The 993,540-nt window shown below is 39.6% G+C and overlaps 8 protein-coding genes across 52 annotated transcripts; 5 read left to right on the top strand and 3 right to left on the bottom strand.

The window, feature by feature from the left end:
- The first annotated feature begins 17,676 nt into the window (after nucleotides 1-17,676).
- FZD6 (frizzled class receptor 6) lies at nucleotides 17,677-53,963 on the top strand. 4 transcript variants are annotated; one of them, XM_068396857.1, is made up of 7 exons: nucleotides 17,677-17,741; nucleotides 18,319-18,714; nucleotides 43,754-43,950; nucleotides 46,414-47,431; nucleotides 49,535-49,683; nucleotides 51,031-51,459; nucleotides 51,964-53,963. In XM_068396857.1, exons 2-7 carry the CDS (start codon nucleotides 18,535-18,537, stop codon nucleotides 52,118-52,120), a joined length of 2,130 nt encoding a protein of 709 aa, XP_068252958.1. In that variant the 5' UTR covers nucleotides 17,677-17,741; nucleotides 18,319-18,534; the 3' UTR covers nucleotides 52,121-53,963. The 4 variants fall into 4 exon arrangements, with proteins under 4 accessions (XP_068252958.1, XP_068252961.1, XP_068252960.1 ...); XM_068396860.1 differs by lacking the exon at nucleotides 51,964-53,963 and adding an exon at nucleotides 51,736-51,818; XM_068396859.1 differs by having other exon boundaries at nucleotides 17,701-17,735.
- An 11,277-nt stretch (nucleotides 53,964-65,240) lies between these two features.
- Nucleotides 65,241-72,948, top strand: CTHRC1 (collagen triple helix repeat containing 1). Its single transcript, XM_068396608.1, has 4 exons — nucleotides 65,241-65,408; nucleotides 68,544-68,765; nucleotides 69,969-70,185; nucleotides 72,497-72,948. Exons 1-4 carry the CDS (start codon nucleotides 65,256-65,258, stop codon nucleotides 72,637-72,639), a joined length of 735 nt encoding a protein of 244 aa, XP_068252709.1. The 5' UTR covers nucleotides 65,241-65,255; the 3' UTR covers nucleotides 72,640-72,948.
- Nucleotides 72,936-97,079, bottom strand: SLC25A32 (solute carrier family 25 member 32). Its single transcript, XM_068396607.1, has 8 exons — nucleotides 96,763-97,079; nucleotides 93,653-93,803; nucleotides 92,479-92,564; nucleotides 91,409-91,569; nucleotides 84,835-84,948; nucleotides 82,467-82,612; nucleotides 76,187-76,324; nucleotides 72,936-75,979 (listed from the first exon to the last, which is right to left on the bottom strand). The coding sequence occupies exons 1-7, from the start codon at nucleotides 96,935-96,937 to the stop codon at nucleotides 76,189-76,191; spliced, it is 969 nt and encodes a 322-aa protein (XP_068252708.1). The 5' UTR covers nucleotides 96,938-97,079; the 3' UTR covers nucleotides 72,936-75,979; nucleotides 76,187-76,188.
- Nucleotides 97,080-97,100: 21 nt separating this feature from the next.
- On the top strand, nucleotides 97,101-126,601 carry DCAF13 (DDB1 and CUL4 associated factor 13). The gene is made up of 11 exons (XM_068396606.1): nucleotides 97,101-97,262; nucleotides 98,974-99,173; nucleotides 100,498-100,605; nucleotides 102,413-102,502; nucleotides 103,376-103,531; nucleotides 104,234-104,311; nucleotides 108,310-108,392; nucleotides 113,960-114,124; nucleotides 117,537-117,672; nucleotides 125,035-125,198; nucleotides 126,025-126,601. The coding sequence occupies exons 1-11, from the start codon at nucleotides 97,193-97,195 to the stop codon at nucleotides 126,110-126,112; spliced, it is 1,338 nt and encodes a 445-aa protein (XP_068252707.1). The 5' UTR covers nucleotides 97,101-97,192; the 3' UTR covers nucleotides 126,113-126,601.
- Nucleotides 126,602-152,893: 26,292 nt separating this feature from the next.
- RIMS2 (regulating synaptic membrane exocytosis 2) lies at nucleotides 152,894-684,769 on the top strand. Of its 42 annotated transcripts, XM_068395850.1 has the most exons (43): nucleotides 152,894-153,063; nucleotides 260,856-261,066; nucleotides 273,498-273,509; nucleotides 301,062-301,372; nucleotides 388,939-389,864; nucleotides 448,064-448,272; nucleotides 449,594-449,713; nucleotides 451,563-451,662; nucleotides 452,442-452,565; nucleotides 458,474-458,520; nucleotides 459,722-459,834; nucleotides 465,468-465,515; nucleotides 473,806-473,936; nucleotides 476,637-476,808; nucleotides 477,374-477,527; nucleotides 484,529-484,555; nucleotides 491,884-491,952; nucleotides 507,774-507,930; nucleotides 512,087-512,203; nucleotides 523,000-523,065; nucleotides 523,663-523,770; nucleotides 528,253-528,318; nucleotides 530,770-530,832; nucleotides 535,427-535,501; nucleotides 537,981-538,052; nucleotides 539,569-539,748; nucleotides 540,879-540,988; nucleotides 541,822-541,854; nucleotides 547,932-547,985; nucleotides 549,679-549,723; nucleotides 559,708-559,797; nucleotides 568,640-568,672; nucleotides 569,258-569,264; nucleotides 579,952-579,980; nucleotides 585,779-585,879; nucleotides 605,707-605,879; nucleotides 606,927-607,184; nucleotides 625,148-625,389; nucleotides 680,640-680,781; nucleotides 682,059-682,171; nucleotides 682,929-683,030; nucleotides 683,952-684,091; nucleotides 684,551-684,769. In XM_068395850.1, the coding sequence occupies exons 1-43, from the start codon at nucleotides 152,894-152,896 to the stop codon at nucleotides 684,767-684,769; spliced, it is 5,739 nt and encodes a 1,912-aa protein (XP_068251951.1). The 42 variants fall into 42 exon arrangements, with proteins under 42 accessions (XP_068251951.1, XP_068251952.1, XP_068251953.1 ...); XM_068395851.1 differs by lacking the exons at nucleotides 535,427-535,501; nucleotides 547,932-547,985; nucleotides 549,679-549,723; nucleotides 606,927-607,184 and adding exons at nucleotides 228,290-228,322; nucleotides 228,721-228,807; XM_068395852.1 differs by lacking the exons at nucleotides 273,498-273,509; nucleotides 523,000-523,065; nucleotides 523,663-523,770; ... (5 more) ...; nucleotides 559,708-559,797; nucleotides 606,927-607,184 and adding exons at nucleotides 228,290-228,322; nucleotides 228,721-228,807.
- Nucleotides 684,770-731,678: 46,909 nt separating this feature from the next.
- DCSTAMP (dendrocyte expressed seven transmembrane protein) lies at nucleotides 731,679-738,925 on the top strand. Its single transcript, XM_068397140.1, has 3 exons — nucleotides 731,679-732,704; nucleotides 737,797-738,117; nucleotides 738,842-738,925. The coding sequence occupies exons 1-3, from the start codon at nucleotides 731,679-731,681 to the stop codon at nucleotides 738,923-738,925; spliced, it is 1,431 nt and encodes a 476-aa protein (XP_068253241.1).
- An 8,431-nt stretch (nucleotides 738,926-747,356) lies between these two features.
- DPYS (dihydropyrimidinase) lies at nucleotides 747,357-785,680 on the bottom strand. Its single transcript, XM_068396277.1, has 11 exons — nucleotides 785,588-785,680; nucleotides 784,473-784,718; nucleotides 778,335-778,493; nucleotides 775,982-776,161; nucleotides 774,660-774,849; nucleotides 768,056-768,212; nucleotides 766,928-767,069; nucleotides 765,625-765,767; nucleotides 750,125-750,332; nucleotides 748,887-748,992; nucleotides 747,357-747,426 (listed from the first exon to the last, which is right to left on the bottom strand). The coding sequence occupies exons 1-10, from the start codon at nucleotides 785,678-785,680 to the stop codon at nucleotides 748,918-748,920; spliced, it is 1,593 nt and encodes a 530-aa protein (XP_068252378.1). The 3' UTR covers nucleotides 747,357-747,426; nucleotides 748,887-748,917.
- Nucleotides 785,681-793,051: 7,371 nt separating this feature from the next.
- Nucleotides 793,052-846,820, bottom strand: LRP12 (LDL receptor related protein 12). The gene is made up of 7 exons (XM_068396144.1): nucleotides 846,492-846,820; nucleotides 816,669-816,725; nucleotides 809,488-809,623; nucleotides 807,793-807,995; nucleotides 800,711-801,812; nucleotides 799,963-800,095; nucleotides 793,052-796,276 (listed from the first exon to the last, which is right to left on the bottom strand). The coding sequence occupies exons 1-7, from the start codon at nucleotides 846,568-846,570 to the stop codon at nucleotides 795,413-795,415; spliced, it is 2,574 nt and encodes an 857-aa protein (XP_068252245.1). The 5' UTR covers nucleotides 846,571-846,820; the 3' UTR covers nucleotides 793,052-795,412.
- Nucleotides 846,821-993,540: the final 146,720 nt, after the last annotated feature.

The raw sequence follows: 993,540 nt of genomic DNA, 5'->3' as shown, positions 1-993,540 counted from the left end.
AGGTAACAGACAGAAAGAAGATGTGATGGTCTAAGATGCAGAGGTGCAAGACCGCTTGTGTTGTCCCATTATGACCCTGGGGTTTTCAAGTCCTCCTGTCTGATTTCAGGTAGCCTATGCATATTATCCAGAGTTAAAAGCCATTCTCCTGCCCAGGAGTAAACTAAATGCGAAGCTGGATCATTAATGTAGGATAAAAGTGAGCTGATTCACCAGAAAAGACATTTGTTAACATATGCCACTTTAACAAGATAAAATCCAAGTTTATTTGCAATACCTCCTGGCACAGAAAAACTCAGCAAAAACTATAATGGAAGAAACACTCTAATCTTAATGGTAGAATTACGATGTACATAAGCAAGAAGGAAGCAGGGAGAATATAATAGCTTTTCTTTTCTTTCTGGAAGTTTGAACACCATTTAAGTCCTGAGTGAGAAAAGTGGTATGCCTCTGTAAATCTGTCCCTGCTAGACTGTTTGAAACAAGCAGGTTTAGATTGCTGTGGGTGCCTTCTTATGAACAAAATAGGGTTGAGGCAGAAAGAAAGAGTGGTGTCACAGGTCAGGACTGAGCCAGTTGTATTAATTAGCCTTGCTTGCACACTCTTGCATTATATCTTGTATTATTCAGCTTTAATTTAATTTCCATTAACCTTTGCAAAACACCCACATGTTGGATACTGGAAAATATGTCTGGGGCATTACTGCATGGACAGAAAGGACAATTTGCTCACAGTAAAAACCAGCTTAAGAAAAGGCATCATAGCTCAGCAGCAGCCTATTCTTTATCAGCTATGAGCAGCCGTCGAATGCAAAAGGCATGAAAATATTTATGGTCATTTGTATCTGCTCATACCAGGAAACTGGGCTTGTTCATGCAAGGCAGATAGAATTTTCCAGGTCACGCTTAGCAAGTGGTTTGATGTTCAGTTTGCCTGACTCAAGGCTGAAGGGCTGATTTGATCCTAAAACATCAGGTGCTGAGTCCTTCCTATGTCCCTAAACCAGCCCTTCTGCAGTGCTGTGGCAGCTGCCTTACCCTCAAATTAGTTCTCCCAAGAAGATTTTTTTCCACTTCATTCATCGTATTAATATGACATAATTTTTGCAGTACATTATTAGGCACATTATTATATTATAGGGAGCATAACTTTACCAATTCAGATATGGACCTGGGGAAGCTAAAGCTCATGATCAAAACTGCCAAGCACAGGAGCAAAGTTACTCCTCATTGATTCACTGTCCAGCTACAACCCCACACAAGTAGTGTCATCACCTCTGAGAACCGTTGGGATGTAGGGAGTTTAATATTAATGGACAGGTATAGTGCTCGATGGAAATTATATTCATTATTCCTGTTTCTGATTCAAAATCATCTTTCAGATGAATTAACATATTTCAAATCCTTGCTGAGGCAAGTATTTTACACCCACTCCTGGAATGCAATACTGGGATTTCACACCTAGCGAACAAGGATTTTCAGTCACAGAATCACAGAATCACAGAATGTTAGGGATTGGAAGGGACCTCGAAAGATCATCTAGTCCAATCCCCCTGCCGGGGCAGGATTGCCTAGACCATATCACACAGGAACGCGTCCAGGCGGGTTTTGAATGTCTCCAGAGAAGGAGACTCCACAACCTCTCTGGGCAGCCTGTTCCAGTGTTCAGTCACCCTCACCGTAAAGAAGTTTTTCCTCATATTTAAGTGGAACCTCCTGTGTTCCAGCTTGCACCCGTTGCCCCTTGTCCTGTCAAGGGATGTCACTGAGAAGAGCCTGGCTCCATCCTCATGACACTTGCCCTTTACATATTTATAAACATTAATGAGGTCACCCCTCAGTCTCCTCTTCTCCAAGCTAAAGAGACCCAGCTCCCTCAGCCTCTCCTCATAAGGGAGATGTTCCACTCCCTTAATCATCTTCGTGGCTCTGCGCTGGACTCTCTCTACCAGTTCCCTGTCCTTCTTGAACTGAGGGGCCCAGAACTGGACACAATATTCCAGATGCAGCCTCACCAGGGCAGAATAGAGGGGGAGGAGAACCTCTCTTGACTTGCTAACCACACCCCTTCTCATACACCCCAGGATGCCATTGGCCGCCTTGGCCACAAGGGCACACTGCTGGCTCATGGTCATCCTGCTGTCCACTAAGACCCCCAGGTCCCTTTCCCCTACGCTGCTCTCCAACAGCTCTGTCCCCAACTTGTACTGGTACATGGGGTTGTTCTTGCCCAGATGCAGGACTCTACACTTGCCCTTGTTATATTTCATTAAATTTCTCCCTGCCCAACTCTCCAGCCTGTCTAGGTCTCTCTGAATGGCTGCACAGCCTTCCCGTGTGTCAGCCACTCCTCCCAGTTTGGTGTCATCAGCGAACTTGCTGACAGTGCACTCTATTCCCTCATCCAAGTCATTAATGACTATACTGAATAGTACTGGTCCCAGTACCGACCCTTGAGGGACTCCGCTAGACACAGACCTCCAACTGGACTCTGTCCCATTGACCACCACTCTCTGGCTTCTTTCCTTCAGCCAGTTCACAATCCACCTCACTACCCGATCATCCAGACTACACTTCCTCAGTTTAGCTGCGAGGATGCTGTTGGAGACCGTGTCAAACACTTTACTGAAATCGAGATAGACCACATCCACAGCTTTACCATCATCTATCCACCAGGTTATGTCCTCATAAAAGGCTATCAAGTTGGTTAAGCATGACTTCCCCTTGGTGAAGCCATGTTGACTGCCCCTAATGATTTCCCTATCCTTGATGTGCCTAGAGACAGCACCAAGGACAAGTTGTTCCGTCACCTTTCCGGGGATGGAGGTAAGGCTGACCGGTCTATAGTTACCCGGGTCCTCCTTCTTGCCCTTTTTGAAGACTGGAGTGACATTCGCTTTCCTCCAGTCCTCAGGCACCTCTCCCGTTGCCCACGACTTAGCAAAGATGATGGAGAGTGGCCTAGCAATGACTTCCGCCAGCTCCCTCAGCACCCGTGGGTGCATCCCATCAGGGCCCATGGATTTATGGATATCCAGATTGCTTAATTGGTCCCTGACCCAGCCCTCATCTACCAAGACAGACTCCTCCTCTATCCTGACTTCCTCTGGGGCCTCAGGGGTCCGGGGCTCCTCAGGACAGCCTCCAACAGTATAGACACAGGCAAAGAAGGCATTCAGTAACTCCACCTTCTTTTTATCCTCTGTTTCCAGGGCCCCCACCTCATTCATCAGTGGGCCTACATTGCCTCTAGTGTTGGCTTTACCTGCAATGTATTTGAAGAAGCCCTTTCTGTTGTCCTTGACCTCTCTTGCAAGGTTTAATTCCAAGGAGGCCTTAGCTTTCCTAGTTGCCTCCCTACATCCTCTGACAACAGACTTCTATTCCTCCCAAGTGGCCAGCCCCTCCTTCCATGATCTGTACACCCTCTTCTTCCACTTGAGTTTGCCCAGCAGTTCCCTGTTCAACCATGCAGGTCTCCTGGTACCCTTCCTTGACTTCCTACCTGCTGGGATGCTCTGATCTTGAGCTCGGAAGAAGCAGTCCTTGAATGCTAACCAACTATCTTGGGCCCCCTTACCTTCTAGTACCCTGTCCCATGGGATTTCCCCTAGCAATTGCTTGAAAAGGCCAAAGTTGGCCCTACTGAAGTCCAGGGTTGTGATTTTGCTAGCTATTCTGGTCCTGCCACATGAGATCCTGAACTCTACCATCTCATGGTCACTACAACCAAGGCTGCCCTCAACCTTCACCTCTTCAACCAGACCCTCCTCGTTAGCGAGAACAAGATCCAGCAGCGCTCCTCTCCTAGTTGGCTCATCCACCATTTGCATCAGAAAGTTATCATCAATGCACTGGAGGAACCTCCTGGACTGAGGATGGCTGGCTGAGTAGGCCTCCCAGCAAATATCAGGGTAGTTGAAATCCCCCACAACCACCAGGCCCTGTAATTGCGAGACTGCTCTCAGCTGCCTGTAGAAGGCCTCATCACCCTCCTCATCCTGATCCGGTGGCCTGTAATAGACACCCACAACAGTATCACCCCTGCCAGCCTGCCCCTTAATTCGCACCCACAAACTCTCAACTCGCTCCTGATCCGCCCCTGGACAGAACTCAATACATTCTAGCTGCTCACTCACATAAAGAGCAACGCCACCACCTCTCCTTAGCGGCCTGTCTTTCCTGAACAGGACATAGCCATCCATGACCACATTCCAGTCATGCGAGGCGTCCCACCAAGTCTCTGTAATTGCCACTAGATCATAACCCCCCCGACCGAACATGGATTTCTAACTCCTCCTGTTTATTCCCTATGCTGCGTGCATTGGTGTACAGGCACTTCAGGGAGCGAGCTGGGCACACCGATTTCACCCCAGGGGGATGGGAGGCCTCCTGGTCTACCTCAACACTAAAGCGTTGCCCCAGTGGTGCAAGCCCAGCTACTACCCCATTCCCCTTCGAATCTAGTTTAAAGCTCTCCGAATGAGCCCTGCTGATTCCTGTCCCAGAACCTTTTGCCCCTACGACATAAACCTTTCCCATGTATTACGGTCACGCCTGGTATCTTATAAAAACAGCCATTATCAAAGAACCCAAAGCCCTGCCTGTAGCACCAGTCTCGTAGCCAGGCATTAATAGAGAGAATCCTACTATTCCATCCCACGTCATCACCTGAAAATGGAAGGAGGGAGGAGAAAACAACTTGTGCCCCAGACTCTTTCACCAACCGTCCTAGGGCCTTGTAGTCTTTCTTCATCCCCCTCAGACTACGGGATGCAGCTTCTTCCCCACCTGTCTGGAAGATCAGCACGGGGTAGTAGTCTGTGGCCTTCACCAGGTTGGGGAGTTGCCTGGTGATATCCCTGATTTGGGCTCCAGGCAGACTGCAGACCTCCCTGTGATGGGGGTCAGCTCTGCATATTGGGCCCTCAGTTCCTTTTAGGAAGGAGTCTCCAACCACTAGAACTCTTCTCTTCTTCCTTGTGGAGGAGGTAGCTATACGCCTGTCAGGTTTTTCTGACTGTGGTGGGACCTCTGATATAGGTTGCCGACTGTGGTTGATATCATGGCAATCTTTTGACAATTTGGAAGAATAATTAATTAAATACAACAGACTAACTTCCAGAGTATATACCGGGCCACATTTCCCAGCAGGCATGCAGATGAAATTGCTGTCATCCTTACTTATCTGTCTGCATGCTCTGTTTTCTTACAACGCATTAATTACTTGCATCCATGGTAAGAAAGCAGCTTCTTAAGCTTGCACTATATAGGTATTTTTTAATTCCCTCTAACAAGCTCTCACTGGCATTTCATATTACAAATGCATTTTTATCACGAGGTGAATCTATGCTGTCAAATCACTTCACTCCAATAGTTGCTCCTAGATCCTAGTCCCAGACCATCCGCACTGTACATATGCACGTGTGCGTGTTCACTCTTGGTGAACACAGTTCCCTCTGCGATAAAACCGGGCTTTGGCCCTGGAGAAGGGCTGGCCAAGGAGCTGCTCCTCGCAGACGGTACAAGCTGTGTCTCTTTCCCTCAGCCCTACAGAGACCTCTACCATCCCATAGACCTCCTCCCAGCCTGGCATGCCCACAGATGCCCTTGTGTTATGCACCAGGGCACACCTCAGAAAGCATGGGCAGCGTGTTATAAAGAGCTCCTGTGAGCTGCAGAGCAATCCTTTAATTACTCTGGGAAAGATGTTTTCACACATTGTGAAAGCCAGTTCCCATCAGCTCCTCCTTTCCAGCTTCCTGAGGAACGCCACCCGGGCAGCCCAACAGCAGTCCCAGCCCTTAGCTTTTCAGTCTCCATCCTCCTTCTCCAGGCAGAATGACCCTACACACACTCCTTGTTTCTTCCCTGGCTCAGCCCTCCTGGGATCTTGCATTTGTGCATGCACATATTGCACCGCAGTACACTCCTCTTTCACTCATCACCCATTGCTGCCCACCTTGTACATGCGTGCAGCGCATGGATGCTCTCCACTCAGCTACACGGGCACCATGCTCAGGTTAGAAGTACTACTCGATGGCATCAGAAATTACAGTCTGGGTAACATCAGTTGTTAAATTTTTGTGCCATTACTTCAGGCTGGTGCCTACAAGGGGCTGTTCACAAAAATGCCACAGAGCTCTCAGAAGGGCTCTCTGTGTCCTCTGTCGGTGGCTGTACTGAACTTTAACTGCCAGGTCCTCCAGACCAGGGTACCAGACTAAACGGTCAGTACAATTTCCAGGGGCTAAAGAAACACAGCTTATATGCACAGCCAAGAATTTATTATTAGTCTAATAAAAATGTTAACAGTCCAATAAAAGAATTACTATCAGTCCAGTTATGCAATGATATACTAATACTGATAGTCCAAATTGTCCAGTCATTACAGCCCATTCCAAGGAAGGACATCCACTGCTCAGCACCCACCCCACTCTCTGGGGCTGTCCTCATCCTGCCCGGCCCTTCTGCATCCTGGGGTCAATGGCACTGGTCTGCTTCAAGAAGGAAGGGGGGAGCCTGGGAGGAATATGATGTTAATGTTCACAGTTCATAGTTTTCCACCTCATCCAGGAGGATTATGACATTGATGCTGGAGGGCGTCTTCCTTCTCGCTCTGGGTCTGTCTGGAGTAATCTTTATATGTTTTCTAACAGTCTGCTTACTTGCTCTTTCCTCATTGGTTTGCAATTCCATGTTTTGTCTGAATTTGCTATATATAGCATATTTTACTTATGTTGTAGGTTTATTTTTTGTTCTCCTTATTACCCTTAAAACAGGTTTAACCCAACCCACAGGGTTGTTCTCCTCTAGTGGCTAATAACTGATCATGCGTGACTTCTGTTTACAGTCCTGGCACCTTTAGTATCAGTCTGTGCTTGCACCATGGAGGCCTCTACTGTCACCCTGTGCTTGTACTTTCAGGGTCTCCTGTTACAACCCCCTGTTTTCCTTCGATCACCATAAAGCTGTAGCTTTCTGATAACCTAATGATTGTTTTATTAGCCCAACCTAGTCACACACACATCCTTGTTTTAGAGCCAAGTCTATTGCATTACAAAAAGAACAACCCACCAGAAAATACACATTCAGACACGCATAGATACAGACATAATACTCCATATCTGCTGGTGTTGGCAATATCACCGGTAAACTCTCAATTTATAAACACACCCAGTGCACTTAAGGATAAACAATCTGGATGATGGCTTCAAAAGCTTCCACCATGATCATACTTCCATAGATATAAATTGGTGGTCTTAAGGGTGATGAGGTTTCAGAGCACTGTCCTCTGCCATGGGCTTCTGCCAGCTGCCTCCATCAACTGTGGAGATGCCCCCCCATACAATAATTTGGTATCCAGCCCTGGTCATCCCAGGTGGTCCTGGCACATCCTGGTCCCACCAGGGACGCAGCTATCCTGGGTCACAAATCTTTTCTGAACTATTGAGAAACCAGTAAGAATATAGTCCTGGTGACTCCTGGCAGTTCATGTCTCTGGCAACAGCCTGCCCATAAGCTGGTTTCCCTAGGATGGATGGCAGCTCTGCTTGTCAGGGTTGATGTCTCCAGATCTTTTGGGGAGACTTTGTCCAAGAGTAGGAGTCGGGTTTTGGACAGGCCATAGGTAACATCAAAGTTTCGTTGACATGTACATGAGCAGTAAATACAGCAGTGGCAGAAGCACCAAAAAGCAGTTGCAATGGGGAGTGCAACAGCAGCAGTGGTGGGCAGCATGTTCTTGCAGTAAGGGGATGTCAGCGTGAGGAATGCACAAACAATTTTTGAGCTGTCTGCTGGAGCCTGATGCCTTCAGAAGTATAGCTGCCAGCTGCCCATAGCCGAATTTGGATCTGGACTGAATTTGGACTAAGGAGAATTCACATTATATTCCTCATGAAAGGCAAAGTTTTTCATTTATCTCCACTCTTATAAACATGTAAAGTCTGGGTTACTTTTCATTATATACCCAAGAAAATCAATAAATTAATCCTTCCAGAACTGACTATGTGTTACCCCTTTTTGATCAAAGTGACAAGCACAATTCACGTCATTTGATTTAGGAGAACATTTTGATGACAGATCCCGATATCTCTGATGTAGTCCTGTTTTTTTATAGAGAATACACAAAGTCAGGCTGCCCTGGCCATGGCAGGATGCAAGCAATGGGAGATAATTTCTCTAATGTCCCCAAGCACTTCTGTGACCAACATTTGCTGAAAGTTTGTCTCAGCTCTTTCTCCCAGTCACGTCAGCACTGCTTCTCTGACTCAACACCCTTCGAGTTAAGCACAACTCATGACAGATGCAAGTGATCCACACTCACAGCCTCTGTGTTCTGCTTGGAATATCCTGCACTGATACAAAATTTGCCTTTTTCATATATCAGAGAACCTTCCACTGATGGTTTAAGCACATGAATTATATTGCAAAGCAATGAGAAATTACCCCAGTGATGGTCAGACACCCTGTCTCAGGTGGGAGGTCAGTCATTCAGAACCAAGGAGTGGTAACTTCTCAAATGCATTTGATTACTTGTGGTAATCCACTTAGACTAATGGAGAAGTCTTTCCTACTATCTCAAGCACATTGTGTTCCTGAAGTCCACTGTCAGAGGTGTTAATAACTGAAGACTTTTATTTTGGATGCTTCTGAGGCATGTCAAAGGCTGCTCTTCAAGAGGAGGTACTGCTGGTTCTTATTCGTCACATTTATCATCACCTTATGGACCTCTCCAGTGGTAAATTAATGATCTTTTCTTATTAGCTCAGGATATCCTGATTTATATCTGCTCAGTTCTTTGAACCACTTCTCTTCAAATTCAAATAGCATTTATCCCACATACTTGAACAGTCAGTGCTACTGAATTCTTAGATATATTTGTCTTCTCAAAAACCTTTTGGAGATTTGCTGGAGCAAGCCCAGGTGACCACTTTTTTGACATGAGCAGTACAATAAATACATATATCTTGACACTGCTCTCAGGCTGCTTGTCAGACTCCCAGAAAAGTAATAGCACCTTGCACTTCTGCTAGCTATTTGGGATGCCTTTGAGGCCAAAAGAAATGATGATTTCCTTCTTCCCGTGACAGACGAGATCAAGCTTTGCTTAGCCACACCAGTGCAATTTAGTATAAATTGTTTCTACTCTGTGATTTTCTTCCATATATCTAAAACAGCAGTTCAAAACTCAGTGGGGACAGGCCTACGTGACATTCCTCCATTGACTCCTTTCTTCCTCCATTGACTGACTACTTCGGTTGCACCTACCAAAGGTAAGGTTTTATTCAAGTGACACTGTTTTTCACTTATACTAAGACCATTGCATAACACGGTGTCTACTTTATTAGCATAAAGGCTTTAAAATGAGTGTATGTTGCACATTCTCATGAATTCCTTTATATTGCCAATGTGGTATAAGGTGACTTAACTGTGGGCAAAAATCAGTGGGTTTGTATTTTTTCCAAGGTTTTTGTTTATATAATTTTATACAGTATAAAAAAAAAATACTTTTTTGCGTGTTCACAAGTGAAAACAGCCTCTTTCTTTATTCATTCAACATGTATTATGCTGCTGCTGCTCTCCCACAATAGTCTATAATCCAGAAGAAACCATGTTGCTTTACCGTTAATTAGTAGAAAGTAGAAAGCTCCAGTAATGCAGGTTTGATTTTCTTCCCTTTTTATTGCTTTCAAATTCAGAAACAGATTAAAACCAGCACTTGAACTGACACAGCTAGAGTTCCTGAATATAAAGCAGCTTTAGATTCTTCCAAATTGGTAGAAATTTGAGAATTCTTTTCTGGCATCCAACAGTTCCACTCACACAATTCACACAGAGCTCGAACAAAAGCTTAGCTGAATTATTCTCTCTGCTCCCAGGAGTTCAGAAACCTTGGATTTGCTAGTGGCTGAAGAAAAGACACAATGCAATTGGCAGAGATGCAGAAACATGTATATCTTGCCAAAACAGGCACAGAGAAGAGAATGGAACGAGGGAAACATAGGAATCATGGAATTATGGAGATGTCAGTGCACTGGATTAAATACTGATGCTAGTTATAGCAGTGTAAATCAATGAATACATTAATTTTTTTTAATATGATAACAGAATTTGTTCTTTGTCTTCTATTAAAAAAGTTAGTATCCTTTTTTTAGTGTAAGTTACTCCACGACACTTGCTTAAACATCTTCACCTGAGTTTTGCAAAGGAAGTTGAATTAATTTGGTGCAAAATATAATGAGGCATGTGTTAGTATAATGCAAGTGCAAAGAGGAGAATAGAAATGATGCTACTGTAAGGATTTGAACTGTGTTATATTGTGGGACAGGGACATCACACCAACGTACATGAGTGCCTCTGTGGAAGGAGACATGGGCATCCCTATCATTCAAGGGCAGTTTAGATCCTCTGAGGGCAAAGACAACCATGATGATTAGGCTGCTGTTGGCAAGGAAGGCCAGAGAAGTCTCCCATGAACCCTAAGTGTCTCTTTGCCTCACAGAAGTTCTCCAGGATCCAGGAAATGATGGCACGAGTGCCTTCCACTTTCCTTTTGTAAGAGGGAATGCTTTATAGATACTTCTCATCCATACTCCCATTTTGGAAACCAAGACCACAGGCCTTCATGAAGGCTCTGAGAAGGGCAGGTTAGGATTCCTGTGTCACCAACACACATAAATCCCACCTCGCATCTCTTTCCTTGTTGCTTATATGCCACATTTTTGCTTTGCTTTGCCATTCTGGATGCTTCAGAAGATCCTCAGCAATTGCCCAGAGCTGAACTTTGTATGTTGTCCCTACTCAGCAAGTAAACTCTCGCCCAGCCCCCTGTCTGCCCTCCTCAGAGAAGCAAAGAGCCTCCTGGCCTTTCTCCTCTGCTTCTCATCCCATTGCCTTGGAGAATCCTGGCCCTCTGTCCCTTCCCCCTTGCCTCCTGGTCTTCCTTCTCTATTTGAAGCTTTACCTTTTGGCTTCCTCTTTCCCCTTCAAGTTGAACACATTCAGTTACATGGCAGAAAGTCCAAGAAAGAAAATGAAGGCACAAACATGGAACCAGTAGCCTTTGTTACAAAAATTATGTAAAAATACATAACGGAGTAGTGTTTATCCCCTTCTCTGACTCCGCTTCTTTCAAATCATCTGTCAGTCATAGCTGATGATATCTGCGGATTAACAAAACTCTGCTACGCCAGGTGGGAAGGCAGATTTGAATGTTAACTAGATATAGTCAAGAAAATGCACTTTTGTGCTTAGAATCAATTCCTTGCTAAAGAAGCAATTTTTTTCTGTTTATGAACTACTGACACATCCTAGAGCCTTTCCTTTCTCATTCATTATTGGCTTTGTCTATTATTATTTTTTGTCCAACAATATTTCACATTTCCTTTTTCTGCCATAATTTGTATCTGGGATGCTTTCACACTCACAGAGTTGGCTCCATAATCTTTCTGAATACTAATTCTTGGATGGAAAGGCTTCATTTCCAGACATTGACTGGAGAGATAATAGTTGATCCTAAACAGCAAGGATGAAAAGACACGGAAGGAGACTGAGGAAATGAGGTTTATACAATTTGTAAGTGTTAACAGTGGTCAGCACTATCTCCCAGGATGTGGTATAACTGGTTCCATAAGCATATTTTGCAAATCCTAGTTTAAAACAGTAATGCTGACGCAAGACCTGGAGTGCAGCAGATTTTATTAACCCGAGAAATGAGTTGTTATGTGTTTACAGTTACCCTAAGATCTAAAGTGTGACTCATTTTTGTATTCTGCATTGATCTTGGGCAGAACTGTACATCTCAGCTGAAAACATATTTAGTATTCTGCATGCTGTTTCCATTTTATAATAGCTTGGGAGTACCTGTGAAGAAGCTTAGGAAAAGAAGGTCCATTCATTATTTCTGATTATTAAAACTATAAAATTAAAATAATTTTACTGTTATTATAAACAGGTCAAAACAGTGACAAAAATATTGACAGAAAACAACTTGCAGTTCTATTCATAAAGATGGATACAGTGATCATGATACTTTCTACTTAATTCTCATACATTAACAATAACTTTACTCCATAGAATTTCAAATAAATGCTATTAAAGACAAACATGAGATTGTGAAGCAATGAAAACCAAAAATTTTTACTTCCTATCTGAACTTCTTCCTTCACAGTTTAGCAAACAGTGAATTTGCCACTCCAGAAATCCCACTGGGAGGAGATGTCAGGAGGTTGTACTTACAGACAGATCTGGTTTTTTGTACAAGGTACTCTGTTACGTAGTTCCCCAGAACCTGGGAAGTCCCTGCAGCACAGGATTGTTATGATGGGAAGACAGTACACATTAGCTGGGTATGGGATGGGTGTAATTACCAATACCTTGGAACAGTGCTGTGGATGCTAGTTAGTCTGCCTTTGGAATCACCTTGTAGTAGTTAGCAACTGAGCTTCCAAAACTATTGTTTTGTTTTAACCCTGCCATTCTCACATTTCAATAAATATATTGAACTACCAACTTAAAAAGCAGCATTTGAAACGTGTGTGAAGTCAATCCCGCTTTGCTAATTGCACATCTTATTGATAGGGACAGTTGAACTCAAGTTAGTGCATCAGTGTTTTGGAGGGAGCAAAGAGCAAAGCTCCAACATACACCATTAAGTGAGGACTTTCTGATTTGCTGTCAGTGTCACCATGTCACCTGTACCTTGCCTGTCCACTAATAGAGTGCTTGGTTTCTATCAGTCTTTTCCATTGGAAATGACTCATGCCCTGTAGCACAGATTTCCTTTCCCTCAGCCTTCGTGACATTGTCCAGAGTAAGTACTGCCCCAGTCACAGAAACAACGAGACAAGAAGGGCTCAGTCCAGAAAAACACGCACCATCGCTGCTGCTGTTACTGTCACCCAAGACAGATAGGCTGCAGATTTACCAGGAGTGAAGGCAGCTGCTAAAAGTCCACAAGGAATGAAATATCCCTGATGGTTCTCAGGAAAGCTTACTCTTTACAAGCGTATTTCCTGGTTAGTTTACTTTGTGCTTAATATCTGAGGCTAGGTGAGGTAACCTGTTGGGAAAGGAATACTATTAGCATAAACACTGTTTTATTAAACCAACGCTGTGGAGGCACAGTGTTGTCATTTACAGACAAATGAAAGATGAGATTCTTCTAGCATAAAGGAAGTAAACACCTTCTTATGTGTGGGTGCCACAACCCACACAGACAAAATATTCTGAAGGACTAAAGTCTAAATAGGTCATACTTTGTTCAGGGAAGAAGATGACACGGGTTCCAAGTACCCAGTAATGAGGTTAGCACATGGCAATACAAAAACCTTCTGGCTTTCTCCATGTGCTTCCTTCTCCAGTTTTTGTTGCTATTGGTTGGGGGGGGTTACAGTTTAAAGGCTTTATGCAAAAAAACATATTATAAAGAAAAGTTTAAGCTGACACAGCTGCATGAGATGGGAGAAGTGCTCAGAAGGCATTAACTGGATTTTCTAAATACCTAGGAAATTACTGTAACACATCTATGTGTTCTTACCAAGCCTTTCTCATGAGTTTATGTGTTCAATTAAATGGTAGAGTTTTGACTTAGGAAACACATTCTGGTTATAAACTGAAATCTTTTCCCTGACTATTACTGTAAACTACTAAGAATAAATTATATCAGTAATGCAGTTTTGTCTAGTTTTTTGATTTCCAAAATGCATTTGAGAAAAAGACAAGAATTACACTTTTCAATTTTAAGTCTCACAACAGGATTTATTGGTGCCATCTACTGGCTATTTAGTCCTTTTAAATTTCACCAAATCATGAATAATGTGTTTTAAATGCAGAATAATAGGAACATTATGAACCTTATAACTGAATCAGCCAACATCAAACTATATAATTGGCAAATCTGTAATATTTAAATTACGTTAAGTCAAACTTTGGTACAATGTTCCAACAGTGTAACTCAGTTACAAAGCTTTTAGAACAGGCTGCCCAGAGAGGTTGTGGAGTCTCCTTCTCTGGAGACATTCAAAACCCGCCTGGACGCGTTCCTGTGTGATATGGTCTAGGTAATCCTGCTCCGGCAGGGGGATTGGACTAGATGATCTTTCGAGGTCCCTTCCAATCCCTAACATTCTGTGATTCTGTGTGATTCTGTGATTCTGTGAGATGTGCCAACAGGAGACAGCTCGAGCCAGCGTACAACTGCTTGTGTGCAGACTCCAAACACTAAAGCCACACACACACACATACCCTTGTGTCTCAGAGGCAGGCTTCCTCCTGACAACTGCTGACCATTTTAGATCCTTCCTTCCTAGTGCATGAGCACGTGGGGCACTAACACATTCAGGCAGCAGTTAAATGTGGTCACGTTGCTGTTTGCCCTTCCTGGAGGGATGTCCCCACAAAAATTTGAAGGAGAAAAGGGTGCTTCAGTTCACAGCCCAGGCAAGCTGTCAACGTTTCTGCCAAGGATAGGTTTAAGCTAGACGGATGGAGTGTGGGCACAGGGGGGATGGCACACAATCTGTTCCACCACATCCATCACACGGGTGGTGGGAGCCAGCAGAGCTTGGAAGGGAGCTGCTGTCGGCCACTGCTGAAACCCCCTCTGCTGCATTTGAACAAGGCTCTAAATCACTGAAACTCTTTATAGTAAAAATTGCTAGACTATAATCATTTGAAGTGGTGCCAGAGAAAGGTCAGCAAATTAATATTACATTAACTGAAATGTTAACAATATCTCCAGTGCCAGGTGAGCAAAGCACTTACATATCCAAGTAGTTGCATCCCTAATCAGCAATATATTTGAGCACATGCTTAAAATACTTAATGATACTTAAAGGTGCTTTGCTAGATACCAGTGAGAGTGCTCACATTCCTCTCTCTGGTTAGTCAAGATCTTTACAGAGACAGAAACAATTATATTTAGATGATGGCTTTGAGAACCAACCTCTGGAATAACTTGCTTAGCAACTAGGTTGTGAGCAAAGAAAGTATATTAATAATGTGATTGAAGAAAGGGCTCATCCTTTTTTTTCTTTGTCTTTTCCCATCATCTAACAAAAGCATGAGAGTCTTTAAGGAAGGAAAACAATGTTATTTATCTATATCTGGGGTATAGAGATTTAATTTATGTATGCAAATGCATTCTGACAGAAGGAACTAAGCCATCACTATATATAATGCCATATCTATGCAGTATGATACTAGCAGATCCCACAGCTAAGGTTGCTAAAGTCCTCACAATACCCTATTTTCAGGTGCTTGTTACTTTGACAGACTTCTATGGTTTGGATGAAATTTCCACACCTTGGATTTTAGTCTGGTGGTTTCAGCAAAATTTGTTATTCAGCTTTCATGAAAATCATGTAAGACACACTGGTTTTCCCATACTGAAATTATAACAGAAGCTTATCTGAGAATTTGTCAACCCTACATACCAGGAAGCAGAGACTTTTCACTTGCTACAGATGGTCCTAGACAGTTCTGCTGCCGTTTCAATGCAAAGACCTATAGGCTTAGTCAATGAAAGTAGAAAGGAAAGCAAATTCCGTAGAAATCTGCTGGAATGTGAATCGGCACTGAACACGTCCAATCCCTGCAAGCTTTCAGCGTATCCAAGGAACTGATGGTGTTCCCAGAGCAGAGAGCAACTCAGCAACCTCATCAAGGGCTGAGCAAGAACTTCCCTAGAATGGCTTCTGCAGATGCAGAGTGGGGAGACTCTCTCTTGCACGCTCCTGGTGCTCTCACTGCCAGACCTGCACAGTGTGCAGCCTCTCAGAGCTCATGAAAAGAAAAATCTGATATTTCTATGATGGGAAGGAGCTACTGAGAGAGATTAGGACAGAAGCCAGCTGGAAGATGAGAACTGGAACAATGACAGAAGATAATGTAGGTGTCTTCGTACACTTGAGCACATTCACTTCCACAACCTGCAAACAGGAAGATTTCGTTAATGTCACCTGTGAAACCTGCTGGGAAAATGTTAGTCACCTCCCCATGCAGTTGCTTGTTCATACAGCAAATTCAATTCCATTACAGCTATGTGGATCTGTAGCAGGTAGGTATAACCCTCCTCATGATTCATACAGGTGCTAAAATGGTTTCACATAAGGGAATCTGAGGGGTTTCGTGTTTCTGTGGGGTGACACAGGAAATGATACACAAATGATCTGCACGAAGAGATTGTGGTCCTCTGAATAACCGTGTGCAGCTTCACACTCTCCACCATCTATGGGCAGATGGTCTGGGTAAATGTGCCTGACTCTGCACAGACTACCTTGGGGCACACTAGCAGACAGGCAGCTCTGCCTGAACATCGTCAAACCATTTCTAAACCTGGTTTGCATGTCTCGGCATCTGGTGTTTCCTGTTCCAGTCCTGGAGCACAGCGCGAGTTGCATGGCTGAGCAGCAGCCTGAGGAGACCTCAGGTGGCTCCGCGCAGGGAAATTCGGTCATCTCTGCCTAGTAACCTTCGTCATTTCTATAGTTAGGTCTCATTCGCTCGGGCCTGTGTTTGTGAACAGAGCTGAGTGCTCTCGGCCATGTACTCGTCTGGTGTGTGTGGTCTCAGCCAGCAGCAGACGTAGGTGCAGCAGGAGGGCAGCTCACACCTCCTTGAGCCAGATCGCTGGAAGACAGCAGCAGCCTGAGCACCAGAGCCCAGAGCTCCTCCTTCATCTGGACACTCATTTCCCTTTGTTCTCACCTCAGCATCTCTTTTCTTTGTAAATACCTGAAATCGCTTCCCTTTCTTTCATTGAATTAAATCGCTCCACATAGACTTCTAATATCAACCTCCTCCTCAGCCTTAGCCTCATCTAACGAACGTCCACACCCCTCACCTCACGAGGATTCAGGGGTTTTGCAGGACTGTGGCAGCGAGAGCGCGCAGCTGCCCGCAGAGCCCCCGCACCTCTCGGCAGCGGCGTGGCTGGCAGCGGCCCAGGCGCTTGTTTGGAAATGAGCCTCCAGGTCGCTTCCACAGGCGGGACAAGGTCCTTTCCCCACGCTTGAAAGTCTGTAAATCATCTTACTATTTATCTAGCGCATTGCAGAGTTAATACCAAGTATTTTTAGGAAAACCTAAGTGTCAACAATGGTGTGTAAGGATTTTTCGCGCCGTTCACGTCTCTGCGTTCAGCCTCGGGGACTTTCTCACAGAAACACAGAATGGCTGGGGTTGGAAGGGACCTCTGGAGATCATCTAGTCCAACCCCCTGCCAAAGCAGGTTCCCCGTGGCACGTTGCACAGGGTCATGCCCAGGCGGGTTTTGAGTATCTCCAGAGAAGGAGACTCCACAGCCTCCCTGGGCAGCCTGTTCCAGTGCTCTCAAAGTAAAGAAGTTTTTCCTCATTTTCAGACGGAAAATTTCATTTCAAAATGAAAATTCAGACGGAATTTTCATTTCCCAGCTGAGGCTGAACATGCACCTGAGGTGCGCTGGGGCACGGACAGCCCTGCGCACCCCGGGCCCCGCCGAGGGGGTTGTGTCCGTGGCCCCCGGAGCCCCGCGCACTCCCGGAGGGGCCCCGCCGTGAGCGGACCCCGGCCCGCACCCAGGGGCGGGCCGCCCCGCCCCCGCCCGCCAAGTATCGCGCGAGCACCGCCCGCCCTCCCGCACCTCCGCCGCCGCCGCCGCCAGACGCCACATCCTGTCGGTGGCGCGGGGCGGCCGCGGCCTTCGCAGCCGCGGCGGGAGGGGGTCGCTGCCGGGCCGGGCCGAGCCGGTGGGGGTGAGCGCGGCGGGGCAGCGGGCCGGCGCCGCCGGCGGGGTGGGTCCCGTCCCGGGGAGCGGCGGCTCCTCCTCGGAGTGGCGTGCGGTGCCCCAGGGCGGCCGCCGAGGGGGAAGCGTCCCTTGGGAGGCGGGTCCCGGTGAGGGGGCGGCGGGGGGCGCGGCCCGGGCGTGGCGGGGATGCGGCGCCGAGGCCGCGCCCGACGAGCCCCCGGCTCCTGGGCCGACTTCTGGGCCGGCTCCCCGCCCGGCCCCGCGGGCACCGCTTCCCGGGGCGGGGCTGGGAACCGGGCGCCGACAAGGAGGCGTTGGGAGCAGCGGTGGCTCCGGGGCCCGGGCGGGAGCGGTGGCCGAACACACCGCTCCCCGTGGGCGAGGCGGCCCCCGCGGGGTACGTGGGAGCCGGGGGCAGCCGCGGGCGGTGCCCTGGCGGAGCGGGGGTGCGGTGCGGTCCCGGCGGGAGCTGCCCTGACTCCTGCGGGCTTGGGAGGGGGCCGAGTGCGGCCTTCGGGCGGGTGGTCGCGGTCGGGGTGTTTCTGCTGTGAGTTACTCTGTGCTGTCTTTTCCCGCTTATGCAGCGTACAGGCTCGAGGAGGAAGGGATTCGGTGAAACGGCGGCCAGCCGACATGGGGAAACACCTAGAGCAGCGGTGGGGAGCCTGATCGTCTGCCTCGCTGCCCGTGCCCTTGCCGTGCGCTGGAGCCAGCGGAGGATAATGTGTGTTGCTCTCCTTGTGCAAAGCCGGGCTAACTGCTGAACAGAGCTATGTGCTGAAGTTGGAGATCCTGACAAAATGGGAGTGCTTGTCTTCTCTGCGACTTGCAGTTTACTTCTAACTCTGGTGCAAGGGCACAGTTTATTCACGTGTGAGCCAATTTCTATTTCCAGATGTTCAGGAATGCCTTACAATATGACTTTTTTCCCAAACATCATGGGACACTATGATCAGGACACGGCTGCCCTCCAGATGGAGGTAAGTTCTCCCACCCCTACTGTGGTATGTAAATATAAACACTGTGAAACCACCTTTTTTGTCATTGAGAAATGGTTCATGATATTTGTTGCACTGAATGACAGGGCAGATAATGTTTAGTGACTGTATGTTTCTTTAAATCTCTTTGGAGTGCACTATAGCTGCTTGGTTGTATAAGCACTGTGTAAGGGAGCTATAGACACCTCCCCTCTCTCCCCCCACCTTGGATCCTGTATTAGAGTGGAAGAGGAATGGGTGTAGCACAGCAATGTGGCTATGCAGAGCTGATCACATATAGCCCAGGCACCTCACTGATACACAGAGCCATTCATTAAATTCTTTGGGGATGTAGCTTATGATATCCTGGCCCGCCTGAACTCAGGTAGTGCAACAATAATGTTTAGAAGTCACTCTTTTTTCCTCTCTTAGCTTATGTCTACTAAGGAGAGGTATCTAAACTTACTCTTAGCCCTATTCTCCATTGTGGCTTTTGCATTTTGTTGTCTTTTGACTGCTGAAACAGCAACTTTTTTTTTTTTCTGAAAACAAACACTTTCCTACCTGAACTGACTGTAACGTGGCTCCCTTGAGAATATGCCGCCTTGTGGAACGGCTTTGCCGATAGCAATAGCTATAAAGGGAGAGAGCCTCTCTGGGTGAGAGGCTTGTAAAACAAGTTTTAAACCTGTTTTAATAATGGCTTTTCACTGGTAAGAGGAGGGGGAATATCTTAACACAGGTCTTGAAAAGCTTACCATCTTGTGCTGTGCAGACAGTGAGTTGAAAATTAAGAAGTTTCTGGTTAAAAAAAAATATATAGGTGGTATTGGAGATGGCTACTATTGCTAAAATCTTATTTGCATATTCTTTACTGAGCTTGGAGGAGGAGCTTGGTTAAGTTGCCAAAACGTTTTTTTAGTGTTGCCTGGGATAGTAACGATTCCCTCTTTGGCCTCTAGCTGCCAGCCTGGAAGGGTGCAGGCTTTGGTCTTGTGTCGTGTTTGCCAGGCCAGTGTAGATGTATGGGAGATTCTGTTAAGAATGTTAAGACACCTGTGTGCAAGCAACTTAATTCGGCTGCAGATCTCAGGTAAATTTTGGGCTTTTAAATTGGAAGGCAGGCTATAGGCTTCAGTTGCAAACTCTGTGCAGTGCCTTCTCCAGTCATCATTTGTCAGGAATGCTTTCTACAGCGTCTGTCGCTTTATCTTGTCAGCTTTACTGCTGGTCCTTACTTGGTCTGTCTTAACTACAGCTGTTGAGCCAGTTTTTGTCAGTATTTGTGCCTTCCAGTCATGCTGCTGTTACAACAGAGAGACCACAGAGCCATTTTTATTAGTTTGCCATGAGTGACTTTTCTGAACTGTCAGTAACTTGTGCCTAGTGCATCCCTTATGCACCTTGTGGAAAAGGTTCATGGCTTACCTGTTCTCATACAGCTACTTCGTAAGAACTGTGTGGTAGTGAGAAGTTTTGTTGTTTTCTCTCTTCTTCCATCTTGTCTCACGTGTAACCACCTCTGACTACTGCAGTGGTTGATAAGTAGTCAGACAACTGACTGGGTGGCTATGTGGAACAACAGTGTCTATTAGGATTTGATTTCCCTACCCCGTTTCATTTGCTTTCTAGTGTCCTGTTGTTGCCACTGTCTGGCCTCTAATTTGGTGTACCTCACTACTCTAGTGTTGTGCAGACATTTCTAAACCATCTAAAGTGTATGGGTGCTGATCTGTCTGCCTTTAGTTGTGATTCAGCAGTGCTGATTGACTGCTTGGTCAAACTGAATTTTTCAGACAGCTGCTGTACTAGTGAAAGGGTAAGGAAGTTTCCCTCCACTCTGTGTAGCTTGTGTTGAATCTGTTGCTAGCGGTTAGATTTGAGTTAATATGGTAAACTTAGGCGGGTTCGTTGCTGGGCCTTTTTTCTGAGGGAGACCAGTGTGTACCAATGTCACTTACACATTTTGTTGTGATTCTGCATGGTATTCAGTAATAGCACCAGCATAGTTTGTCCATGGTCGATTGCAACGCGGAACCTTCTCAGGATTGTCAAAGGGTGTTCTGCTTTTCAGGGGACTTGGTGTTGCAGCAGAGGAGGAGGAGCTATTGACTTCTGGGGTATTGTTTAATTTCATCTTGCAGCCATAAAGAGGCAGCGGGTTGGGAGGTGGAGGAGGCTTCTGTTGTTTTAAGAGCTTGAATTTTTCTGTAATTGGTAGTCCAAACTTCGTGCATACCAAAGAAAGAATTTTAATATTACGTTGGTTAAAACTTCTTTCTTTTGATCCTCCTCAGGAATGCTTAAAGGCTTTTTTAATTCCATCTCTCTTCCCCCTCCCCACCGCCTGTTCTCAAGACTAGGCATGGTCTTAGGATGTAAACGGTGGGGTTTGAGAATGAGGTTTGTTTTCCTCACTTTATCTTAACTGACTTTGAGCAAGCTGTTTAATCATGCAATCTTAGGGCATATGGCAGAGATTTCTTCAAGAAACCAAAGTATTTTGTGCAGAAAGGGCCTTGATGTTAGTCCTTTTTTCTGCTTCTGTCCCCTCTGGAAATGTCCTCCCATTACTTATCTGGAGTGTTTACTCCCAGAAAGAACAAAGAATTGTCAAGGGGACAAGTCTTACCTGAAGGTGAAGTTCACTCTGGAGTTCACAGTGGTAACTCTCTCCCACATCCCACTCTCAAGGCTCTACTGATGTGTTCTTGGGGGAGGGGCGGGAGGAGGATGTCTTGTGTAGCCAGAAGAGCTGTGCTTGCCATCTGCTGGAGCACAAAGGCTTCTGTACAGTTTCTCTGCTTTCTGGAAAGGTGTTAAATAGGCATTTCTGGGGTGGTGTCTTCATAGTAATCCTCCAGGAGAGGATTGTGTGGAACCACTGTCTCAGGTGGTGCTTGTCCTCCAGGAAATCAGCTGGATCACCAGCTGGTCTATGGTCTTACATTTCTGCCTCATGTATCATCTCTTCATAATGGTGTGCTATAAACCAGAACACTGAACTGATTAGAGCAGGAAGAAAGACTAACTCAATCTTACAGCCTCTGCTATGGGTGTTCTGGCTAGTGATGATAGTCCCTCTGGAATCTCATTTTCTGCAATAGAAGAGTCATCATTTCCAGTTGCTCCCTTCATATCCACCACTTTTATTTTTTTATTTATTCTGAGCTTTCAACTTGGCAGACTGAGTTTAGGCTACTTGAGTTTTGCTTTATATTTGGATTAGTTTTGTTTATACAACAAATGGTGATTTTGGGAAAGTAAAACCACATGACTTGTAGTGTGAAGTTTTGTGGTTTGGGTATGTTAGCTAAACAGCTGCATGACAGTGGAATCTAATTATTTGCAGATGCTTACAGTATCTGTATCTCAAAGCAGTTTAACAGTAACACTGCTCATGTTCCTACTAGCTCAGATTGGGAGGCTGAAGATCCAGGGTTTTTGGATCTCACTAGATCCAGGATCTAGTGAGAAAATGGATGGGCATATAGCAGAACAGCTGGTTCACTACAGCTATACTTAAATAGGTGTCACTCCCCCTCGTGGTCATCGTCAAAACCAAGTCACTTCTGATTCCAAAGTAATTCCTACTTTAACTATCCTGGAATAGGTTGTCCACAGAAGGCATTGTTTCCAGCAAGGCAGAGAATATTGCTGTGTTGTAACTTTTTGTTCATATCTCTTAATCTGTTCTGCTGCAGTTCTGGAATGCGTCCACTGTAGACAAGCCCTTAAGACTTCCTGTCCTGGGTAAGATCTACAGGTCTGTAGCAGGACAAAGGCAAAAGGCTTGCCAGTGAGTTTTTAAAGCAGGCTATACAAAACCCTGGAAAATGTCCCACAGAGAACAATAAAGTACCTCAGAGAGACTGGAAAAATGATTCAGTATTGAGTTTTCCGTTCACCTGAGTTCATGACCATGTGCCAGAATATGTGTGTGTGTCTATGGAGAGTTCAGTGCAACTGGCTGCAGCAGTGGGAGAAATTGTAGGAGAGGGTTGGTTTAAACTACCAAAATCATTTTGAAGTGGATTAAGAAGTACCTTCAAAAAACTGAAGTTCTGTGAGTTAAAATTCTTAATGTGATCATTTAATTTGCTTCCAAATATAAATTTACAATTAATTCAATATATATATATATACTTCCAAAAACTGGAAACTGGTGTCTGGCAAGTTTAAATCGGTACACATGCGTATGTGTGTGCATACACACAGGGAGGAGGAAGCTGTCCACTTTCTGTAGGTTGGGAGTTTTCAAGAAATAAGTGTTGTTTAGTGTAGAAGGTTGTTACTGGGATGTTCTGCAAAATAGCACAGGTGTGAATTTACTGGAACCTCTACAGACAGACATCCTGCCTCTCCCTCTTACTCCATATGAGCAGTGCTTGGTGTAATACATGAACCAATAATACTTAAAACTTGAAGCTTAAATCTCTCTGCTCTTAATTTTTTGGTAGCTCAGTTTCAATTAGGAGAGCAATCAATATTCTCTATCTGCCTGGAGTTACGTTTTGTCCTCGATGCTGCCTCAGAGCCTAAATTGGAGAAAGGGTGCAGGGGTGTGGACGTTGACCCAATGCAACAAGCACAAGGGGCTCTTTAAGTCATATTTTAATTGTAACACTTTTGCTATTTCTTTACCATGTATCGCTGGTACTAACTGACAGGGAAAGCTTGTGTAAAAAGTGGTAAATGTAGCATGCTGTACATCATATGTTACTTAGGACAATCTAAGGTAACTTTTCTACCTTATCAGAGTAAAGTGGTGGTCACAAAAGATTTTGGTAGTGAAACGGCTAAATTTCTGCTAGTTAAATGAAAGTTGGCAAATGCCAAAGTATTTTTTTATAGACATGTCATATGGATCAAGGGAAATACAAAGCAGTACGACTGACTTCTGTGCTGGGTAAGTCTCCAGAAATACAAAATAGTTGGACATGAATAATTTTGTTTTGAGCATCACCATGTTGCTTGTAGAAAAGCTTTGGCTAAGGATTCAAAAATATATGAATTATACACTTCTGTGTAATTTTGTACAATACCATACAAATTGGGAAGTGTGTTTTTGGTTTTGCGCTCTCTTGCTCTCAGATGTTCCAAAGAAATGTAAGTCATCGTTAGCTCTTACACTGGTTCTTACAGCAACGCATTCATAAACCATCTTTGCTGATTCCTATGGGTACACTAAATTACAGCCAGTAAAATTGTTTGTTACCTGTAGTACTGAGGCCCTTCATCAAGTGCGATTAGCTCGTGCAGATTGTCTGAAACCAGACAGGCGAATGTGTGTAATCCTATCCACTGACTTTAAGCGTATCAGTCATCTGCAAAATGTAATGCTGCTTTGTCTGAACGGCATTCCTTGTCTCCTTGATAATGTGAATAGTACTTCCTTGCTCCTTGTTCTGAAAGGATGCTGATGAGAATGCATGGGAGTCCAAAGTAATGCACGCTTGACGAAGAGAGGGTTATTTACCTTATGTTAACTGGGGTTCATTGAGATGGTGCTAACAGTGTGATTCCCAGAGCCTCATCTTTATCCGTGTTCAGAGGCTGTGTATACACTAGCAGGTAATTTGGTGTTACAGGAGTGGATCACTAATTGAAGTTGTTAGCACACTTCTTGCCTGTCCACTGCATGTGACTAAGGGGTTTTACTCTGGACTAGATTTAGGCCAAGTCCTACTGTGCACACGGTCTGAAGCTGGCCTATGGAAGGCTGTTTTCCAGATCTTGTCTCAACAGCAGACCTTTCTGGGAAATATTGTGGTATCCTGTTGTTGGTCCCCTGCAAATTGCTGTTCCTTCCGCAGTGCCCTGTCTAGTGTTCACATGTAACTGCAAGACCTGTTGGTTTCTGAGTCTCCTTGTGCAGCCTGTGTCTCGGACCCGCTCTTCACGCTTGTGTGCTAGGTGTGGTTGCTGGCTAAACCAAGGCACCGTAGGTGTGGAGTGATGGACTTAGTCCTGTGGCTATAGCCTGCTCCAAGAGGACACCTGTGAATGAATGGAGTCATGCAGACTTCCCTAAAGCTGTTTGGGTAGGGAAGGAAAATATGGACAGAGTTACTGAGTTTGGAACTGCTTTGCCTTCGTTGTTAGGAGGTGGTTAGGGCTTGGGAGCTGAGCCCAGACCGGTGGGAACACACCATCCTTGGAGCTGGGGAAAGCCAGCAGTGGGTACAAAGCTTTCAGACATCAAAAGGTGTATTTGAAGCTGGTATTTGTCCTTACACTTCACCATCGTCATGTGCAATTTCCAGATCATCTCTGTGTTTTTAAGGAAGTGGCTGTTGCCATGTGGAACCTTGTGAACTTTACCTGGTGAGTAGCAAATCAGATGAGGGAAGACAAGTCTGCTGAGGGTCATGTGGTGACCACGATTTCAAAGGTCATTCTCCACATTATCTTCCTTTGAATAGTAGACAAGTGAACAAAATTGTATACCATTGTGTACAGATGGCCCACACTGTTTTCCCTCTGCTGTGCGTGAGTTGTCAAACTGTATGGGATCAAGCACCACATTAACAGCTCGCATGCAGTGCATTGGCCCTTGGCAGCCCTGGCAACGGCAACTTGATTGTCTTGCAGGCCTTGGTGAACCACCAAGGTACATTTGTGGACATCTTTGCAAGGCTGATGATGCTTACATCTTTTACAAATCTAGCTTAAGAATGAAAGAGGATTCTGATGCTTTCTTTCTGAAGAGGGCTTTGTGGTGTTCAGGTGCTTTCCTGCAAATGTGAGAGTCGCTGTTTGTCCACAGCACTGCATGGGTCGTAAGGCTATATGGAGCCCAGGCCCTTATTGCATGCAGATGGAGATGGAACGCGAGTTTAGTTTCCCATTTGCAAGATGGATGTGATGTTCAGGATGACAACTTGGCTGCAGGGTGTTATCTGTGCCTTCGTTGATAAAGACCACAAAAAGCTAATGGTCCAGGAGAGGAGCACATGGGATAGGGTGTGTGGTCAAATGTCAGCGCTTTCTTTTTCAGTGTGACAGTACAGCGATTAAATATGACAATTTCTAAAACTACTGTTGTCATCTCTTTAGTTCTCTACTCCATTCCAAAGGAAGGGGTAGGAGTGTCTGTGCCACAAAGCTTGCTGCTTTTTTCTCTCTCTTTGGGGCAAACATGGTTGCTTTGTCTCCCCTTGCCTTTTTGGACCTTTTCTGTGTATTGTATGCAACTGTGATTGCTGCATCCACAGTAGCAATTTCTTTGCCAGAGGAAAAGATGCATATATCTGGCCTTTTCTCCTGAACTATGTAGTGGAGATGAGTGAAGAGTTGCTTCCTCTCTGTTTAGCTATTAGAAGGGGAGGTGTGCAGGGGAGCATAAGAGCTGTGTAAGCAGCTACTGTAAATGGCAGGAGAGAAACTTGCTATGATATAGAGGCACAGAGGACAGGCCTGGATTATCAGTCTTTGCAGCGTGGAAAGGATGTCCTCTTACCAAAGATATCTGTTCCTTTCCATCCCTGTAGTGAGACAGATGAGAGCTTCCTGGGGAAAAAAAATCATCTATCTTTCCTGTGCTTAAACATCTGGTAGATCAAGTTCTTTCGGAGAATAACCACATCCTTCCCAGTTTGGCACATGTGTATTCCCTGGAGGCCCTGCACAATTAGATGTCTTTAGTACCAGAAACTACTGCCCCTCTCATGTTCGCACAGCACTTAGTTGCCAAACTCTCCACGTATTTATCCTGCATACAAAAATTAAAAGCAGCTTTTCAGAGAGGGACTGTACCCATCCAGCCTCACAATGGCCTGGCACTACCCAGTGACCCAGACTCCATATCCCAGCTCCGTACTGCTTCACATGAGCTAACACTCTTGCTAGGAAGGCACAAGGTGCACCATTTTAAGCAAAGCTTAAGAATCCGTCTGGATAGGGGAACTCTCTGGGGTGTATGCCTGGAGATACAAACAAAATGTTATATGCTGGAGAATAACATGGCCCACAGATCATAAGATGAAAGGGTAGAAGAAAAGGTGGCCTTGGGTTTTTATAACAGGAGAAATAGGGAAGATAATGGGGGAAAGGCACCATGGCCAACAAAATGAACACTGTGGGCTAACGATAAGGAAACGCTGGCTTATACAAGCATTCAGAACTGCGGAGAACAGGAGGGGTCCCAGCAGCTACCTTGCTGTGTCAAGTATGCTGCTTGCCACCCTCCCTTGGGTGCTTAGGTGCTGTGGATGGGGGTGAAGAGCAGTTATTGATAAGGGTGGAGGTCTCTCTAGGATTGGGCAGACGTCTTACAGGCCTTCATGCATCTGCCCCACCGATTTCCACTCTAGTCAATAGTTGGGTAGTTATGGAGGGAAATGGAATCACAGAATCACAGAATGTTAGGGATTGGAAGGGACCTCGAAAGATCATCTAGTCCAATCCCCCTGCCGGGGCAGGATTGCCTAGACCATATCACACAGGAATGCGTCCAGGCGGGTTTTGAATGTCTCCAGAGAAGGAGACTCCACAACCTCTCTGGGCAGCCTGTTCCAGTGTTCAGTCACCCTCACCGTAAAGAAGTTTTTCCTCATATTTAAGTGGAACCTCCTGTGTTCCAGCTTGCACCCATTGCCCCTTGTCCTGTCAATGGATGTCACTGAGAAGAGCCTGGCTCCATCCTCATGACACTTGCCCTTTACATATTTATAAACATTAATGAGGTCACCCCTCAGTCTCCTCTTCTCCAAGCTAAAGAGACCCAGCTCCCTCAGCCTCTCCTCAGAAGGGAGATGTTCCACTCCCTTAATCATCTTCGTGGCTCTGCGCTGCACTCTCTCTAGCAGTTCCCTGTCCTTCTTGAACTGAGGGGCCCAGAACTGGACACAATATTCCAGATGCGGCCTCACCAGGGCAGAGTAGAGGGGCAGGAGAACCTCTCTCGACCTGCTGACCACACCCCTTCTAATCCACCCCAGGATGCCATTGGCCTTCTTGGCCACAAGGGCACACTGCTGGCTCATGGTCATCCTGTTGTCCACTAGGACCCGCAGGTGACTTTCCCCTACGCTGGTCTCCAACAGGTCTGTCCCCAACTTGTACTGGTACATGGGGTTGTTCTTGCCCAGATGCAGGACTCTACACTTGCCCTTGTTATATTTCATTAAATTTCTCCCTGCCCAACTCTCCAGCCTGTCCAGGTCTCTCTGAATGGCAGCACAGCCTTCCGTTGTGTCAGCCACTCCTCCAAGTTGTCTGTCATCAGGGAACTTGCTGACAGTGCACTCTATTCCCTCATCCAAGTCATTAATGAATATATTGAATAGAACTGGTCCCAGAACCGACCCTTGAGGGACTCCGCTAGACACAGGCCTCCAACTGGACTCAGTCCCATTGACCACCACTCTCTGGCTTCTTTCCTTCAGCCAGTTCACAATCCACCTCACTACCCGATCATCCAGACCACACTTCCTCAGTTTAGCTGCGAGGATGCTGTTGGAGACCGTGTCAAACGCTTTACTGAAATTGAGATAGACCACATCCACAGCTTTACCATCATCTATCCACCGGGTTATGTCCTCATAAAAGGCTATCAAGTTGGTTGAGCATGACTTCCCGTTGGTGAAGCCATGCTGAGTGCCCCTAATGATCCCCCTATCCTTGATGTGCCTAGAGACAGCACCAAGGACAAGTTGTTCCATCACCTTTCCGGGGATGGAGGTGAGGCTGACCGGTCTATAGTTACCTGGGTCCTCCTTCTTGCCCTTTTTGAAGACTGGAGTGACATTCGCTTTCCTCCAGTCCTCAGGCACCTCTCCCGTTGCCCACGACTTAGCAAAGATGATGGAGAGTGGCCTAGCAATGACTTCCGCCAGCTCCCTCAGCACCCGCGGGTGCATCCCATCAGGGCCCATGGATTTATGGACGTCCAGGTTGCTTAATTGGTCCCTGACCCAGCCCTCATCAACCAAGACAGATTCCTCCTCTATCCTGACTTCTTCTGGGGCCTCAGGGGTCCGGGGCTCCTCAGGACAGCCTCCAACAGTATAGACAGAGGCAAAGAAGGCATTCAGTAACTCCGCCTTCTTTTTATCCTCTGTCTCCAGGGCCCCCACCTCATTCATCAGTGGGCCTACATTGCCTCTAGTGTTGGCTTTACCTGCAATGTATTTGAAGAAGCCCTTTCTGTTGTCCTTGACCTCTCTTGCAAGGTTTAATTCCAAGGAGGCCTTAGCTTTCCTAGTTGCCTCCCTACATCCTCTGATAACAGACTTCTATTCCTCCCAAGTGGCCAGCCCCTCCTTCCATGATCTGTACACCCTCTTCTTCCACTTGAGTTTGCCCAGCAGTTCCCTGTTCAACCATGCAGGTCTCCTGGTACCCTTCCTTGACTTCCTACCTGCTGGGATGCTCTGATCTTGAGCTCGGAAGAAGCAGTCCTTGAATGCTAACCAACTATCTTGGGCCCCCTTACCTTCTAGTACCCTGTCCCATGGGATTTCCCCTAGCAATTGCTTGAAAAGGCCAAAGTTGGCCCTCCTGAAGTTCAGGGTTGTGATTCTGCTAGCTATTCTGTTCCTGCCACATGAGATCCTGAACTCCACCATCTCATGGTCACTACAACCAAGGCTGCCCTCAACCTTCACCTCTTCAACCAGACCCTCCTTGTTAGTGAGGATAAGATCCAGCAGCGCTCCTCTCCTAGTTGGCTCATCCACTATTTGCATCAGAAAGTTATCATCAATGCACTGGAGGAACCTCCTGGACTGGGGATGGCTGGCTGAGTAGGCCTCCTGCAGAAATTGCCACCCCTATCACCTGTCTAAAGCCTCCTGATCCTTGGGCAGCATCGTGGGCCAAGAGCTGCTCTGGTCCTTTTCCATGTCCTTGGTGGGTCTGTCAGTGACTACTTGCACAGTCTTGTTTCTCTGCCTTCCCCAGTGCCCTCTCAGCTTCAAGGTGCTGCAGCATTGCCTCAGGGTGATCCCCCCAAGGTGTGTGCTGCCTTTTGCCTGCAGCAGTCTAGGAAGGAGATGCTGGGGGAAGAGGGAGAAGGAAGAGGAGCCATTGCATTTGCCTCTTAAAGCGGAGGATGCATCCACTTCCTTATATCAGAGGCATCTGTGAAGGAGAAGAAAAGCAAATACGAGTCCTTGCCTGCCTGTGAGGTTACAGTACAATAACATGGCTTCTGAGCTCCCTATGGCCCCCAGCTTCTCATGGGTGAAGATTTCTGCAGTGTGATGGAGGTGCTGGGGATGTAACTGTTTCTGTTTAGACTGGTTTCCGTGAACGGGGGGTGAAAGCTCACACCAGGTTGTCCCATCGAGTAGTGATGTTACTTCTGTACTAAAGCAAGCAATGAACTGTTGGGAAACTGTCTGTCCTTTGACTCTTTGATCTCACTAGCAGGAGGAGGCAGGGTGTTTAAGGTGTCAAGGGTTTCGGTGGAGATTTTAGAGGGATGGAGGAGAGACACTGTGAGGCAGCGTGTCCAGAAAGAGGTTCCTGTAGTAACGTCATTAGCTTTCTTAAGAGAGCCCTTTCTTATATTTGGGTATCTTGCATTTGGAGGCAGGAGGAGGTGATTATAAAGCAATGGGGTAAAGGAATTAGCTTCTTTCCTTACCAGCTGCCTCATTGATCCTCTAGAATTTGGATTTTTTTTTAATATTATTTAAAAGCAAGTTGTTTTTCTTGCTTTCTTGCTTCTCAGGTTGGCCTGTGTCTCAGAATAAATAAAAATTAAGAGTAAATAAAAGTTAATAAATAAAAGTAATTTAATTAAGATACATACATATGTATACAGAGCACAAATCTGTAACTACTCAGGTTATACTTGTTTTAGACATTTTATCTTCATAAAAAAAAATAACTGAACAAAAATGCCACAGAAGAAATACAACTGTGGAAGATAAGAACTATTTCCCACAAATACTTAGGAATGAAGTATCACATTTTTTTCAAAAAGAGATTTTATGTGTATCTTTTAAAAAAATCTTAAGTACAGCTTTTCCTATTACAATAATGATCTACTCTGAATAATAATGATAATAATTATTAGTAGTTATAATTCTATGTTTTCAAGCTGTAGTGAAGATGATAGCTATAGAACTGAATATAAAGTGGAAGGCCTGGTTTTCCATTTTGTGCGCACACTGATCTTCCCAGAAGCAGTGATTTTACAGAAAATTAGTCTGGATCAAAATTTACAGCAGATGGTGGATGCTAAATATATAGAAAGTTGGCTACATGGTGAAAGCTTCCCGAACACAAACAAACCGAGGCTGCCATCCCGTTTTCCATTGTTCTTTTGATCTGTCTCTGGTTTGTGGCTCAGACTCTCAAGTCGTTTGTTTCTAGCACTGCCTGACTTGTGTTGGTCTGTGCTCCTGTGTTGCTGAGAATTCATTCAGAAGATTCTGCCCTTCTTGTCAACCTGTGTGCATGATAGAAGTATGGCATGAAAATTGTTAAAATTACTAATTTCTGTAAACTTTCACTAATCCATTCACTTTGTGATGTAAGAGACAGCGTCAGTCAGGCATGCAGAAGTCAGATGACTGAGTTGAAGCCCATTAAGCTGCATTTATCTACCTCACCACCTGCAGTTCTTACCTCTCTTCCGATTTTAGTATTTCCAGTTGGTCAAACCTTGAGACACTGACACACTGCTTGGCTGGCCGTGAGACAAGCCATGTCTCATTTTTATGAGATATGGGCAAGAAATCAATGAATGTGGTTACTTTTCATTTGTTGGATTTGGGAGGCTGAGGATGGCAGTTCATTCATTCCCTGTTAGCATGAGAATTAACTTAAGCCAGGTGATTTTCCAATTTCTATACAATATCTCTGCCCCCACCTAACCAACAGCATGGCTAGCCCAGGTCTGCGAAGAGTGGAAAACTTGATGCAGGCAACAGTGTGGCTCCTCGCAGAGCTTCTGCAGGTCTAATGGGGTCCACTTTGAGCCAAAGATGTTGTGCCATATGACTGTGTTCCTGGGTGGACTCAGAGTAGGATCAGCAGCCATGTAGGAATGGCACCTGGCTGGGCTAGAGCTGGTCTGTGCAGAGCTAGTTTGGATGCCTTTGCATCCACAGAACTGGCTTTCTTGCCATGCCAGTAACTCTGTGATGGTAAAGGGCATTGAATACTCTGTTGTTCTCCTAGTATTAGCATGGCTTGGGTTTAGAAAAGGGGAATTGAGCATCTTGTGGGGAAGAGGACTGGTTGTCCCTTCCAGGCTGAGCTGGCAGTGACAGGTAAATCTCTTAACTGCAGATTGTATGGCTTTCTGGCACAGAAATGTCTCTTGCTTTTCTCTGTTGATCCTGTATCACCTTATTGAAAATACTTAAATACTCAGTGGAACAGGATCCCCAGTTTCTCTCCCATGAGCATACCTTCACTGAGCTATTAAGCTTTTTTTTTTTTTTAAGACTGCTTAAATTTTTATTTTATAGACGGGCAAAGGAGGTCTCTGAACATGGATCCCTGAGCATTCTGAGAAACAGTCTGTTGCATAAACGCTGCCTTGGAGCTTGGCGTTAGTCGCCTAACTTTTGGAGATATGTGTGATTTGATTCCTGCTCCCCTTGAGCATTTTCTTCTGGCTGTGAGGTTCTTTCTGCTTCCTGAATTCTGTGAATATTATTCTGGGGTGCCTCTCTGTGTGGACATCTGATAGAGAAACTACTTTTGAGGACTTTGTGAAGTACCTGGAAGTTAGGCATCGATAGTTTCTGTTGCAATAGCCCGACTCCTTTGTGGATCTGGCTCTTGATTGCTTTACTTCATGTTGCAGAAGAGTGACAGAAGATTGCTTGAGAAGATCAATCCTGTCATGGCTGAGATTGTCCTGATTTAGGTTATGCATGAAGTAGGCAAGGAAGAAAGCATTGGTGCAGGGTTACCTCTCTGGTAACTTGGGTGGTGCTGTTCTGGTAAAGCGCATGTCCACACTCACAAAGATGGGGAAACCATGTATCTAGTCTGACTTCTTTGGAACCAGAGCAATAATGACTTCTGCTGGAATTCCCTTCAAATGAGAAGCTTTTTTATAGATAACAGGCAGTCTATGAACAGTATTGCTGGTAATCTTCTGAATTGTATTCTACACAAAAAGTTCAGTAATAAATCCATTTACTCCTGAAATACATGAAGAATTTAAGATTGAGGTTCTTCTGCTACCGCAGTCTAAATGTAATGAAGCTCTGTCTAGACTTCAGATGTTTGAGGGCCCGCAGTGTACTTTCCTTCAGTTGACTTATATTTGTCTGTCTTGTATGCTCTGTATGGTATACATGGAGATAAAACCATACATAATTGAAAGCTTTGTATAAATAGTTCAGTTCTGTAATGCTTGGGAAAACTCTCTCATGTTTGTTTTGGACTGTAAATCGCAGAGGCTGGAATATCTATAATTTAGGTCAAGCTATAATTTAGGTTAAAACCACAAAATGCAGTGAATTTTGCTAATAAGCTGCTTTGGAAAGTATTGGAATACTTGTACTTTAGTTTGTTTCAGAATAACAGTGAGATGTAATATTCCTGTTTATATTGTTTCTAACAGTTGTTATAGTTAAGAAATATAGGGTTATATGTATTTTTATTTTGTACTTAAGGAATACTTAAAGGGAAAATGTGGAACTAAGTTGTTTTACTACAGAAAGAAATTCTATAGTTGCTAGTTAATGCAAAACAGTCCAGAGCCCGTAGAAGTAGAAAGCAGAATAGCCTGCTTTACCTTTCTGTGTATGTGTCTCTGTATACTGGCAAGTTTAGTGCCCAGTTGTGGTGGCAGAGTGGTTTTTGGGGTTTTGTTTTGCTTTTTTTTTTAAAGTGAGTGTCTTGCTGCCCTACTGACCTCTGAAAACCTTCCCCCATGTGCCTTGTCCTTACCCTGGTTGGATTTCCCATTAATAGTCCCATCAACTTTGAACAGCCAGTATGAAGTTTCACAATTGAATATGTATTAAAGTATATTGCATATATAGGTGTAGGGGTGAATGGTGGTGAAGAGTTTGCAAATATACTCGTGATTTTGTTGCAAATGTATTGAATGTTGATACTATGAGTAATTCAGCGCATTGAGCAGTTGCACAGCCTGCGATCTGAGCTGATGCCTGGCTAGCTTCACTTGAGGTGGGTGATGAGGGTCTGGCCCCCCAGGGTCTGCACTGCACAGGCATCTGACTGCTGGCCAGTCAGTCCCTGAGCCACTGGGGTTCACAGCACAGCATTTTTAAGATCAGCTGCCATTTGACTTTGCCTTTTAAATTATGATGCTTCAGGTGCTGACCAGTCAGCAGCTCCCACACCTGCATGGCTGTGGGAGGAGCAGGCTGGTGGGAACAGTTCAGCTTATCCAGTCTTGCAAGTTAAGCTGTCCCCACCTTTGTTCAGAGCCCTAAAGTAACTTGCTGCCTTTGAAGGTCCAAGTGTATGCATTGCCTTTGCTGTTCAGCTGAAGGACAAAGATGAAAAGCTCATATCTTTGCAAACATCTTTTGTAGCAGAGCAGCATTGCTTGGTCCACTTGCTTGTTTGCTACGTTTTGTTTTTTTTTTTTTTCCCCCTCAGCTCCTTGAACTGCAGATTGTCCTTGAGTAGGAAACTTAAACTATTTGTGTCTTTTAAGCTACTGGGGTAACCTGATTTCTACTCTGACAAAAGATTTCATTCTTCTCTGTAACAGTAGACTGATTACATTTAAAAAAACATTTGACAAGCTTTGAAATTGAACATGATTGTATTTACCTTAATTGTATCTTGAAAGCTGTAGAAAGTAATGCTGCTTTGTTTAAAAACAGCTTATTTTAATAAGCCAAATTCATGTGCTGTCAATGGTTTTCTTTTACCTCTGTCAAATTAGCATGCACTAGTGATGCTTATTAAATTTATATGTATTCATATCTAAAATATTTTATTCCTATCAGTGAATTTTAGTCCTGAAAAAATTTTGTCTTAGGGGAGTTATGCATATAGTTTTGACTGAGGTTGGAAAATACAGATTGTGACTGATACTTGCTGCTGGCAGCAATAGTCAATTATTACCCACAGCTCAGGTAGTCACATGGAGTATTTGGGACCCCTTTAAATCAATGGCAAATTAGTTCATACCATATTTGTTGGTAGTTTAGAAGATGGTTGACACTGCACTGCTGTTCATAAGCTGCACTCACATTTCTGTTTTGCAGCTCTGCTGTTGAAGTAGCAACTTCTAGCAGACATGTAGCAACAAGACACTGGCAAACTGCCTTAGCCTCCTGAAAAGTAGTTTCTAAATCCTTACATACCAACTTAAAAGTGTCTTTAACTTGCCTTTGATCTAAATCCATCAATATAGCATGCAATTGGAAGAACCTAGTCTTTTCTCAACATTGCTTTGAATCTAATCGAACCTGAAAATTTCATCCTTCATTTAGTTTCATGTATTAGGACATTTATTTATCGTGACTTAATTAATTGTGCATGAATTAGGAGTCAGAGTTTCTTGGCAGCTGATTCACTGTGGTCATGAGCAAATTACCACCCTTGCCAGCCCATCTGGGAATTGTATGACGGCATTAATCTCCCTGGGTATGATGCTAATCTCCTTCGCATCCAGTCGAGAATAGCTCTATTGAAACAACAGTGTAGGATTAAATCAACCGTGCCATACTTCTTTCACTGTTTTTAATTGAAACAGATTATCATTATAAAAGTGGCTAAAGATACCGTGAAGATTGTTAGTATAGCTCTGTGAGTATAAAGAGTAATTACTACCTATTCTTTTGAGGCCATTTATATACACCATGGTTGACAGTAGTCATGTTGTCTGCATATCACACATGAAAGTGTATATGTAAACTATATCGTGTTTAGGTTTTGAGGTTGTACTTTAATTCTATAATGATGCTTACTGGACAGTAGTTGTGTTTGAGTCTGGTGCTGTAAATTATTAATCATTATTTAGTAATCATTAAGGTGATGTGTTATTTCCTGTAAAGCAGGTAAGTAGTTTTACGAGTAACAAGGTATATCTTTAATATAGGTTGGAATCTGGGGTTCACAGTATAGTCTGACTGTAGAAATTGAGATTTAAGCCCATGTTCACTTCCACGATTGAATTACACAGTTATGTAGGTGACAAGGTTGTAATGTTGTTGCTTTAGGTCACAAGAATCATATCAGATCATGAAATGGGTACCATTGCTTAACAGCGAGACAGCTGGTGTCTCTCATTGTTTAACTTAGTTAACCTCAGTGTTAACTAGGCTAACTAAGCTAAATGTTTTAACTTGGTAGCTAGACCTCAGTGATTAGGAGAGTAGATTGTTAGTCTTAAATAGCTGGCTCCAACGGCTGGACAAAGGCTCTTATCCTCTGTATATGTCAGCAATTCAAGATATTTCAGATGGAACAGATCATCCTGAGTGCCATTACACGGCACATGTAGGACAATCGGGGCATCGGGGCCAGCCAACATGGATTTATGAAAGGCAGGTCCTGCTTGACCAACTTGATCTCCTTCTATGACAAAGTGACCCACTTAGTAGATGAGGGCAGGGCTGTGGATGTAGTCTGTCTAGACTTCAGCAAGGCATTCGACACTGTCTCTACAGCATCCTCCTAGACAAACTGGCTGCCCGGGGCTTGGTTGGGTGGACTCTTTGATGGGTTAAAAACTGGCTGGATGGCTGAGCCCAGAGAGTGGTGGTGAATGGGGCAAAGTCCCAACTGGTGGCTGGTCACTAGTGGTGTTCCCCAGGGCTCAGTTCTGGGGCCGGTGCTGTTCAATATCTTTATAGATGATTTAGACGTAGGGATTGAGTGCACCCTCAGCAAATTTGCAGATGACACCAAGCTGGGTGGGAGTGTCGATCTGCTGGAGGGTAGGAAGGCCCTACAGAAGGATCTGGACAGGTTAGATAGATGGGCTGAGACCAACGGCATGAGGTTCAACAAGAACAAGTGCCGGGTCTTACACTTCGGCCACAACAACCCCATGCAGAGCTATGTGCTGATCAACAGCCGGCTAAACATGAGCCAGCAGTGTGCCCAGGTGGCCAAGAAGGCCAATGGCATCCTGGCCTCTATTAGGAATAGTGTAGCCAGCCGGTCTAGGGAAGTGATCGTCCCTCTGTACTCGGCACTGGTGAGGCCGCACCTTGAATACTGTGTCCAGTTCTGGGCCCCGCACTTCAAGAAAGATGTTGAGGTGTTGGAGCGAGTCCAGAGGAGGGCGACCAAGCTGGTGAAGGGTCTGGAGGGTCTGACCTATGAGGAACGGCTGAGGGAGCTGGGGTTGTTTAGTCTGGAGAAGAGGAGGCTCCGAGGTGACCTTATTGCAGTCTACAACTACCTGAACGGAGGTTGTAGTGAAGTGGGAGTTGGAGTCGGCCTCTTCTCCTGGGCAACTAGCGCTAGGACAAGAGGACATAGCCTCAAGCTTCACCAGGGGAGGTTCAAGTTGGACATTAGGAAGAATTTCTTCTCAGAAAGGGTTATTAGACATTGGAATGGGCTGCCCAGGGAGGTGGTGGAGTCACCATCTCTGGATGTGTTTAAAAAAAGACTAGACATGGCACTTAGTGCCATGGTCTAGTTGACATGGTGGTGTCAGGGCAATGGTTGGACTCGATGATCCCAGAGGTCTCTTCCAACCTGGTTGATTCTGTGATTCTGTGATATTTCATGTCTCTTACAATCAAGATTTGCCATAGCTGATTGTAACAAAGACCTCAATAGTTTCACCGACAGTTTTCTGTGTTATTTAAATATTTCTCTGACACTAATCAGGAGAGTACAGGAGAACATTTTAAGTTACCTGTTTTGACATACATCAGTAGTTATCATACATCCCAACCCTAAAGACATCTGATCATTTCTGCTAATACTTTTCTCTAGGATAAAACTGAGATGGAGTTAAAAACAAAATGGATAAAACAAGAGGATGGAGCCAGGCTCTTCTCAGTGACATCCCTTGACAGGACAAGGGGCAATGGGTGCAAGCTGGAGCACAGGAGGTTCCACTTAAATTTGAGGAAAAACTTCTTTACGGTGAGGGTGACTGAACACTGGAACAGGCTGCCCAGAGAGGTTGTGGAGTCTCCTTCTCTGGAGACATTCAAAACCCGCCTGGACGCGTTCCTGTGTGATATGGTCTAGGCAATCCTGCCCCGGCAGGGGGATTGGACTAGATGATCTTTCGAGGTCCCTTCCAATCCCTAACATTCTGTGATTCTGTGTGATTCTGTGTGATTCTGTGTGATTCTGTGTGATTCTGTGAGATGGGGTAGGACAGAGCATCTGCACTGTCTGCCTGGAATAATGAGCTTTTCTGTTGTCTTGGACTAGTAGGCCTGCTAAGCACAGAACAGAGAAGCATGCTGAGCACGAGATTCACATACAGTTCTAGGTTGCAATTTACTTGTTTGCAAAACATGTTTAAGAGCATGGTTGCACCTAGCCATTCATTCTGTACTCACTGCCTTTTGTTTTCACTCGCAGGACCACACCATAACTGGGTTTCTGAGATAGACTGGCGTTTTGCCTCTGGATAAACTACAGCAAAGACATACTTTGTAAAGAATCCAGGATTTACTAAGTAAAGTGTTGGTGTTTTGTTAAGAGCAGAGGATATTCCTCTCGCTGGCTGGCGATGCTCTACTCCCTTTGATTGTTTGATCATGTTCACAGTCCACAGTAGGTACCTGTATGCTTCATGGGGTTCCGTTCAGACCATTTTGCACTGGGAGGTTTCTGGGAGGAGCACATACCCCTCTCATACTCTCCACTGACAGCGCAGTGGGAAGTTTGCATTTCACAGCCCTGAGTTCTTCACTGCTATTGCCTGAGGCAGCGCTTCTGTTGTTACAGACTACATCATCTTTGGCTTTACAGTTGTGATTAGTTTGTTGGAGGTTTTTTTGGTGGATTGTTAGTGTGTTCTAGTTTGCCTCGTATTTACTGGGTTTTGCTTCCCATTGGCAGGAAGATGAGAATTTGTATTTTAGGACTTGTATTGGCTTTGTGAGGCTCCATTCTTCTTTTTTAAAGAGCCTGTTTTCACTCCATCACCAAATCTGCAGGTTTTCGTCTCTGTCCTTCATGTGACAGGGCAGTGGTTGCTAATGCTAGATATGCCAAGTGCCTTTTCATGTGGTTGTGCCACCTGCACACCCTGACCTTCCGGAAGAGGAGAGGACTGTGGTACTAGATTCTAGATTCACTGGCTTGATCAATCTGTGGGTTTAATCTTGAACTTTGATGCTCAAGACATCAACACATGCGTGTGTGCAGGTTACCCAGCTAACCACTTGGGTTGGTGGTTGGGACACCCACGATCCGGATAACGCAGCCTTGAAGCAACCAATTCATACTCTCAGTGAGCTTGTGATCTTGGTTTGACACTTTGTGCTTTCAGGCGATCCAGCAGGAGCAGCAAATACTTTTGTTTTGGTGAGATTTTGCTTTTATTGTCCGTCAGGAAATGCAGACCTATGATTTTCTGTAATGAAACATTTCCAAATTGGCTAGCTGGAATTGAAGCCCACATTTAAAGGTACATAATTGTTAGCAGAGTTCCAGGCACAATTCACGACCTTTTTTGCTATTCTTAAATGGTAAAAGTAGGCAGTTTCTGAAAATAAATCTGTATTTTACAAATCCTGTTTGTGTGTGCTTGAGGCAAAGTTTTATATTTTGTGGAGTTTTTTTGGTTGAGGGAAATCATTGCTTGTAAAATCTATTGGAGTTTTTTTTGATGGACTCAATAACTTTGTTGAAAGAGATGACTTGGCCTGCATGTTATACTTCAGTTTTCAAAAAGGCTTTGACGTGGTCATAACCTATGTTTTTAAAAGCAACTATGCTGGTAACCCAACGGGAGCGTGCTTTTCCAGTGCGTACCTGAAGAACAAGAAGAAAAGTAGGAATAAATGTTTTGTCACAAAGTACGGTATGAAATCTTAAGCTGATAGTTTGGTGCTATAGCAAATAAATGAGTGGAGTGGTTCCCCCTACTCATCTGTACTGAAGCCTCCGACACACAACTAACTCATAAATGACCTGGAAGAGGGATGGATAATGAATTTGCTAAGAAAAAAAAAATTAACTAAAGAGTTGCAGAAAGGTCTGTGATAGATGCAATTGGACAATAAAATGGTAGGTGAGATTTAGGGATGATAAATGCAGAGTAAGGAATATAGGGAAAAATAACCCCCACTATTCATCCAAGTAGATGTGCACGGTATTATATTAGTTACTGACACTCAGAAGAGAGTCTTCATTGTCACTGTGGATAGTTCTGTGGATATGTGAGGTCAGTGTTCAAATGTAGTCAAAGCAAATAGAAGGCAAAGTATATTATGAAAGCAGTAGAAATCAAAATGTAAAATATTATTTTGCTAATATATAAATATAATATGTAAAAGACAGCATAAGCATAAGGATGGCAAAATGGCATGGAAAAAGTAGGGAGTAATCTGTTCACTGTCAAAACATAAACTAGGTTGCAAAAGCAAGAGTTACAATAAGCAAATAAAATGCAGTATTTTCTCGGCAGTGCCTGATTAAATTATGCAATATAACTTACTGTTGTAGTATTTCACAAAGAGTATAAGTGTAAATGGTTGAAAAAGGGATTAGATGTGTTCTAGGAAGAAAGGGGGGTCTGTTGGTATCTTTTCAACAGTGTTATAACCTGGAGCTGGTTTCCTGAACCATTGATTGCAGGAAACTGGGAGGGATGTCAGCTTGTCTAATTATACCCACCTTGCTACCAGGCAGGGTGAGAATGGGGTGGCCAGCTAAATGCACATTTGGTCTCACTCAGAACATCTGTTTCTGTTTTCAGAACATCAAACTTCCTGCTCTTAACTTGTGTTCATACTTTCAGGTGTTAAAAGCTAAATATTTTTAGCAAGCTGAAAGAAATATTGCAAGAACAATTACTTTTGGCAGCCAAGTCCTTGGATTTCTACTCTGATTACATTACAGGCTGAGCATAGCTTCTCCCTAAACTTTTACATTTTTGTATTTATCTGTTAAGGTAGTTTTGCATTTAAATAAAATATGTTCTTTAAACAACTGTAGTTAGCCAATGACAACATGCTGTAGTAAAGCTCTTGCAAACGTTTAATTTTTGATTGTCATTATCTGCCTCTAATATACAGTATTATTGTGTAGTGTTTCTGGTGATATTTTAGCTTTTAAGTATTTTCATATAACAGAAGCTCTGTTAGAATAGTAAAGGTTGATTTTTATGTCCTAACTTTCTTCACCAGACCTTGCTTTCTTTATACTCATTTTCTGTATCAAGGGAGCGAACTTACAATATGTAGCCTTGTTAGCTATGTTGGAAATACTATTTAAAAATTGTCAGTTGCTAATCAAAATAGCTAGTAAAATATCTCTTTATGTAAAGTTGGTTTCATAGGTATAAATATTGTTTTTTTAAAAATTCTGACTTTCTAGAGAAAATACTGCTGTTTTACCTCAGTCTGCAAAAGTTCTTGACTGGCACCCCAAAACTTGGTGTAGAAAATTAATGCTATTTTTTATCAACTGAGATGAACTGTGGGTGATAAAAAGGAAGAATTCATAACAATCAAGACTTTCTACAAGACTTAATTTCAAAAGTAAACTGAATTTCTATAGGAGTTTCATATGACTACCCAGGCTATTATCTTTATTTTATCCTAAGTGCCAGGAAGAACAGAGCTGACATAAATTAAACATTGGAGCAAATAAAATTTAATTGAAAAGAAAACAAGCATCATAATTGTGCAAAGGAAATTTAATTCATTTAGAGTTAACTCCTGACTATTTTTTTTTTCACTTGGAGCTGCGTAGCATTTAGGAAATAATCCAACTCATGGCACTGGAGGACTTTATACCAGAGTTATACTTCTCAGGCCTTGGATTCCTGTGCAGGCAGCTCCAGAGCAGACATCCAGAGGGGGGGATCAGACTTGTGTGCGCCTGCTGTAACGGCATCTGCAGATGCAGCACGCAGACGGAGTATTCTGATGGATGGGGCCAACATTTTTTTTGTTTTTCATAAAGCGTTTTTCTGTTATTACTCTCCCTTATCTTCTCCCTTCCCCCTCCACCCCACACATTCCTATGTTTATTATTGAGGTCCTTTGAGGATTTGTAGATATACCATTTTGAAGGGGAAAATTTATTTATCAGCGTCTTTCCTTTTGAACTGCATGCTCACTAGTAAGACTTGCTCTTGGGCTATGGGATACTTAAAAGCTGACAAAAATAAAGATGCTATTCTGGGCTCAGAAGTTAATCCTTCCTTTACCAGTCATTGGTTGAATATTTGAGATACAGACCTGTTAATGGCAAAGAATTAAACAGAATTCTTACTAAATAAAAATCTTCCTTTTAGTAAAAGGTCTGCCTTCTTCAAAAACTGTGTGCAGTGTCCCTATTTATGAGCACATTTCGAAGTGTGTTGCAGGGCTTGGAGCACAAGTCTTATGAGAAGCGGCTGAGGGAACTCGGGTTGTTTAGTCTGGAGAGAAGGAGGCTGAGGGGAGACCTTATCGCTCTCTACAGCTACCTGAAGGGAGGTTGTAGCGAGGTGGGTGTCAATCTCTTCTCCCAAGTATCAAGCGGTAGGACAAGAGGACACAGCCTCAAGTTGCACCAGGGGAGGTTTAGATTTGATATCAGGAGAAATTTCTTCACTGAAAGGGTTGTCAAACATTGGAACAGGCTGCCCAGGGAAGTGGTGGAGTCACCATCCCTGGAGATATTTAAAAGAAGTGTAGATGTGGTGCTTAGGGACATGGTTTAGTGGTGGACTTGGTAGTGCTGGGTTAACGGTTGGACTCGATGGTCTTAAAGGTCCTTTCCAGCAAAACGATCATAGAATCGTTTTGATGATTCTATGATTCTAAATATTGTTTCAGCTTTGCTGATGCATGAATTTGACTGTTTACGTGTGATAGAGATTCCTTTTTCCTGAAATACAAGAAGCGTTTCATCAAACAGCGTATGTAAACAGAACTGGCAATGCCTGGCACCATATGGCCCTGGCTGATCTGTGATCTAGTCCCCACACATCCAGAGTCACCGACAGGTAACCGGCGTGTGGCTGATTCTTCAGTTTTATTTCTGCCTGTGCTTGCTAACACGAGGGTCTGCTTACACAGCCCCCAGCACCTCCACTCCCTTCTGTCGGCCCCGCCGCTTTAGAGATACGGCCCACGTGGAAGTACAAGAGCGTGCCTGGCGATGCTGTTAGCGTGTCCTTGCTTGCTTCCTTCAATAAGCTGCCCTTGCAGCAGCTGCAAAAATGACTGACAACTTCTGGTTTCCCTGAAGTTTGCACACATGGTAGGAGTTCAACTAAAATAATTTTCCCTAATAATAAAGTTGGTAAAATGTGGAGAAGGAAGGCTGTTTGTTGTTTGTTTTGGGTTTTTTTTTCCCCTTAAAGGCTTATCTGTGAATAATGGATTGAATGAATTGAGGGGGAAAAAAATTGCATTAAATTTCGTTCTATGAGTTTTCCAGTTATTCACTGCCTAGTGCTTGGTAATACAGATAGAGAAATTCTCAGTCATGTTAAGATCTTGAAATGCAATGTTTAAAAAATGAGGAATATTGATATTTGCACATCATTAGTCCAAAAACCCAAACCTCTCTAGCACGAGGGAAGGTGATGAAGAGTGCAACACACCACTTAGGACTGAAAATGTAATTTAACAAGAACTACAGGGACAGACCACCTTTAAAAATATCAAGGCACTTATTTAGGACGTGACTGGTAAACATAGGAACTTTAATTTTTTTACCCTATTTTTAAAAATCTCGAGCTTTCATAATACCTTTCAGATTTCTAATATTGTCAAATAAGAAATATCAGGTTTGAATAGTTACAGATTGGTCAAGATCCCACTGCTCAGGCCACCGGGTTTTGCTATTTCACAGCTGCTGAACAAACACTGTCTTCTAGTGTCTTTTCAAACCTACACGAAAACAAGTGTGAGCCATAGTGATGAAAGTTTAGTTTTGATGCCTTGAATTATCTTTTTAAAATTACTAACCAAAGTCTTTTTCTTCCCTGTAGCCTTTTCTTACACTTATGAATCTTCACTGTTCACCAGACATCCACACATTTCTGTGCAAAGCCTTTGTCCCTGCCTGCCTGGAGCAAGTTCACGTGATTCACCCTTGTCGAAGCCTCTGTGAGAAAGTGTATTCTGACTGTAAGCAGTTGATGGACACTTTTGGAATCACGTGGCCTGAAGAGCTGGAATGTGCCAGGTCAGGTATTTTTCACATTGTCAGGTGGTAGGGGTGGTATTTTCGTATTTGACCTAGACAGAGTTGAAAATCTGAGGCAGCGTGTTAAATATTACCTTGCTGTAGCTTCCCCATCACTGGTGACCCTGCAGCACTTATGCATAGGACTATTATTTTATTAAAACTTTTTTATTATTCAAATGATCACCTGCATTTTCTGCTTGTGACTTTTTTTGCAACAAAGTTCTGCAGTAGTTCTTTTTAGTATTCAGATCCCTGCAAAAATAAGCTTTTTACTGTTAAGTTTCTTACAGGTTAAAATATTAAACATTACAGCATAGATTTTGCTTTGGTTTCTGATCTGTAAACTAGGGATGATCATATTTACTTGACAGGGGTTTTATAAGTAATTGCTCATAAAATAATGAAATAGAAAATATTCTGTATTTGAATGGACACAGAGCATTAAATAATAGTAGAAGCCTTATCTTACTCCTAACTGCTTAAATGTGCAAATTCAGTCTTCTATTGCTTTTCTTGTACTGCTTGCCAAAAGTATCTTTTTTTAAAAATTTCACCTTTTCCTCAAAGTTGGTCAAGTGTCTGTTCCAGAGAGAAGACAGTTAATACTACATTTGGGGAAAAGATGAGTTTGTATATATTAAATGGAAACCACTGAAAACACTCAAGGGTAATCTTCTTGAGATTCTGACCTTCAACTGCAGATATTTATAAATTATTAAGGCCAGATGCTTCGGTTTGGTTTTTTTTTTTTTTTTAACATGTCAGGGCAAGAAGTACAGGAAAGGAGCACAGAGTGGAAACTCAAATAATTTTTCTAACCTCCATGCAATTGCTAATCCGTGATAGGGCTGAGGGAGAGCTGGGACAGTAGTCCTGTGCCATGATCCTTGGTAGAAATCCATATCAGAGTAAATATGACAGATGGCATTAATGCCATTTCCCTTTGTTCTGCAGAAAAATTGAGAGTTGCGGGGTTTTAAAATGAGAAGGCATCAACTTTTCCCATCTAGTGTGAGCTTCTGTGTAACAGTAGTGCCACTCAGCGCAGCAAATGTCTTCAAGAATTGTTTTGAAAAATTAGGATAATGACAAGCAAATCCAGTTATTTGATATACCTTCCAAATGACATTTTAAATCAAATTATATTTTGGCAGGAATCACTGCAGCTTTAAATTATTCTATTATTGCTAGCATTTACTGAAAATAAACTTGTTCTGTTCATATGTGGAATGATGTCTGCCCGCTAGCTGATACAGAGAAGCTATGTAATGCAGGATGTTCTTAAAACAGCAGCGATACTGCTGGAGCCTGTGGAAGAGGAGCTGGTGTGAGGATGGGCAGTAACTGGAATCCTGGGATTCACTCTTGTATTCGTACAGACATACATAAAGCCTGTTAAGACATGGGTGAATAAAGTTTGCGCTGTTCCCGTGCATGCTGGTGCAGCCCATGGTTAATGAAAGAATCTGCTACAGCACCAGTTTTCTTAGTGATTAGTCCGGATTTATTTGGACAGCATGATAATGCAGAGAAACAAAGAACTGAATGGCTTTTTAGCTCAAGCTGAGCTTGCAAACTGACATTGAGGGACTCATAATAGCATTTTGACAAAGAACATTTTGAGATAACAATCTTACTTTAAAAGCTAGAATGCTATACTTGTTCTTTTTATATATATGCTTACACTCAGAATGCATATAAATATAAATCCTATTTTGAGTAATGCTTACCTGTTTGAGATATACTTACATAATCTAGTTTAAAGATATGTCAAACACTGCTAATACTATATTGAACATATAAAAAGATCATATATTGTGCCCAATTAAACCCTTAAGCAATGGAGTCTTGAGCAATTTTTAAATGAACATTATGGAGCTAGAAAAAAATCTCCTAAAATAGTGATTATTTTTTACAATGCTTATCTTTTCTGCTTTTGTTTTTTTCCAGTTAGGTAGTTTTATTGTTGTCGACAATGAAATATCACTGTAACACAAAAAAATACAATAATAATCATATACTAGTTATCAGTTAATTCGAGATACTGTCAGCAGCCTTTGTTTGTTCCTTGACTGAAGCTTGCATTTTGACAAAGTCGTTTGCTGTCTCCAACAGTCTATTGTTATCCAGATTTAAAAAAAACTAACTACTGTAAATATTTTTATGTATATATGTAAAAGTTTAGTAGAATTTAAGACTCTAAAAGAACAATTGCAATTTGAGTACTGTTTCATAAGCAATAAAACAACAGTGAAATAGCTGTTTGAATAGTCTTCTAAACTGAATATGTTTGAAGTCTGTTTTTTAAAATGCCACCTGATTTTTTTCATGTAATGCACATTTTGCATTCTCTACAACATAGACAGGGCTGAGAACCAGACTTTTTTCATCTTTCTAAGAAATAATTATAGTTGAGAATGAGGGGTATTAAGATATTTCCTCTTCTGTTTATTTATGTAGACTAGTCAATTGTGATGAGACTGTTCCTGCTACTGCTGCTGTAACTGCAAACGTACATGGAACTTGGAAGACCCCAGGCCAGACCCGAAGGGATTATGGATTCTGGTGTCCACGACACCTACACACTACCAATGGACAAGGCTACAAATTTCTAGGAATTGATCAGTGTGCACCCCCATGTCCCAATATGTACTTCAAAAATTATGAATTGGATGTTGCAAAAAGCTTCATTGGAATAGTTTCAATCTTTTGTCTTTGTGCTACGCTTTTCACGTTCCTGACTTTTCTGATTGATGTTAAAAGGTTTAGGTACCCAGAGAGGCCAATCATATATTATTCTGTCTGTTACAGCATAGTCTCTCTAATGTACTTTATTGGATTTTTACTTGGGAACAAAACTGCCTGTAACGAGGCAGATGATAAGTTAGAAATTGGTGAAACAGTTGTTCTTGGCTCCCAGAACAAAGGCTGTACTGTGCTTTTCATGGTTTTGTATTTTTTCACTATGGCAGGAACTATATGGTGGGTGATTCTTACAATCACTTGGTTCCTTGCAGCGGGAAGAAAATGGAGCTGTGAAGCTATTGCACAAAAGGCCATGTGGTTCCATGCAGTTGCATGGGGAATACCTGGTTTTCTAACCATTATGCTCCTTGCAATGAACAAAGTTGAAGGGGATAACATCAGTGGAGTTTGTTTTGTGGGTCTCTACGATCTGGATGCCTCTCTGTACTTTGTGCTTTTGCCGTTGTGCCTTTGTGTTTTTTTTGGTCTTTCTCTTCTGTTAGCTGGTATTATTTCTTTAAATCATGTCCGGCAAGTCATACAGCATGATGGCAGAAACCAGGAGAAGCTAAAGAAATTTATGATCCGAATTGGAGTTTTTAGTGGGTTATACTTGGTGCCACTTGTAGCACTTCTTGGATGTTATGTCTATGAACTGGTGAACCGCAAAATCTGGGAAACGACTTGGGTATTTGACCACTGTGACCAGTACCATATTCCTTGTCCTTACCAGGTAAGTAACAGCTTCCTTTATAAATAATACTGGAAAGTTAATTAACAAAAACCCTTATGCATCACCATGTCTACTGTGCAATTAGTAAATTATTTTCACATTAAGTGGTCATTTCAAGAAATGCTGTGATTAGTTGCTTTTTAAGTCGAAATTGGTGGTATCATACTCTTGCTTTGAAGTTTTTCACTAATCAAATTGATAGCACTCAGCAATTAAATTCTAACTCACAGGTCTAAAGGAAAATGTATAATCTTTACAATATTTGAACTTCATGTTACAGATTGTGTTGGGGGGAGGATCATTCTTCACAGTATCTATTCCTAAAAGTAGTTGTGTTCAGTATTTGGCTGCTTAGCTCAGTATCAAAGTACCTAAGGTGAATTTTCATCAATTTCAGTTGAAACTGAAATAATGATTCTTGAAAATTGAGTCTAAATTGGATTTAAAATGTTGCTTATAACCATAGATTTAAAATCACTTTCATCTTTTTTTTTTCTTCAAAGTGTAGAACTGTAAAACACTTAAAATTACAAAACAAATTTCCAGTATATTTTTTCCACGATAGTTGTCACTTACAGGCTGATTTTCAGTAATGTGAAGAAATCTTTTTAAAAAAGACAGCAAACAAAAAAAAATAATGAAAAGAAAAAGAACAACCCAACAGCACTTTAAATTACAGATGTATTCGTATTTAACATCTGACTCTTAAAAAAAAAAAAAACAAAACCCAAAACCAAAACAGCTTCCTTGGAAAGGCTTTTAAAGTAAATCTGCCCATGTTCAGTACTCTGGATTAAATCTCTTCTAAGTACATAAAACTCCCTGCAATTGCAAGTAATTTGTGGTTTGTTTCTTTCCACTTAAGAACAAATATAAAAAGACACCATCACTAAAAGAAATGCAGGTGTCTCATGTCATCTTTCATTGCTTTGCGCTTACCATCTATGTTTTTACTGCAATAAACTATCATTAAAAAGGGGAATATAAACACAGGCATTATGGAATGATAAGGCTTGATCCTTCTACTTTCTTAAACATCTGCTATATCCTCTGCGTTGAAGTCAGTGTAAGCTGAGAGTAGCACAGCTCAGACTTGGTTATTTTTGCTTCCATTACTGTTCTTAACAAGTGCTCTTTGTCTTCAGTCAGTTTTGCACTGAGCTCTGTATCAACCTAAATGGTCCAAAATATACAAGGTTGAAAACAAGTCTTTTATGCCTTTTTAAAAAAAAAAACATTGTTTTGTAGTGCTGAAATATAACAGCTTGGCATAATAAGGCAGAAAGAGCGTGTATTCTCAGCCTTTAATTAACCTATTGGAAAGTGTAAATAGCAACAGGGAATGTTACACAAAGACATACTTAATGGGATCCGTCCCTATAACAAACAGCGTGTGCTAACTATGGAGTATCTTAAAGTGGTGTGCTCAGCCTTGGCTTACCTGAACTAGCTTGTGGACTTTTATTACATTGGCCACATCAAAACCAAATAAAAACAAAGTTCAGTTTAAATACCTAATGTTACCTGGCTAACAAAAATAGTGACTTTCATAGATGGGACTGGCAGATAAACCAGGTAATGTAAATTAAATTTGCAGCATGGGAGCAGAAGATAATGATCTCTTACTGAGTTAAATGTCTCAGCTCCTATGATCTTGTTCTGCAAATAGGTGGATTAATTTTGCAATAAACAGAAAACTACTGTGTAGCCCTGCAGCTCCCTGAAGATGCTGTCTAATCTGATTAACTCCCAACTCATCCACTTACTGTTTCTTTTAAGTTGAAGGGATAAATCTTATACATACAAACTATCTCTGAAGAACATGGTTACTAATACTATTACCCCCCCAAATTACCTTTCCTTTCAATTTAAAAGAAAAATATTTCCTTCTGACTAATCTCCTGTCTGTGTATTGAGCCGTAGACATTAACCATGTCTGACTTGACTGTACATGTCTAACATTTGTCTGCAGTACAAGCCTCAACAAAGAAAACCTATAAGGAGAAACTTTCTTTTGCACAGTTTGTTTATTTTCTGCATTTAAAAAATAAATCAACAAGTATATCTTCTTCTTTACATTTATTAAACTTCATTATCTTCTAGGCAAAGGCACTAGCAAGACCAGAAATATTTTTGTTTCTGATGAAATATTTGCTGACATTAATTGTTGGCATATCGCCAGTCTTCTGGGTGGGAAGTAAAAAGACCTGTTCTGAATGGGCCAATTTCTTCAACAGAAACCGCAAAAGAGAGTAAGAACAATTTTTACTCCTGTTTTTTAAAGTGTGTACTTTAAAATAAGTTGGATTTCAGACATGTTTCTTAATTATAGCTCGGGTAATCAAAATGTTGTCCTTAGGCCCTTTCTTTTTCAGAGTCTAAATGCCGCATATGAGCATCAGCAAAATTCCATTGGAGTCTGTGGAAGTTTTACATATGAAATGACTTTTTGACAACATTCTCAGAAGACAGAAAATACTTTCCTCTGCTGACTTGCTCTCTTCATAGAGCAGAAGACATATGTTGTGTTTAGCATTGGCTAATACATCTCTAGTTTCCAAATGAGGGAAGATAATTTCAGCCATCAACTTCAATCCTTTCATGTGTTCTGACTACTTTATTTGGCACAGTACTTATCTGTGTTTACTATCATGCAGTAATAACATCCTCTGCTTTTCTTCTCTGCCAGGCTTGTCTTATTTTAAAATTAATTTTCATTGAACCCTCCTTAGTATCACTTTTATTGTATTAATGTACTGTTCCTTATTTGTTTTCTGAAACAGAATAATTCAGTTTTGTTACTTAATTTTGGTAAATTTATGTCTATGGATTTAAACAGATTAAACCCCCCATGGCAGGGGCGTTGGAACTAGATGATCCTTAAGGTCCCTTCCAACACAAACCATTCTATGATTCTATGATAAATGTTGTCTCTGTTTCTTGTAGTTGTCATTTTTTCCATTCTTTTTTATTCCTTGATTATTTCTTTTTAGATTATCTGTGTTACTCATAAATTATACTGTGTCTTTAGATCTTTTTATTTCTTTGAATTTCCCAAGGCAGCAGTCCTTAAACTCCTTTCATTTTACATCTACATTCCTTGATGGTGAGCTTATAGCTTCATTTCCCTCTCCTCTCTTTTTCCATATCCTGTATAATTTTTCTTGATTCAGATGTTAACTGCTTTGAGCTATAAGAATTTAAAAATAATGAAGTCAATTTTATAATGCTTACCCTTTTTTTCACTTGAACGAGGTTTACTCTACCTAAAGTTAATTTGGTAATACAGCTGTTTATGAGCTAATCCTGCTTTCCTCTCTTAGACGATTAATCTACTGAAGTCATTGGATCTACTTTCAGAAGTAAGAAATGTAGAAATCTGCTTCGTTTAATTGTCCCACAGACATAATTACTTTGGAGCCATTATGATAAAATTTTTTTTCTCCTCTTTTCACATATTTTTTATCTCGCGTTCATTAACATCCAGCTCAGATTGCATCATTGGTTGCTATTCTTTCATGTTTTTGTGTATGAAGCTATATTACATTATATTCAAGGTTATCCTTTTCATTCAGTTTCATGCTTGTATTTTCTTTCAGTCCAATCAGTGAGAGTCGAAGAGTGCTGCAAGAATCATGCGAATTTTTCTTGAGGCACAATTCCAAAGTTAAACATAAAAAGAAGCACTACAAATCAACTTCACACAGATTGAAAGTCATTTCGAAGTCAATGGGGACTAGTACGGGTGGCACAACAAATCATGGAACTTCTGCAGTAGCAATCAGTAATCACGATTACTTAAGCCAAGAAACTGTTGCAGAAATTAAAACCTCTCCAGAGACATCTGAGAAAGAGACAGAGGCAGACGGAACATCAGCCCAAAGAGTTGGGGAAGGTGAAAACAGTGGAGATCAAATGTTACCTAGTTCTAAACTGACCGTGGATCAGGTGGAAAAGAGAAACAAAGCAGATAGCACCTGTGATATGAGTAGCTTGGCTGAGAGTATGAAGAGAGTTGGTGAAGGAAGGTAAGGTTCCTTAACTCAATATTTTACTTTTTTATGTATATTACCACTATTTTTGTAAGTTTTCTATGTTGTCTTTCTCTGAAGAATCAGTGTGCTCTCAGTATATAATTAACCCTCAGTAGCTGTCAAGAGTACTGTAATTCTTCCATGGCCATATGAAATAGTCTGTATCTTTAGCATATGGGCTATTTTATAATTTTTTTAGGATTCATCTTTTCCTTTGAAGCATTGAGTGTTGGAGCTTAGCTCATAGGATGTTTTTGTATTGCTGAACAGTGACCCTCAAGAAATCTCTGGCTGCAGTGCAATCATTTTGAGAGGTGACAAGTCTGAAGAAGGACAATGGTGACCCTAAGCTTAGAAAAGTATACAGAACTATATTGCATTCTCTTTAAAATATAGCTTAAGATATATTATAATTTTATTGCTGAAAATTTTTTTTTTCCAGTCTAACACACTGTGCTTAAATTTGACTCCCTGTGTTTTATTTTTCATTACTTACAGAATAACTCCTAAAAATGATTTTATTGAATCTCCTCTATTACAAAGGAGCTGTTCCCAAATACCTGATGTCTCACAGTCAGCGTCTGTATCACTACTTGTCTACTCAGCTTCAGACACCAGAAGAGAGTTGGATTCAGGAAATAGTTCAAACCCTTGAAAGACTGAAATTTTATATGAACATTTTCAGCGTATAAAACTGATACGAATTCTGTGTTACACTGGAAATAACAGATATTCTGTGCCTTATTAAAAAACACACGTATCTTGCTTTGCACTTAAAAAATGTAAGTTTTGTTGTGGGGACAGCTAGCAATAATGTACTATATTTAATCCTATTCAGGAATAATGGAAATTGAAGTTCTGTAGGACGTGGCTGGATTGACTAGCAGTAATTTAAGAAAAAGATGAGAGAAACAAATATTATTCCAAACATAAAGAATACTTTGTAATTAATTGCATTAAAATAATGCTTAGAAAGCACTGTTACTTTTCAAGGCATAAAAGTTACATCTGCATCTTTTGATATTTTTCAAAACTTGTTACTTTTTTTTTTACTGTGTCTTAAACAGCAGTATCACTTAAGGGATACACAAATTTATAAATACTCTCTAAATTATGTGTCATGATGGTATCAATTATAACACTGTTAAGGTAGCTTGTACACTGAAAATGAAAGGGAATCTGGAATTATAGTGATTTATTTTGTACATAAAAATGAATTTTGTAAATAACTGCAAGGTCAATATTGAGAACTACTGTTTTGTATGTATTGTACAAACTTGGTAAAGTTAACATGCTTCTGTTAGGTGTTACTAAAAAGTCAACGGTCCTGTTGTGATCAGACGAAGTTACTTAGTTCTGAGTAAAGGAGACTGTACCTTTATCTAGAACATGCAGGACACACTGTGCATTAGGGGCAAGACTGGTCAGACATCTGTGCATCCTCTTACAGGGATGATGCATTAGATGCAGCACTGCTTCAGAAAAATGCCTCTCGGAGCCCCTCCTGGTGTGGTGTTCCAGCGCATCGTACCAAAGAAGAAAACACATCAGCTCCCTGGGGGCATGGCGTCAGAATCTGATGTAGACGCTTTGGGTTTTTTTACTGAGCTGCAGTGAAAGTGTGTGTTTCACATTGTTTCTATGCAAGTAACTTAATTTTTTTAAAAATTCTGTAGAGAAATATCCTGCAGAAAATAAACTTTTGAGTTATTAATATACAGGCTTGTTTAACAATATATTTACGTAAAAGAAGACCTTAATACTTTTTCTACAAAGCTTAATTTTCTATATGCTACAGCAATATATTTTCTTTAAATCAAAAAGGCCTTAATACGTGCAGCCTTTCTTATGATAGGGTGGTTCTCAAAAGCAAGCACTACTGATATGGATAAGAATTTCATCATTTGGCTCTTAAGAAATCCTGGCTCCAGTGAAGTCAATGTGATTTATTATTTGAGATAATTTGGAGCTGGGATTTTGCTGTTTTCTAAACCTAAACATCAATGCATTTTGTGAGACTGATCATCATCTTGCATTTGATTACTAATAAGAATATTTCTCAATATTTTGATATTATGCAGTGAACTTACTGTGTTCCAACTTGGGCAGCATTCATAGTGATGCTTTGAACAATCTAGCAAAATTGCATGGTACAAAGGTCATGTAAATGCTGAATCAACAGGAACTACAGTTCTGATAAGCTGAAGTTGTTTTATCCATGGTGTATTAAAAATGGAATGTATTTACCTTTATAATACAGCATCTGCATTTTAGCATTTGTAATTATTGCCTTAAATAGGACATGCTATTTCTTTTATAATTTCCTCATTAAAAATATACAGAATTCTTGCTGCTGAGGAGGACAGTGAGAAAGATCTGAAAAATCTCCTGTGAAAATGCACACTAAGTACCCTTCATTCTTGTAGTCATGTTTGTAAACGGGTAACTTTGTACACGTGTTCGGTAGTTTTGTTATCACTGTCTTTGTTAGTAATAAAATACACGGTTGTATAATAAGAGCTTCTGAGTTGATATTTCTTATTAAATAGATGTAGCATGTTTGTTGCTCTATTACTGTAGTATTTTTGCACTTAAAACACTAATGTATTTTTTTCTTAGAGCTGTGTGAGGTAATAAGTATTGCAGTGTTTTTATCCCTCATGTGTAAGTGAGAAACTGGGACAGAACAATGCTGGGAATTGTTCACACAAACACGGAGAGTTAAGAAGGAATGAGAAACTGAACTAGTTCTTTCATCCTAATGTTTAGAGCATTCTTTCTTTCATGACCTCTAGTGAAAGACCTCCTTTAGATTACATAGAATATGTATTTCCACACTATGCTCTTGCTGCAACCTTCTTTAAAATGTTGATACACATTTTTAATTTATTTAATGTTACTTTCTTGTTTAGGTAGTTCGGAAAAAGTCGTGCTTTTGTGGTAACTGCTCTAAGAAAGATAAATACAAAGTAATTTTGAAGTTACAGCAATACCATGGGCTTAAAAATAGATACATTTTTGAAGAACTGTGAAATACTAAGCAGTAATCATAACATTCATTGGACGTGAAGTGCATCGGTGGTAGAATGTGACTGTAGCACTTAAGTGTTCCAGTGCTGCTGTACCAGAAATAACGCACAGAATGTGACTTCCCAAGGTGACCTTTATAGCTAAAGAGATTGTGATCCCTGGATGTTTTAACCGTGAAATACCCAAGCAGTAAGTGGGAAGTTAAACAGCTATTTGAATGCCCATAAAAATGCTGGGGGGAAAGAAACTGAAAGAAAAGCTGCCAGGGGAGGTTTAGATTGGGTATCAGGAAAAATTTCTTCACCAAAAGAGTTGTCAAGCATTGGCACAGGCTGCCCAGGGAAGTGGTGGAGTCACCATCCCTGGAGGTGTTTAAAAGATGAGTAGATGTGGTGCTTAGGGACGTGGTTTAGTGGTGGACTTGGCAGTGCTGGGTTAATGGTGGGACTAGATGATCTTGATGGTCTTTTCCAACCAAAATGGTTCTATGATTCTATGAAAAGAGGTGCAGAGATGAGTCAGGGTATGGAAGACTGCCTTACAGTGATGGACTATAGAGAAGCTCATAAACAGGTTCTCTAACAAAAGGGATTTGGGTTATTTGCTTTCATCTGTTATCCGACCAAAGTTAAAACTGAAAATAACAGTTCATATTAAAAGGGCTTTTCTTAAACTGTAAGAATAACTTCTTACTGGGACATCTGCATCAACTTAGATCATTTAATTGAGACTGGCTATCTTCTGAAAGATGCACTATAAACCCAACAATTTGAAAGATTGATACAGACATCGTAGTCTTGTTTTCTGCCTTTGCAGAAAGCTAGAATAAAGGATACTGACAACTTCTCCAAGCCTTAAAATGTGTGCCAAATAGTCTTTTACTTCTCTTTTTCTTAATGAATCTCTGTCATAAATCACTTCAAAGTATGCATTAAGCTGAGTTTTGAGGTTGCATAGAAAATCTTTCAAAGTACAAGATAAATTTAACATACTAAATCATATTTGATCTGTGACATAAACAGCACCTGAGATTACCACTACAGTAGTTTTATGGTGCATTTTGTGTATACTCTATTTTGCTGTCCTATTTTGCTATTTTTTTACTGAAAATTGGGATAAAATTTATCTAGAGTATAAAATAAAGCTATGCACATATTTGGAAAAAACAGTCCAAGTTTGCAAAACTAACACAGGATATGGAAAAAAAAAAATGGTATTTTGTTTCTATTTGTAACATTTGAAAGGTGCTCTTAGCAGATAAGAAAAATATCTGCAGTATTTAAAATATCTTTAAATCCTTTTGCTTTTTTAAACTTCAAAAAAACCCCAATTCAGGTATGGAGTACTAACAAGCCGAAGCATAATACTTTTTTCTTTGCTAATTGTTCAGCTGATTTACAGAGAATTGTTGATCCTTTTTCTTTACAGGATGCAGAGTATACTTCGTTTAAAGACTGTCGAATCTAGTTGATTTCAGAAGCTAAAAAAATATTTAAATATGAAAAGTTGAATGTTAATAAAAATAAGTTTAGCATTCTGCAAAGCACTGAAAAATGCAGTAGCTGAATAGGATGAGGAATCATGTTTCTCTTTGAAGTTTGACCACCCAGGCTCAATGTGCAATTTCAGAAGCCTGCACATCAAAGGAGAAAAGCTTCATCCCTCCCTTGACACTGGCCGCTTGTTGAATGGGTCTTTGAAGGTATCTGACCGCTCTCTGTTTGGCTGCGTTCACTGGTAAAGATCTCTGCCGGTATTAACCACTGGTATTCGCAGGAATTTAGATGGCTGGCACCAAAGGTATTATAGAGTCTCACAAGAATAAATGTTATTTCCTGTGCATTAACTTTTTTACATTTACTCTGTCACTCTTATTTTTGTCCCTTATCATACTTACCTTTTTTAATGGACTAGAGTTTAACTGTAATTAAAGAAGTTGGGCAACCTATACCACACCTTCATGCTGTCTGCTTTGTATTTCTAGAAGTGGAGCTCAGAGTATCTTTCTGATGTACATCTATGAAATCTGCTTCTGTATATTAACTGGATTTTACTTCCTATTAAAAAGTACTTGAGATGCAAAGTATAATTAAAAGATTAAAAACATGCCAGGACATTTATATCTGAGCTCTTCATTAATGCTTATTCCCTGTAGTTCAATTTTGTTCATCAAAACTAAATCCAAAATAAAAGTTTGCTTTATTTGAGGTCTTACCAGTTAAAATAATGGCAAACATGAGATACCTTTAAACGTACAAAGATCTACCTTCATTGAATGGTTCACAGCTGGTTTCTGAGCACAAACAGGAGCTGGAGAGGAGAATAGTTTCTGCAAGAGCTGTGTGGAAGAAAGCAGGATTTGTGGAAGGGAAGTGCTAAAAGGGCACTTGGTACTGGGCGTAGGTGAGCTGGAGGGACACTGATCTCCAGCCTAGAGAGTATACTCAGGTGTGGCAATATTGTCATGAGACAACATCAGGTGGTGTAAGTGGAGCGGGATACACTGGTATTTTAAGGCTCACTCTTGACATACAAGGTGAAGAGAAATAGCAAGAAGAAATTTGACTTCCATTAAGAAGGTTTGTAAGTTACAGAGGTGATGGTGGGATCATCAGACACAGCCACCAAAGGGATCTTAACAGGAAAAAGCATGTTCCATGTTGGTTGTGTATGAAGGATGACCAAGGTGTCTATATTTATATGACAATAATGTGCATCTGAGTTTATCTTCCTGATGTTCTGCCTGACCACATGAAACTGGACCAGAAGAAATTACATGGGTACAAAAATAAGACACTGTCTGATAAGGTCCTGGGGGAAATGATTAGTAAGTTAGTTAATTAGTTGATGGCTTAAACTAGCTGGGAAGCTGCATTCTCTCCAGACCCAGCTCTAGTAGTATCATACCTACTATCTGAGAGCGCATGCAAGTCTTGAATTACCCAGCTGAAGACAGAGGATTTGAGGATGCTGAAGCAGCTGAACAGGTTTCTTGGCACTGGATTTGAGTCACTGATGTTGCCTGCTGGACACAATCCTCTCTGGACTTGCTCTCTTTCTAGATTCCTACAGGTAGGGCTGTGATGCAGACATTTAACTAAAGAATGAGTGGATGCACTGCAGGGATTAACAATCCAGACATGTATCATTCCGTGGAACACGAAGAGATGCACTGACGGGTGTGACATGCCAGTGAGCGGATGAGATGCACGTGTGTTGGGCTGGCTGAAGTCAGGACTCACCATGGAAATTAATTGGAGCTATTTTTCTTAAAATGTGATTTTAGTAGGCAAGATCATCCTGAGAATGGACACTGTGAGAGAAGCTGATAGTCGGGGTCAGGTTTCCTATGGAGACAAATGGAAAGTCACCAAGCCAGTAGGAAAACCCAAGAAAACACACCCAATAAAAAACAAGGGAGGACTTTGCCTTTTAAATTCATATAGCCTCAGCAGCATTAGATGTTTTTAGGGCACACATACTGAAAGTTTCACTACTTGGCAATGGGAAATTGTGAACTCATAAATGAGATTTTTAATCAACCAAGAGGTGATGTAATTACAGCAAAGTTACAAGGACAGAAGTAAGGAAACCACACTAGAAACAAAAGTCATGCCTCACAAAAGCATAGTTAGATGATCACCTACTGTAAAAAACATAACTCAAAGAAGGACTTGAAAAGATATTTTTATTCACAGGAACCTGGTAGGTCTTTCACAGTTCTGGCCAACCACAATTTAATCTCCACATGAGCCAGGGGTTCAGTGTTGCACTTGATCCTTTCCACGTCCATTGCACTAGTCAGTTGCTGATGCAAGTCAAATAAGATTTCTATTTTAGCACGTATGATAATTTAAATGCAAGAGTTTATCTGTTGAAGTATCCTCTGGGCTAGCTATGAGATGACCCCACTGAACCGCTCACGGTGAACCTCTTTCACTGTGCCTGACCCAGCAGCCCCTGTAAATCCATTGCCCTTTTGGTGACAGTGGGTCATCAGTGAACAGATGAGGTAAGTGCTGCCCAGCAGGTCCACAGCCACAGCCCTGCTTGCAGCAAGCCATGGTGCAAGCATGAGGTCAGGACACCTGGGGGGATGGTGTGGATGTGAGAAGTCGGGTGTCAGGAGTGCTGTGGGCTCCAGGCTTCGCCACTACGTTCAACAGGCAGAGCCGCAGTGAGCACGAATGTTCAGATCTGTCGTTGCTGCTGTGACTCTGCCCCCCTCTCTCTGTCTCTCCTCTGAGACAGGAAGTTTTGTGCAACTGTTGAGTGTCCTGGGGCCAGTTCATTTGTTTCTGTGACCAAATCCTCTTGCATCCACAGGCTTCTCTGTAGTTGGTGTATGCCAGCTATGGTGGCTACAGACCTCTGTAAGCTCTACGCAGCCTGTTCTCAGCCTGCAGCCCACTCGTCATTGCTGCCTTGCTTATCCTGAGGAACTCCCTTTCAAAGGGCTTGCTGGATACAAATAAAAATAAACATTTCAAAGTTCAAGTCCATTCCTTTAATTTTAGGATTATCACTAATTCAAGGTACAATCTTCCAAAACTGGAAGGACGCTTGTGGCAGTGCACTTGATGAATTGTGTAGACAAACCAAGATTGTTCCCTTCATTGAAGAGGCTTTCCTTTCTGAATGGAACACTGTATTTCACATCCTAGTAATTATTTACTAGTGCAGGATTCAAGGAAAGTTGGCTTTTCAGTTCCGCAAAAGGCCTTTCTGTTCATTGAGGATTCATGAGGCAGCCAAGTAATTTTTCCACCATTGACTAATTCACAGCCACTCTAATGAGCAAATGCTTCTCTGAGCCTCAGCTCTCTCCTTGCACATGATGATTCACTGTAGGCCCAGTGAATCTAATGTAAAACTGAACTGAATTAATTTTCCCACTCTACCATGTGCACAAGTCCTTGAACAACCCAATCTAACTGAACCTGCTTTGACCAGATGTGCTCCAGATGCCCCTTCCAACCCAAACATTTCCATGACTGCAGCCAGGATTGTGCCGGCTGCACTTGGGAGACAGTCTGGCAGAGGTACAGATCAGTCTCCTTTGGAGTCAGACATTTGCAACATGCAATCAGTGAAAACAGGGCTCAGTATGGGCCTTTCATCATGAAGTTTACAGTATGGAAATGTCTGGATATCCTGAGTTATCCTTTATCAGTGAAGCAGGCAGTTCTTCCAAATAATTTTATTGAAGTTTATCTAACTCTGCCAGACAATTTGTGAGTGGTGTTTAGTTTAAGATATTCAATGCTTCCATTATTATTGTAAAAGCCACAGCTATAGGCAAATGCAACTACAAATCAGCTGATGACTTGGACAGAAAAAAAAGATCTGCCTAGAAGCCCCAGCAGGCTACGAAAGGAGCTGTTTCCACAAGATGAGCTCCTTGGTATCTGATGTATGTCCCACAGAATCACAGAATGTTAGGGATTGGAAGGAACCTCGAAAGATCATCTAGTCCAATCCCCCTGCCGGAGCAGGATTACCTAGACCATATCACACAGGAACGCGTCCAGGTGGATTTTGGATGTCTCCAGAGAAGGAGACTCCACAACCTCTCTGGGCAGCCTGTTCCAGTGTTGTTACCCTCACCGTAAAGAAGTTTTTCTTCATATTTATGTGGAACGTCCTGTGTTCCAGCTTGCACCCATTGCCCCTTGTCCTGTCAAGGGATGTCACTGAGAAGAGCCTGGCTCCATCCTCATGACACTTGCTCTTTACATATTTATAAACATTAATGAAGTCCCCCCTCAATCTTCTCTTCTCCAAGCTAAAGAGACCCAGCTCCCTCAGCCTCTCCTCATAAGGCACATGTTCCACTCCCTTAATCATCTTCGTGGCTCTGCGCTGGACTCTCTCTAGTCCAGGTCTTGACTTGTTGGTAACAATGTTAAAGATTTATCTTGATAGAAAATGTAATTAATCTGAGTAACAAAAAGTGTTAAACCTCTCTCTAGTGTTTCCTATTGTGCAAAAATACAATATTTCCCATAGTAACATTAAGAACTGCCATGTGCTTATTCAGAAATAAAAATTAACACTTAACTGCAGGATTTTTCTCTCACACTCAAAAAATGCCTTCCTATGGACACAGCAATCTTATTCCCCAGACAAGCCTCCGAAGGGTTAGCGTGTGCTTTCCTGACAGTTATGCCCCTCTTGTCTTTGATGAACTCCATTGTTGTGCTCTAACCTCTGCCTGTCATTCAGATGGTCAATTTTTTTTTCATAGCTTGCATAGTGAACTGTAAGCATGACTTGACTGTCACCTGGAGGTATCGAGTCTCAGCAAGTAGAAGATTGATACAACTTACACTTTTAAGCTTTTCTCAAAGGCAGAAATAGGACATCACTGAGTATTATAATCCACTACAAAATCTGCCCCAAACTAGTTTTTAAGATTCAAAAGTTAATATGTGTACCTGCAAAGCACTGCTGTAACTACAATGCCAAGCTCATCATTTTATGTAGAAGCTAGTGGAAGATTTTTTAAATAGGTGTATCATCATCTGTGCTAGTAAAGGAACAAAATAGAGGGAGAGAAGTTTTGGATTATTTTAAAATATTAAGCTTGCTATATAAATAATATATTTAAATTAAAAGATGTTAGAATGGATCAAGGCCACTATCCCATTGATTTTTATGCATTTCCAAATTTTTTTTTGTGGAAGAAAATGAAATCTATTTCTTAAAGCTGTAATAAATTTCCCTGAGAGCTCTTACTTTGGTTTTCTTCTACCACAGTACAGACAGCTCTTTGTCTCCTTCATCAGACAGGCAGGCTGCAAAGAGCCATTTGAGAAATTCAGCAGTCTCTTCTGATCTCAGCCTTTTACAGCAGCTTACAACTCACCCTAAAATATCAGTAATGAAGTGAACAAGAGCTAAATTATGAACTCCACAATTAAAAGCACCAAGAGCAGACCAGCAAAGGTCCCTGAGTGTTGCGATGAACACTCAGCATTGCTGAGCCTGAGCTCTCTGCTGCTTACCCTGGGGCATGCGCATGTTCCCCAAAGCAATGCAGAGATAGGGCTGACAATCACAGTCAAGATCCCCAGACATCACCAAAACGAGGAAATTATGTATAAAGCAGTAAGAGTTAAAAGCAGATGAAAGGTCCAGGTCTTGGCACTTACCTCACTGGGCCTCTTTTGGCTCAGGATCCTCGGTCTGGAACCTTCTGTAATATTTAGACACCTAAGCCTGGTCTTCCTGGTTGTGAAAAGCCGCAAGTAATATATTTCCCATCTGAGAAGAATCTGTTTCTGAGGGGTTAAAGCTTCTCCTCACTGTATAAGGAGACTCTGCTACCAGATCTGGGTCTATCCTACCAGATCTGTGTCTCTTCTGCCAGATTTGGGATATGGACCTGGTCTCTCATTCCTAGGCTCTGCATCAAGCATGGGCAATGGGTTTCCCATGATAAAACACTCCTATCTTTCCTACTGCAGTTGTTTCACTTTGTGAAGACCAATGAATGAATAGCAATTATTTACTGGTTGAATTAAAACCAGTGCTGTAATAAATGGTATTCATAAACTGGAAGAGTTTGCACAAGAAAGGCAGAGAGACCCAGTGGGCAGATCCTTGAATTTAAACATTTTATAGCTGAGGTGAATGGAAACATGTGTGCGTATGAGCACATCCTCCTCTCCAGGCTTGCGTGGCTGGTTTTTGGGATGCGGAGAGGCTATGTGAGGGCGGGGGGAAAGCAGATCAAGTTGCAGCAGAGAGACTGCACTCAGGGCACCAGCCTGGTGGTGTGAGCATCTGCTAAGTACGGCACACTGATGGCACCACGGTGACCTTGCATGAGCCTGCCTGGGTTGTGCAGCAGCAGACTGATCATGTGGAAGATTTTAGTGACATTTAAATGGTGGATGTATGCAGCTCATCAGCTTCACTGATAGGTTTGTAAAGCCACATAAAAAAGATAAATTATATATCATATGGCAGTATGGGTAAGATGAAGGAATAACTAGTTGACATAATATGGATCCTGGTTTGAAGATGCTCAGGCAAGTTTATTACAACAGCTCCTTTTGTTTGGGAAATATTTAAGGCGAAGTAGATCAGTAGTTCTGATTCAATTTGAGTATCTCACCAGCATTCAACAATGGCTGCTGCCCTCTGAAGCATTTCAATATATCAAAAGCCCACACAGCACAAGCCTAGCAGATGGCAAGGCTTGCTCGGACTGAAGCAGGCTGAGGAGGATGTTGATATTTCTGTTTTCCAGATGGTAATGCACATTGCAAGTCAAATGAGCGCTAGGAACTGCACGGCATACTTACCAGAGCTCAAAGCAGATGTCCCACCATTATTTGCTAAGACCTTCTTTTACAGTGCTCCTCAGTTTGCTTCTCCTGGCAAAGCCAGCAATTTGGGATTTAAAAGCTTCTAGCCCAGACCCAAACTCTAATGGCGAGCAAACCCAGGTGGGGAAATGCATATGGATTTATGTACAGATTTTGTTATCTAAAATACTGAGTAATTGTATTAGGAAGGTGTACAGCACTACTGTGCTGTGTGCTTCAGCTATTGCACATCTCCTGAAGAAATTAATTCTGTAATACAGAAGTTTGTCAGTCTGGGAAGGGACGTGCCTTAGCAACAGCCCATATTGATGCTGAGGATCCCCAGCCACTTGGTAACGATGCTTGTGTGAACATGCATGTTACAAAGAAGTCAAACATTACCATCTTCACAGTATTACCACCGACCCGGACCAGAGGCAGGAGGGTTTGCTGGCAGTGGCGCACAATTGCACAATGAAGGCTCTGCATGTGCGTGTCCACGGATGTTCACTGAGGCTGTCACAGAAGCAATTGTTATAATTAAGGTTTACATCATTCCATGAATTTTCCCAGCGGGTTTAGGGAGCCATTATTATTTACTAGCCGTTTCATGAAGTTGGCTGGGTGTATGGCTGCACTTCTCCACAAGGCAGGAGCCCACACCTCAGCACCGCAGCTGACATCAGTCCCAGTTCTCAGGACAGCGTGTGACAGCATTGATGATAGCAGTGTGACCCGTGGTGCAAATCTCACTTCACTGCTATTGTTCATCCAGTATGGACGTGGAAAGGGAAGAACCACACAAGGGGCTTAAAGTGCAGAGGTAACTGCAGTCAGAGCAATGTGAAGAGGTTTAGTGTAAACAAAAATGTGGTTCTACATGGTCTAGCGTGAATGGCCCGACGTCTTGTAACATGCATTCCTACAGGAGAAATGTGTGTTTTTGTTAAATACTGCAGAAAAAAAATGTATTGAAGCTTATATCCCCCTTCTGGAAACTCTACCTCTACAAATGCCACAGATTGCAGCATACAGAAATTATCTTTCAAAGATTTGTAATTTCTATTTTTAATGCTTAAGGACATACAGCATTCTTTATTTTACAGTCCTTTCATTTCTAGTATGATAAAAAATAAAGTATTATTTTAAATGATAGCAAAATGAGATGGTTTACGCTGGGTTGACGAGGACTTTTCTTGTGTTATTAAATTGAAAATGTTCAGTCAGGCAATGCCAAGTTCTTTGATAAAAGTCTAAATTCTGCTGCTGTAAGGATTTTGTGTCCTTACCTTGTACTTCTGTTAAAATGTAATCAGTGATTCATATCTAGGTGCTATTTTATCACTGTTTCCACTCACGGTGCATCAGGCTCCTGCTGTGGCATTATGTGTTTTAATCACAGAATCATAGAATGGTTTGGGTTGGAAGGGACCTTAAAGATCATCTAGACCCAACCCCCCCTGCCACAGGCAGGGACACCTTCCTTTAGACCAGGTTGCTCAAAGCCTCATTCAACCTGGCCTTAAACACGGCCAGGGAGGGGACAGCCACAACTTCTCTGGGCAACCTGTTCCAGTGTCTCACTACCCTCACAATAAAGAATTTCTTCCTAATATCTGATCTAAATCTACCCTCTTTCAGTTTAAAAGCATTCCCCCTCGTCCTATAACTACATGCCCTTGTAAAAAGCCCCTCTCCCGCTTTCCTGTACGCCCCCTTCAGGTACTGGAAGGCTGCTATGAGGTCTCCCCGGAGCCTTCTCTTCTCCAGGCTGAACAGCCCCAGCTCTCTCAGCCTCTCTTCAGAGCAGAGGTGCTCCAGCCCTCTGATCATCTTCTTGGCCCTCCTCTGGACTCCCTCCAACAGCTCCATGTCCTTCTTATGTCGGGGGCCCCAGAGCTGAACGCAGTACTGCAGGTGGGGTCTCACGAGAGCAGAGTAGAGGGGCAGAATCACCTCCCTCGACCTGATGGCCACGCTGCTTTTGATGCAGCCCAGGACAGGGTTTCTTGGCAAAACAGCCCTTTCATCAGAAGGGTGTTACCGTCTTCAGGGCAAATTCTTGGGAAGGCTTGGAAGAGGCTGTTCGTGCTCGGAGCGGGCCGGGAGGGTGGCCCTGCCGCGCCCGCGCCCCCCGCAGCCGCTCGGCACGGCGCGGCCGGGGCTGCCGGCGCCGCCCGGGGGAAGCTCCGCGGGGCCCGGCCCGAGGGGGCGGGAGCCCCCCGGCCCCCGTGCCAATGGCTGCGGGGGGATGGCTCTGCTGGACGTTCGCGCTCCGTTACAGGATGGAAATTCCCGGCCTCCCCGGGGAGGGAGCTCGGGCTCCGCGCTCTGAAAGGCTCATTTATCCCCGCGCTGCCGCCCAGAGCGGCGGACACGGGCCCCTGCGCCGCAGCCTCCCCCGGCCCCCGGCCCCGGCGCGTCCCCGCGGCCCCGGCCCGCACCATGCGCCGCGCCCCGGCCGCCGCCGCCGCCCCGCTCCTGCTGCTGGCGCTGCTGCTGCTGCTGCTGCTGCTGGCGGCGGCCCCGCCGGCCGGCGGCTCGGAGAGCCCGAAGGGGAAGCAGAAGGCGCTTCGGCAGCGGGAGGTGGTGGACATGGTGAGAGCGGCGGGGGCCGGGGGCGGCGGGCGGGGGCGGCCGGAGGAGCCGCGCGGCTGCTTTTGGGTTGCAAAGAGTGGAAAAAAACCCAGAAAAAAACAGCGGTTTTCGAAGAACCTGGCTGCCGCACCGGACCGGGCACCGCCGGGCCCGCCGCCGTGTTTCCCTGCCCCGTCTGGGTTCTCTCTTTATTTTTTTTTTTTTAATTACGCCCTTGTTGTGCTGAATCAGGAAAATGCTGAAGGAAGGGCTGGACGGGCTTGGGCAGAAACCGCTGTTTTTCGGCAGCTGGGTGCGTGTCTTCGTGCTTTGCACATAGGGTCAGAGTCGGGGTGGGGTTGCGGTTGAGGCCGGCATAGTCTCCGCTCCCCGTCGTGTCCGCACGGCGAGGCGAGGCCAAGGCGCAGGGGAGGCTGCCCTGGGAGCTGGTCCCTGCCCTCTGCGCATCGCAGGGGCAGCACTGAAGTCTTACAACCCTTGAAACGTAAGTAGTAAATGGTGTTTAGTTCCTAAAAGGCTAGTGGATAAATGATAAACTACAAAAAGAGAAATAAAAGGACTGCTCTTTAGCGGCCATTAGATGCTGTGAAAACTGTATCCACACGCTTACTGAACTCACTTTTCCGTGGAGTTTCATTAATGTGTTATTCCCTTTGGCACCTGGGACTGCATACTGCTGCTTGCGATTCCATTGCAACTAGAAACCTGAATGCGTTGGGACTATCCCATCTCAGGGAGAGAAGAAAGGAGGGAGATTTTCCAGTCCTTGGAATGTAGAAAGCAGATGTGAAGCTCTTTCCGTGAGCTGCTGGACTGCAGTTCACCTCCTATAGAAAAGCAGTGGCATGGCTGTTTCTTCCATGATGGCCAGAGAGATCCCCCAAAGTGATGTGCTGGAGGCACCATTGGTAGCAAAGCTCCTTCCCTTTCACACCACCACATCACCCTTTCACTTTTATTGTGGAAATTGAATTGCTTCGAGAATAAGGAGTCTGTGCACATGGAGGAGCTTACATTTTCTGCTGGACCGGTATTTTAGGGTCCCCCATTTCTCTTGCATTACTCCATGCTTTAGGGTGCAGCAGAGGGAGCAGCAAGGTGCAGGTAAATTGATGGCAGCTGAGTCTGGCACAGCCTGGTTGTACAGACTGCTTCAGCTGCAGCCCTGCCACGGCAGACTGAAGGCATGCCCCAGAGGGGATCCTGCCTTTAGTGGACGTTTTATAAGAAGTTTTATGCATTTTGAGCTTAAGAAAGTATGAAAAAAGACGTGATTTGGCAAGCGTAGATGAATTTATTTGGAGCAGAGCCCAAAGCCTAGGTAACTTTCGCTCACACCAGGTTTTTTTGGGTGTGCAATGGCTAAGCTGCTCTGGCAGGAAGCAGTGCGGCCCTGGGTGGCAAGTGGTGGCCACTCCTCTCCCAGGGCAGCCCCATGCCCTCGTGGTGCCACCACTGGTGCCCCTAGGGACAGGGGTTGCAGGTCTGAGCCCTGGTGGGCCCCAGCTCTCTCTGATTTCCACGTCCTCGAGATTTCTGTGGTGAGTAACCACATGCCAAAGCCAGAGACGGTTGCTGTTACAAAAAAAGTCCAACAGGAAAATGGCAGCAAAAGCCAATAACCAGTGCTGTGTGAAACAGAAATGGCTTTGCATCATTCTCAGGGTCCCTAGGTCTGTGTGTGCTTCGCCAAGCAGCCTTCTCTCCAGCTGTTTTTAAGCATGGCCATCTTGGCTATAATCCCACTATTTCCGCTGCCATTTGCCAACCGTGTTTTCTTTGGTGAAAGTAGTCAGGGAATCCCGGCATCCATTAGTCTAACTCTCATCTTACCTCTTACCAGAACTATAACTAGTATACTGCTATAACTATAAATTATAATTATTTACTACTATATAGTTACTGATGTTATTTGTAGAGTGGCTCCAGCCAAGCCTTTGATGTCTGTGCTGGTTTTTGCACTGAAGCACAGAAAAAGGAACAACCCCAGAACAAGAGTAATGGCGTAATGCAAACAGTGGCATGGCTTGCAGGCAGGGGAATAGCTCTATGGTTGTTTCTTTTGGAAACAGCTGGGGATTAGGTGGTTTAAAAGGGATGAACAGAAATAGGTGTGAGAAGGGCGAAAAGCAGGATAGAGAGTTATCTATCTGTGAGGATTTGGGATGAAGACTGGAGGAAGCAGTCAGTCACCAGATGGGCAGGAACATTTAAAGTAAAAGCCCTGCGATGGCCAGCCCCTGCAGATTCCTGCTCAACGTTTCTGTGCCTGCTCCACTGCTCCACACACGGTTGCTCGCCCCGGCATCCAGCGCTCATGCTGCTGGGGGAAGGAGCTTTGGGCTGCACAAACCATCCCTCCAAGAAGGGCAAAACCAAATCCCATAAGGTATGAAGGCAGTTCGGGAGGGCAACAATTGGCCTTTCCTAATATTGTGATGTTCGGGAGGACGTTAGCATGCCGTCCTCCCGTGTGTGCCTTCCCACCGCTACCAATGGGGATGCAGAGTCCAGGCTGATCACAGGGTGCAGCTTCCCACATCCACATCAACAGCAACACGCTGTGTGCGCTCTGGAGTCTGACATGTGGCTTGACTATTGCAGCGTGATTCTGTCCCGGAGGAATGGCGGCAGAAGAAAACTGGTGTTGATGTCCAGTCTCTATGAAATGCAAAAGTTTCTCTACTTTAAAAAAAAAAAAAAGAAAAATATAATAGTAAAAGCTGATTAGCCAAACAGTTACACAAGCAATGGTGGGTTGGGAGAAAGTAACGATCGATATTTAACTTTTTTTTTGTTTGTTTCTCTGTTGGAATGTTTTGAGTCTTCTGATGTTTTTCTTCTGAGTTTTAATCCTTGGACTAGGACAATTCTGAATTCTAAGATTTATACATCTTTTCATAAAATAATGGTCATCTTAATTTAAAGCAAATTCTGCTGGCACTGCTTATTTTTTAAATTTTATTTTCCCTACCTTTTCCTCAGTGGAACCATTTTCTTGGTGATCCTGAAATAACCTATTAGCTTGTGTCACAGCAGGGGTTTTTCTGTTTTGTTGTTGTTGTTTGTTTGTGTTTAACTTGCTTTGCCTCAGAGTTAATGGACAGAAGCAGCAAGATCTGTTCTGTGTTTCAGTACAACGGCATGTGCTTGCAAGGCCCCAGTGGTGTCCCTGGACGGGATGGAAACCCAGGAGCCAACGGGATCCCTGGGACGCCTGGAATCCCGGGACGGGACGGGCTGAAGGGGGAGAAGGGCGAGTGCATGCGCGAGAGCATCGAGGAGTCCTGGACACCCAACTTCAAGCAGTGTTCGTGGAGTGCACTTAATTACGGCATCGATCTGGGGAAGATAGCAGTAAGTTAGCTTTGCCTGGGATGCTGCACTTTACCAGCCACAGCAGGCTCCGGGTTTGCCTCTATGGGCTGGGTAGCATCAATCCCACAGATTTCCTATTGGAGTCTTTTTCAACATGTAAGGGTGAACTTCTCAAAGGTTTATCTACTTCACACTCATCTCAGCTGTGTTTTACAGCTATGTGCCCATTTAATTTCTGTAATAGTGTTTGAAAAGAACGATGTGGCTGGTGTAAGAGTACATTGAGAGGACCAGATGTGTAACTGTAAGGCAGAAAGTCACACTACCAAAAAAAGTACCTTCTGCTTGCCTAAAGTACGCCAAGGTTCTTACCATTTCGATCATAAAGGAGACATGCACACCTTTAATCTGTTAATTGTACCTGTCTTTATAACTCCTGCTTCATAGTGGTTGTTCACTGAAGCTCAGCTGTAGGATGCTACTGCACAAAGGCTCAGCACTGTTCAGGAGCAGAGTTAACAAGCGCTACCCAGACTAACCCAAATGGTTTGTCCTCCACTGCAGCCCTGGCGTGCAAAACTTTCAACCACAATGGTGCAAGCCTAGAAGAGGGGAAGCAGTCCCAGCTCCATCCCAGCTATGAAGCAATGCCCAGATCGGTTGGGGTAATTTAACTGCTATTGCTGTGGCTGGAGTGAGAATCAACTTTTTTGAGTAGACATTTCTCACTGTCTTGTACTTGCAGAACTGTCCCCAGCTCCCCCCCCGTCCCCCCGCCCATGATATGCAGCATTTTGAAGACACAATAACAACTTCTTAAAAACCTGGAAATGTTTCTTTTTCTGTTGTGGAGCCTTTATTAGGGTTTAAGCCTCTCACAAATCTTGTGATAATTGTTAAATCCAGGATTTCTGGTAACAGAGACAGAAATTGTACTGTCCTCTCATGCAAGGACTTAAATGCAGCTTTCAGATAGCTCATACCCCTTTACATAAACCCAAGAAGGTAACTGGGTTACCTACTTAACAGCAGGTATTGTCTAAATAAATTAAGAATTTCCATAATACCCCTTCTCCGTTACCATCTATGAGGTGTTGTTTCTGATTTGCATCTTTTCATCGTATCGTATTTGCCAGGCTCTACTTTTTGGTTTTTTTTTTTCTTTTTTTTTTCAGAGGGAAGGGACTAAAGAGAATAGCCAAAACATGCTGAAAACATTTCCAAAACGTTTTTGTCTCTTAGGAATGTACATTTACAAAGATGCGCTCAAACAGTGCTCTCCGTGTTCTCTTCAGTGGATCGCTTCGGCTAAAATGCAAAAGTGCCTGTTGTCAGCGCTGGTACTTTACTTTTAATGGAGCAGAATGTGCTGGGCCTCTTCCTATTGAAGCCATAATATATTTAGATCAAGGAAGCCCGGAGCTGAATTCTACTATTAATATACACCGAACTTCTTCAGGTATGTATGCCAACACCGCATGAACAGAGATGGAGAGAAGCCAGTAGCAAATCTAGTTACCAAATGCCGAGTACAGTCTGCCATAGAAAGTAGAAGACTGAACGAAGAGGCAGGAGGGTGGCCAGCCAACGCTTGCTACTCTGCTTTCTCACAGTTGACTATCAATAGTAACAGGATTAGAATTATTTATTAAGTGGTACTTTATTACTGTGGTGTTTTTCATGGTACTTACATCCCACAATTTAGAAATGGCAGAGATTGCTGTCACAGAATCACAGAATCAGCTAGGTTGGAAGAGACCTCTGGGATCATCGAGTCCAACCTTTGACCTTACACCACTGTGTCAACTAGACCATGGCACTGAGTGTGCCAGTCTTTTCTTAAACACCTCCAGGGATGGTGACTCCACCACCTCCCTGGGCAGCCCATTCCAATGCCTAATAACCCTTTCTGTGAAGGGATTTTTCCTAAAGTCTAACCTGAACCTCCCCTGGCACAGCTTGAGGCTGTGTCCTCTAGTCCTGTCACTAGTTGCCTGGGAGAAGAGGCTGACCCCCACCCCGCTACAACCTCCTTTCAGGTAGTTGTAGAGAGCAATAAGGTCTCCCCTCAGCCTCCTTTTCTCCAGGCTAAACAATCCCAGTTCCCCCAGCCGCTCCTCATAGGACATACCCTCTAGACTCTTCACCAGCTTTGTTGCCCTCCTCTGGACTCACTCCAGCACCTCAATGTCTTTCCTGTAGTGAGGGGCCCAGAACTGAACACAATACTCGAGGTGCAGCCTCACCAGTGCCGAGTACAAGGGGACGATCACTTCCCTTGTCCTGCTGGCCACACTATTCCTGGTACAAGCCAGGATGCTATTGGCCTTGGCCATCTGGGCACACTGCTGGCTCACGTTCAGCCAGCTGTCCACCAACACCCCCAGGTCCTTTTCCACCAGGCAGCTTTCCAGCCACTCTTCCCCAAGCCTGTAGCACAGTATGGGGTTATTGCACATTATCTGTGCGTAAAGTGAGATTTACTCTTCCTGGATTTTCTACTATAATTTCAGGTGGGGCACAGAAGTACCTCCAAAGTGAAATATCTAGGAACAATTATTCAGCTGCTAAGCAAAAGGCAAATTAGTGAAGTCATTCAGCATTGAAGGAGGTGACACTAGGAAAAGGGGACTAACGTGAAGTCTATATTCTGTCTTTTTTCTGATAGTTGATACTTACACTCAGAAGTATTTCTAAAACCAAAAAGGTTGCTTTAATTTAACAGGCTTCTGGCTATGAATACTCTCCACATCACTGGTTTAAGCTGTATTTTGTTCTCAGCTTCAAACATAGCTGAAGCACTGTGACGCCAGCAGCCCAGCTCTTTGCAAAAGGCCATTTTTTCGTAGAATCATAGAATCATTTTGGTTGGAAAGGACCTTTAAGATCATCAAGTCCAACCGTTAACCCAGCACTGCCAAGTCCACCACTAAACCATATCCATAAGCACCACATCTACTCATCTTTTAAATACCTCCAGGGATGGTGACTCCACCACTTCCCTGGGCAGCCTGTGCCAATGCCTGACAACCCTTTCAGTGAAGAAATTTTTCTTGAATATCCAATTTAAACCTCCCCTGGCGCAACTTGAGGCCATTTCCCCTTGTCCTATTGCTTGTTACTTGGGAGAAGAGACCAACACTCACCTTTTTCTCCCTGTACTATTTCACAACTTCACGAAATATAACATCTAGAGCTATGGTAGGTTTTTTTTCGTCAAGGGGTAGGTCCCACCTGCTTTCATTAACCCACCTCCAACTAGTGGTGCTAATGGGGGAAAAAAAAAAGGGCAATAGAAGTGGAACTTTATACAGAAGCAGTGCATTAGGAGTGGAAAAGATTCCAGGGTGGCAATCACCTGTAGACCTTAGCTGTAGAAGCCAGGTGTGTCTGTGTTCCTGTCCTCCCTCCCCATCACTGCTAAAAAGATGGCTGGATGGGATTGAAGCCATATCCCAGCTACCAGTTTGTGAATGTGGACATGTAAAGAAGCAGGTATATGTCCCATTTAGCCATCCTGTGCACTGTGGTCTGCTTCAGGTACTGCAAGAGACGTCAAGCAACAGCATGGCTGAAGGCAGTGCATGACTCTAACCTACAATGCCACATCTCTAAGTAATAGTTTTTATTTCTAAAAATGCTATTCGGGTTTAAATAAATAGCACATGCTGCCCATGAACTGCTGTTCTTAAGTACTTGTGTCCACCTTCAGTTGTGAAATACAAAGCGATCGTGTCTGCCGAGGTAACCTGATTTTTGTCTTTAACCAGTGGAAGGTCTGTGTGAAGGGATCAATGCCGGCTTGGTGGATATTGCCATCTGGGTTGGGACTTGCTCAGATTATCCACGGGGAGACGCTTCTACTGGATGGAATTCAGTCTCCCGAATCATCATTGAAGAACTGCCAAAATAACTTTCCCACCGTTTTTTTAATCTCTCCCTATTTTTTTAATTTTGTACAATTTTCTTCAGAATTTATTTCTGTAGAGTTGGATGCAAGTATTTGACTGAAAGGTGCTAAACCCTTGCATCTGTAGTCTTTGTCTAGCCTTTTTTTGCGCATTGCGGAGGCATTTTGTAATAATCATTTTAGAATATAAATATCAAAACCAAGTTCATTAACTTTTTAATTCCTTGTTTGACGTATGAAAATATACCCCCACCATTTTAAGAATTAACTGTAACTTTTTGTATCAAATAAATAAGACCTTTTACAAAAAAAAAACAACCCAGCTGTTTTATTGATCATCAAAATGTTTAAGGTATTTTACATGGTGTTGCAATACACAATTTTTTTCGAAGACTTCATAGAAAGTTCTAAGAAAGTAAACTCAGGTCTTGGCTTTAGCTGCTGTGAACCTGACTACACAACAGGATCCTCTGCTGTTACAGTCTTAAGTTTCTCAACAAACTCCTGGTGACATGGTAGCATTAAATACCTTGTTCTGAATAACTAAAAATAGACTATCAATCAATCCTCTAAGCTCTCCTTCCCTCTTTTGCTTTTTGATAGACTGGATTTCAGTATAAACATCTATTATTGATCTCCACTATTAGAAGGCAGATACTAAATAATTTTACAGTTACAAAACTTAATTTCATTGCTCCAATAAAATAATTCTCCTGGATTTAGCCTTTCAGATATATACAATCACTTTGCTGTTAATTAAAAGCTAGATATATTAAATAGTTTGGAAGATGATAGATACAGAAATAAGGCAGGTTGAAATGCCTTGGCTTTCAAAAGTGTACTAGTAAAGTGAAAGAACGATGTCACAGATATTTGACTGCAGCCTCCAGACTGGACAAGTGATGACACTGATCATGCCAGCACAGCATTAGCTTCAGTGTTTTGAGTATTTTTGTCCAAATGCAACAAGTGTTATACTCAAATATGTTTAAAAATTGTACAGATTCTAAAGGGCAACAATAGTCACATTTACATTACCAAAATCACTTTTGCACTACTTAAAAAATGCAAGAAAAAGCATGTATAACATGCAGAAATATACACTCTTCCCAGAAATTAAAAGGAAAAAACACTAAATGGGAGATAAGGAATTTATTTCAGCTACTTAGAATTAAATCTCAGCTTTTTTTTTTCTGAAACAAGTTATAAGATTTTCCCCAGGCATCTCTTAAAGCAGTTAAGAATGCCAGAGGAACACACCTGCAGCTAGGAGAGCACGCAGGCTTTCCCAGCTGCAAGCTTATGTACGTGTGATACTGCAAGCCAGCAAATTCTAAAGCCGGCGTTTTGTCTCTGAAGAACTGTTCTGTTTTCATTGGCTTGGGTGATGCGTTTTAAGGTATCTGAACACAAACAAGTTACTATGAGCTCAGCTATGGTGTGAATTTACAGGATGTCAGTTAACATACAGTAACCGACTGTGTACATGCTTGTAGCCTGTCTTTGCATTTATCCTGGAGCACAAGTAAGCTGTTCTGGGCCTAGAGCATGCTAATCCAGAGTAGTAAGTGCGTGCACAGCTTTTATTCTTTACTTATGTTTTATTCATATGTCTTCACAGTATTTTTTGGACCCTGGGTGGCAGAGTTAACTCGGTGTTCTATTAAATTCATTCTGCATACTAGAAAACACACAAAACCAAGTAAAAATCCTCCAAAGGCAAAAGAAGTTAGTAGTTGTTAGGGATCTGTACAGTAATTAGCATGATAAACTTCCAGTAAATTCGATCTTCAGCTACATACACATGGAAACATTTTATAATAAAAACCAAAGCCAGCCATAATGCCACATGCCCTTTTCAGATTAGATTACCAACTGTATCAGTAGAGGGGATGGGATTGCAGAGGAGAAAGTGTAAATATTAATAAAGTTAAGTATACACAAAATGTGCTATGTGGCAATAGTATCACAGAAACAAGTGAGGGCATTGCTGAATTAAGATTCAAAATGTTGAGCACTTTCTCTAGTCTTCCACATTTTAACTTAAAAGTTGAAATCAATTCCCTAATCTTTTAAATTTTTATTAAAAAAGCCTTATTTCTGCTTTAGGTTAGTCTTCTGTTAAATAGGAAGCTTCTCTAAGTGATTACTCAGGTGTTTTGCTGGACAGTATTCTCTGCTCCTTACAAAACTGATTATTTTCCCCCTACCTGTTGAATAATCTTTGCTGACTTATTTCCTCCTCAGTTAAGTGATACTTTCTAGATACTTAATATCTTCTTACTAACAGCAGAAGGCAGATGTTATGGCCAGTAATGAATTTTCTTAAAGAACTAAAAAAATAAAACAAACCCAGATCTCCAAAAAATACATATCCTTGACAGCAATTATTGGCATGCAAATAAACATCATTATTATTCAGTTACTGAGATGTACTATAATTTAGTTTATCACTAAGTTAGCAATCCATATATTCTTACAGTCCTTTCCTTAGACCAAATCAGAAAACATTAATGGATTGGTTTGTTTTTTTAAAAGAAAGTCCTATGCACAATATTTTTTATACTATTTATGGATTTTTTTTTTCCAGAGAACATTATACAAAATAAGCATGGTCACATTTGTTATTTAAGTGGTTTGAAAACTGCATCGCTATGGGCTTACTAGAAAAAAACCCTAATTTTAAAAATCTAAGCTTACTTTCAAATATGTATTTACTTAGTAATATTTGGTCAGATGTATCAGTAATGGAGACAGAATTTCTTGCACGGGGGGTGGGAGGGGGGCAGGGAAGAGAGAGAAACTGCATGAAGTAAGTGGCCAGCAATGCACACAACATACACACACTTTGGTCTGGTGCTAAAGGCAGCCAAAACCCACAATGCAAGTATGTCCTGGTAGGAGACAAGAACTGGGTTTCATCAGATTGGCAATTATTCAAACCCAAGAATGGACAGCTGTTTTACAAAACAATTTGACTTTCCAAACTGCACCCCACTGAGGCAGCATTTTTGTGTTGGATGAGCAATGGAATTTGGAGCACTCCATATCCTAAAATTTAACAAATAACACAGAGGTGGATTCAGAAGACATTGATGTAAACAACTACATACATACTTTATTCATAAGACTCAGATAAAGATTTAAGAAAGTTTTGACAGACTCCAGCGTTGCTTTTATATGAAGTTTTCCACTTCTGTAGGAGTAGAATCTGACCAACTGTTATCTTGAGACTTGTCAAAACAGATCAGTCCGTTATTCCAGGCAGGCCAGGATGAACTGAATTGCTGCACAGCTGCCTTCACCCAGTCACAGTGCTATTGTTTCACAGCTGCAAACACATCTGTTTCAAGGAGACACAGCTGGTTGAGAGGAAGGCAGCAATGCAGGGACATTCAGCAGAAGAAATGTTGGCAGGGTTTTAGTGTCTCCAGGTTCTTTCATCAAAATACTAGATCAATTCACAGTGTCAAAAAAGACTGCTGACCTAAATCCCAGATCATAAATATGAAAAATAAAGGACAGACTCCTTATGAACACACACTCGTACCTTTAATTATTTTTTTTTCTAAAACCAAGTAAAAAACCAGACACATTTTCATAAACGACAAAGGTAATACAGCAGGCAGGAGTCACTCTGATCACATTGGGGATAATTCCTTTGTAAAATCCATGAATTCCTTCTTTCCTTTAAAGACACAGAAAAACATTTAGTTTTAATTAATGTATTTTAATAGGAATCAGACACAAAACAAAGCCTGGCATTTTTCTTCTTGCGCTCACACTGAGAGAGTTACTTCAGGTTAGGAATAACAATTTCAGAATAATTTCTTACTACAGTGTTTAAAGAGCCATAATATATCAAATCTTAACCCATCATTTTCTGAACATACAATAGTATTCTGTAGGTCAGTTATTTAGCCTAGGGTTTAGGTGGTTTTTGTGGTGTGGTGGTTTTTTTTTTTTTTGTATTGTCTAAGTAGGAGGCCATTTATTATCTTGCTTCATGCCACAAAAACTGGGTAAAATAACTTAAAACTTCTGCAGCCTGTTCCAAAAAGCATTTATGTATTTAATCTCACTGAAGCCAACAGGGCTGAAAGGCTTGGTGGTTTTGGGTCATGTAACAGCAAGTGAGGTGAGGGTCAACATAACTAAGGAAAGTCAGCATTTGTTTTCAGAGAATTAAAGCACCTCCTCTAGAATTTTGATTCCACTGGCCAATAAATGAGAATCTAACTTCTCCCAATTTGAATCAGAGTATTCATGTTGAAAAGTTTCCAGGACTTTTAATCTCAGCTCCCTATTTTTCAGCTTCATAGGAGCCTAGGACACCTGGAGCGACGAGTACACACAGAGCCTGGAAAGCGCTCGGGTTTACACTACCCTCCCTAGGGCTCTAGATTGCATTTGTTTCATGAGTACAGTAGTGGCCCCGGAATGGCTGTATACCTTCACACTTTAGCAGAACTAATAAGACTTCCTACAGACTGCAGCACTGAAGGGCACAGCGCTGAGACATCAGAGCTATTTTCGCTTTGAATTGGCTTCAGTCAAAATGGTTGTAGTGCCTCTGAGCCAGAGGTGGTCCTGGAACAACACAGCCTCCTTCACTTGTTCAGGTGGCACCTCTTAATACCCCAGGAGTCAGCTGACCCCATTCATGTCTCTAGCAATATGCTGCAACCCAGAAACATTGTCTAAAGTAAGATTAATATTGAATCACAGAATGTTAGGGATTGGAAGGGACCTCGAAAGATCATCTAGTCCAATCCCCCTGCCGGAGCAGAATTGCCTAGATCATATCACACAGGAACGCGTCCAGGCGGGTTTTGAATGTCTCCAGAGAAGGAGACTCCACAACCTCTCTGGGCAGCCTGTTCCAGTGTTTGGTTACCCTCACCATAAAGAAGTTTTTCCTCATATTTATATGGAACCTCCTGTGTTCCAGCTTGCACCCATTGCCCCTTGTCCTGTCAAGGGATGTCACTGAGAAGAACCTGGCTCCGTCCTCATGACACTTGCCCTTTACATATTTATAAACATTAATGAGGTCACCCCTCAGTCTCCTCTTCTCCAAGCTAAAGAGACCCAGCTCCCTCAGCCTCTCCTCATAAGGGAGATGTTCCACTCCCTTAATCATCTTCGTGGCTCTGCGCTGGACTCTCTCCAGCAGTTCCCTGTCCTTCTTGAACTGAGGGGCCCAGAACTGGACACAATATTCCAGATGCGGCCTCACCAGGGCAGAGTAGAGGGGGAGGAGAACCTCTCTCGACCTGCTAACCACACCCCTTCTAATCCACCCCAGGATGCCATTGGCCTTCTTGGCCACAAGGGCACACTGCTGGCTCATGGTCATCCTGTTGTCCACTAGGACCCCCAGGTCCCTTTCCCCTACGCTGCTCTCCGACAGGTCTGTCCCCAACTTGTACTGGTACATGGGGTTGTTCTTGCCCAGATGCAGGACTCTACACTTGCCCTTGTTATATTTCATTAAGTTTCTCCCCGCCCAACTCTCCAGCCTGTCCAGGTCTCTCTGAATGGCAGCACAGCCTTCCATTGTGTCAGCCACTCCTCCCAGTTTTGTGTCATCAGGGAACTTGCTGACAGTGCACTCTATTCCCTCATCCAAGTCATTAATGAATATATTGAATAGTACTGGTCCCAGTACCGACCCTTGAGGGACTCCGCTAGACACAGGCCTCCAACTGGACTCTGCCCCATTGACCACCACTCTCTGGCTTCTTTCCTTCAGCCAGTTCACAATCCACCTCACTACCCGATCATCCAGACCACACTTCCCCAGTTTAGCTGCGAGGATGCTGTGGGAGACCGTGTCAAATGCTTTACTGAAATCGAGATAGACCACATCCACAGCTTTACCACCATCTATCCACCTGGTTACGTCCTCATAAAAGGCTATCAAGTTGGTTAAGCATGACTTCCCCTTGGTGAAGCCATGCTGAGTGCCCCTAATGATCCCCCTATCCTTGATGTGCCTAGAGACAGCACCAAGGACAAGTTGTTCCATCACCTTTCCGGGGATGGAGGTGAGGCTGACTGGTCTATAGTTACCCGGGTCCTCCTTCTTGCCCTTTTTGAAGACTGGAGTGACATTCGCTTTCCTCCAGTCCTCAGGCACCTCTCCCGTTGCCCACGACTTAGCAAAGATGATGGAGAGTGGCCTAGCAATGACTTCCGCCAGCTCCCTCAGCACCCGCGGGTGCATCCCATCAGGGCCCATGGATTTATGGACGTCCAGATTGCTTAATTGGTCCCTGACCCAGCCCTCATCTACCAAGACAGACTCCTGCTCTATCCTGACTTCTTCTGGGGCCGCAGGGGTCCGGGACTCCGCAGGACAGCCTCCAGCAGTATAGACAGAGGCAAAGAAGGCATTCAGTAACTCCGCCTTCTTTTTATCCTCTGTTTCCAGGGCCCCCACCTCATTCATCAGTGGGCCTACATTGCCTCTAGTGTTGGCTTTACCTGCAATGTATTTGAAGAAGCCCTTTCTGTTGTCCTTGACCTCTCTTGCAAGGTTTAATTCCAAGGAGGCCTTAGCTTTCCTAGTTGCCTCCCTACATCCTCTGACAACAGACTTCTATTCCTCCCAAGTGGCCAGCCCCTCCTTCCATGATCTGTACACCCTCTTCTTCCACTTGAGTTTGCCCAGCAGTTCCCTGTTTAACCATGCAGGTCTCCTGCTACCCTTCCTTGACTTCCTACCTGCTGGGATGCTCTGATCTTGAGCTCGGAAGAAGCAGTCCTTGAATGCTAACCAACTATCTTGGGCCCCCTTACCTTCTAGTACCCTGTCCCATGGGATTTCCCCTAGCAATTGCTTGAAAAGGCCAAAGTTGGCCCTCCTGAAGTCCAGGGTTGTGATTCTGCTAGCTATTCTGTTCCTGCCACATGAGATCCTGAACTCTACCATCTCATGGTCACTACAACCAAGGCTGCCCTCAACCTTCACCTCTTCAACCAGACCCTCCTTGTTAGTAAGGATAAGATCCAGCAGCGCTCCTCTCCTAGTTGGCTCATCCACCATTTGCATCAGAAAGTTATCATCAATGCACTGGAGGAACCTCCTGGACTGAGGATGGCTGGCTGAGTAGGCCTCCCAGGAAATATCAGGGTAGTTGAAATCCCCCACGACAACCAGACCCTGTAATTGCGAGACTGCTCTCAGCTGCCTGTAGAAGGCCTCATCACCTTCCTCATCCTGATCCGGTGGCCTGTAATAGACACCCACAACAGTATCACCCCTGCCAGCCTGCCCCTTAATTCGCACCCACAAACTCTCAACTCGCTCCTGATCCGCCCCTGGACAGAACTCAATACATTCTAGCTGCTCACTCACATAAAGAGCAACTCCACCACCTCTCCTTAGCGGCCTGTCTTTCCTGAACAGGACATAGCCATCCATGACCACATTCCAGTCATGCGAGGCGTCCCACCAAGTCTCTGTAATTGCCACTAAATCATAGCCCCCCGACCGAACACGGATTTCTAACTCCTCCTGTTTATTCCCCATGCTGCGTCCATTGGTGTACAGGCATTTCAGGGAGCAAGCTGGGCTTGCCGATTTCACCCCAGGGGGATGGGAGGCCTCCTGGTCTACCTCAACACTAGAGCGTTGCCCCAGTGGTGCAAGCCCAGCTACTACCCCATTCCCCTTCGAATCTAGTTTAAAGCTCTCCGAATGAGCCCTGCTAATTCCTGTCCCACAACCCTTTTGCCCCTACGACATAAACCCTTCCCATGTATTACGGTCACGCCTGGTATCTTATAAAACCAGCCATTATCAAAGAACCCAAAGCCCTGCCTGTAGCACCAGTCTCGTAGCCAGGCATTAATAGAGAGAATCCTACTATTCCATCCCACGTCATCACCTGAAAATGGAAGGAGGGAGGAGAAAACCACTTGTGCCCCAGACTCTTTCACCAACCGTCCTAGGGCCTTGTAGTCTTTCTTCATCCCCCTCAGACTACGGGATGCAGCTTCTTCCCCACCTGTCTGGAAGATCAGCAGGGGGTAGTAGTCTGTGGCCTTCACCAGGTTGGGGAGTTGCCTGGTGATATCCCTGGTTCGGGTTCCAGGCAGGCTGCAGACCTCCCTGTGATGGGGGTCAGCTCTGCATATTGGGCCCTCAGATCCCTTTAGGAAGGAGTCTCCAACCACTAAAACTCTTCTCTTCTTCCTTGTGGAGGAGGTAGCTATACGCCTGTCAGGTTTTTCTGACTGTGGTGGGACCTCTGATATAGATTGCCTCTCCACCACATCCCCATTGGACCAGCTGTATTCCACTAGGGCTTCATATCTATTGCTCAGAGGCACCTGTGGAGGTGAGGTAGGCAAGGAGGGCACTCGTCTTTTGCCACGGCCATAGACTTGCCTCCACTCACTCCTCTCCTCTAAGTTATTGTTTTCCACCTGAGAGGGGCAGAGTACAGGGGTCCCTCGATCCTGGGAGCTCTCCGGCAGGTGCTCCCATTTTTGTTGTAGGGAAGGCAGAGCCTGGCTCCACCAGTCTATCTCCATTTCAGCCTCCCGAATGCTCCTAAGCCTTTCTACTTTGGCTTGAAGCCTTTCAAGCTGGCTTTGCAGCTGTGCCGCTCGGCCGAGCAGATCATCTACCTGCTCACAGCGCACACAGCCCCCTGTCACCACAGAGACGCTGTAGCATTCCCTGCAGCCGGCAACCTGCACCATCGCCTCCTTCCGTGGGAGCTCTGTCTGGGTTTCCACATCCATTTCGGTCTTCTTCCGCCGGGTAGATACCATTGTTCTTTCACTGAACTGGGAAATACCTGTTGGTGACACCCCTGGTTCACAGCTCCTTGGCACCTTCCTCGCCTTGTGCACTGGGAGGGAGTCAGCGCCCTCCCCAACGAGCTGCAAACTGCTGCGGCCTCTCCTGCCCTGGGACACACCCAGTCACTGCTGACTCACACAGTCACTGCTGACTCTCCCTCTACCCCCTGGGCAGGGACTAGTCCCTGTCCTCCAGGAGGCTTTTTATCACCCAATCAATCACCATCCCCAATCAACAGGGGGTGGTGCGTTTAAATCGCCTGCGGTGCCTCTGGCTACGCCCCCTCCTCTCCTGATTCGTTGCCGGGAACCTCCGGGTCCAGGGTGGGGGGGAAGCAGCTCGGGGCTGCTGCTCCAGGGGGGTCAAGAGTACGAAAACCGCCCGGTTACAGGCCTGTTGTATTGGTAGTGTATTGCAGAGGTGGCCAGCCTTAGTAACTAGAGAGTTCCATGTGAGAACTCTCATGTGCTTTCTGGGGCTGAGGGAAGACATTTGTGAGAAGATATGCATAGGTGTGAGGTAACCGTTCTCTAGAAGTCCTACAGGAACCTGGAACTAGGCTACAAATTCAGCCAGGCCACAGGGTAACCCAGGGACATCAGTATAAACAGCTCTGGCTAGCTCACTTCTCCCACAGCTCCCAGCAGCACAACCCTCCTGTCATATGTGATAATCTAAAACAGTTCAAGTGAGACTTCATTCTTTAAGAGCCCCAAAACAGCCAACTCGATGTTATTTTTTAACCTGTAAGTGAAATTTGTTGGGGAAGAGAGAAGGGAGACAGAATAAACAACAGAAGCCTGCAGGCTAGCATTGACCCTCTCCTATCTCCTCCTTTGTCCTTAGACTATTGCTGTTAGTGGCATCTTGCACAAAATGACTTTGTACAGTCATTTTATTTGCTCTGAGCTGCACTGGTTCTGGAAGTCAGCAGCATGGAAGCCAGTACACATAGTTCTGATTCAGTAAGACTCACCTTCCAAGATGTAAGCTTTTAATTCCGCATGCTTACCTCCATGTCCTGCGGATCACATCAAACACACCAGAATACGTATTATGCTGATCTTGAAGACGAGCTCGCACAACTTGATAGGGGTATGTTGCTGACACAGCAAATATTTTGGATACAGCTGCCATCATTATGTATTCCACAGTGTTCTAAAACCAACAAAAATTACCACGCTTGCCTTAACTATGGATTAAATTTGCCAATTTCCAAAAATCTTACTTGATTCTTAAATGTTGAACTAAACAATACTCTAGATTTTTTTCCCCTTTATAATACCCACATTTAAAAAAAATCACAGAATCATAGAATGTTACAGAACGTTAGGGATTGGAAGGGACCTCGAAAGATCATCTAGTCCAATCCCCCTGCCGGAGCAGGCTTACCTAGACCATATCACACAGAAATGCATCCAGGCGGGTTTTGAATATCTCCAGAGAAGGAGACTCCACAACCTCTCTGGGCAGCCTGTTCCAGTGTTCGGTCACCCTCACCATAAAGAAGTTTTTCCTCATATTTATGTGGAACCTTCTGTGTTCCAGCTTGCACCCATTGCCCCTTGTCCTGTCAATGGATGTCACTGAGAAGAACCTGGCTCCATCCTCATGACACTTGCCCTTTACATATTTATAAACATTAATGAGGTCACCCCTCAGTCTCCTCTTCTCTAAGCTAAAGAGACCCAGCTCCCTCAGCCTCTCCTCATAAGGGAGATGTTCCACCCCCTTAATCGTCTTCGTGGCTCTGCGCTGGACTCTCTCCAGCAGTTCCCTGTCCTTCTTGAACTGAGGGGCCCAGAACTGGACACAATATTCCAGATGTGGCCTCACCAGGGCAGAGTAGAGGGGGAGGAGAACCTCTCTCGACCTGCTAACCACACCCCTTCTCATACACCCCAGGATGCCATTGGCCTTCTTGGCCACAAGGGCACACTGCTGGCTCATGGTCATCCTGTTGTCCACCAAGACCCCCAGGTCCCTTTCCCCTACGCTGCTCTCCAACAGGTCTGTCCCCAACTTGTACTGGTACATGGGGTTGTTCTTGCCCAGATGCAGGACTCTACACTTGCCCTTGTTATATTTCATTAAGTTTCTCCCCGCCCAACTCTCCAGCCTGTCCAGGTCCCTCTGAATGGCTGCGCAGCCTTCCATTGTGTCAGCCACTCCTCCCAGTTTTGTGTCATCAGGGAACTTGCTGACAGTGCACTCTATTCCCTCATCCAAGTCATTAATGAATATATTGAATAGTACTGGTCCCAGTACCGACCCTTGAGGGACTCCGCTAGATACAGGCCTCCAACTGGACTCTGCCCCATTGACCACCACTCTCTGGCTTCTTTCCTTCAGCCAGTTCACAATCCACCTCACTACCCGATCATCCAGACCACACTTCCTCAGTTTAGCTGTGAGGATGCTGTTGGAGACCGTGTCAAACGCTTTACTGAAATCGAGATAGACCACATCCACAGCTTTACCATCATCTGTCCACTGGCTTATGTCCTCATAAAAGGCTATCAAGTTGGTTAAGCATGACTTCCCCTTGGTGAAGCCATGTTGAGTGCCCCTAATGATCCCCCTATCCTTGATGTGCCTAGAGACAGCACCAAGGACAAGTTGTTCCATCACCTTTCCAGGGATGGAGGTGAGGCTGACCGGTCTGTAGTTACCTGGGTCCTCCTTCTTGCCCTTTTTGAAGACTGGAGTGACATTCGCTTTCCTCCAGTCCTCAGGCACCTCTTCCGTTGCCCACGACTTAGCAAAGATGATGAAGAGTGGCCTAGCAATGACATCCACCAGCTCCCTCAGCACCCGCGGGTGCATCCCATCAGGGCCCATGGATTTATGGATGTCCAGATTGCTTAATTGGTTCCTGACCCAGCCCTCATCTACCAAGACAGACTCCTCCTCTATCCTGACTTCCTCTGGGACCTCAGGGGTCTGAAAAAATGGAAAAGTTTACCACGTACAGCACCACAGGTAATTCATTGTAAAACATGTGTTGCACTCTCATTCCTATCAAGTGAAACACTTTTCCCAAAAGTAACTACCTTTGCCCAACTTGCACCTGACCAGTTTTCCATGTAAGTGTTTTAGGACCTCCACCTATGCTTCCATACAGTAAGACAAAAAAACTATTCTCCCTCTAAAAGTCTCAAAACACTTGCCAAAGGAAGAAGTTGGGTTTCCCTGCAAAAAACCCATCACTAACCAGTTGCTTGTTTCTAAAAAGTGAAAAAGCATTATTTCCTTCGATATATTCTACATTCCAATTAAGGTATCAATACTTTGTAAATTTGGCTGTTCTATGACCTAGAAATGGAATAAATTTCCACTTGTTTACATGCCACAACATATTTTTTTCTCAATAATCTTACCAATTTTGTATCTGATAGTCTGTTTCTATACTTGTTGTATCTCATTTTCAAATCCTCGTATACCATGAACTGAAGTGCTCCATGTGAAGTTCCAAACAGACCGGGCACAAATCCCTAAAAAACAGGAATAAAACAAAGTTAAACAGCAACCCACGAAAACTACACAACTTGACAGAGCTCAGCTTACACACATGTGTATGTCCTCTGCTTTACAAATTGTGACTGCACAACTGTCACTGTGCAGTATGATTCAAAGGCAATTCTGGGTTGGTATTCTTAATGGCAGGCATCACACAAAAGTGTAATAAATGTTACTTTTCTCCAAATGACATACAGCCTAAAGACACCTAATGAGTGAGCAAGATAGATAAAACAAGTGGCCTCGGGACTCCACCTCAAACAGCACAAGCACAGGTCTTAAAAGCTGGCAACATGGATCAGGATTGTAAGAATACAAATCAAACTGCAGTCTTGCAAACGTGCTGCTCAGTGCCTGCCCCTTTCCAGGGACTGGCACTAAGCTGTTTGGTTCCCACCTGAAGCTGGTAAGGCAATGACAGAAGCTGGTGCCACTTCAGTGAGGAGGGCCATCAGGAGTAGAGGTACAAAAAAATTCTTGTGATCCAGTCCTGGAGATAGATATGTGCATGTGTGTATGTATATACAAAAGTATATCTATGATATATATATATACACATTTCTATCTTAAAAATGTGCATGTATATATGTATTACACACACACTCTGGAAAGTTGAAGGGCACAGATGAAAAGCTAACTCATACAAGGACTTATGGATGATCTACATTAAAGACATAAATCTGAGATTTGGATCAGTTTGAGTGCATTCCTCACCCTGTTCAGACCATATCCCAAGGCAGCCCAGCAGAGGTGACCAAAGGTGTAACAAAGCAGTCTGGGAAATGTTCCCCATTTGTAAGAGGCAATAATGGACAGTAAGAGTATAATGTGAAAATATACAGAAACTTCTGTCAGAAAAGTTGAAAACAGGTATTTTCTGAAGTGTCTCTACAAGAACGAGAAGGCAGGAGTTCCTTCAGGAGCAGGACTAGCTCAGTTGAAAATGAGCTGACAGCTGCATGGGTTCTGAGAAGCACTAATTCTCTTTTCAAAAAGAAAGTTGGTCACTTACACTGGAGAAGTATAGATAAATGGGGAATTAATAATCTTGGCCAGAAATGACTTAAAGGAGCCAAAAGCTTGCTGAAAACTGTTGCAAAGGGACAATTATAATGGAGTAAGTGATCAAAATGTGGGTAAAAGGACTCAAGGAACCAAAATTTCTCAAAAAATACTGGTATCGAACAGTTTTATCTTACTTGCCATGATCCATTCAGGTAAGACAGAGGAATTAAAAGATGTGTGCAGACATAAAACTCTCTATCAGACTAAACTGGAAGCCCAGAATGTTGAATAAAGACTTATCAATATACTACTAAGAGCCTGCAGAAGGGGAAGAAAAAGATACGGGATCTTGGCAGGAGTCTATTGAAATGTCTATAGTTTAACAGGACAAAACGATAAATTACTTCATAAACTCCTGACATGCAGAAAAAAACCCAACCCTAAACCAACAGCAGGCATAAAAACTGCACAGAGCTTCTACCACTTCAGAGATTAGCTCTCTGGATGCTACAGATTTCTTAAGTTTACGATATTACAGTCATTCGGGAAGTGATTTTTAGGATCTCTTTGATAAATGAAGATTAATTTCTTCTCACAGGAGAAAATAATGGTCATGAACTAATAATCAATGACCATGAACTGACAAAATGCATTAAGGGCTAGCTGAAGTCCCATAAAAAGCAATTCCCCAAATCAGGACAAGAGGAATTAAACCGAACATCTATATTTTGTCAACTGTGAGCATAATCATAGAATTTTGTGAAGTCTGAAGCCAAAGGGCCACAACAGAGGCAAAAGGACAACTTTGGTTTTCAGAAATCACGGATCAGAAAAGAAAACTAGCCAGTAATATAAAAACAGAAGAGGAGAAAGAGAAAAACAAAATTATTGAAATATCAAAGAAAAAATTATCTGGGACAGCAGAACAAGGAACAGTATAAAATTCATGTATAGTGATAGCAGGGAGAATCTTCACAAACATTTGCCCACGATTAAACAGTAAAACTGTTAAAAGACAGAGGAAATAATTGCTCTCGACTTGGAAAGGATTAGAATGATGTATTTACATCATAGGAGAATGAGGTAGTATTTTCCCCACCAACAAGAGAAGAATGTTAAGCAACATTTAAGAGTGCTGAACTCCTAAATTCAAGCCAGCAGATTTGGATAACTTGCACCCAAGAGTCCTAAAGCATCTACTGATGACACTTGCTAAACGAGTACCAGCGTGCTCTAAGTTTTGTACTAACAGGGAAAGCTTCCAAAGACTGAAGGACTTTTAATGTTGGGCCAATATTAAAAAATGCAAAAAGGGAGTGAGGCAATTGTCAGCCAATGCGCCTCAGTAAAATAAGAGCTGACCCAGGCTTCTACTGATCATACAAAACAATGTGTTCTTATGGAAAAATGTTTCAAAGCAAAACTGAACTGTTCACAGTAATGAAGTATCTTGGCTGAGGAAGTTTTTGAAATATTCCTACTCTATTTTCTTATTCTTACAATTTTACACAAAAATCTTTCTTGCCGCAAAATTTGATAGAATTTGGTATTTATTTTTCACCTACAATACGACTTGAAGATCAGTTTCACTTTATGAACTTTTTGGGTTTTTTACTTTAATATTCAAACATAGCCTTAGATTTTTGCCATGAGGGCTTGACAGGATCAACAGTTGCTTAAAGAAGTCTTGTTTGAATTCTCTTTTGGAGGATTAGAACAATAGACAGAATATATAATTAGAAATTTAAATGGTAAAGTATATAATTCTGAACAGTAGACAATGGGGAAAAAAATTGTATTTTAAAGTTGGTTTAAACAGCTGTAAGTGCCGAAGATCCAGGACAAGAGAAAAATGTCCTGTTGTTTAGCGTTTCAAAGGATGCCCACCACGATGAAAAGGAACACAGGCAAATGTGCATAGGGGAAAGCCTACGCTTCTCAGTGAAGAAGGGAACAAGGTTAATTTGGTGATGCAGTACTCACATTGCTGCCTGAAGTGTTTGAGAGAGTTCACGTCAAGAGCAGTCTCTGCTATGTGTTTTGAAAGAATGCAGCAGATTCCTCTTGTGGTCTGTTTAGCGTTGTCTTCATTTGAGTGCCCTGCTCTGACAAGCTGTGCAGAAAACACACTAGAAGTGTGCCATTATCTCCCTACGCACCTTGATTCCTTCATGGTGAAAGATGATACCATCTTTTATGTAAAAGTTACTTATGCTTCTGTTTCTCTGTAGAACCTGGGACTAAAATTAAAAGTCAAGATGGCCAGTCTCAGGGGATTTTGCTATATTCAAGTACGAAGACATAGAAAGTCACTTAGCTTACAAACTGCACATTTGCAAGAAGAAGGAAAATAGCATAAGCAAAAGCACAGCAAACTAAAGAGAGATAAATGCCTTAGACATTAATGGACTGGAAAAAGTACTTTATCCTGAGTACAGAATCTTGCCTAGCAAAGGTGAAATGACAATACAGAAGTGTCCAATATATCTATTTCACTTGGTAACAAGCACGCATTACTGCTAGGATTTTTGTTGTTGTTTGCATACTGCATTATTATTCTCAGTCTTGATGACTCTATATTTTCCTTTAATCTCCTTGAATTTTCTGCACTTCCTCTTTATTTTACTGTTGTCTGTTAAGAATTACTCTATTTCTAATTGCTGCTTCTACAACATCGCTGAAAGAGAATGAAACTGAAAATACAAATACAGAAGCATAGAAGCCAGGAGGAATGTTAGTTGCATTCTCGATCGATGTTTTAGTAGTCAGTCACTCTAGACTAGACATCTAACAGTTTCCCAAGAGCTCAGAGATATTTTATGTTTTTCTGAAAGTGCCAACTCCTACAATCTTATGATTGTTTTACAATGTTTGGTCTCTCCTGCCTTATACTTGAAAGGAACCATACAGCACTCTTAACATGGAGATGGTTGCATGACATTCAACTTCACGGCAAAGTAATTTTTAGAGCTCAGATCTCCAACAGATCTATAGGCGTGTTCAAATTACATAACCCCAAGCTGTTTTTTTCCTGTGCCTAGTGTGCAGCAGAGCAGCTCTGTCCCCAGTCATCTGGGTGACGGAGGCCAGGAAGACCAATGACTAGATGCCTACTGGGACAATCAGTGAAGGAAAGGCTCCTGTCTTTTCAAAACCAGGCCAAGTTCAAGAAGAACAAGTTATTGAGGAACCCAGCTTCAGATGAACTATAGTTTAATGAACAAACAATACCCAACAGAGCTAATAAAGACAGCTTTGATCCCTGCTAGAAAGATCAATGCATCTTGACATTATTAGTCTTGTGTCCCAAAGGACTGAAAGGAATTGCTCAGACCAGTAACAGCATCTTGTGCAATAGAGAGCAAGCTATGGAATTGCTTGGACAGAAATATGATTCTTTAGAAGACTCATCTCAAATTAATCAGAAAGAAACTACTTCCAGATTTTACTTCCAACTTGTGGTGGTATTCTCTGAGATCCCCTTATGTGCTATAAGGAACTCTATATGAAATTAAGATTACGAGGAAAAAGAAGACATTCCTGTGCACTACAGCTCCTGCAACTCAGGGCAATTAACAAATCTTCAGCTGTCACATTTCAAATAAAGCAAGAAAAAGATTAAAACTCCCCCCAAACCAGAAAATTATGGAAGGCTGAAGTATGGTCAAGTCAAACAGCCACCTGAAGAGGTGCCTTTTCCCCCAATATAGAGAAGGTTGAGAAAATCCTGACATCAAATGAAAGTTGCTCAGTGTGCATAGTTATGTAGGTCACTCAGGACCTATCTAGGTCACCTTCTTTGCAGATTTAAGCAAGTAATTTGCTCTTTCAAAGGAAGTACCTGGTTTAGTTCCCCAGCTGCAGATTAACACTACAAAGAAGTGCCTAGTGCCAAAGGCAACACATGCTACATGCACGAATAATCTGAAAAGTAGCTCAATGGAAGGACATCTTAAACCCCAACAGATGCAAGAAACGAGAACTTCTCTACATGGATCAGAGCAGACATCCAGGCAGGCAAATCAGAAATCCTGACAATTTCAATTTAGGAATAAGTAAGGTGCCTTGTTCCTGGTGTCAGAATTCGGCATTCATCATTATGTGGCATACTAGCCTTTCAGCATAGGAAGGATTATATTTTTCACTGCAAATAAAAGAAGTTAATGTTCAGTAATCAGGACAATTCCTAAGAGGTAGTGTTTTTGTTCTATAGCATTACTTGCAGGAGAAGAGCCAGACTGAACTAAAATAGATTTCTTCACACCTTCCAGGCACTGATGAATGCATCTTGATGTCATGGCCTGAAGGAAGGAGGAGGCAAAAAGTCCAAATCCAGTTGCCATCTGTTTCCCTAAATTAAAGGGAATAAAAACCCCACATATACGCAGATCATATTTAGAAGTCTGCAAATTTTATGGATCTAGAGATGACAGATTACAGACCTCAATAACTACAGGGCAAATGAGCAGTTGTGAAACCATCCATTGTGGAAGAAAAAATTAGCAACCAGTTTAGTCATATGTTATGTACGTTCCACAAGATGTCAGAAAGACAGAGATAAGGGATGAAATGGAAGAACGCACTAGCAGCAAGATATATTACGCTATTGCTGTCCACCTTATCCAAATGCTAATTATGGGAAGACTCCAAAAAATTAAAAGCAGCTTGTAGTTTACTCTCATTTCAGCATTATACGGAATCACAGAATGAATCAGGTTGGAAGAGACCTCAGGGATCATCAAGTCCAACCATCGCCCTGACACCATCATGTCAACTAGATCATGGCACTAAGTGCCATGTCCAGTCTTTTCTTAAACACATCCAGAGATGGTGACTCCACCACCTCCCTGGACAGCCCGTTCCAATGTCTAATGACCCTTTCTGAGAAGAAATTCTTCCTAATGTCCAACCTGAACCTCCCCTGGCGAAGCTTGATGCTGTGTCCTCTTGTCCTATCGCTAGTTGCCTGGGAGAAGAGGCCCACTCCCACTCCGCTACAACCTCCCTTCAGGTAGTCGTAGACTGCAATAAGGTCACCTCTGAGCCTCCTCTTCTCCAGGCTAAACAACCCCAGCTCCCTCAGCCGTTCCTCATAGGTCATACCCTCCAGACCCTTCACCAGCTTGGTCGCCCTCCTCTGGACTCGCTCCAACACCTCAACATATTATCACCCAATAGAGGATGGCTTAGCCATAAAGCTTACACTCTGTTCTTCAGTGATTTCCTACATTTCAACAGCATAATAGCTTTTCTTCTGATTAAGTCTTTTCACTGCAGTTCTTCAGTGGGAAAGAAGACTCACAGAATAAAAGTAAGTGAGCTAATACAAAAAATGACTTGCATTATTTTTTCGTAGATGAGTATTTACAAGTCTCACCATGCTACTGAGCGGTGCCAGCCAATCCTGGAATTTTTCTTAAATTTTATTACCTTATATAAGCCACGTATGCCCTCTGTCTTGTATATCTTTATAAGAGCATCAAACATTCCTCTGTATTGCCGCTTTGATGGATCAACACCAGCGTCATATTGCAGCACAAGTCGTGTCTTCGTTACCCATATTGGGTTTGTAATACAGAGAGTCATGGCTCCTGGGAACAGATGGAAGTTAGACTGATTGTTACGCCAACTCCAAAGCTCGTCTCAGTTTGTTCAGTTCAGTGTAATACAGGCTTCTGCAATGATAAAACTACTTATCCTGCAAGAGTACTCATATTACTTAAAACAGGTGAAGTTTATGCCCACCATTGTCCCCTCTCTCTGCCTTCAAAGCTCACAGCCAAGTCCAACCTACTCCTGCTGGGAGTACTTCTGTGAAGCATACCAGTTTTTGCATATTCTTAGTACACCTCCTTTTTTGTCTCACCTTTCCACAGTCAGTAGTGTAATCTGTAGTAGATAGGAAACAAGTAATTTCCTAATGTACTCCTGATTATCTGAGTTATTCTTCAGGTACACAATTGTTCAAAATTTAATGGACACCTCAGTAATGAGAAATTTGCTTAATCATCTTGTCAGGTTAATATAGAAGTTGAATTTTTATTTTGGATCTTTAGTTTCTAAGAAAACTTGAACCATAGATAAAGATTTTCAAAGACCAATGACCAATTCACTTATTCTATTAACTTCAATAGGCTTTGTCTTTTCCAGGTCTAAGTGTTAAACATTTAACGAGTTAACAAGCTGATCGCAGCAGATTTATACAGCTATATTTTGGGACTCAATATAGTACTAAATATGGAAAATGCTTATATGCAATGAAAACAAGGTCAGAAGGTATTTTGACAATGCTACTTCTGAGCAAAACTGAAAAGACCACAGTGATCCATCTATTCATCTTAGACATCATTAATTTATTTACAGACAATACGTGATTGCATTTGGACTCGAACACTTACACTTGCCACCTGTAAGAAAAAGCAGCACTGACACACAAAGGCAGGGAGCAGCATATGGAAAGGCTAGAAATAAACATTAATCATCTTTGCATTTAAACTCACCAGCCTCTGCAGCTGACAGTAGGTGTTCGGTTGCACTGAGACTTTCCAGCTTCCCTTCCTTCTTGTAAGCTTTGATGGCATTATAACTGGAAAATGTAAAAAGTATTTTGGTAAAGGTGAAAATAAACCTCTATTACTAAAAAAAAAAAACCCAAAACAACAAAAGCCCTCGCTTAACATCACGGAAAACATTAGGTGGTACACAACTTTTGAAAACAGGTATCTAAGCCAGCTACCTTTGTTTAGTTGATTAATTGATCTCTCAGCAGTTAGCTCTTTCAAGTGAACTATGGTAATACATATTTAAATTGATAAAGTACTACTGTCAGTATCAATGGGACTGCATCTTGAAATGGCTATCTGATCTCAAGAATTAACTTCTAAAAGAAACCAATTAGATAGCCTCCTTTTTATTGAGAGCAACAGTGACAGGTATCATCCTCTAGCTCAGAAATACACTAAGCTTTCTTCTCTTGATCCAGTTTCCAGTCTTTGGGGATTCAGAAACTGTCAGCAGGAGCTGAACTGTCAACAGGAACCTATAGCAAAGCTTGAGGACTTAAGTACAATAACAGAGTCTAGACAACTGACAAGTGAGGCTTGCATAGGCATACCAACTAACTATTCCCTGAAGCGTTCAATTAATAGGGATCAGCAGTAAATCAGGTCACAGTTACACAGCTAATAAAGTAGAAAAGATTGAGTATTAAAAAATGGGCTTTATAAGCAAAGCCCATCAACTCACAAAAATAATCAAAGAACTGACTGTCACTAAAATTATTAAAAATCAGTTAACGTTTAGCTTTAGTAGAAAACTTTACAAGTTCTCTAACTTTTAACGTGCCAGTTTAGGTTTTTATATTTTTGAGGGTTTAAGCACAGTATTTGCACTTTTAGAGGATTCTTCATGAATGATGTCACCATCTCTCAAGTTCCTCAGTATTTTCGCAGCATCAAGGGAATGCACTGTACTTGACAAAGTAACAGGTCTCTGACTCAAACTGCTTAAATTCTAAAACAGCAAACCATAATAAAGGGTAACAGACCTGGACTTACAAAAAGAACCACAAGTTTATCAGCCATTTAGCACATTTTTATACCCCCCAAAGAAGATGCGGTGTATATCTGAACATTACATTGCACAGGATATGACACATTTTACAGTTCTACTTACAAGAAAAAGTAAAGTCCCCAGGAAGCCCCTGCTCCCAACATGTTTGGAGTTACCCCTTGATATAAGCCTCGCAGTCCTTCATGCTTCCAGACAGTGCTCATGCAGTGAAGAATCCCGTTGTATTTTGGCCTTAGCTCCAATCCATCACTTACTATGAAAGAAAGAAATTATACTGAAAAACATTTCAGGAAGCATGAAGTTCAGCTATGTAAAAGCCACCACGGAAGTACACAGCCTCCAAAGCAAGCTGCAAATGAACATGAAAACATAACTGATCAACAGTATTTTAAAAGTATGCAAGAACTGGGGTTTACAGCTTTGTCAGTCTAGAGTTAAAGAACTTAAAAAAAAAAAAAAAAGGAAAAAAAAAAAAAAAGAAAAAGAACTTCCAAGCTCTGTAAGAGGAAAGTTCCCATTAATCTGACAAGGCTAACTGCATTGCTGTGCATTTTTGGTGAGCAGCAGCTCTGAACTGAAGTTTTTTGTCTCTTCTTTTTAGTGCCCCAGCAATTTTGCATCATATTTCAAGTGATATGTGTGGGGTCTTTGACAACACATTTCTATAAGGAGTTTAGACGAGCCTCAAATAACAACTCTTAAATTCAAACTTCTTTAAAATGTTCTACAGAACATGTAGGTTTTGTGTCCCCATCAAGATTAATCCTGGTAATCATGAATTTCAGGTGTTTTCTGTTCACATTCAATGTTCATTCTTCTTTGAACTTTGTGTACAGTACTGCACGTTGTGACTTCAGGACTAAAGACAAAATGCTTTTTCTGAGCACATTGTGACAAGGCCTCAACACCTTGACAATCACTCAAAACTCAAACACGAATTAAATGCCTCTTTTCTCGCTCCTGAATGAGCACTGCTAGATCTGTCCCAAAGACCTTTCCAAATTTTTTACCATGCTGCCATTAAATCATATTTATAAACACATTAAACAAGGTGGGAAATCAGAGACATGAAGGCAAGTCTGTCTGCCAAGGATGCTGCTGAGGATCTTCACAACACTGATTTCTGATCTCAGCCCTCATTTCCTGGTTGGAGACAAAACATAGCAATCATTATTTCCAACCCAAACAAGCATGTGAAATGATTCCTTTCTTTCTCTCTGTACAGTTTGACCAAAAACCTACCTGGAGGTAAGGCAAAGTAAGTTTAACACTGGAGTACCAACAAATAACTTAGGTATAGTTCAAAACTGTTCCAGTGCAGCCTCCAGCAACGGAAAGAAAGGGCTGTTAACCACACTCATATGCAGCAGGGAGGAAGTGCCTCCATCCTTAAATGACATCTAAACTCAAAGCTTATCAGCATGTTTTTCTCTCCTATGCCAAAAGGTGTATCCTCCAGGTATTAAGAACCAACACATGAGCTATTCTGTTAAAAGATGGGCATCAGATCTCAATGGTTCGGAACAAACTTTTGTAAAAAAGCCATGAGTGTTGGTCAGCCCAACCAAAACCTGACAGATGGAAATCAGGAACAAAACTGAAACCATCAGATAGAATCAGAGTAATTTAGGCTGGCAGTCACCTCCCAAGGCCATCTAACCCACCCCCCTGCTCAAAACAGACCTAATTAGACAGGTTACCCAGGGACATGTCCAATCAGTTCCTGAACATTTCCAAGGCTGAAGAGATTACAGCCTCTCTGGGTAAGCTTTTCCAGTATTTGACCACTCTCATGGTAAAAATCCTTTTTCTAATAAATAACTGGAATTTTCCATGTTCCCGCTTGTGCCTGTTCCCTCTTGCCCTGTAACTATTCACCTCCAAGAAGAAACTGTTTCGACATCCTCTGTGTCCTCCAATCGCAGTCACAGACTGCAATAGTATCTCCCCTCAGCCTTCTCTTTGTGAGGCCGAACTGATCCTGTTCTATCAGCCTGTCTTCCTATGTCATGTGCTCCAGCCCCATCACCAGTCTGGTGGCCTCCACTGGAATCATGCCAGTATGTCCATGTCTTCCTTGTACTGGTGAGCCCCAAACTAAACACAGTATTTCAGACTTAGTCTTACAAGTGTCAAACAGAGAGAAAGGAGCACTTCTACTAGCTATGCTCTTCATAATGCAGCCCAAGATGTGCCCACACTAGGATATGCAAGGAAGTCTTTAAAACCAACTTTGCAAAAAGTCTGTTTGGAAATGTAATGCTTTAAATTTTGTAAAACTTCTCTGTGACTGTTCACTATTTGTTTTTGTGATCTTAAACACCCATGTACCCATTTAAGATAACAATCCAAAGATATAGCAAACTGTTCCAACCTCTATAAAAAGAGAATATGATAAAAGGGCAACATGTTTCTCATATTAACACCAAAATCAATAGGGAGAAGCTGACATGTTTCCCTGCGGAAAAACAAACAAGTTAGAGTATTCCGCAAAACAACACCACTACTGTTAACGACCAAGATTATTATAAAACTATAGTTACTCTTTAAGTGTTGAAAATCTTTGGCATAAAGGTGAACTTTGAACATTGGCTTGAAACAATCCGCCTGTTAAAAACAGTCCTGCTGTGTCCTCTGGCACTGGTGGTCATGAAAGAGAGAGACAAGCCTGACCACCTCTAATCTGCCTGAAAACCGCCTGAGGCACACAGCACATTTTGTAGTCCCTAGAAATGACAGGAAGATTTAAGCTTTGGCATACGAGGCAGAAGAACCGGACCCGTCCCTTTCGGCCTACGGCCTGTTTGCTCCAAGCCGTGGGGCTGCCCTGCCAGCGCCTGCTGTCGCGTACCCGCACACAGGCTGAGGCAAAATCGTGCGGCTCATCGGGCTGTGCTCTCCCTCAGGAACAAGCCGGTAGGTCACCGGCTGGGAAACGGCGAGCGCGGCGGGATCCGCACGCCCTCAGCGCACACGGTTTGCCTCTGCAGGCCTCAGCGGCAAGCGCTGGGGGGAGCCGGGCCCGGGGCTCCCCCTGATGGCACACCCGCCGCCTCAGCAGGCGCCCCGGCCCAGCGGGGGCAGCCCCGACCCCGGCCTCCGGGAGCCCCGGCAAGCCCCCGCCTGGGGTACTGCAGCCTTGCGGCGCAGGGCCCGCATCCTCCCCAGCGCGGCGCGGCGCGGGGTGGGGTGGGCGGCCGGTGTGGCCTCACCTGCGAAGCGAATCTTGACGAGGTCCAGCGGATGGAGCACCAGGGTGGAGACGACGCCGCCGCTCAGCCCCGCCGCCAGGTTCTCCAGCTGCACATGGCGCAGCACGGACCGCGCGGGAGACGACGGCGCCGCCACCGGCGCCTCCACGGCGCACGCGGGACCCTGAGCGCTCATCGCCTGCGGAAGCGGCGGCGGCGCGCGGGCAGAGGGCAGGGCAGGGCGGGGCGGGGCGGGGCGGGGCGCGGCGGAGCTGAGCTGCCTCCCTCCCTCCCTCCCTCCGTCCCACGCCGCGGGCTGCCAGCCGGCGCCGGCGTCGCGGGAAGCGTGCTCGCGCGAGAACAGTCCGCCCGGTGCATCCGGTCACGTGTGCGGGAGGGCGCGGGTGAGTTTACCGGCGGCGCGGAAGCGGCCGCGTGTGCGGAGGCGAGGATGCGGGTCAAGGTGCTGAGTCGCAACCCCGACGACTATGTCCGCGAGACCAAGCTAGACCTGCAGCGCGGTGAGCGGGGCCACCCGAGCGGAGCGGGGCTCGGCCCGCCCGCCCGGGAGGCCCGAGGGCGGCGTGGGAGGGAGGCAGGAAGGGAGGGAGGCACTCGGGTGTCCGCCAGCCCTGCCTCGCTGCTGAGCGGCTGACGGGGGAGGGTCCTTGTCAGCTGCGAGCCGTGGAGCCCCGGGGGGCTGTGGTCTCCCCTCCCGCCGCCAGGCCTGGCCGGCCGGCGGCGAAAGCGGTTACCGTCGCCGTCCGTCGCCGTGCGCATGCGCCCTACTCGTGGCGCCGCGGGGCCGTCACCCGCCGTGAGGCGGCGGCGGGGCCGTGGGGCGCTGGGCGGGGGTGCGGGCGGCCGGCGGGACCCGCGGGTCTCGGTCCCTGGCGGTGGTGTGCGGGCGGTGGCCGGCCGCGGGGAGGAACGCTCGCTGCCCTGTCACCGGGGCTGGCAGGAGCTGAAACCCGCGTTCTTGGGGTGCCAGAGCGTGGCCTGGGAACGGCGTTAGAGCTGGAGTGCGGAGCTGGGGGGTCAGTCACCGTTCTAGTGCTCCGAGATTACTCTTAGTATTACCTAGGTTACTCCTCGCAATCTTTGTGCTTACTGCTGTTTCTTACTTGGTACAGCTCGTCCCGCTTCCTGCATATCCCTTATTAAAAGTGGCAAAAATCGTGTAGATTTTATACATTACTTCTAGATACAGCAGCTGTCGCCTGGTCGATGAGATGATGACTTCCCATGCTCTGTTCTGCTCATCCTCTGTAGAACTGATCTTACACCCTCCGTAACATGATAGAAATGAAGTCTAGTTTCTATATAGTGTCAGAAGTAAAGTTTGTGAAAAGGCCACCTTTTGTCAGAAAGAGCAGGAATAAAACTCAGGGTGTCTTGGATGCATGAAATGAACCTGTTTTGAACAGGGTTTTGAACAATGCACCTATCGTATTTTAAATTGCATATACTCTGTCATTTAATTTGAGGTAGGTGGCTGTATTGTGTGAAGTAGTATCATAACTAGCATTCTCTAGTTAGTTAATTGTGGTAACATAACGTGGAAGAATATTGTTGAAGTTACCCACTGGAACAGGAGCTGAATACGTCTTAATTTTCTAAGTGTGATTTTTATGTAAGCTGTTAAATCAAATTCTATGTTATATTACACAGTGATATCCAACTCCATTTCATCAGATATTTTAGAGGTTTTAATATGCATCAAATAATCTTTGGAAATCAGCAAACTGAACTAAGTATCAGCTGTTAATGAGTGATCTGTTGTCAATTGCTGTATGGACTTTTCAACCTTTTCACAGTCTATCTAGCCGTGTCCTTTCTGTGTATGTTAGTTTAGTGGTAGGAGGTTGGTATTGCTTTTTTTTTTTTTCTTTGTGGTTGTTGTTTTGTTTTTCTTTTTTTAAAGAATAGTTGAAGATACCTGCAACTTCGTTTGTTGTGTACTTTCATATCTTCATTGGTTTAGCACTAGACTCTTGAAAAGGACATCAAATAATTTCAGAGTTATTTCAGACTGTTAACTTTGAGCTTGTTAAGTGAGCATACTAATGATCTCATGGACCAATTTCAAAAGAGTAGGAATAGCAAAAATGTTGGTGTTGCAGAAAACTCTCCCATAGCAGGAAAATCAAAGAGAAAACCTTCCTAATTCAGCTTACCTTGACCTACACTACATACTATGGGTTTCTAATGTCTGTGTTATTCTTACTGCAGTTCCAAGAAACTATGACCCTGTATTGCATCCATTTGAGGTTCCAAGAGAGTACACAAGAGCTCTGAATGCAACAAAGCTAGAACGTGTGTTTGCAAAACCGTTTCTTAGCTCACTTGATGGCCACAGAGATGGAGTTAATTGCATGGCCAAACATCCAAAGAGTTTGTCTACAGTGCTGTCTGGAGCTTGCGATGGAGAGGTAAGCTGCAGTTACTAACCACAACAAAGAAGATGCCTTTCTTCCTTTCTTTTTCCTTCCTCTTTTGCGTGTGTGTGTTGTGGTGGTGTGTTTTTTGTTTTTTTTAATGCCCCCTGCTTATCTCTCTCTTGTGTCTTTGTTCAGCTGTGATACCCTGTCTTGTCTCAGAAGGCGCATATTACGCAGTTTGGGGCAGCGTTCCTCAGACTGCAGGTTGTGACCTCCCAGTGCACAAACAGTTTCAGAAATCTTTAGGCAGCAGCTTTCAGCTGTGAGCAGAGGGTGTGACACACAGTTCCTCAGGATGGGGCAGTGAATGTTAATATTTACAGTCCATAGTGATTGCTTTTTGCTGCCTGTGTGACCTTGCTTCCCCTTGAAGAAGTTAAACTGCTGTAGATTCAGGAGATTACATAAAGTCAGATGAGCTAGGGGAAAGGGGCACACGACAAAATCTTTGTGGAATAATAATTTAGCATATTGCCTAAAAAGTGCTAACCCCGTATTTGTTTGATTATTTTACGTAAATGTTACAAGTATCAAGCAAGGGCACTTTTATTGGAGTCAATTGCAGAAAAAAATTGCCTGTCTTTTCTGTCTTCTCTGTCCTGTCTCACCCTTATATTGTTCATTTGGTAGTACTTGTATACTGTAAAGGTGTCTTCTGGATAGATGGTTGCTTTCTGCTTTTTATAGAAGGTATGTATGTCATGCAGTAGTGTAAGGGAGATCAACCTTTTAAAAGAAGAGAGGAATAAATTTAAATGAAAAATTGGTCAGATTTCGTATCCACTGGTGAGTGAGTAAAGTACTGGGTGCTATCAATACATACAAATATTAAAACAGACCTCCATTTCTTTTTTTTTTTAAACACGCCCGAATGCTTTGACACCAAAACCTCTGAGAAGTGGACTTCTATATAGAATGTAGTACAGCAAATGAACTGAAAACATTCTGTTGGTTCCAAAGGTTATTTCTGTGTGCTTTTTTTCTCTTTAGAGAGGTATTTTTTTCCTAAATTATCACTGCTGCTGTCTTTTTAGCAAGAATTCTAGTTCAAAAATAGGGGAATTCAAAAGTACGGTAAGTATACAGCTTGGGTGGGGGGAAGGGGTAAGAAGGAAAGAGGAGCGCTTTTTAATTTTTTTTTTTTTCCAAGAAGGGAATAATTAAGTAGTTTTAACATTATAAAATCTGGCCAGTGTTCAATCCAGCTGTGCCGTTTCGTTACAACATGTGTGATCTCTTGTACTTGAATTATGAACTGCGATTGTGGGCTGTATAAAACCTAAATAACAATGGAATACCCTTCTATTTTTAACAGGTTAAAATTTGGAACTTGACCAAACGACAGTGTATTCGCACTATACAAGCGCATGAAGGCTTTGTTCGAGGCATGTGTGCTCGTTTCTGTGGTACATCATTCTTTACTGTAAGTATAATGGGTCTCCTTAGTACAGTGTAGCAGTACAGAGTGCCTGTTCACCATCTGTTTTCCAGTGAGCAACTTAATCTCTGGCATACAATATTTAAATATTGGATGAATGCATATATTCAGTTTGTCAGTGAACCTGACAGTTCTGTTTCTGATGAAAATTTTTTGATGGTGTGATATGGATATTATTCAAGACTATGGAAAGGATAAATACCAGAAAATTGCTAATGGATGGTCATGTAATTAAAACTTGAGTACACTAGTTTTCATTAAAGAAGTAAATAGAACATGTTCGTTGAAGAAGTAGATAGATTATGTTTATTGAAAGACATACAAACACTTAGAAAAGTAACCATTTTCATACTCTGTGATTAAAGGTAAGCTGATTAATTCAAGATGGTTCGAGTTGAGTAGTTATGTTTAATAAGGTTATGTTAAAGCTTTATTAACTTATATCAACCACAGCTGATTCAGTTGTAAACCATCTGGAAATAGTATGTCTTGCTGTTTGCATTAAAACAATTCTAAGATGATATAATAAAAAGAATTGGTTTTGAAGAGCAGAGCATCCTGAGGTTTTGCTTCTTTTGACCTGGGCATTGAAGAGATATTTTCGCTGCTATATGTTTCTTTTCTGAAGTACATACCAGGTCATGAGGACAGTAGCTAGGATGTAGGGGAAGCCATAGCAAAAAATTCGAAGTGACTCCAAATTAGAATCCCCTTTTGACAATCCCTCTACCTGAAAATTGGGAGGGAAGAAGAAACATAAGTAGCGCTGTCAGGAGATGAAGCTAAACTTGTATAGCAAACTTGTTTTTTTTGGCCAGTGTGTCTGATCCAGGTCACTGCACAGCCATGCAGAAGGTTGTGCCAGCATAGTGCAAGAGCTAGCGTGTGGTTAGCAACAGGCAACTGGAGCGGCTGAGGTGGAAAGTGCCTTTTAACTGTTTACATGCTCATCAAAATGACTTGAAGATAATTTGCAGTTTAAGATGCCATTTAATTAAAAATCCCAAAATGTAGCCTAAAAAAATAGTAATCATTCCAGCTCACCTTTTTCTTATTTGACCTTGGAAGTATCTCTGTTGAAAACTGGAAAAGATTTGTTAATTGAGATAGACAGTTGAATAGGTGAAGGAAAGGTGTAGGGGGGGTGCCAACAGTGACAAGCAGGAAACGAGTCGCCTGCTTTCAGAAGCAGGCAGATCCCCAGACAGTCTCTGAACAGCAGCCACTTTGGAAGCCAGTCCCCCCATCTTTCTTCTTCCACTACCCTGGTTTTCATTGCTGAGCATGGTGTTACATGGTATGGAATACTCCTTTGGCCAGTTCAGATCACCTGTTGCGCCTGTGTCCTCTCCCAGTCCACACCTAGCCTACTCGCTGATGGGGGAGGCAGGGATGATGACTGAGAGAGCTGGGGAGAAAGAAATGCCTTGACGCCGTGCAAGCACTGTTCAGCAATAGCCAAGACCTTGGTGCCTTATCAGCACTGTTTCAGCCACGAATCCAAAACACAGTGCCATATGGGCTGCTAGGAAGAATGTTAACTCCATTCCAGCCAGGCGATGTACATGCACCTTCCCAGTTTCTAGCAAAATATTATGACAAGGAGAACTAATCTGCATCTTGGAGGTATAAAAGGGAACAGTGAACAGGCAAGAGAGAGCACTTCACTCCTGTGTATGTCATAGGTCATTCTCTTTTGAAAGGCTACCTGTACTTAATTGCGAAGCATATCTAGCAAAATAAACAGAATATATTTATGTAAAACTGCACGTACTTTCTCCAATGTTTCCAGGTTGGTGACGACAAAACTGTGAAGCAGTGGAAAATGGAGAGCCCGGAATGTGGAGAAGAAGAAGAACCTATTCATACAATTCTTGGAAAGGTAGTAAATCTAAGTTTTGATTTTCCCACATCTCTTCTTTTGAACAAATTCTTATCTAGCTTTTGGAGGAGAGAGAAATGGTTTGATATCACCTGTTATCGTAATGAGTTGTAAGGTGATTCTGTGATGGCGTCAAATTTGTTAATGGCACTTTTAAAGTATATTCAAGTTTTTATTGTATTTATTTTACATGTAACCAGAAAGGAATATCTCAAAAGGCATCAGAGACTGCTTAGATCAGTCTCTACTCATCATTCCTTTCCTGTGAACTGGTCAGATCTTTCTGTAGTCTCTTTCTATTCAGGTATGTGTTGTCAGTGCTTAGTCTGCATTAAATAACTTTCTTTTCATGCCATTACCTCGCAGCAATTCAGAATTTTGACTTTACGTCTTCCTTTTTGACAAAAGCAGACTAAAAATACATACTTCAGCCTTCAATTTATGATAAGCTTATTTTAAGAACAACATTAGATGCTTTTTGTAAATAAATAGTTTGAAACTCTTTAATTATTGTAATGTCTATGGAACCTGTTCAGGTCCCCACTGAAAATTTGTAGTTGTATCCTTAAAATTCCCATTTTCTTTGAAGTCAGCCAGGACTTTGTAAATGAGCTTCTAACTGACCCCATTGTAAATTAACAAGAAATGCATATGTGCTCATTAAGTGAGTACACAGAAAACCAGTCTATTGTGTGAGGGTACATCTGATAAGACTTCGCTTCTGGTAGCAGTGGTGACTTAGTTTTCAGTAATATACATGAATAAAACCGTGGCAGACTCAATATGCAATGATTTGTTAATCTTTTTTGTAACAGAACGTACTTGCATATTTATGTGTACAATTGGTTTTGTAATTTTCTTTTAATTTTAAAGACAGTGTATACAGGAATTGATCACCACTGGAAGGAAGCTGTTTTTGCCACCTGTGGCCAACAAGTGGACATTTGGGATGAGCAAAGGACAAGTCCCATGTGTTCTCTGACATGGGGTTTTGACAGCATAAGCAGCGTAAAATTTAATCCCATTGAGGTAATGTTTCTGTTATGTGTTGGAAATCAGTATCTTTCCTGATCAGTATAAGATCTAAACTCTATTAACAGCATCTTTAAAGGATTTTTTCCAAATTTAGATTTTGATATGTGTTTTAACATAATATTTAGGGGGGTGTATACATATATTTTTACAGCTATATTGCTTTGGCATGTAGTACCATATATTTTTATCTTTTTATCTTTTGTCTCTGTTAGTGGGGAGAGGAGAAGGAAAAGTAGGGTGGTCTCCGTTCTGCCCACAGCAATACGTATCCCGTACATCAGTCGTACAACGTAGCGGTTATGTGTCTGTGGAGCTCTCGTGTTCCAGTACTGTACTCCCTGTGACCAAGACTTCTCCACTTCATGGCAAAACAATTGCATTTGGTCTTCTACAGCAGCTCATATACACCTCTTGGGTGGGCTGTGTTCGTGGATGAAGTGTTTGTGAGGAATTGCTTGTTACTTGTGAAGTAGAGAGGACTGGGTGGATTCTGAGTCTTACAGGGAAAGCTATTTAAAATGTTTGTGCTGAATAATTAGCTCCACAAAAAAGAACAATGAATGTATTTCCTTCATTTAAAAAGGAACTATCCGACTACCAGTTTTGTGAAATAGATTAAGTATCTAATGTAAACTATTGACCATACTCTAAAAGTGTCTAGAAGACCATACACGCTGGTTTTCTTTTCTTTTTCAGACATACCTTTTGGGAAGCTGTGCGTCTGACAGAAATATTGTGCTATATGATATGAGAAAATCAACTCCATTAAAGAAGGTAATATTTTTCTTTTTAACAGAAGCTTATGGCATTAATAATCATACTGAATATGTAAATAGTCTGTTGATGATGATAGAGAAAGGGAAGCTCTGAACTGTGAGTTCAATGAGTTTTCATCATCTAATTTTGAGTCTTTTAACTGAGTTTGAATTAATGTTGGGATTTAAACCATGCAGAGTTAGAAGGGCCCTTTTCTGCATTCAAACGGGCTGTCATGCTAACTCTGTTGTAATTCTTGATAAAGTGCCTGACCTGACAGCAATTTCACAATAGGAACTTTATGTTCCTGTATTGAATTCTGTCTATATATGTGTGATTTTTTTTTTTTAATTCTTTTTTTTTTCTCCTTCTTGCCAGAAGGAAACAAGGTAACTTTTAAGGCATTTCCTTTCCACTATTGGAGAGCTTTGCACTGCATTTGAAGAGGTGTTTTTTTCTTTTGCATGGAGATAAACCATCCCCTGTGCACCTAATGATGTTCAGAAATCCTTTTCAGTGGAATCAAAATTGTATTTATATGTGGAATTTACCCATGACATGAAGATTCTTTTTTTATCTTTAAAAGAATGTATATATTTATTTAAAAAAAGAAGCCAGTAATTCATATACACATATTCACCTCAATCAAGTTCAGTAGTTTTGAGCCCCAGAACTATCTTAAGAATTTTCTTCTTGAAATATAATATTCTGGCTTGTGAATATACACTCAGTATCCTTCTAGTGTATTATGTACTGTCTGCAATGACGCTGGTCTGATACACACTAGAACACTATAATGGTACGTAATTGAGTTATAAATAGGAATGTTGTTGGTATAACAACATTGTTGGCATAACAGTATTTCTTTCTCTCCCTGTGCCCCAACAATTTTTAATGAAGTTTCATTTGGGCTGCTGAGATAGTGCTTATAAAAAATCATCCGCGATGCCAGTTGGAGACCTGAATGTCGAAATGAACACAGCCAGTGCTGTAGATCTGCAGTTACAAATTAAAAGGATGTAGTTTGAGCCTTTGTGAACTAAGTTCAAGTCTAACAGAATTTTAAATAGGTATATATGCTAAATATATACAAGTATACATACATGTGCATATATGCACACATGCGTGCACATATGTATGTGTATCTCATGTAGTAAGCAACGTGCTTAGGTGCCTTTCCTGCTATAGGAGTAAAACACTGATGAGTTACTTCCTTCCATCTGTGGATACAGTAGCTTCTACTGGGTTTCCTGCTGGGGTAGGGATGATTCTTCTGTGGAGAGGCAGGTTGAGTGTCCATTTCTGCACTGAGACCTCAGAGATCTGATACTCCCAAGAGAAGGGTGCTGCTTATTAGAGGTACCTTACCTACGAATTGGAACTGGCTCCTAGCACTGCTGCGTTCCTGGTGTTGGATCAGCAAAGCAGCTCACACTGCCCTGAGTCTGGAACTCAGTGGGAGTCCCTTCCTTTCCAAGTCATGAAGCAGTAGCTCTCTTGCCTGTTTGTCCTGTCTGTGAATTTTGAAGTCTTAAGTTTCACAGAGGGACGGATAAGATGGTGAGATGCTGTGTAAGTGCAAAATAAGCACTAGTCTAAAAAAGCTGGGAAAAGATGAAGGGAAGCACTTGTGTTCCATGACGAGAGGAAGATGTTAAATAGAAGTTGGTACAGTTTAAAAGTCATTCTTTTGCAGTTTGTGGGATCACAGGAAAGCTTACGGTGTTTTAAAGATAGATTTTAGCATTTAAACAGCTGACAGGAGCTGTGTTGTCCGTTGCTTGTAACGTTCTTAGCTGTTCACCTCAACCAAATATCTTGCACATAGTAAAAGAGGACAGATTAATTATTTGAGCAATGCGGTTTTGTGTTAAAGTAATCTCAGAATCTCCAGGCTGACACTCTTTGTAAGCAAGTGCTCACAGCTAAACCAAGATAGCCAAGTCTTCAGGAACTTCACAACTTTGACTTGTCTTAATAAGGACTTTTTTTAATGAAATGATTAAGTGTATCTACAATTGATTAAACAATAGTGTCAGAACTTGGCTCTGCTACAGTTTTAGATAGTTCCGAAATGCCATTATTAACGTATTTACAGCAACTTAAATCACTTCCAGACAGGTTGCCTTGCATAGTTGTTACTCAATATAATGCTAGAACTGTATAGAGAATCCTTTTCCTAGGCACTATTTTAATTCAAATGTCACTGCTGAAATAAACTGAATGCTTTTAAGTTTGGGTGGAAAAAACAGTGAAGCAAGATGCAGGGCATGGACTTTGACCAAACCTGACCCCTTTTGAAAAAGAGCTGGATTTTTCAGTGTATTAAAGTTATTTTGTGGCATGATTTAAAATACTTATTACACACATAATGTGTTAACATTAATCGTGTACTCATTTTGTAGTGTCTGAAAAACTTGGATAGGGAAGAATAAAGAACCCTCCTTGATTATTATCTTCCCAGACATGTGCAAGGTTTGTAATTAGAAGTGCAATACTGAAATCTGAACAAATTCTAGTTGTCATGTTACTGTAAACATAGGGCCTTTCAGTGGCCTATCGTTTCAGTAAAGTCACTTTTTAAAGTAGAGATCACTTTAGAAATCTGATGATTACGTTCATTTCTGGATGCATGTAATTTCTGAAAACGAGCAGTATTTTGCAGTGCAGACTTCATATGGAACAGGATAATGTCACGTAGGAAATGAGGACTTAGGGAGAATGAGAATCATGAGAATACGCACACACATAAAATCACAATCTTTTTTGGGGGGGGGTTTGGTAGAGGTATCGCTATTAAAGTGCCTTGGGATTGTGTTCATTATTGTAAAAGTTATAATTGTACAACTATATTTTGTTATACGTATGTAAATTTATGGTGTTTGGTATAGTTAGCTGAGAACAAAAATGAGTTTGAAGTACCATAGTGTTAAACACCCAAATTTCAGGATTTTCAAGTAGGATTACGGCTGGCCTGGAGCATTGTGGAAAATCCTGTTTACAGTTGTTGAGTTTGTTAATAAGTTGCTGTGTAATTATATATCTACTTTGTGTCAGGCATACTGTATGGGATTTATTTTTAAATGCAATAGTTGAAAGCTCCTCCAAGACTCAGAAGAGGCCAAAGCTGTTGTGTTGTACGAGGTGTCAGATGACCTCCTCCCTGCCTCCCTTTCTCCCACAGGGGCTCAGCTGTGACTGGCACAGCTGTCCTCCAAGGTGGGGGCATCTGACATACAGCTTCTTGTGACATCTTGTCTAATCCACTGTTTAGCAAAGTAGAAGGGTCTTATTAGGCTGTTGTCAGCTGCCTTCCTCCCACTTCAAGGCCAACTTTGTAGCCATCTGCTTAGTAGCAGCAAGTCAGTCTTACGAATGTGTAGCAAATGATTCACTGCTGATACAGTGATAGTGGTGAGCAGATCACAACACAGTAACTTCTGCGCATGTTGCTTGGCACTTACAACAAGAAATGGCAACTGTCCTGGAGAATTCATGAACTGCAGTTTGAGAGATAAAATAATGAAGGGATGGTAATAACGGGGAGAACATCAAAATGTTATAATTGCTTTGCGAATGCTGGTTTACAGCATCAATTAATGACTGTGTCCTTTGAAATAACCATTTAATTAGGCATGTTTATAGATTACTTAACTAAAGGTTCCTGCAACTATGATGAAGTGAAATTTTTCAGAAGTTCCAGGTTTACATGTTGACCACTAACATGTTTACATGGTTTTCGTGTTAAATGACCACTTAGAAGAATTTGCTTCTAAGATGACTTACAGAGGAAAATTTAATTGCAGTGTAGCACAAAGGAGTGAGCATATGATACGGGACAAGAAGTTCTTGAGTTCCAATTCTAACACTGCTAAGGAATCATTCTGCCATGTCAGTATTCCTCTGCCATAATTCTGTATCTAGAAAGTGCTTGTTCACAGTGGTATAGGAAGCTTTGAACTATAGTGAGTATTTTACTGCCTATAACAAGGTAGAAACATGCGAATATCTTTCAGGTTATCTTGAACATGAGGACAAATACGCTGTGTTGGAACCCCATGGAAGCTTTTGTTTTTACTGCAGCAAATGAAGATTACAAGTAAGTGTGACCTTGCTTTTTGATAATCCTGATCATGTTATGTGTTCACAGAATCACAGAATCAACCAGGTTGGAAGAGACCTCAGGAATCATCGAGTCCAACCGTTGCCCTGACACCACCCTGTCAACTAGACCATGGCACTAAGTGCCATGTCCAGTCTTTTCTTAAACACATCCAGAGATGGTAACTCCACCACCTCCCTGGACAGCCCGTTCCAATGTCTAATGACCCTTTCTGAGAAGAAATTCTTCCTAATGTCCAACCTGAACCTCCCCTGGTGAAGCTTGAGGCTCTGTCCTCTTGTCCTATCGCTAGCTGCCTGGGAGAAGAGGCCAACTCCCACTTCACTACAACCTCCCTTCAGGTAGTTGTAGACTGCAATAAGGTCACCTCGGAGCCTCCTCTTCTCCAGGCTAAACGACCCCAGCTCCCTCAGCCATTCCTCGTAGGACAGAGCCTCCAGACCCTTCACCAGCTTGGTCGCCCTCCTCTGGACTCGCTCCAACACCTCAACATCTTTCTTGAAGTGCGGGGCCCAGAACTGGACACAGTACTCAAGATGCGGCCTCACCAGTGCCGAGTGGAGAGGGACGATCACTTCCCTAGACCGGCTGGCTACACTATTCCTAATAGAGGCCAGGATGCCATTGGCCTTCTTGGCCACCCGGGCACACTGCTGGCTCATGTTTAGCTGGCTGTCGATCAGCACCCCCAGGTCTCTTTCCACGGGGCCGCTTTCTAACCACTCTTCCCCCAGCCTGTAGCGCTGCATGGGGTTGTTGTGGGCGAAGTGTAAGACCCGGCACTTGTTCTTGTTGAACCTCATGCCGTTGGTCTCGGCCCATCTATCTAACCTGTCCAGATCCCTCTGTAGGGCCTTCCTACCCTCCAGCAGATCGACACTCCCACCCAGCTTGGTGTCATCTGCAAATTTGCTGAGGGTGCACTCAATCCCTACGTCTAGATCATCTATAAAGATATGGAACAGCACCGGCCCCAGAACTGAGCCCTGGGGAACACCGCTAGTGACCGGCTGCCAGTTGGACTTTGCCCCATTCACCACCACTCTCTGGGCTCGGCCATCCAGCCAGTTTTTAACCCATCCAAGCCCCGGGCAGCCAGTTTGTCTAGGAGGATGCTGTGGGAGACAGTGTCAAATGCCTTACTGAAGTCTAGATAGACTACATCCACAGCCCTGCCCTCATCTACTAAGCGGGTCACTTTGTCATAGAAGGAGACCAGGTTGGTCGAGCAGGACCTGCCTTTCATGAATCCATGTTGGCTGGCGCCGATGCCCCGATTGTCCTGCATGTGCTGTGTAATGGCACTCAGGATGATCTGTTCCATCACCTTGCCTGGCACCGAGGTCAGGCTGACAGGCCTATAGTTCCCTGGAAAATAGCATCATAGAATGTTAGGGGTTGGAAGGGACCTCTGGAGATCGAGTCCAACCCCCCTGCCAGAGCAGGACCAATCTAGGGCAGGTTACACAGGAACACATCCAGACGGGTCTTGAAAGTCTCCAGAGAAGGAGACTTCACAACCTCTCTGGGGACCTTGTTCCAGTGCTCTGTAACCCTTACGGTAAAGAAGTTCTTCCTCGTGTTGAGGTTGAACTTCCTGTGCTCTAGCTTGCATCCATTGCCCCTTGTCCTATCACAGGGCACAAGTGAAAAGAGGTTGCACCTTTCCTTTTGACACCCAGCCCTCATATATTTATACACATTAATCAGATCCCCTCTCAGTCTTCTCTTCTCCAGACTAAAAAGCCCCAGGTCTCTCAACCTTTCCTCATAAGGCAGGTGTTCCAGTCCCTTAATCTTCCTTGTAGCCTTCCATTGGACTCTCTCCAGTAGATCTCCATCCCTCTTGAACTGGGGAGCCCAGAACTGAACACAGTACTCCAGGTGAGGTCTCACTAGGGTAGAGTGAAGGGGGAGGAGGACCTCCCTCGATCTGCTGGACACACTCTTCTTAATGCACCCCAGGATACCATTGGCCTTCTTGGCCACAAGGGCACATTGCTGTCCTGTGGATAACTTCTTGTCCACCAGGACTCCACAGTCCTTCCCCACGGAGCTGCTCTCTAGCAGATCACCTCCTAACCTGTACTGGTGCATTTTATTACTCCTTCCCAGGTGCAGGACTCTGCACTTATTCTTGTTGAAGCTCATTAGGTTCCTCTTTGCCCAGCTCTCCAGTCTGTCTAAATCACGCTGAATGGCCGCACAGCCTTCAGGTGTATCAGCCAAACCTCCCAGCTTCGTATCATCAGCAAACTTGCTGAGAAGACACTCTGTCCCTTCATCAAGGTCGTTGATGAAGATGTTGAACAGGACTGGACCCAGTACTGATCCTTGGGGGACTCTACTAGTTACAGGTCTCCAGCTGGACTTGGCACCATTGATTACCACTCTTTGGGCTCTATTGTGTAGCCAGTTCTTAATCCATCTCACTGTTTGTTCTTCTACCTCACGCTTCCTGAGTTTGCTCACGGGGATGTCATGGGAAACTGTGTCAAACACCTTGCTAAGGTCAAGGTAGACTACATCCACTGGTCTCCCTGCATCTACCCATTCAGTCACAACATCATAGAATGCTATCAGATTAGTCAAGCATGATTTCCCCTTGGTAAATCCATGCTGACTACTCCTGATAACCTTCTTCTCTTCCATGTGCTTAGAGATGACCTCCAGAATGAGCCGCTCCATCATTTTTCCAGGGATGGAGGTGAGGCTGACTGGTCTGTAGTTTGCTGGGTCTTCCTTCTTGCTTTTTTTGAAGACTGGAGCGACATTGGCTTTCCTCCAGTCCTCAGGCACCTCTCCTGTTTGCCACGATCTTGCGAAAATGATGGAGAACGGTAGAGCAACAACATCAGCCAGTTCTCTCAACACTCTTGGAGACATCTCATCGGGGCCCATGGACTTGTGTGTATTCAGTTTCCGTAACTAATCACTGACGCAGGCTTCACTGACTAGTGGAGAGTCTTCCCTCCTCCAGGCTTCCTCTGCTACATCCAGGGTCTGGAGATCACAAGGGCTGGTCTTAGGATTAAAGACGGAAGCAAAGAAGGTGTTCATCAACTCTGCCTTCTCTGCATCCTCGGTTATCAGGGCTGCCGCCTCATTCAGCAGAGGGCCCACACTTTCCCTGTTCTTCCTTTTGCTACTGATATATTTGAAGAAGCCCTTTTTGTTCTCTTACTTCCTTTGCCAGTTTTATTTCTAAGAGGGCTTTGGCCTTTCTTGTTGCCTTCTTACACATCCTGACAACTTCCCTATAGTTCTCCCAAGTGACAAGACCCTTCTTCCATGAACTGTAAATTTCTTTCTTCTGCAAGATTTCCTTCAGAAGCTCCTTGCTCATCCGTGCAGGTCTCATAGCACGTCTACCCAATTTTTTACTCAAGGGAACGCACCTATCTTGGGCTTGGGGGAAGTGGTATTTAAAAATTGACCATCTTTCTTGGGCTCCTTTGCCCTCCAGAGTCTTAGCCCATGGGATTCCTGCAAGTAGATCTTTGAAGAGTACAAAGTTGGCCCTGCGGAAGTCCAGAGTTGTAATCCTACTTATTGCCCTACTTCTCCCTTGTAAAATACTAAACTCCACCATGTCGTGATCACTGTCGCCAAGGCTGTTCCCAGCCTTAATGTCCCCAACTAGTCCTTCTTTATTCGTTAATACAAGGTCCAGCAGTGCACCTCTTCTGGTTGGTTCCTCCACTCCCTGAATTAAGAAGTTGTTGATGCACTTCAAGAGCCTTTTTGACTGAACATGTCTAGCTGTGTGGGCTTCCCAACAAATAAATAGTATTTGTCCAGTCTGAGGCAATATAAGTGTTTATTTTCTTGCCACCTCTTGTGAAGCTTGATATATTGTACTGATAAATATAAGGAAAAACTTCTTTACAGTGAGGGTAACTGAACAACGGAGCAGGCTGCCCAGAGAGGTTGTGGAGTCTCCTTCTCTGGAGACATTCAAAACCCACCTGGACGCGTTCCTGTGTGATATGGTCTAGGTAATCCTGCTCCGGCAGGGGGATTGGACTAGATGATCTTTTGAGGTCCCTTCCAATCCCTAACATTCTGTGATTCTGTGATGATTCTGTGATCAGCTATTTTGATGAGAACATTTCTTAAAAAATACTTACTTTTGTGAAGCAGTTCCAGAGACTGCAATACTTATCCTTTCAATATCTCAGAGCAGTTTTTTACTTCTGAATAATACTACTCATGTGAACAGCTAATCTGATACTGAAAAAGATGTCTCTTCAAAACTAAACCACTGCAAAATGTGCTCCATATCCTTTTTTTTTCCGGGAAGTCAGTGATCGAACAACAGATCACAGTTTTCTTCTAGAACATAGGAATTTTATTGCTTATCTTAAGGCTCTTTTTTTTTTTTTTTTTTTTTCTTTTTCCGTTTCCCCCTCGCTAAACTGAAAATGCCCTTGTTACTGTCAGGGGCAACTGTACTCTTGCAAACTAAAGCAATTACTATAAGCACAATGGCAAATGTGTATATCAACAATGCACATACAAGTGTTAGCTGATTATGTGGAGTAGCAGTTTTGAATATGGTGCTAGCATACTTGTGGAATTTAGAAGCAAAAACCAATAGTTGCCAGTAAACTTTTGAATAAGAGACATTGAATTAATTACAGTTATGCATTCATCTGCAGCAAGGAGGGTGAGAAACTTGAGAAATTACAAGTTTTTAATATAGTAGTTCTACAAAATAGTATATCTTAAGCAGGTTTCATTAAACGGTTTGTCTGTAAAGCACCTTTACTTATTGGCAGTAGGCAAATTAATGATCTACTCAGTTACCATGTCTTGCTGTGTATCAGTGGGCTTATTGATTCAAAGGGAGTAAAGGTAGACTTTACTTGAGCTTTGAAGTGCTTAAGAGCAAACCAGCTGTGGTCCAGCAGCTGTGTATTTTTAATGTAATGCTTTTCTACAGATAGTGTACTTTGCTGAACTAGTATCTCCATGTATTGAAGGACCAAGCTTTCCTTGGACCCCTACGTTGTCTGGCCTAAAGACAATTAGGCAGTAGGAAAGGGTGCCAAACAAATTGGAACTTCACAGTAGATTCTGAATTACTAGGAGTTCCCAAAATGGGAATATCTAGAAACCTTGCAGAGTTGATAGGCTTGCTGTAATGATTCAGAGATGCTTGTCCAAGTTCAGGTTATATAGTTAGATCTGAAGATGGAGTAAAGGAGGACAGTGTAGCAGTTGGAGAAATAAGTTTGGTCAGTGACCCATGAACAGATAATGAAGGAAATAGTGGAGACTGTCTGTTCTTTGACAGTGAGCAAGAAACCTATGTCTGATCTAATAACTAAAGTCTCTGGTTAATAAACTTTTTTCAAGCCCTAAACAATGCATCATTCTTTCTTTTCATGTGTTATGAGCAGTTTTAAAGAGTTCCCTCTGCAATATGGATGTATCCTTAAGTATAGTTCATGTATGATTAAAGTTAGCTGTTCAGCAAAAATGTGCTATTCACTGAAGAGTTGCTAAGATATTAAGCTGCTGTTGTATTTACTTTAAAGCTTATATACTTTTGATATGCGCTTTCTTGAATCACCTGTGAGGGTGCATATGGATCACGTGTCTGCTGTTCTTGATGTGGATTATTCACCCACTGGGAAAGAATTTGTCTCTGCCAGCTTTGATAAGTCTGTCCGCATTTTTCCTGTAGACAAAGGTCGCAGCAGGTGAGTGATTTTACTCGTTTCTCTCTTGCTGTCATTCATTCCAGTGACCTCCCTCTCTAGTCCTCAAAATTCTTAATTCATTCATTAACATCTTCATTGAAGCATTCACTTTCTGTGAATATTGAAATCTTATTCTGTATATAACTTGAGATGGACAGGTTGTGTAGTTGACAGATAATTCTGGAGTGTGTATTAGATTAGAACTTCTACTTAATGGATAGCAGTAGTTACACAGTTTTGGATTAAAATTATAGTGGATTATTGTGCTTGGGTGTACTCATTTGTATTTTGCCAAGATTAATCCCATTTTATCTTAATTTATATGTATCTAATGTTTTTAGGTCACTTTGTGCTGTATCTTGTCACCACTTAAGTTTGCAGCACTTTACAACCTTGTAGCGCTTGGTTTTCTGGGGACTGTCTTCATCCTATATGCATGATAGCTAAAGACGTTACACGAAAAGCATTGTAGTATGAACTCCTGAGGATCAGTTTGGGACACTTTTGTGATCTATTTCAGTATGCTTATTACCTTTCGTTCATATTTTGTCAACCAGGTTTTGACTCATGTGACAATGCTTTGAATACAATTCACTTTGAATTAGTTTTTCATGTAAGATTTCATAAGGCAGTGTATTAAATATTTTGCTGAAGCTCAGATCGGATCTGCTCTGTCTCCATTTTTTTTTTTTTTTTTTAAGTTTGATGAAATTTGAAGCAAGTTATCAGATCTGTCTGGTATCATTTGTTCTTCATAAACCTACGTTCATTATTCTCTGTTGTCAATTCTTCCTCTTTTTTCTTTATTCTTAACTTTATTTTATTTCTAGTTGCTTTCCTCTCTCCAACATCAGTCCCCCAAAAAGTTGCTATTAGGTCAAGTTCTAGGTGGTTTGGGGGGTAGAAATGTTGAAATATTGATTGGGGGAGGAGTATATTTTTATTCTGGGCTGATGCAGATATGTATGCATTATTCAGTGTAACTGTTTGCATGTTCCTATACTGCATTAAAGATTGAGAGGGGCTGTTTACATTTTACTTTATAACTAATCTACAGGTAGTTTTCATTTTCTTCCTGTCTTGCAATAATATTTTAAGTTTAATTAGGTATTGCAGTTCCTTTGTGGGTTCTTTGTTTTGGTTTGTTTTTTTTTATTCTTGTATTATTAAGTAGCTCTTGTGTTCTACAGATTTTCCTTTATGTGGAATAATAATGTTCACAAAAGTGGGGATATGCAAAGTTAAAGCACATCATTGAGGGGAAGTTTGCAGACCACATAATGCAACAGTAAAAGGCTTTATTCCACATTATAGCAGATTGTTGCCAAGACCTGTGGAAGCAATTTTTCTCTTTGTCCCCTCCTTTTTTCCCATTCTGTGTGGTGGCCATAAATCTAGTGAGGAAGAGCCTTATAAATGAAGAATTTAGTCTCATATAAGCTGACTAGGGTATTCTGGGACATTTAAAATTCTTTAGAAGCTGTGCTTTTTCAGAATTGCAGAGTTGAAATTAATCCCATGGCATGCAGAAAAGTCTCCAAAGGGAAGATCTGATCCAACTTGGAAAACTTAGAGGGCAGTTAGTGTCTGTAAACAAGGATCCTGATGATACTCCAGTTTTGACTTTTGATCTCCCAGCAGTCTCGAAAAACTGCTAACTTCCATCTTCCATTGCTTGCTTTTTTTTTTTTTTTTTTAAATGAACATTGAGATTGGGAAACTGATTAGCCATAAGGAATAAGATTTAATATGAAGTTGATTAAATATAGTAAATTCGTGGTAAATGGAATCAGATGTCTGTGCAAATTTTTTGAATGACAGATCTAGGTTATTTGACCATGTTTTGTGTTTTTCCTTTCCCTGAGAATGATATTTAATAACTTGTGATGACAGCAACAGGAGAGGCAAAGACTGAAAATTCAGAGTAAGGAAAGAAAAAGTACTTAGTTCCCCAAAGGTGGGTGACAAAAAGCTTAATTATTGAGGCAAAAAGTAAAATGAAAGTAAACATAGGAATGCTTATGAAAATGCATATGTGTACACACGCTATTAAACATCAACATCAGTAAAAAGCTGGTGTGAGTATTAATGTTTTCTGAAGGTACTCGTGCTCAGTATTCCACATGCTTGTTCTGGTAGAGCATCACTTGAGTGTGAATTACAAGAGGTGGTTAAGCTTATCACAGCTTATTTAAGGTGGTATATTGATTGCTTTTGCTTTTCTCACAACTTCTCCAGCTCAAGCCCAGTCTAGTTTTCCTATGGCTCTTGAATAGGTGGTGTTTCCATGTTTCCTTTCTATTACTACTTGGATTTTATTTGTAAAAATAACTGGGCAGAAGAAAGAGAATGGTCTATAAGCTGCAGTTTGACTGATACACCAAAGGAGTGGGTATTAGTGGACAATAAGTAGGCCTTACTTATTCTTCACCTTTAGAATGTTAATAAATAATTAAAATTACCAGAAAAGTGTACTTAGTCCTATATTTTTATAGAATAAAAGAATAACTTTATGAATAATATTGTTTTACTTGTACATACTTAAATTATGTACTTAAGTACATACTTAAATGAAACTCTTATCTGTTTTTCATTAAATATTGGTTAATTGTAACACATAGAAACATTTTTCAACAGGTGCCAGCATTTGTTGAGCAGGAGTCTGATTGGCAGAAATTAAATGTAGTTTATGCTTTAATAGCCACACAAGTGTTCTGAATCCTTTTTTTACTAGCTGGTATTTCTTGTTGAGTTCTTGTTTGCAGGACTGGAGACTTTTCTTTTGAGTTTTTAGGGTTTTAAAATTTTTCCTAGGAGTCCTTTAGACAACGATAAGGAAGTCCATTTTTGGGGAAAGGAGGGAAATCACAATGAAGAGTAGCCAATCCATTGCCATGTCATAAATGGACCCCTGGAGGTGTCTGTTTGCTGTTCTCTTTCTTGTTCGTAATGATGTTGTCTGATTCTTTGTCACCTGTCCTTCTGCAGTCCATTCTGTAATGCTTGATCAGTGTAACAGCATATTAATGAATGTTATTTTGGGAACAGTACGCATATCATATTGTATACCCATGGCATGTTATGCAAAAAGAGTTATTCTTTAGTTATTTACTGTAATTTCTATGAAAACACTTCTATAAAAAGCATCTTATCCTAGGTGGTAGTTTATCAGTCTAACTATCATACTTTATTTGAATCTTTCTCCCTATAGATTTATACTTTATTTGAATCTCTCTATATATAGATTTAAGATCAGCACAGTGTTTAAAAAAAAGTCAGATTTTTCAAAAACCACCACCAACAAAAAATAAAAAATATATTTTGCCTTGAACAGAATGCTTTCTGCTATTTGAAAGGTAATATTGGTGGGAAAAGTGATGATAGATCATTTAAAAATATTTCTCTGCTTTAGGGAGGTATATCACACAAAGCGAATGCAGCACGTCATCACTGTCAAATGGACTTCAGATAACAAATATATTCTGTGTGGCTCAGATGAGATGAATATCCGTCTGTGGAAAGCTAATGCTTCTGAAAAACTGGGAGTGGTAAGAGTTGCATTTTGCTTTTTGTTGTCACAAGACGCTTGCTGGTTTTTTTATTGCTATTACAACTGGTTAGCCTATTCAACTTCTAAAAACTTGTTTCTAAAGGGAAAATGTATAGTTGTAGTTTGACATTTGTATTTAATTTGAAAATGACATGCGCATTGCACTTTCTGCAACTTATAATAAAATTACGTGCCTCATTATTGCTACACGAGGTGACTTTTTTTTTTGATCTTGTTTAATGTTAACAATAATCATCAGTTCTAACTAAACTACATTCAAGTTTTTTACCTGGGTGCTACAGGTGAGAATTCATTCCTTTGCACTAGAGAAAAAGCATTAATTTCTGGTTTGCCATACGTAAGTCATTCTACTGAAGCTTAGAGTTAGTACTTTTAAAAATTTTGACTGGCATGCGACTGGTTCATGTGCAGTTCATTCTGTGATAAGCATATGCTTTGTAAGATAGACCACTTGCACCGATGCCTAACTGAGATTATCATTAACCTATATAACTCTCAGATATAAAGTAGGCAAACTAGTGTGGTGTCTGAAGTCCATTTAATTCAATGTAAGTCAGTTTGGTTGCAGTGTTCCTAGTAGGAACAGATATCAGTCTAATTAGATGCACATCTGTTCAGTTACACTTGTTCAAATGCTTATGTATAGACAAAGACAAAATTTCTATTACAGTTACCACTTGCATGTATTCATCTGCACAGTTATATTAAAGTGTTGAATGACTTTGGAGAACGAATTTGACATTTTCTCTGCCGGGAGTAATCTCTTTACATAGCATCATATTGTTAGGGTATTTTGGAGGTGCTTACATTGCTTTTTCTGAGCCCATCAGCACAGCTGTCAAATAACACTTGGGGGAATTTCTGCTTGATCTTGTGAAAGATTGAGTGGGGAGGAAAGGGAAGCTGTAATTCAGGGAAGAATATTGTACAGTTGAGGGGATGAATCTATTGCATAGTTATGTCTAGGGCTGCTTGTGGTTGCCTGAAGCTCCATGAAGTGATAGTATCTGTGCAGGAAGGAAGTGGAGCGGAGCTGGGAGAGGTGGCAGGTGAATGGGAGTGGTAGGAGTACTTACGGCTACAATGTGGAATGCGATAATTCATGGACTGTTGTGCATTGTGAAGCACTGGACATGGAGTAGCACAGCTAAAACCACAACTGTATCTTTAGCCATGGCCCACCATAGGTATTTGGAAGTCCTATTATTTTTCTCATCTTTCTATAGAGCTATAGATTAAAAAAAAAAACCCACTTTATAGCCTGTACATTATTTGTTGTTACAAACTACTGTTGAAGTTGAATTTCTTTAATGGAATAACTCCTCTTTTTTGGTGAGAATGCTATAACACGGACCTGTTGGAGCAGGTCCAGAGGAGGGCCACAAAGATGATCAGAGGGATGGAACACTTATGTGAGGAAAGGCTGAGAGAGTTGGGGTTGTTCAGCCTGGAGAAGAGAAAGCTCCAGGGAGACATGATTGCGACATTTCAGTACTTAAAGGGGGCTTATAAGAAAGATGGGGACAGACTTCTTAGTAGGGCCTGTTGCAATAGGACAAGGGGTAATGGTTTTAAACTAAAAGAAGGTAGATACAGACTAGATATAAGGAAGAAATTTTTTACGATGAGGGTGTTGAAACACTGGCACAGGTTGCCCAGAGGTGGTAGATGCCCCATCCCTGGAAACATTCAAGGTCAGGTTGGACGGGGCTCTGAGCAACCTGATCTAGTTGAAGATGTCCCCACTTATTGCAGCAGGGGTTGGACTAGATGACCTTTAAAGGTCCTTTCTGACCCAAACTATTCTATGATTCTTTTTTTTTTTTCTATTCTGAACTGATTCTTGGGATTTTCCCATGTAGTGCTTCAGTCAAACATTTAACATTTAAACATCAATCCCATACTTGCTAATTCTATGGACTGTGCAAAGCTCAGTATAGGCTGTACTTGTTGATTTAACTTTTATGTTGAATTTGCTTAGACAGTGCAGTATTGGGCAGAAATATTACCTGTTTTCCTGCTGTCATATCCATATGGTCATGGCAATGCCCTTTTAACTTGGTTTTACAGTATTAGCAGAAAACTTCTTTATTCAGTATATTCATACTTGGTACAGAAGGAGCATGTTGTCTGTCTCTAAAATGTTGTTCTACAACAGAATTGTGTGATATTTTTGACATGCAACTTTACTCTGTACCCTTTTTGTGAAGGACAAGTGGGTAAAAAGAATGTCAAAAATACCGGTTTCATATAGAATGATTCCTAATATTTTCAGATGTGAACAGAAAATTCACTCCATTGACTACTAGATGGCATTGGCTCCTTTTCTTATGAAAGAGTAAGGACACTTGGCATCTGAAAATTTTATTTTGAGAGTAACTGTTGCTAATAGAACTCGAGTGGAATCTTTATGGCTTATCACGTTCTTGGATACACCTTGGGAGTGTTGCTTGGATTCAGACAACTGTGCCAATCCTTCTTTGATGCAACCTGGTAGTTCTTGTGGTTCTTAACATTGCAACTGTTAATGTCAGGTTCCACAGTTTTTCTTTAGTACCTGCTCCTTTTTTAAAAGTGTTCTTATCTTCATAGACATATGCTTGCTCATTTTATAGATGTCCAGTTCTACCATAGTCTGTGGCTATTTTTTGAACATTTTGAATATTCAAAGCTGAACATTAGTAGTTCTGTCGAAAGTGTCAGAATGTCTTAAATGCTTAGTTGCTGGGTCTGCTATTTTTCTTCACTGAGAAGATTTGATTGAATGACTCATCCAAAGGTGACTGTATTTCTGATATAATGCTAACATCTTGTAATACATTGTATTTTAAGATGGATATTTTTGGGTTGGGGGTGAATGGAAACCAGCATTCTGAAAGAGAAAGAAAAATGGTAATCAAATATTTTTTTTCTTTGGTGAATACTTAATCTTACTTGGTTTTAGCATTGCTGAGTTCCAGGGAAGTTACAGTGAATATATAGTACTTATGTTGTGACTGATGAACATTTATCCAGTTGGAAAGTTGTACTTTGTGAACCGTGGCTACCCTAGCAGTCATCAGTTCTGACATGCATGTTTCTTTTGATTTTTAATGCATTTGGCATCACACTCATTACTTAAAATCAGTGAAACATTAAATAAAAGTCTCTGGAGGAGCCAGAGGCATGCTGTGTCTCCACTCCACTGACAATTAAGTCTGCATGGGTTTTACACAGTGGTAACAAAACCGAAATCTCTCTGTTGGAGCTACTGCAGAATTTGCTTTAAAATAATTTACAGTGTTTTTTTTAGTAAAAGTTGATTAAATAATATTATTAAATAGGACTTAACAGGTTTTATTTTTAAAGCAGTAAAAATCTAGTCCAGAAGCAAAAGACCCAATTAAACAAGGATTTTGAGATACTCCAGACTGTTGAAATACCATACATAGAATATGACGTGTTAAGTATGTTGGAGGCTTTTGTACCTGTGCTCTTGGAGAGGTTTGGGATTTCTGAAAAGATAAATGACTTTGGCTTTGAGGAAAAGAGGAAAATAGAGTCTCATCTGAGTGAAAAGGCTGGAAAAGCAGCAGTAATAAGAGTAGGTTTCAGTTAATAAAATAGAATTAATATAATTAATACAAAGAAAGGGATAGATTGGGTTTTTTGAGTTGCAGTAAAAGCAATGAGCCATCAGTAAAACTTCAAAAAACTGTACTGTTTTCCAGTGTATTCACACATTAGAAAAAATCTACACCTGCACTTCTCAGAGTGTAAATGCAAAGTAACATAACTTCTGTGAGTAACAGCTGCAAAATTTGGCTCTGTTACATTTCCAAAGTAGTTAAGAATTGGAACAGAGCACTAGACAACTGAAGAAGCAAACTTTCTGCTTGGGAATAATTTATATTTCAGTAAGAATAAAACTAGTGTGAGGAGTGTAACAGTAGTGGAATATAGGTTTGCTGTTTTCTTACAAGATGCAGAAATAACAGCTTTTGAGTAAGGACTGAAAAAGAGGGGAGAAAGTGCAATTACAAGTCTTGGTTTTGATCTAGCGAACTGCATTAGCAGGAGTGCACCAAAACTAAGTAATTGCGTATCCTTTCAGTCTCCTTCTAGTATACAGTTCCATTTTGTGAGATAAGGTTGATAACAAGCAGTATCAGATATCGTGTGACATGGCATTCTTTTCATAGTGATTTTGGGTTTGTGATTCAACGCACGTGTAGCTTTATCCCTTTGGCTATGATTTTGTGCTCTTAACATCTACATTACCTTTCTTTTTTGTCATCCATTTAGGTATAAAGAAGCCATAAGTTTTTGATCCAAGGAAACAATGAGTAATAAACTTTATGGCAATAAAGTTAGAAAGATGTTTTCAGCAGACCAATGGAAAAAAAAAAAAAAAAGACAAGCTGTGGTGTAGAAAATTGCTGGGATGCGTTTATATTCTAAAAACGTATTGCATCTGTGCTCTGTTGGCCCTGACGTAGAAGGGCAACCTGGACAGGGGAGATAAACAGCCATTTCATATTCTCATGCTGAATTACAGGAATCTGATGGTGGGGAGTTTTAAATACTGCACAGTACAAATACAGCCCTCTTTAAAAGAGAGTTTTTTGTTAAAGGTTGTTTTAGTTCTTCAGTCAGGGCTCTGGAAGAATGCTTACTTTCCTTCTGATTAGATGGGAAAAATAACCAGCCTCTGTCATCTGGAGGGAAGAAAGAGCCATAGGCAGTTTACTCGATGACGTGTTTTCCTATTGCTGACAACTTGGTTCCCCTTTTCACTCTGGATATTTGCTGTGAAGTACTGCTGTGATAATGGCACAAATCAGCTGTCTTTCTGCCATGTAATTTCTATTTCCCTCATATAGGAAGGAAAGTTGCACATTCACTTTTGGAATGTATGAAAAAAGGGTAATACGTCATCTTTGAGCATGTCTTCCACTCATGATGTCACATAAATCCTGATTTGTTATATTGTAGCGTGTTCTAGTCCCTATAAATGAAATCTCTAATCCTGCTAAATAGTGCTGCGTTTATGGCACCTTCTCCAGCTCAAAGCAGAATGGGATGTAATGCTGTTCTCTTCATCTGTTTATGCTGACCTTTGTAAAATGACTTGCAAGACAGAGGTTGGAATTCAGTGTGTTATTGCAGTCTGCTTTCTTAGCTATCTGCTGTCTTTCATAAATAGACAGAAACTTGTCATTACTGCAGAATTTTCTTTTACCATTGTGTAGGTGAGGGTGCACTTAGCACAGCCTGGTGGTATATGGGGCGTTGGCATTCAGTAGTTGGGCGGAAAGTCACCAGCTATGTGCCTTTCTATATACCACATTATACTTAAAAATGGAATCAGACTCAAACATAACCACTGCTTAATCTATATTAATTTTTTAAATAAGATATCCTGGATGTATCTTTAATTTACAGATTCACCTCTTGTCTGTAGAATCATCAAGGTTATACTAAATCAGCAGCAATATGCTCTTCTTAAATTAAAGAAAAATCATTGCATTTAATTAAAATAAAAGCTCTTTAATTTGGATTATATTGGCAGTTTTCTGCTGAGTGGAAACACCTGGGATTTATTTATAGTGAACCAGCTATTCAGGCTGCCTCACTAGAAGGAATTTCAGTAAAGGATGAGGGGTGTGTGTTAGTTTTAGTGGGTTAAGATTGTAAAATTTACTCATCTGTGGTTTGAGAGGTCATGATAAATGTAAGTAAAGCAGAAGGATTTGTTTTACAAATAAGAGGGTGTGGAGAAACAGAGGTTAAGAGTATTAAGTCTCTGATGCTTGAATAAGAATTTTCTGAGTGATGAGAAACTCTGCATCTGGTACCTGGTTTCTTTATTGTCCCAAAGGAGAAACTCCTTTGCCGTATGTTTTATTAATACTTGCTTTCAGACCATTAATGGTATTTTGGACTAAAATCATCTGAGTATGATATTTATTTTTTCAGAATTTATGAAATATTCTAAAAGAAATCACTTCTAAAAGTGACCTCCAGAGTGGAGAAGAAATAGCCAGTTGCTGATTTCAAAGGGGGAAAACCATCTTTCATAATAAAGTTGTTGCTTCTGTTATTGCTTTTCTTGTTAGTGTCTGAAACTCAAGTTCTGTTTTTTTCTTGAGAAAGTAAGAAATGAGTGAAACTGAGTCAGCTGCAAAGCTGAATACATAGAAACTGAATTATTGTTTTGCTTTTAATACTTAAGGTGCAGGTGGTACTGGAGGAAACAAATGTAGGAGGGCAAAAGACTTACTTACGCCACTGCTTGTTTGACAATATGAAGGGGTTTTTAGATGTCTGAAATATTGGAATTGTAGAGTGTATTTTGGGAGGGAGGATAGGAAGAAGAGGATAGGATTATCCTCTGTTAATATATGATATTAACATATTTTCTGTTTGTATGAAAGCTCACTAGACTGAAATGCAGCTGAAATTCCCAGATATCTGAGCAATTCCAAAATACATAGAAACTGATATTCCTTGTGAAGCAGTGCATGCTTTAAGCAAAAACACAGCACACAGATATTTTTTTTTTTTCCTTTTGATAAGTAAGCATTAGGACCAAAGGAAACATGCCTAGTTGAAAAAAGAAATATATCCTCCGTAGGTTAGCTGTCAGGAAAAGGCATTTATCACTTTAAGTGTGTTGTTAATGGTGGCTCAGACATAATTTTAAACATGGATAAAATTAAAGTTTTTTGTGGTAATACTAGCTGACCTGTATTTCATGTGTTTGTGATACTAAGATATTTTTAGCTGTCTGATGAAAGTTCAACTCCCTGTGTGCCATATAGTCAAGCTAATACTTGAAGTCTGATATGTACACTAGGCTTCCTAATGGATCAAAGTGCTGGGTAAGATTTAGGCCACCTAAGGAGCTGTCTGTAAAGCTGTTTATGAAGACAATTCATTTATAGCATTTGTACTTACACTGGCTAGTGATTAAAATGCCCACAAATCTTTGTTTCACAGCAAGAGTTGATCAGCAGCAGAGGTTAGGAAAGCAGGCAGACTGATCAAAGTTTTTTTTGTCAGCTATTTCTGTTCTCTCTTCTTTCTCTACAGCACATTAAAATCTGATTTTCAGGGAGTAAATTCAGTTACTTCAATGAACTTTGAAACCTGCGATAATGTTTTGTTTGAACATTGGGGTGTTGTTGAAATTGTAGGTTTTTAATACTTACCTACCCTAATGCTGAAGTTTCTGTAGTTACAGCCATTTGCTAGAAGGAAGCCCTTTGAATTAAAAGTTAAAATTTTGTTTTGTAGAGAAAATCGTGACAGTTAAGCTCCTGTTCTTTTATAACGTGTTTGTCTGTTTTCCCCATAGCTTGCACCACGCGAGAAGGCAGCTATGAATTACAATCAGAAGCTGAAGGAGAAGTTCCAGTATCACCCCCAGATCAGACGCATAGCTCGACACCGTCACTTGCCTAAAAGTATATATTGCCAAATCAAGGAGCAACGTATCATGAGAGAAGCTCGTCGGCGAAAGTATGGCTTCTTTTTCTGGCTTTGTTTTCTCTTGATCTTATTAAAATGCATCACTGCAGTGCTGTAGGAGCAATGTAGGGGAGTGATAGAGGTACAGGGTGTGGGAGGAACAAGTATGAGCTACTTTTAACATCTGAATAAGTGATCATGAACTACTGGATTGATTAACCTTCGATTATAAGGAAAATGCAGACAAGCGCCAGTATCAATGAGGACTGACTGCTTCCCAAAAGTTCACTGAAGAAATGGGAGCAAATATACCATGTTGGAAGGAGCCACAGTGCTCTGTTAAGCATGACACGATGCAACATTGCAGTGGAAACAGAATGGCCTGTTTCGGGTGTGTGGAGGGTTTTTTTGGGGGGCAGGGGGGCGGTTTAATAATGCCAGACTCTAGAAGGAGTGTTTTCAGTCACCTGGATCATTGCCATATTGGAATTTCTAGCAGCAGAAAGTGGCATGCTTTGCTGTAGCCATTAAATTAACAGAAAAACAAAGAAGTGGTGGGTTGTAGTTATCTTTCTCAGCTGAAAGACTCTACAAACTTGAGCAGCAGATCCTGTTGACATGAAAATCAAGTAAGCTGAGCTCCCAAGAAAAAGCTTAATTTAAAACTTTTCTAAATTAGCAAGTTCTAAAGTTATTTTTCAAAGGAACAATCCTTCTTCTCGAAGGAGGAAGTACATGGCTTTTGATTAATAAAAGCAGAGCAATTCTTAAATATTTTTTTTTAAATTGTAGGATATATCCATTAGTAACTTAAGGAGGAAGCTAGTATTTGTTAAATCTTTGTGCTGACTACTGAACTTCATGTTTTTGTTTCTAGGGAACTGAATCGTCGTAAGCACAGCAAACCAGGATCTATGCCATTTGTGTCGGAGAGGAAGAAACATATTGTGGCAGTAGTGAAATAATTGCTTTCACATGTATAAAATGTCACAATGAAAGAAAATGTCACTATTGAATGTACCCACTGGACGAAATTTGATGGACATTGGTAAGACTGCAAATGGCTCCAGAAACGTGGCTTTTCTTCCAAGTATACACATGCTCTGATTTCTCAAGTCATCTGGTTTGGGTAGTCATAAGAACTCTCCCTGTAATCTTCTATTGACATTTGCGTGTCTGATGTTACTTGCCCAACGCTGTGTATTGCTGTGGAGTTTGACCCTTTTGATATAAACAGATAACTTGGTACTTGTTGGAGGATATCTGTAGTTCCAATCCTATTCTGTGGTACCGTTACTACAAAAGAAGGATGAACTCAATTCAAATTTGTCAGAGGCAAAAAAAAAAAAATCTTTGTTCCATATAGAGTTATAAAATCAGTTGTCCTTACACTGTTTTGTTTTGTTTTGTTTTATTTAAAACCCAAATCTAATAAAGTGAACAAGTAATCTTAAGGCAGTGGACTAGATCTTGATTATTTCAACTGACAAATACACTGCATTATACTTATTACACTACGATATATTATTTTTCTTTCATTGGAAAAGAATTCAACAGGATTCTCAGACATCTGTAAACATATTTGTAGTTTTATTCTGTCATCTTAACTATTGTTACATGACTTGACAAAACTTCAGACTGTTGAAGTTGCTAATATTAATGATGACATAGTGGGCCCCCAGAGCCTGAAGTTAGGGATGGGGGACATGTGTGAACCTCCCATGATCCAGGAGGAGAAGGTTAGTGACCTGCTGTGCCAGTTGGACACCCACAAGGCTATGGGCCCAGATGGGATTCACCCCAGAGTAATGAAAGAACTGGCAAATGAACTTGCCAAACCACTCTCTATTATCTACCAGCAGTCCTGGTTAACTGGAGAAGTTCCAGCTGACTGGAAATTAGCAAACGTAACGCCCATCTACAAGAAGGGCCGGAAGGATGATCCAGGGAACTATAGGCCTGTCAGCCTGACCTCGGTGCCAGGCAAGGTGATGGAACAGATCATCCTGAGTGCCATTACACAGCACATGCAGGACAATCGGGGCATCGGCGCCAGCCAACATGGATTCATGAAAGGCAGGTCCTGCTCGACCAACCTGGTCTCCTTCTATGACAAAGTGACCCGCTTAGTAGATGAGGGCAGGGCTGTGGATGTAGTCTATCTAGACTTCAGTAAGGCATTTGACACTGTCTCCCACAGCATCCTCCTAGACAAACTGGCTGCCCGGGGCTTGGATGGGTGGACTCTTAAATGGGTTAAAAACTGGCTGGATGGCCGAGCCCAGAGAGTGGTGGTGAATGGGGCAAAGTCCAACTGGCGGCCGGTCACTAGCGGTGTTCCCCAGGGCTCAGTTCTGGGGCTGGTGCTGTTCCATATCTTTATAGATGATCTAGACGTAGGGATTGAGTGCACCCTCAGCAAATTTGCAGATGACACCAAGCTGGGTGGGAGTGTCGATCTGCTGGAGGGTAGGAAGGCCCTACAGAGGGATCTGGACAGGTTAGATAGATGGGCCGAGACCAACGGCATGAGGTTCAACAAGAACAAGTGCTGGGTCTTACACTTCGGCCACAACAACCCCATGCAGCTCTACAGGCTGGAGGAAGAGTGGTTAGAAAGCGGCCCAGTGGAAAGAGACCTGGGGGTGCTGATCGACAGCCAGCTAAACATGAGCCAGCAGTGTGCCCGGGTGGCCAAGAAGGCCAATGGCATCCTGGCCTCTATTAGGAATAGTGTAGCCAGCCGGTCTAGGGAAGTGATCGTCCCTCTCTACTCGGCACTGGTAAGGCCGCACCTTGAATACTGTGTCCAGTTCTGGGCCCCGCACTTCAAGAAAGATGTTGAGGTGTTGGGTCATTAGACATTGGAACGGGCTGCCCAGGGAGGTGGTGGAGTCACCATCTCTGGATGTGTTTAAGAAAAGACTGGACATGGCACTTAGTGCCATGGTCTAGTTGACAGGGTGGTGTCAGGGCAACGGTTGGACTTGATGATCCCTGAGGTCTCTTCCAACCTGATTGATTCTGTGTGATTCTGTGAAATACTTTTTAGCCTGTTTAAAACTTCTAAAATCTGGATGAAAGATGACATAAATTGTATAAAACCCAGAAACTTCTTTACATGAGACTTATTATAAGCCTTCTGTTTTAAGTTTATATAAAAAAAAACAAAAGGTTCACATTTCGCAGGATACCTGTAGCCCAAAGCTCTTTTACTGTTTGTCTGGGAAATGGTCTGCTTCTCTTGCAGTGGGATAGACTTAGCTTTTTACTGAAGATACTAAGGTGATCAGAAAACTATGCTGGAATTCAACTAGTTCTTCTAGACTGAAGGCTTCTCTTGCGGAAATATGAGATACCATAAGTGTTGCTTAACATCTTCCATACTAAATGACTTTTTTAAGCCTTTGCACTACTATGCAGTCTGTAACTACACTCCTCTTTTCCTGAGTTTATGCACAAAAAAATTTTATAAACTCAAAATAAACTTTATAGTCGAACTTTTTTGTCTAATCTGGAAATTGAGCGCTTTGAGCACTTGCCTTCATATAGCATCCTGTTTAATGTATCTACTGACAGTAACATCCATATGCATTTCTAGTTCTTACTCTCACTTGTCTCTTCCAGCACTGTTTGGGCAAGATTCCTGGATCATCATGGCAAAATTATGGCTGTTTGGTGATAAGAGGCTATGATGCTCTGACTCTCTGGATCACTTACCTTATGGGGTGATGCAGGAGGAGAAGGAGATCTAAGGAGCTATAAGTAGGATGATGAGAAGCAGTGGAACAGACCAGGGAATAGACTGATACTGACCCTGTGCCTGTTGTACTAATACAGTGCACTCTGTGCCAAATACAGTTTATTTCCTTCCTGAAACACTGAGAAAATTGGGGGAGAATGTGCAGTCCAAAGCATGGCTTGTGACACAGCTGTGGTCAAGTCTTGCACAATTTGCAAAACCAGACTCATCTTCTGGAATGTGATTAAAAATTTTCAGTCTTGTCAGTTTGGCTTGAGTTGATGTAGTTGGTTGTTGATTTGTTGAGCCATGATAACCTGTGGTGTGGACAAGCCCTGCCTCTTGGCATTCGATGTAGAACTCTCAATGTGACTAGAGAGCTTTCAGTTCTGAAGTTAGTTTGGTTGCAGTATGGTATTGGTGTGGAGCTCTACTGCGTGAGCCACGTCCAAAGGATCGCTTTATGTTCAAAGACCTTTGTGCACTGTTGCTTTCTGACAGGCGCCGAAGTGGAGCAACTCAAAGGATCAGGGCTGGCTAAAAATGTTGCTAGAGAGATGGTAACAGCATGCTGAAAAATGGATTTTAGAGTTAGGAGGGTACTCGGAGGGTTGCGTATTTGGGTATGAACTCCTTTTCCAAATTCAATGGGTGTGGTCTTGTACAGAGATCTTAGGCTTGTCATCAGGTGGGGCACCCTCTTAGCAGTCCAGGAAAAAGTCTGCTTTCCAAAATCAAGTCTTGCTACGGCTTCTTGAAATATGTTAGTTGTAAAACCAGTGTAGGTATGGGCTGGGGCTTTCTGGTTGGAAGTCAGTAGTTTGGAATTTTGCAGGTGTCATTCGCAGTCTGTCTGTTCAGAGGATCCCTGGCCATGGATTTGTATGCTGTTGGGCTAGCTGCTGTTGATTTGTCCATTTTGGAAACCCTTACAGTTGGCCTCCAACACTTTTTGTGGCCATCCACCAAAAATACATAATTCCACACTACTCAGAGTAGGGGTTTAAAATTTATTTATTTAAATACAGTAGTTGCGAAGTGGTAGCTCTGTACTTGCAAGAAATGGTCATAAAAGTCTTTCACAGGCCATCACTGAAGCGGTTTAGAAACTGTGTTAAAGGAGCTGGAGCTCTTAATTTTTTTTTTTTCCCCCTCAGTGATTTGGGATATGTAATCAGGCCTTATCTTAATCACCTTAAAGCAGTTACCTAGATTTATCTAAATCATTATATACAAAAAGGATATTGATACCTGCAGATGCATGTATGCATACTTAAGTGTATGTAGAATAAAATCTTTAGCATCACAGAAGATAGAGAAAATATAAGGAAACTGTTAATGATTGCCTTCAAAATTTTGGTGTGGTAGATTTTAAAAACAAAAAAATATGGGGAGATGATGGACTATTTTCTAAACCAAATGCAGTGCCTAAATACCTGCTGATTAAAAAAAGATAACTTCTGTGTGTGTTCTTACTTTGGGAAAATAATTTAAAACTTTTGAAAGAGAACTAACTTCTTTGATACAGAAATATTTAAATCAGTATTCATAGCTTTGGTAAATTTTAGCTGTTTCATGATAAAGCATCTATGGAGTCATTGACATTTTGTTTCTGTTGTATCATAGCCAGGCTACATAATGATACAGATATTCAAGTAAAACAATTTCTGTTACTCTGTGTATATTGTAGATATCTAAACCAATCTAAACTGCCACTCAGGTTTCTGAGGTGTATATGGAAACAGATACAAGTTTTAGACCAGCTAAAAAAAAAATCCACGGGAGGTTTTTTTTGCCAGTGTCCATGTGGGTATACACTTTATTTGTGGTAGCAGAATCCCATGGCCTTTGGGACTTGGAGGATTTTTCCCCTCTCAGTCTGAAGGATCCAAGGCTGCTGTGATCTTGTATCCGCAAGCCCGTAACAATACCAAACACTATCTGTGTGCACACCTACACACCGTACAAACAATAAACACATGGCCAGCACAAATCAATATGGGGAGAGAGCAGTGCCTTTCCTGGCACCTGGGTAAACACTGGCTGCACTCAGGTGTTGCAGCTCCACCCTCTTCCTCCTCTCCAGCTGGCGAGGACTGAAGTTCACCTGTGGGGTGTGCAAGCACCTGCAGTATGGGTCTCTGGTAGCTGCTGTGAGACAGTCTGTGCAGCGACTGGCATCCAGCCCCTCTCTCCCCCTGTTGCTAGCCCCTAGACTCCCCCGTCCCTCAGACATGTGGCCCCATGCCAGGGCCTCATACTTATTCCTATTGTCCCACCCATGGGCTACTCCCATTTGGAGTTTGCTGGCATTGACACATGCATGCACAGAAGACCAGTTAGAAATAGGGTGTAATAAGAATACCAGATGGACTGCAGTGATGAAGTGCAAGGCTCATGCATTGAAGCATAATTGGTAAACTGTCTATGTGGGACTGGCCCCCTTTATGCTCTTTGTCCTTGTTTTTCCCATGCTTGTTTCTCCCCAGTCTGCTTTAATCTCTCCCTTTGCACACCTTTAGTGCTTCCCTTAAACATCCCATAATAAGTTTTACACATTGCTGCAAACTCCTTAAAAAAATCCCATCTGTTCTATCCCTAAATTCTCATCCCCCTGTATCCTGTAGAAGTCTTATACCCGTTTAGGTAATTCCTCAGTTTGCACAGCTTTCTAGGGAGTTTGCTACACTTGTTTTAGTGGATTTTGCACCATGAACAATGATCTGCTTGAGGGTAGGAAGGCTCTGCAGAGGGACCTGGACAAGCTGGATCAATGGGCCGAGGCCAATTGTATGAGGTTCAACAAGGCCAAGTGTCAGGTCCTGCACTTGGGGCACAACAGCCCCATGCACTGCTACAGGCTTGGGGAAGAGTGGCTGGAAAGCTGCCTGGTGGAAAAGGACCTGGGGGTGTTGATCAGTGGCCGGCTGAATATGAGCCGGCAGTGTGCCCAGGTGGCCAAGAAGGCCAACAGCATCCTGGCTTGTATCAGAAATAGTGTGGCCAGCACAACTAGGGGAGTGATGATCATCCCCCTGTACTCAGCACTGGTAAGGCCGCACCTCGAATACTGTGTTCAGTTTTGGGCCCCTCACTCCAAGAAAGACATTGAGGTGCTGGAGTGAGTCCAGAGAAGGGCAACAAAGCTAGTAAAGGGTCTAGAGCACAAGCCGCACAAGGAGTAGCTGAGGGAACTGGGGTTGTTTAGTCGGGAGAAAAGGAGGCTGAGGGGAGACCTTATTGCTGTCTACAACTCCCTGAAAGGAGGTTGTAGCGAGGTGGGTGTTGGTCTCTTCTCCCAAGTAACAAGTGATAGGACAAGAGGAAATGGCCTCAAGTTGTGCCAGGGGAGGTTTAGATTGAATATCAGGAAAAATTTCTTCATCAAAAGGGTTATCGAGCATTGGAACAGGCTGCCCAGCGAAGTGGCTGAGTCACCATCCCTGGAGGTATTTAAAAGACATGTAGATGTAAGGCTTAGGGACATGGTTTAGTGGTGGACTTGGCAGTGCTAGGTTCACCGTTGGATTTGATGATCTTAAAGGTTCTTTCCAACCAAAACAATTCTATGATTCTGTGATCTGAATTGTTTTCCTTCGATGGTTTTAGGACTAGTAAGTCAGTATGCTTGGTTTTCACTAATTGTTCTTCTGATCCTTGCCATGGCTTTGTGTTTAATTTGCTTAGCCCTTAGCCACATAACCTAACATGCTCTGTTATACGAAAATATCTCTGCCATGCTTTCTGATCCTGGTTATTGGATCAAGAATGTGGCAGTTGGAGTAGAATTCATCTTGCTTGACCTTAGATGTCTACAGTACAGGCACGGTGAACAGCTTTGTGTACCTGATCTCGCTCTATACTGGGTGGAGACAAATAGTTACTTTTAAAGGACATTCTTCCCATACTTGAGACATTTATATTATGATTTAAAACCTGTTTTATTTTATAATTAACATTGTGATACCAAAGGCGGCTAGTTAACTTGTGAATATCTGTGTAGGTTTGGACAGAATCACACACAGAGGCAATTAGGTTTAAGATGAGCAAAACCAGCAACAAGTGAACACCTGCTGGAAGTTCTTGTCTGCTAATAGGCATCGCAAAAGTCTAAAAACGTTTGAAGGGAGATGAATGAGGTTCTGTAACTGAGGACAAAGACATTTCTGCAAATAATAGTTTGTGGGAAACTTGAAGAGCTCAATGGAAAGAAAGATGGAAAGGCATTTGACGAAGAGGGACTTTAATTAGAAAGAAAAGACTGTGATGTGCTCACCTAGGACTTCTGGGGCTTTAGAAGGTGTGTGAAAAATTCTAGGACAAAATCAAAGATCATACTTCAAATGCCACCAACTAAAAACTACTGACAGTGTCATTCCTTAACTATAGTAAATGAAAAAAATACACATTACCTCCGAGTTGAACATCATGTTCTTTACGTGCAGTTTGAAACAAACTTAAGGACTTATTTTCAAAGGTGATGAGTAATTACTGTTATACTGACTTTAAGCAGAGCTACTGTTTTCCAGTGCCTTGAAAGTTTGATCTGGGATCTCTGTGGATCTTAAGATATAGAGTGGAAGATCTTGATTTTTGAAGTTTTTCTTATATTAATAAATGTTAGTATACTTTGTGATTTAATTTTGTCCAAGTCTGGAGCAGTTTCAGCAGATGCAAACGATGTGTTCTCAGTGGGTAGATGGATACGATCAGGACTTTATAGCATGTTGCATCATGTTTTCTACTTTTAGGGCTTGTGTGGGCAAAACCAAAGATCTTTCAACAGACAAAAGAGCATTGCTGATTATTAAGAAGATAAATGGATGGAGATGGTATTTTGACTGTCATTGTACAAATGTGATTAAAAACCACAATATGATAGAAAACCACAGATTTAATATAGATTTAGTGGACATGCTGCACTCACGTATTTATTACAAGACTGACATCCAAGCCTCTAACTTGTGTTCAAGCAGAGTGGAGTTATTTGAAGATGTGACTTTTTTCAGACCACCTTATTGTAGGGGACAATTTTTGTTCAGCGACCTGTAAAATACTGTTAATTTACAAAACAGCTTATAAAAGCAGTCATGGCATAAGGTACAAGTGAATGGTGGGAGGTAGCAGGGGATAGAGGATCTATTACATCTGTTAAGAGAGGCCATTGTATCAAACACCTGCACGAGATAAGTCCATGATAGAGCCAAACCTTATCAACACTGCAGAGTCTCAGTCTGAGCACTCCTACTTTTACTGTCTGGGGCAAATATCCCTGGGTAGCTAGGCAGCAGCATTCAGTCATTACTCATTTCCCTTTTCTTTTACTGTGTCCTGCAAGAACAGCTGTTTGCTGGTTTTCTGCACTTTGAGATCTAGGGTAGAGATTGAATTGTACTTGATGAAATCACTTCTTCATATTTGTAAAATTGGTTTGATCAGCAGCTTACAGGTTTTCTAGCAGTACGGCTTGTTCTCTTCACACCCCTGCTTCTCTAAATAGTGCCTCAGAAATTCTTGCTTTCTCTGTGGTCATCATTGGCTTTGCTGTATCGCTTAGCTTTTGCTAACCAGAAAACAGAAATACTTCTTCCTTGAGGTTATTTCTACCATGTAATAGTATCTGGTGCAACATTACCCTGAAACCCTTTAAAACGAGGATCATTAAGCTCTGGAAGACCTATGGTCGCTTTAATCATTTGCAGATGCCTACAAACCCACACTGTGGTGTGCATAGTGTTTGGGATGTACTAGGGGGAAGGAAACCTGATATCAAAAATGCTTAGAGGATGAGAAGAGAGGAGAGCCAAAGGGGAAGGATTATTACCAGAATATAACAAGGATTTGCAAACTGGCGTGGGGTTTGGCATGGCAGGGGTTTGGCATGGCAGGAGTCAGGGGAGCTACAAGGCACAGATGGAAAAGGAAGGAGCATGTCAGCAGTTTTCTCACTCCATTTGAGTAAAGACGATAGGGAAAAATCAATGTCTCTTATGCCATAAGTATGTAAGGCAAAATATCTAAAATGCCTACGTTTTGTTCTTTTTTTTTTCCCACAAATGGGATAATCCAGCGTTTAAGTCTGAAGGCAAAAGATTCATTGGCTCAGCTGGATATCTAAAGGTATCATATTTATAGACCAGCTATTTCAGGAATGGAGCCTGTGTTCTTTTGCATCACTTAAGGCAAAATATAACCTTGGCAAACAAAACCACTGGCAATATTTGCAGTTGCGTCATTCTCAAGTGAGTATTTAAGATCAAAAAACGTTAGGACATTCATGATAAGCCACTTTTTTAAGATAATCCTGTCAGTTATGGCTGTCCAGTGGCTGCAGTACAATATCTTGAACAGAAAATGTTCACTATCACAAGTTAAAGCCACATTGAGTAGGTAACTGGATTATGATATTGATGTCAAACTGTGGAAGAAACTTAATATGGTAATTGGGTGTCTCAATGTGATTTGAAACTAAAGTTTAATCAGAAGAGGTTTTTTTTTTTTTTCTCCAGGAATAAAAAGAATAAAACCAGGAATCTGGTGCTCTGACAATACTTTAAATTGTGGACAATGCAGAGTAATTTGCTTCAAAGGACAAATACCTTTATGAGTTTTGTGCCTTATTCTGTGGAGACTCTTATGGGAACTGCCCTAGACAGAGATTTTGGCTGAGCTCTGTACACTGAAGAAATGTCACAGTGAATTTTGGACCGAGTCAAAATGCAATTGGGTAGTCATGCTATGGGATGCATTTATGCTGGCAGACATGGAAAAATGTGGCAGAACGGATCAGAACTAAACACTCAAAAAAATCTATTAAAAAATGTTTTGTTAAAATATTTAGTAACCACAAACTTTATTCACAAGATGAGACGAGCTGAAATAGTATGCAGTGGGATGCTAAACTAACCAGTTAAGTCTTTCAGCGAGAGAGATCTGAAGAAAGAAACTGCAGATCAGTCAGGTTCTCATGTTATCAGTCTGTCTTAATTCAACCCACTTTTCATATCATCAGAAGTGTAAGAGTTCAGCTGCCTTTAAGCTGTGCTATCACAAGCCAATGCCTTCACAGTTTTCCAAATTTTCTTGCAAAACTGCTGCTTCAGTTAATACTCTGCTGAAAATGTCCCTCTGTTTTTCTTGGGTTTGGGGATGCCAAAGTTCATGTGTCTTGGGGCACGATGTAAATGTGTGCCCAGTTCAAGAACAAGGTCTGCTTTATTCTGTGCAACTACGTCTCTCTGAGTAACCAAGGGGAATACCAATGCTGAAAGCCATTTTCCATCCATTCCTTCCTGACCTGCAGGTCTATGTTTAACGCATAGTTACAAAAGACTCCTAGCTTGTTGTGGATGCCGTTAGATTTCCCTGTTGGAGGCCAGCCACAGAAAAGCAAGGCTTTCTACTTGAGTCATTTACTCACAGATGCAATCATGCAAAAGTTGCTGTTTTAGTAAGTGAGCTGATAAACAACACTTCTTAAGACTTCCCTCTTACAAAGCAAGACAATCATCTGAGGTCACACTGGTTTTCACCACCTTTGTTTTTTGACTTTCTGACTTCAGGACATTTTATTCAGTTCTGACAGTTCTTTAGTGGCATGGTTTTCGTCAATGTCTCCAGGAGGCAGATACCATCAGCAATGTCCAGACCTACATGTGCGTGACCTGACCGCAGAATTTCACTCTCTTGAAGATCTGTTACCTCCAAAATACAGTAAATTTGGTATTAACTCCAAACTAACTGGTTAGAGATCTTGGCCCATCTGGTGTCTTAATGAAAACCATTAAATTTTCTGGGTATTGTACAGGGTCACTGAAAAATTTCAGAGATCCTCTTGAAAGCTTTCTGAAAGTCAACACAATCTAGGTATGTGTTTTGCCAACAGACAGGGTCAGCACAAAGGGCACAGACACCAGGTTCAAAAGATGAGCTTACTTTAGTTTAAGGCAGCAATAGAATAGTAAGGGAAATAATACAGCAGGAACAAAACAGAGCAAGGTGATGCACCTAATCATTACTACATAGAATTAAGCATAGTGATTAAGAAAGGTTCATCACCAATTGCTTTAATACTTTACCATCATCCAGATCTGTATATCAGCTGGGGAGCCCCTGTTACAGGAGGATTTGGAGAGCCTTTCCCGGCAATTGGGAGGGCCTATGCAGTGCGTCCACTCATAGGTGAGGTCTCCAAAGTCGCTGTAAGAGGGTCCAGCTTTTATACTATTGAATAAACAAGCTTATATAACTTCAAATACGGAAAGTCTGGTTTCACTCTGTTAGATGCCACCCAAAGCCTGGCCAGGACTTAAGGAGGAACTAAGGGAGTGTGTTTATCTATTTGTCTCTGACTACATGTTCCCAGACAAGGCCGAACACCTGGTTTCCCAGCCTTGACAGCCTGCCTCTAAACAAGGAAAAATAGATACGTTCTCGTAACATGGATACATTCTCATGACTTCTCACTTTCACTAAGGATTATATTTTACCTAAGCTACATCTTTCATTAACAATCATGCATATTTCACTAATAATCAGGTACTAATATTATATAATGTGTGATTGGAGGTTCATCTAGAGGTCAACTTTAGTTCAGGGCCTATTGCTCCGGCCTCAGCAATTCAGTATGTTGGGTATGTGCCATGTGTTGCTGGTGTGCATTGGTTGTTCAGTGACAGTGCACAGCCTGAAAACATGGTCAGGATAAGATCAGGCAGCCAAAAGTAATCTGTGGTTCTCAAAGCACCTGAAGATGCAACAATGTTGCAAATCCAATTCAGCATAAGTATGTAGAATTTTCTGGAAAGGACTGTGATGCTATGTCAGTTTTATGGTCGGTAAAAGTGTCTTTCAGGTAGTTTTTTGAAGGTTTTTCTTCTATGTTCTTCTACAGTGGACTCATTCTCTTGTGCTCAGTTCAAGATTTAGAGCATCATTTTGTGTTTCTTTTTGCTGCCTTCTTTGAGCAGATCTGATCTGTTTTACCCTACACTGTGCCTTCCAGTTCTTCATTTTTTAAGCTACTTTCAGCTTAATGCAAGACGATTTTCTCACAGTTATTGTCTTATCTGAATTATCCAAATTGATTTTTTTTTTCAGGCGACAGGGCAGTTTTAGTATGCAGTGAACATCTCTTAAATTTGTTTTTTTTGGATGGTAATAATATTTCCTCATTTGTTTTTTATTAATTCATTATAGCTATAATTAAAATCACCTGCAAGCTTTTTGTGGTTGGAAGACAATCCTCAGGAGTCCCCTTTTTGCTGCCTGCCAATGTGATTGTCTTTTCTTCATAACCATTTGCTCCCTTTTTCCATTTTTAATGGCATTTTGCTGTGAGCATTTGGGAGGTTCTGCTTTGCCTGTCCATCTCTGATGATGACACTCAATAGCATTGCAGTGACCCACCCCTCCTTTTTTCTAGCCATTGAAAAATACCAGAAAATTCTTAGTTCTATTAACATGTTTTACTGAAGATCCTCAAAATTTGTTTATGTGAAAGCTGAAAATCAGGCCTGTCTGTGGAAAACTTGTTTTTTAAGAACTGGCATTTAAATTCCATGAATCTGAGTGGTGATTTTCTTATTTGCTTTTTCTGCAAGTATTCGCTTTAAATTTATTTTCACGATGGCAACACATATGTCGTACTCGTTGTCTGCACATGCAACTTACATACCCAAACAGTCAGAGGAACAAACAAAAATTTCTGCAGATTAAAACCTGGTATGCCTGTGGTTTTGTTACAATCAGTCTGATGTGGTTTTTGTGGGCAGAAGAGCATGTTCTTGCCATCAATGGATGTTTTACTTATCAAAGTGGATGAACTCTTCATCGGTGCTCCTGTGTGAACAAATTCCAGGTACCCAAGTAACGTTCAGTCCATAATTGGTCGTCCCTACTCTCCCATTCATACCCAGCCATGTCAACAAGGGCGTGCTGCTGCTAATGAGGTTCTGTAGGATGTTTTAGAAAGGGGTTTTGTATCGTCACAGCACTTGGAGGGTTTTCAATTTCACCTACTGCCTTGTACTGTGTACCTGCTCCTTTGCTGTTAATTGGTTCTTTGTCTGTCTCACAAGGCTCTTTACATGGTGTCGCTCACAATCAGTGCAACTCTCTCTTTCCCTCCAGCTGGGGAACCTGTGTAGTTCATGATTTTATTATTGTTCTTCAATTTGATACAATGTGTTCCTGACCATCTGTACCCACTCATGCTGAGAATATCAATACTGTAATTTTCCATCTCCCTCATAACTTCAGCTGATTTTTCTAGCTTGTAGCATTGTACGTACATGCCAGAATCGTATACATAACATGGAGTGACTCTGGAGCAGCAGCTACTTCAAGGTTCGAGCTTTTTGCTGAGGCAGGATTGGACTGATGCTTGTTGCACAAATTCATCTGGGACTATCCACTAATCCAAGGTACTGAGATGGAAATTGTCATGGAGACAAAGTGAAGACTTAGCCAGTAATATTTTTAAAGCGGGAGGTGGTCAGCCTTGCATCCAGCTCCCACGCTTGAAGAGAGAAATTTCTGTCTGGCCTCTATCTTTGATGTACCCAGCCTTGGTAGACCTGTCTGGAGTTTACATAATCCTGCTGGCATAACTCTTTGGATCAGATCTCCTAAGCAACCCAGCACAGCAAGGTACTGGTTTCAGAAAAGGGGAAAAATGTGGGTTTGCCTCTGTGGGGGGGCGGGTGTCTGTGTGTGTGCGTGTGTGTGTGTACTCCACATAATTCTGGCAATTCGTATGCTAGTGTACTCAGAATTAAGCAGGTTAATTTAGCTTTTCCTCTATTTGTCCGTATCTGGTGCTTAGAGGATTTAAAAATCCTATTCTCAGCCATCAGCTAATTTCATTTACATAGAAAATACTACAACTGTTATATGTTGTCTGGTGGACTATCTTATTACTGTTTTTTTGAAGTGCTTTTTTCAACACATAATGTCTTGAAGTGAAATACTTCTAAATGGCATGTGATTAGAAATCTGATAAATTAGGTCCTTTAAGTATTTAATTAATCTTTGAGGTCCTGCAGACTGCTACATTTGTGTGTGAGAGAGAATATGAGAGAAAATAAAGATGCATAATGGACTATAACAAGAGATTTCAGTGATGTTATAAGCCATGGGAGTGAAGTTCAGATGGTTTATGGTCCAGTTAACAGAAACTCTCAATGGAATTATATCTCTATAAATCAAAATTTGTCTGTTGCATATTTTCTATATGTGGTTCTGACTCATGAATCTATGCCCTGTGGAAATTTCTATTCCTTCTTGAGTCAGAGTCATGCAAATGTTGCCTCCTATCACCCTGGATCTTGCTTTCTCCAATGATTAGCCCTGTTGCACCCTACCCTGTTGTCATGTATTTTTTACTTCATTTGGGGGAAAAAAAATAGTAATTGATTTTTCTTCTTTTCCAAAAATAATGCAGAATTCACTGTACCAAAATTGGAGTACAACAAGCGATTAGTATATATATGATGTAGAACCAAATAGGAAAAAAGTTAATATAAACACAAACAGAATGCTTTGTGCTGGTTCCTTCATGCTATCTTCATCCTGCTTCTGAGGATGAAGGTCCAAATGCAGCAAAACATCATTGAGAAGCATGTGTGGGCATCATCAGATAAAAAGACAATATGTTCCTCTCTCTGAAATGTTTTGGTCAGGTAATGAACAGGTTTACTTTTTCCTCTTTAAGCTATTCTGTGGAAGTATAAAGCAAAGCTGAGACATCGTTGCATATGCTTTTCATCCTGTGTACCAATATGGGGAAAAAACATGACATAAAGCAATGGAGTTAAACAGTTGCTGGATATGAAATCATGGACAGTAACAGTGTAGACTTCAGGGCAGTGGCAGATGAATATATGAAAGCCTAATAAACTACATCGGGTGGGCAAAGTCACAGGAGGCAACTTTCTGACTAGAAATGAGGAACAGTTCCTTGTGAGAGAAGCAAGCAGCCGTGTGTCCAACATGTCCTCGTTGCTTTCAGGATGTGAGTCAGCAGTGTCATCGCGAGCTGGCCTGCAGCCTACTACGGCTTAGATGCAGCTCTTCTGTTTGTAAATCTTAGGCTGCATCTGCTGAAGGGTAGAAAGAATTTAACTTTTTCTTCTGTAACAGAAAGTTTGAGGTGTTGAGCAATGGAACTGCTTTCAGTAATAGCCAGATCGGCAAAATCTGACTGCCTGTTTTGAAATGAGGTTGTCTAAGTTCTGCTGTGGACAATGCCCTAAATGACATTTTTTTGTACTGAAGTGGGTTGTCTTTGAAGTCAGATCATATGTCTCATCTGTTGGTCGATAAAGGGCAACAAAGCTGGTGACAGGGCTGGAAGGCATGTCTTATGAGGAGCAGCTAAGAACTTTGGGCTTGTCTAGTTTAGAGAGAAGGAGGCTGAGGGGTGACCCCATTGCTCTCCACAGCTTCCTAAGGAGGGGACGTGGAGAGGGAAGTGCTGAGCTCTTCTCCCCAATATCCAGTGATAGGATGCATGGAAATGGTTCAAAGCTGCATCAGAGAAGGTTTAGACTGGACATCAGGAAGCTTTTCTTTACCGAGAGGGTGGTCAGACACTGGAGTGGGCTTCCCAGAGAGGTGGTTGATGCCCCAAGCCTGTCGGTGTTTAAGAGGCATTTGGACAGTACCCTTAACAACATGCTTTAACTTTTGGTCAGCCCTGAAGTGGTCAGGCAGTTGGACTAGATGACTGTTGTAGGTCCCTTCCAACTGAAGATCACAGAATCACAGAATCAATCAGGTTGGAAGAGACCTCTGGGATCATCGAGTCCAACCATTGCCCTGACACCACCATGTCAACTAGACCGTGGCACTAAGTGCCATGTCCAGTCTTTTCTTAAACACATCCAGAGATGGTGACTCCACCACCTCCCTGGGCAGCCCGTTCCAATGTCTAATGACCCTTTCTGAGAAGAAATTCTTCCTAATGTCCAACCTGAACCTCCCCTGGCGAAGCTTGAGGCTGTGTCCTCTTGTCCTATCGCTAGTTGCCTGGGAGAAGAGGCCAACTCCCACTCCACTACAACCTCCCTTCAGGTAGTTGTAGACTGCAATAAGGTCACCTCGGAGCCTCCTCTTCTCCAGGCTAAACAACCCCAGCTCCTTCAGCCTTCCTCATAGGTCAGACCCTCCAGACCCTTCACCAGCTTGGTCGCCCTCCTCTGGACTCGCTCCAACACCTCAACATCTTTCTTGAAGTGTGGGGCCCAGAACTGGACACAGTATTCAAGGTGCGGCCTCACCAGTGCTGAGTAGAGAGGGACGATCACTTCCCTAGACCAGCTGGCTACACTATTCCTAATAGAGGCCAGGATGCCATTGGCCTTCTTGGCCACCCGGGCACACTGCTGGCTCATGTTTAGCTGGCTGTCGATCAGCACCCCCAGGTCTCTTTCCACCGGGCCGCTTTCTAACCATTCTTCCCCCAGCCTGTAGCGCTGCATGGGGTTGTTGTGGCCGAAGTGTAAGACCCAGCACTTGTTCTTGTTGAACCTTATGCCGTTGGTCTCGGCCCATCTATTTAAGATATTCTATTCTAAGATATTCTATTCTGTGCTATTCTACACTATTCTACCAAAGACACCACTGGTAAAGCTTGCAACCTCAAGACTGGATCCATGGTCTGCATAGTTAGGGAAAGCAAGGAGGGAAAATCTCTGGGTTACTGTCGTAAGTCAGTATTTCCTTGGACAAGGCAGGTTGCCAGTTTCATTAAAAATACGTGACCAGAAAAGTAACCCGTTTTATGATGCTGATTTGTCAAATGTTGACTTGTCCTACACTACTCTTGGGACACATTACATAAGTACCAGTGCTTTAGTTCTATAGATAACTCATTTTTGTATATCATCTTTTATGACTGAGTTTTGGACATGGGTGTCTTACAGACTACTCTGTATGGTTTTTGAACTGCTGACAGCCATTAATGCTTTTGAAAATGGTGGTGAATGATGGGTAAATACCTATGAAATCCATAGTATCACCAAGAAAATGCCATCAATTGCTATTAATGGTTTTTTGCTTGCTGTCCTTTGAAATAGCTGTCACAGGGGAGAACACATGCACAGAAAGGTGGCTACTCATCAGAACAGCTCATATTCAAGACAGAAATATAGGAAAGAATGCACCTGGATAACTAGAGGAGTTTATTTGTATATTTACTGTTAACACATGGGTGGAGAATAAAAAAGATTATTAATCTAGCCACTGTTATGAAGTACAACAGTAATGAAATGAGCATTTTAAGGACAGGAATGCATTACTGAAGCAACTACAAACATCTGACCCTCAGTGCAGCTGGATACCTTCTTGCTTTTGCACATACAGCAGGTTTATTGCCCCCCTAAATTCACGTGTAGAACAAACTCTGTCCACTGTGTGGTATATGCTAGAAAGCATCAATGCCTGCTCATTCTGCTCTGTGGGAGAGCATGTAAATTTGCTGTGGAAATCCTCCCTATGCAAAAGTAAAGATGAGGCTGGGAAGCCTTTCTGCGCAGGTGTATCCTGTTTGGGCTTTCTAGTACATCAACTTCGTAGCAGTAACCTTAATTGTAGTTATGTTGCTTAATGAAATATGGGCTACGCAGCAGTTTTAGCTCAGTGTTGTGTACCTTCTAGGTTTTAGGGTAGTTACTGGTTCTGTTCTTTTCCTTTCCAGCTAATAAACCCCCTGCTCTTGAAAGTGTCATCCACTAATTTTATGGTGGAGGTTGTCCCTTTTATAAGAGACAAGGCAGGCTTTAACAGATGGTAGTCTAAACTACTGTCACACTAAGAGAATTCTTGCACACCGAGAGAGAAATAACTCGCTTTACATTCAAATAAGGAAGTTCACTACATTTCCTTTTTTGATATGTGTCTTTGAAATGCAAGATGAAATGTCAGAAATTAGCTTATATTTTATTACCTCTTCCCTTCCATCCCTTCCTTTGCAAGACAATTCTTCATAAAGAATTCGCTTTGTTTGTTGTCCACTGTGAAAACAGATAACGTTTCCAAGCTGCTGCTTCTCCCACCTCACTATCAATCATCAGGAAAAGCTGGAAATAAAAGTAAAAATATAATGTTACGATCCATTAATATTTTAACTATCTTTGCTGTCTGTCAGCAATTCTAACATATACTTTTTCATGTAAATTTGTAATATACTGTGTACTAGGGAAGGTAATAGTTGTACTCAAAGGTCATATATTTTCTTAGACTAATATTGCTAGTAAAAATAGCCGAGCTTTTGTGCACACGAATCCCTTTTCAGAATGTTTTGGTTTTCTACTTATTAGGAAATCTTTATGAATTTAATTATATTAATGTAGCTAGTGAATGAATCATGTTTTAATCATACTCGTGCTTTTAAGTATGGCAGAATCCTGGTCTGGAGAGCAGAACACAAAGCAGGCATTGTTGTGTTACCGTGCATTTGCTGACTCTCATTTGGCCTAATGCAATTTTTCCCTTAGCCTAGTAAAATGCCAAAGTTGATTAATGTTGATTAATACTGTTCTTCATAAACTTTTCATGCTGCACAGTTTGATTTTATCCGAGGTATGTCAACTAGTATCATGGGGAGATTTTTCAGGAAAACAGTACTAAAAAGTGTCAAATAAGTGCTAATGATCTCAATACACAAGAAATAAATTGTTTTCCAGTTAGACTTTAGCTTTTGTCATTCTAGTGCCTTCTGTCTCTAGAGTATAAAATTAACTTTCACAAAATACTGGGTCCTTTCTTCATCTACTAGAGCTAAAATTATCATGAAAGACTGCTTGAATAATAATTTAAAAATTGTCTGTATCCTTATGCTTTTAGAAGCAGTTTAGCAGTGCTACCACTTCTGCCTTTACCTGTTATTTGAATTAATTGAACTTCCTGATTAATTTTCTGGTCATTTGGCAGATGTGAAACCTAGATAGGTGGATTTCTAGATAGAAAATACCATATGCTAAGCTTTAATTATCATCCCTTTCAGGCATGTTTTCATTATCAAAGCTGCTATATTCCAGGTCTGTCAGAATTAACCTTAGCTGAAAATCCGAACAGCTAAAGCCCAGCTGCCTTGGGATTTTGAGGAAAATGAGCAGTCAAACCAGTGTGTTCTCTCTCTCAACAACAGAGAGGCCACAACTTAAACTGGGTGCAGTGAAAGAAGAACCTCAGTAATGGAGGCACCGCGGGAGATTTAAACGCGGTGAAACCATAACAAACAGCCAGTCGGCAACAGCGGCAGCAGCGGCAGCAGCGGCAGCGGCGGCAGCGACTGAGGTTAGTGTGGGGCGAGATCAGGCTGTAGCGGGCGAGCGATTTCCGTGCTCTGGGCCCCCCCGAGCAGCAGCCCGAGACCCGCCTGGACCCGGAAGTTCCTGGCAACGAATCAGGAGAGGAGGGGGCGTAGCACCACCCCCTGTTGATTGGGTGATAAAGAGCCTCTGGGATAGCAGGGACTAGTCCCTGCCCAGAGGGGAGAGGGAGAGTCAGCAGTGACTGTGTGTGTCCCGGGGCGGGGGAGGCCACAGCTGTTTGCAGCTCGTTGGGGAGGGCGCTGACTCCCTCCCAGTGCACAAGGAGAGGAAGGCGCCAAGGAGCTGTGAATCTTCTGCTGTCAGTCGGCAGCAGCGGCGGCAGCGATAGTGACTGAGGTGAGTGTGGGCGAGGGTGACATCAGGCTGTACCGGGCGGGTTCTGTACTCAGGGCCACCTGAGCAGCAGCCCCCGAGTCCCGTCAAGGAGAGGAGGGGGCGTAGCCGGAGGCACCGTGGGAGATTTGAAGGGCCCCCTGGGGAGCGCGAGCGACCTGGAGCGTCGTGAACAGGAGCACGCAAACAGGGGCGTGGCAGTTTGCGCAGCAGTTTGCGCAGGCAGGGCGAGCAGAGTAGGCGGGCAGGCAGGTATGGTTTCCACTCGGCGGGGCCCTAAGTCCCTTGCGGGTGCCAGAAAAGACATGGCAACCCAAAAAGACCTGCCGCGGAAGTGCCATGGTCTAGTTGACAGGGTGGTGTCAGGGCAATGGTTGGACTCGATGATCCCTGAGGTCTCTTCCAACCTGATTGATTCTGTGATTCTGTGAATGGGCTGGTTTTGCGTGGATGGATGTTACTCTCTCTGCTGAACATATCTGCAGCACCTTGAGAACTTCCTGCTCGTGTGATACTTTGGGAAAAGCTTAAATAGTTCTTCTCCGGAAATGCCCCTCCACCTCCAAAACCCTCTCTCCTTATTTTTCTTCAAAGATCAATTTAACCCCATCTTATGATAATGTTCATGAAAAAATAGTCATCTTCCATTTATTTAATGGAACTTTATCTTACTGCTGTCTTTTCATTTCAACCCACTGCATTTATCTGGGTTGTCCACCTGTTGCATTTTGTCTATGGCTCTCTGAGCTTTCTGTGGCAACAGGCTGTTGTCTGTGCAATTTTTTCTACCAATATCTAGGGCACTAGACTCTTCATACATGAGTAGGCTTTCTAGGCATCACTGTAATTATAATAATTCAGGATATTATTCCTACTTTTAGTAGTGAATAATGAATTTAGAAACAGAATCACATAGTAGACTCCATAAAAAAAAAGGCAAACAATAATTTCTATCTTGTATAAAATCAGGAGATTTGGGACTTCCAAGCTACACTACAATAGGAATTAATATATTCCTGTGATTTGGTACAGGATACTCTGTACCAACTCTGAAGGACAATCTTATGACTGAATGAAAAAAAAATCATGTGGGACTTAAGAATACTGGTGTTTCTTCTGAAGCAGCTTGAGTTTCAGAAATGTAGGAGGGGTCAGGGAAGAGGGATTAGAAGGCAGCAAACAGAGAAGGCAATGCTGCATCGATACCTTGCAGGAACACGTGATAACGTTCTAAGCCCCTACTGTGCCAGTGTGAGCCCGCGCTGTATGTGTTGAATAATGTCTATATACTCATCATTTCAGATTTTGAGACCCATATAGTATCTGACAACTCAGAACAGTTAAAAAGAAACCAAAGTGCCCAAGTCGGGGACAATTTTTGCTACCAATGAAGGTATTAAATACCAATGAATGGCCTGTGAGTGACCAATAAAAATAGACTCTTTTATGGTTTTGGCAGGATTCTTGAAAATTAGCTGGACAATTGCTACACGGTTGAAAACAAAATCCTTGCCTTATTACTATCAGGACCTGTTAGAGTACAGGACTTAACTTACTGCCCAGTTACTTACAAACGTTGGTGCTACAGGTCAAGAATCAAACAAACAGAAATGTATAACTGAAGAATTCTCATTAGGCAGGAATTTTTATCTTCTTTTAAAAATTTCTCCCTCGAGTTTCAACTGACTAATTGAACAACAATGAAAATTGAATTGTCAAATTCAGACAGAAAATACTGAGTAAGTTTAAGATCCTGTAAAGACTTTTACCTACACCTTTAATTTAGCATCTTATATGTCACACTTCATTAAGTCAGAATATTTCAAACTGAGCATATAAACTGAATTGCAGGAATGAGACATGATAAAGTTTTTAGAATTGATCATATTTATAATCATATTAATTGTATGTCTGTGTATAATTGCTCTGCACAAAACATCCCAAGCCCTAGAAATCATGTTTATCAAGTATCCTGTTCGTAGAATCATGGAATGGTTTAGGTTGGAAGGGATCTTTAAAGGTCATCTAGTCCAACTGCCTTACAATGAGCAGGGACATCTTCAACTAGATCAGGTCGCTCAGAGCCCCGTCCAACCTGACCTTGAATGTTTCCAGGGACGGGGCATCTTCCACCTCTCTGGGCAACCTGTTCCAGTGTTTCACCACCCTCGTAAAAAATTTCTTCCTTGTATCTAGTCTGAATCTACCATCCTTTAGTTTAAAACTATTATCCCTTGTCCTACGGCAACAGGCCCTACTAAAACATTTGTCCCCATCGCTCTTATAAGCCCCCTTTAAGTATTGAAATGCTGCAATCAGGTCTCCCCAGAGGGTTCTCTTCTCCAGGCTGAACAACCCCAGCTCTCTCAGCCTTAAAACAGAAAACAATCTAACCGATCTAAGCCTTTCTTCAATTTTCAGCCAACTGTGCTTACAGAACACCTATGTGCCAGGGCCTCTCCCACATTGCATTTCAAAATACAACCTGGATACCAGCTCCTCCGTCCACTGAGAGGAGGCAAATCAATCTCTCGCCACCCAAGCTGATTTAGGAATGATGTTGAAACTCCTCCATATCCCCAGCAACCACCATGAAGCCCATGGTGAGCCCCTACTCCTCTAAACCAAAAGGTTTTTGCTAAGGGTACTTCCTGAGCAGGGAAAAGGTTTGGAAGTGGGTAGGATTAAGTTGCACTCTTCAGCACAACTGAAGGACTTCCCCCTTCTCCTGAGACTGTGAAGATACTGATCACATGCATCGAGAAGAGGAAAAAGTGGGGGCACTAGCTAAAAGACCAACGTTTTTCCATCTACTGCAGACAGATCATTTACACCAGTAAAACTGGGAAGGGCTATTTCATCAAGTATAGTTGACACGGGGTATGGGCAGTACTGTGTAAACTATGGATAATCCTCCATTTAGAGAGGGGAAAGCTGGGAAAGATCCAAGACTGCACCAGTAAACCAGTCCATGATGGTCTGGTAGCACTTAGGTTAAGACCTTGGAATCACAAATTGTTGCAGTGTAAAGTTTTGTCCTTCCTCAACAAGAATTTGAGGAGTCCCTTGCAAAATGCCTCCAGGAAGAGTCTTACAGGATGCATTTCTTGCTGGTTATATGTCTGTTTTGATCCATTGAGAGTCTGAGTACTGAAAGTTTTCAACCAAGAACATGTTTTCATTTTCCCTATTTGTTGATCCATAACAGAATACTTAGAAGTTCCTTTTGTGTGGGCTACATAAAGATGTTTTCCAAGTGAATGTTTCAACTTGGGACAAAAATAATGGAAAGAATTAATTACACTGGATTTCTCCCTTATACAAAACATTATAAAGCAGATGTTAGTGTTACCTTTTCAGGAACAAATTACACTTAGCATGCTTGAATGATGAATCTACCAACTCATTTACTCTTGTTGTTGCTATGAGGAAGGAAATGGGAGTAAGTATAATGAGACCCTTAGTGAAAGACATTTTGTGGTGATATATAAACCCAGGTTACAATGCCGCTGTTTCCTTGGGAACCCCTCTTGTCTAACAGAACTGGAAAGAAACAGAAAGAGTATCAGAAAAATTATATTAATAACCTTGCTGGTGTCAGTACCTTTAGATGACTTAGAGAAACCACCAAAAGAAAGTGGAGTGAATTTTCAGTTGCAGATTACACAGTGAAGAACAATTCCAACAGAAGAACGTAAAACAGGGATGGAAATCTGTTTTTTCAGAGTATGGTAGTAAGCTCGGAACAAGAGCTGAGATGAACAGGAAGGGCAGGTGCCTGGACACACATGAACGTGAAGGCCAGAATTTATAGGTGTTTCACTACTGAGGGAATTACAAATGAACACTCCTTAAAAATAAGTTTCATAAATGATCATACTACATGACAATAATTTGTCTTGTTGGTTGATTGTAGATTATTGTTGACACGATTACTCTGGAGTAGGTAGAGAAGTCTGTGCTCTGAGTATATTTTCATCAGTATGTCACCTGGGTAATGTAAATAACAGTAACAGCATGATACAATTTCGTTCAGGCTGACAGGAACATGAACAAATAATGTTTCTATTTAATTGCAGGGAAATGTGAGGCATGGTAGGTGGAACTGATGAGGAGAAAGGAAGGTAGAAGCATAGAAAGGTCAAGGTGAACCATTTCTTCAGTGAGTCACAGGATGTCTTCTGCTCTGACTCTGCTCTCTCTTTTAAAAGCAAATAGCTAGATAATATATGAGGATTACAGTTCCTGTCCCTGGATTTGTTTATAGTTGCCCACTTAATGGTACAGGATTTAGTGGGAACATGGCAAATACCAAGGAGAAAAGAAAGCTCTTGAAATTCTACAATTGTGCTGAGAGCAGATATTTGTAATTTCTGGATGAAAAACCACAGGTGCATTGAAATGATTACAGAAGCAGGCACTGTAAATCCAGAAAGTTCAGAGGTAAATATCCATTGGAAAGAAATTCATATGAATGAAGCAGTGTACAGAGAACTGTAGTGATGTCTTGCAACCAAAACTATGGTCAGAATACTGTTAGTGTTTACGATTGAGACATGCATGAAATATTTTTGAAACAACTGTGAAACCTGACAGGGTGGAAAGATTGCTTTCAAGTGGTCTGGTTCTTTTTAATTATTCTTAAAAGCAATTGAGTGATTTCTCTCTTTCCTCACTTGCCCAGGATAAAATGTAGTTTCCCAAAGGGATCAGTCCAGTTAATTCTTTCATTCAACATTTATAGATTGATAAGGACTGTACTATCTTTGGTAATCTGATGACACACAGTTCTACATTTCCTCCTCTTTTTGACTTAGATGCCAGATTTATCTAGTGCCTGGAAGAAACAAGGAACTGGGTGAGAGCCAGCTGGCTGGAATCCAGTCCGAAAGGTGAAGGTAATGTTGACGGGGAGAGCAGAATGCTTTGACGACTTGATGAAAATCACATAGTTTATTTTATAAGGGTATCTGCTCAAATGCAATATGCTCAGTTTCTATATGATGGTTTATGTATAATTATAAAGGGTCTATTATACATAATTTTACATCAAGGAATGGAACAAGCTCCTTTCAGCTAAGGATGCCAATGATATTTCTTAGATAAAAATCAAAATTTGATGAATATATGTGCATGACAACAGGTATGGATTACTATTAAGTAATCTTTACTACAGTCAACCTATCGTGTCCCTCTGGTGATCTGTTCCTCCAGAACTTGTTTTGCCAAAGGAATGAGGTCTTCAGCCCAACATCACATGCAGAACTCTTTAGCTAATGAAGGTACATCCTGGAATTTATTCTCTGTAGAAATACAGCCAATGAGGACCAGGATACTTTCAGGAAGGTGACGTTTTTCCTCAGGCCTTTGGACCTGGTTATAAGTTGGTGTCATAGTCCATTAGAAAAAGTGCCAGCTCCAGAAATGTATGATCTGGTGGAGATTTCAAACTGTCCAAACAAAACCTTACAAAATGATTTTATTATTACTACATACACTTATATGATATCCAATGCTGATGTGAAATGGGAGTTATGTCTCATAACGTGAGAGAAGAGCAGGTAGAACTCTACTGGCTGTAAATAGATCGAAAACCCACAGATCTGTATTGAATTGTTTCTTTGGCATTGTTGGACAGGTTATTTCCCATTCATTTGGGCTGGATAGCATTTTGGGCATTGTCCAGACATTATTTCTTGCCATTAAAATGACTGCTCAGGTGAGGGATTTACAGGCAGCAATAGCATTTTGAGAGGTTTATTCCACCACTGCTGGGTTGCCAGGGCAGGAGGAGGACTTCCCTTCTCCAGCCGTCTCTCATTGGTGTCACATTCCTGCTCTTCTGGGTTGGACGAACCTGTCCAGATAGACGCTGGGGCAAATTTCATACCTTGCTTTGGCTGAAGGACCGTCCAGCAGGACGTTATGTAGGCGATTGTGGAGCAGCAGCTCTGTTGGGCTGGACCCGCTCGGCCGAACCACGGTGCCGCTCCCAACCCGGGGGAGCCGGAGGCCTGCCCACAGCCCGCCCCGCCGCTCCCCCCGGCGCTACTCTTCGGTTGTCAGCCTAAACTGCGGACCGCGCCGTCGGGCCTTCGAGGGGACGGGGCTATGGCGGCCCTGTCGCCCTCCCGGGCCGCTTCCCGCTCCGCCTTTCCCGCTGCCTCCTCCTCTTCCTCTTCCTTCTCCTCTCCCCGCCAGCTCTTTCACCCAGGGGCTGCTCTTGGGAACGGGCCCCGCCGGGCGGGAGCCTCTCTCCGTCCGCCCCACCCCGGGCAGCCCCGGTGGCGGGAGCGGCGGCCGCGCAGCGCCTGCCCGCCCTCTCCCTACGCCCCCCCACCCCCGCGGCCGCCGGGCTCGGTCCTCCGAGGGCGTCGCCGGCGCCTTGGCTCCTCCTTGTCCTTCCTCGCGTGATTTTTATCGCGTCCGTTTTTTTTTGTACGGGGATAAATAAATAAATAAGGGCAGCTGCCGCCCGCCGCCCCCCGCCGCCCAGCCCGCGCGGCGCCGCTAGGGGCGGCAGCCGGGCCCCGCGCCGCTCCGCTGGGGGAGGCGTCGGGGCGATGCGGAGCCCCCTCCCGTGACTCCGGCTCTCCGCTATGCCATGGGTTAGGCTGACTCCATCCCGCAGCCGAGAGGGCACCAGCCAAGCGAGGCGGCGGCAGGAAGCGGCGTGGCCCGGCCGAGGAGCGGCGGCGGGAGGCGGCGGCGGCGGGAGGCGGACGCGGCGCCCCGCGGCCCCCTCCATGGACGGCGGCGAGGAATTATGAGCCGCGGCCGGCGGCCGGGACTGGCGCTCGCCCGCTGGGGCTTCCCCCGCTGCGCGCCCCGGGGCACCGGGGCTCCGCTCTCGCACGCCTCCCACCTCGCCCCTCCGGTGGCCTCTGCCCCAGTCTCCTGCCCCGCCGCCGCTGGCTCCGTCCCCCCTCTCCCCGCTGGGTGCTCGGGGTTGGGATAATCTCGCTCGCACCCAAATCACAGCGCTCCCGCGGCTAAGCCTGCCCTTTCCCCTCTCCCTCCCCACCCCGCCCTCTGGCCCTTCCTCTCCCGGCGCTGCCCTCTTCCCCTCCCCGCTCCCCCTGCTCGCCCCTCAGGCCCCGCCGTCCCCGTCCTCCCCGCTGCCCCCGGCGAGCCGGCGGCCGAGCGGGTGGGAGCGAGGTCGGGGCTGCCGGCCACCCCGCCCCTCCCCGGCGGGGCCGTCATTAGGCTGCCGGTTGATTACAGGGTATTGATTTGTATGTGCTTCTCCCGGCGCCGGCCGCTCCCGCTGGTGCCGCCGCGGCCGCTGGAGTTAGGGCAGCGCTTCCCGTAGCGGCGGTGAGCTCCCACCAAACATGTCGGCTCCCGCCGGGCCCCGGGGCGGCCCCGGTGCTCCTCAGCCTCCTCTGGCTCCTCAGCCCGAGATGCCCGACCTCAGCCACCTCACGGAGGAAGAGCGGAAGATCATCCTGGCCGTCATGGACCGCCAGAAGAAGGAAGAGGAGAAGGAGCAATCTGTGCTCAAGTAAGGGCGAGCGCATCCCTTCCTCGTCCTCCCGGCCCACGGCCGCGGAGGTCTCCTTCCCGGCCTCGGGGGCGGCACGGTCGGGGTGGAAGAGAGGGGCCGGGCGGCCGGGGGCGGGCAGGGGTGTCTCTCGCCGCCGGCCGTGCCCCGGCGGCTGCCCGTCACCGGGCGAGTGTGGGGCACAGGGGGGGGACCTGCCGCCGCGGGAGCGGGCAGAGACGGGGCCGGGAGGACGCCGGGCGGGCAGGGCGCCGCGGCCCGGGCTCGCCGCCTGCCTCAACCGCGCTCCGCGGGGCGGGAGGCGGCGCGGCGGCTCTGGCTCCACACGCCCCGGCGCTGGCGGGGGCAAGGCGCCCAACATGGCCGCACAGGTGCCGTTCTCACCCGGCGTGTGCCATCAAGAGGAAGACGGGGTGGGGTCGAGGCGGTGGTTGGCGCCGCCGGAGGGGGCGGATCGGCGGCATCGGGCCCCGTCCCGGGGGCGCGGCGGGCTCCGGGCTGGCGGCGGCGGCCCTGCCCGGCGCTGGCCTGGCCGCCCGGGGCAGAGAGGGACTGCCGGGGCCTAGGCTCCGGCCGTCTCGCTGGGTGGGTTTGCCACAGCCGCCATCTTCCCCCGACAACGTGTCTGCCGCCTGCCCCCGCCCCGCTGCTCTTTCCAAGCGGGACCCCCGGCACCGGGGGAAGCGGGGCGTCCTGCCGCCCGCCTGGCGCGGGCATGGGAGGCAGCGGCGGCCCGGCTCCGGCAGCGGGAGCTGTCCGGGGCGGCGGCGGCTCGGCTCCAGCACCGGGAGCTGTCCGGGGCGGTGGCGGCCCGGCTCCGGCAGCGGGAGCTGTCCGGGGCGGTGGCGGCCCGGCTCCGGCAGCGGGAGCTGTCCGGGGCGGGGGCGGCCCGGCTCCGGCAGCGGGAGCTGTCCGGGGCGGGGGCTCCCCGGCAGCCCTGCGCAGGGCTAGGCGGCCCCGGCCCGGCGGCGCGGGGTCTCTCCCTGCCGCTGCTGCCCGGGCGCGGTGTGAAGCGCGCGGGGACGGGGAAGCGGGAGCTTTCCCCCTGCTCTGTGTCCCACACGCGAGGGGGGAACCGGCCTTGTTGGAGGCGGGGTGGTCCCGCTCTCGGCAGCGGCTCGGGTCGTGTCCTTCCCTCGCCTGGCTGGGAGGCACCGAGGGAACTCAAGAACACTGTTCTCCCTCCGTGGCGGAGCAGTCACGCTCACTTCTAAGGGCTTAAAAATAAGCAAAGCTACTAGTATCGTGGACATGACTTTTATGAGTATGGTGAAGCTGAAGCACTAAGCGTTCGTTTATACCAAATTAATCTTGTGTCTTCGACATGTTAACTGCAGCTGGCCCTTCACCCTCAGTGCCCGGAAGCTGTCTTCTGGGCTTTAGTTGCTGAATTTGGAAGTCTGTTTCCAGGATTCATTGCATTATTGTTAGTGTCATAATGAAAACTTAAGGTATCATTTGTGTGACAGCTACTGAACTGTGAGGTGATCTCCTAAAAACATTTCAATGTCTGTTTAAATAGATTTTTTACTGGGTGAACATTATGAAGAATGTCAGTGTAATGTGAGCACTGGAAATAAAGTGCCATACCTTGTTTGATCACTACCTCTCAGTCTCATGCTATACAATTTGCTTGCTATTGTGATACTTTTATTTTAAAGCAATTTAGACTCCTTTACATTGCTAAGTTGTGTGGCATATAAAAATAAATGCAAATTTTTGTCTAAAATTTCTGTACTCTTAAAAATCGTTAACAAAGAAGGAAATGGAAAATTGTTCAAGTGCAGTTTAAATGTATAATAGCATTACAGTTTTAAAGAAGGCTCCTGGCAACTTTTGTTGTGGACTATAATATTTGTGATCCAACATAAAGTACGATTTCAGTATGACAATAGGATCAACTTGAACTGTTAAGCTTACAAATGAAGAATAAACTGTTCTCAAGTAATGACAAAGTAAAAACAACTTAAGAAATGCAACAGAACTGTTTTCATTTGTAATCTTCAGAATCTTGGAAGCAGACAATGGATAAAAAGAAAGGCCTTCATCACATCTAAAGATAAACTATAAACTTCGTGTGGGGTTTAGTTTTTCATTACGTCTCACTAAAGCTTCCTCTTGAGTTCTGTGTAAGACGTGAGGGAAATGGTATGTCGTGAACTTTATACACAAAGGATAGCCTAAAAAGCTCTCTTAGGAAAACGCTGTTGTCAATGGAATTTGGATAGATGGCCCACAATATTTTACAGGATACTGAGAAGTGATCTGGTGTCAGATGAATAACTCACCAGTTCCATTTTTCTTAAAGTGAAGTGGCTCCTTGAACCATCAGGTACATGTTTATTCTGAAAATATCTACAGATTTGTTAAGCACAACCCTCCACCAAAGTCATACCAGAGCTTGTTCTGTATTTTAAGGTAGATATTACTGACTTTGATTCTCTTGACAGATGTTTTCCTTCTGTCAAGAGAAAAGAAATAAGAAGAAACCCCCATATTTATATGAATGAGCTACTGTTATTGCATAGAGATAAATATAGAGCTAAATCCTGCAGTCTTTGTTCAAGTGTAATTCTCCTCGAAGGCAAGCTCCTTTTGAAGTGGAAGGTATTTTTGTCTGACTAAGCAATAAAATTGTGTCATTTCATTCCATGGACAAAATATGAGAGGATAAAAAAGATCCTGAAAACAAGAGTTGACATTTAGCGATATTATCACAAGAACTGTTCAAATGTTGTAGAAAGGGGAAGGCATGGATTTCCTCTAATTTTTTTGATAATTTATGGTGGCTGAGTGTCAATATGAATGGCTCATCCCTGGGCTCTACTTCCTTTCTCCATTCTATTTCTATTTTGTGCTTTTCATACTCTTTTGCTGTGCCTGTCACTGTGGTATTTGAGCATCTTCCAAAAGTGCATTAAGTAGTGTGACTCACATCTGTAATGTGGACTATTTATTCTTTTCCTTTCACTCCCTGGGGTAAATATGTGTGGATTTAAAATAGATACATAACTTCTTCCCCTTATGCTTGTTTTACTCTTTTGGGGGAAAGGAAATGCAGATGGTACTGAGTTGTAATCTGTAGCAACTAATAGTGATCAGGTCAGCATGAATTCTTGCCAGGATTTGCTGGAACATGATGGCATGGAGCACAGAAACTTTCCAGACTTGCTCTCTCCTTTGGCCTGGTTCGGTCTGTGAACTGCTCCTAGCTACAGATGGGCACTGTGTTCCTGTGGCAGAGCTTCTGCTTTAAAAAGGAGGATGGGCAGCAAACTCTGCTGCTCTGGCTGTCTCTCTTCAGGAATTTTTGGGACCCTTGAAGTGCACTTTGAATATTATGTACTAAGAAGGTGCCTTTTTGACAATGTTATTGAACATATATTTTGCATAATATTTAATATGCAAGATGCATGACACTCAGAGAGAGTGAATTTGTGTCTGTATACTGGGTGTATGTCCTTCTCTGCTGTTATAGGAATATTTACATATTTTCAACTTTTATCTTTGTGGGTGTTTTACTTTCATGCATATAGCATAGAACTTTTGGTGATGCCTTTTCCTTTACATTATGCACATCCTTCCTCTTATAAATTCTAGCTTTGTGTGTGTAAGCTTTCTAAGAGATTTTAGATAGCACTTTTCCTCCATATGGATTGATTTATGGGATCAGTCTTGTGCTTTTTTTACTTTTCATTTGTACTTTATTTCTATATCTAAGGATCGGCTTGAGAGGATGCACGCAGAAAAAAGATTTGTGGAAGATGCTAGAGTGCTGACATTATTTGTTAAGACTTATGTTTCAGCCTGTGTAATGTGCATATACACTTTTCTACTTGCAGGATCATGAGTTTCCAGCTCCTTTGCCTAGTGATTCTAAAGATAAAAAGCTGTCCTTGTAAAGTCAGAGTCGCAGCTCTGAAAATACATACATTCAAGCTTTTCACAGGTATGGACAGTTTGGCCCAGTAGAAGACCAGTTTTCCCAAGAGAAATTTCATTATGAAATCATCCATCTTGTCATCTATTTGCAAAGCATCATAGGTTCACCATGAGGTCCTTATAAAGGATCTTTTTTGTACGTGAGTGTGGCTGAAATCAACTGGCATTGTCATCTGTTTTATTCAGAGGGAGAAGACAAATGGAAACACAGTGGGCTAGCTAGGGAGTGGTGGCTCTCTGTTAGCCGCCACTGTCAACTCCAGAGTAAGCTTTAGGAAGGTGCAATTGACAGCAGCCTTGTGTGTGCTCAGCTGCTGTGCCCATGATTGCACAGCCATGGTAAAAATTGAGTAGCTGCACTGACTGAAACAAAAATCTCCGACAAGCAGACCTCAAAGAAGCTAGCCTGTGTATGCTCTGTGTGGCACTGTGGGTGAGTGAGATATAGGGCAGGATGCTGGGCCAGGAGGAGAGGAAGCAATAGATTGATGGCTGTGAGTCACAGCAGTGCAAATATCCTCCTCACAAAGCTATTGTACTGCTTTATAAATAATTATCCTGCTTTATAAAGAATTATCCTACTTTATAAAGAATTATCCCGCTTTATAAATAATCAACTCAGATTTACACTGCTTTAAAAGCATTGACCGTTTAAGGTTTGGAATTTGGGGCTGGAGGGATGAAAAAGATGTAGGTGGTGATTACTGGTTTTGTTTTTTGAAAATAGAGATATGTATATGGGAATTTCCTAAGTTTATAGGGTAATGCAAAAAGATTTGCTTTTAGCTAGACAGTAAACTAGGACTCCAGGCAATGTTAGTTGTTTAAGTTATGCTTCCATAACTTTACACTGCATTTTGTCTTAATCTGGAGTGCTGATCAGAACAGTCCATTGCTACACCACTCATCATTTTGCTCTTGTTTCTATATATTATAAAATAAAATATGGTCAAGGTGACTTTAAAAGTAATAACTTCATGCAGTGTAAAATAAGTGATAGTGGAAGTTATACAAAAATATATAGTTGAGGAAGATAGCTGTCCCTTTCCTTGCCCTGCTTTCTTCCCTGCCCTTTCCCTTTCCTACAACCTCATTCTCTGTGCCCTCCTGATATTCTTTATCATCTCCTCTTTCTTTTGTTTTGACAATTTGTACTGCTTTTTGGGCTTCTCTCAAAATTGTTGGTATTCCTTACTCTTCTCTCTTACCACATGCTTAGGCATGTTGTACTATAGATAACACTTGTCAGGATGTTACGGCTTGTACCGTTTGCTGTTCAAGAAGACTAAGTGTTTACAACTGTTCTCTAAAGCATCTAGCACACTTTTGGGCGCTGTCTACAAATAATAGCATTAGTACTTCCTCTTAGTGACTAAGCAGAATGTATTTGGAGATTATACAGACTGGCAGTTACACTAATTACTGCGCTTGCTAATGTTGAGTAAATTTTCAGAAGACTGCAATAGTGCTGATGTTCCCACATTCAAGAAGTACAAGCAGGATGGGTTGGATGTAGAAAGGCCTGACATCATATGGGGCTCAAAACCAGAAAAGCTGATACAGGGTTTAGTTAACAAAGAATCCAAAAAATAGATATTTAACACCAGCAAGTATGTGCTTTCTGAAATTTTGTCAAATATATCTGCTTTTGCACTTCTTTGAAGCAAAAAGAAGAAAACATTTAATTTTACATCTGAAAGACAAGAGCGCAGATCATAATTTAAGGCACTGAGACGTTATCCTAGAAAGTGTTGACTGGGTGAAGTTCAGTGCTGTCTGGAGGTGAGCTTAGGGGGCTGAATGGTCCATTCTGGATTTTGTCTGCATGCATCTGTGAGCTGGGTAATGTCTAAATAACTGAGAATGTCAAATAATTGATTTTTCCATTGAAAGAACAGCTTAATTAGTGTATATGTTGTAAGTGCAAAAACACTCAGAAGTGATAGGTTACTACAGAACTGATATAAAATGTGTTTTTACCCTGCCGATGAAGTTTTAAAATAGTTGTAACATATTCAAAGTTCCATAATAAGGAGGAAAAAGTAATATAATGGCTTGAACTTTGAAATTTAATCCAGTGGAATGTGAAATTAGCCATGTATATAAATGTTCAGTTTTTATCTGTAAGGTAGACTGACAGTCCTGGGAATTTTCTTGAGCTGAATGCCACCTCTCACCTCTCTGCTTTACTGGCTTCCTCAAAGTTTTACTGTCATATTCACAGTCAATCAGAAGGCTATGAAAGTTTTTAAGTGCATTAGGCCTACCTTTTCCAAGAAGGATTTTTTTTGTGTTGCCATCTTTACTTTTTCCTCAAAATCTTCTCTGATGGCTTTTGTTTTGACAGGAACTTAAGGAGGTAAAACCCAAAAGAACACAAGAAATGATGAGTTATGATCTCTTCTGTACTTGTTTGACTGCAACAGACATTACACCTTAACAATGAGCTTTGGGGTGGGGATGATTTTTTGAGTTAAAATTAGATCACGTGGGCTGTCTTAATCATATGCCTTACTATATCGTGGTTAATAGCTACAAGTTATCATAGACAACCTAATCTCTTTATAAGTGGGCAAGAGTGAGTCTTCTTAATTTAAACTCATAAGCAGGAAGAATCTCTTTAAATACGAAGTGTTTAGAAAATGGCATTCAAAATCAGATGTCTTTCAGACAAATTAATTCATACTTTGAATCTTCAGTTCAAATCAAACCGCATTGTTTTCAATGCTTACTGAGTCTAGATTTTGTCTCTTTTGCAGGACTATGTGGTGTAACAGGAGAAACTGTTACGTCCTTGAAGTATAACTGTCTGTTGAAGGTTTATTATAGTTTATTTATAAGAACAGTTTACATCTAATCTGGTAGTGCTTTTGTAAGCTCCATAAATTCTGGTAGCTGCGTCTCGTGATTTGTTAAACTTCTGGTGATACAATGAAACTGCAGAATCAGTGCTGTGCTGGAAAGCTGCTTCTGCATGATATTATTTTCTGGCTGTTTCGTCATGTTGTTTCTCCAAGGTATTGTCTTGAAGCTGCAAAGGGATCCATCAGGACTGAGATCATAAAAGAGTTAATGTAACAGTACAAGATTGTATCGGAGAGGAATAGTGCATTTAAGAAGTTTGGAGTTTTGGAGTTTTGGAGTTTTGAAGTTTTGACATGAGAACCTAAAGAATATCTTTGATTTGGACTTTAAACTCTTTTATTAAAACCATAGTGAGATATCCTGTTTGTTCTAGCAGGAGTTAGTGAGAGCTGAACTTGTGTTTCAAAATAGTCCAAGTGCTTCTATTTAGAAAATTGACAAAGAAAATCTTTAAACTTTAAATAAAACATAAAAAAGTGGTTTTCTTTTTACTGTCTCTGTGGGGTTGGTTCTTTCTTCTTAACTCTCATACGAAGTTGTTTAAATACTTCCTGATGACTTATTCTTTCTTTATTTCATATTTTTAAGGTAAATAGTTTCTTATAGCAAATATTATATTGTATTTGTACATAGAATATCTCACAGATCATATATCATTACTAAGTATTTGATATAACGTGGCATTTTGGTTCTATGTATTTGTGAGGGCAGTCTGTCTTTAGAATGTGTATTATCTTAAGCATATGAGGGACACCAAATGTTTTGACCTTTAAATAAAATTGTGAGTTAGAAGCAGTCAGCCTTTTTTGGAAAATGTTTTGCAACCACCTTTCATATAACTTTTCAGAAATGAGCACTCCAGTGTGTTAGCAAGAAATCTTTTTCCATATACTGTTACTCTAACTCTTGGTGCATCTATACATTTTTCTCTTCACAGAAAGGATGAGTGAGAAATAATGCTTTTAAAGCTGTTTAAAGCCCAGATAACACATAGAATAACATAAAATTGTGCTGGTTGGTACCTCAAGAGGTCTTCCAATTCGTGCTTTGCCTCGAGGTACGACCAACTGTAAGACAGCAATTCCTGACACTTACTTGTCTAATCTAGCGATTCCAAACTGTGAGGGCCCACCTAGCCAGTGAAATAAATAGGCTTTATGGCCGAGGCAAGGGCACATAACAGATGATACACAGAATTTAAGCTTATCAGCTCTGCAAGAGCTGTGCTGCCTACATAGGAGAAGGTGAGGAGTGGGTCAAATAGATCTTAGGGTAAAACTCTTGGATACAGTGTGAAATGTTTTTTTCAAATGATAGTTTACTACTGAAAGGTATGGGAACAACGAATCTGACTACTGATCTAACCAAGGATGGAGATTCCTTTTTTCTCGCTCAGAGTCATTATTACAGGTTCACAGAATGGTTGGGGTTGGAAGGGACCTCTGGAGATCGTCTAGTCCAACCCCCTGCCAAAGCAGGTTCCCCTAGAGCACGTTGCACAGGGTCGCATCCAGGTAGGTTTTGAATATCTCCAGAGAAGGAGACTCCACAGCCTCCCTGGGCAGCCTGTTCCAGTGCTCTGTCACCCGCAAAGTAAAGTTTTTCCTCATATTTACATGGAACTTCCCATGTTTCGATTTGTGCCAGTTGCCCCTTGTCCTGACACTGGGCACCACTGAGAAGAGTCTGGCCCCCTCCTCTTGACACCCACCTGTAAGCTATTTGTAAGTATTGATAAGATCCCCCCTCAGTCTTTTCTTCTCCAGGCTAAACAGACTCAGCTCTCTCAGCCTCTCCTCGTAAGAGATGCTCCAGTCCTCTAATCATCTTTGTAGCCCTCCACTGGACTCTCTCCAATCCCTCCTGGACTCTCTCCAGTAGTTCCTTGTCTTTCTTGAACTGGGGGGCCCAGAACTGCACGCAGTACTCCAGGTGTGGCCTCACTAGGGCAGTGTGGAGGGGGAGCATAACCTCCTTCGACCTGCTGGCCACACTCTTCCTAATGCACCCCAGGATACCATTGGCCTTCCTGGCCACAAGGGCACGTAGTTGGCTAAAGGTGAACTTCTTGTCCACCACAACTCCCAGGACCTTCTCCACAGAGCTGCTTTCCATCAGGTCAACCCCCAACCTGTACTGCTGCTTATCCTTACCACTAGATTTTTTCCCCTACTGTTAAACCTAAATCTCTTTCCTGCCATTTGCTACTTACTCTGTCCTCAACGGAAATTCAGAGCAGTCTATTACTTTTCTGTTTGCAGCAATCTTTTGTATATTTCACAGATGTTATCATATCTCCTCCTGTAGATTCTCATCATTGCCTTTCTGTAGACTCAACAGGTCATATTTTTTAGAATTTTGGCCATTCTTGTTGCTTTTCTTTATATACTTTCTAACTGATATTTTTTTTTGAAATACAATGTCCCAAACTAGACACAGTATTTCAAAGAAAAGTTTATGGGGAAAGCACAAGGACAATACCAGGTGTCTTGCACAGAATGCTTTCCTTGTACAGCCAGTGTCATGTGCATTTGGGTTTTTTGTTGTGATATGGCCCTATGGACTCATGGTCAGCTTGTGATCTACTATACCTTCAATGTGCCTTTCTGAAGAACTGCTGTTGAATCAATCCTTCCTCATCTTGTATTTTGAAGTCAATTACCTCAGCTATGCATAGGGTTTTTCTTCATCTCTGTTGAATTGTGTTCTGTCTGTATCAGATGCCATTTATGAATTTTGCATTAGAGTGCTTAAATAAAATGTGCAAACAGCCCTTGGAGCAAGAACGAGGATTTGTCTCTAGAGAGTATACTAATCACAGAGCTACTGAGACTTTCTCTTGCTTGTCCATACATTCACATTCTTGACTGCACAGTTGCACATCTTCACTGGTAGGATGTGGAATAATCTTATTCCAGTTTTGCCCATAGCTTGTTCGTTAGGGAAGAGAGAGCTGTGTTCAAATCTCCTCAAGCCGAGAACGGTCTACAACACAGGTCTTGTACCTCCTTGGAAAGACATAACTGCTACGCTATTGTAAGGGAAACAGTTGTGTTTTCTGCTATATTTATTCAGTCTGTGGAAGCTGTTGGCTGACTTACTACAAATTTGGCAAAAAAGTTGAGGTCCCAAATATTTAAATACTAAGAGTCTAATGAAAATAATTAGATGGGTAGTGGAAAGGGATTGTCCACACTCCTGCCTGTGGAAAAGTCTGCTCAGACCATGTTACATACCAAGGAGTCCTTATATGGGACAAACAACCATAAACATCAAAATAAGTCAATCGAGCTGCGAGTCCTCACAAAATCATACTTCTTTAGGTTCAGCACTCATAGGACTGCTTGGTTAATGAAAATGTTTGCCTCAGTTTTGGTATCTTTTTCATTCCTGTGTTACAACATTTAGAGCTTGGGTTAAATTTTGAGCCCAGAGAATCTCTGGGATTTTTCTGATCAGAAGTGAGTATCTACAGTGTAAAAGACATCTACATATGTGTACTCTTTTTGGCTGGGATAGAGTTAGTTTTCTTCATAGTAGCTATTTCAAGCACAAATCCAAAACATAGCCCATACCAGCTACTATGAAAAAATTAACTCTATCTCAGCCAAAACCAGCACAATCTGAAATTGCTTAGATTCAATTTAAAGCAAACTGAAATAAAGAGGTGCCTTTAGGATGTGATCCATCTCATCTTAAATTAGACATTTCAGATAGGCTGGATGAATTGCAGAGCCCCTTTCTGGCTATGGACTTAGAAAGAAGATAGGGTGAATGTGTCACATGTAGAGGTCTACATTGTAGACATCTTAGAATCATAGAGTCATAGAATGGTTTGAGTTGGAAGGGACCTTAAAGATCATCTAGTTCCAACCCCACTGCCCTAGACCAGGTTGCTCAAAGCCCCATCCAACCTGGCCTGAAATGCTGCAAGGGAGCGGGCAGCCACAACTTCTCTGGGCAACCTGTTCCAGTGTCTCACCACCCTCATAGGAAAGAATTTCCTCCTAATATCTAATCTAAATCTACCCTCCTTCAGTTTAATACCATTACCCCTCATCCTATCACTACATGCCCTTGTAAAAACTCCCTCTTCCGCTTTCCTGTAGGCCCCCTTCAGGTACTGGAAGGCTGCTAGAAGGTCTCCCCAGAGCCTTCTCTTCTCCAGGCTGAACAGCCCCAACTCTCTCAGCCTGTCTTCATAGGAGAGGTGCTCCAGCCCTCTGATCATCTTCGTGGCCCTCCTCTGGACTCCCTCCAACAGCACCATGTCCTTCTTATGTTGGGGGCCTCAGAGCTGAACGCAGTACTGCAGGTGGGGTCTCATGAGAGCGGAGTAGAGGGGCAGAATCACCTCCCTCGACCTGCTGGCCAAGCTTCTTTTGATGCAGCCCAGGATGCGGTTGGCCTTCTGGGCTGCAAGCGCACACTGCCGTCTCATGTTGAGCTTCTCATCAACCATCACCCCCAAGTCTTTCTCCTCAGGGCTGCTCTCAATCCATTCTCCACCCAGCCTGTATTTGTGCTTGGGACTGCCCTGACCCACATGCAGGACCTTGCACTTGGCCTTGTTGAACTTCATGCAGTTTGCACAGGCCCAGCTCTCAAGCCTGACAAGGTCCCTCTGGATGGCATCCCTTCCCTCCAGCGTGTCGACCACACCGCACAGCTTGGTGTCGTCAGCAAACTTGCTGAGGGCACACTCAATCCCACTGTTCGTGTCACCGACAAAGATGTTAAACAGCACCGGTCCCAATACTGACCCCTGAGGAACGCCACTTGTCAGTGGTGTCCACTTGGACATCGAGCCGTTGACTGCAACTCTTTGATTGTGACCATCCAGCCAATTCTTTATCCACTGAGTGGTCCATCTGTCAAGTCAATCTCTCCAATTTAGAGACAAGGATGTCAAGCGGGACAGTGTTAAACACTTTGCAAAAGTCCAGGTAGATGACATCAGTTGCTCTTCCCCTATCCACCAGTGCTGTAACCCTGTCGTAGAAGGCCACCAAGTTTGTCACTCACAATTTGCCCTTAGTGAAGCCATGTTGGCTGTCACCAATCACCTCCTTGATTTCCGTGTGCCTCAGTATAGTTACCAGGATGATCTGCTCCATGATCTTGCCAGGCACAGAGGTGAAACTGACTGGCCTGTAGTTTCCCAGGTCTTCCTTTTTCCCCTTCTTGAAAATGGGAGTTATGTTTCCCCTTTTCCAGTCGGTGGGAACTTCACCAGACTGCCACGACTTCTCAAAAATGATGGATAGCGGCTTAGCAACTTCATCTGCCAGTTCCCTCAGGACCCATGGATGCACCTCATGAGGTCCCATGGACTTGTGCACCTTCAGGTTCCTTAGATGGTCTTAAGCTAGGTAAGTTGAATCTCACCCTCAGAGTTCTGCCTTTGAGAGTCACTCTTCACTATTTGGTCTTATAAGAATGCCATAGCCACTTTCCCTACTGGCATAGACTTTTACGGTTCTCCAGATATCTTTAGAAGTCTGTTTGTCAGTCTGCATCTTTTGCTTGTATTGTAGTCATTTATTATTTAGGGCATACTCATTTATCCATATCTTTACTATTTGAGGCTCACTGCTGGGAACCTGAGTGTGTTTTGCTTCTAGTCCAAGGTTATTCTTAGGATTTGGTATACCTTTTATACTAAATTCAGAAAACCTTCGAAGAATGAGATCTAAAAGAAGACAATGGAATAGATCTTTCCAGCATATGGGATTAAGCATAGCTATCAACAAAAGTACATTTCAAAGAAAGTCTTCACATGCCATTCTCCAATAAGAATGATTAATGGATATTTTGAGCCAGATGATAGACTCTCAGAGCTGAAGCTGATTGATTGCTAGATGAGAAGTTACAAACACAGGATCTGTCTACTGCTTGTAAACTTAAACCAGTGTAAAATTAAGACCCAAAGAAAACTCTACAAACTCAATTTAAGTTGATAATTTCTTTCCATAACTCACCATCTCTCTTTTGCCATGTATGAATGAAATTAGAGAGATTTCAACATATTCTTTGAGTACCTTCTATGCTTTAAATTTCTTCTTTTCTGCCAGTTAGCCATTGGTTTAACAATATTTATTTAGCTGCTGTGTATTTACAAGTTGATAGATCACTTTTGATAGTAGTCTGTTAAAAACATACTATTGAATTGCTTTGCATTCTGAATTCAGCACTTTCTTGCTTCAAAAGCCTGGATAACCAGGTGTCTGCGAAAGATATTGTGTGGTATAGAAATCAAATATATTTTTGCTGAATCAGGCCTTAAGACAGTTTGGGAACATGGGTTTTGATTCAGCATGCTTTCATTAATTTGGTTAGTCATTGCAATTATGATTCATTTCATTCTTTGTAACCGACTGCAGCACAGTGACAGCTGAACCATGTATTACCTAACAGCTAGAAAAATAGCATCACTGTCGTGTTTAGAATTATACTTCTGATGAACACGTGTTTTGTACTAAAGTTAAATCGCTTCGGGGAAATCTTACTTTTTCTCAAACTACCTGTAGCATTACAGATATGAAATATCAGAGTAAATAATATAAACTATTTGAAAATAAGAACTTAATTTTAATTTATGAATAGAATGAAGCTTCTTGTTCTGATTTTTAATAACTTATTGGCTTTTTGGATTGGTTATAAAATTATGCCTGTGGATGCTTTGCTGATAGTCTGATTTACATATCAGTGGCAGGTTTGAGGAGGTAAATTTAACTGAATGGGAAATATTTCTGAAGTGCTGATATTACTTCCATACTAATATATATCACATCAGAAGCCATTTCAAGTGAAGCAGTAATTTTAATTATTCTGCTGAACTTTACCAAAAATACCAGGGAAATTCAAAAGTTAAGCAAAACCCCAATATGACTGGAAGAAAATTGTATTTTTACCTAATATCCAGATTTCTTTCTAAAAATTGTATCTTCCATGTTTAAAAATATGTATCAGAAAATCCAAATATATTTTTTCCTATCCTGTTTATGGTTTATCTGAAAAAATGCTGTAGAGGGTGCTGTGAAGGCACTGAGCCAAGAAAAGGTGTTTTCAGGGTAGAGTACAGAGGAAGTACTTGGTATTTGGAAGCATTGAATTCTTCTGTCTGCTTGATATCTGAACATGCAGGTGGCCAAAGATGAATCAAATTTAATGGAATTCAGCTGAGTACTGATGTACTTTTATACATTTTGAATTTATTTAGTCATGGTTGGAAGATAAGTGTTTTTACCTACTTTGTAGTGTTTATATGAACATGTCTTCCGCAGAATTTACCAAGTGTTCTTGTTTAAAATTTGGTCTGAGTCATGTATTTGAAAAGTCTTTATAACACAGATATTCTCTTGTATAAAAGAATCTTTTGTTTGGAGAAAGGTAAAACAAAGAGTTAGATTTTTAACCATTAGTATGAACGGTCGTATTTATTCTGCACAAACAACAGTGGTAATAATTGTAGAATTAGGCCATGACCACACAGACTCTTGTGCCCCAACTTAACTTCTCAGACATAAATAACTACTTCTTAACTCAGCAGGACCAGTTACTTACAAGTAAGAGATTCATTAATTAAAAGGAATGGAATATGAGTTAAAATAGTGCCTTTGTTTAGACTTTATAATTTTGCCTAATAATACTTTAAAATAATAATAAAAAAAGCATTCACTGAAGCTGGAGTTTCACTATGGAAGCTGAGTCATGATTCAGTGGTTAATAATCAGGGTTTTTTTTTAGTTTTTAACCATTGTGCATATAAAGAATACACAATGTACTTCGCAAATTACAACGTTTACTCTTTTAATAAGGATTTCCTGAAAGTTTACCAGTAAAATTCATTAGTTCAGTGGGTCGTTAAATGAATAAAGACACTGTTGTATATTTGTTGTTGTTATTATTGAAATAATTGAATGATATAATCCTAATTTTATTCTTAGGTTAAATAACAAAGAGTAGACTTGGAAGCATTTTTTGTCACTCTTCATAACCACAAAGTTTTTCTTTGACAAGGGCCTAGAAGAGTTTTATTACAGTAATCCATGAAAAATTGTCTTTCAAAGGGACTGCTGTTCCTAACACAAGTAAGGCTAAGCACTTCCTTAATAATGATGACCTATTTTAAAACAGCTTCTGCTTCCCATTGGCACAGCTGGGTGTTCAGTAAAGCTGCCCTCAAGAAAGATGGTGGCTTGTGTTAAAAGAGGGAAATTGCCATTAAATATTTTCTATCTTGGATATAACTTTTATTCAGTATTTATAAACTTACTGAATGGTATTATCACGATGTGGAAGGAGGTTTATTCAAGAGCTCTACTGTGCATTTCTGTTGCTTAATGTGTTTGGTTATCATTAGTATCGTTTTTAGGGATGGTTTGAACAGCTGCATAAGAGTTTTTATATTTACATTTTTGGAACATATTCCAGCCTCAGTTTCAGTTTAATAAAGTATTTAATTAAAAATTTATCTGTGTGTGAAACAAAGGGAGGAAAGGATTGTTACTTATCTCTTGCCCATCAACCTGATTATTCTTTGCCTTTTAATTCATAATTAGGTTCACATTGCCATAAAGAATGAAAACTCACATAAGAATTTATACGGAAGCACGTAACTCACTAGATTCATAACTGGGTTCATAACATACCACTGCTTTTTCGGTGTGGACTAAGTATTTTTATTCGCTTTATGTGTCCAGATGTTGCGGGGGCGGGGAGGTTGCTGCAGGAGTGGCTTCTGTGAGAAGACACGAGGAGCTGCCCTCATGTCAGGCAGAGCTGGTTTCAACCAGCACTGGGCAAAGCTGAGCCCATCAGCGACACTGGTACCGTCTCTGCAACAGCATATTTAAGAAAAGACAAAAAATTCTGCGCAGCAGCTGTGAGAGAGAGGAGTGAGAACAATGTGGGAGAAACAGCCCTGCAGACACCAAGGTCAGAGGAGGGGAGGAGGTGCTCCAGGCACCAGAGCAGAGATTCCCCCGCAGCCTGTGGTGAAGACCATGGTGGTGCAGGTTGTCCCCCTGCAGCCCATGGGGGTCCATGTTGGAGCAAATATCCAGCATGTAGTCCATGAAGGACCCCATGCCAAAGTAAGTGGATGTGCCCTGAAGGAAGCTGTGACCCTGTGGAGAGCCCATGCTGGAGCAGGCTCTTGGCAGGAAATGCAGCCCATGGAACAAAGCCCACACTAGAGCAGGTTTTCTGGCAGGACCTGTGGCTTGTGGGGGGACCCATGCCAGAACAGTCCATTCCTGAAGGACTGTACCCCATGGAAAGGACCCACGCCAGGGCAGTTCTTGAAGAGCAGCAGCCTGTGGGAAGGACCCATGTTGGAGCAGTTCATGAAGGACTGGATCCTGTGGGAGGGACCCCACATTGGAGCAGCGGAAATGTGTGAGGAGGAAAGAGTAGCAAAGACGAAGTGTTATGGACTGACCACAATGCCCATTCCCCATCCACCTGCACTGCTCAGGGAGTGGAGGTAGAAGATTCAGGAGTGAAGCTGAGCCTGAGAAGAAGGGTAGGTAGAAGGTGTTTTTAACTTTGTTTTTATGTCCTCTGTCCTACTCTGTTATTAATTGGCAATAATTTAAATTAATCTTCCCCAAGTGGAGTCTGTTTTGCCCATGATGGTAACTAGTGAGCAATCTCCCTGTCCTTATCTCGACCCACAAGCTTTTCCATCTTATTTTCTGCCTTGTCCTGCTGAGGAAGGGGAATGAGAGAGTGGCCTGGTGGGTGTGTGGCAGCCAGCCAAGGTCAAGCCACCACAGTATTTTGCAAATATACTTAACAAAGGCTAACTTGAGCCTAATGACACCACTCTTCCTGGGTCCCCTGTGGGATCAACACAGCAAGAGAAAGAGAGGCTTCTCCAGAAGCTGCCTCTGAGGGGCTAAATTCAGCTCTGGAGTCCCGGGTAGTTCTCTGCTGTCAGTGCAGCACAGGCAGCTCCATCGCCACCCCAGCTGCTCCTTCCTGCCTCCATGAAACCATCATGGCCCTGGTGCAAGTGTCTGCTGAACTATCTAGTGAAGCTGCTTCAGGGAAGTTAAACTGATGAAAAATATTTTCCCCTTTGCAATTTTCGCAGAGCATTATTTTAATCTACAAAAAAGGACTGATCTGGTTTACTGTACAGTCCTGCAAGTGGCTGAGCTAGCACAACTGAGGGGTTGGGAGAGATTAGCTACAGTACTTTTGGAGTTTCTGGGAGCAGTGGACTTATTCCACCATTATTTCCACAGTCTGCAATGACTGGTCATGTTACAGTCATTGAGAAAAGCAGCAGTCAGCACTTAAAAAATAATTTCTGGTTTTGAAGGTCCTGTTTAAGGTCTTTGAGTGGATGCAGCCAAAATTAGTATTTGGAGTTTTTCTCATGAAGAAAACAAAGAAAATGCCCATAAAATTTTGCTGTTGAATAACTGGAGATGGAACACCATTGCTGGCATTATTTCAGATAGAACGATGTTTTGTGTCTCTGTATCAAACAGTGTATGCAGGTTTTTTTCTCAGATAGTTTTAAAACTGATTTTCTGACATAATGGAATAAGCTGCTTATAGAATATTTCATCTACCTCTTCATCCTGGTTAGATGGTCTATAGCAGTCTCCCACCATGATATCTGCCTTGTTGACTTTCCCCCTGATTCTTACCCGTAAACACTCAACCCTATCATCACCATCCTCAAGCTCTAGACAGTCAAAACACTCCTTAACATATAGGGCCACACCACTGCCTCTACTACCTTGCCTATCCCTTCTGAAGAGTTAATAACCATCCATTGCAGCACTCCAGTTGTGTGAGTCATCCCACCATGTTTCTGTGATGGCAACTAAGTCATAGTTTTCCTGCTGCACAACGGCTTCCAGCTCCTCCTGTTTGTTGCCCATGCTGCGTGCATTGGTGTAGATGCACTTCAGTTGGGCTATTCATCCCACCACCTGCATGACAGTTCTTGGGCACTTCCATAGTTTCTAACCTGTCACTAACCCTTGCGTCTCTGCTGCCTCATGGCTCTCCATCCCCTGCCTCCACTGAGACAGCAGACCAAAGGACCTCATTAGCACACCGTCTCACAAACATTGGTGTGCCATTGAGGTGCTGGAGCAAGTCCAAAGAAGGGCAGTGAAGCTGGTGAAGGGTCTAGAGCACAAGTCTTATGAGGAGCGGCTGAGGGAACTGGGATTGTTTAGTCTGGAGAAAGGGAGGCTGAGGGGAGACCTTATCGCTCTCCACAACTACCTGAAGGGAGGTTGTAGCGAGGTGGGTGTTGGTCTCTTCTCCCAGGTAACAAGTGACAGGACAAGAGGAAACAGCCTCAAGTTGTGCCAGGGGAGGTTTAGCTTGCATATCAGGAAAAATTTCTTCACCGAAAGGGTTGTCAAACATTGGAAAAGGCTGCCCAGAGAAGTGGTTGAGTCACTATCCCTGGAGGTATTTAAAAGACAAGTAGATGTGGTACTTAGGGACATAATTTAGTGGTGGACTTGGCAGTATTAGATTAATGGTTGGACTTGATGATCTTAAAGGTCCTTTCCAACCAAAATGATTCTATGGTTCTATGATTCTATGATTCTAAGTTTGTTCAGCTCATAGGATGTGGAAAGAAAGGAGAGAGGAAATACCTTAGATGAACCTGGTTAAGTGAATGGAATCTAGAAAGCTGTGTTGTTGCATTTTCCAATGTGATCTGGGACATAAATAATGAAAGGTGTGTAGCAAAGGTCCCGGTTGTAATTGCTTCACACACAAGCTTTTATATTTTCACAGGTGACTGGACACTCTTTTTATTGTGTAAAATAATGGGAGAGCTGCTTTGCCCCTAGTATTTCAGTTTTTATATGGAGATAAGACCTTCTGATTGTTCAAATTATATGATGGCTTTGGCTCTAAGTTTGTTTGCAATTTACTTGAAATATAGGCTACATGGATATTTAAAAAAAAGAGGACATATAAATAATGTTGTCATTTAATCTGTTATTAAAACATAATTTTAAACAGTGAATCCTGTAGATGACAACAGTTATGATTGAATTTCAACATGCTAGGGTCATGAACTACTGCAAATTTGTAAGATTACACAGAAAAACACAAAGTGTGAGCTTACCATTGCTACCGTCTGTGCCAACACATAAGAAAAAGAGAGACCTTGCATCAAAGCATTTAATTTTTTTCTAATTGTAATAAAAGTAATTGGTTCTGCTAAGTTATAGACTTGCAGACTTACTTGTGCATCTGATATGTAGCCTTATTGACTTAATTGAATTTTTTAAAAAAGACTGTTTAAGAAATATATCAATTAAAAATATTACCATGCTAGTAGCAATTTTCTGAATGCCTACCTAGCCATCTTATTTTTAAGCAATGCTATATTTAGAGGGACATTTCATTCTTTCAGAAGAGAAATAAATCTATTAGGACTAGGACTATTATGTAGGACTATTAAATATTTACATATTTTGTACTACTTGGTTGCTAATATTAGCCCAGTATTCATTAGGAGCTATATTCTACTATTGGTTAGAATTTTTTTTTTTTCTCTTGGGTTGCTATAACAGTCATCTTTGATTTACATTTTATTGAAAAATAAAACAGCTGTCCCCTTTCTTATGCCTCCCCTCTAGAATGCCAGTAAAAATTACTATAGAAGCAATATTTTAACATGTTAACATGTGTTATATCCCTAAATGAGTGTGATGGTCCTCCTTTAAGAATCAAAGCCCACTCATCTGGAATGATTTGCTGCCCCCAAATATGAATAAATTGTACATTTTTAAAACACCATATTCACTCAGAAGCCAGAAATCGTATTAAAACTAACTTCCTTTTGAACATTTTTTTTCTATAAATATCAGACGCAAATTTCTGGAGGATATAGTAGGCTTTTACTCTTTCACAAGTTAATATTCAGACTGTCTCAGTGGCTGGTTCAACCAATGTCCAATTTCAGACTGGACTACAGTGACTCCATTACTGGTTTGTACTGCTGGCTTGAATGCTTGTGTTACTGTAAAGTGAAATACTAAAAGGTCTTTCCTTCTAATGCTGTATGTACAGAAGATGCACTTACACTAGATGTTCCTCTCTGTAGAAAATGAGTATGGAACTTCAATAGAGATCTATCTGAGATGATAATGGAATTATTCCAAAAAAAGGACGATATTAAGGAGCGCATGTTCATCTTAAAGACTTTTTCTCCATCCAAGAAATGATATATTTCTTCCAGTGCTCCAAATATGTTTAAAATTATATAAGTGCTACTTTAATATTTTTAATTTTATGTACATTTAGGTTATACAAGATAGGATTTTCCAATTTTTGTAATTTTATATCCATTTTATATATAAAAGTGTTCTAGGAGAAGATCGTTTAAGTCTATCAGTCCTATAGATTTTAATACAGATTAATTTTAAATTGTACACTTTCCCCACCTCATTTTTTATGAATGGAGCTTGTAAGAAAATATTTGGGTTCGACGATATCACTTGCAAATAAAACACTTTATTGCTTTTTAGGGATGCTTTCCTGAAAAATTTGGTTTTGGAGTAAAATGATTGAGCCTGATTTTGGTTTATCTCGCATGCTTTTATTCTGTTATAAGTCTACTGATGTCATTAGATCACTTCTGATCTAATCTTATTGTCAAAGAAAAAAAAAATTACCCTCATTATTCCTCATCATTTATGTCGAAACCTATAATGGCCATGCAGGGGTGAGAGATTGCAGACAGCCTTGCTCCCCTCCTGTAGAATTTAAGCAATGAATTTGTAGTTCCCGAACGAGCATTGCTGCCTGTGAAAGAACAGCGAGGACTGTAATCTGAAGTGAGGCAGAGTGCCCATCTCTGAGAAATCTTGAAACAAACAAAAACCCATTCTGTCACATTGGAATTGTATTCGTTAGTCTTGTAAGACTTCTTCCATTCTCACTTGATAAAGAGGACACTTATCATATTGTCATAATCACTATAGAGGCTTCCAAATTTCCTTATGTTTACTGTTAATATTGCATGAGCTGGAGGTGTATGTATTGAAAACATGGAGTGTAGACTGGCTGCCAACATTTTGCTTATGTCTTCATTATTCTTACACAGTAAGGTGTTCTTCGGTAATTTCTTCAAAGACTAATAATGTTTTCCCTTCTTAGAAGTAGATCACTAGATCACTAGATCACAGAATCACAGAATCACAGAATCACAGAATCACTCAGGTTGGAAGAGACCTCTGGGATCATCGAGTCCAACCTTGCCCTGACACCACCATGTCAACTAGACCATGGCACTAAGTGCCATGTCCAGTCTTTTTTTAAACACATCCAGAGATGGTGACTCCACCACCTCCCTGGGCAGCCCATTACAATGTCTAATAACCCTTTCTGAAAAGAAATTCTTCCTAATGTCCAACCTGAACCTCCCCTGGCGAAGCTTGAGGTTATGTCCTCTTGTCCTATCGCTAGTCGCCCAGGAGAAGAGGCCGACTCCGACTCCCACTTCACTACAATCTCCCTTCAGGTAGTTGTAGACTGCAATAAGGTCACCTCTGAGCCTCCTCTTCTCCAGGCTAAACGACCCCAGCTCCTTCAGCCCTTCCTCATAGGACATACCCTCCAGACCCTTCACCAGCTTGGTCGTCCTCCTCTGGACTCGCTCCAACACCTCAACATCTTTCTTGAACTGCGGGGCCCAGAAGTGGACACAGTACTCAAGGTGCGGCCTCACCAGTGCCGAGTACAGAGGGACAATCACTTCCCTAGACCAGCTGTCTACACTATTCCTAACAGAGACCAGGATGCCATTGGCCTTCTTGGCCACCTGGGCACACTGCTGGCTCATGTTTAGCCGGCTGTCGATCAGCACCCCCAGGTCTCTTTCCACCAGGCCGCTTTCTAACCACTCTTCCCCCAGCCTGTAGAGCTGCATGGGGTTGTTGTGGGCGAAGTGTAAGACCCGGCACTTGTTCTTGTTGAACCTCATGCCGTTGGTCTTGGCCCATCTATCTAACCTGTCCAGATCCCTATGTAGGGCCTTCCTACCCTCCAGCAGATCGACACTCCCACCCAGCTTGGTGTCATCTGCAAACTTACTGACGGTGCACTCAATCCCTACGTCTAGATCATCTATAAAGATATTGAACAGCACCAGCCCCAGAACTGAGCCCTGGGGAACACCGCTAGTGACCGGCCGCCAGTTGGACTTTGCCCCATTCACCACCCCTCTCTGGGCTCGGCCATCCAGACAGTTTTTAATCCATTTAAGAGTCCACCCGTCCAAGCCCCGGGCAGCCAGTTTGTCTAGGAGGATGCTGTGGGAGACAGTGTCGAATGCCTTACTGCATGTAGATGTAGATAAGTGGATAAAATTTCTAAAATACATACAGAAAAGTGAGACAATTTGCCCAGAATGCCCTAGCAAGAGAGTAAAATGATGGTTATCCATTATAACTATTGAAATTTGTCAAGCTATTCACTGTACCTGTTAAAAATAAACTTATGAAGTAGTGAAGAAGTTAGCAAGCCTTGTAGTGTCAGCACTTCTTGTGTTCACTGTTGCTTCTAGAATTTTCTCCTTTTTTTTTTTTTTTTTTGATCTTAAATACTTTGTTAATCATCTCACACATCTTTGGCTACTCTGCTACCTCCAGGTATTTTTGTGTAACATCAATTTGTGCAATATGCACAGTATAAAGTTTATCATTTTAATAAACAGTGAAACTAGTGTAAATACCACAAACATCATAAAGCTTTGGGTTTAAATTTCAAGAATAATCACATGTGTAGCAAGTATTGTGCTTACAATAATAAAAAGTAAGGCAGCTGAAGGAAATTGCAACTTGATATCTACGCTTATGACATCATCTTTTATATAGGTACAGCTTTAGTTTTTTGTTTGTTTGCAGTAGACAAAGGGAGGACAATAGGGCTTTCGGTGGTTCTCTTTCTTTTTTACAGCCAGTTAACTAGCCTTTAAGAGCATGCTCACTATTTGAGTTACTTGAATCAGTTTTTATATACATTTTTCTGGATCTAAAAATATTTGAAGAATAATTCTAATTTAAAGCTAAAAGAAAGCTATTTAATTAACAAAGTGCAAAGCAGAAATTATGCATGCATTTGTCTAATATTAAAAATCTAAAATGTCCTCTGCACCTGTGTATATACGATTTTTATGAAAAATGTCAATTATTTTTGAAAAATAAACAATAACAAGTCAATATCTTTTGGGATCTCATGAAGAAAGTCTTTCTGATTAAAAGTTTTTTACTGTCTGTGTTACACTAGAAAACACTTTAGAGCTATTTTGTCTGTAGTAGATAATATGTAAAAATAGTTATCTTATTGTGTTGAATTATCTTTGTCCCAATATCTTCCTTTTAGCTCTTTTTGGTGGCAATTCCCTGTATGTCTGTTGCTAAAGGAATACATCTTCATGGGTGCTAACAAAATTAACTCCTGTCTGTAGTTAAATTTGTCCAGTTTAGTCAAGTAATCAAAGTACAGAAATTTGAAAAGGGCGTATTAAATTAATGTTATTTCTAACAGTTGGTGTTTGATAGCTGATTTTTTTTGCCCTGTCAGCTGCACCATTTCAAACTGAAGTGCTTTTTTAATTTGCTTGTGACAGACAGCCGTGTCTGTCAAAATGCAAGAGCCTGGATGCTATCAGTTTCTGTTTATTTGCTTATTCACTTTCTCACTTTGCTACAACCTACTTGTGCTCTCTCAGTCTGTCAGACACTACAACTTAAAGGAAGTTGTTGTCTACATTTCTACACTAGTTTTGTTTTCCCGTGTTTTCTTATTTTAATAAGCTGTTTCATCCAGTTTTAGTTAGAGCAGATTAATCTATATTCTTCAGAAAGTGGATAGATTGAGTCAAGGCACCTGTAAGAATGACGGTGAAATCACCCAACCCTGTTTCTCACTGTGCTGAAAAGGGATACAAAGCTCTTTTGAGGGCCAGGAAGCAGGCCTGCTATTCTCCGTCTCCAGCAGCTATGTGGGTGTTTCCTGGGCAGAGATGGAGAGGGAGCTGACCTTAACATTTGTTAGCAAGTTTTGGGATTGCCTGCATTCTCACAAAGAAGGACGTGATTAGAAACAAGAACTAATCTGACTTAGATTACCCCTTTGCACTCCCAAAATACATTTTCACAGCCTTGAACAAGTGTTGTCCCTGAAGCAGCACAAATAGGTTTTGTTCCTTTCTCTGGGCTTTTAGTAAAAATAGAGCAAACGCACATCATCCACGAGACTCATATCTTAGTGTGTTCATCTTTGTCTCTCTCTTCCTGCTTCTGTTATTTTCTGTCCTTGAGGGAGGATGTCGTTATTGCAAAAAGTTTTCAATAGGAAGGTAGGCCACTCGTGTTAAGGGTCATATGAATTTCAGCTCAGTCTAGTAGTTGAACATAAACAGTTGCAAAACTTGTGTTCCAAATTGAGAATGCAATTCTGAATACTGAGAAGCCAAGAATTTCTTGGAATACATTTCCTGATATCTGCAGCTTGGTACGTGTCCCAGTTTTCTGGATCCAGATATGCAACTCAGCTTCGAGGTTTTACTCTGTAATAGGGCAAAGTTCTCTCCCGTTCCCCTGTGTCCCGGTTTCCACAAAAATGAAGCATGCCTGTGTGCATCAGGTGAGAGCCGTGGCATACTATAAAAAATAGCTGGTTTGGATGATTCTGAGGTGAGGATATCTGGGTCCTGATGCACAACAAAAGATTTGTTTATGTTCATCCTAGGTCCTCTCCTGAATTCCATTACCTGCAGTGTGCATTGCACTGTAGTATCTACTATCTATGTAGTATAGCAGTATCTATAGCAGCAAAATCGGTAGTTTGCCCTGCAGTGATGTTTTGAACCACAGTGTGTGTAATGAGGTGTGTTCTCCCAGGTTATTCTTGTTTGACAGGGAGGTTGCTGAATTTTGTACAAGTTATTTTTTCTCATCCTTGTTAGAAAAAGTTGACGTAGTCTGATCAGGAAATGATTAAAGCATGAATCAGAGTGACAGTGTCCTCTTTTGAAAAGAAAAAGTGCAGCCTCCTGGATGCTTAAGGTTTTAAAAATGCTCTTTGCTATCAGTACAACTGTGCCTCCAGGAGAAATGAAAAATCCAGCATGACCCCATGACTGTGCACTTGATAATCATTTCACTCTTAATAATCTAATCCGTCCATTGTAATGAAGCAATTAGCTTGCTGTGCCCCTAGCTGTAGTCTAATAATGAATAATGGCATTTATTCTTATTTTAACAGTTTTACTGTTGAATACTGTTAGGTGGGATATATTTGACCTGTCCTTTCAGGCCTCGTACACAGTAGAAAAAAATTTTTTATAACTCAGGCTATCTGTTGTGAGGACATTTATGATGGATGAATTTAGCTCAATACCATACATTTCTCTGGGTCAGAAATAAAGGTAATATAACATTGGAGGAAAAAATTGGAAAAAATAAAGAAAAAAGGGGCAAGGAAAGGAGAAACCACAGCACTAAATCTGGCTGATATTAGTGCCTTTGGTTTCATTTGAAGTGATCAAAGAAGTGATCTGTGACAAAGAATTACTCATTCCCGACCTCATCAGCGAGCCTCAGAATCTTCCCTGTATTTTTCAATTTCTTTTATGGTCTAACACTCCATTTCAATATAGGTTATCTTTTTAGGGCTCTCAGTTTAAAATGGGAACAAAAATTCTTTGTGTATTTTTAAATGGGTTAAGGGAAAGATTTTATTTCATGTGTCATATTTAAGGTTAAAGTATGTTTATTTTGACTTTGCCAGAACTGGGTAGCACTAGTTTTCTTTCTTCATCCACTGTCTCTCTTTCAAACTTCCTTTCTCTCTCTCCTTTTTATTTTCTGCAGTGCTTATTCCTTGTAAGAGCTTTCTATGACACAGATGGATTTCGTCCAGTGCAACCACTCCTACAACCACTTTTTTCTTTGTAGGAATGGCCTGCAGTATCAGACATGGCATTCAGGAGATGTGCAAGAAGGAAGGCAGAAGGAAAAGTGTCTGAGTTTTGTTCAGTGTAACTGCTGAAAGGCAGATCCAGGTGGAAAGTATGTTAGGAAGTTCTTGAGGGGAGAAAGCACCTTTTTTTTGTGTGTAGTTTTCAAGGTTTTATTTAAGATGTTATTAATTTCCAAACTCTACCAATAGAATTTCCTTCTGCAGTGTATTATGCAGAAGTTGTACAACTGTGTATGTTCTTGGGGGCCCCTTGGCTTGTTTTCATATCCTCAGTAAGGTCTGAGTGTACTCAAGGCTTCATTAGACCTTCTCAACTTTTTGTTGGGATTTGCATGTTCACTGAGGTAATGCAAAAAATCTTCTCAATTTTTGTCAGGAATTTTTTTTTTGACAGAGCTTTCCATGTGCTGCTAGAAGCCAGGCAAGTTTTGATATCTGGATTCTACTGGGAGAAACCAGAATTTCTGACAGCTCCTCTCCCCAGCTCCTTGGCAGCCTCGCTGGCATGCTGGTGGGAAGCCATATTCTGCATCCTTTGAGTTGTTCAGTCCCCTGTTCTTCAGCAATGGAGACAGCTGGGGCTTCCAGGACCCTTAGTTCTGGGCAGCATGTCAGGTGGCTTGTTGCAAAACCCAGACTCCCAATTAAACTGGGTCAAAAAAGTAATTCTACTTTGTGGAAAATTTCTGAATTTTTGATGTTCATTCTTCCATAAAATGGAATCACTGCTAGGTTTGAACCTTTTATCTTCCTTTCCTTATGTGGATTTTGAATGTTCTCCTATCTGGATTTTTTTGGTATTCAAATGAGTGTAACTCCTTTCTCTCTTTTACCTTTCTCTCTTCATCAGTTACAGAAAATTGTTACAGAACAATGTTTTTGCTCAACATAGAGTGCTCTCACAAATATGTATGAAAATATCGAATTGTTAAGAATGTGTGATCTGACATATTTCTTGGGTAAGGAAAACAATCCAGCCCAGCTAATCTGTACAGTGAGAGATTATTATTAACTCTGACTACGTCTCTCTTCACTGGGGACTGGAATCTTCCAGCTAACTACTGAAGCTACATAAACCAACAAAGTTTTAATGCAAAATGGCAATACAATGTTAAATTGTTTTTGTTCTGTTTATCTATTTGATTAAAATAACTTGCTGAACCAATGCTTCATTGTTATATGAATCTGACAGCATAGTGAGCTAAACCTCTGCTATAAAAACTCTGATATTACCTATATTCTACAGTGTTTAAATATTCTTTTCTGTGTATTCAGCACAGCCAACAAACAAAATGTACTTCTAATTATTATCACTTAACAAATAGCCTTCTGTTGTCTCATTTAGAACAAGAAACTTGTTTAACTCCCCAGAAAACTAAATTAGTCCCTTGCTTAGAGAATAATAGAGAACAAATTTAATTGCCTACCTTTCCCCGTTCTTCCTTATCTAATTTATATTGTGAGCATTTGGGGACAGCTCGCAGGACTTTTTGTTGTTTTAGAAGTGCATATCTTCTCTGGATTATGCTAAAATTTGTAGTAACTATTTGCCTTTCTGCAAGTTTTGTTACAATGTAACTGTTATTGACATTCCCCAGAGGAACTGCTCTGAAATATGCTTTTTTTGCTTTCATTAATTTTTGGACTATCCAGAAGAGAGCTCATGCTGAGAACATAGGAAGAGACAACAATAAACATTTGTAAATGAAACAGGAGAACAGTAAACACTTAGATCTAACACCAGTTTCAACCTTACATTTCTTTGAAGGCTGCATCTTTGTTAATTAGTTTCTTTAAATATAATTGGAGCTAATTACTAAGTCAGACACATGGTGGATTTTTTTTTTCCATTTATCACCAGATATTATTAAAAGAGGTTAAGATAAAAAGTAAGCAGTATTTCTCACTTTCACCTTTTTTTAAGGGTTTTTTTTTCAGTCACTGTAACTGTCAGAATTTGAAAAATTTTGGAACAGTTTTCTAAAAAAAGTTGGGGCCTGAGAATAGCTCCCTTCTGTTTCCTGGTTTATAGCTTCCTCCATCATCTGAATTTCATGTTGGGCTCTTCTCCCAGGACTACTTTACTGGTGCACTTCCACAGGCTCAGACAGCTGCCCTCTTAGTCAGGGGTCAGTCTGAAAATAAACAGGTAGCTGCAAAAGGAGAGGCGAGAGAATAAGGAGAATCTGTCTGAGCTATTCACATATAAACAGCTTGGAGAAAAATTCAGTTTCTCCTGTACTGTCTTTGGACTTTTGGACTGTTTTTTCTGAAGATCCTTGAGAATGAGGAGGAATTTTTTTATTAGCTGAGAAATAATTTGTGGTGTGGTGATCAGTTTTGATGTTCTGAAAGTTTTTGGCTTCAATCTCTGTACCTGATACCCATGACAGACTGAAAACATATAAAGAAATTTGGATCAAACCGAGCTTTTCACCTTTTAGCTTTGATACTTTATTCCCATCTTGAACTCCTTTCTCATTCTAAATAAGAGTTGGACTTTCTGGGGAGGGTTATGTGCCTGGATAGTGCCTGACCATCAAAAGCTCATTGTCCTCAAAGATGAGAAGTCTGTCAAGAAGATTTTCAGGGCTTCTGTGTGGAGTAGAATATAGTGATGGAACTGAAAGCATGTTCTTTCTGTCCTTCAGAAAATTTGGATTATTTAAATTCTATTTTTTTTCGTTTTCTGTTAGAAATGACAGGTCATCCAGAGAGTCTGAAGGACTAGATTACAGAAGATTAAGCTGAATAAAGAGAAATTTGGAGAATTCTGAATAAGAGAAAATTTGAAATTTCCTCATGTGCTCATTTTGAAAAGCAGGCTCTTTTCCTTCAAGTACAAACTAGAAGATCACAGAAGACCAGTGGAAAATCTCTGGGTTTCCATCAAAAATCTGCATTCTTAGAGTCTAGTCACTGCCTATTCGTTCCAGACAGAGAATGAAGAAACAGTGGATATCAGATCTTTATCAATTGTTAGCATAATAAAATTTTTAGAAGCTTACTTTTTGAGAGTGTGTATTGAAATCAGGGTTCCTATTTAATTTTGTGTTCATCATCTGGTGTCTTCTATTTGGTCTACAGAACATTCAGGAGACAGGCCACCCAAACAGTTAAATCACCATCTACCAGGAATATTTTGTGCCATATTATGCATGTATATTTTAGAGGACTTCTCAGCACTTTTTTTAGTTTAGGGAGGTGTTTTGTGTGTGTTTTTTTTTTTTTTAAAGTGGCACAGATCAGAAAGTCTGTTGGTAATATGGCCATGTAGAATCATGAAGCACATTTTATTGTGGGTTTTTTTTTTTTAATTTACTATAGCGATGCCTATATTTAGCTGTTGTTTCACCCTTTCTCTCTTCCTTACATTATTGACCCAAAGCTCAACACTGCTCAAGCCCTGGCAGATCATTGCCAGTTGTGTTTGAATGACTCTGTGGGTCTTTCCAAAGTGCTATTTGCCACTTCTGGGACCTGTAGGGACCTAGCTTTACTCATATATTCTAGCATTTACAGACTGAGTATGCTGTTTTATCTCTGTCAGATTAAGGAACCAGAAAAGCCATTCTGTCTTCACTGCAAATGTAAAATGTGAGAACTGAGATTGCTTTCATAGGCTTGCAATATCTGTGATAAATGAAGATATAAATTTTTCCTCAAATGCTAAAATAATTGTGGATTAAAAATTGTCAGTTCATGAGGCTCAAGTGTCTCAGGAACAGTAAGACTTCCAATTTGTGTTAAACAGAGGGTCGTATTACCTTAAATATTCTTACATTACAGAGATTTTTATAAGTAATCATTTCCCAAGCTAAGGGTGTAAGATGATACAGAAAGCAATCACATTTACTAGTATGAATGCCTGAGACAACTGTCACAGCTAGGAATTTGCTTTAATGTTGTTAGGACAGTGATTTCTGAAGTGTTGAAGAAAATACGTGAAAAAGGATATAGCAGAGTCAGAGACTGAAAAATCTAAGGGGTAAGCTAGAGGGCTTTTTTATAGAACATGACACGTGAAGAAATGTTATGACATCTCTCAGGCTTTGCAGGGTATGCTATGGTAAAGACCATACAAGAAACTAGTGTTGATGGGACACAAAGAATTAATTCATGAGGCAAAATAGTCATAGATGTGTAAATACATGCTGAGAAAAAGTTCTAGACTACTGTTTTCACTTCCTACAGGTAGCTTTACAAGACGGCGCTGTAACTGGAGTGATTTTGCAAACCAAATATGTTTTATGTTTTGTAATACCTATCAATTGGTCTGTTTACTGGGCATGAGTCATGTAGCTTGCAATAAAGTTTGGTATCAGGTGTGTAACACTAGTCCCTGTTGTTCCACTGGTTGTTGAGGAATAGAATTAAAAATAACGTGAAACCTGTTGGATGAAGCTGGGGATATACATATTGATTTGTTTTATTATTTTTAAAACACGTAATATATGGAATATTATTTGCTATGGAATGATCCTTTATTCAAGAGAAATGTATAGAAAAGGCAGATGTATCAGACAAATTGGGGTTTTGCAGAAGAAGCAAATAAAACACTACTTTGATTTGGGGCCACAGGGGGCTTGCACTAATTGGAAGGATGCAAAAGCACGGACTAGCAGGAGGAGGAGACTTCCCCCGAAGCCTGAGGTGCCCTTGCAGAACTGCTTCAGTCCTCTGCAGTCTGAGGAGGAAAGACCCGCCACATCGGGAGAGACGCTGGAGCCCAGTAAGGTAGCCCAGTGTGCCCCCCGTATAAAGACTAGTCCTACCAAGAAAAAGCGATGGGTGATAGTGGTAGGTGACTCTCTACTGAGGGGCACAGAGGCACCCATCTGCCGACTTGATGCGCCTTCTAGAGAGATGTGCTGCCTACCGGGGGCTTGCATCAGGGACGTCACGGAGAGACTACCGAGCCTGGTACAGCCCTCAGACTATTACCCACTGCTGCTGTTTCACGTGGGCACCAGTGATACAGCTAAGAGCAGTCTGAGACGTATCAAGGAGGACTACAGAGCCCTGGGAGCAGTGGTAAAGGACTCTGGGGCCCAGGCAGTTTTCTCATCGATCCTTCCAGTCAAAGGGAAGGGGACTAAAAGGGACAGTCACATTAGGGAAATCAACACATGGCTACAGGACTGGTGCCACAGCCAGGGGTTTGGCTACTTAGACCACAAGACTCGTTTTGAGAAACCGAGTCTTCTGGCAGCCGATGGGGTCCATCTATCAGAGAAGGGGAAGAACATCTTGGGTCATAGGTTAGCCAAGCTGGTAAAGAGGGGTTTAAACTAGATTTGCTGGGGGAGGGGATCCTCAGTCCATCCCAATTCAGCCAGTCCGATGCCAGGGCCAGTAATAGGTGCCCAGAGACTGGAGAAGGATGGCAGGTTGGCAGGAGAGTGCCAGAAGAGCCACGGATAGAAATTTCAGGCCGCAAGGCAGCTTCGTCGGGGGCCCAACTGAAATGCCTCTATGTAAATGCACGGAGCATGGGGAACAAACAAGAGGAACTAGAGACGTGCACATACCTGCAAGGCTATGACTTTATTGGCATCACAGAGACATGGTGGGATGACTCTGACGACTGGAGCGTTGGAATGGAGGGATACGGGCTTTTTAGGAAGAACAGGCAGGGGAGACGAGGAGGGGGTGTTGCGCTCTATGTCAATGATCAGTTTGAGTGCATGGAGCTCTGTCTGGGGATGGCGGAGGAGCTGACGGAAGGCTTATGGGTCAGGATTAAAGGGCGGACAGGGACGGGAGACATTATAGTGGGCATCTGCTACAGGCCACCTGACCAGGATGGCCAAGTGGATGAGGCCCTCCACAGCCAGATAGGTGTAGCCTCACGTTCACAGGCCCTGGCCCTCATGGGGGACTTCAACCACCCTGACATCTGTTGGAAGGACAACACAGCTGGGCACAAGCAATCCAGGAGGTTCCTGGAATGGGTGGATGACAACTTCCTTCTCCAAGTGATAGAGGAGCCAACGAGGAGAGGTGCCATGCTGGACCTTGTTCTCATCAACAGCGAGGGGCTGGTGGGGGATGTGAAGCTCAAGGGTAGCCTTGGCTGCAGCGACCATGAAACGGTGGAGTTCAAGATCCATAGGGCAGCAAGGAGGGTGTGCAGCCAGCTCACCACCCTGGATTTCAGGAGAGCAGATTTTGACCTCTTCAGAGACCTGCTTGTGAGAGTCCCTTGGGATAAAGCCCTGGAGGGAAGAGGGGCCCAAGAAAGCTGGTTAGTATTCAAGGACCACCTCCTCCAGGCTCAGGAGCGATGCATTTCGACAAAGAGGAAGGCAGGCAAAAACGCCAGGAGGCCTGCATGGATTAACAAGGAGCTTCTGGATAAACTCAGGCACAAGAAGGAAGCCTACAGAGGGTGGAAGCAAGGGCAGGTAGCCTGGGAGGAATACAGGGAAATTGTCCGAGAAGCCAGGGACCAGGTTAGGAAAGCTAAAGCCCTGATAGAGTTAAATCTGGCCAGGGATGTCAAGGACAACAAGAAATGCTTCTATAGGTATGTCAGTGATAAAAGGAAGACTAGGGAAAATGTGAGACCTCTTCGGAAGGAAACGGGAGACCTGGTTACCCAAGATATGGAGAAGGCTGAGGTATTCAATAACTTCTTTGCCTCTCTCTTCACTGGCAAGAGCTCTAGCCTCACCACCCAAGTCGCAGAAGGCAGAGGCAGGGACTGGAAGGATGATGAACCACCCACTGTAGGAGAAGATCAGGTTCGAGACCATCTAAGGAACCTGAAGGTGCACAAGTCCATGGGACCTGATGAGGTGCATCCATGGGTCCTGAGAGAACTGGCGGATGAAGTTGCTAAGCCACTATCCATCATTTTTGAGAAGTCGTGGCAGTCTGGTGGAGTTCCCACTGACTGGAAAAGGGGAAACATAACCCCCATTTTCAAGAAGTGGAAAAAGGAAGACCTGGGGAACTACATGTCAGTCAGTCTCACCTCTGTGCCTGGAAAGATCATGGAGCAGATCCTCCTGGAAACTATACTGAGGCACACGGAAATCAAGGAGGTGATTGGTGACAGCCAGCATGGCTTCAGCAAGGGCAAATCATGCCTGACAAATCTGATGGCCTTCTACGACAGAGTTACAGCACTGGTGGATAGGGGAAGAGCAACTAATGTCATCTACCTGGACTTGTGCAAAGCATTTGACACTGTCCCGCTTGACATCCTTGTCTCTAAATTGGAGAGACATGGACTTGATGGATGGACCACTCAGTGGATAAAGAATTGGCTGGATGGTCACAATCAAAGAGTTGCAGTCAATGGCTCAATATCCAAGTGGACACCAGTGACGAGTGGCGTTCCTCAGGGGTCAGTATTGGGACCGGCGCTGTTTATCATCTTTGTTGGTGACATGGACAGTGGGATTTAGTGCTCCCTCAGCAAGTTTGCCGACGACACCAAGCTGTGCGGTGTGGTCGACACGCTGGAGGGAAGGGATGCCATCCAGAGGGACCTTGACAGGCTTGAGAGCTGGGCCTGTGCAAACTGCATGAAGTTCAACAAGGCCAAGTGCAAGGTCCTGCATGTGGGTCAGGGCAATCCCAAGCACAAATACAGGCTGGGTGGAGAATGGATTGAGAGCAGCCCTGAGGAGAAGGATTTGGGGGTGATGGTTGATGAGAAGCTCAACGTGAGCCAGCAGTGCGTGCTTTCAGCCCAGAGGGCCAACCGCATCCTGGGCTGCATCAAAAGAAGCTTGGCCAGCAGGTCGAGGGAGATGATTCTGCCCCTCTACTCTGCTCTCGTGAGATCCCACCTGCAGTACTGCGTTCAGCTCTGAGGCCCCCAACATAGGAAGAACATGGAGCTGTTGGAACGAGTCCAGAGGAGGGCCACGAAGATGATCAGAGGGCTGGAGCACCTCTCCTATGAAGACAGGCTGAGAGAGTTGGGGCTGTTCAGCCTGGAGAAGAGAAGGCTCCGGGGAGACCTCATAGCAGCCTTCCAGTACCTGAAGGGGGCCTACAGGAAAGCTGGAGAGGGACTTTTTACAAGGACAAGTAGTGACAGGATGAGGGGGAACAGTTTTAAACTGAAGGAGGGTAGATTTAGATCAGATATTAGGAAGAAATTCTTTCATGTGAGGGTGGTGAGACACTGGACCAGGTTGCCCAGAGAAGTTGTGGCTGTCCCCTCCCTGGCCGTGTTTAAGGCCAGATTGGATGGGGCTTTGAGCAAGTGGTCTAGAGGAAAGGTGTCGCTGCCTGTGGCAGGGGGGTTGGAACTGGATGATCTTTAAGGTCCCTTCCAACCAAAACCATTCTGATTCTATTCTATGATTCCATAATTCTGTAAATGATACAGTCGTGTGTACCAAGAAGTTTAACCTTAGGTCTGTTGTGTGAGTGCATCCTTGACTTTCAATATTTTCACCACAAATAGTGGTGAAGAAATAAGCAGTATTTTTCAAGTTTCACAGGAATATGAGGTACTAAGTTCACCGTTCTCTTGAGAAAATTAAGGATGGGCAATAGTAAAATGAGGTTAAGACAGACATGCGGTTTAGTATGTTGATATAAGTATACTTACTTATTGATTGTTCACTGATAAATGTGCTGGGAAAGAAACAGTGCACTGCGCCTTTCTTGGAGCCTTCTGATGTATAACTTGATGTACATATTGCAAAGGTCAGAGACATCAGGAGTTCAAATAGTAAAGGAAACTATTGTTTCTCTGATTTGTAGTAAGCTGACTTAGTAAGAACATACAGTGGAATTCAGGAGCTAGTCTTTAAATACTATAGGAGATGTGTCTCCCTGCAAAATGGGAATAAAAATTTTTTTTTTTGCATTTTTTCTAGGTTTTCTGTAAGAGCTGGAACACAATCTCATTTGTTCCATCTTGACAGTTAAGGAGGCTGAACTACACTGGTTTTACAGCTCATTGCAGAGTGGGGAATGATCTGGATTACCTGTGCATTGTAATGCTCTTTGAATTTATTTAACAAATACCTTGTTTTGTCTTACTTTCTCAATAGTACAAAAGAAAGACAAAATAATTTTTTTTCTGAATGACAAAGTAAATGATTAAAATGTACAAACTACCAAACTGGTCCCCCTGCAGCCATATCTAGGGTGATATCTTTGACAGTGGCCAGGCATGAATGTTTAGGAAAGACTATCTCAACAGGTATTTTCATAGCTATCCTTGTTCAGAAAAGTTTTGCCAGAATCTAGGACTTATTGAGCTGGATATTGTACTCACACCACGGGGCATGAGAGACACTGATGATCTGTTGTGTGATTTTGTCTTAATCTTTCTTCAGTCCATTCGTACCTCTGGTTTCAACAACATACTGTGTATCACGTTCCCAACTGAATGAATGAATCTGTCTTGGTTGATGAGGGCTGGGTCAGGGACCAATTAAGCAACCTGGATGTCCATAAATCCATGGGCCCTGATGGGATGCACCCGCGGGTGCTCAGGGAGCTGGCGGAAGTCATTGCTAGGCCACTCTCCATCATCTTTGCTAAGTCGTGGGCAACAGGAGAGGTGCCTGAGGACTGGAGGAAAGCGAATGTCACTCCAGTCTTCAAAAAGGGCAAGAAGGAGGACCCGGGTAACTATAGACCGGTCAGCCTCACCTCCATCCCCGGAAAGGTGATGGAACAACTTGTCCTTGGTGCTGTCTCTAGGCACATCAAGGATAGGGGGATCATTAGGGGCACTCAGCATGGCTTCACCAACGGGAAGTCATGCTCAACCAACTTGATAGCCTTTTATGAGGATGTTACCCGGTGGATAGATGATGGTAAAGCTGTGGATGTGGTCTATCTCGATTTCAGTAAAGCGTTTGACAATGTCTCCAACAGCATCCTCACAGCTAAACTGGGGAAGTGTGGTCTGGATGATCGGGTAGTGAGGTGGATTGTGAACTGGCTGAAGGAAAGAAGCCAGAGAGTGGTGGTCAATGGGACAGAGTCCAGTTGGAGGTCTGTGTCTAGCGGAGTCCCGCAAGGGTCGGTACTGGGACCAGTTCTATTCAATATATTCATTAATGTCTTGGATGAGGGAATAGAGTGTGCTGTCAGCAAGTTCGCTGATGACACAAAACTGGGAGGAGTGGCTGACGCGCCGGAAGGCTGCGCAGCCATTCAGAGAGACCTGGACAGGCTGGAGAGTTGGGCGGGGAGAAATTTAATGAAATATAACAAGGGCAAGTGTAGAGTCCTGCATCTGGGCAAGAACAACCCCATGTACCAGTACAAGTTGGGGGCAGAGCTGTTGGTGACCAGTGTAGGGGAAAGTCACCTGCGGGTCCTAGTGGACAACAGGATGACCATGAGCCAGCAGTGTGCCCTTGTGGCCAAGGCGGCCAATGGCATCCTGGGGTGTATTAGAAGGGGTGTGGTCAGCAGGTCGAGAGAGGTTCTCCTCCCCCTCTACTCTGCCCTGGTGAGGCCGCATCTGGAATATTGTGTCCAGTTCTGGGCCCCTCACTTCAAGAAGGACAGGGAACTGCTAGAGAGAGTCCAGCGCAGAGCCACAAAGATGATTAAGGGAGTGGAACATCTCCCTTATGAGGAGAGGCTGAGGGAGCTGGGTCTCTTTAGCTTAGAGAAGAGGAGACTGAGGGGTGACCTCATTAATGTTTATAAATATGTAAAGGGCAAGTGTCAAGAGGATGGAGCCAGGCTCTTCTCAGTGACATCCATTGACAGGACAAGGGGCAATGGGTGCAAGCTGGAACACAGGAGGTTCCACTTAAATATGAGGAAAAACTTCTTTACGGTGAGGGTGACTGAACACTGGAACAGGCTGCCCAGAGAGGTTGTGGAGTCTCCTTCTCTGGAGACATTCAAAACCCGCCTGGACGCGTTCCTGTGTGATATGATCTAGGTAATCCTGCTCCGGCAGGGGGATTGGACTAGATGATCTTTCGAGGTCCCTTCCAATCCCTAACATTCTGTGATTCTGTGATTCTGTGATTCTGTGATTCTGTGAATGAAAGCAGTGTGGAAGAAAACCCTTAGTTTTGTTTATTTTTAAATTTGCCACTTCAGAACTCTAGTAGGCACCACATAGCTCTACCACCCTAAGGAAAGTAGTGAAGCCATATTCACTTTGACCAGATTCATTGTGTTTGGATAGACTTTTTTTATATCCTCCCTCAACTGCTTCTTTTTACAGTTTAGACAATCTCAGTTTATCTCAGTTTGATCTTGGGTCCTTAAAAAGATCATGTATAGATTTTCCACTATGGAAATCATGCTCTGCTTCTGATCACCCTTATTGTCCTTCGTAGATTTTTTGAATAAATTTTATTCTTTCTGAGGGGTGGTAACTAGAACTGAGAGGTTAAAGATATGAGCATCTCATATTTTTATGAAGTGATATAGTAGTATATTGTCTTCCATAATAAACCCCCAAAGTTATTTCTTTTGCTTTTTTTGGCCACTACTGTAAGTTTTTTTTCCTAAAACATAGTAGCTATTTTATTAGCAAGCTTTATATCTGTAGCTATTGTTATTTTTTCTCCTAGCTCATTACTTTGTACATACAGGCACTGAATATTATCTAACATTTAGTTACCTGTCAGTTCAGTCTTTTAAGTTTTCTTACAATTCTTCTCAGTCAGCTACAAATTCCAGTAACTTTGTACCATTGGGGAGTTTTGTCACCAGTTTATTTTTTCATATTTGCCTTGCGTTTAGATGACAATATCCAAGCTTTGAGAACTGCCATTTTAAACTGAGAATGCACTAGATGATAGGGGATTAAACATATATTTTAATTAAAACTTTTTAATGCCCCATATGAAGGTTTTCTCAGATTTGTTTTCTCCTAAGTACAGTACAGATGAGGAATTCCTGTAATATGATGATTTTATTAAATTGACAATATCAGAAGTTGATTTAAATATAAATATTACTCACTTGCCTTTTAATGTTCCAGTTACTGAACTTAAATCTTTTTGCACCTCAGAACTACAAGAGAGAATTTTCTTATTATATGTTGGACTGTAATAGTTATATACTCAAATGTAAGAGCAATGACAAAAAATGTGGTCTAAATGTGATTATAACCTTATGTAATAAAACTTGCCATCTTTTTTCTTCAGAATTTTTGTAAAGAATTTATAGTTTGCCTTAAAAGGAATAAAGCAGTGTTAATAACTGGAACAATTTAGAGAATATAGATATATGTGTATATGATCATAGTATGAGATTTATTTACCTAGCTGGAAATCTTGTTAAAATGGTATACGTGACTATAATTTAGATAACAGAACAGATGGAGTGCTGGTCTTGCCAGGTGTTAAAGTTCTTAACTTTATTTATTTAAATCTGTAATAGCCATTTCTATCTCTGTGTTGTTTTTTTTTGTAACATAGAAAATTTGACATTACAGTGTTTTCTGATAGCTTTGGGAAGCTTATAAAGCACCTACTGCACTGCATTTGCACTGTTCTGTGAGTGCAGTGCTTGAAAAATGTACAAGGTTCCTACAATCCGGAGGATTCCACATAACACGCAGAAATACCTATTGAAGACTATTTCTAAGTCTTGCCAGTAAGCTTCAATATCCAAGGCACCTTTATAACCAACTATTGAAAACATAGATATTTTTAGGTGTGGGGCTTATACACATATAAAGATATGGAAGTGTTTGAGACAAAGGGGAGAGATTTTCCACTGGTATACACATATTTATTACCAAATGTTATAACTGAGAAATCATTCACTGTTTTGCTTTAACAAGGAAACCTGAAAATTATTTTTTGTTCCTGTTTTTTTAGTGTGTACCTGAATGGAAGATGAGCCCCTAGAAGGAATGAATGATTCTTAGGTCACCAAGTCCAAACAAGCATGTCTTAATAGTCCGTTTCATAACTATTTTATAGGTAGAGCTTGATTAGTATTTTGCTCTCACTTTTCTTATTTGAAGGTGTGCTGGTATACCACTCTCTTTAGAGCCAGAAACAATCTTCTAATTTCCTGTTTAAACAAGTCCCAGCCAATTTATACCTGTTCTTCAACACTTTTCTTTTTTTCTCTGATATTTGCCTCTAGTTTTACTCCATTTTTTAAATTTCATTTTTACTACAACTCAAATCTCTGATCCTGTTTCTTAAATTAGGCTCTCTATTCCCTAATCATCCTCCTAACTCTTCAGATCTAAGTTCATCTTTGTTGAATAGGGATAAACAGGACTGTGTGTGGTGTTCAAGGTGAAGTTTTATGAGGATCAGTGTGTTGGCATTAACTCTCCTTTTAGCAGAAGTGGCTGGACTGGTTCTCTTCCTCCAGTTGCTCTCCTCTTTTATTCTGCAAATAATTGGTCATTCCTAGTCATTCTGTGAGCTTGAACACCTTTTCTATATTGACTTCTTAAATGCATGATCTTGTACTTGGCACAACTGGCTGTAGCAGTTTGAGAAGGAACTGGGAACGTGGAGACTAAATGAGTTTATATACCAGCAACACACGTAATCACAGATGTATTTAATGTTAATGAGTGACGTGACCTCCCTGCTCTGCGGGGTTGATGGCATGGCCTGGGAGCAAAGCTAGGAGTCAGCGTTGCAGTTTGTCCTGTGAGGAGAGACGGCACAGTCCCAGAAGAGGTTGGGCTGGTCAGGGCAGTCTGGGTGTAGGGCTGTGGGGTGCCCTCACCTCGCCTCAAGTGCAGAGCTGTGGGGTGTCCCCCGCTGCCCAGAGCCCTTGGTGCTCCCACTGCTGCCGCTGCCACCTCCCCCAGCTCCTCTGCCGCGACTCCTCAGTGGACCTTGACCCTGTCACTTATAGGTGTGGGGAGGGAATGCCCCATTCTGATTGGCTCAAGATGTCATGGCGATTGATGATTGGCTATCGCTGTGTGGGCTCAGCCTGCCCTTCTGGAAGGTCCTCCACAGGCTGGTGGCAGCATCTGTGTGAGGCTGTGGGACCAGCCTGGTCCTGGGGGAGTCACTGGAGAGTAACGACTGTTTCAGCTGTCCCAGCCCCATGCGATACCACCACACTGGCTCTCGTCCCACTTCTGTTGTAGTTTTACTTCAGGTCAGCTAGTTTATATCACACAAAGTGTTGATCTGCCTTAGTTCTAGTGGTATGCCTAACTTGGTGGTGTTGGCAAAAGTACATGTTTTGCTCTTACTTTTATATATGAGATTAATGACAAAATTTGAAAAAATTCTTCCGAATATAGATTCTAGAGGAACTTTACTATTTATGTTTCTCCAGCTTAATGCTTTCTCTTTTAATAGGATACAATGACATCTTTTAGGGCCAATTCCTGACTGGTTTAATTAATTTCCCTGTGGCATAGCTCAAAATTTTACTGAAATCTAGACAAATTACGTCTGTTTTTTTTTCCTTGAGAATCAACAGTTTTTGAAGGAAAAAGATTAGTTTGACTTACTGTTTAATTTTAATTAGCCTGACTTTATCTTGCAACTGATAAGCACAGACTTAAGGTAGAGGCACACATGAGGTAGGCCTGTCTGCTGAGTGCCTGGTAAACACAGAGTTGCTTTTGCAACCAGAAGGAGAGGTGACTTCACAAAAGTCATACGAGCATTTAGGAGCCCAGGCATCACTGGGATGTTTAGGTGAGAATTCTGCTAGCATAAGTAGTGGTATAAAAATGTAATTAACAACGTGCTGTGCTGGCAAAACTATGACTGGAGGCACACTTAAACTTTTTAAGCAGGATGGCATGTTCAGTAGAAAGGACTATTTTCTTCAAGTGTAGTCTTTCTCTTATAACAGTTTTTTTTAATTAGCAAGATTTTTTTCAGTTGTATACTAGAATTCCTATCCATGAAAACCATTCCTAATGTAGGCACAGTGTGTGAATTAATTTCTGTTCTTTTGGAGATGTTACCATTCCTCTCCTGCTATCTTCTCTGTGACCTTTGCTAGAATATTGCATACACTTTTAAGGCCCTTTGAAGGGGGTCGGAAGTAAATAGATGGATTAAAAATTGTTCAGGGAACTACAAAGCTGTTTACAAGAACCTGGGAAAGGACCAAGAATGTGAATTCTTTTATTTTTTCATGTTATTACAGGGTTTAGTGATAGTAAAAAGGGAAGAATATAGCACTCTGCACAATTTTAGAAGCAAATCAAGGAGAAGAAGTAAAAAAAAGTATGTATTCTTAATAAAAATATTCTGGGATGAGGATTTATTAGTCTATGGGGTAGTCTATTACAGGGATTGCCAGAACTCTTGTTACTTGATTCTTTCAAAACAAGACTAAGCATTGTATCTGTAGGTACATAGTAACGAACAGTACTGATGACAGATGGAACATTTATTTCCTTTTAGTTATGATTCTATAGTTCCTAATATCGACTGAATGATTTTTACAATGGTCTCAAGAACTTTGTTACCCTTAGTGATTTCTGTGCAGCATACTCCTATTCAGCCCCATATATGTTCCTCAGAAATGCAAATGAATGAGGCACATCCTGGATGCCATATGTTTAAGCTGGAACAGCTTCTCTTTGTTTTGAACTTATTCTATTCTTTTTTTGTTTTGTTTGTTTCTGTGTTTGCTTTATTTACTTACATTTTATTTACTTCTTTTCTTTTCCTAGCTGTTCGTATTCAGTGGGGAAGTTCATTTCTTATAACTTTTTCCTGTACTTCAGTTCATTTTCTTCACAAAGCTGCTTCTTAAAAAAATCCTCTGGCTTCAGGCCTTGCTTGGCATGCAGTATAGCATCCTTCTTTCAGACAGCCATTCTTACCTTCTTGGATGTCTGTCAGGGTGAAGACATGTTTGGAAGACCTGTAGTGATTGCCAGACGTTTGAGCTCAGAAATAGGAAGGAACTGCAAAAAAGTCTCAAAACTACTTGTCTGAGAGTTTCACTAGATAATCTCCAATCTGGCAGTTTAGGTCAATCTAATTAGAATGTCAGATGGGCTTTGCTCTGGACTGGTGCTTGAAGAAGAAAGGAATTTTCAAAATTAGTCTAATACCTACTGCGTATCATCTGCAGAACTGGTCTTTAGAACATCATTTTGACCTTATTATCGCACTCCTTCCCATTGCACAGAGGCACTAGAGGAAGCTCTTCCTCTTCTGCTTTGGTGGATTGACCCCGGCCAGCAGCTAAGCACAGCTGCTCACTCCCTCCCCTCTCCTGTGGCATAGGGAGAAAAATGAAAGGAAGATGAGAAGATTTGTGGATCGAGATAAAGACAGTTTAATAGGTGAAGCAAAAGCTACACATGCAACCAAAGCAAAGGAATTTATTCACTGCTTCCTACTGGCAGGCAGATGTTTAACCAATTTCTGGTAAGCTTGGCCTCAACACACAGAACAGTTCAAACGCTATAACCATGACTACCCCTGCTTCCTTGTCGTTTCCTTGAGCTTTTATTGCTCAGTAAAATGTCATATGTTATGGAATATCCTTTTGATCAATTTGGATCAGCTATCCCAGCTGTGTGTCCTCCCAGTTTCTTGCCAACCCCAGCCTACTTGTGGAGGGACAGACTGGGAAAAAGACTTGATACTGTACAAAAACTGTTCAGCAATACTCAGAATACTGCTGTGTTATGAACACTGTTAGTCACAAATCCAAAAAAACCCAGCAACATACAGGCTGCTATGAAGAAAATTGACTCCATCCCAGCTAGATCCAGTACACCTGCAGAGTTCTTGTCTAAGAAGCTCCACTACAGAGATGTGAGAATAGCATATTATTCAGAATCTAGTGGTGTTGTGTGGAACAAAGAAACCTCTTTAACTTGTGACACACGGCTCCTCAGGTGGTTGGGAGACTGTAGCGGCATTCCTTTGTTCTACTTCCAGTTCCTGAACTGTTCTCATTATGAGTAATTTTTTCACTACTGTACCCTGAGGTGACCTTTCTCTTCCATTCCGACATTGATAAATGATACCACTGATGGTGATGGTAGATTCGTTTGGTGCCCATGTGCTTCATTGTGTTTTATTCTCTGGCAATAAAGTCACTCCTTCATCTCTGGACAAACACATCTTTTCTGTTGGCTGCCATTTTTGCCTTAAAAGTAGAAAGACTCTTATGGATTATTCTCCCTATACAATGTTTTTCTGAGTAAGGTTTCACTTAGGAAGGGATCCAGGATAAGTTCTGCTGTGTTCTTTGAGTTGAGATAATTCTTCCCTTTTTTAATGTGTATTGTTCCAGAACTGAGATGTTGCTTCACATCCTGGATGTCACTTTCCATCCCGGGTGTTTAGAATAATTTACATTTTATGTATGTTAAACAAAATTCTGTTGTCTTTCTGTCTCTGAATCAGAGGTACACGAAGACCCTCACAGTAAAGGCTATCAAAATTGTTTCTTGTCTGGTATAAAAGCACTAAGAAATAGCTAGCTACACTGGGGGTGAGGGTCAACTGCCTGAGGCAGTGATGATCGTATCAGCTGCAAAGAGAACCTGCATCCTTGAGATCTGCAGATCAACCACTCTTTCTAAGCATGACGCCTCAGTGACTTCCAGATGTGATGCAGCATCTGGCACAGAAGTTCTGCAGTAAAGCTGTGGTTGAGCAGCACAGGAAATAGTGGAATGCATGTGAACTCTCAAGCTAAAAAGTTTGATCTTGAATGTTTAAATGTGGTTCTCACACTTGGTGGGAACCTGTCTATGGATTACATATGTTGAAGAATTTCCTAGTAGTGGTAAATAACCTTCCTTTTTTAAAGGTTCAGGTTATAACAGCAAGAATAACTGAAAAGTCCATTGCAAATACTGAATTATGTGGTGAGAGCAGGATTTGAATAGTATACATTAAATTCAGCATGGGGCAAATGAGGAGATCTGAAATGAGAAGAACACAAAATATTGAATAACTGCTGCTTAGCTGAACTATGCTAAGTGAGACATAGGATCTTTGGTACAAATGATCTGTGATCATGTAATTATTGTAACACATGCACAGAATCCAAGTAAAGATCACAGAAACAACACTAATTTTCTAATATATTTTCTAACTCTGCAGTTTTTCATTTTATAAACAGAAGTGAAGATGTGCAAACATAGCACATCAGGTTGCCTTGCGCTGATCCTCGTAAGGATGGAACCTTCAGAATGACAACTCTTCTCTCTGTTACAGGAGCTAATAAAGTATTAACAGTGACTGTTCATTGGTTTCTGCCTGAATGCATAGAAAGAGCACGATGGGATATGCTGCCAGTGACCGTCAGCAGTATTAGCAGAGGAACGCTTGATAGTTGTGGGTTCTGTTTTTAGCTGAGGTAGGAAATAAGTGTAATACATATTAGGATTTATAGAGGATTATAATACATCTCCTGTAAGAAGCCTGATCCCAGCAGGGAGCTCAGGAGAAAGAGCCTTTCTATTCCCATTTCAAGTGTCTGGATCAAAACCTAATATGACTCATAGAAGCTCAGAGCTATCATTTCAGATATGGTTTTGTTCAGCCCAGGTTAGAAGATACTCCTTGCAGATGAAATGTTTGGCTTCTAAAATCTAAGAATTTTCTTTAGTATGTGTGATCTGAAGTAAATTATTTTGGTAAATAATTCTGCTAGAAGTCAATAGAGATTAAAGGTAACATAAAATATAGCACAGTGAAAAACTAGCCAGTAAATTGAAATAAAATTTATTACATTGTCAGAGCAATGCTCTCTTGGAGATATTAGTGTAGGTGCAAATTCATGAAAATGTACTTATTAAAGTAGGAGTGTGACTTAAAAACACAAAGAGAACGTATTAACACAGTAATTTTAACTTTTTTTAAGATATTATGGACTGTAAACAAAAAATTGCTATATTTTATGGTCTCTGGCAGCACTGAGAGAACTCTAGAACAGCTCTCAAGTGTAAAGGAATGTATTTTTTCATTGTAAATATATTTATGGGAAAATCAGAAGATTGTTCATGTACACTTATACTACAAAAGTGGCATGCCTCACATATTACAGAGAATTGATACTTAAATTCATAAAAGGAGAATTTAATTTTGTTTTTAACTATGCACTGATGACATTTTTTTTATATCCTGAAATTAGTTTTTTCTTGAGAATAGGTAGGATAGTTTGCTTAACTGTCTGTATTCAATACATGAATTGTTTATGCTTTATGTAACATTTTCTTCCATGTTATTAAGGAGTACAAAGTGGAGAAAAATTGGCAAATACAATACTGAGTGAATTTTTTAAGTGAAGCTAAGTGAAGCAGATATAGTCTGATTTCAAGTTAAGAGAGCATCTAGCTTGGTTGGTGTAAACAGGGAATAAAATAGTTGACTTGCTGACTTACTATTTACTGTAAAACATATCAGTTTCATTCTCCATGCCAGCCTGTGACTATAGAGGCTCTGTATTACTTGGAGTGTGCTTCTGTGCACGATGGAGTGTGGACCAGGCATGGTCATTTTCCATTGATGGCTCCTGGTTAGGAGGGCAGTGCTGTATCGTCTCAGCTGTGATGCATGCAGCCTGCCTAAAGCACAGAAAGAACCAGCATTTTTCACTATATGAATTTGTAGATATTCTTTCCAAGATTATAAATGATCTCTTAAATTGTATTGAAAAGTTTTTGCAGTAAATCAAAGGATGACGTCAGTTATTTTTTTCTGAGATGGAAACTGGGATTTAACTTTTAAAACTATACTTAATATTTATATAAAAATTAAATAATGTTATATATTTGCCATTTACTCTGTATTATATCAGTGTGAAAATAGATTTGAATACAATATGAACATTGTAGCAGTTGGTAAAATGGAAGGCTAAATAGCTGTAGTCCATGGGCCTTTCTGTCTTTGCAATAAACCAATAACTTTGCCAGATAACAATGTAATTGATAGTTAGGAAAAATAAATTCCAGTTCACTTCTTTTTTTCATTAAATTGTGTTGATTTTTCTCAAATAGAATTGTGAAACTAATAATTTTGCTGCTTGCTCTTACAAAACCCTGGAGTTAGCAAGATCTGCTTCTGACCAACCTCATGGTGATTACCTACCCTGTCTGTATATGATATTACTAACTTGTACATTGTATTACTTTCCCCTGTCTTTTTTCTGTTTAGTGATTGAAAATTCTGATTTAGTGTGGGAGACGTCATGCTGTCTTATACTTGATAAAACATGTAACGCTCAGGAGGCTGCCAGAGTGCAGATTAATAATAACAGACTAGCTGAGCTGCGATAGAGGAGTGATATTCTGTCAGTTTTGAGGGGATGGATGAGTTTAGCAAATAGTGTAACAGAATAGCTCTATATTGCTGAACAGCTAAAAGAAATTCAGAGTTCTGAGAAGAGAGACCTAGGCCTGCTTAATCCTATGGAAAGGATCACCACAAAAATCTCTTAAAAGCTCTTGATTAAGTGACAGGGAAAGAAGGAAAACAATTAAAATATTTAAAAGTGTAAAATGCTAAATAACACTTAACAGTGTCTCTTGAGGTTTTTGTACTAGCTAGGGAGTTTTTAAAAAGAAAACTCTCCTTCACAACATTTGACAGTCCTTTAGATGTCCCATTAGGAAAAATAAAAGAACTAGACAAGATGAGCTTTAGCTATCATTGTTAGTTTGATTCTTCTTTTTACTGACAAACACACATAGAGTGAAGGTAAAAGAAAGCAAGAGAAAAGATGTATCTTTTGTGTTAATTTTTATTTGCAACTCTCTGCTGGAGGATCACATGCAGAACACGAATTCTTGTTAGCCTGAAGTAGTGAAGCCATTGCTTTTAGCTGTCTTATTCACCGTTGGCTCATGGGCATGCTGCAGTCATGAAGCTGTGGCTGTGAAGGAAGTTTCTGGTCTGGTGGTGGCAATAGGAGGGAAACGAAAGAGGAAGTAAAAGGCGAAGAAGAGAAGGAACTGCTGAGACAGGTTTTGAGTCTTGCCCTCTAGGTTTTTTTCTGTGATTTACAAGTAGCTGCTTGAGATGCTTTTTTTTTTAAAAAATTTTGATCTGGTTGGGATATTTCTTAGGATCAGGCCAATGAATGCTTGTCATTATTGTTTTGGTTACTGGGCTGCAGGAGATGAGGGGATGGCAAATTGTCCTTCTGGCAAATGATGACTAAATAAATAATCCAACATAGCTCATTCTCCAATTGGTGTTTTTTTCCATCATTTAAGACTAATTTCTGACATTCTGATAAGTTTACCATTCATCATTAACACATTGTCCTTTGGTGATAAAAGTATTTTTGAAATGAAAGGTTTTTTTCAGTTGCTAATTCACTTTATCTGCCTCTTGTATCTTTTCCTGTCAATATTTGTTGTTCTAAGCCATTTGACATTTTAAGAGTCCTTATAGTAATTGGATATACAAGATTGCTGATTTATTGCAAAAGCAGTATGCCTTCTTTTTCAATATCTTCATATCCTGAGTTCGTTAGGAATGATGCACAGTGACAGACCAATGGAGACTTCAAGAAGCACATTTCCAATACAGTCACCCAGCTGGTATCTTAAGTTGAAGTTTAGGTCTCCAGATCTTGAGAGACTCTTTTGTAAACTAGTGTCAAACTTAGAAAGCTTTTTTTTTTTTTTTTAACCCTCAGTTACCATTGTGGCAGTTAAGATGTCACATTAACCTCCTGTTCAAGGCAGAGAAAACCACATGATTGCATTGGTGTAAGCTGACCTTTTTCAACCTTGAGAATTCTTTTTTCTTACTTTTACTACATGTAAATGAAAAGGAAGAATAAAAGTATGTATTCATTAATCATATATAGTGTAATAATTGCTTACTGAAAGTGGGGTTGTTCAATTTTTTTGCAGATTTCCACTTCCTATTACAAAAATTTTCAAAGCAAAAATAAATACATTTTAGCAGCACTAAAAACATTCCATAGAAATAAATTAATTCAAACAATCATTTAGAGGGGAATAGTTGTGCTGATTTATTTATTTATAGCATCATAGAATCACAGAATCATTTTGGTTGGAAAGGACCTTTAAGATCATCAAGTCCAACTGTTAACCTAGCATGGCCAAGTCCACCACTAAACCATGTCCCTAAGCATGGCTTTTAAATACCCCCAGGAACAGTGACTCAACCACTTCCCTGGGCAGCCTTTTCCAACGCCTGACAACCTTTTTTGTGAAGAAATTATTCCTCATATCCAATCTAAACCTCCCCTGATGCGACTTGAGGCCATTTCCTCTTGTCCTATCACTTGTTACCTGGGAGAAGAGTCCGAGACCCTCCTCGCTACAATCTCCTTTCAGGTAGTTGTAGACAGCTATAAGGTCTCCCCTGAGCCTCCTTTTCTCCCGACTAAACAACCCCAGTTCCCTCAGCCACTCCTCATGAGGCTTGTGCTCCAGACCCTTTACCAGCTTTGTTGCCCTTCTCTGGACTCACTCCAGCACCTCAATGTCTTTCTTGTAGTGAAGGGCCCAAAACTGAACACAGTATTTGAGGTGCGGCCTCACCAGTGCCGAGTACAGGGGGACGATCACTTCCCTAGTCCTGCTGGCCACATTATTTCTGATACAAGCCAGGATGCTGTTTGCCTTCTTGGCCACCTGGGCACACTGCTGGCTCATATTCAGCCGGCCTATCGATCAACACCCCCAGGTCCTTTTCTGCTGGGCAGCTTTCTAGCCACAACTGGAAACTATGATAATTTCTAAAGACCAGTGTCATTATTTCTAGGTAGCCTTCTGTATTAGATATATATTGAAAGATCAGTGTATTTGTATATGATCATTAAATCATCATGAAAATGAAGAATGACTTCTTACTGTAGGAGAGAATAGAAACTTTTTTACCTTATTTAAAAAAATAATGCTGATGTAACAGTAGTCACTATTTGACATAGTTAAGAATTTTTTTTTTATGTGACATTTTTGTCTTTCTCTTCAGAAAGAAATTTGAAATTGCTGTTACTGGTCAGTTCTTGTCATAATGTTTCAAGCTGTCTTAATTCAGCATGCATTGTAATAGTTCATAGTTAAAATGTTCAGTCATAGATTTTAAAGGTATGAGGAGCTCTTCCTAAAGAGGAGTCATGACCATACGGTCTAACTTCTGTATAACAGATTGGAGAATTTTTGTAGTGGTCTGTGTTAAAAACTTTGGTTATGAGAGCTAGCTAGAAATACCTAGTGTGCTATATCTTCCCCTGATTTTTGGATATTAAACTTTGTGGTTTGAGGACTAGCAGAATTTGCCTCCTTTTGTTGTAAAACTAAAAAGAAATATTAATAATAACTAGTAATCATTCTATTATCAATACACATCACATGATTTCTTGTCTTCCAAATGTGTATTGATGTATGCACTTAGTTTTTTAAGTTTTTGGTCAATAGGAACAGTCATGAAACATACTCTGTCATAAATTTTGTTCAGATGCACATTTCCTGGGCATGATTCATTTGCCTACTTATAGTCTCCAGGATTGAATGACTTTTCATGTTGGGACAACTGGTGGAACTGTAACTCTCTTGTTTTCCATTAGAAAGGAAGACATCTTTCATGTATTAATTCATTGAAATGTCAGATAACTTCTGTGAGCTTCTGTGAACTGAAGAAGTGGAAATGCCTGTTTGATATCCATGGACATCAAGGTGATGAATTTACCCCTTTTGCACAGTTTGCTTGAAAATATTAAAAATAATTAAAAAATGAAAGTAGCCAGTCCACATCTTGCCACTTGTAAATCCTTCAAAAAGCTTAGGAATGTTAGGTTCACTTTGTCACTTAGTGACAGCTTGTTCTGTGTTAAACAAAGAAGAATCAATGGCATCTGTCAGAAACCACCTGTCATATTGCTTGATATAGTTGCTTGTTAGATGTGTTTTGCTTTAGGTAAGAACAATTACAGGAACTGTGTTTGCACATTTCGTTACAAATATTTATCACCCTATTTAATTTTTTTTACAGCTAGTACATTTTGTAATAAGTTTCAACAATCACAAAAATGGAACATGCATAGATTTTGCTGTTTCAGCTTTTCAGATGACAAAGCTAAATTGATAATTTGTCTCTTTTTTGGCCAATATTTACATAAATGAAAATAATAATTCCTTTTTTTTACACTAGTACTTATCTATCATTTAGCAAAATGGTAAATCTTATTTGTAGAGAAGCTTCTTTGAATCCTTATTCAAATGTTTGCTTTTGTAAACTGCATTAGGAATTGTAAATGAATGGGCAGTGTAATGAATGATGACAGAATAAAATGTAATATAAATGTGGAGCTGATACTTGTTTGTGGAATGAGCCGTTTCTGTTTGAAATAGAACAACACTGATACTAGCAATGAACAATTAATGTGCTACTTTGCCTTGAATAGCCATGCTTAACTTTAGTAAAGTGAATAATCTCTAAAATTGCTAAGATTACTCACAGTTTTAGGAATATATGTAAGATTCAGATGTCTAAGAAATTTAACTTCTGACATACACCTAACCATCGCTATGCAACCAGATGTTTGTTCTAAAGCTCCTTGCATGTCTTAAGTTTGGGCACTAGCATGTGCACAGAAGTGTCTTAGCATGAAGAAACAGGATATTCAGATTGTCATAATAATTGTTTTATAAAGGAATGAGAGAAGGTGGTCAGAGTACCAGCCCAGAAAATAGAAGATCATTTCATAGTATCATAAGATTGTGCAAGTTGGAAAGGACCTCTTGAGGTCATCTAGTGGCCCTGCTCAAAGCAAAATCAAGCAGGTGAAGTTGTTTAGGAACTTGTTGAATTTTGAACATCTCCAAGGACTCAGATTCCACAATCTGTCTGGGCAATCTCTTCTGATATGTGACCACCCTCAAAATACGAGATTTTTTTAATGTGTAGTTGGAATTTCCCATGTTCCAAGTTGTCTGCCACCTCTTGACCTATACCTGTGCACCTCCAAGAAAGGTCTGGCTTCATCTTTTCAGCACCCCTACTTGTCCACACAGCCAGTCATCTCATCACAGAAGGCAATCAGGTAATTCAGGTGTGTTCGCATTGACCTTCTTGTCCTTCCTGTGCTTGGAAATGGCCTCCAGTAGGATTTGCTCCATAACCTTCCACCCAGGAGGTTTAAGACTCACACCTCCTACAAGAATTAGGTGAAAAGTCTGATAGGACATTCATCATCCCAGCTGTTGAACCTATGATATTCTGAAGACAATGCAGAAAGCCTCAGAGGCTGACAGGAAAGCAAGCTGGAGAGCCTGGCTCTGTAGCCCTACAAGTACAGACTTCATCCAGGAGTGTAAAAAGGTCTGGATTTCCATTCTGTTACGTTCATTTCTGTCTGGACAAGCTATTATCTAAAAGATCGATACCATGTTTATAAAAAGAATGAATCCATTCATTTAGGTTCTGACTTCTCCAAGAATATTCTGTGAAAAGGCAATTCATGGTATTATTGCCCACAATTTCAAATGTGTAGAGAGGCCTCAGTCAGGTACCCAAATTCATGAAAGAGGCAGAAGTTTGGAAGAACAGTGTCCTTTTCCTTCTGTTGGCTAGATGTATACAGTTTCTTTGTCAGTTTTTCAAGTGTCTGGATTCTGTTTTGAGGATACTTCATTAATTGTACTTAGTGCATAATTTAGACATTTTAAATAGTTTTCTTGGGTTATTTTTAGGCCTTGTAAGAATGCAGCACAGTAGTCACTAAATCTTGCCATTAGTCCTTGCCTGTGCAGAGACTTGTGTAAAGTTAAGCATGTTCATAAACGTTTGCAGTCTTTGAGCATGACCTTCAACTTATTTGAAAACAGAACTCTCCAGTTCTCTCTTGCTGTATTGTATAGACTTTAACATAAAAGTGTTGGGAGGGAGTTGTCTGGGGCATCTGTGTGCTATCATAATGCAGAGAAATAATATTTTTTGTTGGAAAGCTAACTGGGCAGTTACTCTGTTTCTTGAAGGCTGATTCAGACTTGCCTTGTTTAAGACCTGTGTATTCACTTGCCTGACAGCCATGTCTATATTATGGCCATAGCATACAAATATGTCCCTGATTTAGAAAGGAATATCAAACAGACATGGATAAGATGGTGCTGTTATTTTTAAATGAGAAACCTGGGAAGTCTAAGGCTATTGCAATAAGATTTTTGTCTCTGAGTGCTAAAAAGCTTTAAGCTATCAATTGTATACAAGGCTAGGAATCCCAGGATATAATTCCTTCCAAGAATGCTTATAGGGAATTTGCCCTTCTTTCCTGGGAGATGAATGATAATGAATTTGTGTTTTGTTTCTTTTAAAGATTATTTACAGTATCCACAATCAATTGATTTATATTTAAAGAGCTATATAACTTTTAAGTAGTCATTGACATTCCAACCAGAATATATTTTTTGTATAGTTTTCGTGGAGATGACAATTTAAGATAAAATATGTAGATAACAGTGTCATGACAGATGCTGCTGTTCTGCTCCATTTTATAGAAAATAGCTTACATTTCCTGTCTCCTTGAAAATTCATAACAGAAAAGTCTACATTGGCCATTCCACAGATATGTTTGCATATCATCATATTTGTTTTTTTTAAATTATTAGTTGACCACCTTCTTTAGTAATTTTCTTAACTTCAGCTAGTATTTAGGAAAGAGGTTAGCATTTTCCAAATATTTTTTATGATATTTAAATACATTTAATCTTCAAGTGCTCCTTTTATGGGAGTTTGGGTTGAACTCCAAGGTTTTTAAGTAACTGACAATAAATACGATTATTATACATTTTTTTTAGATGTCACTTTTAATATCCTTTTAATTATAGCTTTTTTCCAAAGCTAGTGTCAGTGATGAGTGGAACAAATATCCTGTTTTGTTTAAAGGAAGTCTGAGCCCACAATCATTTTTTTTCCTGCTGTGACAATACCTATAATTAATAATATAATGATTATAGGAATTTTGACATTCATTTGCGGTTTCAGTAACTAGTTTTTATAGTGTTTATAATGAAGTCTCTCCATTTACATTCTGAAATCATGCACAGGAACAACAGAAGACATCACAAATAGAATATTATTAGTATCGATCTGTTTGACCACAGTGCTGTGTCATCTGTGGCTGATTTAATGTTAATTTTGAATCATAGTCTTCTGGGTTTTTGTCAGGCTTTATAGCAAATTAGAAGTTCTGAAGCATCTTTGTTGGACATTCTGTAGTTTTTGATTTAATTCAGTGTGAAAAAGAGAATTGTCTTTGGTTTTATTTTATGCTGTTCCCTCATTTTAACCATAGATACTCAAGTGCTAATCCCATTCTGTTCTGCAGAAGTTCTTATGTTGTCCTCATCAACATAGTATCTTTAGTCTTCCAGTCATGCATTAAATGACATGACTAACATCTGTTACATTTGGTTTGTTCTCTCACATTCTCTCCCTGGGGGAGGAATTTCGTGTGCAGTTAGTGGGGTTTATTTTAACATGGTGGATTTTTAAAAATATATACATTTCTTTGTGTTCAAATTAGAAGAGGAGAAATCAGTGCACCTTGCAGGTAGAACAAAAGACAGGGTAATTTGGGAGTTGAGGATTATTGTAGAAAAGCTCTGTCTCCTTTCATGTAAATTAAAACCATTATTATGGCTGAGGAGTGAAATTGTTGACCATGATCTTTATCCTGGACATGTTGGTCACAGGACGCTGAGCTTTTTGAACATAAGAAATGAAACGTTCCACTCGATGCTCTCTTCTGTTAAAAATCAATGCAGAGAGTAGAAAACTAGGCTACAGCCCTTAGGGTAGAAAAATGTAGATGGGAATTTGATAATGGCTGATATCTTCTTGCTGAGGAATTTTGCATTACTGTGGTTGAGATAGATAGGTAATGATAATGGCAGCTGATAAGTATGGGCACCCATAAGGATGAAATGGAATCCTCTGACAAGCTAGGAAAGGAGAAAACAGTTGTAGGTGCTGTATGTTAGGCCATTATCAGGAGGAATTCCTAGAGAATTCTTATATATTTGACTGAGTTGGCAGTTTGAGGATATATATGTTCAACAAAATAGGGATGTAAACATTTCAAAGTGGTCTCCGCTGCCCATTCACTTCTTGTTCAGCTTCCACCAGCTGTTCTTCATTCCTGAAGAGATTTTGTTCAAGTAGTGAAACCCTGTTATCGTTATAAGTGATAAAAATCAGCATATCCAGATGCTAAGCTGGGCTTTGAAGCATCATAGAAAAATTAGGCAAGATTTCTAAAGCCATGATCAGTGTAACTCTTGTGCTTATTTGCAAAGATATAAATACATTTTATTTATAGAATGCCATTTTATTGAAATCAAAAGAGCTTGCTATTTCCTTATGAGAACTGTGGAAGAAGGCAGAGCACTTCCATCATTGCTTTCTGTTCTAAAAACATTTTGCAAATCAGTGTTATTCTGCAGCATTGTATTAGCAGTAAAAAACATTATGTGTAATTAATTAGGTAATAATTTTATCTGCTTTTTATAGGTCAGTCTAGAGTGTTTTTATTTTGTAGAGAAATGAGATTGCTCTCTCACTTCAATTTTCTAAGTTTTTCTCTTCCAGGTGCTATCTTTTCTTTGAGCTTCATTATAAGCCACTGTATACAAGTTCTCCGGAAAGTAAAAAGATCCTTTTTCACTTAAGTTGGAAGAATTTGCTATTTTCTCCTTCTGAAGCTCAATAATTTTATATTTTTATAGTTACATCTAGTCTTATTGAATGTAGCCTTTTTTCTTGCACAGTGCTACTTTTTTTAGTCACTGCAGTCAATGAGATAATATTGCAATATTTTTAGCATTGCTTGTGTCACAGCTATTATCAAAGAAGATGTTGAAACAAAATAATTTTAGGCAAACTAAAAAACTAACTTCTATAGTTTCAGCTATGCAAACTACAGAGATTTGTTTGACAATGCATGAACAAAATGGACACATAAAAAACCTCATCTTTTTAGATAACGTTACTCGTTATTTAAATATCAACTGTATAGTATATGTTTGAAATAACTTTAAATTTGTGTGGTGGTATTGTATTAACTTAAAATATGCCATGTGCATAGAGTGCAACCTTTATTTTTTCAGTGCATGTTTATTATTAATAATTTTTTAAAAATGTTTAAGTAACTGTAAAAATTCTCACATTATGTTCATTTCAGCTATATCTCACTTTGCGGTTAGATGGTTGTTAATAATGTATGATTAGGACGTAACAGATGATGGCTTATCTTGGAGGAGAGTCATCAGTTGAAAAAGGCTGCATCTTTCATTCACACACATAGGAAAATTTTTAAGTCAGAGGAGGGACTGTTATGATCTGACTTCATCCATCACATAGGTAATACAACCTCTTTGAGCAATTATTACATCAAGCTCAAGAAAGTGAGATTGAAATAGAACATATTTAGAAATGCATCCAATATTGACTTAAAATTGTGAAGTTTCACTGCTATTGTGAATAAAATCTTTCAATATTTATAAAACCTCACCTTTTAAAATTTGCATTTTTGTTCTAATCTTCACCCCCACCTCCAACTTCTGTTCCTTGAGAATAGATTTTTGTCCTGGTTTTGCTGGGATAGAATCATAGAATCAATTTGCTGTTCAGAAAAGCTGCACTTTTGAGAAGACTGCAGCACCCGGTATGATGGAGCAAAGTTGATAAGGCACTTTGTTTTAGTAAATTGTAAAGTTTGCTGGAGACCGCCCTCTCTTCGCAGTGGTTGCCATCCCTGGAGGGTCTTGCCTGTCATTCTGGTACCAGGGCCTGGTCTCCTGTTCATTGTGACTGTTGCATATTTACTGGAGCTGTGGTGCTTGCAGTGTTTGATGTCTGGCATTCACTGCTGAGAACGTGTAGCTCGTGGCCAATATATGGGCTGAGTATAAATCTGTGTATTTCATATTAGCACTAGTATTAATATTGGTTTTCTTATTTTATTAAATCTGTTTCCATTTCAACCTGCGAGTCTCCTTCCTTTTCCCAATTTTCTTTCTCAGCTGGGGAGGAGTCACTGGGTGGTAGAACAGCTGGTTACTGTTTAGTCCTGGATGCAGGCTAAAAAGAGACAATTTTCAGTCTATATCAGTACTGTCCTTTTATACATGTTAGGAAACAAACTCAGGCTTCCAAGCCAGATGGTACTTGTATTCACTGTGCAGACCAATCTTTATTATCATCTCATTCATAGCTGTTTTTTTCTGCATCAAGATGACTGCTTGGTTCAGCCATAATGGGGCGGGCTGCAAACTCATATGTGTATACGTTGGATGATCAAGGAGGTCGAGTGCCAAACTTGAAGAGAAAGTGAACCAACTTCATAGACAAAACACTCTTTAAGAGTGTCAATGTCTCCTGTGTATATAGAAATGGAGAAGATAGATTGAAATCAAGTTACTGTTTTTATCACTTTTCCAGTAAGGTTAAAAAATCCTGAACTCACATCTCACTGATGTTTTCCCAAGTCCTCATGCCATTCTTGTTCATCTTTTCTGAACTCTTTAATATCAAAATTTTGCTGGTCACTCTTTTCACCCCTCTTTTGCTGTACATTGTTTGGAAAGAAAGGTTTAAGTAAATTTTTGAATTGTATACCCTGTTCATGAATTTTGTGATTCAATTTAGCTACTTAGGTCCTTCTCCTTATAGTTGGTGTCTCTTTTGAGGGGAAAAAAAAAGAGTATTATTTTCTATATGAAAAAAATTAGACTATAAGTAAGGCTCAGTTTCTAAACTTATTGTTTCTGCAGCTGTGACAAGCACATCCCTCTCTGTGCATTTTCTGTTCTCCATCAGGGTCACTCCTTCAAGTGGGAATCAGCTGTGACAAAGAATCCAGAGATCTTGGGGGAATAGGCCAGATAAATTCAAAAAAATCTAGAATGTCTGATACAAAGAAGCAGTGCCACAGACAGGCCTGACAGGGCTATGATAGATGAACCTTCTCTGTCTTTGGTGAATAGAGATAATCTGTATTAGTAAGAAACCATTGTGCTTTCCAAGACACTGTTGCCCGAAAGTATTAAACAGTTTTAGATTTTGTTTCTCGGTTAATACAAGTGTTTTAGCTATAGGAGAGAGCATTCAGTACCTACCCAGGACTACTATTTTTTTCAGGAATGGGAATGAGAAAAATTTTAAAAGTGGTCACAGATATTCTATACCTTGTTTTGATCCTAGAAGATCAAGATTAAACTTTCTACTAATATTTGTATTCGGACCAAATGGTCTGAATAGACAGGGCTTTAGAAAGTAGTTTTCTGTTTTTATTGGCTAAAGTAGCATTTTAATTAACTGAGATGCTAGGTTTGTCTCTAAAATTGTGAATTTAAGTTTCTTTGTGAGTCACAAAGTAATAATAAAATTACTAAATAGTTGGGTCTCATGGATTTTATTCTAAGCTATTTTAAGAGTAGAGGAAATCTTATGGAATCTCTTTTCTGGATATGGTCTTAGAGAGGACTAGAAAAGAGTAAGCACAGAATCTGCCTTTAAAAACTGCGGTGACATGGGTAGAAGAAGAGCTAGAGTATTGGAAGTGAATCTGCCCACTTTAATTCCCAGAAAAACAGTGGAAGAAATAAGAAAGTTCTTGTAAGTATCTAGAAGATAAAAAAGAAATGAATAACAGACAATGTGGATGTATCAAGAACATCAAGAAATCTTGCAAAAAAATGTAATTTAATTCTGCAACAGGCATCACGTTCTGTAGAGAGAAGTGGCAATAGATAACATATCTTGACTCGAGGAAGGTTTTAATATCGTCTTGCAGAACATATTCCTAAGCAAGCCAGGGCAGATGATATAGAGAAAACTGCTGTAGAATAGTAATACGTACCAATGAGTAACAGTCAGAGTTTTACTTAGTATCTATGAATGGTTTTCTCTCTAAATGGAAAGACGTACCAAATGAAACTTTGCTAAAGTTGTCAAGCACATTGATTAATGTCTACAATGATGGAATAGGGTGCACTTACAAGCATGTTAGAAGAAAGGTTTAAAATGATTTTGACAAATTAGAGATATGGTCTAAAATTATTGAATGATATTCAACAAGGACATTATTCAGTAAGTACTGTGCTTAGATGTAGTCATACATTTAAATTTAAGTTAGCAACTCATTAGGTAGCAATTCCCAAGTGCAATATCTAGGCTCTAGACTGTCCCTTATGCTGAACATGAACTTTAATTGTCCATGCTGTTAAGGAAAGGGTATTTGCCATCATAGGTTGCATAAAAATTACTGTGTCCTACAAAACTCTGAGGCAACCCTTCAGTTCTGATCAACATCAGTAAATGCCCAGCTGGAATGTGTCCAGTTTTAAAAACTGCAGCTCAGAATAGCCGTGGATTAGTTTACAACAGTCCAAGTGAGATCTATAGAAAAATGCCATGAGGAAATGCTGAACAAATTTCATGCGCTTTAGGACAGAAGACTGAGGGGAACTTTAAGATTTTCAAAGAAATGAAAGGCTGCTGTTCTTCATGCCCGTAGTAGATGCTGGGAAAAGAAGTATTGAGCTTAAATTGCAGTTTGAGAGATTCAAACAAGATAGAAGGTAGTTGGTCTAATTTTTATTACACGTTGAGCTATTTAATGCACTATTTTCTCATTTGCCCCTCACACGTGACTGTGTGTATTGAACTTGTGCTTGGGATAGACAATGACTAATGAGAATAACCAGGACTGAAATGTAGTAAACTCATCCTTCCATCAGTAATTTCTGCAGTTTTGAAAACTCTACTCCTTGTGCTGATTTTGGGTAGGTTTTTCATATATGAAGTACATTTTTTTCTCTCTCACTGTCTCTAAGCAAAAAAGTAGGTACCTCCTTCCTCAGAAGAAAGGAGCTGGTATTTTCCTTACAAAACAGCAGCATACAAATTCATTGATTTATGAACTTGAGAATCACTTTCAAACTTGTTTTCTGTAGATTGCCTTTACTTCTCATTTATACTGCTATTGTGGATTTAGGAAAATACTGAATTTACAAAATTTAGTTTCATATTCCCAATTAGAAATGGATACTAGTGTTGTAGCTCTGCAAAATGTGTTCACTAGTGAGTTTTTCAAGGATATTTAGCATGTGCTATATTTTAAATCACAGGACTATTGTCTGGGCTGTTTTTGATGTCACTTTGTGTTTACTAATTTTCGTTTATGTATAGTGTCTTCATGAATGGCGGTTCTGTTCATTTTAAATACACTCTAATTGCAAACAGACATGAATGAATGCTTGTAATTAGCTGGAAACAAGAACAATGAATGTCTGCATTACAATAAAGACTTAGGAGTTAAATGATCATCCAAAGCTGCAATTCAGAATTCCGTTATTAAACATTTAGAACTCTTCACAGAAGAGTTTGAATAACATATGTTTATAGAGAATGATGCTCACAAAGGTAAGTATTTCTGTAGGTGGCATTCTGTTTATGCCTCTAGTATAGGTATAGTTGTGCTGGAGGATGAGGGAACTGAATTTCCTTTTTTCTACCCCTGTCTTCCCCCTACAAGTGCCTTTAACCTATTACAGCTAAGTATCTGGAATCCAAAACTGATCACTCTTACAAAGAAGTAGTGAGTGTTTCAGATAACGTGTATGTCAGGGAGAGGATTCTGGGTTCTTAATTGGTTCCTAAATTTATTCCAAGGAAACAGAAACCAAAGAGGGCAAACTTCAGATTCTTCTTTGTAATGCCGCACAAGAGACATTACATCCGTTCAGGAAGTTTAGGTGTTGAGTCAACATTGAAATGTTAATTGTTGACAGAATACTGTAGCTTTATTTAATTAGAGTATGATGTTTAATTTTACACTTAAAATTTTCATTGGTATTTGGTGAAAAGATTTAAAGGCTACCAAGCTAGACACTTGATTTTGCCTCTGACTGTTGTAAGATTTTTTGCAGCCTGACTAGGAAAGCTAATCTTAGCAAAAATAGAAGAAAGAAAAGTCAGACAGAAAACTGTGAGACTGTTACAGTTTCAGTTATACTTTATTTATATTTTAAAAAAACTGTGTTAAAAGTAATCACACGATTGAAGTATTTCATCACTTCTGGGAGAGAATTTTGATTTTTACAGAAATGTCCGTAGTATTTTCAGGAACCACTGTGATGTATTTTTGAACCAGAAGAAGAATGACATTAAATGTTTGAACAACTTCTATTGATTTAGACCATAATTTATGTAAGATCTCAGAGGTTAGATAGTTTGCTCAGAGGAATAGTTATACTTCTGTGTGAGTGGTTGTCCTATGAAACCCAATTAAAGGACTGTAAATAAACACAGAATTTGCTAAATAGTAATATGGTTTTTGCTTGGCTGTGGTCTCTCATTTTTGGATTCCAGTGTTCTTTCCTGGAGCCTATTTAGAGAGTAGATGTTTTGCTTTCATTGAGCAACGGGAATAGTTACACAGACCAGGTTCTCATTTCTTCATTCTATGATGCAGAGGGAGATTGAATTTAAGAATTTTTTTACTGGCTATTAAACCATTTTGCTGAATAACTTGTAAAAAGACACTGAAGGAAATTAACACCCAAAAAGAAAATAAATATATGATGTCACTACAGCCTTGAAATTTAGTACAGCCTGATTAATCAATCTGCATTGTACTCTGGGACGTCAAATCTAATGGACCCAAAACATCACAGTTCTCAAGTTATGGTGTAGCAAGATTTTAGTAGGCTGAATAAAACGACAATTCACTCAGCCAGGGAATATCTCACTTATATTCATTCACTGGCCACTGCAGAAGTTCATATGTGGCAGGAGTTAATGAAAATTAATCAAAATGAAATAGTTTTAGCTTTTAAAACTATTGGTATTCTCAGCCAAAACAAGATATTTTGGAGAAGCTGAGGAATTCTGATCAGAGGCCCTTACATCTTAGTTTGAAATAAATATTTTTCATTAATTTTTCTAGCAGATCATTTAAATGCTTTCAAGCTTCTGCTTAGTGTGCAATTTGTGATATGGAAGCTATTTGAAGGAATTTAGTTCCGGGCCAAAAAAATCAAAATCATTAAAGATAAATCTCACCAATGTGTTCTGCAAAAAATTTTCTTTCTTTTATTTTTTTAAGTGGTATTTCCTTCATGAATTAGACCAGATGAGCTGGTTTCTGTTTCGAATGCTTTTACCAAAGCAGTTCCTCTTTTAAGACAGGTAGTATTCTTTGAATCATGGAATCATAGAACACCAGGTTTGAAGAGACCTCAAGGATCATCTGGTCCAACCTCTCTTGGCAAAAGCACGGTCTAGACAAGATGGCCCAACACCCTGTCCAGCTGAATCTTAAAAGTGTCCAATGTTGGGGAATCCACCATTTTCCTGGGGTGATCATTCCAGTTGTTGATTGTTCTCATTGTGAAAAATTGTCCTCTTGTGTCCATTTGGAATCTCCCCAGGAGTAACATGTACCCATTACCCCTTGTCTTTTCCATGTGACTCCTTGTATAAAGGGAGTTTCCATTTTCTTTGTAGCCACCCTTTAAATAATGGAACATAGTGATAAGATCTCCCCTAAGCCTTGTTTTCTCAAGGCTGAACAAATCCAGTTCTCTCAGCCTTTCTTCATATGGCAGGCTTCCCAGTCCTTTGATCATCTTTGTGGCCATTCTCTGGACCCTCTCCAGCCTGATGACATCTTTTTTGCATAGCAGGGACCAAAACTGAACACAGTATTCCAGGTGTGGCCTGACAAGCGCTGAGTAGAGTGGGATAATGACTTTTTTATCTCTGCTGGTGATGTCCTTATTGATGCAACCCAGCATCCTGTTGGCTGTCTTTGCCACAGCAAACATCAGTTTTAAAAACCGTAAAAGTTGAAACTAACTAGAGAGAGTGGAATGTGTGCAAATTTGTCAGTAATTTCAAATATGGCTATGTTCATAGTATTGGATTATGTTCATCTCCTGAGCCTAATGCCTAGTCACTAGCTAAAAACGATTGTGAACAATTACAACACTCCAGTTCAATTGGCATCTGTGATAAAGCGTTAGAATCACTTTGCTTGCTAGTTATAAATACATCTGTACAACATAAGAAATAAAAATTTCCAGAAAAACTATCAATTTAAATAAACTCGTCAGACTAGGAGAGCCTTATTCATACGAGTACAAGACAAGGGGACTCAGAAAAAGAATCAGAAAAAGTCTAGAAAAATTTGGTGAGTTCCAAGTATTGTCTAACTTTAATTTACTTTAAAATAAAGATACAAGTAGCAAAAAAACCCCAAGAGAGTGCTGATCAAAGTAGACAGGTAGACAGAAATAGCAAACCATTCTGTAAAAAAAATAGACTGATATCTTTTATTTCTTAGTGGAACATTGATTCAGGCTTATAAAACCAATGGGAAAGAACATTTCCACTGTTGTAGACTGTGTTACTATAACTAGTTATGCAGTTTATAATAATATTCCATTTATGATTCTAGCTCTTCCATGCATCAAGTGAATCACCAGACAACATCTATTTTTAAAGAAAACCACTTATGCTTTCTTTCAGTAGCATGTAAACTGGGCATTGTATTTACCTCAAATATCTCATGTGGATAGAGAGATTATAACACAGATAGATGCAACATTATCACAGTAATTTCCAGTGATTTACCAGATCTAAACTAATAAATTCTGTAGAATACGTGAATACAGAATTCAAAGTGATCTAAAAGTATTCCCATTTATGCTTTTATTCAATTAATTATATTCTCAGAATAAACCCCAGTATTTTATAGAATCATAGAACCATAGAATTGTTTTGGTTGGAAAAGGCCTTTAAGATCAAGTCCAACCGTTAACCTAGCACTGCCAAGTCCACCACTAAACCATGTCCCTAAGCATCACAACTACATGTCCTTTAAATACCTCCAGAGATGGTGACTCCACCACTTCCCTTGGCAGCCTGTTCCAATGTTTGATAACCCTTTTCATGAAGAAATTATTCCTGATATCCAATCCAAACCTCCCCTGGCACAACTTGAGGCTGTTTCCTCTTGTCCTATCACTTGTTACTTGGGAGAAGAGACCAACACCCACCTTGCTACAACCTCCTTTCAGGTAGTTCAAGAGAATGATAAGGTCTCCCCTCAGCCTCCTTTTCTCTAGACTAAACAACCCCAGTTCCCTCAGTCGCTCCTCATAAGACTTGTTCTCCAGACCCTTCACCAACTTCATTGCCCTTCTTTGGACTTGCTCCAGCACCTCAATGTCTTTCCTGTAGTGAGGGGGCCAAAACTGAACACAGTATTTGAGGTGTGGCCTCACCAGTGCCGAGTACAGGGACGATCACTTCCCTAGTCCTGCTGGCCACACTATTTCTGATACAAGCCAGGATGCTGTTGGCCTTCTTGGCAACCTGCGCACACTGCTGGCTCATATTCAGACAGGGGTCAATCAACACCCCCAGGTCCTTTTCCACCAGGCAGCTTTCCAGCCACTCTTCCCCAAGCTGTAGCGTTGCATGCGGTTGTTGTGCCCCAAGTGCAGGACCTGACACTTGGCCTTGTTGAACCTCATTCAATTGACTTCGACCCATCGATCCAGCCTGTCAAGATCCCTCTGTAGAGTCTTCCTACCCTCAGGCAGATCAACACTCCTGCCCAACTTGGTGTCGTCTACGAACTTACTGAGGGTACACTCGATCCCCTCGTCCAGATCGTTGATAAAGTTATTGAACTGAACTGGCCCCAACGCTGAGCCCTGGTCAATACCGCTTGTGACCGGCCACCAACTGGATTTAAGTCCATTCACTACAACTCTTTGTGCCCGCCCATCCAGCCAGTTTTTTACCCATCAAAGAGTTTTATTCTCATAACAGAAGGTCTTAAGACTATTGGAATTATTCCCTCAGAAAGTATTGAGAAAATTTTCTTTAATAATACAATTTCCACCACTCAAGATTTATGTGAACAGTAACAGCAAATCAGAAAAAAAAAATGATTTCTTGATAAATTGGTTATTAAACATGGCCGTATCTATGATATATGTAATTACATTTTATTTTCTTTAACAAGAAGATGGCACAGTAAAGTTTGTGTCATTAAGAATAAAGCTTTCCTAGTTTAAAAAATCTATTTGAAAGTACTGTCACAAAATTTGTATGGAACAATATACTCTGCATTACTGTCGTATTTCTCGGTCATTTTTCTTCTGTTTTTTTCATTTCCTGTTTAAATGTTAGATTGTAATCTTGTTTTCATAGCAGAAGCTGTATTGTGTTTCTTTTTTTGGTAGGGAACTTGTATTTTTCGTGCCATTTAATAAACTTGCCTTACTGATGAAGTACTAATACTGCCAATACCACTGTTTGTTATATGATAGTCATTCAGAGCTTTATGTAGGAGTGGATGCAGGACATAAGTCTGCCCTACAAAGGGGCTCCCTGTAAGGCTGATTTTGAAAAGGCAGAGAACAAGAAGAACAAATTAATGATATTTATTATTTCTGTTCTTCTACCAGGAATCATTCTCTAGGGTTACTTGCACTCTGGAAGAAATCTAAATCCATTTTATGCAATTAAATGTCACAGTCTGAGAAATACTAACTTACTATCTGTTGTGTGGTTGTTAAGCTCTTTAGTGTATATGATTTTCACCTGGTGAATATACTATAGATAATAACGTATAAAATCCTTGTTTGACAGGCAAAATAACATACCAAGACCAAAGTAATTACTAATACATTTCAAATTAATTACAGAATTAAAATGAATTTTTATTTAATTCACCTGCTAGCAGCTGAGCCCAGGGTTGCATATTTCACTGTAGCAGCTGGTGATAGTACAAGCATTAGGAAAGCACTTTCTTCAGGAGATGCTTGGAATGCCATCTACTGTTGAAGAAGCAAAAAAAACCCAACACCCCAGACCCCTAGAAAAACTTGCTTTTTTGGAGTGGTCAGTACATTTATTACTTGTGAGGCCACCTTTTTTTTCAGAATATTTAAAATATATTATGTAGAATTCAACTAATGCTCTGAAAAAGGATTAAATATGTTAGATTGCAGTATCCTAGCTTTTGTATCAGTTTTAAAATCAAGCTTTCTGCTTTATTTTATGAATTCCCTGAGAATTTTGGTTAGTTGCAAAAGGGACTGAAGCATAAGTAAAAAATAAACTCTCATCTTTCCAATGCAGAATTAATAGAAATTACATTAAATAAGGGAAGTTGCAATCCAAACATTAATAAAATTTCCCTTAAAAATCCCTATGATTAAAATTTTCATTTAAATTAAATGAAATACTAAGAGAAAGACTTTTCTCTGGGAAAAAAAGGCATTTTTTTTGTCTTTTTAAGAAAAACAAGTGTACGACAACAACTAAAAAGGTTTTTGCTTATCTGCTACTGAAGTTCACTCTGGTAAAATTGTGCATGCAGATTATAGATTTATTAAAGCTTGAGTAGTCTTGTAAACTTGTATATTACATTGGGATTTATTTATGCATGTGTTATTACTATTGGTGATATTGGTAAATGTTTGCATTTTGGTCATGAGCAAGACAATATAATTCACAGTCATAATGTTATAGTCATTTTCATTTCCAGAAGTAAAATATGGCTTACTGTAATGCAGCCATGCAGTATGCTTCACACATCCTGTAGGCAAGGCTATAAAACTTTTTTTTTTTTTCTGTTATTACACAAAATATTAAAAGATTGTGGTGGTAGACCTAAGACCTAAGAGCTTTTCCAGCACTCCTGTGGTGAAACCTGATTTTTTTTTTAAAGTAACATGAGGTATAAGAGCAGAGTTTTGTCTTCAGGATTGGAGGAAAATTTTCTTTCCAGTTGACTGTTTCTTATTGTTCTTAAAAATGTAGGACAACAAAGAAGCAAAACCAAAACCTGGCTAAATTCAAACTAACAGCAGTTATAAAGTAAAAGATAATTAGACTTTTCTTCAATTTTATTTAAAAATAGATACATTCAAATGAATTCTATCTGTCAAAAATTAATCTTTTTTAGGAAGTCGAGTTCTAGTAGTGTATATAACTCAAATATTTTTCCCAAATCTCACCTGAGACTTGCTATGGGATCCCCATAATTACACAGAATTACATTTAGTAACAAATCTTATGTGACAACTGAACAATTCTGCCTGTGTCCCTTCTTTGCAAATAAGAGGAAAGTCCAGTATTTTCTTCTGATTTGACTCCTGCTATTTTAGAGTGAATATTTTTTTTCTCCGTAAATCACTTGCCTGAAACATCCACATATCTGCAGGATTTGTGACAGTAACATCTATTAAATTGGAGAGAAACGATTAAACCCAAATAAAATTGTTTTTTTTTTTAAATGAATTTATATATATACGTGTTTTTAAAACTTAACCAGCTAAAATTTTATTAACATAGTTTAGAACACCCTGAACATCCTGAGTGAAGGCAGTTACTGCATATGTTAAGGCCTTAAAGAAGTGTCAGGCTCCCATGTGAGTCTTTTTATCCTGTACATATTATGAGCACTGAGATTATAGAGAAGTCACAGATTTTCAGATAGTGTGAGAGAGACAATAGCGTGGCCAAATACTCTGCAGGACAGATGACAAATGATTAAACTATTGTCTCACAATGTAGCTTCTTAAAGAGAAGAAAATGGGTATTTGTAGGAACATAGTCTTTTTTATCTAGAAAGGAGTCCACTGACAGAACAAAACAATTAAATTCAAGGAGGTATTTACCTGTATCTTATGTCCTTGAAATTTGATTTGGAAATTCATTCTAGTGAAGAATTATATGAGCCAACAGAAACTGAATAGGTAAACTTCTATTAAAGAAATATTTACTAAGGCTCAAGGACTCCTTAAAATTTGCTTGCTCTTTTTAACTGCTGCCCTTGACAGCCTTCATATGCATTGATTGGATCTTTGTTTTGCTCTTACTGCATTTCTACACAGGCTAATTTTTGATTTCACATGTTGCAAGTTAGCTGGTCTGATCTTGCGGCTATTACATATGGTATCAGAGATGAACAACTAATAGGTAATGGATAAGTTACCCAGAGGTCAGACTGATGAAACTTCTAGTTCAAGAAATTTGGTAATGTGACAACCTGAAAAAAACTTCTGGAACTTTAAGATTGGCAGACACTTCTTCACTGAATATATTTTATTATATTAATATTGTTTATACAGGATGAATAATGCCACTGTCTTCTAGGTATTTTTATTGCTTCTCTTTGACAACTTTGCTTGGTCCAAGACTTTCTATTAATTATTGCTTTATAATTTTTGCTTTTCCTAGTTTGTGTACATCCCTCATTCCCTCAGCAGACACAAGATACCCAAGTGGGAAGCAGCTGGTGTATTCCACATGGCAACCAATTATAATGCTGACAGTTACAAATTCCCACTTACTCTGTGTTAACCAAAATACTCTTTTGTTTGCTAAATATAGGGAAAAGCTGCAGTAGCCCATTTTAAACAATGTGGTAAGTTTGGACAAACACTAGATTTTTAACATTGACCTTTTAATATCACCTCCCAGGTTGAGGCCTCCTGCTCGCATTTTTGGATAACCTTCAAAAGAGAGCATTGATCCATGAATTAATTATTGGAACTGCACATAACATAATAGCTACCATTCAGTGTAGTACTTATTTATTATTACAGTTGTACTACAGTCATTTTTCTCATGTGCTGATTTGTGATTTTGACACTAATTTTATGGTTTTACTATCAACACCATAACAGAAAGGAAGAAGTCTGACCAAGCTAGGAAATGTGTGAGAAGTGTGGGAGATTTTAGTTGTAGAACACAGTGTCTCTATCGCTTACTCCAGAAACAAATAATAGGAAACACTTTTGCCCTGAAGAGTTCATATCCTAAGATAAGCAGAGTCTGATTTATTGTGCTGGTTCTGAAATTATCAAAACGTACTCTCGGTCTCTTCAATTTTAGACTTGAAAGTACAGAGCTGTTGAGCACTATGTTTTTGGTTGCAGTGAACCACATTTTAGTATATATTTTCTAAAAAAATATTAGTGTCAAAATTTTTGACCTTGAGACTTGTTTGTCTGGAACCTTTTATAAAACCATCCCCTTTTTAATTATCATCTAAATGTAAGAGTAGTCTTAATCTTACACAATATATTATGTTTATGAGTGGTGGTCATCTGAGGTTCATGCAGGGAGCTCATTCAGCTGGGACCACTATACAGGAGCATGTGTAGGTCTGTGCTTGTCCGTAAAGTGTGTATGGTGCTTTCTTGTTGTTTCTCTTCTATCATCTTTAACATCACTTCAGATTGGACTTCAGGGATGTTTAACCTCACCAACATGGATTTAGATAGGTTTTAAATTTATTCTGTGTTACAGGTATTGTTTCTAGTCCAAGTACCCAACTTCTCCACCTGCTTGTTCTTTAATATGAAATGTCCAATTCTCAGCTACTGATCTTGGGGGTGTTTTTGTGGAAACTGCTGATACTTTTATTACAAACTGGTCAGAATTAGTCAGGAAAATCACCTACACACTTCTTCAGGAAAATCTTTCCTTTGAAAAGACATTATTTTATTGTCCAAAACATGATCCTTCTTAATTCAACTACCTATACTCTCTAAATTAATAAAAAACTTGGAGCAGTCATGTAAAATAAAGACTTTAATTTTGATCAAAAATAAACTGACTGTTCCAAGGTGAATGTTCTTATAGCATCAATAGGATAATCAATGCAGAGAATCAATTCAGTTAGTATGGAAATATTTTACAGTTATCCAGTTGACATGGCATTTATGTTTAACCTCCTTAACTCTCTTTTCTTAGAGTTAAAAGTACTTACATAGTTTAACAATTAATCTGTAGAGGTGCCCTCTTTCAAGGAAGTAGCTGATTTTACACACATTTGACTGTGTGACTGTGTTAACTCCACTGCTTTGTCAAGAGTGGGTGCAGGCAAAGTTATGTATTGTGTATGTGTCATGTATCTTGACTTGTGATGTGTGAGCAGATAGTCACTGCATACTAATTTTTTTTTAAGTTTGCCACTTAGTGCAGTGCATATCGTTGGGATAATGTTAAAAAGATTTAGAAAAATAAGACTCCACAGCAGGCAATCTAGGAAAATGGATTAATGGACCTTGCACTCTAAGACAGGGTGGTGGAAACCTCTGAATGTGGCTGGAGCTGATAATCTTCCCCCTTTTTCAGCACGGTCCCTAGTTAGACCAAGGGAACAGGCATCCTCAAAGTGGTTTAGATATAGTTGCACACTGAATGCCATTCTTGGTGAGAAGGAGTGGGAGGCAGGGGGAAAGGAGAGGGGAAGGGGGTAGAATTTAATAATTGTTTTTTTTAAATCCTATTTCATTTTCAGTGCCATTTTCCAGGGTATATTGGGGAGGAAGTTCTTCTATGTTACGAAATATTGGTGGTGGTAAATATTTTTAAAAGATTATGATCATGTACTATGAGAATGGGAATATATAAATTCCTGAGAGAGACAGTTATATACCTTAGTCAAAATATTTTAAAAATGCTGAAGACTGAAATCACTCACTTATGCTTCCCTTACCAGCTTCCCATGCAGTCTTCAGCCTAGTTCATGTTGGGTAATGCTATGTTTTTTTGAAGATTGTTGCAAAGTATTAATTTAGTAATTGTATTTTTAACCTGTGAAAATCTTCATGGAGGGTTTCAACAGTGATGTCCTTTTTACTCTTTTCTTTTAATGTGTAATCAGGGTTTTGTAAGGTAAGTGATGAGCCGCAAAATGCAGAAAACCCAGCTTGTTGATGATATTTAGTTAAACATTTCCAATGGCAAGGGTAATTTCTTCTCCTTTGTAAGTGTGGCAAGGATTTACCTGTAACCTGAAGTTTTTACAGACTTTCACAGACATTTGGTAAGCAGCATGTATTACCACAAAACATGAACAAATTTGTTCAGCTAGTGTATGTTGGGTACCTACACAATGTGGTGTATTAAGGTAATTTAAGTTGGGGTTTTTTTGATCTGCTTATGAATTTTTGTCAAAGTGTCTCTATAGATATAGGTCTCTGCATTTCAGATGGGTTAGAACTTCTTTGGTCAGGTGATGGAAGCATCAGCTTGTGAAGGATGGCTTTAAAAATATCTCCTTGATAGGCATTTGTTAGCAATAGACTTTTCATCTTTATAACAACTATTACAAGCATCACAAACACAGAGATACCCTGTTTTTACTGCTTACAGGACATGGCTTCTGCATAATTCTTTTTACTTTTCAGAGTACTCTATAATGTGATTTTGTCACAGTAGTCCTGTGAATTAGTAGTATCTCAATTTTTAGACTTCTGTGCAAGAAATAGCAGTATCTAACTTAAAATCCATAAACTGAATGTATACTTTTGTCTTCACTCTTTTCACTAGGTTTGCACTGAGAAGATATTTGCAAATTATCAAATGACTTTGCAATAGTTCAAATCTGCTAATAATTGGAGACAGTTATTGAAAAGAGACAGAGAGAGAGAATACTGTCTTCCCTTCAAAGATTGTGTGTTGGCTTGAGAGAGCTGCTGGCTCTGTAATGTCATCTGGGCTAGCGGGGTCTAGAATGTAAAGAACAAATGCAAATCCTGAGGATAGTATTCAGTTTAATTCACTTTATAATATATGTTGGTGTCAAGCAGTTAGCGTTCATACTGTTGTTTTTATTTGAAAGATAGCGGTTCTGTAGATGTTTTTTTATGTACAGAACTAAAAATCTGTATTTGAGAGAAAATTATTTACTGCAATCTTCTCTCAGTTATTCTGTACTACTTTGCTGTGAACACAGCTGGAGGTCAATGTCAGTACTGTATCTGTAGAGGACGCAAAATATGAAGATTCTTTTTATAGATCTGAGACTATCCCTCCTTGTTCCTGTGTGATTTGCTTTAGGAAAACCAGATAGTTCTGCATATTAATATTTCATCTTAAGTCTTAATCAAGTTCAGTGTAACATGCATTGCTCGTTGAGAATACTGTACATATATTCTGCTTTGAGTTTTGGGCCGTTAGGCTCTATGTTCTCCAAACTTAAAATTTCATAGAAGTGTCCCACTCTCTGGACTTCATATGCAATGCATTTAATAAAAATAGCTACTGTAGAAGCATCAACAACTTCATTAAATTGATACTGACTACATCAATCACAACATTAATTGTAATAATAAATAAAAATTTAGGTGTTTTTATCCGGGGATGAAGGAAATCAAAATCCCAAACAAAAGTTTGATTTGTATTTCCAACCCTCTTTGCTTCAACAGAAGAGCTAGGAAAAACTTCCATCCCAGTCTGGCCTCTTCTAACCAGCTCACTGAGGTGGGTAGGAGGTAAGGGGTGTGCCTTTGATCCCCCCGGGCTAAGGAGAGCATAGAAAGCTACTGAGTAAAGGACTGTAACTACTGGCCTGTAACATTTTTAAATGAAAGTGACATAGTGTGTTATATGCTTTATGCTCAACTCAGTGTTTCTAGGAGACATCAGGTACACCCAGACTATTCCTGCAGGTCAGATCTCCTTGTGCTTGTAGGTCCATAGATGGCAAAGTTGTGAATCTTGAGGGCGCTGTCGGGTTTGAGACAGATATTAGGATGTTTATCCCTGCCAAGGATGGCTGATTCTGAAATCTGGATTTCCCCAAACTTAACTGGAGAAGAACTAGATACCTGTTTCATTTCAGATATCTAGGAGGTGTAGAGTGTTTTTTACAGGTCATTTTCATGGATTTAGGCACCTGATTTCTGCCCACACGTTTTTGTGGCTATGCACCCAAGTATGTAAAAGTAGAGAAGAGGTCTGGTAACAGTGTTTGTTGGTTTACCTGTGACCAACACATTTTTTGGGAAGAACAGCTTGTGGTTTTGGCATAGTAGATTTTAGAGAAGAGCTGTTACTGATGGAAGTAGATTGAAGAATAGAAAAGTATTAGGAATTTAAAGGGCTAAGAATATTTTTCTGTTAATGTTTTTACTACCTTCTCTCCTGCTTCCATTTTTCTTGTTCTCTTCCCTCTTCTTTCTATTCTGTCCTATTCATTCTCTGTGTCAGTGGGACTAGCCATAATCTTTGAGGGAATTTTTAGTACCCGGAGAGGATCTAACATCAAAAAGTGTTCACTGAGACTTGAGATCTAACGTAGTGATGTTAGCTCCTGGAAAAGATCAAAGGGATCTGGCATTTGCACTGTGTAGTCTTGCAGAGGAACACAAGAGGAAAGGTACTATGAATGTTTCAAAGTGCAAAGTGCATGAATGTTTCCTGATGACAAAGTGCAAGGTGCAAAAATTCCTTATTGTTGACAAGTAGAAAAATCCTGGCTTGTTTTCAAGTGCAGCAATATATGGAGTTATGATCTGTGCAATAAAGTTGTGATAAAGGCTTCAGACTCTTTTAACATTTTAGGGTTAGTTTGGTCCTTCTGCAAAGTGTCGAGTGAATTCCTGTAATGACAGAAATTAGAAAAATTGAAAATAGATGGTAAAATATCTAATATTCTGCGCTGTTAGAATGCATTGTCCCAGTCACTGTTGATCAGACACATTATCTGCAGCCTGTTGGTGGTTTTAGTAAACAGGTATTGATCAGAAATTGTTTCTAGTGAATAACTAGAACTGGCATTGTTCTTGACAGAGTTTTTAGAGGATAAGACTGAGAAGATGCGGGAAAGTAGTCTGGAAGAAGCAGAATGCAGTCATACTGCTTGGGGTTTTTCAGTTCATCTGTTGAGTAAATTGAGGTTTCAGGGTTTTTTGACCTGTCAGTCTAATCCTTTTAAGCAATTATTAGTTGCCAATTTTTGAAAGAAAGGGAGAAAGCAATGGATATATATGGGAGTATTAAAACAAAGCAGTTCTTATAACCAAAGGAAATGCAACCGTATATGTGTATATAGACAGGATTTAAGAATCTGAAGTGTCTTCAGTCCTCTTGTTTAGAAAAAGCTATTTAAACCACAGTTGTATTAAAAATGCATTCTGTGTATTTCATCTAATATGTCATTATTTCTGTCAATTATTACAACTTCTACTCCTAATGTCATCTGGTTAATGAGTCTCTTGGAAAGAGAGTAGAAGTCATTAGCCTATGGTTTGCTGATTTAGATCCAGAATCTCTATCTGTTCCCTGACCTGGAAAGATAAGTATCTGTGCTGTACACCTGAAGGGTCCAGGCCTGTTGATCCACAATGTCAATATTAGTTTAATTTCATATGGTAGCATCTATTTTATTCAACAGATTTTTTCATAATTTCTTTTCAAATTGTAGCTTGACCTCTATGGTTGTTCTAAAGTCAAGGAAGTTCACTGCCTAATCCAGGGACTGAAGAATGTATGGAGAGTGCTCAAGGAATGCGTCACAGTTATATAATGATGGAAGCTGTTGTCCTCACATAGCTGCAGTGTTAGAAATTGTATAGTGGATGAGACACAGAACTGTAAGAGGAGAAAACATTTTGAACTGTGGGGTCAAATTATATCCTGACTTAGAACACAGTGTTTCTATAAAATGCTGGGAAAATAATTTTAAATGCAGGTTTTCAAAGTGTCTACTCATGGGCATTTTTTTTTTATTTAATGGTGCTAAACTAAAAATCTGATTGTAAGATTTTAAAAAATACCAGGGGTTTGCAGCTTCAACTGAAGTCACCTAACATGCACTATTATGTAAAGATGCTAAATTGTCTTGAAAAAAACATAACAAAGATTTCAAACAGCACACTCTGTATTAGTGTGCACTATTGTAATTTTGATCTTACTCTATTTTGATCTCAGTTCCACATGTGAAAAAAATTGACCATGGTCACTAGCCAAAGGAAGGACGTTATTATAATCTGATTATGTGAAGTGCTCAGATTTCCTTTGTTTAGTTCAATAGGAAAATTCTATTGAAGTAATAACTTAGAAGTGTTCAGTAAATATGTTTGGGAGTCATGTATGGAGAGGAATATAAGGTACCATGGATTAGCTGCATATGCAGTTTTCTTTGTCCAGTTGCCAGCGAGGTGATACTTGCACTGTCTAGCTCTAGGCATGCGACTTAGAAGCTCTGAAGCATTGTCTGGGAGTGTTTCTTTCTCACAGTTGACCATACAGAGCTTTTAGGCTCTTAATGCTGGGGAATCTGAATTAAATGTCCTAAGCTGCCTTGTGAAGAAAGTATGGATATACTTCGATTTCCTGCCCCTCTCACCCCTCCCCTTCTGAATTTCCTGTGTCAAAAAACTAGTGTAGAATCTCTTGGTTGAAGATAATATTATGGTTAAGATGCATGGTAGAGTGGAATTGTGACTGCATGAGAAACTTTAAAATTTTAATTTTCATATATCTTAATTTTGAAATATATCTGCTTGGTGGTTTGTTTTGTTTTGGTTTTGTTTTGTTTTTTTTTTTTTGTACTGGAACATTTCTTTGTATATACATTTCTAAAGTGCTGAAGAGGCAAAACCATGCTAGAAGACTTTTTACTGTGTGCTGCATGTTCAGTTTTCCCTTTCTGTAGTCAGTTTGCAGAAGTTTTTAGTGTGTCTTAGTGTCCACTTATTTAGTTCTTGTGTATAGAGGTTTTCTGTTTATAGAGGTATTCACTGTGATATCATATGGAGGCGGAGATGTAGAGGTATTTTGGTGAGATTTAATTTTCTGTCCAGTGTTAAGCATCTGCTTGAATTGGGAGCCTGCACTTCCTGTTTAGTTAGGTAAGAGAGTGTTCTCTATAGAGACATTCAGAATATCTGTTTAGGAACCTTTGGGGTTTTTTTGAACATATAGAGAAGCTAGATCCTAACTTGATATTTAAGATATTTATCTGCAATTAGAGGATGTAAATATTCCTGTGAGTATACGTCTCCGTTCTTGGCTTTGGTGGAGAGGAATTGCATAGAGCATCAGCTTGCTCACTCAAATGAAAGCACGTATTACAGATAGAATATTTTCCTAAAGACAATGGACAAATATTAATCAGGTCTGTAGAGACCTACTGTATGTGTTATGTAATTATTTCTTTTAGCAAGTCCTAGTAAATTTTACTCAGAGTAAAATTCCTTAGTTTTCCTTTCTTAGTTTTTAGAGTTACATTGTATGCAGACCCTGACATCACTACAGTTTGATAAATACAGTGCAGATTTTCCTTTAATCTGTTAATTCAGGATATTGCACTTTAAATGGCATGTTACATGTTACAAATTCACCTTTAATTATGATAAGCATTTTTTTTGTAAACAAAAAAAATAGATTGTAGTTAACATAATCAAAGCACCTTCCTTTGCATTTATAGCTGAATGTATTGCTGGAAATGTTCTAACATGATATTCTGTCCAAAGAATTGGAAGCCAGTTATAGAACATTACCAATTTCATTTTGTAACTAAAAGTTTTATATACTTGACATTCCCCATTTTTGATCCTAAGTGGAAATAAGCACAGAATGCAACTTAATATAAATATATGAAAATATTAAATGAATTTCTTTTAACTCAAAGCAAGAACTTTCTCCTGCCCATTCGATACAGATTATAGAACTTCAGGGTAGTTGTTTTACAACGTGTTGCACTCAGTTGTGCAAACTTATCTTTTTAGGGTCAAAGAAGAACAAAAACCACAGCTGACACAGTAAGTAAAATATCTTAAAAATGCAGCAGGCTTGACTTTTCTACCTTTGCCATGTTCTGCTTTCTGCACCTTTGATGGTATTAGCTTTCACTAATACCTGATAGGCTGCAGGTAGTTTGTCATCTGCTTCCTGGCTGGCTTGTAAGAGAGCTGCCTGCAGCTTCTTACTTCACCCACGTGTTAGCTGGATGTAGGTTCTTGCTGCCTGCTTGTGAACTGGTGAACTTTAAAACTTTTATTTCCCTTACATCCTTAGTGGCTGACTTAGTATTGCAGCTAACATTCCCATTGGCTCTAGCTTTTCCGCCTGTCTATTTCTATTAATATTGGATAATAAAACATATAAACTAGTGTGGTTTTATTGGTTATTCAGTCACATTATTTGCTTATTTAAACAGGTGGTTTCCCTTTAGTGGGATCACTGAGCTGGTAAATAACGTTCTTCAACCACAGCAAAAACAGCAAAATGAAAAGGAGCCCCAGACGTAAGTAAGCTGCTCTCTGTAGATTAAGTAATGTCTGTAAAGCATTAAAACATACTGGAGAGTATGTTTAAAATATTTGCCCGTTTAGAACATCCTGCTGAGGGCATTTTACAAGCTGACACTGTTTGCTTTCCGACCCCTCATTTGCAAAGGGAAAACTGAAAATCAGGTTGTACTCTCCTTACCAGTAACTTAAGTGATTATATTAGAATACAATCTGAGGAGTTACTACCGCTCCATTTGCCTTTTTCTGCAAACGTTCCATACGTGAAACTCCCAGTGAAGTGATGTGTTTTATGTGCATGAGGAGCTGGAATGATAAGACATGTAGTATTATATATAGCATGTCTATGCACATGCATGGTATCTGTGATATTGGTTGTGCATAGAGTGCTATATGAATCTACATAATATATATGAAGAGCTTTTTAAGGACCAGGAAAATGTCATTTCATTTTTTTGCAAGCTTCTAAAGTATCTGTAAAGTTTCAAAACTTTGGCAGATATAAGGTGAAATCTTGGGTCTGTCAAAGCTGAGGGAATTTTGACTTTGATGGGGCCAGTATTTCATCCGTGGATCTTTTACGGTGCTAAGCCAGTATGAGAGCCATATGAAAAATTTTACTTTTCCTGCTGTCTGAAGATTTTAAGATTTAACAGAAACTGGCAAAGCTAGGACATCCATTCTTAGAGTAGAACTTAAAGCATGGAGCTGAAAATATTATTTTCATAAAGAGAAAGTAAAAAATATTTATTATTTCAAATTTTTAAATTCTTAAAATGTGACTTCTGATATTATTTAAGCTTTAAACAGTTAAGTTGCTGTCTTTTCTTTCTTCTAAAGGGGAATGCCTTGTAAGTTCACATGATAAAAGAAATGTTTGCTTTTGAACCAATACATAACTGGTTTAAAACATGTGTATAACTTGTTAATCATTTTCCCGGCAGAACCAGTTTTAGTTTATTCTTAAATATGTGTATTTAAGTGGAGTGTCATATTTGCAGGCCATGAAAGCTATGAATTATTTTTTGTGATTACACATTGAGAAATTTTCACAAAAGTAAATGGAGAAATAGGTAATAAAATTGATGTTCTGTAAAGCAATGTATTATTCTGAGCTCTGTTTCTGATATGCTCACTTAATTTCTTACAAAATTGTATATAATATTAATAGTGAAGTTTTCTTTATTGGTTATTGTTACATGCGGGCAATATTACATTTTGTTCACAACAGCTCAGCACCTCCTTTGTATTCCCAGTTTCCTTAATGCAGCAAAGTTTGTTCTGCTTACTCATGTTGTACATATGAAGCATATGGCTTTGAAGAAACTGAAAATACTATATACTCAGTGTAAACAGTTGAGATATAGTTGCCAAAAAGTATTTATAACTGGTTAGTGTTATTATGGAAGGATTTTTTTGAACAATGGCTTTGTTCAGTGTTTTTATTAAATAATTAAGAAATGAATTAAGTTGTATTTATCTATCTCATTGCATTTACAGGTGGCACAAGGCTGGGAGAATTGTAACATCTAAAAGCAGGATCATATTCCAAAATTATACTGAAAAATCCAAGCTATGGTTATGATGTTATGATGCCATTCAAAAGGAAAAATGCAAAGTGGTGTAGTTATGTAGGGATAGTTTGTGTGATTGACATAGGATAGAGAAAAATGGTATAGGTAGAAGTTCTTTGGCAGAGATCTGGGAGCCATAATAGTATGTAAGTTTAGCAGGAGCTAGTATCATGAAAGAAATAAATATCGTACTGGAATGTATAGACGCTAGCCTGGGAGCACTGTGAAGTTTGCACACTGCTAAGCTTTGGTAAGGTCTCACCTGGAATAGCGTGCCCTTTTTTGGACACCATCCTTCAAAAATGTTGTCCATCCAAGAAAATGATGTGGAGCAGTTGGAATTCAGTGGGGAGTAATAAGAATGAGTAATTAGATGACTAAGAAACATGGTGTGCATAAGGAAAGATTGAAACATATAAGGTGATTTAGCCTGCTGAAGAGAAAATCCCAGAGGAGGAAGGAGATGGACAAATCTTTAATTATACAGAAAGTTGCTGAAAAAGGGAAAGAAATAATCTCTTCTCCATGCCTCTGCTGGTGAAGCAGAAAGGAATTGTCCTGGTTTCCTGGTGATAAAATTTATAGAATCAAGTTTTTGTTAGATTTTGTTTCAGTTTGTGGCCAGCTGTGCTATGGCGATCAAGGCCATTAGCAGTTAAATGCAGGGCAGCTGACCCAGGCTGGCCCGCAGGTGTATTCTATAAGGTTAACATCAAGTTCACTATAAAAGGGAGGGCTTGGTGGGGAGGGGTGTTTTGTTTGTTTGTTTTTTCTCTCTTTTTTTTTTTCTTTTTTTTTCCTTCTCCCCTCCATCTTTTTGTATTCTCAATGATTGCTATTCCTGGAGCAACTTGCCAACATTCTGTAGCTAAGTATAATTTTGTGTGTTTGTATTATCATTGATATTGGTTTCTTTGTTTTATTAAATCTGTTTAACTTTAACCCACGAGTTTCCCTCCTTTTCCCGATTCCCTTCCTCAGTTGGGGAAGGGACATTGGGTGAGAGAACAACTGCTTATTGTTTAGCCCTGGATGCAGGCTAAATGCAGACAGGAGTAAACTGAAGTTGCATAATGGAGGATTCAGCCTGTTAGGGAAAACTTTTTAATGCAAAGAAAACTTAAAATGCTTGCATAGTTTGCCCAGGGCTTCTGTGGAAGCTGTGTCACTGAAAATCTTACAGAGAGGGTTTGGCAAATATCTATTAGAAGAGACTCAAGTGTAACTGGTCCTGCGCTGGGACAAGAGGATGGACTAAGTGACTTTTTAAAGTGTCTTCTAGCACTGTTTATTTGTGATAATTTCATTAATTTATTAACAAACAGAATTTATTTTTGTGATTGTAAGCTTTCAGGGAGAAAATTCACCAGGAATACTAATAGTGCAACTTCTTTATTTAATTTCTTTTTCTGACTTTAATGGCTTGCAGAGAACTGTTGTACTGGGGAATATTGTGGGACACTGGGGAGCAGCATGGAACTCTTATGTCTGAAGACATTGTTGCCACTATCCATACATATCAGGGCATTTTCCACTTGAAATCACTGTCTGTATCTGAGTCTGTAATGGATTTCAAGATACGTCTGGCTGTCCAACTTTGCTGATGAAAAGACTTATTTACAGTTAATCTGGGGAGGACAAAATGTGGTGGGAGAAGGCAGAAAAGGAATCATAGTGGTTGAAAACATAAGGTATAACGGTACAAATTTCAGTTTTGGTCTGGTGGAAGTATTTTTGAAGAACAGTTGACCATATGTCTTAAAGGGCAAAGGCAGGATTAGTCTGACACCCTTGGACATAAATTCTGTCCCACAAAATCACAGAATGGTTGAGGTTAGAGGGGATGTCTGGAGGTCATCTTGTCCAACCACCCTGCTCAATGTGGGTCACCTAGAGCCAATTGTCCAGGACCGTGTCCAAATGGGTTTTGAATATCTCCAAGGATGGAGACTCTGGAACTTCTATGGGCTAGAGATACATGTGCTAGCTCTTGATCACGCCTACAGTGAAAAGTATTTCCTTATGTTCAGAGGGAACGTCCTGTGTTTCAGTTTGTCCCCATTGTCTCTGGTCCTGTCACTGGGCACCACTGAAAAAAGCTTGGCTCTGTCCTCTTTGCACCCTCCCTTCAGGTATTTGTATATATTCATAAGACTCCTCCCTGAACTTTTTCTTCTCTAGGCTAGATGCTCCCAGCTCTCTCATCTTGTATTCATATAAGAGATGTTCTAGTCCCTTCATCACCTTTGTGTCCTTTTGCTGGACTCTGCCCAGTTGTCTTTAATATCACAGAATCAACTAGGTTGGAAGGAGACCTCTGGGATCATCGAGTCCAACCTTTGACCTAACACCACTGTGTCAATTAGACCATGGCACTAAGTGCCACATCTAGTCTTCTCTTAAACACCTCCAGGGATGGTGACTCCACCACCTCCCTAAGTAGCCCATTCGAATGCCTAATAACCCTTCCTGTGAAGTTTTTCCTAATGTCTAACCTGAACCTCGCCTGGTGCATCTTGAGGCTATGCCCTGTAGTCCTGTTGCTAGTTGCCTGGGAGAAGATGCTAACCCCCACCTCACTACAACCTCCTTTCAAGTAGTTGTAGAGAGTGATAAGGTCTCCACTCAACCTCCTTTTCTCCAAGTGAGAGATATCTTTATCAATGATCCAGACAAGGCGATCAAGTGCACCCTCAGTAAGTTTGCAGATGACACCAAGTTGGGCAGGAGTGTTGATCTGCTTGAGGATAGGAAAGCTCTGCAGAGGGATCTTGACAGGCTGGATCAATGGGCTGAGGCCAACTGTATGAGGTTCAACAAGGCCAAGTGTCAGGTCCTGCACTTGGGGCACAACAGCCCCATGCACTGCTACAGGCTTGGGGAAGAGTGGCTGGAAAGCTGCCTGGTGGAAAAGGACCTGGGGGTGTTGATTGACCCCTGTCTGAATATGAGCCAGCAGTGTGCGCAGGTTGCCAAGAAGGCCAACAGCATCCTGGCTTGTATCAGAAATAGTGTGGCCAGCAGGACTAGGAAAGTGATCATCCCCCTGTACTCGGCACTGGTGAGGCCGCACCTCGAATACTGTGTTCAGTTTTAGGCCCCTTGCTACAAGAAAGACATTGAGATGCTGGAGTGAATCCAAAGAAGGGCAATGAAGCTGGTGTTACAGGGCCTGGAGCACAAGACTTATGAGGAGTGGCTGAGGGAACTGGGGTTGTTTAGTCTGGAGAAAAGCAGGCTGAGGGGAGACCTTATCATTCTCTTGAACTACCTGAAAGGAGGTTGTAGAGAGGTGGGTGTTGGTCTCTTCTCCCAAGTAACAAGTGATAGGACAAGAGGAAACAGCCTCAAGTTGTGCCAGGGGAGGTTTGGACTGGATATCAGGAATAATTTCTTCACGAAAAGGGTTATCAAACATTGGAACAGGCTGCCCAGGGAAATGGTGGAGTCATCATCCCTGGAGGTATTTAAAAGATGTGTAGATGTGGTGCTTAGGGACATGGTTTAGTGGTAGACTTGCCAGTACTAGGTTAACAGTTGGACTTGATGATCTTAAAGGTCTTTTCCAACCAAAATGATTCTATGGTTTTATGTCCGTGTCTCTCTTGAACTGGGGAGCCCAGAACTGGACACAGAACTCGAGGTGTGGCCTCACCAGTCTTGAATAAAGGGAAGGATTGCCTCCTTCACCCTGCTGCCAATACTTTTGCCTAATGCATCCCAGGATACCATTCTCTTTCTTTGCCACAAAGCATGCTGGCTTGTGTTCTACCTGGTGTTCACCAGGACTCCCAGGTCCTTTTCTGCCAAGCTGCTTTCCAGGTGTGTGGCCCCCAGCATGTACTGGTGTATGGGGTTGTTCCTCCCCAGGTGCAGGACTTCACACTTCCCCTTGTGGAACTTCTTGAGATTCCTGTCAGCCCATTTCTCCGGCCTGTTGAGGTCCCTCTGGATGGCAGCACCACCTTCTGGTATATCAACCACTCCTCCCAGTCTGGTGTCATCTGCAAACTTGCTGAGGGTACACGCTGCCCCATCATCCAGATAGTTAATGAAGATATTGAACAGGACTGGGACCTACTATTGACCCTGGGGTACACTGCTAGTCACTGGCCTCCAACTAGACTTTGTGCCACTGATTGCCACCCTCTGGGTGCAGCCATTCAGCCAGTTTTCAATCCACTTCATTGTCTGCTCATCCAGCCTGTACTTCATCAGCTTCTCTATGAGGATCTTTTGGGAGACACTGTGGAACACCTTACTGGAGACAAGGTAGACAATATTCACTGTTCTCCCCTCATCCAGTCATTTCATTGTAGAAGGTCATCAGGTTGGTCAAGCATGACTTCCCTTTGGTGAATGCATGCTGAATACTTCTGATGACCTTTTTGTCCTTCGTGTGCCTGGAAATGGTTCCCAGGATTAGTTGTACCATCATCTTCCCAGGGATTGAGGTGAGGCTGACAAGCCTGTGGTTCCCTAGGTCCTCCTTCTTGCCCTTCTTCAGGGTGGGAGTGACATTTGCTTTCCTCCAGACATCAGGCACCTCTCCCAGTCGCCATGATTGTTCAAAGATTATTGAGAGTGATCTTGCATATCTGGTCTTCCTTGATGAAGATACTTTTATCTCCAGTTCCTGTGTACTTCATCATGAGTTTTACCTGCAGTGTTCAAGATATTTCCATGTTGTCTTCCTTACAGAGAAGAAATCCTTAGCTGCCCCCTGAAGCAACTGCTTTTGATGCTCAGCAATTAGCCTGTCAATTTTTATTTCTTCAGATTCACGTGGCATATATTTTGTAAAAGGTATATTCAGCTTGTGCCTCATTAGGATTTGATGGTGTTCTTTGTGCCTAAGGGTTTGACTTGGAGTTTATATTTTTGTTTTGTATGAATCTTGGAACGTTATGTAATGGTATTGAGCTCCAATCAAAATAAAGGAATTCCCATGCTAGGAGGCACTAAAGATTCATCTAGTCTAATATTGTGTATTGGCAGTGCCTAGCAATGGACATTTAAGAATGCACATAAGGAGGAGGGCATGCATAGACTAATTCTGATACAGCCACTTGACTTCAGGTATTTTAGTGGCTTCCTGAGGCAAAGGCTGCATGCATATTGCTGTATTTATTTCATGGCCATTAGGAATCTATCTGCCATAAGTATTTTCAGTCCAATTTTAAACCTATTTATATTTTTGGCTTCAGAACTTGGTGTAAATGAATTCTACAATTTAATTATATTACTTTAAACCTTCTGCTTTTTAATTTCATTGGGGACTCCTAGTCTTGTGTTATGTAATTCCTTATAGATAAAGTATAACCTTTACACATTTTTTATTATGTTCCAAGTAGTCTATTATATTTCATACAGTCATCCTTTTAAGCTGAAGAGTCAGTGTTTCTCCTTCTATGAAAGGCACTCTGTACTTCTGATCATCCTTGTTGCCTTGTCTCCTTTTAAAAATTCTGTTAGATCTGTTTTAGTTAGGGGTGACCAGTGTCACTCACAGTATTCAAGATATGAGAACTCCATGATTTTATACAGTGGCTTAGGGAGGAAAGTTTCTAATGTTTACTGCTTCAAGATATCCAAATATTGAAGAGATGGTGGTTTTTTTTTTTTCCCTTTTCCCATGAACAATTTTGTTTATTTTCAGACTGGAAGTGAGTCTCTGGTTGGTTTGGTTGCTTGCTAAGAACTGTAAGAGGACTGTCATTGACTTTGCAGGAATTGAGGCTTTCTTCTTGCTGTGATAATTATGAGGAAATTATTCATAGAATCATAGAATGGTTTGGGTTGGAAGGGACCTTAAAGATCACCTAGTTTCAACCAATTATTATTAATAAACATTAGACAAAATGTGCAATGACTTTTGTACTTAAAATATTTAAAAATAAATAGATTAAAATATTTAATTACCTTTTTTTTACATTCACTAGACTAATTCTAGGAGACAATAAAAAAATGTACATTGCTTAGCAGAACATGGAGGATTTTTTCTGCTAAAAATGGCTTGTTAATAAATAGATACTTTTATGTTTTTCTGGAAGTTATGTTGTCATTATAGGGAAATGAAGATTGAAAAATACTGTAAAATGATACTTAGTAAAACCTTTTTTTGCATATTTTCCTGTAAGCTAAATTAATTTTTCTATTGGTAGAACACTCCAGGAAACCAGTAAAATTTTCAGTAACATGCATTCTCCTGTAGTCTTGAAGAGACTTTTTTTTTTTTGAGTTCCATAAACAACTGTAAATGAAAGAAATTATCTATCAAGAATGCCTGATTTTTACATTTTAATTCCTTGACTATTTGAAATGTCAAGTAATACTGAATTTTCGTGATATATACTCATTCTCTGTGATCACACACATAGTTTTCTTAACACACCCTGTCCTATTGGTATAACATCCCTCTAGACGTAATGGAAAAGTTTGCAGTATGTGAATATGTGTACTGTAAAGAAAAGGTACTGTATTTATAATGAAGAGAGTGTCACTATTCCACATCTCCTTTAAGGCATTGTTGCATAAAGTTGTGCAAAAGAGCAGAATAAATTGTAAGATGCAATACATACAACATTTTTTTGGTTTATGATGCAAATTCAGTCTTACTGGTCCCCAAATTCAGCATTTGAGGAGCAGACTTTCTTAGGTTAGATATGTCATTTTCTTCATAAAATTAGAAATGTCCAGTAAGGAAATATTACTGGGTATTTTAGTCAGTGTCTAAATTAAAGCAATCTTTGAAATACATTTCTCCATTTATAAGAATCTCTAATGAATTCTAGTTAAAATAGACTGGCATTTCTCAAATACTTAACATAAATCAATGGATCATTATTTTTGTATTCTAAATCTACTGTGTAAATAATATGTCTGCCAATGACTAGGTAGCTTTGAATTTCTTCAGATTATCTACTCCAAGTATGGTAGCAAGCCCACATAAACAATTATTTAATAAAATTTACACTACATAGTCAGTGAGTTTATTTGCAATCTGTGTAGTTCCTGTTCAGTATGGTTTTTAATAGAACCTGTTGAAAATAACACACTCCACTTGAAGGAGTATTTTTCTGAAAGAAAAATATGTCTCTGCAGTCAATACACTTGTGAAATTGGAGTTATGAGAAGTCTAGCACTCTACTGTGTCTATTTTCTTAGGCAGTAAGATGGCAAGAAAACGGAGAGTAAATGAGCTAAAAATAAAATTATAATTAGCAGTATAAAAAAACCCAAGGAGATTGTGACTATTTTGAAGTAAAGTATAAATCCACAAAATACCTTCTTAATTAGAAAATTGTTTTTGTCTCCATAATAAAGTAAATATGGGGTACCTAACCAGTTGTTGTGTGATTCTGATGACTGATCATGACTCTTACTGTTATGAGACTATTGAATTTACCATTTGCAGCATAAGATTATGGTTGCCTGACTTGTAAAGATGCCCTGGAATTTTTCATTTTTTTTTCCTCATAATATTTAATACAAGAAAGACTTATTTGTGTTGGTTGGTTTGTTCACAATGTTAGTGAGGCCAGGATAGTAGTCATGAATATGGTGGAACTCGGTTTTATCAGAAGGCAAAGATAAACCTGTTGGGGACAGGTAAATATAGTGATAATAAGAAATATATTTCTATATTTAACTTGGAATCCAACTGATCTATTTTAATCCTAAAACATGCACAGATTTGTAATTCTGTAGATGAACTCACAGAATAATAGATTTCACATTTCTGATAAATTAAGAAAACTTATTAGTAAGGAATTAAAAAATACTCGGGGACCTGTTTTTTAAGAAAATGTCTATTTGTGAAAGAAAAAAGTAATCTTTAAAGAAAAATTGGATAGTATGGTATAATGAGGAATTTCTTCAGGATCTGGGGTTAAAAAAGAGACTTGCAAATAGAAAGAACAGAACACAACCAGAAATACTTAGTTGGCCAGCAGTTAGTGTTATGGGCAAGAAAAAGGTGAACCCCCCCGCGGCCCTCCCCCCCGCCCCCCCCCCCCAAACTGAGATAATCCAAGTGTATGTACTTTACTCAAATAAGAAATTGGATAAAATAGTAATAGAGGAAAATATTTCCACTTATTTATAAGGTAGGGCTGAAATGGAGCGATATCTGAGCTATTTCATACACTAAAATCTCTAAATGTTTTGTGTTATGCAACATAATAAGTTAAAAAAAAGTTGGTATGACTGAAGAACAGAATGTTTCCATATGTGTGTGCATATAGGTGTAAATAAACCCGTTGCTATTGAGACAATACAGACTGCAATATGTTATAACATAGTCAAAGCAGCTCCTAAAAGCTTTGTGTGAGGGTATTTTCTCTCTGTTAGAATTTTTGGAATTTCTCAGATTTTCTGGATGTCATGGGCTGTAGTGCTGCTAATATGCTGACAACATCCTGCTTTGAACTGCTTTCCAAAAGAAATGGACAGTACCCCTAGAGGGATGACAGGTTGTCTGAATGAGATAAGCAAATAGATTTAGAAAATGCTGGCTTAAGCTTAACTTCAACAAGACAGAAGTGATACTCTTACTGTAATAAGAGGAAAGCATGTTAATCATGCAGCTGAATCAATGACCTCAGTCTCCAATGAAACCTGCCTTCAAAACAGTGGCAAAGGAGTTCTTGCAAAATATAGAGGCTATCCACTCATTTTGGAATTGACCATAACCATAATGGATATTTTCATACTTTTTTTCCCAAGGAAGAATTGTGCATTTCAATCTGTGAAGAACTGATGATAAAGCTCATACAGCAAGTTCAATTTGTATGATGTTTATCAAATCTTGTCTTAGAAAGGTCGAAACTTCTAGAGAGGATCATATCACAGCTGCTGCACTCTCCTGGCTATGCATTATTCTTAATGTAAAGTCTTTCTCCTTAAAATGACAGGGCAAACTATATTTTGTGAGTAAAAGTGATGTGAACCTTATTTTACTTGCAACAGTACTATTTCCACAACTGCTATTTTTACCAGAAATTACTCCATAAAATGGCACAAGATGTTTTTGACTTGCCAAATAAAATTTGAACCTTGCTTTCCCTAATGTTTGTGGTCATTTTAGACCGCAAATGATCATTTACATGTGTAACAACATGTGGCTATTCGGTATAGTTCCTATCCCATCTCGGGTGCTATGTGAGCAACTTCCCTCAAGCTCCTATGTCTAAAGGGTGTGAATATCCATTACTTACATTTTTGTTTCCCTCCTCTAACAGGCTTCTACTTTCCCATGCAATTTTCAGTCCATTACAAATACCTGTTCCTTTATGTCCTTTTTGGTATCTGTCAGGGACTAAGCTGGCAAAGGAGTCGCTGTTTTTGCTGAGGCAATCTGACTAAACCTTGCTGGAAATATTAAAAAAAGCTTTAATTTTTACAAAGGGCAGACTCACTTTCATGGTAGAGCAATATGGAAATGTAGGTAATTATTAATCGTTGTAAATACAGGTTTACATTGTAGAGACATCTGGATTTTTATTTAGAAGTGACTATTCAGTGCACCTATAGCTGCTGCTATGTATAGAGTATTTTTCGTACATTATGTCTCAAATTTTAACCATTCATGGTGTATATCTTTTTTATTAATGTCAGTTTTGAGGGAAATCCAAGGTTGCAGAAGTAACTTTTTAATAAGTGTGGGTTTTTTTTAACAAATGAAATATTGTCATAGGCAACATATTCTTAGCTTTCTTATAGAGCTTCTGTTTTGTTAAGATAATCTCTTAATCAAAGTCACGGAGATGACTTAGCAGAGACTAAACAAAAAAAAACAATAAGAGAATACCTTCTGGTTCTTATATTTTGTTTGCAGACTGATACGAACTATTGTCAGCTTTTTGCTACTTCTGGCTTTCTCTTCAAGTAAGGAACATTTGTCTTTTGATACTTGGGTAGAAAATAAGAATACAGGAAGTGGTAGCAGACTGATGAATAGTGGCCAGGTTCATGATTCTCTTTGTGAACGTAACAAATACTGAAGTCTGAATTTCCATGGGCTTTATATTATCTAAGTCACTTTTCATAGCATGCTTTAAATCATTCTTTGCCTTCTGGTAAATTTTTCTTGCTGATTCAATATTCCCATTGGGAATATAGGCCCAGCACAAAAACTTTATCATATGGAAATAGAGTTAAGGTCCTTGAAACTGAAGGGAAGCTTGGGAGCTCAGCAGTTCTACAGCATTCCTGCATAGACAGAATCCTGGTCTGAAACCTAAAGGAGAAAACCATATGGTACAGCCAGACTGTGCTTGGTATATGGTCTGAAGGTGTAATGATGCAATTTGGTGTCATGGTTTAACCCCAGCTGGCTACTAAGCACGACACAGTCACTCGCTTACTGCCCTCCCAGTGGGATGGGAGAGAGAATTGGAAGCGTTACCACAACTTGTTAAAAACTTTTGATTCTGCTACAATTTGAAGACCAGAGTGTAATAGCGATAGTACTTTCAATAACAACTTAAATTGGACCAAGATATGGCAATTAATGAGGTAAAAACCATCTCAAATTCCTATAAGGAAATGTGCTGCTTTTCGTGTAACTTAGAACATAGTTAACAAAGCTTTTTATTTTTTTGAGTATATGAAAAAAGTGTCTTAAATGTCCTTGTAAATAAAAAATATAGCTATTTAAGAAGAAGGATCTGAAGTCAGCAACAGAGTATGAAGTTGTGTGTTTGTTTGATTTGTGACTCTGAAAGCTGAAATGGTTGTTTATTGTTTCCTTATACACTGACCTTGGACAGAAATTGTGTGCACAGATTTATGTACTGTAGAGTAAACGTGCAAATAAGGCCCCTGCAGGTTGTGGAGAATTGCGATCTGTAGCATGTAATTGTCATCACTAATTGCAGTATTTCTGGGCTCTGGTTAGTTGAGACAATTCCTTTTAATAACACAAAAAATATTCTCGTAGACCGTCTTTTTCAAACTCAAGATTTCCCTTTTTCTAGTTAAAAGATTTCTGTGTCCATCTCTCTCTGGCAAGTTTTATCTCCTAATGTATTTTCTTTTGTCTCTCTGGGCTTGTCCACTCTATTACAGTTTTATTCCGAATTTGACCTTGGTTATTGTCAGTAATAATAAGGGAAGAGGGGCCCAAGAAAGCTGGTTAGTATTCAAGGATCACCTCCTCCAGGCTCAGGAGCGATGCATCCCGACAAAGAGGAAGGCAGGCAAAAACGCCAGGAGGCCTGCATGGATGAACAAGGAGCTTCTGGATAAACTCAGGCACAAGAAGGAAGCCTACAGAGGGTGAAAGCAAGGGCAGGTAGCCTGGGAGGAATACAGGGAAATTGTCCGAGAAGCCAGGGACCAGGTTAGGAAAGCTGAAGCCTTGATAGAATTAAATCTGGCCAGGGATGTCAAGGGCAACAAGAAATGCTTCTACAGGTATGTCAGTGATAAAAGGAAGACTAGGGAAAATGTGAGCCCTCTCCGGAAGGAAATGGGAGACCTGGTTACCCAAGATATGGAGAAGGCTGAGATACTCAGCGACGTCTTTGCCTCTCTCTTCACCGGCAAGAGCTCTAGCCTCACCACCCAAGTCGCAGAAGGCAGAGGCAGGGACTGGAAGGATGATGAACCACCCACTGTAGGAGAAGATCAGGTTCGAGACCATCTAAGGAACCTGAAGGTACACAAGTCCATGGGACCTGATGAGGTGCATCAATGGGTCCTGAGGGAACAGGTGGATGAAGTTGCTAAGCCGCTATCCATCATTTTTGAGAAGTCGTGACAGTCTGGTGAAGTTCCCACTGACTGGAAAAGGGGAAACATAACCCCCATTTTCAAGAAGTGGAAAAAGGAAGACCTGGGAAACTACAGGCCAGCCAGTCTCACCTCTGTGCCTGGAAAGATCATGGAGCAGATCCTCTTGGAAACTATACTGAGGCACACGGAAATCAAGGAGGTGATTGGTGACAGCCAACATGGCTTCAGCAAGGGCAAGTCATGCCTGACAAATCTGATGGCCTTCTACGACAGGGTTACAGCACTCGTGGATAGGGGAAGAGCGACTGATGTCATCTACTTGGACTTTTGCAAAGCATTTGACACTGTCCCGCTTGACATCCTTGTCTCTAAATTGGAGAGACATGGACTTGATGGATGGACCACTCAGTGGATAAAGAATTGGCTGGATGGTCACAATCAAAAAGTTACGGTCAACGGCTCAATATCCAAGTGGACACCACTGACGAGTGACGTTCCTCAGGGGTCGGTATTGGGACTGGCGCTGTTTAACATCTTTGTCAGCGACATGGACAGTGGGATTGAGTGCTCCCTCAGCAAGTTTGCCGACGACACCAAGCTGTGCGGTGTGGTCGACACGCTGGAGGGAAGGGATGCCATCCAGAGGGACCCTGACAGGCTTGAGAGCTGGGCCCGTGCAAACCGCATGAAGTTCAACAAGGCCAAGTGCAAGGTCCTGCATGTGGGTCGGGGCAATCCCAAGCACAAATACAGGCTGGGCGGAGAATGGATTGAGAGCAGCCCTGAGGAGAAGGACTTGGGGGTGATGGTTGATGAGAAGCTCAACATGAGACGGCAGTGAGTGCTTGCAGCCCAGAAAGCCAACCGTATCCTGGGCTGCATCAAAGGATGCATGGCCAGCAGGTCGAGGGAGATGATTCTGCCCCTCTACTCTGCTCTCGTGAGACCCCACCTGGAGTACTGCATTCAGCTCTGGGTCCCCCAACATAAGAAGGACATGGAGCTGTTGGAGCGAGTCCAGTGGAGGGCCACGAAGATGATCAGAGGGCTGGAACACCTCTCCTATGAAGAAAGGCTGAGAGAGTTGGGGCTGTTCAGCCTGGAGAAGAGTAGGCTCTAGGGAGACCTTAGAGCAGCCTTCCAGTACCTGAAGGGGGCCTACAGGAAAGCGAGAGAAGGGCTTTTTACAAGGACAAGTAGTGATAGGACGAGGGGGAACGGTTTTAAACTGAAAGAGGGTAGATTTAGATATTAGGAAGAAATTCTTTCCTGTGAGGGTAGTGAGACACTGGACCAGGTTGCCCGGAGAAGTTGTGGCTGCCCCCTCCCTGGCCGTGTTTAAGGCCAGGCTGGATGAGGCATTGAGCAACCTGGTCTAGAGGAAAGGTGTCCCTGCCTGTGGCAGGGGGGTTGGAACTGGATGATCTTTAAGGTCCCTTTCAACCCCAAGCATTCTGTGGTTCTATGATCTTCTGTGATTCTAAACATTTTAAATTTCAGTTAATGCTCGTGGATTTGAAGAATGGCTCATCACATTATAGTGTTGTCTTCATTATCTAGTTTAAAAATGTGTCAAAATAGATTCTTAGTTAGTGTTCAACTTTTTGGTTAAGGTTTCCAAGAGAAAATAATAAGCTTAGCAGGCAGAATCACAAAGTCAAAGGATGTTGGAACTAGTTAGTGACTTCAGTGGAACTGCTATCTGTCTGTCTATCTATCTATCTCTTCCCTAAAAAGATGCTTCTGTGAGTCATGCTGCTAATCCAGTAGTACTGTAAATGTAAAGAGTATGTTCAGGAAGCACTGACACAAGACAGCAGAGATATGGATGTCTATATTATTCACTTGGGAAATATTTCTATGGCACAGTTACAGCTTCTGTTTTCACATGAAAACTGCTGAGTTGAACTCGCTGTTGTGTTCAACTCTTCTAAGTAGACTCACCTGGTATTACAGGCTAAGACCTGCTTTCTCCTGGGATGGTTCTCTAGACCTTTTGCATGAGGCTGTAGATTAAAATAGTCCTTCAGTTTATTCCTTCTCCTTATCTTCTTTCAACCTCTTTCATCCTCATAACATTTCACCTGGAAAAACTCCGAATGGCTTTTACCAAAGTGGAATAAACCCCAGAGTATTGAGTATCACACATGAGTAAGAGTAGGAGTAATGTAAAGGTGGTAACTTGTTGGGTTTTTGCAGAGCAGTAGCTTTCTCCCAGAGCAGTCCTTGGGTTTTTTCCATATAAACTGGTAGTAAGAAAGCATGAACAAAAGATACCCGAATTTCTTTTGCTCTACATGTTACTGAGTGATTGGAAAGTTTCTGAAAATAACTAGCAGACATGTTTTAATTATTGGATGAATTGGGAAGAAAGTTGACTAAGAATTTGAAGTCAGAGATGTACAAAAGGTTATTTAAAAGTCAAAATAACATTTCCTGAAACAATCAGAGTGACTTTACTGAAGACGTCTATCTGTGTCGAATACATCAGACTTCTTAAATCAGTAGTGATTGGTGTAATAAAAAAGGCTTTCAAAGGGTAGTTTTATTGAATGGTAACTTGAGATATAAGATTCTAAATATTTTTATTTTGCACTGGGGTAGAGATATTAAGATAGGAAAAGAGCGTAATGAACAATGTTGAATAAATATTCATGAGAGAGGAGAGATCTAGTGATCATGGTTGAATCAATTATAACATTGTAACTGCATAACTACCCTCAAAAAGTCGGATCAAATTCTTAAAAAAGAAAAAATCAGGTTGATGAACCAATAACCAATTTCAGAACCAGGAAGTAGGTTCTAAACCAGTTAATGACAGTAACTCTAGAAGTGCTGGTGGATACCTTTTAACTCCATTGAGTTTCTTTGGTACTGAAAGATGTGTGGCACTTCACAAAGGCTATCTGTGTGATTTAAGCCCTACAACTTAATGTTTGCTCTTGAATGTGAGTACTGAGAGCAGTTTGTACCTGTGCACATGACTTCTATAAATGACCCAGTTGCGGGTAGTGCTGAATGCTACTGTGGAGTATTGAGCACTTTCAGCTGCTAATGGTACCGGTGGAAACTGGTTGTTTTTCATGCTGAATTTCACATAGCAGTGAGTATTTTTGCTTACTTGCAGGTTGAAAGCAGAACCAGACCTGTCAGTCATCAGTGTCTGGGGAATTCCTGCCACTTGGAGTCAGGAAATACAATTAGGCCTGCTAGAAATACAGGTAGGCTGCCTAGCTGCAGAGGTTTTTGGAAGAAAGTTCAAAATTATGTGTTTTTAAACTCACAACTCCTTTCAATAAGACTTTTGTTTAATTGATAGTTATGAATCAGTGTTGTGTTTGTCTTTGGAAGAGTTTATTCTCTCAGTTATATGCTTTTATTTTGATGGATTTGCGGTGGCTGATTGTATTACATGTTTCAGAGTGAGTGAGGGTGAGTAAAGTGTTCTTTTCACTGTTTTCTTGTTTATTCTTTTGATAAGGAATAGTTGGAGTATTTGGTCAATTCATTAGATAAAAATAAAATGAAGTGTTTATGCCTTAATTTAAGAGGTATGGAGGGAAGCAAGGCTAGAGGAAAGAAATGGCTATTTGTCCTCCCTTATTTAAGGCAGGAAAGGACTAGACCTATTTAGAAAGGCTTGACTACAGGATGTGGAGCTCTGCTGTGTTTACCTAGGGAAGACGTACTAGATGAGACAGTTGTCCTTTATCACCAGATGCAGATTTTTGTGATGTGGTGGTAGTCCTCACTCTAGTTCTGGTATTAGAGATTTGAGGATTACTGAAGAGATATCCAAAACATTTCAGGTATGTTCCAAAAGGAGCATCGTCTTAAAAACATTTATATCATGAAACCCTCAGTCAGCTCTTCTATTTTACAGATGAATGTATCTTTTTAACTTTTCACTGTAATAATTCCCATTTACTTTACATGTGTGCTCACGGGTGGCTGTCTGTGATCATAGTAGTAGTAATATTGATTTTGCAGAAGAAGGAAATTCACTTATCTCTTCTGAAAGAGATGGTTTTTGGGTTATGTTCTGTATAGAGAGGAAGTTGAAGTAAATTCATAGTGATGTGGCTCCTGGAGTATCTTGGACTCAGCACAAACATAGACAGATGGTGCCAGGGTGAGTTGATCCAGAAGCCTGGGGTGAGGATGAGTACTACTGGGTACAAAGTCTCATCTATGAATAATATTAACAGATGGTGAAGATAGTCACAGAGCAAAAAAAAAAAAAGCAGTCTCACAGAAACAAAAATCCAGTTTTTATTGTGGCCTGTTGGGAATTTTGATCTGTCACAAACATGATTCAATGATTCCAAAATTTGAAAGCTTGTCAGTAATTCCAGTTATTCATTTTACATGTCACCTTTTTCTCATCCTTTAGGAAGCTTTACATCCATTTGTATATTCCCTGCTTCCACAGCTGATTACTAAGGATAGTTTTGTTTTAGGAGAGGGATATGCTTGGTTCAGTGCAAGGATATCTGGCAGAGAGAACTTGGGTTCTGTCAACAGGAACACAGTCAGACTTCTCATTTCAGGTGTACTTTGTCCATGGATACAGGTTGTGTCAGAAAACAATTTTGGAACAGTTGTGGACCCCTTCATCTCCCAATTATATACTTAAAAGCAAAACATGTTTTATTGTTTCTAGTGCAGTGTTCACCAACAGGTTGAAAACCACTAACATTTGTATGACAAGAATCTGATTAACAGGTGACTTCTGAAATGGCAGAATGTTGTCTGTTTCAAGATTAAATGTGTATTTAAGGTAACATATTCCAGCCGTGTTTCATCCTATGTAGTGATGACACTACATTCTGCTCTTTACAGTATCCATATTGAATCTCTTAAGAAAATGTTATACTATCTGTCCTGTTGGAAACTATTCTCTAAAAGATAAAGATTTACTATTGAATTTGTGACTCCATTGTGTATAGCTAAGAAGCTAATACAATATTAATTACCTATGTACACTAAATAAATATTTGGTTAACTATGTAACATTGAGTCATGATAATCCTAGGATCACAACTTTATCTCCTCTGGCGATTTGTTCAAGTATTGGCTGTTGCATCCTAGCCAATGCCTTTGCTGCTCTTTTGACTCTACCTTTAGAGGCCAGGGAAAGATGAAAGAGAGATGTATATATCATCAGCTTCTTTTTTAGGTGTCCACATTTAAAGAAAGATCCTACTTCCAATGTTGGAAACCTACTGTTACAAAGATCCTGTTGTAACAGCTTAGTTACATTAGCAGAAAGAAGAATCGGAAATTTATCGGTATTGACATTGTGTCTTCTTTGAATGTCTGGTCAATCCTGGATACAAGAGATCTAAGTAAAATAAGAATGGCAATTTATTTTGGACATCTGGATTTATTTCCTTTAGGTGGAATTGACCATGTTCTGCAGTAGGAATGATAATAGATATATTTTTCTCCAAATTATATTCCACAATGTCTTTAATTTAGGATAGTAGATTTGTTGAAAGGCCATGGCAGTTGAAGATACCCCAGTGAGAAGGGGCAAAGGGAGAACAACACTATAAATTAAGGTTTTCCTTCTGCCAGTGTCTGCCAAGTCTGATTTGCAGCAAACATTTAAGTTAGGCTGAACCCACTCAGGAGCTGGGTCTGTAGATCTTATTATTTAAACAAAAATACCTCTCAGCAATTTACATGGTCGCATAACAATATAGTATTCTATGAGCCCTGCTCAACACTATGAAAAAATAGAATGCATGAACATGAGAATTATTATACAGGAGAAAAACTGATTGATGAAGAGCAGAACTACGGCTTGTTCTACTTGTTTAAGTGCAATTATGCTAAAACAAACGTGAGTAGAATCTCTTTATATTTACTATTTTTCCAAACAGAAGTACTCCGCAAGAAGGCTTTAATAAACTGATATCAAGATCTTGGCAGAAAAAAGTGTTCAAACATTATAGGAGAACAGATTTTCATGGAGCTGTCTCTGAGATAGTTCCTAGCCTTTGAGTACTACAGTGTCCTTTCACCCTCTGCTAGTTTACAGGGCCTGCTGTTACTGGATACTTGCACTCTATGTGATTATGAACAGCAGAGCATGATCAGCAGGCCTGCTTGTGGCCCCCATTGTTCTCTTACAACCCTCATTTCTACCCAGTAGCGCTGAGCTCTTAATGGTTAATTAATAAGCTTTAATTAAGAGGTTAAAGGATTTAAATATAGGATTGAATTCTGATCTTCTCTCTGGCACTGGTTTTTTTTTTTTTTTTTTGGGGTGGTTTTGTACAACTCCAATTGTTTGGAAAACGCAAGCATTATTATTAGATTAACTACCATTTATACAGTTTTTGAGGCACAAATCTCTTTTTAATCATTATCGAATACGGTTTATCTAAAATGGACAAATACTGCTGTAACCTAACTTGACATTATATTTTACTTCTGAGAAGTAAAGTTTGAGTTCAGTGCACTTTTTGAGTAAAGGGAGGGTGTGGAAGCATGGATTTAGACATAATTAGTACAGGGAAAATTGTTACACACCTTGTTCATGCATTTCTCTCCCTTTGTGAGCTCCTTCCTCATAAAAAATCGTAGCTACTTTTTATATTTGAATTTCCATTTTAAGACCCATTTCTTTTGTTTGTTTCTAGAAGAGGTTACATTAGCATACTGAAAATAATTTGTGTTTTCTCCCTATTTCCTGTTACTTTAAAAGTATGAACAGTATGGAAAATTACAGTCTTCTGAGAACTGGGAAACACTTCCAAGAGGATCTCCCCCTATAGTGCTACTGACAATATGGCTCCACTGGTGATACTTGTACAGTAAGAATACTGATACAGTCAAAACCAAGATGCACCACAACTCATTACTACCACAGTTCTGGTGGTGATAATTTGGCATCAAGCATGCTGATGCAGTTTGCTTAGACGAAGTTGAGACAACCACATGGTGAGCACAATTTAGACTTGGTTACACTGGCTTTCCTAGCATTACTCAAATTTATTTCCTGTTTGTTAAAAAAGGAAAATCATCAAGATAGGAACAATCCTGTCACAGAGGTAAAAAGATAGGGGCTACTTAATAATTGAAAGTGCTCATGAATGTTGTAAACAATGTGGGATGAACTCACTCTAATCATGATACTGTAATGTCAGGAGGTGTTACATTTCGGAGCCAAGACAGTCTGACCTACTATTTAGCATGTATTTGTTTTGTCTGTGTGTGTAACTGTCTAAAGAAAAAGTAATTTTGCCTTTCATAATAAGGATAAAAAAAGTTTACATAGTAACTTAGTTATTTTGGGCATTTCTAAAACTACAGGTGTGAAGTTAATAGTTTCCTTTTGTAAGTTAACTGATGATGCAAATAAAGTAACCCGAGTGACTGTGAGAAATATTATCTCTGCTGGAGATGCCCTTTATAAATGTAATAATGTTGCAATGTGCTTAATTGCCAGCAACTGAATTAGCCTCTTTTTAAGGTCCATTTGGTAAATATTGCATACTTTTTAAAAGAAATTTAGTATAAAGTAAATAAAAGTATGATGTATGAAAACAGGACAAATAGAAGATAAACTGTGAAACTTTTTGTGAGTGAATTGTTTGGGTAGAACAGTAATTAGTATACTTTCAATAATGAGGCTGTTTAAAAAATAAAGGCCTAGTAATGAAAAAGTATATAGGTGTGGCCCAGCTTTCTTAAAACTGATATTTGAATTCCTAACAATATCAGAAAAAATGTAGAAATAGCCAACATGCAACTATACTTCTAATGTTTTTAGATTAATGTAACATTTCTGTTATGAAACATTTCAATTGAGTAAGTGAATTAGGAAGAAACATGTAACAGTAGCTATAAAAATCATCCTGTTTTTTAAATATAAAAAGTAGAATGACAGCATACAAATAGACTGTAACAGGAAATTTTTGAGAGCCAAGTGTATTCCTCGGTGATTTAGATTTCAGGTGAGAATTTTTGTATAGGGGATGAAAGTCTGTGTATGTCTGTGTCAACTGTGCATTGACAATATCCAAATAGGAGTCTTAATTTTTGCATAAAGCTCATAACATAAGGGTGCTGCAATAACTGCAAAATACTCCTAATTCTAGTTTATAAAGTAGTTCTCTGTTACAAAATAAGTCATGAGATATTATTTCCCTTCTGTTTAGCAAGGATCTCTGACTCTTCTTTCTGTTTTTTTACCTGGAGGTTTGTTGTGCCTGATTGACTAAAAGGTCTAAGAAATTTTGGGTTCTGGTTGAAGTTCAATACCTAGACTACCACAGATGGTGATAGTCGAGAGTGTCGTGATTCTAAATATATATGATGCTATGTCTCATGTCCCTATTTTACAGCAATATACATGCTACGGTTTTTTCCTGTCCTTTGCTCCTACTCTCATAGAAATTAAGGACAGATGCTGGTCATCAGCAATATGAGACTGAATGCTGAAAGACTCATTGCTCCTATGCAGTTTCTGAAAACTCCACTACTACTTATCCAGAAGGCTTAGCAGCAGCAATACATGATGATTTTATGGTATCAGTACAGCTGAAGATTCAAATAGTATCACCTATCATAAAGTGTCTATCTCTGATTGTATCCTTTCTACTATTCAGTAAATCTTGAGCTCATGATGCATCTTTACCCTTAGACACGACAGTTCCAAAAGTTCCCTTCCGTCGCTATGACTATTTTTCCAAACTTGAAACCCAATTGTCTTTGCAACAGTTGTTCTTTCCCACCAGAACTGGCAGAAAATGGTTAAGTGAAGTTGAAAGTATCTGGATATGTAAGGCACACAAAATAACTGCTTGCATCTTGTTTCGTAACAAGTTAGTAAAAACCAAGTTGACCATAACTATCTGTAATTTTTAGTCTGTAATCTTGTAATTTCTTTTACTTACTCTAACTGGGATGAAATATAAATGAAATGACAGTACAAATGCCCATTTTTAATGATCCCATTCTTGTGTTCTGCCACATACACTTCCTGGCAGCCTACTAACTGGAAGTTCAACTACTTGCTCCTGATTTTCATTGTCAGCTGAGGATTAGTACTTACAGTTTCAGCACTTTACCAAAGCAGCTCCTTTGGGATAGTGTGGATTGCAAACACAGGGAAAAGGCCCATGGAACTGGAGATAAAATATTTTTAGTTGAGGGAATGCAGCTGTGGAATGAACTTGGAGAGTGTCCTTGGAGAGTGAGGCACTGGAAGATTCCCTTTTTCAATTACAACTAGCATGGTTAATCTTACTTTGAATGAGACCTAAAATTACCTGGGAAGTGTCGGCCTTGTCACAAGGGTAAAGACCAGAAGGAAACCTACCACTACCGTATATAACAGTACAGGTTTAATTCACCTGCTTGATGCTTAAACGTTAAAAAAGGAGTCCTACTGATATTTCCAGTATAGGTGGAGAAGGTACAGAAGTAGGTGACAAAATTTATTAGAAGAATAATGAAGACTTTATATGGAGAACGAATGAAAAATTTAGCTACGGATGTTTATTTTAGAAACAAGTGGGAAAATCATGAGGGGAATCTATAGACTCATGATGGTTTAAAGAAGCTGTGTAGATGTGGTACTTAGGAACATGGTTTAGTGGTGGACTTGGCAGTGCTAGGTTAATGGTTGGACTTGATGATCTTAAAGGTCCTTTCCAACCAAAATGATTCTACACATCTTTTAAATACCTCCAGGGATGGTGACTCAACAACCCTCCTGGGCAGCCTGTTCCAGTGCTTGAGAACCCTTTTGCTAAAGAATTTTTTCCTGATATCCAATCTAAACGTCCCTTGGTGCAACCTGAGGCCATTTCCTCTTGTCCTATAATTTGTTACTTGGGAGAAGAGACCAACACCCGCCCCGGTACAACTTCCTTTCAGGTAGTTGTAGACAGCGATAAGGTCTCCCCTCAGCCTCCTTTTCTCCAGACTAAACAACCCCAGTTCCCTCAGCCGCTCCTCATAAGACTTGTGCTCTAGATTTTTCACCAGCTTCATTGCCCTTCTTTGGACTCACTCCAGCACCTCAATGTCTGTCTTGTGTTCAGTTTTGGGCCCCTTACTACAGTATTTTGAGGTGCAGCCTCACCAGTGCCATGTACAGGGGGATGATCACTTCCCTAGTCCTGCTGGCCACGCTGTTTCTGATACAGGATGCTGTTGGCCGCCTTGGCCACCTGGGCACACTGCCGGCTCATATTTAGCCTGTCGATCAACACCCCCAGGTCCTTTTCCACCAGGCAGCTTTCTCGCCACTCTTCCTGAAGCTGTAGCATTGCATGGGGTTGTTGTGCCCCAAGTGCAGGACCTGACACTTGGCCTTGTTGAACCTCATACAGTTGTCCTCAGCCCATCGATCCAGCCTGTCCAGATCCTTCTGCAGAGCCATCCTACCCTTAGGCAGATCAACACTCCTGCCCAACTTGGTGTCGTCTGCGAACTTACTCAGTCCCCTCATCCAGAACGTTGATAAAGATATGAAAGAGAACTGGCTTCAATACTGAGCCCTGGTGAATACCACTTGTGACTGGTCGCCTACTGGATTTAACTCAATTCACCACAACTCTTTGGGCTTGGCCTTCCAGCCAGTTTTTACCCAGCAAAGCCTGTGCCCATCCAAGCCATGAGCAGTCAGTTTCTCCAGGAGAATGCTGTGGGAAACAATGTCAGCTTTGCTGTAGTTGACTTTTCCTACTTGTGTTACAAGTGGGCAGCAGCACTGGTATAAACCAAGAGCAAGATCATTTAGCAACCACACTCATTTCTTTCAGTTTTCTTAGCTCTTTTTCTTCTGTTCAGCATTTCAGGCACAGTCAGTGTAATTCATTAGATTTAGAGTGTATATACTCACTTAGAATAAAAGTGTATGTTACTTAATAGTTCTTTCAGTGAAATTATCAGAAAACATAATGTCCCATGTGTGTGAACTGCAGTAACCTGTTTTCACTGTGTCTGTGTCTTTTTAACCTAGGATTTAGATCTTGGCCACTTCATGTTTTTCATGTGAATTCAGTAAGTGTATTGTACTGATAGAGAAATACTGTGATTTGAGAGACAGTATTTTTCTTAATGTGAAAGAGGTTATTTCTTTTGTAAGTCTGTCAGTCATTCACCATGCTTAGAGCCTCTGTGAAGTCCTTATTCTATGATTACTGTATTTCATAGGCTCTAAAACATGTTCTTGTACTTAAAATTTCTCAGTGTTGATCTGTTCCTATTTCAGGTTAATGAATATCACAGAATAATGAAAGTACATATTCCTCAATAAGTTAGAGAATGGGAAACATGAAAATCATGTTTTTTTCCAGTTAGCTCCATCTGTAAAACAACTCAAACCATATATAGGTGAAAAAACTAAAAAATTCAGGGATTTATTTCTACTGACAATTTCAGGAGGATTTACTCTGTGTTTAGAAAAAAACTTACAGTGAAATATCTTACTCACTATTTGATACTACTGAACATGGCTGTTATTGTCATTATATGGCTTATGTTTAACCTCTTTTTTTTCTAAACAAAATACTTACAGAGATTTTTGCTAGCTTTTTATCTGTTAACTTTTGTTTTAGAGTTGGGAAAAAAAATCCATTTCCCACCTGGAAAAAAATAGTGTGGAGTTCATTTTCCCCTACATTCTTCACTTGGATTTTATGGTATCTTATGTTTTCTGGACATTATATCTGAGATCTCAAAAAAAAATTTAGTGAAAGTTTAGCTAAAACTGGTATTATCAGCAGGAAATCAAAGTAAGTGCCTCAAATGAAAAGACATTTAATTAGAAAATTCTGAATAGCTCTTTTCAATATCTTGGATTTCTCCCAATTATTGTAAATTCCAGGGCATAGATTAAAAAGTAGCATTTTTGCTCTACAGTTGTGGTTTTTAACTCTTTTTGATTTGCATTCTCTAAATATTTTTTGGTAGAATTTCTTTAACTAAAGTTTAAGCTTAGACATTTCGCTTAGGTAGATGGCTCTGAGGTTAAACCTACTGACAGTAGAAAATAGTTAATTATTGTTTATTTGAGGAAACCAGACAGTTAAAATAGTACTTCAATTCTAATGAGGCAGTAGAAATTTCAGTTTGCCAGCAAGAAAGTTAAAGTGGTGTGGATTAAGTGTTCATAGAGATCTCTGCTGACATCTAGTTTCTGTCAATATTTCATTTTCACTGATATGAAAGCTGAAAACTCTGAATTGTGAATGGCATCAAGACTGTAGTTGTGTTATCTGCCTGGGTATGATAATCCATTAATTTTAAACAGAATTGGATGTGAAGTTGTTTTTTGAAGTTAGGCTTGAGTCTTTAATTGCTTACTAGTTTATCTGCTAGACTTAAAGCAGAATCATGGTCTTTTGAAGAGGGATTTTATGTGATGCCCTTTCTCATTTCAGTTGAATACTGGCAAAACTTTCATTTTGTGGTTAAGAAAAGTTCTATTTTGCATTGCTGAACATAGCAATGTTTTTTTTTTTTTTAAAATTGCTTTTTTATATCTTCCACACATCAGTATGAAAGCATAAACTCAAAGTTTTGCTGCCCATTGCATTACGTGGAGCTGAAAATACACATGAGGTCATTGTTCAAACTTTGAGACAACTATTCTCACAGTAGTTTGTAAAAAGCATGAAGAGCTTTTTTTTTTTTCTATTGGTAAAATTTAAGTCACTTCTTTTTTCAGCACTGCTGAGCAAAATAATTGTTGTTGAATACTTTTCCTTATGTTTCTGCTTGAGTTTGACATTCGTGTTTCTTGTCTTATTCCACAAAGCCATTGTCAAGTACATAATAATAAAAATGCTCTTTGAAGAAGATCTCTGAACCAACCTCCCACTCAAAGCATCGTTATTGCCAGTACTAGGTCAGGGCAGCTGGAGGTCTGTCTCGGCAAGTTTTGAAAACCTCCAGGGACTGTGACCTCACAGCCTCTCAGGACAACCTGTTCTAGTGCTGCACTGCCCTCCTAGTGAAAAAACCTCCTAATGTCCAACCTGAACCTCCCAATGTGCCATTACAGTGCCTTTTGCCCCTTGTTTTGCATTTGTGACTACCAGGAAGAATTTGGCTCTGTAATATTTGCAGCTAATTTTTAGATTAGATAGCTAGTTTCAGGCAGGTGTTAGATCACTCCTTAGTCCATTCCTCTCCACTGGATTGAACAAACCTAGCTCCTGTATTCCCACCTTGCAGATTACATGCTCTAGGACCCTGACCAATTTTTTTTTTTTTGGTTGACAAACTGGATTTGTCCAGTTTGTCAACATCCCTCATGAACTGGCAGACACAGTATTCCAGGTGCAGCCTTGCCAGTGCCAACTAAAGGGGAAAAATAACTTCCCTTTATCTGTTGCTCGTACTCTTGCTAATTTAGCCCCATATGTAATTTGTCCATTTTGTAATGAGAGCACACACACCACTGGCTCAGAGCCTGGTTTCCACCCTATTTTCCGAGGTTTATCAACACAGCTGATGTTCAGCCAGTGGTTTCCTAACCTATACTGACACATGGGGTTATATGTATAAGAACAGTATCCACTCAGAAGAGAAGCAGGAGTACTTGGTGACAGGTTAGCTAGCACTATTGTAAAAGTAGAAAGCATTAAGTGTTTAATACAGTATGGGGAAGAAGGTTGTATGTTACCAGATAGTCATTACCACTAGGCAGAAAAATGGTTCAATGAATGGACTAGGCAGAACTGAAAGCGAACAAACCCTTTTTGAAGCCTGGATTCCAGCCACATCTGTGCTCCATGCCTGGGAGTAGGAAATGACGCACGGGCTACAATAGTAAAACTTTGAGAGAAGCGTAGCCAGGAAATGAGAAGTGGCTGCTATACTTACGACTAGCCGCAACATCCTGGATATTTTCTTAACTGTCGCCCTTCTATTGGCAGATTTTAAGCAGCTTTGGAAATTTCAGAAGCATTTAAGTGGACATTTGGAAGGCAGGAATGACTTTGGAACTTCTTGTCAGTATTAAGGATTTTTTTTTGGTAAAATCACAGAATCACAGAATGTTAGGGATTGGAAGGGACCTCGAAAGATCATCTAGTCCAATCCCCCTGCCGGAGCAGGATTGCCTAGACCATATCACACAGGAACGCGTCCAGGCGGGTTTTGAATGTCTCCAGAGAAGGAGACTCCACAACCTCTCTGGGCAGCCTGTTCCAGTGTTCAGTCACCCTCACCGTAAAGAAGTTTTTCCTCATATTTATATGGAACCTCCTGTGCTCCAGCTTGCACCCATTGCCCCTTGTCCTGTCAATGGATGTCACTGAGAAGAGCCTGGCTCCATCCTCATGACACTTGCCCTTTACATATTTATAAACATTAATGAGGTCACCCCTCAGTCTCCTCTTCTCCAAGCTAAAGAGACCCAGCTCCCTCAGCCTCTCCTCATAAGGGAGATGTTCCACTCCCTTAATCATCTTCGTGGCTCTGCGCTGGACTCTCTCTAGCAGTTCCCTGTCCTTCTTGAAGTGAGGGGCCCAGAACTGGACACAATACTCCAGATGCAGCCTCACCAGGGCAGAGTAGAGGGGGAGGAGAACCTCTCTCGACCTGCTGACCACACCCCTTCTAATCCACCCCAGGATGCCATTGGCCTTCTTGGCCACAAGGGCACACTGCTGGCTCATGGTCATCCTGTTGTCCACTAGGACCCCCAGGTCCCTTTCCCCTACGCTGCTCTCCAACAGCTCTGCCCCCAACTTGTACTGGTACAATGCTGGAAGTTTTGTGGGCGCTTCTGGAGGACAGGAGAAAATAAAAACTTCTGCACAATAGTAAGAAATGTCAGACTACTGAACTTGCTTTTCTTACTTGCTTTTGGCAGTAGCTCATGAATCATGGGAGACCCATGGATTGCTGCTTTTTGATTGATATTGAATTTCTCATTTCCAGAAAGGTGTGGGAAACCAAGAATAAGCAGAATTAAATTAACTCCATTCCAGAACAAAGCAAGCATTCCAATAGAAACTATTTCTAGACCATGACAGAGCAGTCCAAGCTCTTACAAAGAGTTACTTTTGACACTGAAAAGTCCTCTATGCAGCTGTCTTGGATACGATGTTTTACAGTACAAAAGAAGTCTTGACTAGTCATATAAGCCTCATGAACTTCACCATTGTAACTTCTAGCATATATGAATGTGATTCAGGGAACTCATTCTCACAAGAGATGAAAATTAACAGAACTTAAATATTTTCAAGCCTAACTTTTCATTTTCATTAGGTCTTTGCATAAACTCCTATCAACTTCTTTTCGTCTAAAATTTATAGCAGTTATCAAAGTGGATACTTGTATTTTTTTGAAACAATGTGGAAAAGGAGAGAGATTTTGCATGAGTACAGGCATGTGTTATTGAGGCCATTGTCAAAATACACATATATGAGGGTTATAGATATGCATTTCTGAGTTTTCTACTTAAATGTTCTGTTACTGAATGGTTTGATGTTATTATCTGGGTTTACAACCAAAAAAGCCCTATCATGCCTAAGAATAAGATTTGTATTATGGGTGAACATTTTGGCCTAAACTGGATCTTGGCCACTCACATTAACATAGTAACTCATTGGAGTATAGGGATTGGAAATTGTAGTCTTGGGGTACCTGAGTTCAGTTCCAGGCTCTGAAGTTTGCCTTGGTACTGGTTACTTTCATTTCCCTGGCAACTGAACTCCTGAGCCCTCTCAGGCAGCAATGTTCTGAGTAGAGATGTGAGTGCAGACAACTTTAACAAAATGGAGTTTTATTTGCATTACGTGTTCTGGAAAAGGTCATACAATTTTTACTATACGTGTTTCAAGTACTGTGCTATTCTAAACACTTAAATTATCTCTGCATGTTATTAGTTTACTTTTTGGCTTAAACCCTTGCAGGCTAGATGATAAAAAAATAATTATTAATCTATAAAATAGATCAGAAAGGGTTTTTTTTATGGACTTCCTAAAATGAATACTTTGTATTTTGTTTGAAGTACGCATATTCATATCAAGTAGTTCTGCTCAGTAAGTAGAACACGTGTTGTGTCTAACTGATTACTTAATAGATTTTTGTCTTCTGTGTTTAATTTTTTCTGACAGCTGTCAATACATGTAATATTTTTCTTGGAACAGAAAAAGATTTAATAACAAACTATTTTGGCAGACGATACAAAAAAACCTGCTCCGTATAACCTTGAAAATTTTATACTTTGAGGCAAAAGTTGTGACCTTTACATAGATTCTTGTGCCCAGGAGGAAAAAAAAGTGAAATTATTTCTGTACATGAGGCTTAAGAATTGGCAAAAGTCTTGTGCTTTTTATGCATCAGTGAGACTGGTAAGCAAATAATCATACAAACAAAGGCTGTTGATTATAAGGAAGCCAGAAAACTGAATGTAACCTAAAATAAACTTGAAGTTCGGCATAGATAGTATGCTTTAAATGAAGAATGCAAGGTTTGGCAAAATTAAAAGGCAAGCAAGGTCTCAGAGATTACATGTGTTATTGATGGAAACGGGCCAGAGTACCAACTGCCAATTATATACTGTTGTCACTGTAAAACGTTGAAATCTGACAGGTTTCCACATTTCCAAATTTTGTTCTCAAATTAATTAAGCTTCTTCTTATTAGTAAATTCTATCCTGCCCCATTCATCAAAGAACAGTCAGCAGTGAACTCTTTTTGAACAGGTGAGATGGCAGAGGAAGCCACTTACCCCTGACTCCAGAAATACCTGTTAGGGCAATGACAACCCTCATATCATTCCTGTGGAGGCCAGAGACATGACCCCTCTCACTGCTCTGCTACAGACCAGAAGGTTCTGTAAGCATGTGAGGGAGAAGGGCTGAAAGAGAGAGAAAAACATGCAACTGCTATGTCCTGGGGACAGCGTGTGGACTCAGAATTGAACTCAAGTGACAAGAGCAGGTAGATGAGGAAAAAGACACATAAGCAACATGAAATAACCCTGCTTTCCCACTTTCTGGAAAAGGGTCAGTAGCAGTTGAGAGCTCGAGGCAGCATTTTGGTACAGAGAAGAAGAGGCATGCCTCCAGCCTCCTGTCTTGCCTCGTGGAGAGAGGGAGCTGCCTCTTTCTTCATACAGCTCCTCTGTGGTATAATGTAAAATATATTCTTAGTGGAGTTAACCTGAAAAATCAAATCCCAACAATTCTGTGTGGATATCCATGGTAAATAATACTGTTGGAGATAATTTTTAACTGACTCAGTGTGGTAATATTTGTTTTCGTAAGAGCCTCTGACACTTCTGATGGAAGAATTCTGTATCATTAATTTATATCTGAACTATATAAAGGATGTATTTCCGCATTAAGGAAGTTGATCTCCCAGATTTAGTTTTTTCCAGGAGGTTATTCTTTGTTCTATGTTAGGCTTCTTGTGTGTTTTTTAATAATCCTATCTCAAGAATCCCTGGAAGGATAATTCTAAAGAAAAATAACTCTCTTTTGCACTTTTAATTTTTTGGCTTAGTATACCATTTCAATGTTTCATAGAAAATGCTTCATTTTTGGGGTTTTGCTTTTGTCTATTCAGGGAACTAAATAAACTGTTTAAACTAGCATCATATTTTTGGATTGCTAAAAATTTACGGTCTCTGTTAGCAAGATTAGGTGAGTTGAATTCCATGCTAAGAATTTAAAAATTGCTGTTCAGACCCCTTTAAATCAGAAGGATAAAAGCAAAAGAAAGTCAAATTTCTTTGTTTTCTCTTTGTATTTGAATCTCTTGCAATATGCTACGTCATATTTTCCATCTTTTTTTCAGCAATGACAGGAGCTAAAAAATTCTAACTTTGAATTGAACAATGAAAATTAAATTTCCCATGACATAATTTACCTTCAGAAATGGGGTCTTTGAGAAAAAACTGCTGTTACAGAACGTGAAATTAGTCTGTAACTTCAGTCATAGTGAGACAGTTTTAACTATCATATATGGAGATTTGATTATTATGGGCTCAGAAATACGAATGAAGTATGCACATGGCAGCTGACTATAAATGTGCTCGTGGTCCACTGGAAACGGAAGGTAAAATGTGTGTGTGTGTGTATCTTAAACTGCTGTCCCTGGATTTTACACCCAAGGTAGTCTTCTACCTTATATTTGGCATGAGATGGCAGTACTTATATAAGGATATGAATGGCTTAAATGATTTGTAATAACTTGTTAAGCTGAGGTAACTTGTTACGGGCTTACACCCCATGCCTGAAAGGTGGCTGAAAAAGCATTTTAGAATGATTATTCTGTGCAGTACTGTTGGATAAATGAAGATAAGCTGTATCAAGAGAAGATATTTGCATCTGTCTGGTGGAATTAGGTAAAAGTACACTTGGAAGAAGAAATCAGATATTTTTTTTCTTGTATTAACCAGTTTATTGTCTAGTGCCATGGGCTCTTGGATCACTCAGTCCATGTTTCCTGCTGTTGTATTTGCAGCTAACAGCTGGTCATATCCTAAAGCAAAGTTACTTCTTTTTGTAACAACTGGACTGTGTGCTGCATGTTATCAGTGTTGGGCCTTCTCCTAGAGTTTAGTTATAATGAAATAGAAGTAATTCTTGAATGTTACACTTCTGGAGCATCATAAATTAAATGTATTTTCTTACTATGGTATTTATCTCTGATTTGTGTTTTGAAATTGATTGCAATTTAGTGATTGCAAAGTATTTGTGGGCTTAAATAAAACAACTGATAATGATCTCTTCTCTTCTGCAGAAAATTACATCAGCAGTTTGAAATGTATAAGGAGCAAGTGAAGAAGATGGGTGAAGAATCACAGCAGCAGCAGGAGCAGAAGGGTGATGCCCCAACCTGTGGCATCTGCCACAAAACAAAATTTGCTGATGGCTGTGGCCATAACTGTTCATATTGCCAAACTAAGTTCTGTGCGCGCTGTGGAGGAAGAGTGTCTTTACGGTCAAATAAGGTATGGAGTTATGAAAGTTTAGTAACGCGCTTCTCCTAAACTCAGTATCTCTTATTCGTTGTTTATACATACAAATCACATAGCTACTGAAATAGATTTCGTTTAAAGAGCTAATGACACCTACTTTAGGAGCTTTTAAGATCTCTGTCCTCATTTCAAATAATTTCCGTTTGCAGATGGATTTGTGACTATGGCTTTTAAGTTAATGCATGCCACATTTCTACTAACAGACTCATGGAAGTACAATTCTTTGATTGGACAATTGAATCTTTGTATTGGAGACAGGGAGGTATATCTATGGTCTAGTGTTGCTAATATTGAGACACTAATTATTACAAGTTAGAGCAAGGATTTTTCTTTTGTGCTTGCCCAGGCTCTTCTGTACAAGATTATTGTAAAGTTAGTGTTAGAACAGTATATACAATATATTATAGAGTTTTAAAACGTTTATTATCTATTTTACATATGCACATATATTATGTATATGTACATATTAATACGTATGAATACATGAAAATATTTTTAGGAAAAAATTAAATGCAGTAACAATATAGAGTTTCAGCTAGTATACTGGTGTTTATTGTATAACAACAGATAAAACAGCAATCTGAATTTTTAAAAAGTTTGGTAATAGAGTAAAAAATTCAGCAGAACAGAGGTAATCACAGAAAACGGTTCTGAGATCAGTTTATTCAACATTTTAGATAAAGCGTCCATATCTGATACATGTCTTTCTCAGATTCCGGCAGATACTTGTAGAATATTCATGACAATACTCAAGACATCTTGTGCTAGTCTTTTGTGGAAACACATTTTCCGTAAATCAATGCAATAATTTAGTATTTATTAGTATAATAATTCTCCAGTCTAATTTATTTCCATAAATCTATTTTTTTCTGTAATGTGTTCATTGCAAATACCATGCAATCTGCAAATATTATCTTAATCTTTTGGAAGGTAGGAGACTGGTATAAACATTATGTATTTCTTTGTCCAAGATTGAAAGGTAGGCTTAAATAATGGACTCAAGTTTTTGGGTGAAAAAGTATAAAATAATCTGCTATTTCTTGATGATTAAAGTAACTGGGATTATGTGTAAACCTCTCAAACTGCCTTGAGTTTTAAGGTAATGGGTAATTTTAAAATTTTGTCTTCAGTGAGCTCACATATTTTTATCATTTTTTTAACTAACTAAATCATGTTGCCAGTAATAAAAGATATAATAATTTCTGTATTAATTTCATCTGATTATAAAAGACAATCAGGACAGATATTTGAGTCATTATGTCTGTGTAGTTAGAAACAGAAAAAGTGCATTAGGAGGAAGGCTTTGTCTCGTAATGAAACATTCTGATACATCATTTAAACTGTCCTCGGGACGGATCATGTGAACTTGGCAGATAGTTTTCTGACTACTTTTGACGGATTTCCAATGAGATTCTTCCACACCAACTTAGGTCATTTGTTTCACTGCTTCACCATCGTCACTATAGAAGGCTTTTCTTACGGTCTAACCTAGATCTGTCTTTCTGTAAGCTGACTTCTCCATTCAGTATTACGAATCTGTTCTTCTCAGCTGGCTTTTTTTCTACTACTGTTGATAGTTTAGTGTGATAAATAAGCTTTTCTGTCTCATTCATTTGTGCTTTAGATAATGTATGAATACACTGGACAGAGCATCTCTAGACAGATCACCTGTGAGGCTTCACTGGTGATGCCTCTGCATTAAAAAACCCTTTTATTCCTGTTCTTTTCTTGTCTTTTCATCAATTAAGTTTTCTCTTCGATGAATTTATTCCTATTCCATGGCAGCTGAGATTCTTTAAAAGCCTGGAAGTCCAAGTCAGCAGTATGAACAAATCCTATTTACTCACTCTCTGTGACTCCATGAAGGACTTCTAATACATGTAACAGACACAAATTCCCTTTACTAAAGGCATTCTGTCTTTTCCACATTTTATCATAATTTATTCATATGCTTGCTAATTTTATTCTCCATTTTGGTTTCTACAAATCTGTCCAATGTGGATATCGAACTCACTTGTCTATTATTCAGTTGATCTAACACTGAAATTCCTTAAAAATTAATAAATTGGCATCATATTTGCCACCTTTTATTCTTCTTGTTAATGAAAGACTATATTGCTATTAATAGATATTTTAGAATTGAGATGTTTTATGCTGAATATAATCTGATTTTAAAAATTTATTACTATTTTTTTTTTGTTGACTTACTTTATAGCTTCAGTTTCTGAAATATCAGTTTGAAGTGTATCCTCTGGTTCATTTTGCATAAAATAATATTGTAGAGTAAGTATCTCTGTAATCACCATGAGCATAAATACAAGAGATTTAATACAGACACAGTCCATGATAGTCTCCTATTTATGATCTCTTTTATGCCTGTACAGATTATTCCATGAAAATTATTTGTGGTCTACCAGAATTAATTCTTTTCTGTTTTCCTTAATGGACACAACTTAAGCTTCTTGAAGGACGACTTCTAATAACTTCCTTTTAACTGTGCTGGATTTTCTTTGGTCTTTGTAGACATTTTTTGACAGGTTATATGTGCCTGCTTTGGACTTTATATAAAGATGATTCTTAAACTGTCTGAAATGTTATTTGATGGAGCTGGTTGATCTATTTGTGATCTTTTCCGTAATATCAAGTTTCAAGCAAAATTCATGCCATTTACACCAGATTCTGCTACTAGTTTAGTACAGACCAGTGTTAGCAACATGCATGTCAGAAGATGTAGCATTGCAAAGAACACTTCTCTTTCAAAGGGCACAAGGAGGACTACTGCTTACAAGGTTCATGGTCATGAGTAGGAGCACAGTATGGAAATGTTTGACTGTTGTCAGAGCATTAAATTAAGATTTTCAGAATGACGGGATGATTTTATTCCTTTTTCAGTTTAGTTACAATGCCTGAAATAGAAGAATTAAAATTCAGTTCAGGTTGTACAAAAATTATCATTATATGAGAGTTCTTTCTAGATCAAACAAATAAAACTGGTAGTGGTGGTACTGCTGCTTCTGTACTGCTTATTATCTTAGTGAATGGAGTATTCAGCCAGGATGGGGGCTTAAATTTCATGGGAGTGAGGGACCTGGAACTGTCATTTATTATGTTTATGAACAATTTGAGATTGATTAAAACTGAAATAATAAACCATGTGACAGCAAGCAGTAATACGTAGCAATATAGGTACCACTGATATACAAAATATACTACTGTTCTTTTTTAATTATATACTGATTTATATAGGGAAATGCACACTGAATGAGGCAGTAGAGAGCAGAATGAGGTATATGCAGCTGAGAAATTTACATGCTAAAATATTACAGAATCACAGAATCAACCAGGTTGGAAGAGACCTCTGGGATCATCGAGTCCAACCATTGCCCTGACACCACCATGTCAACTAGACCATGGCACTAAGTGCCATGTCCAGTCTTTTCTTAAACACATCCAGAGATGGTGACTCCACCACCTCCCTGGGCAGCCCGTTCCAATGTCTAATGACCCTTTCTGAAAAGAAATGCTTCCTAATGTCCAACCTGAACCTTCCCTGGCGAAGCTTGAGGCTATGTCCTCTTGTCCTATCGCTAGTTGCCTGGGAGAAGAGGCCGACTCCCACTTCACTACAACCTCCCTTCAGGTAGTTGTAGACTGCAATAAGGTCACCTCGGAGCCTCCTCTTCTCCAGGCTAAACAACCCCAGCTCCCTCAGCCGTTCCTCATAGGTCAGACCCTCCAGACCATTCACCAGCTTGGTCGCCCTCTTCTGGACTCGCTCCAACACCTCAACATCTTTCTTGAAGTGTGGGGCCCAGAAGTGGACACGGTATTCAAGGTGCGGCCTCACCAGTGCCGAGTAGAGAGGGACGATCACTTCCCTAGACCGGCTGGCTACACTATTCTTAATAGAGGCCAGGATGCCATTGGCCTTCTTGGCCACCTGGGCACACTGCTGGCTCATGTTTAGCCGGCTGTCGATCAGCACCCCCAGGTCTCTTTCCGCCGGGCCGCTTTCTAACCACTCTTCCCCCAGCCTGTAGAGCTGCATGGGGTTGTTGTGACCGAAGTGTAAGACCCGGCACTTGTTGTTGTTGAACCTCATGCCGTTGGTCTCGGCCCATCTATCTAACCTGTCCAGATCCCTCTGTAGGGCCTTCCTACCCTCCAGCAGATCAACACTCTCACCCAGCGTGGTGTCATCTGCAAACTTACAGAGGGTGCACTCAATCCCTACGTCTAGATCATCTATAAAGATATTGAACAGCACCGGCCCCAGAACTGAGCCCTGGGGAACACTGCTAGTGACCGGCTGCCAGCTGGACAAATACAGCTTCCAGATACTACAACTTTGTATGTAGTGAATATAAATTCCGACAGCTCAGAGTGCCAGTTCAGTAAACCAACATTTCACTTGTAGAGGAAGAACACAATACTTGCCTGAAAATTCAACTTGACGCATGCTGAATACCTTCTTTCAGGGTGTTCGGCAACCTGCTATCACTTGCAGCCACTGAAACATCCTTCTCTTTCTCTTTGAACATCAAAAGAAAGAGATTTTCAGTTGTTTTCTGGTACCCAGCAACAGTGTGTGAAACAAGTAAGGTATAAGTAAGGAACTTTTCTCAGCTCCCTCTGGTTCTCTGAAAGCTTTGTATTCTGATTATTTCTCTGGGGCTATGTTTGATTTTTTCAGAAAACCGTCAAGTTCTTTTTGTTGAATGATTCTAACTTCAGGACTTGCAGTGTGACCATCCATATGGAGTCACAAAACAAAATTTTAGTGTGCTTGTGCTAATGAGTAATCCATTTCATTCTGTTGACAATTGGCAAGTACCAAAGAATTAGTCTGTCACAATCAGGATTTCTAAATCACTAGGATTTGGGATAAACTCAGTAATTTCCTGTTGCCTACAAATAATTTGGTCCTTAGGAAACATGGTTTGATTCTGCATTTCTCTAGGAAAGACATGTGAAAGGATTTCTCTAAACCAGGTGTGAGTTTTTTTATTTCTTTTTTTCTTTTCAGTTTGGTCCATGTAACACCTGTAAAATCTGATAACCAACAACTGTATTTATCTTTCTGGAGAATCTCAGTACAAGTATCTCTGAAAGAAAGGAAAGTCTGCTGCTAAATTATTCCAAAGACAGTCTCATATTTAGAAGTTGTAAATTCAGAACCAGAAGCTATAAAAGTTATCTTTCTAATTAGGATGAATTTCACATCCCAGTCTCTCCATGAATAGAATAGAGTTTGTATTGTCAAATACATTAAAGAATTCCAACCTGAAATCTGGTTCTGATTATATGAAAACAATGTTAATGTCTTAGTGAACATCTATGATTGTTAAGACATCCCTAAACAATGATCAGCTCAATTTTATTTGAGGCGATAAGCCTCTATTCTTTTGGAATTTATACCCAAACTTATCAGGACCACAGTTCAGCTAATATACATCATGGTCTTTAGGACGATTCCCCCCTCCTTCCCCAAAATGGGGTTTGGTTGCCTGTGCTCATGGGCAGCTCTGATGTGATGCAGCTGTGACCTGGGATCAGCCTTGGGGAAAGAGCTGGGTGAGAAGGGGCTGCAATGAGCCCTCCTGGGGCCTCCAGCCCCTTGCCTGGGAGCTGCTTTTCAGCTCAGGCACTCAAACTGAGTAATCCAGGAGGAGACAGTTAGTGACCTGCTGTGCCAGTTGGACACCCACAAGGCTATGGGCCCGGATAGGATTCACCCCAGAGTAATGAAAGAACTGGCAAATGAACTTGCCAAACCACTCTCTATTATCTACCAGCAGTCCTGGTTAACTGGAGAAGTTCCAGCTGACTGGAAATTAGCAAATGTAACGCCCATCTACAAGAAGGGTCGGAAGGACGATCCAGGGAACTATAGGCCTGTCAGCCTGACCTCGGTGCCAGGCAAGGTGATGGAACAGATCATCCTGAGTGCCATTACACAGCACATGCAGGACAATCGGGGCATCGGGGCCAGCCAACATGGATTCATGAAAGGCAGGTCCTACTTGACCAACCTGATCTCCTTCTATGACAAAGTGACCCGCTTAGTAGATGAGGGCAGGGCTGTGGATGTAGTCTATCTAGACTTCAGTAAGGCATTCGACACTGTCTCCCACAGCATCCTCCTAGACAAACTGGCTGCCCGGGGCTTGGATGGGTGGACTCTTCAATGGGTTAAAAACTGGCTGGATGGCCGAGCCCAGAGAGTGGTGGTGAATGGGGCAAAGTCCAACTGGCGGCCGGTCACTAGCAGTGTTCCCCAGGGCTCAGTTCTGGGGCTGGTGCTGTTCAATATCTTTATAGATGATCTAGACTTAGGGATTGAGTGCACCCTCAGTAAATTTGCAGATGACACCAAGCTGGGTGGGAGTGTCGATCTGCTGGAGGGTAGGAAGGCCTTACAGAGGGGTCTGGACAGGTTATAGATGGGCCGAGACCAACGGCATGAGGTTCAACAACAACAAGTGCCGGGGCTCACACTTCGGCCACAACAACCCCCTGCAGCGCTACAGGCTGGGGGAAGAGTGGTTAGAAAGCGGCCCGGTGGAAAGAGACCTGGGGGTGCTGATCGACAGCCGGCTAAACATGAGCCAGCAGTGTGCCCAGGTGGCCAAGAAGGCCAATGGCATCCTGGCCTCTATTAAGAATAGTGTAGCCAGCCGGTCTAGGGAAGTGATCGTCCTTCTGTACTCGGCACTGGTAAGGCCGCATCTTGAGTACTGTGTCCAGGTCTGGGCCCCGCACTTCAAGAAAGATGTTGAGGTGTTGGAGCGAGTCCAGAAGAGGGCGACCAAGCTGGTGAATGGTCTGGAGGGTCTGACCCACAAGGATTGGCTGAGGGAGCTGGGTTTGTTTAGCCTGGAGAAGAGGAGGCTCAGAGGTGACCTTATTGCAGTCTACAACTACCTGAAGGGAGGTTGTAGCGGAGTGGGAGTCGGCCTCTTCTCCCGGGCAGCTAGCGCTAGGACAAGAGGACATAGCCTCAAGCTTCGCCAGGGAAGGTTCAGGTTGGACATTAGGAAGAATTTCTTTTCAGAAAGGGTCATTAGACATTGGAACGGGCTGCCCAGGGAGGTGGTGGAGTCACCATCTCTGTATGTGTTTAAGAAAAGACTGGACATAGCACTTAGTGCCATGGTCTAGTTGACATGGTGGTGTCAGGGCAATGGTTGGACTCGATGATCCCAGAGGTCTCTTCCAACCTGGTTTATTCTGTGTGAACCTTGGTCCCTGCCTAAGCCGTGCTGCTGCCTGTCTGGGTTCCTCGCTGATCCAAATCTGTGGGCTTGGCGTCAGCTCTGCCTCATCACCATGGACCTGCTGGGGACCTGGATTCTTTGTTGACCCTAGTTACAGTCCTGAGCCCTGTCCTGCTCCCCTTCCATGTGTGCCGTGGGACACAACCCTGTAGGTGGGGGCATGGCCTGCCTCATGTCACCTGTTGTACCCTGCTCCTGGCTCTGGCCGAGCTGCTGACCATGCTTGTGCCTGGACAGTATAGAAGCATCACGCTGTTCCAGCAAAACACTTTTTCAAATTGCTGCATTTAATACTAAGACTGAAAGCCTTCCCACAACTATCGTTTTGAACCAGGAGATGTTGCTTCTTTCCAGCCCGTAAACTTTTCTTGCAAACCAATGCCTAGCAGAACTGATATTCAGAATCTGCATTTCTGTATTGACACCTCGAGTTCTGATTCTTGAAAAGAGCCCTGTGATTTTAATATAAACTGTGTGGATACGATCATTCCCTTTAAATGATAACTGCACAAACGATCTCTGTTATTAATTTTATTTATTTGAAACTGTTTTCATTTCGTAGCTGTTATGAATCTCATTAAACAGCAGATGATGGTCTCAATTTCGACAGAGGCTAGGCATGTTTGAACTCTTCACTCTGTTTCAAAGCTTTCAAAAACCTTAGAGGTTATTAGGATCCTGACACAGTGAACTGATAATTTTAGACAAACTGATGATGTTAGGCACTTAAGGTGAAAAATTGCTCTCTTGAAGAGTGGCTTTGGCTCACACAGTCAGACGCCAGATTGACCTAACAGATGTTTTTGTTTTTTTTTTTTTTAAAGGATAAAGTGTAGGTATTGACACATTCTAGATTTGAATATGGGATGGGATTCCAGTCATTTTGCTAACATTTCTATATGTCTGAATATTAATGGAGTTAAGGTCTTTCTCCATGAAACTGATATTAAAATATATATTTGCATTTTCATGTGGAACAGAACAAATACCACTGAAGTCTGACCAATTTGTTGCTTTTTTAGCATCAGTCCTTTGAGAACTGAATTGGGTAATTTCTTAAATGTCTTTGCTATTGAAATGACTGACTAGACTGTCTATCATGTGGTCAGTCATGTCATTACTTGCATTGTACTTCTATGAATTCAAAAATGTTTGACAGCAATGTGGGGGAGGCAGCTGAGAAGCTGGAGGTAGTCTTAGGTGTTTAATAAAGCGTGACTGCTTGTCTTGAACTTCACGTGTTTATATTTCATAACCTTGTTCTGAAAAGAGATTCTTCATCCTGGAGGTTATTCAGCATAGGTAGATTGTGTGAACCAAGTCTTGATTACTGTTTTGATCACAGTGTGAATGACAGGATTTGGAGTCTTAACTGCCGTTTCAAAGCCACCAATTTTTGGAAGTAGTGCTTTGTGTTGGAAAGCTCACATTTATGTGGTGAAGTGTTTGAGACTCTTCGTTATGCTATTAATTTCTGAGAAAAATCTTTCATCTTCTTTTAATATATGGTTTATAAATACCTATATATATATAATTTTAATAGTTGCCTAAGTGGTGCTTGTACTTTGTCATATCATTTGAGCTAACAGAGAGTGAGACTTCTCTACTGCTAATGTCTTTGGTACATGAGAATTACTGGTTAGCCATGATTTTCACTAATACGGTCTGAGGTTTTAGGAAATGTGTGTTGGTATGTTCTCCTGGCTTGCAATCTTAGGATGCATTTAGTATTTATTTTATCTTTTCTGTGATTAAAGTCAAGTTTGGTCTTTGGAAACTCTTGATTTGAACAAAAATCAACATTTGGCAAAATGAGACAGTGACAGAACAGAACGGTATTACCAGATCAATATTTATGAGTCAATAGTTTCTAACATTAGAATCTCATGGCACAAGAGCAGGTATTAAAAAATCTGTCTCAAAACTCTTAAACTGTCCTTTCTAAAATATATGTGTGTGGTAGTGAGAGTTTGTTTCTGTCTTTTAATTTTTTTTATTTTTGAGTCCTCTCTATTACTGATTTGTGTGTATACTCCATTATGTTGTTATCTGAATTTGCTTTGCTTGTATGAATTTACATTTCTTCTTGTTTATTATGTTTTTACTCCTCATAAGTGTTTAAAAATCCTCATATCTTAGGTGAAAACTGCTGAGTGAAAAAAATAGATTAGAACATAATTCATAGTATGAAGAGGTGCAGATCATCTCTGTGTTTGCAGAAGACTACTAGAATAATTAATAGGTAAAATTTTCTATATACAATTATCAGTTACGATTTGGCTAGACTGGAATACTATGTTAGAACAGCATGAAAGTAGTCAGGATAATGGATAAATTATATTAGTCATTATTTTTGGAATAGAGATAAAATTGGGAAAGAAATCCACATGTATGTCAAAACAATGTTTAAATATATGTGGGTATATTGTATGTAGGTAGAAGTTATTTAAAAAGGGTAATGTAGCTAGATTTTTCTTCATGAGTGAGGAAAAAGTATCATACAATAATTGTGTTGGAAAGGACCTCTGGAGGTCTTCTCATCCAACCTCTTGCTCAAAGAATGTTGAATTACATGAGTTTTCAGAGGTCCTTGCCCTGTTGTGTTTTGAATCTTCAGGGATGGAGATTCAGCAACCACTCTGAGCAACCTGTTCCAGTGCTTGACCAGTCTCACGATTAAAAAAAATAGAAGAAAAATTTCCTTATATCTAGTCAGAATTTCCCATGTTCCAACTTGTATTTGTTGCCTTTTGTCCCATGCTTCAGTGTGTATCTTTGAGACTACTACACATAATACTACTCATCATCAAATGAGCAAACTATGGGTCTTGTGTAGTGAAAATTATGAGGAATTAACACTTTCAAAATAGCACAACTTCTAAGCATTTTCTTGAAATATTATGAGACTTATTTATAGTCTGTTTTAAAATTTCAGGGATAGTGGTGCAGTGCAGAATATCAAAACCAGGGGGTAAGACTGAAAACGTAAAAAGTTGTTAAGACGTTAAGAACTATGCTAGAAACAGGCAATTCTGCTCTAAAAAATAGTCAGCCTAGGCAGGTAGAAGAATAAGCTAAGCTATATGATAAAAAAATCAAATAATAAAGATACTTTTAATCTCAAAATTTGTTTTCTTAAGGATCTTGCCCCTTTTAAAACTTTGTATAAGTTTTAACGTCTTCTACTTAATATTTACATTTTTCATTCATTATCAATTGTTTTAAAGATGTTCGTATTTTCTAGTTTGAAATATCAGTGTGCCTGCTTCCCATTTTTTGTGAAACCTACTACCTTTACTTTTTTCTTCAGTTTAATGTATTTAAAATCTTTATCTTTGTCATGTGTTATTTTACCTACTGTGTCTTGTTGGAGTCTATTTAATATTCTCACATTCTTTTGTTTTTAATTTTATTTTTAATTGCTGTCTGCATAGTAAAGTGAGGAGCTGAACTATTCTGACTTAATTGCTCTTCTGTTCTGTTACTTAACCCCTTCCTGCAGCTGCAAGACATTCACTGAGAAAGCAACCTAATCAGGCATTTACAATTTTAAAAATTTCTTAGACTCTGTGCTGAAAATACCCCTTATGGATTATACTTCTTTTGCATAGTGGAGTATATTTCTTCAGAGGTGAGAATGAGAAATCGAGGCACTAGTTTCCATTCAAAATATCTATGAGCCACTCTTACTGCAGTGGGACAGGAGGCCCTGCTAGGAAAGTAGAAGAGCACCTGATGCTGTGCAGGTAAATATATCACTGCACACAGAGTGATAATGCTTATAAGTCCTGTGATTTAGATAGCTTTCGATGATGTTTCCTATTCATATAAATGAGAATGCCACTAAAACCTGTAGCACTTTTGAAAATACTTTCATCTCTTACCACCTTACATAGGATCATAGAATAAGTTGGGTCAGATGGGACCTCTGGAGGTTATCTAGACCAGTGTCCTGCTCCAAGCAGGATAAACTTCAAAGTTAGACCAAGTTTTCAGGATCTTGTCCAACTGAGTTGTAAAAATCTCCAAGGATGGAGAATCCGTAACCTCTTTGGGTAGCCTCTTTCTCCCTCAGCTTCTCCTTGCGTATTGTGTGCCCTAGTGCCCTGACTGTCTTCATTGGCCTCTGTTGTATTCTCTCCTGTTTGTATCTCTAGTATTGAGGGGAACCTAAAACTTTTACAAGAGCACAGGAGGACAAATTTACATGTCATATAGGTATCTGAACAACAAAGCTATAAAATGAGTTGTCACCCATTCTGGGTGAGCAGTTGTTTTTCCAACATGGTTAAGTGCTTAATTGCATGCCTAGATTTTGTTTCTGTACTGGCATGTGAAATTATCATTCATCATTCACAAAAATGGGAAATAGTTTTGACTGAAAGCATTTTGAACACCTTTGTTTTCTAAAGTATTATTCCATTTACAATTTTAGACAACTAGAAAGACAATTCCTTCAAGGAAAATAATAAACAATGGGAATGTATTTAATATTTATGGGTATGGAAAAGAAAGTATAAATAATACAGATCTGACATGACATACAGTAAACACTTCTGACAAACTCTGTCTCCTTATGCTTTAAAACTCTAGTATTTTAAAGATGCATTGAGTGACTAACATGCAGTTATGCCATTATGCATACCCTGTATCTGGCTGTATTAAACAAACATTCTTCATTTCACTGGACTCTTTGCAAGTGCAAAGGGTTGATGCATGCTCATAGTTTGCAATAGTGGGGTCCAAGGCATGTAGAGCTAAGTACTGCATCCTTTTTATGAGATGCCCCATTTGTTTTATTAAGGTAATTGGGACATGAATCCTGAAATATTTTTATGAAAATAATTTTCTTTGTGCAAATTTTTTTGTACAAATATTTTCTTTGATACATAAAATCATTTGATTTTCACCCATGAAAGGATTAAGAAAATTATTTAAATGATGTATTTTTCACTAGGTCTTCTTCACTACTAGGGGAAATAAGACAGATATATATTAATTCCTTTGATATTTGTTTGTTTATTATACTAACAAATACTACTGCTTACTTTCAAAATGAAAGTGACTCTTTCCTTCTTTGTCTTTTTTCTGTCCTTTCTTGCTTGCTTTCGTGGATATGAACCCCAGGAGCACAAAGTGGTTAGAGCCTTTTCTCTGTCTAAAGTTCTTTTCTTTTACGGGTAGATTTATTTCCTGGCCTACATTTGCTTTCATTTACACAGGTGTAATTCCTGCTGAAGGCAAGGGGAGTTACTGTCATTAAAATGAAAGCAATGTTTGGCATGAAAGGCTTACCTGTTTTTCAGATAACTTACTAGTAATTTGTGAGTTGTTGTGAACATTATGCATGATATTCCTCTCTGTTTACAGCTTTTGTGAGCATGCCCCTACTTTTCCTTTAGGTTTGCAATATGATATGTGCACAGTTTAAAAAAATGAAATAGACAATTTTCTCGTAGGTGTTTCTCTTACAAAAATGCAAATGAATTTTATCAAAGTGGCATAAAGTTATTAAAATAATTTTTGCACCCTAAGGTAGTGATGTTTGTATCATTGACGTGTATGGAGTCAACATTTTAGCTTGTAACTTTTTTAGTATGGAAGTTCAGTTTTGATTTTTAACGACAATACAATTAGACACCAGTAAACATTAAGAAAACATATTTATATTAAACATTTAGGAATATGCCAGCAATGTCATGGAGTTATCTATTAACATGTAAATTATTTTCTAAATTAAGTGGTATGTAGCATTTCTAAAATGTAGTGCACATATTGTATTGAGCATAATGTTGAAATAATGTTAGACGTTATGCATGCCACTGACCCTGTGTTTGTCTTGCTAATATTACATCTACAGTAAATATTTTAATCTGATTTTATTTTAGCTATGTTTAGAAAAGGTAGTATAAAGCCAAATTTGAGCATAAGCCTGGATATATTTTAATATTTTACCAAATTAAATGTGATTTTTTTAAATAACAGAATTGAGAAAACTACCTGAGCTAGTGTAAATCTGCTCCATGAAAATCTGTAATGTATTCTAACGAATTGCAATTGCAAAAGTGACTCGCCCTGTAGTGTTTGTCAAGTGAGTTCTTACATTAGATGGAGTAAAGAAATTCTTTAGTGTTCATATGCATTTTGTGAATGTATACACAGCAAAGTCTTTTACTACAATAAATGTAATTTTTTTCTTACTGACAGCAATGTCAAGGCTCACATTTAACTCACACGTACGGTTCAGAAATACATTGCTTCATACAGAAGGTGTAAGCCATCTGCTGTCATTACCATTCAGGATATGTTTTTATTAGCAGGCAAGTGATCTTTGTGGTGGGCCGCATACTGGTCCCCTAGTCTGTTAGAGGGTGACATAGTTTTCTTTTGGCCTACATCATTGGAGTTTTTCACAGTTAGAAGGCTGTGAACTCACAGAAGCTGTGAAGTAACACCAGTTCCTAGAATACAGAGGTAGCTATAGAGCACAAAAGGTAGATGAATAAAAGGAACAATTATCTCCTTGAAGGATTTACCCTTTCGGTATAATCTTGTAAGTAATTGATGCATGCTAACATGCATCAGTCAATCCAACAGTCAATCCAACAACTAATGTCTGTGAGAAACTCATCTACATTGTAGCAGTATCAAATCCTAAATTCGCTTGGAAAATAAAAAAAAAAAAAAGAGTGAAGGAGGTCACAGTAATGAGGTTATATGATTATCTAGTTTTACCATGTACATATGTTAAGGAGGGAAGGGACATGAATTTCTCTAGCTCATCAACTAGTTAGATTTTTCCATAAATGACAGTGCCTCAAGTTGCCTTAGGTAATATCTGTTTCTGCTGGTTTTGAAATAGATGTTTTGGAAATTATGAAGGCAGAAAGAACAATAAGTATTTTAGGTTAACTTTTTCTCAACTGCAAACATTATGAAGTAGGGACAGCAGTGGTATTCATCTTGCTATTTTAGTGCTAACAGTAAGGTTAAAAACCCTGGTGTATTTTATGCAGATAGCATCAAAACAGATACTCAGTATAAACAGGATTTTTTAGTTTTGTGTGATACAGCATTTACCAGCAGATTAACTCACTTACAGAATCCTTAATATTAGTGGTTATCCTTCATTTTCCAGTGTTAGCGTATCAGAGAAGGTGTGAATTCCAGTATTCCTTCTGTATTCTGTATTTTGCAACCATAGAATGGCAAGTTCAATCTATAGTGCTCCTATATAAAGCTACAGATACTTGGTGACTGTTGGTGATATGTTGACACAATTAAACAACATGGATTTGGAAAATGAGGTGTATTCAAAGCATCAGGTCTGTGAGGAGTTAGAGACTAGAAAGACATTTTAGTATGTCCCCAGTAGAAACCTTGTCACATCTTTTGATAAAGATTAATATTGTAGGGAAAAGCTGGGACGGCACATGGTGTTGAATGATTGGAATAATCATATGCCAGTCTACTGATGCTATTTATAGTGGTGGGGAATGAAGTTGGACATGAATTCTGACTGTGTTGTAATGTTGTAGTTGTACTGTTAAACATGCATGGAAGGGAACTTATATTACATACTAATACCACTTCAGAGTATAAAGCTCACTGTGCCTTTTTCCACACAGAACGTGGGAATGACTAATGAATGTCCCAGTCCTTCATTAGTTTGGTATCACGGTATATAAAGAAGTACTTTTGCAAAAAGGAAACCTAAATGTGCAGAAAGGAATAATTTATGTTTTTATAAAAGAGGAGGATCATCTCTGAGAAGGAAATAGTTGTTTTTTTTATTGAAAAATAGTGTGATTAGTGAATTTTTTTCATCATTTGGATTTTTTTTCCCCTTTCAATAACAAAGGTACATTTTAAAGGTTTTCCTGCATTTGTGTCACTATTATTCAATCAAAATGTGACTGTGAGGTAGAGGAATGCTCTTTGAGAAACCAGAGTCAGTTAAGGCTGATTGAAATAAAGTTTATTTCAAAAAATAAAGTTTCACAGGATCATCTTCCTTTTCCTTAGATTTTGACAATTATATTCCTAACTGAATAACTTTATTAAAATAAGCAACATTAGCTAGAGTAGTGAGATTGTATGTCTATATCATTGAATATCATGGGAGGTCTGATTAAAAACATGAGGAACTAAGAAGTGCAATACAGTTTGTGTAAAAACATCTCTTCATTGCAAATAGTAGAAAATGGAGAAGTCGTAGAATATTTTAATTTTGATTGAATGTTATCCTAAATTTAAATGAAATTATATACTAAATACCTTTGCTTGGAGGGCAGTGGCTTTTAAGTAGTCACTGATATTTCTGGAGAAAACAAATAAGTAAACAACCTAATATAGGAAGTTTTGGGAAACAATTGGCAGGAGAAAACATGATTCCTTCTGATTTAGGTTCTTTCACTTGCTGGTCATGATCTGGCTTTTTAAAACTTTGATAAAATCCCCGTACAGTGTTTTAGTTATGGACATTTGAGGTTTAGATACATCAATTCATGTTTTGTTTTTCAAATGTTCATTTTCTTGTTCTTTGCTTAATAACTGTCTCAGGTACAGAGATAAAAAGACCAGTTTTGTGGTTCAAGTTAGATGCAACTTAATTAAACTACATGGAAGCACTATTTGCAACAAATGTTGTCTAGGTCAGTGCTGCCCTGTCTGCAAGAGAGGAAAAATCTCTTTCTGGATTAGACAATGCCTGTTGTTGATAGTGAAATATGTTTTTTTTCCTCTGTCTCAGAAGTTAGGATGCAGTTGCTGATAGTTTCTCATAAAACCACAGTCAACTGAAGCAAAAAGATATTGTATATGTGTGTTTATGACATAGAGAAAATGTGTCTTTTAAAAGCTGAAGGAGAAAGGGGGCTTCAGAGAATCCTTTTATATTCCTGCTAGAGAGGAATTCATCTTAATTTTCTTATATCCCCTTCCTTCAGTGCTAGGAAGAATAGTTTCCTGAGAAAGAACTGATGACACTGCAACCTAATCTGGAATCCATCAGAGAAAGTGGAAGGACTCTGAACTACTCGGTATTAATCTCTCAGATTATAACACAGACCTGTAACTCAAACTGGAAGAATAGATTTTCTTTTCATAGCTATGCTTCTGCATAATCGATTAAACACTTCTCTTGCTGGTCATGATAAAAATCCATGTACACTGTTTAGTTATGGACGTTTGAAGTTTAGATACATCAATTTATGTTTTTCAAGCATTTATTTTCAAGTGGCAAGTTTTAAAGTGACATGAAATGGGCAATTCAGTGGCCTGGCCTTCAGAGGTTCTGATACTTTCTCTGTTCCTTCACCTCTTTTAGTGGATTCAGGAAGTTGTTTTTAGGGAAACTGTTTTAAACTGCTACAGGTAAATGAAAACTTCAACAGAACTATTTATAATTCTGTAAAGAATAAACTTAAGGAGTAATGCTAGGGAACTTCCTCCTTGTTCTGTCTTTATTTCCTTTGCAAGTGGATAAAACATTTGACACTTCCCGTGAAGTAAGTCTTCTACCTTTGTAATGTTATGAATTTTGAAGTTGTTAAGACACAGACAGAATCACAGAATGTTAGGGATAGACAAACAGCTTGTCTTTAAAAATCCAGCCTTCAACCTTCACCAGTCTTAAGAACCTACAGAATGGTGATGGTGGTGGTGAGAATGCTTCCTGTAATTTTGTGGAAATTTCACCATTAAACAAGAGAGTGAGATCTTCTCATTTTACTTCTGCCTTTCTGAACAGGTCCTGAGCCCTACCAAGAATCCTGTTGTTTCTAAACCATCTGTGTTGCAGGTCTGTACCTCCACAGTGCCCTACAACTTTCTCACCTGGAATTGCACGAATATGACAAGTATTTGTAGTAACCATAGGTTTGCTCCTCCTACTGCTGCCTTCTTACTATTGGAAAATATCTGTTTGGGTGAACTCTTACCCTATTCTTGACACTCAACTCAGACGGACTTTATGTCTTATGAGGAAACATGGTCTGAGTCTCATCAAGATTTTCATATGCTCTAAAGGATATGCTTTCTTTAAACAGAGGTGTCAATTTCCAGATTACTGAAATTTGGAAAAAAACCCCCCATTTTTACAAAGAGACTCACAAAAACAATAGAATATTTCCTAGTCTTATAATACCTCTGACAAAAGCCTCCAGTACCAGCTATTTTTTAGGATCGTTTTCTGAGATATCTCTCTGCTGTGGGAAGCTTAATGATTTTCCTCAGCTCTTGAGTATTGTCTTTCAGATTGGGATCTGTAAAAGTAATTTGGAGAGTTGGCAACTTAGACCTTCCTGTCTTGGGCCACTTGTCCTAGGGTGTTCTCTGATCCTATTTCTCATGTATCCATTTGTCTAAGCTGCTGTCCTTTATCTTACTGTGTTCAGAGCTCACTCTTGTTTCCTTCATCACCACAGAATGCACCTCCAGTAGCAGAAGGTGCTTTTAACGAACATGGCACTGAAAGCCCACAGTTTTTCTATCTTCTATTTCTTGAAGTTGGATTGCAAAACATAAATAAAATAGACTCTCTGTAAGTATATTTAAATACTAAATTGCTTCTTTTCTCTCTGTCGAAATGACTCTCATTCCAAAGTCAAATCATGTTCTCTACTCACAAATATGTTACCTAACTTTCCATTTTCACTACTTTCAAGACTGTCATGATGTGACATATAATAGAATGTAGTCAGTACACATACGTCTTATTGAAGTTACATATTAAAACTTGCTTGAAATCCTAATGAAGACCACACATAGTAAATGGATCATACTGGTGGTTAAATTTACATACAAATGTTTTCCCTAAATTGATCTTTTCTCATGTGTTGTTAACTTTGATGGCCTTACTGTCATACTAAGATATACTCTGTGTTTGCTATCGCAGTCAAGGAACAGGGAGATTACACTACACTGTAGTTCAATCAACTTCCTATTGACCTCTGTGAGCTGCTGGAGGAGTTGGGGGACAGGGAGAAGGAATGAGGGTTCTTATTTCTTTTCTTTTCTTTAAAAAAATTTTTTTTCCTTTTTTTTTTCTTCACCACAATGCCCTTTGGCCCATTTCCTCATGCACAGATCAATGGCATACCCTCCACAGTGTTCAAGGAAAGGAGGATGTGGTCCTAGGAATTGTGAGTCTCCTTTTCCAGCTTCACTTGTATTTGAAAGTTAACTGGAAAATAAAAATAAAACAATTTGACGGAGCTTCAGAATGGTCTTAACTAGTTCAATCTATTGACTACGTGGGGTTTTATATGTCTATACAATGACACTTTGCTTTTGTTAGAAAGCTCCATGCTTGAAGAACACACTCAGATATGTTTCTTGCAAGAACAAACAGAAAACTAACTAGAAGAGTTAAATCTTTTTTATTATATATGTACTTCTATATTAGATGAGCAAGGGTTTATGTGCTCAAAAGCTTGTACATTTTTTTCACCTACAACAGTCAATGTAAAAGGTGCTAGTTCCTCCTATAAACCTTCTCCTGTACTGTGGTGTAATTTTATAGTACAGAAATTAGAAGCAATTGGTTTGCTTTTAGATGGTACAGAATTTCTGAAAAGCGTTAGAGTTGATTTGGAGAGAGCCTGGTGGAATTAGAGGGTCTGCCTTTCATTTTGCTAAGTGTTTCTCCTATCCTGTTAGCACTAGGAATTTATCTTTTAATTTCAAATTGTACAAAATAGATCCATTTTCCATTTAATTCTTCTTCAAGCTATCCTAAAATAGTCTTATTTTAAAATGTGTATGGAAACAGTGTAATAACTATATATACTTTATCTTATCCATAAAATTTCACTTTCATTTTTGTTCAAATTAATAGAGCTATATGCAATTCTGGAACCAGAAGATGAAAAGAGTTCTTGATCAGTAAGTTATATTTGCCACCTGTTGCAATATTCAGAAACCATATCATGTGCTATTAAGTTCCAGGTGTAGACCTTTATCAAAGGTAGCTCAGCAAACTCCTTGTTTCAGTCCCAGGTGTGTAACAGCACACCTAGGACTCTTTGAACACAGTTAGATGTTATGGCACAGCAGGGGATAGTATAAATGTTTAATTATCTAGATTCAGCTTCAGTGGCTGGAAACCAGTGCCTATATATATAAATAATGAAGACATTGCTAGTAATAGAGTAAAGCAGCAAACCTCCCAAGGTGATGTTTTGTGTTTGTGGTGTTTTTGTTTTTTTTTTCTCAGCTGTGTACTTAGAGCTTTATTTAGGTAGTGTCTTCAAGGAACAGTTTATTGATAGGTTGCGGAATTAAATGAAAAAGGCCTTGCACCTGGGTTAATGTTGTTTGTTTGCTGTTTAGATCTGCTGTGTGAAAAAAGGAATTTGCATGTCAAATATATCAAACATTGGATGCACAGGCAAGACAATTATTCAGCATAGTATGAGTGACTTTATGCAGACAACTTCAGCAGATATTGGACTTCAGTGCGTTCCTGGACAGGTTAGATAGATGGGCCGAGACCAACGGCATGAGGTTCAACAACAACAAGTGCCGGGTCTTACACTTCGGCCACAACAACCCCATGCAGCGCTACAGGCTGGGGGAAGAGTGGTTAGAAAGCGGCCCGGCGGAAAGAGACCTGGGGGTGCTGATCGACAGCCGGCTAAACATGAGCCAGCAGTGTGCCCAGGTGGCCAAGAAGGCCAATGGCATCCTGGCCTCTATTAGGAATAGTGTAGCTAGCCGGTCTAGGGAAGTGATCGTCCCTCTGTACTCGGCACTGGTAAGGCCGCATCTTGAGTACTGTGTCCAGGTCTGGGCCCCGCACTTCAAGAAAGATGTTGAGGTGTTGGAGCGAGTCCAGAAGAGGGCGACCAAGCTGGTGAAGGGTCTGGAGCTGGGGTTGTTTAGCCTGGAGAAGAGGAGGCTCCGAGGTGACCTTATTGCAGTCTACAACTACTTGAAGGGAGGTTGTAGTGAAGTGGGAGTCGGCCTCTTCTCCCAGGCAACTAGCGCTAGGACAAGAGGACATAGCCTCAAGCTTCGCCAGGGAAGGTTCAGGTTGGACATTAGGAAGAATTTCCTCTCAGAAAGGGTTATTAGACATTGGAACGGGCTGCCCAGGGAGGTGGTGGAGTCACCATCTCTGGATGTGTTTAAGACAAGACTGGACATGGCACTTAGTGCCATGGTCTAGTTGACATGGTGGTGTCAGGGCAACGGTTGGACTCGATGATCCCTGAGGTCTCTTCCAACCTGATTGATTCTGTGATTCATGGAGAAATTTAAATAAATGTGAAAAATACTGTGTTTAGACAAGAAGTCATCTATGATGTATAAGTAGGAGGGTGTTTGAAAATTAAAAATTCCTTGGTTTGAATTATTATAAAGATGCCTTCATTCAGCATCAAGGAGACCTACAGAAAAGCCTGGATTTCAGGTAGCTAATTCAATTTCAGTCAATTGATATGTGCTAATGTTTGTCGTTTTTTGAGAATGAGTTTCATGTAGTTCATAAGTCCTTCTTATCATTTTAGATCTGCAAGAAATAAAATAACTATGCTTTGTAAACCAAATACATGAAAAAATTAACAGGAGTTCTGTTTTATGTTGGGGATAATATGCTTTCACAAAATAAATCCCCTGAGTGTTTTGTACTGATAGAATCATAGAGTTATCTTTATTAACTGAAGTTAGAATCTTAGTCATTTAGTTTGCTATATGTACAGGTACACCTCCCATTTATCTTTAAATGTTTAAACTTCTTGGGCAGTGTTAATCACTAATGTTCATTTAACATGTTCATCTTTCAGTTTCAGTGTAATTGCTACATAACTTCAGAGTCATGACCTGGTTAATTAAGGTGTTCTTGCTCTTGGGTACTTGGTCATGTGATGATGAAAGATGATATTTATTGTTGTTAACGATTTGGATTTCTTACAGTTGTAGGTAGGGAATGTATGGTATCTCTCTAAGAGATTAGAATAGTTTTACCTCTACATTGAAGATAGGGTTCAAATGCTTTTTTCTCCTGGTGTGTACAATTGCCTAGTTGCCTGTTTGCATTTTTAAACTATAACATCATGATGACTATATGTATTTTTTAACCACTATTGTAGTTGTGTCATAAATTTAAAATTAAATTTTAAGTAATAACAAATCTAAGCCATATTAGACTTTTTCTTTTCCTATAACTTTTAGTTTTTCTTAATGTATTTATTAATCTTTCCTTCTCATGTTTAGTACATTACCAGCACAAATTATCTGGGGATTATTTAAGGAAAACCTCTTGCAAATGAAACACGTTAACTTTTTCGGTAAAGATAAGAAGACATGGCCCTTGTTTTCAGTGATTTTTAAATAGGTATGCTTTTATTTATGGGCTACCATTCAGATCAGCATGGGGTTCTGTTAGTTGAAACCTCCTATAGAGCATAGATGACGTGCTGAACAAAGGCAGCTGTGAACTAACTGGGTTCTTTAACAATAAAGATCCAGGCCTTAACATAAATATATTGAGTATATTGTTTTGGCTCTGTGTATAAACTGTGGAGCATATCTGTGAAGCATATATCCTTCAGAAATTATCTCCTGCAAGATATTTTAAATCAGAAATTTCATAAAACTTCTTTGATCAGTCACTGTTTCAGATCTTTCATAGAATAGTTTGGGTTGGAAGGGACCTTTAAACGTCATCTAGTCCAGCCCCCAAATCCGTGTGGTATTTTAGTGATGCCTTTGTCAAAAAATGTTCGTAAATAAATAAATAAATAGATAACTAGACAGGTATTCATTTGATATGAAAGCATTCGGTGTCTGATCCAACTGTGAATAATAGTACCATAAATCTGGATGTACTCTGCAGTGATGAAATTAGTAAGCATAGGAAACACAGCATTACTTGCTTCAAGGATGGTGAAGACATGACTGATCCAAATCCTCTGATCGAACGTGCCACCTTGTTTCTGTCACTGTGATAATGCTCTCAGTATGTGAGATGCTGTAGTGATCTGCTTTTATCCAGTCTCTAATTAACCCGGGAAAGTGTTTTCTTCACATCTGTTGATGTGGAAAGACAGAGCCAGATGACATGCACATATTGTAAATTTGTAATTTACATTGTAAATACACATGCATGCTCTCTCCTATTCTTCCCTCAAGCATGCGGTAGTTGAAGTAGAAGATGATTTGTATATAAGTCTGTGAGTTTCCTCTTATTGGCCTACAAGAAAGCTGGAGAGGGACTTTTACAAGGGCATGTAGTGATAGGATGAGGGGTAATAGTTTTAAACTGAAAGAGGGTAGATTTAGATTAGATATTAGGAAGAAGTTCCTTGCTGTGAGGGTGGTGAGACACTGGAACAAAAGTTGCCCAGAGAAGTTGTGGATGCCTCCTCCCTGGCAATGTTTAAAGACAGACTGGGTGGGGCTTTGAGCAGCCTGGTCTAGTGGAAAGGTGTTCCTGCCTGTGGCAGGGGGTTTGGAACTAGATGATCTTTAAGGTCCCTTCCAACCCAAGCCATTCTGTGATTCTATGACCTCTCCAAAGCCAGTATTTCTTACCTCATTAGCAGCAGTTCTGGCACATGAGAAGGAAACTAACACTGATTTTGGGGCATTAATGGAACTTAAACACATTTTGTTTTTAGACAGCCCTGATGTAATTTGGATAGTTTTTTAAAACTACTAGACATGAAGCATCCTTTTTTACTCAAAGTAGAAGTACAACTCTTTCTATATATACCAAAATCATTCGGTCCAGATCTTGTTACATGCTTCTGTTTAGTTTCAATAAGCCTTAAAGCATTCCCTCAGAAAGTTTGTGATGTCATATGAAATGTAAAAAGGCAAGTCAGGTTCTTCCCCCTCGTCATTTGAAAATCTGCAACGAGATCTTTTTTATGCCTTTACAGTTGTGGTTGTCCAGTGAGGATCTGCGGCTATTATTCTTAAAGCCTGAGGATATAATAAAGTTATTGACACTTGTCCCATAAATCACAGCATTTACTAGATTGTCTACAGTTAATTAGAAAGCATTGCAAACATGCTACTTATACAAGGACCTTAGTTGTTACTATTGTAAGTTCATAAAAAGTGGCTTTACTGTGAAATGGAACTTTGTTGTTCTGTGTCGTGGTTTAACCCGGGCTGGCAACTAAGCAACACACAGCTGCTTGCTCACTCCCCTGCCTCAGTGGGATTTGGGTGGAGAAAGAAACTTGTGGGTTGAGATAAAAGCAGTTTAATAATTAAAAAGAAATAATAATAAAAGTAAAATTGTAAGGAAAAGAGGGAAAAAAGTAACAAAGACAGAGGAAAATAAAACCCAAGAAAGACAAGTGATGCAAATGAAAACAGTTGCTCACCACCAACCGACTGATGCCCAGCAGTTCCTGAGCAGCGAGCCCCTGCCACCCTTGCCCCAGTTTATTGCTGAGCGTGATGTCATATGGTGTGGAATACCCCTTTGGTCAGTTATGGAATACCCCTCTGGTCAGTTGGGGTCAGCTGTCCTAACTATGTCACCTCCCAGCTTTTTGTGCACCTCCAACCTACTCGCTGGTGGGGCAGTGTGAAGAGCAAAGGCCTTTACTCTGTGTAAGCACTGCTCAGCAAGAACTAAAACATCAGTGTGTTATCAACACTGTTTTCAGCACAAATCCAAAACATAGCTCCATACCAGCTACTATGAAGAAATCTAGCTCTATCCCAGTCAAAATCAGATCATCCTGTGACTTTCATCCTTGCAGTTGTGTGTGATCATGTTCAGGCTCCAGTTATAGTTATATACACGATGATGCTAATTTTGTTGTGAGCAGTTCTTCCGCTTTCTTATGTGCCATGTGCTTATAGGAAATCAACTTGCCAAATAGGAGTGAAGACATAACTGATCCAAAGAAATTCTGCAAATAAATCTTTAGTAGATGAAGAATATTTGCCTTTCCAATCATTTTGAACCAGGTCCCAAGGAATCCTTTAAATTACTTGTTTGATTTCATCTTTATCCTGTTGTTCTTTAACAATCAGTGAAATTGTATGAATGTGTGGGTTTTTTTTGTCTGTATTTCGTAGTTTTAGTATTGTGAACTTCTATATTTTGAAGAAGTCATCCCTTAGAACTGTAAACTTTGTTATGTCCATGTGAGGACCCTGATCTGAAGGGATGAAAGTGATGAAAATAGCTAGTTTTATTGACTTGTTTTTTTTGAGTAGGATGACGTTAGTGAATTTAGAAAAAAAATCACAGAAAACTTAGAAAAGTGCTTATCCTTACTCAATAGGCTTTATTGAATGCACACTCCTCTACTCATCAATTTAAGTATTTTACCATTTTCTGACCTGTAAAGAAAGATAATAGATTGTGGGCAGAAGAACTGCTATTTTATCTTCTTTTGGTTGCAGTGTAACTGCACTAAGTTTTTTTTTTTTTTTTTTTTTTTTTAAAAAAGTAATTAATTTTTGGAAGTAATTTCACTCCGAACCAAAATTTTTGTCTTTTGTGATAGGACATTTGATAATGTTCAGGAAACTGCTCTGAATACATGACAAGAAACTCTGCAGCATTCTTATTGTTCTGATGTTCCTTTTGTAAATGTTGAAAGTGTACACACTGTTTTCAGAAGTCAGAGCAGATGTGCGTTTTCTACAGCGAGGTTAGCTATCTGAGTTACTCTCTCAAAAATAGTGTTATTCAACAAACATTTTTCAGGCAACATATAATTCTGACCCAGATATAAGAAAAATGCAATACTATCTTATTGCTTCAAAACGGAGGACAGATTTTCCATTGTTCAATAGCATTAGCTGAATCAGAGTCACAGTTAGATAGATCAGGCTGTAAATTGTATATCAGCTGTGCCACAGGAATATGTTTTTCACATTAGATACATTAAAAAACAAATACACTCTCTCTTTTTTTGTATTATATCAAGTCTTCTGTGTTGTCTGTTGGTAGCTTTCACACTTAAGTAATATTGATCTAAATTTTTGTTTTTTTCCTGAAAGAGTGCTTTCCTTCCTTCATTTGAAAGTATCAGTCGCATGGAATCCGTCTTTGAGAGTTTTACCTCTTTCTGGCAATTTAATTGAAGCTGGAACAATTTTGCCCTTGCAAACATTAGTTGTTGTGGGGGGAGCCCTCAATCTTCCAGAATTTCTTTTTTACAATGTACCATTTTTAAGAAGTCTTTCGAAATACTATCAGTGTACGTAAGTGTATTTTGAAGAATGGACTGGAATTTCAGTTCTGGTATCCATGATGGTAAGTTGATCTTCATAAGCTCAGTTGTGGTCAACCATTACATAAAACCAGGAGGCAGTTTACTGGAACGCTCATCATCTATCATCCACTTTGATTTAAACATATTACTGCAACTAGTGTCCTAATTGTAAAAAAACAAGGAACAAAACCAACCAAAAGACTACACAAAACTTTGTCAGTGCGTCTATGACATTTAAATTAGGATTTCAAATGTTTGATTTCTTTGTACTAGTAGATACAGGAAAAAAAAGAGAGAGCTTTCAAATTAGGGAATAAAATTAAAATCCTTAAAGTATATTTTTAGCCAATTACAAAAAAATAAAACACTTTATTGGTTCTAATTTGGAACTTGAGAGTTCTTGCTGCTGAATGCTCTGATAATATGACTTGTGCAACAAAAATATGAGGAAATCTTGAAATTTTTTTGGTCACTTTAATATAGGTAAATGAGTCTTATTTGGAACCAGGTATTTTAAGGAGAACCTGCATACTACTGAGGTGTAAGAATCTTTTTTTTTTTAAAAAAAAAGATGAAACCAAAGTGATCTAAAAATAAAAGTAGTTAAAGCATCTTGATCTGTGACTGATGTTCACTGTTGACACAGGGGATTTTGCAAATTCAGAAAGATTCAGGCACTTGCACTGTGAAAATTTGTACTTCACAGATTTGAAGAAATCCTAAAATACCTAAGCTTAGTTTTGTTTATAGGAAAGCTGACACTATAGCATGAACAATTTAATCAGAGAACACTGTAACGGGGGGGGACTATTCAAATACTTAAAGTTAGGTATTAAATCTATATGGGGCCTTTAAGCCTTTCAAGTATCTAGATTTGAAATCTAAAAGAAAAGGAAAATAAAATGAAACAGGAACCTTTGAAGAAATCTGGTTGACTTTAGGGGCTGTTTACAGAAATACCAGAAATACTGAGAGAAGACTTCAAAGTTTTGTTACAACTTTCCAAAGCCTTTTACTGTTGGTGCGATACTGTAACATTGCTAACATGATACCCGACCAAAGCCCACTAGAGGGAGCCAGAAATATTTTGTTATGATACTGCCAAGTTAATATTGCAGATTCCTAGAGTTGGATAAAAGGTAGAAATGGAAGTAAAGTGTAACACAATGCTGTGTCCTTTATGGCATATTCTAGTGTACGTGTCATATAATTGTCATAGGTAGGGGTTTTTTCATGCCCCAAATCCACAAAACAGGAGCTGTTTGCTGTGTAAGGTAATTATCTGAGCTAGAGCATGGCACAAGTTACAAACTTACACATAACAACTAGGGAAGAAAGAGATGGCTTTGTCAGAGAGAAATAGACCACTGTCTTCACTTTCAATAGAGATAAATGTGGGTTAGGTCTGGTCAAGAATTGGTAATGAAAACAGATGTAACTTCACATCCTGATAAGATAAAAAATTATTTCATAAAGAAACCATTGTGTCAGGATTTAATCTCAACAAAAGTGCCTGTTTAACCACTTTTCTTTCTGAAGCCTCAAACATTTCACCTAGCCCATTTATATACGCTGCATGCGGTGTGTCCACACACCTTGACTTGCTTGAGTCAATGTTGTCCGTAGTGTATGCTGAAAAAATGAAAGGAGAAGCAGAAGCTGCATGGAGATAACAATAGTAAGATATGCTAGTTTATCAAGGTAAATTGATAAGAGCTTCCAACTGTGAGCAGGAATGTAATAATTGCACAGCCTATTTGAAAATATTTCCTAACAAACTACATGCCCTTTGTTAAGCAAACTGCATGTCATTTCTAAGGCACAGGCATAGTTTCTGGGACATACTTCTAGGAAGCCTTTTATTCTGATAAGAACTTCAAATCCTGATGCAAAGTTTGTCCAGACTATATTACTTAATTATAAAGATAATTTTCTTTGAAAAGTCTACTAGTTGTAGCTGCAAACTGAAATCCTAGTGTGAATGCTTTTTTGAAGAGAGATTGCTAGCCTGTTCAGTTATTGATATTCTTCAGGACAATTAGCCCATGACTTGTTTCTTGTTCTTACCTTATCTGTATTCTAATATTACAAGTTTTGAAGGACATGAAGGACTTAAGGTATGAGACTGTGCGTTGTTCTGCTTTATACTGTCGGTTCGCATACACATAATGTGTATGTGAAGAGTTTTACCACCTTCTCTCTCTTTCCCTGCAAGAGGGAAGGATGCAAAAGAACAATAAAGCAGGAAGTGGCTGTTAAACTGTAGATACAATTATCTGAGTGAAATGCGAAGTAGTGCTTATTTTTGGAGAAAGCAGTAATTGTCACTAACAACACTTTCAAAGCCTGCTAATTTATACTAGCAGTGAAGGGGAAGCATTCACCTAGCTACCTCAACAGGCTGCTTAGCAGAAGGACTTTGCGTATGTGGGATTTGTAGATATTTTAAAGGAAGAAATAATTATGGAAGTACCGAGAGCTGTTAATATATATATAAAGTAGAAAGGTAGGCAATTAACCAGATGTGTTTCCTAACAAAGGGGATTATTTGACACTCAAATTAAAAAAAATAGCTTAATTTCATTGTACATAACTTCCTATTTCCTTTCATAAAATATGGGTGTTCTCTTCAGCATATTGATAAGTATTATATACCTGACTGTGTTAGGTGTCACTAAGTCTGTTGCTTTTCTGCTCTTATTCTCCTTTTCTGTTTTGAAATTCATTAAGCTGGCATACTGAAATACATGTAAAATATTTTTTTAATCTTAAATTTTCTTACTGTTCTGTCAAGGTTAACTGCGGCTGCATCTCGTGTGAGCACAAGACGTGTAGCTGTTGTAGCATGCTAGAATTCTATGATTCTGTGTGTCTTATCTTTTGTCTGAGCTTTGCAGCTTTCACTGAGAGCTGTGCTGCTGTGACTACATTGTTAGAATCTGGGCAGCAAGTTTATGTTAAGTTGAAGAATGTTTATGTGGGATTCAATACAGCAGTAACTGCATGATAAGCAACTCAATTTTTCTATTACCATTCTGTTCCATTTCATTACAGTTAGATCTTTCATTTTTCTCAGACAATTTCAGTAACGACTGATGACGGAGATGATATAAGTGGTGTAGTACTGTTGACATCAATTTAATGCCATCTGCATACAGACCCCAGGCTTATTGTGGTCCTGTCACATTTTCTCCCTTTTTGACATCTTGTTGATGTTGTTATTGTGTCTTGTAGTACTGAACAACCTGTGAACACTTAGTGCCATTCATCTTCAGTCAGTTTACAAGCATTAACTAATGAATGTGCTCAGCACCTCTGTACTGTAGATAATTTATTTTTATTAGCTGGTTCCTTAATGAAGCTGTGACATTAGTACAGAACTTTGATAATAAAGCTGCATAAATAACATCTAATTGCGACTTTCAGGCAACAAAAGTCTCAAAATCAAATCACTATAAGATACTTGAATACTTTTACCAGTGCCTTTGAGAGTAAAAAACTTTATGAAATAAAACAACTTGGAACTGTCATTTGGATTGTTTATATTGTGTGCCAAATCGGGTAGAATGCAGTATGCATTTTGCCTGAATTAATTATTATAAAAATATTTAAGAAAATAAGAAAATGTTGTAATATTTTCTTAAATAAAACGATATTTTCAGACATCCTGGATTTGTGTTATAAACTGTTAGCGTCAATCACTTTGTTATAAAACTATTGAAAATTAGTATTTCTAATGTCTATTTATATCAACTTACTCTAGTAATAACTGCCTATTTGTATTTTTCTACCAAGAAATTAACTGCCTTTCCTCCATCCCAAATTTTTGATCCATCAGCAGAGGTGCTCTAACAACAGTCTCTATAGAGAGAATTATTTTTTGAGGAATTAAGGGAACAAATAGGCAAAAAAAGTTGGACTGAGGAGTTCAAGGAACTTGTTTTTTTGCAGAGATGGCTAGTGATTAGAGTGTAACAATTAACTGTAACTTCTTTGCAGAAGATTAAATCATACAAGACCACCTAGAAATTACTGGTTAAACTGAAAGGATGAGTATTAATTGAATAATGATGTAGAGAGGAAAGCCATAAGCAACTTCTTAGCTGAGTTCCTCAAGCATTAGTACTAGGGAAGATCTTCAATATTTTCACTAGTGGCCTTGGCATAGAGAAAAAGAATGCCGTAATTAAATACATTGTCGACACAAAGTTGGACACTTATCGGTACAGGGGAGCAACAGGATACCGTATAATAAAGAACCAGATAACCTTGTGAACTCCAGTAGTAAAAATGAGTGAGATGAAATAGCACTAAGTATAAAATCAGGAATTTAAGGACTAATAAGAATTTCTACTCTGAACTACAGGCCAGGGACTCCTGTGTGGCTCAGTCCTGCTCAACAACCCTGAATTCTGCTTTCCATAGCAGGGTAGCTGTGTCCAAGCTGCTTATGAGGAGCAGTTCTTGCTCCATGCTGTTCTCCTACGCTGTGTGCTGGCATTGTCTGGGAGATGCTGGTTAGCAGAGGCCTAACTGTGCCAGGAAGCATAAGAATTAACAGGCAATCATGGGCCAGCACCGGGCCCCGTGACATCGTTATGTCTTGCTAGTATAGGCATAGCCTGAAAGAGCAAAATCTATTTGGTCTTGAAAAATGAAAGCAGAGAGGGTAAGTGATTGGTCTCTATAAAAACATCAGGCAGCGAACACTGAGGAGAGAAAGGAGCAGTTTAAACTAAATGACAACACTGGTACAAGAATAAATTGCAATAAACTAGCTTGGGATAAATGAGCACTGGAAATTAAAAGGCATTCTTTCTGTTGTAGCTGTAGGACTTGGAAAAGCATTTTGACAGCTTTTGGCCTCATTATTTCTAGTTAATTTTAAAATGGAACTTTATTAAATTATAAAGTTGATAAAAAATGCTGTTGCTGAAACAGCAGGTAACTGGAATCAATACACGAGTGTTCTTTCTATCTAGTATTCTTATTTAGTGAGCTTAAAGTTGCTGAGAAAAGTGACAGCAAATGTACGCTCAGTTCTCTTGCTTTCCTAAGATTGTTACAAATCTGAAACTTTAGTAAAGGTGTATCTTGGTCAGCTGTGCGTTCTCAATATATTACATAATTATGCAAGTTTCCAAGGTTAAAGAAAGACTTTGTGGAACCATGTTGTAGATTCTGTTCACTTACGGCAGGTTTATTTCATGCCAAAACCCATGCCACACTTATCTAATGAGCCCTCATGGCCCTGTGGAGTACTGTGTGGGCTTACAAACTCTGTTTTGGAAACAGTGCGGCTGTATTTGCTGGGACGTAAAACTCACCAGTGTGTACTATGTCCTGATGACACCTGATTTCACATTGGCTGTTTCCTCACTGGAAATCTTTACACCATCTAGTTCATGAAATCATGAAGGCTCGTGAAGGAGTTGTGTATGGTCAATATGGCACTGTGCAGGAATGTTCTGGTTTCAGCTGGGATAGAGTTAATTTTCTTCCTAGTAGCTGGTACAGTGTTGTGTTTTGGATTTAGGATGAGAATAATGTTGATAACACACTGATGTTTTAGTTGTTGCTAGGTAGTGCTTATCCTAAGCCAAGGGCTTTTCAGCTTCCCATGCTCTTCCAGAGAGGAGGTGCACAAGAAGCTGGGAGGGAGCATAGCCAGGACAGCTGGCCCAAGCTAGCCAAAGGGATATTCCATACCATATGATGTCATGTTCGGTACATAAACTGAGGGGAGTTTTCTAGCGGGGCACGATCGCTGCTCAGGGACTGGCTGGGCATCAGTCAGTGGATGGTGAGCAATTGCACTGTGCATCACTTGTCTTCCTTGGGCTTGCTTTTTCCCTCTTTTGGTTATCTTCCTTTTCATACAATTATTATTATTAGTAGTAGTATTAGTATTATTTTAATTTTATTTTTATTTCAGCTATTAAACTGTTCTTATCTCAACCCATGAGTTTTACTTTTTTTTTTTTTCTCAATTCTCCTCCCCATTGCGGGGAGGAGGAGTGAGCAAGCGGCTGTGTGGTGCTTGGTTACCAGCTGGGGTTAAACCACGACAAGGAATTATGCGCTATTTCCATTGACATTGATAGAAACACTTTGGACTGGACAGTGTTGACTTGTGCCTGTGCCATAATGAAAAAAGGAAATTAGTGCCTTTACAGATCTTGAAGAGTATCATTTATTTCATATGTGAACTGCTTCTTTTTATACAATATGCTTTAGGAAGGGTATGCTCTGGCTTATATCAACCCACCTACGTTAGTGTTCCAGCTAACAGTTTCTATTCCTACTGTGCATGTGGAAGCTTTTTTCACATTTTTTGAACGTAAATAATCTGTTTTCCTAATCAAATGTCTTATTCGCTAATTGTACTCTTGGTTGAAAAAAAATGTATGAACAAAATTGCTAGTATATGCCTTAAGGATAATTAAAAAATTGATACGAGAGAGATGCATTGTCCATTAGGATGATCAGTACAGCATTAGTACAAAAGACTGAGTATACCTTTTTAAAATTGTAGTCACTTGTGATATTTTTCTCTTATGCTTAAAAGATAGAATAATGTAACTACATACTGTATCAAATGCATGCACAAGAAGGAATATACTTATTTTATGCCGACTTGGTTGTTTATGACCATCATAACTTTTTCCATTCACTACAAACTCAAGAGCAAATGTGCAATATAGTTGCTCTCTCAGTATACAGAATTTTTGTGTGCAAATACGCATATCCTTTACAGTATACGTTAAGATGTTAGTCTCATACCAGTATTGTAAGCTTTCCGACTTTTATTAACTGGTATTGGAATACTTGTGGTATTTAATACAATTTTGGGGGATGGTTATCCCTCGTGTCATTATGGGTATAGGGCCAATAAACATTACAGAAGTTTTGGCATTCGGTCAAACTGATTATAACTTTAGTGCTTGCATAAAAGTGAAAGTCAGTGCCATAGCACAGACTAGTGGCATAGCAAAATATTGAAAAAATAAGTAATCTTTATCAACTCTTATAATAGTCACAAATTCAGATATTATCTTTGCTCCTGTGATATACTTCATTGACTAAATGCATTAATTTCACAGAAGGAAATGGTGTGACACAAAGGGTGAAGGTAACCCAGAGGTATAGTTGAATAAATAAGGTAGGGTTGAATGGATAAATACTAAGTTATAACCTCTGTTTGCTATGGTGCAGTATCAGAATAGACTAGACTAGACTAGACTAGAATAATTTCGGTTGGAAGGGACCTACAATGATCTAGTCCAACTGCCTGACCACTTCAGGGCTGACCAAAAGATAAAGCACATTGTTAAGAGAATTGTCCAAATGCCTCTCAAACACTGACAGGCTTGGGGCATCGACCACCTCTCTGGGAAGCCTGTTCCAGTGTTTGACCACCCTCTACATAAAGAAATGCTTCCTAATGTCCAATCTAAACCTCCCTGACCTACAATCTTCTGATTGTAGGAGAAGCTATCATGCAATAATGTTATTAATTTCTTTTTAGATTATATGAAATCGTGCAGATTCATTTTGCTTTGAAAGAGAAGCAGTAAAATTGATCGATATCAAATAAAAATCTAAACCATCTTTAAGGAATATTTCATAGTACTGTAGCCACTCCAAGTTTTTGTTCTCAGCTACAATCAAATAAATCCAGAGTTGTTCTGTTGACTTTAAAACAGTTATTTGGGATTTATTTTTATGTAGAAAAGTAGTTAACAAAATGAAGTTGCAAATGATCATAGAATCATTCAGTGTGGAAGGGACTTGGGATTTATCTAGTCCAACCTCCTGCTCAAAGTAGGACTGACACTGGAAAAGAAAAGAGAAAAACTATTAAGTTTCAAAAAAGAATAGATGCTTGGAAAAAAAACAGCAGGAAAAGGAAAAAAAGATTTCTTTGAAAAAAGGTAGAAATTGATGATGAGCAGGTCCTCATGTTTACATTATGACTTGTCTGTACAGTCAGAGCAGTAAACTGAATTGGAAAATTTTCTGCTTCATTAAAAATATATCCAGATTCTGCTGTTTACAATGTATGAGCATGAAGTTGGTATGATTTATTCCCTTCACTCCAAAATAATGAATTTGTGTCTTTAAAATAGCTCTTAGTAACTACAAAAGATGCATCAGTAATCTGGACCTGAACTTATAGAATGATGATGTCTCTATAGATGAGCCCTAAATCCTCCAGCCATTGTAAAAGCCTCCATGTTTTCCAGAAATATGAATGTTGGCTATTGATAGCACATGCTATGTATGTCTTACACGGTTGTAGGCAGTTGCTTCCATTAAAAAGGAATATCAAAATTAAAAATTTTAAAGGAAGCACCTCATAGAAAGGAATACAAATTTTCCCTCCCTAATAATGGAAATCAGTCCTCTTAGCTGTAGGAGAGAATACAGATTTCAGATGGGGGGGGGCGGGGAGTGAATTGTTTTTTAGAGCAAACATGAGCCATTTTTTTGGTGGTGTCTAGAACCAAATAGATAGGATTTTATATTTTATCTAACGTCGTGAAGTCTTCTATTCTAGTTCAAAGAGCTTTGAACTCTAAATAATATGCAGAGTACTAAAAAGTTCTACTTTTGATAGGGACAATTAATAGTGCTGTTGTTATTTTACTGGAAAACTTTGGGAGAATTTGATTGTTCAGAAACAAACCAATAACCAGAGAAGCAGTTCAATCTCATTTTCTGGGGAGACAATGTTCAAAGTGACCCTCACAGTCCCCGAACCAGGAGACTCACTGATTAAACTTACAGTTCTTTGGAAACACTGTTGTATCTCAAATATGCAAAATAAGGAAAGATCAGCAGAAACTGGGACTAGAGGTAAGGAAGATACCATTGGACTCTATGTATAGTTGAGCCATATTAGCCAAAGCTGCATAGATTGCTGTATAATCATAACTTCCATGACTGTACAGAGGAAGCTGACTCATGCTACTGAGTGCCAACGCTGACTTGGCAGCATCTATTCCAAGTCAATGTAGTGACTGGTGGAGAGATGAAATACTCTTTCCTCGAAAAAGATTCCTTGGTACAGGGTGGCTTCAAACATTGCACTGCTCCGTGATGTAATGAAGTTGTTTTGCATCTGTGACATTGAAAAAAAAAAGGGACAAACTGTAGTATGTTATTAAACATGATTAGTTACCTTGGTGTTGCACCCAAGCAAAGAGTTTTCCTGCTCTTCCATTTTTCTTCCCCTTCCTTTCAGTGTTGTATTCTTGTCACCTTGTATAATGTTTAAGGAATTGTATCTTATGTAAAATATGAGGACAAAAAAAAAAATATATCTATATTTAAACCAAGTAAAATTTTCCGAAGAACACTAGCAACAAGCACAATAGTTAATATGACGCTAATATATTAGGTGCTTCTGCCAAGCAGATGAACTCTAAGACATTTGGTAAAACCATAATAATGAAACTGTCCTATGGAAGCCTTCCAGTACGATTTTGCACTTCTGCACACCTGTAATTCAAAGTAATTTTCTGAAGGCTGATGAAGATTTGGTGTAACTATTTCTTAGATTGTAGTGTCTAAGCTATCAAACTCAGGCTGATATGTAATCAAATATAATGTGCCTTTAAATAAAGTAAGATTTCCATTTTGTTCTTAGAAGTTAGTGCTAGGCCATCTATAATTATACTTAAGGGAACAGTGAATGGTATTTTGTAAAGTAGCTGTCTTTTCACATAATTTATCTGAAAATATTAAAATGGTTGTCATACTATATCCTTTTTATTAAATTACGTATTTTTTGCTTTAAATTGTCTGCAGATGTAATTTCTTTATAAATATCTTTTCCGTTTTATTGAATTTAAAGTGGTGTGTGAAATGCGTTTTGAAGAATTTAAGAGAGAAATTTGTAATGTTTTATTTAGGACAATACAAAGGAGTGATTTTTTTGTGCATTAATTATGTCTGATGTGTAGATATGAAATGGCTGCTTATTGCAGGTTTTGTAGAATTTGTTTTTGTGGGCTCATGTAATAAAAAGTGCTAATATTATGTGATGAAAGCTTTTAGGCAGTGTTAGCAGAAGTGAGAGCACATTATGAATAATCTTGTAAAAAATTGTGAGAAATCCAAAATAAGTTAGAACTTGTTTTTTGTGGATGGATTGAATCTTTGTGAATGGAAAGCACATGGAAGGTTTGAGGTAAATCTGTCTTATCCAAAGTTGGAATACTTCTTTTCAGTGCTGTATAAAAAAAGAAATTTGTCTTAAAAAAACAATTTAAATTAAGGGTTAATGTGAAAATGTCAGGCTAGATATATTTTGTGTGGTTATTTTCACACTTTACAGGAGAAATTTATTCGAAAAGACCGTCAGCAATTCTTATCCTAGGCACTAGATGGTGTTTCAGCCTTTTGTACTGAAATGCACATCTCGACACAGTGCCACTAGCACTTTAGATTCTAGTTTTAAATTAGTGCTTAAATAATAGTTAGAGATGTTGGAGAGCAGATTTTTGCCCATTTTTTTTTTTTTCAAATTGGGAGTGTTCCCATGTTAGGAAGAACTGACACAAATTGGAACACTGATGTTCATGTACAAAATGTGTTGATGACTGTTGAACTCTTCAAGGTGGTGGTTAGGAGATTTGAAAATGGGTGTGGTAGGTAGTGTACCTGCTTTAAAGTGCAGATTTCTGATGTAAGGGATTAGCCCTTTTTAAATTACTGTTTTAGAAGGGAAACTTCTGTGGTTCTTGTTTGCACATATGTCAAAATACATGTATTAAGCATGTAATCCTCTTGTGTGGTCTCCCCTTCCCGTCTCTGCTGTGCTGCTGTCACAGTCACGTGATATGCTCTGTCCTGGAGGGGACTTGGCAGGGACAGAGCTGCTCTGCGTGTGTGTGAGCTGCTGAGCGCTCTGTCGCAGGCACCTGGGCGCAGAAGGAGAAATCCTGTCCAGGAATACGCCAGCCACCTTACCGTCTGTGCTCTTATGACGCTATCTTACATGCATGTCTGTCATTTAATTGAGAGGTTTGGACTGTAAATGACCAGTATTTTTAAATTGCAAGAATGCTTCTACATGCTAGGATAAGATAGAGAAGTCAGTTTAGCCCTGTACTAATCGAGGGCTTGAATTTCTTGGTGCTCACTGGAAGCACGTAAATGTCTATGTGTGCGTGACCATTGCCATTCTGTTCATTGTGTGTGGTTTTTGAAGCCGAAATTATAACTGCTTTGGTCAACACTTTGGAAGTCTACATGTAGAAAGTACGTTGGAAATAAGGCTTTATCGGAACTGTTAGCTATAAATGTTATGCAGCTCTTAGAAATGCAGGAAAAAATCTGCAAAATACATAAATATATGCATTTTTCATGCTGTGTGTTTGAATTTTTTTCAACATGATATACCTTAAGTAAATTTTTCTTTGTTTTAAAATTTTCTTTGTTTCATGAGGTGCTTTCAGTATATGTAAAGGGCAAGTGTCATGAGGATGGAGCCAGGCTCTTCTCAGTGACATCCCTTGACAGGACAAGGGGCAATGGGTGCAAGCTGGAACACAGGAGGTTCCACATAAATATGAGGAAAAACTTCTTTACAGTGAGGGTAACTGAACACTGGAACAGGCTGCCCAGAGAGGTTGTGGAGTCTCCTTCTCTGGAGATATTCAAAACCCGCCTGGACGCGTTCCTGTGTGATATGATCTAGGCAATCCTGCTCCGGCAGGGGGATTGGACTAGATGATCTTTCGAGGTCCCTTCCAATCCCTAACATTCTGTGATTCTGTGATAAGTGCTCATGTTGTTTCATGCAGGTCTGACCCAATTACTTTGGTCATCTGTAAGGAACATTGCACAGTGGAAACAGTTGGAACCAGACTGACTTCAGGAGGGCCTGGGAGATAACATGATGTCTTCCTTGAAGTGTCACTGACAGTCAGTGAAATACAGCTTCCAAGCTGTAGAGATGGAAATAAAATACCAGATGATGGTACAGTAGATAGCGACAACAAAGATAGTCATAGCATCTTCAATCAGGGACTGGGCTTGATCGAACATTTATCATAATATGTTTGCTTCTTTCATATAGGTTTCGCAGCACTGAAAATTGCATTGCTATACACTGTCATCTACCTAGTTTGGCAGGAGCTGAGATTTGTATTGAAACAGATCACTAAAATTCGTGTGTCACGGGGAAAAGGTTAGGTCAGGTGAACTCTTCCTGATTCTACTTTTAGAGAAGGAGATCTTCTGAATGAATGTGATTCAATGACCTCTCATTCTGTTGGGTACAAGAGAATAATACTGGTCATCCCGGAGTGCATTTTCCTGGGACAAAACGTGGCTGTCAGCCAAGAGCATAGTTGCTCAAGTGTTCAGACTGTGATACCTGTTTTTTGTGGCATTTTAACATCTACTAATAGAAGGAAAAATAGCACACAAAAACATTAGGGGATTTTATCTTGTAGTCAGTCAAATTGTTATATGTATGTATACTTAAATAATTGTTTCAGATCTGGTCCTTTCTTTGTGCTGACACATCTATGGAAAGTTTAGAACTTCTTTCAGCTGTGTTCAAGCCAAGCAGAAATAGTAAAGGCTTTCATTTGCTATTGATTAAAGAGGGCAACAATACGTCTGTCTTTGGTGCTGAAATTTCAGTTTGGAGCTTTTGTGTACTTTCTAACTTAATTAGCAAAGGTAAAACAGATCTGTTCTTAAATTTGTATTTGAATGATGGCCAGGCCTGAAGCATACACAGTATTGACCTTTGTTTTCAGGACATCTAACCTTCTTCAGACAGCAAGCTGCTAATCAGGGAGTCTCTCTTTTTTTTACCCACAGTGCTTCGATAGTTTGTTCCGTCTGGTTGAAATAAACATACACGAGTTCTCATAGGTGGAGTATCAGCACTATAAAAAGTCAAGAAGGACGTTTACCAGGATGGGGCATATTGCCACCATTAAATGGGCAAGTGATGCCTCCTTTTCCTGCCCCAGCCTGGCAGTTTGTGAATGAGGCAGTCAGTGAGTTTGAGATGAACCTTGCATCCAAGTAGCCTTCTATACGAAGCTTTCATCAAAATATTTTTGGTGAGACTTGACTAGACAGCATGGTCCAAATTTTCTATTAGATAACTTCCTGGAGAATAAAAATAAGATACAGATTGAAGCTTCTGAAACCTTTTCTGGTGGACTGAGCTAGATGTATTGTGGAGGTAGAAACCACATTGCCCATGTGATTCAACCATCGAGCTAGCTGCATTTAAAAGAATAATGAAGAGTGTTAATGTAAGCCTTTGAATGTCCTGTACTTTAAACCCTTGAAAAAGAGGCAGTTCGGTGTAGGATTAGAACTGGAGGCATAATAATTAGATTGAAGACCGCGTGTAGACATTCAAGGAACATCTAATAAAAATGATACAGTTTTGTCTGTGAACTAAGACAAAATATATAAAAAACAGAAAAGCTGAGTTAAGGCTAAAGAAAAATTAAGATTAAGGAGTAAAGGACTAAACTTGCAGTGAATTAATGCTATCTACACTCCGGATTTTAAGATAACACAATAACCAGTTTGAATGTGCCACTATATTAATAACTGGTCTGTTGTATTTGATTCATTACATCCTGATTTATTCTCATATAACTTAAGAACTGAATGTGAAATTAACTTACAGATAATTGGCATTGACAATTTCCTGCACTGCCGTGTGACTAAGGTGATAGGATACAAAAGCTTTGCAAGCAAGTACATTTCAGAATATTAAAAAATCTCATTACTACGCACAGGATTTCACAACCGGGAAGTTGTAATCATTTTAATAATTAGTAAGCATACAGTGAAAGCTGTGTCTTGGCTATGGAGAGACTCACCACCTTATATATTGAGTTACTTTATTTATAAAAGGGCTTTAATTTACAATAGTTTTGAAAATCAAGTCACTTCCTGAAGTTACCTTCTTCATGTAAATATAAGATACAGACCACTGCTGAAGTAAATCAGCAGAGCATTTTGGAGAATTATAAAATTAATTATTTGCAACAGCAGAGGGTCTATTCCAAAGTTCCTTACTCTTAGTAGGAAAATGGATTAAATGCTTAATGAATTTTTTATTCCTTTTTTCTATCATCCTGTCATCTTCAACCTATAGTCTTTATTTTCAGATCTTACATTTACTGCCATTGGAATGTCAGTATGTAGAACCTTTTCATTTATATTGCTACTATCTGTGGTTTTTCCTTGCATTATGAATGATGAAGCAAAAGTAGAATAAAAGTATTTTTGTGTTTGTATTTTTTTCTAAAACCATTTCCTCCAAGGTTTTAGAGACATATTTTATTCTGCTGTGGCTAAACTGCTATAATTTTAATAGAAAGGATTAAAATAGTATTCTTTCTGCCTTTGGAAATGGCAACAATCAGTTGATGTGTGCTTGATGAAAATTTTGTATACAGTGTTTACAAGATAACAGATTTTCCATTTAAATATGTCTGAACAGGTAATGTGGGTATGTAACTTGTGCCGAAAACAACAAGAAATCCTCACAAAATCAGGAGCCTGGTTCTATAACAGTGGATCAAATGCACCACAGCAACCTGACCAAGAAGGTATTAGAGGTCTGCGGAACGAGGAAGCACCTCAAGAGAAAAAAGCAAAGCTGCAGGAACATTCACAGTACCAAGGACCATCAAGTGACATATCCACACAAGTTTTGGACAAAAACAGATCTCAAGGGCTCACAAGACAAGACTCAATTAAGAATGGTTCAGGAGTAAAGCATCAAGTAACAAATGACACAACATCAGACAGGTAAGAAAGTTTTTGTTTATACAGATAAGATCTGCTAAATTTACGCTACAAATTTTATCTTTTTAAGTTTTATCTTATTTTTATTCCATAAACTATAAAATACATACTGGGCTTTTTGAAACAATCCTAAGAAGCAGCAGCTCAGGAGTCTCTTGTTGTATTCAGATGATCATGGACAATATGTGTTGATTCCTTCTCATTAAAAAAACAGCAGGGAAAATGACAGTTGCAATGTGACAGAGCTTGTCCATGTGCTTGCAACTTTGTCGAATCATAGTCATTTTGCTCCAAAGAATGTTACCATATTTCTTTTGTGGACACAAACGTTATAGTAGAATTTTAGTAATCCAAAACAGGGCTCAATGAAAGGTTAATGGAAGATGGTGGCTGTTCAGACTACCAAATTAAAACATCTAGTAGTACTTGCAGTGATATAGTATTGAAGGTTGTGAAATCTTTGTGTGATGATGTGAGTCTTTTCATGGTTTCTCAGTTTCTTGCTGTTAGTTATTGTCATTAGTATGAAATTTTTTTCTTCACTGGTTTAACTCAGTGTTACTTGGCATTGGTTGAAACTGTGACTGTTTCAGCGCTAAGGTAGTAGCACCCAGTTTAGCCAGAGGCTGGAGCTGGAATTTCCCTCCCTTTTTCCTGATATGATTGTACCAAAAGGCACCAGAAGACTCTCAAGCTCTCAGGCTACATTTTACTGGAAAACAAAAGTAAAAACTGTTTCATTGAATAAATTTAATTTCTTTCTAAACGAGACCAGAATAGCACTTTAAATATGGTGGGAAGGGAAAGGAGAGTGAGCTTGCTCACGTGTTTCCATCTAAATGATACCCTCTCTCCAGAGACCTCCACCTGCCTTAAAATTTGGTAGCCAGAGCGGTATAATCTGGCAGCCTTCCTCTGCTGCCCAGCTATGACCTCATTGCCATATTTATTCCCCAATCTTGAAAAAAGTTAGACAGCTATAATATCTTTTACGGCTAATATAATTGAAGTTGTTTTCGTTTTCCCTTGCCTCTTGTATTCCACCATATTTTATTTCCTGTTTTTTGTCTTTTTTAGGAACAAATTGAATATAATTAATCTAACCATTTTTGTTTAACTTATTTTGCCTGTTGCCCTTTGCTCTAATTTCAGCTGATGAGTTCGGTACCTAGTGGCTCCGAGTGCTCTTCAGTTATATGTGAGGTCTCTGAGAAATACAGCTGGCAGCTTAACTTGATGCTAAGGAGCAGGAGGGAGAGACTAATTCTCTTGTGGTTCTTTTTTTTTTTCTTAATTTTGCCAGGAAAATGGTATAATACATAATGTGATGATTAAAAAATGCTTTCTTGTTCTCAGCAATAATTTAACTCTGGAAGTTTTTTTTATATTATCTGCATGCAGAGAGGGATATACAAATAAATATATAATTCAGATATGTAATATGCATTTACCCTAAGGAGAGTTATATGATAAACATGGACAGTATACAGTAATATTTACCAATGGGAAGAACGTAGACTTTGTGCCTGAAATCAGATCTGTTCTGCTGATTGTGATAGCTTCTACTCAACATATTGTTTAAATCCAGATTGTTTTTTCAGTTATTACCCTCTTCCTGTTTTATTTGGATATATACACTAGTGTTCTGTAATTAACATATACAAGTATTCTTGGAATATGTTTATGATATATATTACATGCTATTGAAGGTTAGAGGGTCTTCTGAATAATTTTCTTCCCTAATGTTCCTTACATTAACAGTCTTTCCTTTGCTGGAGATAATGAAAAAGACTCCTCCTTTATGACCAAGGAATGTCTAATTGGTCAAATGGGATTTTAGAGGAGAATATCAGCATCTCCGAGAGATATCCCAGAATTCAAGGATGGGGATAAGCCTTAAGTTTGGACCCGTATATGCTGTGGTGCCATTGCTACTCTCAGCAATAATACTGGGAAGGCTTACAATTTTATAACATTCAGCCACTGTCAAGAGCAGAAGAGAATATATTATTACCTTTATACTGAAGTAATGCATAGAATATATATCATAATTTGATATAATTTTAGTATTAATATTTATAAATCCATATATGTTCTGCTTACTATTATTGATCAAGTTAAAAAAGCTAATTTTATCCATTTGAAACTTGCAGTTGTGGTCAAGCAATTGTATATAACTTTTCCTTAAGGCTTCTGGTCTTCTGCCTTCTTTTCTGAATGCTTCATGTTACCTCATTTTTTTTTTTTAACATTAACTGAAAAAATGAGCCAGTAGAGAAAGATGTTATAAGGGAGACTGTGACAGGGTTTTTTTAATTATTCTTAAATTAATATTCTGTGCAAATTGAGCTATTCTAATATGGTAGACCATTTGTCTAGAAAAGCTAATTCTAGGAGAAAAACATGGCCATTCAAAATGTCCAAAATAATAGGGAAATAGCCAAAAAAGTCTCAAATGTTTAGAAGTGGTTGTTTATCTTGCACAACGTCAATAATAGAAGTAAGTAGAAAATGAGAACTATATTATCTGTTTTATTTTTCATCTCAAACACATTAGTTTTGACACAAAAAATAATTTTAAAAGTTAAAAACAATAAAACACTTGTGAAGAAAGTGTTGCTAAGACTCTGTACTGTTGGGTTCTTATGATTTGAATAGAAAGTTAAAATGTCAGTTTTTTTCAAAGTTTGTTGAACATTTGCAGCTTCCTTTGATGTTGCAGCAATCATTATTTAGTATTTCTTTATATCAAGCATCATATATCTTATCTTGGTCAGCTGGAGGCAAGTTAGTCAGGAAGGGCAACATTCAGTCCTTGAATCTCAAGAATATCAATGCCATTTCTGTGTCATTCCTTACTGCACCTTCTTTGGTTGTGCTTTTTTGTTTTTCCATTCTTGAGTAGTACTCACCATGTTTTTTTCCTGTTTTCTTTACTAGTGTTGTTCTTCATTAAAATAATATTCATTGTTTCAACCACTGGACTAGTATTCTGTTCCCTTGACGTATGCAACAGTCCCATTTGCAGTCAATAGATCCCAAACTGTTCAGACAGGCAGATAGGTACTTGATTGTAGATCTCTGACTGATCTGAAATTTGTTGCCTTAAAGAAGTCTGGGATGATTTTGGATTGTGCATCTCCAAGGACTTACAAAAGAAAAGAGAAGTCAAAAACTGTTCAGGAGCAAGTTGTACTTACCACCAGAACAGTTTTCCATTATTAAATTTTTTTGATAATCCAATATTTATAATCTGTTTTACAGTGCTTTTACTGCTTTCTGTGTCATAAACCCATGGAGAAGGCAGAGGCAGCAGGCACACTGTAGGATCCAGTGTTAGATTACTTTCAGTAATTGACCATCTTACATTTGACATTTTTTGAGGTGAGACTAGCATAATTTGTAATGCATGGGGATTTTATGCTAAGGGCAGTTGAGAAGTAACCATATGTAGTGGTTTTCACAGACTTAACCTTGTGAGCAGAGTATGGATGCTGATGCAGTATAATGCTAGACTCCTTGAAAACTGCCAAATGATGTGAATGAAAGAAATGCAAAATGTTACCCTATGTAATCCATAGACTCAGGAGGTCCATTCTGAAGTCTGCTGTGCACAGATGGTATATTTATGGCTGTATGCACTGCAGTTCTTTGCTTTGTGCTGTCCAATTTCACATTAATTCTGGATTATACAAAAGGGTCCTTTTTATTTTATTTTGATCAAAAACATTCATGTGCTCTATTGTTCCCAAGACCTATGCTACTCATCATTCAATACATTGTGTTTTCTTTCTAGCAGCAAAATCATTTGAATAGACATAATATTTTTTTCAGTCATTTTGTAGCAGGCAATCAGCTTGCGAAATGGTTGATTTCTTCATTCCAAAGCCTAAGCCAAAGCAAGTGTTTATAATGTTCTATTAAAATGTGTACAACAACCTAATAATAAAAGCTGGGGAACAGGCAACCTTAATGTTGATATAAAGCTTTTTTATATGTCATTCTGTTTGCCTGAATTGTTAGGTCAATTGTTGCCATGCTTGAGTAGTAAAATAATTATTTTTCTTTCTCTTGGTAGGATCCATTGTAAAGCCATTTCAGTCATCTTCCACATATGAATTCAATGCTTTAAACTGTAAATCTTTTGTGACACTGCAGAGGTGTTTCATCACAAACCTCGTTTCTATATATGTTGCATTTCACAATCCTTTTTAAGCAATAGCTCTCTTGAAGTAGGAAACAATCCATGCATCTTCGCAGTGCAAGGTTATGATGACATAACTATTTCTGATCTAATGCCTATCTGAAAGCATATTATGTAGTTCAGGTAGATGTGAATGATGAAGTGTTTTGTGGGTTTTTTTTCTTTCTTTTCTTTTTCCCCTTATCCATCCTGTATGAATCCAAAATCCTTTTCAAAATTTGAAAACCTTAACTTTTAATTTCACAGAATCACAGAATCACAGAATGTTAGGGATTGGAAGGGACCTCGAAAGATCATCTAGTCCAATCCCCCTACCGGAGCAGGATTGCCTAGACCATATCACACAGGAACGCGTCCAGGCGGGTTTTGAATGTCTCCAGAGAAGGAGACTCCACAACCTCTCTGGGCAGCCTGTTCCAGTGTATGGTCACCCTCACCGTAAAGAAGTTCTTCCTCATATTTAAGTGGAACCTCCTGTGTTCCAGCTTGCACCCATTGCCCCTTGTCCTGTCAAGGGATGTCACTGAGAAGAGCCTGGCTCCATCCTCATGACACTTGCCCTTTACGTATTTATAAACATTAATGAGGTCACCCCTCAGTCTCCTCTTCTCCAAGCTAAAGAGACCCAGCTCCCTCAGCCTCTCCTCATAAGGGAGATGTTCCACTCCCTTAATCATCTTCGTGGCTCTGCGCTGGACTCTCTCTAGCAGTTCCCTGTCCTTCTTGAAGTGAGGGGCCCAGAACTGGACACAATATTCCAGATGCGGCCTCACCAGGGCAGAGTAGAGGGGGAGGAGAACCTCTCTCGACCTGCTGACCACACCCCTTCTAATCCACCCCAGGATGCCATTGGCCTTCTTGGCCACAAGGGCACACTGCTGGCTCATGCAATTTACAATATATATTTGTCATGCATTCTATTAGTGTAAGAAAAGCTCTCCTCAAGGATTTTTTTCATGAGATTGAATGCAAAAAAAAAGTGAAAATATTGTGAGAAAGTTTGTTTTCACATTTCATGAGCCAATTTATTGTTGTTGCCTCTATCAGAAGGTAAGCCATGTCAAAAAAAGAGAATTGGTTCTTGGTATCTGTAAAGATCATGATCTGTAAGATCATGATTTGAAGCAAGACTAATGAATAAAGCTGTCTGAACCCTTTTCAGATTAACTGGAAGGATATGAGATTAAATAATAAAAACCAGAATGAAAACAATTGAAAGAGTGAGCAGCTGCAGAGCTGCACAACAGCACTATTTATTTTCCAGGCCAGCAGATACAGATGAAATATATCCTCCTTCTGTCTTCCTTCCCTTCTCTTTTCAAAGATATATATGTATTTTTGGGGTTAATTTTCTATCATCCCTTTTATCTCAGGAAAAAAGAGGATTTTAATGGTGATTTCCACCTGCTATTGTGGGTTTGGAGGATGCATCTTATTCTGAGTAAGAACTGCAAACAAGACTGTTGAGGCGACTTGGGTCTGAAGATGCAGGTTCTGTGCATATATTCTTTATGGAAAGTATACACGTGTTTCCCACATATAAAGATTTTCTTCTATTGCGTTACCAATGGCAGTAGAATGAAAGTGGTCCCCTGTGTCCTGTTGCTTCTGTTCTTGGAAGGAGTGCCAGTATGAGTTGGCAGCGTATGCTCTGTCTTTTGGGACTGCAGCTGGGGATGTCAGTATGAAGAGAGAGAAAAAAGAGACCAAAATAAGAGGGAAGAGGAGGGGAGAGGAAAAAGCAGGCATAAGCTAGCTGAGAAACGTCAAAGAGCAGCGGGAATTAAATAAATAAAAATGTCTGTCCATCTGTTTCATGTTTAATCTTTTTCAAATGGCTCTTCTTTAATTGCTGGATTATGAACAACTGATGCTGAGAACATCACTGATGGTAGTATCACAGAATCAACTAGGTTGGAAGAGACCTCTGGGATCATCGAGTCCAACCTTTGACCTAACACCACTGTGTTAACTAGACCATGGCACTGAGTGTGCCAGTCTTTTCTTAAACACCTCCAGGGATGGTGACTCCACCACCTCCCTGGGCAGCCCATTCCAATGCCTAATAACCCTTTCTGTGAAGAAATTTTTCCTAAAGTCTAACTGAACCTCCACTGGTGCAGCTTGGGGCTATGTCCTCTAGTCCTGTTGCTAGTTGCCTGGGAGAAGAGGCCGACCCCTACCTCGCTACAACCTCCTTTCAGGTAGTTGTAGAGAGTGATAAGGTCTCCCCTCAGCCTCCTTTACTCCAGGCTAAACAATCCCAGTTCCCCCAGCCGTTCCTCATAGGACATACCCTCCAGACCCTTCACCAGCTTTGTTGCCCTCCTCTGGACTTGCTCCAGCACCTCCAGCAATTGTTTATTGGAATTTGAAATATGACAATGTAACGTTAAAGAATAAGTCAATTACGTTTCTTCCTGAAAGGCTGAAAACTGGCCATTTCCCAAGATTATCACTATTTTTCTTCTGCAACACTTATGACACAGCACTGTAGTGCAGCCTCTGATTTTGATTGTTTCTATTTCTGCGTACCTGAGTTGATAGATCTTTAGCCCAGGTGTCTTAAAAAAGCATAAAATCTTTATTTGGACTAAGCATATTTGAAAGCAATCTCAGGTAAAATAGAGGCATTTTTACTTTTTTTAGCTATGTTTTTCTACCTGCTGACATATTTAAAGATCATGAGAAATATTAAAAGAATTGTATAGAGACAGTGTTTAAAATAAGGGAGTTGGTATCCAAGAGTCAGACTGACAATGCTATGTGCGGATTTGTTCGTGTTCAGAAGTATCCATTAAGGACAACAGTTTCTCCAAACTTTTTAGAATTCTTTATGTAAGAATTAACTGACATGAATTTTTTTTTAACATTGTTGACCACCGCGGTAAAAAAAACCCCACAACTGTTGAGAAAGCATAATGATATTCTTTCACTTAATGAATAAATCTAATACTTCGTACAACTATTTTGCAGGTTGAGTTTAAAATTGAATCAATATTCTTTTTGATGCATGACTGCAAAGAGCTGTCACTGACTTTCCCTGGTGCTAGAACAGGATGCAAAATTTGGGCATTTGAGGTACCCTACAGTATTTTTAACATATGAGCTAAAGATTTAAGTTTTATGGGATTTGAACTGCATCCAAATAAGGTTTTATTTTCATCTTCCTGCTCCTGTTCCAGCACTTTTCACCACTTTGATAGTCAGTCCTTGGAGCTTTAAACCAATGTCAATCTGAAAACTGTAGTTTCAATAGTTTTGCTTTTGTTTCTTGTACTGTCTATCTTTCATTTCAGTGTCTGCTGTGTGTGATCCTTGAGGTAACAACAGAACAAACAAGTCAGTTTCTTCTTCACAGAACTCCTCTTTTAATTATTTCATTCCTGCACATATAAGTTTAGGGATGTGGATCAACATTTCATGGCTATTACAATTTTCAAGTAGAAACTAAAGCTACGCTTATCTGCTGTCTCAATCTGGAATGGCATAAAAAGGAAATTAATAATAACTATGGCCAGAGGAAGCAATAGAAATTTGTGGGAAGGGAGCCAGAGAAAATGCAGTATTTAATTATTGAAAAGAAGTACCTTGGGTCCAAGAAAGTCAGAAATCCTTCAGTGCGGAAGTTTTAATGAAATAATTAGACACTTATGACAAGGATTAAGCTGCACCTACTTGTGAGGATGAGTAAGGAGTTTGGTACCATCTGTAATGCCTACATGCAGAGTCTCTGTAAGAAGTTCCTGAATGGTACTGACATTGTCTGTTAACAGCCCAGACTACATATAGCGGGTATACTATGTTACTACCTGTTATTAATAGGTTGCAATGGGTTGTAGCATCTCCATTCTATTCTGACTTCCGGAAAAGAAAGGGAGCTTTTTCTCTCCATTGCCTTTGCAGAACTGTCTGTCTTCTGAGAAATGAAACTGCTTCTACAATTCCGTTTGTCTCCTAATGTTGGTTTTGTTTTCCCCAAAGTAGAACAACCAATGACCTAAGCTGTTCTTAATTTTTTCCTGATGATGTTTTATTAAAAGAAATACTTTTTATTTTTTATAAAGTCAACCTTTATCTAGCTGTAGAATCTGTACTGAGTTGGGCCTCTGACCAATGGTAGATACAATTTGGGATCCTTTTTTTTAGAGAAAGCTAGTCTGTTTGGAGAAGTGAGAAAGAGAAGAGGAAACTTCCCTAACTGTAGCGGAACTAACCTACCTGAATAAACAGTCTAAAACGGCTGTGTTTCTTTTCAAACGTTAAAGAGTGTTTTAATTAAACACATAACAAACACTGAGTTCCAGTGAAAATCTAAACTCAGCTGCAATCATCCTCTGCAGTGAGCAAATCTCATGTTGATTTTAGGGAATTTCATTTTCATAATTTACTCTAGTAGAGTGCCTTTTCAAAAATAATTCACAGAATCACAGAATGTTAGGGATTGGAAGGGACCTCGAAAGATCATCTAGTCCAATCCCCCTGCCGGAGCAGGATTACCTAGATCATATCACACAGAAATGCATCCAGGCGGGTTTTGAATATCTCCAGAGAAGGAGACTCCACAACCTCTCTGGGCAGCCTGTTCCAGTGTTCAGTTACCCTCACCGTAAAGAAGTTTTTCCTCATATTTATGTGGAACCTCCTGTGTTCCAGCTTGCACCCATTGCTCCTTGTCCTGTCAATGGATATCACTGAGAAGAGCCTGGCTCCATCCTCATGACACTTGCCCTTTACATATTTATAAACATTAATGAGGTCCCCCCTCAGTCTCCTCTTCTCCAAGCTAAAGAGACCCAGCTCCCTCAGCCTCTCCTCATAAGGGAGATGTTCCACTCCCTTAATCATCTTCGTTGCTCTGCGCTGGACTCTCTCTAGCAGTTCCCTGTCCTTCTTGAAGTGAGGGGCCCAGAACTGGACACAATATTCCAGATGCGGCCTCATCAGAGCAGAGTAGAGGGGGAGGAGAACCTCTCTTGACCTACTAACCACACCCCTTCTAATACAGCCCAGGATGCCATTGGCCTTCTTGGCCACAAGGGCACATTGCTGGCTCATGGTCATCCTGCTGTCCACTAGGACCCCCAGGTCCCTTTCCCCTACGCTGGTCTCCAACAGATCTGTCCCCAACTTGTACTGGTACATGGGGTTGTTCTTGCCCAGATGCAGGACTCTACACTTGCCCTTGTTATATTTCATTAAATTTCTCCCCGCCCAACTCTCCAGCCTGTGTAGGTCACAGAATCACAGAATCAATCAGGTTGGAAGAGACCTCAGGGATCATCGAGTCCAACCGTTGCCCTTACACCACCCTGTCAACTAGACCATGGCACTAAGTGCCATGTCCAGTCTTTTCTTAAATACATCCAGAGACGGTGACTCCACCACCTCCCTGGGCAGCCCATTCCATGTCTAATAACCCTTTCTGAAAAGAAATTCTTCCTGATGTCCAACCTGAACCTCCCCTGGCGAAGCCTGAGGCTATGTCCTCTTGTCCTATCGCTAGCTGCCTGGGAGAAGAGGCCAACTCCCACTTCACTACAACCTCCCTTCAGGTAGTGGTAGACTGCAATAAGGTCACCTCAGAGCCTGCTCTTCTCCAGGCTAAACAACCCCAGCTCCCTCAGCCGTTCCTCGTAGGTCAGACCCTCCAGACCATTCACCAGCTTGGTCGCCCTCCTCTGGACTCGCTCCAACACCTCAACATCTTTCTTGAAGTGTGGGGCCCAGAAGTGGACACAGTACTCAAGATGCGGCCTCACCAGTGCCGAGTAGAGAGGGACGATCACTTCCCTAGACCGGCTGGCTACACTATTCCTAATAGAGGCCAGGATGCCATTGGCCTTCTTGGCCACCTGGGCACACTGCTGGCTCATGTTTAGCCGGCTGTCGATCAGCACCCCCAGGTCTCTTTCCACCGGGCCACTTTCTAACCACTCTTCCCCCAGCCTGTAGCGCTGCATGGGGTTGTTGTGGCCAAAGTGTAAGACCCGGCACTTGTTGTTGTTGAACCTCATGCCGTTGGTCTCGGCCCATCTATCTAACCTGTCCAAATCCCTCTGTAAGGCCTTCCTACCCTCCAGCAGATCGACACTCCCACCCAGCTTGGTGTCATCTGCAAATTTGCTGAGGGTGCACTCAATCCCTACGTCTAGATCATCTATAAAGATATGGAACAGCACCAACCCCAGAACTGAGCCCTGGGGAACACCGCTAGTGACCGGCCGCCAGTTGGACTTTGCCCCATTCACCACCACTCTCTGGGCTCGGCCATCCAGCCAGTTTTTAACCCGTTTAAGAGTCCACCCATCCAAGCCCCGGGCAGCCAGTTTGTCTAGGAGGATGCTGTGGGAGACAGTGTCGAATGCCTTACTGAAGTCTAGATAGACTACATCCACAGCCCTGCCCTCATCTACTAAGCGGGTCACTTTGTCATAGAAGGAGACCAGGTTGGTCGAGCAGGACCTGCCTTTCATGAATCCATGTTGGCTGGCCCCGATGCCCCGATTGTCCTGCATGTGCCGTGTAATGGCACTCAGGATGATCTGTTCCATCACCTTGCCTGGCACCGAGGTCAGGCTGACAGGCCTATAGTTCCCTGGATCGTCCTTCCGACCCTTCTTGTAGATGGGCGTTACATTTGCTAATTTCCAGTCAGCTGGAACTTCTCCAGTTAACCAGGACTGCTGGTAGATAATAGAGAGTGGTTTGGCAAGTTCATTTGCCAGTTCTTTCATTACTCTGGGGTGAATCCCATCCGGGCCCATAGCCTTGTGGGTGTCCAACTGGCACAGCAGGTCACTAACTGTCTCCTCCTGGATCATGGGAGGTTCACACAGCCCCCCATCCCTAACTTCAGGCTCTGGGGGCCAAGTCTTCTGAGGACAACCGGTCTTGACATTAAAGACCGAGGCAAAGAAGGTATTGAGCACCTCTGCCTTTTCCTCATCCCCTGACACTACACTACCCTCCTCATTCAGCAAGTGGTGGAGGCTCTCCTTGACCCTCCTTTTGCTGTTGATGTATTTGTAAAAGCTTTTTTTGTTGTCTTTGACTGTAGCAGCCAAATCGAGCTCTAATTGAGCTTTGGCCCTTCTAATCTTCTCCCTACACGACCTGGCCACGTCCCTATAGACCTCCCAAGTTACCCGACCCTTCTTCCAGAGCAAGTAGGCTCTCTTTTTTTCCTTAAGTTCTAGTCTAAGTTCCCTGTTTAACCAGGCCGGTCTTTTTCCCTGACGGCTTGTCTTCCTACAGACTGGGACAGCCTGCTCCTGAATATTTAGCAATTCCCTTTTGAAGCATGTCCAGCCTTCCTGGACTCCTTTGCCCTTCAGGACCAATTCCCAAGGGACTCGATCCACCAGCCTCTTAAACAGGCTAAAGTCTGACCGGCAGAAATCTAAGGCAGAAGTTCTACTCTTGCCCCTCCTTACTTCCCCCACTATCGAAAACTCTAACATTTCGTGGTCGCTATTCCCAAGACGGCCACCGACCCTCACATCTCCCACTAGTCCTTCTCTGTTCACAAACAACAGGTCAAGCAGGACCCCTCCTCTAGTGGGCTCATTTACCACTTGCATGAGGAAGTTGTCCTCCACACATTCGAGGAATCTCCTAGATTGCTTCCTCTCTGCCATGTTGTATTTCCAGCAGACATCCGGCAAGTTGAAGTCGCCCACGACTACAAGGGCCGGCGACCGGGCGGCTTCTGACAGCCGCTTGTAAAACACCTCGTCCGCCTGCTCATCCTGGCTGGGTGGTCTATAACAGACTCCCACCGTAATGTCCGCCCTGCCGACCTTCCCCCTGATCTTCACCCATAAACATTCAAGCTTGTCATCCTCACCATCTTCCTCAATTTCAACACAGTCCAAGCACTCCCTAATATACAGCGCTACCCCACCGCCTCTCCTGCTTTGCCTGTCCCTCTTAAAGAGCTTATAGCCATCCATAGCTGCACTCCAGTCATGAGAGTCATCCCACCACGGTTCTGTGATGGCAACTACATCATAACCTTCCTGCCGTACAGTGGCTTCTAGCTCTTCCTGTTTGTTGCCCATACTGCGTGCATCGGTGTAAACGCACTTCAGCTGGGCTAGCGGCCTTGCCCCCGACGCAGGCCTGTCACCCCTAGGTTCATTTGTGGCTGCCCTGGTCTTATCCCCCTCCCCCATCAAACCTAGTTTAAAGACCTCTTGATCAGCCCTGCCAACTTCTGGGCCATAACCCTTTTCCCCTTCTGACTCAGCTGTTCCCCATCCGGCATAAGCAGGCCCAGTGCCATGAAAGCCTCCCCGTGGTCAACAAACCCAAAATCCCACCTACGGCACCAGTCTCTTAGCCACATATTAATCTGTTACTTTCGTAGTCTTTTCCCTATTTTCACCAAATACCAAAGGAATTGAAGAGAATATCACCTGCGCACCTACCCCCTTTACCAAACGCCCCAGGGCCCTGAAGTCCCTTTTGATTGCCCTGGGACTTCTCTCTTCAATCTCATCCCTACCCACCTGGAATACTAATAGCGGGTAGTAGTCAGAGGGCCTCACCAGTTGAGGAATCCTCCTGGCAACATCCCTTACCCGAGCCCCAGGGAGGCAGCAGACTTCCCTGTGAGTCGGGTCTGGCCTGCATATGGGGCCCTCCATTCCCCTTAGCAGGGAGTCGCCTATAACAATTACTTTTCTTTTCTCCTTTTTGGAGCTGGTTGCAACCCTCTTACTTGGTTGCTTCTGTTTACGTAGCCCCGTACAGGATCCTTCACCTAGATTTGTATCTTCCTGACACTCAGGAAGACGTTCAGGCTCCAGCGCCTCATACCTATTCTGCAGGGGGACGTGGGGAGGGGAGGAAGGTCGGGATGGGATTCGCCTGCCACCCCGAGCAGGGACCTGCCTCCATTCCCCCCCATCCCCTAGGTCTCCTCCTGCTCCATGTGGAGGAGGAAGAGGATCCTCCACTACCTGGAGAGCATTAGGCCCGTCCGTTTTCCCCAGGACAGGCAGGGAACAGCACTGCCCGCCATCCTCTTCCTGGGATACTCTTGTACTCCTTAACCTTTCCACCTCCTCCTTGAGCAGGGCCACCAAGGAGATCAGGTCGTCGACCTGTTCGCACCTCACACAGGTCAGGTCTCCATTACCCTCGAGTGCCAGGGCCAGGCTCTGGCACTCCCTGCAGCCTGACACCTGCACCTCTGCATGCTTCCGCGGCAGGTCCTTTTGGGTTGCCATGTCTTTTCTGGCACCCGCAAGGGACTTAGGGCCCCGCCGAGTGGAAACCATACCTGCCTGCCCGCCTACTCTGCTCGCCCTGCCTGCGCAAACTGCTGCGCAAACTGCCACGCCCCTGTTTGCGTGCTCCTGTTCACGACGCTCCAGGTCGCTCGCGCTCCCCAGGGGGCCCTTCAAATCTCCCACGGTGCCTCCGGCTACGCCCCCTCCTCTCCTGGGACGGGACTTGGGGGCTGCTGCTCAGGTGGCCCTGAGTACGGAACCCGGAAGTTCCTGGCAACAAATCAGGAGAGGAGGGGGCGTAGCCGGGGGCACCGCGGGCGATTTAAATGCGGTAAAGCCAGAACAAACAGTTGACAGCGGCGGCAGTAGCGACAGCGGTGGCAGCGGCGGCAGCAACTGAGGTGAGGGCGGGGGCGAGGGTGACATCGGGCTGTAACCGGGCGGTTTTCATACTCTGGGCCCCCCGAGCAGCAGCCCCGAGCTGCTTCCCCACCCCGGACCCGGAAATTCCCGGCAACGAATCAGGAGAGGAGGGGGCGTAGCACCACCCCCTGTGATTGGGTGATAAAGAGCCTCTGGGATAGCAGGGACTAGTCCCTGCCCAGAGGGGAGAGGGAGAGTCAGCAGTGACTGTGTGTGTCCCAGGGCAGGAGAGACCGCAGCAGTTTGCAGCTCGTTGGGGAGGGCGCTGACTCCCTCCCAGTGCACAAGGCGAGGAAGGCGCCAAGGAGCTGTGAACCAGGGGTGGCACCAACAGGTATTTCCCAGCTCAGTGAAAGAACAATGGTATCTACCTGGCGGAAGAAGACCAAAATGGATGTGGGAACCCAGACAGAGCTCCCACGGAAGGAGGCGATGGTGCAGGTCGCAGGCTGCAGGGAATGCTACAGCGTCTCTGTGGTGGCAGGGGGCTGTGTGCGCTGTGAGCAGGTAGATGATCTGCTCGGCCGAGCGGCACAGCTGCAAAGCCAGGTTGAAAGGCTTCAAGCCGAAGTAGAAAGGCTTAGGAGCATTTGGGAGGCTGAAATGGAGATAGACTGGTGGAGCCAGGCTCTGCCTTCCCTGCAACAAAAATGGGAGCACCTGCCGGAGAGCTCCCAGGATCGAGGGACCCCTGTACTCTGCCCCTCTCAGGTGGAAAACAATAATCTAGAGGAGAGGAGTGAGTGGAGGCAAGTCTATGGCCGTGGCAAAAGGCGAGTGCCCTCCTTGCCTACCTCACCTCCACAGGTGCCTCTGAGCAATAGATATAAAGCCCTAGTGGAATACAGCTGGTCCAATGGGGATGTGGTGGAGAGGCAACCTATATCAGAGGTCCCACCACAGTCAGAAAAACCTGACAGGCATATAGCTACCTCCTCCACAAGGAAGAAGAGAAGAGTTTTAGTGGTTGGAGACTCCTTCCTAAAGGGATCTGAGGGCCCAATATGCAGAGCTGACCCCCATCACAGGGAGGTCTGCAGCCTGCCTGGAGCCCGAATCAGGGATATCACCAGGCAACTCCCCAACCTGGTGAAGGCCACAGACTACTACCCCCTGCTGATCTTCCAGACAGGTGGTGAAGAAGCTGCATCCCATAGTCTGAGGGGGATGAAGAAAGACTACAAGGCCCTAGGACGGTTGGTGAAAGAGTCTGGGGCACAAGTTGTTTTCTCCTCCCTCCTTCCATTTTCAGGTGATGACGTGGGATGGAATAGTAGGATTCTCTCTATTAATGTCTGGCTACGAGACTGGTGCTACAGGCAGGGCTTTGGGTTCTTTGATAATGGCTGGTTTTATAAGACACCAGACGTGACCGTAATACATGGGAAGGGTTTATGTCGTAGGGGCAAAAGGGTTGTGGGACAGGAATTAGCAGGGCTCATTCGGAGAGCTTTAAACTAGATTCGAAGGGGGATGGGGTAGTAGCTGGGCTTGCACCACTGGGGCAACGGTCTAGTGTTGAGGTAGACCAGGAGGCCTCCCATCCCCCTGGGGTGAAATCGGTGTGCTCAGCTCGCTCCCTGAAATGCCTGTACACCAATGCACGCAGCATGGGGAGTAAACAGGAGGAGTTAGAAATCCGTGTTCGGTCGGGGGGTTATGATCTAGTGGCAATTACAGAGACTTGGTGGGACAACTCGCATGACTGGAATGTGGTCATGGATGGCTATGTCCTGTTCAGGAAAGACAGGCCACTAAGGAGAGGTGGTGGAGTTGCTCTTTATGTGAGTGAGCAGCTAGAATGTATTGAGTTCTGTCCAGGGGCGGATCAGGAGCGAGTTGAGAGTTTGTGGGTGCGAATTAAGGGGCAGGTTGGCAGGGGTGATACTGTTGTGGGTGTCTATTACAGGCCACCGGATCAGGATGAGGAGGGTGATGAGGCTTTCTACAGGCAGCTGAGAGCAGTCTCGCAATTACAGGGTCTGGTTGTCGTGGGGGATTTCAACTACCCTGATATTTGCTGGGAGGCCTACTCAGTCAGCCAGCCTCAGTCCAGGAGGTTCCTCCAGTGCATTGATGATAACTTTCTGATGCAAATGGTGGATGAGCCAACTAGGAGAGGAGCGCTGCTGGATCTTATCCTCACTAACAAGGAGGGTCTGGTTGAAGAGGTGAAGGTTGAGGGCAGCCTTGGTTGTAGTGACCATGAGATGGTAGAGTTCAGGATCTCATGTGGCAGGAACAGAATAGCTAGCAGAATCACAACCCTGGACTTCAGGAGGGCCAACTTTGGCCTTTTCAAGCAATTGCTAGGGGAAATCCCATGGGACAGGGTACTAGAAGGTAAGGGGGCCCAAAATAGTTGGTTAGCATTCAAGGACTGCTTCTTCCGAGCTCAAGATCAGAGCATCCCAGCAGGTAGGAAGTCAAGGAAGGGTAGCAGGAGACCTGCATGGTTAAACAGGGAACTGCTGGGCAAACTCAAGTGGAAGAAGAGGGTGTACAGATCATGGAAGGAGGGGCTGGCCACTTGGGAGGAATAGAAGTCTGTTGTCAGAGGATGTAGGGAGGCAACTAGGAAAGCTAAGACCTCCTTGGAATTAAACCTTGCAAGAGAGGTGAAGGACAACAGAAAGGGCTTCTTCAAATACATTGCAGGTAAAGCCAACACTAGAGGCAATGTAGACCCACTGATGAATGAGGTGGGGGCCCTGGAGACAGAGGATAAAAAGAAGGCGGAGTTACTGAATGCCTTCTTTGCCTCTGTCTATACTGTTGGAGGCTGTCCTGAGGAGCCCCGGACCCCTGCGGCCCCAGAAGAAGTCAGGATAGAGGAGGAATCTGTCTTGGTAGATGAGGGCTGGGTCAGGGACCAATTAAGCAATCTGGATATCCATAAATCCATGGGCCCTGATGGGATGCACCCACGGGTGCTGAGGGAGCTGGTGGAAGTCATTGCTAGGCCACTCTCCATCATCTTTGCTAAGTTGTGGGCAACGGGAGAGGTGCCTGAGGACTGGAGGAAAGCGAATGTCACTCCAGTCTTCAAAAAGGGCAAGAAGGAGGACCCTGATAACTATAGACCGGTCAGCCTCACCTCCATCCCTGGAAAGGTGATGGAACAACTTGTCCTTGGTGCTGTCTGTTGGCACATCAAGGACAGGGGGATCATTAGGGGCACTCAGCATGGCTTCACCAAGGGGAAGTCATGCTTAACCAACTTGATAGCCTTTTATGAGGATGTTACCCGGTGGATAGATGATGGTAAAGCTGTGGATGTGGTCTATCTCGATTTCAGTAAAGCATATGACACGGTCTCCCACAGCATCCTCGCAGCTAAACTGAGCAAGTGTGGTCTGGATGATCGGGTAGTGAGGTGGATTGTGAACTGGCTGAAGGAAAGAAGCCAGAGAATGGTGATCAATGGGACTGAGTCCAGTTGGAGTCCTGTGTCTAGCGGAGTCCCTCAAGGGTCGGTACTGGGACCAGTTCTATTCAATATATTCATTAATGACTTGGATGAGGGAATAGAGTGCACTGTCAGCAAGTTCGCTGATGACACAAAACTGGGAGGAGTGGCTGACACACGGGAAGGCTGCGCAGCCATTCAGAGAGACCTAGAGAGGCTGGAGAGTTGGGCGGGGAGAAACTTAATGAAATATAACAAGGGCAAGTGTAGAGTCCTGCATCTGGGCAAGAACAACCCCATGTACCAGTACAAGTTGGGGACAGATCTGTTGGAGAGCAGCGTAGGGGAAAGGCACCTGGGGGTCCTAGTGGACAGCAGGATGACCATGAGCCAGCAGTGTGCCCTTGTGGCCAAGGCGGCCAATGGCATCCTGGGGTGTATTAGAAGGGGTGTGGTTAGCAGGTCGAGAGAGGTTCTCCTCCCCCTCTACTCTGCTCTGATGAGGCCGCATCTGGAATATTGTGTCCAGTTCTGGGCCCCTCACTTCAAGAAGGACAGGGAACTGCTAGAGAGAGTCCAGTGCAGAGCCACGAAGATGATTAAGGGAGTGGAACATCTCCCTTGTGAGGAGAGGCTGAGGGAGCTGGGTCTCTTTAGCTTGGAGAAGAGGAGACTGAGGGGTGACCTCATTAATGTTTATAAATATGTAAAGGGCAAGTGTCATGAGGATGGAGCCAGGCTCTTCTCAGTGATATCCATTGACAGGACAAGGAGCAATGGGTGCAAGCTGGAACACAGGAGGTTCCACATAAATATGAGGAAAAACTTCTTTACAGTGAGGGTAACTGAACACTGGAACAGGCTGCCCAGAGAGGTTGTGGAGTCTCCTTCTCTGGAGATATTCAAAACCCGCCTGGACGCGTTCCTGTGTGATATGATCTAGGCAATCCTGCTCCGGCAGGGGGATTGGACTAGATGATCTTTCGAGGTCCCTTCCAATCCCTAACATTCTGTGATTCTGTGATTCTGTGAGTACGGAACCCGCCCGGTACAGCCCAGTCTCACCCTCGCCCACACTCACCTCAGTCACTATCGCTGCTGCTGCTGCTGCCGACTGACAGCAGAAGATTCACAGCTCCTTGGCGCCTTCCTCTCCTTGTGCACTGGGAGAGAGTCAGCGCTTTCCTCAACGAGCTGCAAACAGCTGTGGCCTCCCCTGCCCCGGGACAGACACAGTCACTGTTGACTCACCCTGTCCCCTCTGGGCAGGGACTAGTCCCTGCCATCCCAGAGGCTCTTTATCACCCTGGTCCAGGGTGATAAAGGTCTCTCTGAATAAAGAGATAACGGTCTCTCTGACCCAGGTCCCTCTGAATGGCTGCGCAGCCTTCTGGTGTGTCAGCCACTCCTCCCAGTTTTGTGTCATCAGCGAACTTGCTGACAGTGCACTCTATTCCCTCATCCAAGTCATTAATGAATATATTGAATAGTACTGGTCCCAGTACTGACCCTTGAGGGACTCCGCTAGATACAGGCCTCCAACTGGACTCAGTCCCATTGACCACCACTCTCTGGCTTCTTTCCTTCAGCCAGTTCACAATCCACCTCACTACCCGATCATCCAGACCACACTTGCTCAGTTTAGCTGCGAGGATGCTGTGGGAGACCGTGTCAAACGCTATACTGAAATCGAGATAGACCACATCCACAGCTTTACCATCATCTGTCCACTGGCTTATGTCCTCATAAAAGGCTATCAAGTTGGTTAAGCATGCCTTCCTCTTGGTGAAGCTGTGTTGACTGCCCCTAATGATCCTCTCATCCTTGACTTAGCAAAGATGATGATGCAATTCCATTCCAACATGGTGTTAGTATTTTGCTTACTGTTACTGATCACTTGATTTTTTTCTTAATTATGCATATTTGTTGCAGAGTGCTTACTGAAAACTAGCACTTACTATTTGACTTTTCTCACTCTTATGCAGAATGAGCTCAGGGAAGTCAGTGCTGATTTTCTTGTATCCCTGAAGCAGAGTTTGGCCTTCCATTGCAGTGTTATGCTTCTGTATATCACAGCTATGTCTTTAACTGTGCTAAAAGACCATTAATAATCTAAGTCTGTAAATACAGATCTCAGCTGTATCAGAATATTGAGCATTTTTTATTCAGTACTAACTGCAGCTAACATTTATGGAATTAAATGTAGTTTTGCTTTTAGCTAAATTGACCCTGAAAGAAAGCTATATTGACCTTCAATACCATAAAAAAATTGAAGGTAGTAGCACTTTTAATTTAATTTTTTAAATTAATGAAGCCAGTACCTTTCTGTGTTGAGCATGTCTTCTTAAAGGGATGTTTTGACCATGCACAAACATGAATGTTAGAGCTCACTATGTGTTCATAATCCTTAGTTGTGCTGTGCTCTGTTCTTTGGAGGCTAATTTCTCTTCGGAAGTATAAATAACAGATTTTGTTTGAATTTCATATTTACAAAATTGGTTTATAAAGGTGAATAAGTTACATCTGTGGTGTGCAGGCAAAGGAAATGGCTAACACTTAATAAAGGACTCTGCTAACTCAAGTTTGTAGTTTCTGGCAGCAAAGTGGTTCTGGAATCTGCAGGAGGCAATGCAATGAATGACCTTTTATTTTCATACTTTTTACCATAGCTATATAGACTGAATTAAAATGAAAATTGAGAATTAATAATTTTTACTGGTACAAATTCTTTCTTTGTCTGTTTCTCTGTGCTTCTAGAAGTCACAAATTACATTATTAAGCAATACCATTTGTTTTCTACCTTGTCTTTAGCATGATTACTCTGTTTCTTTTTCTGCCCCTTCTTCAAGCCAAATCCTTGTTTGTCCCTTTGTCTACTCTGGAATGTCTTTATCTAGGTATTTATTTATTTTATTAGCTCATTTTCTTTTGTGTATCATCATCTCTTTCTCACTGATGTGAGTTCTTACAAAACTCTGGCCAGACATTGGAAGTGTTTTCAAAGCTATACCTATGGTGTTCCTTCACTTAAAGACAGACATCCTTTTCATCTCTAACCCAATTCTTTTTCTTTCCCCTAGCTCTAGCTCACCTCTGTTCCTCAATTTCCAACAATTCTGCAACCATTCATAAGTGTCTTTTCAGATTTGTGGTAAAGTGGACACTTCTCTCCCAAGCTTTGAGAAATCTTAATTTCTTGCCTTTCAGTAAAAACAGGCCTCGCCGCATTCCTTACTAACCAAAAGGAAGACAGCCACAGATATTTTAAGGGAATAGTTACCTGTTGCAGCAAAGTTGTGCAGTACAATGTCATTTCAAGTTAAGTAGAAAATGTAGGTGACCTGAAGTCAGTGACTCTTAACTGAAAGTGGAATTTTAAAATCCAATTCAATCCACAATCTATGTACAATATGCAATGGGTTGTGTATATGCAGCTTGTTCTGATATCTCTGCGCTGTGCAGCACTGTGCCCTGTAATTGTGCCCTGATGTTTCACAAAATGACATCAGCAAGTGCCTGTTTCTGCAGCACTGGGCTTCCTGGAAATGCTAGTAGGGCCCTTAGTAGGTGTATCATCTTCATAGAATAATAGGAGGCTAAGTTGCTCCAAACACAGTTTCAGGTCCACTGTTTTGTCAGCTGATATTACATGCTTGAATGGGTCCCTAGATGTAGTTTATCTGCCAAAGTTTGTTTTTATTATGCAGCTTGTAATAGGACGAACCATGAAGTTTGCTGCAGAAAACCCATTTTCTTTGGCAAAAAGAAAACAAGGACAACAGTTCTTATGGTAATATCTTGATAGAAAGCAATGCATTTTAGCTGCAAGAAGTTCTATGCTGTAATCACTTTGTGAAAATCCTGGACTTCAAATGATAGACTTCCTTGATGATCACTTAAAAAAAGAATTAAAAAAAAACAACATCAAGGCAGATGAGATTAAAGCAGAAAGCATCTGATTTTCTCTGTAATTCCAAATAAACTAGGAAGCTTCAGAGGGACATTGCATTCCTAAGTTCCAGATCAGTGCACAAAACCAATTTTTTTTTCCCAGAGGTAGATTAATTTTAATTAAATCTTGTTGACTCTAGCATGAGGTGCTGGGCTGACAAAAATGGACCTACCTCAGTTCTATCTTTATGCTCCAGTTAGAACTGTGAAAACTGTTCGAGCTAGAAGAGGAGTCACAATTAGTTCAACAGTCTCACCTCTTGCATATAGAAAAATTGACAACTCAACAGTTAGTTCAGCAATTTCACCTCCTCATGATGCTGAGATAATTGCATTTTATTCCTAAAATGGACATGTAATGATTCGTCTTCCTGCACCATTCATTAACAGGGATTGGAACAGAAAGGAATTCTTGAAAGAAACTCCATTTAACTTGGTTTGCATTTTTAAAATACAGTGTGTATTTTGGGTGCTTCCCATGTCTTGTAGCTGAAGTAAACACAATGATTGGAGAATTTATTTTCATTTATAAAATATGTATCAATATTTGAAGCAAGAAATTGGATCTGTGAATAAAGTAAAATTGAAAGCAAAAATAGTTTAATTGCTACTCAGCAGATTTTTTTTGATGCAGAGATTCTTCCCTAAACGAGATTATCAATTATAAAGACCCTGAGAATCAGAGTGAGAAGGAAAAGAGGAAGATATGTCACTTAAACAATGTAAAAAGGAGGAATATTTTATATATGAGACTCACTCAAAACAAACTGGAGTTTTGGATATTAAGGCCAGTACTAGCAATGTCTTAACTTCTCCTCAGCAAACTTGTTTTAGATGATGATAGACTACATTGCAGTAATGACTGATGCACTGGCCTAGGTCAGGACCATTCATTATTACCTGTTTCACTTCTTTGCTTCTCCTTCAAGTAATTAAGAGCATTTATAAGAATGCTTGTGTCCCATTTGTAGATATTTGTAAAAACTGTCAGTTGTTTTCAGAGTTAAGCCTGGTGAAGCTAACTAAACCAGGAGATTTCCCTCAAGACAAGCGTTTTAAATTTCATGCTCTATGTGGCGTATGGGTACTTCTTTCAGAAGCATTTTTTTCTCTCTGAAAATGAGATTTATTTGGAAATCTATGGAGTGGTGTATCACCAAGTGTCATTAAGCCTTGCAGTTATGATACCAATCAGTTATGAAATTAACCCTAACCCCCTCCCCAAAGCTTTTAACGTAATACCAGCACTGCCTTTACTCCACTAACATAAAACTCCAGTATTAAATGGAAATCTTTCCAAAGTTAAATATTTACACTGCCTTAATGCTTATAAAACCCAGGCTCTGTGACACTGTCAAAGGAAATGAATTCCAGAGGTGTGTGATCTTCAGGAAAATATTCTTCTGGTATTCCGATCAGCTGAAGATAGGAGCAACCCAGGAGACCATAAATCTTATAATGACATGAAAGGAAGATAAATTAGTCTCTTTGAACTCGTTACCAATATATGGAAGGCTCCAACTTTTATCCAGTGTACTGAACAGCAGAAATTAATAAACAATCCAGTTCATAGATGTGTTCTCTTAGCTCCTGTTTCACAAAATGAAAAGTCTAATCTTAATCACTGTCATTTGAAGAATGATCTATCTTCTGCTTTACACATATATTAGCCTTTGTTTCCATCACGAATCACCTGGACACATTGACACTCAACACAAGTTTGGAAGCCTTTTAAGGTCCAAATCAGTCATCTGAAAGTATAGAGATTCTGCAATAAATCTCTTAAGATATTTTCCAGGGGACTAAAAGGAATTTCTAAAATTAATTAAACTCCCAAGTTCACAGGGAATGAGAGCCAATTTCTGCAATGTATAACCACCATGAACTTCAAGATCAATGTAACTGTTACTTTTTTTACAAAGCAAGGGGCTTTATGATCAGTCTGCTCACCCAAAGAAGTGTTTGTGTAAAGGATCTCATCCAAAGAGGATAACTGGTAATCAACAGTGGACTGTTGTAGGATTTAGTTTTTGCTGTCTGCTTTGTGCTAATCATGTCCCTTCTTAAATTGGTATAATTTGGTGAATAAGGGGTATAAGTACAAACTGCCTGTGAGCACTGAGGAAATTAACTTTCACCTTGAATATGTTATCCTGCGGCGGAGAGGAAAGACAGATGTCTGAAAACTGTTAGTGCATGTATTTTCAGCCTCTGTTTTTAGTATTATGCATTATTAATAATGTATAATACTTTGTTAGTAGTATTTTAAATCACCTTTTGTTTTTTTAAAAAGATGACAAATGATAACTTTTGATGGAAGTGAAGAACGGAAATCTCTTTTGTAGCAGATGAAGTTTTCAATGCTTTGTTTCAAAAATCAATCAAATCTCTGTTCTAGGCCAGCACTTCTTGACTAGTGAGACACATCTCATTTGTGAACCATCCAAAACTGCAAATGAGGCACAAAGCAAGATTCGTGTACTGTAATGAGGTGCAAAGAAATATCAATTGATTGTGAGTAAGCTGAAGGTAAAATTGGTTGAAATACACTACTCTAAACCGTGCATTCTGCAAGGTGCAGCATCTACTGCATATTGAGCTTGCTGTATCAATGTGTATTACACATATTCAACCAGAGTGTAACAGCTTTCTGTTCCTGTCAGGTAATGCAGCTATTCCTTTAGTCAGGGAAATGAAATCTCAGTTAGACCTTTTCTAACTCTGCCCAATTCTTCCATCTTAATACTATTCCTTTAATACTTTAATACTTTCATACCACATGTATGAACATGCGTGAACATGCAGAAATGTATATATTCATACTGAAAGCTTAGGATGTATAGCCATTTCAGTAAACTGTCAGACACTCTGAGCAAAGTGGAGAATTGATTATAGGATCATTCCATGACACAGAATTTGCAGACATTATTTTGTGGAGAAATACAGATGTATTTCTCCTGTAGGAAGCCTACCAGTCCTGCAGGCGTGAAACAAAATTAGCAGTATGTGTGAATTATTTTAGTACAAACTAGAATCATGGTCTTGCAGGTTGAAGAAATAATTTCTACATTTATTAGGCAGATAGGTTGTTTTTTGTTTGCCAAATGCAAGTTCTGCCCCAGCAGCTTTAGATAAATTATGTCTTAGGTCAGGGCAGTGGGTTAAAAATCATGTATCCCTAGATTTTAGGGCTTCTTTTTTTAATATGGGAGATCTACTATCAATAGGAATTTTTCTAGAAAACATGCAGATCTATAAAATGCCTGGATTATATGCTGGGACAATGCACAGGTAGGAAAAAGAGAGAGAATGTGCACACCTGGATTTTTTTCTGACAGGAACTGGAAAGTGTTCTCAGATCCAGCAACAGAAATGCAACCACAGACTTATATTCATGCCTCCTAAATAAGATACTTAGACAAGCATAAGAACACTTCATTAAACCTATTTTTGGGCACTCATGCGATTTTTGGTCGCATGAATTTTTTTTACATGCTCGTCTTTATTGATTATACAGGAAGAAAAAGATGGCTAGGCTTCCAAACTACTCACCTTAGTCATCTATATTTAAGTGGAATGCATCTGGGTATCTGTGTTAATAACTTCAGACAATGATTCAGATAATCTAAATTCAACCTCTGAATTTGCCTAAAATCAATAATATCTTCATTTTTTAAGCATAGAATTCCCTAAGCAAAGAATACTTAGAAATGCCCAGACCTGGCAAGTGAGGCAGGAACTAGGCACTGGAGCATTGTTGCAGACCAGAGGTAGGCAACAATGTACTTAAAACTTAGTGTTCAGAGTTGGTTTTGTGAACATGTCACATAGCATATAATGTTATTATCTAAATAGGAAAATTCAAAGTGCCTAATTCCACTTGTACTGGAAAAAACCCTCAAACTCAACACTACACCATTTCATGTTTTTAAGTCTCAGGATGCAACTTGTGCTTTTCTCTGTGTTGTGGTGTGCCCTAGCAATAGAAGCTTTTTGTTTCACCATGCAAGTTGTATATATTGTGTAATATTCAGAAGGGTGAGAAGGACAGAGATAAGAGAAATGATTAAAATAAAACATTTCATGTAATTATTTTCAACTATTCTGTGCCTTGCCTTATTTAAATAAGATTTCCCATATTGCTTTTCAACTAATGTATTAAAGAGAATTCCACGGAGAGGTTTGAGAAGCCATAATCTATATTGAGCTAAGGAAATTAGCTAATAAGTCAAAGTTATTCATGTTAAAGACAGCTTGAAAATAATTATACCAGGAGGTGTACCTGCTTCTGAGGCATACCTACTGATTCATTTCAAGAAGTAGTACTGTCATCGTATAGTCTATCATCATTAATAACAAAAGCATTTTAAATGGTAATTTTCATATTTCCCTTGTCCAATTTATTTGGGTTTTTTTTTCCTCTATCTTACTCATCCTGGAATGTGCAATTTGTGTGGTCAGTGCCAGTTTTTGTATGTGTCCATACTAGGCCTAACAGCATGATTTCCCAAGTGAACATATGGCACATTTCCTAGTATCTGCATAAGGAGCAAAATCAGACCTATCATTGTGTTATGTGAGTTTTAAAAAACGTAGCTTTTTTTAACACTGAAACTATTTATAATAAACAAGTCACCTAGCATTTAACTTTCACAAGTCTTCATTTTTTCCTTTCATCGATTTAGAATTTAGTTAAGCCATAATTGGTCAAAATAAGATAAAATCTCAGCTTCCAAATATTTTATTTGTAAAACGTATTCTTTCCAAAGTAGTAAGTATACAGGTAAAATCTCATATTCAAATTACTCGCCACGTTTTAGAAAGTTTTAAAGCCATAATGATCAGTGGATCGTGATTATTTCTGTCATTTACTTAAACCATGATGCGATGCAGGAAAATGAATTGTTTGGTCTCATCGCAGAACTTCAGCACACCTGATTAGGGACAGTTGGCAATTTCCTGCCTAGGAAGTCCAAAGATGATCTAGAATTTCCCATCAAGATTTGACCTTTTGGGCTGATGTAGTCTATACTACTTGACTTTCTTGGGAATCTATATGTGTCAAGGTTAATTTTGTCTTTCATTAAAAAATAGACATTTGCTTGCTTTTTTTTCTCCCTATGTTGATGACATTAGTCCTGAGAATTTTCAGAGATAGGAATATCCAGATTCCTGTGAAGGTGCAAAATGTAAACTGACAGCTCATCTTTGTATTTTATCTTGAGTGTAAGCAGATTAATTGGAGCGTCCTCTTAACCATTCGGAGTGTTGTGGTACTTGCTGGGTGAGTTCATGACTGAGGAACAGTGCACGGGCTGCTTCCACTGGCACAAGAGCAGCTCCAATACTTGGAAACATGCTAGAGGCGTAGCGTTGAGCTGCCCTTTTGGGCCTTGATCCAAAGACTATTGGCATGCAGTATTACCTGATTTCACTGGAACTGGGCTACTAAACAGTTGCTACAGGGAACAGTAGCTCAACAGATTTTGGAACAGCAAAGTTCTAGTACCCTAAACACAGCAAGTAAGGGAATGGATTGGGGTTCACACATTTTATCTGGAGCACTGACATTATTCTTATCTGTAACCTGAACCAGATCACTTAAGCTTCATTTCCTAAAGTATTTATTAGATAATTTACTTACAAGGTTTGTCATGATTAACTTTTTTTGTAAAGCTTGTTCTAAGGAGAAAGTATTATTTTTTTATTATTTGGTATTACTGCTGGTGGAACAGGAGATAAACTTTGGGTGAGTCCTTTGTGCATGGGGTACCATTAGCAGCAAGGCCATTGGAAACCAAGGAGTTGAGGGAGTGAGTTAAATACAACAGAGGTGGTTCCGTGAGCACCAGAATCAATACAGACTATAATGGTGTTTCATGTTTTGCTATCCTGTTTCCTCTGTAGTGTGGTAGAGGATCACAATAACTTAAGCACCTTTTCCTACCACTTATGATAATTTTGTCAAACTTAAGATGGCAATGATGTGGCTATGTACTGACCGTATTCTGACTGTCTTTCTGCTGCCAAAGTCAATGGGTAATGGCTCAGTTCTACTCACCTTTCCTCTATGTGCACTGACTTGGGTCTTTCTCCTCCTATGATGATGCTGATTTTCCATATCTTGCTGGAATTTAGCTATTTTAATATTTATGCCCCTATGAAATTAACCAGTCTCCTCAAGCATATTAATCATTTATGATAGATTGTAATATGGACAGAAAAATGGATATACAGACTGTACAGGTTTCTAAGTTTCCTATCCTTAGCTTAAAATCTGTAACTTAGGCTAAAAGGAGAGTATAGATTACTACTAAACAGCTAAATGGGAGGAAGATGAAGAAGGACATTGAAAAGAATTGTATAAATATGGATAGAATGCCTCAAAGAAGAAAGTAAAGAAACAGGAAAATGTAGAAGATACTGAGATAAAAAAGCAAGCAAGAAAAAAACATATTTGATGGTTGAACACGAGGATGAATTTACTTTCTTTTGCATTACTGTACTTTGTTAGTGGATATTTTCTGTAACAAGGTTTGGTCTCTTAGCTGGAATTTCAGTATCTTCCATCGTAGACCTGTGACCTGACTACTAGGGAATAAAATAAGTATCACTTTTCCATTCTCAATGAATGTTTAACTCAGTGAATTAAACAGTTCTTTCAATATTTAATTATTTTACCAGAGAGAGAACAGCCTTAACAGCAAAGACAAATTCCCTTTGGAATAATCGAGGGTGTTGATGAGGACTTTGTGGGCATATTTGAGGAAGCCTGAAGAGATACTTGGGACTCACTTTTCCATGTTCCCAGACACTGTTCTAACTGCCAGACTTCCTGTAATAAAAAGAAGGGTATGCTTTGAATGACTGCTCAGGTGCCAGCTCAAGGAGAGAATTCATTCTTACAATTCTTGGGCAGACTGATGCTTCGCTGCAGCCTGGACTTAGGTATTTTTATCCTTTTGGGGTTGGGGCTTTATCTGCATCCCTTTTATTATTATTTCCTTTCCTAGATATTCAGGATACTGGCTTCTATGACTCCTATTCTTATGTGATTAATTTTACAGTTGTAGATTTTGCCTTAGCTCTTGCTAAATTTCTCTTGTGAAGCTAAACCTTTGAACATTGATGTGATAAAATACAAGTGAATGTGTGCTTTACCCCAAAAGAAAGTCTGGTTGCATTTGACTTGCAGTAGCAAAGTGAAATATCCATCCTTGAATTTAATTTAAATTAGTCCTTTAAAATCACGTCCAACCTTGGAGCATCAGTTTGTTAATCTGACCCAAAATGAGTAGTCTTATAAACTGTAATAATATGACATGATCCAGTGTGCAAGGCCACTGTTGTTAACTTACCTGTCTGAAAAGCATTCGTTCAGATGTTTTTTCTTTTCATAATGAGAATACTTGAGCAGTCAAAATTTTTTAATCCTAAATATTTAGCTAAATGCTTTGGTAAGGGCATTATTGTTGAGCAATGCTAGCCGCATTACAGGTACTTGTGTGCTACTAATTACCCAATTTTATTTAGTGTCTAGATGAAAAAAATAGAGGTTTGACTTTCTGTACATTTAAAAAATCCCACTCTTACCCCTAAATGCTAAGTGACTCATCTCTACCATTTTCTTCTATGATTCCATCAAACTATACTTACCTAATATCCAGTAAATTAGAATGGAAGTGAATCCAAAATTAACCTTGATAGTAACTTTTATCACAGAACAATCTTTGCCTTATCAGCTGTAATGTATAGCTTTAACGAGGCTGCATGACTTTACCTTGTTTAAGCTGCAACTTTCTGTGAAATGTCTTTTCTGTGTGGCTATAATAAAGAAGTGATGCCTATAAGTAAAGTTTGAGATAACATATTTGAACATATTGCCGACTTTCTTAGTATAATAGGTTTTCCTTAAGAGCTCTCTGCATTCTAGAATCAAATTCAAATAAGTTTAATATTATATTTGAAATAGAAATGTTTTATATAAATTGAAAAATATCCATACACACTTGGGAGCTTTCTAGAATAACTTTTCTTCCAAACTACTTGTAGCTGGAGAGTGTTTATTAAGATTCAGCTTGGCTAGAGAAATAGATATCTGTATGGATCTCAGTGTAGCCTGGCTTAATGGATCCAATGACGCTTTCCCAGGCTTGTCTTTTCTTTTTGAAACAAGCTGTCAGCCATGTCACATAGTTGCTTAGACTATCTGGTAGTCGTTTTTCCCATTTTGTGCAATATCTTTAAAGCACTTTGTGTTCATGTTTATGAAATCCTTTGTAACACTGTTGTAGAAATGAAATTTATTATTATTAAACCATAATTAGCAGGAGTGTGTACATATATATACAAGCATAAATACATGAAATACTATTATAAAAATCACTATCAAAATTATTTGAATCAGGCCCTCAAATGTTAGGAAATACCAGAATCACAAGTGCCTTAGTAGTGCCTGGCTTACCTAGTGCATGTTGAAGTACACAATTAGGGGTGTTTTGAAAAAAGAAGCCTGGGCATATAGGACCTCTTTTTCTTCTAATATGGATATTGGAGGGTGTAGAGTTGAGTGACCTGAAGAAGAGAAAAGGAGATCTCAAGTGTAAGGAAGTTAAATATCAAATAGGGAAAAAGTTAATTCCTGTCTTTTCCAGAATTCTGATGTGAGGCTTTTAATCTGGGAATGCTGAGGATATAATTTCTTAAATCTTGAAAATGACACTAAATCACTGTGCCCTTCAGCACAGGAAATTTTTTAATATAAAAAATACTGACATATTTGAAGATCACCAACAGGATTGACATAAGGTAATGAGTACCTGTACTGCTGTGTTCTCAAACAATGTTAGTGTACAGGAAACAAATTTTCTATGTGATTCAACAGACTTCTTTTGATTGTCAGCTCCATTCCAGTTCTGAAAGGATGGGTACTTTAGTGGGCACAGCCTACTCTACTCATGCTCCTTCATTCCATCCCCTCCAGCCTCCTCCTGCTAGGCCTCTTTGCTTCCTTGATTCTTCTCAGCCCAAATGATTATATATTTTAGAAAAGGTGGAATTAACTAAGAAGAGGGCTTAGTAATAAGTCTACGTTATAGGGTCAATACAATAATATGGGCCACATAGTAAATAGGGGAAGGAATTGTTTATTGGCCTAAGAGTCTCTTGGAGAGCAATAGAAAGGCAATTCTGTTTAATTTTCTGTACCATTTATTTTTTGAAAAAAAAAATGCGTTTCTAATCAACAGTAAGTTCCATCTTGATGAAAATTCCAGATGTCCAAAAAAATGTGTATTTGCACAAAGGCCCTGTCATTATAGTTAAATTTTCTGCTAGTAGCAACTGTGGAGTATTTGCCTTTAAAAGTATCCTCTTACTTTTATCTTTTCCATATTGAAGGTCTTACTTGCCTGAATATCTGCAGAGTACTCTTCATTCCTTACCCCAGAATTAAATGGAAAAAAAATGATTTAAATATGCATCCCATTTTGTCAGTACTTTTAGAACAATTTTGCAAAAAAAGAATGTATATCATAACTTCCATTTTAAATATCTGAAAATGAAGACATATGAAGGTGAATGTCAAATGTTTAGACCTTGGTTGCAACTATGGGACCATTTCGGCTTTGATGACCATTCATAAGGCACAAAACAAAATGGTGATATAATTGAAATATATGATAAAATATTGGTCTTGTACCTGCTCCATAGTCAACATTGTCTCTGAACTGTTAAGTGGTGCATATGATGTTAATAACTAATTGAATAACTTAAATCATTTGTAACAAGGTGGTTTTGTTTCTTGCAGCAGGTACGAAAATTTTGTCTTTTTGATGGAATGAATGTAAAGGCAAATTTTCTTATATTACAAACATGAATTCTCTGTAATGTAAGCAAGGTGGTTACCAAGTATTAAGTTTTCATTTTATTATAGCAAGATAGCCATAAATACTCATTAGCTCCTACTCCAGGATCTCAACAGTTACCAACTTTGCCTACATATAGCCTAGTACTTTTTATCACTAATTGCAATACATTTCTCAAATACAAATATTTCCATAATGCACAGTATGCTATAGCCATAAAAACAGATATTAAAAACTATTTTGTGTAGTACTTTGTAGGTTTTCACATGAGTTTTGGGAACAGTTTTATTAGCAGATATTTTCTTGATTCTTTTTTTTGAAATATTTAACATTTAACGTTTGTAGGGAGTCTTGTATATCTCTCTTAGAGGGGCCTGGAGATGAATTTGTTCCTATTTCTTTTTTTTATTTGAAAATCTGAGTTGTAGCTGCCATCCTTCTGGCTAAAGAAGCCTGGATGGGTACTCCCTTCTGAGCACATCAATACAACACTTTAATTAGCTGGAAGGTCGCTTATTCCCATATCTTCTGGGATTAAAATCACTTTCAGTGGAAGAGCTTTAATAATGGCCCTCATTTTATGTTGGTTTATTTGGAGATTTTGTAATTAGTGCTAAGATGTTAAAAGCTGTGGATAGAAAATGAGATATTCTAAGGAAAATCTCTTTAATTGTTATTTTTCAATTTGACAATGATAGAATACATTCTGTAATGTTATGTAATGTCATCCTCTGGCACAAGCATTGAAAGAAAAGAGGAAAAATATGTTTTATAGTCAGGGATACTTATTTTCTGTACGTTTAATGGTATTCACGATGCATATTATGCTGCAGAATCTCACTGTTAGATGACTGATTCTGCTTCTTGCTTTTTGACTTCCTATACTGTATGTGTACCGGAGGCGTAGGCTCCTAAGACAGTGGGTTTTCCTGGAAGTAGACAGGTATGGAGCACCCAAAGAAGTGATTGATTTTTCTCGGTTCCATCATGGCTGATTCTGTGCAATAAACTTTTAAAAGATGCTGAAACTTATAATTTTGAAATGTAGTACATCTATAATGCAGCCATTCCTTCTAGCAATTGTTCAAGTTTGCATGATAAATCATTGCCTTGATGCTGTATGCACAGTACCTAACAGAGCAGTTATGTATAGAATGTATACTGTTTGCTTCAGTCATGAATTGATATTACATTTAAATGTTTGCACTGAAAAACCTGTTATCTCATGTAAGGTACGGTATAGCTTTTCAGATAGGAGAAAAAAGGTCTACTGCTACAGTCTCAGTGCTACATGTTATTTATTATATGAAGAATATTTTTAAAGTGGTCTTTTTGTCCTTTAGAGCTGCCTTTTCATTAAAAAAAAACAACCCAAACAAAACCTACATACACGGTCACCGATGTTAGTCATTTTTACAGGGGAGGGAAGGAGGAGGGGAAGATGCAGAAATCCTCCTCCTCTTAGACAGTAGTAACAGTGTGAGGATGCCTTGTCCTCATTTTTTTTACTTCTGAGATTTTATTGCTGGCAGCCAGATGTGCTGAAACTCCTGACGACAGCATCTATTCACTGCGTGTTTTTAATAGGCTTAGAGAAATATGAGTAGAGTACATGAAAGCAGCTCAGCTTCACACTTCAGCTGGGAATGCCCAAAAAGCTTACTGCTGTTTAGAATTCTTGCTACAGTCAGGAGAAAGCCGCACGGGTACTAAATCTTCTACGACTGAATTAGAAGAATAATGACTGTACAATTAACTATCAGTCCCTGCTCATTTAGACACAGTTTTTACAGAGATCAGGAGAAATATGGAACTTGATTGGCATGTTTGCATTTGATGGTGTGTGCAAAATAGATGACTTTTAAGACAGGTGGTGAAGAAAAATAGAAGGGAAGGAAAGAGAGAAAATGCAATTTGAGACACTGCGCCAGGTCTGCAATTCTGTTTTATCTCATTTTCATGGGGTTTTCTCATCCCCTCCAAATATTTTACAAAATGATCTTTTTGGACAGACGTTGAACAACACTAGGTGAGTAGAAATGAAACATTTTTGCCTTACCATTTCTATGCTTCTGCTGATAGTAATCTATTTGTATGTTTTTCAGTGGGGTACTTTTATAATTGCACTCTTTCTTAGATATTCATATTTTTATGGTAGCAGTGAGTCTCTCATGTTGGTGCTTTTATGTTTTATGTAAGGATTTAAATGAGAACTCAATCTGCAGAAGTAAAGCCAGCAAAGATAGAATAAAATATTTAAGATGGTTATGTATCTTTCAAATACATTAGCTACCATTAGAAGTTAGCATTATTAGCTGTAATCCTTAAAGCATATTAAATATTCATAAACAAATTTGTCTGAGGAAATGATTTCTATATGGACGTGGCAGTGAAAGGATTAAATGCTCAAAGATGTGTCTGTTTAACCATACATAATTTGTTGGAAGATGTAAATTAGTAGTCCTGCATACCATTTGCAACATAGGCAGAAAGCAGTTTCTTATTTTTAGAAGACTTAGATTCTGTGTGCGACGCTTTTCAATGATCTTTTTAACTGGCCAAATTATAGCTGATCAGTGGATGCTTTGCAGCAGGTCAGTCAGCTCTGTAGGCTATCCTTTATGAACAGCTATTCTTTTGTGGGAATTAAAAATGATAGGGAGTTGTTTATTGGTGTGAGATTGTTATTAAATTAGTTTCTTTGGATTTTTTTTGAGGGGTAAACTGAATGAATAATGACTCTTTTTGGTGGCATTATTCAGTAAACATACTGTAATACTAATGTTTAGAACTTTTTCATACTGCTATTAAATATTAACAGTAAAATGATTAAGAATTTTATCTAAAAGAGTGCAGATCAGGGAGAAGAAGAATCCTGTAGTTTTTTATAAAGATAGTGCACTGATGGAAACATTCTGGAAAAAGGGTGGAAGTAATATTGCAGAGACTATATCCAGCATTTTAATCTTCCTCTCTGTGTCTGTGGAAGAAATCCCTTTTAAATGGGATATTATGTCTTAAATACAGTGATATTTGCACTTAATATTTCAGAAAACTGTTATTTTATTTCCCAGAATATTGTTGTAAGGATTATCTCCCTTACTGTTGGTGTTTCCTTTATAAATATTTTAATATTTATTTAATGTTCCTGTTTCCAAGTTTTGATATCTTGGTTATGAATTTCTAATTAGGCAAGCAAAATTATGGAGGTAGCTATAGTAATCACAATCACTTTAATGAATTAAGATTTTTTTTAGATATATATGAAATTTGTAGTGAATGAGATTTTTCTTACCTCCCTTTGGTCTACTGTGAAATCTTTGAAGCTCTACAAAATGGAGCAAGAATTTATGTATTATCGACTGTGATTGTAAAACAGTGCATATTTCCAAGTGCATAGTTTCAGGGCTGCAGCAACCACCAAAGCCCCTAGCAACTGTTCTAATCAGCTACAAACCAAGTCCTGATTCTCTGGATCAGTTTTTGCAGATCAAAGCGCATGCTTTTTGCAGATCAAGGTGCATGCTTTCTTGGTTTTTTTTTTTTTTTTCAGATACATGCGCATGGTGCTTTTAGGTGTGTATTTTGCTTGTAAGTCTCTGGCAAAAGCTGCATATTGTATCAGTTTCAAATCAAAAGATAACAGAGAATAATATTTTTGCCTGAGATTATTTTATGTGCCTGAGATTTATAATTATATTTACTCTAGAAGACTGGCAAACAAGAAAAGATTGTTAGGAAACCCACCCTCTTACCTCGTATGGGCTGTCTGGTTTAACATGATAATGTTTATATATTTATAAGGACCAATGTTGTGTTTTTCTAGGTACCAATGCTTTTGGCCTCAAGAAAATATTGTGCAATTTTTCAACAATATGCAGCAGTAATCATGAGAGATTAAGTCATGTTTTCTGTGTCTTCTGAAGTTAAAGTTAGTTGAAAATTGTTTAAGGTTATTGAGTAAAAATATTCTGTCTTCTGAATAAGTATCAGTATTTTAAATTTGATTTTGATAAAAGGGCTTTGAAGAAGTCATCTATTGAATAGTCACTAAAAAATCTTGCTGACATTTATTTCGGAGGCTAGTACTTTTTGTTGTCTTATTGTTTTAAAAAATCTATTTTATTTTTTCTAATTAAATCAATGTGGTGAATATTTTAGGTAGATTTTTCACTTAAAGCTTTTCACAGTTAATGTAATGCACTAGCTAAAAACTAATTGTTCATGCATTAAGAGTTAATGTTTCAGAACTGTGGTGAGGAAAACAAAAATACCTCTAGCATGTAAAAGATTCTGCTTTGATGAGGAGTAATGTGGTCTGTCTCTTTGGTCTTTGAAGTTAAATGTTTTGTCGGACTAAAAAGAGATGATCCTTTTTCTTTTTAAGGTTTTTCTTTCTGGTTTTACATCTAAAAAGTAAAAGTCAGAGTCCAGAAAGATAACAGCTGACATTAAGCACAGAATGATTAACTGCTGCTTACATAAAGTAATAATGCGAAGAAAACTGTTTGAAGCATACTAATAGTATAGTAGATAATGGAATATAAACCAGAAAGTCATAGGGAACTAGGTCATATGCATATAACTGTAACTGAAAATACCTTCCTATTATTTTTCACATCATCTGTTCTTGGAGTTCTTCAGTTCTTCTGAAAGTTCAGATACAGTGTGATTTTGCTGCAGAAAAGCCAGTTATCTCAGCCTTCACTTTCTGATATCATACCAAACATTATCAGGAATATATATTAAACTGGTTTTTATCATTTCCCATAGAAACCTTACATGAGCTGGGTTTTTATTTGGATATTTTTTGCATTGGAGTAGCTGATGTGAGAGGACCCAAATGATATTAAACACCTCATGAGTTGGATTGATTTTACCATTTAAACAGGTTTAGTTATTCTCTGCTAACAGCTTCTGTTGGAGGAATATTGCAGTCTAGTTCTCTTTTGCCAGCTACACGGCAACACTTTGCTGTAAGACGTTATTGTGAGTGTGAAAGAGAAAGCTGGTTTACTGAGCCTTCCTTCAGGTCCTGCACGTCTCTATCTGACATTACCAACTCCAGCCACCTGAAGCAGTAAGAGCTATGACTTTACCTCAAAATTGTGTTTTACCTACGTTGCGGACCATACTGCTATTTCCTGTGTAATAATTTACTTTCTGTTGAAAAATGATGAGAATTACCTCATGTCAGGATGTCATAAGAATTGTTTTGCATTCTTAGCAAATAGCTAGTTTGGGGAATAAATTCATGTGTCTGGGAAAAGAAAGTATGGGAAAAGAAATCAAGAGACCTTTACTGAAAACATACTAAGTGCTTACATTACATCTGAATTCTAAAGCAGCATCTAAAGGAGCTTCAAGTTTTTTGCAGTCTGAAATTTTTCTGATGACTTTCAGTGACATACTTTTCATTCAAATGACTAAAGACAATGAAATAAAGTTTGTAAATGTCTTTAAAAACCTTTAGTTATCAGATAAGCTGGATTTTCTGATTACCATTCTTCATTTAGAGTTTAGTGTACAAATACTGGGCTGTCAGATGCTCTATTTGTAGCAGCATGCTTTGCAAAGTCCCAATTGCTTTGGGCAATATTCAGATTAACACATCACTGCATAATGGCGAGTATCCTTTGTGACTAAATTTGATACAAACTGTACAGAACAGTATCAGTCTGATTTTACCATTGCAGTATATATTAACAGCTTTTCTCTGAGAATGGAAAGCAGTGGATTTACCTAGACCTGGCTTCTCCCACAGCACATTGTTGCTTCTTTGTTACAGCTATGTGAAAGTGAATTTGTTGTCTAGGTTGGCCACACAGGGGCATAAGATAACTAATATATTCGGCCCCAAAGTAGTACAAAGATTGTTCACAAATTCTATGCACAGCAGAGACTTAGGAATGGTCCGTGTTTTGAAATTAAGCACACATAGTTTAGAAAATTAAGCTGTATTTTCTTTCATTAAATTGAACTCAATATTTTTAAAAATTCTTAAGAGTTTTCACTTTTTCAATCCCTTGGTAAGAATCTTTTACATAAATACATAGATTTTCAAAAGGTTACTAAAATACCTGATGAATTAACCTGTTCATGAAACCAGATATTTACACAGAAAATATAATTGTAGCAGAAAAATATGATTTATTTTCATTATTTAATTTTCTGTTTTGTGTCCTAAGTAAATCTATGAGCTATTTACTAATGCTCTGTTTTATAATGAAGCCATGACATGATGTCAAGAATTACTAGCACAGACAATTGTTATTTGTCATGGTGCAAGTAATGATTACTCTGACATTAAAGGAAAAAGATAATTTTCTGTTCCTTGTTGGGAAACTATTTTGTTGATACATTTTTGTACAATAGGTTTGAGTTTTTTTCCTGCCTCTGTATCAGTTCAACAAAGCAAGAGGTTCGCTATAATTCTAAGAGTATGTTGCATTTTCAAATATTATAGTCTAAGAGCCAAGGATAAAAACACACTGATGGAGTTAGAACTGAGAGTATATTGTTCATATTCTGACACACAATAGTGAATAATAACTGAAACTGCCTCTCCTCACTTTCACAAACTAGCTTGTCTCTACTACCTTTAAAAATTTAGTTTGTTGTGATTTTCACATCTGTTCCTTTTTTACTTCCATACTAGATTCATATAATCGTGTTTTAAATAATTTCCTGAAATTTGCAGCTGATGTGCTTTCTCAATTGAAAAACCATGTAATGTTGGAAAAAAAATCCAGAACTTTTATTTGTATTCCTACTATGTATATTTTCCTTAATGAGTTAAAAGCATAGCATAGCTATTTCCTCCCCTGGTTCTTACCTGTTTGTGCCTTACATTAGACAGAATAAGAATTCCAAAACTAAGCTAACACTAGCCCTAGATGTCTATATTACTTCAGAGAGGTTATGCATGTCAAATGATCCTCTCTCTTTTTTCTTCCTAAAATTACGGCCATAAGCCATATTCAGATGAATCCGTATGTGCACATATATATATATATATATATATAAACTTATAAACTTCTGGAAATACAAGGGGAAGACTGGCTGGGACAGCAAGTTGTCTTTTTTGGACCTTTGCCGTGTGTCCCTCTCACAGAGCGCTCTATGTCCTCTTTGAGCTGTGAATAAGTATATCTAACACCATCCGTCCTTTGCCCCTTGATTTGCTACTTTGTGAAAAAGCGGGAAAAGTAGCATGAGTTTTTAAATCTTCTTCTCATCTTTCTGTTTCCCTTGGAGGAAGCAACTGAAAGTACTAACTTGCCCCAAAGCTATTTCTTTCTGTGAAGAAGTTCTGTATTCCATCCTGTCTTGGCAGCTGTTGGTTTTTGGGTTTGTTTTTTAAATCACTATTTCTAGGAAAAACCACCCCTGTAACATCCTGTTACAGATATTTTCAGAGAGAGAAAAGTAAGAGATTTCTGTACAGAACCATCTCTCTTCCCATCTCTTCCAGCTCTGGAGAGAGATACCTTCTGTTACTTCCACCTCAGTTGCTACAGATTTAATAAGGTGACATATGCTTCCTCCATGAATCTCACAGAGCTGTGGATATTTGCAGCCATAACAGGTTTCTCTCTATTCTCATTGTGCATCAGCTGCTGTTATCTGACGATGGTAATAAAATCCTAGTTGGCATATGATCTTAACCTCCCACCAGGAAGAAAAAAGAATCACAGAATCACAGAATCACAGAATCACAGAATGTTAGGGATTGGAAGGGACCTCGAAAGATCATCTAGTCCAATCCCCCTCCCGGGGCAGGATTGCCTAGACCATATCACACAGGAACGCGTCCAGGCGGGTTTTGAATGTCTCCAGAGAAGGAGACTCCACAACCTCTCTGGGCAGCCTGTTCCAGTGTTCAGTCACCCTTACAGTAAAGAAGTTTTTCCTCAAATTTAAGTGGAACCTCCTGTGTTCCAGCTTGCACCCATTGCCCCTTGTCCTGTCAAGGGATGTCACTGAGAAGAGCCTGGCTCCATCCTCTTGACACTTGCCCTTTACATATTTATAAACATTAATGAGGTCACCCCTCAGTCTCCTTTTCTCTAAGCTAAAGAGACCCAGCTCCCTCAGCCTCTCCTCATAAGGGAGATGTTCCACTCCCTTAATCATCTTTGTGGCTCTGCGCTGGACTCTCTCTAGCAGTTCCCTGTCCTTCTTGAAGTGAGGGGCCCAGAACTGGACACAATACTCCAGATGCGGCCTCACCAGGGCAGAGTAGAGGGGGAGGAGAACCTCTCTCGACCTGCTGACCACACCCCTTCTAATACACCCCAGGATGCCATTGGCCTTCTTGGCTGATGGGTCAGCTGATGAGAAGATGGGTCAGAGGTGGCTAATTTATCTCAATTCAGATAGTATGTTAAATTGACAAATTTAAATCATCCTAAATTTGTAAATGATTAAACAAGCCTTGAAAATAGACTTTTTTTTTTCCTCACCTGGGTGAGAGCAACAGAAATCTAAGCTATATTTGAGTTACCAAGTACAACATTTTTGATCAGAACATATAAAAAGCATCTCTTTCCATTCTTGAATAACTCAGATAATTCCTGTCATTCCTCAGAACATCCACATAAGAAGTGGGTATTATCTTCTTTTTCTGGAAGAAGAAAAGGCAGAGGCCGTGATATTAAAAAATGACTAGTGATTTTGTGTACTCAACTTCAAATATTTTAAAGAGATTTGTTCAAAGACAAGATCCCAGTAGTTCATGAAAACTGCATCTTCCAACATGGACATTCAGAAATCAAAGTTGCTAGTTATCACCCTTGATGAGGTAATAGATACATTTGGGGACAGATTGAGCTGTGATGACTGAAGCAATAACTAGCCCTAGCTATCCATTTTACCCTTTTCAAGGTGCTGTCACTCTGGTAAAACTGACATGAATGCTATGCAAATCTGCTCCATACTGCCTCCGTTTAGAGTTTGGTGTGTTGGTATGAGGCAAAGGCAATATGCCAGACTGTATGCTGTAGCTGGTCAGACTCATATTCATAAATATTTCAGTTTTCCCACCTGTATGGTCAAAAACTCCTGGTGAGAGTCTTCACCAGTCCTGCTTTCCTCAGTACAAAGTATGTAAAAAAATTGTTAACAGCATCTTGTTGTCACTCCTTTCTTTATTCTTTTAGCTCTTTTCCTTTTGGGTCAGTAGGTTAAATCACATGCACATTTATGGCACAATGTGCCTACTAATGGTGCTATTCCTTTATCAGGTCAGTAATAGTAATTATAATGCATTGCAGAAACATGGGGCTTTGAAAAGCAGAACTTTCCTTATCAGAACTAAGATACGTCTTTGCGTTCCCTGATAGAGAAGTTTTGCCAGCTGTTCCTGCAACCATTACTGACTCACTGAAGTAGTGGAATGGAGGAAGACCATTTCTGTTGGTGTTGGCCCTGCCATTTCTTGAAGTTTTTTTTTTCTCTTTTTGATCTTTTTGGCATAGTGTGATTCTGAGTAGGAAGAGAATTAGAAGGAAAAACAAATCTATTTAAACCTGTACTATCACAATTTACAGGGGGACAGAATAGCACAAATAAAATTGGGACGTTTGGCTGTGTAGGTCTGGTGAAACCAGGGAGGATGGAAGAGAACACTGTTGCTGCTACACTGCTTCTTTCCTTTCAGGTGAGACAAGGCTGTCCTACCAGCTGCTAACTGTGAACCTAGCATCCCTTTTAGATTTCTCAGGAATATACTCCTGATTTTGCACTATAAAGGTAGAATGAAGGTTTACTCATAGAAAACACTGTGCTCAAAACAGTTCAAGAAAGTTTGATATGTGGGCCTCAGGTGATTTACAAGGTTCTGAGAAAAAGAATAAAAAATAGATTATTGGCACCTGAAAACCTGTGAAATCTGAGATGAGTATTGGAGGTAATGGTATCATTTTAGCTTTACCCTGAGATAAAAGGTTGAAGCAGAAGTTGGAAGTATTTTAAGTCCTTGGCTTCACTTCAGCATGTGCTTTGCAATAGGGAGGCAAAGGTAGCTTCTACCTTTAAAATGTTAAAAACACAGCAATTCAAATTATTTATGTGTGCAAAAACTTGTCTGTGCTTAGCATGGATCTTTAATGTTAAAGTATGCTCATTTGTAGGACACAGCATAATCATGGTGTATAAGGAGTACCTGTAATAGTAATTAAAATCTCTTATTTTAGAATAAAGCATAAGAAGAAGGTATTAGTGTCATTCAGTCAAAGAACTGCGGGGTGCAGATGTCTCAATTCTACAACTACCACTGTCAACATCTCCTTTGTAGTGCCAGGAAAATCATATAAACTTCACTGCTGGAATTTTCTGGGATATAATTCATGTTTAATACTTCATGGAAGTCTCTGAAGTTTAATTTATAAATATTTGCAAAGATCTTCATGATCCTGGGTTTGTAAGTATATGCAAGTGAAAGGCCAAATTAAATTTGCATTCTGTTTTCTGGGAATTTAGGTTCATCTTTAGATTTTAGGCCATATGGCAGATTAATTTAAATATCTTAGAGATACACAAAGATTTTGTGCCATACCCTTCACATGAACCAAGGATGCCCTCCATCACACCGGCTGCAAATTGCATCATATTACTAACTACATTATTTCCTTACATGCTGTCAGCTACACAGCTGATGTGTGCTCACTGCAGTGATATTTTTGTCTTGGGATAGGTCTTTCAGACGTTTTTTTCATTAATTTAAAAATTGAACATAATTTCCCAAGTCTGTATTCATATACAAATAAAGTGAATGTATTTGTATTTGCGAAGAAATTCTTAACAAGTGTGAGGATTTTGTGCAGTAAGCATGTCTGATAATATTTGCCAAGTGTAACAGAGACACTAAAAAATTGGATAACTGTACAAGTTACTCAGAGATTATGCTCACAAGACTGCACTAGTGTACAGAGATACCTTGTGCTCCTGTTAAGCACAGAAAACAATCATTATTTCTGCAGGGGGTGTTGTGTGGCCTCCTGATGGTAAACAGGGGAAAAACCTGCAGATGTGCATTTTTGTGGGTTTTATTGTTGCAGTACTTCCATGCAACTAATGCAAAAGGATCTTTACTGGATTCTGGTCTGTTGATGTAATCCACTATGAATAAGTCTGTATTTTAGAGTTCACAGCTAAATATAGAAATAAACACAGCTGAGAAATCTGAATATTTCCTACTTACCTTTAGTTGGGAAACCTTTTGAATCACAGAATCACAGAACAGTTGGGGTTGGAAGGGATCTCTGGAGATCATCTTGTCCAGCTCCCTGCCAAAGCAGGTTCCCCAAGAGCACGTTGCACAGGGTCGTGTCCAGGTGGGTTTTGAATATCTCCAGAGAAGGAGACTCCACAACCTCCCTGGGCAGCTTGTTCTGGTGCTCTGTCACCCTCAAAGTAAAGAAATTTTTCCTCATAATAATCACTGGTGTCTAAATGCTGTCTCAATAATTGGTTTTCTACTGAAGTTATGCAAGGTACATTAATATTTCATTTTGATCCCATATGGGTGATATCTGAACTGTTCTTTTGTCATATAGAAAAAAGTCTGTTGCATATATTCACCTTTGGTTGGAGCAACTGAATATTGAAACACCAGTTTAGGTCAGATTGAGAAATAATCTCTAATCTACTGCTGCTTCAGCTGAAGTGAGGTGAGCAAACTAAAAAGAAGAACGAAAAATGTATTTTTTAATAGGTCTTTGGCAATGCATCAGCTTTACTTGAATTCTGGGAGTTTTGTTATAACAGTTTCAAATTTGGAGTGATGTGTTAGTAATGTGATATGGTTTTGTCTCCAGAAAATAATGTTAGCTCATTGTAATTGCCATGAAAATGTGTGGAAAAAGTACACAGAAATCTAAGGAGTGCAACAGTGCAGACATAAGATAGGAAATGAAGTTTATCATATAGACCTATTCACTGTGTTGCAGTGTGTTATTTCTGTCTCTTGCCTATCTGTATTTTTTTTCCTTCTCCTGCTACAGTTCTCTCCCCTGACAAGAAAATGCTGCAAAATAATAGAATATCCTCATTAAATCATGCATGACAATGCATCCCTCAAGTAATGCAAAATTTAAACTATGGCAATAGAGTGGAATATTTCATTATCTCCATGTACCTAAATAACACATTTCAGAAACTTTAATTTCTTTCCTGGTTACTTTATATGGGGATGAATCTCATTCTAGTGCATAACAAAAGCACTTCATTCAAAGTTCAACAATTTTTCCTGCTAATATCACTAGCTAAAAACAAATAGCTTATCTGTGTTTCAGTTTTTCAAATTATTTTGCACTAATGGTCATTGGTGCCTTTTTTTATTTTCCAGAAAAGAACACGCCTCTTTAAGTTATGTAATCAAAACCAAGAGAAGGTAACATGTTCTTAGGCCAATATATTAATTTCAGATTTTTATCAGCACTGTACTTGGATTGTTCTATGTACTGAGCAGACCTAGAAAGAAAATTTTTTTTTCTATTATTTTGACAGATTTTGTACTTAATCATTTCTGTGCAGTGTATTTTTAGAGTGTGCTTTAGCAAAGACTGAACGGGATACACTGAAAAAATATGAGGAAGTGCTACAATGATTAATTTTAATGCACTTTATACTGGTTGCAAATTGACTAATGCCAGCATGAAACTGATACAGTCATTGTAGGGACCTTTGCATATAGAACATATACCCATTCTTTGCCTGTACTCAAAACATGTCAGGAAGTCCAATTTAGAAGCATTACTGAACGGGAAGAAGAGCTTTATGACAGCAGCTGTGAGGAAGGATACTGCCAATATCACAGCAGAAGTCTGTATTAACTCTGCAGCGAAAGCATAGCCTCCATTTCACCTGATTATATTTTCTGTCTATGAGATACTTGTGCTGATTAGCTGCACTTTCTGCTGCAGGGCTGCTGCATTTTATTTGTGGTATATAATCATGTAAAATAAATAAGGCAGATTGAATACTTAACCAGGAATGATACTAAGTTTATACAGGCATCCATGTATTATCATGGATTAATTATGGTTTCATAGTTAATGTTAAATTATTTTTTTCCCCCTTTGGAACATAAAATTTAACTTTGTTGCTTGTATGAACGAAAACAAAAATCTCAGGTATTCCTAGCATTCTTTCAGGAAAGCCAGATTTGTCCGAGTATCTTGAAGCATCTCTAACCCTATAAAATAATGTTTTAGATATGTACATAGTGGGTCTCATTTTTTTCCAACTCTGTACACACAGTACAAGGAATAAGGTACTAGTATGGCCTTTTTCAGTTTCTTTGTACCTATATGAACTGCTAAATAAAAAAGACTAAAACCAGCTAACTAAAAATTGCTTTCCATGAATTGTTACTGTTCTTGATTAGTCAATAGATTGTTTTTACTCTGGTGGTTTAATTATTTTAAGTTATATATACAGAAATAATTTCTTTGTTAAAAGAGGATTTACAATATCTACTGTTGTCCTCAGTAAATCTAATACAATAAAATAGGCATACATTTTGCCATGAAAAGCTCTTACAGTGTTCCTTCCAAGCATCCTTATATTCCTTCGCTAAACCGTCTTTCTATATGCCGATGAGAATTTGGGCTTCTAGTGCACTAGTTGGAAGAAGGAGCTTTATATTTGAACTCTTAGTGATGAACATATGTTTAATGTATGTCACTTGGGAACTGAGACTTAGATAATATAGACTTTCAGAAAATAGTGAATTTTAGATACATACCATTTGTAGAACAGAAATTTAATGTTTTCCACATAAAGCCCACAGGTGCCTGTTGGGGCTGACCATGACTCGCAGGTTATCACCTAAGTAAAAAGTTTTAAACACCGCCTTAGGTTATGTATAGTATTTCTAAGTGTTAAATGCAAGGTGCAACATACTGTCCTAAACAACTCTTGGAACACCAACACTGGGATCACTGTGCATAATTCTGGACATACAGTTTTAGCAATTCTAGGTTTCGAAAAAGCAATGAAAGGAGGTAAAAAAATCCAGAAGAGAAACAGTAAAGAGAAATGGAAATATGTCCAGGTTGGTTTAGTTAGGGTTGAAAGGAGACGGATTAACAGCATATATACGTATTAATTACTTAAACAGCCAGAAGGAAAGAGATTTATTTAGAAGATTTGAAAAAAAAATCCTGAAGTGTGATGTAGTCAATAGAAGGTTTTGACTGAATGCCCATGCAAATTTCTTAATCTACCACATTATAGAACGAATCACGTAGGAAATTGTATAAGCCTTGAAAAAAAAAAACTTCTGAAATTATATTGAGAATACTCTAGAAAATGTACTGTAAGGAAAGATCCTTCACTGTCATGGAAACAAACTAGATGATCTAATAAACATTTTCCATCTCTAGCTGTGTTCTATTTCTGCCATTTATTTTCAGGTGAAATTAGAAAAGGGAGTAATTTTTGATTATTTTTATTGTCTGTCAATACAGCATAGTATACTAACAACTGAGATTTCAGTACTATCTCTGGAAGTTTATCTTTCATTAAGATTAAGTAGGAATTATTGTTTACAGTACATGAATGCCTAATTAAAACACATGGACTAAATGGCATTATTAACAGAGCAAATACTGCTGCTACTATATCTGTTTTCTGCATCATGCGAGCGTCACTTTATTATATTTTGCTAATTCTACTGTCTTTCAGTCCAAGGCAAGTCAAAGAACTGAAACAAAAATTAATTTTATTTATCCTTCCTTTAAATTATCCCTTTGACAAGAAAACCTTTTTTTCAGAAAAATGCTTGAACTATGTATGTTACCTTTTACCAAGTTTTTATAGAGTAAATTATTTGCTTGGAAGATTGTCTGAAGTACAATATCACACACAAAATATGTGCTTCTTCCCATAAGGTTAAAAATTAATTTGACCTAGCACCAATCTAACAGCCTCTTTACTGAAGAGGTAACTGTCACCTGATCACGTGAGAAGTTTGTAGTTAAAACATCATCAGAAGTTGTGTTTGCTTAAATTCCGATTCTATATTTAGTCTTTCTTTACAAGACTTAATTCAGAAATCAAGTATCTATATAAAGAAATAGCAAAAAACCCTAGATTATAGATTCTGATGGCACTTTTAATGCTTGCTGCACTTATCTGCAGTTTCTAAGTTTTCAGCAGAAAGGTTTTACCCTTTGCATGCTAAAATAGTTTTCAGTTACATAAACTTTTTGAGTCAGACCATATATTTACAAACACATGAAATGGAGCTTGTATTAAAAGTTAGAAATCTAGAAGGAATATTTCAAAAGCTGACACTGAGCTGAAGAGGCTGGTGTCAGGCACCAAGAACATTGTAGGCTGCAGAAGGATATGAGACCTTTGCCCAGCTCTGTCTTGCCTGACTTCAGATACTGATCAAAGCACCACAGGCTTCCTGTGAAAGCAGTGGGGAGACAGATATTTTAGGGCAGAAACCAGCTGACATGTTTTAGGCAGCTGCATTAATTTAAGTGTATTGCTGATGAGAAAAGGTGAGATAGTAGTAGCTGCTTCTTTTTGGGGAGCTGGCATTTACAGAGGGATGGGAGTGCAAAGGCTGTAATTACTGCTATTCCCTGAAAATTTCCTTGCTGCCTAGATCCCACCTTAATGCCCCTAGCTCACATTGCATGTCTAACATTTTACATGCTGAAGATAATTAACCGGTTAATGGTAATCATAATGAAACTCAGAGTATTCTGAGAAAAGGAGTCTGAGGCAAATATTAATTACCTCATATGAATATGACTATTAGATGCACCCAGATTTTGAATCAGTTGTCTAAACGAGGTCAGTGTATCCTTGTTACAGTGATTTGAGTGGTTATTTTGGCATTATAATGTGTGGAAATATTTAATGATGTTATAACATCTAAAGAAAACAGAAGTTGCTAAAGAATAAATGTTTGTTTATAGCATTAATAATTTATTTATTTTTCCTTAGGCAAAGGCAGTTCCTTCTACTTAGATTGTAAGAAGATTCATATATAGAAAAGAAATTCTTTCTCAAAGAGTGTGATAGAGAAATGCTATCCTTTTCTTTCCCTTAGTAGTTGAGATGTAGTGTATATGTAAAAAGAAGTCTTATTCTTTCATCTAGCTACTATGGTTGTTGATAGGAGGAACACTGCTGCTTAGAGAACAAATACAAACATTTTATTATGGAAAAATTAAATGAAATAAGTAATACAAGATTAATGAAATTCAAATTGCCACAGCCTGAGTCTGTGAAAACTAAAAGTTTGATTGAGGCTACTCAAATAAATCTATTGAAATACAAAAAAACTTTGAGCCCTCTTTTAAGTGGGGGTCCAAGCTGACAGCAATATTTGCTTATCCTTGTATTCTTTGACAGCAGTGGAGCTTTTCGTAAGGTAAATTTGTCAGACGATTCACTGCAAACACAATTTAATGTGGTTTGTCAAAAATGAGCTCTATCCTGTATCACTTACCACAGAAGCAGCTTATTTCCAACTATACTAATTATCAGTATACTGCATTCAGAGTTATTTTGTCAGATACCTTCACTGTTTAATTTAACACCATTCAAGTTCCTGCACTTTACATACTATGATTTCTAAAGTGAAGAGAAAATATCAAAATATCAAAAAAATCAAAATATCAAAAATTCTCAGAAAATATTGCAGACTCCCAAAGAGGGTACATTTTAAAATAATGTATTTCAATGTATTCAAATTTCACTTAAATCTGTTCTACATTCATGTTAGTCTAATGATAACTACAGTGCTGCCTACCTTTTCTTCCCTTATGGCTGTCAACAGCAGCTGTTGCAACCAAACCACTGAAATGAAAACAAATCAGCACAAAATATAGCCACATTTTCCAGAACATTGAGATAGGCTCTGTGCGCCAACAGAAAAATAAGAATACTAATTCATTAAAAGTAATAAGCAATGCTTGTCAGATATTTATTTGCCTAATAAAACGGTTACATTGATTCTGATTGTGTTTAAAGAATAGCCATAGGAGAAAAATTTAATATAAAGTTTAAAATTAAAATGAGATTTACCATTAGCTGTTTATTTCTGTACTTTGTCTCTTGTGCTACAGTCTCCAGGACTTTCTGATTCTATAATTTTAAGGGTTTTTTTTGTAAAGTAGAAGCCACATAAAATTTAATAGCTCAGAAATACTGTACAGAGGCAATCGCAATTAATCCATTCAAGTAAAAACCATGCTTCACCAAATGCTTCAGGACACGTATCCAACTGCACTGTCAATCTGACTGGTTCCAGATAAGTTTTCTGTTCAGTCATCCAGAGATGCAATCTTAGACTATAAATTATTGTAAAAATCTATCAAGGAAATTTTTCAGTGTGTGTATCTGTATATATGTTTGTATATGTATATATACACATGCACACATTTTAAAATACATTTAATAATTAACACAAATTTATGACTGTCCTAGATAACAGTTACTCTTTTTGTTTATTTGGCTTACATTTTGAAAAATAAATCTGTGTGCATCTTGGAAATTAAACAGTTCATAGAAATCTGTGGGTAAGTGCTTAGGTAGCTGATAGATCATGGACACCCACATTTTTATGGCTAAATTTACATACTGCTTGCAGTTCTGAGAAGATCTTACCAGTTTTGCAGAGCTGAACATCTTGTCACCTAACAACCGTATAGTACTGTATGCGATTTCCAGGTGAGGCACTCTGATGCAGTAGGCATGCTCAGAGACACACAGGACAAGCAGAGAGGCCAGCACAAGACACACTGACAGTGGACATGCTCACTCAGAAATGCAGCGTAGTTATGAGAATACACAGCTGCGGCCAGGAATTTTTTGTTCTTCTGTTAGCGAAAGCATAAGGACCCCCTAGAAGGTGACTAGAATGAAAGACACATAGGAAAAGAGGGAAGTATTGTGAGGGTCAAAGGCTCAAAACTGGATCACAGAGACACCAAGCAGAGCACTCCAGGTAGTGGCCACTACTCCCTGGAGGCACCCAGGAGGTGGGGGATGCTCCAGTCAGAGGTGCAATTGAGTCAATGGAAGCAAGAGATGAGAGTGAGAGTAGATCTCAAAAATGCCAAAATCCCCGAAGGATTTTCTTTGCTGGTGACATGGATGGCCTGCTTCACCAGCGCTGGGAACTTGGTGGAGTCTTGGAGGAGGGCCGTCTAGTTGTTGACTTAGGTATCCCATATACTGCTTAGGAACACAGTCAAATTCTCAGGTTCCTAAATCTTCTCATTTGCTATATAACAACTGTTAATGATTAACTTAGTATTTCATTTCCTGCTTCATGAACTACATACTTACGAGGCAATTGTCAGTGTCCCCATACCTAAGTATGAAGGAATATTGGTCAGAGTGCTTTGACATCCCATAGCATAAGATTGGTCTTGAAAACCTGAAAAGCAGGGTTTGTTGTCAAAGGCAGTAGGAGAGAGAGGCAGGACTGATTAAAATACTTTAATTTAAAAAAAATTGGAGCAAGAACTGGAGTATTTGAAAAACTGAATGGACTGCTAACATTTCATGAACTGCTCATGTGAGTGTTGCAATCCCAAAGTTGACTCATGATAGAGATAAAATTGTAGGACAATTATTTGGGTAGAAAAATAATAAAGGAACAGTAAGAGTTTAAAATGAATGAGTTCCTAATGGCTTGACAAATCAGTACATTTTTGTTTTTTTAACTGTAGGCTTGTGTTTAATGATTTAGTCTTTCATTCAGACAAAATTCTGTCTTTCAGAGAGGTGTGAACATAAATCAAGTATGGCCAGATTTGTCTATGTGGGAGATAAGCATGAAAAACATTAGTAAGATCATTAACTGTATCCAATTTTAGGTCCATGTCTTCCAAAGGGATTTTCACTCCTGGGATGAGCTTAATAAAGCTCTACAGAGGGGGCTTCAAAGTCTGGAAAACCTGCCTCAAAGTTTAAGAGGCTAAAGATGCAGTATATTTAAAGAAGATGAAATGTTTACTTGATAATGGTTGATAGGTGCCTGCTCCCTGAGAAGTTTACTGGGGTGCAACAAAATCCATTAGCTGAAAGGAAAGCAACATCTCAGACTAGAAAAGGGTAGAAGTTTTGTTCTAGAATTGGAGGACTTCACATCAAAAGACACTAAATCACAATTGAAAGTTTTTCAGAAGGTTATTTTTCAACTCAAATGCAATTTATGGTCTTGATGTAAGAAATCGGATCTTCATGATCTGGGAGACCATATGGGTTAATAAGAATAATTCCTTTAGAATTTAATCTATGAACTAACTAAAGGCCAAGTGGAGGATAAAAATCTACAAAGAAAGCAATATCCTCAAAGATTTGAGACAAAAGGAGATAAGGAAGGTTGTAGTAAAAGTAAGGAAATGAGTGTCCAGGTGTGGAGATAAAACGATGTTACACAGGGAGAGAGTGGAAATGTGCACAGAAGTAATGTGGTCTGCTTCTGGACACACAGCAGGTCAAAGCTGTGAATGTCAGGCATCAAGGTCATTTGATAGATCTTTTTTTCTCCAGATATTCCTATGTGAAATGGTCTTTATGTTTAGTTCCTGTGAATATAATATTATTCAAATGTTATTGTTGTATATATATTGAAGAACTGGTATATATTTATCAACAATGATGTGAAAAAGTAGCAATATTAATTGGACACAGGCAAATGAACATTATTTCACTTTTGAAGCAAGCTTTCTGAATTAATTTTAACCATTCGTCTTGCTAATAAAATATTATACACAGTGATACATTTAATTCTTTTCCTTAGACATTTGTTTTGTGTCATGTTCTTCTTTCCCGATGAATCAGATTACTGAGTTTCAGAACATTTCTTTTCTTTTGACATCCATTAGCAATGCATTTCGTGGCTGCAGTTGAAGAAGAGGTATTTTAATTCAAGAAAATTTCCCATAGCACACATTTCAAGTAATATTGATTTTAGCATTAATTTTCTTTTAAAAGAAGCCTTAAAGGCTTATCTATCTTACCTGATAATATAATTTTAAATCTAGTTTATTACTTAAATATGTACTACTGTGTGTTTTATATTGTATGTATTGCATGCCTTATGTTCAACTTTATCAGTCCAAATGAGTAGAGGGTGGATATGATTTCTGTGTATTTTAAGCAGCTTGCCCAGATGGTGGATATCACTGATTCACCACTTCAGCCACAGGTAGCTCTTTTCTATGGCCCTCCTCAAAATATTTATGATGATTCTTATCTATTTATCTGTATGCTTATAAATTCCTCTCATAAATGCCAAGACTAAATGGACTCATGGCTTAAATAATATACATTGTTCAGAAAATATTCATATTTCAATCAACAGTTTTCATTGTAATCCATCATAATCTTTCAAAATCATTGCAATTCTAAGAACGTTGCTGTTAAAGGAGCACACCTCATCATTTAGTTTCCATTTCATGTATTAGATCTTGTTACTCTTTTTCCTATATCAAGAAGGTACCTGTTAGGAAATTTATTTACCATTTGATAAGCTAATAGACTGTATTAATTGAGTCTTTGTTAATTGACATTTTCCCAGTGGTTGAACCATACCTATCTGTACTTCCTGGAGTTCAATCATTAGACCCAGACATGATCTTCAGAGGCAGTTGCAATATAACTTTATAGCAGTAATGGAGGTAATACAACTTCTGTAATGAATTCAATTTCCTCAGTTCCTTATTTATACATTCAAAGATTATATGAGGCCTTTTGCTTAGATTTTTTCTTTGCTGAAAATTGAAGTGACCACTTTTCAGTGTGGAGTCTTCCATCCTAATGATATGACTTACCTGTTTTTTCCTAGCTGTTAAGATTTACATTTAGCTTTGCTGCAACATGATTTTTGAAGTTATCCCTTTCATTTAGTCATTCAGTCACTGTCATCCTGACAAGTTCATGCTTACTTGTGATATGTAAATATCAATGTGTAGATAACTATTGGCACAACACCCCCAGTGCTTCAGGATCTTGAAAATCACAGTTAGCACATCACCTTGCTCTTTGTGTAGCCCTTTTGAAGCTATTGGGTACAAACTTATAAACTCTGTATAATTTAAAAATGTAAACCAATCATTACTAAAATTAGAGATTTCCTTAGCTACTGATGGAATGGGAAATATTTATGATCATCACCACCTAATATCAATATATAATCCGGCTTCCTTCCAAACCACAGGAGAGCAATACTTACTGAGTGTTTCTGTCTGTCAACTGAAAAATCTCCATTTCGTAACAGAATCATATAATTGTTAGAATTCCTGTGCTCTTAATATACTTGCAGAAATACTTCATACATTTTTTGTTCTCATCTCAACTGACAAAGGATTTTCCTTATATATTTTTGGTTCCATTACTAGATTTCTGTTAACTTCTAGCTTTATGTTAATTATTCTCAGCTTCCTCTCTTTTCTGCTTGTTATATTTGGGTAACTGCTTTCACTTACTGCTGAAGTAAAGGCTAGCTGCTAAAATGTTCTGAAGAGTACTCGACCAGAATTTCCACTTTACAGTTCCTATTTTTTTCCCTCGTTTGATTTGGATCCTGATTTGGAATTGTTTTCAGCTTTGGGGCACAGATTGCTTTAAAACCCATTGTATGTATATTACAGGCTTGGACTTGACTGTGAATCATATAACAAATACAAAGTAATTGTGATCATTTGTACCTAGGATGTTACTTAGTCTTAGTTCCTGTTCCTCATCTTCCCAGGATGATGTCTGTAACAGTTGTCTTGTGCTGATGAAATTTTTTTTCACTATTGACATTTATCTAAAAAATTCTAGGGACATTTTGGCATCGATAGCCTGAGACTTCCAGTATGTGTAGCATATATGCTTATATTAATGTCTCCCCCTTATGAAAAAGCTTTTCTTTTGTTACCCTATCGATGATCTTGATGCATTTGTCATGTACTTGGCTAGTGTGACTAGTAGCTAGTCTGAAGCTTGGCAGCCATAATCTGGAAGTGTTACAGCTGATTGATACCCTGTCACATGACACAAAGTATGTGCATACTAGGTGATACTCATGGGTGGCTGGGAAATTATAGCAAGCTTGTAGTCTGTCTTTTGTTTTTATATGTTAAAACATTGATTTAAAAACATTTGACATAATTTCACTGAAAGTTCTTCAGTGAACAGAAGGTAGGTAAAGGAACTAAAGGAAATTCATTTAGTGAAGTGAATTATCTGACGCCCATTTAGTGACATGAATTGTATGAAGAAATGAGTCTTTTTAGAGATGGTGCATTTATGTTCTATAAATCCACACCTAGACAAAAGTTCACTTCCAAAATGTGATCAATAATGTCCTCAAGAATAGTCATTAGTTCTTAGTGTTCTGAAATCATATATAACCTGCAAAAGTGTTGTGTGGCAGTGTCATTAATTCTGATATGTGTCATTACCAGTAGCAGAAGCCCATCAGACAAGTTGACTGTAGAAGGCAGTATGGCATCCAGTAGTGTATCTGTTTCTTGCAGATTTTCTTTTTAAGTTTTCCTTACATTCTATCAACAGAGATCAACAAAGACCATATCTATCTCGTGGATATTTATAGTTCTCTCTATGGACATGTTTGTTTGCCTTGCTGTTTGGGCTGGGTAGCTATTAAAACAAGTATGTGCTGTAGTTTACTCCATTCCAGTGAGCAAGATATGGTTACATTCTTGGGCAGTTTTCTTCATTGACATCTTGGATAACCTTGTGTGATAGTTTAAAGACTTTCAAAAGACCTTGCCTATACTTTTCTACTAGTGAGAAAACCAGACCCTTCTTTGAAATTGAACTCAGTGGATTAAAATGCAAGTGCAAGCAGCATTTGAATCTGCAAAACTTTGTTCCTTTGCACAATTATTACTTAAAGCTGCCTTCTTATAGCCATAGTAATATCAGGCAGATATTTTGCAAGATTGAAGTTCCTAGTGGTTTACTGCTCACTACAGGACATATAGATGAAGTGTCCCTTAGGTCACTTTCTCACTTACTTCGCTACTATTTGCACACTTTCAGCTCAAACAGCCTATTTTTCTTTCTGTCCTTTTCCTTTAGGCTCCTGTTGACTCAGGAAAAAAAACCAAAACAACAAAGCAACAACCCACCAACCTTTGCATACCCTTAATGTGAAAAAGAATCCTTTTTTGAGAGAGAGAGAGAACAAAGACCTTTAAAAACTAAAATGTAATGTTTGTACCCTATGGGGAAGAGTGCAAAGGTGATTTCATTTAAAGGTTTCCCAAACAAATGCGATCATGTAATAAAACTTACTAGAACACATACATTTTTAGTGTGTAAAGAGCTCAACCAGGCAGGGCTATGGTCACATTTATTTGAGGCACATTCAGTGTTGCAGTCTATAGAACAGTTCATTTTAGCTGAATTCACCCATTTACTAAAGATCCTAACTCTGATTTAATGTCTTATTTCGGATTCAGGGAATGCTATCACAGAATCACAGAATGTTAGGGATTGGAAGGGACCTCGAAAGATCATCTAGTCCAATCCCCCTGCCGGAGCAGGATTGCCTAGACCATATCACACAGGAACGCGTCCAGGCGGGTTTTGAATGTCTCCGGAGAAGGAGACTCCACAACCTCTCTGGGCAGCCTGTTCCAGTGTTCGGTCACTCTCACCATAAAGAAGTTTTTCCTCATATTTAAGTGGAACCTCCTGTGTTCCAGCTTGCACCCATTGCCCCTTGTCCTGTCAAGGGATGTCACTGAGAAGAGCCTGGCTCCATCCTCATGACACTTGCCCTTTACATATTTATAAACATTAATGAGGTCACCCCTCAGTCTCCTCTTCTCCAAGCTAAAGAGACCCAGCTCCCTCAGCCTCTCCTCATAAGAGAGATGTTCCACTCCCTTAATCATCTTCGTGGCTCTGCGCTGGACTCTCTCTAGCAGTTCCCTGTCCTTCTTGAACTGAGGGGCCCAGAACTGGACACAATATTCCAGATGCGACCTCAGCAGGGCAGAGTAGAGGGGGAGGAAAACCTCTCTCGACCTGCTGACCACACCCCTTCTAATCCACCCCAGGATGCCATTGGCCTTCTTGGCCACAAGGGCACACTGCTGGCTCATGGTCATCCTGCTGTCCACTAGGACCCCCAGGTCCCTTTCCCCTACACTGCTCTCCAACAGGTCTGCCCCCAACTTGTACTGGTACATGGGGTTATTCTTGCCCAGATGTAGGACTCTACACTTGCCCTTGTTATATTTCATTAAATTTCTCCCCGCCCAACTCTCCAGCCTGTCCAGGTCCCTCTGAATGGCTGCGCAGCCTTCCGGCATCTCAGCCACTCCTCCCAGTTCTGTGTCATCAGCGAACTTGCTGACAGTGCACTCTAATCCCTCATCCAAGTCATTAATGAATATATTGAATAGTACTGGTCCCAGTACCGACCCTTGAGGGACTCCGCTAGAGACAGGCCTCCAAAAGCTATGTTACAGTCTTTGTTCGGATGAGAATCCTTTGGCTCCTCTTGTCAGGGTTGTGCTGATAATTAATGTCTTACTTTCAGAAATGTATAAAGCTTCTCAAAGGAGATCATATATCCTGAAATAGAGCATAGGGTGAAAGGTACTAGAATCGAGTCCAATCCCTTACATTGCAGTTAAGGAAGCAACAGATACTTTTGAGAGGTCTACAAATTACTGCCTACTACAAAGCACTGAGGGGTTTTTTTGTTTGTTTGTTTGGGTTTTTTTCTTTTCTTTTTACACTTAAAAAATTGAGACCTATAGTGTGAGATTTCAGGAGAAGGGAAGGAATGACCAAGAGCTTTACCAGTACCATATATTTTTGCAAAAGGAGTACCACACATCATAGATAAGAATCCCAAATGATCTTAAAATAGTAGACCATACTTTATACTCCAGAAAAAGACAAAAAATAAGTCCCTGCCAATCTGACATAGCTAAACTTCATTCTTGACCTCAATTGCATCAATTAGTCTATCCATGAAAGGTAAGGAAGATGCAACAATAAGACAGCTGAGATTTTTTTCATACCATCTGGAGCATGCTTGTCCTCTCAAAAATGTGTTGCTGGATAAAGCCAAATTCTCACACATCAGTGAAAACTAAAGTCTAGCGAACCTAAAAACAAATCACGCTTCTGGAAAAACAAGAAAGTACATGTGGACACTGAAAGTCACAAAGCACAGGACTTGATAAATAGGATGGTGGAACAAACAGGATCCCAGCCTTGTTTTTCAACATTTCCTTATGTGTGGTAGTTAAACAGACTTCTATGTGCTCATATATCAAACTTATATTTCTATATCAGGGGTTAGATGACATCTTGTTTAAAATTACCGTGTCTGTTGTAAAACAATGTAGGTTTCATGCCTCTACTACTGTTTGGAATGCAACCCCAGAAAAGTACTTAATAGATGATTAGATAACTTTTCAGTTTTTAGTCTTAGTTTATTCATGACTGATTTGTATCTATCTCGTCTTGTTACAGCATTATCCTGTTGCTTAAGTTCTTTTGTCTCCATGTTTGCCCCTAATTACATACATAGAGTAATAATATTCCCTCTTAACTTTCATTTTGCATAGCTAGATAAGCCAAACTCTTGTAAAATTTTTTTAGTGAAATTCTCCATTTTCCTAGGTATCGCAGTAAGTCTTCTGTGATTTAGTTTTTTTTGAAGATAAGTGACCAAAAGTGTACAAGGTAGTGTAAATGGAATCTTACAGTGCCTCCTACGATGATACCAATACCTCTTTCAGTTGCTGAAAGTAAGTTTTTGATTAGTCCTAGAATCACCATGGCTGCACATTTCTGTGTTTAATTTCTGCTATACACTATAACTTTATAGAACATCACTTGTGCAGCCAACTTTTAGGAGTAAGACAAACCAAAACTATACTTCATAGATTCAGTTCAGGCTGGCTGTAAAATCATAGTGTTTTGGGTTTTTTTGTTTGTTTGTTTGTTTGTTTTTTGTTTGTGTTTTGTTTGTTTGTTTGGTTGGTTGGTTTTTTTTGGGTTTTTTGGGTTTTTTTGTTCCCAAGAATGGATGTTATAGATTTCCATTTCAGAATCTTTAGGATTCAGGTTTTCCACTTTTTCTCTGTAACTGAAAGGACTAGAGACTTATCTTATAAGAAAATGTGTGTATTTGCTTCTTAAATGAGAGGGATGAGATTCCTTTTTTCTGCTTAATGTGTAGATCATCTAAGTAATATTCAGCTTGCATGAATTTCATAGGAAGCAATGAATCCATCAGTTAATGGAGGGTAAGCGATGGTCAACTACACAGAACTCAGCATCTGATACTTTAGTGGCAAAAAGATTTATTAGATATCCCGTTGGAAAGCAAACATATTATTTAGAGAAAATAGAACAACTATTTTGGCTGTATAGTTGCCACTTATAACTGTGCATCTACTCTAATGGTATAGAATATGATGTATAATGATAATGTAAAAGTCTGGTTCCTTGTACCTGTTGAAGCACCACCTTTGTATTTTCTTTTCCCACCGTACTGACTTTTTCATGATGTAAGTGAGGCTGTACAGGTCAGAGGTCCGAGTACCTCAGTGTCCTGTCTCTGACAGCGATGAGCAACAGAGGTTTAGGGAGGAATATGAACAGCAGTGAAAGTGTAGAACATCTTATCTGCCAAGAAATAGAAGTCCAGGGACTTCAGAACTTCAGAAGTTCAGAGTGGTAATCAATGGTGCAAAGTCCAGCTGAAGACCTGTAACTAGTGGAGTCCCCCAAGGATCAGTGCTGGGTCCAGTCCTGTTCAAAATCGTCATCAACGACCTTGATGAAGGGACAGAGTGTCTTCTCAGCAAGTTTGCTGATGATACGAAGCTGGGAGGTTTGGCTGATACACCTGAAGGCTGTACAACCATTCAACGTGATTTGGACAGACTGGAGAGCTGGGCAAAGAGGAACCTAATAAGGTTCAACAAGAATAAGTGCAGAGTCCTGCACCTGGGAAGGAGTAATAAAATACACCAGTACAAGTTAGGAGGCGATTTGCTAGAGAGCAGCTCCATGGAGAAGGACCTTGGAGTACTGGTGGACAACAAGTTATCCATGGGACAGCAATGTGCCCTTGTGGCCAAGAAGGCCAATGGTATCCTGGGGTGTATTAAGAGTGTGTCCAGCAGATCGAGGGAGGTCCTCCTCCCCCTCTACTCTACCCTGCTGAGACCTCACCTGGAGTATTGCATTCAGTTCTGGGCTCCCCAGTTCAAGAGGGACAGAGATCTACTGGAGAGAGTCCAATGGAGGGCTACGAGGATGATTAAGGGACAGGAACAGTCCCTTAATGAGGGAAAGGTTGAGAGACCTGGGGCTTGTTAGTCTGGAGGAGAGAAGACTGAGAGGGGATCTGATTAATGTGTGTAAATATATGAGGGCTGGGTGTCAAAAGGAAAGGTGCAACCTCTTTTCACTTGTGCCCTGTGATAGGACAAGGGGCAATGGATGCAAGCTAGAGCACAGGAAGTTCGACCTCAACATGAGGAAGAACTTCTTTACCGTAAGGGTTACAGAGCAGTGGAACAAGCTCCCCAGAGAGGTTGTGGAGTCTCCTTCTCTGGAGACTTTCAGGACCTGTCTGTATGCATTCCTGTGTAACCTGCCCTAGATTGGTCCTGCTCTGACAGGGGGTTTGGACTCGATGATCTCCAGAGGTCCCTTCCAACACCTAACATTCTATAATTCTATGATTCTTGAGGCATTATTACAGCTGGATTGTCTCTGGTGGCCCCATCCTGCCATTTTTTAATACTTTTCTTAATCCAGTTAGTGTTTTGGCATCCATGGGCTAGTATTGCAACATGTGAATTACATCCTTTGTGGAAAAAAGTGTTTCCTTTTTGTTTGTTTTAAAATCTGTAATCTGACAGTTCGATCAGTTACGTGCAGTTTTGTGAGATACAGTGAGTAATTGATTGTTTCCTGTTTATCTTTTCCTTTTCATACATGATTTTATGAACTGACATCTTCTTTCATGAGCCTTCTCTCTTTCTTTTCAACATTTCAAAGCATTATTTCTATGCTTTTGACCACAATTGACCACAAAGCTGATATTTCAGAAGACTCTCCATAATGCCTCTGTTTTTTTGAGTAGATAATAGCTAAATTATGGTCTCCTACATGTTAAGCTTGGTTAGATTTATTTTTGCCCTTTTATGTTTTTGAACATTTAGTGTTATCTGCCAGCTCATTATCAATCATTATTGTAAGACCTCTATTATAATCCTTAGCAGTCAGTTTTCATTGTACTCTAAATAACTGTGAAAACTGTCATGTCAGTATTTGAGTCTGTTTAGAAGTCATCTATAAATATACTGAATATTATCAGCATATGTCTTTTGTGCCCACAAAGGAGCAACAGGCAACTTGAAACTCAGGTATGTATTTTTTACAATTCTACAGCCGTTGTTACCCATCCAAACTTCCCAAGTTCACACGGTGGATTAGTTCATCATAAGTTATGTAATACACGTTTTGCTCAAAGAAGAGCAATCTTTCTCTGATTCTGCTTTCTTGAATGCTTGCCTTTTCTGTTGCCTTTAAAGACTCTTTTTCTTGAGTATTGGGTCTGTCTGGTAACCTTACCCCCACCCTACAACCACTGGCCCAGGTCTTTTTAATGTGTAATGTGATAGAAGGAGAGAGAAAGGTAGAGAAGCACAGTTTTCCTTTTTTCTAAGCGCTTCCTTCTTCCTTCAAATGTGGCCTCCAGATGCGCGCCCCCTAGTAGTATAACTGCTTCTGTGAGGTCCATTACGCTTAGTACTGTATGTACTCAACCACCTTTGTCTACTTTAATAGCCTAATTCAACTTCTACTGAGATCAATAGAAAGTCTACCACTGACTTCACTAGGAGATGGGTCAGACCCTGTTGTTAATTTTCTCGGAGTCTATTACCTTTCTCTGACTTTATTCACTAGTTTGGCAATTTTGAATATCCAAAAGGAATTCCAGCTTAATTTGCCTAGTTGCTGCATCTTGGATTTGCACAGCTTTAAAAGTTAATAAAAATGTGTAGGGGAATGAGATGGGATATGTAGTATGAATCTTCAAAACGATGGCATGTAAGCTTGCCAAATTCCATCTCCTATATACAGCTTCAATTCCTAGTAAAATAATAAAAAATTTAAAGGGAGAGATCTGTAAATCTGTACAGGGCCCTAAAACCAATTGTTATTTTGAAAGCAGGAAGAAAGAATACTGCTTAACAAACTATTTTATTTAACAAAATTATGTAAGAGTGTGAAGAGGATGCGTAGGTTACTGTGCTCTGCAGAAGAGTTCAGTGCAATCTCTTAAATTGTTTTACTTCAAATCATCTGGGCATAAGCACAATTGCATATATTGAAAAGAGATGGAATGACATCTGCCCCTCTCAGGTGGAAAACAATAACTTAGAGGAGAGGAGTGAGTGGAGGCAAGTCTATGGCCGTGGCAAAAGGCGAGTGCCCTCCTTGCCTACTTTGCCTCCACAGGTGCCTCTGAGCAATAGATATGAAGCCCTAGTGGAATACAGCCGGTCCAATGGGGATGTGGTGGAGAGGCAACCTATATCAGAGGTCCCACCACAGTCAGAAAAACCTGACAGGCGTATAGCTACCTCCTCCACAAGGAAGAAGAGAAGAGTTTTAGTGGTTGGAGACTCCTTCCTAAAGGGATCTGAGGGCCCAATATGCAGAGCTGACCCCCGTCACAGGGAGGTCTGCAGCCTGCCTGGAGCCCGAATCAGGGATATCACCAGGCAACTCCCCAACCTGGTGAAGGCCACAGACTACTACCCCCTGCTGATCTTCCAGACAGGTGGTGAAGAAGCTGCATCCCATAGTCTGAGGGGGATGAAGAAAGACAACAAGGCCCTAGGACAGTTGGTGAGAGTCTGGGGCACAAGTTGCTTTCTCCTCCCTCCTTCCATTTTCAGGTGATGACGTGGGATGGAATAGTAGGATTCTCTCTATTAATGCCTGGCTACGAGACTGGTGCTACAGGCAGGGCTTTGGGTTCTTTGATAATGGCTGGTTTTATAAGACACCAGGCATGACGGTAATGCATGGGAAAGGTTTATGTTGTAGGGGCAAAAGGGTTGTGGGACAGGAATTAGCAGGGCTCATTCGGAGAGCTTTAAACTAGATTCGAAGGGGGATGGGGTAGTAGCTGGGCTTGCACCACTGGGGCAACGCTCTAGTGTTGAGGTAGACCAGGAGGCCTCCCATCCCCCTAGGGTGAAATCGATGTGCCCAGCTCGCTCCCTGAAATGCCTGTACACCAATGGACGCAGCATGGGGAATAAACAGGAGGAGTTAGAAATCCGTGTTCGGTCGGGGGGCTATGATTTAGTGGCAATCACAGAGACTTGGTGGGACGCCTCGCATGACTGGAATGTGGTCATGGATGGCTATGTCCTGTTCAGGAAAGACAGGCCAGTAAGGAGAGGTGGTGGAGTTGCTCTTTATGTGAGTGAGCAGCTAGAATGTACTGAGTTCTGTCCAGGGGCGGATCAGGAGCGAGGTGAGAGTTTGTGGGTGCAAATTAAGGGGCAGGCTGGCAGGGGTGATACTGTTGTGGGTGTCTATTACAGGCCACCGGATCAGGATGAGGAGGGTGATGAGGCCTTCTACAGGCAGCTGAGAGCAGTCTCGCAATTACAGGGTCTGGTTGTCGTGGGGGATTTCAACTACCCTGATATTTGCTGGGAGGCCTACTCAGCCAGCCATCCTCAGTCCAGGAGGTTCCCCCAGTGCATTGATGATAACTTTCTGATGCAAATGGTGGATGAGCCAACTAGGAGAGGAGCGCTGCTGGATCTTATCCGTACTAACAAGGAGGGTCTGGTTGAAGCGGTGAAGGTTGAGGGCAGCCTTGGTTGTAGTGACCATGAGATGGTAGAGTTCAGGATCTCATGTGGCAGGAACAGAATAGCTAGCAGAATCACAACCCTGGACTTCAGGAGGGCCAACTTTGGCCTTTTCAAGCAATTGCTAGGGGAAATCCCATGGGACAGGGTACTAGAAGGTAAGGGGGCCCAAGATAGTTGGTTAGCATTCAAGGACTGCTTCTTCTGAGCTCAAGATCAGAGCATCCCAGCAGGTAGGAAGTCAAGGAAGGGTAGCAGGAGACCTGCATGGTTAAACAGGGAACTGCTGGGCAAACTCAAGTGGAAGAAGAGGGTGTACAGATCATGGAAGGAGGGGCTGGCCACTTGGGAGGAATATAAGTCTGTTGTCAGAGGATGTAGGGAGGCAACTAGGAAAGCTAAGGTCTCCTTGGAATTAAACCTTGCAAGAGAGGTGAAGGACAACAGAAAGGGCTTCTTCAAATACATTGCAGGTAAAGCCAACACTAGAGGCAATGTAGGCCCACTGATGAATGAGGTGGGGGCCCTGGAGACAGAGGATAAAAAGAAGGCGGAGTTACTGAATGCCTTCTTTGCCTCTGTCTATACTGCTGGAGGCTGTCCTGAGGAGCCCCGGACCCCTGCGGCCCCAGAAGAAGTCAGGATAGAGGAGGAATCTGTCTTGGTAGATGAGGGCTGGGTCAGGGACCAATTAAGCAATCTGGATATCCATAAATCCATGGGCCCTGATGGGATGCACCCACGGGTGCTGAGGGAGCTGGTGGAAGTCATTGCTAGGCCACTCTCCATCATCTTTGCTAAGTCGTGGGCAACGGGAGAGGTGCCTGAGGACTGGAGAAAAGCGAATGTCGCTCCACTCTTCAAAAAGGGCAAGAAGGAGGACCCGGGTAACTATAGACCGGTCAGCCTCACCTCCATCCCCGGAAAGGTGATGGAACAACTTGTCCTTGATGCTGTCTCTAGGCACATCAAGGATAGGGGGATCATTAGGGGCACTCAGCATGGCTTCACCAAGGGGAAGTCATGCTTAACCAACTTGATAGCCTTTTATGAGGACGTAACCCGGTGGATAGATGATGGTAAAGCTGTGGATGTGGTCTATCTCGATTTCAGTAAAGCGTTTGACATGGTCTCCCACAGCATCCTCGCAGCTAAACTGGGGAAGTGTGGTCTGGATGATCGGGTAGTGAGGTGGATTGTGAACTGGCTGAAGGAAAGAAGCCAGAGAGTGGTGGTCAGTGGGACTGAGTCCAGTTGGAGGCCTGTGTCTAGCGGAGTCCCTCAAGGGTCGGTACTGGGACCAGTACTATTCAATATCTTCATTAATGACTTGGATGAGGGAATAGAGTGCACTGTCAGCAAGTTCGCTGATGACACCAAACTGGGAGGAGTGGCTGACGCGCCGGAAGGCTGCGCAGCCATTCAGAGAGACCTGGACAGGCTGGAGAGTTGGGCGGGGAGAAATTTAATGAAATATAACAAGGGCGAGTGTAGAGTCCTGCATCTGGGCAAGAACAACCCCATGTACCAGTACAAGTTGGGGGCAGACCTGTTGGAGACCAGCGTAGGGGAAAGGGTCCTAGTGGACAACAGGATGACCATGAGCCAGCAGTGTGCCCTTGTGGCCAAGAAGGCCAATGGCATCCTGGGGTGTATTAGAAGGGGTGTGGTTAGCAGATCAAGAGAGGTTCTCCTCCCCCTCTACTCTGCCCTGGTGAGGCCGCATCTGGAATATTGTGTCCAGTTCTGGGCCCTTCAGTTCAAGAAGGACAGGGAACTGCTAGAGAGAGTCCAGCGCAGAGCCACGAAGATGATTAAGGGAGTGGAACATCTCCCTTATGAGGAGAGGCTGAGGGAGCTGGGTCTCTTTAGCTTAAAGAAGGGGAGACTGAGGGGTGACCTCATTAATGTTTATAAATATGTAAAGGGCAAGTGTCATGAGGATGGAGCCAGGCTCTTCTCAGTGACATCCCTTGACAGGACAAGGGGCAATGGGTGCAAGCTGGAACACAGGAGGTTCCACATAAATATGAGGAAAAACTTCTTTACGGTGAGGGTGACCGAGCACTGGAACAGGCTGCCCAGAGAGGTTGTGGAGTCTCCTTCTCTGGAGACATTCAAAACCCGCCTGGACGCGTTCCTGTGTGATATGGTCTAGGCAATCCTGCTCCGGCAGGGGGATTGGACTAGATGATCTTTCGAGGTCCCTTCCAATCCCTAACATTCTGTGATTCTGTGATTCTGTGATCATGAAGTACATTAGGATAAATGTTAATGTTCGGGATGGGAGACAAGGGAATAACACATGGATTTGTGTAATCTGATCACATGCTACATTCTTATTAAAGTATCTAGAGATTAATATTCTTTTAATTAAATACTTTGATTATGCTAAATGAGAGTTGTTGCTAATACTGGAGTTGAAAAAAAGGGTAAAATAGGATGAGCCGTAGAAAAATACCATGTATAATGAAATGAATATGATGAAATATGGCTCTAAAAATGCAAGTGACTGTCTCTGTGCAGGAAGATAATGAAGTGCATATCTAACTTTGAATATGTGAGTCATCAATTAGCCTGCTCAGAATGCAGTTTAGATAACATGTTGTCTTTGACAGCTATAGAATGTTTTGGTCCATTCTCATCTGTCCCATATCTTGGCTCACACATTCCCACCTCTAAAGGCACAACTTACCATCCCTTTGGGCAGATGTGCTACAAGTGCTCATTCGTAGCTCCTTCAAGTCAGGCAGTGCATCCTTGAGCAGCATGTTGGATGACTTCTTATGGCATTTTAGGTACTGAATAAAGAACAGCAGTTGTGTCAAACTGAAAGCATAGATACTGGGAACTCTGTAGTTTCTATGCTCCCATTAGGGGTTCTGCTGGGCCATAGCTTTGTGTTCTATTATTTGGTGTTGGTATTTGATTATGGTAAAAAGAATATCTGTAAATAAAGATCAGAGGTAATGTGTTAGTCCACTTCTACATTACTGGACTTCTATTTAGTGTAGTGAAATTACACTATAAAAGAAACAAAACTGGTTTTACATTTTTATTCCTAATACATCTTAACTGCATAGTAGTTACCAAAAATCTATGCCCTAAATTTTGATTTTTTTTTTTTTTGTTGCTTAGGGATAATTTGATAGTTATGCTTCTGTACTGTTTGTATAGATTTTCTTTTTACCTTTTAAGGATCGGTTTGGATTAGAGATACTGCTTGATTACAAACTGAATTTTTACTAGTTGTTCAGACTTCTATTTTTACCCTCAATGCCCTTAAACACCTACACCAAATGTCTTTGAAGGCTATGTAATTAGCTCCCATAGGCAGCTTGAGATTTTGTTTGAAGCTTCATTTAGGAGAAAATCCCTTGTGTACCATTGTATTTTTTTTTTTTACTTCATTTGTCATGCGGAATTACAAACTGCTATACATATATAATGCTTACACAGCTAAAATAGGTATCTCTTACCTTCTCTTATTACTCGTCTTTTTTTTTCTTTGACCAATGACAGACTCCTAATACTTAAACCTCTTAACTGAATGTGGCAAAATGGTCACCGCTTGCTGAACTATTATTTCTGGGAAGTAAATTTTTAAATGAGATCACACTGTAAATTAGTTAGTTCATCATGTTTTCTGCTTGTGATAATATATCACACAGTATAATATTACATTACCAAAAATGTAGGGAATTTTTCTTTAACAGTAGAAAAAGAGGAATTTTAATCAAACTTTTACTGTTTGAGATTTTTTTCTGTAAATTACTTTACAGTGAATTAACACTCAGTAACTTGAAAGAACAAAATGTAGATGCTAAAATTTTAGATGAAGCTGATGTTAACTGGACACCCACAAACCTATGGGGCCCAATGGGATGCACCCACAAGTGCTGAAGGAGCTGGCAGGTGTTATTGCCATCATCTTTAAAAGGTCATGGAGGAGAGGTGCCTGAGGACTGGAGGAAGGCCAGTGTCAGTCCAGTCTTCAAAAAGGGCAAGAAGGAGGACCCAGGAAACTACAGGCTGGTCAGCCTCACCTCCGTCCCTGGAAAGGTGATGGAACAGCTCATTCTGGATGCCATCTCTAAGCATGTGGAGGAAAAGAAGGTTATCAGGAGTAGTCAACATGGATTCACCAAGGGGAAATCATGCTTGACCAATCTGATGGCCTTCTATGAGGACATGACCAGCTGGGTAGATGAGGGGAGATCTGAAGGTGTATAACATAATAGTTTGAAGGTGAAAACATAATAGTTTTCAAAAGATCTCAGTCTCCTTTCGACATCCTAAATATTCTTGGAATATAATGCTCCTGAATAACTGATCCAGTACCTTAATTACTGTAGATATTTCTTCTCTTTTGGTGTCTGCACCTTGGAAAATAAATGAAAAGCAGGCTGCTTATGTATTGCTGTATATTTTCCTCTGAAGATTTTATTTTCACTGTCTTTTTCTGAGAATTCTGCTGAAAACCTGTGTGTTTGTACAGGGCACTGAATTATCTGAGAAATCCAGCTCTGATTAGATTCTTCTGTTGTTTCTTGGCCAGTTAATTACATTTCTTAAGCACAGTCACAAATATAGACTGAGACATATCGCTTTTATGGTTTATTCAGTAGACTGCATTGCATATTTTTTAATTGGTTAGCTGCATCCTATTATTAAAAGAGTCTGTAAAGGAGCATGTCTTTGTAATACTAAGTGAGCAGTTACATTTTGTATATTCAGTGACCCAGTATTTTGTAGCATTTCATATGGGCCATAAGAGAAAATGAACAAAGACTAAATGCATGAGTCATTATTTGCTGAAAGGATCTTGTATTCGCATTTTTATTGTGTCCCTCAGAGTGAACATGTATGGTTTTTGTTTTGCAGGGATTGAAGGTTTTTCCTAGTGAATATCAGAGTAAATGTGCAGTTGTCTCCTTTTGCTGTTCTTTCAACCAGAAAGTACAATGCAGCTCCAGCATGTACTCTGTAGTTCTGATAATGGCATGGAAAGTATGGAGCTTTACAGAATATCAGCTAAATACTATCTTATTTTTAAAAACTGTCCCTTTCGCTCCAAAAAAAACCTTTAACTTTTTTTAAAAAAGGCATTAGTAGAATATAAAACCACTTTGACACTAAAGCAGCTACTGTATATAATTATTTTATGATATAATTAATTTTGTGGAAAGATAGGTAAAACGAGCTAGTCTATGCCAGAAGTCTGGAAATTTTAATAAAATAATTATAATAATTCACTTATTGTAAAAATAATTTTGTTTCTGATTACTAAGAAAACAGATTTTATTTGCATTTTGGTGTATTTTCTATTCTAAGCTGATAATAAAAGTTTATCCAACCTCATTGGCTTGAAAGTAAGGGATGCTACAGATTTAAAAAGCTATGATTTGTGGGGACCTCAAATTAATAAATTCACTGAAGTATAATTTTCAAAAGAGAAAATATAAGTAAAAATATCCAAGGCTTTCTAAGCCTGAGGATCATACTTCAGGGGCATACTGAATTTTGCTAATTGAGAAATTTCCATATAAATGTCTTTGGAAATGTGACAAATGTAGGTGCAACATTCCAAAGGAGATAAGGGATCATCTTTTCTTCTCTCCCTCTTGGATTTTTGATCCAGCAGTCATGTTATGCCCTGCACAATGTCCCCATTAGATCCTGACAAGAAAAGCAGTTGCATTTTTTAACTACAAGAGCATAACATGTTTAAGCTTACCTTCATTTATTTCAAAAGTATTTTGCAAGTACTTGTAAATTGTTTTCTATTTCAGAAGTAATGTAATCTGGGATTTAGGAAAACATATTTGAGTTCTAAAGACATTTACCTGACATGTTTTCTTTTATGTTCATTATTGAAAACATAAAAGGAATATCTGTTTTACTGAACAGAATGTGATAAAATAGCAATATTTTGATTTATATAAACGCATGAATCCTGATCTACATACAGTGGGCCAGAGAGTTCATAAGCATGCACTTCATTGAAGGCTTTAATGTTAGCTGTTTCAGGACTGAAAATTGGCTTACAGTGAAACTGTCTTGTGGCTTTGTCAACACTCTACTGGTTAAAAGATTTGAAACTTTATTAAACTTCTGGCATGGTTGCCCATTGTGTCAGCCAGCTTTCATCTCACTGACAGGTCTCTGGATGTATTTTAAAAATTGGCAGTATCTGTTGGTCATGCCTGGAATTACAAATGAAGTTAGGTCTTGTTTGGACATCTTTGTCCTTCTAAAAATCAGGCTCCCCACCAATACTTAGTTTTGGCTGCATGAAATAAAGACTGAAGTTATCCATATATAGAAATTTTTTCTGACATTCTGGTTTTCATCAGAAAATACAGCTTAGTGTGAGATTTAGCAATGAGATATATGTTGGTTTTTTTTGTGGCCTTTTTTATTTTTCAGAATTAGGGGTCTGGATTTCTTTAGAGAATGCCACATTATTGTTAACAGTGATCTTTGTGGGAAATGGTCACAGATAATAAATGTCAGATTAAGCTTTGTTATAAATGCATCATTTTGCATTTGGCCCAATACTTTTATTTTTTTGTCTTCTTTTAATTACAGCAACAGCAAGGAGCAAATGAGTTGTTTTAATAAAGACAACTACAACAAAAAAATATACAGTGATACATGGAATAATTATGCCCTGTTGTAAATTTTCCTTTTGGAAAATCCCAGCTTTAAATCTTGTTGAAATCTCTTGAATTCTCTGGATATGACTGAGTATGTGGACTTGATTTCATGATTTTAATTTTCAATAGGATTTGAAATTTGCTGGCTCGTGATAGTTATCCTGAATGCGTAACTTTTGTGTGAGTAACCACCACTATAAAATGTTTAACAGGAATGCTGCCTCTCAAGGAGTGGATGACAAATTCTTCAAAGATGAGGCAATATGTGTTCTGTAGTCAACACCACAGAAAATTGATAGTGATACTAGAATAGTTTTTACTCTTTAGCATAATAAAGTTAAAAAAAAGAGATAAACATTTTGTTAAAACAATAGTCATAATATAGGAACAATTTTGTTTCAGCTGTTCACTTTTTTCTTAAATTTTTTTGTACAGAATATTCCAAAATAATGTTCAGACTTATTAGTGTTTTGCCATATTACAATTTACTCTGAAAAAAGATTAATCATACTATGGCCAGGGCTTATTATTTTAAGAAACATTTATTTGAAACAATTTTTCACATAGATATCTGAAATTCAGACTGCTATTTGTCTGGGCATTATGGAAAAGTTATAACTAGATTTTAAATCCCCAACAACAGCATTTCTACTGAGATATAAATAATAAGAGGAAAATAGCTTTTCTGCTGAAGATGATCTGTCTTGAAGTAATGGTTCTGGGAAAAGCCATGAAGTATGGACTCAGATGTTAGGCACTTTTGAGAATCTCAGACTCCTATCTGGAGTAAATTTGGTGGTATCAGAGCCACGAAATAGGTCTCCTGATGTAATGAAGGGAACCTCATTTAAGTAGGTGGAGGTTATGCTGTACATGCTCTCTTGCTTCTCTGTTTCTTTCCCCCCAGCCTCTTCTCTGAAGTTCAGCAGTTGTGTGCTTCCCTCTTTCTTCTGTCTCTCGATTCCTTCTTATGCTGAAGGCATAGAAGAAAAATCTGAAGGTGGTCACATTCTGGACCATCCATTGCATAACTACTTGTCTACATTTTTTGTGAAGTTTGAGTCACATGTCTCCCTCCCCCTTTGCATTATCTTTTGAATTCCAAATAGAAATTTTCTCTTTGCCATCGACCTATTTCTTTTTTATCTGCTTGTTACTAAAGTAACGATTTCAGAACTTTAATGTTATTTCTAATCAGAATAAGTGTACATTCGTGTTACATATGTCGTGGCTTCCATATAAAAGAACACAGACAATCATCATTGAAACTTCCTCATACTGCTACAGTATTGGAGGCTTTTCATGCCAAACTGCAGCTTAAGTGTTCTCATACTCGTGATTTCACCCTGGCCTTATGTTCAAGGCTAGGTACCTTCCACTCTGCAATCTGCAACACAATATTGCGTTAAGAGTGGTGAAGATAGAATGTTAAATCATTTCAACTGTAGAAGTAATTGTTAATAACTGTAGAGTAATTGTACCACTATTCCTTAGTGTACTACTTACTGTAAGAAAAACGTGTGGGTCACCTCAAACCAAGAATTCTGGCAATCTTCTAATTTAAATTCCTTTTTTTAATCTTGCTGTTTGCTTTCTATCCACTTCTGATATCAATGTGTTTCAGTTTTACCTCCAATGCTGATCTTGAATCATTACTTGAGAAAAGCCTCCATAACGCTGGTTCATATGAAGAGATACAGGTCAACCCAAAGTCAGCTTTTTTGTTGCCTACCCTTGGTGTGAGGTGTCATAAAAGATGGCCTGAAAAGATAGTATGACCTCTCAGAAAAAGGCTCTGAAGCTAAGTGCTTTAAAAATGCGTTTTATTGGAAAGCCTGATGCAAACATGTACTCTAATGGAACAGATCTGATTTGAAGTTGGATACAATCACAGCACTGTGCCTGAAAGCTCAATGCCACTTGTTAAAAGGTGGTATAGGAATATATAGGTCCTGAATCCCTGGTGTTGATAAGGTTGTGATTTTTGTCATGGTCACAAGATACTTTTGATGGCAAAGAACAGGAATATGCATGGCTTCAGGAAGAGTAACTAAAAAAATGAAAAGCATATCTATATAAAGTGTATTGCTTTTTATTTGCTCTTTTGCCATCCTGTATTATTGGCCTCAATATGCCAACTATGGAACATGCAAAGAACTGGAATATTTAAAAAAATGCATAATCAGAAAACAGTTTTTGCAATAAAACTGGTGTGCAGGTTGTGTTACTGGCACAAACCTGTGTTTGGTTTTTGGGCACCAGAACAAATGAACCCATGTGTTAGAATATTTGGACTATTTATATTTTTCTGTACTACATGAAACACTAACATAATTATTGTTAGACACCAGTTAGCTTGACGACAGAGGGAATCAGGAAAGGAAGTCATGTCTGTGTTGAAGCTCCCTTTAATAGTCATCTAGCTTGAGAAAGAAGTCCAGTGGACTAATTTTCTCACGATCTTTGAAAGTAATATACATTAAAAAAAAATTCTCGTTATGCTGGTGCTTGAGCTTGGTCACTGAATCAGGTGCTAAAACTGCTTTTCACATGTCCCCATCAAAATCTCTTGTGATTCCTCACTTCCAAAGGCTGTTTATGTGTGCATTTTTATAGGGACACCTAGCACTGATGTACTGACCCTAACCTTACTCATGCAGTCATTCTTTTTTTTTTATGAGATAATCATCCCAGAGATATTTTCAGGCACCTTCAAGCTTGCCATAAACAATGAAACATGGGGATTGAGTTTGTATACTCCTACTTGTTAAACTCTATCAAGAGATTTACTGAAAATTACAGAGTTTGTGAGTGTGTATAAGACCCTTATGATCCTGAATTATTAATCTCGGCCATCCACAGATTTATGGAGTGCAAAAGTGCATGTTTATTTTTTTTAAAAGTGAGGAATAAATTATTATTGTCATGTTGCTAGTCCAAGAGTGATTAGGACATGTTTCTCAGCTAACCCTCTCCTTTTCTTCGTAGACAAGGAGGTATAAAATACTGTAGGCAAGAAATGGTGTCCTATTCCAGACGAGAAGAATCTTTGTGGCAGTATCCGTGCTAAGAAGGAAGAATAAGGAGCAAATCATTCCTAACCATAGGAAGCCAGAAGAGAAAGTTTTTGAATAAACTAACAAAACAATATTTTGAAAATTTGGTGATGGGAATGATAAAAAACATCTTGAAAGCAGCAATATCTCTCGTCATGTGTGCAGGCAACTAAACAGAGTATCACAGTTTGTTCCTGCACGAGTACTTAGCCAGTACTTACAGCCAGCAAGTCCCGGCTCCTGTACTGTGTGCAGGAGCAATGTACAACACTCCCTTCTTGTTTCCCATGAGTGTTGCTATTACAGAGAATGTAAAGTAATGATAGAAACTCAGATTAGAAATATCTTGTATTTCACTTTATTTTGTGTCCATCTTTCCTAACACTGTGTGTTTTTGTTTTTTTTTTTTTATTTCTGTGGGTAGTATTTGTAAAGCTGAAATGTTGATTTACAGCTTTATCTTTTTGTCAAATTGTTATTAAGCAAAATTTGATTCTCTTTTTGAGTACAACTTCATTAGATTTAGCATTTATCGCATTCTTCATTCTTTCATGAACTACTTTGCCCATTGTATCAACTAGGGCTAAACACTGCTTGCAAGACATAAAACTTCCCAATAAAACAATTAATGAAATCATTTTGGTCCACTTCATTGAAATGCATATCTCTGTGTTTGCTTGCAGCTCACCTGTATTTTTAAGGTAATAGCAGACTAGTCCTGATCAAGTCCCCAGTCCAGGTTCTTCCATGTCAGTGTGGATTCACCAAGGGGAAATCATGCTTGACCAATCTGATGGCCTTCTATGAGGACATGACCAGCTGGGTAGATGAGGGGAGAGCAGTGGATGTTGTCTACCTTGACTTCAGCAAGGCTTTTGACACTGTCTCCCATACCATCCTCATAGGAAAGCTCAGGAAGTGTGGCCTAGATGAGTGGGCAGTGAGGTGGATTGAGAACTGGCTGAATGGCAGAGTTCAGAGGGTTGTGATCAGTGGTGCTGAGTCTAGTTGGAGGCCTGTAGCTAACGGTGTTCCCCAGGGGTCAGTACAGGGTCCAGTCTTGTTCAACTTACTCATCAGTGACCTGGATGAAGGGACAGAGTGTGCCCTCAGCAAGTTTGCTGATGACACAAAACTGGGAGGGGTGGCCGATACACCAGAAGGCTGTGCTGCCATTCAGCGAGACCTGGACAAGCTAGAGAGCTGGGCGGAGAGGAACCTAATGAAGTTCAACAAAGGCAAGTGTAGGGTCCTGCACCTAGATGGGAATAACCCTAGGCACGAGTACAGGCTGGGGGTTGACCTGCTGGGAAGCACCTCTGCAGAGAAGGACCTGGGAGTTGTGGTGGACAAGAAGTTCACCATGAGCCAACAATGTGCCCTTGTGGCCAAGAAGGCCAATGATATCCTGGGGTGCATTAGGAAGAATGTAGCCAACAGGACGAGGGAGGTTGTCCTCCCCCTCTACACTGCCCTAGTGAGGCCACATCTGGAGTACTGTGTGCAGTTCTGGGCCCCTCAGTTCAAGAAAGATAAGGAACTACTGGAGAGAGTCCAGCGGAGGGCTACAAAGATGATGAGAGGACTGGAGCATCTCCCTTATGAGGAGAGGCTGAGCACCCTGGGTCTGTTTAGCCTGGAGAAGAGAATACTGAGACGGGATCTTATCAATACTTACAAATACCTTACAGGCAGGTGTCAAGAAGATGGGGCCAGACTCTTCTCAGTGGTGCCCAGTGACAGGACAAGGGGCAATGAGCACAAACTGAAACATGGTAAGTTTTATCTGAATATGAGAAAAAACTTCTTTACTTTGAGTATGACAGAGCACTGGAACAGGCTGCCCAGGGGGGTTGTGGAGTCTCCTCTGGAGATATTCAAAACCTGCCTGGACGTGACCATGGCCAACTTGCTCTAGGTGAACCTGCTTTGGCAGGGGGTTGGACTATGATCTCCAGAAGTCCCTTCCAACCCTAACCATTATGTGATTCAGTGATTCTGTGATTCATGCAGCATTTATAGGGTCCTGTGTTAATCTTTCTGATAATACATAATTTGTGTAAAAAGCCGGTCATCTCACTGTTTCTATTACAACCTTTAATCACTTTTTTAAATGTAATTAATAGATCCATTATCCCTGATAATCTGGAACTGAAACATCAAGTCCAGGTTCCTGTATAAGTGAAAGACTCTTTTTTTAAATCCAGAATTTTTGAACTAAAAAAGTACTGTTTGCAGGTGTTGAGATGACATGGTCCTACCAGTGTTAGGCTGACCTGACCTGAAAATGGCTTTTGATTCAGTACGTGGTCTCTTAAGGCAACTTGTTGAGAAAGAGAGAAAACAGAATTTCTTATTAAGTTGAATTAAGATGAATTATATAATTGCCTGTCTTTGCCAGCCTTCCAAAGTCCTCAAGTATTTTTCTGGACCAGGCTTTGCCTGTGAGCCTGTATCTTTGATGATTCTTGACGAAAAGTTTTCAGAATGTCTGGCAAAATGTTGGATCTCTTGACTATGAACATGTTTTCCATGTTAAGTTTTCTATCTTGCAGAAATGTGTGTTATTCCTAATGGCTTCAGAAGTTTGACTTCTTTTTCTCATATTTCTTCCAGCAGTGTAAAACAATTCCACTCGACATTCCCTTAAGCCAGTGCTTTAACGAAGAGCTATGGCAAAAATATACGTAGAACGGGGCAGCTACAGTGCCTGTCAAAGTAGAGTAGGTGAACCTAGGCTGGCACTTGTGTAAAAGTCTCTAGGGATGTTGCACTCAGAGGCACTATCCTGCTGCTATTAATGCTGGTGGAGTCTAACTAACTTTGTTGTATGTGGTTAAACTGTCTAGTGGAAAGGAGTTGTCACAAGGCACAAGAGCAGACCTAGTACAGAATAAACAATCAGCAAGATAAAGCAGTAATACAGCATAGAGCTTAGATAAAATGCTTCACTGTTAATTTAAATGACGTAGAAAGAGAAAACAAGTCATAAAGTTCTTCTGTTTTCCAAAAGAAATTTGAGCTTTAATATTGTATTTTTGTAACATGGAATATCCTTTTGAAGTCATAGGTGAAGTTTCTACTTTCAGTTAAACTGATCTAATACCTTTTCTTCTCATGTTTTTGCTAAACTGGAATTTTTCTCCATATGCGCAATATTTTGTTAATATTGGGCAAATGCTAGCTAGGAAATGCTTCCGTATCATTAATGTCAGTTTTTAGCCTTTACACTATTGATCAGTAACTACACCTGAATTCTCCATTCAGAGATAGTCTCTAATGTATTATTGAAGCTATTTCTAAAATAGTCTAAAAAAGCAAAAAGGGGCTGAAGAAGAAATGTCTATAACCTCTAGCACAGTAATATCTTTCTGTCCACTTTTCACAAAACTAGCTTTTAGAAACATGTTTTTTTCTATGATGTATTGATGATGGTAATTCTCACAAGATTTTTCCTGTATTTTAAGTGTTTATATCTGCGGCAATAATTTGCTATGGATTTATGAATCAAACACAAAATTCCAACTGAGTACCATTGGTTCTTCTCACCTTGCTACAGGAGAAGGTCTTGGGGGTATTGGTGGATGAAAAACTGAATATGACCTGGCAACGTACACTTGCAGCCCAGAAGCCAAACATATCCTGGGCTGCATCAGAAGAAATGTGGCCATCAGGTCAAGGGAGGAGGTGCTCCCTCCTTTACTCTGCTCTGATGAGACCCCGCCTGAAGTACTGCATTCAGCTCTGGAGTCCCTAGTACAGCAAAGACATAGACCTGTTAGAGTGGGTCTAGAGGGAAGCCACGAAAATGATCAGAGGGCTGGAGCAGCTCTCCTGTAAAGAAAGGCTGAGAGAGTTGGGGCTGTTCAGCCTGGAGAAGAGAAGGCTCTGGGGAGACCTTATTGCGGCCTTTCAGTGTATAAATGGTCTTCTAAGAAAGATGGAGAAAGACTTTTTATCAGAGTAATCTGCATTGTTTCATGAGGCACTGATACACCTTAGAAATATGTGTTTTTCACAGAATCATAGAATGGTTTGGGTTGGAAGGGACTTTAAAGATCATCTGGATCCAATCCCTCTGCCATGGGCAGGGACACCTTTCCACTAGACCAGGTTGCTCAAAGCCCCATGCAACCTGGCCTTGAATACTGCCAGGGAGGGAGCATCCACAACTTCTCTGGGCAACCTGTTCCAGTGTCTCACCACCCTCACAGCAAAGAATTTCTTCCTAATATCTAAATCTACCCTCTTTCAGTTTAAAACCATTCCCCCTCGTCCTATCGCTACATGCCCTTGTAAAAAGTCCCTCTCCAGCTTTCCTGTAGGCCCCCTTCAGGTACTGGAAGGCTGCTATAAGGTCTCCCCAGAGCCTTCTCTTCTCCAGGCTGAACAAGCCCAAGTCTCTCAGCCTGGCTTCATAGGAGAGTTGGGGTTAATTTGATTTTTCTTTTCCTTGTCAGCAAAGTTTGAGTTATATCTGGCCTTAAACTAATACCTAGAAAAAAAAAAACATTCTGTGGAGGAAGGACATCAAACTGTGATCATGGTTATCCTTCTCTCATTATTATAGATGAATCTGTTAATCTTGTAAGTGTTTTTGTGTTAGTTCACATGGATATGCATTTTAAAATTGTGATATACCATGAAATATTCTTTGGCAATTGTAAATCTGTCCAACTATACATTTTGATGGTTTGTCTCCTGTAAAATTACAGAAACTTGATCTTCGCTTTCTGCTCCATCAACTCAAGCATCCTGAATGTCTTTTATAGTCTCTTGCAAAGTTAGCATGGCTCCCTAGCCTGACATCCAGTTGCTCTCATGCTTGAAAAGTGCTACAGTGAGCACACATTTAACCTTACTCGTTGCTTAGCTCAACAACAAAAGTAAAGGTTAACTTAAAAAGTACTACAGATCCCAACAATCTGACAATAACAGTACCAAGAGTGATGAAGTCATCACTAATCTCTAAAAGCTTTCATGAGTGTCTTCACAAAATGTTTAAAATCATCACTTTCCTTAATTACTTTTTTCCCTGTTCCTTTACTGTGTTCTCTTAGCTGATTGCTCACATTCTACTTAAGACTGAGCTATTGAGAGTACTCTGTAATTTTTATAATAGACTTGTGTTATTGAAGGTGCTGAGAACCTGTACAGCTTGAACAATTCCCTTTCAGTGTTTCTCAGCTATTTGCCAATTGAGTCTAGTCGGTCTTGGTTGGCCTTCTTTTTATTAGTCACATACCTTTTCTAGGAATGCTATTGTTGATGGAAGAAGTGACCAATGTTAGGTCCAAAATCTTCTGATATGTAGCCCTGAACTTTAGTTAGAATTTCATCATTTGAATCTTGACTTTGGAGTATCCTACTGAAAACTGGCTTCTTGGTAATGCAGGTTATGTTGGTGACAGGAACTGTAAAGCATGAATTAGTTGGGTTGTTTATATACACACAGAGTTTCAAAATGAGCGTTCATTTCTCCTGTGGAATATAAAAAGCTTGCATCTTATTTTCTTTTTTAAGTAAGACTAGAGTAATTAAGTCTATCTTCTTTGCAATAGAATGCAGAATACATCTAAGGGCTTCTTTACGTTACAAGACTAGGTTTATTTTAGTTGTTTCAAAGTGCCTTTGATACCCACACAACTTTCTTGAAGGAGACATAGTTATGTATTTCAGTGAATTTTCTTCATGGCTATTGTGTTTCTAGTAGTACTGCAAAGACTATTCAACATTGGTTTGCTTCCTGCTAGAAGAGGTCGGTATTTTCCTCTGTATGTTCTGTACTGTTGTCATCTTGACTGGATGCCACCTTTCTATATAAACACTTCTAGGCAGCCTCGATTATCCTTTTCACTTCCAAGTGTTCACTTCCACACACTTCCTAGAGTAGCTATGATCTTCCATATGGATTTTTACGAAGATCCGGGAATAAATTTTCTTGTTTGGAAAGCTGCATATTGAGCATCTTTTAAGGAAGACTTGCTCTAGTGCAGACAACTCTAAGAGATGATCAGAAACTAAGGGAGGAACATCCAGAGCTGGTCTGCAAAAAAGTATAGTAGGTCTTGTAGAAATACCTAATTCAGGGATCTGAACTGGATATCTGAGGATGGCCCTGCTCTCTGCTGATGTTTCAAAAAAACAGGTTGTTGTTAGGCACATGATGTTGTTACCACATTGCAGTGGGGTGGGAAGTCTTTCACATAGTGTCTCTGAAAACCCAGGCAGCACAGGCATGGTGGACATCTCCCTTCCCCCTGTCTGAGCCCTGGGATCTAGACTGAAGGAGATCTGTCTAGGCAACTGTAACTGTTCGATCCTGCACATTGGGGCGCACATTTGGGCTCATGTAAGGACTGTGGACTGAGAGCCCAGTATTTAAACTACTGTGGAACAAGTTCTTTTAGCTTGAAAAACGTTGTAAATCATGTCCTGCCAATATATAATATAGGTGCTATAGCTTTTTACAGAAATACAAATTATTCTGTGAACTTGTGGTCTGCTCCTATGTTGGATAGAGTTAGGTGCTGCTTTAAAAATACACACATTTAATCGTGTCTCACCAGCATGTTGAGAATGACAGTTGAACTGGAAATTTAAAGTTTTATGTACCATGGTAATTTTCAAGAGTTTTTGAATGCACCTGTCTCATTTCATAGTGGTCCAGCTGATGTTCCCTACCATGAACGTGTTTAGCCTGCCAGCTTTGTCTTGGAGAAGCTGCTGCACACAGCCCACCATTCATTGATGAGCCACCACTGATTTCATTCACTGGATTTAATAATGCACCTTTATCTCACATTACTGAAGAAACTGGACATTTTCACAGCGGTTATTTTCTGCTTTCTTTTTTGTGGAGGCATCAAAACAGCTCAGTGTGACCTATTTCATCTCTTCCAGACTGAAATATGAACCAGAGATATTTTAAAACTGAAGTTCATTGTACAATATCACATATGCATTGTAATTGTAGATACAATAAAGAGAGAAAAAAAAAGAAAAGATACACTAACTTGCATTCATTAGTAAAGTTACAGTTTTAGGAGTTTATTAATCCAAAACAGCTTGCAGAGATTTCTTAGGCAAAACAATTCTCATGTAACTGTCCATATTGCTGATATTTTCTTACTGTTTGATCATTATTGAAGAAGCTATCTTCTTATTTAATGATGATAATACCCTAGTGATAATGGAGTGTTTCTTTTAAAGAAAATTCTCCTCTTAATCAGACTTAAAGGTTTCCTTTGAAAAACCAAGATACTTTCAACTGCTGGGAAAAGCACCTGCTGAATGATCCCTGTGGTAAGAAGCTGAAACACTAAAAAGATTAGACTCAAAACTGGAAGCAATGATGTAGAGATGAAGTGTATTATGATATATGCTCTGTGATGGCTGAGGGAAAAAACTTTGGTGTTAGAATGCCTTTTCTAGGATTATGAACTCACTAGTATTGAGGTGGAGAAAATCAAGTTTGCTGCTAAGTCTGTATTTTTCCCATGTCATGCCATTTTATCATGGCTTAAATTTATTACAGTCAAATTTGTTTGGGGTATGATGCTTTATATTAAACATAATTAGTATGTAAGCTAGTTTTTATAGATAGCAGATAGCTTGCTTGTGAAAACGTAGAAAAATAAGTTTATAATTTTTTAATGCAAATGAGACTGTCTGCATATTTGCTTTCTATTATTTTCACATTCTCACCATATATTGAAAGTGAGTTTGTGGGACTGTTGCTAGAAATAATTAGTCCACTGATTTTCACTGTTTTTTTTTTTTAAACGGTATGTAAAAAAATGTGTTTTCAGTTCTGCAGTATGTTCAGCACATCAGACTGAAGTAGATGCTGCAGCAATTTTAGCCTAATAGTTGAAAATTGTGTCAAAATTTGACTTGTTACAAACTAAAAAGAATAGATATTACATAATTTCATTTGAGACTTAGAACACAAAGAAGATGCTGGACCTAGTAACACAAAACATGAAATACTGGAATTGCACAATTTTAAAAATAGTTTAAATTAAATGCCTCGACCAGCATGTACATTTGTAGGCAATAGTACTGTAGCAAGGCACTAATCAGCTAAGTACCATAATCCTCCTTATAGGGTAAATTCTTACTTGACCTCCAGCTATATACAGCACACGGTAACAGCATTAAACTATAACACTCCTCTCATGCTCTCAATAGCTTCCCATTGGGTCAGCTCTCTGACTTGAATTGCTGTTGTTTCATATACTAGACCTTTTTTTTTTTTTTTTCCCCTAGATGCCTTATATTTTGTAATTGCATTTTTTGGGAAAGGGAAAGGATTGTAAAATATATCTAAAAAAATTGTGTCTCAAAATTAAGAGACTGTTCGTATGATTTCACTGAACCTAGAGGATTAAATGAAAGACCTAGCCAGAACAGAAATTGATGTATTCTCATGAACACGAGGCTTCCTACTTCCCAGATGTGCAGTGGCTGATCAAAAGGTAAAGCAGGGAAGAAAGATGCTGAATGTATTGTGTGAAAACAATGTGTAACGTTCAGCATTTTTTACTATTTTTGGGGATGATTAGGAAGATATTTTTTACTTTTAGCGGAAAAAAATCTCAATGGAAGTACTGAAAAACTTTTATTGTGCTTCAGGTATATGAGAATAGTATCTTTAGCAAAGTCTTGTACTTTTCTTTAAATTAGTATTTTAAATTGTATTGTATTTTCTGTGACAAAAAATATTTCTTAAAAGTTGGATTTCTTTTCATAAAAACAGTATATGCAGAATTTTTGATTTTTCTCGTATTATTTGAAGTCCTTTTCAGTAACAGTTCAGTATTGTATTAACTCGTTCTTATTTTTTAATGTTTCTGTGACGTAGGATTCTTTTAACACCCTGGGTTTTAAACTCATTTGAATCCTGCCGTATGGCAGCTGTTAATTGATTCCACCCTTCTGCAAATGATTTCTATGGTGTCAGTACTGAGACAGATAACTAGAATTCACATTCTGACCAATTATTCTCGAAAGCAATTTAATCCATTTAACATTGTTTTTATTATTAGCTTTTTTAACAAGAGATTTTACTGAAAAAGTACATGAGATATTTCTTGTTTATATATTAAGTGGAAATAATTAGCAAAATATTCATTCTGAAAATGTTCAAAAGTAGAAATAAAGAAATACTCAATATGTTTAACCTGTTTGTAAAAGGTGAGTGTTCACCAGTGTAGCTGAATGAACAGTAAGATTGAGATATAGTTATTTCATCTCTCTCTGCAGTTCCTCAAAATCAAATTATATGATATAAGGGCTACTGAAAACTCAGTCAAAATAAAGGAGGACAAAGCCATTTCTACTGGTAGTCGCATTTTCCTATCTCTGATATTCTTGGTGTAATAAAAAAATGTGAAATGAACTTATTACCTAAATATTTGTAGATTAGCAAGGAATGCTTAAAATCACTAGTTTTGTTCAGCAGTTCCTTGTTTTTTCTATGTTATAACTCTTTTCCCCTCACAAATTGAAATTAGACCTTGAAAGCTGCAATGCTGAATTTTTGCTGAATTGTTTGTATAGAAAATATGTGACTCTGAAGTAATTGTATGTTTTATATGTCTGTGCAATCATGTCAAGTTCAAAGCAAAGTTATCAGTGGTAAATTTAGTTATGTTAATGTTTTGTTACTACAGATTTCGTTCCATTGATACCAGCCTGCAGTCAGTGAATTTATGTTTTCAGATAGAATCTAATAGAGATCAACATCTGCAGTATCACTCTCATGCTTCAGTAAATTTTTAAATCATCATTGTAAACTTAATTATTGTTTGGAGATATTTAGCTGGAAGGTATTTTAATGGCTCAAAATATGGTGGCTATAAAATAAAATTTGTAAGGCATGTCTGAAATGAGAAATGAAATAATGTCTCAGATGAACTTTACTTAGTGAGTTGCTGAGATGTCTGAGCATTAGATGTAATTCAGGGCAGCCTGTTTAAAACAATATTGGTGAAGAAATGTGATAAATACCTTTTCTTTTTATCAGAATAGGCTGTTTAAATGAATTAGCTTGCAAATCGTGCATTGGTTGCTTATGTTTTTTCTTGGTTTTGGGGGGGTGAGAAACCAAGGAGAGGGGAACAGACAGATCAGAAGATTAATCTAGTATAAAAATAGACAGCATAGAAAAACTGCAAAAAGAGATCTTGGTAGAAACTGTGACTGCTTGAAAGTCAGAAAAAGCTGTTTTTTCAATAAGCTGAGCCATAGCTGCTTTAGAGAGTGTGCAAAATGATTTCTTATGCGCAATGTGACTCAGCAAAAGTAAAAGTTATAAACAGAGAATGAGAAAAGGAGTTAAATCAATACCAGCTAGTCTCTTAAGAACACTGCCAAAAATAGGTAAATGTTTTGCAGATTCTTCAGTATGGCAAAGCAAGTCTGTGGAAATGCTTTCATAGGAAGGAGTACCTGACAGTGAGAGAATAGGACCCTCCCTGAGAAAGGCAGCCAGACCTTGATTTTGCTCGGCAAGTTTTCTGGGTTCATTGCACTCACAGGACTTTTGGTTGTAAGGCCCAGAGTGTGTTCAGCTCACCTTCTTGCAGCCTAGGAACTTTTTTTGCAAGGTGTCATGATGGTGTTTTATCTGCTTCCTGTCACCGTTGTTTTAAAACAAGTGCCTGACTGTCTGTTGAACACAACACAAAGACGTATAAAAGTTTAGAATAGTAGAACTATTCTTAAATGATCACTCAGGAACCAACATAAGCTGTTTTCCTGACTGAGCCGTATGGTAAAGGAGAGATAAAGCTGTGCTCAGTGTATTTGACGAGGTCTCTAACAAGAAGCCTTGGCTCTTGCATGGCTTTCGTGATGGAGTTCCAGTGGGAAATGTGAATTTCCACCTACTCTGAATTATTCTTTCATGTATTGAATACCTGTAGTGCACTGCAAATAAGATTTCCATCAGCGTGAGGTTAAGATATGTGTGTTAAAAGACCAAATGTCATGTATTGATAAATTACAATAAAAAAAAAAATGTTGATAATTAGTAGACAGTAAGTTTCAGTTTCTATATCTGGAAAAAAATATTTATAGAACATGCCTGATGAAGAGGTCTGTGCAGGTTCTAGAGTTTTCTAACCATAATAGAGATTTCATTTTATTATTGTTTCAAAGAAGCAGTAATCACAATGGCCTGGAGAATTTTTCAGTGGTGTGGTAACCTTTTCAGAAAGGGTGGTAATCCTTCTGACAAGAGATATACAGTGCTTAGTTGAGCTGGCAGCTGGAGGGTGCATATGACAGATGTTGACACACAAAGTTCTCTTTACTTTTAATGTTCCGGGACAGTCCTGGAAAAGCAGGAGTAGTCATTTTCCATGGTGTATCTAGCTGGAGGTACACAAGGAAAGGCTTTTATTAAGGTATCTTTAAGATAGTTCATGGTGAGAAATGGATTAGACAAAGGCTCATGAAGGTGAGTGAGAATTAGCTTGTGATCTAAAAATAACAGCAGATTTTTAATAGTAGTGACTGGCCATAAGTTTTCACGAGTACTGTTCCTCCCACCATGATTTAATAACACTGGTTTAAAATGCATAGCATACATTGTACAACTGTGTTTGCAGCAGGTATTTTTAAAATGAAAAAAGTCACTAATGGTAAAGGGGGCCTAATTGTGGTGTGGTGACCAATAAAGAGAATGACAGGCTGGAATACTGAGTGGTATGGTGACTGCAGGGCAGGATGAGCCCTCTCTTGCCAGCAAGGTTTCTTGCTGATCGGGTGTATAGGTACGGTTAATTTATTTCTGATGTATAGGATTACAACTTCTGGCATTTGATCCTCATAGTGAAGTTAGATCCCTTCATCAGTGATGAAATTAATTAGAAAGGGAGTTTGATAGTCCCAATCAACATAGGCCAGGAATTAAATTAGTTACTTTTATCTGCCAGGCTGCTTTCTCTGAAGAAAAAGGTTGCATTGTCAGGAAGGTCCTTATTCTTGCATGTGGCCTAGCAGCTGACACATGCAGGGCACCTGTGTAAAGCTTTTACCTCCATGAAAGGTTGGAATAGCTTGAGAACCCAGCTGACCTTTACATTACTGTCAGCCATAGGTGACGTCCCTATATTCATGTCTTAGTAACAAAATGGAGGAAAGGCAATGACTAATTGTGGTAAATGTAACAGACAAGGTTAGAAAATGTTTGTGTAAGAGATATAAAAACATAATGCTAATTCTCATTAACATAGTTCATGCCAGAAAAAAAGGTGGATTTTTTGGTAAATCTTGTGCCATTTCCTCAGATGATGTGTTTTCCTGATAGAACTATGTTTGCCTCAGCGAAAAGTCTACAATAAGTGTTTTTCCTCATACAGAAATTCCATCTTTTTTATCCCCTCAGCCTCACCCCCATGACTTTGTAGCAGCAATGTTTCCAAAAGGGGTTTGTTGACGATTCTTTGCATCCATATGAGGACACTGTGACATGGAGTCATATATATACACACACACGTATGTATGTGTATGTGTGTGTATATATATATATAGTCTCCTATATGTAGCTAAAACAATTCTTACTATTCTGTTGTTTATATCACTATAGATCCATGTATGCAGATGTTTAATCCTGAAGAATAGGTACACTCAGTCTGCTCAAAGACATGTGTGAGATTTGTCAAAATAGATTTTGTAAGGTTATGTGTGCTACACAGTTCATGATGGAGTTGATCCTATAAAGCATACTCACTAGAGTGTTTTGATGTCTTGGAGGATCAAACCTATGCAAAAATCTGTGGCTGTGAATACAACTTGATCCATATGTAATATAGGCTGAATATACACAGTGTGGGTATTAACAGTAGAGTATGCGTACATTCCATGTGCACACATATTTGTCTCAATCTTGCAGTGAGATCCACACGGATGAATGCCGTACCTTTTGAGTGCCACTTATTCCAATTGGATTTGTATAAAGATAAAAGATTTTGCCAGTATGGGAGGGGAAATTAGGCACATTTTTATTATAGACATGGAAGAAATTTTCAGTGGTGTAGGTAATTTGCTGTTGGAACAAATTAATTTGTGATGTGGCATATTTTTCATCAGCTGACGTATTTAAATGAAAAGTATTTCTCTTCCTTAAATTAAGTTTCCACATCTAATCCCTGTTGTCTTAGTGAAAACTTCTATGTCTTTGCAAACACTCTGCGTTCTGGTAGTTCTGTTGTCCTAATTGTCTGTTCCCGTTGGCCGTTCTGGTTTTAGACTTGAGAAACTCTGTTCATGTCACATTAGAACAATTCAACTTGAGCCCCAGTAGCAGAATACATAGTTTTTGTTAAACTTACAGAGGTTATGATTTGTGCTGGTGCTAGTGTGACACTTTAATAAGACATAGGACATCTTAGCTTCACCATAAGCAAATAGGCATCCAAGTGATGCTTATATTACTTGTCATGCTTCACAGGAAGAGTTGCATTTTTGCAAGATTGAATTAGTTTCCTTATTTGCAGATGCCATTGTAAGGCTAAAGTACTTTAACATTTACAAGGCAAGACTGGGTCCAAATCTTTCAAGCACAGTTTAATGACCCTGTATGGTACCTAAGACAGGATGCCAACTTGCCAGTTACCCCCCTGCGCACACTCTGCTCAGACAGTTGTGGTTTTCCTTTGCTGAGCAGAGACTGCATTGCCTTTCTGGCTGTGAGAAGAGCATTTTCTCTCCTACTAGTTAGGTAGAGCCCTTTCTACTTTCCTGGGCACCAAGGAAAGCCTTTTTTTCCTTCTCTGCTTCACTAAGTTGAAGCCTTTCCTTTCCTGATCCCTTCTAGGACAACTGTGGCAACAACAGGGCTGTGTCTTTGCTTTCCTTTTCACTGTCCTTCCTGACACTAGGCAGGATCTCCTGGTTGCTGCCTGCAAGGCTGCCCTTCAGGATCAGTGGCCATTTGTGAGGGCAGAAAACATTTTCAAAGGGATCCTAAAGATAGAACTAAATATAAGAGTAAAGGGCTGATAAAAAAAAAAACAGGTTCACATACGTATTTTCATTACTTAAAGTGTGAGCTGATTTATCTTACCCCAGAGAAGGCCCACCTCTCAGTCTCTTTTATATGTATCTGGGATCTTTGCTCCAGTTTCCTGCAGGTAACTCCTTCAGATCCATCTGGGGTGAAAAACTTAAGTACGAAACTGGACTTCTCTGGAAGTAGCGTTTTAAATGCTTGTTAACCTGTTAGGGTTGATAAAGTCAGGATCTGAAGCTCCAGTCTGAAGTTTTCCTATGAATCACTACTCCCTATTTAATTAATCCCTTCTAATCAAGCAGCAAACAATGTTATATCAAACAAACAGAACATATAATATTCATAATATATTCCAGACACATCCTCTATTAAAATATTGCATATAATAAAATCACATGCTTCAGTCAATCATTTGTCAGTGTCAGGAAAGAATATCACTGATAATCCTTTTTTTCACCTTCTTCTGAAGCCTCAGAAGTTGTCTATGGCTAGATATCGTCTATGACAAAGAGTCAATGCTTGATGTGGTACGGGAACTCCATTCTGGTATCTGCCTGCTGTATCTTGCTCAAATGCTTGGACTAACACTTATTGCCAAAAGTAGGGATGGGAAGGATTTTTTTTGTCAAGTCAGACAGGCAGAACTTTGAAGCTCTTTCCCTTCTTATGCAACACAAAAAAAAGTTTTATTTTCTGAGTTCAGATTCTTCTGAGTTCATCTGATTTAGACAAGTGCTGCCATTGGACGTTTGTATAGAATCATAGAATCATAGAGTGGTTTGGGTTAGAAGGGACCTTAAAGATCATCTAGTTCCAACCCCCCCTGCCATGGGCAGAGGACACCTTTCCACTAGACCAGGTTGCTCAAAGCCCCATCCAGCCTGGCCTTGAACACTGCCAGGGAGGGGGCAACTGCAACTTCTCTGGGCAACCTGTTCCAGTGTCTCACCACCCTCACAGCAAAGAATTTCTTCCTAATGTCTAATCTAAATCTACCCTCCTTCAGTTTAAAACCGTTCCCCATCGTCCTATTGCTACATGCCCTCTTAAAAAGTCCCTCTCCAGCTTTCCTGTAGGCCCCCTTCAGGTACTGGAAGGCTGCTAGAAGGTCTCCCCAGAGCCTCCTCTTCTCCAGGCTGAACAAGCCCAACTCTCTCAGCCTGTCTTCATCGGAGAGGTGCTCCAGCCCTCTGATCATCTTTGAGCAAATACAAATACACCCAGCCTTGTGTTTGTGCTTGGAAGTGCCCCCATCTATGTGCAGGACCTTGCACTTGGCCTTGTTGAACTTCATGCAGTTCACATGGGCCCACCTCTCAAATGGCCTGTTTTCTGCCCTTGGCAAGGGGAACTGAAATATATGTTTTTAAGCAATAATGGCTGCTAAATAATCAAACTAACCAAATGATCCATCTAGCCTTAATTTCTATGAGATTATAAAACCCTATGAAATAGAAGTATATGGTCAAGTTATATCACTGTAAAATGATTACAAGCGATTATAAAATTTTGGTACTTGTAAAGTAGTTATGACTCCAAAATAGCATAAGCATTTGTGTTCTATAGTTATGACTCCAAAATAGCATAAGCATTTGTGTTCTATATTTTGTAATGTTGTATTAGCATTTTTCCTTTAAAGCTGTTTCTGATTTAAACTGTGCATCATAAGCAGATTCGTAGCATGACATGCTTTCTTTAATTTAGTACAGAAAATGTGTGAGCACATTTACAAAGAAATGCAATTAATGGATTTCTATCAGCTGATCATTCTATCATTTCATTAGCATTAACTGTATATTTGTGCTACAAGAAATATTGACAGAATTATTTCTTCTTTCTTGTCATGATTATTTAGGAAAAGAAGTCCATCAATATCAAGAGAACAGAACAGAAGATACGACCAAAGGGACGAGAGAGACGAATATTCACAGTATGCTACATCAGACAGTGCGATGCCCCGGTCACCATCAGATTATTCAGATAGGCGGTCACAGCGTGGGCCTCAGTTATATGAAGAACCTGAACTGGGTGATTATAGAGATCCGAACAGAAGGAGTCGCAGGCGTTCCAAGGAGTATCCGGTAGAAGAGGAGGATGCGCAGAACAGGGAAGAATATGAAAGGCAGCGGAGGGAAGAGGAATACCAGGCACGATACCGAAGTGATCCTAATTTGGCTCGTTATCCGGTCAAGCCACAACCGTATGAGGAACAAATGCGCATTCATGCTGAAGTGTCCCGAGCGCGTCATGAACGGAGACATAGTGATGTCTCATTGGCAAATACCGAATTGGAAGATTCTCGACTGTCTATGCTGAGGATGGAACGACCATCAAGACAAAGATCCGTGTCTGAGCGCAGAGCTGCCATGGAAAATCAGCGTTCATACTCTATGGAAAGAACTCGAGAGGCTCAGGGACCAAGTCCCAATCGTCAGAGGACCACAAATCATAGTCCTCCTACACCTAGGAGGAGTCCAATTCCTCTGGAAAGACCAGACATGAGGCGCTCTGATTCATTAAGGAAGCAACACCATTTGGATCCTAGTTCTGCCGTACGGAAAACAAAACGTGAAAAGATGGAGACCATGTTACGGAATGATTCACTTAGCTCAGACCAGTCTGAATCTGTCAGACCTCCACCACCAAAGCCCCATAAAACAAAAAAGGGAGGTAAAATGCGCCAGGTTTCATTAAGTAGCTCAGAAGAAGAATTGGCATCCACTCCAGAGTATACGAGTTGTGACGATGTAGAGATTGAAAGTGAAAGTGTTAGTGAAAAAGGTAAGAGTTTCAATTTTTTGACTGTTTCAGTATATAGATGTGGTTCAGTTTCCATTCCATAGTATGTTTATTTTACCTATTAGAATTGATTGCAACCACATATCTACAGCCCTTCACAGGTGACTCAAGTTTGTTGTGATGAGAATTGTTTTTTTCTGATTTCTTGTTTCATTTACTTAAATCTAAATTTAATGATATACATGGAAGAGAACATCACAGCTACTAGAAGTATTTTGGTATGTTACAGGAAAAAACATGCCTATTGAAAAACCTGTTAATTAAATCTGCAAAGTATCTAAAGCCAGGCTGTCATATAAGGCCACAGTTTCATGTCCATTAGTACCAGATTTGCGTGCTCCTGGATCACAATGAGTGCATATTTGATCTGGATCAAGTGTGGGCGCATGACCGTGTTTCTGTTGAATTAACTAGAGCACATGATGCAGAGCTTATGCCGGTTTCATGCTGGATGCTGTAGGTTAAAGAGCATCTGATCTGCAGAAAACCCTGTGTGTATAAAGTTAACCCATTCAAGTTTTTAAACAAATTTAAAATTACTGATGCAGTTTATATCAATGGAGATTTCTTTTTGCTGTGGGGCTATGGTGCTTTTCGGTTTCGGTGCTTTTCGGTTTCAGTTCTTTTTAAGGTTCATGATGTTGGAGTTACTCCATTGTCAGAAAGAAAAGCTAAGGTTAATTTAAATGATTTCCAACCTATCCAAAGTTAATGTATGACTTATATATGAAAGCAATGGGGACCATCAGTTTAAACTGAATCAAATTAATATTATTAGTTTGCTTACATCCACATATATTGTTGGTTTAAAGTACAATAGTTATAACGTGTTTTCAGTTATTATCCTTATGCTGGTGCACCTTTACTAATTCTCGTGAATGGTCATCTGCTGTTGTGGGTTGAAAATTTGCTGCTATTTATTATTAATTTTGCTATCAAGTTGGTTCTGAAGCAAGTAATTAATTAGAGTTAGTGAAATTATTCTGAATTTTCATATGTCAATAACAACAACCATGGTCTGATAAATAAGGAGCAAGATAGCGTAGAATGGAAGGAAGTTTCACCCAGGTCAAAGGAGACAGTTACATGCACTTACGTGAAATAAATGTAATGAAACCCTGGCCCCCTTAGCCTTCCCGATGAGCAGAAAAACTGGTATGAACTTCAGGGTGTTCACAGTTTTATTCTTAGTAGCAACCTTGAGGAAAATAGACCCAATCAATATATGGGAAATAGTAACAAAGTGTTTATTTAATGAAATTTAGCATAGAAAACATAGTATACAAAATAACATAAAAACAATATATTATTCATACACATAATATACAAAACATATATATGTAAAACATACTATACAAAAATGTTAGATTCTCCATCATCATAATCTGATGTAAATGATAGTTTCACTTAAATAATTTTGTATTTTAACTATCCAAACCCCCACGTTATTATTGATAACAATAGTTAATGTTAATGTCATGTCTGTGCTGATTTCTGAGGTGTTGAATGGAGCTAAATTGAGCATGTATTTGATAAATGAATGAAAAAAGCTTGCAAAATTTTACAGGAAGAAGTACCCTGTTTTATGTTTTGCTAATCTTGAGTTAATTACTATAAGCAGTTTTTATGACATATAGAGTATAGCTGTGCCAGAATGGCCCAGTGGTGGCCTGTGGCTGGAACTAGTGTGGAGGACAGCCTTGGTTTTCATAGGGGAAGAGAGCAACTGCTTGAACTGGGGAAGAGGTCTGACTGCTTCTGACTCTGCCTGCTTCCAACCTGAGCTGGAGAGACCTGTTTCTGCCCTTGCTGATGGGCTGGGAGGCAGTGACCATGCGTGGAGCAGCCAGCCATCCCAGCAGTAACACTGTACCCAGCACCAGAGCCAGCTGATGCCAGCCTCAGCAGCCCTGCTCATGGTATTGGGCGTTATCCTCAGTCCCTTTCATACTTCTCCCCCACTCTTCAACCCCTGGAGTGAAAGCTCCAGAAAAGTATTTGAGTGGATTTGGAAAGATTTGGTTTCTGCTAGGCATGAGGGAGAGGAGAAGAGATCTGCTAGGATGAAGAGGAAGAGGGAGTCTCACTACCTGGATCCAGCCTTCAGAGCTGCTATAGGTAGACCCACAGAGACCTACCTTATTCTTTTTATTTTCATAGAATCAAAGAATGGTTTGGGTTGGGAGGCACCTTAAAGATCATCTGGTTCCAACTCCCCTGCCACGGGCAGGGACACCTTGCACTAGACCAGGTTGCTCAATGCCCCATCGAACCTGGCCTTGAATGCTGCCAGGGAGAGGGCATCCACAGCTTCTCTGGGCAACCTGGTCCAGTGTCTCACCACCCTCACAAGAAAGAATTTTTTACTAAGATCTCATCTAAATCTCCCCTCTTTCAGTTTAAAAACATTCCCCCTCGTCCTGTCACTACATGCCCTTGTAAAAAGTCCCTCTCCAGCTTTCCTGTAGTCCCTTCAGGTACTGGAAGGCTGCTATAAGGTCTCCCCGGAGCCTTCTCTTCTCCAGGCTGAACAGCCCCAACTCTCTCAGCCTGTCTTCACAGGAGAGGTGCTCCAGCCCTCTGATCATCTTCATGGCCCTCCTCTGGACTCGCTCCAACAGCTCCATGTCCTTCTTATGTTGGGGGCCCCAGAGCTGGACGCAGCACTGTCATGAGTCTCTCTCACCGTGTAAACCAGTCTGCACTCAAGAGTCCCTAAAAGCAAGTGATTTCTTCACAAATACCACCAAAAGGAATCCAGCACATAAACCCCCATCAGTCTTCCTTGTATTGCAATACATTATTTCCTTCACTGATAAAATACAATTAATTATTTTAAACACCTCCCATAAAAATGGGTTTCTCCTCCCCCCATATTACTTGCTTTCTGCCCTTCAAAAACTCCCCAGCTGTCCTTTTAAGCCACATACAAAATCTGTTTGGCCAAAGATACAATGCTATATATAAAACACTGGGCCTTGCAGTGATGAAGGGTGGCAATGTTAGAGTAAGAATCTGGATGCAGTAATAATGAGTTCTCCCAAAGAGGAGAATAACTTGTCCTCCATCTCTTTCTCTGTAGAGTACTCATATCTTTTCACAGATTCTGCAAATAAGTATTAACAACTACTCAGCTGTGAGGAGCAGCCTGGCCCTGAGCTGCAGGAGCAGATGTTCGCTGAATTACATCTGAGATTTTACAAGGCCCTGACATTGGTTTTGAAAAACTATTCTGAAAATTGTGAATTATCTGAAAATATAGGAAAAATTATAGTCATATGCTCTTAAAAGGGCTGAAAGTTTGCCTTTTTAAGCTCATCTCCAAAGTGAAAAGGATTGACACATATATATGGTTGGAACATACATATGCATATGAAATGAAAACAGTCATTTCATTTTACAAGTCCAACAGAGACGTGGACCAGCTGCTGCATTAAGAGCTCTGGGAAGAGCATCCATTATTAGCAAATGCCTGTGACTTTAGGTACTTGGGTCTGATCTCATTTCAGTAGCCGTCTGCTTTAAGGTAATTTTTTTCCTTGATTTTTAAAAGTGTAATCTGACTTTTTTCAGGGAGGGAATGGAACAGAATTATTTTTCTGCGTGTTTCTGGTAATGGCCAGAGAAACTATTGCCTTGGTATGCTCCTGCCCCTTCTCTATGAGGGACAAAGGAAACTGTGAGCAGAGAAAGCCTATTAACACCCAGACAACACTCAGGCATCTGTTAGACAGCCGTGTGAAACACAGGTGTGATGAAGAAGTATTGTAGATGGAGTTCCAACTGCAGAAGAGAAGAGCTAGATTCTTGAGATACTGCATAGGTTTTGTAATGCAACTATATTTGGACCAGGAAATTCAGGTCATAAACTAGGCTGAGGACTGGCATTTTGAAATGGGAATCAGGAGGCTTCAGGAGGCTGAGCAGTCAAGGGGCAGAAGTTTAGGAACTGCAGAACAAAATACCATTGCATGGCACGAAACCAGTGGATTGAGATGGAAACTGAGGCTGAAGAAGGAGAGGGGAGAACAAAGCCGGTAGATCAAGTACGCTAAACCTGTGACCTGTAGTTTGGGAAGAACAGGTAAAGTGAAGGAAACAGATCTGATAGGGGTAACTGGGAAGGTGAGAACTGGAGCTTCGTGAGCGGTAAGTTAGAGGGTGCTGAGATTGGCTGAGAAGCAGAAGCAGCAGTTTGGGAGAGACAGTGAGTGACTGGGAAAAGGGTGTGCAGAGAGAAGGACAGGAGGGCTGAGCTGGGCTTGGGAGCTTTGGCAAATAGGGACTGGGACGCAAGGAACGTGGGCCTGGCAGCATTGACCTGAAGTGCTGAGAGGGAGTTTAGTGAGGTGAGAAGCGCAGGACTATGGTGAGGAACCAATGGTGTGACAGACCAGTTCATTCTTTAAAAGGTCAGGAAACAGTGTTAAATGGACATAACTGAGATTATAAACATGTTTACTTGAAACTTAGGTAATGCCAGAATTAGATGTATTTTGCAGATTTAATTTTGTGCAAGTCTTCATACACCTTAAAATTGTTCTTAGTGACATAACTGAATACTAATTTATCCGATGGCTTCTGCCTTTTTCTGTGCATAGGATGAACAATTCTTAATTATTGTGCTATTCAAGATTTTCTGAAGCTCCCAAGATTTTTTACACATTATCTAAGGGACCTTGCTTTACTCTTGCTGTGAATATCAGGCTTCTGAAACTGCAAAGGCAGTGTCTCCATTTGCAACGCTTGTTGCCAGTCCTGGAGATAAGGGTAGCAGAAAGTTTAGGGCTGTATCTCCACGGCAAGATTCCCTGTCTGTGTTACGAAATACACTTTGCAGAGTTAAAAAAAACCGAAGGTGACCATATGTTTTGGACCAGAATATTACGTATATTTCTATTTTCCCTGATACTGAAAGAACAAAATTGCTTAAAATGTTAGAGGAAAAAAACCCTTCTTGAAATGCCTGTGCTTTTATGAAATTGTAAATTTTAATGTCAGTAAAATGGATCCTAAACATAAGGATCATAATGATTCATTTCTAGATGTTCAGGATTGTTAAATTCACCATTTTTTTTCTCAAAAGTGTCTCAGTCTACTTGGTTAAGTTTCAAGGCTCTGAAAAACTTGGTTTATAAAGTAAGAATGGTTGTGGTGGTAATTGCAGTAAAGTGAACATTGAACCGTGTCACCTACAAAGCTCCAAATGAAGTTATGTTTTTTGTGGTGTGCAGGTTAGGCCAAGCTCTCTCCATTGCTTGTCTGATTTAAGTGTCTTCTATTGTGAGAGAATATTAAAGTAGTTTTTATTTACATTTTCAGTTAGATGTTTGTCAGTGCAATTGTTAAGGAACAGGCCTTAGGGCAGGTTTGAAAGGGCCCCCATAATTTGTCAGCCAGCATGAAGCAGATGTGAAGCAGAGTGCTACAGGCTTGTTCTATGTGTCTACAGGCTTTCCAGGTAGGATTAGAAAATCAAACAGTACCACTGCCCATATATTCCTTGTGGCAACCAATACTATCACACCTGCAGTTTGCTGAAGTGCCAGTCTGAAGAGACTTGCCACAGCCACGCTCAGGAAAGCCAGTAGTCCCTGGGGCTGTCATACCCCCACTCAGAACATAGGCACCGGAGAGGTGACCTGCACTGGAGCTGGGGTTCTTTCTGTTCCTTCCCAAACATTTGGGGGTCCTGGATGTCCTAAAATTCTTAGAAATCTCATAAACTCCAGGGTTCCAGTGAGAGCCAATCTCTGCATGGAAAAAGAGAATTCATTCAAGGAAATCTTGGCGTGTGATAGCTCTGAATACTGCTCTAATTTCTCTAAAGTAGGACATAGTAGGTTTTCCAATGGTGGTAAACAGTTCAGGCATACACGCATACCATGCTCCCAGCCACCTTCCAGAGCACCCTGCAAGAGATATTTGTTTGCACAGACGGTGACTGACATCTGATGTGGGTGGAATCTGTGGTTGGAAAGGCAAATGTGTCTGTGTTTTGTCAGAGGTGCAGTACTTAAGTTTAGTGTTTGCTTTCACTGTTTTATTAAAACATGATAGCTAGATGGATGCCCGTTATTATTATAATAGAAACTCATATTCATAAAATCATAGATTCATTTAGGTTGGAAAAGACCTTTAAGATCATTGAGTCCAACTGTAAACTTAACAGTGCCAAGGCCACCACTAAACCACGTCCCTAAGCACCACATCTACACGTCTTCTAAATACGTGCAGGGATGGTGACTCCACCACTTCCCTGGGCAGCCTGTTCCAAAGCTTGAGAACCCTTTCAGTGAAGAAATTTTTCCTAATATCCAATCTAAACCTCCCCTCGCACAACTTGAGGCTGTTTCCTCTCGTCCAATTGCTTGTTACTTGGGAGAAGAGACGGACACCCACCTCGCTACAACCTCCTTTCAGGTAGTTGTAGAGAGCGATAGGTCTCCCCTGAGCCTCCTTTTCTTTAGACTAAACAACCCCCGTTCCCTCAGCTGCTCCTCATAAGACTTGTTCTCTAGACCCTTCACCAGCTTCATTGCCCTTCTTTGGACTTGCTCCAGCACCTCAATGTCTTTCTTGTAGTGAGGGGCCCAAAACTGAACACAGTATTCAAGTTGCGGCCTCACCAGAGCTGAGTACAGGGGGACGATCACTTCCCTAGTCCTGCTGGCCACGCTATTTCTGATACAAGCCAGGATGCTGTTGGCCTTCTTGGCCACCTGGGCACACTGCTGGCTCATATTCAGCCAGCTGTCAACCAACACCTCCAACATAACATGTGGATAGATAGGCTCCAGTGATATTGTATTTCAGTGTCCCTGTGATGTTGATTGAAAGCTGCAGAGCACAGGCTGTTCGAGCAGAAATGTATGTATGCAGGACAAGGGGTTAATATGCTGCTCTTTGTCACTAAGTGCATTGAAAACATGGATATGTAACCTTGCCTTGGCTGTGTTATGGTCATTAACATAAATATGAACAACTGTACTTTTTCATTATAGATTTTAAAAAGGTCCTCACGTCTGGAACAGCTTGCAGGACCTACTTGTTTATTGCAATATTGAAACCAATCTAGCAGAGATACAGTTTAGTTTTTGACAGAAATAAAGTCTATTTGGAAACAATATGCTTGTCACAAGTTAAAAATGTATGGTAGCTTATGGTGTGAGGAGCAGAAAGCACACTTTCTGAGTGCTACTGCAAGAACAGTGCATGTCTTGCATGAGCAGTGTTTGCCAAGCAATTGGGATACCATCACAGTGCTCTCACTTTTAAATTCTAAGAGATAAGGGACCTGATTTCAATCCTACTTGTGCCAGTTTCATACATCTCAAACAACTTTGACTTCAAAGTTACACTGAGCTAAATTAGATCAGAATGAGGTCGTTGTTTCTAAAATTTGCTTCATTCAGGTTAGAGAGTTCCTGAAAGTCTAACTTCACTGGAACAAATTATACTAGAAAGAAAAATTTCAGGACTGAGCTGCAGCACTTGTCTTGAACACAAGAGTCTCTGAAATTCCACATACTTTCAGTATGGAGATATCTTAGAATTCAAAGCATTAGATTTTGAATGGTCATAAGGAGAATAGTTGATTATTTAGAACACTGAAATGTTTGACATGTTTTATTAAAAGCCAGGTTTGAGGGAGTGACAAAATTTCTTCTTCTTATTCATTTCTTCTTCTTCACTTAATATTGCAGGGTAAGAGAATGTGTTTTGCATTCGTAAAGAAATTCTGCTTTTCCATAACGGTCTCTACATCTTATGTAAGGGAAATGTGGTTTAAATGTGTAAAGAATTTGACTGGAAATGGAGAATTCTGATTTTTTTTTCAGCTTTCTCCTATGAACTGCCTCTATTTTAAGTGCAAAGAAATATTAAGAGATAAGAAATATTACACTTTTCTCGTTATATGTGTTTGAGCAATAAAAAAATAATGCTTTTAAAGTCACTTAAACCTAGCATAAGCCAATAATATCACTCACAGAAAGAGTCATGCCTTGTCCCAGTTCTTGGCTGCATAGTCACATCCTTATATCACTCCTTTTGCTCTGCTGACAGAAGCATTCAGGCAGGTACACACTGCATCAAGCCAGCAAACTTTGTGGGATAACACTAATTAGGCAAAAAGATGGTAAATATTAATATTTGAAGCTTCTTGGTAAAATGATATTGAATGTCTTAGATATTATAGTGCATGCTGAAAAGATAATGTGTAACTGATTATGCCTTATCAGAATCTGAGGATAGAGAGGGATTTGCTGAAGTAAGGAAGAAGAAATATTTTCACATAATAGAGAAGAAAGAATATTTTCTCATAAGTGACCATGAATAATTTCATAGCACTTCGATTCCAACAAAAAATCTAATGCTCAATTTTATTGTTTAAAATCTTGAATAAATTACAACCTAAACCTTCTATATGCAAATATACACAAACCAGTAAGACTGCAATTCTTTAATCATGTTTTCTTTTACTCTGGGACTTTGCTGAAACTACAGCTATAGCAGAAGTGTTGTGCGGTCACCAGATTAATTCTCTCCTGATATGATGTCATGGAAGAACTATGAGTTATTATTAAAGTGTTTTAGTGCATTAGCTGTAGTTATTTATGGTACCAGATAAGATTAAGTTGATTATTAATAGGACAACATGATTTTTAATATTTTTAACTTAGGGGGAAATTTTTGTCATTGAAACTTGTCTTCAGTTTAACTTTATATTTTTAACACTAACTACAAGAAGTATTTTGCCCTGGAAATTATCAAACATTTCTATTCTGAAGATAAAGAGGGTTGTTTTTTTTTCACTTGAAACTGTAAGCCGTTGAATTGTCTCGTTGACCATTCTTAAAAGTATCATTAAAAAGCATTACAGCTTTCTCTGAGCACTTTTTTATCTTTTTCAAATTTAAATAGAAAATGAAAGACACTCGTGTTATAGTTGAAAAATAATTTCCCATTACCCTTTCACATCTTGGCAGCGGGAATATTTGCTGAAAAAACTCAGTAAATATTCTTTGACCTTTTACTGTAAATAGAAATGAAAAATTACTGTCCAAACATGCCTGGAAAGGGGATGATCCTAAGAAATGCAGTGCTTCCTCTGGAGGTAGTTCTTATCTTATCCAACCTGGCCCACTTCTAATAAAAATTTCAGTTTAACTAAGTTGGAAACTTGGGACTTGTGGTCCGAGTCTTGCATCAGAAATAAGTGCTATTAATTCATAAAGATTTGGCAAAGATGAGCCAAAATGAAGACCTGCTGGATTCTGTGTAAAACATTTCAGTTCTTTACCATGCCGTGGCAGAATAAAAAAGCCATCATGGAATTTTTCTCTCAAGTTTTCAGAATATTTAGCTGAATACTATGATGTTTGTAGTCTTTTCATAGAGGACTCCCAGCAAACAGAAATAATAACAGCAATAAAAATGACATGTATTGTCTCCAGAACACACAGAGCATATATTTTTCAAATTACGATTTTCTTCGTACTTTGATGAAATCATTATTGTTCTAGTAAAACAAAACACTCAAATCTATCTGTCACAGATATAATGACTGGATTAGACTCATATAATTTTAAATTATGTTAGTGCTTTCCTATGACGTATTTAAACTGATTCTTGCAGGTAATTTTGCTACTTCCCCAACTGACTATCAGAAACTAAAAGGACCATTGTCAAATAATTTTACTTAATTAAAAAAAATAATTAGTTAGCTGAGAGTGTTCTACTAGTAATATGGTATGCTTTTTTTTTACATTTTCTTTAAAAATGTAGCATTATTCTTGTTCTACTGTTATTTTAATGTGTATTTCATTAAGGATAGGATAATCAGAAGGAAAGAAGTAGAGAAACAGAAGTAGAGGGGGAATAAGCAGAGTGGGCTGTATATATGTCATTCACCTGAAAACTGGGTTCCTAGGATGTTCTGTCCTTTAGCCTTGTTGCCCCAAGCTTCCCTAAATGTGCCATCCAAGACCCAGGATTAGTCACAGAAGCTGCTTGAGATTAGATTGAGTATTGTCAAAGCAAGAGTTCGAAGCATATGTTTGCCAGAGGAAAGCATACCCTTTCCATCTTTTCCCAGTTCTTTCTCCATCAAAGCCTCGTCCACTGCAATTCACAATCTAGACACCAGAAATATTTGAGGTGAATAGTCTAGGTAAAGTGGCACTAGTTTCTATGTCCTTTAATGGGTCTGGCTGTAATTTCAACTACAGCTCTTCAGGGGCTGCTATATAACATTGGAGCTGATCTTGTGATGACGCAATAGCTCAAGTGTGAGGGGTGAGCCAGGCACCTTAGGGCAGGAACCCTTACAGCTACAGTCCTGCTCAAATCTGTCCCCACTTCTCAATGAGAGCCCTGAGAAGGTGGCCAAGTTTTTTCAAAAGGATGAAACTGCATCTCCCCACTGCCCCACCAGTGAAAATCAACCTGCCGAATGACAAGTGCCTTTGAAAATCAGGCCACCTGGCTAAGAATCTGATTATTAATTTAGGAACCAATTTTCACCCTATTTGTGAAAATTCTAGCTAATTTTTTCCAACAGTAATATTTTCTTGAAAATATATTTAAAATCCCATAAACGTGTTTTGAAGTTTTTAGTGTCTTTCACTAATTTGTTTCTTCCATGATGGTTCACTGTTTTGATATTAAAATCCTAAATTTAGGGGCAAGATAGAAAAAATTTGATGTAATGATAATGACTTTTCTGCTGATTGAAAAAATATTAAGTAAAACCAGTTGAAGAGAATTGGGTCATTGCAGTCTGTCAATTTGGTGCTCAGTGGTTCTGTTGTAAAGTTCCATTGAGAAATTTATTTTGCCTTGGGATACAAAGTAACTGCATCTCTCCTAAGAATTAAGCTTTATACTAACATATATGCTAACATTTTCACCTTTTCTACTGAAATAATCCTATTTGTCATGTGAAGAGAAGGAACACGCCTCCACACAATCCAATGTGAATCAAAGTGAAGACGCTTTATTAAGCATAAGCTGTCCCTTTTATACATTTTGTACTTTCCCTGGCTATAAGCATGTGCATTGCTACTGGTTAATATTACTAAATATACTCTTCTTTGATGTGTTGATTGGTCACTGCTCTGCCACTGGTCTTTTCTTAATTGGCTCCATCAGTTCTTGTTTCTTCTCCTCCGTGTTCGGCTCCCACCGGCTACTCCCACAATTCTTGTTTGCTCAGCTACTGTTTTTCCTTATCTCTCCAAGGTCGGCTTGTTGACACTAGCTACATGAATCTTGTCACACAGCTAGGCCCTCACTCCATGCTCTCATACTTCTGGCTCATTACATGACCATTCTCCTCCAAAAACCCCACTACAGTCATGGAAAGGTTAAAGACTATTGTGCAGAGAAAACAAAAGAATAATGTTTAACCCAGCATTGTTTTTTCTTGGCTATAAATCATCACTTTGTTAGTTATAAAATTCTCTACGTGTCTTTGAAATGTGAAAGCATTTGAAAAATATAATTCATAATTTATTTCTGAAAATATTTCCTTTAAAATATATCATGTTCTACTGTTAAAATATTTACATCTTAGAACATCCAGATGTATTGAGGAGAAAGCAAGTCTGCAGTCTTTCAGTCCTAACTACGAGGTGATTATGGTTGGGATTGTTACATGTTAAATGAACCACTGCAGGATAAAAGAGAGAGGGAAAAATGGAGAGAGATCACATAAAAATTTGACTGAGCTCCTCGTGGCAAGATTGCTGTTACTTACACAGCAGCCTGCTCCCACTTTGTATAATTCATCAAAATCTTGTCATTATTCAGTGGTGCTCTTTCCCTTTACTGAATTTGTAGGTTTTCTTTTACATTGTTTTTTTTTTCTCCCCTCTTTTCTGAACCCATGTAGTTTAGGCAATGACTTGATTGATCATGCTGCAGCACTTACAGGCTTTTAGACTTGAAGAGCCTTTTGAAACAGTTTCTTTCAGTTAATATTTAACTGAAAATGAACTTGCTAAATTTTCACATATACTGTGGGAAGTCACACATATCCGATTTCTTCATTTTACCTCATTGATTAGGTAACTTGTAAAGGAAAATTTGAGTAGCATTTATGAGCGTGGAGATGTAGATTGTGAGAGAAGGGTATGCGGTAATGCAGGTTCTGATTTATTTCTCATCCATTTCGATAGAAAAGTCAATTTAGTAGCCTGTATTCATGCAGCAGTATTCTCTATATTAAGATATTCCTTTGAGACGTATAAAGACAAATGAACTGAATGAATACATACATAAAAAATACCTGTGTCACACACTGAAGTTTACAGAATCACAAGAATCACAGAATGTTAGGGATTGGAAGGGACCTCGAAAGATCATCTAGTCCAATCGCCCTGCTGGGGCAGGATTGCCTAGACCATATCACACAGGAACGCGTCCAGGCGGGTTTTGAATGTCTCCAGAGAAGGAGACTCCACAACCTCTCTGGGCAGCCTGTTCCAGTGTTCGGTCACCCTCACCGTAAAGAAGTTTTTCCTCATATTTATGTGGAACCTCCTGTGTTCCAGCTTGCACCCATTGCCCCTTGTCCTGTCAAGGGATGTCACTGAGAAGAGCCTGGCTCCATCCTCATGACACTTGCCCTTTACATATTTATAAACATTAGTGAGGTCACCCCTCAGTCTTCTCTTCTCCAAGCTAAAGAGACCCAGCTCCCTCAGCCTCTCCTCATAAGGGAGATGTTCCACTCCCTTAATCATCTTCGTGGCTCTGCGCTGCACTCTCTCTAGCAGTTCCCTGTCCTTCTTGAACTGAGGGGCCCAGAACTGGACACAATATTCCAGATGCGGCCTCACCAGGGCAGAGTAGAGGGGGAGGAGAACCTCTCTCGACCTGCTGACCACACCCCTTCTAATACACCCCAGGATGCCATTGGCCGCCTTGGCCACAAGGGCACACTGCTGGCTCATGGTCATCCTGCTGTCCACTAGGACCCCCAGGTCCCTTTCCCCTACGCTGGTCTCCAACAGGTCTGCCCCCAACTTGTACTGGTACATGGGGTTGTTCTTGCCCAGATGCAGGACTCTACACTTGCCCTTGTTATATTTCATTAAATTTCTCCCTGCCCAACTCTCCAGCCTGTCTAGGTCTCTCTGAATGGCTGTGCAGCCTTCCATTGTGTCAGCCACTCCTCCCAGTTTTGTGTCATCAGGGAACTTGCTGATAGTGCACTCTATTCCCTCATCCAAGTCATTAATGACTATATTGAATAGTACTGGTCCCAGTACCGACCCTTGAGGGACTCCACTAGACACAGGCCTCCAACTGGACTCAGTCCCATTGATCACCACTCTCTGGCTTCTTTCCTTCAGCCAGTTCACAATCCACCTCACTACCCGATCATCCAGACCACACTTGCTCAGTTTAGCTGCGAGGATGCTGTGGGAGACCGTGTCAAACGCTTTACTGAAATCGAGATAGACCACATCCACAGCTTTACCACCATCTATCCACCGGGTTACGTCCTCATAAAAGGCTATCAAGTTGGTTAAGCATGACTTCCCCTTGGTGAAGCCGTGTTGACTGCCCCTGATGATCCCCCTATCCTTGATGTGCCTAGAGACAGCACCAAGGACAAGTTGTTCCATCACCTTTCCAGGGATGGAGGTGAGGCTGACCGGTCTATAGTTACCCGGGTCCTCCTTCTTGCCCTTTTTGAAGACTGGAGTGACATTTGCTTTCCTCCAGTCCTCAGGCACCTCTTCCGTTCCCCACGACTTAGCAAAGATGATGGAGAGTGGCCTAGCAATGACTTCCGCCAGCTCCCTCAGCACCCGCAGGTGCATCCCATCAGGGCCCATGGATTTATGGATATCCAGATTGCTTAATTGGTCCCTGACCCAGCCCTCATCTACCAAGACAGATTCCTCCTCTATCCTGACTTCTTCTGGGGCCGCAGGGGTCCGGGGCTCCTCAGGACAGCCTCCAGCAGTATAGACAGAGGCAAAGAAGGCATTCAGTAACTCCGCCTTCTTTTTATCCTCTGTCTCCAGGGCCCCCACCTCATTCATCAGTGGGCCTACATTGCCTCTAGTGTTGTTTTTACCTGCAATGTATTTGAAGAAGCCCTTTCTGTTGTCCTTGACCTCTCTTGCAAGGTTTAATTCCAAGGAGGCCTTAGCTTTCCTAGTTGCCTCCCTACATCCTCTGACAACAGACTTCTATTCCTCCCAAGTGGCCAGCCCCTCCTTCCACGATCTGTACACCCTCTTCTTCCACTTGAGTTTGCCCAGCAGTTTTCTGTTTAACCATGCAGGTCTCCTGGTACCCTTCCTTGACTTCCTACCTGCTGGGATGCTCTGATCTTGAGCTCTGAAGAAGCAGTCCTTGAATGCTAACCAACTATCTTGGGCCCCCTTACCTTCTAGTACCCTGTCCCATGGGATTTCCCCTAGCAATTGCTTGAAAAGGCCAAAGTTGGCCCTCCTGAAGTCCAGGGTTGTGATTCTGCTAGCTATTCTGTTCCTGCCACATGAGATCCTGAACTCTACCATCTCATGGTCACTACAACCAAGGCTGCCCTCAACCTTCACCTCTTCAACCAGACCCTCCTTGTTAGTAAGGATAAGGTCCAGCAGCGCTCCTCTCCTAGTTGGCTCATCCACCATTTGCATCAGAAAGTTATCATCAATGCACTGGAGGAACCTCCTGGACTGAGGCTGGCTGACTGAGTAGGCCTCCCAGCAAATATCAGGGTAGTTGAAATCCCCCACGACAACCAGACCCTGTAATTGCGAGACTGCTCTCAGCTGCCTGTAGAAAGCCTCATCACCCTCCTCATCTGATCCGGTGGCCTGTAATAGACACCCACAACAGTATCACCCATGCCAGCCTGCCCCTTAATTCACACCCACAAACTCTCAACTCGCTCCTGATCCGCCCCTGGACAGAACTCAGTACATTCTAGCTGCTCGCTCACATAAAGAGCAACTCCACCACCTCTCCTTAGTGGCCTGTCTTTCCTGAACAGGACATAGCCATCCATGACCACATTCCAGTCATGCGAGGCATCCCACCAAGTCTCTGTGATTGCCACTAAATCATAGCCCCCCGACCGAACACGGATTTCCAATTCCTCCTGTTTATTCCCCATGCTGCGTGCATTGGTGTACAGGCATTTCAGGGTGCGAGCTGAGCACACTGATTTCACCCCAGGGGGATGGGAGGCCTCCTGGTCTACCTCAACACTAAAGCGTTGCCCCAGTGGTGCAAGCCCAGCTACTACCCCATCCCCCTTCGAATCTAGTTTAAAGCTCTCCGATTGAAGACCGGATTGAAGATACCAGTTCCTATAGAAATGTACCCAGATCAATGGTATTCTGGAGAAACATTCTTTAAAAAATAGTTCCAGTGTTTATACTTTCAGCCTTTCTGAACATTTAGATTATGAATATCTTTTAGGGCGATAGTTATATAATCTGTTTATTTGGAAAATGGAAATATAGGGACATTAGTTACATAATCCAAATAAGAATCAAATAAAAGTTTTCATCACAAATCTCCATGACTATTTACTGTTATGCATATTTATAGGCCATTTTTATATACAGCTACAATAACAAGGAAAGGCTTGTATTGTGATGCATTACGTGGGGGGTCTATATACTACATGATACCTTATCTAAGAAGTGACAGCATGCAGTATTTTTCATTGGATTTCATAATTTTTTAGAAGTTTAATATTTCTTCTGCATATTATAGTTTTGATTTAAAAATTTTTCTAAGCTTAGTTCTGAAAATCTGTTCATACGGGGAGTTTCTAAAAGCTGAGTTCCTCTGAAAATCTTCCTGTTCTGTTTTTGTCCTGAAATTTTAATACCCTTTAAGAAAAAGAATTACAACAATTACAACATACTGATGAATTGAAGGAAATGAATTTATTCTTGAAGGGTTCTGACTGATGAAGGCCACCAGAATTAGGTTTGAACTTCAGACTAATCATCTGAAACAATTTAAAAGGCTACTATTGTCTCTTCAGTGTAGAAAATATATTTGTCAGGGTGAAAGTTCGTAGAATCATAGAATAGTTTGGGTTGGAAGGGATGTTTAAAGGTCATCTAGTGCGACGCCCCTGCAGTGAGCAGAGAAATCGTCAATTAGATCAGGTTACTCAAAGCCCCATCCAGCCTGACCTTGAACGTTTCCAGGGATGGGGCATTTACCACCTTTCTGGGAAACCTGTTCCAGTGTTTCACCAACCTCATTGTAAAAAATTTCTTCCTTATATCTAGTCTGAATCTACCCTCTTTTAGTTTAAAACTATTCCTCCTTGTCCAATCAGTACATGCCCTGCTGTAGTGTCATGTCAAAGGCCTTACAGAAGTCCAGAAAGACAACATCTGTAGCTCTTCCCTTGTCCATTGATGTAGTCACTCCATCACAGAAGGCCACTAAGCTGGTCAGGCAGGACTTGCCCTTGGTGAAGCCATGCTGTCTGTCTGAAATCACCTCCCTGTCCTCCATGTGCCTTAGCATAGCTTCTAGGAGTATCTGTTCCATGATCTTCGCAGGCATTGAGGTGAGGCTGACAGGTCGATAGTTCCCAGGGTCCTCCTTTCTACCATTTTCAAAAATAGGTGCAATGTTTCCCTTTTTCCAGTCACCAGGGGCTTCACTGACTGCCGTGACTTTTCAAATATCATGGAGAGTGGCTTGGCAACTACATCAGCCAATTCCCTCAGGACTCTGGGATGTATCTCATCAGGTCCCATAGACTTAGATATACTCAGGTTCCTCAGGTGGTCACGAACCTGATCTTCTCTTATAGTGGGAGGGGCTTTGCTCCCCCAGTCCCTGCCTTGTGGTCCATCCACTTGAGAGGTGTAGGAAGAGAGGTTGCCAGTGAAGACTGAGGCAAAAAAGTTGTTGAGTACCTCAGCCTTCTCCTCATCCGTTATTACCAGTTTGCCAGTCTTGCTCATCAGGGGAAGCAGATTTTCTTTGACCTTCCTTTTCTGGCTGGCATAGCTGTAGAAGCCCTTCTTATTGTTCTTTGCATCCCTTGCTGAGTTCAGCTCCAGACAAGCTTTGGCCTTCCTGACCCCATCCCTGCACAACCAGGCGGTGTCCCTATGCTCTTCCCAGGATACCTGTCTCTGCTTCCACTGCCTGTGCATTTCCTTCTTGCCCTCTAGTTTGACCAGCAAGTCTTGACTCAACCATGCTGGTCTCTTGCCTTCCTTGCCTGATTTCTTACACCTGGGGATCGAGACCTCTTGTGCTCTATGGAAAGTGTCCTTAAAGATCTGCCAGCTCTGTTCTGCTCCCTTGTCCCTGAGGGCAGTTTCCCAAACTTTCAAAAAGTTCCTTGTTTTCAGACATATGTAATCCATTGCCTCATCTCAATCACTATGATTCTTTACAAAAGCCAAGGATGGTCAGCAGTTGAAATTTTCATAGATGTAATTCAGTATAACTAAGGCTAGCTGCAGCAAGTTTTCTGCTATTTGTTTTGTGTATGCAGTGTTGCAAGAAAAGATAAATACAATCAAAACCAGGGATTTCATTGTAAAAGTATAAAATTATAGCAGAAACTAAGGCCAATAGAGTGGCTGAACCAATTTAAAGTCCTCATTAAAAGCCAAGAAGACACCAAATGCTAGTGTCTCACTTTAAGCATTGAGCAGACAAGACAGCACAAGGTTTCGTCTTGAAGTGTGGTTCAGTACGGTGAGTTGTGGTGACCCAGCAGCTCATTGCCATCTTGAATGAAAGCTCCATTCCTTATCCTCTCTCATGCTCATGGATCTGGACCAAATCCAATATTTACCTGACTTTTAGTGAGCCAGTTTAGGTCACTACACTGGTACAAAACTAAACTGTTAAAACAAATGAACACTTTTCTTTCACCTTAGTAGGCTGAAGAATTACTGTGGTGTTTTGCACCGTTACCAGACCTGTCACAAAAGAGCACAGTCGCAGTGCTGGGAGCAGCATGGAGAAGAGGAATGAGACAAACACATCCAGTGACAATGAGCTGTAAATAATAGCATGACTTTCAAGCAACACTGGCAACATCATAAACAAAAATGCAAATTTTAAAAGGTGATGCGTGTAACAGCTTGAGAGGTGATAGAGTAGGTGAGAGCCTCTTAGAATTCCTATTTTCCTAAAATTGAAACCACATATCTTATCTAAAGATAGGGCTGCACTGCAGTCCGAAGTATGACTGCAGCTCATCTTGATAGATGAGAGCTGGTTTTGAGGGCGGTAGTTAAAGTACTGATAGCACTGGAGCTGCAGAGAATGCTAACTGCTGAGACCCTGGGTAAATATTCACGTGATGAGTCTGTGCTGAGCTGCTATGCCTATGTCCTCGTTACTGCAAAGGCTGACTACTGGTGTACAGATACCCTGTGAGATAAGCAGCTTTTCAGTCCTGGCCTCTGGAAGAACATGAATTCTCTAAGCAGTAAGCTTGAGCAAATAAGAATCTGTTTTGGCACCTTCGTAAGAGGAGAAAAAGCATCTATGAAAATGGCAATACTTTGTGTTACTGCTATAGGTTAAGTTCACAAAGATGTAAGGTTATGACAAACTTTGTACCAGAAAAATGTATCATATGATCAATGCTGTTGTCTTTTTCACTAATAGTTTTCTGTAAGAAAGGAAAAATGCAGTAAAAATACGTGTACAAGAAGGCATCTTGACATGCTTCCTATTCAGCATTCTCTGAGCCTGATTTTTTGTTGCTGCACTCCCTTTTTATCTGTACAAAGTGACTGAAAAGTGGGTGTAAAACATTACCATTCTGATTTGCTAGCATTAACACCTTCCTTGTATTCACTTTAGAGTAGATCAGATGACTAGACAAGATGCATAGCAGGGGAAGACAAAAGCTTTATTTTTCTGAAGTGTTAAAAGTCTCAGTGAGACTATGAAATTCAATGAGAGCACAGAGTGCTTAGTCAACAGCTTTGTTGTTTTTAAATGTCTGGAAAGAGACTTGTACACAGTGCCCTACCTCTTTGAGCCATTTACCTTTGTGTAGTGTGATTGTGAAATCCCATCACCCTGTGAAGGCAGTGACCTTCAGTGGCTCTGCACAGATACACATCACTGAGCATTTTACAGAGCTGTGTGAAGATGAAGTTGGCTGTTTCTTTTTATTGACAACCATAAAATGTGCTGTAAGAAGTACTATGAAAGTACATTTTAATTATGTAATTTAGTTTCTAATTATAGATAACAGTTGCAGATCAAGTGCACTGGTTGTAAAAAACAGGTCATAGCACTGCCTTACGTTAAGACTTCCTCAGATTTCTTACTTGAAGATTGTTTTATCTGTAGTTTCTTTCTCAGTGAGACTTGGCTGTTTGTGCTGCAGTTTTCCTTGCTAGATTTGTGCTGCAGGCTGATTTTTTTAAAAAACTGTAACAACTCAGAAAAAGTCATTCAACCATTTTGCAAGGTGAGGCCAGAGAAAAATGTCTTGTTTTGTCCGTGTTAAAACACTTAAGACACTAATTTGAAGTGGTGCATCACCTTCGTTCTACAGGCGTGCATTTAATGTCACTGAAAACTGGTGCAGAGTTGACTGCATTATAAGCCTCTGAACAAAAATCACAGTTCCCATAGACTTAAGAGAGAGTTGTTAGTATTCAGTTGCTAGTATCTATGGCTCTGGTGAACTTGTCGAAGATCCTGTGTATAACCACAATATATAGGGACCTTTCCTAAAGAACTATTGAAGAATTCATTTTCTCCTGGGTACTCATAGACACAAGAGGATTTTCCTGTAACTGCTCTGGACCAAGGCAGTACAGGAGTAAAAATGAAAGCCTGTGTATTTTGTATTCTTGACATGCTGACCCTGGGAAGGAAAAAACAGATGACTTACAAAGTGGACTAAAGGTATTTTCAGGAGGAAAACCACTAAACTGGGACAAGAATTAGGTGGCAGAGACAGGAGATGAAGAAACTGTCTCTGGGAGTAGATGGGTGAGACAGAAGGCTGTGGGAGTGAGAAGGGGCTGCTGACTGGCGAGGGCAGACTGGGGAGGTGAGAGAGGAGGAAAAGGGGAGGACTACTGCAAGCCAGTGGGAATCTGGAGCTGGTAATGAGACTGGGATAGGTAGTATTAACTGTGCAATTTCCCAGTTTTTTGAGCACTTAATCTTACAACTGTATCTGCATTTCTTGTTCTTTTCTCTGCGTAGGTTTTTATTATTATTATTTGAATAGTAACACCAAAAAGATTCGACATCTAGAGAATATAGCTGAACAGAGGTGACACAGTTTTTGTTAAAATTAGCTTATTGTGATACTCTTCAAGCACATAAATCCATTTTTTACTTAGTTCTTTCTTTTATCCTACTTGCTCTTCTTTTCTCAAATACTTTGTTTTTTAAACTAGAATAGACCTTTAGCCTAGTGCCTTTCTGTTTCTCCTAACTGTTCTGTTCTTAAGAGCAAAATAAATGTTTTGTTTACCTAGATATGTAACTCCATTAGTGTCACTATAGTTATGCAGATCTGAACGGAACAGCTGGGCCAGAGTTTCTACAATAAATACACTGGTGCAAGGCTGCCTTTCCTTAGCAGTCTTGAACAAGTGTTTCTTTTCCCTGATTCCAGCCCTTCCTATGTGTTTTCTTCATATCAGGAATTGTTATAATATTCAAAATGCCTCTTGCTCAAGGGGAAGCCAAGGCTGAGGAAGGAAGAAATGTGCAGAGAAAAATGCGATTCATTCGCCCATAATACTTAAAGAGAAGTTAAACACTTTTCCCTCTGTCTGCGCAGTTGATGGTAGATCCTTTCTGACAAGTTGAAATATGCTCCGAACAAGAAGTTTTTAACAGTTATACCAAATAATTAAAGAGATTTGAGTGAGAGCTCTATACGAAATTCTTGTTGTATTAAAAGAAAATAGTGTAATACCCTTTCAAACAGCACCTTTTTCAGCCAAAACTATGTGTTAATATTTTGTTCCTTATGGAACAGATCATCATGGAATCATGCTTGAGCTGAGCTACTCCTTATATTGGTTGGGGAGAATTATAATATTAAATATTGTTCAAATAGTACTTTCTGCAATTTACTTAAGCTCATTATCATAATTTGTTTTGACTTGTAAAAATATTGTTCCTTGAGTAAATTCCTACAGTCAAGGCCTCTGATACACATACACTAAACAGCATTATTAAGTGATTTCTCTGACAATAACAAGCCGTACAGATCATCTCTCCTGTTCACTATGACATAGAATCACAGAATCACAGAATCAATCAGGTTGGAAGAGACCTCAGGGATCATCGAGTACAACCATCGCCCTGACACCACCCTGTCAACCAGACCATGGCACTAAGTGCCATGGCCAGTCTTTTCTTAAACACATCCAGAGATGGTGACTCCACCACCTCCCTGGGCAGCCCGTTCCAATGTCTAATGACCCTTTCTGAGGAGAAATGATTCCTAATGTCTAACCTGAACTTCCCTTGGCGAAGCTTGAGGCTATGTCCTGTTGTCCTAGTTGCCTGGGAGAAGAGGCCGATTCCCACTTCACTACAACCTCCCTTCAGGTAGTTGTAGACTGCAATAAGGTCACCTCTGAGCCTCCTCTTCTCCAGACTAAACAACCTCAGCTCCCTCAGCCCTTCCTTGTAGGTCATACCCTCCAGACCCTTCACCATCTTGGTCCTCCTCTTCTGGACTCGCTCCAACACCTCAACATCTTTCTTGAAGTGTGGGGTCCAGAAGTGGACACAGTATTCAAGCTGCGGCCTCACCAGTGCCGAGTACAGAGGGACGATCACCTCCCTAGACCAGCTGGCTACACTATTCTTAATAGAGGCCAGGATGCCATTGGCCTTCTTGGCCACCTGGGCACACTGCTGGCTCATGTTTAGCCAGCTGTCGATCAGCACCCCCAGGTCTCTTTCCACTGGGCCGCTTTCTAACCACTCTTCCCCCAGCCTGTAGCGCTGCATGGGGTTGTTGTGGCCAAAGTGTAAGACCCGGCACTTGTTGTTGTTGAACCTCATGCCGTTGGTCTCGGCCCATCTATCTAACCTGTCCAGATCCCTCTGTAGGGCCTTCCAACCCTCCAGCAGATCGACACTCCCACCCAGCTTTGTGTCATCTGCAAACTTACTGAGGGTGCATTCAATCCCTACGTCTAGATCATCTATAAAGATATTGAACAGCACCGGCCCCAGAACTGAGCCCTGGGGAACACCACTAGTGACCGGCTGCCAGTTGGACTTTGCCCCTTTGACATGGTCCTTATCAGTTTATAGCAATGGGATCAGCAAGCTCACAAAACAGAACTTCAGATACTGTATTCTGTGAAACAAATCTCAATATCTTTTTAGTTTCTTAATATATTTCATCATTCTTTTTGCTGGTGTATATGTTTTTCTCAGTATTTGCTGTTCTTTATAACCTTCTAGCTGGATGTTTTTTCTCCAGCTTCCTTTTGAAAACTCTGCTGCTGCAAGCGTGGAAGTTATTAGAAATTTATCCTTGTATGAGAACAGCTAGTACAGTTGGAAAATCTTTTCTAATCATATTTATCAAGAGGGGTTGTAAATAATTTTGAAATGGATTGTCTAATAGTTGAATGACGCAAGGGACTTCAACTCAATTGTAGAAGATAAATCGATGGATTTGCATTTTCCTCTCCACTTCAGGCTTTGGATCTGTATTCATTTGTAAATCTTTACTCATTGTGTTTGTTTATTTAATATGTAACTGAAGTTATATACACAAGGCCTCCCTAAAGCTCTACTGTTTTTAGGGGACAGGCCGGATAGGATCTCAGTGTGGCTCATGGTGGATACAGCTGCAGTCTAACAGTTGCACAGCTGTGATTATACAGTATCAAATCAGCTTGTGATGTCCTAGTGTTCATTGGAAAGGTAAACATACTTTTGTCTCCCCAATTTATCCTGTAATAGGTAAGGCTTACTGTGGTGCAAAAATATTTCGGTTCCACAGGTATATGCCAAGTACCTGGCATTTTCATTTCTATGCTACCCCAAAACTTTCTCACACTGGCCAATTCGTCAGATGGCTAGGTAAGCCCGCTTTGATGGCTTAGAAGTGCACAGTAGGTCTTTTTCAAGGCCAGGGATCTGGCCTGCCTATTAGAGGTTTAAATTTGGTATTATGTAGCATAATCCACCAAATGCTTTGGCTATTATATTCTCTGTAAAAATAAAGCAGATTTTGCTGAACTAGACAGCTCCATCAGATCGTGTACTTGTGAACTATTTATGATAAAAACATAAGCATAAAATTGTAGCTGCATTTCCATATTACAGGCTGAGGCCCTCAAGAGGGCCCTAATCCTTGACTGCTGCTTTTAGGTACTATTGCAATAGAACTAATATACTGCTGTCTAGAGTCTAACTTGGTCAACTGACAATGCTTTATTGAGCAGGAAAGCTCTGCTTTAGTACTTGTGTAGTATTTCTGCTGTTTTTTCTAAACCATTTTTATAGCTTCACAGAATTTAAAATGAATAGTTACTATTACAACATCTAATATGACCTGCTATTGATCAGAGTACGTTCAGTGTAATGCTATTAATTCTTTACTGAGCTCAACAACTTGTATGACTGAAGAACGTCCTGTGTTTGATCAAAGGGCATTTCTTGAAAGGCATCCAACGTTTGTGTGAAGGAGAGATGAGAATCTATGATGTCTCTTAATGATGTCTTCAACAAGGCCAAGTGCAAGGTCCTGCATGTGGGTTGGGACAATCCCAAGCACAAATACAGGCTGGGTGGAGAATGGATTGAGAGCAGCCCTGAGGAGAAGGACTTGGGAGTGATGGTTGATTAGAAGCTCAACACGAGCTGGTAATGTGCACTTGCAGCCCAGAAGGCCAACCGTATCCTGGGCCGCATCAAAAGAAGCATGGCCAGCAGGTCGAGGGAGGTGATTCTACCCCTCTACTCCACTCTTGTGAGACTCCACCTGGAGGACTGCGTCCAGCTCTGGGGCTTCCAACATAAGAAGGACATGGAGCTGTTGGAGCGAGTCCAGAGGAGGGCCATGAAGATGATCAGAGGGCTGGAGCACCTCTCCTGTGAAGACAGGCTGAGAGAGTTGGGGCTGTTCAGCCTGGAGAAGAGAAGGCTCTGGGGAGACCTCGTAGCAGCCTTCCAGTACCTGAAGGGGGCCTACAAGAAAGCTGGAGACGGACTTTTTACAAGGGCATGTAGTGACAGGATGAGGGGGAATGGTTTTAAACTGAAAGAGGGTAGATTTAGATTAGATATTAGGAAGAAATTCTTTGCTGTGAGGGTGGTGAGACACTGGAACAGGTTGCCCAGAGAAGCTGTGGATGCCCCCTCCCTGGCCGTGTTTAAGGCCAGGTTGAATGAGGCTTTGAGCAACCTGGTCTAGTGGAAAGGTGTCCCTGCCTGTGGCATGGGGTTGGAACTAGATAATCTTTAAGGTCCCTTCCAACCAAAACCATTCTGTGATTCTGTGATTAATAGTTCATTTCAACAGATGATTTCTGTTGTCATTTAAGGTGAGGATTTAGATTTCAGACATTAATCTATCCTTGCATGTGTTTTAAACCTTCATCTTGAAAGATATAGAGACTTAATTTTATGCATTCTAAATAATCCTGGTAACGTCAGTGGTATTAATCATAAAGTATAAGTTTCTGCATTTGCCTAAGACTTTGTGGGAACAGAAGCAGGAAGCAACATTGATACTTACATGTAATCTGGCCTCCTGAAGTTGCTGGAAATGGCAAAACTTCATCTTACTAAGTTTGGGTGCATCTTCATTATTAATTATGAGGATTCAACCTAATTAAAAGATAAATTATTCTTAGTTCAATCCCTAAACAGATCTTCTAACTGCTCTGCTCTGGAATTTAGCTACATGTCTTTTCCACCTTTTAATATGAGGAGTTTTGAATTTAAAAGAAGTGAGGACATGAGCAGAGAAAATAATATTGTGTTTTAATTAAAGAATGACATTTCTGTTTGAGAATATGCTTTGTTGTGTGCTATGTATGAACTTGCTTTAGGTTTTCAGTATAGTCATTTACATGTTGTGAGCTAGCAATCCTGTAAATGGATTAATATTATTTAAAGAAAAATATTAAAATTAAATAAAAATTAATATAGGAAAAGATCTACAGAAAACAGAATGATAAGTTTTATTGGAAGAAAATTTCAAAACCGATTGCATTTAGATTAAGTACTTTCCTGCCATTTAAAATGAGGATCCAAGAAATCAGAGGATAACAGTTATGTCTATCATTATCGTTCCAGTGATAAGAGAATATGTTATATGATGCTATGATTTAACTATTCTTTTTATTAGAAAAATATGCTTAGTGAATTTAAAATCAGTGAGGGGAGGCATTGCTAAAATTATATGAGGAGAAAATACAGATTCTAAAATTAGACTCAATAAATTATTCATTAAAGATTCATTATATACTTGAAAATTAGAAATTTACTTAGAATTATTTAATTTGTAACTGGTTGAAGTTCAGTATCATATTTTACTACCTGCAAATCTAAAAGTTGTAATAATTTGAGTTAACATGTTCAAATAATATTAAAAGGGAAAAAAGAATGAAGTTTATGATTAATGAAAGACAAGTATCTAAGAAAATAAAAGAGCTGAATTTCATCATCCATTTCTCGATGAATATATTTGTCAAAGAGTGAGAATAGACATTAGGTATTTTTTTCTCTGGACTGCAGAAGGATTTGTGTTCTTTCAGATTTTTTTTCTTCCTCCACAGCTTTTATTGCTGAGCATGGCATTTTGTCGTACAGGGTATCACTTTGGTCAGCTGGGGTCAGCTGTCCTAGCTGTGTCCCCTCCCAATTTCTTGTGCACCCCAAGCCTACTGCTAAGGGGGCAATGTGAGAAACAGAAAAAAAGTCTCTTGCCCGCTCTTGCGGGGTGAATGCTAAGCTTTTGGTGGCAGAGGGGATCCTGTTGCAGGCTGATGCCAGGGAAGGTTTGTGCTGAATTGACACACCTTCCTGAAAGTGCGAGCAGCTGTAGTCATTTTTGCGATGCATCAAGTAACATCAGCCTGAAGGAGCAGAGGTTGAAATGCTTTATAAAGGTATTCTCTATCCTAAAGTATTTGGAATGAACCAAAGCAAAACTTAGAGTTTAGGTAAACTATGGATACTCAATAAACTTGGCGTCATATACTCTGCAAGGCCTTTTCATATAGAAGTAACATATTGAGACTATTAAAATAAATGTGGCAGTAAGTATTTCAGGTGTGCTAAAAAGGACAGAATTTTCTGTGGCTCTAAGACTGATGTATTCTGTTGCCTGGATTTGCTTGAATTATTAACAAGATGCAAATGGTTAAAATTAGCACGTGAACATATCCACACAGCTAAGTGCTAGCCCCTTCTGTGCTCTGAACTAGAGGGCCATTTGCCAACCCCAGTTCTACAGCCATTTCCACGTTAGTATGTGACTGATAATAAGCTCAGTAGAGTGGCTGGTCTTACTAGCATGATCACAATTTGCATAAATACAATTATACTCTTTCCAGTTGAGGGCTTGTTTGTGCATTTGGCAGAGGTGGTAGAAGAAGTAAGCAGTAGGACTTTGCAGCTGACAGCGTAGATAATGTCTTGGATGGGTTTCAGGACTAATCTAAGTAGGCAGCAGCCTAGGGTAATCAGGGTTGGTGAAATTGCCCAGTTGATTATTTTGCATGCTGAGCTTGCTGTTGCTGTTGCAAGAGAGGTTAGTGTTTGGTGCAGCGGTTGCTGCTGGAGAGAGGGAGGGGATGAGCTAAGCTATCTCTTCAAGCTGCAGTGACAGCCATGGCCTGGAGGCAGCAAGAACAACAAACCTGGCTCTGAATGTACTCTCACCCTCATCTTCAGCTCCATCTGTTCTGCCACCCTGACCATTACTATGGGACATCACCAGCCCTCAGTGCAGAAAAATTAATTTATCTCTACAAAGTTGAGAAACTTTGGCTCTGTGCATGTCTGCTAATAGTGCTAGCCTCCTGCAGGATAGAGTGGATTAAAGTGTGAGTAAATGTCTTTCTAATGAAGTTTATCAGATCATAATCTAAACCAGCACACCGACCTTGCTCCCTTTGTCTCTCTAGTTGATACCTATTATTAGGATGGGAATAATATGTGTAAGGTACTCTTTACTTTTACTATTGCAGCAACAGAACAGTTCATTATGGTTCATGGGGCTTTGATAAAGGGTTTTCTTTCCCAGAAAAATAATTCTTTCAGTTATTGCTATTGACATCTATAACACCTACAAACAGAAAAGAAATAACTGGAATATGAAAGCTAAATAGTGAACAACTCCTTTTTATATTCTGTAATATCCTCAGAAGGTAAAAATCCCCACCTGTTAAAGGGACTCTCACAGGTGCTAATTGTTATTCCTGTGGAGAAGGAGAGGCAATGAAATGAGGTGATTTGGCTCATTTACATTTGCTAATGTTATTTCTTCACTTTAAGATCATGGTACTGATGAAAAAAAGGAGGAGAGCTGATAAATAGGGAAAGCCTTTTCTTATTGGTGATGGCTTTGTTCAGCGCAAGAGGTACAGGACTATGTAAACATTGTTTGAGAATAGGTAGGCTTTAGTCCCTAGACTTTAGTTTGGGGCTATGCTAATTGCCTTGCCTTTTCTTCTCCTTTCCTCTTATTATCAGTTTGGACAACATTGCTTACTGTATCTGAGCTTCTCATACTGGTTATGATGGTGGTGATAGCATGAAGTCAGTTCAAAAGCTGGACAGCTTTGGAACTGGTTATGTAGAAGTCAAGAAAATGACAGAAGAGAAAACTGAAAGTGGTGAAGGGAGAAAATGTAATAGTGATTGCAACCATATTGCTGAAGGCTGTTTCAGATTCACCCAGTCCACCACCTTACAGGTTTCTGGTCTGGCCTATGTAGCTAATCAGCAAGAACAGCTGTGGCCCAAGTAATGGTGAGTAAAGCAGCCTAAAAGCAAAGGTTTTGTTTCCAGGATGGTAAGAGGAGAGCTGCAGATCCCTGATGGTCAACAGCATCTCTGAGTTGCTCTGCAATAGTGAAATCTAGGCTCCACTGCGGTCAGTGGGAGTTTTCCTATGGTCTTAAGAGTAGCCAGGTTTCAGTCTAAATGTTGAGAGAGGCATTATCACTGATTATAAAGCCACCAAAGTGTCCAATTCTAGTGTAAGAAAGTATGTTTCGTTTGTTTTATTTTAAAATAAATTTATACCATAATTTGAAGAGTTTTTGCGAAGATTTAGACATTGACTTTGTTTCCTGTTGAATTCGTCTGCTCAGAATATTTTAGGCTCCCTTGAATTTAGTAGGGAAATCTCTCATGTGCAACAGTTGGAATGAGGTTTTATATTTTAATTACAAAAATGAATCCAATTAATCTAAGCACCTTCAAGTTAACCTGTTTTAACAAATGCAAATGCTCAGCCACTTTCTTGCAGTGATTAGGGCTCACAGCCTAGATTTTTCTGGTGGAAGCCAATAGAAGCTGACCATGACAATAATACAGTTTGTGAAAGTGTTGAGGGGTCATTTGACTCAGATTTCTTAAGAAATCTTCTTAAGTAAAACAACATAAAATTGAAGGTGGCAGAAAATTATGATATTGAGCACAAGCATGAGTGAAAAAAGGTAGTTAAGCAATAGAAAAATATTTAAATACCTGACTGTCAAATGGACATTTCTGTGGAGGATCTGTATAATACCTGGAGTTTATTGTGCTTGATATTTTTATATCCTACAAAAATTTGATTGAGAAATAAAGAAGAAAGTATTCTGCTTGCTTGCACATTTTCAATGACAGCGTTTATTTTTTCCTAAACTTTATTTTGAAAAAATCTTGACAATCAAAACAATTTTTTCAGGGAACCACAATTTTGAATGAAATATTTGTTGCCTTTAAGAAAATTCTAATTATTTCCTTTAAAAGGAAAAAAAAAGATTAATTAATAGTATTATAAAACTTTGTTAAGAGTTACGATAGTGAATTGACATACCAGATTAAGTCTGTTCTCAAACGCCTGTGCAGATGTGGCTAAGTAAAGCATTTGTACCTCTGCTGTGAAAATCATCTGCACATAATTATTAATTGCATCTGTGCCCAGACTGCAATGTTTTTGTAAAGCTATGCCTCATCTTTGATTGAAATTTTTAGTCTTCGAGTACATCGACATTATTTGTAAGAGAAAGTGTTTGAATTACATTTATACAAATATTCCCATATGAGGGCCCTGGTGAGTTATTGTAACAATTTTTTGACAGTTTCTTTTTATGAGAATATTTAGAAAAAATATAATCACAAATGTAGTTTCAGCAGTGCAAGAGAGAAGTATATTGGTGGAAGAGTAATATTCAAGCCAGGGAAATTCAAACTAATGGTGGATAACAGATGCATTTTTGAAGTTCAGGGTTAAAATATCTCTTTGATAAGAAGGTTGTAAGGATTACATCTTTTTCCTAGCATCACACATATGACTAAGCAGTAAAAAGCATGTCATCTACATTCTTTTTCCTAAAGTAGGTTGTGTCATAACGCTTGATTTTATGGCATGATACGATGTAGAATTGTAATACAGTGGAAAAGTGTGCATACGACATGTGTTCTGCTTCCTTGATGTGCATTCCTCAAGGAACAAAATACTTACGGTCTGAATAAATTATAGAAGAAAAAAAGGTAGGTAATGTTTTGCTTTTAGCCAGACACTTTGACTAAAAGATATTAAAACCGTGTTTTGCACAACAAATTCTTAAGTATGATAAAGCTGAGATAATGTGATTGTAGACTTTGTATTTTTAATACTATGTTCAGTCAAAGTGGCAATGAAATATTTTAAGTGTTTAATCTAAATTGATCTCCCAGTTTTCTGTCCCAGAATTTATTTTGCAGTTGTAGACATTTCTATCTACAGGGACCTTCATTTTTCATAACTGGTTTCTTGATTCAACTTATTAATAAACAACCTACACATTTTTTTCTTTGTTTGACATTACTCACATTCACAGAAAGAGTTCATTTGGGATGGGATGCTCTCCTAAGGCAGTGAGAACAGCAAAACACATTCTTTGTTAAGAATGGAAAGGGCAAGAGGATACAATCATTGTAATGTGGTGCTCGTGCACTGAGGTGAACTTAAAAGGGCAGACTTGTTAGCTGTGACCTTCTTTCTATCCTATAATTTGTCTGAAAGTTAATGATTTTCTTTATGAATGCAAATCATAAAGATTTGCCACAGACATTTACAGTGTAATAGTTATAAACTATGGAAAAGAGTTGAGGGATATAACTGAAAACTGAGAAAACAAAATCCCTTAGTACCTTTACAAAGTCTATAAACAAACTAGAGTTTGTTGAGTGGTTTTAAACACTGCTTTTATTACTAGGCATATCTAGGATGTGGAAAACCTATAGTCAGTGAAAAATTATGCATTTTCCTCCTCTGTTTGCTTTTTATGTTCTGTGATATCAATAAACAAACATCTGCCCTACAGGAGCCCCATAATCCTCTATAACTCAAGTCTTTGAGATTAACCACCTTTTATCTGAACGTATTTCTGTATCTAGTCTAATTTTTTCTATGTGATTTTTTTTTTCCCTCCTAGTCTTGGTTTCAACATTACTCTTATGAAAACAGACTTTTAATGTAATAGCTGTGTTGTAAGATGTATATAACACTATTAAGAAGATTTTATTTTTTATTCTACAAATATTTATATTACAGAATCACAGAATGTTAGGGATTGGAAGGGACCTCGAAAGATCATCTAGTCCAATCCCCCTGCCGGAGCAGGATTACCTAGACCATATCACACAGGAACGCGTCCAGGCGGGTTTTGAATGTCTCCAGAGAAGGAGACTCCACAACCTCTCTGGGCAGCCTGTTCCAGTGTTCAGTCACCCTCACCGTAAAGAAGTTTTTCCTCAAATTTAAGTGGAACCTCCTGTGTTCCAGCTTGCACCCATTGCCCCTTGTCCTGTCAAGGGATGACAGTGAGAAGAGCCTGGCTCCATCCTCATGACACTTGCCCTTTACATATTTATAAACATTAATGAGGTCACCCCTCAGTCTCCTCTTCTCCAAGCTAAAGAGACCCAGCTCCCTCAGCCTCTCCTCATAAGGGAGATGTTCCACTCCCTTAATCATCTTCGTGGCTCTGCGCTGGACTCTCTCTAGCACTTGAGTTTGCCCAGCAGTTCCCTGTTTAACCATGCAGGTCTCCTGCTACCCTTCCTTGACTTCCTACCTGCTGGGATGCTCTGATCTTGAGCTCTGAAGAAGCAGTCCTTGAATGCTAACCAACTATCTTGAGCCCCCTTACCTAATATTTATTAGCAAACACAGAAACTGGAGCTTTTGGAGAGGGGGGAAAAAAAGGCTGCTTGTGACCTAACTAAATTTCAGAAAATCGTTCTGCACAGGGTAAGATTTGATCAAGCAAAGTATTCATATTCACAAAAGAGATTAAATTAGGATTGCATTCAGGAGTTTAAAAACTTGGTACCTTTATATCATGGGCAAAAACCTATGTTGGTTTGCTCACAATTTTCACAGCGGATTCATTCCCATGGTATTTTGGTGGTAAAACATTTGGCAAGTTATTTCCTAAGTGATGCCGGCATGGTCGAAAGCTATGAAAAAGACTGGATAATGAGATAGTCAGAAAGTGTCTGCCAACTTGAGGAAGCAGAGTCATACCGTAGAATTAGTCTTTGCTTTTTCTGGCACCCTAGTAAAGAAAAGTGGATAAAGCAGCTGGAATGGAGAGCACAGAGGGAAAAAAAATAAGTAGCAGTAGCAAGGAAAAGAAAGAGAAATGGGAACTGTGTGGATCTGGCAAGAGGCATTTGCAACAAAGCGAATTGGGGCACAGGGCTGATCTAGGTCTGCGTAGTAGGACAGGAGGGCACTAAATCCGGGCCAACACCCTAGATTCGCACGTAAGACTACAGAATTGCAATGCAGCAAACAGAACGTTCGTGAAGTTAATGCCTGTCATCAACGTGAGTGGGACTGTTAAAATGGCTAAAAGCATTGCTAATACAAATCCTCCAAGTTCTCTCGTGGCTGCTCACTGCATGGTCACTGTAAAAGAAAAAATTAAAATGGTCTGGTTTGGAACTTTGAATCTTCTATTGCAATTTCAGCTTCTTGTATGCTGTTCTGTTTTCCTGAAGTTCAGTGATGATTTGGTCAACAAATACAGTGGGATGATATATGTTTTTGAAGAGAAAATTGATTGTTGCAGGGTGGGGCAGATTTTCTACTCTGAACATTTATCCTTTCACTTGTGTGTGTTAGAGCAAACTAATCCCACCTCCAGATCTATGACTAAAACAGAGATACAAGCAAGCAGCTTAACATACAAAGTAAACGCATACCTCACTTCTTTCCTTCTCCTTTTTAACATTTGAATGATAAAGTTTTGAGAGAATTTATGAACCAAAATTTGAAGTTTATTTCCCCTCAAGGTTGTTAGATGCTATACTCTGAAATAAATATAAAAAAAAATCCCACTTTTATGTTCTTCCTTACCTATTCTTTCAAATCTGACATATATTGTGAATGATATGTTTTTCTATTTAAAGTGTTCTGAGATCTAAGGGTGAAATTTGCCATATTGGTGTTAGATGAAGAAAACAGGCAGGTATATATCAGCAGTCCTGACGAATCTGTAAATATATGCTAAATACTACCAATACTTTATAAAACAGATTTTTTTTAATATGAAATGAGTCCATTATACCAAATAAATTTGTCTGTTAAGGCCTTCATTGCAAAATTTGAAATTGCAATACAACTAAGTTTATTGTTATATCAAAAGGAGAAAAGTAGAAACATTATTAAATTCAAGAACAACTAGAAAAACCCAAGGTTTTTTAAAATATGATAAAGCTACTTTTCCCATTTCCTAAGCAAACAAGTCATTAGAAAAGATGTAGAATATGTACTATGCAATAATCTAAGCTTGCTATACAGTTTACGTATATGTTTTTGCTTATACCAGCTATCTCTGTAGTGTTACATGACACAGAACTCACAGCTGAAGAAACAGAAAGGAAAGTAGAGACAAAACAGAAAACTTGACACCAACAAAACATTTCCCATTTCTTAATACTTTGTTTTGTGTTCTTCATGATTTATAACAATGATGTGTTATATCTTCTTTGGGTACAGCTGAAAGGGCTTTATTTCCTCTAAAAGATGACTGTAAAATTGGCATCTTAGTGAAAAGACCTTCTACTACTGTCGAATCTGTTCATTCTGCTAACCTGTTTTCTTTTTTTTTTTTTGCTGTGCTTCTTGTAAGCACCCCAGAGAGCTGAGAGAAAGAGCTGGTTTGCTTCTCAATGCCAAATATCAGCAAAGTTCTACTTGCATAGCAATTTACGATTGTAAATGCACAATCCTGAAGAGGTTTTTAAGGAGCGGGTTTATTTTCCTGTGAAATCAGTGGCAAGAACGGCCATTTAAAGTTGTAATGTGGGCAGATTTCATCCAGAACTCACTGAGAGTTCAATGTGGAGCTCTACATTTTTATAGTGCCTTTCAGCTGAGCAATGACTGGAAATCTCAGTTCTAGTGGTCATGTTTGTTGACAATATTTGCTTTTTGTCTGGGACACTCACCTTTGCCTTTTTCTAGTGTTTTGGTTGCTGAAGTTCTCATTTTGAAAGTAAGAGCTGTCTAAGAGTTTCTACTTATGCCAATTCCTAGAATTAGATGCTTGATTTCTTTTATCCAGCATTCTATTCAGGCGTTTACAACACCGCAAAGAAAATGACTGAAAAATACTAGCAATTGAGTGGAAATCCAGTGTGGGAAGTGTATGTGGTATCTAATGTTGTCTTATGGGGCGCTCTATTAAAATATGGAACTTGCTTTAGAGAAGTATTTTAGCATATGCACAAAAATACTTTTTGCCTGTAGTTGAAAAATATTTCCACTGGTAGGAAAAAGTACAAAAATTAAATTCAATTTTCAATTTGAAATGTTAATGTGTACTGGTATCCTTTATCCTGAGTCATGAATAATGAACATGGCAGAGCAAAGGGCAGAATATGCAAGTCATGAATTCAGAAGTTAGCTGAAAATTTCTCTGTTTCCTTTCGAGGCATTTATATAGATTATGGTTATCTTTTTCAGTAAGTAAGTTTCTACTTATGGTCATACTCAAAAAGTTAGGGTCAACGGCTTGATGTCCAAGTGGACACCAGTGATGAGTGGCGTTCCTCAGGAACGATCCTGTTTATCATCTCTGTCGGTGACGTGGACAGTGGGATTGAGTGCGCCCTCAGCAAGTTTGCTAACGACACCAAGCTGTGTGGCGCAGTCAACACGCTGGAGGGAAGGGATGCCTTGACAGGCTTGAGAGCTGGGCCCGTGCAAACCGCATGAAGTTCAACAAGGCCAAGTGCAAGGTCCTGCAAGTGGGTCATGGCAATCCCAAGCACAAATACAGGCTGGGCGGAGAATGGATTGAGAGCAGCCCTGAGGAGAAGGACTTGGGGCTGATGGTTGATGAGAAGCTCAACAAGAGCTGGCAATGTGCACCTGCAGCCCAGAAGGCCAACCATATCCTGGGCTGCATCAAAGGCAGCGTGGCCAGCAGGTCAAGGGAGGTGATTCTACCCCTCTAGTCCGCTCTCATGAGACCCCACCTGGAGTACTGTGTGCAGTTCTGGGTCCCACAACATAAGAAGGACATGGAGCTGTTGGAGCGAGTCCAGAGGAGGGCCACGAAGATGATCAGAGGGCTGGAGCTCCTCTCCTATGAAGACAGGCTGAGAGAGTTGGGGCTCTTCAGCCTGGAGAAAAGGCAGCTCCAGAGAGACCTTGTAGCAGACTTCCAGTATCTGAAGGAGGCCTACAGGAAAGCTGGAGAGGGACTTTTTACAAGGGCATGGAGTGATAGGATGAGGGGGAATGGTTTTAAACTGAAAGAGGGTAGATTTAGATTAGATATTAGGAAGAAATTATTTACTGTGAAGGCGGTGAGACACTGGACCAGGTTGCCCAGAGAAGTAGTGGCTGCCCCCTCCCTGGCAGTGTTTAAGGCCAGGCTGGATGAGGCATTGAGCAACCTGGACTAGTGGAAAGGTGTCCATGCCCATGGCAGGGGTTTTGGAACTGGATGATCTTTAAGGTTCCTTCCAACTGAAACCGTTCTATGATTCTATGATTCGAAGTATAATGTTAAGTTATATTCAAATCTAGGAATTTAATGAACTGGTTTATACCTATAACTTACTCCATATTCTCCCAGTAGCTAACAGTATGAAATAATACGGTAATATGAAACATATGAGACGTGTTTCCAGGAATAAGTATTGAAACAGTGTGGTAATACCTTTAAATGCCGACTGTTGGCAGTAATGATGAAACAGACTGATAATACTATAATTTTTATTTATCAGTTGCATTATGTTCCCCATAGGCTGCACAATATAGTGTAGGCTTTTCAGAAAGATCTAGCGAGGCCCAGGCTGGGGACTTATTGTGTGTGCGTCGTGTGTGGAAAAGTTAAATAATAAAAATATATTTGATGTTAAACTGAGTAACAAAGCTGTATTCAATATCTGAAAAATGTATATTGTTTTACTGTAAGCAGTAATGATGGAGTTCTGGAACAATTCCATTAAATACAGCATTATGTGCTTACAGAAAGATCAAAAGGTTTGTGAATATTGACATAAGGCTTTTGTAACAATGCTACTTTACACATTTCAGCTTAGTATAACCCATGTGACTTTAGTCACCCAAGGAGAATTTTTTCAAACTACAAAAATAATTACTCTTGACAGATGAAAGAGAGGTATTCTAATTTTTATACTATTTTATAAATTCCAAAATGAGAATTTTGTATATGAAGAAACATATTTTTCCTCTCTATTCTACAAAAAAGTGCGTCCATGAATATGTTTACTTTATTTAACGTAATTTAATTAATGCGGATACTTCTGTTTGTATGATCCTAATTTCTGTGATGTTAGAAAACAAAACAAAAAAATCCCCATCAACACTTAAAATGTATTCATTTAAAAGAGCTATATTTATATAAAACAAAGCCAAGCATTTCCCTAAGCCAAAAAATTTCAGTAACTAAACTGCATGGCCAGCTGTACTTTGCTTCCTTAAATATTTGCTTTGTACTAATATCTTTAATTTAACTACCCTATGGTCCTTTTTCAGCAGGCAGCTACCTATTTCATTGTAGGGAATGGATGGTATCTGGAGAAATGAGACATATTTCTTCTTTTAATTCTCATTGAAAGAGCCTGTATTATTGTAGCTGTTCATTTTTTTCATGATCCTTTGCAGAACCCTCATCACAGTAGTATTTGAGTAGCTCACGTTCATTCCTTTATCTCTGTAGGTGGAAGAAAGCTTTATTATCTTGATTTTATGGACTGGAAATCAATGGATCACTGTCAGAACAAAGCCTAGCATTCATATCCCTTGTATTTTGCACTCGTTGCTTGTTACTGTTATGGGAAGAACTGAAGATTCACATTTCAGTTAACCTTTGTTATAATTGTTAGATTTCAGTTGGGGGTCACTTGCCAAAATTGTGGTTGAAGTGACATTCTGTTCAGGCACAGAGCATTTAAACAAAGCAGTAGATCTAATTTTTTCCTGCATTCAGTTCACTTCCTTCTAACTCCCAGTCTTTCTTTGACTTTCTGTGTGCTGGTCTTCTTCCTTTGGTCTGCTCTGGGTCTTGTAAGATTTTGCAAAAGTCAAAATCTTCTAAATTCTCAAACTGTGATACCCATTTGACTCTCTTCTATTAGCACTACTAGCATTTGTTCATTCGTATACATTGACTTCATACCCCTCTTGCTGTGTTCAAAGCTCTCCTAAATCCACTCTTTTTATGATTTATCTCTTCTAGCAGATTAATCAAGGCATTGTACAAGGCCAGAGCTGGGAACAGGGGCTGAAGTCTCCAGTGCTGAATATCTTTATTATACAGTGTTTGAGAAAGAATAATCCACACCAGTACTTGCTTGTACTGTCTCTGCCCGCTAGCTCTCCTGATGGGTGCCTTTAAGCCCAGGAAAGAACTGCAGAGTCTTGGCATCCACCATACACAATTTGCTGGTTACACAACAATTCTGAAAGTGTTTATTGCCAGAACAGTCAGCTTCCACAGAAGCAAAAAAGTGCATGTATCTTGCAGAGTCAACTATTTTATTATGCCTGTCATAGATGAGATAGCTCCCATTCCTCAATGTACCCAAGCTGTCAAGATGAGGTCAATGGTCACTTTAGTCTTCTGCTACACTGTGGATTGGTAACTCATAACCTGTGGCTTACAGTAAGGTGTTGCCTGCAATGCTTCCCTGTCTTCTTCAGGGCCACACAGGACCAAGTATGAAAGCTGCAGCTGCCAGTGAGAGGGCTATGGCATTGCCTGCAGTGTAATACTGGCTCAGGAACTTTTCTCATGGTTTGAGAAAGGTTGGGACAACTGTTGTAGCTTAGTCTTTTCACTAGCATTGCATTCACCTATTTATTTAGCTCCCATGTCTGATTACATGATGTTAATTGCATATGACAGAGTTTTTGGAGATAAGATGAGGAAAAGATCTTATGGTTGTAAAGGATACTTTAGTAAAAGACTCTGAAGGGCCCTATTGAACTCCTATTCTCTCTAGGAACAGACAAACTTCTACTAAGTTCTTGGTGTGTGCAGTAACTGGAATTAAAGAAAAAGTGCAGTAAGTTTTTTACCTTTCCCCCACTGGGACACTCTTACACTTGGAAATATATGAAGACCAGGGAGAAGGGGATTTTTGTATTATCAACCTTTGTTTCTTCTGACTTTACTAAAAGAAATAACAAATTGCTTATTATACTTTATTAAAAAAAAAAGGATGTTGTAAAAACAAAAAAAAAAATTATAAGAGGCTGATCTTAAGAACACAGTCATATATGAAATGTGGAAGCCATCTTTTTGCATAAGATCTCATTTGAAAACAAGGAAAAAGAATACATGCTGAATTGTGGCAGAGAAACAGTTAAATTCTATAATTATTTTTGTTGAGACATGTAGTTTGCCAATGTTATTATTCCCAAAGCATATCATACTTGCCAGTTCTTTATCGGATTTGACAGAGGATGATCTAAAAAAAAATAGGCAGGAACAGCAATGTCACCCTAAAAAGTCATTAACTGCTTGTGTTGTTTACAGTGTATACCTATAAGCATAGTCAATCCTATGTTTGCAAAACCCTGTGGTGTCTCTTTATTTCAAGAAATCAGTGCTAGAAATGGGAGTTACAAATCACAGTCCATTATGAAATGTATAGTAATAAATGTTAATAGTGTCATTATTTGTATTTGCAGTATTACTAATCAAGATTTCATTTTAAGCTAATTTTATTTTCTTTTGATAGATAGAGTTAGTCCAAATTTACTTGCATAATAGTAAGGAGCAACAGAAGAATACTGAGGTTAACATTATTTCTAATCACAGTAAAATAAATAAAATATCACAGACTTCTTAAAAATGACAGATTATGAAAAAAATATTCATAATAAATTTATTATAGCTTATTCAAGGCTTTGCTTTTTTATAAAACCTTGACTTGGGCAAGGACAGCAGTTTTTATAGCATAGCAAATGTGCTTTATGGTATTTTGTCTGTGTTGAGCAGAGACAGGCAGAAAAGAAGAGTGTTTCGGGGAGTTCTAAGAAAAATTTGCTGAGCAGTCTTTCAAGGGACTAATGGGTGCATTTCCAAGTGTTCACTGCCAGATTTAAATCAGGAGAATGTTCCTCCTGTTGTTTACAAGTCAGCTGGCCATATCTGTTAAGGTCATTGTGATGACACCTGTGCCGGGTGGATCCCACAACTATTTTTTTCACATCTGAGTCCTGTACAGAGATATCAAGAATGCATGATGAGGAAAAGAGGCAGCCTTTGCCCTACTTACCTCTCCTTTACCATAAAAGGCAACAAAAAATGAGGGAGGAGAGGATGTTTTGAAAATGGCTGCACCACAAGTGTCTTACACAATTCTACTTGAAGTCACTTGGTGGCTTTTGAAGCATTTTGCTTTGTTATCCTTGATATATTTGTAACAAGAATGAGTTATTAACCTTATTTGGAGCAGTGTAATTTCACTGTTTACATCAGAAATGTGCAACTTCTATTCTGCAAATATAGTTCTACCTGGAGAAGAGAATAGTGGTCCAGGCTCATCTACACTATTTGTTTGCTCCTGAAAAACTCTTCTGCTATGAGCTACACAAGTTACACTGGCTGAAGGACTGCTTTGTGCAATGTGAGTCTCCATAATGTAGGACCTGGTCCAATTTATGAGGTGAAATTCCCTGCTGTTTTTGCAGGCATTAAGTATTATGACTTTTTTTCTCCACTCACCTCAACTTTCCAGAAATTTAAAGCAGGGGATATGAGGGAATTTTCCTTAAAACGTAGTGAAAAATATTGACCTTTTGCTTAAACTCATTCTGGAAACATTTAGCCTCAGGAGATATATCTTTGGATAATTGTGATCATGTAAAAACAGGAAACCGAGATTAAATCCCTTACGTAACTTTTATTACAGCTTCAGCTACCATGAAGGCTATAATTATGGGAGTAGTTCTTGTTGACTATGGAAAGGTCCCTGAGAAACATGCTTATTTATGTATTCAGCTAAATGAAATAATTACAGAGCTAACATCAACCAACTATTCTTTCATGGAGCCTTCTTCCATTGTTCTGTATTCTTTTGAAATCATGAATATGCTGAAAATTACAATTAAGAAATCTACTTTTTGTCCTTAGGATTCAAAATTAATTTTGGAATGTGAATGTATCTCTCTCTCTCTCTCTCTCTCTGACTTTAACAACCTTAGCCTTGTATCTCTGCAACGTTTTACTAACCGTATTGGTTCTCTTTGAAGAACATCCTTAGACAGTTTCTATTCAAAGGAGGTTTCTATCCAGTTTGTATACATAGACATGAGCAGTCCTGGATGGATGTTGGGAAGAATAATTTTATTCTTTTAATCATATAATAAAATCTAATGCTTGTTTGGTAAGTAGATTTTTATAAATTCTTGTCATTTACTAAATATGAGTATAACAGAGCTAGGAAAAGGCAGAACTACAACCCTAGAAATTATTGAAGAAAAATTAAGTCCTATATTTCTTAAGTTTGGCACTGAAAATTCTTTGGAACATTTCACAGTTTTCACTTCTCTGTCTGTATGCCAGCAGCTCATTTTAAAAGAGGGTAATTGTAGCATCAACTTCATTTCATTATGCAGAAAGGCTACAAAGAAAAATTCATTGAATTTAACCCCAACTCCTACAGAACTAACATACTCTGAGAGCACCAGAGAAATACTCTCAGGAGACAAATGATTTTGTATTTGGATCTGCATTTGGATTACGTTCAGTAACTAATGAAAGGGGTCATTAACTGAAGAAACAAAGATATTGACGAGTTACTTAGTTAATCTACACCCTTTGTTCTGTGCACAGAAGATGATTGTGGTCCTGGGGGATGGGAGGATTTTGCCATCATATTATGAAAGATTATACATTAACACATTTGTATAGGGACTAAATTAATGTTCCATGGTAAACTAAGTCTCATATCATTCTTACCTTTTGAATATTTCATTTTGCAGCCTAATCTTCCTCTTAATGTAACAAGTATGTGAATTTTCCTGCATTCACATATGTACGTATAAATATATATAGGCACAAGGTAAGGTTGATCATGCTAAGGTGTCTTAAAAAACAACCACGATCATTGGTATTTTATTTTTGCACATCTGTTCTTTAAACTGTAGGTATAACAGATCATTGCTCTAAACTAATTTGATTATATAGTATCACGCTGTGAAGCCTGTGCATAGAAGGTATGAAACTAAATTAGACAGCTCATTATGATTGTTACTTCTGGAATCCACTGGAGTTTCATTTTCAGATTTTCTGTTCCTCTTTAAAGGAGGTAATTAATTTCCTTCAAGAAGGTAATTTGACAAAAATAACATATAACCAAACTTAAAACAATAGGTGTTTTTTACATTATACCAAATTATTTTCTTCATCATGATTATTAAAGAGGAGATCAATAATTAATGATCCAATTACTAGTTTACAGAGGCTTTTATTGCAGTGTTAAGGTGATGAAAAACCCTCTTGCGCTGATTTTTTTGCTGCCACTCCAGCTTACTGAATCAGCAGATGCATTGAATATTTCTAGATGGTTTACGGCATGTGTGCTGCGAGGAATGGATGGTACTTTGGATTTACTGCTGTGATTAAGCTCTTGTTTCTTAAATCATTTTAACAGTGAAGTGAGTCTGTGTTGTGTCTGCTGCAGTTTAGAAATCAGTTTTGAGAAGCTAGCAGGTTGAATTAGTTCAGAATTCCACTTGTTTAGACAATCAGAAAGGCTGTTATTAGTATTCCACATGTAAAATATTAGATCAGTTTTAAGAAAAAAAAACCTTATGATTTGTATTGAAAAGTTCTGTTGCCTTATTACAAATAGTTTCATCTTAAACTGGTGACGTATACCACAGTAGCTGTATTTGCCTCTTGATCATTAGGTAGAATTTTAAAATTTGCCTATAGCTTTCTGCATAAAGCAATCTGAGAATTACAGACAAGAAAATAAGTAATCCTAAATCCTGAGTGGTGGTTTGCTATTCAAAATGACTTGTTGTTCAAATACGTAATACAAAAGATTTTGTTTTTAAGGTTATTACAGAATCATAGAATGGTTTGGGTTGGAAGGGACCTTAAAGATCATCTAGTTCCAACCCCCCTGCCATGGACAGGGACACCTTTCCACTAGACCAGGTTGCTCAAGGCCCCATCCAAACTGGCCTTGAACACTGCCAGGGAGCTTCCTAATATCTAATCTAAATCTACCCTCTTTCAGTTTAAAACCATTCCCCCTCATCCTATCACTACATGCCCTTGTAAAAAGCCCCTTTCCCGCTTTCTTGTAGGCCTCTTCAGGTACTGGAAGGCTGCTAGAAGGTCTCCTCAGAGCCTTCTCTTCTCCAGGCTGAACAAGCCCAACTCTCTCAGCCTGTCTTCATAGGAGAAGTGCTTCATCCCTCTGATCATCTTCATGGCCCTCCTCTGGACTCGCTTCAACAGCTCCATGTCCTTCTTGGGGGCCCCAGAGCTGGTCCTGTCCTGTTGGGGGCCCCAGAGTTGGTCGCAGTACTCTAGGTAGGGTCTCATGAGAGTGGAGTAGAGGGATCGAATCACCTCCCTTGACCTGCTGGCCACGCTGCCTTTGATGCAGCCCAGGATATGGTTGGCCTTCTGGGCTGCAAGCGCACATTGCCAGCTCTTGTTGAGCTTCTCATCAACCATCACCCCCAAGTCCTTCTCCTCAGGGCTGCTCTCAATCCATTCTCCACCCAGCCTGTATTTGTGCTCGGGATTGCCATGACCCACTTGCAGGACCTTGCACTTGGCCTTGTTGAACTTCATGCGGTTTGCACGGGCCCAGCTCTCAAGCCTGTCAAGGTCCCTCTGGATGGCATCCCTTCCCTCCAGCGTGTTGACCACACCACACAGCTTGGTGTCGTTGGCAAACTTGCTGACGGCACACTCAATCCCACTGTCCGTGTCACCGACAAAGATTTTAAACAGGACCATTCCCAATACCGAACCCTGAGGAACGTCACTTGTCACTGGTGTCCACTTGGGCATCGAGCTGTTGACCACATCTCTTTGAGTGTGACCATCCAGCCAATTCCTTATCGACCCATCCACTATGGAGTGGTCCATCTGTCAAGTCCATATCTCTCCAATTTGGAGACAAGGATGTCGTGCGAGACTGTCAAATGCTTTGCACAAGTCCGGGCAGATTTTACTATTCTTAGTTATTCTTAAGGTAGTTATTCTTATTTCTATTCTAAAATTTTTTTCCTCATCAGTGATGAGGACATCTAGAGTGATTTGAGAGTCCTTTTCTGTGGCCACTGAGAGCTTGTAATACATTACTGGGAATACCATGCTCAAATATGGACTGGACCTTTTTTGTCTTACCCCCTTCCTCCAACTGTCCTTGAGGACAACAGCTGTGTCCAAGGGTAAAAGTGAAGGATATTTTTTCCTCCTAAACAAAACCTAGTAACTGAACAGAAAAAGGCAATAGTGAACTGGAACTCAGATATTGGTTTGATTATTTTATAAGATTGTTTCACTTCAAAATTTTAAATATTTCTATTTTTAAATGATATTATTATTTTTATTTTTATTGTATTCTGTTAGATACACAGATTCATTATTTGTTCATTGGTTATCTCATAGTGAAAATCACAAGATGAGTATTTCCTCATATCGCTTTTTGGTAGCAAGATGTCAGTGATCCTGACTGGAAGTAGTGGAGAGAAAGGAAAAAGATGTGATCAATGAAACAACTGGCTGATCCTCAGTCATAATATATGGGTAGCTGTTGGGCTGATGTTGGAAGTTGATTCTAGATAACGATGTACCTATGACAGGAGGCATCTCTATGTTAGTAGTGTCTCCTTTCATTAGGATTATCTCTATATGACTTTGGGGATAAAAATATAGAAAGCTATTATGAATTAATATATTTGCATTTCTTTAAAATTAAGCTAAGAAGGTTTTCCTTTCCTTCCTGACGCTCACTATTTCAGCTTTACTTATGGTTGATTGTTCTCTTGATGAAATCAATACAGCTCTGTCATGAGTACAACTGACATGCTAAGTTTATGTTCTTGTTTGTGAATTTGACATCACGTCTCATAAAGAATCCATTCCCTCGTGTCTTTCATGGTCTCCTGTTGTCTTCACTTTGTAAATTTGAAGCTTATTTAGTAATTAAGATATACTGATTCAAAGTAGCTTAGGGTTATTTTCTGTAATAATTAGTGTTGACATCAAAGCACTAAAGCTTGAAAGTAAATAAGTACACAATATAAGGGGTTAGTTTTTCTGTATTTTTTTGTATCGCTAATAAGTATTAGAGGGATCTGTGCACAGGTATACATATTGAGAAAATATTTTTTTTATTATTATTTGCATTGGCTTTAGCTGTTCTAGTAGCCTTAAATATATTATTTGAAGAAAGCATTGATATAGACACTCTTTCAGTGGATGCCCATTTCTAAAAGAAGTTAAAATGCACCTGGTTAAATACTGCCTCTCAAAGGCAGAGAGCTCATATATCTGTACAAAATATCCAAATAAAAATAGGTTTTAGTATTCAGTGCATGTGCAGTAAATCCTATGCCCCCGAGACTTCCAGAAGCCGGGCAGCCTTGTTGGAACTGCCTCTGACAGTCATTTTGCCAAAGTCACAACTTCAGGATGTAAAAAGAGTGTATATCTGTGGAAAGCTGAATATATGGTAAGCTGGCACAAAGTGAACTGCATGAGTAAATATGTCTACTAATGCTAAATAGAGTTTTCCTGAAGCTACTTATTTCTTTGGTTTAATCAGGCCTCCTTCAGTGAGTGTAAATAAAATGGTAGTGAAAAGAAAAATCTAACAGAAATAGGTATAATGAGCACACAAGACCCAAAAGAAAAGATATTCCCATCAACTAAACCCTACAGAAAGGGTTATTAGACATTGGAATGGGCTGCCCAGGGAGGTGGTGGAGTCACCATCTCTGGATGTGTTTAAGAAAAGACTGGACATGGCACTTAGTGCCATGGTCTAGTTGACAGGGTGGTGTCAGGGTGATGGTTGGACTCGATGATCCCTGAGGTCTCTTCCAACCTGGTTGATTCTGTGATTCTGTGAAACCTGTTTCTTAAACATTGCAGCTGTTTCTCACAAATTTTCATAGCGCTCCAATTACGAACAGCGTTCTTTTCCAGGTTGCTATAAGGCTCGTTTCCAACTGGCTTGGCAAGTTTTACTGTTGCCTTGCTATTGGCAGCAAGACGCTTGAATTTGACTGGACTATTTTCAAAGTCTGAGGAAGGAATTTGTTGTGCCTGTGCAGATCAGTTCCCAGTTGTGCAGCAGCTCCAACACATCATAGAACCATTGGACCTTCTGTGCTTGTATGACAGAACTGTGCTTCCTTAGCAGTTGTTTCCCAAGGTGACTTATTTTTCTGAGCCAGCGAGATGGGAAACACAGGGTTTTTTCTCACCTTCCAGACACTAGTTAATTTCTATGTGCATTATATCCAAAAGCTTGTTAACTTTCAGTAGACTAGTCTGTGAAGAGAGGTAGGCTCATTCAGGACACCAAACTAGGCTGTCTGCTTTTAGTTGATGGGAATATCTTCACAGTGTTACAGAGGACTGAGCTGCTGAAACAAGGGCCAGGTATGGGATTCTTTAATGGTATTAATAGGTTTTATTTTCCCCTGCATTACTAACAGTGCTTGTTTTCTCTTTAAACGGGTCCCTCATTCAGGTATAGGCAAGCTGGTATTGCTGATATTGGTTCCAAGCCTGAGATGGTGAAGAACTTGCAATGAAGCAGTCAGTTAGAACCCTAAGGTGCAGGGATGCATGGTAATGCCAGATAAGCAAGGAAGATTTCTGAGGTCAGCCCATGAACATGTGTATGGTCTCTGTGGATGTGAATAGGGAAGAAAAAGGAAAGGCATATCCTGTGAGAAGGGATTGAAAATTTGGACTATTTAGAATAATAATAAAAAAGTAATAAATAGCTTCTGATTACTTACTACTGGGCATGATCCAGAAATATTGCCTTTTCTAAGCTTTTCAAAGCATGTTTTCCTTTGTATTCTGCTGAAGGAATTTCCTTTTCCAGGCGTAGGTTCAAAACTCCCTACAGAGAGAACAGAAGAGAAGGAAGAAGTAGAAAAGCGAAAAGGCCAGAAGTAGGGTCAAATTGTAATTTGGAGTAAATATCTTCCTAAGACAAAGTCTTAAAGACAATCACACAAGAGAAAAATCAACAGGATATCATGCTTCATTAGTTCCAGTTTTCCCTGATCTTATTAGAAATAGAGTAACAGGGAACATACGACAAAGGTGTGCAAATCTGAGAAACTTGAATATTAATATTAATCAACTGGCAGGGAGGAACTGGGTCGCTAGTATAAAATGTCCGACTGTTTCCCATGACATTTTCTTGGTGGCCCAGAGTGTGAGTTTGTGTACTGGATCACATGATACAGACTGTGGTGTGACATATAGGGTCACACTTCAGGTGTCTATATTGGGTTTGCGTGGCTTTGGTAGCGTTTGGTAGCTGCAGGGCTACAGGGGTGGCTTCTGTGAGAAGCCCCCATGTTTGATGGAGCCAATGCCAGCCAGGTCCAAGACAGACCCTCCACTGGCCGAGGCCGAGCCCATCAGTGGTGGTGGCAGCACCTCTGTGATAGCATATTTAAGAAGAGGAAAAAGTTGCTCTGCAACAGCAATTGCAGCTGGAGAGAGGAGAGAATATGTGAAAGCAACAACTCTGCAGACACCAAGATCAGTGAAGAAGGAGGGGGAAGAGGTGCTCCAGGCACTGGAACAGAGATTCCCCTGTAGCTCGTAGTGAAGTCCATGGTGAGGCAGGCTGTCCCCCTGCAGCCCATGGAGGTTAACAGTGGAGCAGATGTCCACCTGCAGCCCATGGAGGACCCCATGCCGGAGCAAGGGGATGGGTCCAGAGGAGGCTGTGACCCCACGGGAAGCCCATGCTGGAGCAGGCTCCTGGCAGGACCTGTGGCCCCATGAAGAGAGGAGCCCACGCTGGAGCAGGTTTTCTGGCAGGACTTGTGACCCCCTGGGGGACCCACGTTGGAGCAGTCTGTTCCTGAAGGACTGCGCCCTGTGGAAGGGACGCACGCTGGAGCAGTTCATGAAGAACGGCAGCCCATGGGAAAGACTCATGTTGGAGAAGTTCATGGAGGACTGTCTCCCATGGGAGGGATCTCACACTGGAGCAGGGGAAGAGTGTGAGGAGCCCTCCCCCTGAGGAAGAAGGAGCAGCAGAAACAACGTGTGATGAAGTGACTGCAGCCCCCATCCCCCATCCCCCTGTGCTGCCAAGGAGGGAGAAGGTAGAGAATTTGGGAGTGAAGTTGAGCCCAGGAAGAAGGGAGGGATGGGGGGAAGGTGTTTTAAGATTTTGTTTTTATTTCTCATTACCCTACTCTGACTTCTAATTGGCAATAAATTAATTTCCCCAAGTTGAGTCTGTTTTGCCCGTGATGGTAATTGATCTCTTCCTACCCTTATCTCAACCCATGATCCTTTCATTATATTTTCTCTCCCCTGTCCAGCTGAGGAGGGGAGTGATAGAACAGCTTTGGTGGGCACCTGGCATCCAGCCAGGGTCAACCCACCACAGTGTCATATGACACGTATGGCTGTAAGTGTATGGGGTCACCTAGTATGAGCCACTGTGCTGTGACTGGAAGCATCTCTTCCAGTGGGAGTCTAGTGAGTATGGACTTCCATTAAGAAATTCTGGTATTTCTTTGTCTCTTTTTATTTTTTTAGCTCCAGCCCACTGGTTTTAATGTGCAGTAGTTTTCTACAGGAAGTAGACAATTTGTCATACAAATATGTTTGCCATATTGATGTGCTTTCTTTCAATTTATTCCAAGAAAAGACCTTTATCAAAATATACTTGATTAATAGACTAAGCCTAACTTTGTTTTTGAAAATGTAATTTTGAAGAGTCTTTCCCGTAATTTAAATCCTTCTGGCAAAAAATACTTAAGAAAATGCTTCCAGTAAATATGCTTCTATCAACAGTGATGCTAAGTCTCAGCTTCAGAAAGAGAACCAGAACAAAACGGTCATGCTGAAACCCTTTCACTCCTTCCATTAAATAATCTTTTCCATTAAGAGTAATATCTTTTCTGTTGAGCAGTATTAGCAGTAGTTGAAAACAAGGCTACCTACTGTTTGAAGGTAAACCAGGGGGTCTTCATTTTTAATAACATCTTTCCCTAGACAGTGTCACTTAAAAAAAATGAAAAGAAAGGAAATCAAAAAATTTTAAAATTTTTAATGACTGACCTATGTAGACCAAAGAAGTTTCTTTGGTGGCAGTATAATCAATATCCCAATGCCCTCATGCTCTCCATGTCATCATTCTTGCCCCATGGGTACGCATTGTTATGTGCTCCCTCCTCCCCCAATTTATTCTCTCACCTGCCTTGTGGGCTGGAGCACTCTGTTGTTCAGGATCTTCTTCCAACTGCGTAGCTTCTCTTTTATGTTTTTCTTTGTTGACTGTAAGAACTTCAGGTGTTAATGAATGTTCACCATTAACAAGGACAGTTATGCAGGGTCACATAAATCACCCTTACACCCAAGCTAACCATCCTGACTTCTTTTAGAGTCATTGAAGAAAAACAGACAGTTCTTGAGTACGATTTATGTCAGCCTTAAAGTGGATGTATAAAATAAGTCAGATGAATGGAGCCAAGAGTAACTAGTTTAGATATAGAAAGCTAAAACTTCCTGAGATGAATTCTGGGTGTCTCTACTTTTCAGGTGAGGGACACTTTCCTACTTGTTACAACATCTGCTAGTATTCTAAGCTCCAAATCAGAAGTCTCTGCTGAATTGTACATAGTGATTTTCTCCTTAGTGCTTCTGTTTTTGTTTTTGTAGGGCCAGATCGTTCAGACTTTTTCCTAGGCTATTACAAGTCAAAAGCTGACAAACCCAGAGGAATAATTATTTTAAAACAAGAAATATTGAAATGTATGGTAGGAAGTTTCAAAGCCTGCTATAAGACCTGCAAGAAGCAGCATCCTTTTGTGATCAGTGTTCAAACTGCATTAGTGACTGCACTGAAAAATATTGCTGTGCTTTACGTGTGCCAGGCAACTTTGTATTTGTTCCTGTACCAAATGCTAACATGTCACTGAAGTGTCCAGAGCTGACAAAGCAATTGTTTAAGCACTCATATAATCATTTCCAGATAATTCTTGCTGTGTAGCTCCTCTTTGGAGTCACCCACTGTGTGGCAGTCTAGATGGATAGTGTTGCAAACACAGAAAGTAACCTGCTTAAATGAGAGTTCCTCAATAGCTGTAGTCCACTTTCCACTTCTCTCCACAGCCCTTCTGGTGTAGGGCTTCACTGTAGCCTTGCAGTTAAGAGGAGGATCAAGTGACATGGAATGTGTCTGCTCATTATAGCCTTATGCTGAAAAATCAGCTTGGAGGGGGAATATACTCACTCAACTGCAAGGCTAAATCATTTTTAGGTTTGAGTAACGACACATATGCACAATCATTGGCTCATGTAGTCAGTATGTAGTATGTATTCAGCATGCGGTATATAGTCATGTAGACTCCACAGCTTGCAGAATTCGATTATATGACCTGTCCTTTTAGGCAGTGAGATTTGGATTTGAGGAAACATGTTTTTGTTCTACTTGGTTCAAAGCAAGATGGTGTTTTTAATTTACCAAGGGAAGAACTTTCCAGTTTAGATAGGATGGGAAGTTCCCATCGCTGCGTGTTCCTGTTTGGAGAAGAAAAGCTTTTCCTCTGCCTGTTTGGTTTTGGCTAAAGAAAATGAGCAAAACATATTAAATATCCATGAGCTTACAAAGGTTTTAACTTAACACCATTTATACAGAAAGGCTAGGTCACTAATGTGATTTTTCTCCCAGCCTGATTTGTCCATGCAAAATTTCCATATACACATAGAGCTCACTGACATTAATAAGAGCAGACTTCACATATGTCTTTTCTTGTATCCAGCTGTACTCCTGAAATCATGAGGCATCTGAATGCTGTTATAATGACATTAGCTAAGATTGTATCTTGCTTAGGAATATATTAGTTCCTTTTTCCATGAAAGGTGTCTTTGATATTATAGCCTATATAATTTATCAACGAGGTGACATTTTTTTCCGGAGTAATTTCTGCTGCACACCCTAAACACATATACTCTCAACAATAAAGCATCTGCTATTGTGGAAGAGAAGTATCTAAGAGACCAGCAAGTGCATTCTCTGGTAGTCAGAATTAAAACTACTGTGTCTTTGTTATGGAAAGATTATGGTTTCACAGTTTTTCTTGTAGGGAAACAAATAACTATGTGTCTTACATGTATTACTTTTAATTTTACAAAATTTCACAAATAATTTACCCAGTCAAGTTTTTAATATTTATAGAACTTGCACTGAAAAATTTATGTCCAGTGTTTTTATCAAGTCATTCATTGTACCTCAAAAAAGAGTGGGTTACTAAGCAATACATGCCTCTCATAGAAATGTAGTACACTACAGGGCTTCCAGACAGTCATCCTGGCTATATTTCTATAAAATTAAATATTTTATTAATAATAGTTTGATTGCATTTAATTAACATTTATAGTATTTAGACGTGTCATCCAGATGATTTAATGCAGTGTTAAGGGCAAAATCTAGATTACCTACAAGGGCTTTATCATTTCTAATTTCTATGACAATTTTTTTGAAACATATAGCTACATATTTTAATGGAAAAAAGAATAGAGGTATGAGCAAAACAGTCTTTGGATGGAGTTGTTGCTTATTTTCTTATCATTTTAATTTTAGAATAATTGATATTTACTGTGAGACACAACTAAATTAAAAAGAAAGTCAGCTTTCTACATCTTGACTGAAAAGGAAAGGGGAAAATAGTAGAGCAAGACACGGGAATGCTTTAATCTGGCAACAGGCTCAACTTTGCATGTGTTCCTCCATGCAGGTTTAGTTTCAGGGCTTACCATTTGATAAAGAGTAACTGTTGCTGCATAATAACTGGAGCTTTTAAAATGTAAGTAATTTCTGTGCGCTAATGCCTATGCTGAGCTAAACGTGTCTAATCTTGGACACATACAGTATGTAGATGCACCATATAGTAATACATGGGTGAGAGGACTCTTGGAACCCTTTTCAGTAAGAAGTCAGTTACATCAGCAGATGAGCCTGAGACCTAAGTTTAAAGACTTGAACACAGAGACTGGCCCAGAGATCCTTTTAGTCTCCATTACCATTGCTAAGCTAAAGAGAGAAAAACAGAGTATATGATACCCTGTTCGAATGGCATATTAAAAGTAATATTTGGTATGTCTAATGGCATAAAATCAGTCCAGTAGACTTGCCTTCCATGAGACCTTGAAGAGTCCTGAGTCCTTTGTGTGGTAGTTTTGGTATCTTCTTGGATATGTAAACAAATAGTTGAGGCTGTGTTAAAATAGTAATTTAGGGTAGTAGGATTGTACTGATGAAAAGATAATGACCATCTGAATGAGTCACTGAGACCTCCTTTATAAGCAGTGGAGGAGAAATAAAACATTTTGGGTGTGACGAAGGTAGGATTTTTCTCACCTGGACGTACACTTCTAAAACAGGTCAAACGAACCACACCTTAAAAAGATCTGTTTCCCTTTGCTGGTTGTAAAAGGAACATAGGCTGATTAATTCAGATGTACATATCTGCTGATTGACAGCCAGCTAAACATGAGCCAGCAGTGTGCCCAGGTGGCCAAGAAGGCCAATGGCATCCTGGCCTCTATTAAGAATAGTGTAGCCAGCCGGTCTAGGGAAGTGATCGTCCCTCTGTACTCGGCACTGGTGAGGCCGCATCTTGAGTACTGTGTCCAGTTCTGGGCCCCACACTTCAAGAAAGACGTTGAGGTGTTGGAGCGAGTCCAGAGGAGGGCGACCAAGCTGGTGAAGGGTCTGGAGGGTCTGTCCTACGAGGAATGGCTGAGGGAGCTGGGTTTGTTTAGCCTGGAGAAGAGGAGGCTCCGAGGTGACCTTATTGCAGTCTACAACTACCTGAACGGAGGTTGTAGTGAAGTGGGAGTCGGCCTCTTCCCCCAGGCAACTAGCGATAGGACAAGAGGACACAGCCTCAAGCTTCACCAGGGGAGGTTCAGGTTGGACATTAGGAAGAATTTCTTCTCAGAAAGGGTTATTAGACATTGGAATGGGCTGCCCAGGGAGGTGGTGGAGTCACCATCTCTGGATGTGTTTAAAAAAAGACTGGACATGGCACTTAGTGCCATGGTCTAGTTGATGTGGTAGTGTCAGGGCAATGGTTGGACTCAATGATCCCTGAGGTCTCTTCCAACCTGGTTGATTCTGTGATTCTGTGATATTTGTACAATAAATATCCAAAGTTTGGGTAGAAGAATTAGAGGTCTCTAGATTCAATTATGTGAACTGTCTGTAAAATTTCTCTAGCAGGATGTAAAAGCACTTACCTTAAGAGATTTTTTTTTCCCCTGAAAGTAGAGAGAAATTGGAAGTTCTATAGTAGGAAGATAACCAATGTATTTTATTTTTCCTGTATAATGGGAAATTTTAAAGATTTTAAGATATCACTCTCAATAATTTATCACTCTCAATAACTTAAATAATATGTGATATCAATATTATCACATTATTGTACTCTTAATGTATGTAGATTACTATTTTGGATAGCTCTATTAAAAAAAAAAAAGGATCCAGAATTTCTTTCTCTATCTGAAAGTCAGTATATATGTTTCGAATGTGAGTGTGCATATGTCAGACTGTTAGAGCCCAACACTGCTTAACATTTGCTCATATAAACACCTATAGGATGAACTTATATATGTACAGCACATCTGTACTGTAAAGTACAGTTACTGTAAAGCTAATATAATTTGTCTTTGAGTGTATGTCTATATGCACATACTGTGGACATGCAAGTAACAAGTGAAGATTGGACCAGTTTTTGGTGACTTGCAGTGGGAATGTTTATATGGTCAGTACATCTCAGGGGCCTAACTTTTCAATAACTTATTTTCCTATTTTTAAGGAGTTATTTTCTATGTAGACGTACAAGTGAAAGTTCAGTTCGATAGGAATACTTGCTCTTGACAAGCTCATACAAAACTGTATAACTGATATGGGAAAAGACATGAATAGGAGAGCTGGCAAAGCCATGATGAGTTTCATAATGTATAGGTAAAGTGCTATGTTCACTGTATAACAGCAGGGACATAATAACTGTACTCCTGGATTCCTTTCTAATGGCTTCTTTTGGATTATAAGTGATAGTCGAGATTATTGCTGAGAATTTTAAAACTTTAAAAAGTGCCCAGTAATTTGCAGTGGTAGATTTTTAATGCCTGATGGTAGATATCTACATTTAAATTTACTCATGTCAATGAAAATACATAGTTTCTCAGAAACAGTCAGGAATTAGAATCAGTAAGAGTGATTGGTTTTAACTGTTCTGCTTATAAAGCCCATTTTATTTCAGTGCTTCGCTCACAGAATTAGGTACCAAATTATAGGGAGCTAAATTACAACTTTTTTAGTCAGACTGGTTTGTGGTACAGCAGTTGTATTGATGACACAGAAAATAAATGCTGGGAAAAAAACTGTATGGCCGCAAGTGCTTCTAGTTCATACACTTAAAGCTGAGAAGTCGTCGTTACTGTAATGAGATGAGTTATCCTCACTTAAGATCCAATTAAAAATATATTTTAAAAGCAGGATTTGTAAAACAGGCAATATGCAGACTGGAGCTCTTACGATCTTATGGATATCTGTAAATGCATATTTATGCAGTAAAGGCTAGATCTTCATGACCTCACTGATAATTTTACTCAGTTCCCCAAAGCAATGACTTTGGAGACATTGAAGTCATTGCTAGGCCACTCTCCATCATCTTTGTTAAGTCATGGGGAACGGGAGAGGTGCCTGAGGACTGGAGGAAAGCAAATGTCACTCCAGTCTTCAAGAAAGGCAAGAAGGAGGACCTGGGTAACTATAAATCGGTCAGCCTCACCTCCATCCCCAGAAAGGTGATGGAACAACTTGTCCTTGGTGCTATCTCTAGGCACATCAAGGATAAGAGGATCATTAGGGGCAGTCAACATGGCTTCACCAAGGGGAAGTCATGCTTAACCAACTTGATAGCCTTTTATGAGGACGTAACCCAGTGGATAGATGATGGTAAAGCTGTGGATGTGGTCTATCTCGATTTCAGTAAAGCGTTTGACACAGTCTCCCACAGCATCCTCGCAGCTAAACTGAGGAAGTATGGTCTGGATGATTGGGTAGTGAGGTGGATTGTGAACTGGCTGAAGGAAAGAAGCCAGAGAGTGGTGGTCAATGGGACAGAGTCCATTTGGAGGCCTGTATCTAGTGGAGTCCCTCAAGGGTCGGTAATGGGACCGACTATTCAATATAGTCATTAATGACTTGGATGAGGGAATAGAGTGCACTATCAGCGAGTTCGCTGATGACACCAAACTGGGAGGAGTGGCTGACACACCAGAAGGCTGTGCTGCCATTCAGAGAGACCCACACAGGCTGGAGAGTTGGGCGGGGAGAAATTTAATGAAATATAACAAGGGCAAGTGTAGAGTCCTGCATCTGGGCAAAAACAACCCCATGTACCAGTACAAGTTGGTGACAGACCTGTTGGAGACCAGTGCAGGGGAAAGGGACCTGGGGGTCCTAGTGGACAACAGGATGACCATGAGCCAGCAATGTGCCCTTGTGGCCAAAAGGCCAATGGCATCCTGGGGTGTATGAGAAGGTTAGTAGGTCAAGAGAGGTTCTCCTCCCCCTCTACTCTGCCCTGGTGAGGCCGCATCTGGAATATTGTGTCCAGTTCTGGGCCCCTCAGTTCAAGAAGGACAGGGAACTGCTAGAGAGAGTCCAACGCAGAGCCACGAAGATGATTAAGGGAGTGGAACATCTCCCTTATGAGGAGAGGCTGAGGGAGCTGGGTCTCTTTAGCTTGGAGAAGAGGAGACTGAGGGGTGACCTCATTAATGTTTATAAATATGTAAAGGGCAAGTGTCATGAGGATGGAGCCAGGCTCTTCTCAGTGACATCCACTGATAGGACAAGGGGCAATGGGTGCAAGCTGGAACACTGGAGGTTCCACTTAAATATGAGGAAAAACTTCTTTACGGTGAGGGTGACCGAACACTGGAACAGGCTGCCCAGAGAGGTTGTGGAGTCTCCTTCTCTGGAGACATTCAAAACCCGCCTGGACACGTTCCTGTGTGATATGATCTAGGTAGTCCTGCCCCGGCAGGGGGATTGGACTAGATGATCTTTCGAGGTCCCTTCCAATCCCTAACATTCTGTGATTCAGTGATTCTGTGAAGACAGCACTGGAATTTCCATGCCAGAAGTACCTTTTGCAAAAGTTATTCTTTCAGAAGAATATTTCTTTTCCCTTTAGCAGGATAGCTACACTCTTATCTGTAATGTAGTTAAGATGTCAACTGTCATTAGAAAGCAGTTTTGGTGAGAATTTACCATTTTAAAATGTTATCTTCCTTTCAAGAATCAAGAAACACTGTTAAAACATTAACAGCACACCCATTTATTACTTAGAAAATAAGAATGAATTAAAGCTTCAGAATACTTTCATGAGATCCCTTACTAATGCGTTTAAGAAATAAAAGGATTTCATAATATAGAATCATAGAATGGTTTGGGTTGGAAGGGACCTTAAAGATCATCCAGTTCCAAAACCCCTGCCATGGGCATAGACACCTTTCCACTAGTCCAGGTTGCTCAATGCCTCATCCAGCCTGGCCTTAAACACTGCCAGGGAGGGGGCAGCCACAACTTCTCTGGGCAGCCTGGTCCAGTGTCTCACTGCCCTCACGGGAAAGAATTTCTTCCTAATATCTAATCTAAATCTACCCTCTTTCAGTTTAAAACCATTCCCCCTCATCCTATCACTCCATGCCCTTGTAAAAAGTCCCTCTCCAGCTTTCCTGTAGGCCCCCTTCAGGTACTAGAAGGATGCTAGAAGGTCTCGCCGGAGCCTTCTCTTCTCCAGGCTGAAGAGCCCCAACTCTCTCAGCCTGTCTTCATAGGAGAAGTGCTCCATCCCTCTGATCATCTTTGTGGCCCTCCTCTGGACTCGCTCCAACAGCTCCATGTCCTTCTTGTACTGGGGGCCCCAGAGCTGAATGCGGTACTCCAGGTGGGGTCTCATGAGAGTGGAGTAAAGGGGCAGAATCACCTCCCTCGACCTGCTGGCCATGCTTCTTTTGATGCAGCCCAGGATACGGTTGGTCTTCTGGGCTGCAAGCATACATTACCAGATCATGGCTTGCAATCTGGGCCTGTGCAAACCGCATGAAGTTCAACAAGGCCAAGTGCAAGGTCCTGCATGTGGGTCAGGGCAGTCCCAAGCACAAATACGGGCTGGGTGGAGAATGGATTGAGAGCAGCCCTGAGGAGAAGGACTTGGGGGTGATGGTTGACGAGAAGCTCAACATGAGCCGGCAGTGCTCTTTCCTGTGAGGGTGGTGAGACACTGGAACAGGTTGCCCAGAGAACTTGTGGCTGCACCCTCCCTGGCAGTGTTTAAGGCCAGGTTGGATGAGGCTTTGAGCAACCTGGTCTAGAGGAAAGGTGTCCCTGCCTGTAGCAGGGCATTTGGAACTAGATGATCTTTAAGGTCCCTTCCAATCGAAACCATTCTATGATTCTATGATTCTATGTTGAGCTTCTCATCAACCATCACCCCCAAGTCCTTCTCCTCAGGGCTACAATGTTTCTGCAAAATGTAAGGGACTGAGTTCAAAGCATTTTTTTGAAAATGAAACCTTTGTATTCCATACATTTCCTTCTTTTAAATGAAAATGAGGCTAGATTTTGTTTCCATGTAGCACGTGAAAGTCTATATGTCACGAGAAAAGAAATGAAAAAAGATCATATTTGTCATTGTACATAATATCCCTCTGAGGAGACTATATTTTAATTTTCTAAAACATGTATTAGCTGTTTGTAGCTGTTATATGGGGCTGTATCTTCACATCCTCTCTGTAAATTTTTTTAGACAAGTCTTAAGACTGTGGTTAGACCTATTAGTCATATTTCACCAACTTATTGATGTAGTTTCAGAGGAATGGGTTGAGCAATGTCAAAGCCGGATCTGAAGTCATGGAAATAGAAAAATATCATTTTTCATCTGTACTAAAAAGAGCAGAACTACTTGGTTTAGTGTTCTTTTGGTCATGAAATTCTATAGAAAAGTTAACATTTTTTTCCTGCTTACAATAGTATCAAAATATTATGTAGCATGTAGTAACAAAATATTTTTCATGTAACATGTAGTAACAATGGTGAAAAAAAAATATAAAAAAAAGAGAAATGTAGTAATGCAAAATGTGTGGGCATAATTTAGAATTTGAAGTACCTACATAAAAGAATGTTTTATTAAAATACATGAGTCATTCTTCAGTTCTATGAACAGCAGCAGTAATTTTGACCTTTTCATTAAAGCTGTTTTTAAATGTTCCTACCATGCATCTGCCATACAGGTTAAATTCTGATTCTATAATATATATATGTACTTCGTCAAAACCCTACACATTTATTCCCAGTTATGATGTACCTGTACTTACTAGTATTCTTCCTGATATTTAACCAGTAGACATTTCTCTGGGAATTTCAAGCAAAGTTAATATGCTTTTTGTTCTAAAAATGTTTTCTATATTTGTTTTTCTTATCAGTCTATCATATTTAACAGATCATTTAACCTTCCTTAAAACATCATCTACTGTACAGCTGAATATAGAATTAAGTATTTTATTGAAGTGATTAGAATAAATACTAGTTTGTATTAGAAAAGCAGAGAAATACATTCCTTAAGACAAAACTGTTTCTTTAGATTATGGTGAAAACTCATTCTGTATTCAAATGCTTTCCTTTCTGAAAATTCTGTTAGGAATACAATACAGTTTGCCTTTTCATTTAATTTACTGTAATTAATTTTATAGGAACAGGTAAAAGCTCTGAAGAAATAATGCTTTATTCGGTACATAGTTCTATGCATGCATAGGCACACACAAACATGCCGCCTTCCTCGCTGTAGTTCATATTCCATGTGCTCTGTTGTTGGAACCTCAACTTTTTCTTGGAAGCACTTTGCAAATCCTGCTAGCAGAGATTATGAACCAGATAGGATAAACAGAAATCTTTACAATTTTACTGTATCTTTGCCTGTACTTTTTTTCACCCTTCCTTTACTGCACTATCTTGTCTGTCTGATTCTCGCAGGAGACATGGATTACAGCTGGTTGGACCATACGTCTTGGCATAGCAGTGAGGCATCCCCAATGTCTTTGGTGAGACATGTGGAGCCTTACCATTTAGCTTCCTTTGTCATTTCACATCTCCTTTGTTTTATTTACACCTTTGCATGTTTTCTTTTTTGTATCCTTTTTTTTATCCCACACCTATAGGGGACAGTCAAAGGGGAAAAAGAAAAACTAGTGAGCAGGCAGTTTTGTCGGATTCTAACACCTTATCCGAGAGGCAAAAGAAAATGGTGTGCTTTGGTGGCCACTCTTTGGAAGAGGACTTGGAATGGTCTGAGCCTCAGATAAAAGACTCTGGGGTAGATACGTGTAGTAGCACAACTCTAAACGAGGAACATAGCCATAGCGAGAAGGTACTGACCTTTTAACCTGCTCATTTGGTCTTTGTTTGCTCTCTGTCACTCATAAAAATAGTGCATAAAATAAAAGATAGGGTGTTTCTAGAGACAATGTAGCATTTCTTAAGGTGCAGAAAAGAAAAACAAATGAAAAGTCTCTGCATGCTTGCAGCTTTTATTGTTTGTCAGCCTAAGAAAAAAAATGAAAGGCATAAAGGAATGTTGTTCTTACGGTTGCATAATAGCATATCATGGTATTACCTTCAAATATAAAGTAATTAACAATAAGGATTCTACTGATTGGCTTATTTGATTTATTATGTTCAAAATCCTGGGGCTGAAATTAAATTAATAGTTTAAACCCCAGGTGGAAAAGGGAGAAAATTGTGTCTCTCTGCACAGAAAAGTTGTTTTTCTTTTTTCCCTTTCACTGTCATGGTTGTTCTTTTGTTTTGTTGACATGCCATTTTTGTGCAGTATCGTGGAGAATTAAAGGGTTTGCCATCTGCTTTGGTATTTTTTATTTTTGCTTTCTGTTTGGTGGAGATTATGATAAATCTTTTAGAGTTATTAGATGTAATGGGAGCAGATTTGTCTGTGCCTGCTAATTTTGCATGAAATAGAGCATGAAATAGTATTTTTCTGTGAAAAAGTGCTATGATTACACAAAATCAAATGTTAATATACAAGTATAACTGTGCCCATATATAGTAATGGAATAATAATGTTCACTGTAACTATGTTTCATATGTGAAGTAATTATTCCAAGAAACAAAAAATATATTTAAATAGAGTAATGACTATACCTTTTAATGTATTCTATAATTTTTAATGTACTACTACTGAGAGAAAATAAAACACTGGAAAAATTTGTCAGTCAGAAAAAAATGACACGTTTGGAATAGTGGAAAAAGAAGAAATGCCTTCTCACATCAAATTTCTGGTTTGAGTCAAATTTCTTTTCAGTATTACTTTTACTAGAACTCTACATTTGTTTTTGTCAGTGCTCAGGTGTGATTGTCACTGTGTGTAGATAACTATGTATAGTTGTCTATATCTGCCTAATTATCAAGATGCAAAGATCATTCTAGTTATTTACAAATTGGATTTAGTAAAATAGATAATGTTATTAAATATTAGACACACATTGTGATGGACTATATATCCAAATAAATATTTTCCAGCACAGTTTTCTGTCATTCTATTACATTAAGTATTAGTGTAATCATAATACTTTCATGGCACTTTAAAAATATATCAGGAAATGAAAAATATTACTGAAATATTTTTCTTTAAAATCCTCTTCACTGTATTTTCCATTAACACCATATGATAGCATCCAGTAACTTGGCAACCATCCAAAGATGGAGACCGTCTCATTGGTCGGATTTTGTTAAATAAACGACTAAAAGATGGAAGTGTGCCTAGAGACTCAGGAGCAATGCTTGGATTGAAGGTTGGTAATGAATAATTTTGGAACTAACAACTCTCTCAGTTAAACCGGTTACCTTTATAATGAAAGTATTCTCTTATTATATAGTGTATGTATACCGATATCTATAATGTCTTATCATTCTCAAAATTACAATATAGAAACATTTTATATTCAATTATCAAGACTAATTTTGCAGGGTCCCTGACAGACTGAAAAAAAAGTATTTTTCAGAAAAGTTATACATGTTTTCACAAGTTTGCTGAGAATATCTGCTCTGCAAGGCACTAATTGCATCCTTGCTGGGCAAGCCAAGCCCTGTCCACTTTCTTCAGTATTGAGCATTGCACCATGATATAACTTCTATTGCCCAAATGAGGGGAAAAATGTGAAAAATAAATTATCGCTCTTGAAGATCTGGGGGACATCTGGAAGTTAATGACATTTCAATCTGGAGTAGAGTCTGCCAAGGGAAGAGCCTGTTTCTGGATTTTTTTCCTCTCTGATTGTTTGATTTGCTAAATTTTAAATACACAAGACAGAAAATTATTTAGTACTTATTGTATATTATCACAAAATAATGTGCTTGCATCTTTTTCGTGATGCAGTACTCTTTGAACAAATTATGAAGCTATTGCTAGCTCATCTCTTGATCTCATTTTTGTGTGATATTACTTGCAGTTCCAGCAATACTAGTACAAGAATGAGAATGAATTATACACAGTAAAATAAACAAGCATGTATTTATTTTTAATCCACATCCTTGTTGTGAGAAATCATTGAGAAGTTTGATTAATTCTCCATTCTCTATTTAGCATGACACTGACTTCACTTTGAGTACACAGATTAGGCTATAGTCATACACTATAAATAGGGATTAGATCAGTGTAGTTACTTTTAAGATATACTAACATGCTTTGAAAATCTTTGAATTTTTTATTTAATTGACAAATAATTGCATTTTTAAGTTGGTGCAGAAGGCAGTTGAGCATCACTTTAGGTATGTGCATCTTAGTATCAGAAAATGCAAGAGAAGAGACTAACAGTGCCATGAGGAAGCAGTTTTTGTTTACACTTCTACGTTTAAAATTCTAAAATCTTCTATTACAAAGATGAACTCTTCACTGGGATTCATGAATAGTTTAGATTCAAGAGTAACTACGTTTTAATCTCAATAGACATCTGAAAAGAGTGATTTTCAGTGATTATTCCTAACCTGAATTTTCAAATATTTACATTACTGAAAGTAACCTAAACTGGATTTAGTATTACAAATTTTAAATTCCAATATGAAAAATGTTAAGAAACCTTAAGAATTTGAAGATTATGCAGTTATAATTGATTCTGATATTTGAATCTCCTGATTCTAAGATAAATAGTAAAGTCAAACCTGTTGAAGTTTCCTGTGGAGAAATCTTCGGTATGACAAGTATTTTCATCTGACTTTCCCAGCCAAAGTGGATTTGATAAATTGATAGAGATGCTTCATGCTTAGTGTGAACATCGTGAGTTCTGTTACATTAATATATCTGTTTTCAGTTAAAAAGTATTGAAGTAAGCAGTATAATGACCAATGCCTTACTTTTTTTGGGTGGTAATTTATAATACAGTGAAATACTATACATATATTTGCTAAAGTTTAAAAGCTTTAGCATTCTATATTTGCACTGTCTTTAAATTACACAAATAGCCAGAATAGATACAACCATAACTTGTCATAGCTAAAATTCTGTGCTGTTTTTTTCAAGTGTATCTGTCTTACCTGGACTACCTGAAAAGTAAGGAAATAATTGAATTCTTCTTTCTGTTGACAAAACATTTAGGTCATTTAAAGTAATTTTCATTCTGTGAAAATACTTCCTCTTTGAAACAGGTGGTAGGAGGAAAGATGACTGAATCAGGTCGACTCTGTGCATTTATCACCAAAGTTAAAAGAGGAAGCTTAGCTGACACAGTGGGGCATCTTAGACCAGGTATGTATCTGCTATAGATCTGTACTGCTGAGTCACTTTTCTAAAGGTGATAAAAAGAGAATGAGCTTAATTAGACGTGAAATTATGTTAAATTGATGTGATGAACTACTGCTGAATTCAACCTGACCTTCAGTTACTAGATTATTGACATTACTGCATTTGTGAAATATACAAATTCTCATGTTGTTTAAAATCATATTTTAACATTTTTATTCACATTTTCATACTCAAAATAATATTCCACTGCTGTCCTGCCCAGTTGTTTTGTGGTATATATTTTACTTAGAGCAAACCAAACTATTACAAATGTGGCAACAGAACTAGCTCGGCTAAGGAACTGCTTCTGTCCCAACATGCAAACCATGGATTGTTAGATTGGAGAATGTGCAAGAAATATAAACTGCTAACATAAGAACTATTTGAACCTTAAATACTAAACTTGTAGAGGTAAATGGATCTTCAAAATAGTAAGCTGATGAGATATGCTGTTTTAAAGTTCTGCATTTTCTAAAGAACATGTTGGGGTTCCTTTTAAGCCACAGCTGCCAAAGAGAGTAAGAGCTATATCTAATTCAGTAGGGGTCCTACTGATGATATTGTTTCACTGAACTTTACATATTTGAAGCTGAGCTGCATAAAACCTTTAATACTCAGGATTCTCCTTTATGGAGGACTGCAAACTTGTTCTACAACACAGGTTTCACAGTTCAGTAAGCTGACAGTAGAATGGCTTAAGTTCACAGCAGACATCCTAAGCAGTGTTATTACTGAAATTACAGGTGATGAAGTATTAGAATGGAATGGAAGGCTACTACAAGGAGCCACCTTTGAGGAGGTGTATAACATCATTTTAGAATCCAAACCTGAGCCACAAGTGGAGCTTGTTGTTTCAAGACCAATAGGGTAAGTAATTGCATAATTTTTGTTATTAAATATGATGAAAAAGTTGCAAAATTTCACTTTTAGGCCAGAGCATATCAGATTCATAAACACTGTAAACAGTAAAACTGTATGCAACATTCTGTAAACGAAAAGCATAGCTAGAATTATAGATCATGCCAGTAAGTAGAAAGAGCTGGTGTGAAATCCTGTATTCTCTGAGACAATCCCAGGCACTATCTGCTAATATGGTCAAAAATAGGTTCCCTTCTGTGGTTGTCTAGTTGGCTCTGAAGCTGTGGTTATACTCTTTATTGTTGCTATTCCTGATTAGTAACTTGAGCCTTGATTCTTATTTCTCCATTACCATTTTTATATAATATATATAAAATTATATATTTGTGTTTGGTCTATGAACTGATCATGAACTATTTACTGAGAGTCTGCAATGTAGAATTTTGCCCAAAATACAGTATGCTAATGACATGATCAATATGCTTTGGAAAGTCTCAAATCCACATTCTCATAAACTTCATCTATAAAATCTATTACATTATTGCTTGTTATCTAATACAGAACATATCAGAATGAATAGCTAACACTAGTGCTTGTCTAAACTGTGTTGCACTTTTTCTTTGGTGCTTTACATTGCCCAGTTTTCTTAACTTTCAGACCTATCTCTCAATGTCTAAACTTAAATTTTTCTTGCACAGTAATAGGACATTTCTAGTTGCTTTGTTATATTAGACTGTAAATACTTCCCCTTCTTCATCTGTTCTTTTTCTTCCAAGTTCCTACAGCCTACAGTCACATCCATCCCTATTTTACTTTTCCATTGGAAGTACCATAGCTGATCACACCAGGGTTGTTTACCACTGAATTTGAAGATGCTTACAGTTGTTAAGAATTTTCTCTTTTCACCGACAGAATTTATTACGATGTATATGACGCAACTGGACAGGGTGCTAGGTAATCTCATCTAGGATCCCTTTTCCATGTGAAGATGGACCAGATGGTCTTTCAAAATCCCTTCCAAACTGGGCTGTTCTACGATTCTATGATTCTATAATTATATATTAATAAATATATTTATCCCTTTATTTTGTATAAGATGCACACAATTATCTTACCTTCATATGAGAAAGTATAGGTAACATAACAACTAAAAATTAAGTACTAAAAAAAAATCTAGAACCATATAATTAGCAAGTTCGCTGATGACACAAAACTGGGAGGAGTGGCTGACGCAACGGAAGGCTGCGCAGCCATTCAGAGAGACCTGGACAGGCTGGAGAGTTGGGCGGGGAGAAATTTAATGAAATATAACAAGGGCAAGTGTAGAGTCCTGCATCTGGGCAAGAACAACCCCATGTACCAGTACAAGTTGGGGGCAGACCTGTTGGAGAGCAGCGTAGGGGAAAGGGACCTGGGGGTCCTAGTGGACAACAGGATGACCATGAGCCAGCAGTGTGCCCTTGTGGCCAAGGCGGCCAATGGCATCCTGGGGTGTATTAGAGGGGTGTGGTTAGTAGGTCAAGAGAGGTTCTCCTCCCCCTCTACTCTGCCCTGGTGAGGCCGCATCTGGAGTATTGTGTCCAGTTCTGGGCCCCTCAGTTCAAGAAGGACAGGGAACTGCTAGAGAGAGTCCAGCGTAGAGCCACGAAGATGATTAAGGGAGTGGAACATCTCCCTTATGAGGAGAGGCTGAGGGAGCTGGGTCTCTTTAGCTTAGAGAAGAGGAGACTGAGGGGTGACCTCATTAATGTTTATAAATATGTAAAGGGCAAGTGTCATGAGGATGGAGCCAGGCTCTTCTCAGTGACATCCCTTGACAGGACGAGGGGCAACGGGTGCAAGGTGGAACACAGGAGGTTCCACTTAAATTTGAGGAAAAACTTTACGGTGAGGGTGACCGAACACTGGAACAGGCTGCCCAGAGAGGTTGTGGAGTCTCCTTCTCTGGAGACATTCAAAACCCGCCTGGATGCGTTCCTGTGTGATATGGTCTAGGCAATCCTGCTCTGGCAGGGGGATTGGACTAGATGATCTTTCGAGGTCCCTTCCAATCCCTAACATTCTGTGATTCTGTGATTCTGTGATAATCTGAGGATGGAATTTCAGTGAGGATAATTTGTTATGGGTTCAGCTACAACAGGAACTAAATGTGTTTAACACATCAGGAACTTAATGTGTAGGAATTTAATTCGGTTTGACAATTTTAAACGAACTTGATAGATAATAACAAAACCTGCCTTATCTTGTCAGTGAGATGAGAGGCTATCTCCTACATACTTATTAAATTGCAACCCCTTTAGGGGAAAGGCTGTATCGTCTGTCTTATCCTTAAAAACCTTTGCATAACTTGGGAGTTGTAGGTATACTAGTAATGCTAAGGCACAGGCTACATTGCTAGAAAAATATTGTCTCAGAAAAGGGGGTTTCAAATTCATTTCATACAGGTGTAAGATCTTTCATAGTTTCTCTCAAACAAAAGTTTATAGCAAAAGTTTCAAGGAACTGCTCACATCTTGAAAATATTCCATTTTTTTTCTCTTTCTGCATTCTCTTGATTGTGCAAAACCTCCCGTATTCTTTCCTGTGATTACATATTTACTGTCTGTTTTTTACTGTCCTTATCATCATGTCTTCTGTTATGTTACCATGTGCTCCTCTTGCTGTCACGAGAACGGCTCATTGATAATTCCTTAAAGAAAGTGATGTGGGCTCTCAAGGTGCCTTCTTCAGCATTAAGTGCTTGCTACATTGTCTGAAGAGCTGAGCCAGATAAGGGCTAAAAAAGTTGTTCTGTGTACTTGATTCCCAGTATCTTTTTGCAGTAGATGTAAAAGAGGGTTTTCATCTCCAAAACTCCAGTTACTAATCTGAATGAGTTTATAACTAAAGTCTCAGTGATGAATACTTTCTGCAACTTGGTAAGGTTTTAGATTCTGTTTAGATGTATGTAACTTTTTGGATTTTGATATTAACAATATAACTTCAGAAATGTTTTTCATGAGATCTGAGCTGATGAACTGGAAATACTGTGTTATCTTCTCAGTTTAGGAGATTTCTGGTCATAGTCAAATGGACTACAGAAATTAATATCTTATTCTTGCCCAAGGAAACATAACACCATAGGTCTGTGTTCTGCCCCAGGGAAAAAAGTTCCAATGTATTTAAAATCATTAAAAGTTCAGGTTTACCAGATGTATGAAGTGATTATTATTTAGATTAGAATAAATGGTGTCCACTTGAAGGATTTCAATTCTGCATTGAGGTATATCCTGTTACTTATAAAGAGTCCCTTGATGGTCTCACGGCAATGCACTAACTCATGCCAGAAATCTTCAGTTACTAGCAATTAACTTAGCTGAGAAAGAGAACCTATTGTCATATCCTGATATTCTGAATACAAAATCAAATTCCAGTAAATATTATTTTTAGTTCTTCATTTTATTGTGAACTGACTGCTATGAAAACTGAAGATAGCAAGCTAAACTGACAAAGGAAGATAAAATGGGAAGCTCCTTTAAAAAAAAATAAATGATCATACCATTTTGGCATGCAATTTATCCCTTTTGCTATCTTAAAATAAAAATTGATGGCCAAGACGCTATTGTATGTGAGCCGGCTGTCTCTCATACATACTCATTTCTTATCTATTTTCTGCTTTCTGATTCTCAGAAGTAGTTATTTTAAAATGCATGTTATTTTCATAGTTACTACTAGTTAGAGTTTGGAAGGAATGATGCATTGTGTTTTATTAATTATACTATACAATGTTCTTGCAATGGAACATATCTTAAAGTGTAGAGAGATAGATACCTAAAAGTACTTCTGCTTCTCCTACATCTGTTTATCTCAGTGAGAGTTCCTTGTAAGAAATACAGCTCACACTACTGTGAAATACTGGGATCTGTATGCTTTAGGAATATAAAAGATAGTGTTCGAAGCTTTCAAGTTTATTGTTTTAGCTATCTATAGAAAACTCATATTCAATCTGTTCAGTGATACATGTTTTCAAGGTTTTCTTCTCAAACTCATATGATAGAAATACTTTTTTAAAATTACAGGTTAGGTTCAGGAGTGTATTTCTGAGTAAAGTAATAGGCGAGTATTGGGTCCTTTTATAAATTTATAAATTCTACAGATATCAAATATGCAAACTGAAATATTTACTTCTTCAATAGCCCTTCTAAGTTTCTGGCAAGTTTTGCTTACTAACAACAGAGACAGTGATGTTTTTCTTGTCCACAGTGGGCAGTTACAGCAGTTGCATGTCTTCTGATTAATTTGAATATTGGGTACTGTGCATCAATTTACTTGGAAAGATTCCTCAAACTGCTTAGTAAAGCTGTCTTTCTAGTGAGTCTTGAAAAATGTTTGGAAACTGTATAACAAAAGGGAACTAGACAAGTTTTATTTATATATAGTACAGACTCTTTTTTCATTGTATGAGTAGATAACACTGAAAACATTTTTAACTTTCCCTTTCCTTTTCATACACCTTTCTGGTGGGTTGATCTTGGCTGGCCACCAAACGCTCACCCAGCCACTCTTTCCCTCTCCCTCTCCCTCGTCAGCAGGACAGGGGAGAAAATAAGATGGAAAAGCTCAGGGGTCAAGAGAAGGATGGGGAGATCACTCAGCAATTACCATCATGAGCAAACCAGACTTGACTTGGGGAAAGATTAATTTAATTTATTAGGAGTAAATAACAGCATAGGATAGTGAGAAATAAAAAACACTAAACCCATCTTCCCCTCACCTCTCTTCTTCCCAGGCTCAGCTTCACTCCTTTGTTCCTGACTTTCCTGCCTCCCTCCTGTGGAGCAGTTCAGGGGATGGGGAGCGGGGGTTGCGGTCACTCCTCCTCCCCCTCCTCTGACCTTGGTGTCTTCAGGGATGTCGCGCTCATGTTTTTTTCTCCCCACTCCTCTCTCAGAGCTGCCGCACAGCTTTTTTTTACCCTTTCTTAAATGTGTTATCACAAAGGTGTCACCACCTTGGCTGCTGGGCTCAGCTGTGCCCTTTGGTGGGTCCGCTGGAGCTGGCTGGAACCGGCTGTGTCCAGCACGGGGCAGCCCCGGCCTCTCCTCACAGAGGCCACCCTGCAGCCCCTGCCAGCACCTGGGCACCAACACCCAATGCAGCCTTGAAGAAACCAACTCCACTGGAACACACATCATGATTTTAAACGTTGTTCTTGCTGTGACGGAGCTGAGGCTTTTCACCTTGCTTGGTTTTGCTCAAATACCTCCAAAATTATTTATTAGCATATTGATAGTTTTTATTAGCATACAGTAATGTTTACCCCTCAGAGGAAGAATATGTTCCTTTGGGGGGTGGGTGGCTGTAATAAGGTACTTAGTCATTGCATCTGAGCGCTTTAAAATTACATAGCTGTACACAGAATTTAATTCAGGTGATGCAACATCTCATGTATATGCAAGTATACAATTTTGCCAAATGAAATTAATCATCTTATTTAGTCATGTAAAAGGTGAGGTTGTCCAAATTTGGGGTTCAAGGACAGTAAAGGACATATTGGGATAGCCATTATTGGCAGTTCAGTATGTTTGAGTGATGGTCCAATAAATTTAATTAATGTATAATGTCATAATGAAGTCTGCTACTCAGTTTTAGTCTACCATTAACTCTGAGATTCTTTTTTAATTTACTGAATTTTTTATTTGTGACTGTGCAGCCTCTCTCCTGTATTCACCAACCACTTGTTCTGTAGGCTTTAATTTGCCACTGAAATTATTTATACTGGATAAAAGATAAATTTTCCCCGTGCTGAAGACAGCCAGTAGATCACATACCTTTCCTGAGGCATTCCGTAGTGGCTTGAGAAGTGTTATAGTGTAACTGAAATTTGAATATGCTTGTTAGATAAAGGATCAGCCTGTCTTACTTTTCCTGATTTCAGGGACATTCCCAGAATACCTGACAGCACACATGCACAGCTGGAGTCCAGTAAGTTTCAATTGTGGGGTAGGAAAATCTTCTCTCTCTTTTATGTAAGCACAAATAAATTGAAAAATGTCATCTACAGTCAGTATAGATCTCATCTCTTTGTCTGTATTTGTCTCAGTATGTCATCTTACCATATAATCTATCTATCTTTGTTTAATAATGAATTATCGAAATTTGGGATATTTTGATTTAGGCTTGACAGTTGATTATAAGCTTAGGCTCTTTTTGATTGAAAAGAAAAGCATAATTCTAACTAATATACAAGAACATTAATAGTAATTTTTAATTTCCTGTTTTGTTGGTTTGCATTTCAATTGAACCTTATAAACAAAAAATGTGGATGAAATGTGCTTTATTTACAACCTGAGAGGCAGCTGGTTTGAAATCAGAATACTTCTACTTTATTAGAACTTTTTAGCACTCTCTAAATCCGCTAAACCAGTATTTCATGTGGGGAAAAATAACATTCTTTGGCTTAGATCTGATAAGATGGATTTCAGCTTTGAGTTATTTTTTATCATTATTTTAGAACTCTAATAGAAGCCACAAATAAATGCAGTGGCATAAACTTGATTACAATAATATGAAAAACTCCTTCAATAACTTCTCACTGATAGCCAAGTCTTAAAATAAAATCCATTTTATGTTTTGTGAGATGTGGAATGTCTTTTGTATTTATAAAAATACTTTACTTTTACTCAATGTTTTATATGTTAAAACTTGTCCTTGAATAGTTAGCAGACCTTGTAGATTTGAAACAAAATGCACAAAAACATTACATGCATCTTGATGTTCTTGTAAAATTCTAATTAAAAATTAGTCTGGTTATACAAGATAATAAGTGCCCTTCAGAAGACCGAATTCCATTCACCATAGTAAAGTATTTACATTACTATTTAGGAACTTTGGTCTTCAACTTACTGACATAATTACAGTCAGAAATATCTGAACAAACTATTTTTCATTCTATATGCTTCAGATGACTTTTTATAGCTATAATAAACTTGGAAAGCATTTGATTGTATCTGAGCAACAAAAGATTGAGTATCATTATTTGGTAATTTTAAATAGATAAAATAGTGAAATTTATCACAACTTTATTGTATGTTTGGTTGTATTTGTACATTTTTTTCTTTAAAGAACATTTGTGAAAAATGCATAAGTGCTACTATTTATAAAATATATTTATGTATAATTACAGGTTCTAGTTCATTTGAATCTCAAAAAATGGACCGACCTTCTATTTCAGTGACTTCTCCTATGAGTCCTGGCATGTTAAGGGATGTTCCACAGTTCTTGTCTGGACAACTTTCAGTATGTAAACATTTCATTATATTAGTGTTGTGCTTTTTGCAGCATATACAACTCTCACTGCAGAGTGCAAGCTTTCTCTAACATAAATTTCTTGTTAAACTAGCTAAATTTTATGGTTAATGCTATATATCTCAGTGTAGACAGGGCCACATCATAAGGACATTCCATTTTATTAGCTTTTGGAAATTTTCTGTATGTTGAATTTGAGAGAGATATATATATATGTATATTTATCTAGTAAGCTAGATTGGTAGAGTAAAATTTTCAGAAAGGCCTAATCTTGGCCTCCAGTTATGTTTGTGCTGTTGAGCGTATACAGTTTCTCAACTGTAACACTTAGATGTACAGTTGGTAGATTTTATTACTCGTATGCTTGGAAAATAATATTGCCTATTTCTTATATACCAGCTTTTATATATACCTTTCCCCAGATATCCCTTTCATTGTTGACTAATGTTGTATTCTTTGTACCAGTGTTATTCACTTTTGTTCTTCACTCTCACTGAGAACAAAGTTCATTACCTGAATGTTTTCTTTAAAAGAGTAATTTTTTGTACTAAACTGAAGAACGTGGGTTTTGTACACCTTTCTGTGTCATTTACAACTCCAAAGTGTGATTTTTCAAAAGTGCTCAGTTGTGGCCTGGTACATGTTGAAAAGGAGAGGAAAATGGAATGGAAGCAGTGCAAAACTGGTGTTAAACAAGTTTGAAAATGTCACATTCATATTTCTTCCAAGTTGTTTATGTTAAGATAATGAGTGCACCATAAAATATGCATGAAATCTAAGCAGATTGTTTGTAGGTCTCACAGAAATGGTTTATGGTATTGATAGAGGAGAGGAAGAAATATTTTTCCATCTGTTCAGCAGCCATGTTGGCTCCATTTTGCAATGCATGAGACATTTTTTGTTTTGCTCGTCAGACCAGCCATCTACACTATGTAATTTTTAATTTTCTGTAACTGTTGTACTTAACTGCTTTGAAAGACTCAATCCTTTGGCTAAATGGAAAACTAGAAATCTTGACTGTAGAGTGCAGAATGCTTTGCACAAAATACAATGACATGAACATGAACTGTCAAAAGACACAGACTGAGGTTTCTAAAAACCAAATGAGTTTTACAAGACAGCAAAAATTGTTGATAGTGAAAACAGGGGGGGAAGAAATGTCTTTTGGATAAATCTCATAAAAGATTAGGCTGTCAAATAGTTTTGGTTCCTGGCTCCCAGCATGAAATTCAAGAGCCAGAGTTAGCTGCTCAGACATCCAATGCACAGGCACTGCGGAATGATGATCCAAATAGGAACCACACAGAACTGACTTCCTCACTTTCTTTTTTATTAGTAAAGTCAGTAAATCTGTTGATTTTGTGGTTTGATAGGATATAGCAGTCTGAGGTGCATAAGAATAGTACCAGGAGATTTGGAGGTATATTCTAATTTACTGAGAATAACAGAATTCACAAGGTTCTATGGCTCAGAATGGCATATAAATTCAGTGTTCAACTCAAGAAGGCATCATTCCTATTTTTAATTATTTTTTGTTCGTTTCAAGATATGAATGCCTTTATTAATAAGTTTATAGCATTTCTTTCCATCTAAGGAAACCAAATAATATTGAGATATTTAAAGATCTTTCCTACGTTTGTCCTCTTTGTACTCCCTTATATACTGTATGCAATTATATACAATGCTCCCTACGACACAATATCCTTGTTTCCCTTGGAGAGCAGCTGGTATCTGAGAACACACAGCTCCAGTTGACTGACACCGAAGTCAGAAATGCTAGCTAACTCTCTAAGTTTAAGTCCCACTGTCTCAATGTAGACACCTAACATCAGTAGAGTTTGAAAATTCGGACAGTTATCTTACCTCACCAGCTAAAGAAAAGTTGGAAATAGCTGTATTTCCTGTTAATCATGTTAATGGCACAACCCAGCTCCTGATGCTGTTGGCTCAAGGCTTTGGGAGGCTAGTACTAAACCTTTTGCTTTGCGAGGAAGGGCGGCTGTCACAATGTATGAAGATGGTGTGGATAGATAGCAACATGGCAACTAACTGGGAACATTGAAATGTGTAGACTAAAATATATTTTTAAAAAGATGACTTTAAGAGAATTGAAGTATTCTACAGGAACAGTTTTTTCAAAACACTAAATATCTGTAGTTTCTTTTTGATTGGATATTTTAAGTTAGTTTTGAAAAATCACAAGTTTTTTGACTTTTCAGATTTGCAGATTTCCATGTCTTGAAGGTAGTGCAATAAATAGTTTTTCCTTCACTTTTTAAAATTTTCTCATTTTATAACTTTAAGAAGTTTTGAAACTTGGGAAGAGTTAGTGAAAAAAACAACTCTTCTTGGAGTCGGAGATGTTTTGAAAAATTAGAATGAACTGAGATTTTCTAATTTTGGACATTTAGCAGAGGTGAAGTAATAGGGAAAAAATGAGTTTTTAAAATCTCCTCAAGTTCCAAAAAAATATTTTAGTTTAAACACTACAAAATGGACAAGCTTCAGGATTTTAGTTTTCCATGTTTTTAGTCAGGTCTTTTCTGACAGAACAGTTGATGGAACACTCATTCATTCCAAATAGCTGAGTAAGATGGAAATGGAAGGAAATACTAGATTCTGAATGTAATTGGGAATGTGCTCTTTATGGTGAGTGCCTAGGCTGGAGTATAACTGCAGAGCCCTGGCAGTCAATGGGGACAGGATGCCGTTCTTTGTGGAAGTGGTGGGTCAGCTGACGTTCTGGGTGATGGTGGCTGAATTTAGACAGGTGTGATGAATCTGAGGGAACGGATGATAGGCAAGAATTTGGAAGTGGTTTCTGTATTTTCTGTACTTTTGGACAATACCATGTAGTCCTGATGGGCCGTTATTAGGGCAGCTGTGTGTAATAGGTTGTGAAATACAAGAGTTGTGGGCAGGAGTGGAGATATGTACAGTTTGGGTGGAGATTTGCAGAATTTCAAGAAATACTTGGATATATGCTTCCTTATTCAGACAGTGCTACAAATCCTTCAAGGTTTTTTATGTTAATAGTGTTTTGGAATGTATTTCTTTACGTTCAGTATGGTTTTAGCCAGCTTAGCTGCAGTGATGCCTCTCTGTTATTCAGGGATATCTTTCTCTGTTCAGCCTTCCATGTTTTGCTCTCTATTGGCATTGGTCTGTGTACCTGTTTTCTTCTGTTGAGGTTACACTGACACTCCAAAGCTGGCTAATAGGATTTCCCATGAAGCAAACCATCTCACATAGCTAGGAAATCTTCTTTCCATTAATAATTATTCTGCCCAAATACATGTTTAATTGAACAAATTATGTGCACCTACAGTAAACTACTGTGTGTTATAATTTACTAAGGTATAGAAATAATTTATCTGTATTCTGGGCAGTTTATTTTATGGCATTTTTGATCCACATTGTTCTTTCAGGGGAGTATCTGACTGTTATTGCAGTTATTGTTTTATTATTATTTGCTTTGTCTCGTTCCTGTTTCTGTGGGTTTTCACTGATCTGTTCTTCCTTTAATATAGTTTTGAAAAAGTCAGTATTCTTTGTGTGTTGGTGCTCTTCGCTTCATTGCTGCATTCTAGCTACGTTTTCAATACTGCATGAAAAGTATGACTTGGAATGCTTTTGCAATAGTTAGGTTTAGAGACTGATAATGACTACAAGAACATGTAAGTGGATACAGGTATAAAATTACAATGTTTCATTTTTGTACTTGTGGAAATTCTAACAGAAAAGGGATGTCATTTATAAAATTAACCTTTTTCCTTATACAGCTGAACCACAGAACCACTTCAACAGATTTTCCATACATACTCAGTTTACAAAGCAATAAAAGTACAGGTATATTAATTATAGTTGTAATATCTGTAGCATATTAGAAAGTGGATATTGTACATTGTGAAGGACATAATTTGTTGGCATATTGGGGGGATGAGGTCAAGTACGAGACATGCTCCCCTTTCCCCTTTTACCTTTTCCTTTTCCCCTTTGCTCTTATGTCAAAACCTGAAAAGTTCTAGGTAGTGCATGTAATGTGCTTATTACCATCCATTTCCAAGGCAGAATATGGCAGGTGAGGGTCCTTGGTGCACAGTGGGAGATATTCTATCCTTTTTAGGATTGCTATATTCTGGAATATCTGTATTTCTCTTGTAATACAGAGCAGAAGCAAGCTGAAGATCTACTTTTATTGTACATGAGTAGGTCACCCATACATTGGGCTATGCGGTACTGCTTGTGCAGAGTGGGGGGCAGTGTCCAGCTGCTGCACCTCGCAGAGCACAGGAGCACATCAGGCAAAACCTGTGATCCAGACTGTCAAATTTTCCTACATATCCTCTGGCTTTGGTGTGAAAACAGACTACTTCACACATTTTATGGAACAGATTTCTCCAGCTGTGCATGCTGCGTAAGCAAGGAGGGTGGCAGAACCATCATCACACTGCCTATCTCCATACTTTGGGTACATTTCTTATGGAAGTGAATATTGAGTAGTAGCTTCTTTCCATGACTTTGAAATTGATCGATAATCTCAGGAAAGCTGAGCAGGGAGGTAAAGGAGATCCAAGTTTGTCAGATTGCTGTGGTTGTTGTGACCTACTCCCATGCTTCTGTTTCCACACTTACTGTCCCTCTGAGGTATCAACATGTGCTCCTGTTCCTGTCCATTCCCAGTACTCGGTACTCTTTTTGTGCTGCTCCATTAGCTGTTGCCCTAACCTGAAGATGGAGAGTGGTCGGTTGGAGTTTGTAGCTAGTCCAGGAATTTAGGAGTGTTGCCTGTACTGATGCAGTCTTGATGTAGCCACTGGAAGCCATAAGGCTGTATGCGGACTGACGTGTTACATCACAGAAACAAGAGTTATAAATGCATCCATGTGTGCAGTGCTACTACTGAGTTTACTAAATGCTCTAGATCCCATTTCATGCAAGGGTTTTCTGTATATACCATGTGTCATTTCTGTCATGATTGCTAGAGAATTGAAACAGATTGATTGTACCTTCCCCCATGTAATGCTAATATCAGATAGCACTAACTTTCTTTTAATCATTTTTTAAGTATTTAGGAGGGCTTTTTATAGAAATGCCTTTTAAAGTCGCAGAAAAGAGAAAATCTTTCACTTTACTTGCTTTACTCTAGAAAGCAACCAAAGCTGTCAGTGTGTGAACTGTACTTGTTTCTGTCTCTGAATACGCGTCTACAATCTTCCTGAAGGAGATGATCAAGCTGAACTTATGTTTCCTACCCCACTTTCAAATCACACTTTGCTGACCTGCTCCTTTTGTTAATGTGATTTCTAAATCTATTGTAAATGTTATCTGTAGACCTGTAAAGTGAAATCCTTGTTCCTGGGAAATCGGTGGCAAAATTCCTGCTGACTTCCCTAAGGCCAGAATTTCCATCACAGGGTTTTGATATGATTTGGTAACAGATTTGCAGATTTAATTTATGCATTGCATTAGAATACTTTGTGTAAGATAAATATGTTGTTGGTGTAAAGCTGTGTTTAAAGTAATAGTTGTGTGTCTTTGTTTTTACTTTTGGTCTTTTAGTTTCCAGCGTGTTGTCCTTTTTGGTTTTGTTTTATTGCTTTTTCTTTAATTTTGCTTACCAGAGCCAAAGCCTTAGTAGAAGAACAACGCCTTTTGTTCCTAGGGTTCAGGTAAAGACTTCGTCTGCCTGACAGAAACTAAAGTTGTGTTTTTTTCTTTTGTTTGTTATGGAAAATGCATAGTAGGAAAACGTTATGTTATAGTCCGTTTTCCCATATTTTTAGTGTGTTGCTTTAAACCATATTAACAAGTTTCATGTCATCTTGTGAGCAGCTTGTAAAATTCTGCATGGGGGTTAAAATATTAAATTAAAATTTAAAGAGACAACTAGTTTTTATTTGCTGTTTACCCAACATTAAACCCATACAGGTTTCAATAGTGATGATGGCTATGCATCCCACATACAAAATATCTGTACTGTTTAAGCAATAAATAATTTTGTTCTTGAGGTCATTATATAAAGATGAATGTCTCTTTAAATCATTCATTATCATTACTTAACACATCCGTTTTTGCATTTTCCAAGTAATAGTAGTGCCTTGAGTGGAAGACAGGCAAAAAATTTGTACCTTGTTTAAAGAAACAAATTTCTTGTGTATGAAACTTGGTTCCTTCATTTTAAAGTACATCAAAATAACCAAAAGTCTATGTAAATAAAAAATGAATTCTCCCATTGTGTTACTGAATTTATTTAGCTTTGGTATTCTGTTTAGGTACAAGTTGTTTGCCTTTTTTCATTAGGAAACTCCTAAGGTATTGTAGATTAACGCAAAAGTAGGTTTTACTAATACGTTACAAAGCTTATCTTGCTTTGCTGCATGTTTTTCATTTTTTTGTAAATAGAATAGTATCTGCTTTTCTTACAAAATATCTGTATGGAGATGTTAATATTTGTGTGGGAGCTGTATAAATGTTTCTCTTGTTCAATTGCTCAAGGAAAGATGTAAAGAATGTTCTAAATGATCAGAATGAGATGACTAAATTTCATATTGAAATGGAAAAAACATCATATATATATTTATAAAGGAATTCTAAATAAGACTGTAGGAAATGGTTTGGTTATGACTCATATTTGATAAAGTACAGTTTTTTTCACAATGTATTATTTCCCAAAAGTGGTCCTTACAACTGCTTAAATGTAAATTCAAAATAAAGAAACTAAAAAAAAATACAAGATTAGAAAAGTAATGTCTTGATAGTAGTGTTTTAGGTCAACACATTATTATGTGCTACTGACATAAACTGGCTTTGTACTAAAAATTTAAAACCTCCTTTAGTGTGATTAAGTTGGCTTCTGCTCATGGTAATGAAATCAAAGAGGGGTACAAATTCAATGACAAGTTGTTAAGTAATTCATAAAAGTAAATATTGTATATGACATAACTAGTCCTTTAAATATTTATTATCTTTTTAGATAGGTGCAAAATAAATAAAGAAATGATTTGACAATTGATTGTTCAATTTAAAAAGGAAACATCTGCCTGAAACCTGCGTGTTTCATGAAATACTGCAATGTAGAAGTAACAGGTAGTAGTTCCTTATTTTAACCACATTATATAAAATAAAGAAATAGACATAAAAATTGCCAGTTCTACTTAGACTAATATCCTCTAATGAAAAAAAAATTACTTTGATCAAATGATTATGGTAGTAATTTAAGAAAATAAAACAATTGTAATGCTTGATAGAGAATATCCAGCTAGAGGTGAAAGTGTGAGGCTTACTCTCTCACCTCGGGTTGGATTATTTTTGATATTGTAGATAAGAATTGTCTTTAGCCCCAATTTCATTTCTGCACAATGTGCAGTCATTGTGGACCTCTCTTAACAGGTTTTTGCAGAGCTCAGTAACAGCCAAAGCTAAACATAATGTTTGTGAAAAGAGTTCCTGAAGAACTCAAACTTATGACCTTGGCAACATCTTTACAACTAGACTATAACAAAAAGTCCCCCATCTTCCCACTTTTAGTAAGGATGATAGATAGATAGTTTAAAATTGATTAATTTAAGATATGTTTACAAGGCAGGCTGCAGAGAAGAACAGAAATTCTCCAGTGGTCTTTAAACAAGGGTATCAGAAGCAGTCCAGCAGCAGTGTAGAACTCTAGTTACTTTTTGGCATGAGAAATTAGCTAACTCAGAGCTCTGAGCTGTTGTTTATGGTTGTCAGGAAGTATACATTACATTGTGGGCTGTGGTATAGCTGTGTCTCTAGAATTCTCTTTAACAATGTGGATCTCCAAACATTTCTGTTTAAACCTATTTGTTTCATTGCTCTCAACAGGAAATGCACATCTTGTTCTTGCTTGCATCTTCTTTACTTGTTAGTCTGAAACTGATCCTGGTGATAGATGTCCCCAGTTCTGGCACAAGTTCCTTTTCTGCACTTCTCTCCATGTCATTCCACTCATTTTCTAGCTCTTGTACCACTGGATGATTTAAAACTTATCATTATTATTTTAATTGGAAGAAAACCACTCAATTTCCTTTTTTTCCCTACAATACACCCTTCTCCTGAACTTTTACTAATTCTGCAGTACTTGGAAAAGTGCATATTTATTTCCTGAACTTTTAGATTCAGTTTACCGTATCAACAATTTTCTAACTTAGAGTGATGCTTTGTGATACCTTTGTAGGGAACAATCTGTTCTTAAATTTGTGTTTTCCATGCAGTATCTCTTGTTTACTTGGTGGAGCCTCCTTTTGAGCCAGAGTTGCCATGAAACCACTGTTTTTGTTCTAACTTCAAAAATGTCAGACATCCTTTTTGCTTTATCAAAAGCAAAATTTGATCATGTATGAAAATATGTGCATGCATCTATCTGGCATTATTGAAATCAAGATGAAGCCACTAAAAAAGAAATTCTTAAGAGTGCTGGATTAGGGCAGCCTAAATACCTCCATAATTTTCTGGCCTTCATATCCTAGAAGCTCTTCAATTTAACAGCCTTTTCTTGTATTTTTTCCAGCATATCAGACAGCAACTTAAGCAGATAGCAATAATACTTTGGTTTAGCAACCTTCAGTAGTCAGGATTTGGTAGAGGTATGTTTAACAATATCCAAAGCTCACCTCAGCTATGCTGAAGACTTTACCACCTCAGGGCAGTTTCTGCATCTGCATAAGCTTAAGTCCAAATAAAATGATTGCTGCAAGCATTTTTTAAAATAAACTGAGATTTTTTTTTTTTTTTGCAACAACAGATCCTGCTGGTATATTTCTTTTTTTCAGAATAATACAAGAAAGAAAGAAAAGTAGTATCTCAGTTTCAAAATATTACGCTAATAAACAGCCATGTAGGTTACATGAAAAATTATAATGAACAACAGAAGAACAAACATGCCTGGCCAGCTGTCTCTTAAACCCAGTGATGTCTGAGTAGGCTGTGGAGGTAGAAATCAAGCTGCAGAGCAGGTAGTCTGTCCCAGTGGCACAAGTTTTATCTCTTTTCCATGAGATTCGTGAAGCAACCCTTTCATAACAAATAAAGAAAAAAAGTGTAGCATAGAATTAAAAGCTTCAAATATTATCTGTTTTTAAATCTAAAGTTATCACTTAAGATATGGTGTGCCTGTATGTGCTGTACACAAAACCACATTAGAATAACATAGTTAAGCAAACAGTCAAGCGTTCATGAGACAGGAATATAGGAAGTGGCAATAATAATATTATCTAAATTTTCTTAACTGATTTCCCTTACGAATATGTATTAGAGTCTGGGTCTTAATTACATGATTACTTCTTTTCTAGAACTCTGACCTCAATCAGTGCTCTGAATAGAATTTCTAGGTAAGATGAGATCTAAAAGAAAAAGGATGAAACCTAGTAAACTGAATTTATGTGCTTAATGTATGTAACAACTTATGCTAGCTTCAAATAAATCTGAGGTGCCTTGGGGAGGAGCTTAGACTTGTACAGTCAAAGGAAAGAACTAAGTACCTCAATATCTGCAGTGAGTGATCCAGCCCAAATAAAGGACACTTATCCCCATTAACTCTGTTTGAAACTTAGACTACTTCGGAGGGTGAGTTGAATCTGAATAGGGAGGCATCTTCTTCTGAGGTTACAGAGAACCAAACAGGAATACTAGATACCTGCATCCTCACTTAGGATGCAACACCAACAGTCAGCTTTTATATACTGTTCTATGAGTAGGAGACTCCTTCCAGAAACAGGACTTCTGTGCTTTAAGCTCTGTTTACACTGAAGAGATTGAACCTGTCTCTCAGGAAAGTGCCTTTATCATCAAGCTATTGCATATCCTTTTCTTCTCTGGAGTATGAAGTGTCATCTGAAGTTGAGATACTGTGTGACTGGGAATATGAGTGTGTGGTGAAAGCAAAGAAAGCTTAATTTTTAGTGTAGCAGATTCCAGACCTGTTACCCAGAATGTAGATTGGTCTTGTATTAGACCACTATTGGTTAAAAAACAGAAAGAATCCTATGAAGCTCAGACCAGACCCTCATCTCTGCTTCCCCCTGAAGACTACCTTCTTCACCTGACTGCAGAAGAGTTCTCGTTTCTTGTCCTCTGCATGGCAGGTATTCGTACCTGGAAGCCTGTCTCAAGGAGTGCAGCAGATGTACCACCCTATGGATGACAGACCATCTCACAATTTCAGGACGCATTAAGTTTAGATGCCCGTTTGCCTGAATATAGGTTACAATGGAAGTGTAGTCAAGAGCTAGGTGCATATCTGCCAAGGGAACGAGCCTAGGGAAGGAAAGCATTATGAGCGTGTGTTACAAATAAGTTTCCAGGACTTCAACACTAAGTGGAAAGATCTTTAGAAAGCTTTCAGGTTGGATCACTTTCTAAGTGAATTTTAAGTGCTTACATCTTAAATTATCTAGGTCAACGAAGTCCTATTCAATAAGTTTTTTACAGGTGTTAACCTCCACATTCGCATCAGCCAGCATGGTTTTGCAGTGTATTTTATGCGTTGTAATTTTAGCCTTCACGTTCCATCATTTACATCAGGATTGCATTGTCACAGTTTCTTAGATGTTCTAAGCTTTTAAAAGTGCCATTCCTGCCTGTGTTAAAAACTGCTGAATGGTGGGGGTTGTAGATTCTGCTCTGTTAGTCAGCTGCTTAGGTCTTTCAGTGCTGAGCATCACACCTGTGCATCGAATATTTAAATGTTCTTCACTTTTTGGTGTTATGAATCTTTTCTGCATACTACTCAACAAAGCTATAAAAGAAAAAAATAATTTCCTCATCAGCTTTCCTTTTATGCATGTGCTATCCCATGTTTATTTCACAACATAATATAGATATAATATTCTATCAGGTGTGGTAGGATTGTCCTGCATTTATTGATTTAGAATTGAGAAACTATGATGAGAGTCTGAGATAACCAGGGTCTGTCCAGGCATAATACACACCTCAGACTTCAGTTCCAGTGCTTAACTTAGCACTACAAGTCAGGCTCCAGGGTCTCATGCCAGACTCTCAGACAATGAGGAACATGCCATTTGTAAATACCTTTTGAAATGTTTTAATGGATCTACCCCTCAATACACGAGAGCTCTGGGAAAGAGGAAGGGATGGAATCCAGTCCTCTTGGACTGCACCTGGCTATCTTAAATGGCTGTCCTTTCTCTCCTTGTGAATAGGAAAGACAAGGTTCTTGTAGGAAAATACCATACCATCTGAATATTGTCATAATACTTATGCACAGGAGAGTCAGAGTTAGATCAGTCCTATTCCCAAACTCATTTTTCATGTTCAGTGTGCTAGTCTAACTCCTTGTTTCTTATTTTCCTTTCCAGTTTTCTGCCTTGACATCTTGTCAGATTTTCTTTCATCCCAGTCTCTCTGTGCAACATATTTTGTGCCAGTTACAGAATGGCTCGTTCTTTTTTCACTTCATTCCATCTCTCTCATTCAGTCTGTTTTTGCTGCTCTGTTCTTCTATGGTCCCTGACATTGGTGGCTCCATTCTTCCATGTTTCACCGAGAAGCATCCCGTATCCTTTATTTCTCAGTAATTCTAAAGCAGTTTCTGATTTTTTTCCTTCTTCCTTCTTCTAATCTCATGAGAATGCAATCCTATCCTCCCCTCCATGGGGTTCTTTGTCCATTCTCTTACTCCCAGTTTCTTCCTTTCTTCTCTTTACATCTAAGTCAAATGACTCCTTGGTTTACAAGTGCCTGTGCTGTATAATGGAGTGCTAGTAGTGTGAACACAGGAAAGAGACAGTCTTCTGGCCATAATTCTGTCTCCTGACCTTTCCTGCAACAAGCCAAATTGCAGGGGATTATGGGGAAAATATGCCCATTATGTACAAGTTTTTCCAAATTTTTTTCAGAGCATCAAGAGAAAATTGGAAGGGATAAGTCAATGCAAATTTCAAGTTCTTGTTCTAAAACACAGATGTTAGAGCACCTCAAAGAAATGGTGTCAGGAGATTTAACTTCCGGCTTAGAGTCATTCTCCAAACATTTTGGCTGATGTTTTGCTGCAAAAATCCAGTCTGAAACAAATATAGCGAAGAAATACTTAGCTTGAATATGAGCACATAATTCTGGTTATATTTTTGGCACCCATGTCTGGATTATCTCACCTTCACTCAGTCACAGTTTGTGATAGTGTCTGGATCACAAATATATTGCATTCTGCTTAAGCAAGGATAATTTTTCCTGAAAAAGCAGATGAAGAGGATTGTCTTCAGTGCTACTCCCCTTGAAGTGTGGGACTAGCCAAGTCTGTCCTTTGCTCAAGGGCTCCCAAGGAAGCCTGCGGGTGGATACATTTAGTCTTAGAGAACATTTAGGTTGACTTGCACTTCAGAGGTCATTAAAGCTTTGCTTTGGATTCATACAGTTGGTGAAAGCTTTCTACTTGTGATCTGTAACTGGATGAAGCTACCTAATAGTCTAGATAATTCTCAGTTTTGAAAAAATACTGACAAAGCCCCTTGCTTTGCAGGAATGTAGGAACAGCATCTAGAACTCACTTGAATGTAATGTATTAAGGATAATTTCTCTCACACTTTAGTAGCCACAGAGCTACTGTTGGTACCAGAAACCTATAAAGTCAGTAGTAGGGCTAACAGCATCATAATAAGAGGACAAGTATCCTCCCTTTTTTAATTTCCATTCAAACACTGCTCTTTGGTGGCTGCAGGAGTTGCTAGATCTAAAGTAATGGAGAAGGAAAAAGTACACTGCCACCATTGAATGAGTTGGTGTGTCTTAGTGTAATCTCACTTACTGAAGTATTAGGGATGGCAGAAAGCTAAATTAGCCTCTTGGTGGTGGGTCAAAAGTCTTGAGAATTTCATCAAGACCTTTCTTTAAGTGACTGAAATGCTGAAGATGAGGATCTATGACAGCAGATGGAGACCCTGTCTCTGAAATGATGTGAGATGGGGTCCACAGAAAGTGTACCTTCTCCTGGTTACGTTTACATATGCTAGAGTATATTCATGCCTAAAGGTGCACTGCTTGGTTAGGTGTGGAGTTGGGCATTATCCTCTTTGATTCCCTTAGTTTCAGGCAGGGTCAGTGTTTCTTTAAATGTCCTAGTTTGTCCTCTGTCTCAGGCAAACTCCCCATGAAGAGAGCCTCCTCTGTCAGCTGTAGTTAATGATACGGCAGTGGTACTGCCATGTAATGACTCCCTGGGTGTTTGTAAAACTTTGTTTTGTCCTAACTGCACCATTTTCCCTTCCACAGAAAGTGCTCTGAAGTAGGTGTACCCTCTCTTTGAATAATGTATTTGCAGCTATAGTATTCAAACTGAAATAGCTAAATAGCAGCTTCTAATGACTGTAGTAAAAAAGGATAGCAGACCAAGTCTAAGAATGATGAATAATAATTTTTACAGACGAATAATTTTAGTTTTTGCCTAGTTGTTGCTGAGTTGGACTGTGAATAGGGTTGGACTACTGAGCCTCCCTATCTTACAATTTCTGGAGGGCTTATATGATTTCAGCATGAGTCTCTGCATCTTGAAAAACATTTAGAGATTTGAAGTATTTATGGTCTTATCCCATAGTCTTTCCAGCACAACAGGCCATGAAAAATTAATTCATTCGTTGTGCATAAACTCCTTAGAAATGTATATATATGAATACCATACATCAGTAATGCAAGTAATACAGTATCACTGCCAAGAGAGAATAATCCTAACAAGAGCACCACGTGAAAAACAATTAGTATGAAATAATGTACTTATTGTACAGGGTTTTTAAAAAAGAGTAACTCCTGGTACATACTGAAACTACTATAGTATTATTTTTTTATGCTTTGTTATGTATACAAAGTAGAACATGATATTTTCTGTTTAAGTAACCAATATAAATAGAAGCTTATGAGCAAAATTAATTTTAAGGATTAATGTGCTACTTTGTTGTAGAAATAAGTTCACTAATTAATATTTTCTCATTACAGATAAAACTGTGGTATGACAAGGTTGGTCATCAGTTAATAGTGACAATATTGGGAGCAAAGGATCTTCCTTCAAGGGAAGATGGGAGGCCAAGGAATCCTTATGTTAAAATTTACTTTCTTCCAGACAGAAGGTAGGGTGAACACAAAGACAAGGAACATTTGAGTAAGAATTAGTCTGATACTCAGATGGCACGCACAGCTGAGTTTACTGGTCATACATATACAGAAAAATCTTACAGTTTGGAGGTTCTTTATTGAACACACTAGGTAACGGTAATGTGTCTTGGAACACTAAACACAAACTCACTTTCACTGGATATTTTATTAAATACCAAATAGAAAAGGAAAGGTAAACATACATAACTGCATGAGGATTTGCAAAGAATGTTGTTAGTGTTTTATAATACCTTTATTTTCTGTGACAGTTATTCCTGTCTAGAGCAAAGAAAATACTTCAAAGTTAGGTTCACAGGTTTCTGGACTGATCAGTCCAGCAGTTTTGGCATCTGAAACCTATAGATTTCATATCACAGTATAAGTGAGTTAAGGCTGAAGGGGACTCAGCTGAGAATTCTCAGATGCACCTTGGAAACTTCCCCCAAAGCATAATATTAATGATATTAATCTGGACTGGCATTATATATTCATTTATGGAAAATTAAACTGTGGTAGGGAGCCTTATTCCTGAATAGCTCCTTCATTTTTAGTCCATGATTTACTGTCATTTCTACTTAGGTGGTTTCCCAGCTGATTTTTTTAATTGATATTTCCTCAGATTGTGTCAGTAGGAGAAAATGTTTATCTTTATATTGTAGTGTGTCAGTGAAATAATTCAAAGATTTAACCTGACTCAGTATATAAAAGATTGATGAGTGGATTGCTTAATCTGTAGAATAGGAAGTAACTTTACAGTTTGTATTTTTACATCCTTTGCTTTTCCTAATATCTAAACTGGGAAGATGTTAATTATCTTCAGTACCACTTGAGTTCAGCAGGAATTAAAACTATTCAGTGTTTTAGAAGACACTGCTTTTCCACTTTCATTGTATACCATATGTTGACAAGAAAATTTTCTATGACTGCACAATTTGCTGTATCATTGACGACAAAAAGGTTTTGGGTGGATTGTCTTGGACTTGTCAATATTTGAACTGTTGGACTAGATTCTTAGTTTATTCAAATTGCAGTAGTGTGTTTAGAGATGCTGAAGCTGTGCTAAACTGAGAATCAGGTCTGCTTAAATTATCTTACCTGCTTTTTCAAGATTAATAAAGCTACCAAAAATATCTGTGTTCAGAATTCTTCACAATGTAAGTTGTAGTAACTAACAATACATAGAAGAAAAATATTTAATTAAATATTTTCAAGTATACAGATACAAAAACTTATAAAACATAAAATTTTATTATGCTATACTGTTGTTTCCCATTTATGTGAACTATTCGGAACTTTTTCTTTCATTATTATATGTGTTTTCTATCGCTTATATAAGAATCAGCAATTTGTCTCGTTGAATTGTGTCTTTTTTCTGACATGCAAGTTGGTTTCCCTTTCTTTAGAAGTAAAAGCTAAGTAAGCAACAATATATTTATTGTGTAGTTGAAGGAAATGTGCTAGAGTTAAAACGTGCCTAAATAAATCAGGTGTTTACTTAGGTGATGATGCTGAACTCTCTTTGATTAAACAAATTTCATTGGAAAACCTTGTCTAATGTAACTTATTTCAGTTCTCAAGGGTAAACAAATCTTTATTATAATAGAAATAATTACATTATTTGTTTTAACAGTGTCTAAAAATATTATTTCTTAGTTAATATTTCTATCCATCTTCTAAGTGACACTTCAGAAATATAGTAACTATATTACAGTTGTAAGTATTAGCAAACAGACAGTATCTGCATTGCCATATTAAAAAATCCACGTAAATTAGTATCACAGCTGCATTATGCAGCAATCAGCAGGTTTAAAACTAAGCACTATTATGAGAACTCTTGTCAGTATTCTCAGTAGAAGGAGCGTGGCTGTTGTTTTCCAGCAAAACTTGTTTATATCAGAAAAAAAAATAATTATTTCACACAGAAGTATTCTGCAAAACTCATTGCTTTCAACAACACCCTGGAGCCAGAACCAGGAGTTCCATGGTAGCCTTGCATAGAGACCTCCTTGGGCTCCAAAACATAAGGCCAACCTTGTAGTGGAGATCCACCTTCAACCTGGGTGGACCCTTGGAGTGACCCAAAGGATTTCAGGAGCTGTTTTGAGAACACTGTTCCTTCCAGTGTTGCCAGAAAAAGACATGTAACTCATTCTTGGAGCTTCCAGTTTCCCAGCTGTGGAGCCCTTAGTCAGGAAAACCCTGCAGAGAAGACCCCGCACTGCCCACAGCTCCATGAGCATTCCTTCATGTGGGCCAGCTGCTCCCTCCTGCTCTGCAGTTTGAGAGTCAGCTGCTGTAGGACTGGAAGCTTGAGTGAAAGAGCTGGCTCGTTTATCTGAAGTGAAGATTTTTGCTGTGCCCAATGTCGTCTGCATACGTGTTCTACTGTCAGACTGTGCCTCATGGTTTGCTTTACAAATTGCTGTTTTTCAGGGAACTTCTTAAAATTGGGATTGGCACGTGAACTGGAAATCACCTACCTTTAGTTTTTAGTATGAAGTTATGAATTAATTACTGAACTTTATTTTATCATAAAGGACTAATCCTGACATAGATTATAGTGTCCATAATACTACAAAATGTACTGCTGGTTTAAGATTTCCTACTTTCCATGATATACTTGTTACAGTATAATGGCCTTTTGAACATTTTTAATTTTTAATTTTTTTTTGCAGTGATAAAAATAAAAGAAGAACAAAAACAGTAAAGAAGACATTGGAACCTAAGTGGAATCAGACATTCATTTATTCTCCAGTTCATCGGAGAGAGTTTAGAGAACGAATGTTAGAAATTACTCTTTGGGACCAAGCACGAGTTCGAGAGGAAGAAAGTGAATTTTTAGGAGAGGTATACAATTATGGTAGTTATTATAGAAATACGGTTGCTTGCATATTCATGTCCAGATACAGCATTTTTGAAAAAATTATTAAATATAGCAAAGCAAAACTGTTTTAAATTGTTGTATTTGTCCTTATTTCACTTAGTAGTAAACGAATAGTGATCTCACACTTATCACATAGTACTGATATGAGATTCTTTCTGTGTTTGTTCTGTTTTAGTAACAGCATGCACATGGTTTCTCAATTTCTTTTAGAATTGTTCATTAAAATCCCTATTACCCGTAGTTGTATTTTACCAAAATAATGTAATGTTGCTGACTAACTTGCTGCAAGATATTTGAATGCTGTAAAGGTTGTCATAAGGTAATAAAGGTTTTGTGAAAGATTTTTGGTATATTTAGTGTTGTAAAAGGCACAGGAACTACTTTTATATTAAATGCAAGATTTTATAAAACTTCACACAAAGTAATTAACAATAAGACAATTATAGAATAAAATTTATGAACATACCTATTTTAAAATATTCTGTTATGTAATGCTTTCCAACTTTTAACCATTTTTTTCTTTTTTAGATTCTTATTGAGTTAGAGACAGCATTACTAGATGATGAACCTCACTGGTACAAACTTCAAACGCATGATGTCTCTTCATTGCCACTTCCCCATCCCTCACCATATTTGCCACGCAGACAACTCCATGGTGAGAGTCCCACACGGAGGTTACAAAGTAGGTTCTTAGTTTTACACAGTGTATATAGTTCATTTGAATTCATGTGTAAAGTATATTATATTCTTGTAGATGGGAAGCTGACAGAATTTGTGTGTTCATTTGTAGCTGTTATGAATTAGGTCATTTATAATTACTGATGAGAGTCTCACGTGCTACAAATGGTAATATTGAACACTGCAATGCACTATTTTTTTCTTATGAGACTACCTAGTTCGGATCCTTAGCTTAGGCAAGTTATCTTGGTCTTTTGCATTGTGCTGTTTTTATTTTGAAGTCCTATCTTCTATATTACGTTTATCATTTCCGTTTTTAACCAAAAGTGAATGTGCTGTACCTTTCTCTTTAGCTCATACTTTTTAAAAATATAGCGACCTGTATATAACGTCATATATAGCTAAATTAATACCATGGCCTATTGCCTTGTTTTGGTTCTATTTTACGTGGCTACATGCACAAATGGAATTTCTCTTAACATTCTGTTTTGTGGAGTTTGGTATACTTGATCCACAGTGGGTTTATGTTATCAGTGTATATTTTGAAAATAGAGTATATACAATATGCTAATAAAAATATATACGTAAGAATAAGACAGTAAAGGCTGAAAATCTGTTTCCTTGATCCTTCATTGTTTCTCTAGCTTAACCGCTCAGTACTGTCAGTGACTTAAAACTATCCTTCACTGAATTAACTGTATAAAGTATCAGTTGACACTGATATAAAAAACCCTGAAAAATCCAACAAACCAAAAACTATTTCCAAGAATTCTTTGCATTTTTTTGAGTCATTGTATGTGAGTACGTGTGTGCATATGTTACACAAAAACTCACAGAAACACATGCATGTGTAGCCACACAAACAAGCTTGGATATTTCAAATGTTCTGTGTGGATTCTCTATTAAATAATCCCTTGTATATAAGTATTTCAAGTAGTTGACAGTTTTTGTGTCTGTTCACTGGATGGTGAGAAGCATTAAAATGCTCCATATCATAATATTCTGAGATAGTTACATTAAGAGAGTTACAGTGCATAGCCTTCAAGCTGTAAGATTATACTTATCCACAAAAGGAGGAAAGAAATTATAGTTAACAGGTAAGGAGTTCTGTTTCAATTCAGTCCTCTTCATTCTTCTCAACTACCATGATGTTGTTTAAGCAAAGTTTTAAAATTATTTTTCTTTTATCTTTTCTGCCATCTTGTAACACGTTTTAGGAAGTTAAATTTTCCATGTAAAATTACTTTGACCAGACCAGCTGGACATTTCAGTATCTGTTTGTATGTGAAGTTAGTGAAATTCTGGTTTTCAGGAAATACTCAGTCCTGCAAAAAACCCCCTGTTTGTTTATAGTAATTCCTGTCTGTGCAGTAAATAACTGCCATGAAGAATGATCAAACAGTAACTGCTTTATTTTGGAAAAGATTGTAGTAATACTTGACTAAAGATCTGTTCAATGATACTGACTCAATATTTGAAAGTCGGTAAGTTTTTTTTAATATTAATACTAATACTAACACTAACAGTAACACTAATACTAATACTAATACACTAATACTGTGCTCAGCTGAATAATCTTATATGCCTGTCTGGAAATATAGAGGGAAGGACTTATTAAAACTCTGGTTTGGTGAAACACTAAGATTTGGTATAGAAATCCTGCTCATCAATGAAGATGATTTAGCCTGACTGTTCCTGGAGCAGTACTTTGTCAACTTGAGGTTCTGAAAACTTCAGCCAAATAAGCAGTGTCAGACATATTCACTGTGATTGCTGGAGAATTCACACACTCCTACAATAGATTATGCTATTTACATTTGTCCTGAGATCGGGATCCCATAAAGAAGGATTTTCTCTAGTGTCCTGGGAATATGTGCACTTCTTGAATCCTTGTGTGTCATAAATAATTTTCAGTTTAAACAAATAGTTTTACATGTACAGAACAAGGTCTCTTGGAATTAAAATCCTTCCTTTTTGAGGACTGGAAAGGCATCCAAATGGAAATTTAGCATCTGGTCAGAGTTCTACAATCGTAGCAGAATCCAATTAAAAATACAATCTTCTTTTAATTCTGTCACACCTCTAAAAATGGAAATAAAAGTATTTCTTGGTGTCCAGAGAGGTGGTGGAATATCCTATTGGAGATCTTCAGAACTCAATTAGACAAGTCTGTAAGCAATTCATTGTAAGCTGGCCAAGCCTGAAACAGGTGTTGCACGAGATGACCTCCAAAAAGCCCTTCCCAATCTAAACGTCATCACCAGTGGACTGGTGAAGGGCAGACTGCATATCTTATGACTGTTTGCCTTCACTAAGTAAAATATTTATAATATATTGATAACGCAAAGAAGTCTGGTTCTTTTACTTTTTTGAGGGGGTTCAAAAAAAATATTGTTAAATTCAATGTCTTAGTTTCTTGTGTCTGAAGCTCTTTTTGTGTCCTTTAATAACAACTCTTGTATATGATGAAACAAGATTTTATCCAGTGGAACATTACGACAATAAGAAAAACATCTCCAGAATGAAGACAAGGCATGTCTTGCAAGTTTGTGTGTCATTTCCAAAGCACATCTTAGAACACTTACTGTGCTGTTTCACAGTAGGCTGATTTCAATTTCTGGAGCTGGAAAATCTGAGCAGTTCAGTCCTCCCACCTTTTGTTCATTTCTGTGATGCCTCTCTGCATAGAATTAGTGAGTACAATATGAAGTACTTTATTTCATGCCCCCAAAAACTGTTAGTGTGAGAAATAACAAGGGAGATATTTTGAATTACAAGGTAGTTGTATAAATACATATATACGCAACCAAGCTTTCTTATCTTCATGATTGCCAAGTAGCTAGAAATACAAATATTTGAAGACAATACTTAAATGTTATTCTCTGAAGGCAGTTTAAAAAAGAACCACTTACACTTACCACTTCTATTCTCTTTTTAATATCCCTGAGTTATAGTGTTGCTGACGAAGAGCAGACTGTCAGCCCTGAAGACTGAACTCCTGTATTTACAGATAGCCAGTAGCAAACTGCAAGCTTCCCACAGAGCCCCATATGCCATTTTTTAGGAACCAGCTTTCAGAGACAGTAGCTTAGTTTCTACGTATATTTATCTCTCAATATCTTTGAGTGGGCTTTATCTTGTGGTACAGACTGATCTAAGCCAACTGTCCACCTTCTCTTGCCCAGTCCTCTGATCCGTACAATCCGTTACCTTCCTAGTGATGATCATTGCCATGCTTTTTCCTTAGTATTTTTTGAACGAAATCTACTTAGAAACTGGAACTAATATAAAATATAGGATTATGACTTCATAGGTCTATAAGCTAATTATATTTCAGATTTTTATAAACTGACTGTTTTTTATCCAATGAACATATTTTAAGCTTTTTCTTATTTGAAATGTGAAGTGATGAGCAGGTCTATTTTACTTATTATGCCAAACTTTTCAAATGAAGTTTTAAAATGGCTCAAACAAGGTCTAAGAGGTTTTAGAAATGATAGTGTTTGGAAATCAACATATAGAAGTCCAAAATGGTGGATCAAATTGTATTTTTTCAAGAACTGAACACTAGAAAAATAAGTCAGGATCAAAATAATTTTAAATAAATAGACTGTGAAGTAGCTTTCTTTTAAAGGGAATTTGACTTTCATTACTTTTAGAATTAAAGTCATTGATGACTCCAGTCACTGAGTTTCATGATTCTTAAGGCATATTAAAAAAAATCTGAAGGGGGAAAAATTACAGTAATGAGTATTTAAACTGTGGCTACAAAAATTCAGTATTGTTATGTTCTACAAAAAAAATCTGCATATAGTGTGCAAAAAACTATATATAACATTCCTTTTCTGAATTTTATTTATTCATTCAGATGGGAATAAAAAATTTATATAATGCATACGCAAGGTGTTTCGAATCACATGAAAAGTTTTTTGTCATCTTCTTTTGTCAGCTTTGTATATTTTCTTGAGTCAGACTATTTTCTGAGGCAATGCTGAGATTTTAACATGCTAGAAATTATTACATCTGACTGGAAAAAACAAACTGATAGACTGAATTCACAAACAGAAGACCCCATTGCTTACTAATTTTTGAAAACCACTTTTAGATGGACTTGTCATTGCTGGGTGCTGAAGTTTTTTTTTTTTTTAAAAGTTCTGTGGCTGTACCATCAAATCAAAGAGGAGTTATAACTGTTAATTCAAACCCTCTCTTCCATTACTGAAATGTTCAAATTTTCAAGACTATATTGTAGAACATTAAGAGATCACTTGCTACTACCAAAATCATTAAAACGTAATAATAATAAATTACGATGTATCTGAAACTTTACCCTGTGAAACCTGAGCCCCTGCATTTCAAACCTCAGCCTTCCAACGGAACTCTGTGGAGTCTTATTTTACTGCAGAATCAGGATCTTGCTGTCTCAGCAATTTCCTTTTACTTTGTTGCGGATATGGTAAGTCAGTATGATAATTTTAAATCAATGTCACTGAATCTTACTGGAGGGAATTATAATAATGCTGTTCAGTAGTAGGTGAGTTGTACTTAATGGAAACATGCATCAGTGACTTTTTTCCAAATTATAATATGGAGCATTTTATGGTCAGTGGCACAGACTATGAATGATGAATGTATTATAAGAATTTTACCCTAGAGAGCAAATAAAAAAATTATATGTATATACAGTATATAAGAATAACATTTTTCTTTTTAATGCTTCTTTCTTAATTTTTCTCTTTCTTTTATGGAGCACAGGCCTTGTGCATGTTATCTTTGTTTGCATACATTAATGTTTTGTTCACAGAATATGGGTATATATATTCCAATGTTGTATTTATTATACACCTATGATTTATTTATTGTATTTATCGCACATCTATGGTTTATTAAATACTTTAATTGAAAGGTATTTAACATGATACAGGGGTGTCTGTAAAGGCCCTAAACTATCAAAATCTTTTTCTTTTTCCTAATACAAGAAACTTATTTAAGATATTAATTCTACACTGTTTGAAAATTTTAAAATAAACTGTATTGAATTGTAATTAAACTACAAAAATACTTAAAATCCTCTTTTGAAGCAGTTTAAGGGAATTTGATTATTTATAATATTGTTGATTTTGTTATTTGATAGAATCATGTTATTAAACTACTCTTCTGTGATGTAATGATGGCAGAAAAGCAGTGTTCTTTGTTGAAATAACTAGTGGATAGGGTAAAGTAACTTTGCTAGACAGTTGATAAATAGCAAGTCAGGTGGCCTTTAAAAAGATTCTAAAATATATAGGTCCATACAGTAGCTTCCTTTTCTGGCTAAAGGTAGTGTGTAAGTTTTTTTAATTGTGGAAGCATAATAAACTATCATATAACAGTGTGATGGTTCTGATGAAGTTTTCAGATGGATTTAATACTATTCTGACTTTTTGCTTTATGTGTTGTAACTGTACAGAAACAAACATGGCTTCCTTAGTCCTCACTCCTGTTATAATCTCAGTATTTTTATATTATTGTTCTCAAAAGTCAATTGGTTTTAATTATATAAATAATTTCTAGATAGTGTTAATTTTTGTTTTAATTTTTTTTTTTTTAATTTTTTTTTTTTTGATGGCACTCTTGAACCTTTGGTAACTTTCTGATGTTGCTAGAGTAAACTAGAAAACTTCCCCATACTCCATTTTTAATATTTTTGTAGCCAGATTCAGTTTTTTATGAAATTCACACAAATATCAGAGAAGTCATACAGTAAAGCTCACATCTAGAAGTCTGTAAATGATGCTGAAATAAAGCCCAATTATTCACTTTGAAATTATATAGCCCAATGGAATTCTAGAGCTGGGCCATAAAAATTAATTGTGTTTATCAAGAAACCCAATTTGAAAATATATAGTTAGAAATTGTAAGTAGTAGATGATTTAGTGATATGGTCTACATATTAAAATAGTTAGTACTTGGACATCAGAAAAAGCGTGACTTGCCAGAAGATAGCTAGTCATCCAGTGAATTCTTAACAGCACCAGTTGCCAAGAAATTGAAATTTTCATTTTTCCTCTAACAATGCCATATCTTGTCATCTGAGGTGCATCATTTACTCATGGACTGTCACTCTTTAATATTTAAGATGGTGTGTGTGAGCTGTTCATCTATAAGGAATGAAAATATTCATAATGTCTTGCTAATGGCAAGATACTATTCATGTTATTCTGACTTCCTGCCTTCTTCATATTACCTTTTGGAAGTCACGTTTACAAAATCTGCAAACACAAAGTAACAATTCACTTTTCCATAACTGTCCAGATGTTTGCATACTATTATATTGCCAAGTTTAGAAAAGATGGTATAGTTGTATGGAAAGCTAAAATACATAAAACAGCCAGACCTAAGGAATGCAAACAATAAACTGGATATTGCAAGTATTTAATCATTGTGCTCACATCAGGACTCTTAAATTCACTGGTAACAATAATATGTAGATAAGGTATTCATGTACGTACATATTTAACAAATCAAGACCTAGCTGGAGACATAAGGTTGACTGGAACATCATTTCTGAGTCTGTTAAATTTAAAGTAGGATTCATAGCTACATCTCAGGGAAGTTCTGCTAATAACTTCCTGCTGAGATGCCAACAGCAGTGTGCAGTAACTTTAAGGGTAGCAGCTCATATTGTATGCCTCATTGAATATCCATTTTGCCCTTAAAAAGTTAAACACTTGCTTATAGTAAATGTGCAGTTGTATTTCATACTGGAAATGACTGTAATAGCTCTACTAGTCCTCTGTGACTACTGAGTATAAATGTTGATCGAGAAGTGACTGGCATTTTTGTGGTTTAATTTCTCCTAGCTGCTTGAGTTTTATTGTTTTGAATGAATGTGGCCTATAAGATAAAATTCTTCAGTCTTCAGCAGCAATTATAATGAAGTTTAAGGTTCTAACCATCCCTGTTACATGTATTGATTCATGTATTTTTCCCTGATACTACTTCATTTCAATATTTGTTTTCCAGATAGAGGCTTATACTCATATAATTCAGGTAAATTTTCAGCATGCCAGAAATGCATATTGCTTCCATATACATGCAAAATTTAATTTGATATTTTATTGGTGTGCTTTTGCTACCTATTGTGCAGATGCTAAATTGCTTAAACATTCCTTGGCTTTTCTTGTCTGCTTTTCAGTCATAGGTCTTGGCTTTCTTACTCTATTCTTAACATCTCAGTATTAATACTGGAGCAGTATTGTAACACTATACTTGCTTTGCCTGCCTTTATTTTAGGTAGAGCTTTGGTAGGTAAATTGTAGTGAGCTTTATTAAGTATACTAGGAAACTGCTATTTTGCTTAAGCTACATTAAAAGGAACACTGTTGTATTACAGCTGTTTGAGAACTAGTGTAAGTATTTTTAGAATACAGACATGGGGTAAGTGAAGTACTGGCAAAATCATTATTTATAGTGATACATATTTTACAGTTTCATATTGGTTTAAATCCCCAGTTACAAATCCAGTTGCTGTATCTGAGAAGTTTGCCTTAATTAAATATAAATAAATTCATAATGTACAGTTTTTACAAGCTTAAATTTTATAGTGCATTTCATGTGGGACTTTTTGCAGTTCTGGCAGTTTTAATTATGAGAATCTCTTTGAGAATTGGTTCATCTAATTATCTTTTAGTTATGTTTAAAAAATGAAACACACATTATTAAGAAAATAGATCCAATACCATGGTGGAGAGAAACAAAAACCCCACAGGATCTTTCTCAAGAGTAGTGCTAGTAAAACCCAGTTTCCAGTACATCTACCTTTAGTGTCCCATGTTTCTTCCTTTCCATTCTCTCATGAAATAATCTCACATTTTTCTCATGTTTTATGATAACTTCACATGGGAAGACACCATGTTTGCTGTGGCAACTGTGGACTTCTGCATGTGTGCATTAGCCGTAAATTTTAGCTCGATACTGTTTCGCATTCATTAAGGGGTTCTGATTTGTATCTCTCACTTCTATCCAGCAACCATTTTCAAAGATCTGTAGGAACTTAAATTTGGTATTTATACCCCCCCTGTCAATGTCGATGAAATTGGTCAAAAACTTTAAAAAAACACTATTATGTGCAGGAGAATAAAGTGACAGATTGACATGGAGGCAGCCGGACTGGATGAGAAATTAGCTCACACTAAGAACCCTCAGGCACAGACTGGATGAATATGAGAGAGGAAATTCTTAAGACAGTTGCTGTGAGACTGATTTTAGGGTTGCTTATATGTCAGCTTTGAACACAGAACAATTACAGGCAATGCTAAGTTACTTTAAGTGGTTGTGAAGGCCCTCTGTGAGCTTTAGGGAAGGAGCTCATAAGCACGCTTCACTACCCTTAGTTTCCCCAAGGAATTCACAAAACCTTGTAACAGCTTCCTGCATTGTAAGGGGCAGGATCCCCAGCTCAGGAACTTGGTCTTTTTTCTTTTTCCTTTTTTTTTTTTTTTTCCACAAGAAAAACAGAGAATTCCTGAGCCATAAATCTAGCACTTCCTTCTGTATTTATGCTGACTCACCTTAACTTTATTTCTCATTCTATTCCCTCTCCTAGTCCCTTCTGATAACTATATTGGTTGGTCACACAGGATTTAGTAGAGTTTTGAACCTCATGTGTTGGTCTTCTCTTGAGGCCTGTATCAGGAATATCAATGGGCAATATATGAAACACAGCAGGTATTATATCTTGCATTATTTCCCCTGTATATTAATAAGAGTGGAGCACAGCTCTGTGCCAACTTCAGTTGACAAGTAGAAGTCAGAAGATCTTTCACAAGTCTCCACAAATTTTGTTTGTTTTGCAAGAAAATATTTATGATTACATATTGTTTCATTGATTGGGAAGAGATCCAGTTATTTAGAATGCTGTTATGGAGAGAAATATGATTCTGTCAAAGTAAAATAGAATAGGATAGAATGGAATGGAATGGAATCGAATCGAATCGAATAGAATAGAATAGTTCAGTTGGAAGGGACCTACAGCAATCATCTAGTCCAACTGCCTGACCACTTCAGGACTGACCAAAAGTTAAAGCATGTTATTAAATGCATTGTCCAAATGCCTCTTAAATACTGGCAGGCTTGGGGCATCCAAAGAAGATTCTCTAAAAACTTCTTCAATGATTTCTGTATTATTTTTATACAGAAGTTGTTAAAGCTTTCCATGGCCACCAACACTGCAGCCTGTGAAAAGTTTTTTAAAAAAAAGTATTTGAGTCATAAAATAGAATAAAATGCCTCACATTTTTCTTCACATTATTGCTAGCCTTGAAGATGAAATATGGAAAGGTTTTTACACTAAGAAACTACTGTATTTAAAATTATTTTTCTGCCTAATAGAAAGTAAAAATGTAAATAGAAAAATAGTAAAATAGTAAAAACTTAAATAGAAAGTACTTTTTAAGTGGAAATTGACAATAATGAGCCTAATGGTTTTTATGTGGTGGGTGTTTTCCCCAACCTTGCAATGAAAGCTACAGTGCAAATGCCGTAAACTTCCAGTTCTAGTGTGCACGTGCTCTTGCAGAGTTGTCATGCTGGGTGGGCTGGTAGCTTGTGCAGCAGTGGTAGGGAAGCAGTAGGTAGGTGTGGGAGGGAAGGAGGATGCTGAGGCTTATCAAGTTCTGATGGGGAGGTTCTCCACTGTCCCCAAGGTAAGCTGTCCTTGGAAGACAGTTTTATTGATAGTTTAAGGCTATTAAAGAAAACCCTGCTAAAGTGAATAAAAATAGATCTTTTGATTCACTAGGTGTTGGTGTTATGCTGAATTACAGCGTTTTTTATGTGGCTTACACTAGCTAATCATACAGCATGGGGTCTATTTGGCCTTCAGTCTGTAGCTGTAATAACCATTAATCCTGGTGGAAGGCATTCAAAAGTCCGTATTTACCATCTGTTACCACACAGTTATCAGACAAAATGGTAATAATATTGCTAAGAATGTTTCATCAATAAGCTATACTCCAGTGTAATGGCAGTGAGACTTAATACCATTCCTCATGTTTAAAATCCATCAAAGAAAAAGTTAATTATATGCAAACTGTTGGCACTAATGCATTAATATGATGCACCCGGTGTCCCGGGCATTACATGCTTAAACTTTTCACTGAATTTTGAATTTATGTTAGAATGGATTTATTCTTGCTCTTGAAGTAAGTACCGTATTTTATAACATATTTGTCAAGATATTCATTAAAATACCAAATAGCAGTTGCATTAGCAATATTCACTTCGAATAATTTGTGAGAGGCTTCATTATCACATTTCCCAGATAAACTATGAATTGTTCTTTCTCTGTTTTATGATCAGTGATTCAAATTACTTAGATAATGAAGTGGTATTTTGAAAAGACATGGCTAAGGTGGGACTGAAGCCTAAATCTTCAAATTTACATTGTCAGTAGGTTAAAAAGAAAGTTACCATCTAAAATTAATACATAGCAGATGAAATTACTCTTGCAAAAATTATAAAAACTATTAAACTAAGCTGCCAGCAGTTACACTGGTATTTCGAATACTCAGTTCAATAAAGGATTTGACCCGTGCACTTTCTAGTTTGTTCCATTTCTGAAGTTAATGGAAGACATTTTAAATAAATATAATCTGATTCCTTTGCAGAAGTTACATATTCCAGGCAGTACTTCCTGACATTACGTATTTAATTGACATGCTTTCCTTCCTCTGTCCTTCCTGAAAACATTGATTTCTGAAGATAAAACCCAAGTAATTAATTTTGGTTTAAATTTCTTCTGATTTCTTAACCAGCATTTAAATTTACATTTATAAGTAAATGTGAAATATTACTTAAACATGATTATATTTGAGTTGGCTTAAGTCTGTTAGTGGTTTGAGTTGGCTTGAGGTAGCCTCTGCTTCAGGAGATAGAATAGATGATCTGATATGAACAAGCTTCATATCTAATCTTACAGATATAGTTTTTGTATTTAAGGGATGTCAGCTATTACAAGAGACTCTCTTCTCTGCAGTAGCAAAGGCAATTGGAGAAAGCCCTGAAATCTGATTCTTCCCTTGACTCTACTCTTTCTCTACTCCCATCCTTAGGACAGGTCTCAGTCCTGGCCTGTTCATTTTCCCCATGCCCAGGCTCTTCTCTGCAGCTTGGATGGGAGAGAAGACAGAGGTCTGTATAAAAAAAAGGGTCTCTTGATCCTGGAAGGTGATTTGGAATTGAGGTATTAGGAGATTCTGGAAAAGGTGGATGTGGTTTGAGGGGATGGAGAGAGAGACCCCTGCTTTTATACCTGTGGTTTGTTGAAGCTGCTTAGTCTCTCTTTTCTGCCAGTTGTATCCTGTGACTACTACAGCATATCATTTTAGCTATGCAACTGGGAAGTCTAGAGCCCACGGTGACAACAGCTGGCTATTTTCATCCTCAAAGATGCAAATCTTTTCTCCAGAATACAGAATATAATATTCTAAAAATATGTTAAAGCAGATGTACTTAGCTGTAAATATAAACATAAATAAAAAGCAACCTCAGTTGTAATTAATTAGGTTCATTCATAAGGATCAATTAGATGATGAGTGAATGACATTCATTCAGATCATAGTTGATTCAGCCCTCTTACATCTTTCATGATACAAATCTTTCCAAGCATCCATGTGATGAGCATCAGCAAACTGTTCAGTTGTCCTCATCTTCCCATTCCACAATTGTCTCTCTCTGATAGAGCCTGAGTGATGTTATTGGCATGCTCTGCACAGCAGCCACAGTCCCACTGCCAGATGTATGGTGGATGTATGATACCATGGTTACAGAGGCCAGAACTGCACTTCTCTGCACTCCTTTGGAAACTTCTGCCTTTTAGATGCAGCCAAATCCCAGCCAAACTAGTAGGGCTCTCTTGCTCAGTGTTTGGTCACAAATATTGTCGTTCTTATTTATGACTTGGTTTTGAATTAGTGGCTAAGGAGAATGGAGACTAATCCTTCGTGCTCACTGGCATGTATATCACCACACTGGTAGAAGGCTCTGCTGAAAATGGCAGCAGGAACAGCATCGCAGGTGGAATGGATGCTCTTTCTTTGGGAAGCAAGAGTGATTTTCGTTAGGCCTCTGGGATACTATAATTAAGAAAATAATCAGATTGAATATTGTCCTTGTGAGACTTAATTGCTTTTAGAAATCCTGATTCCTCAGAAGGTCCATTAGGAGGCTGAAAAACTTTTCCTTCATTCCTGCCCTTATCTTCTAGATTTTTTCAAATCCTATTTGTGATCACTTGCTTGCTAATTCTTGTTTTAGAGAAAGACTTTACTTCTTGTTATTTCTTGAATTCTAAGACATCTTTCCCCACTCCGCATTGTAGCATGGGATGTTTCTACTCTTTTATAATAGTGAACTAAATAATTCTACCACGTAAGGATTGCAGGGCGTAGGAAACCAAAAGCATGGCTTTCCTTGTACTAATTTTAATTTCCTATTTGTGCGGAAACCCTCAACCTTTACTGCAATTAAATAACAATAATTAACATTGCTCTACTGGAATTGCATAATGTAATGGCAGGCTAGATTTTTAGAGAGATTAACACATATCAAACACCATTTTCTAATTGAATAATTTTTAACAGCGCAATTTTTATCCCAAAAGAAATAGTCAACAGTCTAGATTATAAATTCATATACCCACGACTTGATTGCTGCAATCACTTCTGACTTACCATAAAAGGCACAGAAGAACTAGAAAAAACACAAACAATACAGCAGGAACAATCAGAAATATGGAACGGTTTGCATATGCAAAGGAATTAAACAATGATTTTCAGCTCAAAAAAAAGAGATGACTGCAGGAGAATACAGAATGCTGATTCATGTTTCTCAGAATACAAAATCTTGGAGAGCATTGTCTGAAATAACGTAATAGAAATAAAACAGAGGGAAGTCTATTTCACACAATGCAAAATTAAACTGCAGAACCTACCAACATAGCATATTACAGAGGCCAAGAGAATACCGTGACTCAAAAAGAAAATATATGAATTAGTGGGGAATAGGTTGATTAATGACTTACGGTAAACAGGACAGTTTAGGAGAAGTCTCAGTTGCCAGGACCCCTGCCTGCTGAAAGCTAGAAACACTGAAGCACAGAAAACCTTTTCCATACCGATCTTGTAAGCACACTCTTTCCACTAAAGAAGGACCTTCCACTATCCCCTGGTGGGTAAACAGATGTTGGACAGTCTGACAAAGGACTGCAGTTCTTCTGATTCAAATAATTTCTAAAATTTCTTTAAATTGAAAACTTTTTATTTTTGTCAAAAATCCTCTTAGCACTTGTTTTTCCAGTTTTCTGTTGGGAAAGGAGGGTAGGGATCCTTCTGTGGTAGTCACCCAGATAGAACATTAGTCCTGCTTTGTCCTGGGCTTCTTTAGGTTTACTCACAGTTTTTACTGGTATCTTTGTGTGCGTGTTTTTCAGAATAAATCATCCTGTAGTAGGAATAAAAAAATGTTGCACATGATTGAAGGTTAGGTGGCAGTTAGATTAAGATTCTAGTTACCTATTTTTAGATAGCCAGAGAATTAGAACAGACACACCATCTTGCTGAAGAACCGGGCTTTTCACATTTAAAACAAGTAAATGAATAATTATAATTTACATGCCAGTGCTTAATCCTGAAGTCAGCAATCAAATGCTGTTTAAAAGATGCAACAGAAGACAGAAGTAAAAGCTAAACACAAACTGACATATGTATTTGTGCTACATGACCTACATTTTGGCTCTAATTGTGAATGTGGAATCTGCTTTTGCCACCTAAGCTCTAGCTATTTTGACAGGTTTACTCTTATAGAGCATTTAGTAGTTTGCAGAGAGATTTTTTTTTTGAGGACACACTATATGTGTAAAGCTGCCTGTTCTCCTGATAATGCTTACTAATACCCTAAAGAAAATATTACATCCATTTAATATTATAGCTATTATTAATTTTCCTGGTATTCAAAGACTTTGGGGAGGGATGGTGCCTTATATATGAAAATTTGGAAGATGAACAGTGTGATGCCAGTTTCTATATGGAATGAATACATATAGATACGAAGTATATGAAAATACTTCATAAAAGCAATGTTGTGGAGCTGTATTTCAGCATTTTATTGTATATTACATTAAACATTTAGCTGAAAATATTTGGTACACTAATACATTTGCAATAATATAACATTAATAATTTCCCTTATATGCTTATAGTAATGTTTCATTCTCTAATATGAAATCCCTACATTTATTTATGTATTATTGGCTGAGGATAGTTTTAACTTACAGGAAGATAAATGATATGTTTCTGATTTTTTTTTTTTTTTTTTGACAGGGTCCAAAAGAATCAGTGACAGTGAAGTCTCTGATTATGACTGTGATGATGGAATTGGTGTTGTTTCAGGTATTACTGTCTAAATTTGCTCTTCTATATTCAGTAGAAATCTTTCTTATTTATAATTTAGTATTATGAATTTTATAATGTTTTTCTAGTGAAAAATAAGTGCAACCTATGTGTGTTTTTTTTCCAACAGACACAAAAAATGTATTATGGGTAATGCATATTTAACGACAAAAGTTGCCAATAGAAGGAAATAATCAATGTGTAAATTTCCTTGTTACTTTTTTAAAATGATAAAAATAGCACAAAAGTGTTTTCTATTAAATGTGGAGAAATGTTTATTTGATTTTTTTGGCAGACATATCCTTTAAAACTTCATGGTGGAATAATAACACTGCCAAAGGTCTGAAACTTGAACATTTAAGGCAGGATGGGAGATATCTTAATAGATAATTTGTTTTATTAAGTATTGGAATTGGGAATTTAATGAGTATTTGAGATAAAAGTTGTCACGTGAGAGAGTATTTCTCCTCCTCTTCTAAGAGAAAAGATAATAATGTATCATAGCAGAAAACAGTAAAATCAGTGAATCATATGCTTTTACTGACTACAACAGAGAATATATTTCTGATGCAGCCATGCCACCTTTAAACCAGTACTGACAGCTACTGGTACCAGCACAGAGTAGGCTGCACAGCTCAGTTTGTACTCTGTTACCCTACTGCTCTAACTGAGATTTTTAAGCCCCACAGAGCAGTCTGTGTTAGAAAATTACTGGTTCCCTTGGGTCAAGTCTAGCTGAAGTGTACACATACAGTGATTTGTGTACCTTACTTGGCAAAGGTGGAGCAGTATATGCTGCCTGCTCTGTGCAGCAGCTGGTTGGTCAAAATGTGTTCCTGCCACACAGCCACCCATCAGCATATGTGCATGTTTTACACCAGGTGTAGTACATGCTGCTGGCAGGCTAAGGAAGGGTGTATAGGAAACAGGAGTCAGAGGAATACAGCCAGGCGTGGGGACAGAGGAAAAAAAGGAGGTAGAATAGGCAATCCTGGATATTGCAAGATGGAACCTTCATGGAACCTAATGAAGTTCAACAAAGTCAAGCATAGAGTCCTGCACCTGGGGAGGAATAACCCCATGCACCGGTACAGGTTGGGGGCTGATCTACTGGAGAGCAGCTCTGCAGAGAATGACGTGGGTGTTCTGGTGGACAACAAGTTCACCATGAGCCAGCAATGTGCCCTTGTGGCCAGGAAGGCCAATGGTATCCTGGGGTGCATTAGGAAGAGTGTGGCCAACAGGTCAAGGGAGGTTATCTTGCCCCTCTACATGGCCCTGGTGAGGCCACATCTGGAGTACTGTGTGCAGTTCTGGGCCCCCCAGTTCAAGAAAGATAAGGAAATACTGGAGAGAGTCCAGCGGAGGGTTACAAAGATGATCAGAGGAGTAGACCATCTCTCTTATGAGGAGAGGCTGAGAGAGCTGGGTCTGTTCAGCTTGGAGAAGAGAAGACTGAGAGGGGATCTTATCAACACTTAGAAATACCTTACAGGCAGGTGTCAAGAGGAGGGGGCCAGACTCTTCTCAGTGGTGCCCAGTGACAGGACAAGGGGCAATGGGCACAAGCAGAAACATGGAAAGTTCCATCTGAATATGAGGAAAAACTTCTTTACTTTGAGGTTGGCAGAGCACTGGAACAGGCTGCCCAGGGAGGTTGTGGAGTCTCCTTCTCTGGAGGTACTCAAAACCCGCCTGGACGTGACCCTGTGCAACACACTCTAGGTGAACCTGCTTTGGCAGAGGGTTGAACTAGATGATCTCCAGAGGTCCCTTCCAGCCCTTAACCATTCTGTGATTCTGTGATTCTGTGATTCTGTGGAGTGCAGCCAAGTATTCATTATAAATTCAAATGTGTAGTGAGCTACCTAATTACTTGAGTTTGCACAGTGCTGTCTTAAAAACTGTTACCAATCTGAGCTTAGATGCAATTCTGTGTTGTCTAATGACTAATGCTTGTATTTCCAGATATTTCACACTTATCTCTTAGTCTCTGCTTAATTTTTCACCGTGCTATGTTGCTGTTCCCTTGCCATAGGTCTTGTGCTTGGTGGGAAAATGGGATAACGGATTTTTTTTATTAAATGGCATGCAAATTTTATCAAGAAGCCCTTTTTTTAACTAACATAATATTATACAGAATTTGCGGTGCAAACAGGGCAAGTCATATTGTTAGTAAGTTTATTGGCTCTGGTTCATTGTAGGTGTCTTACTAGAATATCTAGAAAGCAGATATTTTTAAGCACAAGTTGTCCTTGTTCATGTTGGAACAATCTAACCTTGCAGATACTCCACAGTAAAAGTTATTCTGTCCCAAAGGAATATTTTTTATCTTTCCTGCATAAACATTCAGATTTTTGTTAACTTCTGCTCAAAGGTTTTGCTCTGTTCTAAGGTTCCAGCAATTTTACCAGAGACTGAATGAACACTGTGGATGCAAGACCACTAAATTTTCTATATCTTCCTTAAGTCATTTATCTTCAAACAGTAGTAGGTTCAGTTTTCAGATTATTACCTTAGTTAGAAAGATATTTAGGAAAACTTAGGGTATTGTTATATTCCCACTACCCTGTTTGCTTTACTACAGTCAGAAGACAGAAAGGGTGTGTAGCCAGATATGTAACCAGTGGTGTGAAGTATTAGAATCAGAGAGGCAGTGATCCTCAGAAGTCCCTTGTTCCTGCTTACTGTACTTCCAGTCTTAAGTTGGTTAGCTTTCCGTATGCGCTTAGCAGTCACTAAGGCTTTCAGACTGCCTGTCCTCCCAAAGGGAAGGACTTCCATATTCCTGTTTGTCAGTTACATTAGAAATGTATCAATATAACTTTGGAGTTTAATAATAAAGGAAGGAAAAAAAGGGGGTCTGATGGATATATGTCTCGAATACCCGGTATGGCACCATTTTGAAACTAAAATCTTTGTATTGTCCTGGAAAAAGGTACCGAGTTTTGCAGAAGTTTTACCAGGTACTTGAACATCAGCGGGATTCTTGTGAAACACCTGGATTTACAATTTTATGATTTCATAAGCTCCTCTTTTGACAACTTGTAAAATTATGCTCTTTACAGTTCAGTGCACGAGTCTACTTCCCTTACCTGAGTCTTTTTGATGTCCCTTTAGTTCCTTTAGGAACTTTTAGCTTTTGGATTTCTGCTGACAATTCTACACCTTAGTTACATTTTAATTAAGACTGGCTGTGTAGGTGGGAAAGTTTGATGTTCTTTTGGTTTTGAAATATTCATTTATTGCCTTTCTTTTTTTGTGCTGCTGTCACTGTGTTTGCAAGTCTTTTGATTTATCCTTGTCTTGTCTTATCATCCACATCCTTCTCTCTTTTAAGGTTCTTCTATTCATATGCAGACTCATCACAATCTTTGTTTCAATATATGCCTTCTTTGATGAAGCCATTTGTCTGTCTTTGTTTTCTTTCTTTCTTACTTACCCCAGTTCTTTCATTTTGTATTTTAAGGTTTTATTTAACATGACACTTCACTTTGCTCTTTTTACTCCTGCCGTATAAATACTGTATCACATCAAGTATGTTTGCTAGCATCTGTCAGGTACTCTCAGTGATCATTTCCATAAAATTAATTGCTTATTCAAAGTATTGGACCTGTGAACTAAAACTCCAGACACCTTTAAGAGCAGCAAGAATTCTCATTTGGTTCCTCTTTGATTTACTTTTATTCAAAACAGTGGTCTAGAGGACCTTTAAAGGTCCCTTCCAACCCAAACCATTCTGTGATTCTATGAAATCCACGGACCTTCCGTGATCTCATTATGTATTTATTTATAGTTCATGGAAAGATATATGCTGTCTGGCTTCACAATGTTCCTGATAAAAGCTGAGACTTTCTGTTTCTCCACACCTTTTTATATAGCTTCCCTGGTATTCGTCCCATAAGGTCAAATGACTTCATCTTGGATAAGCTGGTGGATAGGTGGAAATCCAACAATGGAAGGCCTTAATGTACATTTGTTAGACTGTATCTGCTGAAAGAAAGGGAACTTTATAAGCTACAGTTACTTGCATCACCATCTATTTTTAATATATCTGCAGCTGATGTTTGTTACTGCTGTGGTACTTTTGATCCACTGGTTTAATTTCCTGATGATAAAATGCTTAAATTATATCTATTTCCTATACTACTCTCTTTTTTTTCATTTTTACAAAAAGTTCAAATATCTCTTGGAAAAATTATTCATAAAAACTATCACTTCTGGTGTCTTGGATCTTATCCTGCTTAGACAAACTTAATAAGCTTCAGTCTTATAAAAGAGTGTTGTTTCTGTCAACAGGAAAGACTTTTAAGAAAATAATGATAAACCAATTGAAAAACTGCAATGTCTTTTTTTCTGGCTATATGTGTCTTCTACACCAGCTACTGTCAGAAAGAGTTCTAACATATTATGTATTTGAAACAATTACGCAAAAGTGATTTTTGATAAGATTTAAAATAGCTCTCTTCATATACAATATACATTCATTTCATCTTGGGTTGAAAACACTAGAACAGAAATCTCTCTATTATCTCATGTCTGCTGGATTTAATCTTAGCAGAGGGTAGCAGAAGGAGAGTTACTAGCAGTTCTGGTTTTTTTTTGCTGTCCTGAACAATAACTTTGGCCCTCATAAAGTCGTCTGTCATCAGCAATTCTGTGTGGAGCACATCAGCATCTTAACGTGCCCCTTAGAAGGTCTTATATGCTTATTGATAAAAGCCATACAGTATTTTCATATGATTCTAGAAAATTCCTTTGCACTTTACAAAACACCATTAAAATTATTGTAATGCTAATACAATCAGTGAAAAGGAGGGTGTGGTTTTTTTTTTTTTTCTATTGACAAAGTTGAATGGCATACAGTTAATGAAGTTCAATTAATATGAACTACAATTTCTAAATAGTTTTCTTCCCAGGTACTTCCTCAGAGTCTATATGAACCTGCTGTAACCTACTGAGTACAAGTAACCTACACTGTAACCTACTGACTTTATAGAACAGAGACGTGAATTGCCATGACCATTTAATCATAAAAGTCTCACCTATCATTGTGTAAGACTTAAATATTAAGTGAGATATTAATGTTTAAAATTCAGTTCTACACCAATATCTCATTTCACAGAATCACAGAATCACAGAATGTTAGGGATTGGAAGGGACCTCGAAAGATCATCTAGTCCAATCCCCCTGCCGGAGCAGGATTACCTAGACCAATATCACACAGGAACGCGTCCAGGCGGGGTTTTGAATGTCTCCAGAGAAGGAGACTCCACAACCTCTCTGGGCAGCCTGTTCCAGTGTTCGGTCACCCTCACCGTAAAGAAGTTTTTCCTCATATTTATGTGGAACCTCCTGTGTTCCAGCTTGCACCTGTTGCCCCTTGTCCTATCAGTGGATGACAGTGAGAAGAGCCTGGCTCCATCCTCCTGACACTTGCCCTTTACATATTTATAAACATTAATGAGGTCACCCCTCAGTCTCCTCTTCTCTAAGCTAAAGAGACCCAGCTCCCTCAGCCTCTCCTCATAAGGGAGATGTTCCACTCCCTTAATCATCTTTGTGGCTCTGCGCTGGACTCTCTCTAGCAGTTCCCTGTCCTTCTTGAAGTGAGGGGCCCAGAACTGGACAGAATATTCCAGATGCGGCCTCACCAGGGCAGAGTAGAGGGGGAGGAGAACCTCTCTCGACCTGCTAACCACACCCCTTCTAATACACCCCAGGATGCCATTGGCCTTCTTGGCCACAAGGGCACACTGCTGGCTCATGGTCATCCTGCTGTCCACTAGGACCCCCAGGTCCCTTTCCCCTACGCTGGTCTCCAACAGGTCTGTCCCCAACTTGTACTGGTACATGGGCTTGTTCTTGCTCAGATGCAGGAACTTGCACTACATCATTTTGTGAAACACTTGTAGTCTGAGATATGTTTCAGCAGATGAATCCTGGAAGAATGTAAGGCAGTGAATTCTGCATAAACTACATTGCAAGTCTCTGTAGAGAAGAGCTTTTCCAGATAAATGAATGCGGTCTCCAGCCTTGAGAAGAAAAACATTTATAGTGATAAGTTTTTCTCATTATGCAAAAGATAGCAAGATGTTTCAGGAGCAAATAAGAATACAAATAAGGTATTTATTCAGAGGATAGTTAGAGCCAAGTAGATTAGAAAAAGTAATAATCAGTAAAGAAATTCTTATTGAACTTACAAAAATGATTCTGTTTTTGAAGAAGAATGAAAAGCAATTATTCATTTTTGCTTCACTCTTCAAAACACCTGAGGAGTCCTTTGTTCAAAAGAGTTCTTTCACTGTCATGTTGCAGCCTTCCCTGCAGAGGAAACAAAAGCCCTTCTCTCTACTGGCTGATAATGTGAACTGAATTTTTATACCTGGATCCTGTTGATGATTGCTGCTCAAAGTGCATACAGAACACATAAATATTTTGGTTACAGCTTGAAATCAACTGCCTATTGAAAGATACCTTACAGCATTAGTACATAGAGAGGATGACTTCTACCCCTAATAAAATAAAGGATTTCATTGTAGATCACCAGCTAGCCCTAAATGAGAGTCTGTAGTGCCCCAAAAGCCCAGTGACTAGAGACATAAACATTGACAAGCTTTTTCTTTTATATGTTGATACCTGTTCCCCTGCTCTAAAAATCTGTTCTTTGTGAGTTCTTCCTTGAGAAAAAAAATAGCTTAGTGTCTATGTATCTCAAAAATTCCCTCCAAAACTGGAAATTTCCCTCCAAAAATTCAAGCAATGTTAAAATAGTCCTTGTGCTGACCCCTTAGGTCAAGGGATCTTTAACCATTTTCCTTGCTTTTAAACAAATGAGGTGTATATTATTTACAACGTTATGCCTTCGGTTCTTAACACAGGAATTTTTATTACCATTCTTCAAGCTTTTCCTTGTATTTTAGTTTCTTTTTTAATGTATCAAAGGCAAAGTTTAGTAATAGTTTTACTATTTAAAAAAAACTTTAGTATCACTTCCTCAGCTGACAAAACATCTTTCTCTTCAAACATCCAAATTCTCTCAATTAATATATTTTTAAAAAAATGGTTTTATATTTTTAAATATAAGCTGTATTACTCCACTTTGAAAGCAAAGATGTAATTAAATTCAAGTTTTATTTTCAAATTGTCAGTAATTATCAGTAGCATTCTGTTCTTTGAGTAAAGTTAAGCAAATATGAACTCATTGTGTTAGTTCATGTTCTGCCACAGTCCTAATATCTACAGAGTAACAAAGGCATCTCATAGATAATGGAAAGCTGCAAGGAAGTTGCATTCCTATCAGAAACTCTATTGATGGATACTTCTCACATAAGGGAAAGCCTAGTTGGGATTAATTACAAATGCGGTGATGAGCACTTCTAAGAAGGAAATGCTTCATGAAAGGTCTGATAAATTCCAGTTGACAGTGTCAAGAAGAGGCTAATATGGGGGACTTGCTGGACAGCAGTGAATATATATAGATGAGTACTTAAATAAGAAGAAACATTATCTGTATAGTAACTGTGTTTCTTTCAAGCTTTGTATGTCATACTGGGTGTAGGACAGCACTGAAAACTCAGCAAGCTCTGGTTTATTACAGTGTGGGAATGCTCTTCATATGTATTAATGATCAAAAGAATTGCTCAAGTCTAATGGGCCCATACATACCATTAGTGCAGTAGAGCTAAAAACACCTCTTGAGGAAATGAGTCACTATGCAGCAAGTAACAAGTTGTTCCTATTGTAATGTTTTCTGGTTCCTTTCACTATATATTAATTCTTCCCATATTTGTAGAATAATATTTTGATGCAAAAAAAATCCCCAAGCCCATGCATAATGTATCTTCAATTTCTAGGGTATTCAGATATTAATAATTCAATTTGTTTGATCAGTTGCTGTCAGCACTTTTTCAGAGGACATCCAAATTCTGCTTTTAGATGTTCAAATCACCATAGAAGTTGAGCATATTTGTATAAAAGAACTGAACTGTCTCCAAAGTGCCCATGTGTGAAATCTTGGTATGTTAAGCATTTCTGGCAATTTGATTATATAATTGTTTTTAATTAGTGCTTGTTCTAAGCCCAAGCACAGTGAGTGTTAAAAATTAAATAACTGATAAAGAGAAATCTTGATGCCTCAATCAAGTACAGATGTTAAAGTGGAGAAAATGCCACTTAGCATCAGTGTCTGAAACAAGTCAATTATTTTGCCTATGTTGAACAGCAATTCTGATATTGCTTTTCTAGAACAATTTTCATACGAAGAGTTTCTCTCAAGTCAATCAAGCAGCAAGACATCTAAATTAAAAGCTTCGTTAGTACTTTTCAGTTGTTTTTTTTAAGGGTTATTTTAGTGCTGTTGATGTGAACCTCGTATTTGGAGGTTTGTGATTTTCTGTAATTTCGTGCCTGAAAGCTGTAGAATTTGGTAACAATTTGTTAATATTAGTATTTACTGAACATGTACCCTGCATAGTGTGATATTAGTATAGTACAACCATGCTGTGTGGATGAATGCTTTAAGACAAAAGTATTAATATTGCCTCTTAAAACAGATAAAATTAAAACTTCAGCTCAGAGAAAGCTATATTTAGCGTGCCTTGTAAAAATCCCTCATTTGATGTGTATCATAGGTTTTAATGAAACCTTTCCATTAAAAGAAGGTGGTGGTGGCATTGCAGATACCTTTGTCATGTGCAAAGATGCTGTTGTTTATTGCTGATTATCTCTATACTGATTATCAGTTTCTCCGTGCTCTGTAGGTTGATTTAAGAGGCTTGCCACAGTTATAGAGCCTTTATTTTATGGTAAAGACTTAATATTTTTAGCTGCAAGCAGATTCCAATATTTATCCTATTTTTACTACTGCTATAAAGAACTACCTGTTTTATTCAATAACAGCTCCTTGGTCAAGTTGCACTTATGACCTGTTTTTACTATCTGTAATTTATTTCCGCAAGACAATATTTTTACTTTCTTTCTCTAAGCTTCTTTCCAGGACATGGAATATTTTTGAAACTGGAAGTTAAATCATACTTTTTTTCAGTCATCGCGAATGTCGCCATAATTTTTGGAATGTCATCTGTCTTGAGAGAGACAAATGTTTCAAGTCCTGGGCAAGCAAAGCCAGTCATGTTCTAGAGAGAATTAAGTTCTCAAGTTAGGAGTACCAAAGTTACCACTTCATATCCCATGGTCAATCAATCATCAGTAGCAGCTTTAAAGTCTGTTTGGGGTTTAGAAGTACTCCAGCACTGCTTGATAAACATATTTATTACAGTGTTGGCCACTTCTGGGGTGTATGAATTGGTGCTAGGCATGTTGTTGAGCCTCTCATGTAAGCTTTGTGTTACTGTGATCCTCCTGAAGCTTTGTAAATGAGGAGCTGGCCCATTGCTCTCTCTGCATTTCTGGTGGCTGCAGGGTAATCACAGATTGCTTGTCTTTCCTCTGAAGCTCGTGTGTCAATGAAAGGCACAAATTTCCTACATACAGAAGTATTTTATTTGATACATAGTAATTGCAACATAAGCCATAGAAATTCAGTGAAAGAATAAACAAGTGAAAGATGATTGAATCAATTATTTCGGTATGAGCAGAGTCTCAATATAATTCATCTTGTGATGTTCATTCTTAAACAATTTCATAGGTACTTTTTATATTCCTGTCTTATCCCACTGTATCCAAGGTAGTTTCTTATACTTTCTAATTTTGGGTTGAAATCCCATACCAGTTGGAGTCTCAAGGTAGAGTCTAGTATGTACCATCTGGTTTCAGCTAGAGAAAAAAATCAGTGCATAGATGGCATAAAGATATGGTAGATTCCCACTGTCTGGGCACACAACATGTGCTGTCTCTGTGATTCAAGCACAGACAACTGTTTCATTCTGGAACAGTAGTGGTCATGCTAAAAAAAGAAAAGATATAATTAGCTATACTTTTCTTTTAACTATACTATTGTGATCTCTAGGTTCAGAAAGTAAAATAAATATTACACTGGCCCTGAAGCTTGGAAAACTGCATTTAATGTAAAAATAAAACAGTAAGTAGAAAAATAAGCCAATGATATTTTTAGTAAAAAACTAATACCTCAAAAAATTTCTTCATTATTATAAATAAGGAAAGCTTGTTTTTCAGTAAATAGAGAGACTCGAAGACCAATGGATCACTAAACTGTGACATGCTGGGACCAAGTACCTTCAAGACAGATACTGTAACTCCGAACTATTTGATCTGCCAAAGCTGGCTTTAGGCAGACTTGCTTAAGTCCAAAACTGATCAAGAAACTTGCTAAGCTCTTACCTTTTGGATCTGAAAAGTTTGCACATGATAATACTTTTTTCTCTGAATATGTTTCTCAGAACTGGCATAGTCTGAATGACTAGTCAGCTAGCTCCTACATAAATCTAGCAGTTTTCTTAGATTCCCAGGAAATGAAAAAACAGCTTTCATCTTATTCCTTTTCAGTTCTTTTAAACAATACTCTAAGATGACAGGAGAAAATGCAGGGCTTTGGATGCTGAGTGGTTGGAAGCATCCTCTTCACATTCTTGATTTTGGCAACTAAGTTCAAAACATGGCATCTTCTGTGAGCTGTGTCTACATGACTGTGTTAACAATGTAGTTTTTTGGATAATTTTTCTGAAATACCTGACTTTCCTCCTGTATTCATACAGTTTAAATATTTTCTTTACAGCTTAGATTTTGTTCTGGCTGTACAGTGTTGGAATGATAATGACTATACTCAAGAAACCTAAGAACCTTACTGGATCTATCCCTAAACTCTTTTGTCTCCACATTAAACACATGTTTTCTGGTATTGCAACTTTATAGAATGGACATTGTTATTGAATAAAAGTATTATATTATATAGATGTTCACAGAAAGTTGTGTTCTGTGAAAATCTGATATGGTTATTTTCAGTATAAGACAGCATTCCATGTTGCTTTGACTCCTAGCTAGTGAAAATACATAGTGTGAAACAAGGCAGAGAGCTACATTAACTCTACAAAGCTGAAGGATGAGTTTGGAATTAACTCATGTTAGCGAGTTGCCCTACTGAAACTGCTACTTTTCAATGTGTGATGTATTGACAAGAGAGTAGTTCATAAATATAGTAGTTTTGGTTTTGAGTGAATTAATTACAAATTTCAAAGTTTATTTTGCTGGCAACAAAGCACAGAGAATATTAATCTGTTTATTCGAACACAGCTTAACATGTCTAGTCTTGTTGATGCAAAATTATTAGGAGTGTTGATAGTTTCTGCCTTTTGAAATTGTTGTAAGGAAGCACTACCAGTGTTAGTTACCAGAAAGCATTGCATGTCTGCTTCCAATTTAATGTAAAACATTTTTTGATCAGGATTATACTTGACAATTTAGTTAGTCACGTATTTTGATTTATTGCAACAATAATGTGCAAGTGATCAACTACAATAACAAGTTAAAGCTGGAGGAGGCTTTTTGTTTCTAGGTAATTATTTTGTTTAGGTATACAGATTTAATAAATTTAATTATTTTGATTTACTAGTTCTCACTTCTAAGAATATTTTAGACAGAGTAGGTTTTTGTTTGTGTTTTGTTAATTGAATTCCCTGCCCTTCACTATGTTCATTCAGGTAGAATACCTTACGCTATCGCTCATTCCCCTTGTACTTTGGTGTCTGTACATACCAAATATTGTATAAAACTGCTGATTTAAGTGTTAGATTTTTTCTTTAATGGATTTTCCCATTTCTTCATATTACTGCTCTTCATTACGTTTTTCATACACAAATGTTCCAAATGCTCCCTGTGCAGGCAGAATACTGAGAACCATCTCTGTGTTTTTTATATCTATAGATATGGACTATCAGGATAATAATAGACAATATTCTGTCATGTGTACTTGTACAGTAAATCATGGTTTTTATTTCATTATATATAAGTTCGTAATAACTTCCTATTCACTTATGTGTATGGTGGGTTGACTCTGGCTGGATGCCAGGTGGCCACCAAAACAATTTTATCGCTCCCCCTCCTCAGTTGGGCAGGGGGGAGAAGATATAATAAAGGCTCATGGGTCGAGACAAGGACAGGCAGAGATCACTCACCAATTGCAAAACAGACTTGACTCGGGGAAATTAATTTAGTTTATTATCAATCAAATCATAGTAGGGTAATGAGAAATTAAAACTAAATCTTAAAGCACCTTCCTCTCACCCCTCCCTTCTTCCCAGGCTCAACTTCACTCCCGGTTTTCTCTACCTCCTCCTTCCCCAGTGGTGCCGGGGGACGGGGAATGGGGGTTGCGGTCAGTTCATCACAGGTTGTTTCTGCTGCTCCTTCCTCCTCACACTCTTCCCCTGCTCCAGCGTGGGGTCCCTCCCATGGGAGACAGTCCTCCATGAACTTCTCCAACGTGGGTCCTTCTCACGGGCTGCCGTTCTTCATGAACTGCTCCAGCATGGGTCCCTTCCACGGGGTGCAGTCCTTCAGGAACAGACTGCTCCAGCGTGGGTCCCCCATGGGGTCACAAGTCCTGCCAGCAAACATGCTCCAGTGTGGGCTCCTCTCTCCACAGGGTCACAGGTCCCACCAGGAGCCTGCTGCAGCGTGGGCTTCCCACAGAGTCACAGCCTCTTTTGACCATCCACCTGCCCTGGCGTGGGGTCCTCCCCGGCTGCAGGTGGATATCTGCTCACACTGTTAGCTCCATGGGCTGCAGGGGGACAGCCTGCCTTCACCATGGTCTTCAACACGGGCTGCAGGGAATCTCTGCTCCAGTCCTGTAGCCCTCTTCCCCCTCCTTCTATCACTGACCTTGGTATCTGTAGAGGTTGTTGCTCTCACATATTCCTCACTCCTCTCATCCAGCTACAGTTGCGTTGCCCAGTTTCCCCTTCTTCAATGTGTTATTACAGAGGCCGCTACCACCGTCGCTGACTGGCTTGGCCTTGGCCAGCGGTGGGTGTCTTGGACCTGGCTGGCATTGGCTCTATTGGACACAGGGGAAGCTTCTAGCAGCTTTTCACAGAAGCCACCCCTGTAGCCCCCCTGCTACCAAAACCTTGCCATGCAAACCAAATACAATGTGTTTTCAGATTTGCCTTCCCTGGAGATAATTTTATGTTTTCCCCAAATGTATCAACTTGTCTTTTAAAGATCAAAACCTTTCTGCCACTTTAAGACTATCTTTAGAAATTTGTTTATTTCTTGTTGCTATTTTACAATACTTTTCAATTAATATAATGAGCAAAAAATAACTGATAAGCCATTTCCAGATTTTCAATTTTTTAATGAAAATATTAAACATTGTCAGAATAAGTTGTTCACTGTGAAATTACAAAAGATGTGGCTTGCATTGTAAGGATGTTGTTTGCAATTAATCACCTATTGTCATAGTAAAAAAAACAAGCCTTTCTAAATTATCCCAGTTTTCAGTGGGCTTCTCTACAGAAAATATGGATTTGGGCTATTGTTTTATTTGGTGTACGTATGATACCATAGCATAATAACTGCGGGTTGTTTCAGTACATTTCTTACTCTTTACACAGTGCCTTTAATCAGTTCAGTGAAACACATAGCTTGTTGTCTCAGTGATATATAACATAAATTAAAATCTGTAAAATATAACACTTAAGAATAGAGAAAATAACTCCTAGTCTATCCAAAAACAGTCTGTAGAGCTCTTACTTGTGGTCTTACTCTCAGAATTGCTCATAGCTCTTTTGCTCTATAGGGTAGCAGATCGGTGCCTACAAAGCTCCTCACAGGTCTCTTGTATTCCCTTCGTTGCCTGTTTCTTACCTGCAGAATTTTTCTTTTGGCGACATCTTGACCAGCATCTTCAAAGAACTGCAAAATGATCCTCTTCATTTTCCTGCCTCTCTGTGCTCTGCAGTGCACTTCATGTTCTGCCAGCTCCTGGGCAAATTAAAATAAATATCTCATATGTTCTTTCTCTTGAAATGCTGGTTTTATCAATAAGTAGTTCTCTGTGCATTATTTTTGTATTGAGGACAATATTTGTTTAGTGTATAAAACTGGCAAATATCTCATCGATTTGCTTAATTAAGAAATTTGTTATTGCTTTGTTACATTTTTTATTTTAACATTATTGAGATTTCAGCTGTTACTTCAGCTCTTTCTCTTTTGCTTAAAGAATTACAGGATTTCAGAGTCTGTTGATTTTCAGACTGACTTGTAAAAACTTTATTCAGACACGTTCTATACTTTACTGCTTAGTGAACAACACCCTGTTTCGAACACAGATAAAATTCCTCCTGTCTATTCTTTGGTGATTTCACCCAGAACTGTATTGCACTTGTCCTTATATGCTTTATCAGTGTGTATGCTAATAAGTGTACTTCACACACAGGATAAAAGTCTTTAGTTCATTACTGACTCTCAGCTGAGACTACACGTAACATGACTTGATCGCTTTGAAGTGAGGAGAGAGTATCTGATCCTCAACATCATTATATTAATGTAATGTAATGATGATGTGCTATTTTTCCCCTTTATGTACATACATACACACACACACAAAGCAGCTTACACCTAAACACAGGAGGAAGTTATTTATGAATTAAAGTGGTTCGTATATATCCTTGATCCTAAGGCCATACAATGAATATGAATACTCAGTTGGAAGTATCAAACATTCTTGGAACCGTTAAATGGACTGAATTGAGGTTTTGCTTAAGTGCTTACTGAACATTTTCATGGGAAAAGAATTATAGTTTTATGAGCCAGAATTTTTCCAGTGCCAGGTGGATCTCTCTAAATATTCTTTACTCGGTTACTGTCTTCAGAACAAAAAGTCAGTTTATATCAGTTGTCATAGCCATTAAGAGCTGTCTGAAGACCTATTTTTGCAAAACGTTAACATCAGATTAAGATTTGCAATTCTTCCATTTCTTATCATTGTATATTACTTTGATCCTCACAAAATGTGGGGAAACTTCTTTGAAATTGCTGTGTATCTGTCATCTTCGCAGAGAGTATTGTACCCTGGGACAGTGAATTCAAGTTGTGCAATTAGATGGAGACAGTCACTTTAATACATCTATCTTTTAAAAATGATTTTTCTTAAAAGCCTGTGTAAAATGTCCATGTGGCAGCCTTTTAAGCTATTGTAACTGAGAAAGCTTTTGCTTAGATTATTTATGCCTTCTATTATCCTAATTCAGGATCAGGTCTAGGATGTAAGCAGGTGTCTGCATGGCCTTAGGTCATGTATTTGTGAAGGAATCATGTTGTTTAAGTTCAGAACCGTGAGTGAAATCTGATGTAACTGAGTCATTATTACTTTAATTTTTTCAGAAATACAAATCTTTCTTGAACTCAAATTCTGTATTTGATCCCATGATAGTTTCCTATCCCAAATTTTTAAACTGAACTTTGAATTAGTTTTGAATTGTGGACATTTCTGTTTGAAGTATATTACACACAATTGTTACAATACAATTTTAATTAAAAATGCGATAATCAATTTTATATGTTATTTTAAGGAAAAAAGGCAGTTTTATTATTAATGCATCATATTGACCACAAATAAGTGGTAAATTTGGATATTTTTATTATTATAAATCCCCAATTTGGTGCATGACAATTTATTTCTATACTTTTAAAGTATAACTATAGGAACTATAACTGTACTTAAATTAAGCATAACAACAGGAGTCAACTTTATGTATGTATTTTTTATCACAAAAAAGAAGACATGATAACATCCTTGATCAAATTTCATCTTTTATCATACTTCTAACTACTACAGATATGGTAGGAAATTAAAAAGTGCAATTTCAGATTCATTGAATATGTGCATTTCTTTTTAGATTATCGACATAATGGGAGAGATCTTCAAAGTTCAACGCTATCAGTGCCAGAACAAGTTATGTCATCTAATCATTGCTCTCGATCAGGATCCCCTCACCGTGGAGATAGCATAGGACGGACTAGATCATGGTCTCCCAGTGTCCCTCCCCCACAAAGGTAAACTGTTATTTAACTATGCAGGTATATAAATTTAAGTGGTATTGATCCTGTAACAATACTGGAAAGAATCTCCAGATTTTCAAACTGGCAATGAATTAGTTAGATCTTATGAAATTATGTAAAGCCAATACTGTTTTTTCTTACATTACACTAATGTGCAAAAATTCACCTAATTTTGTCTTATTTTTCATCAAAAATCAGTACATTCCAATCTAAGGAAATAAATTATTCCTCTATATTTTCATTTTCAAGAGCTATTTAGAAGGTGCCATGTTTTATAGCATGTGATGGTTTGACATTTTCTTGGCATTCATTCGTCAGTGCTGTCTTCAACCCTTTTGTCTCTGTAGAATTAATGTTCTGGGAGAGCCATACCTCCTGCCTGTAGTAGCTTTCTTTCTCCTATTTTTTTCAAACTTTTAAAGCATCAAGAATAAATTGACACACATACAATTTTATACTGAAAAATATCAACTTGTGATCTTAGGCAGCCTCTGATAGCTATTTATCTTGTGAAACAAAGATCAGGACAATTCTTCCAAAAGCTAGCCTTTTTGGATAATGACTACCACTTGACTGAACATATTGTTTAAGCCAGAATTAAGAATTTTCCTGCGTGGATAAGCTTTCTTAAGAGGAGGCAGAAGGACGGATGTAAAGGGGAATGAAGCCTATTTTCCAGCATTTTTGTCACTATGTGTGGGTAGGTTTCCAGCTGGTGTAACTCAGCTGGAATAAAAGAGGGAGTCATTTTCTTTGCCCATAATTTTCACAATTCCCATTAAATACTGAAGATCTGTTATCCAATATTTCCTGTCAGGTACATCTGTCTATCCGTTTCTTCTACAGTCATTCTGATTCTCTTGTATTCTGCTTTCTTTTCTGTTATCTTTGTTCTTTTTGTTAGCTTAAAATTCTCTTGACTTCATATTCTCTTCCTTATGTGTTTACTTACCATTTTGTCTAACAGATACAGACTAAATGATATCCTTTTGCATTAGTGAGGTATTAAGATCCCAAATTATCCCATATCATCACAGACAGCTAACAGGCAGAAACTGTAAGTTTCTACTTGAAATCTAAAACCATATGTAAATATAGCCTGACTTTAAATGAGACATAAACAGTAAACACAGAGGGCCCTATTCAGGTTGCTGCTATACTGATTTCAGTCTAAGTAATTGCCTATGCTAAATCTCCTGGGGTTATTTGTCTTGGATACAAATGTGAGCAAAATCTCTTTGTGTGTGTGTGTATTTGTGTTTTTGTGTGTGCATGCATGCTGTGTGCATTTTGGGCAGAACTTTTATGCAAGCTAGTAATTAACATTTGTTTAACACCATTGAAAAACCTTCTTTTCATTTTCTTGTAGTTTTGCATTTCTTTACCTGTACAAAATGTTTCTTGCTTTCTGACTTTCCTAAAGCTAAATTTTTAAATATAATTTTGAACTTTCAGAGAAAAATGTTTCAGCTGTTTCCTACAATGCCACAATCAAATCCATTATTTATGTAATATTTCCCTGCCCACACACCAAATAATTTCTTTGAGGACTTGTCAAGCCCAGAGAATTGGGCTGCCAGAACTTGAGAGTTTGTAGAAAAGAAGCATGATCCTTAGGTTACAGAAATGTCTTTTTTAATTCTACTGAAAAGCCAGGTGTACTTGGCAAAGCTATAAGCATTATTAGTCACATTTGCACCATGTTTAGTTGAGTTTATTATACATGTGCTGCTACAGATGTGTTCTAACTGCAGTAAGCATGCTGCATGCCCAGAGATCTCCCAAATATTGATTGATGCCTCTGCAGGCAGGAGCTCTTGGGCCATAGAAGTGCAAGTTGCTGTTATATCTTAGAAGACATTTTGCAGTCCTCAGTCCTTCTACTGGATTTTGTTAATAAACTTTATGAAAGCCACATTGCATAGTAGCTGACAAGAAATTGTTACTGCTCTTGTAATGTTTTCAGCTAATGTATTTAATGGACTGTGGATCAGAATGGAGTTTAGACTGTGGCAGGCACTGAACAACATCATGTTTAGCTTTTTCTAAGACTGTGCATTTGAAAAAGCAAGATGAAGGTGACTATAGAAAGTGGCTAGGCTGAAATGATGTGGTAAATCTAGTCGGATGCTCATTATTCTCTACCATCACCACCTGCAATTGCACATTTTTCACCTGCTTACCTGTTGTCTGGTTGCTCCGTACATGTTCAGTCAACTGAAAGAAAGTTAGAAAGGAGTGAAGACATATGTTGTGAAACCAACTTTTCTTATAGAACAAGTTTCGTTGGAGAAAGTATGTAATTTTCTGTTAAATAGTAAATCTGTCTGACAAAGGCATCCTTAGCAGAGTGAAACAACTGAAATAGTAGCAACACTTTGAAGTAAGAGAAATACCGTTGTGTAGGATATTAAAAAGCAGCATGAAGTCAGAATCTGACATAATACAGAAATTTAAACAATAAATTATTTGTTTAGAACAATAAGCCAATAACACAAACTTATTGAAAGTGGTTTGAGCAGATAAGTTGGTATTGAGTTTTCAGGACTAAGGCTTATAATCAGAGTTTAGGCAGGAGTTTTGATTGTGTGGGCAGACAGCAAAGGTCAAATCTTTGGCAAGTTTTGCAAAGAAATGACAGCTTGAGAAAGCTTAAATATTTAAGTCAAGATGAGAAGAGTAAAATAAGATGATAATACTCTAGACAGAAAAAAAAAAACCAAGATTTTTTTTTTGAAACATGAATTAAAAAAGAGACCCTGAGGAAAAGGGTCAGATAGAAACTAGAATTCAGAAAGGAGGAATGAGAATTGGTTGCTGGGAAAAGTAAAAAGGTTAACAAAGAACAGCAAAGGAGCCCTGTCAATGTCTGTTTTAGAGTACAAATATATATGAAAGAGTCCAATGGCAGGGTAAAGGCTATACTGGATTTTCTATCATTTTGGTATAAATAAGGGTGTTAAAACACGTACAGAGGAGAAGTTGCAGGAAAGAGTTGTAGAGCAGAAGGTAGAATTATACTCACGTTTAATATGGCAAATAGAAAGTTTACTAGCCAGAGTAAACTTTATATTTGGCTTCGTGAAAGTAGAGTGGAGAAATACTTTATGAGAAATGAAGTAGAACTGAAGGCAAAAGTTTATGTGTAGTGCAACGTCTTCATAGCACTCACATGTATAAATAAACAACACCATGGCAGCAGCAGTGAAGGATACACGTACAGGTTAACACTAATCAGGGACTGGCAGATGACAAAGGATAAGGATGACAGGTACCAAAAGGGCAGACAAAGTGACAAGGAAGGACACAGGAACAGGATGTTACAAAAGTGGAAAAAAAAATGAGGCCCACATTAGGGAAGACTGCAGGAAAGAACAGGAGGCAGAAGAATTTATTGGTCTAAAATGTGAATTTTTGTGGAGGGAAGCATGCAAACTGTTATTTTCAAATCTATACAAAACAATTATGTTTTACTTATCCAATAATTATTAGAGTTTACTGTTGTCTTTGTATTTTCCTATTCTTGTGGATTTGTTTTACAGACCAGAAAAAGTGAAGTTAGTATGTATCAGTAGGTATTAATGGTTAAACTGAGCAAAGCACTCAATGGGCAAAACTTTGGTCTCAAATAGTACAAAACTGTAAAGGTGATTGGTGCTCTTTAATGAAGGCTGTGCTATGCGTACCACTTATACCTTATTAAAAAGTTCTGTCTTGTGCCTTGCTACAGTTTACATCTTTATAGTATAGCCAAACTCAAGAGCTCATTGAAAATTCTTTACAGTGCATGTTTCAGCTAGAAAGGAAATTTTCCTTGAAGGTACTAGTCTGGAAAGACTAATGAAATTTTGTCTAAAATTAACCTTTTAAATAATAATAAAAAAAATGTCGTTCTCTCATCTCCAGAACAAACAAACATTGAAACAAAAGAAAAAAACGCCATCCCTAGCATGGACTTAGCACCTTTTTCTGTAGGAGAAAATTTTTTTACCATGAGATTTCAAATTATTGAGAGTAAAAGTATACAACAGAAAGGTCAGCTAACACACCTCATTACCACCATGTTTGCTAATAATTGACTGTACAAACCGATGACGGGATGTGGTCCAGGTGCACCCAGAACTCAGAATCTGATGTCTTTTATCCTTAGTCGGAATGTGGATCAGGGACCACGAGGGACTCGATCTACTCCTGCGCATTACAATACCCTGAACCGAATGGATAGACATCGTGTTATAGACGACCACTACTCCCCGGACAGAGAGAGGTAAATATCTGACTTAGAATTAGAAACAGCTGTAGCCTACACTCATCAACATGTCTTACTTCAGCATGTTAGCTCACTAAATTAAATAGCAAAATCACTTATCTAATCCCACAGATGAGCATTTCCCTGCTTATTTATCCACTGGTTACATGATATACATTCAAAAATATACAGTGCACACAAGGCTTACGCAACTGTCCAGTTAGTGTATCTTTGCCAAGAGGGAATCTGAAAAATCTATGAGAAATTGTACAATCTAAAAGACAAACAGTGTAGTTGTCCTTTTTTTATAAAATATTTAATGTACTATATTCATAATTTTTTAAGTGCTGAATATCTTTAAAAAATCTAACGTAGATTTGGTCATTTTTGCTGTTGAATAAAGAGGCATAAAAATTGATAATTTCAGCTCGGTATTATTGTAATGCTCCCATTGGATACAGTGCAATTCGCAGACAACAAAAGTATATTCTAGCACTGTGTTTGTCTTTTCTCAACTTTATGAGACATTTTTTTTGTTGGTGGGGGGAAGATTATGGCAATGTGTGTTAGAATGAATTTGGGGTCTTTGTGTTTAGAGGCACATCTTACCATGACTAATGTTTTGCCTGATGGAACTTCCCAAAGAGTAAGCAGAGCTGCAGCAACCTCTATGAATTTTAATTATGTAAAAAAAGAATTGCAGGCAATAGTTGGCTAATGTAGTTAATTTTACTGAATTAATTGTAGTAGTGCCTTTGTGACATGAAAAATATTGATAAGATCTTTCTGACCTCATTGTTTTCAGGTCAGAAAATCAAAAGAAAAAGCATTTTTTACCTTTAATTTTGAAAATCTTCCACCTTCTTATACACTAACTTGAAAACCTGCACAGTATAATCAGAGAGGCGTGATTGCTAGATATTGTCCCGTTTCATAATTGCATATAGCAAGGAGTAATACAGATATATTTTGTAATCTTGAGTGCTACGTGACTAGTATTTGAAGGTAATACTTTTACAGATTATTATTACAGATTATTCCTCAAGTGACATCAAGGCGTGTAATTGGTGTTGCTACCAGTAATACAAAGAATTTAAGAAATCAGTGGCTTTTTGTTATTAATATTGAACAGAAAGGTGAATATGTCTTAAAAGAACATTAATGTGATGGTCAATGATTGTAAGGAATGTAAGACAAAATTTCTGAGAAAAAAAAAATCATAATTAATTGTTCCTAATTAGGTAAGTTAGAAAAAAGAGTACCAAAAGAAAAGAAAAAAAGCATATGTATTCAAGAGATTTTTAATTGAATTTAGCAAAAAAAAAAGTCTAATGGGCAAAATAATTAAGATATTGAAAAGCAATCGCCCAGGATGTTAACTGTATTCATTGCAAGTGTAATAGATCATAGGTGAACCTCTTTTTTTGCATTAAACTATTCAATATTTCTATTTAAGTTATAGAAAAGAAGAATGCTATTTAATTGTCTCATGAGGCTACCTGATTTTCACACAGAAGGCAATAACTTAAGGATTCTGAGCTGTTTCCTTAAAAGAACAGAATGCTTTTGTGATAATATTATATTGATTTTTAGACCAGTCATCCTTGAAATAGGATCTAAACTTATCCTTAGAGCCTGTATATGCCTTATGGAATGCTCCTGGCTTTGTTCACTGCAAGTTTGCTTGCTGCCTTCCAGATAAATGCATAGCAGTGAAAGGTGGCTTGAAGTACAGCATCGCAATCATTCCCCCTAACTTCAATCAAATAACCCCTACTGGACTGGCTTGGCTTAGAGAAAGAGAATTGTTTTTTTAGAATATGTCAGAAAAACAATGTCAGAAAGTTGTTGGTGATGAGGTTATTGCATTTTCACACGACCATTCTAGATGAATAGGTATTTGTTTGTTAGGTGTGCTCTGAATCTCTGAACACAGGTTTTTATTTTGTCTGTATTTTCCAAAACACACACAGAAGTTCTCCTGTTCATACATGGTGAGTGGAGGCCTGTGTAATCAGATTGTTGACTAGTTATGCCTCTATTGCGACATACAGTCTCTGAAGCATGTTGGTTTTAGGCAACACTCAAGAGAATAGAAAAAGACTATTCCCAAACATTTGTCATGTTTTATATTCATTGTTAGTTTGACAGTGGTTTTATGAATGGGAAGATTATTAGGCTTCAAATTTTGTTAGTGAATATTTGTGATACTGTCTGTGTTACATAATAAAAAACAATGGTGCGTACACAAGTCCCTAAAGTAACTCTTTAATGGTATTGATTCTGAAAAGTGCTGGAACTGCAGGCAGTTTGGAGAAGTGGAAAAACTGAACCTTGGTACAGGTTTACAATCTCTCTACTTGTCGTCCTTGTTTTGCTCCACCCTTACCTCTGAAAAAAATCACACTTTCCTTTCCCACAGGTCTGATGGTTTGTTGTTTCCATGGTGCGTTTATTCCTTGGAGCTGTTTGCAAAAAAGGGACTTTGAAAAAGTAGTTTCTTGTAGACATGCTTAGTTGCTAAGTTAAAATATGACTGAGAATATGAGTAAGAAAATTCTTTCCTTCCTTTTCTAGATAATTCAGCAGAAAGTTCTCTAAGGTATATGGCACCAAGGAGTTAGCTGAAACCACATACAAAAATGTCTAATGACCTCAAGTCTAACGGCAATGTAAACATTCCTTCAAAGCTGAATGCATAGATAGAAGTGAAAATCAAGTTATTTTAAAAAAGCTGAAAGACATTTTTTTTAATTTATTTTGAGATAATTTTAATTTCAAACACCAAGCCTTTAAATATGTCTAATGTTGCTGTCAAATCATGTACTGATTTTTGTTGGCAGGGTAAAGTTACAGTTAAAATTTGTATCTGCTGCTGTATTATCAAAAATGTCAGGATTGTACTGTGTATACTGGTAACTCAAAGTGGGAAATCAAGTTAATTTGTACTGATATATTTAATATAGATGTACTAGTTCATTTTTGTCAAAATGCAAGGAGTTTTTTTGCAAGTGCCCACACTTTTATGAAATAACCTAAATTTGTAATGGAAAGAAATATGAATGCTTATGACCTAATACAGCCCCAAGTTCCATAAGATCTTTTGTCTGTAACAGGATAACCTTGTAAACTTTAGTTTGACATGTTTTAATAAACACTCTAAAGCAAACTTTCACTTCACTTCAGAAACTGAAACTAATCAAATCAGAGAGAAAATGTTGCAAATAGGCAGATTTGACCTCAGAGTTTTATGTTTAAGCTATTAATATAATTAAGAGAATTAGAGAAACAATGTGAGAATCTGAATAGTTCCAAAACCGAGACATCAGCCAAAACTGTATCTGTGTATTACTTTCTGAAAGATATATCATCAGTTAACAACAAACACCAAGGCAGTGTAAGGGAATTGTACTCAGGCCCACAGCTCTAACCAGCTTAGATACTATTTAGCAACTATTAATCTAACTGTATTCTTTGTCCTAGATGTGCTCTCCCTGAGGCATGAAATTGCTAAAGGTGAATTTAACAGAGATATAGTAGGCCAGAGCATTCAGCGACTGCCTAACTCAAACAATCCTGCAGTGGAAACGTATGAGAAAACTCCTAAATATAAATGTCTTTCTACTAGGCACTTACAAGAAAACAAGGGAAAAAGCACGTTAAGTTTTGGGTCCACTATCCCTTCATCAGGACTATTGCACAGTTTCCATTTTAAAGAACACAAATTATCTGCCATGTTAAAGTAATGGGGTAGTCATAGCCATGATTATTTAAGGAAATATTCTCCATTATCTTTAAATCACTTAAATGATGATATCTCGATATGCTGGGACTAGCATGATTATCACACCACCATTACTGAAAGATGATTTCATTAGCACATTCAAATACAGACTTTCTGTTGAACGCTTTGAAAGAAGTTTTTTTTAAACATGCCTTAAAGTAAATGCCAAAATACATGCCAAAAATTCTAGTTACTGTAATCAAGCCAGTGGAGACCAAAATAATTCACTACCATGAGTCTACTGCATGATAGATAAGATGTCATTTAATTAGCTGCTTTCATTATTTAACACAAAACTAAATGTAACCAAGGGCAATATAAATCCTACATTTCTAAAAATCATCTTACACTGGCAGTTGCTTTATCTATAAGTAGCAGGCTCCTAATCCAACATTATTAATAGCTAGGTGCCAGTTTAGGTCAAACTAGGAAAAGAGTTTTTTGAGACATTGCACCATAGTAAAAACCAGAAAACTTAACAGATGATTTTTTTTCCACATTCTTTATTAAATACACAGCTGAATAATATGTAATTAACTAGTCATTTATTATTTATTTAATATTTTACAGTACAATCGTTTAACTGTATATTACAGATACGAAGATATTGTAGAGTATAAAGGGTACTTGATACTTGATGTGGAAATTCTGGGATGATATTTTTGATTTTTGGTTGTGTATGTCGTATGGGTACCTACCCATATGTGGGTATGCAATGTCATTGTATCTTTGCTTCTTCAAATACCCAGTAAAGTAAAAGAAATACATTGCTAAAAAATTGCATATATCTGTTATAAAATGTATGCATCAACTTAAATCTCAATAATTGCAGCATTTCTTGAAGTTCTTTCTCTCCTTTCAAAATTTTACCATAGGCCTTAATAGTATATCGTACTTCCTAATTATTTTGTATATCTACACCTACAACTGCAGATAAAAACCATACAAGAGATTGTACCAGTAAGGATTCCTATAAGTAAGACTGTCCTACACAGATTCTTACTTATAATGTTACTTAGAATGTTGCCCAATACATTTTCCTCTCCCAGGGCTCTCACTCATGAGCTCTAATGGATTTAACTGCTAAAGGGATTGCAGCCTGAGCACACTGCCATGTTTTAGCCTTGCAGTAAGAATGGCAGAAAGGAGAATGTTTTCTCTTTAGCTGCTGTTATTTACAGTGGGCACATTACTTCACACTGAAAGCACTGTTAAAGTGCACAATTATCTGTGCCACTCACCTGGTGCATCCATGTGTCTGCTGAAGGATGGTGACCTCCAACAGAGGGATGGAGTAGGAAGGTGGCAAGAGAAGTGCAGTCCTGCAAATGTGGCTACATCTGAAAGGGTTCATGATTCAGAACCTTTGAGCCGAATTAAAAAACAAACAACAGAAAGTCTTAGATACATTCCTTAGAATAAAATGCACATACAAAATGCCCATGACAAAAATGATACAGTTCTGATAAAAGACTTCAGTGTTATGCCCTTTGGAGCAAGGACTTAAAATACGTTATAGGGAGCGCTGTGATAATGTGATTCTGATTTTCTTGTTGAAAGTCATCTTGATTGAATATGTGGCAGTTCACAAATTCTCTGCTGATAATTGCTATTGTTTCGCAGCTAAAGTCTTCAAACTGTCAGTTGCAATCAGTTGGAATATTTCTGTGATTTCATCTGTCCCAGGAGATAAGCAGGAATTTCTATACAATTGATGTGACAAAAAGCATCCATACCATTATTGGTGGAAAAACTGTTGATGTTTAAAGAAAATTTGTTCTCTCCTTTAAAAAAAACCTAAACTATTAAATGAAAATTTCCTATTAACATTTTCTATAAAATGTAGCAGGGGAAATTATATAACCAATGTTTTATTCTTGAGTGGCATCTGCCATTTTCTAAAGTTTGAGAGCCTGACTTCACATTTTATTTATGTAGTTTATAGGTGTGATTTCCCAGGTGTTTATGAAGCAACACGGAAAACATTCTACCACAGAGCACATTAACTCCTGCTTTGTTCAGATGAGAATTTAGACTTTTAGAACCATATCACTAGCTTCAGTTATTTGGAAAAAGTAACTAGTTGTAGTAGTTACTTACCATTGTTGGAATGAGCAAGATGCTGATAGGAGGTATAGCACACTTTTCCCTGAAGCCACATCACTTTACTAACTCCATCCTCCTCTTCCCTTGAGCAATTCTGTGCTCAATGTTGCAGTCCTAACTTGATCCCAGGCCCAGTTTTTTACTTCATTCCTTCCCATAACACTTACCCTAAATTTCGTATGCCAGCCCTCTCTCTTTTCCCTTCTCCCACTTTCAATGGCTCTTTTCCCCTTAAATTTCCTACCAATTGACCCAAAGAACCACCTGTTTCTTACTCTGCAGTATGATTAAGCTAATTCCCATTTTTTCACATTGCTAGATTTTCGTAAAATTGTAATTTGAAAAGTTTGGTAGTATTTGGTTAATGGGAAATTCATACCAGTAAAAAATTATATTTATTTTTTAGCAATCTTAATAATTTCATACTTGTCATACATTTAATTTGCTGTTTCAATGGAAAAAGTGAAAAAGAGTGTTGCTAAAACTGGAGGATAGTAGTATTGCCAATGATACAATGTATTACTTAAATTACAATCAGATAATACACTGGAAAAAGCTGACTATCAGAACAGATAAACAGTAATAGGATGATAGAAGTTTCTTGTGTCAACTGAGTTTGATTCATGCAGGCTCTGACAGTGGAATGGAAAGTCTTGTTTTGCATTTGGAATTATTATGGGTATTCCAATAAGCACAAGAATATCCGGATGTAATAGTACTCCAGGACTTCATCCTTTCCATAGAAATACTTGGGAGTCAACTTCCCAATCTAATAGGGAAGCTGAAATGTTAATAAAATTGTGGGACCTGGTCACAGAGAATGAACATTGAAAGGAACGATTATCTTCTAATGCCACGTCTTTACTGTTGAATAAAATATCCCAAACAGTAATGACTAGGTTAAGCTCCCCTTGCACAGTAAGAAGAGCAGAAAGGTATGCCATGGATGGTTCCAGTGAGGCACGCTGTGTGTCTGTGCATGTTTTCAAGTGTGCTTCTGAGACTGTTCTGGTATGTCAAGCCTGTTCCTGGATATTAAGTATTTCCAGTTAGGCAATCTAATTGGTCACTGAATCACTGATCTCTGTTTTGGTACCCTCATGGTTCATTGAATTTTTATGAATGTATAAGGAAATGGACAAATAGGTGAGCAATATCAGAAAATTTTAAGTCATCATTTTCTGTTCACTTTAAAAAAGGAATGTTAATGTGTTTGCATATATGTCTGGAACCTTCTTGTCAGAATAGTGAAATCTGTTTTTACCTGATGCAAGGGAGTGTGGGGGGACGTATGTTTGTGTGTATGTGTGTGTACATTAATGATCATATTGCAAAACCTATAGTGCTGCCTTATCAGACTAACTTCATTATTTTAATATAAGTAAAATGAGTTGCTGCTGCAAATTTTCTGTCTATGCTATCTGTAACAAAATATGTAATCTTTCACAAATCTGTGAGGATGCAAACTTATGTTTTCATTTTGCCATACCATCATTTGATATACTTCTGCCATCAACTACTATAACGTAGCAAGTAAGGAATGTGTGGTAAAAGGCTAGAAGTCTAAATGACGGTTGCAAAAAAGAAGTATCTTGGAGTTCTTTTGTCTTTTTAAAAATCTGCTATATCTAAACCTTGTCTGTGTCTCCATGGTCTTCCAAGCGTTCCCATCTACATGTGCACATCAGATCATAATTTTCATGAACAGCTCAAAGGACTTGTTTATTTTAGATGCAGATTTGGAACATTTCTCTAGTTCTTTTGTACTTAGGCAATACAAAGCTTAATGATTTTACTACATTGTGATTTATTTGCATTGGTTTTAAGTGTTTTAGACTGGCTATCAGCCAAATGAAAGTAGTGTATATTTCAATTTTGGACAGTGAGAATTAGGTATGTCATAGGCATTTTTGGTGTTACGTTGTTAACATATTTATAAAAACATAAAGAATTCATTTTGAGCTAAATACATAAAGTGTTAATAGTAAACAAATAGTGGAGTATTGACTGGATGCTCAGAAGAGAGATGACATTTAAGCCTTTTGCTCTACCTGTTGAAATACATAAAGAACAGAAAAATATGCTACCTCCTAATGTGCATACTATGATATTTTGACCTTTGTGTTGTCAGTCATTCTCTCTTCCATACAGATATAGCATGCACCTTTCCTTTCTTTTTTACTAACCATGCATATTTTATGGAAAATATTACTGTACTTCAACAGAAACCATTCCAGACACATGCTTACATGAATAATATCTCTATAATTATTATTGTTGCATAGTCAGAGATATTATGAAAATCCACAAATATCGTTAGGTTATATATTCTTGATTTATGATGAATGCCTTGTACTCTAGTAAGTTACTGTGTTAATTCATGTATAGAACTGATTTTTCTTCTTAATGAATTCAGACATAATTTTCTCATTTTTTACATTGCACTTGTAAGAACATTTTATAGTGAGTTATTATCTATTATGAGTTAAATAGCATGGATAACATGGGCTCTAAAGAATAAAGAAAAGTATGAATAGCCAGTAATGCCAGAGGATCAGGTCCAGTACAAGCTAAAGCTTACATCACTTTTCTATACAGACAAGCAGAGTTCTGGGTGACGAGGAAGCATATTTCAAACTTGTTAAAAGCTATCACATATCAAACTGTATAAGTGGTTGTCTTTAAATGGCAGCTTATTCTGATTCTGAATTCCTGAATTTAAAAAAAAAAAAAAGTTGAACTGCCTGCTATAGATTCACAAGCAAAAGTCTCAGAATTTGTAAGAACACTAGAGCTCTGAGTTTCTATTCTGTATTAGGACAAAACCTGATACCAGAGGTTGAGCACTTAACATAGTTTAGTGGGGATTTGAAAAGTAGTTAGAACTCAGATCCTGAGCAGAACATTAACTGATGGTGTTTCATTCACATACAAGTGAGTGAAGAGAACAGTCTGGGGTGTTCCTTCTTATGGACAGTAAGTTAAGTTGCTTGCAAACAGCAATTGCATTCCCATGAAATTCAGGTTCTGCAACACATTTTGCTTGAAGCTCTAGTTTTGTTTAAAGCTTTGCTCTTTAAAAACTGGTTGTATATCTTATATTTATTGATGTCTTATTTGAAAAACTATCAAGAAAGCTTGTCCACAATTCACTGGAAAGATAAAACGGGAAGTGAAAGTGAATTGTTAACAGTAAAATGTCATCTACCAGCTGGAAACACTTAATTGCTTATTAATACTAATGAAATATTTGCAAGAGTGTTGTGGTGTTAATTCCAGAGTTGCATCTAAATCATTTAAGTGCGTATTCATGTTGGATATAGCCTGGGAATGTCACCGCGTAGCGAGAATAAGCTGGTATGCAGTCGTTTGCCACCATCACACATATCATAGCTGCTGTGGGGTAGACTCCTGCATTTTTATTTGATCTTCCTGTGGGTGTGCATATATTCTAAAGCAAATTTTAAGAACGTGACCGAATTATTTTTTAATGCTTCTTGGCAGCATGCTGACTGTCAGGCCATTATGGGTAGGCTGCTTTTAGTATTCAGGTCTGTGCATTAGTTAAAGAACCCTAATATTTTTTGCAGCCTGCAGTGTAGCTCTATGATTATTTTCTCAATTGTTTGTCCTTCTTAGGATCTCATCTTCAAATTTTCAGCGTACCATGTCAAATTGGGCCATGCTGAACTGTGTACGGCTCCTCATTCTTGTAACAAACTGTAAAGTTTAAATTGCATAAGCGGGGATTTAAGGTAGAAGCTTATAGTGGTGACTATGCTTTTGCATTTATTTGACACGAAGTGAGCACAAAGATCTCTTGTACTATATATAATTAACCTAATATGCTTATAAGGAATATTTACATGTGGCTGATGATACATTTTATCCACATGCAAAAGAGGCAAATATAATAAGTGTAGGTAATATAGCTACCTGTAACAATGTGATTACTAGAAAACCATGAATTATAAGCAAATTAAGATGTGAGAAACAAAAGTGGAGGATAAACATGAGGCTTTCTATGTTTCTTGTGAAATCAGTTTACACTTCCAATGTGGACTTTTGTGATTAGTCGTTCCTTTAAAATACCCCAACTTCAGAGGAGCCGTAGACCAAGGACTCCCTTGCATTCTAATAATTCCTTGTAAATTGGAAGAAAAGAACTATTTCAAAACCATTTTTCCTGTACTCTGTGCATATATTTATTCTAAAAGAGAAATAACGTTCTTCTGTTTTTGTCAATTGGAAAATATCTAGCGCTGTGACAAATATAGGTATATTTAAAATATAAATATCTTGGGTTTATTATTTTGAAATGCATGCATTTGTTTTTTTGGCATATTCTGTTACAGATGTTATATGTCTTCATTAATTATTTAAATAATAACAAGGCTTTCTTCTAAATTCATCTTTTATCACAATAGGATAAATATTAGGAAAACTTACATTCAGAAGTGGGAAAGCTCTGGAGCTAGCTATGTGGGCACATATTTCCCAATGATGGTAGCTTTTCAGACAGACTAGATAAACCTCTGCCAAAGATATTGTTCATACTGAAGTTATCACTGCCTTCAAGCAAGGGAACAGGCAATCTGACTTCTTGAGATTGCTTTCAGACAGAGATTTATACATTTTTTCCTCCTAACTAAAATAATGTAGAAAATCCCAAATTTTAGCTTTCCGCTTGATCCATAGTCCTCTCCGAGCTTCTCAGAATGTGTGAAAAATCTAGATAATTTTACCTTTAGAACTGTGTATCAGATTTCTAATTTTGTTAATAATTTCAGAGCTCTGTACAATTTTCAGAGCTTTTGTTGCTCCTGTATTCTCAGATTGTTATGTCTTCTGCTGTGTGATGTATATCATTCCTTCTTCATCTTATTGTCTCATATTTGTATTTTTCTTTCTGCCATCTACTCAGTCATTATGTTACTCTACCTCGTTCCCGGTACACCCAGTCCACAGATCACCATTACAGAGATGCCAGGTACATGTTTTCCTCTGTGTGACTCTGTGTGGATAATGCATGTACTTCTATGTACCTACATGTCCACTTCTGTTTTTATTAGTCTGTGTATAGTGGTAGAAAACTTAGAAGTGTTGAGTTAATATCAGCATTAGCTTTCTTAATGTGGTGTGTAGACAAACACTGGGTAATTCTTCATGTTTCACTTTTTAAACAATTTTTTCACTGCCAATAGTCTATAATTGCTGGTCCATGAAGATCATGCTGTATTTACATCATTGTAATGACTTTTAAAAAGTCAATAAAGAAAATGATTTAAATCAACAAACACAAATACCTGCTAATACTGTGATTTTCATATACAGAATGTCATACATGTATGGCTGTGTTAAAGGTTACAACAGACAAAACTGGAGTGTGATACCTTTCTCATAGTCTCAGCTGCAGGCCAATATACCTTAATTTTTAAAAGTTGTTTTGCAAAATTCACCAAAGTTCCAGCTGAGTTTTGTTCTAGTGTTTTGTTCTGTTCCTGACATTGCTTGCTTTTCATGTTGTTTTGTCCTTATTTCATCTTTCTATTGCTTTTCATTGTGTTCACGCTTTATGTTTTGGCAGCCAGGATCACACAATGTATCCTCTATTTTGTGAAGATGCAATCAGATTACTTCGCTCCCGTAAGATGTGCCGTACCTATTCTGAGGGTGCTTACTATGATCTTGAGAGGTATAATTGATGTGGAGCATGTCGCTAGCTCTGCTGCTTATACTTTGACAGTACTGTGTTTCCTTTCCAAACTGGGAATGTGATCTATGTGATAAACACATAGAGTGAAGATGTTTTATAATACTCTGTGAATATGTATGCATCTAAAACTGACTACTCAGGACTATGGGAAGCTGAATAGCTTTACAGAAGTCAGTTTCATAAATTAGGTTATATGGATATGATATGCATCTTTGTATAACCCTTATTTTTGCTGGAATTTTCTAAAGTGCTTATCATACTTATTATTTTCCTTGAAATAATGAGGAAAAGCCTATCTACTTCAAAGTACACAGAAACAGAGTCTTTCTGAAATCTCATACTTTGCTTAACTAAAAAATAGAGTGAAAAGTAAAACTATAAGCTTAGGTTGTAGATATTTGTATAGTGTTTATTCTGTAATATATGAGTACTCGTATACATTCACAATACCTGTGTGTGATTACAGAACAACAGAGTCCCTATTTATATATGAAATATATGGCAGAGAGAAGTTGAGCCCATAATAATTCCTACGAAATAATTCTACTTGAAATACAGTGGCTTTTAAGAGATGTAATAAGACATGCTGGTGTAATACTGTGATTATGATGTTTTCGGAAATATTGCAAAACAGGGAAAAGTCTACATGGTTATGTGTGAATAAAAATAAGATTATAAATCTGATAAACTGTGAGCCAATAAAAAGGAAGTGGTGGCTTCAGGTCTCAAATAGCAGATACAATGGTTGATATGGCTGTTGCTTTACAACAGGGGCAGTGTAAAATTTTCCATAGCAAGAACTAAAGAACTCTTGGTACATTAATTTCATGGCTGTCCTCTGGATATGAGTTCTTCTGAGAAGTTTGTTGAGATTTGCTCTGGATTCAGTTCATATATAACCATATTTTTAGTAAGTGTAAATCTACTTTTGGATACAGAAGCAAAATAGAATCTGAAACTTTTATAGTATCATAGAAGTATTCCTTCCAAAGAAATATTGCTTTTTAAAAATTCTCCAAAGCTATAGTATAATTGACATTATAACCTTTAGAACTCAGTTAAATATTTGTTTTGAAATGCTGCTGTTTTACATGAAACCTAATATAAAGAAAGTGTGTAAATAGTTCAGTCCACATGTAGAAACTTTAATTAGGAGAGGGATTTTTGGTTTGTTTTCAGAAAATATGTGACAAAATGTGCTCATACGTATGCTATTTCAATAGCTAGTTTTTATATTCTGTTTTTTGCCTTAGTTATATACTCACATTTTCATTAGTTTATCTGAACCTGTTTCAGATTGTCGGTTGCATCTGTGACTGTTCATATACCACTGAAAGTTGAAGCTATTATCAAATTATCTTAGTTTGAGGATCTTGACTTGCAAATCTTAATCTTTGTTTCTATAGAAATTTCTCAAAAATAAAGTAAAATCAATGAAAATAAAGGGCAAAAGTGACAGTACTGCATAAAGATGAAAAAGCTGGGATTTAAGCAGTGAGATGGAGTAAATATTTTCCAGGGCCTTAGTGAAGAGAAGGCTATTAAAGCTAATTCCTCCTGAGGTCAGAAAGGAAAATCTGACATGAAGTGGAATATCTCTAGCTCATTGTTAGAACAGTACCTTGAGATTCCTTGGGCCTAGGAACTGATCCTGGATTCTCTGGTCCTCTTGAATCCAGGCTGCCTGTGAGTAACATTAGTGTCAAGTTACTTGAGTCATCTTACCAGATATGAACTCTGAGTACCTCATAGCCACTATCATGAGGTTCAACAAGGCTAAGTGCCGAGTCCTGCACTTGTGTTACAACAACCGCATGCAACACTACAGGCTTGGGCAAGAGTGGCTGGAAAGCTGCCTGTCAGAAAAGGACCTGGGGATGTTGATCGACACCTGGCTGAATATGAGCCAGCAGTGTGCCCAGGTGGCCAAGAAGGCCAACAGCATCTTGACTTGTATCAGATATAGTGTGGCCAGCAGGACTAAGGAAGTGACCGTCCCCCTGTATTCAGCACTGGTGAGGCCGCACCTCGAATACTGTGTTCAGTTTTGGGCCCCTCACTACGAGACAGACATTGAGGTGCTGGAGCGAGTACAAAGTAGGTCAACAAAGCTGGTGAAGGGTCTAGATCGCAAGTGTTATGAGGAATGGCTGAGGGAACTGGGATTGTTTAGTCTAGAGAAAAGGAGGCTGAGGAGAGACCTTATTGCTGAACCTGAAAGGAGGCTGTAGCGAGGTGGATGTTGGTCTCTTCTCCCAAGTAACAAGCAATAGGACAAGAGGAAACAGCCTCAAGTTGTACCAGGGGAGGTTTAGATTGGATATTAGGAAAAATTTCTTCACTGAAAGGGTTATCAAGCATTGGAACAGGCTGCCCAGGGAAGTGGTGGAGTCACCATCCCTGGACGTATTTAGAAGACGTGTAGATGTGGTGCTTAGGGACATGGTTTAGTGGTGGCCTTGGAAGTGCTAGGTTAACAGTTGGACTCAATGATCTCAAAGGTCTTTTCCAACCAAAACAATTCTATGATTCTATGATTCTATGATTATATTCTATTGTTTTTCCTAGTTTTTTCACCCTTTTTGACTTTCCATATTCTGACAGAAGTTCTCTAGGTATTTAAGGACCATTTAAAGCATAATCTTTACCCCCTTACTCCTTATCCATTGAAAAACACTAAGTAATTTTCTCTTCCTTATTTATTGGAAATATATGAAAAATTACTTTTTAAACAATATTTCCTTATTTATCTTTACACTTTTTCCCAGTTAATGCTTACTTTACATTACATTATTTTTGTAGGTCAAGCTGTTATTCCTGTCTTCTTAGTTCCATCTACTTAATCAATGTCATGCTGATATCAAGCAACCACCTTTTTTCCTGTCTTTTACTTTCTCTTTATTAAGCATGTGAAATAACTTTCCAGTTTCCATTATTCCTCAAAATAGCAAATATTGTTCTGCAGTCCAGCATTCAGGGAAGAGTCTCAACTGGGACAGAGAGTTTTGTGTCTTTTGTCACTGTGAATCCAGTAGTGTGGGTGTCCTGCAGGCAAATATGTCAAACAGATACATCAGTCAAAATTACTTGCCTTCTTTGTTATTCATGGCTCCTTTCATTGCTTATCTTGTAGTCATTCACAGCCAGCCCGTTAACTCTTGTGGTCTCTTCTAGCATTTTTTTCTTTTTTTTTTTTTCCCCACAGAGTGACTGCTTGATTCACTTTCATCTTTTCTCTGCTGAAGTTTGCTTCAATTAGTGTTTATCAGATTTGATAGTCTTTAGTTCATTAGTTCTAGGACACATTTACATTATCAAAAACCTTAATTTCTGAGTTTGTTCTTAGGCTACGGCACTTGTCATTTTGTCTTTGTGATAGTTCTCCCCTTTTGATGAAGTCCAACTGTTTCCCTCCCAAAAGAAATGGAGGCGGCATTGAAAAGATACTTTCTCCAGCATATGCCTAAGAAAGACAACAGGCACACATGCAGCTTCAGTGACTTCAGTGCCCTTTGGACCCAGGGTTTTCTCAAGAACACCCTGCTGCCCAGTACTCCACTCCAATTTTCCTTGACTCTTTAATGTGATAGCAAGGTAGCACTAGCTGGTATCAGTTCACACTGCTGCAGCTACTCAGACTGAACATATATAAGACATCATGTCTGGACATGTAGAGCTTTACTTACACTTTTATTTATATCCCCCAATTCACAATCCTATAGAGTTATACAGGCTAGTTCATAATTTGACGGTCACCCATTTTAAATTGGCTGACATACACATGATCTCAGCGACAGAGTAATGTTCTCAAGATTTGTATCCCAATTGTTTTTAAAATTAAAATATTAGCAGTTCCTTCCAAATAAAAATATGCTGAAAACCTCACTGTATGAAATTCTCTCTCAACTTACCTATCTCAGAGCTCAGCTTAGTCACTGAGAACACCACACTATGTGCTATTTTCATTTTTTTCACTTAGCCTTTGAGGTTAGTGTTTGGAAGTCAACAAAAGCTGGTTTGTGCACATTTTGTGCAGGACATGAGATTTATTTCAGGCAGAATTTCTGTTACTTTTCTTAAGGAAACAAAATTTCCTTCCATTTTGTTTTCCGACTTTCGTTTTACTAGTCAGAAATTTTCAAACATCCATATCTTATCTTTGGTGAAATTTATCAGTTGCTCAAAAACTGATTTCCTATTGATGTAACTTTTTACTCTTATGAAATATGTGTGCATTGATCAAGTGTTCTTAATATTTTGTTAATTATTTCTGAATACAATTTGAAAGTAGAAACTTAAAATTACATATATATGAAAATATATGTTCAGAATATACTGCTGAACTCTAGGTAAATGTGCTCTATGTTCATCACTATCTTAATAATATAGTGAGGGAAAACATCATGAAAGAAGCACCCTTTAAAATGTCTGAAATATCTATGCTGTTTATTTCATATTCAGGAGGACTAGGCAGGAGAGAAGAGTGCCTAATTCATATTATGACGACACAACCTATACTCCTGAAAGGTATTTTAATTTATATAGTAAAAATAGGTAAAGCTGAGTAATATATTTTTTCTGAAATGTAGTCTCAAATTTTTAATTGGCCTAGACTAATGGTATTTCAATTTACAGTGCACTTCATGCAGTATTTCTCTAAATACAGAAGAACTAATCTCCATAGTTTTAAGTACCTCATTTTCTTTTAGCCCTCCCTTAAATTGCCTTTGGATTTTTTTTTAAGCATAATTCTTAACTTGAAAAATTTTTTATTCATTAGATGTGGGAAGAAAACTGAACAGTACAGAGGAGCTAGGTACAATGGAAGGTTTTTTCCCCATTTAACTGCAGCATATTTCTAATGGCTAACCTTTTCAGTCACTAGGAGTGATTGTAGGACAATTTAGAATCCTCAATTTCGTTCTCTTAATAACCTGAATTACTTAAGAAGGTCCTCAGCTTTTGACATGTTACTGCCTGTATTGGCTTAAAAAAGGACTACCTGAATGCCTTCAAATTGATTTTGGATGCTTGCTGTGCTAGGACCGAAAGTCCTATTGGTCTTCCTAAATTTTGATATGCATATACTGTATCAAGTGAACATAATATAGCTAAAATCTGATGTGTAATCTGAAAACTTTTGGAATGTCTCTGGAAATAGTTATTTGATAACAGCATTTCATGTTTAAGGAGCTAGGCAAAGTCCAAAAAGAAGGAAAGCTGAAGAATGAAGCAAGTTGATGTTCCTCTCTCTTTGTAGAATTAGGTCTTTTCTATTTCTCTGTCAATTTTTAAGTCAGTGACTGATTTTTATCTACACTATAGGAGCAGGTAAAGCAGGGATTATTTTCCAATAGCAAGAAATTATGCTTTTATTTGATTGCTGTGGATAAATACAGTCATATTTAACAAAAAATAAAGTGCACTGCAATTTTAAAACCATGCTTATGTATTTCTGGTGTCTATAATAAAGTACTTTTACAGAAGAATCTTACTTGAAATAGTGGCTAACTGGAGGTACTGCTTCAGTTTTAAGGATACGGATGATCAGGAAGAGTGTAAAGATATACCTGTCATTCTCTGTCTGTATTCTAATCTAAAAGGAAATTAGATTAAACTAAAATAACTGTCATCCAGTCATTGATCTGGCTACAAACCATGCAAAAAAATTGCCATTCCCCATACCATCCAACCTGATATAGAAGAAATAAGAGCAGCTGGGTGACATTCACATATATTGCACTCCATACAGTCTTCCCTCAACATAATGACCAGGAGATGTGGGGTTATTTAGTTTGTAAACATATTGCAAGACCTCAGATTCTGAAAAGTTTGGGAAAAAAATGGAGTCACGCAAAAAATACTATTGTGGTTCACGCAAAAAATACTATTGTGGTTCCTAGGAACAGATTAATGAAAACCCTTGGATAAGGGTATTCAAACCATTAAAAAGATCCTGCAGACTTCAGCTAGGATTTTCAGTACAGACAAAGGAAGATTTATATCCAAGTTGATAATAACGGTGGTCCCTCAATCTTTTCTGAAAATCCCTGCCTTGCTTCTCGCTCACTGTCATATGAAAATCATAGAATAGTGAGACTATTACAGTTCCAAGACTTTACCCAAGCAAGATCCTGAAAATATGGAACTCCAGAGATCCAGTTGAAATTCCTTAATCAAATGTTGGATGATTTTTGTATACTCTTAATATACTGGAGTAATGGCACATACACAGTTTATCCTCTGCTTTCTGAAATGAAAGCAGCTTTTTTTTTTGTCCTGTTTTTTCTTTTCTCAATAGTTCTTCTTAAGATAAAATATTTCTACGTGTGTTTTATATTGTCTTCAGTGGATTTACTGGAAATGTTTAGGTAGCCCATGTTCAGTACCTGAAAGAATAATACAGGTATAAAATTCAATTAGTTCTCATTGTTTGATCTGAGTGAAGTGAGTTTTCTTCTGCTTCTTAAATAACTGTAAAAACCAACCACCCTATCAAATAGAAAAAATAATAATTTTGAAAAAGTTAGATATTTTAAGTTAAAAGCAGTATTTTAAACTATTGCTACATAGAATGTTACTTTTGTTAATGTTATATTTCCACAATTACTTTTTAATTATTCCACAAACTCAATAGCTATTGAAAACATGAAGACTTTTGCATAAGAAAAGATAAGGAATCAGTTAGTATTTATGGAACTGAAATTCATGGCTAAACTGCTGAAAAGAATAAAAGTGCAATATATTAACAATATATTAAGAATTGTATCAGGAAAATTAAACATAATTTGCTTGATTTTTAATTAAAAAAGGTATATTTTTCCTCATAAATGAGAGAAAATAGGAAATGTACAAAATGATTTGGAAACATTTGGAAAGCTTCCCATTTTATTGAGAAGTGGTCATGTCATATGAATTAGAGTGTTATTAATAATACATATGTTTATAACATTTCTTTATTTTAACTGCGTTGTAAAGGTGGTACAATGGTGCAAGTTCATGGGCAGATCATGTAGTCAATGGTTCAGCTGAAACTTATGGGTAAGTAAAGAGTGTAGTGTTATAAATATAGCTAAAATGTATTTCTAATATTTATAATAAGAGTTCATTTATAATTGTACCAAAGGTATTCCTAATAAGTGTATTTTTCTTGATGTCTGTCTTTCTTGACTCAGGACTAGGGCACATTTATGTGCTAGTCTTTTTTCTAATATTAAGCTGTTTTATTCAGTTACAAATAAAAAAAAGAATATTAATTATGTTTGAACTATTTTTAAAACATGTTCTCACTGTTCAGGGTTGCTTTAATGAAAAAGGGCTTTTTGATAATACCTGCCTGCATTCACAGTGTTGGGGAATGTGTCTTTGAGACCTCATAGTTTTTAGTTTTAGAAGTAATCCCAGTTTTAACTGTCTAATTTATCTGCCTGTGTGATTGATGCATAATCCATGCGAAGTGCTGTGTACCTTACAATCTTCAGTTCTTCCCAGCTGCAGTTGGCTCCTGATCAAGGGAGTGCACACATTTTCCTTGCTATTAGTTCTTTGACTTTACTGCTTCTCCCTCATTTTCTTCTTGCTCTTGCAAGATTTTTCTTCTTTATTTTTACTTCCTTTGTGAATGTGCACAGAACTTGCTTCTTTCTGCCCTTCCGTATCTTGTAAGTAGGAGCTGGACTATGCCAGTGGCATATTTTGGCTGACTAAAACAAACAAACATATGGTGTAGGTCCAAAATGCTGGTAAATCCTGAAGTTCTTAAGTGAAACTCCCACTTTCCAAGAGTTGCTGGGAATTTTTCCTTGATGAAGACTAAGAGTTAGAAAAATGTATCTCAAAAATATTTGTTGTGAAATTATACAAAATAACGCTATACATTGGTGTCTCAAATGCTATAATTTTGTGCATACAAATACTTAAAAATATGTAAATTGTACATGAATATTGAATTAATTACTTATTAGTAAATTAATTACTGACCATACTTTGAATTTTATATTTCTATTTATTCTTTTCTGGTGATACAAGTCAATATATCTCTCTGGAGAAATAGTTATGTACTTAAAAGAGATCACTGGAAGGCTATTAGACTATACTCAGTTGAATATAACAAATCATATAAAATGATACTATATGTGGAAACCAGAAGATTTATATATAAGAGATTAGTCACAGTTGACCTGCAGTCAAATAGCTAAGGCTATTTAAATAAAATTGTGGTTCATGTTTGTCCTGTATATGTTGACTAAAACAGGAATTCAGTTAAAGGAATTCAGGGACTGAAGGAGAACCTAAGTGACTTTGTTGCGTTAAAACTAAAAAAATCTCGTAAAATCAGAATTAATCCTTCAATATTTTAATGCAAATTTCTCTCTTCTCTAGAGAGGAGAGATTTGTAAGGGTCTTTTGCCTCAACATTAGTGCAGCTAGAGAGACTTACTTGAGACCACATTTTTTCCCAAGCTTTTTGAACCAGAGTGCCACTTTGCTGGCTCTTCAGTTTTAAGTGTCTGAGGTATACACTTAATTTATGCTTATGGCAAGGGCCATGGTTATTAGTTCTTTCTGGAAAAGTGCACAAGTGTACTGAAAATGGACAGCATTTGAAGAAGGCTGGAAAGTGCTTAGTGTAAACAAAGCTTTTGTATTTGCTTTTGATAGTCACATTAAATAGTTCTGGTTTACTTCACTTGTCTTAGATTTAGTACTGTATAGATGCTGACGTAGGTAAGTATCAGGGGAAAAGAACAGATTTGTAACTTGAAAAAGAAACTTATTTGTTAGTACTCTCTGTCCCCATTTAAATTTAGCTTCAAAAAGCTGTGGAAAAAGAAATAAAATATAAGAACATTTGTTGTGAACCAATATGACTTTTAGGTAGACCATAAGGCATAGAACATACTTTAATAGCATGAAGACTACTGAAATGGACCAGATTCTGTTAAGATTAATGGATTCACAGAATGCCTGCAACAGAAACAGTATCCTATTTTGCTCATTCATAATTTAAGAGCTTAAAAGATGATAAAGTCTTACATAACTGCTTATTTTGGAATGATCTGATTGAAATCCTGACCTCATCAAGTGACAGAATTCTTGTTGACTTCAGTGAGGTCAGAATTACAGGTCTGTTGCCAAAAGTTAAGAAGACAGATAAACACGTATTTGCAGTATTAAGCCCTATTTGTGATAATTTACTAATTAAATGTCTGCCATATTATTGATCTTTTAAAATGTTACTGGGGAAAAAAGAGGCCAACTAAATACAGTGTGCCACGTACAAATAAAGTTATATTTAAGATCTGAGGAAAAAGAATCCCACAAAAACCACAAGAACCAAGTACTTTTCAAATTTTGCATTTAGTACTGCACTCTACGAAAGCACATTTAGGTACATGCTAAATTTTAAGCCTACAACTAATTCACTTAATTAGTCTATAGTCTTAAGTGCTCTGCTGAACTACATTTGAACATTCAAGCTCTACTAGGAAGTGCTTCTCTCTCGTTGCTTCTCTCTCATTGCTTCTCTATGCATTGTCTTCTATACCACTTACTCTTCAGTCACAAAATACATGTTCATTAAAACTCTTGAATGTTCCTGTCATTGCTCATTCATTATGACACAACATTCAAGTTGAGTGGATGAAATATTGTGTTCTAAAATGGGAAAAATGTGTAATAAAGTTATACTATATAGCTGAAACACTTATACTTTGTAATATTTCTAATACTTTTACTAAAATTTAGATTATTATCTTGGAGAGAATTGCAGCAGTATACTCAGTTACAAAATTGAGCTAGGGAGGGCGGAGAGGATTTCAGCTATCTTCGTTGAGAATTTTGAGTTCCCAGCTTTTGCATGCTAATCAGTTTTATTATGATCTCCAGTGAGCCTCCTCATGAAGATAGAGATATGTGTCAATTGGGAGTCTATGTTAATGATGCTGAAAGTTGGAAGTAGTTGGCAAAATACAAGGTACTATAAAAGGCAACTGGCTATATAAATGAAAATGTATGTTACAAGTACCGGAAACGATAATGTAAAAACAAACACTTAATGTATTATAGCAAAAATCTGCCTAAGTCTCTCAGACTTTTAAATTAGTAGTGAAGGAACACCTCCAAATATTTCATATTGTAGGCACAGATTAAAAATATGAATGAATGTTAGTATGACAGAAGTAGTGCAAGATAAATAAATTGGTAAGACATAAGGCAACGTATATGTTGCTTGCACTCATTGGTTCACCTCTGTGTAAGGAAATGGTAGCCTGCAAGGTTCATTTTTTGAGAAATTACCTTTAGTAAAATACTGGAAACTGATTCTTAAACTAGTTAAAGTTAACTGGTTAAGTGAAATTAGTATTAATTTCTTAATTAATTGTAATCATAAATTAATAACACAGCTCATTTGCTGTGTTTGTTTTCATTTGAATGCAGTTACAAATAGTGTTAACTGGAAGTTAAGAAGCCTCTTTCTCAAAAGCATTCACCACTTTTTTTGTGAAGATTTTCTGTGAAGAAGAAATAGCTTGTGTATTTTTGCTGTTTTTCCTTCAAATGTACAATTTGCTTTTCTCTTCCTCCAAAATACACAAAATTACTTGGGTCTGATTTTACAGATAAAGAGGATATGAAATATTTCAGCACATCATTTCAGCCTTATTTTTTCCAGAATTGACACTACTTATGGGTTTTATTGATCTTTGATTGTAATAGCTAGCATAAACCTCTGACTGCATCCATAGAATCATAAACTAATTTGGGTTGGAAAGAACCTTGAAAGAATTATCTGGACTAACTCCCTACTTGAAACAGGGCTTTGCTATTCCTCAGTAAATCTATCAATGATGAAACATATTTTGGAGAGTAAATCTCTATAGATATAGCTATATGTGCTTTCTTTAAGCATTTTTATGATTATACCATACCATCATGTGTTAGCATGATTAGATATGTCTGCAACAGAATCACCGAAGTGACTGCAATGCCATGTACAGATACCTAAGCAAGCTGTAAGCAACTGAGTTTCTGTAGCTGTTGCGGTCTGCACATAGCAGTGTGGAGCATGATGTGCCTGGGATCGCAGCTGAGTTCTCTGCTTTGCTTAGCTGAGTTAGCTAGTAGAAAAGTAGTTCAGATACTGGCATGTTACAGTTTAGTCATGCCTGTGACTGTCATGTAGATATACCTGTAGTTATCACATACACCACAGTGTAATGCGCATGTGAATAGATCATATGAGTGTGTGCATGTATGCATACAAATATATATACTACATATATACAAAGCATGACAGAATATTACTGCAGCAAAAATATCTTGCTTTGCTTCCTATCTTTGTTTATTTTGCAAGAGTACCTAAAAGCATTACATTCCTGGCTTTTGAAAACTATAGCAGCACATAACTTGATATTAAGTTTCTTTATAGGTATAGATGAATGATTTGGTGAGATATCCAGTCACCAGTTTATCTAGATATTTGGCAGTATACTGCTCCTTCCCATTTTCCCATTTTCCATTACAATACTTATGACTCAAATTTTAGTGTGCTTGTTACTAGAAATCTCAGTTGTTTGTAGACATGCTTATCTATGTTATGCTAACAGAGGATCTTGTGTCTGTGACTAAACAGCAAAGTTCCTATAGCTAGTAGAAGAATAACATGTCCAAGGATTGAAATCCAACAGCCATCCACAGACACTGACAGGTATTACCATTGTATATTAGCTGGAGTTTGAAATTATGATAATTAGAAAATGTATCGCTGTATTTTCTTGTTCTGTGCTCAGTGTTTCTAGATGAAAAAAGATGCACTAGGAGCTGAACTGTAGTGTAGTGTAATCCTACAGCAATTCTATTTTTATTTCTTCAGTTTTTTGTTACAAGAACAATCTAGTACTAAAATTGTGATTGGCATGATCTCATAGCTTGCTTCTTTAGTCTTGCACACAGTGAAAGAATTTAACATGGGCTTTCAAATAAACTGCTCTCAGTTATTTTGGGGAAAAATAACTTTTATTTGTGTTGTAAGCTGTTATGATTGCTTACTGTTCAAAAATGTTCGTCTTTTACAAGGCTTTCTCTATACATAAGTTTAGATCAATTAAACTATTAGTTTGTTGAAAAATCTCCTTTTTTCTGTTAAGTAACAAATCTGAAAAATTAAAAATTAGAAATGGTTATTTTCTGCATTGGGAAAAGAGTTAGCTTTTGAAATTTCCAGAATATAAATATAGAACAATGCAGATAAATCAGTAGTTAAAACAAAATGTTGTAGCACCTTTGGTTAGATACTGTAGTGACTAGAATTTACAGTGGTACCTAAATAGTATGGGATTCTAATTATAATTTGTAATGGGTTTGGAATATAGAATTAGATTGTGAATACTCACAGAGCTTTCTGCATGGTGGCTTACAGAGAGCCCAAACAGTTTCAGAGTGATAGGTGTGCCTGGTGAAGAAGGAAACACTTTCTGCTGTACTCTTTCATTGGTGCAGGGGATAGTTATGCTCACAAGTCTTGCAGACTTTGTCAGGGGAATAGGACACCTACCATGCATGTTTTCCTTAGCAAAGGCAGAAGGATGCTACGATAGGCAATACTAAATGGAGGAGGTCACTATTTGACGTTTCTTTAACTGTATTTTTTTATAATGAAAAGTCTGTTAGCAAAGATAAATAGCTCTAGCATACATGAAAATATTATATGGATGTTGAATACTTAAACTTAGGCTATTATATTTCCCTCTGTAAAAATCAGTAATTCATATGATATGAATTATAATGAGAAAAGAAGAAGCTTTCATCTAGATGACGTGGGAGCATGAGCCCTCAAGAATGTTATCTGAAAAGTTATGAACTTCTGGTTTTAATTCACTGAGATGTTTTAAAAACTCCCCCTCCATGCTTATGGCTGGAGTGTGATATTAATGCATAGTTGTACACTGTGGTAGGTGAGGAGATCACTTGGTTATTGGAGTGATATTTTTTCTATAAAAGGGATAGTTCATTTCTGAAGAACTGGAACATATAGCATGTGTTTACTGCTAAAGGGACAAAAAAATATGTGAGGACAAAGAACAGACAGTAGAACTGGCTGTTGAATTGTACTTTATATGTGTATGATCTAAAACCACACAGTGACACTTTCAAGTGGAAGACTGTCTACGCTCATATAGCCCTCCATCTACTGCTGTGGGTACTAAGAGGTTTGCATGTAGCCTGCGACTTGAGGGTAACAGCTCAGTTTCACCTCAGCGTTCAACTTAGTCTTGAAATCCTTCAGTCTACAAAACAGCAGTGGTACCAAAGCTTCATCTCAAAGCAAAAGGTTCACTGCCAAAATCCATGTACCCCTTCACTTCTGGGAACTCCTGGTTGTTTTTCCACTTGAAGTAAATGCCAGATGCAGATTGTGGCAAACTGAATACTTATATTAACTATTGAATATGTAATTTCTGAGGCCTTTATCAGTTAGCATAGTGGTTAGCTATAGTGGCTCCATGATGCTCTGCAGAATACAAAACCTGCCCACTAAGCCATTAGTATTGATCCTAATGGTAACAATGCCTCCCTGCCTTCTAACACAGGCAATGGGTCAGATCCCTAACATCCTAAAAAATACTTTTTATACTACAGCTAAAGAGAATGAGGCCTTAGGAGTAACAAGTGAAAGAAGCTTAAGTTCTCACGAAGTGTATGAGAATCATGTGGTTGCTACTCACCTCTGTACGTCCTACTGGTTGTTAGAAGGAGAGAGAAATAGAAAATGGAATGATACATTTTGCCATATTGCCCAGTTGCTGCTGCTGTGTGCTCTAGCAGTCCCCCACTCACTGGTAGGAGAAGGGTTGTTCTAGCTCTCTGTTTGTGACAGACCCAAAGAAGAAAGTCTCTGTGGGCTCACTAATTTTCTTAAATATGTGGGTAAACAAGGTAGGGGTGTGTTGTCTGGATCTTGGTCATATTCTTTTTTGTAATTTTGTTGAATTTAGGAATATTTTTTCTTTGTATTTATTCCCATAGTCTAAAAATTTGTTCCCATAGTCACTTTTTTAACCACCATGCAGATGGCTGACACCTTTCTCACCTTCCATAGCACTGAAACCTCTCTTAAACTTACCTAAACTAAGCAACGTTCATATCAAAGCTAAGTTGTGTTTCTTTGTCTATCCACAATGTAAAAGAAGCGAGACAGTGGATGTTTTTGCTGATGAAGCTTCTCATTCAGAAACAGAACTGATAGAAGAAGAAGTGAGGTAATTTTGTTGTGGTTTTGTGCCAGGCTCATTGCACTTTTCCTCCAATCTTTAGTGCCTCAGCTTATAATTGCCATTATGTGTCTCACTGTGGTGTGTTTGCTTGTTAGGAGCTTATAGATGTAGTTTCATGGTGAATGGTATTATTCTGAACCTGTGTGTGGCAACCCTCTCGTATGCTCTAGGAGTTCAATTACTACCTCATGAAAGGCCTGAAGAGACATTTGTTTTAATGAAACTTTTATCAACCCATTCAGCAAAGTTAGCCACCCTAGAGACAACAATACTCTGTCTCAACATGGTTTTTAGAAATAAAATGCTGTTAATAATATGAGACTTCATAATGAGGCTGTAGTATGTCTCTCTCTTTTTTGATACTAATTAAAATTCAGCTTCTTGTTACACTTCATCACCATCCAGTCACTCTTTGTATTAGCTGACTTCATTGTAAAATGCATGACTTTGCTCAAGGAAAAGTCCTGAAGGGTACCTGTTCCCCATTTGTATTCTGTAGCTGTTGAGTTACTTAAGGAGAGCTGGGAGGAGTGACTTTAATAAGTAGCTCAATCAGGGTATGGATTTTACTTCTAAAATTACCTTGATTTTATGTATTTTAGGATATTGCTAGCAAATATTACTCCTTGCAAACAGACCAATTACATCATGAAAAAAGGTGGGGCTTGATTAATTTCTGAAAGTAATGGCATGATTAATTGCCTCAGATAGTAGAAGACCAGACTGCTTGATCAAGAAATTGTCTTTTTCTCAGTTTAATTTCTCCCCATTGCATCTCTAATGGTAACTTTTTCCATTGCTGTTTTGGCACAGTTATTTAGGCTGTGGGTTAGAAGATTTTCTTTTTTTTTTTTTTATTACAAACCAGACTTTGTCTAGTTGATGGAACCTCTGCAAGTACTAAAGATGTACATTTTCATCTGACTACAGTCCGAGCACGGTGTATGAATCCATCAGTATAGCCTAGCCTATATTTTGACAGACATCCTGAGTCTAATAATAGTTAACAGTGCTACACAGTAATTATACCATCTGGAATGTGGACTTTCCTACAAACAAGAGTACTATCTCTAAGGATAATGCAGTCTGTAAAAATCTAGTCACGTGAGTAAAAATGCTCAATTAAACTGCACAATTAAATGAGTCCTTAGCTTTAGTGAGACTTAATGTTATGTCAGCTATTCTTTTCTTCCAAGGTTGATGTATTAATTAAAAAAATAACAATATTTTTACCCAGAAATTGTCAGGAAACAGACTATTGCATGGATAGTCATTACTGAGACATTGGAAACATTTCAGCCCATTTATCAAGAGTATAGAGCAAGACAAATCATACATGTATAAAAAAACTGTATGTGATCAAGAAGCAAACTCAGAAAATTTACCCTCCCCCAAAAAATGTACATAACAAAATGATTTGCTCCAAAGCAGTATCATGCATATTTTATAATTAATAGAAAAGTCAAAGGTCAACTGAGCTGCTTTTTGACTAACATTACAGGAATTGTGAAGCAGCAGATAGACAGCCATATCAAAGATCCAGATCAACAGATCAACGTGCTATGCTAGAGCGGACCAACTCCCGCTCCCGATCCACAGAGCGTCCTGACTCAAACCTCATCAGGTCGATGCCTTCATTAATGACTGGAAGATCTGCCCCTCCTTCACCTGCCTTACCGAGGTGAAACAGACAAATCAAACAGACTAACCCCCTCCTGCCCCACCAGCTCACCATTTTATTTTCCCAGTAGCTAATTGGTATTGTCTCATCCTTAGCTGATCACTAGTAGCAATAGATACTAACCCTTTCAGTGCCAACACACTATTTATATTCTACTCTGGATATAATGGTGTGGCTGCCATTGCGAATTGCTTGCTAACAGTATTTAACTACATTTGTTTGTGATTTCTCATTTATCAGGAATCCTGGATGGTTTCCCACATAAAGCACCTCATGACTATCATATTCCTCTGTTACAGAATGAGAAATTGTTTGTGTTCATCAGACATTGCTTATGGAACAACAATCATAACAACATCAAATGAAACTATTTTTTTAAGAAAAAGTTTCTTTATATGGACTGTACTAACTTTGTCTATTAACTACCATTTTAACCACCATGTTCTCTGACTACATTTTACTGTGCCATAGTCTGTATTGTTCCTGTTTGAGTGTTATACTTTACTGATTGACATTTTGAAGATTTCTATACATTACTCTTAGCTTAAATAAACATAATGCAATAAAAGTTGAGTACATTTTGGTCGAGTTGATGTTCAGTAAAGCCTCTCCTTATTTTAGAATGGAAGAATGCATTCTTTTGTTTTCTGAAGGTTAGAGTTAGTAACATCAAGTCCCCAGTGAGAGTTAGAGTCCAATACCAGTGTCTTTTCTCAGTTTATTACTTTGTTTAGACAAATCCGTGTAATCTCATTGCCACTCAATGGTAATTTAACCAAATACAAGCAGAGTAAAGATCATTGAATTTTACTTGTGGATCATTTTATGTGTATGTGGGTATTATATCCATATGCACATGAATATACACACAATACATTTTCTGGCTTGACTGTGCAAACAAGCATCTTATGAATGTTCACCCTTAGTTTGGCTTTCTTTTCTTCTTTTTCATGGAGAGATTTCTCTTTTTAATCAGGTCTTTTTCTGAAAAGAGATAATAGTTTCACTGTGGGACTGCAAGGGTCCCAAGTGATCTAAAGCCTACTCAGTCATGTTATCAGTTCTTGATGGTATTTAAGGATGAATTTGTCATTTAATGGCTATGGTTTGTTTTGATATGTGTCTCACAGGTCACATCCTCGAACTGGGTCTGTTCAGACAAGTCCATCAAGTACTCCAGTAGTAGGGCGAAGGGGCCGGCAGTTACCGCAGCTCCCACCAAAGGGGACGCTGGAGAGAAGTAAGTGTATGGTTTTCTCCTTAATGATGTTGCAAAATTGCTTATGAAGGTTGATTATATTTATTATTTTTCTTTTGGCATTACAGTTGAAATCTCTTGAGTTTTTGTGTACAGAATTAGGATTTGATAGTAGTATTATATTTTGTACTGTATTTTCTTCTAATATGTTTTAATATCTACAATACTCTTGACTGAAATGAATCATCACCAGTACAATAATCATCAACAGTGCAATACACAAGAACCAAGATGGACTAACTATTAGCACGATCCTGTTCCTTTTGAACTCAATAGGTGTTTTGTCATTGACTCCAACAGGCACAGGAAATGGTTTTTGGTATGTTGTTTAGTGATAAAACTCTGGCTCTTTTGTGAGTTAGGAGGATAGCTGATCACTTGTGTGTTCACATGGAGTGTGTTACAGATTGCTAATATAAAAATTCTGCATCTTGAAACAGGAAGAGCAAGAAAAGAGGTAATAATATTTAAAATAGGAAAGGCCAGCAAGATATTTCATGATTTGTGGTTTACTGGTACTGTAATTGTGCTTATCTTTACTGTCTTATAAAAACACTGGTCAATGGAGACATTTTCTAAAATCTTTAGAAGCAGAGGTATATAAACAATTTTTGATAGCAAATACATTTTCACCCTTCCACTTCTGATAACTAGATGTGCTGTGCAAAATCAGTCTAAATGGCCATATACACTCCTTTTTTTTAATCCTTCTTAACATGTATATTGTATCTTTTGTAAAACTTCTGTTGTTTTTAACCCCTGTGCTTTGATTCCTTTTTTGTTTGTTTGTTTGTTTTGTTTGTTACTTTCCCTAGACAATGGAGACAAGGAGATAGAATCTTATGAAGGTCTGTACATAAAGGAGGGTTTGTTTTTCACCTAAAGCCTTTTTGAGAGGCTATATAGGTAAAAATAAACCCAACTGCAATTGATGTTACTTGATTGCACAGACATAGTCAGAATTATTGTCATAATTATTTAGTCTTTTTTATATTCAAACCTGTGGCTTGTAAATTCTACAGGGTTCTAGATGAAAAAATGACAGTATAAATAATATTATCTAAATATGATTATCATAAGAAAAGTACCTAGACGTGTACCCATTTTTAAATAACAAGGGGTTACACTGCAGCAATGAGTATTTCAGTTAACCTACGTATGTATGTACCTTTTCAGGATTAGCACTTCAGGCTCATATTTAAATTTAAGAATTTGAGGCTATTTGATATGTTTAATGTTAACCATGCATTTAATCAGAACAATGTTTTTATTGCAAATATGTTATAATGTTATACAGTCACTGAATTACTAGGTAATTTTCAAATAATTCAGGAGCAAAAGTAATTGAATCAAGATAGTCTTTCAAAAAGTTATAATACTTTTGCTTAAAATTAAATCCCCTTATATTTTAAACCATTAAAACCATTTAATTTGCTTAATAGCAAGCCACAAGATATCAATTGCAGTCCTTGGTTATACCACTGAGGGTCTATATGTAGTATTACTGTACCTATCTCATCAGAGTTTTTAATTTAGCATTTACAATGTTTACAGTGTTTATTTTCATTTGGAAGCAAAACTTCATGAAAAGAAAACACTCTTTTCTTAGATCATCACCCTAGTATGTTCATTTCTTTGTTGTCTTACGTGTGGTGAAATGCAATTGTGAAGTACTGCGTACTTTTACTGTGTTTGATTAGAGAGGGTAGCAGTCTTATTTACATCATAGATTCTATCGAGAGAAATGTAATAAATACAGTAAAATTATTTTTATAGGAGTGCTAGAATTGTTTGCTCTGGTAAGTACTGCTGGGACTTGAGGAACTCAATTTGGTTTTATGTGAAGACAGAGCAATATTTTCCTGTACCTCTGTTTGAAGTAGTCTTTTGGAAAATCTGGGTTATGGAAAATTGCCAAATCCACAGATATTGGAGTTTTAATATACAATCAAAGCATCATCAGTGACTCAAGATACAGTAACTACACACATTTCATGTTGAATTTTACACATATAAAGGTGGTAAAGTGGTAAACACTGTAGTTAAAAACATAATCCATAGTTACAGCTTTCACACAGTATTCTATAAAATTTTCTGTCATGAATTAAGACCTCATATTCTAATAACAGTATAGTTCTACTTTGAGGCTTTTTCTATCCTTCTTTAGGATTTTCTAATCCTTTTCTTTAAAGGGAATAATAATTTTCTTTAAAAGGAATAACGCTTTACAAGAACAGCAGATTACCTAACTTCTGTCAGTAACAGAACATAATTATGATTAATAGCAGTTTTTTACTGTGGAGGATTGAATTTTAGAAGAAGTTATTTTAAGCAAATGAAGTACCAGTGATAAAAACTGAAATTCAGTAGAATCGAAAACACTGACTGTAGTACAAGGGGTTTATGTTACTATTTAACAAATAAAGCAGCAAGTAAACCTGAAAACTTTATAGACATTTGAGTAGATTTTCATGTGGTGTTGTATGTCCTGGTGATAATCAAACCAGTTGTCTGTTGTTGGGAAGGCTATATGACCATACTGGAAAATGTCATTGTCACAGAGTAGTCCTTTCTGTTCTTATAGAAGGATCTACTTGACTTAAATGAGAGAGGGGATTTTATATTGCATGGAAACATGCTATGAAGGTCAACCTTTCTGTATTTTGAAATCAAGGATTTTACTGTTGGCCAGATTAAGTTAAAATCATACTGAAGAAAAGAGTCAGTAAAAGATATATTATACACAAAAAGGGACTGGAAGTCATCTCAGTTTTGTAAAAGAGAAGATAAACTTCTATGTTTGTAACTCCTACAGTAGTCTCATCTAATGTGTATACATTTGAATAATCTGTACTTATTACAGGGCTGAAACTGCATACCATTTCTTAAAACATAGTAGAAATGCAGGGACTCAAGTATAAATAAGGGAGTAATTTGCAGTTGGGGAGATCTTTTGTTATAGCGCAGCACTCAGTATAATGTGGAATATGGTGTGCTTATGGCTATGTGACTAGAACTGGAAAGGAAGGAATCTACAGGAAAAAAACCCTCTTGGTAAATGCTTTCCAGATTAGGATCAGAATTAAAAGATATTGATTTGGGGTAGATTTAGTGCAGTGAACTGTGCTATATGGTTGCAGGTTTTTGCTCCAGGAATTCTAGCTTTCCCCAGAATAGTTTATTTCAAAATTCTGAAACAGCCAGAGAAGTTTGTTTTTAAGAAATCTAGCTGTGATTAGCTATGAAGGACCATTCCTAACAGCAGAGTATTGACCTATATATCTTTTTCTCAGTGTCCCACATGTTCAGTGGGAGAACATACAAATATCATTAGCTATGTTGCATTTACAATCTTTTATGGTCATGACATTTTGGCTAATTCCTTAGCTTCCCATGGCTGTGTTGCTGCCAGTATCAGATTTACCTGTTCTGAGGAAAGACTGGGTATCTCTGAAATGCACGTCATTATCTTACCTAGCCAGAATACACCATAAGCATCTAGGCATTTTCAGTTTTGCTTTAGACTTTTTAAGTTTCCTATATTTTCATGTTAGATGGCTGGAAAATAGTTCTGAAAAGAAGTCTGGGACCACTTAACATTTTACGGGATTTTTACTACTGAAATGCCAGAAAGCTTTTTTTTTTAACTGAACTTTTGCTTGTATATTTTTAAATTATGCTAGAGATAGAGGCATCTTGTATCTAATGAACATTTATAGCAAAACAATAGTATTAAATTGAACTTGTTTTTAGCACTGAAATGATTATGTACTCTTAAATGTTCTGTGTTATTAGTGCTATAGACAATAAGTGAACACTGGAATATTTATAGCTTTTAAGGGTTGACAAGATTTTTTTCATTTATATGTGGATATAATATATTTTTTTGTTCTTACTTGCCTTGGTAGAAGGATGAACTCAGTGACTGCTTGCTGCTAATTAAAATGGAACACCATAAAGTGCTCTTGAAAGTACTCAGTGTTAGCCCTTTTAGTTTGTTCTTAATTACTAATCAGAGAGAGAGAGTATTTTTTCCTAATATATGTTTTTCCTTTTACTCTTAAAAATAAACATAGCACTTTCTTTCTTCATTCCTACAAAAAAAACCCCCTAACCATCCACCAACCATAAACACTAGAAAATTATGTTAGGCCAAATAAATGTAATAAAACCTTTCAGTATAAAAATGAAGTGCTCAGAAATTTAGCAAATAGTAGAGCTCAGTGAGGATTTGCCCTTCTATTTATGCTCTATGGTACAGACTTTAATTACATGATCTCATAATAATCTTGTGCCTTGGGAAAGTTATTTCAGAGGCTGTTAAAGCTGACATTAATGCTGATTAACTGTTCCCTCTTAACTTCAGGTATGGGTGATCTTATTTCAGAATAAAATTATCCACGAATGGAATTAACAGAGGTAGTTGATTAGGTTTAATCAGGGATAGCTATCAGCCCTAACTCCAATTCTTATATCTCTCAGATACAATTTCAAATCTTTAAAAAGAAAATATCTATACTGTCAATTGTATTGTTGTTGCAACTCATACACTATGAAGTGCAAGTTACTGAGATACTCTGATGGTTAGGAAAACACAGATACTCTTCACAGACAGAAAGATGTGCTGTTTATTTTAAGGTGTTTTATGTTCATTTAGAACATAATTTCTCTGTTAAATGAGACATAATTCTGCAAAATGAGAAGGAATTTTATTGTGTGTTTTCCAGTGCCCTATCATAGTTTGATGGGAGACAAAGACTATTATAATGCAATTGCAGAGAACCTGTATTCACATTGGCATAATTCTATCATACTCTATCAGCTGTGATTTCACAGGTTTTAAAAATACATGGCATACAGGTAGTTTGTGTTGTAAAAGGTGATTGATCACATGTATATAATATAGGATAGGAACTTGGACTATCTTCAGCTTGGCTAGGAACTTGATGACTTAGTCAAACACAGCAGTCTAAAAGATGAAGGTACATATCTTTGCACCCACCCCCTTTTTGCGTGGATATTCCTGTGGTACTGACTGTATGATGTTAGACACCTTCGTGCTTGCATAGGGTAACTTGCGTTATGTGCGCTTGACAGGAGAGTAAAGAGAATAGCTTAGTTAACAGCAGTAACAAGGCTGCCTTAGGACAGTGCATGTACCTGCCTTGAGTTTTTGATTTCAACTAGGAATTTGCAAAAATATACCTTTGGGTTTTACTTGTGGATGCTTAGTTCACTCTCCTGAGAGGTGGCAGAGTCCTCAGCCACTGAAGAATATTAAAATATTTTATTTACATTAGTACAATTTCCATAGAAAAACTTAAACAAACGTTACCTATAACACAGGGCTTAGGGTGCTTACTTGAAAGGTTCTGACCTTTCAAGGGAAGTAATGGTTCATAATTTTGTCTTGGATTGGCAAAAGGGGGAATTAAACACCTCTTTCTTTATGCCAGTTGAAGGTCTTATGATCTAGTCGGAGACTACAAAGGGCATAAGAGTCATACAGCTGTACTCATAACAGCTGTTGTTTATTTATGTTTCAGGGTACCAACATGCCAAAAACATTTTAGTTCAATTCTACTGGAACTGATTTTTTTAAGTCTTTGACTCACCTTCTATACATTCTTTTCTATGAGAGAAGGTTGACTGTATAGATGATGTCCCTGCTGAATATTTTAATTGGAATTTTCAATGTCATGATTTCAATATGAATTTATAAGTCATGATTTTATCACAGAATTATAGAGCGGAAATCTATGTAGAGATTAGTTTCCATTGCATTGGCTTTGATTATGGCCTATATCTCTCTCCCTATTAACAATAATCTGTTAGAACAAGTAGTTTTTAAATTATTATTACATGCTAGCTAAACCTGAAGTCAAATAATGCAACAAACTATTTAGTTGTACATAAACCTATACAAGAAATGACAGAACTGGAAAAAATTCTGGGAACAGAAAACACAAAAAATCAATAAATAATCAAAATGTGAACCTTGAAAAACTACAGTATATTACATCACATTAAAACAGTGCTTAATGAATAATTGACATTTAAATTAAAGCAGACGTATGGTACACCGGTTATTCAGCTCAACACTCTTCTATATCATTACTGTTGTTATCCTGGTATTAGATGAGCTTTGTCACAAAAGAAAGTTATGGTTCTTTATTAATGACAGAAAAGAAATGTATTTGTGTTGCTTATCATTAAACACATAGTCACCATTTTTTCCAGCTATTTCACTGTTCTCTAATATTTAGATATGCTCTAGACAACTGTAGTTACTGATGGAAAAGTGTCTTTCTTTCTGAATTCTAACTACTCTGAAATTCAGGTTAGAAGTATATTATCTGGCAAATTGAGGTTTTTTTTTTTCCAAGCTGGAAAAACATTTACATTCTTTCTTCTGCGCTTATTAAGGTACTGAGTTTGCCCACGTGCTTACGATTAATACATGATTTTAAAAATGCTCTTTCAGAATAGAAGCTTGGCTTTTTATTTCTAGAAAAAACTAAAGCAAAATCAAGCAGAAGATGCTTTTAAACCAATTATCTACCAATATATATATCTGCTTTCTCTACTTTGGTACTTATTGTCTGCTTTCTAGTGCTCCAATAATTTAATAAGAAATTGGCAACAAGGGATATTAAGGGCTGCATACGACCGTCATTACTTGCAGAAGGATCTCATTTGAGTAAACCAGAGATATTAATGAAAAATAAAAGAAGGATTTATTTAATCTTTGATTTGCTCGAAAAATAATTTATGCCACAGACTGAGGGTTTGTATGTTATTGTGAATGTCTTTTGTTTGATGTTTGTCTTTATTTGAACAGCTTGTAACAAAGCATGCATGTTTTTTTCTTGCTTCTCCCTGCCCCCCCACCTGCCCCTGTCATACCTTGCTTGTACAAATGCAGCAGGAGATGAAGAAAACAAGCGTATTGGAGCTCAGGAATCAGAGGTTGAGGCAGGTCTGTCTGACCACAAGTGCCTATCTCCTTTACAAATATTTTCCCCTGAGCATGTAGGGAAGCTTTACCAGCCAGCTTGTAAATACATTAAAAGTCAAAATCCAGACAATAATTATACATTTTATGTAAAAACAAGACAAATAAATTCAATATAGCATAGTTTATTTAACAGTTTGTGAATGCTTAAAAAAGTTCAATCTGCAAAAAATCACTTAGCTTTTAAACATTTTTTTATCCCTCTTTATGAAAGTACTCTGTCACTATGATCAAGTTACAGCCTTAGCAGATCTGGGTAGACAGCCCTTAGATGTGGTACCCTCTGCTTTGCACTGATACTTTTTACAAGCAGGGAAGTAAACATAATTGTATCATGATGCTTTTTTTTCCCTAGTTTGTGTAGGCAGACTGATGATGCTGAACAAAAATAGTAGGAAACTGCATTACATGGAAATACTTTGAATATTTTGTACAATGTCCCTCATCCTGCTTGGAAGACAGTTCAGTTGGTAGAAAAAGGAAGTTAGTGTGATGAGAACTGAGGGATGACGATCAAATCAAACAGATGCAAATATTTTTTCAACTCAGATACCATGAGATTAAAATATACAACTTTACCTTCTAATTTCAGAAAACACGCACCATACAGGTTCAAAGACATGTAGAGATGTAAAGATTTTTTCAACCATAATTTTTCTGCTCTTAAGTTTCTTTATCAAAGGAAGAATCATAAAAGCATAAATGTGCATTTACATGCACTGTTAATAGGTCACATTCTGTTATCCCTGTTAATAATTGTCTGTGACAACACATCAACTGTGGTGGATGCAGAAGAGCAGCACAAATAAGCTTTTCTGGTTATAAATATTTGGGGCTAGACCAATGGTAAACTTAGCTGCCTAAAAGCAGACAGTGCAGTACATACGTGAAAGGCCATGGAATGAAGCCCAAAGAAGGATATCGCACTGAGGGTATTACTACAGTTCTGTGGAGAGAATTAAGTGCTCCAGAAGGGTGGCCCAAAAAAATGACAAGCTGAGCAAGAACCACATTTAGTACTTGCTGGTAGGAAAAATTACTAGCTAAACATCAGTATGGCTAAAATGCCATCCCTGCTTAAAAGTGCCTGAATCCCATGCCCTGGGCCCTATTCCCATTGTTATTTAAGAGAAGAAAATATGGATCACTATTTCCCTCTCTACTTAAAAGTGCCTGAATCCCATGCCCTGGGCCCTATTCCCATTGTTATTTAAGAGAAGAAAATATGGATCACTATTTCCCTCTCTAAAACAAAGTCAGGAATAATTACTGTGATAGAGCTCATTACTTGTTCAGAAATCTGGATTCTAGAGTAATTTCAAGATTTGGGAGCTGGAAAGCAGGATTTTTTTTTCTTTAATTGTAGTTTTCACTTAAGCATCTAAAGTGTCCTTTAAGTTCTTTACCCTTCCCATTTTTTGTTATAGTACAATTTACATTTTTATTGCTTTTGTTATAGTTCTCTAAGTGTGTGTTGTTCACTGGTATGTGTACTGTGTACTGTTCATCCTGTGTGCTTTGTGATGACTCAAGCATAGTGCATGGAATTGTGCTAACATAGTTTGCAAACTATTTGTGTGTGTGCTGTAGTTACGTTGCTCATCATAGTAGCTGTTCCAATTGTTAATCATCATTGTCTGTTTTTAATGTCATAAAGATTATGAGGAAAAACATCAAACCCCACCTGTTAATGGGCGAAAAGGCAAGTTGATGATGATATTGCTAGTGAATTGTGGGTGTTTGAGAAATTTTATTTATTTTTTGCTGCATGTGTGTGTGTTGCTTAGTTCTACTAGTTCAAAATTAGTAAGTTCATATATGTTCAATTATAATGTGTTATTTTACTTCTTGCACTTAAAATAATTATTTTCAACTGTGGTTATAAATTCTTTCTTGGAATCAAAAACTCCAGATTTTTTTTTTTTTTTTTTTACAGCTAACTGTATTACTGAAGATGTAGTTTACACCACCCATATATGTGATCACGTTGCCTGTTTAGAACTAGTGGGATAATTTCTGTACTTTAGCTCATTTAGGAATTCTCAGTCAGCCTTGCCCTAAGAGACCAACTACAGTTTGCAGACATCTACAAAATTATCTGCATTGTCTTCCACTTTTTACAAGGTCTATATACTTTTGTCACTTGGCTGTATATTTTACAAGTCTGGTGCATTTTTGCTAGTCACAGGAGAGCGGAACCATTTTAATTAGCATATACTTGTAGAGAAAGGCTTATGTTATTTGCAATCATGTCTATTGTCTAGTTCTTATTATGTTTGATATTCTCTTCTATTTCAAATGCTGTAGAAATAAGCTTAATTCAAAGCACTGGAATATTAACATGGAGATTTAGGTTTATTATCCAAAAATAGAACAGGAAAGTTGCAATGAACAACGACGGCTTACTTTGAAGTTTTACTTGAGTTCATGGTTCTAAATTGCTTTGACACTTTTGAAGAAATGTGTTATAGTGCCTTGGCTTTATTAAAATTTGGTTATTCACTCTTATACTTCCATGTCTACCAGGAGCCCACATGGGGAATAGCCCCAGTTACACTATTATGGGCTACTCCTAGCTTTCTCTTCCCTAGAATAACTTAGCAGAGGGAATACAGGTATCAGGAGAGCAGGGATTCAGTTTTGCCTGTGCTAGTTCATTGTATTGCAGGAAAAAAAACCACCATTTTTAATATGCCACTTATTATCCAGCATAGCCAGACTAAATGAGGTGCCTTTGCAGAGAGGGCGCTGTGTCGGCAGCCCAGCAGAGCAATGCACAGGGTGACCTCCCTTACTCTAGTGGCTGTGCCAGCATAGTCCTGCGTGAATTCAAATGCTGGAAGTCTGCTGCTGTAACTGTGATGCGTGCTAATTACCAGATAGTTCAATATCTTATACTTTTAAGATCCAAATTCCAATCCTAGTAAAGTTAGAGGCTTTTACCACTGACTTGACTAGGTTGACAAACCAATAATCAGTGATTAAGTCAGGCTAAAGCTGTTTTTGTTCTCAGTTTATCTTCCACTCCTTCAACAAAAACAATATTTTATATACTTAATTATAGAGCCTGGAAGATGTACTTTGCACAATAAACTAAATACTACTAGCCTGAGTTTAAGATAGCTTTCCATATATTTATTAATTTCTCTAAGGTGTTTTAGAAGTTTCTTCTGCAGAGCTCTTTTGCTCCCAAAGAATGATCTGTGCCTAATATTCGATTTCAAATATTTATTACCAAAATCACTATCCCTTTCAATTTTTCCTCAGGTATTTTGCATTTCTCTTTCATGTATTTTGTATGACACCTTTTGATCATTTGAGTTTGTGAGAAAAGGCTCCAGGTAATTCTGTCCTTTACTGTCTTAATTTAGAGTGCATAAAAGATGATATAGTTACCAAAGCAAAATTTTAAGCCTTTTGTGTTATCAGCTCCCTCACCTGTTACAATATTTTACATAATTACACAATAGCTTTGTCTATATTATGGGAATCAGGAATGCTTTCCAGTTCTCATCTCCCACGTTGAGAAATGTCTGGAGCCTATTTGTATCTTGAGTCTATACCAAGACAAGACCCAAGTCACCAAGTCCTCCCCTTTCTATGCACTCTGGTTTCCACATGCATCCCCACCACTCTGTGAGCAGCCCGGATGCCTGGAGGACTAGAATTGAGAGTATGCTGTATTCCAGACTTGCTGCACAGTTTAAACACAATCTAAAGAATTTAGGTGACTGAAGTGCAAACTAGGCAGAATAAAGGGATCCCAGTCAAAGTGGTGACAAATGGACCAGCTTAACTGACTTGCAGAAATAGGGTATACATATGATTTTTTGGAAAACAAGCATGTGGCTGTCATGCCAGAGGGAAGTCTTGTCCTGCTGGCTGACCTGGGCATCTTCTTCCATCTAAGACCGTTTACGATTCCTGGAAATGGGGCCTACACTTTGCCTGAACTACTAAACATGGCTACCGTGAGTCTCCTGTGTGCTCTCTGTTCCCCTCGCCCACTGACTCTAGACTTCACTAAAAGACCATGACAGCTTCTGAATTTTGCATGAAAAGTGATACTGAATATGTGTTTTATGTGTGCGGTGAGAATACTTAACATATTCATATGTGTTATGAGTACCTAGAGGAAAACTACATTTTAGTTAAGTTCTAGTTCAAGAAAAGTAAGTTTTAAGTAAGGAACAGATCTGTTGAGACTGTGGAAGTTGTAGGCAGGCACGTAACTGCAATCTGCATGCTGGGAAAATGGTGAAATAAAAAAAAAAAAAAAACACAACAACACAAAACAGTAGAAGTAAAATACCCATAAGATGCAAATTCTCCAGACTGAAGAACCTGCATTCTGCTGAAATTCCTTATGATATAGGTGACTATTTTGCAAATTTAGTTCTAAAACTACCAGGGAAATACAGCAGCTGAGAAAGAGTCTAACTACTAACTTGTCCATAAATAGCTTCATATTTGACTTATTTATACAAAATATGAGGTGGCATCTTTCAAAACTGCATCACAATATAAAGTAGCATTTCTAAGACTGGTACATGACAATGTGATGTCATTATATCTGCTAGCCAAACATAGTTTCTCTGGTTACTAATCTAAGATTTTATAAATAATGGTGAAAAATAGCACAGGTGTTTTGCTGTGGACAGCATTTGCATGTAAAGATGCATGTAAAATTTGCATGTAAATTTGCATGTAAACTTGAGTAATAAGAAAACTTGTATGTTATTAATTAGTACTAATTGATATTCTGAAGAACCTAGAGCTTTCTGAAGAAACAAATCTATATTTTTCATCTTTCTGTAAGCCATTTATTGCATTTTCTCTATTGGTTGGTTTCAGTGCTTAAAACTACTGGCTTATTCTCAGAACCATTTTTTTGAACTGAATAATTTTTTTACATTTTAGAATTATGCCATAAAGTTCAATCTTAACTGCACTTAAAAAGGGTAGAATATTTCTGATTGCCTGCAGAGCTGCGTTTTTTTGTGTGTGTGTGTGTGTGAGATGTATGATCATATAATAATAAATTACCTTTCTGCATAGAAAATATTTGAAGTCTTGCTATAAGAGTGCACCTTTTTCAGCAGAGAATGAAAATAAACCTGGGGAAAAAAAAACCTATACCAAGCTAAACATTACATCCTGCGTTCTGCAGGGTGGATTTGTAGGCTGTTCACATTTCATTGCATGCACAGAGCACTCACTGACATGCAGGGAATAGAAATGCAAACTGAGCGGAGACTATGGGAGAGAGGTGCAGAGCAGAAGCTTGCGTTTTGCTCCACATTTATGTTGGCCGTTAGCTGTAATTTGCCTTATTTAAATTCATTATCGTTAAACTCTGGAGATATTTTGATTTTCTTCGTGTGTTCACCTTTCATAGCAGTATGAGGATAGCCATACTGGATCTGACTAAAAATCCGTTTAGCCCAGTGTCTGGTCCTCAGCAGACCAGGCATGGATGCTGGGGAAAAGGAACATGAGCAGAACAAGTGTGTAGTAGTGCTCATCCAGGGTACTGGATCCCCAGTTCCCTACAACTTGTGCCTCAGGAATCTACAGAAGCATCAGTGGTAGCTTTACATGGTGTCTTCGTCTCCCTCATAGGGTCTCTGCACCCTTTCTCCCACCTTAAATCAGTCCTGCCGACATAAACCCACAGTGCTTATCCAAACAGGTTGCTCAGTAGAGCTATTCTTCTGAGATTTTCAAAATGTGCCTGTTGATAGCAGGCCAGTGGGCCAGCTCTATCACATTCGTTTCTAACGCGTTTCAGGCATATAACCAGAAGAGGGAGCAAAACTGCCATGTTTTAAAAACTTATAAGAAGATATCAAACAAACAAACAAATCTTCCCCCTGCTCAAACGGCCTGGAAAAAGAGCCTTGATAGTGTCTTAAAATAACACATTTACTTTGTGATATTTAAATATACTTTACTAAATATTAATATACACATATTTAATGTACCGTAACTATTTTTTCTTCTGACTAATCTGTTTCATTTAAGTTTTTCTGGTGTTTCTTCATTATATTTGTAAAAGCAGCAACATGATACTTTGATATTTAGCTAAAGGTACGATGTAACTTTACTAGGTGATATTGCAACAAGTAGTCTCTGTGACCTTGAGTACATCTACAATTTTTCTTTAAATAAGCAATAGAAGATTCAAATAAATTTATTCCACCATATAGAGGGATCCACTAGTAAAACGTATTAAAAATAAGCTTAGAACAGAATTCATGGGATTTGCAGATAGGGAATATGATGAGGAGAGACTGCTACTTGACTAGGCTTAAGTGATTTACAGCTACAAATAATTAATGTAGCCTTGAAGTCAAGTTGAAGAAAACATTTCTGGAGTAAAGGAATAACCTACAGTGCACTATCATGTGTTACATGTGTTATATTGTTACACTAGTAATGATAATATTAAATGTAGATATGTGGCAATATTTTTATTGCCTACTTAATAACTTCCACTAAAGTTCTTTTAATGTATTCCCACTGCAGCCTCAGGGAATGAAGCCCAGGGGTTTTCTTGCAGAATGTGTAGTTCAGCAAGGAAGATGAAATCAAAACAATAAATAATTAAGATATGTCAGAATTTTTATTGGAATGCTGTATTAGTTAAAACCACGATATAAGTGATGCTTACATAGCCATTTATGAACAACTAATTATTTATTTTTAAGTGTTATTAACATATCCCAGCATTCATTTGTTGATTTAGCACAAATTTGCAAACTACTTTTATTTGAAGGGAGGTGTGCATGTGTGTGCACGTGTGTGTGTGTGTGTGCATGCATGCTGTTTGTCTGACTCGTAAAACGCACATGGGAGAGGTGCTTTCCCTGCCTTTATGCTGTCCACACTTTACCAGCATTTAGGACAATGCTCTAAGATGCAAGACCCAAATTCATTTCACTCTTTGAAGGAAACATAGATCATCATATCTAAGATGAATGCCTTGAGCTCTAATGTATAGAATCATTCTTTATAATATTCTTCCAACGTATGAAGGAAAACATGCAGATTAACTGTTACCGTGTCAAAAGAGGAAGCTAAAAATGGTGTCCCCAGATTTGCTGTAGAATGTTAGCTGGAGAGACAGGAGGTCTTGCTCTAAATTAATCAGAAAAAGACTATGTGTGTTGCTATTTGTCTTCAGATATTGGACGAGTCTAGTTCCTGTAACAGCAGGGCAGGGGAACATCAGCACTGTTTTACAGAGCTATTTGAAGGTTCCTCTGATGTAGGAGCAGCAGCAGTCTGGCATAAAGCTTTTGTTGCTGACTTTGTGTCACTTGGAGCTGGCCTTAATGCCATTAGCAGCATGCTGGTGGTGCAAGGTGGGACTGGATTCATTCCAGATATAATGTAACACCTCTGGGACAATTCATGTATCATGACTTGGAAGCCATTTGCTTTTCCATAGTAGAGGTTTGACACAGCTGAGAATATTTCTCTCTGTGTGAACTCTTGAGACTGATGGCTTTTTAAATCATATAATAGAATCATAGAATGGTTTGGGTGGAATGGAAGGGACCTTAAAGATTATCTAGACCCAACCCCTCGGCCATGGGCAGGGACACCTTCCATTTGACCAGGTTGCTCAAAACCCCATCCAGCCTGGCCTTGAACACTGCCAGAGAGGAGGCATCCACAGCTTCTCTTTTCTTACAGACTTTGTTTTGTAAATTAAAACTTATATAACATGAATTTAGCCTTTTCCGTGTCTGTTAATTATTATTATTATTGTATTCTTAATGCATGAGTTAAAGATCTTGAGTATCTGGTTCAAAACATAGTTTCTCAGGTTTTGACGGTTTATCCCATGGTTCTAATGGCTTGTTATTCTGCTGCTTTGTGTTTAAGAAGAACTAGCCAAATCCACTTCTGACTTATTTTTACAGTAGTTATCATCATACATTATTAAGAACATAATTCCTTTCTTAGCATTCATCTTACAAAATTAAAAATAGAAAGAAGTTCTGAGGATTTTTTCATTTGTAGGAAAAGATGACTAAATTAAGTATGTTCTAATGAAAAAGTGAAGACTTTATGATAACCTAATTAAAAGTCTAAAACTAGAAATGCACTGATAAAAAACTGGTTCACAGAAATTTTAGGTGCTGAAAAGAATATAAAAGCTGAGTGGATTTAATGAAAAAACACAAATTCAAGTAAAAGAGAAAGTATATAAACAAGTTTCAAGCAAAAGGTAATTGTGAAAAGTGCTACTACTGTCTGTAGTGTGGAGAAAAGAAAGCAGGGGGGTAGTATTTGCATAAGAAAACTCCTCCTCATTAGCATCTGGTCTTTTGCTGCATCATCTTGTACTTCTGCAGTTTGCTGCATCATTCCAGTTCAGCTGCAACACTCCTGGTGCTAAGTTGGCACATTTAGAAATTCAGAAAAGCTGGAGATATGCAACTATTCTTATCATGTATTATTTCCATATTTTTAATATTTTTCGTATTGAATATTCTAAACAAAAATGCAAGAAATGCTGAGGTTATCCAGATGTACTGGAGCACATCACCCCCTTCTCCCAGGCAGCATAAGTGAGTATCATTCTCAAGAGGGAATGGCACACAACCAAGTGTCATCCTGACATGCAGTGGGGAGAGCCTGGCTACATAATTCCCTGTGGTGCACATGCCCTGGGGGTAGGTGCAACAACTGCATCTAATGAAACAGCCACATCTGAAGATTGTACCTTTCATACTGATGGGAAAAATCTGGATCAGTGCACCTGTCAAATCCTTCTAGCCCCAAAGGTGCATCAGATAACGAAAATTCTGACTCAAGAATCTTGTATTTTATATAATCTATATGAGGTCTTTTCATATAAATATTCAATAATTTTACAAATTTCTTTATACATAAGTCAAAACTGATTATCACAACAGAAGACAGATTGAAGTTCATTTCTATGGGAAGTGAGAGTGGTAAGAGGTGAATGATGAATTAGAAAATTGTATGATTTCTTTCCAAATATTTACAATTTGACCATAGTTGGTTTTGGTTAAAACAACAAGGGGATAGATGGTGGTCTTTTGCCTTGGGGGGAAAAAAGAGATTTTAGAGACTGTAATGCATACTTATCTAACCAGAGAGGATATGGGCAGCACTGACATTTAGCATTTTCCCTATTCTTCAGCATCTCTTACTAGTTCCCAAACAGAAAGCTCTAATTTAACAACATGTATTCTTAGCTTTATAGAGCGTGGAGATGGAAATGGAATTAGAAAACAGTGAATAAGGTTAAATGTTGGAGTAAATCTAATGGATATATCTATTTCTGTTTCTCAGTTGAAATGATAACCATTACTAGCCAAGCTTTTGCAATGTTCGAGAAGTCAATGAAGATTTTCACCTGATCTGGAGTACCTCCAATCTGCATATAGTCAATCTAAGAGTTGTACTTAACTGCTGATAAAATTAAGCAATCATTTGAATTTAATGCTGACATGCTGTAATAATAACTAAAGCTGTAGAAGGATGGTCATTGGAACCTTTTCTGCAAGTGTTTACATGCTAATACTATCACTTTTAGTATAAACATAAAAAAGTATCCTGTCTTGCTTTTTATAATAATTTTTTGGCTTTTTTTTTTTCTTTTTTAAGGTTAACACATGGCAAAAGTATTTATTCAGAGAGTTTTATTTTTATTTGACATTTATTTCATCATGTTTGACAATTCAAGTGTTATTATAGAAGCACTTCTAGAGTGCTCCCAAGTGGGTTAACTATTTTCTAGATACTTAACTCTCAAAAAATTAGCAAGGCTTAGGAAAGCTTTTCTTTTGATAGGGAACTTTGGTATGATAGGTGATTTTGGTGCCTGAGCAAACTACAGTTTTTAGGTTCAGAACTGAATCAGGACTTCTGAGAAAGAACTCTGACCAAGAAGGTCCTGTCTTCTAAAACTGCCATGAAGCTAGCACGGAAATCGCTCTGGGCTTCCTGGTATTCTTCAGTATTTAGACTATTTGTAATATATCCTGACAAAAACCTGGGTTTGAGATTACTGACTGCCTACTTTTTATCTTATTCTAAGTATCTCTACTATTTGGCCTAAATGATAGTCTAATGTTATTTTTTCCTAGCAGTGACAATACCTTGAATTCAAAGGTAGTTTTCCTAAGGTCATTGAATCTTTTTTGTGTGTTAGTTAAGAAGACACTTCTGGGGTCATCCAAGAAAAAGGAAGCATAGATGGCATCAGTAAATATTTTATTGCTAAATGTGTATTTTCACAAAGAAAAAGAAAGGATCACATTTTTGTTAGGAAGAAACATAAGAATTTATTTCTATGGTTTGGAAACAGTATGTTCCTTTTGAAATTTCAGCATGCATATCTGTGTTGTCATGAAATCATTACCTTGACAATGTTATTGATGTATTACTTGAAGCCTACAACTCCATCATGTTTTCAAAAATCAAAGTCACCTTTTATAGGACAGTAGCCTGTTATAGAACAGCCACTGATAAGAAGGCTGCAGGATGTCTACATATAACATTTTTGCATGTTTACATTTTGAATGCCAGATATCCACCAGTCTCATTAAAAAAGAAAAAAAAAGTCAGAGGCTAATATTACTTTATGTCAATTTATTTTGAATTTATAACATTGAACATGTATTCCATATCTATCATATTCTTCTTCATCACTAGCTATTTCTGTGACCATAAAAGTGGTTATATCTGTGGGCAATGGCTGTGAGGAACTTTGCACTTTGTGGGATCAGCAAAATAAACAGATTTGTAACAGCCCACAGCAAAAATGGAGTTTAGGGTATTGAATATGTCTAGTTAATTGATCTAGATTTGGTTTTGGCAGGAGATACCAAAAGGTTTAAAGCCTATAGTGTTATGCTAACCACGCAGTTTAGTTGTCAGAAGATGGAGAATTAAAGTGTAGACCAAAAATATCTGACAGCCTCGGAAAGGCTAACATCTTACAAGTCTGGAGAATGGAGTCTCTGTCTGGAGGAGAGTGTACATGCTCCTATTCATATCTCTTTTTCAGAGTGGTTAGGTCAGAAATGCTGGGTTTAGGGTACAGGATCCATAATTAGCAAGAGAGTTTTTATTGAGTAACTTAATCTGCCTAAACTAAAAACTGAATTTAAATAAAATCCCAGATTTAGAAAGTAAATCCAACCTAGTTTTGGCTTAACAATTAATTGTTAAAATACTTTGTCAATTTAAAGTAAACATACATGATTGCTGGTTCAGTTTTGGTTTGTTTGTTTGTTTGAATTATACCTTTGCAAAGACTTTTTTGCCAAAATATTTTTATCTTCCTTTTTAATTTATAGAAACACAAAGATATTGTAAGAAGCTATAGAACATAGAGTACTAACTTAAAAAAATGGAATAAATTATTTAAATAACCTTCTGGGGTTTTTTTTTTCCAACTGTTAAATATCAAAGAGAGCAGAATATTTGAAAAATTACATAGATACTAACTTTCATATAGTGTGTTCTGTTCCATGTTTATGATGTTTACCACCACAGGCCTCTAAATTAAAGAACTAATCTAATTTTTTGCCATGTTAATGATAGCATGTTTGTTTAGATCAAGTTGTCCCAAATGATATTAGGTGTCTTATAATGTAAGTTACATAATATTTCTGATTTTTTTTTTGGTTTATGCTAGAAGTTACATGGGAGGACCAGCTGAAAAAGGTGAATGGTACAATAACTGATGACAAACCATTTCCGAAAAAGAAACACCATTCTGAGCCAGGTTTGTCAGGGTTTGGAAAACCACATGAAAGCATGAGACTATAAATACACATTTCATGCTTTTGTAATGCGTGTGTGCTTGATGTACCTTATTTTTTTTTCACTTTGGTGTGAAATTTTTAGTATGTAGAGACCATTTAGATTACGTAGTTCTGTTTTAGAATAGCCAAAATAGATCTGCTTTTGTAAACAATTGTGTTAGAACGCACATGCATAGAAAAGAACTGCTCTGGCACAATATTATACTTAGCTTGCTTTTTAGTTTTGAATTTTGTTATGATTTATCTATGTGTGCAAGCCTCAGGAATCCAAGTATGAGTTATTCTGATTCTTATTTAGTTGACCAAACCAAGGTATGTACTTCATGTATGGTGGGAAAGTCATCTTCTAAAAACTTGAATCTTAAACCTTCTTGCACCATCACACGTGGCAGAAATAATGTTCTGATGTAATTTTTTATACAAGCTGCATTTTATATCTCTGTATGGCTGGAGTCCTCAAATCTAAGAGAACTCTTCTTCCTCCATCCTGTACATGAATGGGTTTCTTCTGAAACTAAATCTACCACAAACTTTCTTCCACCCCAAATATAAAGTGCAATTCTTTGACTCTATCTTTGTTCCTACAGATACAGAGCAATAAAAAGTAAACCTAGTAATAATCATGATGATAATGATGATGACAATAATAGTATTGATTTTTCCTCCGAATCAGACAATAAAATGTCCTAATCACATTAATTTATGTGCTCGCAAAAGGCACTATGATATTATGGTGATAAGCACACTGTAAGGAGAAGAAAAGAAAGAAGAAAAGAGAAAAAAGTAAAGAGAGAAGAGAAGAGAAGAGAAGAGAAGAGAAGAGAAGAGAAGAGAAGAGAAGAGAAAAGAAAAGAAAAGAAAAGAAAAGAAAAGAAAAGAAAAGAAAAGAAAAGAAAAGAAAAGAAAAGAAAAGAAAAGAAAAGAAAAGAAAAGAAAAGAAAAGAAAAGAAAAGAAAAGAAAAGAAAAGAATATCTTTAGATTGTAGGTTTCATCCTGTATTTAAAGGTTGATCCACTTCCACTCAAGTGAATGGGAACTTTTCAGTTCCGAGAATACTTAAGTTCAGTTTTGGGCTGCAAATCTCTCTCTAATTAGAACTGTGGTCTAGGCAGATGGAACATTCATAGTTATTAGCAATACTTGTTTAGAGCCACCTTCCCCATTTTTTATAAACGGGAGCCGTATTTTATTAGATGGCTGCTGTTGGGATGTTCTAGGTTTTGGAACATGAGAGAAATCTTGCTATTGTAAGACAAAAAAAAACCCAGGTAGAACAGAAATCAGAAACAAATATGGACATTAAAAAGTTGTCACTTTAGAAGTGTTTTGTATATTAAAACAATATTTATCTGATTTTTACCTATTTTTCCCTCTGGAACAGTACCACTGATCTCCAGTGCTTCAGTGAATACATGAAATTGGTTTGGAAAGCCACAGTTGCTATTGCCAAAGTCTAGAATAGATACAAAGTTGAGTAAAAATTGTGTTCTGCACTCTACAGTCCTAGGTCTTTCTGTGAGGGCTGGTGCCTGATAAAAGCATAAATTCTGCTCTTATTTATGATATCAGTAATGTCTTCCATGTTATGTTCGCATGGGACAATGATACGTGAGGCAGAAACTTCTGAGGTGGTTCTGAACACTCTACAACAGACACCAAACAGTGCATACCTGTATTCCTAGGCTGCTTTTCCAAACTGATTCTTTCTGTTTGTCAAAAAGCCCTATGTACTAATGTGCTAGAATTGGAGGAGTACCAGTGTAATAAATCAATGCAGCTTCCTGGATTTGCATTATCTGCTATGCGTGGCACACTACTGTCCCCTATAGACATCCCTATATCATCACAAACACTTAGTTCATTTTCAAGGCATAGCAGTCAGGACATCTGGAAGGAGGTGCCATAACACTGTACTCACCCCTGGATGTTGAGATACGTTGCATATGTGACCATGATCTACCAGAGATGTAGCTTGATAGAATCTACCTAAGGAGGCTTCAAATTCCTTGACACTTTCCAATATGGGATTTGCTCTCTGCACAGGACTGTGCTTTCTTTTGTCTGAGAATGCTTTAAATATTCTGTGTGCACAGAAAACAGCAAGGTGATACTAACACAACTTAGTCACTGGCTGCTGTTGGCAGTCTCCAGGGAGAAGCAAGGAGGAATATGGGCACCTCATATTTCTGTTGCCCTGTTTTGATTGCTGTTTCATTGAAAGATTTTTCTGCTATAACCTGTTATGGAAGCTTGTCCCATTTTTAAGTTTAGTTTGTCTGTTAAGAATTTAACCTAACCAGTCACATGGAAATAGCCATAGCAGTATTATAGATAAGAAAATCTGTGATAAAAAATAGATATTGATTACATAAATACCTTGAGTGAAGAACTGAGACTGTGAGCAAATTATAGACAGAAACATAAATAGATAATAAAGATAATTCCAAATATCCAAAAAAGTAACAGTAACACTGTAGCATGTGAAGCATTAATATTCAAGATGTATATATGACTAGAAATGACATTAGCAAATTTGTTGGAGGACAATTTCAGGTCATTAAATAAAGTAGTAAAATGGTTCTTATGTTTCAGGCTTTTCAATAGAAGATGTTGATAAAATTCCTGTTCCTGAATATCAGAAATCAACATGTTTTCTTAACAGTGCCTGTAATCTCTAAGTTCTGAGTCAATTTGCAAAACTATTGTTCCATATAAACAGTCAATTGTATTTATGCAAAGATTTTGAAGGACTGGAAGGGTGAAAATGCAGAATCATAGGTAAACATAGCACCAAAATTCAAGCCATGTCTTGAATGTGTGTGCCCTTCCTTTGGCCAATGTCAGCACTCTGTCAGAGAATACTGCGTTCTCAAGACACCACTGAATCAAAGAGCATGTGGAATAGTTATTTGTTCCTATCTAGGATTATTAAGCATTTCTACTTTCAGCACCTCTGCCTCTGAGCTGTAGTAGATGGCATATGAAGGAAAGTAAATAAAGCTCTAGTCCTCCAATCACATTTCCTTGGTCAGTGAAGGAAAAAAAGAGGGGAAAAAAAAAAGAAAAGCACAGAATGCAGTCATTTTCACATGGTTTTGCATTTTCATATGTGAGGCCTTGAGAAAAGAATTTGGAAAAGAAGTAGGCTATGGGTAGGGAATGTGTCCTGTACTGATAGATACAAGGTTAGACAAGATACTGTTTTTCTTAAAAAGCAATTATTTTCATCTAGTATCATCACTAGTCTCGCTTGAACCGATCAGGGTTATTTAAAGGGGAAAGCACATAGTTTAGAGTACCAAGGCAGTGACACTCATTTCTGTTCCCTGTCAATTGTTTTTGAAGTGTTTAATCAGCCTCACTATCCAAAGTTTTGGAAGCTGAATGCAGTCTAGCAAACTGTGTCTCCATCCAGAGATGAAACAATGCAGAAACTACCTTCATGAGATAGCAAAGGAAACACTACTGGTTTTCCCCTGTTTTTCCCACTTGGACATAGTAGATTTGATGGTTATCTGCAAACCATCCTGTAATTACCTGTTGAGAAGATTGCAGTGTCATCAAATATCCAACCTTTGCCACAGACACTTTTAATTTCTAAGCAAAAGTTGAAGAACAGAACCATGGGAAAGCGCTGACATATTTTAATATGATTGACCAAAAAGAGACAGAATAGTTGAAATGGATTTATACATCTTGGAATGGAATGAAGTAAAAACGAAGCAACCTGGTAATTATTTGGGGGAAACCTGTATTTCTTTAATATAGTACTAAAGTTTTAGAGGACTTATAACAATGGTAGGTTAAACACATCAGAAAATACAAAAGTAATCATGCTTACAAATGCTAAATCTTTATATATGTATAGATTGTCTTTCAATTTGAAGGGAATCATAGCTTATTTTATCCACAGAACATTCATGTCTCTCTCCTGGGTGGAAATATTCCTTGACTGTACATAGACAAAGCCTTTCAGAAATAATTTTAATGTGACTGTAATTTTGTAGTTTATCTATTGCCATGGAATCAGTTGAAGTACTAAAACAGTAGCCAAAAACAATTAAAAACAAAGTGGTGGTTATTTTAAAAGAATTTTGTTGTCAGAATTGAAAGTATGATAGATTGAAAATTATAAGAAGGGAGATGGTTAGAAATGGGGAATGAATGAGGCTGGAAAAGACAAAGTGATGATAGCACAGAAAGAGAGCGAGAGACCACACTTGTACGTCATATAAATGACATCATGAGCATTGGATAAATCAAAAATTATGGTTAAAGAAGAAGGCTGGTATAAAATTACCAGATTGTGAAAAGGAGAGGAGCAGAGTGGAGTCATGAACAAGTTTATGATTGCTAAAGAGGAAAAGTGACTGGGCAGTAGAACAGTTTTCAAAAGAAATGGCTTAGGAAAGGGAACAAGAAAAGTCCATGGCCCCTTTTACCGCTTTTTTGTGTTTTGGAAGCCATTCCTGCAGCCTTAACTGTATGATCTCCTGGACAATCTGATTCTGTATGTGGTGAAACCTCTTGACATTACTAGGGTGAGAATAGATTTAGAATAGGGAGACATCTGATTTAGGAGAGCTCATCTATCCTTTATTGACCATAGAGGGTGCATTTGTAACTATGCTGTTAGGTATCTTTCTGAAGTAGTATTGATGTTTGACTGCCTAAATCACCTAACTTATTAGTGAGGTTTATTATCTCTTCAGCATTTATGATATTTCAAATCCAATGTGTAAATATAGTGCATTAATATTTTGAAATGTTACTATTTTGTCTTTTTTCCCCTTATAAAATTAAAATGTGAACTTTTTTTCAGAGAAACGAAATCATAAAAACAAAAACTCTCTCTGAACTCCTCATTTAGTTTATCTCTTGAGACTTATGAAAAAGTAATGCAGTCTGCATAGTTTTGTTTGATATATAGAGTTCATGCTACAGAGAATATTTAAGATTTCTTCTTGTATGTTGTTTTCTACTTTCTTTCTATTATCCTTACCTTTGGGTAGGAATAACCCACACTTTCCATATTCTTACTGTCTTTACCTAGCATATATTATATATAGCATATATTATGGAATTGCAAAATTAAATGTATTTCTTCTGTCTTCCCTGTATTTTCTTTATACTAGTTGGCCCTCGGCTTATATTTGTATATGGAGTTACACTTTAAGATAAAGAACTCACCTTTAACTAGTAGGGAATTACCTCATAAAAAAAAATCTAGAAGTGTGGAACAGGCTCTGTATCTACAGGAAGGGTAACTGGAATATGGGGCTTAACGCTATTAAAGATTAAGAAAAACTGATTTTATTCACATCTCAATGTAGTGAAATAGCCTTTCACTCTAAATCTTCTTTTAACAAACATTTTTGCCCTTAACTATACTTCTATCTACTTTTCCTCTTTTATCTGTATCCTTAGCATTGCAGAGCTTGAATGGTGTCAGGGAACATCCTTCCTAAGAGATGCATTATGCCATTCTTCAGGTCTAATCACGTCCAGACTAATGACATGTATTTATGGAACATACAGACTCTGTAGAACACTTCTATCTTAAAGTCTCCTCCATGTTTTAAAATGATGCTTATTTGATTGTGCTATTGCACATCTTATTTTGTGAAAAGTGTCCAGAAATGAGGCTTTCCAAATCTGGAAGTCACAGAAATTTGTGAGACCATGTATGCAGTGAAAGTTCTTTGTTTTTAAGGAGAAGAGGAAACTGAAATGAAGAAAAGCCTTGAGGAAAAAAAAGAGTAATTAACTTATATCTCTTTGTCCTATGCTGCTTTTAGAATTTCAGATGGGCATGTTTGCTGTGTAAGGTGTCAAGCACGTTTTTTTGAACACTACGTTCCTGAATACCTCTCTTTAATAAGTGTCACTACTTACAATGAAAAGTTCTGTATCAAAGCATGATAAAATAGATGGTACTTATTTTGTTTTATTAAGACTTGCAGTACAATATGTGGTTTTCATTTACTTTATAAGTTTATTCATTGAGAGTCTCATTTATTTCTAGATCTGTGTATAATACCCTTATGCATACCACTCTCACACATCCAGATGAACAATTGATCCAAATAAATGCTAGTTCCACAACAAAGCAATAACTATGCAAATGAAGACTGCCTATTGACATGATGTAAATTTAACAGAATTTTATTCCATGATTTTGTTCTCAGATTTTAATATATTTCTATCAACAAAGATCTATTTTAGTGGATTACAAGCTACAGAGCTAGAGGATTTTCAAACTATTGTTTGGGATTTATGGCATGACTTCTTAAACAGGAATAGACTGATTCACATAAGTGCTATTGTGTCTAAATTAATGGGTCTATTAATACTTCTTTCTTATCATCATTAATTGAAAGAAGTTGGTGCATTACCATGCCACAACTTCTACTAGTTCATTAATATTTACAACAATTAATACAAAAATATTATAAGCCATTTATCTCAAGAGATGAGATATCAGCTGAACAGGTATCCACAGTGAGAAGATACCTATTATCTTTTATTTTCCTTTCTGACTTCTATTAAAATTATTCTTCTAGTATATTTGATCAGTAAAAACATAAAACTGAAAAATATTTGTAATTAAAGATTATTTTTGTTTGCCACTTTGACATGTAAATAATTTTTTTCATAACAAATCCTTTTCATGAGGATTTTTAAAAATGCAGTTTTAAAAAAGTATTTGTACATGTGACTGATATGCAGCCAAATACTGGTCATTTGGTTCTAAAATCTTCAAAGGAGCTTTCCTAGTATTCAGCTATGTCTATGCTGAGCCCCACTGACACTGCTAGAATGCCTTGTATTACCATACCAGGCATATTCCTAATTTGGAAATAATGTGATTCCAAACATCCTTTGAAAATTTCTTGAGGAGGATTTTTTTTAATGTAGTATATGTCTCAAAGTTATGCGTTTTTATGGATATTAAAAATAATAAGTGAAGTATAAGTGAGTCATGATAGAGACTTTCTAATAACTGTTTTTGACATAGTAGGAGTGCTTGCTTCAGGGCTATAGCTATGTAACAGAAAACATTTTCAGAAAATTTTAAGTACTTTGGCTGGGTTTTGGTGATGGTAATAATGGTTTATTTATTTAACAGTTATAGCAATTATAGCTACACTATATTAATACAAGCTGTAATACACCAGGGAGAAGTGGATCTTTGTATTCGCTTATTTGTATTTCATCCTATGGATTCATTATACTTGCCCAGATAAAAAGACATTTATATGCCATTACTTTTTTTTTTTAACATGTGAATACATAGCATCCTTTGTCAAAACTGTTAGCTGCTATGCTTTCTTATTACGTATCTCGTATACATCACTTGTGTATGTTCATTCTGTAAGCAAATTTAATTGCCTAAAAATGCATTCTAAATATATGTGTTACAAGATGCTTGTGTTTACAACAAAGTTTTGGTAAAGTCTTGGCATTTGATAGTAGATGAAAATTATAATCTGTCATCTATAGTATAAAATTGTTTAACTATAGAACACAGTGGTTATCAGATGAAACTTAGTGTTGTCTTTAATTTCATTTTACTGATTTATATTGCTTATTTTAATTTTGCATTTTTCAATGGTATCTTGATATTGACTGTAAAATGTGGATGAAATTATAGCATATTTTTGTCCTATATGTATTTTTCTGAAATTCTTAATCTAACATCTGCAGTGTTAATGGATTATGAGCAATGTTTTGTGACTCATTAACAAACTGCAAGTTGAAATTAGATCAGGGCTTATATACATATTTTTTTTTTAATTTCTGATGATTTTTGGAAGAATGCATTTGTTCTGCTAGTGATTATAGCTTCACAGTTCTTTGTAATTATTACTGCTTTTCAAGATGAATTCCTCCCATTCTTTTGCTACAAATAGATTTTTCAGTACTAAGAATGACACTGTCCCTCAGATGTTCTCCATGTCTTAAAAGGCAGTGTGTTTTTGAATGTGAAGTAATAAAGTAAGTAATGAGATAGTTGCTTTGGTATTTAACTTGCATGTATTTGCAGTAACTTAGACTTCTGTGAGATGAGAGTAACATTTGGTTCTGAAAAAGTATCTGCTGAATTGACCATGAGAGTTAATAGCTATACATTCTCTTTTCTCACGTTCTGTATTTTGGTCTTGATGATATTGCCTTTGGCAGAGTGTTACAGTAATGCAGTCCTTTCCAGAGTGTGTTATGTGGATTCTGAAGTTCCTGAGCTTGTATATCCTTTTGAAAAAAAAATTGTTTTCCATTTTGGAAATGTGAAGTTTGGTTCAGCATGAATCACAACAATTTAATAATTGAAAAATCTAATAATAGGCTTCCCATTGGTGATGTTAAACTGAACGTTCAATACTTGAAAGAGAAAAGTAATACTTGCGTTTCAGTAGATAACATTCCAAAAACTGAGCAGTCATGAACAAAAGTGTTTATGCTGGTTAACATACCTTTTACTATCCAGCTTTTTCTTCAGCTTCATTGCAAGGATTGACTTTGCTGTCAATTATAACTTTTGTTATTTCCTCAGCTCCTGTACTGACCCTGTCTTTGCTGTTCTTTTTCAATAACGGTAGTTTAACCATTTCTTCCTCAGCTTTCTTCTTCCTTCTGGTGTCTGTGGGGTTTTTTTCCCCCATTTACTAACTCTGCTCTGCAGACTTCTCTCTAAAACAATTTTTGGCCCTTTCCCTCAGTGTCAGTTTTAACCTTCTGAATACATCCTCTCACGCCCATCTCCTTTGTCTATGTCTGTACATTACACGATGTGATCACAGAAGAAGTGGAATCATCAAGGAGAAGAAACTCAGGTCTGTCTCTTCTACTGCTTTTCTCTGTGTTATTTTTTTATTTTACCTTTCCTATAGATTTTATCACAGCTCACCTCACATACTTTTCACTCTCTTCCCCCTCTATATATTTAAATATTGGCAAGCTGTAATAATTTAAGATGCTTATGTAAATTTTATTGCCTATAAACTATGAACTCTACAAAAAGTGTTAAAAGGTAACTGATGACATGTGTGCTATACCTTAAGACTTTAAACTGATTCAATTTCTTCCATCATGTCAGTTCTTATTTCCCATCTCCATAATCTGTAAATTAGCCTTTAAGCTTCCAACTAGAGTATGAAAATCTATAATTTGTTTTATCTTTGCATTTGAAAACTGCTTCAAAAATTATGGAAACTCTGATATAACTCGTTATTTTTCATCCTGGGGAGGATATCATTTGAGAACTGAATAATTTTAGTAAGTTAAATTTCATGCGCTGGAATTTCAAACTTCTCTCCATTGAATAAAAACTATCTTGATTAGAATTAGGATTGTTAGTGACCAAAAGCTCTTCCCTCATGCCAAAAAGTGTAAAATATAAGGTTGTGATAGCAAGAGAGACGAGAAGTCAAAACATTGAAGGAGCTCTAATTTAGCTGTGTTGTTCACGTTTTTTCTTTCATATTGTGCATTACTTGTGGTTTCATCTTTCATACTGGATTTTAACCTGCCATATTATTCAATTTTTCATGTACTTTATTTTATTGGCAGAGAACTAATGTCTAGCAAGGCATCCTAGCTCTGAAAATGCAGTAGTTACTCACACTTCCCTGCTTGTTCAGTGGTATGTCAGAACAACACCGAAATTCCCCATATTTAAGTTAATTAAATTCACCTATAAAATTGAAATTTTACAATTATTGTGTCAAAGCTCTGATTAATTCCCTGCACCTCTGCTATTATCCCAACAAGTAAGAGAAGCCACTTGCATGCCATCTAGCTTCTAAAATCTGAAGCAGTTTTGGGGTACATTGTCTGGTCCATTAAACTTAGGTGGTATTTAGTCAATCATTTTTGCCTTTTAGCTACTATGGCTGGCTTCTTGAGAACTCAGTTTTACCTGTGGTACTACTCTTGTTCTAATCGGAGTCTTAGATTATCTTTACGGAATCTTGCAGATGTACTTGCTGCAGTTTTCATATTAAACAAATCTCAAGATAGAAATCACTTAAATTACAGGGGAAAAAAAATGTTGGGTATGGATAGAGAAGACAACTGGTAGCATGATCTGAATTACATCTTCTGTAATTCACCACTATTAGAAATTAATAAATTATGCTGTAGAAATACTGAGTTTACTTACCTTATGCTTACAATCCATTCCCAGTTCCTGCACAGTGATTCTGAATCTCTTTCATTACAAAAATGAAATTAGAGGATTGGGTGACCTGTTTCCTGTCTGTTCATAGCAAAAGAAAAGGAAAGTTGTGACCTTTTTATTCAGGAACCTTCCTCTGAGTTATTGATTGAATCAATATATTGAATCAAAATATTTAATCAGCCCATCTGATTCTTGGGATTGGAAGAAATCAGACCTTAAAATGGTATATAGTGTCTCAGAAAAACACATATTTTCATCACCTATGATTCTTGAACATATGTGAGGAGACAGTATCTGTGTATTATTAACTTTTTTTGACTTTCCAATTTGGATGCACTTTTGCAAAACACTGTTTTGCTCACCAACAGTATTAAATAAATGTATTAGGCACTGATAAATTTAACTGTCTCGTAGAGAAATGCAAAAGCACAATCAGCAGTACAGTTGCAAAAGTTATTCTTACTGCCCTTAAACTCAGGAGCAATTAGTTTATTTTGTGCATAGTAATGTATTTTCAGATGTACATTTGAAATGGGTACTCCTGCATGTTTTACCTCAATGACAAAATAGCTTACACATTTCAGTATAAGGCACTTTGAGCAGCAGTGCACACAGCTAAAAGCAAGGGTGGCATTTCAAAGGCATGCCCTTAGAAGGACATGTTTTCCCATTGTTTTACAATTTGCTTTAAAAAGGTATGAAACTAGGATTATCCATTTACAGGTTTCATTAGGAAATGGTTTTCACAGTATTCACCATGTTACCAAACATTCATGTGAATTAAGGGTTTAGCTATTGATTTTAGCTGTTATTAGACTAAGAGGTGTTGTGAAAGCTAAATATCTGAATCTGTGAATATTGTATTGAAAGAAAAATATTGCCATTTCCTCTCTCTGGGTATTATAATCTTTAATTGCAAAAATGAGAAAATGTTATTCCGTGAAAAAAATCTAGATTTTTTTTTTAATTGAAAAGTCCTATAAGAGTGCCCTGCAAAGCTTATGCTGTGTATTCAAGCAGAAAAGCAAGTTCAGAAAGCAACAAGCAATAATATTTTTATATAAATTTATTATCTGACAGCAGTACAGCTTGATAACATCCTTAATGACTAAACCCTGTTTTCCTTGAGTGAAGGAGGAGCTTTGCAATGAAGAGTTTTCACAATTTGTTTCTGAAATAATATTTTGGAAATAATTTAACATGTTTTATAGGATTTAAGTATTATGAAAACTATTAGGGAGACACATGCCTGTTCACCTCCCTATATATTCAGTATGAGCAATGGGAGTAAGTCCCTGCCTGCCAAAGAATCTTAGTGATGAAGCAGACATCTTTCTTTTCATCAGTAAAATGGTTCAGACCAACCAGTTACCATTGTGCCAACAATTACTTGCAATTGCAAGTAATAGTTACTGCGGTCTTCAAACATATGAGATCCAAAAACATTCTTCAGCCTTGCAAAATTAATCTAAGCCTAGATGTGAGCTGACTCAAGTAACTACACCCAAAAATTGATCACCAAAACTATGGAAAGGCTGATCCATGACAGTTTAAAGGCAGTCAGTGTACATGTAGCAGAAATTGTGTTGGCTAATTAATTCTAGGTTTGTTCCAGGATAAGAAGGAATGGAGTAGTGATGGCCAGTCATGGCTGCTTTTCAAGGAGGCGGATGGAAGTTAGAAGATGGAGTAGTGGGGACAACTCCATTTCTAAAGGGCCATGAAAGGCAGGGAAACAGAGATTCCAATTCTTTTCTGTAACATCTGGAGCAAAACTCTTATGTTAAGAGCACATGAAGGATGGATTAGAGTTTTTGCTAACTTTGAGAATGAAATTCAAATAGACAAGGACTTTGAAATACGTTTTTTTTCTGTTTTTTATCATTTTTATGGAAATTTATGTTTCTTTGTAATAACGTGATTGCTGGGGGTGAAGCCTACAAAACCTAAAATACCCTATTAAAGGTGGGTGCCCAAATTGGAAGAGTTCATAGCCCTTGGCAATGGAGGGCCAAACAGTAGAAAGGTCTGGCAAATAAAGTGTTGGAGAAAGCAAGGGCAAAAAATTTTTATGATTGAGAGAGTTTAAGAGATCAACTGCAGCAGAAGACAAGGAACACAGTTATTTGGATTTGTTCTTATCTTACAGTATCATGAGAGGTTTTTCAGTCCTTCCAAGAGTGAATCTACTGTGATATACTTGCCCTTTATAAACAGAACATGACACCCCTCTATTTCTGAGTTATGTTATAGTCAGTATTCAGTGACACATTTTCCTTTAAAGACCAGGATGGTGCTTTGTTTTGTTTCCGTCTTTCTTATGTTGAAAAGAAATTTCTGGATGGAATTTGTAACATTATAGCACAAATATGATTAAATGACTTGTGCGTCTCTGAAGGCTCCTGTGATATTTAGTTTGACAGACATGTTTAAAATCTGATGCCTTAGACTATGGCTGAGACATTGGAAGAGGAGGGGATAGGTGAACTCCAAATTCAGTTTAAAGATACTTAGCATGCTAATAGATGTATCATATTGGATGACTGGGGACCTCTTTGTCCTTATTTTTAATTTTTATTAGAATTAAAACCAGAAACCAAAGGCATCAAAATCAACACCCAAAATAGCCATCTGTACTGAACCACATAAATAAAGGCTGATCTTCAGACTGCTGAAGGAAAAATAGTAAAAAAATCAGATTATATAATTAAAAATGAGAGCATAATTATGCAAAAGACAGAATAATATTGTGTATGTATTCTTTATCAGTAAAGGTTTGTTAGTTGAATTTGTAATTCTTCTGTCTTGAATGCAGGTGCATACACCACTGTTGTTTTTGTGTTCTTCAGTTAAATCTTTGACCATATTTCTGGTTATTGAGATGCTAATGAAGATGTCTTGCATTCTTAGGATGGCTGAAGAATCTCTATTAATAGTTGTTTGCTTTTCTGGAAGCAGAGGCATAGTTATCACCAAGTGTTTGTGCCTGTGTTCTGAAGTGGCTATATCAGAATGTGAAATATACTGTGGTTATTACTGTGGAGTATACCAGTGGTGGGAACTCTGAGGAGCCTGCATGCTTGGCAAACAGGATGTTGGACAGCTTAACAATAAGGTTGTGCTCAGGCTTTCATGAAGACAATGAAAGACAAGTTTATAGCATGGCTGATCTGAATGGATTTTTATGAGTACAGAATGTAAGGGCACACTGACCCCTCAGATATTTTTCTTTTACATTTTCAAAATCCTATTGCATATCATTCATATAGGGAGGATGTGCCAGAATTCTTTGGAGAAGCGAAATGGGGTGTTTTAGTTAATATCGTCTTACTGTTTCTTTCTTTCTTCCTTTTTCCATGTGGGGGCACACAGTATTTTTCAAAGGCCATCAAAATGTATGTACACTTTTGTATGAGGCAGCAAGGACAAACAACACAGAGTACCCTGCAAAAATCACTTTGGAACAAGGTCCACACACCATAAAAAAAAAACTGGTCATAACCCTAATCATTACTTTAATAAACAGGCAAAATAGAACTTCTTAGCTTGCTTCAAAAGACCTTTATCCTTTACCAGCTGCACTGCTCTATCCCTAGTGATGAAGACCTGAGCTGACCCTGTAAACTTATGAACCTGTGATTCTGGTGATTCTTTAACTTCCTAGCTTAGATCACCACACCATCTCATTCAGTTCTTTTACTAAGCAGTACCATGTATTCTGCAAATAATCCAAAGTAACATTGTTAACATGGTTTAAGCATTGTGATAAAAATTTGTTTAATTGGTGAGAAATGTCCCCCGGGTTTCAGTCTTTGTTTAGTGTGTCAAGTTTGAAGCCAAGAAGAAAAAAACTCCAACAAAACCATCAAGCAATTCTCAAATAGAAAACAGGAATGCAAAGGCACGCTCCCCCACTAGGAAGCTGGCTAACTGGAATTGTCTTCATTCTAGCATTGCCTTTTAAGGACAGTAATTGACACTTCAATTTCATTTAAACAGTAATATAAAAACACTTAAACAATGTCTTTTTTTTTTTCTTGTTCCACATTTATGTAGGTGTCAGCCATATTCTTTTCATGCAGACTGTGATGTGGGCCACAGGCTTCTTGGAAAGGCCTTGCTTGCTGCAACAGTAACTTTTTTGTATTTGCCCCACATTGGACATAAAGCCCTAGAGCGAAGTTCAGCAACCATTTATATCAGACATCACTTGGTATTTTGCTAGACCTGTAGCAGTTAGGGAGTTACATTTTTCACACTGTAGACAGCCAGAATGACAAAATTTAGAGCTAATTTCTTAGAGGTAGAATTGGAATTGAATGGCTCTGGAAATATGAGGAAATGTAATCCTTTGAGTGCAAGACCTTTAACTGACAAGTTTTGATGTTCAAAGCAAATAACTTAGATTTTGCCTTTAGGAGGCAATCTTGTTTCCTTTGCCTGTTTTGATAAGAATATGGTTTCAGGGATTTTTTTCAGTACAAAATTGATTTTCCTGTATTCTCATAAATAGAATTTCAAGAGAAGTCTCTAGTACGAAATTTGGCTAGCATTTTTAAAAGTACTTACCAGAAGTTAAGGTCCTATATATACATTTGATTTTTAAAATAAAACATTATTTAATAATTTACACTACTTTGAAAAATGACTCAATTTTCAATAAAGTACTTAGGTAAAGAAGCTGGTTTATCCACTTTGTAAATACAATTGCTAATCATATCACTGATTTTAAGTGTTTGCAAATATGAAAAATAGAAGCATATAACATTTTATGTCATTGTCCTATCTTATGCCTAAACTCAGAAACAAACAAGGAGTTCCACGTCTGTCTGTTTTAATAAGATGCACGTCCTCCAGTGCTGAGGGCTGCAATTTCTTTCATTCAAAGCAAGGAAGTCTAGGTTTATTTTAGGCCCTAGCCTGAGCTGATGTAAATCTCTTTCTTCTGGATCCCAGGTGAAAGTATTATCCTGAACCAACCTGTTGAACTGATCCCTGCACAGCTAAAAATCATCGCAGGAGAGACAGTTCAAGAGAGAACCAGGCTCTAACCTCAAGACTGGGGCAGTCAGCTGTAAGAGAAGTAAGAAACCCTGGGACGAAGACTATTAAGCTCAGCACCTCCCAGCTGTAACCCTAAGGCTGCAGAGTCAAGCTCCCCCTTATCCTCCCAAGGAAGCCATCAATTTTTGAGCAATTGTTCAATACTGCAATCAGTATCCATGGCTAGGGAGAAGTCTGCGATCAGTATCCATGGCTAGGGAGAAGTCTGCTATCTTGCTGCTTCTGTGGAACTGTTATTCTATTCAGACATGTATGGAGATGGTCACGTTCTGCTCCAAGGGACTTGGGGTCCCTGCTCCATGGGACTTCTTGGGGAGAGGTGGGTGAAGCCTGCTGGAATGCTTTGGCCGTGGCACCTCCAGGTTCCCATCAGAACAGCAGAGCTCATTGAGTTAAGGCATTTCCAAGAAAATATAGCTGGTCAAGGCCATTTTAGATCAGTTTTAGTTCTTGTTAAGTCTGCTCTTGTATGAGCCTCTCGATTAGAATACTTTTCTGTTCATTTTTATCTTCCAGATACATGTTAGATTGTTAGATACCTATTAGGTATATTAATACCTATTAGAAAGAACAGACCATTACAAGACCAGGGGAACATGGCTGTGTCTAATAATGTCAGTGGTCATTATAATAGCAATGTCAACTGTGATGGTGGAAGAACGTTTTGAGAGAGGATCTTTCAGCATTTCACTCTCTCTATCCCTATAGTTCGCCTCTATATTTCATCAATATACTTCAATATATCTGTATTCTGATTAAGCTGAAAACATATATTTATTTTCTGGAATGTACAGAAATGTCTCCTTCAAGAAAGCATTGATTTTTTTTTCTCCAAATTGTTTAATTCTGAAAAACTTTAGTTCTTAAATAGAAATAATTACACCACAGGATACAGTATAAGCTTTTCACTTTGTAAACCAAGGTTAATTCATGTGATGTAGAAAAATATTGGCTGATGTGATGATATTGAAGAAACCATGTAAACAGAAATAGACAAAGATTTTTAGGAATGACTGGTGACTTTGTCATTTTATATTATTCAGTTTGAGATATTTTAAAATGATCTCATAGTGATTTATTGGTTTTCAGCATTTTCAAGACATTAAGGATTAAGGCTCTTTATAGCTTTTTTGATTTGAGCCCCTAATAACTGGGGGAACCAAAAGCATTAATTACTTTAGTATGAACATTCTGAACCTGCTCTGAATTCTTTTAAGAGGTAATGACTAGGCCCATATGGAAGATCTTTGCTGTTGAGAAGTTAGCATTGTTTTATTTGTTCAATGGACAATACCAATATTGTTCAGTTCTGCTGCTTCCCACCCAAGTGAGATCTTTCTCAATTCAATCTTCTGTTCTTTCTAGTAGTTCTTCAGATAACTCTTCATGATACAACTGAAACCTCAGTTTGGAGAGTATGAGTCACTGTGCTGACCTTTCTTGTAAAAATCTAAAGGATTTATTTATTGTAGAGATATGTAATAAATGTCACAGCACTTCAATTGCACTTTTAAAATTCAAGAATCTAATAGAATTGTGTGCTTGCTAATACTGTGGTATTCTTTTCTATAAGTCAATTTGGAAATATTTTTCTTTATACTTTTTAAACATGGAGTAAGAACAAGTGAAAGTCCAGCAGGTTTCAACTTTCCTTTATTTTGACAGTGTCTTTATTTAAAGACTCATGGTTGAAAGATATCCAGACATATAGATAAATGGACTTCTAGGTATTTTAAAAAAGGAATTATCCTATATAGCATTAGATTTCTGTGTTAAGATGATATTTCAGGCAAAGCAAAGATTTCTTTTCACCATGCATATGAAATAACTTAGAAATGTCATCATTCTGTCTGAACTCAAACTCAAGGGTATTTTAATGACTTCTTACTTTACTTTCACCTATTTTGCATTATGTTGAATCAGTGGTATAGCTATCAAATTGCTTTCTGCTTTAGAAAGTAATGAGGCAGTATAAGACAGTGTTGTATTTGTAGCTTTTATATTGGTGACAGCAATTGAAAAAAAAAAAATTGAAATCTTGAAAAGCTAACACCACTATCTCTCTCGTTCTGCTATTTTCCTAGCAATATCCACAACCCACATAGATAACATAAGCCAGGCTATCCAAAGGCAAAGGAGAAGAATGCAAAAGGCCTTATTTATAAACAGTGTACAATATAGAATCATAGAATGGTTTTGGTTGGAAGGGACCTTAAAGATCATCTAGTTCCAACCCCCCTGCCACAGGCAGGGACACCTTTCCACTAGACCAGGTTGCTCAAAGCCCCATCCAATCTGGCCTTAAACACTGCCAGGGAAGGGGCATCCACAACTTCTCTGGGCAACCTGTTCCAGTGTCTCACCACCCTCACAGGAAAGAATTTCTTCCTAATATCTAATCTAAATCTCTTTTCAGTTTTAAAACCATTCCCCCTCATCCTGTCACTACATGCCCTTGTAAAAAGCCCCTCTCCAGCTTTCCTGTAGGCCCCCTTCAGGTACTGGAAGGCTGCTAGAAGGTCTCCCCAGAGCCTTCTCTTCTCCAGGCTGAACAGCCCCAACTCTCTCAGCCTCTCTTCACAGGAGAGGTGCTCCAGCTCTCTCATCATCTTCGTGGCCCTCCTCTGGACTCGTCCCAACAGCTCCATGTCCTTCTTATGTTGGGGGCCTCAGAGCTGAACGCGGTACTCCAGGTGGGGTCTCACAAGAGCAGAGTAGAGGGGCAGAATCACCTCCCTCGACCTGCTGGCCATGCTTCTTTTGATGCAGCCCAGGACATGGTTGGCCTTCTGGGCTGCAAACGCATATTGCTGGCTCATGTTGAGCTTCTCATCAACCATCACCCCCAAGTCCTTCTCCTCAGGGCTGCTCTGAATCCATTCTCCACCCAGTCTGTATTTGGGGAGAGAATGGATTGCCCTGACCCATGTGCAGGACCTTGCACTTGGCCTTGTTGAACTTCATGCGGTTCGCACAGGCCCACCTCTCAAGCCTGTCAAGGTCCCTCTGGATGGCATCCCTTCCCTCCAGCATGTTGACCGCACCACACAGCTTGGTGTCATCGGCAAACTTGCTGAGGGTGCACTCAATCCCACTGTCCATGTCACTGACAAAGATGTTAAACAGGGCCGGTCCCAATACTGGCCCCTGAGGAACGCCACTCGTCACTGGTGTCCGCTTGGACATTGAGCCGTTGACCACATCTCTTTGAGTGCGACCATCCGGCCAATTCCTTATCCACCGAGTGGTCCATCTGTCAAGTCCATGTCTCTCCAGTTTAGAGACAAGGATGTCATGCGGGACAGTAGCAAAGTCCAAGTAGATGACATTAGTTGCTCTTCCCCTATCCACCAGTGCTGTAACCCCGTCGCAGAAGGCCACCAAATTTGTCAGGCATGATTTGCCCTTAGTGAAGCCATGTTGGCTGTCACCAATCACCTCCTTGATTTCCATGTGCCTCAGTATAGTTTCCAGGAGGATCCTTGGGGAATGGGAGAGGTTTCAAGAACCCATGTGGTATCCACTGATTTTGAAAAGTGTGGGCTTATGACTTGCCTTATCTGTTTTCCATTCGTTTGCTTAACAGTTCCACTAGGAATTGCCAGCAGAAGAACAACCTTGATCCCACACAGGATGGGATGCCTGACCCTATCAAAGTGTGGCACATTATTTATACTTTCTGCAGGACCATATTTTTCTTTCATACACTTCTACCTTGCCCCAGTATGATTTCTCTTCAAGTATGACTTCATCCTCTGCTTTGATACCTATCTACAAAATGTTATTTCCTTAAAATATAACAACTCTCTTTCCCTCTTCAGTCTGTGTACTATAAAGTAGATCATAATTTTGTGAGCAACCCTCAATAACTAATAATTCTGGAAAAATATTTAATTCTAATAATACATGCTATTTTTGGTTTGTAGCTTGGGGGTTGTTGCTCCATATTCATGGGATTGTTTTAATTGAATTTAATATCATTTTGGCTTACAGTAAGAAAAAGAAACAGAGAGTCTGTTTAAAAGTTAATGTATTTCTAATTAAAGTAAATTTCATTTGACTTAAAATTTTTTCACATTAATTACCAAACTTGGATTTCAGAGTGCAGTATTTATGGGCTGCCAAACTATTTGATAATGATCCAATGTATTTTCATTTCACTGTAACAGAGGAATGCCCTGAGCCATTTACAACCTTTGATATGCTTACAGAATATTTGCTGGCATCAGTTAGCTGGATTTATGTGCCTGAACTTGTGTCTGAGTAAATTACTGTTACTGTGTTCTGTTCTTTGTCATTTTTTAACTCTAAGACAAGCTACAGTTAATATCATTATTAAACCTTTTAACCTGTAGAAGCCTTGAAAATTGATTAAACCAATGAAGATTTAAAGTAATTACTAAAAACCATTCTGACACATTCAATTTTTATGCTTGAACCATTAGACTGCATATTGTGTGTGCACTGCATAAAACATACAGCACAAGCAAATTTTTTGCTTTTATTTTTGTGTCATCTTATTCAAAGAAACTGTAACTATGTCTGACACCTGCCTTGCTCTCTTTTGTGTTGAGTGTGTTAATGATTCTGGAAGTGCACAAAATACCCATGGGTTCCCTTCAGTAAGTCTTCAATAAGAGTGCACAAATGTGTACACTAGCATGCAGTGAATATGCCTCTGGATGTAGAGCACCATACTTGGTCGGTTGACTAAACTCGTCAAATTAAATTAAATTAATTTGGTGGGTTTCATTCATTTTTACTTTTTAATGCATGATTTATATTAGTTTTATTATTATTTCTGCATTTTTGTCTCTCCCTCCCCTTTTTGTTTTACATATTGCTTTCATTTGTTTTATAGAAGAAAAGAAAAGCAGATCCAGAGAATGGGGATACAGGTAGGGTGGACTTATTAAAAATATTGTTATGTTTTTGCCCTTAAGTTCTTTGATCTATTATGTTTAAGCAAATGTTGTACTGTAGAGTTGGATCACAATTTTGATGTATTTTGGGGATTTCAAAATAGACACTAGGAAATGGGAACTAAGGAAAAGGCTTTCCCAAATGTATTTCCTTTGCTTTTTCAAGGGAGTCAAATTAGGGTGAGGAAATGGGGAATAAAGAGATCAGAATGAGCTGAAGAAGGCTCTCGTACACCTTAAGACTTCTGTTCTGTCCTCCCCACTCCAGGCGCAGAGTGTACTCATCTGCACACTGCCTTTTTCCTCTCTGTTACAGGCTTCTGACTTCCAAAAATCTCAGCGTTTCTGTAGTCCCCTGATCACTAGTTTCCCCCCATGCCTGAGTTGCTGTGCCTCCCAAATTTTGTATCCATCTTGTCCATGCCTATCCAAAACTAAATCTGTCCTAATATTTTAAGAGAAACTCCCTCTACTTCCATACCCTAGATTTCCCTTTTACTCTCTGTGCCCAGAAGCCCCACTGTAATCAAACTCCTGCGCCAAAAACATCACCATCGCCAGCCGTCTATAGTAGCTAGAATAGTTTAATAATTCCACTTGAGAAGGCAATGAAAGAAAGAACGAAAGAACACAGTTTTCTCGGCTGATTTTATTTTTATTTTTTTTAAATAAGTAGGTTTGCCTTAGGCTAAGCTGGGTGATAAGGCCATTTTGTTGTCGCTTTTGTCTCTGTTGTGGACCACAGGCTATCAACTGCAGAGTCTTACTCTAAAAGAGTAGTCAATATTTGACCTGAAGAGCAAATAGCAGTCTTTAACTCCAGGCTGAATTGAATGATTGCTTATCTCCTTGTAAAATGTGACTCTATGAGCAGTTGAAGGTCAAAAATAGTATTAACCACACCACTGATTACAAACCCCTTAAATTTTTTAGCATCAAACAAACATTTAGTTTTCAGTTATGAGCAAATCTTTAATGGTGAAGTAGCTGAATCTTATTTTATTTCAAGTTAAAACATGAAAATAATGGTTTGCATTCGAAGCTGGAGCAGGGATTCTAGTGCCTGCCCTGAGTCCTGTTGTAGGAATTATACAGCCACCACATAGACCATGGTAGGAATTATGCGGATGCCATGTCAACAGGGCTCGTCCCTAGGTTCCGCTTTAATAAAAGAATCAGAGTTCCCTCTTCTGCTATGTTTAATATGCAATAGTAGCTAGAGCTCAAGCTGGGTGCCTCTGAAGAGGTGCCCCGCCTGTCGATTGTTACTGGATTTTATAGACTTTGTAGGTCACTTGATTTCCTGATGGCACTTCTGCTCATCCAATCCCTGTTGTGGTGTCTGGGGTCTTCCCTTCTGATTTGCTCCTGCAGCTTCCAGGCACACTTTTTCCCAGTGTCTTGAGACACTTTTGTTATGGAATACCCTCTAGTTAAAGTTTTACTTATACTTCCTTATCTACTGGTTACATTTCCGTAGATAAAATCAGGTTAAAGTACAATTCATGTGGCCTAAGGCTTAATTTACTTTAATCACTAGTGCTAAAATCTGGTGCAAATTAGTCACACTACAGTCCTCATGGATCCAGGGGCAGGTTTACAGGGTTGCTGTGCACAGCACTGGGTGCCTTACTCTGGCATTTCAGGACTGCGTTGGCACTGTAGTTGTGCTGCTTTCCCTCAGCGCACTCTCTTCTAAAAATATGGAGAATGGCTGGTATTGAATCAGCAGCTGGCTCTTCGTCAGCCAGGAATTTCCCTGTGCTGATGAAAACCCCACTGAGCTAACCTTCAGGCCATGGGTTTTTTAATGTTAGAGAGCTGTTCAAAATAAGCAACAGTCTGAGGATGTTGCCTACAGTGTAAGGATCCCAATTGTGTTTTGGTAAGTGACATCAGGCTTTGTTCTTTGATCAGTGTTTCTTAATTTTTTGTATTCCTATGGCTGAAGTTTGAGTGTCTCCTTAGTTATTTCTGTTGTAGCACAGCTACTGTCTAGAAGCAAAATTCTGGAAGAAGGTAAGGCAGAAGTGTACAAATGAACTCACTTTTGCCTGCCAAAATTTGGTTGCGTACACTTCAGTACATTGTGGCAGTACATGAAAGTATATCAGAAGTAGCCTGAATTGTTCTAGTGTCAGTCTCTGTAGTCCTGAATGTGTGTTGTGCTGGGCTTTAGCTAAGGACCTGAATAACACAAGAGCTCAGTTAACCTTGTGCTACTGGTGTGAAAGCTTATGCTTCTACATTTTCACTACTTGATAACTAATAGATTCAGGTTAGTTCTGATTTGTCTACACACACTCTGTACATACCTCCTGATTACAGTGGAGTCGTTAATATAGGACTGATGTTCAGCCTAGGTTATGAAAATTATGTTAGGAGCTGAAGCTTCCTAATGCATCCGGTCAGTTACTGAACTCTCTGGAAGTACTTTCTGCTCCTGCTAAACCCCCACACTTGTTTCAGCTAAGTATATATTTGCTAGCAGAAGTGGAGATGATAATAGCCCTGCATTTCCACCACTTAGTGCAACATGCATACATGCTGGACCATGTGAATGGGAACTGCCCTGACACTCTCAGCCTTTCCTACTCCCATCCAGATCATGGCTGCATCTGGCTTTAGTTGCATCAAGATTAGGCTGTGACAGGCAGTAACCCTGCACACTCTTTCTGCATGTCAGCTCCACGTATCGTACAATCAAAGCTGATCTTCTGCATTATGAACTTTCCACTGCCCTCAGGATTCCCTCTTTTGGCGTGTAACTGAAATCACTTACTTGTTAAAGGCAGTTTCAAAAATACATAGCAAGTTAGATTTTCTTTTAATAAGCTTTTATGGGAATTGGATATTTTTTTTCTAAATTTTTCTATCTTGTTTTTATCTTGAGACTAAAATATGCCACCGATTTGCTTATTTTGCTACCGAGGACTCACACTGAGGGCTTGTGTGTTACACTTCCCTTTCAACTGCATATTTGAGCGTGCTTGGTTTTGCAGACCATGAGCAATTGGAAACCTAACTTTCACTTTGTCAAATGATCATAATAAGAATGAATATTTTCACAACTAATTATGAAATTTCTAATCTATGCACAAGAGGTATTAGTTCATAACTTCTCTTAATTTCCTGAAATTTGGCAGAATATCTGGGGGGAAAAAAAAAACATACGTGATGATTTCATAAGAAAACTTCATAAGAAAAATTGTCAAAATTTCCTTTTTGGTGAAGAACATCTCCTTTGTTACATTAATGAAGAATGACAAGTGAATTTGCAGACTACTATGATTTCAGCAAAAGATGATTTATTTCTTTAAGCAAAAGTTAGTGTTTTACTTCAAAACCACTTATGTGTTACTTCTGTCGTTGAAAAAAAGAAAAATATCATTTTCCAGTTTAAAGTTTTTGTTTTCAAGAGAGAAAATATATCTTTAGAGCTTTTAAAACTAGATCCTTAAAAAAATCACAGCATCTTAAAGATAAATTGGCAAGTATTGCTTTAGGGCCTATAATGGTTGAGGAAAATTGTATTAGGAAAAACTAACTATATTTTATTTTAGGAATTTTCATCTGCTGCTGTCTTTTTCATTTTTTTTTTCTCCCTATTGTCCTGGTTTGGCCCAAACCAGGCCAATTAGTCTTAGAGAAACCAAGGTCACTGCTAAATTCCTCACTGCTTACGAGTGAAGAGCCGAAGGGGGCTCGCACCTGCAGGGAGGAGCAGACAGGGCAGGTGACCCAAGACTGACCAACGAGGTATTCCATCCCATACACGTCATTCTCACTTTCCTATTTATCACTAACCCACTGCCTCCTGGAGGTGGGGCCCAGGAGGGAGGGGCCCTCCTTTCTCCCACTGATTGGTACCAGCTTTGCCAATTCTCCAGTTAAAAGCCTGCAGGTGTGATGGCAGGGGGAGCTACTGCATTTTCCCCTCTGCCCGTCGTGGGTGGGGGGGGGCGGGGGGGAGAGGGTTAACAGAGAGCGTCTGCCACTGGGTCAATAGCCGGCCCAGCTTTAAACCGTGACAGATTTATTGGCGCCCAACGTGGGGCTCGCAGTCTCCCTTGGAGGCGTGGGTTAGTGATAAATAGGAAAGTGAGAATGACATGTATGGGATGGAATACCTCGTTGGTCAATCTTGGGTCACCTGCCCTGTCTGCTCCTCCCTGCAGGTGTGACCCCCCTTCGGCTCTTCACTCGTAAGCAGTGAGGAATTTAGCAGTGACCTTGGTTTCTCTAAGACTAATTGGCCTGGTTTGGGCCAAACCAGGACACCTATAAAACAGCACTTTTTCTTTTCCATTCATTCTTATTGATTTTCATTTCTCTTCAAATTTTTGATGAATGCTTTTCATTCATGGTTTTTGTAGGGAGTAAAGATGGAGAATTTGAATAAAAAAAAATCAGAAGCCAGGGGGTTTATAGATAACTGTACAGTTTAGCCTTATTCCCTTCCCTCTTCCTCTCACCCTTTTCCTTCCAGATTTCCCACACTGCCATAAGATTTATCTGGCAGGTCTCTCTTGTAGCATGTGCTACTACCATTACTGTTGTCAAGAAAGAAAATACAAAGCTCAGAGGCCCTGCAGAGGCCCTGTTCAAAGCCCCACTTTGCTATCATATTACTACTTAGAACTGAGGTTTAGAATTTAAATCAGATTTATATAATAAACTGGAATCTAATATTCCCATCTCCATTCCATAAATGAACGTCCAGATTGTTCAATATATACATAATGTACCAAAACTTCCATTTATGACTAGTGGGATTCTGAAATTTTAATCCTAGACAACTTTTGTGTTAAAATTATGGAAAGTTTAAGACAAATGTAAGTCAGAATGAATGCTTTTTTAGCATTCAGTGGTTAATTAATTACTCTTGATTCATACTATGTTAAAGTGGAAGAAAATCAAGCCTGTGTGTGTATAATAGATAACTATATTTTGTTTGAAAATCTTTTTTAAATTCTGGACTGTTGTCTTCCTCTGATTTTTCTATTTCTCACTCTTCCACTGCCGCTTTGGCACTTAATTCCTTATTATTTTACATAGTAAATTGTGGTGTTACAGTACCAGTTGGCTGAAACCAGCTGCTGCCCAAGTCATATACTAAGAACCCATCCCTAATCGAGACTAATCATGTATTTGATCCAAGAAGGTGAATCCTGAAATCATTCTTGGAGTTGTGTGTCATTAGAATGTAATACGGTGATGCCACTGGGTGGCTCTTTAACCTTCCTTTATACATCTTTAAATTGTTTTGAGCATACTAAGAATATGTTCAAATGGTAAATAGAAGCTCTGCCAGCCTGTGGTTGCTACTTGCCTAATAATTTGGTATAAAAATGCTGGTATCACACTATAACAAATGCAGAACCAGGATCTCCACCCAAAATAAGCAGGTTGCCTTACTTTTTTTTTAACAAAAGACTCAGTTTCTCTTGAATATTTTTGAAATAGTAAAATTTCATTTTGTGGAAACATTGTGTTCCATTTACATTCATTTCTTCCACAAAGTTGATTTTATCTGAATTGTGTAGATAATACAACACTTAGATTCTACTGAAATATTTATCTACTATTTTCCTCCTCTTACAATTTTTTTGTTTTTTGGCAAAATTGTAATTCAGAAACTAAAATTATATACACTGTAATTTAAGTAAATAAGATTTCGTCTCTTTCTGTTAAAACTTCCATGAGCATAACTTTAAATGTGGTATTGAGGACTGCTTGTGTATTTATTTTCTTTTTTTTTTTTAACTTAACAGGTGCAATGGATGTAGAAGAGAGGACTCGCCAAATGAAAATGAGCAAGTACAAACAGGTAGCAGGATCAGATTCCAGGCTGGAACAAGATTATCATTCTAAGGCAAGGGAGTTTTGTTTTGAAAAGCAACAAAATATGCTAAACTGAAATATCCAATATCTTTTTAGAAAGTAATAGATGAGTGGGAGGTTGTTTCTTCAGTAAAGGTTTCTTGTGTGTCTATAATAAAATTATTGGAAATGTGCAGCAAAACCCTTAACACAGAGTGTTCTTGATTATTAAAATTTAAGAAGGATAAATTAAATCAAATAAAAGTGGCAGTGCAATTATCCATTGGAATGAACAGTAGGGCCATGATTTAAAAGCTCAAAGAAAAGTAAAAAAGAGGTTTATTGAGTGACAGATGGAATGAGAGCTATTGACACCTGTTCATGGCTTTCATATAGTTGAACACAGGGTTATCTTGATCTATTGAAAACTGGAAGGTGTAGTGTTACTTAGTTTAATAGTAGCAGTTTAGCTTTTGGAAAAGTATTTTATGCATCAAGACAAGTTTCCACCCCTGCTGTGGCAATTTGCCAACAATCTGAACTGTTTCATAGTAGTATAGCCCCAAATATATTACCCAAAATTTCCTGCTATCTGGAACAGGGTCATGTCATATACAGTGTGTTAGTTAAAATAATCAAGATATTTTCAATTTAAACTTCTATTGTACAAAAATAATTTTGTGTCCTCTAAAAACTCCATTAATTGAGGTCAGATTGTAAGTGGAAAACACGGGACTTCTGACCTATAAAAGCTGACTGAGGAAGAGAAGTCTGTTTTAGACTTTTATTTCCAGGATGTAGTTCATAGCTCCAAGGATTGGCAAAGTTACTGTAAACTGAGACACTTAATATTTGAAGACAATGAAATAATCAAATTTATTAAGTATTGTTAGTTTTGCAGATAATGTAGACTAATATATTTGATATAATTACTTTCTAGAATGTATATTTCAGTGTGGGAAAATAGAGAAAGAGTTTTAGCAAAGCCCATGACAAAATGGAAAACACTATTAATGAAAATAGTTAGAATTGACAAAACAAAAAGAAAACTGTGAAACTGGCTTAAAATACTTTAAAACTCTGTAGATGTGCTGCATGATTATTTGGTTATTTTACAAATGTAGTTTTTACTACAGAAGACATAGAAATTTTTATTAACATGTAGGAGGGACTTGATATACTGTCATGTTTAGATGCTTGTTTTATGTTGACACTTATGGCAAAATTATTTTCACGTGTGTCTATATTGTCAGCTTTGAAAGGTGTTACCTTTCAGACATGAGCGTAATACTGTGAGCAGACCTTCTTGCAAGTGTTGTGATTGTATGTACCACAGAAATATGACTTTATGTATTGTATGTATAACCAGACGTATTCTGCTAATTTTCCTGCTCCCTCAATGCTTGGCTGGAATTTGAGTCAGAAGTAGGACTGGTATGGAGTAAAGAGAATAAATGGTCTCTTATGTGAAGGAGCCGAGTAGAATATAACCACCTAAGGAAACATTTCCTACCCTTGTTTTTCCATTTCACCCACACCATATTATTTGGCCTCACTATACATCTTTTATCTTTTTTATTAAAATTTTACCTACAGTATTATTGGAATGTATTAAAGAGGAAAATTATAAATGGAATTATTTTATGAAAATGGTGATTTATTTATTGCAGACATCAAACAAATTGTCTCCAGAAATAAACAGTTAATTTACTCTTCTGCCAAAGTGTAGTTTCAGTATTTGAAAATGAGTTATTTATTCTATCAATGAACTTGTGGAACTAGACACTGGATATTCACATATATGTATTAATTTGAAATGCATTCTTAAAATTGTGTAGTTTTAAAACCATATGACAACCATAACTCTCATAAGACATATGAGAGTTCCGTCTTCACTTTTTTACTACCACTGCTTCAATTCCCCTTAATTAAGTGCTTATATTATCTAGAGACAGAAAATGAGTAAGTACAATGTATCTATCTGGTTTCTACAAAAATTCTTCTAGAATCATGAACTGAAACATGTATGTCAAAATGCTGACTGAAATCCCATGTTCTGTATAATATACAGTGACTTTGATTTTTTAAATCTGTCAACTGGCACAAGCAGGCAGTCAAGTGTGCCATGCCTGAGAAAAATGTCATTAAGTAGGCATTAAGCAACATTCAGGAAACTTAGCACATGGAATTTTCTTTTACATTTCTGTTCTATTTCTTTTTTTAAATGGAAAACAACAGCAACTGTATGCTCCTCATGATTACTTTGAGTTAAGAAAAAATATCCTTCCTTGCTGAGAAAGCAAAAGCTATAACAATAGAAGTTATATTAAATATTCAAATATTAAAATAGGCATCCTGTATTAAACCTCTCTAGTTTTGTTCTACCTCTGTGAGTCAGAGGAAGATACAGACACTTCTATGGTGCGTAGCCATACATTAAGAAGCCTGTGGGAAAAGTTTACTTCCAGATATCTGTATTCTTAGAAGCTGATGAAATATGAAATTTATTTTCCCTTATATTTTTTCCTCATGATTGATAAAATTGCAGTTTTTATTTTTATTATTCATATATATGCCTCATTATTTTTGGGAAACTATGTATTCTGCTTCCATAATATTTTGTGTACATGATTTTGGCAGGTAGTATGTTGAGTAAAAGAGTTATTTCCTTAAATGCAGAAGTTGCTTAAGTATGGTTTCAGCACAGACGTAAGGAAAGCAAGCAATATCTTTGATTTTCATATACACGTATTTACAACTAAGGAGACATGAGAGGAAAAACACTGCAGATATTAAGGATTAGATAAAACTATTTCTGGTATTGGAACAACTATTTGTTTCTGAATATTGAGTACTAGTAGACTGGTACTAAATGGGAGATATACTGAAGTCTGAATTGCAGTGCTGGTAGAAGCTGACATGCAGGAAAACCTGAGTTCTGGTAATACAGAAAAAAGCACAGTAGGACAAGAGTGTTCCACCAGAGGAAAAAATATCCATTTACCATATTGTGGCACTGTGACACTAGCCTGACTTATGTAAATTTCCTCAAGAATCTTTCAAGGACTAGTTTATTGTTTTGCATAAAAACTAAGCTTCCCAGTTCCTAAGTGTTTAAGCAAGATGCACTGTGAAGAGGGAAGGGCCAAGATGGGAGCCCAGAGAAGCTGAGTGAGCAGCATTCTAGATTGGACTCATTTCGTTGATCTAGCTTTTGCAGTCAGTTCCCAAATTACCTCTGAAACTCTCAGCCTTGCTTCTTGCTTGGTGCTGCTGCCATTAGCTCTTCTGGCAAACAAATCAATAGCGCTATGCTTGGTGAGTAACTCCTTCCCCTGGCCGTTCCCACCACTGCTCAGATTCAGGAATCCCTGCTGACAAATGAAGGGTAAAGGGTGAGCGGAATCGTGCCATTCCTCCCTCCTTGCCCCCATGACTGGAACGTGCCCAGTGGATCGACTTGGGAGAGTTGAAAAGCTTTGTTGCTACTGAGAAAAAAGAGAGAAGATACTTCTTGTATGTGGAGCCCTAGAAGTGTTTGCTATCAATGTGAAATCAGTGTAGAATCAGGAGAGAATTACATCAACTCAGGCCATATTAGCCATTACAAAAGGGTCTGAGTAACTAAAAGCGTTGAATGCCAAACTAAAGGGGGCTGGATTTATGTAGGAGTTAGAAAAGTGAAAAATGATTGGTTCTTTAGGAACAAAGGTAAAACAGAGACTGACAACTAGCTGACACACATTTAAACCTCAAGGTATCATAAGGCTCATTTTATTTGTTTTATTAGGAGAAAATAATGACCTAGAAAAAGGCAGAGAAATCCAGTTATATAACATAGCAATTAGTAATAGTCAGTAATGTAGTAATTAGGAATATAGTATATTAGAGCAACAAAGAACAAAGTTGGGGTAAAAGAGGTAAAAGACCAGATAAAAACTGAAATTTTTGCACAACTGGTGACAAGATTATCTAGCCAAGTATAGAAAAGAGTACACCAAATAGCGAATAATACAGAACACGAGAAGACTTTCCAACTCCACCTTTAATGATTCATATTGATGATAAGACTGAAACTTTCTACATCATCAGATGTATGTAATGCTGCAGTTCCTGTTAATCAATAACCAGAATTCACGTTTTAGATATGAGCATAATTCTCTGTGTTTGATGTAGGAGACTAGTAGTATTAGGCATATGAGCATGCACTTTGCGATCTTCTAACCTGTTAGCAAGACCAAGACAAATGAAGCTGTGGGAAAGAAGAGTTAAGCATGTGCTCGGCTTGTTTGAGTAGTGTAGATGCAGCTGAAATGCCCTTGGAGCATGCAGACACCGAAAAGCTTCAGTTCTTCAGACTGAGACACTTTGATTCAGCAATGAATCAAGTACCACCTTATGGGTTACCTGTGTGAGAGAATGTGCAAAAGGTAAGAGATGTAACGCTGGAGGTGGAAGAGGTTGAGTTTGAATACATCAGAAGCAGATGTCCTTAACTCTCAGTCTTGTTGCAGTGTGCAAAAGTGTCCAAGAACTGCCTTTTTCCTCTGAAACCTGCAGTACATAGTTGTGTTATTGGTACAGCTACATGTGGTATCCTTTGACCTGTGGTGTTGGTTGAAACATGTGATTCAATGGTGTTTTGGCGATGCCCTTGTCTCCTTCTTAAAAGTCAAAACATAGCAGTACACAGAACAGCAAAGATTGCTAGCAGAAACACTTGTCGCTTTTCTTCTTGAATCCCTTGCGGAGGAGGAGTTGAACAAACATCCAAGCTAACAGGATGATGAGACCTTTGACATTCTTATTGTATATAAGCTGTAGCTGATTTATATTGTTTTTTTAAATTGGCAGTTGTTGAAAATTTAAGCTTCGTGTTTGGGAGTTCTGGGAAGATCATTATATGCCCAGTAATAATTTGATAATTTATAATAATTATGAATATACCTCTTTGATCCTATAATTGTTTCTTACAGCTTGTAAGAAACAAGCTGCTTCTTACAAACAAGAGATGTTTGTAAGGATGTACAAACATCCTTACAAATGTTGTTGTTGAGGATGTAATTAGAAATATTCAAAATATTGAATAAAAAAATGGAGGCTAGGTTAGATATCTGTATTCCCTCAAAACAGTGCAGAAATTGGAAATCTGTTTTGTGTAAGTTTCTTTTCAACATACCAGTTTAAATTTTAAAATTTTAGATATCTGGATAAAACTGAGAAAGATGAAATAATTAGAATGGACCTATGCTGAAGAATAATTAAGAAGGCAAAAATTAACACAGATAATACCACACACAAATATTCCATGCAATTAATTTCTATAAAACCCCTGTAAAACTAAGGGCCTAGCCAGTAGAATTTGATAGGCTTATAAATGGGAATATCTGTGCGTAGTTTTATGGGGTCCCTTCATCTTCCCATTCCCCACCTCCACACCAAGAAGCTCGTTTCTTCAGGAAATAAAACAAACACCAGTTAGGCTAACAAAGAATTTTCCGTATGGGGAAACTAGTTAGTTATTGCCTGTTCCATGGCTTTTGTGCTTTCCTATGGACTAGTCAGCAATTGTATTTTTGGACAAGAAACTTGATAGCTAAACCAGCTGTCTAGTCTGGAAGTACAGGTCCTGCAACCCTCAACAGCCTGTGAGCACTCAGGTTAACTAATCCTGCTCGTTTGTGATGTGTAAGGAATTTCACTACTCAATGGCAGAGAGAATCTCTCCGGCCCATAGTGCTGATAACAGTTATATTTTCAATCAACTATTTTATTGCATTTTTAATATAAAATGCTTATGGAATAAATTACTGATGTTGCAGTTCTGGTTCCCATAAATACAGAATTTAAAGTTCAATTATAAGACTTAAATATGTAGCTAGATGAAATAAATTCAGAATTCTAGATCTGAGCTCTATACACATAGTAATGTAGACAACATCTTTCATTTCTATTTTTGTCAAACAGTATTTTGCTTATGAGTTAAAAGTAATTTAGTGACTTTGAATACAGATGTTGATTGGTGTGATTTCTAGTATTTTCTTCTTTAGTCCATAATATGCAAACTCTTAGTAAATATTTCTGTTGCTAAGCTGTCATTTTTCTGTTTTATTTAATTCAAGCTGTCTTTTAATTTATTTTGGTTTCGATGCTTTTCTAATTTATTTTTTACTTTTGTGTATCTGTGTCTTTATTAAGAGATTTAGGGAATTCTTAAACATAATACTGTGGTTAACACAAATACTGCATTCACATATAATGATGGCTGAAGTATAAACATCTGAAAGTAGACTGCCTGTTTTTATCTGTCCGCAAGTACTGTCTGTTGTTAGCCATTTTCTTAATTTTCGTGTAAGCTTCTATTGCTAATCATATAGCTAGAAAGCAGAGGTTAAATACATTATAAAATGTTAAGTACCTTATAATTTTACAATGAATTTCAAAGAGAAAAAATTACTCCTGAAAGTAAAAAATAAAATCATCACTCTATTTTGGCTCTGAATATTCATTAGTTATTGGAGTTTATTGGGGGAAAAAAAAAAAAGAGATTTCAATAGCAGAAAATTGTGTGTTTTCATTTAAAAAAAGCACAAAAAACACTAAGTGTAACACAAAGTCTTGAGTTTTACTCTTACAGCAATGAGTTAAATATTCTTTTGCAAAAAGCAAATATTTTCCAGAAAAAAAATATTTTATCAAACACATATATATCAAATATACATCAAAATGGATATCAAAAGATTTCTATCAAAGCCATATTTAATTAAGTAATTGTAACTGTTCCATTAATAATCACATTCAAAAATCACCTGGGTGCTGTTTTGACCAATTTCCAGCCAGAGTAATCACTGTAATTTATCATAAATCCTTTTATCCTTTTTGTAATAGAAGATCTTTTCCTTTCAGAACTGCTTTGTATAGACGTGTGACTTGCAAAACTGTTAGTCTGTTTTGGTTCAGAGTGATTATGTTTTCATAGTAAACGCAATAATTTCTGTTTACAGTTCTTACCTGAATTTAAGCTGTAAAATTCCAAGATGCTATTGAACTGAGTAACAAATAATGTATAAAATAGCATGACTGTGCTTGAATTAATTATCTAAGATGTACTGAAATTGATGTTATGCTGATAATAAATGAGAAAATCTATGGAAAACAAGAAAGAAAATTAACTGGGAAATATGCACTAAATATCTGGGTGCCAAAGTGTGACAGTCAAAAATAGAGACTATATGAAGTTAATTGAATTCCTGCAACAGTCAGGGAGCTCCAAGAAATGAGAATAATAATCCATGATAAGACATGTCACACCAGGCTGCAGTTTGTGCCACTTAATTCTGTGGCAGGCAGAATAGGCGCAAAAAGGACATTATTCACATTTGACAGATAACGAGGGTATAGCAGTGGTTCCAGCTAGATGGAAGCATGTTTGCTAGATCAATTTGCCAGGCTATTGACCTTGAAAAATCAAGGAAAGCATGGCATGCAAGTAGAAAGGATAGACCTGAAGTCCCAGTGCAGTGCTCACGTGGAGCCTGCTTAAACATGTAGGACTCAAAATGAAGAAGCAGGACCTTTGTCTGTCTGCTTCACAGGGGGTGGTTCGGAGGCCACTGAGCACTGTCAGACTCAGAGGCAGGAGAGCTGGCTGCCCCCTCGCCTCACGCGCCTCCTGCCCTGCCCGGCTCTCCTTTGCTGCAGCAGCTTGAGAAGGTTCTGGGACGGCCAGCGAAGAGCTGCTCCTGCTGGTTCAGCTGGGTGTACCTTAGGTGGAGAATTCGCCCAGAGTGTACTGTTATCATTTGTAATTCTTCACTAAAAACGTTCTGGCTATAATGATGAGGACTGTGAAGTGGTTGTAGCAGTGTGGATGTCTTCTTTGGTCCAGCCTCTGGGAGTGCTTCTGTTTATTAAATGGGTTGATTTTCTTTAATAGCAGCCCCAAAGTTGTCAGTGGAAATTTTGCCAGTTTATCAACCTTTTTCCAAACAACAGATTTGTGGTTTTGAGGAATTTTTGCCATCTGTTATGCCAGAAAAAAGCTATGTATCTCTATAAGATTTCCCCAAGGTATTGCCTTTCTTTTATTCCTTTATTGAAGTATCTTAACCACATAACCTCTTGCAGTTAATTTTAGTGAATATAACTGTGACTTCAAGCATCCGTATTGCAAGTAGTATATGTGAAAGATTTGCATGGATATGTAATACATCACCATTATTCTGTAAAAGCTGGTTCTGCACAATGGAGCTAATCAAAGTAGGGTCAGGACCTTGGAGTCTCAGCATAGGGAGGTCTTTCCTTTGTAAAGCCTTAATGCCTTCAGCAACACTTCTAGTGAGAATGTTACTGAAACATGAAATTATCTCTGTGGCCCTGCTAACCTATGGTATTTCTGACTGTCATTTGTTGGAAGTAAAGCCTTTGCTTACAAGAATTAATATTGATTTAGTGTTAGGCAATAGAATATTTTCTTTAGTAATACCTCAGAAGGAATATCATCCTCCTCCTGCAGATAGAAATCATTGTTTTACCAGGGATTTCACTGACAGTCTGGAATCAGTGAATAATAACAGAAAAAAACAAAAACAAAAAAAAGACAGTTCTGAAAATTTAATCCTTACTTCTGAATAGAGTAATGATATACTCAAAAAGTGTTCATTTTTGTAATACCTAAAGTAGAATAGTTAAATTGTTGCAGCAAACTAATTGTACTAGTAGTATTCCAAGATAGTAGAAAATGAAATTTTAGACAAAATTATCAAATAAAGTTAAAGTCTGCATTAAAAAAACCTCTTTTTTTTTCCTCATAAAAGAGCATCTTGTCCTAAATCTTTACCTTGAACATATATAGATTTTTCATCTAATAACCTTAAGTATCATGCTGAAGAGGAGTTTTGAAATTGTGTTTCTTCAAGAGTCAGTTTATGTTGAGGAAAAAAATTCATCTATCATACAGCCAAACAGACACAATTTTATAATGAAATTCAACTTGTGTTATCACAGTAAAATTCATCTGATATATCTTTTTTCTTCAAACTATGTAAAATCTTTAAAAGATGTTATACCCGTTTCCCCATATAGAGTATTTTAGATCCATTAAATTTCAGAGAACCAGGATGCATCATCCTGTTTCTGTTCTCTTTTGAGTGACACATGCTATCAGGTAAAAAACAATTCTAGTGATTTGCATACTTCTGCAGCCAGCTAATTAATAATATCTGCATGTTACTTAGTTTGAATAGTATTTTCTAAAAACAAAATTCAAAACACTGTGACATAGTTTTCTATATCTAAGAGACGATAATGTAAATTCACTTCTGGTAAACAGGCTGACTTTCAGTTTCAAGAATTGTAAAGAAGTAACTTGGGTGTTTTTTAAGAGACAGTTAGAAATGTTTCCTTTCCCACTTCTAAGCTAGTTTCTAGTCACATAAATTTAGGAAATGCTATGCTAATGCTATGCTAAGGAAACAACTGTAAAATGAAAATTTCAAGGGTTCTAATAATTTGTAGACATTAAAGATCTTAAAAAACGTTCATGGAAGTTTTTGACCCCAGAATAGTTCCAATATAGATAACTGTCTTGTGAAATGATCTAAATTTCTCATAGAGTTTCAATTGAATTATTTTTTGTTTCTTTTCCGGAAATGTTACATATTGTTATCCTACTGTTAACGTGTTTGATGTGGTGAAGTTGAAGTTGTAAGTAATGTTAATAGGTGATACATATTTTCTGTAAAAGTGAATTCAAATTAACCTTACAAGCAAGCAAAGAGAGAAATTAGTATAATATTTACAATGCGATATGACAGATGTAAGTAATACGTGGTTTCTAATTGCTCCCTTTTTGAGAACAGACGCACAATGACTAAAGAGAAAAAGAGAGAGTTCAGTTTTTCTGTTCCCTAGGAGCGGTTTGGATGCTTAGGATCTCCCTGCAGCCTTTTTTTCCCTAATTGCAATATGACAAGGGTAAAGCTGCTGAGGAAATACATTTTAGGGAAAAGCAATGTTTTCTAAGCAGTTTAACTTGCCTATGGAGATAAGGAGATCGTGGTATCTACATCTTCCAGATTTGTTTCCCGTTTAGCTAGACATAAATCAGCAGAAAATTTGTACACAGCTGAGCTCATACATTATTGCACAGGGATCTTCCAAGATGTATCCTAATAATCAGTGAAAACAAGAGATTAAGAAAAAATATTATGGGACCTTCCCTCAAATCATGCTTGATTTTGGAGGCTACCCTCTGATATCTATCGATTTAAGGACTTATAAAGTGGAATTATACAAAGATACATTTTTAGCCTGTTCTTGAGCAATTGTGTTACTCATGGTCCTTGGGTGCTTCTGCTTACAGGAATAAGCACTCACCAGATGGCCCATGTGTCAATCCAGCTGTTCTCTTCAGCATGAATTCCTTTGAAGGTGCTGTGTCCCAGGACAAATTTGGGAAAAGTCATATTTAAATGTTACATAGAGAAAGTAGGATTAAGGGAGAAGTTCATATCTCTGTTCTCAAACCATCAGGTATGCTGAAATACTTAACAGGCTTTTGGGGTGAAATAAAGTGTAATGAAACAGAAATTCTGTGATAAGAAAAGATGGTTGTCTTTTCATCTTTTTTTATTTGTTTTTATTTTTATGAGAGTCCCAAGGACTAAACACAACTTATAGAAATGTAGTTTAAAATCCAGGTCAAATGAGAACTCTTTAAAATGCATAGTTTGACTTCCTAGCTTTTGTTTGCCAAGTAACATCTCAAAGAAGCCCAAATTAGGTAGGACAATCAGAGACAAAATAGGATTTCTTAAAACAGAAATCCTGTTATGTTATCCTCTTTAAAAAAATAAGCTGTTGCCTGGATGGCAGGAGTGTATGAAGTGCAAGAGATTTTGAGTGCAGTGGTAACAGAAATGGCATGTGAACCATTTGAAGAACAGAAACAAATACAGGAAGCACCCTTTGATTCTGTTTATCCAACATAAGTACGATTCACTACAGTTAGAAGACCAAACAGGACCAGAAACAGAATGAAGAGTTATCACTGAAACTGAACCCATTGAACAAGTGAGTTAACTGTAGGTAGGCTTACCAGTTTGTCCTAAAGAACATGCTGGAGTTCACCAGAAGATAAAGCACTGGAGATACTGTTAAATGGCAAGTGCACAGTAGATTGTGAAACCCCAGACACCTGTGTTTTCGTAATCACCCTGACTTGAACAGCACTGATTTTTTACAGTTAACAGTGTCCATGAAGATGCATCTTCAGGAGACTTGGCACAGTGTTCTGGAATGCTAAAGGATTACTGATCTCTATTTTAGGTAGATTTTCCTCCTTCTGTATAAGACAGTCAAAAAGTTAATCTGTGGCAGTTAAAAAGATGCTGGGAAATTTGAGATCTACATCAAGAGTTCATCACCCACCATCACAAAGCCAGACTGTGGACCTCTTTCTCTAAAGTGAAACTTGGTGACTGACTCTGCCCTGTTTTAAATAGCAGTTAAAAATCAGGGAAAGGTCAGCAGTATGAAAGGGACTTTGGATAGAAAATGTTTTAAATAAATCTTAGAAAGAGCTCTGTTTTATTTTCCCTTTTGTCTGCTTTCCTGAATTACTTTCATGTCAGAAAAGGGGGACTGATTTTTGGACATGCTTCTACCCTTAATTCTCATTAAAGGGTTCTTCTGTTGAAGCTCTTATTTATTTATCTTCCTGTTATGTGGACTCATACTTCTTCAAAATCTTTGCTTTTGTTCAAAACTTGTTAGGAATATTCTGCCTACATGAGAGCATTCTATGGTTCATCTGTAACTTGTTAAGGCATGTTGAAATCATCAGACCTTGTGACAAAGTGAAGTCCATCCACAGGACACATGAGACTTTCTGTTCATTCCAATTTATATAGTCAATTATAGGTGTTTCACCCTAGCCATATGATATACCTGGATCTCTCTTCTACCTCATTTAATCTGTCAGAATGAACTAGAACCTTGGAAGAGATCATCGTACTTTAATATTCAGACTGTGAAAACCCTTCTTTAAAATCTCAGTTACTTTCCTTGATAGATAATAGAAATTAGTTATCTTTATTTTTAAAGTAGATGTCTAGTTGTATAGTACATGAGGCATACTACTGAAAGACGCAGGCCAGTGGTGGTAGCCTCTTGTTATTATGAAATGTCGTGTCCCAGAGTCCTGTTCCAATGACTTGATGATTTGGAGTAGAAGTTTTCTCTACTGACTTTAAGGTAGCTTTTGATGACATATTATGAGACACCTGCTTGGCCATTATAAACCTTATATTTTTCACTCCAGTGTGTAACACATCTTGGATTGACTTTTAAGAATTTTTTTGAGGTGATGCTTAGAATTGTTCCTGTGTTGTTTTATGTGTCTTTTACTTTACCTTAAACAACAGTTTTTTACCCACTGTGTTTTGCACAGGAGGGACAGGATTTTAAACAATATCTTTGTGATTTTGAACAGTCCTTGGAATAATGTGGTAACCTTATGTACCCCAGCAGAAAGTTTGAAGTGCTCTCTCCATTCAAAATTTATAAAATTTGGTCCTGACTTAAAGTAAGATTAAATAAGAACATGTGGTTCACTAGACTGGATGAAGCTATCTTTGTGAATTAATTCTGCATCAAAACCAGCATGATTTCAGAAGAGATATCAGTGCATCTGAAATCAGAGGTTGTCTTGATCTTGCAAAAGTCATATTGTATGATAAAGAACATCAGAACAAGAGACTACTTAGTGTTTTGAAACTGACGGCAGGAACAGTTTTTTTTTTGTAGGAAGACAAACTTGTTGACAAGCTAATTCTCAAGCTCACTAAAAGACCCAAATAATGCTTAAGATCTGCCTTACTGCTTTCTACTTTACCAAATATTTTCAGGTCCTGTAAATTCTCCTTGATGTAGTCCCAGAATATTTCCTAGTGCTCTCCTATATTTATTTTGTATCGTGCACTTCGGGAGTTCTTAAAAAAATTGCACCATATGCCAACATATGTTAAGCAGATGATTTTTTGTTGTTTGATTTGGCTTTCCTCTGGACTACTTCCCTCTAGATTTCCTGTTGTCCTTAGACAGTGATCCATTGGTGGCTTCTGCATTACTGCTGCCCTTGCAGTTTCTTCTTCATCTCCTGGATCACCTTGACCCATAGGACTTCTCCAGGCAGAATGAGCCCAGCTCCCCCAGCCTCTCATCACAGGGCAAATGCTCTAGCCCCAGCCATCTCAGTGGCCCTCCAATAAACTCATTCAAGTTTATTGATGTCATTGTTGTACTTTGGGTCTTAAAAATGGATACAATATTCTAGATGTGGTCTAATGAATGCTGAGTAAAGGGGAATAATCAGTCTCTTGATCCACTGGTTATGTTCCAGTCGATACAACCAAGGCTGCCTTTTTTTGCTGCCAGGGGCCCACTGTTGGCTTGCTTGATCTTTTTCATTGTTCAGTTTTCATTTACTAATTTAGCAGTAAGATGCTGTTTGCAGCATGGCTTAGTCCTGTAGTAAAATCAGGTTTTAGGATCTCCTTTGTAAGACTGCATACATGAGCACTGGTTAGTGAAATCGATAAATAAATGGCACCAAACCACTAAGGGAAATATGGGAGAACTTTCGAAGTAGGTTTTTTCACATGTTCAATAGAAATATGGATGTTCCTTTTTGCCAGCATGTTTCAATTGGTGGCCTAACTTTATTGGAGATTAGGACGGTTTAGAAGGTGGTTACAGTCAGTTCTTTTTATTCAAGGTAGAAGTAGACTGGAATGTTCTGAACAATGGGAAAAAATTATGTTGGATAAGGAATGGAAGTAAGGAATGGATGTACAGGGAACCACTGTACATCCAGCCAGATTTACTGTTTCAGGCACTGTACTGCTCAGAAGTAGCAGAACCATGTGTTTTTTATGCTAATGCAAGACAAGAATGCCAAGAGAGGCACAGTACAGCCAGGGTGAGGAGATCAAAGGGTGCCTAATGCAAAGCAAGAACTGGCTGAAGGGAGAACAGGGTTGGCACAGTGCCAGTGGGACTCATCAGAAGCAAAATATAGGGCTAAGAAAGCAGGATCCAAGAATTAGGAAGAAAGAGTGGGATCCAGGACTACAAAGCAGAAGTCAGGATCAGCAGCCAAGAATGAGTCTAAGCTAGAACTGGTTGCAGCTCCATATTGAGAAGCCCGAGGCAACCGATGAGCTTATTATATGTCTAATACCAGAGCAGTGCAAGAATTAACCTCCCTGATCAGTCCTTAAGTCTCCCAAGGGACTGATGGATGCCATGTGCAGCTGATAACTAAAGCAGGGCTGGCAGAGGCTGACCTGGCTAGCTGTACTTCAGTTGCCTTGATGGAGCCTGACAGGAGTGACAAGTGTTAGCACAGACTACTGAGTTGGCCAAGTATGAATCATATGCAAGGGCAGATTCATTATGGCCTTCATCTTGGGTTTATGTGTACGCAAGCTACAGATAAACATATATTCTTGCTTCCTATTCATTTCTATATGGTATTTTGTAAAAATGACTTAGAAACTTTTGCTTTATATAAATGTAATGTTATTGCTGTAAATATTCAGTTTTATTTTTAATGGCAGACTTCATTAGGCAGCCATTAACAAAGGTTTTAGAAGGAATCAAACAATCCAATAACTAATTCAAATGATATATGGTAACTAAAATTTGCAATGCCTTTAGAGGCTGTGAACTTGCACTGAAAGCTACAGTTGAAATTACAGAACATTTCATACAATTGCTGTGCTCTGGCTGCTCAAGAGCTTTTGTCAGTGAGGCAAAGAACTATTGAAACAGTCCAGAATGTTTCTTTAATCTTCTTGTAGTATCACAATGGACAATTGTCTGAAACATCTTCCCAACATTTTGATCAGTAAAAACATTGACCAGATTTGCATGTTCCTATGTAAATGCTAGCAAATAAAAACTGATGAGTAGACTATAAAAAATAATAATAATAAAAAAGATAATAAAATAGAAAGACACTTGGAAATCACTGACAATTTCAATTGCCTGAACAACTGCATGACTGTATAGTCCAAGATGGAAGACTGGTAATAATAGATTAAAGTAGTATGAAACACTTCAAAAATCCCTTTGAATTAGAAGTTCCAAAACAGTTTCTTTTGGGAAATAAGTATCAGAGCAGTTGTAGCTCTATGTGGCCTGTCAGTCACATTAGTGGTAGTTCACAAAGAGGTCAAAACATTTGCAGAGGTTGTTGTATTAGGAAGCAGAGCAGGTATTTGTTTTTCAGCTTTAATAATCCTGAATTAGTCACTACAGGAAAGTAAACTATCGCATTTACAAGGTATTGGCACAAACACCGAACTGTCACTTTTTTAGGGTCTCCAGCTGATTATTTTACTAATGCAGAGGAAAGGGCTTTTAGAAAATTTAAAACTTGTTTGATAGAATCTGTAATCATGAAATGTATCCCATTCTTCAACACAGCAAAATAGGACAAAATCATCTTACTATTAAAAATACAAAAGTGACTTTTAATCAACCCCTCTGCTTGCAGCAGACCTCCTATTGTTGAAACAGCTTGAAGAAGCTGGGTACTCTTACTGCTTTATAAGTCGTAAAGTCCAGAATGTTGCCTATATTATATGAGTCTTGATTGGGTTGGAAATGAAAATTTAAGCTTATTCCAATAAAAGAGACATATATTTCCAACATGGGGAGAATCAGGAGATAATTTTCCTACTGCCGTGGCTGTTATTTAAAAAATTAAAAAAAGAAAAAAAAAATTAAAGAAATAGTATTTATTTAACGTGGATAGTAGGCAGGTATACTTCAGCACAGCCTGGACCTCCTGATTGTCCAAACCAGGGGAGCTACCAGTACACATGAGGGTCCTTTACTGTCCTCATGCCCATGTTTTCTTCTGAAGGAAATGGGAGCATACAGGGTAGCTGCTGGATCTGATGATCCAAGCCTGTGGCCATGCTACAACCAGGATCCAGCCATGGGGGCTGCAGTTATCCAGCAGGGTGCATTCGGACAGTGCAAGCTCCTACAGCGCGGTACGTAGGGACAGCGGCGGAGCGGGATGGGAAATGGTAGCAGTGGTTCAGATATAATGGGTGGCTGGCACTTGGTTAATAATGACCTTTTCAGTCTAATAGCTGATCTTGTCATACAGTTGGTGATATTTAGAAAAAAAAAGAAAGTGAAATTTGGAGGAAGAAAACAAGGAAGTATATGAAATATATGAAGATGTAATGCATTGGGGCAACTTTAGCCACACAAAAACTGAAGAAAGAATAGTGCAAAATTGTGCAAAAATGGTTGTGTTTTACAGTCAGAGTATATGGCATGAAAGAAGTGAATTCTTTTTAAAAAGCAATACTCGCACAATGGAAGTGCCATTTTACTTTTGAGGCAGAGAGCAAAGGAGCACTTCAGAAACTGCCTTATATAGAATTGCAATTTAAGAAACAAATGTAAAACTGACATGCCAGCGTGGCTTCTGTCAGAAAAGCATTATGTTTCCTTTTGTCTTCTGTGCTGCAGTTACTGAAACACTAACATGCAACACACTTACTATTATAATCTTGTTTCCTAAGCATAACTAAGTCAGATAAAAGGTCAAAAGCAGACCTTAGCAGCCAAATAAAGAGCAATTTAGAGCAGAGCTAATGGATGAATAAGAGGTATCTGAGCTTTGTCCAGCAAGAAAGACAATATAGTTTCAGTTTCTAGATGTTACTTTGGTAGGCAGCTAGCGGATGCTGAGACTGTAACTCAGACAATGTGTAAATAAAACTTTTAAAAACAAATATTTTATATTAAGACATTCAAATTTAATGAAAAGATTGATTAACTTTCCAATTTCAAATCTAAAACATCCTAAAATAGTAAAGGTCAAATAATATTTCTGTGCCACCTGACCCAACTGAAGACATTTGACGGAAAGTACCTTTACATACAGCTGAGAAAAAAGAGACAAGGTAATGATCTGGTGATCTTTTTTCACATTGTATTTCCAAAATTATTTACCTTTAAGTTGCTTTTCTTGCCATAGTATTGTCAATCTTCACCATATATCACTAGATTATTACTATTGCATTAGCGTTAACAAAAAATACAATGAGGTTTTATTTATAAAAATGTCTGATTTGTTATATACGGCACGTTGCTATGAAAAATATATTTTAAGAACTGATGTTCTCCAGGTGTGAAATTGAAACAGACAAAATCAAAGCCACAGGTTTCTGAGACTTTCAGTGTGCTGCAGAATGACTCTTTAGAATAACTTTGTGCAATGCTGATATCATTTGCCGCTTTGTGTTGCTTGCATGTATTTAATTTAGAAGGGCTCATTTCCATGGACTGCTTGGCAAGCTCAGTGTGGGATCTGCAGGTTGAGGTCTGTTATTCTATGAATCACCACAAGTCATTATCTATGTCCTCGTTGGAATGTAATTAACTATTCCATCAATGATTTACATCCGACACTACGGTCTATCTTATTTCCCAAAGGATTGCCACATTAGGTCTGCAATGCTAGTAGTCTACCCCAAGGTCACTGGCCACCCTCAGTACGACAGCTGTTCATACAGGCATACACGGCTTGGCTGTACATGAGCTCTGTTGGGAGCTGGTAGCAGCGCAGCCTTGGCAGCACAGGGTTCGGCATGGCAAGTGCATCTGCTTGGGAGCCTTGGCAAATACTGACGGCCTGAGGGCAGCTCTGCACTGCCTTTTCTGTAGCACGTGGTGATAGCCCAGGACATTGGGCTGTACTTCCCAGTCTTGGTAGTTTTCAGCTAAATCAACACAAACTACACTCATAACTTTGTCTTCAGTGCAGAATTATCCTAGGGAGGGTTAGGTGGGTGGAACTGAATAGATAGGACTCAATATATACACATCTCACTAAGCATAGTTATATTTTCCTTCTCCAAAGGGCTACATAGTTGCTCTTTTAAAAGGAGTTGCTGCAAAAGAACAATCCTTTTATTCTAGTATAGTGTCCCATTATCTCTGATGATCAGGACAGCTGTTTAATCATTGGTTTTATGTTCACAAATGACTGTATCGATAATGATATGTACTATCTTCTTTATCAAGCAAAAATATTAATGGCATTAATAAAAACAGTCAGTAAATATCACAAAATTTAAACGTTGTAATCACAGAGATAGTCTGAGTTTATGGCTGACTAAGTGCACTCACACTTAAAGGCTGGGGAGGACTTGACTGGTTTGCCACTGAACACAAATGCTGTAAATTGGGACAGATCAGGCAGCCAGCTGCAGCACGTGCAACCATTTTACATAAGCGTGCAGTTCAGGCTGTGCTTGGTCACTGTATGCAACTGGTGTACAGTGTAACCCGCACGAGCACTTTTTTGTGTCTTTATTTCATTTCCCTGTCTTAAAATGGGCAAAATAGCTTAGTGTTTTCTAAGTGTAAAATTCATTTATGGTAAATAGGCACTCAGATGCTATTCTGAAATGCCATGAGACACTGCACAGTCTTTCAGAATATTTCCCAGTGTAACATTCCTTGCAAGAGAACAGAAGCAAATGATCTGTGTACTTCATGAAAGACAGTTACTCTAAAACTATCAAAAAGGGACAAATCTGATAGCCAAACCTGTACACTCTTCTCTTCTGCAGGACTACACAGGTCTGCTGCTTCACATTATGAATTATTTTCTCCAGGTGGCTGAGTCCAATGTTGCTATCCCCAAGAGTCCAACAAGCCACTGGATGTATTATGCAGATTATTTTCTCCCATTGTTTTCTTTCAGTCCTGTCTGTGCTGCTCTTCACATCTTTCCATCTTGTCTTCTTTACATGTCAGCCAAACAATTACCTGATGATCATTGACAATACATCTTGCAGTACTATTTTTCTGAAAAGATTATCGATAGTAGCCCATCAGATTTCTGTATACACAGAAATGTCTGTATATGGAGAGGGAAAAATATCTTTCTTCTATTTATTATATCTGCACATAGTGCAATGCAGAGTGGCACAGACTTAGCATTAATTTAGAGCTAACTTGTCTAACAAGAACAAATAGCCAGAATATTTTGTTCAGATCTAACTTGAATACCTCTGCACAACACTGCTTTATGGTCTTACTGCTGATCACCAGTCACCTGGCAGTTCCGTGTTTGAAATACACTGTTAACAAGCTCAAATAATATTGTAATTTTTTAGTTTCTGAGGCATTTGTACATTGTCAGTACAAATTATCTCTAGTCCTGTCCCACCCTTTCAGACTTCCCAGCCCAGCAGTTCAGCAAGATACGGGGTTTGTTTGCACAGCTACAACATCGCTTTGTCTTTTGGTTTGATAATCTCATCTATCTATTTACTTAAAAAAAAAAAAATGCCAACATTTGTCAACCAGAAGTTCTTGTAAATAGGGTAGGCCCCAAAAGAGACATATATTTTATAGATATCATGGAGTGCATTCTGTCTCCTGTTCAATCTTTCATGAGCTCAGTAATCATGGGCAAGTCACTAAGTCTCTCTGCTTTGCTTTCCTGCACTGGTGAAACAGTTGTGGTAAGAATATTCTACGATGGTTTAGATGTCTTTGCTAAGGTTTGTGAAACCTTTGGATGAGCTGGAAACTTTGTACAAGTCACTCAATGGATGAAGCTGAGGAGCTAATAACTTGAAGAGGATAGCAAAGCAAAGTAAAATTAATAGAAAACTGGACATAACTTTTATTCTGTATCGGTTTAAAACTTCATTATAAAAATTCAGGCAGTCTGGTGACAAAGGAGTTTAGATAGGCTCAGGGACCAGCTCCATAGCTGATTTGTGGTAATGTCACTGACAACATCTGTATCTGTGTCCCTTTCCTCTTACAGTATCGGTCAGGACGGGATCCTCAGCGAGGCTCAGACAATGTTTCCAATAAGTCTTCAGACAGCGATGTCAGTGATGTCTCAGCTGTGTCACGGACAAGCAGTGCTTCACGTTTCAGCAGCACAAGCTACATGTCAGTCCAGTCAGAGCGGCCAAGAGGAAACAAGAAAATAAGGTGAGCACGAGGAGCTGTAGTGCCAGCCCTAGCAGTGTAATTTACATAACTGAACATTTGTCAATAATTATATTTCAAATTAGTATCTTGCCTAGGTTGAATTTTGCAGGGAATTTGCAAAATACTGGTCTAAATGTCTTCTTCATCTAATGCTATTTGAAGTCTTCATGGTATTTGTTTTTAGCCAAGTTTTGTCATCTTGGGTTATACTAACGTACACTAAAATAACAAACATATGCTGTCAGCAAGCATTAGACACTCTAAGATTTGCACTTTCTGAAAACCATTTTGTAAAATACTTAATAGGGCTGAAAAGACAGTGTAACTTGAAAATTTGTGCCAGCAATGTCAGAGGCATCTTAATTTCCTTTTAAACCAGAGCTGCTGAACTTCTTTAAAAAGTCTTATTTAATGCTTACGCAGACCAATTCAATTTATTTAATACTTACACTAGTCCAATTTAACTGTAGGCGTACAAAGATTGAATTACTCTTCAACAAGATGTACAAAGTGTATCTGTGAGCAAAACACAGCATCTCCTTTGCCTGTGCCCTGTGCACACACAGAGGAGCTTTGGCTGTAGAAGGAATGAAAGATCATTTTTCCTGGAAGGTGTAACCCACCTGCATCTCTCAGTAAAATTCAATGTCAGCCTATATTAATTCTCAGAAAATTGTCCACTTGAGAGAAATGGTGCATTTCAAAAGATTGTTTAAACATCTGTTTATATGACCATTGTTAGGACCACATTGTTTCTGTCATGCAGTTCTGTATACATTTCTAAATGTGATGTATTGCCATGCAACTTTTATTCGAAGAGGGACTTAGAGACTGTCCTAAGAAAACATCCCAAGGTTCTCTAGTGTAGGCTGGAGTCTTAGCCAGCATGGTTTTACTTATGACTGTTTCCATTGTTCAGTTTTTATTTCATTTCTTTTGCATTTCCTTTCTTATGAGTTCATGCATGCTCTTCTCCATTGCCTTAACTTTAATTTATTCTTTTCTTTTTTCTTTTTGCCTGCCTTTTTCAATTTTTGTTGGCTTCAGAAGGACAAGGGATATAGAGGGAAAAAAAGAGGGAGGGCTGGAAGGGAATGAACAAGATGGAATATTTCCTGAGGAGGAAGAAAAAGAGGAGGAGGAAGAAAAAGAGGAGGAGGAGGAAAAAGCAAAGGAGCAAGAAATTAATGAAAAAGGGGAAGGGCAAGAGGTGACAGAGAACTGTGATAAGGAGGAAATCAAAGGATCAGGGCAAGATGAAAAAGCTCAAGAAGACCAAGCTGAGGAAGGGAAAGAGGACGACAGGTAATAGATACTTCTGTTTCTATAGACCTATTCTTCCTCCTGTACCAGGACCCTCCTTATCTTCCCTTTTTTTTCCCTTTGCTTAGCTTATTGTCTATGTTCTCTGCAGCTTTGTTTGCTTTCAATCATGATGCTTTCACATTTAAACAAGTTTCACTCTCAGCTTCAGTGAACTTGTTCTGCATACAAAATGACGCAGCACACTACCTTGACTCATTATTATGCATGCAACTACAGTATATTATTTTTTAAATTGGTTTAGACTAGAGCTTGGGTTTGACTATAATAAACAATAGAAATTGTAAGATTCCTCATTATATTCCCTGCTTGAATTATTATTTCAGGGAAAACTCTTTTGTTGAGTGGTATCTCATAAGTATCAAAACCATCTTTACTTTCATTTGTGGCAGTACTAAAGGAGAGTATTTGGATTTTTTTACACCTCTTTGTGTAGGCTGATAAATGTGCATATTGATGGACAATCGATGTGAATAAGCGGAGTCTTCCTTTTTTTTTTTTGTTCCAAGTGAATAACTGATGTGAATTGCTGTATTGTGGAGGGGTCATGTACCTCGGGTGCTGTATTGTGTCTAGAAAAATTTCAGCACAATTGGCCTTAGTTTTATCAGATAATATTCTAGATTTATACATTTTGCCACAATTCCTTTGAAGCATGGCTTTTAATGTAAATGAGTGACGTTTTGTGCTGCAAAATCCATGTAATTTGCATTATGAGAAATACAATATTCCTTCTTTCTTCATTAGCAAAAAATGAGTTTGAGATTTGCTGAATATTCTTGAACCCCTTCTCACGTACACAAGAATGGCAGAAAACTGTAGAAAAAAATACTTTATTTTAATCTGCTAATTCTGCACTACCTGTAGATAACACATGCCTGTAAAACTGTGCTCATATATACTAGGGTAAGCACAGAGCATCTGTGGCAATCCACTTTCTTCCTTTGCTACAAACTTACATGTGTACATGCCTGTACATACACACACACCTGAACATGCACCTAGCAAAGTTGATACAAAAAGAGAATCAAAATGCATAGTATTCAGTCTCAATATGGCCAATATAGCCGTACTACTGCTTTTATACACTGTGTCATCATTCCCTCACTCATGTGAGCTCATTTTAGAATACAGCAAAAGCAGGTGTTTAGAAACAGCTGTCTTTACGACTGCCTTGGTACACATGTTCCAGGGACTGCTAAATGGTGGTGTGGGAGAGGATGTTTTAAAGAACTTTTTCTCTCCTGGCTCCCACTGAGTTCCCAGTTTAATGGATCTGGAAATCCTGCCTCTCAAAAAGCATGACCCTGTTCCTGGTGTCCAGCTTTCACTCAGGTTAGTCTTCAGCCAAAATGCTGTCCCTCACAGAAAGTAAAGTCCTCTTTGAGAAACAACTTCTTGTTCCTTGTGCCAGGTTGTTCCTCTGCTTGTTAGCTGCTCTCTGCTTTCAGGAAGAAGCAGCACAAGTCAGCAGTCCCTACTTGGTAGAGAAACAAGATAATTAAGTGACTGCCGTGCAGTGACTTTTGTTTGTGTTAGATTTTGGCTCTCAACATGGAAATCAGCCTCTAGTATTATTTGCCCGCTTTGCCCATTTTGACCACTTTTAGTATGTAAATTGTGAATAAAAAGGAAAGTTTCTCTCTATCCACCTTCCTTTCCCATGGTACGATAAGTGCTCATCTTTTTAGTGTTGTCTGAACATTCTTCTAGAGTAAGAAGCAAACTGAAAATCTCAGATAAATTCCTATATGCATACAGGTATATGCCTATTATAGATTTCTATGCACACATAGTTGTGTATCATTAATATACTGAAATATCATGACTTGTGTATTCAGTGGACAAACCCAAAGGCAGGATCGAGTCTAAACATTGTTGTAAATTCAGTGCCTTCTACTTGCTTGTTTGGCAATGTATAAGATACCTTATACCTGATAATTTATAAGATACTTATAAGTTAACAACTTCATCTTTCCAAAAAATGTTTTCGGACCCACCACCAATATTAAACAATCACCAAAGCATCACTTAATAATTAAACATATCAATAGTAATTCGAGAGACCCAACAGAACCAAAGCAGCCAGTTCATCCATCACAAAATAGTAGTAAATCACCATCTAGTTCCTGAGACCTTGGGCATCAAGAAAAGCTATATCGCAAGTGGGAATTTTCAACACATATTTTTACTTCAGAGGTGCATCTTTAGTTCAACAGCAGTCACCTTTCCTCCGGGCAATCTGGAACATAGGGGCTGCTCTCAATGACTCCACCATCAAAAATTAGTTCTTTAGGGATACATCATACCCCTTGATGTCACTGTGCTTATATACTTTATGGGTAATGGTAATAGAAACACTAAAGGCTTCAATCTGCTGAGATCATAGGTAGGGTCAGTGTAACTTAAATGACTGTGAAGACAGATATCCATCATGGATTCATTCCACGCCTATTTTAAACAGTCCCTCAGAACAATAAACTGCATTAGCTTTTGGAGCACTGGAACACAATAAATCAATAAATCATTTTGGCAGAAATAGCTGCAGCATCAGACTTTGCCTTCATTAAACCTTGTAAAACTAAACCTTGACATCTGGTTGACCTATAGGGAAAGCATAATTGTGTTCCTTCTTGGCAGTATATATTATTAAACAGAAAGCATGGATCAAGCTTCCCTGTTGTAATTTTTAAAGATTCCTTATGTACAGTTCTCTGACATTATTTCTTATTCCAGCTCCCTGATGATATCAGGGACAAAAAAAAGCCCTCTTAGATCTAATGTGAGCATACATAATTTTTATTGCAGGAAATCTGTTTAAGACTGCTCTAAATGTTAACCTTCCTTAACATTTTTCTAAATATCAATCCTAAGCATTAATTCTGATAGCCGTGATTGATAGTTTTGTTTTATCGTATGAATACACAGCAATTGTAATCACAGAGCAAGATTTCACTGTGCTACATGATGCTGAAATACAGAAATAAAATACAACCTCTGTTCCAAGCACACAGACTAAATCATAAGATGACATATGAGTCCAGAGAGGGAAACGCATGAGAATTAAGAAATGTTCCACATGACAGGAGATAGTTACAATACTGGGTCGGGGACATCTTGACAATAGAGAGTGCTATGGGGAGATTTGAAGAAAGGGAATAAGACAGCTTTGTGAATGTTTCGGGAGAGCTCTTTTCAAGCTTTAGAGGCAATGAGGAAAAAACATGAGATGCTTACTAAAAATATATCAAGTGGGTGATGGGGCAAGTCTGATGAGCAGCAGGAACTGATCTTCAGTCTTGAATGCAAGAAGATAAATGTGATAAGGAACAACTGCTAAAATACTAGAAAATAAAGATGAATTATGTGAAACTGGATAAAAGAGAGTATGGCTTTTTACTGATGTATGGAGAAAGATGATGCAGCCAAATTGAAAGGCTATGAAACTTATCTTTCCTACGGTATCCCAGAAAGGCCTAGGGTAGGTAACTTGCCAGGACTGGAGAAAAGCACTGCAGTAGCTGGTATCTCAAATGGTGAGAGAGTGGACAAAACAATTAGCTGTGTGGGTGGACAGGGAGGCTGGAGATGTGAAATAGAAAGCACATACGCAAGTCACAAAAAAGTGGACCTAATAGGAAGCCTGGATTAAAAGGCCTGCCCAAATAGCAGGCCTGCATGACACGCGTGATCCACATGGCTGGGAGAAGAAGCAGAAGAAAGGTCTTGGTGGGAAATACTGAGTTTAATGATACTGAGTTGAGATCGGTGTTTCACAAGGAGGTGCCAGAGAAAGAGGTTTTAGTGCAGACAAGAGAATACAGGGGAAATGAGAGTGAGTTTTTATTGCAGAGGGGATAATGCTTTGATGTACTGTTGATGAAGGGATTGTGTTTGAGATATAGCAATAGACGAGACAGTGCTACAGCCCTGTGGGACCATCACAGTTAACTGGGTGGGCAGAAGAAGAGAATCTATTAGAGCACATTTTGAATGAAAGGTTAGAGAGAAAAAAAATTGAGAGGGTATGAACTCTGGGAGCTAAGGGAAGTAACATATTAGAGCATGGTTAGTTGTAGCAAAGCAAAGAAGAAAACAGTGTACTTTTGAAATCTTAAGAAATCATTAAAGACTTTGGCAGGAGTAGTTTCAACTGAATGCAAAAAGGGAAAGAGAGTTGTTTGGAAAGGGTTTGAAATGTAATTGGAATACAAGAACTCAAGAGATTTACTTAAAGCAATGTGTTCAATTAATTCAGAGATGAAAAGAAGAAAGGAGATGTGGCTGCAGTTGCAGAACTGATGAGAGCAAGACTGGAGATTCTGCATTTCTTTCTAAAGGGATATGCTAAAGCGTGTTTCTGTGATTTGGGGAAAGAGACAGTGATGACCAGGTGGCTAGGGGTAGGAATAAGGAAAGAGGCACGAGGGGAAAGGAAATCAGAAGATAGCATACAATGACTTAGGCAAATCAAACAGTTGAGGAAGAGATCCAGTGATGAATTTCTGCATCCATGACAGGGGCAAGGGGAGAGAAATGTATAAAGAGGAGAATGCAGAGACAGCACAGACGAATCGGTCATATGTTTTGCTATGTATTGGAAGAAATCAATGACATCTCGTGTGAAGAAAAGAAGTGAATGCTAAAGGACAGTAGAAGAAATAGAGCTGATTAAGTAGAAAGATGACATAACCAAGGAAGGAGAATTTGTAGTAGAAAAAGTCAGCCGGGGTATAATTTTGCAGAGGCACTTGAAGGTACAAGCAACGGAGTGCAGGACATAGTTTTAAGTAATGGATTTGTTCAGATACCTTGTTAGGTATAAAAGTTCATTTCAAATTCACTTTCTGGTTCTTTTTTTGTGTCATTCAGTCAAAAAAAATCTTTAAAGAATTTAATTTGTTGGTTTTAAAACTGATTCCTGATGAGTATTTGTTCCTTAGTTTTTCATTATATTGTAATCTTAGTATTTCAGTTTTTATGAGCCTTTCACGGTGATTGCAGCTATTATCAGTTAAATGCAGTGTTTTGCAAAGCTGGATGAAAAAGCATGTCAATTCAGTCTGTGCAAGCTCCTTCAGAGGAGTGGAAGCCAGTAACATTTTTTGAAAATCTATATTCTGGTAAAAATATCGAAAACTGTGCAAAAGACAACAAGCATCAAGACACTATTTTCAATGTGCATGTGCTGTTTGGTTTCTTAAAGCTATTTCAGAATGATTATAATGAGTGCTCCAAATGCAGTACTGGATGAAAGAAGTTAATTGTGCCTAACTTTTCTAGCCAAACAGGTCATATGTTTGTAAGGGAAAGCTGTAGCCTGAGACTCTTTCCCCACTGCATGATTGGGCCTTTAGCAAAACTACAGTACAGGCAGTCTATGCTCCCAATAGCTCTAGCTATGTATATAGATAGATAGATAGATAGATAGATAGATAGATAGACAGATAGATAGATAGAAAAGGTTCACCCAGAGTAATTTCTGCCGTGGCAGGAGAGAGAACTTGTATACAGCTATGTCAATGTTCATGTAGTTTTTCAGGGAAAATATGTCAGCACGCAGTTTTGTGTAGCTCTCAACCCAAGATGTTGGTGTAACAGATTTTTTAATATCATAACAAAGTGACCTTGACATTCCGTGAATAAGAACGGCAGGTTGCAATACAATGTTCACCAGTTCTTTTCAGCTGCAAAACATTTTGTTATTCAGACAGCTGCAGCAAATATGATGGACTGAGTCCTTGAACAAAAAGCAGCAACTTTATTTTATGTCCCCCTAACATAACTCTTCTGCAGACTTCTGACTAGATAAGCAGTGAGCTGCTTATGTACTGCCAGTCTGTGACTCTGAAATCAAAGGGCCTAAACCAAACTTTTTTTCAGTAAGATTTCCTTAGTATTATTGAGCTGTGTAGAGTCTGTTAGCAGTTCATGGTAAATCCTTGCCCCATCTGAAGCATAGATTCAAACTCACTACTTTTTGATGTAAGTTTTTTAACTTTAGTATTCCACAGAGAGGCAAACCTTCAAAAGCTGTAAATTCATATAGCTACTGGGCAACACACACAGTCAATAATTCTGCCATTTGTTTTTCTACACTTTTGTAGATGGCATGCAGAATAAAATTATATCTGTGACTTCTGCAAAAATATTGTGGAAAAGGATACAAAATATCAATGGTTCAGAAAGGAATGAGAGTAGAATACAAATCCTTTGAGAAATCGAGCAAAGTCACCTGTTTCTAAGTTATTCATCACCATCTATCAAATCCTTGGAGACCCATTTTTTCCTGTTACTTTGGAGTAAGTACTTACAAAGATGTATAGACTCCTTTACAGCTAGCAAACTTATTTTGATGTACTGGGAAATAATAAAGTAATGAATTTGGAAGTACACATTATTAACAAGTGAACAGTGAAAATACCTCGTTTGAAACAGTCTGCAGCTTTGATATATGGTGCCCAGCAGGGAACTCTGATATTTTTTCTTTGACAACAACACAATATCATTGAGACTGCTTCCATCTCTGTGAAATACAGCCTGCATTTCAACCTCTGTTGAGTCAGCTCTGACCTGTGAACCAGAAAGCACTGATGTACTCCTGTTACAAAAGGTTATTTTAAAAAAGTGCATCAGTAGTTTAAAAAAAATATAGAGATGCAGATGGAAAGCCCTGGAGACATGCAGGGACGTAGGGATGAAGGGCAAAATTAAAATGAGGATTTGAAGCAAATCTAAACGTTGAAATTAGCTTTTGCACTTTCATGTGTGTTAAAAAGGACTAATTTTCTGACGATATTTAAACCTAGATTGAATCCTAAGTTCTTCAATAGACAGATTTTTTGATGTTTATTTGTACAGGATTGAGCACAGCAGGTCTGTGGACAAGAATAGCAATAGCAACAACTGGGGTAGAAACTTATAACAACAAGGTATTGAATGTTGAAGCCCATCAGGTTTTCTGTCTTTGTTATTATGATTCTGTGGTTCTGTTAGTGCTGTATGTTTTCACTAATTTTACCTGAGTATTATTTTAATAGAAAAGTGAAAAGATTCTGTAAAAATAATATGGTTCCTTTTCTGATTCCTCTAAATGTACTTCATTAAAAATAATTAATAAGCTTATCACTTAGCCTTCTAAGAAGCAAACATAAACTCCTTCTTGTTACTTCATAAAAGTATTTCTAAAAGTTACTGGTTTTGTGCCAGTGCCTTTGAAACACATTGCCAGACCCATCTGGCAAGTATGATATTTTAATGAAGGGTCAGGGGCCCAGTGCTGGTCTTACTATTGTTTACTTAATATCTATGGTAAATGATACTCCAGCAGTTTTGACATTGCCCATCTATCTGATTTTAATGTTCCTTGCCCGAGCATCTGAACATTTTGGTTCAGTACTGTCACTGTACCTGCATGGTGTTCATACTCATCTTAGTCTATAGAGTACATGAGGTGCTACCTAAACAAGCTGGGAGATGTGTCATCAGGTGGCCCCTAGTAGGAAATAAGCCCATATATTTCCCTACAAATACCATTGAAAGCCCGGCACTTCCCAGACTGTAGCCATAACATGAGCAAATTCCTATGGAGGCCCAAGGTAAACAAGAGGAGCCTTTGCTCCAAACGTGCATGGTGTGTAACGTGCACATTGCCTCAGCAGGGAGTTCTGGGCATAGACCTGTCCTCCCTAGGCCGGAAAAAGTTTGCAGAGTTGTGTTCAGAAAGATGTAAGCCAAGTGTCCTCACAACATTTTCTTTTTATGATGGTCTTAAGTTTTCCGTATGCTTTTCTAATTCCCCTCAGAGGCCCAAAGTGACTCAAAGTCATTTTGTCAAAGTGACAGAAGTTAGACAGGCAAGATCATGATGTCCCAGATAATGTCTCTTTGGTTGAGGTAATTATGGCTTCAGATCTCTTGCTCGTGTCCATTTAGCTCTCAGTCCCAGAAGATCAATTCATAGAGATGATATGGGTTTGTGAGATGTTAGCAGTGCCTATTCTGTCACTGATTTTTTGGACTCCTCAAGCAACATGAATTTACAAGCAATGAAGGAAATGTCAGAGTTGCTTTATTCTTTAGATGCCTGCTGCCACACTCATACACATAAGCAGTACAAGGAGCATGAGCGTATCCACATTGTACAGTACTAATTAAAGCAATCCAGTCTTTCATGAGTGAAGTAGAGATGCAGCTATAGTGAAATCCATGTTGACTACAGCAATTTATTTAAATAAAGCCTTTTCAGGACATCTGGCTCTTCCCTGTGTATTATGTGATTTTTCCCTTAATGCAACCTCAGTAGTGCGTCCTATCCAGTTCCTGCATGTCTATCTTTCAAAGTTTTCTAGCTATCAGTGTGTTTTCTAAATAAGAAAATCTTCCTTACAGCTAATTTCAGTTTAGCAAGTAAAGATGATAAATCATGGTTCCTCTTACCCTGAGGTAACATATGACGTCTCTTATCTCTATATATTTTTGAGGATTTTTGCCTTCAAGTCTGAAATTTTTCTCATTTTCCAGACTTGATTTTATATTATTTTTCTAGTGGTTTCAGGTCTTGGACACATAGTGGATTTAAAGTCTTGTTTATTGAGTCACTGCTTGCTTTTCATTTCTTTTCAGCCCTTTGAGTAACAAATCTGGGCAGCACTAATCATGCTTGCAGTATAGCTTGTGACTTAGTCAGCAATGTTAATATAGAAAACAGAATGACCCTTCTCATAAGTCTCTGTTGGAAGACTGTAATTCAACAGTATGTTTGAATAAGCATATAACATTTAACTTTCAGATTAAGTACATGCAAGGTGCATTTCTGTAAGAGACACTCTCAATTAAATCAGGTTGCCCACTGTCAGTTTTAATTTGGCAAGCTTGTTGTTACCCTGCATTTCCAAATGCATTTGCTTCTTTGCCAGGCTGGGTTAAAGAAGATGCTTTCTAATCTCAAAGATTTTGTTTGTTATTCAAAACTGACTCTGTCTTTGCTTGGAATTTACTTACTTTATTGCCAAGCCTTCAGAGCTCATATGGACTGCTTGTATTTACAAATGAATATCAAACTAATATGACAGCTGACTAGTGCAAGACTTTTGGACCTCAGCTAGTTTTCTCAGTAGCCTTCTTTTGAATTCTCACATAGTAAATGGCTGGTTTAGTTCACTGTATCAAAGGAAAGGATTTCTGCATAGATTCACTACTGTTAGCAGGGCAATAAATCTTTTCTGTAACTTCGTAAAGGAAAACTTGCGAGTTTATCAACAGTAGATGAATATAAGAATTTTTTTTATAACTTTAATTTAAATTAAAAAGTTGTTATAAATTACAAAAAATATAAATTGTATTTTTATATAAAAAATGGCCAATTATTGTCTCAGAAATTGTAAGAACTTTTATCAATAATCTCTGAAGCTCTGTGGAGAATTCAACTGCTAGTGTTTGGAAACAGTTATGTTACAGTGTTTTTTCTGCATCACTCATTTGTTGTGGCAATGTTTGATAAGTAATCCCATGGCCTGACCCCAAACGATTTTTAAATTTGTTCCTTTTTAAAAAAAACCCCATGCTAGTCATGATATGGAAAAGCTATACATCTATTAACTTCGAATAATAAAGTAGTGGGCAGAGCCTGATATCTAGCAGAGTGGGGAAGAGCTAGTTCAAGTCAACCTATGCACTGTAACAGGTGAGGTATTTCTGATTTGTAATGAGAGAGACCTTTGAAACAGATACTTCATACAAAAATATTGTTACTTTTATTTTGAGATGTGCACACATTTTCTTTGAGTAGTAATACACATAACAAAATACATTATGATCACTGCTTTATTGTTTCCCACTAACTTTCTTGTTATATTTTCAATAAAATAAACCTAATAATTAGGTCAGTCCAGTAGCTATTAGCGATTTATATCACAAATAAGTTAATAGGGTAATTTTTGACCAAGTGAATCTCAGGAGACTACATCATTACAATTTGAACCTGCGATTCTCTTTGATGTGAATTGGCCGATGAGTACGTGCGTTGGCCAGAAGTATTGTTCCCATGGAAATGTTATTTCCTACATCACAGCTGTTTTTGTTAAATTTCTTCAGCAAATTAATGAACTGAGAGCCTCTCCAAATGAGTCAAGAGGTCCATTAAGAATGGCATTAAAATTCCTCTCCTGATTTGTAAAAATCTGTAATGAATCTTCAGTGGGTCTTCCAGTCTCACAGGAGACATATATTAGAAAATACTATTACAACAATTGAAAATTTGTTAAAATCCTTTCCCTAGGACATCACAGCACATGGCTGTACTCCACACTTGGAAAAGTAGATTTTTACAATTGCAAGTGCTTTACTTTCGTTAAAGATCATTACCAGAGAACTAAGCTAAATGACAGGGAAGTAGTAATTTGACTGCATTGGGAAAAAAAGAAACCTGCAAGATCTGCCAGATGACTTAAGTGTATGTCTGATTCTCCAATACATACCCTTTTGATAGAGCATCAAGATTAGTAGTTTTCATTTCCATTTCTGCTGTAAAGACTGTAAAAGCACAAAAAATACTCAAAAATCCCACTGACAATATGCACTAGAATAGATAGTATTAATATCTTCTCCACATTTAGAAATATTAATAATATTGTAGATTGGAAAAACGTCTGTGCTTCCATAATGCTGGTTTTAGTAAAGTGTAGTTTGTTGGTAAGCGAAAAAAAAATCAAGATTGTCATAATAATTTTAGTCTATCGGTCATACTTAGAAACAGATAGAATAGCATTTTATTTATTCTTGTAGAAAAATGTGATATTATTTGTAATTTGTTAGTGATCACGGAAGTCACTGATTGCAGGATTCTGTACTGCTCACTGTGCTGCTTTCTGCCATGGACTGTCATGGTTAAGGGCCAGGGCCTGATTTAAAAGTCAGTTACATAACTTTACTCCTGCAGAACCCTGCTGATTTGATGTCAGCTTACCAGCGTAGTGAAGAGGGAAGAGGAAGCTTTTCTACATCTACTAAGACAAAATATCTGTCTTGTCGGTATGATAGAGAGGAAGATGACAGAAGGAAGAGCAGGCAGAGGAAGAGACAGGAGAAAATGAGGGGAAACAGTTATGGGTTATGGGAAATGACTGTTCAGTTCAGTGAGTTACTAGCTGAACTACAGGGCTGGGTTCCTGGTGCTGGGACTCATTTTGAAACTGGCAGAAGGGTTAGTGATATTATCTAACAAATGAGATACAGGGAAAGAGAGGTGTTTACCTTACAAGAGTCTAATTTGATAAGTCAAGGAGAGGAAAATGAGATGGTGGCAGAGGATGTCTAAAAGGATATGGCTGTGGGTTTTGAATGACCATAGTGTCCTAAGACTTGGGTTTCGGCCTGTTGTTTGTATTTCTTGTCTATGGAGAAAGACTGAGTCAGTGTATTTTCCTAGTGTAGCCTTTCTTGTTGCTGCCTGTTGGATTGCTTAATGTACAGAAAGAATGGACAGTACTGCCCTGTGCGACAACATAGGATGCCTGCAAAAACCTTAATGAGGTTCTTTAACCCGTGGGACTTCATAATCGCTTTTTATAGCAGTAACAGCTTTCAGGGGAGTCATTGTCTTTAGTTCCTCCATCCTCATTCTGGTTGGTTTGCCACATATTGTGAATCTCAACAGGCATGATAAAGCATAAGGACTCCCAGGTGTCAGTGTTTTTCTTAGTTTATGTTTTGGTTTGTTTTCTTTTCTTTTTCTGGCCTAAACAAAAGGTTCCTGAGGAAATCTGGCACTTACCGTACTAATCAGCCAGTATCTATAAAAAGTTTCTGTTTCTGTAGGCAAGAATCTGACCAACTAGTGAGATGCTGTCCAGCTCTGCAACTGGTTCAAAAGTTGCAGCCAAAGACTGCAGGCTTTTAACTATGGAGACAGGATGAGATTTTCACTTGGTACAGATGAAACAATGAGGATTCAGTGTGTCTGCAACTGCTTCATGGAAAATATAACAGCAGACAACAACATAATCAATCAGTTCTAAAATTAGTATTTTCTTGTAAGATTATTAAACACCATTAAAGCACTAATAAGTCAGAAATTGGGAGAGGTCGGATGAAGTTTCTGACTTGTTTTTTACTTCTCAACATCCAAAAATATTGATTAAAACAAGTTTTTTTTTCTGGAACCTGTTTATCTAGGATCTGGAGCATCTGTCCACACTGCAGCCCATTTTACCTGGTGCAAGAGTTCCCAGCTCTACTGTTGTATATAAAGTGGCTTCAGATCAGTTTGTCTGCCTTTAGAGCAGGATCCCTTTGCACTGTGAAATCCTCCCTCTCCTTAACCCAAACCTCACCAACAGTTGCTTCCTTCTTGGTCAGATATCAAGGAAATGGTCTGTCTAAAGCAGGAGATACCAAGACTAAAGCAAAGATCTTCTTAAGAGACCTACTTCTCTGCCTCTCTTCTACGAGGATTTTCTTAAGCACTTTACGGTATTCCCCCTGGCTATGCATCAGCTCCAGAAGGGATCATTTTCCAAGTAGCCACTCCTAGGCATTGCGTTTTGGGAGAGTTTCTCTTCCAATGTTTTCTAATCTTTCTGTAATTCAGCAGAGATATAGACAAACTGGGGAGAAAAACAAGGTAGTTTCTGATTATCTGCTATAGTAGGAGTCTGGAAAACCTTGATAGCAAATTTGATTCCAGAGAATAATTGCACTCCCTATTTTGAAAACAAGTGGGTCTCTGCAAAGAGATCTTGAAGATTAATGTCTTTAAGAAATCTGGAAATGTAGCATTGCGTTTTCCAGAAGGCTATGTATGAATAGCAGTTTTGTGTTTGCTTACTGTTTTTCTTTAAAATCTTTCAGAAAAAGCTTATGGGCTAGAATTGGCCTGTTGAATATCAGAATTTGAAAAGAAGCTGAGATTTTTAGTATCATCAAGGAATTTATGGCTATGTTTATACCAGTAAGCTAGACAGGGCCAGAACATAGTCATGATCATCCATATTGTTTAAACGGTTTGTGTTCTCCTTGGCATAGCTGTGTGCTGGACACAACAATAAGGCGCCCCTGATTCAGCCCAGGCATAATTCAGGAGATACCATGGGTCAGGGACTGTTTTCTCTAGGCAGCATGCCTGAGAAAACTCTGTTTTGGGAAGGATGTAAGCTAGCTGTGTGCATGCAGGCTGTCAAGGTCAGAGAAAAGGCCTCAGCCATTTTATTGACTACTATAGGTGTGGCACAGGGGCTTCAATGACAATAGGGACCATATTAAATTTCCTGTCATAGGTATCTCAGTCTGACTCCATTCAGTTGGCTAGTATGGTATATTTTTAAGAATATCTGGTGCTTAGTGTTGTCATACTCCACCGTTGGCTTTAAAGTATAAATATTTATAGATGTCTTACACTAATTTCTTTTCTAATGTCTTATTTTTCTCTTGTTTGTTTTGAAGAACTTTCTGCTTTAGCTTTGAGAACGTATTCCTCAAATTTATCCATAGTGTAGGTGGCCACAAACAGCTAAAGTTAAGAAAATCTACTGTAAAATACATAGGAAGCTGACATGCCCAACTTGATCTGGACTATCTGAAATAATTATCACTTGGGAAAACATAAATACACTTAATAACTGTTTTGAATTTGCTTTAAGTAGACTGTTTTAATTGATGATCAGATTTCAGAGTTTGTTTTACACTTAGCTGTTATTAGTCATTTAACTTGCTTGAGTATTCCCTCTGCTTGTTTGTGAAGAGATGACAGAGGAATACTGTGTTTTAGGAAGGGTTTATAAAGGTACTTCTCACAAGTGAGAAAAACCAGAAAAGACAGTGATTGGAGTTGAAGGCAGAGTAGAGAAATCTTTCCTTTTTCTCTGTCCACTGGAAAATTGAAGCATCTGACTAGACCTTCTAGCCTACTTAGACAGACAAAGACCTGTCTGCAGTTCTTGGTGTCCTCACATAGTTTCTTGAATTTAGGGGTAATGCAGGGGTGAATGTTCCCATGTGAGCTTTGTCCATCGCCCTGCTTTTGTTGACTAGTTGGTCCCCATAAGCCAAAGTCGGTGGCCTGGCTGTCACCTTCACTCTGCTGTTGCTGTAGGCTGTGGGCTGCCATGCAGCTGGGATTGTGTGATGATTTTCTTCTTGGTTTGATTCTAATAAGGGTGATTGTTACATCATTATGCACATGTGATTTGGACTAGTACAGTTAATTCTTTTATTTAATTTTGGTGGTTTTTTTCCCCATCTGGCTGCATATTCTCTTTGCAGAGGATATTTTTAAGATGAATATCTTATAAGGCACCTTGAGAACCCTGTTTTTACTACATATCTATGCCTTAATTCATATCTTCTCATAAATTACTTTAATGTTAGTTTTAAAATACTGTTGTACATATTTAACTGGATGTGTGTGCATATGATTATGTTTGTGTATATGTACATGTAAAGAAAACTTCATGTATAAGTAATTTCTGTTTCCTGTTAAGAGAAAAGTTTGTAGGATTTACTCTCTTTTAATTTACTCTCTCCACCTTATATTTCTGTTACCTCAGAAAGGAACTAAACCTGACGTACAACACCCTATTTTTCTGGGAATAATCAATTTCTGGCACCATCAGAAGACAGTCTAGGCAGAAAGATAGCTTCACTGGTGAGGATACCAAGCATCTACCAAGAATAACTAGAGTTAGGGTTTGGATGGCCAGAAGGGGTTCAGAGTGCTGATGAAGGACTTGGCTTGCTCATGACCACTGCAGGTTACTATGAGGCACTATAAGCCACTCAGAACTCTCCTACTACTTATTTCTCAAAGCTTTTTTGGTGAGAGAGGAATTGAGAAAAAGCAAAGCTGTGATGGCTTTCTCCAGGAGCTGTTTGTTAGCTGGGAGCATAACCAAGATGTCTGCTCTGATGCTTTTACGGAGGGGAAAAAAACAACAGCAAATCTTTAATTAAAGCAAATGTTTTTAGAACTCTACTGGAAAAAAAAAAAGTTTTATGAATGAACTTTCAGTACTAGCTGTTTGTAATAGTATGTGGTATATCCACACATATCTAAAGCTAAATCCCTTTTTCCTTACTTGAATTCTCTTTCCTGCTTTTCTTAGTTGGTCAAAAGAACGTGGTTGAATGAAGTCTACCTCATTGTTGGCAGGTGTACACAGCAAAGCTTCGTTTTGTGATAATGAAGCCTTTAGACAGCAGCCAAGGAGCAAATTTTTGTAATGCATAGTGCTTTCATAGTTAACTGCCTAGTGAAATTATAGCAACTTTGTTTGCACGCCAACCTTTTTAAGCACATCGATTTCTTTAATAAGGATAATTATTGTAATCCATTGCACTTAAATAAAATTATACGTCTTGGGAAATAACACATGAAGCACCTCAAAGGCACATTAGATTCAGGAAATGGGAACTTTCTCCTCAATGTAAGTTTTATGAGAAAACAGAATATTTCTGTTTTCACTGGCATGATATAATACCTTTCCTAAATGTTAATATCAGTTATAAAGCAATGCCCTAATTATTATTTCCTTTTAGTAAATATGACATGAACCCACTGATTTTCTGGATATCGTTCTTGAAAAATGGATCATTGGAATAGGTTGTTCTGCGAGCAGTAAAAGTGTTACTTCCCCTATCAGTCTGTGTTGCATGAGTGAGCTCCCACGTGAAATAACAGAGATTCAGTAATGACTTATACTACAGTCTTTCCCCAAAGGGGCATTAATGAGATCTCTCTCCAGGGATCTGCTTTCAAAACAGTTTTAGAAACTAAACAGCTCTAGTTTTCTACTCCTATGTCAAATTTGAACTGATTTTAAAAAATACTGAAAAGAGAGAGATCAGACAGAAAACACAGTCACATTGATCATATTTCCTTAGAAAACCTGGCTTAAAAATAGCATCACTGGATAAGGGGCTCTAATTTTCCCATTCCTAGAAGGATTTTGCATAAGATGTAGTTGAAGATACTAGCTCTTCCCAACACTGTTCTTCCTAGGTCTCTCTAGTATTTCTTATATGCAAGATAGCATTGAAACTGATAACCAATTTCCGTGGCATCTCCTTTCTCTAAAACAATCCCTAAAGGTGTTTGAAAGAAAATAGAGCATGTGATGTTATCATCTGACAAGTAAGTTATTATAGTGCTAAAAAGACCCAGAAATACAGATCCACATATTTTTTTCTTCCTTGCCTTCCTCTTTACCTGCATCCTATCCCACTCTTTGCTTAGTGTTCAATGTACCAATGTGAGTCAGTGTGTACTAACATATAACAACAGAGTTAAAAAAGGATAAGAAAAAAATTTTCAGGTTATCACTGTGTTCCAGGCTTTTGTTACTGTCTGTGCAGGCAAGGCCACTATGGCTATCTCTCAGCTTTGTTTTGTGCCTCTTCATCTCTTGATCCAAACTCTCATTCATATTTTCCCTTATAACTTCCTTCAGACACACACCTAATATTTTTCTGACTTAATGGCAGAGGTCCAGTTCTTCTATAAAATAGCTCCTATGTTTTCTTCTGTGTTGTGGCTTAACTCCAAGCATTTTGTGCCTTCATACACATGCAGATGTCAACTAAAGAGCAAAGCACTTTATGGGTACCTCTCAAATATCTTAAATAGTTGCAGGTTTGTTCCAAATCTGATGCCTCATCCCATTTCCCCTTAAGTGAGTGGGAAGAGACCCAGTGATCCCTTTGCTTTTGAAGGGACTGAATTAATTCCATAGATAAGTTTTGTCTGACAGAACATGTATTATAAAAAATTAATAAAGAAGCAATACAACCTTCCTTTTTTGAAATAGGTTCAGGACATTATAGGTGGGGGGAAAGGAGTGTGGCTATACCCACTAAAATTTACTCTAGAGCTATTTGCTTAGCGATAAAGCTCTAGGAATAGCCTTTGCATGTTTTTGAAAATCTGTTTAAAAAGCAAAAATATTCTTTCTTAGTCTTTATATGCTGGTGATTTAACACAAAAATAATTTCCCCTGGTTTCCAGAAATATTGCACTGTTTTGTGGATTGCCTAAGTCTGTATCTAATGGGGACTTTTTAGTGAGATGCACTGTACTGGACAGAATAATAAAGGTCTAAGTTCTGTGTAGAAATATTCTCTATGTATTCTCAAGCCCACATGTGTTTCCAGGTCTGGATGTTTGTCCAGACACCTATCAGTTAGATGTCAGGGCAAAATTTGGATAGTTGCTGCTGCCATCCCTGTAGATCATCATTTCTGTGCAAAGGAAAGGTCCCTTAGCCTGGAGCACTGGGACATCAGGTCCTCATGGGGCATGTTGTGAAATGCTGCAGCAGATAATTTAGATGCAGCCATGTAGAGCATGTAGAAACAGTCTATAAATCAGTACAAAGGTATATCAGAATTAAATTCCATTTATCAGTAATGACGATCTAAGTCACATAGCAGCCAAGTGTTGTATGAAATACATATATGATACATGTATTTGCTGCTGAAGAGAGGGAGCAAAAAACCTTCAGCTGTTCATTACTGTGTAATTTCATCAAAATCATACTATGACTGAGCTAAGCCAGATTACTGAACACATCCTTGAAAGGTCTGGCTGTTTAGAAACCAAAGCTAGGCTTCAGACTGATATCCTTTCATTCAGCTCAGCAATGAATCAAGTATCTGTTTCCTGGAGGAATATAGATTTATATGCTTTTGCTGGTAATGTATTTTAAGACAATCAGTAAATAAGAGCTTATTATTTAAAACACAATTTTGATGAGTCAAGTATGTTTACAGGAGATGAAACAAAACGTGGAATTAAAATTGATCCTTTTCACCTCTCAAAAACCAAACCCTATCTGTGTGAATTAGCTGCTTTGACCCTCCAGTCTCCCAAAACCTTCCATCTGAAACTGTCCTTTTCTGTCTTCCCCTTTTTACTCTTCTTTGTCTGCGCTGTTTATCCATCTACTGGCTGACAGTGTCTTTACATCCAAAATGCAAAGCAGACAGATGGGCACCTCAGGAAAGAACATGACTAAGAGCACCAGCATCAGCGGGGACATGTACACACTGGAGAAGAATGATGGCAGCCAGTCGGACACAGCAGTGGGAACTGTTGGTGGTGGCGGCAAAAAGAGACGCTCCAGCATTGGTGCAAAGATGGTCGCCATCGTGGGCCTCTCGCGAAAAAGCCGTAGCACGTCACAACTCAGCCAAACTGGTAGGAACTGGATTTTTTTCCCCTCTCAAATCATCATTTAAAAGTACATAATGTGTATGTATTATGGTTTAATCATTTGGATATCCTGTTGAAGTTGCCTAATGAACAATATTCTACAGAGTGAAGAAAATGGTCAAACACCTTTTTTCTCTAAACTTTTACTAAACTACTTTTTTTTTAGCAAAGATCCTTTTCAGGTTGGACTGAGGCTTTTATTTTCTGCTTGCTGGAACCTGCTTAATGCACTACTTCCTTGCTTCTCAGGAGCCAACATGAGCTGCTGTACTTCTGTTTGGGGAATCCTCACTGCGAGTTTGTGAAGGGTCTCTGAAATGCTGCAAAATTCCTTTGCTTTTGGCACAAATAGTGTTTGCTTATTTCAATATGTTTTTTTTTTTTCACATTTGAACGTGCAACCTTATTTTGAAATGAAACAATTTCCCTGAACAAAATATGTTATAATTTATTACTTTAGTACAACTGTTTTATTGCTTTTTAACTAATTTATTTTCAGCCTACAAGCATATTCACCATCAGTATAAATTTTTCTCATTTCTGTTTATATCTCAGTTAAAATTTGATACTGAAATATTCTGCCTAGGAAAAACGGAGAGTTTTTCTGCTTTGATGCCTAAAGCATTTAAAAGCTTATGCATTTTTTCTATTCTTCCTATTTCAGGGAAAATCCATATAATGCACTCTGAAAAGCTCTCATTGTCAATTAAGGAAGCTGTATAAGACAAGTGTGTTTTATGTGGAAAAAGATTACTTGTATTTAAATGGCATATATACAAAAAAGTGTTTAAGCAATTTTTATATTTATGCGCATATATATATTTATATATTTCAACGTATGTACAGAAGATATATTGTATGTTCAGTATTGAAGCAAATGTTGTAATGTCATGTGGTTCAACATAAGTTTACAGTGCATCTGTGTGTGGTCCCATCTGAAGGTCTCCATTGTGCTAATCACCATTCAAACACTGATAAGAGATTTTTCAGTTCTCTGGAACGTTTGCAGTTTATATTGTGAAACCAAAGTGATAAGAGTTTTAATGTATAAGTAAATTGAGTAAACCAATGATTTGCAATGTCAGAAACTGTGGTAAATTTTGTAAGTAAACTTTTGTAGGATAGGGATTTAAAATACCTGGAAAGAGTAGAAGTAAAAAAGAGGGGAAAGGAAGGGTAAGCAAGAGGGGTAACAGTTTAGAAGACAGAGGAGCACAGAAAGAGAGCAGAGAGCTTGAGTGTGCATCTTACTGAATGCAATAGGAGACAAGAGAGAATGAAGAAGAGGAGGAGAATGTATATAGTGAAAGCTCTGAATATTACACAGACACTGATGACTCCATCAGTAGGCAAGCCTTTGCAGCAGTCATGTTTTACTGACTCACTTGTGGGTTATGGAAATGGTAGTTTCATATATGTTTCTATTTCCTCTGAGTTCAAATGACTGCGAGGCAAAACATGAAGTAATCTTTATACAGATCTGGGAAGTGTCTGGTTGGGTAAGAAAAAAACTAGAAATCTAATTTTACTCATGTGATAGTACACAGGTATGTAACTGTATTGATATATTTGGATATCAAGTCAAATACAATGCACTACATTACTAGTTCTGATCTAATCTGGTCTCTCTTACTGTAAGATATTAAATGAAGGACATCAGCTCTTTGTATGCTGTTCGAATATGCTTCAGCACTAGAGAGAATCTGTATTGTGTGGCTTGCCTAGATTTGCTTTAAATACCAGGATGTCTTAGTTATTTGGGACTTTTAATCTGAAGTTTTTCTCTCTGTTATATCCAGCAACTGATTACGTGTTCAAGTCAGGGACAAATGTGAAATGTAACTCTTTCAAAAGCACTCAAGGTCTCTTGACCCATTGACTGTGAATGGGGTGTTCTGGAAAACTCTTGAATAAGGAGCTGTATTTCAATGCTGTTAGAGGAGCAGTAGAAACCAGGGGAGCCTGCACGGCTCTGGCTGGCAGCCCTTCTCCTTCATCTGCTCGCTGGGAGAGGTCTGTGCTCAGCGCTGGCCCGTGCCTGGCCCCAATGAGAGCAACCAGGGCACCTCCTGCTGCCTTCTTCTGAAAAGGCCCCTCATGTTATCGGTTGCATATGAGTTGTTTTGTAGAGCTATTACTGCATACTAGCTCATACTGCCCTATTTGACAGTGCTTCTGAGGGCTCTTGTCTGGTGGCCACATGTGGGTGCACCTAACAGGACAGGCACATGCATCATTTAAATAGTTGGGTCATGCAAGCACGCTGGTCATACGGTGAGCAACCTGTGGCCACATGTCAGCCCCTGGATGAAGTATGTGTACGGTGCTGTGTCCCCAGTGACACAAGGTGATGGCCTGTTGGGAGGGTGAGGTCACATCACAAAGAAATGTTTTGCATGTCTTCAGCATCCATTGGCACATCTTAAAGAAAATATTGGACACCATTGTCATCCAGAGCTTTAAAACTTGCAGTTTTGTATTTAATGAATTTATAAATTTCCCTGCTTTATCTCATCATGTTCCTGTTTTCAGATGGTAAGTGCCTGCACAAGGAATTGTGTATTGGTACAAGCATTGATACAAGGGCTAGGATCAAAACACTAATGTGCTGCAGATGTCCTGTAAGCATGTTTTTCTGGAACTGAGAGGCAGGGGATACTCAGGTGGCAAGGCACTGGTACTACATAGAAACTGGTCAAAGTATAAAGGGTTCTTAGGTAGTTTCTGAAGAAGTTATGTCATTCAGTTGATCAGCTAAGTATCTCCTTACATATCAGGATTGAAAAAACATACTGATATCATGAGATAACAATACTACTTCTACAGAAAGTTGTGATCATATTTACTGCAACTAGGCTTTTATAAACTGTGTGCTCATATGGAAGCCAGTGAAGAAATGCCTATCAGTATCTCTGAAACTTTTTTCAAGTGTTTTGTAAAGCATAATTGTATTTCAGTTGTTTTCTTCATTCATATTTTACAACTAAATCTGTGCAAGAAGTTTTTTGAAAGTATGTCATCATAACTGCTTTCAGGACTGTGAATCAGACATAATAAATGCCTTAAAAGGTCCATTTTTCCTGTCTTTTCAAATTAATTTTATGTTAGTTCTCATTATTTGGCATAGTATTAAGAAATTGACACTAAAAATACATACAACAAAGTATTTTTTATTCTGGTCTGTAATTCTTTTAGTGTATTCAGGTACGGACAGTTGTTTGGGTTTTCATGGACAAAGTGTATGTTGATTTGTTGTTACAGGTGGGAGTAAAAGGAGTAATTGTAATAATAATAATTCATTACCTAACAACAGTATTGGGATTTCATTCAGCTACAGCTAGTGTATATTCTGTGTTGGAAGGCCTCCAGAGAAAGAACTGAATACATCTGAAATATGACAAAAACCTGAATAAGCAATGCTCTTTTCTTCTCACACATATACAGTCTTAAATGCCTAGAAAACTGCTAATCCAGTAACTCTGCTGAGCAAGCCCATCAAGGATAGTTTATGAGAGTAAAACAATAATTCAAAAAGTTGAAAAGATCTGACCTCATGCACATAGGCACAAGGAACTGATATTTTCAGATTATCATAGCAAGAGAATCCAAGTGTATTCTCATATCCATTACATGAAAAAGATCTTAAGTGGTGCTCTGTGGATCATTATTGTTATGGGAAAAGAAAGAGCAGAAAAAATGCCAGTGTTAACACCATGGGAATATAGAAAACATGAATAAAAATAGATGACACATTCTCTGGTTTCCATTTGGGCTTAAAGGAAAGTTGTAGTTTATTTTTTAAAAGTTCATATTCCTTTTAACAATGTGTATCACTGCTGTGATATTTCTTTCCTATTACTTGATTTAATGAAAATTTTAAGTGTGAGAATATACAGGAACAGTATTTTGTGAACTGATTTGTTTTATAATTAAAAAAAAAAAAAAAGAGTCTGGAAATTCCAGCAATTTCTTTAACCTTGGAATCAAGCTAATGGTTGGATGACACAAAAGTAATTTTACTTAAGGTAACTTTTACTTAAGATAAGACTTAGTAGAAGATGAGATACTATAGAGTAGAGTGGCAAGGTAAATCAGAGTTTATTTTGGTTCTCGTTCCTGTACCTTGTCAGTGCTACAAAAAATAGCTAAAGGAATACTCCCTACACTTGAGTCAAGCAGTCATTCCTAGAAGCTGACATTTGCCAGATTTGAAAGCGTTTATGTTGTAACCTTCAGGCCCTGATTCCACAGGCATTCTTCCTAGTGGAAAAGCTGGCTTTCTTTACAGAGGAAAATAAAATACAAAATGCAAATCCCAAACACCATCTTAATAGTATTTGCTTAGCTATTCATATCTGGAATGCAATCCTTTTCCTGCTGGACAGCCCTGAGGGAACTGATGATCAGGCTTCCATACTGGTGCAGATTTGTAATTCTCAGATATACTTAATTAATGAGTGAAGTCTTTGCCCTCTTCTGATTACACAATCTTAGATCTCCCTTTCAACTTACATGCAGGTGGATACCTGCATGTCTTGACTTCCCTTATTTAGCGGACATTTCTCCTTTAGCTGGGAAAATATTTTGTCTTTTCTTTAGTTAGCCAAGACCTGTTGTGTTTGTAGGTTGATTATATACAAAAGGCTAAGCAGTTTAATTTATGTTTTCTAGACTTTTTTTAGAATCTGGACCACACCATGGATCATGCATACTAAAACATTTCCTGTGTGTTTACGTACATTCAGTCACATGTACAGAGCCCAGTGCACTCTAAGAGACTGAGTCCCATGATGTCTTTGGGTATATGAGCACAATAGATGGCAAGTACTAAGACAGATGACAAAAAGCATGTAACAGCATGACTTGAGAGTGATCAGTGCAGTAATGCCTGCAGAGAGGTGTAACCATGTGTTTGAATAGAAATAAACTGCCCTTGTGTGTCTCTGTAGAGCGTTACTCCATGGTACATTGCTCTGGAGGGCCCTGCATACGTAAACCTAGCAGATGACCCTGGGGGTCAACTGACACTGCCTGAACTGGGGTTTCTCCGTGACAACACATTGCTCCATGTAAGCTAATTACTGTTTCTAATAGGCGAATTCTCAAATTCTCACCTAAAAGTTGTAGGAAAGCACTGGAAAACTATTGGAAAACTATGCAAGGTCAACTAAGACATAGACAAGTATTCAAACCTATTAAAATCTCATTAGAACCAAAAAGCTTTTTTTAAAAAAAAATTAACAAGATAAAGGCTGTCCCTCTAGCAGGAAGACAAACTTTGGCAAGATGCCACATGTGGCATGAAGGTATAGGGCTGTAAAAGCAGAGTTTTGGGACAATGTGTCATGGTGTTCTGTGCTCTCTTAATACACTTTATAATTTTGGTGGGGTTAAACTATGGCACTATATTCTTGAAGTTCTATTTCTCTGTAGAAAAAAGTGCAAAAATCAGTTGATTCAGTGCACATAAAATTATGATTGCCCTTGAGACAATGAAATAGTGTTCATCTAAAAGAGGCACTTCTGTTTTAACAAATTCTGGAGAGGTCCAAAGGGTAACCCCAGTGAAACAAGGTTAAAGTATTTTGAAATTTTGATATTTTATGGCTTGATCTTTTCTTAGAAGAAATGTAGGAGAAGTAGGTCTCAGAGGAAAAAATTTGAGTGGGATTTTATTTTCTCTGTGTGTTAAAAGCCAAATTTTGGATTCAATATGGTTTGTAGGGTGTTGAAACTACAGTCTGAAGTGCTGTATTCATGAGTAGAATAGTCTCAGTTATGTCTGTCATGAACCAACCATGTAGCCTGTAGAGCAATTTCCTCAATTACTGGCATAATTGAAGGGAATCTGTTGGGAACATTGGTCTTGGTCTTGTACGGAATTTCACATTTCTCAATTCAAAGTTTGGATTTATATAAAAAACAGTCTTCTACCACACATACAGTACATATGTATCCTATTAAGAAGGTGATGATTAATCACTTCCAACAGTGGTAACTAAAGGAGAAACTACATTGATTGCCTTTCATTGTCTAAAATGACATAGAATATGGTAAGCAAACAACTTACTGAACTAAAAGTGTATTTGTTTTCATAATACACATTGTTATTTTCTATCCCTAGAATTAATTTATGTGGCCAAAACGGCAACTGAAATTATTATTCACTATTTTTAATCTGGCCATATATTTTAATTTTTTTAAAATCACATATGTAATTCAGGTAATTTGAAGCAAGCCATTTGTTTGGGGTTTTATTACCTCTTCTATTCCAGAGACAGATTGCTAATGTTAATAAATTGCTTTAATGTGTAATATTATACTTGTATCAGTATTCTTGATGTGTAATCTGATTTAGTTTAAAAATAAACCCATATTACATTGATAGAAATATAGGATTAGCAGATGACGAGAGATTAAGGCCAATTTGTCCTACTGATTAGTTGAGAATTGTGACCTGAATCCTTTACCAAAGAGAAAGTACCATTATAATAAATACATTACCAAGACCATTAATCAGCTTTTACTAAATAAACTCTGGAGAGTATGCTAATAAATAGATAGACTCTAATTGCAAACTAAACAGGCTGACTACACAGGCTTTTAAATGTATTTTACTAAGGTGGTAGATTTCTGTTTTTAAATTGTTTTACTCCACATGTAGGAAAAGACTAGGAAAGAAGATAAGGCAGTATAAAATTTATGCAACTCTCCTCAATGGATTTTCTGTAGAGGAGGTAGGTATATATTTGAGCCCCTGGATTTTCATAAAGCTTCTGTGAGAGACGGATGCAGTGAAAAGAAATATATAGCTGAGGTGTCTAAACAGAACTCCAGGCAGTGCTAACTACGATCTTATAGAAGTCCCCTGGAAGACACTTCTCACGCACAAAGTGTGGGAGACACCTTATGCCATATATAAGCAGAAATTCCAGGCAGATGAGAAGGTGGTCCTGTGATGAGACTAGGAAGTAAGAATAAAAGGCTTCATTTTGGGACAAAATATGGAGATCATGTACACCAACTGAACAATACTGCCTCAGTCACAAATTACTCATTGAACTCTCTCTCTCTGATATGTAGTTACCAACTCAGTGAGATATACACCTGTGAGATTTCCAGCTGACTGTGGTAGAAGAAAAACTAAATCCCCTGGTTGTAGGCATTTATATGATTAAAAACCTCTACTTATATTTCAAAAAAATTATTTTCCGTGTTGCCAACCCTTTCCTTAAAAAGCAACATACTTATATTACCACTTGATCTCATTAATAAGGGAAAAAGAAGAAGAAAGCTATAAGCGAGATCAGAAAGTTTAGCGTGACCTTCCACAAGATTTTTTTCTTTCCATAATTGGAGGTAAAAATAGAGAGAGAAATGTAGGGTGATCTTTCTTGGTAAGAATACTGCTAAGCTATCTTTTCTCATTCAGAGCAGAAGAATTCTCATAAGATCCCTGCTAAAAAAAAAAAAATATACATCTCATCAAAAAACTTTAAAGCAGTTTTATTTTTGTTTTGACGACAAACAAGATTTATTCTTTGTGTTGTTACATAAGGAAAACCCATCACAGTCCTTCCTGAATTAATTCAATCTGGAGAGCATTTCTTTTTTAGGCTATGTGAGAGCTATTCAACAGAATAATTTAGGCTTGCCTTAAGAAAGTTTCAGTTTGAAAACTCCGTTGGGGATTTTATAATCCCTTAGTTAACAGGTGATATATGTGAATTTCTTGTTGGATATTCTGTGAAAAAGGGCTCTGACTTCATCCTACTGAAACTTGAGAGTGAAAAGAAGAACTTTATAGGGCAATTTCATACTTTTACTCTGGCAATTATTCAGTTTCCAGTTTGCCTGAAATGTCTAGGATACTTACCTGTAGTTACAGTTCTGGGTATCTATGTAGTTTATACTTTAGGGAAGAAAATTCAGTTTTATTTGTTTCCAGTTGAAATAATATTTCTAGTATTGTCATTTTTTTACACAGCCACCTCAATGGCTACTGTTTGTATTCTTTCTTCCAGAAGGATAATACTCATCTTCACATTGCTCTATGAACCACCTTCACTAAATAACAATGTGCCGTGAAGGGAGATTTACTTCAGATCTCCAAAGGCCAACAGGAAGAGGGCTGTTGTACTTTGCTCTTGGACAGTTATCAGAAGCATTTTAGCACCAAAAATAAATAAATATGACATTTATATTTACAGATTCATTAGGGCTACATCTTCTTTTAATTTAACATTTCATAATAATACAGAATTTCCTTTCTTGTACTTAAATGGAATGAAATATTAAAGGTACATTAGCAAGTCATATCTCAATATTGAATTTATGTCTTTAACACTATCCATGCAATCAGCAATACTGTTAATACGCTTTTGATAAATGAATTTTTTTTTACTAAGGGTAGAAGGTAATTTATAAAATAATTACATGAAAGTAAAAAATAATGATCAGGGAGCTGAACCCTCTACTCATGAACAAATTCCTCTAACCATTAGCCTACAGTCATGGTTCTCCTATCAACGCATTATTTGGCCTATTGGCTCTTCCTTTTTTGTTTTTTTTGTGTGCTAGCAAAAACTTGTTTGCAAAATAGTGCATGCCAGGTATGTGTCAGATGGTGTGTGATAGGACTCTCCAAGAAAGTGGGATACGTCCTAGTCTTCTGCAGCAGGGGAGGAGCTCTGAACCCATATCTCCCTCCATCATGGAAACATCCTCTTGGTTGCAATATAAAACTGAGATTCGGTTTCTGCTTCTTTAGAGATACAATAAAAGAAAGCAGTGGCCAAAACTACATTTCTTGAGTAGTCCTGTAGCTGCAGTTTGTAAAGCTTACCAGAGTTATCCCTGAGGAAGAATGTGCAGGACCTGCGTTTTCTGAATGCTGATGTGTAGGATAGGTCCCTGCCATCTCCATGTTGGCAAGAGTCAGTACCTTCTCAACATGCACATAATCAAAATTAGAGGGAAAATTTGGATGAGAAGGCTGATTTTGAGGAACTTTGGCACCACTGGGGCTATCAGAAGGATTTTTCAGGTTTATTTCTTTGGAATAAGATCCCAAATTCCTGTGCATTTTAGGCACTTGTATCCATTTTCAAACCATTTTTTTATTCATATCTGACCTTTCCAGTCTGTACAGAGAAATGAGACAAACATGGGGGAGGGTAAGAGAGGAACAGAAAAGAGATGTTACCTGAGACCAGCAGAAGTCAACGGAGAGCCAGAATAAAAGCCTAAAACTTGTCAAGTTCCTATTCCATACTTTAGCAACAAAACAAAAAGAAATTTGTGAAATTATTTTTTCTGTCCTGGGTGTACATTGTGCTTCTTAAATATGCTATTGGACAACTCCAGGTTAAATTTTTTTTTTCAACTTGATGAAGTAAAACAAATGCTTATACTTAGCAATTACCAAATGCCTTGGCAATGGATAATGAGGGTTTTGAAGAAATCACAAGTGCATCTAAATTCAGTGGAAACTTGAGAATCTAGTTCAAGGAGTGCACTGGTGAACTGTACATTTTTGCTACAGTTTTTCTATATTTTAGTAGTTTACGTCTGAGGAATTCCTCAAAGATTTTTCTTAAATGTCAGTACAGGTTTTGTTATTGCATTTTGATTACTGCTTGAACAAAGTGGTAGGATTTTCACTAATACTGTTAGGCATATGTGAGTTCAGTTAAACTCTCTCTTCCTGCTCAGGGAAGAGAAGAAGAATTAAGAAGAAAAAAATTGTCATTGAGAACATGTCACAGAAGGAAGAACACATGCAGGTTGTTCTCAAACCACTCATAATGGAGCGTGTTTAGGAAAAGGTGAATGATTTCTTAACAAAGGCAAAAATTTACTTTTTCCTCATCAGCTAAATAATTTGTGTATGGTTCTTTGTGTATTTGCATAAGATGAGCAGAACCTTTGGGAGATATTTTCTTAGCAGTCCTACTTTTTATTGCAAAGTAATCAAAACAGACTCTCTTCAACATTGGGAGGCAGTTTGTCTTTTTATACCTATTTTTTAGTTTTTCCCATGCTTGAAAGTGCTTGTATAAATGACATTGAATTTTTTTACTGTCATAATCCTTTCATTACAATAAGAAATGTTAAACTATATATATTATCTTACATGAATTGAAACTCTGCACCAAAAGTTACATTCAGATTTTATCTAGTTTTGTAACTATAGTACTCTAATGTTTAGGTTTTGCCATTTACTCTAATGTTTAGGTTTTGCCATTGTCTAGGTAGAATTTGGTGCCAGTAAAAATTATTTTTAGCTCATTCTATGAAATCACATTGAGACTTAATTGAAAATATTCACAGTAATAAGTACTTTTCTTGTTACTATTTGCTGCAGTAGGACCTGTCAAGAACAAACTTGTACTGTGAAGGAAAAATTACTTCCCTGTGATTAACTAAATCAATTAATAGTTACCAACATTACTGAGATTTTTCTAAGGTGGATATCTTAAGTATTTTTCAAAATGTAAAATTAATGTAATATTTTGTGTGAAACCTGCCATGTTTAACTAATATATTAAGTGGGAAAGATAACATAGTAACACCTTACAAAATAACACTGATTTTTATAGAAACTGTACTATAGATGTTCTAAAATCTGTAAATTACATGTTCTAGGAAGGCAATATTCTACTTTTGTTTTAATACAGTGTAAAAAATATGCTATGATATATGCACATCAGAAAAATTCTTTACAGATGCTTTTTAATAACTGAATGAATTTACTGACTGACTTCTGAATTTTATCAGTAACAAGTATTTTTTTTTTGCAATAAGCATTCATATAAAACATTATGACTTGATTAAATGTCAACATTTTGTAATTTAGACATAAATTTTAAAATATTTGTTTTAATATTTTCAGTCATTTCAAGAGTATGCAAGATTGGGTAGTATTTTTGAAACCTTAAAGTTCCAGTTTGGAATCATTATCTTGTGGAAATTCATGCATCCTGAAAGGTCTTCAAAACTAAAATAAAACCACTATTGAATTTAAAGGTCTAGTTAGAAGCATTGCCCGTGTTTCACCAAAATGTGCTTTTTCTTGAACAGGGCAAAGAACCTCTTCTCCCTGCTACCAGCTATATTTCCTTGTTATGTCACTCTCTCTCAGTTAGATATGTCCTCTTTGTTTCACAAGTAGTTACGAGCTCCCTGCCATTCTTGGGCATATCCACAGAGCAGGCATTTCAGTTGGTTCCTTCGTGGAGTTTGCAGGCAACTGAAAAGATGTTTCAGTTCCTGATCTCTGTATACCATGAGTTGCACTACTTGACTGAAAATTGAGCTCCCATGCAGAGGATGCAAGTAAAATTGTTTTATACGAGTATGTGTAACTTGGAGGAAGAAAAAGGTTTAGGCAGACTTTTTATTATTTGCCTGTTGTAAAGACATTCTGGTTTTATTTTTGAAGTTGAATATTATTTATGAATGTTGGAAATCAGCTGAGTATTTGTATTTGCTATTAAACATATGAGTAGTTCCACTGAATCAGTGGTACATTTGAGGGATATCAACCCTCAGAAAGGGAGGGAAGACATGTGAATCCACTTTTCACACAAAAGCAATCCTGTTTTCTGCTTCAGCTCTCGTTCTTTGCTAGGACCACTAAAGGATGAGAACTAGAGAAACACTTCAGCTGCCTCACTGCTGCCGTTACTACACTTTGTGGTTTAATTAATATCTTATCAATAGCCAAAGTCATGTCTTCATCAGTAAAGTGCCAGGAAGCACAGAAAATCACTTGCAGTTAAATAGGCGAAATACATAAAAGTCTGGAGAGAACTGTTCACTGTGCTGTTCCATCAGCTGCCCAGTGGCTGAAGACCATACTGCCATAGAAGTTACCTTTAAAAGCAACACTTCTCAGCTAGCGCACAAGCTAAGAACCTCCTCATATTCCATTAATGTACTTGCAGAAGCCAGGTGCCAGCAAGAAGTAACTGTTAGAGGTCAGGCTGCATGAAAATGAACAGATCAGTCAGTTCAGCAGCTTCCTTATGGAGAGGTTTGTAAGTGTTCAGTGCACAGTAGAAGTCATTAACTCGCATACCTTTTGCTATTCCATTTAAGCAAGTGCTTTCATGCAGTGTGTTGGCAGAATACAGGAATTGTTGAACAGAACCCCACTGGGAAAAGGATTCTTTACAATTTTGAAATGAATTTTCTCAGATGGTCCAAGCTGGGTCTTGGCTTTTGCCACCATACTTGTCTCTTCTCCGTGGGGACATGAATCTAAACATGTGCCAGTTTTGGTGGTGTTGCATATTCTCAGCTTTCCTGGATTGAGAGAAGAAACTTTCTGTCATTTGATTTTACCTTGGTGCCATCCTATACTCATCTGGTGTTTGAAGATACACAGTATATATGGAAAGGAATCTGAAAGTCTCCTTCTGGAGAGACTTCCAAAGCTCTCAATCTTATGATCACTTCAGGTTGCATCTGTACAGATAAATAAAAGGATGAGGGTCTGTCTCTGGTTCTGAGAGCAAGATCTGGATGATGTCCATATGGCTAACATAACCTATCTGAAGTTTTCCTCAGAACAGGATCGCCTCATCCCTAAGATCTATTGGAATCCTCCCATGCCCATGCTGTCTCCTGAACTGCTTTTTGGGAAAGCTCTGCTGGCTTAGGTCAAAATAGTGGCAGGGAGTGAGCTAAGAAATCACGAGGGTGGTTGTACGTCAGTGTCCTGCCCTTGTAGACTTTGGTACTATAAATATAGCCAGAGTAAATTAGTTTCTTGCATTCACCCTTCCATGATGGAGGATTTATTTGCCTGTGTGCACCCTCCATAAAACCTTGTAGCTTATAATGCCTTGGCTAATTTCATCTACATTTGAATGAGTAGACCACAAAGATAATCAAATTCAGGAGGATAAGGTGGATGGCAGAGCAATGTGCTCATATAATGCTTACCTGTATGTAAATCATACTGCAGTCTTTATCTCCACATTAGTCATTCTGAGTTTCATAACTTTGTGTTTCATATTTTTTACATATATATGGATGTGTGGACAGGATAGAAGTGGCTGAAATCACAGTCAGTGATCACACAGGTAAAACTCATTAAAATCCTTGAACTTATTTTCCATTTAATCTTTTGGCATATCACCAAGAATTCTGTTCTCATCTGAAAATACTTTGTAGGTAGCTAATTAGCCATTTTTAGCTATTTTGCATTCCTTCCCTTTAGCAGAGTTAACTGCATTTTCTAGTTCCACCTTCAGCCCATCAATTCCTGCTTTTTCTCCACCTGTCATGCTGAATTATGGCAGGTCTGTCCAGTGTCTAACTACCAGAGAAGAACACCTTTTGTTGCTTTTTTTTTTGTTTTCAGCCCAGAGAGAGTTTGGATTTCACTGAAAGTAAGCAGGCTTGATGTGAAAGCAGACATGAAAACAGTGACCTCCTAGGAATTTTCTAGATTCTGGAAAAAAAAAGACTTGATAATTAAAAATATTAAGAAGAAACTGTTCTATCAGTTCTTATGAAAACAGAGCATGCAAGATATTGGTCTTAAATCAGTATGAAAGGAAGGTGCTAATATCATAGGATAGTATTGATATCAAAGGAAGGTAGCAAGATATATCTGACTAGTAAAAATGTACAGATCCAGCATGAAGGGCTCAGCATCTGCGGCTGGTAGCAGACAGCCTGTTGAGAAGATTTTCATCAAAGATGAACCACAGCCTGAAAGCAGAAGTGATTGGTGAGGATGAAAAACAGCAGGAGGCAGCAAGGCAGACTTTAATGTGAGAGAAAGAGTCAAGAGGTGAGGGAAGTGGAGTATGGAGAAATTCGACAATTGCATCAGTGAAAGAAGGAGAAGTAGGCACACGCAGGAGAGGACTAAATGACAGCATGGATCTGGCTGCGGATTAGAGTGTGGGAATCAGTAACAAGGGAGTTAGAGGAAGAATAGCAGCTGGGGGAGGATATAGCAAGAGAGGAAAGCTTTTGTGAAGGAGAACTGTGTAGGACTGCTTGGAGTCACTAGGACAATCCTGAGAAAGCAGAGTACATGAGCAACTCAGACAGAAATTCCTTTTATTCTTAAGTGTCATGCTGTCTTCTCCCCCATTCCTCAAAATCCTTAATTAATTTTCTGCTACTGTTTGGGCTCAGTAATTATTTATTGTTAGTGTATCACCTGTTGGTTTTTAACATTGAACAGTTATAAAAGTGTTGTAGCTTCTAATAAACAAAAATGGTCATTGAAAATCACTGCTTTGTTGGGGACAGGAAATCAGATTATGGTTTCACAGAGTCATCCTCAATGCAATAAACAAAAACAAGCCAGCTGTGTTAAATTTTCTATTTATTTTGAATTAAAGTTCATCTGGATTTTTATGTTACCTCAAGATGCCTTTTAAGGTGCTTTTTTGAAGTATCTCTTTTAATTTGGTAATGAAAAGTAGAGAGAAAATGTCCAATTCTTTCAAAAAAATTAGATTCAACAGTCTCAAAGAAAGCAAGCCTGATTTAAATATGTGTTTGAGGTATGCATTTCCATCAAAGATTTATGTATATAATATACATATATATACACATATATGTATTTTCTATATGCATATTTTAAGTTTTTTATTTCTTCCTAACTTCAGTTGTTCTACAGATCTTAGAGGTATTGGAGCCTACATGTCTCCTCTCAACAATAATCTCATCTCTGTTAGCATACTGCAGATCTTGATAAAATCTCCTAAATCTCTGGACCTCTCTTATCTCTCTCCCACATCCCCTCCTAGTGGGAGACAAGCTGTGCAAATGGTGACTGACAGTCCGACCTGAGCTCAGGCTCCTTCATGGGAGCACTGATTTGCAGCTCTTAGCAGCTATTTGTTTTCATTAAACCTGTAGGAAACTAATGCCTTTAAGATCTCTATCTACTGTGTAACTTGAACGCAAATGTTCCGTAGATTCAAAAGTTAGTAAGGAGAAAAGAATGCCCACGTGGGCAGACAGCACAACCATATAAGAACCTTTTCCTTAGGAGATGTACGGAAATGACACACTTAGCTTTTGTACCTGGCAGCTGTAGTTGCCCTGTCAGGTTGCAGCACTGGGCATTGCTGGGCTCTCAGTGAATCAGGACAGGATAATTAATATTGATGGTATATTTCATTCTGAATTTGAGCTTTTCTCATCTTCACTTCTCAGACTGGGCTGAGCACAGAATTGCCAGCTGGATGTGTGAACTGGGTTGTATGCTTGGTCATGAAGTTTGTTATGTCTTTCTTTTTCATTTTAAAGAATGTAATTCGTGCAACATACAGCAGCTAATGGCTGGGCCCAAAGAGTTGTGGTGAATGGAGTTAAATCCAGTTGGCGGCCAGTCACAAGTGGTGTTCCCCAGGGCTCAGTATTGGGGCCAGTTCTCTTTTACATCTTTATCAATGATCTGGATGAGGGGATTGAGTGCACCCTCAGTAAGTTCGCAGATGACACCAAGTTGGGCAGGAGTGTGGATCTGCTTGAGGGTAGGAAGACTCTGCAGAGGTATCTGGACAGGCTGGATCGATGCGCCAAGGCCAACTGTATAAGGTTCAACAAGGCCAAGTGTGACTGCACTTGGGTCACAATAGCCCCATGCACCGCTACAGGCTTGAGGAAGAGTGGCTGGAAATCTGCCTGGTGGAAAAGGACCTGGGGGTGTTGAACAATGGCCAGCTGAATATGAGCCGGCAGTGTGCCCAGGTGGCCAAGAAGGCAAACAGCATCCTGGCTTGTATCAGGAACAGTGTGGCCAGCAGGACTAGGGAAGTAATTGTTCCCCTGTACTCGGCACTGGTGAGGCCACACCTTGAATATTGTGTTCAGCTTTGGGCCCCTCACTACACTAAAGACACTGAGGTGCTGGAGCGAGTCCAGAGAAGGGCAATGAAGCTGGTGAAGGGTCTAGAGCACCAGTCTTATAAGGAGTGGCTGGGGGAACTGGGATTGTTTAGCCTGGAGAAAAGGAGGCTGAGGGGAGACCTTATTGCTGTCTACAAGTAACTGAAAGGAGGTTGTAGTGAGGTGGGTGTCCGTCTCTTCTCCCAGGTAACAAGCGATAGGACAAGAGGAAACGGCCTCAAGTTGCACCAGAGGAGGTTTAGATTGGATATCAGGAAAAATTTTTTCACCTTAAGGGTTATCAAACATTGGAACAGGCTGCCCAGGGAAGTGGTGGGGTCACCGTCCCTGAAGGTATTTAAAAGACTTGTAGATGCGGTGCTTAGGGACATGGTTTAGTGGTGGACTTGGCAGTGCTAGGTTAATGGTTGGACCTGGTGATCTTAAAGGTCTTTTCCAACCAAAATGATTCTATGATTCTAATAGCATCATGCTGGTAGGATTTTTAGTCCTTTCCTGAATGGGCTGCCTGAGACTGAACACCCTTGCTCTGGCATTGGCAATGGCTAGCTGGATTAATAGAGTTCTCTGTTTCTAATTTCTGTAATTTCTACCCAGTGAAAACTGATATTTGTTAGATATTATTCTGATTTAACTGCTTCATTGCTGTCTTCCAAACTGATTCATGGTGAGAAAGTCACCATGTAACAGTGCCTACGCTGATACTTTCTCTGGCAGCCAAGCCACAGCTAGATTTCTGTGACTTTTCCATGCAAGTTCTTCTTCACTGTGTTAGGTTCTTCAGTTCATTTGTAATAAATTTGCAGTAACAAGGGTATGGGACTTTTTTCTTCTGATCTGTCAACAGACAGCTTCAGAGACAATCTACAGATCCTTCTCCATATGCAGATCATGTGCAAAGTTTACTATATTTCAGGCATGAGTGAAGAAGGCCGTAGAAGTGCTCTAAGAGAGAAGGGTGAGATTCACATGCATGTGTGGACATGATTTCTTAGTGATGACTATTACTCCTACCCACTCCTTACTGGACTGAAAACGCACTAAAGCTTTCTTATGAAAAGCCTAAGTCCTAAGCAGGAAGAAAATCAATTGAAAGAATGAAATGAAATGAAATGAAATGAAATGAAATGAAATGAAATGAAATGAAAAGAAATGAAAGACTTCACCATTGATTATTCCTGGAGTTGTTTTTTCCTGTTACTTTCTTCAGCAGTGTATGATTGATCCTTGCTTATCTTAATAAGCGCAGAGTACTTGTTTTTACTAGACAGGAGTATGTCACAGGAATGATGAGACTTGATACTGCTTCTCTCTGGGCAAAAAGAGATTAGTCTTGGCCTGTCTGTAGAAAAATTTTAAACAATGTGATTTTTAAGGCAGACGCTTTTATAGTAACACCCTTCCCCAAAAGTAGGCAAGTCCTATTGTTATGCTATACAGTTCTGTGCTGTATACGCACTTCCCCCCTGCAGCCCAGGATACCTTGGTTTCTGCTGTATGGCAGCATGCCCTCATGTACTCAGTAGTTAAAATAATCTTCCTTACCTACTGCTCCGACAGACTTTCTCTCTCCCTTTTTATCCCCATACATTTAACCTCAGTGTCCTGAACTTCAACATCCTTCAGGATTCTTCCTCTTATCCTTACTCAGTTTTGTTTCTCATCAAGTTACTTCCATTCCTTTCACTCTGACAGCAAAGCTAGATGCATGGATAACATTTAGACTGAATAAAAATTAGCCAATTATGTTTGTTCACAACTGAGGGTAGACCATGGCAAGGAGTGTATTATCAATACCTATTTAGACATCATTTATGAGTAAATTCCTTTGCTTCATTACAAAATACAGTCTTTCACAGTTATAAACTAGGTAAAATGTCTCTTTTTTACAATTTTAGGCCCTCAGGTTTGGGTTACATGGTTGTTCAGTGGCTAGGAAACAAAATGGGGCATGTGAACAAAGTGTTTCCTCCCCGTGAAAGAAAGGAGGGGAAATGAAGAATGTTTACTATGGGACAAGAAAGGGATTGTTCTCTCTCTCACTCTGTTTACGTAGACATATACAGCACTATAGTTCATGGAAAAATATTTAGATTATCATAATTCAACAAGGGAGGTAAGATGAAAATTCAGAAAAGAAATTTTTTGGGGGATACTGTTCAGTGATGGAGAAATGAACATAAGCTATCAGGCAGGGTAGAGCTAAGGGGAAGTAACCTTCATTAGAAGATTAGTCCTGTGCATGGTTGATGTGTAATGTGTACCGAATGCCTAAAGTGATTCTGCCCAACCTGCACCTCTGTTATGTCATCATCTCCCCGACTCCTTTGACAGAAACGTGGTTTTCTGCATGGTTGGTGCTCTTCATTCATATCATCTGATAGGCATTAACATTATGCCAGTAAACTTCTTTCTCATACATCTGTGCACCCTATTTTGTCTTATAATACCAAAAAAAAATAACATTTTAGTTTTATCCTATCCATTAACAGGTGATGTTTTGATACCTTTCTGAATATTATTGTATTTTACTTCATTTGGTCATAAGAAATGCTCAGAATTAACAAGTTATTTGTTGCAAGTAGTTACATAACATGTTCTTAATAATTTACAGAAGAACTACTGTGTTTCCTTCTATTTTGTGAAAGCAAATACTGTATTTGTTCATAAAATTGATAACTTCCAGTAACAGAAATACAATATAGACATACTGCCGGAAAATTATATCAGCAAAGAAGCAGGCATAAGCAGAGTGGATCCATTTCACAATACAAGTGTTTATGCCAGTGAATGCCATGTGTCCCTTTTAAAACATTTTTAATACAATAACAAAACTGTTAGCATAGAAGGATAATTACAATGCTACTTTTATTTGTTCTGAAAATAAATCGCCAGTACAGACAGACATTTGAGAACCATAAAAGGAACAGGAATGTGACTTCATTCCAGTCTCAAATTCATCATTTAGAGGTTCTAAGCACATACATTATCTTTTGATTTTGCAGAAGTATTTAATACAATGTTAAATTATAAATACATGGTCTTGAGAGTGCAGCTTTTTAAAGAAAAGGTCACTAAAAGTATCTCAGTCACGAGGAAGAACAGATGTGTTCCTTGCTATTGAACTCCAAAGCTCTTTTAGAAATCTTTTAACCTGATTTTCATACGACCATTTACCCAGATTCATCATATTCAGTACTTATGATGATAATATTATTTTGTATCAGCATCATTATTTCTTACCCCAATTAATCCGCATTTAACTGTTTTGTCCCACCACTTTGCCGACTGAAAAGATTGTTCTGCAGTCAGATCCAGTTATTCTCATTAGTTAATCTTCCTAACCAGGATTGTTGCAAAGAGTCAGATCCTGAGGCTTACTGTGCCTTTGTCACTCTTGTAGAAGTACAGCGAAGCAGGGCAGTTGACACAAAGCATCTAATACCTCTTGATGAGAGACTGAAAAATAAAGATGTTAGTATGGCCACCTGAAAATGCTAAGACTCTTCAAACTTGACGGATTCAAAAGTCCTGCAGCGAGGGACCTGCAGCCTCAATGGCCCAAGAAGTCCCTTCCGGCCATGTGTTCTGGACTTCCCTCCCCCAATCAAAGTACTAGGTCAGATTTTTGATTCAAACTGAACCTGAAATAAACTGAGGCTAAAGAATCATCTCTAATGAAACAGAATGCTTTCTAAATACAGTTAATTATTATATATCTCACAGAGCAAACTTTATTTAGTACAATGATTCTCATCAAATTTCTTTCCTTTTCTTGGGGAAAAAGGGAATTTTTTCAGATAGTGCTGCTTTTAAAAATTGTTTTATTTTTTAAATTTCAATCATCCTGTATTTGAGTTAATGATAGTTTTTTACAAAGTCTGAATTAAATTATTACTTTTACTCGGAGTCCACTACAATTTCTTCCCTCTTAGCTTCCCTTTCTCCTCTTCAAAATCCTAAGGAAGAAGAAAAGGTTCACAGACTCCCCTAAAAGTCGGCAATTTCTGATCTCTAGGTGGAACTACATTTGAAAGTGAAGGACCCCTTTCTAAAAATACCCTGCTCTTACGTCCTTTCTGTTTGATAGATTAGGTACAGCTGATACTCACTAGTGGAGTAATTACAAAAGGAAGAGGTAGTTCTTGAGGTAGCCATGACACAAAATGCATAAGTCTTCATAATTTAAAAGTGTCTGTTTAGGTAGCTTTTGAGTGTTAACTTGTGTGTTTGAGTTAAAAATGTGACTCAAAGATACAATGTCCTCTTATAAGATATAAAACAGCCTTCTAGCAGTAACTTTGGATGCGATGCCAAGATGTAGGACCGTAGTGAGAAAGCACAAGCAAACAAAAGAAAATATTAGTCTCACTAACAGAAAATCATAGAATCATAGAATCATAGAATCACAGAACGGTTTGGGTTGGAAGGGACCTTAAAGATCATCTAGTTCCAACCCCCCTGCACGGGCACGGATACCTGCAAAAGCACTTCTGATGACTGTGGGTATCAGACCTGCTAAATCTTAGGAGCTGAGCAAAGACCCCCTCTTTTGTGCCCTTTTACTCCCTCACGGCAACTGGAGGTCTTGCTTTGCAGTGTAGTTGTTGGGTCTCTGGCCCACGAGTGCACCTCAGCTGGCAGACAGAGCTGGACAGAGAGTACCAGCTGGAAGGACCTGTCAGTTATGTGTGTTAGCTGGGTATTTGGTAGGAGCCCAGAATATAACCAAAGCCTCTGTGGTGTCTATAATGGAATCACAGTAATAAAAATAGACATATTTATCTGTCAGTTTCACCCAATCCAAAGGAATAAATTCAGTCTGTTCTGAACTTAACAGTGGCTCCTCAAATCTCAGGAGATAACACGCCCAGCACAATCTTCTGCAGCTGCCCCAGTCTGTGTCCTCTGTCTACTCTCCCGTGTCTGTATATATGGCAAATTTCCCCATGTTCACAATTTTCATATGATTACTGAAGTTTACTTTCACAACTAACTTTTCCTGTTTCAAATCCTTTCTCTTCTTTGTGAAAGCCCATCCTTTGTCATACTGAATTCAAAAGAAGAACTACTGCACCCATTACTTATCTTCCAACTGGCCTGTTCATATAGTTGCCTGTGTCATAAATTGTTTTTCTAGGGTGCAGATCTTGCATATGGAAGTCCAGGAGCCTTTATATCCCTGCAGACTTTCATTAACATCACCAGGGCTCTGCATGCATTAGGGTTTGTGCTTACAGGTTCCTTTATGTGACTTGGGCCAAAGGTTGTACTGGGTACTTGGCTACAGTCATCCTTCTAGTTCAGTCTCATCTGACTAACCTGAACTGCATGAAAGGGAGGTTTCTTCCCTTCCAGTTGAGATTTGGCAGTGATGATCAGTGGTTTCTCCTAGTCCCATATAAAAATTAATTGCACTATTTGTATCAAATCCCAGATCAAGGTGTTTTCTAGTTAAACAGATATATGTTTGACTCTGTCATTTGTTGGTGTGTGCCTAAGAAGCAATTGCTCTTATTTTGTCATTCATTTATACATCATCTTCACCTAACATTTCGGGTCACTCTCCAGGCCTGTTTGCTAGCTTCCTGTGATGGATCCCATTACCTGTTTGCCAACATTTTAGCCACTTATTGTAATCCTGTCACAACATTTTGCCTGTCTTCAAAGACTTTCCTCATTAGGATGTCTAAAAAAGTTTCTCATTTTTCTCTATAGTTCCATTTTGTCCTATGACACTGAAATGGTCCAGGTTCATAATTTTCTGTGTCAATCATACATGAACTTGAAATGGGATTATCTGGTACATCTCAGTCCTGCTGGATGCAACACAAAGCAAGCATAGAACCTGAGTCAAAATCTGTATACTGAAAGAGGCATAGGTCTCTGAGTTCAAGCACGCAGATCTGGTCACAACTTTCTCAGACCACTGTCTGAACACAGGTTTTTATGTGTTGAGGCTTTCCAAAATAGAAGGGAAATATTTTTATCACTCTTTACAGCTTAGAAGTTGTTCAAAAAATAAGAAAGTTTATTTCTTATTAAGCCCTCTCAAATGAAAGTGACTCTACAGTCAAACTTCTATATTTTTTTCCCCCAAATATGAAGTTAAAATTATTAGGAAAATAATAACAAAGCATCACAGAAAATATTACTCTGTTGTGTGTATCTCTGATGTCCCCACAGCCTCAGAAAGCACACAAAGCTAGAGCAAATAGGAAAAGATGCAACAAGGGTGATGAAAAATATGGAATAGGATTTTTTGGTTCAGAAAAAAATGACTGAAGGATATGACTGAGAGCTGTAAAGTTAGGAATACTGTGAAAAAGGTGACTACAGAATGATTTATTCATCGTTCTCACAATGCAAGAACTAGGGCATTGCAGGCTATTACCAGGCAAATAAGAGAGAGTAAGTACTTCTTCACAGTACAAATTTGAACTGTGGGACCCGTTCTTTAGGATACTGTATGGACCTGATGGATATACTGGCTCAAAAGGAGATTAGACAAAATGAGTTGGGTTGGACCTAGCAATGGCAATTAAACACAAAAGCCTCTAACTCAGAGAGCCTCCAAATCAGTGGTCAGTGAAATAGAGACATTCCTTCCTATACTTTTTTTTCCTTACTTGTGTTTCTTAGACATTGGTACTAGCTACGCTGACAGAGAGAATATTGAATAACTGGACCTTTGTTTTTTCCCAATATGGCCATTTTTTTTTCTTATGTTTTGTCCATATTTGTCTCTGGTCTGGCATATGAAAAAAGCAGGCTGATTATTAGACTATATGGATGTTGGAAACCAGAAGTTTGTGTGATTTATCTGGCCTGGCAGACTCAGCTCTTTAAAGAACATCTCTTGTTTCCTCACTCTGAAGACTTCATCCGTTATGTTTTATTTGGCTTTTTGCAAAAGTCTGAGTAGCTCATAACAAAGCTGGTTTTCATTATCCCAGTTAAACAGCTTAACATTGTGTTAAGCTATTTGTCTTTAATCCTGTTTAAGAATACTTATCTTTTCCCCCAAGAACAACATTCTAACCATGATCTTAGCTTAATTATAAAAGATTTTAAAGCAAATTAGCTGCATGACTCAGCTGATTTCTATGTTTACCTGACATACTTCTATGAAACCTCAAATTTAGTGTTAATCTAGAGAGGTTCATGGAGTAACTCCATATTTGCACAGGTGTAAGCAAAGCCAGGAGGTGGCCCCATGTCTTTAGTAGACATTGACACCAACAGTTCAACTGTGCAGTCTGTACCTTTCTGTTATATATCACAATGCACAGAGTAAAATAAGGTTTAATTTCAAATTTAAACATTCTTTAAATACTTACACGAAAAAAATGTTCTCATATGGTCATTTGTCACATTTGTGCTTAGAGAACATTTTTCCTCTTTTTCCATGTGTACAGGACTGAACACATCTATATATTAAATGACCCTGAATCTAAAGATATTCCCCAAACTAAACACAAAGATATTAAGATTATTAAACATGGTGGGACTGAATGAGGGTAGCACATAGAGAAAATTAGAAGTTGTTTATTAACTAAACTGTATTAAAACATTAACTAAAGGCCCACATTGTAAAATTAACAAAAGAGTCCACTATCTTTGATGCACTACATAATAGGCAGATGTAAAAATACTGTATCCAAATAACTCATTTGCATTAGTGGGTTGCTTCTATTCTAATTGAATTTTGTAGAACTTTCTAAACAAGAATGCTGGTGCAGAATCCTGATGAAAGTCTGACATTTGTTAAATCCACAAAAGATTATTTTAGAAAGTAACAATAGCCAGTATTCATACAGAAAAAAAAAAAGGAATTTTAATTAACAAAATGTGTATCTATTTTATTTGGTTTCTGAAACAAAAGGAGCAGGGTAGGGGAGGAAGAAATAAGCAAAGAATTATTGGCTTGACTTTTAGGGTTCTGAGAACCCAGAGTTCCTGACAGATCCCTCCAAAAGAAGTGGGAGGGAGAGTTTCTCAGCTCCTCTGCAAAACAGCTTATGTACTATTCAGCTGAAATTTACGGAGAAAGACTTAACAATCATATATTTTTTGTAAAAACTTAGTTATATTGATTATTTGGGGGTTATTTTTAACATATCATTTATGTATAAGAATATTTCAAATTAAATATACGTTGTCTGTGAGATATGGCAAACACATAGGCTGTCATCCTGATTGCTTTTTTCAGTCCCTCATCAACTCCTACACCTTCTGCAGTATAAAAACATTAAAATATTATATAGACACAAGTGTGTGTGAATAAACACAAGATAGCATTTTTATCTGTGTGTGTATATTTTTATATATGACTATAAATATACATGTGCATACAGACAGACACACAAGTGTGTACTACAAAGGAGCAGTCACAGCATAGCAAGGCACCTCCGTCTGGACTGGGAGGTGGGAGGCAACCTGCCTGTTTGATCTGTCTGTTAACTGGCCCACGGGCTTCTGGGTGGGTGAGTCAGAAGAAGTTGTAGTTGTACCACTGTGCACTCTGTAGAGTTCAAAACTTGATGTGCCTTTACTATACTGGTCCAAAAAGGTTTGAGAACTTCTTTTACATAGCTGACAGTCACCAGCAGTATTGGTCATTTGGGATTCTGTCATCTTCTAAGTTTGGTTCTATTATTTTTGTGGCTGTATGTAGTTCCTAATTGAGCCCGTAGGTTTTCTATCTTCAGTTAACGTTGGCTGGTAACTTCTCCGGGACTGAAAATTCATTCATTTGCCATAGTTGGTACTCTGGCATTGCAATCTGCTGCACAGATTGTTTCAAATTTTTGTCCATTGACTACAGAGGGGGCTTAGGCAGCTGGCTTAATCTAGGCTCCTACTTTTAATATGCAGAAGTGAAATGAGACGAATCTTGGTGCATGTCAGTGCCACACAGCATAGCAGGGTCACAAATACCTGAGCTGTCTCCAAACAAACAAGTGACATATTCTGCAAAACTATTTAGCCTGGCCAAACCCAGCACTGATGTAGTTTCCAGTACCCAAGCTGGGGCTAAAGTACCAGCTCTGTTGTGCTACATAAGTAAACACATGATGTCACACAGCATGAACCATTTAGAGCTTTTTTCTTCTTTCTTTCTTTTTAGTTAGAGACTCTCTTTTCTTCTCTAACCCAGAGAAACATCTTTGCACTTAGATGAGTCACCACTAGCAATGGGACTGCCGTGACCCTTGAAAAAGAATACAATTACTGGATTTTGTACTGTTAAATGGACCACTCTTTATTACAATTATACCAGTGCTGGTTTTCATTGAAAATAGCTAATACAAGTAGATAAAGAAAGACACACATTTCACTTTCCTTTCCACTGAGAAAATCATAGTCCTCACTTCAGTAAGCCACTCTGAATTTACGCTACTGAAATGGAAATTGATACAAACCATCTCTTAATATATATAGGTAGGCAAAGATTAGTAGGATGTTATTTGCTAATACATTTGACATTGTATGCTGATGGAGATTATCCAGACAGCAGGAAGTTTTTGCTGCTGACTTACTGGGGATGGTGTAAATTTGGTGCCATTTCTTTCTATTCTGCAGCCTGTGGTTTTTATCTGCTGTTCTTTCAGACTGTACGCTCCTTTGAGCAAAACCTCAAACTATGAGTTCATACAGTGTCTTCTATATTCAGGTCCAAGCTTTCTTGATCTTCTAGCATTATGATTATGCAACTGTTAACTAAATGTGACAACAAAAAGTAGCCAGCTGAAGCTAAAGGACCATTTTGAAATACAGACAAATAGCAAATACAGCATAATCCTGGGAAAATTGATCAAAAATGTGAACATTATTCAAAGACCCATGCTCATGGGTGGTTTTGTAGATGAGCAAAAGTGGCTTGAGGTTGACATCAACGATATCTCTCTCAACTCTTATTTTCAGTCATTTACAGTTTAGGTGACAGCCTAAAGTGTAAACACCTGAAAGATATTGAACCACTTATCTGAGGGAGCTTTGGAAAGTATGATATTTTTAGATCATCTTGGATGGGACACCTTACTAGCGGGAGAAATAAATTTTATTTCTTAAAGGCCAATGTAGGTAAAGAAGTAAAGTTGTTCAGCATTTTGCGCGATCCAACACAGGTCATGCATGGGGCCAAATGTATATCAGCACATCTGGTCTGTAATCAATATTAGCTAGTACTACTACTAGCAGTAACAACAGTAATAGTAGTAATAGCATACTAGTCTGTGGAATTTTACTGCTCTCTGTCCGTTAGTCCTTAAATATGAAATTGTGAAAAGATGTCCAGTGAGGCCTTACATGTAATCCTATGTGAGTGAAAAGTTTCTAAAAGTTCCAGGTTATATACAACAATTAAAACTTCACATATGGTGTTTTGAATCACATTTGAACTCATTAATATAGTGATAGCATGGCTAACTGGCTTTCAAACAGCTGATTTATGAAATAAGTTATTTATAGCATAGTGACTCTGAAGCCTCTGAAGTTTTTTGGCAAGCTAACTTCATATTTTGCACCTGCAATCTAATTCCTGCCTGGCAGTTTTAAATCTGTAGTAGTGTCATATCTGAGAGAAATAAGTTTCCGCTGTATTACAGCATTAAAACACACAGAGTTGTCCTCTGGCACTGAGTCCAGTTGGCACAGTTACTCAAATCCATACTGTGGTAATCTCCTACCCTCCAAAACAGCCTTTTGGAAGGGATTTGTGGCCCATTTTAACTCCTGAACCAGGACTTTATTGGAGGTGCTCTACAACTTCAAGCCAGTACTGTGCTAGAGACTCTTCTAAAGATGTATCACAGAATCACAGAATCACATGTAGCAGTAAAATGTTCTAGTTCCCGTGCATCAGAACGTGTCTTGATATTGTATTTATTCCTGTAGACATAGCTGTGGATTACCAGAATAAAAACAAATGAAAGGGAAAAATAAAATTGTTTTTCATCAGCAATGGCATTTTGGGATTCATGTGATTGAGTGATCATGGCTGAAGAGACACTGCTGTGACTCAAACACCATGGAAATGAGAGCAGTGTAATGACAACACCACACATTCCTCTGCCAGAAATACAAACAGTGTGAAAACTTACAAAACAAAACTAAAAATTATGATTTTGTCAGTTAAACATGACATCAGTAGATAAAAATATATGTCTTTCCTCTTGGTTATTTAGACTTTGCTTGGAGAGTATTTTTTATTGCTATTTCTGGATGGATCCCAGTGTCCACCAACTGACTCAGATTCTAGTCAGTGAGTTTAGAGCTGACTATTAAAATTAAGGTGTTTCATTAGTGAATTGAATTCTCTAAGTATAGTCCTCTTGTAAAATCCTCATTAAAACAAAGTATTGACACCACATATATTTGCACCCGTAAGAAGTGAAATTCGTGACCTCACTAAAATGGTGTGGCTTCCACTGACGTTCTGACACTTTCAGGCATTCAGAGATTCCCACCTACTAGGTAGCACTAACCATAGGATGTAAGTGGAAGCTAGGCTGGCTGACAAGTGGAGTTGGTTACCTGTGGACTAGACAGTGCAGGCAATTTGAAAGAGCGTGATTTACAAAACAGATGTGGCAAGTCTCTGCAGGGATTTGCACAGCAGAAGAAGCCTCAGGAAACCAGTTTGGTTGTTCTGCACTGAAATAACACATAGGACTGTGGCATATAGTGTTTCCAATAAATGTAGTCTGTGGTCTCAAGAAAAACAGATAACCTAATAGGCACAGAATTTTGCAAAATCATCCCTGCTTAATATGCATTAACCTTCTACAGGTTATGTCAAAATAACATTACAGACTTGCAAGACAAATATCTCTTTGCAATGCTGACATTTGGACTCACCAAAGCTTTCACCACTTGATGTAACACTGTAATACTCTTATATGGCAACCGTATCGAACCAGACCTGCATCGTAGCGGCAATGTCTTCAGCAAACCACGTACTCCCTAGACATTGCAGTCCTTGAGTGCAGAGAACAGTACGTGACAGGTACATACCTTGCTTTCCATTCCTGTTGTTTTCATTTGTCATTTTCACATGCTTGCAAACCACATTTAATCTCAGTAGGAGGGGTTTTTTGTACTTTTTTTTCCTGGAAAAATACAAGCATAAAGATCATAGGGTGCTTTTCCACAGTATATCTTCTTAAGTAACATCAGCAGACTGCTGCACCAACACAGGTGCATTGACTGGGTGCATTCGTTGTATGCAGCACAGTGTGCTCCACAGGCTGCTCAAGTGCCAATAGTTCTATACTGGTTTTCTCCCTTCTGTACTGAAGACTGAATTATACAGGGAAACAAACCATGTTTCATGAAGTTACACTTTCAGAAACTAATTACATTATCCTGGTCTAAGACATTTTGAAAACCTTCAGTGGAGTACACAGGCAGCTGAAATAATAAGATTTGAGAGTATACGTGAACAACTGCAGCTTATTTCTAAGCTGATGGGTCTGATGAATTATAAAGAAGGTTACTCTCAGAGACAAAAAAGTGGATTAGAATCTAAACAGAGAGAGCCGATAGCCTCCATGCATGCATTTAAAAAACAAAACAAAACACTTGGGTTTGTTTTTTTTACAGCTTGATATTGTTTCTTTCTCAAAATCACTTTCCTTAGAAGAGCATGTACATTTTTATTTCTGTGCTCTTTGTTTCTTATCCTGATGAAGCATTATGAAGTAATATATTTTGCTGAGTTCTAAGACACCTTGTGGTTTCCAGATTGCCTTGTGATCACAAAGGTGTGAAATTATTTTAATAAAAATAGAAATACTCAGCTGTGTAAACATTTTCGGCTCTAATTCTGACCTCATAGTTACTTGTCAGCTAGCTACACTGCATTGCTGCATGCTAGCCCATTAACAACTCCCTTTGTTATTTAGAAAAATTATGACTTTATGTTGTTTTTTGTGGTTTTATTGTAAACATTGGAGGGGCAAGTTAAATATATTTCATTTGAATAAAAATATATGGAGAATAAACAGAAGGAGTTAGAAATCCGTGTTCGGTCGGGGGGCTATGATCTAGTGGCAATTACAGAGACTGGGTGGGACACCTCGCATGACTGGAATGTGGTCATGGATGGCTATGTCCTGTTCAGGAAAGACAGGCCACTAAGGAGAGGTGGTGGAGTTGCTCTTTATGTGAGTGAGCAGCTAGAATGTACTGAGTTCTGTCCAGGGGCGGATCAGGAGCGAGTTGAGAGTTTGTGGGTGCGAATTAAGGGGCAGGCTGGCAGGGGTGATACTGTTGTGGGTGTCTATTACAGGCCACCGGATCAGGATGAGGAGGGTGATGAGGCTTTCTACAGGCAGCTGAGAGCAGTCTCTCAATTACAGGGTCTGGTTGTCGTGGGGGATTTCAACTACCCTGATATTTGCTGGGAGGCCTACTCAGCCAGCCATCCTCAGTCCAGGAGGTTCCTCCAGTGCATTGATGATAACTTTCTGATGCAAATGGTGGATGAGCCAACTAGGAGAGGAGCGCTGCTGGATCTTATCCTTACTAACAAGGAGGGTCTGGTTGAAGAGGTGAAGGTTGAGGGCAGCCTTGGTTGTAGTGACCATGAGATGGTGGAGTTCAGGATCTCATGTGGCAGGAACAGAATAGCTAGCAGAATCACAACCCTGGACTTCAGGAGGGCCAACTTTGGCCTTTTCAAGCAATTGCTAGGGGAAATCCCATGGGACAGGGTACTAGAAGGTAAAGGGGCCCAAGATAGTTGGTTAGCATTCAAGGACTGCTTCTTCCGAGCTCAAGATCAGAGCATCCCAGCAGGTAGGAAGTCAAGGAAGGGTAGCAGGAGACCTGCATGCTCAAACAGGGAACTGCTGGGCAAACTCAAGTGGAAGAAGAGGGTGTACAGATCATGGAAGGAGGGGCTGGCCACTTGGGAGGAATATAAGTCTGTTGTCAGAGGATGTAGGGAGGCAACTAGGAAAGCTAAGACCTCCTTGGAATTAAACCTTGCAAGAGAGGTGAAGGACAACAGAAAGGGCTTCTTCAAATACATTGCAGGTAAAGCCAACACTAGAGGCAATGTAGGCCCACTGATGAATGAGGTGGGGGCCCTGGAGACAGAGGATAAAAAGAAGGCGGAGTTACTGAATGCCTTCTTTGCCTCTGTCTATACTGCTGGAGGCTGTCCTGAGGAGCCCCAGACACCTGAGGCCCCAGAAGAAGTCAGGATAGAGGAGGAATCTGTCTTGGTAGATGAGGGCTGGGTCAGGGACCAATTAAGCAATCTGGACGTCCATAAATCCATGGGCCCTGATGGGATGCACCCGCGGGTGCTGAGGGAGCTGGCGGAAGTCATTGCTAGGCCACTCTCCATCATCTTTGCTAAGTCATGGGCAACGGGAGAGGTGCCTGAGGACTGGAGGAAAGCGAATGTCACTCCAGTCTTCAAAAAGGGCAAGAAGGAGGACCCTGGTAACTATAGACCGGTCAGCCTCACCTCCATCCCTGGAAAGGTGATGGAACAACTTGTCCTTGATGCTGTCTCTAGGCACATCAAGGATAGGGGGATCATTAGGGGCACTCAGCATGGCTTCACCAAGGGGAAGTCATGCTTAACCAACTTGATAGCCTTTTATGAGGACGTAACCCGGTGGATAGATGGTGGTAAAGCTGTGGATGTGGTCTATCTCGATTTCAGTAAAGCGTTTGACGCGGTCTCCCACAGCATCCTCGCAGCTAAACTGAGGAAGTGTGGTCTGGATGATCGGGTAGTGAGGTGGATTGTGAACTGGCTGAAGGAAAGAAGCCAGAGAGTGGTGGTCAATGGGACAGAGTCCAGTTGGAGGCCTGTGTCTAGCGGAGTCCCTCAAGGGTCGGTGCTGGGACCGGTTCTATTCAATATATTCATTAATGACTTGGATGAGGGAATAGAGTGCACTGTCAGCAAGTTCGCTGATGACACAAAACTGGGAGGAGTGGCTGACACAACGGAAGGCTGCGCAGCCATTCAGAGAGACCTGGACAGGCTGGAGGGTTGGGTGGGGAGAAATTTAGTGAAATATAACAAGAGCAAGTGTAGAGTCCTGCATCTGGGCAAGAACAACCCCATGTACCAGTACAAGTTGGGGGCAGATATGTTGGAGAGCAGCGTAGGGGAAAGGCACCTGGGGGTCCTAGTGGACAACAGGATGACCATGAGCCAGCAGTGCGCCCTTGTGGCCAAGAAGGCCAATGGCATCCTGGGGTGTATGAGAAGGGGTGTGGTTAGCAGGTCGAGAGAGGTTCTCCTCCCTCTCTACGCTGCCCTGGTGAGGCCGCATCTGGAATATTGTGTCCAGTTCTGTGCCCCTCAGTTCAAGAAGGACAGGGAACTGGTAGAGAGAGTCCAGCGCAGAGCCACGAAGATGATTAAGGGAGTGGAACATCTCCCTTATGAGGAGAGGCTGAGGGAGCTGGGTCTCTTTAGCTTGGAGAAGAGGAGACTGAGGGGTGACCTCATTAATGTTTATAAATATGTCAAGGGCAAGTGTCATGAGGATGGAGCCAGGCTCTTCTCAGTGACATCCCTTGACAGGACAAGGGGCAATGGGTGCAAGCTGGAACACAGGAGGTTCCACTTAAATTTGAGGAAAAACTTCTTTACGGTGAGGGTGACCGAACACTGGAACAGGCTGCCCAGAGAGGTTGTGGAGTCTCCTTCTCTGGAGACATTCAAAACCCGCCTGGACGCGTTCCTGTGTGATATGGTCTAGGCAATCCTGCTCCGGCAGGGGGATTGGACTAGATGATCTTTCGAGGTCCCTTCCAATCCCTAACATTCTGTGATTCTGTGAATAAGAACAGACAGCTTTCACATGTGACTAATATTAGTATTAAAGCAAAAGAGAGACCTATTTTTACAGATTTCCTTCATGTTCATTAAAGAAGGCATAATACAGAAGAGAATGCCAACTGCAGGGACAAGCAATCCTACTATGTTGTTTAAGAAACTGAAACTGGTATCTCCATGGATCTGAAAGCATCCTATGTTTCCAGGAAGAAAAAATCTTACTACTTTTCCTTTTCTACCTTTTAAAACATATTTTATGTTAAAATTTCCCAGTTTCACTTTCAGAAACTGAAATCTGTGGTTTTGGAGGAGACATAATGAAAGCAATTTCTTTCAGCTCCTCAAAGCTGTATCCTCTGAAAATGTGTAAGTCTTTGAAATGATCCCTACAAGGGCTAAATTACTTATGGGTAGAGTTCCACTGGCACAGACTGTTAAGGCGATGGTAACAGTGGGAGCTCTTTTCCAGTGTAGGAATACTGGAATCGGTACCAGCAAATGAGTCCCAATGTGGACATGTAAAACAAGCAGTTCTAGGAGAATCCTGTTTTGCTGATATAACTGCACTTGCACTAACAACTAGGGAATTCTCCCAGAACAGCTGTGTCAGTCAGCAAAGCTATTTTGGTAGAAATCTGTACTGCGTACCTAGCTTGATATTTGGGGTGGAGTTGACCTTACAATAGAAAATGCGAAAAGAATTGGGAGAATGGAAAAATTTATTGTTCCCACGTAAGCAGATGGAAAAGTGTGTCTGCATTCTCCGTGACTGCTTAGTAGGGAACACTCATAAGATCCAAAATGTACTGATTTTAAAAAAATGAATTTAGAAAACTTCTGATTGCTGGGCATAGAAACGATGTAGGAATGGTCATTATGTCATGAAACTTCAAAAAGAGTAGGAGACCACTGACTGTTAGTGCTGCATGGACTGAGAGCCATTGCCCTGGGATGGAGTTCATGATCATGTTAGTCATGATCAAAAAAATACTAAGGCGAGAGCAGTGAATTGTTATATGATGGGAAACAGTAAAAACAGCCATTATTTTCTGAAGGACCTTGTAGCTTTCTGGAATCTGCCCCAAGTGCTTGTCTGGAGTTGGCATATGCCCCTCTCTGTAGGCATGGGGACAGCCAGCACAGTCTGTAATTTAGCAAATTACAGTAAATAACAGGTTGTTACTACATGTTACAAGATTTCATACATAAACTCTGTTTTACACTGACTGGGCAGTACTTTTAATGATCTATTCAGTGTATTGTCTTAGCTTTTCAAAAAGGAAAAAAAAAAAAAGTTTAATATGGTAATAATTGCAATCTTATATCCCAGTGATACTTAACCCGGACAAATTACTGGAAATTCCTTGAATAATAACTTACTTGGAGAATAAAATTTCCTCCAACTAATACTGGTATTTATTTTCCCTTTTCTGTCTTCCTAGAATTAGATAAATGCTGTGTTTTCAGACTGGGTTTTTTTTTTGGAGGGCGAGATAATTCAGTTAACTCTGTTTCTGAGGCCCTTGATGTTTATCAAGTGTTTCTTCTCTGTTGATGTGCATTGGCTGGCTCTGCTTAGTGAAGGCTGAGGGTATGAGAGGAGGCCAAAACTCGGTTATATAAAACACGGTCTGGATTGCAGCTCAGTGAGAGTGTGGGGGACTGTCCCTCGCTTTGGAAGAGGAAGCCATTTGCCCTTCTTGTAGTGACACATTATGCAAAGATTTCTCATAAGTGGAAAGTCATTAAATAGATTGAATTATACTTGTAATACATTATGCCTAATAGTTGATAGCTGTAGTGCAAGTTGCAGATAATTAAGCCGTATAGAAAGCTAGGCAGCTGAGTTGTCTTCTCTGAAGACAACCCTGATCAAAATAAATCCTTTCTGTAGCAAACAAAAGAAATCTGTGGGCAATGATTGACAGAAGAGTAGAAAAGGTGAAAAAGGGCAACAACTCCTTTCTCGTCCCATTCCCGGAATACCTTCCTTACTTGCAGGTTTAAAAAGGGATGTTCAGAAACCTTTCCATAGTGTTGGCACTGGAGAACCCTCTCCAAAATGTGCACAAGGCCTTAAGGACCCCTTTATGGCAATGTGTGCTTTTACCTTCTGTTCAGGACACAGAGCAGGCTTTAGGGATTAATCCATAAGATAGGCAGTAATAAAAAAATCATCTGCACAAATAATTTTGCATTCTTCCAAGTCCAGGCAGTTATGACCTCCAGCTTCAGTACACAGAAGTAGCAATAGGAAGTAAAGAAACTTCTTTTTCCCTTTTTTTTTTTTTTTTTTTCCCAGGAAAAAAGGTATGTTTTCATGAAGGAATCATCAAATCATTATTTTTCCAAAGCATCTCCATTTAAAGTCTAATAATTTGTGCTTAGTTGGAGCACGTTTGCTGAAATACACACAGTTACAGTCTAAACATGGAAGAAGATGGAGAATACATTAATGTCCATATTAATTTTTTTAATTACTACACATAGTATATCTATATAAAAAAAGAAGGATATGTTTATTAAATTCAGAATCCCATTATTGGCTGGCTGTATTTAAAGCAGCTTGGCACTGAAGATCCAGTGCCACAGATTCATGTTACATGACATTTTTTAGTAATTTGCAGGGAATACAACTAGTAAGCAACTGCTTTCCTGGTTTGGTAGATAAGCCACCAAAATATATTATAATATACCCATCTCTACAAATAGAATTGCCTCAGGTCAGTACATACATTTATAGCAGATGTTTGACCTTGTTCTGTTTGACCTGGATTCTTGCAACATACTGTTCTTTCACCAAACTATCAGAAAATGTTAAAGAAATATGATACCTGGGAGTGTCATGCTTTGTCTTGATATTTAACATTGAGGTGGGAGTTTGGATGCAGTTTCTTTAATAGGAATCTGATTCACTTGCAACTGGTGACACAAATCAATGAGCAGCAGTTAAAATTAAAAAAATCAGCAAAACAACTGGGGGATGGCATGTGTCTAGATTGCCATCAATTAGATTATTTGTATAATGCAATCATTAGCAACTCTTCGAGGAGAGCCTCCCCAAATCCCAGAATCCTGACTATTTATGTCTTTCTTATCTCCATTCTTTGCCTTTGTTTTCATTCTTCCCTTTAAACCTTTATTTTAAAGAAAAAAATCAGGAGAGAAAAGCATATTGAGGAGGCTTGGACAGGATCGTGATCTGGTGCTTTGTCACAGATTTGCTGAATAGGTGTCTTGTATCACAGACTCTGTTTGGGGTGATTTGGAATTGACTACGGATTGTGGAATATTTAAAGTTATTTTCTTGGTAGACGCTGATTTTATCAATGAGAGTTACACTTTTTTTATATACTGTGCAATATTAGCAAAACCATCAACTTGTTATAATCGCTGGCGCTGATAGGTCTTGTTCAGTGCTGAGGGGCTGACAGATGTGGGGGCCTGGCATTGTGGCACAGCCTTCAGGGTGCAGGCAAATTCCCACCAAGGCCACGCATCACCAACCAAGTGCCCCGTTAGCATCGTTTGGTGCAGCATGCCAAGCACCCTGCGATGGCACTGTCACCGCAGGACGTCAGGCCTCTGTGTCACGGGGAGACTCCCAGTTTCTGCTGAGGTCAGAGCTCAGGAGGAGGTGGCAGAGGTGCTTACCCTCTTATTTGGGAAGGAAAACAAGAGCAAGCTGCTTGACAGCTTGCTGCTCCTAAGTAGCTGCTATTTCTTCTACAAGGGATACTTCTAAAGGGAGTACTTACAAAAGGAGTATTTATAAATGGGAGTGAAAGTAGATTAGCCAGATGTTACAAATCAGTGCTTTTCTTTGAATATGTATTCTACAGTTTGCCTGTATTTTTGTAAATATCTCCAAGTCGTCCAACTGTTGTTTTGTCTTTGCATCCTTGTCATCATATTCAGCTTTATTCAGATGTTTGCTTTTATGAAAGTCTAGTTCAGCTGAAACGTAATGAACATTAACTTTTTTTTGCATCCAACTTCTCAAAAGGAATCATGAGTTATTATTAAAGCCAGCCACAGACATTTACTTTTCTGCTATATCTTACACTGATGAAAATGTTGAAGGAAGTTATTTTGTCTGCTTTAGTGTTTATGGACAGAAAATTCTGTAGCCACCAAGTATTTTAAAGATATCTTTAGCAATTACTTCAACATGTTTAATTATTTTTTGCCAATTACATGGTAATTGTATATAACAGATTTATTATTACTCACGTTATAATTTATTTTAGAGCTGTTTGCTTTATAGTCTTTTACTAACATCTTTTTAGATTAATACGTAAACAGAAAAAGTTCACTCTGCAACTCAAATGTACTTTAATGTGATGTAGCACTGGCACAAATGCAAAGGGTGATTTTTAGAGAGAGTGCTGGAGGTATTGCAGGCTAACCTGGTGTCCACCTCAAAGCCGAGTGGCAGGTTTCTGTGATGGTGGCCTGCCCACAGGCCTGCCTGTTGCATACAGGGGAGATGTCTGTCTGTCTCGGCAGCTCACCTTCTTGATAACCAATAAAGAGTCACAGATATGTTGGGAGGTGAGAGCCTTTGGCACGTGACCGCAGAAACATGAACTTATGTAGACTGACCAACTAAATACACATTTTGGAATATGGCATGAATGAGACATCTAAAAGATGTCAAAGCCTAGATAAGTTGCCCTAGACATCTTTTATTGGTACTACGGAGGAAAAGATGATTTATCTTGTTCAAAAATAAGTGCCTACGATGTCACATGAAACATGTTTTACTAGGAATACTAGACTATAATTATCTAGAAATGAAAATATTGTGCGTAATGTAAAAAGAGCTGTCAAAACTCAGTATTTTCCTGTAGGTTGAGTGATGATGGGTTCCATCCCTGAGTGCTGAAGGCTGATTAGTTTTCATTCTTCAGCAAAGCATGAGAGTAATAGTGTTGGCTGTTTATAATCTCTTGTTATTATCCAGGCACAAATATTCCTTTCCAAACATCAACTCAATGAAATACGCTCCAGGTGTATGAGTCTATAGACATTTTTCATTAAGAGTTTCAGTTGACTTCAAACTCATTCTGTCTGCAAAGTTTGTTAGATCAAACCCTAAATATCATTTACCATTATTTTGGGGTAGTTAAAGACCCTTGAAAGAAAACTGAAAAAAAAAATCACATTTACTATCATTACTGTTCAAGGGCCAGTAAGAAAGAATAAGAAGGGCCTACAAGGAAGCTGGAGAGGGACTTTTTACGAGGGCATGTAGTGCTAGGATGAGGGGGAACGGTTTTAAACTGAAAGGGGGTAGATTTAGATTAGATATTAGGAAGAAATTCTTTACCATAAGAGTGGTGAGACACTGGCACAGGTTGCCCAGAGAAGCTGTGGCTGCCCCCTCCCTGGAAGTGTTCAAGGCCAGGTTGGATGAGGCTTTGAGCAACCTGGTGCAGTGGAAAGGTGTCCCTGCCCATGGCAGGGGGGTTGGAACTAGATGATCTTTAAGGTCCCTTCCAACCCAAACCATTCTATGATTCTATGAAAACAACAGCCATGTGCACTTGATAGCACTTTTGCACTGTCATGAACTATAGGGGAATAACTTATTGATACTGCAAAAGACTGCTACAGTAGCTCATAGCTCTTTTGAATGATGTCCAGTTCTTTAACTTCTTATCATTTTTGGGGGAAGGTTGCCAAACACTATATACTCCATTAATATAACATGCTGGATAAACAGAAAAGAAAGGTAATGTTAAATAGTGATGAGGAAAATATGGAAGTAAAATTGAATCAAAAATTAAAATAAAATGATGTATTGTAGCTATGGGGAAATTTCAGAAAAGATACACCCATGTTTGCTGAGGAGGCAGGTGTGCTTTAGAGAAAAACAGCTGGCTTGAAGTACAGGAGAGGTGAAGGATTTGCCTGTGGCTTGTGGAGCTGATTCTTCGCCACATGCTGGGCTACTGACAAGACAGGCAATGGGCACAAACTGAAACATGGGAGGCTCCCCCTGAACATCAGGAAAACCTTTTTTCACTATGAGGCTGATGAAGCACTGGCACAGGTTGCCCAGAGAGGCTGTGGAGTCTCCATCCTTGGAGATACTCAAGGCTGTCTGGACATAGTCCAGGGCAACTGGCTCTAGGTGACCCTGCTTGAGCAGAGGTGTTGGACCAGTTGACCTCCGGAGGTCCCTTCCCACCTCAACCCTTCTGTGATTCAGAAATTCACTCCTTCTCCTCACAAGACACTTGCCCGTTGGCTGCAGGTGTGCCGTGCCGGCCAGGAGTGCTGGCAGCAGTCACTAGCCTGAGCTACCCCTGGTGCCATCAAGGCGCTCCACGCCTTGGCGAAGCGGGGGGCCACCCCTCCCACGGCCTCCTCCCCATCTGCAGCGTTCCTCTCGGCCCCCGGCCCGCCCTGGCGCTCCTCTCCCGCCTCCTGCCAAGCTGGGGCCACCCGTCAGCCCAGCGGGGACCGAGCGGGGAGGAACAAAGTTTGCGGGCGGTGCCTGCGGGCCGGCCCGCCGCTCTCGGCCGCGCCGTGTCCCGGTCCTGCCTCCGGCGCGCTGGGTATTTACAGCCGCCCGCGGCCGGGCCGCCCCGCCGGCGACGCTCGCACCACGGTCGCCGGTGCCCCCTCCCTTCCCGCCCCGGTGACTTACGCCGCCAGCTGACGGCTTACCCCGCTGATAGGCGGCCCCGTGCTCGCTGGGGCGGCCCGCCCCGCCGGGAGCAGCGGCGCCGGCTGAGGCAGCGGGGCAGAGCCGCGCAGAGGAGCGGGGCAGAGCCGGGCAGAAGAGCTGGTCAGAGCGGAGCTCCGCGGCGCCCAGGCCGCCCAGCGCTCCCTGCCGCCCTCAGCCCCCGCGGCACGGAGCACCCCCGGAGGGCTCCGCGCCGCTCCGCCGCTGTCCCCGCTCCGCGCCGCCCGCCGCCAAGACGCCGCGCTTCTTGTACCGCGCCAAAGGCGGGTGCCGCTCGGCCAAGATGGGCCGGCAGACGGCGGCCGGCGGGCGCAGCATGCAGCGGTCGCAGAGCCGGAGCAGCCTCTCCGCCTCCTTCGAGGCGCTTGCGGTCTACTTCCCCTGCATGAACTCCCTGGAGGAGGAAGACGGAGGTGAGGGGCCGTGGAGGGCCGGGGTCGGGGCCGGGGCAGGCGGCGGGTGTGCGCGGGGAGGGGCCCCCGCCCGGGGTCCCGCGGGTCGCTCCCGGGGATGGGGCGGGTCCGGCAGGGGCACCCCGGGAGGGCCGGGGGTCGGGCGGCCCTGTCCCCCCGGCAGGCAGGCGGGCGGCGGCGGTGCGGAGCGCGGGGCGCGGCGCGGGGACGCGGCTCCCGGAGAGTTACTTCTGTTACTGGTGACAGTGCTTGTGACTGGGGAGTGCGGTGTGATTTAAAATATGGTGTTTGTCACCACGTTGGAAATGAAGGCATTAGCTAAGCTTTAGTTACGTTGAAAAAAAATGGGCTAGAGAGTCTTTTCGGTTTCTGCTCATTCGTAAGGGAAACAAATCACACTTCCTCATGGGCTGTTTTCTCTCAGTACATGGACCCGCTAAGGTATCTCTTGTACATTATTACAACCTAATTTACAAAGAACAATGAAACACTGGCCCTGTTTAACTTCTTAGGAACATCAGTGTGGGTAGAAGGCTATGCGTACAAGTAGACCTTGCAGGTCTCACACACAGTCTCTACTCATAAAAGTAAGTCTAGCCAGTAAAGTGCTTGTGTAGTTTCCATATATTTGTTGCAGGACCAGAACTTTACATAACAAAAGAAAAGAGATGCAGTGTATTTTCTGTATAACTGTGACAAAAACCAAACCAAACAAAACCTAAGCTAACTATCAAAAAACCTGAAAAATAAAAAGTTCCAGTTACTATTCGGAATGTGTGTAACAAATGTGTATGTATAGTTAAGGATGCGACCAAACCCTACCCAGGACAGAACTTGAGTTTCATGAGCTTGTTTTGAAAACACTGGTTTTGTAAAGAAAATAATCTGGTGTGTTTAAATATGTTTACATATGGAAGGAATTTACAGTCTTCCTAGTGTTTATCAGAATGAATTCAAGGTTTTTAATTTCATAATCATCTGTTGAGCATATTGCACCTTCAATAGATTTGAGCAATATCAAATTAAGATATCAGTATTTGTACAATGCTCCTAGGCAAACATGTATCAGCTATGTATGCACACCATTCATAATCTGTATTTAAAATATCTGCATATACGTATATCACCTTCCACATCTCAGGCGGAGAGTTCAATGGTGAATGTTTGTACCCAATCTTCACACACCTTGATTTAATGTTTCATGTGCAGCAGTCCCTGAAATCTCTTCTCCAAATCTTCTTTCCTTTTCTGATGCGAATGCCAAGGTGTGATCCCTCGCCTTTCCCCTGGACCCTACTCTGGGGCTGGCCAGGTCCCCCCTTTCGGTAGAAAACAGGGAGATGCTTCGTGGGGTGAAATGTGCTGTCCTTCAGTACCCTCATCTGTGCCCTGCTTTGAACAATGAAGTGAACTGCCAGATATTGCCAGTAGACTACAGGGTGGGCCTCAGAGGGCATTTTTAATCTTTTGACATGCTAATAAACACTATGGCTGAAAACACACTTTTTTTAAACACTGAAAATATAATAAATTATGCTAAACATGCTGAGGTATTCTTTAAAAGATTTTTTGCTCTGTCATTCCAGATTAGTTGTCTTTTCAGTCCTGGTTATTAGTTACAATAATTGCATTAATCCTGTGTGAAATCAGAGTATTGATTTGTTTTGTTCTGATCTGTTTTCTTTACTTGTCTAGGGAACACTTAACTTATTCCTCAGTTGAGATCTGTCTATATTTAAAACTGTTCACTGGTTCAAAGAAATATGAAATATATGGAAGTCAGTAGAGGAATGTCTGTTAATTTAAGGTAATTGTAACAATTTATTTACTTTGTGCTGGCAAGTTATTTAAACAGAAGTGTTAAAAGAATGTACACTGATTTTTTTACCTGTTGTGTTGATTGACGTTATCTGATCCCATTTAGATGTAGGCTACACTTGAAAATGCATTTCATGTAATTCCAATGAAAAAATAGACATATAATTGCTGTGCAGTTTTTATGGAGCTGAGTTTCTGCTACCTGAGATTTCAGACATACCAGGTTACAGAGGGAGTGGCAGGCATGACAGCTAAACTCTTTTCCCAAGTGCTGTCACTGAGAGTAGAAGGAAAAAAATGCGATGTTTTTTTTTCATGGCAAGTCACCTCTGCACTCAAATTGGAATTTGTTGTCTTCCGAGTGCTTCTATGCAATTATATTTATGTACCACCAGTGTCCTTAAGTGGATGTGGTACATGCACTCCCATGTTCACATACTTAATGCTCTTTTACAGTTGAATCTGAAAAAGAGAGATGTTGAACCCACTTATCCATCCTTAAGTTATCCATCCTTAAGATGTAGTTATTTCTGCGTATGATGAATAGGTTAAAAAAAGGTAACCTGCTACAGGTTACAAAAGCAGCGTGGCCAGCAAGTCAAGGGAGGTGATTCTCCCCCTCTACTCCGCTCTCATGAGACCCCACCTAGAGCACTGCATCCAGCTCTGGGGCCCCCAACAGAAGAAGGACATGGAGCTGTTGGAGCGAGTCCAGAGGAGGGCCACGAAGATGATCAGAGGGCTGGAGCCCCTCTGCTCTGAAGAGAGGCTGAGAGAGCTGGGGCTGTTCAGCTTGGAGAAGAGAAGGCTCCGGGGAGACCTTCTCGCAGCTTTCAGTACCTAAAGGAGGTACTTTCCTACAGGAAAGCGTGAGAGGGACTTTTTACAAGGGCGTGTAGTGACAGGACGAGGGGGAACGGCTTTAAATGGAAAGAGGGTAGATTTAGATTAGATATTAGGAAGAAATTCTTTACCATAAGAGTGGTGAGACACTGGCACAGGCTGCCCAGAGAAGCTGTGGCTGCCCCCTCCCTGGCAGTGTTCAAGGCCAGATTGGATGGGGCTTTGAGCAACCTGGTCTAGTGGAAAGGTGTCCCTGCCCATGGCAGGGGGGTTGGAACTAGATGATCTTTAAGGTCCCTTCCAACCCAAATCATTCTATGATTCTATGATACAGGGGTGCTTTTACATTTCCCACTCAACCACATTTTTAATACAAATAGAAAATCTGACCTGTTGAGGCATTTATTTGTAATACTCTCTTGAAGACTTTTGTTCATTAACTGCTGAAATAAAAATACTGGTCCAAAGGTATATCCTTGGGTATGAAAGAATATGAGTACTGTGTCAAGTTCAGAAGTAACTGAATAGTAGGTAACTCAATACAACATACTAATAAGAATAATTTTAGAAACTATTTTTGAACACGATGACTGAGAAGATCCATTTGAGTGTCAGTTGATCAAAGAAGGAGATTTCTTAAGCTCTGGTATCCAAGCTGTAATGTACTGGAGAAGCGGGCTGTGGAAAGGCTGCAGTTTTCTAGTTGGTAGTCATGAACTTGCCATGGGTAGGCTTGAACTTGCCATGGTCAGCCAGATTTACAACCCAGGGAACTGATATTCACTCTAGCATTTCCTACGTGCTGATCAGTTAGATAAGTCCTTCAAGTTTATTCACATTCATTATTTTTAAAGGAGTTTATTATTCTTAGCTGTTTCTAGCAAAAGGTATTGAAAAATCATTTTTTTCATCATCAGTTTATTTCTGGCATGTGTGCATATGCACACACAGAACTAACATGTCATATGGTACCAGAGCAAATTACCTACGTTATTGAAGTGTCAAGTTTATTAAAGAGTGTCTTTTATATTTTTTGTTAGATTCATTGATGATGAAGTGTACAGCCTGCATAGTAAAGTGAGAACTGGCATCAAATAATGCTTCGAACAGATTTAAATTATGTGGAAATTGTTGAAAAAGTGTGGGGACAGAGGGCAAATCAGTACCTATCTGAATGCTCTTGCAGCATCCCAAGCCTCACGTTTTGTCTGAAAACCTGGCTTTGTTGAAATTAAAGGAAATTTTGTCATTAAATTCAAAAGATCAGGGAATTTCCAATGTAATTGTGTGTGGCATCCTTTGAGATGTCTGTGTAGTCATAGTGCAAAATTTTATGCACATAATGTATTTAAAAGTAGTGATAAGAGTTTAGTAAACTTTCCTGTGGACAACTGGAAAATATAGTAGAGCAAGTGAATTCTTATCTACAAGAAGGTTACTGGAGAAGAATTACAGTTATCCAGCATGCACTGAGAAGAGGAGATGCTCAGATTGCATGTGGTCACTAGAAAGCCTACATCTATTTTTATGAGTGGGACTGTTAACTTGGTGCTTCCTCAAATTACACCATGTGTATTGTTTGCTGTAATAACTTTGCGCTACAATTCCCTTTTTATACTCTATTTACATTCACTTCTGATTTGCATTTACACTGAGGTGTTGATGAGGTTGCCAGGAGCGCAGCTATGGAACCGCTAGTCATGGCAAGATCTGTGTGCAGATCTATGCCCTCCAAAAGGGAGTATGTTTCAATTTAATGTCTTCTTTTGCCAAAGTTTTTGGGTGGTAGTGAAGCTATGAGATTCACAGGGAAAGTCAAATGCTTTGCAGGTGCTGAAGACAATTCAAGAGATAATTTATGATAATTTAAGACATAAATTAATTCAGAAAGAACTGGAAAGCATCTTGGTCTCCCAGTATGTTAGAAAAACAAAAGGCAATTGGGAAAAAAAAAAATCCATGGAATGTTCTTCAGCCCAAGACAATCATGCCAAAAATAGCAAGAATTAGTTGTGTTAGCTGAGGAGAAGATACATTACAGTTTTGCATATTGATGCCTACCGAAAGAAGTATCTGAGTTTTGCTGCAGGAGTTCAGTAGGAGTAGAAGCACGTTATACACTCCTGTCACCTGGCTGGTAACTATCTGGGAAACTTGCTCGAGGGGTTGTTCAATCCCACACAGATAACAGCAGGAGTGTTGCCATTGATGCTAGTGAGTGAAGGATTGGGACATACTTCAGTGTATGCGGCACCGCTCAGTTGAGCACTGTTACTGGCTTCAGTGGCATTTCTCACCGATTAATCCTTTGCTTATTAGTAGAGCTGGAATAAAGCTTGGCAGTTCCTGGATGCTGTTCCTCTGGTTAGGCCGCCAGATCCCACCGTCCCTCTGGAGGTCCCAGTAGACAATAACAAGAAGACAATAATTTAACTAGAAATAGAAAATGGGGGAAGTAGTAACAATAAATTCATTAACACCGTAATTATTAAAGCGAAGAGAATCTGCACATGAAGTGGTTATGCTTTAAAATTATCCTCTTAAAAAGAATGAAGTAATAGTAGGAGTATCAGGCAATGAAGAAAATTAGTATAACTACATCTTCTTGGGGGAGTTGGCCTACTTTTTGGCCTTGGTGGTAAAGATGACCTTGTTTACATGGAATGTTCATAGGCAGAGCCACGGTGGAATTTGCAAGAAGGGTATACTGCCCTGTGGCAGGGTATCCACTGTAAAAGATGAAGCTTTAAAGACCTTGGCTTGGTGGATGCTAACACGTCAGAGGTTGCCTGCTGTCCATCTAATGTAACAGTGGGGTGGCTCATCTTAGAGGATAAAAATCACTCTGAAGACAGAATCTGTACAACATTTAAGTTTATGGTCAATAATTTTTTGTGTTTGCTGCTCGGGCTCTGCTCAGGGGCTGAGCTGAGTCAGCCTGTCCGTCAGTGCGGTAGGGCTGGGTCTCTCCCACTTCCGCAGCTCCTTAGGCTGACTCCAGGGTGGAGACCGTACAGAAGTCATTCCCAGCCGTTTGCATCTCTCTCTCCAGGCCCAAGTGTTTTTACCAATCAGGTACTATACTGATGAATGAGATGTAGATGCCAAGATGGATAAGACCTTTTAAAAAGGAAGCATAGAAAAGCTGTACAGTTGCTGGCAAAGTAAAGAGTGTAACTTAAAAGAACATACATGTATTCTGGGAAACAGCTGGAAAATCAACAGAGAAAAGTAGAAGAGACTGCAGGAGGACTGACATTCAAAGTAAAACATACTTCAATCTGACCATATGATGGAAATACCCAACAGAGTTTTAAAGCTGTATTTCTCATATTTGTTGTATTTCTCTTCTGAGCTGCTAGTTACACTGCAACATGTACCTGAATAGATAACAGCTAACAGAGGTATGGCTGTAACAGCAGCAGTGAAGCTACAGTGTATGACAGGTGTCATCTCTGGTGGTACCTACATAAACCTGAAAAAAACTGTCTCACTTATATCTACATGCTGTAATTGTCATTTTTCAATGGCAAGGTCAACAGTGTAGTCAGAGCAGCTGCACGCTGTGTTGCCATTGTTTTAATTGGAGAAGTAGATGTTTAACAGCAGTAGTTTGAAAATGGGTCATTACAGTGTGAAATTTGCTCAGTTTTGGGAACTGTGGTTATTTAAATAATGATACTTGCATAGTATCATTTCTCATCTTAGACAAAGCTAGGAGGAAGAACTGTTTCTAATTTGTGTAATCTCAGTAGCCATCGAACTACTTGGCACCACCTATCACATTAAGCCCTAACAGAGGATGTTGAATGGTTTCAACACACTTGCTACATCATTCAAAAATGCTGCACAGATCTGTCTGATAGTGTATGTAATGACCCTAGCTATTCTAAAAATAACAAAGATTGGGTTACAGAATGCTGTTACCATCATTATTGCATATTTAGAAAGTATCTCTCAACTCATATTATACAAAAATAAAAAGGCAATTCTGAGCTCCTCAATATACACGCTCTTCACTGTTTAAGAAGTTTTAATCTGCTCTTGGCACTGCATGGAATAATTGTTATTAATAAGTGCATAAGAACACTGTACATCCAGAAAATTGAATGTATGTATAAACATAAAAATATTAGCACTCAAAACTGCAGCGATGGTTTCTTTTTACTTAAGATGGTCATCCTTTGTCATTGGCAAAATCAAAGACTGGGTTTAAAGATTTCTTGTGGTGAAGATGTGCACCTACTTCGTGATTCCTTATGTAAATGCTATATAAAATTAGAATGCAATTCCACAAAATAGCTTGCTCTATTTTTTCAGGATTTTAATAGCTTGGAGATGAGACTGATTTCCCACTGCTTTGCACTTTTTGTAGTCGTGCAGATTGTTGTGCAGGGTGTACAAAGTGGGTATAAAATGCTACCATTCTGTTTTGACACATGCACAAAATACGCACAAAGTCAGACCTATTATATTTGAATGATAAGAGCATCTGTCTGTGTGGGGATCGCAACTGGTCTAAATGAGGGTTCCTGAAGAACTGTTCATTCAGGTCACTTGGCATGTGGGACATACAGCTGTGGGCTGCAAAGCTACGTGCTGCTTCATTGTCATATCTCTGCATTCAGTTTTACAGCAATGGTACAAGGCTTTTGGCAGGTGCATCCTCTGACCATGCTTAGAAAACCGATGGTCTTACCAGTAACAGAAACAGAGACTTCTGCAGAAGTGCTGGCAAGGCCTGAGTGGCTGTGTGCAGTTGTGTTCCTGATCCACATCTCTCTGTCACGAGTTGTGCATTTCTAAATACGAGTAATGAGGATAAAGTATTAATTCTGCATTTGATGTCTGCTGGTTTTATATTGCATCAGAACTAAGCTTTTTTTTTTAATTCCATATTTGAGCCACTTAGTGTGCAATAGGATTTTTCCAAATTAGATTCAAACCTTTATGGATCTCCGGTTAGATTGGCTAGCCAAGGGGTAGTTTACTAGCTCAGTAAATCTCAGTATAGCTTTTGGCTTGGAAATACATCTTACACAAATTTGAAGAAAACATTCCTTCTTGGCCTTGCAGTCATACATCTGAAAAAGACAGCATAAACATAATAGACATGTTTTGATCTCTCTTGGGCCAAATAGGTGTTTAAAAAAGATAAAAGCCATTTTATTTTCTTACTATGTATTACAATCAAGATCTGTAATCAACATCTGTAAAACAAATTATCTAACCAGAAGTCTGCATAGCCAGTTTGTTGTTATATAGTCAGAGCCAAGTAACCAAGAGAAGTGGAAATCACATCAGTGCTAACACCTCTTATCCAGACATCTGTCGTTATATTGTTTTGCTTCCCTGGGATGGTTCCCAATCTTTTGTCTGTCTGTTATCAGAGGTAAATTCTTTGTCAAGGCAATGGCCAAGCCGCAAACCTCCATGCTGTAGTTCTGTATGTACTTAATTGGGATTTCGAGGGAGTGTTACGTAGCACACGTACTGAAAATGAGCTCTAAGTTGTTGGAGATGACTATTTGTCCTTTTTATATGTTACACGTTCAATAGTGATTCTGAATAATAACACAGGGTATACAGGAATTTTAGGAACATTAAGTAATTACCATATATGTGGGAAAACAGCTCTTGTTAACAACTCAGGCTTCTAAAACTGTTTCAAAAACTTTTGGGATCATAAGTGTTGAAGAGCTTAAACTGATGGATGCCCCACGCAGACAAAAGCAGTTTCTATTGTCTGATGCTCTTAAGAATTTGCTGAAGGGTCATTTAGGACTGAAGAATGGGCATCAGCACAGCAGTGAAATTAAAGTGGCAGAATACAACTTTAAACACATTAAGAAGTGGGAGAGAATAAGGAGCAGGTGCCTGCCTTAAACCACAGCATTGCTTGGGAGCAGCATGTGGTAAACTGACTTCACATCATGTGGCCACAGCAAGCTGGAGCAATCTTTCCCAGATTGAATGTACGACCAGCCTTGCCATGAAAGGGAAGTGAAATGCAGACAAAAGGATGCTGCGATTTGGCCAAAACTTAATATCCCAGGAACAACCGAGATTCGTAATGGCTACCTCTTGAGTCCTGTATGAAGGGATTCATCAAGAATGGAATTGGATGCCATTCCCATCCCAGTCCAATTTTCTCAAGTGTTTTACGTTCAGGTATTCATGGGAGCAGGAACTGGAACACAGGTCTTCCCTTCTTCCTTACAAGTGCAAAGTAAGGGAACGTCCCTAGTTATGGGAATGCCCTGCAAATGCTCTTTTTGGGCTTCATAAATGCTGACAGCATGCACCATGAAAAAACTTCATCAGAAGGATTGTAACACACTTCCTAAGCTGGTGGTTAGCACTGGTCTCCAAGACTCAGAATCACAGAATCAATCAGGTTGGAAGAGACCTCTGGGATCATCGAGTCCAACCATTGCCCTGACACTACCATGTCAACTAGACCATGGCACTAAGTGCCATGTCCAGTCTTTTTTTAAACACATCCAGAGATGGTGACTCCACCACCTCCCTGGGCAGCCCGTTCCAATGTCTAATGACCCTTTCTGAGAAGAAATTCTTCCTAAAGTCCAACCTGAACCTCCCCTGGTGAAGCTTGAGGCTATGTCCTCTTGTCCTATCGCTAGTTGCCTGGGAGGCCGACTCCCACTCCGCTACAACCTCCCTTCAGGTAGTTGTAGACTGCAATAAGGTCACCTCGGAGCCTCCTCTTCTCCAGGCTAAACAATCCCAGCTCCCTCGGCCGTTCCTCATAGGTCATACCCTCCAGACCGTTCACTTGATCGCCCTCCTCTGGACTCGCTCCAACACCTCAACATCTTTCTTGAAGTGCAGGGCCCAGAAGTGGACACAGTATTCAAGGTGCGGCTTCTGTACTGGTGCCGAGTACAGAGGGACGATCACTTCCCTAGACCGGCTGGCTACACTATTCTTCATAGTGTCCAGGATGCCATTGGCCTTCTTGGCCACCTGGGCACTCTGCTGGCTCATGTTTAGCCGGCTGTCGATCAGCACCCCCAGGTCTCTTTCCACCAAGCCACTTTCTAACCACTCTTCCCCCAGCCTGTAGTGCTGCATGGGGTTGTTGTGGCCGAAGTGTAAGACCCGGCACTTGTTCTTGTTGAACCTCATGCCGTTGGTCTTGGCCCATCTATCTAACCTGTCCAGATCCCTCTGTAGGGCCTTCCTACCCTCCAGCAGATCGACACTCCCACCCAGCTTGGTGTCGTCTGCAAATTTACTGAGGGTGCACTCAATCCCTACTTCTAGATCATCTATAAAGATATTAAATAGCACCGGCCCCAGAACTGGGCCCTGGGGAACACCGCTAGTGACCGGCCGCCAGTTGGACTTTTCCCCATTCACCACCACTCTCTGGGCTCAGCCATCCAGCCAGTTTTTAACCCATTGAAGAGTCCACCCGTCCAAGCCCCAGGCAGCCAGTTTGTCTAGGAGGATGCTGTGGGAGACAGTGTCGAATGCCTTACTGAAGTCTAGATAGACTACATCCACAGCCCTGCCCTCATCTACTAAGCGGGTCACTTTGTCATAGAAGGAGATCAGGTTGGTCAAGCAGGACCTGCCTTTCATGAATCCATGTTGTCTGTCCCTGATGCCCCGATTGTCCTGCATGTGCCATGTAATGGCACTCAGGATGATCTGTTCCATCACCTTGCCTGGCACCGAGGTCAGGCTGACAGGCCTATAGTTCCCTGAATCATCCTTCCGACCCTTCTTGTAGATGGGCATTACGTTTGCTAATTTCCAGTCAGCTGGAACTTCTCCAGTTAACCAGGACTGCCGGTAGACTGCCCATCTTGGTGAGATGGGCTCAAAGCTTCTCAAACTGAGGTGACAGTGGAATCTGGGTTTCGCAAATCCTGCTTAATTTACTAAATCCTAATCTATGTCTGCTGCTTGGAGTCTGTGGGTGACACAAGAAAAGAAACAACTCAACTGTGGTTCCCAGCAGTTCTTCAACAAGAGCTAAACGCCTCGTTCAATGCAGCCAAAACCTGGGCTGTTCCAAACATAGAACTGTGTGGCTGCAAGGGAATTTGAGACCTACGTTGTCCCCATTTTCTTCGGTAGGATCAAATGTTCTTAGACTGTCTCTGATAGTTTTATCTAGCCTGTTCTTAACATGCCCAGAGCAGATCTCTAAATACATAAAGAGCTTTACTCTTGAAAAATGGTCACTTAAAGGCAGTTCATTCTCTTTGTGGATCTGACTCCTGAGTTCAGACCTTTTTGGTGAGGTGGGGAGAGCAGAGAAGAGGCACCTCAAGCACTTGAGTGTCTTTTGGAAGCCACAGTTCCGCTGTACTCAGTACAAGTCCTACCAAGAGATCACATACCACCTGGGGACTGGCATAGCCAGTCTGCCTCTGCCTGCACCAGCGATGTCCTCTCGGGGGTCTCTGTGCTTGGTGGTGAGCAGTTGTTGGAAGCTCTCACTGAGAGCGAGCTGAGAGCTCTCGCTCTCCCCACTGGAGGCAGATTTCATCTGGCTAGATCTCAGGTCGTGAAGGGTAATCTGTTGCATTCACTGCAGTTTTCAACTTGTCCTCATCTGATATTGAAGATCGTATCAGTAGTTTTGCACCCCTAATTTGCAAGTGATTTGCACTCCAAGTTGTGGGAACAAATAATTTCATGTGTAATTTAGAAAATGTAGTCTGTGGAGTCTATTTGCAGTAAACATAGTAGTTAAATTACCAGTGTGATTAACTGTGAGAATGAGTGTGCTTTCATAAATGCTAAAGCAATTATTTCTGGTAATTTATTCCACTCCTTACAATATGGCCACAAGAATCTGAACGAGTGTTTTTTCAGATGATATATTCCATATTTTGTGATGGGGACTTGAGAGAAGTAGGGCAATTAGATTATACTAAGCTTGGAGAACATTTTCAATGTTCTTTATTAGAGTTTAGAATTGTGAGTAAAATGATTTTCTAGTGTAGATTGGTCAGCACATACTTAGCAACAAAGTACACTACTAGATTCTCTTGTTTCCACATCCTTTCATTTAGTAGGATTAAAAACAACGTGCATGAAGTGAGTGTATATGTATAAATACTTTATGATTATAAAACCAACCCCCATTTTTACAGCAACACCAGTTACATCCTTACTTCTGTGCATTCCCAAGTTATTCGTCTAGCTAGAGATAGCATCACCTCACTTGGGCTCATTCAACTGTGTGTTTGTTTTCACAAATGTTTTGGGAAATGATCTGTCTTAAAAAGAACAACATTAAAACATATTGTTGGTTTGTTCCTTTTGGGCTGGGTCCACTACAGAATGCAGCCACACAATTAGTTGAATCAGCACAAGTGAGGAGGTTTCAGTTTCTAGGCAGGGATGAGGGAAAACAGTTTGGATTTACTGGAGTGGTACTGTACTGGTACAGACGTTCCACCATACAGCTTGGAAGTATGGCACCAAAGGCAGTTTCTTTGAGTTGAGCAACTACTTTGCATTTTCATTGCTACTTTCAGCCTTTTAAGTATTTTAATGCTGGATTTATGAAAAACAAATTATGGATTATATAAATACTGTCTTTACTTTTCAGTTGTTTGAGGAATTGTGGGATTATATTTTATTACATTTTTCTAGGGACCAATGTATTGCTAGGATGTGGGCAATCGAGTGTAGGTATTTCTCATGCATATTATTACATACTAGTTTAGCCAAGCTTAATGTGAAAGGATATCCATCTCTGAAGCAGTAGCTCAGGATACATGTCTGTGAACTGGGGCTTCTTCTGACTTCTATTCTAAGTTGTCGTTTTGCTGTTACATCTTCAGTTCTTATTTCAAGAAGCATCAACATCATGATTAGGAGTCTTAATGCTGAAAGGTCAGATCTCTCTCTTTTGGGACCACCAGAGAGCTCTGCCTGTTTCTGTTGAAAACTGGAAAATAGTTATTTACGTAGCCTCCTTTCAGCCCCCCTTAAATTCAATGTTAAGATCAAAATCATTACTGTTTACCACCCACACTTACACAAAAGTTGGATATACTCCCTTGCAGTGTTTAAGGCCAGATTGGATGAGGCTTTGAGCAAGCTGGTCTAGTGGAAAGGTGTCCCTACCTGTGGCAGGGGGGTTGGAACTAGATAATCTTTAAGGTTCCTTCCAACCCAAACCCTTCTATGATTCTATGATTCTATGATACTATGCATACCTGACTTTCATGCTGTATCAAAGATGTATCTTCCTAGCTGTTGGCCTGTCTTCATGTGAACCAGAGCACTTATTTCAGATGTAATAAATGAGGGAAAGTAAAAATACTTAAAAATAAGATTCAGAGAGATGCTAAGAACAGCTGGTGAAACACATGTGCCTCTATGAAGACTTGAATGGCAATTGCATCAGTTCTGCCTTGATTTTTCAGTAAATTGATGTGCAAGAGATGTGTTGATTTTTTTCTGTGAGTGTTCTGCTAGAGTAAGGCTAGCAGCCATTCAGAGCCATTCAGCCATTCAGCAGCCGGAAGGCTGTGCAGCCATTCAGAGAGACCTGGACAGGCTGGAGAGTTGGGCAGGGAGAAATTTAATGAAATATAACAAGGGCAGGTGTAGAGTCCTGCATCTGGGCAAGAACAACCCCATGTACCAGTACAAGTTGGGGGCAGACCTGTTGGAGAGCAGCGTAGGGGAAAGGGACCTGGGGGTCCTAGTGGACAGCAGGATGACCATGAGCCAGCAGTGTGCCCTTGTGGCGAAGAAGGCCAATGGCATCCTGGGGTGTATTAGAAGGGGTGTGGTCAGCAGGTCGAGAGAGGTTCTCCTCCCCCTCTACTCTGCCCTGGTGAGGCCGCATCTGGAGTATTGTGTCCAGTTCTGGGCCCCTCAGTCAAGAAGGACAGGGAACTGCTAGAGAGAGTCCAGCGCAGAGCCACGAAGATGATTAAGGGAGTGGAACATCTCCCTTATGAGGAGAGGCTGAGGGAGCTGGGTCTCTTTAGCTTGGAGAAGAGGAGACTGAGGGGTGACCTCATTAATGTTTATAATATGTAAGGGCAAGTGTCAAGAGGATGGAGCCAGGCTCTTCTCAGTGACATCCATTGACAGGACAAGGGCAATGGGTGCAAGCTGGAACACAGGAGGTTCCACGTAAATATGAGGAAAACTTCTTACGGTGAGGGTGACTGAACACTGGAACAGGCTGCCCAGAGAGGTTGTGGAGTCTCCTTCTCTGGAGACATTCAAAACCCACCTGGACGCGTTCCTGTGTGATGTGGTCTAGGTAATCCTGCCCCGGCAGGGGGATTGGACTAGATGATCTTTCGAGGTCCCTTCCAATCCCTAACATTCTGTGATTCTGTGATTCTGTAAAGGCATACGGACTTATAATTCTAATTCAGAAAAAAATCTGCCTTACTAATTTATAGAAGTTAGTATATACTCCTTCACTTATTGCATATTCAAACTCATACTCATCCCAAACCCCAAAATCTTTGAAAGATATGATAAGAAAAGTTGAAGTATCATGCAGGATGGAGATGTTCTGTTAAATTTGCATGAGAGAATTCATGTTTGCAACAATGAACCGAGAATGACCGCCATTCAACAAGGCTGAACAAAACTGAATGCTTACGAATCAAAAGAGCTCTTACAATGGAAGAGCAATATCCTGTAACAACACTTTAATGAAAAGAGCATGGGGCTTCAAGAGTTGTGTGCCTTTCACATGGCACTGTGACACAGTGTACCTTTTCTAAAACACTATAGCACTTTTTTTTCAGGCAATTTTGTGGGAATATTTCTTTGATATGAGTGATTAGATTTTAGAACAACTCTGGACCAGTGTTGGAAGTCAGCTGCCAGCTTTCATTAGTTTAATATAAATAATAAAACCATCAGACACTTGGAACAGTACAACCCAATAGAAATGAAATTATTGACTTCTTCCATTCATTTTTCATATGTCATGTTAGCCTTGTGTCTTTTTTATTTGTATTTATTGCACTAGATATCGATGGGCATTTTCAGAAGTAGTTTTGACGTAGTAAAAAAATTATTTCACTCTGTTGGGTACTAAATTCATGTGGGTAGCTGAAGTTCTAGAGCAAGATTATTACTTCTGTTATTTTTTATACACTGATTAAAAATTATCGTCTTAAGAAAGCACAGAAGACTTGTAATAAGCGGTATGCTTTGAACCATTCATGATACTGCTATAGAAATGTCTCACTACTGCTAAATATTGCAATTCTATTAAATCTTTCTTGACAAGGGACCAGTGGGTTTTCAAGGTGGTTTGGATATCTATTTCCCACTTCACTAAAATTGCCATGTTCTTTATCTGATATCCGTCCTGACTGGAGGGCCTGCGGTATGTTCCTGGGAGACTTCAACCCACACTGTAGCCTGTAGGACAGAAGGACTCTGAGTGGGGACACTGAAATTGACGCCCTCTCCTATTCCCTATCTGAGGGTGCAGGTCCTCTAAGGCAGGCCCTGTGCTCACACCTCCTCCTCAGGGTTTGAGAGTCCTTGTCCCAGGACAGTCCCCTCCCTTCATCATTTTCTTTCTCAAATCCCTAGAGCTTCACCCACCCCACGGGTCCAGCAGTTCTTCTGCCGTCTGGTGTGTGATGAGCCAGAGGTGGTAAAAGGGTAGCAGAGGCTACCAACAACTGCAGATGAGGATGAGTCCCTAGATATCCTAGCATCTTGGATATTACTCTACCCTCATAGTATCACTATTTAAGAATTCTTGTATCATTTGATGTCATGTACATTTAGAGTTATTGCTCTTTTATGATATTAGCAGTATATCACACATCACTGTGCTGAAGTCAGGGGGTTTATCCATTGAACAGATAAAAGGAATTGGAATACAGAATTCCCTGCACCATTGCAGGGAACAGCATTTTAAATCAGAAATGACACGGACTGTCTGTCTTATTCATGAAAGAAAACTGAGGCTTCAGTCCCACTCAGTTCTTTTTTTTTTTGGTGGTACTTTCAGTATATCTTCCAGCTGAGGTCTTGATCAAAATTCCTACACTAAAATGCTACTGTATTAAGTTTTGAGTATTTCTTCCCTTGTCTGATACCTAGCTGTCTGTCACTGGTGTTTTACAGGCTAAAATTAAACTATGCAGGAAAGTGCAAAAATTGTTACTCTTGGAGGTGGAAATAAGTTTCATATTGTGCATAAAATCAATACCTGTATTTTAAAGTACTAAGTTAAAGCAGCTAGTGAAATGAGAAGAATGTGAATAAAGAAGAAAGAATGGGAGGGGTTCTTGATTTGTTGTTTACTGTCCTCACTAATGGATATCTGTAACTTCATTTAGCAGATAATGACCAAATGTTTTTAAATCAAATAATTCATCTGAATTAGAATGTTCCTCAGACACTGCAGGTTTTGACATAATGGTAACATTTTAATTGAATTCCTAAGAGAGAGGTATTCATCCAGAGAAAACATATTTTAAACACACTAGACTATGGATAGTGTAGATCTGGTTACCGCCATGGGCAGACTTGTGTTGTGTGTATGCTGTCTGCCCTCGGAAAGCAGGTGGTGACAGAACTAAGGTCCTGTAAAAGAGATTTACGATGCTACTTGCCTGTTACTGAAAATGGTAATTTTAAGGTGGAAGATTTGGTACAGGTGAGTAATTCCTGCCACGTGGAGCGGTGGCATGCCGCCCGCAGCATGCCCTGCAGGGCCACCCCGCTGCGGCAGTGCAGTGTGACGGGGGCTTCTCTTTTGTCTCCTCAGAAGCAGGGGGCAAGAAGCTGCGGAGCACCGTCCAGAGGAGCACTGAGACGGGGCTGGCTGTGGAGATGAGGAACTGGATGACCCGTCAGGCCAGCCGCGAGTCGACGGATGGGAGCATGAACAGCTACAGCTCTGAGGGAAAGTAAGCAGTGGTCATTACTGTGGTTACCTCATGTTTCTCCGTGAAAATGGTAGTTAGACAAAAGTGAGGCGAGCGCTGTAGGTCCTGCTAGTCAGAACTCCCTTCACAAGCTAGTGTCATTGATGGACAAGCCTGTCTTCCCCTGAGACCGAAAGAGTCTCCTGTTGTCGGTGCAGGAAGGATGGCGATCGTTTCTGCAGTGCCGTGAGAAAGGCACGTGGTGTGTCAGAGCATCAGCACGTGGTGTGACAGGAGGGGAAGCAGGTGCAGTGCACTAGGGGAAACACAGAAAAGGATGGTTTCTCTTCTGAAAACTCCTCACACATGTCTGTGCTTTGCAGAGCAAAGCATTTCCAGAGCATTTCCAGGTGTCATTCACTGGGCTCAGAAGTTTTTCAAAGATTCTGCTAATTAATCCTGAAGAAATGGTGTGGGCAGAAGTATGGCACTGTCATGTATCACGCTTTTCATAAAAGCCCAAGTTAAAGACTTCTGAGTGGTATGCCCGAGGCGTTGCCCAGAAAAATCTTATTGTGAATAGATTTATTAGTGGTGTTCACAGCACTGGACAATATACCTATACTGGATGATATATCTTACATGTCCAAGTTGATGCACTATGTGCACTTGAGATGGACATTTATTTATGGTTGGTCATTACAAATCTCATTAGTTCTTGTTGCCTTGTAATGGGTCACAGATGATTTATGGCAAGAATTTGATTTTTAAGTTACTTTGGTCATTTGTCACAATGGATTTCAGTTCCATTATTGAATATATGCCATTCACAAAGACATTTTTAGCAAAGTGTTTATAATGAATGCTGATTTTAAGAGGTGCTTTTAAAAATAGTGACCAGTATTCAGTCTAATGTAATAATTTCACTGGATACATTTGACATTCAGCCATTGAGTTAACATTGACTGAGGAGCATGAGCAATTTTATCTTCATGTAACTAAATTACTGATAAGGGCATGTATTAGTGTCTTATTGAACTGGTCTCATATGAATACTACAATAATTAATATATTGGGAAAAGACAGCATGATGGAAAAATATTACTGTGGAAGGTAGACCTTCAACAAGGCTGAATTGCTGCTTGTTGAACACTGAGAAATTTTGAAAATTACAGTAGTTGTTTTGTAATCTTGTCAGTGTAAATAGGTTCTTTGTGAACAGTAGTACCAAAAATATAAATGCTAATGCAAAACATCTAGGAAAAAAAAAAAGGCAAATACAAGTGTATATATTGATTTTTTTCAATATTATTTTTTAGTTTGATTTTCCCTGGTGTGAGGTTGGCTGCAGACAGCCAGTTCAGTGATTTTCTGGATGGACTTGGTCCTGCGCAGCTTGTAGGACGACAGACTTTGGCAACACCATCAATGGGTAAGCATTTACGTCCTATAGATATGATATAATATACTGGGTCTGGTAATTAGAATGTAGAAATTATCTATAATCTAATTCTTTAAATATGGATTTCCCATGTGGTTTTGAACAGCTCAGTTAAGATCAAAGCTATAACCTCAGCAAAAGTTGAACATAATTGTGGATAGTCATTAAGAAACTCAAAAGTAGAAAGATGCTTTGAAAAATTCAGTCTTTTCTCTCTTTTTCTTCAGTTTTCCATCTTTGAAATGTGGCTAATAAGACCAATCCTTTCTCTGAATCACTGGGATAGTATTGAATAAAAATGGGAATTTAGGTACAAAGTATTTGTTATTGCTGTGCTTACAGACTTTTTTATATTCAGAAGTTATCTTTTCATACCTTGGCTTAAACTAGAGGCATAGTGAAGAGATTTCAAGCAGTTTTACAGAGCTGCTTTGTACTAATTGCCTTGCTGCCTTTTTTTATCTGAAATTCTTAAGACAAAGAAAAAAAGAATTTGATTTGAATTGATGGAGGCATGGGAAATGGGAGACAAGATGTTATTGCAGGGTTTCTTAATTGTTTACTGAGGTAAATGGCAGTGAAGAGGATAAGTATTAAATTATCTAATAGTGTTAAAATCCAGATCATACTTATCAGTGGAATGCAGATGATAAAAGTCATCACATTATTCATCCTAGAAATTCCCATAGCTTTTCATATATTTAGGTATTTCTGAATTACAATGCCAGGATTTCTTTTTGTTGTCTAGGAGATATCCAGGTGGGAATGATGGACAAGAAAGGACAACTGGAAGTAGAAATAATCCGAGCCCGTGGCCTTGTTGTAAAACCAGGTTCAAAGACACTGCCAGGTAAGGAAGAAAAATCTTAGCAACAAGAATAGAGCTCTACAAAAAAAAAAACAATTTCTGAGGTTTTACTATTCAGCTTAGGTAAACTCTTAGCAAATTCACATATCAGTAGATTACAGTATTGTACAGTGAAATGCATAATGTATTGAAACGGTATACAAAAATATCAACCCTACTTCAGGAAGACAAAAAAAAAAAATCAAACTGGTGTCTGGGCCACCAGAAGGCACAAAAGTATTTTAGTAATAACAAGTGTGTCCTTGGTTATGGGGTAGAAAGGAAGGTATATACTGAAGATGTGGTATAGGAATGTTAGGGATGAAGAGGGAATCAACAAGAGGTGCAGAATAGCTACCTACTTGAAAAGTAGACCAGTATTTGATACTTACTCGTTATTTTATAATCTGATGTCCTATAACACTATGTGAAAAGGACAATATAATGATATTTTTAGCAAGCTCTTCTGCCAAAATAGAAATCATGTCAGAGTCTTTTCTTCACTGATTTTCACCTTGTAGAAAATTTTAAATTATTAACAATTTAGAGCATTGATCCAAATCTCACCAAAGTCAGTGCAAGTCATTCATTTACTTAACAGGCTTATTTTGTATACTGTACAGTATAGGGATACTATATATATAAATATCTGATTTTTCCAGGTCAAAATCTGAATTGTTTCATGGCAAAAGAGACATATAAAAAGAAATAAAGAAAAAATTATACCAGGGAGAAAAGTAAAGAAAATGCATGGATGCTTTGCATGTAAATAAATGTTAATATTGCTTGTGGAGATTTGTTCATGTAAGTTATATATCCAGTAAAAGGCAGATTTTATCGTATGGTGATGGAACAGTGCATCTGTTATGCAAAAACAATTGTACTACTTCTTTACTTATTGTTCTTTATTTTCTTTCTTCTAAGCACCATATGTAAAGGTGTATCTATTAGAAAATGGAGTCTGCATAGCCAAAAAGAAAACAAAGGTAGCAAGAAAAACGCTGGAACCACTTTATCAGCAACTTCTATCATTTGAAGAAAGTCCCCAAGGAAAAGTTTTACAGGTAATTTGCATCAATATTCTCCTGAATCTGAAAACGTCACCTGTACAGTTTTCACAGAATGGGTTTCAAACTTCCTTTCACGCTTCATTTGGCAAGTTCTGCTATTTCAAATAGTTGTTGAGCAGATATATTAATACTGCAGTAATAACTGTTGGTGAAAGTAGAAAGTGCTGAGCAAAAGTTAGTTGTAGATTATTTTGCTTCTGCTGTGTGTGTGGACTCCTTCTCTCACTGAGCTTTCTTTAGTGTCATGGATAACTGCTCTGTTACTGCCCAGATCATTTCTGTCGCTGCTTCATGATTAGTATATGCAGTATATGCAGAACTAAACTATGTCGGCAGTCAAATATTTCATTCCTTACTGTAATTAAATAAGCAGAGACATTTGACACATCAGATTGAAGCTGTCATCATTTTTGCTGAAACTTTTTTATTTTCTTGTGTTTCCTTTGCTAACAGATAATTGTTTGGGGAGACTATGGACGTATGGATCACAAATCCTTTATGGGAGTGGCACAGATACTTTTAGATGAACTGGACCTGTCCAACATGGTGATTGGGTGGTTCAAACTCTTCCCTCCTTCTTCCCTAGTAGACCCAACTTTAGCTCCTCTCACTAGAAGAGCTTCCCAATCATCTCTTGAAAGTTCAACAGGACCTTCGTATGCTCGCTCATAGCAGCTGTGAAACTGTTGTCATAGCAACCAGCGTTACAAAAAAAAATAAAATTACAGGTCGCAAACCCTGGTAACACTGCATGCTTAATGTTGTGTCTTCTGAGCCTGTTTCTAGGGCTGCAACGCGATCCTGTGTTCTCAAGGAAGTTGCACACATTGTGCCCTACAGAAGGCCCTCAGGTGAAGGACTGAAGTCATGAAGAACTGATAGGTTTGGAGTTCAGGGACACTCAGTTTTGGTCCAATCTGAAGCCATGGACTAAACTAAAAGAATCAATCTGTTTCATGCAACAAAAGTCCTTTTCAATGGCATATCTGTTTTGTTGCTCCCATTTCTTTCTTTATCTGCCCTCCCCTCCTAAAGCTTGGTTATGCCACAGAAATGGAGTTACCCTCCCATGAAGCCATGTTACAAGTCAGTGGATTAGCAGACATTGGAAGAAAAGAATGTAAGGATGCTGTAAAAGTCAACTGTCGTTTGAAACACTTGCTCGAGATCCGAAAACTCTTCATACTGAAAAGGTTCAAGACTTAAAGTGACGGGCTTCATACCTCCAGCTATAGATACAGTGAAACCCCAGGTGTGATGGACTCTCTGAAAAATAAAATTCTGTGGATATACTGTACTGTATGAAATTAAAGAAACTTTTTTGCATGGACACAGATTTAGCTGAACACTTAAATTATTTTCTTGGGGCTGCAACTTGCAAAAAAAAAAGAATAAATCAGCCATTTTCAACAATTTATATTATTTTTAAAAATAAATTTCACTAGTGCATGGTTTTAAAGGGAAGAGAATGCAACAGGGTGATACAAAGACACACCACGTTTATCATTCTTTAAACCAGTCATGGTCTGTATTTTTGCAGACATATATTAAAAATAAAAAATAATTTCTAGCAAATATTTAAAATTCTGTTTATGTGACAAGAAATAAGTGTAATATATTAAATTTATTTAAATGTAAAAGGTACAAGCCTTGTAAAGTTCAACATAATGTGCAAATTGTACACTTCTTTTATCTCCTCCTTTCTCTATCTCTCCTCCCGGTCTCCCTTCTTCCTTTTGCTCTTTTTCCCCTCTACCTCCACGATGATCATCATATTCTAAAATGGCTACCTTTTGACTTATTACTCTCTTATGCCACATGTTTGGTTCAGGGTTGCAGATTGTTCTGCATTTCTGAATTATTTGAGAAAAATATTGTTTAAGAACTTATGTTTTTTCAAGCATGTTGAAAAGGATTTTGCAACATGGCTTGGGAGTACATTAATGTAATTCAGCATGTATTTGATAAAGAAGATATTTGAACTTTTGCAATTTATTGTACAGATGCATGGTAGCTTATTTCATTTTTTTCTCACCTTCAAATTGAATTCAAGGCAAAATACTGGAATCATGTGGCCATTGTAAGATGTCTTCAACAATTTGTTTTCAGCACCAGCATCTTTCATTCAAAGGTTGAATCTATCATTTCTTGAAGGTTTTGGAAAGAGGAAAAATTAAGTAATGGTTGATTTTTATGAAATAAATTTAAACACTTTTATTTGCACTAACCAAATTAATTACTACATTTTGAGATTACAAAGCAGCAAAGGTACGTAACAGTTTCTGCTGTAAAGTTCAATTTCATAAACTACATTTGTGTTGCAAAAGACATAATTAGGTAATATCAGTCTGAAAAATGTCAATCTTTGGTTCATAAAATAGCCTTAAAGAAAGCTTATCAGTACCACTCCGATTGCTATTTGACACCATTACCAGAATCCTTACTGCAGTCAAAGGATCTTCAAAAACCTGTTTTTTGTAGCAGACAGTAACTACCGTTGGGTGGTGCTGCAAGTTCAGGCTTCTGATTAAATTACATTATTTAAAGGGAATGTAACTGGCTAACATTTAATAACAAAATATCCTTTTTTTCTGGGTATTTGTATGCCTTTAATACCTATTTAAGGTTTAATATTGAAACCTTGCAATAATTTTTGAAATACACATTACATTTACCTTTAAGGGACACACGGAATTACTCTGATTTTATTGAAAATCTATTAAAGTTTCCCATTAAGAAATTGTACATGCCTCATAGAGGGCAATAAGTATAACAGTATCACTTAAAATGCCTTTTACTTTGTGCAATATCATATAAATCAAGATTGTGTCTTGTCTTCAGAGTTTATATAATGGATTATTGTTAAGTTAATGGACAGACTGGTAAAATTATATTTATTGAAATAATTTAGACACCTGTCTACCAGCAGCAAATAAATACTACTAACATGCAGTCTACAATATCCCCTAGGATATTAAACAAAAATACATAACCATTTTCCTGATACTGTGAGATATGCTCACACATTCTTGTATGCATAGTCCTATATAAATTATTTCAATTTTACAGTCAAGGACATGACGCATGGAAGGTTTGTACATACTTGTCATTATGCAGTATTTATTTTAAAAAAAAATTAATGTATTTTTTTTAATTTTCACACATCTGCAACTCTACTTATGGTTTAGTCATGTAAATAGCACTATTCCAGTGATCACTGCTGTCTTGTACATAGTACGTTTTAAAAAGTTAAAAGGAATTACAGTTGGGGGAAAAAAAAAGGGCAGATTAGGCCTATAATGAACACCAACTAATGTAAATCAAACTCATTCTGGTGATGGTATTTAACACTTTAAATAAAACATTTTCTTTACAGAACTTGTGTGCAGCGCTTCATTGCTTTTCTCTGAGACGGTCAGCAGCATCCTTTGGTGGAGTTTGTGGGAAACAGCACATGCAGCTGATGAACAAGCAAGCTTTTCTTCTCAGAACAGTGCTGGAATGAGTACCATTTGTAAAATAACACGGTCACTGCCAGGGGTTTTTGGACCATGTGTGCACACAGGCGGGGGAGCAAGGGAGGCTGAGGCTGGCCTCTCCCCCAGCCAAGCATAGGGCTGTGCACTCCGGCCCCACTCCTGCTCTCACGTCCCAGAAACGGGTGCACGGCTCCAGGGCTGGAGGCTGGCTCTAAGCTGCAACCTGGACTAGCGAGGACTTGCGAGGACTCTGATAATAACGGGCACTCTCAATGTGCTGGGACTGTGAAGTGCTACTGCCAGCTGGTGTAGAGAGGCCATGCCACTCGGTTAAAACTGCCAGCATTTGAACGTGGGGTGGCCACGCTCAAGGAGGCTGTTGGGGATGGTTGTGGATTGAACTCCCGTCCTGTTCCCGGCATTGCCTGGCCTCCCCAGAGCAATGCCAGCAGTGTTCCTTGCCCAGTATGGTGCCTGCCACCACTTAATTCACTAGGAAAGCTGTAGCCTTAGATTTTCAGCTGTTCAACTATAATATTAAACAGGTTGGACTGTAAAAAGAGTAAGTCTGTAAGCTTCTACCCTATCCCTAGACACCACCTAATATTAGCTGCCTTTTTTTTTATGAGCCGGGCACAAGTGATGACAGAGTACCCAGCCAGCAGTGGTAGCTGCCGGGGCTGGTAGCTCTGGGGCTTCTGGTAGCTCCTTCCTCTGCAGCAGGGAGCGGGCAGTGGTCCAACACCTCTGCAGCTATGTGAGGAGGTGGAGATGGGGATGGTGGGAGTGGAAGCTTTTCTCTCTGCCTGAGTCCTCAGAGGCAGCATCAGCACAGACAGGGGTGACTGGGCAAAACTCAAGCACTGGCACTAAGTCAGGTACCTATGCCTTGGAAATTTACTGAAGACTGAGAGGGTAGCTGGCAGTTTGCACAGGAAAATCTGTGCATTTAATCCCATGTATAAGGTGAAAGAAAAGCACTGCAGTACTGGCAGGAGACAAAAACTCCAAGAAAGCAAGTATATTTTGGGCAGAGCGCTGGTGGGAACTGTGAGGAAGGAAACTCCAGCTGTTTGTTGTACTGCATCTGAAAGTGGAATGCTGGGGAAACAGACCCAAATTTCTGGCATGTTAAACTACTAACGTCCCAGCAGGTCGCTCTTCTCTGCTCACATTGACGTTGCTGTTGCAAGGGTGACAGGGCAGGCAGGTACCTGGGTCGGAGCTGGGCTGCAACAGAGAGTGAGGCTGCCCAACACCCTGCAGCACATCATCTCCAGCCCTGCGGTGGCGGGGGGCAGCAGGGCAGTAACCCCCCCTCTTGCCACAGCTGAACACACCAGAGCTCGTCTGCCTATGGCACTCTTTAGAAATAAACATACTCAACAAATACTTGGGAAGGCGCACGGATAGAGCTGTACAGGCCAAAAAAAAGGCTACAATATGCTACTTTTCTAAAGGATCCTTTTCTTCTTTGAGACAGTTTCTCAAGATTGCTTGCTGTTTCCCTTCACCAACGACTTCTTGCCCACCTCCACTTAATTTAAAACAAAACAAAACTGTAGATCATTTTAATCTTAGCAGTCCCGTTTTACTCATGACTACTAAACATTGGCTCAGATGATTGATTCATGCTGTTATTCTAGGAAGTGTTTGTGCCAATAAAAAATGCAGTAAAATGCTATGTCACCCTAATTGTGGGGCTTTTCTGCTTCCATGCCTTTACTGCAGGTCTTTAAGCTTAAGCAGTGAGATGCTCTTGCCATAACAAGGGTGCACATGTGGCCACCACATGCTAACCAGCACACCATTGCATTCTCACGGCCTCCTGCTACTATCAAATAGCCATTCACAATTGTATAACTAAAGAAAATATAACTTTTTATACAGAAGGTTAAATACTGATGTTTAAATATGGCATAAAAGTTAACAAAGAATTAGATTTCACAGGTTTCTCACAAAGTTAGGTAATGCTGGGGGGGAGTCTAGAGCAGTTCATACTTGTTTCCTTAGCTCATACTGCCATGCAATTCTCACCTCCCTGTCACCCAAGCAGCAAAGAGCAGACACCAGAGCTGTAGGTCTCATAACAATCTTGCAAGTGTGACTACCCTCTCTGTCCCTTCCTTGGTACATATTTACAGTAAGCCTTTACCAGGAGCAAGCAGGTATGGGAGAAAGAAAACTAACATTTTCCCAGGCAAGAACAGCCCACATTTAGGACAGATTATGAGAACAAGCTTTAGCTGGCAAAAACCAAAGCTATCTACTACTAAAACAAAAGAAAAATCAGCTTCTAGAATTATTGGCTTAATACCTGCCTATTTTAGATGTCTTGTTTAGGATGGGATGAGTCCCTCTGAGGGAGATCAGAATCTCTCCCTCTCTCCCTGTTGACCAGAGAGGCAGAAAGGGTGATGGCTGGCTTGGGTTGAGTGTCTAACTCCACAGCAGCTGAGTTTGGGGAAGTGGACCCAGCCTCAGCAGCCAGGAATAAGAACAAAGACTCCATGGTCCTCCCTTAGCAAGTCCTATCTGAACTGCCTGTATAATTATCAGATCTGAGGGCAGCAGGCAGCTGATGACTGATGAGGGAGGAAATGGCTGGGAATTAATTTACCAGATCTGATACACTGCCCTGTCAGGTCACTCCTCAGCCCAGCCCCAGAGAGACAGAGAAGCAGCCATACTAATTAAACCATAGGGCATTAATGCCCCAAAATATATTCGACATGAGGTCACACAAAAAGAAAAGATCATCCTAGACCTACAGAAAATGCCTGACACAGGACTGAGGAAAAGTTTGTCATAAATGCCTGTCCCCTGTGACTAGTCCCGCAACCAACAACACTTGGTTGTGCCATCCAAAAATCCACTGCTGAACTGGTGTTGGCATGAAGATGGAATGGGTGAGTGGCACTAGATGCCATTAGCTTTATGGGCGTGGAGGTTTAGGATACCTCAACGCGGTGGGAGTGGGTCTGGCACTGGCAGACTATTTCGAGGCAAGACTTTCGAGGAGCGAGGTCAGTTGGCTTGTTCACCTTGGAGAAGAGAAGGCTGAGGGGTGACCTCATCACAGCCTACAACTTCCTCAAGGGGGGCAGAAGGTGCTGATCTCCTCTCTCCGGTGGCCAGCGACAGGACACGAGGAAATGGAATGAAGCTGCATCAGGGGAGGTTCAGAGCAGACGTTAGGAAAAAGTTCTTCACTGAGAGGGTGGTCGGTCACTGGAACAGGCTCCCCAGGGGAGTGGTGATGGCACCAAGCCTGTCAGAGTTCAAGGAGTGTCTGGACAACGCTCTTAGTCATATAGCTCAGTTTTAGGTAGTCCTGCGAGGAGCAAGGAGTTGGACTCAATGCTCCTTATGGGTCCCTTCCAACTCAAGATGTTCTATGATTCTATGATTTCTCTGGACAGTTGTTAGCAGGGCTAGTGTATGAGTTGTTAAAGTCCTTCTGTCTAGCTGCAGTTTTGGTAAGGGAACAATCAGTGTTTTAAAGATGATTTAAAAAATTTATATTAAGGTGACACGATTCACTGAAATGAAACCAAAACAAAATACCAACACTTACTAGGCCAAAACTCAACCAGTGGGACCTGCTACACAATAGTGCATCTGACACATGAAGAAAAGGCCAGTACTACACTTGCCAGTGCATGTCAACCTAGTTTGAATGCCAATAGTAGCCAAAATTATTATCCCCCTGATGAGAATAAAAAGCAGATTTAGGGAAGACTGTGGGATGAAGTAGGAATGTGGAATTATCAAAGTAACAATGGGCAGATATTTTATTGATCACCCGTTTTGTTTCTGGTTAATTAGCACTTTAGCTGCAGCATTCCTACATAGTGGCAGACAGCTCCCTGAAGATGAAGAAGAGTCATTTATATCAGGCACCATCTCCCAGGGACCAGCACACTGAGAGCGTTGCTGCATGAGAAGCAACTCAGTTAAGAAGCCTGGGGACATTTCAAATGCCTTCTTACAGTTTACCACACAGTGGAAATGACACAAAGATTTTCCTTATTTAACAGTTTCTCAGCCCATATTCTGATTCCATACCAACTTCCAAGCTGTGATTTGCTGTTTTGGAGTCTGAACTCAAGACCTGCTTGCTCTCAGATCTGCTAACTTGGACTTTCAGAAGCCTTAGCTACCACCTGCCACGTGCCTGAGGCATCAGTGCACATATTTACACAGCCGCACGCACGAACAAGTGAGTCCTGTCTTTCACTGTGTTTCAGCTATACAAGCCCAACTGCCTGGAAGCCAACAGCTCTGGCTCTCTAGGAACAGCCCTGGGGTAATATGGCACTTCACCAACAGATAATTTTATTCCTGCCTGGCAAAGATACAAGTTGCAGAAAAGACATTTTTTTTATACATCCTGATACACTTTGGCAATTGAAACAAAGTGAGAGCTAAGAAGAGTAGATCTCACAGTGAACAAAGAAGTGTTTGGGTCACATGAAGGGAACCAGGCCACCAAATCAACTAAAAACTAGCCACATCTCTAATCTGTCCCCTAAACAAAAGCCAGGTGCTAGTCAAGGAAATGTTGAGTGGAGACACAGAGGTGACATGTTCCTGACAGCACCTTAAAGAACCTTAAACGAAAAACCCTGTTGGCACATCTCTCAGCTCTGAACGTTTCAATAAGATGAAAGAAAATAAATGAACATAAGAATGCTTATTTCAGATTTCTGTGAACTACATTCATTTCTAACCCAGGATTTCTTGTTTGCAATTAGCATGCTGAGGTATCAGTAAAGAACACAGTATCTGTACAGCTGTAGGGCTAGTTTTCTTTAGTTACACACTTGGGTAACTAATAACTTACTTTTATATAGTAATTGTTTGCTTTACCTACTTAGGCACAGGTTTTACTTCCTTGTTTTCTTTAAGAATGATCCATAAACTGAGATCAGGCCTGAGCTGCCTCCCCGTGACCTTTCCACATCTAATATGCGTCTGGTTTATACTTAAAATATGAGCAGATGCCTTAGGCAACAGATTCAGAATAATCTGGCATATAGTTTTTTCCCTCCCTCCTTCAGCAGCTTTGCTTTCCTAACCAGTGTTGATTAACAAACTTAATTGTGACAGCTGGGTGTCAATGCAGTTCAGCAAGCCACACTTACAGCCCAACACGGATACTCAGGCTGTCTTCAGACATCTAATTTAGGTGAAACTCAGAGGGCCAAAATTAAGAGTCTATTTAATTGTACTCAATGGAAAGAGACAGGAGGCCCTCCAGGGTAATTCTAATTTGGGATCCTCTGGAAAGCCATTTTTGGGCACCTTTTGCTGTCAGCTGCACAGGAGCCTAAAGCAGTTCAGCTTTGAAGGTAGGCCATGCAAATAGCTCCCGAAACAACAATGCCACCCTCTGGATAAGACATAAAAGAATAACTGGTGCTTATTCCCTTCAGTACTTTCTGCTCCTGGAAAGCGTCTGGGAAAGCCTCTCTCCGGAGACCTGAATGACAATCAATTTGAATGTTGTGAAGGCAAAAATGTGGGGAAGGGAAATATACCCACTGAAGCTTCACCCTCTCACGCAAACCTCAGGACTTTGGACTAACACCGTGGCTGACCTTGGCCTTGGTGGCAGACCACAGCATGAGGACTGGTCGTATTTCTGCTCTCGGCTACTTGAGTTTCACTTGCAGACAAGCAAGATGCCACCTGGCTGCTGGGGCCCTGCGACAGCATTGTCCCGGTGTCCCTGCCTCGCTTCAGCCTCTGCACCTCGTTCAGTTAGGTCACCTCTGCACTGCTCCGTAAAACACGCCAGCTCCAGTTCACAGGCGCGGAGACCCAGTAGCATGGCTTGCTTTGCATCCCTACACCTGAACTCTCTTCCTTCCTCCCTTCCCTTCCCCTCCTCAAATAAGATTGCCTCTCCCGAACTGCTGGGAACCAGGGCTGGCCTGTGCTATCCCCAAAGCGTTTCTTGGGAGAGCGCTGTCTGTCATGGGTTAAAACCATAGCAGGGGCCATGACAGCGATGGCACAGTACGCATGGTACAAGCCAGGGCTTTAGGGCATGGCCTGTCCTTGCTTACAGATGCAGCCTGGGCACCTTTGCATGCGGGGATGCAGAGACAGATGGGAATCCAAGTGGATGAGCAAAGGATAGATCAGTCCTTTCCAAACTGGGAACATGGCAGCTTTCTTGCCAGATTTGAAGCCTGTTTTGCTACTCCATGTGGTCTTAAATAAATGCAGCTCTGTTAAGGGAGAAAGGCTGAAGTCAACAAGAATTTCAGGAATGAAAAGCTGTTGTAAGACGAGCAGGCTCCTAGGCGCTGTGAGCAAAACTAGAGGTTTTGGCCCCAAGTCTATGAGGGACAATTATCCCCTGCCCCAGGAGGACCAAGCTACATGGAGTTAAAAGAAACATCTGGGTGGTGTTGAAGAGACACGATATGCTGCTGCCACCACAGGAGAGATGTGAGGTGTGGAGCTGAGGGCTAGTACTAGAAAGGGCTACAGCACATACCCTGCCCCCAGTCAGCAGGAAGGGTAAGAGCCAGCCAGCTTGCTGAAGAGCTGCTTCAGGAAAAGTAAGCAACAGGATGCATTTTCCACTTTCCCAGAAGTCTGCTGTTTTGGCCAAATATTTACCTTGCTCAAGTTGGTCCTACTTGCACAAGTTTGCAAAAAGAGAACAGACTCATGGCCAATTAATCACAATTAACAAGGATAACATGAATGAACTAATAAACAGTTATCATTGACGTCAATATCACAACTGCTTCTAACTGATTTTTGTAAGGGATGCAGTTACTTGAGTTTCAGGGATAAAGCTGATCTCCACACACCAGAGACAAAGATAAGCTCTTTTGGTGGGGCAGGTTATCCTGCTCCTATCTACCAAGGAATGTAAGGTTCTTTCTTTTGCAGCATTTAGCATGGGTACTTGTCAAACAGAGGAGAAATGAGAGGCTGGGATCCAGGATGGTGACTCCCATTGTCTTTGAGGCTGCTGATCTGCAGTCTTTAAGAATGCCAAAAAAAAGTGAAATGACATGGCATAAAGATAATGTTTATGAGTCTCCAACTGACACCCTCTTTCTTTCCCTTACACCCAAATGTGGTTTTGGTTTTTATTTTTGCTATCCTCTTATTTACTGAGCACATGTATCCAGGTCATAACTGTTAATACAGCTTGAGTTGTTCAAGACAAATTCTTCTCTGAAAAAATAAAGTGTTGTCTTGGCTAGAGGCCAAGAAGAAAATGGCAAATTGGAAGGAAACAGCTCACAATTCATGCAGAAAAGGAAAGTTAAGGAATGAGTGCCTGCCTTGCAAGGCTCCACAATGGCCCATTGTTAAATGACGCCAAATGCCATACACCATCTCCCCTGGAAGTGAACAAAAATGAATTAGTTTTAAGAAGAACTATTACCCAAAGCTCTGCAGGGGCAGAAGAAGCTGCGATGCAGTCGTCTCCCACTGAGCCTTCGCTGGAACTTTCTTTTGTTGGGAGAGGAGCTCAAGTCAGCCTCAGAGGAACTGCTTACTGGGAATGTGAAACCACACAGATCCCTGGAGATCTTCAGGGGTGATGGGCACAGCTGAGTTAGATGGTGATCGGCATGTAGCCAGGGCTGGGTTTTTTAGAAGTGTTTAGATGTCTCAATAAAATTGCAGGTACCAATAATGACTAGTGAAATGGTGGTAAGGAGGAGCTGGAAGAACTCCCAGACTCTCGAGTGATATGGAGGCACCATGAACTGTGGGACAATACCTGCCCTTATTGCTCCAGTCAGCACTGAATTATGTTATACCCAGCAAACCCTTTCAGTGCAGTGTCTGAGAAGTGGCCTCTGCCAAGTGCTCCACTGCTTCTGCGGACTGGGACTCCCCAGGGCAGGTAAATAAACTACCCATTGGTATCTGCATAAAAGAGGAACATTATCTCCCTCTGATGGGTGTTCTTGGGAGAAGGGATTGTTCCAGCTTTTGCATCTGATGACACTGGACAGATTTTGTGGCCGTTGATCCCCGTTAGAGATTGGGCTGTCCTGCGCTGGCACCAGGCTATATTCCCTGCTGCATGGATTGCACAAATGACTAAGGGGTTATGCATGCTCCATGTTTCCAACCACATTCCAACAACATTAACTTTACCACCACCTCCCCTAACTCCCTGCACTGTGTTTTACAGTGCCTTCACCTAGGTACTAAAGTTCCCTTGATACTAAAGCTTGAGGCTGCTCTGCTGTCTCACAAGTTTCTCGGGATAGGACTCATCTCACCTAATTTCAGGGGTCAGCCAGGTGGACGTGTGTGTCCAATTGGTTCATTCTGGTCTCCCTGTATAGACAGTGGAAATGGTACTTTTAGCACCCAATTTTTCTGATGTTTTAGATGTCTCCTTTAGGATGGAAATGGATGATAGCTTAGCTGTACCTATTCTTGTCACTGACTATAAGGGGAATAGCTCAGATATACATCTAGTCAGCTGAATCCCATTAATTGAGTCTTGCTATTGACTCAAAAGCACTTTTGACTGAAGCCTCCTACGTGGCTCCAGCACAGAAGAGGCACTGCTGCAGGATCCAGTCTGAAGCCACAGGAGACATGTATTGAGTGCTGCAGGATGACAACTAAAATAATCTCAGTGGTTGCAGGGCAAGAGATGCCTTGAGCTAACCCAGAAGAGACAGAAAAGACATCTCTGGATTTGTCTGAAATTGTAGGGGTTCAGGAGTTGTTTCTGGGGTGCAGAGTGAGAGCCCTCTCACAAAGACAGATGGCTGCAGTCTTTCTTCTCTCAGGTAGCTAATTCAGCCTCAGGCTGTTTTTTAAAAACCTGCTGTATTGTAAGTCATTCACCTATAGCATGAGCCCCAGATGCTGGATGCATTTCCCCAGCACACATTAAGGGAAATACACTATCTGTATTTCCCAAAGTTCTTTCTCTATGCTACCAATAACTCCTGGGCTTCCCTTCCAAATTTTCAGAGCTGGTCTACTCAGGAACAAAACTTCTGCTAATAAGCAGGTCTCCAGCCCCACAGAAAAAGCTTGGCAAGACCAAAGGCAAAATGCTAAGGCACTTGAGACTTTCCAGTGATGAACTGGGACCCTTTTTTTTTTCTTTAACACTGGAAAATTATCAGTTAATGATGCAGCTGACCTGCAGACAAGGTGCTTTCAGCATCGCCTGGATGTTGTACTAAAAGATATCCTCCAGCATAAGATGAGACCAGTGGCTTCATAAAGGAATTTCAGAGAGGGGTTCTGTGGCCTAAATATACCCATACATTCTCACATTCAGTTCTTTCCCTTTGTACTTTGAAGAAGAGGAAATGATCATGGCATCCAAACCAGATTTGTGCAGGTATGTTGGTAAACAACAAAGCTAATGGTTGCCTTGGTGAGCGTATTTGTGCTGGTTTACTTTTATTATTATATATTATCTCTAAAGCTGCTGAAAATAAAGCTGTATGCCATTATTTCTACCTGTGCTTCTCTGTCTGGCCATCTTCTGGCTCTGCTATTAACCTTCTCTTGAAGTGAGTATTATTTAACTTGCACCTTCTCTTGAACCCTAGCTTGTAGAAACGATACTGCGTAAAGGAAGGAACTGGAACTTGCACCTTAGCCTCTGTGATTTCAGCACAAGCTGAGAACAAAGAAAACCAACTCAGGAATTGTACTCTCTTTTTAAAAACAATTTATTGTTTAAACCTGAGAAACCCACCCTGAAAATGTCTGTCTCAGATCCTTATTTCATCAAAGTCAACAACAAAATTCCTGTTGACTGATGCAGTTAAAATTGTACCCGGTGGATTTCTGTCCATTGACTTTTAAGGATTTGTCACTTGGGAACGGAAAAAATATGCAAAGTTGTTTTTTTATATAGTGACTATTAAGATGAGCAATACAAAATGACACTTTCTTGAATGTTTTCCCTCTAGTAAAACTCTCATTTCTGTTAAAACTTATATTTAAGGTTTAGCAGAGAAAAGAGAGCAGGACTCGGTGCCAGTCAGGGTGAGTAGAGGAGTGGCCAGATTCACAGTGTTGTAACATCAGTTTGCTGTCTCTGCTCCAGAGTTCGAAGAGCTGCCCTTAAACATGCTTTTGGTTTAGGGCAGCTCACTGTAGAGCACTTCCATAAAAGTTTTATTGCCTGCTATTAAACCAGCATTGACAACAGCTGTTGAGTATAATATATTATCTATACTAAAACACTGGATTTCTCCAGAATTTAACAAAGGTGAACAAAGCGTTACATTGAGGGGGGCAAACGACTTCCAGGCTGACTAAGGACAAGGCCACCGAAAGAAGCAGTCAGCTGAGGGTGACTGATGGGAGGAAGATCTGCAGCCTCTGCTCTGAGTCACTGGGGCCCCTGCAGAGCCCCAGGAAACTGGTGGGAGATAACAGGCTTGCCTTGTGCGCTGAAGAGTGGCAGGAGAGCAAAACGTAAAAGGTTTTATCTCCACTAAAGCCTTCCATTTCCTATAATAAAAGGTTTGCTCCCTACAATAAATTTCAATTTTAATGGTGCTCTGAATCTTTTTGCTTTCCCTGGCCCAGGAAAAGGAATGTGGAGAGTTATCAGTACAGTTTGCTCACTGCTAATTTGTTCTGAGGGCTCTGCCTTGCCTGTGGAGAAAGGGTTTAGGTTCTCCTTCTCATCCTTGCAGAAAATAGTGGGTTTTTTTACTGGAGGATTAATTTATTCCACTGCAGATCACAGCATACTCAAAGAAAAAAAAAGAGCTCTACATTAGATGCTTGTGCTAAGTGTTATTGGCACACGACAGCAGACCCACAGGCTGGCAGCAGCCTCTCCTGCAGGCGCGTGCACGGCCCTTGCCTGCTTGGCTGCCTGTCTGTGGCAGCCTCAGCAGTCACACTCCCAGGCACATGATGTGCAGGACGGAGATGGACTTCAGGTTGGATTATTTTGCTGTTCAAGTGCCAGGCTCCATGGAAAGTGTGGCTGGCTGCAACCAGACACTCAACCATCACAGCACTTCTCTGAAAAGCCTTTTGCTGAGCTGTGCTACCTCCACTGCTTTTCCCAGCTAGAACAGAGCATTATTTAGTGATGGACTTTTATGCCTCTCTCCAAGTTTTTTCTCTTCTACAATATACATATACTGTATTTGAGAGACAGAAGTCAGACACATGCATACACAGGCACAGTGAGGAGACCAGTGTACGAACAGGCTGTGGAGTGAAATGAATCTGCTCAAGGGGATCCTGACACCCTCTCTTCCATCCTCTGCCTCTGATAGCACTTTTCCCTTCAGTAGATATTAGATGCATCACTGTCCCACTTAGCCTTGTTATGTGACCACTAGACTACATGGTTTGGTATTTTGACCTTTTGCTTGGATGAGAATCCTATATTAATGTTTTTAAAAGAATCTATACTTAAATGAGACACAAAAGTAAAAGAAAGAGAGGGAAGACAAAGAAGAGAAGCTTCAGCAATCTGCTCAGGCTGCATTACTTTCTGCTCAGTTATTCCACTCACACACAGAGAAAGCTAAATCCTAAGATCTACAAACCACTGATGATAAGATAGTGCCGTTGTTTCACAAGCACTGACCTCTGCTAATTGCAACAATCAATTTAACTTCTCAGCAGTGTCTGCCTGGCATATGAGGCAAGAACGACTGTGTACAACACATATGCAGTACTGAATTGGATTTCAGCTCTGGTTTTAGCTTCCAAGGGTTTGGGGATCAGAAACCTCAGAAATGCAGTCATACTATGGACATTCAATGTTTAATGTGTTTCAGACTGATAAATACCTGGGCTATATCAGTGGCTGCTTGGCTGAAATTGCCTCAAAGCTTTGCTCAGAAGGCAAATGACAAATCACTACTTTCATCACTGAAAATTGCAAGAATATTTTTACTGACTATGCAAGGGATTTTTGTCCCTTCGTCATCTTGTTTAGATAACTAAAACTGATTTCATAAACTCTTCTCTCAGCAAACACTGAACAAAAGTTGCTGGAGGCAAACCTGGGCTGGCTTGATAGCCTTAGGCTGGCTTGATAGCCTTGGGCAGTAAGGTCTTCCTTTTACCCACTACAGCAGTAGTAATGCAAGCATCCCCACACTGCCTCTGGATGCTGGTAGACTTTAAACCACTTATGCTATTTCCAGAAAACATCTCAGGAGCAGTCTTGCACTTAAAACCTTGGCTCCAGACCTCCCAAATACAACAGAAATCAATAGGACTGTTTGTGCCTGTTGGGACCTTTTTAGGATGCATGAATTGTTCAGGCTGAGACATGAAATATGAGATTCTTAGATGCTATACAGTAGCCATATAAAATATTGTCCATATATTTCCTTAGTGCCAAGAGTATCTTTTATAATGTTAATAAAATTAATAGCAAGTCAGAATGTATTAACATTCACTGAAGGAACTGAAGCTGTATGTCAAGAGAGAGGGATAGCTGGTTCAGTTTTCTGTAAATGGAGAAGTAATTCTGTGTGGCTAGACCATGAGACGTTTCAGAGGTTTCTAAAGGGATTGATGTGGCGTGTGTAACTGGAAGGACTGTACTCAGTGACCCTTTCTGGAACGCCTGCCTTTCACAGACTCCTTGTGAAATCATGGAATAGTCGTCCAAGTAATATCTAAGTACACTAAACACATTCCTGCACACCTCCATTCCCAATTTAGAAAAAAAAAATAATAACACTGTCCCACCTCAGAGCACAAAGCATTTCTGTGTATCTCGCCTTTGTGCTTAGAGGGTGCTTCCCAGAAACAGAATCCAATTAAAAATTGCTATACACCCACTTACTATTTTCTACCCCTTTTCCCGCTCACCATTCTGCTGCTCCAATGGGTCCTAAGGTTGGTGCCTGCATTCTAGTGTTGGTGGGGGAGTTTCCAGCACCTGGAGTGCCTCTCTGGAGGAATATGATGTTCATGTTGATGGTTTCCTCTTCCTCTCTCCAAGACCTACCTGGGGTCATCCTTTGCTAACACACTCTTGCACCTTTGTTCCTTCTTCACTGGTCTGCAGCTCCATGTTGTATACAAATTTACTGTTAATGGTGCCTTTTGCATATGTTAGATACTACTTCTTGTTCTCTTTGTTACTCCTAAAACCAGTTTTCTCCAGCTCCGGCTCTGTATTTCTTTAACTGACCATTAGGGAACTGTTTATAGCTAGAGAGTCTCTGGTGAGAGCCTGTGCCCCATCCCTTATCACCGCTTGCTCATGCTCCTCTATGCTGCATCCTGTGTCCTTACTTCTCAAGGCCTCTGATGTCGCACCAGGTCTGTATTTCTCCACACTACATCCTTGTGTTGGAGTAGTAGATATCTCATTCAGTGAAGAATAACTGCTTGTTACAGCCTGGTATCCACCTAAAGCTAGAGCTGTATCACACGAAGTAGAAGATATTAGCCATAGACACCTGAACAACTAGAGAACTTGCTGTCACAGCTAAACCAAGTAAACCAGAGCTGCAGGCAGGTCAGGGAAAGTTCAGATAGGGCAAGACTTGTAGACTCATATCAAAGCTTATGGCCTGTTACTAGTGATAGCAATACTGTATTACAGGGCTACATGGTTACACAGTCCCCTGATGTTCCAGTGCTGTGGTTTGGGGATGTGCTGCCTGTCTCAGTGAAAGCAGAGCAAAAGCAGATGTGTTTTTTTTTTTTCCTGTTAAGACAATGTGTGACCAACATTATGCTCAGAAACTGCCTCTGCAGTAAATATTGAAGACCAAAATGATGCTGGTAAAAAGAATCACGTGAAGGTTCTGGCATGACTCCACAAAACCTGTAGGCAAATGCCTCCATAACCTGGAGGGAGCCGATAACTTGGAAAAAACACCTCAAGCACTAGAGCCTCCAAAGTCCTGAGGCACCAGGCCTTCGGTTTGCTCTGCAACCTCTCCTGTGTTTATAAATTACAATTTCCAGCTTTGCTAAGTCAGCCCTGAAAACAAAAAATGCTATAAACCAAATGGGAGGAAGATTAGGAAAATGATTCCTCCAAAACACAGCTCTGAGGAGCCTAAAGCCATGGTTTAACTCCCATACTCACATTTTATGTAAAACGTGTCTGGCTTGAGGAATTACTTTTACCAGCCTCCCCCACGGCTGTGAGAGCACTCTGTGCTTGGCACTGTGATGGTGGTAGACAGGTGCTGGCACGCAGGAGGTGAGTGGCAGGGCTGGAAGCTCTCCTTCACATTGGTGGGAAGGTTTCTGAGTACCACAGAGTTCCGTGCTGTAGGCTGGGGGCAGCCTCTTATAATACAGAGTATTATACATTCATATAACAAAAATAAAGGAATGTAATAGCTGAATACATGATATCCTGGTTTTAATTGGAAGGAAAACCACAGCTATGTTGTGCAGTCAAACATCTTCTGCAGGCAGACCAAAAATGTGAATATTGCCTCTCTGAGCCAGCTATTGTGTTTTAAAGCAAGGGGACAAAGATTTACAATCCCCACCCTGCTCTGTGAAAGCTTGTCTTTCTACAGTGTCAGGGTCAGATGAAATGCAACACTTCCATAACTGGTGTTTCTCCATAGACCATGAGAAACATCTGAAGTCAAGTACTTGTCACTGTAATGTTTGCCATACCCTACCTTTGACTCATCTGAGACAGATCTGTATCTCCGACCACAGTAGTCATAGCTATCAGCAGAGACATTTTTTAGGTTCCTCTCATTGTGTTATTTGTCAAACACAACCATTAAGGGATCATTAGCAGATAAATGCTACTCAAAATTATGTTCTGATGCCACTAGAAGAGCTTACTTCAACTTTTACCTATACCCTTGTATTTTTATATTTACCCTAGGAACTGTGCTATACAGACCTTACTTAGTTCCCTTTAAACTTAAAGCGTTTTTCTTGTAAATTAAAAGGAGGAAAATCAGCCCAGAAGAGGCCTTATAAAAACCTGAGCAGAGAGCTGAGAAAAGGACTGGCAGAGAGAACTCTTATGAGCAATCTGTGAATTCCCTTCTGTAATTATTTTGGTCTCAGGAAAAGATGAGTCCGCTTCTTGTTCACATAGCATGTACTTTGGAATGATAACAGGTCATTTTTACCCACTCTATATGGGGTTTGATACTGAATTTGAACAACCCCTTGTTCCTCAAAGTGAAGCATATAAATCTGTGTGAGATTTCAGGTCAAGTTAGGCTGGGCTGTGTCACACTGCCAATAAAAGTAACCTGTAGTATGCCCAGGATTAGCTCTCATTAGTTCTCTGATTCAACAATGACGTAGTGGAGTTAATTCGGGGCTGGCAGGAGGTGGAGTTGGGAATATGTGGTCACAGGGTAAGGGCAGGGAGGAATTTCAGCACTGTGCTAGGGACCAGCGCTGGCTTCATGCACCACGCTTCGAAGCTGCTCAGCTGGAGCATCTCACACGTATCTCTTCAGCAATGGAGCAGAGCCTTGGTGCACATGTATGCTTAGTCTCTGTTAACTGCCTCTATGAACATTGAATCCCCATGCAACTGCTATCGGTTATCCTCACTGTCCACAGGTGTCGGTCAGGTTTTAATCATTAAAGCGCACTGGCATCTGAAGATTTAATTAGGCATGCCAGCTACTGCCTAAGTCCTACCTGAATCCACAAACTAGTTGATCCTCTGCCTATATTGGCATAGGGGCACAAACTAAGAAGCGTTTTCAGAATATACTACCCATACTCTTAAGTGTCCTCTACTCTGTGTGTAACAATCAGATATTCACTGGCTGGAGAGAAGCACCAGGTCAGGGCACTGCTACACAGCTGTGGAGACCCATGCTCTAGGCGCTGCTTGCACAGATCCTGGAGCTACTTCTGCCTCTGTCTCTACACTTATTTAATTGTTCCCATTCACAGCTTCAGCCTCACAATACACACAATTGCTTGTTCTGTCCTTTGTAGCAACACGTGCTTTCACATCTGTAGGTCCTATTGCCTAGAGCTAAGTCCAGAGAGCAGATGGTCTCCAGCTGTATCATTGTGTGCTCTGGTTTCATCCATCTTTCCCTAGCTGAACTGTGCCTGTTCATGTAGGGTATCTCAGGGTAGGCAGGAGGCTGGAAGGAAAGCTCTGAGCAACACAGCAGAAAAGCAGCACCATCAATGTAGGATGCAGCCTTTTCCCACCGAGAACTGCTGCACCAATCCTAAGCATGGAGTTATACATAGCATTCCCCTAAAGGGATGAGTTTGGTTGTAGTTTTGAAGGTGAGCCATTCTGGCCACGGAGCTATCTAAGAAACGTGATGGGAACTCTGCTGTCCTGGGCAATTGTACCTTCCTGGCAGAGGGGATCCCTGCAGCCTCAGGTGGGAAGGGAGCTTTGCATTGCTTGTCTCCACGTGAGGAGGCTGGTGTGATTAAGGAGTCACTTATTGTTCCTACTGAGCAACCTCACTGGAGCATGACTGATTTATGCCACTGTGTCTGCTGTGCCTTACACGTAAAAAGCATGAGTTTAAGCACTTTAGTAAGCTCTTTTAAAAATTAGGCCATAGTATCTGACCTGACATTTCTATCATTATTTTCTATACTTAGTCCTTATATGAAATTCATTGATTGTAATAGACTTAGGATCAGGTGCTGTGAAAGCGAAATCCACAATGAATTTAGAAACCCAGGGGCATGATCCATTGATTTTGGTGGTATTTGCTCTGATAGAGTGCAGTGTGTTCTCTACTGGTAGTTAAAGAAAGAAAAAACTGCCATTACAATGCTCAGGCAGCATGTCAAGTGCACACTAAGAATTTCGCCCACTCTCAGACAAGAACTGAAACAGAAACAAGCCACATCATCTCTGTCTTTGAGGTGGCATCACAGCAAACACAGCTTGGGACCCTCGGTGGTTCAGAAGATATGTTCAGATCACTCCTGACAAGCTGCTGTTAGAACCTGCAGTCACTGTGCATCCTGCAGCCTGAGTCATTACAGCTTCTTCTGTGTGAGAGGAACTTCCATTTTCGAAGTGGGTACGCCACTGTCGGAGCCTTAGCCTGACCCTGAGGTTTTGCAATGCTCAGTGGCTCATACATATTCCAGGCAAAAAACCTCCAATGCTTTGTCCTTGGTTCAGTAAGCTTAGTCATTCCTGTATGTACATCTTCAGTAACACAAGTGTATTATTATAAGAATAGTCAGAATTTGAGGAATTTTTCTTAGTAATGGTACAGCATGTGTATTTATAGAAGAACTTGTAGAAGGAGGTGCAGCTTCAGCTAGCAATAACCATGTTTGCAATTTATTTGTTTAAAATGCATAGAAAAAAAAACAAATTATTTTGCTTGTTGATGTTCCCAGATGTGTTAAGATGGCATTGAAGGAAGACAGTGAAGAAGTTATAACTTTATTAAAATTGTGCATTACAAACCTGGAAAATGGTATTTGGATTGTAACTTGAAGTGAACTAACTTGAAATATCCTTAAAACATCCAAACATCCTTACCTCTGCCCTGCAGAGATGAAATCCCAGAGCCATCCCATTTGTCTTGAAAGGTTGTTGGCATTAGCATATCAAGCATAGAGAGAGGGGAAAAAGGAGAGAGAAAGAAATTATGACTCTGAAGAAGCAACTGATTTTTTTTTCTCTTTCTGCCTTTCCTGGGCACAACTGCCTACCTGCAGCCCTGAGGCACTTCTGTGGGAATGGATTTTGCATAGCCACTTTCTTTGGATGTGAATGACTGGCTTACATTTCTTTCCCTAAAAGGTGAGCCAGAAAGAAGCCATTGTGTGTATCTTTTGCCTGGTGGCCCAGTGGAGGGAGGCTTTCCCCTCTGGGGAAGGGCTGATGAGCGAAGGAGAAGCAATATGTTCTGGGGCATCCAAGGCCAGACTGTTATAGCCACAGCAGTAAGAGGCAGCACCACACCTGCGGGATTTGGGCACTGTGTTGTCAGCATGTGTCAAACTCTCAGTGCACCCCTAAAAGCAGGCTTCTGAGGCAACTTTGGTGGGGTGTACTTAACATGTGCTTAGCTGCAGCTCTTCATAGTTCTGCTCCTGCTCATGCAGCTGCTGGTTCCTACCCTCCCCAGTGTGGATACAACTGTTTGGGCAGAAACATAGCTCAACTGGAAAAATAACCATTTTCTGTTATGTATTATTTTCAGCCCAGATCAGTTCCCTGTTCGTCATCTGGACTCCCAAGTGTGATGTCCTCACTTGGCAGTAAAGGGTGGGAATCATAGGAAAAGGAAGGAAGGAGTAGCATCATCCAGTGTCCTGCATTTTCCTGTGAAACCATGGAGACCAAAGGAGGGATTCATTTGACCCAAATGGTCACCTAGATTCCCTTTACAGCAGATGGAAGGACACAAGCAGCTGTGCCATATGACCCATTTCATCCTAAACTAGTCAGGACAAATTGTACCCTACATGTGCACATTGTCCACAAAGACAATTGTGAGTGGCAAGTACACATACAGAGATGTAAACACAGATGAGGCCAGTCACACTCCCACAGCCTTTCAGGACCTGAAGGCAGTACTGGAAGGGCTCTTGGGACCACAGGTATGTAAGGTCCACCTAACTGCTCTGTGATGCCAAAGTAATTTTGAATGTTCCCCTTACTTTTTTCTTGACAGAGTAGATTAAAATGATTTTCATGCACCACCATAGGCTGGGGGCCAACTGGCTGGGGAGCAACTTCGCACAGAAAAACCTGGGAGTGTGGACAAGAGGTTGACCATGAACCAGCAGTGTGCCCTTGTGTCAAGGAAACCAATATATCCTGTCTGTATTAGTCGTCTTGTTGCGAGCAGATCGAGGGAGGCAATCCTTCCTCTCTGCTCAGCAGTGGTGAGTCCCATCTGGAGCCCTGTGGGCTTCCCAGTAAGAGACAAGGACATACTGGAGCAAGCCCAGTGAAGGGTCACAAAGATGATTAAGGGACTGGAGCATCTGTCATATGAGGAGAGGCCGAGACAGATGAAGCTGTTCAGGCTGGAGAAGAGATGGCTCAGGGGGGTCTCATCAGTGTGTGTAAATACCTGATGGGGGCTGGGTGTAAAGAAGAGGAGCCAGACTCTTCTCAGTGGTGCCCAGTGCAGAGATGAGAGGCAATGGGGGCACACTGAAATAAAGGAAATTCCATTTCCACATAAAAGAAAAATATTTTTACTGTTTCGTTGGTCAAACAGTGGAGCTGGTTGCCCAGAGAGGTTGTGGAGTCTCCATCCTTGGAGATATTCAAAACCTGACTGGACACAGCCCTGAGCAACCTGCTGTAGCCGACCCTGCTCTGAGCAGGAAGTTGGACTAGATGATCTCCAGAGGTGTATGACAGCCTCAAGTACTCTTTAATTCTGTGATTTTTCAAAGACCTGGTTTTAAAATATTTTTCCTTCACATTGTCATTGCTGGGAAGCATTAAGCTTTTGTGGATGTCTCAGTGATACATCAGTTAACAGTCAATACGGTTCATTTCAGTTAGATCAACTTTGAATTTTCTGGGCTCAGAATAGGTGAGTCAGGGTATGTGTTTCATTCTTACACTTATCTTGCTGACAAGGAGCTTTATCTCCATTTTAATATACGTGTTTGTCTAGAAATATCTTTGGGCTTTAAAAGTTAGCAAAGAGTTCATAAATAAACACTGAACAACATCTCTTGCTATTTTTAATGTTTTGCTGTTATGGAGTCTGGTGGTAAAACCACTCAAATTTTTTCAACTTTTAAGGAGAGATTCAGAACAGACCAAAGCAGTCAGAGCACACTGGCCAGCAAAACCATGTTTGCATTGCCAGAGCAGCACAAACCAGCCAAGCTTTACTTGTCTTTAGTTCCCAAATGTCTCGTTTCCTTAGCACACTCTGTTATAAAGACCAGTATTTTGTGAGGGGCAGAATAGTCTCAGTTCCTCTTGTTCACCTTTCCCTGTTTCGTTACAGAAAATATAAATGTTACAGGTCAACAGTAACAGTCAGACAGGAGAAAACTCCTAGCTCTCAACTACAATGTCATATAAAATAATCAATGAAACAGTCATTGTTTAGGGTGTTTACAGTGTAATGTTTTTCTAAACCTAGTTGATGCGTAAGATTGCTCTGACTTTAAACTCCAGCTAAAGTTTGGATGACCTGTGTTTTTGCACTACCAGGCTCATTTGAGACACATTCAAGACAAGGAAGCTTCTAAAGGCTCTAGAGTTGACACGAAGAATGGATGAACAAACCCACGTGGCAGTTCTTAGAAAGCTCAAGAAGTAAAAGCTGGCAGAGCATGTGCTCTATTTTCCAAACATTAAGTCCTTCAAGTGTCAAAGTTAGGATGTGGCAGTCTGAATGGATAGACAGCTAGATGGGTAAAAAACTGATCGGGTGGTCAGGCTTAGAGGGCAGTGGTGAATGGGCCATAACCCACCTGGATGCTGCAGAAGTAGAGTGCAGGGGTCTATCCTGGGACCTGTCCACTTAAACATGTTTATTGATAACCTGGAGGATGTGGTGGAGTCTTCTCTCATCAAGTTTGCATACAACATCAAACTGGGGGCAGGACTCAGCCAATGTACTCGAGGGCTGAGATGCCATTCAGAGGCACCTAGCAAGGCTGGAGGAATGGGCCAAAGGACAATTTCAGCAAAGGCAAATACAAAGTCCTATATCTGGGGAGGAATAGTAGAATCATGACATAACAGGATAATTCAGGTTGGATGGGACCTCAGTAGGGCTCTAGTCCAGCCTCCTGCTGGGGAAGGGACTTAAGGTGGTACGGACATCAGTATCCAGGTAATGTGGCCTAGTGGGGTGGGCTGGGATGGGAGGCTCTTCAGTTTGACACAACACGTCTTTGAGAAACCACTCATCTCTTACGAGAATCAAGTTCTGAAGTGCAAACCTTAGTGAAATTCTAACCTACAGGATTACTGCAAAAGACTACTTGGCAGGGTTTATTGCATTTAATAGTTTGCTATAGGACTAGCTCCTGGCTTTGGTGTAAAACAGGAGTATTTGAAACATTGTAGAACAGTAAGGGTTTAGCGGTGGTGTTTTTAAGAGAGAGTGCATACCAGTCACTCTAAATAATCTGTTGGTGTTATTCCATGCCAATTCCTGATAGGAATCTGGGAAGTGCCTTGGAAAGGCATTTCCAGTGCTGCAGAAGCAGGCAGCCGCCTGGAATGGGTCACAGGCTCCACCAGGCATGGGCTGGCATAGAGTGGGGCTGGGAGCTCAGTGTGGTGGCAGGCTGCCTGCAGGGATGCGGGTACTGCCAGCCCAAATTCAGGCTGGTTTTTCAGCAGGGATCAGCCAAGATTGCAGGTTGGCAGCAGAGGCGGCAGAAGTGGCAGCCTTGCAGTGCCCAAGGGAGAACTGGGGAGAGGGAAAGGACATGGTGAGGAAGCAGGGGCTTGGAGGGCGTGGAGCTGGAGGATGGCCAGGAGGAGAGCTCAGCGGGTGTCTGCACTTCCAGAGCCCCACAAAAGTTTGTCAACACAGCATGAGCACAGGGGCCATGTCCCTGTCTGTGTCCCAGTGAGCTGGTGGGGACTGAGGAGCACTGTAGGGCTCTCCAGAAACCACAGGCAGCTCTGCAGGCAGCTCCCTGCTGCCGGGCAGGTGTCACTGCCCTGAGTCCCACGGTACCACTGGGATCCAGGTCTGTCCCGCACTGTCCATGGACCCAAAGGGTGCAAACTGTCTGTACTGTAACTTTTACCTCCACAGGGTCTTGCTGTAAGTTAATGGACTTGGACTGACTTCAGAGTTTCTGTCTCGGATGAATGTGGCTTTATCCACACCCCTTTTTCTCCAAAATCATTGATTTGGTAGCTCACGAATGCCTGTGCCATGCTGCCCTACCGGTTGCATTTGTGCTGGTGAAGGATCACTCAGTTATTTCCCCTCTGAGGGCTGGTAGGTGGCACTCAGCATCACGCCTGGCATGCTGCAGCCTCACTGGGTCAGGGCAGAGCCTCAGCCACCTTTCCGGGCTGAGTTTGTAGTGGATCCTTCAAACCCAAAGCAGGCAGCACAACGTATGTTTGGATAAAACCTAAATCCCTTTGTTCATTACAGTGTAAGTCAAGAGTAGCATCCACGTTGACTTCAAGGACAGCAGGACAGATTGAATAATCCCCAAAATATAAACGTTTCCAGTGACAGCTGTCAATGATTTATAAACCATTCTCCATCCACATTGACAACTAGCACACGAACAATAAAGAATACACTTAAGACAAAACATTTTGTACAATTACTCTTTCCTCAGATGGTCATATTATGTTAATCAGAAATGTAGCCTATTCTGTTGTTTAACTCTGCTCTGCTTGTGTTAACACAAATGACTACTTTTGTCACCAGTTGGCTAAACTAATGCAGAGCTTGGAAAACACATTTCCTGAGCTAATGGCAGGAACAAATAGCCACAAAAGAGTGAACTATTTACACGTTTCTCCTTTGGGATACGAAGTTCAGAATAATTACCACAAACACAAAAGATGCTGTACTAGAGTTTTAATTAAAAACAAAAACAGGATAAAATATAGACAATAATTTTGAGTTTGGGAAACAGAAACAAGTCCCATTCTTTGTTGCCACACAGGCTAATAACTGGTTTTAATGTGATGCATTTGTATCACTAAAGCCATTTATCTCAACTTTTTTTAAGTAAAGAACTTAAACTTTGAGGGAAAAAATCCACAGGCCATTTTTGTATGGTCTTCCAAGTATTGGCTAGCAGTTTAAAGGGAGGGAAATAAATAAATGAAGTACTTCACATTTAGGTAAAATGACAATATTCTGTAAAAATTATAATTTTACAGCTATATTTAAAATATTATTTAAGCTTGGGGTGTCGGCAGAACACATCCTAGCCAGCAGCATGAAGTTAATGCCTGCAAAGAGTTTTTAAATCAGGTTAGTGTGGTTTGAGAGCATGTTTTGCAATCATGTTAGGGTGAAGGATCACCGGCAAGCCCTGGGGTACACACTGAGTAACCCTGATTTTGGACAGGAAGTGCAGTGAACTCTTTTGCCATCAGATACCCCAGGAACACCATGTCTGCCCACCCAGATGCACCTTAGGGCACTGTCTGCACCAAGCGCTGTGGGTAACGTGTATCTCATTGGCATCCACCGTGTACAATCGTGTACTGAAGAGATGCTTTGCTCTTCTTATACCTTTTAGCACAAGTGGAAAGAAGACATTTCAGTCAGGCTGTAAAAGGGTCTTATGTTTCTTCTGACACATACCCACATACAGGCACACCCTGCCACTCTGAAACTGAAAAAAATCCGTTAAATGCAAGGACCTTTTAAAAAAGGCCATCAAAGAAGAGCCCTAAAGGGTAGGTAGGTATTTTACTGACAAAAAGCCAAGTAAACTTCAAATGCGCGTAGAGTTATTACACAGCTTTACACACAGGTAAGGCAAAATCCTCCGAATGATCCCCTGGGAAGCCAGCTCCTCTCTCCCAGCACAAGGCCAGCTGTCGATAGCCAAGGCAGCCTGTGAGTTTTCTTTGTGTTATAAGAAAAAGGAGAAATGCAGCCTGGAGAGGAAAAAAAAAACCAAAACAAAATAACTCACACAACCACCAAAACTCAAGGAAGAGAGAGAATGACCATGGTCCTGAGTGTGCAACATAAAGCAGGGGAGAGGATCACCACCCCTTCTGTCTTTTCTTCCTTCCTTCCATTCTTTCTGCCCATTCTGTCATGCTGTCTTGCCCCAGGACTATCTGGTCTGCCCTTTACAGCACAAGGTCTGCTCATTTTCTTTCTTCATAATACACACACAAATTTAGGCTGGGAAGCCTGACTGCACAGCTGACACTAGCTGTGGGATTGGAGAGGGGGGAGAGCCCCCAACCCTGTCTAAAGAGGGAACTATGTAGGTGAATGATCATGGCATGAGAGTGGACCAGGGCTAGTGGCCAAGGCTAAAGCTCTTCTTCCTCCCCCCTCTTTGGAAAGTTCTTAAAAATAGCTAGTTTAGTTTTTTCTTCAGTTCTGCTGCCTTCCCAACAAGTATCTTGTCTCCCACTGTGCAGGGAAAGCACAGGAGAGAACTGGGTGCACTGGGTTGGTAGTGGGGAGCTCGTAGGGCTGAGTACTTCAAGAGTGCTGCTGGGCTTTGGGCGGAGGCAGAGAGGGCAACATCTGTGATGAAGCTGAAGTGACAGGTGATCCCACGATGCGTGTAACAGCTCCAATCGTGTAGCAGAGTTCAAGGAAATCTATCCACTGTGGCAGATCTGGCTGGCATCTTTTCACACAGACACTGAGAAAAGCCCATATTCAGCTGGTTTCTAATGTATCCAGGCTGAGGAATACAACCACTATCTCTGCATGGCAATTTTGTGATACGTATCCTATTTATGGTGATATTTCCAGCTGAGGTCATGAACTGCAAATGCTATTTTGATTACTGGACTAGCCAAATCTGCAATTTTTTTGCCTTTATCTTGGATTGAAATTCCTGGAAATGGTGACACACGATTAAGAACAGACATTTGTGAAGCTCTCAAACACTTCTGCTTAAATCTTTGGGCAAGGGCATGGCCAGACCAAGAAAGCACCTGGGTTGGCTGGTAGCTAAGCAGTAGGTCCAGGGGGGACAGTAGCAAAAAACCTGACAAGGGGTTCGTTCATGGCTTCATCTTGATATGGAGGATAGAGTATACAGAAAGGAGGTCTGGATATTTTAGAAAGGGAGAAGGATATGAGAGGATATAAGAGGCCTCATGATTTGAAGGAAATGCCTTGCGTGTGACGTGAGGTCTCCTACTCTGGGAGAAAGGTAAAACCCTGAAGCACAGTCAGAAGTGGGGAAGTGTGGAGGCATGGGAAGGTGTATTTTATTGTTTTGCCTGGATCTATGGTTTGTTTGGGTTGCATAAAGAAAGGAATCATTAGTTTATTAGAAATGTTAACATAGTTTGTGTGGCTATGAGACATCATGTGTCTTAACTGAAAACTAGATTTTCTGCTTGGATGGAGGACTGGAGCTGTGGGACAGGGTCAGTTACAACTGCCCTAAAGTTTTGCCAAAAAGAGGACAAACCAATTGGCTCAAACCAATTGCCTCCTACGTAAATTCCACTGACGTAAAGAACTAGACTTTTTCTCTTGGTAGGGACATTGGGGCTGTGGCACTTAAAAAAAGGTCTCTCCATTAAAACATGAAAGGAACTCATTGTATCTTAAGAGACTGAACATTTAGCAAGCTACAGGAAATGAAGAGTTAATACATAACAAACTTCAATAGTTACTCATCATATTGGAGCAAGATTAAAATCTCCATGGCATTGGTATTCTGAATAAATGGTAGCAAATCAATTTGACTAAAGGTATGATAAGGTTTTTCTCTTTCCTAATCTGAGCTGTACTGTCTACCTAATAGTTAAGTGACTAAGATATAAATCTTCTTATGAAACTTCAGTGAAACAAGGAGGATATTCACTGACTTTTACTAAGAAGACTTGGTTGCATTTCCTTTTACAGACATTTCACCTCATTAATATTGAAACAATCTCCATATAAAGGATAAAGAAAATAGAATGAACGCTTTCAGTATAATTGTGATGAGGGAGGAAGATCCACTGAGAACTGGTAAATCGGGAAAAAGAAAAAGCAATTACAGTGTATTGAGCATCTTCCTTTATTCCCATCCAATTGACTCAAACATTTACAACATGCCAGAAGAAAAGAAAATGCAGTAATTCTGTCATAACACTGATATTTTCTTTGGGAACATTGAAAAGTACATAATAGGGCATTTGTCAGCTAGGAGCAAGTTTTTTCAGCAAGAATTATTGATTTTAATTACCGTATGGTAGAGCTTTTAACATACAATCTACGTTTCAGATTTTGAGCATATCCCAGGCTAATGCTCTTTGCAAAGTACTTGTCTGCTGCTGCAGGTCCTCACAGGGAAGGTCCAAGCCTGAGGCTCTCTCCCTGTCCTGCTTCCAGGAGGTTTGGCTGGTGTCTCCAAACAATCCTTATTAGCATCATGGCTGTTATCAACCTCTTCAGCACAGTGTAATTCAGCCCATTAGTAATCACAGTTCAACACAAATGTGTCCTCAAGACAGCTACCTTTCCTATAAATGTCTCAGTGACAATCAGTTTTTAACCATATTTTCCTGGTGCTGGCATATGATCTGCCTTGTTTGAGTACGTGGAGAAAAACTCAGGCTCTGGATGGCTAGCTTCAGCTGGACAGTTGTCTTCCTCAAAACCTCCTTATCCCTCTGTTTTCTGTCAAATGCCCTATTACCTGTGAAAACTTTCATGCTGCAACTTGTTGGGTGATTGTAAAATCTACGTTTTCCCCAGTTTTCCCATATTTACAGAATGTTTTGTAGTTCCAAAGTGGCTTATCTCATCTTGAACACAATCTTTGCTTGATTGCAGGAAAGGAAATGGCTGATTAGCTGTTTTCTTCCTAACAAAGTACAAATGTTGATAAATGCTAATTGAAGTTGTGATTACTGAAGAAAGGATAATATACCGGAAGCCTGAATGTTGCTTTCGACAGAAATGCAGAAGGAAGTAAATTTGCTAGCATAGAAACTCCTTTTCTTATAAATCACATACTTTAACATTTAGTGTTGTTTTTTATATTTCTCTTCATTAGATGATGTATGCAGAGTGCTTACCTCTAACAACTTAAATGATTAATTGCTGCAATGATTGCACCAGACTTATTTCAAAACTTATAATGAATTGGTTTAAGATCCCAAAAAATTATATAACCACAGAAAATTTCTTCAATTTTTTCCCTCTTTGCAGACAACTAGCAGTCAATATTGTCCCGTGTTTACAATCATCAATAAGAAAAAGTTTTTCTTTTACTTTTGCAGTACATCAAATTTATCTGAAAATGTCATACAGCTAATCCTCTGATTTTATTAGTGAATTTTGGGGTCAAAAAAATCTCTGGGTAGGTCAGAAGAAAAGCAACATTCCACTTTTCAGTTTTTATCACTGGGAGCTCACTTTTTGCTAGTGTTGTAACATTATTTATAAATACACATTTAACTTCTCCATATTTCAGTTGTCTTCTTCCTTCTGACCAGAACTGTTATGAGCTGCAACTTCTAGTTGGTAGAATGTACGCCATCTCTCTTTGCTTTTTTCCATAAAGAATAATTTAATTGACTCCAGTCAGACAAACCAAATAAACTAAAATAAAAAAAAATCCATTACAGAAGCTAAAATGGCCTGATATGTATCTTTCCCATCTCACTTTGTCATCATTCTTGTTGCATGTCCTTCCCAGGATAGCTCTGCTCATAACCATCTTCTCTCTGTGCCCTTGGATGTCCTGCAACTCAGGGCTCTGCAGAGGCTGAAACGGGAGCACCATTTTAACAGTGATGCTGTTTGTGAGTCCCCCTCCTTGCCAAGGCTCCCGAGGGCCTGCCTGCAGAGAAGGATTGTCACAGCGAGGGTCAAGGTTAAGTTTTAGCACCATGTATATGCTGATCACTCCCTTTCCTGTTCTATCTTTCTCTTTTCTTTCTTCTTCTTGCTAAAATGAAGGCACCACTACCCCTTTCCACATCCATGCAGAAGCATTATACTACAGCTTTTTGCCCTAATTAGCTGGGGGAACTGCTGGGTAATGCATATTCTCAGTTCCTAAGTAGTTCAGGCTCAAACCTTCATTGGTTTTATACCTCAGAGGAGATGAACTATGCTGTTAATTGTTTAATGGCCAGAGAACTGTTAATATTTTTGTGGCAGATATAGGCTGTGGCTGTCTGGGAAGGTAGCATATCCTGTAAAGTTAAAGGACAGATGGGAACCCATAACATTACGTATTAATGTCTAATGAAATTCTAACAATTTCTATAACTCTGTAAACTTTTATATGTTGAGGTTTGTTTTATAATGCTTTGTGGGTTTCATTCTGTGCCTTCTCCTTTGTTTTACCAGTTCTTCTTCCTCAAAACACTGTATTTCTATACTGGTTTTAGTATCATATACTCATTGTGTACAAGAACTAAATTTATTGCATCAACCACTTCCTCTCCCCTTTCTTTTAATTTAGAGAAGCCATTCTCTAGCTAAACCATGTGAGAGTCAGAAAACAGAAGACAGAGAATTCAGTCTTTGGCCAGAAGTAGACAACACAAGGAAAGGCTTTGGGAAGAACTGTGTCAAGTATTGTCTTGTAAGCCTTAGGCTGCCTGTCTTTTTAATTCTTTTTTTGTCTTTTTTTTTTGTCAGAAGGAACTTTCTTCTTATTAGTAACTAACAAAACCCAAACATGCAAGACAGGAAAATAATACTTTATTGCAAGTTTCTATCAAGTTAGCAAAGTTATAAACTCCTTCAAAGTAACTGAGGAGTAAAGATGGAAATGCCAGACCTATTTTATAGCAACATTGCCTGATGCTTTGATAGATCCATTATAAATTCTACTTACATTATTCTAAGCAAAGATTGCTCTCCAGTTGCTGTTCCTTGGCTACATTATTTCTTTTCTTATCTCACTGATTCTTTTCATAGCATACAGTAAGGAATTTATTAGTAATGTATCAGATTTCCTGGTGAGATACAGTCCAACAAATGCTGCTATTACATTTTTCTCTTTTTTCCATAAAACCTTTTTCCTTTATCACTTTGATAGTCTTTGCTGTATGGGTGCCTTCACTGGAGCAATGATGACTTCAGTTATCTGGAATAGCATATATTATGGAAAAATTAGATTGGAATAGTTTGGTATTTCATTACAGTGTAACTGTTTGGGGCAAAACCTTTTTGCAGTGGAACCTATTTGTTTTTCATTTCCTTAGAGTCTTTTAAAAGAGTCAATTCTTATGTCTGGTGTATCTTTTGCTTTGGTGAAAAAGATAATAAGGTATTGAGTGAACAATAGGATGAAAACAGAAAGGGAAAATAAAAGGAATGAAAAATCAGTTATCAATGTATGACTAGCTTGGGGTTTACTTTAAGCTGATGAAAATATTCTGGAACCCACTTCTGGAAAATGTGCTTTGTGAGTATCCCCAGGTGTCCCCCAACTAAGCAAGAGCTTACACAGCATCTCCAGCCTGAGAACTTGCCTTGCTCTCACGAGCCCATCCCCATCATTAGGGCTCAGCAGAGATTATTTCCTCTCACAGATTTTCTGGAATAATCTCTTGTGCAATTTCTAGCTAGTGTAGCAGTGTCGAAGTGATACCACTTATTTTAAGGTTTTTTTAAGAACATACTTTTTCTGAGCAACGTGATTTTGAAATGAGCTAAAGCAGGAATACATAAGCAGTTGGGCATGTGACTCTAAGGAGAGTGGGAATGCTCAGACCAAGGACTCACGTGAGTCCAAAACAAGGTGTATGATTGCACCAGGGGAAACTCCAGCCCGAAAGTATGTGTCTATGATTCTGCCCAACTGTTCAGGCTGTGGAGTGAAGGGCAGGAATCCCACAGGCAGCCATGACCCAGCAAGCATTTATTTCCAAATAAGGTTGTTCTTACAGACCCCTTAACCCAGTTACTCACAGAGGCTGCATCTTCCTTTTTATTAGAGCTAGTTAGGCAGGTGCAGCTCTTCATTATAACTGTGAAACTGCTACCAGTGCTTTTTTAACGTTGATTTTATGTTTCATTTGAAATGCCTGTTCTCTCTGCAGTTGGAGGTAGCAGCTGTAGCTGGCTGCGTAATTTGTTGGGAGTGACATCTCCAACATAAAAGAGGTTATGAAATATAAACAAAGTAAAGTAACTTACAACAGCAAAGAAAGGCATTTCCAGCTTTCATTTAAAAAAAAAAGAAAGATGTGACAAAACTATGCCTTGGGCAGTCACTTTGTGATATCCGTTGGGCACTCAATCAAGACTCCATAGAGAGGTATCAAGATCTTGTTTTCCTGGGACCAAGTCAGGAGCATTTATGTGGCCAGCATTTATGATTATTCATCTGAAAACTCCCTGCTAAACTGCTTTCCTGGAGACTGTTAGGATCTTTCCCCAGCTCACCTTACAGGAATAGTTCTTTATAGCAAGCATCAAATCAGTGTTTTCATAGTGACTCAAACTCCACCTCTGTATCATACAAATATTAGCTTCAGCGACAAGCAACAGATACAAACTCAGCAGTATTTGGGTCGGGTTTTTTACTGGAGCCCATCAGAAGTGAGTTTCTGTAATCCTGATTCACTCTGAGAACCATTTACTCATAGCTGTTGTGTCGCTGGCTCCAGACATACAGCTCATCTGGTGGAGCTCTGCTCACTTTGAGTAATGACCCGCTGTCATTATTTCATTTCCTCAGATATTTAGAAAAGAAAATGTAATTGTCTTATTTTAATCTAAATTTCTGCTGTAGCAGTAAAACAGAGACAGTAATTAAAACCATGACTCAAAAACAAGGCACAAATATTTACAAACTCTGATCTTTTTGTTTCTTTCCTGGCCCTCTGGAAGCCAGCCGCAAGGAAGGACTGTTAGTTGCTAGCTGATCTTCCTTAGGCAGAAGCAGGCAGAGCAGAATATTGAGTGATTTCAATACGACACGGTGTTCACAGCTTTGAACTTGCTTTGTTCTTGCAGCATAGAGATACGTCACAAAAGGAAGCAACCTTCAGCATCCTAAAGACAAACCCAAAGAAATATGCACCCAGCTTGCATATTATAATAGTTGAAGCACAGCGTTATCAAAACTGTGTTAATCACAGCATCTTTATCAGTTGAAATGCATTAAGGAACTGCCAGAACTGTAGGACCTTGAGCAGTGACATTTTTAATACTTTTTATGTGCAAGCAAATTTTGCTAGTCATTCTGCAGGGATTAAGAAGAAAAATGGGAAAAGCGGTCAGAAATGCACTAATTTTGAAACCATTCTCACTTTTTTAGTGCAGACCGAGGGATCTGTACTGCAGTGGCAGACAGAGCGGAAGAAAAAACCAACAGCCATTACTGTACTGTTGTTCAAATTAGTAAACTGTCAGTTCCTCCCATTTTACAGTGGCCAGTACTGGACAACATCAGCAGGGAAGTCCAGGAACCAGGCAGCCTCAGCAGCTGCTGTTAGCTAGAGAAAATATTCCCCCAACAGAGGCTCATGCTGTAGTTTGTGACCCAGTGGCCTCAGCCACCCCCACCGAGCAGGCATCCACCTCGGTCCCAGAAAACATGGTTGACAGTCGTACTGGCACAACACTTTGTGTGCTGTGAGTGAGTCACTAAAACACTCTGCTTTAAAAGAACTGACAAAAAAACCCAGTGATACCAGCACACCTGAGAAGTGTCCCTGGTTGCAGCATATGGGTTGGGAAAGACCAGCTGAGGCTTTTTATCAACATGCTGTATCACTGAAGGGAGCTATGGCCTTAGGTAATTGAAATGCTAGGACACTTTCCAGGCTGCAGGATTGATTTCTGCATTGTCTGTATGCACTTTACAGGTTTATTTGATTCTCTGGGAGAGGCTAGGAGCACTGCCAGTCAGTGCCATGACTTGATTCAAATTGTCGAGTATGGGTAAAGCTTGCCTGCAACTCCTTGTTCTTAAAAACGTAAAGGGTGGAAAAAGTTATTCCACCCAGATGACCACAAACTACTTTCTTTCTCATATATAGCCCAAGGGGATGCAAAAATTCCTTCCTCCCCCCCTACTCTTTGGGCCCATTTCTTTGGCTGAAAGCTGCTGACCTGGCCAGTGTTTGGGTTATTATGAACGAACTTTCAGTACCATAACTGGCTGGTCATGGAAGAAAAGTCCTGTTGCACACTCCCAGGGCTTGTAATGGTGCCGTCGGAGCCTCTTTTCTTCCTGAAGCCCCAAAAGGATTATGAAGTGCTGCAAAATTTCCATGGCCAAGAGCTAAAACCTGTGCCTATAAACTGCTTTGTTTCACTGTATAAAAAATGAGTAGGATACAGACAGCATCCCAGGTGAGGAAAACAGTGCCTTCTGTAGACTGCAGGCAGAGATGAAGAAAGTGATTAGCAATGAAAGCTTGGTGGATGTTGAGAAAGGTCTCTTTAGAGATCTTGGAAGAATCCCATGGGATATGGCATAAAAGAGGGGTCCAGGAAAGCTGGTTGATATTCAAAAATCACCTACTCCAAGCTCAAGAATTATTCATCCCAAGTAAATCAAGCAAAGGCAGCAGGAGGCCAGCATAGATGAGCTAGGAGCTTCTGACAAAACTCAAACATAAAATAAGAAGCATAGAGGAGGTGAAAGCAGGGACAGGGGACCCAGGAGAAATATAGAGACACTGAGTGATTGTACAGGGATGGGGGCAGGAAAGCCAAAGCCCACCTGGAGCTGAATCAGGTGAGACAGGTGAAGGGCAGCACAAAGGGCTTCTACAGGTCTATCAGCAGCAAAAGAAAGACATGGGGAAATGTAGGTCCACTGCTAAGTGCAGTAGGAGTCCTGGTGACAAAAGACATGGAAAACCCCAAAGTATTCAATGTCGCCTTCAGTTCTGCCTTAACTATGAAGACCAGCCTTCATGAATCTAGGGCTTTTGAGACTAGAGGGCAAGCCTGGAGCAAGGAAGACTTACTTGTTGGAGGAGGATCAGGTCAGGGAACATTTAAACAAAGTAAGTCCATGAGATCTAATGGGAGGCACCCATAGGTGCTGAGGGGGCTGATTGATGTCATTGTGAGGCCACTCTTGATTATCTTTGAAAGGTCATGGCGCCTGGGAGAGGTTCCTGAGGACTGGAAAGAAGTAACTGTCACTCCCATCTTCAAGAAAGAAGGGCAAGGAGGAGGATCCAGGGAACTACAGTCTGGTCAGCCTCACTTTGATCCCTGGGAAGGTGATGGAGCAACTAATCCTGGAAACCATTTGCAGTGAGTATTCAAAATGGATTTACAGAGGGGAAGTCATGCTTACCCAACCTGACAGCCTACAATGAGGTGACTGGCTTGCTGGATGAAGGGAGAGCAGTGGATATTGTTTACCTCACCTTCAGAAAGGCTTTCAACACTATCTCCCATAACATCCTCATAGACAAGCTGACAAAGTATGGGTTAGATAAATGGACAATGAGATGGATTGAAAACTGGCTGACCTGCTGGGCTCAGGGTGTTTTGATGGGTAACACAAAGTCCAGTTAGACAAAAGTCAGTAGTGGTGTGTCCCAGGGGTTGATACTGGGGCCAATGCTGTATGACATCTTCATTAACAACATGGAAAGAGTGCACCCTCAGCAAATTTGCAGATGATAAAAAAACGGCAGGAGTGCTGGATGCACCGATGATTGTTGTGCTGCCATTCGGAGTGGCCTCAGAGGCTGGAGAAATGGTCCAAGAGGAATCTCAGCTGTCACAGAATCACAGAAACACAGAATTGTTGAGGTTGGAAGGGACCTCTGGAGGTCATCTGGTCCAAACTCCCCAACACTCAAGCAGGGTCACCTAGACCATGTCCAGATGATCGAGAATCACCATTCTGTGATTATGCAAACTTCTGCTATATGCTGCTGTCAAGGCTGAGATGCTGGGCTCAATGGAGACTTGGTCTGACTCAATATGCACTTACCCGGATCACTTTACAGAAATTTCCCCTATATAACACTATGAAGGGTATGTTCTGCTAAAAGATCATTTCATTCATTCATCCTATAATGAACAGAGACTTTCTCCAGTTACAGATGGTCCACTGCATCTAATTATACCCTTATATTATGCATAATTTAGATGCTATGAACATTACACTATGTTCTTCTTGCTGCCTGCCAGCTTTCTGAACTTGCTCAGTAGCTGCTTTTGAAACAGCAGGGGTATGGCTACTCTGTGGAGGGGAAACCTGGTCTCACGGTGAGCCAGTGAGACCTGCTACTTCAGTGCTATCAGTACCTCCTGGAAAACCAGCTGTCTGGAAAATTACATGCAGGGACATTTCAACCAAGGGCAAATAGATAAAGTACATGCCAGCACTTCAGTAGCTGTTGATTGGATTGGACTCTACAATGAAACCAAGGACAGAACTGAGCCTTGTGTACAGCCCTGGATCTTTTAAATCAGAGTCTAAGTGAGAGTCAATCATCTCCAATTTAGAATTCCTTAGGTGTAGTAGGTAGCATCTCTGCAATGAACCTAACCTATGATATTTCAGATAAAAGCAATGAATACATTTTATTCCAAAAAAGGATCTGGAAGTTTAAACATAAACAGTAAAACCATAATTGCAAGTTAGTTCTGAAAGTGGCTGTAAGAGACAGTGTGTGGAGGATGTTATTGGAAAGCTATCATAGGTGATTAGTAGATTGTGTGTAAGACTCCTCTTACTCTTTCTGTTGCTGTTGGCCTTGTAAAGCAGTATATCAGCCTTTGATTTCCTTTAAAATAAATCTGTAGTCCTTTTTATCAGATGGCCCTGATGACAATTGAACAAAAGGACTGACTGGTTCAATGGATTGATCCAATAATGAGTAGGATCCATGTGACCCATTTAAGTGGAGAAAATGGGTGTTCAGAATTACCTTCTTTCTCTCCCGTACACACAAATATGCATAAAAACTGTAGTGCCTGCAGAAAGCAATAGTTTATTTAGAGTAAAATTTTAAGTGCCAAAGTTACAGCAAAATAAGATTTTTGTGTATTTTCCAGAAAGTTGTAAGAAAAGTGATCTTATTTGGCTACTGAATGAATCAGAAGTTATTAAAAGTCTCTACTGTGTGTTGTGTTGTCCTCAGGAGACTTGGCCCCCAGAGCCTGAAGTTAGGGACGGGGGGCTGTGTGAACCTCCCGTAATCAAGGAGGAGACGGTTAGTGACCTGCTGTGCCAGTTGGACACCCACAAGGCTATGGGCCCGGATGGGATTCACCCCAGAGTAGTGAAGGAACTGACAAATGAACTTGCCAAACCACTCTCTATTATCTACTGGCAGTCCTGGTTAACTGGAGAAGTTCCAGCTGACTGGAAATTAGCAAATGTAATGCCCATCTACAAGAAGGGTCAGAAGGATGATTCAGGGAACTATAGGCCTGTCAGCCTGACCTCGGTGCCAGGCAAGGTGATGGAACAGATCATCCTGAGTGCCATTACACGGCACATGCAGGACAATCGGGGCATCGGGGCCAGACAACATGGATTCATGAAAGGCAGGTCCTGCTTGACCAACCTGATCGCCTTCTATGACAAAGTGACCCGCTTAGTAGATGAGGGCAGGGCTGTGGATGTAGTCTATCTAGACTTCAGTAAGGCATTCGACACTGTCTCCCACAGCATCCTCCTAGACTAACTGGCTGCCCGGGGCTTGGATGGGTGAACTCTTCGATGGGTTAAAAACTGACTGGATGGCCGAGCCCAGAGAGTGGTGGTGAATGGGGCAAAGTCCAACTGGCGGCCGGTCACTAGCGGTGTTCCCCAGGGCTCAGTTCTGGGGCCAGTGCTGTTCAATATCTTTATAGATGAGACGTAGGGATTGAGTGCACCCTCAGCTAATTTGCAGATGACACCAAGCTGGGTGGGAGTGTCGATCTGCTGGAGGGTAGGAAGGCCCTACAGAGGGATCTGGACAGGTTAGATAGATGGGCTGAGACCAATGGCATGAGGTTCAACAAGAACAAGTGCCGCTTCTTACACTTCGGCCGCAACAACCCCATGCAGCGCTACAGGCTGGGGGAAGAGTGGTTAGAAAGCGGCCTGGTGGAAAGAGACCTGGGGGTGCTGATCGACAGCCGGCTAAACATGAGCCAGCAGAGTGCCCAGGTGGCCAAGAAGGCCAATGGCATCCTGGACACTATTAAGAATAGTGTAGCCAGCCGGTCTAGGGAAGTGATCGTCCCTCTGTACTTGGCATTGGTGAGGCCGCACCTTGAGTACTGTGTTCAGTTCTGGGCCCCGCACTTCAAGAAAGATGTTGAGGTGTTGGAGCGAGTCCAAAGGAGGGCGACCAAGCTGGTGAAAGGTCTGGAGGGTCTGACCTATGAGGAACGGCTGAGGGAGCTGGGGTTGTTTAGCCTGGAGAAGAGGAGGCTCAGAGGTGACCGTATTGCAGTCTACAACTGCCTGAAGGGAGGTTGTAGTGAAGTGGGAGTTGGCCTCTTCTCCCAGGCAACTAGCGTTAGGACAAGAGGACACAGCCTCAAGCTTCGCCAGGGGAGGTTCAGGTTGGACATTAGGAAGAATTCCTTCTCAGAAAGGGTTATTAGAGATTGGAACGGGCTGCCCAGGGAGGTGGTGGAGTCACCATCTCTGGATGTGTTTAAGAAAAGACTGGACATGGCACTTAGTGCCATGGTCTAGTTGACATGGTGGTGTCAGGGCAATGGTTGGACTCGATGATCCCAGAGGTCTCTTCCAACGTGGTTGATTCTGTGATTCTGTGATTCTGTGTTCCCATATCACTGTGATAATGAAATCTCTCCCAGATTTTCAACCCAACCAGCACTTCTCACAATTTTTTTTTCAGTACCATGAACAAGAAGCAAATACATTTGCCATATCCAACTTTTCATTTCTCTGCAGGAAAACTACTGTTTTCCAAAAATAAGAGATCATATGCCCACTTATTCAAGTTACAAAAGCTGTAGGGTATTTAAGATGCCAACATCAATCCCTAAGTTACTCTGCAGTTCTTTATGCAGATAAACTCCTGGAAGACAGACTGATTTTACCCTTTCTTTAGGACCTCAATAAAAGCTACTAAAGTAATAATATTTTGTTGTGGATTTTCTTTATTACTGAATTAGAATGTTTTACTTTTGATGGGCATGTAATATTCATTAAACTTTTCTAGAGCAAATGTAGAATATGAACATGGCACATATACATGGTATTGTGCCAGCAGAGATCAGAAGCAAGTTTAAATGGATTTGATAGCTCAGTCTTGACCAGTAAGGCATCTGGTGAAGAATAAAATAATTGAGATTGGAAGGGACTCCTGGAAGCCATCTAGTTCAATTGCCCGCTCAAAGCAGGTCCAGCTAGATCACGTTGCTCAGCTGTACTGGGATTTCGTCTCTGGACACAGCACTCCACTCCACATGTGGTCTCACCAGTGCTGAGTCAAGGGGAAGTGATTCTTCTTGCAGGCAAGACTCTTGCTACTAAGCTCAGGATGCCATTGGCTTTCTTTGCTGCGAGGGCGCATTGCTGGCTTATGTTCAACTTGTTTTCCACAAAAGAGATCCAGATCTTTTTCAGCAAAACTGCTTCCCAGCCAGTCAGCTCCAGCCTGTACTGGTGCCTGGGGTTATTCCTCCCCAGGGGCAGGACTTTGCATTTTCCTCTGGTGAACTTCATGAGATTCTTGTCAATCCATTTCTCTAGCCTGTCAAAATTCCTCTGAATAGCAGCTCTACCCTCCTGTATATCAATTATCTTTATTAACCAAGGACTTCTTGAACATAATTTGTTGGATATTTAACGTGTGTACCATTCTAAGGGCCATATTCTGACAGATTGTCTACAGAAATACTTACACAGATCTCAGTAGGAACATTTGTAGGGTAAAACGATTAGAGCTTCAAAGTTATTTGGGCACTGAATTGCTGCTAGTTTCAAAGGGAAGCACTAAAATAGCTTAGATGTTCTAGACCTAAGGCATTATTCAACATAAAATTAAGGCTTTGAAATCTGAGCCCAGAACTCATTTGCTGATATCTATTATTCTGCCAGGAAAAAAGGTGGAAAGTGGCACTTGCAAATTATATACTATTTTGGTCTTGTGCATAAGTTACTTCCTCATGAATCTTTGTCAAAATTTCAAAATTGTAGTGTGCATGACTCATTGAGGGAGGGTATGGGAAGAAAATTACTCATGTGAAATTTTTTACTAGTGCCTATCTTGGTTCCTCACAAATATCAAGAGACACACAGCATTGTGAAGATCCTTCATGCGCTTTACAGGAGGGCCTGTAAGTAATGCTTTAGGGTTAGTATCAAGGAACTGTGGATAGTAATCATGGATTGAGTTAGCTGTTCTAAGGTAAAAGGACTTGTTTTAAGTTAATTGTTGTCACCTTACTGATTGGAGGGTCTATTCCTAAAGTTCATGAAACAATTTAGTCCTAAGTCTCCCAAAATTATGTGTAGTGATATTATGTGTAGGAGAAGGGACTACGTGGCCTCTCATGTTCCCTTCCATCCCTCATGCTGGAATATTCTGTTTTGTAGAGTTGTTTTTGTCAATAGGCAAACTACCATTTGGGTTTCACAAACTGTACCTTCATTCCTGACTGCACTTTAAGGAAAGAATATGTCTGTGGGTTTGCTGCATCAGAGCTTCCATATGTAACACAGCCCATAGTGGTATAAGTGAGAAAATTTGATTTCTTGCTCCATGTTCCTTCAATGGCTGTCCATTTTCTATGGCTGCCCACAACACATTTTCTGTGTCCTGCTCTGAGTGCCCAGCTCAGTCAAATATAACCTGTGCTTGCAATGAAGAAGCATAGGGAGAGGTCATCTCACATGGCTTTGGATAGGCCTGTCTGAGTAATCCAGATTCTTTTCATAGTCGAGACAGAGAAAAAGCTCTCATAGGATGCAATCTGTCTCATGTGAGAGTGGACTTCTAAAACAGGTCTGCACTATGGTTCTGCATAGCTACCCTTTTCTCCTCATTGACATAAAGACAGTTAGCTGAGATGTGGACATTACACTATAGACATCTCGTATTAGATGACATTTAACCAATTTGTGGCATCCTAAAGACTTGATAATATCTTGCACTGTTCAGAATTTTCCTGAGCCATGTATTTTAAATACATGAAGAAAAGAGATCTTGATCAGTTGTTATTTTTGTTTGTTTGTTTTTGCATGTATATAAATTATTGTTTTATTCGCATTGCTGTGTTGTTTAGTATTTCAAATTCCTATGTGCACATATTTGATTAGATATTTTAGTCCTTGCCTGTGTTTGTTGTGTTTAGTACTCTCCCTCCCCCTGCAGTTAAAAGCAACTAACGTGAACATGAGAAATGACAGGGGTCTCAACAAAGCCCTGGGGATAGTTACAGTAATGTTGCTGGATTTTTGATTGGGTTTTTATTTCTTTGCTGAATGCCTTGCATTGACCGAAGAAAATAAAGTGGGACTCCCTCCTGTATTTTGCCTCTTACTAAACCACTGTTCAGCATTGCATATTTTGACAGTATCCAAAAAAGGGAAGTAATTCTCTCACATTTCAATGTAACTGATTCAGGCTAGGAGAGAAGGCTGCTGCAACTGCCAAAAAAGGAAATATTTGTTTTTATATTCTTATTGTGTGCTTTCTCTTCCTTAATTCCTGTATAAAATCCAAACAGGATTTATGAGGCAAAGATCACTGTGTAGCTGAAACTTTAGCATCAATGGGATATAAGTTTCCCATTTAACCTAATATCTCTCTTAATAAGAATTTATTTTAATGTATGAGGATCCTGTGCACTGCGTGGGGCAAAGGGCCTGCCGAACTTCCATGTTCCTCCTGAGATTGGCTCAAACAACAGTGCTGTGCAGAGAAAAGTCATGTCAGACTTTGTGTGAGGGCGCAAAATCTAGGTGGTACTAATCAGTCCTAACTCAATGGCACTTGTAGTCCCTAGGCTTTGTTTCAGTTAGGTCTGTGTCAAAATAGAAAGTAGACTTAAAGATCTGACTCTGTTTGTCATGCTTTGCCGAGTCAGCTATCTCTCTTTTAAAAAAGCTAATTATTTAGTAAAGCCCATTATTTTTCTCACTATATGTTTTTAGGAAACATCTGCTTCTTCCGTTATAGTAAAAACTGGCAAAGAGTTTGCATGAGTGGCTAATCCATATACTAGAAAGGTAGGCCTGCTGATCGCCTCTGAGCAAGCAGCAGCCTGGGTAGAGAAGGTTTCAGAAATACACCCTGCAAATATAAGGAGTTTCAACCTATTGCAGCTGGACTAGATGTTCATTGTAGGTCCCTTCCAACTGTTTCTATTCTAGTTTAGTCTAGTCTATTCTGTTGTGTTCTGTTCTGTTCCGTTCTATTCTATTCTAACTGTAGCAAGACATCATCAGATACAAGGTAAGCAAGGGACTAGGACAGGACCAAATTGGTAGTGAAGAAGGCCACAGCTTCTTGGACAATGAATATGGAGGAGTCTTCACAGCAGGCAGGGAAGAAATCATACACAGTGTGAACACGTACTCTATAAAAATGACATAGCTCTAGCACAGGGTCATGGCTGAGCTGGAAAGACAGACATTTTCTAGGGACTCTTGATGCTATGTACTTATCCTCTGCTTACTTAAAAACTGTAGCAAATATCTGAAATATCATAAGCAGGATCTTAAAAACTCTTTAAAATTTTCCTCTTTTATTTTAAAATGAAACTAGAAAAATACCTCTAAATTATATTGCATTAATTCCAGTACATCACAAGCCTTACAAGTATGGCCCCAACTCCTTGCTGGAGAGGTTCCTTTTGAGAATTTGTTCTTATAATTACTCCTGCCAGCATGCCATATGGTAGATGAATATCACACTTCCAAATCTGAGTATTTCCTAGAGAGGGAAACTAAGGCATAGAGAGGTTTCCCTGGACCCTACAGAAAAATCAGGTTCAAAGGCACAGCTAGAGCACACGAGTTTCCAGCTCCCCTCTGTGGCATACATCACAAGAAACTATGGTGGAAAGAAATTGGCACTTAAAAGCAAGAAAATGCTTTCCAAGAATAATTCTTTCCTTATGCTACATAAATAATGGTAGCAGCCCCCACGTTAATTTATGTTACGGAACAGAAGAAAAAATACTTTGCTTCACACTGCTATTGAAATTAAGGTTTTGTTCTTGTCAGCCTCCTGTTAGAATTCATGTCTGCACCTAACAGCTTCAGGAGAGATTTTGTGATTTACATTTTCAAGAGGAATCATTCCAGAAAGCCTTCAAGGTTTACTATTTCTTTAAGCACTGAATTAGCCTCTTTAGTCAAGCCAAAGATTTATTTCTGCCTCTGACCCAGAGTGTTATTTTCCCTTCCCAAGCATTCACAGCTGTTTAAGTGCCTGCTGATACAAGAATTTTCAGCCTCCACATATCTTTAGGTTTAGAGTTTTCATCCTTTGCATGCTTCTCCTGTACTGAATATCTATGTCTGTTGCTGATGTCTTATGGGGGAAAACGGAGGTGTCAGACAAGTCAGAGAGATGCACACCGTGAGCCTGACTCTGACCATGCTGGTGGCTGAGCTCAGAGATGGGCTCTGAGGAGATGGAAACGATCCCTTCCCAGCCTCCAGTAATCATGGAGAGACACCTGAGCATCCATGCCATAGGCACCAAAATTCAGTGGCTCCTTACGATTCCTTTTCTGCCTTAAAATTCTGGGTTCATGCAGGTTAGGCACAAACCTGCCATGTATGTGCTGAATAGTGCAGTGATCTCAAGTAAAAGCATTGAATCTGCCCAGTAAAGGAGACTTTTTGATTATTTTCAAGTACTATCCATATTTTGCAAGTCTTCAGCCTCTTGGTCCAGAAGTACATCTTTTGTTAATTCTAAGGCTTTGTTCTTGACTCTGTCTCCAATTCTTAGATGCGGTCATGCCAAACTCCCAGTCACATATTACAGCCATTTACTGAATGCTTGTAAACATCAACAGGAATGCACCATACCCATACACACAAATACACAAAGCTGTGCAGAAACTACACTTGAGAACAGCTGTGAAATTAGCGCTGCAAAAGAAAACTCAAAAAGTGTTATTTTCTCACATGGATGTTTTTGCATAAATATTACATAAGTGCTAGCTTTTTTGCATTTGATGTTTTATGGCTTCTTAAATCAAGAACAGAACTCCAGATCTACTCACTGTACAGGGCAATTTTTCTTAGATCTACAAAGAAGATGTGGCAGCATGTACTGTTTAAGGATCCAATCTAGGAAGTTCAGGATTAGTTGCGAGGGTTTGCTGGCTCTTAGGTCTGGTTCTGCTTGACTCTAGGATTATGAACATCTCCTTTTTGATTATGTTTCCTAAAAATGCTTCACTAATTTTTAGTTCAGTAGGAAGAGGGCAAAGCAGACCATCCACATAAGCAGAGGACAGCTCTGTTCATGGCAAAGCTGGAGTCCGGTGGCTTTTGTGCTACCTCTCCTCCCCATTTCGCTTGCACTGCTTTCCCAAACACATGGCAATTTCTACATACTTCAGGGACATTAATTAACTAATTTCATTCCCATGAAGGAGCTGCTAATTGCTGTTATACTCCATTCACAGCTGAATTCACTGAGGCCCTGGAGGGAAGCAATTTTCTCAGCCTTCCCAAGCAGAGTGATAGTGCCAGGGATTGCGTCCACCCTGAGACCTACTGCCCAGTGTTGATCCCTGCTGCGGCAGCTAAGCACCGAAAACCCTCAGCACCTTTCAGAGTAGTCCTCAGCACTAGATAGGATCAGGTCCAAGTGAGGCCAAGGAAAAGGAGCACACCGAGCACAGCAGTCCAAGAAGGTCCCAGCTGTGGTCAGATGCCTGCTCCAGTCGCCCTCAGCTCCTGTTGCATGCAAAGCCAATAATGACATAACTAATAACTAATTACAGAATCACAGAATCACAGAATCAATCAGGTTGGAGAGACCTCTGGGATCACGGAGTCCAACCATTGCCCTGACACCACCATGTCAACTAGACCATGGCACTAAGTGTCATGTCCAGTCTTTTCTTAAACACATCCAGAGATGGTGACTCCACCACCTCCCTGGGCAGCCCGTTCCAATGTCTAATGACCCTTTCTGAAAAGAAATGCTTCCTAATGTCCAACCTGAACCTCCCCTGGCGAAGCTTGAGGCTGTGTCCTCTTGTCCTATCGCTAGTTGCCTGGGGGAAGAGGCCGACTCCCACTTCACTACAACCTCCCTTCAGGTAGTTGTAGACTGCAATAAGGTCACCTCTGAGCCTCCTCTTCTCCAGGCTAAACAACCCCAGCTCCCTCGGCTGTTCCTCATAGGTCATACCCTCCAGACCCTTCACCAGCTTGGTTGCCCTCCTCTGGACTTGCTCCAACACCTCAACATCTTTCTTGAAGTGCGGGGCCCAGAACTGAACACAGTACTCAAGGTGCGGCCTCACCAGTGCTGAGTACAGAGGGACGATCACTTCCCTAGACCTGCTGGCTACACGAGGAAGGGGAAAACGGTGCAGGGAATGCTAGCAGAATTCATAGAGTCAAATGCCAGTAAATTACAGTGTATGTACAAAATAATAGTTTAGTTCCTGGCTACCTGCTGTGTTCAAGGTAAACAAAACACAAAGTAATATCTTCAGGATGTATTTGTGAAGACAATTACTCCTGATTATAAGATAAAATTGCAACAATTTATTTTATTTAATTAGTATCTCATTTGTTCTAGTATGATAAAGGCTAATATGCATCTAAATTTATCATGCATCTTTGGACAAATTGCACGGTAAATATTATATTGTAAAAGAAGAAGGAAAGATGTGAGCACTGGACTGTCTCCCATCAAACTGAATTGAATCTCACAGAAATACTCTGTAATTTATGGTACGGGCACGCTGGTAGGCAGGAGAGATTGTGACAAGTACAAGCAACTAGGGTTAAAAATGTATATGGACCAATTTGCAGCTGTGCTATACGTAGAGACACACAAAGAAGGAATGATGCCTCTGAGACACACTTTCTCCCCTCTGTACTGTCCTACCTCCAGCTGAAAAAGGAGAGCTTGACTCCCCACGCTTGGGCAGCGTGCACTTGCTTCTCCACCCGTTCCTCCCTCGCTGGCAGCTGCTCTGGCTGCTTCCTGCGGGTCAAGCCATGCTCCCCTGTATCAGGGTACCGATGGGAAGTTTCCATGCTCCCCTCTTTCCCTTCCCAGTGCCCCTGTAAGGCAAAGCTTGCGTCCCTCTCACACATACACACATATATGTACATATGAACTGCTGTATCTGTACAGCAAATGAGAAATCAAAGTGTACAAAAGGTAAAAGGACAAAAATACTTTGAAAAAAAAAGATAGAGTCATCTCTTCCATGTTTATATATGTGATATTGGGGACGAAGATTTGGGTCTCACAAGGGGTGGTTCAGCCCTCACATGAGTCAGACCTGTGCTTTTTGCAACATGAAGTATAGACCAGCCAATTAAAAGCACATAATTGTCAGTAGTATGGCCTGTAACTAACAGTATTTTTGTTTTCCTTTCCTTTTAGTTTGAGCCATTGCAGTGTCAGCAACAATCAGAAGAAAATGCGAACATTTGTCTCCATAGCCCAGGATGCATGGGGAATTTTTGTATCCGAAAGGAAGCCTGGCTGGAAGTATCTGATGCAGCTTTTTGCAGTTTGCTCTGCAGTTGGCTTCCTCTCAAGCTTTCTCTTATTCCTTGGCATGCGCTTCTCCCTGGCACACCACCCTTCGGGTCCCTTACTGATTTCTGGATTTATCTGGATCTCGCTTTCTATCGCGCTCTCCTGTTTCAAACACCTGCGCTGTTTTAGTGTCCTGTTCCTTCTTTCTTGCGGGCTGCGAAATGGCAGGAATGCTCTTATTACTGCTGGCACAGGTGTCGTGGTGGCCGGCAACATCCAAAATATTTTTCACAACCTAAAGATTCTGGCAGACAGTATAACTTGTCATTTAGAGTATGAACAATTTGCCTTGATAAAATATTATGTTGAGGCAGTAAAATGGATTTACGAGGCAGCCAAGCTTTCCACTGAACTATCTAAAAGTATAGTGTTCTTAAGGCATGAATTCACACCATCTTATTCAATTTCAGATGATGCATTAAAACAAGAGCTAAATGACACAAAACAAGAAATCCAGAGAGTTACTAACCAGATATCTTTTATGCTGACTATACTGCCCTACATAGGCCAGAAAGTATTGCCTATAGTGGGGATTTGTCTAGCTTCTTTTGGAACTGGCCACTTTATCAAAAAATTTGTGGGCTCTCACAGTGCCAAATTTAAGAATACTTACATCACAAAACAGTTCATTGCATTTGATGAGCACCAAAAGCAACAGCAAAGACCCTGTCTTCTGCCACTTAACAGAAAAGAAAGAAAAGATTATGTGACAATCCCATCTTTCTGCCTCACAAAGAAGGACAGAAAAAACATGCAGTATTTTTATCTCCCTTTAATTATTCATCTTTGCATCTGGCTTCTGTTTGCTGCAGTAGATTATTTGTTTTATTGGTTAATTATTTCTGTGAATAAACATCTCCAAGAAGTACCGGATCTAGAGATTCAACTCAGCCTCTTTCAGCAAGTAAGTACTTATCAGTACATTATATTTCTTAGTTTAGTGTTGAAAAATTTCTGTTCATCTTCAGCAGCTGCAGGAGCAGACATACAGCCAACGAGCCATCAGTTCTTTCATGGCATTATCATTCATTTGTTTCAAAAAGGACCATTGCCTTTACAGATACATATGTTGGATGGAACCAGACAGTTCTCTGCACTTCCAAAGAGTCACCATATTTCTAGAGAATGGTAAATATAGGAAGAAGGACTTTTATTCCTCCATTTATATATGTGGAGAAGACCAGAATCTTAAAATTGGAAACACAACACTGACATTTGTGAAGCACCACTTTTATAGTCAAAATGCCACCGTGACACTCACATAGGAGATGTCTACCTTTCTTTAGCTGAGTAGTATGAGGAGCTCATCATTTAAAAAAGCATGGCTGCATACACATGAAATAATAACATGTTGCTGAAATCTCAAAGTTCTAGCAGGACCAGCAGCAGCATAGAGAACCATAGAGTAATTAGTTTGGAAGGGATGTCTGGAGGCCATCTAGACCAACCTCATGCTCAAAACAGGGCCAGCTTCAGAGTCACATCAGATTGCTCAGGGTCTTGTCTGTGAATACTTCTAAAGCTGGAGATTTCACCGCTGGAGTGTGTGACCTGTGTGATGCTGTGTGGGCACAGGAAAGCTGCTCAGTTTGATAGCTTGCAAGATCAGGCTTAAAACATTTCCCAAAAGCATATAACCCTTTGATACTTTCAAGAGAAAAAGATTTCAAAGGGATGCTTGACTGTTAGTACAAGATCATCTATGTTCTTTCTTTTGTCAATTTTTTCTTACTCAGCATTTTCTATTACTTCCTCTTAGAGCTCATAATAATGAGAATTCATTCCCATTTCTCCCCATCCTCCAAAAATTCCCCTAGCCAGAAGCAATACCACAAAGTAAGACTATTAAGTTGAGCAATGCAATAAGTGTGTTGCTTGAAATTACAAGCAAACAGAACAGGACATACAATCTTTGGCAGAGAGATTCTCATTCTCACTTTTCTATATGTGACATATTGAACCTCTGAGCTGGCTTCTTCAGCCAGACCACATTTTCTATGACACACTGCTAAACCATTGCAGGTTCAGCTTAGACAGTGTTGTGGCAGAGTGATGGTCCTGGTGTGTCATGGGACGTTCATATGGTTGGGACTGAACCATGAAGAAGAAGGGAGACGTAGTGCACAGCATCCTTGAGGAATGGGAGCACTACAGACAAATGTGAACTACTAACGAAATTAGCTGAAATGAAGTCAAGCTGCTGGTCAAATTCTGTCATACTTCAGATGATGATATTTTATATTGTATAGCAAAATATCAAGCTCTTCCATGGGTTGTCCAGTTTTATCTTAACAAAGAGTAGAAAAAGTCAGTATCTGTATGGCAGGCACAAGCCAAAGGTTCCCAGATTGTGTCAGTGGAAAACCACTTTTCCTAGAGGATGGAGGCTGCCAACTTCTAATTGTTACATTTCTAATTGTTACCTGAACTTTCTTTTAGGAAGGTAGGTGCAAAAGCCATTGGATTCACTGTAACTGTGCAATCAGCACACGTATAGCAAGGCAGGCCCATCATGGAGAGGTCAGATTCCTGTGCAAAAGCAGAGATGCTTTCGTCATCTGGTCAGTCAGTCTAATGGGATATATGTTGAGGAGGCAGGTTGCTACGCATGCTAAGGGGGCTTTACACCTCATATAAACCCTGCTGCTGCACAGCAGCTGTGATCTAGCATCACCAGTCCAGCATGTTAAATGGTCCTTGTCCCCTGGGATATGGTCCTTGAGAGAAAAAGGGTTCAGGAGAGCTGGTTGATATTCAAAAATCACCTACTCCAAGCTCAAGAATTATTCATCCCAAGTAAATCAAGCAAAGGCAGCAGGAGGCCAGAATAGATGAGCAAGGAGCTTCTGACAAAACTCAAACATAAAATAAGAAGCATAGAGGAGGTGAAAGCAGGGACAGGGGACCCAGGAGAAATATAGAGACACTGAGTGATTGTACAGGGATGGGGGCAGGAAAGCCAAAGCCCACCTGGAGCTGAATCAGGTGAGACAGGTGAAGGGCAGCACAAAGGGCTTCTACAGGTCTATCAGCAGCAAAAGAAAGACATGGGGAAATGTAGGTCCACTGCTAAGTGCAGTAGGAGTCCTGGTGACAAAAGACATGGAAAACCCCAAAGTATTCAATGTCGCCTTCAGTTCTGCCTTAACTATGAAGACCAGCCTTCATGAATCTAGGGCTTTTGAGACTAGAGGGCAAGTCTGGAGCAAGGAAGACCTACCCTTGTTGGAGGAGGATCAGGTCAGGGAACATTTAAACAAAGTCCATGGGACCTGATAGGAGCCACCCATGGGTGCTGAGGGGGCTGATTGATGTCATTGTAAGGCCACTCTTGATTATCTTTGAAAGGTCATGGCGCCTGGGAGAGGTTCCTGAGGACTGAAAAGAAGTAACTGTCACTCCCATCTTCAAGAAGGGCAAGGAGGAGGATCCAGGGAACTACAGTCTGGTCAGCCTCACCTTGATCCCTAGGAAACTGATGGAGAATATAATCATGGAAGCCATTTCCAAACATGTGAAGGCCAAGAATATTATTAGGAGTATTCAGCATGGATTTATAAAGGCTAAATCATGCTTGATCAACCTAACAGCCTTCTATGATACGATCAGTGGATTGTTGGATGAAGGAACAGTGGATGCTGATCATGCATTCATCTAAGGTTCCAACACTGTCTTCCACAACATCCTCATTGACAAAATGATGAAGCATGGGCTAGATAAATGGAGAGTGATGTGAATCGAAAATTGGCTGAACTGTCAGACCCAAAAGGTTCTGATTAGTGGCACAAAGTCACTTCTGATCTCCCTCAGGAGTAGACATTGGAACCTATACTGTTTAACCTCTTCATTAATGACATGAACAGAGGAATAGATTGTAGCCTCACAAGTTTGCAGATAATATAAAACTGGGAAGAGTGGCTGAAACACCAGTAGATTGTGCTGCCATTCAGAGGGACTTGAAAAGGCTAGAGAACTGGGCTAACAGGAACCTCGCAATGTTCAGCAAGGGAAAAAGCCATGTCTTGCAGCCCTTGGAGAGAAATAACCTCATGCACTATACGTGTTGGGGGCCAAGCAGCTGGGAGGTGCCTTTGCAGAAAAAGGCCCTAAGAGTTCTGATGGACACCAAGTTGACCACAAGCCTGCAATGTGCCCCTATGGCAAAGACTGGGCTGCATTAGGCAGAGTGTTGCCAGCAGGCTGAGGGAGGTGATCCTTCCCTGCTGCTCAGCACTGCTGAGGCCCAGTACAAGAGAGGCATGTACTGGAGTCACTTAAGGGTCAAGAAGATTATTATAGGACTGGAGCATCTGTCATATGATGAGACGCTGAGAGAGCTGTGGCTGCTCAGGCTGGAGAAGATGGCTCAGGAGGATCTCATCAGTACATATAAATAGTTGATGGGGGGGTGGGTGTAAGAAAGAGGAGCCAGATTCTTCTCAGTGGTGCCCAGTGCAGGGACAAGAGGCAACAGGCACAAATTAAAGGAAATTCCACTTCAACATTAGATTTTTTTTTCACTCTTCAGGTAATCAAACACTAGAACAGGTTTCTGAGACAGGTTGTGGAGTCTCCATCCCTGGAGATATTAAAAATCGAACTGAACACAACCTTAAGCAACCTGCTGTAGCCTCAGCTATTCTCTGTGTACTCCTGTGTGTGTTTTTGCCTGTGTTTCTACCCTTCGTACCTTGAGGAAATCCCCTTATCATGACCTGCCTTGGGTGTGACCCAAGTCAGGGCAAAGAAGGAGCTTAGTCCCACCATTGGCAGACAGGGGGCCTGAGCCTGACCCTGTCTGGCTGATTCATGAGTCCTAGACTATAAATTTCTCTGTTTATGTGCAGTGTTCAGTCCTGTGGAAAGCTTGTTGACTGTCCCAAAACAGAAAATTATGCCATCATCAGATTGTTTCTAGTTCCTCAAGGAAGGCTAGTCACATTAAAATGTAAAATTTAATCTCAAGAGATTTGACATAACAAGCCTCAGGGCTGCTGATCTCAGGGATCTCAGAGCTGGTGAGCAGGACAGACTCAGTGACTTCTTGAGATGTTTATTCTTGGTATGAACAGTAAAGTTCTTCATGCACTTGTACTGTTTCGTATTGAGTTCCTAATGCAGTTTTTCCTTGCTTATACATTGGTTCAGTTTAGGGATAAAATGTACTGAGATAGGTTGGAACAGGATAATATCAAGGGAAGGCTAACAGGCTGAAAATGGGTAGCATGCTTTGGGTACCTGATTCTTCCAACGAGCATCTAACAGAAGTGCTTGGCCTCTGTAGGGTGGTTAGTAGAGCCACAAGGAAGAGCTACATATCCCCCTGACATGGTCAGAAAAGAGAGCTGGGTGATTCAGTGTCCCTACATTGTTCCTACACACAGCACAGAAAGTTGCCTGCCAGTATGAAATACTGGTCCCAGCAGCATGTCTAATTTAGTCCCTCTCATTCAGCATTTCAGTCCACAAGCCGTGCAAGACATCAGCTCTTCTAAGCAAAGGCCCCTATTAGAGAAGAGGTGGCATTGTTGGCGTGATAACCTTGTGGTCAGAGCACCTGCCTAGGTGGGTGTGGAAACACTGCTTATCATGTACTGAGCCACAACCAAAGGGACAGACACACTCTGCTCTGCTGTTTCACTCTGAAGGAAGGACCCTCCAACAAAGGATCTGAGCAGATGCATGGGAGTGGGAATATATTAAACCATTATAGCCAGATTAGCTAAATATTTGCCTATCATCAGAACCACTGAGAAGGTAAGTTCTTAACAGTTCGAATTGTGGGACAGTCTCCCAAGAAAAATGGTGACAATGCAGTCTGAAACATTTATAAATAGCCAATAAATATATTGTTATGAGCGTAGTATATATAGATGCTGGATGGACTAGATCATTTATGGTCCTTTGTAAATTTGAATGTCCAATGGGAGAAATGTTAAGAAAGGAGGGAATCGGTACTATAATCAACTCTTTTTTTTCCCCCTTTTCTTGTGCAGAGGAATGAGAACAGCTTTATCATTGGTATGAGAGAGCATATTGCAAAGACTGATCCTTTCAAGATCTCTTTGTTTAAGCATGATTGCATCCCTCAGCCTGAGCTTACTCTCTCCATGACATGGATCCAGCTTGGAGTCATCGTCTTCTTCTTAATCATTTTTGGGTTATTCTCCGGCCTCCTGACCCAACTTAAAATACTTGTGTCAACCTCATTTTATCCTGACACTGAGATGAAACGGATACATTATTTGCATGCAAAATTACTCAAGAAAAGAGCAAAGCTACAAGGGAAAACTGTGAAGAATGTGTTTGCTAGAACGGTAAGCCATGAGCTCTAGGGGAAAAAAAAAAATCTCCCTCTCTCAGGGTGGTAGCCAGATCCAGGAAATACTTAAACTCTTGTTAACTTCAATTATGTGCTAATAGACTTTCCCCAGTGCTCTCCTGCACAGGGGCCAGACACAAGTTGCCTATTGGTGAGATTAGACCATATAATTGTTTTGTTCTGTCCTTCAACACACATGCATCAGACATGTCATGGGTACACTGAAAGGACTATGCGCTGGCAAGAAAATACTCCGCAGACTTAGAGCTCTCCAGAGAAGAAACTTGTTTTTCATGAAGATACAAAAAGCATCTCCAGCACAGAGAGTATTCCTGCAATCTAGATAGCAAATGTTAGGCATTTGTTAGCAGCCTCTTAATGTTGAGAAAGATGTTCAGTTGTTGCTTAGTAAAATGGAAGGTGATATATTTCTGTTTTAAAACACAGTGGGAGCACAACTGCAAATACTATTGCAAAAAATAACTTTTTGCTTGCAAAAATGTTTGCCCTGTATATACATGTATATATACACTAATGGAAATAACAAACACAGATGCATATATTTATGGCAAATCCAGATAGATAGCTGCAGACCCATATAGTTCGTTTGGTTTGTTTTTTTAAATAGACTTCAATACTGACTATACAGGATGTTGGTGTCTGGGCAATCTCTTACTCAGTAATACTGTGATCACAGCATCATATTTCTGTCTTTTCAGGTCAACTTTTGGTTTCCAATACTCAAGGCAAGAGAGGCAGTGAGAAAGAAAGAAAGGAGTGTGGCAAATGACAACATGGTGTGAAAGAGACCAAGTTAATCTTTGAATAAGGCTGAGATGCTCTAGCTCCACAGGGACCTGTGTTTTGCACCCATCTTTCCTACGGAATGTCAATTTTAAAATGTAAAAAATAGGATCAAGGGCTAATCATCAGTATTTTGGAAAAGTGTGGAAAAGAAGCCACAGGGGATAGTGTGCTCTCCACCACAGAACGCTCCAGCTTGCATTAATACTTATTTTTCAACCTGAGGTCTGCATTGTCTGGTACTTTAGAAATCCATGAAGGGTCCATTCTTCTGTGTAAAAGCAATCAATCAACAGCTTGGAGCTTTTAGGACTACAGCACAAACCTCTTTGGGTTGAACTAACAGAGGACATAATGGCAGCAGCAGGTTTGTCTTCTTTACATTTGCCAGCCACTGAAGACAGAAGACACAGCAGAGGCTGTCCATTGGCTTCTGGGCTGGCCAAGGACCTAACTTGGAGGGCTTAGATGTTTCTAGTAATTTCTCTCTATTTCTCAACCCTCAACTGCCCCAAACCCTTCTGCCCAGTTCTTTCTCATCCCTAGCTTCATATACCTGCTCCTGCCTCTGTAGCCATCTCTTCTGCAGGGCCAGTGCTCTATATGCCCTGTCAATCTTCTAGCCCAGACGAACTCTCCCTCCCACCTCGGCTCCCCCACTTACTTTTGCTGATTTTTCTCTCAGAAGTTTCTAATCCTAGTCTCCCACACGGAATTCCTTACTTAGTCTTAGTCTCCCACTTTCACATATCCATAGACTGTATCACTAGTGCAGATGATTGTCTCATATCTTTGATGATTGTGAGAGAGGTAATGTAGCATGTGCAGAAGTGAGAATGCTCATGAGAGCTAGGACACAGAGGAATCAGGTATTGTGGGTGCAAACAAGCTAGTTTTGAGGTGTAGGGGCATATGAGCAGAGGTGAACAATACTTCAAAACTTGCCGTCCAAGGGAGCTTGCTGAAGTGGCAAACATGGACTTAATGAGATTGCTAAAGCCACCATTGACTTCAATGAAACAAAACTGAGCCAATACTGAGTGCTTCACCTATTCAACTAACATCAGTGATGTGACCTTCATATGACACAAGGACAAATGCTAAAAGCATAAAGACACAGGAACAGCCTGACGGACATGGCACTAGAGATTTAATGTAGAGCTAGAAATCCACCCATCAGGCAGTGTACTCTCGATATTCAGCCACAGCCAACTTCTTTCTTTAGGTTGAATAACAGAAAACTCTACTCTCTTCCCCAATAATATGTGCATGGTCCCAGAATAACCATTGATCGATGTCTCTGTTATATGAACGAATAAAGACTTATTTAAAACTTTCCAGTAGCAAGTGTCAGGAGCTATTTTCCACCTGAAACACTGAAAAACACCAAGTCTTGTTTTCTCTGGGTCTTCCAAACGAAGCCTCACTCCTCCATGGACACAGGTGGTTCGGGTTGCTGGTGTGCCAACAATTTGTCTATAGAAAATGAGGTGCTAGATTAAAGCCATGCATTACTGAGGGTTGTGCTGAATGTCTCTGAGTGGCCTGACTATGTCCTCTTTTGCTAAAGTGGGACAGCCCTGGATAGGAGCAGAACATCATTTATATCCCAGGTACTACTGTCAAAGACCAGTAGCAAGAAGCGTTCTGGTGAAAAAGCAAAATGAAGGTTGCTCTAAATGTGTTTTCACAAAACTGACTAGCTGCCCAGGTACTATTGACAAGAAGATATATTCATTCCCTCTTGTTATCATTGCAGATGAAAGGGGAAGAGTTAAATGTCAGCAAGAACTGAGCATTTTTGGCTGAGTTCTGACAAGTTCATTGCTAGCAGGAAGTGGATGTGCTCCTTTCAGTCCCAAAGGACACGCTGGTGAGAAGCCCTGATCTCCTACTGATTACAACGCCCAAAGGTGGGGGCAGGTCTGATTGACAGCACTATGACAAAACTCTACCTGCTTCACTTGGCATCAGGAGGCAAAATTTGTTTTGGAGTTTCTTGCCATTCCTGTTTGATGGTGTGTTGCCACCCAGCATACCTTTTCTCTGTTTTACTGCGAGCAGCAAGCGAAAGCTTTGCAGCACATGGGAATGGTTCATCAAAATGACTCAGAGGAGGGTCAATGATTGGGAGACACACCTAAATCTGTTAGGATTTTGAGTTCTGGAATACACTTTCAAGATAATACCATGTCTATATTTTGTATTTACTTAAGGAAATTAAGCCTAGTGGGAATGACTCATTATGAAAAAGAGCCAGGCCTTCACAGAATCACAGAATCACAGAATGTTAGGGATTGGAAGGGACCTCGAAAGATCATCTAGTCCAATACCCCTGCCGGAGCAGGATTACCTAGATCATATCACACAGGAACGCGTCCAGGCGGGTTTTGAATGTCTCCAGAGAAGGAGACTCCACAACCTCTCTGGGCAGCCTGTTCCAGTGTTCAGTTACCCTCACCGTAAAGAAGTTTTTCCTCATATTTATGCGGAATCTCCTGTGTTCCAGCTTGCACCCAGCTTGTCTTTTTGAGTCTTTGGTAGGATAGGTGAGACCTTGCAGGTTAAACAGAACAGAGTTGTACCTGAATGTTGGGGCTCCCACCACGAACTGGCAGGGCAGCTTATTGAGTATTGCTTAGCTTGCCCCCTCAAATTGGCAAGAGTCATGGCAGTGATAGAAGCCAGTCCTTCTTGGGAAGCTAATTGTAATTCTGTACAAAATCTTCAGCTCTGGTAAACTTTTTACCTAGATTCTTGACCCCACTACCGGTCACAAAAGACATGGTCTTCACAGGTAAGACTGACCTTGAGCCATACCAGGTCCCTCAAACCAGAAGGAAAGTCTGGAGCAAGGAAGAGTTACCCCTCATGAAGCATGACATGGTTAGAGAGCACTTAAACACACTGGACATACTAAAGTCCGTAGGAGACGATGGGAGGCATCCATGGGTGCTGAAGGTGCTGTCTGGTGTCATTGTGAGGCAACTCTCGATTAGCTTTGAAAGGTCATGGTGATCAGGAGAGGTTACTGAGGACTGGAAGAAAGCAAATGTCACTCCCGTCTTCAAGAAGGGCAAGGAGGAGGGTCTGTGAAACTACAAGTTTGTCAGCCTCACCTCAGTCTGTGGGAAGGTGACGGAGAAATTTCCCCTGGAAGCCATTTCCAAAAACAAAAGCCAGGAACTTGACTGGGATATCACCTAAACGTAAGTAAAACTTTTTTACTGTGAGGGTGGTCAAACATTGCAACAGGATGCCCAGAGAGGTTATGGAGTCTCCATCATTGGAGATACTCAAAACCCAGCTGGACATGGCTCCAGCGGGGCTGGAGTAGGCATCTCTAGAAGCACCTGCCAGCCTCAGCCATTCTGTGATTTGGTGACTTTTACACAAAGCACGTCAGAAAACATATTAGACATGCACAGGAAAAGCTTGTGTTAACTTGTGAATGTGCTGTGCCAGCACTAGGGTGCCACCTGACAAATATTGTTGCCATTACACTCATACTGGAGTCACGCATTTGAGTGGACTAATGCACTGGTTGGTTCTGTGACCCCACACATGCATATCCACGTGCTGAAGGTGAGCTGAATGGCAGGCAAAGGAGATGCTTGCTCTTCCCTATCTCCCTAAACCTGGGTTACCAGGGAAAAAGGCACATTCTGCAAATTTTTTTTTTTTAATTTTAAAGCAAATTCACCTTCGGTGCCTCAAAGACATTGAGGTTTATCTCAGTGGTAGAACAGTTCTTATTCCCATCTACAGTATTAGGTCTATCTCTTCAGCTGCCCGGTGGTCCTGTGTAGTTATACAGATGAAAAGGCAGGTCTGCCTCTTCCCTGGCATTACACAGAGACATACCTCTCATTCTCTGGGTTTCTGTTTTCTACCATTTGTTTCTGTCCTGTGAGCTGGGGAAGTCTAGGGGTTTGTTTATCTTCAGCTGCCTCCTCTGCAAGTTGTTCAGCTATTCCCTTGGCCTTTCTGTTTACCATAACCCTCAACCACATGATTACATTGTTCTATTTTCTTTAAAAAAAAAAAAAGTCTACAAGTTACAATAAAATCCAGCATTCCATCCACAATTATTTTTGTTCCTCTTATTGCCTACCCTCTCCTCACATTTCCTACATTTTATTTTGGCTCTTTTCCCCTGTCTTTGTCATTCAAAGTCTTCTTTCCTCTTCTGGTATGTTTTCTTCTGCTCAAATAGATCATTCTTCCCCATACATAAAAGCATGTATTTTTTCTTTCTGCTGAGCACAAGTGAACTAGAGGTACAGTTGAAATTAAGGATTTTGTTTATTCATTTATTGGCTTAATGGAAATGTTTAGTATCTTTCATGTTACTGGGCATTGTCTCTAACTGCCTCTCTAAGGCTTGTCAGAAATGTATTCATATACCACCAGCACTCAGAACAAGAGTCTGAGGAGAAGTCTGGATTTGGCTTTTGACTCATTCATCCCTTTCCTCCCCCAGCTCACAGCAGAGCTCAACTTCCTTTTTAAACGTCCTTCACTAGTGCAGAAGCTGTTTGATTTACTGTGAAAAATCCCCCAATTGGATCAAATCTGGTTTGTAAAATTAATGAAAGGTTGCCCTGATTGTCTTTGTGAAGGTAATTCAGAGAGACATTCTAGTGCCCCTGACCCTCCTGAAGCACAATACAAACGAGCACGTTTCCTTTCAACAACCATGTTTATGGAACTCTCCTTATCAGCACCCCATACTCCTGAACTTGGCTTGCTTCATAGCTAAGCTAAAGGCTTTTTTTTTTTCCTCTGTGCTAGTTTTGTTGCAACATTTCATATGGGCAGCTGGGTATGCAAAGTCAGAGGATGCTGGGTTTACAACTGCTTTCACCTTGATCCCTGCTCTGTCAATACTGTCACACTGACTCATTGTATTTTCGTAACAGTTTAAATAGCCCAGAGATGCTTGCAATTGAAGAAGAAATGAACAGGCAAAGCCTTTCCTCTAGTTCTGTTTTACAGGGCAAAAGTGGAAAGTAAGGATCAAAGGATCACTCTCTGATGATGATGAAATGAAGCCTGAAAATGGGGATGTTATTGTCGACTTCATAGGCACAGACTTCAAAATACGTGAACATGCTCATGGGTGCTGCTGTGCATGAGAGTAACTTCCTTCCCAACTCATGCCCAATACACAATACCAGCCCTGCCTTCCAGCGGCCCATAAAGCCACATGCCCCAGTATTGCTACTCTGCAGAGATCCTCTGGTACTTCAGGCTGAACAGGGAACCATTGCAGGTGTAGGTGCTTGCACCACAGCCACGAGCTCTTCACAGGCAGTGAAATGATAGCCAACCAACCAGGCAATAAACACATACTGGCTATAGGAGGATTTCTCTGGCAAATGATGGAGATGAAAACAATATTAGGTATGCCACGATCAGATCTCCCAAATTCCTTCTCTGCTTCTGCACCTGGAATCCACGTCGCCAGGGAGAATGGAGTAATAAAGATATCAAATTTCTGGCTGGCTGGGGAGAGTGATAAAAGTATGGTTAACAGAGTTTTTTCCTTACTTTAACAATGTATTTGAGTCTTCATCCTTTCCATACAAGAGAGAGGGGAAACCAGCAGAATCCCAAACAGAAGTGCTAAGCAAGTAAAGGCTGTTTTGTGTTTCAGCCTTGACAAAACAGATCCTCAGCTCCTCTGTACTGATATGTATTGCTTCAGAGAAAAAGGGTTTTAATGCATCAGTGCCACCTCTCAGAGCAATCAGAGATAGTCTGCTCCAGCTGAGTAACCAATGGACTGAAGGAAGACTCAAAGAAAGCAAACATTTTTCTCAGTAAGTGCTGGAGAAGCTAGAGGATTGTGGCTAAATGAGGTAGGATTCAAACATCTGGGAAAGCAATTGTTGTCTGTCTTCCCCATGAAAGGCCCAAGGAAACTGTGTGGGCTGCAGAAGTCATCTCTAAACCAGCTTTCCAAACTAGTGTGGGGCATCTGTTGTCTTAGGACAACAGTTATAGCACAGCCCAAGCAACAGCTCAGTTTACAAGATGTATGTTTATATAACTCATAAAACATCTGGTTTTAGAAAAATCACTAACTTTGTTCCTTTGGGCTTTCATGATCTGCAGTCTTCTGTATCACTTTGATCTCAGCAGGTGTCCCAAGAGCCCAAAGGACATTTGAAAGTCCTGGGCATGTCCACAGTATCCAAAGGACTGTCAGACTTTATTCCTGGGGTTCATTTCTGTCATAATTGAATCATTTTAGCCTTGAGCAACTCACTTAAGCCAACACTGGATGGTAAACATAAGGCAACTACATATATTCAATCACTCAAGTGATTTCAGAGCTTTGAGCATTCATAGTTCTCACAACTGTAAACGTAATCTATTTACTTGTCTCACAGGTATATTGCAAGGCTCACAGTTCAGTTGCAAGGCTCTAATAATTGTTTAAACCTGAAGCCTCAGATGAAAGACTCCATGCAAATATAAGTTATTGTTAAAAGTAGAAATAGGTTCTTTCTCCCCTCTGCTTTTTCCCCTACTCTTCCCAAATTTCTGCTCTTCTTCCAAAGTAGCAAAAGATTAATTAAAAAGATTGAATTCATGGTCGACATGCACTCTTGATGAGACAAAACATAAGAAAAGACAGACATCTTTCATACCAGAAAGTTCCAGTTCTGAGAGGCAAAGACAGGCTAGGTTGAAGGCAGCACAGAGTAGACATCTGCACCACAGTCATGCTGTTTTCTCTTTGTAGTCAATGGAGACAAACTGGCATTGCAAGAAAACTACTCCTCTCATCCCAAAGGAGAACAACTGTGGACAGGTTTCTTCTAGCCTGTTTTAGATCTTGGTGCACAGGTGAATAATGTTCCAGAAGCACCTTTCTCTCTGTTGATTACAGAGGGAGACTAGACAACAAACTCAGATGCAGACCATTGCAGTATAGACGTCTACATTGAACAGTGAAGCGTACTCCCTTGTAATAGTCCTTGCGATAGTGCTGGATGCCTGCCTGGTTCTGCTGTTCTGCCACCCCAAAGACAACCTGAGAAATGGGACCCTGTGCTAGCTCTTCCTGAACATACCCATGATTATCCTCCACCATCTTACAAAGAAAATTCTCCTTTGTTATTTAGAGACACGAGAACTACCGACCTAGTAGGAGTTTGTTTCTCATGCAAGCTCATACATCACTGTGTGCCTATGAAGATAGCAGGAACTACAAGTCTGCTTTCCACTGTCAAATTAAAAATAACACTAATTATCATATGCTTTCTGTGTCTGTCTTAAAATATGAAAGTCTTTCTGTGGCTGTTTGGCCCATGGGTTGCACAGAAGTATAGGTTATACTGTTTCTACATATAGGACAATAAACTCACTGTACCGGCATTTTTGTGTTGGCCTCATTTCTCTCTTAAAGATTCCCCAGTGACAGTTGCTTTAAAAGAAGGGCTATCACATGTGAAAATGCAACTTTAAACAACATTCTAGGTTTCTGAGGCAAAACCTGTCTAGATATGGTAACAGAATCATGCTTTTAAAAATCAATTACATCTCAAATGGGAAATTAGATAAATTGAGCAAATCAGAATTTTTTTTTAAATTAGGAATCCCGTCCTACAAAAACCAAAGTATTAGTTATATTGGGAAAAAAAATCACATTTTCAGTAAAAAAAGTTTTTTGAAATTAATGTATTATGGTCTTGCTCTGGTGATCCCACTTCATAAACCTTCAAGCTATGTGTGTATGTCTCTCCGTAAAGCCAGAACACAAAAGAGTATTGTAGGTGAGTTCACCAATATGGTTAGCATAGGTTGGCCTAGGGTGTAACAAAGGAAACACTTGAACACACCAATAAACGCTTGGCTGTGCAGCTGACAGGGACAAAATGTATAAACTCCTTTAAAGAAGGGACAGGGAGATGTAGCAGCAGCTCTAAAATAGTGACAGTTCCCCTGAATCAGCATTTTTCTGTACCTGACCCCTTCCAGGAATGGGAAAAAAAAATCAAATTCAGCATCTGCTATCAGAATTCTCTGCATTGCTAAGCACAACTGAGATCTTCCTAACACATGAAATTAGATAATTAGGATTCATCTCCTCTGACCTAACAGAGCAAGAATGTAGAAAACGTGCCTAAAGGCCATTGCTCATTGCTTTTACTTTATAGATTACCTGATACCTTCTAAAGATAAATATTAAGAAATCCCATCCCCAAACTTACCTACTTTTAAGAACCTACAGAGCTGCTGCCATATTTTAATTGTAGTTATTATTTTATTATTACTCCATTTTCTAAAAAGAATTTTCTAGTTCTTATAACAAAATTCCTTTTAAAGAGAAAATGCAGTGACAAGTTTCATGCAGGAAGCCCAGTATAATGTTTATTGGTTACTGTTGTTTCATGTTGGCTCTTGAGAAGTTGATTGTGGATTGATTGTTGGACCGAGAATGCACTGCTCTGGTGGGGACAGCAGGGTCATTTTCATTTGGTTTTATCTACAGAGAAGAAAAAGACAATATGATATAATCTTTCAAAAGAAAATCTCCGCTTTGCAATTTGTCACTCAGAGAGGTAATAATGGAGAAAGAGTGCTAGGAGCTAGAAAGAATGATTATTGCTCCCTCACTCTATTGCAGCTTTAGCCTTTAGTCCTCTCTATTACAAAGGCTTTCTCCCTTATGACAGAGGAAAACAAATAGGATGCTGCACTCTGTTGCTGCTACTGATGCCCTGGATGAGGTTCACTGTGAGGCAGCTTTAAAGGAATGATAAAATGAAATGTGGAAAAACCAACTTCACCCTCCCACCATTGCAGGTTTGTTCCTGTCCTCATACTAATTAGCACTAAGAACAGACCCATTTTATGTGAGGTGCAAACTGGGGCTTTACATCCATCTATTGGGAAATCATTTCTCAAACTAGCTGATCTCGTTGTTGGTACACATATGCACCCAAAAACTCAGCCTGGATTTTGTCACGCTTACTGCCACCCACTGTCCCCCTGACCCATATTAATCAACTCCCCTGCCCTAGCAGACAACATTCCAGCTTCAGTTGGCATACAGTAGCATCATGTCTCAGTTGTGCTTGCTGAAGGTCTTACCTAGTTCTTTTACTTTTTCCTGAAGCATTTCTTCTGCTTGTTAAACAGTTAAAGAGTGAGGTGGTGTTGCCTAGTCCTTCTCCCCAGCAGCCTTATCCCACCCCTAGCACTGCACTGATCCTTGCTAGGTTCTTCTGAGAGACTGTTCAACTCACTAAGCCAACAGAAAACTAACCCAGAAAAAGGAAGCTAATTGTTTGCTGCTGGATTAGCAAGTAAATCAGCTCACAGAAAGCACCAGGGCATGTACAGGTGAGGGAGTGTCAATAACCAAGCTACACACTGCTTGGAGGAGAGGAGGGAAGGGGAGATGCCGAGTGTTATTCCCCTGTTAGCAAGCACTGAGCCTTACAGCAGCTCAACCATCCATTAGACTACTGCTGGCACTGACTGCAGCACCTCTATTGCATGAAGACAGCTGTTGTCCTTGCAAAACAGATCTATCAGCTTAACCCAAACAGCACAATTGGTGGAGAGTTATTGGCTGTAACACAGGGACACTAAAGAATTTAATTTTTCACATCAAGCTGATTTTGGTTTTTTTTTCTGCAAATTTGCAAGCCAAACATTTATGCTTTGTTTATACTCCTGGTGTTACCTGAACTCAGGTTTTCTATGGGCGTTCACTCAACTGAACTTTTTAAATGAGGCTCCAGTCAGAAAGAGGTACTCCATACCTTGGCTGCCACACATTTTCATCAAATTTAAAGATACCAAGACAACTCAACTTCTGACAGGGCTTATTTCAGACAAGCCTGTCACAAGTTAGACAGCCTGCTACCCTTCTGTTTTCTTGAAGTTTCAGAGAAGCATTAACTAAAGTAGTTTTCACTAATCAAAAGAGATAGTTACCTGCAAGAGCCAAAACTGGGGAATGAGCCTATTATTTTGGTGTGATGGATGCTCCTGAGACCATGCCTGTATATGGTGCTCTCTTAACAGGAACAGGCTGACACATCTGCAACAAAATATTTCAAATCTTTCACTATTATTTGTCTTCCCCTTGCAATTGCTAATTGGATATAATGAAAATAGCAGTCCTATGATAACCCAGCTTTGTATGTTTTGCATCCCAACACTTTCATTAAACCTCTCTCTTGAAAAAATGCCTTACACGGGGATTAAACTGTTCAGTTCTCAGCTTTCGTCAGGAGCTGGGTGGCTCAATTTGCTCAGCACTGTAACAAACCAATTCTAAACCAATTTTTTTGAAGAAGCAATTGACCGTGTTCCACCTTATCTTATTGATGCTTCTCCCTTCCTTAGTCCAAACAGATCTGGGAGTGGCAAAACCCCAGAGGTTATGGCACATAAATAATTAGGATATGTTAGTCTGATTCAACTTTTAGATCCTGCTGTGAGTCCCACTGATTCAGGTTGTGATTTTAAAATATACTTAGTCTGGGTGTTTTTGAAAATCCTACTCACAATAAGTCAAACTAAGGATGCAAAAGCATTCTTCATGAATGCTTGCACGGTAAATAGGCACTGAAAATTCAATCTTCATGTATTTTGCAGATTTCTCTTAAAAAAAAAAAAAAAAGAACAAGAGCTTGAACAGAGCTATCTTGCTTGGTCCAGCAGTACACTTTGCACATGTTCAGCTTTTAACACATTCTTGCTAGAACAGAGCCAAGTGTTCAATATTCTACAGGTTTAGCTCCAAATATCTGATCCATGAAAGTGTTAGAAAATTATTGATTTATTCCTCAGAGTAAGATTTTTTCCTGCATATGATGTTAAGACTCTCTGATTTTCAGTGAAATCAGTGATGAAATGTAGCCATTAGTCAGATTACCCATGAGCAAAACTTTGTCCACTTTTACTGCAAGTGGGACATGTTTATTTTAAAAAGTACCCAGGCTTAGTCTATGAGCTGTACAGACAACCCTAAGGGCAGGAACTAGTCTCTGATATTTTTCTGTAAGATAAAGAGCAATAAAAATTGAGTTCTTAGTTTCATTTCCTCCCACCTTGGCAGATTTTGATTAGTAAGGGAAATTACCGTTGAATCCCCAAACCTCTCTTCCCAAGAGCTAGTTATCCTCATGTTGTACAAAGCATTACAGAGATTTATTAGTTTAATTAACCTGCTCCCGCTGCCCAACTCTTTTGTAGACATATGGAGGGAATGGTGGACGGGAGATGTATTTTCCGTCTCCTGCTGTGACATTGAAAGCTCCACCTTCATAAACCACTTTGCCTCTTGAAACTGTTGCAACTGGGACTCCATGGCAGACCATTCCTTCAAATATATTGAAGTTGTTGGCCTGGTGATGTGTCTTTGCAGATATTGTCCTGTGTTTACAAAACAAAACAACACCCCAAATTACCATGATCCTTGCATTTTACTTCATTATAAAATTTTCAGAAATTGATAAAGGAAGAAAATTTAGCAGCATTATTAAACTACGACTTTGTACAGTACATCATGGAACAGCTGTAAAAATAGGATAGAACATTAACATTTCATTGAACAGTAATTGCATTTCAAAAGAATGAAGAGGGAGTCAAAAGGACAGAACTTTGCAGCCTTGAAAAAGTTCTACTACAAAGAGATTAGTGGAAAAAAAATCAGGTTGTAATATTTTCTTTGGATAACATGACTTCATTCTGCCTTGTCAAGCAAATATGTATGCACAATAAGGTCAGAAAAAGCTCTGACCTTTTAGCTAGAATGACTTGCAATTTCAGGTTTGAAAAGTATGGCTGCAATATTTCAAAGACTGAGACTCACAAATAACAAAGACTATTTCACTGGAAAGTCAGTAGATGGTAATGAATTTTGGTAACTCTTAATGTGAGTCGGATTGATCCAGTGACTGACAGCCCAAATATCTCGATGCTGCTAAATAATAATGACAACATCACACTTCTACATATTTTTCCTCCAAGGGTGTTAAGCAAGTTATTATTTTAGACATCAACAGTACTCTTTTGAGCTATGGTATTATTGCTTTGTTTATGCATAGACGACATTCTTTATGATCACCATTTTTCTAGCCAGTTTCTCCAACCCTAACTGGCTACGTTAAAGGCAGAGCCAATGCTAGAGCTGACATTAGCATCTGGAAGTGTAGGTTGTGTGTGCTTCCTCTATTATCTTTTTCCCTAGTGAGCTACTTACTATCTACTGTATTTAAAATGGGTCACAAGATTTTGAATTTGAGTTGATTATTTTATTAACTTCCTGTTTCCAATCCACATGATTTTTTTTAATATAATTTGGAGAGTTTATATTTTTATTGTCATCTGTAATTTCTGAAAGGAAGGAAGCTTCATGCTTTTGGCCAGCAGTCAGAATTTTCCAGAATGGGTGTATATATAGCATTAACATCATTCCAGAGACTACATCTTTTGCAAAGAATTATCAAAGTCAAAACTAATATGAAACATTAATAGATTAAATTATTGATCTATTTGGACAAGAATTTTCTAAAACTTTAGTTAACATCCTTATCAAAATGAGAAAACCACAACAAAATCCGTATCTTTCTTGAAGTATAGCCTTTTCCAAAAGTAATCACATATCAAATATTTCAAATGATTACTTATACAGAGGTAAAAAAAAATTGTGGAAGGATACTTAGTTTTCCTTTCATATCACTCTGTTGAACTAAGAGAAATTGGTTCTACTAAGGGCTACATTCAAATCTTGGTGGCAGCTGACTTTTCAAAGGCTGTATATATAGAAATACTCTCTATGACCAACCTGCCCATAGGAATAAAAACTTTTCCTTATTCAGCACCCCTTGGACAGAAAAGTTATGCATGCATGCTCACCAGTATCAGCATCATCTTGTAGATAAACAGTGGAAAGAGCAAGCAATAGAAGTCAGACGTCTCTTGTATTCACCAGTCCTATGAATACTGTCGAACAACTTTATCCATGGGTGTTATAATAGCCCTACAAAGAGTTTGTGAACATATTCCTCTAGCTTATTGCATTACTCTTATGGGTCCAATTGCTAGAACAGTAAGTAAGAACAACTGCAATATAATTATCTTTAGCATTCTCTGGGTATACATCATATCTATTTGTGCAATGGCACTGGGACACGAAAAGAAAAATGGACAAGGTAATCTGAGCAAATGAACAGAAAAATAAGCAAGATCCTTCAACTCAACATGAGGTCTTTAAACGCGCTAGAGCAGGATCACTTAGAGGTAAACCCAGCTCAGAGGTAAGTACGTTCTTCATAAAAAGATATAAAATGAATGGAAGGTAGCATGTTTAAAAGAAATATCCATTTGTACAGATAAACCTTACAATATGAAAAAACACATTTCCCAGATCTTGTCTCAACAACAAACTTGTATAGAACTCATTTATAACTATTCTGTTGAGATAAGCCCTAGGTCACGCCGCCATTTCTGAAGGTGAAGCACATTCTCCCTGATGAGGATCACCAAAATTTGTCTGTGATTTAACCCTTTGACATTATCAACGGCAGTGGAAGTTTCAGGTAGCAAGTAAGCAACCAATTAAAACAGAACTAGACAGTATGCTTGGGTCTGAAGCTCACAGCTCAGCAACCTTATGCAACAGACCGTTTACTGCTGTATCAGCCATTTCAGTAGCAGGCAGCTTGCTGTGAATCTTAGCAAAGTTCCAATGTTTGCTCCCAATGTCTGAACACTATTGACCACTCAGCTAATGGCGAGAATGGCTGTAACCCACTTATAATCCAAGAAACCAAGACTGCCATTGTAGTGAAGTATAATATAACAGCTGTTTTCATCATTCTAAGTGATGCCTGACATAAGGGATTACTCAACATGAGGAAGCAAATTCTGACTCCACGCTTCAAAAACCTGAACTGGATTTTTTTTATAAAATGTGTAAAATTCTCTAATTCTGGTTATAAATTACAGTGGCTCTTGTTTCAAACAACCCTTTCTCAAATGCAGACTGAGATCAGAATGATTACTTCAACATTTAAAAGAACATTCTCTTCTACAGAGAGGATGCAGCAAAGACATCAGGCCCTGTTTTGTTCCTACTTACATCAGTGTTTCCATGTAATTGACTTCACCTGCTTTTGATACATCTGTCTAGCAAAGAGGTTTTAGGCTATCAATGTAAAACTTTATATTCTTTTAGTACCAAAGAGGAAGACTGCTTCTGAAATTGTCTTTTTTTCAATCCTATGCTTCTGTCCAAGTAATTTACAGTCAAATAGCAATTATTTTAGTCTAAGAGCAATTACCAGATTTTTCCTGACTGTGTGAGGATTCAGTGACTACTAATCCTTTATTTATTTATGCTGTATGTGAGAAAGGGCTTTACTGCCACTCCTAGAATATCTAAATAAACTACAAACTGAAGTTTGAAATTTAGAAAAGAGCATCAGATTAGACTAACGCAGCAAGCTGTAAGATGAAATTCAAGACTGTACAGGTGGTCAGCTCAAAAGTTATGCCCAGTAGTTTTGTTAAGGAGTTAGAGGTACCAGTCATCATTTCAAGTCAAACACAACCCAGGAGCATCATAAACATGTCTACGTCTCAGTGAGAACCTGAAATACTAAATAGTGAGTTACAGTCATGCAGGAGGGGGAACTGGATGAAGGGAAACCATTAGACATTACAGTAATCTTCTACCCCTCATAATGCATAGGGCATGAAGCTACATCAGCCCAGTGAAGGTGGATGTCGGAGTAGAGCAAGCTCTAGAATCTAAACTTTGACTGCTGTGAGGATTACCACTTTAATTTTCAAGGAGGACATAAAAAAATTAATAATTTAATTACTTTCAATGGATATTGGATGCATGCCTCACACAGTTTTCTTAAAAAGTTCCAGGTACAGGAATATGAAGGAATTCTGTAGTCAACAGCCCTTAGGCAAGAATAGCTGTTCAACGTCTCAGTAAAGGGAGGACACCTATTTTATAATTAATTAATTAATTTTAAACACAGTAATAAAGGCAGCTATAATGACCCCAGTCATTAAAAAGAAAGAGAAAGTCTTAAAAATCTGTGTGTAAAAATGCTAGCTATAAGCCTATAACGTGGATTAAAAATCCCATGGCCTATTTTATATTAAAGAATTGCAATAACTGCACATGCAAATACATGCAAGCAGCTATTCAAGTTGTATTCCTAGCCTCTTAAAAATATCTTTAAATATGCATTGCCTTTGAGCAACCATATGAAGTGAGGAGATTTGTGGATAAAATAACAGTTGCAAGAAGAGGTAGGAAGCTATTGTTTGGGAGCTCCAAGTCAAAGTGACTTATCGGCGGGATGGGTTCTTTATCTCATGTAATCATATCTCCTAAAATTCATCATTTTAAGATGTGTAGAGAATGACAACAAAATTATTTTTCTGTTTATGGTAAGTAACTCATTTGTCAACAATACCATCACTCTGGTCCTATCAATCATTCCAAGCTGATATGGTATGGAAGCAAAAATTGTCAAACTGTATAATGCGCAGGAGGGAAACAGTAATGAGAAATTAAGCCTGCAGAAAGCGTAAAAAGAGAGGAAAATACAAATGAGTATATTCAATGACTAAAGATGATCTGGAAGTGATTACCGGGGAGAAAAAGGCAAGGTTATATAAGGAGAAAATAAGAAATATTTAATTTTTTTTGGTAATATTTCTAAGATTCAGTTCTCTAAAGAGACCAGCTGACATTTTCCGAGACAGCAAGTTACTAGGGAAACGTACATCATGCTCTCTTAGAGAGGCTTATTTTGTTACAGTTCACAGAACCACAGAGTCATTGAGGTTGGAAAGCATCTCTGGAGATCATCTATTCCAAGCCCTCTGCTCTGATGGTGGTCAGACAAAGTAGGTTTCCCAGGGCCGTGTCCAGTTGAGTTTTAAGTAACTCTAAAGATGGACACTCCACAATCTTTCTGGGCAACCTGTGCCAGTGTTTGATCACCCTCACAGCAAAAAAAAAAAAGTTATTTGTTATGTTTAAATGGAATTCCCTGTATTTTAGTTTGTGCCTATTGTTTCGTTCTCCATGTCCCGTTAAATTGAGATAACAGGCCTTTGACAGGAACTCTGATTCTAGTGAATTAGTGTACATTCATGTGTGCACACACTTGCACTTGTGCAAAAGAATATGGGGCTACTGAAAATGCCAGAACATCCTTGTCCTATGCATACATATTTGTATGCCACATTATTTCATTTTGCCTCATTGTGTCTAGATGCAGTTATCCATACAGTCAGTATTCAAAATTATGCTCATTCATCGAAAGAGCAAGACAGTTGTACCATTATTTATTCTAATCATTTGCTAACATCTTCGTTTCTTCCTCTTTCATGTTATGAAAAATTACAGGCAGTAGCTTGGCAAAGAGTGCTTAAATATTGTAACTTGTCCCCACTTAAGTCTCTGAGGCTGAAGACTTAACTACAAATGACACAGACATAGGCTGCAGATTTTGGTTCTAACAAATGCAAAAGATTTATCCACGAACGTATCTAGACGCAAGCAAAGGCATTGAGGGAACATATGCCGGTGGACTGCGGCACTTCTGCTTCTCACTGATTTGCATCCAGTAACTGTCTCCCCTAAAATGCATAAACAACACCAGATAACAGGGGCTAGAAACCACGTCTTCCCTAGTCATGTCATAGAAGGTAGATTACAGAATAATATGTCCTTTTCCTCCCTCTCCTCCTCACCTCAGGACTCTTGCCTTCCCTGCTCTTCAGGGACCGCACTCCAGCAGCTGTGCGCTTGGGGTTACAGCCACCGCTGCTGTGCTCAGGGTTGAGCCCAGCTCCATTGGCACATGTGGGGCACACACTGGGCCTGCCAAAGAGGGCCACTCCAGTGGAGCCCCAGGAGGATGGGGTGAGAGACTGCTACCTGCACAGCCAGCTCTGCCTCTGCATTCAAAAGTAGCTAACTTTTAGGCTATACTTAGCGAGTGGAAAAAAACTGGTGGGTGAGGCTTCCCAGGCTGCATGTTGCTATAATGAACGGCTGGACTTAGAAAGTTAAACTCCATTCGAGACGGGTTTTTTATCCCTACGGGAGTTTGATCCTGCCTTTGGGGCCTGATCCAGGGCTTACTTGCAAGTCTCTGACAGGCTACAGTGAGTTTATTGAGCCCTAATATCTGCCAGGAGCTGAATGTCTCTTATGAGATCCTTACCACTTTCTGCCCCTACTTTACAAGGGATGCTCAGTTCTTTCCACAGTCTGAATTGGGTACTGCAGTATTTAGATTCCTTGCTGAGCATTTCACAGAATCATAGAATCAATCAGGTTGGAAAAGACCTCTGGGAGCATCGAGTCCAACCATTGCCCTGACACCACCATGTCAACTAGACCATGGCACTAAGTGCCATGTCCAGTCTTTTCTTAAACACATCCAGAGATGGTGACTCCACCACCTCCCTGGGCAGCCCGTTCCAATGTCTAATGACCCTTTCTGAGAAGAAATTCTTCCTAATGTCCAACCTGAACCTCCCCTGGTGAAGCTTGAGGCTATGTCCTCTTGTCCTATCGCTAGTTGCCTGGGAGAAGAGGCCGACTCCCACTCCGCTACAACCTCCCTTCAGGTAGTTGTAGACTGCAATACGGTCACCTCGGAGCCTCCTCTTCTCCAGGCTAAACAACCCCAGCTCCCTCGGCCGTTCCTCATAGGTCAGACCCTCCAGACCCTTCACCAGCTTGATCGCCCTCCTCTGGACTTGCTCCAACACCTCAACATCTTTCTTGAAGTGCGGGGCCCAGAACTGGACACAGTATTCAAGGTGCGGCCTCACCAGTGCCGAGTACAGAGGGACGATCACTTCCCTAGACTGGCTGGCTACACTATTCTTCATAGAGGCCAGGATGCCATTGGCCTTCTTGGCCACCTGGGCACACTGCTGGCTCATGTTTAGCCGGCTGTCGATCAGCACCCCCAGGTCTCTTTCCGCCAGGCCGCTTTCTAACCACTCTTCCCCCAGCCTGTAGTGCTGCATGGGGTTGTTGTGGCCCAAGTGTAAGACCCGGCACTTGCTCTTGTTGAACCTCATGCCGTTGGTCTTGGCCCATCTATCTAACCTGTCCAGATCCCTCTGTAGGGATCTCTGAATTTCAGGGATTTCTGAAACAAGCCCTAGAGATTTTGTATTCTTGCTTGCTTTCAAATAGCTAAAGGCATCAGCTATAGAGGACACTGATTTGCTGACAGGTGACATTCCCTTTTCCTTCCTTACTCTGCCCCCTCCTTCTGGAATAGTCTTTACAGTTGCTTTTGTTTCACAGACTTGGGGCTATTATACTATTTGTGTGCAGCTGAAAGAAGTCAGTGAACATTCTTGATCAAAGCACAGATTAAAATAAGTACAGTGAGTACCCATTTGCTGCGTACGTGCGTTTTTCCAAGGAGCTCTCACAAAACAATCCTGTGTGCACAGGCTGTACGGATGCTGAGGGTGTTGAGGTCTGCAAGATGATGTTTCGTGGCACACGGCTGCAATAAACCAACAGGTCTCTTTGGTATTTGTGTGTTCTTTAATGAATATGCAGTGAGTATAAGGAAGCTAAGAAATAGACCTAACCTGGCAGAACTCACAACCCATCTTTTCTAATGCAGTTTCTAGCTAATTTATACATTTAACGTGTTTCTTCCCAATACTGCTTGCTTTCATGCAGACCTGATAAAACCAGTATTTGGAAGCCTTTACATACAGTAGCAAATCTGGTAACTGTTCATATAACATTTTCTGCAGAAATTACCAGAAAATGCTGCAGAAATAGGCCAGTCAATGAAGCTGACCCGTAGAAGGAAAGCCTCAGCTAAAGTGGCAGAGTGCTGGAAGTGGAACCTTGAATGGCAATTGCTCCCAGCTTGCACAGCTGTCATGTTGAATTCACTAGGGCTTTGCAATTTAGAAAGAGAAAATCCCAAATGCTCAGATTGCACCCAACACACTGCTATTGTGCAATGATGTGGGAGGAGAAATGCAGCTGATTTTGTAGGGATACATGTTTTTGTATTTTGAAGAGCTTCACCACCTTTCAGAATGACTTCATAATCTTCTAGACTTCCTCTGACAGATTGTGGTAATATCAGTTCCTCACAGCAATACTTCAGCATCTAACTCTTTAGGCTAATATCAGCCAGTATTTTAAGACGACAGCAACACAGCATCAAATCAGAACTGGAAAATTGCATCTTCCTCTCTTACAAGATTTAGATTTACAAACAAGAAAAAAAGTTACGCTCAAAAGAGGAAACACTTTGCAATAAAGAGGAACAAGCCTATTGTGAAATTGGAAATCACTCCCCAGAGTAAACAAAAGCACATGAGGCTGCACCTTCTGTAATATCTTAAATGGTTGAAGTCCATTAGCTAGATCCTTTTTTTCTGCTGGGCTGTTTGTGCCCTCTTCAGGATTTGTAGTGAAATGAATAGACAAGCGCTAGTGAGATTTATTTATTCTTACTCATGTAGTTCACACAATTGTACCTGCAGAGAGGTTTGTTCCCAGCAAAGCCAAAGGCATAAACAATGGGAACAGTACCAGATCAGAAAAAAAGTATTTGCCGAACTTAAAATCAGGTCACTCAGTAAGAACATACAGTTTAGTGTCTGAAAAAATACTTGAAGAAAAACTGTACCTTCACAGCTGCAGTGGGCAAAAAGGCAATTAAAGCACTCAGGAGAGAGTGAAGGGAGGCAGAAGGAATGTTTGGGAGGCAAAAGGATAAATAATTACAGGAGGTGACAAAGCACCCTGAGAACAATGTCAGAACTCTGCTATCGTTCTAGATTCATTTGTCCCCAGGCAGAGCAGAAGTGAGCTCACGAAAGAATCTTTCAGGTTTTTTTTAATCAGAGTTCATAGCTCCACTCTCCTGAAATAACTCATTGCTAGTATCTCAAAATATGCTTGCTCAACATGCCAGAAGGCATAATGCACATGAAAATCTCCCTGAACCAGCACTGGGCAGGCCTCTGTGTTTATTGGGGTTGACACTCCTGAAACTTCTCTTGCTGGCGCTGCCAGTTTTTTGTGAGACTTCTGAATAGCAGCCTCCATGTCCTCAAGCTTTTCAGCTTAAAACACAGAATGCTTTTCCTCTTGCCCTCACATGTTTTTGGTACTCATTAATATACTGAAATGAGTGAGAATTGCATTATCAAAAGTTCAAAACCCAGAAGATTGTTCAAGAAAATTTTTTTTAAGGTAAGTCTAGGATTAGGCCTTTTTTTTCCTCCATTTGGCTCCCAAAATCAGATTTGCCCAGTTACGTTTCAAAACTTTCCTCTACCATGAGGGCAGTATTCAGCTCTTTTTTTAAAAAAAAAAAAACAAAGGCTGAAAATCTAATACCGTCTGAGTTACAACAGCCCAGGCTTTAGGAACACCAAACACTGTGATAACCTTGATGAAAGCAGGCCATACTGTCATAGAATCATAGAATGGTTTGGGTTGGAAGGGACCTTAAAGATCATCTAGTTCCAACCCCCCTGCCATGGGCAGGGACACCTTTCCACTACACCGGGTTACTCAAAGCCCCATCCAACCTGGCCTTGAACACTGCCAGGGAGGGGGCAGCCACGACTTCTCTGGGCAACCCCTTCCTGTGTCTCACCACTGCCCAACACCACACAAAGCTCCTCTAGGGTTAGTGACTGCTATCTTCTATGGATTTACTGACTATTTGGATGACACTGATGAAGAGATTTAAAGGAGGGTCAATGTGTGCCTTCAGCGCAGTTGTACGCACACACTGCTCACTACAGCTCAGCCCAAGATGAAAGCACCAGCCCAGCACAGCTCCTGATCTGCTGCTGCTGCTGTGTGCAGGGCTGGATGTGGTCAGCTGTAAGAGTCAGCTGTTGAAGTGCCTGCAGATTTAAGCTAACCTGCTCAGCAGCTGAACAGTGGAGATGCCCTCACACAGCCCATAGGCATCTCAGCTGAGAAAGACAACAGCCTAGATGAGCTGGCTCTGTGACAGCCGGCTGCCAGACCATTTCCAGGCAGTTTAAACAAGACCAGGATGGGGACAAGCGCCAGAGCAAGACTCAAGACATATAATGCTTGAGATACTTATAGTGGCCTGAGTACGGAGCTGGCTGATGGTGTGAATATACCTGAAGACAGGAATCAGCTGTAATGCACAGCATGCTATGTGAGTTGAGGCTCCTAGAAAGACACTGCATGCCCTCTGTAGCAAAAATGTACAATGGCATGAAGTCATACAGGGTGAGACATCAGCACACCTTTTGTGCATCTGTTGTTGGTGTGACAAGCTCGATTCTAGCAGACTTACTATGAACAAAAACTGAAAACTCCTTAAATAAAAGCATAAGCATGCACAGCTTGAGCTTCCTGTATCAGAGGTCTCGCCACAGTCAGAAAAACCTGTCAGGCGTATAGCAACCTCTTCCACAAGGAAGAAGAGAAGAGTTTTAGTTGTTGGAGACTCGCTCCTAAAGGGAACTGAGAGCCCAATATGCAGAGCTGACCCCCATCACAGGGAGGTCTGCAGTCTACCTGGAGCCCGAATCAGGGATATCACCAGGAAACTCCCCAACCTGGTGAAGGCCACAGACTACTACCCGCTGCTGATCTTCCAGACAGGTGGGGAGGAAGCTGCATCCCGTAGTCTGAGGGGGATGAAGAAAGACTTCAAGGCCTTAGGATGGTTGGTGAAAGAGTCTGGGTCACAAGTTGTTTTCTCCTCCCTCCTTCCATTTTCGGGTGATGACATGGGATGGAATAGTAGGATTCTCTCCATAAATGCCTGGCTATGAGACTGGTGCTACAGGCAGGGCTTTGGGTTCTTTGATAATGGCTGGTTTTATAAGACACCAGGCATGACGGTAATACATGGGAAAGGTTTATGTCGTAGGGGCAAAAGAGTTCTGGGACTGGAATTAGCAGGGCTCATTTGGAGAGCTTTAAACTAGATTCGAAGGGGGATGGGGTTGTAGCTGGGCTTGCACCACTGGGGCAACGCTCTAGTGTTGAGGTAGACCAGGAGGCCTCCCATCCCCCTGGGGTGAAATCGGTGTGCTCAGCTCGCTCCCTGAAATGCCTGTACACCAATGCACGCAGCATGGGGAATAAACAGGAGGAGTTAGAAATCCGTGTTCGGTCGGGGGGCTATGATCTAGTGGCAATTACAGAGACTTGGTGGGACGACTCGCATGACTGGAATGTGGTCATGGATGGCTATGTCTTGTTCAGGAAAGACAGGCCACTAAGGAGAGGTGGTGGAGTTGTTCTTTATGTGAGTGAGCAGCTAGAATGTATTGAGTTCTGTCCAGGGGCGGATCAGGAGCGAGTTGAGAGTTTGTGGGTGCGAATTAAGGGGCAGGCTGGCAGGGGTGATACTGTTGTGGGTGTCTATTACAGGCCACCGGATCAGGAGGAGGAGGGTGATGAGGCCTTCTACAGGCAGCTGAGAGCAGTCTCACAATTATAGGCCCTGGTTGTTGTGGGGGATTTCAACTACCCTGATATTTGCTGGAACGCCTACTCAGTCAGCCATCCCCAGTCCAGGAGGTTCCTTCAGTGCATTGATGATAACTTTCTGATGCAAATGGTGGATGAGCCAACTAGGAGAGGAACGCTGCTGGATCTTATCCTCACTAACAAGGAGGGTCTGGTTGAAGCGGTGAAGGTTGAGGGCAGCCTTGGTTGTAGTGACCATGAGATGGTGGAGTTCAGGATCTCATGTGGCAGGAACAGAATAGCTAGCCGAATCACAACCCTGGACTTCAGTAGGGCCAACTTTGGCCTTTTCAAGCAATTGCTAGGGGAAATCCCATGGGACAGGGTACTAGAAGGTAAGGGGGCCCAAGATAGTTGGTTAGCATTCAAGGACTGCTTCTTCAGAGCTCAAGATCAGAGCATCCCAACAGGCAGGAAGTCAAGAAAGGGTACCAGGAGACCTGCATGGTTAAACAGGGAACTGCTGGGCACACTCAAGTGGAAGAAGAGGGTGTACAGATCATGGAAGGAGGGGCTGGCCACTTGGGAGGAATATAAGCCTGTTGTCAGAGGATGTAGGGAGGCAACTAGGAAAGCTAAGGCCTCCTTGGAATTAAACCTTGCAAGAGAGGTCAAGGACAACAGAAAGGGCTTCTTCAAATTCATTGCAGATAAAATCAATGTATCTGATTAGAGGCGATGTAGGCCCACTGATGAATGAGGTGGGGGCCCTGGAGACAGAGGATAAAAAGAAGGTGGAGTTACTGACTGCCTTCTTTGCCTCTGTCTATACTGCTGGAGGCTGTCCTGAGGAGCCCCGGACCCCTGAGGCCCCAGAGGAAGTCAGGATAGAGGAGGAGTCTGTCTTGGTTGATGAGGGCTGGGTCAGGGACCAATTAAGCAATCTGGACATACATAAATCCATGGGCCCTGATGGGATGCACCCGTGGGTGCTGAGAGAGCTGGCAGAAGTCATTGCTAGGCCACTCTCCATCATCTTTGCTAAGTCATGGGCAACGGGAGAGGTGCCTGAGGACTGGAGAAAAGCAAATGTCACTCCAGTCTTCAAAAAGGGCAAGAAGGAGGATCTGGGTAACTATAGACTGGTCAGCCTCACCTCCATCCCTGGAAAGGTAATGGAACCTGTGAATGTAGTCTATCTAGACTTCAGTAAGGCATTCGACACTGTCTCCCACAGCATCCTCCTAGACAAACTGGCTGCCCGGGGCTTGGATGGGTGGACTCTTTGATGGGTTAAAAACTGGCTGGATTGCTGAGCCCAGAGAGTGGTGGTGAATGGGGCAAAGTCCAACTGGTGGCCAGTCACTAGCGGTGTTCCCCAGGGCTCAGTTCTGGGGCCGGTGCTGTTCAATATCTTTATAGATGATCTAGATGTAGGGATTGAGTGCACCCTCAGCAAATTTGCAGATGACACCAAGCTGAGTGGCAGTGTTGATCTGCTGGAGGGTAGGAAGGCCCTACAGAGGGATCTGGACAGGTTAGATAGATGGGCCAAGACCAACGGCATGAGGTTCAACAAGAACAAGTGCTGGGTCTTACACTTCGGCCACAACAACCCCATGCAGCACTACAGGCTGGGGGAGGAGTGGTTAGAAAGCGGCCTGGTGGAAAGAGACCTGGGGGTGCTGATCGACAGCCGGCTAAACATGAGCCAGCAGTGTGCCCAGGTGGCCAAGAAGGCCAATGGCATCCTGGCCTCTATGAAGAATAGTGTAGCCAGCCAGTCTAGGGAAGTGATCGTCCCTCTGTACTCGGCACCAGTACAGAAGCCGCACCTTGAATACTGTGTCCAGTTCTGGGCCCCGCACTTCAAGAAAGATGTTGAGGTGTTGGAGCAAGTCCAGAGGAGGGCGACCAAGCTGGTGAAGGGTCTGGAGGGTCTGACCTATGAGGAACGGCCGAGGGAGCTGGGGTTGTTTAGCCTGGAGAAGAGGAGGCTCCGAGGTGACCTTATTGCAGTCTACAACTACCTGAAGGGAGGTTGTAGCGGAGTGGGAGTCGGCTTCTTCTCCCAGGCAACTAGCGAGAGGACAAGAGGATAGCCTCAAGCTTCACCAGGGGAGGTTCAGGTTGGACATTAGGAAGAATTTCTTCTCAGAAAGGGTCATTAGACATTGGAACGGGCTGCCCAGGGAGGTGGTGGAGTCACCATCTCTGGATGTGTTTAAGAAAAGACTGGACATGGCACTTAGTGCCATGGTCTAGTTGACATGGTGGTGTCAGGGCAATGGTTGGACTCGATGATCCCAGAGGTCTCTTCCAACCTGATTGATTCTGTGATTCTGTCTGAACAACTTGTCCTTGGTGCTGTCTCTAGGCACATCAAGGATAAGAGGATCATTAGGGGCAGTCAACATGGCTTCACCAAGGGGAAGTCATGCTTAACTAACCTGATAGCCTTTTATGAGGACATAACCTGGTGGGTAGATGATGGTAAAGCAGTGGATGTGGTCTATCTTGATTTCAGTAAAGTGTTTGACACAGTCTCCCACAGCATCCTCACAGCTAAACTGAGAAAGTGTGGTCTGGAGGATTGGGTAGTGAGGTGGATTGTGAACTGGCTGAAGGAAAGAAGCCAGAGAGTGGTGTTCAATGGGACAGAGTCCATTTGGAGGCCTGTATCTAGTGGAGTCCCTCAAGGGTCCGTACTGGGATTAGTACTATTCAATATAGTCATTAATGACTTGGATGAGGGAATAGAGTGCACTGTCAGCAAGTTCGCTCATGACACAAAACTGGGAGGAGTGGCTGACACGCCAGAAGGCTGTGCTGCCATTCAGAGAGACCTAGACAGGCTGGAGATTTGGGCGGGGAGAAATTTAATGAAATATAACAAGGGCAAGTGTAGAGTCCTGCATCTGGGCAAGAACAACCCCATGTACCAGTACAAGTTGGGGACAGACCTGTTGGAGAGCAGTGTAGTGGAAAGGAACCTGGGGGTCCTAGTGGACAGCAGGATGACCATGAGACAGCAATGTGCCCTTGTGGCCAAGAAGGCCAATGGCATCCTGCGTTGTATTAGAAGGGGTGTGGTTAGCAGGTCAAGAGAGGTTCTCCTCCCCCTCTACTCTGCCCTGGTGAGGCTGCATCTGGAATATTGTGTCCAGTTCTGGGCCCCTCAGTTCAAGAAGGACAGGGAACTGCTAGAGAGAGTCCAGCGTAGAGCCACGAAGATGATTAAGGGAGTGCAACATCTCCCTTATGAGGAGAGGCTGATGGAGCTGGGTCTCTTTACCTTGGAGAAGAGGAGATTGAGGGGTGACCTCATTAATGTTTATAAATATGTAAAGGGCAAGTGTCATGAGGATGGAGCCAGGCTCTTCTCAGTGACATCCCTTGACAGGACAAGGGGCAATGGGTGCAAGCTGGAACACAGGACGTTCCACATAAGTATGAGGAAAAACTTCTTTACGGTGAGGGTAACGGAACACTGGAACAGGCTGCCCAGAGGGGTTGTGGAGTCTCCTTCTCTGGAGACATTCAAAACACGCCTGGATGCGTTCCTGTGTGATATGATCTAGGTAATCCTGCTCCGGCAGGGGTATTGGACTAGATGATCTTTCGAGGTCCCTTCCAATCCCTAATGTTCTGTGATTCTGTGATTCAGAACTAAGCTCACTCCTGGTTCTACCACTATATTTGGTCTATCAGCTAGGGAGAAGATATTAGGAGGGTAAGACCCCACACTTTCACCACCTATCCTGGCCACCTTTGAATATGTTTGAAGCAGCTGTAAGTTCAAAACACAAGCTTGTAATGGGTCATCCTGCAGGAACACAGGCTCCTCTCCCTGCTCTTTGCAGTAGGAGGAAGCTAAACATACTCCAGCACTTAACAGAGACTCTAAGATCCCAAAGTGGTTATTTTTACTCTTAGGATAGACACCAAGCCCTGATAGCATACTGTACAGACCTTGTTATTTTTGCATTTGGCCAGCAATCTAGGAGAATTTTTTTAAATCCATCTAGAGATCAAAGATCTCTGCTTACATACACTATTGCAGGAGACAAATAACCTGCAAATAATTCACGTGAAGTGCTGTTGAAAAACACCATAACCTCACCCCAAAGCCTTATTGCTGTACAGAGGCTTTGAGATATTTTTTCCTCCAGAGAGGTTGGATGGGAGGAAATAACTACCCATACATACCTTGTAGCTTTGGGATCCCAAATTACGATGTCAGCATCAGAACCCACAGCAATTCTCCCTTTCTTAGGGTAAATGTTAAAGATTTTTGCTGCATTTGTGCTGGTAACAGCTACAAATCTGTTTTCATCCATTTTTCCACTGTACTGCAGAAGAGTACACAAAAGGAAACTCATTACTTTTTTAAACACGGAATGAAAAAAATGTTCCTGTTGTTGAAAAGGCTAGGATGAGTGACAGCTCTCTGCCAACATCACATCAATTTTTTTTAGATGTCATACTGAAATAAAAATAACTATTTGTCTCAGATGCACATACTGCAATGTACATTCACTGAATATGATAACTTTGTCTTACTTTATCCCACAGTAAAGGGAAAAAAAGACAACTTTAAAGCCAAATGCTCTGTGAATCCAGTCCCAAGTCAACTGAAATATATTTTTTTAGCTGGCTTTGAATCTGTAGTCCTGCTCAGCAGTTTCCTCAGAAGACATAACATCACTCAAGTATCTAGGTTTTGGAAAATGGTGACACAGTATTAAGGAGAGCCTAGAAGATGATAAAGCAGAGGCAAGGCACAATGTGTAATACAGGAAAGCTGATTCGCAAATCTCTTCGGCAATAACACAGCAGATAGTACTGTTCAGTAAACGTTTGAGATCAAGTAGTATAAAAAACAGGTTTGCTGATGTGACAGATCAGCAAAACAGCAAATAATAATAGATATACATGTGTCTTGGGACTGTCCACTGCTACATAACTAAGTTAATCCTGTCTCTGTGACTGTTGTTTACTCGGAAAGCCAGCTACACTGGCAGTAATATTGTGCATAGGTCAGTCCAGGAATCAGAATGGCATAAAACCACGTTTGTATGGTGGCCTGTGAGCAGTCATCTGAGAAGAAAATAGCTCCTCCAACCGCTAAGTTTGAGAGAGCTCAAAGAGGAAAAAGTACAGAACTGACCAAGTCGAAACTGTGGGCACCCCTTTCCTTTTACTTTTCTTTCACTTGTTGAAAAAAAATGCTGCAAGTAAATGTACTGTGCACTACTGCTGAAACAATAGCAGTCCTTTGCTGCTAGACAATGGAAATGATCCTCTGGTGCTGTATTTTAAGCACTAAGAATCTTCTGTCTCCCAGGACTGTAAAGTGAGAGTTAGTAAGGACCCTGTTATGGTATTTGATCAAAGGAGTTATCCTATGATAAATACACTCAGTAAAACTGGAGAGTTGATAACTGCTGAGAGATTATATTTTGTTGGAGAAATCAGTTACCTCCATGTTCAGACATCTTTATATACTTACAACACCTTTTTCCCAGATGACTGACATCCTGTCTTCCACACCATTGACTCCATTAGGGATTTTTGTGAAGTCATCCTTCCCCAGAGCTTTCTGGCATATGTCAAAGGTGCAATTGTCAGTCCCTGTCACAGACAGGTCATCACTACAGAGAAACAAAGTTCATTATGAATCAGAGCATGTACCAGACAGCGCCACACAGGAAAATCTGTTGCAAGGCAGGGTAGATCCAGCCATCCATCCTGCAAGGAAAAACTGATATGCCCTGCCAGCCTGTCTTCAGTCCCATCCTCGAAGAGTAGCTCCACAGTAACAGCCAGTTCCCCTCTGAAGTAGTTTCCTCTTCAGAATCCCCTCAGAAGAAACCAAGCACCATAATAACACTTTTACTTTGGATCTGTCAAAGGTGTCCCACAAATGAAGGACTGTCCCACTTTACTGAGAGCAAGGGGCTTGGTTTCATCCTCACTTGGGCAATTTTACTGTCTCACTCCATATGCCCTGTGAAATTACTAAAGATCTGCCCCACCATCAGCCAGTCTTCAGGCATACCTTCACAGACTCTTCGGTCAAATTCAGCCCTTTTGTGGAGTTAAGCTTTATTGGTAATGAAATACCAGCAAACAAGACATTTTGTTAACTGCAGGTATCTGAAGGATATTTCTGTTCCTACATCTTTCTGGAGGAGATGCTATGAAGTGGACGACTTATATCTACCTTCAGAATTCAGCAGGCTGAGTTTTTATGCAGTATCCAAATTTCAAGTGAAAAAGGCAGCTGACAACAAAACCCAGAACCCCTAGTTGTGACCCCACTTTTTACACATTTCCTACCGACTTACAGCCTTACTCTTCCCCTGGTCATGTTTCAATTTTTGCTGCAGTATTAGGAAGACAAGGCTTATTGATTAAAATCAAATGGGGACAGATGGCCACAAGAGTTCAGAGAAACAAAATCTGAACACTTTCTAATTTCTGTAACAAAAAATCTTTTTCATCTATGGTTTCACCTTCCATTTCTCTTTCCTGATAATGTAACTTTCTGTACTTAGAAAATCTCGAGGGCAGTTATATACTCCAGACAGAATTTGCTGTGTATTTGGGCATCAGGTGTCACTGTTCATCTGCTTACTTGGCCAGTAAGTTCATGAGGAAACCAGGAGTAGATGGATCTGGTCTCAGTGGAGGTCCCATGACATATGCTGCAGCATGAGCCCAGTCTTTATTCCAGTAGTTGGTGCCATCAGTGCCAAGACTAGCAGCAATAGGCTCCCCATAAACCACCTTTCCTGAAAAATGTAAAGAAATAGTATTGTCATCAAACAACATAAAAATGCATATCTTGTATTTTCTCTGTTCCAGATCTTTTTGGTGGCAATGGATATAAATTTGAATGAGTGTTTCAAACTAAACACCAACATATGGAAGGGCATAATAACCTATGCTATAACACAGCATCTCAGTTCTGAATATTCTGCTGGTGATCTCCCAATATATTTCCTCATAAGAACATTGCTTGGGCAAGTTTTTTAATTAAATTGTCGACAGATATATTATAATGGGCTTTGCACATTGTTTACCATGCATGTGATTGAGATTTCAAAAGGAACACAGTCTTCAGTTGCATTAATTATGTTCAAGATCCATATATTTCTTGGTAGCACCTGTTTGGTGCTCTGAAATTATTGACTATGTAACAATGTAAGTTAATATACACAGCATACAGACTTTGCAAGATGGTACTTTTGTCAGGTTCTTCTTCCAGGAAGAACAATATGGTACCAGACATAAATTTAAAGACTGTAAATATATTTCCCAAGTCAAAAACTATAAATAATTTAATTTTAAAAGTTATCTCCCAAATTTTAATCTTTAATTTTTTGCTGCACAGTATTCTAGATTCCTCAGAAGAGGACACCAGCCCAGACCGGCTCTTAGCCTTTGGATAGAGCTAATATACTTTAACTATTTTTTCCTTCTAGAAAACACGGGTTTGAAACTCCTCAGAACAAGATGGGAGATGAAAAAAGACGTTTCACTCCCTGAGGAGGTGGTCCAGCCACTTTGCAGTTCTGTAGGTGACACGTGGTAATGCCCCTGACTGTGATGGCCACCAAAGAACCAGAGCGGGCTGGAACCTCACACACCCACTCATAGGCTGCTTGGTGCTGGTTAAAGGCAGCTTCTACTGGATCCCAGCAAGAGCTTTCTCCCTCCCCTGCTCCCTACAGACAGTGGGTATCTTGCTACGGAACCCAGATTTCACTCCAGGCACAATTCTTATTAGAATTATCACTGCAATACCCCAGCAAGGGCTCAGCTGGTAATTGCTTGGTGATACAAGAGAGTGACCTTCCTCTGGCTTTCTGCATGTAAAAGTCATACATTCATGGTACTGTTGGAAAACAACAAAGCAAACATTTTCATATTTCTCTCTGTACGTTAGATTCTGGTACTTCCATGAGCAACTGGATTATAACTGCTACACTAGCATAGGTAGCTGCTGAGGAGCTCAATTATTTTCAAAATGTTTCCCACTGCAGCAGTGCCATTCCTTAAATCTGTGCTAGACTTGCAAACAGGCCTCATATAATTTAAAATCCATAGTTTTACAGTTATTTCTACGAGGTTTCAAGACCTGCTCTGACATTACTGCACTGTACATTTACTTCAAGATCTACATAGTATAACTTCTTCCACGACCTAAAGACTCCCTATTAGCATTATTAATTTGCTATAACCACCTCAGCATGCTCTGACATGCTGAACGTGCGTGTCTCATATTGATGCTTTGGCTTGGAACATTCTAAGCTCCCAGTCCCACTTACCTACATATATTATAGATTTACACTGGGCTCAGAGGGAGACCACCACCATTTTTTGGACTTGAAATCATGACTTAAGCAGTTATTTACTCTTTTTCGCATCTTATTTTCAAAACTTAAAGCACTGATTACGAGGCCATCCATGGAAGTGATATGACCACTCAGTGAATGAGGAGGTTTGAGTCAGATTATTGTTGTCCTAGTTCAGAGCTGCTGCAGGAGTCAGAGGGATCTTGGCTGTCCCTGGGCAACTCCAAACACAGTATTCAAGGGCAGGCTGCCGCAAACCTAGATATATGCAGAAAAAGTCCTGCATATATAACCAAAAGCCTTATTAGGCTTTTGACAGATCTTTCATGAGCAAAGTCGGTAGAAAGAGGGGAGGGGGAAGTGTGATGTGGTGTGTGTCTTTCCTACTGCAATTAAACAAGCTAAAGAAACTTCCATCCAAAGTAAACCTGAATTATGAATCATTAGGACATATATATAAATGATAAAAGTTAAAATGGTAGGTAAGGAGTAAATGTTTAGCTTCCACAAATAATTTTCTTATCTCAGTTTTGCAACATAAAAATGGAAATAATTCTCCAAGCTCAGTCGTATGTGCTGAGTTGTTTCTAACTCATGTACCACAGCTGATGACAGAATTTCTGCAGTCAGAATTTGACCTGAGCAGCTCCCCTTGTTCCCATGAGTGGAAAGGAGTACAAGCCGTTTCCTCAAGTGATTTTGAGTTTGAACACTGCAGCTTCAATGGACTATACCTGGACACTTCTGCTGACTGTGCAATTTCTTGCATTTCATTTGGGCTGTGACTAGCCAGACTGAAGAGTACAACAATATCAAGATTCTGATTTAGTCCAAATAACAAGGAAATTATGCATTGAGGCTCTTTTAGCTCAATTGGCAACAAGAAAATTCTGCATTAAGGTTCTTCTAGCTTGATTGGCTTCTGCCTATAGACATAAAAGTAGTGTAATGTGGTAATAAATCAGGTCTTTCCATTTGTTATGTTTCCTGCAGTAAGCAGAAAGTGTTCTGCTGTTCGGTCTTTCTGACATCTCTGAGCTGTGGATTTGGTGACTTCTTCATCAGATGCCCTAACTGGCTGGCAAAAGCTACTTTCACATAAATTACTTTAAAACAAAGAAGAAAAGGCAATTGCAATTTATTTTACAACCTATCAGAACTCAAAAAGAGTTATAATGTTGAGAAACATCAACTAACATTTAAAAGCTTGAAAAACTGGTCCCTGTGTGCTTATTCTAGAAAAAGTTTCAGAAGCACTCAAGGTAAGGTCATATGGGGCAAAGATACTCACTGACCAGCTGTGAACTGAAAGAAGCAGAACTGCAAGGCAGAGTTTATTGAATCACACATAGCATTGCATGAATCAGGCTATCTACAGTCTGGACCTGAGCTGTCCTGCATGAGCCAGCTAAAAAGTTGGCATTTTTAGTTGCACTCCTGTGCTCAGAATCAGCTTGAGAGTCTGTATACCCACAGCAATGGACATGCCATTCCTCTTGCTAAGAGCAGACCTAACCCGTGACTGATGATACCAACTTTATAAGTCTAAGCATGCTTCTTGTAATCTGACCAAGTACATATTTTTGTATGCACTTTTTAAAAAGGGAGAAACCTTTTTAAAAAATTGACTTTTTAGTAGGATTCTGCTCTCCAGTTCTGATCTGCACTAGAAAGTCTTATTTCCTTAGCTGTAACAGCACAGTTAAATGGGCAAAGGGACACGATCTCTAGCCTTTTTTAGTACACTTAGAATGAAAGCATTTTTAAGTGTGAGTCAGTATAAATCATATATCCCTAAATCACTTTTATTAGCCTTGTTTCTCCATAGATGTGACGGAATGGGTGACAGGGCCACATTATTTTTCCCCTGTAAATTCACATCAGTGAGTCCTAAGGAGGGAGCTGCACTGCCTGACACCAGTGCTCTACAGCCTTGTCTCCTAATTCTAAGAAAGACTTTACTCAATAGCAGCAAGAGGATCCTCTTTGTCTTTGCACTCGAGAGAATGAGACTGTCATGCACACAGAGATATCAGACTGCCATTCTGTGGAAGCAGACAGTTCCTCTACCTATTCTAGCAAGATTCAAGATCATGTTTTGCACAGGGATAAAGAAATAGCCCACTGAGATGAGCAAGAACGGTTCTCACAGAGAGGTGCTGTCTTTGACCCTCACAAGGGAGGAACTGGTGAACCATTGCTTTTGGCAAACAGGCTGGTAGGGACCAAAAAAAGAACAGGATGGGGGCATGATTTAACCTGTCCCTCTCCAACACAGTCACAACGTGGAAATCTTGGATTATCTGTTGGATATTCAGCAGCACTGTAGCTGTTACTGATGTACATTAAAAACATGCTGCTACAACCTAGAGATTTCCTTCGGTGAGTAGTGTTGCTGGAGATCAGAGCAGACATAGATGGTGGACTTTGGCATGGAGGGGAGAAGGAAAGACAGCAACTCATGTGATTCCCCTAAAGTTTGCTAATTCTAGTGTAAGAACTAGTATGCCTTTACAGTCTATATGACTGATTTTAGCCTTTAAGGTCTGAGCCATAGCTCACTGAGGACAACTGAATTATGCCTACTGTCTTCAGCAAACTATATCAGGCCTTCGGTCCCTACCTCTAATATTATTTTTCAACTTGTGTAGCTAAATGAGGGACAAAGAAGAATTGGGCTCTGACTTATACTTTTGACTAGGAAAATTACCATCCCACAGAATCTGAGAAGCAACGCTTCAATTCTGGTATCACACCCAGAAAATAGATGGTGCTCACTGAAGACCAGTGTCTCCCCTTCTGAGGTCAGTGATAAAATAGGAAGGGATATCAATCTTCTTCTGACATGGGCAGGGATGAATATCCACCCACACACTGTACTTCATGCTAAGTGCTTGGAAAGGAACACGAAAAATTTCAGAATTGTAAATAGCAGGAAGATAGCATCAAGAGATGGAGAGATAATCTTGAACAGATGAATAAACGGCATTACAGTGAACGTTTCAAATGCTTGACAGCCTTCTGGTTTTTAAGAGTTTACATAGCTTTCACATTAGAGTGGTTTTAACCTGTCCAATTTTAATATCTTTCAGCAAAATATTTGGGTTTTATTTATGTCATTCATACAATACTTTGAGAATTTATTTTTTTTTTGTCTGGAACTCCTTGTTTTGTATTACCACTTTTAACTGAAGAATGGAAAATAACTTTAACTGAAACTAACAACAATGAATTTGTAATTGCCAGAATTTATACAGATCAGTCTCATTAAAAACTGTAATTGTTGTAGCTATCTTTGTGGCACACTAGCTATATTTCAAAATTTCTTAATCAATCCTAGATTTCTGTTTCCTAAACAGTATACTTCCATGCAAATAGAAATTAATTATGCCAAGATGTTATACACTGCTGTGCACAAAGGCAAGCATTGATGATTCTGACTGCACCAACCAGGAAGATATAAAATCCAATTTGCACCACAATAAGCATAAGTTGTACCATTTTCTTCTTTTTATACATCGAAGAAACATACATGTATCAAGTCAGTTATCAAACTGGCACTACAGACTCTTCTTACAACACATGCCTGACAATATTTTACAGTATTTACTATCAGCACAGAATTTTTTACTTGAATAGTGTGTTATAAAACACCACCTCCTATCTTAGCTCTTTTATGTTCACAGCCAGTGTTTCATCTTTAATCTGGGTATTGCAACTGCTGTTACGGCTTCTTGTAGTTAATGTCATTCACACCTGTGAATGTACAAATAACCATACACTGACAGATATAATCCACATTACCAGCAGCACTGTCATCTAGTGGAGGAATCTAATATAGCACAGTACCAAAAAATGTGCTAGTAAAAAATATTCTGACAGATTCTTTCATAAACTTGAATTACTGATAAGTCTTACTAGAAGTCATAATCAACACATATTCCACATAAGCATATCCATCTATATTAGCACAATGATATCATGCTGATTTTGATTGCACTTTTGTCAAGCTCTCATACTCCGCATTTTTATATTAATAATCTATGCCCCCTGTGTAAGCATTATCTAAAGTCAAGAAATAAGGAAACTGAGGTCTGTATGCAATTCGTGTTAGGTCAGATCAACACAAGCTGAGATGCAAAAAGATAACGAGGACAGATATTCCATAAAGTTTTAGGCCCTCCAAATTAGGGGCTTCTGTCCTGATCCTTCCACCCATATAATGTCTCTTCACAGCACTGTGGTTCCACAGGCTGCTCGGGATGAATTTACAGATGAAGAGGTAAAACATCCTGAATCCCTACAGCCTTCAGGCTGCTTCTAGCCTGCCCAACAGATGGTCAAGAGGGTCAGGCTCCCCTGGCTGACCAGAACTATTTATTAAACCTGCAGTGCATGACCTGAGAAACCCTTCCCTGAAGGGAATTGAGGCTTTCAGACACTGTCATCATCACCATGATTTCTAAGTGCCCAGTGAATAGGAGTCCTGGCCATGTCATGGCACTGTCTGTAAAAACATGGTGTGGTCTCTGTTGTAGAATTTCTCATCTAAATAGCTGGTAAAGGCTTGCAGACTATAAATCAAGGGAGGGGAATAGCAGAGCATATATTGTCTTGGAGTGGTCACATAATTTTTAACGCAGTAATGCTGTTCTGGCCATCACTTTGACCTTGGAGGTACAGTACAAAAGAGAATAAAGTTTTCTCTGTGGAGAAGGGAAAGTCTCAATCCCAGTTGCTCTTTTTCCACACTGCTTAGCTCCCCTTGGGCCCCACAACACACACACAGTTTAGACATCCAGTTCCAAGAAATTCACTCATGTTCTGAGGGTTACAGCACCCATGACAAGTACGACACTGATGCTATGTTTGGACTTTTACCTTCTCTTCGTGCATTGCTTATCACCCTTGCTGCAGATTTACTCATTACATGGACTACAAAAAGGGGGCAGTTTACAGCATTTGCTATGGTAATTGCTCTTTGCGTAGCTTCAGCTTCCACTTCTTCAGGACGACACAGCTCATGCCCCTCAGGGCCAGTTATTCCTATTGCCAGCATCTTCTTTGCACCCTGAATATCACACAAAAACATGTAAGAGTCAGTTAAAGTGTAACCATGGTGTTGGGAACATGCTGCCAGACAAATGGATCCTAAACCAGCCACTGCAGCTAGTTTGAGAAAAAAAAACAAGGCAGTTATGACTTTTTTCAAGAGAAGTTATTGTTGTGCTATCTGAAATCCAATATATCTCTCAATAAATCTCTCAGAATACCTAAGTGACTTCAGAGAACACACTCCACTGGCTTGCAGGGATAAATCACTGCTTTTGAAAACCGTACCCCTCTCTCAATATGTACTCTTAAATGATCGCAGCCAGTAACTGAAATGACAGTACTAAGCCCTCATTGGAAAAATATTTGAAAGATCCTTACTAAGTACAAAGATACACATCCAGAGCCTCTGAATGAGGCTCCAAGGTTTTAAGAGGCATAAGATTTTGTCCCTGCTATATTCCAGGAACTTACACTTTGCTGATTTGAGATTACTTAGCAATAAATCCATTTCCATTACGGGACCTGGGGCAGAGTCAAAGCACTATTGACTAGAATAGTTGAAGACACTCAAAGATATCAGGGTAGTTATATTCCCAGTGCCTCTACACAGCACTAAGATGACAGTAGCAAATGTGAAGTGAGGCTAACTATGCGTAGAGGGACACTGAGACTTTTGTGCCCAGTCAATAAAGCTTTATCTGTACTTCTGGATTTGTTCCTGGGCCAACTATGTTTGGAGAGACTTAGGGTTAGGCATCACACACCTGGTCTAAATACTTGGCCGAGTGTTCCCCCTTTGACTTGGTCGATGGTCAGGCTCTGACTATTGCTTTCTTTGTCAGTCAAGTATACATATAATACTGCAAGTATATATATTATACTGAAAGTAAAACTCTCATTATAACAGGATCATTTGCCTCCTATCTATCTACCCTGATCCCAGGACTACAGATTTCAATTTCTTAGCCCACCACAAGCATCCTTTAGGATTTTGGACAAGATTTTTGTCTTCAATTTTCTGGAAGTAAACTAGGGTAGAAAAGCCTTTCCCTATGATACAAAGATGGTACTTACGCATCTATTGAAGTGCTTAGGTAACAGGAACGTTTGTATTCCTGACTTTGATGGAGAAAATGTCAAATGCCTACCTGTGCAATTAGCTCCCCATTCTCCGCATGGACTTGAGCAATTGCTCCAAGTTCCTTACAGCAGGAAAAGGCTGCATATAACTCCTCATCATTGACCATGTATAGATCTTTATAGGCCATAAACATCTTGAAGGAGTTGACACCTTTGTTTTGAACAAGACTTTTCATTTCTTCCTTCACCTGAAAGACAGTCAGCAATTTTCAAAAACTAGCAATATTATATTTTGCCTGTTAATAATTTTGTATAAAGAAATTGTAAGTATAAAGGGCGAGCCTTTACTCACCCATCAAATGTATGTTCAGTCCAAACAGCCCAAGTCACATATTTAAAGACTGACTTATACTTTTCTTCTTGTAGCAAATTGATTCTCAAAGTATACAAACCAGTACCACTGCAGTGCAGATATTGGAGGCACAAGCTAATTGCAGGAAGGGAATGTTTTTCACAAAAGATAATGAAGCAGAATTTTATTCCAAATAAACTTCCTGATTTTGAAAGCAACCAGTCCAATATTACAATCATGTATCCAACTTACACAGTATGGAGATTTTTGCAAAACTTATTTTCAAAATTGGATTGTAATAGGCTTCAGCTTCTGTCAAACAACAGTGTGACAGAAAAGATCTTACATCCTAGGGCTTTGTCCTGACTCTAAACAACACACAGCCTTTTGAAATATTTTGTCGTCAAACAAAATGGCTCTAAAACTCTAGATGCAAGCCTACTTTTTTCTTGTATGCACTACTTGATAGGATTCCCTGCTTCTGCTAGAGTCTGTGAAGCCCAGCAAAACATTATGTCCCAAAGAAAGAAAGAAAGATGCAGATTTTAGCCCAAAGGTTTCTTGTACAGCTGGCTAGCTAGAACTATCCATTACCTATCTTTGGCTCTCCCTTCCCAGTAAAATGATGGTGACAGTAACTGACGTGTATCTGTGATGCTATCACAATTTCCATGGCATTAATTCCTTTCAAAAAGTAAAACATTATTTTCCATATTCTCTCTAATAATCTGGTTGGATCTGCCCAAGAAAGGTGAGAGATGATTGATATAAAACTCACGTAAATTTTCTGGACTTATCCAGAGGAAGAATAGGAGCATATCTCGAGTGGGAATTATCAAACAATTAAATACCTGACATAAGGCCCTGCTCTGGCACAAATATAGAGGCATGTATTTTGTTTTCTTTTTCACTAATTACTATGACTAAGGGAAGGCATTGTGAAGAATGTATGGTTTTAATCAATACTTTAAATCCTGAAGAGATGATAGCTAATTAGAAGGGCATGAAATACCAGTCGCCTTTACCTAGGTCTTTCACAGCTACAAAACATCAGACCTTTCTATTTCTTCCAGTCTTGGCCTTTAAAAAAAGTTAACTTCTTAACATAAACCAGAGCATTTCATTAACTTACACATCTCTAGTTTTATTGGATTTTTCAGTACAATTCCACTGTTCTCTACTAAGGCTATTTCAAATGCACATTCCTCAAACTTCACTAGAGAATTTATTTTGTATCTTTGCTTTGAGCTAGAAGTTGCAGTCAGTCTATTTAGCGCTTAGTGCATAGAATACCAAAGATGGGGTGTTTGCAGAGTGAAGGCTTTGGTTTATACATTTTAAAAGTTTAAAATCAGAGGTAGTACTCATATTTAAAAATGGAATTTACTTAATATATCTATATACTGATGCATGTTCTCTGAGGATCCAAAGTGGTCTTGTAAAACATGGGTCAGGTTTAGATAGATGCCAAGCACCTGAAAAGTTAATTTATTCAGTAAAGCTTTCAGGCTATCAGCAAACATTCACACAACAGGGACAATTCTCCCATATGTAAGTTCCAAAAAGGTTTTTTAGATAATCTCACATTCAAGTAATTATTGGCTCCAGTCCTGCTTTACTTTAAAGAGGTATTACCGCAGTCACCCAGGAATAGAACTCTTCCTTTACAAATAAAGTTAAGTACCATATTTTTCATATATATCCTTATTAAAAAGAAAATAACACCAAGACTCAACAGAAGCATAGATTACCAAGTGTTCAGGTAACAAAAGGCAAAATTTATGCAAATATCCGTTGCCTTCTCTCTCCTGCCTCGTCTTGGTCTTGCACAACTGCTTCCTCTCCCTTTAACTTTGTGCAGTATTATCCAAAGATATAGGCTATCTGCAGACTTTCTTTATTTTTTCAAATACATGTACATTTAGAAGGGTGTGGACTATTTCAAATGTATTTTTTACACACAAAAAAATACTATTACACTGCCAGCAAGCTATATTTAGCATGTGAGGACTAACTCAAAGCAGGTATGGTATCAATTAATGGAATTGAAAATCAGCTATTGTGTCTACCTTGTTGCTCCACCACGTAACTGCCACGTGCAGTGCATAATCACAGCAGACTTTAGGGTCTGCCCAGCTTTTCCAGGTATCAAAGGCTTCAATAAGAGAACAGCCTTTCTGAGGGATGGCAAAGTCGATGATCATAGTGGTTCCTCCTGCTATAGCAGCCTGAAAGAAAGAAAGTTAATATTTAGCAATCAGAGACAAGGCAAATTTCCTCCCACCTTCTCCGATTCTCTGTGCAAAAATTAATCTTGATACACTGAAAAGCCAAAAGCCACTGAAGATTCCCTGAGTAAAGTATGAACTTGGAAAATTATTGTGGAGATTAATTTCACCTCCTTTGAGACGGATGTTCTCAAACAGGTATTCAGGAGAATCATGGGGAAATTCTCAGACTGAAAGAGAAGTTTTTGCACATGTACAAAGTCTTGTCAAAGATTTGGAGATGAGTCTGCAGCATCATTAGCAAATGTAACGCCCATCTACAAGAAGGGTCAGAAGGATGATTCAGGGAACTATAGGCCTGTCAGCCTGACCTCGGTGCCAGGCAAGGTGATGGAACAGATCATCCTGAGTGCCATTACACGGCACATGCAGGACAATCGGGGAATCGGGGCCAGACAACATGGATTCATGAAAGGCAGGTCCTGCTTGACCAACCTGGTCTCCTTCTATGACAAAGTGACCCGCTTAGTAGATGAGGGCAGGGCTGTGGATTGTAGTCTATCTAGACTTCAGTAAGGCATTCGACACTGTCTCCCACAGCATCCTCCTAGACAAACTAGCTGCCCGGGGCTTGGATAAGTGGACTCTTCGATGGGTTAAAAGTGGCTGGATGGCAGAGCACAGAGAGTGGTGGTGAATGGGGCAAAGTCCAACTGGTGGCCGGTCACTAGCGGTGTTCCCCAGGGCTCAGTTCTGGGGCCGGTGCTGTTCAATATCTTTATAGATGATCTAGATGTAGGGATTGAGTGCACCCTCAGCAAATTTGCAGATGACACCAAGCTGAGTGGGAGTGTTGATCTGCTGGAGGGTAGGAGGGCCCTACAGAGGGATCTGGACAGGTTAGATAGATGGGCCGAGACCAATGGCATGAGGTTCAACAAGAACAAGTGCCGCGTCTTACACTTCAGCCGCAACAACCCCATGCAGCTCTACAGGCTGGGGGAAGAGTGGTTAGAAAGCGGCCCGGTGGAAAGAGACCTGGGGGTGCTGATCGACAGCCGGCTAAACATGAGCCAGCAGTGTGCCCAGGTGGCCAAGAAGGCCAATGGCATCCTGGACACTATTAAGAATAGTGTAGCCAGCCAGTCTAGGGAAGTGATCGTCCCTCTGTACTCGGCACTGGTGAGGCCGCACCTTGAATACTGTGTCCAGTTCTGGGCCCCGCACTTCAAGAAAGATGTTGAGGTGTTGGAGCAAGTTCAGAGGAGGGCGACCAAGCTGGTGAAGGGTCTGGAGGGTATGACCTATGAGGAATGGCCGAGGGAGATGGGGTTGTTTAGCCTGGAGAAGAGGAGGCTCAGAGGTGACCTTATTGCAGTCTACAACTACCTGAAGGGAGGTTGTAGCGGAGTGGGAGTGGGCCTCTTCTCCCAGGCAGCTAGTGATAGGACAAGAGGGCACAGCCTCAAGCTTTGCCAGGGGAGGTTCAGGTTGGACATTAGGAAGCGTTTCTTCTCAGAAAGGGTCATTAGACATTGGAATGGGCTGCCCAGGGAGGTGGTGGAGTCACCATCTCTGGATGTGTTTAAGAAAAGACTGGACATGGCACTTAGTGCCATGGTCTAGTTGACATGGTGGTGTCAGGGCAATGGTTGGACTCGATGATCCCAGAGGTCTCTTCCAACCTGACTGATTCTGTGATCAGTGAGTTTCCTTAAGTGTGTGTGATCACCGAGAAAGAAGAGCACCACAAGATCATAGTTAACTTGAGAAATGCTTCCTCAGAGTCTACATAGTTGAAAAAACAAGCCTGTGTAACAGGAAAGTATTAAGGGGCCGATACACAACAAAAAAAGGCCAGATTCAGTTTTAAAATCCAGTGTGAAAATCCCCAAACTCTTGTCTAACACCAAAAAGACTCTTAAATATTTACAAGTAAATAAATAAAGAAAAACATTACTTTATGTATGTTATGAGGATCAAAAATTGGTTTTTAACCAATAATTTGCACTGTCCTTTAGGGACAGCTGAATTATTACTTTTTTTTTTTCCTTTGAAGGACCTTTGTTAGTCACTCCCAGAAACCAGATCCTCGACTAACAGAAATTGATCCAATATAGAAATTCCTTTGCTGGAATTGTTGCAATCTTACAAATTAGCCAGAGAAATACTCTCTGTTGCTCTGAACAACATCCCTTTGCACAACAGGTACAACCAATTCAGGTCAAAATATACACAATTCAAATTCATGCTAATTACTCTTCCTATTTCTAGATCAGTCAGTCCCTTCCTTCTCTTCACTTAGCGATCAGAAGAAAAACTGTAAATATGTCAGTATATTTTGCAGAAAAAGAAGTCTGGAGAGTGACATAAGCATTTGTGAATCTGTGATGAATTCAGCAAAACGCATTCTCCAAGAGAAGTTGTTCAAACTGTCAATTTTTTTCAACAAGACATATTCACTTCTTATTTGTTAAACAGCATTTAGAATTAAAGAATATTTATAGACTTCAAGAAAAAAAAATGTCACGGGTTCCACAACTCCACTCAAAGGCTCTTTTTTCCCCTAAAATCTTTTTTCCCTTTCTTTGTAAAGAGAGGTATTCTGTGCCTTTATTTATTCAACTGAATGGGTAAATCTTAGCTAATCATTGTAGCATATTTTGCAATAGTTGGAACACAACTCTGTCTCCCCGATTCTCTTGCCAAAACGTTTGTCAGATGATGACTTTCAGTAAATAGCTCTGAACACTTTCCACACTTTGACCTGGGCTAAGAAGGTCCACAATATCTAACTTCTTGACATCTGACCACCAGGCTGGATCTAGAGTCTTCTTTCAGGCACCACAGTGACTATCTGGAGATCCTGTTTTGTTTACGCAGTCTGTGCTTTGCAGCTGCCCTGTCCAGTGCCTCAAAAAGTTATTAAAAAACCCTGAAAACCTAAAAAAACTATTATTTTTTTAAAGTTAACATGCAATTTATCTCCTCTGCTTTGGGATTTCACAGTGTAGGCACCTACAGCTGAGTTAGTCTGCATCTTTGCTTCTCCTTAAAGTCAATAGAGGCACTTTAAGAATGAGATCACTTACACCTTAAGAACGCATCTTAACAGAAAGCCAGAGTCATTGCTGTTTCTTTTACATGTTTTCTTCTGTCAAATAAAATCATCTTCTGGCTTCAAGTCACATTTGTTTGATTTCTCTTGCAATGTCAAATTTCTAAATACATTGTTGATAATTAGTTTACAGAAATGGTTTTCACAAAGAAATAAAGGATTGTTCCAGAAAATGACAAAACATTAATATATATATTTGTGTACTGTAAATCATGTAAACTAAGTATTCCAGAAATAAAATTCTGCACTTCATTCAGCCAGGAAACATTCTTTGTGATGTCTGTAGAAAAGCAGAACAGGCATTGTGGACTTGATTTTTTTCTCTGTATTTCACAGAATCATAGAATTGTTTTGGTTGGAAAGGACCTTTAAGATCATCAAGTCCAACCATTAACCTAACAGCACCATTAACCTAACACAACCATTAACCTAACTCTAAACCATATCCTTAAGCACCACATTTACTCATCTTTTAAATACCTCCAGGGACGGTGACTCCACCACTTCCCTGGGCAGCCTGTTCCAATGCTTGACAACCCTTTCAGTGAAGAAATTTTTCCTGATATTCAATCTAAACCTCCCCTAGTGCAACTTGAGGCCGTTTCCTTTCATCCTATCGCTTGTTACGTGGGAGAAGAGGCTTAGAATCATAGAATCATAGAATGGTTTCAGTTGGAAGGGACCTTAAAGATCATTTAGTTCCAATCTCCCTGCCACAGGCAGGGACACCTTTCCTTTAGACCAGGTTGCTCAAAGCCTCATCCGATCTGGCCTTAAACACTGCCAGGGAGGGGGCAGCCACAACTTCGCTGGGCAACCTGGTCCAGTGTCTCACCACCCTCACAGTAAAGAATTTCTTCCTAATATCTAATCTAAATCTACCCTCTCTCAGTTTAAAACCATTCCCCCTCGTCCTGTCACTACTTGCCCTTGTAAAAAGTCCCTCGTCCCTCTCCTGCTTTCCTGTAGCCCCTTCAGGTACTGGAAGGCTGCTAGAAGGTCTCCCCGGAGCCTTCTCTTCTCCAGGCTGAAGAGCCCCAACTCTCTCAGCCTGTCTTCATAGGAGAGGTGCTCCAGCCCTCTGATCATCTTCGTGGCCCTCCTCTGGACTAACACCCTCCCTGCAACAACCTCCTTTCAGGTACTTATAGACAGCAAAATATTTATCACAAAAGGCAGTGTGAAGACCAAAAACTGCCTGTGAAAGTCATTTCAGTAACTATAATTTTTTTAAAAAAATATTTCTCGTCTATGGACATCTGAAACAGATAGCATTGTTATGCCCATATAATAATAGATTCCCTTATTTCTACCAGATAGCTATGGAAGAGACTTAGTTTGGGGAAAAAAATTCCCAGGATCAAATTTATAATCCTTTTCCAGTTATCAGTTCTGGAGGTGGAAATTCAGTGCTGTTGCTTTTCTCTAACATCTTATCTTACGGTTGACTTGGAGAGACATGTTATGTTTGACATAGCAGCCATTTTGGTGTGGCAAAAAAGATCTGCTGTGATGGACAAAATAATATTTTGTCAAAATTTTGCAGAATAATTACAGTCTATTGTAATGAGCCACTATAACTTCTGTGCTCATTGAGAAGAACAATTCTAGTGCTTAAACTATCCAGTGTAAAATATTTCCATTCAAGTAACAGCAGCAACACCAGCAAATCTATCTTGAGTTGGAATAAATATTACTATTGAAAGAAATATGCCAGTAATTTAAGGATAGCATGCATGTCATTTGCAGTCCTCCCTTCAGTACTCTGGGCTCAACATTAAAAAAAGCCAAATGTTAGAGTATGGAAATGTACAATTACGCCACTCAGACAATCTAACTCGCGCTCTAATGACGTGATGTGGCAAGCAAGAAATGAGATTTGCTGTTAAAGAATAGGGTTAATCTAAGCAAGACGGCACACTTTAAAGGTTCTTATGTGGTTACTGCACCACACCATTTCTTAAAAGGAGTTGAATTTAACGTATTTCAATTATTTCAAAGAGGCAAATTAGTATTTTGCACGTAAGAAAAAATGCACATCAGTGGAATCCATTTCTTTAGAAGGGATGCCTATAGCTTTCTGCTTTTTAGCAAACCCCAGTTCTGCTGTGAGAGGGACGGGATATAACAGGCTCTCTGAGGATGCTGGCTAATAGAGAAGCCAAGTAGGGCAATGTGATACCTTCTGTGGGCAAAGGTTTTCAGCCTGCATAGCAAAGCACTTTGTATGAGTGTTTTTACTGTATGGAGATGATGCATAATACTGTTAATACTAGTAACTGATACACTGCTAATGCAGGGAATGTAACGAGATCAGCTAAAAAGCTGAAAGAAACACTCCAAGTGTAAATTTGGGAGAAATGAGATACTTTTAGAGTGTGTCTTTGAACTGGACTTTCACTCAGAGACACAGTAAGGTCCAAAGTGAATGACAGAAGAAAAGCTTGCATTCCCCCATGCTAGCAGAGGAGAAAGATCAGATTACCACAGAAGTGCTCCCCATGCACTAGGCAGTTAAACTGTTGCTTTAGTTAACCTTTACTCAGAAAAGCATGAAACTTGTTGCATGTACCAACGCAAGCTGTAGTCTGCATGGTGACTGCCAGGGTAAATGACTGCACTTAACACTTGTCACCCACAGTCAGAAAAGTCTCTGAAGGAACCCAAATAACATACGGGTTGAAGGTGGACCTCTGAGTACCCCAACTGCTTATTATAATGTCCCAGCCAAGGGACAGTAACAATCACCTGTGCTTGATTCACACTCTATTCTCTCTTTTAGATGTAATATTGTACAACCAGCAGACATCCCTTTCTGAGAAAGCCCAGATGCACACACAGACATGCATACGTGCACCCACCTTGGTTCCTGTATAGAAGTCATCTTTTGACCTGCTACCCATAAAAGGGAACTGCATGTGAGTATGAGTATCAATGCCCCCAGGGATCACCAGCTTGTTGGTCGCATCCAGCACAACAAGTCCAGTTGGTGGTTCAAGGTTTAGGTTCGGTCCCACTTGCTGCACCACTCCATCTTCCACGTACACATCAGCCACCACAGAGAGATCGTCATTAACAACTTTTCCCCCCTTGATCAAAAGTCTCTGCTGAGCCAGGTTTTGGTGCGACATGGGAGCCTAGAAGGCGAGAGTGAGGCCTCAGCTCAGAAAGTTGCTCTTGCCTGATAGTATTTCACTGCCCACCCTTCTCCCAGAGCAGCAATCTCCAAAAGGCCCTAAACATACACCACACTGTGCTCTTTAAACAGACATCAGAGGAACTGCCCCCTCAGCCCTTGGCAGCTCCACCTACTCCCTCCAGTGGAGCACCAATGCCCAGCGAGGGCAGCAAGCCGGCGCACAGGACCGTGGCAGAGCATTGGCTTCAGGCCCTTTCTGCTCCGGACTCTGCCTGGAGAAAGTGGGGCCAGGCTTTCAGGAGGGTCCGGCTGGATTCTCATGGCACTCACTCCAGCCTGCCCTGCATACCCTGGGGTTTGAAACATGCTGGGCTGTTTTGAAAATGTGGCTATTCATCGGCTTGTGATGCCCAAAGGTGACACAAGCTCTGTGCAATGGGCTTTGAGGAAACCAAGGGTGACCTGAGCTCTCCACAGAAGTGGCCGGGGAGCCCAAGGGTGACCTGAGCTCCCTGTAGCTGTGTCTGGGGAGCCTGCGAGTCCTGCCTGCGCAGAGGGGCCAGGACTGAGCGCAGGGCTGCGGTGGTCCACCTCAGCTGAGAGCCCACCGGCCGCCGTGGTGGCGTCCACTCTGGTGCCACGGGACTGAGCCACCACCACAGGACAGAGCTGTCAGAAACTGCTCCTGACCTGTTCCTCATAAGATGATTTGGGACACACAACCCTCAGGACCCAAACGCAGCCCCCCGCCCCACCAGCGCCACTACTTGGACACTACACCGGCCTGAGGCGGGGACCCAGGTGGGGATGCCGGAGGCAGCCGAGGCCTCTCCTCACCCTGTCAGCGGGAGGCTCAAGGGCCAGGGGCGAGAGGTCGCTGCGCCAGGACCACGTGAAAACCATCCTCCGGTAGCTGCTGCCCTGCGCCATCTGCACAGACGTCCCCGGTGCCTTCCCGCCGTGCTCAGCCCGGCGCTCCCCGGTGCCCCCCCGCCGTGCTCAGCCCGGCGCTCCCCGGTGCCCCCCGCGCCCCGTGGCACTGCTGCCCTCACAATCGGCGCCGGCCTCGGCCCGCCCACGCTGCAACCACCGCCCCCGCCGCGCCCGGCCCCTCGCGCCTCCCCCGGCCGAGGGGCCCCTTCCCGGGGACCGGGGCGGGGGAGCCGCCGCGCAGCGGGAGCCAGGGGAGAGTCGGAACTTCTGCGGCGGATTTCACACAGGGCTGGTGTGACGCGGCCTGGGGGAGGGGGCTTCTGCATTTCAGAATATAGACCCAGAAAAAGAGGTGGGAAGGTAAAATTCGGGCGGCTAAAAAATGAGCTAAAAGCTTGTGGCAGAGGAAGAGGAAGGATCTGCTCTACATCCTGCCAGAGACACCTGCTCTATGGACTTCTGCTTCGCTCCTACAGTAACCCGGGGTTTGCGGGCTCAGCAGTGACATTGCTCAAGCATGTCCCTGAATCTGCTGAGCACCAGCATCTTCATTCCCTCGACCTCTTCCAGTTCAGCAACAATGGCTTCAGAAGACAGAAAGAATGTTGTCTCTGAGTGCCATGAGCGGGTGTGCACGTATGGTGCCAAAACGACACTCAGACAAATGACACTAGATTTGGAAAATTCTCACCTTCCCATCAGCATGTCACCTTTGGTCCTCCTGTCTCAGTGGGTAGAGAGCAATACCAGGCATTTGCCTTTGTATCTGCTCATCCCAAATTGTCTCAGCTTATGCCTCCCCTTTGTGCAGTGGGACAGACACCCACCAAGATTCATCACACCATACGGCAACAGAAAAGGTCAAAACTCATTTGGAAAAGCAGGTCAGAGAATGAGAACAACAAAGTGAAATGCCCCAGGGCTCCTGGGGCACCTGTGGTGATGAACAAGTAGGACAGGGTAACCTGCATCTACCATGTCTGCTACATTTAAAGCTGGTAAGAAGACAAGAGTCAAGACACTGTGATGGGAATTCAGTCGTGAACTCTGGCTCACTAGTTACAATGGTATTGATGAACCAGGAACAGCTGAGTTTCAGCAATAGGATTATTCAGATGAAGAGCAGGGGAAAAAAGATGCAGGAGGCAAGTCAAATGATAGTCCTCTAAGACAGGAATTGTGAACGTTAGCGAGGACAGAAGAGGTCCTCGGGGTGGGGTGATGGGGCTATGCTTTCAAGCTCTGCTGCTGCTGAGGCAGTGAACCCATTTCTCCCACCATGCAGACGGGCACCTGAATACCTGGACTGCTGGCGATCTGAGATGGGTTTGTCTCAGGTACAGCAGTTTCACTTTGTCTGAATGATGGGACCTTCATTAAGTGAGGAGAGGGGGTGGTAAAGACAGAGGTTCATAAGATCGTGTGCAGTCACAAGGGGTGCAGCAGTCAAGTTCATATGGATGTTTAATGACTTCAAGTGGAACAGCATCGAGAAATTATGAAGTATTTATAGGCAAAGAGGCTTCATCCTGAATCTGCCAGCTTGGTGCCCAAACTGCTAACCAAAAATTGTCACTTTCTTACTATTTCTCCTTGGCCAATGAATAATTAGTTATTTCTACAAAATGAGTTTTTACATGACAGACCAAGGTAATCACCTCCAAATACGCTCTTGGGCTAGTGGTAGACTGTTCCAGCTGAAATCCTTCCCCCAAATTGGGCAGAGGGAGGTTTGAAGGGAGGCCTGCCACATCGCAGCGGACTATGGTAAGCACCAGGATATTCAGTTCCGTTTTTTGTGTGTTGTGTAGGAAAGAGCTGACATGATTTTGACACCTAAATGGTAAGGAGTGGCACGGCTCAAAATCCTATTTACCTCTGTTTCTGAACAGCATCAGGCCTGAGCTCTGTTTCCCCTCCTCTGATTTCCTCCTGGCTAATTTAGACTTCATGGATACTACTCTTAAGTGTCCAAACCATCCTACCTGTAACTTCATGCCCAACTCAGAGCTGCAGGTCCCACAAACGAGCAAAGTAATTCAGTGTCAGGCCTTATAATGCTGTGCCTAGGAAAACTGAATCTGTTCCACAGGTGTTTTTGAACACATTAAATAGCGTATTGGTAGATAATGACATTCTTTCTAAGCAGTCCTTTTATTTAGTCCGTTTGTACAAACAAGATAAAATCACATCAGCTGCATTTACGTACATTTGGTAAATATTTGATATTTCACAGCTCTGCTGTCCCTGGAAAGGATGGCCTGAAATACCACCCAAGGGACAGAAATAATCCTTATAATACTGTGAGAAGAAAACTTAGTGATCACTGAATACGTGTTGCTGCTGCAACGAGGCCTCCGGCTTCTAATTGGCTTTGTAACCTTCACTCACCCACAAAACTTTTTATCCTTCTCTGCACAGTTTGAAACAAATCTTTGCTCTGTAATCAGTGCCTGACTCTGCACTGTTGTACTGGTTTGGGCTGGGAGACGGTTAAATTTCTTCACAGTAGCTGGTATGGGGCTGTGTTTTGGATTTGTGCTGGAAACAGTGTTGATAATACAGGGATGTTTTAGCTACTGCTGAGCAGTGCTTACACAGAGCCAAGGCCTTTTCTGCCTCTCACACCACCCCACCAGCGAGTAGGCTGGGGGTGCACAAGAAGTTGGGAGGGGACACAGCTGGGACAGCTGACCCCAACTGACCAAAGGGATATCTCATACCATATGACATCATGCTCAGCATATAAACCTCGGGGAAGAAGGAGGAAGGGGGGGACATTCCGAGTGGTGGCATTTGTCCTTCCAAGTAACCGTTATGTGTGATGGAGCCCTGCTTTCCTGGAGATGGCTCTAAACACCTGTCCACTGATGGGAAGTAGTGAATAAATTCCTTATTTTGACTTGCTTGCATGTGTGGCTTTTGCTTTACCTATTAAACTGTCTTTATCTCAAACCCCTGAGTTTTCGCGTTTTTACACCCTCCCAATTCTCTCCTCTATCCTGCTGGAGGGGAGTGAGCGAGTGGCTGTGCGATGCTTAGCTGCCAGCTGGGCATAAACCACAACTGTGCAAAGAATTTTTCTGTTAAGAAACATTTACTCATCCTAAAATATTACATAGTAGTTCAGTGATTTGAGAGACATTGCAGAACGTCATCAATTGCAATCCTGAACTTGAATCTTACGCTAATGCTTTTGTGGTCTACAGCAAAGCAGACCTGAAAATCTAAACATTAGAATGTCTTGTTTAGTGTAGCAATCCCAGAAGTATGATCAAAGAGATTTCTCAGTAACCTAATGATTATCTTAACTGATTTAATTTTAAGATGACGAACCCTGAAGAAAACCCAATTCACATCTATTATTTACCAAAAGAAAATAATTCGGCAAATTAAGGAATAGGTTTGCAAGAAACGAACAACTGAAGTTTGGAACATTCAGAAGACCTTGAGGACATCTTCTGAAAGTCATTATAATGAAGACACAATCAGTTTAAAATCTTCTGAGACACACACACTCACCCACCTACCTCTCCCTGGAACTTTTAACTGCTACCTCCTAGCATAAAATGTTAATTTCTATCTTCTGCTGTAATTATCTCATCTTATTCTTATCCTCCCTTTGCTTCCATTTTCATATCCTTCCTACCGTATCCTATTTCTGAAAAGCCCTTCTGGTATCACTCAGTCTTCAGCTTTTTCTTAAGCCGAAGATTCTTACTGGCATTAAGTTTCAAATAAAAGTTGTTGAAGCAGAGATGTATCTCAAAATGCAGGAGATGCAGACAAATAGGCCTTTGGACAAACAGTAAAGATGTTTTTTTGATGAAAACTAGAGACTAAAGATAAGCAGTGGGGAGAAAGCTCAGCTAATGAAGATGCATTATTAATCATATTTTCCATTTTTGACTGCTTTCCTTCAAGGAAGAAAGACTGGATCATGACTCAGACTTTCAACTCAAGAAAATTAACAGAAAGGATACCACTGACTGTCAGTAATGCTGGATAAAGCACTTGGGTTTGGAGCATCGGTGTAAAGATGTGTCAGTTTGACGTGAACTCTGGATTTGCAGAAGGAAATGAATGGTTATCTTTTCCCATATTCAGAAATTCAGAAGGACTTTGACTACTCGGGTGTGCATTTCTCTGCAATTCCGATAAAGAATCCATAATGCCTGTTCACCTCGGATTTACTTTCACACCCCTCTTTTCTGCAGTGGGAATTTAATATCATTTAATGAAATCAGATGGTCTCCATGTAATTCTACCTGAAAAGTCTTCACAGTTGTGGGAACAGTCAGGTGCCCCTCGTGAAAACTTCATAACTAGTTTCTGAACAACCTGGTGCTGACTACTTTCATGAGACAGATTTGCACACACGAACAAGCAGTGATGTTTTAAAATCTAATCTCTAAGGGCTTCTTCAGTTGTAAATACTTTCCAAAACTAGCAAGTACATCCTATTGGTTTTCTATAATAAAACAAGATGAAAAAAATAATGAAAGGAGTTGATTCCTGTAGTTCCATGTCATCTGCACAGTTATAAATATGCTTTCCTTATTTTAAGTACTGGGCTACATCCAAGCTCTTTGTGCCAATCTATCCCCAAATATATTGGAAGTGATGCTGCAGCCCATTAGCATCCAGCCTTGGACCCCACATCTGTGACACAAAGGAAGGCAGCCAAAACTGTTGCATGTGCTGAAGAAAAAAGTAGGATGGTCACAGAATCACAGAATCAATCAGTGATTTTTTAAATCACTACTTTTTTAAAGCAACAACAGGTAGTGACTGTTCTCATTTTCATAAGACTAAGTGCTTCTTGCTCCTTGAACTTGCTCAACACAAACAACAGATCACAGACAGCACAACCAAGGAAAAGAAAAGAAAAGAAAGACCAGGAACCCAGCAGAGCAGAATCTAAGTAACAATACTATGCTGTTTTCACTGTTCACTTCCCATAGTGGCTTACTAAGGGTCCAATAATCACCTTCTAAAAATCCATGAGACCACAAAGGCAGTTCAGCTCAGGCATTGAAGTTCTAGGTCTCAGCATGTTCTGGGAAAAAGACTCATCAGATGCGTCAGTTGCTTCCTGGTGGATAACCTCAGCCAAAGCAAGCCACTTCATAGGTGGGATTTTTCCAAATTCCAAGAAACATAACCACAAAAGCACAGAGAGTAGCTTCGTTTGGAAACTTATTTTTACTAATACATTATCTGTAAAAAAACACTGCAAAGTAGTATTTACATTGTTTTGGATGATTCTCAAACTCAACATCTCTTTTGAAGGAGCCTAAAATCAGAATTGTAACTGCTGCCCAACATACCAGGCAAGAGAAAGCAAAACTGAACACCTCTGGTTCCTTCATACCACTGCAGAAATAAAATGTCTGTTTATGACCTTCCTCATTATCCTGTGTATTGCTTCTGCCTTTGTTTCGCATCTGATGCTCCTGAACCACTTCACAGAATCACAGAACATTAGGGATTGGAAGGGACCTCGAAAGATCATCTAGTCCAATCCCCCTGCTGGAGCAGGACTACCTAGACCATATCACACAGGAACACGTCCAGGCGGGTTTTGAATGTCTTCTTCCAACTGTGGCTGCCAAAGGTCCTTCTTAACTGACCACAGGAAAGACGACAGATTTAAAACAGTAAATTTTACCAGTCGTTCTTGCTCAATTTTCTACACCTGGAGAAGCAGCTAAAAATGGTTTCTGCATTTCTGTTTGAGTACCTTCAGACATGAGTATTTGGTTGCAAAGGTCCGAGTGCAATTCTGCTAACTGTTCTGCCTTACCTCTGTAACACCACAAGGCAATAATGCTGTGACAAAATCTGAGATTTCTGGTCTTGATTCAGATACTTGCCTCTGTTAGGTAATATCTACAACATATCCTTATTTCAGGGATCTTTCCCTTAATCCTTAAAACAAGCTTATTCCTTTGTCCTTTATATTTTGCATAAAAAAAAATTATTTGTTAGGAAGTGCACCTGAACCAGAACTACTCCTTTACCCTTCTCTTACATGTTCCTGATTTGACATGCCCTACCCATTCTGATTTATTTTTGAGGGGTCTCCTACAATTGCTTATCTCAAAAAGAAATAATTTGCGCAATGTAATAGATTATAATTATATTCCTTTGGATTTTCTAGTCCATTTTATTACAACCGTCCCATAATTCAAAATCAAAATACAGTGACTCATCTTTTTATCTTAATTTTTTTGCCTCCTGTGTTCCACCCCTTTCCTTCCTGCATAAGCAGCTACAGAGTGACTGTAATATGGAATAATCTTTCAAACTGAATGCAAGTGAAGTAAGTTCTTTCAGATTGTATCTTTTCTTTGGTACTTTGATAATACAACTCGGTCACAAGAAGGAACTCCCCTCCCTCCCCCCCAAAAAAAATCCCACAAAACAAAACCCAAAAAAAACCCCAACCACTCATCACAATTACAGGAAGATTAAAGCTATTAAAGATTAATGGAAAACGTGCAGTAGTCCCTCAGGACAACTGCAGCTGTCAAATAGCTGCTGGAGAATGAAACAGGCCAGTAAACATTCACTTTTCAGAAAGGAAGCAAAAACTCATCTCAACAGGAAAACCCATGATTAACCTTGATCTGCAGTAAGTATTTAATGTAAGGACTCAGTGAAAAAGTATTTGTGTCCCAGACTTGAACTGTGATTTTCCTAGACTGAATCCAAGCTTTGCCACAAGTTCTTGCTTTGGCATTGGAAAGGAAGTGGAACACAAGACACTGTAAGCAGCATCCTCTCTGGGAACTTGTTTTGAAAGAAGGGCTATCAGCAATACTTGCTGAACTTGTACTGAAAATGGACTTTACTTTGGAAACAAAACAAGCCCTTGTAGCATCGGAGGCTCAGTCAGCCCCCTTAATGTTTCAATGTAAATCAAATGACAAGAAAAGTGTGGTATGTGAAAAGGAACAATGGCAAACTCCTTCCATGCTCAGAAAGCTTTAAATGAGGAGAAAAATTGCCTCACAATAACCTACATTCTTCAAACCTTTCAGATGAAAGTGATTTATTACAGAAAATAAGATAATTCCACAGTGAATCATTCTGGCTTTTCTTCAAAATGCCCTAGCATTGTAGGACTGCTAAACCAAGAATCACTTAAATAAAACATTCATGTGAGCAGCTCCAAAATAAGAAATGAAGTAACATGACTCAACAGAAGTCTCGGCAAAAAAAACCCCAAAACCCACCAAAAAAACCCCACCTCAAAACAACAATAAAAACCCAAAAAACCCAACCAAGAGGAAACTTAATCAGTATTAATCAAATTTGATCACTCCCTTTAAATTCACTAAGAAAAAAAATCACTGCAACAAGTTAGCCTCATACAAATATGAATTTTATTTACAATTTTCCAAATAATCAAATCCAACTTCTCAGTTAAATGTGTAGCATTTCTCCTTTAAAACAAATTAAACATTGTGTTCTTTTTACATCTGCAATACCGAGTCCATAGGTACATGCTATTTGGTGCATCTAATGGAACAAATTTAGATTACTTTATGTGTGTGTATAACACCAAAGGTATTCTGTGCAGAGTCTTTCCTCAAAATGTATCTGCCTTGGGGACAAACATTTCCATAACCACTTTCTAATGACAATTAGGTAGGAAGGTTTAAAAACCCAGTATTTTATACCAGGACATACTGGTCACGTATATTTCAGGGTGTGTTACCACGTTCATATTGCAAAGTTGCCTGCTCTATAAGCAATGCCACTGAAATCAGACTAAAGATTACCCCCAGATTTAGATATTATTCAATGTGAATAAAAATGGCCATTGATGACTTTTACTCGGGTATGTGTAATTATGGGCCAATATGTACCTGATCGGGTACCAGTGTGATGTGATCTGTTCTGAAACTTGAAACCGCATGGGTCCTTGTAACAAAATCTTTTACAACTGTATTGCACGTAAGGTCCTCAAAAGCACAAATCTACATAACCATGCCTTAACTCAGAATTTACCTGCTCACTCTCATGAATAAAATCAACCAGATGGTAATATTGTTTATTTTTCTCATCCCAGTGTCTGTGAAAGAAGAGAAGAGGGAGAACATATATACACTTTGGAATCCATTCAATTATTTGTTTCTTCTGCATGTCATTTGTACTTCAGAGATGAGGATTTTTAAAAAATAAAATAAAAAGCCAGACAGACCTTGGATTTATCTTTAAAAGTACCTCAAAAACATAACAAAAATTCAATTTAATTTTGATACATATTAAAACATTTTAGTCAGTTCTGCCCGACAGCATAACACGACAGAAATGCACAAGACTTTAAACATGCTTTAAAATGACATTCAACAAAGTATTTAAAATTTAATAAATAGCATACAATCACACACAAATACATTTCATACTGGATCTTTAAGCCTACTAAAAACAGACTGGCAAAGAATAAATAACACAGCAGTTGACATTTTTGTTTTTAAAAGGTGTAGATTCTTGTTGTCACGCTAGTAGCCACATATTAACCTGCTTATCACAAAATCGGAAGTTACGAGCTTTTTTCCCCACTGATCTGTTTTGCTCCAACATGTAATATCGTAAAAGAAATACACTGAAAGGGATTTTTTTTTAAACAACCAGTCTGCAACCAAGTAAACCAGTTTTTAAATACAACGAATAAATAGGGAATTAGTAAAGCAAATTCAATTGCAACAAAAATGCAACACCCCAAGAAAAGAGCCATGGAAATAGATAGCCATTGCAATATTAGACAATAATAGTACTTAAAGTGATAGTGCTTGTGCACTAAGCTCATTAGAGACCTTAATATGATTTTAGTGCAAATCCCTTGAGTCCAAACAAGCTTTATAACCTACAGTATTAGGGAAAGATCTACTACCAGTTGGAACTTATTCTGTAGTGTATTTGTACGTATCAGGTATTTAAAGAACTAACATATATTGTAATATCTTCGGCCCTTTTTTATTTCAAATCAAAAAGACTAATGACTGGGGATTTTACATACTATTTGGCTGTACCATATTAGATTGCAGTTTAGGAAAGTCAGTGCTATAAAAGCTTTTGCCATCAGTTTATCTATTATATCTAAATTTGACAAATCATTGCATTTTGTACTTTTGAGAGAAAAAGAACGCTCCTGGAGAAAGTTTCTCCCCCCTTTAAATAAGTTCACATTATGATGAAATTCAAGAATATTTAGACAAAGTGTCATATAAACTGAAAGAAAAGTACATATTTTACATTAACAATCCTTACCAGCATTTAGTATATTAAGTTACAAGTATGTTGGCAATAATACAACAGAGTCGATTCCTAAAGGAAAATAATTCTGTACAAATTCACCTGTTAATATGGGGTTAAACAGGCAGCCAAGTAAGTCTTGAGCAGCCATGTTTCTGGTTTGAACTACAGTACCAGGATAAATTAAATTTGAAACTAACTGGGATAACTTCAGTTTAAAGAGTAATCAGATTATACTGGATACACACATCGTATATTCAGAGCCATTAAAAATGTTCACTCTAATAGCTCCATAACATCATCCAGTATAAGAAATGTGTAATCAACCACACAGGCTAAAATAGTTTTAACATAATGTTGTCCTGGATTTTTTAAAACTAAAAACTAGTTTTAATTGTGAAGTACAAAACAATGACAGATATTGCTCCAACTTGTACACAATCTTTCCTAAACAATCCGTACCTAGCAGAGTAATAATGCCTCATCGTCACTAGTTTCATTTTTCACTGTTGCTTCTAAGCAAGTGTCGGGTATCTGGGCAGTGTGTACGATGCCACAGCTCTCACAGGGGCCATCTCGACTGCACGACCTTACACCGTGATGTGTTGCACTGTAAGGCTGTCTAAGCCCTGGTCCTTGATCTGAGCTGAGATCAAGTAGAGGTCTCGAACAGTCATTCACGTCAAAGTCTGATGCTACATCAGAGACTGGAATTAACATTTCAACATCATCATCCTCTTCTCTTCCACTTACCACATTATCAAGCTGTCTCAAAGGACTTTGGTTCTGGTTCACTGAGCTTGATCTCCCTAAAGTAAAGCGTACCCAGCGTAAGCCTTGAGTCATACGACTTAGCGCACTAGTGAGCTGGTGATGTGCAGGACTTGTGCTTGGGGGCTCTACACTTGTCACTTCTCTTCCACTATCCGTGTTACCGCTACTGCCGGTCTGAGCAGAGGAACTCCCACACGCTCCGACTGGGGCTTCTATTGCTGTTGCAGGAGGGACTTTCTGAGGCAAGGTGGCAGCAACACCACCAACTGCTCCCACTGTGTCTCTTCTTTCATTTTCTGTGTCTGTATCATCAGATTCAACTGAAAACAGACTTCTGTGAGTACTATTTCTTTCAACTTCTCTACTAGTACTTTGGCTGGCAACATCATCTCCATCCGCTGAGACCAACGCCAATGATCCAGAATGACGTGACCTTGCAAAATTAAAAATTCTATTCCAAATGTTACTTGATCTGCCAGCAATAGGAAGTCTGATTGAGGTAAATCCAAGCTGAGATCGTACTGCCAGTCTCAGGTTTTCCAGAACTGAAGCCTAAACGAGAAGACAAGCAACAATCAAGTGTTGACAGTACGTTGGCACTGTTCTGACAAAACGACAACTATTGTGCAAAACAGCATATAACCACAAAGTTAAATGTAGAGTCTTAAATATTAAAAATATGTTGTCTTTAATATTAAGGATCTGGTGTATGTAGCAATAAGCTATTTTAAAAACAAAGCAGGCATGAAAGAATTCTACATTTTCTTGAGGAAAAAACATTATGAACAGGGAAATTAAGTGGAAATACATATGGAAGAAAAAGGGGAATAAAAGACCAATAGAATATATAAGGTATGTTTCTGCCCAAATTAAGGACCTCTAAATAAAGAAAAAGTGAAAACCAATGCACTGTAACCTGGATATGGAACACTGATTACAGAAAAGGACATCCACAGACCCAGTGCAGACCCAGTAAAGCAGGTATGCAAGATCTGTTACGTACAATCTTACCAAGAAGATAAAGTAGTCAGTGTGGATTTTAGAGTACAGTACATAGAAACATGCCTCAAAAAGTTTAGTATTTAAAAACGAAATCTTCCAGAAAGATTTAACAGAGGTGACCTTTCCTTATCCACTACCATGGGGCTGCCTAGAATAGAGACTAAATTAAATATCCTCTCTTGCAGAGGCTTGTAGTTTGATATTTTCCTATTCTGGCATAATCAGTTAATTCCAGTTTCAAAATGCTTTAATGCTTCTGTTTAATTAAAATTATCTTATGTGTTCTAAACCATTCATTTCCCCAATTCAGTATACATTTTCTAGTCATTCAGCTATAGAACAATGCATGCCTGAATTTTTGTATAACTTTTAAATTGTAAGGTAATACAAACATATTAACACCTTTGACTTGGGGGTCCCTTATTCAAACTTACAAAAAACAATGCCTCAGCTAAGTAGCTCACTTCTCAAATACTAAGGTAGAAGATCTGCCAGATGCCCACGATTCTGAAAATATTCACTCGTGTTTAATTACAGGAAAAAGTCCATATTTGTACCTTGTAATGAAGATTATGAGAAAAATACAGAATATTCTTCAGAATAGCTTTTTTTTCCCCCCAATTAAACACTTAACATATATGCATACATTTCACTTTGTTTACAAACACTGAACTCCATTGTTCTCATGCTGTCAACATAGCTCCCTTCCACAATCCTTCAGATGCCACAGGGCATACACAGCACAGTATCCAAACAATACTTCATGCATTACCTACCTCTTCACTTCCAATAGTTCACATAATGATACTTGAATTCAAGCATATAAATACATATGTTCAGTAGCCTTACTTTCAAAAGCTACTGGAGAGACTGTTACCCACCCTTGAAAATCCATCTCTGAAGGCATGTATCAGTTTTAGGCAGAAAGCATTACATACAAACCAGAACAACTAAGATTCCTTTAGCTTGAGACTTCTAACTTCTAGGAAATCTTGACTAGGTATCTTCAGTCCTACACAGATTTGCAATCTTAAGATGTATACATTGCTCAGAACAAAGCAAGCTGAACGCATCCTGACTTCATACTGACTCCCTCCCCCCAACACTTAACCATATTAAAAATTTAATTTGAGCTTTATAATTTATAGAATACAATTTACATTGCCTCTTAAGCTTTTACTGATGTTCTCTCCTCTGAACATTTTTTTTAAACAATGCAACTTCATACATTAAGAACAAAAATTTTTATCATGGAAGCATCAATGCTCTAGAATGACTTTTTAATTTTTTTTTTTGAAGGTTATTGCCTGCTCCCTACTATTCCTTATTTTTATGCTAGTTAATTTCCCAGTATAGCTACTTAGTTTTCAAGGCCACAAGTCTTATCAGAAATACTGGTCTTCATAACAGGAATTTACTAATAGTCTTTCATTGTTCAAAACTATTGTATATGCATCAGTATTTTTATGGAGTGTGAAATCATGGTTACATAGAAAGACTATGAAGCAACTACATTTTGTTACATGTCACTACAAAAGATTGCCACTTCCAGTAAGTCTTTCAAATTCCACTGTATTTTAGTTCTGAAAAATAATCTAAAATATATCCAAAGCAATAGTGGTTAATTCAATTTAAGTCAAACTGAAGATAAAAGAAAATTTCAGTAATTGCACAACTTTTTAAAAGCTCTGGTACCAATCTCTGAATGCAGTCACTACATGTCTGGGTTTTCAAGAACTGTGCTCTCTATCAGGATATTTCATTTTAGTAAAACCCAAGATCTTCAGGCCACCTTTGTGTAGTTTCATGATGAAAACAGGTCTGAGCAAGCCAAGTTTGTCTGAAAATTATAATGGTTCCTAAACATGTTCATGTACACCAAACCTGAAGTGTCCCATACAGGGTAGGAATGTGCAGGATGCATTGGTTTGTTCCAAGTTACCTGTACCAGAGGATTTATACATCTGGGCATAACAACTGCGCTGTCTTAACAGACTTTCTTGACCTAACCCTACCTCGAGAGGCTTGTGAGCATAGCTGCACCACAAACCGGTGAAGCTTAATTTCAGAAAAGAGGACAGGCCAGTCAAATTTGTAAAAGTACAGAATTGTTTTTAAATAGAAACATACTGATCTTTATTATAACCACAATAACCCATGCAATAAGAATGAGGGTTTCTACAGTGTTCATTACAGATGCTCATTAATAAGCTCATTAATAAGTTCTAGTGCTAATTTAGCTACTGAAAAATCTTCACAATGTCTTTTCTGTTTTCAAAGTCTTTCATGCTAATTGCAACTTATTTTCCTCTTTTCCTCTGCAAAATCCTTTGTGACAGATCACAGCTGCTGCTTGTGAACATGTATGTGTGAAAGAATTAGTGAAATCTATGGCAGAATAAGTGTTATGAAATGGGGTCCATTCAAAAAAAAACAATTCCCCTTCTTACTGTCTTGTAACTATTTTTCTTATACGCTCAGCAATACTAGCCAACAGTAAACTTTGCTGTATTAACTGCAACACATAATACAAGATAATGCCAACTCTAATGCAGAACCACAGCAGGATTCCTAGACTTCAGACTTTTCTTCTGTTTCACAGAAGACTGTTATAACTGAAAGCCCATTTTTTTAAGTGAAAAAGTTGTTTTGATAGAAATTCATTCATCAACAAATAAGAATTGTGCTAATGATCCATCTGAGAATCAAGATGGCTAGACACTATTAACTCCCATTTACTAGCTTTTACTTTGTTACTCATTCCTGTTAATTTTATATGATATTACAGCCTTGCCTTTGCCATCATCTTTTCTATGCATAGTGGGTATGCTCGTACGTAAACACATATGCACAGTGGATATGAACTACCATTTTGCATTACAAGTCTCAGTTCTTCCTTCCCAAATTTCAAAGTGCTAGCTTGCAATCTTACCTTATACAACATCATCAATACAGAACATACAACTAGACCTACCAATCTATTACTTTTCATGCAAGAGGGATTCTATAGTGTGCATTACTGGCATTCACTAACAAGAAAAAAAGCCTGCAAAGAAAACTGTGTGGTGCTACCGTATCATGATTTTGTCCAATGGCTAATCCTTAGTACAGTAGTATTGGCATGCAAGGAAGAAAAGGAAGTGCTATCGAACAAGAAAATGCGGATTAAAGTTAAAATATTTTTAGCTCAGCCTCCTTAAAATTTAAGTGGTCTGCCTGCTATTTTGGAATCTTACCTGATTTGGTGAACAAACAGGAAAATCTTCAACTGGTGGAATTAAACCCTGGGCAATTAACTGTCCATAGGACGGAGGAGCTTCTCTTCTTAACAGTTCAGCCTCAACCCTTGACAAATGAGTTTCAAATGATCTTTCAAAGAGAAAAGAAGTTTTATAAGACAATGATGTATATCTATATTTAAAATTACATCAGACTATTATAGCCTGAAATAACAAATTTCAGCAGATGAACTTTTATTAATTTGAAATTTACTTGACAAAGAATATATAAGTCCTTGCAGTCATTCCTATGGGTCTGTCCAGCTGAGACAAGAAAAACAAAAGCAACCCAAGAATAAATTCCTAAAGAAAAAAAACAAAACATGGGACACCATGAGAGATGCTTATATTATTTTATAAGAATTGAAGAACATGTAATCCTGGTACGAGAGAGTCTACAACAGAATAAACATGCTGTTAAATACAGAATTGATATTTAATTGCAGAAATGCAGCTTTTCCAGACTTCCTTTTTGGTAACAACATCTGAAAGCTTAACTCTCAATAGTTAAGTGATAAGAATACTTCTGTTCCCTTTTAACTAACCTCTTTTTACTGTTAAAGAAGAAGAAGGAACAATGCTTTTAGAAATATTACGCAACACTAATTGTATGTAAATAAAAATGTTTCAAGCATAACAATATGAGATATGAAAATAGTTTAAAAAATTCAAGTTCGAGGACAAGTTCGAGGTAAGTTCTACTTACCTTCGCTCAAACATCCTGAGTGAGTACAATTTACAAGTACATCCCAGTGCAATGACAAGCAGCAATCCGCAAATAAGACTCCCAATGACAGCTGCAGTTATTACTCTAGTGGGCACAATGACTGGGCAATTCTCTTCATCACTGCCATCACCACAGTCATCCTGAGAATCACAAACCCAGCTCTCAAATACACAGCGGTTATTTTTACAATGAAAATTTCCTGGCTGACAGAAGAAGCAATTTTTTTCATCTGAACCATTAGGGCAATGATTCTGATAGTTGCAGCGATCTGAACGAGGATAGCAAACACCATTTCGAGAGCAGGGAAACTCATCTCTTTGGCACATGGTGCAGTTGGTTTCATCCCTTCCATTTGGACAGTGCCAGTAGCCATCGCAGCGTTGCTGCTCTGTGTAGCAACCCCAATTTCCACCACATGGGATTTCCCATGGCAAACAGAAGCCATCTACTTGATAGGTGGCATTGAATCCTCTTGCAGCATTCACTTTGTCAGCACAAAAATGCACTCTTATCTGTCCTGAGGATGAAACAACTGTGAGGGGAGCATGAGAGTCAAATGCTGTTAGCACACGCAACAGCCTCCGTGGATTCTCCTCTAATCCATCATATATCTTGACATAGTCTCCATAACCTGTACCATCAAGTTTAAAATCAGTGAAACGCAAAATTACTTTGCGATGGTCACCAGTGTCTATCAGCCAGGTGCAGTTGCTTCCAGGTGGATAGAAGTCAGGATAGTTAGGAGAACTGAAAGTACCATAAAAATATTGTAACCGCTGCCCACATGTTAGCACATCACAGTCTATTTCATCTCCTAGGTCAAGACAATCAATGTTACCATCACATTTTAAAGATTCTGGGAGGCAAGTGTAAAGCTTGGTGAAGCGAGAAAGACACTGGAACTGATTGTGAGCACAAGTTTGAAATGAAGAAGCTGTCGGAGGATTAGCTTTGGCACAGATTTCTTCATCCGAGTTGTCTCCACATTCATCCATATTATTACATTTCCAACTTTCTGGAATGCACTTCCTATTAGCACAATGAAACTGGTCACAATCACAATTTGGTTCATCAGATTTCCCTGAGAGAAAAGAAAAGAAATTATAAAAATATTCTCTTTTTAGAATTTAGCACTTGATGGTTTGTGTCACATATTTATTTGCTGCACCAGGTAGTTCAGAATGGCAAAACAACTATTTAGAATCTCTATAAATCATCACAACTTCCAGTACGTTTCAAGACAAAACAGTTTTTTCAAGTTGAAATTCTGTCAGCACATCAGCATGAGCCTCATCCTTAGCTGCTTTCAGTCAAATAGAATCATAGAATGGTTTAGGTTGGAAGGGACCTTAAAGATCATCCAGTTCCAACCCCCTGACATGGGTGTCCTTACACCTTTCCTCTACACCAGGTTGCTCAAAGCCTCATCCAGCCTGGCCTTAAACACGGCCAGGGAGGGGGCAGCCACAACTTCTCTGGGCAACCTGGTCCAGTGTCTCACTACCCTCACAGTAAAGAATTTCTTCCTAATATCTAATCTAGATCTACCCTCTTTCAAGTTTAAAACCATTCCCCCTCGTCCTGTCACTACTTGCCCTTGTAAAAAGCCCCTTTCCCTCTTAAATAACTTTAACGCAAGCAAGAAAACAATGCGTATTTATAGTGACTGAATAAATGTGGCTTCTAAGGTGCTAGAAATAAGTCAGAAAACTACTGTCTCTCTCCTCTATCACTCGTAATACCGAAACATTTTGTTCTGCAGTACCGGTTACCTCCTCAAATTCTTTCTTGTAGAAGCAGTCAGACCTCTCTCCTGTTTTCATAGGTTCCTACTTTGTACCAAAGCATCTATGGCAAAAGAGAAGCTAACAGTTCAAGATGACCTATTACCACCAAGCAAAGAGAAACCTCTGTCCTCACCTCTTCCCACTGCTCCTGCCTCTCCTCTAGCAACTAAGAGGAGAGTGCAGCAAATGCAGAAACGCTTGCCTGAACACAAAATTATACTTTACAAGTTAAGGATCCAAGTAGTGGTCCAGAAAACATGGAAGTGTGGAAGGTTTTTTTTGGTTGTTGTTTTTTTTTCTTTTTTTGTGTGGTTGGTTTTTTTTTTGGTTTGGAGTTTATTGGTTGGGTTTTTTGTTTTTTTTTTTTTAATTCTAGGGAAAAAAAAAGTCAAGAGACACCTTTATTTAAGAAAATGTAGTCTGCTGGCTACTCCCACACTTGTAACATCAAGAATATTTTTTTCAGGGCTTCATTTATTAAAGTTCCAACCATGTTAAACATGGAAGCATAGCTGGGACGCAAGCTATTTCAGCTCTGCAAGAACTTAGCTGTGTCAATTACCACTACCATCATTTAAAATCACTGCAGTTTCCAAAAACCACAGTACAGACTATAAAATCGGCTATAAAACAAACTGCTGTGGTCAATCCTCCAAAAAAATGTAAAAAAATCTGCAATGCAGATGGTCCTACACAGCAGTAATTTGGGAAATAAACTAGACAAATACATACCAAATCTAAATGACACTAAGGGTTTAAAAACAGAAACAGGAAAGACAGCATGATGATGAACTTACTGAAATACAGACTTTCCCAGGCAAAGCAGGTTCTATCTTGCTTTACAACAGAACAATTCAGATTGGAAGGGATCTCTGGAGGTCACCTAATCAAATCATCTGCTCAAAGCAAGGCTAACTGAAGGCTGATTGGGTTGTTCAGGGCCTTGTCCAATCAAGTATTTTCAAAGTTCCAATGCTTAACCACACAAAGTGATAAAAGCCCTCATATCTAGTCTGAATTTTCCTTGCTGCAACTGATCTGCTGTGATAGGTCAAGTCATATCACACCCTCCTTCTCCTTTCTGCCATTTTAGTATCTTAGAAAGCATTAAAAAGAAATGCCCTACCTTGAAATAATCAATTTTTCAAAAAAAGATGGAACAATGTCCGCATTTGAAAAATTTCACAAATGCTAAGGCTTTTTAAAAAATGAATGCAGGAAAAACATGAAACCAACAAGAGTGATAAATGCTCTAAGTACTGCTGAAGAGTACTTAAGTCAATAAATTCACTGACAGAGAGTAAAAGGAGAGCAAAAAGAAAAGTAAGCACTGCCAGTGAGTAAGTTTTTAAATGTTTATTTCATTTAAAAAAAATACCAAGAACAAATCTAGTACAAATGATATGATCTTCTTCTTGTTCTGTTACATACATATATACATCTGCACATACATGCATACATGCCATTCGTAATATTAGTACGGCAAATACTTAGTATGGATTTTGGCCTTGAATTTGAAACCTATAAAAGTGAACTACTACACTTGTCCTGCCTAAATTGAATGACTGTGTACCATAGGTGGAGGGGCAATATAGTAGAATATGCTTAAGAAGAGTACTGATTATACTCTAGCTCAATGCTTCTACCTTGCAGAACCTGGACAAAGGTTGAGTAGAAAGATATGGGAAAGAGCTGTAAATATTAATAGCAATATTGTAGTAACAAAACAAGATGTGATTTCAACCTAAGCTCTTCCTTCTGCAGGCTTTTAAACATCCCAGAAAAGAGCTGCCTACTTGGTCCTGATTTAGTCTTTAATCACTGACCCTAAAATCATTTCATCAGGAAAGTTTACATATGAATCAAACTAGAGTGGTAAAATAATAAGAAATATACAAAATAAGACTATCATTGGAAGCTGTACCTCAAAAGACTTCAAGACAGTACAAGATAATTAGCAGAACCCATGTGCAGTTCTAGCCAAAGGGCTAACACAATCCTTCCATGCATATACAGTGAACATAAACCTCTCTACTTTTATTAACTTTATTTTCCACTCTACATCACCATTATTAAATTCTGTCCCATTCCCACCCCCATAATTAAAGAGGCTGATAAATTAAAGGGGGTGAGAGGAAGACAAGAGGAAAGACAGACAAGTGACACAGAATTTACTTTCAAGTACTGTTCCTAACTGGAATGCTTTTTTTGTTGTTTTGTTTGCTTAAAATGAAATATAAATATTTACCTGTAAGATATTATTTACTTTAATCAAGAATTAATTCAAACAATTCCCATGGCATATCTTCCACATCAGATTTTAAACACGGGGCTCCCTAATGGTCTCTTTTAGGCCTGTAATCTATATTCTTTCCATCCTTCCAGCACAAGTAGGCCTAACTTGCATCCATGTAACTCAAGTATTACTATTTTTTCCCCTTTTTCTAAGATCACATGCCACCTTTAAGAGCATCCTTAACAACACTGGAGTAAATAGTTTAATGAGGTGTTAAACTGACCACTACTGCGTGATGCTAATGAGAAGAAATCAAACAACATAATGGCACAGTTGAATGTACAGCAAAAGTGTTGTTAGTATTTCAGGAGTCTCCTCTTCACATTGGAAAGCAGAAACGATCAGATGATTACTAAAGCAGATTTGTCAACTCTTCTCTACACAGGTCAGTTCAACAAGGCCAAGTGCCGGGTCCTACACTTTGGCCATAACAACCCCATACAGCGCTACAGGCTGGGGGAAGAGTGGTTAGAAAGAGGCCCAGTGGAAAAGGACCTGGGGGTATTGGTGGACAGGCAGCTTAACATGAGCCAGCAGTGTGCCCAGGTGGCTAAGAAGGCCAATGGCATCCTGGCTTGTATCAGGAATAGTGTGGCCAGCAGGATTAGGGAAATGATCATCCCTCTGTACTCAGCACTGGTGAGGCCGCACCTCGAGTATTGTGTCTGGTTCTGGGCCCCTCACTACAAGAAAGACATCGAGATGCTGGAGAGAGTCCAGAGGAGGGCGACAAAGCTGGTGAAAGGTCTGGAGGGTATGTCCTATGAGGAGCGGCTGAGGGAACTGGGATTGTTTAGTCGAGAAAAGGAGGCTGAGGGGAGACCTTATTGCTCTCTACAACTACCTGAAAGGAAGCTGGAGCAGGGTGGGGGTCAGCCTCTTCTCCCAGGCAACTAGCAACAGGACTAGAGGACATAGCCTCAAGATGCAGCAGGCAAGGTTCAGGTTAGACATTAAGAAAAATTTCTTCACAGAAAAGGTTATTAGGCATTGGAATGGGCTACCCAGGGAGGTGGTGGAGTCACCATCTCTGGAGGTGTTTAAGAAAAGACTAGATGTGGCACTTAGTGCCATGGTCTAGTTGACACAGTGGTGTTAGATCAAAGGTTGGACTTGATGATCCCAGAGGTCTCTTGCAACCTAGTTGATTCTGTGATTAGAAGACTACTGTGATCACTGAAACACTACACTATGACCTCAATCATAAAATACTTCCTAAGTATCATACCAAGTGTAGAGACTAACCTCAAACCAAAGTTTCAACAAGATTCATTTAACAAATTAAAAAAACCCAAACACAAAAAAACCCCAACCAAAACATTTTTTTTGAAAAGACATTTTAAAAAATTAGATTAAAGGCTTATGATGCATCCGGCATGATGCTAACAAGAAGAAATCAGGTAACAGAAAAAAAATGCATGTTGTTGAAAATGTTACAGCTTCTTCCAAAAGGGGTTACATACTGAATTTGTTTCAAGATCAGAGGAAAAGAGAGCAAAGGATTTGCAGAAAAAAACTCTACCGAGCCTGTGGCTTGCCTCCTCTGCCCATTCCACACCCTTATTCAACACGTCCTTCCTTCTCAAAGCCCCTCAGGCAGGAACGCTGCCTTCCCTCTGTGCCTACTAGGAGAGGAACATAAGCAGGGCAGAAGACCATGGCTCATACAGGACATAGTGTGTGTGTGGGCAGTTAGCAGAAACAGTATCAGAGGATGACTGATTAGACAGTGGGTTTTTTTTCCCCCCATCATGTTTTTTGGTGAGACAGCAGTAAGCAAAACCCAGGTAGAACATTGCCCTGAAAGCTGAGTCAGCATCAAATGCAAGGCTGCATGACTTCTGCCAAGTGTTGCTAAACTGCAAAGAGCTGAAGCATAGAGGGAACTTTTTGTAGCCCTGAAAACAGGCAATAGAAAAGCACAAACCCTCCTGGAAACTTCAGGTTTTTGAAGGAGCTCTGGCAAGGTGGAGGAAGCCATTAGAGAGAATGCAGAATACCGAACCGGGGCAAACGTGGCTTAGAATAGAGGAGATCAGGGCTCATTTTACTGAATCTTGGTGGAATAGTTTTGAAGATGGGTAGCAGTGGATAGGTGTAAGAGTATGAATTGTTTTATAGAGGACAGGAGTTAAAAGTTAGTGCAGAGATTTGGACCAGGACAGAGAGTGGAGTACAGGCATACACTGAGGAAGCAAGAGAACGCAAAACCATTTTGAAAACAAAGAGGAATCTAATTGAGTATTTTTGATGATCAGGACATAGAAAACCATGGTCATGCTGTTATATAAAATGCTCATACTGCTTAAGGCCAGAAAAAAGTTTGGAGCTAGTCTTTACCCATGACTGTCTTCCTCCTCTCTCTTGGTAACAGCTACTAGAGCAAGAATTGCCCACAAGAGTCTCAAACTATTACTACTGGTAACTAGCTTATATTGCATATTTGAATTATCCAAGAAAAATTTTGCATGTACAAAACCATGTCTATACGTGGCTAGAGTAATTCATCATGTTAATAGGTTTTTAAATTGTGGGGTTTTTTTTAAAAGAGTATACCTTCTGGAGATGGGAAATAATGATGCTAATGTTAAAAGAATCCCACTGTTTTGTCCTTCTCTTGCCCTATTTATGCTACTCAGAAGTCTACCCAACTATTTTAACAACTAATTTTATTCTGATGAAAAGATTTCAAATCTCAAGCTATGTTAAAAAACATCCCAAGTTGCCTAGTATTAATATTGAACTTTCCCCCTGCTAAAATCATTCACTCTGCTTATTACTATGAACACTAATTCCCGCTTTGAATAGTCAGTTTGTGTATGGGATTAAAATAACCTACACAATGTATACTTTCAGTAAGCCTTGAATCGACTACAGGAAATGCATACACTGTACCCTGCTACAAGGCAGTTAATTCTTGAAATGGAAAACAAAAAAATGAAACTGTACAACTGAACGAGGTATCATTTGAAACATACCAGCAAAGTAGGCTAATCTGAAGCCTTTTCTGGATATGGTATCATCTGAATGAAATCTGATCAAAACATGATCCTGTGAAGAGATGTATGGTGAAGGAATGGAGGAGCCGCATGCTCTATAGCCTTCAGTATTCTTGTAGCTTCCAATTGTTAACCAATCTGAGCTGCATCGTCGGGATCCCTGAACATCAAAATCTTGAAAGCTAGGGGAAAAAAAAAAAAAACCAAAAAAGAGGTCAAAATCATTACTGAACTGGATATTACACAACGAAGCTGATGAACTGCTACACACAAAAATGGAAATTAGCTGTAAGCTCTTTTCTGGTCTGAAATAAAAAGAGCTGCTTCTCTACCCATGTAAGAATAGGATTTAACCTTGTGGTGATGATACTTTTATGTTATGAGGACAGCAAGAATCCATTCTGTCAACCAAAATATTGCGTACACTACTTAAAGAAGCTCAGTTTTGCTATAAAAACCACATTAAGCCTTCATCTAAAAAAAAAAAATAAATTAAATAACTCTGTTCATGCAGTTGTCTATGAGTCTCATTTAATGACACTCATACATTGAGTGGTTTTATTTAACCCAAATGTCACCAGAACTTTAGCTAATGCTACACTTAGCCAATGATGTGACTTGACATTATAAATATAGCTAAATTGTTCAAAACTATGATTTCAGATAAGATTTGCTCTCAGTTGCACTACTCCGTTACCCAGTGGGTATGTCATGGAATGTCATGGTACGGCTACAGCTATATGAAGACATGCTGTCATGGTTACGAAGAGTGAAAGGGAGACAGTCTGTGCAAAACAGGTCAGTACAGACAACACAGCAGTAAACCAGAAATGAAATGTGAAATGTATGCTAGGCAGATGAGCGGAAGAAAAAAGTGAGAGGAAAAGAGTTTTATGAAAAATAAACTGTATGAAAAAGTTTAGAAAGCATTCTAGTAGATGAACAGCTCTACCTACTTTACATTGCATTTATGCTGGTTTAATGTTTAGTAGAAAAATTGTTTAAATTAAAAAGCAGTACTTTAAAAGAGTAACTGATGCCAAAGCAAATACTTGATCATGAAGAGCTGCTTCTTAGGTCAGCAGGTCTGTACTGAAAACTGTAGTAAATCTGCAGCTAATGCAGTTTCATGATCAGCCTGTGAAGCAGTACTAATTTGTATCCTGATGTAAAACAAGCCCAGATTTCCCTTGTGACTGTAATGGGGAATGAACTGATGAGAACTTGAACCTACGATACAACTTTTTTACATTACTTCTTTAGAAAAGGTCGGCGAAACTGTGAGGAGCTCCCGGTACCGAAGGTCAGCATTTCCATCTATTGATTTACTATTTATACCATCAATTTTAAGTACACCATAAGACTTCATAGCAATGAAGCATTTCAGAACTTCCCCTAAACATTTTTAATGCAAAATTTTTATATTTCAGAGGCATTAAAAAGAAATCAAATAAATGAGCACATAGAAACTTTTTCTAGTCGCCAACTCTCCAGTTAAAAACAAATGCTATATGGCTGTGTAAGAGCAAATCAGGCAAAATGAAAAGCAGAAAACAGAACAGAAATCCTACATTTACAGGAAGGAAGAGGAAATTGGTACATACACAACTGACAGTTAAAAATATCTAGTCAGTACTTCTTCAATCCATGTGGTTAATACAGGAGCATGGTTACCTTATAGTAATGATCTCCCCTGGGTTTGCGTGGATATACCAGCTACAGTTGACTCGGGCAGGATACTCAGAGGGCCACCCTGGACTTGTGATTGTCCCACTTGGTGATCGAATTTGTTCTGGAATATCTCCACAAGCTAAAAAAATACATATATATTGAAAGCAACTTGATTAATGCAGTTTTTTAAAAAGCCAGTAAGACAAAAATCAATCAACACTTATCAGGGAAAGTATCACACTGAGTTATATGAGGTAGCAATAAAAACAATGTCTGAAGAAGTTCATAATGGACACAGGTCACAACATGTCAGCCAAAAGATGTTTTCCAATGCTGCCAGTGCAGAAGTTTATACTAATGTCAATTAGTACTACAGATTAAAAAAGATTACTCTATACAGACTTTGACAACTTTATTTGTAATGTGAAAGATTTTTTATTTCCTAATTTTATTTTCAGCATTCACAAAGGCTCAGTTCAATTTAACTACGCATTTACACCTTATACTGACAAATGCACTAGAAGGTGAAAAATAAATAAAAAACAAAATAATCAAGTAGTGGAAATTTCCTGTCTTAAGATGAGCCAGTGCCTGGCCATCATTTAAATATCCCCTTCCAGCCCTTGGCATGGAAATGTTCTTCATACACATGATTCCAATGCTCGGAAGGCAAAGAGCACTTAGTGCAGGATACTTCATTTATAGATATTAAAAGTCAGGTTTACAAGAGATGATTCTTAAAAGGGATTTGTGTAATTACATTTCTGATAGTGGGCTAGAAAGCTCGTATTTACAGGACTAATTCTATGCAACTGAAGTAACTCAGCCATTTGTATTCTTACTTTATTGTAGGTGCAGCTTTCTGTATTGGCCTTAACTCAGCTGCTTGTTCCTTTCACTGGAGTGTTCTCAGCTCTGCTGATTTTGTTTCAAGTCATGTAGTTATTAGTTTTGTGGTTTTGTTTCACCGATTTTTTTTCCCCTTAGCAGCCTTGTATCCAACACCTGTCATATACCATATTCACAACCTTCACATAAATAGGAAGGCCAGAATACTCTTGCTACAGAGCCTGTAATTATGAGGAAGTTTGAGAGGTCAGAAAACACATTAAAAATAATTGCCTTCTGTGCTTTTATTTTACAATTTCCTCACTGCTAGTCTAAAACCTGCAGGCTCTTGAAGTTTATTGGTAGCACAATCATTTACGCACAGTACTTTAAACACAAGAACTATTGCAAATGAGGAAGCATTTTCATTATTGCCTGATGATCAAAAGCTTTTAGAATTTTTTTAAATTTTGAATATGTATTTTATTAAAATAATAATCAGAACTGATGCAGCGAACAAACACAATGAAGAATGAACGGCATCTGTAATAGTGCAAAATTTGTAATACTGTAATTTGTAAGCAGGTTACTAATTTTTTCCTATTTTCATCCATGATCAAGCTTTTAAGATAATTTTTCAAGACTATGGGGACCTGAAATTATTGACTAGCTCTAATACAATAAAAAGTTATATTCTTAAGTATTACTTTAAAATATTTCTATATGGCATAACAAATAGATTTCTAAAAATAGGTTTAAAAGGATTAAAAGGCAAAAATGCTGGCATATGCCTGCATTTTCTGTATTAGCTTAAATATAGAAATCTATCAACAAAAATAAAACTCAGTAAATTTACTGTTTTCATGTACAGCTGTAAGAAAACATTGCTTTAAATACTTTTTCACGTTTCTTATTAGAGCTTCATTCATGCTGCACCCTTAAGTATTAACATACCTTGGCTAGAGAACATAGGACCTGTCCTAGTCTCTAGGGAGAAAAAGTCTCAAAATACAGAAAGTTATTATTTTATTTGAATATTCAATCATCTATTTCCTGGAAACTTGCTTGTTTCAATTTTGAGCAAACCCTATAGGTGGTGCTCAAACACCATGGTATTTTGGAACATTCCTCCTGTGTGAATGATCTGGATATACTTTACATCTGTTCAGACAAGAAATGGAAGGAATGAAAAGAAAAAACGGGCTATTTGCAATTACATGTTGGAAGTAAAATAGCATTTTTAATAGGTAGGAAACAAAAACACACCCACAAAAGTAGAAGTATGTGTAAAACATGCACCAAGCTTGCAGATGTTGGCAAGCAATTCCATGCACTATTTGGTTACTACTGAAATACTGTTCAGCTTAAAATAAGTTGCCTTCAGGTGAAATTTATACTATTACAACATTCATCTGGTTTTAGATATTGACAAACTGACATATGAGATTTTGTCACGGAGAACTTCTGAGGAAGCTTTTAAAATTTGCCTGACAAAGAAAAAACCATACACTAGTAGATAAAAATAATCCATTCAACATATGTTCATTCAATTTTACAAAGTTCACCTCCAAAAACTTAAGTGTGCTATATGTACACAGCATGTGTCTATTGAATAGGAACATCCAAACACTGCTAGCAACTATAAATTACTATGCAATTAGCGTTGCAACTTCCTCTGCTGGCACAGGGCACCCTGACAACTATAATTTACTCAATCCAATCCCTGCAGTAGTACAAGCAGTAACTTTTCCTTGTTACACGAGTTTGAATGGAAGACATTCCACTGTAAAGCCTCTATAACCAAGGTAGTATTTTCAGGGCACCCTGAAAACTTCCAGTTTTACTCAAATTCAGGTTTTTTAGCCTTTGTTTGCAATACCAGCCATATCCCTATATTTTCTACATTCTTTTACTTAAGATAGCTTTTTCTCTGTTTCCACTAAACCTAACACTAAAGAGCTGAGGGCAAAATATGACCATTTCCAGCACCATCCAACACGCTGAAGAGGAGAGAAAAATCAAACTGAAGAAAGCATGCATATGACAAAGTGGGGGTTCAAAAAATAAAAGGGAATGGACTTGAAAAGAGAACTACAGCTTCCTTAACTTCAGGTTAGCTAGATAAGCTAAATGTACTTGCATGCTTGGTATACATTCATGCACTGCAATCTCATAACTCAGGAGACAACAGAAATCTCCCATTTGCTTAAAAAGTGTATGAAGGTAAAGATCAACTGTGTAGAAGCTGCACTTCAGAAGTGCTGTCATTTTGAGAGAGAATAATTTATCAGAACAATTTTTAAAATCAAGGATAACTTTTTGAAATAAAATAGTTTTAAAGGGAATCTACTTTATAAAGATAATAGCAAGCCTTTTAAAATCAATTCCTGACATGCTGCTTAACTAGGATGTTTCTTCTAAAGCTTTTGAGAATATAATGTAACATATGTTTTACTTATGTGTTTGTAAACATGGAGAATGTGAGCAACATCAAGAAGGGCATGGGAATCAAAAAAAACAATTCCAGTGACAGCACATAAAACAGACAAGTATGAATAGAAGCAAACATCATTTCACTAAGTTGTGGAGAATTTGCACTTCTAATTTCAATTGCCAGTGACCCTGCAGGCATTTGTCATACAGATCAGTTATGTCTATAAGAACTTAAAATTACAGGGAAATTGACTCTGTTTAGTATAATTTATTAAACATATTAAAAATACATAAGAAAACAGCAGAATGAAAATTAGAGGAGTCAGGAAAAAAGGAGACGAGTTTGTAACCAAGGCAGAAGCACAAAACAAATTGAGAAGGTTGCATAAAGAAGCAAAGATACATACAGATTCATGCTCAAGATGTTTTCAAATCTCATGCTGGTGGCTGTAAGATTTCTGAGTTGGAACAACTCCCTCCTAAACAACTATTTCTACAGGTGTTGCCTCTGCCTATGTTCTTCTCAATTCCCCTATATTCTCTGGTACAATTCTGCTCATCCATCTCCTGCCTGTCTTAAACTCTTTCCTTTGTGAGCCTTTATTTTATTAACAAATCTATTTGCAAATCTGTTCGTTACTTTGCTATAACTGTTCAGTAGATTGCAATACTGTAATTAGGACTGAAGATGTTTCACAGACTAAAGTGCAAAGTAATGGTCAAAAAAAACTGCTGAGAGGATAAGCTGTGCACATCGTTTTCTGGTGTATATGAATTTTCTTATGGACTTTTTAAAAACACATACAGCAGTTTTCTTTATTCCCTTCTTCCTGAAATTTGTTCACTGCCCCACATTACAGAACATGACTGTAAACTGCCTACGGGATGTTGACTGGTAAACAGAAGAGAGAAAATGAAAACTTCACAGTACCAAATTCAACTTGCAAGTTATAAAAAGAAAATAATTAAGAAACCTATGCAAAAATTCTGCAGCAAGATCTAGAGAAGTAAAGTACCTGTAGTAACAGTGAACAACATGTCAAGGAAAAAAGTCACTTCAGAAAAGCAGGGAGAGGGAGATTAGGGATTTATCTTCACAGTAATGCCAGGAGATTAGTTGAAAAGATAGAAGAATTAGCTTTCAATGTGAACCACAAGATGATAAGGTGTGCATTATATTGGACATGGTAAGGACATGAATGCAGCTGGATAAATGATCTGAAGGTGTTTAAAACAGCTTAGAGTAAAAAAGAGAATAATGTTGTGATAAAGTTTAAGCCATGAATAGGGAGGATAATTATTGCATTTGTAACTCTCAGGAGCCACTGAAAGTCTTATTTGGAGAACTACGGGCGAAGGCGACACAGGAATCTTTGCCTCCAGGTCAAGCTGTAAAGCTTTAATTTAAAATGCCCTTTGCTCTGCAATACCGAGACACACTCAGTAAAAAGGAATCATTGTAATTATTGTAATTTTTTTTTAAATTGTTGCGAACAAGTGTTTTCACCAGTGCAGAAGTTCTTTAAACTGGGGTGTGGGTGTGGTTTTGCAGTTGTGACAATTATGGTGCAACATACGCCAAAGACAGACCTGAAAATATTTCTCAGTTCTTCAGATTATAAAGGCATAAACACTTGTTCTCTAGTGATATCTCATATGCCAGAGACACCATTCCATTATTGCTGTCGGTAGAAAAAGAGTACTCATATATTAGATGTGTACCTGTAACTTGGCAGATATAATATACAGCAGAAGCATAAATACCAAAGACCACAGAGGTCTGTGCTTTTAAAACATAATTTAGTAAGGTAGGTCATGTAGCCTTACAGTGGCAGCACGACAGGAAATCTACCATCAAGACAATCACTTCATTTTAAATCCCTTCTCAGTACCAACTGTCCAAGAAAATCGCTTGCTTGGTTTCAACACCAAGTTAAAGTTGGATTTAGAAAGATTAAATGTCTTTGGTTCTATTTTACAGAAATTCTGCTTAAAATTGTTCTGATAAATACAAAGCTGTCCAGGTATGCTTGATGAAATATGTAATCTGCAAGTTCAAACACATGTTTGGGAGACCAGATTGTTACAAATGAACTCAAAAATAATCTAAATCCATCCCCATCTTTTATGCTTGGGCCATACACCTAAGATGTACATACAAAGAACTGTAAGGAAAATGCCACTGGGTCTGTCTACACGCTTTCTTCAGGTTTTCATTAACAGACCAGCCCCATCCCCATTATCTCAAAATTTTCCAGTGAAGAATTTTCACTTTATATTAAGATAGAAACTTTAAGAGTATGATATTTATTTTTCCCTGGTGGAAAGCTATTTTAGAACATAGGACTGTCAGAACTGCTTATATATATTTTTTTTTAATTTATTTTTAAATGGAAGTCCTTACTGGCTCTTTCTTCTCAGTAGTTAAAGGTCTGTCTACCAGCTGCTGTTATCTTGTGTAGAAAGTACATTGTGTTCTCCTCTTCTTGGCACTGCCTGTTCAAGCATGCTGGCCAAAGTACTGAAAGCAGAGTCAAAAATTCCATTCACCTCTTGCCCAGCAGATGCTTTTCTGTCTGTATTGCAACCTGTGACATGACTGTCACAGTAAACAAAGGGGTGAAGAGTTCTTAAAACATATCCTGAAAGCTGCATAGCTAGACTTTAGGCTGTGTATCTCATACAATCCAATTCCAGCAACAATTGTTCCAACAGTGGCAAGTATCTGTGCTATTATTTACAGAAAGCCATAAATATACTATATATGAGACTTGGTGCACTACTACTGTTGAAAAGCAACAACATTCTTCATGATGCAGCACAAGAATGGATAGCAAAGATCTTCTATAATTAAACTTTTGACAGTCTTTGAGTGGCAAACAATGAAAGGGAAAAAGAAGTAGTATGGTGTAAGACACCATCCACTGACCATACTTTTATCCAAAAACTTAACCATGTGCACAAGTAGCAATGTAATGTTTGAAGCAATTCTGCAAGGGTAACTACAGCGAGATGTGCAAGCTGTTGTCAAAAAGTGCGAATTTGCATTTTGACTCTTATTTTAGGAGAAGGTTGTGAAAATCAGTTTGATTTCCAGGGATTAGTGGCAGCTTCCTATGGAAAGAATGAGGCTTGTATTCTTCTGCCTACTGAAGAACAGTGTTTACCTCCCCCCATTTGCACATATTCTGAGTATCTGTGTCACAAAACACGACCAGCAGCTTCGCTGACACTGCTTAACATCTGAAGAACAAAGACTACACACTGGTATTGCCTAATGCCTTCATGGACATACAGTCACATCACTAACATGGAATAGTCCCAACCGCAGCTGCTGCCCAGAAGAGGCCTAAGACTGATTTACTGGAAGAGAACATAGCAAACCTTTGAGCAACGTGTGCTGCTTTTATACCCCACATTCTCCCAGCATCTCATCAGTTTCTCAGTTTCATGAGTTCTAAAATTCTTTTTTTCTTGTATTAAGGAAACTGTGCAGTCAAGTGTACAGTAGTTTCAGTTACTGCTTCAATCTAATCAGGTGAAACGCAGAACTCCTGGATTTATACTATTTGATAGTAGCAGTGTCCAAAATTACATTTCAATAAATTTAATTTCACAAAAACTTTACTGTGGAAAGAAAATATCAATTCAACTTAAACCAACTTTTCTCTTAGTTCAATGTTTGCATGGAAAAATAATTAAGCAGTCCACTTCGAAAGGCATAATCTGTTCATGAGCATGCAGGTATCAATTTTATCTTATGAGAATTTTTCCATGTTCCAGTTGCTTCATTCCTTATTACATGCTGCAAAAGGCAGTAATAATTTTTATAGCCAAATATCTCTTCATAAGATACCAGGTGGCTTTCAATATTTACTATTTAAGTCATGCATGAAATTTAAACATTACAAAAAATGACTTACCCGTTGACACTCCTGAAATATGCACATTTTCAGAATGTTCTGCAAGAGCACCATTTCCTAAAATTAAACATAATGAATAAGCTAATTTCCAAGATAAAATTTGTAAAAATTCTTCAGATACCTTTTACAGAACAGAAAGAACAAAACTGAAGTTATTTTAATTAATATTAAACATTAAAGGTCCTGTGTTCATTTTATGATACAATTTAGAGAAAAGCTAGAGAAAGAAGTTACTATACAGTGAAAATAAAAAACAAGCATCGTTAGTGTACTAGGAACAATTAAATACACTAGAAAGTTAAGGAATGAGAGACTGATATCAGCGAAGAATTTTGAGAAAGTTCAGGCATTTTAGACGGTAGACTTCGCATGATTTTGCGTCAAATGCTATTTTCTTTCCAAGAAAGGTTTATTTCAATGCATCTTCTATATCTCCTCCTGGATCAAGATTTGTAAGTAAATGCTATGCAAATAAAGATATCCAGGGAAGACATCCAGCTATCCAGAAAGATGTTTAGATATAACCAGGAACTAGCTACTTTCACAAGTAACTCCCCATCAATGTTCATTAAAACTAAGTATACTTGCAAAGATAAGCAACGAGACCAATGAGGTGATCAAGAATTACAGACAAAAAAGCTGCTCCCTCCAAATCTCATACTACTTTGTAGTCCTCCAAAGTAAAAGAAGTCTGCTAAAGTGAATATGTTCGCTGACAGGTGGTAGCCCTGCTACATGATGTGACAGATCAAGTTGTATTTGTGCACGTTTCTCCCACTGAACAGCTCTCATTCTCCTCTCCTTTATTCAACATCTTTTCTTTTAACCTTTACAACAAATTTTTAATAAAATCTTCCAGGCATTTTGGGAGGAGAGAGCTACTTTCATAAATAAGCTCCTCTGAACACTGACAGTGAATCTAAAATGTAAAATACATCACTAAGCAAACTGTAAAACCACGACCTTAATCCCCTCAAAGTTTTGTAATATTGAAGATTTGCCATGTCACACAGATTTTCATACATGTGAATTCATTGTTCTACCAGCACTGCAATGTAAGTGTGATATGTTTGGGTAATAAGAACCTTAAATACATGAAGAAAACTTAAATTCCTTTTATACCAAGCTTAAAGACTGTTAGACTCGACCTAGAACATATACACCTAAGCAAACATCTCAATGCTCCTCCATTGCAGTGGTTACAAATAAAATGTTTCAGAAATTGCTCCCAGAGTTGACACCAAATGCACAAAGACATCATTTTTTACTTCCTGAAGAGACAATACAGTTAGAAACATAATGAACAGAATTTGCAGAAAAACAGCAAGTCTAATTTTTCTTTAAAAAAAAAATAAATAATTCTTGGACTCTTAAAAGTGACATGGTCCCCAAAATTTTTAATGTACTAATTTCGCTGCATATATTTACATACCAAAAAAATTCCACGCTGTAACAATTCCCCTCAGCGCTCAAAAGACAAGAAGTATATTAAAATAAAAACTATTTCAAATACTGTATTAGTGAGCAACTATTTTCAAAAGTAAAATATACCTATAAGTTTTAAAAAGCTATTCTCCAAATAATTTATCTACTTTGCATATAAACTGACATGCTAAGGACATTTTGTGGCTCTGATTTCATGTCTTCAGTAACACTTAGCTCTAAATTTACAAAATAAACACCATCTTTGCTGTGAAGTGATTTTACTTGTAACTGAAGAACAGAAGAACATTTCTGACTGTCTTGTTTGCTATTATTTCCATCAACATAAGGAAAACATTAACACATTTCAAGACCTCTTGTTTTAAGCTAAAAATAGTTTACTGGTATTTCATCTTTCAAATCACAGTAGGGATTATTCACCATTTTTGTATTTTCAAAAAGTGGTTATTAGCACATACAACTAGATCTGTAGTTACTGAACACTGAAAATGAACAGCATGACCAAAAAGAAGGAATTCACAAAGATTTAGAAATATGAAAAACCCCTAAGTAACCACATTGAAGACAGTCAGTATCTAGGCATTCCAGTGATTCCCCCAGAATGTGAATTACAAAGAAGCAGCCTATACATAAAGACCAGGAAAACAAAAACCCCAGAATTTTAATGAAATCTGTTCTGATAAAAATAAAATAACAAAACACGAAAATACTGACATAACACTGAAGTGATGGAAAGAAAAGCAACGTATATATAAAAAATTGACAAAAACTATAAATCAGGAATAATGAGAAGCATACTAAAATGAGAACTCGCATCCAAGTCCTGTACATATCGACTTAGAATTAATGGGTTAAATTAAGAAGAAAACTTAAGTCAATATGCAAAAATGGAATGCTTTAATATTTTTCATCTAAATATGCTTTATGATCTAACAATTAATCTCTTGACACAAAGTGATGTCACATTTATTGTCAAACTAACTTCAGTGATTAGTCAGAAGAAGCACTTATGTGTGATGATGAAGCCTCAACTCATACCTAAGTACTATAATATCAAAATAAGGTGTTTTTTTAAGATTATTCCTTCCCAACAATCCTTCATTACATGAAAGATGAATCTTAGAAACCTTGCAGATTATTACTTCCTTTTTTATTGGAAACTGTCACTGAAATGGAGTGTGTTCAGATGCCATTTAAGCATTACTAACTGCTGACACCTTTATTAAATTTTTAGGCAATGATCCTTATATGATCTCAACAGTTATGTCACATGGTTCCATATAAACTGAGCCCACTAGAATATCAATATATCAGAAAACAGATCAGTAATTTCCATTAAGATATGGGAACATAATTATCTCTGAAATTCCTGTTAGTCTATCCACTTAATACAGCAGAGTATGAGTATATAAAAAAAATTCTTAGGTCACCAGTAAGCTTTCATTTCTTGATGTTTTAAAGAAAGATTTACTATTCATTCCCATTTGAACCCGAAGCTTTAAACTGAAACAGGTGCCACCTAATTTGAACCTGAAGCTTTAAACTGAAACAGGTGCCACCTAACAAAACTTGACACAAAGTTTGCCCAGACCAGTTACAGGAGCTGCCAGTTAAGTACGCGTGACAGCACAGCACTGGAAGACACACACCGAGGAGCTCCTGCATGAATCCATTCTGCCTGCAAGAAACCACGTTTGTTTTTGAAAAACTGACATCTTCCATCACTTTTTTTTTTGGTAACTTCTTTAAAAAAATCACTTGTTTAACCAGGACTATACCCATCTCCTTCATATAATTTTGTAAATACTTATGACAAATGGACCGCTTATTTTAAGTGGTATTAAACAGAAATGTATGTCAACTTCAGTCCTGCAGCTTAAGACAGTCAGCAACTGCATTTAAGTTAAAAAACTCAAATGGACAAGGCTCAAGATAAAAAACAAGCTTTTACTACGTTTTTTCTAAAAAAAAAAAAAAAAAAAAAATCAAAATAGAATCTTTGGTGAATAGGATACAAGATATGCTAAACTACTGGTAACCTGTGGGTTAAAAAAAGGCATGGAAAGTACTTTTAACGGCTATTTAAGTGCACAAGTTTGTTGCCAGCACTGCTGGTAACATCTCTAAAGATTCCTTGACTGCAATAAAAGAAAAAAAATCATCCAATTGGTTATTAAATGAGTTAGACTCTTTATAGTGAGTTTACAGTATGGAACAATCTCCAATTTCTGAGGTACCTTTCTGTCTTGAACAACTTTAAAAATCTCTTAAATGTTTGAAGTATGATTACAGTCAAAGTTGGTCACTGATTCTGACAGACTCATCCATAAAATTTTACTTTATTTTCACAGCACAAAGCCAGTCCCTCTGACCTTCATCCGTTTTTTTCTATCCCACTCAAATCCTCTGAGTTGAGATGCTGTCTCATCTTAGGAGCAGGCAGAAACAGACAACAAGTAGTTCCATGAACACTTGAATTAATTCCTTTTGATTTGTGTCTCACAGCTGACTGACCACAGAAGCACTCAAGACAACACTAGCTTTGCCTTCAGGTTTTCCAGCAGTTGGGGCATTTCTCCCCTATCAGTCTATATGAAACTATGTTAAACACTCCCCACCTCACCCTGAAAAACCCAACACCCTCACACCATCACTTCTGAGCATCCCGGTCCAAAGAGTTGTGAGCGCTATACTGCTATGCAGAGTCCGGAGAGGAGAACAAAACTATGCAGAAGATAAAAACCATAGCCTTGGAAGGTATTTGCCTCACTAACATCTTCTGAGTTTCATCACAGATAGGAAAATAAACACAGGCCAGGGGAGTGGGGCTGGCAACACGGAAAACGTCGCAGCAGCAAACGCTCCAACCAAACTGCAGAGGAAATCTATAAGGGGAAAGGGTGGAAAAAACAATGCTTTCAACACTTGAAAAACATAACATGTTTGCAAAAAATAGCTGCCAAGTTCTATATATTTGAAACCCAGACAGTAGCAGTGATGTTCAGACTAATGCGGAGGCTAACCACAACACAGCAGCCTTCATTTTAGGATGCTACCCCCCTACATCCCTCCTTCCCCTTAGCCTGTGCAGCACAGTTCGCTCTCCAAATGGGATCAGTATCAGACTCAAAGGATTATCTGCAGATAACTTCAGAGCATAAAACTAAGCCTACAGTCCTGAAATGAACTTCTCCTTTAAATCATACTCAAATTCATGCAGTTTTCAAAAAGCATAGCCAAACAGACACCCTCCCCCAACAATTAGCTGTCTCTCTTCATCAAACCATTCAGATTAAACAAGACAAGCTTCTGCATTCCAGATATATGAACTTGGAGGTTTCAGACATAGAACAAGAAGTTTATCTAAATACTGATCTCTTTGAGATAGCAAATGATGACTCTTAAATGAAAACCCCATTTTAATTTCAATTTGACTAAAATTAGTAATACGAACTCACAGTGAAGTGATGAATATTGTAAAAGTGCACCTAAAAAATTTCATACATGCAACTTTGTCCAATGTGACTGTAAAATCAAACTTTATAACTTCAGTTTGGAAGAACATCATGTATCTTGGGACTCGGTTAAATCCAGATTGTGTTTTACAAATAAATTAACTTGACTGTTCAAATGAAAAACGAAAAGAAAAAGAAATCCATAGTGGCAAACAGCACATTTAAGTTACCTTTATTTTTGCTGTTAGACCAAGTAGTTACTGTCCACAAAAAAAAAAAAAAAAAATCACGCACACATATCTCCACTGAAGCTAAATTCTTCTATATCAAGATTAAGCCTCTGCCATTAGCTTTAACAGCCAAATTACAACCCCCCTATAAATAGAACTGTATAAATTGAGGAACTGCTGTAACTGAATGGCTACAAAGAGAGAGCTTTTTCTAAACTACCTTGAGTTAAAAGGTACTGTGCTGCATAATGAATGCCACATAAGCAGACCACAGTTATCAGGAACAAGATATCAACACCACTTCCTGTACATAACGTGTTTCCAAATACCCTTCATCATGGTACATGTTCAACTTGCTTTAGACAATGTACTTCATGACCAAACTTCCTTTCTTCATCCTACTCCCGAAATTCCTGTCCACTCTGTACCTTACAAAGGGTAAGCTTAACTTGTTTACACTGCCTCTCTTCAGCTCAAGTTACCTTGCATTAATCTGCACCAGAATTTGCTTATAACTGTCTAAGTGTGGATGATGCCACCAAAATAAGAATCTTACTATACACTTCCATGAACAAATTGGTGCTGCCTTACATATCACCCCACTAAAAAGCCAGTTAGCAATCGTCCTATGATGCCCTAGTCCAAAAATAGCAATAACTTTCTTGATCTAGAGATATGGGAGCAGAAAACATCCATGATGCCTCTGTGATATTCCAGCATGCTTCTTGGAAATGACCCCTTTTGCTAGCACATTTTGTGACAGTCCCAGCCAGTGGCCTTCCTACCCTTCCACCTCCTGCAAATACCTAAGCACAGTTGTGCAAAAACTAGCTCCACCTGAAGACACCCTGTGTCAGGCTGAACCACAGTCACGCTCGGCTGCTGAGTCCGTGGGAGAAAAATGCAAAGGCTAACTGCCTACCCGTCATACCGATGGTTAATCTAAGGTGAAGATGTTACAGCTCAGAGCAGAGTATGTGGGAGGAAAACAGGAAAACAAGTACCACCGCCCTCCTCCAGATAAACTAGATGATCTTTAAAGGTCCCTTCAACTCAAACCATTCTACGATAAAAACATTTGTTCAGTATGTAACCCAAAATACTATATTGAATTATTTACATGTAGGTCACATGCAGTTAATGAGTCAAAGAAAATAGGGAGGCTCCTCCTCACTCTTTTGGCTCATCATTTACAACCTCCTCATCTCCTGAATACTTTGCACCTATATTTGTTAAACGACTGTGCATTTAGAATCAAATGTATTAGCTGCAGGGATTTAATTCTGTAACAACAGCAAAGAGCTACATATCCATAGGTATCTGGCCACACTGTTGTCAAACTCTCCTGTACTGCAGGAGTAGTACACAGTAAATTGAGATTACGCAACTGAGAAAAAAAACAAACACTTTCCATAATCTCAAATTAACATGAGGGTACAAAAGGAACTAGACTTGGTTTTTCATCCTTTATAACCTAGAAAAGTCTCCGAGATTATGGTTTCTCCCGTACTTTATCTTCTATCTGTGCAAAAAGTGTTCTACCACTGCTGAACTGTATTCCAGAAATTCAGACTCTGCCTTCCTCAGAAGACAGGAACAGAACTACATGTGCAACTTCAACACTATAAGAGACAAGGAACTGAAAGTGAAGCAAACAAAAGAAAAAAAAGAGATCAGTCTAAGCATTTGAAACTTACCCTCCCAGAACAGTTCGTGAAATAAACAGTATTATTGCTACAGGAAATGCTTCAAATTAAGGTGCAGTGGAGCTCACAGTACACAGTCCACTGAAGCCAGGCAACATTTGTTATGTCTCTCTATTCAGCAACAAAGTGAAGCAGCAGTGCCATTCCCCGATTCCTACAGAAACCAGTCACAGCCTTTACAAGTGACACCATTTTATTATCTCCTGCCTTCTGATGGCTTAGTTTGCAATCACTGCATCCCTTTGATTAGAGATATGCACGAAATTGAATGAACACTTTTGTGCACCTATATGCATTTGGATTTACTACTCAAGATAAGATTCATGATCCAGTTCTCACATTTTCACGTCTTTATTATTCTGTTTTATATAGTGCATTGTATCTTTGACCAGAAGTTTTTGTCCTACACCCAACCGCTGCTTACTTCCTTGACAAAGGGCAACACATGCTTTTGCAATAAGTTTATATATTTAATGACAAAAGGCAATTAAAAAAGCATCATGAGAAGTGACAGTGTTGACTTTCAGGCATTAACTGATCAATAATCTCCAGTTTAGCTGAAGAATCTTTGCAAGAGTTATTGACAAATTTTGTACTATTTATTTTTAAATCAACAGTTTGGTGTTAACTAGTTATCTGCAGTTCTTTTCCATATTTCCTTAGGGTTAAGTACCAGAGTCAGAGGAAGTTCAGGTGCTCATTTGTAAAACAGCATTAAGCTGTGCAGCAAGATGTAAATTATCCTTCAGGTAAGGGAAGGATTAAATAACCACTTCTTTTAATATAAAATTACACATGCAATAGACAGAAACACTGAGAGAAAGCCTTACTGCTGTGCAGGCATCAGTCAGAATTCTCTAGTAAAGGCAAGCTGAGCAACAGTGACAAGATTTATTCCAAATCCCTATAACAGAAGAACATCTGCTACAAAGAAGATACAGTAAATATATCTAAAATTGCAAACAGTGAAAGCGAACGCTCACACAAAATGAGAAAGTGTTGTATACTCGAATACTACAATGCCGTAATTAATTTCTTTAATTAAGGGAAGAATAAAAATGACTGAGACGAAACTACACTGAAATAGTGGCTTATTTAAATGTATTTATGATAGAAAAGCAGGAAATAAGCACATAAAATTTCACTGTAAAAACAGATAAAGCACAGAATTTGTTTACAATACTCAATGCTGGTTTATGTAGTACCATTTTTATTTTAGACCAACTGTGATGTAACTTTATTTAGAAAACTAAGACGAGCTTGAGAATCAATTCTGCAATGGAATTGGTTTATGTAGGTTTTAGATTTTTATTTTTACTGTTTACAACAACCAATATCTACCATTTTGTGCTTAGAAAATTATTTCTTAGGTATAAAACAATGGGTATGGTGCTGCCAAAAGTCTGCACTGTACACTTAAAACGTCTTGTCCAACACTGCATTTTTGTATCACCCCCTCATTCTTATACTGTCCTTTCCTACTCACAGAGGAACTTTAAATGACATGTAGCTGCATGATACTTTTGAAAAACAGTCTTTTATTAATCTCTGGGTGAATAAAACACAGCCATGAAGTTTCTAAATCTACATTCACTGTACAGAGCCTAAACCCAAGGTTAATCAGTAGTTGAGTGAACAACAGCGCATACCTTTGTTCCTACAATCTTGATAACACTGACTTAAAAACCCCCAAAGAAAAAATATTCTACTAGTTTTACTTTCTTTAGCATTGTAACATTATTCCCCTCCACCAAAAAAAGTCTGCGTTTGTTCTTCAAAAACTATTAAAATAGGTACTCTAAAAATCAAAGTTTACTACATAAATAAACGCTTAGAATTTGAAGAATATATAATGATCAGATCATAACAGATCCATCAACTTCTCTGACAAAACATAAAATATCCTTTATTCCTGATAATTTTATGGTGCTAACTTGGGATTTGTCTACATTAGTATTGTATTTCAAGATAAGGAGCATGCTTCTGAATCTCCTGATCTGCTCTACTTCGTGTGCTTTGGTTCACAATATGCTGTAGCCTTGGAACCATCAAACCAGACTCGTTTTAGATGACGCTAATCTGGAAGACACACTCCTACTGGTAACGAGTACTCAGTCCTCTGGACCACGATAAAGCTAGTCCAAAGAAAAATCTTCAGAAATGTATACAGCACACCTTGCATCTTCAGCCTAACTTGTTTTACTCCACGAATCCTGTCCTGCCAGGCTGAGGGATGTGCCAACGCAGGGGCACCCACAGCTACCCAACATCTAAAGCGTGCTCTCTGCTCACCGCAGCTCCAGAGCTGCCAGGCAGGCTCCACCTCAACTTCAGGCATAAGCTTCAGAGTCTCCACAGTAATTTAGTGTGAGCAACGCAAGTTCTCTTTCTGGATTCATTAAGCACTGCATACATTATTCACCAATATTACAGCAATTGTGAATGCTGTTACAACACACAAAAGAAAACTTACAAAATTCTATATAATCTATAATCAGATGATAGCATAATGCAAATTTGACATAGATGCTGCCAGTCAGATTACGCTGGAGTACCCACACACAGCCCTCAGCACTACTGGGATACATCAAGTAAACATCTGGAAGATGCTTCAGTCTACAATGTGAGCTCTTGCATTCCTGCCCTATAGGTGTGGCTTCTCAGCCACTTTCCACTCTTCCTCCTCCCTTCTATAGGAAGGGACAGCTCTCCCTTGTTGCCAATCAAACTTACAAAGCAACCAGCAGTCTGTACTTGGCTGTGTTTAATGCAGGACAAACCTTTCCTCTGGGTGTACAGGCAAGAGAGACTGTCACAAGAGAGACCAGGAAACTCTTTTGAAAGAGATCTTTGCACACCAAATTAGCAAAATAACCCGAGGTTCCTTTATCCTAGGTTGCAAAAGAGAAGCTAGAGTAGTAACTACAGCAACTCTGATTTGATGCTGCAGGTGAAAAAAACCCCATGTGGTCTCACCTGTAAATCCCACACAATTTTTAATTGAGTCTATTGTCATTAAAATACACAATTTTAAATTAGTAACTAAACTAACTTGAGAAGGATTTTTGTGTGAAACTTTCAGGAAAAAAAAAAACAAACAGCTAAAGCTTCTCAGTGGTAGTTTGAAAAGGTGGGGACCGAAAAGAACCTGACTTTTTTTATTCTCACTCAAAAATTCCACCAACTATTTATAGACAGTTCTAATATACTTGGCAGCAACCAGTGGAAATTGGAAATCTAGCAGAGACACTGGCTCAGCTTCAACAAGATTCTTGATTTTAAGAACGTAAGTAGTTCTATTCATGTCAAACCCTGTACTTCTGCCCAGCCAGGTATAAAGGAAGTTACTTGACTGACCACTGCCTGCAAGTTGTAGGTATTCTCAGGTGGTAATCTGGTGCAGCATTTTGGATTAGACAGAGTAGAAAAAAAACAGATTACTAAACCCAATTAAACAGTTCAAACAGTGCATACGGTCTTCTAAATTACAGCTAAATCTCAAGTAACTTTAAAAAAAAAGATAAGGAAAACAAAGGAAAAGGGAGTAGACCAGAAACTAGCAGGGGGGGCAAGACAGAATATATTGCCTACCCATCCTTAAATGAACTATCTCCTTTGTAAGGCCTAGGTGCCTATTCTTAACTGATTAGACCCTATCATGAATATGAACTTAACAATTTGCCCTCCTACTGAAAACATTCCACTGCCATATTACTTCTAAACCTAGAAAAAGCCAAAGTTTCCAGCTATTTTAAAAAGTTATGCTTAAAATAGTAAAACTCAATTATTTTAACAAAGGACTGTTCAGAGCCTTTGTACATGTTCAACTGCAATAACTATTCTTTTCTTCTGAAATTCCACTTCAGATGCTAAAAGTATTTCACATTTGAGAAGTGTCAGACTAGGGGAAAATTCCGATGTGTGGGCTGCACAGTGCTTACACAGTAGGAGGAAGAGCATTTCAGATTTGATTCATACTCTTTACATGCTTCGTACTTTTATCTACTACAGTTTCTTTAAATCACTGTTGCAGTAAAAAACCTGGTTTTGTTTTTGCTCCTTGCAGGTTTAGATTGATTTCCCATCTGAAGTCCTTATAACTACAGGAACAAATGGCAGTAGGCAACAGTCTACATACAGGTAGTCTGTTATATTTAAAAAAAAAAAACAAAACACAAACAGAAAACAAACACCAACAGTCAACCAGAAGATTTCAGGCCTCTATCAGAAGTTAGATGGTAAAAGCAAGGCTTCAGGTCATATATTCTTAGGACATAATACTGCTGGTTATCCTGTTTTCTTCAAATGATTTGATTCCATTCCGTCTTGAAAAAGTGATAACAGAAGAAACAAAATCATTATTCATAAACTAATAACTGCAGCCATCATAAATCTTATTATAAGTTTGCAGAAATTAAAATATTATCTGCTACTACCCCATGAATCCCTACCAAGAACCCTCAAAACATCCAAGCTTCTAGTTCCACATGATAGCATGAGTCACACTTACAACTGATTTTTTTCCAAAAAAGACTTAAGTAGTGTAGGAGTACTTCATATTGGGAGGTGGGGGAGAATCACGAGGATTTCTGAAAAGAAGGAAAACACTGCTCACTGCTGCATCTTTATTATGGAGCCTACATCTCATGTGACCAATAACTCAAAAGAGAAGAGAAAAAGAAAAACAGCAGTCATCTTAGAAAAAAAAAAAAAGAAAAAAAAATGATCACTTAAGATACATCCAGAGAATAATGGTTTCAAAATCCAGAAAGCTTCTTAGATTCATAAAATAAAATTACAAAATCTATTTATTTTAAGTCTTTATTCAACAGAAGGGCTAAGTTGTTACAATTCAGGCAGAAATCAAGGAAGAAATCTCATACTTCTGACCAGAGCAAAAGCAGGGGATTGAGACATCTAACCATAATTTCCAGATTTGCTAGATTCTTTCTGGAACACTGGCCTGAGCAAACCAGGGAACACAAGTTAAGAGTATATACCTGCTGAGCTTCAACTCTACCTTCATGAAGGTAACAACAATAAATTAGAATTAACTGCAAAGCATCCCAGCTGCGTTCACAGTAATGACATAACTGAACTGAATGCAAGCTGTTTACTGGAAAGGGTGGTGAAGCAGCAGTATATTTACATGCACATTTTGCACATACATCAAATATAAAAATCATAAAAGCACAGCAAGTTTATTGCATCTAAGAAAAACATCCTCATTTGAAAGACAAAACTGTGTTTTATTCCCTTCTTGCTACTTATTACTAGAACTTTGAATTTGACAACCTTTTATACTCTTTAATGTGTTTTGGTTTCTTTCTGACAGAATTAAAAAGCACTGCAGTTCCCAAGAAAGCTTGTTTTCTTTAATTTACAAAAAAAAGTGCACAGAAACCACAGACCTTGCAAATACTTGTGCAGACTTGTTTATGCAAAGTGTGGCAACTGGAGTTTTTAGACCCCTAGCACCTATTCAGACTGAAATTGAACTTACACAAAATGTCATGCAGTCTGCCCAGCTATCTTCCAGCTATCTTCCAGAAATACAGGACAGAGTCTCTGTCCCTTATTAATGCTTCACTGAACTAATTAAAGTGTAGAAGTAACCTTGCACAGTGTAACTCAGCACGCCATCATTCATACGGACTGCAACAACTCAGTAAAAAGCACAGCCGAAGGAAGAGCTCCTAAGGCAATGCACTTCTTGCCTGTGCCTTCAACATCTGTAAAACAAAGCTCTTTGTTAATCTCATGCAAACATCCACGTGCAACGTTAATTTCATTATTTATTATGAATAATTTGAACTGCTCTAGTTATAGCAGACAGAAGTGGAGATGTCACCGAGTTTTGAGGGAACCACAATATTCCATTCTCACTATTAAAAAGACATTCAATCCAATAGCTCTTTCTCTACTGTTATTTGTTAGCTTCAAAATTTCAATCACTACAAAAGCAAAGGCTATTAATTAGCTACACTAATTTTCTACACTTGCCTGAACTATGCTGTTTATTAAATATCCTCAGGATTTAGGAAGAATAAGAAATGAACTTGCTATAATTTGCCAGTCATAACATACTGCATTCCTCAAAATGCATCGTGAATTGCTTCTATTCAAAGAATACATTTCTAATAGAAGACAGATTGCTTGCAAGATATGAAACTGGTTTTACTCAGATTAATAACTTCTTTAATTAAGAATGAGATCTTAAAATAGCCAAGGTATACTCCTGGTACAAACGTGTGTACACACATACTTGGCATGAACACGCTCAGCACCCATGTAAAAATTCTGTCTGTGGCAGCCTTGCCACTTTTACATTCTTTTGTTCAAACGAATTAGTTTCATCAAAGCAAACAAATGATAAGGGAAGTATCCAGTAAAATTTATAATCCAGTAAAACTTCTTTTCTCTCCAGTGTTTTATGCAAGACCTGTGTACACTTCAAGAAAACTCTCCTACAGCTACCGCATTGATTCAAGACATTGATTCTAAAACAGGAAACTTCAGGAAGCCCCATGAATATTTTAAAAAGTCTAGCAGTAGTCTATATGTATTTATATAATTAAAAAACAATAGACAAGCAGGTGTAAATCTCTAAGACCCAAACTGGTATTTCTTTCCCTTTCTTCGGAAAGCAGATCTTTTCTTTTTTTTTTCCCTTCCCTTCCATGTTATCTGATATTAATCCTGTGATTCTTGTCCTGCAAGAACGATGCTGATGCTGTACCTTGCACATTAGCATGAGTATACCTGTAAAAGAGTTTAGCACCTTTTATTTCAAATACTATGCAGTGTCTTAAAAATAAATTTGCAAAAAGTTTAGAGTCTTCTTTACTTGGCTCATGATATCTGTAAAACACAGTAACATACTACTGCATTTTTTCCTAACAGCACAAATAAGCTTTTATCATGATTATAGCTTTATTGTGTCAGGAACTGTACAAACAAGAAAAACAACTCTTGCTCCACAGAGCTCACTGCTTTGTGAAAACCACCTATGCTATGTTTTTATCAGGTAAAGGAAAGGACAATAAAAAAGCACAATACATAAAACAATTGGAAATCCCAGCCCACCAGATGCCAAAACATAATCAAATGGCAGTGCTTTATAGGAACCACAGCAGAGTTAAGAGGGTTTGAAGAAAGCAAATACAATGGCATTGTGCTTCCCATGGACAGATCCACCCAGGTGGTGGGAAGCACAAAGGAAAGAATGGCTGAACATGAGTAATGTTAGAAAGTGATAAAGCTATCAGTACTAAAGAACCACTGCAGATCAAAAGGGTAGTAAAACCAAGTGAAACAGAACTTTGACTTACAGCTGTCCTGTGCTAACAACTCCTCATTGTGCCTCACCTTCCCTCTCTCCCTCAAATCACTAAGAACAAAGTTCAAAATTCTGAACACCAAAGGTAAAGGCTTGTCCCTTTCCCAAAGCAGAAACTTCGGGAAGCGTTTGGGAAAGTCTATAGTTACATCCAGCACAATTAATGTAACTTAGAGACAGGAGAGATTATTTGAAAACAGCTGTAAAACAGGAATTGCAATATAAAGACAGTTAATACTGTCTTCATATGCGAAGAAAAGAAGTGCACACCTGACAGCCAGAATACTTCTTTTCACATTGCATAGTACTGGAGCCTCTTACAATGGGGATTCCCACTAGTTAGAAGAGATAAACACAATCTTCTACTATCAGGAACCAGAAACAAGAGTGTTGGATAGTACTATGATGCCACAATTGCAAAATGAAGCAAAGAAATCCTTTCTGTAGAGCTGACTAAGCATTTAGTCAGCAAAGAAATCCTTTCTGTAGAGCTGACTAAGCATTTAGTCCTCTCGCGGAGGAAAGCGAATGTCACTCCAGTCTTCAAAAAGGGCAGGAAGGAGGACCCGGGTAACTATAGACCAGTCAGCCTCACCTCCATCCCCGGAAAGGTGATGGAGCAACTTGTTCTTGGTGCTGTCTCTAGGCACATCAAGGATAGGGGGATCATTAGGGGCACTCAGCGTGGCTTCACCAACGGGAAGCCTTGCTCAACCAACTTGATAGCCTTTTATGAGGATGTTACCCGGTGGATAGATGACGGTAAAGCTGTGGATGTGGTCTATCTCGATTTCAGTAAAGCGTTTGACACGGTCTCCCACAGCATCCTCACAGCTAAACTGGGGAAGTGTGGTCTGGATGATCGGGTAGTGAGGTGGATTGTGAACTGGCTGAAGGAAAGAAGCCAGAGAGTAGTGGTCAGCGGGACAGAGTCCAGTTGGAGGTCTGTGTCTAGCGGAGTTCCGCAAGGGTCGGTTCTGGGACCAGTTCTATTCAATATATTCATTAATGACTTGGATGAGGGATTAGAGTGCGCTGTCAGCAAGTTTGCTGATGACACAAAACTGGGAGGAGTGGCTGAGATGCCGGAAGGCTGCGCAGCCATTCAGAGAGACCTGGACAGGCTGGAGAGTTGGGCGGGGAGAAATTTAATGAAATATAACAAGGGCAAGTGTAGAGTCCTGCATCTGGACAAGAACAACCCCATGTACCAGTACAAGTTGGGGACAGACCTGTTGGAGAGCAGCGTAGGGGAAAGGCACCTGGGGGTCCTAGTGGACAACAGGATGACCATGAGCCAGCAGTGTGCCCTTGTGGCCAAGAAGGCCAATGGCATCCTGGGGTGTATTAGAAGGGGTGTGGTCAGCAGGTCAAGAGAGGTTCTCCTCCCCCTCTACTCTGCCCTGGTGAGGCCGCATCTGGAGTATTGTGTCCAGTTCTGGGCCCCTCAGTTCAAGAAGGACAGGGAACTGCTAGAGAGAGTCCAACGCAGAGCCACGAAGATGATTAAGGGAGTGGAACATCTCCCTTATGAGGAGAGGTTGAGGGAGCTGGGTCTCTTTAGCTTAGAGGAGACTGAGGGGTGACCTCATTAATGTCTATAAATATGTAAAGGGCAAGTGTCATGAGGATGGAGCCAGGCTCTTCTCAGTGACATCCCTTGACAGGACAAGGGGCAATGGGTGCAAGCTGGAGCACAGGAGGTTCCACTTAAATTTGAGGAAAAACTTCTTTACTGTAAGGCTGACTGAACACTGGAACAGGCTGCCCAGAGAGGTTGTGGAGTCTCCTTCTCTGGAGACATTCAAAACCCGCCTGGACGCGTTCCTGTGTGATATGGTCTAGGCAATCCTGCCCCGGCAGGGGGATTAGACTAGATGATCTTTCGAGGTCCCTTCCAATCCCTAACATTCTGTGATTCTGTGATTTGACTTGACAGCCAGTTTAGGCAGCTGCAATTCAGCAGAGTACAGCACGCTTTCAAGGCAGCCATAGCATCCATAACATTAGTCAAAGAGAGCAGAACAAAGTTTGTTTGAAAACACTTAGGTATATAATTTCCCTGCTGTCAAACTACATCCCCAAGACACACAAACTACCACTGGAAAATTTTAGATGTGTTAAAGCAGACACAGAGTTAATTTACTATATGGATTCTGGTTTTGGCTTTTTGCAAGGTGAGTATTTGTTACAGAAATTAAAAGATCACAATGACTTGTAGATGCCTTAGTGTAGAATAAAGGCTGTTTGTATGACTCTAAATGCACTTTCTGTGCCTACTCTCTATAGAGCCAGTAAGAAAAGGTCTCGCATTGTATGGGTCACAAAATACCAAGTTTTATTACACTGCAGTAGCTCTAAGCATGCAAGAGAAGTCCTGCACCCTTCAGCTTTATCTCGATCTTTTTCGTAACATGGAATTTGAACTACATTCTGCTTTCCTTCTCAAACACACACAGATGTTCCCACCTTGACCCTCTGTCAACCACATACATGTACCCCTGTGCAGCAGAATCATCATTTCAATCGGAGCACTTTGCAAGAAATTGGAAGTGTCTATAAAATTCATGATACATGCCTTATTTATCTCAGGGTCAAATAAACTCAAATTTGGTGTCTCATTGCACTCTGAACCTTCATGTTTTAGATTTAAGTTCACAGCAATTCAAAAGAGCAAACAGATTTCCAAGAAGTTAGATAGCCGAAATAGGCACATTTACAGAGGTGTGAATTGGCCCATCCACTTCCACCTAATGTTACTATCTTAATGAAAAAGTCCTATGGAGATGAATGACAAAGAAATAACCTGCCTCCTTTCACCGAAACATGGCCATTCTTGGGACTGTACCGTCCCTCTCAGCCTCAACACAGCTGGCGCAAGACTGCCAATTTTCAATCCCCATGTTCTCACACTTACCCACATGCCAGTCCCACCGGCAGAACTAGGAAAGGGGTTCACACAGGCATGTGCTCCCCAGCCTCTCCAGGTCCTGGGATGTTCACCAAGCAAACACAGAGCCTCACACTGCCGTATGCTGAAAATCCTTACCAAACCACCAGCTCCCCCAGGGAGGGAAAAGCAAGTAGCCATGAGCAAATGTGTATACACGCAGACACACACACGCACACGCTCTCTCTAGGAGAGACTTCCTATGACAAAAATCACAAATAGGAAGAGAGGCTTAAACATACTGAGAGGAATGAACACGTTAGAAAAGAGAAAGTGATCTAACAGGTATTTCAAAAATCCTTATCACCATTTACCCTGACATTCACATTTATAATTAACCTTCCAGTATGCTATCCCTACACCTAGTACACCTTATCTCCACTCTTGCCTTGACACAAGCTCTTCCAGCTCTCCTCCTCATCTATTCCTTTCTTGACCAAAAGACATTCTTACTACACGTTTACATGACTCATTAACTTCCTTCCTGAGAACAGATTTAAAAACTTACTTTTTTTTTCCCTGCACTCTAGTTTCCTAAAAGATCTTATTAAATATATGGGATACTACACCAAAACATGTTTCGACTCTTCCTCTGAGGAAATTCCTGCCAAAAATCATTGAGATAAACACAAGATGACTGAAGGTCAAGTTACATAATTACAACCCACCCCTTTATCCATCCAGTTCACTACCTGATACTCCAAAAGCCACTTCAGTTGTTTAGTTTACGCATATTCATTTATCTGGTGATCTGAATATCAACTTGAGCCTAGTTTCCCACGGATCACAAAGCGTAAGAGCAGTTGTGCACATCTGTACATTCCCCACAACTTCCAAATACTTTGGACTATTTCTACCACATTTGGCAGAAGAGTAACAGTCCCAAAAATCCAGTTAAGAGGAATTTCATGTAAAAATCATACATTTCTACTTGTGTTCCAACGTAAAGGCTTCACTGTAAAATTACTTGTTACTAAATGTACGAGATTCCACATGGAATACAATAATCCATGAGAAAAAAATGTTCTACTTGTCTGCTTCAAATAAAAGATGGCTGGACTGAAGGAGCTCTCTAAGTGGTGGCAGCAGCAGATCATCACTAAACCTTTTAAAGCAGTCTGCATCCATTCACTTAAGAAACAATAGCCAAAATATACAATGGACTGTGTTTCTTATGAGCAGAAAAGGATTGGCATTTTGGGGATGAGAGAAATTAGTTGGTAGTCACATTTGTGAAAACAGACGAGGATAGGAGTTGGAGTTTTAAATAAAGTAGAACAGACACACTGCTCTCAAAGTAGCCTATTTCCAACAAAAACTCAGCAACTGCATCTTTCCCAGAAGTGTGCTGTTTGCATTTAAATGCTTTAGGACCACTCTTCATCCTTTATCTTCGCTCTGAGGGAGAGACTAGTCTGCCTACACCTATAACTGAGACTTCTCCAAAGAGCAGTTCAGATCAGTAAGCCACATTCCTGTTGCCTCTCATCCCTTTAATAAGTCTGCCTTTTCCCACACTGACTCTGCCATAAGTTAAGCCAAACAAAGGCTCCCCACTTCACACTCACATACAACATCAGCATAGGACCAGAAAAGTGGAGTAACAAACTCTTATTCATGCACAACCATGGAGCAGCTGTTTGTTTTCTGTGCTTCAGCTTCTACCCTGCAAACAACAATACTTTACAGGAATACTGTCAGTGTGAGGGGTTATTAGTCTATCTTAACACTTAAACCTCAGATAATAAAGAGCTTTTAGGCAACTACACAAATAATATTTTAAATGAAAAATATTCATTGAAGGTTTGTTTCCAAGCATATCACATCAGTAAAGCACAGTAAATTCAGATGCAAGTTAGGTTTATAGTAGTCTTTTGGTATAAGCCTATTTTTAAGAAGAAAGCTCAGTACCAGCAAGTCACTGCTTGATACACAAGTGTTCTTTTACAAAGAAATGCCACATATGAAGTAACAGCCAACTAGAGAAAGAAACTCAAATGGCAGCTATTTGTTGGGACACTCTGATTCAACCTGTCTATGAATGAAACAAAATGATTTTTTGAAGAAAGGGATGAAGAATGCTTTGGAAAAATAGCTATACGAAAAAGACACTAGTTTTTATGTTAATACCATTTACCAAACTTGACAGGCAGTTGTATTCTTCTGGATGCAGCTTCTTTTCAATTTGCATGAAGAACACTGTTACACTTGTGCATTGATGAAAGCAGATTACATCCCTTACAATTCCTTACTGGAAACTACCTAACGAATAATAATAAGCCACAGTTTAAGGGCATTGGTTTCGCTGTGTGTTGGCTATTCAAAAAAGGAAGAGGGTAACACTACAAGAGGTACAGTTCTGGAAAAGAAGTATAAAAGAAGTCTGGAATATTTCATGGTACCCGAGTTGTCCATTCCTCATCTTTTATTGATAGTATATACATATACTACTTCCTAAAATTAGGAAGTACTTTCAAGTTGATATAGATTGTAAAACTGAAGAGCAAGGCTTATTTGTGATGAAACAGACACTGTGAAGTCAGAATACTTGCAAATTCTTACACTGTTTATACTTCACCACCGATTGTTATTCACTTGACTACTTGATTTTCCTTTCTGGATCGTTTGCAGAAGTACTCAGAGGCTCAGCATTGACATTACAAGACAATTTTAACATGGGTTCAGTCATTATCAGTGTTGGGGCACCAAGACAACACGATTTCTCAAGAGGTCTGTGTATTCACTCAAAGTATTTTAGCCAGTTCAGTTCCCAGAAGGTAAACATTAGGCTTGCTGTAGCTAAAAGTGATGGTAGAGATGGCATTCCCGTTGGCCTTTGTCCTCTCAAAGCAAAACAAACTGTGTAGGTTTCTAATGTGGACCACCTACAGACATAAATGTCCTACAATAATCCTGGGTGGGTAAAACTTTCAAATGCAACTTTTCATAAAGATAGCTTTGAATTAATAAACACACCACTGAAAGCTCCTAACATCTAAGGTTAATTTCATTGCTTACAATTACCAAACTACAGGTAACAATTTTACTACATTTTTAAAAGCAGTTAGTTTTGATTTGACTTTGATCTTATTGATGCCAGCAGTAAAATTTAAACTGATCACAACAAAGCACAGCAAAGTCAAGGCTGAGTGTGGATTAAAATACCACACCCACCCCCTTCCAAATATGTATATACCTATTCAAAGCAACCACAGGACTTAGTAATACTTACACAAAATCATATGCACATTGGAAAACCAAAGATTCACCTTGATTTTGTCAACTTCTGCTGACACAGAATTACTGATGAAGTCAATGACTAACTTCACTAAGGAAGGGCTAAGGCAATGGTCAACAAAACTAACAGGAGACAACCTTAAGCACAGAGCAAGTTAGTCTTGGCTTAGGAAAAAGTTGCAGATTAATGACAGAAGTTCTTAGCCTACCCTACACAAATATGCAAATTCTATTTCTTAAGAAGTTTAACTGAAGCATACAGTATTTGGTAATATTTTTTTATAATCATGACCATGCTACAACAGGGGATGCTTCACTCTGTACTGCTACAGAAAGGTTCTAAGGCTCAAGGAGGTATGGGTTTCCTTTTTAAGGAAGGTAGCTTGAAAAGGCAAATGGGTAAATTAGGCTCCAATGCACTAATTCAGCTGTAAAATAAAGGGTAAAAAATTACATACACAGGCAGACATTCCACTCTATTAAAAGCCAACCTGCTAACAAAATTCAGCACTTGCTCCTACACCCTTTTCAAAGGGAGGCACTGAATTTTAAAATAGCAAAAGAAGTGACATAGCATGGCAACAAGTACAAGATCAATGTCAGACATAATGCTTACATGTTCAAATTTCTATTTATCTACTTTTATATAATGAAGTGTATCGCTCATTTAAGTGTATGCCCTTGCTGTTTAATAGCAGATTTCCAGATACAGGGAGAAAAGACAACCCACAACAATGGAACTCCATAAACCGCAAAACACAAACTCTGATTACATATCTAAGTAAACTAAAATATCTTCAGACACTTCAAAAATACATCAAAGTATACAGTATTTCAGTACAGGCATGATTCTGCGATTCTGTGAGTTGCTTAATAAGAATCTGATGCCATGATCCTTATGTTCATAGCAAAAATTTATAAACTATGTTCAACAACTCACAAGTTTAAAGCTAGTTCAGACCTCCTTCCCAGCAGAGTAACTCATCTCCCTTGAATTTGTTCATGTCCAACACTCTAAATGGCTATCTGGAGTTAGATCCACCTCCTTCGTAAAGCCACAAACCAGGGACAGTCCAGAAAACTCGTGAAAGAGATTCAAATGTGGACTTACTTGATTCCCACGTACACCTTCCTGGACTCCATGCTTTTAATTAACATTTTAAGACAGATGTACAGCTGAATATTTCATGATACTCATTCCAAACAGTCACTATCAAGCACTACTAGAACTTTCTGTTAGTCAGGAGTGCAGAGGGGGGTCTCTCAACTCCCCAGCCATGACCTTAACTTTTCACTCTGGGTAGATCTGACTTGCAAGGGAGTCATTCCTGGGAGATGTCATTGCACAGGCCAGTTTGCAGCACTGCTGCTGCTCCTCCCAATCTGCACATTTAGAACACAGGATCTCTTATTCCAGGAAAACTCATGGACCCCAAAGGCACCACCCACAAGCTGTGTGGTTCCAATAGATAGTGGGGAAAGTGGACTGTGTTCCTCACTAAGGCCAGAGGATAAAGGTATAGTCCTTTTCCCAAGCCTTATTCATCTACAGTGTAAAGGTGAAAGGGCTGTACAGGCAGTACTGCCCCAAATTCCCACACTGGATGAAGAGAAACAGAAAGCTGGAATTGTAGACTTCAGAAGACAGTAGTAACATTATCACTTAGCTTTGGTATACTGGATTGCCGTTTATATTAGAACTGTGATACCACTGAAGCTTTGTTACAGTGTGCACAGATGACAGACAGAACAGATAACTTGAAATCAGGGACTGGAGTGAGACAAGCTAGACAACACCTACGCAACAGGCACTGGAAACAGCATTAGCTGGATCAGCAGCAACAGGGAGGTCAGTAGTAACTGGACTCTAGAAACATACAGCTCCCAGGCACATCCAGCGGTAAAGCTGCTAAAGAGCACACAATTGCCAAATACCAGTATCAGCCAGAAAGAGGAACACGCAGCAGAGTCACAAAAAAAGGATGTTTCAAAACACTGACAAAAGCCGTATGCTAAGTTACAAAATGCTCAAAAATCTCTGTTTGCTAATCCACTTATTTTCTAAAGCACAGGTGAAATGCAAGAACCTAATGTTTCTGCAACATCCCCCTACCTGAGAATACTAGGAAGGCCCGAGAGCGAGACATCACGCGATTCCTGGGCTCCTCCTGAACTCAAACCCCTTTTCTTGCTTGCTGATAACTCGCAAGAGTAACCTCTTAGATTGATTTGATGTTCGTTCACTCAGCCACCATAACACCCCTTAAAATAAAAGGGCTGGTTTTCTTCCTCCCTTCCACTTGCACAGACTCTTAAACTAACAGCTGCTCTCCCAGACAGCTTGGCTTCCTCTTCCCCACTGAAGAACAAACGGTTCTGCCACCTTTAGCCGTGAACATGCCTTCTGAAGATGTCCCAACCTTTCCTTTCCTTGACATCCCAGCTCTCCAGTCTTCAGCAATACCTCTAACCAAAGGCACTAGCTGAACTTTAGCCATGGAACTGGTTGCTTTTTCAGTACCTTTAGATAGGAAACATGAACAACGCAGAGGTGCTCTGATGAAGGAAGCAATTTCTACTAATTACACAATTACTCAAATCCATCCCAGTCAGTACTTCCAGCTGCATGTCGCTGTGATCAAGAGACAGGTGACTGATGATTTTATCATTCATTTTTCTGACACACACCAACATGCATTTCTTTCAGAATATTTAAACCGATACCTACATCATGGCAAGGAGAAATGGTCTGTCTCCATACTTTTAAAAAATTATCAGCTGTGGAAAGAAATATGTACTCTCCCAAGTCCAGTTACAAGTATTTCCATATGGTTTAGACAGGCATTTTCAGTTAAATCCCTGTGCACTCTCTCTGAGCACTTCTTTAGAAGAGAGCAAATGGAAAAATGTAATTGCTTAGTAGTAGGAAGAGCAGACTGGAGTAAATACAACAATATTATGAATAAAACAGCACATTAATTAGGACTCTAGAATCATTCTGTCTTTGGAAATGACTCTGTTGAGCTCTATGTGCAGGAAAAAAAAAGGAGGGGAGGTTTAAAGCCTCCGCTTAAAACTATGTGATAAGAGGAACACTTATATATATGGATTTGTTCACTGCATGTGACCTATTTATTATCTGTCTCAGTCCCAGTTACTACAATATCCCTTATTGAAGCTTTTACTTTCTTTTACTTGAGATACTCAAAATACAATTTCATAGAAGGAAAACACCCTATCAGGGTGTGCTAATTCATTGGATTCTAATACATTTTTTTAAAGTGTAGAAAAAACCCCATGCTAACCAATGTCTTATGAAAATTCATATACAGCTAAAATCTAGAACCCAAACACATGAATGTAAGTGCATGCCTTCCCTCTACTTCCATTTTCTCTTCTAAACTGCTCACCTTCAGTTACTAAAAGGTTCTTTCTAAAGGAGCAGTTCCTTAAATGAGTAAGATCATTAAATTTTTAACAGGCATCATTGACTGGAACAAACTTATTACTAGGAACACTGTATAAATTAGAGTAAAAACAAAATTCTATTTTTTTTTTCCATAAAAGAACTATTCTCACAATTGTAGTTTCAGAGGGACCTATCTGTGTCTCCCAATAGGTTCAGACAAAGCTGGAGTAATAAAACCAAGTTTCATGAGCCTCTAGCAGAGTCATTTTTTCCTAACTTTTAAACACAAGCAACTTCATTACAGACTTCCACCATATGCCAAAGCGTGCTTACACTGCTTGTTAGAGGATCACTCCACTGTTTTCTGGCTGCAACTGACTTAAAAAGCCTGCTCTGGTTACCCAGAGTCAGTCCCAGGGGCTTCCACTTAGCAGAAGAAACATCTCAGAGGTTAAAGGAAGTGTAGTCATGAATTACAGACACACAATCAGATGTATTTGCACTGATCTGTCAATTACACTAAATTTAGTAGCTTAAACTTAGCTACTCACAAGAATCAATACTATGCATTTCAATGCAACTGTAAACCTTCATGTAATAAAGCATTAGTAAAGTAATAACTGCAGCAAAATTTCAAGTGTAGAAAACAAAAAGAAACGTCGTCAGAACACAATCCTTCAGAGTGCGGTATCATATAGGCTGCTATAAACCACTTGGAGTATTTATTTCTGCTGAGGGGATAAACACAGCGGCTCAGATCTACAACCAACGTCCACACTATCAAATGCATTCGTATCCAGTGTTTTCTTACCACCGTGTAAACTAAGTAGGCCGAATCTTGCTGACCAACTGACACCTCAGTAATAATCGGTACTGCAAAATGTTACAGCTAGTAATTCTGAAACGCACACAATCCAAAAAAATCCCAGGTTGTTGACAAATAATACTTTTCAATTAATGCCTAGCTAGGTATCTCAGCTGTTCCAGTATTTAACATCATCATTAACTATCTGGGACAATATAAATGGAACACTAAAACTGGAAAATGCAGAGACATCTAGGAAAGCAAACCCACAGTATTTATACAGTACAAACAGTACTCATGAATTTTTAAAAATTGTAAGGAAATTACTGAATTATACTTAAGAAGTATGAAAAGAATGTCTACAGCTTGGGAAAGTGAGCTGTATGGTAAAACATAACCGATCTGTGGACGGATGTACCTAACATAACAAAGATACTAAGTTTAAAAATTTGAGATCTGTTAACGAACCACAAGACTGATCATAATTTCAAGTTTTAGCCAGGACAAACATGAAACAATATATTTAGGGCTTAGTTGAAAATAATACCCATACAGTTTACATCTATTTGATACTAAAATAGGAGTGACTAAAGCAAAGGAGTCAAACAGATTCACCTCTAGGGCCCTTCCAACCACTCACCCAGCAGAGCTCTTCCTCTCCTAACGAGGATAGAAACCGCTGAAAAAGCTGTGCTAATTACATGCTTCGCTCTGATGACAGGAATGGAGTCAGGTGGCTTCTGTCCTGATGCCAGTTACAAGTACCTCTCTGCTCTTCCTCTGGCTGATGATGTTCTCATTTAGTGCATAACAACAATCACACTAACTACCTTAGATTAAATTTTCAAACTCTTTTTGCTATAAGGTTGTCTAGGATGTGGTTTTTTTTCTTCTCCCCTCGAATGAACACTACTTTAAACATTGTGCATGTGACCTCACACATACTTTGACTACAGACCTGACTGTGGCTCTAATTAGCCAGCTGAATATGTAGGTACTTGCACAACTTGACATGATCAACTTATTAGACAACAGAAATTTCTATGCTATTAAAATTCAGACATTTGCACTTTAAGGGCTACAAAACCATTCTAATAAATTAAATGCAGCAGTTTTGCCAATAACATGATTTACAGCTTAGCAAAGTATATGTGTTCGGTGTATCACTAAAGAGTAACATTCAAGAGTTTTAGGTACAATAATTTATTAAGCCAAGCCATTCCTTTAGGACAGTCTGTTCTGTCTTTATAGTTCAACTTCTTTAGAAAATTAAATAAACTGGCTGGCAGACTTTATTTGCTTATATGATTCATGCTATTCTTTCAAACAAGGTGAACAAACCTGAAGAATTATTTATTCTTCCTCATACCGTCATTAGCAAACTGATATGTAAGTAAAATTTGGGTCCTGACCGGTGAACTTTTATAACAATTTTACCTGCCTTATCTTAAAACCAAATGAACAATGAATTATATATATAGTCTCATCATAATCTCAAGCAACATTTGTACCACAGAAACCTGGAATGGTTCTAACCCAAAACTAAGTGTTTTAAAGCTTACAGAAGTATAATACATTTTTTTTTAATGGGCCAGAATAATGTCAATTCATTGAAGTCTCAGTGGGCATACACAACAATGTTTCAATTACAATTTTTGGAAATAATAATTTTCTGACCCCTGCTAACATTTCTCAGTTATTGGTGCTTCAAGAAGTACTCACTAAACCCAAAGCCATCCTGGATAAAGAGAATTAAGACTGATCTCTATCTGCCCCCACTTCTACCTTTGACCTGTTTTAGTCTCTCTGTCCTACTACTGTGGATATTTTTTTAATACTCATTACATCTGGTGAAGCCAGAAGCAGGGAAATTTACCTACTGTACTACTGCATTGACTACCACCAACTGTACAGAACACTATTAAAGTTTCCTGTAGTCTTCTAATTAATAGGACAGAAATTTAAATTAATATACTGAGATGACAAGTATAGTTAAGACAATAAAAAATTCACTTTCCAGAAATCTGAAAAAGCCAAGTACCCACGCTTCCAGACTCCATTCCAAAAGAAACGCATGTCCTAGCTTTTGCACTGTGCCACCTCAGAGACTTATCATAACTTAACCTCTGCTCTGGAACACCAATCCCTCCCCAGCTGGCCCTGAAAATGCTGCATCACAGTACCAGTGAGATATAAAGCATCATCCTGCCAAGGGTTAAATAAAAATTAAACAAAATCGTAACATTAGACATTAGGAAGTCAGTTCTCTAATCCAAGCTGTTTTAACAAGAAAAAAAATAAGATTCACTTTATTTCCAGCCAATCAATCATCACACTTCGTTCTGAAAAACACTGCCCACAAGAACAGGACCATTTTCTCAAATGACATTTTTTCCCTGAAGAAACAACTTTGCGCCACATACAGTTCTCTTTTGAACTCAGATAACTGTTAGGGCCTTTGAGATATGCAGAAATGTCTTCATATTTGTCCCAGTAGAAGCCATGCCTGGATTATACAGAGACACATACAATCAAATATTTCTTGGATATAAAACTCTCAAGCCACAGGAAGGCCAGACATATTACAAAAAATACCACTGCTCAACACCCTACCAAGCTATAATTCTCGTTAGTCGGTGCTATTCCAATATTTCACTCATCAGTATTCCTCCTTCTCAAATTTTTATAATTATACTCATCATCAGAAGGAAGGTTTGAAAAATTCACTAACTACAGGGAAACAGAGAAACATTCTCTGGAGAGCTCAATGCCCACATATCAGCCTTGATGAATTTAGTAGTTTAATTAGTGGAAAATTCCAGATATTATAGCTGTGCAACTGGATAATAGAAGGCAACCAAAGTGATGCACTACTGCTTTTCCAAACGTGCATTTACCTTGAGTACCGCTTACTACATTCAAAGCCTTAACATGCAATAACATAGTCATATCCACAAGACTCTGCTCAGGATCAACATCACAGTCCAGAGCTCTGCTGTCAGCAGGGCCTTGATCAAATTCATGCCAGTGTTACATTAGTTTAGTTTGGAAGAGCTAAAAGCAGTTGTACAGGAAGGTAAAATGCTCTAACAGGGCACAGTTCCCACTCCCACTTCCTTCTCCCAAAAGAAACAAGCAGGAGAAACCAAAGCGACAGCTAGAGATAGGGCTATGCTACACAGCACATGCTTGCTTTCATTTTGGATGCCCTAGCCTCGGGAGGAGAAAGTTCCTTTCCTTCAAGCAGTGAAACTAGTCAGAACTTCAGACATTTGTAACAAAGACTGTTAGGAGAAACTAATCCCTCATGAGGATGAGGCAGCACACTGAGCGAAACTGGAAGCAGCTTCTGCTTCCTGGCAGTGGTGATAACGGATGGCGATGTGCTTCTCAGCAAGGCAAAAGAAACTTATGGAGCCTTCATTCTTGGTTGAACTTTGAAAAGCCTTGATTAAAGGTCTATGAAAAATGTTATTCAGCAAGAATTTCATTTGGTTGTTTTTCCTCTAACTAAAGATTGTGCTTGTGGTTTAAATTTTTATAGTGGAGATGCTGACAATACTGCCTAAGTTACAGCATCGTAATGCAAATCTATCTACTGAAGTCAGGCTGATGATGTACATCACAATTATCATTTTGACTTTTTACTTCAATTCTGTGGCAAGTATAATAAAACGAATACACAGAGTTTGTTAAAAAACTCTGCACAGAAATTAAATTTCTCAAGGACACTAAGTAGGCAAACATAAGGACAGCTTAATATATCCAGACTTGAGATTTTCCTTACCACCTCCTGCTCTACCACTAGCCAACTCCGTTCCAGTTGCGCTTTCACTTTAGCTTTTGACATATCAATTTAACAGTCTATATAGATATTAAAACTCTTTTCCCTGACTTTGTGTACATTTAAAAGGTTGGTCAGTACCTTGTTTTGTTCATGCGAGTAGGCTCCCTCAAAAATTAAACTATACCAGCATAACTATTCAGTTACAGGTACCGGCATAACTGTAGTTCTGTTTGAAGCAGCCTACCTTACTTCTACTCATGTAAATACGAAACGGAAAATGTTCTTACAAATTTATGTGGTACAACTACGCTTAAGAGCTTGCGCTGATCTTTGCAGTACAGGCATGTGCCAGACAAAACCCTTTGCACAGACAACCCTGAAATATCTTGATGTTCCAGACTCAAGTCTGTTTTTCCTAAGCAGTAAAAGCAATTCCAATTTCATATGCTCAATCACATGTTTAAAGCAAAGGTGTGTACTTCAGAAACTGCTAAACCAGGGCCCCTGTTGCTGTCCTCCTCCTCGGAAGGCACATGCCCAGCTCCGTGCCAAAGGCTGCTTCTCGCGTCGGGGGCCCATGGACACAACCTACGCTCGAGTTCATAAAACAAACACAAGTCCGCAATGACTCTCATTGTCAAGTATCTGCATTTTGATCTATCATGTATTACCTGGCCACTTATATACTGTAAAAAACAACATAAGTACATTCCCTAATGCATCTACACAAGTATTGTTCATTAGCAGCTCTGTTTAAAGATGGGTTTATAACCATAAATGAAATGCCATTCTGGTCTGAACTGAAAGCAGGATGAGCAGAAGCGAAGGTCCCTGGAAGGGCTTCAAGGCCTGTGCTGGATGTGTCACAAACTCACCATACAGCCCCCGCACTGCCCCTCTGAGGGGCTCCTCCTGCCCCCCGCACCAGGCCCCGTCGGTCCCAGCCCGGCCGGACGTGGAACATCTCCCAGGCATCCCCACTACCCACAGACCGCGATTATTCGTGACTCAGAGGATTTGGGGCCGGTTTGTTTGTGCGGCGCCACGCCAACTCCGGAGTTCCCGGCAGCGTACATCTGCGAGAGAGAAAGCCGGGGGCAGCCGGGCCAAACCCCAGCCTCAGTGCTGAGGACTTCCCTGAGGAGATTTCCGCCCACCCCCACAACATGGAAAATAACAAACCCGGGGCGAGTCCTGCAGCAGCCGAGCTCGGAGGGAAGAACGGGGCTGGGAAGGGGAAGTACGGGGACACCAGCAGGGCCGCCGCGGGGAAGGCGGCGCCGGTCCCGGGAGGTGTCAGGGCCCGGGGCGGGCCAGGGGACCCCACCGCCGGCCGGGGCCGCCGCACCGCCAGAGGCCGGACGGGAGAAAGGCCGCTTTGTTCTCCCTCCCCCACAGCGGGCGGCCGCCTCCCGGCCCAGGGGACGCAAGCGGACGAGTGGCGTTCCCTCCCGGTACCTACCGCAGAAGGAGACGACGAGGAGCAGGAGCAGCGCTGACCTCCAAGCCGAGGAGCCTTCTGCGCTCCCCCAAGGGGCCATAACATCAGCCCGCACGGAGGCGACGAGAAGCCGGACCTGCCACCGCCGCGCCCCCGACACGGAGCCAGAGCCTCCGCCGCAAGAGGGGCCGGCCGCGCCTCGCCCACCGGAGCTGCCGCCTCGGGGAGCGCTAGCGGCCCGCACAGCCGCACCTCATCCGCCCGCCCGCCCGCGGAGCCATGAGCTGCTGCCGCCACCTCCGCCGGCCTCGGCCTCCTTCCCTCGCGCCGCACCGCTTCCTCCTCCCCGGCTGGGCTCCACCGCGGCTGCGCACTGGCGGCCCGAGCGCATGGAGTCGCTCCCGACAGCCGCGGCCCGGGCGGGCGAGCGGGGCGGAGCGGCGGCCCCCAGACGGCGGGGGAGGGCCCGGGCCGCCACGCTCCGGCGCGGCCCCGCCCCGCCCCGCCGCCTCCCTCTCCTCCTCCCTCTCCTACTCCTCCGTCGCCGCTGCCAGGTTTCGGCCCGCCCCGTCCCGGGAGCTGCCGCCGCCGTCTCCCACAGCCGGGGCCGCGTCCTCCGGGGTGGGCCCCGTGGGCCGGCCTGTCCGCCCGGGTCGCGCCGACGGGTCGCTGACCCGAGGAGGCGTCCTCCGAGGAGATGGGTTCAGGCGGGGGAGGGGGGTGAATCTTCCCGTCACTCCGGCGGCAGGGCGGCCTGGGTTCCCGGCTTAGGGACGAAATAACCCAGTGGGAATTTGGGTGCCCTGGCTCTCTGCCCTGAAGAAAACTCTCTGTGTGAAATCAAACCCGAGCTATAAAGCACAGAGACACCTCGACGGCTGGTGGCCACTGTGTTTCTGACCTCCAAATCTGCGATTCACCAGTGAGACCCAAAAATTGCTCTGGGAGCAAAAAGCGTAACTGCTGTAGATGCACAGCATCCAAAATTAGGGAACCCATAGAAGTTCCTTGTGACGCATTCAGTTCAATTACGACTGCCTGTCTTTCACCCTTTAATGACACCATTTTCCTGTTGCACAGTTATCTATTGCTCTCAATTGTTTAACCGAGTGTCAACAGCAAGTGGGATTCACAGCGCAACTTCTATATTTAGCTTGAATTTTGAAGTGCCTGTTGCAGACTGAGAGAAGTGTTTATTACCTCTGCTCTCCTAGATCAATTGATCTACTTTGAAAAACAAAATATTGCCATTCCTGAGAAAAACAAGTTACCTTGCATTGGTAGGGCTTTGTAGCTATACCATGAGAACAGATGTGTTGGATCAGACCAGAGTTCTTGCTCCATGAATGGTGATTGCTATGGGGAGTGCTCTGAGCTATTTCTCCTCATTCCTCTTTTTTTCATAGAATCATGGAATCATTTAGGTTGGAAAAGACCCTTAAGATCATCAAGTCCAACCATTAACCTGAAACTGTCAAGTCCACCACTAAACCGTGTCCCTAAGTGCCACATCTACACATCTTTTAAATACCTCCAGGGATGGGGACTCAACCACTTCCCTGGGCAGCCTGTTCCAATGTTTGATAACCCTTTTGGTGAAGAAATTTTTCCTAATATCCAATCTAAACCTCCCCCAGCACAACTTGAAGCCGTTTCCTTTCATTTCTTGTTCTCTGCTTTCTCCCATGTTTATTTCCCAATTCCCATCTATTTGGGAAGGAAGAGAAGTATATTGGGAGGATGTCTCTTTTGGGAGGGAGGAGAGGTTTATTTAAGAACGAGCATCTGGATGAAGATGCAGCATTAATAATATAGTCACCAAAGAAGGGAGGTAAACCACACAAGCATGAATGCTCTCCAGCTCTCTGAGAAGTTGTGGCCCAGGAACACCCTGTACTAGAGTTGGTATCATTGAGTTTAATAATCCTCAATGAATTAGTCTTCAGTAACTTTGTCCAGTCACAGTTTGAACCTATGAGGGATGTGACTGTTCCCCTCTCAGAAGCCATGAGTATGCATATACTTTAAGGAAGAAGAAAACACAACCTTCGTTTATAGGTTTATACAGATAAGTAAATCATTCACAACATCTTGGCCAACAACTTTTTTGGTTTCTTTCTACTTGAAAGTCTAACCAACTTCTTCAGTGAAACCTCAGATGCCCTATTTTCCACCCAGTGTATCCCATTCCTCTTTTTGTTTTTAATTATTAACAGTGGGGCACTGGAAGGATGCTCAGGAAATCTGGTCTGTAGCTACCGAGAGAGGCGTTACTGCTTTTATGAACAGACACCACACAGAGCCTACAAAGACACAGGGACTTCTAACCCTCCCACAGTAATTACAGCTGTACGTGCTGTGTGCAAGTCCTTACTGGAACCTGTCAAACTCTCTGCCCTAGAGTTAGGTCAACATTAAACAGATCAGCACATGATCCATAGCTTTCCTTCACTCCTCCCAAAGTTATTTTTGTCTGTCTAGTTCAACCCAGTTTCTGCCACCCAGTTGTATGTTATTGAGGATGTGATATGATTCTCTTTCCATAGATTTTAGTTGCATAAGAAAGAAGACAACAGTAATTATCTTTTCAGATTAAATGCTATTTCACACAACCCAAGTATCTCTGTTGGCAAAACTGCTTTCCATCACTTGCACAAACAAGTGGCTACCCTTTACCATGTACCCAGGTTGATCGTTCATGGCAGCAGACAGCAAAACCCCCTGGCATCAGGGGCTTAATTTCAACATTTTCCTCAAAGATACAGAGTGGAGGATGGTATGCAAGAGTCCTGCCTCAGCACTAAATGAGCTTGGCAAGCAAAAGGTGAGATACTGAAGTAATGATCTAGAGAAAAAACTGCAGGAGCAGTTTGCCTGCATATGAGGTGAGCTGGATCTTGTAAGTCCAGGGAAGAGAATGTGTTAGTAGTCCAGATAAGACACTCAGGATGTCAAGCAACATCTTCCCATGTAGCACCTTATGCTACCTTATCTTCCCACACAGTACTTTGATCGAGGAGGATCAGGTTAGAGATCGTTTAGGCAAACTGGACACCCACAAATGTATGGGCCCCGATGGGATGCACCTATGGGTGCTGAAGGAGCTGGCAGATGTTATTGCCAAGCCACTCTCCATCTTCTTTGAAAGGTCATGGAGAACAGGAGAGGTGCCTGAGGACTGGAGGAAGGCCAATGTCACTCCAGTCTTGAAAAAGGGCAAGAAGGAGGACTCAGGCAACTACAGGCTGGTCAGCCTCACCTTCATCCCTGGAAAGGTGGTGCAACAGCTCATTCTGGATGCCATCTCTTAAGCATGTGGAGGAAAAGAAGGTTATTAGGAGTACTCAACATGGAATCACCAAGGGGAATTCATGCTTGACCAATCTGATGGCCTTCTATGGTGGCATGACTGGCTGGGTAGATGAGGGGAGAACAGTGGGTGTTGTCTACCTTGACTTTAGCAAGGCTTTTGACACTGTCTCCAATAACATCCTCATAGGAAAGCTCAGGAAGTGTGGGTTAGATGAGTGGGCAGTGAGGTGGATTGAGAACTGGCTGAACGACAGAGCCCAGAGGGTTATGATCAGCGGTGCTCAGTCTAGTTGAAGGCCTGTAGCTAGCAGTGTTCTCCGGAGATCAGTACAGGGTCCAGTCTTGTTCAACTTATTCATCAGTGACCTGGATGAAGAGACAGAGTGTGCCCTCAGCAAGTTTGCTGATGACACAAAACTGGGAGGAGTGGCCGATACACCAGAAGGCTGTGCTGCCATTCAGCGAGACCTGGACAAGCTAAAGAGCTGGGCAGAGAGGAACCTCATGAAGTTCAACAAAGGCAAGTGTAGGATCCTGCACCTGGGGAGGAATAACCCCATGCACTAGTACAGGCTGGGGGTTGACCTGCTGGAAAGCAGCTCTGTGGAGAAGGTCCTGGGAGTTGTGGTGGCCAACAAGTTCACTATGAGCCAACAATGTGCCCTTGTGGCCAAGAAGGCCAATGGTATCCTGGGGTGCACTAGAAAGAGTGCGGCCAGCAGGATGAGGGAGGTTATCCTCCCCCTCTACACTGCCCTAGTGAGGCCACACCTGGAGTACTGTGTGCAGTTCTGGGCTCCCCAGTTCAAGAAAGACAAGGAACTACTGGAGAGAGTCCAGTGGAGGGCTACAAAGATGATCAGAGGACTGGAGCATCTCCCTTATGAGGAGAGGCTGAGCACCCTGGGTCTGTTTAGCCTGGAGAAGAGAATACTGAGAAGGATCTTATCAATGCTTACAAATACTTTAATGGCAGGTGTCAAGAGGATGGGACCAGACTCTTCTCAGTGGTGCCCAGCAACAGGACAAAAGGCAATGGGCACAAACTGAAACATGGGAAGTTCCATCTAAATATGAGGAAAAACTTTACTTTGAGGGTGTCAGAGCACTGGAACAGGCTGCCCAGGGAGGCTGTGGAGTCTCCTTCTCTGGAGATATTCAAAACCAGCCTGGACATGACCCTGTGCAACGTGCTCTAGGGGAACCTGCTTTGGCAGGGGGTTTGACTAGATGATCTCCAGAGGTCCCTTCCAACCCTAACCGTTCTGTGATTCTGTGATTCCGTAATGCAGCACCCTTAGCAAGTTCACCAAATCTATGAACTTTAAAGTATTTCAAACGACTTCTTTCCTAGCAAAGTTATCTGAGTAAAAAGTCTTACTCCTTTTTTTTTGCTACTCCTTCTGTTGGCCCCTGCTGAGAGCTGTCTGTCATAATCTCTTTGATATTTAGGGAGAAGAATATAATCTCTCCTATGTCTGAAAAGTACATAGTAAATCATAGACATAACTTTATATACATGAACTTCTAATCATGACTGTGGCTTTTTGTTTGGTATTTTTTTAACTCTTATCTGAAGATAACTAATAAAAGTTTATCAATAGGAATTATTTTACGCTGACACAGAAGTTGACATCGTCTTTCTTTTGTATTTGAAGGCAAGTGAAGATAAAACATCCTGAAAGTGCACACATGGTTCACCTTGAACCAAACCAAGATTGTTGTAACAGAGAGTCATTCTTCTGTCTGAAGCTCAAGGTTGGCATGTGAAGCTACTGAAGCAGCTTCAACAAAAATTATCAGGCACCCATTGACGATATCAGCATATGATTTTTCCCCCCTGTAGTTTTACTTTAAATATTGTTTTCTTTTTAATGACTGGCAGTTAACAGTCACTTCAGCCTTACTTCACTGCCTGCCACACGTGCTCCCTTCTCACCATCTTCTGTTTTTTCTCTTCATACCCCTTTCTCATCAGTTCTCCCTTTCTTTTGTCACTTCAGACTATGCTGTTAGTAAATGCCACCCACAGATTTAACAGCAGTTTTATGACCCATTGTAAAAGTTATCCCCAGTTCATTCCTCTCTATTCCTGCTCTGACTGTCTGTAAAATTGTGGGAGATAGATAACCTTACAGTATGTCTCTCTAATGCCAAGTCCTGGCTGGGACCTCTCGGCACCATTTTAATACACAATAAGAATGGAGACAATTTAAGATGTTGACTAGATCTCAGCTAAATGAAGTAACAGTAGTTTTCCTTTACCAACTACTTATTATTTTCTGTCCCATAACCTCCCTTCAGGTGAGGTCATATCATAAGAAATGTTGGCATATTCAATACCAGTGAATAATTTTTGGTGAGACCTCTACTGTATCTGAATGTACTTCACCTGTTTTTTGCAGAAGAACTCAAGTGCTTTATCATAAAAAGGACATCAATGGAATTCTAAGTATTCTTATTTTGTGATATTAATTTTTCCAAATCAATTAGTTATAAACTTAAAGTATGAAAATGTAGGCAGCAGAGGAAGTGGATTTCTGTCCCAGGCTTGCATTTGTTTTGCAGCACAGCATTTGAAGACTGGGACAAAAATTATTTGTTCCATCTATTCAGTGATTTTTTTTTTAACAAACTGTTGTTTGCATAACAGTTATCTAAAGACTGCTAATAAAGTAGATTTTTATTCTACATTATTTTTAATACCTCAAATCTACCTCAGATCTAGAGTACCCTACACAACTTCACTGCAAAATGATGAAAGACAGTAGAAAATGGTGCCAGAAATATCTGGATCAAGGTTATTGTCTTAAAAATATATAGCACGCATCAGAATCTGCTTGTGTCGTACTGCTGTACATATTAGTATTGCTGTTCTATGCTGCAGAAAATATATCGAATGTGTTTCGTGATCATTTATTTCCCTTGTATTTATTATTAGTATCACTGTGCAGTCTAGAGGCCAATCAAGAGTAGGGTTCCATTATGCTGAGGACTGTATAAACATAGGACATGATGTACATTGTGTAGTGAAAAACAGTCCAAATATAGCTCAGCTAACTGCAAATGAAGTATGTCAGGAGCCAGTGACAGTGTAGCTGTATCCTTGTAGCTTGCACCCAAACTGATTTTGCAGGCCATATTAGTTTGAGCAGTGTGGTCTGCTAACACTTCTGGGATTCACATTGGTTTCTTCAAACTGCTGCAGAGCACTTGGAGTAAGTCAGTGCCCTTTTCCATGCTTTATCACCTGGGGACTGTAGATTTGTAGACAGTTTGTAAATTCTTTGCCTAGAATCTAAACAGAGTAACTAGAGCCCCCACAGGAGAAAGGGATTTGTGAACGGCCTACAAAATTTATTACCTCAGTTAAAAGTAATTCATGTCCCTAATGTAATAGTAGTTATTTTTTCTTATTAGTCGTCTAAATCTGGACTGTCTCTCTTACATGTATCAGATATTATGTTTTAAATATTATTACAACTGTTTATGTTCAGCTTACAGTTCAGATGAAATCATGAGTTGTACTCATAGGCTCTGTAGTTTCCCTGACAATCATAGCATTTCTGTCATATGCTGCATGAATTTCTGTTGACTAATTTTGTAGTTTTAGACATTTCTGGAAGTGTTTCGCAAGCTTGTTCATTTATTAAAGTACACTGCTGCTGCTGCAAGGTCAATCAAACAGAAGCAACTTCAATTTGGAATAAGCCATGTGACAAAGCAGGACCTAATTCAGCTTGCAATTACACTGTGTAACATAATGCTTAGATGAGTACCTACAACACGGTAGCACCACCGGTGTTAAAACTGCTTTTTGTTCTTTCCTTACTGTTAACTAAAGCAGCTTAACTCTTACTGTGGCTATGTGGATCTAGATGGCAGGTAAAGATCAACAAGTGTGGTGATAGCTTCATTCCTCTGCCTGCGTCCTTAATAACAGCCTCAGAAGTGGCTTAGGAACCACTATATTAGCATTATTTTACTACAGGATTTCCAGTGCATTAGAGAAGCACCAGTGGTTATCTAAAGTGGTTGAATAGGATCAGAAGATAGGAGAGAATCTGAGTCCATAGTCACATCACATCACATCTCAGAAGAAAATCTCGTCCTTCACTCCAGTCATGAGAGACTTCAGGCTGCTCTTAGCAGCCATTCTCTTACCTTTGGATTTAGCTTCTCAGGATCTGCTACCTGGATGAAACTTCTATCACTACAATCTCTTTTTAAAACCTGTATGCTTTTTACACATGTATACACATTACTCTGTAAAACATTATAATCAAGCCACAAGAAAAGCCTGAGTTTAAAGTCTAGTCAAAACAATGAATTTATAGGCGAAGATATTTGTATAAAAATTTCAAACAATTTTGAATAATTATCCAATCACAGAAAGAGCACAACTGTTCAGCTGATTCATGGATAGAATGAAGAACTAAACTATTAATACTATTTTAATTTTAGAACAGACAAACCCAAAGACCAAGGGGAAAAGAAAGGTGAAAAACCTGAATATGCCGAAGGAAAGAAAAAGCCAAGACAAAAGACTTCATGATTGCAAAGAAAACCAAAAAATCTCTTCAATACTAACTGAACATTTCATGAGCAGTTTTCAAAACCTAAGAGGCTAATTAGCTAGTGTGGAAAGAGCTATTAAAAAGCCTACAGGGTTTTTTTGTGGAATTTTTAATTTTCTGAATTCAATTTATTTTTTCTTATACACAATTTTTTAAGCAATTATCTTTTCAGGCTCTATACTGACACTGGTAATGTTCTTGATTTTTAATTAGGTTCAATTAGAACCTCCTTCATCTGGCCCGCACATGCACATCATGTCCCCACTGGTCATTCAGGCAGAAACAGCATGAAGTCTGAAGTAGTAACCTACTTCTAGAGTATAGCCCAAAGTTCAAAGAAGCAGAATGAACCCCAGGGGATATTGGGGCCCGTTCTGTTTAATATCTTTATCAATGATCTGGACGAGGGGATCAAATGCACCCTCAGTAAGTTCGCAGATGACACCAAGTTGGGCAGGAGTGTTGATCTGCTTGAGGGTAGGAAGGCTCTGCAGACGTATCTGGACAGGCTGGATCGATGGGCCAAGGCCAACTGTATGAGGTTCAACAAGGCCAAGTGTCAGGTCCTGCACTTGGGGCACAACAACCCCAAGCACCACTACAAGCTTGGGGAAGAGTGGCTGGAAAGCTGCCTGGCAGAAAAGGACCTGGGGGTATTGATCAATGGCCGGCTTAATATGAGCCGGCAGTGTGCACAGGTGGCCAAGAAGGCCAACAGCATCCTGGCTTGTAGCAGAAACAGTGTGGCCAGCAGGACTAGGGAAGTGATCATCCCCCTGCATTCAGCACTGGTGAGGCCGCATCTTGAATAGTGTATTCAGTTTTGGGCCCCTCACTACAAGAAAGACATTGAGGTGCTGGAGTGAGTCCAAAGAAGGGCAACAAAGTTGGTGAAGGGTCTAGAGCACAAGTCTTATGAGGAGCAGCTGAGGGAACTGAGGGTGTTTAGTCTGGAGGAAAGGAGGCTGAGGGGAGACCTTATCGCTGTCTACAGTTACCTGAAAGGAGATTGTAGTGAGGTGGGTGTCGGTCTCTTCTCCCAGGTAACAAGGGATAGGATGAGAGGAAATGGCCTCAAGTTGCACCAGGGGAGGTTTAGATTGAATATCAGGAAAAATTTCTTCCTTGAAAGGGTTGTCAAGCATTGGAACAGGCTGCCCAGGAAATGGTTGAGTCATCATCCCTGGAGGTATTTAAAAGACGAGTAGATGTGGTGCTTAGGCACGTGGTTTAGCGGTGGACTTGGCAGTGCTAGGTTAACGATTGGACTTGATGATCGTGGCCTTTTCCAACCTAAATGATTCTATGGTTCTATGATTCTATGAACTGTTTTATAGCGGTGATCACGTTCTGCCTGTTGACAGGGCTGGAAGAAAATGCAACCAACGTGATGTGTTAATATTTTGCCCAAATAGATTTTTTTATCTTGTTGAGTGCAGCTAATCTTTAGCCATGGTTCCTGAAGACCTGTTTGTTGTGTGCACCCAAAACCTCCAAGTAGAGGACTTTGCGTCGGAGGGCAAGATCTCAGCCAGAAGAGCTCTGCAGTGCTTTAGCACATTCAGGAATTTAAGCCAGTCTCCTTCCCTAATACGTGCTAAAACTGATTTCTACAATTCTCCAGGACCAAGACTGAAATGCTTTGGTTTTCTTGCACAATAGAAGATGGGGTGTTGCTGTTTTAAAATTCTTAACAGGTTTTGTTTGGGATAGCCATACCTAATGTCATTTCATAGATGTGAGTTGCAATTTGGAGAAAACCATGGGGTGTAAACTTGTAGAGGTGGGCATAAGCACTCTGTAGGATAGCTACTAGCTTCAGAGGGAGGAAGCCCTACAGGAGCTAGATATTCAGAGAGGGATTACATTACTTAAGTGTTACTCTTCCTTTCTATTGTCCCATCCAGTGGAAACTATCCTTCAAAGTCATAATTTGGCTCTTAATGCATGACTGAATGGGATTTGGCAAGATGAACTCCAGTCTTAAATCCGAAAGTAATGATATCTCTTAGGTGAAGGTTCATGAGAATGGTGAGTCAGATCATCTAACTAACTGTAGTAAGACTTTAACATAACCCACAGGTTAGCCAAGGTTAGAGAGGGCTTCTAAGAGCTTCTCTCAGGCTATGAAATACAGACACCGTAACTGACAGCTACTGGCTTGAGCAAAAGCATTCCAAAAAGTACTACACTTTTCTGCCTAAACTTCTGAACATGACAGTTATTCCATCAAAGGTCCAAAATGATAGTAGACACATACACCCACGTGTGTGTATATAGATATACATGTATTATATTCATATACACTGTTACACCTTCCACTCTTATCTAGGTACCTTAATGCTCATAGTACTTATTCCAAACAGTCTAGGAGTCATTCTAGGTCTCACCTTCCCTTGCCCCAAATCACAGGGTTATTAAAAAATCATAAGACTCTCAATAAGACTTTGCATATGACTTGACTCATAAAACTTGGCAATGCCACCACATGCTCACCCATTCAAGCTAAGTCAAAAAACATGTGGTAATACATTAAGAGTGCCAGGGATTTGCAAAGCTCTGCAAGTCACAAAGACGAACACGAACTTTTTAGTTGTGAAGTGTGTGCAAAATACATGTCAATTAGAACTTGAAGCATTTAATTTTTTTTTTTAGTTTGTTTCCATTTACAGAGGTATTTTATAGACTAATCTACCTTTATGTGAAATCTAATATACAAACTTACCTTTATTTGTAAAATCAAACCAATATTAAACTGCACAGAAGATAAAGTGCATATTCCTAAAGATGTATGTCAGTATATTCAAGAACAATGCTCAGCAATATAAATTAAAATAAAATGTCCTGAGTTTAATAATTCAATATTTTAATTGGACCTTGTGGTAGGGTGATATCTTCTGGCAAAGAAAGATGTCCTCTTTTTTTTAGCATTTCTCCATCTTTTAATTAAAATACAAGAAAATGTGAAAGGAAGATTAAGATTATGACATTCATGTTCTGTCACCTATTCTTCAGAGAACCTGCCAACAGTACGTTTTACATCTAGTCATTAGAGCTGCAGGAGTAAATTACGGCCTGGGTGTCTAAATCCCATTTGCATCTTTCAGTCCCTGTGCTGTGAGTGAGAGTAGGAGATCCACAGCAGAAGAGACCACCTCGTATTCCCTGTTCCCCTGTAGCCACAGAGATCAGTGGGCTAGAATTAGCATGATCATTTGGAGAAGCATTTCAATATGCTAAAAGATGCCTTTAGGACTAGACTCAGTTGTTTTATATTTTAGTCTTCCATTGTGCCAGACAGTTTTGCACTTCATTTTTCCCTATCAAGCTTTAGTCCTACTATGTTATGTTGCTTATTTATTGAAATGATGTTTTCAATATATTCCTGTCAGGCTTGTAGAAGCCTTTGACGCACTCCAAGTGCAGTAGCACAATAACACTGAAATATTTTCATGGCAATATTCAGAGTTTTTAGGGCTACAGGCTGTATCGTAAACTGCAGGAATTAACATTGTTTCCCAAAGTAAATGAAGCTCCACTAGTATCAGGTTTTCCTGAAATCACTCTTGGATCAAGCTCCAAATTTTCCATTTGTAAAAAGTTCAACGATTTGATGAAGTTTCACTTGTTTGCAGACAGCTGGCTTGTTTTCCCACTGGAAAAAAGTGATAATAAACAAAGGCTTTTGTTTGTTTGCTACAAAACAGCTGCTTTTAATCTACCTTGGACTCGCACTGGTATTGCAGTATCAAGGAGGATGTAAGCAAACAAACAAGAGGACAATGAGATCCTGAAGGGCAGATTTCCAGCACCACAAAACCCACTAGTAGTGGATTCAGATGCAATCTGATGCAATAGCAATGTAGTTCGCTGCAGTCATTTATTATATTGTCCTTTAGCTCCAAATGTGCAGAATAGTTTTCTACTGAGCCTGCATAATTGCGTTGCAGGAGATATCTGGACTCCTGGAAATGCTGGCAGCTGGAATCATTTTCTTCTGAACTAGCGTGTGAGGCTCTTGAAATTCAGAAAGGCATTTTGTTATTTTTCACAGTGTTCAAATTTTATTTGTTTATTCACCACTGTCCAGGGCAAAAGGGTAAAGACAAAGGCTCTGTCAGTAATAAACCCTCCATCACTATCTGCAGTCCTGTCCCTGATGACTGGTCTGTGTCACAGAAACCCAGCTAGCTGACATTGTAGCACCCGTCTCTCATTTCATTCCCCTGTGTGCCTCCCCCCACTGCCTTATTCATCACAGATCTAGAGCTGGAAGGATAAAAATTGAGGGAAAGCTAATATTTCCTCACTCTTAATCTGTGTGTCCAGAGACAGTATACACTTTGGCCATGCTGTTAATCTCTAAATCCCCTAAACAGATAAAGCTTTCTAGAGAAACTGCTGTAGACACCGAGGAGAAGATAAAACTCACTTGGTTGCTTCCTTGGAAGACTTCAACTTCCTAGCCTGAATGTGGACACAAAATGCAGGAGCAAATCCCTCTCTTTGTCTGGCAATTTCTTCCTGTAGGAGGAGGTAAAACCTGCTGAAAATAGAGGCAAAAGTATAAAACTTCATTCCAACAATCTGGGACATCAAGAAACCTATGGAGGCAACCTCCAACTTGGCTGCTGTTTGCAGTGAGCATGCTGGCTTCTCCTGTCCAAGCTCAGTATAGCCACGGCGCTTGTTGCTCTAAGGATTAAAGTGTCCTTGACAAAGGAAAGGTCACTGAAAGCTCCACATGTTGCTGTGACTTTTCTGTGGACTCTAAAGCTCTGCTTATTAGTTACTCATTTCTTGATCTTCCAACCAGTACCACAGAGAAGTGGAACGTATCACATATATTTCGGTCTGCTGCTTACTTCAACTACCCATTAAACAGACCCAGACTAAAGTCTCACTCTCAGTACAGACAATTCTGCATAGGATAGTCCAGCCTAGCTGTAGGATCTCCTTAGCTCTGCCACAATTTGTGACATTTAGGCTTTGCCAGAAAATGAAAAAAGGAAGCTCAAGAATAATACAAGATTGCAGTGCTGCTGACAGGACTTCCACAGGAGCTGGCAAAAACTGGCACTGAATCAAGAGATCATATCATAGAATGGTTTGGGTTGGAAGGGACCTTAAAGATCATCTAGTTCCAACCCCCCTGCCACAGGCAGGGACACCTTCCACTAGACCAGGTTGCTCAAAGCCCCATCCAGCCTGGCCTTGAACATTGCCAGAGAGGGGGCAGCCACAATTTCTCTGGGCAACCTGTTCCAGTGTCTCACCACCCTCACAGTGAAGAATTTCTTCCTAATATGTAATCTAAATCTACCCTCTTGCAGTTTAAAACTGTTCTCCCTCGTCCGATCACTCCATGCTCTTGTAAAAAGTCTCTGTCCAGGTTTCCTGTAGGCCCCCTTCAGGTACTGGAAGTATGCTATAAGATAACTTTTTTGACTCTGTCACAGTTATCCTCAGTGAAAAACCAAAGTCTTTCTGAGCCTCGGTTTCCAAGGTAAGGAATGAGATAATGCCCCTTTTCCATTTAAACTGGGATGATTTCGGTGGTGGATGTCTCATTGCATGAACACACAGCACCCATAGCTCAAGGATTCTGATTTCAAGTATCCTATAATGTGTATAGTAAACTGAATTAAAGAACTGCTTTTATAAAAGACAAGTATATTCATGAAAGGTATGTCTGGAAATTCAGCAGGCTCTTAGTGTAACTCATTAGTAGAAAGCCTATTCATCTGCTTTATTTTCAAAAAAAACCAAGGACAGTGCAAAAGCAAGAGAGGCATCCATGACGTAAAGATTCACAGAGTAGGTATGCAAATATCCTGCATCGAGATAAGGCTTCTGATTAATTTTACTGCAGCCATTAAGTTCATTTCTTGGGAGATGCTCCGCATGTATAGATGTGCACCACACACATGGAAATCTCTTGAGTGAAATTTATAGCTGTTAGTGCAAATCGCTTGCAAATTAAGTTTCACTGGAATTTCAAGCTCCTTTCCCCCACCCCCTCCCTTTATTTTCCTCCCTCCAAGAAACCCCCCAACATACAAACATTTTTGATATACATATATACATGCATAATTTATATGTTAAGAGAAAAAGTACTTTAATCTGCAGTGCATTCAAAACTGAATAAATTTTAGCAATGGATGCACATACAGCCTTCATTCTGTCTGTGTTCTTGTTCATTACATAGCATTCTCCAAATAATAAATGGGTGTTTATTCTCCTGCTGTTCTTCTTAGGTGATGAGCAGATAATATTCCCAGTATCAAATGGTTTAGTTTTTAATCTTGTTGCTAATCTGTTCAACAGACTGCCCAGAAGCTATGTGTCTGGAGTAGAAACCCCTTGACTAATAATGATAATTAAGTAATGAAGATTATGTCACTGTATCTGGTGATCTGGCAGGTAAGGGAATACATGAAGAAACAGAATATATAGAGATGAGCCAGTCTAGAAGATATGCATCCTGTGGTCTTCAGGGTATTCACTAATAAAATTACTGAATGACTTGTAATTATATTTTGTAAGCTAAGGGAGCACCAGAATCATATCTAAGGAATTGGAAATGAAAAGATGGACTGATTAATGTTTTTGGTATATATAAGAAATACTAGTAATTACAATTTGCTAAACATATCTTGAACTATAGTAAACTTAATTAAAGCAATAAATAAGAAAATCTATACGTACCTACAGCAGTGAGACTAGTAACAACAAGTCAAAAGATGCAGATGCAAAGGCATATGACACCTTAATATTTTAGTTCAGAATTTGATCAGATTGCTACTCGATACAGCTATAAAATCTCACAGGACTTTTAAGAGTCATGGAGAGAGGAGCAACTCCATAGTCAACAGCAACATGAGTTTGAGATCCCTCTCTAGTGAGACAGTACAATGATAAACAGCAAAATCCAAACTTGTGTAGTTAAATACGGAGAAAGCCTTCAGTAAAAAAAAAAAGAAAAAAGAAAAAAGAAAAAAATATTTTATTCCAAATTTGATAGAAATTTTCAAGAAAACTTTCCAATTAGCTTGAAATAGCATGGGTGGAATTCTACCTGAATTTGAAGTCAACAACAAAATACCCATGAGCTCCTGTGGGCGCAGGCAATGTTTCATGCTATTTTATTCAACATACATTTTTACAATGTGTTTATTGCTGTGATCTCTGAGTATCTTGCAGGGGATTAGAGAGATGACTACTGTCCATCACTTGTGGTCACTCAGCTGCTCCCCTGGGGCAGAAGTGAATGTGTGCTGTGCTTTGAGCTGGAGGTGAGGTGGAAAAATCTTGCCAGGTAACTCCTGTGCTTCTTTACCAAAAACCTGCGATGCATGTGGATGCAGGAGGTGAAGTATATCTGGAATTAGGCACATCAAATGCCATGTGGCTACCACATGGGTTCTGCCACTGTCAGGAACTCTACAGTGATGCCAACGTACAGAGGCTGCTAGGAAAAAGGTCTGAGCCCATACCCGTACCTCTCCTCGCCAGCTTGACTACACATGCTTAGACCAAGCTCTGAGCAGTGCTAACAATGAGCAGCTGCAAGAAGAAGGGAATTTACCATCACATTTTGCTTTCATAGCATTACACTGCCAGTCTTTCATCCACCAGGTTATCTGACCTATATTTCCTCCTCTCCAAAGTAGCTTAACTTGTAAGAATCTTCCTCTTTGTACATTTTTAATTCAGGAATAGCTTGTACTGATTATACTAAAGGACCTCTGAGTTTTACCACAGGTGGAAGGACTACCTACATTTATTTAGCTTGCTCAGCAGACAGTCCTTTAAGAGTAATTACTGACAAATTAAAAAAATCAAGTTAACTGCTGCAGAAATACAAAGGGATCACACAGTGGCTTAATCAGAAAAGTACTATTTGAAACAAGACACCATAAAAGACTGGTAAATTGAAAAATGTAAAACATCTGTTAGATAACCCATTTACCATTTGATCTGCTGTCATAATTCTTAAAAAAAACAAACCCAAAATGCTGCTGTAGCTGCTCACTAGTGGAATAGAGAAGATGATAAAATTTCAGCAATCCAAAATGATGGAAATAAAAAAAGAAAATGTGCATTTCTTAATTTCATTAGCCTCTAAAGGTATACAAATGAAAAACTCTGAAACTATATCTTTCTAGTAAATATTCAGTTTAAATGGTGTACTTAAGAGGTTGTATTGCCAGCTCTGCAGAGCACCAAATTAATAGATCAGTCATCTTACATTTTATAAATTTGAAGAGTAGGGATAATAGATCTGATGTGGCATTTCCTCAAATGATGTTCCTCATTGATCTGAATACAAAGAAAGCAGGTGTGATTTTTTCCAGTGTAGCAGGCAATATTTTATAAAAGAATTCAAGACTAAACAGTCAACAGTCTCATTACAAATGCAATAAAATTAAACACCATCAAGTTTTGTTGTTACAATTATGAAAACCTTCAGCTTGTGTGTCCTGCGCTCTCTGCAGAAAAAGCCAAGTTCAGCATTATGTAAACAACAGTGTCCTTAGCAGTGGGAAATCTAGGGAAAGTCACACCATGAAAATTTTCAGTGTAAAGGAACTAGTGAGTTTGTCTGCTCCACTCCATTCATTCATTGTGTTTTACAAGTTAGCATTTTTCCTACTGGCAGCTACCGTGAAATCTTAGTTACTATATGAAAATAATAAATAACTACAATATCACAGATATAACTCAGTCTGTTGACTACTACTAAATATTGATATTTTAGTTGTGAAATAAAAATTTGGGTTTTCTTTGGATAGCTCTTCCAATTACAAAAATTTCTCTTCATTATAAATACACATGATGGCAACAGTCTCGGAAGTAAAATACTATCAAAATGACACCACAGCTAGGATTTAACTTAAATTCTTTAACTTAAATTCTTTAACTTCCTTCTATAAACAGTAATAAGTTAAACGCTACCAGCTTAAAAATAATAAACACAAATGTTTGTAAGTATAGGTCATCTATATTATTACCAAGTAAGATATTTACTTCATTTCTCCTGCTGAAGTTTTCCCGTATTCGGATCAGCAGAAGTCTCTTTTCTTTCCTAAGGAAGCTTCACATTCACACTTGCTTTAAACTTAAGAGTGTTTTCTCTTAAGTGATCCAACTGTGCTTTTTAAAAATCTGGATCTATAAGTCTTTTGCATAAAGTTAAGTAGCCCCCACTGTTATTTTTTGTATCCTGGGGAATGCAGAGCTGTTAGCAGTGGTGGTCCATACCAAAACGGCAGCTTTGATGTTGGGACATGCACATTTCTTCCCAAATTGGGGTTCATATTCCTTTCTTAATCCACATGTGCAAAGGGTCTTCCTTTTCATTTTGAGGGCATACATTGTGTAATGTGAATGTAAACATACGTTAAGAAATTCAGCAAACACATCAGCTGGAGCAGGTGGTGTCATACTTTTCATATACTTTCTGCAGCAGGTTGCCATAAGATACACAAAAAGAAACCAATATTCCCAATATTGAAGTTGTGGAATTTTAAGAGGCAGCCATTCGTTCTGGTGTGCTGGGAGAAGCCAGTGCTTGTCATGCACAGAACACCTGGTCGGAGTCCGTGGGCAGGCAGGGCAGCCTTCCTTCCATGAAATGAAGGAGCAGTTGAACCTAAAGCTAAAGGCTGGAAGGTGGGACGGCAGGGCCAGAGCGTGGCTGAGCCGCATGGACCAGCAGACGGACTGACAGCAGATATGTGCATCTGTTAATCCAAGGCAAACGGGGACAAGGGAGGGCAGAGGCGTCACCCTAAGGAGCTGTGTTTTGTGCAGGGAAGGAGCACGCTGAGCTCCCGAGGTGAAACTCACTGGAAAGGAGAGCTTGGAGAACGTAAGGAAATGAACTGCCTGCTGCTGTTTGGTCTTAGTATGTCCACACAAGCAGGACGCTGTGTAGATTTCTTTGTAAATAAACTGAATTTCGCTAAAGAAAGACCTCACTGTAAAAATGAATTTCCCCTACCAGCAGAGTAATTGGGCGCAGCTCTGAATACTGGCTGAGCACTTGAGTCAAAAAGCAACAAGATAAAGCTTTGAGCCTGGTAGAAAGGTTACTAAAAGAATCTTTTCAAGCCTATTCTGGAACATTACACAACTTATTTCTTCTCCAGCCTTATTCCCAATGCTCACTGCCACCATTCTCAGAGGTTTCTTTCTTACTGCCAGCATGCGAAAAGCATAAACCCTAGAGATAGTCTGCCTTCCTACAGCAGATTTCTTTCATGCCTGTTCAGGTTTCAAAGTGAAGTCCAAATATAGATGATGTGGGAAAATCAGCCCTAACAAATGGGAAATTGGTGGCAAATAAATGGTGGAGGCATAAGAGGAATGCTTGTCTCTTACCAAGGTTTATTTATCTTTGCATCAGTGTGGAAGCCATATACTGGTCCTGACTGTTTTTAAACAGGAGGTATTTGAAGGCCTGTACTGGCACAGAAGGGTGAAGAATCAGGAGAGATTCTAGCTAAGCAGTGGCTGCACTCATTATCAGCGTGCTTCCTCCAGCTCACGAACTACCCAGATTGTCCCTCCATACCTAATGTCATTATGCAAAAGCATAACACTTGTTTTCTATAACACCCCAATACACAATTAGCCTGGGGAACTTAGAAGATGCTATGTACATGTATGTGTATATGCCTTTTTGATAAAGCCCTATACCCAGAATACATCACTAAAGAAATATTATTATTCAATAAGCCCGTGTTTCCTTGTGCTTTATTCTGAGATTAAGCAGACTATCATGCAACAGTCAAAAGAGTACAGCATCACCTGAATGCATGGGGATTTAATAGGAACAAAAGATCACCCTCATACAGATGTGAACACTAAGCAACTTCACCAACTGTAGTGAAATTACACCCTATAACTTAGGGCAGTTTATATTCTTAAGTGTTTAAATCTATGAATGTGTCTTCAATTTTGAGACAATTGATCATTAATTGGTGATTGGTAATATACATTGGTAATATAAAACTTTATTTGTACTGTGTTCATTTATTTACATGAAAGTGCATTTCATTAATGAAGGTGTTCCTTTCCTTTAGAAACACATTTTTGGTTTGGGGCACTAGGTAAATACTAGATAGTATATGCAAACTAAATAGAAGTAACATTTCAACTGTGAATTATTTTCTTTTCCCTCTTGTTGGAAACATTCCCTCCCTTCCTGCTAGTAACCATAAATCTTTTTCTGTAGTGCTCTGTTAGCTTTAATAAGTACAGCACAGTAGCCAGTGCTGGCTTTCACTTACTGTGGCTGAATGTTAAGCAGCATTGCAAAATGTTAAGTTGCAAGATAACTGACTAGTTTTCTTAAGACTTTTTAGGGAGATTGAGAATTAACAATGCTTCTCACCTCCCTCTTCACACTCCAATAGGGAAATGCTAATTTACTATTAACCTCGTCACAGCTGTCTCACATTCCATTTTCTCCGTTTCACAATTCAGACAGGAACATATGCTCTGGCACCAATGTGCATCGTTGATGGAAAAGCAGTTGGAATTCCTTTCAGCAAATATTCTGCTCACAAAACTTCATCCAAGAGAGGGAGAAAACTTGCAATATTTAGGGCATAAAACCCATATATCGGAATTGCAATGCTTTCTCTCATGATCTTGTTGATAACGTCCTGATGCTTTGTGGCTAAGTTCCTAACTACAGATATCTATCACCTGACTCCTGAAAAACAAAATATTACTTTAGTTCCCTTAACACTGAGAGAGGCAATATGTACTGAGAAGGTGTGCTTATAGTGTTGGACTGAATTTCTCGCAGGAGTACTAGTCCAGTCATCCATGCTGCCTACATGTTGATATGTCTGTGAAGAAAAGTTTGGAGGCAGGCAGACAGTTTCACAGCACCTGCAGACAGCACATCGCTGGATTCCAGTTTCCCTACCCACCATCCCCGGAGGTATCCTGCTCCCTCCTCGCTCCATAGGCACCATGACTTCGCCTGATGCTGTGACATGCACTGCTGGACGGAGCAGCTCTCACCTTCTCACATGTGCTGCAACAGCAGCGAAGGTGGTGAGGATGAGCTCTAGTTTACCACAAGTGATGGTTTGGTTGCAGTGAATCTGTCCCAGGCCTGGTACACACAGATCAGGAAACCATTTTACTTTGAAATAAAACTCCAGCATGGAATATGCTTGTTCTCCTGAAAAAAAAATTCTGTCTGGATCAGCTCAGCAGATTTACCCTTGCTACCACAAGCTGGACAAGACCCCTTACGAAATGGCTATGACCAAGCCAGATCACCCATTGTGTCTATACTAGTTTCCAAGACACGGGAAACAGACTATTTCTTCCCAAGCCCAGTCTGCAGCTGTGGCAGTGACACTTTTCCTCCCCTCCAGGGCTAAACTGCCCAACCCAGCCAGCTCTGTGGCATTGCTCTGTGAGTGTGCCGGTGGGGGTACGCATGCTGCCAGGGAGGGGAGCAAGGCTGAAGGGAAGACAATGTAATCTTTAGAGAGGGGGCATGCTCTGCACAACCCTGTTTATGGAGGGCATATCGGCAGCCCATGGGCAGACCTGGGTGCCAGGGGCTCAGAAGGATCTCCAGAAGACTCCCCCTTCTCCCAGTCTCCTCCACATATGCATCTTTGCTGTTCTCCCATCATCCACTCAGCAGTAAAGCAGTCACAGTAAAGGGGTTATACACTCTACTTGTCACACTTGCAGCTCCTCAGACCTGTACTGCAAATCTAGTCCTCACCTATCAGCCATGTAAATAGGCAAATTTCAAGCCCTGGTAACTGCAGGCTGTGGTCAACAGCCTGAAGTAGTTATAACACTCAAGGTTAGACCACTTTTTGGTCCAGTGTGGGTCAATGTGGCACTAAGCAGATGTACTGTAACCATAGCACACCATCACTCAAAACACCATTGTGTTTTTGATGACACCAAACTGGGAGGAGTGGCTGACACACCAGAAGGCTGTGCTGCCATTCAGAGAGACCTAGACAGGCTGGAGAGTTGGGCGGGGAGAAATTTAATGAAATATAACAAGGGCAAGTGTAGAGTCCTGCATCTGGGCAAGAACAACCCCATGCATGAGTACAAGTTGGGGACAGACCTGTTGGAGAGCAGCGTAGGGGAAAGGGACCTGGGGGTCCTAGTGGACAGCAGGATGACCATGAGCCAGCAATGTGCCCTTGTGGCCAAGAAGGCCAATGGCATCCTGGGGTGTATTAGAAGGGGTGTGGTCAGCAGGTCGAGAGAGGTTCTCCTCCCCCTCTACTCTGCCCTGGTGAGGCCGCATCTGGAATATTGTGTCCAGTTCTGGGCCCCTCAGTTCAAGAAGGACAGGGAACTGCTAGAGAGACTCCAGCGTAGAGCCACGAAGATGATTAAAGGAGTGGAACATCTCCCTTATGAGGAGAGGCTGAGGGAGCTGGGTCTCTTTAGCTTAAAGAAGGGGAGACTGAGGGGTGACCTCATTAATGTTTATAAATATGTAAAGGGCAAGTGTCATGAGGATGGAGCCAGGCTCTTCTCAGTGACATCCCTTGACAGGACAAGGGGCAACGGGTGCAAGCTGGAACACAGGACGTTCCACATAAATATGAGAAAAAACTTCTTTACGGTGAGGGTAACTGAACACTGGAACAGGCTGCCCAGAGAGGTTGTGGAGTCTCCTTCTCTGGAGACATTCAAAACCCGCCTGGACGCGTTCCTGTGTGATGTAATCTAGGTAATCCTGCTCCAGCAGGGGCATTGAACTAGATGATCTTTCGAGGTCCCTTCCAATCCCTAACATTCTGTGATTCTGTAATTCTGTGATCACTCCACTGATTTCAAATGTCCATTTTACTTTCCAAGGACATATGAAGGAGCCACTGTTTCTCTGTTTACATAGATGTAAATCAAGCACCTAGCAGAGACAGACAGCAGGGTAGTACCATTAGTATGGTGCCATCAAGGAGACAGCTGTCTCTGCCAGGCACCCGGGTGTTGCCACCTGGGGCCAGAGATCTTCTCCAGGCAATTCTCCTGGGACAAGGTCTGCAAAGAAATGAGACCAGCCTTGGCAAAGGAGTGTGAGTAGTGATCTGGCAGGAGCCTGGCTTCTTATGTAGAGTCTGCCCTCTCCTCTTTTCCAGTATATTGGGAGGCAGAGGAGATTGAAGATTTGCTCCTGGGAGACTTCTTTGTGGCTCCAAGTACAGGCTCAAACTGGCAGGATAAGGCCATGAAATATGGGACATGAAAAATATGAACACCAGTGCCAAGTTTCTGTGCCTGATTTTTGCCCGTTCCTGTTAAACTGCCCATAATCAGAGAAGCTGCGTTACAGCATGTTCATGGCTTCTGTAACACCCAGCCACCATGCCCATGCAGCAGCCTCTGTCAGGGAGAGCACTCAAACGCAGAGGATGGGGAAGAACAGAGCATATGGGCCTTTTGAGGTCTGAAAGAGTAACAGGACACACTAAGCATATGTTCCGGAAATCATGGACCTGATTTCCAGAGGGAATGTTTTAAAAGATTTCCAGGCCAAGAAGAAGAGAGAAGGATAATGAGATTTTTGCCCTTTGGGTACAGGTACCTCAAAAAGAACAGTTAAAAAGGACACGTCCCTGTGGATAGGAATATTCTCCTAAAAGGGACAGATAAGTCTTCTCTGTGATGTAAGACAGAGGTTTTTCTTTTGCTGCTAATTAGGCAGAGTTGCCCTGTTTTGCTGAATTGAAAGTATCTGCTCTTTGGTTTTGTATGGGAGTCGGCTCCCAGCAGAAAGAGAGGACACTTTCCTCCTCTTGAGGTTTTGTGCATGCCGTGGGTTTTGTCAGATGTGGCAGGACAAGTGGTCTCACTAGTGCGTTTTGGTTTCCCTACTCTAAAATGGCTAAGAGCAGATGGGTCCATCCTTGACTGGAGGCTTTGGTCAAATACTTCTTAAACTGTAAGTGCTTGCAGAACTGTAAAATACCTTAGGACTGTTTTGAAGTCAAATAACTTCAATATAAGGTACCAAAAATGAGTCAAAGTCTGTATGTACTTGTCCATCCATTGCGTGAGCTAAGTGGCCAATAAATTTGTAGCAACAGCAAAAAAAAAAAAAGATACAGGTGCTGACATTTATGTGGAGGGGGGAAAACATTCTTTATGAGTCTAATGGTATGCATTTGGTTCTGCTGTCTATGTAGTCAGAAACCAAAAAAATAAACGCTAATGGTTGTTCCTGATGTAGAGGTGTGAGTGGTCAACTACATGGTGCTAGCAGCAGCTGGTGGTCTCTCATTATCCAGTGGCAATTCCACTCAGGGATGGCTCTCCAGAGCTGCTGACCATGTAGGGCAGGCAGATGCAGGTTACCAGGTGGCATAACTTGCATTAATTCCCTTTGATATTCAGGAAAAGCTAAGTCTAGGTGAGTTGGGATTAGGCATCATATGACCTTCCAGTCCAGGTCTCATGTCACTTGCTGTCAGCCATAGGAGCACTAGGCAGCATGGTCATGCAGTTGCTTAACAGTCTGGTGAAGGGCCAGATAATGTGATTTGTGCTGGCTGTGGGCTGTGGATAAGGTTGGGATGCAGATAAAGCTGGGAAAGTGTGTACTAGGTGGGCCTGCAAGGCTTCAAGGTTTGTAGAACCCATAAGAGCATCTCGGTGTGTTCAAATTGATGTGACCAGCATCGAAAGCTGAGGTACCAGGAATAAGTGCACGACAAAGATGAAAGGTAAGACTAGACAATTAGTATTACCACCACAGACATAGCCCACACTCTTGTACTTAAGTTTCAGGCTATATACAGAGCAGTCCCACTGTCTCCAAAAGCCAATGGATGTTTATTTAATACGAGTAATGCCTGAATATGGACTCAGTAAGGCTTCTAGATTGTGGGCAAATATGAAATAGCACACCCATACACACACACACACACATGCTTCCTTTTACACGTAGAAGAAATACAGGCTGAATATCTTAGCAGGCTTTAACAGCCTCGTTTATAACATCACATTTCCTCAGATACAATAGGTAATTTCACTGGGATTCAGACTTTCCTGGTGCAAAGGAAACATTTAATTGCTCACATTTATTTTAATGGTTCTGTTTTTAACTGGCAACTCCATTAATGTCAGAATACTATAAAGACATACAAAACAATTTTACAAGAAAATGTTAGTCATTAAAATGTTCAGAGAGAATTTTCTAAAGCACAAATGGAAGTTTTCAATTTTCTGAAAATCTCAAACTGCACCAGCTTACAAGACTATTTTAGTGAGTTTAAAAATATTAATTCTATTAAAAACATTAATTCTATTAAAAACAATGAAACTTGATTTGATGACTTACAGACATCTTGTCAATGCCCATATTTTTCCTGTATTAAAGGCTGAAATCATGTTAATCATATTTCCCATGTTATCATCTTTATCTGATTATTATATTTAAAACACCTACTTTAAATATTTTGGACTGCTAGATCACTGAAGCCAAACAATATCTTTGAAGCAAACAACAAAATAATTTCAAGAATGAAATGAGAAACAAATGAAATTACAGCAGGGCTTCTGCTGTGACTGTAATTCAGTTTCTCACTGAGCATGATCAGCTCTTCCTCTCTTGGCGAATAGTGCGAGGGACAGGACCTGCCGTTCGCTCTGTGAACAGATGTAGGGCTGCTGAGGCAAATTGTTTCTGGTGACGACTGCTTTGGCTCACTGAAGATATTAGGATGCAGTAATCTGCTAATTACAAAAACGGTGAATTGTTGCACTGGTGGTCCTTTCTCCAGCATTAGAGAGGGTATATCAGTGTCACCACCTATCGCTAATTCCCTGCATTATACAGCACATGTAGATGAAGACAATAAAGTCTTTCCTTTATCTCAAGCTATGAAATAAATAAATGTGCAACAATTTAAATCAGTCTGTGCTGGAGGGAAAGGTAAAGGCAGTGGAAGGGCCAAAGGTGGGCAAGAGGTGAATAAGAGGTGGGCAGTCAAGCTTAGAGTCTCTTCTCAGTCTCAAAACTCATTCAGTTGCAAATCAGATAACCTTTGTGCTACTTTTCCATTTTCTTTTCTTGGAGAGGTTCAGAACAGCCAGTAGCCTAAAGCAAAAGCTTAGCAAGCCAGGCTGCAAGTCAAGGCTTGTTTATCATGGCCATTACTCATGAAGACTTTCAGCACTTTCTGAAATGGGTTTTATTGTACCCACGTGGTAGGTATTTTCCAACTACTGGAGAAAATGCAGAACTTGTCCCAAAGAGCATAAAATTCACAAACAGTACTTGAAAGGATGCAGTTTATGATAGGCTGCGTCTTGGTGACTGAGCTTGGCAGGAAAATTTTCTTCTTCTGTTAAAACGTAGCTTCTACCCCATAAAACACACTTCAATGATATAATTTTCTTTACTTAATAGAAGAAGAGAGTATTCAGAAGAGATTCAAGGCGTAGAGGGCAATGTGATGTAAGATGTGACAGGCATTGTACATGGAAGCCTGTGTCATAAACACAGTCAATGGGATGATGCAAAAAGACTTAAAGTAAACAAAGAAATTGTTAGAAAGATTCTAGAAGGGAACAGGAAACTCAGAGCAACCGGATGAAAAGTGAGGCCAGCTTCAGATGGATGCAGAGGTGGCTGCGTTTAGTCTGTGCCAGAGGGAAGACATTTAAGGCTCAAGAAGGTCAAGCTGTAGCAAAGCTACCATAGTCAGGATGGGAGATTATGAGCACCTATAAATAAATTATGATCTAAGAATTGCTTAATAGGATGTGAAGGGTGAAGTGAGGGCTTGATTCCAATTCAGTTGGAAAACTTTAAGATTGCCGTAATAACTCCAAAATCCACTTCAGTACTGAAATGCAATGGAGCAATACATTATTCATTTCCCTCTTTTTCTATATTTCTCTTTTTTCCCCACTGTGCTGCCAGTGTCTGTGAGTTCACTTTCAATGCATCCTTCTGTTCTAGCAATGATTCTTCTGTTCCCATCCTCTTTCTTCCTCCCTAATTTTTCCAGGCTCTCACCTTCGTTCTGTTTTTTTCTAGCTTCCTGCCATTAATTTCTATCTACTCTCCTCTGTTCCCTTGATTAGTCCTGTGTCCCTTTTTACCAGCTCAGTGCTAGTGATTGCTTGCAGTTAAAAACCATATGCTAGATTCACCACTGACTACTCTTGTTTTTAAATGCAACTCCTGATTTCAGCAGCCAGTAGCATTTCATTGGCCTGATGCTAGAATACCAACACAGGTGGGGAAGGGAATTGGACTCCCATATTTACAGTGGTTAAAATTACAGACTCAGTAAAGCTCAAAAGGAGTTGAAACTCTGCAGTTCTGCATCATGCCCTTACACCTGTAGAGGTGTCTCCCCTCTCAGCTATGCCTCCAGCATATGGGGTCAAGATGCAGGAGGAAAGCTGCAGCTCACAGCTTTGGACACGCATGACACCAAGAGACATCTCTTAAAGAGTGACTGACTTTGTTTCCCATAACACATGGCAAGCAGCGGTACTGCAGTAGAATCAGGGGGTAAATCAGGATACCCTTGACTGTGACCAAGGCTACAGAATGTCTGGGTTTTGCCCAGACTTACCTTCTTTTCCAGCCCTCAAAATCTTTCTGGGTGAACATCTGACATATGAAAGCCCTTTGATGATAAAATTGATGATAACGCCCTACTATACTTTGTTGTCACAAAGGGACATTGGGCTGATGCTTCTCTTAGTGGCTGTTATACAGCAAAAAGATCATCTCCTCTATGTTTGGCAGCACAGATCCTAATCCTGATCCTAATGACTGTCTATCAAAATTTTCTCTTGGCCAAAAGACCAAGAGTTGAATGCAGTGGTTAACAAAGAGGCAAACAACAACGGTCTGGCTGTAAACTGGGAATGGGTGTACCGCTGGCCCAAGGATGACCTCAGTCTAGTATTTGGATTATCCAGCAGCATCAGGCAGTGCCACAACCCTGCTTCTAGTTGTGTGATGTGACCCTGGTGCAAGGACAACTCTTGAACTCAAACTAAATGCAGATCAATAGTCAAAGGATGGTCAATCTGATCTAATATTTTCATGGGTGGTCCAAATGATAAAAGCATTAAAACCACTGTGCATGCCCTGCACAGTCACAGCACTCCTGTGAACATGAAGGAAGGGTGAGAGTTAGCCACCCCAAACACAGAGCCTGCCTACGACACAGTGACTAACTATTTGTGGCACAAAGGGTCACACAGTAACAAGGGGCTGCTACATAGCTGGAGATTGTTCCATGCATCGACATGGAGGGCAAACCCTCCATGCAGGGCAAACCCTCCTTTGCAAACCAAGCCAGCAAAATACATTAAGTTTTATATTTATTTTTTAGCTATTGACAGATTTTTTCTGGTTGCATTGCAAGCTAGTTTCTTGGAATTTTTAGTGCCATGACTGTAAGGCAGCATGTGCCAATACACATGTCCTTACACAATAAGTACTGCTGATAAATATAATTCCTACGTAAGTACTTTCTCTGGAAAAAGGGGTGATTTCTTCCTCTCCCTTTGTTATGATCATTTGTACCAACCGTTAACAACATTTTTTAAAACATCTGTCTTTTAAGCAGTATGTTGTCCTAGACATGACACTGTCAAAAAATGTGCTTAAATTAAGCACCCTGTTTTCAAACCTGGCTACTTAAACTTAATTGCATAAATAAAACTGTAGTCAGTGAAACTTCTCACTGGCCCCAGTCAATTAGGGTCAGTGATGATAAGTATGAGTTATCCAGAAAATTAAGGCTCCATCAAATTCATCCACATTTGTCACTAATTAAAAATGCCAATGGTTATTTTAATGATTTATTTTGATATCTGAATGCTAAAAGCAGCATAAATGAGACATTTGCAGAACTAATACTCAGTACCTAATGAACATTCAACTGCTGTCCATCAGTCTATTAATATTTATCACATGCATAATTAGAGTTAAAAATTTATCTCTAGATTTGCAGCTTTATCTTGGGTTTGATAAACCAATTTACAAAAGGCCTGTAGTATATCATCAGTGTAAAAGCCTCCTTTGCCCTGGGTTCAGTAAGATTATTTTTAAACCCCTGAGAGCTTTTGTTGGTTAGCCGTTAGAGCATGTGGAAGGACAGGACCAAATGTATAATTTTGGAGAATACAGCTGCCATTAGTTAAGCACAGAGCGTGAATTAAAGCGTCTGTATTGCTGAAAATGTTCAGAGCCTTTAAAAAAAATCCTCCATTTTATATCAGTCAATTTAAATACATTAGTTCTGAGGGTTTTTTGCAATTTTTCATCACAGGAAGTCAAGATATTTATGCTCTTTCATATAGAAAAAGCGTTGGATTATGTTAAATATGTTATATATATACATTCCATATAAAAGCTATCTTCAGAATACATAGAGACTGCAAAACCAGCTAAAGTTAAAATGTGTCTGCACAACCTCTTGCATATTCATTATATGCAGGCTTTTTGAACATATACTTTCACGCTACCGTCTATGGAATATTTTAAACCTGTTTTCACTAGAAAAACCTTCCTGATATATAGGAACAACCATAGCAGCACACCATCCTAAAATAGGCTTTTGACATTGTTACACATCAGCCTTGCAGGTTGAGTGTGCTATCGTGTTCCCAGCTCTTTGCTGCCTACTCTTTTCTGGGAGCTGTCGCCATCCCCGTTTTGCAGGTAGGAAAATCAGGGGACCCTTCCCTTCTTCACTCGCTGCTGGATTCAGTCTATCCAGGGCTCCAGTTTCAGTACACCCAGATGGGTCAGAAGTGGTGGCATGATTATTTTCATCTGCAAGGCTGTGGACAGGGGCAGGCAAACAATGAGCAGCTTGGGTACAATAATATGTCCAGTCAGTATAGCCCAGCTTGGACAAGAATGGATGTCCACAGCCTTGCTTACACCAGCAAAATAGCATTTTTTCTGACACGGCTGCTAGCAGTTCCCAGAACAGAATTAAGAAGCGTAGCACTTGTTCGTCTGCTTTCTTTTTTCCCTTTTTTAACTTCATCTCTTAGTGGAGTCTTTGCCTGTATAAACCAAAAAATGACAGTGAAATACCAAGAGATTTTAGATCTAGACCTGCCATTAGACCTTTTGCCTTGAAGATCATCCAAAATTTTGAAAGTGATTACCATATGGATCACAGGTCTGCATTTAATAATCAATCCTTCTAAGAAGCAGTGATTAAGATGTGGATCACAGGTCTGCCTAGTAAATCCTTTCAAAAAACAGAAATTGTCTCCGGAGGCAAAGCTAATGATTTACTTCTTGTACTTGCTTAACTGAAGTTCCAGCTTTGATGTGGTGGGTATTCAATTCCCTCTCGTATTGAGTCCTGGGAGTGCACATGCCTCCCGTGATTACCAGTGTAAAGATATGGTCTGCATAAGCCTGTGGTGTAAGCAGCATCCCAGAAACACTGAATTTCCCATGCCTGAAGTTCTCCCCTTAGCAAAATTCTTGGACCCTGGTTAATCTTAGAATCAAAGAGCTAGAGATCACAAACTTGGTACCATTTTTTTACCCCAGTGGCTTGAGAGATTAGCTTTCATAAAAGGTAGGCATCCCACAAATCTTTTCATATTTCTCATATTAATGATCTTTACAGTCAGTAAGTTCACCTTCCACAATTCTGAGTCATTATATTCACCTCTTCCTAAAGAATGATTCAAATTTGATAATACGGTTCTGTAGTTTGAAACCTACATTGAGAAGGTAGGCAACTTCTGTTTTTCCTTCATAACATTTTTTTATTCCAGGTGTACATGAAGAACTTGGAATAAATCTTTAGTTCTTCCCTCTTGACCTTGACAATAGGACAAAAAAAAATCATAACCAGCTACTCCTCTGTGACCCATTATAATAATTTTCAGCTTGGCTAATGTTGGTTGCTCACCTTGAATGTACATTTCCATTGCTCTAATAGACACCATATCCTCTGAGAATGAAAATTTTCTTTAAGGAAGACAAAAAAAATCTCGTTCAGATTTTCTACAAATTCCTTGACTACTGCAAGAAGAAATCCTCTTGGAAAGTGAATTATGTGAGTGCCAGCTCTCCTCCTCCACCCTGCCAACCTTTTGGTCATTTCTGTAAGAGAGAGAGAAATTTTGTCTCTACAATCTATTCATTTTTTGTCCCTTCTTTGGATTAGCCAGCAAACTGGGTCAGTTAACATAAATGGCAAAAGAGGCTGGACATCTGGGGAATGACACCAAATTCATTTTCCATAAACTTCCAAGTAACCAGATGGCAAATGATTCAAAGGCCTATCTTCAAGAACCAGCTGTATAGTCCAGTTACCAGACTGGTGCTAGAAGTCAGCCTTTACAGTAAGAAATTACACCTACAACTTTGCTGATGACCTTTCATTAAAAAAAAAGTTAAAATAAGAATTGCCACACTACAGGAAATTTATAAGCAGCTTATCTGTAAATGAGGTATAGCCTATCAACTGTTAATCGTATAAAAATAGTACTTAACAAGAAACTGGTTACTACAGTGTACACATCTTACCTGTGCAGGCTGTATATTCAAAACAGATTAATGTTAATTAAATGGTCCATCAAGCTGGAGTGCGCAAAATCAATGAGCACTGACAGCAGTGTAATAGAGATAAATCTAAGACACTGCCAGCTATGGATGGAAAAGTTTAGACATTACACATAAGCCATAGCATCCAAATTTTGATTTGGACCTCCTCACAGATTTAGTTTTTACTTTGGATGGGTATTAGGTTCAGTTCACAGTATAGATGGAGATCAACATTCAATATTAGTGGCTTTCAGACTGAGATGAGTACAAATCATCTCTACTAGAAGCTAGATGAAGCATGACTCTTAGAAAGAGATCTAAATCTCATGCAAAGCTTTCTGCTGAAAGCAGACTAAAGTCAAAGTGACATTTGACTAAGCAACACCCATCGCTTAGTAATTTGTTATTTCAGCTCTCTTTGCAGAATATGCAAATTTAATTAGCACAGATTTTATAGCATGGCATTATTCCTAAAGAAGGAATTTTGGTCCTTCTGGAACTTCCCCTCCCTGGTCTTTGTACTAATAAATACACTAAAATGTCTTCTGGTTCTGAAACAAAGCAAGGTTTAAAATCAAAGTGTCATGGAGTATTAGCTTCATACTTTATGAAATGCAAGTATTTTAGTTGTTTCTATTTAATACCAGTCTGACCTAGAAATCCTAACAGTCTCATCTATTTTTCCTCAGAAGACCTACTTGATAGGAGGATGTCAAAACAAAAAAGGAACAAAGTAGAGTTCATAAACCTCATCCTATCCAACATCAACTCTTCTTTCTGTAGCAACCCTGCTCCAAGCATAGCACTGTGGCATAAACAGAGACCAGAGCACCCCTTGATCATGTATTGAGATAGCTACATGAGAGAGTGGAGAGAAATAGATTACTTACAGTTAACATGTATTTTTAGTTACTTTTCTTCCCTTGACACTTTCCAGACAGGACTGCTGCAAGGTGGCTGGAAGCTTTGGAGAACTGTGGGAACACAAACATCTCACTGAAAGACTTTTCTCTGTCAGCTCCTTAATTCTGGTTCAGAACTTGCCTCTTTGAATGAATGACTACCATGGGAGCATCAGGTGGAGGGGAAGAGAAACCTCTTCTTAAAACATTACAAACACTAAAATGAATGATGTCTGGTTTTCTACAGCTTGTAAGTTACTTCTGTTTTACTTTCAGAGGAAGGAGCAAGCTCATCTGAAACTTCTTCTATGGCCAGCTCATGTGTGTATCATCCCTCTACTGTTGATTACCTAGTGTCTAAAAGGGGATGAGCTCACCCAACATCTTTTCCTGAGGGCATGTGTGGTATCTCCTTCCTCTAACCAATCACCTATTTTCAGAATGTAATTATCTCTGAGAGCTGATTTCCACAAGAGCAATGAGCTCAAAAGTGATTAAGAAGGGAACACACATCTGTATATGCTTGCACAAAGGCAGTATGATTTCATTTCCATGATGAGCCAAAAACCAAAGTGCTTCTTAGACACTAGTCCATCCATGCAGTTTCCCACAGTGAAAATTTGTGAGAAACATTAGCCAGCTACTTTCAATTGACTGCTTTGGTCACCAAAATAAAATAATAATAAAGCATTTTCTCGAGAAACTCAACTAAATAAAATAATAGCGTAGTACAGGAATCAAAGGAGGATTTATGGAGGTACATCCACAGAGGAAACAAGTAGTAGCACATCCTAGACAAAAGGCTAAGAAAAGACAATTTGAGTCATTCAGTCTCATCAACTCCACTATACATGACAAGCAGTTCTCTGTTATTCACATAAAAGCCTGATCCAGTTTGCATACCCAAGATTTCATGGTGCCATCACTGTCATTTGGGAATTCCTCTTTCTTTATTTGTCTTCCAGAGCATCCCTTCTTCCTTTTGGGACTGATCGAGGCTTCCACAACCATTCATTCAAATGTTTTCTAAGCTCAAATATTTTGATGTTACTTTTGTTACACTAACAGACTAAATACCAAAACATTCTGAGAAATTGTTTGAAATGTTTTGGAAAAAGAACAGAAAAGATCTTTTTTTTCCCCCAACCAGAAAGAGACATTTCAGCATTTTTATATCAACATATTTAATTCTCTTGCATTAAAATCAACTGAAGAAAAGTTTATTGAAGGCCACAGGAAGTTGCAGCAGCCTGTGATGTTGAAGTGCCTTGTGGGACCTGTCATTCTAGAGCCTTCCCTCCTGCCTAAGGGTTAGGCAGGCTTTGCTGCAGCACATGATTGCCATGACAGTATGCCATAATGCATCATGAGAGATGTATAGGCAATAAGAAGCTCAGACCACAGAGGAAAGGAGAGCCACCAGACATTTGCACAAATCCGTGAAACCATCCATAACACTTAAAGGTTGAACTAAATTCAGATAAGAAGTTTTAGTGCAGTTCAAAAGATTTTAATTTATATCAGATGCATTCAAGACAAGGCCTTTTTTAGCTTTCTTAAAAAAAGTGAAATAGTGCCATTTGAAAAGTTATCATCACAGCTTCATGGTTTTAAGTAGAAATATAATTTTGGCTATTCCTCTACTATGCGCAGAAATATAAGCCTGAGAATTAAGCTTTCTGATGGGACAGTCCCTACATCCACATTGCTGGAAGGGACTTTTCTGAACAGGTTTGCCTATAAATCCTGCTCTGCCTTTGCTGCACAAGGCAGCAAGCCCTTCTGGGACAGAATGGGAGAGAAAATTTTCTGCTTACCCTGAAAGCTCACCAAAAGCCAGCACCTGAATAGAGATGTTAAAATACTTTGCACAGGAAGCTCATTTTTACTCAACTGTTCTCAGCTGAGGTTCTCAGATTCACACAAAAACCACAACATAGATCTGCCCATAGCTCACAAGTTTGGCAACTCATGATGCTTCAAAAAGCCAATAGCAAATGTGCCTATTTATGTTTAACTAAGCCAGTAAACAGCAACAATGGAAATTACTACATAGGACTGTCTTGGGTAAAGCTGTAAATCCCTACCTCCAGTCCAGCAACATTTTTTCTGTCTGTACCATATGAACTGATGAATTCCATTTCTGACCATTATTCGGGGATATGGTTAGAATATGTGTCTAACACAACCACAACTTCAAGCACACCCTCCACTGTCAGTAGACTCAAAAGGCCAGCACAGAGTTTAGCAGCTTGGCACCTGGAATGATTTTCTCTCCGAGACAGATTGCAGGCTGTCTGTGTGTTAGGGAGGCATGGGGCGAACCTGGAGCACTGCTGTGGGACAGTACATATACAGGCCCTGTGAGGAGGGGACCCCAGGGCAGAAACTTCTCGCTTTGTGCTGGAACGTGTCCAAAGAAGAGCAATAAAGCTGGTGAATGGTCTAGAGAACAAGTCTTATGAGGAGTGGCTGAGGGAACTGGGGTTGTTTAGCTTGGAGAAAAGGAGGCTCAGGGAGACCTTATTGCTGAACCTGAAAGGAGGTTGTAGCGAGGCAGGTGTCTTCTCCCAAGCAACAAATGATAGGACAAGAGGAAATGGCCTCAAGTTGTGCCAGGGGAGATTTAGATTGGATACCAAGAAAAATTCTTCACTGAAAGGGTTGTCAAGCATTGGAACAGGCTGCCCAGGGAAGTGGTTGAGTCACCATCTTTGGAGGCATTTAAAAGATGTGTAGATGTGGTGCTTAGGGACATGGTTTAGTGGTGGACTTGGCAGTGTCAGGTTTACAGTTAGACTCGATGATCTTAAGGGTCTTTTCCAACCTAAATTATTCTATGGTTCTATGAGAGCAGAAGAGGCTATGAAGGGAGCAAGACTTTAGCATCTCTTTTTTCTCAGTCACATCTGGAAAATAAATCATATGAAAAAATAAAGTGTGAACTTAACCAACAGTGCTTTGCCAGGGCGGCCGAAATTGCCAAGGAACAGAGGACTGTAAATCCCACTCAAGTCAGGCTCCCCTGCAAACCAGACAGCTCTCATCAGAGGCCACCCATTGCCTGGACTAACATGCCAGTTTGCCTTCCTTCCTGCAGTTCTGGAAGGAAGCTATTTCTGAGTCATTTACACTCACAGAATACCGAATTAAAGAACCTTTTGGTTCCTAAGCATAACATCAAGATATAATCCTCAGGATATGAAGCTGAAACATGATCATCTATGCAATATAAAAATTGTTGGGCAGGTGTAATCTTGCCTCCTGAAGAAAATGATCTTTTACTGAACTTCCTGAACAAAGAGACTATCACACACAGGCTTGTAAATGGTTCATGTTTCAGTCTGCTGCCAAACTACAGCATTGGTGGAAATCCAAAGGTTAATCGCAGCACTTTAAAAGAATAACTGTGTTTTATTGATTGCACAGTGTTTGGGGAAATCGATAATTACCTACTAGTATGCATATTAAATTATCTACCAGTTTACGTATTGTTGTGAGAATTATCAATGCATTTTAAATTATCTGTTGTTTTAATTAACAAAATATTTATGATGACAGATGCTTTACTGAAATAACTAATCCTGAATGTAGCATTGTTTTAGCATGCCAGTGAGATGAAAAATGCACAGAAGAATTCAGGCTTCTTTGTGGCTTAATTCAGTTTGTTCTTTATTGGTATCAGTAGAAGTTTATAAGCAGGAAACAAACTATCTGAAAAATCAGGCTGTTGACAGTGTTTTATAGCAATATGAAGGTTCATTTTCTTTATGAAACTGTTTTCCGATGCTTGCATTGTAACTGTATTTGACGCTTCCATGAGGTTTTCCAACTTCAAATCTGAGGCTGCTTCAGACAGTTATTATTAGAATCATATGTGAATCATATATTATTAGAATCATTGTGAGGCTGCACATTGAATACTGTGTTCAGTTTTGGGTCCCTCGCTACAAGAAAGACATTGAGGTGCTGGGGTTTGTCCAAAGAAGGGCAACAAAGCTGGTGAAGGGTCTGGAGAACAAGTCTTATGAGGAGTGGCTGAGGGAACTGGTGGTGTTTAGCCTAGAGAAAAGGAGGCTGAGGGGAGACCTTATCACGGTCTACAACTACCTGAAAGGAGGTTGTAGCGGGGTGGGTGTCGTTCTCTTCTCCCAAGTAACAAGCAATAGGACAAGAGGAAACAGCCTCAAGTTGCTCCAGGGGAGGATTAGATTGGATATCAGGAAAAATTTCTTCACTGAAAGGGTTATCAAGCATTGGAACAGGCTGCCCAGGGAAGTGGTGGAGTCACCATCCCTGGAGGTATTTCAAAGACATGTAGATGTGGTGCTTAGGGACATGGTTTAGTGGCAGACTTGGCAGTGTTAAGTTTACGGTTGGACCTGATGATCTGAAAGATCTTTTCCAACCTAAATGATTCTATGATTCTATATTTTATTTTAAAGCAGAAAACTTTACTTTACAGATACGTTAACTTTTATGAAGTTGTGTTAGCGTGAACAAACTGATTTTGGACAAAATAAAAAACATTTTTAAAATATGCCCAAATTGCTTACATTAAGAGTTTAAAAATTAAGGGGAGTTTGTTTCAGAAAAGACTGTGTGGAAGATTACTTATTATTTATTAATGTAATGGAAAACAACGTAGAAAGAACAACACTCTCTTAAGCCTCTAACCTTTCCTGGAATGAGAATCCTGCATTCTAACTTGGTCTTATTTTGTCCATCAGATATATACAAATGACGGTATTTTGGCTTAAGCTGAATGATGGGTGCATCAAAAGTTGGAATTATCTTTTCCTTGGACATTCTAACAACTCAAGATTCCCCAAATTTAAACAAAACCTCTAATTTCCCCCCCTAAAAAAAAATCTAAAAAAAAAATCAGTTTTGATATACCTAAAGTAAAATTATGGAAGAGTAATAAAGTTAAAATGATAAAAATTAAATAGAAGCACTTCAACCTTATTGAATCATGCCAATGTGTTGCTGAAGATTGCTTCATTACTTAGATCAGAAAAAAGTTCTTGGGTATTTATTGAAATGTGTTAGAACCCAGCATATTTAATCACCAAGAAACTTGTACTCAACGAAGAAAAGGGTAGAGATACCAATGTTTCACTAAGATGACATCAAGAGTTTAGCTGAAGTCTAGAATAAAGAGCAGTGGTTCATTCATCTTAATAACAGCGCTGCTGAGCTTTGGGAAAACCCAGGTTCATCACTGTTTGACCCATATGAAAGTAAATGTAAAGTAAATTTCTGTAGGAAGTTTCATTTAGCTGTAATCACCAGCCAAAATGTCCACAACCTAACTCATTCTGGGGTGTTTTACAAAGACACTGACCCTACACAAAACTCTTAGTTTTCTTTGGAGGTAGGTTTTGTTCTCAGAAATGTTGACTCTCCTCTGATAGGGTATAACTTTCTAATCTCTTTCTGAACCAGTTTGAAAGTGTTAATAATACCCCATAATTTTAAGAAATAATTCCTCTTCCAAAAGGTGAGAAGATTCAGGTGTCAACCTTTGGGGACCCTTGAAAACACATTAATATATTCAGGAAAAATATCCATAATCTTGCACACAGAGAAAAAGCCTTAGAAGGGATTAGGAAATACCAGTGTTCTTTGTCAGTAAGTACATAATTCATTCAATTTAGTTACTGCTAATCTTTATTCTTTACTTGTTTTAGAACTGACCTGGTGTGTCAAATATACATACATTTCAACAGAAGCACATTTTCTAGTCATACAGAAAAGATTAGCTATATAGCACAGTCCTTAAGAGTTGCAAACTGCTTTTAAATCCTGCAAAGCCATAGGTTATAACTACACTAAGCAATCTTTTTATATAGTTGCTAATAAGAACATTAACACTCTTCCTACACTAAAAGTATCAATCTCATATTAAAGATAACTTGGAGTTAATGTATCGTTAGATCAACAGTGCCTATTTCAGAAAGTTTTTATTATGTGTATATATTTTAGAAAAATCAGACTAAAATAAATTTTGTTTTATAAGTGTCCTTTTACAGATGCTTATCATTATTAAGCTTTTTTAATTACCCTTTCCCCAGTCACACCAGGGAGTCACACCAGGGAGTGATAGTACATCAATTGATCACATTGAAGGAAGTGTAATCTATTAGGGTCTCTGAAGCAACCACTGCACAAAATAGCTGCTTACAAAATTAAAAAGAAAATAAAAAAACAAAGGCTTTCTGTTAAGCAAAGAACAACCCAAAACTAGAAGAGGGATTGGCTGGATTGCCATGATTGCCATGTGATTAAAGGCTTGGGTTTACAATTAGAAAACCTAGTGTCAATTCTTGTATTTACCAATTTACTTCATGTTTCTGTGCCATAACTCTGCATTTGTCAGATGAAAGGAAAGCACTTTGCTACTTAAGCAGCTGATATGTTGGAAAGGGACTGTTTCTCCCCATGCTCCTGTACTGTTGCTACACAACAGCATCCTGGTGTGACTGGAGACTGGGCACCATGGTAGCACATATTAAAACCCCCACAGAAATATTTACACAGGCCTTAAGATTTCAAAACAGAATTGTTGTGCCATAGGCAGCGGGTAGGGGTACTCCATAGCACAATGAAAATGAACCAGCTACACAAGCATAAAAGACTACATTTAAGGTCACAGTATGAGGTAGAAAGAAGTTTTGGAACCAACATGTAGGTACCACATGGGTTTTGAAGCCACTAGAACAAAGGTTATCCTGGCTCTGTTTGTGTTGTCATTTTGGACTGAGATGTGCACCTCCTAGTCACACAGAGAGGAAACGATCAGCCGTGTAGAAGAGTGTTCAAGTGCTGGAAATGACTTCAAATCCCACAAGGCAGCAGCAAACATTTTCTGTCTGGGTTTTTTCCCCCATATTCTTTGTTTCCTTGGGTGAATTTCAGGTGGGAGGAGTAAGGATGAAACACCCCATGACTACTGACCTCGTGAGAGTGGGTGATGTATGTTATTTCCCAATTCTGTGGGAATTCGTCAACCCCCTTCTCTATCAGTTGAAAATCATTATGCACATCCTATTTTTAGTTCACATGGTATTTGTTTGTGTATCTGTTTCCTGTCTCTCCTTCCCACCAGACCTCGGTGGGCAGGCACTATGGGAAATTAAACTGTTGTTTGATGCATATTAATTTTGCTTTTGTATGTTAAGTAGCAACAAAATCTTCCACATTAAAAGACTAGAATGAACCACTGCCATAATCTTTTTTCTTATGGACAAGACTATAGAATATCCTGGAATAAGCAACCACTTAAAAACATGTAGATCTATTAAAATGGTTTAGATTTATTTAAAAAAATAATAAAAGTGGTAGACAACCCACAGCATTCATTGGTTAATTTTTTGTCCTCACCGTTCAAACAACAACAAAGAAACAATGAAGCAAAGTAAGCCTCTGGGTTCAATTTCTAGACTGAATTTTGTCAAGCATGAGTTACTGGCTACCCGTCGCATCTTCATCTGCAACACCAAAACCCTCACATTCATCAATTTCCCATCACAGGCTATAGTTGGGAAACAAGGCAGCCCTCAGCCTTTTCTCTGTCATGCTGAAGTGAATGGCACCCGGAAATCTCACAGTGAACAACAGATTAAAGGATGGTTTCCAGACTCTCCTCTAAGCCCTCATTTAGTGAGGGGAAGAACACAGCCCTGAGACATCTGCATGGCATTCGAGCTATGTCCTGTGCATCTGGTCCTCCCAGCTCCCGTCTGCCTTCTTCAAGCCTCCAAACAAAACTGAGACCAACTCTGCCAAGGTCTCTTCAACCACTCACACAGGGCCTGCAGCTACTCTCCCAAATTTCCCACTGCCGCTCCCGTCCTCCTGCTTTGCTCCAGGAGAGCCCTGGCAGCCAAGGTCCCCTCAGGGAAAGAACATTTTGTGTGTCAGCTTCCCTAGGGACTGCCACAGCACGTCATTTCCAGAGTGAACTGCATCCATCTTGTAGTAGATACAGGTAGGATACACTGAACTACAACACACATAAAAGGAGTTGGAAGAAGTTGTGTAGCCAAAAGTTTTTGCTACGCAGATTACACTCCTCAGCGCTTGCGCTGCGTTATTTATAGCTTTCCATACCCTCTCATTCTGCCCCTTTCCAGTTAACAAATCTCAGATATGCTTCAATAAGTACTTCAAAATTGTAAATTCAAAGAACAGTTACAATAGACAGCAAATATTTATAATTGCCATGGAAAATAACTATACCCTATGCCATGCTCGGTCATTTCAAATCTCTTTTAGGCCTGACAGGCTGAGCAACATGAGCGACCTAATTACATTCAAAATACACCTAACCAGAGTCAAGCAACTTACTCTTTCCTAAGACTGCAAAGCCATATAGAAGATGAGATGCAACACTGATGGTAGTAAACGCAGTGATAATTTGAAGGCTAAATCTGCTTCTCTCTTTTCCATTTACGTTTTTCCTCCATATGAGTCTTAAAAGCATGGTATCATCTGCTAACTGATTACTGGCTTAACTGACACCCAGTTACAAACAATGACAATAAAACCCCCAGATCTCTCCAAGGAATTTCAATACTCTTTGTCTTACCAAGGAGTCATCGATGATCCCGAGGTGCTGGGCCGTCCCTTCCATGCCCTGGCTGGGTGACGCAGCCCTGCCAGCAGCAGCCACGTGTGCTGAGTGAAGCCTTGCTGCCCTTAAGACCAGGAGGAATGTCATTACCTTCTGAAGAGAGATGCCAAAATCCTTTCCATGGAAGCCTGACAAGGATCAAAGGGAGGCATGGCACAGTCAGGTTTCTACTTCTGTCATCTACCTGAATCTTGCAAGAAGGCAGATTACCCTTAAGCAGATGTTTAAGCACTCCAGTAATCATGGAAAGTTGCTTGTATACATTTCAGCAGGACCATCTGAAGCACCTATACAACTCTTAAATACTCAGTTGTGCAAATGTTTTCCAAAACTGCATGATAATATGGTATTAAATTAGCTGTTTTATGGGCCCCTCTTGATGCCAGGCCATTTATCTATTTTAAGAGGAGAATTTGGAAGTTTAAAAACTTATGGTGAATCGTTGCATATATCCTCTAGAGAATAAGGTGTTGAAGATGAGCATATTTACTTTGCCTAGTTGATCTTTGAGAAAAAGAATTCGAAAGCAGCTTAATCCCTGAGTTGGCTCTGAGCAAGAATGGACCTTTAAGGGTGTCTGTCTCTGGCTCCAGATCTAGAATTTGTATTTTGTATCAAGGCTGTCTCTATTAATAACAGGTCAGAATCATACAGTCATTAGCAAAGTAGGAGTTAATTACATTTCTTCCCCACTAGCCTTAACAGGTAAGTGAAAAGGTGATTGCATATGCAGTCTAACAATCTTGATGGGAGGGTGAACTGAACAAACATGTCAAGTGAGCTAAAATAAATAGTTATAATGATCTAATCAGCTGTTAGTTAATTCTTATTTTTCAGATCAAGTCCTGTGTCAACTTTCTTACTGGTCATATTATGCAATTCAAGGGGTAATCTACCTAGCTATTCATGCTCATCGAAAAACACAATATATATTTTTAAAAAAATTACACCACCACTCATTTTCACCCTTAAAGATCATAATTTTCAAGATTTTTTTATCGTCTGTAATGCTGGATAAAATCTGGATACACTGCAGTTTAGTAATCCCTAAAGTGCTGCTTTTCAGGCCAAAGAAGCCATGCAGAAAGTTTTGTGAGGTCATCAACAGAAAAGGCTCTGTGTTGGAGAAGGATAAAGAAAGATAGATACTTTAATCATGAAGTGTAGAGTTGCAGTATACAGAGGCAGCTCAAGGCTCCTCAGATGCATTAGTAAAATTGAATTTTGCCACTTGAAGGATGGAGGAGCCAGGGCTTTAACCGTGGGAAAGGGCAGAACTGCCAGGGGAAGCTGGTGAAGGTACAAATTTTGTTGGGTTTGCTGCTGTGGGTGAGAAGGACTGGGCACTCCCATAGAGCTGGGCTGCCTACACGTGCCTTCATCCTCACACTGTAGCTCCGCTTCCAAGAGTGACTTTCCTGATTTTGCCCCAGGCAATGTAAGCAGGAGAGGCACAGCCATGTAACAGCCTTCAGCAGTCTGCTGTCCTAAGCAAGCACCAACTCAGCCCCTGCCCACAGCTGGCGATAGTGTTTAATTATCAAGATGTCCCTGTGGCAGACAAGTTCTTGCTCCTTGGATCGGTGCCTGGTATCACCTTCTGAATGCATAAAGCAATATTTTTGCAATCACTGCATACATGAGCGCAATAAAAAAATACAAGCATGCGTATCCAATGTAGAAAGATCCTCAATTTGCTTCCCAACAAAAGACGTGTTTCAAGTATTAAGGGCTAAACTCAGTTGCTATAAATTGCTACATGGTACAGACATTCAGAATTAATTTGAAATTCACATATCTATGACAATTTTCATTTTCAAGTAAGTCACACATAGTAGAGTATGGTAGCTGTAATTATTTGGTTTGTATTATGTGTACATAGACGGCTGGAGGAAGTGGGAGCTGCGTTACGCAAGGCAACAGGCAAGCACCCAGTCAGCTGCAGGCAGCACGCAAATGGACGGTGTGTAACTACTGGATGAGACCAACAAAAATCAGTACATGATGAAGACAGGACAAGCTAGATGATGAGGTAACATAATAGCAAGAACATGGTTTAGTATCAACTAATCAGGTGTATATTTTATATAAAAAAGAAGCCACTGGTAGCAGCAAGCATAGTATGAATGTTACAGCTAGGAAAATAAATACATTTTAACTGATTTTAGGGCCTTTTTAAATTCCACATTTATTATAAAATTCAATTTCCCTGAATTTGCTCACTCATAGCTATATTTGCTTTCTGAAATAGCTTCACAAGAAAATCTGTTTCTCTGTTGTCAAATTGGTTATAGAACTACTCACGAACAGTGTTGGAAGTGGAGTTACACAAGCTTTGGTAACTGAGGTATTTGGGCAGCTAACCTGCTAACTTAAAAAATATATTTGAGTTCATCCTGCTTACTCAGCTATCACTAATGATACTCAGATTCTCTTTCCCTTATTAGGTTTCAGCTGACCAGAGATGAGAAGCAGTTATTACCAACAGTGAGGAACAAATAGCCAAAGCAGGAGAAGCAGCCTTGGGCTGACGTACGTGCTACATGTCCTCACACAGACATTTCTAAGACTTAAAGATGTTTTGTGAATAGTTTGCAAACAGAAACAACTGCAGACTGAAAAGATTATTTATTATAATAGAATCATAGAATCATAGAATGGTTTGGGTTGGAAGGGACCTTAAAGATCATCTAGTTCCAACCCCCCTGCCACAGGCAGGGACACCTTTCCTCTAGACCAGGTTGCTCAAAGCCCCATCCAGCCTGGCCTTAAACACGGCCAGGGAGGGGGCAGCCACAACTTCTCTGGGCAACCCATTCCAGTGTCTCACTACCCTCACCGGAAAGAATTTCTTCCTAATGTCTAATCTAAATCTCTCCTCTTTCAGTTTAAAACCATTCCCCCTCGTCCTGTCACTACTTGTCTTTGTAAAAAGCCCCTCTCCCGCTTTCCTGTAGGCCCCGTTCAGATACTGGAAGGCTGCTATGAGGTCTTCCCGGAGCCTTCTCTTCTTCAGGCTGAAGAGCCCCAACTCTCTCAGCCTGTCTTCATAGGAGAGGTGCTCCAGCCCTCTGATCATCTTCTTGGCCCTCCTATGGACTCACTCCCAACAGCTCCATGTCCTTCTTAGGTTTTTGTTTGTTTGTTTGCTTGTTTGTTTGTTTTATTATTTTTTTTTTTTTAAATTATTAAAATTTTAAGCACTGAACCGAGGATTCTGGCATCAGTTTGCCTACCATTTTGCATGTGGAAAAAATACACTGTGTCTACAGGTAAGAAGGCATCACTAATGCATCATGAATTTCTCTGGTCAGCCAGCATCACCTCTGCAGCTTTGTACATGTTTAAGTCCTGAAAATAATAATCATATTAATAGTTTGAGATAAGACACTGGAACAAACCCATTCTTAAACAGGAAAGTTTTTGTTTTGCTCTTATCGAGGTAACACCAAAAACTAAAAAAAAACAAAAAGTTTTTTGCATTGCTGATAGTACGTTGAGAGACTTTTGTTTTCATCTAACAGCTTTTTATGTTGTACCAGACGGGATGTGTTTTGCAGGTCTTTTTCATCCTGGCCCAGTTCTGCTATTAGTTCTTGGTTCCTCTGCAACAGCAAAGCAATTTCCATCTGAACTTTCATATATTCTTGTGCCATTTTACAGTGCTGTTCAAACACAGCCATAGATTCTTTGGAGTTTGGGCATGGTGCTAGAGGCTGTAACTGATGATCTAATGTAAGATATGCCATTGGGATGGAGTTATCTGACCCATTGGTCTCTGCATCATCAGGTGTCCATGGATTACGATTTGGCTTTTCAGAGATTGGTCATGAGGTAGTGATCATTCTCACACGAGGATTAGATGATTTGCTGCTGTTTCTACTCTCCTGACTGGACTCTGTTCCAGCAACACTAAGATCTTGAATGGATCTGTGCCTCTGCTGTCCGTTTCCTGGTATGATGATCTCAGGGACATCCAGAATGTTGCCAAATGAAGCAGTTTTACGATGGCCTCGTTTAGGCTTGGAATAGGCTGTGATGGAAGCTATTCTTATTATGAATGGTTTCATGGGTTTTATTTACCACATCAGCTGGAAAATGTTTATTATTTCTAACATTTTTAATAACATATTTATATTTTTGAAGTAGAATCAAATAGGAAAACATTCAAGCTATGTAATTGTCTTCTACTCATGTTGACTGGAAACATCTCAATATTTGCAACAGAAATAGTTATTAATTAACAAGACTAATTTTCTAAACTTGTTCAGACTACACTGTTGATTAAACATCCTCAGGATCCAGTAAAAATAAAAAATGAGCGCGTTGTGACTTGTCAGTTACACAAACATGGCTTTCAGTTACCAGGAAAGTCTTTGAGCTTCATAAATACTTACCAGATTCCTACAAAACACAAACCACATGGTGAGTCGCCTCCACTTCAAAAAAAAAGAAAGGCAGCAAAATTGAATGTGACTAGTCATATGCTTTTTCACTGCTTAAATTATAACTTCTTAATAAACAAGAGGAAAAGCAGAGATATTGCAAAGCGGTCAACACATATTTCTGCATAAACCTTTGTGCCCACACATTTATGCAAATATGATCAACGTTTGATTTCCATGAGCATCACTTTTTCCCTACATTGTTCTAGTTAATTCCTGCATTACTTTCTAAGATAAATAAGTAGTAGGAAAACAAACAAATAATAGGGGAGACAAAGACTGTCTAATTAAATAAGGTAACTACCTCCTCCTTGGTACTCCACTCCCAGAAAATATTTTCTGAAAATCCATTTGTTCCAGATATCTCCTCCTCTCCAGCTAATACACACAAAGCTTGTTCTGCTTTCAAAACACTTCAGTCTTAATATTTTAATGGGTTCACATTGGAACATTTATCTGGATCCATTCATGTAGGTTAGAAATGGCAGAGGTCCAAGCACAAATCCTTGCAGCCCTCTGAAGAGTATTCTTCCTAGGATAAGAGACCTTTTCTTTTTTTTTTGTTGTACCCATTTCTTAACCTAAGCCTATGCTTTCTTTTTCCTGGATGCTGGTCCTGCACTGTGTTCATGAAGACAAAGGAGCCTGTAAGAGATCATTTATACTACCTGCAAACTCAGGTGCACTGGACCACAGAATGTTCCTCTGAGTCATTTCCTCTGCACTGCCCTTAGAAATAAAGCTTCATCTCCTTGCCTGCTTCATTCTCTTTACTACCAAAAAAGTACTGTAATTTGTTGGTCTATAACACAGCACACATCAAGGATTTAGAATCCATTGTGTTAGAAACTGAACAAACATGGACGAAAAGAAAATCCTCGCTCTAGCAAGCTTACTGTTCTGAGAATTGTGTATGCTAAGTTGAAAACCACTAATGGACTAGATTGATACAGCACTTGCTATGTCTTCCCTTGCTTTGGTCCTTATGGAAAACAAAGAACAGACTCAGTTCACTAGCAGCCAAGCTGTAATCAGGTAGCAGGGAGTCACAACAGAGGTAAATCTTGTGGTAGATTTGAAGAAGGCTGTATGAATGTCTGTGGAGAGCATAGAAAAAGCAGAAGTGTATTTGCAGGAATTGCATGCATAAATATTGCTTGCAGGAATTGCATGTACCATAAATTTATGATGACAAAGGTATTACCCTTCAGATGACAAAGGCTGACGTAGCTTCAAGACCAGATGAAGAACATTCACAAAGACGAAAGCTCCATTCAAGCCTAGAGGCCCTATAAGCGTGTAACATTAGGACATGGTAATGGCAGGAGAGAGATGGCTGCCTGTTTGTGTAGCTGCTTACAGCTCCACAGCCCAAGGAACTGGGTTTCCATTTGCACTTGGATCGATTAAGGAGCACTGTGGAAAGCTCAAGCTGCTGTCTGTAGAGCCATAACACAATACATCAGGTTGTCTACCCCCATATCCTGACAGGGTCAATGACACAATAAAATCGAGTGGCAGCTTTTCTAGCTCATCTCCTCTCCCTCTCCTCTCATTCCATCAAGGCATTTGCCTTATAGAAAGCATTCACGCAGGAACACTTATTCCTTGCTGTCCAGCGCTTTTGCTAGTGCAGACGTAAGTCAGAGGCAGCTATTACACTCTGATCTCACACTCCAGGGCTCCGGCAGCCCAGCCAGGACAGAAAACCAGGCGGCCTCCGGGACGTCCCACCCAGCTGACTGCCAGGCTCTGTCCTCCTATCCTGCTGGATCATCTGCTCCCCCGGCCTCTGCCTCCCCGCTTTTATTGCTACCACATGCAGAGAACTGTAACTGCTCAGCTGGTATTTCCTTGGAGCAACAGTTATTTCCTTAGAGGGGTTTCTTTTTTGGTATTATGGAGCAGGTCACAGAGCATGACTGTAGAGAGGGCAGGAAGTGGGGCACAGGCATAACCAATACCCATGTGCAGGCAGCATAAGAAAATGGCCTAGGAGCATTCAAAGGAGACAAGAAATTGGATGCACTGCTTTTTGCTGCATGCCTCAGTGATGCTTTCCCAGGAGGCGATGGGGGCCTACTTGATCGACAGCCGGAGGCATGACTTAATTCTACATCTCTCAACAATAAAACTTGGAAAATGTTAATAAAACAAGCAAACCCCAGACTTTTTTAAAGGTCCTTATGCAAAGAGTGCCTGGCACAGGCTGTGCGGTGCCTCCACAGTAACTTCATACTGACCCCACTGTTCACATACTGTGAATACAGACGAGCCTGGGACAGCCTGGATTTCCCATACATGCAGAAAAGTAAATGTACAGCACAGCTGCTTCTTCCTGAAAGTGCTGGCAATCACTCTGCAGTGGAGTTGCTTGGGATTTGGAGACACAGAGCACACAGGCTGGAATACTGGAGGAATTACTCTGATCGCGTTGCTACATGCCAGGAAATCTGACACAAACATGAGGAAAAATTTAAAATCCACCTAGAAAAAGTTTTCAGGCAGGAGGAGAACGCATCTGAGAGAACCTAACGATGCAGTAGCTGTAGTCTAGAAGATGACAACCTTTCAGCCCGTCCAGAGGACCAGAGGATCACTCAGCCCATTGGGAAAGGAGGGAGCAAATCCTTCCAGCTTCCAGCCTCATCTGCATTTCCCAGTCCCACCGGTCTCTTCCGCCCCTGCACTTCTGCCTGGGATTCACTCGCCATTGCCCTAATTTCTCTCTCCCCACACCTGTGTTTATTCGCCCTCCTGACGTACACCGGGCTCTGCCCATGCTGCACGCATCTCCTCCATCCCCTCCCTCTCGTCATCCCTATGCACCATTTCTGTCCTTTCTGACAACTGAATATTTTCTGAATTTTCCACTGCACACAGACTACACCCCTTTTCAACCCCCACCTTCCCCCTCTCACCTTCGTGAATCACTTTTCCCCCAGAACATAAGGAGATTTATTTCCCCCCCACCTTTTTTTTCTGATTATGGCTCCAGTGGCCACTGGCTTGGGGTGAATGTCAGGGTCATTTCCAATTTCCTTTGGAAAAAAGCTACTTGTCTCACATAAAACTGGCAGGCAAAAGGTCTTTTGGCACCTCTGCCTTTCATTATAGTTTAGGTTTGCAAGTGAGGCTGACACTCCCCTGCTTAGAGAACTTCCTCTTTTCCTTTTTCCCCGTGTTTTTTAATAAATACCATTCTTCATGTTATTCTCCCTGTAGGGTAGTGAGTGACAAGCTTTAGCTGGGGTAAGCTTCAGCCATCGGGAAGCACAATCAAAACATGCTTTTATTTCTCTGAGTTTCTGGAAAACTGCAGCAAAATGTGACAAACCTTAAGCAAAGCCATTTTTAGCAGAGGGCTTTATCCCAGAAACCTTTTACCGAAACTGTACCAAGCGTGCCTTGCTGCCCAGGGCACCCCGCACTCCCCCTACACTCAGGCAGCTGCCGACCTTACCAGAGCTCTGACCTTTCAGCAAAAGTCTACCAGAGCTGGCATTTTGCCCCAAAATGTGTTGCAATACAAAGGCTGGAGTGAAACGGGGGAGAACGTTAAAGGTAAAGAGAAGAAGTCTTTATCTAAAGGTGGAAGGTGTCACCGTAGTTTTTAGTAACTGGGAAGGTGCTGGGAAGGTTTTAGTGACAGGAGGAGCAGCAAGTATACCAGTCTGTAACTTCCTTTCTAAAGATGAATATAAAATAAACAGAATGAAAGGATGCCAGCAAGTGAATCTGGCTTGTGAATATCAGCTCGATCATTCGTGGAAATAAGTTTCTTCTTTTTTGACCTAATTTCTTACAGGATCAAATCTCACTCTGTGTTCTGCAGAAAATGCCTGTTAGAAGAGGTCAGGCTGCTGCCTCTCTGATGCGGAGTTCAGGATTATGTTGCAGTTTGGTGTGTTCAGGGTCAGCAGTCAGGCTATGCTGGAGCCCACAGGCTCCCTACTAAAAAGGGAGACGAGTGGTGCACTGCAGAGCTGTTTAACAAGGTCACTTTGTTCAAGTAAAGGTGTCTTCTTCAAAAAGATTGTTTGCAACACAAGCAATACCAAATGTTTTCAGCAAACCAAATTTATCATAAAAGTTCTTGTCTGCATGCATATTTGTTTCAAGTAGTTTAGATGTAATAAATACTAGGATGTTAAATCACAATAAAAGAAAAGGGAAATTTTTTTAGTCTTCTACCAACAGAGCATATCCACTGTTTAACTGGAAGCCCAAAGGAGGAGAATAGCTCACTGAACTTCAAATAAAACCAAATGCAGGCTGAGAAGATTTGCATTGAGTACTGAGAAATACAATGCACATACGAAAAGCAGTAACTCTATGTCTTATTTGAAAATTTTATATAATATTTCTGTAATATGACTGAACTTAAAATTAGACATCTGTTTAGACAGATTACTTAGCACCTTGGCACAGATGTTCTGTGTTTTTTATTATAGCGCTTTAATTAAAGAACATTCATCAGCATTCCCTCAGCGTAGTTAAGTGCCACTTTGAATAGAGCTGCCCGCGGAAGGAGTTCTGCGTGCCATTCGTAATAGCAGCTTTAAATCAGATGGTGATGGTGAATGATTTCACAACCTTTTTGCCACTACTGAGTGGAGAAAGAGGTCAGGAGGGGACTCGCACCCTCACATCTGTGCAGCAGATGCCGACACACCTTCTACCACACCACTATCCCCAGTGTCCCTGGAGGGAGGAAGCAGGCGCTGAATAAACCAGCTGGGGCCTCCCCTCTGGTTCCCGCTCCGGCTCTGCCCCGCTGCCTCCTCCCGCTGCTTTCTACTCTTTTCCCACTGGCTCCCCAGCAACAAGTGTGCCTTACCAGTAAGGGGTTTTCAAAGTAAAAGTGGAGGTGAGGGGAAAGGGTGACATAAAATTTGTCTTAGCTAAGCAAGGGAACCGGGAGTAATTTAGGCTAGATCTCAGGAAAACTACAGACTGCTATCCAGGGAGGATGTGGAACAGTCCTTCAAAAATATGTGCCAGGTGACGTAGTCCAAAAAATAAATTCTTAAATACTGTGAACTAAGGATAAAAGTTTACAAGTTTAATTCCACATCCCTGCATAGTATTTCTGGCAATTCAGTGTATTCACAGAATTACAGAATGGTTGGGGTTGGAAGGGACCTCTGGAGATCATCTAGTCAACCCACCTGCCAAAGCAGGTTCACCTAGAGCACGTTGCACAGGGTCACGTCCAGGCGAGTTTTGAATATCTCCAGAGAAGGAAACTCCACAACCTCCCTGGGCAGCCTGTTCCAGTGCTCTGTCACCCTCAAAGTAAGGAAGTTTTGCCTCATATCGAGATGGAACTGCCTGTGTTTCAGTTTGTGCCTGTTGCCTCTTGTCCTGTCTCTGGGTACCACTGAGAAGAGTCTGGTCCCATCCTCTTGACACCTGCCATTAAGGTATTTGTAAGCAATGATAAGATCCCCTCTCAGTATTCTCTTCTCCAGGCTAAACAGACCCAGGGTGCTCAGCCTCTCCTCATAAGGGAGATGCTCCAGTCCTCTGATCATCTTTGTAGCCCTCCACTGGACTCTCTCCAGTAGTTCCTTGTCTTTCTTGAACTGGGGAGCCCAGAACTGCACACAGTACTCCAGGTGTGGCCTCACTAGGGCAGTGTAGAGGGGGAGGATAACCTCCCTTGACCTGTTGGCTACACTCTTCCTAATGCACCCCAGGATACCATTGGCCTTCTTGGCCACAAGGGCACATTGTAGGCTCATGGTGAACTTGTTGGCCACCACAACTCCCAGGACCTTCTCCACAGAGCTGCTTTCCAGCAGGTCAACCCCCAGCCTGTACTAGTGCATGGGGTTATTCCTCCCCAGGTGCAGGACCCTACACTTGCCTTTGTTGAACTTCATGAGGTTCCTCTCCGCCCAGCTCTTTAGCTTGTCCAGGTCTCGCTGAATGGCAGCACAGCCTTCTGGTGTATCAGCCACCCCTCCCCGTTTTGTGTCATCAGCAAACTTGCTGAGGGTACACTCTGTCACTTCATCCAGGTCACTGATGAATAAGTTAAACAAGACTGGACCCTGTACTGACCCCTGGAGAACACTGCTAGCTACAGGCCTTCAACTAGACTCAGCACCGCTGATCATAACCCTCTGGGCTCTGTCGTTCAGCCAGTTCTCAATCCACCTCACTGCCCACTCATCTAACCCACACTTCCTGAGCTTTCCTATGAGGATGTTATGGGAGACAGTGTCAAAAGCCTTGCTGAAGTCAAGGTAGACAACATCCACTGCTCTCCCCTCATCTACCCAGATGGTCATGTCATCATAGAAGTTTTATAGAAGATTCCTGAGGGCCGGCCTTAGCAGTAAAGACTGAAGCAAAGAAGGCATTCACTAACTCCACCTTCTCTGTATCCTCTGTCACAAGGTCACCCTCCTCATTCAGCAGCGGGCCCACATTTTCCCTAGTCTTCCTTTTGCAGCTGATGTACTTGAAGAAGCCCTTCTTATCGTCCTTGGTGTCCCTTGCCAGATTTAATTCCAGGTGGGTCTTAGCCTTCCTTGTCGCATCCCTGCATACTCTGACAACCTTCCTATATTCCTCCCAAGTGGCCTGTCCCTGTTTCCATGTTACACAATCTTCCTTCTTCCATTTGAGTTTTGCCAGAAGCATTCATCTCACAAAAGTCTCACGTCAGCCTCTTGCAGGTGCAGCATGCCTTCTACCTCGGGCTCTGCCTGGCAGAGACCTGAAGAAATGGCTGCTGCATACCACAGAAATGCGCTGGGTGGGTTTGATTTGTAGAGAGCCTGTAATTTCCTTCCTATCTCTTTTTAAATCCATTACATTCTTAACAATAGAAGCTGTCAGCTGAAGTGATTTTGTCATCCAAATTTGAGAGACTGCACATTTTATGAACATTAAATTTTCCTGTAACTTCTCACTTGAATATTTCCATGTCTAAGAACATGGGTTTTTTCGTTTGTCAAATTCCAAAATAAGCATCAGCAATGATAAGAACTTGTCAGCTCAACAGGAAAAGAACTGGAGATTTGTTCCCTGGGTTATTTCTATTTAATCTAATGAATGTTTAGTGTAAAATGTATAGATAATCTATGTCATTAAGTTACACTCACACTCTCTCTTATGGCACTCCCATTTTTGACCCCATGGGTTTGGTTTGCGTTACCCACAGAGGCAGTTCTTCAGCAGTAGTAGGAGAAATATGTTCCCCAAAGCTCAATTTCACCCCAGCAGTTATGGTACTTTTCTGGATCGCGTATGGTGCACACTTGTTTCAGGCTGAGAAGGTGCTGAACTTCAAACTCCCCTAAGGCATAATCTCACCTTCAGCAGAAAATGCCTACTTGGGTCTAAGTGAAGAGTAAGCTTATGGCAGCCTAAAGCTGGTGTGTCACCTTTTGCTACCCACACATGTTTTAAGTAGCCATATCCACGTTTATACTCTCCCAATACAGTGCTCTGTTGGGAGGTAGGTAGCTCACTCACAGAGCAGGGAGAGCAGCCAGCTAACGTGTATCTTGAGGTCCACCTTGCTGGATGGGATCCCAAGTGATTTCGTTTTATTAAACCCATAGTTTCTTCTGAAAGTCACTTTTAGTTGGACACTTCCCTGTCATTTTTTTTTTTTTAAACTGCTGTCAGTATCTAACCATTAAGGACAGCAGCCTGTCCTTTTCCTCTTGCTAAGTAGAGCCCATAGCAGAGGCTTGGCCAAGAAGCCAGTTCTGCTGGGGCACCCTAGGACAACTCGCTGGAGCTTTGGGGCAACGTACACAGTAACACTTTTTAGCGTTGTTTCTAAAACAGTTTTGTGAGTCTCTTTCTGCATGTGTCCTTACTCTTTACTCTTCTGAAGGTTTTTTTCTGACCTGTTTTATGTCAGTACAGAACTACAGTACCAGAATTCTGCTTATATACGCTTTGATTTCTGTTACATACTGATATAACAGAAAAATAACTGAATGGCTACGATGACTTAGTCTCCGTTCTGGTTTTGAAGATGTTAAGAAATCTGGGAGATTGTGTATTTTGGAATGCATTTCTCATACTTTGAGCCCTACCCTGCTGTCCGTAAAAGGCTTTCTGGATGAGAGGCGAAACCCCACGTGCCCTGCTTCAAATGCTGCTATTTACCTTTCATAACTACATGAATCAACAAGTTGGATAAATATTTTTCCACAAGGAAGGGATGAGAGAAGATGGAATGAAAAACGTGACAGGTCTCAGTGAGTTCACTTAACGTATTGCTGGAACACATTCAAATACTTCAGTAAGAAAAGCAGGCCAAGAGGAGACAAGGATGGAGGTAAGAAGCCTTGAGTGTTCATGATAGAAAGAGTTTTTTGAAGCTACTAGAAAGATTGAAGTAACCTCTTGATTTTCTTATATGCAGGGCAGGATATTTTGTGGGTATGGCTACTTAAAACAGGGTTTGACAGGATCCAGACTTCAGTTAAACATCAGTGTGGCTGTCTGTTAAGAAGCCATATTGCAAGAGTAGGTAGAGTTTCTCATGAAATTGTCCTGTTAAAAGCCAAAGCAGGGAAGAGACCGTTTCCTGCCTAATGTAGCTGAGAAACCTGATCCTACAGGAAGGTGGCCATTCTGCAGAATAATTCACAGTTCAGTCATTTGTCATTTTTTTTTAATTCAAATTCTCTGAGACTCATGTCATATTCCCGACTTGCTTTGTGCCTTACGGCAGAGAGGTACATTGCCCTCCTTTCAGATTCTAGGCCTGCTGTCCCTCCTGCCTCCCAGGTTTAACCACTCCATCAGCTGCACCCCCAAATTGCACACTGGGATGAGCTGATGCAAGCAAAATTCATACATTTGTTTTGGGTAAATTTCCTCATCCCTTTAGAAAGCTGAAGAAAAAATATTTATTAGAACAAGTTTGTTTGTTTGGGGCAGGGAGGAAATAGACTTGAATTTTTTCTCCCTAAATTTTATCTCAATTTTATTTTGATATTTTCAAGACAAACCAATTCCAAATTAAACAAAAATCAGAGCATTTCTCAAAATTACCTTCAACTGAAGGCTGGAACTGAAATGATATATTTTTTTCCATCCCCATCAAACATTCTCTATATCAGAAATGGTCTGGAGCTGGCAGTTCAGATCCAATGTACTCAGGCATATAAACTTCTTTCCTATCACCCTCTCTCCTACCCCGCCTCACTATAACATTCCCCTGTGGTTTTGCAGATGAACCTTTGAGCCCAGGGAAGTGACAAAACCAGCATTAATCACCTGCAGCACTCTGCAGAAAAGGATTCTCTCTTTTTCCTTCACTCAGTGCCATCAGGAACAGAGACAGCTTCTTTGAAAGAGTGGATCGCTGTTTCTGCTCCCTTCAAGCTACTTTGTGCATGATGATGATCTGGTTCATGTCAGAGTTAATTTAATCTTTTCTTCTTCCTTACCTAGTTTCAAAAGTCCTTTTAGGCCTGTATGCAAGCTAAAAGTAACTTAAAGTCACAACATTTATAAGAGAAAGCATTTAAAATAAAATGCAAAAATCCCTCAGTAGTATTTGCAACTTGGAAAGAGAGAAGAGAAAGACAGTGGTGCTTGTCAGTTTGAATGAATGTAGAGCAAGGCACAGACAAAGCTCCGTCTGCTGTCTCATGCCTAGAAACCGGAATGGTCAGTGAGAGAAATGGTGACAGATACTGGAATGGACGAGGGGCTTAGTTATGTAAGCTTCATGGGTCAGGGAACGTACAGACTACCGAGACCAAATGCCGATGAGCAGACCTGTGAACTCCTTCTTAACAAGCTTGGCTACAGGAATAGACAAAGAATACAGCAGCCTGCAGTATTTTGGAGAGTTTTTTTCCAGTGTGATTTAGTTATTCTTAGTATTAACATAGAAACAGAAAAAGATACACATACATCCAAAGAGCAACCAAGGCCTAAGGGTGCTATCTTGCATCCAGACGCCGTTAGCAACAATAGTTTATGAACCTGTAAAATTGAAGCTGTCTCCAAAGGACAGTTCTGGAATTCTAGATACAGGTCTTCAGCAAACTGAAAGACACAGAGATAACTTTAGAAGTAATGAATTTCCCTCAACAGGAGCAGAAGGTACCTCAGTATGCAAACAGCATCATGGTCAGAGCCTGACCCCTGAAAGAAACAACAGGCTCAATGACAAAAGAGTGGCTGAAAGTTACATGTGGTGGCTTATATACTGTTGGCATTACGCTAGGATTCTGACCCACATTTTTATTCACTGGATGGATTTGTGTCATTGCAAAGGAAAATTCTGAAAATTAATATTTTTTTTATATATATATATGTATATATAAAGTTTCACAAAACCACGTTATGATCTGTTATGGAAAAAAGAAAAAGAAAAAAAGTGTTTTAATTGACTTTCTTGGTAGAAAATATAATTTTGGAGCATTGTTGCGCAGAGGCATTAGTGTGTACTTTAGCGTAGTGTTCACTTTTTTAAACTGAAAGAGATTGGATTTAGATTAGATATTAGGAAGAAATTCTTTCTGTGAGGATGGTGAGACACTGGGGCAGGTTGCCCAGAGAAATTGTGGCTGCCCCCTCCCTGGCAGTGTTCAAGGCTAGGTTGGATGGGGCTTTGAGCCACCTGGTCTAGTAGAAGGTGTCCCTGACCATGGCAGGGGGGTTGGAACTAGATGATCTTTAAGGTCCCTTCCAACCCAAACCATTCTATGATTCTGTGATTATACATATACACAAAGTCTTTTTATCCTATAAGGACTTGAATCTTGTACTAAAAAGAAAATGTGCCGTAGTTTGTTTGAATTTCTGGACAAATTCCTAATCTGTAAATGCCGTCAGTGTGTTTCTACACTGCAACAGAAGCGAAAACCGGACCAGCGATGACAACACATTTGCAAAGAAGCCCAAGGCGGGGCGGGCAGGGGGCGGGCGCAGGGCGCTCAGCGCTGGCGGCACAGCGGTCTCGCCCCGGCCCGGCCCCGCCCCGCCCCGCCCCGCCGGGGCTGGCGGTCTCCGCGCGGATCGGAAGGAGCTGGAGGTGCTACAGCCGGTTCCCTGAGCATGTTTTCGAAACTCGGTATTAGAATCATGTGGTGAACGCTTACCCCCTGAGCACCGGGTGTGAACTGCCATAACGCGGCTGGTGCCGCTTGCTGAATTGTGCAGCTTGTAAAATAAGCCACAGGAATCGGCGAGAATGCCCCCTGACCGGCTCAGCCTCTTCACTAAGAGACTCGCCGCAACTAGGTCTAAAACTCTCATGATTTTGGCCCCAGTCCAGCAGTCCGTCCCTGTTCAAGTAAGTCATGTCAGCCTGCTTCTAACTTCGTTGTTACAGGTAACAATTTCCCGTACTCCAGCGCTCCCCGTCCAGAGTTTGGCTGTGTGCAGGTGCGCAGAGACAGGGCCTGCTGGGGTATGCTCGCTGTTCCAGCAAACACGGGGCAGAAGGGAAACAGGACCTGTGAGGGGGAGACAAGTTGCTGAAGAGCACAGCACAGGCAATCAGCTGCCAATTTGCCAGCAGGGTTTATCTCATGTCTCAGATTAGCGTCCCTTCGCTAATGCCGAACAGGTACATCCATATTCATCCGTGAATGAACAGATGAAAGTTAAATGTGTTCTGTCAGAAATCAAGGAAGATATGAAACTATCTTTTCTCTTTCACACAGTTTGCATTTATCTGACCAAATTCAGAGCCTGTTCTGTGGATGTGTAGACCTGTGAATCCCGTGTGTTTGACACTTTACTTTCATCATTTACAATTTATTGAGCTATTCAGTAAATATTATTTACATGTGCTGAAGCAATTCAAGCTGCAGGAGTGGTTCTTCTGAAGTATGTCTTGGAAGTGGATCCTTCAGGTAATAGAGCACATTCTGCAGCATACCAACACCAACAATCTCAATGAAAATCCATGGACTGACTAGCTCTGGACCAAGCCCTTGAGTTACATTTTACAAACACACTAGTTTGGTCATCTGTATTAGCATAGCAGCCAGCGGCATTTGAGTTGGGAACAGAGTTGCGTCATGTTGGGGATTGAATAACCTCTCAATAAGCATGATTTTTGTCCTTAAGACTGTAGACAAATTGAAATCAAAGTGTGAGTAGCATGTAAGACTAACACCAGAGGCACACAAACTGTAGAATGAGAAATCAAACAGTAATAACCCCGTAGTTTAACTGAACTGCCATAACAGTCCTATACCAGACCTGCACTCTCTGGATCTAGAACCAGACCACAACTAAAGTTTCATCCCAGCTGACAGCCCCCACGTCTCCTAAACTGTTGTGAGAGACCCTCTATTTGTTATCACTGTCTTGGAAAACAACTTCAATGCACCATCCCAGTTCCCATCCTCGGGGACAGAGGTGTGCAAAACATGCTGCCTGCCCCTAAAACATAGCAGTGAAACTTGGTGGAAACTAGAAGAGTGGCCTAGGATAGGTCTTGTTCAATAACATGCCTTCAGTGTGCTGATACCTGCTTTGCCCGTCACAGGTTGACTGATAGTAAACTTTTTTTGCTTCCAATAGTTCTGCCAAGCCATTCCTGACAATCTTGTACACTGTATAGACTGAATCATATAGGTTGAGTAGTGATGTAATAAACAAAACATGACTATTTGAATGGTTTTCCATTTAATTTCCAGTTTTGTTTCTACAGTAGAGGCTGAATATGCCAAACATCTCTGTGAATTCTTTAATACTTATGAAAATTGTTCGAAGTTCAAGTTCCTGAAGGTGAAGAGCTTCAGCCAAAGTTGTGCAGCAGTACTCTAGATACTTATTCTGCCCGAAAAATTTTTCCAGAGATTTCTTTCATATGGCCCTCATTTTTTTCCCCTGGATGTTTAAAGTTAATAACAAGCAATTTTTAATAGTTTCAGCTCATGAGTCTTGGTGTATTTATTCAACAACATAAAAGAGCTGCTCATCATCCAATTTTGTTGGTGTCTCATAGCTCTAATCTTGACCTAGTTTGTGAATGTTTTATTTATCGACAGCAGGCTACGCCAACAGCCTCATCTCGGAGAGATTTCAAACACATGCTCAGTCCAAGAGGATACTTCTCCAGGGCATCCCCACCTCCCCATTTTTGTTTTTATCAGCTACTCCCCCCCTCCTAAAAGGTCTTTCAAGCTTCATTTTTCCTTGACAGTTATTTCTGTGCTTCTTTCATCTAGAAACTTTGCCAACAACATATACTTACAATTAGCTTCTCCTTTCTCCTACGAACTATGACTACAAATCACGCACGCAAATCTTGCAGCATTATTGCAAAGCGTCCATGATAGTGTGACTCATTTCTCAGCTGAGATTGCAAATGCTTTGCAAGCTGGGGCTTTGCATTTTTCTCCTCTTTCAATAAAAATAATCTAGGAAAAGAGACAGTCTGGAGCATCGAGGAAGGAGGAGCAACAGAAACCCTGAAAGTAAGTTGAGCACGTATCACTAGCTTTATCAAGATCCACACATAACAATGTAAATTCGTTACACTGAGCTTCCTGATGCTTTATGGCCCTTCTAATTTAGAGAACAGACAGAAGTATTATGTAAGATGAAAACCTGGACATGAGCCGGCAATGTACTCTCACAGCCCAGAAAGCCAACCATATCCTGGGCTGCATCAAAAGCAGCGTGAACAGCAGGTTGAGGGAGGTATTCTCCCCCTCTACTCTGCTCTCGTGACACCCCACCTGGAGTTCTGCGCCCAGCTCTGGAGACCTCAGTACTGGGAAGTACTGGAAACTTTCAAGGTCATATTGGACAGGGCTCTGAGCAACCTCGTCTAGTTGAAGATGTTCCTGCTCACTGCAGGGGGGTTGGACTAGATGACCTTTAAAGGTCCCTTCCAAGCCAAACTATTCTATGATTCTATGATTAAATCCTTAATGTCAACATCTGAGAAGGTCCTTCAGCCAAAAGACCAAAAAAACCCCAAAACCCGCAGCCAAACAAAAAAACCCACATAGAGCCATAGAAGGGTTTTTTCCTGTTTAGTTCTAAAACATAACATGACGTTTCATAATTGCGCATAGAAAGAAACTAGCCATTTATACCCTCTACCTCTTGCTGTACCTTTATAAGAAGCTCAGGTAGTTAGGCTCCCAGCAAATTCTGAAACTACTTGGACAGAAGGTGTCTGCTTTCAAGATAGCCGTAATAGTGTTTGCAATACCAGAGTAATGCTGTACCAAACAGCCTGAGAAAACCAACATCAAATGAGAGCAAATAGAGACTTCCACTGCAGGAGAAGTTATTGCAAGGGCAAACATAACAGGGTTTAAATGAAGCAAATTGACCCAGGACAAGTGAAATACTCGTATCTGCAGAGTGGCACAGGCCTCCCCCAGAGAGCTACAAAGCTCCATGGAGTCTCTGGGGAGGCTCAGGTCACTACCCTGAGACCCCAGGTCAGGGTCTCCTATGGCACCCTAGAGCTGCTTCAGCTCTGAAAAACCTCCAGAAAGGTACTATGGATGCCACAATTTCCCACAAGAAAAAAGAGCCATGGCAAGAAATGGGCAGAGCTTGGGGGCGAGGGTGGAAAAAAGAAGACAACTCCTAACCTCTCTAACCTCTCTAGCCATCTCTCTAACTAGCCATGGCTATTTTGACTCTTGGCTCACCGTGTGGTCTCAGAGCAGATGCTGCCTCCCTCTGCACACAACATATTTACAGATTGAATTTACTTTATTATTTTCTCGTCATGTGCCCCAGGTCCACCTTCTGCCCAGCTCTTTGTCTCTGCCTCTCCCCCAGCTGTTACCTTCTCAGCATCTCATCAGCATACACTTTCAATTCCCTTTGAGACTATTTATAAAGGTGTAAAGGAACATAAATTCAGAATTTTCCTCCAAATATATTAGAGATTTGACCTCTTCACAGCATACTAAAACTGGACTCATACAAAGAGACTTTGAAAAGGTCAAATTCTGTGAATATCCAGTTTCTAACTACATTATATTCAGCTGTGCTTATACTCTTTTTGTGATCATTTTGTCAGGCTATACTAACAAATGAGTTTGCTGATATTATTTATGAGATAGTAAATCTTATGTGCAACAACATAAAATTCATACTAATGAGCAGAAATACATCACTGATCTGTATGTTCAGTCAAAACAAAAATAAATATCTGAGACTGTGAATACCAAATTCTTAACGAGTCCTGAAGATACAGAATTTGAGGATTAAATTATTCATAAAATTTCCACTGACTTCAAATAATAAGTATATTTGACAAATCTGTAACTCATTTGTGGTTAATTTGTAAATGGGAAGAGGTAAAAATTGCCATATATGTGATTCCTGCAATTTATTTCAAACAATAATCTCCTAATTTTAATCAATTTAGACTCTTGAAAGTTTCCTAATGAAGTCCACTTCGATTAATTTCAAGAAAATTTTATCACATTCCAAATTGATTTACACTGATATGATTTCCCTGCAGTCAGTGGAGCTGAACTGATTTATTCCTGATATAGATCTAGCCTGCAACAAGGTACTGAAAACCAAGAGGCGGGTTGCACAGAAAGTGCTCACAGCTGGAGGTGCCTTCGGTGGTGCCCCTGGGGCAGGGCAGGTCTGGCTGGTATAGAGGTCATGCAGTTATTTCCATCACACCCTGAGTCGCTGCTCCCCTGCACATCCAGTGAAAGAAGGAGTTGTTGGCTATAATCCTGACATGTCATGGAGGTGACATGGTAGAATTCATTGCACCCATCTCTCATTTTATTTTGAGCATCTGAGGGTCACAGAATGGGAATCTGTGGATTTCTCCACGCTCCATCCCTTCAGAACAGTGAGACCTTGAACTTTGTAGTGAAGATGTCACTCCTGTAATATGTGCTAACATGTAGTTTCATCTTATCAAACATTCAGTGAGGAAAGCTTTATTTTTATATGAACCTTTTTAAAAATCTTTGCAATCTCAGCCAATTCATGGAATTGGAAAGAGAGTGGAAAAAGCGAAGAACAGAAAGCAAAACCAGAAAGAGAAATGAAGAAATTAAATCCAGGAGGAAAATAACAGAGGAAAAGGAGACAATTAATAAATATAATTAAGTATGACTTGAAGGTTTTAATGAGTATAGTGATACCGTGGTCATCAGCAGAAGGCTGTAGCATTCAATAGAGATTGTCAGCTTTTTTGATTGAAGTCTCCTAGAAAAGAGTTTGTCATTAAATGTCTGCCCTTGTTCTGCCCTTACATCGTCTTCTTTCTTATCCTCACAGCCCTCAGCCACGCTGCCATTTAGTTCCCTGGAGGTTTTGTCCCCTGTCCTCTTCTCTTCTGCTCCCTCACAGCCACGTTTCTGTTTCTTTTACCATCCCTGTGGCTTGTGCATAGGCACATCATGCCCAGCCAGGCCTCCTGCACCCAACGGCAGGAGTGGGCTTGCCTCTCTGTTACTCACAGCTGCCTGTAAAGAGAGCAGAAGAATGGCTGTAACACCCTCCCCACTTCCCTACTGCTGCATGAACAGGCCCCCAGAGGAGAGGGAATGAATTTCTTCCATCTTCTGCAGTTAGCCCTGTTGGCTGCAGCCCTTTCAGAGGCAAATTTGGTGAAGCAGTCAGGTACAGAGCGCTTCCCACCACACCGTGCTGGGAAGTGGTGTGCATCCCTTGGGGGGCATATCCAGGAGCCACTTCAGCCTGTCACGCAGGCTCTTTGCCTTGGAATTTATGATTAATAGTAACTTGTGCTGTAAGCGATCTCAAGAGATTGAAACCTCCTTTTAATCACATGCTATGTCCCTCCACCCTCCATCTAAATACACAAAATAAGGAGCTGGACTGGTTTGCCCAGCACCGGTCAGTGGTGGTGGCAGGAGCAGAATGCAGTTCTCCTGCTCTCCTCTGTCTGTTTACTGCGATTGTCCCCCAATAAAGCGAATAATTTATAGCTCTGCATATTGCTAAGCCATTATAGCTCTAGGCTTTTACTCTGGATCATAAAAGTACCTCAGAGGGTTGAGTTGATTATATTAAATGACATATCATCAGATGTCTTTTGTGCGAACACTCTCGTCTCCCCCACTCTCAGTCCCAGACCCTTGCCAATGTCTCACTGATTTCTGAAGTAAGGGAGAGAAGAATAATGAGAAGGGAATAGTAACATTGCTTCTTTAGATCCCGATTACTAATGCAGACCTTGGATTTGTCTTATGGATGGTATTTGGCTTCCAGCAAAGTTGGTGAGTACTACTGCTCTAGGTCGACGTGGGTGAAATCAGATTGACTGCACAGATCAATGGCTCAAACACAAAAGCCTTCTGCATGCAGGCTAAACAAAGATCTGTTAAAACAAGCCATGTAATCCATGTTCAGAGAGCTGAAATTCTCAGAAACAAGCTAATATTTAAACCAGACCCTCGGTGTGAATAAATCTTGGTATCTTCTGCTGGAACTGACAGAAAAGATCTAGTGGATTTCCTAGAAAAATGACAGTCTGCTATTCGGGAGCTGCCAGAGAATGAGGATGTTTCTGGTATTGATTGATGCTGTAAAATACTCACCCACAACCAACTCAAGGGTACTCCTTCCAAGAACACAATGCTTGTGACTTTAGTGGAAATGAGAGATAAGGAGAAGATCCTTCAGGCAGCCTCGAAAGAGAGAAGCATTGAATTCCAAGGGCAAGTGATAACAATTTCTCCAGAGTTCAGCCAAAAGATACAAGAAAGGAGGAATTGGTAGAACTTTAAAAAGCCTTTGTAGATTTTAAATCCAAGGCTGTCATCTCTTTGGAAACTGGGAGTTCTACATGAAAATAAAGATTACCTCCTCTGGGATGCAGATTGAGGGAAACAGTTTTTAACAGATATCACCCTCATTGTTGCCTCAGGCCATTCAGATGGATGAATTCCTTGCGTTTTGCTGGCAGAGCCCAGGTAGCAAGTCCCGGTGATGGACGCTCTGCTCAGAGGGACCCGTGGGAGTTACAAGCAGCCCACCAAGTCTACTCCATCATGGGGACTGAGACAGATGGTACAGCTGCCAAAGCTGGCGGGGCTGAGCATCTGGTAAATGTGTTGATTTAAAGCAGCTCTCAAGCAGCATCCGCTGCTGTGGCTGAGACGAGCACAGTTCAGAGCAGCTTCCCTGGCCAGAGCCTGAGGGGGAGCTAGGGCAGTATTGCCACAGCCTCTTCTTGGAAGCAAGTATCAAATGTTTTGGAAGATGAAAAAAAGCAGCCTCCCTTCTGGGCAACCTGTCAGGGACTGCTGATATCGGGGAGGGAGTCAGAGCCATGGAAGGTTACTGCTACCATTATTTCACAATGATACTTAGATTCCTCTAGGAAGGCTCTGGTCAGGCTTTTATTTTATTTCTTGGCTTTGTCAGTATCTTCTGTCTGTCCCTCTCTCTTTTGAATAAACAATGTCTGGTTTAAATATAACTATAGTTCAGCTTCTGACTATTCATAGCCAGAGATGAGTAACGATTTCCCTGGGGTACAAGGAGCACACAGGGAGAGTTTACCAGCCCAAAGCTGAGACTACAGCTTTTGTGGCTACACCCCCTCTAGTTTTAGACTGGCAGTGTGGAGGGCTGGGCATGTTGTTATCTCTTTTTATTTGGAGTCTGAGGCAGCTTTTGTCCCCATTTGTCTATAATTGCGTTGACACCCAGTGATAGCACACTGCTTAAGGGCCACATAAATATAACCTTAATGATACCAAGACATCAGAAGAAGACTGGTGGGAGGGGACTGAGGAAAAGATTACAGGCTTGCAAGAAGTACTGCAGTTTTTCAATCTGCATGAACAGCCCCAGAAAAGGCCATGAGCCTACTATTGAATACTGCTGTCGTGCCTAAGAAAGAGAGCACCCATGAGCTACCAGGCCATATTAGCCCAAATACCAAAGCCATTACCACAAATGCAATGGGAGGTGGCCCCTCAAATCCATAGATACTTTTGAAAAGTACACTGCACCACTCTGGAGATGTAACTATTTCTAAGAAGAATTAATTTCAGTAGAAAACAAATACTTCTTGTGTGTGTCAAGCCCGTGATGCTAGAAAATTACTGCTGACAATGCAGTCAGGAAAACTCTCCCAGTATGCCTCATGTGAAAGGCTAAGCAAGACAGCATGCTTGGTGGTCAGATACTGAGGATACTGGAGAATCAATTTATAGCTGTAAACCTTGTCAGCTTTTACAGCTGAAAGCTTCTTCTTCACCAAGATATCCCTGCAAAGTGGCCACCCTGCCAACAGCAGTGAGGTCACTCCGCTTCTGCCAGCTCTTTCTTGGATAAAAACTTTGCAAATGAGGCGAGAGTTTGCCTATGTGTTTTAGTCATACAGTCTCCTCCACCCTACATGTCCCTTCATTTCTGTGACTTTTGGTTTACCTAAAGAATTAATGCTTGATATAGTAGGACCTGGTTTACACTTAAGAACTGAGGAAATTTTTGCATGTTGATAAAATTTGACGTGTTTTATCTGTGCCCTGCCATCAGAGTACTAATGGGAATACAAACGTTTTTAAAACTTTTTAACTGCCACACAAACTGTCAGCAGAGATACCTTATCTTTAAATCAGAAAATAGCTTCTTTCCTGCTATCTTATCAAACAGCACCACATAGTCCTACAAAATGTATCCCAGCCGAGCTACTAATGGGGAGATGTTTACATACTAGATGAGAAGCTATGAGACCTGATTTGGGTAATCACAGGAAATGAGGGAAGCAAAGTGTGGTGGAGAAAGAATTTCAGAACTGATCTGAAGAGGAAAGAAATCTGGATATGAAGGCTCCTCTTAGAAGCACCCAGGAACACAGATAACAAGGCTGGGTGAATATGGGTGGAAGAGATGTAATGACCACTGAGAAAGTGATTATTTCACTGGTACATAGAAGATCATGAGAAATTTGTTAATATTAATTTTATTTGTCAGTTTGCCATTTCCCCATCATTTATGTTAAACAAAATACTTAACAGCTTATGTAAGTGCACACAAAGAAAAGCTAAGGATTTGTGAATTAAAGGAAGCACACATGCACTATATATATTTATAAGCAATACACCACTTTACCCCAAGACAGAACAATGGGACAAGTCAACAGATTTTGTTTAAAAAAATAAATTAGAAAGTTTTGGAGATACTTATGCTTCTAACAATCCAAGAATATTGGCATATGGAATATAATTATATATGAATTTCTAATTTTCTGGTTACTCATTAAAAGGTGAAGTTGATTCTTACTTTGAGAAAGAAATAACAGTATTAATAACAGCCAAAAGCTGATCCTCAGCCCTTGGTGTTCTAGTGATCTCATAGAGGAAGAAAGGCAACTGCTCTGCCCCATAAAGTGCACTGGCCACACTAGGCTGGTGGGACTTTACCCCTCTCACCTCCTTTTGCTCCTATGTTTTTCTCACTTCAGCTGTCAGGTACTCATCCTCTCTCTCATCCTCCACGTCTTGCTTTGGTTTTGACATGGTGGATTCCCACCTCCATCCACCCTCTGAGTGCCAGTTGTTGCAGCCTCCTTTTACGTTTTGCCGGAAACATCTTTCTTCTTTCTCCCACGCTGCCCCCAGGCTTGGGAGATGTCTGAGGAACCGTCTCTTTAACCTCTATCTTTAAAACCCCTTTGCCTTGGTGTCTACAAGGCAATCTGACACTGTTGAGGTGAGTGGTACGTGGATAACTTTGTCCATCACCGGCAATAATTGTCTTGTTCTTTCAAGCCTGTCTATATCCATCTGACTAATAGGGCATGTGGGGTCACTCCTATTAGTTCTGGAGAAGAGGAGGCTCAGAGGTGACCTTATTGCAGTCTACAACTACCTGAAGGGAGGTTGTAGTGGAGTGGGAGTTGGCCTCTTCTCCCAGGCAAATAGTGATAGGACAAGAGGACATAGCCTCAAGCTTCACCAGGGGAGGTTCAGTGAAGTAAGGGGAAAAACGGGGGGGGGGGGCGCGCTCGCAGGTGCTGGGTGACGGGGTCCGGAGTAAACGATACAATCTCAATGTGAGTACGGAAGCTTCTCGTTTATTCGCAAAGCATGCCGCGATTATATAGGCGGTAACCTGAGTACATGCTAATCACGCGCCCCGATCGCACTTGTGATTGGTCTATGGATTTACATACTCAGAGCTCTGGACTTAACTCTTGCGTAGCTCAAAGCCTGGGTTGCTCAGACTGCTCAGTGGCACAAGATCGTGCCCCTTCTCACTTAACCAAGCCTCTACAATTCCCCCTTCTTGTTTGTGAGCAAGCCAGGCCTGATTTGCAAGTTTCATTAAAGCTTCCTGTAAACAAGAACACAAACATGGTAACACTAACAAGATAACTGCAATCACAAAAACTCCCGTAAGAACCATTTTTACCAGTTCCATCACCCATCCGATTTCTCGGGGAGGTGTGGTTTTACTGATCGGCTTGGCACCCAAAGTGGTCCCTGGTCGGTGGCCACGCACATATATCCCCGGCCACTAAGGATCACTGGCACCGGTCCTTTCAACTCCCCTGTAGCAGGTTCCCGATAAATCACTTGTAACTGAGGTATAATGGTGTTATTATTAAATTTCAACTGCAGGTGATGTATTACAACCGGTGGTTCTTCTTGGTCCCCTGTCAAACACAGAAAATTCAAAGTAAACAACACTTTATGCAACCGCGATGTTGGATCAGTATCTACCTCCTTCTGTCTCCTCAAATATTCCTTTAAGGTTCTATGGGTACGTTCGATGATCCCTTGACCTGTCGGGTAGTGTGGTATACCAGTAACATGTTTCACTCCCCAGCGTGTTAAAAATACACGAAACTTTTGGCTGGTGTATGCTGACCCATTATCTGTTTTGATCTGTTCTGGCACCCCCATAACGGCAAAACACGCCAACAAATGTTTACAAACCTGTTGCACCTTTTCTCCAGACATTGCGGATGCCCAGATTAACTTCGAGAAAGTACCTACTGTGACATGCACATATTTTTGTCTCCCAAACTCTGGAATATGTGTTACATCCATCTGCCATAGCTCAAGTGCTGCCAAACCCTTCGGGTTTACACCAATACCAATGCCTGGTCCCTGAGCCCCACACCTCGGACATGCTTGAACAATAGATTTTGCCTCATTTTCTGTTATTCCAAATTGTCTCTGTATTCCTTTTGCATTTTGATGGAAATGCTCATGACTTTGTCTAGCTTGTTGAAATTTGTCTAAAGGAGGAATATGGCAAGCAGGAGTAACCAGAGAGTCTGCCACCTGATTGCCCTTCCCCAAACCAAGATCCCATTGATGACTCCGCACATGTATTATGCAACAAGGTGCACTGCGTTGTCGCATAATAGACCATAATTGCAAGAATAACTGCCCAAGGCGGGGATTTTGTGTGTTTCGGAGCAATGCCTCCTCCAATCGTGGGATGACACCTGCTACGTACATAGAATCCGTGACTATATTTATAGCCCCATCCAGCCAATTTGTCAAGGCCCAGCCTACAGCAGATAGTTCCAGAGTCTGTAAGGTATCATCGGTCTGACCATACAGCATGTGGTGTACCCAATCCCCTTTTTCCTGCCACACGCACACCGCTTTGTGCTGTTTCTTTCCCGCATCTGTATAGACTGTTAACCCTTCCACTATTGGTGTTTTCTGTACTTTAGATTTTTCTATCCATTGATTTTTCTGTAATATCTGCCATAATTTGCCTTTCGGTTGCTGTGAATGGACTCTTCCTTCGTACCCCAAAAACACCTCCTGAATGGGTCGAGAATTACGGAACCACCATTCTAGGTCTACAGCATTAACAGGAATACTAATACCCGCTGGATCCAGTCCCGTTAATTCTATAATCCTAGATCTACCCTTTCTCACTAGTTCCCCTATGTCTTCTGGTCTGGTCTGTATGCTTGTCTTTGGTTGTACACTAAGGAATACCCATTCCAACACCCAAAAAGCTTCATCTTTATCGTGGCATCTGTAGTGGCATTGGTTGTAGCCCCGGGGGAGTTCCCCCTGTTTGTTTTGCCACTGACAAATGACACCACAAACCATATTTTCACTGTTAATTACAAGCAGAGACACAGGTAGTTCATGAATGCGTCACGATGACCATGCAGTTTGTAATTTGGCGATGATTGACCGCAACGCGCTTTGTTGAGTCTCAGACAGCTGTATGGTGTCAGCAGGGTGTGATCGTCGCAGCAGTTTGGTGAGGGGGGCGATCTCGGTATTCGAGATACCGACACAGTTACGGACCCACTGAATATCTCCGAGAAGTGTTTGTACATCCTTCAGGTTCTTCAAATCTGTATGTAGCTCCACCTTTTGAGGTCGGATTTGAGCATCCGAAATTGTCCATCCTAAGTATTTCCAGGGATCAGTTCGTTGAATCTTTTCTGGTGCAATCACGAGACCTTTCTCCGCCAACGTTGTTGTTAGTTTGTGGAGACTTTCTTCTGAAAAAGGATCGGCCTGGCATAACAAAATATCATCCATATAATGATAGATGATAGTCTGTGGCCATAGCTGGCGCAATGGTTTCAGTGCCCACGCCACACAGAGCTGATATAACGTCGGTGAATTTTTCATGCCCTGCGGTAGAACTACCCACTCATACCTCTGAGCTGGTTCCGCTTTGTTGATAACAGGAATAGAAAAGGCAAACCTCATGGTGTCCTGAGGATGTAAAGATATGGTGAAAAAACAGTCCTTCAAGTCTACAATCAATATATGCCATCCTGCTGGTAACAGGTGACGGAATACCTGGTTGCAATGCTCCCATTGCTTGCATTTGGTCATTAATTTTCTGTAAATCATGTAATAATCTCCACTTTCCGCTTTTCTTAGGGATGACAAAAATGGGTGTATTCCAAGGACTAACTGAGGGTTTGATATGTCCTGCATTTAACTGTTCTTCTACCAGTCCCTTAGTAATCTGCAGTCTCTCTTCAGTCATAGGCCACCTCAAAGCAGTTGTAACATTAGGTTGGTCAATTTAAATACTGTGGCTCCCTGTTGGATATACACACAATCTTTACACCCAAACGTTAATGCATACAAAGCAACAAGGCATTGTTAAATAAATCAGCAAAAAGTTAATTACTGCAACTTAGGCCCTGTGACCAATTACACATGATTAAAATTACTTCCCACATTCACATCCACAGTACTCTTCCACCATTTAACATCTCAACCAAAACGTTACACATGTAAAACATTCACTAACAGGCAAAAGTATTAAACCTGTATATTTGGTATTGCAAATACACTTATGTAGCGTCTGATTTTACTCCATACTGTGTAACTGCAGCTTTTGCTTGTTGAAGAATTTTCCACCCATGTGGTTCCCACACTGGGAGTCAAACCCGGGCCGCCGGGGTGAAAACCGGGAATCCTAACCGCTAGACCACTTTCGGAATGGTGCTCGCCTATCACTTAGGCGCTGTACCTTTAAATCCTGTAATTCCCGCAAGACCTGCTGTAAAAGGCCGGTGGCGTCCGTCTCCGGGTTCCTACGGTCAGGTGTTGTAGATGAAGTCGATCTTGATTGACAGGGCGAGGGCGGGAGGGGCGGGTACTCCGGCGGCGCGGAGGGGAGGAGCCGGCCTCCCTCACTGGACGCCAGCTGAGCAGGGTGAGGGGCTGACCACCCCTTCCCCTCCTGTTTCCGCTCCCTTTGCCGCGCGGTCCTCTGAGCGCCACGTGTCTCTTTGTTTGCAACCTCCTCCTCTAAATTCTTACTGCGCCATCGCTCCCGGGAGTCCGCCACTTCTACCGCCGTACGGACTTCAGCTACGGATGGTTTTATCGGCGCCGACATGCCCTTAACTGCCGGTAACCCGAAGAAACGAGCCAGAGCCCGAGTTTTTTCCTTTTTAGTGTGGGGCGGTGGGCTCCGGCGGCGTCGGCCGCATCTCAGCAGCCGCGCGGGCGACCTCTCCTTCTGCCCTCATAGTTTTTAAAGTCTCTATCACGTTTTGCCAGAGTCCATGCACCTCCTTAATTTCTTTTTCCTCGGGGTCCCTCTCAACAGTCTTTTCCCACATAATGTCTCCCATTTCTCTCCATTCCTCCACGGAAAATACAAGCGCTGTGTCTTTAAAATGTCCCCAGCGCTGGCCCAACTTTATCAGCTTAATTAGCTGTTTCTCCGCAGTTTCACTCCCTCTCTTAGAGAGGATACCTGCGAGTAACACGGCTGCAGCCTCTGTCTCCATGGCTGCCCTTTTTCCAGTGTCTGCTCTGCCCTTTTTTGGACCCGAACAGCACCAACCAGTGTCTGCTCTGTCCCTTTTTGGACCCGAACAGCACCTCTCCCAGCCGTCTTTTTCCCAACACCTCCTTTTCGCTGCTTACCGCAGTCTAGGAGAGAGCACGCCGAAGGGAACCATCCTCTGCTACCAGTTGAAGTAAGGGGAAAAACGGGGGGGGCGCGCTCGCAGGTGCTGGGTGACGGGGTCCGGAGTAAACGATACAATCTCAATGTGAGTATGGAAGCTTCTCGTTTATTCGCAAAGCATGCCGCGATTATATAGGCGGTAACCTGAGTACATGCTAATCACGCACCCCGATCGCACTTGTGATTGGTCTATGGATTTACATACTCAGAGCTCTGGACTTAACTCTTGCGTAGCTCAAAGCCTGGGTTGCTCAGACTGCTCAGTGGCACAAGATCGTGCCCCTTCTCACTTAACCAAACCTCTACAGTTCAGGTTGGACATTAGGAAGAATTTCTTCTCAGAAAGGGTCATTAGACATTGGAACGGACTGCCCAGGGAGGTGGTGGAGTCACCATCTCTGGATGTGTTTAAGAAAAGACTGGACATGGCACTTAGTGCCATGGTCTAGTTGACTTGATGGTGTCAGGGCAACGGTTGGACTCCATGATCCCAGAGGTCTCTTCCAACCTGATTGATTCTGTGATTCTGTGATTCTCTAATTCTCTTGCATTTTTACAGCTCCTGGGACAAGCCTCTGACCAGAGCTGGGAGGCACTACCTCAGTAGTCTATATATTGCAGCAGAAGTATGTGGTCTTTGTGTAAGAAAGCACACACCTAATCTGAAAGTTTAAATATAGAAAAGACAGTGTTTTATCCTTGCCTTACAGAATATCCACTTGGATTTAGGAGCCAGCTCTGAGAGCCTTGTTCACTTGCTGAGTTCAGCATGGCTGTAATGTGCTTAGTTACAGTCCTGCTCTTGAGAAATTGATTCCACTTTCAGAAATATTACTGTTTCTAGGGGCATTCACCACTGTAAATGTAAGGACTATTGCAAAAACCTGGGAACCTCGAAGATCTTAAACATCCTTTCCAACCTAAATATTTCTATGATTCTATGAAATCATGAAAACCATGGTCAGCTTTATAAACGTGCTCATCAAGTGTTCTAGTTCATGTGAAGAGAAGGAGCACAAGTCCTAGGTATCTGCAGGCTCATTTCACCCAGGCTGCTCTAGTCCAGGAATATCTCAGAAGAAAAAATTTTCTTAAAAATTTTTGTATGCTTGTTACAAACCTGTTGGAAACAATATTACCAAACAACCTTTCTCAGCAGCTCAGCGTTTTCTGGTTTGTTTTTAAGTACAACTGGCATCTCATGATGCTCTTCCTCCTTCTTCTGAGCTGATTGTGGCAAGCACTGAAGATACATCCAGAACTTCACAGCTCTGAGCCATGTGGCCATCAAGACACCATGTGCCCTAAGACCCCTTCATCCAGGACCATAAAATGGAAGGGTGACAACCCTGTGTGTCCCTTGATAAACAAGCCTTTGTAGGAATCTACACAACAGTCGGGACGTGTGGGTCAGCATTTTTGGATCTAGCTGAGCTAGCACTGGCCTTGAGCAGCTGAGGGGAGAGTGCCTCTTTCCTGTGCACAACTGTGCTGAAGTCCATGCTGCTGTTTCTTCCTGCGTTGCTAGCTAAAGGATGCTGGCTGAGCAGTATGTGCTGCCTACTGAGAAAAGATTTTTAAAATCCCATCCGTTTTTCTACTCAAACTATAGGAAGGATAGAGGAGTAGAGCAAGAATGAAGGGAAAAGGAAGAAATCCCTCCCTTCAACTTTAAACAATCTTTTTGGAGACTGTTTTTAGTGTGCATGATGTTTGGATTAAATATTAGGTTTTTTCATTTGCCTGCTTTTTGTTACTGTAGTGCTGTCCACTGCAGGGTCAGGTGTAGGAGCATCCCATGACCATCGCACTCTGCGTCAGGCTGGTTATTTCTATGGGAGGGGAATGTGGCATGTCCAAGTGGTAGCGACATGAAGCTTCTCGAACCATGGTACCTGCTGCTGTGAGCACACAGCACTTTATTCTGATCTTGCTTTTTATGGTGAAAGTTCAGGCCAATATGTGCATATGCAGTGACAACAACAGAAAGCATTTAACAGGAACCCAGTTGGACTTACAGGCCACTCTTCCCTGCGATATAGCCTAGTTAAACATGTCCTTAAATATAATTTGTTACTAAAGACAAGACAGGAGAAAAATACATGGCATATGTTAGTCCTATTACTTAGTGTACTCCTTAAAGACTCTTAGAAGCAGTGGTGAGGAGGGCAGTATAAGGACATGAGTAGAATAGAGTAAAATAAACTAGAAAAGAATAGAAGCAAAGTGACTCGTGAAGAAAACCAACCCGTGTCCATAAAATGAAATATGGCCATGTCTAGATCATAAAAATGAAGAGACCTAAAACCTCGGAGAAAGAAATCAGTTTGTTCGATTGTTTTTTTTAATTTAAAATACTAGGTTTTACAAGGTTCTGTTAATCTTCATGTGGACGCTAGATGGGGATCTTGAGTCAGCCATGCCAGAGACTCCTTTATCCTGCTTTTTCTTTATTTTAATCTGTTTTATCATGGACAAAGTACATGCAACGCAAGTTTACTCTTCAGGCATTTATATTTTTGCTAAGGTTTTTTTGGGGGGGGACGGGTAATCTACAGTAAATAAATATTTACTTTTAAACATACAAGTTTAATTAAGGTTACACTGCATCTTTCAAAAGAGAAGGAAATGCATCTGGAACTGTAGAGCACATGGTCTCCTTCGTCCTAATTGTTTTTTTAATTCCAATGGCACATAGCAATTGTTTTCTCACTTTTCAGTGCAGGATGCGACTTACACTGACAATTGTCTTACCGCTGTGTAGCACAGATTATGACAAGGGGAAAGACGGCGGAGTCGCTCACTTGCAGCACTACTAATGACCCGAGCATTGTGATTTCCATAAATGGGATCTTTGTGTGCTAACTAAACCTGAGCAATACAACTGTGAAAGCTGCTTTCCTTCAGTCTTCCCCAAATCTCTGTATGACTTGTACACACGATAATAAATTAATCTCCCCTGCTAACATGTTGTTGTTTGTTTAATAAGTAAGTACCTCTTTCTTTCATGCGATGTCAAGCTCAGCCATAAAATGTGAATCGTATTTTGAGCCATTGTCTTAAATAGTTCCTTTTTTGATGGATTCTTTCTTCCCCCTTCAGGAAACTGGGCTTTTGCAAATTGCTTTGCAGAGTAGCACATAAGGCACTGACCTCAAGCCTTTGGACACTGCTACGGACTGGCCTTAACTAAAATGAGCTTAGCTGTCTCAGCTCATTTCGTAGGGACGCGCTAGTCCACACCATGTAACACGCAGTTTGGGATTACTGCCAGTCTCTGCCTAGAAGATATCCAGAAACGAATTAGTGAGAGGACTGAATTACTTCTCGCTGCATCTCTAGAGACAGGGTATATCCGAGGTGAGATGGGATCATTCCTCGAGCAGCAGAAAGGAGACACAATAAAAATACAAAACGCTGCAGTGGGCCTGTTGTTCTCAGTGTCTTATGCCATTAATGTTGGAACACTCTGTGCTGAAACGTGCCTGTGGAGGAATAATTCGTGCTGCAGAGAAACAAGCCGAACACCACATCAGTTATTTTAAAAGGATCAATTTTTAGAATGTATTATAAATAAACAGTTGTTTCTCAATATGGGAAGTGGTTTTATTTGATGGCACACAGTGCTGCTTCTTCAGAGCAGATTGCTCTGTCAGAGTAAAGGGAAAAAATAATATATTAAAGACATGAGATGCATGAAAAATATCATTAAATAAGTCTTTACTAGCCTTGAAATGGGGATGGTTTGCATAATTGATTAATCATAAGGGGACATTTTTGGTCACAGAAATTATCATTAGTAGAGCTCCAAAGTTAAATAATCTTTATACTAATAAAAAATGCCATTTTCCCCTCAGATCTTTCCAAGATCTCTCCTTTCTTTTAGTCTCTCTGACTTTTACAGGCCTTAATAATTGAACGATATTTAACTAGTAGTGTGGGTGATGAAGCCATTGCGAGCAAATTTATCCCCACGGCTCTCTGCAAGAGCAGCAGCACGTTTGGGCCCAATCCTGCGAGCTCAGCTGTGATGCTCCACCTGCCTGCACCAGCAGCTTGGATCTGGGCTTTTCCCTCCAAACTCCATGCAATGGGAGCTCCCTGAATTGCCTTCTTTTAAAAGAAATATATATGATCATGCCAAGCAGCATCTTTGTGCACACTTTTTCATTCTGGTGTTAAAAGGCAACTCTCCTGATTATTCGAAAATTATTCTGATAGATAATTTCACCTCCTTGTGAAACTGTGGGCATGACAAACATACACAAGCTTTGTGAGACAGCTTGCAGTCCTTTAGGATCGATGACACTGCATCTAATTCGGCTATATAATAATAAGTATTTTTTTATTGCCAATAATTTAATTAAGGGAAACAGGGAAACAGCTTTAGATACACAGTTCTCAGAAAGATTTTCTTTAGACTGCTTTCTTTAAGGCTGTTTTACATTGAATAAAACAGGGGTTGCCTGGAGCAGGAATGAGTTAAGCAAGGCTTGCCATACCTGATTTTGTTAATGAAAAATAAACGGAGTATGGGACCTAGCCTTGTCCCACACAATGAAGTGGCCATCTTCTCTACTTCTCATTTACTGTAAATCCTTCAGGAGGTACAAACGGTGTGAAATCACATCCATGACAAAAGGAGGAATGCAGATGTTTGGCATCGTATAAAAGACTTTCCTATTTGGTATTTTGCTATGGCCGGTTTAATTTGGTTTATTTAACTGGAAAATGATCCTTAAACTGAGACATACAGTACCTTCTTATCACAAATGTCCTTCTCAGGAGATCTCTAATCAAGTGCTGCAGTACACTGCAGACAGGAAAAACGTGGTCAAAAGCTCATTTATTACTCCAATTTTTTAATGTGAAAATAGGAAAGTATTCATATATCTTAGTAACATATTGTAATGGCTTCCAAACATGAGCATAAAATTGAGGCAAAATTAATCCCAGTCTGTAAAACTTTCTGATTTGTGTTTGTGTATTTATATACAGAACATAATATATATGTAACACAAGCTCACTATTCACAGTAACTTATATATGAACATAATTACACAGAATTGAATATTGATGCATATTGGAAATCCACTGTATAAATATTTAAAGGCCAATGCAACAGACATATTTAAGAGAGAATTTCAATGCATTTAGATATTACTTGTGGTACAAAAATCAAGATTTCCTTCGTGAGTAACAGTGGTCATATTTATAACTGTATTGCAATGTGAGGAATTGTTTTCTAAATCTGTAGATACAGTTTGCCAAAGTTGAGTCTGAGGGTTTTGAAGCAAAGCACATTTTCAGTTTCTTACCAGTTGTTTTTAGTAGAGTAGAATCAGAGCAATGCAGAGATTTACATATTTTGAAATTCCATGGAGAAATTTATGTATGCCTTTGGCTGTAAAGAACACAAATGGTGATTACTGAATACCATAACTAGTACTTAAGAAGCTCTTACTATTCTGCTCCAAATTTGCTTCTATTCTAACTATATTTTATTAGTTCAATTTCTCAATCTGATATATTGAAAAATAAATCAGAAAACATATATTTTTTTAAATTTCTTGAGATTTCATTATCTCATAGGTATGTAAAGCAAGTGTGTTTTAATCCTGTGTATGTTTTAAAAGATCTCTTCTATAAGCAGGGATTTGCAACTTAGTAAAAAATTTTTTGTGTGCTTTTTTATCAACCTTTATGATGACTGTATTGAAGTTCATCTCTTTCTGCCTCTCTTTTGGTACTCTGTTTTTCTGTATCAGCTTGCTTTGGCTGTTCACTATTATCAAATATTTGTATGAACAGGAACACATTGCAATGCTGCAATATGCTCAACCAGTGTGACATATATTTATTTTGCATTTTGCATCTGAGGTTTTGTTGTAATTTAGTCTCTAGACCCACAGCTGAGATTTACTAACATGGTATGACTGCATTAGAAGTGCAGAGACACTCCTCCCTTCTGAATCCACCTGCCAGTATGTTTTAATAACAATGCTAACAGCTCATTGAATGCTGTGATTTTTTTTTCTGAAATAAGTTGTTCAACAGATGATATGTACTTTCTTCCACTTCATCTTTTCCTTGTGTGCTCCCGTTCAAGAAATCTTCCCACCTTCTGTATTTAGGCAAGTTCTGAAAAGCATACTTTAATTTTGACAGGCTCAAGCATTTTTCTGAATTTGGTGTGAATATTCCCAGCAATTGAATAATTATTTAATATTTACATTATGAATGCATGACAGCATGCATACTATCATGACACTTAAAAGAATCAAATATTTACAAACACAGTAGTTATTTTTTTCCAGCCCTGGCAGAAACCAGGGTTCAGCTGGTGTTAGGGGGAATACTTTCTCTTAAAAATATGAGGTTATCATGGTCTCAACCCATGTAGAGTACTAAAAATCCATTGGATAGGAATGACTTTCAATCACAAAAAAAGGGTTGCCTTCAGACTAGTGACCTAGATAAGATGGGATCTGTATTCTATTATCACTCCCTAAACTACCTAGCCATGCATGGCACTTTATCACCTTTCATATCCCAGTGTGTTATAATATACTGCTAGACCATATAGCACAGGATACTGCAGCTTAATGTGTTATTCCTGTATGTATTATGCTTTATATTTACTATGCCTTTATGAAAGAGATGTCTAGCCTACTGCTTTTGTTGCAAACTATAAGAAAAATAAAAATAAAATAAAATAAAAGTGACTGTTCCTGAGACAGTATAAATAAACCCCCAAGAGTATGAAATTTCTCTCCTCGACATGTGGAGCTCCATATAGGCAGACAGGACTGACTCCAGTGTTCCTCATCATGCACATTCTCCTAATGTGCATTAAATGTACATTGATTCAGTCAGCTGCTAGTTCAGGAGCCTGAGTGAATTGTCCAGGGAGGGAACAGAATATCTCTACCTGGAAAGACCAGTGCTGTCCACAACCTACTAGGTTAACCTATTCATAGAAAGTCCATGTTGTTTCTGGCACAATTCTGTTCAATACAGATACTTTTAGAGGAAAATCAGTTTCCAGTATTATGCACATGCCACTATCCCCTCTCTTGTCATAGTTGAATGCTGACATAAATCTTTTTCTAATAAAATGAACTATTCAAATTATTTCTTTACTGAATGATGTCTGAAACAGATGTATTTTAATCTGCTGGGCATAGAAAATGAAATTTACATGTCAGTGAGGTCTTTCTGGTTAATAAATGTTTTAAAAGAGAGAAAGCAGGAAGCTAAATATATGTAAAACTGCACTGCTGTAAAACTGCACTGCTTTGCATAGGGTGTTTTTAGCAGAAAACACAATATTCAAATACTAAATTATGTCTTATTTATGGCACAAAAAGTATATGTATTTTTTGATAACAAATATCATCCTTGTAGGGGTATCATATAAAATGCTGGAAAGAATTTTGATTTCACCAGCAATACTTCCCTTATACTACTCCCAGTAATATTTCTTTTTTTTTCACGTGGAAACAGCATCTGCACAAAGCATTTTTGTTTATTATCTGTGTGTGTGTGTAATTTTGAACTCATGTTTTCGTATTATTTTAGCTGTTTACATAGCACCAATTTTAGTACATTACTGCAGCTTTCTCTACTCTGAGAGAGCTGCATCCAAAGCCCATTGAAATCAGCGGAGGGACCCCGTTAGCTGAAGCTGACTTGCCATCAGGGATGGAGGTTAAGACAATGAAGACTTGGCTTCAGTGTCCCCTGGAGATTCAGATGGGTTTCCAAATAATCACAAACACTTCTAAAAATATCTGGATATGTTGTTGAAATTTTAAGTTCCTCATCACAATAGTGCTGCTCATTTTGTAGCATTATTTGGTAGGCAAGCAAAGAGCATACCTATTAAAAATGAAGGTTTACACCTGATTTACTTTACTGTCTGAACTGTTGCGAAATTTGACAAAGGTGCAACAGCAGAGTTAGCCCAAATTACGTGTATGGAAAGCCCACAGACAGCCCTGCAAAAGGAAAGCTGCCTGGCTGGGCTCTGCCACACACCGATATCCTCAACCATGTCCTTCTCCCAGCCCCTTCCTCCCTCTCTCCTCTCCCTCCCTGGTCCCCGCTGCTCTCCTCCCAATAATAAATAATAATAATAATAAATATTAATATAACGAAACAATATAATGAAATAATAATAATAATGTAATTAAATAATAATATAAAGTAGTGTCCCTGTGCTCAATACCCAAGGGATTCATCCCCGGGAAATAAAGTGGTAGCTGAGGTGACATGAACTGTACCTCAAGCAGGACAACGCTGTGAGAGAGTCTCCATCAGAGTCAATGGTCGAACAGTGCAGGAATTCTCTCCTGAACACACTTCTTCTCCCATAAAAAATGAGTCCTAAACACCACAGTAAAAATCATTCCCCAAGTGTCTCAATGAAGGGCTCAGTTGTTATCTCATCCTGATTAAAAAGTGCTTGAACCTGTATAAGTTTTCAGCCAGAGGAACTCAGCAATGATGTCCAGGTTCATTTTTTAACAATTAGCAACTCTGGGGCTCAGACTCACAGATTACCGCAGTTTGGCAGTATCACCAATAGACAGAGAGTTGTGAAATTGTAAGACATTATTGTATTGTTGGTAGCCTGAGCAAATCTAAATCTTTTCAGGCTTTGCTTCAGTGGGTTAATTCCAGGACCTGAATTACAAGTGCAATTTGAATTACATTGCAAAGACTGAACTTACTTCACTTCAGCAAAGTCCTTTTTCTTAAGACTTATGAATTCCAGTTATTTTGAAATCCTGAAATGTTGAAATCTTTTGATATCTTTCTTATTATTTCCAAGGAAAGATGGGTAAAGGGTTTCACTGACTTTCCCTGCCAGCACCTCTTTATTTAGGTAAGTGTGTTTCTTTGACTCTAACTTTATTTTGTGGTATCTCAGCTGCTGCTACACACTGTATACATCCACAGGGGCTTTTTATTCTCCCAGCCCTAAACCTGAGGTATTAAAATAGCAGAAGGAAAAAAATCTTAACAGAATCACAAAATAGTAAAAAGAATATGAACCAAATAAATGTTCTGTGTATATTTAGGGCAATTGAAGACACCTGCAAAAAACAAGGATGATTTCAGTTTGTCTCTACATATTTTGTGTGGGAGTTTTAAAACAGTCAACTGACTCTAACTAATTAAGTCTCAAAGCTTGATGCTGAGCTATATGAGGCAGGGCAGAGGACATCACCCATTTTATAGGGGAATGAAGTGAGATGTGATTACATGACTTGCTGGGTACAAAAGATTATTAAACATTGGATTTGTGAATAAAGATACATATTCCAGTTACAGTTTAATCATTAGGATTGACTTTTTACCAAATAACAACAACAGCAGTGACAACAGAGAAAAAAGATTCTGCAGTGAAGTGTCTTGTAAAAGAATTTGTTTCCTCAGTAGCTTGTTGTTAAAAGAAACCTGCATCTGACAATCAACCACCCACACAAAATTTTACTTAGAGCAAAAGGGCTATTATTGAGTACTGGCTTGAAACTATAGTTTTTCAGGTTATTGAAGTATTTATTATACATTCTCCAAAATAGGAATACTGACTGAGCAATTGTTGCAGAAGGCAAAAAATACAGGTTAATATTAGCAGTTCAAAAGCTCAACAAATTTTTTAAGAGAAACAGCTGTATGGCGCTGTGGCCCTGCAGTTGTTTGCAGTAATCAAGGACTTTTCTATAGACAAGTTTCTGTTTCTCACAACTGTATGGAACTGAATAATCAGACTGGAAATTGGGTACATACTGTTCAGGTTCCAGCTTGGTTTCTGAGAGCTTCAGTTTTCTCCAATGTAGCACCAAGATTTTTTTAAATCTCTTCAGAGAAATTCTATCGGTGGAAAGTAACAGTAATATGCTGTGATGCACATTTCTGCATCTCTGCATTTCTCATGTTAATAAAACAAAAAGAACTGAAGACAACAAGATCTCTTGCTAGAAATGTTTAGTGTTCCACATCTAGCAATTGCAAATTTCTCCTCCTGAAGTGTATTTGTGTTTTCCTTAATCCAGCCTTAAGAGACTGAAATGATGGAGCTTCCTACACTTCCCTTCAGAAAGCATTGAGAAACAATACACACCACTGTTCAATATTTTTCATGACATTCTGGTTAGGTTTAGCTTTTTATGTGAATTCTGTAAATCTGATATACAATCTCTTATTTGTAAGAACCTCTCATTATGCTGAAAAAATATATGCTATTAATATTTCCAGCCAGTTAATCTAGCCTCCTTTAATTATTCTTACTGACATATATTTCCAATGATTTTTAGAAAAATTTAAAGATAGGAAAATGTGTATGCAAAACAAAATTTTCATCAAGATATCTGAGGAGAGTATTTTAACCTTATTCTGTCTGGAGATGAATTTAAGATTTGGCTCAAGTCAAATTATGGGTGCAAATACCTTATGTGAATTTGCAGGTTGTGTGTCCCTGTGGGTCTGTTTTTCTGTGCTGTTCTCTTCAGGATCTCAGATTTCTCTTGCAGTAAATTCCTGTGCATTTTGGGGTATAATGCAAACAGGGGTAGTAATAGAGGAAAGCAAGATTCAAATTCATTAAAATTTGGTTTATGTTGCTCACAATCCATAATGTTTCAATATCTATAACTCTATATGCACTGTGTTCCTTATTTATTTGCAAATTCACTTACTCCCCTGCTCCCTTTTTCTTATATGACATGCCTTAAATCTCTCAGGGTAGTACACTGCAGCCACTGATGTACTGCAAGAAATGCCTTATGCAGACTCTGAAGAATGTATTTGAATCGGCTCATAATTACATTTAAACACATATTTTTAGATCTCCCTCTGATTACATATAAACTGTTTCCTGTAACCACTTGAATCTGTGAAGCTGGAAGGGGAAGGCTGAATATTCACCGATTCCAGTGGGATTTAGATTTCCAAAACCCTAATGTGTCCCAGATGTGAAAGGAGGGAGGCTCTGACCAGGACTGGTGAGCAGTGTTGCTGACAGCCACATTACATCATAACTACCCGGAACCGGGGATGCTCAGCACATGGGACACCTTCACTGGGGGAAGGGAGAAGGAAATGCAAGGTCATGCTGGGATCCAGGGTTCACAATGCTACACAAATGCTTAATGTCCATAAAAGGCATCCTGGAGAGAGCAGCAAGCTATTTTTTGACGTTTCCGTCAACACAAGCAAGGTTTTTTCAGAGGTTGTTTCAGAATCTGTTTTTCTCATTAAGGTTTTAAATTTATGGCTTCTTACTTTGATCTCATTCATTGACATTAATCCTTATTTTAACCTTTTATCTATTTTTTCTTCCCCCCTCCTCAAATCAGGACATCCCTCACTACTACATCTGAGTAAACAAGCAACCATTTGCCAGAAGAAGGCACAGGTAGGTCTGCTTTCCCCCAGGCAGGGAGGAAGGAAACATCGAAAATAGAATAAGTTAAACACCACTACCAACACCTGGACGCAACCCTTTGCTCATGTCTTTACTGCATTGCATCCTGGATTTTTGAAACTTGATTTACACATAAGACTATGAGAGAACAAGCTCTCTGAACTGCTCAAACCACCTTTTCTTTGGTTGGCTCCACTCAGCACAGCAGTAGGTGGATGGGTTTGGAAGAGAGGGAGAAAAGAACTTTCTCCCAGTCAGGTGGGCTTTGACTGTTGAGTTTTGTATGCGAATGTCACACAGTAGGTCATATGTGAGGCACGTTGTGGTGTAGCCCAGGCAAAAGAGAAGTATGGTTGAGAATGCTGACATCTTCCTCTGTCGTAAGTGCAAAACAGAAATGTATAAGGATGCAAGTCCACGCTCAGGGTGGCAGGCAAACCCCCTCCGTGCCCACCTCACCTTCCCTGGTGCCTCTGTACAAAAGCTATGAGGCTCTGGATGTGGAAGGCCAGTCAATGGATGATGTGAATGATGGTCCATCTACACCAGAGGTGTTGCCAGGGTCAGAAAGGCCTACCCCCTGTATCACGACCACCTCCATGAGGAAGAAAAGACAGGTTATAGTTGTAGGTGACTCCCTTATGAGGGGAACAGAGGGTCCAATATGCTAGACAGACCCTCCTCTTAGGGAAGTCTGCTGCCTCCCGTGGGCCCAGGTTGAGGACATCACTAGGAAACTTCCTAGCTTGGTATAGCCCTGTGGCAGGTGCACCCATCCGGACAAAGACCGGGGCTTTAGGACCACTGCGCCCTTGCTTTTCATGCCCTTACTTTTTGCGCCGTTATGGTGACTGTTACAAGTTTCACAGTCACCAGGAGATGGGGCCCTGAGCCAGTAAGAGCTGACATGACCATATATGACCACAGATCAGAGTATAAATGGAGTCCCGCCACAGGCCAGGTTGAGTGCGTCCTCCTTGGAGCAGTGGGCCTGCAGCTGGGGACTCTCCCCTTTGGTTGGGACGCCAACCAAGGTAACTCCTCAAGGTTGAGAACCCTCATCTTGTAAGTGAGTGATTGTGCGTTTTGGCCATTATTCCTAAAGCTTAAGAATTTTTAAGCGGGTTGTGCAGTATTAATTCCTCGTACATTCTGAACCTGCGGTTTACTGATGTTGTCAGTGTTGAATGATTTTGATAAACCTTGTTTCCAGTTGGTTCTCTGTGAAACAATTTTTGGTTAGAATAAAGTTTATTTGAGTTTATCACCGGCCTAAGTTGATTTTGTAAGCCTCCGTGATAGGCTCTTGGACTATTACCCATTACTGCTCTTCCATGTGTGTGGCAATGAAGCCGCAACACGTAGTCCAAGGCTGATCAAAAGAGACTTCAGGGCCTTGTTAAGGGAATCTGGAGCACAGGTTATTTTTTCCTCTCTCCTTCCAGTTGCGGGCAGTGACACAGGAAGAAACAGACACACACGATCTATTAATACATGGCTTCGTGGCTGGTGTCACCATCACAATTTTGGGTTTTTCGATAATACACCAGGCTTGCTGGTGTCAAATGGGATTCACATTTCTCAAAGGGGAAAGAAGGTCTTTGCTCATGAGCTAGCAGGGCTCATTGACAGAGCTTTAAACTAGACTTGAAGGGGGAGGGGGATAATATCAGGCTTGCCTGTGAAAAGCTGTGGGATGACACGCCAAGGTTAGAGGGATGGGATGCTAGCGAGGACCCTCAGCCTGTTGCTCTGAGACATGATGGATACACGGCAGCACACGAAGTCTTATGGAGATGAGCGAGAGGCTCCTGAGGTGATAGAAGCCAACAAGTAAATACCAGTGAAATACCTCAAAGGAATTAAGGAATGTTCCTCTAAGAAGGTGACACAGCTGACAGCCCAGCTGAAGTGCCTCTACACCAGTGCATGCAGCATGGGCAACAAACAGGAGGAGCTGGAAGCCACCGTTCTACTAGAAAGTTATGACCTAGTTGCCATTACTGAAATTTGGTGGGATGAATTCCATGACTGGAGGGTGGCTATTGACAGCTACAGGCTGTTCAGAAGGGACAAGCGAGGAAGGAGGGGTGGAGGTGTTACCCTCTAGATCAAGAAATGGATAGATTATGAAGAGCTGTTTCTGAAGAATAGCCACGAGCAGGTTGAAGGCTTATGGGTAAGATTTAGACTGAGGCAACAAAGGGAACCTTGTGGTTGGTGTCTACTACAGGCCACCCAATCAAGGGGACCCTATTGACAAAGCCTACTTACTCCAGCTACAAGGAGGCATTGCACTCATAGGCTCTCATCCTGCTGGGGGACTTCAACCACTCCGACTTCTGCTGGAAAAGTAGAACAATGAGCTGTAGGCAATCCAGGAGACTCCTGGATGCATTGAGGATAAATTCTTAAGCCAGGTAATAGACAGCCCTACCAGAGGGGATGTGATACTGGACCTGATGATCACCGATGCAAGTGAGCTAATTGGTGATGTCAAGATTGGAGGCAGCCTGGGCTGCAGTGATCATGCAATGGTGGAGTTTGCAGTCCTGTGGGATATTGGTCAGTCAAAGAGTAAAGTCAGGACCCTGAATTTTAGGAAAGCAAAATTCCAGCTGTTCAAGGAGTTAGCCAATAGGACCCCCTGAGAAACTGCCCTCAAGGACAAGGGAGCAGAACAGAGCTGGCAGATCTTTAAGGACGGTTTCCATAGAGCACAAGAGCTCTCGATTCCCAGGTGTAAGAAATCAGGCAAGGAAGGCAAGAGACCGGCATGGCTGAGTCAAGACCTGCTGGTCAAACTAGAGGGAAAGAAGGAAGTGCACATGCAGTGGAAGCAGGGACAGGTATCCTGGGAAGAGTATAGGGATTCTGCTCGGTTGTGCAGGGATGGTTCAGGAAGGCGAAGGCTTGGCTGGAGCTGAACTTGGCAAAGGATACAAAGAATAATAAGAAGGGCTTCTGCAGGTATGTCAGCCAGAAAAGGAAGGTCAAAGAAAGTGTACCTCCCCGATGAGCAAGACAGGCAAACTTGTAACAACGAATGAGGAGAAGGCTGAGGTACTCAACAACTTTTTTGCCTCAGTCTTCACTGGCCAACCTCTTTTCCCACACCTCTCAAGTGGATGGCTGCAAGACAGGGACTAGGAGAGCAAAGTCCCTCCCACTGTAAGAGAAGATCAGGTTCATGACTACCTGAGGAACCTGAATACATGTAAGTCTATGGGACTTGATGAGATGCATCCCAGAGTCCTAAGGGAATTGCCAAGCCACTCTCCATGGTGTTTGAAAGGTCATGGTAGTCAGGTGAAGTCCCTGGTGACTGGAAAAGGGGAAACATTGCACTCATTTTTAAAAAGGGTAGAAAGGAGAACTCTGGGAACTACTGACCTGTCAGCCTCACCTCAGTGCCTGGGAAGATCATGGAACAGATCCTCCTAGAAGATAAGATAAGGCACATGGAGGACAGGGAGGTGATTCAAGACAGCCAGCATGGCCTCACCAAGGGCAAGTCCTGCCTGACCAACCTAGTGGCCTTCTGTGATGGAGTGACTACATCAATGGACAAGGGAAGAGCTATGGATGTTGTCTACCTGGACTTCCGTAAGGCCTTTGACATGGTCCCCCACAACATCCTTCTCTCTGAATTGGAGAGATACGGATTTGATGGGTGGACTGTTTGGTGGATGAGGAATTGGTTGGATGGTCGCATCCAGAGTGTAGTGGTCAATGGCTCAATGTCCACATGGAGATTGGTGACAAGTGGTGTCCCTCAGATGTCCATACTGGGACCAGTGCTGTTTCATATCTTTGTCAATGACATAGACAGTGGGATTGAGTGCACCATCAGCAAGTTTGCAGATGACACCAAGCTGAGTGGTGCGGTTGATATGCCTGAGGGACAGGATGCCATCCAGAGGGACCTGGACAAGCCTGAGTAGTGGGACCGCGTGAACCTCATGAGGTTCAACAAGGCAAAGTGCAAGGTCCTGCACCTGTGTCAGGGCAATCCCCAATATCAATACAGGCTGGGGGATGAAGGGATTGAGAGCAGCCCTGAGGAGAAGGACTTGGAGGTGATGGTGGATGAAAAGCTGGACATGAGCTGGTAATGTGTGCCATTCAGGGTCAGGTTGGACAGGGCTCTGAGCAACATGATCTGGTTGAAGATGTCCCTGCTCACTGCGGGGAGGTTGGACTAGATGACCTTTGAAGGTCCCTTCCAACCCAAAATATTCTATGACTCTATGATTCTGTGACCCTTTTTATTTAGGAAATCAGAAACAGAATGAATTTATCATGACCACATATCTACACATCACTTTATAAATGGGCAGGAAGTTACTCTTCCTAAATGGAGTCGTCGTGAGTTTTACTGATTCACTGGTAGGCTTTCCTTTGTCAGCACTGTCTCCATGCCACCAAGACCTTTACCTGGCAGAATTTAATTCAGGGCCAGAATCTGGAAAAATAGGAGGCCAAATGGAATATCTATATCTATCTATCTATCTATCTATCTATCTATATATATATATCTCTATATCTATAGATATCTATATATCTATATGCTCTATATTTGCAAATTTGCCCAGTTTTGCTCAAATGACTTTCCTGCTTCCTAGCTGTCTTCCCCTTAGCACAGAGAAAAAGGATTAAGGCTGTCAGGGCTGTACTTCAGAGGCAGCCCCAGCAAAGTCCCTACAGCAGAAAAGCAAATGTTCATAACCCATCAGGATCAGCATAAGAAAGTATAAACTATTTTTTTCAGCCCTCATCAGGTTCCACAGTCAAATAAACAGCACCTGCCAGTCTCTGGAATTGAAGAGAGAAGGTGACTAAACCTGGAGTTATTAGTAAGGACACTGAACATTGTCCCATTGCCCTAAGGAGATTTTCAGTTACTGAAACTGATGCCCTTCAGATGTCATGTCAAGGTCTGACGCCTGACTGATTGGTGTCTAAAAATTAAGAGCAGATGCTGCTAGACACTGTTTGCTATCTATCATCTCTTCAATAATCTTGCCCAGAAATGGGAGGTTTAGCAATCAGACAATAGTTGGCAAGAAAATTAATGTCAGGAGAGGATTTATTGAGTAAGGACTCAATAAACGCATGCTTGAATGCTTCTGGCAGTCTGCCTTTTCTTAAGGAAAAGTTACCAATAGTAGGTATTTTCCCCTAATTTTCACCATGGGAAACATACTTCTCGTCTATGAAGTGCTTAAGAAATTTCCCTTAGAGTATCTAAGACCTCTAATTGAAACAGGGCAGAAATGAGTTAATTGAATTATCTGGTATCTTTATTCGGTTTTGGTAGTTTTGTAGTGACAAATTCACACCCAGCATTCAAATATAGTGACAAGCTTTATGCAGCATGAAATAGTACAAGCTAAAACAGTCTGAGGTATTCTTGGCTAATCAGGTAGACTAACATGGTAGTTTACTGATTTTTTAAGATTGCTTGATGTATGCAATGGTAAGTCCTGTCAGGACTGAATTTTCATTGGAAGAACACACTAGTCCAAATGCTGTGATCCATGCTTTATGAACTGCTGTTCATTGTAAGGTCAATGTAATACACAATAGGAGAAAATTAATGTTAGATGTGCATAATGATAAAGCAATCACATCTTTAATCTGATGCATCATTTGCTGATTCAGAATTTTTTACAACTTTTAGGCCAGTGGAGGACAAAAAGAGATTGTGAGGAAGGTACAGATAAAGTTTGGAAGGCTGGACTTTGCACTCATTAGACTTGATGAAGAAGAGATTTCTCTTTTTTGTCAAAACTGACATCTTTATATGAGACAGCCAGATGAAGTAATTTCTCTGGGGTGTTTTAAGTACACTTTATTTGAACTTAATAACCCTAGTTAGAGAACTACCTACCAAGTATAGTCCTTGATCATCATTTGGGAGAAGAAAATGCAAAGTTTTAAGTCTACTTCCAAGCATCTTAAGTCTTACAAACTTATTGAGACATACTTTTAAAGTCTGCAGTCTTAATTCATCCTGCTTTATAAATGAGAACTGACCGTTACATTTGGATACAGAATAAAACAAGAACTCTATCTAACAAAACAAGAACCTTTGGGCCCATGTTTTTTACCCACATAAACACAAACACAGGCTCAGCCCTACCAAGCTTTAAAGGGGTAAGAAGAGTGGGAAAAACAGCTAAAAATTAGCTTACAGGAAGAGCACCTATAAGTTAATTACTAGAAAGACTTTATCTCTGTGTCAAATTCTGTACTTTCTTTGCTTCAACGGTAGCAGTTCTTTCTATTTCTTTTCTTCTGCTACTCTACATTAGGCATCCGAGCTTTGTTCTCTCTCATCTAAGTGAAATTGTATTTCTGGGATTGCCAATAAAGCATGTCTTCTCCAGGCAAAGAATTTTGTGTCAGAATATCTATATTGGAGTTCAAAGACAAAAGTCCCATTACTCTTAATTTCTATTCTGAATTCTGAAATGCTGTTACCATTTCTCAGTTCCCAGTTTCAAAAGGATATCTGCATCTTGACTTATTACTTAAGAAGTCCAATTGTTAGTCCTCAATATAGTCTTTGCAGTGACCCACCTAATGTTTACTAAGAAGTAATGGCTCTTCTTGATGTTAGGTGGCCTTGCCTTTCCCTAATATAAACCAAGCATAGTAAAGATGGATCCAGCCTGCACTGTCTTGAGTATAATGGGGGCCAAAAAGAACAGACTTGCCTGTATAGTTGCAGTCTGAAAGAATAGACATTAAACAACGGAGCTGGAATCAAGTGGACACATCACAAAATAAAACAGTGGAAGATTGCATCAGTATAGGAGTAAAACAGCCTCCTGGAGAAAAAAGAAAAGATGTAATTTGCTCAAATAGTAATCTGCTCATAGTTTCTCCTAAAGTGCCTCTTCAATAGCTCAAGGCTGCAATCACTGCTTTACAAAATACATTTGAAACAATGATATTAAATATGTTAAATATATTTTTTGTATATACGATTCTATTACAATTACAGCCTTGATCATACTGCTTCTGACATAGGGCATAAAAAAAAGAACACATCCTCCAAACATTTATTCATATGAAAGCAATTTGCAGTAAGAGTATTTAAAAAATAATATCAGACCACAAATATTCCAGATCCATGTATTCATTCATCCATTAAATTAATTTCATTGAATTCATATGGGTGGGGATGAGGATTTCCTTGGTTTTGTTCTACATCTACTGAAACACCGGAGAGTCTTGGCTGACATTTCAAGTAAAATACCGAAGATAGGATCATCTTACTTGATGTTGCATTCTGTCAAATTGCATTTGGATTTCAGAGTAGATATTTACTTTTTACAAGAGACACAGGGCATTAGAAGTATTTTCTACTTATAGAAAGTGACTACAGCTGAAGACATGAAATTGTCAATTTATCTCATGTAATATACATTGCAGTACATCATGAATTATGCTCTTCTTGGAGGAAAGAGACTATTTTAATCTTAGAAACTAATGTACAAGACTCACAAAACCTTTCAATTATACCTATTATAGGAGCTGAGTCTACAAATCAATAATAAAAAGTGGATTTCTAGCAACAGTTAAATGTAATGCTGAGGAAAGAATTTCGTAGAATCTCCTAAGTATGCAGATTCCATAAGTTAAATGTCAAACAGCATAAATCCTCCCTGGGCTGGGGAACAGGAAGAAAAAGGTTGTGTTTTTATTTTTCCTGTTGATTGTTTTGCTATGTATGTATAAATGAATGTGCTATAGTTTTCTAAGTATGCCATTGTAACACACATAATATTTAATTTTATACTGCGAGTAAGAAAGTTTCAGTTTTGTATTTGAACATGTATTGTAAGAAAAAATTAATTAACAGGTAAAATCATGGCTACTTTTGCTAACACATATAAGCAGTTTGAGATGTATCTGTTGGAAGCCTGTAAACCAAGAAGAACTCAGCTGAGGAATGTGCGCCTGCCTCTGAAGGCTCTTCCCTCAACCCATGTCTATGGTGAGCCCACTCTTTGATTAGCGCTTCGTTGTGTTGTTTTCTAAAAGAATATATTTCTGTTTCATAGCATACTTATTGATACAGAACGAGCCAGTGAAAACATGGTACAATACTTTATTCAGCAACAGAAAGGTACACCGTTATGAGTTTGTCCAGTTCTGGCAACTAATGTTTAGTCCCAAAGAACTGCCATTGGGGTTCCTGGGTTGGTGACATTTGTGGACTGCTAGTAGAAATCAGAAGTGAACTTTTATGAAAAAGCTAGCTGCAGCTTTTGACAGTAGGTGAGCTTGTATATACATTCTCTGAAGTTGCCAAATGGGAACAAAAGTTTCTTCTGCAATGATAAATGCAGAGCGGCCTGTGTTATGGCACGTTTGTGTTGCTGTGCAAATGGCTTGCAAGTTTTGAAGCCTTGCACTTCAGTTTTGTTAGCCTGTTGGAAGAAATCTCATTTAACTGGCATTTTTACATCTACATTAATTCTTTTAAAACACTGAAGTGAGTGTTCTACAGCTATGTAAAGAAACGCATTATCAAAGCATTAAGATATGATTAAACTGACATTTTCTTAAGAAAACGAAAGGAGCAGGAAAAAGCCATTCTAAAAGGACTGAGTGCTACATACTCCAGATATTATCTTCAGTGCTTACTCAGGGATCTTTAAAGCAGCTTATTACCAAGTACCCTAAGAAGACAAGTGTGGATGTGTACAGATCAGAGGAATGCAAGTTAATGCACCTGCCAGATTTTACTATCTTACAAAGCATGTCAATCAGCACTCAGACCTTGCGTTTAAAAATGTGTTCCCTCAGATTTTTTTCAGTGCTGTATCTCACATAGCTAGAACTTCCTAGTCCGTAGCCATCCAGTGTTGCAAATGTCATAAATTATGCTACTGAATATATATCACTGAAATTAATGTGAATAGTCCTTCGTTAGCCTCAGCAATGGCGTATAGAAATACTAGTAGATATGATTGCAGTGGGTACGTATAGTTAAGTCTTCCCGCTCTTCTCAATAGGACAGAAAAATAATATTTGTAAAGTAAAAAAATACATGTGTTCTAAATATGTTTTATTTAAGAAAGATAAATTAAAATGTGCAGCATGTTGAACAAATTAGGCAGTCTATAACACATGAATGTAAAGTTGTTTGAAGCACAGCTACTTGATAGCTACCTACAGTTCATATCCCACAGGGCCATTTCTAAAGTGATGCATCAGTTTCAGCGTGGTCTTCATTAGGAAAAATGTGATCAGAAACCCCTCCTGAGATCTGAGAGGCCAACAGCTGGAAATACCTGTTAGCAGAGGAGGTCCTGGTGTACCATATCATCCCAGGATGGCTGCAGGCTGCTGGGATGCTGCAGCCATGAAGACGACAAATACAGATGAGAACTTATGAGAGATAAAAGGTATTAGGGCCATCACACACTATGCTAATAAGGTCTCCTTTGTTGCCCTGTACAACATTCTGACATAGGTATCTAAAAAAAATTAATCCGAACTGGAAGAGGTGTAAAAAGGGCTACCGGTAGGGTGTGGGGAAAAGAAACTCTTTCAGAAGAGAAAAAGCTTCATTTGGTTTGTCTACAGTATTTAGGAAAGATATGACTACTGCCTATAAATGGGGTTAGAGGAAGAGGCCATGCAATCTAAAGGCCACTGACTGCACAAGAACAAGCAGGTTTATCAGAGCAGATGGGTGAAAAAGCTGGTGGCAGCAGGCAGCTGGGCTTTGTCGCCCAGCGGAGCCCCCAGGCTTAGGTTCCCCACCGAGCACAGGAGTCCGAACCTTGGGAGGTTTTGTGGTCACCTTCATGTGCTCATGCTCTCTTACTTGTGGCTCTCACTGACACAGAGTGAAGGATGTTCAAACTGTGCAGAAGGGCTCAGCACCTTGCAAACCTGTCTCTATTCACAGTTTTAATTGGTTTCAGGATTTAGCCCAAATAATATTTTATAGAGTGAGAACTCAGTATTTACTGAATTAGGACGTCAGGTTCTGGTGTTACATGGACTTCACTTTATAAAGACACTAGAATAAACATAAATTGACTGAAGATATTCAAGTGACACTGTTGTACTGAAAATATAGTCATATAAATAAATGGGCTTTATCAGTTTGCTGGTACCTCCAGCAATGTTGACGTTTGCATTCTGCTCTCCTGCCTCTGTCAAACGTTAGTTCTATTAAAATAATAAATTCTCATACTGATATTTGCCTCTTAGCATGAGGCATTAAGAACAAGTCAACGCATTTTCAGGGACAAGTTTTGGAAGTCTATTAAGATGCACAGATTTAAAAAGGAGAAATCTGTACAGATGTCATGTGTTAGAGATTTCTCTTTTTATCAGTTCTCATAAAACATGTCCATATATGCTGTGTTTTCCAAGAGGAAAATGAATCACAAATCCTGTTGGGATCACCAGCAGAGTCTGATGTCCAAAGGCAGATATTTTATTTAAATGATCTTATACTGCTCAGTAGGAAATACCATTTTCATTGTGTTTACAAACATGTTAGCATTCATTAAAATGTTTTTGTGCTGCCCGTAAGATATGTTTTTTAAAAGGCATATTTCTGAAAAGCTTTAGAGAAGTAGAATTTTTTAAGACTGATCATTTGACAGGTGTTACTTCACATTGAAGCTCCTGTTGCAGAGGACTAGAAGCCAGGTGTTCAGAACAGTTTCAACACCAGAGAATGACTGGTCTATAATGTACTTCAAAATAGTTGTTGCTTTATAACTCTGTGGCTACTTTTGAGGTCAGTGTAATGGTATCTACCTCGGATATGACATACTGCGGTACAATCTAAGCCAGTGGTTTCCTCAGTCAGCCCCATGCTCTGCTTGTACTTATCGGCATCTCAACACCATAATTTCCTTTTATTGAGTTCTGCATTCATGACTGCAAATGCTAGCAGCTACTGGCTAGTTTCGGCATCATCAGTTTCTGTAAAATATTCAGTAAGTCCTTTGATAAACTCTAAATATGTCATGCTCTGAAGACTGTTCCTCCTACCAAAATCTTTTGTGGGGCAGAGACACGCTTTGTGAAGACAGAGGAATGATTTTAAATGCTCAAAAAAGGGAGTATCCCAGTCCCATCTTGAGACATTCTGGCCTATTCAAAATCTGTTCCCTTCACTTTAATTGGCTTTTAATATAACCAGCTCTTCACTAAATGTTCACCAGCTGGGATGTCAGCAGTGCAGGAGAGTGATGGTGCTGTAATAGGTGTGGTAAAGGAAAGCAGAGAGTGAATAGGAAGAGAGGGGTGAGTCTCATATTGAATGTGGGGAAAAAAAAACCCTAGATGGTAAGTTATTCACCTTCAGTCCCTCAGAAAATATTACTGAGTATTGTTTATTTGTATTGTGCTGCTGCCTGCAGGCACTAATCACGGCTTTCAAGGAAGAGAGGACAGAGTTTATATGCTACAGGGGAACAGAGTGGTCACCTTGCAGCAGCAAGGTGAAGTGCAGAGCTGGGTATGGAGGAATTTGAAGGCAGTTCCTGGGGGTTCTCATAAAAGAAAAACAGGTCTTTAATAAGGAGACCATTTTTTAAAATTTCATTAATGGCCACTTGAATCCTTTTTTCAATAAACTGAAAATATTTTAGATGTCTTTAAAGCATATTTGTATTTTGAAACAAATATATATAAGTAAATAATTACTTTATAAGTAAAACATTCATACTGAAAAAATCAAAACAGGATTCTGAAATATTTTTAAAGCATTTTTCACCAACTTTTTTTTCATTAAATATTTTTAGTCAAATGAGCACCTGACACAAGAAAACTTTGTCATATTTCTTATAACCAATTCTGTCTTAATTTGAAAATTTGGGGCCTCAAAAATTGATCCAATTTTAATATATTCTCCAAACACTGCAGCTCCTCCTTCAGAGGATTTAAGAACCCAACTTAAGTCACTGATAAGTGCATATTTCAAGAAGTGAGTATCCAGTTATTTGACACTGCCATAATAGGATCACTGGGGATTTCTCCACAGTAGAGAAATTTTGGAGTGATATGCAATTTCTTTTCAGACCTACCCCAAAGCCATTTGTTGAAGCAAGGAGGGAATGACAACAGGTGGGGAGAAGGGGGTGGGGTTCTTTTCTATTCCAAATGTGACAGCCTGACATAAGTTTTCATATGCAGCCCAAAAAGCCAAAAGATTTCTAACAGAAGCAGGAGGCTGCTTGTGTAGCACTCCTGAAATAATTTTTTAAAGAGCTGGAAAGGTCACTTGTTGTTTCTTGTCTTCAGGTGCGTGAAAGGATTGTTAGAGCAGATATTTCTCTCAGTCTGTAACTGTGGTCCTTTAATCCTCTGGCAGAAATGGTACAGCTTTTTAGCAACATTACTACTACCAGCATTGTCTCAATATGGAGAATTTCCACAAGGATTGATTGTTTTCATGGTGTAATACAAAAAATATTTATTACTATTTCCTCTGACTTTGCCTGAAATTAGGAGTCTTGCAGAATGTTTCAAGGAAAAGAAAATAATTATAGAATTGGGGTAATTTTTTTGTTACAATCCTGCCTAATTGTAAAGAATATTAACTTCCATATACCTGCCTCATGTGGGAGGTCAGATGACATTACTAACATTTTTTCTGACATTACAGCCTGGGAATGCGTGAATTAGCCACCAAATTAAAATAACTTCTTAGATTTAGAAGGATGCTGAAAAGATTTCAATACTTAATCTACTTTGAAAATAAATATTTAATTTCAGTCAATAAATATTGGTCTATAGTATTTCCATTACAACATGCAGTGCTTTGAATACAATCTTATTGGTATATACATTTGAAGAGACCTGTGCTCTCAGGTATGATAAGATGGATTTCTTAGCTTAGTATGTGGTAAAGTGTGTATTCTCTAAGCACTGTTCTACTTGAATATTGCATGTTATGAGAGTCATTGTTCTCTTGAGTACCTTAAACATACACCATAATTTCCTACTTTAGTTATATAAAATTGATAGGCTAACTTTCAAACACAAATACCCCTTACGGCATATTTTCCATTATGGTTAATAAAGTTATATCATATATCTTCCTTTTTTTTATTGTCCTGCTAGATTCCTGGGCTAAAACATATGACCTTGAGATAGTTTTAAGTAAAAGAGGTGTTTCCAGCTGTCAGAGATGCCCAGCTCTACCAAGACCTCACACCATCCAGCAATTACTCCACAGCATACTGAAAGGTTATGGTTATATCCTGGAGATACTAAAGGTTTTTTAGCCATTAGGACAGAGAGCTTTGTATAAAATACACTTTTTAGACCACAAATCAACTGGAAAACAGCTTGAGCAACAGTTAATACTTGACCTTCTGTTGGACAATGTTCCGTTGAATGTTTTCCACAAATCCATGATTTTTTCTACTTTCGTTAAATATTTCTGTTTTTTGAAAAGGGCTAATTAATGTGCATGAATAACTATGAATATTCATGACTAGGGAGAAAGCTGCATTACCCTTGTTGATTACTTTACACAAGCAAAAAGTTATTTTTTTGGAATAGTATAACCATGAGATACCGGGAGTTTCCAATTTTGGGTCAGCAGTGGTATGCAGAATCAGAGTAGTTCCAGTTGGATCACCACAGTTGCGGGTGTGCAGTGTTCCTCAAACTCAGTCTCCTCATACAACAGAATTTTTTTGTGAGTCTGCCCAGTGAACCCATTTAATTTCTCCTTGGAACAACTTAAGAATGTCTTATTTCATGTAGATAGATTCCTCCAAAATCTTAAATTATTTTACCCTCTTACCACCAAGATATACTCATTATTTACCAGCAAAGTTACAGGATTTTTAGAGTAAACTCCGTAATCCAACTTTTACGCAAACCTCTCATCATACCTCTAATTCTAAACTCCTTGAAGATGAGAAAAATCCTTGTATATGTTCCCACCAGTCCAATATAATAAAGAGTTAGCCATAATTCGTTTAGATACAGCTACAAATGAAATACTCAGTATTATTTTATTTGACCCTCGTACCATTCATTCATGAAGTAAATGCCAACATTCCAGTGTACGAGTAAAAGTTTTCTTGATCTTCCTCATGTCAACTTCATAAATTTCATTCTTAGCAAGTGAAAAACAACTTCTTCATTGAATTCTGTGACAGAAACCCAAAGAAGCTTTTATATTTAAGACAAAATAAGCATGATCCAAAGCAACCGTCCCACAGCTATTCCATTCTCACTCTAGAGAGAGTCAACCCATGTGGAAAACATGAGTTGAATGTACAACTTTAATAATACTGTGATGTGAGTGATAGAAAAAGTTAGGTAAAGGTGATTATCTTTTATTTTCACTATCTGTACAGAATAAAAATGCTTATGCTTTAACGTGTTGCATAACATTTTACAAGCCCTAACTAATCTTTGAAACAATGCTCATTTGTGTACACAGTAGCTATTTGCATCCTTCTACTTAGCAGAGAACTAAAAGAGAGATTAGGACCGAGGTTCAGGATGAAGTTGTCTAAAGCTAAGTATTTGATTTTGGCTTTAGGGCTCTAAATAAAAATGGCCTAGTTTTTAGAGCTGCTGAGCACAAATACCTCCAAATCAATCTTGTGATAGTCGTAGTTCTTACATCATGAGGAATCTGTCTACTCTTTGAAGTGCCTAACATGGATTCAAGAGCCTGGTTGATGTGCTAAATTTTTAAAATGTTGGCCTAAGGATCTTGCCCCAAAACAGGCTAAGCAGTTAATCAAAGAGAGAAGGAATCCCTCCAGAGGGACAGCAAGCTCCTGCTCCCATACAGCAGGCAGAAGAACTCCATGGGGCAAGGCCGCAACAAGAGCAACACTTAGTGGCGTTGCCCTGGCCTCTGCAATATCTGCTGGATCTTAATGGACACCTGCACGACACTATATAATAACATAGATCGAGCTCACCTAGCAGCTGAGAGCTATCCCTGGCATCAGGAAGGATGATCTTCAACAGCATCTATATTGCTTCTGAGTCCCAAAGCATCTTTTTACATTATCTTTTCTTTTCTGTGTGGGTACACATCCCAGCTCATACTTAACACAAGTGCCTCCAGGATGATCACTGTTGTGCTAGGGGGGGTTGACTCTTGGGTTTATTTGTTCTCCTGAGTTGAACATATTTAAAGATATACCTTTTCCCCTTGATTTTCTCTACCTAACTTCAGTCTTTTTCAGATTTGTGAACTCTTTTCCACACACCAGTCATGATTGCTACCGCAGTTTGAAGAAATTTATCACACATATGTATATGAATAAATATTCATAGGTAATACTCCCCTTATTCAACAGACTTTGCTTTTACCATATCCAGTTGTCATTCTGGTGAGGCAGAATCTAGGTAGTGCATCAGTACTTTGCACATCTGACTTTTTCAGCAGAACTATAATTTACCCTTCTTTAGCCATGGTCAGTGGCTACTCTAAAAATACACGCATGTGTGAGGCAGTGTTGTGTTTCTCCCACTTCATGGAACACTCTTAATTTGTTGCAAAACCTCCAAGTGTGTAAAGGCTAAGGTTTCATTTCCTAAATTTATCTTGTTTTACACTGCAGAATGATCTTAGTTTGCTGTATCATTGTAATTATATATGCATTAATAAGCACAAAATCAGGCACAAGGATGGATTTGAACAGAAGGCATACTATTTCAACTTGATAATGATAAGGATGTTCCCACACACATAGGCACTAAACTGGTTACAGTGAGAGCTGGAAGGTTTTATACCACATAACTGTTAAGTAGACATTGGCTTTCTCATCCTGTCCCCAAGACGCCGTTCATTTCTCAACACTGCCATCGTCTGCCCTGATGGAATAGAGGCAAATGAAAAGGGGCTTCTGACATGCCAAATGCCTCCAGCCCCACGTCTCAGTTACCTCTGGCAACTGGCCTCTTTTGTCTTCATCTGCAGGGGATTGCAGTAGCAACATGCTCAATATTTCCATGTCTTCTGCTAACATGAACTTCCTATTCATTTAATGCTGACTGGTCCTTCCCTTGTGATCCTTGCCAAAGAGACCCATAAGGGGAAAACTATCTTCCCAATCTCTAGACCAGGTCATTCATCATGATTGCCATGTCCAGGGAGCTCAGATCTGCAGAGAAGGGGGTCGGGCCAGTGATGGAAGAAAGAAGACTCTGGATGCCCAGGTAGAATCGGAGGACACCAAGAGATTCAGTCTGCTTCTTGAGGAAGGACTTAAAGTTACAAGCAAAATGCCAAATCCCCAAAGTCTGCATGCTGCAGACTAAGCACTGGTTTTGACTATATACTGAAGTAGTCCTGCAGTTTAGGTACTGCTAGGCAATACTAGATATCAGGGCTCTCTGTCTTTGATACCACATTTCACTGCGACCCAGGCAAAAGTATTTGACCTTTGTTTCCTTGGGAGTAGGGAATAATGCTGCCTATTCACCTCACACCTGTGCATTTCCCTGTATCTCAGGGACAGGAGCCATCAGCACATATAGACATATGATGCTAAACAATTGCCCAGGCTATTGCTGGGGCTGAGTATTTTAACTCAACCCCATGCAAACAGGGTTGTGACTCATAGCTGTCACTTGGGGGGTCCAGGAGAGGTTTCACTGGCTTTGTCCTGTTGTAATTCAATAATAATAATAATAACAGCAGTTAGCACTTCTTTCCTACTTTACAGTCTGCAGAACACAATATAAAGATTAACTAATTAGCCCATCCCAATCAGGGCAATGATTGCCACATGTTTGCCCAGAAACGTACAATGAAGCTGGGATATTCACACGAGCCTGGGGGAGTTCCCTGCCCAAATCACACTGCATGTCACGGGGAGGTGGACACTAACTCCCTGAGGTACCCTTGAAAAACAGAGCTTTAATAGATCATGTCTACAGTGAATTTAGCGTACAATTAAGTATTTGCACAAAGCAAATAACACCAGAACTGTTGAAAATGTAATCCTGCCCCCTTGTTAAAACACACTCGGCTGTTTGACATTATGCAGAATGACTGTCACCACAGTGCTTTGAAGTCACTATCACTAATGCAAACATGCGCAGGTACAAATAATTCAGCAGCAGAACACTGATGCTACCCAAGTTTCTTACGCCATGTATGATCCTGAAATCTTCAGGATCATGTTTTAGTCTATTTATTCTCCACACAAAAGGTACTTTACAAAATCTGCTAAATAGCTAGGCCTACTTACTGGGTCCCAGGAATATGCCCTGCACACATCTCATCAGACACATCTGTTCCTCCAGCTCTCGGCTTCTCTGTTCTCTTTCACCAGCAGCTGGTCTCCGAATGGATGTCGGAGACTGATCTCCTTGCTTTGCTTAGGCTGCAGGATTGTCTCTCTTCTGGTCTGCAGAGATCTGTCAATATTAGCTTAAATGTAGGTTCTTTTTTCTTGTGAAAAGAAAAGATAATAATTCCTCCTCTTGATGGTGGCTTAGAGCACTTCAGATTATCCCTTGTTATTTCTTTGCAAGAAGAAATGTATATTCTCTTTTCATAAGAATTATACCAGTTAACAATCCTCCGGCCCAAACTTTGTCCCATGAAGAACTAACACAATGGGAGTTAGCAATATCCGCTAAGGGTAGAATTAGGATTCTCACAGAAATCTTTAGGTTCAAATAAGACAGTTTTCACTGGTGTAACCACAGCAACTTTCATGTCCTACATAGTACTTTTTAAGGATATCTTGGTCAAACATAGCTTTCAGAGTAAAACATGTTTTTTTCTGACTCTAGGCCATGTGCTTTTTCTATAGGTCTCCGTTCCACAGCGCACCAGATTTTCCTTGGATGTCAGGTATTCTGGAGGATACATCAGCCTAGTTATTTATTTGTTTGTGTTTCAGTCTTGTTTTCCAGATTATTTCCCAGATTCTAATTTAAGTTTAAAAAAAAAGCTCAAATTATTAATGATTTGCACTGTGTGCTGTCTTTGCTCAGTTTTTAGTTATTTGTTTAATTAGTTTTCCTTTTCACTAGTATTCTCCTTGGCCAACTTTAGATGCCTAATTTGCATGCCTAATTCAGGAGGTTCTTTTTTCTCAGCTTCCAATATAGCTAATGAAGACAGAGTATCTCCTCTACAGGAAACTTTAGGTTGCCTAAGTTAACATCCTGCCTGAAACATTTGCTGAAGAAACCTTTGTTAGAATCAAAGACTTACAGTTTAGGCACCAAAGGTATCTAAGGTTTGGTGCTAGGACAGCTTCATCCTTCTTTGTTGTTTTTTATGTCTCTAACAGCAGTGGGTCACGTAACCCCCTTGTCTAGGCAATGTGCCTTCCCTATGCAGACAGAGAAGGCCCCTCCACATGACATAACCTGCCATTTGGGTTTGCTTCTGGCCAGAAGTTACTAACGGGTTAGAAGCAACATGCTGAAGTAGGGCCGACATATCACCAGGCTCTGAATCATGGAGCCAGGCTAAGACCTCGTCAGGGAATCTGTTTTCCAGTATGACCAGTGGAAAGGATGTAACATATATGATTCCCTTTTTTATCACATTTGTTAATCTGTGCTTGGTCAAATTATGAGATTTTTCAGGGCCAAAGAAGCACTTGCTATACAGATTAATATTTCTGTGGCAGTATTGAGGGCTAATGATAGAGCATCAATCAATACATGTGATTCAACAACACTGGAGTCGTTCAACAGCACTGGTTTTGTTTGTCTTAAAAAGGAAAATACATTTAATTTGGGGGAGAGTTGAAATTGGTATATGATACATTGCTGATGAAACTCAGTATTAAGTTTTAATGCAAGTAGGTCACACTGCCAGGGAGAATGGATAAATATCCATAAAATAAACAGCAGAAAGACATGGCTGAAATGGCAAAAGAGCATGATTGTGAGCAATTAACAGCTTCGTCCTTGATCGCTTTACGTATCTTCTAGTTTGCAGGACCAATTGTCCAGTGTGAGAGTAAGAAGCTGTTCACTGGGCTGCAGTAACAACTGTAGAAGCAATGGGGAGAAAATAGCCAGCAGGGTCAACTTTTCTTCGAAGATAGTATCATTAGAATAAATTATAAGTCTTGTGAACTGGCTGAAGATTTTGCCTGTCATCTGTATTTTCTCCTTGATCTGTCATTCACATTACAGAGCCATTGCAATGGTAACAATTTCTATTTCCTTTTTTTGAAATGGAAGATTATTCTAATTTTAGCATGTGAATATCCCCAATACTGTCCTTCTCCTACCATCTAAGTATGTTATATAGTAGGTTGTAGCCTGCCTTTTTGATGCAGAGTGTACAGTGAGCATTAATAAATGTGTTAAATCTTTACTGCATATGCCAGAAAGTGAAGACACCTTTCTATATTTTAAATGTGCCCTAAAGCAGCTGATTAAAAAGAATCTATAGGGACACTGTGTGCTTTGGCCATTCTGAGAGCTGAATGCCGTATAGCAATGCACACTCCCTTCCCTCAATGAAGATCTGTAGCAAAAAACAGATATGGATGTGTACAGTATTGTTAAAATGAATAGTTCCCAAAATGTAAGGGTATTTAATTATGGAGTATATATGTCTTACAGGATGGCATTCAGATACATGTGCCTTCCACAATGAAAAATGGATTTGCAATTTTCGTTTTCCCTAACTATAAATATTTGTATACCACTTAGTTTAAAGATTATACTGAAAGATATCGTCTTCGATTAATATGCTGTATTTTACACCGTTTACATTCCATTTCAATATGCTTGCCTTCTATAAAATGTATTTCAAGACTCCCTAAAAAAAAGAGAAAATGGGCACACTTTAAGCAGTTTACAAGAGACAGATCATTATCTGCTACAAAGGAAAGGAAACAGGAAAGCTGTAAATAATAAGTTCTGAATAGGAATGACATAAACAGCCTAATCAATGTCTTCCAGAACTGGCAAGTGACACCTCTTTGTTTTTTGCAAATAAAAACCTTCTTAACATCACAATATAAACCATTATCTCTGCAGGCAAGGTATATTTAGAAATGTACAAAATGTACATTTCCTGCCAGCCACTAGATCAGTAGGTGGAGATATAAAGTCATGCAAATATTACAGTAAATGCAGGCAACCAATTTCTAATTATTTCATATCAGCAGATTTGTGAGGAATATAATTTATTAAAAAAAGAACAGTTTATGATCAGCAGACCTTAGTTATGACTGTTTAGGAATTCAGTGCATTTTGATCTAATCACAAAATCAAAATATTCATGAAACACAATGATATCTCCCCAAAGCAGCCGGGCAGCCATTAATTTTGAAATTCGGGTAATTTATTAACACTTATCTGTAGCTGTAAAAGCTTACCTCTGTGTTTGTAATACGGGTAAAAGTGAAAGCAGTTTTAAAACTGATTCCTAATGATTTATAATGGTTTGCTGTAATTTGAGCCAGAAATTCAATTAAAATGTATGTCTAGTTTTGTTTCAAGATCTTTAGTTAAAAATTCTATTAAAATTCTATTTCCTTCTTGCATTAAATGTATCTGTTATCTGCATATATGAGAAATATAAGAAAATTCTATCATTTATTCCCCAGACTCCACAAATACCTTTAAAAGCATTTTTATTTCATATTTCTGCCAAGGTAGTATTTAGAATTTATATACAGTAGAGGAGGAATAAGTGTGCATGCTATTTCCTCTTGAAGAAAACCAGCTTCTCTGCTGAGTGCTCATGCAAATATTCAAGTGACATTTATCAGTTCATCAAAGAAAGGAAAAACAAGTAACACCGAATTATCGGATGTTTTAAAAGCTTAATTACAATACCAAGGGTATAGCTTCTTTCTTTATATTTCCCATTATAAAACCCTCTTGTAAAGGATATGTAGCTTAAGTACCAAAATTCCCTTCTGAGATAACAACACTTTGCATTGTTATTTATAAATAATGAGAAGCAAAACTGGCCACTCTCTTGTTTATTTATAGAGGAACAAAAAAAAAAAGAGACAACTCATTGCTGATGTTGCTGGAGTCACTCCAGGGTAAACCAGAAGGGAAAGAGCGAATATTACTCACTTTCCCTCTGTGATGGTCTTATCTCAGAGTACTTCACTACTTGTAAAGGTAAAGAAGGACTGACTTTATAGATGAGAACGTCTGTTAATGTTGATGAGAGTGATGTGTCCAGTCCTAATTCTCTGTGTTGGGAACTGATCTTTTGTAATGCAGTTAATCAGTGGCTTCTAGATAAAAAGAAAAATATTCCAGCACCCAAAGAAATATTACCTTGTGAAAAATACTTCCTATTTTCAAATTCAGGTATCCAGCATTTGCCATACTCCAGTATAATTGACTTGAAGTATTGGTGAATGAAGACCACATAACAGCAAATTAAGAATGCAGTTCAATAGACTAAGTGGCACTAAGAAAGCACTGAGGGCTTGCTTCTTTCTTTTCTTTGATCTGGTTCAGCAGCAGCTACTGACCCTGTGAAAGTGAGTTTTACAGAAGACTGGGACAGTTCATGGTCTCTACAGTAAAGATAAAGCTGAGAGGAAGAAGGTGTAGATCTCTGTAGGATAATTACTGCATTGGATTTACAGGAGAAAGAATCCACTAAACTATTTCATCAGCTTTAAGACTCAAGTGTTCATTCATTGTGTTTTACCCAGAAGCAAAAAAATCAACAGCCAGTTGGCACTGGCTGTTGAGAATATATGGGCAGTGTTTCCGAGAATCTTCATTCCCTAGGTTATCACACCAATATATGAAACATACCATTGTCATGTTTTGGTCTTTTCAGTGCATTGCACTGACAATCAATGGTTTCTGCCAGATGAGATGACTAAGACTCTCCATAAGTTGTGGCTGTTACAGAGATGGTATTTTGGACACACTTGAATATGTCTGCCATTCTCTCCTGTGGAGGGCAGTGGTACTCTTACATAGTAGCTCCAGCCTTTAATAGTGTACTTAATGATCTCGAGATGAAGCAGCAGCCAGCATGTTAACAATATTATTGTATACTAAGCTGGCTGAGAGATACTGTATGAAAATGATACAAAGGATCATAGAGAGGTTAGAAATGTGGGCAAGGAAATAACAAAATTACTTTATCTTTTAAAAAAATTACAGAATTTTCTGATTGTTGCACACTTGCAATAACAGATCACAACAGACAACAGACAACAACAGACTTATGGAGTGGGTGAAACTTGAAGAAACCTGCTATACCAAGAGATATTTAGGGGTGAGAGAACAAGAGACCTTAGAGTGAAAGAACAAGAGATATCAGAGTGATAGCATCAGAGACCTTGTGGTTATAGAATAAGAGATGTAGGAGTGATAGAAGAAAGCAAACTGGATGATAAGTGAGATGCACATAGGCATGTGGGACCTGGGATACAGAAAACACTCTAGAAGCATTGAATGAAGCGGAAGAGTTCCTAGAGATGAGTATGTGTATTTCAGCTGCTGCGGGTGAGCAAATCTTTTTACTGTTTTACTGGGTAAAGTCAAAATGCCAGTAAATAATTCAGAGGGCCTACTGGAATGAAGAAATCCAAACGTGGATAATTTGAAGGGAGTGTGAAGAAAATCTTGACTCCCAAACTTAGGGCAGTTAGAAAGTGTTTACAAAGGACCTTGGCAGAACTACTTAAGACATTCAAAATCAGCTACGATAAAACACTTCTTTTATTAACATCTAGCGGGAAAATTTGGCTCAAGGGCTTTTTTTGCCTCTTACCTCTATTACTCTCTTAAGAAAGTTGTCTGCATCTCATTGGTGGGGGCACTGCCTCTGCCTGTGCTGGGGTTATCATCTCCTGGCTTGTCTTGCCTCTTGGAGCAGCCTCATGCTTGCTGCTCCCTGACACCAAATCCCATTGAAACTATCAGGAGTATCTTCACTGGGCTTCCATTTAGCGTCAACTGTCTTCTTTTTTTTTTCCAGTTGGTAGAAGAACTGAAACTTTTCACCTGAGTCAATATGATCTTTTTCTGCTCTTTGTTTGGAAGACATTTTTAAAATAGAAAAATGTTATATGAAAAATAGTGAATAAAAAAATAATACAGTTCTGATATTCTTTCCCAGACAAATGCTGCTTGTACAATAATTTCAGAACTGAAAACATTTTCACAAATACTAGATGATCATCTGAATACTTGCAAGAAAGGAACACCGTGACCCTATGAATAAGCATAAGGTTGATCATTTACGTTGATCATAAGGTTGAGCATTTAGGAAAAGTTAATGAATCTGTTTTCCATTGTTCCTTAATTCCCAGAAAAAAACCCAACAAAGTACTATCAACAAACGCTGAGAATTGTGCTTTATGCTGAGCCAGATTCCTCTGAAGAAGGAATATGTAACTATCATCTTTAATGGCATGCAGTCCATAAGAAGCAGTTTCTAGAGAATCATAGAACCATAGAATCCTCTTGGTTGGAAAGGACCTTTAAGATCATCAAGTCCAACCATTTAATTCCTTTATGTAACTAGTAGCCTGCCTTCTGACTAGAGAGACATGTCTCTACCCAGAATATATTTGCAAAATGTAAGTAGAAAAAGTATCACTAGTTTTTATTTACTGAAAATTTTGTTCAAGGACAAGAAATAGCAGGAACACAAGAAAGGAGAAGGAGGAGACCCTGAGCCCAGTTCTGCAGTGGCATAATCCCATCTAGGTAGGATCTGTAATGGCCTTCCCTTCACCAGCTCTTAGCTGCTCATTCCTTGTCGTGAAATTGCTCTGTGTGCTGATTCAGAGAATGAACTAATCTCTTAAAGAAAAAATCACTGTTTTGTCTTCGTTCATATGACTGGTCCCTTTACTAAGTCATCATTGTGAATGGAGTACAAATAGGTGATACTGGAGGGGGCACAGGCTGTAATTATGGCATCTCCAACTTGGACAGTCTTAAGCTGTGGTAGGGCTGAATCTGCAGAAACACTGACAGCTTGGCCTTGATAAAGTATCTGTGAAAGACCTCTGGGGAAAGGTACTAGCAAAATGAGGCTTGGAGATCTAAGCAAAAAATTTCTGCCTGTTGTTTTTTACAGTATTCAGGGAAACTGGACCTCATACCTTCTTGATAAATAGATGGGATGATACAGCACTGGTGGATAGGGGAAGAGCAACTGATGTCATCTACCTGGACTTGTGCAAAGCACTTGACACTGTCCCACATGACATCCTTGTCTCTAAATTGGAGAGGCATGGACTTGACGGATGGACCACTTGGTGGATAAAGAATTGGCTGTATGGTCGCACTCAAAGAGTTACAGTCAACAGCTTGATGTCCAAGTGGACACCAGTGATGAGTGGCGTTCCTCAGGGGTCGATATTGGGACCGGTCCTGTTTAACATCTTTGTCAGTGACATGGACAGTGGGATTGAGTGCGCCTTCAGCAAATTTGCTGACGACACCAAGCTGTGCAGTGTGGTCGACACAGTGGAGGGAAGGGATGCCATCCAGCTGGACCTTGTCAGGCTTGAGAGGTGGACCAGTGCGAACTGCATGAAGTTCAACAAGGCCAAGTGCAAGGTCCTGCATGTGGGTCGGGGCAATCCCAAGCACAAATACAGGCTGGGCAGAGAATGGATTGAGAGCAGCCCTGAGAAGAAGGACTTGGGGGAGATGGTTGACAAGAAGCTCAACATGAGCTGACAGTGTGCGCTTGCAGCCCAGAAGGCAAATCGTATCCTGGGCTGCATCAAAAGCAGCGTGGCCATCAGGGCAAGGGAGGTGATTCTGCCCCTTTACTAGGCTCTCGTGAGACCCCACCTGGAGTACTGCATACAGCTCTGGGGCACCCAACATAAGAAGGACATGGAGCTGTTGGAACGAGTCCAGAGGAGGGCCACAAAGATGATGAGAGGGCTGGAGCACCTCTCCTATGAAGAGAGGCTGAGAGAGTTGGGGCTGTTCAGCCTGGAGAAGAGAAGGCTCCGGGGAGACCTTCTAGCAGCCTTCCAGTACCTGAAGGGGGCCTACAGGAAAGCGTGAGAGGGACTTTTTACAAGGGCGTGTAGTGACAGGATGAGGGGGGAATGGTTTTAAACTGAAAGAGGGTAGATTTAGATTAGATATTAGGAAGAAATTCTTTCCTGTGAGGGTGGTGAGACACTGGAACTGGTTGCCCAGAGAAGGTGCGGCTGCCCCCTCCCTGTCAGTGTTTAAGGCCAGATTGGATGAGGCTTTGAGCAACCTGGTCTAGTGGAAAGGTGACCCTGCCTGTGTCAGGAGGGTTGGAACTAGATGATCTTTAAGGTCCCTTCCAACCCAAACCATTCTATGATTCTATGATTCTATGATTCTATGATTCTATGATACCAAAAGTAGCTAATGCTATCATCAATTTATTCCACCTTAGGCAAAATTTATGTGTCCCTGAACTGTGCTGATAAATAATTTAGCTCTTACAATTCTGCTGAGTGTTTTAGATATGTAAAAAAACCCAATCCAAAACAACTCCTACTCCCCTTCTTCAGAGCAGGTTCCCAAAGAGCTTGCAAAATCATCTTCCAGAGGCCCACGATGTAGTCCTATGTCTCACTGACATTACTGGGCCAATAACAAATCCCATCTTACTTACTGAGCCTTCCTTCTGACAACATGTTAGTGTTTACTCTGGTGGTGCCTGAAGCCTGTGGGAAGCTGGCGGAACTAGTCACCTGGTTAAAGTAAGTCTATAGGTCTTTGTTCACATCAGTCTATCACATTCAGCCTTCCTTGTATGAAAGCTGAGTCACCCATATATATGAAGAATCAAGTGTGCTCACCTCTGTACTGTTTGATCCCTGCTTCTCTCTACCTGATTTCAATGGGATTTGGAGCAAACTACGAGTAAGGACAAAGAATTGAAGGTTCCTTTCATGCTTTCATAAACATAGTTTACATCATAGGAGAATAGAGGTCTGAAATATTTTGTAGGCAGTCCTTTGGTTTTCCACACCTCTGAATGAATGGTGCTGGACTCGTCTCTGAATTAGCCATAATATTTTATAAGCATATATAGCTATGCTAGCTGCGGTTTACGAGCTGCAGTTACTTTTTTTTTTTCTGTAAAACAGGGACATGGCATTATGTATCAGAAAAGTCCATTGTTTTCTCATAGAACTCTGTCTTCTCTGTGATGTATTAGCAGCCCTTTTGCACTGGAGAACATTCTGTATAGTGTGTTTCCTAATTACTTACGAATTTGCTGCTTTTATTGTTCTATGTCACAGCCTTAACATTCCTTTTAATGTACTTTTGTGTGTAAATTAGAATAGCAAGAGTTAAGAAGTAAGACTTTCTGTACATGGTGGAGGGTGTTCAGAGCAATTCAGCATGTCAAGCTGGGGTCAAATGGAGAGGGAATGTCATTACTAAATGGTAACATTTTCTGTGGATTTTAGAGAAATTCAAATCCTTTTTTAATCTAAATTTATTTTATCTTTTTTTCAGGGTTAAGGGTTGGACTTCAAGTTCCTGTCAGACATTTGTATATTAAAATGACTTTACATTTAATTATTTTCTAAACCAACTTTCAAAATAGTTATTCACAGAATTGCCGTACCAAAATGCAGTCTATTTCAATAGGACCTTTTATCCTGCCTCACATATATTTTGTATGATATACTTGCCTACCTGTAAGGCATAGATTCACATATCCTCTAATTATTTTTTTAAATCTCATGCCCAAGAAGTGTCTACTGCCATTCTAGAAAAATCTGGGACACGATTTTGTATCCACCATGTATATTCTTAACAATGCCTAAGTGATGCCTAAATTTCACTGATTTACTCTGAGTAGTTGAGTAGGAAATTTAAGCCACAATCTACTGCACGCAAATTGGAATACCAAAAGTTAAAAAGAGTTTCTATCTATCTGTGACACTCATGACAGTGGTCAGCTGCCTTATTTTTATTTTTCCCCAGTCCTGTACTCAGTGTGCAGTTAAAATTCCTATTTTCCTCTAATTCTGCAGTGATGTTGGAATGAGTTTGAGATGGGATAATGTATTCAAAATCATAACGGTTTAGAATATTACTTTTTATTTTTTTAGCTATTACCATAAAGTCTTGTAGTACATTATCATGAAAACCAGAAAAGAAAGGGCAAGGCGTGACAGGTGTGCTGTAACTTGGTCATAATTGTACTAGTGTGTGTGGGACTGTGTGGCCAAGGATTACCCCATATATATTTCCCATTATTACACATTTTAGCTAGTCAAGGGCAACTATCAGCACTAAAACTCTTCTTTCTGCACTGAGGAGGATTTCTGATGGCCTTTCTTGCCTACTGAGTTTTCCTCCACTTCAGCCGCATGCACCTTGTTAACCCATGTCCAGTAAGTACTCCTGAGGCTCTGTGAGTCTCACTAAACTGCATGTGACATGACAGGGAAAAAGGGATTGCTTTCTTTTAGTACAATATGTTCCATCATCACACATCTTCCAGTTTTGTTTCCAGCTTCTCCTGTTCCTGCTTTGAATTCTGACTTTTCGGCAAAGTAAGCTCCAATGGAGTGCTTATTGACACCTAGGTCATGAAAAATGTGCTGGCCCAAGAAGGAGGATGTGGGAGAGAGACATGAACTGAAAAAATAATCCTGTCTATACCACTCTGTCAGTGAGAGAAATTCTTCCCCTGCTCAATATCATGTCTGGAGCAAGCCCCTGAAAGCACAGTGCAACAGAAAAACTTAAATAGGCTGAAGACCCAAGGGCAGATACATGTATATTCCCATGTATACACAGACATTTCTGAAGCTAAGTGAGGTTGCATTGCTGATGCAAACTACTCTGAAATGTGCCTGAAGCTTTTTAGAAGACTTCTCTATGGAGAACTCTGCATCACTCTTTATAATGAGCGTTTTCTTTTACAAAGCTTGCAATATTTAAGGTATATAGCAGGTTAGCCTTTTAAAAATAAATATATTCATCTAGTTGTTTCCCAGTGGGGCCTATATTTTATTGATAATAAGCATTTACTCTATCCATATAGTAAAAATTCCTTGTTTTTTTACTAGCAGGAAAAAAAGAACAAGTTCATGTTGCTGTCATGTTCAAAGAATATATTTAACAAATTATGTTTTGTGGTTTTCTTTTTCACATTACAAATAGCCTTGGAGTTAGAAAAATTTACTTCTTCTGGCATTCTGAGGCAGTGACCAAATATAAACAGTTGTTTTCAAAATAATTGTTCCACTGCAGAAACGATTCACCAAGTATCTACATTAGTTTGAAAATACTATGAAGGAAGAAAAGGTCTTTTAGTTCTCCTATCTTGATAAGTGGCATTTGAAGAGTGCAGATCAATGTTTGCTAGAAAGATAAATCCCCTGATGGGGGCTGTTTGAAGCCCAGATGTTTCTTATTGTATTCAGCCTGTGTTTCTGCACTTCACAACAGTAGCACAGGTCTGTGGTGAGAAGAAGTACTGCTTTGATTTTCTGGAAGAACCCCACCTGATACTCAGACTCCAATACAGTCTACTGAGCTCTGATACAGGCCAGAAAAGACTACAATTTAAAGTAATGAAGATGGCCATGGTATCATTCTTTAGCTGAAAATTTCTAGTGAAAAAGAAAACACAGGCCAGATTTTGTACTCGTCTTCACAGCTGTAAACTCAGACTGACTACACTTAAGTGAATCCAGATGTGCAATGTGCTAATTCTGCAGTTCCTGTTAATTGTCACACTGTTTCCATTAATTGATATCTGGAGTGTTAGTATCAAAGACAACACTGAAAATTAAATGTTCACAAAGAAAATGAAAATTTAATTCTTTTACATTTATACATATTATTAAATTCTTCATACATTCAAACTGAGGATGGATTCCTCTCCCTTGCTGGTAGCTCCATCCTCATTTATAGTTGACTCAGAGAAGTAATAGGAGGCTTTGGACCTAATTCAATAGTTCCTCTCTATGAAGGAAAAGTAAGTGCTTTCTTTTAATAGCAAAACTGGATACATTATGCAGGACCTTCCAAGCTTTTTAAATTGGGTAGCGGGAGGGGTCCCTTTGAAACTCCCACTGAGTTCCCAAGGATCTGTGTACTGTGCTATGAGAACACTGTTGATGACAAAAAAGGAAATATCACAGCAAAATTCAAGTTCAGCTAACTCAGAATCCTTTTGCTCTAAGTTGGCTCTTGATATCTAGAAGAAGGAATGAGAGAGAGAGAGTAAGGAAGACCAGTTTTCTTGACAAAATCAGTCTCCCTGTTATGTTGTCTTATCTCTAGCCGCAGAGAGAAACAATACCCTGAAGGGGTCAAGTCAGAGACTGCTGCACTGAATTGCTCTCCGACATAGCCTGTAACTCTCTATTGATTGTGAATGCAGCAGGGACAAACTTTTTAGCCTAAATTTCCTTAGGCTTACGCTGACTTTTAAGATTCCTATTGATTAGGCCCACACAAAATATGGTCATCAGTATAAGTAATGATGGTTGGGGTAACACGTTTAAAATTTTGTCTGTATTATGTTATTAGTATATAGGGGTTTATCCAGATTGTTCTTGAAAAACAAAAAGGATGGAGTCCACACAACCTCCCAGCAGATGCTGACAGGATGCTCTTGGTGCCTGAAATTGCCACTTCTCCAGGCTGGAGCAGCCCAGCTTCCCCCAGACTCTCATTATAGGGCAAGGGCTCCAGTCTGTCCAGCCTGGGGGCCCTATGCTGAACTGGCCCCAGTTTATCAGTGTCCTCCTTGCAATGGGGTCTCAAAATTGGATGCAGTGTTTCAGATGTCTCACTAAGCTTCATCTCTGTCTGTATGCTTTGAATAGAAGGCCTTACTGAATGCGTAATTTCTTCCCAGCATATCATCTTCTCCAAATGTCTGTCTAATCCAGAGTCTGTTTAGAGAAGGTAAAATGAATCATCTGGTATTGTGAACAAGTGGAAAGTATTTTGCCTGATTTTAAATCTAGGAATAATTGTTTGAAATAAATGTCTAATTAACAAAGACTAAGTTAACCCTCCAGTTGTTATGTCCTTACCCTTTTTGTGAGTTCACCAAACTGAAAAGAATTGCTAGAAGGCTGTAAGGGGAAAGAACTGGAAAATCTACTCCACACGGGTACCTTAGAGGAATTACCTGTTCCTTCATCCAGGAAAGAATCTGTTTTATTGGGAGGTTCAGTTGTCTGGTTTAATTCTCCATCCTGTTTTGTCTAGCCGGCTCTTTGCACAGGGTGCTCTGTGACAACTCTGAAATGCTTTTAGTGTCATTGTGATTGTTTTTCCCATTTCCATTGTATATTACAATATTTATGTAAAGAAAATAAAATACCAGAAGTTTATACCTGATGGAAGAAAAAGCTTTATCCTCAGGAATAATGCCTAAGAGAACTATTTTGGATCTGGCAGACTGTTTTTGAGCTGTTCTATTAATTGTTTTTTTTTCTTTCTCTGTATTTTAGAAGTGTTTATCATGTTTTGAATAATTTGATTCTATAATTCTATTGTCTTAGCTTTCTCTATACAGTAGAGAAATGATCTTACATGTACCACGAACAAATGTATGTTTCATTGTCCAGTAAAGATCATTAATTAAAAAAATATTGAGGTTCTGAATTAATTGTTATATTTTATGAAAATGTGCATCAATTCTCCTGTTTCACAATGCTGTTGAAGTCCCAGGTATATTTTCTAGAAAATTCCTTGTTGTTCCAATTTTTTGTCCATTACATCAATAATTGCATTATAAGCATGAGTAACAAATTTAGTTATATCAAGTGCATTTAGCATAAAGTATTCTATCCCATTAGTTAAGGGTGGTGTATTCAGATCTCTATGAATGGAAATGACCCAATGCTGTATTTGATAAAAAAACTATATTAGGAAGAGAAAATTGGATCTTGAATTGCTTGAAATCTTGAAAGGATTTAAAATAATATGAATCAGAAAGATCACCTATAAAATTAACACCGCTTACCTTCCAGTTCTTGAAATCTGAATTACCATAGAAGGGTGGTGAAAAAGGGTTTTGCCTCAAGGGTTCAAGATGCCAAGGTCTTCTGCTGGAGAAGAAGGATAGCCCTTCTTGGTCTAGGTATTTTTCTGAGGCTAAGAGATGGATACAGTTCTATGGTGCTAAGTTTGGCCCAGATTCCTCCAAGTCATGTCTTCCAGTTACTGCAGTACCTATGGCCAAAATACTCAGCTTCGGGGGGGAGATTCACATTGCCTCCCTGCTAAAAGTTTTCTGTAGGCAGTGCTGGATCCTTAACCACATTGAAGTGCTGAGCGTGAAAGTTATAAAGCTGAGGAAAAGTGGAGGCGGCAGGCATTGCCTGCAGCCCTCACTCCTCTGCACTGTTCTTTGCTGGTGGGCCAGTGGACTGGTTTTTATTTTGAATGACAGGTACAAATACAACCACAGTGATGAGGAATGTTTAAAATAATTTCTGAAATAAAATCTGCTGTTATTTCTTATTCAAAAATGTTGTGATTGAATGAGTGCTTCATGCTCCACTAACTTATACCTTTATACTAATGACCCAGTGCATAGAGCAGTCTAGAGGATGCATTTATGAACTGGAAATTCTGAAGATTCAATTTCTGTTGGAGCGTTTTATCACATATACTTTTATTTTAAACTTGAAATAATGGGCTTGCAGCTATGTTTTGTGAGCTTCTTTACACTTGGTTAGAGCAATTTGGGCACTCAGGTGCCTTCATGCGGAGTGAAAGTCCACCACCTGCTTGACAATAAGGGACCTTGTCCTATTCATTATTGTGTTAACATAACAGTGTTTCATGAATGGCTAAGTAGCTCTCTTTTCAACAGCTTTGTAGCTATGGCAGTATGACACTTCCCTAACATCCACCATTTAATGAAAAGCCCCAATTAGCTCTTCTTCCCCCCTCACCAAATAGGTGTTACGCTACCCCTCCAGCTCGGGGCTGTCATGCCGTGGCAGGGGTGAACGGCGCAAGGCAGTAGGAAAGCAACACTATTAGTCAACTCTGTCTTGCCTGACCTTCGCGACCAAGGCTAGAGTTAAAAGCAGGATAGTTGTGTATAAAGCAAAGTGTTACAGACATGTTAATAGCTTCCTCTCCCCACCCACTGTATCAGTGGAGATGCCATGTTCTCTGATGCTTCAGTGCTGGCTTTTGACTTTGCTTTGTATGAAAATTCCAAATTAGAGGTTAGTTTATAGTTAATTTAGTGTCCTCACAGTAAAGGGAAAGTTCAAACAGGTTTCAAGGAAGGCTGCAACTGTGCTGTTGTTGAGAAAGGTGCTCTGGAGATAAGGAAGGGGCTGTGGAGTATAAATATATCCTATATTTGTGTTTGTATCTGTGTTTCTGTATCTATATGTGAATATATATCTAAATGTGACAGTCATCTATATCTATATGCATAACATTTACTGATTAATATGCTGTATATGGTTATATGTGATGTAAATCTCTCCCTTTGCATTTATTCACGGTATTTTCTTATTTTCTGTATGAAGGCTGTGGTGTGCAGCTTGCCCTATCTTCCATCACAGACCATAATGTAGCATGGGAGAAGCCCAAAGTGACTTTTTCCTTTTTGAACTAACTGCAGTTCTTTCTCCCAGTAGCAATCCTCCTGTTCAAGAAAGCTTAACGTGAAAATCCAGAGGTTAAATACTGCCAGGAGGAGTTTAATGCTAGCAGGATTTCCTTCTTGTTTATTTACAGGCAGTTTAAGTGGAGCATTCAGCATCTGGATTTTGAGGTGTGCTGATCACTTAGCTTTGTTTGGAGATGCACACACATTGTATGCTTTTTTCTTTCTTAGGCCAATGAAAGTAAAACTTAGTAAAAAGCACACGGTCCTACTTAAGAATTTTGGCTTCTCTTCAGTTTTGTCCTGAGGCTGGTCCTTGACTTGTGCTGTCGCATAAGCCATGTCCAGGTGTTGTCACAGAAAAAGATACATGGCGTGAGTGAAAATTTTGCAAGGCAGTGCATTGACAGTGAACCAGTGTAACTGTCTGTATTATAGTGCTCAAAACCAGACTGTCACCATGTCAGCCAAGGCAAAGCAGTTTACCTACATGTTGAGGAAGACTGAACTATCTCAAGAACTGGTATTGATTAAGATTTGATTGCAAATATATATTTTTCACTTACTTCTTTTCCTCCTTCCTACAAAGCTTAAAAAGCTAATGAGTCTCTAAGGGTTGTTGAGAAAAGCCTGAAAATGTGAACTGGGTGCACACTGCAGGCTCAAAACCCAGAAGGTAAATGAAACATACCTTGTAAGACACTTTAAAGCCATATTTTAAACTCAATTTGATGGTTTGTAGGGGACTGACTTGTGAGTGTTGAGTACTTGGTATAGGTAAGACAGCATCAGGCATCCCTGTCTGCTGATTTACCAGAACAGGGCTATTGCCCTTTTGGGATCCTCACGTGAGCAGTTCAGCTCTCACTACCACTAACAAGTTTCATGTGATAATCCAAAAAAACACTTACCCATACTTAGAGAAAAACAATACTTAGTTCACATTCTGGCTCACATCACCCTGACTTTGTTTATACTTAGATATTCATCTGAACATGGGAAGAACAGTTATGTTAGTCTCCAAGGTTCAGATGCTGCAGTGAATTCCTGCCATTGATCAAAGACAGTGATACTGGTCTCGGTTTATGTGGTGATCGTTATCAGTAACAAAATCATGGAATTTTATGGGTATCTAATTCACTGTAATGAGATAGGGGGCTACCAACCCAGCGGGCATTGTCTTTATGTTCATTTTAGCCACTTATTGGTTCATGGTTTGACAAGCAGTCATTTTTTCTTCTAAGAAACAAGATATTTCCGTATTTCATGTTTCTAAGAGAAATGTGTTTTTTTCACTTATGTGAAGAGTAAATAGGACATCTTCTTACTCATTGTATCTATGTGTATAAACTCACATTATTCATTATTTGAAGAATAAGCATAGTAGAGACCTTTACTGGGGACATTTGAGCTCTTTAATTTCTGGGACACATAGGACAGTCCATAATGCAGTCATACAAATGACTGTAGAGAATCAGTCTATAGATATATCTCACAGCATCCTTTTGTATGTCTGTGGAATCAATGCTTCATTGTCATGGGAATCACAGATATATAGGGCTGGAAGGTATCTACAGACATAAGCTAATTCATTCGCTATCCTGACTGTACATAAAACAAACCTGACATATCTCACTTGTTCTTAAAAACCTTCAGTGAAAGAGAATCTGCAACCTGCCTCAGTGAACTATTTCAACCCTTAACTGCCCTTTCAATTGGAAACCTTGTAACCTGAATCTCCTTTGCTGCAAATTATACTGCTTTCTTCTTGTACAAATCCCACTCAGGCCCTGAGAATAATTGATCGCTGTACTCTTTCTAACAAGCTCTATATATTTGGAGACGTTATCATGCTTCCCTGCAATCTTCCCTTTTCCAGACTAAACAAATCCAACTCCTTCAGCCTTTCCTTGTAGGTCACATTTTCCAAACCTCTTATCATTCCTGTTACTTTCTTCTGGATTCTCTCTACATTGTCTGTATATTTCCTGAAATGTGGTGACCAAAATGGGAAACACTATTCCAGCTGAGTTCTGAGCAATACGCAAGGAGAACAGAACATCACCTCCAATAGCTTATACACGGCACTCTCAACTTCCACTTGAGCTCCAGACTTTCTTGCAACAGCAAGAAATGATTTAGTTTGTAGCTCACTATGTTTGCTTGTTTTACATTAATATTGCCTATTTATTCCTCATTTAACAATTGCTCATATAACTTTGCTAAGTTTAGTGTTTTGCATGCATATTGATTGCATTTCATATTCACTTGTGAATGCTTCTCCAGGACTTGAAGAACAGCTTGTATTCTGACTGAACTGTCAAAATGCTTTGCAGTTCTTGTCTCATTCCACTTACTCTTTTGGACATTACCCACAAACATCAACCATAAAAAATATAACTGTGTCCTCCATCCCACCATCAACATTGTCAGTGAAAATCATGTTAGAACAAAGAGGCACAGGGACAGACTCTTGTAGAATCCTATTTGAAATACCCTCCAGTCTGACAGAGAATCAGTACTAATTATTATGTTGGGTACTGTTTTCAAACCACTTTATCACACATCTTTTCATGAAATCATCCAGACCACATTTCTCTTTCTTGCTTATGAGAACAGTATGCAGAGCAGTGTTGAAAGCCCTACTGAAGTCAGGATTTATCAAATCTTCTGCCTTCTACTATGCTGTTATCCAGTCATCCTGTCAGAGAAAGAAATTAGATTGATGTGATCTGTTATTGACAAATCTATGCTGCCTGTTTCTTTTCACCGTTATCTTCTTGGTGCTTTCAGCTGGATTGTTTAATAATTTGTTGGTGTGTCTTTCTGGCTGTCTTTAACTGGGTTATAATTCCAAGGTCCTCTTCTTCTGCTTTTTAAAAACAGTTACTATATTTGCCCTTCTCAGAACCTCTCCCATACTTGATAAAATCTTGGACACAATCACCGATTGTCCAGAGATTACTTCATATAGATCATTACAGCCTGGTGGCTGAATACCATTTGGCACTATAAACTTGAATACATTGTATTGTATCTTATGTAAATACTGAGTCTTTAGCCTGATTTAATTAAGATTTTGTTGTTTTTCTTCTTAATATATTGCTGATATTATCATAAGGATATGTTATTTTCACGAAAGAAGCATTGTTTTTATGGAGTTTGTTTTCTGTCATGTGGAAGTATATGAAAGAATATCTAAAATCTACTTACACTTTAAAGAGGCCATATGGTACAAGCACTAGTTTAGAAAAACTTTGGCTCCCAGGAGTATGTCTGTGCTCAAGTGAAGGTAGTGCTCTAAAACTGGTCGAAAGAAATAGGCTTGGAAAAGTAACATGAGGAAAGTAATGGAATTACCCAACTGTGAGGCTGAAAGACACCTCAGAAGATTGTGCAGTATAATCACTTTAACAAAAGGAAGATCACAGGGGAATATACAAGCTCCAGAAAATATTTTATACCCAGATCTTAAAACCTCTAGTTATGTAGTTTCCATCAAAGCCCAGTATTTCACAGTTCTGATTATTAAATGTTTTTGCTAACAACCAATCTATTTTTTTTCCTGCAAATTAAGTCAATTTCATCATGTATATAAATACCTGAAGGGAGTGTGTGAAGAAGATGGAGCAAGGCTCTGCTCAGTGTGCCCAGTGACAGGACAAGAGGCAATGCACACAAACTGAAACACAGTAGTGTCTGTCTGAATATAAGGAAACACTTTTTTTACTATGAGGGTGACTGAGCACTGTTACAGATTGCCCAGGGAGATTGTGGAGTCTACATCCTTGAAGATATTAAAAAACTGTCTATACACAGTCCTGGGCAACTGGCTCTAGATGGCTCTGCTTGAACATCTGGGTTACACCAGATGACCTCCAGAAATTCCTTCTTACTTCGACTATTCTGTGATTCTGTGACCTCATTCTTCTTCCAGAAGTCAAGGAGAACATTTGAATATTTTCACATTTATCCACAAATTAGGCTTTTAAAATTGAATTTCTTCTATCTAGGTAAACCCAATTCCTTCAATTTATTCTTGCATCTGCTGTTCACTTCTGACTGTCCATAGATTTGGATTACTAAGATAGTTTGGTATTGATATAGCTCTATTTTAGGAAGGCTTTAAACATTGTCTTACATGTCATGTAAGATGTGTAAGAAATGTCTCGTAAGCAACGAAAATGTAATCATCACTGCTGACTGAAAAATCTAATCAGAATTGATCAATTATACATTGCCAAATTGGGAGGTATTTCAAATGAAACACAGTAGGAGTCTTTGCCACGTCTAGATTTATTCAAAAGTTCCACTCAGGAACTTCTCTAGCTCTGCCTATCTTCACATCAGCTGAGCAAATAGTGATAACATGCGTCCCTGGGATTTGCATTCAAGCAAGGTGAGAAGCGGAGAAGATGCACTCTTTGATAGGTAATTCACAAAAGAGTTAAAAAAGTGAAAGGGTTTTTAAAAGCAGATGTGAAAAAAAAAAGCTTTTTTTACAGTAAATCTGATGATATGCCTATAATTAAGTCAGATAGGTTAAAGGCTTGTTATGCTAGGATTAACATATGGTAAATACATCCATTGAATTACACTGAGATTCATGTGATGATTACATATAAAATTCCATGTAATGAGATATATTTATCATCAAAAGGTCTTTGGCCTTTAAGAAAATGTTACAACGATTATCCTGTGAACGTGAAAAGTCAATAGAGGTATAAATGCATGTCTTTATGCCATTATTGTGACGTGATTAATTTCAACAAGACCAGCCCTGGTGACATTAAGCCATCAAGGGGGAAGCCTCGTGTTACTGATACAGCCTCTCAGCATGCCCTCTTGTCTCTCCTTGTCTGCTTGGACAGTCAGAAATTTTTTCCTCAACTCCAACCTTTTAGAACCACAAACATCAAAATGGAGTTTCACAATGAATATTATAAGATACACAGTCCTACATCTCTTCCAAATTTTTTTTTTCTCCTGGATCTCCCAAACCTCTCAATGACAAAAGCTGTGTTTGGCAGGAGCTGCTAGATTTCAGAGGTCATTATTACGATTTGGAGTAACATATTACTATTAACCAGCAAGCTCAGCCTCCTACTCACTAGGGCAAATAAACTGTGGAGTAATAACACAATAATAATTTTCTGCCATCTCTGTGAAAGTGAGATGCAAAAATGAAAATTGGGTAGGATTCCTGGGTATACATGGACAAGCAGTAAAGAAATTTATCAGATAGATACACACAGAGGTAGCAGGCAAGCATGCCCCTCCTGCCCCCCAAAACAGTAAAAAACACCCATAGAGAAAAATATTAAATGTTGTCTCTTCTTTTTCTACCTCAAGTGTCTTGTTAATTATTTTCTTCCTGTAATATAACACTTGAGAGAGGAATATGAGTCTATAGGTTGATGCTCTGTGTTTATTCACACCATATTTTGTATAATGGCATCAAGTGAAGTCTTTTTTTCCAACCTCTGTTGCTTAGTATCTAGACTGATCAGTCTCAGGAAGACAGTCTTTCAGTCTTTGGTACTTAATAACATGTGCATTTGTTTGTTCTCCTGGATTTGAACAAAAAACCACTTCATTTAAGAAGGCTGAAAGCAGATCTGGAGTAGACAGTCTGCCGTGGATCCTGAGAGGGCTGGTATGTTGGTTTCAAGGACAGAATCAATCAGGTGTAATTCTTATTTATGAAGCAATTCTTATTTTAACATTTGTAACAGCAGTGTCATACCACTTGACCATTTTACATCAGCAGCAATATTCACCCACAAGTTGATATAATTATAAAAATCAATAACAGTGTTCTTCAGTGGACTGATTAAGCAAATACATTTTATACTTCTATTTCAGTTTGCAAAATGTTGATAATTTGACAGAGACCTTGATGACTATTTACTCATAATTTATTTCTTTCTCTTTATTTAGTAATATTCTACATTGCAGAATCTTGTTTTCCACTATTGTTTTGCAAAAGCCAGTGAAAGACGGGAAGAAGAAAATATGTAGACATACCAACACTACTTATCATTTCACATTCTTCATTTTTCTCCCCAAACTGATTTTTACATTTAATAGGATACCAAGAAACTAAGAATACTGTTCTTGTCTACAAATTGCAAATGAAGTTTAGCTATGAGCTCTTGTTCGGAAGTATAAAAGTTTACATTGTATTATATTTAAAGGCAGCTGTCTTTTGTGGAATTTTAAAATAGGCGAATTTTTATCAAAGGTTTTCCTTTCATGTCCTTTGATTACTAAGCTATATAAGTTAACCAAAAGATAACTAAGCATTAACCCATGTTGCAGTTTTTATCTCCTTTGGCAATCCCATGAGACTTCAGCTAAGTACATTAAATGGAGCATAAATCTTAAAGTTGTTTTCATTAAGTCACATATTTAGAATACATATCCCAGTTTATTTGATCAATTGTAAAATATTAGCTGCTGCACTGAAGATTTGTGACATGGTTTGCAGCAAGTGAACAAACATTTCTGAAGAGCACTGAAAATTTTTGCTGGAATGCATGGATAAGTTACAACAATTAGGGTTTGTAACATTCATTTGTGTTTTTCTTTTCTTTATGTAACTTGCAAATGTATGCTTAAAGGCCAGTAATACCAACAGGCAAGCTTTGAAGATAATTCTAATATCGGCTTAATATTCTCGGTTTGCATTTCTGTTAATTTTCCCAGTTTTCCTATCTTTTGTTCTTTTTTTTAGTTTATTGGCCAGCCCTAAAACCCAAGAAGAACACTAGCTGTAAAGGGGCAGGTGTTGGAAATAGCAGTTTTAGTGTGTGACTTGACTTACCATAGCTTCCTAAACAACTCCATTTTCAACTCAGTAATGATGTTAAAATATGATAAAGGAGTAGTTATGATAAGTATTAATATATTAATTATGTGTGTTGGTGGGTGGTCTGAATAGAAGATTTGTATTGAATAATTTATTGAATGTTTTTGTCCTTGAAATAATATGTTGTACTTTCATACTAGTTTTTGTCTTAAGACTTTCACATTATTTTATGAGCATTAGCAAAACATTATGTTCTATGAGCATTAGCATTGTGTATCTCAGTACACAGCAGAGAGAGAATTGGTTTTCCATTTACAGAAAGTGAAGCTCAGGTACTGAGAAACTATACAATTTATTCCAAGTCACAGCCAATAGCAAAGCTTAGCTTATTGCCAAAATGTATGAACTTCAGACAGAGCCTTGCACCGACATGATCCTTCATATCCTTGTGTCTTTTGTGTCTCTTGCACTTTAAAAGAGGACAGTTTAGTTCCTTGGCTAAATTGCCCACAGTGAAAAGAGCCTGGTTTAAGCACTTTCCTTACACACAAGAATCTTAAACATTTAATCAGGCCTCTGACCTACTAATTTTACTCACAGGGGTATTCTTTTCTTATGTGAGCATCCCTGTCTGAAATCAGTAAGGCAGTTCATGTAATAGAAAATTTCCTAAATGAACAAAGGAATTTGCATTAACTTGTTAAATAAGTTTGAAATCATACTATTAAGGTTGTGTCTAAAGCATCTTGAATTCAAATGCTCACTGCCAAGGGAAGAATTGTAACGATATTTACATGAAAATTGTTCTTAAACTACAATCTATGTTACATTTCAGTATTTCTGACCAGATATGTAGGATGTGTGGATTTGTCAATACAAAATGATATTACAGAAATTCAGACTAACTACAGAAGTACATGATAATTTGCCAAGAATTACATATATACTAAGTACTGTTCACTTTTAAAACATGTAGAAAATGCCATATGGACATTTGTCATATTTCCTTTACCAAGATAATCCTGCAGTAATACTATTTAGTTTTACAAGTGTTCAAAGAGAGTACATGAATGTCCAGTTTTGGTTTTAAAATTTTAACTCCATATTTGACATGACTGTTCATTCGGCAGCTCAAATACAAGCATTCTGAAATTTTAAAAAATACAATAAGCCTGATAACAGCCCTTCATATCCTTTATAAACATTGCTAAAATGTAACTGCAGATGTGATGGTTCCAAAGTTAAAGGACATCTGCACATGTCCCAGATCTGTTTGATATAGATGGCATAGCTTCATCTGCATTTATGATAACTGCATGATGTTCTTTACAACACTGGGAGGTCCACAATTCCTTGTTTAGTTTTGCATCTTTTGGTGAAGGATTTAGCTACTACTAACTCAGCAACATGGGGTTTTAGCTACCAAATACTTTGAATCGTGGTCTGGAATTCTTTGTTTTCTCAAAGGCAAACAGCTAGGTAATGCTCAGCAAATGCAAGAGTGCTGTGCTTTATGCATTCTGGGGATGATTATAAAGGCTAGTTTTACTATCAGTAACACACCATTTGGGAATCAGTAACACATTGTAAAAACTTGTGTACAACAGTCTTTTGTTGGCAGTGAAATACCCCTGTTGTGTTAATATACACTGCAGCTCTGCTTATTTTAAGCATGCTATACATTAAGTAGATATGATAGGTTGGCATTCATTGACAAATTAAGTGAGTTGATTAGCAATCTGAAATCTGCATGGACCTTCATTATGTTTGTCATGAACTGTAGTCCTAAAAAGTGCTTTTCAGATAAAAGACACAAAACATGAAAGGGAAGCAGAGGCTGATAACCCTTTCTGAACGAAGAGCTATTAGTAAGTCTCATTGCTTAGCCATCTAGTAAACACTTCAATGAACTCTGATTACTATTAACCAACAGAATGATGTTTTTCTCAGAAAAAAAAAAAAGAATTACTTGTGTTTCCGAAGCTGTGCATTACAGTTCAATAGAAAGAGAGTAGCTTGACAATCCAACAGTGCAAATGTTGGCAAAGTGTAATAAAGTAAGAAATATAGGCAGATTTCACTTTGTTGAACTACCTGTTTTATCCAAGACAATTAAAGGGTTGTGAATAGAAATTACGACCTTTGAAATGTTTATTTGGTCAGATCCAAAGTGGTCATCACATTTTTAGAATCAGAAGTTCATTGAGTCTTCTTAAATCAGCCATCAGGTGAAAATCACAGGTCTCACTTGTATGCCCTTGATTTAGTATTTTCTGAGATTAACATGTGTTCTTTTCATTGTTTAGAATATATCTAAATATATAACTAGGTGATGAATTGACGTCCCATATAGATGAGGAGCAGGGGAACAATTCTTTGCCAACATTCATTCCTGGGCTCCTACGGGACCCCCAACAGCATAATTCAGGATAGCCTTAAAATTGCTGTAAATTGCATGCAATTGTCTGGAGCTCCAAGATGCTTCTATATAAGCAAAGCATTGACAAACACAGAAAAATTTCTACTTTTTTCTCAACTACACTTTTATGCGAGAAGCTGTGAAAGACACAACTTGGGAAGAAGACTTCATATTAGTGTGAGAGTTGATGGGAAAATATAGTCAGAGTTCCTGAGAGAATGATAACAGAGATCAGAATCATCCTCGCCCATGAAAGACAAAACTTTTAAGACAAGGCAATACGTAGCTGGAAAAACAGGAATGCTTCCAGGTGCACAGCCTCTTCTTTGAGTCATACACAGATCTTGTTTCATTTAAATTTTTAGACTATCATGACTACAACAGCAATATGGACACCCAAGTGCTAAGGCAGCTTTGAGCATTCATCTTAGAAGGAGGCAGTTTCATCAGTGTTGTCAAAGGCAACGGTTAGAAGAAATGAAAAATCACCGAATAGGTACAGCTTGGCTCATTTTACAGGGAGGCGGGACATGAACAACTGAAACTGTCTTCTAGTGTATGTAGAGCACAAGAAGACACATGAAGCCCAGGCATGCTTGTTACTCTTTTGTTTAAGTTAGGGCCTAAGTCTACACCCATCAAAATTATCAGAATTTTGTTACTGATTTGACTTGAATCAAAGCCACTGGATAGGGAAAATAATTCACATCACATTATACAGACAAAGTTTGTCTCTGTTGTGTTGAGTATGTCTAATACTCTAGCATCTAGGTACCAGGAAATTATTTATAGCTATAAAAAAAACTCTTCATGTTTCATTACTTCAGCCATGCTGCAGTAAACCCCATCAATATAACAAAGTATTTGATATGCAGCAAAATTTCTCCCATCATTTTTGAAGAAAACTCAAGTAAAGTCTTTACAACATCTATAGCACAGTAGAAATCTTTCATAAACTTGGGAAACAGAGTCAGCTCAGAAGCATGCTGAACCATGAACTTAGTTCTGTACTGTTTCCAGGTAGGCTTGAATGTTCATCTGAAGGACAAATACTTTATTTATTTACTAGTTAATCAGAAGCAGAGTTAACCTTTTAAGTACTTCTCTGCTGTCAAAGAGGGGATTTCTAATGAACAGCTCTATTTTGTCTTTTGTCATCAGTTGTTCATATTAAGGAGCATAAAATACTTCTGGCTTGTTTAATATGTAAATTATGTCTTGCATGATCTAAGAGGTAGCTCACAGGTTCAAGGTCCTGGGAAGAACCAGTCTATTCTTAGGTACAGGTAGGTCAGCAGCAGAGTTTCTTCACAGTGAAGGCATAATCACAAAGATATTCACAAATAAAACATTCAATGACTTTACTGTGTATTGAGGTTAAACTGTTTTGCATAAGTGTGGAAATGAATTATCTATTCATTTTAGATCCATTGTGTCCTTATTCAGCATAGCTCTTAAAGAAAGGCCAAAGAAATCCTGCATAACTCCAATGGAGCTTTCAAATGCTTCAAAAAGCACAGTATCAGTGGAAATATCATCAGGGATGCTAAGATGGAGCTGTCAGGTGAGCCCGATGGGCTGTTATTACCACTGTCATGCTATTACAATTATTTGATCTAGTTCTAGGATAAGGCAGGATCCCGCTTCTGAAAGTGGTATGTAAACACAGAAGGTCCCTGCCGCAAAGGCTTACAAAGTACAAACTTAGTAAAGTCTTCCCTGGTTCTGCGTCAGTTAACATATGAACCCTAGCAATAATCAGGTAGGTAGAAAAGAAAGTAAGGAGAGACTGACTTTCTGTATTAATCAGTGATGTCCGGTATATATATTTACTATAGTTAGGTTATGCTACCTTTGATGCATTTACGTTTTTTTTTGTGACTCGACAATGCAAACATAAGCAATTCCTACCCATTCAAACCAACTTTCTCTGGTCAGTTCTAAGCGTTAGAGAAAATCTTTATGTTCTTTTCAGCCTTTGGTATCCAACAAGGGGCCAAGCATTTACCTTGAGCAATTTAAATTCCCCTTTACATTCCCAATGTCCTTCAAATTCTGGGGCCTGTGGCCATAGGCTTAATGAAACTCAGACACTGGATATAAATGCTGATAGTTTTGAATAATAAATTTGAATCATTAAGCACTTCAGGTGGGAGTAAGGCTTTCATGTAAAGGGACAGATTCTTGTGGAAAGTGAATTACTGACGAAAGATGAATGAACTCCAGGAGAAGAGCAGGATGCAATTCGTGTTCTGTTTCCAGCTGAATCTTGAGTTTTGTAGGAGAGGGATGATTTAGCTGTGTTAAATAGAGAAGAAGTCAGATTAGAAACCCCCGGTTTTACTTTTTCCTTCTAGTATAAGGTTACACAAATCAATACTGTTTCACATGGAAAAATCCAAAATGCTTACATTTCCACGATACGTGTTTTTCTTATTGTGTAAAAGTTGTCTTGCTTTCCTTTATAGGTAGATTTCTTTCTTAGCAAAATCTTCAAGATAATTGATAACTTGTATTTGGATTTTATGTTTTGATAAAACATTAATGCTAACATTAAAACGTGCAACATTTAAAAACCAATCTAGGATACAACCTCTTTTCACAATATTTTTAGAGGTTTCAGTATGAGGATAATGAAATGATCTTAAATGATCTGCAGAGTCCTTTTGGAAAATAATAGCTTTTTCACATTTCTGTAATCATTTTTTAAGATATGGATACTGATTGTGCATGATGATTCATAGTCCCTCGTCTATATCTTAGTTTTCCTTTCCTTTTTCTCCCCTTCATATATTCTCAGCTCAGCTTAACTAGTACCATTTTGTGTCTGTCTCCACTTTATGATATGATGAATGCATCCATTCTTCTCTCCCCATCATTACAGCTGCTCTTTGATCCAGTACAGCTAATTTGTATTTGCCATCTATCATCTACCATCAAAACTTTATTGGAAAAGAGGTGCACCTGGACTGAATGCATTTCTTTTGATGGAGTTTGAGACTATTTTAGGACTTGTGATTAGGACACATTCATCCTCTTAATGGAACACAACAAAGCCATCTTCAAATTCGTGCCAGCAAGCACTTGGTTTGTTTCAGCACGTCTTGGATATTTCAGAGTTCATTCAACACTAGACTTGGCTACACTCATTTGTTAGTGATTTGATCAGAAAGGTTAACTTCTTCGGTAAATTCTGCTGTGTTTTGTACACATAAAAATTGTATTTAGATTTGTAGCACAATCCTAATCATGGAAGTTGGACTAGATGACCTTTAAAGGTCCCTTCCAACCCAAACTATTCTATAATTCTGTAAGTCATTGTAAAACTATAAGGATGTATATACGTAACAGACTGTAGAAAAGTAGAATATATTAGATAATTATGACCCCTGCTCTTCCATAGATGAATTGTTACAAGTACCCGAGCTTGTTGGTTTTATCCTATTTAGATATGTCTTCATTGCACATTAAGACAATACGCAACGTGCAATTAATACTCTGAGATTATAGATGTGTGTTAAAATAAAAGTACATGCCTTATACCTGTATACAGCCATAAAAAAATCTATCATTAATTTTCTTTAGACTGTTCATTTGTAAATGACTCTCTTACCACAAATGGTGTTATTATGCTAACAACTGAAAGTCTTGCAAATAAGTAAATTCGACAGTTTCTTTTATATCAAATGGTTAGATGCAGCTATGAAGTGTGGGTTACACTGTCAATTCCCTTTTATGTGATTTGAAATACGTGTTGCACTAAGGGGTACTGGTGGCAAATATCTACATACTACTGATGTAACTTATTCTTAGGGGGGTCAGCTTTAGGTTAAGACACTTAAATCCAGGACTCTACAGGCAGATGCCCACATGGGCACTAAGTGCCTAAACTTTCGTTATAGTTACTGAGGATCTAATTAACAGAGCCTAAAGAGTGATTCAGCTCATCTAAAGCAGAGATCTACCATGTGTTCAGTAAATGAATATCTAAACATGGCTGACACAACTGATTCAATTGTTCTTAGACAGCTAACTAGTATCGTTTGAGATGCCCCAAGGTATCTCAGACATGTGCAAAAGCTTAGAAATATGGCACAGGGCCTAAAGGAGACCAAAGACCTTCTGGAGTGGCAGCAGGAGGACCAATGGGACAATCCAGGGTAGCTCAAAGGGCACGAAGCTACCCAAAGCAGTATGCTGAACTGCACTGACTCAAATACCTAGCACAGAGTTTTATGTGTAGGTACTTAAATTACATTGTCTTAACCTCACCCGGAATCTGACCCCAAACTTTTTTTTTTTTTTAAATAAACTGTTATGTGTTGTTACATTTTTCTAGGAAAAAAATGGAGCAGCCAGATATTCCAGCTCCTGGGAACTCATCACACTGTCCCCAGGCAAAGGACACAGAAGCTGTCTCTCAATAATGGGACTTAACTGGGGACACCTGACTTGTTTGAAAGGTCTGCATCATTCTGGGGAAGTCCCTTGATTCAGGGAAGCCCCTGTCTCAAAGCTGGAAGGATAGAAGTCTAGAAAGTCAATTCAACCTGAGTCCTGCAAAGCTTCCACTCTCCCGGCTGTGACAGAGATACAAGCTTCATCACAAGCAGATGGTGTAGGCAGCTCTAAGTTGCAGTCAGCTGGCAGGGAACCTGGAACATCTCCAGTCCATGTGGTCAAGGTAGTCCAAGGCAGTATTGCCCCACAGTCACTGAATCTGACAGACTAGTGTGTCCTAACAGCCTGCTCCAGTCTACTGAAATTATTTTTGTATACTGATGAGAACTTGTCCAATTCACCATACTTCTGCAAAGCATTTACATAAGAAGAAGATATTAAGAATTTCTTAGGTTAAGAGGCTGTAGCAGTTCCCCCTTAGCATCTTCCAGTGAAGCATGCTTGTTCCATGTCACTGAAGCAGGAGGAGTGGCAGTACAATCATACCTTAGAGCTGAGTTTGACCTCATGATGTATGTGAGAAAAACATCTAAACTGATCATTTGGAAGATACTCTGAGCAGGAAAAAAAAGACTTCAGGTGGAAAATTCCTGCCAAACTAATATTTGTAGTTAAAGCTTGGTGCAGAAGGCTGAAACGGAGAGCAAACAGCTCTTTGGAGTGAAATGACAGGTTTTAAGAATCTGAGACTTACACAGCACCTCAGGCAGTAGCATAACAATGCTCTGACTTATAACAGTCAGTGGTGGATTTACTGTGGGTGCGGGAGAAAGCACAAAGGGACCTGTACTCCTCTCTCTGCATTCAGATCCCATTAGCATGACCTGTTCTAGTTGTGGAAATGATCCCATGGTGTCTTTACAGTCTGCTCCCCACCCTGTCCCCATCACAGCTGCATCCAGTCACTTGCTCACCATGGGACTGATGACAGGTTGTTCACTGATAATGACCCACACTTCATAACTCTTTTTTTTCAGTCCTCCCTGATAGATCATCAGTTCCAGCAAACCTGTGCTAGGCAGTGACAGAAATGTGAGAAGAGACATTATTAACAAAAGGATAGCAGACTCCGAACACCTAAGCAGAGTCAAGGCATCCATAGTCCTGTTCGAATATAATAATAACACAGAACATCTCACTTAAGTGTTGATATAATCTTTTTCTATACTTGATTTAGAATAAAACCAATAGTCGTTACAATAATCAGGGTCTCTTGGCCTTGGTCAAGTGAGAGGGTTGCAACCATTTATTAACTTAATCCTTTTTCATGTGTTTCAAGCTGGAAAATAAACATCCATTTCTAAGCATTGTATCTATCTGTTCAACTTTTATTGTAGCCAGAGCACAGGTGTTAATTAAATGCTGTGTGGGATTTTAATCCCTGTCATTTGCCAGGATGCACATAGGAAGACAGCACCTTAAACAATGCATCACATCAGAGAAATCTATTTAATCATTTGCTTTATTATTCAGGGAGTGTAAAACTACTTCTTATGCTATTGTGATGTTCTGTATTCACAGTACCCTCATAGCACAGAAGTAAAACAGTTGAAGCTTTAGCAGCTTCAAGTTTGCAAAAGCCTAAGACTAGTTTAAAAATAACAAAATTTTTAAAAGAGTACAATTTAGAGTTTTTTCCCCCATTTGTGATCTTCTTTTTCTGAGCTTTTTGGTTTCAGTTGGGTGCATTTCACGATTTCCTTAGCCTCTGCATGGCCTGGGAACTCCTTTTTAATGAATGTATTTCTGTTATTTCTTGATTCCAAGAGCTGAGGCTTTTAGGAAAAAAAACCCAAAAAACCCAAACAAAACAGAACAAAATACCAATAATAGAGTGTGACAGGATCCTGACTTAGGCCTTTGAGAGGCATCTGCCTACCTTTTATACACTGCAAGTGACAACCCCCACTCAAAACAAAGACTTTTAATTCAAAATGCCAGGTTTTGTTGTAATCTAAACTAAGGTAATTAACAAATTCTTATACAGAGTAAAAGCAAAGTAATTAGGTCAGAGGGCACAGAAGTAACAAGGAGGGAAGAAAGCCCTTTCCAGCAACCATCTGAATCCTCCCAGGTCTGTCTTTACTTCCCCATTTAGTTCAGTCCATTCAGAAACTATGGTCATCTGGATTGCACCAGTTCTGCACACTCCTCTTTAATCCCCAGGCTCTTTCTTTTTCCATCACCTCAAAACCGTAGCTGTGCATTTCTTCCTTGCTCTTCCCAGCACGCTCTCCTAAGCTGCAGTCTCCCAGATCTTCGCTGTGACTCCCTGTGGTTTTCATTCCTGCCCAGACTGGATTTCAGAAGCAGCTTCTCCAAGAGCCCCTCAGATGCTGAGACAGTGCAATGTCCCCTCCAGGACTCTGCCCTGACCCAGTCGCCCTTCTGTAACCCAGGAACAAATAAAGCAGACACCAATATGTTACCCCAGTGTTTTGCAAGATTAATTTTACTATAAAATGAAGCTGGCAATATATAACCTGCATATGTCCTTTATAACCTGCTGTGCTAACCTCTGAGTTGGACATATGTGTGTTTCTGCAGCCTTGGTCCTGATTTCGAGTAAATGGCTATGTTTTGAGTGTTTATGCAAATATATATGTCACTCTTGTATGCTTTACATTGCATATTTTCACATGCATCTAACTATGCGTCTAACTATATGATGTCTGCCAAACTCACAAGCAGCAGTTTAAGGCTCTGAATGCACAACACAAATGAGAGCATTAGAGATATATATATATATACATACAAAACAAAGGAAAGTCATTATACAATTAGAATGTCATTTTACAGTCATGCTCACTCTTGCAGTAATCAAATATATTTACTAGTTTACTACGTAAGGTAAATATAAATATATTCTGCCATTGTGTTGCTCTCAGGAAATCCAAAGTAGATAGCAATTCACTTTCCATAACGAATACGACAATGTATGAACAGTTCTCATTCACTTGATTAGATCTTATATATTGATTTATAAATGGCCAATAAATGGTACTAAATGTTTACCAGATGTGCTAATAAATGATTTGTCAATAGCTGTAAGTTGTTTCAAAGCCTAATGAGTAATTGAGTGTTTTATATTCATTGCTCACAACTCCTTTAATAGAGATTCTGAGAATCGTCTGACTTACCATATGTGCTTACACTGTCAACTTATTTTCCATTTTAAAATGAAAATGGCACATAAAGTTTGATCAAAACCAATGCTTAAAGATATTCTCTCATCCTTCTCTAAAACTACTATCATCCAAATAAAAGTATAAATTAGATACAAATCTACTTACTGGTAGATGGGACTCATATCCGGATATATTGTCTATGCAACTAGTGTAGGGCCTTGGAAGTAAATCCTTGGTAGGAGTTTCAAAGTGAAGAGTATAATCCAAATATAAGCCAATAAACTTTGTAAAGAATAAGCCTTTGAAACTCAGGACAAGAAAACTCTCTCACTTCAGGAGAAATGTTTTTCTTTCTGCAGCTAAGCAATCACTTAGCTGATATTTGAATCTTAACTTATGTTTCCTGAAGTTGTTCTTTGATCCAATACTGCTCAGTCAAAATCCACTTTTGTAAGTTTATATGTGGGATAGAAAAGTGACCTCAGAATGTCACACCATGTGTTTCTCATGAGCTGTTAGCATGCTATTCCCTCGTGATTAGAAATGGCAAGATTCCCCTGTGTTGAATGATCCAGTGATATCATGGGACTTGCATTTCTCTGGATCTTTAGCTACTTCATGAAGACAGTACAGCAGAGTCTTCTTTTTTTTCAAACAAATGTAAGACTTCTGTATCATCAGAATAACAGAATTTTGTGTAAGTATGAGGACAATAGCTGATTCAGGGTGGTGTTCTGGGGCAAGAACTGGATATTTAGTTAATCAGCTGGAAATGTCTATTAACTAGAGACTAGATAAATGATACTGCAAAGCACAATGCACCTTTGAAAGACTGACTCTATGCCAAAATGAAAACACAGGCCTGCAAACCGTGAAGCAAATTCTTCTTTCAGACAGTTCTGTCTATTTAAATACAGTGACAGCACGCTCTGTAAAGAGCGCACTCCACATACATGCAAACACAGCAGCGTGTACCGCTTACAGCTTGTTGTACAATGGCCATCTGCAACAGAGAGGCAGCAATGATCAAGAGGTAAAATGGGACTGGAGACAAAATGAAGCAAGACTGATGGTGAGGACCAGCCAAGAAAGGCTGGTTTTGGGAGTGGGAGGAATCTTCAGATAAATGCCAGCACTTGAGGCATTAGGGCTCTAGGCGAATTGGCATCCAAGAGAGGGATGAACGTGATGGAAGGTGGGTTGCAGGTGTTCTGCTTCCTAGTTACAGAGCAGAACTGTAGCCTCAAAGGAGGCTGCCTTTTCTCTGAAGAAAGAAAAGTGCAGTGATTATGTCTATTTCTATAAACTGTGGGGAATGGGGAATGAGATTATATAGGGGTGGAGTGGAAGGAGGAACAGAATGAAGAGATGGGTGAAAGCCTTAGGGTTCCCACACACACACCAGCTAATCTCCCGAGACCACATGTCTTGGAAGAAGAAGAGCTCATGCTAAGATGCCTGCGGCTCTTCCACTGCTGAGCTGCACATTCTTCCTGCTGTGACAATACCTCCTTTGGAGGAAATGCTAGGGGGAAGGAGGAAAGGATGAAACTTGGAACTTTCTGAGTTTATCACCAAATATTGACCCTGGATGCAGTCCGGATGCAAGTGTCCAGTGTTAGTCTGTAAATAAGAATGGAAAAGCAGTGACCACAGTTTCAAGCCACCATAGAAAAAACATTTATTTGCAAGTGACTTTGTGAGTTTGTGTGGAAGAGCTGTCACTTTCCTTCCTCTGCTCTGTCTTGAATCAGAAAGTGCTATATAGTAAGGACCTGGTGAATATAGTTGTTTCTGAGTTTCTTACTTAGCTCTGAGCACCTCAGAAAAGCTCAGGAATGACTTTCAATCAGGTATTTTTAAATTGTTTTTAATTTATCTAAAAACCGGCTAAAGAGTTTAATTAACAGGCTCAGAGTAATAGTTATACCATTTTTCCTCTGCTATCAGCTTTCACTTTTATTTACGATGGGAGTCCCCCTTGTATCTCCTTTCCCACAGGGCCCACTATCACTAATATTTCTGTGATCTGTGAATAAACCAAAATTTAAAGTTAGCACTTACAATCAATGCAAATTAATGATTTCTTAAAAAAAATATTTCAATCAGGAAAAGCAGCTTTGTAGTTGAAAATCCCATGCTGGCCTTAGAGTGGGAGTTTTTCCAGCCTCTGCTTAAATCCAAAAAAATACTGCAATCTTCTGGCACAGGCTCACTGTAATGCTTTAAAAACAATTTAGCAACTGTCATTGCTGTAATTACAGTAACTAATTACCATCCTTAGCAAACAAATAGCTTAACATAATACGCAAGCCGAATCAATTTTGAAGAAATGCAAATTCCAAAAGCGAAAAAGGGCATTTTGGCAAACCTGAAAGAGAAGCGGGAAAATAATACACTTTGTTTTATCTGCACATAATTCCCAGGGAATATCATATCATAAATATTTGCATTCAGTTCTTATCAGGACATTTGCATTTGCTTCTTATCAGTCTGCAGGCCGGACTCTGCCAGATAGAGAGTAGAGCTCCACACCATGCACATATTTCTAATGAATCACGTCTCAGGCCGAGAGAATATTTTGGCTGGAACTTTATCACTGAGATGAAGAGGTCATTTACTCTCAGAGTTGGTTCATCTTGGAATTGTCTTGAGATTTTGATGTGATTCAACCAACATTTTTTAAAATGAAAAAACAAACCAACTTTGCATTCTGTTCATTTCTGTAGCACTTATTAAGTCTGATTGTCTGAGAAGTAATTCCTCCCCCCCAAAATCAAAATCATACATAAACAGGTTTCACTCATATTTATGTCCCACACTCCATAACAAACAATGCTGCACCTTTTCCAGTGTACAGAGAAAGATTAAAGCAATAACAGACTAAAAATAAAGACTAAGAATGAAACAAGCCACACTTAACCATTATCTTGAAATTTAATGCCAAATCTTTTTGTAGTACTTCAGAAATATGTTTGATCAGTGGCAGTTTTCTCCATAATGAGAGGAAATGTTTATGATGAGAAAACAGTCTCTCTAATGAGCCATCAGATTTCCTTAGCAGTTTCCCCAGAAAAAAAACATTCACCTTTTCGTTATAAAAAGTGCATCTCACCTGTAAGAAAAACAAGTGGAAAATGTCATAAATCTGAAAGTCACATACATTTTCCTGTTGCTAGCTCAGACACACAAACAAAGGGAACATACATGAAAAGCACTGAATCAACTCGATTCTGCATTCTGTGTTTTGCATGTATTCAAGGAGGTTTTGTTTGTTTTTACCTGGAATACAAGTGTGAGCCCATGAATACATTCTGTGATGGTAAAAAAGTCACTCGTGACCTCCTATACCTAAGTATAAAATTGATAACTATTACATGCCATCTGGGAAAGGGCAGATTTTGCACATTAATTCAATGGTATAACATTTCCAAATATTTTAATTGAACTGAGTAATGATTTTCTGTGACTGGTTCACTGCCAGAATACCCCTTTTTTGTTTTTCTATTTATATACATTTTATATTCTTGTAGTCCAATTCAGATTTTAAAACAATTTTTGTCCCAAGGTGTGTATTTTAAAGCGGTGCAAATTACCACTTCCCAGTTCCTGAACTAGAGCAATAGCCGGATCCTCACCTGACGCAAATTGGTATTGTTCAGTGCAGTGTTGCTGTTTACACCAGCTAACTATTTGCCACTATTTATTTTTATATAACTTCTGGAAAGTTAAATCTTGACTAGTGATCAATCTACTACATGGTGTGTGATTTCTTTTATGTGTTGTAACATAGCAAACAAATTTATCTCCTGGTCATATGAAGCAGTACAAAACCATTTTAAAATGGATCTATTTTTTTTCCTGTGTAATGATCATTTAAAGTTAGTTTCACCTGATGCCCAAGTATTGCACTTTGATTTATTTGTTGAAACACACTGTGCAGTTTCTGGTTCATTATTATTCAAATGACTGATCCAGCTCATTTGGACCAAGGAAAACATTGCATCAGTGGTGTCAGAATTATCTGAAAACAACTCCTGAAGTCATTCTACTGTAGCCAAACTTGGGATGTTTCTGATAATATAGTGTGACCATTATAGAGTGAATGCTGTCATGCCCTTTCCTGATGCAATATTTGGATGCATTATTGCAGTGCTGTAAGCATGAGGAAGGATACTTGACTGCCTTTCAGCTGTAACAAAGAAGAGACAATATGTGCAGCACATATGCAAGAAGAATTGATGGAGATCTACAGTTATAGAAATCATCCAGTGATTGTTTCTATACAAGAGTTAGCATCACCTAAATTTCCTTCTTGAATCATCAGAAACTGGTGGAAAAAACTCCATCAGCAGTGACAACGGCATCCTCAAGACCTCTCAGAGATCTTTGGAATAAACACATATCTGACCTCCTGAACATTTCCCCCACACATAAAATGTGTATGAAGAGGAAAAATAAAGAACAAAATTGTGTCTCTCTAATATACTTCTATGAAATCAAATGTGATTTAATTGAAAACTAAAATTTGGCATTTGCTGTAAAAATAGAACAGTTAAGCTATTGTTTCTCTGTTGCTGAACATACACTACTGCAGTCAGTGATAATGTAGTTCTTTTAGCTCATTGGGAGAAGTTTCAACCTCATCCACGGCCTTTTTCTCCTTGTCTCTCATTTTAAATTACATTCATGTTAAACTAGGACTAACAGCGTAGTGCAAAAGCCATTTTGAACGTGCAGTTGGATTCTGTAAATCATCTGGTCTAGAAATCATCCTATGGTTCATGTTTTTCATTTGTTTCTAGCTCTTTCTTTGAGGTGGGAAGGGCTTACAGTTAAGAGCCCATTATCAGAGTGAAGGATGCAGGAAATCCAAAATATTTATGTTTGTTCATGGCACATGGACAAGAAACAGTGCTCAGGAAAAGGGTTTTCTGATTAAGTGATTGAAAACACTCTGGTGTATGTTAATGGCTTCTTCAGTCCAACAGATAACATCATCTTTAGTCTTATCACTGTTCTTGAACTTATTTTAAACATTCTCCTGTGCTCTTCCAATTAAATACTATACTCTTTTGGCATCCCGTCTCTTCGCTGCAAATCATCTCATTTGTTTGCTTTCTAATTTTCTTCCAGCAGGTTGGGTGTAAAAAGAAGCATTTAACAGATACTTGAAGTGAAAATACTTTCCTGAGTGAAATTAATTTACATGGAATTAAACCATACACTTACAGAAAAAGAAAAATTGGTTTTAAAAAGAATAACGCTTGAATTTTAATACCTCAATATCATCCTGGCTGCATGAGCACTGTGAAAAGATAAAGATGAAGGAAGATCTAATCATTATTTAAATGTATGCAGAAGACTTCCAGTAAGATAAAATTAGGTAAGATCATGGTAGGTCACAATTTTTAAAATACTGAATATGTCCTTGTATTTTTGGCTGTAAGAACCTGTCCAGGATAAGACACTATGAAGGTTTTGTAGCAATCATAGTACCACTAATAGTAACTTATAAGGCACCTCTCATTGTGCAGGATCCCAAAGAGGTTAACAGACTATGTCTGCTGCTTCTTCATTAAATTATTACCACTTCTCATAAAAGAGCTATGTCTCTATCAGAGGTACATTGTTATTTAGATATACACTGTGACAGTAAGTGGGGAAGATGGCTGATCCAGAAATTAGTCTGGATTTGACCTCCTAGCCTATTGAGGGTGCAGTAGATGAATAATATAAAACACGACTTCTCCAGTGTGAGAGAGAGGAAGAGAGAAGACAAGGAGGGAGGGAGAGCACAGAAGAGGGGGGACTGCCTTTCACGACCTGATTCAAGATTTATTTCTGTGTTTTGCTCAGTTTTAAATACAGAAATGGTTCTTCAGTAGTGCCTAAAATTCAACCCCACCTTTCCCAGGCCAACCAGTTTATTCTTCTGGCCAGTGGGAAATATGTTTAAATCCCTTCAGAGTGAGATGGGCATTGAAAGAGGTCTGATATTTTCTTGTTTGAGTGACTAATCACCATGCTATTTTACAAGAGGTAGGTTGCACTCATAAAGACTAGTGTAGTTTAAAAGAAAAAGTGGGATGAGCTATAGAAAAGGAAGAGAGCCGGGCTGTGCAGCCCAGGTGCAAAAAGGCACCCCAGAGGAGCTCTGAGCAAGGGAAGGGCCAGCAGGGTATGAAGCACCCGCCCTTTGTCAGCACTTCTTGTCAACTGGTTCTGCTGAGGTGTCTAAGATGTAGATCCTATTTACTGGCATTTGTCAACTGTAAGCAGGTAAAAGTTCCTAGAAGGGACTTATTCTGTCTTTGTGTACATGAAAACATCTGAGTCAAGGTCTGCATTTCAAATCTCTGTATCTATCTCCGGTCTCTAAAACGAGAATAGGAGACCTCATTCAGATGTTTATTCTCTTGGGGGAGGCGGAAGCTGATCAAAATTTGCAAGGTGGTCAGTATTAGAGATGTGCTAGTATTTCTTTACATAGAAATTAATTGAAGCTGCTCACATTTTTAAAGGACTAAAATAATTGAACACATTTTTTGGTACATATTACCATTGTTTATTGAATTCTTTATTCAAGCACGTATAGTATTCAACTACATATAGAATTACTCTAACACCTCATAAAACTACTTGTTGAACACATTATTTGATGAAAAATGGTAAAATTTCTCAGATAATGGATTCCTTAAGTACTATTCACCCAGCTATAATACAGATAAGAGATTTTTACTAAAACACAAAGCACTTTAGGATCCCTTTGAATTGAAGGACCTACATAAATATTGTGTTCTATGTATAGAAGGGCATACATCAGTCTAGCTCTATTGAAATTACAGCAGCTATGCCCATTTCTACTGATACAAATCCAACCCAGGTTATAAGCATTGCACAGTACATGTTGACTTTTATATTAATGAACACAACACGGCTTGCCCATTTATCTATCCTTGTGTCTTTGTCTAACTTTGTACAGGATACATACGTGAAACTCTTCATGTATCACTGAAATGCTGGCATCCATGGAGGTGAAAGGCGATTTCTGTTTAACAGGAGACAGAAACGTAAAACAAACGTTTAGGACAGGAAGTGAAGGAGAACTAATCCAGCTGAAACTCCAGGGGATTCCAAGCAGACAGAATAATATTTGCAGATGTGATTAAATTCTTTGTTATGAATGATTTTTTCCCATGAATTTAGGACTTTTTTTTTCTGTATCTTGTTGTTGTTGTTGCTGTATCATAAACTGTATCTTAGACATAATTTAGTCACAAGTATTTGCATTTGGCTTTCTCATAAAGTTATTACAATTGATGTATTTTTGAAGCAGTGATGGGGGCCAATCATATTTAATACTTGTTGTCCATAGGGCATAACTGATCATCTAAACCTTATACGATCTCTCTGGATTCCTGATGGATGACTGATAAATTTAAGGCCCCCTAGGCCAAAAAAGGAATATCTGAGGATGAAAGGTGAATGCCAAAACACCTTACTAGCATAAATATTCATGCTGAATTTACTCAAAGTCTTGGGAATCATGGACATTAAGAATGAAGTGGCAGTTTTCGGCACAGTCTAAAACAGATTTAGCTATAGTGGCAGAAATAAAGAGCTGAGCAGTGTTAACATCGTATTTTTTTAAACTAGTCAGATAGTACTTCTTGTATTCATTCTTCCAACCACAGCAATTGTCCAAATTGTCCCAGAGGTCTCTCTTCATTCTCAGCCAGGACTATGCTGCTGGTAAGGCAATGCAGGTGAGCAAAGTCACTGTAACAGAAGGATGCCTCAAAGCCATTAATTTAACTCTGCCTCTATTTATCACACAGCAGACATTTACGGGAGTTTAAGAAAGGGTTACTGGGCTGCTTGACAGCTTAGTTTTGGATCTCCTTGCCTGCATGGGCACAAGGCCACCCTGGAAATCACAACTTACTGGTGTAAGTCCCATTTGGGCTTTATTACTTTTGGTCTGCAGTCACTGTCATGACAAACTAAAATGTTCATCTCAAATTACCAGATCTTTCTCCTTTTACGAAAACCCTGTGGTGCTGTGAGGAGGCAAGAAGGAGGGAAGAGGGCCCTGGGTCTGCAGCAGCTCGGGGGTATGTGAATGCTCCTCCTGGACCTACAGCAAGCACTTGCTCCCACCAACCACCTTGGGAAACACCACTCCTGGGCTGCAAGCACAAAGACAAGGGTGAAGGGCCTGAAAGGAATGCAATGACCAGGGCAGAGGCATGTGGGCTGGCAGGCCCCCAGGAGTAGGTGATGTGGCTGGGGCCACCTCTCTCTCTTCTCTGGACCACTTCCCACTAGCCCTTCCCACCATTGCAGTTCTGCCACATGCTTCTCAGTGTATGGCCATGAAAAAAAGAAAAATAGCTTGCTGGTAGAGAAAGTCACTGCAAGGGGTGGTGATGACCTCTGTGGAAAAGTTTCTGGACCTGACAGGTTTTCAAACTTATATTTAAGCACCTATTCCATACCCTGATTCATATACTAACCTTCAATATTGATTGTTCTTTTTTATGCAGTCTAGGACAAAGAGAGGAAAAATAGGGTCTCTTTGCATCTGGAAAACACACCAATTGAAATATCATCATCAGTAAGTCCGCTCTACAGACACTAATTGATATTGTCTGAATAAGTCGAAGTGCCTGTCAGAGAAGCCTTTTAAACTGCTGACTTGTTTTCCTTTCCAATATGCTTAAAATTGGCATGATGTTAGCTTCCCTCTTAGAAACCCTTGTATTTTGATTTATGAATGTTTTCAAATTTTTAAGATTCTCAAAAACGTTGTTTCACCTGTAAGTAGAGAGATAGCTTGTTTGGCTAACTGCCTTGAATGAGTGTGTGCCAGGTAATGAATAATGCCATGTTCAATATTCTAAATTTGTGTCCCAAATTCTGAATTCCGAATGAGCTGCATGGAAGTATACTGATAAGTGACTGATTTTTACTGCAAGGATTGTCTTATTTTAAACTTTAAATTTAGTTGCCTTACTTTACTCAAAGGATTTTTGAGTGGAATGGGATTTAAAATGATAGTCAATAATATTCCTACATCTTTCTAAGTTTTGGAAGATGCCAAACTGAGTAAAAAAGGGATAAATCAGTGCAATACATTTCTGCAAAATAAAAGGACCAAACTCATTCCTGTGTGTATCTACCAAGAGCTAAGCCAAGAATGAATTTCGCCCAAATATTAAAATACCAACTCTGTTGAGATACTCTCCTGACACCAGTCAGTCTTTATAAATAAACACTATATTTTAATTCCAGCACTCCTCTTAATTACATTATAGAGCAAAATTGGAAAAATATACCAAAGTGAGGAACTCAGGGAAAGCATTTACCAGGGGTGGGCTCTGATATACTGTACTATTTTCCAGTCTGGAATATAAGAAAACATTGCATTTGTTTCTCATTTACGTAACCTTATGATAACTGCTGACTATTTAACAAGCAGTTTTGAAAACTGAGGTTAATAAAATCAATGTTGACAAAGAGACAAAGGAATTAAGTCTTTTATTAGAAATTTAAAATGAACATGAAGTAAATTTTATTTGAATATATGACTAAGGTCATCACTATGTAAAGAAATGCAAGATAATGATAGTTCACATATTTTATTGCTGCATATGCTACAGAGATTATATATTATTCTAAGTTCTCTTTTCCTCTTTAATTAACACTTCCAGAGCATAACTAGTGTCCTATTTACAGATGTGGAAAACTACTAAAATGGTGCAACTGATAAGCAAAATAACATCAAAAGTCCATTACAATTATCACAATATGTTTTGCTTAGTGTAATAACATGGAACTGATAATCATTATTTAAGTGCAATTAAGTAGCTACCTTAACACCAATAAAATGCAAAATAAAAACCAGCTTGGATATCAAGAAAGTCATAGCAGCAGGATTGTATTTAGACAGGTAAACATATACAGTGGTGTGGAAATGATTGACTACATTAACTACCACTGCATGTTGTGATTGTTCTTGACTTCCCTTGTACAAATCCTTCAGGTTATTCTGGTTTATTAGTAAATTATGATTTACAGAGCGTTGCTACCACCTTTGTTCCTCCTGGTGTTGTTTTAGTCCATTTTATCAGGATATTCTCCATCACTAGAGTGCTCTCTGGAGAAGTGTATTTGCTTATTAACATAAGAAAAATGGCCGTCATCCTGAACAACCCATAAACCTTAATGTTTTGTTGTCTGAACCCTGTGCATATTCTTTTACACCTCCATAGTTTACATGAGGAATTTTTCCACTTCAGTACAGTAGAACATGTGTTTTGCACAGTCATAAATGGCAACAAAAAGTGCAAGTCAAAAGTGAAAGAACACAATCACAGACAGACCAGACTCAGTTCACTGGAAAAATAGTTAATATCTGTAGAAAGCTATTACTGAAATTTTAAAAAGTAAATTTGCTACAGATTTTAGGGGCATAGGCGTGGAACTATTTGAATGCCGTAAACATCTATCACAGCAATTTCACAGCAAGATGTAGAGAGCAGAAGGATTTCTAAAAGTCATTTGGTCACCAGTGATGCTGGCTCAAGACCAAAGTCGGAGACTAATTAGTAAAATTAGTGCCAGAATACCATAGTCTGCAGTAAGAGATGTAATCCCTTTTCATAATGCTTAGTGAAACTGGGTCCCAGGCAGACAATGGATCTTCTGCTGTCATAAATTAGTATTCACTGCAAACAAATGAATTGAAGTATGGCTTAGTATTGATACCCTGTTACAAAAAAAGGTATGTCTTGTGAAACAAATAGGACAGAAACTGGGCAAGTAAATTTTTTTTTTCTCAAAGTTTGTTCCAGTTGAAATCTGCAAGAGATTATTGATAACTTTTTATTTCTTGTCTTCTGTGTTATTTTTTGCTTAAAAAGGGATAGACTTCTGAGTATTCTTCTGAAGGGTCTCTCCTATGTAGGTTAAAGCTATTTATGAACTCCTCATATATGTAAGGAGTTCTTCAGGTGCTTCTATCATATTAAAAAAAATCCAAAATGCTCATTTTGAAACTTCTTATATTCTTTTCACTTCCCCAGTTGGCATGTTGCTTTCTAATGGCATTTAATGTTAAAAACTTTGGCTTTCTTTTCTTATCTATTTTCTTATCTGTTTCCTTATCTCTCTCCTTGATTTTCATTACGCTTACGTTATTCATCAAGATAAAGGCGGGCCCAGAACTGTCTTTCTATTTCCCAAAAGATTCTTTGTATACTCCATCTTTGTAGGAGAATTTCCTTTTTTAGTTCTTGACCTTTAAGAGGAGCTTGTGCCAAGATGGGCTCTGTACATTATCTGAATCCTGCTAAATATGTTTTAAGTTCAGCCCTATGTTAACGATGTCCACAGAAGTCTTGGCATCATCTTCAAAGACAAGTAGGGCCATATTTTAAAGGTATTTAGGCACCTAAGCATGTTTTTATCTGTAGTTTTAGGTGCCTAAACATGGATTTATCTGCTATATTAGCTGATTAAAAAAATGTGTTTATGTGCAGTTTTAAAAATCTGTCCATAAATTCTCAAGTAACTCAAGAAATGTTCAACCAGAAACAGAAAAGGTTCCAGAGGGGAATACATCACTGTATGATTTGGGGAATTTGGTGGCTGCTTCTTCAGTGTGAATTCAGGACTAGCCTGTAAATCTAGCAATAATTCATGTGAGCACAAGCATGTTTATACTGGAGACGCTGAAACATCCATCTAGCCTGCTGCCCCGTGTCTTGTAGATGCCAGTAGCAGACTCAAAAAAACCCCAACAAACCCAAACAAAGAAACCCAGGGCAAAGAGAGAACAGTACTTTTGGCATATCCTGCCACTCTCAGCATGGATTACTGATTTCCTGAGACAGAGGCTGCCCGTTTAACAGCTCCTTAACATGCTGTCAGCACTTAGTGGTAGCAGTATAGCACTGACCTGAGGTTTCCAAAAGAAATAGCCACAGTATATCCAGAATCTCCTTTTGAAGGGTGACAGCTGTCTGATATTCTATTACTGCTATTTAATTTACATTTAGGATTATTTTCCTGATATATCTTATTTTGGATTCATTGAAATTCAATTGCATCAGCACAGAGATGTGTGGGTAACCTTCTTGTAACCTTTGTCCACTGTCAGTGTATCCCTGTTCTTTGTTTCTCCTCCTTTATACGCAGTGATTAACCTATCTCTCTGTTCCTTTCCTGGTACAGAAATGAGACTGACCAATCTGCAGTGCCAAGAGTCTCCCCTGGAGCCCTTTTTAGAAACCAACGTCACGTTTGCCTTCTCCCATGCTGCTGGGACTGAGCCACAGTTAAGCAGTGAGTACCAGACCACAGTTCAGCATCATACTGAGATCTTCAAGAGCTCTTGGGTGAATACTGTCTGGTCCTAGAGATTTGTTCATTTTATCCACAGGCCCTAAAACCTCTTCAGTTTACACTTTTGTTTCAGTTTGTCAGACTTGTTCTCTTCAAAGAAAGACTCCAGTGTTGGACTCCCTCTATGCCCCTTGAGAGTGAACACTAATGCAAGGAATACTCTCAGTTTTTTTTCGCTGCTAAAGCTTTATTTTCATCGAACTCCACTTTTGCACCTTCATCATCTATCAGCTCTACAGACTCTCTGGCAGACTTCTGGTTTCTTGATATGTCTGAAGATGACTTTACTGTTAGTTTTTATGTTGTTAGCAAGTTGTTCCTCAAAACCTTTTTTTGGCCTGCCAATGGTTTTATATTTACGATTTGCATTTAACTTACTGGTGTTTAGACTGGAAAGAATTTGCAGACAAGCTAAATGCCAAGATTATCCATGGAAGCAGAAGAACTGGATCAGATTAGGAGTCCACTTTTCTTATCTTGACAGTAGCTAACCCCAGAAATTTCAGAAAAAAATGCAAAAAAATGGGAAAAATGAAACAGTATATGTTTTCAGAGGACCTACTCTAAGACATTACAGTGGCCGTATCTTTCACTGAAGCATAAAAGAAAGGGAAGGGAAGGGAAGGGAAGGGAAGGGAAGGGAAGGGAAGGGAAGGGAAGGGAAGGGAAGGGAAGGGAAGGGAAGGGAAGGGAAGGGAAGGGAAGGGGAACCTACCTGAGAGTAGGGGAAAAAAAGGCCAGATAATATTTTGACAAATGAGATGCATTTTCCTACACTTTTCAACAAACCAGTCAAAACAATGCAGTAAGTTATTACGTTTAGGAACTCATACAATATCGAGGGGATTCAGAAGGCCAAGGAATGGAAAACAGAGTACTTATAAAAATGAAAAATATTACATAGGACATTGTAGACATAATTTTGCTATATTGAACCTAATGATTAGCCAATAATCTGTAAGCACATAGAAGACAAACATGGCTTTCTTCAGACAAAATGATCTCAACCCTATCTATTTTCTTCCTTTGTCAGAGTAATTGGAATAAGCTGGAAAAGATAATGAAGATTTATCTTGACATTTGTAAAGATTTTTATGCTGTCATATATGACACTCCCAAGAAAATCAAGGGAATATGAACTAGATTAAATAATTACATGATAGATTAACAACTGGTTGAAAAACAATACTCAAAGAGAATATATCAATAGCACTCTATAAAACTGAGAGTCAAATTGAACAATATACAATATTTTTTATGACCTGGATTAAGAACTGGAAAGCACAGTTACAAAATTGGTGAATGTCAAAGCTGAGCAGGAGGATTACAGACACTTTGAAGAATAAAATAAAATAAAACATTAAAATCTGCAATTAATTAGATTAAACCCAAGGGAAGAAAGTAGAAAGTGATACATACAGAAAGGAGAAATAAAATAAATAAATGCAAAATGAAGAGTAATTAGAAAGAATGCTGTACTGCAGAAAACATCTTCAGCACCACAGACTGAATGTGAAGCAGAAACATGCTGTTGTTTCAAAAAGAGAAAATCTTAATCCAAGATGCGGAAAAAGGATTGTTGGATGGGAGATTTGGGAGGTAATTATTCTGGTCTATCTACTACTGATGGAATACTTTATCCAGTTTTGGGCACCATGGTTTAAGAAAAACTGAGCTTGAAGGGCATCCAGGAGAGAGTGACAAGAGTGATTAGAGGTTTAGAAAGCATGGTGTACAAAGAAAGGTTGAAAGAATTTGGTTTCTTTAGTCTAAGAGAAAACAGACTGAGAGAGAGACATGGTAGTAGCCTTTCAATATGTAAAAGTTTGTTACAAAAAGACTAAGATGACTTGTTTGTTCTTTATGTCCACTATAGGTAGATTCAGAAATAATTGGAACTATTTTCTTTGAGGTAGATTTGGGTTATATATTAGACATGACACTGTAACTGAAATTCTTAAGCAAGGGAGCACACAAATGAAGACACTTATGCAATCCCAGTTGATAGTTTTTTTAATCAAGTAAAGTAAACATTTATGTACTGTTTAGGCATGTTAGATCCTCTGTTAGGTGAGGGGGAGGATTAGATGGTCTCACAACACTACTTTTCCATTATCCGTTGTTCCTTATTCTGAATATTTTGTACCTATTACCTGGAAGAATGAATGAAATGTGAGCAAACTAGCAAAAACCACTGTCTCTTATTACTCACTATTTTTATGACTTGACTCTCATTTTTGCTTATTCTAGAACAGCCAGGCACATTTTTTTCAGAATCATTTTTTAGTAGTTCTCTCATGACTCTAATAATAGTAATCAGCTGTCAGTAAACCTCTTCTCTACCTACTGTCTTTGCTTTGAGATAGGACAACCACAGCTGAACACAGTGTTCCAGTCGAGGATGTACTACTTGTTTATATAATGACCTGATATAACTTGTTTAGGGTAATTGTCTATCCTATTATTTATTCATCTTCTACATTTACATCCCCAGTCCAGGAGGGTCCTCCAGTGCGTTGATGATAACTTTCTGATGCAAATGGTGGATGAGCCAACTAGGAGAAGAGCGCTGCTGGATCTGATCCTCACTAACAAGGAGGGTCTGGTTGAAGAGGTGAAGGTTGAGGGCAGCCTTGGTTTTAGTGACCATGAGACGGTAGAGTTCAGGACCTCATGTGGCAGGAACAGAATGGCTAGCAGAATCACAACCCTGAACTTCAGGAGGGCCAACTTTGGCCTTTTCAAGCAATTGCTAGGGGAAATCCCATGGGACAGGGTACTAGAAGGTAAGGGGGCCCAAGATAGTTGGTTAGCATTCAAGGACTGCTTCTTCCGAGCTCAAGATCAGAGCATCCCAACAGGTAGGAAGTCAAGGAAGGGTAGCAGGAGACCTGCATGGTTGAACAGGGAACTGCTGGGCAAACTCAAGTGGAAGAAGAGGGTGTACAGATCATGGAAGGAGGGGCTGGCCACTTGGGAGGAATAGAAGTCTGTTGTCAGAGGATGTAGGGAGGCAACTAGGAAAGCTAAGGCCTCCTTGGAATTAAACCTTGCAAGAGAGGTCAAGGACAACAGAAAGGGCTTCTTCAAATCCATTGCAGGTAAAGCCAACACTAGAGGCAATGTAGGCCCACTGATGAATGAGGTGGGGGTCCTGGAGACAGAGGATAAAAAGAAGGCGGAGTTACTGAATGCCTTCTTTGCCTCTGTCTATACTGTTGGAGGCTGTCCTGAGGAGCCCCGGACCCCTGTGGCCCCAGAAGAAGTCAGGATAGAGGAGGAATCTGTCTTGGTTGATGAGGGCTGGGTCAGGGACCAATTAAGCAACCTGGACGTCCATAAATCCATGGGCCCTGATGGGATGCACCCGCGGGTGCTGAGGGAGCTGGCGGAAGTCATTGCTAGGCCACTCTCCATCATCTTTGCTAAGTCATGGGCAATGGAAGAGGTGCCTGAGGACTGGAGGAAAGCGAATGTCACTCCAGTCTTCAAAAAGGGCAAGAAGGAGGACCCGGGTAACCATAGACCGGTCAGCCTCACCTCCATCCCCGGAAAGGTGATGGAACAACTTGTTCTTGGTGCTGTCTCTAGGCACATCAAGGACAGGGGGATCATTAGGGGCACTCAGCATGGCTTCACCAACGGGAAGTCTTGCTCAACCAACTTGATAGCCTTTTATGAGGATGTTACCCAGTGGATAGATGATGGTAAAGCTGTGGATGTGGTCTATCTCGATTTCAGTAAAGCGTTTGACACGGTCTCCCACAGCATCCTCACAGCTAAACTGGGGAAGTGTGGTCTGGATGATCGGGTAGTGAGGTGGATTGTGAACTGACTGAAGGAAAGAAGCCAGAGAGTAGTGGTCAGTGGGACAGAGTCCAGTTGGAGGTCTGTGTCTAGCGGAGTTCCGCAAGGATCGGTTCTGGGACCAGTTCTATTCAATATATTCATTAATGACTTGGATGAGGGATTAGAGTGCGCTGTCAGCAAGTTCGCTGATGACACAAAACTGGGAGGAGTGGCTGACACACCGGAAGGCTGCGCAGCCATTCAGAGAGACCTGG

The sequence above is a fragment of the Nyctibius grandis genome, chromosome 3 (genome assembly GCF_013368605.1).
Source record: "Nyctibius grandis isolate bNycGra1 chromosome 3, bNycGra1.pri, whole genome shotgun sequence".
In the NCBI taxonomy this organism is placed as follows: Eukaryota; Metazoa; Chordata; class Aves; order Nyctibiiformes; family Nyctibiidae; genus Nyctibius; species Nyctibius grandis.
The sequence above is the reverse complement of the archived record's forward strand: the minus strand, read 5'-3'. Positions and strand labels throughout refer to the sequence as shown.

Excerpts from the sequence above, each read along its gene's own strand:
- FZD6 (XM_068396857.1), top strand. The coding sequence starts at position 18,535 with ATGGGAGTGCTTGTCTTCTCTGCGACTTGCAGTTTACTTCTAACTCTG. Across the intron at positions 18,715-43,753 it reads CGGCTGCCCTCCAGATGGAG|CCTTTTCTTACACTTATGAA; the intron begins GTAAGTTCTCCC and ends TCTTCCCTGTAG. Across the intron at positions 47,432-49,534 it reads ATATTCCTTGTCCTTACCAG|GCAAAGGCACTAGCAAGACC; the intron begins GTAAGTAACAGC and ends ATTATCTTCTAG.
- CTHRC1 (XM_068396608.1), top strand. The coding sequence starts at position 65,256 with ATGCGCCGCGCCCCGGCCGCCGCCGCCGCCCCGCTCCTGCTGCTGGCG. Across the intron at positions 65,409-68,543 it reads AGCGGGAGGTGGTGGACATG|TACAACGGCATGTGCTTGCA; the intron begins GTGAGAGCGGCG and ends TCTGTGTTTCAG. Across the intron at positions 68,766-69,968 it reads TCGATCTGGGGAAGATAGCA|GAATGTACATTTACAAAGAT; the intron begins GTAAGTTAGCTT and ends TTTGTCTCTTAG.
- SLC25A32 (XM_068396607.1), bottom strand. The coding sequence starts at position 96,937 with ATGAGCGCTCAGGGTCCCGCGTGCGCCGTGGAGGCGCCGGTGGCGGCG. Across the intron at positions 93,804-96,762 it reads CGTCAAGATTCGCTTCGCAG|TAAGTGATGGATTGGAGCTA; the intron begins GTGAGGCCACAC and ends TTTCTTTCATAG. Across the intron at positions 76,325-82,466 it reads GTGATCCGCAGGACATGGAG|GAAAGAAGGAATTCATGGAT; the intron begins GTAAGCATGCGG and ends GTGTCTTTAAAG.
- DCAF13 (XM_068396606.1), top strand. The coding sequence starts at position 97,193 with ATGCGGGTCAAGGTGCTGAGTCGCAACCCCGACGACTATGTCCGCGAG. Across the intron at positions 103,532-104,233 it reads TAAAATTTAATCCCATTGAG|ACATACCTTTTGGGAAGCTG; the intron begins GTAATGTTTCTG and ends TTTCTTTTTCAG. Across the intron at positions 108,393-113,959 it reads GCAGCAAATGAAGATTACAA|CTTATATACTTTTGATATGC; the intron begins GTAAGTGTGACC and ends TTTACTTTAAAG.
- RIMS2 (XM_068395850.1), top strand. The coding sequence starts at position 152,894 with ATGTCGGCTCCCGCCGGGCCCCGGGGCGGCCCCGGTGCTCCTCAGCCT. Across the intron at positions 491,953-507,773 it reads TGGAATTGGTGTTGTTTCAG|ATTATCGACATAATGGGAGA; the intron begins GTATTACTGTCT and ends ATTTCTTTTTAG. Across the intron at positions 507,931-512,086 it reads AGTGTCCCTCCCCCACAAAG|TCGGAATGTGGATCAGGGAC; the intron begins GTAAACTGTTAT and ends TTTTATCCTTAG.
- DCSTAMP (XM_068397140.1), top strand. The coding sequence starts at position 731,679 with ATGCGAACATTTGTCTCCATAGCCCAGGATGCATGGGGAATTTTTGTA. Across the intron at positions 732,705-737,796 it reads AACTCAGCCTCTTTCAGCAA|AGGAATGAGAACAGCTTTAT; the intron begins GTAAGTACTTAT and ends TTTCTTGTGCAG. Across the intron at positions 738,118-738,841 it reads AGAATGTGTTTGCTAGAACG|GTCAACTTTTGGTTTCCAAT; the intron begins GTAAGCCATGAG and ends CTGTCTTTTCAG.
- DPYS (XM_068396277.1), bottom strand. The coding sequence starts at position 785,680 with ATGGCGCAGGGCAGCAGCTACCGGAGGATGGTTTTCACGTGGTCCTGG. Across the intron at positions 774,850-775,981 it reads ATGGGGAGCTAATTGCACAG|GGTGCAAAGAAGATGCTGGC; the intron begins GTAGGCATTTGA and ends TGTGATATTCAG. Across the intron at positions 767,070-768,055 it reads CTCATGAACTTACTGGCCAA|TGATGACCTGTCTGTGACAG; the intron begins GTAAGCAGATGA and ends GTTTCTCTGTAG.
- LRP12 (XM_068396144.1), bottom strand. The coding sequence starts at position 846,570 with ATGGCCCCTTGGGGGAGCGCAGAAGGCTCCTCGGCTTGGAGGTCAGCG. Across the intron at positions 816,726-846,491 it reads CCTCGTCGTCTCCTTCTGCG|GAAATGGTGCTCTTGCAGAA; the intron begins GTAGGTACCGGG and ends GTTTAATTTTAG. Across the intron at positions 801,813-807,792 it reads CAGATTAGCCTACTTTGCTG|GGAAATCTGATGAACCAAAT; the intron begins GTATGTTTCAAA and ends CTTTTCTCTCAG.